This window comes from Triturus cristatus, chromosome 9 (genome assembly GCF_964204655.1).
Source record: "Triturus cristatus chromosome 9, aTriCri1.1, whole genome shotgun sequence".
Taxonomy (NCBI): Eukaryota; Metazoa; Chordata; class Amphibia; order Caudata; family Salamandridae; genus Triturus; species Triturus cristatus.
The window spans coordinates 568703973-569857405 of NC_140592.1; the positions used below are offsets into that span (position 1 = coordinate 568703973).

The 1153433-nt window shown below is 46.3% G+C and overlaps 1 protein-coding gene and 1 long non-coding RNA gene across 3 annotated transcripts; one reads left to right on the forward strand and one right to left on the reverse strand.

Annotated features, from left to right (window-relative positions):
• Positions 1-243459: 243459 nt before the first annotated feature.
• MARK4 (microtubule affinity regulating kinase 4) lies at positions 243460-915557 on the reverse strand. Of its 2 annotated transcripts, XM_085625588.1 has the most exons (18): positions 914278-915557; positions 769775-769972; positions 734191-734244; positions 600003-600051; positions 580307-580372; positions 564561-564631; positions 563091-563147; positions 525655-525891; positions 523675-523794; positions 520167-520266; positions 512981-513090; positions 510573-510753; positions 492302-492516; positions 449814-449917; positions 373916-374176; positions 313519-313598; positions 310338-310382; positions 243460-247981 (listed from the first exon to the last, which is right to left on the reverse strand). In XM_085625588.1, the coding sequence occupies exons 1-18, from the start codon at positions 914326-914328 to the stop codon at positions 247917-247919; spliced, it is 2064 nt and encodes a 687-aa protein (XP_085481714.1). In that variant the 5' UTR covers positions 914329-915557; the 3' UTR covers positions 243460-247916. The 2 variants fall into 2 exon arrangements, with proteins under 2 accessions (XP_085481714.1, XP_085481713.1); XM_085625587.1 differs by lacking the exon at positions 313519-313598.
• Positions 587345-621473, forward strand: LOC146798305 (uncharacterized). The gene is made up of 3 exons (XR_014968664.1): positions 587345-587511; positions 599722-599877; positions 620586-621473. It is a non-coding gene; the product is annotated as an uncharacterized LOC146798305 (long non-coding RNA).
• Positions 915558-1153433: the final 237876 nt, after the last annotated feature.

A 1153433-nucleotide genomic window follows, 5' to 3' on the forward strand; every position in this document is an offset into this window, starting at 1 on the left:
AGAGTTTCTTTTCTCGCTTCTTTTGTTTACTACTCTTTTTCGTCTTTCCTGGGAAAGAGTCACGGTCTTGCTCTTTGGCAAATGGTGTGGTTCTCCTCCACTCCTCTGTTTTGTTATGTAAAAGCTGTTCTATATGGGGATAGTCTTTCCCTAATATAAACGGTTCTGGCAATTTAGGGATGAGCCCTACCCGTAAGGGAACGGGTTCGATTGTAGGCTCATGTTGCACTTGCACTTCTGTTGTAGGGTACTGTCTGCTGTTACCGTGAACACATTGAATGTTTACCATACCCCTGTGCTGAGGATTACCCCCGGGTATGGTTTAGGGTCTCATAACACTATGTAAGCAGCCTGTATCAATCAGGGCAGGCCGGTCCTCCCAGTTTACCTTTACTACTTTATGAAAGGGTAGGAGCTGCCCCTCGTTAGTACAATTGAAGGACCGAGCTACTCCAACCTCCATTGGCTCCTCCTTTTGGGGGCAAACTCTGGCAATATGTCCAAATCCTCCACAGTTAAAACATTGGGGTCCTGCTGGGGCGATGGGACGTTCAGGAGTCGGTGAGGAGCCTGGCAATAAGGTAACCATCTCTGGTTTTCTAATGGCCGAGGGTCGACCCCCTCTAGTGGGGGTGGAGCTCCCTGAGGGTTTTCCAGGCCTTTCTTCTCTACCTTTTTGTACTTCTAACGCCCTGCTAAAAGCGCTCGCTATTTCTACAGCTCTCTCCATGTTGAGCCGGGTATGTTGTCACACCCATTTCTGTATCGGTGGGTGCAAGGAGGCTAAATATTGTTCCAAATATATCCGTTCCATGATCTCTTCTTTGGTTGAACCCAGCGGTTTAAGCCAGCGGTCTGCCATATCTCTTACTCTAAAGGACAGTGCTCTGGGTGTTCCTGGGGCCCTTCCTTAATTTGTCGTAACCGCATTCGGTATGTCTCTTCATCTATCCCTAATCTCTCTAAGATGCTCTTCTTTATTTCCTCGTAGGGGGTGATGCCGAGGGGATTAGCCGCTTGATATGTGGCTTGCATCTCCCCTGAGAGGAGGGGTCCCAGGTAATGTCCCCATTTGTCCACGCGCCACCCAGCTGCCATGGCCATATGTTCAAAATTGGAGAGGAAGAAGTCCGGGTCTTCTCCATTCACATACTTTTGTAACACCACTGATGGAAGGGCGTAATGTCCCCGTTGTTGGCTAAGGGTATCAGCAAGTTTCCCTATCACATGTTCTTGGCTTTGACTTTGACTGGATAAGGTCTGATGGAGCTTCTCCCGGTCCTCCTCAGCCACGGTCAGGAATCTTTCCATAATGCGTCCTAACTTTTCTTGATTATCTACCATTTTCTGGAGTGCTGCCTCCATTTCCGCAGATCCCACTTCTGACACCACTTGTCGGAGGGATGGGCGGAAATGGAAACTACGAGGCCGCAGTGATGGTTGAATGGTGAAGTTTTATTGATTAATTACACAAGATTGTACATGGAGTCGTGGTTTTCATCATCATCATCAGAATTGGTCAGGTGACTTGTCCGGTTACGCTCCCCTCTTCTCACGTGGTTTCCTCAGGATGGTCGGATGGTGACAGCCGTCCCGGAGTTGCTCAAAGAGAAGGAAAGAGCGGTCAATGGACTATACTGTTTCTGGTCAATGTTTCACCATCACCACACCCGGAGTGTATTAAGAACGGGGAATAAAAAAAACAAAGAACAGGGAAAAATCAAGTATAGGTGAACCTTCCACCTATGGAGGGTCAACCAGACAACAACAACAAAAAAACTATGGCAGGTTCCCTTGTAGGGTTTGAGGTTGGCGGTTGGTGGAGTCACAGGATATCCTCTCCTTTCTAGTATGACCATAAGGGTCCCTTTTCCTGTTGCCTCATTTGCTGGGTTGGGTTACGTCAAAACCTCTAAAGCAAAAAGTCTCCTCCTGAGGTGAGGCGTTTAACCCCTTCGCTGCTAGGCCTTTTCCCCTCCTGTGCTAAGCCTTTTTTGGGCTATTTGGGGTAGTGCGCGCTTAGGCCCCTGTAACTTTTTGACCACATTAGGTATCCATGCCAAATTTGGGTCCTTTTCTTCCAACATCTTGGGGATTCTAAAGGTACCCAGGGTTTGTGGATTCTCCTACAGGGTTCCCAGAAATTAGTCAAAATACAGCAACATTTTGTTTTTTTTGTGAAAAATTGGAAAAACGGACTGCAAATGAAAGCTTCTGGGTTTTTCTCTGCAAATGGTATCAAAAAAGGGTTTGTGGGGCTGAAATCACCATTTCTCCAGCTTTTAGGGAATGACAGAATTTTGTTAGAAAACCAACATTTTGTACACAGTTTTGGCATTTTTCTGGGACATACCCTATTTTTGCTATTTTTTGTGCTTTCAACCTCCTTCCAGTTAACGGTAGAAATGGGTACAAAAACAATAATGGATCCTGGAAAGCTATACATTTTTGAAAAGTAGACAACATTCTGAATTCAGCAAGGGGTCATTTGTGTAGATCCATCAAGGTTTCTTTATAGAAACTTACAGGTAAATATAGGAAAAATTAAAAATTTGTTGAAAAAAGCAGCATTTTGAGTCAACGTTTTCACCTGTAACTTCGAATTATGACATTTCTTTGAAAGCAATGTACCGTTACATCCGGTGGACCTTCCTGGTTGTGGGGACATATAGGACTTGTAGGTTCACCAAGAGCCCAACGAACCCAGAGTAGAAAACTGCGCAGCATTTTGTAATGTTTTTTTTTTTTGTTCCGGGTATATAGCAATTATTGTGGGAAAATGTATACATGGAAAAATCGGTATGAAAGACACCTATGTATTTCTGAAATGGGAACAAATTACAGAGTTTAGAAACAGTGCATATTTGTACATTTTCGAAATTGGGAATACTCATATTTGCATGACAATTATTGGTCATTTTTCAAAATGACTTTTTTTTTACACAATGTCTTTCATTTGGAAGGGAGAAATGCATCAAAAATCAATAGGTAATAACAGTTGCTTTACAAATCTGAACTACCCTAAGTCTCCCGATAAAAATGGTACCTCACTTGTGTGGGTAGGCATAGTGCCCACGACAGGAAGTTGCTCAAAACCTAGGGTGAACGCACCACATTTTCACACTGAAAATGTACACTTTATTTGCGAAGAGTCTAGCTGTAGTTTTTGAACCCTAGCCCTGCCGGCACCTAGGGAAACCTAGCAAACCTATACATTTTTGAAAACTAGACACCCAGGGGAATCCAGGATGGGGTGACTTGACTGCCTCCCAACATGGTCTGTTACCCAGAATCCCTTGCAAACGTAAAAAATTGGCAAAAAAACTCATTTTCCCCACATTTCTCTGATGGAAAGTTCTGTAATCTGCGTGGATCCACAAATTTCCACCCAACCCCGCGTTCCCCAAAGTCCTACGAGAAAAATGGTACCTCACTTGTGCGGGTCGGCCTAGTGCCCGCGACATGAAACGGTGCAAAACGCAACGTGGTTTTGCAGTGAAAAATGACCCTTTTTTTGGCAAAGTGACTAGCTGTAGATTTTGAACCCTAGCCCTGCCGGCACCTAGGGAAACCTAGCAAACCTATACATTTTTGAAAACTAGTCACTCAGGGGAATCCAGGATGGGGTGACTTGACTGCCTCCCAACATGGTCTGTTACCCAGAATCCCTTGCAAACGTAAAAAATTGACAAAAAAACCACATTTTCCCCACATTTCTGTGATGGAAAGTTCTGGAATCTGCGTGGATCCACAAATTTCCACCCACCCCGCGTTCCCCAGAGTCCTACGAGAAAAATGGTACCTCACTTGTGCGGGTCGGCCTAGTGCCCGCGACAGGAAACGGCGCAAAATGCAACGTGGTTTTGCAGTGAAAAATGACCCTTTTTTTGGAAAAGTGACTAGCTGTAGATTTTGAACCCTAGCCCTGCCGGCACCTAGGGAAACCTAGCAAACCTATACATTTTTGAAAACTAGACACTCAGGGGAATCCAGGATGGGGTGACTTGACTGCCTCCCACCATGGTCTGTTACCCAGAATCCCTTGCAAACGGAAAAAATTGATAAAAAAAACATTTTCCCCACATTTCTGTGATGGAAAGTTCTGGAATCTGCGTGGATCCACAAATTTCCACCCACCCCGCGTTCCCCAAAGTCCTACGAGAAAAATGGTACCTCACTTGTGCGAGTCGGCCTAGTGCCCGCGACAGGAAACGGCGCAAAACGCAACGTGGTTTTGCAGTGAAAAATGACCCTTTTTTTGGCAAAGTGACTAGCTGTAGATTTTGAACCCTAGCCCTGCCGGCACCTAGGGAAACCTAGCAAACCTATACATTTTTGAAAACTAGACACCCAGGGGAATCCAGGATGGGGTGACTTGACTGCCTCCCACCATGGTCTGTTACCCAGAATCCCTTGCAAACGTAAAAAATTGACAAAAAAAACACATTTTCCCCACATTTCTGTGATGGAAAGTTCTGGAATCTGCGTGGATCCACAAATTTCCACTCACCCCACGTTCCCCAAAGTCCTACAAGAAAAATGGTACCTCACTTGTGCGGGTCGGCCTAGTGCCCGCGACAGGAATCGGCGCAAAACGCAACGTGGTTTTGCAGTGAAAAATGACCCTTTTTTTGGCAAAGTGACTAGCTGTAGATTTTGAACCCTAGCCCTGCCGGCACCTAGGGAAACCTAGCAAACCTATACATTTTTAAAAACTAGACACCCAGGGGAATCCAGGATGGGGTGACTTGACTGCCTCCCACCATGGTCTGTTACCCAGAATCCCTTGCAAACGTAAAAAATTGACAAAAAAAACACATTTTCCCCACATTTCTGTGATGGAAAGTTCTGGAATCTGCGTGGATCCACAAATTTCCACCCACCCCGCGTTCCCCAAAGTCCTACGAGAAAAATGGTACCTCACTTGTGCGGGTCGGCCTAGTGCCCGCGACAGGAATCGGCGCAAAACGCAACGTGGTTTTGCAGTGAAAAATGACCCTTTTTTTGGCAAAGTGACTAGCTGTAGATTTTGAACCCTAGCCCTGCCGGCACCTAGGGAAACCTAGCAAACCTATACATTTTTGAAAACTAGACACCCAGGGGAATCCAGGATGGGGTGACTTGACTGCCTCCCACCATGGTCTGTTACCCAGAATACCTTGCAAACGGAAAAAATTGACAAAAAAAACACATTTTCCCCACATTTCTGTGATGGAAAGTTCTGGAATCTGCGTGGATCCACAAATTTCCACCCACCCCGCGTTCCCCAAAGTCCTACGAGAAAAATGGTATCTCACTTGTGCGGGTCGGCCTAGTGCCCGTGACAGGAATCGGCGCAAAACGCAACGTGGTTTTGCAGTGAAAAATGACCCTTTTTTTGGCAAAGTGACTAGCTGTAGATTTTGAACCCTAGCCCTGCCGGCACCTAGGGAAATCTAGCAAACCTATACATTTTTGAAAACTAGACACCCAGGGGAATCCAGGATGGGGTGACTTGACTGCCTCCCACAATGGTCTGTTACCCAGAATCCCTTGCAAACATAAAAAATTGACAAAAAAAACACATTTTCCCCAAATTTCTGTGATGGAAAGTTCTGGAATCTGCGTGGATCCACAAATTTCCACCCACCCCGCGTTCCCCAAAGTCCTACGAGAAAAATGGTACCTCACTTGTGCGGGTCGGCCTAGTGCCCGCGACAGGAAACGGCGCAAAACGCAACGTGGTTTTGCAGTGAAAAATGACCCTTTTTTTGGCAAAGTGACTAGCTGTAGATTTTGAACCCTAGCCCTGCCGGCACCTAGGGAAACCTAGCAAACCTATACATTTTTGAAAACTAGACACCCAGGGGAATCCAGGATGGGGTGACTTGACTGCCTCCCACCATGGTCTGTTACCCAGAATCCCTTGCAAACGTAAAAAATTGACAAAAAAAACACATTTTCCCCACATTTCTGTGATGGAAAGTTCTGGAATCTGCGTGGATCCACAAATTTCCACCCACCCCGCGTTCCCCAAAGTCCTACGAGAAAAATGGTACCTCACTTGTGCGGGTCGGCCTAGTGCCCGCGACAGGAAACGGCGCAAAATGCAACATGGTTTTGCAGTGCAAAATGACCCTTTTTTTGGCAAAGTGATTAGCTGTAGATTTTGAACCCTAGCCCTGCCGGTACCTAGGGAAACCTAGCAAACCTATACATTTTTGAAAACTAGACACCCAGGGGAATCCAGGATGGGGTGACTTGACTGCCTCCCAACATGGTCTGTTACCCAGAATCCCTTGCAAACGTAAAAAATTGACAAACAAAACACATTTTCCCCACATTTCTGTGATGGAAAATTCTGGAATCTGCGTGGATCCACAAATTTCCACCCACCCCGCGTTCCCCAAAGTCCTACAAGAAAAATGGTACCTCACTTGTGCGGGTCGGCCTAGTGCCCGCGACAGGAAACGGCGCAAAACGCAACGTGGTTTTGCAGTGAAAAATGACCCTTTTTTTGGCAAAGTGACTAGCTGTAGATTTTGAACCCTAGCTCTGCCGGCACCTAGGGAAACCTATCAAACCCACGCATTTCTGAAAACTAGACACCCGGCGGCTTCCAGTGAAGTATGGCTTGCGTGGATCCCCCAACGTTTCCTTACCCAGAATCCCCTGCAAACCTCAATTTTTGCTCAAAAAATCACTTTTTTCACACATTTTGGGGTGGGAAAGTAGTGGCATCACCGGGCTCACACAAATTTACCACCACCCAGCGTTCCCCCAGGTCTCCCGGTAAAAATGGTGCCTCCCTTGTGTGGGATGCCCAAGTACCCGCGGCAGGCAAGGGCCCAAATCGTAGTGAGGCGACATCAAAATGGCCTATCGCCAAACCACCTGGTTTTGCAAGGGGGGTCACTTTGATTTTTGGCCCGGTGCTCGGCGGCCATCTAGGGAAACCTACCAAACCCACGCATTTCTGAAAACTAGACACCCGGCGGCTTCCAGGGAGGTATGGCTTGCGTGGATCCCCCAACGTTTCCTTACCCAGAATCCCCTGCAAACCTCAATTTTTGCTCAAAAAATCACTTTTTTCACACATTTTGGGGTGGGAAAGTAGTGGCATCACCGGGCTCACACAAATTTACCACCACCCAGCGTTCCCCCAGGTCTCCCGGTAAAAATGGTGCCTCACTTGTGTGGGAGGCCCAAGTACCCGCGGCAGGCAAGGGCCCAAATCGTAGTGAGGCGACATCAAAATGGCCTATCGCCAAACCACCTGGTTTTGCAAGGGGGGTCACTTTGGTTTTTGGCCCGGTGCTCGGCGGCCATCTAGGGAAACCTACCAAACGCACGCCTTTCTGAAAACTAGACACCCGGCGGCTTCCAGGGAGGTATGGCTTGCGTGGATCCCCCAACGTTTCCTTACCCAGAATCCCCTGCAAACCTCAATTTTTGCTCCAACAATCACTTTTTTCACACATTTTGGGGTGGGAAAGTAGTGGCATCACCGGGCTCACACAAATTTACCACCACCCAGCGTTCCCCCAGGTCTCCCGGTAAAAATGGTGCCTCACTTGTGTGGGAGGCCCAAGTACCCGCGGCAGGCAAGGGCCCAAAACGTAGTGAGGCGACATCAAAATGGCCTATCGCCAAACCACCTGGTTTTGCAAGGGGGGTCACTTTGGTTTTTGGCCCGGTGCTCGGCGGCCATCTAGAGAAACCTACCAAACCCACGCACTTCTGAAAACTAGACACCCGGCGGCTTCCAGGGAGGTATGGCTTGCGTGGATCCCCCAACGTTTTCTTACCCAGAATCCCCTGCAAACCTCAATTTTTGCTCAAAAAATCACTTTTTTCACACATTTTGGGGTGGGAAAGTAGTGGCATCACCGGGCTCACACAAATTTACCACCACCCAGCGTTCCCCCAGGTCTCCCGGTAAAAATGGTGCCTCACTTGTGTGGGAGGCCCAAGTACCCGCGGCAGGCAAGGGCCCAAAACGTAGTGAGGCGACATCAAAATGGCCTATCGCCAAACCACCTGGTTTTGCAAGGGGGGTCACTTTGGTTTTTGGCCCGGTGCTCGGCGGCCATCTAGGGAAACCTACCAAACCCACACATTTCTGAAAACTAGACACCCGGCGGCTTCCAGGGAGGTATGGCTTGTGTGGATCCCCCAAAGTTTCCTTACTCAGAATCCCCTGCAAACCTCAATTTTTGCTCAAAAAATCACTTTTTTCACACATTTTGGGGTGGGAAAGTAGTGGCATCACCGGGCTCACACAAATTTACCACCACCCAGCGTTCCCCCAGGTCTCCCGGTAAAAATGGTGCCTCACTTGTGTGGGAGGCCCAATTACCCGCGGCAGGCAAGGGCCCAAAACGTAGTGAGGCGACATCAAAATGGCCTATCGCCAAACCACCTGGTTTTGCAAGGGGGGTCACTTTGGTTTTTGGCCCGGTGCTCGGCGGCCATCTAGGGAAACCTACCAAACCCACACATTTCTGAAAACTAGACACCCGGCTGCTTCCAGGGAGGTATGGCTTGCGTGGATCCCCCAATGTTTCCTTACCCAGAATCCCCTGCAAACCTCAATTTTTGCTCAAAAAATCACTTTTTTCACACATTTTGGGGTGGGAAAGTAGTGGCATCACCGGGCTCACACAAATTTACCACCACCCAGTGTTCCCCCAGGTCTCCCGGTAAAAATGGTGCCTCACTTGTGTGGGAGGCCCAAGTACCCGCGGCAGGCAAGGGCCCAAAACGTAGTGAGGCGACATCAAAATGGCCTATCGCAAAACCACCTGATTTTGCAAGGGGGGTCACTTTGGTTTTTGGCCCGGTGCTCGGCGGCCATCTAGGGAAACCTACCAAACCCACACATTTCTGAAAACTAGACACCCATCGGCTTCCAGGGAGGTATGGCTTGCGTGGATCCCCCAACGTTTCCTTACCCAGAATCCCCTGCAAACCTCAATTTTTGCTCAAAAAATCACTTTTTTCACACATTTTGGGGTGGGAAAGTAGTGGCATCACCGGGCTCACACAAATTTACCACCACCCAGCGTTCCCCCAGGTCTCCCGGTAAAAATGGTGCCTCACTTGTGTGGGAGGCCCAAGTAGCCGCGGCAGGCAAGGACAACAAACGTAGTGAGGCGACATCAAAATGGCCTATCGCCAAACCACCTGGTTTTGCAAGGGGGGTCACTTTGGTTTTTGGCCCGGTGCGCAGCGGCCATCTAGGGAAATGTTAGAAATGAGGGGGCTCTGGTTGACGCAGGTGAGAACCCACAACAAGCAGGGACCCCTTACTTCTCGTCAGGGCGAAGGATGACTCCCCAGAATAACCCCTGCTCACCCTCTAGGTGCGTGGCGCGAGCAGTCTAGGCTAAGTCTCAGGCGTACACGGTTAAGCAAATGCAATTACACATACAGTAAACCCCTTGCATGCACCACAAACGGACACCAATCAGGAAGTATATAAAAATAAGCTTTTATGTAGTTTCAGCAGATTCAAATACAAGGCCCAGTAACGTTGAACTGATGGGGCCACAACTCTTGGAAGTACGGTAAAGTTCTCTTTGTGTTACGGAAAGTTCTTTAGGCGGGCACAAGGTAACTGTAGGCCTCAGCGCACTTCGGGCTGAGGCAGCGCCCAGGGAGCACACAGCAGATGACAGGGAAATAAGAACGTTGCGGACCCTGGATCCGATGCGAGCTCGCGGTCGAGTTCGTAAGTACAGTACCTTGTTTCTTGACGCAAAGGCGGGTGCGGGATTTCAGCGGCTCTTCGACAGAAGAGCGAGGCGGCGTCCGGGGCTCCCACACTTCACGAGGGGGGTCTGATCTTCAGGCTCACGACAAGAGCGGGGTGTTGCAGGTGGCGGGTGAACAAAGCGGGGCAGCCGGGCACGCAGATGCGTCCGGGCCGTCCGAGGCTTGGAGATGCTCACAAATGCCGATTCCGGCGGGAGGGTGAAGGTGCACAACGAGCCTCCAACGAGCGAGGTGACGGGGCAGCCCAGCACAGCGTAGGGGGAGCGGCTCCGATCGAGCGAGGCTCTTCCCAAGGCGGGGGCGGCTAAGCAGACCTGGTCACGGCTCAAGGAGGGACTGGGGCACGAGGGTCACAGCTCCGGCGAGGGAAAGGACACCACAGTCCAGCAGCAGGCGAGTGAAGATCAGGTAGAGCCCAATGGTCCTGGGGCTCAGTTCAGGGGGCAAGCTCAGTTCCAAGCCCTTGGAGATCGTTTTGGAAAAGCACAAGTCTTGAAAGTAAAAGTAAGGTAAAAGTCTTCAGCAACAGTTTCTCTTCTCTCCTTTTGCAGCAAGGTCACCACTGCAGGCCAATCCCCCAGGATAGGGACAGTCTTCCTCCTACAGCTTTCCCGGTGCCTCCTCCTCAGGCAGAGATTCTTCTTGGTCAAAAGCGGATCTAGTTTCTCAGGAGCAGGGCTCCTCCATTTATACAGCAAATCTTTTGTTCTCCCAGGCCAGGGGGGCCCTTGCCTAGTTCAGTCCGGTTTCTGAGCACTTTGTTTACGTGATGCAGGCTTCTCCTTTCAGAGTGCAGGGCAGAGTCATCAGACGCTCCACAGGGGGCGGAGCCGGCATTGAGGTAGCAGAGCACTGTCCTATTCAGAGCCTAGGAGCACTCCTCCCACCCATCTACCTGTCGATCGTCCTATTCATACCAGGCTACCTAGCCCTGCCCATCTGGGTTCCCCCAGCCCTGTCACTCACACCAGCCAGACATCAGATACACATCATGCAGAGGCGGCTGAAAGGTTTAGGCAAGCAAAGGCCAACTTTCTAAAAGCGGCATTTGCAAACCCGGAATATTAAAATAAACCTTGCGAAAAGATGTACCTTATTATTCCGAGTTCAGGCATACTAAACTCGATCTTCTACCATGTTCCCTGGGTCGGTTAGGATCATAGGGTGTAATAATCCAGGCCGCCCATACTGGCCTATGAGAACAGGGTAGCCTTGCAGTAGTGAACAACAAGATGGCGGTAATTCACTACTAGGACATGCCACGCATCCGGGCTTGTCCTACCTTAGGCTTACAACGCACCCTGCCCGTGGGCCTACCAGAGGGGTGACTAACATGCAGCTAAGGGAAGGTTTTAGGGACTGGCAAGTGTGGGCACTTGCTGGTCAGCATGTCAGTACCAGACTGCACGCAGGTTCTGCGATGGCAGACCTCAGACATATTTTACCGGCCGCTTCTGTGGGTGGCACAACCAGTGCTGCAAGCCCACCAGCGGTGTTCGCCTTTACATGCCCTGGCGCCCCCGGCGCACTTTACTGGGGTCTGACAGTAAATCAAACAATCCAATCATGGAATCCAACCAACATATACAATTTACATAGGGAGCACTCGCACCGCGACACTGGTTGGCAGTGGCACAGCGCGCTGAGCGGCCAACACCATAAAAACACATGAGGCACAGCGACAAAAAGAGGAAGGGAGACTCACGCCAAGGTGCCAGGTCTAACACGTGTCCCCTCCAGCTGAAAAGTGGGGAGAACTACCCTACCCCAGGGAGTTCCTCATCACTAAGGCGGAAAAATCTGGACAGACCGTCAGCATTGGCGTGATCTGTACCAGGGCGATGTTCCACCGTGAAATCCATACCCTGTAGGGAAATGGACCACCTCAACAGCTTTGGATTCTCACCCCTCATATGCATCAACCATCTGAGGGGCCTGTGGTCCGTCTGAACCCGGAAGTGAGACCCAAACAAGTAGGGTCTTAGCTTCTTCAGCGCCCAGACCACAGCAAATGCCTCACGCTCAATAGCACTCCACCTTTGTTCCCGTGGAAGTAACCTCCTGCTAAGAAAGGCTACGGGTTGATCTAGGCCCTCCTCATTAATCTGTGAAAGAACAGCCCCCACACCATGCTCTGAAGCGTCTGTCTGAACGATAAACTCTTTGGAGAAGTTGGGAGCCAAGAGCACGGGCGCCGTGCACATAGCAGTTTTCAAGGCCTCAAAAGCTTCCTGACAGGTGTCAGTCCAGATCACCTTCCTGGGCTGCTTCTTCGAAGTCAGCGCTGTCAAGGGGGCAACCATGTTGCCATACCCCTTGACAAACCTCCTGTAGTATCCGGTGAGACCTAGGAAGGCTCTCACCTCCGTCTGGGTTTTGGGCGCCTCCCAATTCAGGATGGTTTCTATCTTGGGCTGAAGGGGTGCCACCTGGCCACTCCCAACTTGGTGTCCCAAGTACACCACGGAACCCTGCCCGATCTGGCACTTACTCGCCTTGATCGTGAGGCCTGCTTTGCGCAGCGCCATCAACACTTCCCAGAGGTGACGCAAGTGTTCCTCCCAAGTGGAGCTGAACACTGCGATGTCATCCAGGTAGGCTGCACTGAACGAATCCAGCCCAGCCAACACCTGGTTGACCAATCTCTGGAAGGTGGCAGGGGCATTCTTCATCCCAAATGGCATAACCCGGAACTGGTAGTGCCCATCTGGGGTGGAAAATGCTGACCTCTCTTTGGCCCCCTCGGTCAAGGCGATCTGCCAATACCCAGACGTTAAATCAAACGTGCTGAGGTAGTTGGCAGCCCCTAGCCGATCGATGAGCTCATCAGCTCTGGGGATGGGGTGTGCGTCGGTCCTAGTGACCGAATTGAGTCCTCTGTAGTCCACACAGAACCGGAGTTCGGGTGTGGCTCCCGGCGCTGCAGCCTTTGGGACCAAGACCACGGGGCTGGCCCAAGGACTGCTAGAAGACTCAATTACCCCGAGGGCAAACATCTTGGAGACCTCCTCCTTGATGCAGGTCCTCACCCTGTCAGTCACCCTGTAGGCCTTGTGCCGCACAGGTGGACTATCCCCAGTGTCCACATCATGGACGCACCAATCAGTGACACCAGGGACCAGGGAAAACAGGTCAGAAAACTGTCCCAGCAACTGGCGACAATCATTCTGTTGCTCAGGGGTCAGGGTGGAAGAGAGGATGACACCATCCACTGACCCATCTTGCTCCTTGGCTGACAGGAGGTCAGGAAGAGGTTCCGTCTCCTCTTCCATTCCAGCATCTGTTGCCAAGAGCAGGCCCACTTGGGACCTCTCCAAGTGGGGCTTGAGGCGGTTGACATGTAGGACCCTTAAGGGGTTCCTAGGAGACTTCAGGTCCACCACGTAGGTAACAGGACTCTTGCGCTCCACCACCTCAAAGGGACCGGTCCACTTATCCTGGAGCGCACACGGCTCCACGGGGGCCAAGACCCATACTTTCTGTCCAGGCTGAAGCTCTACCAGAGTGGCATTCTGGTCGTACCACCGCTTCATCTCCTCCTGGCTGGCTTCCAGATTTGCCTCAGCAAGTTGCCTGAATCGCCTAGTCTGATTCCTGAAGGCCAGCATGTAACTATATACATTCTGGGGAGGCTTCCTGGGAGATTGCTCCCAGCCTTCTTTGACCAGACTTAGAGGTCCTCTGACTGGGTGACCATACAGAAGCTCAAAGGGACTGAACCCCAGAGACTTCTGTGGCACCTCACGGTAAGCGAAGAGAAGGCATGGTAAGAGGACGTCCCACTTACGCCTCATGGCTCCTTCTAGGCCCATTATCATGCCTTTGAGGGTTCGGTTGAATCTCTCAACCAACCCGTTTCCTTGGGGGTGGTAAGGGGTGGTGAACTTGTAGGTTACACCACACTCTTGCCAAAGAGATTTCATGTACTTGGACATGAAATTGGTACCTCGGTCAGACACCACTTCTAGAGGGAATCCCACTCGGGAGAAAATTCCCATCAGTGCCCGTCCCACCACGGGGGCCGTCACTGTCCTTAGAGGAATGGCTTCCGGGTACCGGGTGGCATGGTCCACCAGGACCAGGGTGAACCTATTGCCCATCGCTGTCCTGGGGTCCAGTGGCCCTACAATGTCAATCCCCACTCGCTGGAATGGGGTACCGACCACAGGGAATGGCTGGAGTGGAGCCTTCTGCTTCCTTCCACTCTTTCCACTTGCCTGGCAAGTCTGGCATGTCCTGCAGTGAGTATCTGAACTCCTGCGCATTTGAGGCCAATAAAAGTGGGTGACAAGCCTTTCAAAGGTCTTGTCCTGCCCCAAATGCCCTGCCAATGGCACATCGTGAGCCAGTCCCAGTAGGAAGGCTCTGAAGTCCTGGGGTACCACCAGCGCACGGGCTGACCCAGGCTCAGCAACCTTAGGCTCTGTATATAGGAGGTCGTTCTCCCAGTAAACGAAATGTGATCCTGACTGATCACCTGCGGCCTGGTCTGCAGCCTGCTGCCGCATACCCACGAGAGAAGGGCACTCCTTCTGTGCCTTGCAAAAGTCCTCCCTGGTGGGACCCCCTTCCTGCTGCCAATGGGTCAGCTCCGGCAGGTCTCCCAGTTCAGCTATCTGCTCCCCTGTAGGCTCCAGGGCATCCCCCTCAAGGTCTGCTTCCTCCTGGACCGTGGGAACTTCAGGGGCCGGCTTCCCGCGCCCCTTGCTCCTTCTCTCTGAGGCCGGTTCCTGGGCCTCCCTCTCAGGCTCCAGGACCTCTTGAGTACCTCTACTGGCTGCCATGGACCGTGTGGTGACACACGCCCAATCCGGCATACCCAACATCTCCAGGTGAGCACTCCGCTCCACCTTAGCCCAAGGTGAGCTCTCCAAATCGTTCCCTAACAAACAGTCTACAGGCATGGCGGGCCTCACAGCTACCTGAAGAGTACCAGAGACCCCCCCCCACTCAAAGGGAACCTGAGCCACCTTGCAGTGTCTCTCTGTGTTGTCAGCGGCAACAACTGGATAGAATGCATTGGGGACCACCTGCTCCTGAGACACCAGGTGACACCTGACAGCTGTCACACTGGCTCCTGTATCTCTAAGAGCTTCCACTCTATGGCCATTTATGGTCACCCACTGCCTGTACTTCTTAGTGTTCTCAGGCAGCTGGGTTGGAGGGACCACTTCACGGTCTCCTAGCGAGACCAGGGACATCTCTGCGGGACCCCACCCACCTTGGACATCCCTCTCCTCCCCCAAGGCTACACTAGTCACCTGCCGGGGTGGAGCACCAGTGGGTGCTGGTTTACCAAACAATGGACACTTTACATCAGAGGCAAAATGCCCCAAATTGTTACACCTGTAACATCTTACGGGCCCCTTTTGAACAGGAGGACCTGTCGGGGCCCCGGTCAGTTTCTGGGGTGGGGGAGGCTGAGAACCCTTCCCTTGGTTCCCTTGGGGACTATTTTGGGGCCCTTTTTGGAACTGCTTCTGTTTACCCCTGTCCCCCCCACTCTTCTGCTGGGGACCCTGCCCACCTTTGGCGGAATCTCCCACGGTACCCTTGTGGACCCTGGTGCTGACCCAGCGGTCCGCCTCCTCAGCAAGCTTCCTCGGGTTAGTCAGCTTACTATCTATCAGGTGCTGGCGTAGCTCAGGAAAACAATTACTGGACAAGTGCTCCCATGCCATTAGATCAAGAAGCCCTTGATAATCGTTCACCTTACTACCCTTCACCCAACCATCCAGCGCTCTGCAAAAGAAAGTCACATACTCCACATACGTACTATTGGGAATCTTAGTGCAACCCCTGAACCTCTGTCTATATAACTCAGGGGTCAACCCATACCTAGCCATCAATGCTTCCTTCATATGGGCATAAGAATTACGAACATCAACAGGTAAATCTAACAGTGTGTCCCGCCCTTCACTCAGGAACCTTCCCCACAACCCCGCTCCCCAATCTTTCTCAGGGACCCGGTGGGAAGACATGGCTACCTCGTAGGCTCTGAACCACTGCCCGATGTCGTCATTCCTGAAGAACTCCTTCACTACATCCTTGGGAATATAAACTCTTGGTTCCGCCGGTACTGGCGGTGTGCTGCCACCAGAGGGATTAAGCTCCAAACTTTTTGCTTTCAGCTCCAGCTCCCTCAGCTTCATGTCATGCTCTAATTGTAGTTTCTTTTCTTCCATGGCTAATCTTTGTTTTTCCATATCCATCTGCCCATGAAGTTTTGCCATTTCCACCTCGTGTGCCCGGGTTGCTGCCCTGTCTGCCAATTCTTCTGGCGACAGGCCTCTGCCAAACTCATGGACACTTTCTGGTGGAACCACTTCCACCTGATTCTCTGGTGCCTTTGACTCATACCAGGCCCTCAGCGCCTTCACAAATTGTTCCTTCTTTTTCAATCCAGTTTGGGCAATCCTGAACTTGGAGCAAAGACCTTTCAAGTCTTCATTGGTACGATTCAGAAGCGCGTCTTCTTCCCAATCTACGTCTTCAAATCCAGAGATTATGGAAGCCGCCCTTCCGGCGGAAAGTGAACCAGGCATGGCTCTAACAACGGAGACTCTTGGCAAAACAAAAACAAATGCTAGCCTTGTGGCTGTGTTGCTGGTCTGCTCTCACTACGTGGTGATCAGTGATTCACTATACGCAAACCACAAATGCAAATCCGTAAATCCTCACCGCTGCCACCAATGTTAGAAATGAGGGGGCTCTGGTTGACGCAGGTGAGAACCCACAACAAGCAGGGACCCCTTACTTCTCGTCAGGGCGAAGGATGACTCCCCAGAATAACCCCTGCTCACCCTCTAGGTGCGTAGCGCGAGCAGTCTAGGCTAAGTCTCAGGCGTACACGGTTAAGCAAATGCAATTACACATACAGTAAACCCCTTGCATGCACCACAAACGGACACCAATCAGGAAGTATATAAAAATAAGCTTTTATGTAGTTTCAGCAGATTCAAATACAAGGCCCAGTAATGTTGAACTGATGGGGCCACAACTCTTGGAAGTACGGTAAAGTTCTCTTTGTGTTACGGAAAGTTCTTTAGGCGGGCACAAGGTAACTGTAGGCCTCAGCGCACTTCGGGCTGAGGCAGCGCCCAGGGAGCACACAGCAGATGACAGGGAAATAAGAACGTTGCGGACCCTGGATCCGATGCGAGCTCGCGGTCGAGTTCGTAAGTACAGTACCTTGTTTCTTGACGCAAAGGCGGGTGCGGGATTTCAGCGGCTCTTCGACAGAAGAGCGAGGCGGCGTCCGGGGCTCCCACACTTCACGAGGGGGGTCTGATCTTCAGGCTCACGACAAGAGCGGGGTGTTGCAGGTGGCGGGTAAACAAAGCGGGGCAGCCGGGCACGCAGATGCGTCCGGGCCGTCCGAGGCTTGGAGATGCTCACAAACACCGATTCCGGCGGGAGGGTGAAGGTGCACAGCGAGCCTCCAACGAGCGAGGTGACGGGGCAGCCCAGCACAGCGTAGGGGGAGCGGCTCCGATCGAGCGAGGCTCTTCCCAAGGCGGGGGCGGCTAAGCAGACCTGGTCACGGCTCAAGGAGGGACTGGGGCACGAGGGTCACAGCTCCGGCGAGGGAAAGGACACCACAGTCCAGCAGCAGGCGAGTGAAGATCAGGTAGAGCCCAATGGTCCTGGGGCTCAGTTCAGGGGGCAAGCTCAGTTCCAAGCCCTTGGAGATCGTTTTGGAAAAGCACAAGTCTTGAAAGTAAAAGTAAGGTAAAAGTCTTCAGCAACAGTTTCTCTTCTCTCCTTTGGCAGCAAGGTCACCACTGCAGGCCAATCCCCCAGGATAGGGACAGTCTTCCTCCTACAGCTTTCCCGGTGCCTCCTCCTCAGGCAGAGATTCTTCTTGGTCAAAAGCGGATCTAGTTTCTCAGGAGCAGGGCTCCTCCATTTATACAGCAAATCTTTTGTTCTCCCAGGCCAGGGGGGCCCTTGCCTAGTTCAGTCCGGTTTCTGAGCACTTTGTTTACGTGATGCAGGCTTCTCCTTTCAGAGTGCAGGGCAGAGTCATCAGACGCTCCACAGGGGGCGGAGCCGGCATTGAGGTAGCAGAGCACTGTCCTATTCAGAGCCTAGGAGCACTCCTCCCACCCATCTACCTGTCGATCGTCCTATTCATACCAGGCTACCTAGCCCTGCCCATCTGGGTTCCCCCAGCCCTGTCACTCACACCAGCCAGACATCAGATACACATCATGCAGAGGCGGCTGAAAGGTTTAGGCAAGCAAAGGCCAACTTTCTAAAAGCGGCATTTGCAAACCCGGAATATTAAAATAAACCTTGCGAAAAGATGTACCTTATTATTCCGAGTTCAGGCATACTAAACTCGATCTTCTACCATGTTCCCTGGGTCGGTTAGGATCATAGGGTGTAATAATCCAGGCCGCCCATACTGGCCTATGAGAACAGGGTAGCCTTGCAGTAGTGAACAACAAGATGGCGGTAATTCACTACTAGGACATGCCACGCATCCAGGCTTGTCCTACCTTAGGCTTACAACGCACCCTGCCCGTGGGCCTACCAGAGGGGTGACTAACATGCAGCTAAGGGAAGGTTTTAGGGACTGGCAAGTGTGGGCACTTGCTGGTCAGCATGTCAGTACCAGACTGCACGCAGGTTCTGCGATGGCAGACCTCAGACATATTTTACCGGCCGCTTCTGTGGGTGGCACAACCAGTGCTGCAAGCCCACCAGCGGTGTTCGCCTTTACATGCCCTGGCGCCCCTGGCGCACTTTACTGGGGTCTGACAGTAAATCAAACAATCCAATCATGGAATCCAACCAACATATACAATTTACATAGGGAGCACTCGCACCGCGACACTGGTTGGCAGTGGCACAGCGCGCTGAGCGGCCAACACCATAAAAACACATGAGGCACAGCGACAAAAAGAGGAAGGGAGACTCACGCCAAGGTGCCAGGTCTAACAGGAAACCTACCAAACCCACGCATTTCTGAAAACTAGACACCCGGCGGCTTCCAGGGAGGTATGGCTTGCGTGGATCCCCCAACGTTTCCTTACCCAGAATCCCCTGCAAACCTCAATTTTTGCTCAAAAAATCACTTTTTTCACACATTTTGGGGTGGGAAAGTAGTGGCATCACCGGGCTCACACAAATTTACCACCACCCAGCGTTCCCCCAGGTCTCCCGGTAAAAATGGTGCCTCACTTGTGTGGGAGGCCCAAGTACCCACGGCAGGCAAGGGCCCAAAACGTAGTGAGGCGACATCAAAATGGCCTATCACCAAACCACCTGGTTTTGCAAGGGGGGTCACTTTGGTTTTTGGCCCGGTGCGCGACGGCCATCTAGGGAAACCTACCAAACCCACGCATTTCTGAAAACTAGACACCCGGTGGCTTCCAGGGAGGTATGGCTTGCGTGGATCCCCCAACGTTTCCTTACCCAGAATCCCCTGCAAACCTCAATTTTTGCTAAAAAAAATCACTTTTTTCACACATTTTGGGGTGGGAAAGTAGTGGCATCACCGGGCTCACACAAATTTACCACCACCCAGCGGTCCCCCAGGTCTCCCGGTAAAAATGGTGCCTCACTTGTGTGGGAGGCCCAAGTACCCGCGGCAGGCAAGGGCCCAAAACGTAGTGAGGCGACATCAAAATGGCCTATCGCCAAACCACCTGGTTTTGCAAGGGGGGTCACTTTGGTTTTTGGCCCGGTGCGCGGCGGCCATCTAGGGAAACCTAGCAAACCCACGCATTTCTGAAAACTAGACACCCGGCGGCTTCCAGGGAGGTATGGCTTGCGTGGATCCCCCAACGTTTCCTTACCCAGAATCCCCTGCAAACCTCAATGTTTGCTCAAAAAATCACTTTTTTCACACATTTTGGGGTGGGAAAGTAGTGGCATCACCGGGCTCACACAAATTTACCACCACCCAGCGTTCCCCCAGGTCTCCCGGTAAAAATGGTGCCTCACTTGTGTGGGAGGCCCAAGTACCCGCGGCAGGCAAGGACAACAAACGTAGTGAGGCGACATCAAAATGGCCTATCGCCAAACCACCTGGTTTTGCAATGGGGGTCACTTTGGTTTTTGTCCCGGTGCGCGGCGGCCATCTAGGGAAACCTAGCAAACCCATGCATTTCTGAAAACTAGACACCCGGCGGCTTCCAGGGAGGTATGGCTTGCGTGGATCCCCCAACGTTTCCTTACCCAGAATCCCCTGCAAACCTCAATTTTTGCTCAAAAAATCACTTTTTTGCACACATTTTGGGGTGGGAAAGTAGTGGCATCACCGGGCTCACACAAATTTACCACCACCCAGCGTTCCCCCAGGTCTCCCAGTAAAAATGGTGCCTCACTTGTGTGGGAGGCCCAAGTACCCGCGGCAGGCAAGGGCCCAAAACGTAGTGAGGCGACATCAAAATGGCCTATCGCCAAACCACCTGGTTTTGCAAGGGGGGTCACTTTGGTTTTTGGCCCGGTGCGCGGCGGCCATCTAGGGAAATGTTAGAAATGGGATTTCTGGTTGGCTGAGGCTTGCGCCAAAGCCAGGCAGAAACCACCACTCTAGTCAGGGCTGGGGAGTTACACGCCAAAGATAACCCCTGCTCACCCCCTTGGTAGCTTGGCACGAGCAGACAGGCTTATCCCTGAGGCGATGTGTAAAGCGTTTGCGCGCGCACCCAGCAACAACACCCAAGGCCCACCACAAAGGAAACTCCACACAAGGTATTCTATAAAAATAGCCTTTGTATTATACACAACACATTAGATAAAAACACACACTCTACAATGTGCCAACAGGCACGGGCAGAATTTACAAGGGATTATATATACAGGGGACAGGGCCACCTGGACCACTGTCAGGAATTAGCACTTTTTAGAACATAGGAATAATACTGTAGTACAAAATAGCAAAGGTAGCACACAACCAGTCACTACTGGTATCAGGTAAGTACCACCTACGCAACCCTAACCACCTTAGGACAGTATTGCGCAGGGAATCAGGACCTCACTAGCACCACCTGTACTAGGGAGAAAACAACCACCTAAGTATCACAATACCTGTAGGGGTCTAAGCACATAAACACATGATGCATAACATTCAGAGGTGTAAAGCAAAGCACATGACGCATAACCATACATTCAGAGGTGCAGGGAAACACAATTGCGCAAGAACTCACATAAGCCACTACCTGTGGCAGTCCCTAGGCCAACTGGCCGTGAAGGGGCAAGGACGCCCGGTGTCCCAGTAAGGTTAGGGGACGACTGCGCAGGGGGGGCAATCCAAAGCGCAGAGTCAAGGCAAGACTGCGCACGCAGTCGGCGCAAAGCGCAACGGGCCCCCAACCTAAACGTTGCAGCTGCCCACTAAGTGCTGGGCAGCTGTGGAACTGAACTGGGGCACCACTGGGCCTTGAACACCAGGATTGTAGTCACGTGGGGCCTCTCAGGGCTCTCTGATACGAACAGTGCGCCTTTTTGGAGCCTTCTAGGCTCTTTCAATAATGTGCCCCTCCGTTGGAGCCTCGGGGCTCAAAACAACAACAAAAGCCCCCTAGAGCCTCTGTGGCTCTGTGGACGAGAATGCCCCGTAACGTTGGAGCCTTCTCGGGGCTCAGGGCAAACCAATGCAGGCCGTTGGAGCACACCAGTGCTCGAGAAAATAATGCGGGCCCCTTCGTTGGAGCGGCCCGCTGCCTTCCGGGGCCGCTCTGACTGCAGGAGAAATGCCCCCGTAGTTGGAGCGCCACTCGCGCTCTGGCCTGCTACAGAATACTGCCCCCAGAAGGTTGGAGTCCCACTCTGGGACTCGAGCATAGACAGGCCCCCGCTGGGGCGGGAGCGAAATGCGGTCCGGACCCCCCCCTCGGAGCCTCACTCACCGGGACTCCGGCGACGCTTCTCGTGGAGCCTCCGAGGCTCCAGGCTCACTGGACGCGTCGGGGTCAGGGCGGCCGGCACTAGAGAGCTCCCGCTCCTCGGGGGCTCTCTCTCTCTTCCCCGGCAGCCTCCTCTCGCTCCTCCAGGAAGCCGTCCAGTGCGGAGTGGGCTCCCGCCTGGACTTCCGTTGCAGGCCGAGGCTCCGCCCCCGTCCTACGAGCCGTTGCCTGACTTCCGGTTTGAGAACCGGGCCGCCGCGGTGATTTCTCCGGGGATAAGAGGGGTGGGCTCCCTCGATATGCAGTACACGGCGGGGTGGGCACCCGCCGTAGGAATACTTCAATAAGCGGGGTGGGCACCCGCCAACAAGCACACAATGCGGGGTGGGCACCCGCTTCGAATATAGCACAATAGCAGGGAATCCCTACGTCGGGGTTCCCTCGCTGATAATCGCAGCGTTGCGCTGCCGGTCCCAATTAAAGCGCTTCTGGCGCTATAAGTGAATGAAAGGCGCTTCCAGGCGCCCTAGGGGGAAAATAAAGTGCTCCCAGCGCCTAGAGTAGGATCCAAGCCAAGTCCAGCAAAGTTCTTCCCTGCATACAGCAGGGCAGGGGTGGGGGGCAAGGCTGGACCCAGAGCCAGCTCACTGGGCCTCCAGGCAGGGAGGTAGTCCAAGTGGCGGTCCTCTCATCCAGCAGCAGCAGCCCCCCTCAGGTAAGATCCTGGCAGAGAACAGTTTCTGTGGGGACACAGCCCCATTTTTATACAGGCAAACCCTTTGTTCTGGGTTCAGGGTGAGGGGGAAAACCAGTCGCAGCTGGTTGGGGAGCACCCTTGATGTGCTCAGCCCCTCACTCTATTCACTGGAAGGGCTAGGGTCGTCAGTCGCACCACAGGGGGCGGGGCCAGCATTGTGTTTGGAAAACCCTGTCCTATTCAGGACCCAGGTGGACTCCTCCCACCCATCTAGCTGCTGATCTCCCCATTCACCACTGGGTGACTCATCCTGACACTGGGGAATCCCTAGCCCGTCACATGACATGACCAGCCAATCACGCGACAGACACACTGCACACAGAAGTGCCCACTTCTAGAAGTGGCACTTCCACACTAGGTACATACACGCCGCACACATCATCGCGCAGCATTCACTCCCACGAGTCCGCACATACCAAACTCGGGCCTGCACACCCCACGCATCAGGACTACTAGGGACACATACATTCCCCATGCATTCCTATGGGAGGGCAGGCCTATCTCACCACATGCACTCAGAGCACGCACGCACTTTACCCTGGGACACAGGGAAAGTGCGCAGAGACCAAACAATCACCAATAAAAAGCCAAAAAGTCCAGGGGTGAACCTGCCAGAAGGGCCAAGTCCAACAGGAAACCTAGCAAACCCACGCATTTCTGAAAACTAGACACCCGGCGGCTTCCAGGGAGGTATGGCTTGCGTGGATCCCCCAACGTTTCCTTACCCAGAATCCCCTGCAAACCTCAATTTTTGCTCAAAAAATCACTTTTTTCACACATTTTGGGGTGGGAAAGTAGTGGCATCACCGGGCTCACATAAATTTACCACCACCCAGCGTTCCCCCAAGTCTCCCGGTAAAAATGGTGCCTCACTTGTGTGGGAGGCCCAAGTACCCGCGGCAGGCAAGGACAACAAACGTAGTGAGGCGACATTTGGGATAGGCAATGTTGATGTCGCCTCACTATGTTTGTTGTCCTTGCCTACCGCGGGTACTTGGGCCTCCCACACAAGTGAGGCACCATTTTTACCGGGAGACCTGGGGGAACGCTGGGTGGTGGTAAATTTGTGTGAGCCCGGTGATGCCACTACTTTCCCACCCCAAAATGTGTGAAAAAAGTGATTTTTTGAGCAAAAATTGAGGTTTGCAGGGGATTCTGGGTAAGGAAACGTTGGGGGATCCACGCAAGCCATACCTCCCTGGAAGCCGCCGGGTGTCTAGTTTTCAGAAATGCGTGGGTTTGGTTGGTTTCCCTAGATGGCCGCCGCGCACCGGGCCAAAAACCAAAGTGACCCCCCTTGCAAAACCAGGTGGTTTGGCGATAGGCCATTTTGATGTCGCCTCACTACGTTTGTTGTCCTTGCCTGCCGCGGGTACTTGGGCCTCCCACACAAGTGAGGCACCATTTTTACCGGGAGACCTGGGGGAACGCTGGGTGGTGGTAAATTTGTGTGAGCCCGGTGATGCCACTACTTTCCCACCCCAAAATGTGTGAAAAAAGTGATTTTTTGAGCAAAAATTGAGGTTTGCAGGGGATTCTGGGTAAGGAAACGTTGGGGGATCCACGCAAGCCATACCTCCCTGGAAGACGCCGGGTGTCTAGTTTTCAGAAATGCGTGGGTTTGCTAGGTTTCCCTAGATGGCCGCCGCGCACCGGGCCAAAAACCAAAGTGACCCCCCTTGCAAAACCAGGTGGTTTGGCGATAGGCCATTTTGATGTCGCCTCACTACGTTTGTTGTCCTTGCCTGCCGCGGGTACTTGGGCCTCCCACACAAGTGAGGCACCATTTTTACCGGGAGACCTGGGGGAACGCTGGGTGGTGGTAAATTTGTGTGAGCCCGGTGATGCCACTACTTTCCCACCCCAAAATGTGTGAAAAAAGTGATTTTTTGAGCAAAAATTGAGGTTTGCAGGGGATTCTGGGTAAGGAAACGTTGGGGGATCCACGCAAGCCATACCTCCCTGGAAGCCGCCGGGTGTCTAGTTTTCAGAAATGCGTGGGTTTGCTACGTTTCCCTAGATGGCCGCCGCGCACCGGGCCAAAAACCAAAGTGACCCCCCTTGCAAAACCAGGTGGTTTGGCGATAGGCCATTTTGATGTCGCCTCACTACGTTTGTTGTCCTTGCCTGCCGCGGGTACTTGGGCCTCCCACACAAGTGAGGCACCATTTTTACCGGGAGACCTGGGGGAACGCTGGGTGGTGGTAAATTTGTGTGAGCCCGGTGATGCCACTACTTTCCCACCCCAAAATGTGTGAAAAAAGTGATTTTTTGAGCAAAAATTGAGGTTTGCAGGGGATTCTGGGTAAGGAAACGTTGGGGGATCCACGCAAGCCATACCTCCCTGGAAGCCGCCGGGTGTCTAGTTTTCAGAAATGCGTGGGTTTGGTAGGTTTCCCTAGATGGCCGCCGCGCACCGGGCCAAAAACCAAAGTGACCCCCCTTGCAAAACCAGGTGGTTTGGCGATAGGCCATTTTGATGTCGCCTCACTACGTTTGTTGTCCTTGCCTGCCCCGGGTACTTGGGCCTCCCACACAAGTGAGGCACCATTTTTACCGGGAGACCTGGGGGAACGCTGGGTGGTGGTAAATTTGTGTGAGCCCGGTGATGCCACTACTTTCCCACCCCAAAATGTGTGAAAAAAGTGATTTTTTGAGCAAAAATTGAGGTTTGCAGGGGATTCTGGGTAAGGAAACGTTGGGGGATCCACGCAAGCCATACCTCCCTGGAAGCCGCCGGGTGTCTAGTTTTCAGAAATGCGTGGGTTTGCTAGGTTTCCCTAGGTGGCCGCCGCGCACCGGGCCAAAAACCAAAGTGACCCCCCTTGCAAAACCAGGTGGTTTGGCGATAGGCCATTTTGATGTCGCCTCACTACGTTTTGGGCCCTTGCCTGCCGCGGGTACTTGGGCCTCCCACACAAGTGAGGCACCATTTTTACTGGGAGACCTGGGGGAACGCTGGGTGGTGGTAAATTTGTGTGAGCCCGGTGATGCCACTACTTTCCCACCCCAAAATGTGTGCAAAAAAGTGATTTTTTGAGCAAAAATTGAGGTTTGCAGGGGATTCTGGGTAAGGAAACGTTGGGGGATCCACGCAAGCCATACCTCCCTGGAAGCCGCCGGGTGTCTAGTTTTCAGAAATGCATGGGTTTGCTAGGTTTCCCTAGATGGCCGCCGCGCACCGGGCCAAAAACCAAAGTGACCCCCATTGCAAAACCAGGTGGTTTGGCGATAGGCCATTTTGATGTCGCCTCACTACGTTTGTTGTCCTTGCCTGCCGCGGGTACTTGGGCCTCCCACACAAGTGAGGCACCATTTTTACCGGGAGACCTGGGGGAACGCTGGGTGGTGGTAAATTTGTGTGAGCCCGGTGATGCCACTACTTTTCCACCCCAAAATGTGTGAAAAAAGTGATTTTTTGAGCAAACATTGAGGTTTGCAGGGGATTCTGGGTAAGGAAACGTTGGGGGATCCACGCAAGCCATACCTCCCTGGAAGCCGCCGGGTGTCTAGTTTTCAGAAATGCGTGGGTTTGGTAGGTTTCCCTAGGTGCCGGCAGGGCTAGGGTTCAAAATCTACAGCTAGTCACTTTGCCAAAAAAAGGGTCATTTTTCACTGCAAAACCACGTTGCGTTTTGCGCCGTTTCCTGTCGCGGGCACTAGGCCGACCCGCACAAGTGTGGTACCATTTTTCTCGTAGGACTTTGGGGAACGCGGGGTGGGTGGAAATTTGTGGATCCACGCAGATTCCAGAACTTTCCTTCACAGAAATGTGGGGAAAATGTGTTTTTTTTGTCAATTTTTTACGTTTGCAAGGGATTCTGGGTAACAGGCCATGGTGGGAGGCAGTCAAGTCACCCCATCCTGGAATCCCCTGGGTGTCTAGTTTTCAAAAATGTATAGGTTTGCTAGGTTTCCCTAGGTGCCGGCAGGGCTAGGGTTCAAAATCTACAGCTAGTCACTTTGCCAAAAAAAGGGTCATTTTTCACAGCAAAACCACGTTGCGTTTTGCGCCGTTTCCTGTCGCGGGCACTAGGCCGACCCGCACAAGTGAGGTACCATTTTTCTCGTAGGACTTTGGGGAACGGGGGTGGGTGGAAATTTGTGGATCCACGCAGATTCCAGAACTTTCCTTCACAGAAATGTGGGGAAAATGTGTTTTTTTTGTCAATTTTTTACGTTTGCAAGGGATTCTGGGTAACAGACCATGGTGGGAGGCAGTCAAGTCACCCCATCCTGGAATCCCCTGGGTGTCTAGTTTTCAAAAATGTATAGGTTTGCTAGGTTTCCCTAGGTGCCGGCAGGGCTAGGGTTCAAAATCTACAGCTAGTCACTTTGCCAAAAAAAGGGTCATTTTTCACAGCAAAACCACGTTGCGTTTTGCGCCGTTTCCTGTCGCGGGCACTAGGCCGACCCGCACAAGTGAGGTACCATTTTTCTCGTAGGACTTTGGGGAACGCGGGGTGGGTGGAAATTTGTGGATCCACGCAGATTCCAGAACTTTCCATCACAGAAATGTGGGGAAAATGTGTTTTTTTTTGTCAATTTTTTACGTTTGCAAGGGATTCTGGGTAACAGACCATGGTGGGAGGCAGTCAAGTCACCCCATCCTGGATTCCCCTGGGTGTCTAGTCTTCAAAAATGTATAGGTTTGCTAGGTTTCCCTAGGTGCCGGCAGGGCTAGGGTTCAAAATCTACAGCTAGTCACTTTGCCAAAAAAAGGGTCATTTTTCACTGCAAAACCACGTTGCGTTTTGCGCCGTTTCCTGTTGCGGGCACTAGGCCGACCCGCACAAGTGAGGTACCATTTTTCTCGTAGGACTTTGGGGAACGCGGGGTGGGTGGAAATTTGTGGATCCACGCAGATTCCAGAACTTTCCATCACAGAAATGTGGGGAAAATGTGTTTTTTTTGTCAATTTTTTACGTTTGCAAGGGATTCTGGGTAACAGACCATGGTGGGAGGCAGTCAAGTCACCCCATCCTGGATTCCCCTGGGTGTCTAGTTTTCAAAAATGTATAGGTTTGCTAGGTTTCCCTAGGTGCCGGCAGGGCTAGGGTTCAAAATCTACAGCTAGTCACTTTGCCAAAAAAAGGGTCATTTTTCACTGCAAAACCACGTTGCGTTTTGCGCCGTTTCCTGTCGCGGGCACTAGGCCGACCCGCACAAGTGAGGTACCATTTTTCTCGTAGGACTTTGGGGAACGCGGGGTGGGTGGAAATTTGTGGATCCACGCAGATTCCAGAACTTTCCATCACAGAAATGTGGGGAAAATGTGTTTTTTTTGTCAATTTTTTACGTTTGCAAGGGATTCTGGGTAACAGACCATGGTGGGAGGCAGTCAAGTCACCCCATCCTGGATTCCCCTGGGTGTCTAGTTTTCAAAAATGTATAGGTTTGCTAGGTTTCCCTAGGTGCCGGCAGGGCTAGGGTTCAAAATCTACAGCTAGTCACTTTGCCAAAAAAAGGGTCATTTTTCACTGCAAAACCACGTTGCGTTTTGCGCCGTTTCCTGTCGCGGGCACTAGGCCGACCCGCACAAGTGAGGTACCATTTTTCTCGTAGGACTTTGGGGAACGCGGGGTGGGTGGAAATTTGTGGATCCACGCAGATTCCAGAACTTTCCATCACAGAAATTTGGGGAAAATGTGTTTTTTTTGTCAATTTTTTACGTTTGCAAGGGATTCTGGGTAACAGACCATGGTGGGAGGCAGTCAAGTCACCCCATCCTGGATTCCCCTGGGTGTCTAGTTTTCAAAAATGTATAGGTTTGCTAGGTTTCCCTAGGTGCCGGCAGGGCTAGGGTTCAAAATCTACAGCTAGTCACTTTGCCAAAAAAAGGGTCATTTTTCACTGCAAAACCACGTTGCGTTTTGCGCCGTTTCCTGTCGCGGGCACTAGGCCGACCCACACAAGTGAGGTACCATTTTTCTCGTAGGACTTTGGGGAACGCGGGGTGGGAGGAAATTTGTGGATCCACGCAGATTCCAGAACTTTCCATCACAGAAATGTGGGGAAAATGTGTTTTTTTTGTCAATTTTTTACGTTTGCAAGGGATTCTGGGTAACAGACCATGGTGGGAGGCAGTCAAGTCACCCCATCCTGGAATCCCCTGGGTGTCTAGTTTTCAAAAATGTATAGGTTTGCTAGGTTTCCCTAGGTGCCGGCAGGGCTAGGGTTCAAAATCTACAGCTAGTCACTTTGCCAAAAAAAGGGTCATTTTTCACAGCAAAACCACGTTGCGTTTTGCGCCGTTTCCTGTCGCGGGCACTAGGCCGACCTGCACAAGTGAGGTACCATTTTTCTCGTAGGACTTTGGGGAACGCGGGGTGGGTGGAAATTTGTGGATCCACGCAGATTCCAGAACTTTCCATCACAGAAATGTGGGGAAAATGTGTTTTTTTTTGTCAATTTTTTACGTTTGCAAGGGATTCTGGGTAACAGACCATGGTGGGAGGCAGTCAAGTCACCCCATCCTGGATTCCCCTGGGTGTCTAGTCTTCAAAAATGTATAGGTTTGCTAGGTTTCCCTAGGTGCTGGCAGGGCTAGGGTTCAAAATCTACAGCTAGTCACTTTGCCAAAAAAAGGGTCATTTTTCACTGCAAAACCACGTTGCGTTTTGCGCCGTTTCCTGTTGCGGGCACTAGGCCGACCCGCACAAGTGAGGTACCATTTTTCTCGTAGGACTTTGGGGAACGCGGGGTGGGTGGAAATTTGTGGATCCACGCAGATTCCAGAACTTTCCATCACAGAAATGTGGGGAAAATGTGTTTTTTTTGTCAATTTTTTACGTTTGCAAGGGATTCTGGGTAACAGACCATGGTGGGAGGCAGTCAAGTCACCCCATCCTGGATTCCCCTGGGTGTCTAGTTTTCAAAAATGTATAGGTTTGCTAGGTTTCCCTAGGTGCCGGCAGGGCTAGGGTTCAAAATCTACAGCTAGTCACTTTGCCAAAAAAAGGGTCATTTTTCACTGCAAAACCACGTTGCGTTTTGCGCCGTTTCCTGTCGCGGGCACTAGGCCGACCCGCACAAGTGAGGTACCATTTTTCTCGTAGGACTTTGGGGAACGCGGGGTGGGTGGAAATTTGTGGATCCACGCAGATTCCAGAACTTTCCATCACAGAAATTTGGGGAAAATGTGTTTTTTTTGTCAATTTTTTACGTTTGCAAGGGATTCTGGGTAACAGACCATGGTGGGAGGCAGTCAAGTCACCCCATCCTGGATTCCCCTGGGTGTCTAGTTTTCAAAAATGTATAGGTTTGCTAGGTTTCCCTAGGTGCCGGCAGGGCTAGGGTTCAAAATCTACAGCTAGTCACTTTGCCAAAAAAGGGTCATTTTTCACTGCAAAACCACGTTGCGTTTTGCGCCGTTTCCTGTCGCGGGCACTAGGCCGACCCGCACAAGTGAGGTACCATTTTTCTCGTAGGACTTTGGGGAACGGGGGGTGGGTGGAAATTTGTGGATCCACGCAGATTCCAGAACTTTCCATCACAGAAATGTGGGGAAAATGTGTTTTTTTTGTCAATTATTTACGTTTGCAAGGGATTCTGGGTAACAGACCATGGTGGGAGGCAGTCAAGTCACCCCATCCTGGATTCCCCTGGGTGTCTAGTTTTCAAAAATTTATAGGTTTGCTAGGTTTCCCTAGGTGCCGGCAGGGCTAGGGTGCAAAATCTACAGCTAGTCACTTTGCCAAAAAAAGGGTCATTTTTCACTGCAAAACCACGTTGCGTTTTGTGCCGTTTCCTGTCGCGGGCACTATGCCGACCCGCACAAGTGAGGTACCATTTTTCTCGTAGGACTTTGGGGAACGCGGGGTGGGTGGAAATTTGTGGATCCACGCAGATTCCAGAACTTTCCATCACAGAAATGTGGGGAAAATGTGTTTTTTTTGTCAATTTTTTACGTTTGCAAGGGATTCTGGGTAACAGACCATGGTGGGAGGCAGTCAAGTCACCCCATCCTGGATTCCCCTGGGTGTCTAGTTTTCAAAAATGTATAGGTTTGCTAGGTTTCCCTAGGTGCCGGCAGGGCTAGGGTTCAAAATCTACAGCTAGTCACTTTGCCAAAAAAAGGGTCATTTTTCACTGCAAAACCACGTTGCGTTTTGCGCCGTTTCCTGTCGCGGGCACTAGGCCGACCCGCACAAGTGAGGTACCATTTTTCTCGTAGGACTTTGGGGAACGCGGGGTGGGTGGAAATTTGTGGATCCACGCAGATTCCAGAACTTTCCATCACAGAAATTTGGGGAAAATGTGTTTTTTTTGTCAATTTTTTACGTTTGCAAGGGATTCTGGGTAACAGACCATGGTGGGAGGCAGTCAAGTCACCCCATCCTGGATTCCCCTGGGTGTCTAGTTTTTAAAAATGTATAGGTTTGCTAGGTTTCCCTAGGTGCCGGCAGGGCTAGGGTTCAAAATCTACAGCTAGTCACTTTGCCAAAAAAAGGGTCATTTTTCACTGCAAAACCACGTTGCGTTTTGCGCCGTTTCCTGTCGCGGGCACTAGGCCGACCCACACAAGTGAGGTACCATTTTTCTCGTAGGACTTTGGGGAACGCGGGGTGGGAGGAAATTTGTGGATCCACGCAGATTCCAGAACTTTCCATCACAGAAATGTGGGGAAAATGTGTTTTTTTTGTCAATTTTTACGTTTGCAAGGGATTCTGGGTAACAGACCATGGTGGGAGGCAGTCAAGTCACCCCATCCTGGAATCCCCTGGGTGTCTAGTTTTCAAAAATGTATAGGTTTGCTAGGTTTCCCTAGGTGCCGGCAGGGCTAGGGTTCAAAATCTACAGCTAGTCACTTTGCCAAAAAAAGGGTCATTTTTCACAGCAAAACCACGTTGCGTTTTGCGCCGTTTCCTGTCGCGGGCACTAGGCCGACCTGCACAAGTGAGGTACCATTTTTCTCGTAGGACTTTGGGGAACGCGGGGTGGGTGGAAATTTGTGGATCCACGCAGATTCCAGAACTTTCCATCACAGAAATGTGGGGAAAATGTGTTTTTTTTTGTCAATTTTTTACGTTTGCAAGGGATTCTGGGTAACAGACCATGGTGGGAGGCAGTCAAGTCACCCCATCCTGGATTCCCCTGGGTGTCTAGTCTTCAAAAATGTATAGGTTTGCTAGGTTTCCCTAGGTGCTGGCAGGGCTAGGGTTCAAAATCTACAGCTAGTCACTTTGCCAAAAAAAGGGTCATTTTTCACTGCAAAACCACGTTGCGTTTTGCGCCGTTTCCTGTTGCGGGCACTAGGCCGACCCGCACAAGTGAGGTACCATTTTTCTCGTAGGACTTTGGGGAACGCGGGGTGGGTGGAAATTTGTGGATCCACGCAGATTCCAGAACTTTCCATCACAGAAATGTGGGGAAAATGTGTTTTTTTTGTCAATTTTTTACGTTTGCAAGGGATTCTGGGTAACAGACCATGGTGGGAGGCAGTCAAGTCACCCCATCCTGGATTCCCCTGGGTGTCTAGTTTTCAAAAATGTATAGGTTTGCTAGGTTTCCCTAGGTGCCGGCAGGGCTAGGGTTCAAAATCTACAGCTAGTCACTTTGCCAAAAAAAGGGTCATTTTTCACTGCAAAACCACGTTGCGTTTTGCGCCGTTTCCTGTCGCGGGCACTAGGCCGACCCGCACAAGTGAGGTACCATTTTTCTCGTAGGACTTTGGGGAACGCGGGGTGGGTGGAAATTTGTGGATCCACGCAGATTCCAGAACTTTCCATCACAGAAATTTGGGGAAAATGTGTTTTTTTTGTCAATTTTTTACGTTTGCAAGGGATTCTGGATAACAGACCATGGTGGGAGGCAGTCAAGTCACCCCATCCTGGATTCCCCTGGGTGTCTAGTTTTCAAAAATGTATAGGTTTGCTAGGTTTCCCTAGGTGCCGGCAGGGCTAGGGTTCAAAATCTACAGCTAGTCACTTTGCCAAAAAAGGGTCATTTTTCACTGCAAAACCACGTTGCGTTTTGCGCCGTTTCCTGTCGCGGGCACTAGGCCGACCCGCACAAGTGAGGTACCATTTTTCTCGTAGGACTTTGGGGAACGCGGGGTGGGTGGAAATTTGTGGATCCACGCAGATTCCAGAACTTTCCATCACAGAAATGTGGGGAAAATGTGTTTTTTTTGTCAATTATTTACGTTTGCAAGGGATTCTGGGTAACAGACCATGGTGGGAGGCAGTCAAGTCACCCCATCCTGGATTCCCCTGGGTGTCTAGTTTTCAAAAATTTATAGGTTTGCTAGGTTTCCCTAGGTGCCGGCAGGGCTAGGGTTCAAAATCTACAGCTAGTCACTTTGCCAAAAAAAGGGTCATTTTTCACTGCAAAACCACGTTGCGTTTTGTGCCGTTTCCTGTCGCGGGCACTATGCCGACCCGCACAAGTGAGGTACCATTTTTCTCGTAGGACTTTGGGGAACGCGGGGTGGGTGGAAATTTGTGGATCCACGCAGATTCCAGAACTTTCCATCACAGAAATGTGGGGAAAATGTGTTTTTTTTGTCAATTTTTTACGTTTGCAAGGGATTCTGGGTAACAGACCATGGTGGGAGGCAGTCAAGTCACCCCATCCTGGATTCCCCTGGGTGTCTAGTTTTCAAAAATGTATAGGTTTGCTAGGTTTCCTTAGGTGCCGGCAGGGCTAGGGTTCAAAATCTACAGCTAGTCAATTTGCCAAAAAAAAGGTCATTTTTCACTGCAAAACCACGTTGCGTTTTGCACCGTTTCCTGTCATGGGCACTACGCCGACCCGCACAAGTGAGGTACCATTTTTCTCGTAGGACTTTGGGGAACGCGGCGTGGTTGGAAATTTGTGGATCCACGCAGATTCCAGAACTTTCCATCACAGAAATTTGGGGAAAATGTGTTTTTTTTGTCAATTTTTTACGTTTGCAAGGGATTCTGGGTAACAGACCATGGTGGGAGGCAGTCAAGTCACCCCATCCTGGATTCCCCTGGGTGTCTAGTTTTCAAAAATGTATAGGTTTGCTAGGTTTCCCTAGGTGCCGGCAGGGCTAGGGTTCAAAATCTACAGCTAGTCACTTTGCCAAAAAAAGGGTCATTTTTCACTGCAAAACCACGTTGCGTTTTGCGCCGTTTCCTGTCGCGGGCACTAGGCCGACCCGCACAAGTGAGGTACCATTTTTCTCGTAGGACTTTGGGGAACGCGGGGTGGGAGGAAATTTGTGGATCCACGCAGATTCCAGAACTTTCCATCACAGAAATGTGGGGAAAATGTGTTTTTTTTGTCAATTTTTTCTGTTTGCAAGGGATTCTGGGTAACAGACCATGGTGGGAGGCAGTCAAGTCACCCCATCCTGGATTCCCCTGGGTGTCTAGTTTTCAAAAATGTATAGGTTTTCTAGGTTTCCCTAGGTGCCGGCAGGGCTAGGGTTCAAAATCTACAGCTAGTCACTTTGCCAAAAAAAGGGTCATTTTTCACTGCAAAACCACGTTGCATTTTGCGCCGTTTCCTGTCGCGGGCACTAGGCCGACCCGCACAAGTGAGGTACCATTTTTCTCGTAGGACTTTGGGGAACGCGGGGTGGGTGGAAATTTGTGGATCCACGCAGATTCCAGAACTTTCCATCACAGAAATGTGGGGAAAATGTGTTTTTTTTGTCAATTTTTTCCGTTTGCAAGGGATTCTGGGTAACAGACCATGGTGGGAGGCAGTCAAGTCACCCCATCCTGGATTCCCCTGGGTATCTAGTTTTCAAAAATGTATAGGTTTGCTAGGTTTCCCTAGGTGCCGGCAGGGCTAAGGTTAAAAAACTACAGCTAGACTCTTCGCAAATAAAGTGTAAATTTTCAGTGTGAAAATGTGGTGCGTTCACCCTAGGTTTTGAGCCACTTCCTGTCGTGGGCACTATGCCTACCCACACAAGTGCGGTACCATTTTTATCGGGAGACTTAGGGTAGTTCAGATTTGTAAAGCAACTGTTATTACCTATTGATTTTTGATGCATTTCTCCCTTCCAAATGAAAGACATTGTGTAAAAAAAAAATCATTTTGAAAAATGACCAATAATTGTCATGCAAATATGAGTATTCCCAATTTCGAAAATGTACAAATATGCACTGTTTCTAAACTCTGTAATTTGTTCCCATTTCAGAAATACATAGGTGTCTTTCATACCGATTTTTCCATGTATACATTTTCCCACAATAATTGCAATATACCCGGAACAAAAAAAAAAACATTACAAAAGGCTGCGCAGTTTTCTACTCTGGGTTCGTTGGGCTCTTGGTGAACCTACAAGTCCTATATGTCCCCACAACCAGGAAGGTCCACCGGATGTAACGGTACACTGCTTTCAAAGAGATGTCATAATTCGTAGAAGTTACAGGTGAAAACGTTGACTCAAAATGCTGCTTTTTTCAACAAATTTTTAATTTTTCCTATATTTACCTGTAAGTTTCTATAAAGAAACCTTGATGGATCTACACAAATGACCCCTTGCTGAATTCAGAATTTTGTCTACTTTTCAAAAATGTATAGCTTTCCAGGATCCATTATTGTTTTTGTTCCCATTTCTACCGTTAACTGGAAGGAGGTTGAAAGCACAAAAAATAGCAAAAATAGGGTATGTCCCAGAAAAATGCCAAAACTGTGTACAAAATGTTGGTTTTCTAACAAAATTCTGTCATTCCCTAAAAGCTGGAGAAATGGTGATTTCAGCCCCACAAACCCTTTTTTGATACCATTTGCAGAGAAAAACCCAGAAGCTTTCATTTGCAGTCCGTTTTTCCAATTTTTCACAAAAAAAACAAAATTTTGCTGTATTTTGACTAATTTCTGGGAACCCTGTAGGAGAATCCACAAACCCTGGGTACCTTTAGAATCCCCAAGATGTTGGAAGAAAAGGACGCAAATTTGGCATGGATACCTAATGTGGTCAAAAAGTTACAGGGGCCTAAGCGCGCACTACCCCAAATAGCCCAAAAAAGGCTTAGCACAGGAGGGGAAAAGGCCTAGCAGCGAAGGGGTTAAATGTTTTATAAACAAAAATAATGTCATGAGCAATGCCAATAGCTCTAACTTTACCAATGCTGAGACCATTGCATTGTAAATGCTTGTTCTCTTTCTACAGTCGCACTTGCTACTGGAGGCAGCTGTTCATTTCTCTTGTGCTTACTCAGCCTAACTCTCGCAGCTGACAAATGCAGTATTCTGGAGTCTGCAAGGTGAAAACTGCCAGGGCACCTCGACCTTCCTTCCAAGATCTGTAAATTAACGGACATAAAATGTGACAAAGTCGCATCTGTTATGTACACCGCTTAGAAACTGCAGAAGTGAAGTATGCAGCGCTACATACAAACGAAGCGGAGAAGCATCTGAACTGGACTCCGTCTCAACTTCACCGGTAGCAGGGCCAATAATCTTTTGTTATATTTCAACCACTGAAAACATTTTGCATCGCTAAACAGATTAATAATAATGCAAAGCTATTATGAAGGCACCTGGGGGAAACAGTACATTTTTATTTGGCGGAAATAAAAGCTAACTTGCATAAGTATACGATTTCGAAAGTTTCCCTGAATTTCTGCCACTGGTGCACATTTAAGGAAATCTACTAAAACATTGATGGGTGTTATTTAAAGTGCTCGGGCCGGGATATGGTTTAGGAGACGAACAGGAGACTTTTAAAGGACAACATCAAAACCCCAATTCCTGCCGATGCTTCTAAGGTATATTTTTGCTTCCCTACCACCGTGACTCAGTAACACTGACGTGAAATTGAAATAAACTGCGCTAGCGAGACTTTATATTTGTCCAAACTTTTCGCAGTTTGAAGTGACTCGGACACCACTACTGCAAGGATGTTTTATCTGCTTCCACTTTTTAGGTCTCGCCTGAGCCAGCGTGCATGCGCTGCTCTGCGAGACATTTAGTTAGGGCTTTTAAATTCCAAACACACGCTTTTTTTTTTTTAACACTTGCTATTGGGCTTTGCATGGTGTCTTTCTAAGAAAGACAGCACGCAATTGGCCAAAGGCGGGTGCATGGCCCGCCTTCTCTCTGCCTTGGCAGCTCGGGAGTGTGCAGCAGTGACATCTGTTACCAATTATCTTAATTGGGAAAAGATGGTTGCACTGGCCCTGGTGCAAATTCCATTACGAGCAACATGAGCACGCGTGCACCACTCGTGGGACTCTGCAGCTGCATTCCTCGCTCATGTTGCTTGTAACCGCAAGGCTTAGGCCGGAAGTCCAGAGGACACTGCAGGGCTTTCACTTTCGCGGCCACGCTTGTTTCAATTAGCAGCTTTCACATTTGCTGCCGCGCGTGTGAATCGCTCTGGAGTTCCAGCCTGCTGCAATGTCGGTAGCTCTGGTCGTTAGGCGAACATCTCCTTGCTGTTCTGTCATTCCCTCCCCCACCCACATCCCCACATCAGAACTTAGTCCTGGGCGCCACAAATACCTCTCGCCTTGACTATTACAGCTCAATCTGCTGTCTTCCCGACCAGTTAACAGTCGCACTTTAGCCATCCCACAGCACTCTGTCCGCGGGCCTTTCTCCTTCAAGGCAGGCAAGACTCTGCATTCCCATCCCCAGGCACTTCACAGCTTCTCCGCCTCTCACGTCCACGGCCCCCGGTAACTCCAAGAAATCCCTTGAAGCTTTCCTCTTCGAAACTCTTTCAGGAGATTGACTTTTACAGCGCTTAGAAACCGTCCTGAGTACCGTGCGCTATTCATATGCAGAATGTGGTCCGTAGTAGTAGTGATGGTAGCTCAGTTATCTGGGCTTCTCATCACAAAATGTGCGGAGAATTCAGGGCAAAATGATGCTTTGGCCAAACAGTGTAAATTCAGATGCAAGGAGACAAGAGTCAGGTTAAGGTCGCGATGCTGGTTACTTATGTAGCATGTGTGACACTGAAATAGTTTGGGGGAGGGAAAGGACTACATACAGACCAATTAGTCTCAGCATAGATGTTGCGTGCTCCGACTCCCAACAGAAAGCAGACCACCTCCAGGCGGCCTCGGAGATGCACCAACAAGACAGTACGGCCCCCTTTACTCACACTTTTCACCAGCACCTTGTTGGTGAACATTTTACAAAGTGAGTGTGAACTTGGGACTTCAGTACTAAAGTTGGTGCTCTAAGCACATTTCTGTGCTGCAGGTGGGCAACGACGAGACGGGCGATGGATGGTGTGTGAGCCCCGGGAAAGTGGATTGTGCTCCCGGAGGGTGGTGGTGGTGTTAATTGTGTGCGTTCCCGAGTTGGCTTGTGTCAGGTGTGTGTAACTGAGGAGCCGGGGAGATACTGTGTATCCATGAGGCGTTGTTGTTGAGGTGATGTGTGCCTGGAGAGGAAGTGATTATTCTGGGGTCTCTGAAAAGGTGGCGTCGATGAGGTAGGTGTGCGCCTTGGAAGGTTGGTGATATTGTGTGACTAAGGAGACGTCATCGGTGAGGGGTGCGCATGAGAACGGTGGATCCGTATTTTTTTTCAACATTTTAATTTGCAGTGCGCAAAACGGCATAATTTTACCCTGGAGCGGCTATTACTTCTCGGCAAGGGGGGTCACTTTGGTTTTTGGCCCGGTGCTCGGCGGCCATCTAGGGAAACCTACCAAACCCACGCATTTCTGAAAACTAGACACCCGGCGGCTTCCAGGGAGGTATGGCTTGCGTGGATCCCCCAACGTTTCCTTACCCAGAATCCCCTGCAAACCTCAATTTTTGCTCAAAAAATCACTTTTTTCACACATTTTGGGGTGGGAAAGTAGTGGCATCACCGGGCTCACACAAATTTACCACCACCCAGCGTTCCCCCAGGTCTCCCGGTAAAAATGGTGCCTCACTTGTGTGGGAGGCCCAAGTACCCGCGGCAGGCAAGGACAACAAACGTAGTGAGGCGACATCAAAATGGCCTATCGCCAAACCACCTGGTTTTGCAAGGGGGGTCACTTTGGTTTTTGGCCCGGTGCTCTGTGGCCATCTAGGGAAACCTAGCAAACCCACGCATTTCTGAAAACTAGACACCCGGCGGCTTCCAGGGAGGTATGGCTTGCGTGGATCCCCCAACGTTTCCTTACCCAGAATCCCCTGCAAACCTCAATTTTTGCTCAAAAAATAACTTTTTCACACATTTTGGGGTGGGAAAGTAGTGGCATCACCGGGCTCACACAAATTTACCACCACCCAGCGTTCCCCCAGGTCTCCCGGTAAAAATTGTGCCTCACTTGTGTGGGAGGCCCAAGTACCCGCGGCAGGCAAGGGCCCAAAACGTAGTGAGGCGACATCAAAATGGCCTATCGCCAAACCACCTGGTTTTGCAAGGGGGGTCACTTTGGTTTTTTTGCCCGGTGCTCGGCGGCCATCTAGCGAAACCTACCAAACCCATGCATTTCTGAAAACTAGACACCCGGCGGCTTCCAGGGAGGTATGGCTTGCGTGGATCCCCCAACGTTTCCTTACCCAGAATCCCCTGCAAACCTCAATTTTTGCTAAAAAAATCACTTTTTTCACACATTTTGGGGTGGGAAAGTAGTGGCATCACTGGGCTCACACAAATTTACCACCACCCAGCGTTCCCCCAGGTCTCCCGGTAAAAATGGTGCCTCACTTGTGTGGGAGGCCCAAGTACCCGCGGCAGGCAAGGGCCCAAAACGTAGTGAGGCGACATCAAAATGGCCTATCGCCAAACCACCTGGTTTTGCAAGGGGGGTCACTTTGGTTTTTGGCCCGGTGCTCGGCGGCCATCTAGGGAAACCTACCAAACCCATACATTTCTGAAAACTAGACACCCGGCAGCTTCCAGGGAGGTATGGCTTGGGTGGATCCCCCAACGTTTCCTTACCCAGAATCCCCTGCAAACCTCAATTTTTGCTCAAAAAATCACTTTTTTCACACATTTTGGGGTGGGAAAGTAGTGGCATCACTGGGCTCACACAAATTTACCACCACCCAGCGTTCCCCCAGGTCTCCCGGTAAAAAGGGTGCCTCACTTGTGTGGGAGGCCCAAGTACCCGAGGCAGGCAAGGGCCCAAAACGTAGTGAGGCGACATCAAAATGGCCTATCGCCAAACCACCTGGTTTTGCAAGGGAGGTCACTTTGGTTTTTGGCCCAGTGCTCGGCGGCCATCTAGGGAAACCTACAAAACCCACGCATTTCTGAAAACTAGACACCCGGCGGCTTCCAGGGAGGTATGGCTTGCGTGGATCCCCCAACGTTTCCTTACCCAGAATCCCCTGCAAACCTAAATTTTTGCTCAAAAAATCACTTTTTTCACACATTTTGGGGTGGGAAAGTAGTGGCATCACCGGGCTCACACAAATTTACCACCACCCAGCGTTCCCCCAGGTCTCCCGGTAAAAATGGTGCCTCACTTGTGTGGGAGGCCCAAGTACCCGCGGCAGGCAAGGGCCCAAAACGTAGTGAGGCGACATCAAAATGGCCTATCGCCAAACCACCTGGTTTTGCAAGTGGGGTCACTTTGGATTTTGGCCCGGTGCTCAGCGGCCTACTAGGGAAACCTACCAAACCCACGCATTTCTGAAAACTAGATACCCGGCGGCTTCCAGGGAGGTATGGCTTGCGTGGATCCCCCAACGTTTCCTTACCCAGAATCCCCTGCAAACCTCAATTTTTCCTCAAAAAACCACTTTTTTCACACATTTTGGGGTGGGAAAGTAGTGGCATCACCGGGCTCACACAAATTTACCACCACCCAGCGTTCCCCCACGTCTCCCGGTAAAAATGGTGCCTCACTTGTGTGGGAGGCCCAAGTACCCGCGGCAGGCAAGGGCCCAAAACGTAGTGAGGCGACATCAAAATGGCCTATCGCCAAACCACCTGGTTTTGCAAGGGGGGTCACTTTGGTTTTTGGCCCGGTGCTCGGCGTCCATCTAGGGAAACCTACAAAACCCACGCATTTCTGAAAACTAGACACCCGGCGGCTTCCAGGGAGGTATGGCTTGCGTGGATCCCCCAACGTTTCCTTACCCAGAATCCCCTGCAAACCTCAATTTTTGCTCAAAAAATCACTTTTTTCACACATTTTGGGGTGGGAAAGTAGTGGCATCACCGGGCTCACACAAATTTACCACCACCCAGCGTTCCCCCAGGTCTCCCGGTAAAAATGGTGCCTCACTTGTGTGGGAGGCCCAAGTACCCGCGGCAGGCAAGGACAACAAACGTAGTGAGGCGACATCAACATTGCCTATCCCAAATGTCGCCTCACTACGTTTTGGGCCCTTGCCTGCCGCGGGTACTTGGGCCTCCCACACAAGTGAGGCACCATTTTTACCGGGAGACCTGGGGGAACGCTGGGTGGTGGTAAATTTGTGTGAGCCCGGTGATGCCACTACTTTCCCACCCCAAAATGTGTGAAAAAAGTGATTTTTTGAGCAAAAATTGAGGTTTGCAGGGGATTCTGGGTAAGGAAACGTTGGGGGATCCATGCAAGCCATACCTCCCTGGAAGCCGATGGGTGTCTAGTTTTCAGAAATGTGTGGGTTTGGTAGGTTTCCCTAGATGGCCGCCGAGCACCGGGCCAAAAACCAAAGTGACCCCCCTTGCAAAATCAGGTGGTTTTGCGATAGGCCATTTTGATGTCGCCTCACTACGTTTTGGGCCCTTGCCTGCCGCGGGTACTTGGGCCTCCCACACAAGTGAGGCACCATTTTTACCGGGAGACCTGGGGGAACACTGGGTGGTGGTAAATTTGTGTGAGCCCGGTGATGCCACTACTTTCCCACCCCAAAATGTGTGAAAAAAGTGATTTTTTGAGCAAAAATTGAGGTTTGCAGGGGATTCTGGGTAAGGAAACGTTGGGGGATCCACGCAAGCCATACCTCCCTGGAAGCCGCCGGGTGTCTAGTTTTCAGAAATGTGTGGGTTTGGTAGGTTTCCCTAGATGGCCGCCGAGCACCGGGCCAAAAACCAAAGTGACCCCCCTTGCAAAACCAGGTGGTTTGGCGATAGGCCATTTTGATGTCGCCTCACTACGTTTTGGGCCCTTGCCTGCCGCGGGTAATTGGGCCTCCCACACAAGTGAGGCACCATTTTTACCGGGAGACCTGGGGGAACGCTGGGTGGTGGTAAATTTGTGTGAGCCCGGTGATGCCACTACTTTCCCACCCCAAAATGTGTGAAAAAAGTGATTTTTTGAGCAAAAATTGAGGTTTGCAGGGGATTTTGGGTAAGGAAACTTTGGGGGATCCACACAAGCCATACCTCCCTGGAAGCCGCCGGGTGTCTAGTTTTCAGAAATGTGTGGGTTTGGTAGGTTTCCCTAGATGGCCGCCGAGCACCGGGCCAAAAACCAAAGTGACCCCCCTTGCAAAACCAGGTGGTTTGGCGATAGGCCATTTTGATGTCGCCTCACTACGTTTTGGGCCCTTGCCTGCCGCGGGTACTTGGGCCTCCCACACAAGTGAGGCACCATTTTTACCGGGAGACCTGGGGGAACGCTGGGTGGTGGTAAATTTGTGTGAGCCCGGTGATGCCACTACTTTCCCACCCCAAAATGTGTGAAAAAAGTGATTTTTTGAGCAAAAATTGAGGTTTGCAGGGGATTCTGGGTAAGGAAACGTTGGGGGATCCACGCAAGCCATACCTCCCTGGAAGCCGCCGGGTGTCTAGTTTTCAGAAGTGCGTGGGTTTGGTAGGTTTCTCTAGATGGCCGCCGAGCACCGGGCCAAAAACCAAAGTGACCCCCCTTGCAAAACCAGGTGGTTTGGCGATAGGCCATTTTGATGTCGCCTCACTACGTTTTGGGCCCTTGCCTGCCGCGGGTACTTGGGCCTCCCACACAAGTGAGGCACCATTTTTACCGGGAGACCTGGGGGAACGCTGGGTGGTGGTAAATTTTTGTGAGCCAGGTGATGCCACTACTTTCCCACCCCAAAATGTGTGAAAAAAGTGATTTTTTTGAGCAAAAATTGAGGTTTGCAGGGGATTCTGGGTAAGGAAACGTTGGGGGATCCACGCAAGCCATACCTCCCTGGAAGCCGCCGGGTGTCTAGTTTTCAGAAATGCGTGGGTTTGGTAGGTTTCCCTAGATGGCCGCCGAGCACCGGGCCAAAAACCAAAGTGACCCCCCTTGCAAAACCAGGTGGTTTGGCGATAGGCCATTTTGATGTCGCCTCACTACGTTTTGGGCCCTTGCCTGCCGCGGGTACTTGGGCCTCCCACACAAGTGAGGCACCATTTTTACCGGGAGACCTGGGGGAACGCTGGGTGGTGGTAAATTTGTGTGAGCCCGGTGATGCCACTACTTTCCCACCCCAAAATGTGTGAAAAAAGTGATTTTTGGAGCAAAAATTGAGGTTTGCAGGGGATTCTGGGTAAGGAAACGTTGGGGGATCCACGCAAGCCATACCTCCCTGGAAGCCGCCGGGTGTCTAGTTTTCAGAAAGGCGTGCGTTTGGTAGGTTTCCCTAGATGGCCGCCGAGCACCGGGCCAAAAACCAAAGTGACCCCCCTTGCAAAACCAGGTGGTTTGGCGATAGGCCATTTTGATGTCGCCTCACTACGATTTGGGCCCTTGCCTGCCGCGGGTACTTGGGCCTCCCACACAAGTGAGGCACCATTTTTACCGGGAGACCTGGGGGAACGCTGGGTGGTGGTAAATTTGTGTGAGCCCGGTGATGCCACTACTTTCCCACCCCAAAATGTGTGAAAAAAGTGATTTTTTGAGCAACAATTGAGGTTTGCAGGGGATTCTGGGTAAGGAAACGTTGGGGGATCCACGCAAGCCATACCTCCCTGGAAGCCGCCGGGTGTCTAGTTTTCAGAAATGCGTGGGTTTGGTAGGTTTCCCTAGATGGCCGCCGAGCACCGGGCCAAAAATCAAAGTGACCCCCCTTGCAAAACCAGGTGGTTTGGCGATAGACCATTTTGATGTCGCCTCACTACGATTTGGGCCCTTGCCTGCCGCGGGTACTTGGGCATCCCACACAAGGGAGGCACCATTTTTACCGGGAGACCTGGGGGAACGCTGGGTGGTGGTAAATTTATGTGAGCCCGGTGATGCCACTACTTTCCCACCCCAAAATGTGTGAAAAAAGTGATTTTTTGAGCAAAAATTGAGGTTTGCAGGGGATTCTGGGTAAGGAAACGTTGGGGGATCCACGCAAGCCATACCTCCCTGGAAGCCGCCGGGTGTCTAGTTTTCAGAAATGCGTGGGTTTGCTAGGTTTCCCTAGATGGCCGCCGCGCACCGGGCCAAAAACCAAAGTGACCCCCCTTGCAAAACCAGGTGGTTTGGCGATAGGCCATTTTGATGTCGCCTCAATACGTTTGTTGTCCTTGCCTGCCGCGGGTACTTGGGCCTCCCACACAAGTGAGGCACCATTTTTACCGGGAGACCTGGGGGAACGCTGGGTGGTGGTAAATTTGTGTGAGCTCGGTGATGCCACTACTTTCCCACCCCAAAATGTGTGAAAAAAGTGATTTTTTGGGCAAAAATTGAGGTTTGCAGGGGATTCTGGGTAAGGAAACGTTGGGGGATCCACGCAAGCCATACCTCCCTGGAAGCCGCCGGGTGTCTAGTTTTCAGAAATGCGTGGGTTTGCTAGGTTTCCCTAGATGGCCGCCGCGCACCGGGCCAAAAACCAAAGTGACCCCCCTTGCAAAACCAGGTGGTTTGGCGATAGGCCATTTTGATGTCGCCTCACTACGTTTGTTGTCCTTGCCTGCCGCGGGTACTTGGGCCTCCCACACAAGTGAGGCACCATTTTTACCGGGAGACCTGGGGGAACGCTGGGTGGTGGTAAATTTGTGTGAGCCCGGTGATGCCACTACTTTCCCACCCCAAAATGTGTGAAAAAAGTGATTTTTTGAGCAAACATTGAGGTTTGCAGGGGATTCTGGGTAAGAAAACGTTGGGGGATCCACGCAAGCCATACCTCCCTGGAAGCCGCCGGGTGTCTAGTTTTCAGAAATGCGTGGGTTTGGTTGGTTTCCCTAGATGGCCGCCGCGCACCGGGCCAAAAACCAAAGTGACCCCCCTTGCAAAACCAGGTGGTTTGGCGATAGGCCATTTTGATGTCGCCTCACTACGTTTGTTGTCCTTGCCTGCCGCGGGTACTTGGGCCTCCCACACAAGTGAGGCACCATTTTTACCGGGAGACCTGGGGGAACGCTGGGTGGTGGTAAATTTGTGTGAGCCCGGTGATGCCACTACTTTCCCACCCCAAAATGTGCGAAAAAAGTGATTTTTTGAGCAAAAATTGAGGTTTGCAGGGGATTCTGGGTAAGGAAACGTTGGGGGATCCACGCAAGCCATACCTCCCTGGAAGACGCCGGGTGTCTAGTTTTCAGAAATGCGTGGGTTTGCTAGGTTTCCCTAGATGGCCGCCGCGCACCGGGCCAAAAACCAAAGTGACCCCCCTTGCAAAACCAGGTGGTTTGGCGATAGGCCATTTTGATGTTGCCTCACTACGTTTGTTGTCCTTGCCTGCCGCGGGTACTTGGCCCTCCCACACAAGTGAGGCACCATTTTTACCGGGAGACCTGGGGGAACGCTGGGTGGTGGTAAATTTGTGTGAGCCCGGTGATGCCACTACTTTCCCACCCCAAAATGTGTGAAAAAAGTGATTTTTTGAGCAAAAATTGAGGTTTGCAGGGGATTCTGGGTAAGGAAACGTTGGGGGATCCACGCAAGCCATACCTCCCTGGAAGCCGCCGGGTGTCTAGTTTTCAGAAATGCGTGGGTTTGGTAGGTTTCCCTAGATGGCCGCCGCGCACCGGGCCAAAAACCAAAGTGACCCCCCTTGCAAAACCAGGTGGTTTGGCGATAGGCCATTTTGATGTCGCCTCACTACGTTTGTTGTCCTTGCCTGCCGCGGGTACTTGGCCCTCCCACACAAGTGAGGCACCATTTTTACCGGGAGACCTGGGGGAACGCTGGGTGGTGGTAAATTTGTGTGAGCCCGGTGATGCCACTACTTTCCCACCCCAAAATGTGTGAAAAAAGTGATTTTTTGAGCAAAAATTGAGGTTTGCAGGGGATTCTGGGTAAGGAAACGTTGGGGGATCCACGCAAGCCATACCTCCCTGGAAGCCACCGGGTGTCTAGTTTTCAGAAATGCGTGGGTTTGGTAGGTTTCCCTAGATGGCCGCCGCGCACCGGGCCAAAAACCAAAGTGACCCCCCTTGCAAAACCAGGTGGTTTGGCGATAGGCCATTTTGATGTCGCCTCACTACGTTTTGGGCCCTTGCCTGCCGCGGGTACTTGGGCCTCCCACACAAGTGAGGCACCATTTTTACCGGGAGACCTGGGGGAATGCTGGGTGGTGGTAAATTTGTGTGAGCCCGGTGATGCCACTACTTTCCCACCCCAAAATGTGTGAAAAAAGTGATTTTTTGAGCAAACATTGAGGTTTGCAGGGGATTCTGGGTAAGGAAACGTTGGGGGATCCACGCAAGCCATACCTCCCTGGAAGCCGCCGGTTGTCTAGTTTTCAGAAATGCGTGGGTTTGGTAGGTTTCCCTAGATGGCCGCCGCGCACCGGGCCAAAAACCAAAGTGACCCCCCTTGCAAAACCAGGTGGTTTGGCGATAGGCCATTTTGATGTCGCCTCACTACGTTTTGGGCCCTTGCCTGCCGCGGGTACTTGGGCCTCCCACACAAGTGAGGCACCATTTTTACCGGGAGACCTGGGGGAACGCTGGGTGGTGGTAAATTTGTGTGAGCCCGGTGATGCCACTACTTTCCCACCCCAAAATGTATGAAAAAAGTGATTTTTTGAGCAAAAATTGAGGTTTGCAGGGGATTCTGGGTAAGGAAACGTTGGGGGATCCACGCAAGCCATACCTCCCTGGAAGCTGCCGGGTGTCTAGTTTTCAGAAATGCATGGGTTTGCTAGGTTTCCCTAGATGGCCGCCGCGCACCGGGCCAAAAACCAAAGTGACCCCCCTTGCAAAACCAGGTGGTTTGGCGATAGGCCATTTTGATGTCGCCTCACTACGTTTTGGGCCCTTGCCTGCCGCGGGTACTTGGGACTCCCACACAAGTGAGGCACCATTTTTACCGGGAGACCTGGGGGAACGCTGGGTGGTGGTAAATTTGTGAGAGCCCGGTGATGCCACTACTTTCCCACCCCAAAATGTGTGAAAAAAGTGATTTTTTGGGCAAAAATTGAGGTTTGCAGGGGATTCTGGGTAAGGAAACGTTGGGGGATCCACGCAAGCCATACCTCCCTGGAAGCCGCCGGGTGTCTAGTTTTCAGAAATGCGTGGGTTTGCTAGGTTTCCCTAGATGGCCGCCGCGCACCGGGCCAAAAACCAAAGTGACCCCCCTTGCAAAACCAGGTGGTTTGGCGGTAGGCCTTTTTGATGTCGCCTCACTACGTTTGTTGGCCTTGCCTGCCGCGGGTACTTGGGCCTCCCACACAAGTGAGGCACCATTTTTACCGGGAGACCTGGGGGAACGCTGGGTGGTGGTAAATTTGTGTGAGCCCGGTGATGCCACTACTTTCCCACCCCAAAATGTGTGAAAAAAGTGATTTTTTGAGCAAAAATTAAGGTTTGCAGGGGATTCTGGGTAAGGAAACGTTGGGGGATCCACGCAAGCCATACCTCCCTGGAAACCGCCGGGTGTCTAGTTTTCAGAAATGCGTGGGTTTGCTAGGTTTCCCTAGATGGTCGCCGCGCACCGGGCCAAAAACCAAAGTGACCCCCCTTGCAAAACCAGGTGGTTTGGCGATAGGCCATTTTGATGTCGCCTCACTACGTTTTGGGCCCTTGCCTGCCGCGGGTACTTGGGCCTCCCACAAAAGTGAGGCACCATTTTTACCGGGAGACCTGGGGGAACGCTGGGTGGTGGTAAATTTGTGTGAGCCCGGTGATGCCACTACTTTCCCACCCCAAAATGTGTGAAAAAAGTGATTTTTTGAGCAAAAATTGAGGTTTGCAGGGGATTCTGGGTAAGGAAACGTTGGGGGATCCACGCAAGCCATACCTCCCTGGAAGCCGCCGGGTGTCTAGTTTTCAGAAATGCGTGGGTTTGCTAGGTTTCCCTAGATGGCCGCCGCGCACCGGGCCAAAAACCAAAGTGACCCCCCTTGCAAAACCAGGTGGTTTGGCGATAGGCCATTTTGATGCCGCCTCACTACGTTTTGGGCCCTTGCCTGCCGCGGGTACTTGGGCCTCCCACACAAGTGAGGCACCATTTTTACCAGGAGACCTGGGGGAACGCTGGGTGGTGGTAAATTTGTGTGAGCCTGGTGATGCCACTACTTTCCCACCCCAAAATGTGTGAAAAAAGTGATTTTTTGAGCAAAAATTGAGGTTTACAGGGGATTCTGGGTAAGGAAACGTTGGGGGATCCACGCAAGCCATACCTCCCTGGAAGCCGCCGGGTGTCTAGTTTTCAGAAATGCATGGGTTTGGTAGGTTTCCCTAGATGGCCGCCGCGCACCGGGCCAAAAACCAAAGTGACCCCCCTTGCAAAACCAGGTGGTTTGGCGATAGGCCATTTTGATGTCGCCTCACTAAGTTTTGGGCCCTTGCCTGCCGCGGGTACTTGGGCCTCCCACACAAGTGAGGCACCATTTTTACCAGGAGACCTGGGGGAATGCTGGGTGGTGGTAAATTTGTGTGAGCCCGGTGATGCCACTACTTTCCCACCCCAAAATGTGTGAAAAAAGTGATTTTTTGAGCAAACATTGAGGTTTGCAGGGGATTCTGGGTAAGGAAACGTTGGGGGATCCACGCAAGCCATACCTCCCTGGAAGCCACCGGGTGTCTAGTTTTCAGAAATGCGTGGGTTTGGTAGGTTTCCCTAGATGGCCGCCGCGCACCGGGCCAAAAACCAAAGTGACCCCCCTTGCAAAACCAGGTGGTTTGGCGATAGGCCATTTTGATGTCGCCTCACTACGTTTTGGGCCCTTGCCTGCCACGGGTACTTGGGCCTCCCACACAAGTGAGGCACCATTTTTACCAGGAGACCTGGGGGAACGCTGGGTGGTGGTAAATTTGTGTGAGCCCGGTGATGCCACTACTTTCCCACCCCAAAATGTGTGAAAAAAGTGATTTTTTGGGCAAAAATTGAGGTTTGCAGGGGATTCTGGGTAAGGAAACGTTGGGGGACCACGCAAGCCATACCTCCCTGGAAGCCGCCGGGTGTCTAGTTTTCAGAAATGCGTGGGTTTGCTAGGTTTCCCTAGATGGCCGCCGCGCACCGGGCCAAAAACCAAAGTGACCCCCCTTGCAAAACCAGGTGCTTTGGCGGTAGGCCATTTTGATGTCGCCTCACTACGTTTGTTGTCCTTGCCTGCCACGGGTACTTGGGCCTCCCACACAAGTGAGGCACCATTTTTACCGGGAGACCTGGGGGAACGCTGGGTGGTGGTAAATTTGTGTGAGCCCGGTGATGCCACTACTTTCCCACCCCAAAATGTGTGAAAAAAGTGATTTTTTGAGCAAAAATTGAGGTTTGCAGGGGATTCTGGGTAAGGAAACGTTGGGGGATCCACGCAAGCCATACCTCCCTGGAAGCCGCCGGGTGTCTAGTTTTCAGAAATGCGTGGGTTTGCTAGGTTTCCCTAGATGGCCGCCGCGCACCGGGCCAAAAACCAAAGTGACCCCCCTTGCAAAACCAGGTGGTTTGGCGATAGGCCATTTTGATGTCGCCTCACTACGTTTTGGGCCCTTGCCTGCCGCGGGTACTTGGGCCTCCCACACAAGTGAGGCACCATTTTTACCAGGAGACCTGGGGGAACGCTGGGTGGTGGTAAATTTGTGTGAGCCCGGTGATGCCACTACTTTCCCACCCCAAAATGTGTGAAAAAAGTGATTTTTTGAGCAAAAATTGAGGTTTACAGGGGATTCTGGGTAAGGAAACGTTGGGGGATCCACGCAAGCCATACCTCCCTGGAAGCCGCCGGGTGTCTAGTTTTCATAAATGCGTGGGTTTGGTAGGTTTCCCTAGATGGCCGCCGCGCACCGGGCCAAAAACCAAAGTGACCCCCCTTGCAAAACCAGGTGGTTTGGCGATAGGCCATTTTGATGTCGCCTCACTACGTTTTGGGCCCTTGCCTGCCGCGGGTACTTGGGCCTCCCACACAAGTGAGGCACCATTTTTACCAGGAGACCTGGGGGAACGCTGGGTGGTGGTAAATTTGTGTGAGCCCGGTGATGCCACTACTTTCCCACCCCAAAATGTGTGAAAAAAGTGATTTTTTGAGCAAACATTGAGGTTTGCAGGGGATTCTGGGTAAGGAAACGTTGGGGGATCCACGCAAGCCATACCTCCCTGGAAGCCACCGGGTGTCTAGTTTTCAGAAATGCGTGGGTTTGGTAGGTTTTCCTAGATGGCCGCCGCGCACCGGGCCAAAAACCAAAGTGACCCCCCTTGCAAAACCAGGTGGTTTGGCGATAGGCCATTTTGATGTCGCCTCACTACGTTTTGGGCCCTTGCCTGCCACGGGTACTTGGGCCTCCCACACAAGTGAGGCACCATTTTTACCAGGAGACCTGGGGGAACGCTGGGCGGTGGTAAATTTGTGTGAGCCCGGTGATGCCACTACTTTCCCACCCCAAAATGTGTGAAAAAAGTGATTTTTTGAGCAAAAATTGAGGTTTACAGGGGATTCTGGGTAAGGAAACGTTGGGGGATCCACGCAAGCCATACCTCCCTGGAAGCCGCCGGGTGTCTAGTTTTCAGAAATATGTGGGTTTGGTAGGTTTCCCTAGATGGCCGCCGCGCACCGGGCCAAAAACCAAAGTGACCCCCTTGCAAAACCAGGTGGTTTGGCGATAGGCCATTTTGATGTCGCCTCACTACGTTTTGGGCCCTTGCCTGCCGCGGGTACTTGGGCCTCCCACACAAGTGAGGCACCATTTTTACCAGGAGACCTGGGGGAACGCTGGGTGGTTGTAAATTTGTGTGAGCCCGGTGATGCCACTACTTTCCCACCCCAAAATGTGTGAAAAAAGTGAGTTTTTTGAGCAAAAATTGAGGTTTACAGGGGATTCTGGGTAAGGAAACGTTGGGGGATCCACGCAAGCCATACCTCCCTGGAAGCCACCGGGTGTCTAGTTTTCAGAAATGCGTGGGTTTGGTAGGTTTCCCTAGATGGCCGCCGCGCACCGGGCCAAAAACCAAAGTGACCCCCCTTGCAAAACCAGGTGGTTTGGCGATAGGCCATTTTGATGTCGCCTCACTACGTTTTGGGCCCTTGCCTGCCGCGGGTACTTGGGCCTCCCACACAAGTGAGGCACCATTTTTACCGGGAGACCTGTGGGAATGCTGGGTGGTGGTAAATTTGTGTGAGCCCGGTGATGCCACTACTTTCCCACCCCAAAATGTGTGAAAAAAGTGATTTTTGGAGCAAAAATTGAGGTTTGCAGGGAATTCTGGGTAAGGAAACGTTGGGGGATCCACGCAAGCCATACCTCCCTGGAAGCCGCCGGGTGTCTAGTTTTCAGAAATGCATGGGTTTGGAAGGTTTCCCTAGATGGCCGCCGAGCCCTGGGCAAAAAACCAAAGTAACCCCCCTTGCAAAACCAGATTAACTATTGTTACTACAGCGTGAGAATTTAGGAATAATACTGCAAAGAAAATGTGGCAGACAGTTTGAGGTTTACAGGACAATGGGGATAAAAAATATTTTTCAATTCACTAGAGAGACATCACCATGAACTCCCAAGGGTTTTCGACAATATCTACAGTTGGTGGGTTATTCTTACATGGAAAGTGTACCTTGGCAGAGAAACTAAAGACAAAGATTCCTGCACAACCATCTATTCCTCAAACACACACACATACTGGTTGGATTTGGCACGAGGGCGAGTCATGGTTCAGTGTATTAAATTTTATTAACAAGAGATTTCACAAAAAACCAAACCAATGACTCGCAGCTCGTGAGCTGTAAAGCCACGTCAAGGCACCAACCACTTTACAGGCCATTCACACACCTTTCATACGTGATACAAACAAGACCATTCGCACCACCAGGTACAAAAGCAACACAGTACAAAAATCACCAAAAAGGGACAAGGTACACCCTGCTTCAGAAAGACAAATATTACTGCACAGCCATCTAACCCGCAAGCACACACACATACTGGTTGGATTTGGCACGAGGGTGAGTGATGGTTCAGTAGATAAAATTGTATTAGCAAGTGATTTCACAAAACATGAAATGCATTGGTAATAATTGAAAGGGCGAGAAACTGAACCATTGACTCACAGCTCGTGAGCTGTAAAGCCACGACAAGGCACCAACCTCTTTACAGGCCATTCATACACCTTTCATACGTGTGAGACATACAAAACCATTCACACCGCCAGCCGCGGGCCCATCACATAACAAAACTCACACCAGCACACAGCGCCATTCAAGGGCCCATCACTTTCACACGCCCACAATCCAGACACAGCAACTACACAGGCTGAAGGATTGCATGGAGTGGCACTCAGCTAGCATTGTGTGTAGTGACCAGCAGAAAGTCACTACTCACACACAGCCAGCCAAGCACCAGTCGACACACACCGCTAGCCAAACGCCAGTCCACGCACACCGCTAGCCAAGCGCCAGTCCAGGCACACCGCCATCCAATCGCCAGTCCAGGCACACCGGCAGCCAATCGCCAATCCACCTACACCGCCAGCCAAGCTCCAGTCCACGGACACCACCAGCCAAGCACCAGTCCGCACACACCACCAGTCCACGCACACCGCCAGCCAAGTACCATTCCACGCACACCGCCAGCCAAGCTCCAGTCCACGCACACCACCAGACAAGCTCCAGTCCATGGACACCACCAGCCAAGCTCCAGTCCACGGACACCACCAGCCAAACACCAGTCCGCACACACCACCAGTCCACACACACCGCCAGCCAAGTACCAGTCCACGCACACCGCCAGCCAAGCACCATTCCACGCACACCGCCAGCCAAGCACCATTCCACGCACACCGCCAGCCAAGCACCATTCCACGCACACCACCAGCCACGCACCAGTCCACGCACACCGCCAGTCCATGCACACCGCCAGTCCACGCACACCGTCAGCCAAGCACCATTCCACGCACACCACCAACCAAGTGCCAGTCCACACACACCAACAGCCAAGCGCAAGCCTACACACACCGCCATCACATTTTGGATTTTTTTAGAAAAAAAAAAAAACACAATCAAATTGCAAATAGATACAAATCTTCTAACATAAAATCAGCAACTAAATACATTGCACTAACACCAACCTTGAAACAGAATCATATTTTCCAAAGAATACAGACCAGGCAGTTCACTTTACCACTCATGAATGTTCCCAGACATTTTTACGCGTGTGGTACGCTCTGAAACAAGCAGGGAGACACAGTGCAGGATGAGAGGGACAATCGGGGCAGTACATACGACTCTCCTTCCGCAAACCTCTTCGCCAACAGACTCTACATCTCCTACTGGGAAAATCTTATGCGGGTGTGGGAGGAATGTGATCTGGAAAGTGGCGTTCTTTCAATCTAGCAACATCCTCCACCAGTCCAACTCTAGGAACACTTGCCTGTTCCACTACAACAAGGCTGCCTATTACAGACTCCTGAAACTTAGCAAAAGTCATCTTTGACTCAGGGCAAGAATCCTGGAACACAACAAAAGCATTAAACATTGCCAAGTGGAAAAGATGGATAGCCAACTTCTTGTACCAAATGTAAGCCTTACGAAGAGCAGCGTAAGGTTCCAACCTCTGATCTACTCTGTCAACACCACCCATGTGCCTATTATAGTCTAAAATGCACACAGGTTTGCGCACTTCAGCGACCTGACCCCAAACAGTCACAGGTGCAGTGCTTTCATCATGGATGGAAGTCAGCATGTAGACATCTCTCCTGTCTGTAAACTTCACAGCAAGAAGCTCCTGGCAACGCAACGCACTGCACTGTCCCCGCACAAGCTTTTGACAAACAAGTTCTTTCGGAAAACCTTTACGGTTACAGCGGATTGTGCCACAAGCAAAAGTGTCCACTTTGGCCAATTCCCTGAACAACCGCACACCAGTGTAGAAGTTATCTACATATAAATGGTGGCCTTTGTTAAAAAATCCTCTACCAAGTTCCCAAACAATTTTCTCAGTCACTCCAAAAGTGGACGGACAACCAGGGAGGTTAAACCTAGATTCCTTACCGGTGTACACCCTGAAATTAGAGACATATCCAGTCCTACTGTCACACAGCATATACAGCTTTATTCCATAGCGTGCCCTCTTACTAGGAATGTATTGCCTAAAAACCAAGCGGCCCTTGAACAACACCAAAGACTCATCCACTGCAATTTCTCTACCAGGGGCATAAATCTCAGAAAATCGATCAACAAAGTGATCAAGGACAGGCCTAATCTTAAAAAGACGGTCACAATCAGGGTGATCTCGTGGCAACGCTAAACCATTATCAACAAAGTGCATCATCCGAAGCAGAAGCAAATACCTGTCACGACTCATGACTGCCGGAAAAATAGACGTTGCCATCAAGGGACTGCTAGACCAATATGAAGCCAATGATGGCTTCCTTAGCAAGCCCATCAAAAAAGTTAAACCCAAGAACTTCTTCATCTCTTCAACATTTGTGGGAGTCCACCGGGTAGCTCTAGAGTGTGGCTTAAGACTGGCACTGTTGTCCCTCAAAAACTGTTCGGCATACAAATTAGTCTGCTCAACAATCTCTGCCAAAAACACATCGTCCATAAACAACTGAAAAAAATGTACAGGCAAAAAGTTCTCAGTATTCACTCTAGACCCTGGAACACCAATAAACTCTGGAAATTCCGGCTGCACCATGCCAGGGGCAACCCAGAGGTCATCACTTTCAACGGGAAGACTTGCAGCCCCAGCCTGCAGCCCAGATGCCTCTTGCCGCACTACACCAACGGGAAGCCTTTCAGCCCCAGCCTGCAGCCCAGATGCCTCTTGCCGCACTACACCAACGGGAAGCCTTGCAGCCCCAGCCTGCAGCCCAGATGTCTCTTGCCGCACTACACCAACGGGAAGCCTTGCAGCCACAGGCTGCAGCCCAGATGCCTCTTGCCGCACTATCGGCACATCAGTCTCCTCCTCTAACACAGGCACTTCATCCGCACTAAGAGTATCTTCATCATCCGATGACCCCATACGGAGAGAAAACTCACTGCCAGAATCGTCCCCTGCCTCCTCTCCCTCAGAAGCAGAGTCAGTCTCTGACCCAATATCAGAGGAAGACTCAAACAGCAAACCAACAACCTGCTGAGCAGTCATCCTGCGGCTAGCCATTATACTTACTAAGATAGAAGACTGCACAAACAAGTCAACAACAACCAACAATGTGCAAACCAAGTAAGTAAAGAAATGTGTACCTTTTATCACAAAGATCAATGTACTCAAAAACTATACAATCCAATTACAAGAGACAGCTGCACTCACCAGAAACAAACTCTGCAGTGACACAGCAAAGACCAACGATATCAAACTAGAAAGAAGAAAAAAAAACAAATTACTCACAAGACAACAAAATACACATCGAGCACCAATGCAAAAAGTTTTTGACACTCAAAAACCAAATATACTGCTATTATTACACCATTTGCAAAAAAAAAACGGGCAGAGAAATCAAACACATTTACATTGTACAAAAAAACAGTCTCTTACCAAACTACACAAACAGCAGAACCACCAGTAACAAAACGTCAACGTGAAAAGAAGAAAAGCCTTCACCTAGAACAAAAAAGTAAACAAAAAAAAAACATTACAATTGGAAATCACAAAAAATATAACAATAAACATTATAACATGCCATGTCACTACCCAAATGGTCAATCGGGTTGTGTGCCAGGTGGGGCAGAAAACAGCAGGAAAAAAAAGGCTACTCAGTCCCGGGGCGGGTGAGCCAAATACATATAACAAATTGCACCCTGGAAGCGAGGGGTCACTTCTATTTCTAATTGAACTAATTCCCTGGTGTCTAGTGGGCTTTTCTGCCCCCAATGGGAGCAGAAACGGCAAAAAAATAAAACCGATCTGCCCCCAGAGGGGGCAGAAAAGTCTTCAAAAAATTTAGGGGCCCAAGGAAGCGACCCTTGCCCAAGGGGTCGCTTCCTACAATAATATTTATATCCCTGGTGTCTAGTGGGCTTTTCTGCCCCCCCCCTAGGAGCAGAAACGGACAGAAAGATGACCAATCTGCCCCCAGGGGGGGCAGAAAAGTCTTCTAAATAATTAGGCCGCAAAGGAAGCGACCCTTGCCCAAGGGGTCGCTTCCTACATAAAGAAAAAGACATCCCTGGTGTCTAGTGGGCTTTTCTGCCCCCCCTGGGGGCAGAAACGGGCAGAAAGACGACCGATCTGCCCCCAGGGGGGGCAGAAAAGTCTTCTAATTATTTTGCCACCCTAGGAAGTGACCCTTGCCCAAGGGGTCACTTCCTACATAACATAAAAGACATCCCTGGTGTCTAGTGGGCTTTTCTGCCCCCCCTGGGAGCATAAACGGGCAGAAAGAAGACCAATATGCCCCCAGGGGGGGCAGAAAAGTCTTCGAATTATTTTGCCCCCCAAGGAAGCGACCCTTGCCCAAGGGGTCGCTTCCTACATAACGAAATAGACATCCCTGGTGTCTAGTGGGCTTTTCTGCCCCCCCTGGGGGCAGAAACGGGCAGAAAAAAGACCGATCTGCCCCCAGGGGGGGCAGAAAAGTCTTCGAATGATTTGGCCCCCCAAGGAAGCGACCCTTGCCTAAGGGGTCGCTTCCCAAATTCAAAGAAACAAATCCCTGGTGTCTAGTGGGGCATACCTACTCCACGATCGCGACGCTGTGCGCGATCGTGGAGCAGGAATGCCCTGTATTGAGACATCGGGGGAGAGGAAATACTCTTTCCTCTCCCCCGATGCCTCAATACAAAAGAAATCACCCCCGCGGCCCCCACCGGACAAGGGAACCTACCTGTTGCTGCCTTGGACGCGCTGGAAGAAATGGATTCCAGTGCGTCCAACGCTTCCTGATGACGCCGGCGCGCGCTGTGCGCGCTGACGTCATCAGAAAGCGTGGGGGGGCTCGGGGGTGGCAGCGGAAGCTCTTCCGCTGCCACCCCCGTAAGTGGGGGCACGATCGATGCACAAGGGGGGGAGCGCCAGCGCTTCCCCCAGGGGCTGTCCTCATGACGGAACGGTTCCGTCATGAGCACAGCCCAACCGATGCTCATGACGGAACCGTTCCGTCATGAGCATCGAAGGGGTTAAAGAAACGGCATTGTTATTTACAATGTCAATAGCTTAATCACTCTCAAATGCGAGACCTATTGCATTTGCACACACACACAGAGCCACCTACAAACACACTGATTAAGCTATTGACATTGTAAATAACAATGCCGTTTCTCTACATGTTTTAAAAAAAAAAAAAAAATTATAATGTCATGAGAAATGCCAATAGCTCTAACTTTAACAATGCCGAGACCGTTGCATTGTAAATGCTTGTTCACGTTCCTGTGGCGTACTTCGCTTATTTGAACATTTATGAAAACAACGGTTATAACCATTGTGAAATTCTTTGCGGGTGACAGACTAATGAAAATGATTATGATGTCTGGGGTCAGAGGAGGGGGTCGCTAACTTCCCTGGTTGACTTCGAACCTGTCGCGTCCCCAAGATTAATGCTGGTTCGGCTCCAGCGGCGGCATCAAAGAAAACAACATGGCTGACACTTGTGGTCAGCCGCCTGCTTTGATAATACACGCTGGACTCATAATCACCGGCCCTCTGGGAGGCTGATTCCTCCATTCATCAAATACAGCAGCAGCCCTTAAATCTGCGCATTCTGCGCGCTTTACGGACCTTGCGCAGACCTCTGTGGAGCTAATATTTATGCACATCAAAGAGAGACTCGAGCAAATATTATTCCACAGTGAGCGCCACCACAGCCAACATGAAAAGGTGCGCACAGAAGCAGCAGGATTAAAGTAAATTAATCTGCAGTGACGGAAAACGGTTACACCGAGCACGCGCCTCTGACACGGTGATCTCGCGTGACGAACAGGGGTGGTTCCGGTATGTCACACGCAGGAGCCGAAGCACGTAGTAAATAATGTTCTTCACACTTAGAGGCGTTCGTGTCATGTGTAAGTTATTGCATGCCGAGGTGAGGCACGGAGGTAACCCCTGTGAGCCCTCGTCAGGCAGCCAAGGACGATAAAGGTGGCTATATGTGGTCCAAGGGTCAGAGCTGCCGCACTTGGAAGTGGGCGGTGCAGGTTGTGAAGCTCCCGTCGCCCCAGGAAGACCGTGTGACCTTTGGCATGTGAGGTTCTTGGCTGCAGAGGAGCGCAGAGCCCTGGAAGGTGTGCAGCCAGTGAACGGGAGGCCCGGGGCAGACAGAGGGTGCAAGGAAAGAGGAAGGGTGTAACTCCGAGACACGGAGCACGTCAGTGGATGGGTAGACAGTAGAATGCGGAAAGGCAGTGCGGAGCAAGGAAACGAGGAGAAAAGCCTGTTTATAGGTAACAATAGTTGCATTTACACGTTCTAGCAGCCTATGTATCCTCATGACCATTAAACATGTAGCCTGAATAATGACGTGCACCATACCGACACTTGTTCAGTACATACATGGAAGAAGGCATCATTTCCACTAACAGCAAACAGATGTGGAAAAGCACCCAGCTGTAGCCTTTCTTTTAATTATTCTCTGAAATGAAGCGCGGGCCCGCAGAGCATTTACCCCTCCGTAGCCTGGGCGGAGACTGTCACGCCTTTCAGCTGCCTCAATATCTACCATTTCCACCAATGCCAGGTGCCTGAGTACGAGTGTTTGTTTCTGCTTTCCCTACGCCTACGTCTATGCCGTTTACTACAGTTGGAATTTGGGAATATGGCCGCCATGTTGGCCAGGTATCCGTTGCCAGTCAGCTCCCGAAAGGCCGAGTTATTTACTTGACAACAAAGCCTCCAAATGCAACTCGCACCCTGAGCCAACAACACACAACCTCACATTAGTAGAAGGGGCTCCATGGCACGCCATTGTGTGACGAATTCAGCAGACGAAAAAGATCACGAGAAGTCCTGACGCAGCAGGTCATGTGGCACGTGACGTGTCGTCAGCTGATGTACGGAAGGTTCTGCGGCCGGTGTAAGGGAGTCTTCTTGCTGTAAATAACCGCCACTATTTCAACGTGGATAGCGGGTATCTCGAGGGTCTAGTTCGTGGATTCAAGAGTGGAATATTGCTTCACAGGGATTACTTAAACCTTGTGCAGTGCGAGAGCCTGGAAGGTGAGTCTCCATTCAGCGTAGTTGTTTAAAAACAGAAGTGCACGGAATTCTATACGGTAAAAAAATGCAATGTAAATTGCAGACATTGGGAAAGTGAACCTGGCTGGAAGCATTTTACATGACATATCTTGCAGAGTCGAGGGGGCGATAATCATAAATTGAGTGGACCATTATCACGAGAGGAGAGGGTGGCCACACTGCCGCCTTTCTCCGAGGCGAAGCAGAAATGCCTCGGAGAAAGGCAGCGGCGCTTTCGGATTCGGGGGCGTGTTCTCCTCTTGCCATTGGCTGGAGGAGATAATTAGACTTCTTGAAAAAAACACGCCCCCGAATCCGAAAAGGACGGGGCCTGTTCAGAGTGACGGACCTCTTCTCCAATGGCTGGCCAGCATTCAAGAGGCCAGCCAATGGAGAACAGGGGAGAAGAGGGGCGGGTTCAAGCCCCTCTTCTCCAAGTCATTAAATCTCGGATCGAGACTGCGCAAGCGCAGCCTTCGAGCCGAGACCTAAAAAGGGTGCTTTAACTGCAAATCCACGAAGGAGCTGTGTGAGTGGCTGTAAAAAGTAGTGGCAATATTTAAGATAAAAATGAAAGTAATGGGGCTCCGTTCCCATTAGTCTCTGTTCACTTTCACCTTAACCTATCTATCTTCTAGAAAGGTTCACCTAAAAAACCTAACTACGTACAAACGAGCAAGCCAATTTCTAGAAATGTTCCTAACACTCTAAAAATTAACAGACTACATGATGAAAACGGAAACTACTCACTTTGGGCCGTTCCGAGTTCACCTGTACAATTTTTTTCAAATGTACAAGTTTATTTTTCACTGACAATTCGGCTGTGTCGTTTCAGACAACGAGGAATCGCTTGGGATAGCTTTGTTTCCATCCACACAGGCAGGGAGTAAACCTAAACAGGGACTGTGCAGCAGGGTCTTTCTCCACTTCGCTTCACAAAACTCTCTGATGGGGCCGACTCAAGAGCTCTCTTTGGCAGTGACGTCAGAGTGGTCCATTGTATACACCTCAATAAAATAGCCTTCAAATTCAGACTACCAGCGCACACATGCCATTATATGCCTGGAGGAAGTCACCATAAATCTGTTCAATTGCATAGAATACCAGGGAAGTGCCACCCTGAGCTCCGGGGGTATCATACGGAGTAGCCTGGCAATCAAGTGCCAAGGTTGTGTCATCCAAAGGACACTTAATGTCGTTATAGGACCATGTAAAGTGCCAGCCCAAACATAACCAACATTTTGGATGGCTGTACCAGTACGGTCCGCATTGGACCAGAGATCCTGGGGGGTAACAAGTGCCCCTACTTGCCCCCCCCCACAGATGCCCATGAAAGGAGTATGCACATTTCATCTGTGCAAGAAAGTCTATCCATGGCTGCTACAAGACTTTTCTGGGGTTTACTATGCCGGATATGTAGTCTATGCCATTGGGCATTCTGACATTCATCCTCTTCAGCAACCGTAGGTGTGCTGTGAAGTCTCGGAAATGAAAACTTTTGTTTTTATTTTGTTCTCCAACTAAGATGTAGGACAGGCCACCAGAGAGATAAGACACAATGCTCACATTCTGGAAGAAGAATCCAATACCTCAGCCATTTCTTGTTTTTGTTGTTGAATTTTTAATCTTTATTAGCAGTAAACACAGTACAAGTTGTGCATTCGTTGATGATGTACAGCATTACGTTAAAGCAGAACATGACATTGTGACAGCCAACGAATGGTTCGAAGAGCGAGACAGACAGCATGCATATATATGGAAAATAAGCAGACCTTAGATGTCACCCAAGGTTTAAGTGGGTCGTGAAGCATGTGGTTGTTCCTGCATAGGGGCGTTGCTGGTAGCCAGGGCCCTAGGGTTGGGGGGCTGAGTCAGACAATTTCCGGAACTGGCAATCTGGTGGAGATGGGAGACCAGGGGACCCCAAATGTCATGCGGTCTATCCCAAGCGCATCGGCCACGCTCAGTGTCAATGGGAGAAGCCGCCAATGTGAGCTGATATAGCCTAGTAACAAGTTTTCGTGGGGATGGAGTCAAGTGTATGTGTTCCAGGTTGGCAATAGGCTTTGGTGCGGCAGGAAACGTAGGGTTGATGTCTTTGCAGGTGGCTCTGATTTGATAGTAGAGGAGCTTGTCAAGCGGGGGGAGCGCTGGTGGGAAGAGGAAAGAAGCTATTATTGGGGTAAAGATCGGCGTTAGTACATATGCCCAAGTTCTCAGCCCGGCGAGCAATACCGGACGTCTGTAGAGGTGGGAAGGCCGGGTTGTTCGTCAGGTGCATCACTGGTGTAAATAGGGCCCCACACTGGGTGTATTTGTGGATCCCGTCCCATGCCCACCGCATGCACTCAACAGTGTTAATTTCCTCACGAAGGGCCTTGTGTGGAAAGAATAAAGCTATTTGTAGAGGCCAAGGAGAGGCCATATCAGTCTCCACAGCCACGTGGGGCTGGAAGGGCGTGGGGTGTAACCAGAAATGGAGGAAGTTGGCGTGAGCACAGAGGGCATAAAGGCAAAAGTCTGGGACTCCCATGCCTCCGCAAGAGAAGGGGAGCGGGAGGATGTCGTATGAGATACGAAGTTGGCAGCCTGCCCAGATCAGTGAAATTATGTCTGAGTGAAGTCTTTTGAAAAATTGTGAGGTGAGCTGAAGCGGGATATTTAGGAATAAGTATAGAAATTTAGGAAGCACCACCATTTTAGCGATAGAGACTAGACCGGCAAGGGAGAGTGGGAGCATATACCACCAGGCAATTTAGTTTCAAGCCGTTCTATTGCTCTTCCATAGTTTGCCTTCCAGAGTTCGTCAAAATCTCACACAGCCATATGCCAAGGTACTTAGTGGGACCAGATGCCCAATTAAACGGGTAATTAGTGGGAATCGGTGTAGTCGTGTCGCGGTAAAGGGGAAAAGGACGGATTTACCCCAGTTGATTTGTACCCCAGAGAACCCTCCATAGCGTATCACCTCCCTAGTCATGGGGGCTAAACTGTGGCTCGCAGATGTATAATGTTACATCGTCCGCATACATCGAAGTAAACAGGCTTCGTATGGAAAAGCTGATGCCCCGATGCGTATGGTGCTGGCGGAGGCGCACCACAAGAGGGTCCATGGCGATGGCAAAGAGCATTGTGGAAAGAGGGCATCCTTGTCTGGTGCCCCTGGTGATGATAGGTTCAGTGACCTGCCCATTGGCCCTGAGGTGCGCAGAGGGAAGTGTGTAGAGGAGGTTGATCTTCTGGATGAAGCCCGGGCTAAACCCCAGGCGGTTAAGTAGATAAAAAAGAAAGGCCATTCTAATGTGTCGAACACCTTGGTAGCGTCCAGGAGAGCCACCACCGTAGGCAAGGCGGGGTTAATCTGGTGCATTACTGAGAAGATGGTGCGGAGGTTATGAGAAGTGGCTCGACCGGGAATGAACCCGGACTGATCAGTCCGTGCAATCAGGGACATGAGGGGAAGATCCGATTGGTGAGTAGTTTAGCATATATTTTGTTATCTGTGTTTATCAGAGAGAGGAGGCAATAAGAATCACAGCTATGGGGTGGCTTGTTGGGTTTAAGAAGGAGAGTAATCAGTGCTCCTCGTAACGTTGGAGGAAACCTGCTTAAGGTGACAGATTCGTTCTACATCTCCGCCAGATGCGGGATAAGCAAGGGTGCAAATTCTTTATATAACGCGGGGGTCAGGCTGTCGGAGTCCGGTGCCTTGTCGCTTGAAAAGCCACGATAACTTGGCCAATCTCCTCGGGGGTGAAAGGTTCGTCCAGGTATTCACAGTGTTCGTCACCGAGCCAGAGCAGTTCAATTGAGTCAAAATATTTATCTAAGTGTTCGGAAGGCACATCCACACCAGCAGTGTATAGTTGGGAATAAAAAGCGGACAATCTAGCTATGATGGTACTTTTTGGTCGGTGGATTATGAAGGGTAGTGGTGCTCCTGGGAAATATGTAGTGGGTGTATACTAGTGTATAATTAGGATTGTGGTACATAAGGGTGGGGAGAGCCACCCTACTCCACAATGTGTGGATAACCACTAATAAATTAAAACAACAATTCCTTCCTTGCACACGCCAACAGTGTATATTATATATCATTAACAGTAACAAAATACACTTTTGTTTCTCCGTTGAAACAGTCACTTCAGTTTAATCATGAAATCCTTAGCCAACCCGTGTTTCGTCGCACTTAATGGTTGTGCGCAGCGACTTCTTCAAGGCTATAATCTCTTTGTGTGGACCCTTAATTCCTGTTGTATTTCCGACCCGGAATGGGTTCTAGAGCTCCAGTGATAACTACACAGTAAAAGGCATCAGGGTATACTGTGTCCAACATTTAGTGTATTCCAGAAGACTTTTCTTAAGTATGGATCTTGTGTGTATGATTCATTAACCCATCAAGAAGAACAACAGTGTGGTGTAGTAAAACCACTCTTGGGGGGCTAAGCAAGTCCCTCGTACCAGCAATCAAGTCTTTGCTGGCGTAAACACAAGTCCTATGTTACTTAGCAGAGCTGCCTCCGGTGTGTCCGCAGAAGTTACGGTACCTTCATTGGAGGCTGCTAGTACAATTTGCATATCATCCGCATAGGAGTTGAGGGAGAACCCAAAAGATTCAGCCAGTGGAGCCAGAACAATGACGTATACATTAAAGAGTGTAGGGCTGAGAGAGGAACATCAATGTTAATTGTGTTTTCTCTGTCCAATAGGAAGGATGAGATTAGTTTCAAGGCCAGATTTTTTTATGCCTATTGCTTCCAAACGGAGGATCAGTGTAGGGTGATCCACCGTATCGAATGCCGAGGACAAATCCAACAGGATAAGGGCGGCTGACCCCCGTGTCCAGGATGAATTTAAGCTCATCAGTGGCCTTGATCAGGGCTATCTCAGTACTGTGTTCGGATCCAAATTGAGTGTGTTCCAGGCAGTTAGAGTCCTTAATATATTGATTTAGTTGGGAATTCATAACCTTCTCAACTATTTTTGCAGGGAAGGGAAGTCTGGAGATGGGTCGATAGTTGGCCAGTATGGAGGCTCTTTTCCATTGGGATGGAAAGATGCCTGTTCTGAACATGTTGTTTAACAGGTTTGAGAGATGGTCTGCCATTATGTCAGGGACCATCTTTATAACTGAGGGTGGGCAGAGATCATCCGGGGACCCGGCTTTGGTAGTCAGGATAAGCTCCTTTATTTGTGATGAAGTGACAGGGGAAAAAGACTCTAGGTAAAACTAGGCCTCTTAATTTTCAGAATTGATGTCCATCTTATCTTGACTGGCGGGCATACTGTAGTTCATTCACTCATCACACTTTTCATTGTTCATGAAACCATTTGTTTTCTGACACAGGTGACATTAGGTCAGAAGGGGCCTAATTATTAGTTATTTGGAAGGATAATGCTAGGATGGTGGTATTTATTGTATGGCGTTTTAAAATATTAAACTGTGATTTGATGTAGTTTGATACATTTACTCACCTCATGCTGACTGAGATTTCTATTGCTTTCAATTGTGACATTTGTTATGAGACCCCATGAATGTGGGGATGATCCTGATCTTTTTGGACCTCTTCTAGGGCTGCTTCGGTAACCTTCAAAGTTTCTAAATTTTTCTACTCTTGAACTCTCTTTTTGAGTCAGTTTTTATCAACTGTATTTTTAAATGCTGTTTTGAATCTTATTAGTGACACATTGTTCCATCCATTATTAAGGACAATAGTGTCCTAACCTCTTGATGAGTGCTATAAGTATCATGCAAATTATCTGAAAGAGAGTACCCACAGTTTTTAGTGGCCGTACAGGTAAGAATAAAGATAATTGATCTATCCCAAGATCTATTTTGTTCTCGTTCTGCAATCTTTCCGCATTCCCTGAATTCCAAGACCAGATTTAAATTGGATTATTTATGGTGTTCAAGGGCTGCTCCCAATTGAAGGAGTATGAGTATTAGTAGGATGGAATACATTGTACGTGATTGTTGCACCTTGTAAGTGCATTGTATGATTTGCAGTTTGAGTGTGTGGAATTTGTTTATAATCTTCAATGGCAATCCTCCAACTAACATGTAGAAAGAATCTTGATTTAATTAAAAACAACGGAGGCTATCATCATTCATAAACCTTTATTGCTTCCCCAACATGCAGCCCTTTAAAGAACAAACGCACATTATAAAGTAAAATATTGTATTCTGGAATCATGATACAGCATATATACAACTTTCATCGTCCTCTTTTCGCCAGCGACTTGAAGAAAATATTTGAATTTGAAGCAACTCGGAACATTTGTAACAGTCATTAACAGGAAAGGATTACAACATTCCCCAGTGATCTGATTCAATTAAGAATTGTTTCTTATTGGTAAAAAAGATAGATTAATAAACTATCCCTAAGAATAGGATGAAGAATAATCCTAAACTCTTTATCCAGATTTCTTTTTTTTTATCCAACTTCTTACCCTTCTTATTAAATTCCCTCACTTTACCCATACACAGGGTGAGTGGGTGGTGTAATAATAGCCTTCATTGTTTTAAAAAAAAAATAAGATTCTCTCTGTATTTTAATTGGAGAATCGTCATTTCATTAGAAGACTGGAGGCTATCATGCATGTTTAAAGCGGTCTACAACACAATTGCTTACATGCTTCACCAGTCTCAAACAGAAACTTGTAAAGGTGGTGGCATTCGACCAATCTGCCATTTTAATTAACTCAGAGAGAGTACCACATCCCAGAAAACTTTACTGGCCATTGCACCTCTTGCTCAATGAGCACCAAATTGTGATAAGTCTGTGCCTGCTTCACTCATAACTGTTCTATCCACCGGGCTATAGTGGCTGTAGATACTGCTTTGTGCTGTTTCACATAAAATATAAAAAATTGATTTCCATCTTCTGTGGTGAATGAGCCACTTTTGTGGTCTGACACCCTATGATGACCCTCAACCACCACCATTTTGTACTGACTTAAGTGTGTTATGTTACCTTAGCCTTAATGTAGGGTGGGTTTGCATATGCCTGCTTTTCTTCTGTCTTTTAGTGGAATAGTCTTTCCAAGAATAGAAGGTATGGGATGTTGAGGTGCAGTCTTGTGGGTGGTGGTGCACACATGTGCTCAATTTGTATACTGAGGGATTAAGTGTATAATGTTATTTGGGTTAGGTGAATTATGACTTTGACCTATTGGCTTTGACATAGTCTAATGTCATTCTGCCTTCTGACTTTACCTTGCTTCAAACTTTTCTGTGTGCACAGTGGTGCTTGTAAGTTGTGTGGATGAGAATTATAGGTGCAGACTATTGCCTTTGACAGGGCCTTATGTCTGACTCTGCCTTGCTGCTGCGTGCACAGCCATGCTTGCAAGTTGTTTGGGTTATTCACATTCAAGGTCTTGGTGTTTTCCTGAGCGATTGTTTTTGTTTAGTGTACTGTGGAAGGCCTTGTGAGAGCTTCGTCAAGGCAGAGCCTGGAAGAAGTGTGAATGGAGGAAGAGACTTGAGAGCTCCTTACTGCCATGGAGATGCTTGCTTGGAACTTGGCCAGTTCTGGTAAAATTCCTCTGGTGGTGGGAGGAGGTCTTTCACGAATCTTCTAGTGTGTTTATAGCTGAGGGTTGCAGGCTGAGAAACTGGGAGTTTGGATTCCGAGCGAGGGCAGACGTGTCTATCTCGGATTGAAACCTGGCTTGCTGAGCTCTGATCCCCGGCTGTAATTCCCCCAGTCAGAAGTGGGCAGTGTATGCACCAGGTGATGTAGTGAGTTGAGTGGTTCTTTGATCTCTCTATATATGTATATCTTTCTGATCTCTTGCAGGACGTCCAGTGTACCTTATCTTATATCAGTTATTGCTTGTTTATTAATCAGTATTATAGTTTGCTCAGTTATTGATTCATGCCTTTAGATTATAAGTTTGCTACATATATTTGAATCTTATGCATTTGGTATCTGAGATAGCCTTTGCTTAGAGAGTATTATGTAATAAACCCCAAGCCTTATTCTAAAAGTGATAGAGTCTTTGCATTTTGTTATTTGCCTCCCAGGTGGGAGTGCAGGGATTGGGTGTGACTTATTGGTGAGAAGCTACATTCAAAACACCTTCATGTCTACATTTCAGCATTCTATGCTCGTATACCTTCATGCAATTTACTATACAAAGGTTTGGACAATCCTAGAATGAAGGATAAAAAAACATGGCCAGACATAGACTTTGTCCTTTTCCAGACATCGAAATGAATACCATCTGATGAATAAACCAGGCTGCAAATTTCTAAAACTTTAATATCAGAAACTTTTCTGAATGATACTACACAGAGAAGAGTTGCAAATTACTGGGAAATCTGTTTTAAGGAAAGATAACAATTTAATGGCCATGAGCCAAAAAGTTTAAAAACTAAATGAACATCCCATAGAAAAGTATGGCGAGGTTTAGTGGGGTCTTTTAACTCCTATTCCCTTCTTCATGCTACATATCAGTGGATCATTCCCAACCGGGATGTCGCCTACCAAGGCATGGCAAGCTGAAACCCCGACCTATGGCAATTAACTGTCCTGTAAGTGGATCCTGACTGAAATAGTTTGGTCACATTACTGGCTAAATCCATCACAGGCACCTCCAGGGGATCCAGACCCCATTCCACGCCCCAAAACCACCATCTACACTAAACCCCCTTATATCTCTTCCCAGTCCCTGGTGCCCATGACTCGTCCAGGAAGTCCTTAGCCATTCCTGAAATGCTGAGAATCCTGCAGAGCCCCTGATACTTTCCAAACAAAAAAGTGCAGCTTTCTTTCTATCGCCATAGGATACCTAATGTACTTGTATAAGACGAGGTTCCTGCACTGCAATTTCCATCACCCCTAGGAACTAAACTTTTGAAGTCAAAAAGGGGGTGACTAACACTAGCTGGCACCCCTCATTCCAAACCTTCCAGAGTAATCTCCGGATCATGGCAAATGGCAGAAAGGCATGAGCCCTTCCTGTGTTCCAATCCTGAACAAAGGCATCCACTGCTAGGGCTCCTGGGTCTGGTCTCCAACTGAAAAACCTTGACACCTGATGTGTGAGCCTGCTGGCAAAATGATCTAAATATATTGGGCCCCAAACTTCCTGAACTTTCCTGAAAATATCCGGGTTCGACTGCCAATGACTGAAATCCTTCACGGACAAGAATTCCAATTTGCTCTCAGATTCTGCTCTCCTGGAATGTGACCTTCTTAGTGATCACTACCCTATTAGCATCACTATGGACCTACCGGCCAACATGCTATCCGGGGGCTCTTCTGTCATACCCGCACCGGACATAGTTATAAATAGAACTAACGGTTGTACTATCAAATGGAAGGGGGTAGATACTCTGAAGTTAACTAAGTCTATATTATGCTCCTGTAAAATCGACTTTGCTGTCTGCCTCGATGAGATGGCTGCTGATTCCGACATTTTAACCCCTTCCCCGCTCATGACGGAACCGTTCCGTCATGAGCCACGGTTGCCGTGTGCTCATGACGGAACGGTTCCGTCATGACACGCCCGTTGGCGGCCGCTCCGCCTACGCGGCGCTGTTTCCCCGCCTGTGTGGGGGGACAACGCAAATGAGCGGAGTCATGACGGAACCGTTCCGTCATGAGCACAGGTCAACCGTGGCTCATGACGGAGCGGCTCCGTCATGAGCACAGGCCCGCCGCGCTGCCCCCCTGCCACCCCCAGCGCTGCAGCGGAATGTCCGCAGCAGCGAAGGGGTTAAAATCATTTTGTAACATCACAATGGGCATACAAAAAAACTTGTCCCTGGACTAGAAGAATCGAACACCTGCAAAGACAGGCTGGTTTGATTCTAATTGCAGGAAAGAACATGCTGATTTAACTGCTGTTTTATCTAAACTCCCGCGAGATCAGGAAGCGATAAAAAGGGCACGAGCCGCCTATAGAATCTCGCTAAAAGACCATAAGGAGGGGATAAGAAGGGACCTGTGGCTGTCACTCAAGAAAGCCTCCGAGTCAAGGGATTCCAAAGGCTTCTGGCAGGTGGTGAATGCCCCGTTCCTGCAGGTGGTGAATGCCCCATTCCTAGCTGCCAATAACATGCCAAGTATAGAAATCACGGTTGGAGAGGATGACGGGGTAACTCATTTCTCGAGGCTATACTGCGACAATGAAAATCAGAGCTTGTGCGAGAATTCCATAACTCGGGACAAGATCTATCTTCCTATCGAAATTGACTTCAATGTAGATGAGGTGATTTTGGCCATAAATGAGAGTGCGGGTGGAAAAGCCCCAGGACCTGATTGTGTCCCGGTGGACTTATATAAATCTTGCCCTCATCTATGGGGTCCTTTAATTACTATGGTCCTGACAGCGTGTTGTACACAGGGCCTCACCGCAACTTGGACTGAGTCTATCCTTATGCCCATTTTCAAAAAAAGAGATCGCAATGACGCGGCCTGCTATAGACCGATTTCACTCCTGGGTCTATTGTGAAAGTGGCCGGGCATGTTGCCCTGAACAGACTACAGCAGTGGGTCGAGGCTACGGGTATCCTTTCGGAGCTGCAGTAAGGGTTTCGGCAAGGGCTTGGCACAATAGAGCAGGGTCTAAATTTAAGCCTCTTGTGGGGTAAATATGTAGATGCCAAAAAGGGGAGCCTCTTCTTGTGTTTCGTCGACTTAAGTTCAGCGTTTGACTGTGTTAGCAATACGAAACCCTGGAGTATCCTAGAATCTATGGGTTGGAAGTGTCGGTGCTAAATTTCCTTTAATGCTCCTACCTAGACGCCCAAGCAAGCGTTAGTTATGGGCCAGCCGGAGAAGGCAGCCGTAAATTTTCTATTCAGAAGGGCGTCAGGCAGGGCTGTGTATTAGTTCCCCTTCTTTTCACCCTCTATATAAACAGCCTGGGCATCACATTGATAAGGGAGGGCCAGGACTTACCTAGTATCGGCAGTCGGCAAATTGGAGCATTATTATATGCTGATGATGCTGTCCTCCTGTCCTGTACCCCTCTAGAACTTCAGAAAACTGTTTCGAGCTTTGTGTCTTTCATGACGAGGTTGGATCTTAAGGTAAAAATTACTAAAACCTTTGTCATGAAATGTAGCAAACCCAACGTTAAGTGTTGAAACATTTGCATAGATGATAGAAAACTTGAATTTGTTAATCAAGTTTCCTATCTGGGTATCATGTTCGAAAAAAAGGGCTCATGGGGTGTAACTATCAACACAAGAAAGCTTCGGTTTATAAAATCTATTGGAGCCCTAATTAATTTTTCAAAGAAACTAGGGAAGTGCCCTATTGGTGATATTTTAACTATCTACAAAGCTAAATGCATTCCTGTAGCCATGTACGGAGCAGGCATTTGGGGTTTTGCAAACATAGTGCCCCTCCAGCTGGCCGATAACAGGTTTTTAAAATATCTCCTGGCCGTCCCAACTAACACAGTTTTGTTCATTTGCCATGCAGAGCTAAGCCCTTCATACTTATCTGACTTAATCAAAATCCAACCAGCTTTACTTTGGCATAAGGTGTAGACTGGCCCAACGACCATGTTAAACCGGGATGTGATTAATGATTGCCAGAATATTGAATGGGTTTCGAGCATCCCGTGGCTTGCCTTTGTCAAAAAATTTATGAACGATTTGGGTCACCCCGAGTTTTATGCCAATCCTGACAGTCTGTCCTGTGTCACCATGAAAGAGTTAATGCCTTGAGCACATAGAGATGTTACGACTGTCTACTAATGTGATGAAACCATCTGTCAGAGAACACCAGCTATTCTTCACACAACCAGGGTTACAACCCTATCTATCTTCATCTCTGGGTGATCATGACACAATGCTCCTGACGCGCTTTCGCTTAGCCACCTTTCCTCTTAAGGTAACGTTCCCTAAGCCAAACGATTGGTCACGCATTTATGTCCATGCCCGTGACTACTTATCGCCCAGTCCACAATCCATATTATCTTTTTTTGTAAATTTTACACCCTGATCAGGAAAAGATGGATATTACACATTTTAAAACGGCTTGGACTGAGACAGTGCCGCCCGCTTTTATTAAGCTGCAGTTTCTTGATAAAGTGTTGTTCACCGATCATATTGCTATATTTCTGAAAGGGGTAGTTACATTTAGAATGAGTATGCAGGATTTTGCTTAATTATAACTGTACTTGATTTTAGGTTTTAGCATTTTATCATAAGTTTTAATCTTGTATTAATCATTGCTTTTATTATCAAAGTATGATGAATTTTTCTCTTTTTAAAGTTTCAATTTAAATGTCTTTTTTTTTGTTTAACTGTATTATGGTTTTATGATTTCATATTTTAAATCGAATAATGTGCGACTTTGACTTTGACCTGCTATCAAAATATTTTTGTGTTCCCAACAGAAATGTCAAATGTCCCTTGCTGGTTCTGCTAACTGCTTAGACTTCGAACCTCCCAGGCGATTGATATATGAAACTCCTGAAACATTGTCCATGCGAATCAGCACCACGCTATTTGTCAAGTAAACTTTGACACTATAGACTGTTTGAATTTTGAATAACACTATAGACTGTATAACCATCACTCTAGATTCGTTTGAGCCTCTGGGGATACTCCTGTCAAATCTGCATATCAAAGGCCCTTACACAAACAAGCTGTCTTTAATCTCTGGAGGAACAACAAATAAACAACAGAGGGTCTCTGCAATCTCAATGAGAGGGAAGAGAGGAGGGAAATAACCACAGGAAAAATACAAAATCTTCCCCCTAGAGCTGCACAAGTATCGGTGATTCATCAAAGATACAAATATGGTTGTCCCGCAAGCAGATAATATCACTTTTTTTATTTTTATTTTATTTATCAAAAAATATCAACATGTTAAATACAGTAATTTTTGAAGAATGATTATTTTCTTTTTTGACCAACATCAGAATACATTCATATAAATGTTAACAGACAATGAACATGGACACACTAAAGAAAATGATCCCACGAGAACATAATGAAGCAAAAAATAAAGATGACAACAATACAGTACAAACAACCAATTCACATCAATATTTTACAATGGACAGCAAGAAAGCACAAAACAATGACAATTAACAATTCAATAGTACAATGAGATAGTTATAATTAAAAAACAAGAACACAATAGGACAAAACGCCGACGCGCGTTTCGGAACACAAAAACACATAAATAGTTCCTTCTTCAGGGCGTTAATCTTGTAAAGCATTTATTTATTTAACGTGTTTATATTTCTTGATGAATAAAATAAAAATAAAAAAAGTGATATCTGCTTGCGGGACAACCATATTTGTATCTTGGATGAATCACCGATACTTGTGCAGCTCTAGGGGGGAGACTTTGTATTTTTCCTGTGTTTAATCTCTGGAGGGCCATGTAATGCAGGGGACCTGGCGAAATAGCTTGGATCAATGAGGACAGTAGACCAATGGTCCTTGTTAAGTCCCTGAAAGTTACAACAGTCTTTCCTAAAATATATCTCACCTCCTTCCTTATTAACTTTTTAACTCTTTCTGAGGTAAAAGAAGCTGGGATTGTAGAGTTTCTACCTGAAAGCCTAGAAACTCCAAGGACTGACTTCATTCCAGTACTGATTTTTTTACATTGGCAATGAATCCAAGGCTCTCCAAGAGTTCCTGTTATACATAAATGAACCAGTAGCTCTGCCTTTACCTTACACATCAATAATAGTGTCGCCCAAATATTTTATTAAACAAATTCCTCTCCCCCTCAAAAAGGCTACCACAGGTCTTAGAACCTTGGTAAAACACCACGGATCAGAGTAAAGACCAGATGGAAGACAACAGAACTGGTATATTACTCCCCTCTATCTAAATCGGAGGTATATCTGCGAACTCTCTGCCAAAGGGGCATGAAATATGCATCCTTTAAGTTGAGTTTTTCTAGCCAATCTATTTCCTGCAGAGTATACCGCAGAAGATGGATTCCCCGCATCTTGAAGTGACGTTAGACCAGGTACTTGTTTAGGTCTCTTAAATTTATAACTGGGCTCCACATCTTGTCCTTTTTCACCAGAAAAATTGCGCTAACAAACCCATTGTTTGAGTTTACCACTTTCGTTATTGCACACTGCTGCAACATTAGGCAAACCTCCAAATCCACCAAATCCATTCTCTCTTTGTCAAAGACAATCCCTCTGGTTTGAGAAGTCTGAATAGGGATCTCCTTAAATCTATGATGACACCTGATAAAGTCTCTAAGACCCAGAGGTCGTTTGCCATCCCGCCCCGTCTGCAAATGAAAAGTTTCAACCTTCTGGCAACCTTTACTAGGGAAGAACCAGCACAAATTGCTCCATCTACCTTCAGAGGCTGAGCCTTGAGATCTAGCTCTTCCTCCTCTAGATCTTGATCTTCCCCTCTCTGGGTAGAAACCTGACGAGGTTGGAAGCCTCTGCCGTAACCCCTGGAGCCTTAGAATGCTGGTTTTGGGTATCCAATTGGGACCTTCTGACTCCTCTGCCGGCAGCCAGTCCCCTCCTTTAAACCCTTCCAAAAACATGTGATCCAAATGCCCGCCTCAAATTATCCTGGGCTTTGCTTAGAGTTGTAAAGGTGGACAGGTATTTGCCCAATAATTTAATAAAATCATGTCCAAAGAGGAGGCCCTTATGGTCGCCTTGTGCTTCTCTATTAGCCAACTCTTCGAGCTTTGGACTCATCCTCATCAGGATGGCCTTCTTTCTTTTGGCTATGGGAGTTGGCATTACTCAATAAGCAGACTTCTCTCTGGCTTCAACCTCTGAGGAGGTCCTGGTTTATTTCAGAGTCATTGATATGTGCCACTTTGGCCACGTTCAATATTCGAGCTAAAAGGCCCAGGACATCCAAGAGATGGTCCCATCAATGTTTCAGACACAGTTCCATGCCCTTCCTTGGGTCCTTACCAGACTTTAATTGGAATGTTATTCATTCCGGGCCTAAGTTTGATATCTGGCATGCCATGTCATCTATGACTGGTCTGGGGAATTCGACCTGAATTAGATTTCACTGTTGTCTCTCAAGAGGTCTTCTAACCCACTGCTTTATAAATTTTGCCACGTGAGTAAGTGGTCACCACTTGGGGCTGCGTGGGTGTTTAATGGTATCTAGTCTAAACATTTCTTTGCCCAAAGGGTCCTTAATTGGTTTAGTGGATATAGTGGCTTGTAAATTATCGCCCAGACTGCCAAAGGCACCTGGACTCTCATTAGGGTCAAGGACAAATTAATCAAACCCCTTCGCGTTACCATTGACATCGAACCTATTCAGGCTAAGCAAGTGCTGTTTGTCTATTGTGCTGTGAAGGATACCACTTTCTCTTGTGCCGCATCGGACTCTTGTAGTGCTATGGATGTTATATTATTCCAACTTATTGAGTGCACAAATACCTTGTGGTGTCCTGGCGCTGAAGCTCAAAGAAACAAAGCACAACTAGAACAGGGGATTAGTTCTGAAGGAGCCATGTTTTAAGCCACTTTCTAAAGGAAAGCAGTGAATGCGAAGACCTATGAAAGGGAAGCATGTTTCAAAGTTTTGCTGTTCCATAACTCAGGCTTCGTCCTCCCCAATTGTTTTTCTGAAATCTGGGAACAGTCATCTATTTGGCTTCGGTGGACTGAAGGAGTCTACTGGGAAGATACCATTTAAAAAGATTTTAAAGAAAAGCGGGGCCTGTATTGTTTAAAGATTTGTAAGCCAGGCATAAAGCCTTGAACTTTATATGGCTTGCCACTGAGAGCCAGTGCAATTTCCGAATTTCTCTAGAGACGGATTGAAATTTGAGCAAACCCAATAAGACTCTTGCGGCTGCATAACCCAGTCTCTTGTAGCGTTCAGGCTACCAAACATGGAGGATAGGGTTTCCCCCCTCTTTATCCTTGACCCGGCGTTCTTGGGTCTGTCCAGACATCTTGTTTTCCTTAGGGCCTTTCCGGCCTTTTGGGGGTTTGTGGGTTACCATCATCAGCGATAGAGAAGCACTCCTCCGAAGGAGCACTCCTCTTCCTCTTAGATATAGCAGCCTTGACTGCCTCCTTGATAGAGGTCTTCAGGCTCTCCTCAAAATATTTCTAAACATGTCCTCACTTACCTCCAACGGAGGCAAATCTTTTTCCTCAGCCATACTATCTAATAATAATAAACTTTACTAGAAGCTAGTTAACTTAAAATGTAAAGTATTAAAATTACTATTCCTATGTCAATAATTACTAAAATTATTATTCCTACGTCAATAACAGTTAAAATGTACTAAACCTAAAAGATACTAACTTCAGTACTATCAAAACTAAAATCTATAACAGAGCTTTCTGTCCAAACTTACCTGTTTCCTGCCGCCCGCTGAGCTGAGCCCGCAAGTTCCCTGCTGCTGTTGCCCCTCTCCATCGCGGCGGAGTAGCGAGGGGACTACAGATCCCAGGAGCCTTTGAGGCAGGAGCCAATCTCCGAGTTCGCGCCAGGTGGCGTATAAAAGTCAGCCCGCCCTGCTGGCGAGTGGGAGAGCTTTCATCCAAACTTACCTGTTTCCTGCCGCCCGCTGAGCTGAGCCCGCAAGTTCCCCGCTGCCGTTGCCCCTCTCCTTCGCAGCGGAGTAGCGAGGGGACTACAGATCCCAGGAGCCTTAGAGGCAGGAGCCAATCACCGAGCTCACGCCAGGTGGCGTATAAAAGTCAGCCCGCCCTGCTGGCGAGTGGGAGAGCTTTCTGTCCAAACTTACCTGTTTCCTGCCGCCCGCTGAGCTGAGCCCGCAAGTTCCCCGCTGCCGTTTCCCCTCTCCATCACGGCGGAGTAGCGAGGGGACTACAGATCCCAGGAGCCTTTGAGGCAGGAGCCAATCACCGAGTTCGCGCCAGGTGGCGTATAAAAGTCAGCCCGCCCTGCTGGCGAGTGGGAGAGCTTTCTGTCCAAACTTACCTGTTTCCTGCCGCCCGCTGAGCTGAGCCCGCAAGTTCCCCGCTGCCGTTGCCCCTCTCCATCGCGGCGGAGTAGCGAGGGGACTACAGATCCCAGGAGCCTTTGAGGCAGGAGCCAATCACCGAGTTCACGCCAGGTGGCGTATAAAAGTCAGCCCGCCCTGCTGGCGAGTGGGAGAGCTTTCTGTCCAAACTTACCTGTTTCCTGCCGCCCGCTGAGCTGAGTCCGCAAGTTCCCCGCTGCCGTTGCCCCTCTCCATCGCGGCGGAGTAGCGAGGGGACTACAGATCCCAGGAACCTTTGAGGCAGGAGCCAATCACCGAGTTCGCGCCAGGTGGCGTATAAAAGTCATCCCGCCCTACCGCCTCGCGGGACGCGCGCAGGCGGCACCGGGCTGAGCCCGGGCAGAGGGCGGGCCGTCTGTGGCCGTCTAGGGTCGACTGGGGTCGGGTCGGGCTAACCCCCTGACGTCAAGACTATAAGGTACTGTGTGTGTATGCTGGGAACTGTATAAGACATGGGTAAAAGGAAAATCCGGGAGGGTGAGTCTGAGCTAACCAGCATATCACCTGTTCAGAGTAAGCTGAAGAAGACCAAGGCCAAGAAAAAACGCCTACAACCTGGTGGAAATTGTGTAATGGACCGTATTGATAATATAAGTGATGAATGTGGGGAGCTGCTCAATACTTCGACTACATCTGTTGTATGTGGGAGAAGGGAGGCTGCAAGAGGTCCTGTTGTTGTTCCGGACATGTTTCTCACTAAAAAAAGTGGAGATGATCAGAGTGTAGGGGTGGCCGGTAATGAGTCTGTTTGTGGGGTTTCAGCCATTATATTGGATGAGGCGCTTGTCTCTCTTCCTCCAAATGTGATTCCTCATGCGGCTAACCAAATGGCCAATATTGTGTGCACCAATAGGTTCTCTATTCTGGGAGAAATTGATACTGATATTTGTAATCCTTCATTGCCTCTCATAGCTCCCTCAACCGTAATTCCGGACACGCTTGTATCGGAGGGTAGCTGTGTTTCTAATTTTACTGATGGTAACTCTGCTCTAGAAACAAGTGCCAATGATGTGAAATCTCTATTGGTGGTGGTAAAAAATCTTTGTTCCTTGATAGAGTCCATGCAGAGTAAAATCGAAATCTTAACTGTTACCGTTAAGAGGCTCGAGGAAAACAATTTGGGTTCTGGTTCCCATCCTCCTAACGAGGTTTCTAAGCTTGGAGGTGGAGTAAACAAAGCTCTACCAATAGTGGTAGCCAGGCATAGTGAGTCTCCTAATAGTAGTAGGAACAATTCTTCTCGAGTGCGAAGCCTACCGAGCAATCAGTCTGGACTCCTACAATTGTCATGGGCTGATCAATCTATTAATCGTACCCCAACAAATGTAGGTCAAGCCAACAGAGTACCCGCAGCTAATTATCAGGCCAAGAAGCCTGATGGAGGCCCAACTTCTAATAATGTGAGAGCTGGAATTTACACAAGGGGTTGTACTCATCAAGGGGATTCAAAACCTGAACCAAATACTTACACACCCCACTCACATAAAATATATATGGTGAATGTCCCCAGGCCGTCCTCCGGGTCTGATTATGAAACCAATGAATCCTTGACCAACAAAGTAATACACTGGATTAGACACGTGAGGGGTTGTCGTTCGGTGATTAGAGCGGACATTGCTGGAGTAAGAAGGATTTCACAGGGTGGATGTGAGGTGGACTATATAGAGGTAGGCTTTAGTGACTCTAGTATTGCAGAGAATCTGATTAATTTTGAGTTCAGAAGTTGCTCCCCGGACTGTTCTGCTATCCAAATGAGGTCTATTCCCTCTCGGTCATCTCGGGCAGACGCTCCCTATAGTCAGCTTATAGGAGACTCGTGCCTAGAACAAAATGACTGACTGTGCAACACAAATGTTGTAGATAACCCCATAGTTTACCCTTTGACGACTGGGAAAATGTTAAATATCGATCCTGAGCTAGGTACCGTTGTCAGTAATGACATTCACTGCTTTTTTAAGGAACAGGAGAGGACTCCGCAATTGAGTAGTATTTTGGAGGTTCAGCAGGAAGGTAGCGTAATGCATTCAGAGTATGGGTCGCTTTTATCTTGGAATATAGCAGGTCTAAAATTAAAGATTAACGAGCCTGATTGGGCATTGTTTATCAATTTATATGACATATGTTTATTCCAGGAGACTTGGCTCCTTGAGGCCCAGCACTTTCCTGGGTTCTTGAATTTTAATGTATTCGCAGAAAAGGGCAAAAAAGGACGCCCTTCAGGCGGTCTTACTGTTTGGATCAAGCAGGCCCTTGGCACTACTGTCAAGGAGCTCTCTACCCTACATTCGGATACTCAGCTCCTTAATGTTAAGTTTAAGAATGAGAAATCATTAGACATTTATAATGTTTATGCTAGAAGCACTAGTGGCAAGAAGTCTGACACCATAGCTTGCCTTGAGGAACTTTTGACTCTCTATTCTCAGCATTCCCATGTCATTATTGGAGGTGATTTTAACATTACCTTTGAACCCTTAGTCGGCGCTGACTGGAGTGTTTCCGATGAAGAGGACCGGCTATGGGGCATCCCAAAACTAGATCTTGATCATGTCAAACGTTGGTCTGAAGTGGCAATCCAGATCAATTCCCTTTGTTTGAACAAAGGGCTTCGAGCAACTAACGGCAGGTCTGAGCAAGACAAAGCAGGGTCCAATACTTTTAAGAGTGGTTCGCGTGCCAGCTGAATAGACTACATCTTGCTATCCCTCGAACTGTGGGAAGACTTGAGTGGTATGGTGATCATTGATAGACTGGAGAGCGACCACAACCCTCTTTCTCTGTCACTCTTGTTTTGGGTGAATTCCACTGTCCGCCATGACCTGTCAGTTCAGATTCATCCAGATGCAGTCATTGCGAATGATATGCGCCATGTTAGGTGGGCAAAAGTAGTTCAAAGTCAAGCAAACCTTAATTTTATTACAAGTAGCCTAAATTTTGCTATTCAGGAATTCGGGGCAGAGTATAATAAGAGTGCCCTAGAATTATCCCGCATGACTGGGATAACGATCCATGAATCTCTTTTTCTCAAACTTAGAGATATTTTTGTGAGGCCATGTAAACATAATAAAAATAAGTTGGATTCTTCCCCACGTTGGTATACTGCAGAGTGCAGAGAAGCTCGATTGAACCTGGGTATCGCCCTCAAAAGTGGCGTAAGTTCCATTGTCCACTCTGCAAGATATGCCTACAAGAAAGTAATATCTAAATCCAAACGAGCGTGGTATGATCAAAGATGGCAGGACCTCAGGGAAGCCGGTGCCCAACATGATTCTAGATGCTTTTGGGCAGTTCTCAAATGGAGGAAACCCTGACAAACCCCAAAATTGGGTATCACAAGAAGCTTGGGTTGAGTACTTTGAGTCCCTTTATGCTATTGGAGTGGGTCTGAGCACTATCCCTGAGTTTCAAATTGTGTATTATAAGGATGAAGCTTTTACTCTGGGTGATGTCGATAATGCCCTAAAACTTGTCGTTCCGGATAGGGCGCCGTGCATGGATGGAGTTCCAGACGATATCTTCTTGAGTAATAGTGAATCCTGGGGAAAGTATATATTACTGTTAGCTAACTTGATTGCTAGAGGCGCCCCAATTCCCACCTCCTGGAAAGGTGCTGAAATTATTCCGGTGTTTAAGAAAGGGAATAAGTCCCTCCCCGGTAACTATTGACCAATCAGTTTGATTGACACTACACAAAAAATTCTGGGTAGGATGATTTTGAATAAAGTGTTGGACTGGGCCTCTGAACATTCAATCCTTTCTCATTTGCAAGCAGGTTTTAGAGCCCGAATAAGCACCATCGATCAGGTGCTGCATTTTGCTATGCTGCACTGGAAGACCGTACTCTTAGGAGGGGGCAGCCTATATGCCGCCTTCATTGATTTAAGGGCAGCGTTCGATCTTGTCCCTCGGGCATCTTTATGGGCTGTCCTTGACAATAGGGGTATGCCACCTTTACTACTTTCTTTGATTATCAGACTTCACGTGGAAAATTTTGCACAGATTAGGTGGGGGTGTGTAGGACAAGTGACCACTAAGTTTCCTATACAGAAGGGGGTCAGACAAGGCTGTGTCCTTGCGCCAACTTTATTTTCTATGTATATCAATGATGTGGCTAAACTATTAATTGATGCAAGTGTAGATGCCCCTACATTGGCAGGAGCTAAAATTCCTATTTTAATGTTTGCCGACGATTGTCTGATTATAGCTAAAACCCCAAGCGGCCTTCAGAAATCTCTAGGTATTTTTGAGGACTTTTGTTTAGCTCGGGGGCTAGAAATAAATGTTTTAAAATCAAAATGTATGACTTTTAACCAGTCCAAATCCTTAAAGGGTAAAAAATTTATGAATAATCTGCCTCTTGATCAGGTCCAAGATTTTATCTATTTAGGTATTTGTATTCAACATGATTTGGGTTGGAAGAAACAGGTAGATCTGGCAACCCTCAAACATTCTCAACTCTCTGGTGTGCTAAGTAAAGAACATGCTAAATCCCTGACAAAACCAATCAACCCGGCAGTCCGAGTGTATGATGGAAAAGTGATTGGTGCAGCGCTCTATATAGTTGAGATATGGGGATTTGAGAATCTATACAAAATGTCTACTTCAGAAAATAGATTTTTACGCAATCTTACTAAACTACCGCAGAGTACTCCTTTGTGCCCTTTGTTTTATGACCTAGGAATGAGACCAATAGCATTAATTGCCTCGTTTCGACCAGTTTTATACTGGCGACGATTATGGGTTACCCCGGAACTTGGACTCTTTGCTCATGGTCTTATGGATATATTCAAGATCGATATTTTCCACAAAGTCAAGTGGCTCCATAGGATACAAGAGACACTTAATGAATTGGGTCTAAATCATCTGTGGGAGGACCCAGTAAATGCCAGGTTTCCGTCAAAACAAGTATTGAAGGCCTTATATTGGGAAAAGGTGGCTGTTCGAGTCTATAGAACTACAGCCCCGCTCTCATTAACTGGTGTATTTTTGGATTTTAAGGACTCGATTTCCCTGGCTACTTTCTGGGATGATATTACCAATCCTCTGGATAGGAAGCTTTATTTCCAATTTAGAGTTGGTAGTCTTCCAGTCAGAGAATTCACATCTAGATGGTCCTCGAATAATATCCTTAATTGCCCGGGTTGCATGGTACCTTCTGAATCAATCAACCATGTTTTGTTTCAATGCCCATCATATGTAATTCCACGACAGACCTGGATCAAACCAATGTGTCGTCAGTTGGGCACTAGGAATGCCAAGGTAGCACTTAGAATTTTGCGTTCTACTGAAATTCCATTTATTTATATATCTGTTGCTAAATTCCTTAGAAGGGCCTGGGTGATTAGGAGCAACATGTTGGCCTGGCAGATTTCTTAATAACCTTGATTTATGAATTATGATGTATCATTATTTATTTTTTTAAATACGCTTTTAAACATGTCTCTTTTATTGTATTTATATCTATATTCTGTATGCTTTTATGACAATCGTCGAATAAAGCTAACTTGACTTTGACTTTGTAAATAACCCCAAATAATCATAAATGCAACAAAAAAACCCTCCTTTTTTTAGGCACGGCAAAGGAGAGACTGGGGGTTGAGAGAAAAGCAGCCGATCACTGAGTAAAACATAGGCAAAGCAGTTCCTGCAACAGACGTCTGCCTTTCGAAATCAGCGTAGCTATGGCAACAAGATGGGAAATATCAGGACAAATTAAGATGGCAGCTGGCTAAACAGTACGCTTTCTCGATCAATGGTTGCGTATGAGGAGCGTCTAGTGATGTGAGAAAGATCACCGCCGTGGCCGGGCTGACACACTGCACTAAAGGGGAACGATGAGTGCTGGAAGCAGCGATCAGGGCACGTATGGCAGATCACGTCTTTTTCGGAGTGTGGATCAGCAATTTTGCTTCTCCTGGCAGAGTCGCCATGAAACCATTTGTCAGAGGCCAGGATCAAAGCGAGTCAGACGACTCTATAGAATCAGCCATCACAATGAAACGCTGTGAATATCAGTCAGCCCATTTTTCAGAAACAAATTGGTATATGCGGGCGAAACTCTACTTACCTTCTGTCACAGGCTCAACAAATACAATTAACAAAAACATATTAACTGTACTTAAACTGTATATACATATACTGTGAAAGTAAATACAAACAAATACCTGAAAAAAAGGTCTAAGAGTTTATTCCATAAATTGGAATAGCTACACAAAGATCTAATAGCTTACATGTAAGCAGTATATATAGCTCTTATAACATATGTATAAAACAGTGTATATATAACTAAGGCAAAATATTTAGAAGAATAACAGAGGGAGATGGTTGTTGCAATGGCTTTATATGCTGTACCATGATTCCAGAATAGAAAATTTTACTTTATGATGCATGTTTGCTCTTTAAAGGGCTGCGTGTCAGGGCAGCAATAATGATTTATGTATAATGATAGCCTCTGGTCTTGTAATGAAATTACTCTGCATATGAGATTTTTGGTTATGTGCAGTTTATTAGGTGGTTTGATTACTGTGATTTTCTCACATTTGGGAGTTAGAGTGTCAGTGTTGCTCGTCTTTGCAATTGTTTATATTAAACGAGGCTGATAGTGTGTGTGTTGAGAAACATATTGGATTTTTATGTTTATTGGTTGGTTAAGGTGATTTATTGTAATCCAGATCTCAAGATATATTGCTGAATCGTTCTGCAAGTGGTTTAGCGTTTGGTGAGCACTACATAGAGATTGAGATAGGGACTTCTGAATCAATAATCTTTGTGTTGAATGTGTTCTAACCAGAATTAGATTGGTATTTGCTTATTCTTTGGTGCACAGGAGTAAACGTGCTGTTCTAATTCGGAAGATTACAGTTAGTCGAAAATCTGTCTCAGTGTGTTTGACAGTGTCGCAAAGGTACTGGATCGTCTTCTTTCTTTAGTGATGCTGACTTTTGATTTCTTCCTTTTTCACTCCTTTAGGTTAAGCAGACAAGATTAGTCTTGTTCGAAAGTGTAGTTGTTGTGGTCTAAGCTGTTGTGTTGATTTTGTTCACAAAGAAGTCGCGCTGCAAATGTTTGTCATTGGAAAGCTGCGCAGGCATTGGTGAAACATCGCCAGGAGTTGCGCTGTCATTGGTTAATTGGCACTGTAGGTCATGCAGAGATTGGTTGACCTTTGCCATAGCCGCGCTGTGATTGGCTAACCATTAATTTGTTTGTTTTTATATGGCTGGTGAATAATGTGATTGGGAGAAGGGGTGCTAAATTGAAAAAGCCTAAAGCTCCTATTGTGGAAGGTGAAAATATTCCTCCTGAAGATTTTCCTGCATTTGAGATGATAGTGGATTTTTGTACATGTGTGTGGGTAAAATACTGGCATGGGATCACATCTGGTGACAAGAACTTGCAAGTTCCTTTAGAGAGTACCTTTAACATCGATAAGCATGAGTACCCGAGACATTTGATGTGTAATAGGAAGCTGCAACCTAGACCTACAAAGTTTGAGGCATTAAATGAGTTGGATCGGAAGAATATTGCTTGTATCCAGGAAGGCTGTTGGCCACCACCCTACTTGATTTATTCAGCACCCTGAAGAAGGAATTGGCTACTATATTCCCCACCTCCGAAACGCGCTTCGGCGCATTTTTCTGTGTTTTTGTATTTATTTGTATTTTATAGTACGTATATGATATCATTATTTATGTTGTGATGTTTGTATGTAATTGATTTATTGTTCTGTGTTATGCCTTCAAATTGTTACTGGACACTGTTGATTGGTCTATTGACTATATATGGGGCTCCATAATTATTGGTCATTCTTTATGTGATTTCTATATGTCGTTTAACTCAATGTTTTTTATTGTATTAACAAATTTAATACACTTTATAGTCTACATGCGTTCATTCTATGACAAGTCATTCTGCCGAAATTTTTCTCTGTGCCCCCAATAGGGTGAGAGATAGCTTAAATGATAATACCACTGTTTTGGAAAGCTGCAGCTGTGCTACTGTGTTATGTCTAAAATGTTAGGAGCTGAAACCAGTACACAATGATATGTATTCTAGGCAACCTTGGATGAAATGTGCAGACTGGATCCTGAGAAGTATCACTCAATAATAAAGAACATGTATAAGGTATTCTTAAAATGTCATGAAAACAAAAGCAGCCGTGCAGTGGCCACGGTGAGGCGCTAGCAGAAATCATCACTGTGGCCCATGCTCCCTTGACAAGCTCTGAGATTCAGCAAGGCCAGACCAGCACACAGTGAGTTTGGTTTCCCCCGATATAGATCCCTACTATTACACAGGGGCAATTTTCCATTGCAGGGGTTGCCGTGAATACAGCATGGTCTGATGCTCCCCAATATATGCATTACTTGCCTTTCGTTTTCCCCCTTCCCTTTGAGACTGGGATGTTGTTCTTCCTCCTGTACTTGCTGTAACCCCACATACAGCCCTGAGAACCCTGCACTGGTGCCTAGTCTACGGTATCATTGCCTGCCTGCCTCTCCTGCCTTCACTATGGGGCATGTGACCCCAGGCAGAAAAATCTCCCCTTTAAGCAGCCCAAAGGCGCAAGGCACTGACACACTCTCTCTCTGACACAGAGGAGGCCCTATATGAATCCACCACCACAAAATCATTAGATGACGCAGGGGTTATAATGGTGATATTGCAAGCTGGATTTAAATCTATTGACACCCGGTTTGACACCCTCACTAACAGGCTGGAACGAATGGGTGAGTGAATAGATCTCCATACTGTCAGACTGGATGAAGCGAAACGACAAATTCGAAATGGAAGACAATGTTACAAATGCTACAAAAGTCTAGAAAAAGGGGAAAGTTTGCTTAAGTCAACAATAGCCAAGGATGAAGACCTTGAGGTGAGATCCTGCCGTAATAATGTACGCATCATGGGTGTAGCGGAGTTCACGAACATGGGTCGCTCTGAAGTTTTGGTTGAGCGTGTGCTTATAGAGCACGTCGGCAGGCAAAACTTCCCCAACACATTTGTTGTGGAGTGGCCCATAGATCCCTCGAACATTGCCCTTCCCGATAACTACTTGTTTACTAAACTACAGGGACAGGCAGGGATACGGCACTGCGACTGGCCAGGAAACAGGTCCCACTCCAATATCAAGGCTCGGCCGTATCTCTGTTGCCAGACTTCACTCTTGGTATACGGGAGGCGAGACGAAAATGTTCAGATGTTAAAAACACTTTGTGGAAATAAAGGCTCAAATATAGCATGCTCTACCCGGCCAGCCTTCGAGTGGAGGTCAATGGGCAACATCGGATTTTTGCTACACCTGCTGATGTTGTCGTCTTCTGTAAGATTTGAGGAGAGGAAGGTAGCACCTCCCGTCACACAACTCCCGATTGCTCTCTTGCCTCTGATGCTGCGGATGCCATCCGCAATCCTCCAGACTGAAGTGACTGCTTGGGTATCACCATGTCTAAATTTTGCGGATCTATTGCTGGCGCCATTTCTCCCTGCACACTGTCCCTTATGTGTTTCACTTGAAACTTCATAATTTTGGTTGAACAAATACCTGACGCTCTTCTACTGATCAGTACTGTGATACAGAAGGGCACCAGCTTCTGTGGTGTTGCCACCCCTCCGATGTGTACACCGCAATGTTTGAAATTGTGTTGTATCTTTGTTGGATTAGGATTCACCAGATGTTCTTTACTCTGGTGTGGGAGGGGGTATGGGTTAATTTTGTTGAGTTTGCTTTATGTTTGATTGTTTTCAGATTGTTATGCTGTGACTTGTCACCTTTGTTGCGGACTCTGGGCCCACTATCCATTATCACCTTATCTCAGGGAAACCCAGCCTAAGGGACTGCAGAAATTGGAGCCGACATGTCTACGTGGAAAATGAGAGGCCTTAATAACCCCCGGAAGGGTAAACAGGTACTCTCATATCTAGCTCGACATGGTGTCAAGCTAGTGTTCCTAAAAGAAACACACCTTTCACCCAAGGATAATTGCATATTGGTCTACGCATGGGAGGACAACTGCTATTTCGCATACTATACCTCCTACTCCCATGGGTTTTGTACCATGATACATAAATGTGTCCCACGCATATACCATAACCGTTTATAGATTGAGAAAGGAGATATGCAATTGTCTCTGGCATATTAGCGGGTAAGATCATACTTCTGGTAAATGTCTATGCTTTTAACATAGACTCTCCCACTGGTCAAAGGCTGACTTGGTTTTGGTGGGAGGTGACCTTAACATGGCATACAAGCCTGTCTTGGCCTCTAGCAGTTTGATTGTCAGTGAAAAACCCTGTGCCTTACGTGTCCTCCAGGACATGGTGGGCACCTTCAAGCTTGTTGATGTGTGGTAATCTTGCCACTCTCACACAACAGACTACTCATTCTATTCTGCGCCACATGAGGTCTGGACTAAGATTATTGATTCATGTCCCGAGGAGCGCTTCTATGGCTGGCTGACATAACGTATTTACCCCACACCATATCCAACCATGCCCAAGTTGAATGAATGAATACATTTTAGTCTTCTAAAGTGCAAACTTAGCCCACTTAGCTACCATTAAAAATACCATGGGAGGGTGGGATGACTAGACAATGCAGTTTCCCTGAAATCTCAGTGCATGCTACCCTTTTTCGGTCCGAACTGAAGGACGCTATCAGTCGAACTTTACACTCAATACTGGGTCTGTCACTATGTACACCACTCTCTGGGAGGTCTTCAAGGCTTATATTCACAGCTTATGCATTGTCAAATATGCAGGAATCCTCAAGAGCATCCGTAATAATTTAGCCGGTTTAGAACAGCAATTGCTGGATATTGATCGGGACTCCATGAGACGTGGGCATGATACCTGTTTTCAGTCGGTTGGTTGTCCTAGATGAGTTTAGAGATCTAGCAGAGTGTGAGGTGGCCTACCTCAGAAATTATACACATGCATGCAGATAAGGCGAAGGGGATAGGCCAGATCACAAACTATTCAGATTACTATGCCCTAATCTCCATAGTAGCTATGTGACAGAACTCCTTATTGATGAGAGGACGACTAGCTGACAACAATTGTGTAGCAAACACATTCCTGCAATATTACCAATGATGTACACTGCATGAACTGTTGAAGACCTTAATGCTATTGCTGCATACTTGGAAGAGGTGGGGATGGGCTGGTTGACAGATGGTCAACAGCAATTTCTTGCGGCCCCCACTGCCTGCAAGGAGATTGTCCACACTATAGATTCTTTAGATGGCTCTAAGGCCATTGGACTAGACGGTGTCACGGCTAATTTTTACAAGGCCAATAAACATACTCTGGCCCCTCATTTCTTGGAGGTATACGCAAAGTCTCTTGAGACTGGAACCCACCCCTTCAACCTTTAGAGAAGCTGTGATCACTCTGCTACATAAGCCTGGCAAAGCACACATGGTACAGACCACTTTCCCTCATTAACCAAAATAATAACATATTAGCCAAAATTATTGCCACATGACTCACTTTTGATGGAACAAATCATATCATCCATACAAACTGGCTTTGTTCCACATTGTTGAACTACTCTCAATCGCCGCCACATTTTTGCGGTGTTGAACCACATGTCCCCAGCTCTCCGGGCAGCGGTCGCCCTTCTTGACGCAGAGAAAGCATTTGACATTCTGGTGTGGCTGTTCTTGAGCTTAACCCTAGTCAAACTGGGACTCCCTCATGGCTTTGCCCTCCTCTATACCAAACCTACATCTAGATTGAGGGTGAATGGTTCCCTCACAGACCCATTCTCAATGACAAGGGGGACTTGACAGGGCTTCCCTTTGCTCTTTAGGATCGCTTTGAGCCTCTGGTCAGACAGCTTCAGGAGCATCACTTACACCGTGGTGTGCAGTTTTAACATGGACCGCTTTTATATTCCATGTACGTGAACTATATTTTGTTGTTTGTCACAGACCCTGCCGCCCATCTACCTCCTATTATCCGAGAAATTATTAGATTTAGATGGCTTTCTGGGCTATCAATTGAAACAAAACAGAACTCTTCCCACTCAAGGACGCCACAGTGACTTGTGTGCTAGAATACCCCGTTACCTGGTGCGATGACCCCCTGCCAAATACTTAGGTATCATTCTGCTTAGGCAGATAGAAAATGGTGATTAGCCTGAAGTATGGCCCTACAGTTGACAAGCTCACCACCCAGGTTGAATGCTGGATCAAGCTACCTTTGTCTATGGCTGGAGGCCTTGCCATAATTAAAATGGTGGCTCTCCCTTGTTTTTTATATTTCTTTTTGAACATCCAGATTCCTTTGACTAACAACTTTTTAGCTACTGTAAAGAATCTTCTGCTTCGATTGATCTGGGCAAGTCAACGACCCAGGAGTGTAAGTGAGATTCTGATTCCACCAAATGTAAGAGGAGGGTTTGACGTGCCGGATTTACTATTATATTATCTGGTGGCACAATGTCACTTCTCCTATTATTGGTACCACCCTGATGCCTGCATACCATATTTGAAGCTGGAATGAGATCAAGCAGGACACACTCCTCTACCCTCTATCCTTTTGCTGGGTCTCACATGGGAGCTCACAGACATCCAAAGGCTTTCCACTACCAGCTGGACGTGGACAATACTTCGCAGGTATCTAGGGGGTAGGTTACTTTACTCACCAGCTCTTCCACTAACCCATAATCCATGGTTGCCTATGACTCAAGAATAAATAGTACAATGCACTCTCAGGGCACACCACAGAATAGGATCTCTTTTTCCTGATGGACATGTTATTACACACAATGCGCTCAACGCCAACGGGCTCTTCACTCGCATGGATCATTTTGTCCCCACATGCTTGCATGTCACATTGCACGACATATGACCATCTTACCCAGTGAAGCCTACTGACTTCCCCCGTGATGCTAGTGATCACTTTCACCAATGGGTCTCAGCTAGTCTCCTGGCTTTACCAGTCTTGCCTGGCTTTGACATCCGCGGGCGTTGAGAGGGCCCGGACGGCATGGGAACAAGATTAAAGGCACCCCATACCAGACAAAGTATGAGATTTCTGCTACACGCAAACAAAAGTTCTCTCCCAACTACAAGCATTAACTTCTTCATTATAAATTTTTACACTGTGCATACACCACCCCGCAAGACCTGGCAAAAACGGATCCCATACGCTCGCATAAATGTCAAAATTGTGGTACTGATCATGCAGACTTTGTACACCTTGCATGGAACTGTCCTGTTATTCAAACTTACTGGGTAAATATTCTCGCTTTGATCTCAAATGACAAGAGCTCATTCTTGACCCTGATCTCTTACAGGCCCTGCTAGGATATGTCAGGCCTCTTCTGCTTAGTATTAGACACTTCAATGCCATTGCGTTGTTGCTGGCCAACGTTGGCTAGAAATATGTTGGGGTAGCAGTAAAGCCCCCACCAAGCATGAATGGTTTAAGGACATGATTTACTGTGACTCCACCAGTAAAATCGACGCCACACGACAGCATCCAGACCTAAAGACATTTGGCAATCCTTACATGATTATTTGCCTACTCTAGACAATGATGTCTCTGGTGGTGACGCTGGTTAATACCCACGCCCATGGCTCAAACTGTAATCTAGGTGTGATTGTTCCTTATTGTTCGAGCATGAATGCCCTGACCCCTGTATCTCTCTTTCTTGTTTATATCTGTTTAATGATGTACCCCATGGCAACCCATGTATACCTTATGTATCTTTTCTGTTTTCTGCTTTATTGCATATGTTTGACGCCACACGACAGCTTCCAGATCTAAAGACATTTGTCAACCCTTACATGCTTATTTGCCTACTCTAGACAGTGATGTCTCTGATGGTGATGCTGGTTAATACCCACGCCCATGGCTCAAACTGTAATCTACGAGTGATTGTTCCTTATCGTTTGAGCATGAATGCCCTGACCCCTGTATCTCTCTTTCTTGTTTATATCTGTTTGATGGTGTACCCCATGGCAACCCATGTATACCTTATGTATATTTTCTGTTTTCTGCTTTATTGCATATGTTTGCATATATTCTGTTATCGAAGGTGCGCAACGTGTGTTTAAGTATCTGTTAATAAAGCTTAAAAAAGTTATATTTTGTTTTTAATATACTTGTTTTTTGATATAGCATGCATTATTATGTCAGTGATCCCTGCAGCTACCAAAGCAGATATTTTACAGTCTCCTATGGAATCAGTACTAAATTGGAAAGATACCTCTCTCGTGCTCAGTTTATTGGGACTTCAGATCCCGCTGTAAAGCCCGCATATGCCATCTGGCATGCTTGACCAACAAGATCCACGAGGCTATTAGGACTGCGGCTTTGGAGTTATGCGGGATAAGCACAAAACTGCACAGTCCAAAATGGCTCGATGAAGGGGAGTGTATCTGGAGGAGTCAGGTGTGACTTTGTCACACTGATAGTTAACCCCAAGGATGTCCAGAGGTTAGCTGTAGTCTGGAGGTGGGAGATGACTACCTGGGGCGAGCCTGCCTTTAACAGCCAGTCTTCAAGGGAGGGGAACACTGGGACCCCTGACCTCTGAAGATGTGCTGCAACTACCACAATCACTTTTGTGAACACCTGAGAAGTACTGGTAAGGTCAAAAAGGAGAACAGCAAACTGAAAATGATTGTGGCCAACCATAGGTAACGGTTGGGGGCCTGCAGTACGGCTATGTAAAAATAAGCGTCCTTCAGGTTTAGCGCTAACGTCCAATCTCCAGGATTGAGGCAAGACGAGACCTGGGCCAGGGGGAGCATTTTGAACTTCTCTTTTTTCAGAAGGACATTGAGATGTCAAAGGTCTAACATGGAACAGATCCTCCATCCTTTATTGGTAATAGGAAGCTGCAGGAATGACAACCACAAACAATTTCTGGTGATGGGGCCCTTTCTATGGCTCCCTTGGCAAAAAGAGCCTGCATTCCCTGCTGCAAGAGAGACAGATGTTCCTCTGTCGGTCATTCTGAGGATCCTGGTAGGTGTGATGGGGTTTTTAGAAATCCTGAAGTGTTGCACCACTGAACAGTTTGCAGAACCCAACTGTCCGAAGTGATTGCCTGAAGTGTAGGATTCTGCAAGACCATGTTGCTGTGTGTAAATCAGGGCATGCTAAAGGGGCATGGAGGTGGCGGGCGCTGTGGTTGCAGAAGTCTTTGCTGCCCACTGTCCAGGCTGGCCTCTGCCATAGGTACCATGGCCACGAAAGTGCTGTGGAGATTGTTGTCCCTGTGGGGGCTACCAACAGCATTGGTTGCCCCCTACCAAAACCTCAAAGTGGGCAAAATTGCTAGTAAAGGCCCTGGGAGTATGCTGTGGCCCTGCGCTCTTTGAAGCGCTCCATTGTTGAATTGGCTTTGCCCTCAAAAACAATAGGGAACCATCAAATGGCATGTTCACATGACTGGCATGAACTTCTCTCAAAAAAGCAGTGGATCACATCCACTCATGTCTATGGATGGCTATTCCAGTGTCAATGACCCTACCGATAAAGTCGGTAGTGTCTAGACTGCAGTGGATGGTGAACTTTGCTGCATCACAACCATCTTGCAAGGCCTAAGAAAGGATGGCAGGACTTCTTCTGGAGCCACGGGCAACTCTTGGGCCACAGATTCCCACAAGGCATGAGAATAGCCACCTAAAAGGCAGCTGGCACTGACTGAACACAGTGCCAGACTTGTAGAGGGGAAAACCCTCTTGACAAAGGTCTCTATCCTCATTAATTCCCTATCAGGGGAAGTACTGGGAAACAAGTTTGGTTTCACTATTCTAGCTGAAGCCTGCCCCACAAGGCTTTCCAAAGTAGGGTGCTGAGTGAGGAAGGGAGGTTCGCCTGAAGCAGGGTGTAGAAAGGACAAATCACTGCAGGCCTTGGAGTTGTGATCTGACCCCTACTGCAGGCAAACCACATGAAGGTCAGTCACCAATACTTTTTTGCACTGTTCCCTAGAGGTTTAAACCCTGTAGACTTAAAGTGATATAATTCCCTTGCACAGCGAAATTTAGTTTACATATTGGAGTTTTGATGAGATAATGTAGTTTCGGATCCGTGTCTGTTGGTGCAGAAAGAAGGGAACTAACGTTAGCGCGCATGGGTGGTGCGTATATAGGCCCATGCACGTCACATCCGATGTGGAAAAAGGTCAACGTGGAGCCGACAGCACGCACAGGTACTGCTAAAGGATCTCCAGATTCATTCTAGTGCCTAGTGAGGAATCTGCAGTTAGAAGTCTTGATTAGAAATATGACGTTTTAAAATGTTGAACTTTGATTTGCTCTAGTTTTGATCCTGCCTGTGCGATTTCTATTGCTTTTAACAGAGACATTTTCCACAAAAGACCTGTCATTTTGGTGTGAACCAGATCTTTTGATTTCCCTACTAGGGGTGCTGCATGTTTCTCTATCGATTTGCAGCACATTTTAAACATAGTCTATTTTTCAGAATTTGCTCATAGTTGCATGTATATTCATTGCTAAATAGCATGAATGACAATTGATTTCTATGACTTATGACTAATTATTTAAATCAGACTATGCAATTTAGGTCCACAATGCACTTTAATATTTGAATAAACCGACATGGTTTACAGATTTACTGCTCTTGAACTCTCTTTTTGAGAAGGTCTTTAGTATTGACTATTCTGAAATGCGGTTTTGAATCTTATCATTAGAGACATGTTGCCTGATACAGTCTTAAGGGCAACACCATGCCCAACCCAGCGATGGGTGTTATGGCTATCACTCAGAGTATTTAAGAGATAGTGCCCACAATAAGCATGTCTTGTTCTGCTGTCACCAAGATAGAATGGGTGCTTCTCTAAACCCCAATGTTTTGAGACTCATGATGAGAATTTGCAGTTGTTGGTAAATAAACACAAAGCTGTATTTTGCAATGAACTTTGCAAAGTTGTTGGTTTTACAAAATATTTGCAAATCTCAAGAACCACAAACTCAAAAGTGTAACAATGAGTTCAAGAGAAGAATTACCAAAATGCTGTAAGATATACGTGAATCTGGCGCTATTGAACTGGTAAAGGAGTCAGAATGGGTATATTTGATTGTTCTGGTAAAACAAAAAGCACTTTGAGGTAATGTGTCAACATAAGATCAGTAAAGAAGCAAATTGTGGTGGACTGTCACCCTTTGCGGAACATTAAAAAATTGCTGGTCAAACTAGGCAGGGTGAAAGTTTTCACCACATTGGACCTTAAGTCAGCCTATCATAAGATATAACTATCAAAAGGGTCACAATACATTACCACTTTTATTATACCAGAAAGAGTGTATACACCAGGTTGCCATTTAGGTTGCCTTCCTCTGCCTCAGTGTTCCAAAAGCGTCTGCATATTTTGTTTGGGTGTTTCAAGGGAGTGGTGGCCTTTCAGGGGGAATATCCTAGTGTGTACACACGGTCTTTTGAAAAACAATAAAATTCTGGACAAGATCTTTGTCATTCTGGGGGGGCGCTAGAGGGCGCGCTGCGAAATGGCCACTTCCTGAAGCAGCTCCGCCGGTCGGGGACATTATTTACCTGTAAAACACTTCAGTGGGAATATACCGGAAAGAAAACGGTGTCTACTGCGTCAGAATGTTCCCGCAACAGCCTAGAGAGTGTAAGATCACCAGCTGAGGTCCCAGAGCCGAGAAAACTGTCGGTGAGTGAAAGGAGCGGAGAGTCTGCCTGGCAACCTTAAGATGGCGGCGCCCTGTATCTATTGCGGACGGAGCAGGTGAGGAGCTCCGCGCTACGTGCCTGCACAACATAGGGCTAGAGGCAGATCACGCAACTGTGGCACTCCTGCATGGAGGATCTACCGCAGATTGAGAGCTGGGAACCCCCGGCGAACCACTAATCCCACACAGAAGGCAGCGCGGTATGACCTCCCACAAAATGGCAGAATCGGGCCAAGGAGGGGTCTCCCATGTGGTACAGCAGTGATCTGTGGGGGCAGACGCTCTAGCTCGAAGACGGACTCTGATGATGATCAGGCAAGCGCCCAAACCTTCATGTAGTGTGCACTGCAACAATGTATGCTACAGCGGCGCCTGTTGACACCCGCACGCACACGGAACGGAGCTCTGTAACGGACCCCGGCTTGGGGGACAACTACGTCGCAGCTGTCCAGCTGCCGTTGGCCTGTCCCGAGGTCCATCAATGAATGCACCACATATAGCGCCAATGCAGCCTGGTGTCCCCGAATTGACGACTGCTGCTGCGGGGTGTTATGGGAGCACGCCTAACACTGACAGGCTGACGACTGTGGTTGATAGAATCCATCACAGGCCGGCATCTAACGTTGCATCATCCTAGCCCCGTGACTCCGGTGGAAGTGCATTGGCAGCCTTGGCGAAGGCCGTACGGAGGGAGCCTATTGATACCTGCGTGTGGGTTGCGGACCATCGCCCATGCCAGTGACTCCAAGGAGCGCTGAAGTGCGACACACACACCGCTCTACCTGCAGACCATCTCTCCATGGTATATTCTGGACAAGAAAGGCGCCTTCGTCAATGCTGTAACGACCTGTGGACTGTACCACCATATCATATGTTAACGGACTAATACTGCCCCGGTTCTGCCAACAAGAAGTGAGTACTTTTCACTAGACTCTGGGTTGGATGACCATTCGCCTTCTGAAATACGGCATTGCAACAATGCTATCACTCGGCACACCGTGCATCCCATTCCGCAGGGAAAGGGTATACAGACCGTTAACCCCAAATACTCCCCCTCATCTACCGCCACAATGGGAAAGCCGGATAGAGAGCAGCCGAAACTAACTTTTGACACTAAACGTAGCACTAAAGGCACGTCCGCACGCTCAGACACTGAGTTGGAAACGGAGCAACCAGCAAACAAAGTAATGGAGACCGCCCTCCAAGCTACACAGCAAAGCCTCCAAGCTATCAATGGAAAGTTGTACTCACTCACCCAGAGAGTGGATAATATCTCTGCTAAATTGGATAAGCAAGGTGAGGACCGCATCACTGCGGTAGAAGATGAATCACACGGCACAACTCGGAAATGCGCAGACATGGAGAAGGTCCTGGGGGGCATAAAGGGGGGCAGAGGATTTGGAGGCGAGGTCGCGCCGAAATAATGTTCGAATCGCGGGAGTTCCCGAGAGCAAAAACACGAGAAGGATGGAAACGTACTTGGAAGACATGCTACGCGATGTATTCGGAACAAATAGTTTCTCCGCTGTACTAATCATAGAGCGGGCTCACAGGACACTAGCACCCAAACCGCCGCCGGGTGCCCCACCGCGGCCCATAGTAGCCCGGGTGCTTGATTACAGAGACCGGGATGCAATCTTGCAGATGGCTAGGGGGAAACAACATCTATCAAGGAAACAACCTGCCCTTTTACCCGGACTTCACCATGGCAGTGCAGACCGCACAAAAATAATTCAACCCTGCGAAAAAGAAGCTCTGGGAACTGGGCATAGAATATGCGATGTTGTACCCTGCCAAACTGCGGGTAACCTATGATGGACGAGTGACAATATTGCAGATACTGAAGGCTGCACAGGAATTCATAAAAAAGTCAGTCACCAAACAGAAGGCGCAAAGTCGTAAAGAAACAGACCAGGACTCTGACTGAACCACGAAAAATTGTGTGGCCCTCCTTGACCTCATTCCACCAACAGATCACATGAGAGAAGAGCAAAAGCTACGGCGCACACGATGACACCGCTGGCAGTATGTTACATACCCCAAACAGGGCGCGCTTCCACAGCTAACCTACCGATTATGTATTACAACTCCAGATCCTGGAACAGGGGCGAGCATCTCGATATCATACTCTGCTGGCGGAGGCATTTACAAACTTGAATGGCAGGCAAGGCGGAGCAGGTGCTGTTTTCCAAGGGCGATGGGACATAGAGGGAACACCTACTCATCCACACCCAAGGTGAGACACTTCAACTAGACTTGCAGATATCCTTGGCTCATGGATACGGCACTGGCACTTAGTCTCACAGTAGGTAATCTCTTGCTGGACTGCCCTATTGTACATCTCTGCGAGCTGACAGTTGTAGGGTATCAGGGAGGGGTGCAGAAATAAAGCCGCATATTTCTGGAAAAGGTGACCTGGATGGACATATACATTATGCACTGTTATTAATGAATCCTCTGATGGTCACACGAATATGATACAATGAAACGATATGAGATATATGTAGACCCATAACTGTGAGCTACCCTACAAGCCTACGAGAGGCTAAATAAATAATGGCATTTGCCAATTGGATGTTTTCCCTGTGTCATAACATGCACCCGAACCTATTGCTTAATACCCGACCCCATCCACTTAACTGGACGGTGATGCGCTTACTCGGCAGTTCCCCCCATGAGGGAGCTCCCCTACAGAGTTATAGTTATGTTGAAATTGTTGAACGGGGTATGTCTTTGGCGTGATTGGGATGCCAAAGTGGTTGGGGGGGGTTGGGGTTGGGACTGGGGATTGTTTTACAGACTGCCATCTCTGAAATACATTGTGTTTGTCTGGATTACTAATACTCATGTCTCCATCACCATACATGTCATAGATACATCAAGTGCCTACAATGAGTGCAGTACACCTATCCACGCCACATATATAATCCACACTACCAACCATAGATAGATTACAACTAGCACTATTTAACTTATTGACGTGAAATGTAAGAGGGCTCAATAACCCGAAGAAGATACGGCAGATATTTGCCTATTTAGATAGACTCCAAATAGATACTGCCCTCTTGCAGGAATCCCACTTGGCTCCTACGCATAAATGCACTGTAGGGAGCAGGTGGGTGGAAATGAAACTAAGCTCCACATACTCTTCGTATTCTAGAGGAGTGATAATTTTAGTGAAGTAAGGGATGCACTTTCACATAGATAACACCATGACAGACAACTTGGGTCGATATATTATTGTTACTGGACATATTAGAGGACAGCGCATAGGCTTAATAAATACTTATGGTCCGAATGTGGATGACCCAGAATTTTATAAATCGATTTGGCATAAACTGAATAATTTACCTGAAATGACCTTGCTGTGGGGTGGTGACATAAACCTCTCCTTAAATGAACTCTTGGACAGGTTGGGATCCTCCAGAGAACCGCATAAAAAGGCAGTGAATGCAATGCAAGATATTATGACTGAAACTAACCTGGTTGATATCTGGAGGACACGTTACCCGCATCACAGGGAGGCCACGCATACCTCTGCGATCCACAATAGTTGGTCCCGGATTGATTACTGGCTGGGGACGGAGGAGGTTGCCTCCTGGACACGAAGCCTACGACACTTGCCCAAAACCCTATCAGACCATTATCCAGTGCTATTGACCATAGCAGTCCATCAGTACACACCTCCACCATACATGTGGCATTTCAATGCCAAAGCAGTATTAGACTCTGCATACACTGGCACCATTAGCCAGGCCATTACTGACTATTTCGCATTCAATCAGCCTTCCACCCACGACCCCAGTTTATTATGGGAAGCCTTTAAAGCTACCATACGTGGTGTATGTATTAGCACCAATGCGGGAATCTTAAAAGATATACAGGCCCAGCTCACCAAACGGGAGAACACATTAAGCGCGCTGGAACGCGAATATGAACAACCACAAAACATGGCTCTTCTGAGTGACATTAGAAAGGTTATATCAGAATATCAAGAATTTGCGGATGATGAACTAAAATATATATCAAAACGTCAAAGTGCACGCACATATGGTGAAGGGGGCAGGCCGGGTCGAGTTTTAGCAAATAAAATCTGCTCAGGCTATACACCACAAACGGTCCTGGCGATCAAAGACAACAGTGGCACACCCTGCTATGACACAAAGAGTATACTACGGGCGATCATGGATAACATACGGCGAGCTTTATGCATCACGAGTTACTGCCACACAGCCTGATATCATGGCATACTTAGAAGATGTGGCAATTGCCTGGTTATCAGATACGCAGAGGGAATATCTCTCATAACCAGTCACGGTAGAAGAAGTTACTGAGGTGGTCAAATCACTCCCAAATGGTAAGGCACAGGGCCCGGACGGCTTTACCAGCGAGTTTTATAAAGCGTATATCGAACAGGTTGCACCCCACCTTGTAGAAATGTATAGGGACGCCCATGGCAAACAGATTCTACCCCCCACACTAACAGACACCATGCTTATTGCCCTACTGAAGCCTAATAAGGACCCTGAGCAATGTGAATCCTACAGGCCATTGTCCTTAATAAATACCGACACTAAAATCCTGACCAAACTCCTTGCAAAACGCTTACAGCCGCTAATGACCAACATCGTCCTTCCAGACCAATCGGGATTCATACCCGATCGATCGACTGCCCATAACACCAGAACATTGTTTGCATTATCGCACTATTTGGCCCCAGATACAAAAGCAGCTGCAGTCCTTTTGGATGCGGCAAAGGCATTCGACTTGATTGAATGGACCTATCTTAACACATATTGCAAAAAATGGGATTCCCCCAATCTTCCTACAATAGATTCAAATACTGTACACAAAACCCACAGCGCTATTAAGAGTAAAAAAATATGTATCTGATGCCATACCAATCGGAAGAGGCACACAACAAGGATGCCCACTGTCCCCTTTACTTTTTGCAATAGCCCTGGAGCCCCTAGCATGCAAAGTGGGACAAGGCCACAAATATGCACCTCTACACTTTCCACAAAGGCCAATCAATATCTAGCTATATGCAGATGATATGGCTCTATATATACGAGACACGGCTACAAATCTTTCCCCTCTCCTGATAGAATATATAACATTTGGTCGTCACTCCGGCCTCCAAATTAATTGGTCAAAATCAATCATTATCCCTTTAACGGACACCACGCATCCACATCCAGCAGAATTTCCACTTGAATGGCAGACAAATCCAGTTATGTATCCTGGTATATGGTATCATCGCGATCCCAAAACAGTTATCCGTACGAACTATGGAGCAGCAATCAGTAAGCTTGAAGTAAAGTTTGAGCGCTGGGTACAACTTCCCTTATCCCTCTCGGACCGAATTGTCAAGATGGTTGTTCTGCCAAAACTCTTGTACCTCTTTAATAACATCCCCATTACCCCACCGAAGGCCGTATTCCAAAGATTAAATTCTACAGTAACTCGGCTATTATGGGCAGGTAAACAAGCTCGCATTGAGCTGCGTTCCCTCAACTTACCGTTCTCCAAAGGAGGCTTTAAGGTCCCAGATCTCCTCCTCTATTATTTATGTGCTCAAGCACAGTATGCGCATTTTTGGTACCACCACATCCCCTACCTACCACATATAGTGATTGAAGACGGGGATGCACATCCTATCCCACTGAACGCTATTTTACCACACCGACGGGCCCCGCTCCACCCTCACGACATTAACACTATAGATGCTACTAACGCAGCTTGGCAGCAGATGGGGAAGCTGGCACATAAACTTCCACTCTACGCACCAGCGATGCCCTTACAATTTCATCCAGAAATATCGGTCACCCAAGAAAAAGTAGGAACAGACCTATTACGACAAGTGGGCATAGATGAAATGGGAGATTTGTATACCAATGGCACTTTTATAGAACTTAAAGTACTACTGTATATACACAATCAAACGTTACTTTTCCAGTTTACCTATCATAGATTACAAAGAGCCATTAAGAAACTATATCCCACCTATCCTAGCGAAGCACCACAACTAAACACCCTGCAAATGCTTATTACCACGCCACACAATAAGCATATGGTGACACGATTATTTACACAGCTTCAGGGCGACATTGATGGTAACACGCACAAGGCACTGGAACAATGGAACAAAACACTTGATACCCCTCTCAAAGAGGAGGAATGGGCGAATTGCTGCACCATAACTAGTATGCTTACTCCAAATGGCAATCTGCACCTTTTACACTATAAATACCTACATCAGACATATCATACCCCAGCTCGATTGCACAAATGTGGTCTCCGCACAGATGCACGGTGCTAACGATGTGGTGAAGATAATGCCAATTTTATTCACATTGCATAGTACTGTACGTTAATTAGAACATACTGGACAGAAGTCGTGCAGTTGCAGGGTGAAATGGTGGTAATCTATGTTGATTGTACGATTCAAACGTGTCTGCTGGGACTGATCAAGAATGTACGAGCTGTCAAACGCAAGTTTTGCATGATAGCCCTGCTCCTGGCTAAACTGAGAGTTTCACTGTGCTGAGGTAGCAAGGAAGGACAAAGAACTACACAATGGCTTAAAGATATGGCCTGTTGTAAAGATACCCTGAAAACATATGAGGAAGAGCTACCCACTGGCTCCAAACCACGAGACTATTGGATGTATTTGGTTGACTATCTCAAAGCAAATCCAACTATTTAACTGTGCATGGATGTATACAACAGAATAGTATGGTTGATGGTGATGATGACACTCTGCAATGTATTGTAAGGTAACTCTCACTATGCTGTAGTCTGTATGTTGAGGTTTCGTTTCGGACATTGTATGTCTTTAATAAAACGCGTATAAATAAATAAATAAAAAAGATCTTTGTCATTCTGTATCAAAGACATAACGTTGCAACTTGACAAGTGCACATTTTTAACCAAAAAAGGTTAAATAAATAGGTAACAAAATAGCTGCAAAGGGTATTTTCCCCCAAGGATGACTAGCTAAATGTGATAATAGAAGTTGCTAGCCCAACCGAAAGACCAGTTCGGGTCTTATTTAGGTCTCTACAATTTATAACCTCTCAACGTTTTGTCACACCCAGACGATTTTCTTTCGCCAGACAGGACGTAATACCATGTTGCGGGACCGTGCCTATTCATGAAAGAATATAAAGAGACCTAGTTTCTTCACATAGGCATATGTATCCAAATCTAGATACGAAACATCATTTAGAAGGAAATAAATTGATAAATAAAGAAAACCTCATCAAGAAGTTAACCCATTAAGCATTCTCACTCCTGTTTTGCGCTGATATTAGATATCAATTAATTATAGCCACTTCCACCAACGTTGGCATATGTTAGAACATTAACCTGTGCATCATTTACGTCCATGCAGATTTTCTTTATCAAGTAGAGATCAATTAGATTACAGCCGTGGCGTTCCTGATGAAGGCGATTTTGTTGCTGAAAAGCGTGTTGAGATATGTAGTAACCATAAATTAGCCATGTCTCAGACCTAGAAATGGTTTACATACTGCATTGATGGATATTGTGAAAAAGGTCTATATGTACTAAAGTTTGCCAATAATCTGACTATATGGATTGTACGATAATTAGACGAAGTAATCTGATGTTTTAGTTCACACAAAGCATAGGACTCAAGTATTGGAGACATCAATAATTGGTCTTTATTTTACGATCTACAACTTTTGATAAACAATAAAAAGTACGTATGCTACAGGTTTTGTTTGGCTCTATCCACTCAATCATAATGTTTAATAGATCATGTAGCTGCCTAAGGTTTATATATACACACACCAAAACCTCTCAAAAGTGACATCCTGTTAAGTTCTTTAATAAAGAACAAGGTTAAGTATAGTTGCACATAGGAACATGATGAGGCATTCCAAATGATCAAGGATGCCTTAGTAAATACTTCTCATTCAAGTGCTTTCTCTGCTGCATCAAAGAGTATTATCACAGTGGATGCCACAGCATTAGGTCTAGGAGCAGTTCTAACTCAACTTAAAGGAGGCAAAAAAGTCACTATTGCCTTTCCTTCCAGGGCTTTGTCACAGGTAGAATCAAAATATACTACCACTGAATGAGAAGCACTTGCCTGTGCATTGGGTGTATAACATTTAAAATCTTACATCTGGGGGGAAAGCCTTAATCATCAGGCAGATCACAAGCCTCTCATCGCACTTCTGAATAGTAATGGTAAGGGAAAGACTTCCTCTGGGTTTGTTAGAATCATATCTAAATTGTATGAATAAAATGTTTTCATTTTTATATATTTCTGGATCTTTTAATGTTAGAGCAAACTGTCTACCTGAGTTATTACAGAATACCCAAAAGAACATGTTGAGTAACGTGTTGACGATTCAGTACAAGAAGCTATATTTTGGTTTCAATTAGTCTATCAGTAAGGACATTTGGAAGAAGGTGCCACAAGAGTATGTAAAGTTAATGAAAACACACACATTCATTCTCACTGTATAACAAAGAGAATAATCCTTGAGCCAGAATTTAAAAGTGTTTTGGAAAGAAGGAATTACATTTGTTTTGAAGGTGAGTTCATTATGAAAGGGAGTTGTTTGTCTAGCACAAAAGAACAAGTTACTTACCTTCAGTAATGATATATATGTAGGAGACATAGATTAGTTATGGATTCCTCACCTTAGAATAACCCCCAGGCGTCAGACTAGATGTGGATTTTTTTTCCCCCTCAGCAGTACCCCTGCGCGTCGATATGTGGCGTCGATCGACTCCACGTTCGCCGTTGGCGTCTGGGTCACCGGAATAATGTCGCTGTTTCTACTTAGTTGCTTCCCTCGTGCGCTGACGTCAGTTCTTTACACGACATTCCATGCCAGAAGTGCAGAGCCATGCAAGACACTGACCACTGGTACATAAAAACTAGGGCCCGGAAAGGGAGTCTCTTACCCTAGAAGTCAGTTCACAGAATGGGGAGGATGGGTGGGGTGGTGAGGAATCCATAACTAATCTTTGTCTCTTACAGATATATTGTTACCAAAGGTAAGTAACTTGTTTATCTGAAAGAGACAATTAGCTATGGATTCCTCACCTTAGAATAGATACCCCAGCAATACCAACCGCAGTGGTGGGTCTGCGAACCAAGTTCACACCAGAAAGTCCTGGAGAACTGAACGCCGAAGAAGCCTTCTCCCCGGACTTGGCTGTCCAGGCAGTAGTGTTGGGTAAACGTGTGCAGTGAAGCCCACGTAGCCACCTGGCAGATGTCAAGAAGGGGGGACTCCAGGTACCAAAGCAGTAGTGGCTGCCGTCGCCCTAGTGGAATGGCACGCAACCCCACTGGAGGTTCCTTTTTCACTAAGGAATAGCAGATTTTAATACAAAGAACGACCCATCGGGAGATGGTTCATTTTTGCACGGCCCGACCTTTCTTGGTGCCTACATCACCAACAAAGAGCTGGTCATCCCTCCGGAATTGTTTTGTGCGATCCAGATAGAACGAAAGTGCATGTTTTGGATCCAGACGGTGGAGCCTCTCTTCCTATTTAGAAGGAGGCGGGAAGAAGGAGGGCTAAGTCATGGTCTGTCCTTTATGGAAAGAGGTAACCACTTTGTGAAGGATAGAAGACCTAGTGTGAAGGGCAACTTTGTCCGGATGAACAGCCAGGAAAAGAGGCTTAGAAAAAAGGTCTTGAAGCTCATTCACCCTGCAAGCAGAGGTGATGGCAACCAGAAAGGCAGTTTTAAGAGTCAAAAGCCTGCGAGGACAGTTATGCAGCAGCTCGAAAAGAGCTCACATAAGATAAGTGAGAACCAGGTTCAAGTCCCACTCGGGCATTACGAAAGGAGTTGGAGGAAACAAGTGAGTAATGCCCTTAAGGAAGTGATTTACAATTTGGGAACTTGAAAAGAGAAGGCTGGTCAGGCAGCCGAAGGAAGGCCAAAATGGCGGAAAGATAGCCTTTGAGTGTGCCCAGAGCCGAGCCCTGCAGGGCCAAAGAAAGAATGAAGAGGAGAACCTCTGAAAGGGGTGCAGAAAGGGGATCCACAGCCTTTGCTGTGCACCATGCCACAAACTTATTCCATCTACAGGCCTAGGGCTGGACCTAGGACTTGTGGGGCCTTGGGCGAAAGGGAAGATGTGAGGCCCCTCTAATTTGCATGTGACATCACAAGAAGTGACATCATAGAAAACCGACATCACAAGACTATTGGTCTTTGTCATTGCTGAAGAGACATAGTGTTGATATCAGTAACATGAATTAAAAGATAAATATCCAAATGAAATGCGTCTATCTATTCTAAAACTGTAATACATGGATTACATAGTCACATTGGATGGGAAATCTAGACGCAGGTCTCACAAAGATGGCTATTCTAATTCCTAGTTAACTGTGTGTTACCATATTAGTGCATAGTAATAATTATAGAGCATTACAGAAAAAAAATGAGTGGCATCCCTGGTAAAAACAGGGTATAGTGAGATGAAGTTGAATTCAGATACAAATGCCTTTTTTATTCTATTTTGAGAGCTTCATAAATCAGACTAGAACAAAAAAGGACAGCAGAGTGCTGTGGAAAAAAAGCTTTCGGATTTAGGATTCAGAATGATTATATTCTCCTCACAGGGGATGTAAGCCATGTGAGGAATATATACATTTGTTATGAAAAAGCAAATAAAAGGAAACATTACAATCTGACAATGAGGAGATAAGTAAATTGATAGGTACATAAAAAGAAAATTCCAGTGAAACATGAATAGAGTAACTTCAAAGTTCTAGGTTATTCTCATTGGGTGGCTCCCTGGTATTGATTCATTACGTAAAGTTTAGTATTTGTGTGTTTAAAGTGAAGGTATGCTGCAGATTTAAGGGGTTTTCATACCAAGGTTTTTCATATGATGTCAGAACAGTTGAAAGTGGTAGTGGAGAATGGCATTCTGATGAAAATCCATCAATCGCCCCAAAAAGATAGTCCTATTCTATATATTCACAACTTTATGTGGTTGTCTAACTTGAGAAAAATATGGGGTAGGGCAGGAATGTGACAAAAAAGAAATTGCCATCTTCGTATTATGTCCTGTACACATCTGGAAGTTATTGGTAGAATGTGCCCTGTTTCGCCTATATCCTATTACAAACATATACATATAACAGGTTATCAGAAAGCTCACTCATAACAAACAGGGAAATAATACAAGGCAACACAATTAGTGTTATACTTACCTTCTCCCTCAATGATTAGGTGGGGGCGATCTTCTGAGCTGATCAGGATATTCCTCAAGACATTGGAGATCAGAAGTAAAGTAAACTTGTGGAGACACACAAGAAGTATTTTTCACAAGGCTCTCAGGTTAGAGAATAGTAGTTATATCAAATGGGGGGGGGCAGGAGTCGTTAGGTCCAGCATATAAGCTCCTTGCTATCTATAATGGTTCAAGAGTTCTTGTGACGGAGACTCCCTCCCTCAGGTCTTGCCACCCCTACTCACCCTGTCCGGGGTATCCCTTCCGCTCAATCCTCCCGGCCCGGGCGCTCCATCCAGGGTTTCAACCACAGCCTCGGTGACCCCAGGAACCCCGCTCCTCTCTCTATTACAGGAGCCTATCCCGAACGACGACCCACCGGAAGGACAACCCCTGGCTCCCGGAAGTCCCTCCTCCCCGTTCCCCACCGGAGACAGAAAAGACGGAAGACGGGAGGCAGAAGGCGTCGGAGGATCGTGGCAGGAGAGTTCGGCAGGAGATACAACGAAAGGAGAGGACGAGAGCGGCGAACCAGAAGAGTGGTCCGAAGACTGGTGGAGTCCCCCGGAGGAGGCTGAAGAGCGGCCGTAACTCGGATGAGAGTTACGGCGGAGCCCGTGAGTACCAGCTTTCCTTCGGTATAGCACCCTAAGTGCCCGTATGTACCATAGTCTCTCTGTAGATAGATGTATATAGTCTCTCTCCTTTAGGCACCCCCTGCACCCTGGTAGGACCTATCAGTATCCGTTGTACAGCATCTCACACTTTGTAAATAATACCCCGCACAACCCTTTTTTGAACACCCCTCTTTTCTTCAAACTTATCCCTCTTCCTCCCCGTCCCTTTTCCTCACGCTCCCTTCCTCCTTTATCACTCCCGGTGACGGTTACGGCAGCGACATAGAGCGCCCGCAGGACTAACGGCTCCTTCTGTGTTTTGTCTCACTGCCCTCCGAGGTGCCCATCCACCCTCCTACCTGTGATCGACGTCGGCGGCCTGGACGGCAGAAGAGCTTCGGTGACGACGACCGCAACCGACGGGCCCATCATCGTCTCTACGTTATCCTCCTGCTTAGACCTGTGTACTTTCCTATTGCACGACGTGCCTTGGGCACAATAAAGTAGACTATTGCACACTATATACGGCCTCCTTGCCTGCTTTTCCAGCCCGCCGAATCCCCACGCTCACAGGTGGTGTCAGAAGTGGGATCAGCTGGAAGCATGGAGGCCGTAATAAAGAAAATGGCGGAGTCTCAGGAGCAGTTGGGTATACTGATGGAGCGGTTTTTGAAGACGGCCGAAGACGATCGAGGCCAACTCCACGATGTGTTACGGGGACAGGGGGACACCCATGAACAGGCTATGGGGAAACTGACCTCTGTGTTGGAGCACCAGAGGCCAACAACCTCCCTACCGTCAGTGGTACTTCAAAAGTACGTGCCCGGGGAGGACCCCGACTTTTTCTTTACCAATTTTGAAAGATTGGCACAGGCTGCATCGTGGCCTGCCGACCGCTGGGGTCACTACCTGGGTCCCTTATTGACCGGTGAATTACAGGCGGCGTACCAACAGGCTAACGTACAGGGTACCACACCATATGGGGACATAAAGAAAGGCATCGACGACGAAACCTATCGCAGGAAACTACGCCAAATCAAGGAGGGGCCCCAGGAAACCCCGAGAGCCCTATCATTCAGGATTAAGGACCTGGCCAATAGGTGGTTGAGACCGGAATCCTCCACCATGGAAGACGTCTTACAAAAAATATATTTGGAACAATTTCTGATGTCGTTGTTGCCCGGCACCCAAAGGTGGGTACGACAACATGCCCATCTTACCCTAGACACCGCGGTGGAAATCGCGAGTGCCTACAGTCGGGCACAGGAGACACAACGAAGTAAGGAGGATCTGCCCCACAAACTACATCCCTCCATAAACCTCCGACCCCCCCGTCCCTCTTTCCAGAGATGACCGGAACCACTCCCCATGCTTCCATACCCCATACCACCCCGACCTAATAACCCCGGACCCCAGTGTTACAGTTGTGGGGGTTTTGGTCATATTGCTCGGTTGTGCCCCCATAAGGAGGAACCCATGGAGGTGGGACTCGCCAGGAACTATGTGTGTTCGGTTCCAGGCATGTCACCTCCGTCGTTCCGCTGCCCTGTAAACATCGATGGACAACCACTTATGGCCTTGGCTGACTCGGGGTGTCGACAGAGCGTTCTCCGGCCCCAGCTCTTGTCTAAACCTGTGGGCCCTACGTCTGGTACGGTCGCCATTCAATGTGTCCATGGAGACACAAAACAGTACCCCACTACCCAAGTACGAGTCCAACACCCCAAGGATCCCGGAACCACCCTCTCCGTTGGTCTTGTCCCTACTCTACCGGAACAGGCTATTGTGGGAAGTGACTATATGGGACTACCAGGACTTCTGCAAGAAACAACAGATTCCCTGACCCATGGTGGGGAGAAGCCCCGTACCCTCAGGGACCTGCTTCCCCTAGGACTGAACCCAAACCACCGAAACCCAAGGCCCAGAAAAAGAAGGAGAGACGGGAGTACGCCGCTGTTTTCCCAGTGACCCTCGACGAACACCCATGGCAAACCGACAGAGAATTCAGGGCAGCCCAGCGAGAGGATCCGGTGCTGCAGGAAGCATGGGCCAAGGCAGTAGACCACGAGGATCCCCTTATAGTAGGTCCCTACTTCTTTAAGAAACATGGGTTGCTGTATCGGAAGGGAGGGACCCAACAAAAACCACAACTGCTCATACCCGGTCCCTTTCGAGAGAAGGTACTCTTTCTTGCCCACAGCCACCTCCTGGGTGGACATTTCGGAGACGAGAAAACCAGCCAAGCGACCTTAGATAGGTTCTATTGGCCAGGGGTACACCAAAACGTCACAACCTATTGCAGAGAGTGCCCGGTCTGTCAAAAACACAGTAGGTACCAGCCTCCGAGGGTACCCCTGCAACCCCTTCCCCTCATTGACGTCCCTTTCAGCAGGGTAGGTATGGACATCATAGGGCCCTTGCTACCCCTCCCGAAGTGGCTGCCGATACGCCCTCGTTATTGTGGACTACGCCACCCGCTTTCCCGAAGCCCTTCCCCTGCGACAACCCACCACCCAAAACGTTGCGAAAGCCCTCATCGCTGTGTTCTCAAGGGTAGGATTTCCCCGGGAGATCCTGACGGATCAGGGCACTCCCTTCGTCTCCACCCTTATGAAACAGGTCTGCTCCCAACTGGGGATTAAACAGATACGCACCTCGGCGTATCATCCACAAACCGATGGGTTGGTGGAGCGATACAATGCCACTTTAAAACAAACCCTAAAGAAACTATTAGGTCTGGAAGCGAAGAGGTGGGAGGACATGTTACCCCTTGCCTTATTTGCAATACGTTGTAAGACTCAGAGCAGCACAGGATATTCACCCTACGAACTGTTGTATGGCCGACCCCCTCGTTCTCTGTTGGACATGGCCCAAGAAGCCTGGGAAGCAGAACCAGATCGCACCCGTCCCCTCCCAAAATATATGGAGAACCTCAAAACCCACTTGTCTCTAATAAGGGACATCGTACAACAGAATCTCACACAGGCACAAGAGAGACAGAAGGGTCATTACGACAGAGGCACAAAACCCCGGGTCTTCTCAGTGGGGGATCTGGTTCTCTTGATGATGCCCTCCTCCGACCAAAAACTCCTTGGACAATGGCAAGGCCCCTATACCATCCTTCGACAAGTAACCCCTGTCACCTACGAAGTACAACTGGAACCCGCACGGGGTACCACCCAGATTTATCACGTCAACTTACTAAAAAAATGGGAAGGTCCTCGTCCCGTCCTAGCCTGCTCTATGGGTCTGGAACCCCTTTCTTTCTCCCCTTGCATAGACCCCGCCCTACCTACGCCCCTGAGTGTAGAACTCCAGCATCGTCTCTCTCCCTTACAACAGGTGTTTTCATCTTCGCCTGGTCTTACCTCCATCACAGAACACGCCATACAAACGAGTCCGGGGAAGGTGGTCCGGCAAAGGCCTTATAGGGTCCCTGAAGCCCGTAGGGCGATCATACACCAAGAAATAGAACAGATGTTAAAAATGGGCATTATAGAACCCTCTGTAAGTGACTGGAATTCTCCAATAGTGCTTGTACCCAAACCCGATGGGTCTGTTAGATTTTGTATTGATTTCCGGGAAGTCAATAAGATATCATCCTTTGACACGTACCCGTTACCCCGCGTAGACGAGATGGTCGAGCGTATAGGGAAAGCCCAGTACATATTCACTCTGGACCTTTGTAAGGGGTACTGGCAGATACCCCTCAGAAAAGAAGATCGAAAGAAAACGGCATTTTCGACCCCTGAAGGTTTATATCAGTTCCTCGTCCTCCCCTTTGGCCTCCATGGCGCACCCGCCACATTTCAACGGGCCATGAATCATATCTTACGACCTCACACTCAGTATGCAGGGGCATACCTCGATGATATAGTCATCTACAGCGACACCTGGCCACAACACTTGGAGCATCTCCACAACGTCATTTCCTCCTTGGGCTCCTACGGGTTCACGATTAACCCTGCCAAAACCACCCTAGCAGCCCAAACCGTTAAATATCTAGGATACCTCCTGGGTGAGGGCCTCATCCGGCCCCAGAGAAGCAAAACAGAAGCAATCCATTCCCTCCCCTTTCCCCAGACCAGAAAAGACTTGCGTGCCTTTCTGGGCCTTCTTGGATACTATCGAAGGTTTGTGCCTAATTTTTCCCAAAGGGCCGCCCTGCTCACTGACCTATTGAAGAAAACCACAAAAACAGAGGCCATCCTGAAAAACCCGACGCCCTTATTGTGGCATGCTTTTACAGATCTGAAGAACGCCTTGACCTCCGATCCCGTACTAGTTAGTCCGGATTATACACAACCCTTCTTACTCCAGACAGACGCTTCAGAACAGGGTTTAGGGGCAGTACTGTCACAGAAAGACCCCGAGGGGAACGAAAAACCCATTCTCTACCTCAGCAGGAAACTGTTCCCTCGAGAAAGGAATTACGCCGTCGTGGAGAAAGAAGCCTTGGCGATTAAATGGGCGGTGGACAGCCTCCGTTACTACCTAGAAGGGCGCGACTTTACCATCTTCACAGATCACGCCCCCCTTGAGTGGATGGCCCGGAACAAAGGGCACAATGACCGTGTCCTGCGGTGGTTCCTGGCCCTCCAACCATACCGCTTCAAAACGGTACATCGAAAAGGCATAGAACAGGGTAACGCGGACTTTCTCTCTCGCTATCCACTGTCCACACCAGATACAAGAAAGACAGCTAGGGAAAGGGAATGTGACGGAGACTCCCTCCCTCAGGTCTTGCCACCCCTACTCACCCTGTCCGGGGTATCCCTTCCGCTCAATCCTCCCGGCCCGGGCGCTCCATCCAGGGTTTCAACCACAGCCTCGGTGACCCCAGGAACCCCGCCCCTCTCTCTATTACAGGAGCCTATCCCGAACGACGACCCACCGGAAGGACAACCCCTGGCTCCCGGAAGTCCCTCCTCCCCGTTCCCCGCCGGAGACAGAAAAGCCGGAAGACGGGAGGCAGAAGGCGTCGGAGGATCGTGGCAGGAGAGTTCGGCAGGAGATACGACGAAAGGAGAGGACGAGAGCGGCGAACCAGAAGAGTGGTCCGAAGACTGGTGGAGTCCCCCGGAGGAGGCTGAAGAGCGAACGTAACTCGGATGAGAGTTACGGCGGAGCCCGTGAGTACCAGCTTTCCTTCGGTATAGCACCCTAAGTGCCCGTATGTACCATAGTCTTGTCGTACTTTAATATTCGGGACCGCGTAGGGGACAGGGCCCTACCCCTGTCTATCTTGGTATTAGCGAACCGCAAATGGTAAATGCGGCATGTACGAGTGCTTTATATATCGTTCTAGCTATGAATGCACTGTGTACACGTTATTCTGCTTCACTACGCGGGTTCCATTTTGGAAACAGTGGCCATCTTGTCATTGCCCTCACATAGGCTATAATGGAGTAAATACGGGCCTCACAGTACATGGGCTTTCCCTCTGACTTCTCTGTGACCTGGGCAGCTGGCTCTGCTGCCCTGGGTCAAACCGGTCTCACGAGCTCCCCTTCCTCCGTCCACCTGTGATTAGCATCAGGGCTTGACCCGTCATAAAACCCTTTCATTCTACACAATCCCCCGGCTAATCTCTTCCACACCTGCTTGTTCCTGCTTTATGACTTGTTTCCCAAAACAGGAGATGCTCATGTTTATTGGGGGGTCTATTTACATCAAACATGGGATCTGAACCTTACTGTGTAAATCATTGTGGGCTGGCCGAACTGGAATGTGGGATGGTCATCATGACTCTGCTTTTTCGTTTGTAATGTATACTTATAATGGCCATATCGTAAACCAAGGAATGTGTGCCTGGAGCATGATATTTTGTACTTAAGGAGAAGTCCGTTCCTATGATTTTCAGCAGTCTCCTGAGAACATACACGCTGTTGTACTTCTAGGATACCTGTCATTGGTCTGCAGCCAATAAACGATTCTTTGACTTCACCCAGAAGACTCTGTGTTTCTGTAGGTCCGGAACAGGGTGAACCCAGAAGTCATAGGGTGTGTGCCCCTGCACCGCTGGGTCTAAAATACCCAGTACTTCAGTTTGGCGCCCAACTCGGGACGATTTCAGCGGTACCAGTCCAAGCCAGAGGTTCGTGAGGAGCTTCGTGTGGAAATTCCGGAGGAAGGCCGCCACTTCATCGACCCCTGCATGTCGACGTGGTCCGAAAGTCTTTTCTGCGAGGTTCTCCGCGTCCCGACGGCTACGAAGGACTGCTGCCCTGATTAATCGACCTGTTTTGGACCCTTGACGAGTTTTGAGAGAGCGAAACAATCGAGAGAGTCTTCTGGTGACGCCATCGATCAGCAATATTCAGTTAAGTATAAGTGGAGCATCTCCTATTTGTTTTTGGTATCCTTCGGGATCGTTTGACTTGGTAAATTGGTACTTTGGAGTTTGCAAACGCCAAAACCAGAGGACTCGTGTATTCACGAGGCTATCGTAATCGATAATCCTTTGACGTTTGGATCTAGACTAGTGAGCGAAGATGCCTGGTTCTGGAATATTTGGTAGATTATTCTGTTTGGGTTGTGGAAAAGATTTCCAGCTAGAGGAATCATGTCCGGTTCCTCCGGTTGGAACTCCAACTTATGAGCTCTATGTAAAACATGGCGTAGGCCCCATTGCATATAACGAAGTGTGGATCCACTACACCAGGAAAGATGGTGTTTTAAAATGGCCCCAAAATGGTAGTTTTGATACCGATATTTTAGATAATTTGGAAATTAAATTGTTTAAGAAGAAAGCCCGGCCGGCGATGTTTGACTCTTTCCGCTTATGGCGAAAGGAAGCCAAACAAAAGGAAATTAAGCTAGCAAAAAAGAACAAGAGAGAGAGAGGTATGTCAGTAATGCAAGCAGCTGTACAATTTAAAGACAATGAGGAGGAACAGATGAGCGAGCAATTGCACAGGCAGCGTAAGTTAGGAATTGACAAATGTTACCCAGCTTTACCACATTCTAAGCAGAATGAGTTAGAAGAAAAGGAGAAAGATCCCCTGATGTCACATTTATTGAGTTCGCCACCCCCGTATGCTCAAACTGCCACGGCGCCTCCCCAGCTTGTAAATATGCCACCTCCAGTGCATATACTGCAAGCCTTGCCGCAACCGCCAGTTGCTTTGCAGCCAGTTCCTATTCCTGTAGCGCAGCCCTCTCAAGCGCCGCCAGTTGTGCTTCCCACTGCCCCCGCACTTCCTGCGACTTTGCCTAATCCAGTAACTGCCTCCCCTAACACTCTTCCTTCCACCACTCCAGTACCTGTCTCTACATCCTCTTTTCTTCCCTCTGTTTTTCCCCCTGTTCTCGCCTCAGCTTCTCCTTCAGCGCGACAGCGCTTAGCTAATGTGGTTACTACATTAATGTCTCCTCTCTTTGAGTCATCTGGTGCGACTCCTGGTTTACAGCGTAAGCAGTTGCGTAGCCAATTGCCTAACCCTGACGAGAAAAAGGTAATAGATAACATGGCGCGTAGATGGATCGTTTTTCCTTCACTGTATGATGTGGAATCAGTTGTCAACGTTTTCCATCAATGGGATGCCCCTAAACAGAGATATGTGTTTGAGAAAATGTGTGAAATTCTCTGTGAAGAATTGGAGGATAGTGGTAAAAATCCGAACCCGCAGGAGTTGTGTAGAGTGAGGTTCGATTTTGGAACTGGTATAATTGTGGACCGCGAAGTAGGTAAAGCAGTTGCGGTTGTATTGTCCTTTAGGAATGACGATTGCCAACAGTCATTGTTTGAACAAGAGGTCCTTGTGGGGAAAAAGGCAAAAGCACGCCAATACCCTATGAGAGAAGTTCCCCCGGTATGGAAGGAAGCGGTTGCAGCTGCCGGTGGTAACCCCGCTGTGGCAGCGCATTTCCAGCGTGTTTGGGTGCATGTTCCATGGAAGCGCTCTGAGGTGTTAGCGCTTAAGCAGTCCTTGCCTGATCCCCGTAAGAACCCAGCAGGTTATTATAAAGAGTTGTCACAAACGGCAGGGTCATGCATTATGAATCTGGCCGACATAGACCTGTTGTTTGGTAATGTTGTTCCACAGCCTCTATGGGGATCAATTCGTAATGTAGATCATAATGCAGAACTAGGGGATACATGGGCTAACATTGTTGCTGCTGATGCTAGACAAACTGGTGGTGCGAAACCAGAACCTTTAGTAGCTGAACTGCCTGGTAGAATCATCACATATATGAAGACAATAATGCCTGCGATGCGCGTAAATTGGGACAAGTTATCCGCATGCAAGCAGAAGAAAGATGAGACAGTGTCAGACTTCTTTACTAGGTTTGAAGAAACGTTTATTGACCACAGTGGGCAGGATATGAGTACTGAGGGTGGCCAACGGTTGTTTGTGGACAAGTTTGTGCAGAATTTACTTCCTGACTTGTGTAAAAAGTTAAAAGATTCGGAAAGTTCTTGGGCTGTTTCTTCTTCCGCGCAAATACTGGCTACTGCACAGTATTATGAAAATAGAGATAAGGACGAGAAAGATAGAACAGAGAAGAAAACGAAGGAACTAAAGACAAAGGTCCTTTTACAGCAGGCCTATCCGCCACGTGGAGGTCAGAATAATTATAGGCAACCCCAAGGTGTCTATCACCAACCCCAACAGTTTCAGAACAATCAGCAAATGAATGGGTATTATCAACCACGTGTCCCTGTAGGTCCCAACCAATGTTCATACTGCAAAGAGGAAGGTCATTTTAAATACAGTTGCCCTAAATTAATGCAGCGGAACGGTAATGCATATGGCGCAAGAGGAAGGGGTGGTCAGCAAGCTCCTAGAGGCAGAGGGCGTGGAAATGCTCCCCAGAACGCGCGTCCTCTGCCGCCTCAAAGTACCATCAATAGCTTTGATCAGCAAGCTAACGCGACTAGTAATACGGCCCAGTATTATAATAATGATTATTATGCAGAGGACGGTGATGCAGAGAATAATGATTACTAGGACAGCCGTAGACAGAGAGAGGGAGTTGTTTCAGTGCCAGTGGATCAGAGTGGACCGTATGTTGAGGTGACGACAGCAAATGTAACGGAGCCTTTTCTGCTAGACACTGGTGCTGCAAAGAGTTCAATCATGCATTCAAAACTCCCTGGCGCACCTTTGTCTGGCGATATAAATGTTTCAGTAGGTTTTTCTGGCGCCCCAGTTAGGAACCCGATTTCCAGTCCCATGTCACTTTCTGTTGGACCTTGCGAGCTGAAAGCACCCTTGATTCTGACAACAGGTTGTGGTGAGAATTTGCTAGGATTAGATTTGTTGAAAAGATTGCACGCTACACTGTACTGTTCCCCTTCAGGAGTACAACTTACATTAGGTAAGAAAGTGATTTCCCCAATGTACTTGTCTAAAAACACGATGCCACCTGAATTGTCATCCCTTCCGGATGCCCTTTGGGCTACTGGTCCCAATGATGTGGGCCTCTTGGAGATACCGCCATATGTGGTGACTTTAAAGGCTAATGTCAGACTGCCACGTATTCCCCAGTACAAGATCTCTAATGAAGGGCAGAAAGCATTGTTAGACATTGTCAGCGACTTGATTAATAAGGGTGTGATTGAGGAGACAAGAGGCAACGTTTGCAATAGTCCGATTTTACCTGTCTTAAAACGAACGGACCCTTCACAGCCACCTGTTTACAGATTTGTGATTGATCTTAGAGAGGTTAATAAGATTGTTGTGCCACAGTTTCCGGTTGTCCCCGATATAACTGCTTTGTTAACAATGATTCCAGCCTCTGCGGCATGGTTTTCTGTGATCGATTTAAAGAATGCTTTCTTTAGTATCCCAATTGCAGAAGAGAGTAGAGATATTTTTGGGTTTAGTCTGGGAGGCCGAAGCTTCCGCTTCAAACGCGCTCCCAAGGGCTACTGTGAGAGTCCATCCATATACAGTCAGGCTTTGAAAGCGCAGCTTGATGCACTTGTTTTACCTAGTGGCGCTATCCTGATTCAGTACGTTGACGATTTACTGATCGCTGCGGATACTGAGAACATCTGTAAAGAAGCCACATTGTCACTGTTGCGCCATTTATCCGCTTTCCATCACAAAGTGTCTCTCTCTAAGCTGCAATATTGTCGACAAGAAGTGACCTACTTAGGTCATCTCTGATCGAAGGAGGGAAGGAAACTGACCCCAGAAAGAATTCAAGCCATTGCACAGTTGAGTGTGCCAAAGACACAGAGAGAAGTACGTGCTTTCTTGGGCATCACTTCATACTGTAGGCATTGGATCCCTAGTTTTTCTTTATTGGCAAAACCTTTGTTAGCCTTAACATGCAAAGACACACCGAATCCTATCCCATGGTCTGAAGAGTGCCAGAAAAGTTTTGTGGAATTGCGTAATGCATTATGTTCAGCACCTGTGTTGGGTACTCCTGACTCCAGCAAACCTTTTACATTGTATGTTCACGAGAAAGATGGATGTGCGTTGTCAGTGTTAACACAGCCTTTCGGTGACAGACCGCGCCCATGCGCATATTTTTCATCTACCTTGGACCCTGTAGCGAGGGCATTGCCAAGCTGTCTGAGAGCGACAGCTGCTGCAGCGATGTCTATCCGACAATCTGCTGGTTTGGTAATGGACAACACATTGATTGTCATGGTTCCACATGCTGTAGACACATTATTAAATAGAACTAAGACACAACACTTGACTAGTGCACGATTATCGGGCTACGAGCTTACACTATTAGCTAATCACATACACATAAAGAGATGCAATACGCTGAATCCAGCCACATTGTTGCCAATTCCAGCAGACTCAGATGAGATTGAGCAACATGACTGTCTGTTCAGGACAGAAGAAGAGACGAAAGGGAGAGTAGATCTAAAAGATACTCCCCTGACTGAGTGTGATGGCACTTTATGGGTAGATGGGTCATGTTTCAAGCTCCCTAATGGTGACACGACTGCTGCATATGCTATCACGACTTTGCACACGGTTGTGGAAACTGCACGAGTGCCACATAATTCGGCCCAAGCAGCAGAATTAATCGCCCTCGCGAGAGCATGTGTGTTGTCCGAAGGAATGAGAGTGAACATATACACAGATAGCCAGTACGCTTTTGGCGTGGCTCATAATTTTGGGCGACTGTGGAAGGAGCGTGGGTTCCTGACGTCGCATGGAGCTAAAATTCAGAATGGCAAGCTGGTGAATGATCTCCTTGAGTCACTGACCCTACCGTTGCAAGTTGCGATCATGAAATGCAGTGCGCACAGGAAAGTCACAGATGATGTTGGACGTGGGAATGCGTTTGCTGATGAGACCGCGAAAGAAACGGCACAGAATGTGAAGACTAGAATGTATGTTGCAGGCCCTGCAAGATGGGTTAATGATGTTGGGATGTGTGAAAACACAATAGAGAGTGTGAAGTCGCTTCAAGCTGAAGCCACAGAGGAAGAGTTAAGCAAGTGGAGAGAAAGTATGGGTTAGTTGGATGAGAATGGTTGTTGGATTGATCTGACAGAACATAAGCGATGGTTATTGCCTGATGCATATGTGCTTCCAGTGGTTACTATGGCACATGGAATGGCACACATCAGTACGAAAGGTATATGCAAGTTGTTAGCCCCAGTATGGCAGAATGCTGGGATTCCCAAGTGTGCAGAGAATGTGGTCAAGAATTGCATAGTATGCTTGAAGTACAACCCTGGTAGGGGAACCCCAACTCCGGCTGGTCACTTTGCACCCCCATCATGTCCATTTGAAGTTTTGCAGCTGGACTTTATTCACATGGAAAGATGCAACAACCTGAAATATGTACTGGTGGTTGTTTGTGCTTTCTCAAAATGGATAGAGGCTTATCCTCTGAAAGATAACACTGCCCTATCCACAGCCAAAGCCCTTGTGAAGGAATTCTTCCCTAGGTTTGGGATGCCAAGAATGGTGTGGTGTGATAACGGAAGTGAGTTTGTGGGGAAAGTGATGAAGAATGTATGTGAAGGGCTAGGGATAAAGCAGAAGTTCCATGCTGCAAATCACCCCCAATCAGCTGGATTAGTAGAACGCTACAATGGAGCCTTAAAGCTCAAGCTGGCCAAAATCCAGGCGAGCACCGGTCTTAAATGGCCTGACGCTCTGCCTTTAGCACTTCTGTCCACCAGAATGACCATACACTCACGAGTGGGACTTAGCCCTTATGAGGTCGTCTTTGGCCGCCCGGCTAATGTATGGGGCGTGCCAAGACCGGCGAAATTTAGCGAAATAGAACATCCAGTACTGCTCGATTACCTGTATGATTTGACTGTTAAACTGCGTGTTTTGCACCAACAGGTACATGATACTCTTCCCCAAGCTTCTGAACCTCCTGGACACCCTATCAACCCTGGTACGTGGGTGCTAGTCCGAAATTTCCAGCGCAAGAGCAACGACGAGCCCCGCTGGATCGGCCCTCATCTTGTTCTTCTTTCGACAAGATCAGCAGTGCGAGTGAAAGGGAAGAAGCACTGGATTCACGGTACCCACTGCAAAGTAGTCCCCTTGCCTCTGCCATATGACCAGTGGGTCAAGGAGGGTACCGCCGACTCAGAGACAGACATTGTACCTCGCTTTGTACCATTCAGTAACGCACGCTTAAGAGGCAGAGTTTCAGGCCAAGAGAGTGACAATATTCTGCAGGAAGCTGTGCCACCATCAAGTCGACTGGACACCACTGAGCCTGAACTTTTGTTTCAAGACCAAACAGCACCTGGCCGTCTCCGCTATAATTTGAGACCTAGGCCCATGGACAAATAAAGATTTCCTCACTATTTTCCTTTTGACATTTTTGCTCTCCCATCTGAAGGACTTTCTTGATTTTTGTTTTTCGAACCACCATCCGGGTTCTGCCGCAGGGTCGCGGTGCCAAGACTTTGGGGTACAGGCCGAAGACGCTAGGTCGACGGTTCTGGTTGGTCTAGGGCGTTTCCCTGGACTGACAGGCGTGCCCCTCAGCAGAAGAAACTCATCCACCGCGAGCGGCCCGAGTAGAGGATGGAGTTTTTTAAGATGGAGAGACCGATTGAGGAAATGAACTCTAACGCAAGGATGTGTAGAATTGTAAAAAGTAAATGTTTTGTCTTTTTGTGTCTTTTTATACTGTGTAGTATCATAATGTTTATTGTAGGATTTGTGTTCTTCTCCGCTCAAAAGCCCATTGCACCCACTGAACAGCCTATATCTCTTTCTACTGCCTCCTCTCACTCTTTTCACCCTTTGCCTGAGCACGAACAGACCAGACGATCAGAGTTTGTAAATAACTCATTTATCCAGCTCTTGCACCAGCACCAACTAGTAATGAATACGACCAATTGCTGGGTGTGTGGGTTAATGCCACATACCATTAACAAGGGTATTCCCTACCTGGTGCTGCCGTACAGTTACAATGGATCGTCATGGGCATTCCAAACCATGTTTCTCTATGCTCTAGATACATACTCCCCTCGCCAACCGCGTTCCATCAGACCTATCACCAATAATAAGGCTTTGATGAAAGGAGTTGCCGATATGAGTAGGGATATCGATGCATACTCATCCATCCCCAAAGAAGAGTTGAGACCTTATGTAGGATGGAACGCGACGGGGTATGGTATTAGTTTGGGTGAAAGACAGCGAAAAATCTCATCTCCAATCTGGGTCGTACCCCACATGGGTCGGTTCTGCTTACAGGGTAATGGTCAGAATCCTAGAGCTCAACTGGGAAGAAGTGACTGTACTGAAACGTACACCTTCCCGTCACAGTTTTCCCCTGCGTTTTTGGCTGCTAAGGGCACATATTTCATCTGTCATGACCGAGCATATACATGGCTGCCCCCTGATTTCTCGGGCACATGTTATATTGCGAACTTGCTACCGCCGACATTTACTGCTGCCTCTGACTATCACAAGACCAGAATTGTGAGAGGTGTGATTAGTAAGGAGGACACTGCCGGTCAGGAAGCAGGAGACTTCTTCTTGGGTTTCCTGCCGTTTTGGGGACCTATGGTCAATAGTAGGAACCTGAGACAGCTGACACGTGTGGTTGAATCCACTGTCAATGTAACGGCTGGTGCCCTTAGTAATCTGACATATTATTAGAGACAGTGGTCCCTGAAAACAAGGAAATGTAACAAGCAATAATCAATATAGCCACAATAGGTACTATATTATAGCCTATGTCCAGCCGGACAAGGCAGCTTTAATAAGCAAAATGTTTTACAGTGATGTAACAAGATGTAAGCAAAGCAATGGTGGGACACAAGCCTGTATCCTATGGCTTACATATCAAGAGGACATGAATTTTGAAAAAACACACACAGGCAATTGAAGCGATGTTTCTTATGACAAGAATAGCAGATAGTGAAACATCCTAGTCACCTTCACGACATTTCATACACATAAGTAATCATAGTGTAAGGTGAGCAACATAGTCGACGACGTTTCGATCCTTACTGGGGGGGTGTTAGGATCATCATCAGGACTGATTAATATGATTGCCTATAAAAATGCCTGAATATACAACAATTAACAGAAACCAACGTGGTACATTAAGGAGGGAAAAAAGGGGAAGGGAAAAATAATTAGGAAAAAACATAATAATTTAAGTTTGAAATAAAGTTACAACGTAACAAGACAGTTTTTTTATCAGAACACGGGCTAATTAAAATTGAAAAAAAATGGCTAAGTGAACTATCGGACATGGATCGAATTTAAGTGGAACATGCTTCGTGGCAGGCCGTGTAAATACTGGGAGGTCGTGGTTGCCGCGAGTATTAAGGCATATCGACTATGGAGAAGTGCGTGGTTGGTATCATGTGAAAACTGAAGGCGTGTCTAAGACTTAGGAACTGTGGATGTCGCCGGTGAGGAGAGCGAGTAAACTATTACGGAAACTGTGTAAGGAGAGCTAGGCGTGATAGGCGGTTGAACATTTACCTCGTGCTGTCTTTGATAACAGCAAGAAAGATGTATCAGCTTAGTTGGGAAAACTAAGCGATCGTTAGAACACGGAATCGTTCTGGAATAAAAATAATGAGGTCATACAAGCTCGAGGAGTGGATCGGAAGTGCAGTGCTTGAAGGGAAAGGGAAAGGCGGCTTACCTAGGTTCGCGAGGGTAATAATAGACGCGGTAACCAAAAAATCTGTTGGAACAATAAGGTAAATTACTAGAAGTAATCACATCGTGATTACGGGGGTGGGGAGCCGTCGGTTTGGAAATAAAAGACATACCACGGTGTGATGATGTAGTCACGTTCCGGGGGAGTCGGCAAGGCAACGTCTCGGTCAATGCCGGAAGAGTTGTGGTGGAGGAGTGCTCGCGCCGGTATGATATGACCGTGGCTGGATCAGGTGATCAGTCACATGTTCTAATGGTTGCTAATAGTAACGCAGTGCTCGCTGGTGATGAGAAACAGGGCGAATTTGGGGCGCCATATTGGGTGAGTGAAGGACGGCGCGTGGTGAGGATAAAAACAAGGGTTGTAGAACAGAGAAAGACATTGTACATGGATTTAAAAAGCCATTACATTTATAAAACATGAAGAGCAGAATTGCAATGGGGAAAAAAATGTGTTAATGTTTCTTAAAGTCAGGTGGTAGTTTTGCAGTGGGTGTTTTGCAGACAGTTCCAATTGTACGATCATAGTAAGGAGGTCCAATCCTCTAAGCGGTTCAATCCACTGTCAATGCTTCCCGTTTTCAAAATCCATTTTAGTTCTTCTTTATTCAAAAGCTGTGAAATGTCTGCACCTCTTGGTGGGATTTTGACAACAGTGACGACTGTCCAATGAATGTCATCCTCAGTATGACAGCTGAGCTCCAAGCGGATCGCCTTATGACTCTGCAGAACCGCATGGTTCTAGACGTTATTCTTGCAGACCGCGGTGGGGTATGCAAGGTCATCCAATCCAGTTGCTGCATTTTCATACCAGATAATGCTCCAACAGTGTATCAAGCCATCTCCAAACTCCATAAAATATCTGAAGCCATACACGTGGATAAGGGAGATTGGTCACTGGTGGGGTGGTTCTGGGAATTGATATCTGCCTGGGGTTGGAAAGTTCTGATGGTCATTGGAATGATCTTAGCCATTCTTTTCCTGTTCTGCCTGTGTATACAGTGTGCTCCCGCGATATGTGGTCTCTATGCTACCTTATGTGTAAGGAAACCTGTATCGAGGGACGAGCTAAGTAATAGGATGATGCTACAGCAACATCTCCATGACTTTGTGAACATTGACCTAGACTCGGATTAAGATGAGTATAGTGATTGCCTATGTAATGGCAAAAGGAGGGTCTGTCGTACTTTATATATGTACTGTGAGGCCCGTATTTACTCCATTATAGCCTATGTGAGGGCAATGACAAGATGGCCACTGTTTCCAAAATGGAACCCGCGTAGTGAAGCAGAATAACGTGTACACAGTGCATTCATAGCTAGAACGATATATAAAGCACTCGTACATGCCGCATTTACCATTTGCGGTTCGCTAATACCAAGATAGACAGGGGTAGGGCCCTGTCCCCTACGCGGTCCCGAATATTAAAGTACGACAGTCTCTCTGTAGATAGATGTATATAGTCTCTCTCCTTTAGGCACACCCTGCACCCTGGTAGGACCTATCAGTATCCGTTGTACAGCATCTCACACTTTGTAAATAATACCCCGCACAACCCTTTTTCTTCAAACTTATCCCTCTTCCTCCCCGTCCCTTTTCCTCACGCTCCCTTCCTCCTTTATCACTCCCGGTGACGGTTACGGCAGCGACATAGAGCGCCCGCAGGACTAACGGCTCCTTCTGTGTTTTGTCTCACTGCCCTCCGAGGTGCCCATCCACCCTCCTACCTGTGATCGACGTCGGCGGCCTGGACGGCAGAAGAGCTTCCGTGACGACGACCGCAACCGACGGGCCCATCATCGTCTCTACGTTATCCTCCTGCTTAGACCTGTGTACTTTCCTATTGCACGACGTGCCTTGGGCACAATAAAGTAGACTATTGCACACTATATACGGCCTCCTTGCCTGCTTTTCCAGCCCGCCGAATCCCCACGCTCACAGTTCTATAAAAAGATCTCTGGTAAAGTGCCCCCTTGTGGGTGCCCGTTGGGCATTGCAGTGCCGGCCCGAGAAGGAGCTTACCTGATAATGAAGCATGACACCCATACAGGTGTGTGAGGGCACTTGCTCCTATTGGAGCATATTCCCCTCCCTGATAAACTGTATCTATACACACTTATTCCACCATCTTTAAAAGGAACTGCATACGCTTGTTGGATCATAGAAGAGCAGTGCCAAGATAAAAAAAATTGAGAAATACAAATCTGTGCGAAGATGCTCTCCTAGACAAAACAATTGGAAGCAGGGTAAGTCTTATTTCTTCAATTGTGTCTTTTATACCCTGATATGTCATTCACTACTAATAATGAAGGTGAATATTTCTGGGAGGAAATTCCTAAAGGTCATGAGGATGGTTCCAATGTTAGCTAGAATGAACAAGGGTCCCTGGGACTCCAAGTAAAATATTGGGTTGCATGGAGGGGTGATGCCAGATAGGCACACAATTTGCTCTTGTGCTCTCAGGGCAAAAACCTATTAAGCGCTTTGTCACTCACCCTTCCATGTGCAGGGTACCAGTGTGGCTGGGGTCTGAACCACAATCCGAATAAGACCCGTCCGACTGGTGATTTTCTGTATTGACAGCCTTCTGCAGCTTGAGAGAGGCTTGTGTGAAGTCGTGCTAAAAATGTTGGCTGCCTTCGGGCCCGTAGAAGTAGGTGGAAAATAGATGTTTTAAAGTTTGTGTTGTTTCTACTGAGGTTGTCAGCTTTGATTTCTCTTCGGCTTCCTTCCTCCTTCATAGGGTGTACTTTTTTTTTTTTTTAGCATTATGCTATATCTCTGCCTCTAAATAAATAAATAAAATAGAGCATGGCTACAGCTTATGTCACCAATTACCATTTTAGCGATTTTGGCATCTTTTTGCTCATTGAAAGCCTTTGCTGCCAGGCACATGTCGCCATGTGGATTACTGGGCCTTCTGTGATTATCGCCCTTTTTGGGGTACAGGCACACATCATTCCACTATCACCGTGGTTAAGCTGGGAATTCCTTATTATAATTACAGTTTGTGAGTCTCCCTCTCACATAACCTCACCCATCTCACTCCCTGGTGCTGCTTCCCATAATGTAAGCTGTACCTTGTTGATCATCACGCATGCCATAAAACACATTACACATAAGCTCAAAAGAACACAACACCCTTTCAACCACACACTTCCAACTACATGTTGTAGCTTGCTATCTATGTTGGTAAGTGCTTCAGCACCTCACATTTAGGAAGTAAGCGTTAAATGACTGCTACAATACCATACAATATCTTAATTGGACACATAGAAGTAAGACACACTTGAAAAGCTAAAATCCCATTAAAATGAATTAGAAATGCTTCCAAATTGCTGCTGTGAGTTACACAGCATTGAATATTAATCTATAAGGCTGCTTGGTGGGGTACCGTGATTTCTGTTGTGATCAATGTGCAACCTCGAGCAGGCTAGCTGACATAAGGTTGGCATGGAAGTTCAGGCTTCTCATTTTTCATGTAGAATTTCATAAGTGTACCTATTTAATTGCTCACTTAATTGGCTTTCCAGCCTACGATTAACGTATCCTTAAACTGGGTAACAGTAACGTATGCTTTTCGCAACACTACAAATTATGTTTCTCAAGGATAAACCTTTGAAAAGGAAAGCTCCAACAGGCTGCCATCTTGCCAATGTACCAAAACAAAAGTATGAAGATGGGATAAAGGAATGAGTTAGTGAGCATCAATGCCATACTATGGCTACACCTTTACATGCAAGGCCAAAAGGAACCCCTTGCACAATGTCCATTTTCTTTCTGATCCTTCCATAAAGTGGATTTTTACTCAGTACATGCAACAAACAAGGCTAACTACATGCCAGGCCTTTAGCATTATGTGTTGACGCTAATAATTGGGGCCTAGGATTGGATAGTAAATCTGTTGACAAACAGAGCCTGAAGAGGAGGCAAGCAAAGGTCTCAGTTTGTTCACAGTTGATAGCAAAATAGTTTTGTGAGTTGCACCCTGGCTGTATAACTGCAAATCAGCAGTTTGAATCTATGCATGGCACAATCGTCCATCCAAGATCCATTATTTGAGCGTCATTAAATGGTATAATAGTAACTCCATAGAAAAAGCTGAATGAAACACCTTTATATGTACAGGATAATTCAAATGATAGCTAACAAAAACCTTTGTCACACCACCACATGGGTATTGTGCGGTTCACCACTGCCTTAATATCCAATGTGTTGTGTGCCTCTTTTCATGCTAAATATTATAGACAGAAGCTTGAGGAAATTCGATTTTCCATCACGATCGCATTGAGCCGCCATTTTGTGTTCCGCCGCCATTTTGTGTTGCCCTCACTCAGGCAGCACGACAAACGAAGTCTTTTCTGCTTTTCCTGCAATTTTGTGTCAAAATAGCCTTGGGCCTCTGTTTGCAAAGCTGGTGTTAGAGACTGGCCGAGTACACTAATCCCTCTCTGGTATTTCTAATCCCTGTCTTAACTATCTGTTGGTTCACACTATTCTCTCCTGACTTTATCTCATCTTCTGGCCTTCGCTGTCCTCCGCTCGTATTCTCTCATTTCACAACTGTCCTCCAAAACACACAAACGTATCTCGCCACCTGCAAGCCAGTTACAGACATGTTAATACCTTAACCTGTGGGAGGGGTGGCAAACATAGTTGGAGGAGAGGCTTCTTCGAGTTACTCGATATCTTTGTTTTTCAACCTTTTCTATTGGACATGTTCTGTTTTTGAACTTTCCTTATTGGTCCTCTATGTATGTTTTAGGTGTGTTCTTGGATAATGTATATGTCACCTATGTACTATAAAAGATTGTGCGCCACGGAGTGAAGTGGCAGTCTCCTGAGAACATACCGTGTGTACTTCTAGGACAACTGTACTAGCTGCAGCTAATAAAATCTGATCTTTTACGCCGACAGAGTGTCCCTGTGTCTCTGTTAGCTGAAGCAGGAGAACCCAGGAGATTAAGGCGTACCCTGCGCCGCCAGGCCCAATTCATTCTGGTTCTTCAACTGGCGCCCAACGTGGGGTGGCTTCAGAGGTAGTGGTTCTGCCTGAAGGTCGTGAAGAACCCCGCAAGAAAATTCTGGAGGAATCGCGAACCACGTCAAGCGACCACTGTATGTCGAAAGTGGTCCGAAGGTCTTTTGCAGCGTGGTTACTCCTTCCTGTCGGCTACTGACGACTGCTGCCCTGACTGCCGCCATGCCTTGGCCCTCTTTTTGGTGATGTATGGTAAAGCGATACGATAGACGGGCCTCTGTTGGTGTAAAAAGACATCTTAGTTAAGTATTGGTGGGTCGCTCCCACATTTGGCTCTTTAGTTCTTTGGTCCTTAGGTTCTTTGGGTCTTTGATTCGGGTATTGCAATAACCGAAGCCGAGGGGTAAGTACACTTGTGCTGTGTTAAGTATTTAACCCCCTTGATGTTTGTGAACAGTCCAGTGAAATAACAATGCCTGGTCTGACTAAGTTTGAGAAACTTTGTTGTTTTGTTTGTAATAGGAATTCCCGGCTGGAGGACTCTTGTCCGATTCCTTCGGTTGGAACTCCCACTTATGAGCTCTATTCTAAACATGGTGTTGGCCCCATTGCCTTTAACGAGGCATGGATCCGATACACGAAGAATGATGGTGTTTTAAAATGGCCAGAAAATGGTAGTTTTGAGCCTGACATACTAGATAATTTGGAAACTATTTTATTTAAAAGAAAAGCCCGGCCGGCAATGTTTGACTCTTTCCGCCTTTGGCGTAAGGAAGCCAAACAGAGAAAAATTAAGCAAGAAAAACGAGATAAGAAAGCACAGAGTATGACAATTATACAGGCTGCTCAGCAACTTAGAGATGATGAAGTTGATAATGCGATGGAAATTTCAGAGAGACAGCATTGTATGGCGATAGATAAATGCTATCCGATGTTGCCAGCTTCCCCTTCTGATAAAAGAAAGGATTTAGAGGAAGATCCCTTGATGTCTCACCTACTAAGATTGCCTCCGCCCTATGTACAAGGTGCTAATGCACCCCCGTTGTTACAGCCTGTTCAGCCGCCAGTTGCGCATCCGCTTGCTCCGGCTCTTCCACATTTGCCCCCTCAAGTAATGCCTCCTCTGTCAGCTTTGCCTTCAACTCCTTTTCCTTTATCTTCTTTGCCCTCTGCTCCCCCGGTAATTACTGATTTCTCTTCAGTTAGTTCGCCTAATACCTTGTCCCCTATCCTTATGTCCAATTCTCCGTCTATGCGTAAACGACTTACAGAAACGGTCTCTGGTCTTTTATCTCCTTTCTTTGAGGCGTTAAATGTGTCTCCGGCATTTTCTCGAAGACAGTCTCGTAGTCAGTTTCCAGCTTCCAAAGAACGAGAAAGGTTGGACTCTCGCTCGCAAATGGATTGAGAAGGGTCCTCTGTATAGTGTACTCGACAATATGCCTACCTTCTCACAGTGGAATGCGCCTACGCAGAGATATGTCTTCAATACTATGTGTGATACTCTTGTTAAAGGTTGGGAGGATATGGACTTGGGTTCGGTCCCTCAGGGTCTGTTAGATATTCAGGCTAATTTTGATAAGGGACTCATTGTGGGTTCTAAGGTTGAGGACGCTGTAAAGACCCTTGTTTCCTTTGTGGTACTTTGAAATTTGGGACCGCGTGGGAGACAGGGCCCTACCCCTGCCTCATCCGGTATTAGCGAACCGCGAATGGCCAATGCGGTATGTACAAGTGCTTTGCATAACATTTCATTGATAAATGCACTTTATATACGATTTTACATTAACTTCGTGGGTTCCATCTTGGAGCGGTGGCCATCTTATGGTTGCCCTCACATAGGCTACACATTATGAGCAAATACGGGCCTTTAGAACACATGTGCCTTCCTTTGACTTCTCTGTGACCTGTGCAGCTTGGCTCCGCTGCCCCAGGTCAGTCCGGTCCCACGAGCTCCCCGTCCTACGGCCACCTGTGATTAGCATCAGGGTTTGACACACCATAAAGCCTTTTCATCCCACACAAGCCACCGGCTAATCTCTTTCACACCTGACTCTCCCTGCTTTATGGCTTGTTTTACAAACAGGAGATGCCCGTGTTTATTGGGGCCTGATGATATCTAATGTGGGATCTGAGCCTCGCTGGGTAAATAATTGTGGGCTGGCTTAACTGGAATGTGGGATGGTCATCATGACTCTGCCTTTTCGTTTGTAATGAATACATGTAAATGACCATATCGTAAAACAAGGAATGTATGCCTGAAGCATGATACTTTGTATTTAAGGAGAAGCCCGTTTCTGTAACTTTAAGCAGTCTCCTGAGAACATACATTGTGCTGTACTTCTCGGACACCTGTAATTGGTCTGCAGCCAATAAATCGATCTTTGACTTCACCAAGAAGACGCTGTGTTTCTGTAGGTCTGAAACAGGAAGAACCCGAAGTCTTAGGGTGTGTTCCCCTGCACCGCTGGGCTTTAAAATCCCAGTACTTCAGTTGGCGCCCAACTCGGGGCGATTTCAGCGGTACCAGTCCAAGCCAGAGGTTCGTGAGGAGCTTCGTGTGGAAATTCCGGAGGAAGGCCGCCACTTCACCGACCCCTGCATGTCGACGTGGTCCGAAAGTCTTTTCTGCGAGGTTCTCCGCGTCCCGACGGCTACGGAGGACTGCTGCCCTGATTAATCGCCCTGTTTTGGACCCTTCACGATTTTGGTAGTGCGAAACAATCGAGAGAGTCTTCTGGTGACGCCATCGATCATCGATATTCAGTTAAGTATAAGTGGAGCGTCTCCCAGTGTGTTTGGTATCCTTCGGGAATTTGGTATCCTTCGGGATTGCTTTTGATTTGGAGCTTGCAAGTGCCAAAGCCAGAGGACTCGTGTATTCACGAGACTATCGTAATCGATAATCCTTTGAAGGTTGAAACTAGACTAGTGAGCGAAGATGCCTGGTTCTAGTGTATTTGGAAGATTGTTTTGTTTGGGTTGTAGAAGGGATTCCCAATTAGAGGATTCGTGTCCGGTTCCTCCAATTGGAACTCCAACTTATGAGCTTTATGTAAAACATGGCGTGGGCCCCATTGCATATAATGAAGTATGGATCCGATACACCAGAAAGGACGGTGTTTTAAAATGGCCCCAAAATGGTAGTTTCGATACAGATATCTTAGATAATTTGGAAGTTAAATTGTTTAAAAAGAAAGCCCGGCCGGCGATGTTTGATTCTTTCCGCCTATGGCGAAAGGAAGCCAAACAGAAGGAAATTAAACTAGCGAAAAGGAATAAGAGAGAAAGAGGTATGTCAATGATGCAAGCAGCTATGCAATTTAAAGATAATGAGGAGGAACAAATGAATGAACAGTTACATAGACAGCGCAAACTAGGGATCGATAAATGTTACCCTGTTTTTTCACCCCTTGTGCAAGATGAGACAAAAGAGATAGAAAAGGATTCCCTAATGTCCCATTTGCTAAGTTCGCCACCCCCGTATGCGCAAAATGCCACAGCGCCTCCACAGCTCGTAAATGTGCAGCCTCCAGTAAATATGCTGCAAGCCTAACCACAACCGCCAGCTCCTCCTCAGCTGGCTCCTATTCCTACAGTACAGCCCTCTCAAGGGCCGGCAGTTGTGTTACCTATTGCCCCCGCGCTTCCTGCGACTTTGCCTAGCACATCAGCTGCCTCCCCTGGCGCTCTTTCTTACACTACCCAGGCACCTGTATCTGAATCCGCTTTTCTTCCCTCTGTCTATCCCCCCGTTTTCGCCTCAACTTCTCCTTCAGCACGACAACGTCTAGCTAATGTAGTTACTAGTTTAATGTCGCCTCTCTTTGGGTCATCTAGTATGACCCCTGGTTTACAACATAAGCAATTGCGTAGTCAGCTGCCTGGTCCTGACGAGAAAGAGGTGTTAGATCATCTGGCGCGTAGGTGGATTGGTTTCCCTTCACTCTATAATGTGGAATCAGTTGTTAACGTTTTTCACCAATGGGATGCCCCAAAACAGAGGTATGTCTTTAACAAAATGTGTGAATTCCTCTGTGAGGAATTGGAGGATCATGGTTCAAACACAATCCCGCAGGAATTGTGTCGAGTGCGATTTGATTTTGAAACAGGTACAATTGTGGGTCCCGATGTAGATAGAGCAGTTGCGATGTTACTGTCCTTCAGGGATGGCGATTGTCAACAATCATTGTTTGAACAGGAATTCCCTGTGGGGAAAAAGGGAAAAGTGCGACAATACCCTATGAGAGAAGTCCCTCCGGTATGGAAGGAAGCCGTTGCGGCTGATGCCGCTCGAAATATTGCTGCTGCTCCAGCACATTTTCAGCGTGTTTGGGTACATGTCCCATGGAAGCGTTCTGAAGTGTTAGCGCTTAAGCAGACATTGCCTGACCCCCGTAAAAACCCTGCAGGATATTATAAGGAGTTAATACAAACTGCAGAATCGTGTGTCATGAATTTGGCTGACATAGATATGTTGTTTGGGAATGTGGTTCCACAGTCTTTATGGGGATCCATTCGTAATGTAGATCACGCTGCAGAATTGGGTAACACATGGGCTAATATCATTGCTCTAGACGCTGGCCAAGTTGGTGGCGCGAAGCCTGACCCTTTGGTAGCAGACCTCCCTGGTAGGATTATTACCTACATGAAAACTATAATGCCCATGATGCACGTGAATTGGGATAAACTATCTGTATGCAAGCAGAAGAAAGATAAGACAGTGTCCGATTTCTTTACAAGGTTTGAAGAAACGTTTATCGACCACAGTGGTCAAGACATGAGTACTGAAGGTGGCCAACGGTTATTTGTGGATACATTTGTGCAGAATCTACTTCCCGAGTTGTGTAAGAAATTAAAAGATTCAGAAAGTTCTTGGGCTGTTTCCTCTTCGGCGCAAATACTGGCCACTGCACAGTATTATGAAAATAGAGATAAAGACGAGAAAGATAGAACAGACAAGAAAACGAAAGAACTGAAAACAAAGGTCCTTTTACAGCAGGCTTACCCGCCACGTGGAGGACAGAATAATTATAGGCAAACCCAAGGTATCTATCAGCAGCCCCAACAGTTTCAGAATAACCAGCAAATGAATGGGTATTACCAACCACGTATCCCTGTAGGTCCCAATCAATGTTCATATTGCAGAGAGGAAGGTCATTTCAAGTATAGCTGTCCTAAATTAATGCAGCGTACTAGTAATAAGTATGGCGCAAGAGGTAGAGGTGGTCAGCAAGCTCCTAGAGGTAGAGGGCGTGGAAATGTTCCCCAGAACGCGCGTCCTCTTCCGCCTCAAAATACGATAAATAGCTTTGATCAGCAAGCCAACGCGACTGGTAATACAGCTCAGTACTATAATAATGATTATTATACAGAAGACGACAATGTGGAAGGTAATGATTACTAGGACAGCCATAGACAGAGAGAGGGAGTTGTTTCAGTACCAGTGGATCAGAGCGGACCGTATGTTAAAGTGACTACAGCGGGCGTAACAGAGCCCTTTCTGCTGGACACTGGTGCTGCTGCAGAGTTCAATTATGCATTCAAAACTCCCTGGCGCGCCTTTGTCTGGCGAAATGAACGTTTCAGTAGGTTTTTCTGGCGCCCCAGTTAGGAACCCGATTTCTAGTCCTATGCCACTTTCTGTTGGACCTTATGAGCTAAAAGCACCCCTCATCCTAACGACAGGTTGTGGTGAGAATTTGCTAGGATTAGATTTGTTAAAAAGATTGCATGCAACGCTATATTGTTCTCCCTCAGGAGTACAACTTACATTAGGTAAGGAAGTGATTTCCCCGATGTATTTGTCTAAGAATGCAATGCCACCCGAATTGTCATCCCTTCCGGATGTCCTTTGGGCTACTGGTCCCAATGATGTGGGTCTTTTGGAAATACCGCCATATGTGGTCACTTTAAAAGCCAATATCAGATTGCCACGTATTCCCCAGTACAAAATCTCCAATGAAGGTCAGAAAGCGTTGTTAGCCATTGTCAGCGATTTGATTAGAAAGGGTGTAATTGAAGAGACAAGAGGCAACGTTTGCAATAGTCCTGTTTTACCTGTCTTAAAACGAATGGACCCTTCACAGCCACCTGTTTACAGATTTGTGATTGATCTTAGAGAGGTAAATAAGATTGTTGTGCCACAGTTTCCAGTTGTCCCTGATATAACTGCTTTGTTAACTATGATTCCAGCCTCCGCTGCATGGTTCTCAGTGATCGATCTAAAGCAGGGGTCTCCAACCTTTTCTGTAGTGAGAGCTACTTCTGGTCAATCAAATTCATCGTGAGCTACTAAAGGCCCAGTAACTCGCGCATTTTTCCGAGAGACCCCCACGCCCAGTTGTAAGGATACTACAGTGTTTGAACTACAGTTGGCTGCGCAACCGCTGAGTGTAGTTTGTGTATTGATGAGGGCAGGAGGTTTATATTTGTACTGACATGAATATAATAATATCCTGCCTACCCAAGTGACTTCATATCGGTTGTAACACTTCAGACAGTTCAGGCTTTTAGATAAAGTTTTGCATTGTGACATTTGGCGCCCAAAATTCCAATCCAAAAAGCACATACACAAGGCCCACAATGCAATGTTCTATTGAGCAGAAAGCCAAGATTGGTTGAGAGTTGCATGTGATGTGTCCACTGGCATCTCTGGAAATGGATGATGGACATTTATTTTTATCAAGACACATTTACACGTTGCTCTTCCAGCCTTTGTATTAGTGTGCTACTTAAATTACATTATTTGTGATTCAAAACTTTCCTAATTTAAAAAAAGTATCCCTGTTCAAAGCTGCGTTATGTGCATTATCACACTTGGCCAGCTACCCTCACTGCAGAGAATGGGAACGTTTTTGCATGATGTGCATTGTACACCCTGTCAGCACACACACTTGGTACATAATGGATGCAGAGAGAACACCCACCAGCATCAAGAACACTTGGTACATAATGGATCATTATGCAACTTCCCTCCATGTGATGGACACTTTTTGACGTTCTGACAAGCATCGCATCACCAAATTATCTGCCATGAGACAGAATGTCAACACGGCAGCAAGCATGCCTAATGTTTTATTTAAGTGAGCCTTAGAAAGTGACACTCATAAGAAACACTGTTTTATAACATTTCAGGTAAACCTGGTAATTTGAGCACGTATCCTCTTTTATGCAATTGAAGGATTTCTCTGCAAATTAAGAATTGTATGTATATGATTTTAATGGTTTGCATTTAACATTGTTAAGCTCTTGAAGCGGAAAACCAAACTGTTTTCAGTTTTATTGCAGTGTGCAAACATGAAGCTCAATTCAAACACGAGAAAGATCATGAATCATAGATAGGATCTATATTACAAGGCAGCGTTTTAATCTGTTTTTTTATGGTTTCATGTGCCCTGGACTGCAATGAGTATCCAAGGGGGCACGCATCTGCGCGCCCTTCTGTAGCACTGCTAGATCAGAATATATCCCTAATCTTTCAACACATTATTCTTTTCTTTAGGCAATCATCCTTAAACAATCCTAAAAAGCAAAAACTAATCCCATCCCTCCAGCTTAATCTTGCATGTGCTTAAATTAAAAGGAAACCCCAAAACTGTTTTCTCAGCTATTACTGCGTCCCGCTTTCAACCAGCTACTAAATCACTCTTTTTCAGATAACAGTTACTTTTCTTGCCTCGTAATCTCTGAACAAATGTATAATAAACACATAAATCACTTACAAAGCCGCAACCGGCAACCTCATCATCATGTGCACTTCCATTCCCTGCTGCCAGCATTACGTTTTGTTCAAACCACTACTGTGCGTTATTTTAAAGCACGTACACGCCAAAAAACCAGGTGTAATTCTAACCCCGTGACCTGATCAGCTAGAAGTTTAAACATTTAAGAGACTGCTTTGAAAATTATTTACGTGCACTGCAAACACTTCAGCTTCATAATCATTGCATGAAAACGAAAAAGTAATCATCCCCAGTTTTCACCCATAATTCACATAAGCAATAAGCGCACGCTCCTTTACCCATCTCAAATACTATTTCCTCCCAAAATGCGACAAAAAATGACATGAAAAAACAAAATAATGCTGCTTAAATTAAGTAAAATAAAAACAAAAAACGTTAAAACGTGCAGAGATTAAAACGTCCCTGGGCTGCAGTGAGCCACCTCGCTGCCGCCTCTGGTGCAGGAAACCAGGGTTCGAGCCTCGAGGTCGCGTCCACATCCTGTGATTCTGGGCAAATCACTTCATCTCCCCGTGCCTGAATGTGTAATCATGTAAATACGGTGCTATGTAAAGCGCTCCAATACCTTCGGGTTGAGTTCGCGCTATATAAATATTCAACAAAAAATAACAGGCCAAGGTAGGGGCTCGCTACGGGTGTGGAGCTGATCAGGCCTGCGCAGGGTTCATTAAGCTTACCTGTTGCTCCGGTCGAACTGGTGGCAGGCTGAACAAGGCAGGCGCCACAGGGCCCGGTAGCAGTTTAATACTGCCTGCGCCACCTGCACGCTTTCCAGCACAGGCCGCCCCGCTCTGCCATGCCTGCTGCTGTGCACCGGCACTCGACGCGCAGGAAGAAAAACGCGCCACCAGGGTTTGAAAGGCAGGTGGCGGCTGCGCAGAGGCTAATGGAGGAACAACCTAATCCTCTTTGGCCCGCCCCTCCCCAGCTAAACTCAATTTGAGCAGCTGGTTTGGGTGAGGGCGGGTAACGTCGCCATAAAAAAGGCCGAAATATTATAACAATGCTAATAGGCTACTAAATTGTGACGCTACCAGCGCGAGCTACTGACGGGGCCTTGGCGAGCTACCAGTAGCTCGCGATCGACCGGTTGGAGACCGCTGATCTAAAGAATGCTTTCTTTAGCATCCCAATTGCAGAGGAGAGCAGGGACATTTTTGGCTTTAGTTAGGAGGTCGAAGCTTCCGCTTTAAACGCGCTCCACAGGGCTACTGTGAAAGTCCATCAATATACAGTCAAGCTTTGAAAGCGCAGCTTGATGCACTTGTTTTACCGAGTGGCGCTATCCTCATTCAGTACGTTGACGATTTGCTAATCGCCGCGGATACTGAAAATATTTGCAAAGAAGCTACATTGTCCTTGTTGCGTCATTTGTCTGCCTTTCATCATAAAGTGTCTCTCTCAAAATTGCAATATTGGTGACAAGAAGTGACCTACTTAGGTCATCTCTTATCGAAGGAGGGAAGGAAACTGACCCCAGAAAGAATTCAAGCCATTGCACAGTTGAGCGTGCCAAGAACACAGAGAGAGGTGCGTGCTTTCTTGGGCATTACTTCATACTGTAGGCACTGGATACCGAATTTTTCTTTGCTGGTAAAACCTTTGTTGGCGCTAACATGTAAGGACACACCGAATCCTGTCCCATGGTCTGAGAAGTGTCAGAAAAGTTTTTGGGAATTGCGTGATGCATTATGTTCAGCTCCAGTGTTGGGTGCCCCTGACTACAGCAAACCTTTTACATTGTATGTTCATGAAAAAGATGGTTGCGAATTATCAGTGTTAACACAGCCTTTTGGCGACAGACCGCGTCCATGCGCATATTTTTCATCAACCTTGGACCCGGTAGCTAGGGCATTGCCAAGTTGTCTGAGAGCTACAGCTGCAGCAGCTATGTCTATTCGACAGTCTGCTGGACTGGTGATGGATAATACATTGATTGTAATGGTTCCACATGCTGTGGACACATTGTTAAACAGGACCAAGACACAGCACTTAACTAGTGCTCGATTGTCAGGATATGAATTGACACTGTTGGCAAACCATATACACATAAAGAGATGCAACACGTTGAATCCAGCTACATTATTGCCGATTCCAGCAGACCTAGATGAGATTGAGCAACATGATTGTCTGTTCAGAACAGAAGAAGAGACGAAAGGGAGAGTGGATCTTAAAGATACTCCCCTGACTGAGTGTGATGGTACCTTATGGGTGGATGGTTCGTGTTTCAAGCTTCCGAATGGTGATACGACTGCTGCATATGCTATCACGACTTTGCACACGATTGTCGAAACTGCACGTGTGCCGCATAATTCGGCTCAAGCAGCAGAATTAATTGCCCTTACAAGAGCATGCTTGTTGTCTGAAGGAATGAAAGTGAACATATATACTGACAGCCAGTACGCCTTTGGTGTGGCCCATAGTTTTGGGCGACTGTGGAAGGAACGTGGATTCCTGACTTCGCATGGAGCTAAAATTCAGAATGGCAAGTTAGTGAATGATCTCTTTGAGTCACTGACCCTACCGTTACAAGTTGCAATTATGAAATGCAGTGCGCACAAGAAAATCACTGATGATGTTGGTCGTGGTAATGCGTTTGCTGATGAAATCGCGAAAGAAACAGCAAAAGATGTGAAGACTCGAATGTATGTTGCAGGCCCTGCAAGATGGGTTGGTGATGTTGGAATGTGTGAAAACACGATAGAGAGTGTGAAGTCCCTTCAAGCTGAAGCCACAGAGAAAGAGTTGAGCAAGTGGAGAGAAAGTACGGGTAAATTGGATGAGAATGGTTGTTGGGTTGATTTGTCAGAACATCGGCGATGGTTGTTACCTGATGCATATGTGCTTCCAGTGGTTACTATGGCACATGGAATGGCACATATCAGTATGAAAGGAATCTGTAAGTTGTTGGCTCCAGTATGGCAGAATGCTGGAATTCCCAAGTGTGCAGAGAATGTGGTCAAGAATTGTATGGTATGTTTGAAATACAACCCTGGTAGGGGAACCCCAACTCCAGCTGGTCATTTTGCGCCTCCATCATATCCATTTGAAGTTTTGCAGCTAGATTTTATCCACATGGAAAGGTGCAACAACTTGAAATATGTATTGGTTGTTCTTTGCGCTTTTTCAAAATGGATAGAAGCATATCCCCTAAAAGACAACACTGTTTTATCCACAGCCAAAGCCCTAGTGAAGGAATTTTTTCCTAGGTTTGGAATGCCAAGAATGGTGTGGAGTGATAATGGGAGTGAGTTTGTGGGTCGAGCGATGAAGAATGTGTGTGAGGGATTAGGGATAAAGCAAAAGTTTCACGCTGCAAATCACCCCCAATCAGCTGGATTAGTAGAGAGCTACAACGGCACTCTAAAGCTCAAGCTGGCCAAAATCCAGGCGAGCACCGGTCTTAAATGGCCTGACGCTCTGCCTTTAGCACTCCTATCCACCAGAATGACCGTACACTCACGAGTGGGACTTAGCCCATATGAAATCATTTTTGGCCGCCCGGCCAATGTATGGGGTGTGCCAAGACCGACGAAATTCAGCGAAATCGAACATCCAGTACTGCTTGATTATTTGTATGAATTGACGGCTAAATTGCGTGTTCTACACCAACAGGTGCATGATACTCTCCCCCAGGCCTCTGAAGCTCCAGGACACCCTACCGACCCTGGCACGTGGGTTCTTGTGAGGAACTTCCACTGAAAGAGCAACGATGAGCCCCGTTGGATTGGCCCTCACCTCGTACTTCTGTCGACAAGGTCAGCGGTTCGAGTAAAAGGGAAGAAGAATTGGATTCACGCCGCCCACTGCAAGCGGATCCCTTTGCCCCTACCATATGACCAGTGGGTCCAGGAGGGTATCGCTGATTCTGAAACAAACACTGTACCTCGTTTTGTACCATTTAGTGATGCACGAGTCGGAGGCACAACTTCAGAACAAGAGAGTGACGATATTTTGCAAGAAGCTGTGCCACCGTCAATTCGATTGGACACCACAGAGCCTGAACTCTTGTTTCAAGACCAGACAGTACCTGGCAGAAACCGCTACAACTTGAGACCAAGGCCTATGGACAAATAAAAATTCCCTTCCCTTACTATTTTTTGATATTATAGCTCTCCCATCTGAAGGACTTTCTTGATTTTTGTTTTTCGAACCACCATCCGGGTTCAGCCGCAGGGTCGCGGTGCCAAGACTTTGGGGTACAGGCCGAAGACATTAGGTCAACGGTTCTGGTTGGTCTAGGGCGTTCCCTGGACCGACAGGCGTACTCCTTAGCAGAAGATACTCACCCGCCGCGAGCGGCACGATTAGAGGATGGAGTTTTTCAAGATGGAGAGACTCGCTGAGGAAATGAACTTTAAAACGAAAATATGTAAAATAATGAAGAGCAAACGTTTTATATTATTATGTTTGTTTATACTATGTAGTATGATGGTGTTTACTGTAGGCTATGTATTCTTCTCCTCTCAAGTGCCAGTTGCACCCACTGTACAGCCTATACCTCCTCCTACTGTCTCCTCACACTCTTTCCACCCTCTGCCTGAACACGAACAAGCTAGACGATCAGAGTTTGTAAACAACTCGTTTATTCAGCTCCTGCACCAGCACCAACTAGTCATGAATACAACCAATTGCTGGGTGTGTGGGTTAATGCCACATACCATTAACAAAGGTATTCCTTATCTAGTGCTGCCGTTTAGTTACAATGGATTGTCATGGGCCTTCCAGACCATGTTTCTCTTTGCATTAGATGCCTACTCCCCACGACAACCGCGTTCCATCAGACCTAGCACAAATAATAAAGCTTTAATGAAAGGAGTTGCCGATATGAGCAGAGATATCGACGCATACTCATCTATTCCCAAGGATGAATTGCGAGCATATGTAGGGTGGAACGCGACGGGGTATACTATTAGTCTGGGTGAGAGACAGCGAAAAATCTCATCCCCAATTTGGGTCGTACCCCACATAGGTCGGTTCTGTTTACAAGGTAATGGTCAGAATCCAAGAGCTCAACTGGGGAGAAGTGACTGTACTGAAACATACACTTTTCCATCACAGTTTTCCCCTGCGTTTTTGGCTGCCAAGGGTACATATTGTGTCTGCAATGACCGAGCATATACATGGTTGCCCCCTGATTTCTCGGGCACATGTTATATTGCAAATCTGCTACCGCCGACATTTACTGCTGCCTCTGACTATCACAAGACCAGAGTTGTAAGAGGAGTGATTAGTAAGGATGATACTGCCGGTCAGGAAGCAGGAGACTTCTTTTTGGGTTTCCTGCCGTTTTGGGGACCTATGGTCAATAGTAGGAACCTGGGACAACTGACTCGTGTGGTTGAATCCACTGTTAATGTAACGGCTGGTGCCCTTGGTAATTTGACAGCTGAGCTCCAAGCGGATCGCCTCATGACTTTGCAGAACCGCATGGTTCTAGACGTCATACTTGCAGACCGCGGTGGGGTATGTAAGGTTATCCAATCTAGCGGTTGCATTTTCATACCAGATAATGCTCCAACAGTTTATCAGGCCATCTCCAAACTGCATAAAATATCTGAATCCATACACGTGGATAAAGGAGATTGGTCACTGGTGGGGTGGTTCTGGGAACTGATATCTGCCTGGGGTTGGAAAATTCTGATGGTCATTGGAATGATCTTATCCATTCTTTTCCTGTTCTGTCTGTGTATACAGTGTGCTCCTGCGATATGTGGCCTCTGTGCTACATTATGTGTAAGGAAACCTGTATCGAGGGACGAGCTAAGTAATAGGATGATGCTACAGCAACATCTCCATGACTTCATGAATATTGACCTAGACTCGGATTGATGTGAGTATAGTTATTGCCTATGTAAGGGCAAAAGGAGGGTCTGTGGTACTTTGAAATTTGGGACCGCGTGGGAGACCGGGCCCTACCCCTGCCTCTTCCGGTATTAGCAAACCGCGAATGGCCAATGCGGTATGTACAAGTGCTTTGCATAACATTTCATTGATAAATGCACTTTATATACGATTTTACATTAACTTCGTGGGTTCCATCCTGGAGCGGTGGCCATCTTATGGTTGCCCTCACATAGGCTACACATTACGAACAAGTACGGGCCTTTAGAACACATGTACTTTGTTTGACTTCTCTGTGACCTGTGCAGCTTGGCTCCGCTGCCCCAGGTCAGTCCGGTCCCAAGAGCTCCCCGTCCTACGGCCACCTGTGATTAGCATCAGGGTTTGACACACCATAAAGCCTTTTCATCCCACACAAGCCACCGGCTAATCTCTTTCACACCTGACTCTCCCTGCTTTATGGCTTGTTTTACAAACAGGAGATGCCCGTGTTTATTGGGGCCTGATGATATCTGATGTGGGATCTGAGCCTCGCTGGGTAAATAATTGTGGGCTGGCTTAACTGGAATGTGGGATGGTCATCATGACTCTGCCTTTTCGTTTGTATTGAATACATGTAAATGACCATATCGTAAAACAAGGAATGTATGCCTGAAGCATGATATTTTGTATTTAAGGAGAAGCCCGTTTCTGTAACTTTAAGCAGTCTCCTGAGAACATACATTGTGCTGTACTTCTCGGACACCTGTAATTGGTCTGCAGACAATAAATCGATCTTTGACTTCACCAAGAAGACTCTGTGTTTCTGTAGGTCTGAAACAGGAAGAACCCGAAGTCTTAGGGTGTGTTCCCCTGCACCGCTGGGCTTTAAAATCCCAGTACTTCACCTTTAGAACCTTATTTACTTCACAGGCTTTTCTTGACTCCGATCCCTCAGGTAGGTTGACACTGAAAAATTATCCAATGAGAGAGGTTCCTCCGGTATGGAGAGAAGAGGTTCCGGCAGCAGGTGGTAATCTAGCTATTCCTGCTCATTTCCAGCGTATATGGGTACATGTGCCCTGGAAAAGATCTGAAGTCCTGGCTCTTAAACAGTCTCTACCAGATACTCGTAAGAACCCTGCAGGTTATTATAAAGAATTGTCACAGACTGTTAAAGCCTGCATCATGAATTTAGCAGATATTGATATGTTGATGGGGTTCTCTTGCAACAGGCTTATCCACCTCGTTATGCTCAGCCCCAGTTTCAACAGCCTCCGCAGTTTCAGAGTGTGTATCAAAAGCCTGAGCCATATATTCCACGACCTTTGTTATGTCCTAATCAATGTGCCTATTGTAGAGAGGAAGGTCATTTTAAGAATAATTGTCCGGTTTTATTGCAGCGTAATGGTACACTATCTGCTCCGCGAGGTCGTGCTGGCCTCCAGTCAGCAAACAGAGGTAGAGGTTGAGGTATATTGACCCAAGAACAGCGTTCCCTTCCTCCTTCTAATTCTGTGAACTACTTTGATCAGCTAAACGCTCGGTCTACACAGTATTACAATGAGGATTGTTATGTTGGAGACGGGAATGAAAGTCTTCATGTTAACTAGGACAGCCATGGACAAAGTAAGGGAGTTGTGCCAATTCCAGTAGATCAGAATGGACCTTATGTTAATGTCACTACAATGGGTATTTCTGAGCCATTCCTTTTAGATACTGGTGCGATGAGAAGTTCTATCATTCATTCAAAACTCCCTGGGGCACCTTTGTCTGGCTTAACGAATGTATCTGTAGGTTTTTCTGGCGCCCCAGTTCGTAATCCGGTTTCTTGCCCTTTGCCTATTTCAATTGGCCCTTATGATTTAGAAGTTCCGCTTCTCTTAACGAATGGTTGCGGCGAGAATCTATTGGGCTTGGATCTATTAAAAAGACTGCATGCCACAATATCTTGTTCTCCTTCTGGTGTATATCTCACTTTAGGACAACAACTGACTTCTCCAATGTATTTGTCAAAAGATCAATTTCCACCTGAATTGCTTTCTCTTCCTACAACGCTTTGGGCCACGGGTCAAAATGATGTTGGTTGTCTTGAAATTCCACCTTATGTTGTTACTCTCAAGCCCAATGCGGAATTGCCACGCGTTCATCAATATGGAATTTCCACTGAAGGTGAAAAAGCGCTTCTGAAAATCATTCATGATTTGATTCAGAAAGATGTGGTTGAGGAAACGAGAGGTAATATATGTAATATCCCTATTCTTCCTGTTCTTAAACGCACTGATCCTTCTCAACCTCCTGTTTATCGCTTTGTAAATGATCTTCGGGAGGTAAACAAAATTATTGTACCGCAGTTTCCTGTTGTCCCAGATATCACTGCGTTGTTGACGATGATACCTTCTACAGCAATTTGGTTTTCTGTTATCGATTTGCAAAATGCCTTCTTTAGTATTCCCATTGCTGAAGAGAGTAGGGACATTTTTGGCTTCTCTCTTGGAGGCCGAAGCTTCCGGTTCAAACGCGCACCTCAAGTCTATTGTGAAAGTCCCTCTATTTATAGTCAAGCTTTAACCCCTTCGCCGTGGCACAAATTTTGCCGCGGCGCTTGGGGGGTTTGGGGGCAGCGCGGCGCCGCCATGCTTGTGACGGAACCACTCCGTCATGAGCCACGGGCGCGCTGTGCTCATGACGGAGTGGTTCCGTCATGACTCCGCCCACTCGCGCTAATCGCCCGCACAGACGGGAAATCAGCGCCGCGTGGGCGGAGCGGCCACCAACGGCTGCAGCATGACAGAACCACTCCGTCATGAGCACACGACGCCCGTGGCTCATGACGGAGTGGTTCCGTCATGAGCAGGGAAGGGGTTAAAATGTAATCTTGACGCTTTTTCCTTGCCGTCTGGTGCTGCTCTCATTCAGTACATGGACGACTTGTTAGTCGCTGCTGATTCAGAGGATATATGTAAGAATGTGACGGTTGCATTGTTGCGACACTTATCCAATCTTAATCATAAGGTTTCACCTTCTAAGCTACAATATGTTCGTCGAGAGGTTACCTACTTGGGTCATCTCTTATCAAAGGAGGGAAGACTATTAACCCCAGAACGTATCCAAGCTATTGCGCAAATGTCTGTGCCATCCACACAAAGAAAGGTACGTGCCTTTCTGGGCATTACTTCCTATTGTAGGCAGTGGATCTCTAACTTCTCTCTGCTGGCCAAACCTTTGTTGCACTCACTTTGAAAGATACGCCTCAGCCCCTTCCATGGACTGACGAATGTCAGAGGAGTTTTTCTGACTTACGTGCTGCTCTGTGTTCTGCTCCTGTACTAGGTACTCCTGATTACAGGAAGCCTTTTATGCTCTACGTTCACGAAAGATAAAGTTGTGCGTTGTCAGTTTTAACGCAGCGATTTGCAGATAGACAGCGGCCATGTGCCTATTTTTCGGCTACATTAGATCCAGTAGCTAAAGCATTGCCTAGTTATCTTAAAGCGACAGCAGCAGCAGCAATTTCTATTCGACAGTCTGCTGGAGTGGTGTTAGATAATACTCTCATTGTTATGGTGCCACATGCAGTGGATACTTTGCTAAACAGAACAAAAACACAGCATCTTACGAGTGCTTGTTTGACTGGATATGAGCGGACGCTCTTGGCTAGTCATATGCATATCAAACGATGTAATACTTTAAATCCAGCTACTTTGTTGCCTCTTCCAGAAGAGAAAGGTGTTCGGGAACAACATGATTGTTTCTTTCGTACTGAGGAAGAGACAAAGGGTAGAATTGACTTAACAGATACGCCATTAGTGAATCCGGATGGAACGCTATGGGTAGATGGTTCTTGTTTTAAGCTTCCTAATGGAGAGACAACTTCAGCCTATGCTGTTACTACTTTGCATACAATCGTGGAAACAGCACGCATCAGACATAATTCAGCTCAGGCAGCTGAACTGATAGCCTTAACCAGAGCGTGTGTGTTATCCAAAGGAAAAAGAGTGAACGTGTACACAGATAGCCAATACGCTTTTGGTGTGGCGTTCAATTTTCGACGTTTGTGGAAAGAAAGGGGCAGACAATATAGTGAAACATTGCATTGTTTGCTTAATGTACAATCCGGGAAAGGGAACCCCAACTCCAGCAGGTCACTTTGCTCCTCCGACCTATCCATTTGAGGTGTTGCAAATCAATTACATTCACATGGAACGATGCAACAATCTCAAATATGTTCTAGTGGTGGTAGGTGCCTTTTCCAGATGGATAGAGGCTTACCCCATGAAAGACAATACTGCTTTATCTACAGCCAAAGTACTCCTTAAAGAGTTTTTTCCTAGATTTGGTTTGCCGCGCATTGTCTGGAGTGACAATGGGAGCGAATTTGTGGGCCAAGTCATGCAAAAAGTTTGTGCAGGTCTTGGTATAAAACAGAAGTTCCATGCGGCAAACCATCCACAGTCAGCGGGTCTAGTGGAGTGCTATAATGGCACTATAAAACTCAAATTTGCTAAAGTACAGGCCAGTACAGGCCTTAGTTGGCCCGATGCACTACCTTTGGCTCTTCTATCCACCAGAACGGCTGTACATCCTCGTTTGGGACTTAGCCCTTATGAGGTAGTTTTTGGACGCCCAGCTAATATATGGGGAGTCCCTCGCCCTAAGAAGTAGTCAGACTTGCCATACCCAATGTTGATTGATTATTTGCATGACCTTACAACTAAATTGCGTGTTCTCCATCAACAGGTTCAGAGCGCTTTGCCAGAGGCCTCCACAGACTCAGGTCATTCCATCCAACCAGGTGACTGGGTTTGTGTGAAGAATTTCCAAAGGACGAAGAATTTGGAGCCTCGCTGGAGAGAACCTCGTCAGGTTCTCCTAGCTACTCGTACAGCAGTGAAGGTTGAAGGAAAGAAGAACTGGATTCACTGCGTGCACTGCAAGAAGGTTCCTTTGCCTCTGCCCTTTGATCAGTGGGTCCGTAAGGGTATAAGTGACTGAGAGTGAGAAGGTTCTCCGATTCATACCTTTTAGTGATGCACACTTGAATGGAACATTGTCGGAAAAGGAAAGCGACAAGATTCTCCAAGAAGCTGTACCACCACATCTTCATCTGAATACCACAAATCCACGAACATTGTTTCAGGATCAGACTGTACCTGATAAGGCTCATTACGATTTAAGACCCAGACTGAAGAAGAAAACTTGAGATTCTCTCTTCTATGTAGTTTCTATCCCGGTTGCAGGGTCACGGTAGGAGTCTTGGTTGTGACCTGAGTAGTGGCAATAGGCCTGCAGGACTTGCAGTGTCATAGGACGGCAGACAATCGTGACCAAGTGATTAAGGAAGATTGCCGTGAGCATCCATTAAGAAGATGGAAACTACATTAGGCGAAAGAGAGAGAAAGAACAAAATGAAAGACAATCCTTGTAAAATAATATACAGTCGTTGTGGTATAACTTTATGTGTTTTTATACTATTGTGTATTTTGTTGGCGTGTATAGGATGGATTGTTTATGCTATGCAGCAAAAAGTTGTCCCTTCTTCTGTTACTGTGCTTTCTTATTCTACTATCTCTCCACATCTGTTTCATACACTTCCTCAACATGATCTCGTAAGAAGAATCGAATACTACAATAATTTGTTTATTCAATTATTACACCAACACCAATTAATAATTAATACAACTGATTGTTGGGTGTGTGGACTATTGCCTCATACCACAGAAAAAGGGATGCCATATTTAGTCCTTCCATTCTCTTATGAAGGTTCTGCTTGGGCTTATTTTGTAATTTTCTCTAACGCCTATCAAAGCCGATTTAAACAACCTGTCAGTTCTTATATTGGTGGACCAGATTTCAGTCATAGTTCATTGATAAAGGGAATGGTAGCTATGGCTAAAATTATGGAAAATAGCAAAATTGCTGTCGATGAAAGAAAAGCATACGCTAATTGGAATGTCACTCATTACATCACAAGCCATAGTGATAAGGTTAAACAAGGAAAGTCTCCCTCAATTTGGACTGTACCTCATCAAGGCAATTTCTATTTACAAATAAATGGCCAAACAGGCTTTTGTTCCCATACTTATATCCACTCCTCTCAGAATTCGACGCCATTAGTGCCATCTCAGGGCACGTATTTCATCTGTCACGATAGAGCCTATACGTGGTTGCCGACTGGTTTTTCTGGAACTTGCTATATAGCTTTTCTTCTTCCCCCTACATACACTGCTTCTTCAAATTTCCATAAAAACAGATATGGCAGAGGAATTATTGATTCCAAAGACACAGCAGGTCAAGAGGGAGGAGACTTCCTAAAAGGATTTCTTCCTTTTTGGGGTCCTATGGCAAACAGCAGGAATATGAGACAACTGGTTCGTGTTGTAGAGACTACCATAGACATCACTGTAGGAGCTTTGAGTAATATTACCATTAGAGATAATGGGGTAACCCAGTAACCCTCAGAACCTGGGTATATAAGTAGAACTAAGAAAGTGGTTCTGTTGGAAATAACGTAAACTGATTTTGAAATGTACTTAATACATGTATTCAATATTTCAATCGTCTTTCAATGAAAATACACACACATATAACAATTTGAAAAATATAAGAAACAAATTCCTTTTTTTTACTGTATATAGAACAAGCAAATATTGTTTTAAAAAAAATATTTACAGGACTGACCAACAACAACATAAAACAATTAGTGACTGATTGTGCTTAATGACGTGACATTTAAACAAAAATTCACATGTATAATCATACACATATTTACAATGACGAACACAGTTTAAACACAATAGTCCAAAATCAAAAGCATAAACCACAACAAATATATTATTCAATATTCTAATGGTGGATTTGCATGGACAAATTGAACAGGCAACGTCGACGTTTCGACCCTATGAGGAAATGCAGCTTTAGAAGCATCTAACACGGGTCTTCGTCAGGACAGACAGGGGGGGATGGCAGCCTGTAAGTGCAAAAATTAAATCAGAACTATGTGTGTGTAATATGATTCAATATGAACTGAAAATTCAAATGTTATGTTATAGTTTTGGTAAAGCGCAACAGCTGCCCCAGCTAAGAGGCGTCCCGGCGCTAAGGAACCACAGACGCTATACTGAGGAAGAGAGGAGTGGGACGGACAATAGTCCTAAGGGAGGGGGAACAAGTGGGTCTTAATGGCCTTCCGGAAGGTAGACAGGTTTTCCAAAGAACGGATGTTCAGTGGCAAAGCGTTCCAGAGTTTGGCTCCTAAAACCCTAAAGGAGCGACCACCAGTGCGGCAGAGCTTTATGCGAGGTACAGCCAATAAATGTTGGCCCAATGAGCGCAAATTGCGCTGTGGAACATACGATGTAAGAAGTAGACGCAGAAGTTTTGGGCATCCGAATTTGATGACTTAGAATGTTATGATAAGGGTTTTGAACTGGATTCGAGAGTCAATGGGTAACCAGTGTAACTTCCGAATAGTGGCTCTGGCCGAGCATCTGCGAGGAAGACCAACTAAGGCTCTTGCCGCAGAGTTCTGCACGCGTTGCAATCTCGCTATCTCCCTTTTATTGGCGCCCAGAAGTAGAACATTGGCATAATCCAAACGGGAGAGAATTGTAGTTTGGACAATAAGTTGACGAACCTTAGAGTCAAAAAAGCCAAGTATCGGTCTGAGACTCCTCAGCAAGCCCACACAAGTAGCTGCCACTTTTTTTGTGTGGGTTAGAAAGCTGAGCGAGTAGTCCATCCAGACACCTAGGTTTTTGACCAGGGCTTTAGGTGGTGGAAGGGTGCCCAATGACGAGGGCCACCAGTGCTCGTTCCAATAGCTGGTGTCCCTTCCGAGGAGCAGCACCTCCGTCTTGCCTGCATTAAGCTGCAGGCAATTGTCCGTCATCCACTGGGCTACTGCAGCAAGGCCATCCCTAAATCTTGAGGCGAAGTAGAGGGGCCTTCAGTGAGAGTGATGACCAGCTGTGTGTCATCTGCGTATGACACCAGTGTTAGGACTCACTCCTTGGCCACTACTGCAAGTGGCTGCACATAAAGATTAAAAAGGGATGGGCTACGAGCCGAGCCCTGAGGGACTCCCTGTCCGATGGAATGGGGCTTTGAAAGAAACGGGGGAGCTGAGACCCGGAAGGATCTGTCCTTCAAGAAGGAACGGAACCAGTCCAGGGCAAGGCCGGAAATCCCTACTGTCGCCAGACGATTTAGCAGAATGTTGTGAGATACATATCAAAGGCTGCGCTGAGGTCTAACAGAATCAGCGCAGCACTCTGACCGGCATCGAGAATCGTCCGGAGATGTTCAGTCGTAGCCAGGAGGGCAGACTCAGTGCTGTGGCCCGGCCTGAAACCATTTTGAGATGGATCCAAGATGTTGTTTTGATCCATATATAGGGACAGAACGTTGTTAGCATGAGCCTCTGCAAGTTTTGATAGCCATGGGAGTAGCGAGATAGGTCTGAAGTTTTCCAGCTTGGAAGGGTCTAGAGTGGGCTTCTTTATAATAGGGGAGACCCAAGCTTGTTTCCAAGCAATCGGAACATTAGCCGAAGTAAAGGAAAGATTCAGTATAGAGTCCAGGGAAGGCAGTAAGAATTCTAGCAATTCCATAAATTGGGTCGGCCTCATCGGGTCTGCTGGAGAGCCAGACTTGACTTTCTTGCAGAGTTTAGTTAGGTCCTCATACGAAATTTCTGGTATGAACATCATAGTGGTGCCATAAGTGCTGGAATTAGTGGAGATAGGCAGGTTGGAGAAGTGCTGTGGAAATGATCTATATATCCTTTGTACTTTCTCTACGAAGAACGTAGCAAGGTCCTCACAATGCTGCGCAGAGGTGATACAGGAGAAAGGGGATCTACTACTCTGCAATTCCTGTACCAGTTTAAAAACAACTTTAGCAGGATTCGAGCTAGAGCTTGCGTGGAGCAAATAGCTTTATGGTAGAGTTTTTGTTTGGATAGGTAGAAAGCTTTATCCCTATCATTGTATTCCTTTCTCCAGATTCGCTCGGCTTTTTTGCATTCTTTTCGCATGGATTTCAGATCATCATTATACCATGGATTGGAGGGAGAGCTACGCCCTTTAGTCCATTTAATCAGAGGCAGAATGCTCACCTGGTAACAAGGAAATATACGATTTAGATTCCTAGGGTCACCTATGAGAAGATGTCAGCCGACACCTCTCTCACTCGTCTATTCTGTAACAAATACGGATGATTAGACTAGTACAAAATCTTCCATACAGATCTACTCCGTATAACGTAAAGCAAGTGAGACACGTACCTTAAAAGTTATTTACTCCAGTCAAAAAAAGTGGTGCCGTCGTAACGATCACAACAAACTGTGAAGGGAACAACATGATTTAGAGCCTTTCACATAAACGGAGTATGTTATAAAATTGACTAAGAATCATACATCTGACTGGGATAGGAATAGATAATTATCCAAAAGGGAGGTATACGCAAATAGTTAGCACACAGAAAAACATAATAAATAAATAGTCTGAGTCAAACGTGATTGTTTGTATGTACACGTTTAAAATATATTTGATTAAAGCGTTAAAGAAAATGGGATTTAGCCAGAAAAATTCCAACCAAAGCTGAGATTATTTTGGCAATGCAACGTTCCTCACGAAGAATTTTTAAAAAAAATTACGTGTAGTCACAAGGACACATCAGGTCCTAAAAAGCCAAATGTCTTCATGCACTGATCATCCGTATTTGTTACAGAATAGACGAGTGAGAGAGGTGTCGGCTGATATCTTCTCATAGGTGACCCTAGGAATCTAAATCGTATATTTCCTAGTTACCAGGTGAGCATTCTGCCTCTGATTTGAATTTTCAGTTCATATTGAATCATATTACACACACATAGTTCTGATTTAATTTTTGCACTTACAGGCGGCCATCCCCCCCCTGTCTGTCCTGATGAAGACCCGTGTTAGATGCTTCTAAAGCTGCATTTCCTCGTAGGGTCGAAACGTCAACGTTGCCTGTTCAATTTGTCCATGCAAATCCACCATTAGAATATTGAATAATATATTTTGTTGTGGTTTATGCTTTTGATTTTGGACTATTGTGTTTAAACTATGTTCGTCATTGTAAATATGTGTATGATTATACATGTGAATTTTTGTTTAAATGTCACGTCACTAAGCACGATCAGTCACTAATTGTTTTATGTTGTTGTTGGTCAGTCCTGTAAATATGTTTTCTAAAACAATATTTGCTTGTTCTATATACAGTAAAAAAAAGGAATTTGTTTCTTATATTTTTCAAATTGGTATATGTGTGTGTATTTTCATTGAAAGACGATTGAAATATTGAATACATGTATTAAGTACATTTCAAAATCAGTTTACGTTATTCCCAACAGAACCACTTTTTGAGTAATATTACAGCGGAACTACAGGCGGATCGTCTTATGACTTTACAGAACCGAGTTGCCTTAGATGTTATTCTTGCAGATCGTGGTGGAGTCTGTAAATTGATCAAATCGAGTTGCTGTATTTATATACCTGATGACACTCCGACAGTATACCAGGCCATCTCTAAATTACATATAATCTCTGAGTCGATTCATCAGGACGAAGGAGATTGGTCGTTATTGGGATGGTTTTGGGGACTACTGTCCAAATGGGGTTGGAAAGTACGAACATTCCTTGGTATTGTTTTAGCCATCGTTTTCTCTTGTTGTCTTTGTATGCACTGTGGTCCCGCCATCTGCGATCTTTGTGCTACTATGTGCATCCCAAAACCTAAGACACAAAGAACAGAGAATATTAGAATGATGTTACAGCAACAGCTCGATGACCTCATGGCCATCGACATCGACTCAGATTAACATGAGTCTGTGTATCTTGCCTGAGTTCTGGCAAAAGGAGGTTCTGAGGAAATTCGATTTCCCATCACGATCGCATTGAGCCGCCATTTTGTGCTCCGCCGCCATTTTGTGTTGCCCTCACTCAGGCAGCACGACGAACAAAGTCTTTTCTGCTTTTCCTGCAATATTGTGTCAAAATAGCCTTGTGCCTCTGTTTGCAAAACTAGTGTTAGAGACTGGCTGAGTACACTAATCCCGGTCTGGTTTTTCTAATCCCTGTCTTAACTATCTGTTGGTTCACACTATTCTCTTCTGACTTTATCTCATCTTCTGGCCTTCGCTGTCCTCCGCTCGTATTCTCTCATTTCACAACTGTCCTCCAAAACACACAAATGTATCTCGCCACCTGCAAGCCAGTTACAGACATGTTAATACCTTAACCTGTGGGAGGGGTGGCAAACATACTTGGAGGAGAGGCTTCTTCGAGTATCTCGATATCTTTGTTTTTCAACCTTTTCTATTGGACATGTTCTGTTTTTGAACTTTCCTTATTGGTCCTCTATGTATGTTTTAGGTGTGTTCTTGGTTAATGTATATGTCACCTATGTACTATAAAAGATTGTGCGCCACGGAGTGAAGTGGCAGTCTCCTGAGAACATACCGTGTGTACTTCTAGGACAACTGTACTAGCTGCAGCTAATAAAATCTGATCTTTTACGCCGACAGAGTGTCCCTGTGTCTCTGTTAGCTGAAGCAGGAGAACCCAGGAGATTAAGGCGTACCCTGCGCCGCCAGGCCCAATTAGTTCTGATTCTTCAAGCTCAGAATACCATCACCATTAACAAGCATTGGTAAAGCCAATAGGTCTCGCCTATAAGAAATATTGGCTTTGGCAATGTTGAGTTCCCGTGTTGTACACCAGTGTGGCTGCTGTTCCGCATGGTTAAATGTTAGTGGCATGGAGTGTCCTTGAGTGGAGTGGTAGGAGTAGAGTGTCAGACTGGATTTGTTAGAGTAGTAGTTGTTGAGTGGAATAGGGGGTGTAGAGTGTCATTCAGTTGAGTACAGGGGAGTAGAGTTCAGTGGTTCAGTGGCAGAGAGTGCTGTAGAGTGCAGTGTTATCAAGTGCAGAGTCGTAGAGTGGAGTGTCATAGATTGGAGTGGGGTGAAACCGCGAGAAGTAGGTTGGCTGAACTGAGGTAGTGAGTGGATTGGAGTAGGTTGGGGTGGATTGGGTTGAATTGGGATAGAGAGAGTTAAGTGAGTGGAGTGAGGTGGAGTGGGTGGGTGGGGTGGATTGGATTGGAGTGGGATGGATTGAAATGGGGTGAGGTGGATTGGAGTAAGGTGTATTAGATTGGTTTGAATGAGGTGGATTGGAGTGTGGTGGGCTGGAAGGAGTGGACTGAGTGGGGTGTTCTGAACTGGGGCAGATTATATTGGGGTAGAGTTGGGTGGATTGGACTGCTGTGGAGTGGGATGGATTGGAGTGGGATGGACTGAATGTGTTGGATTAGACTGGATTGGGTGGATTAAAATTGGGAGGGAGGACTGGATTGGGGTGGGGTGGAGTGGTCTAGAGTGGGGTGGAATGTAGTGAGGTAGAGTGGAATGGATTGGGGTGAATGGGACTGGGGTCAATTGGATTGTAGTAGGGTAGATTGGATTGAGTGGGTAGATTGGATTGAGGCGAATTGGATTGGGGTGAGGTGGGTTGGATTAGGGTGAGGTGGGTTGGAATAGGGTTAGTGGGTTGGATTGAACTGGGGTGGGTTGGATTGGAGTACGGAGGTTTGGATTAGAGTGGGGTTGATTCGATTTGGGTGGATTGGATTGAAGTGGGGTGAATGTATTGGGGTGGGCTGGATGGATGGATTGGAGTGGTGTGGATGGATTGGAGTGGGGTTGATGGATTGGAGTGGAGTTGGATTGGATTGGAGTGGGGTGGATTGGATTGAGGTGGATTTTGGTGGATTGGAGTGGGGATGGGGTGTGGGTAGATTGGAGTTTGGGCAGATTGGAATGTGGGCAGATTGAAGTAGGACACATTGTTCTAGAAGGAGTAGGGCAGATTGTTTTAGATGGTGTGGGGCAGATTGGAGTGGGGCAGATTGGAGTGGGGCAGATTGTTTTAGATGGAGTAGGGCAGATTGGAGTGGGGCAGATTGTTTTACATGGAGTAGGGCAAATTGTTTTAGATTGGAGTGGGCCAGATTGGAGTGTGGAGATTGGCGTGCGGAGATTAAAGTGGGGCAGATTGTTTTAGATGGAGTAGGGCAGATTGGAGTGGGGAAGATTGGGATGTGGGGTGGGAGGATTGGAGTGTGGTGCAGTGGGGTGGTTTGGAGTGGTCTAGGGTGGATGGGATTAAGTGGGGCGGATTGGTGTGTGGTGAGGTGGGGTGGATTGGCGTGGATTAGAGTAGGACCGATTGGAGGTGTACTGAACGAATATGTGTTAAAGCATTGTCTAGCTACAGTTCTTCCCTTCTGCTTTCCACCACACCCCACCATCCCTGCCCTGTTAAACAAGACCCAGGTGCAGCACAATCATGGGCTGTCAAAACAGTATCTATGAAATCCCGGACAAGTAATTAAATGGACAAGAAATTCACAGCTGCTCGGACATAAGTGAGGGACTCAAAGTGTATCACAAAGCAGTCAATCTGCTTATTTCATGATAAGAGGGGCCAAGGAGCTCCCTGCTGGGGAAATTGGGTGGTAATCAATTTTTACGGACTTAGCTGCATTTACAGCCCTCTAAGTTTATCACTGGTGGTCTAGGCTGGGAAGCAAGCATAGTAGTCTCTCTGGGAAATAAAATGTAATGATAGAACAGTATAGCACTGTGAGGCCAAGGACACGGCCCCCTGTCCTGGGCCTCCCAGCACTACATAATGGCCTCAAAGCCCTGCGACGGGGCCCCCACATCTGGACCTTGCAGCCTGATGGAGAGCTGTGAGGCCCACCTGCCCTGGACTTCGCAGCACTACATAATGGCTCAAATCCCAGTGAAAGGGGCCCCACACCTAACTTTGCAGCCTGATTCAGTGCTTCAAGGCCCTGGGGAAAAGGACCACCTCCCCTGTGCCTCAAAGCAGTAGAGAGACACTTTACTAAACACTGCCCTACTGTTCCAGTCTGAGCTGGATGCTCCCTCCCCCCCTCATCAATCTCTCCTTATCTGTTAATGTCCGGCTCATCCTGTAAACAAAAGAGCCTTCTGTCGCCTGGAAACGGAATACACAAAGGGCAGACAAGTTCTTCGCTAGAGGTTTTTCACAGAGGTGCTGCCCCGCCCTTGTCCCCGAGAGCCAACATAATTGCCAACTTTGCTGCTGTCACGTCCTCGGGCTCTACCCCTTGTTTACCCTCCCATCTTTCACACTCAGGAACGCCATCATGAGTCACCTGGTGCACAAGTTACTTACTTGTGTAACGATATATCTGTAAGAGACATTAGTTAGTGATAGATTCCTTACCTTAGAATATCCCCAGGCGTCAGACTGGATCCTGAAAGTTTTTCTTCAGCAGTACCCCTGCGCGTTGGTAGGAGTCGTCGCGCGGCTCCATATATGTCGCTAGCGTCATAGCCGCTGAGATGACGTTGTCGGAGCTACTTAGATGCGCCCACGCACGCTGACGTCAGTTCTGTACAAGACTTTTCCACGCCAGGAACGCAGAGCCATGCCAGAGACCGACTACTAGTGCAGTAGAACTAGGGCCCTGAAAGGGATGACCTGAACCCTAGAGAACAATTCGCAGAACGGGGAGGATGGGCGGGCGGTAAGGAATCTATCACTAACTAATGTCTCTTACAGATATATTGTTACACAAGTAAGTAACTTATGCATCTGAAAGAGACACGTTAGTGATAGATTCCTTACCTTAGAATACATACCCAAGCAATACCTGTCAGGCTCACCTGAGGTCTCCGCGGGGGCAGGAGGTGAGGGCCGGATGAGCAAGTCCCAACTTCCCTTCACCACTAGTCCACCCAACAAAGTCAAAGCGGAACCAGTGAATAAGGGGAAGAGGGGAGAAAAAGGAAGGAGAAGAGGAGACAGGGCAGGTCCAGCACACGTCCAACACCACAGCAGCTCCACCGAGATCCAGAAGAATTCCTGTGAACAGAAGACTAAATCAACTGCTGAACACTTTTATGAGAGAAAACCATATACATATCTGTTAACGTGCCAAAAGTATTCTACCTGGTACTCTCCCCTCTACCGCTTGTGTCCACAATGTATGTAATGGTAATGGTATGACGTATGGGAAATTCCTAAATAAAGAAAGTAACATTAATATCTTTTATGTACTTTATTTAGCAGTGTACCTGAGTGGAATAGTAGCAGCATTTCTTACCCCCTCGTTTGTCCAAAACTGGTGAGGATCAGATTATACTTTATAATGAAACAAAAGTATGGGATGATAGATTGTTAATCGCACAATCTTCCCCACGAGTAACAAGGCTCCAACAAATTGCCTCTTACTCGAGTGAATTGTAACGAGTCCTCAAAAACATATAGGTATATATACTCCTTGCCTCAGGAGCCTGAGTACCGTTATGGTGAACATTGCAAATCAAAACATAGGTAATAAACACTGGTTATGCCATACAATAGTTGCCCAAAAAACATAAACTGAACATTTGCTCAAGAAATATAAGGAAAATGCAGATGCCCGTGGCCTGCTAGGGAACCAGCCCTCATTGGAATAAGCAAAGGCAACAAGCGAAGTAACAGCGGAGGAAAGGGAGGGGCGCGACTTCACCAGGAGCGCTAGCGCTTTACCGCCGAACTCAAAGGTTGTTCTCAAGGTCCCAGAGAATGAAGAGGAATCAGATGAGATCCATTTGCTGTCTTCAAGACACCCAGAATGCGGAGCCACAGCGGAACCTCCGTGGCTCCACGTGAAAGACACCCGAACTGCTCCAGATGCGATGCTCCCACCGCCGATCAGCACCCGGAAGAGGCTCCTATGACCCGGAAGCGACCGCACAGAAGCAACAACTAAAACGCGAAGCGTCTGTTTTTCTGACGCTTCGCGTTTTAAGCCGACGCCGGCTCTGCCCTTGATGCCGCGCCGCCGTGACAGTATATCCCCCCTAAGGGTCCTCCCGCTGGTTTGGGTTTCCAGGGATATTTTCAATGGAACAACCGTACTAAACGAGGAGCGTGCACATGACCTACGGGTTCCCAAGTCCGATCTGCAGGCCCAAACCCTTTCCAGTGTATGAGGTATTGGAGTTTCCCCTCGCACTCTGCGTGAGTCCATGATGGCTTTGACCTCATACTCTTCTTCTTTGTCGATTTCTAGAGGCACCAGATGTATTGGTAGCTCTGTGCCCAGCGCAACAGGTTTCAGCAAGGACACATGGAATACCGGGTGTATCTTCAGAGTGTCGGGGAGCTCCAACCTCATCGCCACTGGATTGATCACCTCCGTAATTGTATATGGACCTATATACCGGGGTTTTAATTTGCGAACGCCTTTAATGGGCACGTGGCGTGTTGATAGCCAGACTTTATCCCCTACATTGTAGTTGGGGCTTGGGCGCCACTGCGCATCTGCATTCTTCTTGTATGCTACTTTGGCTCTTTCAAGGTTTGATGCTGCAGCCTTTTGTACCTCTCTAAGTTGTGTAATGAACTCTTTCACTGCAGGGGCCGGTGCAGAAGTTGTAGTATGTGACATGAGGAATCGAGGAAGGAACCCATACGAAACAAAAAAAGGGGAATATTCTGTGGAAGAATGTCTGCTATTGTTGATGGCAAACTCCGCTGCCCATAAATATCTATCCCAATCTACTGGATTCTGTAACAACTGACATCTTAAGTATTGTTCTAGACACTATTTCATTCTCTCTGTCTGCCCATCCGTGTGAGGGTGGTGCCCTGAGGAAAACCGCATGTCTATGTACAAAGGTTTACCCACCCCTTTCCAAAAATTGGACAAAAACTGAGGACCCCGATCGGAAACTAGAACAGAGGGCAAGTCATGTAACTTAACTACATGCTGCACGAATAACCATGCTAATTCTAGTGAAGAGGGAAGGGATTTCAAAGGAGTGAAGTGGGTTAATTTTGTTAACATGTCAACTACTACCCATACCACTGTGTGTCCTTTTGCAGTTTTAGGAAGCTCTGCTATAAAATCCATTGAAACAGTATGCCATGGGCTAGGAGGAATAGGCATGGGGAGTAAAAGACCGGCTGGAACTTGTTGAGAACCTTCGCCTTGTGCACACACGCAACATTGTTGGACGTAGGACTTAACATCTGCTCCTAGAGAGGGCCACCAAAAATAACGACGTACAAGGTCTGTAGTTTTTTCACAACACGGATGACCCGCCAAAACATGGGTGGGACACCACTTCAATGCCTTTTTCTACAACTCAGGGCTAGGAACTGCAAGTTTTTCTTGGATATACAAAAGGCCATCGATTCGGCTCCCTTGATGTTTCTCTTCCCACGTTTTTAACTCTTTTGTTTCTTGCACCTCCCTTACTTTCTGTAGAAAATCCTCTTCTGTGATGAATCCCCCTAAAATGCGTTCTGTGGCTATAATAGGCGGTGGCTCTGTTTTTAGCTCACTCTCTTCATGATCCAATCGTGATAAAGTATCTGCTTTCCCATGTTTCCTACCAGGCTGATACTGTATCAAAAAGTCATAACTAAAAAAAGAGGGCCATCGTAGTTGTCTAGAGGATAGAGCCCTTGCAGACTTCAGAAACAGCAGATTACGGTGGTCAGTAAGAACAGTTACCTTGTGCAAGGAACCCAACAAATACTGTCTCCCCTCTTCGAAGGCCCGCTTCATAGCTAGGAGTTCTCGGTCCCCTACTGAATAGTTTTGTTCAGTAGCATTAAGTTTGTGTGAGAAAAAAGCAACTGGATGCAGGTACCCGGTGGAAGAGTCTGTTTGAGACAGGATACCTCTAATGGCTGTCTGAGAAGCATCGGTTTCCACTATGAAAGGACGGGTGGGATCTGGATGTTTTAGGATGGGAGCCTGAGTAAAAGCTTGTTTCAAGGTTTCAAACACTGTTCCCGCTGCAGAGGACCACAAAAACTCCACATTCTTCTTTAACAGTCTAGTGATAGGGGATGCTAACTCAGAAAACCCATGGATAAACCTTCTATAAAAGCTGGCGAACCCCAAGAAGGACTGTACGTCGTTCACAGGTTTTGGGGGATGACCATTGAGTGATCGCCTCGACCTACTGTGGATCCATACTGACCCCATTAGGTGTCAAGATAAAACCCAAAAAGGCTACTCGAGTTGTATGGAAGTCACATTTGTCAAGCTTCACGAACAATTGATTTTCCCGAAATCTCTGCAGTACTGACTGCACATGAACCTGATGTTCTTCCATAGAAGACGAATACACAAGAATGTCGTCTATGTTGGCAATGGCATACACATCCAACATATCTCTCAAGACCTCATTGATGAAATATTGGAACGTAGCTGGAGTATTACAAAGTCCGAAGGGCATAACCAGATATTCATAGAGTCCAAACTTAGTGCGAAAGGCTGTCTTCCACTCATCATCTTGTCGGACTCGCACTAAGTGGTATGCCCCCCGTAGATCTAGCTTTGTAAAGATCTTGGCCTTCTTAACCTGGTCCAATAAAGAAGATATTAAGGGCAAAGGGTATCTATTTTTAATAGTATTATTGTTCAAGCTGCGATAATCAATGCAACGTCTGAGGCCTCCCACTCGCCTAGGGATAAAAAGAAGAGGAGAGGATGCCGGGGACCGAGAAGGACAAATAAACCCTATACGTAACATTTCATCCAGGTATTCAAGCAAGTAGAGGTTCTCTTTTTCTGTGAGTGCATAAATGCGACTGCAGGGAAGTTCAGCCCCTGGTATTAAATCTATCCTACAATCGTAGGGACGGTGTGGCGGAGGAGTTGTTGCCTTTTGTTTATCAAACACGTCTGCCCAATCCAAATAACAGGAGGGGAGTTCAGGTTCGATGTTTGTACAAGTCCCCAACATAGGGGCTAGAATCTTAGGTTGTCTTACACAATGTGTCCCACAGTAGTCTGAAGTGAACAGAATAGTTATTTTTCTCCAATCTATGGTTGGGTTCTGTTAACCAAGACACCCCTAGCACAACAGTGAACTGGGGGGATGTAATCCAGTCGAAAGTGACCTTTTCTAAATGCTCTCCTTGTACGTCCATAATCAGGGGAATGGTAGCGTGTGTAACTGGGCCTGACTTAATAACACTCCCGTCTATCGTCTTCACTTCTTCTACCGCTTTAGCTTCGGTTGGTATACCTTTTTTGCTGACCCACTGAATATCCCCCTGAATCTACCATAGCCCGGACCTTAATATGTTGACCTCCCCCATCCCACCAGATCAACAAAAAAATGCGAAAACGCAACACTGGAGTGTTCTGTGACTACCGGCTGGGAGACTAATAAACCTGAACCACCCAGAGCTCTTGTCCCCTTAGACCCCAGGCTATTTAGTTTCCCTGCTCTTTTTGCCTTCTTGGTTTGCTAGGACAGTCCTTCAGAAAATGCCCCTGCTTTCCACAGTAGAGGCATAACTTTTGATCTCGACGCCGTTGCCTTTCTTCCCCACTGATGGGTCCTCTTACGCTTCCTATCTGCATTGGTTCAGTTTCTGTCACAGGCCTTTCCACCTCAGTGCGCTTTTCCCTGTATGCTAGAAGCCGTGCCTCCGACCGTCCTTTGTCCCTCCTCCGCTCATGCAATCTATGATCAAGTTTCACAGTCCGGTCCATAAGGGCCTTGCAATCACTGGGAGGGTCTACTACCTGATCCAAGAGATCCTTCAGTTCATCTTTCAACCCCCTGTAAAACAAGGCACTTCTCTTTTCTTCTGGCCACCCTGCTTCCACCACCAAACGATTAAATTCAGCGATGTAAGAGACTAGATCTTTTGAGCCTTGTTTCAGGTTTAGAAGCTCTGAGTCTGCTGATTGAACAAAAGAGTGCTTATCAAACAGCTGCTTTAATTCCTCCTTAAATAAACCATAATTATACAAAAGAGGATCATTCCGTTCCACCAACAGAATCGACCAGGTGGCCGCAACACCACCCAAATACGACCATACAAAGGCCACTTTGGCCTGTTCAGTCGGAAAACTGGCGGCCTTGCACATGAAGTGCAACTGACATTGATTAATAAAGGTTGCAAAACGAGCTGGATCACCCATAAACAATTCAGGGGGAGCTAATGGTATAACAGGAGGAGTAGTAACCTGCAAAGAAAGGGCTTGCGTTTCTTTCTGTAAGTTCCCTAACATGTGTGCTAGGTCTGCTAGTGTGATCTTACCCTACTCCATCCTGCCCAGGCAAAGAATCCACGTGGGCTTCGCGTTCTGTCAGGCTCACCTGAGGTCTCCGCGGGGGCAAGAGGTGAGGGCCGGTTGAGCAAGCACCAACTTCCCTTTACCACTAGTCCACCCAACAAAGTCAAAGCGGAACCAGTGAATAAGGGGAAGAGGGGAGACAAAGGAAGGAGAAGAAGAGACAGGGCAGGTCCAGCGCACGTCCAACACCACAGCAGCTCCACCGAGATCCGGAAGAATTCCTGTGAACAGAAGACTAAATCAACTGCTGAACACTTTTATGAGAGAAAACCATATACATATCTGTTAATGTGCCAAAAGTATTCTACCTGGTACTCTCCCCTCTTCCGCTTGTGTCCACAATGTATGTAATGGTAATGGTAATGGTATGACGTATGGGAAATTCCTAAATAAAGAAAGTAACATTAATATCTTTTATGTACGTTATTTAGCAGTGTACCTGAGTGGAATAGTAGCAGCATTTCTTACCCCCTTGTTTGTCCAAAACTGGTGAGGATCAGATTATACTTTATAATGAAACAAAAGTATGGGATGATAGATTGTTAATCGCACAATCTTCCCCACAAGTAACAAGGCTCCAGCAAATTGCCTCTTACTCGACTGAATTGTAACGAGTACTCAAAAACATATAGGTATATTTACTCCTTGCCTCAGGAGCCTAAGTACCGTTATGGTGAAAATTGCAAATCAAAACATAGGTAATAAACACTGGTTATGCCATACAATAGTTGCCCAAAAACATAAGCTGAACATTTACTCAAGAAATATAAGGAAAATGCAGATGCCCGTGGCCTGCTAGGGAACCAGCCCTCATTGGAATAAGCAAAGGCAACAAGCAAAGTAACAGCGGGGGAAAGGGAGGGGCACGACTGCACCAGGAGCGCTAGCGCGTTACCGCCGAACTCAAAGGTTGTTCTCAAGGTCCCAGAGAATGAAGAGGAATCAGCTGAGATCCATATGCTGCCTTCAAGACACCCAGAATGCGGAGCCACAGCGGAACCTCCGTGGCTCCATGAGAAAGACACCCGAACTGCTCCGGACGCGACGCTCCCACCGCCGATCAGCACCCGGAAGAGGCTCCTATGACCCGGAAGCGACCGCACAGAAGCAACAACTAGAACGCGAAGCGTCTGTCTTCCTGTCGCTTCGGGTTTAAGGCCAACGCCAGCTCTGCCCTTGATGCCGCGCAGCCGTGACAATAAAAACCCGGTGGTGGGTCTGAGATTACACCAGAAAGTCACGGCGGAGAACCGAACGGCCAAAGAAGCCGTCTCTCCCGACTTGACTGTCAAGGCAATCGTGATTAGTGAAAGTATGCAGCGAGGCCCAAGTTGCTTCCTTACAGATGTCCTACGTTTGGCAGAAAAGAGGGATGTGACCGCAGCACAACCTTGTCCGGATGAACCACCAGGAAAGGAGGTGTGCATGTAAGAGCCTGGAGTTCACTCACACGCCTAGCGGAGGCGATAGCCACCAGGAAGACAGTTGTCAAAGTCAATAACCGTAAAGGACAGTTATTAAGAGTCAATAACCGTAAAGAACAGTTATGAAGAGGCTCAAAGGGAGCACACATTAAGTATTTGAGAATCAGGTTCAAGTCCCAGTGAGGCATCACAAAAAGGAATAGGAGGGAAAAGGTGAGCAATGCCTTTGAGAAATCGATGGACAACAGCCTGAAAAAGGCTGAAAGAGCAGAAAGGTACCCCTTAACAGTGCCCAGAGCATAGCCCTGCTGGGCCAAAGAGAGAAGGAGCAATAGGACCTCATAAAGAGGGGCAGAAAGGGGGGTCCACAGCTTTCGCGGTGCACCCTGCCACAAATTCGTTCCACCGGCAGGCGTATACAGTTTAGGTGAGGGACGCCTGGCTGCTAGAATCACATTACAAACTTCAGGAGGCAAGTCAAATGGAATCAACTGTCGCCGCTCAATCTCCATGCAAGGAGGTGGAGGCTGGACAGGTTCGGGTGGAGGACCGTCCCCTGTTGCTGAGACAGAAGATCCTCCCGAAGAGGCAGTCGGATCGGAGGATCCACGCTCATACTGAGTAGCTCGGGATACCAAACTCTTCGAGCCCAGTCCGGTGCCACAAAAATAACTTGGGCCCGGTCACGTCTGATCTTCTTCAGCACTCTGGGTAGAAGTGGTAAAGGCAGAAAGGCGTACAACAGACTGCAATTCCACTCGCGATGTAAAGCATCTCCGAGCAAGCACCGCCTTGGAAACTCCAACCCGCAGAACTGCTGACATTGCGCATTCTGTTTGGTGGCGAATAGATCTAACCAAGGTTCTCCCCATTGCTGAAAGAGACCTTGTGCCACCTCCGAGTAAAGACGCCATTCGTGATCCATGATGCACCGGCGGCGGAGTTCGTCTACAGAACCTGCCAAGTGTTGAACCACCAGTAGAATGCCCTGGAGGTCCAGCCACGTCCAGAGGTGCAGAGCCTCCTGACATAGGGTCCAGGACCCACCCCGCTTTGCTAGTTGCAGTACCACATGGCGGTGGTGCTGGCCAAGAACCTCTGCACTACTGTCCTCTTGACCGAGGGAAGGAATGGTTTGAGTGCAAGCAGGATCGCCGTAATCTCCAACTGATTGATATGGAGCTCGGACTCCGCCGGAGACCAGAGGCCTCTGATCTCCGCCTCCCCCATATGACCGCCCCATCACCGTAGGGACACATCTGTTACCACTGTGTGCTCCGGATGGGGAAGGAAGAGGGATCTGCCACTCATGGACGCACTGTTAGGGAAGATAAACCCGAAATTGCGCCGTGTCCAGAACCGCTCCGATGAAGAGGAGCTTCTGAGAGGGAGCCAGATGCGAGTTCGGCACGTGGATGGAGAACCTCAGCAAATGCAGGAGGTTGGCTGTAGTTTGGAGGTGTGAGACGGCTGCTTGGGGCGAGCCCGCCGTCAACAGCCAGTAGGCGAGATAGGGGAAGACTGAAACCCCTGATATGCGCAGATGAGCTGCGACCACCGCCATCACTTCTGTGAAAACCCGAGGCCAAAAGGGAGTATGGTGAACTGAAAGCAGGAGCATTTTGTACTTCCGAAAGAAGTGATGTACCGGAGGCCTAAAAGAGGACGCAGGCCCTTGTCCTTTGGAATCAAGAAGTAGTGGGAATAACAACCACGACCTACTATTGGCATCGGAACGCGCTCGACGGCCCCCTCTGACCAAGAGGGCCGGAACGTCCTGCTGGAGAAGCGCCAAGTGATCCCCCAACATGCGGTGGCACGGAGGGGGCACGGCCGGAGGGGCAGTCCGCAATGGGAGGAAGTAGCCCCTTTGGACTATCTGCAAAACCCAACTGTCCGAAGTTATGGTGCGTCAGTGGGGGAGGCGATGGCGAATCGTGCCGCCCCCATGCGTTTGGTGGGCCCAAAAACCCCGGATTATGAAGGTTTGGAGGCCGTGGTGGCAGGGGCGGCAGCGGACTGACCCGGTCGCTGGCCCTGTGACCCAACTCTGTGGGTCCCCTTAAAGCGGCTGCGCCGAGAGTGCTGCTACGCAGGCCTGCAGCTTTGAAAGGAATGTGTTTGGGTGCCTCATCCCTGCCAGGAATGGAGCGAAAGGCAGACCCTGAGGGAGTGTGCGTGGCGGAAAGGCCCAAGGACTAGGCTGTTGACCGGGAGTCCTTAAAACGTTCCAACGTGCCATCCGGGTTTTCACCAAAGAGGTGCATGCCATCAAAGGGCATGTCCAACAAAGCATTCTGGACATCCCCTGAGAAGCCAGTGGCTCTGAGCCAGGCGTAACGGCGGAGCGCCACAATTGTGGAAATTACCCTGCCGAGGGAGTTGGCAGTATTAAGGCCACCACGTATAGTAAACGTTGCCGCATCTCTCCCCTCAGTAATTGCTTGGGAGAGTACTGTCCGAGCGTCTGTCGGACACTGAGGTAGCACTAGCGCCACTGTGTCCGACACAGAGTGGGAATAGCAGGCCAAAAGGCATGCAGTATGCACTATCCGCAGTCCCGAAGTGGCAGAGGTAAACACTTGCTCCCAGACCGCTCAACCTCTTTTTTTTTGGTACCCTATCCGGAGGTGCAGAAAGGAATGCGCTGGGAGAAGCAGAGGCTTGGACAACCAGACTGTCAGGCGTTTGGTGTTATGTGAGAAAACTGGGGTCGCCCGGGGCCGGGTGATGCTGTTGTGCCACACTCCCTATCACAGGAGTACCTGTGGGAGGCGCGTACCAGGCGCCCAGAGGACATCTGTAAGTGCATGACCAAAGGGCAGCAGTGGAGGAGGAGGCCCCTGTCTGAACCACCTCAGTCAGGAGAGACACCGTAGGGAGCTTGAGGTTAAGAGCCACAGTCGCCCTACGCAACACCGCAGAAAATGTACCATCCTGCTCCATAGCCATGGAGGAAGAGGCAAGTGTACCGCGGCATGGAGATAAATTCCAGATCGTTCAGATCCTTCCCATTGGCATCCTATGTGGTGCATCCCCTCACTGAGCTGTGAGAGGGTCCCTAGACCCCTCCCAGTCATTGCCGTTGGCCATCGGCTGTTTGAGAGTCCGAGAAGGACGAGGAGGCCGGGGAAATGGAGAAACTGTCCTCTCCCGTCCAGGAATTGGTGGACAATAGGCACCATCAGTTGCGCTGAGGCCTGAGCCAGCGGCGGTGCTGGAGCCAGCCGGCAGCGCCGCCTCCGGCGGCGCCTGAGGCTGGAGCCAGCGGCAGCTCCTGAGGCCATAGTCAGCGGCGGGGCCGAGGCCGGAGCCATCTGGGGATCCGAAGCCAGAAGCCAACGGCGGGGCCGAGGCCGGAGCCAACGGCGTCCCGGGTATCTTGCTGGCGTTTCCAGGGCCAAAGGCGGCGGCACGGGGGCAGACCCACCCAACGGTTCCACGGGGCCCAGAGGCGCTCCGGAGGGACCCGAAGGGGCAAATAAACGGGCCACGGCTGATAAGAACACTTGTATTCCTTGCGGAATTACGCACGGCCCCGGAGAAGGTGGGTAGGCTGCAGGCAGCAAAGGAGGTTCCACCGGTGCCGCGGGGGAGTGACCACCCGCACCCTCCACCGTATCCCATGACCTGTGAGAGGTAGGCGAAGAGCGACGCCGCGTCTTCGACCTGGTATGGCACATCGACTTACCTGACCCCGAGGCAAAGAATGATGGTGTAGGCACCGTGACCGACCCCTCGACCGCCCACGGGCTCGGGATCTTGAGTGGCGCGGAGCAATTTCCGGGCCACAAAGAACTGCCAGGCACGCTCCCGCAAGTCTTCGGCACCATGGCCCGACAACTGGGGCACGTCTCGGGGGGATGGACGTGCCCGAAGCAGAAGAGACACACGACATACGGGTTCTCTGCCGACATGTTCTGACGGCAGTCCCTACAGGACTGAGACCCGGGCATCCCTACTGCACCAGTAGTTGAGTACTTGACAAACAAGAGAAACAAGTCTCAGAAAACAAGTCAAAAATATGACTAGGAGTACTGCTCTCACTCGGATCTGCGCTTGATGGCGCGGAAAAAGAACGAACTGACGTCAGCGTGCGTGGGAGCGTCGAAGTAGCTCCGACGATGTCATATCAGCGGCTACGACGCCAGTGACGTACGTGGAGCCGCACGATGAAGCCTACCGATGCGCAGGGGTACTACTGACGAAAAACTTTCCAGATCCAGTCTGACGCCTGGAGATATTATAAGGTAAGGAATCTATCACTAATGTGTCTCTTTCAGATTTATAATTGCATTAGCAATGTGATCGGGTTGGGGAGGGGGACCTTGGGGAGTAGGTGGGCTGACTGTGAAAGTGGGGCCCCATGTTAGTGAGCTGAGCGCAGGGCCCTGGACAGCTGCCCACGCCTAGCGCCGGCCCTGTACAGGCGTATACCATTTTGGTGGAGGGGTGCCTGGCTGCCAAGATAACATTACAGACTTCGGGAGGAAGGTCGAAAGCTGTCAACTGTTGACGCTTAATCTCCACGCAAGGAGGTGGAGGCAGGACAGGTTCAGGTGGAGGACTGTCCCCTGCTGCTGAGACAGAAGATCCTCCCGAAGAGGCAGTCTGATCAGAGGATCGATGGCCATGTGTAATAGCTCGGGATACCAGACTCTTCGTGCCCAATCCGGGGCCAAAGAAAGATTTGGGCCCGGTCGCACTTGATCTTCTTCAGCATTCTGTGCAGAAGTGGTATAGGCGGAAAGGCGTATAGAAGACCACAACTCCACTTGCGATGAAACGCGTCGCTTAGCGAGTGCCGCCCTGGAAATTCCAACACCCAGAACTGCTGACATTGTGCGTTCTTTTCGGTGGTGAATAGATCTAACCAAGGCTCTACCCACTGCTCAAAGAGACCTTGTACCTTCTCAGAGTGAAGACGCCATTCGTGATCCATCATGCACTAGCAGCTGAGTTTGTCCACCCTGGCGTTCAGATAACCTGCCAGGTGTTGAACCACTAGAGATATGCCCTGATGTTCCAATCATGTCCAAAGGTGGAGAGCCTCTTGACATAGGGTCCACGACCCCACCCCACCCTGTTTGTTGGAGTACCAAATGGCGGTGCTGTTGTCCATGAACACCTGCACTACTCTTCCCCTGACAGAGGGAAGGAATGCATTTAGTGCAAGACGAATCGCCCGAAGCTCCAGAAGGTTGATATGGTATCCGGACCCCGCCGGAGAACAGAGGCCTCCGATCTCCAAATTTCCCATGTGGCCGACCCACCCCAGCAGTGATGCATCTGTCACCAATGTGAACTCTGGATGGGGAAGGGAGAGGGATCTACCGTTGACCTAATCCTGGTTTGTTAGCCACCACTGCAATTGACGTGCAGTGCCCTCCGAGATCTGGATGCAGTCGGAAAGATTCCCCAGATGCTGTGCCCACTGGAACTTCAGGTCCCACTGCAGAGCCCTTGTATGCCACCTGGTATAGTCCACCAGCAGGAGGCCATGAGACCTAGTAGCCTCAGGGTCATTCTGACGAAACCCGGGATAGAGGCTGAAAGATCGGAATCATAGCCTGAATATCCTGAACTCGCTGCTCGGGAGGATAAGCCCAAAACTGCGCTATGTCCAGAACCCCTCTGATGAAAATGAGCTTCTGAGAGGGAATCAGGTGTGACTTCGGCACATTGATGGTGAACCCCAGTAAATGCAAGAGGTCGGCCGTAGTCTGGAGGTGGGAGAAGACAGCCTGGGGTGAGTCCGCCTTCAACAGCCAGTCGTAGATATAGGGGAAGACTGGAACCTCTGATCTGCGCAAATGAGCTGCAACCACCGCCATCACTTTCGTGAACACCTGAGGGGCGCTGGCAAGGCCGAAGGGGAGCATGGTAAACTGAAAGTGCTCATGGCCTACCGTGAACCGTAGGTAACATAGATGGGCCGGCAGGAACATGGACGTGAAAATAAGGGTCCTGCAAGTGCGACGATACCATCGAGTCTCCAGGGTCGAAAGCAGACAGGACCTGAACCAGTGTCAATATTTTAAACTTCTTCCGGGGGAAGCGGATGATGTTCCGGAGATCCAAGATAGGACGCAGGCCCTTGTTCTTCTTGGGCACCAGAAAGTTGTGGGAATAACAACCACGACCTACTTCTGGGGTAGGAACTCGCCCGATGGCTCACTTGGCCAAGAGAGTCGTAACTTCCTGTTGGAGAAGGGCCAAGTGATCCTCTGACATGTGATGGGTCTGAGGTGGCATGGATGGAGGGGTAGTCTCGAAGGGGAGGGAGTAGCCCCTTCGGACTATCTGCAAAACCCACCTGTCCGACGTGATGTTGAGCCAGTGGGGGATGTGATGGCAAATCCTGCCACCCACTGGCAAAAGGTGGCCCTGAAAGGTCAGACTAGGAGGGCTTGGAGGCTGCTGCAGAGGGGGTGCTGGTGGACTGGCCCACCCGCTGGCCCCCAGACCCACGATGGTGGGTTCCACGTCCCTGGCTGTTCAGAGGCTGGACAGCTTGCGCAGGCCTGTGGCTCTGGGCGGGACATGGTGGGGCACTCCTTCCATAGCCAAGATAAGGGGCGAAAGGCAGACTGCACTGGGCGGGAGGTGGATGCGAGGCCCAACAACCTGGTCATAGCCCTGGAGTCCTTAAAGCACTCAAGCGCGTTATCCGCCTTGTCGCCAAACAAGCGACGGCTATCAAAGGGCATGTCCAAAAGTGTAGCTTGGACATCACCCGAAAAGCCAGTAGACCTCAACCAGTCGTAGCGTCTAAGGGCTACCGATGAGGAAATCTTCCTGCCTACTGAGTCGGTGGTGTCCAGCCCACATTGGATGGTGAACTTCGCTGCGTCTCTCCCTTTAGCAACTGCAAGGGAGCGCATGGCCCAGGCCTCCTCAGGGCACTGTGGTAGCACCTGCGCAACCGTGTCCTACATCGAGTGGGAGTAACGGCCCAAGAGACATGCAGTGTTCACAGACCACAGTCTCAAGCTGGAGGAAGAAAACATCTTCTTCCCAAGATGGTCCAGCTTCTTGGATTCCCTATCAGATGGTGCGTTAGGGAATGCACCCTTGGAAGTTGAGGCTTGGACTACCAAGCTCTCAGGGGTAGGATGGTGAGAGAGGAAAATGGGATCGCCTGGGGCTGGGCGGTGGCATCGGGCAATCATTCTATCCACAGGAGCCCCTGTGTTGGGCTTGGACCAAGTGCCCAAAAGGATGTCCGTCAGGGCCTCATTGAACGGCAGCAGGGACTCCGAACAGGCAGCTCCCGGCTGATGCAGCTCGGTCAGGAGGTTAGTCCTGACTGCCACCGTAGGAAGCTCGAGGTTTAAGGCCTCAGCCACCCTACGCAACACCACTGTGTAAGATGTACCCTCCTCTGTAGCCGTGGTAGGGGGAGAAAGCATGCCAAGATCTGGGGAGGTGTCCAGACCACTGATATCATCCAACTCCTCCCTCCAGTCTGTTTCCTCTAACTGGACTGCTAGAGGGTCCATAGACACCTCCCAGTCCTCCTCATCCTCCCCTGGTAGCCACTCAGGGCGATAGGAAACACCAGAGGAGAACAGGGGTACAAAAGTACCAGTCGGCGTCGGTCCGGCTCCGTTTCTACATCGAGGGGGAGGCTGAGGTTGACAACGGCTGGGGACGCAACCAGCATTGGAGGGGCGGAGGTGTCGTCACTGTATTTGGTGCCACGAGGTCGACCAGCGTCGATCCAGATCGGTGTCAGACCAGGAGTCTCTGGACAAGCCTGCACCCAGCGTGCTTCCACCCAGAAAACAGTGTCTGGCGGAATAGTGAAAGACTCACTCACAGGTAACTGTCTTCTAAGTGTTGGGGGAATGATTCATAGAGTGACCACCACTCATCCCCAACTTGAGGAACAGGTAGCGCTCGTGGAGATGGACAGGATACGAAAGAGAGCTGCAAAGAAATACAACGTCCTATTAACACTAAGTCTAATGTGGCTAATACCCCATAATACAGTGATAATGCATGTCAAGTTCAAGCAAAACAGGAATCCACTTAGCAGCTTACTCCTCAAAAGCTTCCTTAATTTAGGATGCAGGAGTTACCGTCACTTCCCTGGAACCTGTAAGGACTGGAGTCTTTGGTAACAGTGTGGCAACATACAACATAAAAGTAGTCCGTTCTAGGATCAATAGAGAGCTGCTCTATGTAAAAAATGAATATTCTCCCATTCAAGGAAGATAGCTGGAGTCTCGCTATCACACAAATAAAAATCCCTCCGAGTATTAGGCAGAGTATCAGGAACAAATGAAGAAAGGGTGAAAAAGGGGGCAAGTGTGCTTTGTGGAGTCTAAAAATGCGAGGCACGAGTGAGGCCAAAATAAATGTGTGGATCGGTAAGATGCCTCAAACTGAGGCAACCTGCAATCGAAATCGGGAAGTGGCAGCGCAATGGGAATGAGAGGGTGATGACCACATCAGAGACTACTGGAAACGTGACTAAAGGCGGCAAGCGCTGCAGGTAGGGAGAGTGATATGGATGCCTCAGAAAATGGACCGCGCTACCTTGACTCAGTGTCAGAAACCAGCTGAGTGGAAGCGCGTTGGCAAGGAAACACAAAGTGGGCAGGAATCTTGGAGGCAATACAGGGAAAAAGTCACTCACTGACTCGTCAGACAAAAAAGCGACCTGAACACCAATGCCGGTATAAAGCTGGAAACAAAGTATCAGGACTCAGGCAGCGAACGAACAAAGGGGCGTGGTCACGTGATAGGAACAGTAAGCCAAGCAACGGCTTGTTCCTGCTGCATCATTTTATGTGAGGGAGGGGCTGTGTCAAAAGATACATTGGAATTGTTCCCCTTTGGTGTACTAAGGGATCGTCTACAAAAAGTAGTCCTGCTGAAGTTGACATGCATTAACACAATGCCTGCCTCTGGTCCCAAGATCTGAAGCACGATGCTTGAGCTCCGACAGCCTGGATCCTTGTGGGCCCTGCGGTGCCAAGGCCGCTGACATCAAAGGCCCAGAGCCCCCAGCCGAGTCCACGGGGCCAGAGGGTGTGCCGGCGGAGTTGGGCTGCCCAAAGATGGAATGTAAGGCTTCGTAAAAGTTGCGAAGCTGGGCAGGGGTCGCTCCGGCCAAAGGGAGTGAAGGCCTGAGTCGACCCAACAGGCTCCACGGGTGGAGCCGGACGACTACCTTCCGCTTCCCGCGTCGGCCAGGGAGAACGCGAAGAGCGACGATGCTTCTTCGCCTTCGTCTTGTGCTTCGACTTACCTGAAGACGAAGACTTTGTTGAAGAGTGGTGGTGGTGGCTCAGCGACCAGTCCCACGACCTCCCTCTCGACTGTGACCTCGAACGACACGGAGCAGACTGGCAGGCCTAGAGAAGCTTTCGGGACCGCTCCCGCAAAGACTTCGTGTTCATGGCCCGGCAGTCGGAGCACGACTTCGGGTCGTGGTCACACTCCAAGCACCAAAGGCACACGAGTTGTGGGTCCATGACCGACAATTTGCGTCAGGAGTTGCAAGCCTTGAACGGGTCCAACGTGACATCCCTCTGTGCACCAGGAGTCGAATGACTCAAAAAGGTGTTGACAAAAGTCCCAAAAACTGAGTCAAAAAATGACTCGAGGTACCCCTCTCTCCGGATCTGTGCTGGCTGGTGCGGAAAAAGAAAGAACTGAAGTCAGCGCGCGAGGGCGGCATCTAAGTAGATAACACAACATGATTCCGGTGACCACGACACCAACGACGAACGAGGAGTCGACCAACGCCACCTATCGACGCGCTGGGGTACTGCTGAGGGAAAAAATTCTCCGGATCCAGTCTGATGCCTGGGGGTGATTCTATGTTGAGGAATCCATTTCTTTCAGATCTAAATAATAATAATTAAAAATAAGCGACCCCAATCTTCAGGTGGTCTGTACATCGCTCTTTAGAGGTCATAATCACTACTTCCTTGATCTCATTCAGAGTATTATCGTAACTTGTCTTCCAAGCTAACAACTTCCCACACCCTTCCCCATAATGTGTCAACTTGCTAGCGTTCCACTTTTTCTGCACCCTCCCTTCCATATAGGCTCCTTGGCCTATTTTAATTTACTGTGGAGTACAGTTTGCTAGCTCTCCCTGAATTTCTTACATTTTCAATTCATATTCTGTAAGTATATTTTCACCTTATTTTCTTCTGTGTGCTGCATAGCTAATAAGCCTACCACAAATATAAGCTTAGTATGGATCCCACTCAATATGCAGGGGCCGAGGGATCATTTAACTAGAAGAATTCTACTGTGTCGTTTTTTCAAAGCATGTATGACTTCCTGATCCCCTAGTAAGGTTCTATCTATGGTCCATCTAGTCTCAGGAGGGAAACTCTCCAACGAGAGCTTCAGTTTAACCACTGCATGATTTGATAGGTGTATCGGCTGATGTGATACACTGTTGATATTTCTATTTAGCTTTATGTCCTTTAAGAAATAGTCAATTCTAGACGAGTTAGAATATTTTTTACTCTGAAAAGTGTAACCTTTCCTCTGGCTCGCCTTTAACCTCCAGATATCCACCAGGCCTAGATTCTTTATTAAATGATGTGTACTCTCCCTCATTTTTGATGAGTTCACTGTTGATCTAGGTGTGGATTTGTCCAAGACTGGATCCAGCAGAGTGTTAAAATCTCCTCCTATAATTATATAATATCTTATTTCGAGCAAATTGTGATATAGTTCCATAAGTGGCGATTTGTCGTCCATATTAGGGCCATAGTAACCAACAAATATTTATCTTAATTTTGCTGATTAGCCATTTACCTCCTGGGTCTACAACGGAGCCCTCAAATCAGACTTTGTGTGTATGTGGACTGGCCAACTCCTACTAGTGCTCAGCTTATTATTACATATGAGGACTTTTACATTTTCCCCTATGCTCCCAACCCAGTGCTCAAAAACGCTATCTATGTGTGACCCCCTTTCCCTCACCCCTTCCTTGCCCACCCTGGGGAACCCTCCCTTTATCCAAGCTAGATATGTCATTATATTCATTATACCCCTTGAACTCTTTCTCTCTTTATCCGAGTAAGTTCTCGACCTCGGAAACCTCTCTCATGTTGTACATTTTGTTATTACACGAGTCTCAATAGTGCTGGAAAATTAGCGCCCTAAGCTTTCAGACCCTGTTTTTTTTTCGGGCTACTTTGAAGATTTAGTGAGACGATACAAAAGCGACACTAGCAGAAATCAGATGATGGTTACAGCAGGATACTCTTCCTAGATTGGGTATAGAACAATACACATCCCTTAACCATAAAATAACCAGCCTAGAGATGGATAGAATTATTAAAGGATTAAAAAACGGGAAAGTGGCAGGCTCTGACGATCTACCCAATGAATTATTTAAGGTGTTAAAGGAGGAACTTACGCTGGTTGTTACTAAATTATTGAATAAGATCTATATCTATCATTTACCCCTCCCATCTTCATGGAATGAGACAATAATAATGCTAATTCTTAAACCCAATAACGATCCAAACAAATGTGAGTCATACAGACCATTATCCTTGCTTAACACCGATTATAAAATATATACGCAAATACTTGCTAAAAGATTGGGTGGGGTTTTAGGGGATATTATACATGAACATCAGAAAGGCTTCATGAAGGATAGACAGCTCCTTGATTTAACTCGAGATTTATTCAGTGCGATCGACATGACTTTGTTTACGGAAACCTGTAAACCCCCTTAACCCCTTCAGTGCCCCGCCCTTTCCCCCTCCTGTGCCGGGCATTGTATTAGCGGGCGGGGTCCATGACGAGATAGTCTCGTCATGGGCACAGCGCAACCGCGCTCCATGACGAGACTATCTCGTCATGGGCATAGAAGATGTTAACCACTGTACGGTGGATGCTGCTAAAGCCTTTGATAGAGTCAGCTGGCCTTATTTATATGAAGTATTTGAACATGTTTCTGGCATGCATTCATCCATTTGCTCATAGTCATCTGGATGATATTGTTTGCATTCTCCATGTTGTACAGTAGTTTTATTTTGATTAGGGTTTATTTTGTGTGTGCAATAAAAGCATGTGAAGTATGTATAATTAACAAGGACATAATAGTGCTTTGCAAAATGTGTATGCATAGGTTAATGGCATTTGGAAGCATCTGGCTATGCAATCAAAAAACGTTTTATTCTTTTTGCAAGCTGCCTCGTGCATGGTACCTTAAAGTATTCCAGCAATGAAATACACACCCTGTTTTTTGTTTAGAATGGAGACTGCCTTTAGGTGAATCACCTTGACAACCAGCTCTACATTTGATAACGAAAATATTTCTGTTTTCATATTGCAAGCCACTGGGGGCGTGGTTTCGGCGCCTTAGAAGATGGCCGCCGCTACGATGAGCTCCGCAGCGATGTGAGACGCCGCAGCTGTTCCAGGACACTTTCTCCTGCTGTCGGAACGCGGAAACTGCTTCCGACTTCATTGGAAGTACTGCTCCAGTCGTTAAGCTCCAATTCCTGGCATATGGTGAGCGAGAAGACACTTTTTCGACTTCATGACGGTTACGATTTACCCGCGGCCGCCATTTTGTTTTTCATGAAGTAATCTCCTCACATTTGCCGCACTGCTCCGCAAACAATGCAGACTCCCAACGAAAAATCTCAATAATGAAGATTCTGGGACAACTTATTGGAACACTTATGGGAATGCATTTTCTGCCTTTTCACTGCCATGACTAGCTTTTTGTTCTCTCAGGCATGTTGCTGGAAGGGGTCGGAGCTCCTCAGGAAAATAGTATGAACTAGTCAGTCATATGAATCCTCCGCTCTCAGCTGTTGTCTGCTTCTTTTGAATATTACTCCTTTCTGAACAACAACTTGTCATTACTTTTGTCGTTTTTTATGCCTAAGACCATATACGTGCATAGGGTGTTCTGCTTTCAGTGACTTCCTACCATTACACCTCTCTCACAAAATTTTTTGCTGTGGGGTGCTTTTTCTCAACTCAGTCATGGCAACTTCCCGGACTACCCGCAAGGATACTCCGCAAACCAGCGATACCGCTCTGGAGGACTTTAACCCTTTTAACATCCTGCAAGAAGGAACAGACGATAATTCTGGTGATCCTGTTACTACGAAGAACTCTTCTTCTTCTATGACTCGGTTAGGTACCAAACAGGGTTCAAAAATACCGTCATCGGCTTCCTTCACGCCTAGGAAAAGAGGGAAAGCGAATCCGCCCTCTCCCACCAATTCTTCTTCACCTCTCTCATTGGAGCTTATCCTTGAGGAGATTCGTGCCCTCAAACCATACATGGAGGAAACTAACACCCGTCTATTGATTTTGGAAGATAACTGGTCCCACACTGTGCAAAGGGTCGACGTTCTGGAGAAGCGTGTTGATACTGTTCAAGACCTCGCTGCTCAAGTTCCTCATATTCACAAAGAAGTCGACCACCTCAAACAACAGGTCGAGCAGTTAGAAAATCGCAATAGGCGCAACAATTTGCGCATTTATGGCCTGGCTGAGGGACTTGAAGGTTCTGATCCGATATCTTATTTTAAGACTTTCCTCCCTACACTTCTTGGTTTTTCAGCATCTCCTCCATTAAATATTCAGCGGGCACACCGTTTGGGTCAGAGTCCTCATGCTTCATCTTCCTCAGCAAAACCTAGAGGAGTTATTTTGTACTTCTTAGAATATACTGATCTTCTTAAGGTTTTGCACGCTGCCAAACAGAAAGGAAAGATCACTTGGAACGGATCTAATCTCTTTTTTGCCCAAGATTATGCCAAGGTTACGGCTGATCGACGCAAGAAATTTTTGGATATGAGGCCAGTACTTCGCAGCATGAATGCCCGTTATGGCTTATTCCATCCCTGTCTGTTCAAAGTAACTTACAATAACAAAACAACCAACTATGAGGACCCTGAGGCGCTTCAAAAATTTCTGAACTCATGTAGTGGAGTCTCTATGGACATCTCTAAGCCATGATCTGATTTGAATGCTTTAGTTCCAATTGCTCATAGTTTGTTTCTTATTTGCCCTCAATTCTGATTTTTCTTTATGTTTCCCATATGTGTATACGTTGGAGTTATGTTGCTTCCCATGTTAACTAGTGTTAATTATTGTTCTTATATTCCCCTTTAACAGGTTGCGGTTTCTGTGTTCCCTTACCTTCTTCGTTTTTCGTTCATCCTGGATGATGTCTTGTGTGTGCCCCTCGTCCTGCGATCCCTCCTCCGGCGTCTGGCCTTCCTTCGTGTGGCTCCACCTACCCCAACATGATTGTTCGTTTGTGGTATGTTTTTTCTATTTTTTGTATGTCATCTCTATTGTTATTGTTCTTATTCTTGTTCTGTCTCTTTCCTTCCCACTATCTTCGCTCTCTCCCTCTTTTTCTCTTTTCTCCTCTACTTCATTTATATTTTCGGCTTATTTTTTATGCTTCTTATGTAATTCATTTCTTTCTTTGCTGTCTTATGATCGTCTATATGTCTTATTGCTATCTCACTACAATAATACCTTTTTTCTGTATTTTACTGCATTCTTCACATGTTTTTTGCTTGCATGCATGGCAACCTCTTTAACGAATTGTTTTTGCTAAGTTTATAAAGATTTAAATGTCGTTAAACATTATATCTTGGAATGTTAAGGGTTTGGGTTCTCCTATCAAACGTGAACGAGTTTTGTCACATGTTGCAAATTTAAAAGGAGACATTGCTCTTCTGCAGGAAATCCATATACAAGATACTGAGATAACTAAGTTACGGCGAAATTGGGTGGGCCACGTTTTTGCATCTCCGGGCTCAGGAAAACGCAACGGGGTTGCCATTCTTTGCCATAAACGCTTGGATGTCCATCTCATAAAGCAAGATAATGATTCTGATGGTAGATGGGTTATGACCTCTTTGCTGATTAATAAGGTTCCTCTCACTATTTTTAACGTTTATGCTCCTACCACACACGATAAATTGTTCTGGCCCCATATTCTTTCTCTTTTAATGCAATGCACTGACGAATATTTGGTTTTTGGTGGGGATTGTAATATGGTTGTAGACCCCTTTATTGACAGGCATTCTAAATCCAGATTTGTCCCCTCCGCTGCACATTCCCAATTCACTTCCACTATTTCTCAAAGAGCTCTTGTAGACTCTTGGAGACTCTGCCACCCCACACTCCAAGAATATACTTACTACTCACCTGCCCATTCCTCACAATCCCGAATAGACTACCTTTTTATTTCCAAGGCTCTACTTCAACACACTTCCCGGGCGGACATAGGATCTATATTGATTTCTGATCATGCTCCCGTCTCCTTGAGTTTGGATCTACTCCCTCCCACTAAAGGGTCCAGACGCTGGAGGTTTAATAATTCCCTTTTACTGGATCCTAAATTCACACCAGCCTTTCTCGAGTTTGCCTCCTTATTTTTTGAGGAGAATGAATCTCCTCAACTGTCTCCTCAACTTATATGGGATTCCTTCAAAGCTGCCTCTAGGGACTTCATCATATCCTTTGTTGCACAAAAACGTCGTGCAGCCTTTCTTTCATCTCAATCACTCAACTTACAAATTAAAAAGCTAGAGCATCTTTATTACATGTCAAATAGCCAATCCATTCTAAAAGAACTCATTAACGCTAAGCTTTCTTTTAACAAAGTGTCCACTGACTCTGCAAATCTGTATTTGCTTAAATCGAGTGCTAAATATTACACTGCACAAAACAAATCCGGTAATCTCCTGGCTAAGTACCTCAAGGTTAAAAAAGAACGTACCAAAATTGAATCTATCACATCGTCATCTAATACTGTGCTCCATAGGGATGAAGACATTCTCTTGGAATTTTCCAATTTCTACAAAACATTATACACCCCAGAGTCTTCACCCCTTCTATCTGATATCGATCAGTATTTAGCCTCCATTTCTCCTCCTCCTTCTTCTTTGAGCGTGGATTTTTCCTCCCTAGAGTCTGATATCCAAGATAAAGATATTCTTAAGGCTATTCAGTCACTCAAAAAGGGGAAAGCTCCGGGTCCGGACGGCTTTACAATAGAATTCTACACACATTTCTCTAATTTACTTATTCCCAAATTACTTAAATTATTCCTATTCTTTATTGCTTCCCGGAGTTCTGACGGTTCATTTCAAGAGGCTCTAATTTGTCTTCTCCCTAAAGAAGGTAAAGACCATTCCCTATGTAAAAATTACAGACCTATCTCTTTAATTAATTTGGACTATAAAATTTTCGCGAAAATTCTTGCGCTTCGTCTGGATAATATTTTACCCCACTTAATAGGCAAGGAACAATGTGGTTTCATTAAAGGTCGCCACCTTTCGGATAATACTCGTCTCTTTTTCAATGTTCTCAGTAAGTCTCATTCCCATCCTTCCTCACTAGCAGCCGTGGCTTTGGACGCTGAGAAAGCTTTTGATAGAGTTAACTGGCAGTTTATCTTTTCAACCCTTACCTGGTTTGGTTTCGGCCCTAAATTTCTATCTTATGTTTCATTGCTTTATTCTTTCCCAAAATCATTTATTCTGGCTAATGGATTAGTTTCTTCGTCTTTCCCATTACTCAGAGGAGTCAGACAGGGTTGTCCTCTTTCTCCGCTTTTATTTATCCTGACCCTAGAACCCTTCTTATCTAAAATCCGGATGAACAAGAACATCACTGGTTTTCCTTATGGTGATCAGCAATTAAAAATCTCGGCTTATGCCGATGATATTCTTTTATTTATTTCTAACCCCCAGTCTTCTTTACCGGCCTTCCTCTCAGAAGTCTCTACTTTCTCCTCGGTCTCAGGGTACAAGCTGAATGTAGACAAATGCGAAATTCTTCCATTAAATAAGTATTGTTTCCATGCTGACTTTGTATCTTCCTCCTTTCACTGGAGTCCTGCGAAGATTAAATATTTAGGCCTATGGTTCACTCCATCTATTAAAGATACTGTAGCGCTCAATCTTAAAAATCTTCTGTCAACTTTATCCGACTCTACAGCGCGATGGCACCCCTTGTTTTTATCCTGGTGGGGTAGATTGGATTCTATAAAAATGATGTTGGTTCCTATAATTTTATTTTTCTTGTCCAATCTTCCTGTTAACATTCCCAAATCCTGGTACAAAAAAATATATACTATTCTCTCGCAATTTTTGTGGCAAAAGAAAAAGTCTAGGATGTCTTTTTCCAAGCTCAAACAACCTAAGCATTTGGGTGGTGTTAATTTTCCCGACTTTGCATCTTATCATACCTCCTTCTTCCTGAAGAATTCCTCTGCAGTACTATCACAGAACGCAACAGATTTGCTGTCCTTGCCTTTGTGGGTAGAAATTGAATCTCATCTCATTACCCCCTTCTCTTTTGATGAATTTCTGTCTTTATCTAACACTCCCCAAAAATTTTCCCTTCCCATTCTTATGCATATGCGTAAAATATTTCATCCTATTATGTTAGATGGTTTAGATGTCCGAAATAGGTTCTTACGTTCTCCGATTTGGTATAACAATCGTATTAAGATTAAAAACCGGACTATTTTCTGGAAGGATTGGTTCAATCTTGGCCTTAAGTGGACACATCAGCTTTTTCTAGGTGATACCTGTATACCCTTCTCTACATTACAATCGTGTTATTCCCTCCCTCTTTCATATCACCCTAAATATAGATTACTGACTCTAGCTGCTCAAAGTTCTTACGATAAACTTATGACTTCTTCTGAGCAGACCATTCCCTCTCCAGTTCCAATCTCATTTTTAACAGGGAACACTTCAGCTTCTCAAATTTATAACAAATTAAGATCCACTGGTCAGTCCCGTAATAAATCCGCAGTTGAGTTTAGCTGGGAATCTGATTTATCTACATCCTTTTCCACTTCAACCTGGGATAAAATTTGGATTAAACTTCGGAAATCTTCTAGAGCAGCAAATACCACACAAACACTGTTCTTTTTATATAACAGACTTTTACTCACTCCTGCTAAACTTCATCAAATTAATCATCTATCTCCCTCTACCTGTTGGTCATGTCCGGCCCCGGTTGCAGACCTTATGCACATGCTATTTACTTGCCCAGTTATTCATCAATTTTGGTCTAGGGTTTGGCAACAAATTAATAAAATATTTCATACGCAAATCCCATTTTCCTTTGTCCATATTTTTCTATGGTCCTCTTCCACCTCCCTTAACCCCTTCCCTGCTCATGACGGAACCGTTCCGTCATGAGCCACGGTTGGCGTGTGCTCATGACGGAACGGTTCCGTCATGACAATCCTGTCGGCGGCCGCTCCGCCTGCGCGGCGCTGTTTCCCCGCCTGTGCGGGGCGACAACGCAAATGGGCGGAGTCATGACGGAACCGTTCCGTCATGAGCACAGCTCAACTGTGGCTCATGACGGAGCGGCTCCGTCATGAGCACAGGCCCACCGCGCTGCCCCCCTGCCCCCCCCAGCGCTGCAGCGGAATGTCCGCAGCAGCGAAGGGGTTAATACCCTCATTATTGATTTACTTATTGCTGTTGCCTTTCAACAAATTACCAAATCATGGAAAAATGCCTCAAATGTTTCTTTTCAGGCCTGGTGGTATGGAGTCTGTTATAACCATCGACTAGATAGAGCCTATGTTCACCCGATTACATTAGCCATTAAACGTGACTTACTGTGGCTGCCTGTAACTAACTTCCTAAATGTGTCTGCTCAATCGTTGCCATCGCATACTCCAGTCATAGAAGAAGTTTCCAAGCCTCCATAGATTATAATCAGTTTAATATGGTTGTATTTTGTGCTTTATTCTCAATATATAATTAAGTTTGTAGTGGTGAGATCAATGTGATATATGTGTTGTATATTAGACCAATGTTTTCAGTGATATAAACATATGATGTTTCTATCTGTTTACTTTTCCTCCTCTCTCTCTTTCTTTCTCTTTCCTATCTCCTTTTTCTTTTCTCCTTTTCTTACTTTTTCTTTCTTTATTGTACGCAATATTTTTTCTATTTTGTACCATTGACTTATACTGTATTGTATTATTGCTCTATCTTATGTTTATTTCCAATAAACTTTTCTTTAAACTTAAAATATTGCAAGCCACTCTAGTCTGTGAGCCAACAGAATTTTTACCTTATAATATGAACCTTTTAATGCTCTTTTTGACAGTGCAGCTGTCCCCAGACCTTATGTGATCAACCCAAAATATAGCTTCTAGGACTACTACAGAGAGGGGCTTTAGCTATTTCCACATTGCACAGGAGTACATGTTGTTGATTGGGAGTAGGTATGTGCTTCCACAGAAAAAGCACTTCCCTCCACATAGCTGTGATTATTTTGTTTGTTTATCCAGCTGCCCCCAAGCCCACGGGAGTAAAAGACGAAGGATTTCTCCCTAACAGTGGGACAACTACTTGCTTACCTCAGGGTTGACGCCGGACTGCCCCTGCACATCCCAGCCCTTCCAGTGCACAGCGCCAGCAACTCGCCGGACCCGCTTTGCGGGTCCCGCTTCGCGTTCAGTCACCGCGGAGGATTGCTGATTGGGACTGCCTGCCATCCAGGGGAAAAGATTCAGGACCGGGGCTGCGAGCAGCAGGGACTCCATAGTCCAGGAGTCCCTGCGAGCCCAACCACCAACACCTGGGCTGCTCTCCCTGGCCGACACGCCCCCAAGCCCACGGGAGTAAAAGACGAAGGATTTCTCCCTAACAGTGGGACAACTACTTGCTTACCTCAGGGTTGACGCCGGACTGCCCCTGCACATCCCAGCCCTTCCAGTGCACAGCGCCAGCAACTCGCCGGACCCGCTTCGCGGGTCCCGCTTCGCGTTCAGTCACCGCGGAGGATTGCTGATTGGGACTGCCTGCCATCCAGGGGAAAAGATTCAGGACCGGGGCTGCGAGCAGCAGGGACTCCATAGTCCAGGAGTCCCTGCGAGCCCAACCACCAACACCTGGGCTGCTCTCCCTGGCCGACACGCCCCCAAGCCCAAGTACTGTACTATTTAAAGAACCTGGTTACCCGCTGCGCGGGAGCGCGCGGGAGCGCCCGGGGCTAAGCCCGGGCAAAGGGCGGGCCGTCTGAGGCCGTCAGAGAACGGAGGAGACCGGACCGGGCCCTCTCCATAACACCGAGGTACTTTCAGAACCTAACCCAGCTCATCGTTTGAGAGCTCTAAGTAGCCTGGTGAAAACTCTGTGCGCCAAAATTTTGTTGCCGATTGATTGTTCCACTCGATTGTGGAGATGGTTCTTACGAGAGGGTCTAAAGATAAAGTAAAGGGAGGAGGGGGAAAACGTTTGGGTCCTATGGATGACTTTATCACCAAGGCGAACAATTTTATTGACCAAAGCATCACCCTACTAGAAGGTAGGGTCTCTTTAGATTTAGCCCTGGCAAAGCGGTCATCCATGGGAAACTTGAAGAATGCAAAAACCCCCGAGTCCCGCCGAATTGGGGGCTGTGGCCCCTCTCCCACAGGTAGGAGAAGTCTACCAAATAATGTAGATCTTTCAGCTTCACAACTTTCCGATTTTCAATTAAGTCTTGATTTAGAAAAATCGCCAGTACTAATCCCCGAAATAACTCCGGAAGAAATAATAATCACTAGAGGGAAAAGGGAGGGGGCAATTAGGAAAAGAAGAACAAAACCTAATAAATCGATCCCTCATGACTCCAGTACCCTAGACGAACAAAAACCTTCAACACCCACATCTGACAATCCCCACCCTGGTAAATCAGTCATTAATCAGCCCACGCATGAAAATTTAGATTCGCTTAGCGTACTTAACTCGAGTTCTTCTTCACCTATTTACCTGCAAAGAGACAATTTTAACCCTGTGTCAATAGCCAACATAGCAGACCTTCTAAAAATTACCATTACCCCACTCGAATTAAGGTTGTCTCGGATGGAACAACAATTACAGCTCCTTATTGACATCACGAAACCAAAACAAGTAATAGGGGGGGGGGATAAACAAAAAGAGAAAAGTATCAAACCTCCCCTTCAAAAGGTGTCATATACGGAAAAAAAAACCTCTAAAAATGCCCCTTCTGATTCTACATCTAAATCACCACGTCCCGAAACAACCATTATAGAGCGAACAGAAGATCCTATTGCTAACTCCAACATTTGTCATCCTTCTCAGAATAATGTTTTGGGAGCAGCGAAGCCAGGGCCAAAAAACTCCCCTTTCAAGGGAAAAAAGACGCTCCAACAAAACAAACAGGTCCCTAACCAAGTAACAACTGATCACACCATGGCTAACACGAGGGGCTGCAAAAAAAGGTTGGCAGTTGACCTACCTCCAGAAGCAAGCCCCTATGTGGTAGTTATGGTAGGAGTTCCCGAGTTAGAAGATCACGTCGTGGAAACTACCTGGTCACTGAAAAATAAGGTGCAGTTTTGGTTAAATAACAACTGTCCCATTACTGAACCCGGGTCATCTAGGATCTTGATGGTCCGTAGAACCCCGTGGGTGGGAAATAGTAGGAAATCAATTCCGGGCGACTGTATTTTGATTTCCTTTGACCACCCATGGGTGGTGGACCACATATGTTCTTGGGAGCGTCCAAACACCCAGGGCGAAATAGGTATTAGACGTCTCTCCTTTTTTTATCCCTCCAGGTCGCCCAGGGATGCTCAATTCACCAATGCTCCTTATTGGGAAACTAAAGCCCCAGTCCACGATAATTATTTCAATCGTTGGAACACAGTGGGCCCCCGTTACCATGAGCATGGTGGTTATAGGACAAATCCAGGCCCACAATTTCGGGGAAGAGGAAATGACGACTGGGGCTTCCATCAATTGCGGATGTTAAATAGAGAGCCAACCCAAAGGGAAACCTGGTTTGGGTTTCCCACGGACAACAGATTTAGTGTTCTTGAAATGGTCGATTGACCATCAACTAATTTCAAATCCATCGATCATAGCTCTTCCCAATTAACATCTAATTCCACTATGGATTCCTCAATCCAAGAAACAGTGCATAATGTAGATTTGCATTCTCTATCCATTTTTTTCTGGAATATAGCAGGGCTTCGTTCAAAAATCGAAGACGGCTCATTGATACATTTTTTGGAAGGGGGGAATATCATATGTCTCCAGGAGACTTGGTCCCTGACAGAGCTTCACCTCCCTGGCTATAAAACGTATTTTACGCCAGCGTTGGGGGGCGGTTTTGGAAGACCCAAGGGAGGGTTGACTACATATATTGCCAACACAATCAATGATCTCAAAACATCCTTGGTGCTGTCTGATCCAAATTTCCAACTATTAAAGCTCCTCTATAATAAATGTGAGCCTATTCTTTTGCTCAATGTCTATAATAATCTTGACGAGGAACAATTTTTGTCTCTCATCAATTTAATTAAGGAGAAATTGGGTCATAACTCTCCACTTGATAAGGGGCCAGTCCACCTTATATGTGGAGGAGACTTAAATATCCACCCATGCCCTCATGTCGGGAAAAATAGATGTGGAATTGTGGATGAAGAGAACGCTCCTATCATGCACTTCAATCATAGTAAAACGGGGATTGCAATGAACAATATGCTGGTTGATTTAGAACTGGAAATAGTAAACAAACTGATCCCGGACTCTAACTTTTTACAACCAACGTATGTGGGTAGGGGCTTCAGCACTACAGTAGATTATATTCTTCTCTCCCCAGGCTTATTACCCCGAGTAAGGTCCTTTGAGGTACTGCTAAATACTTTTAGTGACCACTCCGCTCTTAGACTAGAACTCCAACAATTGAAGGGACAACCGGAAACTAGTGTAATCGCCTCTACGCTCGCTCAAAATAAATTGGAGTTGGGCAGGACAAATGGTTATACAGTAAAGTGGGAGACGCTGGATCCGGAGATAATCACGGCGAAATTGGTAATGGAGTCATATGTAAATATAACCAATTGCCTTGATCCAACGTTACCTGAAGAAGCTGTTTTAACCAACTTTCTACTAATACTGGAAAAGATTAAGGAACTTCTTACAATAACATCTAGGAGGTCACCCTTGATCAAAAAAGGATGGTTTAATCATTCCTGTACCACGGCCCTGTCCAACTTAAAAAAGGAACTAAACAAAACAGTGAGAGATTCAGAATTGATTCAAATGCTGAGGCGTCAATATGTCTCCGCACGGAAGCAAAGAATCACTGAATTAAAAATGAAACTGTGGGATGATTTGCACACTAGCGCTGTATCTAAGGATAGTTTGGCTTTTTGGCGTACTGTTAAAACTCCATATCTCTTGGGCGCAGACACCCCTAAGATAGAAGTGGCTATCGATGAGGCTACGTGGGTGGCACATTTTTCAAAAATTTTTAAAAACCCAGTAAATACCAGTAAAAGCATAGAACATAGTCTTCCAAACGTCAACTATCCCATCTCCCTAACTTTTGATATCGCTGAAGTTATAGCGGCCTTGAACGCTAGCAAAAGCGGGAAAGCTCCAGGCCCCGATGGGGTCCCAGTAGACTTGTTTAAATTTAACCCGGACCTCTGGACCCCCATTTTAACTAGAGTATGCATAGCAGTGGCAAAAGTGGGACTGTTGGACTCTTGGACAAAGTCTATCATGGTCCCAATTTTTAAAAAAGGTGACCGCCAAGATGTCAATTGTTATCGTCCCATTTCCCTTTTAGATTCGCTAGGCAAAGGGGTCGGTAGAATCGTTCTTGAACGACTACAGCAGTGGGCAGAGGAGGGACACATTATTTCAGACCTTCAATTTGGATTCCGGGAGGGGTTTGGAACGGTAGAGCAGGCCCTGAACCTCAGTCTGATCCTGGGAAAATACTGCCAAGGAAAAAAAGAAACTGTGTATATGGTATACGTAGATTTATCTGCCGCCTTTGACTGCGTTTCACATACGAAACTTTGGAATATCTTGTTACTGATGGGAGTGGACTCATCTCTCGTAGATTTTATGAGAGAACTATATTCGGGTGCCACCGCTAGGGTGCGTTTTGGCACAAAGGGTGAATTGACTACGCCGTTCGGAGTGGAGCGAGGCGTCAGGCAGGGATGTGTCCTTGCCCCCTTCCTCTTCTCCCTCTACACAAATGGCCTAGAGGCGGAGATGTTGAGGGGGGCTCTGGACCTACCCCGGGTCAAACGGCGATTGATACCCGCCTTGCTCTACGCCGACGACGCGGTCATTTTGGCCCGCACCCCACGCGAACTGCAAAAATCCCTAAATAGATACGTTGAGTTCATGGGTAGCCTGGATTTACAGGTTAACGTGAAAAAAACATTTGTCATGGTAGCCGGGCGAGCCAAAAAATGTGTAAAGAATATTTTTCTTAAAGAGCAAAAACTTGAGGTAACTACGAAGTACTGCTATTTGGGGATAATGATTGATGATAGGCTTAGCTGGAGAGCAGCAGTGGAGGCCAGATGTCACTTGTTTAAAAGAGCAACAATGTCCCTGATAAGTTTTTCACAGAGGCTAGGGAAAAGGCCTCCAGTGGAGCTGTTAAAAATTTACGTAGCTAAATGCCAGGCAATTGCCCTTTATGGAGCAGGACTGTGGGGAATCGCAGAAATCAGCACCCTTCAGGTCGCCGAAAATAACTTTTTAAGATTTCTCTTAGCAGCACCAATGAGCTCCTCAGTATATGCCCTTCATCTGGAGCTCGGTATTCCCTACCTTGAGGACCTGATAAGAATTCAACCGCTATTGCTCTGGCGTCGTATCTGGTCTTCCGTGAACAATGTGTTTTCACAAGAAATTCTGATGGACGCAATGGCCATAGACCATTCTGTATCAATTCAATGGTTGTGCTATGTACAAAATTTTTTTAAGGATCTAGATTTGGAGATCTATTACACAGATCCAAAAAAAATTAACGAATTGTCAAAGAAAGGACTTAAAAAACTGGCTTTAACGCATCTGGAGTCCCTGAGGCTGACCTCCGTGGCATCGAAACCCTCGGTTGTTCATGCTAATTTAATTCAGGCCACTTACTCCATCCAACCTTATTTGACATTACAGATTAGCACTTATCACAGAATGTTGTTAACAAGATTTAGATTTGACTCCTTTTTTAGGCTAGAATCCTTCCCCAAGAGAAACAGCTGGGAGAAGGTTTCCACCCCTTGTCCGTGTGATGAAGTGTCAACTCAGACAAATTTACACACTATTCTGTTTTGTAAATTTCATCATCCACACAGGAGGGTCTGGTTACTACCTTTATTAAAGAGCTGGGGACTAAGACAGTGTCGACCGGCAATGCTACGCCTTCAAAGCCTAGATTCCGAATTGACCTGTTATCTTGTTCTTAACTTCCTTAAATGTATTCTGCAACATAGGAATAATTTGTAAGCAGCGGTTTGATCCCAGTATTTGTAGATGAAATGAATTTTTGTAAAACCTTGGTTTTAACTATATGAGCTGATAATTGTTTAGTTTTAATTTTCATTATTCTTTAATCTATGTGCGATGTTCTATTTGTAACTGCTCTTTTATGGTTTTTTAATTGTAAAAACCGAATAAAGAATTTATTATTATTATCCAGCTGCATAAGCCAGCAGCAGTACCACTGCCTAGAGAAGTCTCACTACCACACACAAAGTATCAAACTGAAATGGGGTGGATAATGACCTTCTTTCGGGGGCACACTTGACACTTCAATGTTGTTGAAGGGACTTGGATAAGTAGATAATATAGGTGTTTGTTTTTCTCTGGCAGCAGCACAGATAGGAGGAGGGCTGTTACAGGGAATGTTTTTCTTTATAGTCCCAGCACCTTCACCTTCCCATCATTAAGCTTAGATTTGAGAGTGCAGTTGTGTGTTTGAAAGCTGTATGCGATGCTCAGCACTATGCTAATCTACAGACATCTTTAGGACAGCGCTGCTGTCGCCAGACTTTATGTGATCAAAAAAAGAAAGGGAACTTGTGCTGGGATATTGGATTAGACTCTAACCAGATGTGTGTTTCCCAGAGTAAAGTGACGTTTTGTGTTACTACTGAAAAGAGTGTTTGTATTGCACTTTTTGGTTTGCGGCCAACTCAATACAGTAGGGCTGAGTTGGATATGGTGGGACACAAATGATTATGGCTAAAATCCTGATCTGTTTATTATGACGTTATGATAAAAGCAGTAGACCTGACACACTTACTGGGAAATGCATATGTTAACAACAATCCATTCCAGGGAATATTATTATTAATCTGAAGGAAAGCCAGCAAAGAATGTTGTTACATGGGATCACACAAAACACTGTAGTAGGCAAGGGTTTGGTGTTAAGTCACCCTTGTGACAAAATTGTGGCTATACAAGATGTGTTCTGTGCGAGTCCTGCTTATGTCCTTTTAGGAGAGATAGTATTTTGCTTTGCTAACTGTAATTCCGAATACCTTTGTAATTGTATTAATGTGTGCCTGATTAGTGGCATGTGGGAATGTTTACACTCAAAATAGTAGGCCTGAGTTTGTTATTGTGACTAGCTAAAGGCGTGATTGAGGCACTGGGAAAAGGTATGTGCAATGGCATACGTCTCATTGGCTTAGTATGAAACGGTATGACAAAGGCAGTAGGCATAGCTTACTTACTGTGAAAAGCATTTGTTGTAACAGTGGATTGTTATTACATAGTGTAACAGGCTATAGATAGCTATTTTGTGACATGTAATCTCGCAGATTACCATAGTAGGCAAGGCGTTTGTTATTGGCAACCGTCGCTGACAAATCTTGGAGGGTTTCACTGTGATGATTCTTGATAGACCTTTTGAGAGTTTTGCAAATTGTATTTTTCTACACATTTGTAATTTTATAATTGTATGCATGATGGTTGTCAGTTTAAGTGCACTTGAATAGGCCTGTGTTGGGTATGGTGTTAAGGCAAGGATAAAGGCTACACGTCATCTTGATTCACTGGGATAAGTATGAAACGTTATAGCAAAACCAGCTGGCCTTAATTACATATGGTGAAACGCATGTGTTAGGGGCAGTAGGCTTTCAAAGATGGATTCTTATTACACAGGGCTAAAGCCGTAGGTAGGTATTTTGTTACATGGAATCTCACAGGTGTAGTGGGCAAGAATTGAGGTGTTAATGAACCACCCAAACAACCATCGGGATAAAAGATGTGCACTAGATTAATCTTAATTTTGTACGTTTTTGAAATTTTATTACGGCGTAGCTAATTGGTGCTTTGTAGGAAAGGTTATACCTAACACAGTACGTCTGAGTTGGTTATGGTGATACCCACTGATAAAGGTTATAGGCCTGATTGTTTGCTATGAAAAGCTACGATAAAGGCAGTAGGTCTGAGGTATTTATTGTGAAAAGCATATGTTAAATTCAATAGACATTTAAGGGTGGATTGTTATTACTCTGTATTCAAGCCTACTATTTTGTTGCATGGAATCTCACAGATTACACGCACACACATACATAGATGGCCTTTGGGTTAGCCCTCTTCTGTGATTGTTCAGTCTTAGTGCTATTTACACTCTGCTTCCATTCACAACAGCATCATTGGTTCTCTTGACCGGTGAATGACGCATTTTCGGATTACATGTACACATCCACCTGAAAAGGAGTGCGCCTCATTTTCACAGAAGGTTGGCCAGTCCTTTAGTTTTCAATTCCCTCGTTTTATAGTTCCCCTTTCATTTATTTGTTTCTCCTCTTTTTAGTTTAATTTTTCTTAGGAGGATACTAGAGTTTGCAGGCAGTGCTAAGGGTCTGCTTGCTTGCTACTCGTTTCCTCTGCTGTGCACGACATCGCATGTGGCTACATAAATCTAAACCAGGCAACCATTATGGTATACTGTTACCCATAGTGTGTTATTGTTTTACTAAACTAAGATGTGTGGCTGCTATGCTGGAACTTTAAGACAATGATAGACTATGCACAAAACCACTACAAATGGGAGATTTGTTGCTTTGTTTAGTTTCATGATTGCAAGCATATTCCTGTTGTTTTTAGATAGCAGTATGTTTTCTTTTTCTACTTTAATCCTTTACATTTATCTTGCATATTTTGTTGTGTTTGTGCACGTTTACTGTGATTGTATCAGAGGATGAATACAAGAATGAGCCAGTGAATGGATGAATGCATACATGAAAGCAAAGATGAGCGATGAGTGCATTTGTGATAATCTCTTGAGTGCCTAAACCAAATCAATGACACAGAAGAGATTTTCATTCATAATCCACACAAATTGGTATGGCCAAAAGTTATGTTTATAATTTAAGCAGGTTTTTTCCTGTCAGCAGATAGCATCCAATCTTTCTAGAAATCATTGTTTATTAATTGCACTATTAGACCCAGATGTGACTCTACAAACCCATTGTTTTCTGCTGGATTGGGCAGAATGCGCAGGGTAGTGTAATGGATGGCATCATTTAATAGTAAATTTAGAGTGATTTCTTCACTCATTCAGTAAACGCTGCTAACCAGGATTAACAAACAGTACCTGACAGGCTTCTGGGGGCTGCTTTGATCTTTCCCTCGGCTGGAAGCGGACGCTCGGTTCTCCTGCCGCTGTCGCCTCGCGCCACCTGAGGCTGCCGCAGGATAGGACCTCAAGCCCCAGCATTCCCTTCAGACCCGCCCACTGACGCTGGAAGACGCGCCCGGAGGCGCTATATCTTCCGAGGCTCCCTCGGTGGAGCGGGGGGTAAACGCTGCTAACCAGGATTAACAAACAGTACCTGACAGGCTTCTGGGGGCTGCTTTGATCTTTCCCTCGGCTGGAAGCGGACGCTCGGTTCTCCTGCCGCTGTCGCCTCGCGCCACCTGAGGCTGCCGCAGGATAGGACCTCAAGCCCCAGCATTCCCTTCAGACCCGCCCACTGACGCTGGACGACGCGCCCGGAGGCGCTATATCTTCCGAGGCTCCCTCCGCGTCGCGGGATCGCGCGCGGGTCGGCGCCGGGAGAAGCCCGGGACAAGGGCAGGACCGTCTGTGGCCGTCAGAGGCCAGAAGAGGCTGGGCTGGGCCGGATGCTGTGCAATCGATCATCTAAAGGGTTGCATCTGTATGTGCCCGGGCAATAATGCACTTTTGCACCTGACTCTTAATAGTTATTATTCGTGTTGCTGATATATCCAGTTTGTCTGGTAATATCTTAAGTGATTTTATATGATAACAATTTAATTATTTCTGATTAAGGCGTTTTGGAGTGTTTAGTTTAGTGTTATATTTGTGGTTTCATTTCTTTGTTTAATAAGTTAAGATGTCTACCCTTAATAAGGAGTCTGTCCGTTCTAACTGTGCTACCCTCGATAGTTATCTTGTGAAAGTCGTTGATAAAATTAACAAAGAACGACGACTTTCATTGGGCCGGGGGTGCCCTTCAGACTCCCTACCTAATATTCCAGATTTAGCTATTGTTTCACCAATACCCACAGTAGACGGTGGTGCCAATATTGAATGCTCGCAATGTCCCGCAGTAATTCCCGTACCTGATCCTGACCTTGTCTTGAACATGCCAGAACCGTCAGACTCATCATTAGCCTTATGCTCTCCGGTTTCGAGAGTGCAGAGAGTGCTAAGATCGGGGAAGGGTGTTGTTAGGCCAACATTTCCAAAACGTGGAGGGAATCATAATAAAAAAAGATTGGATCCCCCGTCTAAGTGTGCAGTGAGTAACTCACCTACTGTTGTCGAAAATACCCTAGTAACATTAGACCCCAAGCAATTAGAGTTTCTAGTTAGTCTGATAGATAGTAAGTTTGATAAAGTCATCCTGCCTTTAATGGACAAACTTGACACCCTATCATTAGAAATTAAGAGACTTGGGGGGCTTCTAGATTCCCACTTAGGGACTAAGGCTAATAGAGCAGATCCATTAGATCCATTAACAGCTATGGTTTCAGAACCGGAAACTTGTAACATCCCTAATGAGAGCCATTGTCCTAATTCCACAGCTGAACCGAATTTGGCGGTTGGTTCTAATATTCCACCTTTATCTGTGGTAGTGGATAACCCTTGGAAGATCGTCAATAACTCCAAAAATCATCCCAAGGGACCTAATTTACCCCCAGAATGTGCCCCCTATGTGGCAGTTTTAACTAACGTTCCCCCACTTCCGGATAAGGGGTCTCGGGGCAATCTTGAAAGCCACGAGTCGCTTAAGAATAAAACAGTGGCCTGGTTAAACCGTGAGTGTGGCTACCCTGTGGCCCTGTCTCACGAAATTTTAACTACTACCAGAGCCAATTGGATTGGGAACTCGCCTAAAAGCATTAGTGGCGATTGTGTGATCATTAATTTTAGCGACCCTCAATTAGCCACTACAACTTTGCTTAGAGCCACCTCACGACCTACAAATGAACAGGGCATTTCTCTTAGACCACTTGGGTATTTTTATCAACACGTTATTAGTAGAACCCTTAATGTTTCTAGTAGGGGTGGGGGCAGTGCCTCAAATGTGCCTAATAGGTTTGAGTTAGTTAACTCTAATCGGTTCCAGTGCTTGAGCGGTTTGGATTGTAACGACTGACTGATTTCTGATGTAGTATACCGTGAAGACCAGGATGTTCACTGTGACACAGCATCAGTAAGTGTTAGTTCGGGGCTGATAAGAAACGTTAGTCCCCCCCATGATCATTGTCCGCCAATTGATTCTGGTACTGCTTTTGAGGGGGCTATAGGAGTACCTTATATAACCAATAACCATAGCAAGCGTGCAAGTGTTTCCCCCCGGGACAAAGGCTCAGAATTATCAACTAGAAGTTATTTTGTTAGTTGGAATATTGCTGGCTTAACTTCAAAGGAAGCGAGCTTGGGTTGGCGAGAGTTTATTAATCTTTTTGATATCTGCTGTTTTCAAGAAACTTGGTGTAAAAAATTTTTGGGGTACAATGGATATATCTCTTATCAGTTACATGCAACTGCATCCATTTCTGGTAGAGCCAAAGGAGGGCTTTTGGTCCTGATTTCTATCAAAATTCCCATTATTGTTAAGAAGTATGTTTTAGTGGGGACCCATGCACAAATCTTGTGGCTGTACGAGAGGGATGGCAGAAATATTCTCTTAATTAATTTCTATAATAATATTTTCGATAGTACCAGGTATGCGGTGGTAGATTCCTTATTCACTGCTCTAGAAGACATTATTAATGGTTCTAAAATTGTTTTTGAAATTATTTTCGCAGGGGATTTTAACATTTCTGTTTGCCCCCTCTCTAGTCATTGTCCGTGCGGTATTACTAACCGTTTTGGGGACGTGGATCTCCATTTTCCTCATGATAAATATGGGGACTCTTTAAACCATCTTTTAGCGGCTTTTGACATGGAAATTCTGGATACCAATAATAATGACTCTGCAGAAAGTATCCCGACATTTACAGGGAGGGGGGCTAACACTATCATTGATTTTATATGTTTGTCTTCAAGCCTTGTTCCATGGAGTCTGGCTCCCAAGGTTGTGGACATCATGCTCAGCGATCATAATTGCATAGTTTTAGAGGTGGTTTTTTGGAATAAAACATCTGTTGTATCATCTGGGGTTATTAACAGTATTGAACCATATAGACCCAATGGTACTAGGCTGAGATGGAAAGGTGACAAATCAGTAATGACGTCTGATAGTATTATTAATAGCTGTCTTCCAGAAATTACTGAGATCCTTGAAACGGATGACGTCAATGCCGATCTTGTCCAACATTTTGTTAGAATCAATACCATTATTGACCAAAAATTTACCAAATTAAGAGATGGCAAGCCAATACGGCAAAGAGGATGGTTTGACAGTGCCTGCACTTGCGCACTAAAAGAGCTTAAAGATGCTCTGGCTACCAAACCTAGAGACAAGAAGCAGGTGTGTCAGCTTAGATCTAACTACAAGACCATAGTTAAGCGCAGGAAGACAGAATTACAACACGAGGCTTGGGACAAATTGACGCAGGCAGCCGAACTGAAAGATTGTTCACTTTTCTGGGCCACGGTTAACTGCCCTTTCCTGAAAGATGAGAAGGTTCCGGAGCTCACCTCTATGGTTGGCATGGATACTTGGATTTCCCATTTTTCTACTATTTTTGATTCAGCGAACTCTTTGCTAAATTTAAGAGACAGCTGGCCTATAGTGCCCCTTAACATTAGTCTCTCTGAGGTCTTGGGTAGCATTGCCACAAGTAAAGGTGGTAAGGCCCAGGGCCCTGATGGAGTACCCATTGATGTTTACAAGGTAGCCCCGGAGATTTGGGGTCCTGTTCTGGTTAAAGTATTTAACGCAGCAGTCAGTTACGGGATACCCCCAACATGGGAAGAATCTATTATTGTACCTATTCATAAGAAAGGAGACAAGGGGGACGTGAAGAACTATCGTCCCATTTCCCTGTTGGACTCCTCAGTTAAAATCATGAGTAGGACTCTCCTGGTTAGGCTGGAAGAATGGGCAGAGACTAATGGCATCTTGGCTAACTGCCAGTATGGGTTCAGAAAAGGCCGTGGGACGATTGAGCAATGCCTGAATCTTGAACTCCTGATAGGGAAATATACCCGGGCCAGAAAGGGTTCTATTTATCTCTGCTTTGCAGATTTAAGTAGTGCCTTCGATCTGGTGGATCACGCTATCCTTTGGGCCAAGCTGATCGATATGGGGGCTCCTGAGGGCATTATTTTCTTTTTAGCTAGATTGTATGAAAAACTTCGAACTAGCGTTAGATATGGTTCTAATGGGGAGTGCACCACTAAATTCAGGATTGGTCGGGGAATTAGGCAGGGGTGTGTTTTAGCCCCCCTACTTTTTACCCTTTTTATTAACGAAGTGGACACTGTGCTGCAGTCAGTCGTAGCCGATGCCCCTAGAGTCAATAATACGACTGTCCCGGTCTTACTCTATGCGGACGACGCCGTATTATTATCTAGGACACCGATAGGCCTCCAACGTCTGATGGATAGGTTTTCACAATTTATTACATCGAGAAAGCTTGTGATCAACAAAACTAAAACCTATACCATGGAATGTGGCACCGGAAAGAATAAGCCTCACGCTTATTACATTGATCAACATAGGGTCAAAGTGGTGGATAACTTCTGTTATCTTGGAATTAACTTCTCAAAGAACTGTACATGGGCTAGTGAACTTACAAGCGTTAGAGCCAAGATGGTCAGAAGCTCTAATGGGGTGTTCACCTTTGCCACCAAAATAGGGGATAAGCGTATAAGTGACATGCTTAAGATTTTCCAGTCACGATGCCTTTCAACTGCGCTTTACGGAGCTGGGATCTGGGGCTTTACCCAGGCAGGGGGTTTACAGGTGGAGGAGAACGCCTTCCTTAAAAAACTGTTGAACTTACCTAATTCTGCATCTAATGACTTAGTCCACAGCGAACTTGGTATCCCCTTTCTAAATGATTTGCTTCTGTTAAGGCCATTATTGTTATGGCGGGCAATTTGGCTTAAAGAAGAGACGTCACTAAACAGAGCCATCATTGATGACTGTCTCTCCGCTGATAATCATTTTAAGATACCATGGATTAAGTATATTGTAAACAGTTTTCAAGAATTCTACGGGATTAACATTAAATCCGATAGATATGGGGCAGCTGCAATTTCTAAAGCTGAAATGAAGTATATCTTTCTGCTGTGTAAATCCGAGGGTCGGAATGACAAAAGTAAATCTCTCTCTACCTGTGTGCAATATAACTCTTTGAATGAATTGGAAGGATTTCAGCCATATCTTACCATGGTGAACAGAGTCTCCCACAAGTTTGTTTTAACTAGACTTAGAATGGGGATTGTGCATAAATTGGTCGCTTTTCCAACTGTAAATAAGCAGCCCATGGGTTTTTGTCCCTGTGACAACTTGTCTGCACAAAGCACGATGCACTTTCTCTTGGTGTGCCCACTGTATGGGAATCTCCGTGTAGCTTTTTTAAAACCTATTTTTATTAAATTTGGTGTTAGAACAGTACATGACTCTTTTAAATTGCTTTTTAACCTGCATCACCCCGATATTTGCTTTTTTACTGCAACTTTTTTACTCAAAGCAATTAATATCAGGAAAAGTATGTGTTTTTAAATATTTTATTCTCCCCTGGTTGTAAAGTTCTCTCGTTTTTTAACTATTTGCTGATCATTGTGAAATTTGCTATGTTATTTTATTTTGTTATGTTATGTATGTGCTTATATGGACATTTTTTTTCTATGCTCCGAATAAAGCCTTATGAACTGATAGACTATGCACAAAACCACTACAAATGGGAGATTTGTTGCTTTGTTTAGTTTCATGATTGCAAGCATATTCCTGTTGTTTTTAGATAGCAGTATGTTTTCTTTTTCTACTTTAATCCTTTACATTTATCTTGCATATTTTGTTGTGTTTGTGCACGTTTACTGTGATTGTATCAGAGGATGAATACAAGAATGAGCCAGTGAATGGATGAATGCATACATGAAAGCAAAGATGAGCGATGAGTGCATTTGTGATAATCTCTTGAGTGCCTAAACCAAATCAATGACACAGAAGAGATTTTCATTCATAATCCACACAAATTGGTATGGCCAAAAGTTATGTTTATAATTTAAGCAGGTTTTTTCCTGTCAGCAGATAGCATCCAATCTTTCTAGAAATCATTGTTTATTAATTGCACTATTAGACCCAGTTGTGACTCTACAAACCCATTGTTTTCTGCTGGATTGGGCAGAATGCGCAGGGTAGTGTAATGGATGGCATCATTTAATAGTAAATTTAGAGTGATTTCTTCACTCATTCATCTATTCGGTCATTTGAAATGTACTGAACACACAAACGAAGTTGAACAGTCATTAGATTTTGATTCACGGCTGTTTTCTGTGTGCTACCCAAGCAAGTGAATTGGATATCGTTGGTAAGAGCGTAATAACGGTCTGCCGAAAGTGCATATAGATTATTTTAACATGCATTAAAAATATTATGGTTATAGTGCACTGTTCCTTATATTTGCATGATTCGGGATTTTTTTTTAAGTCAAAGTGAAAAGAAGCTTTATTTCGGCCATTCCGGCATAAAAGCACATAAAAACGACAATACGGTACATTTTATAAATCATTAAAAGAGTATTAAAAAAAGACATTGTGCAATTTATGTACATAAGTGCTATATTAAAAAAGGGTATGTATCTAATTTGTGGAGAGTTTTCTATTTCATTCTTGGATATACTCTCTCACAACACTCAATGCTAAACTTGGGTAAGTAGAGATTATCATCACTGATTGGATGTTCTACCTCGGGTACACGAGGGATTAAAATATTGTGTTAGAACAAATAGCCTATTCATACTGTATATAAAACTTCTAGCAGATCTGTAAGTGCTATTGACTTGTCTAGTAGACAGACAGTGTTAAAAAACTACTTTAGGAATAAAAAAGTATATATAAATTGTTTTAAAAAAAACGATCAGAGAGGGAAGTTTTGTAGTACAATATCATACGATACAATAAATATGTGTAAACATAACATAGCAGCATATAAAGTAGGCACTTAGGGCTAAGATTTCCTACACTAGTTTTCTTTAAGATTGTTCTACGAATGACATCGAGTAGAGAAACCTAGAAATGGCGAACACAATAAGTGTGTCAGTTTCATACTTGAGGAGCCTGTAGGCCTCAGTGCAGTGTCTAATTCCAAGTTTCTACAGAGTTGTAACACCCACTTAGACCTTAGTCTACCATATACGGGGCAAAAGAATAGAACATGTAATTCAGTTTCTTCTACATGGTCGCACCCTGGGCAATGAAGTTTGAGGGCTATCTGCCATTTATTAGTAAATGCTCTAAGCGGGAGCACCCAGAGCCTACATTGGAGAAAGAGCTTCTTTGCCAGTAGTGGTTGGATATAAGCAAGAGTCAATTCTGTCCTATATTGCTGCTTGATATCCAAAAACCTGGAGGTCAAGGTACTTGATTTAGATCCTTGGCATAATAGGTCCATTTTATATTCTCTGTGGGAGTCAAGTAATGCCTTTCTTGAGGTTTTGGGACAGGTCTCTTCTGGCGTGGTTCCCATGTTTGCCCTTCCTATTGCCTGACAGGAGTTCCTGATATAGGCTAGCCAGGGTAATTTCCCTGCACCAAGGAGGGTCATAACGTTCTTCAACTACTCTTTGTAGTCAGCTAGCTCAGGTGTACTCTACAGGCGGCGCCAGTATAGGGGAGGTCTAGAGGAAACTATATCAGCTATGGGGCCAATCCCTAAATCCATTCTGAGCGGTGTTAGTGGGGTACTCATAGGGAGGCCCAGCAATTGCCTAAGAAATGAGTTCTCGGTCATGGATAGGGAGATACATGAACAATGGCCCCATAGTTCTGCCCCATATAGTGAGGCTCCCCTAGCCTGCGTTTTGTAGATTTCTACTGGTGGGCCTATCACTTTATGGGTACAATTTTTATATATCTTTGAAATCCCCCCCCCCACGGACTGGGCCAGTTTTAAACTAGCTTTCTTTATTTGTGACCCCCAGTCCATTTTTTCTGTGAGTGTAATCCCTAAATAATCAAAAATGGACACCCTGTCTAGAGCCCTTCCATCTAGTTGAGGATGTAGGTAATTTGTGATATTAGCATTAAAAACCACATACTTGGTGTTCTGGAGATTAATCTCCAGTCCCCTCTTCTTGCAAAAGAGACTAAATACCTCCAGTACCCTCTGCATACCCACGGGTGATTTGGCAAGTAAAAGCGTGTTGACCGCAAACATAAGTGCTGGAATTTTGCGGTCCGCCAGCCTTGGGGCGTCAATGTTTTTACCAGCTAACAAAGTTTCTATTAAGACATTTAGAAACAGGGAGAAGAGTGTCGGGGCCAGGACGCAACCCTGTCGCACCCCTTTCTCTACAGGGAAAGGAGCGGAGAGTTCACCATTTTTGCCATATCTAATTCTCGCGTAATTGGCTTGGTGCAAGCGTTTCAGCGGGTGGGAAAGGTATTCTGGTACTCCCATATCATGTAAGATGCCCCATAGCTGATCTCACTGCACCATGTCAAAAGCGGATTTAAGATCCACAAACGTGAGGTAGAGGCTGCCACCCTGAGGCACCACAGTTTTCCAATGGATGAGCTGTAATCTGAAGATCTGGTCAGTAGTGGAGGTCCTGGCCCTAAAACCTGCTTGTAGAGGTGTTAGTATTTTGTTTTCCTCTATCCAGAATTGCAAGCCCTCCAAAAGTACGCGGGCAAACATTTTTTGGGTGTCATCTATAAGGCTTATGGGGCGATAGTTTGCTGGGTTGAGTGGAGAGCCCTGTTTGTAAATGGGGATGATTTCTGATCCGGCCCAAGTAGGGAGCAACGCCATACCTTGTAAAACAGCATTAAAAAGTAGCTGTAGGTAGGGTGCCCAAACTACGGGTTCTGACTGGAATAGGTCCCCAGGTATCCTCTCCAACCCTGGTGCTTTTGCTGGAAGCAGACTACCCAATGCCCCTATAATCTCCTTCATTGTACATAGGGGAGCATCTATGTTTGAGTCATTCACATCTAGGGTAGGTGGAGTTACCCTATCCTCTCCTTCTTCCTCTGCTGGCCTTGAGTATAGAGATTTAAAATGGTTTCTCCAAACTTCTTCACCTAGGTTTGGTCCTAGAGCCGATTGGCCTTTGGATTTCCCTGCTTTAACTAAATTCCAAAAGGTTCTCTTGTCATGATTGTTCAGTGCTGTTTTAATTAAGTCCCATTTTTCATTTTCCCCAGTTAATTTTAGCTCTAGTTATAGTTTTTTTATATCGATTCCTAGCTTTCTTGATTGACAGTCTATTGTTCATTTTGATAGAATTTAGTAGGGTTTGCTTGGCTACCTTACATGTTTTACTATACCATGGGTGCCTAGGTTTAAGAATTGGCCTAGGCCTGTTTCGGTTGTAGAAGTAATCAGCCAATTTGGAAAACAGGTCCTGATGTTTTTTTACCAGTGTGGAATATGGTGCTATGCTATTGCTAGTTGCGGATATTCCATACGTGACTTCTAGAAAGGGTAGAGAAGCTAATTTATCCGATGATTGTGCTAGTTCCCCCCAGCGTACCCTCCTCCCTCCTTCTACCAATACTAGGTTTGGGGTTTGTAGATGTGTTTAGTGAGTCTTTAGCCAGGGGTAGACATATTTCAAGTGCCAAAGGATTGTGATCGCGCTCATGTCGAGGGGTAACCTTGAAGTCAATAGCCCTGTGCCAAAGGTTAACATCTACCAAGATGTAATCTAAAATTGATGCCTGCCCCGGTCTATTGAAAGTAGAAGTCCCTGGGCTGTCAGATGGAAATCGGCCATTACAAGCCCTTACTGAATGGCTAAGTGTAACTGCGTTCAGTTGTAATACTAGAGGGGTCCATGCCCGTGTTGGTTGGATGTTAGGTTCAGGGATTGACCATACCGAGTCCTCCTCGCTTGTAATGCTAGTAGTTAAGCCGTTCAAGGGCTCAAATTGGCAGTTGAAATCCCCTTCAATAATTATTCGACAATTGTCCGGTAGGGTAGGGAGGAATGCGGAGAGGCAATCGAGCGTGTGGGACGATTGCCCATAGCTTACTGGACATGAGTAGACATTAATTATTGCAATCCTCATGGCATTGTGGAAGGAGAGGAGAATACACAGGACATCGGGGACTGGGTCTCTATCTTTTTTATATTACATCCCAAGTGTACACCTACCCAGGTGCATAGACCCCCCCCAGAGGGTCTCCCCCTAGCCCCCTGAACTGCTGGAGTACAATATGTTGCATATCCCACTCTAAATAGATCTGTCTTTGCCCAAGTTTCCTGAAACAGGCATAGCTCGTGTTGATCTACAAATTACCATCAATTATGTTGCGGGTTGCGACACCATATCTTATATAGTTCCTCCAAAATTTTGAAAAATCCTTTTTTACATAGCGTGCTCAATGGTATCGTGCCCAGCCCAACATGCACGTGTTAAACTGAACTCCAACAATTGGGACAACTTTCTGCCCCTTTCCACTGGCACAGCGAATTGCATTTGCAATACTTATTAATATTTTTTCTTCATCGTTTAGTCACTTTCTTTTCCATTATTATTCACTCCGTTATTTCACCACTCTACGAAACTGTCCAATCAACATGCAAGGTATTAAGGCAATTTCCCAGGTTTCTAATGCTCCTGCTGGGCCATCCGAACCTCTCATCAAGAACACGACGTAAGCCAAATTCGTCAATAGCAGTTTATTCCAACCCAATGCATTTCGGGCCTAAAAAGGCCCTTCGTCAGGGGAAACTGTAAATAACAATTGGTCGATGATTAAAATTACATACCACCAATGTATACATAAACGTCACATTTTTACAATTTCACTTCTCTTGTCGAACTCAGCTATTCTTTGCATTTAAATGTTTTGTTCACATTACTTAACGCCATCACTCCCTCGTTGCCTTTATTCAAGCTCGGTGTCTTCACTTTCCCATTAGCTTGTAAAACCTAGTGCCTCACGATGAGTAATTACTGGATTTTCACCCCCGCTGCTAGAACCTGCGTTCTCATCCTTCCCTATCGACTTTCTCCAAACGATACCATCCCTTTCAACTCCCCTCGTCAATACATCCCTCTTCCCTCTACTCTTTATGCGTTTGTCACACCCCTTCGTCATCACCCTTCCCTCTAAAACATTCAGTTTTCCCAATTATTCTATTTCCTTTTGGCTCTACTTCTCCTTTCTACATGCTACCAAGTTCTTTATGCCCCAATTCTACATTACTCCACCCCACTGCTTTTGCTAACTTCATCACGTACCTGCTAGCAAACAGACATCCTCCGCTCTCCTTCAACAAAAAAATTCACCTTTTCCCTTTCACCCAGCTGTTTTTAAACACCTTCCGCCCCTCCCATCTAGCAGCCTGTCCCCTAACCTCCACGTAATTATCACATGCACCGCTTTTTAACTCCCGAGCTTACATGACACACTGCAACTCCCATAATGCATTTGCTTAAACACGTTGTCAAATACTGAGTGCGTTTAACATCTTTATGACATTTCAATGCTGCTGTGGTCATTGTTAAAACCATTTCCAATTGTATGCAACACGCATTCTATAAGAAGTTCATGTTTAAAAAGCAACTAAAACATTTTTCTTTTCTTCTGACACCAAAAATAAACATGCTAAGTGAATTGAGATGTTCCGCCTTGCATGAAGATGAATCACGTGAATTGCCTATCCATTTCTTGAAGATGCACTTTTCTGTGTGGGTGCTAACCCGATAGGGCCGTTTCTCTTGAACATCAATTATGTTGCGGGTTGCGACACCATATCTTATATAGTTCCTCCAAAATTTTGAAAAATCCTTTTTTACATAGCGTGCTCAATGGTATCGTGCCCATTAATATGCAATTTGCTGTGCCAGTGGAAAGGGGCAGAAAGTTGTCCCAATTGTTGGAGTTCAGTTTAACACGTGCATGTTGGGCTGGGCACGATACCATCTTCAAGAAATGGATAGGCAATTCACGTGATTCATCTTCATGCAAGGCGGAACATCTCAATTCACTTAGCATGTTTATTTTTGGTGTCAGAAGAAAAGGAAAATGTTTTAGTTGCTTTTTAAAAATGAACTTCTTATAGAATGCGTGTTGCATACAATTGGAAATGGTTTTAACAATGACCACAGCAGCATTGAAATGTCATAAAGATGTTAAACGCACTCGGTATTTGATAACGTGTTTAAGCAAATGCATTATGGGAGTTGCAGTGTGTCATGTAAGCTCGGGAGTTAAAAAGCGGCGCATGTGCTAATTACGTGGAGATTAGGGGACAGGCTGCTAGATGGGAGGGGCGGAAGGTGTTTAAAAACAGCTGGGTGAAAGGGAAAAGGTGAATTTTTTTGTTGAAGGAGAGCGGAGGATGTCTGTTTGCTAGCAGGTACGTGATGAAGTTAGCAAAAGCAGTGGGGTGGAGTAATGTAGAATTGGGGCATAAAGAACTTGGTAGCATGTAGAAAGGAGAAGTAGAGCCAAAAGGAAATAGAATAATTGGGAAAACTGAATGTTTTAGAGGGAAGGGTGATGACGAAGGGGTGTGACAAACGCACAAAGAGTAGACGGAAGAGGGATGTATTGACGAGGGGAGTTGAAAGGGATGGTATCGTTTGGAGAAAGTCGATAGGGAAGGATGAGAACGCAGGTTCTAGCAGCGGGGGTGAAAATCCAGTAATTACTCATCGTGAGGCACTAGGTTTTACAAGCTAATGGGAAAGTGAAGACACCGAGCTTGAATAAAGGCGACGAGGGAGTGATGGCGTTAAGTAATGTTAACAAAACATTTAAATGCAAAGAATAGCGGAGTTCGACAAGAGAAGTGAAATTGTAAAAATGTGACGTTTATGTATACATTGGTGGTATGTAATTTTAATCATCGACCAATTGTTATTTACAGTTTCCCCTGACGAAGGGCCTTTTTAGGCCCGAAATGCATTGGGTTGGAATAAACTGCTATTGACGAATTTGGCTTACGTCGTGTTCTTGATGAGAGGTTCGGATGGCCCAGCAGGAGCATTAGAAACCTGGGAAATTGCCTTAATACCTTGCATGTTGATTGGACAGTTTCGTAGAGTGGTGAAATAACGGAGTGAATAATAATGGAAAAGAAAGTGACTAAACGATGAAGAAAAAATATTAATATGTATTGCAAATGCAATTCGCTGTGCCAGTGGAAAGGGGCAGAAAGTTGTCCCAATTGTTGGAGATCTACAAATGACCCCCAATCTGGGAGGTCCATTTTCGAGTTAAGGCCTGCTATGTTCCAGGATAAAATCCGGGTGTTTTGTGACTCCACTAAATTAATTGGGGGGATTTGGAGGGTCGGCCTTTCCTCTGATGGGACTTGTTGTGTTTCTTGGTATCCTGCCCTTCCCCTTTGGTTGCCTTCGTTTGTCAGATTTGGGGTACCAGTGGGGGAAGGAGACTGACTATTAACACTACCCTCACGGTGCTTCTCCTAGACTGTTTTTTCCCACTCTTGTTCTTGTTTTTGTGAAACGTCAACCAGATGCATGTTCCCCATTTCAGCATCGTTTTTAATGGTAGGCCGTTGAGTACAGTAGGTTAGTCAATCTACCAGTTCCAAAGAGCTAAACCTATTATTAACAGGGATGTTATACATCACGGGTTTTTGTACATTCCCATCCTGATTTTGGCCTAGCACCCCATTTTGATCATTGGACCCCAACCGTTGGCCATGTTTCTCTCTTTGTCTAGCATGTGCCTGGGGGGGGGGTAAAAGTATCCTAGGGGCAGGGAGAGAATATCTCCGTTCTCCCTTAAGTAGCCCCAATCTAGGATGTGTTGAACAGCCCGAGTATCCCTGAAGCTAATCACAACACAATCCCCTGCTGTGTCCTTTCGCCTCCACACCAACCAGCTCACCCTACGAGTGAATAAAATTTCACCTTGGTCTTGATAGGGTAGAGGCCTATATTTGTTTAACCAGTAGATACATTTGTTTTTAAGTTCTGAGTGTGTCTCCCCTGGGCCACTTTCCAACTCAGGTACTCCAGCTAAAACGGAGACATATGGACCAGAAGCTGGAGGCAGGTCAATGCGCGGTAAGGAATATGCAACTTACCAGTATGCATCTGTTCTTGGCATGTAGAGCTGCAGATCTATACACTGTGCATAGATCGCCATCTGGTGTTGGGCCCGGATGTTTGCAGTTTGTTTTGTCTTTGGAAGTCACAAGTTCGGTGACTCCTCCCTTGGTTCGTATTGCGCATGGGCTTCGACTCCATCCTCAGATTGTTTTTCGCCAGCAGGGAAAGATGGAGCGTAGTGGAAACAGTAAAGAAACCCATGTGTGTTGTACCTAAATAAGATAAGACTGGAACGGATACAGGTAGCCGGGGAGGCAAGTGGGCGTGTATAGATCTGCAGCTCTACATGCCAAGAACAGATGCATACTGGTAAGTAGCATATTCCGTTCGAGGCATATGAGCTGCAGATTATACACTGTGCATAGATTATATAGCAGTACCCAACCCTAGCGGCGACCACCGGCATCCGTTGCAGTTGTTTGGAACAGTGTTTTTAGTATAGCTTGGCCCACACTAGCTTGTTGCTTGGTTTGCACATCTACACAGTAATGTTTTGTGAAAGTGTGCGGTGTTGACCATGTGGCTGCTTTGCACATGTCATCTAGTGGTATATTTCCTAGAAAAGCCATAGAAGCCCCTATCTTTCTTGTAGAGTGGGCTTTAGTGGGAACCGATAGCGTTCGCTTTGATTTGTGGTAGCAAATCTGTATGCATTTTACAATCCACCTAGCTATCCCTGATTTAGAAATAGGGTTGTCCTTATGTGGTGGAGAGAAGGAGACAAATAGCTGTTTGTTTTTTCTTAAAGGTTGTGTACGTTGGATGTAGTAAAGTAGAGCTCTTTTAACATCCAGTGTGTGTAACGCTCTTTCCACAACGGTTTGAGGTTGTGAGAAAAAGACTGGTAATCCTACCGACTGGTTTAGATGGAATGGAGAAATGACTTTGGGTAGAAATTTTGGGTTGGTGCAGAGTACAACCTTGTTCTGATGCATTTGGAGAAAAGGTTCCTGTATAGTGAGTGCTTGTATTTCACTAACCCTTCTAAGGGAAGTGATGGCCACTAGAAATGCTGTTTTCCATGTGAGAAATTGCAGCTCACATTTATGTAATGGTTCGAAAGGGGGTCCCATTAGCCGTGTGAGAACTATATTCAATTTCCAGACAGGTGAGGGTGGTACTCTGGGTGGAATTACTCTTTTGAGGCCTTCCATGAAGGCTTTGATGGCAGGCACTCTGAAAAGTTATAGGTGTTGCCTGTTCTGTAAGTAAGCAGCAATGGCAGCGAGGTGTAACCTAATGGAAGTATATGCTAGGTTACACCTTTGTAGGTGGAGTAAATAACATATGATGTGCTGTATGGACACATTTAAACGATTGATTGTGTTGTTGTGGCAGTAAACAACAAATCTTTTCCACTTTGCCGCATAGCATGCCCTAGTAGTAGAGCATCTAGCTTCCCTGATAATATTCATGCAATCAGGGGGAAGGTTAAGGTATCCGAAATCTAGGACCTCAGGAGCCAGATCGCAAGGTTGAGCTGTGCTGGGTCCGGGTGCCTGATCTCTCCATGGTTCTGGGTTAGGAGGCATGGTGAGAGGTATAGCTTTTGGTGTGGTACTACTGAGAATTCCAGCAGTGTGGTGTACCACGGTTGTCTGGCCCATGTTGGAGCTACTAGGATCAGTGTTAGGGAATGCTGTTGTAGCTTTCGCACTACTAATGGAATTAGTGGGAGAGGTGGAAAAGCGTATGCAAATTTGTTTGACCAGTTCATCCATATCGCATTGCCTTTGAACAATGGGTGTGGATATCTGGCGGCCAAGCTTGGGCATTTTTGTTTTCGTGGGTGGCGAATAGGTCTATGTGTGGATGCCCCCACTTCTCAAAGAACGGGTGAAGAACTTGTGGGTGAAGTTCCCACTCGTGGATCTGCTGCGTTTGTCTGCTGAGCAGATCTGCCACGGTGTTTTGGACTCCTGGGACGTGTTGGGCCAGGAGAAAGATTTTTTTGTGGAATTGCCCATCTCCATATGCTCTGAGCTAACTGAGAGAGCTGTGGAGAGTGTGTGCCCCCTTGCTTTTGAATGTAGTACATGGCAGTCATGTTGTCTGTGCGAATGAGGACTGCCTTGCCTGAAATCTGCGTCTGGAAGGATTTTAGGGCGAGGAAGATTGCCAGTAACTCCAGATGGTTGATGTGGAGTAACTTCTGTTGTGGCGTCCATATGCCCTGTGCTGTGAGATGTAACAGATGAGCTCCCCAGCCGGAGAGCAATGCGTCTGCTGTTAGGATTATTTGTGGGACCGGGTCCAGGAACGGTCGACCTCTGGAAAGGTTTGTGGTGTTCCACCACTGCAGAGAGCGATGGGTGCGACCGTTTACCAACACCAGATCTGCCAGTTGTCCCTGGGCCTGGTTCCACTGGCGCGCTAAGCACTCCTGGAGTGGACGCATTTGGAATCTTGCATGGGGCACTATGAAGATGCAAGAGGCCATCATCCCTATCAGTTGCATAAACACTCTTGCTGGGAGAGAGTGTTGAGATGAATTTTTGACGCAGAGCCTGTATCTTTGCTATCCTGGCAGGATTGGGATAGGCTATGGCTTTTGAGGTGTCTATGGTGGCACCGAGGTATTGTTTTGTGTGTGATGGTACCTGGTGGGATTTTTGATGGTTCACCGTGAAACCTAGCTGATGGAGTAGTTGGACTGTAGCAGCGGTGTGTTGCACACATTGATCGTAGGACGTGGCTTTTATTAGCCAGTCGTCCAGATGCGGGAAGACGTGAATGTGCTGTCTTCTGAGGTGTGCGGCCACTACTGCCAGGCACTTGGTGAAAACCCTTGGTGCTGTTGTTACCCCGAACGGGAGCACCTTGAACTGGTAATGTTGCCCGTCCACCACAAATCTGAGGTACTTTCTGTGAGACTGGTGTACTGGGATATGAAAGTATGCGTCTTTCAAGTCCAGAGTGGTGAGAAAATCGTTCTGGGAAAGAAGTGGGAGAACTTGTTGAAGGGTTACCATGTGAAAATGGTCCGAATGTATGTAAGTGTTTAGAGGTCTGAGATCTAGGATAGGTCGTAGAGTCTCGTCTGTCTTTGGAATCAGAAAGTACAGGGAGTAGACCCCTAAATGTTGCTGATTTATGGGGACCTGCTCTATGGCTCCTTTTTGCAGGAGGGAGATCACCTCCTGTTTTAGTAGTGCAGTATGTTCTTGAGACATAGGGCGGTACCTGGGTGGAATGTTTGGGGGGGCAGATGTTAGTTCTAAGCAATACCCTGACTGAATAATTTGTGTCACCCATCTGTCTGAGGCGATTGTCTCCCAGACGTGAAGGAAATGTTGTATTCTGCCCCGACCGGAGTGGAATGGTCTAGAGGGACTGGGGGAAAGTCATTGGGTATTAGGTGTGGCAGAGCGTGGGCGGTATTTGTCTTGCCTCTGCCCTTGTTATTATTTCCTCTGTATCCGCCTCTTTGATAACCCTTTGTAAAGGTAGATTGAGGAGGGGATTTGTAGGACGTGGCTGCAGTATCCGAGGAGTAGCCTCTGCCCGTGCCTCGAAAGCAAGAGCGGCGAAAGGAGCGCCTAGGAGTGTGTGACGGTAGGGCTCCCATGGATTTCGCCGTGTCAGTATCTTTTTTCATCTTTTCGAGGGCTTCGTCAACTTTTGGGCCAAATAGATGATCTTGGTCGAATGGGTGATTTAATATAGAGGCTTGTACCTCAGGTTTAAAACCTGAAACTCTGAGCCAGGCATGGCGACGTAGAAGTACACTGGTGTTTATGGCCCTGGAGGCTGTATCTGCTGCATCTAGGGCACAGCGAATAGAGGTATTAGTTATTAGTTTTCCCTCTTGGATCAATTCATTGGCCCTGTTCTTATATTTTTCAGGGAGATGGTGCATGATGGTCTCTAACTCATCGTAATGTGCCCTGTCGTATCTGGCCAATAGCGCTTGCGTGTTGGCGATACGCCATATGTTGGCGGCTTGTGACGCAGTGCGCTTCCCTGACTCGTTTAGGAGCTTGGACTCTTTGTCAGGTGGTAGTGCTTCGCCTGACGACTGAGAATTGGAGCTTTTCCTAGCTGTAGACACCACTAGGGAACCCAAAGGTGCAGGGCCTTTAATATATGAAGGGTCTGTGGGGGCGGCTTTGTATTTCTTCTCTATACGGGGGTTTAGGACCCTGGCCCTGACTGGGTCTTTAAAGACCCCTTTTAACATAGGTAGGATGGCAGTAGACCTATGTGCGTCGTCAAAGGTGTCTGGGAGAAAATCCTCCTCTACTGGGTCAGTGTGTAACTCCACCCCGTGGTAGTGTGCCACCCTTTGTAATAGGTGGTGAAAACCCAAGGAATCTTCAGGTGGGGATGGCCTAGATGGGTAAAGGTCATCCTGTGGGACATCTGGGATGTCTGGATTATTATAGTCGTCCCATGGGTCTGGAGATCCAGTAGGGGTGGGATCCTGTGGCATATCTGCTGGATCATAAAATGGGTCTCCTAAGTCGTCTGGGACAGGAGACAAGGTTGGGGAACGATGAGGCGGGGGTGGAGAGGGTGGAGGAGGTGGAGGAGGTGGAGGAGGAGGGGAAGGCACTCTGAAAGGAGAGGTAGCTGTGTCCTTCCTCTTTGGAGGTGGAGCTGGTTTGTCCAAGTGTCTCTTTTTTGTAGACAATGTCAAATATCCAGTTTTTGGATCCTTGGTGAGAGTCTTTTGGAGAGGATCCGGTGTAAAAAGTTCTTGCGACACTGGTTGCTCTGTCGGCGCCAAAGTTTTCGGGGCCAACGGCTTTTTAGGCTTGTCCAAGCCGTGCTTCTTTGGGACCTCTGATCTTTTAGTTGGTGCCGAAGAAGGCTTCGGCACGGGAGTGTCGGTGCCGAGGGCCTTGTGATGTTTGGTCGGCACCGGCAAGGCAGGTTTCGACACCGAAGGCTTTGGTACTGGGTTCGGTGTGGAGATGGAGGCCGATCTTTTCTTCGGTGCCGAAGGGTGTTTTTCGGTACCGATAGTAGGCTGGCTCGAGCCCGAGCTGCTGGAAGGCTTAATAGGCTTCTTTACCGGGCCCGAAGGTGGGGTGTGAGAAGCAGCATCCTTGGTCTTACCTAGGCCCGGAGGCGAAGGTGTGACCGAAGCCTTTTTGGGTATTGGCGTGGGTGTGGGAGGGGGTATTGTACTCACGACCCTCTGCGCCGGGGTGATGTCCTCCACATCGGAGTCGTCGGCCTCGGAAGCACTGATGAGGTCGTCGTCCTCTTCCTCGATGTTCTGCTGTCCCGGAGCTTCAATATCGTCCCCGAAGATGTCGACTGGAGCGGAGGTCGAGGAGTGCGCCATGTTGCGTCTAGCCCTTCGATCTCGAATAGTCTTTTTAGAGCGAAAAGACTTGCAGGCGGGACAGTCTCGAGCCTCGTGCTCAGGGGAGAGGCAGAGGTTGCACACCTCGTGGAGATCGGTGTGGGGAAACTTGAACCCACATCGAGGGCACTTCTTGAAAGGAGTTCTTTCCATCAGCCGAGACCGGAGCCGGAATAGGCCCGAAGGCCGCCGTCGACGACCGGAATCGAAGAAGTGCCGAAGAGAAGGCGATTAAGATGATTTATTGTCTGAAGTATCTCGATGAGCGAGGATTTTGCGTCGATCGTTGAACTGGAAAGTTCGGAACCGGAGCGCGAAGTATTACATCCGAGCCCGATGGCGGAAAAAACCAATCTGAGGATGGAGCCGAAGCCCATGCGCAATACAAACCAAGGGAGGAGTCACCGAACTTGTGACTTCCAAAGACTTTCCAAGAGGAAAAACAAACTGCAAACATCCGGGCCCAACACCAGATGGCGATCTATGCACAGTGTATAATCTGCAGCTCATATGCCTCGAACCATGGATTTAGTATCTCTTGATTTGGTATGCGAGGAAATCCTATTAGTAACGTCTTGGTTATTGTTGCCTTGTTGTTGGTCAAAGGGGCCTAATATATTTGGTGTGTGCCTGTTTGGGGGTTTGGGGAGTGCACAGTAGGGGGGCCTCGGTTGGCAGTTAGCTGAGTCCCTGCACTGTGGGGCGGGCGGTGTGGAAGTGGAGGTTGCTTTCTTTTGCGTGATTGTGTTGGACACTACGGGGAGAGGTAAATCCTTGAGTGTGGCTGGTTTTACTGTGTTTTGGTGTAAGACCTGCTCAGGGGTAGGGGTTTTTATGTACTCAATTTTGGTATAAGCGGCTTCTACTTTGCCCACCCAATGTTCTATCAAATGTGACAGATTATCAATGCGTGTTATAAGAGCATCAAGTTCAGTTTTTAAAGTCAAAGTAAAATGAGCTTTGAGTTCGATTACCAATTTAGACATCCATGGCGAGAGCTCCGAGGTCTTCTGCGATGTCTCGTCTGCTTCTGGTCCCCCCGGGGACATATCATTGACTTGTTTATTCTGCCTTGCTCCCTTATTTGTACCTTGTTTCCGTTTCCCTCCTTTTTTCTTTGAGCCAACCCCCAGGGTGGTCTGAGGGGCACTGCCGGGGCCTGTCTTCACTCGTGCATATAAGGGCTCTGGATCTATAGTCACATTGGGTGTTGGGGGTAGGGAGGGCGACCCTGGTTCCGTCGGAGTTGGACTCATGGCAAGGGTCGGGTCAAAGAGTCGTCTTTCAGTGCGCTCAATTTCGTTGGACACTGCTCCAATTGCCCGCTGTAACATTTTATCAATTGCAGTCAGTTGTGCATTTAAAGGGGCCAATGGGGCTTTCTTCCTGGAGGCGGGGCCTTTCCCCGGGGGATGGGGTGCGTTTCCCCATAGTTTTTTTTAGACCAAACCACTGCAGCAAGGTAGGACTTGATGGCTTGCAGGGATATGGCTGGCAGTTGACAATTACGTAGGCACTACTCTTGAAGTTGCCTGCAGAATTCTCTCAATCCCCCTGTCAGTATGTAAATCCAACGGGGGTGGCCCAGCTCTGCCTCGTCCGGTCTAGGACGGGCACAGACAGGCCCGCCCTTGTCCTGGGCTTTGCCCAGGCTCGCGCGCATCCCGCACTGCGGGAGCCGCGATTAGAATTTATGCGCCTCCGGGCGCAAACAGCCGTCATGAGCGCCTCCAGGCGCGAAGCGGGGCAGGCTGGGGTTTGCGTCCCTCTGTGTTTGTGGCGACGGCGTCCCCGGTATCAGGAAAGCGGGTTTTTGCATTCAGATGACTACCTAACACATGTACAGTGTACACATTCGTGTTTTTACTGTGCGCCATATATATATTGTGTAGCAGTAGAACTTTTTCTTCGCTTCTTTTTTTTCCTTTCAGTTGGTTGAAAATGGCCTTAACAATCAATCACTAGTATTGATATTTCTTTATTTGCATTCAGTTGAAGTTGTATATACCATGGCTGCATCAAGACGACACTGGAGAACTTTGCAATTGGCAATGAAAATAATCTTTAAGACAAACATATCCATTTATAATTGTTGTATGATGTCATTTTCTAATTGAGCCTGTTTAGAGTTCGATGGACTGGTGAGATGTGATCTGTCTTCTTTGTGTTTGTGATAAGTCTTGTTGCTGAGTTTAGCACTACTTTTAATGTAAATTAATTTAAGGTTAGGCAGCAGAAGAACACCATCCACTATGCAGCAGGATTTTTCTTTGCACTAAGTACCTTTGTCAAGCTCTGGATATGTCTTAGGGAACAACAACTGCAAAGTTATCATATACCACTATGGCTATCATACCACATGTGCTTTGAATTCTGCTGCACATTGTCAATATCCATCAACAATATGGATGAACATCTAACTCTTCATTTTCCTTTACCAATTGGTTTAATTGCTGACTCAAACAAATGAGCCTGACGCATGGGTGCGATTGCCACCTCTGCTGAACCATTTCTATGCTCAAGGTCGCTACCACATCCTTTTACATCCAATGCTTTGAATATATTCAACATTGCCCTTAAGAAGTCCTATGTCGAAGGACGAAAGGCGTTGGCTGTTTATCTAATAAACATGAATGAATAAAGAGAAAGAGAAAAAAAGAAAAATTTGATCCTTGTTCAACTACTTTGTGGCTTCATCATAAATCCACTATTTATATGAACTTGAACATTTATGTAAAGTGGTGAAGCTCCGATTTAGTTTTTTCATTGTGTTGCCCCAGGCAATAGGGGAGTGCTCTTGGACACGGGGCACATTTGCAGATTTGCACACAAGATTTTTTGTTTTTCTTGACTTAGATTGGTGACTGTATGTGATTGGTGCCTTCTTGGTCGTTTTTGGTCCACTGTCCAACTTGTGTGTATTACTACTTTTAATGCGGTGAGCAAAGGAGTTCACTACTGTGCTCTGGAGACACTAAATATTTAACTAGCATTTGCTGATTTGATCCCCAGACCAAGTATTGAGAATGGTGCGAAATTGCCATTGATTTGGCCTTGAATTAGGAGCTGGATTTTCAAGTGAAACCAAGGGACTTGGCTTCATCTGTAGTTGATTTATAATGAGTTTGAGTCCAATATCCAGTTGTCGGCAAGAGTACTGTTGTTTGAGGAGATGAGAATAAATTCAGTTTGATCAGGAGTGAGCATCAGAAGTGCATAGCGAGCCATGGTTGCATTAATTCATGTATTTTCTATAGAAATGGTAATGTCTTGTACAGAGTGAAGTTTTAGATAGAAATGAGAACTAAAAAATCATTTTTGTAGTGTAAGCTGTCTTTTGCCTGTCAACAAACAGTATTCAAGCTTTATAAAATAAATACTATTTTGTTTGCAATGCAGGCTGCCTTTACACAAAACAATGATAGTTTCCTTGTAAAAGCTGCCTATGAATCAATAGAATTGGAGCATTTACATTTTTATGCTTATAGGACAAGCAGCCTCATGTCTGTTAGCCAACATTAAACAAGGTTTATAAGACCTTTTAGGTTCATAATGTAAGCGGCCTCATGTCTGTCAGCCAAAGTATTCAAATTTTATAACAAAAGATTTTGTTCGCATCACAACCAAAAGTTTGCTTGATTGCCAATGAGGCTGTAGCTTGATAATGTGAATGGTTTTTGTTTACAACACAACCACTTTCTTATTGTTTTATCTAAGGAGTATAATTGGACCTATGAAACAAAATGTTATACAAAGGTCTGGTCTAGTGCGTTGAAGGACATAGAAGAGAGAGCTACTGAGACACCACACACTAAAAGTAGATCTTCAAGGAGGCAATCAAAACAACGCCAAGCTACAGAGATGAGAAACTAGAAGATGTCTGTTGAAGAAAAACAAGACAGAAGGTGATATGTAGGCAAAAGACATAATAGGTATGGCGAAACAGCTTTTGGTGATCTAAATGCAGTACGGAGTGCTTTCAGATTTGGAGAAGCATTAAAGACTTAAGCGAATTAGGGACATTATATTACAGTTCTGAAAAAAAAGCTGCATGCACATTTTGCCTTATAATGCCTTGCCCACAAACATTTCACTATGTTGTAAATTAATTCTTAGTTGCAGCACTACTGTGTGCAGAGAGCATTTTTAGCGTGGGAAGATTATCTCTTTTTCATCGCATAAAGCAACACCATGAGAAACAGATCAGAGCATCCTAGTTGTAGTGCAAACATTCCACATATAGTGTGAGAAAATCCCTCTTTTTGTGTGATTAACCTCAATTTTTGCTGAAATTGGTGAACTTTGAATTGTATGTTCTCTGATCCACAGAACAATCGAATTGACCTCCTCCTAAATGGCATATAACATTTTCCAGGAATGCCACCATCGGTATATGGTTTAGGAAAATACACCAATGGCATGAAACAGTTAAAAGTCACTTGTGGGCTGCAACACATGCTGTGCCATCCAATAGGCTGACAAAGAACACATAGCTTCAGACCTACCTGCGTAGCCTGACAGCTGCAGCTTTTAAAACCTGCAGCAAACCTTTCAAAGTAAACCTTATTGATGGAGAAAACACATTTCTTTAAATAAGTCACACTCTATGTAGGCACTGTAGCCTACAAGGTAGAGTGCTTAATATTTAAAAGTGGCGAATGTAAGATTTTAGTGTTGGCATGCACCTACAGTGACTAGCACCAAAAGCGGTTTGCACTCTAAAAGGGCTATAGCTGCTCTACGAGTAAAATCAAAATCTGAATGAAGTTATAAGCATTAGTCTGTCCCTATTAATGCTTCCCCTTAATGAAGAGTGAAAAAGTAGAATCAACAGCGTAGGTCTTTTGGCAGAAGGGTCTGGGCTTGAGGTATGGGCCTCCTAGTAGCTTAGGATGGGCAGTTGGGGAAGATTCAGAGACTTCATCAACTTGAAAGGGATGATGGTGAGGCCTGCTTGAACGGCCTTACAACGTGGGCTGAGTCACGCATGCCGCTTCCCCGTAAGCTTAATGACGCTTGCCTGAATCACACATCTGCCTTAACCATGCATATGCATGGTTAAGATACGATAAGAAAACAAAAACAGGAGTAAACCCGTTATCCCAGCTGAGACCGGGTAAGTGCAATAACAGAAGAACAATGTCTCAACTGGAAAATCATACAAAGGGAAACACTATATATAAGAATCAATCCAAAACACAAGGGAAACCAGGGAGACCAAAAGAGGATGAAAGGTTGTTATTTGTAAAATAGAAGCACAAATTATACAATTAATTTACAGTAACCATAACAACCGTATGTGCACTGGGAGTGACGTGATAAGTAAACGGCGCAGTGACATAAGTGTTTAAGAAACAACGTGAAACGGCATAGGACACATAAAACATAGAGATCATACACAGGTATTTACAAGAAATTTACAATTTACAAAGACTGATTATTCAAATTATGTATGACTCTAATAGAGCCGCAATTTGCGTTGTGGAGTCGACGGCGTTTCAACCACTTTAAATTGAGGTCATCATCAGGACTAATGGTTACGGTGATTCAAAGGTGCTTCTATAAGGGTAAGGAAAAGAAAGAAGAAAGTGATTGTGGGACCCAAAGAAACCAATGAAATTGCATAGCAAATAAAGATAGGTAAAAATTACCTGAAATGAGAAGGGCAAGGGGAGTAAAACCCCATGGGGCGAGATGACATCAAACGATCCAAGAAGGGGCAATTGAATGATATCAATCTAATAAAGGGAAAGGAAAACTTACTAATGTACAAAAACGATAGTACCAATTATAGCAGCTAATTGATACCAAAAGGGGAAGAGAGGCGTCGGGGAAACCTTACCCTGGAGATGAAAAGGTGCATCAAAGCACATAACTTGTAAAAGCGGACCCGAGGGAATTCTCGTGGATGTGAAGAACAATTCTGCAATTAAAAAGGCATGATACGGACAAAGGCTGCAGGGGCCGGGACAAGGGCATAATGAATGTAATTAAATTAACAGTGGTCAATGAACCTAATAAGGCTTACCAGATAAATCACACTCAAACACGGGACAAGTCCATATAATTGCGCGAACCGGGATTAGTCCGGACGACGGGGAGGCAGGAACACGAATGAAACGCCTAAGGGAACCAGCGCGGCATACCCGGAAGTAATGATGACAGACCACGTGACAAGGAGCGAGGGGATTCCACCAAGGAAAGTGAAAAAGGACTATAACGAAAGGGACGGTTGCCGAGAACAACCGGGTAAAGAAGAAGGACAGAAATGAATCAGGGAAGAGACAAGGGAGAAAAGAATGTTAAGTAATCAACAGCACCATAATAAATAGAGTACTTAAATCACAATACAGTCTGCATTGCTGATCGAAATCGTTTAAAAACACATCAGTACATAACTGTATGACAGCCAGCTTAAGCATTGCTAAGCCGATCGTCGGCGCCATGTTAACAAAAAATACATGGGGTTACATGATAGGTAAGAATGGCACTGGGTAAACAAAGAAAACAACAAGCCACTACAACGCAGTTACAATGCAAAATAACTGGACAATAAACATTTAAACGCAACACATTTGTATGTAATACAATGCAGAATGCTGCAGGTTCAGAAATGGATTACCTCAAACAAGCAATTCTTGGGTGTATATACCTATAATCCTAAAAGTAATGTAGACATTTCCAGGTGTCATTAGAGGACAATATATAGGGACAGAGGTAAGCGTATTAACAAGAAATAACCATCAGTTGTTCCTATAGACACCTGCTGCAGGTTCAAAAATGGATTACCTCAAACAAGCGATTTTTGTATGTATATACCTATGACCCTAAAAGCATTGTAAACATTCCCAGGTGTCATTAGAGGACAATACATAGGGACAAAGGGAAGCGTATTAGCAAAAAATGACCGTCAGGTATTCCTATATGAATGGTAATGAAGAGGTCTAGATGAAGCTTCAAGAACTAGTAATCACAGAATTCCACTCATCAAGGGAATTAAGGCCATGTATCACAGAGTTACAACGTGTGATCCATCTGCACTCACATTTATTCAAAAGAAGTTGTAAGTTACCGCCACGACTGGATAGTTGTGGACGATCAATGACCTGCCATACCATGTCAGTTTCAGAGTGATTATGGTCCTTGTAATGCATAACCAAAGGTGCAGTAGTGACATTGCACCTAATGCAACTCCTGTGTTGTGAAATGCGTTGTTTCACCATCTGAGTAGTTTGACCTATATAAAGTAAGGAGTAGTTTCTTTTCTGTAACTCCAGTTCTGTAGTAGGGGTATCTCTGTTATAGTCATAATCTAGTGAATAGTCCCGCCCATGTGCGTGGACCCCGGAGCAATAAAAAATAATCTGTAAAGGTGACAAATCATGCAGACCTGCATACACCTTTAAGTTAGAATTTAATTTAAAGACAGATAATGCAGCCTATACCTACAGGCTACACTGTCCAGTACTTCAACTAGAATTCCACCAACATCCACAAACAGCACTGCCTGTCCAGCTTTTCTCCACATAGGAAAGAACCCTGCCTCTACCAGCAAAAGCCTCTGGAATGATAGAGAGGAAGGAGTGGACAGACAAGCCCCATAGGCTGCCATTATGTGGCTTAGAACAGGATACTGTGCCTTTAAGAAAACTTTTCAGATTTCCAGAACTTTCCCCAGTATCCCAGAATGCCCAGCAGGTCCCTTTTACTTTCAGTTCTTTTTGAAGGCATAGCAGGCCAGACCTGTAGCATTCTTCATATGAATAATTATCTCTCCACCGGGGAGGAGGGCGGGCGCTTATGACTATAACAGAGATACCCCTACTACAGAACTGGAGTTACAGAAAAGAAACTACTCCTTCTGTAGTAGGGGATCTCTGTGTATAGTCATAATCTAGTGAATAGAATGGCAAGCCCATCCCCACACAACAACAGCGGTGGAGAACAAACAAGACAAAACCACTACTGCGCGAACAAATTTCGCAGCGAAGCCTGCCCAACCTGAGCATCTGCCCTGGCATCCGAGTCCAGACAGTAATGCGCAGCAAAGGTATGGACCGACTTCCAAGTGGCCGCCTTGCAGATTTCCGCAATAGGAACATTACGCAGCAAAGCCGTCGTGGCAGCTTTGCCCCTGGTGGAATGAGCCTTAGGTTTACCCCCTAAGGTCTTATTAGCCTTTTGATAACACAATTGTATGCAGGACACAATCCACTGAGAAATGGACTGCTTAGAGGTCGCGAGACCGGTCCCGACTGATCCATAATTAACAAACAATTGGTCAGACCTACGAATATCCTTGGTCTTATCCAGATAAAATTTCAACACCCTCCGAACATCCAGGGAATGGAGAGACCTTTCCGCTGGCGAAGAGGGATTCTGAAAGAACGTAGGTAAAGTTATGGTCTGGTTGACATGAAAATCAGAGATAACCTTAGGAAGAAATTTAGGGTGAGTACGCCTCACAACCTTAGCAGCATGAAATACAGTTTAAGGTTCTTGACAACATAATGCCTGAAGTTCACTCACCCTGCGGGCCGATGTAAGGGCCACTAGGAACGCCGCCTTCCAGGATAGGTGCTGCAATGAAGCCTTGTGAATGGGTTCAAAAGGCTCCTTCATCAGTCTGGACAGCACCACATTCAAGTCCCAGGAAGGCGAGGGAAGTCTGACGGGAGGAAACACTTTCTTCAAGCCTTCCAAAAAATCCTTGACCACAGGGATCTGAAGGAAGGAAGTCTGTGAAGGGCATTTCCTGTAAGCAGTCAAAGCAGCCAGATGAACCTTAATGGAATGGAAATTAAGGCCAGACTGCGCCAGATGTAAAAGGTACGGAAGGATGACATCTTCCTTACATGTCGTCGGATCAAAGTTCTTGGACTTACATCAGATACAGAGCCTCTTCCACTTGTAGGCATAGGATGTCCTAGTGGAAGGTCGTTTAGACTCCTTCAGTATGTCCATACAATCGTCTGGTAGATTCAGATGGCCATATTGCACTATTTCAGGATCCATGCCGCCAAATTCAAAGACGAGAGGTTGGGGTGCACCATCCGCCCCCCCGAACTTCGTGAGAAGGTCCGGCCTGCACGGCAACCGTATGTGAGGAAGGAGAGACCGGTGAAGTAGTCCGTGAACCACCACTGCCTGGGCCATTCCGGGGCGATCAGGATCATCCGCGCCCTGGACTGGGACAGCTTGATGAGCACTGCCGGAATCAGGGGAATGGGTGGAAAAGCGTACAGAAAGCTGTTCGACCAATCGATCCATAACGCATTCCCCAGCGTCCCCCGCTGGTAGTACCTGGATGCGAAGTCTCGGCATTTGCTGTTTTCGGCGGTGGCGAACAGATCTACGTCTGGAGTCCCCCACCTTGCGAAGACTTCTCCTAGTACTTCGTCGTTTATGACCCATTCGTGGTTTTCCTGAATCAGCCTGCTCAAGGCGTCCGCCTGAGCATTCTGCACCCCTGGCAGATGCGTGGTCGTAATCGTCAGTCCTCGGGCCAGAAGCCAGTGCCAGATCGCCTGCGCCTCCTGCGACAGAGTGCGCGACCTCGACCCCCCCTGCTTGTTGAGGTAGTACATCGTGGTTGTATTGTCCGTCTGCATCAGCAGCGAGTTGGTCTGGAAGGACGGAAGGAAGGCCTTCAGTGCCAGGAAGACAGATCTGAGTTCCAGGAAATTGATGTGGTACGTCGATTCCAAAGGAGACCACTTTCCTTGAATCTGCAAGTCCCCGGAATGCGCTCCCCAGCCTTGGAGAGACGCATCCGTCACGACACTCTTCGTGGGAATGTCCTTATGGAAGGGAACCCCCTTGAGGAGGTTTTCCGCTGAACACCACCACTTCAGAGACTGAAGAGCATGTAGAGACAGTCGTATCTTGTCGTCCCAAGAACCTGTCCTCTGATCCCACTGATCCTCCAAGCACTCCTACAGTGGTCTCATGTGTAGCCGTGCGTGAGGCGTGAGGAAGATACAGGAGGCCATCGATCCCAGTAGCGAAGACACCTTCCTCACTGTCGTCGATGGAGCAGTCCTGAGGTCCTGAGCCTTCCGAAGGAGTGACAACCGTCTCTCCTCCGAAGGAGACACGCTTGCTGACCGCATATCGATGGAGGCTCCCAGGTACTGTATGCACTGGACCGGAGTCGGGACCGATTTGGACATGTTGACGTGTAACCCCAGCTTGTGCAAGAGAGCGCACGTCCACCGGAAGTGTTCTTGCGCTTCCGAGTAGGATGATGCCTTGATCAGCTAATCGTCCAGATACGGGTAGACAAACACCTTGTTCCTTCACAGATGTGCCGCCACCACCGCCATGCACTTCGAGAAGGTCCTGGGCGCAGACTTTAGCCCGAATGGCAGTACTGTGTATTGATAGTGATTGGCGCCGACTTGGAATCGCAGGAACTTCCTGTGCTTCCGTGCTATGGGCACATGGAAGTACGCATCCTGTAGATCTATGGCACAGAGCCAGTCTCCCCGTTGCAGCTGAGGGTAAATCTGATGCAACGATAGCATGCGAAACTTCTCTCTGCGAATCCATTTGTTTGCCTGTCGCAAATCCAGAATGGGCCTGAACTCGTTCTTGTCCTTCTTGCGAACGAGGAAGAACCGAGAGTACAGACCTCTTCCCCTTTGAGACAGAGGTACCTCTTCTACCGCCTTTTTTCTCAACAAGATGTTTGCCTCCGCCTGGAGCTCTCCCAGCTGGAACCGAGAGCTTACCGGCGGAATCGCTGGAGGCGGCCTGATAAACCGAAGACTGGATCCATTGCAAACAATATTCAGCACCCACTTGTCCTGAGTAATTTTTCTCCACTCTGCTGGAAAAAGTTGAATGCTTCCCCCCACTGGAGTGGGTAACGGTTGAGGGGGAAGTAGCCGCTCAGGGCCGAGACCCGGCCGGGCCCTTGGTAGTGGTAGCCACCTGCTGGCCTCCTCTACCCCTCTGGCGTTTCTGGAAGGGCTTCCGGAACTGCTGCTGTTGGTGCTGCTGCTGTCCCGAACCTTGCCCACGCCCTCTGCCCGTAGACCCGAACCACCTCTGGAACGGGCGCTTCTTCTTCTCGGCCTTCTCCAACCCGACGGCCATCAGGGTTTCCGCCTCCGCCTTCATGCGGGCCATCTCATCATCAATCAATCAATCAATCAGTGACACTTATAGAGCGCGCTACATACCCGTAGGGTCTCAAGGCGCTGGGGGTGGGGGGGGGGGGGGGTGCCGCTACTGCTCGAACAGCCAGGTCTTCAGCTTCTTCCTGAAGGAGAGGTGGTCTTGGGTCAGGCGCAGGTCGGTCGGGAGTTCCAGGTCTTGGCGGCCAGGTAGGAGAAGGACCTTCCTCCTGTAGTCGCTCTTCGGATGCGGGGGACGGCGGCGAGGGCGTGGTTGGCTGATCGGAGGTGGCGTTTGGGAGCGTAGAAGTTGATCCGGCTGTTGAGGTAGCTCGGGCCTAGGTTGTGTAGGGCTTTGTGTGCGTGGGTGAGGAGGCGGAAGGTGATTCTTTTGTTGACGGGGAGCCAGTGAAGGTCTCTCAGATGTCCGGTGATGTGGCTGGTTCGTGGGATGTCGAGGATGAGTCTGGCTGAGGCGTTCTGGATCCGCTGGAGTCTCTTCTGGAGCTTGGCGGTGGTACCGGCGTAGAGGGCGTTGCCGTAGTCCAGTCGGCTGGTGACGAGGGCCTGGGTGACGGTCTTCCTGGTCTCGGTGGGGATCCACCGGAAGATCTTCCGTAGCATGCGTAGGATGTTGAAGCACGCCGAGGAGACGTTGTTGACTTGCCTGGTCATGGAGAGGGAGGAGTCCAGGATGAAGCCCAGGTTGCGTGCATGGTCTGTCGGTTTGGGTGCGGTGCCCAGGGCGGGAGGCCACCAGGAGTCGTCCCAGGCGGAGGGGGAAGAGCCCAGGATGAGGACCTCCGTCTTGTCAGAGTTCAGTTTCAGGCGGCTGGTCGTCATCCACTCGGCTACCTCTTTCATCCCTTCGTGCAGGTTGGCTCTGGCGGAGGCGGGGTCGTTGGTCAGGGAGAGGATCAGCTGGGTGTCGTCGGCGTAGGAGATTATGCTGAGGTTGTGTTTGCGTACGATGGCCGCGAGGGGGCTCATGTAGACGTTGAAGAGGGTGGGGCTCAGAGATCATCCGCATGTTTCCCAAACAGGGTTTCCCCCGAGAAGGGCAGGTTGGCCACGAATGCCGCCTCTGGTGGACGCCATGACAGTAGGCGTGGGCGGCCAACAAGGAGACATCCGCCGCCGCGCCGATCACCTGATTCGAAACCAGCATGCCCTCACGCACTGTTTCCAAGAAGTCCTCCTTCCTGTCCCGGGGCAGCAGGTCCGCATACTGCTGCAGGGACTCCCACAGGGCCCGGTCGTAACGCCCCAACAAAGCCCCTGCACTCGCCGCCTTCATGGTGGTGGCGGCGGTCCCACACACCTTCCTGCCCGCTGAATCCAGCCAGCGGCTTTCTTTGTCAGGCGGGACCGTCGATGAAGGAGCGGTCGCATGTTGTTTCCTCGCCGCCGTCACGATGACCGAATCCGGCTTCGGGTCCACCCTCTAAAAGGTAGGGTCCGACTCCGGGGCCCTATACTTTTTCATGAGCCTGGAGGGGGTGGCTTTCGTCACCGCGGGAGTGAGGAACAGCTCCAATGCGGGCTCCACCAGTCCTGGTACAAGAGGCCGTAGAGGGCGAGACAGATGTTTCTATGAAGTGTCTCGAATGTCACGGACGTCGTGGGTGTTGGAACCGTCACCGTGATACCCAACTTTGCTGCCCCTCTCAACAGCACCTCTTGGAAAGAGACCAAATCGTCCACCGGAGACACCCCAGTCCCCGGCGAGTCCGACAGCGTCGGTGAAAAACTCTGGTCGAGGACCGCGTGTGTGACCTGGACCTGTGCCTCCTACGGCGTCGTCCTGAGTCCGACGATGACCGTCCATGGCTCCGCGATCTTCTCCTCCTGAGAGAGCGGGAGCGCGACCTCTTAGGCTTCGGTCTGCCTGCTGGTCTGGCCGGTCCCGGCGACCGTGGACGTCGCGGCCTCGGAGTCACCTGCGGCGGAGTCGGGTACCTCAGAAGGGAAACCGACCGCGGAGGAACTGCCGGCGGCCCCAACGGAGTGCGTGGTAACGAACGAGGCGGGGGCGACGGAGGCAGTGGCGCCGGCTGCGGATGCGGAGGCGGCGGTGGCGGTGGAGGTGGCGGTGGCGGTGGCGGTGGTGTTGGCGGTGGTGGTGGAGGCGGAGTCGGAGGTGGTGGAGGAGGAGGCAGTGGCGTAGGCATCCGAGGAGGCGTATACACCACAGAGTACACCGATCCCGATGACTCTCTCTTCCTCGACGTCGACCTTCGCCTCGACGGCGACCTTCGCCTTGACGGCGACCTTCGCCTCGACGGCGATCTTCGCCTCGACGGCGACCTTCGCCTCGATGGCGATCTTCGCCTCGACGGCGATCTTTGCCTCAACGGCGATCTTCGTCTCGACGTCGAACCTCTCGTCGACGGCGACGTGGACCGTCTCCTCTTCACCGACGGCGATCTCCCCTCGGCGGCGAGCGCCGACGCCGGGTCCGATCTCGACGCCGACTGCTGGACGGCGACGTCGCAGAAGATGCCGATGTCGTCGACGGCGGCCTGTTCAGGTCCTTCGACGTCAACGCCGCTTCTCCCCAGAGCCCTGGGGAGACGGCGAACAGATGGTAGTCATCCCCCTCGACGCCGTCGTCGACGCCCACGACGGGGAGTGGGGACGCTTACTGGTCTTCCTGCCCCTGGGGAGCCCCCCAGAGGCATCAGTATGGGCCAAATCAGCCCCTCCAGACCCACCTGGTGCCTTCAGCCTTCTCTCCTCCAGGACTTGAAGCCTGATCTTCATTCTGTCCCTCAGGGTCCTGGCTGAGAACGAGTGGCAGATTTCATAGTCTGCAGGCACGTGGGACTGAGGAAGGCAACCTATACACACCTCGTGTGGATCCGTTTTAGCCTTTTTTCTACCACACTCCAGGCACTTGTCGAACAAGCCAGGCATGTTGACAGTACCAGCCACTAAGCACTTGAAAAAGTGACAAAAATTGACAAAAACTACAATAAACCCTTGGAAAGGGGAGAGCTCAATGCTCCAGGGTCCTGCTAGCAGGAGCCGGAAAAAAGAACTGAAAGTAAAAGGGACCTGCTGGGCATTCTGGGATACTGGGGAAAGTTTTGGAAATCTGGAAAGTTTTTCTTAAAGGCACAGTATCCTGTTCTAAGCCACATAATGGCAGCCTATGGGGCTTCTCTTTCCACTCCTTCCTCTCTATCATTCCAGAGGCTTTTGCTGGTAGAGGCAGGGTTTTTTCCTATGTGGAGAAAAGCTGGACAGGCAGTGCTGTTTGTGGATGTTGGTGGAATTCTAGTTGAAGTACTGGACAGTGTAGCCTGTGGGTATAGGCTGCATTATCTGTCTTTAAATTAAATTCTCTCTTAAAGGTGTATGCAGGTCTGCATGACTTGTCACCTTTAGAGATTATTTTTTATTGCTCCGGGGTCCACGCACATGGGCGGGACAATTCACTAGATTAGGACTATAACAGAGATACCCCTACTACAGAACTGGAGTTACAGAAAAGAAACTACTCCTTACTTTATATAGGTCAAACTACTCAGATGGTGAAACAACGCATTTCACAACACAAGAGTCGCATTAGGTGCAATGTCACTATTGCACCTTTGGTGATGCATTACAAGGACCATAACCACTCTGAAACTGACATGGTATGGCAGGTCATTGATCGTCCACAACTATCCAGTCGTGGCGGTAACTTACAACTTCTTTTGAATAAATGTGAGTGCAGATGGATCACACGTTGTAACTGTGATACATGGCCTTTATTCCCTTGATGAGTGGAATTCTGTGATTACTAGTTCTTGAAGCTTCATCTAGACCTCTTCATTACCATTCATATAGGAATACCTGACGGTCATTTTTTGCTAATACGCTTCCCTTTGTCCCTATGTATTGTCCTCTAATGACACCTGGGAATGTTTACAATACTTTTAGGATCATAGGTATATACATACAAAAATCGCTTGTTTGAGGTAATCCATTTTTGAACCTGCAGCAAGTGTCTATAGGAACAACTGATGGTTATTTCTTGTTAATACGCTTACCTCTGTCCCTATATATTGTCCTCTAATGACACCTGGAAATGTCTACATTACTTTTAGGATTATAGGTATATACACCCAAGAATCGCTTGTTTGAGGTAATCCATTTCTGAACCTGCAGCATTCTGCATTGTATTACATACAAATGTGTTGCGTTTAAATGTTTATTGTCCAGTTATTTTGCATTGTAACTGCGTTGTAGTGGCTTGTTGTTTTCTTTGTTTACCCAGTGCCATTCTTACCTATCATGTAACCCCATTGTGAGAAGTTGGCCTGATGTATGATGTCACTAGTTCTAGTGTACACCTTATATCAGTCCAAATACCCTTATGGTGATTGGTTGTAAAGTCAACCTTATAGACCAGCTATCCTAGTGGTAGCATGGACAAGAGCAGTCTTAGGCTAAACTCTGAATGGCATGTGAAGCCAGCGGTGATACCATATATAATCCCTTGAATACCAAATGAAAGGACACCACAACAGATATATATATAAAATAAAGTGTATTTATTCTAAGCAAACCCTCAGCACTCTTTATGAGATTAGAGGTAAGTACAACACAGTCTTATTTATGCATACATTAAGTCACACAGGTAAGTAATACAGTTAGGCCCTAGGGGCCACGCAAACCATATACTAAGTAAGTGGTATAAGAACCACTGTCACGGAAATAGAATAGGCCTAGACCTAGGGAATCGCTGGGGCTACACTACACTAGCGTTAGTTAGGAAGTGGGAGGCCCACGGGATTCGTGTGCAGAGTGGAAACACTCACGCGTAATGCGTAAAAGTCAATAGCAATAGTACAGTTTAGAAAACGGTAGATTTAGGACACTTCCGGAGTAGCTAGGAAGTTGAGACTTGAAAACTAGACACTAGGATAGTCACTATCCTGATGAGCACCGGAGTACCCAAGTTACCTAGCCCACAGGCTGCGGGTGCATAGGGGTGAAGATGCGTCGTTTTCGTCGTCGACTCCTATGGATGCCTGAAGAAAGATGCTGACAGGCAGTCAGTGAAGAGTGTCCGGTGGATCCCAAGGCTGGGATCTAGAAGAGAAGAAACCTGCAAGCAGAAGGGACAGAGTCAAGGTCACTAGCCAGTGACCACGTGGAACCAGGAAGGAACCAGGCGATGTCGTGAAGATTGCAGGTGAAGGTGAAGCTTGTCGCTGCAGCCAGGAGGACCAGGAAGCGTCGAGGACGACCAGGACCAGGAGGCGAGCTGTCCCACGAAGGCTCTTGCTGTCGGCGGCGTCGAAGTTGGACTAGGACTCACCAAGCCTTGGCAAGCGGAACCCACGAAGAACGAAGGACTTGCTTCTGGTGCAGACCAGGAAGGTCTGGGGTGCTTCTTCTTTGCAGAGAAGCGGGAGCCAGTCTGGAGGAGCCAAACCAGCGCAGAAGATTTCAGGGTGCGTCGTCACAGAGGCCACTAGCCAGCGGGCAAGCAACCGGACAGACGCGGCAAGCAGGAAAATGCTGAAGGGCCCCACGCAGGACTCGTGGAGTGTGGGGGGCTGATCTTCGGTGCAGATGGTGCTTGGGGTTGGGGCTTCTCAATCCCCGGTGCACAACTTCGAGGGTACCTCAGAAGCTGCGCTGTAAGTTACTAGCCACTTTTTCCAGGTAGCCGGTCCCACGTCGCTCGTCGCCTCCACGGATCTCAGCTCTGCTGCAGATGTGGATGAGGGTCGGAGAAGTCTGGAAGTCAAGGCTCTGGTCGGGCTCTGCAGTCGGTTCCTCGTAGAACGGTCGCAAAGCAAAGGGTAGTCTCTTGATGGTGCCTGTTTGCACAGGGTAGCCACTCCTTGGCTACAAGGGAGATTCTTCAGTCTTCTTCTTTCGTCGAATGTCGAAGGTCCAGAGTTTCTGTTCAGTTTTGCAGGTTCAGGATAATCTAAAGTCTTGAGGCCCAACTCCCACTCTTATACTAATCTGGGGGGCTGGGATACCTGCTAGGTCACGCCTTATGGGTGGGACCTGGGAGGGGGTGGTTACACCCACTTCCCTTTGTCCAGTTTCGCACCAGAGCTGGGGCTGGAGTGCCCCAGCGCCGGTTTGAACTGGACTATGCAAGGAACACCTTGTGTGCCCCAGGCATGTCTCATTCCTTTCAGCCCACCCTGCCCCAATACACTAAAGGCTGTCTGGGGAGGTGCTAGCACCTCCCCAAGCAGGAAACCTATTGTCCAGGCCTCCCTGGCTGGGATCACTCCCAGCTGCAGGAGGTCAGACTTGTGTCGTGGCAGCAGCATCCATTTTGTGATGCTGAGGCTTTGGTCAGAGGCTAACAGTTGAAGTATGATTTTAACATGTCTTTCCCTCTAGAAGGGGGGAATAATATTCTCATGTCCAGAAATGGCATGGGGGTATTATTCCACAGTGTTAGACACCTTACACGACATGTTTCGATAAAGCCAAACCATAGTTACCATAACCGTCTAAGATTATAAGGCACTTTAAGAGTATATGGTAGGCTATATCATAGAACAGCTATAGGGACAAGGTTCCGAAAGCTGCAGACAGGCTCAGCTCATGCTAGAGCACCATCTCACATGTTACCAAGCACTCTGCCTCCAGGATTGTCAAGGCCTGCCATAGGAGTGACTGATAGGTACACATGTGTCTATATGTAAGTCAGGTATAGGAATACTACACCTAAGCAAGGGGTGATTACACGACCTTGCCCCAGCTGAGTGATCAGCCAGTTGTGTCAAAATGGAAGGCCAGGCCAGGGGTGGCATAATACATGCTGCAGCCCCTGGTAGGCCTAGGGTACACCTATGCCCTGGGTACCTAGGGTACACTGTACAGGGGCCAATAAGGTGATCCTATCCAAATGGGTTATGCACTTAAAGTACATAGTATTAATTTAGAGAGAGAACAGCAGGGCTGTGGGTCTGATTAGCAGGCCCACAGCCACATCTAAGTCGAAAACCAGTAAAGCAAAAGCAAAAAGTGGGGGTGAACATAGAAAGCAGACCCTACTCTCCTACACCCATGTATTTTTTGTTAACATGGCGCCGACGATCGGCTTAGCAATGCTTAAGCTGGCTGTCATACAGTTATGTACTGATGTGTTTTTAAACAATTTCGATCAGCAATGCAGACTGTATTGTGATTTAAGTACTCTATTTATTATGGTGCTGTTGATTACTTAACATTCTTTTCTCCCTTGTCTCTTCCCTGATTCATTTCTGTCCTTCTTCTTTACCCGGTTGTTCTCGGCAACCGTCCCTTTCGTTATAGTCCTTTTTCACTTTCCTTGGTGGAATCCCCTCGCTCCTTGTCACATGGTCTGTCTTCATTACTTCCGGGTATGCCGCGCTGGTTCCCTTAGGCGTTTCATTCGTGTTCCTGCCTCCCCGTCGTGCGGACTAATCCCGGTTCGCGCAATTATATGGACTTGTCCCGTGTTTGAGTGTGATTTATCTGGTAGCCTTATTAGGTTCATTGACCACTGTTAATTTAATTACATTCATTATGCCCTTGTCCAGGCCCCTGCAGCCTTTGTCCTTATCATGCCTTTTTAATTGCAGAATTGTTGTTCACATCCACGAGAATTCCCTCGGGTCCGCTTTTACAAGTTGTGTGCTTTGATGCACCTTTTCATCTCCAGGGTAAGGTTTCCCCGACGCCTCTCTTCCCCTTTTGGTATCAATTAGCTGCTATAATTGGGACTATCGTTTTTGTACATTAGTAAGTTTTCCTTTCCCTTTATTAGATTGATATCATTCAATTGCCCCTTCTTGGATCGTTTGATGTCATCTCGCCCCACGGGGTTTTACTCCCCTTGCCCTTCTCATTTCAGGTAATTTTTACCTATCTTTATTTACTATGCAATTTCATTGGTTTCTTTGGGTCCCACAATCACTTTCTTCTTTCTTTTCCTTACCCTTATAGAAGCACCTTTGAATCACCGTAACCATTAGTCCTGATGATGACCTCAATTTAAAGTGGTTGAAACGCCGTCGACTCCACAACGCAAATTGCGGCTCTATTAGAGTCATACATAATTTGAATAATCAGTCTTTGTAAATTGTAAATTTCTTGTAAATACCTGTGTATGATCTCTATGTTTTATGTGTCCTATGCCGTTTCACGTTGTTTCTTCAACACTTATGTCACTCCCAGTGCACATACGGTTGTTATGGTTACTGTAAATTAATTGTATAATTTGTGCTTCTATTTTACAAATAACAACCTTTCATCCTCTTTTGGTCTCCCTGGTTTCCCTTGTGTTTTGGATTGATTCTTATATATAGTGTTTCCCTTTGTATGATTTTCCAGTTGAGACATTGTTCTTCTGTTATTGGTTAAGATACGATAGCACTCTAGTGGGCGGGGAGAGGAAGAAGTAGTGTCGGAACAGAAACCACCATGCACAGGTAAGTGGGGCTGGGGTCGAGTTTGTGGGGGGGGTAGTTTTTAGGGGTGGGGGCTGGTTTATAGGTCAAGGAAGGGAGGTCAGGTAGTTAAGGGCTGGGTGTGGGTTTGTGTTTTTTTTTTTTATTTGGGAGGCAGGGTTTTAGGGCTCAGGATGGAGTAGTTTTAAGGGCTGGGCTTGGAGTCGTTTTTGGTAGGGGGCAGGGTTTTAGGTCTCAGGACTGGGGAGGGGTAGGGGTAGTTTTAAGGGAAAGACGGGGTAGGTTTTAGTCCTCGGGTCGGGGGGTGATGTAGGGGATAGAATTTTAGGACTTCGGGTGGGGAGGGGGGGGGGTGAGGGTAGTGGTGATCTCTACCACACATATCCCTTTACCAATCATGCCTTTACAATGAAATTGCGTGAGTTGAGACGCATTTGTGGTTGGGACTGCGTTGTAGAGGCATGAGTGGTTAAGCCATGCCTGCCTCTGTCATACAACCAGGTCTGCCCATTCATAGTTAAATCTAAAGGGAGACCTTGGGAAGAGAAGTATTTGTTTCCCGTGATGTGTGGGCAGGCTGGCACAGCCGGTGAGAATGGGAGCTGGTTTCAAGAACCAGTCAGGATGAGGTGACTGAATAATGTACTGTGGAGTAGTTTGCAGTAAGGCAAAGAGGATGTACTGCAAAGAGGGAAGGCTATTCTCTGGAAAAAAAATTCCCATTGGTTACAATGTGTAAAGGAGTATCCCCCGCCCACAGTCTTGTGAATCCTACAAAGTGGCACTTCAACTGCAGCTCATCAGAACACATTAGGATTGACAGAAGTAGAGAAAAAGATTGGTCCTACAATCTGTTACTTGTGTGGTGACCTGAAGGCTGGGCCTGCACCCACTTGTACCTAGGACTAAGAAGTGGACTCCAAGAGTCAGCTGACGACCTAGGTGTCTACAGCAACACAAGCAGCAAGAAGCTTTTTTCCTGGAGTGACCAGTTTGACCAGTAGTACATACACCTGGACTGGACCCTGCTGGTAGCTTCTGTTGGAGTTAATTCCTAAGAGCTGCCTTCAACATCCTGGCAGCCTCAGAAGAGAAAAGTTGGAACTTAGAAAAATGTTGGACTCCTGAGATGCATCAGCAGGACCTTGCAGAAAATATGTTCAGTTTCAAGAGGACTTCATCGGCTACAGCTTTAGGCTTACCACGCTGAGGTATTTTGAGCTCGATAAAATAAACTCTAATGCTGAAGGTAGAAATCTTGGCTGGGCAAATGTGCAAAAAGTATCCGTCCAAAGGGAGGTCTTCAGCAGATGCACAATTTGAACTTTCCAGCTCAGAGCTTGTATGGCCAAAACCAACTGCTTCAGAGGGACCTCGTCCAATGACTATTAAACTTTGAGAGAACTTTGCCGGAAACAGCCTGGAGCCTTGTCTAAATGGAGAATTTCGACTTCCATCTCAGCGGCTAAAGGTATGATTTAGAGTTTGGCAGATATAGGTACTCTGTCATAAAAACTTGGGACTACTTTGTCCGCCATACTCCAGGTCTTCCCTCCTCATTTAGAGATGGGAGGACCTTAGGTATTCTGTTGAAAGCGCCCCCGTTGGCTCCATACTTCCTATGACGACTTAACCTGGTATGGGCCATCTGAGGAAGGACATTACATCTTCTGCCCTATTCAGGGTGGAAGGAGTAATGTCTTTCTTGTAAGGTCCATCACTGCCAGGATTTCTGGCACTGAGGAACAGAGTAAAAAAAATATTAACTCCCCTGCACACCTGGTAAGAAAATTCCCAGGGTGTGGGGTTCATTCGTATTTTTGTTCTGTAGAAACAAACTCCAGGTTGCATAGAAAATGTAAAAGGTTTGGTGACCAGCCATTAAAACCAATGGCAGCTGTCCACCAAACTATTTGAACAATGAAAAGAACTGACTTCCTTACAATGTATAGAGATGGCTGCTGGGGCAGCGGTCATCCAGAATTTGAGTGAGAGCTTTCCTTTGTCAGGAATCCACCTCTTGCTGGAAACAGAATTACTTGTCTTGTATGCCAACACCCACATGGTGTACAGATTAACCATGTGATGTTGTGCTCATAGAAAGGTCTTTGGAACTTGTGTCACGTTAATATGTTTTTACATACTCTGTACTGTTTTATTTACCAATGCTTGTTCACTGTCTTTCAGACTGTCAGACACCACGACCTGGATTGGGACAGTGAAAGGCTCTGTTTTCTTTTTAAAGACCCTGTTTTTACCTTTTAAATATCAACGTGCGCTGGCGCTGACTTAATTATCATACTGTGTGATCTTGATGAGGAAATGCGCAATTACCGACTTAGTTGTCACGTTGTCAAGACAATCGCTGGCCGGCTGAACACCTGACTATTTGCGTCATAAAACACGTTGCCTCTACGCAAAAGACAACGCCCTGAATGCCCCCATAAATAGACACGCCCATGATGCACACGTTGCTTGGCTTTCTGTTTGTGACGGCAACGACGTGGGAACTCTTTCTGATTGGCCTCTAATACGGAGCGCGTCATTCCGACCTGCAGGGGATTCCTCTCTATTACTCGGCATCAGAAACCTCCAGGGAATCCTCTGCTTCACTTTGAGCCAGCTCAGAGCTACAGGACATGAAACTACTTGAGAGCTACTTTGGCTAATTTTCACTCAGCCATTTCCGTTTTGGAAAAAGTCAAGATCATTGTTCTCAGTTGAGAATTATTTGCTGAATTAGAATCGCAAGTGGACTTGGCTAACTTCTAGTTAAATCAGCACTTTTATCAGACATTAGACTTTAATTTGACTGCATATTTGATACATGGGTGACTTTTAGTTAAATCAGCGCTTTTATCAGGCATTAGACTTTATTTTGTTGGCATATTTGATACAGAAGAAGACTTTTGGGGCTATTCAAGTATGTTTTAATAAGGTGAGAGTGGAAGTAACAAAAAGATTTTCAAGGTGCAAATTATGTTATGCGCCAGTCCCAAAATCTTGGAGGGGGGCAGTTATTATACCTGTATTCAAGAAAGGCGACAGGACGCTCCCGGGAAACTATAGGCCAATTAGCCTCATCGATTCTATTCAGAAGGTGGTAGGGAGGATGGTCTTGAACCAAATACAAGAATGGATGGATGATAATAATATTTTGTCACCCTTCCAAGCTGGCTTTCGGAAACTAACCAGCACGGTGGACCAAGTCTTTTACTTTGTCCAGCTCCACTGGAAGGTGGTGACACTGGGGAACGGCAGTCTTTATGTAGCTTTTGTTGACTTAAGGGCTGCCTTCGATCTTGTACCACGACACCGGCTGTGGGCAGTTCTAGAGAGGCTAGGTCTCCCCAAAGAAATTCTGACTATGGTGATGCGTCTGCATGAGTCTAACTATGCTAGGATTCAGTGGGGAGGGGCGGGAGAGGACACATCTGAGTTCCCGGCTGAGCGTGGTGTGAGACAAGGTTGTACTATGGCACCCACGCTCTTCTCACTTTATATTAACGGGATAGTTGAACTCATGCTCTCTGCTAATACCGACGCTCCAAGGTTGGCTGGTGTTTCCATCCCCATATTATTGTTTGCAGACGATACGCTTATCGTATCCAGAACATCTAATGGTCTGCAAAAAGCCCTTCGCCTGTTTGATGAGTTTTGCATTGATCATGGTTTAGAGGTTAATGTGGCAAAAACGAAGTCTATGGCCTTTAACCCTCATAGCAGCTTTCAAGGGAAAAGAGTGTTTATGAATGGGCAACCCTTAGAATTAGTGACCAATTTTACATATCTTGGATTGGAAATCTCAAATAATAATAATTGGCGTAGACATCTGGAAATGGCCTCCCTAAGATTTAAGCAGATAACTGGTGCTTTGACCAGGGAATTTAGTAGGTCATTCACGAAACCAATAAGCCCGGTTTTGCAAGTATACGAAGCAAAGGCCCTAAACTCTGTCCTTTATGGGGCGGAACTCTGGGGCTTTGAACAGCTAGCGACCTTAGTAAATGTGGAGCATAAATTCTTGCGTAAAATTACTGGTCTTCCCCAGAGCACCCCTCTGATCCCACTTAGGTATGATCTGGGCAGGAGGTCCATTAAGGATATTGCAAGACTCCGTCCGGTACTATACTGGCGGAGACTGTGGACTACTCCTGAACTTTCCCACTATGCCAAGGGCCTGAATGACATTATAAAATCTGATGTTTTTCACAAAATTGAGTGGCTGAAGAACTTACATGCATCTTTAAAGGACATGGGTATGGAAGGGTTGTGGATCGACCCAGCTTCTGCCCAGTTTCCGTCAAAAAGTTCTCTTAAAATAGCATACTGGGAAAGAATAGATTCCCAGGTACTGAACAAAGCAACTGGGATGTCTGAGAGATTTTTGGAGTTCAAAGATTCCCCCTATTTGGAACTATACTGGGATGTGGTGACTAATGTGGGTGACAGGAAACTTTATTTCCAGTTTAGAGCTGGTTCTTTGCCCCTTAGATTTTTGACTGGAAGGTGGGCCACGAACTCGGAACTGCAATGTCCTGCATGTGGGGCTGCGATGGAATCATCTCCCCACTTTTTGTTTGTCTGCCCGGCACTTGCCATTCCAAGGCGCGTTTGGCTTACACCAATGTGTAGACTGCTCGGCACAAGGAGCAGCACTGTAGCTTTACGCATTCTGCGCACTAGCTCTTTGACATTTGTCTCTGTTGCACTGGCAAAATTCCTGGGCTGGGCATGGGCATTGCGGAGAAAATTAATTAAGCGCTCCCTTGATGGTCCCTAATGAATTCAGTGATCGGGTCTTCCCCACTTTTAAGCTGTACCAGGGACAATTTTAATCTAAAAAAAAAAAAAAAACTTTTTATTGCTATATCTCAGTCTGTTGAAGTGTTTAATGTTTTTTTAACAAGGCTCTTTTAATAAGCTATTTTAATGTATTTATTGAAATGTATGTTTTAGGTATTATGTTTGTGTCTTTTATGATTGTATTTTTAAATCGAATAAAGACTGATTGATTGATATATATATATATATATATATATATATATATATATATATATATATCTTTCACCAAACAGCTCCTACTGGAACGCTGGGACCCTCGAAGGGTGGCGTATGCTCCGGTGGAGCAAACCGGAAAATTCAATCCAAGGTATGTAAAAGTTCATAGATACACTCTCAGGAAGGAAAGGCAGACACAGTCGTCCCAATAACCAGTTTAATGCACACGACGCGTTTCGGCAGAAGCCTTGTTCACGTGTGACGTGCTGACAATATTCCACACTGATAAAGTTAACACGATCCAAAGTAAAATAATCATAGGACAATAACGTAACGTGAAATACATGGTGGCCATCTTGGAATGGGAATCTGTAAAAATACCCTTCCATACAATAGGAAACTAAACCAACCCCTGGCATAAGGTTATGATCAATAATGCAAGGTGCAAATCAAATATATATTTTGCCTGGGGAAGGAAAACATAATATGCATTCACGTATGGAGACACATAGAAATTAATTTGTGCTGAGAGCAATGCATGACCCCAAATATCCCAAAGCACGACATTTTGAAGAATTGCATTTCTCCAATATTTCCAATGTAAGCTTCACCATCCTCGAACATGTCCCCAGAAATCCTAGAGGTGGTGACAGGGTACTCTCTTTACGACAACGAGAATCTAGATACATCATAGATTTTCATACGAAGATTCCTGGGGGGCTGAATATGGATGAAGAGTTATCCATTCACCTCAAAGAAAGCTCATAAATAGTGTTTATCTGTATAATACCTGGATAAGGACTTTACCTTACCCCTTGTGATGTAATGACTAGTATGTATGATCGTGACTTGCCTTATGTATCTTTCTGTCTTATAGGAAGTTGGGACTTTTCAGTATTTGTTTTAGGTTGTCAGTGTACTTACATAACCTTCCTGCTTCTTCCACTCCTCGTTAGGATGTGCAACAAATGTAATTTGCTTTTATATTTTTTGTATTCCAATTGTCTTTTATTATTTCTTGTTATTTTTACAGGAAAAAAGGAAGGGGCCCAATTTCACGTAATCACCTGCACGGGCAACCTACCCTTTTCATCCGGTATGACCTACACGCTTGCCACATCTTTATGTATGCTGTCACCAACCACGTTCACCGATATTTACACGTTCCAGGTTGGCCAGGTAGTTCTGTAATGCGGAACAATTTTGGAACTAGTATGTTCTTCCTTTGTGCTTGAAATACCTTCTTATGTTATCCCCACAGCATGGACTGATCCTGGTTCACTTGTACACACTATGTGTTTACTTTCGCTCAGCCACCCATTTAGGCACTAAGCCATTGACTATATTTCATCCACTTAGCTTCTATGTCCTTGCTGTTATCACTGCAGTTAGGTTCGATGCTGTACCCTTACCTATTCTGGTTGGCACTCACTTGTACCTTTTTTCGTTATTATGCGGAACTGTACTATATTTGAGACACACTAGGTATTTACTCTGTCCAGTGATTCACACTTACCTGATCTTGGTTAGTGGAAGGCATTTCTCTCAGCACAAATTAATTTCTATGTGTCTCCATACGTGAATGCATATTAGGTTAGTTGAAGGCATTGCTCTCAGCACAATTTAATTTCTATGTGTCTCCATACGTGTATGCATATCATGTTTTCCTTCCCCAGGCAATATATATTTGATTTGCACCTTGCATTATTGATCATAACCTTATGCCAGGGGTTGGTTTCGTTGGCACTCACTTGTACCTTTTTTCGTTATTATGCGGAACTGTACAATATTTGAGACACACTAGGTGTTTACTCTGTCCAGTGATTCACACTTACCTGAGCCTGGTTAGTGGAAGGCATTTCTCTCAGCACTAATTAATTTCTATGTGTCTCCATACGTGAATGCATATTATGTTAGTTGAAGGCATTGCTCTCAGCACAAATTAATTTCTATGTTTCTCCATACGTGAATGCATATTATGTTTTCCTACCCCAGGCAAAATATATATTTGATTTGCACCTTGCATTATTGATCATAACCTTATGCCAGGGGTTGGTTTCGTTTCCTATTGTATGGAAGGGTATTTTTACCCATTCCAAGATGGCCGCCATGTATTTCACCTTACGTTATTGTCCTATGTTTATTTTACTTTGGATCGTGTTAACTTTATCAGTGTGGAATATTGTCAGCACGTCACACGTGAACAAGGCTTCTGCCGAAACGCGTCGTGTGCATTTAACTGGTTATTGGGACGACTGTGTCTGCCTTTCCTTCCTGAGAGCGTATCTATGAACTTTTACATACCTTGGATATATATATATATATATATATCGTTTTATAGAATCTGCTTAAAAATTCCATTACTAATACGAATGGGACACCTCATTAACCCGAATACATCCTAAAAAATAACAAGGTAATTGGTTATTTGTATGACAAATATAAAAAGGGGTTTAAAGGTGGGTTTTATTTAAAAGAGTGTATAGCTTATATCTAATTTATTTGTGTTCTAGGAAAAGACAAGTGTTAAACTGGTGTTTGCTGTTTTCACATCCTGGCTGGTCCAGACGACGTCCAGTGGCAGTTTCTTCTCTTTTCTTGTCTCTCTTCCCATTCCCCTTCCCTCTTTGAACACCCGTTGGAACTCCTGTTGTCTTCAGCAGTGCTGAGGGGTGTTCAAGGTGGGTTGAGGAGCCTACATCACCCCCACAGACGATCCTGGATTTCAGGTGAGTGGCTGGACTCACATTTAACAGAAAAGCCAAGCCACAATATTAAAGTCTGTCTGGGCGATGGATTTCCCCTCTGAGCATACCACATCTGTGGAAGAATTGTCTAGATTAGTGTTAGGGTTACAACAAGAAATCACGACATTAAAACATGAGAATCACTCTTTACATTGCGAGTTGCAGCGGTACAAACCGCGAGAGAATCCCTGGAATGATACAACCATTAAACCTAAGTCAGTAGTTCAGCCACCACGATTTACTTTCTCTTCCACCAATACAGAAGCCTCTGCAGTTCAACCTGTAAATGTCACTGTAACTACTCTTACACCTGTCCCTCTGGCCCCTCCTAAACGATTCTTTGGAGATCAGACCAAATATAGCATTTTCATGAATCGGTGTCAGTTACACTTCCTTTGTCGACCATTGGCTTTCCCCGATGATGCCTCTAATGTGGCATTTATCTTATCTCATCTTGTTGGAACCGCAGCCACATGGTCTAGTCAGCTCGTTGAACGTAATGATTCAGTATTACATGATTTTCGGGCATTCAAAGAGACCATGTGGAAGCTTTTTGCGCGACATCAATTTATACAGGCAAGTGATAACGAATTGTTAAACTTACATCAGGGAAATAAAGACTTATTGTCCTATATTGCTCCGTTTAATAGGTTAATTGCAGAAACGGAATGGCCAGATGGAAAAAAGACATCACTGTTTTATTGTTGTCTCCGTGATGATTTAAAAGATGTACTGGCCTAAATAGTAGACCTTCCCTCTGATTGTTCCGAATTCATTGATTTGGTGGTTCGGCTAGATCACCGTCTGGTGAGAGAAAAGGAGAAAAGACTCATGGAGAAACAACTAGAGTTGTGATTGTAAAACATGATAAGAAAGAGACTCCAAATTTCAATTCCTCTTTGGATCATCCTGAACCAATGCAAATCGGAGGGATTCAAGGACCTTTTTCTAAAGACGATAAAAGATAGAAGACGTTGCCTTAATCTATGTTTATATTGTCAACGACCTGGGCATTTTGCTCAAGATTGTTCAGTAAAAAATACCTCTAAAAAGCAGTCGGTTTTACTGAGTCTGTATCTTCCCCTGGTGACAATGTGCAATAGGAAAACTCCATGGCCCGGTAAGGAACGAGACCTCCTTATCGAGTACACACGACAACTCAGTCTCATGTCACTTATTAGCAAATACCTTGACAACCACACCACGTCACCTTAGTCTGGTCGTGACTTTGGCACTTACTGATCAGATTCGTAAGGTTCTCCCTATTCTTTTGGACTCTGGAGCTACCGGCAATTTTGTAGATATAGGGTAGCAAAAACATTAAACATCCCTATCAAGAAGGATATTCCTGAGCCTCTACGGGCTTATTGATGGTTCTGAACTATCCTCGGGATTAATTGGGAAACAGTCGTTACAACGCGGCTGTTTCCCCGCAATGCCGTTACATCGCAAGCGTAACAACGCATGCAATGCAACAACGCGTAGCCATACCTACACGTGTTTTTACATCGCATGCGCTGTTACAACGCATACAATGTAATGTCGATCCACCTTGTTGTGAGGAAACAGAGGCTCTTCCGTTTCATCACAACGACGTGCACTGCCCCTCGACGTGAAGCAGGAAGTAGGAACCGGGAGCAGAGATGTCGACGCTGGAGAGGAACCACGAGGAGAGAGAGGTAAGGGTGATTGTGCTTGGGGTGGGAGTAGTGTGGGTAGTGGTTTAGGGTAGTGTTGTAGTCTCGTAGTGTTTTAGGGTTTAGGGTAGTGTAGGGGTGGGAGTAGTGTGGGTAGTGGTTTAGGGTAGTGTTGTAGTCTTTGTGTAGTGTAGTGGTTTAGGGTAGTGTTGTAGTGTTTGTGTAGTGTAGTGTTTTTTAGGGTTTAGGGTAGTGTTTTAGGGTTTAGGGTAGTGTTGTAGTGTTTGTGTAGTGTAGTGTTTTAGGTTAGTGTTGTAGTGTGGTGTTTTACGGTTTAGGGTAGTGTTTGTGTAGTGTTTTAGGTTTTAGGGTAGTGTTGTAGTGTTTGTATAATGTAGTGTTTTAGGGTAGTTTGTAGTGTTTGTGTAATGTAGTGTTTTAGGGTTTAGGGTAGTGTTGTAGTGTTTGTGTAATGTAGTGTTTTAGGGTTTAGGGTAGTGTTGTAGTGTTTGTGTAGTGTAGTATTTTAGGGTTTAGGGTAGTGCTATAGTGTTTGTGTAGTGTTTAAAGGTAGTGTTGTAGTGTTTGTGTAGTGTTTTAGGATAGTGTTGTAGTGTTTGTGTAGGGTTTTAGGGTAGTGTTTGTCTAGTGTATTAGGGTTTAGGGTAGTGTTTGTGTAGTGTAGTATTTTAGGGTTTAGGGTAGTATTGTGGTGTTTGTGTAGTGTAGTGATTTAGGGTAGTGTTGTAGTGTTTGTGTAGTGCAGTGTTTTAGGGTAGTGTTGTAGGTTTTAGGGTAGTGTTGTAGTGTTTGTGAAGTGTAGTGTTTTATGGTAGTGTTGGGGGGGTCATGCAGGGTAGTGTAGTGTTATTTTAGGGAGAGGACTGGGGATCGGGGGAGGGTTGTGCAGGGGTAGGGTAGAGTCAATTACATTGCAAACTTTAACCACAAGTATAGCTTTACCACGCATGCCTTTGCGTTGTAATGGCATGCGTGGTAAAAGCATAGTCGTGTAAAATTTTGCGATGTAATGGCATGTCGTTGTCATTGCATCGCGTAGTAATACCTGCGTTAGTATTGTTAGATCAGGTGCGTAATTCAACAATATTCACCAAATTGGATCTTTGAGGGGCTTACCACCTCATTAGAGTGAAGGATGGTGACAAGTGGAAGACCACTTTCAGAACAAAGTTCGGTCTCTTTTAATACACAGTAATGCCCTTCGGTCTGGTAATGCTCCTACAGAATTTCTATTTTTTATCAATGAAGTGCTGCAGGACTTTCTGGACGTCATTGTGGTCTGTTACATTGATGACATTCTTATCTACTCCTCCTTTACTGAAGAGGATATTGGACATATTCGGGCTGTTCTCCAACGTATGCGCGAACATCATTTATATGCCAAGTTAGACAAATGTGTCGTTCATGCAACATCTATTGAATTTTTTGGGGTTATGCAATCTCCCCCAGCGGGATTTCTATGGACCAATCTAAAGTACAGGCTATTCCGAAATGGGAAACTCCAGGGTTTATTAAAGACATCCAGCGATTCATGGGTTTTGTTGATTTTTATCGGTGCTTTATCCCTCAGTTCTCCTCCACTGTTTCACCCATCACACATTTACTTAAAAAGGAGTTACATTTCAGTGGCCCCCAGTAGTTGAACAAGCTTTTCAGAAATTGAAAAAGGTATTCACGGAAGCACCAATTTTTCATCACCCAGACCCGTCTCAACCCTTTTACGTTGAAGCAGATGCTTCTCAAGTTGCGGTTGGGGGAGTTTTGTCACAGAGAGATCCGGAAACTGGTCACTTACAAGCTGTGGCTTATTTTTAAAAAAAAAACTCCTACCAGCCGAACAGAATTACACTGTTACTGAACGAGAATTGTTGGCCATCAAACTGGCCTTTCAAGAGTGGCGACACCAATTATTAGGGGCTCGCCATACTATTGCCATTTTTTCGGATCACCGCAATCTACAATTTTACCAAAATGTCAAGGCCTTAACACCACGTCAACTTCGTTGGCTGTTATTCTTTAACGAATTTGATTTTGAAATCACATATAGGCCAGGTAAAGAGCAGCAAAAGGCAGATGCTTTATGACGATTAACCTTTCCCACCACTGACATAAACACAAATAGACCTGAGCACAAGATAATTGTTCTTTGTGATCCCAAGTAATTTATAATTAGGGCTCCCAGTTTTCAGTTTTAACTGATTTTTACAGATAAATACAGACAGAAAACTATTTTTTTTCCTGTCTGTATTTATTTTTAAATACAGAAAAATATGGAAAATATGTCTTCTTTGGATGTTTTTTTCTACTGTCACTCATGAGTGCCAGGTCAGTAAGTGTACAGATTGAGAGGTAGGGCAGATGAAAAAAGACAATACATTTCCTAATTAAGCGGAGATCTACAGTTATTTATGCTATTTTGCAATGCAAGTGTTTTTAGATAATGCTATTGCACTGTATACTGCTGAAACCTTTTGGACATTCAAATGCGAATGTACATTTATCAGTCAAATAAATGTGGAAAATACCCATGGCAGCTTCATTTCTACAGAAAACACATGATAGAAATGGATAAATATAGACAAAATTAGCAAAAATAAATATGGATAAATACAGACGGAAATGTAGAAAAAATAAATACCATAAAACTGGGAGCCCTATTTATAATTCAGGTTTCACAAGCACAACAGAAAGAGACTGCACCCTCTCAGACCACTACCAAAGGAATCTTATTGTATCATGAGGATTGCTTGTATATTCCTACACAAGATTTACGTGACACAGTTTTGCATTGGAACCATGACACCGCCTTAGCTGGTCATCCAGATGTGAAGAAAACTTTGGAATTGTGTCAAATAAACTTTTGGTGGCCTACATTATCATCTGATGTCGAACAATACATCAAAACCTGCCCAAACTGTGTTCAGTCCAAAGGATCTCATACTGCTCCTGCAGGATTATTACAACCCATGCCTATACCACCTGTGCCTTGGCATACCTTAAGTATTGATTTTATCACTGGCCTACCCAAAGCCAATGGTTATTCCATTATATGGGTAATCGTGGACTACTTAATTAAGATGGCACATTTTGTCCCTTTAAAGCATATGCCTTCTGCAAAAGAGTTGACTGACCTCTTTATACAACATGTAGTTAAACTACATGGATTGCCGACCGCCTTTGTATCAGACCGGGGTTCGCAATTCATCTCCAGGTTTTGGTGAAGTTTTTGCTCATCTCTGCATATTGACGTCCGTTTATCCTCTGCTTTTCATCCTCACACAGACTGTCAGACAGAAAGATTGAACCAAACACTGAAGCAAACATTACATTGTTTCCTTTCTACCTTGACCTCTGAATGGGATAAAGCAATACTCATAGCAGAATTTGTATATAACAATGCTATCCATTCAGGGATGTCACCTTTTTATTGTCTTTCAGGTTATCATCCTAGAATGCTCCTGATTGAACCAATAACTACCGAAAGTCGGGTTCCAGCTATTCAGGATCATCACAAGAACTTGTCACACATCCAAACACATGCTAAACAACATTTAGCCTCATATCAGCAACAAGTTAAAAAACAGGCTGACAAACAGAGATTACCTACCCCACAATACTCAATTGGCGACCAAGTGTGTCTTTCAACGAAAAATCTACATATATCAGGCCCTAGAAAATTACATCCAAGATTGTTAGGACCTTTTCCAATTCTCAAAATAATTAACCCAGTAACTGTTAAATTAGCATCACCTGCGGAATATCAATTTCATCCCGTCTTTCATGTCTCCTTGATTCGTCCCTATTTCCACACTACTCGGACAGGTCCCCCTCCACCACCCATAAAAATACAAGGAGAATTGGAATTTGAAGTAGCAAAAATCTTGGATGCAAAAAGAATTAATGGGATTTTACATTATCTATTAGCGTGGAAAGGATACGGGTCTGAAGAAAACTCATGAGAACCCACCTCCTCTGCACACGCCCCAAGTCTGGTGCGACAGTTCCACCAACAGTATCCTTCCAAACCACGGCCAATACCAGAACTTTTGAGGGGGGACTGTCAGGAATCCTCCTCTTGCTGGAAACAGAATTACTGTTCTTGTATGCCAACACCCACATGGTGTACAGATTAACCATGTGATGTGTTCATAGAAAGGTCTTTGGAACTTGTGTCACGTTAATATGGTTTTACATACTCTGTACTGTTTTATTCACCAATGCTTGTTCACAGTCTTTCAGACTGTCAGACACCACGACCTGGACTGGGCCAGTGAAAGGCTCCATTTTCTTTTTAAAGACTCGGTTTTTTCCTTTTAAAAATCAACATGCGCTGGAGGTGTGCACGAGCTGACTTAGTTATCTTACTGTGTGATCTTGATGAGGAAATGCTCAATTAGCGACTTTGTTGTCACGTTGTCAAGACAACCGTCGGTCGGCTGAACACCTGACTATTTGCGTCATCAAACACATTGCCTCTACGCAAAAGACAACGCCCTGAACGCCCCCATAAATAGACACACCCATGATGCACGCATTGCTTGGCTTTCTGTTCCTGACGGCAACGACGTGGGAACTCTTCCTGATTGGCCTCTCATACGGAGCGCGTCATTCCGACCTGCAGGGGATTCCTCTCCATTACTCGGCATCGGAAACCTCCAGGGAATCCTCTGCTTTACTTTGAGCCGGCTCAGAGCTACGGGACATGAAACAAGAGCGCTAATTGTACTTTGGATAATTTTCACTTAGCCATTTCCGTTTTAGAAAAAGTCAAGATCATTGTTCTCAGTTGAGAATTATTTGCTGAATTAGAATCGCAAGTGCACATGACTGACTTCTAGTTAAATCAGCACTTTTATCAGATATTAGACTTTATTTTGGTTGCATAATTGATACTTGGGTGACTTCTAGTTAAATCTGCGCTTTTATCAGGCATTAGACTTTATATTGTTTGCATATTTGATACAGAAGAAGACTTTTAAGGCGATTCAAGTATCTTTTAATAAGGTGAGAGTGGAAGTGCCAAAAAGATTTTCAAGGTGCAAATTATGTTTTCAATATCAAGACTAATATATTTATATATCGTTTTATAGAATCTGCTTAAAAATTCCATTACTAATACGAATACATCCTAAAAAATAACAAGGTAGTTGGTTATTTGTATGACAAATATAAAAAGGGGTTTAAAGGTGGGTTTCATTTAAAAGAGTGCATAGTTTATATCTTATTTATTTGTGTTGTAGGAAAAGACAAGTGTTAAACTAGTGTTTGCTGTTTTCACATCCTGGCTGGTCCAGACAACGTCCAGTAGCAGTTTCTTCTCTTTTCTTGTTTCTCTTCCTATTCCCCTTCCCTCTTTGAACACCCGTCAGAACTCCTGTTGTCTTCAGCAGTTCTGAGGGGTGTTCAAGGTGGGTTGAGGAGCCTACATCGCCTCCACAGATGATCTTGGATTTCAGGTGAGTGGCTGGACTCACATTTAACATCCTTCGGGGTGCCAGAGGTAATCATAAACTCATAATCAGGCTCTAATTCAGAAGGTAAAGTCTTTGACTGTCGCAACTTGCTTGGGGTATTCAAACTCCGCACTTTCGTGACCAGCCTTAAATTGCCCACAAGTCCTGGTCAACCGCGAACAGTGACTTCTGCTTAGCACTTTACTCTTTCTTGTTGCTTTTTGTCCTAAATATTTATAACATCACATGTCCTGATCCCCTTATTGGATTTTATCTGCTTTGGTGGCGCTTTTCCATATTAAATCTTACTGTTTTTCGAAACTGGGTGTGGGATTTTTAAAGTATTGTGTTTTGACGTTTTAATTGCTTTGGTACTGCCAAATACTTTATTTGCTTTTCGAGTGGAAAGCCTGTCTGCTCTGTGCCATGGCTAACAGTTGTTGAACCCAGGTTGATTTATCAAACTTGTGTGTTGGACCTAACAATATTTTGTACGTCTTTCTTGGGAAGGACTCTCATCCTTCCCAACTAATAACCCATGCTATTATACATAAGATTAGCGAAACCATGGGTGGATGTTTTGCTTGTAGTCAGAGGGGAGATTACAATATAATATTGATATACGGGGCGACTAAAGACAGGCTTTTTCTGCTCACCATTTGTTATGGGCATCCATTTCGTTTAGTTTGGGATCCTATACATTCAGGTGGATCTTGACAGCATTTGAGTTATTTTTCTTTTATTGCATGTTAGACATTCCAGAAATATTAGACCCAAGTTGCCAGCAATTCGGCCAAATCCAGCAATTCAGCCCTCAAATCAGGAGATATCATTCACCCTCAAGCCTCTTATAAAAAAGCTCTTTGGTCTGTTCACTCCTTCTCATACACCACACTTCTTATAAGACCACCAAGACTGCACACAAGAAACAGACTGGGATATTGCAGGATTTCCAAGGTTTAATGGATACATCGTTGACATAATTACAGGGGACAGGAGTCTGTATTTGTTCAAAATCTCCTAGTGGAGAAATTATAAAAACCCTGTCATGTTCCATCACCACCAGAAAGCAGCAATTTTCACCATCAAATCCTAATATCTTGAACTGTTAACTTCAGAAGGGACCAGAGGTGCAAAACGTCTGTAGGAAGCCTCCACTTCAAGAGAGAGGTACATATTTCATGGTGTTAACAAGCACATAGGTAATCAGGCTCTCTCTCTCTCTCTCTAAACAAGTTGTGAATTACAGGTGTGTTGACTGCCACTGGAGTAAGATGAAAGACAAGGGTTACCCTTCTCCTTACTCTGCTTGCATCTTATATAATCCCAAGCCTCCCTAACTGGACCGTCTCCATTTATCTTTATATGGTAGAGTCCTTTAAAGGGAAGGAGCCTGTTTACCCACTTTCCTTCTAAGGCATTCTGGTCTCCACTAACATTTTAAGAGGGTCTTCAGCAGCAAATCATAGTTAAGTATTACATTAGAAAGCTTCTTCTCTGCAGTCCATCTGGAGAATCTGTCTCAGCTTCCCTCTTGTATGGTGCCTCTTGTAATTCTTTGCCTCGCCTTTGTCTCTCCTTTATAAAAGTCTTTATCTCTCTGAGGAGTCATTCTTATTATGCCCTTTATTTGAAGGTGACATCATGATATCTAATCACTGGATGACCCATAATTTCTTCATTTTTAAGAAGAGGCCTGGTCTTTCCTCCAGTTCTTGTTTCTATCTTGTTGAGTACTCCGTATTTTTCCATTAGAAGTCCTCTGCCTCTTTTCTTCAAGGAGTCGGTGCTTTCTCCCTCCTAAGAGTCTCTTCTCCAAATCAGTAAGATTCATAATTTCTCCTGCACTTCAGATGAATGATCTTCTCTCTCCTTCTAGAGGAGTACTCTCAGACGTCTGAGGAGCCCTGATCTTTAGGAGACTATATCTCAATCTCTCGATAAACAACTGTTTCAATATATGGAGAACTCAACAAGACTTTCTCTGAAAGGCTTCACATCTCCACTTTTTTATTGCGAACTCCCAGGTCTTCCATGGCCTCTTGTTTCCCTCCGGAAGTCCTCACCTCTCCCTTTCTATGGAAGACTTGGTGACTCATCTGCCATTGAGAGTATTCCTGGTCACTTCCCAGGTGAAATCTTTACTCTCTCTACCGTTATGTGAGCTCTTGGTCTACAGCAGCACTCTGCTCTCTCCCTTTTGGTGTGCAAGGTCCCATTTCTAATCAATTACACTCATGTGAGGATTATTATCTAATACTAGGTGTGCTTTGCTAGATCTTGGCTCTCTACTGAAGGGCAGAGGTGAAGCAGTAGTCCTGTATGGGTGTGCACAAGGAAGAGTAGATAGAATAAGTGCAGCTTCATAGGTATTGGCTAAAGGAACCCCAGGAAAGAAACTGGATGGCTACTGAAGGAAGCCTGCAGGCTTATAGGACTGAAAGTAACATAAACCGATGTGCAAACAGAAAGCTAATTGGAAACACACATACTGTGCCAAAAGGTCCCAAATGAGGCTTACTAGAAGACTGATCAAGAGATTCACATTTAAGGGGCAAACTTAATTCCCTTGCACTTTTTTTTAAACAATGCTGCAGAAAGGGGTGGCATGTACAGAGGGGCAGACACCTTATTCATAAATAGCTCAGTATTACTTGAAAAAAATCCACTTTGCACATTCACACAAGCAATTCATGAGGTCACCATGCTCCTTATAGTGCTGCTTGCATATCATTCTGGGAGACGTCTCTAAAACCTAATGTCATGTTAAGTGGCTCAGAGATGCAGCATTTATACAGCAAGTATAAGACAGCAGGAGTTTCAATGTATTCCACTTCACCAGAAAGAAACGTCAAGCATTGTGCATATGCAAATGTTTTTTCTTGAATGTTTCCCGTAACACGTGTATGTTGCTAGAACTCCATTAACCATACCATGAACACTTTCCTTGAAGCAATTTAATATATATTTTTAAAGTCAACCAAATGCCTGCATTTCCATTGGGAATACATCTACCTTTCCATTCTGCAGAGAATCTCTTCTCATTTAAAATTTCTTGTTAATGACATCCTGATAAAGATCAGTTAAAACTAGGTGTTCAAGTGTCTATATTAATGTCCACGCATGAATCCATGATTTCATGGAGGAACTGTAACAAGTTGGCAATGCCAGAGCTACCTCACATGTTTTTGTAAATGATTTATCCTAATGATGCTGGTAGTTTAGGGATGTCAGGCAGATGGATATAAAAGTACTTACTATAATCAAAAGTTTGAATTATTGCATCAGGCTCTTAATTCCAAACCTAACGACGACCCCTAGACCGCATCTGCAGGTCTCATGCCAGGGATCACATGGACAGAAATTGGAAAACTGGTACGGGATTTTATCAGGTACTGGTGATTCGGTAAGGGATTTTAGAAATTACAAAGGTTCTTTAAAGGCATTTGGAAGACCCTTCTAAGTTGAGGATTCAAATAAGGTGGAATCTCACACTGGGAATAAGACTTTTGGGACAGAGACTTCACAGGCATAATTAGGCACAGAAAAGTCTGATGAAATATCAAGTGAGTAAAACACTCTTCCTAAAATAAGGCAGATCTGCTCTTTCTTTCCGGTGAGGTGGCTTACCATACTTTTTCCATCTGGTAAGCACTGCAGGATTGCTGATATCACAAGGACAAGCTAACAGTTGTAAAATAGCTGGTTGCTTGCCTGACTATGCAGTGTAGGTGGTGTAGCCTCAGAGAACATGGATGCCCTGACATATTAATAACAATAAATTACTATTCCAGAATAAATAATTTTGGTGTGTTTATCATTCAAAAAACATACATCTTCACGGGGTAATCTGAATACCAAAGTGCTCTGCACTTCCTGGGCAGGATACACTCTTCACCATTCAGTGCTTTGCCAAAGTGTCTCTTCTCACTCTGTAGCATGACATGGGAGTTCAGGAATCACATTGTGGCAACACAGATCCATCCAGTGCAGCCACCTCAGCCACAAAGAAGGCTCTGTGACGGTTGTATACCCTCAATGGATATCAGTCTGTAGGAGAGGAACACAGTGATCTGGAGCTCTTTTGATTTGCACTTGTACAACTAGATTCTTAAGACACTCCAACCATCACATAAAGGCCCATAAAAGCAACATCTGCACAGTGAACGAGAACCACCTATTGAGGCACCCTTAACCTCAGTTCCCTGTGGAATTTTCTTCTATGCGCTTGGAAGGAACAATGAAATATTTCTATCTCTCCATGGCATACTGCATATTAAGCATCAGCCTTATTGACCCTTTCATTGATCTCCACAGGGGGTCCCAAGGTAGTGGTAATGCACAATACAAGGTACTGTAAACTAAACTGCCTTCTGTTTCCTCAGGTTACTCCAGCACTTTTTACTTATTGTTTTCCCTAAAATTCACTCTTGTGTATTTACGGAAGCATCCGGTTTCAGATCTACAAGACCCTTTGACCAAAAAAGTAGCAAACTTCAGAATAATCAAGGCCATAAATGAACAGTGAAAATACCTGTTGAAGGACCACTTCAGACTGCCTGCGTTCTCTCCCAACTTGCAACAGTTTCCTCTTAATTCCTTGGTCTACGCACCCAAACAATAAATAAATGCCCAACATCTCATTGCGACCCCCTCATATTTTATTCTGCTTCCTTACCTACTAATGGAGACCCTCCCCCCACGGCAGACAGGATGTGTTCTTCACGCGGCTGCTGAAGCTGCACATCAACAGATGACAGCTTTAACTTTACTGACCGTAACATGAAAAATGGGGTGCAACAAACCATTTACTGGATCAAAAGGGGACTTATTATCACTTAAACTAATCACTTTAATAAAGTTTTCTAAAATGTCTTTTTTTGTTATTTTTTACCTAAGCCGCTAAGTCAGGACTGGAAAGGCGACACTGTCTCTTAATGCCCCCCCCCCCCCCCCCTCCCCGGCCCTCCCAAAAAAATAAAAACTTAAAAGAAAATAAAAACAGCAGCATTTTGGTTGTGAGAATTAAAAATGGACACAACACACAAAATAAGTGTAATAGAGTAAGATTAGGTCCCTGCGGAATCCCAGTGCATCGGCTCCCAAGATGCACTGCTTCTATCTTAAAGCTGCAGTTCATTGGAAATTTTGGTCACCATGTTCCTGAAAGCCAGTGCAGTCCCTGACACCCGCCTGAACAGCACCCCATTGACACCCAACCGCTGCAGGCGGCACACCTCCACCTCAAACTGCGAGAAATGTTCGCTGTTGCCATCGCCCTTGCCTGTCGTGCAGGAGAGCAGGAAGGGCTCTGTCTGGCGGCAACGGCAGTTGGCGGAGTCTGTGGCAAGGCGGATGGCCGCCATCATGTCCTTGGGGTCTTGGGTGCTGGTCACTTTCACATTCCAGGTAAATCTGAGCATCCGGGGTTCTGTTTCCTTTTGATTCCAAGATAAATTGCAACTGTAAACAAGAAATGGGGAAAAAAGAAGAGCTAGTTTGAGAAGTTGTTGGTTCCCCCTGGTGGAAATACACAGTTTTGCATTCTAGGCCTTGAAAGCTCACAAACTTTAAGAATGAAAATTATATAATGAAACGTACAGCTTGTTCAGCACTGTAATTCTCGTGTGCCTATCTTCTATCTCTTCTTTCACCCCTTAGCTCTCATGCTCCTTTTATTTTCCTTTCTTTCTGGATTATGAAGACAGGTAGGGTATGTACAGAATTGTATAGACAAAAAGCAATTTGCTGTAGCGATGCAAACCCTGTTACAGAACTACTAATGTGCTCCTGTTTAAAAAACAAAAAAGTAATACAATTTGATGAAATAAAAAAGAAAGAAACTAACAGCTTGTTCTTTATACAATACTTTTTTCTGATGTCTCTTAGCTCAAAGTCACTATAAAGCAGCATTGTTTGAACCCAACTCCCTCTACTGAGGCTGAAAGATAGATTTAGTTCTGCTGAAATTCTAATCTGTGATCTGCAAACTTACACACAGATTTCCTCACATAATGAACAAGTGCAGATTCCTCACCTTTTAAATAGTCACCAGTCGTCAGTCTGGATTGAGAAACCTTTTCAGCAGTACTGTCTGCATGCCGGTAGGTGGCACCAGCGGCTCCACCCTGGCAATGTTCTGCTTCAGAAATGACGTTCAGGGCCCATATAGGTGCAACTCCTACACACTGACATCAGTTGTGTTTGAGACTGTCTGCTCCCCCAGATGCAGAGTCCCAGCAGTAACTGTCTTTGAACAGTGCGCAGATTCCTAGACTTCGGATATGCCCAATTCAAAGAATAGGGACAAGGGAAGGGTTGGTGAAGAATCTGCAGTTAGGTAGAATCTTTACCAGAAATAATGTTACCAACTTCTTCTGATAAGGAACTTCTAACCTCAGATTCCTCACATTTTGAATAGATACCAGAGCAGTTCCGATTAGGAGTAGAGCTGTAAATTGGTTGTAGGAAAGACCTCTCAAAATGCCATTCTCAGTGAGCCTGGCTCTCCTGATAGTAGTGTTTTGTGAATGTATGGAGCGACAGCCACGTAGCCGCCTGGCAGATGTCCAGAACAGGAACTCCACATGCCAACACAGTAGTACCAGGTTTGGCCCTGGTGGAATGAGCTAGCAGATCTTCTGAAGGCTGCTTTTTAGCCAGTGCATTGCAGAGCTTGATGCAGAGTATGATCCAATGGGAGATGTTTTTTTTCTGCATGTTCTTGCGTTTTTTCACTCCAGTGAACCACACAAAGCTGTTCATCTACCCGGTATTCTTCGGTATGACCAATGTAAAAACTCAGTGCTAATTTGGGTCCAATCAATGGCGTCTTTTCGTTTTTTTAGAGGGGTGAAAAACCTTAGAAAGCCGGCAGGGTGATGGTTTGGTCGATGTGGAAAGGTGTCACAACTTTAGGTAAGAAGCATGTTAAGCATGTTCTGATCCGCAGAACCAGTTTGTGCGGGAAGAAGGTAGTATATGGTAGATTAACACAAAGAGCCTACAGCTCGCTCACTCGCTGAAGTTCTGACAACGAGGAACAGTGCCTTGAGGTTAAGAAACTGCAAAGAGAAGCTGTGAGGCAGCTCAAACGGAGTAAACATCAAATATCTGAGGATGAAATTAAGATCCCACAGTAGCATGATGAAAGGAGAGGGAGGAAACAAGTGTGTAAAAAAATGCATCACAAACGGTGAATTAAACAATGCGGGCTGGTGCAGCAACCATAAAAAGGGCGTACGAGACGAAAGATAGCTTTAGCTGTGCCCAAAGCAAAGCCTTGCTGGGCGAAAGACAAAACAGATAGAACGTCAGATAACTTGGCCTGGAGGGGAATGCCTGGCTGCCAAGATGACATCAACCACCCATGGAGAGGTCGAAGGTATTAAGCTGTTGCTTTTCCATCTCGTTGCATGAAGGTTAAGATTGCAAAGGACTGGGTGCTGAGACAGCAGGTCCTTCCAGAGTGGCAGCATGATCAGAGAACAGATGCCCAAGCCCAGGACATCAGGATATCAAATTCTCTGTACCCTGGCATGGTGCACTAGGATGACTTGGGCACAGTTGGGCCGGATTATCTTCAGAACTCGGGGGAGAAGACGTATTGGTAGGAAGGCATACAGGAGTCCTGAGCTCCACTCTAGACTGAAAGCATCTCTTAGCAGGTTACGCTGTGGAAACACTAAAGTGCAGAATTGCAGACATTGCACGTTCTGAGCGATGGTGAGAAGATTGATCTAAGGTTCTTCCCGTCTGCGGAAGAGTTCTTGCTCCACCTCAGGGTGCAACTGCCACTCATGATCCGCCAGGTGTCGACTGCTGAGCTTGTCTGCCATGGCATTTAAAGATCCAGCCAGGTGGCTCAACACCAGGAAAATCCCTTGATTGTCCACTCATGTCCAGAGGCATAGTGCCACAAGGCACAGGGTTCTGGACGCAACACTGCCCTGCTTGTTGCATACCACATGGCAGTGGTTATCCATAAGCACCTGTACCAGCCTCCCTTTGATGGCTGGAAGGAAGGCTTTCAATGCCAAGCGGATGGCTCCAGGAAGTTATGGAGTGAGGCCTCCGGCAGAGACTAGGGGCCTCTGATCTCTACCTCTCAGACTGCCATCTCAACCCAGGCGGGATGCATCCATCACCAGTGTCAACTGTAGGTGGGGTAGGGAACTGCTGACCCAGTCATGGCCCACTAGCCACCACTGTGTTTTTTTTGCAGTCTTGATGTTGAGCTCCATGAGACTTCAGATACCACTGCGGAGCCTGATACTGCCACATGGTCTGCTTGACTAGCAGGATGCAGAGGGCCATCAATCCCAGCAGCCTCAGGGTTGACCTCACTGAAATCTAGGACAGAGGCTGAAAGATCCAGATCATAGCCTGAATGCCCTAGACTCTCCTTTACGGGGAAAGGCATGCAACCGAACTGTGTCCAGAAGGCTCTGATGAAGGGCAGCATCTGAGGAGTCAAGGGGAGTGTCAGAGAAGGAGTCACGTATGACTTCTGCGCAGTGATAGTGAACCCCAAAGATGACACAAGGTTTACCATAGCCTGAGCTGGAGGTGGTAGATGACTGCCTGGGGTGAGCACTTCTCCGGCTGAGATAGGGGACGATTGGTACCCCCGACCTCCGAAGGTGTGCTGCTACCACCGCCATCACTTTTGTGGATGCCCGAGCTGCGCTGTTGAGACCAAAGGCAAGCCCCATGAAGTGAAAATGCCACTGTCTCACCAAGAGCCGCAAGTAGCGTCGATGGGGCTGCAGGAAGGGTATAGGTAAACAGGTGTCCTGCAGGTCTAATGCCGCAATCCATTCCCAGAGTCAAGGGCTGCCAAGCGTTGGGGTTGTATGAGCATCTTGAATTTTTCCTTCTGGAGGAAGGCATTGAGAGAGCGCAGGTCTAAAATAGGACAAAGACCTCCTACTTTTTTTGGCACCAGAAAATTGTGGGAATAACAACCACAAATTACTTCTACCGCAGGCACACTCTCAATAACCCATTGGCTAAAAGGGTTTGTACTTCATTCCGTAACACTGATAGATGGTCCACCATCAGTTGCTCAGGGGAAAGTGGAAGATGCGGCAAAGTGGCAATGTATCTGCAGGACTCTCATGTCCAATGTTATGATCTGCCCACACGGCCAGAATCGCTGGATCCTGCCTCCAACCAAATAGCTGTGTTCCACTAAGGGCAAGCTAAAGGTGTTTCACAGGTGGGGGTGTGGAGGGTTTGGCGGGATAAGGGGGTGGGGCAGTGAACTAAATGGCTTGCTGACCCGCACTACAGGGGCGGTGGACTCCGCTGCCTAAGCTGCAAAATTGCTGGGTACCTTGCTGAGGCTGAATTTGTGGACAGTAAGGGGTACCTCTGCGAAAGTGATAAAGGGAACGGTAGGGCTGATGTGGCTGGCATGGAGGTGCAGTTGAGCCAATGGAGTGTGTTGTGGTCATACTCTCCTTGAACCTGCTCCAGAGTGGAATCTGCCACGTCCTCTAACAGGCGAGTCGCGCCAAAGGACATGTCCATAAGGGATGATTGGATATTGCCTGAAAAAACAGTTGACCGCAGCCAGGTGTGGAGGTGAATGGTGACACCTGAGAGGACATGAGCCATTGAATCCCAAGCAGTGGGGGCATAGCGGTCCAGCAGGCAACTGGCATTTACGGACCTGAAGGCTGTGCTGGTGGAAGAAAATATCCTCTTATCAAAGATCTTCACTCAATTGGGCTCCCTACCAGAAGGAGAAGCCAAAAAGTTATTTAGGTTTGTCCGGCTTGTGGACATCTGCACTACTGTGGCATGGCAAGAGGAGAGAGAGGAAACAAGCTTTAAGGGGAGGGATGTGGGGACGAACATGCAGGGTCACCCTGGGCAGGGAAGTTGCATCTCACAATTTGTTGACTGAAAGGGAGGCCAGAGGAAAGTCCCTAAGAGGGTATTTGTAAGTGCTTCATTGAAAGGCAAGAGGGGCTCACTTTTTAAAAGCTGGACCATTTCCATCAAGTCATTGATTTTGACCTCTAAGATGGAAAGCTGGAGGACCAGAACTTTGGCTGCCCTTCCTAGGACTATTGCCTAAGATGCACCCTCCACAGTGGCAGGGTCTGGGAGCGAGAGATATCCAGACTCAGGGGAAGTGTCAAGGCCACTGGCATCTTCAAGGTCATCATACCAATTTTCCTCATTGTAAGGCTGCCTTATCTCGTCACCGGTATCATAATAATTGTCTGAACCTGTACCAAATAAGGAAGGCAACGTTTGTGTTCTTCCTTGTGGCGGTGGTAAGTCAAGTGGGGTAGGGCGCATCGTCATGGAAATCGAGTGCAGCCTCTATCTGTGTCATCTCAGTGCTTACTCAGAGTTAGCACAATGTGCAACTCGTCCTCCAATGTCGATGGAGTCTGCATTGGCATCAATGGTCTGGGAACTGGCATGGAGCATGGCGCCCAAGGTGGAGTCAGAACAGAAGCCAAGGGATGCCCAGTGGTGGATTTGCAGGTCATTGCTCATCACACTGTCCACATACTCCAAGCTCCTCACAATGTCCGTGTGCACCAAGTTACCTCAGATTGTGGTAATTTGGTGTTGTATTTGCTGTAGCTCATGCCGCCATTAGTCACCACTCAAACAGAGTGGAGTGTGCTTTTAGGTGAGTAAAGAGCCATGGATAGAGCTCCAAATACACATCTCCAATGTTAAAGCTTGAGGTGGGGCAAAAGGCACACACTGGTGGTTAGTTTTGGGCACATACTTACCTTTAAAAGTGTGGAGATTTGGAGAGGGAAGAAGTTTTTGCCTCAATAAATGACAGAAGCAGGTTAACATTAGGAGTATGTAACATTGGTGGGAGCGTGGAGGAATGTGAGAGAAATGACACTAGATAGCTAAGCAGGTAAGCTGACTAGCTGACAAGTCAGCAACAAGTTACCACATAACTTCTCTACAACAAGCATTTGCAATGCAATAGGTCTCGCACTTATGAGAGTTTGAGCAATTGGCATTGTAAATGACAATGCCTTTTATTCATGTGTTGTTTTAAAACAGATGAATATAAGGCATTGTCATTTACAATGCCAATAGCTGAAAATCTTGCAAATGCAAGTTCTATTGCATAGCAAATGTGTGCTATAAAAATTTTAAAAAGTGTTACGAGAGAGTGTGTCCTGCTTGCAAAAGCAGGCAGGACAAAGCTATTTGATAAAATAGTGCTCGGAGGCTGTAATTAAAGCCTACTGAGCAACAACACACGTAACGGGGGGTGTCGACATGGGAGGTTACAAAACGTGACAAGGCAGAACTAAGGAGGGACTACTAAGCCTTTTGACCAATGAACAGCCAGAGTTTACAGTGGGCAATGACACAAGCCAATGAAAAATGTGGGAGGAGCTGCAAGTCCCTACCTCAATACAGCATTCCTCGCAGAGCAGTGCATGTGCTGCCAGGGCTCGATCTAAAAAGGTGGCACTTAGGAATTTAGCATTACTTCCTTTAATGACTCTCAACGATAAAAATGCCCAATTAATGCTCCATTTAAAATCAGTACATCCATCAAATTTTTATTCATGCCTCATTTCTTACTTTATTTTCATGCTTAAAGAGTTTTTTCAGGGGCAATGAAATGCAAGGCATAGTGGCTGATATTAAAAATGAAAAAGCAGCTGAAAATGTCAAGCGAGCAATGTGTATTCATTTAAAGCACAGTCTCTTGCTGTTTATCACAATCCCTGTTCAACTGTATTACTGGATTGACAGCTCAGCAACACAGTAAATTAAAGAAGCATTGGCAAAGCCAAAAGGTCTGGCCTTTTTATGTGTCAATGCCTATAAGCACAAGCATTCTCAAATGTTGTTTCACTGCATTTAAGCACAAATGTTGTTTAGCAGATTAAAGCCTGCCCTAAAGACTTTGCCAGCACCGGAACAAATGCACCAAAAGGATTGGTGGCTGAATGGCCCACACAGGAGATAAACAACTAAATGTGAAACACATCATGATTGAGCGTACTTTTGAAGTATAAAATAGCCCCTAAAGAATTTCAATGAAAACACTTCCTGAAAAGTGGAATGATACAGCAAATATCATGAGGTGAGGTCCTATTGAAGAAGCAAAAACCCACTCTGTATATTAAAAAGAACCTGTAACTGTTTGGACAAAAAAGTCTCCTGCATGGCGATGGACCTTCGCCCCTACCCTGAGTCCCTCAGCTACATAGATTTTTTTGTCATGGGCGAACACAGACCATATGTGCACACCATGACCTAGGCCTGCCTCACAGTAATGCAGTCTGCTTAGGCTTGGAGGGGTGCATCAAGCACTACACTTGTACAGGTGGAAGGCTAATTCCCTTACCTGTAGTTAAATGACATGAGTACAGTGGTAGCAGCATACCCATTTTTGTGTATAGTAGAATCAGTAATGTGAATAGGTCTTTTTACATGCGTCACCATGAGTGGGGCCTACTGACTCATGCGTGTAAAGCTCTGTGGCTGTATACTTAACTCATCCTCGGTCTGTATGGTGTGTGATTAAGGCCGGACAGCACATGCTACTTGTGTGTGCTTGTTGGTTTGTAGGTTTGTCTCTGTGGATGGTACATAACATAGAGGCCTTTGGGTTAAAATTTGGATGCCCAGGGTCTGGAAAGGCTGGAGAAGTGAGGACTGCAAACCTCAGAAAGGGGATGCGTATAGCGTACATTCCTGAGGGTCGGGGTGGGACACACACACTTAAGGGAAAGGAGCAGACAGAGCATCCTCTGTGCGCATCAAAGGGCTCATTGGGCCAGGAATAGTTACTGGTCTGTAGGGCCTGGTCTCACTGTAAGGAATATGGGTGGGCTGACATGGTTGGCACAACAAAGGAATCATATAGAGACAAAGGTTTAGTCCTTTGAGCCTTTATGGAGCTTTCAACATCTCCTGACAACAAGGTGTGATCCCTGGTTACTTCCTTGGCCATTCAGAACTGGAGACACTCCTGTAGTGGCAGACTGTCCCTTTGACAAAAGGCACTGCAGAGGAGAGTGCACTTCCAAGGAACTGACACCACAACACAAGTTTTAGAGGCCAGACACTAAATCACTTATGTGTCTATATTTGGCAGGAGCAGTCTTATCCTTTGTTGAACAGCTCAGTTTCATTAGGAAAGGTAAAATTGTCAAGACTTCAAGCTGCTGCAATCAGGACTGGGGACAAACGTCTTCCTGTCCCCCCCATCTGGGTGAAGGGCCATTACCCAGGAATACTTGCACTGTTCATGGAGCGCCAGCTTTTTGCCTGCCATGGCAAGTGTACCCTATGAAGAGGAGGAAGAGGTGAGAGCCTGAAGGGAGAGATGTCCAAAGGTGATCCTGGTGAGTGGATTCTGGTGAGCAGAGTGTGAGGCACCCAATCCAGTTGGGATTGGTGATGCAAGAGACGTCCATTCTCTTTCAGAAGTTGGGAACCCCCATCAGGGCTGCTGTCAAAATTTGGGCCATTGTCTAGTAGCACTGATCTCATTGGGACCATTGCCCGGGTCTGAAACCCCATTGTGCCAGGAGGATGGTCACTGGGATTAATGGTGCTTTTGCTCATGCAAAGGAGACTGTGGGCCATCACCTGTGCAACTGACACTGTGGGCTGTCGCCTGTGTCTATGCCCCCTCCCCGTGTGCTGGGGAGCAATTGTCACTGAGAATATGACCATATCTGGACTGCCTCCATATGTGTGCGCCCCCCCCCCCCCCCACACACACAAGCCGGAAGGGGGTCACTAGGATTGTTGGGGCTGTTGCTGTGCCAGAGCAGCATTTCATTTTTCTCAAGGTGTTCATCTGAAAATGTGCTCCTTTTGTAGAGGCGCTGATGTGTTTACGCATGTTTAGGTTTCTGTCCAGGGTCACTCCCAGTGATTTCGCTGAGTCGATAATGGGAGGTTGACCTTTGAGTGCTGTTAGGAGTTTCATCCAATCGAGGATGGTGGTCGATTGGTTGGGCGGAGCCATTAAGAGGAATTCAGTTTTGAGGGTGTTTAGTTTCAGATGGTTTTCGGCCAGCCAGGTCTGCATTTTTTGAAGCGTTGAATTGAGAGATTTGATGTCCTCAAGTGAGTGGATCTTTAAGTAGAGAACTGAGAAGTTTGGGGAGTGGTTCCATGAATAGGTTGAAAAGTGTAGGCGAACTGTGGTACTCTTAAAGTGACTGGGACGGTCTTGGACTGATTGACTTTGAATCTTTGTGATCTATTTTGGAGGAATGAGGTGAACCAATTTAGAACAGCTCCCGATAGATCCATTCCGTGTGTCAGGAGATCTATCAAAGTGTCGTGTTTGACGTTGTCAAAGACAGAGGATAGGTCCAGCAAGATTAGTAAATAGGCATCATTTTGGTCAAGGATTTTTAATGCGTCATCTATTATGTGGGTCATGGCTGATTCAGTACTGTGCCCAGCACGGAAGCTGGATTGGTATTGGTTAAGCAGGTTGAATTGCTCTATGTTTTTGCCAAGCTGCATGTGGACACATTTTTCTAAGAGTTTGGCCAAGGTGGGGTTGTTGGATATTGGGCGATAGTTATTCAAGTCCGATGGGTCAGTCAATGGCTTCTTTAAGATAGGGGATACTTGCCCTGCTTTAAGGACTTCTGGGATGATTCCTTGAAGGAGAGAGGTGTTCATAATCTTGGCCCAGAGAAGCAGCAACAGTGGAATAAAGTCTTTTATGTGGTTTGCGGGAAGAAGATCTGTGAAGTGACTGGAGGGATTCAGGGCCGTGAGCGTTTTTAAAATAGATTCTTCTCTGTAGGTGAAGAAGGAGGACCAGGATGCGTTGTTCTTTAGGTCGAACTTTGCGGGACCTATGAGTGGGGTCCCAGGCGAGGGCAATGAAGTGTTCATGTTGGGGTCGATAAGGGAAATTAGGCTGTTGCTCAAGTCCGTCTTTATGTTTTCTGTCTTTTTTGTAAAGAAGGAGGCAAATTCCTCACAATTGGGTAGTGTGTCTTGGTTAGCTTGGGGGCAGTGGGATACCTCCTTAGATTGCGATTTGATTAGTTCGAAATGCTTTTTGAAACGGTTTTTGTCTTGGTCTAATTGCGTAGTAAAGAAGTCTGCTTTTGATTGTCTGATCTTTCTGTAGTAGGTGTTTCTCGTGCTCTTTAGTAGCTTGAGATGGTCAGAGGATGGTGCCGCTCTCCATCTTCGTTCGATTAGTCTTAGGGTTAACCTACCATCATACCAGGGTTTTGAGTCTTTTGTGGCTACTCTTTTCAGTTGTAAGGGAGCTAGATAGTCTAGTACCGTGTTCATTGAGTGGAAGTAATGGCTGGTCAGAATTTGTACATCGGATAGGCCTTCAGGGGGAAGCAGGATGTTAGGACTGTAGGTTGTGAGTAGGTCGGAAACATTATTTAGATTTCTCTTCCAAAGTTTTGTTCTCGTGGGCTGGGTAGAAAGTAATTTAACTGGTTCGTTGATGTGGAATGTAATGATGTGGTGGTCAGACCAGTCACAGGGGAGGATCGAATCAAGCTGAGTGGAGTTGGCTTTTGAAATTACTAGATCAAGGGTTGAGCTTTTATCATGAGTAGGGCTGTCACAGATTTGGGTGAGGTTACCTTTGGGTAACCTACCCCTGAGACACCTTGTACTGCCTGACCTGCACTATAACTTTAAGTCAAGAGCTGATGGTTTGGGTTGGGCTTCGGGATATCAAGCGCATACGGACACCACCCCCCATGGTTGGGCCCAGTAACTCCTGCTTGTCCTGTGGGTCTTTGAAAGGGGTCTGAACAATGTATCTAGCTGGCAGCTGTGCTGTCAAATCAGACCTAAAACGTGATCAGAACCAGGTTCATCAAGAATAAAACAATGATGAAGCTAAGAGATTACAACAAGAGAGTCTAGCAGAGGAGTTACTTAAAGATAAAACTCTTCTTTTGACATCCACAGTCAAAAAACACCCCACAGCACGACAGATCAAAGAGGATGATAAGAAAAGAAGCTGTAAGAAGGCTAGGCAGCATAACATGTGCATACTAATCTTAGTGAAGGAACAGTACATTTCTTGTAGATTTGAGAGAGGAATGTGAAGAAAAATAGAGTGCACAAATGTTTGACCTTCATTTTGATGAATATCCTTTAGGATGCCAAGTATTTTCCTGTGGTTGATTTGAAAAACACCTTCTTTAGCATCCCTCTCCACCCAAACAGCCAGTATTTGGCAGCGTTCTTTTGTCGCGGGACTCAGAACTTGTACTCTCATTTACCCCAAGGCGAGACTCCTAGTGTTTTTAACAGAATGATAAAGAGTGACTTCTCAAATTTCTAGTGTGGCAGCACACTGTTGCAATATGTCAATGACATATTGATTTATAGCCCTACTGAGCAACAGTGCAGAAAATACACTATATCTCTTCTAGTCACTCTTGCCTAGAGAGGATCAAAGTGGAGAGAGAGAAAATTCAGTACTGTCAGGATGAGGTCCATTATTTAGGGCAAGCTTCTGGGCGGGGTGAGTGACACCTGAAAGAGCAGCATCCATTCGCCAAATGACTGAATCAGAAACTGTCAAAGGAATGCAGACGTTTCTTGGTCTCTATAATTATGTAAGATAGTGGATCTTAGATTATATCACATTAATAGTGCCCTTGTTGGTTTATTTCAAATAAGCAAGAGACAGAAACAACAAGATAATATGGAAACCAGAAATGAGGGAGACGTTCCAGGGATTGAAAACTGAAATAACTATCACTCCAGTTTTGGGAAAATTTGACTATTTCAAGGACTTTTATTTATTCTGCTATTGCAATGCTCAGGTGATGACAGCTGTCTTTACACAAAAATATCTCTTAGGACAAACACTTCACAAATTTCAGTGGACTGCTGAATTCAGTAATGAGAGGACATTATCCCTGTGAGCAAGCTCTCGCCGCTGCAGCCTTTGCAGTGCAGAAAGGCACCATAATTCTCTATATAGATCATGCAGTGTTTGCTATTATTCAGAAGGCCAAGACCACTCAGACTACTCCGAGTGTCAGGATGTTAGGTGAATCTGTCACTACCATCTTTGAAGGTTGTTTAGTGTCATATAGCGAATCCTGCCACATTCTTTGTCCATCCAGTATTAGACTCTGGGGAGGATGCACCTGACAATGAAAACTATATACCCAATTAATCTAGTCAAGCAACAAGAGGATCCTATACTAGATAGCATTGTCTATTTTGTTGACGGTTCTTCTACTATTGACTAGCATACAGGAATTAGACATGCAGGTGCAGCAGCAGTAGTCAGAGCAGAACAGCATGATTCTGCTCATACATTCCATATAGAAGAGCAGTTGACACTACGAGCACATCACTGCCAAAGCAGCAGAATTAACAGCATTATTAGTGGCACTTAAGCTAGGAAAAGTCATTACAATTTATTCAGAATCAGCTTATGTGACAACCCCTGTGCGTTCCGGCCTCAGGAGGTGGGCCAGGAGAAGTTTCCTTAAGTTAGAAAGAGGTCCTGTTACGCAAAGAAACCTCTTAGAGGCACTAATACAGGCACTTGCGTTACCAAAAGCAGTGGCAGTTGTGAAATGTGAAGCACATACAAGTGGACATGATTCTGTGTCCTGGGGTAATGCAGATTGGGTAGCTAAAGATGCAGCTGGGTGCACACCCCATGTGCCATCAGGTTCACAACATGTCCCTGTTCTGGTGGCTAAGACTGCCTCACCGCCTCAGTCTGAGCCCAAAACTACCACAGGCAGTGACACACCTCATTATGCTGAGACAGCATAGTTACATCAGCAGCAACTGCAGGAAGCTGCTCTTCTACAGGAAAATTGTTTTGGGAAGATAGAGGATGCACCTAATCAGGGCTTTGCTTATGATGGCTCTTGACCAGTTGCATTTACCAGCCCATACCGCAAATCATTGTATATGCACATAGAACAAGATTGGTTTGTTCCCAATTTACACGACACACTTAGCATGTATCTTCATAACTGCATTATCTGTCAGCAATTCTCCCTTAACCCCACACTGAGAGTGATAAATTCTACCATTCCACAACCACAAGGTCCCTTTAAAGCCCCTCAGAAGTGCTTTGTGGAGATGATAGTTAGGAGCAGTACCTGTAGGTACCTCATAGTTGTGGTCTGCACTTTATCCCGCTGGATTAAAGAAGGACCATGCGTCCATTCTGAAGCTAAAGCAGCAGCTACACACCTAATTCACATAGTAATTCAACAATGGGGAATTCCAGATGAATAAGATCTGACAATCCCACACATTTTGTGAACACAATATGTGTGCAAATCATGACACAGTTAACAATACAACATAAATTGTCCTCCGTGTACCACCCTCAAAGTAATGGTATTGTCGAGTGCCTGAGTGGCCTCTGAAGAGTAAGATCAGTACGTTACGTGCTACATTACACAAGAAATGGTTGTATTGCCTACCAATAGCACTCTTTACACTTAGGAATACACCAAGCTCTGACCATCACTTGACACCTCATCAAATAGTGACTGGGAGGTCCATAAATACTCAGGTCCCTGACACTAGAAGTAATGTACAGGGAGAAAGCTCTGCAGAGATCCAGAATGATGAGATGCATATGTACCTGAAAAAGAGAAGCATGCCACTGCCAAGATTGACCTCTCAGCTGTGCATGTAGGCAATCAAGTATTTATAAAAAACGTTGGCTGAAAATGGCAGGAAAGACGATTAGACGGGCCTTACATGGTGACCCCCACTGCCCTCAACGTGGATGGCAGGAAATCCTGGTTTCACCGCAACCATGTTTGTCTAAATCCAGCATCAAGCCAAACATCGTAGACAATCTAAATTATATCAGAGGGGGCAAGAAGATTGTCATGATAAAAATACTCCCCTTCGCCTCTGGACTATTTTTGTAATAAAAGTGCAAAAGATATGTATCTTTTGTCTCTTGATTCTATCTTTTCTGCTCTCTTATAGGAAAGTGCCCTTTAGTGCTAATGTTTCTTATGTACAAAGAGAGCTCTCTAATAACAATGTGACCCGTAATGCTCACACTCAGCAGTCAGATAATATGCAGTGAAAACTGGATCAGATAGGCTGCACCCAACAAAAGAAGTACACTCCAGTGCAGCTCAATGTCTTTTACATCTCTACTTGCGTAGGATTAAGACCCAAATGCAGTTGACACATTAAGTAGTGTTTCCCTTAGTTAACCCCACAAAGTATAACTCATTACAAGACGTTTTTACACTCTCACAGACCGACAGGACATTAGGGAGGCAATATTAGGTATGAGGAAGACAGGCCGTCCTACCACTGTAGATTGGACCAGGAAGGCCCTAGATTTAGGATTTTTAGAAGCAACACACCCACCCACTGAGGGTAAAAACTATTTTGTAAACCCTGTACCCTCAAATTGTGTTCGTAGGCCAGGATTTAGTCACCAAGTCAGTCTGTGCCAATGATTAATGGCATCCCAAAATTGAATTTTCCTGTAGGGGTATGTCTTTATGGAATGGCACTGATGCTAGTCAGAATGCAGTAGGTAAATGTAAACATATCTGAGATTAAAACATTTCACGTGACACTTGGGTAGATAGCACAATAAGTCCCCAGACTGTCCTGAGACTGAAGTTTTTTTTCATTATGTTTCAGAGAAAATGGCACTATTAATGTTGGCCAAAATATAGACTGTAAGACCACAATTCACAATGCTGATATGCAGGAGGGCACCTCCAGGCTCATGGATTTTTACTGGCAGTGCAGAGAACTGTTGTATGCCCAGTTGCCACCACACTGTGATGAAATATGCTCCATTGTGTGCTTGCATGCTCCAGTTTTGCTATTTCCTGAAATCAATATATCCGGTTTGCATGAGCACCACATGAGCTGTCCAACTAACTTGCAATTCCATAGCCAAATCAAGAGAACTGCAGAGCATTATGGTACAAGCACTAGGAATATTGTTCCCCAAGACTACTGCCTGGTAAATGATGCTCAAATCTTCTTTGGGAGCATCTTGCCATTTGTTCATGCTAAAGCAACAGCTTGATGGCTGCAAGTTACATGATGGGAACGGTTTAAAGTCATTAACACTACAGGCCATAAAGGAAGAACTGCGTGCCATAAGAATGATGGTACTGCAGCATCGTTATGTACTTGACCTTATGACGGCCATGCAAGGAGGGGTATGCAAGAAAATTGGAACAGCTTGCTGCACTTTTATTCCAGTGAATGATGCGAACAATGGAACTTTATCAGAGGCTATACAGACACTGCATAACCTGCAAAAGAAAATGGTAGATGAAGTAGGTGCCCCAGCTAGTTGGTTTAGTGGTTGGGTTTTATCAGTGTCATCCTGGATGTCGGGACTGTTGGGAGCCTTGTTGCCAACTATTGTAGTCTAATATATTGTGTTATACAATTAACCCTTGCATGTTGTAGGAGAATAGATGTAAAGGCAGGAGTGATATTTCCAGTTAGAACACCAATGCAAGTAATAGATTTCCTGGGCAATTTGTATCACCTAGTGCCAAGTATAGAACAAGGTCTAAATGAAGTACTTGAAATATCAACTAGAGGTGGCAATATTGTAAGGAATGTAAAATATGAACACACCACAGAAAATGTAAAACATGCAGAAAATGTAAAACACAAACAACATCACAAGTAAAAAACACACAGCTGTACGTGGTTAAAAACAGTTTAGGCACAACTCTTGCGCTGACAAGAGTAAGGTGAAAAGTGCACTTGAGGACACACTGGAAAAATGTAACTTGAAAGAGTTTCAGTTAAAAGCCAACTCATGTTTAGCAAACATGAAAATATTCATGGTTTAAGCAAATAGGATCACCTGTACGCACTTCGTGCTTCCAAACATATTGTAACCTGATTAAAGAATGGCTGCAGGAAATCCAATTTGCCTGGAACACACAGAGGTCTTATAAACTCAATGATGCCAGCACACACTCCACTCATGAATGCTTCATTTTCCAGCATTGTTGAAAGTGCAATAAATAATGTGTAGAGGATTAGATCAGAGTTTGGGTTTATGGGGCCACGGGTCTTTGAGTGTATTTCCACCTTCAATCTGTATCCCGCAAGTGAATTATTATTTGCTGTTTGGTAATAAAGCATTATGTAGAAATGTACAATAGAGCTGCCTGAGAAGCAGCAATTTGAGAGAAAGCCCAGCATCCCGCCTATGTATAAGGAGGGTCTTTCTCCCTGTTGCGACAGTCAGTAAAGAACTATCTTTGCATTGCCGAGAGGAGTCCCTGTCTTTTTTCATTGTGACGGTTTCAAATCACCCGCAATATGATAGTAATAATAAAAAAGTAAAGTGTAACCTTTTCAAGATGGGCACCAGAAATGGGTGGCACAAAGCCTTATAAAACTTGCAAAAAAAAACCAGAAATGTAAGAGGACCTGAGGTGAAATGTTATTGCAAGGACACCTACAAATGCTGGAGTTATCATATTGCCCTAGGGGAAAACATAATTGCCCTCTAATAAAGCCTTGTCTAAACATGGTAAGGACCGCCACGCTCCCATGAATGGACAAGTTCCAGATAACGCTCACAGCCAGACTTAAAAACAGTATCTATTGCAGACACACTACCCATCCAAACTACTTTTTGAATTTAAACCAACAGCCAGAAAGAACATGAAAGTGTGACTATGGGACCCAGTAAAGATATATAAAGTATTTGCCAGGAAAACATTAAGTTGACCAAGGGTGGGGCATAAAAGTGGTATTATAAAAATGTATGATCATCATTTTTCACATCTCATCAATATGTGTTTTATGTGCAGCTACAAAACTAACGTACAAACCTGAAAAACAGACTTGCATGAAAAGTCTCAGGCTTTGAAAGACCACTGCAAAATGTCAAGTGGTGGTGTTAGCTACATAAAATAAACATGCAATTGCTCCAACATTTCAGACAAGAAACAGAAAGTGTGTTCACAAGATGAAGATACAACCTGGCCAAAGACGCAAAATTCAACCTTTTTAGCTCTGGCTTGACAATGCAACGGTCACCAGACCTCAGTCAATAACTAGAACAAGCTTTGGCAAAACCAGTAGGTCTCAGCAATCTGAGGCGTTGTTAATGGTAATGCGTTTGTGCACGGCGCCATGATTAGGGGCAGTCCACAAAATAACACAGTCAAGTCACAGAAATATCAGGTGCACACTTTCTTTCTGCTTCATACCGATTCTGGGTAGGAATAAGATCCAGAGCCAATAATGCACGTGCAGTGCACTGAATTGTGTTTTATATTTTTTTAGGTTTGACACTTTCAACAACGTTTATAATATTATGAACATGCACAAGATAGTGCGGGTTATACTAAACTGCTTCTGGGTTAGTTAAAAACCATTGGAGGGCTGTTGATAAACGGTAGGCTAATGAAGCCATACTTAAAGTATGAAATAGTTATCCCTGTTCGATTTTGTAGTTTGTTTTAATTAGAAATTCCCATTTGAAGATAAAACAAGATTAAACGGGAACAATACAGACATGAAGTGCTGAGGTGAAAATGATTAGAAAATTATATGATGCCATAGTGAACCACTGGACATACAGGTCTGTTGCTGTGGCAAAAGAGAGAAACGTGGTTACAAAATGAGCAATGAGCGTTTGAGAGGAAAATAAAACTACATTGAAAAGACAGCAGCACAACACTTCAAGTAGAAAAATGTAAAGATGATATAAACTTGGCCCTGGATGCTGCTCTCCCCGTAGCTGTCATTTTGGGAACACCACACTTACGGCTATGTGGCCAGTTACTGGGCTCAGAATACCAACACTTAAACAGAAGTCGAAGTGCATTAAAAAAGTATGGGAACTGTGATGCTGCATGCAATGGGGGCAGGGTAAGAGAGTGTACGGTTGGGGTGAAAGGTGTGGCTAAAATAAATATTCTGTAAGTTTTTTGGGTGTTTTACGTTCAGGTGGCTACATATACACATAAAGTGCAGCTTAAATGAAAAATACATTTAAAAAATGTGTTACTGTGGGAAATGCACCATAGTACATTATAAAACCTGTATTGAAGGCTTTTAGACATCTGTGTGTGACCAGAAAGCCATAATTAAATCTTGGTTGGTGAAGTGGAGACTAGTGACTTGTGTATTTGTAGTGCTTTGACATTAAAGCCTGTGACAGAAAGCACTGTGAACATGTAAGTAATTATTATAAACTTGCAATACACACAGTATAGGATAGACTGCTATAAAATGCGCATAAAGGTTTAAGGTAAAATGCTGCTTTCAAAATACAGATTTTATTAATACCCAGACTGTACATAATGCAATTCTTTTACATAAATTGTCCCTTCCATGCCTCAGGGGTCGTACGTGCTGTAAAAATACAATTATTGAAAGCAAGCGCTTCACAGCTCAGTTGTTAACTCTTTGCGGTATCACTCAAAAAGAATACATCTTTGTCATTACATAGCTTCATGTGATTCGATCAATTAAAGTCAGTACTAGCTCCCAAGCCTCCCTTATTTTGGCAAATTACCCTTTATATTTAAAGATTAAGAACCAACGGTAGGAGGCAGCATGTCAATTAGTTGAAGAGGAAGAAGAGGTTCTGTTTGCTATGAAGAAAGAAATTGTTGGTGGGCTAAGGGGCTTATTTGTATGTAAGGTGGATTCTCTCTAGGCCGTCACTAAGTTTGTTCTTCTGAAAAGCAACAGAAAAACAACAAACACTAAACCACTAAATATTTCATTGGATCAATATAACAGCATCACACGCATATCTCAGCCGTGAGTGAACAGATTATGGGGTAAACACTGCAGGATTAGCCCTCCTCGTCAAGTCCCCAATTCTAGATTTCGGTCCTCACACTCCACCTTTGTACAAAATCCAAGGAAGCAACACTTACAGCAGCAGGGCGGGTCGGTGTTAATGCACAAGTTACTACTTGTGTAACGATATATCTGTAAGAGACAATAGTTAGTGATAGATTCCATACCTTAGAATATCCCCATGCGTCAGACTGGATCCGGAAAGTTTTCGTCAACAGTACCCCTGCTCGTCGGAAGGTGGCGTCGTGCGGCTCCGCGTCCATCGCTGGCATCATAAGCGCCGAGATGGCCTCACGGAGACTACTTAGGCACCACCGATGCGCGCTGACATCAGTTCTGTACATGACTTTCCGCGCCAGGAACGCAGAGCAATGCAAGAAACTGACCACTGGTGCCATGAAACTAGGGACCTGAAAAGGATGACCTTAACCCTAGAAATCAGTTCACAGAAAGGGGAGATGGGGTGGGGCGGTAAGGAATCTATCACTAACTAATGTCTCTTACTGATATATTGTTACACAAGTAGTAACTTGTGCATCTGAAAGAGACACGTCAGTGATAGATTCCTTAATTTAGAATAGATACCCCAGCAATACCTACCCCGGAGGTGGGTCTGCAAACCAAAATCACACCAGAAAGTCCCGGAGAACCGAACGGCCAAAGAAGCCGTCTCTCCGGACTTGGCTGTCTAGGCAGTAGTTCTTGGTAAAAGTGTGCAGCGCGGCCCACGTAGCTGCCAGACAGATGTCCTGCAAGGGAACACCACGTCCCAAAGCAATAGCGGCTGCCGCTGCCCTGGTAGAATGTGCACGTAGCCCCACAGGATGCTCCCTCTTAGCCAACGAGTAACAGGCTTTGATGCAGAGAACGACCCACTGAGAGATGGTCAGTTTGTGCACGGCCCCACCTTTTTTGGCGCCCACATAGCCAACAAAGGTTGGTCATCCACCCGGAACTGTTGTGTGCGCTTCAGATGGAACGAGAGCGCACGTTTTGGGTCCAGACGATGGAGCCTCTCCTCCTTTTGAAGAATGCGGAGGCGGAAAGAAGGTGGGCAAAGTGATGGTCTGCCCGATGTGGAAGGGCGTGACAACCTTTGGCAAGAAAGAAGGACGAGTCCTTAAAACCACTTTGTCCGGATGAACAGAGAGAAAAGGAGGTTTTGAAGAAAGAGCCTGAAGTTCACTCACTCTTCTGGCAGAGGTGATAGCTACCAGGAAAGCAGTCTTTAGAGTGAGAAGACGTAAAGGACAGTTATGAAGTGGCTCAAAGGGAGCACACATCAGATAAGTCAAGAAAAGATTAAAGTCCCATTGAAGCATTATGAAGGGCACGGGAGGAAATGTGTGTGTAATGCCTTTCAGGAAGCGATTAACAATTGGGGACTTAAAAAGAGCAGGCTGATCTGGAAGCCGTAGAAAGGCGGAAATGCCCGAGAGATAACCTTTGATAGTGCCCAGAGCAGAGCCCTGCTGGGCCAAAGAGAGAAGGAACAGAAGGACCTCCGAAAGAGAGACAGCAAGGGGATCCACAGCCATTGCTATGCACCATGCCACAAATTTGTTCCACCTGCAGGCGTATGCCGTCTTAGTGGAGGGACGCCTGGCTGCCAGAATAATGTCACAGACTTCGGAAGGAAGGTCGAAAGCTGTCAACTGTCGCCGCTCAATCTCCACGCATGGAGGTGGAGGCTGGGCAGGTTCGGGTGGAGGACCATCCCCTGTTGCTGCGACAGAAGATCCTCCCAAAGAGGCAGTCGGATCAGGGGAGCGATCGCCATGCTGAGTAGCTTGGAATACCAGTATCTTCGTGCCCAATCCGGAGCCACAAGGATGACTTGGGCCCGGTCGCGCCGAATCTTCTTCAGCACTCTGGGCAGAAGTGGTATAGGCGGAAAGGCGTACAACAGACCGCATCTCCACTTGCGACGAAAAGCGTCGCCAAGCGAGTGCCGCCTTGGAAATTCCAACGGGCAGAATTGATGACATTGCGCTTTCTCTTCGGTGGCGAATAGGTCTAACCAAGGCTCTCCCCACTGCAGAAAGAGAACTTGCGCTACCTCCGAGTGAAGACGCCATTCGTGATCCATCATGCACCGGCGGCTGAGTTCGTCCGCTCTGGCGTTCAGAGAACCTGCAAGGTGTTGAGCCACCAAGGCAATGCCTTGATGTTCCTGCCATGTCCAGAGGCGGAGAGCCTCCTGACATAGGGTCCACGACCCCACCCCTCCCTGTTTGTTGCAATACCACATGGCGGTGGTGTTGTCCGTGAACACCCGCACTACACTTCCCCGGACAGAGGGAAGGAATGCTTTCAGTGCAAGTCGTCCGAAGCTCCAAAAGGTTGATATGGAGTCGGGACTCCGCTGGAGACCAGAGGCCCCTGATCTCTGCCTCTCCCATGTGGCCGCCCCATCCCAGAAGGGATGCATCCGTCACCACTGTGTGCTCCGGTTGGGGAAGGGAGAGGGATCTGCCTTTGACCCAATCGCGATTCGTGAGCCACCACTGCAAGTCGTGTGCAGTGCCCTCCGACATCTGGACGTGATCTGACAGACTGCCCTGATGCTGCGCCCACTGGAACTTCAGGTTCCACTGCAGACCCGCATATGCCATCTGGTATGTTGCACTAGCAGGATGCAGGAGTCCATGAGGCCCAGGAGCCGGAGTGTCATCCTGACTGAAACCCGGGATAGAGGCTGAAAGATCGGAATCAAAGCCGGAATATCCCGGACTCGCTGCTCGGGAGGATAAACCCGAAACTGCGTCAAATCTAGAACCGCTCCGATGAAGAGGAGCTTCTGGGAGGGACTCAGGTTGCACGTTGATGGAGAACCCCAGCAAATGCAGGAGGTCAGCCATAGTCTGGAGGTGGGAGACGACTGCTTGGAGCGAGCCCGCCTCCAACAACCAGTCACTGAGTTAGGGGAAGAATGAAACCCCTAATCTGCGCAGATGAGCTGCAACCACCGCCATCACCTTCGTGAACACCCAAGGGGCACTGGTAAGGCCGAAGGGGAACACGGCAAACTGAAGTGCTCTTGGCCCACCGTGAACCGCAGGTAACGCCGGTGGGCTGGCAGGACGGGGATGTGAAAATAAGCGTCCTGCAAGTCCAAAGCTACCATCCAGTCTCCAGGGTCGGGGGCAGCCAAGACCTGAGCTAGGGTCAACATCTTGAACTTCTCCTTCCGGAGGAAGCGGTTGACATTCCTGAGGTCCAAGATGGGACGCAGGCCCCCTTTCTCTTTCTTGGGGACCAGAAAGTAGTGGGAATAACAACCACTTCCTACTTCTGGCCCAGGAACACGCTCGATGGCCCCCTTGGCCAAGAGGGCTGCGACTTCCTGCTGGAGAAGCGCAAAATGGTCCCCGACATGCAGTGGAACTGAGGTGGCATGGCTGGAGGTGTAGTCTCGAAGGGAAGGGAGTAGCCCTTTCGGACGATTTGCAGCACTCACCTGCCGCCTACTGGCGTGTGGTGGGGCCTTAAACACTGGACTGAAACAGCAGACTAGGAAGGTCATTAGGACTGATCTGCCCGCTAGCCCCGGGACCTATTGGTGCGGGTCCCCTGTTTGCGGGTGTGCGGCTGTATGCAAATTGCCCTGCCTATGGAGGAGGCGGAGACAAGACCACAATGGATGGTGAACCTTGCCGCATCATTGCCCTCGGCAATTGCTTGGGACAGCATCTTGGAAGCCTCCGCTAGACACTGAGGCAGCACCTGCGCCTCTGTGTTCCACACAGTGTGTGAATAGAGGTCAAATGGCACTGGGAGAAGCAGAGTCTTGGACAACTAGCCACTCTGACGTTAGGTGTTGTGTGATGAAAATGGGGTTGCCTTGTATCCACAGGAGCCCCTGTGTTAGGTTTAAGTGCGTTATTGAAGAGTAGTAGTGGCTTCGTGGAGGAGGCCGCTGCTGAAACACTGCAGTCAAGAGAGCCCCGATAGGCACTGAAGGGAATTTGAGGTTAGGAGCCTCCCCTACGCAACACCACAGAATGAACCAACCACCTCCGTAGCTACGGAAGAAGGGGACAATGTATTAGGGTGTGGAGATAAGTCCAGCTTGCTGGGACTCTCCGTGTTGCCAACCTAGTTTAGTACATCCTCCCACCGAGCTGCGAGAAGGTCCTCAGACCCCTCCTAGAACCCCCTTCGGTCCCTGGCCGTTTGAGAGGCCGAGAAGGACGAGGGGCTCAGGGAAGGGGAAAACATTTCCCTCCTCGTAATAGGAATTAGAGAAGGCAGGCTCGATAGAGTCTGTCCCTGGAGGCAACGACGCCGTGTCCGGTGCCAGAGGTGGTGACGAGGTCGGATGTAAAGGAGTTGCCGAGGTCGGCGCCAAGTCCGGAGCCGAAGGCGGCGCCAAGTCCGCAGCCGAAGGCGGCTCCAATGCCGGAGCCATCGGCCGTGCCGATACCGGAACCAACGGCTGCGTCGCGGGCAGAGCCAACAGCTGCACCGAGGCCGGAGCCAACGTTGGCGCTGATTCCAGAGCCAGCGGCGGCATCGAGGCCGGAGCCAGAGGCGGCGGCGCCGAGGCCGGAACCAGCGGCGGCACCGAGGCCACAGCCAGCGGTGGCCCCTAGGCCGGAACCAGCGGCGGCACCGAGGCCACAGCCAGCGGTGGCGCCGAGGCTGGTACCAGCGGCGGCACCGAGGCCGGAGCCAGCGGTAGCACAGAGGCCAGAGCTAGCGGCGGTGCAGAGGCCGGAGCCAGCGGCGGTGCAGAAGCCGGAGCCAGAGATGGTTCCGAGGCCGGAGCCAGAGATGGTGCAGAGGCCGGAGCCGACGGCGCCTCAGGGCATCTTGCCGGCGTAACCAGGCCCAAAGGCGGTGGCACGGGGGCAGAGCCACCCAAGAGGTCCACGGGGCCCAGAGGCGCGCTGGAGGAGCCAGATGGGGAAAATAAATGGCCCATGGCCGACAGTAAGACCTGTATTTCTTCCGGAGTTGCATACATCCCTGGGAAAGGCGGGTAGGACGCAGGCAACAACGGAGGCTCCACCGGAGCTGCAGGGGAGTGACCACCCGCCCCTCCACCATGTCCCACGACCGGTGAGGGGTAGACGAAGAGCGACATCGCTTCTTTGACTTTTTATGGAGCCTGGACTTACCTGTCCCCAATTCCGACGAACTGTGGTGACGGCCTCGCAAATTTCCTCAGGAGCGGGCCTCCAACAACTTTCGTGAACGCTCCCGCAAAGTCTTCGGTGCCATGCCCGACAATCGGGGCAAGCCTCGGGGTCATGGGCGTGCCCCAAGCAGAAGAGACACACGTTATGTGGGTCCGCCACTGACATGTTCCGACGGCAGTCCTGACAGGACTTAAACCCGGGCATCTCTACTGCACCAGAAGTCGAGAACTTGACAAAACAAGAAAAACAAGACTCAGAACAAAGTTAAAATATTAACTAGGAGTACCGCTCTCTCTCGGATCTGCACTTGCAGGCACGGAATAAGAAAGAACTGACGTCAGAGCGTGTGGGCTCGTCTAAGTAGCTCCGACGACGTCATCTCGGCGCCTACGACGCCAGCGACATACGCAGAGCCTACCGACGACGCCTACCGACGCGCATGGGTACTGCCGATGAAAAGTTTCCGGATCCAGTCTGACGCCTGGGGATATTCTAAGGTAAGGAATCTATCACCAACGTGTCTCTTTGAGATTCTTTTTTTGAATGATCGAAGACTTCAAAATAGATGGCAGCTCAGAAAGTGACCACCTCAAATCATCAACTTCAAACTGTATTAGAACATCCATACAAGAAAGAAATCCATCTTCTGCCGGCCAACAACTGCAGATTTCCAAAGGGTAAGATTCGAACTTGGAAAAAAAACTGCACAAGACAATAAGAGTTCTTCACTCTTGGTGTGTATTTGGGGAGGACAAAAGCATCTTAGAGTTGCGTCCAAGAATGAAAAATTTCACAAACCATGGTGAAGAAGCATGTCCTGCTTTTCCAACGCACCTTAGATCAAATCTAGCAACTATGACGCATTCCAATAGATGAGTCTATAAACAACTAGCGCTGGAAAAAAACAAATTAAATCGGCAACTGAGAATTCTTAAAAATATAAACAAGTCAAAGAGAAATAGTACTTAACTAAGGGGAATATAAAAAATGGTCTGGAAAGCTAAAAATGATCACCAACATCAAATGTGGGCCACACTGCACCAGGCCAATGAAACTAATGATTCCAAATGATTTTGCGAGATAATGAATATAATTATAGATGGAGAGGTCAAGCCAATTAATTAAAACAACACGGAACACTCCTGAACCGTGCACATAAAGAAGCTGTATGGCACTCTGCCCAAAATTATCTTAGTAATCATGTGAACAGCGAACAAGCCGGTACAATAAGCATTAATTACACTCCTCTTCAGATAAGCAAAATAATCGCAGAAGCTAAAACTGAAGGTGCCACTGGGCCAAATGGCCTTCTCACCAGTAAACTTGAAACAATTATGAAAGTTTGGTCTCGGGCTTTGGTGAGCTCATTCAATAAGTGCCTGGCTACTAGCCCTATTCCCATTTCTTGGACGGGACCAGTCTTCCATCCAATTTTTTAAAGAGAGAACCATGAGGGATCCATCCACCTATAGGCTAATAGGCCTTACTGACGTTGAGGCCAAATTCTGTGCCAGCCTGCAGTTAAGAGACTTGGGTCTAGTTCATTGTAATCAAACAGGCTTTTGTGCTGGGAGTGACACCTGTGCAAACCTGCTTGCTTTGTCCATCTTGACTGAGGAAGCGAGCAGCAATAACTCATCGATCTACATCGGTTTTGTGGATGTAAAGTAGGTGTTTGATAAAGTTTCAAATTAAGTCTTATGGCTTAAACTACAATTTTAGGGAATACCCCCATTCCCTTCTTTAAAATATGATCTGTGTCATTATAAAATTGGGCAATGGCACTTCAATCTCAAGAAGAATCCAAAGCTGCATGCTAGTGTCCCTATTATTTAAGCTTAACATTGCTGACCTCAATGAGGTCTTGGACAAGGCGAACACACTTATGCCGTGTTTAGTCTTTAATTTATTTATTTATAAAGTTTTATATAGCGCGAACATGACCACCGACGATATCAGGGCGCTTTACAGATTATGCAGCAAAGAAGGGTATAGGCAAACAATCAATCATAATTTAAATCAATCACATGTTCACAGTATGTGGACAGTATCGTAATATTTTGTCAGTCCCCAAATAAGCTTACAAAGAGCAATAACAGCATTATCCGGCTATGTAAGTTATCAGTGACTGGAAATGAACATTAAGAAAATCAAGTTTTGGTCTTAAATGTGGGATAAGGAAAAAAACTTTAAAGGGTTCCTTGATCAAGAACTGAGTAGGGCGTCCACTTAAATGCATTTGGAGGTAACCTTTGACATGGGCTGTAGTTTAAATTCACATTTTGATAAAAGGCAATTATCTTATTTACTAATAAATAATTCTTTAAGAAATTATAGGGCCCCTTCTTAGAGACAGTCTTTAAAATCATCTGAAGTAAATTAACACAAATGTTTTGATACTGAGCAGAACTTTTGAGACGGAAAGATGCCTTACCATTTACTATAGTCACATGAACATTTAGATGGGGGTTTCAAGCTTTAACTAAATACAACACACACTCAGTTTTGCCTTGTATTTGGAATGTAAAAGCAAGCAATAGCAAGCCAAGGTGCCTTCATTAAAACTTGCAAAAAGATGAGGGCACCAACACCAAATTTCCTTGCCCTCTTACAAGGGATAGAAATAACCACTGTAAGAGAACAACATCCTTGGTCAGTCTACTTAGCAGAAGGGAACCCATGTACATCCTTAATCACAATTATCTATTGGAAAGGTCAATTCTTTTAACCTCTTTAAACAAGCATTGGCATAGCCAATAGGTCTCGCCTATGGGACCTTATAAGTGTTTAGCCATGCAACAGTTGCATAACTAAATACTTATAAGGTCCCAAAAGCGAGACCTATTGGCTATGCCAAGCGAAATGCGGCCGCGAAAGTGAAAGTCATCGCAGTAAAGCGCGGCGGCGCGCGCACATGCACTGTAGCTCTAGGCTGGCCTGGGAGCACTTTTTTGGAGCCCTCTCAATAAGTCTCGCCAGACCAGCGCATGCGCTGGGTCAGGCGAGACCTAAAAATGAGTTGATAGAGTGGTAAAGAGATTTTTATTTTTGCAGAATAAGGATCAAATTGTAAAAAAGAACCCTTTTGGATGCTGATAAACTCTTAAAAACCCTATTGCAAAAAACAATTCCTCAGCACACATTAAACAAGCAATCCATTTACACAGACTGGGAAATTATCCAACAAAAGATATTACATCTCGACGGTAACAAACGTGGACCACAGAGTGCTGTAGACTATGTGACTACAAAGAGGAAACGCTGACTCATATTTTGGGTATTGTACCATTTTGACTCCAGTGCGCAAGAAACCTTTAAGAAATTGTTTTAATTCACTACATATACGAACTTGCAGGCAAGCCAACATTCAATGTTGGAATGGTACTCAAAACCAATTAAATTAGAATAATGTGAAATTCATGTTTTATGCAGCACAAGCATCAAACGCTTAAAAGGGCCTTAGCACCGTCCCGAAACATCATTGCCTAGCCTACATATCTCAAAGTGAAGATGTAGTGTAATAGCTTACCAGATTAACCCCTTCAGCGCGGCGCGGATTTCCGCGCCACGCTGAAGGTTCCGTGCGCGGGCGGGGCCATGACGGAACGGTTCCGTCATAAGCACAGCCCAACCGACGTGCATGACGGAACCGTTCCGTCATGCGCGTCGAACGGGTTAAATATCATGTCTGGTCATAATTTTGCACAAATATGCTAAATGTACAGTTGAAAATGTAATTGCCTATTTGCACAAAACAGTACAGTCTATAGATTTTAGCACATTGTTAATCATTGTTTACGTAAGTACTTTCAAATGGCCCTTTTTGTACGGGTTCCTATGAACTTGATGATTGACATGTCATGACTATGAATTGCTGATCCAATAAAAAGTCATTTGCAGGTGACCTTTATCATAGTCTTAGCAATTCAGAAACTGGCATGAATATCACCCATGCAGGAGACTGTAATGCAAAACTTTGATACGGAGTGGAAGGCCTCAGAAGTACATAAGTAAATCCGACTCTTTGGCTTCCCTGCTGGCATTAGGAACTGTAGAGGGTCGATGTTCCACCCCTATTTGCTTAAATAGGAACTTTTCAATGTGTTTGCACAAGCTGCACCACAGTGTTTATCGATTTCAACTTTCAACAGAGGGTCAGGCACGTCAATAATTGATTTAATCTTTTCCAGCAAGAACTTTTCCAATCATATGGAAGCTGGGGAGTTTCATCCCAGTATCTACAGCGACCACAATCCACTTTTCATCGTTTTAGAATGCCCGTAGAACTGCTCTCAGAACATTGCTATCGGGGTGTGAACGTCCACCCAAGAGGAAACGGCCTTAGGCAGGTATGGGGGTACTGCCAACTTGAAGAAGTCCAGGGTAGGCTCTGTGTAGATCATCTGAGTATGCTATATGACTGTCCTGAATCGACTCTAGGCTCAACCTGTAGTGTGGACACCTTTGTGGTCCTGAGACACGTTATTAAATCATACTTCTTAAAGCCCAAAATAAGTAAAAAGACAGCTGACTGTTCCTGGTTTGAGAAGGCATGTAGGGAGGCTAATAGATGCCTGTATAAGGTCTTAAAGGCTACTGCAGAGGACAGGGTGGCTGTTGCCACTTGCTGAAGAACATACAAACTGGTTATTAGTAGGAAGAAGGCGGAGCTTAGGGAGGAAGTATGGACTACCTTGGTTACCCCCTGCAGGACCAGCAATACCTGCCTGTTTTGGCACACTGTCAATGATAAACCTTTTAAAGCAGACAACAATTTGATGTGTGCCAACATCAGTGCAGACACATGGGTGGATCATGTCAGCCAAGTGAACCACATATCTGACATAGTCAGTGAGGAATCTGAATTCAGGGTGCCAACCGTTCCCCATGGTCTTGAATTCTCTGTGGATGAAGGGGCTAAGCCATTCGTGAAAGTACTATGCACAAAATGCCAGGGCCTGATGAGGTACCTATGTTTTTCTCCAAGCTGGAGGCAGATTTATGGTCACCTATTATTACCAAATATGGTAATTCAGCCAGCAAGACCGGCTTGCTCGAGTCGTGACGCTCAGCCATTATTGTCCTCATTTTCAAAAAAGGGGACTGAGCATCCCTTTGTTGTTATAGGCCAATTTGCCTATTGGAAACCATTGTGAAACTTATTTACAGGGTTATCCTTAATATAATTATGGCGTGGGTCACTGATAAACAAATTATCTCTGATGTTAATATGGCTTTAGAGCTGGTTTGGGCACAGGGGAACATTGTCTTAGTTTGTATCTACTAATCAGCTAATATAGAATAGACAAAGGTTGCCCAGTCTACTTAGCCTTTATGGATCCTGCCTGTGCTTTGATAGTATGGTTGGATACAAATTATGGGATATGCTAGAATCCATGGGCGTAGAAAGTGGTCTGATGTCCTTTCTATTTGTCCTCCACTTAGCCCTTAAAGTCTCTATTGAATTCGGGCCTAATGGGGAATGCACAGAGAGTACTGACCTGGGGTTAAGTGTATGTCAGGGATGCGTACAGGCCCTATCTTAGTTCTTTTATATATCTACACTAGTTGGGGAGAGGGCAGGGACCTTAAAACCATGAATGGCCGGCATATCCCTGTCCTTCTATAGGCAGACAATGCAGTTTTAATATCAAGAACACCTAATGGTCTTTAGTCACCTCTAGATACCTTTGCTAGCTTTATAGAGGGTCCAGGCCTGGTTACAAACTGAACCAAAAACTTCATCATGGTTTGTGGCCTCTAAAACCTGAAGTTGCGATGTTTCGCGTTTAGGGGCACACAAATAGCGAGAATTTATGAATTTCCATACCTGGTGGTCACATTTCACTCCCGGGGAACTTGGCCCCCCTGCATGAAACAGAGGAGGCTGATGTTTTGTAATTTGATTGGCTATTTATTGAGCCTGGCCTCAAAAACTTGAAGAAGTCCCACTGCTTACCTTAGTAAAATTTACAAAGAAAGTGCATACCAGTCCAAACGCATGGATCGGCATTGTGGAGTTACAAAGTCTCCAAATGTCTGCAAGACAAGGAAAATAGAGTATGTACGCACATTCTCGGTGTGGTGTCTTGCGAGTTTTATGTCAAAACCTTTTGGCTTCTAGCAGACTCCTTAGAGCAGCGACGTAGGTGTCAGAGCAGAACGCAATAAAAGCTTGTTTTAGAATGATGAGTTTGCAGTTCATGCAGGAGACTAAACACATGTAATACTAAACCTGTGTGTGGCGTAGTCATTAGCAGGTACCCAGGCTTGGGAGGATGCTACAAATGGTGACGAGATAAGGGATAAGTAACCAGAAGAATGACCATGCTCTCCCAGAGAGTTTCCTGTGATCCAAGCAAACTGCTCGTGCGTGCCACGTGTGTTGCTGTCGAAGTACGGAATCGACAATTCATGCATGTGGAGTGTAAGCGCAACTACAGCAGCTGTAATAGAAGCACACATATCCCTGGCCAAAGGAAGGGACATTTAATGACAAAATATTACAGCATGTTGTTAAACATCTTATAAGTAAATATACAGGAGCTACATTGCAGATGCGAGAAGCCACTTTAGCTTCATGGCAAGTCTTTTGTGTGAAGCCAAAAGACCACTCAACTGTTCATACCCCTACTACCCAATCTGCTCCCCCACCTCCATATGATCCAACGAGTACTACTCCTAAAGTAGCTGGCATTTATCCTCTGATGCAGCAATAGGAGGCTGCAGTGGGATTTGAGAACCCTGAAGTTGAGACCCCTTCACAATCCCCTAAAGGATTCCCTAATGTCACCCCGCAGATGTCAAATCCAAGACATACAAACACTCCTAGACTGCAAGTAAGGGGGGCTGACTCTCAGATTTCAGTACAGCTAAAAGTGCAGTCCACACTGCATTTAGATCTAGTCTCTCCCCAGAAGGATAGATGCGAAGAGCAGGGTCCAGGACTCAGAGATGACCAGTCACATGTTTCATCAGCAACATCGCATTTGTTACAGAAAAGAGAACAGTTAGTGAGCAAATGTCTACCCACAGCAAAGAGATGCAGATGATTCTAGATGGAATGATTATGTAGACAGTGCTGTTAATATGGTGCGATGGCCAGTATCCCAAAAAAGAAATGGGGGTTTTAGAAAAACTGCAGACAATCTACCACCTTGGGAGAAGGAGAAGGTTAATGTAATAGTTTCACCAGAGAGTGTTCAAAAATGGTTATCATAAAGCGAGGGTAGGAGGGCTGCGAGAGAATTGAAGAGAGAAGGATATTGTGATAACCTTTCAGGACAAAATCAGGGAAGTTTGGGAGGATGACGAGTAGAGTCCATACATAGGCGTGTAAACAGCATGGGGGAAAATACTTAGATCCCCAAAGGCTAGGCACTCTACTTATGATATTAGCACTCGAGGAAGACCCCTTATTGATTTTGATCATACAAAGGGTGCACAAAAGAAGGAAAGCGGGATATGGTCTCTAAATCTAGAAAAACCCTAGCAACAGAGCTTGAGCAGTTGTTGTTTCAGGGAATACATGGCAGCCAGACCCCAGGGTGGGATCTTGTATAGCTATGGGAGGATTGACACTAGAGGATTGACCACTGCATCAGATGAGTTTTATGCAGGACTGATCTCAGCCCTAGTGAGATAGTTACTGAAGGTGAAAATAGTAGGTACAGTGTTGTACCTTATGTAGATAATTTAGTAGGGTGGACTAAAGGTTTAGCCCCACAGATGAGCCCATGGCCACAAGAAAGGTCCTTTGATTCACGTGATAATACACATGCTGAGGATTACATTCTTTAAGGTGAGGGATATCCAGATTGGCACTACCCCTACATGCATAAATGTTTGTGCGTGTGGCAAAAATATGCCAGACAGCACAATCCCCAACATTCTACCATTCCCATATATCAAATGCCCCCGATACGCAAGGGACCTGGGGTACCTCATCATGGTCCTTGGCCATAAAAGGACAAGGAGAATCTTTAGAAACTGTTACCACCACTTACAGAGGGAGCAGGAAAACGGATTAGAGCTTTTGAGAAACAAAGTGCAGGCTCCCCTTGGCAGCAGTGGATACAAAGAGTTTGCTTAGATCTCTTATAGGAGATGAGACAGACACTGTTTTTTTCAGAAGGCTGGAGTGAGAAATGTTACCATCATTGAGATTAGATATGATGGATCTCCATTTAACCTAGTTAGGAATCAGCTAAGGAAAATGTACCTCATGGCTCAATCAATGCAGCAAAATGAGCCTCCTGCTTAGTTTCTCAGCCGGATGAATGAAAACTGGACCCGATAAGTAGGTCAGAGTTGGGAAGTAGCAGGAGGAAATGCTGTGCTAATTAACAATGTAGTGAAAAAAGGGTTAACCTCTGAAGTAGAGGATAATCTTGATATTATTTTGTCATTTGAAGCCAAGCTCTGGATAGAGATACAGGCAAATAAAATCAATTTTCATAAAAAAATACAGGAGAAAGAGAAACAAGCAGGAGGTGACTGATAAAAGCAGCAGCCAAGTTAGTGCAGCAAATGTTGGCAAAGAAAGGAGAAGTGGAAGGAGCTGTAGTAGTAGCTACCACTTAGACGACTGCAACGTTTGTGGGATTGGTCCCAGGGACCATCCAACAACAGTACCCACAACAGCAGGATAGTGTAAGGGCACAAAGAGGGAGTAGAGGACGATGAGGAATAGGAAGAGGCAGTATAGGTCTCCAAAGGATGGATTAAGTATGTCATTACTGTCACGGATATGGACATTTTATTAGAGACTGCAGGACTAAAAGACTGGATGAACAAAATGGAAGGACAGGAGTTTACAATCAGCTAGTAAATATGGTAATGCAACCACAGTCAAACCCGCAAAAAATATATGCACCTCAGACGCTACAACAAAATATGCAGTAACCAGCAATGCCTCAGCTGCACCAAATACCGCAACATCAAAGTTACCAGGCACCCCCAATGGCCACTCCTCCTCAAAGTGAACAGAGAGGTGTGATTGTGAGAGGAGGAAATCTTCTACAGACAATTTATGTAGGAGGATACACACAACGAAGGTGCCCACAGAGTAGTTCTATGTGTCTAGTATTGTCAGTGATGCACAGGCCAGATGAGGAACCCACTATGACAGTAGCTATTAATTTATTAATTTCAAGAGGTATGCATTCCTCATAGATACAGGAGCAACCCGATCTTGTATTAGAGAGGGAGACCTTCCAATTTATCAATGGACACACAAGGATTCTCGAAGTAATAAGGGTTCACTAAACCAGTGGAGATGGAAATTGGAGGGAGGAACATTGATAGCTGATTACTGATTTTTCCAGCTTTCCTAGCTAATCTGTTAGGGAGAGATCTTGTGGACAAGTTAAACATAGCCATTCATTTGGAGACTGATGGTAATATGATTTGAATTCGTCAAAGAAAGAGGGAGGTAGAGGTGAGAAAAACAGGGGACTCAGCCTCTTATGCGTATTGTAGTAACCAAAGAGAGTCTGTGGACTATCTCTCCACTCTTTACATTCAATAGAAAACAGAAATATTTCTTAAAATAACCCTCACCCACCAGGGTTTCCCTTTGGTGGCATGCTTCATCATAGGGTTTTTCCCATCCCGCTGGGGAACGGGCGTGCTACGACTGACGAATACGTGGAAGCACTTTGGTCATATACTATGAAGTATGGATAGATATAAGAGTAAGCGGGTCTGATCTACTGAGAATGGGTTAAAAATACCTGGCTTAGTAGGTAAAATGATTTATTCTTACCTCTAGCTGGTGTGGTTAAAAATGGGGAATCCTGACATACATATGGGTTATGTGCATGAATTTAATCGGTGAACATATTTCAAGCTCTACCCCAAGGCTTTTCTTCAGGACCAAGGAATGCTCCCTGAGGCCACTCCTATCGTGAAACAACTCTGATGTGAGCGTACGCTAGTTTTGTCAATTAATAAAAACATAAACAATACCCAATTGGTAATGTTTCTTTTTAGATCTGAAAAGATGCAAGAGAAAAGATTAGTCAGTCACAAATATGACTGTCATGAATTGCGGAACACATTACCATTGCGGAACATGTGATACATTTTTCTTTTTATCTTAGTACTGAAAGTCTCGTATCGGTGCAACCAAAATTATGACAATTGTTTGTTTGTTGAAATACGTGATGATTAAAACATTAACACAGGCGACAGATAACAACACACACACACACACATATATCGTATGTAATCATTGGTAAATGATCGCCAGTAATTGGCTAAAAAAAGGATGATAAAAGACGGGGTTTGAACATACATGTAGTAAGCCAAACTGTGGTTTTGTGAGCTCAGACAGGGGAAGGGATGCTTATTGTCAAACTCTGTGCAGAGAGAAAAGAGACACAGGGTACTGAGTTAGGAGAATGTCCGAAGGTTCTAAAAACAAGGACAAATGAGTATCTGCTGTGCGTTATTTACCTCTTCAAAGCTACTCCCCTGACTATGGAGATAGCCTGACAGTGGGCAGACCAGTGGCATTGGCATCCTTGTGCCGGTAAAATCTAGAACACCACTAACCAACATGGACACCCCGGATTGGAACTACTTCCTGGTTTTCAAGCTTCAGTAACAGAGAGCGGAATTGCTTTTTTCCATCAACCCTATTTTGATCCGACAGTCCGATAAACAATTACAACTTTAAGAAACCTCGGAATGAGGGGCGAATATGGTTAATCCAAATCATTTTTTAGTTTCCACCTTCATTCAACAGATGATACATGATCCCTGTGAATAATCTTGCTACAAAACCTTTTGGAAAAATATTTCTTTTGGAAACTACATTTACATGTGTTGGATTAGTGTTTTTTACATTTGATCTGGAAGGCTATAGCCTGTCATTAAGGATATACATTGAGGTGTTAGGATGTTGACAGAGGGTATCTCGTGTTGGCAAGATGTACTTACTATGTATATGCTCATATTTGGTAAACTATCTCCAGGGTATACGTTCAATTAGCCCTCTATATGAGCCCTGAATCTGAACACCCAATGTTGCTCCTTTTCGAACAGTTTGGATTCCAAACTATTTTATTCGAGAATGGTCCAGTTAAGATCTTGTACTGTTTGCCTTTTTTCCATATAATGTGCTGACATCTTCGGGGAGTACCTCGACGAAGTGACGATAGCGTGGCTGTCGGATGCACAGCGTGAATACCTATCCCAACCCGTCACGGTGGAAGAGGTCACGGAAATAATTAAGTCGCTGCCGAATGGTAAGGCTCCGGGCCCGGATGGATTCACGTGCGAATTTTATAAGGCGTTTGTTGACCAACTGGCCCCCCGGCTGGTGGAAATGTACGGTAACGCCCATGAGCAACAGCGCCTGCCGCCGACCCTGCGCGAAGCATTGTTGTTGGCACTCCCCAAGCCACAGAAGGACCCGGAGCTCTGCGACTCATATAGACCGCTGTCCCTAATCAACGTAGACAACAAAATATTGGCCAAACTACTGGCTGCCCGACTGAACCCGCTGATGCCCAGACTGGTCCTACCTGACCAGTCTGGATTCATTCCCGAGCGCTCCACGGCGCACAATACACGCACACTGTTTGCGCTTTCCCATTATTTGACACCAGAGACGAAGGCTGCGGCGGTCTTTTTGGATGCGGCCAAGGCCTTTGACTCGTTAGAATGGACATATCTGACTAAGGTCCTGAGACGGATGGGCTTCCCGCTCATGTTCCTCCAGTGGATTCATCTGCTATATGATGCGCCTGTGGCGAGGGTCAAAGTAAATAACTATATTTCGGACACAATAGATATCCGGAGGGGGACGAGGCAGGGATGCCCGCTATCCCCACTCTTGTTTGCATTGGCGCTGGAACCTCTCGCATGCAGGATAAGGCAGGGACATCACTATTCGGCTTTACAGTTTCCGCAAAGACCATTGCACATATCTTTATATGCAGACGATATGCTGCTCTATGTGAGAGAACCGCAGACCAATCTGAACCCGCTACTGAGGGAATACATAAAATTTGCGCGGCAGTCTGGGGTCACAATCAACTGGGCCAAATCGCTGGTTATACCCTTGACCGACACCACCCACCCGCACCACATAGATTACCCGCTGGAGTGGAAAACGGACCCGGTAAAATATTTAGGCGTGTGGTTTCACAGGGACCCGGAAGTTGTGATCAGGACAAATTACGGGACGGTGATTGACAAGTTGGAGGAGAAGGTGGGGAGATGGATTCAACTGCCTTTGTCACTAGCAGACCGTATCGCCATAGTAAAAATGGTGGTGCTGCCGAAGTTACTCTACTTATTCGCTAACATCCCCATACACCCCCCACGGGAGGTGTTTCGCAGGATTACCTCGTTGGCCCACAGGCTCGTCTGGGCGGGAAAAACAGCCAGGGTGGAGATGCGAACGCTTACATTGCCGTACAGTCGGGGTGGGTTTGGGGTCCCGGACCTCTATCTCTACTACCTCTGTGCGCAGGCACAATACGCACATTACTGGTACCACAGGATTCCATTTCTCACCCATACTGCGATTGAGGAGGGAGACGCATTACCAATCCCACTTGAGACGATCATTACACACCATAGGCCCCCATTGCACACACGAGACATAAACACTGTTGACGCAACAAACAAAGCGTGGCAAGTCATGGGCAAATTGGCCAATAGGCTACCGCTGTATGCCCCGGCGCTAAAGCTTCAATGGCATCCGTCCATATCGGTAACGCAAGAAAAAGTGGGACAGGACCTATTGCGCCAAGCAGGCATCGACACCATAGGAGACCTGTATGAGGAGGGGACATTCAAAACACTTGCAAAGTTAACATACATAAGCAATATGTCTACGCTTTTTCGTTTTAATTATCATAGGATGCAAAACGCTGTAAAGCAGCTGTATCCAACGTATCCCCTGGAGCCGCCGGCATTAACAGCGCTGCAGTGGTTGATAACCACGCCTGCAAAAAAACACCTGGTCTCCACACTATATACGCACATGCAAGAGGACATTGCGGGCAACACACACGTATCCATGGAAAAATGGAACAGCTGCCTAGACACACAGTTAACAGAGGAGGAGTGGACAACGGCCTGCACACTGACGGGGATGCTGACACCCAACGGCAACCTCCGCATCTTACATTTCAAATACCTCCACCAAACGTACTACACACCGGCTAGATTACACCGATATGGGCTGCGAGGGGACTCTAGGTGTGAGCGCTGTGGGGCTGAAGGGGCAGATTTCCTGCATCTGGCGTGGTCATGCGGAGCAGTGGGTGAATACTGGGCACAGGTGACTAAACTGCTGGGGGACATGGTGGGTGGCGAGGTGCGCTGCGAGGTCAAAACCTGTTTGCTGGGACTTCTGCCTGACTTTCGGGCCCTAAAGCGAAGATTCTGTATGATTGCGCTACTAATGGCAAAGCGAAGGGTTTCGATGTGCTGGAATGGGAGGAGAGGCCCGAAACCGAAGGATTGGCTAGTGGACTTAACATACTGCAGAGATACCCTGAAAACCTACGAAGAGGAACTCCCTGCGGGCTCGACGCCCAGAGATTACTGGGTATACCTAACCCAGTACCTGCAAACTGTTTCAACTGAGTCCGCGAACGAGTAGTACGCGGGGGGCGGGCGATGTGTGTGACAGACCTATGAATAGGATATGTAAAAGTAACACGGATATAGGATGCTATTGTGATGTGACCGTACTGTTTTGATTGTTGTTGGATTGTAAATTATAACAAATGCCAATAAAAAAAAAAAAAAAAAAAAAAAAAATGTGCTGACATCTTTGTGGTCGCATGTTCACATCTCAGGTTACTGCGGTGTTCACAGATCTGGGTCATAACCATGTGTGTCATCATCCCTATGTAATGAAGATTGCATAGGCATGTGATCATGTAGATGACACACTTTGAATTGCAGTTGGTGAATTGTCTCTGTCCCCAGCTGTGGTATTATTGAATGTTAACTGTTTAGTTGTATTTGTCAGGTTGCAGACACTACAGTTGCCAAATGGGTGGTATCCTGTTGGGGGTAAACAAAGCTTTGATTTTTTCTTAGGTTATCCGTTATGCCTGGTCTGGTGTGGACTGGCATATCTGAGACCCCTTCTGCGTTTGTGTGAGAACATTGGTTTAGTAAAGTTCAGAGATCTGAAGTTCAGAATGCGCCAATGTTTATTAAATATCCTGCTGACTTGATTAGATGCTATGTTGTATATTGTAATGCAAATTGGTCTTTCTTCCTTTGGTATTGGAGGTGTTACTTAAAGAAAGCCCTCTGTTTTTGTTCTTGACTATTTTCATTGCTCGAGGGAAGATTTTCTGTGGGTAGTGTCTCTCTTGTAGTTTAGAGACCAAGCCTTCTGTCTGATTCCTGTAGTTACTCAATTCGGAGCAATTGCGTCTCAGCCTCCAGCATTGGCAGAAAAGTCGATTTTCCCAAAGGTGTCTAGGGTGGAAGCTGTCAAATAAAAGCAGACCATTTTCTTGCTGTAGGATTTATATGAGTGAGGCTTCTGAGTAAGCCCTTTTCTGGGATGATGTTCAGATCTAAGAATAGTAGGTTCATTTTTTGATATGGTATGGGTGAACTTCAAGAAGTCATTCAGACTGTTCAACCAAGTTAAGAACTTGTGGGCAGTATCTTAGTTTCATAAGCAAATGATCAGTATGTCATCGATGTACCACTTCCATGGTATGTGTGCCAGGTACGAGTTGGTGGGACACAGGATTTTATGTTTTTCAAGATGATGGACAGAGACCTGCTATGCTCCGGGCAAGGGTGCTTCCCATGCTGGTCCCATGTTTCTGTAGGTATAAAGTATCTTCTTATTAGATGAAATTCTCAGTTAGTCCCCATTTACAGCACTCCATAACCACATTTCTTGGGGGTTGGTACCCCAGTCTATCTCAAATAACACAGCGTTGATGATGTTCAGTGTCTCCATGTGTGGTAGGCTGGTGTTTAGACTTTCAATGCCCAGTCCCATTAGGAGATCTGTTTCTGGGTTGAAAGGTCTACCATGTAAGAGTATTAGCACATCTTTAGTATCTTTTAGTTACGTAGCTGTTTTCTGAAATGCATCAACAAATTTGGACAGAGGTTCCAGTATGGAGCCAATTCCTAAGACCATTGGTCATCCAGGTGGATTGGTCAGATTCTTATGCATTTTGGGGATAGTATAGAAATATGGAGTACCCAGAGAATTGTTGATCAAGAAATCACCTTCCTTTTGGGAAATCCATTTATGTGCGAGTGCCTCTTCTGTCAAGCTTGTGATACGGACTCTCAGAGATTCAGTAGGGTTCCATATGAGTGGTTCATAGTTCCTAGTATCCTTGAGTAAGCGTAGACAAAATAATAAATAAACATTGGCGCATTCTGAACAGCGGATCTCTGAACTTTACTAAAGAACAAGTTACTTATATTCGGTAACAATGTATCTGTAAGAGACATAGGTTAGTTATAGATTCCTTACCTTAGAATTTCCCCCAGGCATCCAACTGGATCCGAAGAATTTTTATTAGCAGTACCCCTGCGCGTTGGGAGGTGGCGTGGGTTAACTCCGCGTCAGTCGTCGTGGTCGCCAGGATGATGTTGTGGTGCCTACTTAAGACACCGCCCCTGCGTGCTGACGTCAGTTCGGATACGACTTTCCATGCCAGCAGTGCAAAGCCATGAAAGACACTGACCACTGGTGCACCACAACTAGGGCCCTATAATGGAGTCCCTATCTCTGGGAGTCAATTCGCAGAGCGGGAGGATGGGTGGGGCGGTACGGAATCTATAACTAACCTATGTCTCTTACAGATACATCGTTACCGAAGGTAAGTAACTTGTTCATCTGAAAGAGACAGTTAATTATAGATTCCTTACCTTAGAATAGATACCCCATCAATACCAATCCCGGAGGAGGGTCTGCAAACCAAGTTCACACCAGAAAGTCCTGTAGGAGAGAATGGGCAAAATAGCCGTCCCTCCGGACTTGACTGGCTGTAAAGTCTGGTGAACGTGTACATAGATGCCCATGTTGCCACCTGGCAGATGTCAAGGAGTGGGACTCCACAAGACAATGCAGTAGTGGCTGCCATAGCCCTAGTGGAATGAGCACGCAACCCCACTGGAGGTTCCTTTTTCACTAAACCGTAGCAAATTGTTAGACAAAGGACAAGCCATCGGGAGATGGTACAGTTTTGGACAGCCCGACCCTTCTTGGCACCCTCATAGCCAACGAAGAGTTGATCGTCCACCCGGAAATCTTTAGTGCGGTCAAGGTAGAAGGACAGCGCACGTTTTTGGTCCAGACGGTGGAGTCTCTCCTCCTTGGAAGGGTGCGGAGGTGGGAAAAAGTTGGGCGGAGTGATAGTCTGTTCTATGCGAAAAGGTGCAACTACTTTAGGAAGGAACAAGGGTCTAACCCTAAGCACCATTTTGTCCGGATGCACAGAGAAGAAAGGGGGCTTAGAAGAAAGAGCCTGAAGCTCACTCACTCTGAGAGCAGAGGTGATGGCAACAAGAAAGGCAGGCTTCAGAGTGAGGAGCCTAAGAGTACAGTTGTGAAGAGGCTTGAAAGGAGCGCACGAAAGATAAGTCAAGACAAGGTTCAAGTTCCGCAGGGGCATTATGTAAGGAAATGGAGGAGAAAGATGAATAATGCCCTTAAAGAATATATTTACAATAGGGGACTTGAAAAAAGAGGGCCGATCTGGTAGCCGAAGGAACGCCAAAATGGCTGCAAGATAGCCTTTTAGACCGCCCAGAACATAGCCCTGGTGGGCCATAGAAAGGATGAATAAAAGAACCTTTGAAAGAGAAGCAGAAAGGGGATCCACAGCCTTTGCTTTGCACCATGTCATAAACTAAACTTTTCTAATAGACAGGCGTACACGGTCTTAGTGGAGGGATGCATGGCTGCCAAGATGACAATGCAGAATTCGGGCGGAAGGTAAAAAGCTGCCAACTGTCGCCTTCTCAATCTCCACGCAAGGAGGTGGAGGCTGGACAGGTTCGGGTGGAGGACCGTCCCCTGTTGCTGGGACAGAAGATCCTCCCGAAGGGGCAGTCTGATTGGAGGATCTATGGCCATTCTCAGGAGCTCGGAATACCAGACTATTCACGCCCAGTCCGGAGCCACAAGAATGATTTGGGTCCAGTCGCACATGATCTACTTCAGCACTCGGGGCAGAAGTGGTACAGGTGAAAAGGCATACAGGAGGCCGCATTTCCACTTGCGACGAAAAGCGTCACCATGCTAGTGCCGCCTTGGAAACTCCAACACGCAAAACTGCTGACATTGCGCGTTCTCTTCAGTGGCGAACAGATCTAACCAAGGCTCTCCCCACCGCTAAAAGAGACCTTGCACCACCTCTCAGTGAAGGCGTCATTCGTGATCCACCAGTTCGTCCGCACTGGCATTCAGAGAACCTGCCAGTTGTTGAACCACCAGGGTCATGCCCTGATGTTCCAACCATGTCATAAAGCGAAAAGCCTCTCAACAAAGACCCCAACGCGCCCGGTTTCTTGCAGTACCACATGGCGGTGGGGTTGTCTGTGAACACCTGCAGTACCTTCCCCTTGAGGGAGGGAAGGAATGCCTTCAGTGCCAGGCAGAAAGCCCGGAGCTTCAACAAGTTAATAAGGAGCCCGGACTCTGCCGGAGACTAGACTCCTCTGATCTCCGCCCCATCCCAGGTGGCCGCCCAATCCCAGGAGTGATGATGCATCGGTCACCACCATGAGTTCTGGTTGGGGAAGGGAGAGGGATCTGTCTGTGACCCAATCCTGGTCTGTTAACCACCTATACAGTTGTTATGCAGTTCCCTCCGAGATCTGGACGTAGTCAGAAAGATTCCCCATATGCTGCGCCTACTGGAACTTCAGGTCCCACTGCATGCCATCTGGCATGTTTAACCAGCAAGATGCAGGAGGCCATGAGGCTCAGCAGCATCAGGGTCATTCTCACCGAAATACGGGATAGAAGCTGAAATCGGTATCATAGCCCGAATATCCCAGACTCGCTGTTCGGAGGATCAGCCTGAAACTGCACTGTGTTCAGAACAGCTCAGGTGAAAAGGAGTGACTGAGAGGGAGTCAAGTGTGACTTTGGCACGTTTATAGAGAACCCCAGCGAGTGCAGAAGGTCCGCTGTAGTATGGAGGTGGGAGACGACAGCCTGGGGCAAGCCTGCCTTCAAAAGCCAGTTATCAAGATAGGGGAAGACTGGAACCCCTGCTCTGCACAGATGAGCTCCACCGCCATCACTTTCTGGAACACCCGAGGGGCACTGGTTAGGCTGCAGGGGAGCACAGTAAACTGAAAATGCTTGTGGGCTAAGGTGAATGGTAGGTAGATTCTGTGGGCTGGCAGGACGGGGGTATGGAAATAGGCGTCCTTCAAGTTCAATGCCACCATCCAGTCTCGAGGATCGAGGGCAGACAAGACCTGAACCAGCGTGAGCATTTTGAACTTCTCCTTCCGGAGGTTGAGGACCCTGAGGTCTAGGATAGGACTAGCAACTACGACCTACTTCTGGTGCAGGGACCCTTTCGATAGCTCCCTTGGCCAAGAGAGCAGACACTTCCAGGCGGAAATGATCCTACGACATGCAATCAAAAGACAGTGGCATGGAGAAAGGAGTAATCTCAAAGGGGAGGGAGTAGCCCCTTCGGACTATCTGCAAAACCTACTGTCCGACATGATGGATTGCCAGGGGGAGGTGATGGCGAATCCTGGCGCCCACTGGCTATTGATGGGCCTGAAGGGTCGGACTAGGAGGGTTTTGAGGCTGCGGCAGGGGGTAAAAGGTGGACAGGCATGCCCAGGTCATTGGGTCCCACGTCCGTGGCCACGCAGAGGCTGGCCAGCTTGCATGAACTGGTGGCTAGACTGGGCAGGAGTGGGGGAGTGCCCCTTCCGTAGCCACGAAAGGGGCAAAAGGCAGACTGTGGTGGACGGGAAGACGCAGCGAGGCCCAAGGATCTTGCCGTAGCTCGAGAATCCTTGAAGTGCTCTAGCGCCGATTCAGCCTGGTCACCAAAAAGGCGACGGCCATCGAAGGGCATGTCCAGCAGGGTTGACTGGACATCCCCCGAAAAGCCAGAAGTCCTCAATCAGGCATAGCGCCGAAGGGCTACTGACGTGGCAATCATTCTGCCCAGTGAGTTAGTAGTATTGAGTCCACAGTGAATCATGAATTTTGCTGTGTCACTCCCGTCTGCCACCGCTTGGCAGAGAACGGCCCAGGACTCCTCACGGCACTGAGGCAGCACTTGCGGGACCGTATCCCAGAAAGTATGGGACTATCGGCCCAAGGGGCACACGGTATTCACGGACTGAAGTGCTAAGCTGGAGGAAGGGAACATTTGCTTCCCAAGATGATCCAGTTTCTTGGATTTGCGGTCTGGGGGAGCAGAAGGGAATGCACCCTTGGAAGAAGAGTCCTGGACCACCAAGCTCTCGGGGGGAGGGTGTTGAGTGAGGAAAGCTGGGTAACTCGGCTGGGCAATGCAGCGGGCAAGCGTCCTTTCCACAGGAGCCCCTGTGTGGCTTGGACCAGGTGCCCAGGACGTCAGTGAGAGCTTCATTAAAGGCAGGAGGGGTTCAGAGTAGGTTGCTGCAGGCTGAAGCATCTCTGTCAGAAGATTAGTACTGTAAGTCACTGAAGGGAGCTCTAGACCCAAGGCCTCGGCTGCCCTTTGCAACACCACAGCGTAGCACACTCTCTCCTCCGTAGCCACGGTAGGGGGAGAAAGCATGCCAAGGTCTGGAGAAGTGTCCAGACCACTGGCGCCTCTCTGCAGTACGGCTCTTTAAGCTTGTCCGCTAAAGAGTCTTATGACCCTTCCCAGTCCTCATCACCACCTTCTGGGCGATAGGGAACACCAGGGATGAACAGGGGGACAAAAGTACCCTCCGGCATTGGATTCGACGTCGGCCGATGTTGGTCCACCTCCAGGTCCATCTCCGGCATGAGGATGGAGACGGTGTCGGCCAGGGGCACGGCTGATGCCCGGGAAGGTTGAGTTAGATCAACTGGCATCAATCCGGATCCAGGCCTGAATCCACGGGGGTCTTCCAACACCAGGGGCAGAGCCGCCGGTATCGAAGGCCGAGGGCCCCGCAGAGTCAGTCGCGGGCCAGAAGGCACGCCGGCGGAGTCGGGCTGCACAAAGATACGGTGGAGAGCTTTGTTGAACGTATGAAGCTGGGCAGGGGATACCCCAGCTCCCGGAAACAGGGGGAGGCGCGAAGTCATCCTGAATCAGTCACCTGAGATGGAGCCTTAGAACGACGAAGCTCGGATCCCACGTCTCGCCAGACGACTAATGGGGAGAAGGCGAAGAGCGCTGGTGCTTCTTCCCCTTCTTGTGCTTTGACTTATCCGAGGACTTCGATGATTAGGACTGGGACGAGGTGTGGGTGCTCCACGACTGGTCTCGAGACCTTCCCCTCGAACTAGGCCGGGAGCACCACAGAGCCGACCGATGGGCCTCCAAGAGCCTTCAGGACTGCTCCCGCAAAGACTTAGGATTCATGGCCCAGCAGTCGGAGCACGACTTCGGGTCATGGCTGCGCTCCAGGCACCAGAGGCACACGAGGTGCGGGTCCGTCACGGACATTAGCCTGTGACAGGCCCCGCAAGGCTTGAAGCTGGGCCGACGATGGGACATCCCTCGCACACCAGGATTCGAGGACTCCAAATTTTTTATCAAAAAGTGACTAAAGGGGTAGCTCTTTCCGGATCTGCGCTAGGCTGGTGCGGAAAAAGAAAGAACTGACATCAGTGCACAGGGGCGGCGTCTAAGTAGGCACCACAACGTCATCCTGGCCACCACGACGCCGACAATGGAAGCGCAGGGGTACTGCTAAGAAAAATTCTCCAGATCAAGTCTGACACCTGGAGATAATTCTAAGGTAAGAAATCTATAACTAACTCTTTCTTTCAGATCCAATGTTTTCACACAAACACAGAAGGAGTCTCAGATATATGCTAGTCCACACCAGACCACACATCAAGGATAACCTAAGTAAAAATCAAAGCTTCATTTCCCCCTAACAGAACACCACCCATGTGGTAACTGTAGTATCTGCAACCTGACAAAAACAACTAAACAGTTACTATTCAATAATAACACAACCTGGGATACATGTATGTTCTAGCACCGTCTTTTACCATCCTTTTTTAGCTACACGCTGGACATCTCAATGAAATCCTCTCTCCAGTCCGGTTCTTTCAACTGGTCTGTCAGAGGTTCCACAGACCCCTCCCAGTCCTCCTCACCCCCCTCTGGTAGCCACTCAGGTCAATAGGAAACACCAGGGGAGAACAGGGGTACAAACTTACTAGTCGGCGCAGGTCCCGGCATCGGGCGACGTCCGTCCGGCTACGTGTCCACATCGGGGGGAGGCTGGGGTCGACGTCGGCTGGTGACACAACCGGCATCGGAGGGGGCGGTAGTGTCGCCAATGTATTCAGCGCCGGAGGTCGACTGGAGCCGATCCAGATCCAGGCCTGGATCCCTGGGGGCCCTGTGGCGCCAAAGCCAAAAGCATCGAAGGCCTAGAGCCCCCAGCCGAGTCCGCGGGGCACGAAGGCGTGCTGGCGGAGTCGGGCTGCCCTAAAATAGAATGGAAGGCTTAGTAAAAGCTACGAAGTTGGGCAGGGGTTGCTCCGGCTCCTGGAAAGGGAGTCGACCCAACAGGCTCCGTGGACGGAGCCGGACGACTACCCGACACATCCCATCGGCCGACGGACGGGGAGAACGTAAAGAGCGACGGTGCTTCTTCACCTTCTTTTTGTGCTTCGACTTACCCGAAGACAAAGACTTCAGCGAGGAATAATGATGATGGCCTCCGGAAGCTTTCGGGACTGCTCCCGCAAAGACTTCGGGGCCATGGCCCGGCAGTCGGAGCACGACTTTGGGTCGTGGTCGTGCTCCAGGCACTAGAGGCACACAATATGAGGGTCCGTCACCGACATCAGGTTGTGGCTTGAAGCCAGTCTGCCGAGATGACATCCCTGTGCACCAGGAGTCGTAGCGACTCAAAATGACGTCAACAATAACTTGCAAAAATTGAGTCAAAAAGTGACTCGAGGTACCGCTCTCTCCGGATCTGCACTGGCTGGCGCGAAAAAAAGAAAGAATTGACATCAGCGTGCAGGGGCAGCGTCTAAATAGATATTGCAACGTCATTCTGGCGACCACGATACCAATGACGAACGTTGAATCGACCCTCATACACTCCCCTTTGTAGTTTATATAGTGCTATTCTGGAGCTTTTCCGTTCCAAAGGAGCCCACGTAATTCTCGGTCTATTTTCTTAAAGTATTTGGGTGGGACCCTACAGGGGGCGCTCTGGAGAACATATAGAAACCGGGGCAGGGCCATCATTTTAAACAGGAGCGCCCTGCCCATCAGAGACAGGGGAAGACCTCTCCAGTGTTTCACATTACCCCTGAAGCACTCCATCAATGGAAGGAGATTATCTTCTAAAAAATCCTTGGGTCCCTGGATACCTGAATACCCAGATACCTAAACTGCGTTCGCACCAGCAGGGGTGTATCCCTTGCCAGTCTTGGTGGGGTGTTTCCTGATAGGGGAAGTAAAAGGAATTTATCCAAGTTTATCTGACAGCCAGAATAACTACAAAAAATCCAGAATATGTGAAGAAGTCTAGCCACCGTGCCACAGCCGTTATAACCACTTGCCTTAGGGGAGTGTTGGATTTAGGAATAGGTTAATTTGAACGAATGCATACTAAACACACTGTCGTTCTTTTTCGGGCGCTGTAAAGGCACAGCGTGATTCCGGCTTAGGTCGAAAGGATGTTTCCCACGTCAGACATAGGTTCAAAAAGTATGAATGAATGTTTTGTCTGCTCTTTAATTCCTCATGCCACAGGATCAGATAGGCTACATTCAACCAAATAAGTACCCCCCACCCCCACAAGCACAGCTCTGTATTTTTTGCATCTCTACTTGTGTAGGATTAAGGCCAAATGCAAATAACACATGTTACAGTAGGAATTTTTTTTCAATACCACAAATTATGACCCTTCAGCAGAAGTTTTACACATTCTTACTGCTAAACAGGATAGCAAGGATTATATAACATGAATTAAGAGCACCGTTTGTTCTACTACTACAGAATGGATACAAATGGTCTTAGGTCTAGGGTTTTTAGGAGTAACCCTCCTGTCCACCAACTGTAATAGTTATTTAGTAAATCCTTTACCCCAGATTCTGTTTGTAGGCCAGGTTTTAGAGTTACTGGATCAGTTTATGCCCCTGATTAGCAACAATATGATATTGAATTTTCCTATAGGGTCATGTCTTTTTAGAATGGCACTCATATTAGTCAGGATGCAGTAAAAAAAAGTGTGTGTGAGTATATGGGATGATAATGTTGCACGTAACTCCCGGACAGAGGAAACTGCACAGTTAATGTAGGTTCCAATATCAACTCTAGTGCCACAATAGATAACGCCGACATGCAGGGGTGCACCTCGAGCCTCATGGGTTATTATTGGCAGTGTGGAGAATTACTGTACGCTCAATTGCCACCAAACTCGGGAGGCCTCTGCACATTGATCACCTTGCCGCCCCTGTTTTGGTAATCCTTGAATTAACCTTTCTATGCTTCAATAACACCCCATGAGCCGTCTGTGATCCCGTGTCTGAGGTGAGCGGGAATTCCAACTTAGCAGCCACTGCTCACTCACGTAACACTGAGGGTGACATACAAGTGGGCCAATTCCACCTGACGACAACGTTGTCGGGGGATCTTAAGGATGACGGCGAGGGAGGAAGAGAAGAACACCACAGGAAGGAGAGAGGAGTCCACGGGAGGAAGACAACGAGTCAAACACTGGAGCTGGATTCTCTGCAAAGAGGATGACAGCGTCTGGTCAGTGCGTCAGGCTGGAACTTTATTTCCTTCCGAACTTGCCGTGGCGAACCGCAAGTAGGCAGTTGAGCTGGATCGTGCCAGAACCGTGGTTTGCCAGGGCAAGTGCAGGTATATTTATACCTTGAAGGTGTTTAGGAATGTCTGCATTGACGTAAAAGTCAGGCATCGGAACGTCATGGATGAACCCCTAAGGAATAGATGTTCATGCATACTAAATGAGTTCTTGGAGAAATCAATATCCAAGCAAGGGAAATTCCTAAAGGCTTAAGAGTCTTGTTTTCCAAGACCTCGTTGAGACGTGGATGGACAGATGTAGGAGACCATGCCTGTATTTGGTTAGCAAGGATAATGCCTAAATAAGGGCTGGATTTTCTATGCCTAAATAAGGGCAATATGGATTGTACCTATATAAGGGCATAAATCAGGAAACCTATATACGGAATCTAAATCTACACACAACACCCACTCCAGTTTCGTATGAACGACATTACTGAATACTAAACATACTAAACATGTCTAAAAGAGAATAATCGAAAACATGCTAAAACATATCTAAAAACATATGTCCTAAAAATGCAATACAAACCCATTGCTATGCATAAGGTGCTGTACATATTAGAAGCAATGTTTCATTCTAAGCATATGCGTGTATTTGAAAAACGCCATCTAGAATGAATCATAAATATATACATTTGATGAAATGCTTCGTTAATACAGAAGGAAAAAAAAAAAAGGCCGAAACCATTTCATATCAGGTTAATACAAATCAAACGTTGATGTGACAAGGTGGCATAATGTCCCTGGAAGATTTTCAAAGAATTCTATTCTCTATGAATAGTTCTACTATAAACAGATTACTGTGCCAAAAATGAAAAATACAAATTTGGAAAAAAAAATTAATCATAGGAAAAAAGTTCCAAAGTTAGTCCCTTGTTTGAAAAGAACGAAGGCCAAATTCAGAGTCTCTTCAGAACACTGCGTGCCTGAATCAAAAGTCAATGTGTGGGCCTGGGGAAAACATGAAATCTTCTAATCCTGTAGACAAAAAGTTGTCTACTGTTGTAGGTGAAAGTTGGAATACCTTGTTTAGAAGATTAACTACACATTTATGTGAACTATCGCCTTCAGCATTGGTCGCATCAGCAATGTTCGAATCGGATGTTACCTGCGTGCCTGTCGTGTCCTCTCGTATCTCAGCAGTAGCAATTTGCGTCTAAGATCCCAATGAATGCCGTCATCAGGATTGGTAGCCGCTGGGGACAACACAGAGCATGGGCCGTTACCGGGTCAAGCAAGGTATCGATATCCGTAGGCATGACTGATGGGAGTGTTAGACAGATGTCTAGCACGCATTCTTCACCGCAGAGCAGGCAGCGTAGAACAGGTAGAGGCAATCTTGCCAGATTGGTCTGAATGACAGAAACCATGTGGTATTTAATTCTCGTAGACGAGGTAAACCCAAGGTTTGGAAGATGCGCTCACGACACTTCATCTCCAATAGAGCTCTCTCTATGGTGCCTGGAGTGACACTGGCGATGAGGCTTGCCATATCGCAGCAGAAGGAGCAAAAATAGGATCCCTGCAATGAGTGCTAAAAGGAGTGGCAGTCCGCCAAACACAGACTGCACGAAGTTTGGAAAAATTCCGAGGACTGCTTGAAAGGGTGCTAACAGTCCTGCACACACGTTCTTAAATACATATATAATACCGCTTGTATCAGACATTTTTAAGATACGACCTAACATTTCCGAGAAATGTACAGGGCAGTTTGTATACAAAAGGGTATGTATTTCCGCAAAAGTCCTTGCGACTTGTAGAGCATAGGTTTCTTTGGCAGAGGTCAGTGGCACTGTTTTTTGTAAAAGAATGGCTTTCATTCTGCTTAGAGTATCAATTTGTATAGAAGAGATGTTCAGTGAAGGCCATAAAGGCGACTCCCTGATTGTATCTATTTGTGGAAACAAGACTTGCATACAGCAAGTGACCCTGGATGTAACCGTAACCAGATATGGAATACCTAGCAACATGCCACAGCAGCTGTGATCATTCAACATAATGTAACTCCCATTAGAAAGTTGTCCAAAAATGGATTAATCACTGCAGCCGGTGAAACTTGCAGGTGACAGGATAAGTTTGTAGTGGAACCATCACAGGCCCCGTGTAAGTTAATACCCTGATAAAGGAGAGAACAGCTTAGTGTGTGCTCACAGTTTTCACCGCTAAGAAACACTTCACGTTCCCCACTCTAACATCTATGCGTGTAAGGTAAATCCCAGGATGTCTTGATGTATTCTTTACCCAACCTTTCATATTTGCCAACTGGTATATGTTTTAGGCAATACTGTAAATGGAAAGTTATTTTACCATGTATGATCCACTCAGTAGCTGGTTTTTCTGCCACCGTGAATGGTAACCTTTCCAATTTTTCAATGCTCAGCATAGTGTAGTCTGCTCCCCTTTGTGCCAGTCTGATCTGTTTATCAGTGAGATTGAATTCTGAAAACAGTGACGTAGTGTTGATTAAACGCCAAGGCACATAGCCTGCACGCAAGTTTTGTAGCTTCCAGCCCAATAGCATGATAGAACGTAGCTGAGACTGACCATGTTGCAACATGACCAAGTCTTGTTTCATGATGTCTATGACAGAAGACACAATGCTGTTCAATGAATATATTCTGGACGACAGAGTCGTTAACCCATTGTCTACTACAGAGAGAGATTTCTCTAAATTAATACGATCAATTTCTCGTATTCATTCTGCAGTCTCTGCTTGGGTAACCTTCTATGCTTCATTGTAAGCAGCGTAGATACCGGCATATATGAAATGTTTTTGACATGGTTTTCTTGGTACTAGCAAGAATTCCCTAAGGCCTGCACCTTCTTGAAGTAAAGTTAAGAGTTGTTTAACATCCTTCAGTGTAGCTTTCTGTAGCCAATCGAGGCAGAGATTCCCTACACTGAATGTTGTTACTACCCCTGGATGCTGTCCTTGAACATAGTAAGGGTCTGGCCTATTGATAGGGAAATCCTGTGTTTTATTCAGGAATCGATCTTGACAATTATTTGTGTCTGTGGGCCAGAGCAACCACTTTTTCCATTCTGGATCAGATCTGTTGTGATGCAAAATATTATGTATGTCGACCCCCCCCCCGTGTAGTGCTATTGCTTGCAGGTATTGGTATGGTCGGTGTGTTCATGTCTTGATTCTGGCTAATCCAAGGCAAGACGTTTGCTGGACAGTGTCATTCAAAAACATAATTTGCTCAGGGATGATTCAGGCTCTAAACAATGCTTCTACCCCCTGTACTTGCCAATCTTTTGTACCCCAGACAGTTTTTGTCTCAATGTTGTCTTTCCAAAAGTCGAAACCCTGTCTAGACAGTTGGGCAATAAAGGCTGCAGAGTAAATCTGTTTCGTATTGGTTAACATATTTGTCATTCCTGTCTTGTTCACATTTTTTAAGTAAAACGTTTCTGGATTAGACAAATTGAAGCCTGAAAAATATGGAAAATTAATTGCAAAAGTTTTCGAACTACCCTTTAGAGGTGTAGGACAATGTTCCTATTGGTTATACAAAATACATTTCTAGGCATTGCAGATTTATGCAAGAAATGATGACCATAGTGGTTATGACAATACATTTGTTCATAGTCCGATGAACCCTCTAAATATTCATGATTTGTGAATACAGTAGACATCTCTAGATCAGACATGTTATTAACTGTCTCAAAGTCCCAATCATCAGAAAAGGTACAAGAGGTAATAAAGTCACTTAATGAAATCTTAAATAAATGTAGAATCTTCAAAAGCTCCAACGGGCCAAAAATGTCATATTGAGTTTGGTCCCACACTATACCATCATGTATAGAAACGGCTGTGATATTCACTGCTGACAAGTCTCTTGCTTCACAATGGAATGATTTGTGTGGCTGGAGAAGTAAGATCACTCTTTTACTTGCTGTGTCCATTTGAATATATCTTCCATTGATCAGCATACTCAGAGTTATTACCAGAGCTAACCATAGTAGAAAGAAGAATATTCCCAAAACAATCGATAGTTCAATCCATGGTGAAACCAGATACGTTTTTTTCAGGAAATGAAAAAAGTCTGTTGCTTGTTCTTTGAAAGTTCTTTGTGCTGGCGTCGTTTCAGGTTCACTGGGATCCTCAGAAAACGTATAAAAGTTCATGAAATAGCCAGAGGCAGTTCTGCCAATGGTTGGAATTGCATCAGGATTTGTTGAGTTTGCTGGAACCAGTTGATCACTTGTTACTTCATTGTAGACATGTGTATCAGGACGAACTGTTATTTGGGTCTCAAGAGGTATAAATTCCATGGCATTGTTGCTTAGTCCTTTATTTCTCACTGCAGAATCTTCAAAGGTGATGAGTCTCTCAGTTTGAACCTCTTGGATTGTAGCCAGCGGAGTGCGACTGCTACATTGGCAGAGTCCACTTGGCCTACTGCTTAGTATAGGCCACATAGTGTGGTTTGATCAGGTCAATGGACACAAATCTTTTCTCCTTTTTACCAGCAAGGGGCGGCAGTAGTACTGTTCTCGATCCGTGGATTGCTAGGACAGGTACTGGTTGTCTGTAAGAAGGCCCAAATTCCTTCTTGTGCGCAATCTTTTCTCTGACTAGATCACCAAGCTTTGGGATCCAGACAGGCCTTGCTGGGACGGACGTTTTTTCCTCAGTGATGGTTGGCTTCAGGAGCACGTTGCTCTGTTTTGTTCTCAGTTCATTTAAGTCCTGTAAAACAGCCAAACGATCTTTGATATCAAATTTCTTATTTTCCATCACTGTGCCTCGCATATCAAGGTCCGGTACCAACATTCTAGTTCCAAATAGTACTTCATACGGAGTGACTCCCCCTAGAGAACTTCTTGGCAAGTTGTTAAGTGCGCGTTGGACCCCATAAAGGTGTTTGACCCACCTATCGCCCCAACTTAATACCCTAGCTGTTATAGACTGCTTTATGTCCCGGTTTTCTCTTTCCACAACAGAATTTCCCTCAGGATGGAATGGAGAAGAATACCGCAATGCTACGCCCAAACTGGCCATGGCTTCTTTGAAAGCTCGAGAGCTAAACGCAGGACCCTGGTCAGAATGTAGAGTGGCAATTCTGTATGTGCCGATAAAGACTCGCAAATCTTTTATAACAGTTCGAGCGTCAGCCCATCACTGAGGCCACATCCATAGGAACCTTGATTTAGTGTCTGTGGGCGTGCATTTGTCCATGAGGACGCCTGCACGTAGATAGTCTAATGCGGTCTAATAATGGTGTTTGAACTGGGCTGGCTATGTTGTAGTCAGGTACCTGGCGGTGTTCTGTACTGCGATCTCTATTGCAGTCTATGCAGTTATTGATGAAGATATGAAGATATAAATCAGTGTATTCATTCCTGGCCACCAGTACATCTCTTTTAGTTCTAAAATGGTTTTAGAGATCCCCTGATGTGTCAGACCCTCCGCCAGACGTACTTCGTAAATCAAAGCTGCTCTTCGTTCCATGTTTGATATTACCCGATCCCCCACTCCAGGGATTCGAGCAAACGGAACATTGTTTGCATCAGTTATATATGAGTGGAATTTTTTTTTAGGTAACACTGCCCCGCTGCCTTTGCTTGAAGCATTGACAGTCAGCATTATTTCACTGTCTATTTTAGTTTTTGAACGAGTGATTGCAGCTAGGGTAGCCGTTTGCACAGCCCCTTTAGCGGCTTCATCAGCCAATGAGTTCCCTTCAACGTGAACGCCATCACGTTGATGACTCAGCGTGTGTATCACGTGAGTGTTTTGTAGTCCGTTTCGCAACTGAACTACCTGCTCCCAAAGCATCTTATGCTTGATTGTGCCACCTTTTGCATCTTTGAAACCATTTTGAAGCCAATTCTGTAAATATTCATTATAAGATTGAACACGGTAAAAAGAATCGCACACTGAGTGTGGGGAATTTGTGATCTGTATTTTCAATTGCCATCTTTAATGCTTGTAGTTCAGCTCGCTGAGCTGTAAAATCTCCATTGCGTTTTTGTGACCATTGATCTGAATTTGCCATCGCGCATACGACCTTTAACGATCGCGCATGCTGCACTGTAAGCTTGTTTACTCCCCGTAGCGGGTTGTGCAGATCCGTCAGTGTAAATTATGAATTCATACTGATCGAGAGGGAGCATTTCAATAGGCATAGGACATTCGTGTTCGTATAGCAGGAATGCTTGCGTTTTTAAATAAGGATCAAAAACATATTCAACATCAGTTGCAGCAAGAGAATTTCAATATGCTCGAAAGGAATATGTTTCTCAGGTGGATCATCTTCTTTGTAGAAGTGAAACAAGTGTGTTACTGGATTTGATTCTGGGAATACTATCCATGAATAGAATACCTCTGTCTGGTGAGATTCATGTGCCTCTATCACAAAAACTGCTCTACCACCTCTTGGTGTTAGGCCATGTTTTATACGTTTTAGAGTGATGGCTCTCCTTAGATTTGGATGGATGATTATAGAATCCTCGTCGGTTTCTTGAAAACCAGTACGATTAAAAGCTGCTGTGACATGGTCAGCCGCAGTACCACCAGTATCGGTGTTTGTGCCGTTTTCGGTCATAATTTAATGAAAGTTTCAGAGCAAGTTTCAAGGGAACAAAGATAAGGTGCACAATATTTTGGAACACTGTATCCTTCAACGTTGAACAAACCAAACAGCTAATACATAGGATTTTTGTCCTACTCAGCTATGGCGGATATTATCCCTACCCACTCCAGACGTCTTATGGAGTATTTTGAGTAGGGGAGAAAAGCATGACTGAGTTACTCCAGTATCTATCGTTAAATTAGTGCCTTACCAAACGTTGGGCGTCATGTAGTGTAGTTCCTATATCCCTGATAGGCTCTGCGCATTGGAATAATATACACTATAGATTTGACATAGCACTGAGGTCTGTATGTCTCTATCGAGTACATTAAACTTAATTACTTGTGTGTGCCAGCTAACTCAGAGGTCACTAGATAATTCTCGAATACACAAGAAGGGATTAGCTTCTGACAACAGCATAAACATGACAACTTTGTTTCCCTTAGAATCGGAACAATCTCAGAACCGTGGGAACGATAGATAACAGTTTCACTCAGTCAATCGTGCATGCTTCGTTTCTACAGAGTTGAACAGAAATAGAGAGACGGGCATTTCAATAAAAAGGGTTTGTTAAACAGTCTTATTTCTCATGCAAGAGATATGAACAATCGTAAGACAGGCTGCTAAGTACAATATGTACAGAGTTAGCAGTAAGATAAAATAATACTGCAATAACATGGTTTGTAGCTATGACATATATTAATAAAATACATACATAAATAACAGGCTAAAATGTGAATACCCATATGATGCTTCTAAAGAGTTCTACCCCAGTGTACCTAACCTAAGTGTAGTACGAGGTAAGAAGTAGGTGCTGTTTTCTAAAGTATAGCTAACTATAGCTATAGTTTTAGTTTTGCCAAGAGTTGCCAAAAGTTTCTCTAAGTTCTAGTCTGCTCCATACCTTAGAATGTGCGAGGTTGGAATCTCTTTTCCAAGACTCGATATCTAACACCCCGCAAGGGGAGTCAGAAACACTGGAGCTGGATTCTCTGCAAAGAGGATGACAGCATCTGGTCAGTGCGTATTTCCTTCCGAACTTGCCGTGGCGAACCGCAAGTAGGCAGTCGAGCTGGATCGTGCCGGAACCGTGGTTTGCCAGGGCAAGTGCAGGTATATTTTTACCTTGAAGGTGTTTAGGAATGCTTGTATTGACGTAAAAGTCGGGCATCGGAACGTCATGAATGAACCCCTAAGGAATAGATGTTCATGCATACTAAATGAGTTCTTGGAGAAATCAATATCCAAGCAAGGGAAATTCCTAAAGGCTTAAGAGTCCAGTTTTCCAAGAACTCGTTGTGACGTGGATGGATGGATGTAGGAGACCATGCCTGTATTTGGTTAGCATGGATAATGCCTAAATAAGGGCTGGATTTTCTATGCCTAAATAAGGGCAATATGGATTGTACCTATATAAGGGCATAAATCAGGAAACCTATATACAGAATCTAAATCTACACACAACAGTACTGTTCATACCTACCATAGCAACTTACTAAAAAAAGTGGGAGGAGCCTGGAGAACAGAAGAAAGGTCCGGTAGCTGCAGTAGGACAGATTAAACTTACAAACCCTCTAGAAATACCCTTTCGGAACTACATTTGGGGAAAAACCAAAGATGTGGAACAAACTAACAGGGAGTCAACATCAGCAAATACTCGAATTGCTAGACCAATATTCCGGTTTTAGTTCTAGTAATCCAGGATGAACATCGCTAATTGCCAATGACATCATTAAAGAGAAAGGCCAGGTGGTAAAACTGAAACCTTATCGGATCCTGGAGGCCAGATGTCCAGTGTTAGAACAAGAAGTAGAGGCAATGTTAAAGGCAGACATCATCGAGCCGTCTCGGAGTGCCTGGTGTTCGCCAGTAGTACTTGTCCCAAAACCAGATGGAAGTACCTGATTTTGTATAGATTTCCATTAACTGAAGGTTACTCCCAATTTGACCCCTATCCCATGCCGGTGTGGATGAGTTGGTAGAGAGGTTAGGAAGGGCGAAATACTTGTCAAATATAGATTTAAATAAAGGGTACTGGCAGATTCCTCTGACTTGAACAGCCAGAGAAAACCTGCCTTTTCTACCCCATCAGGTCTCTATCACTTCAATGTTATGCCCTTTGGTCTTCACGGTACTCCATACACTTTTCTGAGACTTATGGACAAACTATTACGAGCCCACCATTCGTATGCTGTCGCCTATCTAGACGACAATATTATATACAGCCCCGACTGGGACAGTTGTGCAACATTTGGGGCAGGTCCTCAAAACTGTAAAAGAAGCTGGCCTCACTCTAAAGCCCCCAAAACTACTCTTGCCACGGACCACGTAGATTACCTAGGTTAAACCGTAGAGGTGGGAGCAATCCAACCCCAACATAACAAACTAGAGGCTATAGAGAATATCCCTCACCCCACAACAACAGGGCGATTCGGTCCTTTCTGGGATTAGAGGGATACTATCGGAGATTCATTCCTCAGTTCTCCGAAGTGGCTGGCCCTTTAACAGATATGCTCACTCAGAAGTACCCACATGCCTGAATTGTGTGGACCAAAATCCAAGAAGACAGCTTTCAACAGTTAAAACACCTGTTATGTCATGCAGTTGTACTAATGTGCCCCAACTTCAAAAAGACATTTGTTTATCAGACCGATGCTTCAGACAGAGGTCTGGGTGATGTCTTATCTCAGCCTGACCAACAAGGTGATCTAAGACCTATCCTATTTCTTAGGAAATGTTTTACCCGGGAGGTGCATTATTCTACTATGGAATAGGAATGCTTGGCCATTAATGGACCATGGAGGCCGTCCAGTATTACCTACTAGGTCTTACGCCCATTCTCCTCACGGAACATGCTCCGCTGACTTGGCTGTCTGCTCATAAAGATACCAATCTAAAGATACCAATCCAAAGATACTTCACTGATTCTAAGCTTTACAGCCTTTTTCTTTTCAGGCATTCCACGTCCCGGGAAGACTGCAAGGAAATGTTGATTTCCTGGCACGCTGTCCCATTTCTGTATGGCCCAAAAGTCCATATTTAGAGGTAAGGCAATGTGATCCTGTGTCCGAGGTAAGCAGGAATTCCAACATGGCCGCCACCGCTCACTCATGTAACGCTGAGGGTGACATACCAGTGGGCCAATCCAAAATGACCACGATGTTGTCTGGCGATCTTAAGGAAGACGGCGAGGATGGTGAGCGAGGAAGAGAAGAACGCCCTGGGAAGGAGAGAGAAGAGGCCAAGGGAGGAAGACAACCAGAACAAGACTGGACCCGCAGTGGTTGCGGAGTCAAACGGAGTGGAGAGTAAGGCATCCGACGGAGAAGAGGGAGTGCTAGAAGAAGAACCAACCCAGGAGCAGCCTAACGGCACTGCACTCGAGTTTCGCTGGCCGAGTGAAGGAGAACCACTGAGAATCCTCTGCCACGACCCCAGAGGGCCGGGCCCCTAGGCAAGTGCCCATTTCCTATTTCAAGCCATTATGGAGGAAGTGGGCAGGGGAAAAGGCCAAACACACCTAAACACTGCGCACTGATGATCTCTGCGCACAAAGTCACTGGTTTGGTGGTGGGTGACTAATAAGAATTAATAGTCATTGCCGACTGCATTTCTGACCAGACTTTTTTTTTTGCTTTGATGTCACGACTATTGTGAGCCTTGCTGCCATCTCTTGTGGAATTATTAATAGTATATTTTGGTATTCAATTGATTTTAGAATGTTGTATGAGGATTAGTACAAAGGTGGGAAGGGGGTTTCCAGTTAGGATACTAACACACGTAGCAGATGCTTAGGCCAACACATTACCTAGTGTCAAGTACAGAGCAAACTTTAGAGCCAGTAGTTGAAATATCAACTAGGGGGGGAATGTTATAGAAGAAATGAAATATGAAGAAATGGGGCAACAGGAGACTTCAGCAGAGCGAGTCGCACAGCTATACGTGGAGAAAGATCAAGGCAGGCCTAAAATTGGTGCTGATGCCAGAGAGGTGAAAAGTTCACTTGAAAATAGAGTGAATAACCTGCAAGGTCTTAGTTAGAGGAAAACTTGTGTTTGTAAACTTGAAGGAATTTATGGTCTTAAGCACACAGGCACGTATTCTGTGGTCTCAGTAAATTAGGAACATGACTGAACAATATTAGCAGGAGATTGAATTAGTCAAGAGCACACAGAATCTAATAAGACGTCTTGGGAGCAGAATGATAAAGCACACATGCAAATACGCATGCATTCACGAGTAGAGAATAGTTTGTTTGTTAAGCATTGTTGGAATTACAATGAAGAATGTGTAAGAAATAGGCTAAAGATTCTGTAACCAATATGTGACTTCTAAGTAACTTAATGTTTAATCATTTGTAACACACATTGTCTGACTAAGTATAAAAGTGGCTGCCGGTGAAGCAGCATACTGAGACCAGGTGTTTGCCTGTGTGAAGACAGCTGCTCTTCCTGTCGTGACAGTATAAAGCTGTGTCTGCCTTGCCAAAAAGGAGTCTTGACTTTATTCTTTATTTAAGTTTTCCCGCAACATGTTGCAATTATTCAAATCCTCTCTTAATTGAAGATATTAACTAGTACAAATGAACATCTCCACATTACTCGGACAATGTTTATGAATACTACACTGACCCATTCATTCTCCAGCTAAGTTCAACCTTTCCTGTGAACCATTAAGATAACTACACGTCTGTCATAACATCAAACCCTGACAACATCCAATCAAACATGAGACATTCAACAAGCAGCGACATCAACCATTTCAAAACACTGCCAAGCCTTCACCAAGCCAGGATGTTGAGCCCAAATCTGAAACGCAACAACAAGACTGACTTCACCCTTATTACCAAAAGAAATAAGATTGTGAAAGCCAAAATTTTCTCTCCAAAAGAAACTGGTATTCTGCAATCCACAGTTCTTCTGTAGTGTAAAATTACTCAGCTTATTAATTTACAGCAATCCCTCCTTCACAACACATGTAGCTAAGAAGACCTAAACACTAGGGAAGGTGTTGAATTTTAAATCCAACACCTCCCCCCCCAACCCCTCCGCAAGTCGTTCTTCCGACTTGCGGAGTAATGGTATGCGGAATCAAAACGCGGTCGTTGTAACGAACGTGTTGTGATTCCCTTTGTTGAAAAAGTTTCGGGGTAAACGTTGTTTACCGCTTATAACGTCTCTCCAAGATTATATACAAGGTGGCTATTTAAAGGTGGCTTGGTTGAGGTGGCAGCAGTGCTTGAATTGGAAAAATTGAAGTGCAGGTACTCTGTAACAGAGTACCTGCTTGTTTTTGAGAAATGCCGGCACTCTCCAATTAAAAGTATAGCATTTCTCTTGAGAAGTGCCGGTACTCTCCCGCTCAAAATAAAAAAGTGCCGGTACTGTGTACCGGACAGTACCGGCCCATTTAAAGCACTGGGTGGCAGCCACCCATGAAACCAATTTATATATGGGATCTAAAGAATAACTCAGAGAAACTCATAGAAACCGACTAATGTAAACTGCAAGCATTCTATCTATCACTTGAATTTAATACATCACACTGTTAAGTACCATGACCATAGGCAGGATAAGAGCAATGCTCTAGTGACTCATGCAAAACACCAGAATTCTTCGCACATAGATCTCACTGCAACTATAACACTCTTCAAAATTCCAACTAAGCACTCCATTACAGTATCGCATGCTATCTTTCCAATAATGTGCTTTGGTATCTCACAAGGGGAATGAAGCACTATAAAATGTAATTACAAAACTTTATTCATCTTGGTTTGTAGCAACCGAATTACAGTGCCTGGATGCTCTCTAGTTTGGTCTCCACCAACAGATGCAAGAATGCATGGAAAAAAGTAACTGCACTTTTCAGACTAAAAAACTGAATGGTATGTGCAACCTGCAAAATAAAAGGCTTGACAGCACCAGGCAAATCAAAACCAGGTATTACATAATCTGTGAACAATGTGGCAGACAAGAAAGAGGCAAAGCACTTTCATTTATGAAGCCCACTTGTGCGTTTATTACCTTTACATGTGTACAGGGCCATAAATAGTCTGTAGCACAGAATGATTTCATATACAAGTTAGAATAAAAATCCATTGACTTTCTGGAGAAGGTGCAGTTTTGAAAAATTTTAAAAATATTCTGGAATCCCACAAATTTGGCATCAAAGGATGGCAGACGAACAGGGCCGGAGGACGAGAGGGAAAGTAATGAGCAGTGGAATATGGCAATGAACGTATACATTGGCAACAAGGACAAATGTGAAAGTAAATGTGCTCTGGCTTACGTAATTGGTCAGACTGAATTTTAAAATATTTCATGGGGTTGAGGTAAAATAAACTGGTGGTTAATGAACTTGCTGGAGAGATCAGTGTCAAGTCTAGTTGACTCATAAAATAGCATTAAAAGTTACTTTCTTGATGCAAGCACAGCGTGTAACAAGCAGGTCACATATTTGCATTTTATGAAGGCAGCTTAATGAGTTACTGATTTTGTTGCAGATACCCTTGTGTTACCTGCAGATCACGTCCTCATCCTTGTAACATAGCTTTGTGAGTTATAAACCAGGATTTACCAGCTGCATGAAAACGACAAGGCATAAGTTTAGAAATGTCCTATTTTAAGTGCTATAAAAATGGTTATTAGTGCAATTACTCATCTGGGCAGACATCTGGCATTCTTACAGTGAATGTACTTCTCATACAGAGCTTGGGAAAGTCAAAGGTCTGCACCGAACCATAGTTTATCCCTTAAGCACTTACAAAGTGAAAGTGAAAGTGACAAGCTTTCTTTGTTTCTTCGATGTAACTGGTATCAAGGTGTTAGGCTCCAGTCAGCTCCCAGCCAGGATGAGACTTAAACAGAAGGAGTGCAATGGCCTCTCAACTGATGCATTTGGCTAGTGGAAATAAGAGCCATCTTCCTAACTCTTGTAGGTTGCTGCTTTAAAAGAAAAGCTCGCAAATTGCATGCACTGCTGAATGTGCCCCGGTGTCTGCAATTTACGACAGGACACAGTCAGCACATCTCACTGGAGCCAGGATGGATCCTAGACCAGATCCTATAATAAATGTCACATCCGAGTCTCAGCTAGATCCCCTTCACTTCCCATACTACTCACCAGGAATTTTCTAAGGGATACATGACCATCCCATCACAGAAAAAACAAACAGTACTTCAACAAAAAAGCAAAAACAATCATTACTTTTTAGAACATCACTTGCAAAAATATCCAAACAGTAAAATATAGGTTTGAATATAAGAAAGAAGATGTAGAAAGTTTGCAAAAATCCTTTAAGTGAAATGAAGGTATTGCAAAAAGTGAGAAACTTTGACATGAGAAAAATTGCAAAGTGTGATTTTCAAGAAAATCTTTAAACCCCCAGTGCAACTGCAAGATAATGGGAGATATTTGCAGAACACTGGCCCCAAATTCCCGAATTGCACGTGGTACGGGACCAGTGTTCCCCAATGTAAGGATATTATTTTACAAACAATGTTCGCAATGACATGAAAATTTGGGGAGGAATGGCACATTTCACAACCTCCTATTTATTAAATTCCTCAGATTTCCCATCACTGAGAATACAAACCAGCAATCTCAGCTTAAAATTGCTAAAAAAAAATACCAAAAAAGGAGTTGAATAGAGAGGTCTGAGTAAACATGTTCCAAAAATACTACTCACCAATCTGCACTCAGGGTCTGCTGTGGTGAAATTTTCATTTTGCCACAGTAATAATTCCTCCTGCTCTTTAGGAGGAGAATTGAGAATTCAAGGGGGTCCAACTCAGTTGTGCAGAGATCCAAAAAAGATTACAAAGACCATATATAAAGCGATTATAAAAGTATGCAAATGTAGCTATTTCTTATTGTGTTGGCTATCCCAAAAATCTGAACTTTTTTTGAACCTCAGAGTACCGGTATTGAGCACCTGTCCAACACAGTACCGGAATGAGAGATACATTGTCTTGTTGTGAGTGGGACAAAGAATGGCTTTGCTCCAGGAGTATTCTCATGGAATGGGGAGGCTCTTTCTATGACCAATGATGGTTGAGGATGGTGTCGCTCTAGAGTCTACCACTTCATCAGAGTTGGCTACAGTATGGCTGGACTCCTAAGACCTTCTATGATATGCTGAAGTAAGAATAGTCCTGCTTTGATTAGACATCAAAAGTTGATCGTTTTCTTCACCAGTCTCACAGATTAAGGTTGTGCATTCACTTATCATTATCAAATCATCAATGAAAAATGAAATTATAGTTCACTGTCGTCTTAAAAATTACAGCAGTCTCTCAACATGACTTACCTTGTGATCGGAGGTCCCCCGATTCTCTCAGGTTGGTCTGTGACCCTTGAAAAGAAAGGATGGAAAAGATTATAAATCCTGCAAAACCTCTGTACACACACACATTTCAATGAGTGTTTTATCTCAAAAGGGAATACGGGGTGTCTCTAAAGAAATTAAATTGTACACTTTAGAGAAATGATAAAGCAAAGCACAGGGTGGACAATGAAAATTAGAATGAATTGTTGATGCAGACTAAGATGTGCTTTCTCCTCCAAATGTAATGTCTATTTGTAGAAGCCATAGTGTGGGGAAGTAAGAATAATGCATACTGTTGAATCCTGAGTGACGAGCCTGTATATCCCTGGCGCACCTGAAATGATTCCTCTCAAGGCTGACATATCATGGGGATGCACAGGAGCATTTACTGGGATTTCAACAGATCAACGCAGTTTGCCCAATTTTGACAGTGATGGGAGAAGTTGGTAACATACAACCAAGCCAGATAATGACAGGCATCCCACTGATTCAATGGTCAGATATGGAAAAATTAAACAATTAAAACTAGGGTTTGAGGGTGGCGGGGAACAACCCTCTCCAAAACCTATCCCAGTTGTAACTCACAACCTCTTTCAAGAGAGAGAAGGCATAGGAGGCTGCTATTGTGTGAATCTGAGGCCCAAGCGGTACCAAGGTTAAAATCAGTTGTATGGGACATTGGAGAAACTTATTTACTAGGTTGCACTAATACAACCATGTTACGTCCATAATGCTTACTGACATGAATAATGAAGACTATTTGAATACTTTGTGCTGGTTTTTCCTATTGGCATTAGGTTCCACAGACCCAACACACTTTCAAGCCAGCTACACTAAGAAAATAACACATTTTAATTTGTATGCCAGTCCAGCCCTGTATTTAGATCTAAATGTGATGCCCTCTGCATGCCTAGTCTCAACCAAACATTAATCTTATCTTAGCTGTAAAAGGCTTTGTATCCTTTTATGAATTGCTACACTGATATAATCCACTACTGTGTATCAAAGCCTGTGACACTAGTTCACTTACAGAGCTTGCAAATCCTGTAAGTGGGATGCTCTTTATCACGTAGAAAAGCATACAGCAATAGACGCTGAATGCTTTGACACACAGTGCCAATTAAAATAGTACATCAAATCTTAGCTGGGGGAAGGTTTCAGGAGCATAACTAAGAATAGTGACGCACATGCAGTTGCATTGGCGCCCATGGGTGTGGGGGACCCACTGAAAACTAAATTATGCGTTTTTTGGACACACATCTAGTGGCAATGAAGGGCATTTACCTTACTTGCATTAGGGTGCATTGTGCATTTGCAACTGTACTGAAAAATTCAGCTTTCGTGTGGCAGTTTTTTAAAGCAGCCCCTCCTAGAAGGAGCAGGCTTTTTGTTCCAGGTCCAGTCCCATAAGCCAACCTGGTTTAGCATTAAGAAACTTTCTACCTCTGTGCTAATCCTCAGAATCATCTCTGGAAGTGAAATCTCTGTATTAAGCCGACTTTCTTCTTTCCATAATTATTAAGATTTGAATGATAAAATCCATAATGATTAAAAGAAGACCAAGTCTTCAGACAAGACATTCCACTTTGCTAGTATTCCTGTTTCCGTGTTATTTGGACCCTGTGGTGCAAGCCGAAGTTAGCACCTTTAAGTGCAAGCACCAACTTTAGTGTAATTAAAAAACTACAACAGGATCCAAACCGCTACCCAACTTGCACACTTACATTTTATCTTTCAATTTCTTTTTATCCTGGGTAAAGAATGCTGTTAGGGTCATTTGTGGCAAAAGTTGAATATGTCAAAGCATTGAAACAGTAGTCAATATAATACTTTTGTGCAGCAATCACTGAATTGTAATGTCAACCTGCATTCATTGTTAATCCCTAGTGCGGTACAAACTTCTTGGTGTGAAGCATTATGACTTTATTCCGTATCATATTAATATGTAAAGCCATTTGTAATGGTGTTTTTACGTTCAGAACTAATCCCAGGTTTATGAATATACCAAATTAGTCTCACTTTCTGGTAAGCATGTTCATTTCCTCCTATTTGCCAAAAGACGAAATGAAGAATAGGAAAATCAGCAAGAAAGGAAAATAACGAGCAAAAGAAAAGCACATATGAATAAGTTAAAACAGAAAAAAAGATAAACAAAATATACAGATAGCAATCATTGCATAGCCAAAAAATGTGCCCGTGCAGTTAAATCCATCCATTCACAAATGCATGCAATCACAAATGTTGTTTATCATATTATATCCCACTTTATTATTTTTGCTAATGCGGAGAAAAACGTAATAAGAAAGGAATGGACTCTGGGTAGAATGTATATAGGAGATAAATAAATGAATTGGACTCTATGTAGAATGTATACAAGAGATACAAAATTTAATTGGCAAACAGTGCGACTAATCGAGGGTAGTTTCAGATGCAAAATAGTCTGCCATGCACTCTAATGAAATGAGACCAAATCAGCAACAGCATGAAGTAAGACAGTAATAATCCAATGGATGGAGCCAAAGCCCAATAAACGTATATTTAATGAACTGGCAACAATATGTCATGCAGACAGCTGTAATGTCACGTGTGATCTAGAAAGAAGAAAAAAGACAGAACGTAAAAGACAAACACAGAAGAAAGAACGAACTAAAGAAAGTTGTAAAAACAGAGGAAATGTAACTAAAAAGAAAAAGAAAAAAGGGAAAAGGAATAGGATGGACATTTAAAAAAAAAAATCAATGAGGGAAAAACAGTTAAGTACGCAAAACACAATAACGGAAATAGAAACCAAATAAAAAAGTAATTAAGAAGCTAAGTGAAAATGTGAAAAGTAAAAACTAGATTAGGCAATAAATATTGAGAGAGAGAGAGATATATGAGATAGGACAGTTCGGAAGGAAGTGAGTTATAGAGTGATTAACACACTGGAAAGCTGACAAGGTGAGAGAGAGAGAGCAAGATTACGTACATAAGAGTAAGAGAGACAAGGGAAAGCAAAGAGATGATGTAAATGAGAGGGGTGTTTAGATGTAGGTGGCGAACATGATGAAGGATGATGAAGGATAAAAAAAGGGCTGCGAGTGGTACCCAAGAGAGACGGACAGAAAAACAGAGGGAGGACAAGGGTGAGAAGCAGCACTCCAGAAAAGGAGCCGAGACTTACTGATCTTAGATCCTTGTGGTAAAGTAGCGCCTGAGACACACCTGTTAGAGCTCTGCCTCTTAGAGGGGTCAAGAGTGACCCTGAAAATAGAGAGAAGCAAGAGTGAGACAGGGCAGAAAAAAGAAAAGGGGGAGGAAGAAAACAGGAGAGATTAGTAGAAACATATGCAAACTTTAAAGAGGAAGGGGAGCTGGTAAAGTGTACCTTTAAGTAACAAGTGGTGCAGAGGTGTTAAAGAACTTGTAATGGGAGAAAAAAACCAGAATAGTTTTTATTAAAAATAGCGATTCAGGGTAATGGAGAAAAAAAAACTTTGACACACATTTCCTGGGTGTGAACCTAATCAGACTTGACTTTTTTGTGTATAATATATGGAAAAGGTTCCTATGTAATAGCTAAAGCATTGGGATTGGATTTCCAGATTCTGGCCCCATATCGCAGGCGACTGCTGATTCTCAGATACTTCAGCTAATTTGAAAACCGATAGTAGTCCTTATTTAGTAATTTGGTCATGGATGAGATGGTGGTAATCAACTCTGAAAACCACAGTTACTGCTCAAAGGAAAATGTTACTTACCCAGTAAGCATCTGTTCTTGGCATGTAAAGCTGTAGATTCACATGCTTTGCATACTCATGCTATCTAGTGTTGGGTCCGGATGTTTGCAAGCTGTTTTTCTTCCAAGAAGTCTTTCCAGTCACGAGGTGACTCCTCCTTTCGGTGATAGTGCGCATGGGCATCGACTCCATTGTAAGATTGTTTTTCCCGCAGAGTGTGAGAATGGAGTTAGTAAGTGTAGAATAAAGATGTCCATGCATATGTCTATGAGTAAGAAACTGCAACAGATATAAGTACCCAGGGCGGCGGGTGGGCGCATGTGAATCTACAGCTCTACAAGCCAAGAACAGATGCTTACTGGGTAAGTAACATTTTCCGTTTGAGGCATGTGAGCTGTAGATCACATGCGTTACATAGACTATACAGCAGTATTCTCCCAAAGTGGTGGCTAACCTGTAGCTGTTGCAGTTGCCTTCAAGAGCGTTCTAAGTACTGCCTGGCCTACATTAGCTTGTTGTCAGGGCCAGCGAGCCTAAGCGCCTTCCTGGCCGCGACAGCACAGAAACTACAATTCCCATGATGCCAGGAGGAGGCTCATTGGTATTTCAGGACCAAAGAGGCACGTACTGACATGCGTAATTCTAGTTCCGGTTTTCCGTTCTTCGAGGATCCGCATCGGCTGATTACGGGTTCTTCCTGGCACCACAGTTCGTTGTTTGTTCACCGACGAAGAATACGGCGGGGACCGTGTTTCCAGCGGTAAGCGCGGCGTGTGGGTAGAGGTCCTGCTTGCACATGCCCATGCACTGAAGACGGAGGAGTCTTCTCCGCTTTCCTGCTACACACACCAGAGGACTCCCTTTAGAGGTATGAAGGGAGGGGTGCATTACTTCCAGAGCACAAAGTAGTCCTGTACTAGCTCGAGACGTTTTTACCTTCAGTAGAGGTTAAGAATTGAATTAATCTTCTCACCGAAGCTTAGATGACGTAACCTTTGCTTCTAGCATTCTATTAATTTCCTTTTGACTATTTTGTGTTCCATTATTTGGATTAGCGTTCTTAGTGACGTGAAGACCTTTTCCCAGGGGACACGGTTTGTTTTTTGACTTTCGTTACTTTTCTTTGTTGTGTATTTGAGTATTGTATCACTGAGAAATACTCTCCACACAAGACTTGAATCCTTATACAAAGTTGTGCCTTTGCAGTTGTGTCGTATATATAGTGGCTACCGAGTGTTGCAGCATCCTAGACATGTGTAACACATGAATGGTTGCATTAATTGTTTTCGTGTTCTTTCCTTCATAGAAACTACGGGAAAGGATGGATTGATGGTTATAGGCCCAAGTGACAAAACACATGAGAACTGTACTTCTACATAGACAGGTAGGTCATTCATGGTGCTAGCGAGACGTACAGAGAGTAGACTGTGGTAGGGTGCCTTGTACTTACTCTCATGTTGTTTTATTTTACAGCTTCCAAAATCCCAGCAGTTCCCTTCCCTTTCCTTATCCCTCGCTTGACCACTTCACTACTCTATGTTTATTTCTGCTCATAGAGTTGGGGATGTCAGGAGGTGGACCATTTTGGGCAACAGACCCTTCCTGAGGAGTTCCCAATTTGCTGGACTAACAGAATTACACACCCACGAATTGTGGCTCCTCCCGACTGGGGTGTGTGCACTATGGCTACCTTGGATGATGTTACGCAGGCGTTATTGTTGGCCCAACAGGAGCTAGCTACATCCAAGGCAGAAGCTGCTGCATTAAAAGACAGGCTAGAGAGGCAAATACGTAACCCTTTTGATGTATCTTCCACCCCTTCCCAGATACAGGTACATGTGCCACCATCTATTCCTCTAGCTACACCCGAAAGGTACACAGGGTATCCAAACAAGATCCAGGTTTCTCTGACACAAATAATGCTTGACTTTTCATGTAAACCCTCATCCTTCCCTACCAACCATTCCAGGGTCGCATTTGCTATATCATATTTGGCAGGAGATGCGGCCAATTGGGCCGTTCCTCTGGTGAAAAACGATGACCCCGATTGGGACGCCTTCTGTAGGGAATTGGAGAGGGTGTTCGATCGAAGAGCCACCACGTTTAGCGCAGACCGAGAGCTGTTAGAGTTGAGACAGGGTAAAATGATTTGGTTACGTATTTAACGGCATTCAACCGACTGGTGGCAGAGACAGGATGGCCTGAGGAGAAGAGGATGTCTTTGTACTACCAGGGCTTGAGATACAATATGAAAGACACCCTTGCTCAGATCTATCTTCAACCTACTAATTTAATGAATCTTACACTCAGGTTAGATCATAAGATATCGGAGAGAGGGGGTGAGAGAAGAAGAAGTGAGAGATGGAGTCCGAGATATGATAGGGGTGTTAGGAAACCAGTAGTGGAGTCTGAAACAAGTGCTTAGCCCATGGAAGTTGGAGCGATTCGAGCACCGCTCTCCAAAGAGGAAAGAGAGGCATGTAGAGTAAACAGGCAGTGCATGTACTGTGGTAAGAAGGGGCACTTTGTACGTGAATGCCCTACCAGGCCTAAATCCATTACTAATTTTACGTCAGGAAAAAAGGTAGCAGTTATGGTGGTGCATGAAACAAACAATACCCCCGGAGAACAGGTCACTTGTTTGTAGTAAGGACTCCCTTAATACGTACATACATTGTTAAGTTAGCATAACCACGTCAGAAGTTAGAAAGCCATCTTGCTGCTTTTGCACACGACACTGCGTTCACATGTTATTGCTTAAACGAACTGCTGACTCGAGTTTTGCCTCACACGAGAGCAATCTGTTGTTACCATCCCGAGCTCTGTGAAGCGACCTTGGTCTGCACACGATGTGACAAACAGTCTGAGTTGTTAGACAATGCATGTTTTCCACTCTAGGTTGATCGACCCACTATTTAGTCATAACACACGAGCAGCTGCACATACCTGAAAGTTGGTGCTTTTAATATCACGGACATCATGTTTATTATTCAGACCGAAGACGAGCCTTCCTGCGAGAAGACTCCTGATGCTCCTGTGATGTGATTTCACTAAGCTGATCTTTGAGGTATGGGGTCCCCTATTCAAGCCTAAGAGACCTTCTGTTAGACTAATAATAATATTAGCTTCTTAGTAAAGGGAAAGTGGTAGTATCCACTGTCATTATAACATGATCACCCCTTTTATATTCTATGGAATTGTAACTATGTTGATGGTTTTGATTTTAATCATTTGTCTGCTTGTATTAGCCAAAGTACTGCATATTAGGACACGTGGTCTATAAAAATAAACTCTTTTTATTTTCACCGTGTCTCTGTTGATTCTTGTTGTGGACTGATGTGAGAATAATATACGAACAGGTATTTCCGATTCCCACCATTCCTGAGTATGTACTGAGTCGCGTGTTCTGGGTTGTCTTTTCATTGGGACCTCCGAGCTAAATCTCGGATAACGAATGGGACACTTATGCTAGCCGGATACTGGGTTCTGGGTTCTGAGGTGAGTTTCTGGTACACCACAACTCACTGAGGTCCTGGGGTTCTACGCATAGTTCTGTGTATAAGCAGAATCCCTGCAACATGGCGCACCTAACGTTTGGTCTATGAGTTGAAACGCCTTAGTAGTGCTCGCGTTTGTCCACAACACCCTCATTCTTGTTTCCGGATAACAAGTCTGACGGATTTAAAACCTACCTAGGTCTATTGATATAGGTTCTTTCAAGCTTGATAATTAAAAAGGTTATTGAACCCTTGTGCTACTGATAGTTTCACGTGTGTGTTGTCCTAATGTCGGTGGATATTGCGGCGCATAGCCGTGCAGCTCTGAAACGTCATTTGACGCAGTATGGGGTACCGGACACTGGTATGAACGTCATCTTTGTAGTGGGAGCCGATGCGGCTCATCCCTATGAGTTGTTCTACTCTTGGGTGACGATTCCAGCGGTGGGGGATGATGACACCTTTCATTCTTACACTGCCGCTGCAGTGCCGGCGAACTATACGCCGTATAGGACACAGGAAATACCAATATCTGCTTGGCAGCACCATATTTGGTTTAATGGCGCCCTTCCCCATGTGGTTATACCGCCGAGAATGGGCCCTTTATCAATTGCAGGGGCCACTTGGCCGGTACTAGCCGGATTTACGCCTCATCCCCGTTACCTCACGGTGACGGTGGCTGAGTTGCGTGTACTACACACTGCCCTCATTACGGTATATAGGGCGTTAGTGCAGTATGTGTCGCGCAATATGCAGGCGGGGGCACCTGCTGTTGCGGGACAGCCTACTGATCATCACGCGGTGGTCATTAGTCCTGTTATGGTTAATTCTGTTATGGGCAAGCGCCCCCAAACTAGGGATGATTTCCCCTTTAGGCTTGCTGAAAAATTTGACCAAATAGAAGCGGTTTACCCGAATACTACTCCTGTGGAGAAACACAGGATCCTCACCATTAGTTTGCCTAAGGACTTGGTCCCCCACATTGATGATTGTGCAAATTGGGGCAAGGTCTTTGCAGCGACGTACGCGCAGTGCTTTGGCACTCCGTCTATGTTGCAGCTGCCCTCCGTTATCAAAAGAGTTCAAGAGAACCATGGTGCGGAGTCTGCGATAGAGTTAGGGATGCGGCTCCTCGGGCAATTTGACCTGGTGGCTACCATGATAATTGGTAACCTGAAGGGTGATGCTTTGCATTTCCAGGTTCGTAATGAACTGAAACGAGTTCCTGAGGAGGACAAACCGCAGGAATTTGCGAAAATAATCGCAGAGGCATATCGGGATTTGGGTCGTAGCTCTTTAGGAGTTAAGCCTGTAATAAAGAATCCCGATCTAAAACAGCAGGGTAAGGCAGAAACGTCTGGTAAGGACGACCGGCCCTTTTTTCCTAAACAAAAATGGCAGGTTAAACAACAGGGAAAGCAGCAGCAACAGAAACAGGGCTCTCGGCCTGCCTCTCCCGTACAGTCAAGTAGCGAACGCACTTATGATCTGCGCGATCGTGCTGCTATAAAGTCTCCTGATAGATTTCAGGTTTCTGAACAGCGCTCTCCTCGTTCTTCACAGGAAACATCGGCTACACAGTCCGGTGGCGGAGGCAGTGGCAAAGGTCGGGGTGCTCCACAACAGCGTGACCAGCCCCGACAGACTGAGGGTAAAGGCAAGCAGGACGAATTTGCACGACAAAGACCCCCGTTTCAGAAGAAGAAAGTGGCGGCTCTGACGGCAAGGTATGCCTCAGATAGTGCGGACACAGCTTCGGAACCGGACATGGGCGCTGACGCTCCTGGACAGCGCAGCGGAAATTACCATAGTCCGTCAAGCTCTGCGTCCATTTCTGGCGGTGACAGCAACTGATATATCGGTTACTGTTGAAACAGCTGACACCAGAGTGGCTCCCCCTGACAGACTTTATGAAATAGTCTTATTAATAGAGGGTGACATACAACGTACAATAAAAGGGATTTTTTGGGATAATCTGACCACCACCTATGATATCCTCCTAGCGGAGGCAGATTGGCCCCCAGCTTTCATTTTAGAGGCTCCTAGAGGGGAGGAAGTAATCCTCCCGTCCTTTGCGCACACAGTGCCTAAGGACCAAGCTGAAGTGTATGCTGAGGAGTGGGCGCTTGCGCTTGCGCCGGCGGTGTATCGTACTCAGGTGGGATGGGACAGATTGTCCCCCTGCCATGAGATTCCATTGCGGTCTATGCCACAGCCTCAACCTCAATATCCCATGCGTCGTGAAGCTAGACCCCACGTCGCGGCAATCCTTGAACAATTGGAATATCAGGGTGTTATTGAAACATGTGTGTCCCCTATGAATAACCCTTTATTCACTGTAACGAAGCCTGACGGCTCGTACCGTTTAGTTTTGGATTACCGGCACCTAAACTCCCATTGCCGGACCTGCGCGGTACAAAATACACATAGCTCGGCTTTGGTCGACAGTCTCGTGCGTAAAAGATTTAAAACGACACTTGACATTTCCAATGGCTTTTTTAGCCACAACCTGTCCACACTGAGTAGCCAGTGGACAGCGTTTACTTCAGGCGGAAAACAAAAACAGTTTACAAGATTAGCCATGGGTTACAAAAATAGCCCTGGCGTCTTTTCTGCTCGCGTGGTTTCTCTCTTAGAAAGAATAGACCCCGAAGCATACTCCTATGTTGACGATATCTATCTTACGGATGATGAGCTGATGCCGCATCTGTCTCGGGTTGACAATATTATCGTGAGTTTTGCTGACTATGGCTACAAATTCAATTTTGCGAAGTCACACATCGCAGAATATACGGTGTTGTTTTTGGGCTACGAGCTCAACAATGAAGGTAAGGGGTTAGCCCCCCACTTTCTGGAAAAGTGTGCACGCTTAAGTGCTCCTACGACACTGAAGAAATTACAATCTCTGCTGGGTTTTCTGAATTTCGGCCGTACGTACATTCCTGATTATGCCCAGCGTATCAAGCCGCTTTACGCCTTGGTACAGCCTTCGTTTTCGAAATCTAGCTGGCAGCTAGAACACTCTGCTATTTTACAGTCTTTACAGGCTGACCTTCTTGCTTCACAATACTTGCTGACACGTGATAACCGCACTAACCTGGTAATAAGAATAGTACCAGGCGCCGTGGGGTTCACGTATTTGACGTTTAATGAGGGCGACACAGTCCCCATTGCGTACAAATCCCACTTGTACACCTCTGCTGAATTACGTTTTTCCACGGTCGAAAAAGTTCTGACTGCTGTGCAGATGGCGATCCTCAAGGAACGCGCACTGTCGCATGGGAAACAGATTCTGGTTGTAACTCCATATCCTGCTTTAGAGGCAGTGACTAAAGCAAGTGTACCCAATTCTAAAGCTTTGCATCCACGGTGGATACAATGGGCCACAACACTGACGTCGCCAGACGTCACTTACATCTTTGATGCCTCATTACAGACTCAAGAGTACTTGCAGTATGAATTCGTTCATCCGGCACCTCTGTCTTTGCGCCCGCTCGAAGAATACCATTGTGTCATATACACTGACGGGTCTGCGCAACCCGCAATTGGATCGAAGCACGCTTATTCAGCGGCTTGCGCAATTGTCGTGGGTACATTCGTAAATGGTGAATTCCAATCTGATGCAGTGCATACGCAGTCATTGGGTGATTGTACCGCGCAATTGGCGGAGCTCCGGGCTCTGGTGCTTGCACTGGAGTTTGCTGATCCCCGAGTCACTACTCTTATAGTGAGTGACTCCTTCTACTGTGTCCAGTCCTACAATGACAATTTACACTTCTGGTCTCAGAATGATTACCGCGACACTAAAGGTAGCACAATTAAGCATAAAACGCTTTGGGTTCGAGTGGCGGACTTTAAAGAACGTCTCCCTCTCGTAAGTGTTATTCACACTCTTGGTCACCAGCGGCTTGGTGTCCATGCTGTCGGCAACAGCTTAGCTGACGAGGCAGCGAAAACAGCAGTGGCTACATACTTAGTGGCAGCAGTTACAAGATCCAAAAGTAAGATTGATGATGACATCTTGGCAGCTATTGCTGCTACAGAGAAGGGAGGAGATTACCCGAAGGGTTTTCCCTCTCGGTATATTTATCATTTAAGTCCTGATAACGTCCCATTAGTGAGGATTAACGACGTTGGTGATAGAATAATTCCCAACGCGGACTGCAGACCAGCACTGATCTTGGCTGCGCATGAGGGGTTGGCGTCAGCTACAATATCTCTGCTACAACAACGTTACTGGTGGTTTGGTTTATATAAACAAGCGCGCGCTTATGTTCTTGATTGTGACATTTGCCAACAGATTAAACCTTCTACTGTTGCGCGCCCACCACAGACACAGCTGTACATCTCTAATAAGCCATTTGGTTGTGTTTATTTAGATCACTGCGGTCCTTTTTCTTCTGATACTGCGTACAAGTACATCTTGGTTGCAGTGGATTCGTGCACACGTTTTCTATGGGTATGGCCACAAAGGAGTGCTGACTCGCGGACTGTCATCAGGGATTTGCGTGTCTTTGTGGGAACTTTTGCGTGTGGTACCTTCCATTCTGATCAGGGCCCTGCGTTCGCCTCTAAGGCTTACAAGGAGGCTATGAAAAATTTGGGGGTCCTAGTCAAATTTTCGTCTCCCTACCGACCTGAGGGTAATAGTGTGGTGGAGCGAATGAACCGTGACTTAAAGCAATCATTGACAGCACGTGTTTTAGGCACAGGCCGGAACTGGCTAGCCCATTTGTATAACGTCCAACGTGCACTAAATAATCTCCCTAGAAGGTCTCTGGGTGGGCGGACCCCGTACATGATGCTCTTCGGAATCAGAATGTTTGTTCCAGACCTTGATGGTCTAGACATTGCGGCGTCGACCGCACCCTTTGACGTAGATGATCACTGTGCTGTTTTGCAGACTCTACAAGAAGCCAGAGACACTCTTTCGAAGGAACACTTGCCCTCCACATCTGAAGCTGAAGTTCAGATTCCGGTAGTCGGCTGGCTACCCCGAGTTGGTGATCTGGTCCGTGAGAAGGTGGAGAACAAGAAGGAGTTCGGCCCCTCTTATCGTGCACCAGTTCCAGTGCTTGGAGTGCAGGGTACAAGAACAGTCATTTTACCTCCACTTCCTGGTCGCAAAGAAAACAGGTACATCTCTATTGACAATGTCAAACTTCAGCGAGTGGCCGATACTTCTTAGTATGACTCCGGCAGTTTCATGCCAGACAATGCAAAGAAATTCAATGATGGTTCCTGCTTCTACCACCTTGTCTGATGTTGCAATCGAGATGCATTCAGTTACTGATCCCTTGCTAATACCACCGGCTGGTGGTTTGTCCGATGAGACTGAGTATGCTTATCCTACACGTGGACCTTCGCCTGTTTTACAATCTACAGCACTTGGCCAGTCCCGTTTTTCCTTTGACACTAACTCTTTGCCCTCAACTCCCCCATCAAACATTGCTGTTTTTGTGAGCTGGTTTAAGAAACATTTTTTGATAGCTCCTTGGACATACATCTGGTTGATGCTTTTTGGTATTTTTTTGTTTATGTCCATTGGATTTGTTGTAGTTTTCTTCCGTTTGGTGGATGGCCATTATCTCAAAGAGAGATCGACAATTAGACTTATCAATGGAACTTTGGCCCCCCACTCCTCATCCCACATCATGAAAAGGGACCAGACTTTTGTGAATATTACTGCCTGGCCCGTCATGGATGGAATCGCATGGGATGCAGTTAAATTTCAAATTCATGGGCCTACAGAGGTCATTAATGTGCCTAATGTATTTCGTGTTTCTATGGGTGATGTAGTTAAACAGAACATACGTTCTGATGATTGGGATGTACACGCCATTGAAGCACTGTTTTCAGATTTGAAATATTATGCCGCCTTTGATGCTGAGGATTTGTATGAAAATGCGGCTAATTATGCGGAACAGTATTGTTTTCAACATTATGGCAATCACTTCCTGCATAAATCGAATTCGTTTAGAAATTTTGTAAATTTTACCCAGTGGGAACATTGTCCCACCCCCTCGTTTGGCAGTTCACATACATTAGTTGATAAGTTTACTTATTTTACTGATTTCAGTGTTTCGGCCCCGGCATCCTTTTATTTTAAAGTTAAGCCCGAGTCTGCCTCCAAGGTTAGACTGACACACACCAAATTGCTATATTCTAAGTCCTTTATGGATGAGTTGTCAATCAAAGGTTATGATCTATGGAAGGCTACTATTGATCTTAAGTCGGTTTGGGGTTCCAAACCGTGGCAGGTTCAGGGAACTGAAGCTTTACACCGTGCCTGTCTAGTACCAAATCATATGTTGTTTTTAAATGCAACCATCTTCCAAACCACCTGTTTCGGATTGGCCACTTCTAAAAAACTAAATTCGCCTTCTGTGGCGGATCTGGGTGCTTACCCAAATTGGTATAATCACACAGATCTGTCCCTTCCTGCTTTGCAGTTATTGGTTTCCAATTCGTCTTTCAATATTTCGAAATTTAATAGTGAGGGATGGTTAATTTGGCAAAGCAGTTCTGATACCTGTCAACGTCGTTTTCTAGGACTGAAACCGGGGTATACTCAAGATCGCGTGGACCCCCGGTTTGAGTCGTCACATACAGTAACTACATACTCTGTGGGGAAATTATGTCAGTCCTGGCTGCGACATTCCACCTTGGCATCTGTCAAAGTTAATTTATCAAAGTTACATGACAAAATAGATTTGAATGATTTTGTTAAAGGTCCTGTGGGTGGCAGATCCAAGAGATGGGCGTATGCTATTTACAACGAAGTATGGAAACTGTCGCAAATTGAGGCAGCTTCAAGATTGAGAGCTATTGATCAGGCTAATATGGAAAAAGTATTAGCAGTTATTGATAACAGCATTAACACTCTTTCTTCTCGCATTTATACATTAGATAATATTGTATCTTCAATTGTGGATATTGTGCAGGATGATATGTCTGTGTTGTATCATGGTCAAAACCAGTTGCGTTCTGTTATGCAGTTTGCATGGACATTACAAACATTGAAGGCAGGGAAGGTCCCTTGGGACTATCTGAATACAACATCGTTATTTCTTCCCTTTAACCTTACTGACAAACAGCAGTTCATGTCCATGAAGGATGCTACATATTCCTTGCTCCATATTGAGAAATTGGAGCCGTTACCTTTTTCTGTTGCGGAAGTCGATTCCGCTGTGTGGCTCTTACACGGATTGATAAGTCTACCGTTTGCGCTTTTGAAGTTTACCTCTTGTATGAAACACTATGCTCTGGGTAGATATGAACAGCTGGGCACCGCTTTCATACATGAAGTCTGGTCCCTCCCCTTTACGTATAGATGTACAAGGGACGGTACTGAGGTTTATCTGAAGGGTGAAGAATGTACAACGTCACCTGATCATTCTGTTGTGTGTAGGCACATTCAATTGCACGGTGCTTGTAATGTACACGCTCCGAACTTGGCCTGCGTCCTAAAAGGTATCCCGGTACCAGTGATTACGCCATCTTTCACGCTGCTTGCAAACGGTAGTTATTTAATTTTGAACAATGAAGCTTGCTGCGGGATGTTAGTAGGGATCCCGTATATAGTAACTGTAACACAGAGGGTTGTCTGCTGCAATAACGTCCTGTTCCCACCCCCGCATGGGAGGCTGGATGCTTCTATCTGGCCTTCAATTCCAACCTTGAAAGCAGAGTTCGACAAGATGAGCAGAATAAGAGCGCTATTGTCCCAAAAGGAGGTGCCATTGACTTCCTCCCGGGAAACATTTGTCCTTCACGTAGCAAATACGCGCACCGAGGTACAGGCGCTTTTGAATACTGACCTCCCCCTGCATTTTGGTGCTTTGATCCAAACAATTTTCAATGCCTCGTCCACGACTGGCCTGGCTCATTTTTTTAAACTTGTGGGCTCGGGCCTCGTGACCTCTTTCCAAACTATTTTTGGTGTGATTCCGGCATTTTTTCATTCTATTTTCTCCAGTGTCTTTGGAGGTGTCCCGTTAATTCTGGCTCTAGTGGCAGGTGTGCTACTTTTACTTTTCATCTTGCGGAATGGCTGCTCTTTCTGTGCCACACGACAGCCTGTCCCGTCTGCAGCTTCTTCGTGACAGGATGCTTGATTACTATGGTGTCCTGCCGTTGGCGACTTTGAGCCTGGCATATGGATTATCCTTCCGGTATTCCTACTTCACCTGCGTGCAACCTGTCTTCCACTGCCTAGATTGTCCCTTTGAATGGCCTATGGATTTGTGCTTAACCAACATGGTGTCTCCGGACACGGATTTTGATCGACTGATGAGGCCCTTAGTGTCTCACGAGTCTGCCTGTTCTGGTGTTCGGATTATGGCCTGCGGTGCGGCGCATGGTATCCTGGGTAATTGGGACATCGTGAAAGCGGCATATGACTTCTTGGATATGAGTTATTTGGAAGTACACGCTGGTTGCCCTCTGATGGTGCTAGAGGCTCCGCTAATAGAAGAACACGTATGTTCCTTTTCTTTACTTAACTGGATGGCTGAAACCTTCAGTGGCCGTGCCAATGATTTTCTGCTGGAAGCAGTGGCCACATATGCTGCATATACTTTCATGGATTGAGTGAACTTTCGTCCACTGTGTTTTCCTCACGTGTCTTGAACTGTCCCTGTACGTCTGCACTTCTGCCCGGTGAGGCGTTTTTTCATTTTTCACCTCCCACGGCACGTTTGAGGTTTTTTGTTTTTTCTATCCATTTTTAGTTTTTTTGCCTGAACTGACCAGTTCTTTTTTAAATTGGATACGCCTTGTTCTGCTCTGTCGCGCTTGAACTCTGCGTTCTCTCTTTTCTTGCATACTAAGTAGTGCTTCGATCAAGGGGGCATGTAGTAAGGACTCCCTTAATACGTACATACATTGTTAAGTTAGCATAACCACGTCAGAAGTTAGAAAGCCATCTTGCTGCTTTTGCACACGACACTGCGTTCACATGTTATTGCTTAAACGAACTGCTGACTCGAGTTTTGCCTCACACGAGAGCAATCTGTTGTTACCATCCCGAGCTCTGCGAAGCGACCTTGGTCTGCACACGATGTGACAAACAGTCTGAGTTGTTAGACAATGCATGTTTTCCACTCTAGGTTGATCGACCCACTATTTAGTCATAACACACGAGCAGCTGCACATACCTGAAAGTTGGTGCTTTTAATATCACGGACATCATGTTTATTATTCAGACCGAAGACGAGCCTTCCTGCGAGAAGACTCCTGATGCTCCTGTGATGTGATTTCACTAAGCTGATCTTTGAGGTATGGGGTCCCCTATTCAAGCCTAAGAGACCTTCTGTTAGACTAATAATAATATTAGCTTCTTAGTAAAGGGAAAGTGGTAGTATCCACTGTCATTATAACATGATCACCCCTTTTATATTCTATGGAATTGTAACTATGTTGATGGTTTTGATTTTAATCATTTGTCTGCTTGTATTAGCCAAAGTACTGCATATTAGGACACGTGGTCTATAAAAATAAACTCTTTTTATTTTCACCGTGTCTCTGTTGATTCTTGTTGTGGACTGATGTGAGAATAATATACGAACAGGTATTTCCGATTCCGACCATTCCTGAGTATGTACTGAGTCACGTGTTCTGGGTTGTCTTTTCATTGGGACCTCCGAGCTAAATCTCGGATAACGAATGGGACACTTATGCTAGCCGGATACTGGGTTCTGGGTTCTGAGGTGAGTTTCTGGTACACCACAACTCACTGAGGTCCTGGGGTTCTACGCATAGTTCTGTGTATAAGCAGAATCCCTGCAACATGTTATTACAAAGGCTGCAGACGACTGTATCCAATGGAAGGTGCTGTCGTTGTCGGTTTCTGAAGGGTGGGAGACAGAAGCCCACATTTTGGTTCCAATAAGGTTAGATGTGAGGGATTTTTCTTAATCAGTCGATCTAATGATTGATTCAGGAGCCACGGGCAACTTCACTGATCAAGGGTTAGTGCAGAGATTAGCACTAAACAGAGTCAGCAGGGCTATCCCCGAGACTGATTTAGCGGTTGATGGAAAATCCTTGACATCCGGGCCGGTGACAGAACAGACTGAAGTAGTGAGATTGACCCTGCAGGATGGGAACCAAAGTCATGTAGAACATCTGTCCTTGAATATCATCATCGCCCCACAGTGCAAGATCATTTTGGGTATGCCATGGTTGTGGGGTCACAACCCTGCCGTTAAGTGGAGAGAAATCTGTGAATTTTATATCAGAGGAGTGTAGAACCACGTGTGTGAGCAGTGACATCTCCCAAAGCGCCGCATTGGCCTGTTACGGGTGTCTTGCCACGGCAGCGGAGAAGTCTGTAGTGTTGCCCATAGCATATAGTCGTTACCGAGATGTGTTCAGTGAAAGCCAGGCAGAACATAGAATCTATGACTGCCAAATAGACCCGATAGCAGGGGCCACTCTCCCTTCATGTCGAGTATATGGCCTATCTGGATCCAAAACTAAACACTTGAGAGAGTACTTGGATCATTACCTAGAGATAGGGTTCATTCGCCCCTCAAAGTCCCCTGCAGCGTCCCCTCTTTTTTTCATATCAAAAGCCAACAGGGATCTAAGAACGTGTATAGATTATCGTAGACTGAACCAGGTAACAGTGAGGAACAGATACCCCCTTCCTCTAGTGTCAGTACTCCTGGATCAAGTAAAAGAGGCTCCGGTCTATACCAAGTTCGATTTGCTTGGTGCCTATCACTTGGTCAGGATTAGAGAGGGGGACGAGTGAAAGACAGCTTTCAAAACCCGCTGTGGGTGGTTTGAATATACTGTTATGCCGTTCGGGCTCTGCAACGCCCCTGCGGCCTTTCAGTATTTTCTGAATGATGTATTAAAGGAATACATAGACTCCTTTGTGGTTGTTTATATAGATGACATTCTTGTCTATTGCAAAGACGAGACAGTGCATGAGCACCATGTGCTAATGGTATTACAGAAGTTGAGAGAACACTCATTGTTTTGCAAATTGAGCAAATGTGACTTCCATGTGCAAGAGGTTGAATTCTTAGTAGTGATGATGTGCCCGTCAGGGCTATGTATGACGGAACGAAAGGTGAAAGCAGTCCAAGAATGACCCATACTACACAACGTGCATGATGTTCAGAGCTTTCTGGGTTTCGCTAACTACTACCATAGGTTCATTTTGCACTTTTGACATGTAGTAGCGCCCATCATGAGACTGTTAAGGTAAAGGGAACCATTTGTATGGACCAGTGATGGTATGGAGGCTTTTGCCCAATTAAAGTGAACATTTACTACTGCTCCCGTTCTCAAGCATCCGCAAACCGAACTTCCCTCTATAGTAGAGGCAGATGCCTCAGACGTGGCTCTAGGGGCCGTACTATCTCAAAGAGACAAAACTGGTCAACTACACCCAGTGGCATACATGTCCAAAAAGCTTAGTGCAGCAGAACTCAACTACACGATTGCAGAAAAGGAGCTGCTGGTTATAAAGAAGGCTTTTCAGGAATGGAGGCACTACCTGTGGAGATCACTCTATCAAGTGACCGTATATACTGACCACAGAAACCTTCAGTACATGAACACAGCGAAACAGCTGTCGCAAAGAAAAATGCGGTGGAAGCTCTTCTTTGCGGAGTACGACTTTGTCATCACTTACATGCCTGGAACGGACAACAGAAAGGCAGACACTTTATGGAGGCAGGGTATCGGCAGCTCCACCCCCAAAATGCCTATTGCGTCCATCATAGCCCCTGCTCAAGTTCTTTGCGCAGTGACTGTGACTAACTTCTTGGAGGAAGTGAAGAAAGCACGCTCCACCGAATTCAGGAAAAAATGGGTTGGAACACATGCTCATCGGAGTTTGAAACAGAGACTGAACACAAACTCTATCTGCCATCTAAGCTGATACAACGTAAAGCATTCGAGTGGTGCCATAGCTCCGTTCTTGCAGGTCATCAAGGTAGCAGAAAAACTTTCAACTAGTACAACACTTCTGGTGGGATGATCTCATCAAGGACGTACAGTCATGGGTGGCGGAGTGCGAGGTCTGCGATAGATCAAAAGGGGAAACCTCGAAGACTCAGGGAAAGCTGATTCCTCTGCCAACACCCACACAAAGTTGGCTGAATACAAGTATGGATTTCATCACAGGCCTCCCAAATGACCATGGAAAAACGGCTATCTTGGTGGTAGTGGACAGCCTCACCAAGTTGGGGCATTTCATTCCCTGTACTAAACTGCCCACAGCAGGGCAAACGGCTCAGCTTGTACTAGAACGCGTGATGCGATTGCATGGTCTGCCGAATACCATCGTCTCAGACTGGGGGCCCCAGTTCATAGCTCGTTTCTGGCAAAAATGTTGCAAGGCGTTACAAGTGTCTCTGGCTTTGTCCACGAGCTTCCACCCCCAAACAGATGGCCAGACTGAGAGACTGAACCAGACCTTGAAGAAATACCTACGTTGCTATGCAAAGGAGGCTGAAGAATCCTGGTGTGCTTTGCTATGGTTGGCTGAACTGACCTACAACAACTCCTGGTATAGCTCTTTGGGCGTTTCTAAATTTTTTGCGAATCATGGATTTCATGCACAAATCTTGCCAATCACCTGGCCCGGTGATCTTGATGAACAACCAGAAGTGAAGGATCACATACAAAAGATACGCTCCATCCATCGGAAGGTCCGAACCCACCTTAATCAGGCGAAGCAACAATATAAGAAGTGGGCAGATCAGCATTGAAGGGATGGCCCCACATACGAACCAGGGGATTGGGTGTGGTTATCCATTAAAACATCCGTTTCAGGGTGCGCAGTATTTTCCACCCCAGGTACATTGGTTCTTATACTGTACTGAAACGTATCAATCCCATGGCATATAAACTACGTTTGCCAAACACCTTGAGGATCCATCCGGTGTTCCACTGTAGTCTTCTGAAACCTGCTAAACGGGCGAGGAGAAGGGCTGTTCCTCCTGTGGTGCATGATGGGCATCTGGAATATGAAGTCCGTCGCATTCTGGATTCGAAGTACAGGGGCAGCCAGCTGTGGTATCTGGTTTCGTGGAAAGCATACTCCTCGGAGGACGATTCCTGGGAGCCCGTTCAGAATGTCCATGCCCCTGCGGCGCTTCGAGCCTTCCATGTAGCTCACCCTGCCAAGCAGGGTGCGAAGAGGCGTGTGGGGAGGGGGGGAATACTGTCAGGACCAGCGAGCCTAGGCGCCTTCCTGGCCGCAACAGCACAGAAACTACAATTCCCATGATGCCCGGAGGAGGCTCATGGGTATTTCAGGACCAAAGACGCACGTACTGACATGCGTAATTCTAGTTCTGGTATTCCGTTCGAGGACCTGCATCGGCTGATTGCGGGTTCTTCCTGGCACCACAGTTCGTTGTTTGTTCACAGACGAAGAACCCGGCGGGGACCGTGTTTCCAGCTGTAAGCGTGGCGTGTGGATAGAGGTCCTGCTCGCACACGCCCGTGCACTGAAGATGAAGGAGCCTTCTCCGCTTTCCTGCTACACGCACCAGAAGACTCCCTTTAGAGGTATGAAGGGAGGGGTGCATTACTTCCAGAGCACAAAGTAGTCCTGTACTAGCTCGAGACGTTTTTACCTTCAGTAGAGGTTAAGAATTTGATTAATCTTCTCACTGGAAGCGGAGGTGACGTAACCTTTGCTTCTAGCATTCTATTAATTTCCTTTTGACTATTTTGTGTGCCATTATTTGGATTAGCGTTCTTAGTGACGTGGAGACCTTTTCCCAGGGGACACTGTTTGTTTTTAGACTTTCGTTACTTTTCTTTGTTGTGGATTGGAGTATTGGATCACTGAGAAATAATCTGCACACAAGACTAGAATCCTTATACAAAGTTGTGCCTTTGCAGTTGTGAGGTTTGCATAGTGGCTATTGAGTGTTGCAGCATCCTAGACACATGTGTAACGCATGAATGGTTGTATTAATTGTTTTGGTGTTCTTCCCTTCATAGAAACTACGGGAAAGGATGGATTGATGGTCATAGGCCCGAGTGACAAATCACGAGAACTGTACTTCTACGTATACAGGTAGATCATTCATGGTGCTAGCGACAGAGTAGACTGTGGTAGGGTACTTACTCTCATGTTGTTTTGTTTTACAGCTTCCAAAATCCCAGCAGTTCCCTTCCCTTTCCTTATCCCTCGCTTGACCACTTCAATACTCTATGTTTATTTCTGCTCATAGAGTTGGGGATGTCAGGAGGTGGACAATTTTGTGCAACAGACCGGTCGTGAGGAGTTCCCAATTTGCTGGACTAACACTTGTTGCCTCGCTAACACATCTACACAATAGTGCTTGGTGAATGTGTGCGGTGTAGACCATGTTATGGGCTTACAGATGTCAGCTATGGGAATGTTTCCTAAGAAAGCCATAGTAGCCCCTATTTTGCGAGTTGAATGCGCTCTAGGGAGTATTAGTAAAGTTCTTTTTGCTTTCTCATAAGATGTCTGAATACATTTGACATTCCATCTAGCAATACCTGATTTAGTTATAGGACTGCCTTTGTGTGGTGGAGAAAAAGCAACAAAGAGTTGTTTTGTTTTGCAAAATGGTTTAGTTCTTTCTATGTAATGTAGCAAAGCTCTTCTAGCATCTAAAGTGTGTAGAGCTCATTCTGCCAGTGAATCTGGTTGAGGAAAAAACACAGGTAACTCAACCGATTGATTGATGTGAAAGGCAGATACTACTTTGGGTAGAAATTTAGGGTTAGTACGAAGAACCACTTTGTCTTTGTGGTGCTGGAAAAAAGGTTCTTTTACGGTTAGTGCCTGTAGCACACCCACTGTCCTCAGTGAGGTAATTGCAATGAGGAAAGCGACTTTCCATGAAAGAAATTGCAGTTCACATTTATGCATTGGTTCAAAAGGTGGTCCCATTAATCCTGTAAAGACTATGTTAAGATTCCACACAGGGGCAGGTGGAAGTCTTGGTGGTATAACCCTTATTAATCCTTCCATAAATGCTTTGATAACTGGTACTCAAAACAGAGACAAATGCGGTCTATTTTGTAGGTACGCAGCTTTTGAAGCGAGATGTAAGCGGATGGATGTGTACGCTAATCCTTATTGCTGCAAGTGTAGTAAAAAAGAGATGATATTTTGGTATTATTAGAACATATAACAAATCGGTTCCATTTAACTGCATAACAAGCTCTTGTAGTAGACCTTCTGGCCTCTTTTATGATGTTCACACAGTCTGGTGGAAGATTCAGATAACGAAACTCTATGACTTCAGGAACAAGATCGCTAAGTTGAGTTCTTTGGGATCTGGATGTCTTATTCCTCCATGACTCCGAGTGAGGAGACTGGATGTGAGATGCAGGTTTTGATGTGGAACTACTGATAGCTCCAACAGGGTTGTGAACCAAGGTTGACGGGTCCATGTGGGAGCCACTAAGATTAGTGTGAGGGATGTTTGCCTGAGCTTCCGAACCACTAGTGGAATGAGTGGGAGAGGCAGAAAATCGTAGGCAAATATCTCTGACCTGTTCATCCATAGTGCCTTGCCTTTGGAGAATGGGTGTTGTGAGGCGAAGCTTGGGCATTTTGCGTTTTCGTCTGTGGCGAATAGATCTATTTGGGGAAAACCCCAACATTGAAAGTATGGGAGGAGAACTTGAGGGTGAAGTTCACACTTGTGGATTTGCTGCTTCTAGCTGCTGAGAAGGTCAACAATGTCACTGTTTACTCCTGGAAGGTGTTCTGCAATGAGATCATTTTTGTGGTGTATGGTCCACCTCCTAATGGCTTGTGCTAGTAGTATGTCAGGGTACGGCTTTCCAAGACCCCGATCCCATGGAGGAAGACGAGACTCTGCCTCACTGGGCCACACCTCTCTTTCCCTTTCAGCCTCTAGGACCTGCAGAAGTCCGATAACTTCAGGGTGACTCAGAGCAATGCTGCGGGCCCTTTAATTTTCAAACCGGGGAAGAAGGTGAAGCCAGCCACGCCCCTTAGAGGTGGAGTCACGAGACACCAGGGGACAAAGAGGAAGCGGAAGACGAAACTGGCGCCGGAGAGGACCTGGAGAAGGAATATTGCGGAGCCACAAGGAAGGAGCTGCCGAGACGCATCAGAGAGCGGAGCAGAGCCGAGGAGGAGCCGGAGACACCTGGTCACGGTCGCGACCCCCAAGGAGAGCCAGGAGGCCAACGACACCATAAAGCGCCCAGCCACGCTCCTGGAGGAACGTGGCTTGCACAGGTGCATGCACGACTCCTGGGAGCCGGGAGGCGGGTGGGAGTAACGTCCCTGGGTTGGGTGAAAGGAAATACATAGAATCCCCTTGGGAAAGCCAAGAACGTAGTTCTCTTTTCTGTTTCCCTCCTCACGGTGGCTGTCTCCTGATACACCCTGCAAATCCGCTTTTTAATGGGTGTTGTATTCCTCACTCCCTCTACCCTTGATTGGTACCGGTTCAAAGCCCTGACATTGTTTTCCTTTCCTCATTTCTTTTGGTGCCTTCCCATATTGCCGAGCCCCTTGGACCAAAAGCCCCTGGAAGAGAAAAGAAGACGTGAAGGAGAAGAAGCTAGTTCCCCTGAAGAGATGCGCAGACTGTCATTTATTTTGTTTACCTGCCTGGACTGATATAAATAAAATAAGGACTCAGCAATCCCTGTTGCGTAATTACTATACCCGCTCACATAGTGACAGTTGGAAAGAGTGTCTCCCCCCCCCCCCTGTTTTTGTATATAATTTTAGTATATAGTACATGACTGTCATGTTGTTGGTGCGGACTAGGACAGCTTTGCCTACAAGGTGAATTTAAAAGGCTTTGAGTGCTAGAAACACTGCTAGCAGCAGATCTAGGTGATTTATGTGAAGATGTATTTGTTTTTGACTCCACAAGCCTAGAATTGTATGATCTTGGAGATGAGCTACCCAACCAGTGAGCGATGCGTCTGCTGTAAGCACTGTCTGTGGAACAGGGTCGATGAAGGGCTGCCCTTTGGACAGATTTTGTGGGTTCCACCACTGCAGAGAGCGATGGGTGTGGCCGTTTACCAACACTAGATCGGTTAATTGACCCTGCGACTGGTTCCACTGATTTGCTATGCATTGTTGAAGGGGGCGCATGTGAAGCCTTGCATGAGGAACAATCATGATGCAAGATGTCATAATTCCCAGCAGTTAAATGAACACTTGAGCTGGTAATGAGTGGTTGGGCTGAAACTATGCGATTTGAGCCTGAATATTGCGAATTCTGGCTGCATTGGAACAAGCTAGAGCTTTTTGAGTTTCTAAGGTGGTTCCCAGATAGGTTTGTGTGTTGGAAGGTTAGAGATGAGACTAACACATTTACTGTCAACCCCAGTTGATACAGTAACTGGAGTATTATTTTAGTGTGCAGGAGACACTTTGGGTAAGTGCTGGCTTTGATGAGCCAGTCATCCAAGTACGGGAAGACATGAATGTGTTGTCTTCGTAGGTGAGCAGTGACTACTGCTAGGAATTTGGTGAATACTCTGGGAGCAGTGGTGACTCCAAATGGAAGCACTTTGAACTGGTAATGCTGCCAGCTATCACAAATCTGAGATATTTGCGATGATCAGGACGTATTGGAATATGGAAATATGAGTCCTTCAAGTCTAGAGTAGACAAAGTCGCCTTGCTGTAGAAGTGGGAGCACTTTTTGAAGTGTCACCATGTGAAAATAATCTGATTGTATGTAATGATTTAGTTCTCTGAGGTCTAGTATGGGTCTGAGAGAGCCATCCTTTTTGGGAATTGGAAAATATAGGGAGCACACACCCGACCCTTGATATTGTAGCGTCACGGGCTCTATGGCTCCCTTTAGTAGGAGAGATTGAACCTCTTTTTTGAGGAGGTGTAGATGCTGTGGTGACATTTTGTGTGAACGTGGAGGAATGTTTGGAGGATTGTTGGTAAACTCCAGGCAATAACCAGATTGGATAATTCACAGCACCCATTTGTCTGTAGTTATTGATTGCCAGAGAGGGAGGAATTGAGAAAGGCGTCCCCGACAGGTGTTGAATGATTGGGGGGAAGCGGAGGCAAGTCACTGTTTGTTAGGTGAGGGGGAGGTACGTGTTGTGGAACCTTTACCCCTACCCTTCCAGTTGTTGCCTCTGTTCCCTCCTCTGAAGAAACCTCTTCAAGAGGTGACTGATTGTTGCCTTTGTATGGTAAACAGGCAGTATCCGACTAGATACTTTTTCATCCCCCACAATAGAAGGAGCGAAGAAAGGAACCCAGACTGGACGAGGACTGTAGGGCTCCCAAAGATTTTACGACGTCTGTCTTTTATCATTTACTCTAAGGAGCAGTCTACAACGGAACCAAAGAGATGTTGTTTGCTGAACGGTGTGTTCAGAATGGAAGATTGGACTTGGGTTTAAACCCCAAAATTATTAACCAGGCGTGTCTTCTTAATAAAACAATGGTATTATTGACCCTAGCTGCAGTGTCAGCGACATCTAAAGCACACCTAATTGATGAATTAGAGATGAGCTTCCCTTTTTAGGTCTCGCGCCTAGCGTTGCAGTGCGCAGCACTGCTCGCGCAGTGAGAGACCTCTTGTAGGGAGTTTGATAACGGCCCTAGTAATCGCACACGCTTGTGCATGTGCTTTTCCTTTTGGGCCACGCTATTGGCCTTTGCATGCATCTTTTTATCCAAGACAGCACGCAATTGGCCAAAGGCGGGCGCATTGCTCCGCCCATGGCCTATTGGTGTCTGTTACACGCACCGCTGCCATGTGGTTTCAATTATCGTACCCAGACACGGGCTTGATAATTGAAACCACATGGCAGCGGTGTGGCGCGCGCGCCCACAACGCGTTTTTTCCCGGAGTGGAAGATAACCAGAGAGCCAGCAGGTCGAATGCCTGGATGATAAGTCACGAGCAGCCCCCACCCATGCCTTTCACCCCACTGGCTGGATCCGCTCTCTGGAACTCCAGTGTCTGACTTGGAGATGCTTGTTTCCTAACTCCTTTCGTTTGTAAATGAACTGAGTCTACCGCTGGATGTAGCAAGTACAGTTGAGAGATGTGCCCTGAGTGACACTTTCAAGCTTCCTTTCTTAGCAGTTAGTTGTAGACTACAAGCGATCGTCTTTCAGGAAGCCTCCTGCAGAGTCCAGTAGGGCTGGCAAGGAGTTTGTCATATGCACCCACCTGCAAAACGTGTATGTCATTAGAGAAATCTAGTGACCTAATCATAAAGCCAGCCCCCCCCCCCCCCCCCGTTTTTAGTCAGACCACCACTTTCAGGGTTAAAGTTGCCTTTCTTTTTTCTTTTCCTTTTGAACCGAGTTGACGGATCGATGACGCTAGTGATTTGGGTGGATAATGTGTCCTCTGCATCCTGTTTTTTCCCTGTGGCATAAGTAATGTTGTGCCCAGTAGGGCTGGAGCAGAGTCTTTAATGGATACATGCTGTTTGAGAAGATTCTAAATGGTCCCACACGGTTCCAGTTTTTAAATTAACCTTTTTAATGGCGTCCTATTAAATGCACGGAATCTAAATCTCGTGCTACACAACCAGGATATCTTGATGTACTTATTTAGGATTTTGTGCAGTGTATGTATTTAAAATATGCAGTGCAAAAAATAAAATCTTGAGTTTTGTAGTCACGAGGAAAGGTAATGCAAAGATTCGAACCTCGTTTTCTAGGGACAAAGTCCGCAGCTCTATTTGTTATGCCACATTCTCTCTCCAATACATTGGGCTTTTTTGCTTTTTTGTCTCTGCGGACTCTGCAGAGAAAGCACCGAACGTGTAAGAAAGAGGACTATTTAAAGATCCAATCCGGACAATAGAAAGCGTATAAAATTTAACAAAGGTAAAAACATATTCAGAGTGCATGATCCCCACTACACTTTAATTATGGCAGTTAGACTCCTCCCTCACTTTCTAAACAGCAACGATTTTTTTATATTTACTTTCATTTTTAACTTCTTGACTGCTTCCTTATGGATACAAGCAGTGCTTAATTTGTAAAGCACTAAGTGCTGGGACCCAAAGGTTGGCTAAAAAGTCTGCAGCCAGTGCTATGAACATGGGAGGGGAGGGGGGTCAGAATTTCCAAGGCTGCGTAGTTATAGTTTCACATGGTGCCTCTTTCTTTGACCCACAGGCACTCATTGCCCCTTGGACTCACACTTTCAGGTTCTTTTTCATCCCTACTTCCTCCCTTTGTCACACAACAGGAGTAGTATTATAATCATTCACACCGTCCAAGTTAACTTGCTATTTTGAACAGCAATTCAAAGGTCTTCATGCACATTTCTCATTATAAGTGCGGTGGTCACTTCATCCTTACGGTATTATTCCATTCATTTGGGGTGAAATACGCAGTGCAAAACAAAAATCTTGCGACTTCTAGGCACGAGAAGCGATGCAGAGACTGGAACTCAGTTCCCCAAGGACAAAGTCAGCAACTCTACTCTAGTTGTTATGCCACATTCTCTCTTCGAGGTGCTGGGCTTTTTTTGCTTTCTGTCTCCGTTTCTCCCACCTAGGGCTCCATAGAAGTGGCAACTCGAGTTTCTGGCCGTCTACATGGAAATCAGAAAGAGCGCACATGCTTTCGTGAAGCAAGGGGTCCTGTCATCCACTCCAAACACTAACCCGGCTTACTACACAAGTACGCCCTTCTTCTCCAGGGATATCACTCCGCTCCCTCTTCACTCCCCCTAAAGAGATCATAAAACAGGATAGCAGCCGCCCGCTGCCTCCCATTTGTGGAGCATCTCCCACCATAGTTTATAGTGTGCTCCTTGTGTGTGTGTTTTTGTTGTCTACGTTTGTAACTTGCTCGAAATCTACAATGCTGTTTTTTTTTTTTTTACAGCAAGGACCCTCTGTGCATTTTGCTCATGGTGCTCAATTTAAAAATAAACCATGTGCATAGAGTCTTCTCTGCTGCACAATGCAGATGCAGTGAGGTCTACAGAATAATGTGCAGCTTGGTTAGAACGCCTTGATTTGCATATTTGATATATATGCAGTGCATTCGCAATTTACATGAAAATACAGTAACAAATGTTCCAATAAATGAAAATAAATGCAGAAAATTAACATTTACATTTTTCTGTATGATTGCTATCAGCTTTTACAATGTGCTAGATAACAGAAAAACACACCAGGAAGCAAACCTTTCCAATCTACTGGGGTAATGGATGTCTTCCGGCTGTTCATTGTACAAGCAATCAGAGTAATTTATTTCTCTTTTTTGAGAAATACAGCTATTAAGTATATATATTTGACTGCACTTCTGCTCCATGGGACGAGTGTGGCTGGAACATACAGATTTATTCCACGTTCTTATATTATTAAATGAATTACATTATTTATCATTTTGCCATTATCGATCTGAGTGTCCCGCGGTTTATTTCATGTTCATATATAAAATATGGCAATGCAAATGGTGGTTCCAGCAGTCCTCAAACACTCGTTCCTAGTGTGGCTGCCTGTCCTGTGCCCCCCATACGTTCTTTTTCACAACGGTCAGGAATGCAGATGCATGGTTTACCGAGGTGATGCAATTCCAAGCGGTCCATTTCATTAAGTTTGCATCAGCTCACAGTATTTTCAGCTTTTGTTCAACGGTTTTGCCTACTTTTAACTAAGTGAACGAACAGGGGAGTCGGAATATGCTGCAGCCCGATCATACCAACATCCTGTAGCCTGCTTAACCAAATTACAGTATAAGTTAACGTACAAATGTCACTGTCAGGCGCTGCGTGTGTTTGTAAAGTCTCGTCAGCGACTCCTGGATTTTTTTCAATATTTCTCCTGCTTATCAGTAAGTTCACAGTGCCAGGAAACCATGCGCTCTATAGGCATTTATTAATGTATTTGTCTACTTTAAACCGGATTCCAGTAGGTTATAATTACTCATTTTAGCACTGATGTTTTTGAGGGTACAAGAACCACGTCTTCTCTGTGGATGGGATATGTTCAGAAACTTTAAGCCTGGGGATTTAGATTTCATGCTCTGATAGTTGTTGTATGTTCTTACCCAGCCTTTGTTAGCACAGTCATTTAGTACATGGAACTAGAGTGTGCAGGTAAGACTGAAGACGTGTGTGTATTCCCTCACTGTTATATTATTGTCAACTGATTTTTGGGAGTGTAATAATTTTCCACGGAATCAGACTGTCTGGAATCATGCTTTAGCTCGGTTTTCCTTTTGTGATTGTGTAATAAATGCCTTTTTATATTTTATGGGGTGCTTTTTCAACTCCTTGGGAGAAACGTTTAAAAGTAGTATTTCCAGAGGAGGGCCACCTGAACTTAGCAGAATACCTCACATATCATTGCTTTGCCATAATTCATAGTACATTACATTCGTACTTTCCCATGGTGGCTCATTTACAGTTCCGGAAATTTGTGTGGACTTTTTTCCATCTCTTTTCAAACAGATAGTGCTATTATTTCTTGCCAGAGCGCATCAAGGTGTTTCTTGTCACTACGAGAGAACAAAAGTAGGACTTGCATTTCAAAAGTAATGCTCTTCTGTTTGTATCACATGGCGGACCAGGGATGCATTCTCTTTTAACTCAGTTGGTGTAAATTTCTGAGCAACAATATCCATTGTCTGTGTTCCTGATACAGAGGACGTTCACACAGTGTAAGTGCTTCATTGACAACACACGTTGATTGATGTGCTATTATGTGTGTGTGTTCAGGAAATGTAGCTGGTGTGCTTGCATCTAAGTTTGTGTATTTCACAGCAAAAGTAATTCACGGTGTGTGTCTACCAAGTGTTATGTATTAATGTACCTTTCAGGCTCCTCCAGTGGGAGTGTTTTAGGGAATTGCATTAAGTATTTGTGGCTAATGTTAATTTGATATGTACACGTTTTAACTTTTAACTGCATAAGGTCCCTGTGGCTTCTTCCATTCCTACCCCCTGTCCGTTTTCCTTCTTCCCTCCACATCTCCTTTGTCATCTCCCGTCTGTGTCGCTTCAAGCAAACACCAAACCAAAACGCATGGGTAAAAGACATTGTCATTTACAACGCCAATAGCTTTACCTCTCACAAATGCTAGACCTATTGCATTGCAAATGCTTGTTGTATTAAGTCCTGAGCTTTGGATTTATGTTCATCTGGTAGAAATTGGAGCAATTGCTCTATTTCGTCCCAGTGCATTCTGTCGTACCTGGCTAGAAGGGCCTGGGTGCTAGCAACACGGCAGTGATTTGTTGCTTGGGCGACTTCTCTTTTCTCGGAGGTGTCTATTAGTTCAGAATATTTGTCTGGAGGGGGGGCATCCCCTGACGTTTGTGAGTTTGGCCGTTTATGAGCATTAGAAACTACTAAAGAACGTATTGGTAACTGGCCTTTAATGAAAGCTGGATCTGATGGTGCAGGTTTATATTTCTTATCTAATCTAGGGTTGCGAATGCGTGCACGAACCAAGGCTTTAAATATGTCGTCCGCATGTCTCAACATACCTTTGAGCATGAGGAGTGTGTAGCTTGAACTTTTTGAAGTACTAAGGGAGTGTGTAGCTTGATCTTTGTGAAGTACTAATTGTCGAAAAGAGAAAGTCCTCCTCTAGGGATTCCTTATGTAATTGAACCCCATGATATTCGGCAGCCCTATTTAATAGATCTATTTAACCTACGTTATCATCTGGTGGAGAAGGCTTTGTAGGATAAAGGTGAGCATCATTATCTATGGGTGAATTAGTATTATAATCCTCCCAGGGGTCTGCAGGCATAGTATCATCTCCATCACCATCATCCTGATTATCAGGTGTTTGTGATGAATTAGTAGGTGTCATCAGTACATTTTTTGTTTTGTGGGGAAGGAGGTGATAGAGGAGGAGAAGAAGGGTTAATACCAACATGTTTCTTTTTAAAGAGGAATGTGATAAGTGTTCTCTGGCTCTGGTTTGAATTTAAGTGGCAATTTGGTGGAAATATGTCCAGTTTTAGGGTTAATAAACGTCTCTTCTTGTTTCGGTTCTGGTTTGGAAAGCAGGATGTCGAAACAGGCCTCCTGTTGCTGTAAAGGAACATTTTTGTGTCCAGGTGCCAAGCTTTCTGTGGCGGTATTTCCGGTGCCAAAGCTTTCAGATCCGATGAAGCTTTCGATTTTGTTGAAGGAGCTGGCTCAGAGACTGGTTTTGGTTTCGAGGCTTAAGGTTTCTGCTTGGTGCCCGAGTGTGGCCGACTCGATCCTGAGCCGGAAGGCTTTTGTGTGTGTTTCGGTGTCGAGCCGGAAGGTGGGGTGTTGGAAACATTGTGTCTGTGCCGATCTTGGCTCGAATGCGGAGGTGGGACCGTAGCCTTTTTCTAGGGCTGACGTGGACTTTGGGGCAAGGGAGGATCGTTACTCACGATACGCTGACCTTGTGGAATGTCTTCATCCATATCGGAGCCAGATTCTGAGACGGAAACAATCTCCTCCTGTTCGACTTCTTCCTCGGCTCCGAGTGCGTCGTAAGTCTCTTGTTCGGAATCTTCTCCAAAGAGGTCCGGAATGGAGCAGATGTTTTGACTTTGCATTTCATGACATCGAGCCGGATGATCACTGAGTTTTTTCTTCGATCGGAAAAATCCACAAGCTTTGCAGTCCTGTTAGTTGTGCTCTGGGTATTAGCACAAGTTCCACACTTCGTGTGAGCCGGTGCATTGAAACTTAGCGTGGCACCTGGGACAGAATTTAAATGGCGTCTGATCCATGGACTGCAAGGTGGACCGACACCGTTAGGCCCGACGGCCTTACACAAATTTCACGATCAAAAAGAGTTTTATAAACCAATAGGGTACACGAAGAATGGGATATGCGATTGAAAACAATACAGTCGAGGGTAAGAGGATTGCGCACCGAGGAGAACCAGAGGAACAGTTTCGAACTGGATCACAGCAATACACGTCCGAACCAGATGGCGGAAAAAAACAATCTAACAATGGAGTTGATGTCCAGGTGCACTATCACAGAAAGGAGGAGTCACCTTACCTCGTGACTGGAAAAACTTCATAGAAGAAAAACAACTTGCAAACATCCGGACCCAACACTAGATGGCAGGAGTATGTTTCCTTACCTCGATTTTCCATTCCTAATTATACTAATTATTTTATTTGTGTAGGTCTGGCTTCTGACACATATGCTACTTCGCAGTGCTTAAAAACAGACGTCTAAGCTCTTGTATTAGGGGGAAGAGCTAGATTAGCCCAATTAGATATCAGTTTAACAAGTATCATATAGCTCTCCTTCAAACTGAGCATCTACACTCAACACTGGAGCTTGAGAGCAGCTTTACATTTCAACCACTCACTCCCAGTCACAGATCCGGGTTTAATCCATCATTATTTTGCTCACTATGCCACCCCAGTTTGGACCCAGCCATATGCAAATCAGTCCTGACCCTGTTCCTCATGGGAACAGTCCAGCCTGAACTGCCAGGCTAGGTCCTCCCTGGGCCGGAAACAAGGATCCTGAGACCGGGAGGGGGAAGGGTATGGCCAGACGTGGGTCCCTTGCTCGCTACACCACTAGATTCAAACTAGCCTGGCTGATGAGGGGTGAAACCCCATAATTGATCCTAGGATGCTTGTTTCTGGTCCAGGTGTTGTGTCGTTCCTATAAATCTATATAGGATCTGTGCGTTTAGACAAAATAAACCAAGGGATTGGTGTCCAGACTGATTCCTGACACCCCAAAGGATATGCTAGTATGTAGACCAGCTAGCTCACAGTGCCACCATAAGCCCCACAACCTTACCAAGGAGCTAATAGCTTCTGGCTTCTATCGAACATGACAACCCTGACCCCTCAAGGATCGTGGAAACAGTACAGTACTTTTCGCTCAGTCAGTCGTGCTCACTCACTCTCAGAGAGATTTACAGAATAAACGGTGGGGACGTTTTCAATGAGCATTTATTGAACCAGCGCCATTCTAGTATGAAATAGATGTGCTGCAACAACCATTAGAAAGAAACAGATTTATAAGCACCAACAGAGTAAATAAAAGGTAGAATTCTACCATGGTGCTAAAACAATGAATATGTGAAGGCATATAGATACATGGCAGTAATCATGAGTACTCCTACGATACAAACCCTAACTTGATGTACCTAAGTGTACCAAGCATGTATGTAGGTGTATAGCCAAGAATCCCCCTAGGAAAGAGCCAACTCCATTACCTGATGGGAGAGAATGAAGGACCCCGTCTTGGGTTGGAGTTGGACCCACACGAGGGATATCAGACCACTGCGTGCTGGAGTGCCTGCGTGTAGGGACTTCAGCTTCTCGTGTCAGCATGGAGGCTTCTCCTCTGATCTGCCCAGTGAAGATGTGGGACTTATAAACTTGAAAGGTACCCTCAGGGGTTCTACCTAGATGTGTCATGGTACTGTGGTCCTGTCGGCCAAGGATGACGATAGTGGGGGCTCTTGTACAGAGTTATTATGCAGAAGATGGTAATCCTGCTGTGATACTAAGAATCCTCATGCATAATGAATGAGGCTAGTTTTCTAAGAAAATCAAACAACATTTATTAGACAACTAAGTAGGTAAAAGGTCAGCACCAGAGCAGTTATGTAAAGCAAGGTAGGACAAATGTAGGTGAAAGGTTATACCTACCTACGCCTACATTGGGTTCATAACACAGGGAGGACCTGGCCTGGCAGTTTGGGTTGGACTGTGTGAGGGCGGCACACGGCGGCAGTTCACCCTTTCTCTTCACTCTTTTTCTTCACATACACCCCATCCCTCTTCCTTGCACGCACCGGCCGTCACTGGGTGGCAAACAGCGGGACCGGCAAAAGTGCTAGATACGCCACGTGGCGCAAGATTCACTGCCTTGTGAACTGGAGACAATGGTAGCAGTCCAAGCTGGTGCATTGCATTGATGCTTCAGCAGCCTAACGGCCAATACTTCTTATGGAAATCAACAATTTGCTTCCAGTTTGCACATTAACTGTCGGGGAATTATGTGGTTAAGGGAAGATGACAGAGACAAGCCACTCCACTGACATTCATCATGTTATAGATGGTAAATAAATAAAAAGAGCTATTACTTTTAGAAAGAAGGATGAGCTGATGTGGAACATCACATTGTCTCTGTGATAAATTGGGTATGGCCATAAATTCGAAAACGGTTCAGGTTCACAGAATCTGCAGGCTTATGTGATGATTGTCGGCAGTGTTTACCAAAGAAGAAGTTTCAAACCACAGAAAGTCATGGTCTTCAATGGCAAACTAAAAAAAACAGGACCAAGGCAGTATCTTGATTCTTCCGAGCCTAAGGATCCCTAACAGTGGAAACAAGAAAAGGCTCTTAACAAGAGACAAACAAAGAGATATTCATCCAAAAAAGTAACAACTTATTTTTATTTATCTGAGTAACTCAAGAAAGTGCTGGGATCGTTTTTATTCTCACAGTGAGCCAGTCCTTTCAGTATTGTGATTTTGCAGAATATTTTCAGATCAGTATCAATTCGGTATGGAAAGAGGCACATCCCTAACTGCTTCAGGTAAAACAGATACCCAATTATTTCAAGGACTTCTACTTGTGAAGCCAACTCTGTTTAACCCTAATCAAGTATATCAGACATCATGGGGAGAAAACGAAGCACAATTTATAGTGAAGGGAATACAGCCCTCCAGTGGTTAATTTGTAAAACAAAAATAAGTGCCGGGTCACTCTTCAGGAGGCACTTGCAGCAGTCCATTTCTCCTGTTTACGCCGCATAAAACAGAACAAACTAGAAACCATGAAAGAGGGAAGAGGATGTGGCGTAATGACCAGAGCTGCCAACTTCGGCGCTGGGGAACCAGGTTTGAGTCTCAGTGTTGGCTCAACATCTTGTGATTCTGGGCAAATCATTTAAGCCTACCATAAATAAGTGTGTCCTTATCTGGTGCGCATGAAAACTGTCTTTGTTGATGATTAAGTGACAGTGCTGGGCACTGGAACCACTGGCTCAAATTAAGCACCGCAGCCCTCCAACCACTTGATGAAAAGGCTCCCTTTTTTCTTCAACAGAAGGTTGAGCATACATGAAACGTCTAGGATCTAGTCTAGGAAATTAACTGGGGGCCTCTGATTCAGATCTGGCCTACCCAGGCTGAGTTCAGTTTCCATCGTAAGGGGGCATAATGTGTTTGCCTCCACATTCCTTATTCTCACAAGATGAACAGGGGCATAATCTCATGCCATAGGACCCACTGCCACAACTTCATTAATGGTCACATGGATAAATAAGTGAGAGCTGAGGCCTTCTACTAATTACAGTAGATGTGGCAATGTTGGTGTTCTTCTATTGGAGCTGTCTCAGTCTCAGTCTTCAGCTATTCTATGGTGTAATAGATCACTTTGGCCAACAGTGTCTTTATTACAAAGGTACTGAGGAAGCATGCCATAGTGACACACAAGATTCACAGTGAGAGATGTCTGGTGGTTAACGGCCAAGAAGAGCATACTTTTTAGAAGGGTCTCTCTTTTTGTGGTCTAACAAGACTGCGTTGCGAGAGCATTTGGGTATTTTAACAGCTATTTTAACAGACGTTTCCTGCAGATCCAAGTAAACTGGATTTACACTTTCCCCATTATAAAATCTGCCTTGGGAATTTCATAAAGTCCTAGAATCATCAAACTGAGAAGGCAATGTAAGCCCTGAGGAGGCTAAATTGTTGATTTGATTGACTGAACATTTTCAGGAAGGTGATTTGTACAGCCTTAGCAGGTGTTTACCAGCTGGATTCATTCTGCCATACTATTCCTTTGATAGTTGAAATTATACCAGAAGATTCACCTCTGGGTTTAGCATTTTATCCAGAGAAGTTCCCACAATCAACAGATGTTATATTTGGTTCTTAGCTCAATGTCAGTTCTGGCCAAACTGTGTACATATATATGAGAGAGTGACTCAGTAGAACTAATGGGGATGAAGAATGCTGATTCGCGATATGTGGAAGAAAGGCAACAATAGGCCATTAGGCACACCATGGTTTGCAAAGAAGGGGAGCAGCATCCATTTCTCACCTGCCAAATAGGTGGTCAGCCTCTTGTACATGTCAAAAAATGTTCCACAGGGAGCCTGGGTGGGAACACATCCCGAGTTTATTTCCAAGTAAGAGTTGTCACTTTGCAATTGTATAACACAAAAGAACGAGGTGCTGTCACAATAAATACCTTTACCCACAGATAAAAAGAGGAGCCAAATACACAATAGTTCAGAGCACTAAAATATACGTCCAAAGAAGGCTATGGAGTAATTTGATTGCAGTGATGTTACTGGCCTGATTGAAATTACTCTTCTAAACCAGAGGAATAATATCAAAAAGCAGTGGGAAGTGAATGGAATGAAGCGCTTGTATATTCATAAACTCTTCAGCTCACTAAAGGTTCTACTATCCTTTCTCATGATTAGACTGTCTCCCTACACTTAAAGCTGCTCAAACTGAGCCCATCACTTGCAAAGCAGACCAGAGATTATCCAGAAGCGCACCAGAGCTATAAGTCTTTTAGAGTGCCCATACATCATGCTCCAACGTGGAAAACTATGTATCCATTCACCCAAGGAACTACTATTCTCAAACGATAGAAAAGATTTTAGGTTCGGCTGTGCACATATCAATAAACAGGCAGCCTAAAGAACAGAGCATTCACTGTGGGACAATGGGCCTACAGCACCACACTTCCAGATTCCCTTGAAAATAAAGCCTTACAGCTCCCCACCTTACGAAGACTAGCCTCAAAAGTGACTCCAGGAACGGGATCGAACCGTGGATGCCGACCTCAACTTGAAGCTCCAACACAGAGTCTTCTTATGCGGCAGAGTTTTGCCACATTGGACCTGGTGGCCTTTGGGTTCTTTGACGCGTAATCAGTGCAGGCACTGTAGTCATCGCTTCACCCTCCGTACCACAAGCATACCTGTTACGACCTGTCACAAACATTTGCTTGTGACAGTCTCCACAGGGTTTGAAACATGTCTCTGAGAGACACTAAGGGAGCTCTGGATCTGTGCTTGAAAGAAAGGGACTGACGTCAGTGCACGGGAGTCGCACCTATATAGGCTGGCACTCATGTAAGTATGAAGCCATAAGGTGTCACATTCCAGCACAGAGACGTACTGCTGAAAAGTTTCCAGATCCAGTCTGACGCCTGCGGAGTATTCAAAAAGTGAGGAACCGTCGGCTAGAAGTCACTTCAGAATCATAATTACTGTCTCCTGTCATATGTAGGGAACATTGATTTCCTCACAAGATAATGGTGCAAGAAGCATACCTTCATTTTGTTATCTACCCTATTCTGCTCCAAGCTGTCCATCTCATCTATTCCTCAATTCCATTCCACAGCTACTGATACAATAGGGATTCTATTTTTTTTGCAGTCTATATATATTATAAATATTTTCTGATTTATGGACAGTTCTGCTGCATCCTACAGCCCAAGAAGTAGAGCTGGTACTGATAGATTTGTAACTAGCCTATCAGTTAATTTGAATTCCCTACGTACATTCAGCCAGAGGTTCATGCGGCAGTTCCAAAATGTATGAGAGAAGCAACCCGTTTATCAGCATTCTAACTAGATTGAGTTCACTTTTTAATAATGTTATGGTAAATAAATGTATATAGCACTACGTACACCCGAGGGTGTCTTGGCGCTAATAATAGGCATAGTACAGGAGTATGCTGTGAAGGGTAGTTTACAAGTTGAAAAGCCAGGTCTTGAGAAGCTTTCTGAAAGCCAGCAGGGAGGGAGAAGCTCTAATATGGAGAGGAAGGGTGTTCCAATGTCTAATAGCTCCTGCATGGAAGTTACTGCCTCCCCATCTGGCTTTCTTAAACCTGGACGGTGTAATTATATATGAACCCAAAGATCTGAGGATCCTCTTAGTAGTATACCATGAGAGCGAGTTTCTAAAAAAAATACAGGACCTATGCCATGTAGGGCCTTATAAGAGAGACAGAGATTTGAATTTGATGCGATTTCTGACCCTCAGCCAGTATAGGTCTTTAATGGCCGAAGTCGCAGACTGATATTTTGACAAGTTGAGCAGGACTTTAGCAGCTGAGTTCTGTAGAACCTGCAATTTATTTAAGTATTTTTCTGTAAACTGGTGTAAAGACCATGGCAATAATCAATTCTAGATAAAATGAGAGCAGTGATTATGGTTTTCCTTGTACTAACTGGAATATAAGACAGACTCTTTCTGGTGATTGATTCTTAGCATATTATAGGAGGTGGATGTAATAGAATTAACTTGTTTACTAAGACTAAGTTTGTCATCCAGAATCACACCTAGGCTTTTTAACCTTAGTAGAAGGAGTGGGAAGTGGGCCCATCTCTGGTGGCCAGCAGCCCGGAGTCCAAAAGCAGGGATCATTTCCAAAGAACATCACTTCCGTCTTTCCTAAATTCATATTTAGGCAATGCCTGCCCATCCAGGTGCAGATTTCTTTAACCCCTTCCCTGCTCATGACGGAACCGTTCCGTCATGAGCCACGGTTGCCGTGTGCTCATGACGGAACGGTTCCGTCATGACAATCCTGTCGGCGGCCGCTCCGCCTGCGCGGCGCTGTTTCCCCGCCTGTGCGGGGCGACAACGCAAATGGGCGGAGTCATGACGGAACCGTTCCGTCATGAGCACAGCTCAACTGTGGCTCATGACGGAGCGGCTCCGTCATGAGCACAGGCCCGCCGCGCTGCCCCCCTGCCCCCCCCAGCGCTGCAGCGGAATGTCCGCAGCAGCGAAGGGGTTAATGCAGCTGTAAAGCTGGGCTCTCGTATTGCTGGCTTTATTTGCTGCAGAGACCACGATTTTTGTATCATCTCCGTAAGAGGTGATTGAAAGACCGAAAGATTGAATCAGTGGAGTGAGCTCTGCCACATAAATATTGAATAATGTGGGGTTAAGCGAGTTCTAAACTTACAACATCACAATGTTTTCCCTATTAGTTAAAAATGATCTAAATACGTCTAAAGCTGCTCCCTTGACACCCATGGTCTCAAGGCGAAGACAAAGTGTTGAGTGATCCATAGGCAGCAGATGGATCTAACAGGATCAGAGCAGCATTTCCTCCAACATCAAGAATGTTTTGGAGTTTGTGTCTGTAGCTTTGATCAGTGCTGTTTCAGTGCTATGCTCTGATCTAAAGCCCAATTGAGTTGGATCTAGCAAGCTAATCTTCCTTCACAAATTGAGTAAGTTGGAATTCATGATATTTTCAATAAGTTTGGCCGGGAAAGAGAGCCTAGAAATAGGTTGATAGTTGGCTGGAGTGTCAGGTCGAGGTTAGACTTCTTCCATGCAGAAGGAAAGATTCCTGATTGGAACATGGAGTTGAAGATGTTGACTAAGCACTCTGCTATAGGCTTATAAATTTGTTTGAGCACTAAGAGGGGGCATGGATCGCTCGCTGATCACTATTAAGTAGTCATGATAAGATGTTCTACTTGCGATGTGGAAACTGGACTAAAGTTGATTGTGTCAGAATGAGAGGTAACATTTACTGAGGTTTGATGTAATATGAGGTAGAAAATGATATGTCATTGTTTCCAACAATGCAATTACATCCATACATTAAAATGGAACAATCCAAATTTCACTAATGATGTGATGCGGAGTGATAAAGAGAAAGGTCATAAATGTTTTATACTGCACTGACACATGTTATCTTTTTCTTACCTAAAAATGCTTTTCGACTTTGTACATGCGCATATAACGTTGAGAGCAAGTGAGCAAGCCACTTACATGGCTCTTCTGAAACACTAAAATAATTGGTAGTAGTTTTTCCCTCAGTCTTGAAGAAAGTGCCTAACCCTTTGTAGGGACTGGGATTTACTGAAACAAATCAGTAATTCCATCCGTAGGCTTCACATTGCATCAGTTTTTACATCAGGAGTATCTATTCTTTGCAAATTTGAAGGTAAGTGCTAATATTTGTTTGATTTGTTTTATAAAACACTTTTACTTGAACACAATCTTTTTTAATACAATCAATCAATATAAACTTTATTCGGAGGAAAGTACATATCCATAAAAGTACAAAAACATAAAATCAATTACGACTTCCATTAGAATTAAAATTCGGCCTCCAGTAATACAGTGCACAGTCTCATAATGAGACAACCAATAAAAGCACATAACAGTTCAGATTTAAAAACATAAAATAAAGTGCTATAGTTCAGCAGGGATGCATAGAATTACGAGTGCGCACCGCCGCCTTCAAAAAAGAACCAACCCGAAAAGTTAGTTCATCATCATTTAGAGCATGACCATCCCATAAGCTGCCTTATAATCAATCACAGGTAAAGCTTTAAAATAAGGGATCAAAAACCTCTTGGTGAGAGTTAAATATTAAGAACAAAAGAATAAAAAGTGCAGCATTGATTGTTTGCGTTGATTATTGCAAGGGCAGGGTAGAAGGTCAAGGTGAGTAATAAAGCCTACAGGGAATGATAACATATATTTCATGGTATCGGTCCTCAGCCGAAAGAGTAAGCCCCTTTCCCAGCGGCCAATTGGTTTTAACAAATAGCTAGAAACTGCGGGAGTGACGTTCTCAATATGCATGTATCTGGCCACTGACTTTTTTTGTGTTCTGTAACCAATCTGGCACTTTTATACAATGCATAGAGTCCTTTGAAGGGATTTACTACTGATATTGCCAAGGTCTGAGGGGTTTGAAAATACACATTCTAGGTTCACACTAACTAGACTTTTGTGAACCGCAGCCAACCATGGTATATCCATCCCCCTGTCACATTTCAAACAATCTGAGATTATCTCTCTAGTTAATTGAGCCGCAGGATTTTTCCAAATTCTCAACCAGAATAGGGTTGGGCGAGCCTTAACGTAGTCTTCAATGTATGGAAGGTTGACTTCACAATGACTAGCGTATTTGGATGATGAGATGGGTGCACCCAGGATTTTGTGGCAGAATCTATTTTCTTCACCCTGGATGCTAACACTGTTAGTGTGCCCCCAGACTTCAGCACCATAAGTTGCAACTGGTATGCATTGGGGCCTGTAAATCTTGACAGATGGGGGCACCGCCTCTACATTCCTCGGCTTGGGAAGCCCAAGTATAGTGTTAATAGAATTTGTAAACTTCCTCCTACAGTAGGCCACATGGTCAGTCCACAGCCCATTAGATGCAAATACCAAACCAAGATATGGGAAAGTGCGAGTGCTCAATAAACAGTTGGAATTTAAAACTTTAAATTACTTCTTAGACCCACATGCCATTAAAAAAGATTTTTTTAAATTGGTGCATAGATCCAGGGCTGCCATAAACTCTACAAAGCCATGGACCAAAATGCGGAGAGCTTTTGGGGTGCGCCACATCAGCACTGCGTCATCGGCATGTAACAATGCAGGAATTTTATTGCCGTTGATAAGTGGGACATCCTGAGTTAATGTTGCCAAAGACTTATTTAAATCATTGATGTATAAAATAAATAGGAGGGGGGCCAGGAAACAACCCTGCCTGACCCCCCCCTACCGACATCAATGGCTTTGGAGACCTCACCATCCTTGCTGATGCGCACCTGGGCGTGTAGATCTTTGTGCAAATAAGCTAAAAAAGAAACGAGGGACTCCTCCAATACATAGGTTAAAAGGGTTGTCCACAGCCGAGATCTGTTAACAAAGTCAAAGGCCAACGTGAGGTCCATGAATGCCAGATATACAGGTGTTTTCTTAGCTATGTTATATTTGCTGATGATCAAGTTGAGGTTAAGGCATTGTTCCACAGTACCGATGTTACTCCTGAACCCCAGCTGACATGGATGTAAAATCTGACATTCTTCGGCCCATGACCTAATCTTGTTATACAGTACCCTCCCTAAGATTTTCAAAGTATTATCGATCAGGGAGAACAGCCTGTAGCAACTCGGGTTTGAGCGGTCCCCCTTCTTAAAAATCGGCACTATAATACTGGAGGACCAAGTGTGAGGTATAGGCGAATTGATTAAATTGTTAAAAACATTTAACAGTAGTGGCGCCCAAAAATCTGGGTAACTTTTAACAAGGTCAATAGGCAGGCCGTCAGGGACGGGGGCTTAACATCCCAGGCTCCGTTCGATGGCCTCCTTTACCTCCGAAAAATCAAATAGCAGAGGGAGGATGCGGGGCAGCATAGATCTTACTAAAGTGGGCCTCCCAAGACTCACTGGAGATATTACAACTAATTGACGACATAGAATTTCCTAGAGACCTCATACCTTTAACAGCCAGCCAAAAGGCGGAACTCCTCCCCCCCCCCCCCCCCCCACACAACATAAAAAAAAATTGGTGGGGTCCCTGCCCTTTCAAGGGAGATCACCAAAAACAAAATAAATATAAATAGCCCCCAGGGCATTATGGGGCGCCACTTGAAGGAGCAGTGAATAACAAATGAGCAACTGTGGTATTTACTTTTTGCTTTTTTAAATATTTTTTCTGGGTGTCCAGGTCCTACCTAGGACAACCGCTGTTTTTGTTAAAGGGGCTGCAAGAGGAGCCCCAGAGCCCCCATGGTCCCGCGGGCTTCCTGCAAGTGCACAGGAGTCATAATTTTTTTATCCACACCATAATAATTCTTAGGGACCATAGGCGGAGTTCACAGGGCTCCCACCGCGCCACCTGCTCCCTGCAGGAGACAGCATTAGGTTTTTAAAAATATATATATATTTGTGAGTTCCAAGGCACAACTCGGCTTTTGCTATGAAGGGGGCTGCAAGGGGAGGCCCAAGACCCCCGCAGCCCTGCCGGCACATTTTTTTTAAAGTGGCATGACCTGGTACCCAACAGGGACACACCGCAACTAACCCTGGCCTTTTTTCCCCCTTCTTTTAAAAAGGGGGTGCCCATTCGGGACACCCCACATCTAACTCCTCATTGGTGGATCAGGGGGTGGTCCAGGGCCCCCGCAGCCTCGCCGGCTTCCCTGCTTGCACCCATCATCACACTACATTAAGTATAACTTATGCCTTTTCTATGCACTGCTCATACCCTTGCACACTACATCACTTACAGCATGTGAAATCATAACATTCATAACAACACTTAACTTCTCAAATGACATTATTTGTCACAACACAGTGCATGGTAGAGTGGAGAGTTATAATTAGTGTTTTCTAGTTAGCGAGCTGAAAAGAGTGTGTAATTAGGTCTGCTGTTTGGTTTGTATAGGAAAAATATGTTTTCGTAACTATAACTAAGCTTTGACCTTTGTTTTTTGATTACATTTCTTTAAAATGGTTTAAGAAAAATGTGTTTCAAATCGGAGAGTCTAATGTTACAAGTGGAGAGTTTTTATGTGGAGTGTCATACAGTACAGTGGAGGAGAGGGTTGTAAAATCTATTGTCACAGACTGGAGTATTGTAGTTTGGAATCAAGCCGAGTAGAGAGTAGTAGCGTATAATATAGTGTAGTAAAGTGTTATATATTGTAGTGGTGTGGTGTCTCATATAGTGGAGTCAAATATCGTAGACCGGAGCAGCAATCTGTACAATGGAATGGCGTGTAGAACAGTATAGTAGGGTGTTGTAGACTGTCGTGGAGTATAGTGTTTTAGAGTGGAGTAGGGTGAAGTAGAGGGTCAGAGTATAGTATTATCAAGTGGAATGTAGTAGAGTACAGTGCAGGAAAGTATCGTACAGTGCAGTACTGTGTCATATAGTAAAGTGGAGTATCGTAGAGAGAATTTGAGTTGGGTGTCATTCAGTGTAGTATAGTGGCGGAGAATAGATGGCCATAGAGTGGCAGAGTATAGTAGCAGTTTTTCTGGAAAGACTAATTTGGGATATCATCACCTAGGGGCCGATTAAGATGTTGTTAGGAAGGGCTCCGAATGGGATTTAGTATTGGCGAATCCGATTCGGAACCCCTGATTCCTACCGAATCAGTCACCTTTCCGGACGACTGAGTATGATGCAAATAAGCCGTCCGGGCTGTCAGAATCCGTTGCAAAAGGGATTTAGCCAGCCTCAGTTGTTGGGAGACGAATCGTACAGCCAAATAGAGACGGTTTCCGAACCAGCAAGTACGATGACCGATTCGGAGAGCCGTTCCGAATCGGTTTGACCGAGACAAAATGGCTGTGGGAATCGGTCTTTGGGGGCCTGTAGCAGGCCTCCCTTCACCTGGGAGCCTCCGAATCGGGCCTGTGGGGGGTAACCATGTTTCCCCAGCTTTGCAACCATGCACAGTGTGGAAGGCACCATGGGGTGCCCATCACAGGGTGCACGATTTTCCCCAACCACCCCTTTTTTTAATGGGAGCTTGTGTTTTCGTTCGGCACCGAGGCTCCCATTGAAGTCAATGGGAGACCGACCAAACTGAGTCCGTAAGCATCCGGACACATCGAAATCGGTCGGTAGGACTCTCAGAATACGAATCGTTCGGAAAGCATTCCTAACCCAATTCGGTGGGAAAGCTTTCCTAGCAACATCGTAATCGGCCGCCTAGTCTCTCATTTTGATTGATGGTCTGGGCATTTTATGGCTTTTTGTTCACAAAATTATTTCTGTCCATATAATATCCATTTGACTCTTGGGGTCAAAACATCGGCAACACTTTACAGGCAAATTGGGAATGGATTGATACCCATAATCTTTTCTATCACTTATGGATCATTTGATTAAATTATCGGCGCACTGCCATTTCTTTCTTTCTTTTGTTTAACGCTGTGTAATGTCTGAAAAAAGGCTTGTATGTGTAACAATTTGAGCAAGTATTGTTTGCGTATTGTACTGTCTTTGTTGTCATTTTTATAAAAACTTATTTACAATAATAATTTCCAAAATTTCTAACTTGTGTGAGCATCTTATATTCATTAGTGTATTATTGTTGTAATTTTTGCAAAAATATTTTTGCAAAACATTGATTGTTCCTAGTGTGAAAAGGTATTTTCCTGGAACCACTGTTATATACATTTTACTGCCCTGGGTTCTTGGTCAGTTGGGTTGCCCTGTTGTGGTTAACCATCATACAGTGGAGAGGAGTGGTGTCGAGTAGATTAGCATATAGTGGCGTGGCTACAGTGGCGTAGCACACGGATGTTTGAGAAATTTAGCAGCAATGTACATTATGGTGTGGAGAGTAAAGCAAAACAGCAAATTGCACTACCTTGCATTTCTCCAGATTTACAAATCAACGTATGGCCTTGCATGGTGGCCTTGCGTTCCTTTGTAAATCTAACTTAAGAACTGCATTGCCCAAGTGACACCATGAGTGACGCAAGGGTACCTCAATACAAAAATACAACTAGGCCTTAGTTACATTTTGGGCCATGGTATACCGTGATCACGTTGCAGTATACCATGGTATATAGCGATGAAAAAGCCAGTATATAAATGGGCAATGGATGTTTTTAGAGAATCAAGAGGCAGTCATATTGTTTTTACTACACTTTGGCTGTGTTCAGTGTTAGGGCCTTAGATATCGGTAAGTATAGGTCTCTACCTATTACCACGTAATTAAAGTGGTGATAGGTAGGGGAATTTATTTATATTTTTAAATAGGTTTACGGCTATGTCCCGCAGCAGTCCCACAAGATTTTGGGAAATTGCGCAAGCGTATAGCAGTGGCAGATATCACCTGCCTTATAACTTTAAAAAAATACTTACCCTACTTAACTGCAGTACCCACAAAGCATAATCTCAGCATCATAATGTATAATCCTAACAAATGTCTTGTAAATCCAATCAGTCACTTTCGTGCTACATCAAAAACATTCGTCTATGAAAAATGCACTGGTGGAAAAACAGGGTTTGGGACCCCTTTTATCTTTGCACCCTTTAATGATTCACCACAAAAAGTTACATCATATCAAAATGCTATAGATCTGGAAAGTTTAGTGGTGATTTGTCAAATGGGTGGAAAATAATTAGGGAGCTAATATCCAAGAAATGCCTATCCTTGGGAGTACTAACTATAACTACAGAGTGTCAACCTGATTTAATGTGATTTCTTTATCTATTTTATTTGTTCTTTATTTCTTTATTGTTTACATAATCACGTGACCATACATGTGTCTTTTAGTTGTTCATGTAGTAATTCTGAAAATGTATCTATGCAGTCTAGTGTATTTTTAGACCTTCCTACTTTTAGTAGGATTACGCTACATATGAAGCCCAAAGTGAATGAAAGCCAATCTGTTTTTATTAAAATAAGATTATTATTTTTTTCTAATGCCCAATTATCATGTTCTCCACATAGTAGTTTGTGTAGCTCGCTGCTACGTCACTTTTCCATTTTGTTGCACAGGAGTACATAAGGAAGTGCTGTGTAGTTCCCACTAATCCGTAGGACCTGCACGTTTGTTGGACAACATAAACTTTGGGTGAGGTGCCTAGATTGATTCCAGATGCCCCCGCAGGATATGTTGGCCAAGAGACCAGCTAGCTCACAGTGCCACCATAAGCCCCTTAACCTTAACAGGGAGCGAATAGTTTCTAGCAACCACTGAACATGACAACCCTGCCTCCTCAGGGATGGTGGGAACAGATCGAAACCATTCGCTCAGTCACCCGTGCTTACTGGTGCTCAGAGAAATATACAGAGGCTGCACAGTGGGACGTTTTCAATATATTTATTGAGCAAACGTTATTCTTGTATAGAATACATGTTCTGCGATAACCAGTAGACAGAAGCAGATAAAAGTGATAACAAGCGCCAAAAGCTTAAATAGTAGATATAGTTCTAACATGGTGCTAAAAGAGTGCATATATGCAGGCATATAAACAAGACAGTAATCGGGCATACTCCTACTATGCAAACCCTACTCTGTGTGTACCTAGAGTGTGTGTAGGTGTAAATCAAGAAATCCCCCTATGGGACAATCCAACCCCATTACCTGGTGGGAGAGAATGTAGGAGCCCGACTTGGTCACAAACAGAAAACCCTGCACAGAGATGTCAGACGGCTGCGTGTTGAAGTCTCAGCAGGCAGGGACCCTCGATGTCAGCTGAAGTGCCTCCTCGGCTAATCTTTTGGGATGCTCATTATTTATAATAGAAAGCATTCTAGTACTGTGGGTATAGATTACTGATGTTATGGATTTGTAGATAGCCCTGTCACCCCGTGGATGAAGATAGAACGACATTTGTACATAGGGCGTCAAGAGGCCTTGTACATGGTGTTTGAGGCATCGTGATAATGTTAGGCAAAGCTAGCTGTGTAAACAAAGCAGCTTCAGAGAAAATAATCCAACATTGTAGCGCAAGCAAATATGCGCAAAAGGTCACAGCAGAAATATTACTGTGCAAAATTAGGACAATGTAGAAAAAATGAGTAGCTTCGTTACTTGGGGTGAACCCAGGCACTTAAAAGAACATGGTTTTTGTTGTTTAGCTTGTTGGGCATAGTTTTATTTTATGAGCCAGAGAGCATGGAAAGAAAACATACGTAGATTAGGATGTATTCTATTTGTTATGTATTTGTCTATAGGTTTCTATTCGCATGTGACCATAAATGGGTCTTTCATTTGTTCGTGTAGTAAATCTGAAAATGTACTTATGCAACGTAGTTCATTCTTTGTGCTTCCTTGCTACTTTTAGAAGGATTGTGCCACATATGAAGGCCAAAGTGATGAAAGACATTGTTATGAAAATTTCGATCATTATTTTTTTCTTGGTGGTCAAATATGTCTGCCAAATGGTAGTTTGAGTGGCTCACTCCAAGGGCAAATATTAATTTTGTCGCACAGGGGTGCATAGGAAAGATGTTTTATGTTTGGTTTGTTGGACTATTTTTATTTTGTGAACCAGAGAGAATGCAGAGAAAACCTATGTCAATTAAGATGTATTCTATTCGTTATGTATTTGTTGATAGGTTTACATTAGCATATGACCATAAATGAGTCATTGAGTTGTTCATTTAGTAAATCTCAAACTTTACATATGCAGTGTACTTTTTTTTCGGCTTCCTTGCTAATTTCAATAGTACTGTTACAAGATATCACTAAGTTGAAAATCCTTCTATGTAATACTGACAAATTTCATAAAAATCAGGCTGACAACTTTTGCGCAACGCAAAATACAAAAGACTATGGAAAATGCTTTGGATTTAACCCCTGTTTTTGGACACCCTTTTTTTGTTTGCACCCCCTTGAGCAAACACAGCAAAACTTTCAGTCCTACTAAAAGTATACTGGGGAAGCAGGTCTGCAAAGTTTTGCACACATTCATCAAAAGGGTAAAAAATTATCCATGGATAAAAATTCCTATCTCTGGTCCCCTAACTATGAAGCGATGAGTTGGTCAGAGTGTTTTCTCCGCCCCCCCTCAAAAAATAGAAGTGACTGGTAAAGCATGCACTGTGTGTTTAAATCAGCTGTAGTCAAACAGAATGTGTTGAGGGCTTGGTGTGAGCCTTATTCACTTTGCTAGTGAAACAACAAAAGTCAGCCATTTTTAACTGCTTCTGCGCTTAACTGTGAAAACTAAAGGCCCAGTTCTCAACAGACATAGAAAATATGTTTCACAACATTTCATTTTGACATTGTACACTGTGCATCCATTCATCATAACTCAAACTTAGGTGCATACGAACAAGTTACTTATCTTATGTAATGCTTTTTTTTAGTACAGAATGTATCTAACTGCAGATTCCTCACTTTTTTAATACTCATCCAGACGTAAAACAGGATTTGGAAAATCTTCAGCAGCACCTCTGCATGCCATCATGTGATGCCAGAGGCTCCAAATTGACATTGTTCCACATTGGAAGTGACATGTACTGGCCTTTATAGGCACCACCCATGCGCCCTGGCATTCGTTGTTTGCTTGATACTTTAGCGCCTGCAGACGCAGAGCCAAAGAAATTCATCATGACCATTCTGCAGACTCCTAAATTGGGATATTTTTAGGTTAAGTGACCAATCACGAAAAGGGGAGGTGAGAGGGTCGGCGAAGATTATTCTGATAGAGCCTTTTAACTGCAGATTTCTCACCTTTTGAAGATGTTAATATTGATATAGATGTACTCAATGATACGTGTATGTATAAATATGAAACTGAATCACTGTTGTCGTGATCCCTTGATATGACCTCTCCATCATTCCCAGTCAGACATACGTGGTTAGGGAGGCTCTGCACCCTAGGCCTGAGGCTACTGATTGACAGATCCCAGGCGGGGTGGCACATAACCAGCAGGACAAATGCGCAAACAGAAAAAACCCAGATTAGTCCCACAGATAGGCAGCAACACCACAATGGTCCTGGGAGATTGGGACCAATAAAGCACACATGACCGGAGGGGCGCGCGTTCTCAACCACCATAAAAATATATGCCACATGAAGTTAGGGACATTCAGCCAATCAGGACACCCCACACACTACAGATGCAGTGATCACGCGCTGCTCATGACAGAAATCTGGACACGTTACCCACTGGTCCTCACTGCGATCACGCAAGGTCAGTGAGGAAGGCCACATTCCACTCCCTAAACAAGATCTATGAATTGTTTTATGATGCTTCAAAAAAATGTATAAAAAGACATTCAAAATGATTGTACTTTGAGTCAATCCTCAGACCAGTTTCTGTATGCTGCACTCCCGGCTGTATTGGTTGAATAAACTAACTGTTCCTGTTTTGCCAAATGCCTCTGGTCTTTGTTTTTTCAAGATAAATTCATAGTCGAGCAACAAAGAGATACCCACGCAATACTTCCTAGGTTGTGGGTCCGTAAGCTGACTCAAACTAAAAAGTCCTGAAGGAGCAACAGGGCAAGGTGCTCTTCATGGCAGAGCTAATCGTCTAGACAATAATGCCTCATATGTGATGCGCATGTAGCAGCCTGACAAATGTTGAGCTACGGCATCCTGTGTGCCGACGCAGTGGTAGCAGCCTTAGCCCTGGTAGAATGAGCTTTCAAGCCTTCTGGGGGCTAGTATTTGGTCAGTGTGTAGCAGGTCTTAATTTTGCTCCACTGAAGCCGATAAAGAGCTGATGGTCCACCCAGTGTTATTTGGTTTGAGCGATGTAGAAGCTAAGAATCCTTTTCAGACCCAACTGGTGAAGTGTCTCCTCCTTCTTAGAGGAATGAGGCAGAGCAAAGAATGCCAGAAGAATAATGGTCTGCCCAACATGGAAGAGAGTCACTATCTTCAGGAGGAAGGAAGCTTACGTCCGCAGAACCAGCTCTTCCAGCTGAAAGTGGTATTGAGCAGGTTAACAGAAAGGGTTTGCAACTAGCTGACCTTTCGTGCCCATGTTATAGTGACAAGAATGACTGTCTTGTGGGTAAGGAGCCTGAGAAAACAACTGTGGATAGGCTCAAAAGGTGCGCACATGAGGAATGTGACGACTGAATTTAAGTCCCATTGGAGCATGACACACAGGGAAGGGGGAGGGGAACATATGTTGGCACCCTTTGAGGAAACGCATAACAGTGGGTAATTTAAATAATGATAGCTGCTCCAGAAACAGTGAGAAGGCCGAAAAAGCGGATAGGTACCATCTAACAGTGCCCAAAGTAAAGCCTTTCTGGGAGAGGGACAACACAAACAACAGATCTTCAGACAGTTTGGCCTGGAGTGGATCAATCTATTTAACAGAACACCAGGTTACAAACTTATCACAATGGCAGGCCCAGACAGATTTGGTTGAGGAAGGTCTGGCTGCCAAGATGACTTTCATGACTTTGGGTGGAAGACCGAAAGCACAAAACTGTTGCCGCTCTATCTCCAAGCAAGGAGGTGTAAGTTGCACTAGTTTGGGTGCAGGACTCTGCACGGCTGCTGCAATGGGAGTTCCTCCCGAAGAGGCAGCCTGATCAGAGGGCAAATGCTCATGCACAGGAAATTGGATACCGTACTCTCTGTGCCCAATCCAAGGTGACTACAATGACTTGAACCTGGTTGGTTCCGATCTTTTTCAAACTCAGGTCTGGGAGGTGAGGTGAGAAGGCATACAGGAATCTCCAGCTCCACTCCATGCAGAACGCATCTCTGAGTGAGAGATGCCTTGGAAACTCCAACGCACCAAAGTGCAGATATTGTGCTTTCTCTGCAGTGGCAAAAAGATTGAGTCAGGGTTCTCCCTATTCATGAAAGAGATCCTGTACGTAACTGCCATCATGATCCACAAGGCGTTGATGGCTTAGCTCGTCCACTCTGGTGTTCAGGGAACACGCGAGGTGGCATACTACCAGAAAAATTCCCCGCCTGTTTGCAGCAGTACCACATGTTGGTGGTGTTGCCCATATGCACCTGCACCAGCTTTGCTTTGATGGAGGGCAGGTAGGCTTTTAAAGCCAAGCGAATGGCTTTCGGCTTCAGATGGTTGATATGGAGCCTGACCTCTGCCAGAAACGTGATCTGTCTTTTCTCCACCACTTCCAGATGGCCTCCGCAACCCAGAAATACTGTATCTGTCATTACTGTGAGCTCTGTGTAGGGTAAGGAGAAGGGGTCTGACACTAAACCAATCGTAGTCCTGCAGCCACTACTTGCAGGGATTTTACAGTTTCCTCTGAAATCTGGACTAAATCACAAAGATTCCCCCGGTGATGTACCCTCTGGGACTTCGGTTCCAACTGCAGAGCCCTCATATGCCATCTGGCGTGATTGACCAGAGGATGCAGGAAGCCATCAGTCCCAGGAGCCTCAGAGTCATCCTCACTGAGATCTTGGATAGAGGTTGACATATCTGGATCACAGCCTGAATGTCCCGGATTCTCCTCTCTGGGGGATAGGCGTGCACAAAACTGCACCGCGTCCAGAAAGGCTCTGCAAGGACATGCCCTTTTGCAGGCTCTTCCACACACTTTTTGCCCTACTGTTGCTGGTTTCTCGAGCTGCTGTAATGACTCTGTAATGCACTGGGCCCTGCTGACCAGACCCTAATGTATGCATTCTAACCTATAACTAGTGTATGTTTAACTAGCTTATCCTGAATTGACATAAATTAATTTACTTACAAGTCCCTAGTATATGGTACAAGGGGTACCTAGTGGCAGTACATTAAGTGTCCCTCATGGACTGCAGCACTGGTTATGCCTCCACGAGTGTCAAAAGGTAATACATGACACCCAGACTGCTTTTGCAGGCTGGTAAAGCAGTTTTTAAACTGCTAACTCGACTTTGTCATTTAAACTTATGGCACAGCCCAAAATCTTCCTTTTTATTATACAAGTCACCCCTAGGACAGGCATAACAAGCCCTAAGGCAGAGTCCTGTCACATGTCTTAGCAGTTAAAACCCGGCATAGTCATTTTTACTTTGTTAAGGGTAGCAGCCCCATTGGCAAATATAGAAATACAGCTCAGCAGTGCTAACTGCTAAAGGGGACTATGAAGTTGGTACTTAAAGATATCAAAAGAATTAATACATTAAACTCAGCTTTTTGCTCCAGTGGAATTTAATGTCACTAGTTTACAGAGTGCAACTTTAGTAAGTTAACACTTTGTTGCCTAAAGTTTCCAGTGGCTGTCTACGGTTGTACACAAGCTGTTGTCCAGGAGGCAGCCTTTTGCCCTCGTAGGGAGACATGTGAAATATTCTCTGAAAGGAACACATAGTATATTTGAAACGTAAAGGTGTGATCTCCAACTGGCAGGATGACCAGTTTGGGTGTGAGCCCAAAAGGCTAGCTTAAATGGAAAGCCGTCTCTAAAGTGCAAATGATAGTCACACAAGAGGGGGGCTGCTCTTTTGTTTTAGCAGACAGGTTGGCATCTCAGGAAGAGAACAGTGACCAGTAGACGATTGGTAACAGTTTTTTTGCTGGACTTCCCCAGACTTCGTAGGACATCAACCTCTGAAACAAAAGTTATCCCTCCGTGTTGGTGGACCAAGGTGTGGCCACAGGATGACCCCGACACAGGCTCAACATCCTTGAGCATCTTCAAAATCCTGTGTCTCCTGCTTTGGGATTATTCCATTGATTCCTATAGCAGTTCGTCCACAGACCCTGTGAGTGGACTTTAGACTGCTTTCCTTGCAATATAACTGTTCAACTGGACCTTATTAGTCCCTGTGAATTGCTCCCTGCTGAAATTTGTTGTCACACGTGAGCCACTATAGCTGTTTTTAAGTTATTTGTCATGGTTAACCCTAAACTACGAGTCACAGTAGATGACAATGATTTATTGCACCAAGTGAAAAGCTGCAATTTTTAAAAAAAATGTTTTATTAATATCCCCAGAACCCTTTGGTGAATTTTTGTCATTGAGGAGTTTATTTAAAGCTAAAAATAAAACTTTTTTTTATAAATTGGTGTCCGATTGTGGATGTGCTGTTTTTTTCTTCTTATTCAACTGTGTTGGTACTTCTTAATGCTTTGAACATGTTCCATTGATAAAGCCTGACTACTCAGAGTCACAGCTACCCAGAACCAGCTACGGTTTTACATACTAACCTGACTGTGCCTGATATGGAATTGTGCCTTTATTACACAATGAGGTTGCACAACCACACCATATAATAAACCACTATCCTCACAGGCTCCAGTTAAGTGGGGTGAGCCAGCATTCAACAATCAGTAGTGGAGCAATGGGAAGACTGGATTCCCTGACCTCTGAAGATGTGCTGCTACCACCGTTGTCATTTTCATGAGCACTGGTAAGGCCAAAAGGAAGCACAGCAAACAGAAAATGCTTGTGGCCTAGTAGGTCGTGGGCTGTAGTCAAGGCATGCAGGACGGGGATGTGGAAATAAGCATCCTGCAGGTCCAGGGCTACCATCCAGTCTCATGGGTAGTGAACAGACACGACTTGGGCCGGGGAGAGCATCCTGAACTTGTCTTTCAGCTGAAAAACATTTGAGAGCAAAGGTTTGAAATGGGATGGAGGTCCCTATTCTTTTTCAGCATCAGAAAGTAGTAGGAATAACAACCACAGGCAACTTCGGGTGCCAGTACCCTGTCTATGGCTCCTTTGGCCAAAAGAGCCTTCACTTCCTGCTGCAAGGACAATAGGAGGTCCTCCATCAGCTGGTTTGGGTATGGTGTGGTCTTGAGAAAAGGTAAAGCATAACCCGTTGAACAATTTGCAGGACCCATTTGTCTGAAGTTATTGCCTACCACTCTGGCAGCCAGTGTTGAATCTGCCTCCGACTGGATGCCTGTGTGTCATCAAGGGCATGCTAAAGAGGCTTGGTGGGAGGCAACTAGAGGGAGGGGGGCAGAAGACTGGTTTGCATGCAGTCCCTGTTGCCTTCTTCTGTGGTTATCATGTCCATGAAAAGTGTGCAGGGATTGTTGCACCTATTGCGGAAGATGGCAATATTGGAAGCTGTTATCATTGCCTCGTAGAGGGCAAAACTGCTGGTGCGGCTGAAGCAAAGGAGCAGAAAGGCCCGGGAAGCACGCTGTGGCCCTGCTATCTTTGAAGAGCTTCAGGGTTGAGTCTTTATCCGAAAGGTCAGTAGTCCTCAAACGGCATGTCCCTAAGACAGGCCTGAACTTTTCCCAAAAAGGCAGCGGACTGCATCCAGCTGTGCCTGTCTATGGCCACGCTGATGCCAATACCTTGCTGAGGGAGTTAGGGGTATCCAGTCTGCAGTGGATGGTGAACTTTGCTGCATCACAACCATCTTGCATGGCCTGGGCTTCTTCTGGGACCATGGGCAATACTTGGGCCACGGAGTCCCACCAGGTATGACAGTTGCAGCCTGAGCGGTAGCTGACAATCTACTGAGTGAAGGGCCAAACTTGTAGAGCAAAAAAAAAAAACATTTACCAAAAGTCTGTATACTCTTTGATTACATGTCAGGAGAAGCAGTGGGAAACACGTTTGGGTTTACTCTAAGGCCCGAAGCTTGCATCACAAGGCTCTCAGGAGTGGGGTGCTAGGTGAGGAAAGCTGGGTTGCCTGGAGCAGGGTGATGGCGTCTGGCAGTCTGATGATGCACAGGTGGGCTCTGAGCAGGGTTTGGCCTAGGTACCTAACAGCATATACATAAGAGCCTTGTTGCATGGGAGTATGGGCTTGTTGGACTTGGCCCTTTTGGCAGGGTCATCCCTAAACTTTTTGCCTTTCTCCTAGCCTTTTCTCTGACACGGTGTTGGTGGTTTTAGGCCTCTGGCCACTTTAGCACTGCTGTCCAGTGTAAAGTGTGTGTGCTGTCTGTGTTACATATGGTAAGATTGGTCTACACCTGTTTGGCCTATTTAATTTACCTGTCAGTCCCTTGTAAAGTGGTATCTCATATACCCAGGGCTGGTAAATTAAATGCTAGGTGGGCTTGCAGCACTGATTGCACCACCCACCAAAGTAGCCTTGCAAACCTATCTCAGGCCTCTGCCATTGCAGGGCCTGTGCGCGCAGTGCTACTACCGCTGTGACGTGGCACCTAAAGTGTGTGCCATGTCTGTGACCCCCTTTTTCCCGCATGTCAGTCACCCCTAAGGTAGGCCTAAGCTAGCCCTATGGGCAGGGTGCATTGTAGGTAAAAGATAGGACATGTACGTTAAGTGTGTGACATGTCCTGGTAGTGACAAATAGCCATTTTGGTTTCTCACTACTGTGGGGCTGCCCTCCCATAGGCATGCATTGGGGATTCCCTGATAAGTGTTTCAGTGGTAATTCCTGATATGAGAGGAGCAGCGTGATCAAGTTTAGTATATTTGGAATTGTCATAATAAATGCTGTGCAATGGTGTGCGCAGATTTATTATAGCTATTTTTGAAGTGCCACTTTTAAGAAGTTGGCATTTCTGTGTGCCAAGTGTCTGCCTGCCTGATGTGAATTGCATGTCTGGCTTTTGAGTCACAGGGGCTGGGAGGTGTGTGTGGCTTCAGGAGGGGCAGGGTGTCAGCACTAGGCTGAATGGGCCATCTTCATTGGGAGTAGTGGGAGGAGTATTCCCCTGACCCTAAATAGGTCTGTGCCTAGCCTGTACAATGCTGACTCCGCCCCCTGCGGTGTGTCTGATCACCGGGCCCCCACCTGACAAAGGGGAAGAGGAGCCTTGTAAACCAAGTGCTCCATTTCCCCCCTGAACCAGTTGCACCTAATTCCCCCAAGCCCTGTACTGCAGACAAAGGAAACGGAGTATAAATGTAGGGGCTGTGACCACATGAATTTTGTGCTGTTTTTGGACTTGCTGGGGCTTGCTGCTGCTGGGGGTCCAGGAGGAGCCGCCACAGGGGCTTGCCTCCCTGCTGGAGTGCCCTGTGTGCTGGCCTCCCTGGGCCCAGCTATGCCCCATGGATCTTTGGACATCTAGCGCCTCGTGAGCGTAGTGTTTTACTTACCCAAGAAAGAGGAGAGCGTGGGCTGCGCAGCGCTGAGCTGCTCATCTTGTTACAGGGAATCCCTGTCGTAGGGATTCCCCCGTGATGCCTCGTGGAGCGGGTGTCCACCCTGCTTTATGTTTATGTTTGCCGCGGGTGCCCACCCCGCATTTGGTGCTGTCCTCGTGGGTGTCCACCCACGTTTGGCCTTGTTGGCGGGTGCCCACCCCGCTTCTGCTTTTATGTCGCTGGCGGGTGCCCACCCCGCATTGCGGCCGCACGAAGGAGCCCCCGGACCGTCCGAGCGGAAGCCGCAAGTCAGGCGCCTGTTGCCTGACTCTGGGTAGGGCCAGGAAGCTGACAGCCGGCCACAGCAGCCAAACACCGCGCGGCCGAAGAAGAAGCCAGGCAACAGTGCCTGAGGTGAGGCAGGGCTCCCATGTCGGTGAGGGAAGCCCCGCGTGCAGCAGGAGAGAAGGGAGCCTTGCGGGCTCCATTTCTGCCGTTCCCCCCCCCCCTGTCTTGGAGGAAGGGAGGCGGGTTCATCCAGATCGCCAGTGGAAGCAGGAACCACGCAGAAGTCCCGACAGAGTCCCAGTAAGTGGGGGCTCTTATGTACAATGGGGCCCTTCTCCATGCCGCCAGCCCCACAAGAGGAATTCCCAGCAGAGAGCCAGTGAGTGGGGCAGGCCGGAGCCTCGCAAGCTCCATTTCCAATGTCCACAGTCCCAGGAGAGGGGCCAGGCTCGAGGCACATTGTCGGTGCCTGAGCGGACCCGCCAGAGAGCGGGCCGCTCCTATGATTGGGGGCCATTTATTTCACAGAATCCCAGAGTGGGGCTCATGAGGCCATTAGTGTGCCCGTGCCTCTGTTGAGTTATTAACCCCAGCTGCCCAGCCCGACAGTGGGCAGCTGCAACGTTGGTGCATTTTTGTGTTGAGGGCCCCAGGGTGCCAGGGCTTGAGTTATTATCCCCAGCTGCACCGCACGAGAGTGGGCAGCTATATCGATGGGCCTATTTGTTTAGTTAGTCCCAGTGGGACAGGAGAGCCACAGTGGTGTCAGTCTGATGTATTGACCTCAGTTGCGCCGCCGTAGTGGGTATCTGCAACGTGGGGGCACATTTGTTGAGTGTGCCCCAGTGGGGGCCCAGAAGGCACAGTGAGTGCCTGGGCCTATAGTTATTTTCACATTGGCACAGCAATTAATGGCAGCTGCAACGTTTAGGCCAGCGCAATTGCGCACTTGTGGATTTTGCTGCATTGGCAGCCAGCCCTGACATTATGGACATAGGGTATTTGAGCCCTCTGAGAAGGCCAGGGGGACAGTGTGAGGTACGTAGGGCGCCAGGCCCTAATGTGATTTATGTGCTAATATTCTAAATGTGATTTGTGCACCCTGATTTATGCCTCTAATGTGATTTATGATTATGAGGTTATTTGCATACTGTGTTTATGTTTAGGAGGTTATTCTCTACTGTGATTTATGATTAGGAGTTTATGGTCTCATAGGTTTAGGCTTATGAGGTTGGCGCATAATGTATTTTACGCCTGATGTGATACTGATTGCAGAATATGATTTATGTTGCAGGATATAATGGTGAATACAGTGTTTTGCCAGTAGTTACTGGTTGTGTTCTACATTTACTATTTTTACTTTGTGATCGTTCTGACAGTGGCTCAATTGGCCCGGTCATTTGTAGATCATCCCCTGTAAATATTGCCTAGTGCCAGTTGGCACAGTGTATATTGTGTGATTATTAGTCTAATGTGTTTATGATAATACAAAGGCTATTTTTATATATAAACTTGTGTGGAGTTCCATTTTCTGGTGTGCCTACTATGTTGCTGCTGTGTATATGTTGCGCAAACGCTTTGCACATTGCCTCTGGGATAAGCCTGAATGCTCGTGCCAAGCTACCAAGGGGGTGAGCAGGGGTTATCTTCAGTGTGTAACTCCCTTGCCCTGACTAGAGTGGTGGTTTCTGCCTGGCTTAGGCACAAGCCCTAGCCAACCACAAATCCCATTTCTAACAGGGCTCATAACTCGAATGAGCCATGCTGCAGCAACTCAGTCATAACATTGGTTTTATCTTCCAGAACTTTTGGTTGCCCGAGGAACAAGGGTCACAATATACTCCGAAGTAGAGCAGCGTTAGACATAGAACCTGGAAACATGACGCTCTTGTGCCTTCTCTGGAGATCGAGAGTGGCAGGATGGGGCTGAGTCCCACTTGGAGTTCTTGCATTTCGTCTTGGACATGACTAAGGATTTAGATTGTGAAGATGACCTGTTGCAGAGGCGACTTTGGGAGCGTGACAGGTACCTACCTTTAGACCTCTGACAGATCCTGGAGCACTGTTGTGCTTCACCACAAAGTGCTTCACTTCCAGGTGTTGAATGTTCTTGCAGTTCATCAAGGCACAATCACTGCAGGCCTTGGAATCGTGGTCTGACCCCAGGCACTACAGTCAATCCACATGTGGGCCAGTCACAGATATTTGTTTGGGCATTCCCTACAGGGTTTAACCCTGTCTATTTGGAAGGTGACATATTTCCCTTGCACACTCTTTGTTAGAAAAAGAGCTTTGAAAAGGTGTTTAAATGAGACAAGGGGTAGCTCTGGATCTGCATCTGCTGGTGCGGACAAAAGGAACTGGTGGCAACGTGCATGGGTAGCACCTATATAGGCCCGCACACATCACATCCGGCATGGAATGATGTTGACGTGAAGCCACTGGCATGCAGGGGTATTGCAGAAGATTTTCCTGCCTGAGGGAACATTTAAAATGTGAGGAATCTGCAGTTAGAATTCTGTATTGGAATTAGAAATATGACAAAAAATATTCTCTTCGTTTTATAATACACAATGAATCAATCTTTAGCGGAAAAAACAGTTATTAAGCCCAAGTGAGCGGATAGATACATAAAGTGTCCATTGTACTTTATTATTTCAAAGCATGTAGGTGCTTCCTTCAATGACTCTTTGAACATACTGACAATATGTACTGGGGAATGTATGTATGTAAATATATGTAGAATATCTAATGTAAACAAAGGTTGAGATTAGATATTAGACATATATGCCCTTGTGGGTGCTCTAACTGGCTAGATGTAAAAAAAAATAGACCCTACATACCCTAGTACTTATTATCAATATGTTCAAAGATTGATCGAAGCAAGCCCCCCACATACTCTGGAATATTAAAGTACAATGGCCACTGTATATATCCATCCACCCACTTGGGCTTAATTACTGTTTTTGTGATGAAGATGGATGAATTTTGTATTACACAATGAAGAGAATATTAGTTCTCCCCGATTTTGAGATGGAAGGTCTACGACAGATACGTATATTGTGGGTAAAAATTAGGATTACAAACATTTTAATTGTTACTTACCTGTGAAGTAAAGTATTACCAACGTAACGGTAGTAAAACTTACTTTCAATGTCATGACTCCCTATGCAAGGCACACAACGTAATGACTCCCATGTAGCACTACTGATATAATAGTACAATAACACATATAACATGGGAGCTTTTAGACATGAACGGTTATAAAGTACAGTACAGGTAAAGAGCTTCTGAGGGAAAGTCCAAGTACATATCAACAGAGTACTAAACAGCTTGAGGAAGATAGTATAGTTGGGTGTCCACCTCACTACAAATCATTATGGACACTGTCTCCTGTCCTGAACTTGTAACCTGCAATCACCTGTATTCGGATCTGTCACATTAGGGCGATCACACAAACATTCAGGTCTAGAAACAGTGCCCGTAGTAACATGAAAGGAGGCAGTCACCCTGTAGTATATGCAGCAACTATGATACAGAGTGGGGCATTCAAATGAAAATAAAATAAACAATGCTAAGAATTTAAAAGAAAAGCTCAGCATAGAAAAGAAGTGACACCAAAACCCAAGCACTTGACATCCTTCCACAGAAGGCCCATTGAGGAGGCATGCTACATATTGAGGGTGCAGGCTTGTTCTCTTTTTAAAATATTTCTTTTTGCCCACATTGTAGAACATGTGCTCCACTATAGGCAAACAAAATTATCTGTTTTGACCATTAGAAATCAATAGCATTTGGTATTTTAAGGAACTTGACCACATTTTGAAAGTGATTTTATAGCAGCTGTCCATTCCAGGTGCATGGTAGGCAGAAGCTGAAATAGAGAGGAATTCCTAGGTAAAGGACAATGAGTGAGAGGACTGGAGAGCATCTTACTACTAAGAATCCCTTTAAGTCACACAAGGGAGCTGAAGAGTCCAAAAAAGGAAGAAAGTCAGCATCAGAGTCTTTAAGTGGTGTTACAATTAAATTCACTTATTGGGGCATATGGTCAGCTTTACTAGGAAACATTTTAAAAGATGGAAAGGCATTGAGGGAGTGCAAACTTAGGTGCGTAGTAGGGTCAGTCCCCTGTCTCCCCTCTTTTCTTTTATAGTTGCAAAATAATTTCCCTTTTTTGCAGCACAGAGTATTTTGCCTCCCCATACTGTGCTCTGTAAGGACAACCTTCATGACTGAGATATTAACTCCATCTAGATATCCTTTCATCTCATGATTACATTTAAATAAGCCCTCTAAAAACATGTGACTCAGACTTCCTTCGGAGGAATAGCCTTCATAAGGAGGCAGAGTTGTTTATTGTCGATTCTTAAATTAGCTGTATGCCTGTAGCAAGATAAAGTAAACCTATGAGAGAGGCTGAAGCTCACTCAATCGGCATTGCCATTCAATCTCTGGCCTTTCTGAGAGGACCTACTGAATTAAAAAAAGGAGCTGATGGTTCATTCACAGGCAGTAACCTTCTTCTCATTGAGAACCCCATCTACAATAATAAGAGATAGTGGAGATTGCATGCCCTTCAAATACCGCCACCTGTCGGAAGGGATTGATTCAAGAAAAGGGTGTCCGGTGAATAAGATAATACTGGCATAATACCTCAGTACCAGCAAGGACTCACTATCTTTTACTAGTTCCTACCCTACAGGCTGCCTTAACCTGGGTGGTTACTTGTATTTCAACTGAATTGCTTCACAACAGGTTTCTGGCGCGATATTGGATTTGATTAGGTTTAGAAGGTGATTTTACAGGCCTTCCTTTCATGCAAAGAGGCAGCAGAAAGAATGATTTCCAATAGCTCCCTGCTGCTACTTAAAAAAAGCCTAAAGTCATTAAGGGTGGACTCAGACTTGATTTTGGCCTTCACCATTTTGGCAAGTGGCATCCAGACTAATGTTCAAGCCGGCAGTCCACAAGTCTGCATCCACATATTGTTGGACACATGGGTCTGTGGGGAACTCAATGGGAACGAGAAGTTTCAAATCATAGGTGCCCAGACTTTTAAGACCCTTTTGAGTCCATGACGCCTTTCATTAACACCAAATACATTTCAACTGCTGACGTACTGGTTAGACAAACTGTGCAGGATGCTAAAATGTAAAAACTCACAACACTTTTGGATAGTGACTTCAGCATGACTATGACATTTAACTTAATACTGGTTTTCAAATCTTCACTCAATGTTTGCTGTGTCCCAGGAAAATGGCAAAATAAATAATGATAACTAACTAAATAGCAGTATAGCAGTCTACAAGCTGAAGTGCTTGCTGGGTTTCAGAAAGGATGCAGTTGGGTGGTATTTTGACTGCAAGAGGCTGCTCAGAGAATACATTGAGTTCTGATCAAGGTAAGGATCTATTGCTAAATAGTATCTGACTAACTTTTAAAAGTCTCTCAGGCTCATATTTTATGGCATGTCATATCAAATGTTCAAACTTTATCAAAGGTGTGGGGTTGCACAGAGGTTGACAAGACGGTTCATCCACCCAATGCATGCTGGTACATGTACTCACCAAAGGTCTTTTTTTGGTTTTGGCAGCCTATGGTTAACACCTGAGAGCTGTGCTGGCACTAATTCTAGAAGAAAACAGCAGCAAGACATGTCCCTGCCCCACCAAAACGTACCCTTATCAAGAATAGTGAAAGTATTAAATATGTGTCAAGGGTTACCAAGCACTTGGCTGCGCTTGAGCATGCAAGCAGACACTTTCTACAGTGAGTAAAAAACTGTCTGACTATATGTACGAGCACGTGTTGGGGAGGACTGGAAAAGTCTTGCCAGAACCACTGTTTAACCCCACATCTTGAAAACTGAATACTGCACTTTGTTAACCTCTCCTATTACATGTGCCGCATTCAAGGTCTGACCAATCAAAGATGCTCTGTGCCCATGTTCTGGCACTAAAATAAGTCAGCATTATCTTTCAGAACTTTTCTCAGACAGAGTCTGAAGACTTAATTTTTTTGAAATCATTCTCACCTTTATTTTAGGGTCTTCTAAATATCTGCTGGTTTTCTGTGTACCTAGAAGCAATTAGGTTTTCACTGTGCCCAATGCTGAGTAACGTTTAGTGAGGGCATATCTGCCTACTCATAAATAGAATAAGGCCATCAACTCACATTAATGAGCCAGACAGACAAACTGCCAGTCTCAATGACATCCGATGATGGCCGACATGGAATAAACTTCTAAACAACACCTCAACTGCACAGGCGACATGTGCGGTTGAAGTCCTGCTGGTATACTGGCAGACAGATGAAACAAACAAAAGAAATATCCAGCTATCAAATGAGGTGTCCAGCAACAAAAACTCAAACTACAGTCAGCTGGGTGCTGTGGATTATTCAAATGGAAGAGGACAGTAGCTGTGGTAAATCAAATCCGGAAACAGCAATGTGCCTCTATGGGACTGTGGTGGTTGGAGCAAAAGGTGCTGAATTGTTAGCGTCATCTACAGTCTGATGGGGTCAGCATGTTGCCCTTGGGGGTACAGTAAGGTCTTATCAAGTGATCCACAGATAAAGTGGGATTTCCTTCCTACATGCTTTTACAGTTTGGGAATCCCTGAAGGGCAAAGTGAATCATTCTCAAGCCTAATGGGATGTCAGAGGCAGTGGCCAGGAAGGATCACTCTGCAATTACAGAGAGGGTGAAATATGTCACCAAGCAAGGAATTCTGATAACAAGGGTGCAGACTTCTAGAAGTGTAAAGTAGTATTGCAGAAGGGTGGGAGGGAAGGATGCAAGCATCTAATTAATCTACAATGAATCAAGAGAAGACGTGGCCAGTTCCACAGTCCGCATACTTGGCTCCTTTCCTTATGCCCAGAAGGCATCCGTACATTGCATAGTCCACCTACCTTCGTGTTAGCTTGGAGGTCAGCTTGCTGAAGAGATTAGAGGTGGCCCGACTGCGGCTCTGTGGCAGCGGCGAGGCCTCGTGAGAGAGCGTGGGCGAGGTGGGTGGGCCATTCTGCACTGTACTGCGTCGGTCCCTTACTTGGCCACCATGGAAAGTGCTGCGGATGCTGGTGCCACGAGAGAGTCTGGTGCGATCAGAGGAGGAGGTGGCAATGCTATGAGAGGAGGGAGATGCCGGTGGCACCCGGTTTGGCACAGAGCTGGTTTGGAAGAGAAGAGAGAGGTTAGAATGTAAAAGGACAAACCATTAAAAATGGCAATACAAATTCATGAGCTTCACACATTAGGTGCTAGGAATTCGGAATTCTGCCAGGTCAAAACTGCCTAAACTGTGTATGTATCCTAGCAGAAGTCTTACTAAGTGTCTCCTGAATCTAATTTACTATAGCTGTCTTTTAATAACAAATTCAGATTGGAGGTCTATGCTGAAATCTATTTATTGTCCGAGCTAAAACTGTGTAGGTGTTTGCTTGTTTAAAGCATGCGCGCACCTACAGTAGACTTTGATTGACAAAAAAAAGTGTGAGTAAATGTGAGGGAGAGCGTGTATGCGTCTGGGTGTTCATGGGAGTCGTTCGTGTGAACATTCGTAAAGGGTGCTTTCTTTCTTTTCTAAGTAGGTATTTTATATGAGGAAAAAAGTGCATTCAGACTGTGAAAAGTGAAATAAGTTCGTTAACAGAGGTAGTAATGTCATTGGTGCAATGTTGTTTAAAAATCAGCAGCAAACATTGCTGCATTCAAATGTTGCATAATTTCTGAAAAAATCTGCGCACAATACCGAAAATGGATTTCAGTATGTTGGCATGATAACTATACTTTTATTTTCATTCTGTGTCCATCTGTCTTTCATCTCCTACTGCCTGCCTCCTATACGCTTGGCACTCGCCTAAGAAATGACCGGTGAATGGACTTCTCTGCATGCATCCAAACCGTATTGAAAAATGTAATTTTTAGAGCTTCTAGAATGAGTCGATCGTGTATTTCGGAGTAGAGGTTTCTGTATTTAAATTTTTAAGAAGGACGAGTCAGGCAAGACATAGCATGCTAACATTATGATATACAGACTCACCTACAGGAGCGCACAGGTGTTGAAAATATACTTTACGGTTTAGGAGGAATTGCATCTTTCAAAATAATGTTGATAGGATTAAGAAACTTATGAAAACAAGCTGCTATTCATTTCTTCATGAGGCCTACATAAAAACTTTATTTGGAACATGTTTTCCAAATTAATATTATTCGAAGTTAGGTGTAAAAAAATATGGAAACAAGTATACCTCAACATCAAAATATCTTAAATATTTTTTTCTAAAACAAAAAAAATACAGAAATCTGAAATTTAAGCCAGAACTTTGAAAAAAGTGGTTTTATTTCTAAAAGACAAAGCAATATGGTAGATTGTAGCATATCAATTGTGCTCATAATGCATGCCCTCTTTTGGTAGGAGCATACCAGTCAATTAAAGCAACCATACTAGATTCTGTTTACTGTAATTGTGCTGCTTACACTAATCATGCTAATGATAAAAAAGTAAAAGCCAAGTTAGTATCTCAAATTCATTCAGATTTACAGAGTTTTAAGATTTAAAGTTTGACATCATGTTTTTTTATGTGTACACATTTTATTAATATGCAAATTATTTAATTTTCTAAATGATGCTCGACCCCTTGAGTAGGCATCGCAGACCCCCCGGGGGTCCACGGCCCCCACTCTATGAAGCACTGATCTAGAAGACTATCTGCTTCTGGATTTTCATCATTTGGGGTTCAATCTTGGTCACAGAATAGAGTCACATTTGGCAAGTAAAGTATTTCTTGGGCAAAGGAGGATATTCATGATTCTGCATAATCTGTTGTCTGTCTTTGATACAGTTCATCACCCTTTATTACTGTGCCATACACAATCTATCTATTATAAATAAAGTCAGGAGGTACGGGACTAGCTAGGAACCCAATTCTCTGCCCTCGCTAACAGAACTTCGAGTTCCCGTAGTTCTGCCTTTCTCCATCATTACTTACCATCTATATGCAGGCCTTGGTTGAGATGTTAAGAAAGTATGAGCTAGATTTCCAGATAGGAGGAAATATAGCTCCTGGGACAAGTGCAGGAGAGGGCTGCCTGGTAGCGATCCAAGGATGGATAGGGACTTTGGGAGTGTGGTAGGGCAAATACTGGGCGCTGAACAAACAAATTTCTGAAGTGCAGAACCATTGAAATTTGCCCTCCATTTTGAAGTAGGAGCACCAATTAGATCTATAATTTTATGCACACCCAAATTTGGGAATGTCTTGATCTAGTTATACCTGGAGGATTCTATGGCCTTTTTACCAATGATGAGTCATCCTTTGCTTAAGGCAATTTGAATACACAAGCCATGCGACGGGTGTCATACAGAGATATTTTGCACATACTGGTCCCAATAAGGGTAAAAGTTAAGGTGTCCATTATAATGCACAAGGCTAGGGTATCTAAAGGTCCCTTATTAAAGTGGAACATTTGCTAATATGCGGCGGCCTGATGTTTGTGGTCTGCTGCATTACTCTTAGTTTAACTGTTTTGGTACAGTGAAAAGTAGGTATGATGAGGCACTCGTTAGTAGGTCTGTGGAGCCCAACTGTGGGACTCCCTTTTGAGTGAATTGCAGAGGTGATACTATGTAGGTTTCTAAAAACATGACAGACTTCCTCGATAAGCAATATTATTTTTAATCCGACAGTATACACAATTTTCGGAAGATGCTCAATGCCCTGCGAAGCTGTATTTATTAGTTCATAAAGCTTTATTTCGACAGAACATGTCATACAAGCAGTGAAATAATACAACCAATGAGAATAAAACTGAAGAAGGGTTAGAATATGCATAAATGTAAAATCAACTATGTGTGAGAGCCTATGCATCGCAGCATACAAGGGTGAATAACAGGCGCTTATTGCATGTGTCGTCATCTATTTTGATATAGCAGACAGTAAAAGCATACATCAGATAAATATATTAGTTTGAAAATCTGATAAGGGGTCTAAGTCTGCAGAATACAGTAAGCTGGAATCTGTCATAAGAATCTCAATGCAATAAAGCCACACATGTCCCAGACAAGATGCTAACTAAAACGGATTAAGAATCATTAGATTCTCTTAGGAGTAACATGGACAACTTCCTGTGACTTATAGCCCACATCCAACTTATGAATTTGCCACCGAACATGCAAAGAGCGAATGGGAATCAGTCATTAGAATTCTCAATGCCTTGAAACTACTTCTTGTCCCCATGGACCTGGATATAGGTTTCAGCCATTTTTTGCAAAGGCCTACATATGCGGGACAAACGAACAGGACATGGGAGATGGTTTCTCTGCAGACGGGGCAAATAGAACCGAGATCGTCTGATATTGAATACTATTTGTTTGTATAGACTTTTAGTGGGAGGGATCCTACCCTAAATTAGAAGTCGAGTTTTCTATCCCACGGTGTAGATATAAAGTCCCAGTAGCCTTGCAGGGAACAACAGAATTTGAATTCTAAGAACCTCCTTGTCAAAGATGTACTTTCCGCCACTCGTAGCTCGTCTCTGGAGACTGCTAGCCAACATTGCTATTCCAGTTTTTCTGCTGAGAATATAGGGGCTCCATTAGTATTATCCCGAAGTTTCTTCATTCCAATGTTCATCAATGGTTTTTTGGGGGGGGTTATTTGATTTTTTGAGATCAATCAGCATTCATAACATCCCTTAGGGCTGTGGCATAGAGGACAAACTCAGGCGTGCACCACAGTATAATATTGAACTAAATCTAGCTTTGTTGGCTACCAATAATCTGCATAAGTCTAGCATCAATGGTTTTAGGGAGCGTATTTTGCGAAAGACAAGTCACGCTCCTCAGAAACCTGTTCACAGAACCAGTAAGAGTGGCTACGTTAAATTAGCCCCAGGGGGCAAGAAACTGGACGATGCCATTAAGAAACAATGAAAAAAGCATGGGGGCCAATACACACCCTTGGCGAGCCCCTTTGCCATTGGGAAAATGGCCTGTGAGTTTCACCTGGGGGGCTCCAGTGAACCTTGGCGAAATTGTCATCATGTAATCGAATTAGAAAGGATAATAAATCCCAGGGCATGCCTAATTCAGACAAAACCAGTCACAGCTTGTTACATGAGACCAGGTCAAAGGCAGACTTAAGGTCGACAAGTCAGCATACATGTGGCCATTGCTGATGGCTACTGTTTGCCAATATAAAAGTAAAATGCGGAAGACCTGGTCGATAGTGCTGACTTGTTTGCAAAATCCAGCCTGAAGGGGTGAAAGGATATCGTTTTCTGTAATCCAAATTTGTAGTTTGACCAAAACATCAATTAGGCTTATAGGCCTATAATTACCTAGGTGGGATTTATCACCTTTTTTAATTATGGGGTTTAACTCAGCGTCCCGCCAGGAGCCCGGTATTGGAGCGCCACGTTGTATGGTGTTGGCCAGAAACAAAAGGTATCTAGACCAATTTTATTTATCCTGGTGAAATAAAATCGTCAGGAATGCTATCTAACAACCTACTGTCCCTATTGGAAGGAAGGATGGGCCTCTCGGGCACAGTGTTACATTGGTTCTCCTCCTTCCTTAATAACAGAACACAAAGAATCAAGATAAAGAATTCACTCTCTCAGCCCTCCGTGGTCAACATAGGCGTTCCACAGGGCTCAGCCCTATCACCTATTCTTTTCAACCTACTAATGGAACCCCTGGCGAACGCATTGAAATCAGCGAATATCCTATATGATCTGTATGCGGACGACACCCAACTGTATTTGAAAATCTCCACTCCAGAAGACTTCATTTCCCTCAACGCTATTCATCAGAACATGCAAAGTTGGCTCACAAACAACCACCTCATGCTTAACTAAAAAAAAAAAAAACAGAATTCATTCTCATCTTCCCACCCAATCACACACCAAAGATAGAGCAATGGTTGAAACACCTAACCTCCATTGACTGTGCTCCCCTCATCATTGACTCTGCGAAATCCCTGGGAGTCACCATAGACAAACACCTGAATATGCAGTCACACATCACTAATGCCACCAAGGGAGCCAATCACCAGATGAGTTTACTAAGGAAACTTAAACCCTTCCTCCCTCAGACCGACCTAAAAATGGCAGTACAAGCATTAGTGCTATCAAGATTAGATTATGGAAGCACCCCTCTTTGCGGTCTCCCAAAATACAAGCTGGCTCCGCTGAGGGCTTCACTTAACACTGCGGCAAAATTGGTATCAGGATCTAAAAGAAATAGCCACATTTCTCCAACCTTGAAAGCGCTGAACTGGCTGCCCCATGAGACTAGAATAGAACTAAAGGTTGCCTGCATGACCCATAAAGCACTACATAACAATACACCCAGTTACCTAGCTCTAAAACTAGAATGATCCGGAGGATCCAGACAACTACGAAGCGCGAGCTCTTTACTTCTGAAACCACAATCCTTTCATAAAAAGAGATCTGGTGGCAGAGTGTTTTCAGGGATCGCTCCAAAGATTTGGAACTCCTTGCCTCCCGTGGTACGGGGAATCTCCTCCTTTACCGCCTTAAAAAAAAAAGAGGTAAAAATACTCCTAATGAACAAATTCACATCCTAAGAATTGTTTCTATGCTGACTTGGAGTCATCGATACGATCCTCATATCACTGGCTACCTCTTGTGATTGAAAGAGACTATTATATGTTTGTTTCATTTCCACACTACTGACCTAAGGCTCAATAACTGTATATAATATAATATTATGTTGCCCTCTGGGATCATCATATGTTGTCCACCGTTCACCTATGTTATCTTATACTATTTACCTCATTTGTAAGTAATGACGAATATCAAATGCGTGTATACTACCACATTTCCTATGTCTTTATAACTATATACTGTAAAGTGCTCCGATACCCTCGTGGGTCATGTTCGCACTATATAAAACCTTATAAATAAATCAATATCCGGGCCAGGCGCTCTGCCACTAATGGCTACGTCTAGGGTTGCTAAAACACTGGCTAATTTAAATGCTTGTTCTAACTGAACAAAGGGGCATATATTGAGCGAGTCATATGGCTTGTCCTCCCCATATTAAAAAGTGAGAAGTGGGCCACCCATGGTTTGGGGTCAATGAAATTGTGAGGGGGGGCAGTTTCTCACTGTTACCCGGCTTCATAAGAGACCAAAATGTCGCTTAGTCTTTAGCCAATCGGGCCTTTTTTGAGCTCTGACCATCTCTTATTGTCTCACTTTCTTTTTGCCCGAATCTGAGTAGCTTTGTATTGTTTCCTGGCTGAGTGGATCCTGGATTGGTCCTTAGCTTTTTTGGCAGCTACCAATGAGTTGCGTTCTTGCCTGCACTCTTTACTGAACCAGCTACTCTGAGCAGGGGAAGCCTTACGGTTTGTTGTTAAAGGAATAAGAAAATGAGATTTAATTTGCTTAAATAACTCATCATGTACTTCCATGATTGCCCGGAGATCCCCCACACTAGTTAGAAGTGTTTCAACTCTACTAAGAAGGATGAAACATCATTTTTTTTAAGGCAAGCAATGTGTCTACATTATTGACGACCCAGGAGCACCTGACATGCCACATATCGTTTTTAGATATGTCACTAGTTGAGGATTGTGGAGGGGGCATTGCCACTGTTTTGGCACCAAAGGACTCCAAAGAGAGACACATTGTCCAAAGTGAGACACATTGGATTGTGGTCACTTTCCAACCTTTCTGAAATAATCATGTCATCAAAGAGAGGGCAAAATGTGAGGTCTAGTAGAATATATTTAATGTGACTGAGTGGTTGTGGTTGCTATAGGTATTTGCCCCATCCCAGTCGGAATGGGATCTTCCATTTACTTCCTTGAGCCCCCACTCACGGCATAGTAACTCGAGTTGTAGAGCTGCTTCTGTCCATTTTTTGATGACTGGCAATTCTGAAAGAGGGATTCCCCACAACTCCTCTTCCTTCAAGGCTAGATTTATATCTTGTGTCCAAAGGTACGAACGTGGAATTGAAGTCCTCTGCAATAATTAAATACCAGTAACCATAATGAAATCCTTAGTTTTCTTCTAAAAGTGACATAGTTTTGGACTTCAATCCACCCTTCCTCCCTCTAGCATAATGTTGTAAATGTTGATATTGATGGAATGGCTGATCACCAAGCAGATCGCCATGATGTCAGAGCCGTTGACGTGTAATACTCGTATTTTATATCTCATGCTGTACTTAATCCATATTGTCAATCCTCCTGCTGGACAATCACGGGCCAACGCATCGCAGGTTAATAAAAATTGAAGTAGCCAGGATTGAATACTGGATCTGTCAAGCGTGCGGCAGAGGTTACCATAGTGCGGTAGGCACTCCATCCTTGTCTGGAGGCGAGAGCAACTGATACATTCATTACAGTAGAAACAGCAGATAAACAAGTTGCCATCCCTCACTTACCTGACATTCAAAGAGGTGGACACAGTACCTATTGCATACAAATCACATTTGTACACTGCGGTTGAGATACGATTTTGGAATGTTGAGAAAGTTTTGACGGAAGTCCAAATGGCAATTCTAAAAGAACGCGCACTGGAGCAGGGAAAACGTATTCTTATGGTCACGCCTCTCCCTGCTTTAGAAGCAGTGACTAAGGCTACTATGCCAAACTCTAAGGCATTAAATCCCCGTTGGATACAATGGGCTACTTCTTTGACATCGGCTGATGCCACGTTTATCTTTGATCCTACTCTTCAGACACAGGAGTTTTTTCAGTATGAACATGTTCATCCTCCTCCGTTGTCGTTGCTTCCTTTAGATTAGTACAAATGAATCATTTATACCGATGGCTTGGCCCAACCGGCCACCGGTTCCAAACATGCTTATTCGGCGGCTTGTGCTATTGTGGCTGGTTCAATTGTCAATGGAGAATGTATGTCTTCCATAGTGCATACACAGGCACTTGGGGACTGTACAGCACAATTGGCGGAGCTGTGTGCTCTTGTTCTTGCTCTCGAGTTTGCAGATCCTAATGTGAATACCCTTATTGTATGCGATTCCAACTACTGTGTTCAGTCTTTTAATGACAACTTATTCTTTTGGTCACAAAATGACTATCGAGATTCTAAAGGCAGCGCAATAAAGCATAAAATGGTTTGGGTTCGAGTGGCGGAACTTTAAAAACGTATCCCACTCACACAAGTTATAGACACTCTTGGCCATCAGCGTGTGGGAGCACATGCTTTTGGTAATTCTTTGGCTGATGAAGCAGCCAAATCTGCAGTAGCCACGTGTTCCGTAGCAGCAGTTACAAGGTCCATGACTATGATAATGAAATTTTGGCAGCGATTGCTGCTACGAAGGATGGAACTGCTCATCCGCAGGGCTTCCCTTCGAAGTATTCGAATCATTTATCTCCCGAACAAGTTCCTTATGCACAAATTCCATCAGTTGGGGATCGGCTGATTCCCAACAAGGACCGCAGATTTATTTGATCATTGCCGCACACGAGGGCATGGCTTATGCACATGCTGGGGTGTCTGCGACAGCCTCTATTTTACAGCAACGTTACTGGTGGCGTGGTTTATATAAACAGACCCGTAATTATGTACTTTCGTGTGACATTTGTCAGCAAATCAAACCATCTTCGGTCTCACCCCCACCACAAACACAGCTATGTACTTCCAATCAGCCATTTGGCTGTGTATATCTTGATCACTGCGATCCATTCTCTATTGATACTGCATATAAATATATTTTTGTTGCAGTTGATTTGTGCACTAGATTCTTCTGGGTTTGGCCACAATGCAGTGCGGACGCGCAAAACGTCATTAGAGATTTGCGTGTCTTTGTCGGGATGTTTGCCTGTGGCACCTTCCATTCAGATCAAGGTCCAGCGATCGCTTCTAAGGCGTACAAGGAAGTGATGACGTTGATGGTGGTGCTGGTGCAGTTTTTGTCTCCATACAGGCCTGAGGGCAATTCTATAGTGGAGCAAATTAACCTTGACTTCAAGCAATCTTTGACAGTTAGGGTCTTAGGTACTGGCAGGAACTGGCTGGCCCATTTGTATGGTGTTCAACGTGCACTCAATCTCCCTAGAAGATATCTGGGTGGGCGGACCCCATAAGAAATGCTCTTTGGCATTAAAATGTTTGTGCCAGACCTTGATGGTCTAGACGTTGTGGCGGCTGCTGCAACCTTCGACGTAGATATAATCATTCTACTATGTTACAGGATCTACAACAGACCCGTGATAGCTACGCAACTGAACATTTACACTCTTCCAATGATGCAGCACTGCTGATTCCAACTGTCGGCTGGCTTCCTAAGATTGGAGCTCTGGTACGAGAAAAGCTGGAGAACAAAAAATAATTTGGTCCCTCTTATTGTGCACTGGTTCCAGTACTTGGAGTGAAGGGTACTCGTACAGTCATTTTACCACATTTACCTGGTCGCAAAGACAACAGATACATATCTGTGGCCAATGTCAAGTTACCCCTTCTTGCCGATTCTGAATAGTGTAACACCTCCAGTTTCGTACAACACTATCTCTTTGAATCCGACACCCTCAACCTCTACCACTAATGCCTGTATCGTTGAGGTTGAGATGGAAACTACAATTGACCTTTTGCCTGTTCTGCCTCTTTCCTCTTCCACCGCTGAAGTCGAGTATACTTACCCTACAGATGAGTCTCGAAGTGAAGTGCCGAACAATACTCTGCAACATCATGCTGCTGCTGCCCTACCACCTCTTATAACCATGGGTGCAAGCGGTTATTTTGGGGACCATGCCAGCTTCTCTTATGAATCATCCTCCTCGTCTTCCACTTTGACACTTCCACCGACAAAATTAAGTATTTTCATCTCTTGGTTCAAAAAGACTTACCTATTCCCCCCGTGGACCTACATTTGGTTGGCTTCTTATCCTGATTTTCCTCTTAATGTTGATTGGATTTGTGACAGCATTTTTCTTGCTCATCAATGGTCATTATTTACCAGAAAGCTCTGCTTTGAACTTGGTCGATGGAATTCTGGCCCCTTATACATCGTCCCATATCATGAAACGTGATCATATTCTTGTCAACATTTCAGGTTTACCGGTTGCAGACGGCATTGTTTGGGATAAAGTAGCTTTCGAAATTCACAGCCCGAGGGAGGTCCTCAAGATTCCATACGTGTTTAGCCTCTCCTTAAGAGGTGTGGTTACAAAGGGCATACATTCTGATGATTGGGATGTGCAGGCAGTGCATTCATTGTTTTCTGATTTAAAGTATTATGCTGCTTTTGATGCTGAAGATTTATATTTAAATTCTGCCAATTATGCCGATTTATTCTGTTATCAACAATATGGGCATCATTTTTTGCATAAAACAAATACGTTAAGACCTGCTTTAAATTACACTCAATGGGAACATTGTCCTATTCCTGTACAGGGGAGTTCTAAAGCTCTTAGAGATAAGTTCACAAATTTTAAAAATTATGACACGTCTAATCCGGAATCCTATTTCTTTCAACGGCAATTATCATCTCAATCTAAATTTATCTTGACCCACACCAAACTGATTTATTCCAACTCTTTTAGGACTAAATTGGAAACACAGGGTTATGATCACTGGAAAGATACCATTGATTTGAAGTCAATCTGGGGCACTAAGGCTTGACAGGTTCAAGGTACTGAAGCTTTGCATCGTGCCTGCCTGATACAGTGTACCAAACCACTTGCTTTGGCTTGCAAAAATGTGAATATCCCATCCATTCTGTCATTAGACGGAATATGACAATTGGTGTGCTCAAACGAATTATACGATCGATGTATTACAGTCTTTGTTTCAAAATGATACTTTCAATGTGTCTGAAATTGATTCATATGGATGGTTGGTGTGGCAAACAAATTCAAATGCAGGTCAACCTAGTTTTACTCGGACTAGACCGGATCCTCGTTATCCACATTCACATTCGGTTACCACAAACTCGGTGGGTAAATTATGCCAACAGTGGTTAGAACATTCCACCTTGTCATCAGTGAAACAACACCTATCACTCTTGTCGAGCGACATCAATTTGGCTGATTTTATCTTAGGACCTAGAATTCCTAGATCTAAGAGGTTTATCTATGCCGCTAACGATGAGGTTTGGAAATTTTCACAGATAGAGGCAGCGCTTCGTCTGCACCAAATTGATCAAGCCAATTTAGAAAAAGCCCTTGCCGTGGTCGACAATAGCATCAATACATTTTCTTCACGCATTTAGATATTGGATAATATTGTTTCATCTGTTATTGATATTGTTCAGAATGATGTATCTGTGTTATATCATGGTCAAAATCAATTACGATCAGTTAGGCAGTTTGCATGGACATTACAGAACCTCAAAATGGGAAAAGTCCCTTGGGATCATTTGAATGCTTCTGCTTTGTTTTTACCATTTAATCTGACTGATAAACCAAGATTTATGTCCATGAAAGATGCTACATACTCGCTGTTGCACATTGAACAATTGGAACCCTTGCCATTCTCTGTGAGGGAGACGGATTCAGCTGTTTGGTTAATTCATGGGGTTATTTCTCTCCCATTCTTGCTATTTCAATTTAAATCATGTATGCAACATTTTCCGATTGGGGCCTTTAAACCCCTGGGTAGTGCATTTCTCCATGAATTATGGTCCCTACCTTTCACCAACAGATGTCAACGGGAGGATAAGGAAGTTTTCCCAACAGGGGAGGACTGCGATTCTATAGTAGGACATTCCCTAGTTTGTAAACACGTTACGTTGCATGGCGCTTGTAATGTATGCGCACCTAATCTTGCTTGTTTTTTAAAAGGAACTCCAGTCCCAGAGATAATTCCAGCTTTTACATTGCATACTAATGGTAGTTATCTTATTTTGAACAACCACAACTGTTGTGGTTTACGGGCAGGAATACCGTATTTAGTAACAGTTTCGCAACGTGTTACTTGTTGTAGCAATGTGCTTTTTGCGCCCCTGCATGGGAAAGTAGATCATTCCATCAGGCCTTCCATTCTGACTTTGAAAACAGATTTCAACAAAATAAGCAGGCTGAAAGTGCTATTGTTTCAACAAGAAGTGGCTCTTACTTCAGCTCGAGAGACCTTCGAGTTGCAGGTGGCTAGAACATCTAGCGAGATTCAGTCACTTCTGAAAACCAACCTCCCACTTCACTTTGGGGAGCTTATACATCAAATATTAAATGCGTCTGACACTTGTGGCCTTGCGCATTTTTTTAAACATGTGGGATCCGGCCTTGTGACTTCTTTTCAGACTATATTTGGAGTAATACCGGCTTTTATTTATTCTATATTTTCCAGCATTTTCTGAGGATTCCCTTTATTACTGGCGCTAGCTGGTGGAATCCTGCTCCTCTGTTCCTGCTGCGCAATGGCTGCTCATCTTGTGGAAATTGCAACTGTACCGTGAGCTAATGCAACACGTTTTGGATGCTTGCCATTAGCAACGCTTAGTGTCAGTTATGGATTAACTTTTTGCTTTGCCTACTTCACTTGCGTGCAACCTGTATTCTAATGTCAATGGTGCCCCTTCTATTGGGCTATGGATTTATGCTGCTCCAATACGTCATGTCCTGTCCCTATTTTAACCAGTTAATGGGCGTATGACACGTGCTACTGCACTTGAGTCTTGGCTGCATGGGATATCTGTGCAGCTGCGCAGAACGCTTTTGAACTCCGCTTGGCTTTTGAACTCTGCTTTGGTCCTTTGTCTATATACTATGACCTTACCAAGGGGAGGGTGTTATATGGCCATTAGGCTCATTATCAACATTGCTAAGTTAGCATGAGCTTTGCTGCCCTGATGCTGCTTTTGAGCAGGTTACTACATGACTATTTTGCAAGACTCTGTTTATGCCTTTCAGATGAGAACTGTCTGCTTTTCGCGTTCCCTGCTAGTTCTTGGAGTTTAGTCTGAATACGATGAGCAAGGTCGATAAACAATGCCCCTTGTTATTCTGTTCTGGTTAGTCCCTAGCACCTAGACAAAATATGCTAAACACAGCTGCGCTGTTGGAAACTCGTGCTTTGATATTACGGGGATGCATGTTGTTCAAACACACACTTGGAGAGAGACCTTTCCATGGAGAAGAGCTATGCTGTTCCTATGATATAAACCTTCCATCTAGGCTTTAAGGTATGGGGTCTGCTGACAAAGCCGAGAGAGATTCTTTTATAAAATAAAACTTCTTCCAGCCAAGGGGAGGGTGGTTAGGCCTTATAGTCCTTTTTCCAGTGTCTGTATATGATGACATCCCCCTTCAGCAACGCTGAACGTTCGAAGCACATACTCGTGCTTGTGGCGCGCCCCTGCGCGCTCCCGCAATGTGTATGCCGCCACAAGCACGAATGTGTGCTTCAAAAAAGAGCAGAACGACGGCTTAAGGTCCTCCTATGCAGCACATGCGCGCTGCATAGGTGAGACCTAAAAAGTGAACATGTAAAATGGTGGTGTTGCAACTTGGGCCTAAATGTGACCACATGACAGTATAAGGACTTGCGGGACAGGAGGTGGGCAGATAATCCACTGTCAGCCAAGAGGCACAGGCTGGTAGTTCAGGATAAGCGGAGTTAGGGAGGCCAGGATGGCGGGCCAGGTTGAGGACTGGCCAATGGCTAATTTGATTGTATAACTGATTGGTGTGGAACCAAGAAGGCAGAAGGGAAATTAAGGTTAATATAGCATTTGTCCTGGCCTGAAAGGGGGGGTGGGGGGATGTCAATGATTTCATTTCAGAGTAAAATTGTGTCTGTGTTCTATTCATCAGTGGATGTGGCTATCTCACTGGGGGTCAAGGCAGGCCATGGGACCCAAATGGCAAAATGCAATGTGAAGTCAGCCTTTAGGCTGCCCCCGGTACGCTAAGACGATTTCCAACTGTTAAGCAAGCAACTTGAGGGGGCAGTGGTACGTAGAGAAGGTGCTGCTGATGGGCTGTTCCATATCCTGTGCGCTATTTGAGTATTTCAGTTCATTTCTGCAGTGGCTTTTCAAGTGCCACATGGGACACAAGCTGGAAACACACTACTTGGATGATTTTTTCTTTGTCGTTCAACCTGGCTTGGTGGACTGTCAGCAGAAGCTGGTAAGTTTTCAAGAGCTCCTAGGTGACCTGGGAGTTCCTTTGGCGCCAGAGAAGACAGTGGAGCTCAGAAAGGATATATCATTCCTGGGGATTGAGATCGACTAGAGTTTGCCACGTGACAGAAAGGAGAAAATGCAGGCTCTGTTGCAAGCTATGCGGAGAAGGTCAGAATGAAAGAGGTACAAGTGTGCCAGGGGACCTGAATTTTGCCTGCAGAGTTATTAGGGCAGGGAGGACTTTCTCAAGGAAGTTGGGTTTGGCACTATCTGGTTTCCTGTTGCCACATTACCACATGCGTTTATCAGCTGGGGTCAAAGAAGATCTCAGGATATGGGGCTTCCTTTTGAATTCCTTCAATGGGATTCCATTGTGCGTGCAGGTTGACACAGAATGGGCTGTACAGATCTTTTCCGATGCACCAGGAGGCTTGGGGTTAGGCCTGTATTAGCAAGGCTGTTGGTGCACCGAGGAGTGCCAGCACAGTGGAAATTGGGGGGCAGGAGCATCGCGTTCTTGGATTTTTTTCCGCTGGCAGTAGCCATCACATTGTGGGGAGTGGGATTGGGCCATCGGAAAGTGTTGTTCACGGTGGATAACATGGCAGTGGTCAAGATCCTGAACTGACAGTCTGCCATGGGTATGTAAGTGTTAAAAATGCTGTGTGTATTTGTGGTTGGATACCAGAGGCATGAAATTTTGTTCAGAGCACGACACATGCCGGGGGCGGACAATGACATTACAGATGCTTTGTCTCATCACAGTGGGAGAGATTCTGTGGGTTGGCCAAGGAGGCGGACAGATGCAAATCGCCCATGCCAGAGGAATTGTGGACAGTAGGAAACAAAGGACACTGCAATTGGTGGCAAGGTCGTTGGCAGAGTCCACCAGGAGAGCCTATGGTCTAGCCTGGGTAGAATTTCTGGAATCTGGGGTGCAGCGCAGGCCGGCGGGGTGGAGCAGGACTGAAGAAGTGGTGCAGTTTATCCTGAGTATGCTGGAGAAGGGATTGTCTTGAGCGATGATTGCCAGAAAACCAGGAGGCATTGCATTTATGGGAAAGTTAGTCTGGGGCTATGCGCCATCGGCAGGGGAACTAGGGAAGAAGAGGCATGACGGTTGGGCAAGAGTACAAGGACGCATGGGGCAGTCGAGGCAGCCTTTATCCTGGCAGATATTTTGCGGAGTTATCCAGGTGTTGGCGGCAGTGTCCTGTGGGACAGGAGCAGCCTGTTTGTTTTCAACACTTATGTCATGGATGTTCTTTGTGGCTTTTCAAGTGTCCAAATTGTAGGGGGTGGGTGGGAGGGGATTAAGAAGGTTAGTTTGGGAAGATGTCACAAGAAGGGAGACAAGCTGGAGATTTGGCTGTGCAGCTCCAAAACTGTCCAGCAGGCAAAGGGCAGGAGTGTGGACCTCCAGGCTTACCCAGTGTCCGACCTTTGCCTGGTATCATGGGACGACAAGCGGAGGGCAGCCTCTGGCGTATGAGGTGGCACGGTCTTAAGCCACGCAGACAGGGTTCCAGTAACTGTATTTCAATTGCTTTTGGTTTTGCAAAAGGCTTTAAAGTGCTTGGGGTCCGAGTGGCAGTGTATGGGACACATTATTTTCCCATTGGCACAGCGACAGAGGCTGGCAGGAGGGGTTGGGTGCAATAGGACATCTTGCGGCTAGGGAGATGGTCTTGGGACTGCTTTAGAAGATATGTTGCGTTGCCAGGTTGAATGGGTGTGATCGGGTACATACTTTCCGAATATTTACTGCACTTTTCCTGTTTCAGGTTCCGTTCCAGGCATGGCAATCGAGGGCACAGCCATTTGGGTGGTAGGCCACTTGTTTATCAAGTGAGCATTGAGGCAAGAGGCGCACAGGACACATAGTGTGAATTTGAGGTTTGATCAGCGTTTGCTTCCAGTCACATGGTGGGGAAAAGAGGGCATGAGCTGACACGAGTTAGTAAGGTGTTGAACAGCATGGTGGCGGTTAAAATAACAATTTGAAGATGGAGGTCACTGTTCTTGGAAAGGAAAGGAAGAAGGAGTAACTAGGCAATGGGCAGAACGTGGGGGACAGTCAACAAGACTGTTTCTTGTTGCCCTCACACATCCCAAGGGATGTCATGCTTCATTATCGTGCGGTTGCTCCTCATCGGGGAGACGCTGCAATGCCCTACGGGTCCGCCGAAGGGTCACTTTGGTGGAGATCTTTTGGCTGTTTACGTCGTTTGATGAAAGTGAGGGATGTCTTGGTCGGGTGGTGTAAAGTATTGGTGATAAAGTGAGCTAAAACTGATTAGGGGATATCACTTAAACCTTAAAGATATTGTTTCTCCTGTCTGCTTAAAAAATCTTTTATAGGTTAGTGCTACTAGAGGGGTTACAATGCGCCCTCGTAGCTTGGTTTGTTTTCCTTTTGAAGATCAAACATGGGTGAAAATGGTCAAAATAATCCATGGCGCTTCTTCAGGACCTCAAATATGGGCGAGTTGCCTACCCCACACTTGTGTTAGTTAGAAAGTAGTTTCCTGAGTGGTGGTACCTACTTGTCTTGTTGTTCAACTGGTGGTCCAACCAAGAGAGACACAAAATGGACAATGCACAACGCGATAACAGTGTAGCTATAATGTTTCTGGCATAAGACCTTATTGGCCAGAAGTTTGCCAGACGTAGACAAACATACAGAGACACACTCAACAAAAAAACAACATAAGGATGCAGTTTCTGGCATGTAATATATAATGCGTCAGTTTGTAGTTGCATTTTTTTCATACTGTATAGTTAAAAAAAAAAGTACCAGTCTGTATTGTGGAGCGAACACAGTGTACTATCGCACACACAGTATATGTTAAATCACATGTAAGGTATCAGAACATCATGTCACCATAGTTCGTAATTAGATTTATAGAATAGCTCGAGGCATGCTTCTGTTAAAAGATCAATAATATATTTTGTACAATGTTGCCAAAGGTGCCTTACCTAAGTGAGGTTCTATTGTTCCACATGGGATGAGGCAGAGGCATATGCACTGTGCGACACCTCTGCCTCATCCCATGAGGCACAATAGAACCTCAACTATTCTGTGTGCTTTGTTTGCGAGGAAGGCTATTAGCATTATGGTCGGTGTTTGAAGGAAGCTCTTTCAGCCTGCCTTTATGTATGTGAGGAATTATACAGAAGCTGATCAAGTTACACGTTGTGTGGGTGTGATGGAAGGTTACACTGCTACTGCCACAAACCTTCTGTTAGTTAACATAGGGTAAAGTAATTAGCATCATTTCTTTCTGTAATCTGATGAGGGTAAAATTAATCAAAATAATCCCTCCTGTGATCTGAATCTGATGCAGGCTAGAGTAATAAAATTAATCCCCTTCTGTATTTCAGAACAAGGCAACAGTTGTACCAAAACCAATTATGTAACTAAAAAAAAATCAGAAAAGTAATCCCTTTCACTAATTCAGTAAAGGGCAACATAATTGCAGTTATCAATCTATGATCCAAATAAGTGTAAAGTAATAGAGGCCAATCTTGAAGGTGCCTGCTTAGTAATGATGCAAATACTCATTAGACATGCAATAGACAAAAGAGCAAAGCTGTTATCAGAAATTGAGGTGGTAGAAAGGGATACTGAAACAACTGAATCCTGAGATTCGGTTGGAAAAAATTATATTTTAAAAAAGGTAATCAAGAGTCAACAGCAATATCTAAAAGATAAGAAGATGAGGAAAATTAAACGCGACGATAGAGACTGTAGAGAAGGTTGTATGTACACATTTGCCAAGAAATACGACACAGTTCAGATCCCAAAAGACAAAAAAAGATGGAGACATGAGATTGACGATACACACTCAGCAAGCAGTATCTCGATCTCTTCACAGAGTAGTGTTGCTCCAAGCAGCAATGTGAATGAGACCCCTTTAGGAGAAGGAACATCCTCATTACAAAAAGAATTGACAAAGTTAAAACTCAGCAACTAACAAAGGAAAAAGCAAACCCCAAAAACAGGAGAGGGGGGAGGAGGTACCAAAGGAAATGTAAAAAGAGGCCAGATGGAAAGAAAGGGCATGACGACAAGATCTAAGAAAACTTAACACGTATAACTGTCCCCAAAGGGGTAGATACAGGATCCCTACCCAATATGGACTCTTGTAATGAATTAGAAATCATTCATTTGTCTAAAAGATTAATTGACGATGATGAATTGAAATTGCTAAGTAAAGGTTTGGGCTTCTGTGCAACGCAAAATGGTGATCTAACTGATGTACATATTGATCTGTTCAAATTTGTCAGAACTTTGAAATTAAAAGATTACTTTCATGATCAACTGTCTGAAATCAATGTGCCCGCTGAGGGATTTACAGCCATATCGCATACTATTGCAGATATTTGAAATATCTAGTGCCTACTGTCTATTCAGGACAATGATGATATCGATGTAAGAACTGTTTTACAAGATTTAAACATTGTGGAGAACCTCAGCATAGACAGTGGGCTGTGACCCAAATCTAAATTCACTTCCATGAACTTGTACCATCTGAATATTGATATTTTCCACGAAAAGGTAACGGAGGATTTGTATAAACTTGAGTCTCCAACTAGATTTGCTATTCAACCTTGTTCCAACCTGTCACCACGTGAGAGGCGAGCCTTGGGTAGGCTCCAGAGTGATGATAGCATTGTAATCAGAAAAGCTGACGAAGGCAGTAACGTGGTTATAATGGAAAAAACAGATTATATGAACGAGATATATCGCCAATTGAGTGACGTTTCATGTTATTTGCCAGGGACAGCTAATTCCATAGGCAAATAGACGTCTCTCATTAATTTAAAACTAAGTGAATGGAGAGACATCTGTCTTTTGAGCGACTCAGAATATAAATTCTTGAAAGTTGGCCAATCTAGATACCCGTGGATATACAGGTTACCTAAGGTACACAAAAAAGCCCCATTTCCACCGGGATGGCCCATCATTTCGGGGGTGGGTTCACCAACTGAGAAAATGTCAGAATTTGTGGACATCAAGTTGCAAAAATGTATGGTTAGCCTTCCATCTTGCATAAGGGACAGTAAGGATATACTGTTGAAATTCAACAGGCTGGTTGTTCATTTATTGTGCACGAACCTTTGAATAAAGAATCTTCTTCAAGAATTACAGCAAACTGAATCTGCTTTCTTGGTGCACCACCTTGCTTTCATCAAATTCGAAATCGGTTTCAGTTGCACTAAAAGGCGACAAGTGCCGGAGGATTTGTGCACAAATCTCAACACTAAATTAGAGAAATTAAGTGAGGTGCAACCTAACTAGTCCTTCGCTATGTTCAGTCTTGTTTTTTATGGTAAAACGTTTATAAAAGCTATTAAGTCTTTTCAAACAAACCAAGAAACACCAGCTGCAGCTAGCTATTACCAACAGCATGTAATATGGTCAAAAGTCAGGGTACAAGACGTTTGTACATTCATAAGCGTTGGGAGGAATGATACGAGTCATGCTGGTATATTGTGATAGTTAAGAGAGGTGAGCTGTGGCAGGAATCCTGACAATAAGAAAGACCCCTCATACCTGCAGGAAGTTGCACCAAGCGGAATGGAGAAAATGTATCGTCGATGCGGAATCATGTCTCAGTGTCATAAAATGGCACCAGGACAAACTCAGCATGTTTCTCGGGGTCAGGCGTATTCCAGATCCTGCCCAGAAATAGCTGCCGAAATCAGGATCCAGTGAGACCCTCTCTACTTTCTCACTCTGGCACACCACCATTATTGCAGCAAATGCTCAGTACTGTGAATATCAAGGATTGAAAAGCAGTACAGCGTGTTCTGCAACCCTCAAACTACTCACAAACAGAGGATTGTAAAGCACCCTTGTCATTCCACCTTGTGCTCTACAAGGTGGATTGTTCAGCCTATGCTCTGCACACACAATCATCATCTATCACACATTCTCTCATTTATCTCCCTGTCCCTTCATTCCTCCCTCATGCCTGGTTTGCATTGTTACCTTGCCTGAAGCGGAGAGGTGCCTTCACAAATTCTGCTTTCTCAGGTTTTAGGTTTAGCCTAGGTAGTGCTTACGCTGTCTCTTGGAATACACTTTTTGGACTTACAGCCCACCCATTGCCTTTTTATTTGTTGCTTCAATTGTCGTCTAAAAAGGCTTGCTTGCTAGTGGTTAATCTTTCCTCTTTGTCCCTCCTTGTTGTCATTTGTTTCCTCCCATGGAGAAGAGCCTAACTACTGGTATATTTCCACTTTGGTGCTTATCTGTTTTTTTTGGGGCACTATTCTTTCTTAGTTTCCTGCTAGTATTTAGCGAAGCTTCCCTTTTCATTTGCTGAGCATTCTAGCTCCGAGCTCTGCTCTCTTTTTGTACACATGCCTGTAAATCTTGCTCTTATCTTGTCACATTTGCAGAGCATTCAAAGAGCTTTCTATTTTCTCTTGCCTTAATCAGGACATGATATCACAGTTTGACATAACATAACGTTTAGCGGATTGCATTTAAATAGATGTTTGTTTTCTCCACTTTCTCTGTTTAATCACCTTGTTTAGACGATTAACTTTGGTGTTTTAGCGATGGGAAGAATGAATGGTAATAAATGCCTTTCTTTTGTCATGAAAATTGAATATGACTAAATGCGTCCTCTCTGAAAGGTCTAAGCTGTTGACTTACACCGCTGAAGAGTGACGTGCCACAGGCTGTCATGCAGGCTTACTGCAGCCACACACGCAGGTACGTCTGTCATCACAGCAACACCATCGCTTTGCAAATTGCTCCATGTGCGATTCTGGCCAGACTGTGGAAGTCACTCCATCTGCCTGCTGTACGTCTTCTTTTCTCACCATCGCTATTTGTTTTCTTGGCTCTTTTGTACAGCACCATGTGGCACAGTGTTACCTGTTATTAATTTTCTTTCTTTTTTGTGTTTAAGTGGCAGCATAATTATATATAACTTTGGCCAATGTTTAAAATATATGGCTCTTCACTCGCTTTGTCTTTTTTAGCCTTTTTGCCTCTTTCCCTCTCCCAATCGCCCCATCCCAATTCCGTCAGATGGCCCTCACATCTGAGCGAGCTTCTTTAACTGCCAGGAAATAGATCTTACAGCAATAAACAAGAGCCCGGTCTTCCTCCCCTTATGGCGTCTAGGACGGCCTAACCGCTGCTCGCCCAGACAATCCACTTTTCGGTGTAATAGGCTGACATGTTCTGCACCAGTCCTAAAGCAATTGACAAACATCTGTCAAAATATAGATATTTAATGTGCATGGGCTAAATGCTATACAGTAATAAATTGAAGAACTCGGGGGCTGGGCCCTTATCTACAGCCACTTTGGGCCTCTAACAATTTGCACAAAACCAAAAAGATGGCTGTGTTACTTAAAGTCGCTTCATTCGGACACTAGGACAAGTGAATCAAAAAACTTGGCCTGTGTATTTATTTCACACTTCATTCAGACATAGTCATTGCATTTTCAATGTGTCATGGAAAGGAAAACTTCTCATCTTTGACATTGATCAAATGTACTACAAAACCGACCATGATAACACATTATTAAACTTAATAACTGCAAAATTGTGGCACACCTTGTGTAGTGATTACTATACTTTCAACAAAGACATAACATGAAGTGCTTATACAGTTATAAACAAATAATAACAACTCATTATTAGAACCAGTCCCATGATTCAGAACCAGAGAGGTCTATCATTATTACTTCAAATTATCATGACCCTCTTGGTGTGCACATGGGGTTTAAATAGTATCTAGTAGAGATGGGTTTGTGATTTCGAAATGTCTTTTCGCAGTCCATACTGATGTGAATAAAGAAATAAAGAAATTCCCAATGGTTATCGTTAACACGTTTCAAACCACTGGGGATTTGGGGTCCTCATCAGGACAAGGGCTGGTTATTTTCTTATTTGACTGTGAAAGAATAATATAGATAAACATTCTGGTAGCTTTTACCCTTATAATGCTCCAATTGCTCTTCCATGTACCTTGTACCTTCAAGGGCAAGGCAAATTACATGTCTTGGATTACTCCATTGATGCTCCCCAGTCTATAAACGGAAGCATAGTTCATGTTACATTTAGTCTGTACTCATGTGTCGGTACATATTTTGTAGTGCAGTGACTTCAAAACAACATGTGTTGTCAGGGGCTGTGTGGCTGCTCAATGAATTGGGTTTGTTTTCCCATCTTAATACTAATCCGACTTGGCTAATCGCGATAGCAGGAGTGACTTGAGAAGCAAGCCTTCTGGGTTCAGTCTAGCATATCAGGAGGCAACTTGCATTTGCGATTGTTGTCTCACAATTCCTCACATTCGTATAGTACATTTCTATTTACTTTCTTTGTAAAGGCGAGGTTGAGTGCAACAAATTCAATAGATTTGGTCTTGTGCTCACTTTGCTTGTTTTTGGTTTGCGATACACTGCTTCATTCTCTTTTGGTCAATTGTGTAATTGACTCGGGAAGGGAGCCTCGCGGCTGGGGCTCACATTGCGCATTACATTTCTTTCTAAGCATGGCGGGTTTGTGTAGTCTTAGTCCTTGAGTAAAAACGTACATCAAATTCTGTTTTCTGTTCCCGCTTTTCGGATGCCGCTGCCCTTAACCTATATGGATTATAGGTGGTGAGGGCCTTGTCCTCTTTAACAAATATAGGCAGACCTGAGTAGTCCATTATGATGTCGGCATCCCGGTACATTCTGAAATTAGCAGTTTGTCATGGATGTGGTGATAGTCTGTTACCCGGGTTTCTGTTGGGGAACCAGAATCAAGTTATAGTTCATTGATTTCTGACATTTCATGGAATCCCTGGTTAACTGAGTTGAATTTAAGGATAAGGTATGCTTCTTTTCTCATCAAATTCGCCTCTAGATCACCTCCTCTGGGGTTAGCCTGGATGACACAAAGCACCGTCCACAGAAAATCCTTTTGTGAATGTTTCATATAGGTGAAGTAGTTAACCGATGCTGCTGACGCTGTTTTTTAATGCTGGATTTATGTTGCACTATTTGTTGCTTGATCTCTTGATTGTTGTTTTTTTCAATGTACATCTTCTCACAGGAGAAAATCACTGCATATACCACATTTTTCGTCCTGCAGTTCAAGAACTCATGGTGTTTCCATTGGATCGGCCTTTTGTAAAGTTGTACTTTCCATCGTCTGTCCGGAGACTGTGCTTTTACCAAATTTGTGGTGTCCTTGTATTGGTTTTAAATTCCATCATGAAATGAGGTCTCCCTTTTTGGTTTGTTGTTTACAGCACGCTCGTACTATATGTGTCCCTACAATGGCATTTTTCTTCATGGCAAATAGTGGGAGATCAAACCCGCATTCTGAATTTTTAGTTAAGTGCCAGTGAGCGTGGATCATTTTTTTTTTAAGTTGTTCGTCTGGGGACAGAATGTTGACATGCACACCAGTTTTGTCAGTAGTTCCTTCTGTTTTTTAACTCTTAAGTGCTCTTGTGGCGTGGACCAGGCTTGTGCGGGTAGCCTCTCTTTCAATGTTTCTCATAGAATGTCTGCATGGAGGAAATAATTCTCTTTCCCGGTGCAGTTTCTTCTAATTCTTAGAAATTGCCCAAAGGTCAAGTTGTCCCGTAGATTCCTAGGGTGGAAACTTCTGTAGTGTAGGGCATTGCTCTTATCAGTGGGTTTCCTGTGTAGTGTTGTTAGTAGTGTATCTTCTGATATTCTCACTTCTACATCCAAAAATGTCAAGCATGTCAGGGCTGCTGTCATTGAGCCAATAATAGAACGCAGTAAGCCGCTCATTATTGCCATCCCATAGACACCAAATACCGCCTATGTAACATAGCCATTGTGAAATGTGCCTGGAATGAAGAGTATTGCCATCTCTGGTGTGAAGGGACTACCCATGGTGGTTCCCTTTATCAGGAGAAAAAATTATTCTTCAAATTTAAAGTAGTTCTTTTTTCGCACTAAACTTGCCAACTTGAGTTTAATTGTGTTGGGTCTCTGTGGGGGAGGGGTCTCGTTTCTAGAAAGGATTCTATTGCCTCCAACCCTTCATATTTTGGGATTTGTGTTTACAAAGACAACATCAAATGTCACCATCCACAGGTTCTGTCGGATGAATTGTTGCCCTTTGACTTTTTTTTTAATGAAGTCCATTGTGTCTCTAAGGTAAGATGCGACTTTTTGGAGGAACATTTTTTAAAAGATGTCAACATGCTGTGAGGTTGGCTCCAACATAGAGTCGCATCCCAATACAATTGGCCTTCCAGGGGGAGTTGTGGGCACCTTTTCGAAATTTGGATAGAAAGTATATCACTGGCATCCTTGGGTTTGTTTTTTTCAAGTACTCAAGTTCTTTAAGGCCCAGAATATCCTTATCGAATCATTCCTGGAGGACTTTCAAGATCTCTTCTTGGATTTCTCTTGTGGGATCATTCTCGATGGAATGCTATAGGTTTACTATAGACGTCTCGTGCACATCTCCCATGGCTGGTTCTTGAATCGACCTCTGTTTTTTTGTTGGCCTCTGGCTAAAAAAGAACTCTGTCTTGGTGTATTCTGATTTGAAGTACCTTCTCAGTGGACTCTGGGGATGAAGTGTCAGAGAAAGTAAGAAACCTGTTTTTTGATCTCCCTTGATAGTCATTCAGGGCACGCCTTGATTCAGTTCCTATTTAGAAAATTGGCCTTTAAATATGGTCACAGTTTCTTTGTTGAATGCTTTCCCATCTTTTTCAAATGTATTGATCTTGTAATTTATGGTGTTGTCTTTGAATGTGTTGATTTACTTCTCAATTTTTACGAACTTCAGTTGTCATTTTTGATGACTTGTTCAATGGCTGCAATTTAGTCGGCTTGTTTCTTACAAATTCTTTGTGCGGTTTCTATTGAGTGGACCAAAAGGTCTCTGCTGCCTTTGGAGCCGATGTAGCTAAAACCTTTTTTCTATTCTGGTACCTCTGAATATAACAGATGTGTTCTTTACTTGTAGGCCCCAGGGTATGGTGCCTGCTCTTAAATGCTCCAGTAAAAAATCACAATGCAACTCAGCGCGTATGTGTTTCTTCTTTAGTCGTGTGAGCTTGTCAGTTTCACTCTGATGTTTCGCTGTTGTGATGAGCGTGATCGATAAGAAGAGAGACAGGGGGCGGAAATCAGACTTTGTATCCACAATCAACTAAGTAGTTATACTTTTTAGGGCTTTCACCGAGACCAGCTCAGTAGTAAAAAAAGGTCTGAAAAGGATACTCTCTGTTCCTCAGAAGACAACATACAAAGTCTGATTTCTGCCCCCCCTCTCTCTTCTCATCCATCACGCTCAGCACAACAGTGAAACAACAGAATAAATCTCAGAAGCTCACACGTCTAAAAAAGAAACTGAGTTGCATGGTAATTTTTTACAGGAAAATTTAAAAGCAGGCACCATACCCTGGGGCCTACAAGTAAAGAATACACTTGTTATATTCACAGAGGACCCAGAATATAAAAAAGGTTTTAGCTGCATCAGCACCAAATGCAGCAGAGACCTTATGGTCCACCCAACAGAAACCGCACAAAGGATTTGCAACAAACAAGTTGATGAAATTGCAGCCATTAAACAAGCAATCAAAGACAATCAAACGACAACCAAAATAAAGGCATTACTCCACAAAATTGAGAAGGGAATCAACACATTCAAGGACAACACCAAAAATTTCAAGATCAATACATTTGAAAAAGAAATGAAAGCATACACCATAAAACGGAGTATCCCTATTTAAATGACAATTTTTATACAAAGAACTGAATCAAGGCATGCCCTGGTTGACTACCAAGGGAGATCAAAAAACAGGTTACTTACCTTCTCTGACACTTGATCCTCACAGTCCACTGGAGAATCAGACCAAGGTGAAGGTACTTCAAATCAAAATACACCAAAACAGATTTCTTTTTTAGCCAGAGACCAACAAATAAACAGAGGTCGTTTCAAGAACCAGCCATGGGAGATGTGCACAAGACGCCAATCTTAAAAAAAAAATTGAAGAAGTCATCAATCGGGAACCTATCACCATACGATTTAACGAAAGACCAAGAGACAGTCCTTGAATTAGGTCTGCCATTCATACCAATGAAATCCACAGACTTTGTGAGACTAAAAATGTAAGCCTTAATTTCTTTTAGGAAAATGCGACATAGCTTTTTTTTTGCAAAGAAGGAGGACAACAGCATAGAAGAATCCTCAAGCCTATGCAAAAATTCCACATTTTGCCCCCCTCCACTTACCATCCCTAAAGAATTGATCACCTTTGAGCAGTCAGTCCTCTCATTACTCAGTCAACTGGAGAACAAAAAGCAATTTTGTAAAAACAATATAACAAAACAAGCATTTGCAATGCAATTGGTCTCGCCTTTGGGACCTTATATGTATTTAGCTATGCTGCACATTAGCCTGGGTGCTGAAACATCTATTGTTCTTTAACATGGAGGGAAAGTAAGCACCAAACTGCGTAACACGCCAGGTATGGGGACACATGGAGCGAAATATTGCCTTTCAACGGGAAATGGTATAGTCCAAAGCTCTGTTTTCAACATAAAATCATGGCCTTCAGTGGTCATATCACTGAAAATACAAGATTTGAAAAAAATATTATTGTCCACGGTTGCTCGTGGAAGACGATTTCTATGGACTGGAATCTAGAGAATGCTAAACTGATTCTGGTATTTTACTGAACTCTGCTAGTCGTTTTCTATCAAGAAAGTTAAATAGAGGCAGTTGCAAGAAAATTGCCAGAAAATTTTAAAAAAGAAAGTCCCTCAGCAGAAAGCAATTCTGGTATTTTACTGATCTCTGCTGGTCGTTTTCTATCAAGACAGTTATATAGAGGCAGTTGAAAAGAAAAAAAAGTCCCTAAGCGGACGCAGACAAGTCCTAGGGCTGATCTCCAGAGCCCACAAAGTACATACACATATAAGTATATACTAAAGTATATAAGTATACACTAAAGTATATAATAAGAGGTCTCAAATACTCGACCTAAAAACAAACAGTAGCGATTCAAGAACTCAAGAATGACACCTTGGTAGTAATCAAACAAGTGGATAAAGGAGGAGCAGTAGTTGTTGTATAGTTTAAAGACCAATATTAGGAGGAAGGGAAGAGACATATTCATAACAAGAACTGGTACTGTTCCATCGCATATGATCCCACAAGAGAAATCCAAGAAGAGATCTTTAAAGTGCTTTAGGATGGATTCGATGAAGATATTCTGGGCCTTAAAGAATTTGAGAACTTTAAAAATCGAACCCAAGGACTCCAGTGATATACTTTCTGCCCAAACTTCATAAAGATGCCACAACTCCCCCTGGAAGGCCAATCATATTGGGATACGACTCTGTGTTGGAGTCAATCTCACAATATGTAGACATCCTTTTTAAAACGTTCCACCAATTGGTCTCATCGTACCTTAGTGACATAGTGGACTACATTAATAAAGTCGAAGGGCAACAATTCATCCCACAAAACCGGTGGATGGTGACATTTGACAATGTGTTTTGTACACACAAATCCTGCAAGATGAAGGGTTGGAGGCAAAAGATTCCTTTCTAGAAACAAGACCTCGCCCCCACAGAGTCGCAACACCATTTATACTCAAGTTGGCAAGCTTAGCACTAAAAATTAACTACTTTAAATTTGAAGAAGATTTTTTTCTCCAGATAAAGGGGACCACCATGGGTTGTCCCTTCGCCCAAGAGATGCAGATGCTCTTCATGGCCATGTTTGAAAAAATGTTCATCTACAACTACAACCCGTTGTCCAGTCACATTTCACAATGGCTATGTTCCATAGAGGATATTTGGTGTCTATGGGATGGCAATGATGAACAGTTCACTGAGTTCCACGATTGGCTCAATAACAGGAGCCCTGACATAAAATTCAACATGACTTAAAACAAAACCTGTGTGACATTTTTGGATGTAGAAGAGAGAACGTCAGAAGATACACTACTAACAACTCTGCACCGGAAACCCAATGATCAGAACAATGCCCTACACTACTGACGTTTCCACCCCAGGAATCGATGGGATTATTTTCCCTTTGGGCAATTTCTAAGAATTAGAAGAAACTACACCAGGAAAGAGGATTATTTCCTCCATGCAAACATTCTATGAGAAAAATTAAAAGAGGCAGGCTACCCGCACAAACTATTAAAACATTCAATGAAAAGAGCCTGGTTCACATCACAAGAGGACTTACTAGTTAAAAAAACAGAAGGAACAATTGAAAAAACTGGTGTGCGTGTCAACATTCTGTACCCAGATGAAAAACTTCAAAAAACTCACCTGCACTACCTGGCACTCAATAAAAAAATTCTGAATGCTGCTTCAATCACCCACTATTTGCCATGAAGAAAAATGTCAGTGTAGGGATACAAATAGTACAAGCATTCTGTAACCAACCAAACAAAAAGGAAAACCTCATTTCACAATGGAATTTAAAACTTATACAAGAACACCACAAATGGGGTAACTGCACAGTCTGCGGGCAGACAATAAAAGTCACAACATTTACTAAATGGATTATCCAATGGAAACACATTGAGTTCTTGAACTGCAGGACGAAAAATGTTGTATGTGCAGTGATTTGGCACTGTGAGAAGACGTACATTGGCAAAACCAACCAAGAGATCAAGAAACTATTAAAGCAACATAAATGTTGCATAAAGACAAAAAAAGCGTCAGCACGATTGGTTAACCACTTCACCGATATGAAACATTCAGAAAAGGATGTTTGGTGGATGGTGCTGTGTGTCATCCAGCCTAACCCCAGAGAAGGTGATCAAAAGGCGAATTGGATGGAAAAAGAAGCATACCTTATCCTTAAATTCAATACACTTAATTAGGGACTCAATGAAATGTCAGAAATTAATAAATTATAACTTGACTCTGGTTCCCCAACAGAAACTCGGGTAATAGATTATCAGCGCATCCATGACAAACTACGAATACCAGAATACACTGGGATGACGACATTATATTGGACTACTCAGTACTGCCTATATTTGTTGAAGAGAAAGAGGTACTCTTCACCAATAATACCTATGGGGTAAGGGCAGCACCATCTGAAAATCGGGAACAGAAAAAAAAAATCTGAAGTAAGTTTTTACTCGAGGACTAAGACGACATAGACCCGGTTTCTTCGAAAGACGCGTAATGCATAGTGTGAACCCCCAGCAGGAGGCACCCTTCCAGAGTCAATTACACAATTAACCAAACAGGAATGAAACAGTGTATCGTAAAAGAAAAATGAGCACATGACCAAATGCGCTCAAACGCAGCCTTGCGTTAATCTATTGAATTTGTTGCACTCAACCTCATGTTAAGAAAAAATAGTAAATAGAGATATACAACGCAAATGTGAGGAATTGTGCGACAACAATCGCAAATGAAAGCCGTCTCCTGCTATGCTAGACTGAACACAGCTTTTCAAATTGCTCCTGCGATCCCAATTAGTCAAGTCGCATTACAACTACGATGGGAAAACAAACCCAATTCATAGAGCAGCCACCCAGCCCCTGGGCGCACATGTATTTTTGAAGTCCCTGCACTACAAGATATGTACCGACCCATGAGTAAACACTAAATCTAACATGAACTATGCTTCCGTTTTTAGACTGGGAAGCACCAATCAAATAATCCAAGACTGTGTAAAATAATGGAGCATGGGCAATGAACCAAATGTGGAATTTGCCTGCCCCTGAAGGTACAGGGTGCATGGCAAAGCACTCAGAGCATTATAAGGGGAGAAGCTACCAGAGAGGTCTTTGGCAGCAGCTAACAAATTTTTATATATATATTATTCTTTCATAGACAAATACAAAAATAACTAGCTCTTGTCCTGATGAGAATCTCAAATCACCTGTGGTTTGAAACTTGCCGACAATAACCATCGAGGATTTCTTTTTTCACATCAGTATGGGCAGTGAAAACACATTTCGAAATCACAAACCCATCCCTACTAGATGCTATTAAAACCCCATGTGCACATCAACAGGGTCATGATAATGTGGAGTAATAACGATAGGCTCCTATGGCTCTGAATCATCTGACTGGTACTAATAATTCATTCTCATTATTTGTTTATAACGGCATTAGAACTTCATATTATGTCTTTGTTAAATGTATAGTAATCACTACACAAGGCGTGTCACAATTTTGCAGCTATTAACTTTAATAATGTGTTATCATTGTCTGTTTTGTGGTACATTTGATCATTGTCAAAGATGAGAAGTTGTCCTTTCCATGACACATTGACAATGCAATGATTATGTCTGCATGAACTGTGAAATAAATACATAAGCCAAGTCTTTTTATTCACGTGTCCTAGTTTCCGAACAAATCGACTTAAAATAACACAGCCATCTTCTTTTCTGTTTTGTACAAAAATAAATGGCATTACTTAAACAATAACAAGATTGGTGTTCACCAAAATTATGGTTCTAGGGGGATGGTGTGTTACAATTCTCAAACGTATAAACATATTTTTTAAGTAACTAGTGGTTTCCACCATTCTCAATCAGAAAGCACATTTTCTAGTTACATCAGTAAAAAGGAAAATGTGAATGCTCAGTAATTAGGAAGATTGTTAAGTGTGGTGAGCAGCCAGTTGCTGCTGTGGTGCTCATTGTCTTGTGGGCATGCCTTTGTGTGCAATAATCTCTCCTCCACAGCTTAGTGATTTGTAGGATACAGTCACAGCTAATCCCTCCACATAACTATCAGAGTCACGTCGTTGGGCACATTAAACAAGCCAAAAAAGTGTATCACCAGCATCAAAGGGTGACAACTAACGTACACCTCTTCTGCCCTCATGATGCACGCTTTGTGAGCATCTGCAGATAACACCACATACGCTCGCCTAAAAGCAAATAGCTATTACAACAATCATTGGAAAAACCAATAGGTCTTGCATATCCCAGATCTATCTGCTTTGTCAGTATATTTTTAGCCATGTTGTGCAGGCAGCGCAGCTGCAGAGTAGCATGGTTTTTCTTAGAAACCCTCAGCCGGCATACCTCATGGGTGCAGTTGCCTCATACCAAGGCTGCATAGTCTTGATTCAACCTCATGCCTCTTTCATCTCCCACCCTGCAATACTCACCCATTTACCTCACTCTTGAGGGATCATTTTCACCCCTTTATTTATGTGTCACAGTTGTTTCATCTTTCCCTTTCTTTCCACCTTCTCTGCCTTTCTCTTGTATTCAGGATAAAAGGATAATGATGGAAAAATAAGTTCCAGTCTCCTAAAATAGATAGCAGGGTGTGCACCACCTGCAACCATCATCCAAAATTTAGCAGTGCCTCAAGGGTAGGCTCTGCTCTGATATTTGCTCCTGACACGGTGACTCTGAACTCAGGTTTTGGAGGTCCTCGGCCAATGACCAACTGCACTGACAAAAAGAAGGGAAGTGCCCCTTGTTTGAGGCCCTAGCTCTTGAAATTGTCAGTTGAGTAGTACTATCTTCCGCTATTCCAAAATTTCTGGAGTGAAACAGGCAGAGATATGTATCTGCTCTGAACGTCGCTTTCACAGGTATTATTGATTGTAGGAAACTTTTTCTAGTTCAACAACCCACAGATGATATATCACACAAAGGAACACCTTGAGAAAAATATCACTGATAGCCCCTATTTAAGCCAAAGGCATAACTGCAATACCAATTTTAATGTAGCTATCATAGACATCCCGTATACTGAAAACGAACCAATCCTCGGGACAGCTGGGATACTGTTGAACAAGCTCCAATTAATCTGCATTTAAGTACATGCATAGATATGCCACCAAACAACACTAATTGCACTATTAAGACTACGCCCTTGATGCAACATCAATTAACACCTTGTCCGTTCGGCACATCTTGTGATAGTGATCTCCCAATCAGTGCAGACACCCATGGGTGTACACCCATAATCAACAACGAGGTAAACAACACCTTAGCAATAATATCGTGGAACCTGGCGGGTATACACTCCAAACTCCAAGATCCAGATCGGTTTTCCTATATAGAGATAAATGACATCTGTGTCTTTCAAGGGACCTGGGCTGTGGATAAGGTACATATAAACGGTTACACTACTTATAGTGTGGAAGCTATCGCGCCCAAGACGACGGGTAGGGCTAGTGGGCAACTAATACTTGTAAAAATCTCTTTAACTTGCAAATATAAGCATATACCAATTGACTTTCAAGATATTTGGGGATCCAGCTTGCTTTCCCGGCTGGTTTAATGTTGACCCTATTTAACGTTTGCTAGGTTTGAACCATATAACAGCGACTCCTCCGTACTCTCACTGTTGGACGATCTGGTTGGTATGTATCAATCTAACTCTAAAGTCATTGTTGCGGGGGATTTTAATGCTGCTTTTGAACCATCTACCTTATTGAGCACTCTGCTCGAGGAAGAGGACGAGTTATGGGGTGTCCCTAATCTAGTTGCTGGCGAACAAGGCTCACACCTATCAAATGTCTCCCTGCAGATTGCCTCTCTAATCACTGGTAGGAGCCTGAGAGCCTGTAATGGGAGAACTGCATCTGATTTAGGGAGGAAGGCCACCTATAAAAGGGGTGCCTACTCTATTATCATTGATTACATATTTGTTGATGTAAGAGTGTGGTCACTGGTTGAAGATATGATCATCGAACAAAGGGACGACAGCGACCACAATTCTTTATTATTAAAAATGAGGGGTACTGAATTGGATAGGAATTTTTTAAGTCAAATCTCTACAAACGAGGAGCCACCCGTAACTAATAACCGCAGAAGAGTTGCGTGGCCTAAAATCCAAGTTAACCAGAGATTGTATACCAGAATATACAAGCTCTTTACATAATTTTTAACTAATCTGTGTAGCAGTGTGCAAAGTACACAACCCCCGGTACCAACTCACATTGTATCAGTGCATCTTACATTCTTTGAAACTCTACAAATTGCTTTTACTAAAAATAGTCCTGGCAGATGGCGCCCTACTAAAAATAGTCCTGGCAGATGGCCCCCTAACACTAGGGTAAACCAGTGGTTTAATAATGACTGTAAGTTAGCCAAGAATGCTCTACAATTGGCAGTTAGAGAGCACTCTAGAACCAAAGTAATTCGGGCTCGCAACAGTTACAAAGTAGCATTAAAAAAAGCCAAGCGAGACGCCGCCGACAAGACTGACAAGATCTGGTCCTGGCTGCCCAGTGTAGGGATAGTCGCCTTTTTTGGCATATTGTCTCAAAGGGGAGTAAGGAGAATGCTTTGACTCTCAGCTATCACATCCAATCGGAGACCTGGGTGGATTATTTTACAAAACTATATTCCTGGATAGAGGTTCAGGGCAGTTCAAATACCGATAGAGCCAAATGCACCCCATCTATCACTACCCCTGCGGCGAATGCTAATAACCCATCCTTGGTCTTCAGCCTGGAAGACACCCTGTCAGCAATCATCAAGCAGACTTAAGGCAGGAAAAGCCCCCGGCCCCGATTTGTTCCCGGGCGATTTGTACAAATCAGAACCAACGACATGGGCCCCGTACATAAATCTTTGTCTAATAGTATACTGGTTGGTGGGGACATTCCAAAAACTTGGAGGGGAGCCGAGATAATTACCATCTACAAAAAGGGCGACACTGCTATCCCCTCCAATTACAGACCCATCAGCCTGATAGACAATTTGAAAAAGATTTTCTCCAGGCAGGTCCTAGATAAATTACAAGGTTGGATGGATGACCACACGATATTGTCAACATACCAGGCGGGCTTTCATTCCAAAATAAGTACGTGTGATCAAGCTTTCAGATTCACCTTATTAACCTGGAAATATGTGCGACTTAGGAAGCAGAAGCTTTATGTAGCATTCGTGGATCTGCGAGCCGCATTTGGTCTGGTACAGCGTAACTTGTTATGGAGATTATGCTCGATCTAGGTGCCCCTCCGGATCTGGTTGCAGTGATAGCACGACTCCACATGGATAATTATGCCCAAGTTAGATGGGGGAAAAATGGTGAACTAAAAGAGAAGATACCGATACAGCGTGGAGTTCGTCAAGGGTGCGTTTTAGCCCACACGCTGTTTTCCCTTTTCATCACTGATGTGGTGAGTCGCTTAATGTTTGGCGAGAATGATGCACCCTGTCTGAATGGGGAAAAAGTCCCTATCCTGCTCTTTGCAGACAACTCCTTATTAATATCTAAGACTCCAATGGGTTTGCAAATATTATTGGATAGATTTTTAGAATTTTATAGGGATCAGAGATTGGAACTCAACACCTCCAAGACAAAATATATGGTGTTTGGGAAAGTTTGGGGTGGCCTTCGGGAGCTCCAGATTACACACGAGCCCCTTGAGCGGGTAAAAAATGTTGATTACCTAGGCATAGGTTTGAGTGAGTCACTCAATTGGGATTACCAGCTAAATAAGAGTTACCTAATCCTATGCCAAAGGTCCAAATCTATATTAAGATTTAATAAACAATCTTACACTCAACCCCTAACCACTCAAATATGAGTACATTTGGAAATCTATCGCGCAAAGGCCCAAAATGGAGCCCTGTACGGAGCCGAGATCTGGGGTTATATCAACGCCAATAAGCTGACGACATGTGAAAAAATCTTTGTTAGATCCCTCATCTCGTTACCAATTATAACTCCTCTCATTCCCCTCTTCTGTGATCTTGGGCTAAAGAGAATTGGGGATCTGGCCGCTCTGAAACCATTAACCTACTGGCTGCGCCAATGGATAATCCCCCCCCCAACTTATCGATTATCGAAATTCTCTTCGGGAGGTTATGATGATCAATGGTGCAAAAAGTTTACCATGGTTTAAACAAATTGCAGACTGGTGCAAGTTATGGAGTATGAAGGACCTGTGGGAACATCCGGATAGGGCTACAAGAGATGATTTATTGAGATTAAAAGCCAGATATTGGGAGGTGGTGGCCGTCAACTATGCTAATAATTTGACCAATGGTCAGTTAACATCTAGATTTTTAGCTGTAAAGTCATGTCCACAATTTGAACCCTTTCTGGATCGAATCTCTCCCCCTCTTGCAAAAAGTATATATGTGAGATTCAGATACAGCAATCTGCTACAAAAATTTCCTAGTAAGGAGGCGTCCTGCCTAGTATTGGATTTATGTCCTTCCTGCACCACTGTCAGAGAAACTGAAGAACATATCTTGTTTTTTTGTCCTAGATACCAGCAGATATACAGGAGGTGGATAAGACCAATCTGCCTTAATCTGGGCAGTATCAGATTTCGTACAGAATTTTAAAATCAGACGTATCTGAATCGATAGTTTTTTCTGTCAGTGGCTTTTTATTTGCCTTCTGGATAATCCGCCAGAAATTACTATGCTAGACTGCACCGTAGTATTAATTGTTCTGCAAAATAAAAACCTATGCATTGTGCATTTTAGGAACGTTCCCCTCATTTCTCCAGGAAGCATGCCCCTTAGCTGTTTCTTAATGTGTTCTGAGGTTTGTTTGGCTTGCCTTCTTTTTAGTGTTCTTTTTAATAAGCTACTTGATTATGTATCAGTTTTTATATTTTTTAACTCTAATTTGACAATGTTTTAACCTTTGTGTACTTTGATGGTTTTGTACAAACAAACCGAATAAAGTTTGATGATGATGATGATATATCACACTATAGACTGCCAACCAGGTTCCATATGCTTTTTTTCCTCTTTGTTGCTTATGTTTTCGATGTTACAGCAACAACACAACCTGTTATTCATGTAAATATTGATCCGTCTTAATTCAGGACTATGTGAATCTGCAGCTCAACTGCTGAATCCTATAATATTGTGTATCTTCATAATTGTGTCCTGTTGTTGACCCTTTTCAGCATTAAATCAATAAAAACATTTTTAAAAATTGACTGTATAGAAAAAGAAAAATACTGAAGCTGCTACACAGACAGTTTGGGGTGAAGCAGAGATTAAGTGCCTGTTCTCGAACACGCGCACTTGCATCAGTCATGTCAACATAAAAAAACTGCATGGAGAGACAAACATGTTCACGAGCTGGGTACAGGGATCCCAATAGAGTATCGCGCAAACAGGGCCTGGAAAAATGCTATTTTCAAACCGCGTCATGAAGGATCCTAAAGAGTGCGATCTCATTTTACCAATGGATGGAAAGGGAATACGAGTCAATCTAGGTCTGTATGCTGCGTGTTTGATCAGCACAAATATAAAACGCCAATAGAATTTACTATTGTTTCGGAGTGATTTTAAGTGTTCCAAATTTTGAGGAAAATATAAGGAATAAGGAAATAAATCGATACATACGCCCAGGACCACATAATGATTTTAGTGGGTATGCCAAGAATAGATTATAAAAATCAGCCAGTTCCATGAGCAGCAACTGTGCCACTAAACCGCCTCTCCTTTGCTTAGGATGATGGAATGCTCTGGCTGCCAAGGCTGATGCAGAGTAAACCGGGCAAGTCCTCCTCTCTAACCAGGGGACAGTTCTGTATTGGCTAGCCGGACGCTGCATTCCTTCATAAAGGTCCCTGGTGATCAGGGCACAATTCTTAAAAAAATAAGTGGGGGGGACTAACCAAGCTAGGCAGCATGCAAGTGACATTCATGGTGCATGAAATCACAGCGCGACATCATGGCGCGGCTTCACAGTATGTGGCATCACAACCCGTGACCTCACAGGAAGTTACATCAAATCTTAACACCTTACACATATGTTTCACAGGTCTATTATGAGTAAATTTCAGCTCATTACAAGATTTCAACAAATGAGATTTTGCGTCGGGGTTGTGTCAAAAAAGTGACGCATACCGACGGAAAATGTGAGCATCAACTTGTACATTTATTTTGTAAAAACTATTTCACAAAGAAATTGGCAACAAGGAAAACCGTGGCAGTAAATCTGTTTTGCTTAATTGGTTGTAAAGTCCACATTTTAAAATATCTTAAGGCTATAAAAAAGTTAAATTATGGTATTTACAATGTTATTTGTGGAGATACTAACAGACCAGCAGATTTGACATTCATACAGTACATGCATTTCCTTTATATACAGGGATTGAAGTAAGTCAAAAACACTCCTCTCAAGTAATTGTGAAGAACTAACAAGCTGCGAGCCTTTGTTTCCCCTCCCTTGCATCTAGGTGTGACCACTCCGATAGCTCCCAACTAGGATGGTGGAACGATAGGAGGCCTGATGGCCCCTTAAATTCGGCTTTTGTTTTGGGCTCAGTTGGGAGTCTGAAACACGAAAGTCCCCTTGCTTCCTGCACGTTGCTGCTCTGAAGATAGACAATGTGCAGGTGTTGCTGAATGCGTCCCGGTGCCTGGAAATTACAACTGGACAAGTTCATCATATTTTAGTGGGGTCCAGCTTCTTGCATGGTGTACGGCATCCACCCTGTGAAGCGGGTGCACGACATGGACCCGTGTGTATCCCCGAATTGTGCCCTGCTGGTGATAGATTTGAAGCCTATCCATGTCACTGGAAAAGGGTGCTCTAAAACCTTGTGGTCTGGAGACTAGACTCGCATTAAGGAGTTTTTCTTGTAATGATCCTCAACGCCTTCTCATTATAGTGAAGCTTTTGGCATCAGAGGAGTATTTTACATACTGCAAAGTACCGGATATGTCAGGCACTCTTCCGTTCCTTTTCCCAGCAGTATAAAACCACTGCTTGCCTGCTGGATAAAAACATGTCCCTTGCTCTCCGCATAAACGCTGCAGATCGTTCCGGTTTCATCTATTTAGGAGTTTGCATCCATTCTTTTACTATTCTCTAAGGGTCTCTCATTACATTATCACTGTGACTATACTTCTTTCAAGGTGCAATTATAGTCCTGGGCATAAACCTCAGCCTCCTGAAGCTCCTGCATTTCAGGTTCTAGCAGCCAGGTTCATAGAAAGCAGCTACTGGGTCGCTCACCTGCACCAGCACTGGATCAGGGTCATTGGTTACCAGTGACGCAATACAGGAAGTTCAAAATCCTATTTGGCGCTGAGCTGGTGCGTGTGTGTGTCAAGCCTTGCCTGTGATAGGTTGGTTAATTGAAGAGCCACTTCTTCAGCTTTTGGTATAATATTCAACATGAGAAAAGTGGAAGCAAGATGCAGTGACAAAGTTTCCGAGTGCTGCCATCCCCAGTTTACTGTTGATGGGTAGTCTGCGGTTCCTGGCATGGGTTCTAGGTGTGGGCCTGACTGTAGCCATTCACAAGTTGGAGCCCCTTGGTGAGGTGTTCTTGCTATCTATCTTGTTGGCGTAGAGCTTGAGACATCTTTCATCCAGTTAGCGACTTCAGTCATGCTGGCAGTAAACTTGTTCTTGTGTTGGGTCCTTGTCCGAGAGGGAGAGTATGTGTAGTGTGCCATCGGCGTAAGAGAGGATGTTGATGTTGGGTGCGCAAATGACACTGGCCATCATGGATCATGCATCTGTTGAAGAGCACAGGGCTGAGCAATGCACCTTGAGACACTCCACAGACAAATTTGTAGGGGTGGGCGGAATTTGTGTAGTCGCGCTACGCACAGCTCCGCGAAACAGTAAAAAATCTCCGCGAGCACGCAGATATTCCGCAAACACACAGAATTGCTTGTTCGCAATGCTTTTTTCCTGTTCGCGAACGCTGTTTGCGTGCTCGGGGGGGAAATATCTCGCAAACACGCATTTTGAGAACGTGAACAAGCAAAAAACTCTGCAGAACGCAGAATTTTGGGCAATTCCGCATTCTCTGCGGAACGCGAAATTACCCAAATTTCGCAAGCGGAACTGAATTTACCGCCCAGGCCTACAAATTTGCAGTCTTCTGGGGAGTAAGGTACCAGGCGCCTGACAGCTTGTGTTTTATCTGTTAAGAAGGGGCTGATCCAACAGAGAACGGGTTCTTGGATGATAATCTCATGCAGGCACTTGGTGAGTATGGGGTGTGACTCCGTGCCAAATGCTCCGGAGAGGTCCAGGAGAAAGAGGGCTGTTGTGTCCTCTGTCAAGGATCATGTGGATGTAGTGTGTGGCAGCGATGAGTGCGGTTTCTGTACTGTAGGTGGGCCTGAATCTGGACTGCGTGGTGCCGAAGTACATTTCTTCCTAATGGTTCTCTCACCTCACTAGATCAGTGCAAGCCTGTGTCTGCATATGTTAATATATTCAAGCCAGAACAATGGACTTTGCCAATGCTTTTGGGGCATGGATCAAGTAGCATGATAAATACACAAAGGCTTCCACACGATACCTCCCGATTGAAGAAACTGGTTTGAGGGTACCCATATTCAAATGTACTTTTTATGACCTACACTCTAACCATGGATTACAATGTGACCAAAAATCGAATGTGGGCAAACCATTCCATCAACCGATACCCCCACTTTGTAAATATGTGCAATAAGTGTACAGTGCTCTGGTTGGCACTGTTCCACCTACATGTGCCTCATCATCAATGATTTTCAACCTGGTTTTAACTGAACCAACCAATATAGTTCTTATGCACAGCATCTCGATGTGTCTGTGGAGGGGTTCGCTGCTCCTTGGTACTTAATATACAATCAAATTAACTTAGAGGTCTTTCTCTTTTTCACACAGACCTTCTCCCCTCCTGTACTCCCCACCCCACCCCACTGCAGCAGGTGTAGAAACCCGGAAGCGATCTTACTAGGATCATCATTCAGTGAACGATGGGTAACGCATAGATCACTGCAGGCGCTCAACCATGTTCAGCAAAGTCATGCTGCTGGAACGTTGCAACGTTTAGCTTACACACTTTTCGTACCATATGTTCATTCAACTCACCCACATTCTGCAAGCTTTACTTGCCTCTTTTTTAAATGAAACAAACATAATACAATGGTAGGGTGGGTTTAAATAAGTTCACCAACCCCATCAGTGATCTATTAAAGCGCTTGCTGAGTGGCCCCCTCCAGGACTTTAAGATGCAAACCTGCAGGTGAAACAGACCTACTTTGCAGTCACGCCACACAATATTAAATAAAATGCCCCGAGTGTCTCAGTACTGAAATTCCAAGCATACACTACACGTCAGAACGGGATGTTTTGTGAGAGCTCGGTGGGTGTGTCCGTTGTGGGATACCAGGTTGTTCTGCAAATCGGGAGGAAGTTGCACTGTAAGAGCTCCGTGGATGTCTCAGCAGCGGTACAACGCATCACAAAAGCCCATTTCAGCATAACTCTGAATGCTTAGAGCTTTTGCGTCAACAGTGTTTTTCGAAGCAATGACAGCGAGGAGTGCGTAGTGCATGCATAAAAAATTAAACAATGGCAAACACCGAGCAGACCCTTGTTCTGCCTGCTGCACGAGTAGTCTCTGTGACCCTCGTGCTGACCCCCAACCATTCTACTGCAGTTTTGGTGCAAAAACAGACGGCTGGCAATCTGGCGCTCTATGCAGCTCCGTGCACAGTTCTAGTAACCCATCTATATGTAGGCAGCCACTTCTGTGGCAGCACTGTGCAGACCGTTCTGGCGCCGCATTTATGCACATTTTAATAAGCACATCAAGCATGCTGTTACAGTACAGCTTCACGCAGGCAGTCAGTCAGTCAGTCCCCTGCGGATTCACATCAGAGGCCCACGACTGGTACACTCTTGCCCAGGCACATGTATTATGACGGCGCTGCATTATGGGATGGACTTGGCAAACTATGAGAGAAACGCGTGAAACTTTCCATTGTTGAAAAAGAGGTCAGAGGCAGGATGGCTGAGCTTCGAAATGAACGCTCCCTGCTAAGGTTATATTCGCACCGACTATCCCGCCTGCCACAAAGGCACGTACTTGCTTCCCAATGACCCCTCCCACCGCAGCGTCCCTGCCAGCTGCCTCTGGGCGCCGCTCACATATCGAACTACAGCAGGGTGAGCGGAAACTGGGCCCAGGGCCAGAGAGGCTCTGCGCGCCATGCCAGAGACAAGCAGGGCCATGCCCGACAGCAGCCCGAGACACCTGCTCTCCACTCAGCCCAGCAGCGTCGGGCTCGGCCATGGCAACCTGGCCGTGCCAGAAGGGCTGGCAATCCAGAGGGCGGGCCAGTTAGTTGTGGGCTTGTTCATGGTTCGATGGGGCGGGTTTAACTGATGATTTCCTGGGTTTACAACAAACATTGCCTTTCGCCAGCATGCAATCCATCAACACCTACGCACACTCTATAAAAGTTGATAAAAATGGCCCGCTACGCAAACAAAGGGAACTTTTTTCTTAAAGATATCTGATTCACTAATGGGGGCCGCTTTTATTTTGGAGTCCGGGCATATTCTCTGTTCTAGTCCCACCCTGGTCAGGAAAGAACAGAACACGAAGTGATGTGCTCCCCTGTGAGACGCCTTTAAAGCAGCACAAACACATGCCTACAAACCTACCGAGCTAATACCCGAGGCAGCCACCCCAAATCAATCTAAACACAAGCTTACGAGACTCCCATTTTGCCTGATCCCACTGAGAACTTATTGGTATTACCGTAAGAAGGGAGAAACCAACAACCGTTGCAGACTATGTGATGAAGCGGAAGAGTCCATGTGATCCAAGAATAGAACGCCCTGAGGGTATTTTGGTCACGCGCATTGTTTCGTGCACGAAACCTACAAACCTGTATTACTGACGTTCTGGGCTGCCTAAAGGGATAATCATGCCAGTTAAGAAGAAATGAATAAAGGAGTTATTTTTAAAACAAACAACGTGAATGAAGTTTTTGCACCCCATGTCTTAACCAGATGTACATTACATGTCCATGAATGAAATATTGTGTGATGATCACTCTTGTGCAATAGCATTATTAGAAAGTTTATTAGAACGTTGAAAAACACAAGCAATTCATCCATGTTTAATAGTTCCAAATGTTACTCCTATCCTATCACTAATACCCCATACCATAGCGGGAGCATGGTGGGATTACCCTTCTGCCAGACCATGTTGGAATGATCTATCCTCATACCTTGGTGTAATGTCTCAGGGAGCTGGCATCGGTGCATTAACGAACACAGTCCGTCTCAGTGTGCAAGCCTGCATGCATCTGTGCAGCCATCTTCCTTTTCAGGATGAATGTTGAGGCCTGCATGGCTGCATATCAGTCAGAGCTCTCAGAAGGTTCCATGACAACTGTCTCTTACTGAATTCAAAACGGATTATGTTTAAATCATAAAAGATCAGCCTTATCTCAGTCTGCTAGAGACGCAGAAAAACAATAAAAAAAGGGGAAGAAATGACCTGCATACCATGTAAGAAAATTGACGTGGGGGGGGCAATGAGGTTTTTTTTTATTATTATTTAAACACAAATGTCTACTTTGGGAGTTTGTTTTTGAAGAAAAAAAAACTTTGGAGAAGTTTGGTGGTAAGCCTTCATGTCTGATGGAGCAGTCCATTAAACTTTACCTACATTGTCAGGAACTGCCATGATATAAGTTCCAGCCAGTGTACAGAAATGTCTGCCTGGCTGATAGAAATCTCGAAATTTGGCAGGCGAAGTAAAGGGAGTAAAGTTTGCCACAACCCTATCTCCCTTTATCTACGAAATCCTAAATCAGGCCCTCTGTATAGAGTGTCACAGCAGGTGAAAAACAATGGTTTGGAATGCTATCCCAAGGGATTGCCTGTGGCTGGACTATTTGCAAGCAATCGCCCCATCATCTTTTGGGTGTTTGACTGCCAGTAGTATGCTCGTAAACATGAGAGGGGCGTAGCTTTCCATGACTACTACTGAATTCTAAAAAGTTGTAAATTTGGATCCATTCAAGAAGTATTTCTATGAGTGCAGACTTTTTGGTAAGCCGGGCATTAAGGGCCATAGTTACATAGAAGAGGCATCCAGAACATCTTAAACAAGTTTGCCGAAGCATGCATAGAGATCCGGGCCTTGAGATTAACTGCTCTAAAACGAAATACATGGTTTTTAACCCCTATAAATCCACCAAGGGGAAACTGATGTTAAGTACCCAACACTTAGAACAGGTCAAGGCTTTTGACTACCCGGAAGTCAGAATTCATGACATTCTAGCATGGACACCCCCAAATCCAGAAGAGTGAGTTGGCACTGCAACACCCGGACTGCACAATAGCAAAGAGGACAAAACGCTCAACCTTTCTCCCAATCTCTCCCATACTTAAAATACACAGGGCGAAAGGCCTAGGAGCGGCCCTTTATGGGGCCGAATTGTGGAGGCTGGAGAATGTGAAACAGCTAGAGGTAGCGGAAAACAAAGTTTTAAGGGTAATCCTTAATCTCCCTATCAATACTCCAATACTGCCACTACGCCTTGACTTAGAGTTCAAACCCAGTACGCATCTTGCTGTTCTTAAAGCTTTAACGTTTTGGGTCAGGATTTGGACTAATAATACAGAGATCCCTGTAAAAGAAGCAGTGGTGGAATTAGTAATCCTCCAAAAACAGACAGGCCAACTGCCCTGGTTCAATAGGGTCAGGGAGTGGCTTTTTAGACTGGGCCTGAATGTGACGTGGGAGGCCCCACAGTCTATTACAAAAAAATGGCCCCCTTGTTGAAAAAGAGATATTGGGACTTTGTAGATTCTTCTTGTATCGATACTGCAGCACGAGGCACTTTAACTCTTCAATTTTTAATTGTTGAAAGTTGTTTTAAGTTTGACATGTATATGGATGATATCGAACCCCCACAGGCACGAGCATTTTACATACAGTTTAGGACAGGGACTCTTTCACTAAATGCATGGAAAAACAGTAGGGCAAATGTTAATATATATCCCTTGTGCCCGTCCTGTCATACTGCCTCAGAGACCATAGAGCATTTTATTTTCCTGTGTCCCGCTTATGCAAGCCCAAGAAAATTATGGATTATTCCAGCCTGCCGACTGCTTTATTTCTCACGCCCCTCTGAAGCTTTACGCATATCCAGGTTCGATATAACAAAGTGGCTTGTTTTTGCAACAACTAGATACCTGTTATATGCTTGGTGACAGAGATCGAAAGCTATAGCATAACAAGTGTTGGGGTTAGATTGGCTTTAATATATGCGTCTTTAAATTTATATCTCCGTTCTATAGATATGTAAAATTGTAACCTGTTTTAAGTCTATCTGGCAGTTGAGTCAAGCTAGGTTTTAAATAATTTTAAAAACTTATTTTTAATGTTTTTATGTAATAATGTGTATTGGAGATTTTTGTGCTGTGTATGATTATGCTATTGGTCGATCAATAAACTACCACCATAGAAGAGCACAATGCAGAGTAGCAAGCAATGTTGCTGCACTGCGTTGCATCACCTAAAGAAAGCAGAACTGAGCTATATCTTCAAAGAAATGGTGCTATTCTGCTCTCTCAGTGCGCTGTCTCACTTTGGGTTCGCTAGCACCAAACCAGGCACCCTTGTGCCATAGTGTGGGGAGTGTGCATTATGGTCAGGATAGTTTTTGTGCAGGTAGAAGTACCTACCTACACAAACTATCCTTGGAGGCTTTTTCCTATTTGTATGTGTGTTGCAGGAAGCAGCACACATACAAAGGGGTATTACTGTGGATAAATAAGGGTATTTCTCGTTGTTACTATATTCTCAGTCAGACATACCATTTTTGAGCAAAGCCATGTCTACATTTCAATGTAAATATAGGTTTGCATCAAATCCATGAACACCTACCTGATGCAAAGTAACGCAAGGCAGTTCAATGCACTGTGTTGCAATATATTTTCTTACAAATAAACCTTTGCATGGCTTTGTAAATACAAAAAAGTAATGCAAACCCAACAAAAAAATCTTTGTTAATTTGGAGTTGAAAATATTTTTGTTCCGGATTTAAAAAACTTAACAAGCTAAAACCTCTTAGTGAAATCAAGATGACAAGAAAAACTAACAAAGACATTGCAGACCGGACTCGGGGCCCCCAGACACAACTACAAAGCCTAGAATGCATTTATTAGGGAGTGTCACATCTCAAAAATCCCCCCTTGACGATACACCCCTGGACGTCATTACAGGAAATTGCAAGTACCATATGCTAACACAGGTACCAACAAATTTAGAGATGCTCAAATAACCACTGATCCTAAACTCTATATCTTATGTCCACTTAAAAAATACATTGGTTTGCTTGAGTTCCACTTTCCTTTTTTCTAAATGCTTCACAACATGAATTGGTCTATACTTGGTACACAAAAAAACCATTATACGGTGCAGCTCAGTTGTTGGCTCTGGTGTTCTTGGTTTCTAGGAGAATCTACAAACCTTATATATCCCAGCAATCAGAAGGGTGTATGCAATGGAATGGCAAATTGCTTTTGTAAATCGGCCACTGTGACAAAATGTTACAGTTGAGAACGTTGTCACAAATTGCCATTTCATCCTACTAATTGTCTACTTTCTAGAAATCTATAGCTTTCCTGGATCACCCATGGGTTTTCACACTGGTTTCCAACACAAACTGAAAATAGGCTGAGGAGACTAAAAATAGGAAAAATGGGATAGCTCTTTGAAAAATGCCAAAACTGTGATAAAAATATATTTATTTTTTATTCAGCTCTCCATGTTCATGAAAGCTGGGAAGTTGGTGACTTTAGCACAGCAAGCTATTTGTTGATGTCCTTTAAAAAAAAAAAAAAAAAAAACGGAAACTTATCCAAAGCACGTTTTTCCTATTTTTCCAAAAAAACTAAACATTTATCAATAGTTTGCCTATATTCTCGGTCCCCTCTATGGAAGTCCACAAACATTGGTCACCTTTAGAATTCCCAGGCTGTTGGAAAAAAGGACTACATTTTGGTGTGGATAGCTTATGTGAAAAAAGTTATGGAGTCCTAGGCACAAACTACACCAAATAGCCAAACAAGCATTGGCATAGCCAATCGGTCTCGCCTTTGGGACCTTATAAGTATGTAGTTATGCAGCACAATATCCTTGGTGCATTAACATCAACTGTTGCATGGCTAAACACTTATAAGGTCCCAAAGGCGGTAGAGAGGTAGAAAGAGGTGTAGAGAGGTAGAGAGAGAGGTAGAGAGAGGGGTAGAGAGAGGTGTAGAGAGGGAGAGAGGTAGAGAGAGAGGTAGATATATAGAGAGAGGTAGAGGGAGGTAGAGAGAGAGAGGTAGAGAGGTGGAGAGAGAGGTAGAGAGGGAGAGAGAGGTAGAGAGGTAGAAAGGTAGAGAGAGAGGTAGAGAGAGAGGTAGAGAGGTATAGAGAGGTAGAGGGAGAGAGGTAGAGAGAGAGGAGGAGAGAGAGGGAGAGAGGTAGAGGGAGAGAGGTAGAGGGAGAGAGGTAGAGGGAGAGAGGTAGAGGGAGAGTGGTAGATGGAGAGTGGTAGATGGAGAGTGGTAGATGGAGAGAGGTAGAGGGAGAGGTAGAGAGAGGAAGAGAGAGGGAGAGAGAGGTAGAGAGAGGAAGAGAGAGGGAGAGAGAGGGAGAGAGAGGGAGAGAGAGGAAGAGAGAGGAAGAGAGAGGAAGAGAGAGAGGAAGAGAGAGGTAGAGAGGTAGAGAGAGGTAGAGAGAGGTAGAGAGAGGTAGACAGGTAGAGTAGTAGAGAGGGAGGTAGAGCGAGGTAGAGAGATAGAGGTAGAGCTGTAGAGAGAGAGGTAGAGAGAGAGGTAGAGAGAGAGGTAGAGAGAGAGGTAGAGGTAGAGAGAGAGCGAGGTAGCGAGAGAGAGGTAGGTAGAGAGGTAGAGTGAGAGAGGTGGAGAGAGAGGTAGAGAGAGAGGTAGAGAGAGGTAGGTAGAGAGGTAGAGAGAGAGGTAGAGAAAGAGAGGTAGAGAGAGGTAGAGAACGAGGTAGAAAGAGAGAGAGGTAGAGAGAGAGGTAGAGAGGCAGAGAGAGGTAGAGAGAGAGGTAGAGAGAGAGGTAGAGAGAGAGATGTAGAGAGAGAGGTAGAGAGAGAGGTAGAGGGAGAGAGGTAGAGAGAGAGGTAGCGAGAGAGAGAGGTAGGTAGAGAGGGGTAGAGAGAAGTAGAGAGAGAGAGGTAGAGAGAGAGAGGTAGAGAGCGAGGTAGAGAGAGAGGTAGAGAGAGAGAGGTAGGTAGGTAGCGAGAGGTAGAGAGAGGTAGGTAGAGAGTTAGAGAGAGAGAGGTAGCGAGAGAGAGAGGTAGGTAGAGAGGGGTAGAGAGAAGTAGAGAGAGAGAGGTAGAGGTAGAGAGAGAGGTAGAAACTCGTTTATGTTCAAACTAAAGCAACTTCCTGATAATAACTTACGGCTTGCAGAAGGGAAACATGGGTACACATGCTAGGTACGCAGTGCATCAAAATATATCGACTAACCACCATGCCACTAGACAGGAAGCACATACAACCTCTACATAAGGATAAACAGTGGAATTGTGGTGGACGTAGTTAAAGCACTTGATATGGCCATAGAAAGAGGACGTACATGAACGGACTCCGCGCAGTTGCCATCGTTGAACTACGTGTTATTTATTTTACGGAAGGGAATGGCTAATAAAAGGCATCAATTAAAAACAATTATGAAATTGCAGGCACTTCAAAACAGTACAGGAATTGCCACACAACGTTGTAAGCAATGGCTGCTTGCGTTTTCGTTGAACTAAAATGCACAGAAATAAGAGTTAACGGGAATCCCAAACTGCCATTCAACAGAGTACGGAGCAGCGTCTCCTGCAGCTGCCCTGTTAGCTCTCGTTATGCTGTGTGAGGGTGCAGACTGAGCCCTGAGAGGCCGTGTGACGGCGAGGGAGGATCGCGCTAATTACCAGACACTGCCGCCCGCAACAGCTTTTTGAAGCACAGTCATGTTTGTGGCGGCATCCGGCCTGCAGGACGGAGCAACAGCCAATTAGCATGCGCGCCGCTGCTCGCTCCCGCAAGGTGGATGCCGCCACAAGCACGAGTATGTGCTAAAGGCCCGCCTATGCAACGCATGCGCGTTACGTAGGCGAGACCTAAAAAGGGCTTAGCACACGAGAGGGAAAGGCTCAGCAGTTAAGGACTTGAGAGGAAAACAATATATTATTACTCCTGGTGAAAAATGAAATTAATAATAGACATTAAATAGCAGCAAACAGTACAACTAAACTCAGGGTTCTCAAAACTGCAGAATTTTGCTTTCTCGGAGTGCGCTTCCGAAGACAAGAGTTTGCGTTTCGTTGGTGCATTTAATTGTGAATTAAATAAAATGATTCCATAATTTGTGTGTTTGTTTGATGTATACTTGTTTCTGTGTTGTTTTGAGTTTCAAATAGTTTTTTTCATGTCACATTTGCGCTACACAGTCCGTCTTGAAGAAAGGCAGGCATAGGTTCCTGTATACCAAGTGCCGATCCATATTATTACACCTGTTCTTAAATTTACTTACACATTAGGATAGGTGTACTAGGAGTCTGAAGGAAAAGAAAAAGAAATGGTGCTATAGACACCAGTATACCAATCTCCTAAGCGATAAGAAATCTGCCTAACATGCTACTCTCCTATGACAGGCTTGAGGTGCTGCACACTTTGGTGACACTAAACCAGAAATGCTATCACTATAGAGAAGCCTTATAAGTTTGCACTCTCACCCGGAATATTAACATATAGAGATGCTCTAGCCTGATGACCTTTAAACGCCTATATCACTCTCAGATAAACTCCGTTATGGTCAGTACACTGGACTCTACAGCCGTCTCTTTTGAGCGGCATGTGATGGACTCTTACTGACTCTAACTTGCCAAGAATTCACATGGTGTCAGGAACTAACATGTACTTTTGCTGGAATTTGCATTATTGGATTGCTCTGCATGCATGACGTGAAGCAACTTACTTGTGTTTGTGGCCTGCCAAACGCCCACTCGCCTGCTGCTGCACAAGGGACCTTCAGTGCGAACGGCACCGGGAGTAGAGCGTGGGGCGAGGACTCCAACTCCCAGCAGCCTCGGAGCCATCGTCACCAGCATTGCGCCAGGAGGCGCATAAATTAACTCACCGGCGCGATTAATTGTTGCCCTAAAAGGCTCCATAGAATCCCTAATAACCCTAGTGTCAAAAATGTATCCTACACTAGAGGAATGCAGTAGACTCCGGCCCCCCTCACTAGTGCATTGTGCACTTAATTATGCTAAATTGAGGACAGGGTTTGCTTCACCTCTCCCAAAGCCAACTGGTCAGAAAGTCTTAACTAAGTATCCCGTCCGCCAGCCAGGTCCACCTGTTCCCAATGGAAGGGCATCGGCAACTCCAGCGATGGCCCACGAAATATCCCAGAAGGACATGGATGAGATATGCAGGGAAACACCACAGGATCCAGCAGGGTCTGGATCGCTGGTTAAGCAGCTGTCCCAAGGATTGAGTAGAGGTTTTAGCAGGGTATCCCCATCTTCCAAACCCTCTCAACTAGCTTATTCCGCCTACTCTGCACCTAAGTCAAAACAAATATACATGACCAACATCCCTAAAGTGGATAATAACAGCTCCAAACATGAGAACACAAAACCCCTCAAAAACAAGGCCATACACTGGCTGAGGAACACCAGGGGTTGTAGATCCATCATAAGGGAGGATATTGTTCAGGCAAAAAGATGTGTACTTAAAAATAGTCCAACTGATGCCTTAGAACTTATTCTAGTAAACGACATTTTGGTACAGAATCTAGTTGATATGGAATTATGAACACACTCTCAATCTTCTACAAAGATTAGGCTGAAACTAAACAACCCTTACACAACAGAACAATGTAATACCACACCCAAGCTTCTCAGGGACTCACCTATTTCATCACTCTCTCAGAATGATTGACTCTTGCTGCCTGCAGCAAAGGACTCCAAGTGCATCCCAATAAAACTCAGGAGCACACTATTCTTTCAGGTGATATGCACCTAGTGGGTCTCCACACAGAGTTTGAGAGCATGCTATGTAACACTCAGCCAGCTCTAGTTATTGCTTTAGTGTCTGTATCAAGTGAATATGTACAGGCCAATACTCCGGATACAACTGGCTATTCCACAATTGTGACAAACACCACAAATACCTCATTGGCTCCTCAAATTCGCCACCCAACACCCTTGGGCAGGGTGCTGAAGATAGCTTCAAGGAATGTGGCGGGCATAAGGTGTAAATTAGACTGCCCCCAATGGCTTGAGCTCGTCAGCCATTACAAGATTTGTCTATTTCAGGAAACATGGAGTTTGACCCCCATATTTATACCTGGGTTCCTGACTTTCCATAGACCAGCCATTCCATCCAAACACGGCCGGCCATCAGGTGGGTTGCTTATCCTAATTAACATCTCACTTAATTCTGATTGCAAGGAAGTGGACACTAACAGCCATGATATTTTAGGGGTAAGGCAAAAAAATTACAAGGGTAAAACCATCGAAATTTTTTATGTGTACGCTAGAAGTACCAGAGGAGGTAGCTCCCCAACTTTGCATGCCCTGGACCAACTATTGGAAGCTGGTCAGGATGGTCACTCCTTACTAGTCGGTGGTAATTTCAATGTGACATTTGAACCACTGGATTGGGTAGAGCCCCATGATGTGAGGGAGGAGGACAAAGCATGGATGGTGCCACCACTGGAGCTTACCCCCATTAAAAAATGGTCAAAAGCAGCATTACAGCTGAATGCCATCACCTTGGAACATAGGCTAAGATGCGCAAATGGGAGAACAAGCTCAGATAAAGGAGGAGGGATGACCTTTAGCGGACCGAAAGGGAAAAGCAGGATAGATTACCTTCTTGTTGATCTTATTCTATGGCGTTTGGTACAGGACATGGTTATTATCCCATCCTGTGTCCTGTGACAGTGACCACAATCTCCTTAGCCAGACTGTTGAACATCCATGGGGCGAGAGCGATAAGGTTGGATTGATTCCATTAAACACCAAGGAGGAAATCCCCTCCCATAATAAACGTCGACTTAAATAGCCTGCCGTTATGGCAGACGAAACCAAGATTAGGGTGATCGCAAACTTATCTAGAAAAGCATCTAGAGATCATAGGTGTTGAGCCCGACGACTCACCCAATACATTCTCTTGTAGTAGCTCACACAAAGACTACTTTGACCACCTGATCAGTTTGTTTCTTGTCCACGACCATAGGACCGGACCTTAACAGACCAGACAGCTGGGTTCCAATTTATGGTTTAATAGAGAGTGTAGAGCAACAAGAGGAAGATTGTCCACAGCTATTAGAAATAGGGAAGCACCCTGTATTAGAGATGCCAGGAAGGAATATAAACTAGTACAGGCCAAAGAGAAGAGAGAATGGGAAGAGAGTAGATGGGAAGATCTAGGGGAGGCCATTCGTCATCCAGATAGCAGGAAGTTTTGGACCCTCCTGTCGAAGAGCAACTTCGAAAGAACACCCCCTCTGGCCAATAACATCCCAGCCCTAGAGTGGCATAAACACTTCAGTGACCTCTATTCTCTCATGGGAACATATGACGGAAATCAGTTGTTCCAGGACATAGGCTATCCAGCGCGTACCCTCTCTTTTCCAGAGATGAAATGTTATATTGCCTGGATGCAATTGTACCTGCGAAAGCCCCTGGCACGGATGGTATTCAAGGTGACCTTTTTCGCGCAGACAGGGAAAACTGGACTATATATTTTATGAAATTGGCTAACGATATAGCCGGTGGGGGGAGGATCCCCGGTTCATGGAATGGGGCTGAAAGGGGATAGGTCGATGCCTTCCAACTACCGCCCGATCAGCTTGATCGATTGTGCGCAAAAGGTCTTCTGCCGTTCCGTCCTGGACAAAATCCAGGACTGGATGGATGAGAATGATATCCTCCAAGCAGGATTTCGGAGGAAGACTGGCACAATGGATCAAGTATTTCGATTAGTGATGTTATATTGGAAGGTTGTTGTTTTGGGCAAGGGAAGCCTATACCTTGCCTTCATTGACTTAAAAACAGCATTAGACCTTATGCCCAGAGACTCATTATGGCGGATGCTTAGGGCTATGGGAATGCCCTTGGAGATCCTGGAAATATTAGTTAGGTTACATGATGGGAATTCCGCCCGGGTGAGATGGGGAAACCAGGGACAATTTACCAAGCCCATTAAGATCCAGCGGGGGGGGGGATCGTCAGGGATGCGTATTAGCTCCAACCCTTTTTTCCCTGTACATTAATCAGGTGGCAAATCTTTTGTGTTCTTTGCCAACTGATGCCCCATCTCTGGCGAACCCAAAAAAATCGCCACACTGCTATTCGCCGACAATACGCCATTGATCTCCAAAACTCCCATGCATCCCCAAAAACTTTTAAACCATTTTAAGGCATTCTGTGATGAGAGGGGTTTGGTTATTAACTCTTCCAAAACCAAGCTAATGATGTTCAACCCGCACAAATCTTTTAAGGGAAATATACTCCTGGATAATGTCCCGCTGGAGAGGGTTAGTTCATTTGATTACTTGGGTATTAGACTATCGGAGGGAATGACTTGGAAGAGACATTTAGAAAAGGTCTCCTTGAAACTAACTCAGCTCACTGGTGCACTGAGTAGGGAGCATCGCTTGTCGTATACCAGGCCCGTAGCCCCTGCTCTCAAATTGTACAACTGCAAGGCTGTGACCAGTGCCCTTTATGTGGCAGAGCTGTGGGGCACAGCATTCTCTAATGAGCTTGCAGCTGTGGAAAACAAGTTCCTTAGGAACCTGATATCCCTTCCTTTAAGCACACCTGTTCTCCCTCTTAAGTGTGATCTGGGTATTAAGTCCATCAATGATCTTGCGAGGCTTCGCCCACTGTTGTTTTGGCATAGATTGGCCTCTACACCTGACTTGGTACACTATTCAGCTGCTTTTTGCGAGGTCTCAAATTTGGACACCGCAAATAAAATTGCCTGGATTAAACAAGTAAATGTTTTACTGTCCAACATTGGCTTGTCAACCCAGGCCATCAGCCAACCACCTTTATACCCAAGAAGTCAAGTCAAACTTTTGTATTGGATTTGGGTCGATGAAAACAACTGTAGGAAAAAACATCTTGGCAGCCTAACATATGCTTTCATCGATCTGAAACCCAATTGTCATTTAGAAAGCTACTTTGATATTAAGGTCCCAGCTAACAGGAAGTTGTACACACAGTTTAGACATGGCAGCTTACCAATTAATGCTTTTACTAGCTCCTGCCAGAATAACAGATCTCATTCTAAGGGCTGCCCTTCTTGTCCATGTCCACCTGAATCTATTGGTCATGTACTTTTTGCCTGCAAAGCATACGCAAAGCCAAGAAGCAAATGGCTAGCTCCTGTGTGTAGACAATTAGGGACCTGAAGCTCTAAAGACGCCCTACGGATACTAAAATCAGATGCCAGACCTCTTTTCGCCTGTGCCACTGCGACATTTTTAGGCCAATTTTAGGAGATCCGAAGGAGGGCACAACCCATAAGGCTAACTGGCATGAATAGATAAAATAGGTTGTGCTGACTAATCAAGATTATCCTGATTAAAGTAATGCTGTTTCTTAAATTCTTAAAATTGCTTTACGATTCTATATTATGTATTTTATTCAGGTTTCTGTGATTAATCTTGGCACCCTGCCCATTTGCTTAAGGGTTTAATGTGTGGGGTATTAACCTGGAAATTGAGTTGTATAAATTTTAATGACGCACTTGCGCCACAAAATTATGTTAGTGAGACCCAAGTCATGGACTCTGTGGATACTGTTTTCTTCCTATGATGCTAATATCCTTTTAATATCAACTTGAGCGCTTTTATTTCTTATTTGCACATTGTCTTCCGAAACGCTCTTTTTATTCCAAATGACATTCATGATCTGTACGGTCGCTTCTTTTATGGTTTGTTAAACCGAAGTAAAGGAATTTTGAGGCTCTGCAGGCTTTGCTTGTGGAAATTGTGGGTGTGTTAGCCTTCCGTCTGATGAGAACCTATGCCTTCTGCCACAGGTCAAGCAGAGGATAGTTGGAAGCCACATTCTCACAGCCACACTAAACAGTTTGAAACATAACCTACTAAAACATCAAACTGAACCACACAAAACATTTCAGATAACTTAACATAATCCAATGAAGTACAGATTTGCCATATAGTTGGATCACCGTGCCCAGGTGGGCTGGGATGGGTGAGTTATTGGGTACACATAGATGTTATACATCTAAAGAATACTTAGTTATTCACATTTCCTATAATATGTGGAAACGTGAATCAGTGGTGTATAATCATGAAATGCAGTTGTGGTTTCAAAAATGATTGAAAAACCATCCAGTTGCAAAACCTGGAGGACATGCTTATTGCTCGACCCTCCTTGTAGCATAAAGTGTAGCACCACAATTTGGCTCTATCTTCACACTGTGTTTCATGTTACTCAATACGAATTATAATTAATGAATGCAATGAATAAGGAAAATTGTACTTCCCTGAAACTGACTGTAGTTTGTAGTGCTGTAGATTAGCATGCTTTATACAACCTGTCATCTGATGTTGAGCATGGATGTTGCAAGTTGTATAAGTTTTGATTTCGGGGTGAAATGTACTCTTCACTCTGTGCCTAAGGCACATTCTACTCGTAAGAAAGGAAACATTGTGGCCTTCCTGGCAATGTCCCGGGTAATCAGCAAAGCAGCTACATGGCTATCTCCGTACACTTTCACAAGGACCAAGTTGTACAGACATTCATGCCCAGCAAGAAGGACAGGTCAAGCAAAGAGTCCTGAAAAAATTGTTAAAAAATCTGTCATCTGCTCTTAAGCTGTTACTTCAGGGAAGAGCACTGGGTTTCAGTGTAGATAAAACATGTAAACTACAGCGGCGCTGGAACATTTTTCAGAGTGGGTGTGCTGCCATTTATGTTAATGACTGAAGTCAGGGATTTTGAAAATTCCAAGCATCATGTGCCACACCCATCCAACAGGAGAGTGGAAATGGTGTAGGATGATGCTGGCGGCTCATTTTGGAGCAATGCTGGGGTAGTACACTGTCATTTGCAGACAGCATTCGTTTTTTGGTACTTTATTGATGCCAATCAAATAATTGCTACAAAAAATGCAACTAAATTTGCACAGATGTGCAGTTTTATTGATAAAATGATATACTGAACAAAAGAGGTGTAGAAATCGTGTTTCAGCAAATGTTTATCATTTGCACATCACCAAGTAATTTTTTTTTTATTTGTTCTGATCCTATTAAAAGTTTTGTGTCCATCTCCCTTCAGAATAACCAAAAATTGCCTCATTTGTGCTTTACCAATTGCTGATATAGTTTGAAATCTGTATATTTAATTTACAGGTATTTAGATTTTGTTGTGTGCTAGAAAAGAATGACATCCTATAGGCTTTCTTTCATTCCCTGCACCCCAACAAGATTGTCAATTGTCACCTAGGTCACTTTTACTAAATCTTCCGTTTTTGCAGTTAGAGTGTAGGAAAGAGCTCTTTTTGTATGCTCCCCCCCACCACACACACACACAGACGTTTTGCTCCAAATGCTGATGGTTATGACTTTGATAGTACACTGGAGTCAGCTGCCCAGACCCCAGTGTCTTTGCTCTCTCCAAAACGGTTATGTTCGACTTGGTAATCCCGAATTGGCAAAGACTTTACCCCTTAGTATATGGTACCAGGGGTAACCAGGGCATAGGTGGTAAAGGGGTCTCTAGGGCTGCATTACTGTTTTTTGTCACCCTGGGAGACCCAAGCAAACTACTGACAGCAGGCATGCCACTGCAGACTCCAGGAGCAGTGCAAACTGCTTGAACGCGACTGTGCCCTCACCGTGTGTGGCACAGTCAAATGCACTCTCTTTAATATATGTCAGGCACATTTAAAATAGGTCTCTTCAGCCCAGGAGGTAGGGTGTACTTTGTTAAAGATGAGGACATATAAGTGCAAGCCTATATGTCCCTATAGTGGCATTCCCCTTTGGAAACTACTACAAGTGTTAGCAGACCATACGATTACATGAGCTGCCACCTGGTCATTCTTGAGGTTGGCAGCTCCATAATGGTACTGCTGAAATATGTTATGTTTGATATCAAACAACGTGCCTTTTCAACCCTAACAGGAATCTCTTGTCCTGGGTGACAAGGCATACACCCAGGTGGTGACCCTAGAGGTTGCCCACCTGGTTGCCCCAGTTTCTCTGTGCTCTGGCTGGCCAGCCGGCACTTTCCCGCGCCTGCTGTCATCAAGACAGGATTCTGGCCTCTAGCCATGCAGTGTCATCACTCCCAGGAGGCATGAACAAAGGCTTGGACAGGAAGGTCACATCTCTCTCCTCTCAAGCAGGCTAGTGAAGTTGCGCAACAAGGCAGTGAGCTTCAAAGGCATTTGCACCCGGGATGGTGGGAAATTCGATATGCAGGGAGGTGTAGATCCCCAGAAGGCTAGGCACACCTCCAGGGTGAGCAGCCTGGTTTGTACTTTACAATTTGATTTCTGCCATCTGTAGGAATGGAAGAATAGAGGATTTTGGATACAAAAGGTGATCTACACCTCCAGAAGTGGTCACCTCAGTGGTGAACTAGCTGCCCAATAGCTACTAGCTCCCACCCACATAACTCCCCTCCTGACACTAGAACCTCAGGTCTAAGCAACCTGCATCAAGGAATGACCAAGAGGAGACCTGTGTCAACGACAACAGGAATTTGCCCACAGCACCAATGCAAAAGAGGGATACTTTGTTCCTGTTGCAACAGTCTTGGAACTGAGTGAACAAACCTCGTCCTTAGCTAAACCTCAGCACTCCCTGAGAGAGGGACCCCTGTGGAAGTCAGAATCACGGTCTCACTCCCCTAGACTAGTGGTACTCGTCCACTGCAAACTGCAGGTAAAAACACTCGCTGACTCTAAAGAATCGCTGGCCACATCCAGGTGGTCCAGTGCATTGTGCGAGTTGTAGTCTTGCCTGCCACGAAGTTTCAGGCCGCTATCTCACTTCCTAGGATCTAGTGAAGTTCCAGTACCTTTTTGATGTGCTTATCGCTGCCAAAGGTTGTTGCTTGTCAATCCGGCATCTAACTCCCACTCTTGACACTGCATCTACAGGGAACACCGCGCCAACCTTCATCCGAAGCTGTGTGTCTGTTGTGTGTTTGCATCCTGTTTCTTGCAGCACCATGTAAGCGGTAAAACCAGCATAACTGCAGTTCGTCTTCAGCACCGCGGACAGCCAGGACAACTCTATACCCGGACTCCATGCGACTAAGGAAAATGATCCTAATTGTTGTGGCCAGGTCCGGGGGCTCGTATGCCCTTACCCCTGTAAGGGTTCCACATAACTCGACCTGTAAGTGACCCATTGTCAGTAGTGGTTTTTCCCATTGACCGCAATGTTATATTTTTCACGTAGCATTTTGCACTGATTTAATATTGCTTCAAAAATCAATAACTCCGCTTATATGTATGCTATAAGGAGTAGTTTCTTTTCTGTAACTCCAGTTCTGTAGTAGGGGTATCTCTGTTATAGTCATAATCTAGTGAATAGTCCCGCCCATGTGCGTGGACCCCGGAGCAATAAAAAATAATCTCTAAAAGGTGACAAATCATGCAGACCTGCATACACCTTTAAGAGAGAATTTAATTTAAAGACAGATAATGCAGCCTATACCCACAGGCTACACTGTCCAGTACTTCAACTAGAATTCCACCAACATCCACAAACAGCACTGCCTGTCTAGTTTTTCTCCCCATAGGAAAAAACCCTGCCTCTACCAGCAAAAGCCTCTGGAATGATAGAGAGGAAGGAGTGAACAGACAAGCCCCATAGGCTGCCATTATGTGGCTTAAAACAGGATACTGTGCCTTTAAGAAAACTTTCCAGGTTTCCAGAACTTTCCCCAGTATCCCAGAATGCCCAGCAGGTCCCATTTACTTTCAGTTCTTTTTGAAGGCGTAGCACGCCAGACCTGTAGCATTCTACATATGAATAAGTATCTCTCCACCGGGGAGGAGGGCGGGCGCTTATGACTATAACAGAGATACCCCTACTACAGAACTGGAGTTACAGAAAAGAAACTACTCCTTCTGTAGTAGGGGATCTCTGTGTATAGTCATAATCTAGTGAATAGAATGGCAAGCCCATCCCCACACAACAAAAGCGGTGGAGAACACACAAGACACTACCACTACTGTGCGAACAAATTTCGCAGCGAAGCCTGCCCAACCTGAGCATCTGCCCTGGCATCCGTGTCCAGACAGTAATGCGCAGCAAAGGTATGGACCGACTTCCAAGTGGCCGCCTTGCAGATTTCCGCAATCGGAACATTACGCAGCAAAGCCTTCGTGGCAGCTTTGCCCCTGGTGGAATGAGCCTTAGGTTTACCCCCTAAGGTCTTATTAGCCTTTTGATAACACAATTGTATGCAGGACACAATCCACCGAGAAATGGACTGCTTAGAGGTCGCAAGACCAGTCCTGACTGAGCCATAATTAACAAACAATTGGTCAGACCTACGAATATCCTTGGTCTTATCCAGATAAAATTTCAACACCCTCCGAACATCCAGGGAATGGAGAGACCTTTCCGCTGGCGAAGAGGGATTCTGAAAGAACGTAGGTAAAGTTATGGTCTGGTTGACATGAAAATCAGAGATAACCTTAGGAAGAAATTTAGGGTGAGTACGCATCACAACCTTAGCAGCATGAAATACAGTATAAGGTTCTTGACAACATAATGCCTGAAGTTCACTCACCCTGCGGGCCGATGTAAGGGCCACTAGGAACGCCGCCTTCCAGGATAGGTGCTGCAATGAAGCCTTGTGAATGGGTTCAAAAGGCTCCTTCATCAGTCTGGACAGCACCACATTCAAGTCCCAGGAAGGCGAGGGAAGTCTGACGGGAGGAAACACTTTCTTCAAGCCTTCCAAAAAATCCTTGACCACAGGGATCTGAAGGAAGGAAGTCTGTGAAGGGCATTTCCTGTAAGCAGTCAAAGCAGCCAGATGAACCTTAATGGAATGGAAATTAAGGCCAGACTGCACCAGATGTAAAAGGTATGGAAGGATGACATCTTCCTTACATGTTGTCGGATCAAAGTTCTTGGACTTACACCAGATACAGAACCTCTTCCACTTGTAAGCATAGGATGTCCTAGTGGAAGGTCGCTTAGACTCCTTCAGAATGTCCATACAATCGTCTGGTAGATTCAGATGGCCATATTGCACTATTTCAGGAGCCATGCCGCCAAATTCAAAGACGAGAGGTTGGGGTGCACCATCCGCCCCCCGAACTTCGTGGGAAGGTCCGGCATGCACGGCAACCGCATGTGAGGAAGGAGAGACCGGTGAAGAAGGTCCGTGAACCACCACTGCCTGGGCCACTCCGGGGCGATCAGGCTCATCCACGCCCTGGACTGGGACAGCTTGATGAGCACCGCCGGAATCAGGGGAATGGGTGGAAAAGCGTACAGAAAGCTGTTCGACCAATCGATCCATAGCGCATTCCCCAGCGTCCCCCGCTGGTAGTACCTGGATGCGAAGTCTCGGCATTTGCTGTTTTCGGCGGTGGCGAACAGATCTACGTCTGGAGTCCCCCACCTTGCGAAGACTTCTCCTAGTACTTCGTCGTTTATGACCTATTCGTGGTTTTCCTGAATCAGCCTGCTCAAGGCGTCCGCCTGAGCATTCTGCACCCCTGGCAGATGCGTGGCCGTAATCGTCAGTCCTCGGGCCAGCAGCCAGCGCCAGATCGCCTGCGCCTCCTGCGACAGAGTGCGCGATCTCGACCCCCCCTGCTTGTTGAGGTAATACATCGTGGTTGTATTGTCCGTCTGTATCAGGAGCGAGTTGGTCTGGAAGGACGGAAGGAAGGCCTTCAGTGCCAGGAAGACAGATCTGAGTTCCAGGAAATTGATGTGGTACGTCGATTCCAGAGGAGACCACTTTCCTTGAATCTGCAAGTCCCCGGGAATGCGCTCCCCAGCCCTGGAGAGAAGCATCCGTCACTACACTCGTCGTGGGAATGTCCTTGTGGAAGGGAACCCCCTTGAGGAGGTTTTCCGCCGAACACCACCACTTCAGAGACTGAAGAGCATGCAGCGACAGTCGTATCTTGTCGTCCCAAGAGCCTGTCCTCTGATCCCACTGATCCTCCAAGCACTCCTGCAGTGGTCTCATGTGTAGCCATGCGTGAGGAAGATACAGGAGGCCATCGATCCCAGTAGAGAAGACACCTTCCTCACTGTCGTCGATGGAGCAGTCCTGAGGTCCTGAGCCTTCCGAAGGAGTGATAACCGTCTCTCCTCCGAAGGAGACACGCTTGCTGACCGCGTATCGATGGAGGCCCCCAGGTACTGTATGCACTGGACCGGAGTCGTGACCGATTTGGACATGTTGACGTGTAACCCCAGCTTGTGTAAGAGAGCGCACGTCCATCGGAAGTGATCTTGTGCTTCCGAGAAGGATGAAGCCTTGATCAGCCAATCGTCCAGATACGGGTAGACAAACACCTTGTTCCTCCGCAGGTGTGCCGCCACCACCGCCATGCACTTCGAGAAGGTCCAGGGAGCAGACTTTAGCCCGAATGGCAGTACTGTGTATTGATAGTGATTGGCGCCGACTTGGAATCGCAGGAACTTTCTGTGCTTCCTCGCTATGGGCACATGGAAGTACGCATCCTGTAGATCTATGGCACAGAGCCAGTCTCCCCGTTGCAGCTGAGGGTAAATCTGGTGCAACGATAGCATGCGAAACTTCTCTCTGCGAATCCATTTGTTTGCCTGTCGCAAATCCAGAATGGGCCTGACCTCGTTCTTGTCCTTCTTGCGAACGAGGAAGAACCAAGACTACAGACCTCTTCCCCTTTGAGACAGAGGTACCTCTTCTACCGCCTTTTTTCTCAACAAGATGTCTGCCTCCGCCTGGAGCTCTCTCAGCTGGAATCGAGAGCTGACCGGCGGAATCCCTGGAGGCGGGCTGATAAACCGAAGACTGTATCCATTGAAAACAATATTCAGCACCCACTTGTCCTGAGTAATTTTTCTCCACTCTGCCGGAAAAAATTGAATGCTTCCCCCCACTGGAGTGGGTAACGGTTGAGGGGGAAGTAGCCGCTCAGGGCCGAGACCCGGCCAGGCCCTTGGTAGTGGTATTAGCCTGCTGGCCTCCTCTACCCCTCTGGCGCTTCTGGAAGGGCTTGCGGAACTGCTGCTGTTGTTGCTGCTGCTGACCCGAACCCTGCCCACGCCCTCTGCCCGAAGACCCGAACCGCCTCTGGAACGGGCGCTTCTTCTTCTCGGCCTTCTCCAACCCAACGGCCGTCAGGGTTTCCGCCTTCATGCGGGCCATCTCATGTTTCCCGAACAGGGTTTCCCCTGAGAAGGGCAGGTTGGCCACTCTTTGCTGCGCCTCTGGCTTGAGGGACGTCAGGCGCAGCCACGAATGCCGCCTCTGGTGATCGCCATGACAGTAGGCGTGGGCGGCCAGCAAGGATACATCCGCCGCTGCGCCGATCACCTGATTAGAAACCAGCATGCCGTCGCGCACTGTCTCCAAGAAGTCCTCCTTCTTGTCCCGGGGCAGCAGGTCCGCATACTGCTGCAGGGACTCCCACAGGGCCCGGTCGTAACGGCCCAACAAAGCCCCTGCACTCGCCGCCTTCATGGTAGTGGCGGCGGTCCCACACACCTTCCTGCCCGCAGAGTCCAGCCAGCGGCTTTCCTTGTCAGGCGGGACCGTCGACGAAGGGGCGGTCGCATGTTGTTTCCTCGCCGCCGTCACGATGACCGAATCCGGCTTCGGGTCCACTCTCAAAAAGGTAGGGTCCGACTCCAGGGCCCTATACTTTTTCATGAGCCTGGAGGGGGCGGCCTTCGTCATTGCGGGAGTGAGGAACTGCTCCAACGCGGGTTCCACCAGTCCTGGTACAAGAGGCAGTAGAGGGCGAGACAGATGTTTCTTATGAAGTGTCTCGAATATCACGGACGTCGTGGGTGTTGGAACCGTCACCGTGATACCCAACTTTGCTGCCCCTCTCAACAGCACCTCTTGGAAAGAGACCAAGTCGTCCACCGGAGACACCCTAGTCCCCGGTGAGTCCGACAGCGTCGGGGAAAAGTCTCTGGTCGAGGAGCGCGTGTGCGACCTGGACCTGTGCCTCCTACGGCGTCGTCCTGAGTCCGACGATGACCGTCCACGGCTCCGTGACCTTCTCCTCCTGTGAGAGCGGGAGCGCGACCTCTTCGGCTTCGGCCTGTCCGCTGGTCTAGCCGGTCCCGACGACCGCGGGCGTCGTGGCTTCGGGGTCCCCTGCGGCGGAGTCGAGTACCTCGGAAGGGAAACCGACCGCAGGGGAACCGGCGGCGGTCCCACTGGAGTGCGTGGCAGCGACCGAGGTGGGGGCGGCGGAGGCAGTGTCCGCGGCTGTGGAGGCGGTGGTGGAGGATGCGGCGTTGGTGGTGGTGGTGGAGGAGGAGTCGGAGGAGGTGGGAGAGGAGGCGGTGACGGAGGCATCCGAGGAGGCGTATACACCACAGAGTACACCGATTCCGGTGACTCTCTCTTCCTCGACGTCGACCTTCGCCTCGACGTCGACCTTCGCCTCGACGTCGACCTTCGCCTCGACGTCGACCTTCGCCTCGACGGCGACCTTCGCCTCGACGGCGACCTTCGCCTCGACGGCGACCTCTGCCTCGACGGCGACCTTCGCCTCGACGTCGACCTTCGCCTCGACGTCGACCTTCGCCTCGACGGCGACCTTCGCCTCGACGGCGACCTTCGCCTCGACGGCGACCTCTGCCTCGACGGCGACCTGTGCCTCGACGGCGACCTGTGCCTCGACGGCGACCTGTGCCTCGACGTCGACGGCGATCTCCTCGACCTCGAGCGTCTCGACGTCGATCTCCTCTTCGGCGGCGACGTCGACCGTCTCCTCTTCATCGAGGGCGAACGGCGATCTCCCCTCGACGGCGAGCGCCGACGCCGGGTCCGATCTCGACGCCGACTGCTGGACGGCGCCGAAGACGGCGTCGTCGATGCCGATGTAGTCGACGGCGGCCTATTCAGGTCCCTCGACGTCGATCGTCGACGCCGCTTCTCCCCAGAGCCCTGGGGAGACAGCGAACAGACGGTGGTCATCCTCCTCGACGTCGCCGCCGACGGGGAGTGGGAGCGCTTACCGGTCTTCCTGCCCCTGGGGAGCCCCCCAGAGGCCTCAGTATGGGCCAAATCAGCCCCTCCAGACCCACCTGGTGCCTTCAGTCTTCTCTCCTCCAGAACTTGAAGCCTGATTTTCATTCTGTCCCTCAGTGTCCTGGCTGAGAACGAGTGGCAGATGGTACAGTCTTCAGGCACGTGGGACTGGGGAAGGCAACCTATACACACCTTGTGTGGATCAGTTTTAGCCTTCTTTCTACCACATTCCAGGCAATTGTCGAACAAGCCAGGCATGTTGACAGTACCAGCTACTAAGCACTTGAAAAAGTGACAAAATTGACAAAATCTCCAAAAAACCCTTGAAAAGGGGAGAGCTCAATGCTCCAGGGTCCTGCTAGCAGGAGCCGGAAAAAAGAACTGAAAGTAAATGGGACCTGCTGGGCATTCTGGGATACTGGGGAAAGTTCTGGAAACCTGGAAAGTTTTCTTAAAGGCACAGTATCCTGTTTTAAGCCACATAATGGCAGCCTATGGGGCTTGTCTGTCCACTCCTTCCTCTCTATCATTCCAGAGGCTTTTGCTGGTAGAGGCAGGTTTTTTTCCTATGGGGAGAAAAACTAGACAGGCAGTGCTGTTTGTGGATGTTGGTGGAATTCTAGTTGAAGTACTGGACAGTGTAGCCTGTGGGTATAGGCTGCATTATCGGTCTTTAAATTAAATTCTCTCTTAAAGGTGTATGCAGGTCTGCATGATTTGTCACCTTTTAGAGATTATTTTTTATTGCTCCGGGGTCCACGCACATGGGCGGGACTATTCACTAGATTATGACTATACACAGAGATCCCCTACTACAGAACATTTGTTTTGGTGTCTACATTAAGATAAAAATACACGCTATTTTTATACATTGGTGAGGTCTAACCCCCACACCACATAATACTCCTCTTTCCTACAAAGAGAAAGAAAACCAAACACCAGGTTCCTTGTTAAAAGAATATGCAGCAATTTGTCAGAAAAATAGCCTCACATTTGACCACTGTCTTCGAATGCATAGCAAATGAGGCATGATAAACACAAACTAAATATAAAGGCATCTTTAGTGCTCATTCACCTTCAGAACTTCTGCATGATTATTTTGGAAGTGGTGCAGCACCCCCGCACCTCTCGTTTCAGCGCCTACGGTGACCTGCAGCTACACATTCTACACACAGAAAAGGCTACTTACTTGTAACTATCTGTTGGTAGCTTGTAGTACCATGGATTCACACATGCATTGTGGAGGGGAGAAAGGCAAGGCCATGCTTCAGATATGCCACATTACAGATTCTTTCCCAAAGCACCTGTAGACATTTACTGTCCTGCTTCACTTCAATTTCACTCACCCTTTGGGGGAAAATAACAATCTGATGAGGAGCCTTTGCCTTGATGCATTGTGGATTTCAGGGAGGGATCATGAGTCAACTTGAGCCCAAAACCTATCCTTCAAAGAAAAACAATGTGCAACATCCACGCCCAACACTAAATGGTAGTTATGTGCTAAGCATGTGAACTACATCCACACATTCTAAAAACACCACATTCGCTTTCCTAACACCACAAAAACTCAGCAATACACAACTGGCTGACGAGCCTTGAGTCTGCACCTGCGCGCCAGGAGAGGTACTTGACCTGCTTTTAATTACATTTGGCAGTCCACGCGGCACCCCTTTACACTGACCTGCTCCCTGCTGACGAGAGGCAACTACCTCGAAACACGTGTCCAGGGATGGCTAACGCATACACATACTGTTCTATTTACATTTTGTGGCATAGGCGTACCCGCCGTCGCCACTACATTTCCCACAGTCCTTTGGGGCAACTTGCTGGTGTGACGAGCGGTGTGCGACCTATTTTTCCTCAATTTAAATGGCTTCCTTAAGCCAACGGGCTGACGAGCCTTGAGTCTGCACCTGCGCGCCAGGAGAGGTACTTGACCTGCTTTTAATTACATTTGGCAGTCCACGCGGCACCCCTTTACACTGACCTGCTCCCTGCTGACGAGAGGCAACTACCTCGAAACACGTGTCCAGGGATGGCTAACGCATACACATACTGTTCTATTTACATTTTGTGGCATAGGCGTACCCGCCGTCGCCACTACATTTCCCACAGTCCTTTGGGGCAACTTGCTGGTGTGACGAGCGGTGTGCGACCTATTTTTCCTCAATTTAAATGGCTTCCTTAAGCCAACGGGCTGACGAGCCTTGAGTCTGCACCTGCGCGCCAGGAGAGGTACTTGACCTGCTTTTAATTACATTTGGCAGTCCACGCGGCACCCCTTTACACTGACCTGCTCCCTGCTGACGAGAGGCAACTACCTCGAAACACGTGTCCAGGGATGGCTAACGCATACACATACTGTTCTATTTACATTTTGTGGCATAGGCGTACCCGCCGTCGCCACTACATTTCCCACAGTCCTTTGGGGCAACTTGCTGGTGTGACGAGCGGTGTGCGACCTATTTTTCCTCAATTTAAATGGCTTCCTTAAGCCAACGGGCTGACGAGCCTTGAGTCTGCACCTGCGCGCCAGGAGAGGTACTTGACCTGCTTTTAATTACATTTGGCAGTCCACGCGGCACCCCTTTACACTGACCTGCTCCCTGCTGACGAGAGGCAACTACCTCGAAACACGTGTCCAGGGATGGCTAACGCATACACATACTGTTCTATTTACATTTTGTGGCATAGGCGTACCCGCCGTCGCCACTACATTTCCCACAGTCCTTTGGGGCAACTTGCTGGTGTGACGAGCGGTGTGCGACCTATTTTTCCTCAATTTAAATGGCTTCCTTAAGCCAACGGGCTGACGAGCCTTGAGTCTGCACCTGCGCGCCAGGAGAGGTACTTGACCTGCTTTTAATTACATTTGGCAGTCCACGCGGCACCCCTTTACACTGACCTGCTCCCTGCTGACGAGAGGCAACTACCTCGAAACACGTGTCCAGGGATGGCTAACGCATACACATACTGTTCTATTTACATTTTGTGGCATAGGCGTACCCGCCGTCGCCACTACATTTCCCACAGTCCTTTGGGGCAACTTGCTGGTGTGACGAGCGGTGTGCGACCTATTTTTCCTCAATTTAAATGGCTTCCTTAAGCCAACGGGCTGACGAGCCTGGAGTCTGCACCTGCGCGCCAGGAGAGGTACTTGACCTGCTTTTAATTACATTTGGCAGTCCACGCGGCACCCCTTTACACTGACCTGCTCCCTGCTGACGAGAGGCAACTACCTCGAAACACGTGTCCAGGGATGGCTAACGCATACACATACTGTTCTATTTACATTTTGTGGCATAGGCGTACCCGCCGTCGCCACTACATTTCCCACAGTCCTTTGGGGCAACTTGCTGGTGTGACGAGCGGTGTGCGACCTATTTTTCCTCAATTTAAATGGCTTCCTTAAGCCAACGGGCTGACGAGCCTTGAGTCTGCACCTGCGCGCCAGGAGAGGTACTTGACCTGCTTTTAATTACATTTGGCAGTCCACGCGGCACCCCTTTACACTGACCTGCTCCCTGCTGACGAGAGGCAACTACCTCGAAACACGTGTCCAGGGATGGCTAACGCATACACATACTGTTCTATTTACATTTTGTGGCATAGGCGTACCCGCCGTCGCCACTACATTTCCCACAGTCCTTTGGGGCAACTTGCTGGTGTGACGAGCGGTGTGCGACCTATTTTTCCTCAATTTAAATGGCTTCCTTAAGCCAACGGGCTGACGAGCCTTGAGTCTGCACCTGCGCGCCAGGAGAGGTACTTGACCTGCTTTTAATTACATTTGGCAGTCCACGCGGCACCCCTTTACACTGACCTGCTCCCTGCTGACGAGAGGCAACTACCTCGAAACACGTGTCCAGGGATGGCTAACGCATACACATACTGTTCTATTTACATTTTGTGGCATAGGCGTACCCGCCGTCGCCACTACATTTCCCACAGTCCTTTGGGGCAACTTGCTGGTGTGACGAGCGGTGTGCGACCTATTTTTCCTCAATTTAAATGGCTTCCTTAAGCCAACGGGCTGACGAGCCTTGAGTCTGCACCTGCGCGCCAGGAGAGGTACTTGACCTGCTTTTAATTACATTTGGCAGTCCACGCGGCACCCCTTTACACTGACCTGCTCCCTGCTGACGAGAGGCAACTACCTCGAAACACGTGTCCAGGGATGGCTAACGCATACACATACTGTTCTATTTACATTTTGTGGCATAGGCGTACCCGCCGTCGCCACTACATTTCCCACAGTCCTTTGGGGCAACTTGCTGGTGTGACGAGCGGTGTGCGACCTATTTTTCCTCAATTTAAATGGCTTCCTTAAGCCAACGGGCTGACGAGCCTTGAGTCTGCACCTGCGCGCCAGGAGAGGTACTTGACCTGCTTTTAATTACATTTGGCAGTCCACGCGGCACCCCTTTACACTGACCTGCTCCCTGCTGACGAGAGGCAACTACCTCGAAACACGTGTCCAGGGATGGCTAACGCATACACATACTGTTCTATTTACATTTTGTGGCATAGGCGTACCCGCCGTCGCCACTACATTTCCCACAGTCCTTTGGGGCAACTTGCTGGTGTGACGAGCGGTGTGCGACCTATTTTTCCTCAATTTAAATGGCTTCCTTAAGCCAACGGGCTGACGAGCCTTGAGTCTGCACCTGCGCGCCAGGAGAGGTACTTGACCTGCTTTTAATTACATTTGGCAGTCCACGCGGCACCCCTTTACACTGACCTGCTCCCTGCTGACGAGAGGCAACTACCTCGAAACACGTGTCCAGGGATGGCTAACGCATACACATACTGTTCTATTTACATTTTGTGGCATAGGCGTACCCGCCGTCGCCACTACATTTCCCACAGTCCTTTGGGGCAACTTGCTGGTGTGACGAGCGGTGTGCGACCTATTTTTCCTCAATTTAAATGGCTTCCTTAAGCCAACGGGCTGACGAGCCTTGAGTCTGCACCTGCGCGCCAGGAGAGGTACTTGACCTGCTTTTAATTACATTTGGCAGTCCACGCGGCACCCCTTTACACTGACCTGCTCCCTGCTGACGAGAGGCAACTACCTCGAAACACGTGTCCAGGGATGGCTAACGCATACACATACTGTTCTATTTACATTTTGTGGCATAGGCGTACCCGCCGTCGCCACTACATTTCCCACAGTCCTTTGGGGCAACTTGCTGGTGTGACGAGCGGTGTGCGACCTATTTTTCCTCAATTTAAATGGCTTCCTTAAGCCAACGGGCTGACGAGCCTTGAGTCTGCACCTGCGCGCCAGGAGAGGTACTTGACCTGCTTTTAATTACATTTGGCAGTCCACGCGGCACCCCTTTACACTGACCTGCTCCCTGCTGACGAGAGGCAACTACCTCGAAACACGTGTCCAGGGATGGCTAACGCATACACATACTGTTCTATTTACATTTTGTGGCATAGGCGTACCCGCCGTCGCCACTACATTTCCCACAGTCCTTTGGGGCAACTTGCTGGTGTGACGAGCGGTGTGCGACCTATTTTTCCTCAATTTAAATGGCTTCCTTAAGCCAACGGGCTGACGAGCCTTGAGTCTGCACCTGCGCGCCAGGAGAGGTACTTGACCTGCTTTTAATTACATTTGGCAGTCCACGCGGCACCCCTTTACACTGACCTGCTCCCTGCTGACGAGAGGCAACTACCTCGAAACACGTGTCCAGGGATGGCTAACGCATATACATACTGTTCTATTTACATTTTGTGGCATAGGCGTACCCGCCGTCGCCACTACATTTCCCACAGTCCTTTGGGGCAACTTGCTGGTGTGACGAGCGGTGTGCGACCTATTTTTCCTCAATTTAAATGGCTTCCTTAAGCCAACGGGCTGACGAGCCTTGAGTCTGCACCTGCGCGCCAGGAGAGGTACTTGACCTGCTTTTAATTACATTTGGCAGTCCACGCGGCACCCCTTTACACTGACCTGCTCCCTGCTGACGAGAGGCAACTACCTCGAAACACGTGTCCAGGGATGGCTAACGCATACACATACTGTTCTATTTACATTTTGTGGCATAGGCGTACCCGCCGTCGCCACTACATTTCCCACAGTCCTTTGGGGCAACTTGCTGGTGTGACGAGCGGTGTGCGACCTATTTTTCCTCAATTTAAATGGCTTCCTTAAGCCAACGGGCTGACGAGCCTTGAGTCTGCACCTGCGCGCCAGGAGAGGTACTTGACCTGCTTTTAATTACATTTGGCAGTCCACGCGGCACCCCTTTACACTGACCTGCTCCCTGCTGACGAGAGGCAACTACCTCGAAACACGTGTCCAGGGATGGCTAACGCATACACATACTGTTCTATTTACATTTTGTGGCATAGGCGTACCCGCCGTCGCCACTACATTTCCCACAGTCCTTTGGGGCAACTTGCTGGTGTGACGAGCGGTGTGCGACCTATTTTTCCTCAATTTAAATGGCTTCCTTAAGCCAACGGGCTGACAAGCCTTGAGTCTGCACCTGCGCGCCAGGAGAGGTACTTGACCTGCTTTTAATTACATTTGGCAGTCCACGCGGCACCCCTTTACAATGACCTGCTCCCTGCTGACGAGAGGCAACTACCTCGAAACACGTGTCCAGGGATGGCTAACGCATACACATACTGTTCTATTTACATTTTGTGGCATAGGCGTACCCGCCGTCGCCACTACATTTCCCACAGTCCTTTGGGGCAACTTGCTGGTGTGACGAGCGGTGTGCGACCTATTTTTCCTCAATTTAAATGGCTTCCTTAAGCCAACGGGCTGACGAGCCTTGAGTCTGCACCTGCGCGCCAGGAGAGGTACTTGACCTGCTTTTAATTACATTTGGCAGTCCACGCGGCACCCCTTTACACTGACCTGCTCCCTGCTGACGAGAGGCAACTACCTCGAAACACGTGTCCAGGGATGGCTAACGCATACACATACTGTTCTATTTACATTTTGTGGCATAGGCGTACCCGCCGTCGCCACTACATTTCCCACAGTCCTTTGGGGCAACTTGCTGGTGTGACGAGCGGTGTGCGACCTATTTTTCCTCAATTTAAATGGCTTCCTTAAGCCAACGGGCTGACGAGCCTTGAGTCTGCACCTGCGCGCCAGGAGAGGTACTTGACCTGCTTTTAATTACATTTGGCAGTCCACGCGGCACCCCTTTACACTGACCTGCTCCCTGCTGACGAGAGGCAACTACCTCGAAACACGTGTCCAGGGATGGCTAACGCATACACATACTGTTCTATTTACATTTTGTGGCATAGGCGTACCCGCCGTCGCCACTACATTTCCCACAGTCCTTTGGGGCAACTTGCTGGTGTGACGAGCGGTGTGCGACCTATTTTTCCTCAATTTAAATGGCTTCCTTAAGCCAACGGGCTGACGAGCCTGGAGTCTGCACCTGCGCGCCAGGAGAGGTACTTGACCTGCTTTTAATTACATTTGGCAGTCCACGCGGCACCCCTTTACACTGACCTGCTCCCTGCTGACGAGAGGCAACTACCTCGAAACACGTGTCCAGGGATGGCTAACGCATACACATACTGTTCTATTTACATTTTGTGGCATAGGCGTACCCGCCGTCGCCACTACATTTCCCACAGTCCTTTGGGGCAACTTGCTGGTGTGACGAGCGGTGTGCGACCTATTTTTCCTCAATTTAAATGGCTTCCTTAAGCCAACGGGCTGACGAGCCTTGAGTCTGCACCTGCGCGCCAGGAGAGGTACTTGACCTGCTTTTAATTACATTTGGCAGTCCACGCGGCACCCCTTTACACTGACCTGCTCCCTGCTGACGAGAGGCAACTACCTCGAAACACGTGTCCAGGGATGGCTAACGCATACACATACTGTTCTATTTACATTTTGTGGCATAGGCGTACCCGCCGTCGCCACTACATTTCCCACAGTCCTTTGGGGCAACTTGCTGGTGTGACGAGCGGTGTGCGACCTATTTTTCCTCAACTGGTCTTGGAAAATCCCAGAATCAAATTGAAAGGGTGCCTGGACTCAGAAAGGAGTCATTCCGTTGGTAAAATAGCATTATACAAATTATGATAACATAAATGCTTGCACAGTAGAGATGCCTCAATTTGTGTTTAAATTATGTGGTTAGCCATCCTCATCTTCAGCAGTGCCTGAACTGGGAAATGCTTTAATTCCTTACAGTGACTTTAGTAACAGAGGACTGCTTGTCTTATTGCGCCTCCTTATGGGCCTCAACTTAACTCCTCCAGTCCTTCTGTCTTATAATCACTTGCCAGTGATAAAATCCTCTTTTAGGAGAGCCCTTGTAAATGGAATAGGCAAAACTGAGAACTTTTTACAATTATTCAGCTTCACATACCCCAAAAAGACACTTCTGATGTATTCAGCGTGAGGTCCACCCACAAATAATAACAGTGCAACGCAGAAGAAATCAGCAGATACCTCAGTATTGGATCCATGTGGTCTAAAGGTCTGATTACGACTTTGGCGGTGTGGGGCACCACGCCACCGTCCGGCTCCCACACGGTCAAAGTTGACTGCTGACCACCCACCATATTAAAAGTTGTAATCCAGGCAGGCGGCCCTGCGGCGGCAGGCCCTTGGCGCTTCCTTTCAAAGGCTCATAGGAAAGCCTTAAAAAACGGAAGCTCTGTGGGCCCGCCACAGCGCGTTCCAGCATGTCATGGACTGTAAAGTCCATGCTGTGCTGAACTGTCGGTGCATGCAGACTGGGGGCAAACATGTACCCCCCTACATGCATCCCTAGGCCCTGACGGAGCAGGGGCCCCTAAGTTCCCTCATCGCCAGCATTTTCATGGTGTGAGAACCACCATGAGGCTCCTGATGGTGAGAAAACTTGTAATATGCTTGGCAGTGCCGCAGTAGCACCACCAAGCATATTGCAGTCTCAAGACCGCCATGCCAACGCCAGGTATTGTTGATCCTTGGTGATTGCAGTGGTTCTCTGGAGGTCCGACCGCCGTACGCGTAATACAGAGGTCAGGCTGCTGGTGCGGCTGCACTTCCACTGCGAGTTTGGCGGACCTATGGACTGCAAACTCGTAATTAGGCCCCAAGTTTCAAAGTACAAACCCAAGGACAACAGCTTTAACATCTGTGTAAAGTGACTCTGGAGTCTACCTAGAAGAAGAAGCAGTACAGACCACGGAAAAACAGCACACACCATAGTAATGGTCCACCTGGAGTGGTGGCGGTGCAAAAGACAGGACAGGGTGATACTATGAGCGATTCTGTGAAAACTGTGGAGCTAAAAGAGAGAAGGTGATAGATTTGCAGTTTGAAGCTGTTTGACAAAGGAAGAGAGTAGTGTCCTAGACAGAAATTCCGGCACAGGAAGAGTCCCTTAACTCTCCACTCTTTATCTAAGGCTGAGCAGGCTTAGATGATATCAATGATTAGTGGTTAATGGAAGGAGGAGGGATGGCTCAGGAGAAGGCCTAGTCATGTGACCAAGAGGGCAGACAGAAAGGGGCGGCTTTGGGCCTGCTACTGCTTCAGAGGAAGAAGGGGGTGAACACCTAGAGACTCAAAACCTGAAATAAACAACAATAAATGACAAAATAACACTCACATGCGGGGACAGGTTTCTTCATAAAACCAAATAGAAATGCAGAAACCTTTAAATTCACTCCTCTGTTTTAACACAGCACCCGTGATCAAATTTGTGTTTTAGTCAGCTTATGAGTGGCAAATCATTCATTAACTCGCAGGAAACCAGCCCAGCTGAGAAGTGGGTTACCGCTGAATGGGAGAGGGGGATACAGGCTCTATTGTAGTTTCCAGGTACCCAGAGCCGAGGAAGATCAAAAACCTCATGTTATCTCCATTGTGCTCCTTCTCTCACTGTAATATAGTAGGCTGGAAGAGACTGCACCTGGCTAGGGTTACAGGACTGAGGAATGTTTGGGACAAGAAAAATGTGTGACTTGTCCATCTTGGTATCTCTGAAAGTATGCTTTTGTTTAGGTTGGTAGTAATGGTGGTATGAACATGATGAACGACATGCAAACTTTCAGGGTTCTTTAATTGATCATGCTAGTCAAGGAGATCTGGAAAACCTCCTTTTTAGAATCGGTTAAGGGGTAACAAGCCCTGTTGATATTGCCAGTAAGGATCTCGCAATGGGTATGCAAGTTTTAACTGCTGGCCATCTGAAAGACCGAGTAACTGCTAGCCCTGGAAATCTCAGACTAATAAATGCCCAGAAGAACCAGGGGCTGATAGCTCCTTGAGCAGGAGTTGCCCAAGAGGAATAGGTACAGCTTACATTAAGTCTAGAAGCCTAAGCCCACCACATGCACAAGTTATAATGAATATGAGATTCAACAGGGTAAATGTACTTATCTGCAACAGTTGCAGTACCTACCTGGAACAGGCTTCTAGCTAACCCTAATGAAGTTGTTTTTCTAACATTTGAAATTATTCCAGATTCAAAAACTAGAGAGTAGGACTATTGAAATCATTTCAATGTACATAAGATTAATGCTATCACACATCAGCTTTTTGTGATGTGTAAATTCAGTGCTAGGTACTGAAATGATATCAATCTGAACATGCATGCCCTTAAAATCATGCACAGTACAGTAACATATATGAAGGGTCAACTGTTCAAGGATGTTCCAAATGCACACCGATCTTGAGATAGAGTGGGTACCTGAAAATGGTACTAGATACTCTTCCACAATGAGAACTAGTGCAGAAACTAGAAAATGCAGAACGTATCAATACCATTGGGAATTCCCACAACAGTGCTCTGTAATCAAGTGGATTAAGTCATGTCATTGACTTTTGTACACATCAGACAGTAGAAAGTTCTCATTAAGCAGTGGTTTGTCTGGGATGTTGGCTACAAAGATGCTGTTTCCATGTAGACTGGAATCTGCGTTGTACTGTTTCAAGTACCATGTTTATGTCCATCCTAAAAACGATTGTGTCCACTATGTGATACGAAGGTTGAGCACTGTTTTACTTGCAGGGGGGCCATTGGTGGCAATTTTAGATGGTTGGCTCACACTGTCTGATTAATTGAACTCTGAGAATGATGATCTCAGAGTAAGGGAGGTGTTACTGGATGGCTTTCCCATTTTCATCACAGCTCAGAGCAATGTCAGTTGCTCAGCAGTTTGTTTTGCTTTGTGCACAGACAGCACTGCTGGCTATGTGACATGTCTGATCTGTTTTGGATGTGTCTGATGATCTATCCAATCTACAGTTATGTGCTTGTGATGTAATGAAACAAGCTGGAAGGTATGATCATAAATTGAGAGTAAAAAGTATTGTGGAGAAATAAATGTTCATGATGGTACCTGATAACCGAGCTCTGCTAGGATTCAAGCGGAGTCTAGCTCCTTTAAATTGGACTCATTTATCTGAGAGCATCAATTAACACTTGGAGCATTATGGAACTCAGAAGGTATTTTACATGAAACGATTGACATTTGTTTTTACCTCCATTAAGGCCACTCTACCTTCCCAGATGCACGCATTCTGAGATACCAAGACATCATCAAGTACATACTCCAGGAACTGGGAGGTATATACTCTCTCTCTCTCTCTCCTCCTTGGAGTCCAACCATTCTCTTGCCAGGCAACCCCAAAACGCCTATGCAGCTCAACAGCCCTCTTGCTCCCCTCACACAGAAAACTATGAAACCTCATTAGCCTCCTCTATTTGCCCTACTACTTGCGGGTGAAGTGGAAGTCCTGGTATCGATATCACTGTCACTTGCCTTTGTCAGAATAGGCAAGGAGTGTGGGTTTCAAAACTGCCAAGTACTTACTGAGCCAAAGAACAACACTCCACTCACCCCACTCCTTTTAAGTGTCTACGGTGCCCCAGCACCTATTGCCCTTGCCACTGTCAAGCCCCAATGAGAGTAGCCATGGCGGCTAGGTACTATCATGCTCTATCAAAAATGCCCTAATGAACTCAAGCACCTACCACGTTTCTAAATCCCAATATCTAGAGTAGTGAAAACGATGTCCCACATAATTTGGTTAGGTTAAATTAGATGTTGCATGGTGCTATGAAAGGAAAGAGAAGCAGAATAGGGCACTACTGGGCTAAACTGGAAAACAGGCAGGAAATCCTATCCACCTCCAAACCAGTCCATCCCATCACCCTGCCTGCATCACCACGGGACTGTGAAACTCCTCCTGCAATTGTCAAATTAATCACAGAGATTAAGCATTTTCTTGCACCATGCAAAACCTCCAACTGTCAATGGGACCTGTATTTCATCCTCCAAGCTTCCATCCTTACACCAATGTCACCATTCTGATTGGTTCATGAGGTCAAGGCACCCTCTTTCTACACCTCTTTCCCCATGAAGATCTGGTGTCCATGGAGTACAAGCACTTGCTCATTAGGAGCACACTGCACTATGTGTAAGCAATTTCTTTTCATTACACTTTTTAATTGCATAGAGCATAAAGACCTAAATCACCATTTTTATATTCACTACTCAAACCCAAAGTTCCCTTGGCGCCCAACAATCCACCAATTGTTCTGGCTACCAGTGAGCCACTTCAGTGAAAGCATCTACTCCTATCCCAATCTCATACACTAGTGCCCACTGAAAGCAAATATCCATCTCATTCTTCAATGATCTATAAGCTCGAGTGAGAGGCCCAGGCCAAGTCAAATTCCTCATCTCCAGCCTTTGTCACACCTACCCAGGTGTCTATTAAAGGAAAATGCTCTGGCTTATTTGTGCAGCCATTAGCTATGGTACCTGTTCTCCTTGCCATTCTGCAACAGTGAGTTCCGATCAAGGCCCTGGCGTTCTGTGCACACGTATGTATTCCGTCGGGTCATCACACTTGGCGGGATGTTGTTCTATGGGAAAAAGAAACAATGTGAGACGTAGAAGTTGAAGTCAAGCTCATGAGACGAAGGCAAGTGACATCATTACAAGATTAGGGCCAAGCTCAAGCCCCTAATAGCACCATGACATCAGACTCTGCCCTCTTGTTACATTACCAGCATTTGCATAGCCAGAATTGTCACACCACAGTACACCCTATTATTGCCAAAACTGTGAGAGGTTTACTTCCCCATTCAGGATGATCCCCAGGCGCCATAATATCTCTCTTGGAATTTGCAAGAGGTCAATGTTCACAGCACAAAAATATGCAACACATCTATGGGAGTCTCCTGTGCATAAAACAGAACCCATGGTCTGACTACTAAACACATCAGTGAGTGATATTTGAGACCAGTGCTTGTGCTACGCCAGGGTTTGCTGGCAGTCATCAAGGGCACTCGTGTTTTTTGGGAACCAGGATTTTTTTTTTTTTTTATCATCAGACTTTGACTCAGATGAAAAGAGAAAGGCACTAAAGGCGGAAGGAAGTGAAATATCGGAAGTCACTGACCAATGGAGAAAGCAGAGTTGAAAAACAACCTGCTACTTTGAGAAAGAGGCAGGAAGAGTAAGGTAGCAGTCTAAATAAGAATGCTGTAAAATCAAGATTGGGCAGCATTGGCAACTTGTCTAATCCAGCATTCAGTGGTTCCGATTATTAAGAAAAATCTTTAACTCCTGGACTTTTTTTTCTTAGACAAATTAAGCTGCCTTCTTGAGATCAGTGGAAAAAACTAATCTAGTCTGCATGGTAGCATCATCACCTGAGGGACTCTCTTACATCCAATTTGCAAGTCTGGAAGACTCGCCTATTACACAAAGAAACACTACACAGAAACATATGAAAATGATGATGTGCAACACTAGGCGAAATGCAAGATTTATTTTAATCAATTCAATCGAAAAATACAAGTATTTGCAAAAAAAATGAAAAAAGGAGAACACCTTTCATTGATGGATCCCTAATTGTGGCAAATACACTGCCACCATCTTTCTTACTTCTCGATCCAAACAATCACACCTCCACTGTCCAGGGCTCGCTGTTGCATAGGACTCATGCTTCACTTATCTGATGATGCAGAAAAGGCAGAAACCAGTTTGGGATTGTTTATGCTTCCATCTTATGGGGACCTGTCCTAGCAGGTTGGCTAAACTGTTCTTTTTGGAGCAGGAACAAGAATGATTTGAAAATGGCTTGTCTTGAGTGGCATAGTGGGTGAAAAATCTATGGAATAGAAGGCGCCCAGAATAATTATCAGTGAATGAGATTAAATCAAGCATTCTATTCATCACTTTTGTTTTTGGAAGCGATAAGCCCAGAGTGTGATGGGTAGGCCCAAACGTAGGTCCTGTGCTCACTGTGAACCTGGCCACAAGCTGCAGCTCACCGACGAGGCCTAAAAGGCTAAATACAGCCCGGAATTGTCTTCATTTCTTCCTGGGAGCTACCTGGCCAGGCAGTTCACGCTGGATTGTTACTACTGGAACAGGACCAAGACTGATTAGCACAAGGCTGGTCTCTGGTCCTGAGTAGGCTAATGGGCAAAATATGATGGACTGGAATGGGGCGATTTGTAATTACCCGTAAGTAATATTAACTTAAGCATTCTAGCCACCATTTTTCTGTGTTTCTGTCCTGGAAGTGTCCAGGATCTGCCCATTAGAAACCTGGTGCACAAACCAAGAAACAGATTACCTTCTGTTGCAGCACAAACTCATCAGATACGTAGATAATTTGAATTACTCCATTTCATTTGCCACATTCCTAGAATCTCTTTAAAAAAAAAAAAAAAACTAACACTAACTCCAGATCTCAAAAACCACGCCATTTCACCCATCAACCGTAGAACTTTTTCTCTAGCATGCTTGTTTTGAGCAGTTCAGTATATCAAGGGGCATTACGGCAGTATATGGTTATGGCATGACACTCCCTCTTGATTTATCATGTTATGGAGATAAAGAGGAACATTAAAAATGTGCTCAAAACCTGCACACATGATCCACTATCTTTGGATACAAATTGGGTTAGCAAGAATATGAGCTCTTGGGTTCAATGAAGGACTTCAGAAAACACTAGCTTCAAACCACAGGACACTGCTGACATTAGAAGGAAAGACTAGCAATGGAAAACTTTGAAGTCATGGGTGCTACGTACTTTTAATATCTGATGGTTGTTCAAGTCATACAAAATGACTCGTATGTATTTTCTATATACATTCTTTCATGTTTATTAAGGACAGTTTCAGACAGAACGTTCTTTAAAGTAATGATGGCTGGCACTGTCACCATCAATATTGTCAAATAGGCACTCTCTGTGCAATTTGTGCCTTGCCCTGGACCACAAAATGAAGTAGTGCCAGCCTTGGGCTTCTTTTCAGGTGAAAACAATTTTACGTAACCAATGAGGATTAGAACTAAGACACCCGTGTTGTGGACCCACAAAGGGCTGTTGCTTACATTATTGAAACTACCTGACAGGCCCAAACTTACAAAGTAACACAACGATAAGTCAAAAAGGGGGAAACCTGTTCCCTTGTGTTAAATCAATGTCCTTGGCTTAACCTAAAGGCTACCAGAACCACCTGATTGTATGAGCATTATCAAAGAGCAAAGAGGCTAGGCGCCCCACCACTAGAGCCTGCTATGCAGCCAAGTGGAAATGATTTGTTATATACTGTAACAACAACACCATCAATCCTTTAGATGCCTCCACTCAACACATCATATGTTACCTGCTGCATCTTCAAAGATGTAATCTAGAATACACATCAATTAGATTACATCTCGCTGCCATAGCAGCTTACCTACAAAATAGAGTACATCTGCTATTGTTCTGGGTACCTGTTATTAAAGCATTTATGGAAGGCCTCAAAAGAATAATTCCTCCCAGGGTACCACCCTCCCCAGTATGGAATCTAAACATCGTCCTCACAAGACTAATGGGTCCTCCATTTGAACCTCTGCATAAATGCGAGCTACAATTCCTTACATGGAAAGTCGCTTTCCTTGTGGCCATTACATCTCTTAGAAGAGTCAGTGAGCTACAGGCACTAACTTCAAGAACCATTTTTACAACTCCATCATAACAAGTGGTTTGCAGGACAAATCCCACATTCCTTCCTAAAGTTATCTCTCCCTTCCATCTCAACCAATCTGTTGAGTTGCCAGTGTTCTTCTCGCAACCACAAACAGTAGCAGAAAGAGCTCTTCATACACTAGACGTAAAAAGAACACTTCTTTACTATATTGACAGAACAAAACCTTTTCGCAAAACAAAACAACTTTTTGTATCCTTCTCACCACCACATAAAGGCAATCTCATATCAAAGTCTGAGATTGCAAGGTGGATTGTCAAATGTATACAAATTTGCTATCACAAAGCAAAACGTACACTATCTATTCCCCCTAAAGCCCACTCTACCTGAAAAATAGGGGCTTCAATGGCATTTTTAGGTAACATTCCCTTGGATGATATCTGCAAAGCAGCTACATGGTCTACACCGCACACATTCACAATACACTATTGTGTAGATGTGCAGGCAAAACAACAAGCTAGTGTGGGCCAGGCTGTACTCAAACACTATTTCAAACTACTGCAACAGATACTGGTGGTCGCCGCTCAGGAGGAGTACTGCTATGCAATCTATGCACAGTGTGTGATCTGCAGCTCATATGCCTGGAACGGAAAATGCTACTTACCAGTATGCATCTGTTCTTGGCATGTAGAGCTGCAGATTCACACAGGCTCACCCGCCTCCCCGGCTACCTTTATCTGTTCCAATAGTATCTTAAGCAGATGCAACATACATGGACATCTATTTCGGTTTCTCACAAAACTCCATCATTTCCCTTCATTGCGAAAAAACAATCTGAAGATGGAGTCGAAGCCCATGCGCACTATTGTCCAAAAGAGGAGTCACCTATCTCGTGACTTCCAAAGACTTATTCCAATACAACAACAAAGTGCAAACATCCGGGCCCAACACCAGATGGCGATCTATGCACAGTGTGTGAATCTGCAGCTCATATGCCTTGAACATAATGTTACTGTGAATGATGGTACCCTGAATGCACCCAATGCCCTACGTCTTGACTCCGTATAAGGTAACTACAGTAGTGAGTGACAACTCAGTGGTCTCAAGCTTTGGGGGAATGGGAAAGTCCAGTGGTGGTAACCACTCGCTGTGGGTAGGCAAGATCCTGGAAGGCCCGAAACCCACAGTGACCATTGTAATGTACTTGACAAATGGAAAAGGACAAAGTCTATCTTCAATTACAGAACACTTCACACTATTTATTACTATGTAATCAAGGAGAGGTGTTGTTAATGTCTGCTCAGGCTTTATGCTTTTTGTGCTGGTAGGTGAAATACTATCAACTCCCTCCTATTTTGATCAAACATCCCCAGATTAAATGGGCTAGCAAACGAGATTTGTCAATTTATACCCCTCTTCTGAACATTGTAGTTGAAACTGTTTGTTAAGAATTAAACTACTTTTCTAATACTACTGGGACACAAAGCGCTTAGCTAGCCTTACTGGCCAAAGACCCATGTGCTTTAGTTGCAGAAGAAAAACTGACACCAACAGAAAACATTCTCCTCCTTCCTAAATGGAGGTCTGTGACAAATCCAGTGACAAATTTGTGTCAAATTGGAGACTGGTCTCTGACCACTGGCAACCACCAGCACATACTAAACCTTCCACTACCTTAAACTTCCAGGCAACGCCAACATCACATCTAGGCTTTCATTACCCAGAAGACGCCCGGGCCAGATTTGTCTATATTTCATGCAATGCAGCAATGCAACTTGCTGCACTGCATAATAAGGAGAGGGCAGGAATGTGCCACAGTTACCAATATACGGCACAGTCCATGCCACACACAATCCTTAGGGGCATTTTCCTCTTTCCAAGTGTGCTGCAGAATGCAGCACACTAAGAAACAGGAAACAAAAATATTTCTCCTTGTTATGGCTCCCCTGGGAAGGCATAGAATTTTGACACATTCTCTGGATTACCAGTTGGATTGTGCCAAAATTCATGGGTGGATGCATGGGAAACCGACACTCCACACATGGAACGCCTTACCAGGGCAGTGTAACTCAAGACAGCGACTTGCCCTGCCTTGCATTACTCCAGATTTACCAATCAACATATGGCCAGACAAGGTGGCCTTGCATTGCTTTGTAAACATGACTTAAGTATTGTGTTCCCTTGTGACACCATGTGTGACGCAAGGGCAACACATTATAATGTTAAAACTGTCCACTGGTATCACAGCCACAAAAGCAAGCCAGTCTTTAGATCAAATGCACATTCCAGCCTCTCTCCAAAAGCACTCGGCCCCAAGCATACAGCCATGCGACAAGTGGCTGAAAAAAACCACAGAGCAGAATACCGACTTCTTGTATCCTGACTGTAGTCTAGGTACTACTCCCTCACATATGAATCCCCACACCACCAATGTCCCTGTCATTGAACTAACACATATTAGACAAAGTTAATTAATCCAAACTCGGCTAAATTTAATTGCACTATGTTAAGTTCAAAATCACCTTATTCAGTTTCATGTGATAAACCATAAAAGCACAGGTAAAAATATAATACATACAATCCAGACGGGAACATACCCGGTTGAAGCATAGTATATACAATGTAAAAATATATGCAGTTTAAAAAATATATAATTACCAAATCTCCACGAACACATAAAATACCTGCTAAACAATGCTCTAAATGGTGCAGTAAGACCTTGCGCTTCATTGAGTGGTTAGTTAAACGGCTAGTGGGGTAAAGTAAAGTGCACAGTGCCGGGGATCGTGACAAGGGTCAGGCAAGTTAGTCACAACTCGCCCTAAGCCTAATTGCAGATTTTAAAAAGTTGAGTACATAAAAAACAGTGTTACCAGTCAACATTTGACGAAATATATAAGCAGGCCGTACTCGTCTAAAATAGGAATTAAAAAGGATTTTCTGAGCATATCATAAAATGGGCAAAACATCATGAAATGAACCATGCCCTGCGGAGATGTACCATCGCAGCCGCAGGACATAAGAGTATGCCCTTTGTTCTGACCCCTGCGTTGGGCAAGAAGAAAATGGAAAAGATCGAACCGAAACCTGGTCAAAAGAAAATGGTCGTAAGAGTTTGTGAACACCAGCAAGTACGGCTCCACCATCAGAGTGGTCCTTAGCATGAAGAAGCGACCTATGCTGGGCTTCAGAAGTTACTTCTCCTCCCTTGCCAAGGTCTGGCATGCAAGAAAGGCCGTCTTAACGAGGGCTAGATCTTTCTTATTTGTCGCTTCAAAGTTGGAGAAATGTTCTCCTCTTCCCAAACTTGTGAGGCTCCTTACTACATATTTGAGCCAAGGTACCCTGGCTGCGTAATCGAGGGCCAGACAATCTGTTAGGATTAATCTTTTTAGGGAGGTCCCCTTACCAACCCAAATTTTTAGCCAGAGAGACACCGGGAGGAATGCTATTAGATTAGAAATATAGGACATGCCAAGCTCTTCATGAGCTGTGAAAGAGGGAGAACCCTGAGGAACAGATAAAAGATGTGTCAGAAATTTATTTTCCCGAAATTTGGAGATCGGCTGTATCAGTATACCTGCAGATTTCACTGCCATAAAGGGCCTTTGACACTTGGCCCTATAGAGCTTTAAAAGAGCCCCGAACGGTCTTTTCCTCAGTCTAGCGGCAAAATTAAAGATTGCTGCAGACTCCCTAATTAGGTAATTTCTCTTGTGGGTAAGTTGGAACCCCCAGTTCATTTTTTTCATCTAAAAGTATCCCTGAATAGGAGAGCATGCTCGACTTATGAATCGAGCTAAGCCCTGCCCTAATAGTATATGGCCTACTGGGCTATGCCCCTACATGCATAAAGTATGACTTTAAATTAATAATCGTCAGGTTCATAGCCCCCATATATTGGGCGAAGGAGTTTATATGCGTTTGCAAACACCGTTCGGTCCTGGCCATTAAAACGGTGTCATCTGCATATAGCAGGACCGGGAGACCCCGCTGTACTGCCTGAGGGAAGTCTGCCTTGAACTCCAAAAGGGTTTTCTCCAAGTTGTTCATGTAAAAATTGAATAAAAATGGGTCCAAAATACAACCCTGCTGGATTCCGACCCAGATGGGAAACAAACGTGATGCATTCAGACCGGCCAAATAACGCACAGCCGCCTTAGTGTCTCGATGGTGGTCACATAGGAAGGAGACTATATCCCTGTCCACCTTTAGCGAGAGAAGGATCTGCCAAAGTTCACTTCTGTTCACACAATCAAATGCGGAAGACAGGTACATAAAGGCCAAAAAGATGGTACAATAGTGGGCCACCGTGTACTTATTCAATATCATAAAGAGGTTTAGACATTGGTCAATCGTGGAGCGGCCAGAAAGGAAACAGTATTGGGCATCCAACAGAATGTTATTGTCAAGAGCCCAAGACGATACCTACCCAGCAGGATCTGTCCGGCCACTTTGACCACGGAGTCCAACACGGATATAGGCCTGTAGCAATAAGTGCTATCCCTGTTCCCCCTTTTAAAAACCAGGACAATTATGGAAGAAGCCCAAGAGGCAGGAGGGCCAGACCTCGCAGCCGCGATAATTACAGAGGTAAGCAAGTGTGCCCAGAACTCCACGTCAAACAGATAAAGATCAAGAGGAATTCCGTCAGGTCCCGGGGCCTTATTGCGGGTCATGCCAGTAATCCTCGCCTAACTTCTTCCTCAGTTACAGATAGGGTTGTACTTACGGCCCCCCCCCTGGTAGTGAAAACTGGGCTGAAGTGCCCTTGAACATGCCCTAAAAATGGCTACCCAGTCATTCTCTGTAATGTGTGCATCTAGGGAGCCTGGAATAATCTGCGTCCATTTAAGCCTTCTACTTACATCAGTGGGCCCGAAGTACTCCTCATCAACTACTCCTCCTTCTAAAACCCAATATAGGCCAGTTAGCTTTAATACACTGCGGATTATGATCGCTGTGGTTACAAGCTGTAACTGAAAAGTCGGAAATCAAGTAAAAAAAGAAGGGTGGAAACTAAAATAAAGTCGATGAAGGAGGGTTCACGACTGTTAGAAGGTGGTTCAGACCATTTGAGCTGCCAGGATTTTTCACTTTTTGAACACCTAATTGTTTAGCTTTTACTGTGAGAGAGCCTCATAAGTTGGGACTCAACCACAGTGAACTCATGATGAAAGAGACTGCATGTGGATTTTACCGGTGTCCCCCTGGTGAGAGTAGGCCGCTGCGCTGCAGCCGGAGTAAGGGGCACCGGGCTGGTTACATGCAGACACATGTGTACATGTGTGTGCACGTGTAGGGACTGCGCGGTGGAAATTCCTGGTGAGCGCAGCCCAGGTACAGATAGAATGGAGAGGCAGGAATTATGCAGAGCTGGGTGGTGACATGGAATTGGCTTTATATTATGGGAAGAAACATGTAAGGGAAAGTCAGTGTGCTCTACTGCTTTCACTGAAGGACCACTCCATCATTCTCCTATGAAGATGGGATCACATGGGATAGTTTCACTTCCCTAGGGCCTACAAATTCCAGACACGCACCAAAGTACACCATAACTTATGTGAGAAGAAGTATTTTGCTGAGTCCAAAGCCATATCTGTACTGCTTTTGGGTCATCCAGAAATGTTCTATTCGGCTGACTCAGCTCATAACCAGAGCCTGGCTGGGTCTGACCCTGCTAGGCTGAATTAATGACCTTCCTCCCCAAGCTGTAGCATCAGAGACCTAGCCCTTCACAACAAGTATTCCAAGGGCGAAGGTCTCCTCTCTAAGAGGGAGAGAAGATGGGTAGAGCTACAGGTTATCCATCAGCAGCTGTCACCTGGTGCCAGGCAACAAGCTGCTCTGGAGAGAAGGCAGCAAGGGGAGAAGGGGCTTTTCAGAGACCATGTGGCATGAGTCCCCTGGCAATTCTTTAACTATCCCAGAGGGTTGGGCAGGAAGGAGGGAGCAGGGGCAGAGAGGTGATGCATCGCTGCCCGATAGGGCAAGCAGGGTCTTCCTGCCAGCCCCCTCAAAATTCTTTTAAAAATATCTTGCACAGGAAGAGGAGTGCTCTCTAGGGTGTGGTCTGCTGAGGAAGACTGGTGCTGGAGCCTGGCACCATGGGCAGTTGGAAGGAAGAACCCCCTGACTGTCCCAAGACTCTGAAGTGCGCCAAAAGGGGAGTCCAGGACCAGTGAGGAGAAGCTTGGGCCTCTCGGCAAGGAAAACAGACGCCCAGAAGGAGAGCTAGGAGAAAGGCTGGCGCCGAGAGCCAGTGAAGACAGGTCCCTGCTGAATTCACCCTCCTCGAGGCCAGGAGGATGAAGGAAAGTGCTCTCAGTGGCTGGGGCGCGCCACCAGGAGCAAGAGGAGGCCAAAATGGTGAAGTTTGGCCGCCTGGGGGCCGAGATATGCCCCCCAGACGGTAGGGGACCTTTGACCCCTGAAGAGGACTGAAGACGAAGCGCGTGAGGCTCCGCCGCCGGTGCCAGATGTGTCCCCGTCCCGAGGGCTGCCCCACAATAAGAAGAAGGCAGGGAGCGCCGTCGCACTCCCCGTGAAATTATCCCCAAGGGAGTGCCAGGAGCCCACCCTTGCCCCCTGAAGACACCCTCCCCTCGAAGAGAGCTCTGGGGCCCGGGACCCCCAACTCCGAGCCCAAATGATGGTGGTGAGGGGGAGGCGAGCTGTCACGCGTACCCCCTCGTGCCCGAAATCCAGCCGGCGGGCTCCGTCGCGCTTCCCGTAAAGACTGCCCTGGGATCCCAACTCTGGGCCCCGACGCCAGGAAGCTCAACCAGGGTGCGCCATTGCGCTTGATGGAGCAGGTAAAACAACATTTTGTATACCTCCTCTAAATTGCATGAAATTAATTACTTAATCATTCTAAAATTAACTTGAAATAACCGGTTTGCAGTGACATCTTACTAATCAACTTTTGCACCTTGATAAACATGAGATACATGTGGGACTAAAATGCTAATTGCATGGCAGAATAATTAATTAATTAATTAATTATGGTACGCAAACTAACCTTAGATTGTGGTGAAATAGAAAATTGCATGATTTATGTTGCTTTGTGATTGTTTGTGCTTTCCAGACTATAAAATCGCTTTAAATGTTGCTACATCTAGGGAATACTAATATATATTGGGATTAGTGTGGGATTAAACATTAGAATCTCCATTTTTATATTTCTAATTACCGTTATGTCTGTTTTTGCTTAAGTTGGCATTCGGGCCCACTAGGCCGCAGTACCCAAGATGAAGTTTCCGAAGTAAACGCCACCATGTGAGCGCAATGGTTTTTGCGCAGAATCGGATGGCTCTGGAGGTCTCCAAATGACCCCATATCTGTGACACCGTGTTCCTTGTCAAGGATAGGAACTCGTTTGCCTGCCAACTGACAACGGTGTGGAAACAGCGGAAAAACAATACAGAACCTTTGGAGGAATGACTTCTCTTCCTCTAAATGTTACATTCGTAACTTTCTCCTGGGAGCAAAATGAACAATATAAAATTTGCGCCTTCCTATGCCAAGTCTTCATGAAGAACCAATTTACCCTGGGAATCTTTAGAAAACTTACAGATAACCCCGAACTGTCCAATTAGAACATTTCTCTACCCCTACATTGTTGCATGTTAAAATGAAGTAAGAGGGAAAAAGGGTATATAAAGCCCTCATCCGCCAAAGGGGGGGTGCACATCGGGTTGATCTTTCATGGCGTTGGGTCTGCATTGAGCTGGTGACGATTTCCATGGTTTCTTTGGTTTTCGGGAGGTTTTTCGTCAGAAGGGTTGATCTTTGCTGTCGGTCGGACAGCCTATCCTGGAGGTTGTACCAGAGAATGAGGATAACTCTCTGTTTACTCAGAAAGTCGCCGACGCTTGTTAATTGGTAATTAATTAACTTAGCTTTCTAAATTCATGCTTATTTACTAAATGTCTGATTTCTCTTATAAAATAAAACTGAATTTATATTATGAAGTGTAGTTAATAAATGCTAACACAGAGAATTATTATTAGATAAACAAAGCTGAAATAATACAAAATGAGTTTGTGGTTCTTTCATTGATTACTGAAAATGCCAAATGTTTCCTAGGCTTTAATTGTGTTTTAGCTGGTTCTAATTCACCATCAACCAGTCCAACTAATTGGTCCATCGACCAAATGGTGGAGTGCCTCGATGTTAAGGTCAGGATTCTGTAGGGGTATATGTATAAAATGTATATGATGCAAAGGAAATTAATCCGGATAGGTAATAAGGTACCCACATGTCCAGCGCTTTTCTCCTATGTACGGATTCGAGTGAGAGTTATTGAATGACGAGTGTGTGTTGGTGTTATGGGCCCCACCAATGAATGAGTGTATGGATTAGTTGTGATTACGAATCTGTGACATAGGGAGAATATGTAAATTTTGCTCTTGCGCTGCATCACGCTCCCCGTGATAATTGCCTTGGGGGACCGGGATCCCCAACTCCGGGCCCCGGTGTATTGGCCGAGAAGGAGGGAGTGCCGTCGCACTCCCCCGCAGCAGCGGGAAGGCGGACTCCCGCGAGGACTGCTGGACATAGAGGCAGCCTTGTGTCTGCCCGCAGGAGTAGGCAGACCTGAAATGGAGTGCCGGCTCCAATGGCAACACAGGAAGGTGCTTGCCAGACGGGGAGCTTGCGGGAGCCGCTGGGGGTGGGCTCCCCGAGCAGCTCCCCAATGATCCAGACGAGTGCGGCAGGAGCAGCCGGGGGTGGGCTCCCAGAGCTGCGCAAGGGTACCTGGGCGCACGAGGGGTCCGGGGGGAACCGGACCCCCAACAATGGGCAAATGAGGCACAGGGCCGCCATCACCGGCAGCGCGGTTCTCCCCGGCACTGCGGGAGGGCCGCTCATAAAAGATGCAAGGGATGGCAGAAGAGCGCCCCATAATGCTTTGCAGAGCCTAGAAAGGCCTGCATGAAAATGCCCGTTTTCTGCATGTGGTGACCCCAGGTGGATGGGGTCACCGCCAAGTGAGTAAAAAGGTGCCGAGGGAGCTGCAGGAGCAACGCCGACTCCCCCAGCATCAAGAGGAGAAGTCTCTCCCCAAGTCTCTGGGGACTTGAAAGAAACAACCCCTCAATGGTTCAGCTTTGCAACAACAGCATCCTGTGGCTGGAACGTTTGTTCTTCAGCTTGGGGTGCATAAGGAGCTGCACCAAGGTATGGAGGGCTGAGTTGGGGATGTCTGGAAATGGGCATTCCCTGGAGGTGAAGAGGTGCAATTGCACAAGAAGTGCATTTACTTGAAGTTATTTCTTTTGAGGGACTGAAAGTCACATGTGTACTGTGAAGTCATAAGCAAGTGGGGTTATGTTATGTTGCTGGACATTCCTGCTAGCGTGTCTGGCGGTGTACGCTTAATCCTGTGATTATAACTGTGATGCTTTTTAGGGGTTTTATTGCAATGCTTTATAACTGTTATCAGCCATGATAAGGACTGCTATTTTAAGTGATGCGTAAACATGTATTCTTGCTGCTGCGTTAGGTGAAGAACAACCCAGACTGTTAGCTCCTAAGATGTGGAGATGCTCAGTCAGGGTTATGTGTCACCATGGCAGGTGTGCCCATTTTAAATGCTTGTTGAGATAAAGGGGGTGGGTCGCCACTGGGATGGTGACAGTGAGCAAGGCCCTCACTCCAGGTTATGGTCGACCTACTGCACTGGGGGCAAGATGATGTACATACATGGGAATGGTGGGACTGGGCCCCACCGCCCCTGTGGGAGGGGTGGGAATGTTACGCAATGTCACAAAGTAATTCCAACAGCTTATGGATATTTGTAAATAGTTGTATAGTATTGAGTAGTGTGTGTCAGAAGCACGAGGGCAGAAGGAGCGCCCAATACCCCCTACACCCCGCCCTCTTGGGTCCCCACAAGGATGACCATTAAAATCCCCTAACAGAACAATGTTACAGGGGGAGGCATTAAAATGTGTCAGGAAAGTGCATAGACAAGTACTGTTACACACCTCGGGGAGGGAATATGTAGCATTATAAAATTTCTAAAGTAGTAATCTACATGACCCAAGAGAAAACAGCAAGGCCTGCAGGCATGGATTGTCAATGTTCAGGTCCATGATGCTGCCCCCCATCCTGAGAAACATAGACGGCAAGGCCCCCCTTGTGTCTACCAGTCCTCTAAGGAGTTGCAGGTATAGGAAATAACTTGTAGCCTTCCAAGAAATAGGAGTTGTCGATGGTCCAGGTCTCCCGCAGGCAAATAATGTTGTACTTTTGGATACAGCACTGCCATTCCGGATCTGTAAGCTTGCTAGCCAGGTCAGCTATATTCCAGGAGATCAGATTACAAGAATTTGTGTCCTGTTCATGACTGCTAGAGGTTCGTTGTGCCAACTGATGCATGGAATCAGGTTGTAAAGAAGGGGCCTTAGGGGTCATAAATGCTACCGCCTCGAGTCAATCGCAATTGTCGAGGAGCCCCAGCGGTGCACATGTGTTGAATAGTGGTACCGGTGAAGACACATGAGGCCACTTGAAAAGAGCCAGACTAACAGAACTCCTAGAATATGGAGCCGAGGGTAAAGGTGTATAGAAGTAGCCCAAAGGGAGGGCCGTGATGGAGGTTACCGGACCCTTGCTATTATAATGACTGGCTGCATGAAGAATTCTCTCTGCCAGGTGTGGCCGGTTAAAGTTGATGATTACGCAAATCGCCATTGCTGCTCTTTTTCGATCCTCCTATCCAGGCCACCCTCCAGACCATAATGATGTGCCTCTCCACTTTGAAGCCCAAGGGTGTGTTGATATTAAGCCAGTGAAGGACTTTGTTATTTAACTGATAAAAATCCTCAGTAACACCCGGCTTTAACACTGGCACATTGCCCAGGACCACGACATATAGAGTTGCGACCGGTGGTAGATGGATGATGTTTGGTCCCTGGGGATGTGAACCCGGCCCGCCGGTAGCAGGAATCGAGGCCTCCCCACCTGCGAACCTCGTACTGAAGATAAGATCACTTCTGTGACTGGCCTACGACGTGAGGGGATCCTAGGGGCATGCCCTCACCTGAGTTCTGTCTGCAGAAGACAGATGCGGGCCAGTGTGAAGAGGGGGGAGCGGACTGGGGGATTATACTCCTGGAACGCGTATTGCTGGCCTTGTGGGCCTCTCCTATGGCAGTTATTGAGGCGGGAAGACTTGGGCCATTATGTGCGTTACTAGTTACAGCTATTGGTACTTGCTGTAAAGTTGGAGGTCTTGAAAAATTGAGACAGGATGGAGGATTATTGTGTAAGGTCTAATTTAGAGTCCAAACCATCTAGAAGGGAACCCACATATGCTTCCAGCATGGCTACCAGGTCATCTTTTGAGACGGGAACTACTCCCTGTGTGATGAGGGTCGAAGTCTCCATTCTGAGGCGTTTCGACCATGGAGTGGAACACTTGCGCTTAGCCCCAGAACCGATCCCCCCTTGGGACACTCCTCCTGAACGTCTGCTTGAGATACTTGGTTTGTAGCTGATTCCCCACGACCTAACACAGGCACCAAGATTGACTGTGACCTGCCAGTCCAGCCCTCGGCGACCTGAAGTTCGACTCTTCTAATGTCGCTTGGTCTGGAGGTCGAGGGGGAAAGAGGAAGGGACTGCCAACTCTACCAACTCCGGGGTGCACTGTGACCCACTTGCGGGGCCAGAGACAAGGAGGCACAGTTGATTTGTTGGTGAATGTGAGAGCCGACGCGCCAGCAGTTGAAATTCCTTATCAAAGGACCCCGCACCTGCTGTAGGAAGCAGTTCATAGTCGTAATAGCTGGAGCTGCATGGATGCGTTTCCCCATGACTCCCAGCTATATAGGACGTGTGGTAATGAAACAGAACAGTGCCACGCCAATTGTACAAATCCCTAAGAATAGATGTCCTTGGCTTGGCCTTGATTTAGGCTAAATGCCCTAGATGAAAGTTCAATTGAAGAAAAGATGTGCCAGAAGTAGGAGGATTAAGTCCAGATGTAGAAAATGCGCGAGAAGTTCCTAATTGAAAGGGTGAGCAATGGGGACCTCTTAGAACTTATGCCCTTCCCCCAAAGACTACCTACGGCTGATCAGGAACCACGCTGGTGAAAGTGATGGTAGTGCCCCCGTAGGGCTTACCTTATAGTGGTATGATCTGTTAACTCAAGTCCACAATGGGACTGTTCAGGTTATGTTTGGGACCTTGCTTTGCCGTTCACTGCTCTCCCTGTACAGCAGCCCCAAGGATGAAGTAAGGCAGAAAGGGGCGCAGAAAGCAGATGCATGAGGGGTGGCCCTGCCTCCTCCGGGCTCTGATGAGTGCTGACGGGCACGCCCATGGCCCAGGCTTTGCGAAGCAGGGCTCCTGTACTGATATTCAATGCCTCCTGGTGTTATGTTATGTTATGTTAATTTATTTCTTCTATAGCGCTCGGCTACTCCAAGGAGCATCCCGGCGCTTTGATGAAGAATATCAGCAGACAAAACGAGACATAACAACTAAAAAAGCAGACAGAAGAGAAGGATCAAGTTTAATTAATAAAAAAATGTATTTAGTAAAAAGCCACGTTTTAAGCTCTTTTCTAAAAGCAAGGAGACTGGGAGCCTGTCTAAGAGAAAGTGGAAGTTCATTCCACTCCTTCGGGGCAAGGTAGCGGAACGATCGACCTCCCATCCTAGCACGCCTGATAGCCGGGACTGTCATTTTGGATAGAAAAGATGATCTCAAAGACCTGCTAGGTACATATCGGGAGAGACGTTTCCTTAAGTACTTAGGGCCAGATCCTTGTAAAGCTTTGAAGGCAAAAGTCAGGCACTTAAAAAGAATTCTTTTAGCGATCGGTAGCCAGTGTAAAGAATTCAGTAAAGCCGTGGCACCTGCTCTTCTCGGGAGCCCGTAAATAGCACGGGCAGCCGAGTTCTGTACCACTTGCAAACGGGTCAAAAGATATTTTGGTAGACCCAAGAGAAGGGCGTTTGCGTAGTCCAGTCGAGATCCGATCAAGGCCTGAACAATAATCTTCCTATGCTGGAAAGATACTAGAGGAAGAAACTTCCTCAGCATCCGTAAAATGCCAAAGCATTTACCTGAGAGGCACAAAACATGTGGCCCAAAGGACAATTCACTGTCCACAATAACTCCCAAATTTTTAGCCTTAAGAGACACATTGTCAGGTGGAAACAAATCTTGTGGCCACCAAGCTTTCCAATCTGGTTCACAGGTGCAACCAAAAAAGAGCAGCTCCGACTTATCGGAATTGCACTTTAATCCCTTACACCTGAACCACTCAAAAACCGCACCAAGGCAGTCCCTGATCTGTACGCCGTCGAATAACCCGCCCCTATCACAAGTGAACAGGAGCTGGGTGTCATCGGCGTAAGATACGATCTGGGCGCCAAAAGACTCCGCGACTAGTGAAAAGAATGGTGCGGCCATGAGTACTCACCCGGCTCTGCTGAGAGGAGAACACTATATCATTAGCAGGTATACGAGTATGTAGGAATAAATCAGAAAATAAATATCAATGTGTGTGGGGCAACATGTTTGTGCTGAATTAGACATCATAAAATAACAAAATGTGAATCCTGTACCATGAGATAGATTTAATATCAACAAAAAAGAGAAACTAAGAGCTCTTACTGAAGCCTACAAAAGATCTTCTCACTGCCCTTCTAAAGAATATTTTCACTTGACTGTCCATTCCAGACAAGAATGCCATTTGAGAAAAAAAAGGCATGATGACTAACAGGGACATATACTTCTCCACTGCCCCTACATAAAAGCTGTTTACCTTCTCTGTCAAGTCTGATAACACATGGATCCTTTACTGATGCAGGACACATTAGTTACTCCATTTACAAGACTGGTTACGGAAACTGAGAGAACTTGAAGTCTTTTTTTTTATTGGAATCCTTAAATAGTGGACAGTCTTGCTCACTCCTAGAATCCCCTTCCGTTGTTTTTAGATATGTAGGAGCATTTCATTAGTTAGCTATTTGCGTATGGATATATATGTATCATCTTTCTCCATATAAATGCGGATATCACTGACAGGTAACGGAACATTTTTATTGGTGCAAATGCCACTATGTACGTATGTAATGATACTTGTATAGTCCAGACCTAGTTTGGAAGCAACTAAGTGCTGAACAAAGGACGATATCTCAAGTATACAACTCATGCTGTTTGCCATTGAGGTAAAACCAGGCAGCCCTACTGTGTGTTTGGGGGGGGGTCAGTGTTGCTTGTAGAGATGTATCTTCAGCTTTTTTCCTGAATTGTAGGAGCATTTTCTATGTTGATGGGGATGTTATTTTAGATCCTGCTTGTGTAGATTAATAAGTCCTACTTAGCAGCTCCTTGTTTCCAGTCTGGTTGTCCTGCCACTTGGAGTGGTTCTGGCCACCATATGATGGCTATTTTATTGGCCAGATACATTGGGGTGTAATTTGAAACGCTTGCAGGTGATGCAGCTGATTAAGATGCAGGCCTGGAGCTTAAGCTAGATCAACTCCTTGAGCTTGGAGTGAACTTCTTCAGATCTTGATGGGCTGCAGCACACAAGGTACAACGTCTTTCAGAGTGCCTAGGGTGGTGTGCGTGAGACCATTGAGCACAGCATTGGCTACATACAGGTGCAACAGGGGCAGGGCTTGCACTGTTGTTTTGAAGATGGCATCTAGAAAAAGTGTTTCATTTTTTTCTAAAGGAAAATTGGTACAATGATGTTTTAGTTTTACTGTTGATTTAATCTCTGAATGTGAGGTGGATCATGGAGAATTCAAGTGAATTAGTGTTGTATGTCAGCTGGTGAGTGAAGCCATCTGGGTTCAAGCCGGAGAGCAAGGCTCATGTCTGTAGTTGTTAGGAGCTGTTGGACAACAACTCTAAATTAGCTTAAGGCCGGTTTTAACTAACTGAATTTCATTGACAGGGTTTATTTGAGATAAAGTTGTCAGCATTATTATCAATGTGTATGTTGTTGTAAGTGGCTATCCATTCTAAGGCTCCATCTGCAGACTTAAGATGACGAGGGAAAGGATCAAACCTTGGGGCACTCTACAGGCAATGAGGAATTTATTGGATTTTGAAGTTCATACCAGTGCATATTGATAGCATTGGCAAGATGGGCTATGAACATCACTAAGACAGAGGAGCCCCAGCTGGATTCCATGATATGGATAAGTGCTTGGAGAGGTCAAGCAGGAGGATGCATAAGCTGCTTTTCATTATTACAGAGGGTGAAATCGACTACTTGAAGAGTAGCTGTATCAGTGATCTAGAGTGATTCTCTGGAAGACTGTTATTGCTCCCAATTATTCTATTTTCCCACAGTAAACCTGAGAAACGTCCTGCATGTTTGGAAAATGAGAACATTTATATGAAAGCATGCATCCATGAGATCTATTGATCCCAAAACAACCCCATCTTTTTTCCTTAGCAAGAGCAAGAGACTGTCAGATAACCACAAAAATCACTAAGACTTTCCAGATTTTGTTGCATGCTTCAGCCTATGCCCCTCACTGTACATCAAACTGTGTGAGCTTTTTCCCTTTCCGAATTGTTCTGGTTGTGCAAAAAATATTGCTTGTTACATTGTGTGTACTTACAAAACTGTATCTGATCAATTTAGTCTACCTTCTTGATTTATCTGTCAGCTAGACACTCAAAACCCTAACCAGAATTAGTGACCTCATATTAGCTAATGTCACAAGTTGCACGTCAACTCAAAAAGTTTATAGGTTTCACAAAAGAATCAAGCACTTTGATGAGAAAAAAAGGCAGCGCTACTTCTTCCATTTCTGAAAAAGGGAACCTTACCATCTTAGGCTCAAATTCCTTTAAGATCTTTTGCATGGTGATGACCTACTTCTAGCAAGCTACATATCGAAAAGAGATGATACTCTACACTCTTTTCAGCATCTTGTTTGTAAATCCCAAGGAGCAATTTGCTCACTACATACTCCTTGAACTTCTGTCAAGCATGCTTCGTAGCATCTGGATTTCCGAGATTGGGAAGGATCCATCTGTAATCTGTTCAATGAATTAAGCCATTGAGGCTTAATGTATTTCTGAGCTAACTCCTTCATTAATTTTGAAAAGATCATAATATTAACATGCTTTGGCACCGATAGACACAGACAGGGGTATCATTATTTCAGATCATTCACTGGGAGTACTTCAAGCACTATGTTATGTTGCAGGACACATTTTATTCAATGTCTTCAAGACAACTGAAACTCTGTATCCAAAAGTGATAAAGCAAAGGCATCACCGGAGGAAATAAGCATAATATGCACATACAGTGATGCCAAAAAGAAAATACACCCTGTATATTAATACATATATGAAGTCCATCTAGTCTTCACCAAGTCCTAACAGTAGATACATCTACTCTTGTGTGACAAATAAGTGCACAATTTTCTTATTTATCAAACAAAAAAATTACCAGCATTCAGAAGCCTTGTGCAAATGCATACTTACTGCTTCCATATCAGTTAAGGTCAATCTGAATTTGGGCACTTCATGATTACTTGATTATAAGGAAGAGTTACGAACTCCAAATAAAATCAAAACCTTTTTTGGTTTTGTCTGGCGCACTTGTGTGAAGTGCCACATTATGCCATGGCCAAAAGAGATCTGTGATGGTCCCAGAGAAGAAATTGCCATTTTGATGAATTAGAAAACCATTTCATTCCACAGTAAGTAAGAGTTTTTAAAGATCAAAAAAGTTTCTAATCTATCAAAGACTGGGCATCTCTGTAGGTTTACCCAAAAATCAGACTGCAACGAACCACAAACAGCAACTTGGGTTCGATAGGTCTCCTTTGAAATTCTAAGCACTAGCTTTCAAGATCCTATTATTAGGAAAAAGAGTGGATACATACAGCTTTTGTGGCAGTGTAAGTCAGAATAAACCTTTCTTTCCGAAAAATAATAAAGCTCCACAGCTTGGAACAGACCTCATTCGAGGGTGAGAGGGTCTACAGGACAGACAAGGGCACTGAGCCACAACTGTGATGATTGGGGTGGTTTGCTTCTGGTGCCTTTGGGGTCCATCCTGCTCTGGATCTCCAAACTGGACCAACTACTCTCATTTCACACTTGACTCTCAGGGTACAGAGAGCTGTCAACGGGTTCTCAGGGAGCTAGTGTTTGTGTGGGGGGTGAGGGGGCATGAACTCAACAATGAAGTTTAAGTTGATGTCAACCCCAGTGCTTTTCTTGTCAAAAGAAAAAAACAATTAAAAAACGAGGACTATACACTGCAATGTGGCTACGTTTCACGGTTCTTCAAATTATTATGGGCTTTAACCAGTGCAGACAGTCTCTGCGCCCACCGGGATTCTCATAGGGAGTGATGATCCCTGACCTAATACAGCACTATTCCTCTACTAATGACGTCCCTGCCCAACTAAGCCGGGGCTTAATTATGTGGACCCTCAGGCAACAATCAGCTCAAATATGAGTAAACTTCAAATATAGTAAACTATTACAGTTGTTCACAGAACTATAGGTCAGCATTGTTTCGTATTTTACAGAAAATGTGGGCAGCACATTGGCTTGGTTTAACGACACAGTTTTAGGGCAAGATACAGTCTCTTAGTCTTTCACATATGTCCTTGTATTACCTACCCAGATAAAGTGCTGCTCAGCACTGTGGTGGATGTCCCACGCTCTTCTTGGTCACATGGAAGAATCCTCCAGCAGAGGGAGCAGTGTTGCAGAGGCAGCAGCGCCTTTCAAGGCATGTCAGACTTGCAGCACCGCGGGCCAGGATCAAGTGCTGTCTCTCCTTGGGAGTTGCAAACTCTGGGCTGTCGGGGAAGCCCTCTGCTGCAATGGTGGTGATGTCTACATAACTCAGTGGCAGGATGGCCCCTCTGTTCATGGCAGTGATACCGGACAGAGCACTGATTAGTTAAATATTACTTCATATATTTCACAAAATGAACCACACAGAGAAGCCTAAAGTGGAATAGGGTCTCGCTCTTAGCTTCGGATGATACACGGTCCACTCTTACATACATTCCTCTTCTTCTGGGGTGACACGGAAATACAACCAGGCTTCTCCTCCTGGATAGCCTCTCCTCATGCAAGGTCAGTACTCTCTTTCCCTCTATGAGTAGGCAGGCAGACCCACAGCTTCTCCATCAAGTTGAGGAGACTTGAGTGATGTCCCTACACCTCTTGGACACTGGCAGACATCAACACACCGTAGCTCTTTGTGTACTCTGTGGAGCTCTCATTCCTTTTTTTTTATGATGTTTGCAATTCAAGTACATAAAGACAGTAGTCTCAAGCCAAGTCAGTTGAAAAGGCAAAATGCAGTACAGTACGATCAGAAAGCAACAGGGAAAGGGGGAGGAAAGAGCAAGGGAAAGATTTAAGGGGGTTGAATAGTCACACTTTGAAGGAGTGACACGGGGGTTCATGAAGTGATATCTCCAGATGGTACATCAGAGGGGACCAGGGCGGTGGGAACGATTAAGGCGGTGACATGCCTACAGGCTAGATTGCTGCAGGAGGGGCTGGAGCCGCTTGCGGCATTGAAGGAGCGGTGGGAAGAAAGCATAGGCAAACCCATTCCGGACACGATCTGGAGCCACATCCTGCGGAGGACATGGAAGGGTAGCGGGAATGCCCGCTTTCAGCAGGTGCATTTCTTCATCCTCCATAGGGCATATTTGACCCCGGGAAAGATTAGCCGGTACTTTAGGGTGCGGGAGGCCGCTTGTCCACGCTGCTTCACACTGGGAGCTGAACTAAATCATATGCTGTGGGGGTGCCCGAAGCTTGGGTCGTACTGGGCTGAGGTGGGAGAGATCTTGAATACTATCACTGACCGGGAGGTGGAGTTTGACATGGGGCGTGTTTGTTGCTTTGGTTCCCTCACACAGCAAAGACGAAAGTGACGAGCAAATTCATTGACTTGGGGCTCATGCTGGCTCAGAGAGAGATTACATGGCACTGGAAGTCCCGGGAGGGCCCGTCAGTCGGGCGGTGGATATCCGAATTGTTAAAATGGTCTAGATGCGAGAGTGAGGTTAGACGGCGGCAGGCGACTAAGGCGGATAATGAAAAGGGGTTGGAGTGGGTGAGGGCTTGGGAGATGATCGGGCAGGCCCTGCAGGATAGCCGGCTCGAGCGGGCGGAATGAGAGCGCGAGGAGAGCGGAGTTCCTTGAGGCTGGGGAAAATAGACGTAACCTCCGACGGATGGCACGAATTAGAGTTAGGGACCACTGGAGGGGCCTACATCAGCAGCAGTTGGGGGGAGGGGTGGGCGGGGGGGGGGAGTTCCTGAGGTAGGAGGGTAGTGTTATATCGAGTTGGATGGGGAGAGAATCTGATTGGACAGAAAAGCAGAGGCTCTCATGGGGCATGGACCGGGCACCGCTATGAGGCGATAGTAGTGTTACTTTGCTTAACTGTCTATATATGCCGCCCGGCCCCCGGGATGTGGGCTAAATGGCTGTGTGCATTGCTAAACCGAGGGGTGTGATCGGAGATTGTACGGGGGTGTCGGTTGCCCCGATGGTTATTTTGTTGAAAATGCTGCAATAAAAAACATGTTTAAAAATAAAAAAAAAAATCAGAGGGGACCAGGCTATGGCCAATAATCTCCCAGTCAGGACAGTTCTCACTGAGGGCGCCGCGCGTGGAGGGGGAGGGGGGATGAGGAGGGGAGTGACAGATCTTGATCAATCTAATTGATATTGTGCAAGATGGACTACTCTATTGCAGCGTCTCGCAGCTGCAAGTACAATTCAAGAGGGCACCAAATGTCTTTAGGGCGTGAACAGACTGGCATTAATACTGAAACGTCGTTAACTGGTGTTGGCAATAAGCTGTGTCTGTGAGCCAGTCATTTGGTGTTTAGAGGGGTTTCCAGAGCTTTGGACCCCGGTGTTAAGGCACCTGCAGTGGCATTTAAATCATGACCCTATTGCCTGCAAGATAAACGCACTTGTGACTGTCTTGTTTAGTAGTACAATTTAGCAATAATCAGGTTTAGTGGGGTCCCTAGATCTTTTGGCCCCAGTACCACTGCACCATTCAAATAAAGTCCCATTTAAGTGTAAGATAACTGCAATTGTGCCCTTTTAGTAGTTAAATATAGCAATATTATGTGTTTAGCAGAGTTCTGACAACTTTTGGGCCCGGAGCCACTGCACCTGCTGCACTATTGAAATCATGACCCTAGTGCTTGCTAGATAAATGCACTTATGACTGCCTGTTTAGTTGTAAAATATAGCACTATTTGGTGTTTAGAGACGTTCGGACCATATTTGGGCCTGGTGCCACTGCACCTGCTGCACCATTCAAATAATGATCCTACTGCCTGCAAGATAACTGCACTTGTGAATGCCCGTTTACTAATAAAATGTAGCAACATTACATGTTTAAAGGAGTTCTGACAACTTTTTAGCTCAGTGCCACTGCACCATCAAAATTGTGACCCTAAAAGATAACTGCCTGTTTAGTTGTAAAATATAGCAAAAATCAGAGTTTAGTGGGGTCCCTGGAGGTTTTGGTCCCAGTCCTGCTGCACTATTGAAATCATGACCCTAGCGCTTGCTAGATAACTGCACTTGTGACTGCTTATTCAATTATAAAATATAGCAATAATGTGGGGTTAATGGGGCCCCTATAACTTTTGACCCAGATCAGTTGACTGGGGGTGAGTGCTTGCAATGTTCAACACTCCGTCCATCATTTCCTTTGGTTTTTGCTTTGTTCGCCATAAGTTGGCAGGGTATGCTCAGACGTGAGTCCCTTGCTCACTTTGCCACTGGATTCAAACAAGCCTGGCTGAAGACAGCTGAAATGCCAGAAACCGGTCCTAGGAAGCTTGTTTCCAGGTCCAGGGAAGACATGGCTTGGCAGTTCGGGCTGGACTGTTCCCATGAGGCACAGGGTCAGACTGATTTACATATGGCCATGTCTGAACTGGGGTGGCAGAGTGGGCTAAAGAACGGTGATGGATTAAACCCAGATCAGTTGACTGGGGGTGAGTGCTTGCAATGTTCAACACTCCGTCCATCATTTCCTTTGGTTTTTGCTTTGTTCGCCATAAGTTGGCAGGGTATGCTCAGACATGAGTCCCTTGCTCACTTTGCCACTGGATTCAAGCAAGCCTGGCTGAAGATGGCTGAAATGCCAGAAACCGGTCCTAGGAAGCTTGTTTCCGGTCCAGGGAAGACATGGCTTGGCAGTTTGGGCTGGACTGTTCCCATGAGGCACAGGGTCAGACTGATTTACATGTGGCCATGTCTGAACTGGGGAGGCAGAGTGGGCTAAAGAACGGTGATGGATTAAATCCAGATCAGTTGACTGGGGGTGAGTGCTTGCAATGTTCAACACTCCGTCCATTATTTCCTTTGGTTTTTGCCCGGTGCCACTGCACCTGCTGCACCAGTCAAATCAAGTCCCTTCTAACTGCATGGTAACTTCAATTGTGACTGCCTGTTTAGTAGTAAAATATAGCATAGCTCTTGTAAATTAAGTTGATTTTTAATGTGCAATGTTTATTAAAACATTTAGAATTTGATCATAATGACCAAATAGATTAAGTTGAAAAAATTAATCTGATAATGCGTACTAAGTGCAAAGAAAGGTACTAGGGCATGAATAGGAAAAGTCACAAACGTACGAAGGCTAGAGCATCTGCTTTACACAACTCAGGGCCTGAATATGATGTTGGAGGGACTACCACCGACAGGCTGTCGGTGGCAGTTCCACAGAAATCCAGCATAGCGGTCCGAATGCCTCATTATGATGCAGTTGGTTGGACCGAATTGGTCGGAGGAAACAACTGACATTTTCAACAGGCTCAAGGAGCTCGTCGGTCGCATCATATTCCCTACAATAGGGGCATGCCTGCTCAAATGCCTCCGTAGGGATTACCATGTCCCTTTCCGACAGCCTTTCCATGGCAGCCCTCCCGCCATAAAAAGGCAGTCGGAAAGGACTTTGGGGGCCACTAGCAGGGCCCTTGTCCCCCGTGGGCCTTTGCTATTAGGTCTGGGGGGAACCTGTGGTACCCCCCACCAAAACATCCATGCCCTGTGTGTCACGCCAGGCTCCACATGGTACCTGGCACACAGGGAATTGATGTTTGAAAACATCCCTTTTTCCACTGCGGTTTGTGCTGCGGCCCTTTTTGGGCCTAAGCACGAGCCACAATCGAAAAAGCCTTGATTGCGACCACCTACACAGCCGTTACATTATATTTGTTGGGTGAGACTGCCAACTACTTGTCAGTCCGTCCCACTCTTGCTGCGATTGGACACTCGTCCAACCGCCATTGTAACCTGGCCCTAAGTAATAAAAAGCAAGTATTCCAGCATACAGTTAGAAGCTGTCTGCCTTTTCCATGGGAATAGGTCTTATCTTGAATGTGGCTTAAACAGTGTGAACAGCTTTAGAAGAAGTATCGTAAATGCGTCCAGCCAGGGGAAGTTAAAGAAATAAGTTCCACACAAAAGCATAAGAAAACAGTAATTCGGCATGGGGACTGATAAGAGCCCCCTTTTAAAATATATTGAATACAATAAATTTTACAAGCACAGTGCAAGTGCTGTGCAGGCAAAACCTAAAAATGATGTGTAAGAGCTGGCATCCCTGCCACTTTCCACATGAGACCGGAAAAGGGGGAGAAATCACCCCATTGATCCAGAGGCGCACCATTGGTTTAGAGTAAAGAAGACCGATTAATTGGATGAATTTGGAAGTGAATCCCAGGTAGGCTAGGAAAGTGAATAGGTACATCTACTCAAAAGAATCAAATGCCTTGGTGGCATCAAGCTATCAAATCGTATCTGCACTTAGGTAGGTTCCATGACCTGAAGGACTGCAAAAAAGTGCAAATATTAGGCGTTGTGCACCTACCAGGCACAAAACCTGATTGATCCCGGCATAGTATGCAAGGAAGTATGGGAAGTAGCTGAGAAGCTTTCAGTTTGGCAAGAATGTTATTGTCCACGTTAATCATGGATAACGGTCGATTTGCAATGCTGCAGGTCTATGTCTAGTTTTAAAACAGTGACTAGGGGGGCGTGGCCAAGATGGCGGCAAGCTAAGACGTGTTTTGTCTTCGCTCCTCTGCACGCCGATTTTCAGCACTGGCCTTTGGCCCGTATAGCACCCGGATCGGCCATCAATCTGCTGGGGGACCTACCGTGTGATTCCCAGGTTCCTGCGGAGGCCTCGGTGACTCCTGGCTCGGACCTGCCCTGGGTCCCGCAAGTGGTGCCAGAGAAGACTGACGAGCGGCGTTGGGGCACTGCAGCCCGGGTCGCGTGCAGCGGGAGCGAGCGGCCTTGCCGGCACCGAGGTGGAGGAGGTGACGCTCCCGGTGCCTCGGTCTGACACCAAAGAGAGGGGCAATCAGGGCACGCTGCGGAACCGAACTGCTGAGGCCCTTTGGAGAGCACTGTTGTGGCTGGGGCGAAACCGAGGAGAGCCTGCGGAGTTTCGTCGTCGCTGGGCCGCCGGGGCCCATGAGGTGAGCCCAGTGTGCCTCTACGTTCTTCCTGTGAAGCCCATTACTGAGGGTCTCCACCAAGACTCTGCTGTTCTGACCCCTGCCGCGCACCCGCGTGGGACAGAACTCACCTGCTGGGTGACAGGGACTTGGTGCGCTTCGCCCGGGGAGAGTGGTCGGCACGGACATTGGGCGCCATCTTGCATGGTGTTGGCGCCGTCCTGGGCCTAGACGGTGGCAATACTGCGTTGGGGGCAGCCGATTGGGGGCGCATCGGCCTCCGGCCCCGAGACCAGCTTTGGAGACCCCCCCTGATTGTGCCAGCCTTGTCCGGATCGTCCCCTGGGCTGGCTTGGACCTCAGGGTTGCCTGTTACCTGCCTCTGGGACCCTGTGGCATCTGTGGACGGTCTTTCCCCGGTGGGGTGCAACCTGGAGGGTGCGGCCTGGCCTGTGGCCTCCCCGCCCCACTGCCTCCTAAACACGTTGCGGACTGGCCGCAGTTGCTTGGATGCAGATCCACCCGGCGATACCCATTAACTACCATTCCCGGGCTCAGCAGTAATCAGTGTACTCCCGGGACATCACGCGGTGCGGCTGTGCAGGCTCGCTGGCCCATATGGTCCTTGACTTATACCCTCTGACGAGGTCACAGCGGAGGGGGAACGGACACTGGCCATGGCCACAGCCAAGAGTCGGAAGGACAAATCTGCCAATAGGGAGAAGAACGCCTTGAATGACCTGTTTGCTAGAGCGCAAAGTGGAGGGACTGGCGAGACTGAGCATCTGACCCCGACGCCGCAGATGGCGTCCTTGTCGGATGCTCCTGTGACACGAGGCTTCCTGGAGTCCCTATTTGCCATCCTGCGTGAAGACCTCCAAACCGTGAAACGTGATTTGACTGCGGAGCTTAGGGAGATCCACAAGGACATGGACGACATGGGGGAAAGGGTGGCGACACTGGAGGACAAAGGTGACTCCCGGGACACCGAGATGGCAGCCTTACAGCAAGAAGTCCTCCGTATCCACGAGCAGCGGGTGGACGTCCAGTCACATCTTGAGGACCTAGAGAACCGTTTCCGATGCCACAACATCAGGATTTGTGGTGTGGGCACTAACGAAGAAGCCGGGGACATATTCACTTATGTCCAGGAGTAGTTCAACCACATCCTGGATAATCCCCTGGACACTCCGTTGAAACTGGACCGGGCCCAGCGGCGACGGCACCCCCTGCGGACATAGTGGTCTGCGTTCAGGACTTTCACACGAAGGAAGAGATCTTGCGCAAGGCACACGCTCTACCACAAATATCTTTTCGCAACCAGACGCCCTCTCTATATCAGGACCTTGCAGCAATTACCCTTCAGAAACGCAGATCCTTCCGGCTCATTACAGATGTCCTCAGACAGCGCGACATATCTTACTCCTGGGGGCACCCGTTCCGCCGTGTGTTTCGGCACGATGGGAAACTATACCAGCTTCGCTCTCAGCAAGAAGCCAGCAGACTCCTCGGGATTACCCTCCCAGAGGACTCGGATGAAGGGGCTCGCTCCGATCAGGGTTCCGGGGATGGCAGACCTAAGTGGCGGCGGCAATGGGGCATCAGAGAACCCGCTGTCCAGACACTGCAGTGATCAAGAAGGAGCAGCGTGCGGCCCTGGAGGCAGTGCCGGGGGCGCTAGCCAAAGCACTGACTGACTGAGATCTCCTGGTTACATGGCCGTATCCTTTTCTTAACTATAGGTGGGTGGAGGAGGGTAAAGTTGTCTTTGGCCATGCGATCGCCCGACGGACTTCCTATCTGCTCATCCTTGGATGACGGACAATGGTTGGATTTTGTACAATTCTCAGTGCCAGTTGTGCTTTTTGGGGTTTCTTTTCTTTCTATTTTTTCTTCCTTTCAGTTTGGTGGGTTTTCTTTTTGCTTGTATTCATTGCCACTTTTCCCTCCTCTCCTCCTGGGGCTTTTCGACACCTGTGGGACACTCTCCCCTTCCGGCTGATGGGTCACTATTGTGTGAGGTCTGCCTGTGGCTGTGTGGGAACCCCGACTCCTTCGGGGCTCCCCTGCGGTGTGCAACCCCCCTGAGTTGAATGCCGCCCTCCTCTATTAGAATCCTCACTCTTAACGTGAGGGGCCTCAACAACCCAATGAAACGAAGGGCCCTCCTTTCTTATTTGGAGGGCACGAGGCCGGACATCTGTCTTCTTCAAGAAACTCACCTTCTTGCCAAGGACTGTCACAGACTTCGGTCCCACTTCTTTCCAGCCCAATTTTATTCCTCTGGACCTGCAAAAACAGGCTGGGGTTGCCATTTTGGTTTCGAAGAACTTCCAAGGGCGGGTGGTGCAAAGACTGGCCGAAATACGGGGTAGGCTCCTCACATACCAATTCATGTTGGGGGGACGCACATTTACAGTGGGTTCCATTTACGCACCCAATGAGGGCCAAGAACGCTTCCTAGGTGAAGCATTGATGGAGGTGACGACCACCCAGGACCGACTGGTACTGATTGGGGGGACCTCAATTTAGTGTTTGATAATGTCAAAGATCGCTCTGCACAACGCACTAGTCAGGTGGGTTCCCTCTCCCCGATAGGACGTGACACCCTACACGACCTGGGCCTCACGGACATCTCCATCCAGACACAAGGGACTTTACCTTTTATTCGAACGCACATCAAACACACGCCAGACTGGATTATTTTCTGGGTTCCCAACCCATCCTGGACATTGCACTCTCAGCTGACATATTGGCGGCCACTCTTTCTGACCACTCCCCAGAGACACTCACCATAGCCTTCCCGCAGAGTCACCCCCCGGCTAGACACTGGCGCTTCAGAGACGCGCTGCTACACCGGCCAGACACGGTCTCACGCCTACAGGAGGCACTGAATGATTACTTGCTCCATAACAACAACTCAGACACCTCGCTTTCCACCAGGTGGGCCGCGCTTAAAGCGGTCATAAGGGGCAAAGTAATTGCTATATCAGCAGCCGACAAGAAGGAACACCAGAGCAAGAGGGAGGAATTGACGCTACGGGTGCGGGAGTTGGAACTGATGCACCAACATACTGGTGCCCCGTGGGCATGGAATCAGTTAAAGGCGTCCAGAGAGAAACTCATGGCCCTGGACAGAGATGGGGCAGAATACGCGGCGATGCGCTTACGGCACTCTTTCTACGTGGGGGAGGGGGGACACGTGTGGGCGGCTACTTGCACACAGACTGACGGAGGCCTCCAGCGCGATGGGGTTCGGGAGGTCTGAGGCCCTTCTGGGGCGCTCCACACGGATGACTCCGCCATTACCAAGACATTTCGGGAAATCTTTACACAACTATACGCTGAGCAGCCTCTGGAAGCACCGAATATTGACTCCTATTTGGCTCAGGCTAACCTTCCGCACTTGTCACCTGATCAAGCGGCTCACATCGAGAGAGAGATTAGGATCGAGGAAGTTATAGCTGCCATAGCCTGCTTGAAATTGGGCAAATCGCCTGGCCAGACGGTTACACTGCAGCCTTTTATAAACAATTTTGCGCCACGCTGGCCCCTATTCTCACTCGGCTTTTTAACTCTTTCGCCGAGCCGGGGGCAGTCCCCGCATCCATGTTAGAGGTAGCAGTAGTTCTTATTCCGAAGCCTGGGAAGGACAAAACACTATGTGGGTCCTATCGACCCATCTCACTGTTGAAGATTGACTTGAAATTATATACTGGGATTCTGGCTGCCCGTCTGAGTCCTCATATGCAGGGACTAGTGGATCCGGATCAGGCCGGGTTTATACTGCAGCACCAGACTAGTGACAACACCAAAAGAGTCTCCCACCTGATTGAAAAGGCTTCCCGTATCCCCGGAGAATACATGTTGCTGACGGTAGATGCGGAAAAGGCATTCGACCAAGTCCACTGGCCATATCTAGAACAAACGCTGATATGTGCCGGTATTCAAGAGAAGATGCGGACAAACATCTTTAACTGCTATCTTTTCCCCAGCGCCACAGTCCGAGTGAATGGCTATACCTCCGGGCCGTTCCCCATTTGTAGGGGCACTAGACAGGGGTGCCCTTTGTCACCCCTACTCTTTGCACTCTACATGGAGCCTTTTGCTCAGAGGGTCCGAGACCACCCTCAGATCACCGGTATTCGCTTTGGTGGTGATACTCATACAGTGAGCCTCTACGCAGACGACGTGCTGGCCACCTTCACGCAGCCTGCAACTGCCCTGGGAGGTTTTTTGGAAGAACTGGAGACTTTTGGGAGGGCCTCCGGCTTTAAAGTCAATGTCGCGAAATCTGTAGCGCTTGGCTTATCCCTCCCACAGACAGTACTGTGGGACCTTCGGGCTCGCTACCCCCTGAAATGGTCCGACGAATCGGTTCCTTACCTAGGCATTCAGCTAGCCTCGACCTTACAAGCCATGAGACACATTAATTATTTCCTCTTACAGGCACACATTCGGGCGGCGCTGTTGAGATGGAAACGGTATCCAATCTCGTGGCTGGGGCCCATCGCAGTCATCAAAATTACCAATCTCCCCAAGATTTTATATCTTTTTCAGACACTGCCCCTCCCACCACCTACCGGTTGGTTGCAAAAGATCCAGTCTGAACTCTCCTCTTTCGTTTGGCAGGGGCGCAAGCCTAGAATGAAGAGGCTGATGAGCTTTCTTCCTCCACACGAGGGAGGCCTCGGAGTTCCGGATTTAGCCCTCTACTATACTGCCACCCAACTACGGCATTTAGTCGCGTGGAGTAGACCAGAGTCGGAGAAGCACTGGCTTTTCCAAGACCGTGCTGTCGCGGGCACGTCCCTCATGAAGATCCCCTTCATGCCCAAGCATTATCGACCGCCCAACCTATATGAATCTCAAGTAACAAGCTCCACTCTCAAGGCTTGGTATCGGGTCCATATACGGCACGCCCATACCACATCCCCGTCCCCACTCACTTCGTTTCTGGATCATCCAGATTTCGGGCCCGGCGTGGGGCCTCAGACCTTCGCACGATGGAGAGAGGCGGGCTGTCGCGCCCTAGGCCAACTGTTCCACAGAGGGGACGTCATTCCCTTCTCACAACTTTGGGCTGACCATGGTCTCTCAGAAATGGAGCGCCTGCACTACTTACAGGTCCGTCATTGGGTTCTCCATCCTGACAATCGGACGTAGGCTTCGCGACTTCTCGCCCACTATGAGCGTTGGCTCATCACAAGACTCTTTGACAAACTTATTTCCGATCTCTACAAAATGCTACTATCTAGATACACTCACACCTACCACGCCGGTCGGGCAAGGTGGGAGAGGGATCTGGGTCGTGATCTTATCTCACACAAATGGGACAGGCGTGTTACAGGGCTCGACACACAGCTACACATGTTGGCCTAACTGAAACCTTCACTAAACTGGTATACTACTGGTATTACACCCCAGAGATATTGTACCAGGCTGACCCCGCATATAGCCCCGACTGTTGGAGAGGGTGCGGTCTGAAAGGTTCTTTGGTTCTTCTTTTATGGGACTGCCCACACATCCAATCCTACTGGACACATGTACTGGATGAGATTGATAAACACTTGGACACGGAACTCCCCCGGTTCCCTGCATACGTCTTGCTGGGAGTGCCCAAACCTCTCACTTACCCCTTGAAATCCCGTAGGGGGAAACAAATAGCCATTGCTCTTGGTACGGCAACGCAGAACATACTTATACACTGGAAAACAGGCCAGGTCCCCACACACAATGGGTGGTATCACCGTCTTTGGCATGTACTGGGCATGGAAAAGATCTCCCTCTGCCTGGCCGGTAAGGGCTCTTCTTTTGGCGAACTATGGCAACCATTTTTAGCTCTTGTGGCCACAGAATTCAGAGAACTGTATTGACCCAGGCACCTACGCCTACTGCACCTCACTACGCCAGACCCTCCGGTGTGACTTATTCCAGCGCCACCTAGAACATAACAGCTCACGTCGCATTGTATGGAAATAGAGAACATCGAGAGTGAAGAGTGGTTTTTCTTTTCTTTCCTTAATTTTTCCCCTTTTGTTCCTTTGTTTTTTATTGGGGGGGGGGGGGGGGGGGGGGGGGAGGAACAACGTTCCTCTTTCTATACTGGAAGCTGAATGACTTTTCACATTTCAATCTGCACCTGCCGAGCCCCGTGTGGCTCGTTTCATATGCACATTCTTTATGCGGCTTTGTTTCAATAAAAAGATTTAAACCTAAAACAGTGACTATGAGTGTCTCCTAGAGGGACGGAGGCAGTTCACCTCTCTCTCATGATTTGTTAAACATGCTCATGAGGTGAGGGGCCAAAAGGGGTGCAAACTCTTAATACATTTTGTGATCATGAGGTCGTCTAAGCCTGGGGTTTTGTCCCCGGGAAGGGACTAATGTCCTGCATAAACTCCTCTTCCGTGAAAGACTCATCTAACAATCTGCAGTGACTTTCTTTCACCCAAAGCAGCTGCACTAATTAGAAGAGATTCGGGGGGTCCTGTGACTGAGTCATGGTGTAAAGCAATGATTAGAAGTTATTGATCTCCTTCTGTACTTCCCTCAGGCCAACACACAGCTCATCCTCGTCGGTATGAAGTTCAGCAATATAGTCAGTGTTTGGAAAGAATGCCTGTCAAGTTTTTGCCCACTTAGTCTCCCTCACCATACCACCTAGTGTGCGCCTCTTTTCCTAGATAAAGAGTCTCCCGCTGCGCTGTGTCCTCAAATTCATTTATCTTACTACGAATGCTGGCAAGTGTGTTCGAGTTGCAGTCAGCAAAGTATTTGAGCTCAAGCTCACGGATCTCATCTTCAAGTTGTTTTAGCGCCCCACAAATCGACCTCTGGACGCCAGCCCGTTTAGCTATGCATTTCCCTCTAATCACATATTTAAATGCTTCCCACAGCATCGAGTAAGAATCAACCGTGCCCTTATTGTGCGCAAAATATTCCACTATATCTGTACAGATACCATCCGTGCATACCTGATCTCTCAAGGCTCCCAGCAGCAGGCGCCACATGTGAGCCAGAGAGGGAAACTCCAGTGGAGAAAGCTTAAGGAGCAGGGGAAGTGATCTGAGAAAGATCACAGCAGATGGGACGTCTTGGCAGTCCCAACGTCCAAATCCCACGAAGCAAGCCAACAGTCAGTGCACCACCAGAGTGTTTGATTGGTTCTGATGCTCCGTCCATCACCACCCCCTTTTGTACCGCCACATGGAAGTTTGGCATCCTGTGCAGTGTAGAACACATCTCCTGAGGAGTATCAGGGAGGCATGCTGCTGCCAATCTGGGCTTACCTTCTGGTTTCCCCTGGTGGGTGCAGCTGGGTAGAGGTGGGACTTGACTTCCGCTGCAGGGCACCCATCATTTGCAATTTTGTGAATGCAGGAACTTTCTTGGAGTGGTCCCCTTTCCTCTGTCACTAGACGTGGACTTGGACTCTGTCTGCTCGTAAAACCACGTACTTCACTGATCCCAAGGCGGATGCCAAGATTGTCAGAGGTCTTCCACTGTCTACACCTAGATAAAGGCCAGACTATGAGTTCAGTGAGTCTGACCACATCAGTGACAATGATTGGCTGTGTTGGCACCTGGGACAGGATCGATGCCGACCAACCTTGCTTAAGAGCGACTGACGTGAATATGCAATCCTGCAGTGGACCCCCAGCGATTGATTGATTGTTTTATGGTATTCTCGGTCTGTCTCCGATTGGCGGGCGCTTGCCGCCAGATACCTTCCCCCGGCTGCCCAGCTTCTCCCTGGCTGGGAAAGTGCTGGGCCACTGGCGTTCTCTCTCTGGGATGATTCCCTTTTGATTCTTCATTGTTGGCCCATTGAGGCTGCGTTCGGGGAGGGATAGCTGCATTCAGCCCGTTTGGGGGGCTGAAGTGGGAGCAGGGTGGGTTTTGTTGGTGCTGGATGATTGTAATTGTTTCTCTTCCTCCTTCTCTTCTCATTGTCTCCCATTTTCCTCCCTCTTCTCCGTCACGCACTGTTGTTCCTTTGCATTCAAGCACCGGGCCTACTCCTGGTCTTTACCTCAGTACCCCCCTGCTGCCCCAGCCGTCAACGTACATAACCTGGAACATACGCCGGATTAAACAATAGCCGTAAAGCATGGCTAGTCCTGGCATACCTACCCGGTTTCTTTGTTGAAACTTGGAGGCTTGCAAGTACTCTTGGCCCTGGTGCGATTATATGGGGAGGGGACTTTAATGTGCTCTTAGACCCACTGCTGGACAGTTCTGGTGACTCCTGCTGCTCCTGCTGCCCCCACCCTCGAGCAGCAGCACAACTACAGACCATAATGACTGATAACGACTTGATTGACCTCTGGAGGGGAAGGCACGGTGACAGTGAGGAAGGTGTGTGGTGGTTCTGATGCTCCGTCCATCACCACCCACTTTTGTGCCGCTTTGTTCGCCATAAGTTGGCAGGGTATGCTCAGACGTGAGTCCCCTGCTCACTTTGCCACTGGATTCAAGCAAGCCTGGCTGAAGACGGCTGAAATGCCAGAAACCGGTCTTAGGAAGCTTGTTTCCGGTCCAGGGAAGGCATGGCTTGGCAGTTTGGACTGGACTGTTCCCATGAGGCACAGGGTCAGACTGATTTGCATATGGCCATGTCTGAATTAGGGTGGCAGAGTGGGCTAAAGAACGGTGATGGATCAAACCCAGATCTGTTGACTGGGTGTGAGTGTTTGATTGGTTCTGATGCTCCGTCCATCACCACCCCATTTTGTACCGCTTTGTTCGCCATAAGTTGGCAGGGTATGCTCAGACGTGAGTCCCTTGCTCACTTTGCCACTGGATTCAAGCAAGCCTGGCTGAAGACGGCTGAAATGCCAGAAACCGGTCCAGGGAAGACATGGCTTGGCAGTTTGGGCTGGACTGTTCCCATGAGGCACAAGGTCAGACTGATTTGCATATGGCCATGTCTGAACTGGGGTGGCAGAGTGGGCTAAAGAACGGTGATGGATTAAACCCAGATCAGTTGACTGGGGGTGAGTGCTTGCAATGTTCAACACTCCGTCCATCATTTCCTTTGGATTAAACTTCCATATGGCGGCAGTGTCCAAAAGTTAGGGCCACCCCAGGTCACAATCACCTTCTGGCAGGGCAGACACCGACCACTGACCTGCAATAGAGTGCCCCGGGAGTGCAGAGCTCACCTCACGTTTCGATGCTGGTCCCAGTGACCACTGCAGACTGGGGCAGCGCCTCACAGCCACTCAGCTTCCCGCCTCTGGAGTGAGCCATATCAGCCCGCACAGCTCATCCACTCAGCAGCAGCAGGCAAGCCAGCCTGCACTCCACGGAGCCCCAAACCATTCTCTCTGCCCCAGGGCAGCACCAAGTAGTCTGTTAGTAAGGCAAACCCGGCCGGGACTACCCGGGGTCAATGGCACTACCTACACTCCGCGATATCAGGTGAGGGAGCAGTGCCAATGTAGAAGTGCCGGGTGTCCGGTCCACACACCTTCACCATCAGCAGGTCCTAAGCTGCTACGCCAGGCTCGCGATTTGGGCCTGCGTTTGCAGCTTAGGCCACAAGGCACCCCACAACAATCAGCGGTACACTAGTTTCAAGCCTCTCACGGGGGTGGCCCACTCACAGCCCGCGGGGCCTCTGCGGTTTCAGACCCTGCTGTGCTCGACACAGCGGAGAGGCTCCTCTTCTGCAGCACCTCTCCGCACTGTGGGCCGGCTCGTCCCGCAAAGCCCGTGGGACTAGGCTGCTAGTGCTGCTCCTGCAGTATAAGCATAATTAATAAGGGGACTCCCATATACAGCAGCCTAAGAGGAGTCTCTGACGGTGACTGGTGGCCGCAGATGCCACCCAAGTTAGCAGATAAGTGCAGGATAATCTCTCCAGCCAGCAGTGCTTCACATAGTGATGGCCATATTACGGCCGGGCACTTAAGCGCCCCTCCAGCTCTCATTTCCTTAGTCACAAAGACCTTGGAACTGGCACAAAGAGTGGGGGTTGTAGGGAAGCGTTGAATTCCACTTTCATACTCATTTTCCAGACAGGGGATGTTGATCCAATGTCTAAGGCTTTAAAACTATTTTGGGGAAGTCCTCTTTAAAATGTAATTTTATGGCGGTAATGTAGCCACAGCTTTTGTGCAAGGCGATAATTATCACAGCTAGTATTGATGATTCTGGCTCCAAGTAGAAGCATCCAAAACTAGAGCACAGTGTGGGATCACAAGTGGTAGTTTTCTGCACCTGGCAGTCATCAACCTTCTTGAAGTGGTAATCGCAGATAGACAAAAGGACAGATCATTCCTCTAAAATTCCTCACCTTCAACAACAGAATCTGCTGCTCTCCAACACCATCCAGCAAATGACAGTGCTCAGGATATTTAACTGGCAATCCCCTGCTGATGGATCATCAGAAAATGTCTAATACAGCCATGATTACATCCTTCCTCACTTCAGTGCCAGAGCCTCTATCCACCAGTCATAGAGATGCAGACAATACACTTTCACACTGTGTCTTGATGCAACACAACTGCCATACTTTCAGTATGCACACATGCACTCAGCACACACACCATGTAAGGAAAGGATCTGACTGTCATATCTTAGAGGAACCTTACATGAGTGAGTTAGTAGACTGCATGCATCTGACTAACAAGCATGGCTCTGCCCAAAACTATCAATTCTCAAAAATGTGTAAGCTGCCACCACTGCTGAATGTCAAGAACTCAAGGCATGGACAGTAGTTGAAGGATGCTGTCAACACTGTTAAGTAGAGAGTCAGTTTACTGAAAGAAAACAAGTCTGATATAGTAAGCGCCTGATGCCAAATTATGCCTCTGGAAGACATAACCTAATATTTCACAAGAACATCAGTTTTCCATGTCACATCATAGAATCAACAGTTTTGCTCCGTGTTATAAAATGAATGACATCACCACAGTAATTTCAAGTCCACACAAATGGTATGCTTTATGTTTCCTCATAGGTCACAAAACAAGTTCTGGACCTTGGCTTTAACATGGACGGGCCTAGGCCTAAGTGCCCATGCTGGGTTAACATGCTGCGCAAAATAAAAGTCAATATACCAGTTTAAAATAATTCCAGGCACTTAGGGCAGGGGTACCATAGATACGCCCATAAACTAGGCAGGGGGCTTTCTTATCCCAACAGCTTGGGTAAGCAAAATAATACCTGAATGAAAAACATGACATCCGGAAAACCTTTCTCTGAACAGGCAAGAACAGAGTTGAATTGTTTGACTACAATGCACAATAACATGTTGGGTGGGAGGAAGAAATATTGTGCATCACAAGAGCCTCGTACCAAACCATCAAGCATGGAGTCGTGGATTTGATTGAGGCTTGCATTCCAGTCATAGGTCTTGGGCATTTCAAATTATTGAGTCAACTCCACATTCCTCTCTTTACCAAGGCATTCTTCAGGAAAATGTCAGAGGCTGTGTGCCACAACTAAAGCTTAGGCAGCATTGATCATGAAACTGAACAATGATCCAAAACGGACAAGAAAATATACAATTAAAATGCAGATAAGAAAAGAATCACGATTTTTAAATGGCCTCATTGATATGGTGTGGCAGGACCCAATGAGAGTTGTGCATAAAGGAATGCCCTCAAACGTCACTGAGATTAAGCAGTTTTGTAAGGAGTGGGACAGAATTCTTTCAAGGAGATATCATAGACTGATAAACGCTTACAGAAAATGTTTACTCCAAGGTATTAATAGTAAAGAGGGTTCCTAATGTCACGGAATCAAATGGCACAGTTACATTTTCATACACTACATTATGCTTTGTTTAATAAATAATGAAAAATAGACAATTAGATTAGAACTTGTTGACAACTAGATAAAGGTCAGCTATATGTTAGTACTTAAAACTATAGAATTCTCAGAGGGTGCGCTTTATTTTCCACATCATGGTAGGCTAGGGACAGACCCAAAACCATTCAAAATGCAAACCCATCTGGCTAATCTTTGGGCTGTAACTCTCCTAAAATTGTCTAAGGCAGCAGGTTAACCCCAAGCTTGATCATAACAACTCTAGCGAAGACTTACTCAAAGTGTCACCTATATGTACTAACCTAGAATGGATTAAACTGTAACTAAAAAACACTCCTAATCTTCAGTTACCAGCACACAAAGACTTAGTGGATGCGGTCCCTTCCAAGATTCTTTTAGGTATAGCCATGTTAACGCCAAGAACTTGTCAAGACACGCCTGCTCGTTCCATTCAATTCTAGATTCTATCCCGTCCAAAGCACTGAATCAGCCATGGTTCACTACCTCCTTTGCATCATGAAACATATCTCTCCAACCATACAACTCATGTTGTCTGTAGCGTGTGGAGTTTAAACAGTAACCTCTACCTTCAGTGTCCCTCAATGCTCTATCCTAACCCTGATGCTTTTTTAAACTCCACCTGTGCCCACTGGCAAATGTAGTAAAACCTTCTTGGTTTTGCGTCCATATACATGGCCATGATGCACACCTCCCTTCTGGAATCCACGTGAGCTTCCATGAAACTAACACTGACCCACTCAATCAATCCTGGATGAAAGAAAACAAACTTGGATGGAGTGTGATGGATCAGAGATGGAACAGCCTACCCTGACTCCCAGCTCTCCCAAAGCTCTCAGTTTTCTTTGTTACTCCCTCTCCTTATGCTTCAACCACAACCTCCTCCACTCCACAAAAGCATGGGGGATACAGTACACCCACCCGTCCCTTGAACTACATATAAACTTCATCTCATTTTGGAGCATCACCTTCAAACATCTGGACAATGAAACCTTAATTAACCTGCTCAGACATCGGACCCAACCCCCATACACTTACACCCTCAAACAACTGCATTACTGTCATGATTTACTCCAGCCTTAACATTCAACCTGTCACAAGGAACTCCAAAACTTAGCAGGAAGATTCATGACCAACACTGGCACCAAAACCACATGAAACTTCACAACCCTTCACTATAGGACTTCTTAGCCTTAACCTACCTCTGCCAACCCTCCTACTACAGCCTTATTGTTCAACAGCTCTGAGGACTCACATGAAAAGCGTACCTTACAATCGCTCTAATGAAAATAAAGTGGTGCATTATAATTGACACCTTAGGAGTGAACATTACGGTCAATAACACCAAATGGCTTATAAATAATGATATTAGTGGTGCTGCTGCGAGATCTCACCTATTCTTCCTTTTATGCAGTCACTCACTCATTCATTCATACATCATGCTCATCCATCACAGAATAACCCAAAAATATTGTTGACTTTAGTAGTTATTTTTAGAAGTTTGCAGTGTGCAATGTCATCACCGGAATCTCTCTGAATTTGGTATTGACTAGTAGTATGGTAAGTACATTTATTGGGTGCCCACTGTACCTTTTCTGTTTCGATTTTGCTAGAGTATGGTATATGTGGCTTGTTTAGATCTAGTAATTGGGGAAGAAAGGTTATTAAAATGATAAGTGTGTGTATATTGTTCAATACAGAACATCAACTCTTTCACACTCAACACCTGTCGGCTTGTCAAACCAACATTCCGACCCCTGAGGCTAATGTATGTAGGATGCCCTGGTAAAAAGAGAAGGAGGACACTGCTAATCTTCACCTCAGATACGGAAACACTGGGATTCTGCCCTTGTTTATGTACCATATACTGTTTGATTCTCCGACAATGAGCCTTTAATCAAGAGGATACATTTGTAGATCTATGGTCATATCATACCCTAGGTAATCTGAACATGGATGGCTTAATGAGGGTGCAAACGTTGTGGCTAAAGAGATCAGTTTCTCTAACCCATAGTCTCCCGGTCTCAGGACATCAATGCCCTGGGCTCTTCTTACCTTTAACATAACATAACAGGTGTATTTGTAAAGCGCACGATTAGCCGTAGGTGTCCTGGCCCTGAATAACAGATGTTTATTGTTACCCAACTCAATGGTACTCATTTCATCGACCTCAGATGGATGAAAGGCTGAGTGGACTTGCCAGGATTTTAACCTGTGACCATGAGGTCGAACATAGGCCCCTGCAGTGGCTGCTTTAGTCCACTGAGCCACCAGACCTATTGATCGGTCAACAAGCTCACTCATTCATCACTCTGTCATCCAACTATGTACACTCACTCCCTTCCCTCCATTCATGCATTTATCCACCGAGTCACCATACCATACTACCACATATTTAAAGTTTCCAATCAACGACGAACACCCTTTCATATTTGTAAAAAAACATTCAAATCTATTGGCTTTGCAATACTTTTCATATCCTTCACTTCGGCACCACAAGTATGAGCCCTAATCTTCAAGATGACAGCTAAGTTCAGTACTGAGCCTGAATGTGGCAGTCACCATGAAACAGCAGTACCAGTCCAAGATGGCAGCCAATTTTAACACCAGTCTGGCATCAAAGGTATCTCAGGCAGAAAAGCACATGGGGCTGAAGGCAACGGTAATAATCAAATGCTGTTGCCACTGGCAGCCTGCTCCCACTTCAGTGCTTGACCAGAAGAATGGAGGAACCACTTAGGATCACAGCTCATGAAAGCTAGTAAGTCACATCAACAAACAAACTCTTTCAAAAATCCCTATTCTAAAGTAAGAAGCTGCATAATAGTGTAAGTCACAATTTACATGCTAATAACTGAATAACTGCCCTGTAGCTAATCAAAATGCGAATAACACTTCAATCAAGCACTACCTAATGAGGGCTTACCAAAAGTCACTCTTTGTGCATCTTCTGTTATTTATGACAAAAGCTTTGGAAGATAGCAAGCTGAAGACCTTGAAAAGAATCTGAAAACTACGGGTGGTAAGATGTATGTACAATCTGTAGTAAAATCACATGGGCCATTTAAATCTTTAGTTCTTTAAATTCTTCTTTTGGGATTCTCACTGAAGCCACAGGGAACAGTTCACAGCATATGAATAGACCATCGACCAAGAATCCTTTTTAACAACTTGCAGAGTCTGTAAAGCATACCTCGATGATACTGCACTCTCCATTCCTCGCTAAGTGAAGGAGGTAAAAGGTTCTAGCCCGTGGTCAATCATTTTAAAGAAGAAAGGTGCTATATACCATTTGCCATTCCCATGAGTTCTCCCGCTCAACCAGTAAAATATTATTGTTAGCCCTTTTTCCATGATGGTAAAAATCTAGTAATGCATAATGTTCTTAGTATTTTCCAGCCCTTGACAACCATACCTAAACCACTGTTCAAGGCCTTAGACACAATGCCTGCCACAAGCTTCACAAACCCACAGGTTCCATCCCAATATTTCAGTTTGGCATATCTGATTTGCTTGCATTCAATTCTAAGTCTTAAACCGTACATTTACCACTCTCATTCCCAAGCCTCAACTTTTTGACATTACATCTATTGGCCCTCTAATCTCATGTTTTCCGTCTCGTGTCATCTACACTAAACTCCAAGAAGTAAATTTCTTGCACTCAATTCTGAGCCAAAAATTCTCCAATCGTAATCTCCTGCACCACTCTATCGCCTGAGTGCCCTATCGTTTTTGTTCAACTATGTGAAGTCCTAGTACCTTGTACATAATTTCATCCAATCCCAAACACTCTATACCCAGCATTCATGTGCAAGGACCCAACACAGTTTTATGTGCATAGATTGCATTAATTCTGCACAACTTAATTTGCTCATGAGCAAAAGACAGACAGGTTCTTGTCTGACAATCCAATTTACCCCAGTGCAATCTGGATTTTTATTTTGTTAAACTCCTCCATCTTCCATGGCCATTTCTCTGATTCTTTCTACCTCAAATGCATCCCAGAGTACTCTTGTGCTACACTATCATTCTTACCGTATTGGCTGCGCTCTCCTTTCTCCTGTCAGGGATCTCAGATTTGTTGGGGTTGTTGGCACTGCTCACCATGGGGCTGGATGGTGGGATACCGCGGGCACTCCCCACTACACTGCAGCTGGTTTTGCGTGAAGGCATGCGCTCCTCTTTGAGCTCTCCATCCCCTGTGCTTGTTGGGCTTCGCTTTGGGTGCATGGGCAGTGGGGACGGGCCACCTAGCAGAGACAAAGGGTATAGGCAAATAATTTTCAAAACACAATACTATATACACTCCTAGTATGTGAACTATCTTCTTGAGTTCCACAACAGGTTTCTGTAGGTACAGGTTTTCAAAAAAGAGTCATCAACTTTTTGTATTTTACATAATGCATATTCACACAAAATACAATATAAATATTTAATTACTGAACAGAAACAACCCAAAGCAGAACGGTTTTTGTTGCACTGCTGTTTCAGACATAGTTAATACTCAGTTCATTTACATAAACTTTATTCAATCTAATTTGACAACATAGATAAAAGTGTACATGTTAAAAGAAAACAATATCATTCTTCTCAATACAGTATAATACGATAAAGTTACAAAAAGCTGTCAGTTAAAATAATAGGATGCAATATGCAAGTTAAAACCCCGGAACAGTAGGGGTATAGGGTTGGGCTGTGTGAAGTACGCAATTCAATGTCTTTACTTTGTACAATGGACAAAATAGGAGGTCAAATGCAAGACTGCTGGTTCCCAATTACAACAATAAATGCATAGGTAAAAAAAAAAAAGAATTAAAACAGATTAATTTAGGTAAAAAGAAACAGCCTATGTAAATTATAAAACCATTTAAGAATATTGCATATATTATACAGATCCTATATCTCTTTGAACCTGTTCCAAATACATTTCATAATATTTTCGAGAGAGAAAGTGAGTATGAGGCTAAGAATTAGCATACGTTTCCAATTCTAGCGAGTGTCTCCTTCGCCTTACAGGCCCAAAGGAATGAAGCTACGCAGAAGCATACAAAAGGGTCATGAAGCATCTTCATGTAGAACAGGGCGACATGTCACTGCTTAAAATAATGCCGCCTTAAAAGAGGTTTAATATATTTGGCTCCCAGTTCATTGTAGAAATGACAAAAGAAGAAGAGGTGGAGGTCAGACTGTGCAGATAGATTATCGCTTGGGCAAGTAGTCCGGTCACTAAAGGCATACTTTTTTTGAAGGGAAGCCCAACATTAGAGGAATTAGGTTTAGGCGGCACCTGTGGTGCAGGTTCCTTATCGCATCCAAATATGAATAGTCACCCTCTGTTAGCGAGGGAATCAAGTAATACATTTTTACTGTTGTTTTTAACTTCTGTGATTCCTTTTTTTCAAAGGCTAACTTTGCCAAGAATAATGCCTTTAGTCTCTTTTTTGGGAACCTAGAGCATGAGCTGGGATCTACATACAATTCTGGGACTCCTAGCGAGTACAAGGTTGATTTAACGTATTTCATCCAGGGGATTTTATGTGCCTTGTCCAGTGAAAGGCAGTTTTGTATGATGGTCTGATTTAGATCCACTGTGTCCCTATTCCATATTGAATGCCACAGCATGATCGGAGCCACTCTCGCTATGTCGGACACACAGGGCAAATCCAGCTCTAAGTGAGTGACAAAGTTTGAGAATGGGGGAGGGAGCGAGGCAATCCTCTTGAAAAACCCATTCTCTAACGTCTGTAGGGAATCCGTTGGTACTATGCCCCAGACCCCTGCCCCATATGTCGTTGCCGAGATAATTTTGGCATTGTAGATCTTTTTTATTGTTGTTAGGGGATTTTTTGCAGTGAAGCTGGAAACAGCCGCAATAGTGACCTCCATTGTTTGGGGCCTACTGCCCACCATGTGTGACCAGGTTTGTTTGGTGTCGAAAACAGCTACTAAATATGAAAAGGTCTCCGCCACAGCTAGTTTACGAGTCCGAATATGGAACAATGGAATATTTTTAGGCGGAGGTAGTCCTGACATTAAAATAAAGGTTTTTGACTTCTTTACTTTAAGATCCATGGATGGCATGAAACTCAGGTAGGTGTTAATTAGGCGTTGAAGTGCTACACCAGTCCTAGGATTGGTAATGGACCTGAGGGGAAGAAGGAACATCAGGCGTACACCTTTTCAGGGCAGCTTCCACCCCATTTGTGTAAAGTGGAAATAAGAATGGGGCGAGGACGGAGCCCTGCCTGGCTCCTCTCAAGATCTTAAAAGGTCTAGTACATTCCCCGTCCCTTCCGTAGCGGACAGAGGCTGTCGCCTGTGAGTACATTTGGCATATGAAGGTAATCAGCCTGATATCTATGCCCATCGCAGCCAGGATTGCCCATAATTTTGGATGAGCTACGCAGTCAAAAGCCATTTAGGCACTGGTCATTCGTGCCTCTGCCCTTCTGGAATCCATATCGAGATGGCATCAGGACATTGTTTTCTCTTGCCCAGTCTTCTAATCTGTTCAGTAAAACCCACCCCAGGAGTTTGACGGTGGAGTCCAGAAGAGAGATGGGACGATAGTTCTGGGGGCTGGATTTGTCCCCTTTTTAGGTAGAGCCTAGGGCAGCGCGCATGTGCTGCTCTAGGAAAACGACCTCTTGGAATCACTCTAAACTTTTCACATGCTCATGCGTGTTTTTTTTAAAAGCATATTTGGTATTGGGCTTTGCGTGCATCTTTCTAAAAAGACAGCACGCAATTGGGTAAAGGCGGGTGCATGTCCCTTCTTTCCCAGGAAATGTATCCGCCTACGGCTTGCGGTTACGAGCAGCGGCGCGCAGTGTGCCATCTGTTAAGTGTCAGATTTCACACGAGCGCGCGCACCACTCGCGGGACGCTGCAGCTGCATTCCTCCGGCTTGTTTATTATTATTACTGCCAAGTGACTGGCTGTCCTCCAGCTGCTTTTTGAGGTTTTTCACACAGCCTTGTTCATGCTCTGGTTGTCGTGTATTGTAAGCCACAGACGCGATAAAAATATATATTTTTAATTGACTTGTTTCCGTTTGTAATGCCTATTTGTAGCAAGGCGTGAATCAACTACAGTCCTTGAAAGTCTTGATCATGTACACGTTGGTAGGGAAAGTATAGAGCCATCCCTCCCTTTCTTTAGTGCTGCTAAAGAGCAAACCTTGTTTGAATTCCACAAGTAGTTGTGCCATCAGCTCTTGAAAGACTCTCTGAGATCAAGTTGTCGTACTTTAATATTCGGGACCGCGTAGGGGACAGGGCCCTACCCCTGTCTATGTTGGTATTAGCGAACCGCAAATGGTAAATGCGGCATGTACGAGTGCTTTATATGTCGTTCTAGCTATGAATGCACTGTGTACACGTTATTCTGCTCAACTACGCGGGTTCCATTTTGGAAGCAGTGGCCATCTTGTCATTGCCCTCACATAGGCTATGATGGAGTTAATACGGGCCTCACAGTACATGGGCTTTCCCTCTGACTTCTCTGTGACCTGGGCAGCTGGCTCTGCTGCCCCGGGTCAAACCGGTCTCACGAGCTCCCCTTCCTCCGTCCACCTGTGATTAGCATCAGGGTTTGACCCGTCATAAAGTCCTTTCATTCTACACAATCCCCCGGCTAATCTCTTCCACACCTGCTTGTTCTTGCTTTATGACTTGTTTCCCAAAACAGGAGATGCTCATGTTTATTGGGGGGTCTATTTACTTCAAACATGGGATCTGAACCTTACTGTGTAAATCATTGTGGGCTGGCCGAACTGGAATGTGGGATGGTCATCATGACTCTGCTTTTTCGTTTGTAATGTATGCCTTTATATGACCATATCGTAAACCAAGGAATGTGTGCCTGGAGCATGATATTTTGTACTTAAGGAGAAGTCCGTTGCTATGATTTTCAGCAGTCTCCTGAGAACATACACGCTGTTGTACTTCTAGGATACCTGTCATTGGTCTGCAGCCAATAAACGATTCTTTGACTTCACCCAGAAGACTCTGTGTTTCTGTAGGTCCGGAACAGGGTGAAACCCAGAAGTCATAGGGTGTGTGCCCCTGCACCGCTGGGTCTAAAATACCCAGTACTTCAGTTTGGCGCCCAACGTGGGGCCGATTTCAGCGGTACCAGTCCAAGCCAGAGGTTCGTGAGGAGCTTCGTGTGGAAATTCCGGAGGAAGGCCGCCACTTCATCGACCCCTGCATGTCGACGTGGTCCGAAAGTCTTTTCTGCGAGGTTCTCCGCGTCCCGACGGCTACGAAGGACTGCTGCCCTGATTAATCGACCTGTTTTGGACCCTTGACGAGTTTGAGAGAGCGAAACAATCGAGAGAGTCTTCTGGTGACGCCATCGATCAGCAATATTCAGTTAAGTATAAGTGGAGCGTCTCCCATTTGTTTTGGTATCCCTCGGGATCGTTTGGTTTGATTTGGTAATTGGTGATTTGGTGTTTGCAAACCCCAAAGCCAGAGGATTCGTGTATTCACGAGAATATCGTATTCGATAATCCTTTGACGTTTGGATCTAGACTAGTGAGCGAAGATGCCTGGTTCTGGACTATTTGGTAGATTATTTTGTTTGGGTTGTGGAAAAGATTTCCAGCTAGAGGAATCATGTCCGGTTCCTCCGGTTGGAACTCCAACTTATGAGCTCTATGTGAAACATGGCGTAGGCCCCATTGCATATAACGAAGTGTGGATCCACTACACCAGGAAAGATGGTGTTTTAAAATGGCCCCAAAATGGTAGTTTTGATACCGATATTTTAGATAATCTGGAAATTAAATTATTTAAGAAGAAAGCCCGGCCGGCGATGTTTGACTCTTTCCGCTTATGGCGAAAGGAAGCCAAACAGAAGGAAATTAAGTTAGCGAAAAAGAATAAGGGAGAGAGAGGTATGTCAGTAATGCAAGCAGCTGTACAATTTAAAGACAATGAAGAGGAGCAAATGAATGAGCAATTGCACAGGCAGCGTAAGTTAGGGATTGACAAATGTTATCCAGCTTTGCCACATTCTAAGCAGGATGAGTCAGAAGAAAAGGAGAAAGATCCCTTGATGTCACATTTGTTGAGTTCGCCACCCCCGTATGCTCAAACTGCCACGGCGCCTCCCCAGCTTGTAAATATGCCACCTCCAGTGCATATACTGCAAGCCTTGCCGCAACCGCCAGTTGCTTTGCAGCCAGTTCCTATTCCTGTAGCGCAGCCCTCTCAAGCGCCGCCAGTTGTGCTTCCAACTGCCCCCGCACTTCCTGCGACTTTGCCTAATCCAGTAACTGCCTCCCCTAACACTCTTCCTTCCATCACTCCAGTACCTGTCTCTACATCCTCTTTTCTTCCCTCTGTTTTTCCCCCTGTTCTCGTCTCAGCTTCTCCTTCGGCGCGACAGCGCTTAGCTAATGTGGTTACTACATTAATGTCGCCCCTCTTTGAGTCATCTGGTGCGACTCCTGGTTTGCAGCGTAAGCAGCTGCGCAGCCAATTGCCTAACCCCGATGAGAAAAAGGTGATAGATCACATGGCGCGTAGATGGATCGTTTTTCCTTCACTTTATGATGTGGAATCAGTTGTCAATACTTTCCATCAATGGGATGCCCCTAAACAGAGATATGTGTTTGAGAAAATGTGCGAAATTCTCTGTGAAGAATTGGAGGATAGTGGTAAAAATCCGAGTCCGCAGGAATTGTGTAGAGTGAGGTTCGATTTTGGAACTGGTATAATTGTGGACCGCGAAGTAGATAAAGCAGTTGCGGTTATATTGTCACTTAGGAATGACGATTGCCAACAGTCATTGTTTGAACAAGAAGTCCTTGTGGGGAAAAAGGCAAAAGCGCGACAATACCCCATGAGAGAAGTTCCCCCGGTATGGAAGGAAGCGGTTGCAGCTGTCGGTGGTAACCCCGCTGTGGCAGCGCATTTCCAGCGTGTTTGGGTGCATGTTCCATGGAAGCGCTCTGAGGTGTTAGCACTTAAGCAGTCCTTGCCTGATCCCCGTAAAAACCCAGCAGGTTATTATAAAGAGTTGTCACAGACGGCAGGGTCATGCATTATGAATCTGGCCGATATAGACATGTTGTTTGGCAATGTTGTTCCACAGCCTCTATGGGGATCAATTCGTAATGTAGATCACAATGCAGAACTAGGGGATACATGGGCCAACATTGTTGCTGCTGATGCTAGACAAACGGGTGGTGCGAAACCAGAACCTTTAGTAGCTGAACTCCCTGGTAGAATCATCACGTATATGAAGACACTAATGCCTGCAATGCGCGTAAATTGGGACAAGTTATCTGCATGCAAGCAGAAGAAAGATGAGACAGTGTCAGACTTCTTTACTAGGTTTGAAGAAACGTTTATTGACCACAGTGGGCAAGATATGAGTACTGAGGGTGGCCAACGGCTGTTTGTGGATAAGTTTGTGCAGAATCTACTTCCTGACCTGTGTAAAAAGTTAAAAGATTCAGAAAGTTCTTGGGCTGTTTCTTCTTCAGCGCAAATACTGGCTACTGCACAGTATTATGAAAATAGAGATAAAGACGAGAAAGATAGAACGGAGAAGAAAACGAAGGAACTGAAGACAAAGGTCCTTTTACAGCAGGCCTATCCGCCACGTGGAGGTCAGAATAATTATAGGCAACCCCAAGGTGTCTATCACCAACCCCAACAGTTTCAGAACAATCAGCAAATGAACGGGTATTACCAACCACGTGTCCCTGTAGGTCCCAACCAATGTTCATACTGCAAAGAGGAAGGTCATTTTAAATATAGTTGCCCTAAATTAATGCAGCGGAACGGTAATATGTATGGCACAAGAGGTAGAGGTGGTCAGCAAGCTCCTAGAGGTAGAGGGTGTGGAAGTGTTCCCCAGAACGCGCGTCCTCTGCCGCCTCAAAGTACCATCAATAGCTTTGATCAGCAAGCTAACGCGATTAGCAATACGGCCCAGTATTATAATAATGATTATTATGTAGAGGACGGTGATGCAGAGAATAATGATTACTAGGACAGCCATAGACAGAGAGAGGGAGTTGTTTCAGTGCCAGTGGATCAGAGTGGACCGTATGTTGAGGTGACTACAGCCAATGTAACGGAGCCTTTTCTGCTAGACACTGGTGCTGCAAAGAGTTCGATCATGCATTCAAAACTCCCTGGCGCACCTTTGTCTGGCGATATAAATGTTTCAGTAGGTTTTTCTGGCGCCCCAGTTAGGAACCCGATTTCTAGTCCCATGTCACTTTCTGTTGGACCTCGTGAGCTGAAAGCACCCCTGATCCTGACAACAGGTTGTGGTGAGAATTTACTGGGATTAGATTTGTTGAAAAGATTGCATGCCACGTTGTATTGTTCTCCTTCGGGAGTACAACTTACATTAGGCAAGAAAGTAATTTCCCCAATGTACTTGTCTAAAACCACGATGCCACCTGAATTGTCATCCCTTCCGGATGCCCTTTGGGCTATTGGTCCCAATGATGTGGGCCTCTTGGAGATACCGCCATATGTGGTGACTTTAAAGGCTAATGTCAGACTGCCACGTATTCCCCAGTACAAGATCTCTAATGAAGGGCAGAAAGCATTGTTAGACATTGTTAGCGACTTGATTCATAAGGGTGTGATAGAAGAGACAAGAGGCAACGTTTGCAATAGTCCGATCTTACCTGTCTTAAAACGAACGGACCCTTCACAGCCACCTGTTTACAGGTTTGTGATTGATCTTAGAGAGGTTAATAAGATTGTTGTGCCACAGTTTCCGGTTGTCCCCGATATAACTGCCTTGTTGACGATGATTCCAGCCTCTGCGGCATGGTTTTCAGTGATCGATTTAAAGAATGCTTTCTTTAGTATCCCAATTGCAGAAGAGAGTAGAGATATTTTTGGGTTTAGTTTGGGAGGCCGAAGCTTCCGCTTCAAACGCGCTCCCCAGGGCTACTGTGAGAGTCCATCCATATATAGTCAGGCTTTGAAAGCGCAGCTTGATGCACTTGTTTTACCTAGTGGCGCTATCCTGATTCAGTACGTGGACGATTTACTGATCGCCGCGGATACTGAGAAGATCTGTAAAGAAGCCACATTGTCACTGTTGCCCCATTTATCCGCATTCCATCACAAAGTGTCTCTCTCTAAGCTGCAATATTGTCGACAAGAAGTGACCTACTTAGGTCATCTCTTATCGAAGGAGGGAAGGAAACTGACCCCAGAAAGAATTCAAGCCATTGCACAGTTGAGTGTGCCAAGAACACAGAGAGAAGTGCGTGCTTTCTTGGGCATCACTTCATACTGTAGGCATTGGATCCCTAGTTTTTCTTTATTGGCAAAACCTTTGTTAGCCTTAACATGCAAAGACACGCCGAATCCTATCCCATGGTCTGAAGAGTGCCAGAAAAGTTTTGTGGAATTGCGTAATGCGTTATGTTCAGCTCCTGTGTTGGGCACTCCTGACTACAGTAAGCCTTTTACATTGTATGTTCACGAGAAAGATGGATGTGCGTTGTCAGTGTTAACACAGCCTTTTGGCGACAGACCGCGCCCATGCGCGTATTTTTCATCCACCTTGGACCCTGTAGCGAGGGCATTGCCAAGCTGTCTGAGAGCGACAGCTGCTGCGGCGATGTCTATCCGACAATCGGCTGGTTTGGTAATGGACAACACATTGATTGTCATGGTTCCACACGCTGTAGATACATTATTAAATAGAACTAAGACACAACACTTGACTAGTGCACGATTATCGGGCTACGAACTTACACTGTTAGCTAATCACATACACATAAAAAGATGTAATACGCTGAATCCAGCTACATTGTTGCCAATTCCAGCAGACTCAGATGAGATTGAGCAACATGATTGTCTGTTCAGAACAGAAGAAGAGACGAAAGGGAGAGTAGATCTCAAAGATACTCCCCTGACTGAGTGTGATGGCACTTTATGGGTAGATGGGTCCTGTTTCAAGCTCCCTAATGGTGACACGACTGCTGCATATGCTATCACGACTCTACACACGGTTGTGGAAACTGCACGAGTGCCACATAATTCGGCCCAAGCAGCAGAATTAATCGCCCTCACGAGAGCATGTGTGTTGTCTGAAGGAATGAGAGTGAACATATACACAGATAGCCAGTACGCCTTTGGCGTGGCTCATAATTTTGGGCGTTTGTGGAAGGAGCGTGGGTTCCTGACGTCGCATGGAGCTAAAATTCAGAATGGCAAGTTGGTGAATGATCTCCTTGAGTCACTGACCCTACCGTTGCAAGTTGCGATCATGAAATGCAGTGCGCACAGGAAAGTCACAGATGATGTTGGACGTGGGAATGCGTTTGCTGATGAGACCGCGAGAGAAACGGCACAGAATGTGAAGACTAGAATGTATGTTGCAGGTCCCGCAAGATGGGTTAATGATGTTGGAATGTGTGAGAACACAATAGAGAGTGTGAAGTCGCTTCAAGCTGAAGCCACAGAGGAAGAGTTAAGCAAGTGGAGAGAAAGTATGGGTAAGTTGGATGAGAATGGTTGTTGGATTGATCTGACAGAACATAGGCGATGGTTGTTGCCTGATGCATATGTGCTTCCAGTAGTTACTATGGCACATGGAATGGCACATATCAGTACGAAAGGTATATGCAAGTTGTTGGCTCCAGTATGGCAGAATGCTGGGATTCCCAAGTGTGCAGAGAATGTGGTCAAGAATTGCATAGTATGCTTGAAGTACAACCCTGGTAGGGGAACCCCAACTCCGGCTGGTCACTTTGCACCCCCATCATGTCCATTTGAAGTTTTGCAGCTGGACTTTATTCACATGGAAAGATGCAACCACCTGAAATATGTACTGGTGGTTGTTTGTGCTTTCTCAAAATGGATTGAGGCTTATCCTCTGAAAGATAACACTGCCCTATCCACAGCCAAAGCCCTTGTGAAGGAGTTTTTTCCTAGGTTTGGGATGCCAAGAATGGTGTGGTGTGATAATGGAAGTGAGTTTGTGGGTAAAGTGATGAAGAATGTATGTGAAGGGCTAGGGATAAAGCAGAAGTTCCACGCTGCAAACCACCCCCAATCAGCTGGATTAGTAGAACGCTACAATGGAGCCTTAAAACTCAAGTTGGCCAAAATCCAGGCGAGCACCGGTCTTAAATGGCCTGACGCTCTGCCTTTAGCACTCTTGTCTACTAGAATGACCATACACTCACGAGTGGGACTTAGTCCTTACGAGGTCGTTTTTGGCCGTCCCGCCAACGTATGGGGTGTACCGAGACCTACGAAGTTCAGTGAGATTGAGCATCCAGTACTGCTCGATTACCTGTATGATTTGACTGTTAAACTGCGTGTTTTGCACCAACAGGTACATGATACTCTTCCCCAAGCCTCTGAACCTCCTGGACACCCTATCAACCCTGGCTCGTGGGTCCTGGTCCGGAACTTCCAGCGCAAGAGCAACGACGAGCCTCGCTGGATCGGCCCTCATCTTGTTCTTCTTTCGACAAGATCAGCAGTGCGAGTGAAAGGGAAGAAGCACTGGATTCATGGTACCCACTGCAAAGTAGTCCCCTTGCCTCTGCCATATGACCAGTGGGTCAAGGAGGGTATCGCCGACTCAGAGACAAACATTGTACCTCGCTTTGTACCATTCAGTGACGCACGCTTAAGAGACACAGTTTCAGACCAAGTGAGTGACAATATTCTGCAGGAAGCTGTGCCACCATCGAGTCGACTGGACACCACTGAGCCTGAACTTTTGTTTCAAGACCAAACAGCACCTGGCCGTCTCCGCTATAATTTGAGACCTAGGCCCATGGACAAATAAAGATTTCCTCATTATTTCCCTTTTGACATTTTTGCTCTCCCATCTGAAGGACTTTCTTGATTTTTGTTTTTCGAACCACCATCCGGGTTCTGCCGCAGGGTCGCGGTGCCAAGACTTTGGGGTACAGGCCGAAGACGCTAGGTCGACGGTTCTGGTTAGTCTAGGGCGTTTCCCTGGACTGACAGGCGTACTCCTTAGCAGAAGAAACTCATCCGCCGCGAGCGGCCCGAGTAGAGGATGGAGTTTTTTAAGATGGAGAGACCGATTGAGGAAATGAACTCTAACGCAAGAATGTGTAGAATTGTGAAAAGTAAATGTTTTGTCTTTTTGTGCCTTTTTACACTGTGTAGTATCATAATGTTTATTGTAGGATTTGTGTTTTTCTCCGCTCAAAAACCCATTGCACCCACTCAACAGCCTATATCTCCTTCTACTGCCTCCTCTCACTCTTTTCACCCTTTGCCTGAGCACGAACAGACCAGACAATCAGAGTTCGTAAATAACTCGTTTATCCAACTCTTGCACCAGCACCAACTGGTAATGAATACGACCAATTGCTGGGTCTGTGGGTTAATGCCCCATACCATTAACAAGGGTATTCCCTACCTGGTGCTACCGGACAGTTACAATGGATCGTCATGGGCATTCCAAACCATGTTTCTCTATGCTCTAGATACATACTCCCCTCGCCAACCGCGTTCCATCAGACCCATCACCAATAATAAGGCTTTGATGAAAGGAGTTGCCGATATGAGTAGAGATATTGATGCATACTCATCCATTCCCAAAGAAGAGCTGAGACCTTATGTAGGATGGAACGCGACGGGGTATAGTATTAGTCTGGGTGAAAGACAGCGAAAAATCTCATCTCCAATCTGGGTCGTACCCCACATGGGTCGGTTCTGCTTACAGGGTAATGGTCAGAATCCTAGGGCTCAACTGGGAAGAAGTGACTGTACTGAAACGTACACTTTCCCGTCACAGTTTTCCCCTGCGTTTTTGGCTGCTAAGGGCACATATTTCATCTGCAATGACCGAGCATATACATGGCTGCCCCCTGATTTCTCGGGCACATGTTATATTGCGAACTTGCTACCGCCGACATTTACTGCTGCCTCTGACTATCACAAGACCAGAGTTGTGAGAGGTGTGATTAGTAAGGAGGACACTGCCGGTCAGGAAGCAGGAGACTTCTTCTTGGGTTTTCTGCCGTTTTGGGGACCTATGGTCAATAGTAGGAACCTGAGACAGCTGACTCGTGTGGTTGAATCCACTGTCAATGTAACGGCTGGTGCCCTTAGTAATCTGACAGCTGAGCTCCAAGCGGATCGCCTTATGACTCTGCAGAACCGCATGGTTCTAGACGTTATTCTTGCAGACCGCGGTGGGGTATGCAAGGTCATCCAATCCAGTTGCTGCATTTTCATACCAGATAATGCTCCAACAGTGTATCAAGCCATCTCCAAACTCCATAAAATATCTGAAGCCATACACGTGGATAAGGGAGATTGGTCACTGATGGGGTGGTTCTGGGAATTGATATCTGCCTGGGGTTGGAAAGTTCTGATGGTCATTGGAATGATCTTAGCCATTCTTTTCCTGTTCTGTCTGTGCATACAGTGTGCTCCTGCGATATGTGGTCTCTGTGCTACCTTATGTGTAAGGAAACCTGTATCGAGGGACGAGCTAAGTAACAGGATGATGCTACAGCAACATCTCCATGACTTCGTGAACATTGACCTAGACTCGGATTAAGATGAGTATAGTGATTGCCTATGTAAGGGCAAAAGGAGGGTCTGTCGTACTTTAATATTCGGGACCGCGTAGGGGACAGGGCCCTACCCCTGTCTATGTTGGTATTAGCGAACCGCAAATGGTAAATGCGGCATGTACGAGTGCTTTATATGTCGTTCTAGCTATGAATGCACTGTGTACACGTTATTCTGCTCAACTACGCGGGTTCCATTTTGGAAGCAGTGGCCATCTTGTCATTGCCCTCACATAGGCTATGATGGAGTTAATACGGGCCTCACAGTACATGGGCTTTCCCTCTGACTTCTCTGTGACCTGGGCAGCTGGCTCTGCTGCCCCGGGTCAAACCGGTCTCACGAGCTCCCCTTCCTCCGTCCACCTGTGATTAGCATCAGGGTTTGACCCGTCATAAAGTCCTTTCATTCTACACAATCCCCCGGCTAATCTCTTCCACACCTGCTTGTTCTTGCTTTATGACTTGTTTCCCAAAACAGGAGATGCTCATGTTTATTGGGGGGTCTATTTACTTCAAACATGGGATCTGAACCTTACTGTGTAAATCATTGTGGGCTGGCCGAACTGGAATGTGGGATGGTCATCATGACTCTGCTTTTTCGTTTGTAATGTATGCCTTTATATGACCATATCGTAAACCAAGGAATGTGTGCCTGGAGCATGATATTTTGTACTTAAGGAGAAGTCCGTTGCTATGATTTTCAGCAGTCTCCTGAGAACATACACGCTGTTGTACTTCTAGGATACCTGTCATTGGTCTGCAGCCAATAAACGATTCTTTGACTTCACCCAGAAGACTCTGTGTTTCTGTAGGTCCGGAACAGGGTGAAACCCAGAAGTCATAGGGTGTGTGCCCCTGCACCGCTGGGTCTAAAATACCCAGTACTTCAAAGTATACAGACTCCTTGATGGTGTGGATTTGTGTTACCATACACAGGAGCATCACGCGGGCAGACTCCTGCTGGTGACGTCCCATCATACCTGCTTGACTTAGCAGTGCGAAAATGCCACTGCCACACAGTCGCATAATTCCAGTGGCCCTTATTTAGGCTCTCACCTATAGCGGAAAGCAGGTGGCACTCATTGTGCCCCAGTCTGCTTCTGTCAGTGCGTGCTGCCTGCCAACCACAGTACATTCTTTTAATCCGTGCTGTCCGCGCGCTCATGCAGGATTATGATGCGCCACTGCATTTTTGTGGTGCCTTCAATGCTTTTCTCTTGTCTCTTCCTGTCATGTGGAATGGTCCCAGAAGAAGGCAGAAAACATGTTGCACGCACAACGGGACAGATATCAGCAGCGAGCAATTAATTTGTCTGCATCCTGCCAAATGCAGAGGCGGCATCTGCGGAATGTGTGATCAGTCAGGGAGACTGCGTACACTAAACACTAAGCTGCTCAAGGGGACAGTGCATTCTGGATTGTGAATTCTCACCTGGAAATAATTGAACGTTGTTTTTATTCCATTTCTCCCGCTGAAAAACTGGAACTGAGACGAGACCACTGTTGTCAACAGCCCGAACTCAGGGAGGGGAGGAGCATTCATAGCCATCTGTAAATGATAATAATGGCCGTCCAGCTAGTAATTAAAGAAAACAAGGAGGGGAGGGTCGAACCACTACTGTGATTGGTGAAGGTCTTTGAGAGATACGTGTTTTGGGTTGGCAATCTCAAGCTTAACGTCTGCGTACAGGTTAGTTCCAGGAGGGTAATATCCATGCCAGGTTTTCATGATAACCACGGAGTTCATAAGTGTTATTCATTGAGACCCTATATGTGGGGTGCCCAGAATTTAAAGCCAAAACCCGGGACATTTCACAACAAGCCATTTTAAATCACTGGAAGCAATGTCTGTCTGCACAACACAGCTGTACAGAAAGAAAGTGTTTTTCTGCCATGAAATCTCAGACATATGTAGCTAAATCAATTGCCTGGCAAGGCTGGAAAGTGCTCACAGCACGGTCACGTGCAGCTGGAACTGGACAACTTTTTTTTGTTGACTTTCGCTTTTTCCCTCCCCCGCCTTGTTCTAAAAGAGGCCCCTGCGACCTGGACGGTGGAAACATAGGACTCTGTATGTACATCCACAGATCACACTGTCTCAATAACCACAGCCCGAAATGTACGTACACCCTGCGTGAAAATCTGACCTTGACTTAAACTCTCCTTTATTTTTTCAATGACCCTCTCCTTCACCTTCTGCATGCTCCCTGAGTACACGGTACACCGCATGCCTTAATCTCTCGCTCTGAAAATAAATCCCTACATCCTAACAATATGTTTAGTCACTCGATCCACGATTTACTTCCCACATACCCCCAACTAATTATCATACCGAAATCATTAATGTTACAACCAAGTAACTGGAGTAAGATCAAGGAGTGGCTTCCTTGACAGCACAAGAATAACCATTCACTACTGCACTACCCAGTAATTTCAGGTTCTGGATTAGCATGCTAAAGCGCCTCAACGCCTCGTCAGGGGGCGTCAGTGCTACATAAATGCAAATTCATTGTAAATATCCTTTAAGGCATTGCCGGTCTTGTTTACTGTCTCTATAATGTGCTGCGCGGCTAAACACTTACACGGTCCCAAGGCGAGACCTATTGGCTATGCCAATGCTTGTTTGTAAATTGGGACTATAATACTTGTTCTCCATTATGGGGGCGGGCCTCTCAGAGATTTCATTGCATATGATAGTTAACAAGGGGGCCCACAGATCTTGATCTTCTAGAAAAAAGTTGTTCGGGCCCCATCCGGTCCTGGTGCTTTGGCGTGACTACATTTAGCGAGAGCACGTTTTATTTCCTCCAGGATAAAATGTATAGGCTTAAGGGGGATCTCTGCGCGATTGAGCGGTTCAACTCCTGGTGGAGTCTCGCTCAGAAAATCGTTTTGAAATGCGCCACCCATGTGTCTTCGTCCACATGATTATCTAGTCTGGAATGGCATGGTGAGCAAAAAAACGATGGATTTAGGCCCAGATCTCTGTACTGGGGTGAATGTATGACATTGTTCTGCATTCTGTCCATCAACTGTTGTTTTTGTATTTGTCACCCCGAGTGGGACGGGTATGCTCAGACATGAGTCCTGTGCTCTCCATGCCACTGGAATCAAGCTATCCTGGCTGAAGAGGGGTGAAACCCCGAAACCGATCCTAGGATGCTTGATTCCGGTCTAGGGAAGATATGGCTTGGCAGTTTGGGCTGGACTGTTCCCATGAGGCACAGGGTCAAGACTGATTTGCATATGGCCATGTCTGAACTGGGGTGGCGTGGTGAGCAAAATAACGATGGATTAAACCCAGATCTGTAACTGTGGGTGAATGTTTTGCCAATGTGCAACATTCCGTCCATCATCTTGTGTGTTTTGCTGTTCTCCCTATGTGGGAAGGGTATGGCCAGACGTGGGTCCCGTGCTCACTACGCCACTGGAGTCAAGCTATCCTGGCTGAAGAGGGGTGAAACCCCGAAACCGGTTCAAGGATGCTTGATTCCGGTCCAGGGAAGACATGGCTTGGCAGTTCGGGCTGGACTGTTCCCATGAGGCACAGGGTCAAGAATGATTTGCATATGGCCATGTCTGAACTGGGGTGGCGTGGTGAGCAAAATAACGATGGATTAAACCCAGATCAGTGACTGAGGGTGAATGTTTTGCCAATGTGCAACATTCCGTCCATCATCTTGTGTGTTTTGCAATACACTAAACATACACACTGATAAATGGCTATGAGGGGCAGATGGTGCAAATACATGGATAAAGTGGTTTATAAAAGTCACGGATGACACCAAAAATAGGAATAGATGTGGGGATTGTGGGAAAAGGCTTGGGTATGTCAATGTTTGAGGGAGTGAGGCTCAAACTTCCGACTGGAACCTTGAACAGGGACTGGCTACAGTATTGTCATAAAGTGCAGGCCCTAGAAGATACAGGTAGGACCCTGAACGGACAAAGGGAAAGCCCTTTAACTGTGATTATTCTATTTTCACCATGTCTATAAAATGCTGCTCTTTAACTGCAAGACGTAATGGACCAGTTTAACTTATTTAAGATTTTTTTCTACTAATAATACAAGCAGTTATTAAATAAATATCCTATAGTACCAGCCTGCAACAATATACTCTCTATGAACCTGGATGATTGTTCTGCAGTGAAGAGGTCTTCCAGACTGTGCCAGGCAAAACATGATGTGACTCCTGTTCGTAGTGAAGTTCCCAGTTGTTTTTTAAGAGCATGGGACAGACTGGGAGTAAAAACGAGGCCACTGGCAGCTGCAGCTCATGGCCAATCCTGACCACTGTACCACTGTTTGCAGTTGCACATCATGTCAGACGTTTAAGATGATCTGGTGCAAACAGACTTTTGTAGTCCTGACTCTCAGAACCCAAAAAAGCAGTGTTCTCAGCAGGAGCAACGGATCTCTATTGAAACGGAATACCATGAGAGAGGGCACAGATCTGGAGACTGGAGCTTTTATGGATAGGTACCTGTGGTTTCTGTTCCCCAGACTTAACAGGAATTTGCTTCTCCGGGAAGGAGGTTTGTCTCTCGAATAGTGATGATGGCGAATAGAAATCCAAGGCTCTGAATAGTGAGGCTCTGACGTCCCCAAAGGTGGAGATTCTACATCAAGACTGCCTAACTTCTCTGGCCCTTAACGTATTCAAGGAAATAATGTTCCAGGTTCCCTCTTATGATGGCTGAACATGATTTCTCTCACTGCAGGAGGTAGAGTCAGAAGAACAAATGGGAAGGGAGCTTCCCGGGGGAGGGGGGGGGGCATGCCTCACAGGATCCCTTAAGTCAAGTGTGATTGAGTGCTCCATAGAATACACATTTGTCTTTTGATCCATACAAATCACACTGAAACCTATAAATAGCCTGTGGCTGACCTCGTGCCTACAACCTTTAATCATACTCTTTATCTTTGGACTCTTCATTTTGTTTACTCAGCCAAGACCTCTTTTCACTGAGACACTTCAATTCCTGAGCTCCATGCTAGGGGAAAGTACACTGTGACTGGATTATGCTGATTGGTTTTGGCTGGGGGGTACAAACGTTTTACTATCAGAGCTTCGGATTTTTAAGCGCCGCTGACATTTTGTGCCTCTCTGGTTTTAACAGTTGTGATGTCAAATAAATCAACAACAAATGAAAAAGAATGCAGGCCTGATCACCTTATAGATAAACTATAATTTAACATCCAGACAACCAAAATCACAAGGCTTATCGATGTTGATAATAGTTCTATCATGCCCTCAGACCTCCCGAAGGATCAGAAAGAACTGAAAATGTAAAGGAGGTTGTTATGGTACCGATGCAGAGGCATTTATTTCCATGCTCACGGGTGCCCTGAGCCAATGCAGAATATTGTTCTTGCATTCGTCAGAGCAAGCTGTTGTGGCATTTCTCAGAGAAAAACAGCTTGCAACATCAGCGCCCAACACTAGGTGGCAGGAGCATGCAGAGCGTGAGACCTACATGCTTCAATCATGTTAAACGTTCCAAACATGTCACCCTTTAGTTTGTGATCAACGTGATGTACGGAATGTTTTGCTTGCGGTTCTTAACACAACTGTGACCAAATCATATGAGCAATTCACTGTGAATTATGGACTAATTCAAATATTTTGAATGAAGCAGGACTGCTCGACAAATAGGAGCATTGGCACTAAATCAATGCGTGAGACTTCAGATTGGCTGTGAGAGACTTCACAGCGCTCAGAGGTAAGTGCTACTCACAGAAGTCACTGTGTCTCCGCTGGCGGTGGTACGTGGAAGAGCTGCGCTGCGTCTTGCCGTGAGCGGAGCTCGAGGTGGATGTGGACGTGGCCGTCTTGCTGGTGCCGTTCGTGACGTCGGTGGGTGCCCGCACCCTCGCCAGGGATAAACTGCTCCCGGAACGCGACTCGCCGCCTTCCACCTACAACAACATAGAAATACGAGTTCAATGTGACATGTCGTGCATGTAAATACAAGGGGTACAAACTGTCCTCAAACACCTTATCAGTGCCCCCACTGACAAATCAAGACAAGCGCCCTTAGTGGGCCTAAGGGACCGCAATCTCTGGGTTGAAATCCACCCCCTATCAACATCTCACCCAACCTTTCTTTCCAGTTCTTTAGGCGATCAATGCTGCTAGGTAGCTGTTGTAGATGTTCTTTTGCGCCGAGGAGCATGGCCAGCCAGGGTACACCCTAGCTCTTCTCCCAGACGACATCCGTGGAGCAATCACAGCCGGGTCCATCGCAAGCGGCAGGTCGGGCCTCTTCGTGGAGGCCGTGCAATCTACGGGGCTGGACCGGGCTATGGGCATTAGAAGGCCCATCAGATAAACAAGCCGCCTGCCTCACCTTCAGAGGCATATTACATCTTTAACTGACTCAGGGCAGTCGCCAAGGTATTGGCAATGTTTAAGTAAACAGTCCAGTCCATTAGGAAGAGAATTTTCGGGGGAAACGTGTGGATGATTTCTTGGTGAATATTACTCTCCAACATTAACAGTTTTTTTCAGTTTGTCTTGCTGGCCGGTTTTGGACACAGAGGGAATGCATACTAGTGTCCATGGAAAATGTTTTTATTTATAGAAATTGTTTTGGGGGGGGGGGGGGGCAGGTTCATTATGAGTGACTTAATGTCAGATAAACATTTAACGGTTTGAGGTTCATATGGCAGTCAGCGTGAAGTGTGTTACATGAGATACTTTGTACAGGAAAAAAGAGGCAAGAAATGGGAATAAACATTCATAATTAAGTTGATATTATATTTTTGTTACTTTCAAATAAAAAAATATATGGGCATCTACCACTTTCAGGCCAACATATAAAGCCGGATGGGAGTGTTAGAAACTTTACAAATATCTCTCGTTATCAATGGTGTATTGTTATTTCCACTGGACAAAGCAGCCTATGGAGGAGATGCACTGTCTCTAAAGTCCTGGTGAAACCTCCCTCTGCGGTATGTTTGATTTTTCCACCAACTGCCCTCTCCAATTTCTTCAAATAAAGTTCAATAGGTTCTTTATGGTCCCTTTTCTTTTTCAGTCTGGCCTCCCACGACGAAGACTGTGCTACACCCGTTTCCTTTATGCAATACAAGGCTGCACAAAGAGGAGGCACAACAGCCAAGAGTGCAGTAAGTCCAGTCTCTTACATGGGCATTCAGGAGTGCAGGCACTCACTCTCCAGAGTGCCTGCTTACTCCTAAGTGCCGATACTCTTCCATTAAATGTTTTACAGTGCTGACAAGTGCAAGTACTGTTCCTTTCAAAGTAAACGTGCAGGTACTCAGTACCAGACAGCACCTGCCCATTTAAAGCACGGAGTAAGTCCAATACTCTGTCTCTACTATGAGGAACTCTGCCAGAGACAAACGTAGAGATATAATCACAATGTTACATATTCTCTTGGTTCAGTAATGTCTTTGCATACATGTGCGAGTTATGAACTAAGACAACCCGAAAAACGGCAAAGGTTCCCGTCGTCGTTTTATTAACATGGTCGACTGCAGAGAGGCTAATCCTTGGACTGGACTGGACTGCGCTGGGCCCGGTTAGCAGCTGTTCATATCGTGGTATCTCATAGTGTGGCCGCAAACCTCTCTTTAAGGCTTGAGAGGGTGGGGATAATGCTCAAGAGACGGGAAACCGTTATCTCCACGCGGTCTCCACGCGACTTCCAGGCTCTGGGTTGGGTTCACCAGCTACCGACGGCACGAAACAACAAAGCAGCAGCCAGTCTGGCTTTAAATCACGCAAGGGACTCTGGGAGCTGGAGTCCTCACAACCACGTCGCTTTCAGGGTCTACGTTCTATGGACCCCCCAGCTTCGTTCCTGATGGAACAACCCAGACACATAAACTACCATAGAGATAGAGCGATACGAAGGCATGAGCCCTAAAAGTTACCTCAGCAAATAAATGTATGCGTACATCCACAGCCCCAAGCAGTGTGGCAGTGTCAGGAGTCTTCCTATACAAATGCAAGAATAGGGGATCCTTGCCGTGTAGCTATGGGATACTCAGTACCTTAAGTATCCCCATCTCTTAGTTATCATATACGTATATACAGTATGTAATCCAGACACGGAAGCTAGGGATCCTACTCGTTCCTAACTTTCAATCTGACGGTCATTCCATGTAAAGCACTTACCTCATTCTTCCTGCCCAGCAGGAGGTAGGTTGCAGTGACTTCATTGTATTTTTGAGTGTTCAGTGCCTCCTTGATCTCCTCTCGCGTGTAACCCATACCTACCATCACCTCTGGAGGGAGAAGAGGAACACAACATGAGAACACTTGTGGGAGCATAAATGTGAACAAGAGGACGAGAAAGGTAAGAGGCAGAGCAAGAGAAACGCGATTAAGATAAGAGTGAGATGGGGGGGAGACAGGAGGGGTGAGAAAGAAGGGGGTGAGAATGTAGGAGGGTGAGAGCTGGCGAAGCAGGACTGAGAGGTAAAAACACATATGAAAGAATGGATGGGAGCCAAAGGGATACGAGGGGAGCTGGGAGAGAAAGAATGCAAGAAAAGATGTAGGATGAAGATGAACCAACAGAAAAACAACAAGAGAAAGGTGAGGATCTGACCCAGACAGTAACAGCAAACAGAAAAAAACTCTGATTAAGAAAGGAAGTTAAAGAACAGGAGAGCTAGAGACTGAGTTTAAAACAAAAGAAGGAAGAATGAGAGCCTGTGTTCAGTAGAAGTAGGAAGCGCATTAAAGAGACAGCAAGGGTAGTGGATAAGAGATGGCGACTAGATAGTGATGAGAAGGACCCGAGGAAAGGAGTTATCACTTTTTGAGAGCGAATGAGAAGCCAGTCATCTTAAACACTTTCGAAGACTGGGAGGACACAGCAGCGAGGTACCTGCAACAGTTCATTCCAAACATTTTCTCGGTGGAAAGAAAACAAGTGATACAAAGTGTAAGGAGGGACAGAACATGGTAGATTAACAGAGAGAAAGACAAAGAGGTGGACTACAGAAGATGTCCACCTCTTTTAGACATGAAAGAGGGATATGGTTCAAATCTGACAAAGGAAAGATGGAATATAATATTAATCATCAATTCAGGGATCGAAGTAATGGTGGTACAGAAGACAGGCTCAGAAGGAATACGGGGAAGATAGCTTAGGAGAGAAACAGCAAGAGGGAAAAGAAAGACAAATAAGCAAGAAGAACCTGGGACGGAAGCAATGTCAATAACAAGAAAGCAAGAGATAAAATGATAAGTCGAGTTACGGTGAGAAAACACATAAAAGAATGTTGCACGCAATGGAGCTAGCCTACAATCTATGTGGTTCTATTGGATTTTCATCAATAAAGAGTCTTAGACTAGAACAGAATGGACTTTGCAAGCATATGCTCCAAAACACACTGGCCATTGGGAACAGTTAATTTTCTGCAGCAATATTTCCATCATAACGCTATTTTGCAAACTGATTAACATCAATAAAGCTCGTTCTGATGGACAATCTATCTAACTACAGATTCCTCCCCTTTAGAATATTCCCACGGTGCCAGACAGGATCTGGAATATTTTTCAGCAATACTCCTGAGTGTTACTATGGGGCACTGTACGCCTCCACACTCCACTGGAAATGCCAGAGTGAATATACATATATTAGTCCCTCCTGCGCCTTGACATTAGATTCTTGTTTGACTCTTCACTCGCTATCAGATGCAAAACATAACCGATTGACGATACCAGAGTGCAGATCTTTAACTAGGACCTTTTCAGATTGCAAAAAGAGGCCACTCCACAGAATGGGGAGGCGGGAGGGTGGTGAGAAATATGCGGTTCGACATAGTGGTAGCAGCCTTAGCGATGGTGGAGTGGGCTCTCAGTCCTTCCTAAGGCTGCCTTCTGAATAGTGCATAGCAGAAACTAATGGAGAGGACTACCCATATCCTTTGCACAGCCTTACCTCTTCGTATAACCTCCACATAACCCCACAAAAAACTGATTGTACCCTTGAAGATCTTTGGTACGATGAAGGTAAAAGCTCAAAGCCCCTTTGGCTTCCAACCAATAGAGTCGCTCTTCCTCTTTTGGGGAGTGTGGTGGGGTAAAGAGCGCTGAGACAGTGATGGGTTGCCCAATGTAGAAAGGAGTCATGACTTTTTGCAAGAAGACTGCCTTGCTGTTCAGCACCAGTTTGTCTGGGAAAAAGGTGGTGTAGGGTGGTTGTACTGACATTGCCTGTGGTTCACTTGGGCAATAAACTGAAGTCATCTCAATGAGGAAAACAGTCTTCAGCGTTGAAAGACTTAATGAGCAGCTGTGCTTCGGCTCAAAGGGCACACACATGAGAAATGTCTTGACAAAGTTAAGGTCACACAGTGGCAGGAAGATTTTGGAAAGGAACACGTGTCAAACCTTTCATAAATCACATTACAATAGGTTATTTAAACAAGGACAGTTGTCAAACGCAAAAAAGCTGCAAGGGCTGACAAACAACCTTTTATAAGGCCCACTGCAAGGCCTCGATGGTCCAAAGACAAAGCAAACAATAAAACCTCCAATAATTTGGCTTGTAAAGGGTCCGTCCTCCACGCCAGGCCACAAACGGGTCCCAGTACCAGGTTTAAATGGAGTTTGTGGATTCTCGTCTATCAGAAAGGTTGACATTCACAACTTTGAGTGGGACATCCAGCACAGTCAATTGCCTTCACTTTATCTCCACTGATGAAAGTGTAGATTTAGCAAGTTTGGTTGAAGGACCTAGCACCCTGCTGTTGCCACAGAAGATCCTCTCAAAGTTGTACCTGTTAAAGGGGCAGATCCTCATGCCCAGAAGCTGCAGGTACCACAATCTCCTGGCCCTATCCAGTGTCACTAGGATGACTTGGGCTGGTTGATTCTGATCTTTTTCAGAATTTGGGGCAGGAAAGGAGGGGCGGAAGGTGTGCAAGAGTTCAGCGTTTTATTCCAGCTGGAATGCATCCCCTACCTAGAGTCTTCACTAAAAATCAAGTACATAAAACTATTGGGACTGCACACTCTCAACAGTGGTGAAAAGATTGAGATAGGGTTATGCCCACTGCTGGAAAGTGCCCTGTGCCACTTTGGGATGTAGATGCCATTCATAGTCTGCCAGATGCCACCAGTGAAGCTTGTCTGTCTTGGCATTCAAGGAATCCGCCAGGTGGTTCATGTTGAGGAAAATGTTCCAGTTTACCTCAGAAGTGCAGATCCTATGGGGACAGGACCCAGGATCCTACTCTGCCCTGCCTGCTGCAGTACCACTTGGTGAAGGTACTGTCAGCGAGATCCTAAATCAGCCTCCCCTTGATAGACTGCAAGACAACTTTCAGCGCAAGAAGAATGCCCTGCAACTTCAACAGATTGCTATGGAGCTGACAGTTCCCTGATCCTCACCTCCCCCAGATGACCTCCCCAACCCAGTAATGACACATTTGTCACCACCTTCTGCTCTGCGGGTGGAAGGTAGAGGGGTGAATCGCCGGTCCAATTGTGGGAAGGCACATCTTGTGCAGTTTCCTCCCATTTCTGAATGACATCGGACAGGTTTCATTGGTGCTTGCCCACTGGAGCTTCAGATATCATTGCAGAGCCCGCATTTGCAACCTGGTGTTGTTAACATGGAGGAGACAGGAGGCTAAGAGGCGAAGATGTCCCAGAGCAGCTCTCGCCAATATCCATGGCATGGGGTGACACATCAGGATCATAACCTGAATGTCTGGACTCGTTGCCATTAAGGGAAGGCGCTGAACTGAGCCATATCCAGGACAGCACCAATGAAAGAAAACCACTGTGAAGGAATCAGGTACAACTTTGGCTCCATTGATCGTGAACCCGCAATGATGTCAGGAGGCTACTCATTGTCTGGAGGTGGTCTATGACTGGCTGTGGCGAGCCCACCTTGAACAACCAGTAATTAAGGTAAGGCAGAACTGGTATCCCCGAACACTGATTATGGGTTGCCACTACCACCATCACTTCTGTGAACACTGAGGTGCACTGGTGAGGCCAAAGGGGAGAACGGCAAACTGAAAATGCTCCTGGCCTAACTTGAATCGCTGATTACGCCTGAAGGACTGCAGGATGGTATATGAAAATACTTGCAGAACCAAGAACTCTATCCAGTCGCTTTTGCTCATGGCAGATATAATCTGGACCAGCATAGGCATTTGGAATGTTCCCTTCCGTAGGAAGACATTCAGAGGACAAAGATCTAAGATGGGCGGAAGGGCTGTATCCTTCTGTACTAGGCAATAGCGAGAGTAGCAACTCTCCGCTATTTCAGAGTCCAGAACACTCTGGATGGCTCCTTTGGAGAGTAAAGGTTACATCTCTTGCAAATGAATGGAGAGGTGTCCTTCTGAGATTCGCTCTAATGAGGGGGTGGCGGTGATTCACCGTGCCAGAAACAAAGGGTAGCTGTTCTCTACAAAGGGTACAGCACATTCATGTTTGAAAGATCCATCAGTTGGATGTGACGGATCACTACCCCGGGAGAAAGTGCTGGACCCTGCCTTCCACAGGAAGGCTGTACACCATAGTGGCAAGCTAAATGGCAAGCTGAAGTAGCTTGGTAGCAGCTGCTGCAGGGGAAAGGAACTGGAAGGGCTGGTGCCTTTGATGGCCTGCATGATGCCTATCTGATCCACGTCCTTGGCCTCAAAAGGACTGCAGTGATTGTTGGAGAGGCTAGGGCGACTGATGTTACCTACATACCAGATCCCTAGAATAGCCTACGTTTTTTACCGAACAGGCGTGAGCCATCGAAACGCATATCAATGAGAGGAATCTGAACATCTCCAGAGAATCCTGTGGAAGGCATCAACACATGGTTGGGAAGTGCCACACATTTATTCATTCACTAGTGCCAACTGCTCTCTTCAGATAATAGCAGTATCAAGGCCAGCACGAATGACTCATTTGGCCTCATCTTGATTATGATGAATGGTTTGAGACTGTGAAGCCCTTAGGTCTTCCATTGATGCAGGCAAGGTCTCGCTAAGCAGGTCCTAGTGGGCCTGCAAATATCTGCCCAACAATCAAACTGCATTGAATGCTCTCAATGCTGGGCTAGCTGAAGAGAACATTCCTTTTCTGAACGCTTCAATCCTCTTAAGAGTCCCTACTCGGGAGAGTTGAGGAAATCTATTTTGGGTTCACTTTGCTGGTTGAAGCCTGAACAACCAGACTCTCAGGACTAGGATATTTAGTGAGGAAATCAGGGTCGCCAGGTGCCAGTGTGTGATGTCTGGCCACCTACAGATCCACCTTGAACCAAGTGTCCATTAATGTGCAATTGAAGGCCTCATTAAACAGGAGCAAGGGCTCAGATGTGGCTGACACAGGCTGCAAACTTTCTTTAAGAACATTTTGTCTTATCCTCTCAATAGGGCAGCTGTAGGTCCAAAACCTCAGCTGCACATCTTACCACTGCAAAAGAAGCAGTCTTATCTAGAAGAGGGCCAAATAGCGATTTCAACCCTGTATCAGTGGAAGTATTGTGCCCATTGGCCTCCTGTAAGTCCATCCAAAAATTATCAAAATGAGGGCGTATATCATCCTCATCCCAACCCCCACCCTTATCTCTGGAGGGGGGCAAGCTTTGGTTAGAATCAGAGTCAATAAGACAATGAAGCTTTCAATAGTTGTCTGTTCTAGTAGTGGAATAGAATTAGAATCCGGCTGTATGGTGACTGGTTACGTTATAGTGATTTCACAGCACCACATTAGTTGGGATCTTTGTGAAGTCAGTTCAGTGTCAGACATCCAAGCCAGTGCTGGATCCTCCTTTGGCGCTTGTGTACAAGTGTTGAAGTGGAGGGACCGAACTAGGTTCAGGAGCTACGTTGGAAGTCTGTACCAAGGGTGGTACGGGGCCCGTGACAGGTCCAAGGGGGTCATAGCTCACCGAGAATGGATTTGCTGGCAGTAACCGGAGGGCCCCCATGGATCTTTTGAGCCCGAGGGTGCACCAGAAGAGTGCCAAGTACCTGCAACATGGCCTATTTAAAGGCTTCACTCCAGTATGATGAGGAATTGACTCTGCAACTGGAGATCTGGAGTGAGTCCGATTGACATTCTTACACAACCAGCTGGGACCACGCATGAAGATTACTTTTTTTACTACAAGTCCACCACCACTTCCTTTTAATACTGTGTCACATACTGCACGAGCATTCCTTTCTCATTTGTGATTCTTGACTACACTGCATACGTTTTTACATTGGACGCTGCCTTCGTTTTGACTGGTACAATAAAGGACTTAAGCCTTAAGAAAGCCAATTGGACTAAAGATGTGTTGGCTATGTCCCTGTTTCAAGAAATCTTCCATGTGCACAAATACCTTCTCAATGTTTTGCTGGCTGTATATCTTCTGTAAGAAATCGTCAATCTGTACAAACACCTTCTTAGTGCATCACAAAATACAACATGTGAGGCTTTCAACAGCAAACGGATACAAAACCACATTATTAGTCCTATTGATTTACTTCTTCTAGTGTTATCACTGTTGGATTTTCTGTGGACATTGTAAGATTTTTTAGAAATGCTTTGTTCATTTTGAAGCTCGAATAAAACCCCAAAAACTAATCTTCGGTGTAGATGGCCAATCAACTTTTACGGTGTGCTCTAGACCATCTCAACATTGCATTGGGAGTGGGGTCTGACCACACTCTGTTGTGTATCCTTTAGGCAGGAAGGTGCAATGTGGCACCCAATGTTGTACATTTTGACCTCAAAGTAGACCTCTTGCGGGAGCGACCTTGTAAGCAGGTCCACACCCTTGACCTGAAGTGGGACCTACGTGAGGCTTGCAACTTCTTGTGTGCGATGATGTACAGTTTCGCTTTTAGAGTAGGAGATCAGCTGAGTAGAAGTGTCTGGAAAGTTTGTGGAAGTTTATGCAGTTTGGGGGTACGTGGAGCTAGTATTCTGTAAGGCTTTGTGTGTGTACATAAGGAGTTTGAGGAGTGCCGTTTGTGAATTGGGAGTCAGTGGAGCTCTTTAAGGTGCGGGGTGATGTGAGAGCATGCTGAGAGGTTTAGGGTATGCCTGGTTCAGAGTTTTATATTGTCTGAAGTCTTCTGGTCAGTTGAGCGTTGGGGTGCCAAGACCAGTAGATTCATGAAACAAGGCAATGAAGAGATATATTGGAACAGCGAACCATGTGGGTTGCTTGTGTCAGTATCTGACTGCAAATAGCCAGTATTGATTGGTGCAGTGGGTGTTATCTGAAGTGAGATTCTACATTCCTATACTTCTAGAATTTCAGATCTATCCTCTCCTCAACCACATTAAATACCTGTTCATGCGTGGACAGGTAATTTATTCCTTAGCAAGAAGAGATGCTTACCAATTCGCTTAGTGTCTCCAAAGTCCTCCTCTGGCTCCTTGTACGGCTTAAGATCGTCCCCATCGTAGCCCACATTTATCCATTTGTCCTTCATGATTTGCTGTTAAGGTAAAGAACAAAATACACAGCACAAATGGGTCAGTATAAGCGATTTCTGAGTGTTCAAGGTGCGTCACAGCACAGAAGGCTCATGAGGGGCAAGGCATGTAAGTAAGAGTTGGGGCACATTAAACAACGGTGCAAAGAGAGGATGAAAGGAGAGCCAGCAGCGATGAGAAATGAAAGGACACAATAGGAAAGAGATGTGCTTGAAGGCAAAACGGGGTGAAAGGGCAATAATAAGGGGTGGAATAGAGGGGAAGAGACATGACTAATGAGAGACAAAGGGAGACAGAAGGATGAGAAAAGGTTTTATCATTTAAACAGAGAGGAGAAAGAATGGGTGTAAAACGAGGGCTGGGCAAATAGGGTCAACACCCCTCCTCTGCTAATGAAGGGCACTGGTTTTGGTAAGACTTGCCAATCAGTGGGAAATGCATTGTCCCTACCAGTCTTTCAGGATGAAGCACATAGATTTCACCTTTTTGCAGAAACGAAATTTGTTTTCATAGATTTATATAATTTCTTTCAAGGATCCGGATTGCCTTTACCTACCAGTCAAGCACAAAGTTTGCTCCTCTGCGGGGCTGGTACCACTCTGGTCTTTCTGACTTTCTTTCTTGAGAACCACTTTTAAAACCTGCCGAGGCATGTTCCGGATCGGAGAGAATATCTTTTTTGTGCAAAGTCGAAGACATTTTGAATGCTGTATCTTAGAGTGCTTTGGAAGAGGGTTGAGGGGCACTACTCAACTTGGTGCCTAGAGCTTTAACTTAAGGAGACACCCCCCTTTTTGTCTCACATTAACAGACTCTGGTTTTTGCCTCAAGTCCAATGACTTTGAAATGGCTGTGATGCCTTAGTCAAGCACGTTATGCAAACCTTCGGCCTATGGTTGTCTGAGGGTTGGTGGATGTGGCCTTCCCAGCCTTAGGGAAGGTTAATTTTACCTATTGGGCAATCTTTGGCCCAGCTAAAAGCAAAAATGTCGATCACTAACGAGTAGCGCTGCTTAGGTACTGATGGCACACATTCTTTAAAACCTGATGTGAGGAGGAAAACAATCTTAAGATTCCAGCGTTCTTTAACCAAAGCAATGGAAGAGAGTATGATGCACTGCATGAGAATCTAGAATTGATTCACGTGGCAGACAATCAGGCCCTCATCAGCCTTTGGGGCAGCGGCTGCCATATAGATGGGAGTGGCAGGCCTTCCCTCCACCAGTCCAGCCAAATCCTGCTTGCCAGCTGTATATTTAAAGTTCACTGATGTGTTGACGAATAACACAATTGCAGCGGTTGGGCCATGTCATAACAGCCTAGTGAACCTGCTGCCAAAGACAACCCCGATAAAACGAATGATGACTGCTTTCTTCCGGAGCACTGTGGATATGATCAGGTTAGGTTATGATGCTTTTTTATCTAATTTAATGGATATGAGCCATCTGTGAATTGAATTTTAGGTGATATCAATTTGTAGTTTACTGTTGTTCTTTTTATAATTATTCTTAATAGTCGAATAAAGATTGATTTATTGATTGACTATGGATATTTAAGCATTTTACTCTCTGGTAACACAACCATGTACATGGACGTCCCGGGCAGAAAAAAGCCAGGGACGGAGATGGCCAGTGTTAAATAGGGTGGGCCTTTTAATGCCATATACACCTGATCAATCAATAAATTAATGTAAGAGTCATGCATTAAATCCATCAATCTTTTTTCCACCATTACGACTAGCCCGCTGATGCACCACTCATGTCAATCATGCATGATAATTAAATGAGTTCAGTTCATCAGCCTTTCAACAAAAGCAACGCCCCTTCCACTCCCCAAGATGTAGACTGCGATCTATGCTTTACAAAAATGCAATTACAATACAATACACCAGCGACTACTCAGCAGTGAGGGTTTTCTCAATGGCAGCTCTGCCTTTGGGAAAACCAACCTACCATGACCCTGAATTAGGGACTGGATGACAAAGGTTGAATGGGAGAAGACCCATTCCATTACTGACAACCTTTACATAAGGCCCAAAGGGTTCCTAGAGTTTCAGTTTAAGATCTGTATGTTTTGACAGAATGGTTATGATAACAAACTGGGAGCTCTGAATCCCTGTTTGGGATATCAAGTTGTCAGATTATAACAATTTTAACCATTTTCCTGCTAGGAAGTTCCAGCTGATCAAAACTGCACTGGGTCAGGCCACGAGAGAAGCCTGGCCAGCAGCCAATCCATGCTATGGCACTGAGCATGTAATTCTCACCCTCTGCCTACTTAAAGCCTGCTCTGTCCCTCCATAGACACCTCCCTAGTCGACGCGGACAACATCGCTTCTATTACTTGCTCAGAGTAGGCGGTAAATGGGGGCATTAATGTGCATGGGAAAGAGAATACTGTGCGAAAGTTTACAGTGGAAATATCTGGCCCGCATGGTAATTCCTCATTCTATAGGGATTAACTCTGAATAGGCAGATCTAGGAGTGGAGAACCGCCTGGAATCGTTAATTCCAATCACCCGGTATGTATGCACCTACATCTGCCCAACATGTAGTTGGGGCCCGTGTGGGATACATTTCTGGCAGGGCACAGCTCCGAAATACAGACTGCCACAAAGTCGACTTTGCAATGTTCCTTGCATTTTGTCTGAAGCACATTGAAAGCAGGTCAAATTGCGGTGCCCTAACAGATATCACTTGATCCCAGTCTTTAGGTTCAGGGTAGTAACAGGCCCAAGAACATACCTTGTACCCACACTCTTGCATGTTACCATGGGGCTGCATATAAACTGTGTGCCGAATCTACATATCTGAATCCACTGCCTCACATTTCTACATCAACTGAGGATTTAAGGAAATGGATCCACCCACAACTCCTCCTCCCGCCCCAAAATCCAACCCTCAAGTCCATAGCAGGAGAAAGCGTGCTACACACTGTTCTTGTCTCGGGTATTCCCAGTCTTGGGTCCTGCAGCCATGCCGTTGCTCTGTAATTAGCGTCAGGAGCTTATTATACTAATTGTAGTTCTCTAAAATTCTTTGCAAAGTCAACTTAGCAGGGTATAATCAGAAATATTATTGCAATTATACGATTCGCCCTTTAAAAGGGAGAGGAAAGCGAGGAATAGGCAAAGGAGAAAGGAAATTGGTAAGCAAACGGAATAAATGGTCGAACACAAGAAAATGATGGCATATACATTTTAAAAAAACTGATAAAAAGGAAAGCTGACAACAAAAGAGTAATAAGAGATCAGGATAGAATGGAAGACACAAAGAAACAAGCTTTTGAGAGAAATAAAAAGAAATCAAACAGTGAACGATAAAACAGGAAAAATAGAGGGCAGGAGTTAACATTGGGCACATAAAGCAGAGTGGGCGGTAACCTGACAGGACAGTGCTGGAGTTACTCACCTCCAGGGTGCATCGTTTAGTGGGATTGAGGACTAGGAACCGTCGCAGAATGTTCTCGCAGTCTGTAGACATATAGAATGGGACACGGTACTTCCCTCGCAGGACTCTCTCTCGCAGCTCCTGGAAGGAGAAGAGGTGTGGAAGATAAAAGAGAAAACGTCGTTTCTAAAAACACACCATGTGCCAGAACAGATTTTTGAAGAGGTCCAAAGTTTAGGAAGCACGTTTGCCGTTTTCGTCTCCCTTCTTTTACAGGGCTGGCTCTCAGACGAATTCAGATCTCAGCAATGAGAAAACTGCTGCTCAAGTTATGGAAATGGTGCCACCATCGTAATGTTAGACCAGGAATCCAATCGAAGAATTAATCTTCCAGGGAACTACAGGAGGTTTCCCACACCATAGAAGGAAAGGTCCATAGGAGGGACAATGTTCCCACCATGGAGAGCGTCACGCCTAGGATTGCCATATGACCTCGTGTTACCGGGAAGCAAAGCTACCAGTCCTGAGATTCCATTTGACAAATAATTGTTTTCAGATGTGTTAGCCCTGTTGGTCCAATTTAACCGGAATAAGACTATAACTCCCAGAATACGCTGATATTTTACATAAAAGTACATGACTGGATACAAGGCCTCCCAGTGACATGAAATCATCAGGAGAGCTCAATCACCGACCCCTCTAAATGTGTCATATACACATTTGAACGCACTGCACCCACCATCTGGAGACCTGATCCCCCTACTGAGGAGTTTACAGGCATCAAAGAGACAAATACATGTGCAATCAAGGGGCTCACACCCACCAGCCAGTGAATGCCTCCAACACAGAGGGAGAGCGTACTTGCCATTGACTTAATGGATGCAGCCAGGAAGGTGGCATCAAGCAAACAGGGAAAACTAGTAAACCAGAAAATGGGCAGTCATGTCAATGCAGATGCCTATATGTCAGCGTGGGAGCTAACCTGATGAACAAGGTGAAACACAAGCAAAAAGGTGTTTCCCTGCCTCAGCATGATGACAATCGGTTAACAAATACTACCTTAGGATGACGTGGCTCTCTCCCCAGTCGGGACAATTGTGTACAACTAGGCACCAATGAAGAGGACAAGTCATCAAGGAGTACTATGAACCACCATCGATTCCCAACAAACAATGAGGGCCAAGTTGCAATGAGAAGAATTAAAGTCATTCATTGCCAAATGCAAGCACCGATGGAAACCAGATGTGCAGTTGACACTGAATGAACTACACTGAAGAATAATCAGACAAAGCAGCTCACAAAAGGGTGGTGTCCACTATCCAACAGAGGAACCTATTAATGACAGGAAGACCTGCCAATCTGGAACCCCCCATTCAATGACAGAGGCACAAGACTTAGGAGAACAGACCTTTGAAAAAGAAGGGCTTCTATCCAGCAATGGTGGAATCCAGCAACAACTGGGTTTCTGCACGGGAAGGGGCCCACCAATGCAGGATTATATCTCCATCAGAGTAGATGGAACCTGCTATGAACAAGGGACCATCTGTAAGGTAGCCACCACACTTATGAGAGTATGCACCTATCTTTGAATGGGTACATTCGCCTCTGAAGGATAGCCATGCCCCCACCTTTCAGGGGAACAAACTTATTTTTCTGGGGTTATATCCTACTATACGGGAGTATGCCTACATCCGAGGTGGGGCACAAACCACACAGCATGGGGGTTTCCTCTCCTCATAGGAGGACCAGTCACACAGGGAGCACCGGTCATCTAGTGGGCTTTCTGCATGAGTGAGCGGCCCCTAACCAGCAACTGGGCCACATACTTTTGAGAGACACCCTGCTCAGGAGATGGCACATCTACTTATGAGAAGACACCTCTATCTTATTAAGTGAATCCATCCATTTAAAAGTGGATGCAGATGATGTGGAGGTACAGACAAAAAATATCATCAGTGGCGAATGACCTTCAGGAAGGCCAACCGAGGTATACAGACTCACCTTGAGGTTCTGGCCATCGAAGGGTAGTGAGCCGCTGACCAGTGTGTACAGAATGACACCCAGGCTCCAAATATCCACCTCAGGCCCGTCATACTTCTTGCCTTGGAAAAGCTCAGGGGCAGCATATGGTGGGCTCCCACAGAAAGTGTCCAGTTTCGACCCCAGTGTGAACTCGTTGCTGAAGCCAAAGTCGGCAATCTTGATATTGGCATCAGCATCCAGAAGTAGATTTTCCGCCTTGAGGATGATAAAAAGAGAACGGGAAACAGGAAGCGTGAGAAAAGATTAAAACAGAACACTTTAACATGTTGTCTGCCTGCTCTGTCACCTGTATGCCCCCACAGAGCGAAACCTATGTATCCAGATTTTAAGTACTCAAGCGCAGCTGTGCAGCAGATGAACCATACCCTCCATCCTACAACTGTATTTGAAAGCCTTCAAAGGAAACTGCCACAGATGCCATCACCAGCATCAGCATGTAACATCCCTTGGTAAATAGAACAAGCTCCCCTGAGCGAAGATACAATCTCACTGATGGGGATCAGCAAAGCGGAATAAATGTCTGAATTTCTTGTGTTCCCCATGCTTAGGGATACGGCCTACCACCCTGAACTACACTGCCCATTTTAGGTCTCGCCTGACCCAGCGCATGCGCTGGTCTGGCGAAACTTTTTGAGAGGGCTCCAAAAAGTGTTACCAGGCCAGCCTAGATCTACAGTGCATGTGCGCGCGCCGCGCTTGACCGCGATTAATTTCACTTTCACAGCCGCTTTGATGTTTGATCGCGATGTGATCACTTTCGCGGCCGCACGGCCGCTTGACATAGCCAATAGGTCTCGCTTTTGGGAACTTATAAGTATTTAATTATGCAACTGTTGCATGGCTAAACACTTATAAAGGACCTAAAGGCGAGACCTATTGGCTATGCCAATGCTTGTTTGTGGTGAGAACAAGATGATTTGCATATTGTTGGTTTCACTCGGTAGAAGCACAGAAAGCAAAATAAAGATGGGTTGAATGCACCCGGAGCATCTGCTAATAATTATGAATTCAAGCATTTTCACCATTCCCTTTTTTGTTTCTGACCTAGAAGAGATCATCACAATACAGAGCTGAAAACCCTATCACTCTTCACCTACATAAGGATACAAAACATCAGAAGGGGCAGCCCCAGCAGACATAATGATTATATATGCATGAAGGACGCTGTAAAAAAATGGAAAGATTGTCAAGCATAGAAGATCCTGGGGTTGGCAGCAGGTGTGGATATCTTGTAGATTCAGATGAAGATGTTGTTCAGTAAGTGCTGACTCAACTCGGAATCTGCTCTGCATTGAATGACTGCTGCCTAGTAGTCAACACCATACTTGAAGCAAACTGTTCTGATGAAAAAAGGAAGGTGTCTTGGCACTGACACGGTGTGCATACCCCTGACAGACGTGAAGGCTTGTGCCCCAACATCATAATCTTTCCTTATGCGATGGAATCCTTGGTTGTCTGCCACCCATGGTTAGGGAAATCTGAAAGTCGGAGCATGGCCAAGAAGGCGGATGGGTAGGAAGTGGTTTCCCTGCTCTCCCGTCAGCAGCTGGCCAAAAGACACAACATCGAGCTTGGCTTACACTCAAAGTAAGAAATTGATCGGGGACCAGAAAAGAACCCACCTTGAAATATGTGGGCTGCTGTGACTGACCCTGGACTGCACTGCTCACCTAGGGCGACGGGAGTGGCCCAGGTGCGCAAGATCATGATTTGTCACTTTTGTAGATTGTAGAAGAGTATACCTTCCAGACAAAGGTATACTCTTCGACCCCACATCAGGTTTTCGGTCTATGCTGTGTCCGGGCAGTGCACCACTCAAAGTCAGTTGCCGCATGTAAGAAGCTGGCTTGGTGTATGGTGTACACTTATGTAAGTGGGCACCTTGCACCAATCCAGACAACCCTTAGTGGGACAGCTCATGAACGGCTCCTGGTCTTCCACAGCATCACCTGGTCCGGACAGCTGCAGCCCCAAGGTCACCGTCATCACTCCTGTAACACTCGATATTGGTGGGCATTTGTCTTTCGTGCCTCCTGGTAACTCCTGCCTAGACTCTGTCCCCTCTGCTTGTAGGTATTTCTCCTCCTGAATCTACCTTTGGGTTCCACCGGACACTTTCACCTTCTTCAGCAGCGGCATCTTCCTGAAGTCCTCCATTGGTTTCGACAGTGGTTTCCGATGCCAATTCACACCTATGCAACACTCGATATCGGTGGGCATTTGTCTTTCGTGCCTCCTGGTCACTCCTGCCTAGACTCTGTCCCCTCTGCTTGTAGGTACTTCTCCTCCTGAATCTACCTTTGGGTTCCACCGGACACTTTCACCTTCTTCAGCAGCGGCATCTTCCTGAAGTCCTCCATTGGGTTCGACAGTGGTTTCCGATGCCAATTCACACCTATGCACCCGGCTTCCCTGGTGTATATATCCTGGTTCCTAGTGTATGCACGGGTGGAGTGGCTCTCCAACCTCCTGTCTTCCACAGGGTTTCTTCAGGGTCCACTGGGAAGGGTTCTTCTTCTTTAAAATTGCAACCGCGACTTACCCATTGACTTGTATTGAGCCCGCAGTCGTGTTCCCACTCTGCACACGACCTCCATGGGGTTCCTGGTTACTTACCTCATGTGCTTCCTTGGGTCCCCGGGACTTCTACGTCTTCTGGGTACAGTCTTGACTCGAGTCGTGGTTTGCATACCACTATTTGAGTATATGGTTTGGTCTCCCCCTGGTGACCACTGTGTATTAAGTGCTACTTACCTGTTTCTATTGAAAAGTATTGTGTGCATTGTGTGTATCTCCGGCTAGGAGATATCTGCATGTGTTAATGAGTATCTTATAATAAATATATATTTTTATAAATATACTGTGGGGTTCTTTTTCACTTAATCTATACCTTTAAGACTATGTTCTGCTAAAACAAGCTGCTTTACACTCCTTCTGGACTAAGCCTCAAGGCTGCTCTCCACAGCTACCACTTAGAGAGCTTTGTAAGGTTGTCTAAGACTACTAAAATCCCCATAAGGATTGTTTGAATTGGTGCAAGGTGCCCACTTACATAAGTTTACACCATATACCTAGCCAGTTTCTCACACTGCACGTTTAGGAGAAACATACAAAATCTTCCTAATCCATCACCCTTGATTTGCTGTTTTAATAATTTCTTTTAACCCTCCCCTTTCACAGGTTGCCCCTATCTTTGCCGTTCTGATGAAGACCTGCAGTTAAGGTTCTAACTGGCCTCTTCCATTTTAGGTCGAAACGTCGACATTCTTTTCAGCCTAGATTGAATAGCAATATTCAAATAGAGAAAGTGAGCAGACTAACAGACTAAGACAGCCACCTCTTTTTCATGGATAAAACGTAACCATATAAAATGACTTCAGAAAGGCGTTTTGCACCAGTCGGGTAGCGCTGTTGATTTTTTTTATTGAATTTTGTCATTCAATTAGATTCTTCTTTACCTTACATCACCTATACACGAGCACTTCTATGAGCACTTTATTATGCATAAAATGGAGCAAACTTTACATAAAAAAGAAGTGTATATATTACTAATTGTAGAATATAATTGGAAATTGTTTTTTTCATACATTCTGCCTCTTGTGTTGGATTATTTGCTTCCTCTTTCCTTTATTAACCAATTTGTTATGATTGAGATACGTTAATTCGGATCGTATACTAGTTTTTACTTTGGAACTTTGCTGTTAGGGCCATTTTGTTGTTTATATCGAAGGCACACAGTATAGCTGCTACAGTGTAAGCTCACCCGCAGAGCTAAAAATGGGCTAGTGGCTAAGCAGCCAGTGAGCGGAGTATCAGCCTACCACCGCAATGAAATGTACTGTTGAGGGGGACTGGATTGATTGGTGAGGGGGAGTTTAACCTGATTACCAACACTCTCCAGCTGTAGCAAAAGGATGCAGATGAGCTGTGCTCCATCTCCCTCTGGAAGACCTCATGAAGAGAAGGGATCCCTGTGCCAATAATGCTTCACTTGTCACAAAATGGGCTGTTTTTCCAGACGTAGAGACAGACCCCGGATAGGAAGGTGTTAATTGGAGGATTGGATGAATAATGAGCAAGACAGGTCAGGCCAGAGATATGGATTATCAGGTGCTCTTACAGCAAAGGGACTGGAATGAATGAAACAAGTTGGGCTGATAGATATCTGGAGGAAATTCAATCCACTGGTTCAGATTACACCTGTCCTTCGGCATCTCATAAGACATATACCACACTCGGTCACTTTCTGGGGACACCAACACTACTTGGGTGTAGAGTGACCATGAATCTACTCCCAATTCCAATGTCTGATCATGTACCAATCTCTAGAGACACTGCCTTCAGAACTCTAAAGGACGTTAGGCTCCTGGAGGCTGAGAGATGCTCTCCAAGGGAAGGATTGCAATAAAATAACCATTAAAACTGCAATCACACAATTTATATCAGAAAACAATCTAGGGAGTTCACTTGTGTCACATTTTCGAACACTTTAAAAGCTGTGCTTCGGGGGCAGTTGACAGCTATAACGGGCAATGAAAATAAGGAACAGAGAGACTAGCAGTTCTAACTTTAGCTGGCAGTCAAATAAAACATATATAAGCATACCAGTGCCCCTAGGATCTGGTGATCCCTAAAGTCAGCCCATGCACAATGGAGACTTCTAGATCAAGGAAGGGCAGAATATGCATCGGTCTGGTTGAAACACAAAAACTACCTGGGCGGAAAAAAGGTGGGAAGGCTCCTAGGACAAAAACTCTGAGGGAAGATTAACAAGGATAGGATCAATTATCTAAAAACTGATAAGGGTCATACAATTATAGGAAACAATCCCATAGCAGCAAAATTCCAAGACACTTACAAAACCCTTTTTTGGTTACAGACTATTCCAGACAACTGTATAACCAATAACCTTGGACAAGCTAATTTACCTAAGCTAACAACTACTCAAGTGAATTGATTACAAAGGAGGAGTTCATTTCCGCTATAGCTAAACTGAAACTTTATATGGCCCCAGAAAGAATGGGTACTCATCCTATTTCTACAATACATTTTGCCATACCCTGGCTCCAATCCTCACTGACTTTATAACTCCTCCTTATTGGGGGGCTCTGTGACGCCTACTGTGCTCACCACCACAATCAAAGTGATACCAAAACAGGGTAAAGATCCCTCACAACGTGGCTCATGTTGGCCCATTTGATTATCAATTTTGATATCAAACTGTTCATAAGCATCCTAGAGTTACGACTCAACCCCTACATCCAGGTTCTGATTGATCCTAACCAATTGGGCTTCATCCCAAAGCAACGTTGCTTCGACATTACTACCAGACTCGGTTCAAGATCTTTATTCGGCCAGTTAATACATCCAATTAAGTGCTATACATCCATTAAAATACAAACCAAAAGGAATCTAATATATAACACGTTCCCTTAAATTCATGGATTTCAAGATATACAAAGCAACATTAAAACATACTTGATGGTCATTCAATGCAAGCAGAAACTTAAAAGCATCTTTGTGAGCTCTAATATTCTGTGCAACAAACATGGGTTTAAAATAAGAGTACTTGTACTGAGAAGATATATCACAAAGCAACATAAAGGGCAGCATGCTATGTTTACTTGAACCATTACAAGGACAAAACGTCAAGGTTGAGGGGCAAGACCTCATAATAGGGAAAGCAACCAAGTGGTGCACAATTCCAAATCTAAACCTGGTCAAAACAAAACTATGTTAGGTATTAGTAACAAAAGTCAGATAATTCTGATAGCCCTCCTCAAACCCAAGGGACAACTAAAATGTGACTGTCGGTCTCATAAACTTCATGCCCACCCGCCATTCAGTTCTATGTTGTATAAAGGTGTCTTTAATGCCTTTATTAGAAAGGGATAACACTTGGAAGGGGTTCACACTGACAGTTAAAAAGAGAGCTAAAAGAAGAGTGTATGTATGCTAACCAGGGGATACGCAAGACGTTATCCAGTGCTAGACAATCTGATATAATAGAGTTGGTAAAACTGGTTTCTTCTTTTGACCAAATGGACAACCAAAGTAATAGCGGTCTTACCAGAATTAGATCCTACATATACTGTAGGCCCACCTCACGATGAGCGAGCATGGTTGAGGAGGAAGCTTGTAAACAGAGTAAACATTTTAGAAAATTGTTTTCCTCTATTTGCAATGGCTTACATAGAACATAGCCCCAAAGGCCAGCTCCATGGAGCCATCTCCTTAATGGGTTGAAAACCCAATATAGAGGAGAACCTAAAAATCCCATGAGAGTTTCTGCTCATCTTTTCTTTATATTTTTAGATCTGTTGAGCCCAAGAGCCAGTACTCATGAATAAGACTCCCGGGTAAAAAAAAGAGTTAACTCTAGAAATCACAGTATTATCAATAAGAAAGGGTCTGGGTTTTGTTGGGTTGCGACCACAAATTATGGTAAATGTTTTTGTTTCATTAATCATCATTTTTTGGAAGCCATAAAGTCCCCAAAAGCATTCATCAATCTCTGCAGGCCAACCGGGGACCTAGATATCAAAACAGCATCATCAGCATATAATAACACAGGTACAGCGGGCCCGTCTGCAAAAGGGGCACTAGCTTGAATGGACTGCAGAGCATTAGCCACCCCATTCATAAAAAGGGAAAACAGAGAGGCCAAAACGCAACCCTGTTGGGAGTATTCTCCCTACTTTAAACAAAGGGGAACATTCCCCCTGTGGACCATAACAAACTTTGCTTGATAGGTTTTCATACATACGTGCCAGAAAACTAATAATGGCCTTAAGGGCACACCAAGGGAAAGCAGTGATGACCACAGGAGTACATGGTCAACAAGGTCAAAAACACTGCTTAAGTCAGAAAAACAGAGGAATAAAGATTCTGATGTAGCTCTAGTATATTCCCCAATCAGGAGGTCTAAATTAACACACTGCTCAATAGTACCTATAACTTTCTAAAACCAAACTGGGCTATGGATAGGATAGAAAATTCCTTCACTCACTCCTCTAATCTCATAAGTAAGATCCTGCTCATCACTTTGACTGATGAGTCTTAAAGAGAGATTGGATGATCTGCTTTTGGAGTCTGATTTATCACCTTTCTTAAATATAGGTATAACTATTGAACTAGCTCAGGAAACAGGTATTGCACTGACAACTGCCGAATTAAACACCCTCTTCAGGATGAGGCCCGATAATTCTACAGTTGATTTAAAAGCATCCACGGGCACCCCATCAGGCCCTGGGGCCCTACCACTGGCACTGTCATGCAAAGTTCAGGTGACTTCGTCCAAGGTAATATCTAATGGAAAGTGGCGCCAGCAGCCCCTTCCCACACATACTTCTAGGTCGCTAGTCTCACTGCTCTGAGCAAAAACTGGAGAGAAATGTGCTACCCATGCTTCACAGGAAATTAAGGAATGAAGCTCTGGGATGGTCTCATTATTAGGTCGAACCTCAACAGCGCGTGTGCAGTCTGCAAGACCTGTTGTATCTCTCCAGTGGGCTTTCTGCACACCCCACCGAATGCCACTGGTTGTTATATGTGGCATTCAGAAATGCTGGCTTGTCATTGGTGTATTTGTGTAAATGTCCCTCCTTTGTGTGCTGAGTTCCCTCCCCGGCGATTTCACTAAGAGAATATTTTTGTTGACCATCACGCTGTACAGCGTGTGATGGCCTCTTCTCCCGTCTGGCTATTGCAGGTTTAGCTTTGTTTATAGCAACAGAAACAAAAGTGGTCTTCCACATTCCTCGTTTTCTTTAGGCTTGGCTCGTTATTGATTTGCGCTGCGCCTTGTATAGCTTGCCCCCTCCCAGCCGTTTTTTATTGTATTGCTTGCCGCCCCTGCCTTGTTGGTTATCAGGGGCAGCTGCTCTGCCTTCACTAGGGCCGGGCGAATACCGCTCTATGACTCCGCACCCAGATCGGGAAAAGACCTGTCAGCTGTTTGCATTATTTTTTTTTCAATATAGCGCAAACTCTATCAGTAGGTATTGGAGCATTTTACATACACACCAAATAGGTCACAGTGTGACACATTCATTTTTTTTAGGCACAGGGAGATTAAGTTATTCATGATGTCAGAGTGGGCCGAGATAAGGCTGCTCTTGGTACCTTTGTGACTCCGGTTTCTGTGGAGCCAATGACGGCACGCAGTGACAGTGCAGGGCCCATGGCTGAGCAGGTTCTTGCCCGGGCCGGGGAACCTGCCCTGGTGCAGCTACATACAGGCGCAGCCCTCGGAGCCATTGCGATTCCTTGAGAAGCTCTTTGGGGGCATGGCCCAGGGAAAGCCAGAGGCAGCGAGCACTGAGCGGGCACTGTAGTAGCTGCGGCAGGCGCCTTACACCTGGAGGTGAGGGGTCTGAGGAGCGAGGGGAGCCCGAGTGAATCAGCCCCAGAGCGTACATTAGTTGTAGGTTTATTGTTGTTCTGTTTTTGACAATCCTATTAGCCGCAACCTTTTTCCGTCATCTCAGTGGGCTATTAGTCTTTTTATTTGACATTGCTGTGTAGTGTCTCACTGTCACAGCACTGTAAGGGAAGTTTGCACTGTTGCTTGAACTGCACTTCTCCTCTATGTGCAAGAAGCACGTAGCGCTTCTATTGGTAGAGTACCTGTTGAGTGAGACACTTTCCCTGCTGCTGCTGTTTTGCTCGGCAGTGTGTGGGAAGTTTGCACTGCTTCTGTGTGTGCTACATCTATAATAATAATAATAATACAGAAATTTATTGAGCGCGAACAGCTACCTCTGGGGAGTCTGAGTCAGGGTACCTTGCATTGCAACTGTTAGTATTGTGGGTAATGGAAGCATACTAAGTAGCTATGCATTCTGTATGTATCTGGTCCTGTATGTGTCATTTAAGCCTGAGAAATATATCTTGGTCTAAATTGGTAACTTTGTAAATGCTTAATGTAGTGTGACTTGTAACGGTGAATTGTGTGTCCGGATGTGGTCACTGCCCTCAAAGTACCTGGCCGCACCTGTCTACACGAACCTGCCTGACCTGCACGTAGGTCTACATCAGGGCTACTAGCCGAGCATAGCACTGGCTAGGCAAAGCCTCTGAGTGGCCCATTTGTCAACACATTCTTCAGGCAGGACATGTGCAAGAGGCTTCATAAAGATGAACATGATTTTTTTAACTCAAATACACAGGTTTTGTTTAAAACCTAATAGGTCATATTGAACTGTGTTGTATTTTGATACTGTTGTAGGCATGCTACTGCATTTTAAAAACTATGGCTGTCACATCTTGAAAGACAAAAGGTGTTTAGCTGCAATCTGAGCCTGGCACATCGCGCCACTGGCATTTTCCCATATTCCTTCCTTTTAGATGCATTGTAACACACACAATTGCCATCACATACATCCACTTCACTCCAAAATACATCAATAAAAAACATTTACATTACAATGCCAATAGCTCCAACTCTAAAAAATGCGAGACCTATTGCATTGCAAATGCTTGTTTAGAAAAGGAGCATTGACCATATTCCAAAATAGCTTGTGGTCTTTGGATTCCGCTGCTAAGGTTACTTCAGACCATGCCTCCTCCTGCAACACCTTCTTTCTTGCTGCAAGAGCCTGCCTATATCCCAGGCGAAGGAGCTTAATTAAGGTATTTTACCGTGGGTAGTGGTGTTAGCCACTTTCAATTACTTGGAAGACTTGGTGCATGAATGGTCGAACCATCTCCTATTCCTTGCTCGGGACGAGTTCAGATTCGAGTCACGAGTGAGTTCAAGCGCGCTGTGGATATCGCAGAAATTACCGTTAGCATAAGCTGAAGCCATTTTGTTTGTGGCAACCATTTTCGTTAGCCATGTGTTAGCCATGTGCTTCTTCTGTCTTCACATTTGCCTGCTTTGCTATTCTGCTTGAGTCATCAACTATAGTTAACTCCTTCAGTACTAAGTTAGAGCACTGCGCATGCTCAGAAAGGCCTGTAGCTGCTAGAATGCACCTGTCTTAGACTATATTTGTCAGGCTATTCCAACTGAAGTAAGCAGTACATCTCCCCTCCAACTTTGTTGACCAAGCAATTTCTGTATGCCCATGTTAGTCGATAACTATTCCTGTATATGCCTGTACCTCCTCTTTGAGTCTCCATGCTTACTCAGCGGTAAATAGGGTATGAAAGACCCTTAGTTTCTGTATTCTATGGACTACCTCCTACAGTGGCCTTGAGGTATTGTAATGGCGTAGTCCCACTCATGAGAGATTAATAAACTTGTTATTTGATATTCCAGCTTTCGTGCCAATCTGTATTCTATGGACTACCTCCTACAGTGGCCTTGAGGTATTGTAATGGCGTAGTCCCACTCATGAGATATTAATAAACTTGTTATTTGATATTCCAGCTTTCGTGCCAATCTTCTTTGATGGTTTAAGAACCAGTGGACAGATAAGGGTGAACCCCTGCACCGGAGTGCCCCTAAAAAGGCTCCTCTCCACATCGCTACTCACCCGTGAGGGTCTCAAGGTGCGGGGGGCAGCTCTGCTCAGTTGAAGAGCCAGGTCTTGAGAGATTTCCTGAAAATGTTCAGTGAGGGGGCGCGTCTGTTGTTGATCTGGAGCTATTTTCCAGGTCTTGGCTGCAATGTAGGAGAAATCTCTTTCATATGTTCTGGCTCTGTGGATGCGTGGGGTTTTGGCGAGGTCGGCGTATCAGAGGTTTCTCTCGGGTACGTGGAAGGAAATTCTCTCATTGAGGTATTGGGGTCCGGTCTTGTGGAGGCATTTGTAGGCGCAGGTGAGTATCTTGAAGGTAACTCTCTTCTCGACGGGGAGCCAGTGGATGTTCCGCAGGTATCAGGTGACTTGTTCGTGTTGAGGGAAGCCAAGGCCCAGTCAGGCTGCGGTGTTCTGTATGGTCTGGAGTTTGTGGAGGAAAGACTTGTTGATCCCGGCATAGAGGGCGTTTCCGTAGTCCAGTCTGCTGGTTATGAGTGCGTGGGTGACGGCCTTTCTTGATTCGAGGGGGATCCATTTAAAGGTCTTCCGGAGGATTCGAAGAGTGTTGAAGCAGCTGGAGGTAACAGCGTTGATCTGTCGCCTCATGGAGAGGGAGGAGTCGAGTACCATGCCGAGGTTTTGGGCGTAGTGCGTGGTGAGGGAGGGCTGCCGAGGGCGGAGGCCACCAGGTGTTGTCCCATACAGAGGGGGAGGGTCCGAGGACAAGGACCTCTGTTTTTTCCGAGTTGAGTTTCAGGCAGCTGCTGCTCATCCAGGATGCAACATCCTTCATACCTTCCTGGAAGTTAAGTCTGGTGGTGAGGCGTCCTTGGTGAGGGAGAGGAGGAGCGGTGTGTCATCAGCATAGGATACGATGCTGAGTCTGTGCTGTCCGACAATGGCAGCAAGGGGGGCCTAGTAGATGTTGAAGAGCGTGGGACTGAGTGACGATCCTTGGGATACTCCGCAGTTAATTTCCGAGGGTTCGCAGAGGAAGGGTGGCAGTCTGATTCGTTGGGTTCTGCCGATGAGAAAGGAGCGGATCCATTCGAGGACGGTTCCCCGTATGCCAGCATCGTGGAGTCGGGCGGTGAGTGTGCGGTGGGAGACGGTGTCGTAAGCTGCAGAGAGGTCGAGTAGGATCAGGGTCGTGATATGTCCTTGGTCGAGGAGGGTGCGGATGTCGTCTGTGGCAGCGAGTAGGTCAGTCACGGTGCTATGGTTGCTGAGGAATCCGGAGTGGAATGGGTCGAGGATGGAGTTAATAGAAAAGGTAATGTGTTTGAAGCTAGACAGCATCCTGTTGGGGGTTACCTCGTCCTTAAAGCAGAAACTAATATCAAAGTGGTTCCTATTTACTAATTATTGGAGTATTCTATTTGGCTCTATTCCAGCCCATGTAACTCACACATCATTGGGCCTAGTAGGAATTATGTTATCAACTGCTATCAACTGTAGGGAAAGCTACACATTTCTTTCCCTAAAAAAGAAAAGATATCAAAATTGGGTCATGGTCGCTGGTTGCCAACTGAACAATCCTCGGGGTACCACATAAATGGCTGGCATAGGCAGATACCAACACATGATCAATAACCGATTAAGACTTTCTGCCAGTGAAAGATGAAATTTGTTCCCTGTTAGCACCACATTCAGACTTCAGAAATAGTAGGTCATACTTACAAATAAGTGAGTTTAGTGCATCCTCATAATCGTTATGGCAGAAATATGTGGATCCCTCCTCATACTATCAGGCTCATTCATCTGATAGATTAGGTACATAGATCTAACTTTGGCACTCTCCTGCTAACTATTGACAAGGAAAAAGTGCTTAATAGGGTTCACTGGCCCTACCTTATGGCAACCCTTTGGGCATTTAGTTATGGAGACAAGTTCCTACAATGAATTCAATGTGGGTATTCATCTTAAGAGGCTTAACTAAAAGAAAAAAAGAGTCCTCTCGCCCCTTTCACTATTCAGCGAGGGACATGCCAAGGATATCCCATCTCTACTCTTGTTTGCCCTGTATTTGCAGCCTCTAGAGCACATAATTATATCACAGGCATCCCACGTGGTAAAGAGGTACACAGGATCTTCCAATACGCAGATGACATAATTTGCACTCCGAGCGAGCTAACACACTCCATACCAGCGGTGGTGGAAGAAATGTAGGGATCTAGGGAAATCTCCAGCTTCAAATTCAATGTTCAGAAGTCAAAGATACTCAATACTACAGCCCCAGCTCATCTGCAGGAGGCTATGTGTTCCAACTTTGTTCGAAACCAAGATAATCAAATAGCTAGTACAATACAGGTCATAGTTAAGAGTAATATCGGGAACTCCTCCGACCAGTCCGGAATGACTAGAGATTCTGGTCAAGGCAGGGACTATTCGGTTGGGTCGCACTGCTGTTTTCAAAGTAACAGCCCTACCAAAGATACTCTTTACGCTGCAAACACTCCCAATGCAGCCTCCCCCTGGCAGGTTACGAACGCTTCAACTAGAAACATAATTGTTTATTTGGGAAGGTAAAAAACCCTGTTTACTTCTCACATTGTCCTGCCAAGTGGGAGGCCTGAGGATACCGAACATTGCGCAATACCACAAGCCTGTGTGCCTCTGCCCCATCGTAGAGTGGTCCAGAGACCAAACAGAAAAACGCTGGTGCTTCATGGACCAGCAAATTGCAGGGGTCCATATTTGGAAACCCCAAGCGACATAGACCATGAGACCCTTTATTCTTCCCCGGTCACTAGGGCCACAATGCTGGTGTGGGATTCATTGGCAATGAAGAAGAGTCTCACCACCTTCTCCCCCCGCTTACTCCAGTTATTGACAACCCAGACTTTACACAAACTGCAGCGGGTAATCAGTTTCAAGTGTGGCAACTAACAGTGCATATGAGTAGGGGGCTATGGGGTGGGGTGAATACATTTGAACAACTCAAAATTGGTTTGGGGTCTCCCAGAGAGGGACCTATTACACTATGCCCAGTTTCGGCACTGGTTATCCAACGATTTTTTTTTTTTAAAAAGCTGCTGGAAGGCCTCTTACAAAATAGGAAAGGTGGATATTGGTTAAAACAAATGGCAAATGTGCGCTCTCAGAACTCTACTCCTTACTACAGATGTCCTCTCCAAGGACCAAAACTACATGTTGGGGGAGGGAATAAGAATGGGAGTTGACAGACAAAGAATGAGAGGATATATTCCACAAAACCCGTACGCAAGTACTCTCAATAGCCAGAAGAGAAAAAATGATACATTTAGTTGTGTATTACTATTACACCCCTAAATAGAATACATAAATGTCTCAGTAAAGACCGGATCTTTGCTGGAGAGAATGGACGCTTGTCCATTACTCTGGCCTTGTCCCAAACTGACACGATTTTCGGAAGAAGTCCTTGATGAATTACAGGCAATAACTAGCCTGTAAATCCCACACTTCTAAGCATACACCATAGTGGGGATCCCTAACAAACTGGCCTAATCACTTCAGACACTTAAAGGCAGGCAGACTGGGCTCCTTCTATGCGCTGCTCAAACAATCTTATCACACTAGGGAACACAAACATTCCCGAGCACAAACATCGCCTATGGGATCTAATGGGTATGGAAAAGCGAACTAGGACACTGACCCACACAGACAAGGACTGTGTGCTCCTTTTCTTACATTCTCTCTAGTGAATGAAAGAGGTTTCACTACGTACCATACAACCCCCATCCGAGCAGCATGTAATCGGGGGGTCGGGGCAAAGAGGGTGGGGAAGTCGGTTAACGTTTATTGCTTTGAGCCTGCCTACAAGATGTAGGCTATATTGCTTTACAAGTGGTTTGTTTTGTCTTCATAATTCCTAATAAGGAGAAATGATCCATAAAATCCGAAAGCGCATCTGACCTCCTGATTCTAGCAAGTCTTTGTATGGGATGAATAATTCGGAAATAAGGTGGGAAGAAATATTAATTGGCAGACATGGAATTCTGTCAAGATCTCTAGCAAAAAAAGAGAATTATGTTTCTCAACCCACTTTATTCCCGGGGACAACTGTAGAAGGAACATGCAGATAAGTCGCTTTGCATGATGAAGCAACGGACTTTAGAACGGTCACCTTCAGTATCACCTATTTAACATCATGACATTAAAAGGAGTGTCTTCATCAAAATTGGGAAATCAACATTGAAACCCCAAACTCAATCTGGCCTTCAAATGAAGGCAAAAGGCACAAATAAGGGTAGAAAAATCTAATTCAAGAAATGCACAACTACTTTTTCAATGGAAAACACCCTGGTATTTGTCCTTACTGGCACCAATCAAAGCTAAATAGAATGTGACATACACCCACTGACCAGGTAAGACTATTAAGTGAACATGGGATCTAGAATTCAGGAGACCTGGTTGGTACCCTTTTAAAATGCCTTTGGCAAAATTGCACTCACTGAATCCGGTGCTGTTTGGATGATTGTAGGACTCTCTGGAGACAGACCCAGATAACCATTGGCATTAACCACAGATGTGATGCTGCTAAGTTTATCCATTAACGGAGGAAGGGAGCAATGGCAGCAGACCCTTCTGCTTAGAGAACACACTTTGTACAAGGGAGAGAAGAGAGGACCAATAACCATGACAACCATGACATAGTTGACCACTCAAGGGCCTTCGTGTCCATTATCATTTGACACAGGTAGCACTTGTGCAGTTTGTTACACTGTTTGAGAAGTGCTGGATTACATAGAAGGGTGTAAACCTTACCTTTGCATGCCTATTGATAAGGAATCCATTCCATACTGAGTGTCTGTGGCATGTTGAAACCTATCCTTTTTAGGTCTCGCCTGACCCAGCGCATGCGCTGGTCTGGCGAGACTTATTGAGAGGGCTCCAAAAAGTGCTACCAGGCCAGCCTAAAGCTACAGTGCATGTGTGCGGGCGCGCGCGCTGCGCTTTACCGCAATTACTTTCACTTTTGCGGCCGCTTTGCATGGCCAATAGGTCTCGCTTTTATAAGTATTTAGTTATGCAACTGTTGCATGGCTAAACACTTATAAGGTCCCAAAGGCGAGACCTATTGGTTATGCCAATGCTTGTTTTTACTTGATTTAACTTACAAGTTGGCAGTGACACCAGTACAATGTATGTCATAGCCGTAAATACAAACACTAGACATTGTCATCGCCAAGTCAGGAACACAAGGTTAACACAGCCATCAAGGTAAAGGCCCACACCAGCCGCAGTCTCACATGGTTCAAATCGCTCTCATGCACTGACTGTCTTTTGACTCATCATAGCAGCCTGTTGATCTCGCTTTTTCTCAGCCAGGTATCTCCTTTAAGGGATCCCAAACATCCCTTGGTCTTGAAGTCCTAGAGAATAATGTGCGGTATGTTTCGGTATGCATTACCTACGCATCTGTGTAGGGGCTAGTCCTTTGTCCCGGTCCCGCCCTGCGGTTTCTCAGCAGCAGTGCTAGTCCCACAAATGTTCTACTTCTATTCTGGATGTTCTTCACATGTTTGCTCAGCTCACTCACAATTTGAAACAGCTCGTGAGAGTCTTCAGTAACCTGCGGACATCCCCACGCTAAGTGTAAAAAAATCCACCTCTGAGGCATGACACTGCGCATCCCCCCACACCCAAATGTGGTCATGGTGGAAGGATTATGGCACATTATATGCAATAACTTCTAGCGGGCTAGTCTGTATTTGCAATTAATTGACAATTCCTTAGTGTGTCCACGGCAGTATTCCTACAGTGCACCTGTTATGCTCACTCCTAGGTCCCATGACCGTTTTTCCCTGGCCCTGCAGGTTCCTTCAAGCCTTTCCTGGAGGTGAGCAAGGGACACTTTGAATTTTAGTTAGAAGCAAAAATATCTAGATGACACCATTGACCGAAAAGGTCCTCATGTCATAGTGCAAGAAACAATCATCAAGTGCATTTTTATGAGCAAACTTGACAACACCAAGCGACTGACAAATCTGCCTCCCCATCTCCTCTTAATCGAGGTAATCTGTTGGGCCCAGAAGATGCTAATGACACGTTTGCTGGATTGAGTCCGAATTTCTATTTCATGCTGACTTCAAAGGATGAAATGGACTCCATATTAAAAGCATGTGAAAGGCAATGATCAGAGTTTTGACCCAGTACCTGCAAGGGGGCAGCAGATCACCTGACCTCTTTGCTACCTTTTCAGTCACCATTATCTGTTTCCTACAGTGGGGAAAGCTTGGACATTTCTAAACAAAGTTGACAAGCTCTTCACTGCTGGAAAAAATAACCTTTTAGCTTGGACTCTGTACTGCGTCCCGCAGCCTTTCAGTTAGGTGTGCTCTAGCTAAATACCATGTGGTGAAACAGCCAAAGATGTGGACTTTGGAGCTGGGGAAACTAGTTTTGAGTCTCAGCGTCAGCTCAGTATCCTGTGATTCTAGACAAATCACTTAATCTCTCGGTACCTAATAAAAAATGAATCTGTTCTTGTGTAACGCAACCGGTGCTCATCATGTTAAGCGCTCCAATATCTTCGGTTTGAGTCAGCGCTATATAAAACTGCAACCCAAAAAAATATATTCATTGTTCCCTTCGGTTGTGAACCTATTGCTGGTCTTCCATTTATTCATGTCCTGCTTTAGAAGGTTGTTTCGAAAATGCTACATATTCAACAGTACATCCATAACATTTTCGACAAGCTGAAACGTTGGCTTAGTCTGGGTCATGGAACAGAAACTGAGTACTAGATAGTGGCTGTTTAACTGCAAACCAGGGTGAGATAAGTTGTTGATACAGAGGAGCATTAACTGCAGGCTGGCCAGCTTTCCATACCTGCAGGAATAAGACAGTAGTCCCATACAAGAGGTTTGTCTAATTTGTAAACCAGAGAGTACACATTATATTAGGATAACACTTTGAACAGACTTCTCACATTGCCTGTGAGTTACTGCAGGGGCCACTCTCTCCACTGTATGACCTATCTTAACCCCTTGAGTGCCCCGCCCTTTCCCCGCCCTGTGCCGGCCCTTTCATTAGCGGGCGGGGTTCATGACGAGATAGTCTCGTCATGGGCACAGCGCAACCGCGGCCCATGACGAGACCATCTCGTCATGGGCACTCAAGAGGTTAAGAGTGAACACCCCTTACTCTCAGCAGACCTGTCACGGGTTGATAAAACTCAGCTGCGCACAGGCGCTGGAGGGGTGACATGATAATCTACTCAGTTGCCTCCATTACATCATGGCACGGATGGTAAATGACAACTGTCTGCAATTACATGGCGGAAAGACAGAGGTGATTTTGTTTGGCAGGAGGGCAAAAAACAGTAAGTATTTAGCATTATTTATCCCAGTTTCCATGTTGCCAGACCCAGACTGCAAGATCTAAAATTAAAAGAGTGGGAATTTTACTAGATAATGCTTTTTCGTTCGATGCCCACATAGATGAAGTCACAGAGCATATCATGCTCCATTTACCGTATTAAAGATGAGTAATTTTGTTTACTCAGCGAGTCAATGTATTTTGTGTAAAGATATAGCCAACTCCATGCTGGTTTAAAGTAATGGGTTGAAATGTGTGTCTCCTCCAAAATACATTTCTACTAACGTAGAGATCCCCGGACACAGGTACTTAATTAGCGGATGCTTGTCATGGGTCTGTTCTGGCCCCTCTATTCTGTAAACCAGAGGTCTTAAAACTTTTTTGCTCTGAGCCCCTCTAAGTAAAAGGTCTTGAGGTCGGGCCCCCCTGCAAAACTTTATGGCAAGGCTTGGGGGAGCGGGAGGGGCATGGCTGCAATGCAGGGGGCAGGTCTCATGAGACGATTTCAGGAGTACTTTTTCCACAGCTTAAAAACTGCACTAAATATGAGACTTATAAAACAGCAAATGCTTCAAACAAAAACATGCATTATCCCAAACATACTGCTCCTCATAATTGGGGTGGTGTGAGCTTCTCACACTCTAGGACCCCAATGCAACTACAACTGCTGCGCTAATGAGAACTGTAGTCCTGAGTAGCAGGCTATCTCCTCTGCATTTTTTACCTCTTCTCCCATCATGACGGACCATCACCTCGGTCTTAATCGCAGAAAGGAAAATTAGCTACCATGCCCCTTTTTTAAAGGTAGACAGTCATAATTGTGATGCAAGAGGCCCGGCAAACCCCTGGGCCCAAGTCCTGCTGCATCTGCTTCCTTAATGATAACCAGCAGTGGCCACTTACACACCTGGTAGCAGTGCCAGCTTCCCTAATGAATGAACCTTCAAAAAAAAATTAAAAAATAAAAAACACATATTGTCCCCTTCTTTGGGGAATCTCTCTGAAAAAGCTGTTGCTGGCCATTTGTAAACATAAACAGAGTCCCCATACAGTGCTCTCTATTCTGGGCCTTCTCTTTGACAATATCTATAAATCTCAATCCTTTCCTCTGTCTCCTAGACCATTACTGTGAGGCCACAGGGGTAAAAGGATTAGGGCTCTGCATCTGAATGCAATCCTGATGGCCTTCTACCTGCCACCCCATGGACTCAGCTTTCACAAAAAAACTGCCTCTGAATGGTTAATGCTGACTTTGAGGTGCCTCTGCCTGAAAGCAAAGGGTGTGGAGGTAGTGCAGAAAGTTAAAGAAACCATGCTTCTTACCAGCTGTTAACTGATTGAGTCACTTAAAGCCAGGGCCACTGGAATTAAGAGTTTCTGCAGCAGCAGCGTTTTCCACATAATTATGAGTTTACCGCATTTGCTCCATAATCCATAATCTGCAGATTCCAACAAAAGAAGCTTGATTCTAGCTCACACTGAACAAAATTTACTTCAAACGTGGCGAAGTGTTCCAGAGTAGTGGAAAGCCCTTTGCAAAGATTGACTGGTAATCCTGTAGCTGCTTACTGCTGTAATTGTGTTAAACTGGTACTACTAATGAGGTGAAATATGTCCCCCGACAGCATTTCTATGAGTTAAAATGACAAAGCAATGCTAACCACAAAATGTGCCGCATATTTTACTTTTTCTTGCTGCATAATTTAGTCAACCCTGCCGCATAATGTGGTCCTCTCCTGCTGAATAATTCCAGTGGCTCTGCTTAAAGCCTCATGGTGGCAAAGATGTATTCTTTTTTTAGATGTAAAGTAGGGGTGTTATCAGCAGAGATCTAGAATAGTGGAGACACTTACAAAAATGTCTGCATTAGATACAGTTTGATTACTTATTACTAAAGCACAAGTTACTTACCTTTGGTAACGATATATCTGTAAGAAACATTAGTTAGTTATAGATTCCTTACCTTAGAATTACCCCCAGGCATCAGACTGGATCCAGAATGTTTTCTCATCTGCAGTACCTCTGAGCGTTGGAAAGTGGCGTTGGTCAGCTCCGCGTCTGTCGTCTTGGTCGCCGAGATGACATCGCGGCAGCTACTTAGACGCCGCCCTCGCGCGCTGACGTCAGTTCTGTACACGACTTTCTGTGGCAGAAACGCAGAGCCATGCAAGACACTAACCATTGGTGCACAAAACTAGGGCCCTGAAAGGATGTCCTTAACCCTAGAAATCAGTTCGCAGAACGGGGAGGATGGGTGGGGCAGAAAGAAATCTATAACTAACTAATGTTTCTTAAAGATATATCATTACCGAAGGTAAGTAACTTGTGCATCTGAAAGAAACACGTTAGTTATAGATTCCTTACCTTAGAATAGATACCCCAGCAATACCAACCCCGGTGGTGGGTCTGCGAACCAAGATCACACCAGAAAATCCTGGAGAACAGAACAGCCAAAGAAGCCGTCTCTCCGGACTTGGCTGTCCAGGCAGTAGTGTTGGGTGAACGTGTGCAGCGATGCCCACGTGGCTGCCTGACAGATGTCATTCAGAGGCACTCCCCTTCCCAAGGCAGCAGTGGCTGCCATTGCCCTGGTGGAGTGTCCGCGCAGCCAGAATGGAGGCTCCTTTTTAGCCAAGAAGTAACAAGCCTTAATACACAACACAACCCATCGAGAAATGGTGCGTTTGTGTATGGCTCGACCCCTCTTTGCGCCCACGTAACCAACAAAAAGTTGATCATCCACAAGAAACTGTTTTGTGCGATCCAAATAGAAGCAGAGCGCACGTTTTGAGTCCAGACGGTGGAGCCTCTTTTCCTCTCTTGAAGGATGTGGAGGCGAAAAGAAGGTGGACAAAGTAATGGTTTGCCCGATGTGGAAGGCAGTGACCACCTTAGGAAGGAAGGATGGACGGGTCCGGAGAACCACCTTGTCCGGATGAACAGACAGGAAAGGAGGTTTTGAAGACAGAGCCTGGAGCTCACTCACCCTTCTAGCAGAAGTGATGGCTACCAGGAAAATAGTCTTAAGGGTCAAAAGACGTAAAGGACAGTTATGCAGCGGCTCAAAGGGAGCACACATTATATAGGTTAGCAAAAGATTCAAGTCCCACTGAGGCCTCACGAAGGGGATTGGAGGAAAAAGATGCGTTAAGCCTTTTAAGAAATGGTTAACTACCGGGGACTTGAAAAGAGAAGGCTGATCTGGCAACCGAAGGAAGGCAGAAATGGCTGAAAGATAACCCTTGACAGTGCCCAGAGCAGAGCCTTGCTGGGGCAAAGAGAGAAGAAACAAGAGTACTTTAGAAAGAGGGGCAGAAAGGGGATCCACAGCATTTGCTGTGCACCATGCCACAAATTTGTTCCACCTGCAGGCGTATACCGTCTTAGTGAAGGGACGCCTGGCTGCCAAGATTAAGTCACAGACTTCGGGAGGCAGGTCGAAAGACATCAACTGCTGCCGCTCAATCTCCACGCAAGGAGGTGGATACTGGACAGGTTTGGGTGGAGGACCGTCCCCTGCTGCTGCGACAGAAGATCCTCCCAAAGAGGCAATCTGATCGGAGGATCAATGGCCATGTTGAGCAACTCGGGATACCAGACTCTTAGTGTCCAATCCGGAGCCACAAGAATGACTTGGGCCCGGTTGCAGCTGATCTTCAGCCCTCTGGGCAGAACTGGTATAGGCGGAAAGGAGTACAACAGACCGCAACTCCACTCGTGACGAAAAGAGTCGTCGAGCGAGTGCCGCCTTGGAAATTCCAACGTGCAGAATTGCTGACATTGTGCGTTCTCTTCGGGGGCGAATAGATCTAACCAAGGCTCTCCCCACTGTCGAAAGAGACCTTGCACCTCCTCCGAGTGAAGACGCCATTCGTGATCCATCATGCACCTGCGGCTGAGTTTGTCCACCCTGGCGTTCAGAGAACCTGCCAGGTGTTGAACCACCAAGGATATGCTGTGATGTTCCAGCCATGTCCAGATGCGGAGGGCCTCCTGACATAGGGTCCACGACCCCACCCTGCCCTGTTTGTTGCAGTACCACATGGCAGTGGTGTTGTCCTTGAACACCTGCACTACTCTTCCCCGGACAGAGGGAAGGAATGCCTTCAGTGCAAGACGAATCGCCCAGAGCTCAAGAAGGTTGATGTGAAGCCTGGACTCAGCCGGAGACCAGAGGCCTCTGATCTCTGCCTCTCTCATGTGGCCGCCCCATCTCAGAAGGGATCACATCTGTCACCACAGTGTGGTCTGGTTGGGGAAGGTAGAGGGATCTGCCATTGACCGAATCCTGGTTCATGAGCCACCACTACAGTTGTTGAGCAGTGCCCTCCTTGATCTGGAAGCAATCGGACAGAGTCCCCTGACGCTGCGCCCACTGGAACTTGCGGTCCCATTGTAGAGCCCGCATATGCCACCTGGCATGATCGACCAGCAGGATGCAGGAAGCCATGAGTCCCACCAGGCTCAAGGTCATTCTGATTCAAACCCGGGATAGAGGCTGAAAGATCAAAATTATAGCCCGAATACTGTTTGGGAGGATAGACCCGAAACCGCATCGTGTCCAGAACCGCTCCGATGAAGAGGTGTGTAGTAAATTACTTGTCTACTATTCTCCACTGTACTGCTCTGTTAGAATGCTCCATGACATCATAGAATGCCTTAGTGCCTCTCTGTGTTAGAGTATCAGTTAGTCAACTCAGGCTGAGCTGTTAGGAGCCTGCTCCTGGTGGGGCTGTCTTTGTACCATCCATCTTCTCCTACTATCCTGATCTCCTATACTGGAACCAAGCTACTAATAAAGAAGTAACCTACATGTACATATGGACTCTGTATCTTCCTTTACAACAAGGAGCTTCTGAGAGGGAATCAGGTGAGACTTCGGCACTTTGATGGAGAACCCCAGCAAAGGCAGGAGATCGGCCGTTGTCTGGAGGTGGGAGACGACTGCCTGGGGCGAGCCTGCCTTCAACAGCCAGTCGTCGAGATAGGGGAAGACTAAAACCCCTGATCTACGCAGATGAGCTGCGACCACCGGCATCAATTTCGTGAACACCCAAGGGGGGTGCTGGTAAGGCCAAATGGGAGCACGGTAAACTGAAATTGCTCATGGCCTACCGTGAACCGTGGGTAACCCCGGTGGGCCGGCAGGACGGGCATGTGAAAATAAGCACCTGTAAGTCCAACGTTACCATCAAGTCTTGCGGGTCGAGGGCAGACAAGACCTGAGCAAGCGTCAACAACTAGAACTTCTCCTTCCGGAGGAAGCGATTGACGTCCTGGAGGTCCAAGATAGGACGCAGGCCCTTGTCCTTCTTGGGAACCAGAAAGTAGTGGGAGTAACAACCACAACCTACTTCTGGGACAGGAATGTGCTTGATGGCTCCCTTGGCCAAGAGAGCTGTAATTTCCTGCTGGAGAAGGGCCAGATGATCCTCCAACATGCGGTGGTATCGCGGTGGCATGGCTGGAGGGGTAGTCTCGAAGGGGAGGGAGTAGCCCCTTCGGACTATTTGCAAAACCCACCTGGCCAACGTGATGGTGCGCCAGTGGGGGAGGTGATGGCGAATCCTGCCACCCACTGGTGTTTGATGGGCATGAAAGGTTGGACTAGGAGGGTTTGGAGGCTGCTGTGGGGGGGGGGGGGGTGGACTGGCTGGTCCGCTGGCCCCCGGAACCACGCCGATTGTTTCCGCGTCCCAGGCCACGCGAAGGTTGGATTGCTTGCTGCGACCTGTTGCTCTGGGTGGGACATAGCGGGGCACACCTTCCGTAGCCACGAAAGGGGCAAAAAGCAGACTGCACTGGACGGGTGGAGAGTCCCAAAGACTTGGCCATAGCCCGTGAGTTCTAGGGCGTTGTCTGCTTTGTCGTCAAAAAGGCGACGTCCATCAAAGGGCATGTCCATCAAGGTGTTCTGGACATCCCCTGAAATGTCAGTGAACCTCATCCAGGCATAGCGACGAAGCGCTACCGACGTTGAAATGGTCCCGCCCACCTCGGCGGTGTCCAGCCCACAATGCAACATAAACTTTGCTGCATCCCTCCCGGTGGCAACAGCCTGGGAAAGTACTGCCCGGGCCTCCTCCGGACACTGAGGCAGCACTTGCGCCACCGTATCCCACACTGAGTGCGAATAATGGGTCAAGAGACATGCGGTGTTTACGGATCGCAGTCCTAAGCTGGCGGAATAGAAAATGTTCTTGCCAAGATGGTCCAGCTTCTTGGATTCCCTTTCCGATGGAGTGGTAGGGAAGGCACTCTTGGAGGTAGAAGCTTAAACTACCAAGCTTACCAGGGTGGGATGTTGGGAGAGGAAAGTGGGGTCGCTCTGAGCCGGGCGGTGGTGTTGGGCAATCATCCTGTCCATGGGAGCCCCCGTGTTGGGCCTGGACCAAATGCCCAAAAGGACGTCTGTGAGGGCCTCATTAAACGGCAGGCAGGACTCTGAAGAACTCACAGCTGGTTGAAGCACCTTTGTCAGGAGGTTAGTCCTGACCGCCACTGTAGGAAACACAAGGTTGAGAGCGTCGGCCGCCCTACGCAACACCACTGCGTATGACGCTCCCTACTCCGTAGCCATGGTAGGAGGAGAAGACAACATGCCAAGGTCAGGGGAGGTGTCCAAACCACTGGCATCCCCCAGTTCCTCTCTCCAGTCCTACTCTCGAGTCCAACTGGTCAGTCAAAGGGTCACCTGACCCCTCCTAGTCCTCCTCATCATCCTCTGGGTGCCATTGTTGTTGAAAAGGGACCCCAGGAGTGAACATGGGCATAAAAACCCCACCCGCGCCAGATCCGGCGTCAGACGTCGCCAGTCCAGCTCCGTGTCCACATTGGGATGAAGGCCAGGGTCGACACCGGCAGGGGAGTCAACCGGCGCCAAACGCGGTAGTGGTGCCGATCCAGATCCAGGCCTGGATCAAAGGGGGACCTGCGGCGCCTGGGCCGGAGCCGCCGGCAGCAAAGACCTAGGATACCCAATCGAGTCCGCAGGGCCCGAAGGCGCGCCGACTGGGTCGGTCCGCCCAAAGATGGCATGCACCACCTCATAGAACGTACAAAGCTGGGCGGGGGTCGCTCCGGGTCCCAGAAAGGGAGGGGAAACTCGGAGTCGACCCTTGGGGTTCCGCATGCGGAGCCGCACCATCCGCGTGCCTCGTCGGATCAGCCGACCGACGAGGAGAAGTCAAAGAGCGACGATGCTTCTTTGTCTTCGACTTACCTGACTCCGAGTGCGAAGACTTCGATGATTTCGAACCGGAATGGTGGTGGCTCTGCGACCGGTCCCTCGACCTCCCTCTCGACCGGGACCTCGAACAGCACGGAGCCGACTGCCGGCGTTCAAGCAGCTTTCGGGACCACTCCCGCAAAGCCTTCGGCGCCATCAACCGGCAGTTGGAGCACAACTTGGGGTTGTGGTCACGCTCCAAGCAAAAGAGGCACACGCAGTGCAGATCCGACATCAGTCGGTGACAGGAACCGCAGGCCTTGAACCCGGGCATCCATTGGGCACCTTTTCTGAGTCGGAGACTAGAAACAAAAACTCGACAATAGTCGAGAAAATGGTAGTCAAAAAAAGACTTAGGCACCACTCTTCCCGGATCTGCGCTGGCTGGCGCGGAAAAAGAAAGAACTGACGTCAGCACACGAGGGTGTCGTATAAGTAGCTGCCGCGACATCATCCGGGCGACCACGATGTCAACGACTAACGTGGAGCCGACCGATGCCACCTTCCGATGCGCAGAGGTACTGCTGACGAAAAAACTTTCTGGATCCAGTCTGACACCTGGGGGTAATTCTAAGGTAAGGAATCTATAACTTACATGTTTCTTTCAGGTAAGTAAATTTCTAATTTTTGTTCCTCTTGAAGGCTGCAAAAAACTTTTGCATATTTACAAGCCCCTCTAGATAAAATCTTACTGCATTAGCTATTCATCACTACAGATCAGAAAGAAGCACTCCTCAAAATTCTTCTTATACCCAGGGCCTCTGGAATTATGTGATTGTGTAGCCACTGCAATTTTGGCATAATTATAGATTTGACACATAATCCATGAACTGCTGTTATTAACAATAACAACAACATTGTTCTAGCTCAAACCGTTCCAAAGTTAGTGAAAATTTAATGACACGTGGTGCCACGCGGTGGAAGGCACTTTGCAAATCTGGCCTGGTGTGCTTTCTGTTGCTTATAGTTATATTTCGGTATTAATGAAGTGCAATCAATGCCCAGACAGTGTTACCAAGTTTTAAAATGAAAAAATAATGTAGCAATCCTATTAAAAAACGTGCCGCATAATTTGCCTATTCTTGCTCCATCATTTACTCAACCCTGTTTCATAATTTGGCCCTCTTCTGCTGCATAATTCCAGTGGCTTGCTTATACCCTGGACCTCAAGCTAAGCATTTTAGGTCTGTGTGAGGTACAGGTGCTCACGAAGGCAAAAACCAGGCCCGGTAGCTCCCAGGCACCTATGACATGCCTACCGAATGCTAGAACTACCCACTCTTTGATGTGCGCATTTTAAATGTTAAAGTTTTTGAAACAAGAAATTATCAACTCTTCATCCCATAATATAATATGACAACTGTGAACCGAAAGAAGTAAAAGCAGCAATCCCTCCTCGTACTCAAAACCAAGACACTGATCAGCAAGACACATCCTCGTGAATCACAACCAAAAGCATTTTTTTAAAAAGGTGAAAAAGCAAAGTACAAAAGATGCATTTATTACTGCACAGTTAAAACTCACATTCAAACAAACTCTCAAACAAATATAGTTTTCAACAGGACAAACACAACCACAAACTGATTTCACATTATTGTACAGCCTTTACTTATTGAAACATAGAGAAAATACAAGTTTCAGGCAAAATAAGTCTGTCCATTTATAATTACACAAATTGCAAACACCGCAAAATTGGTTCCTTTGTTTTTGTTGAGGGTCGTTCATTGACCAGAGTTTCTTCGATAATATGTCGATAACTCACTTAAACTTATGTACAGGGGGCAATAAACACGCTCGTGGTTTCAGACCGGTTTCTTCATTTCACCCTGGTGCAAAAACCTTCATGTAACATGGACTTATCAATGCCTCTTCATCTATGCAGCATTAGGCGAGCAGAAAGAATGAACAATTGTGATGGTGGATATGACATGCTTCTGCACCAATGAAAATGTTCCGTGTCCCAGCCCCTGCTAGGTTTCACTTGTGTTGTGCTTAATTCAAAGCTCTTCCACTTTTGGACTTTTATGCGTGCCCGAAAGTCTTTCTACTATGTCTGTCTAATAAAACATATGCATTATTTCAAGGGAGTTTCAAAGTCTTTAAAGGTTAATTGTGAACAGTAAGTGCTGCGACGCCCAGGTTTCCTGGCGACACCTTCCTTTGCAGCATAAATCACAGGCCCCCGGAACCAAGTGACTGCATTTTTGAGTAAACCTTAATTGAAATTAGTGATGTGAATAATAGATGAAATCTTAACAAGAAGAAAGAAAGAGCATTTGCAATGCATTAGGTCTCGCATTTACGCAAGTTTGACCTATTGGCATTGTAAATGACAATGCCTTTTATTTATGTTTTTGGTTTTAAAACATAAATAAAAGGCATTGTCATTTACAATGCCAGTAGCTTAAATTCCCACAAATGCAAGACCTATTGCATTCCAAATGATTCTTAGTAATCTATTTGACCCTGCCAGCACACTCACTGACCCCTGCCCCCACGACACTCAAATCACAGTTCTCACTTTCCCTCCAAGGGCTTGGAATAAATGAAGACAGCCTAGAAATGCAGCAAATAAACATCGCTCGCACTTCCAGGCCACCTAAATTTACATATACTTCCAGAGGCATCTGCGCCCCCCCCCCCCCCCCCCCCCCCGGGAACACATCCACGCCCCCCCCAGGGGGGTGCGCCCCACAGTTTGAAGACCTCTGTGTAAACTGATGCGGGCCAAGGTTTTATGGTCTCTTCCTTTCTTGGAAGGACTTCTGACCTTCGATTACCGCACACACCTGAGCAACATGTTTACCACCACATTTTCTGACACTTTTTTGAAAGAGAGACAGAGTGGGCGATGCGGTGAGTGCAAGGTTAGTGGATTTCTTTATTTTAAATTTGATTTTCCCTCGTTGTTGTCTGTCGATTCCCTCTCCACCACTCTTATCGGCACGGGCGCTCCTGGCTCTCACCCTCTACGTTCCCACTCAGACTAGCAGTGCCCTCACTAAGCCTCTGTTCCTGCTAGCGCTAGAGCTCTGGTTAGTCAGCCTTCGTTATGTATAGTTAGTTTGCTGATATAGTGCCCACTATAGTTTTGTGTAGTTTTGTTTAGTCTTGTGCCAATTATTGCTGTTGTGTAGTTTTGTGTGTCCATTACTGCTGTTCTCCGCTGCTGCTTTTTCTCGTCGTTTCCCTGTCCTGCTCCAGCCTCCTGCTTCCCACCAAACAGGGCCCCGCCCCCCCCCCCCCCCCCCCCCCGCCAAGGACCTACTTATTAGAGGCAGCAGCATGCCTGTGCAGCTGGCATGCCAAAGTCAAACCCATCTGCACCTATACCGTGCCCAACGACAGGACCCATGGCCCTCCCACCCTAACACCACAGAGGGGCTCCTGGCCATGAACCCCGGACACGGTAACAACAGCTTCTGCATTGCCTCCCCGCCATTTCCCAAGGGACCATTCACCTGTCGCCACTACCGCTTCTCCTGTGACAAAGAGCCGCTTTCCTGCACTGGAGCCCACGCTACTACTGCCCAGAAAACCACAGATAATCCGGAATCGCTCCAATGCATCCTAGTAAATGCCAGATCCATTTGCAAAAATGCCACAGAAATCTGGGACACCATAATCACAATCACCATAATAGCTTGCCTAATCTCTACAACGGCCCCCACAACGCTATGGATGCCTGGCCTCCACCTTGGGGGTGCCCAGGAGTGGACGCCTCAGAGAAAGCCAGGATGGGTTCCACAGCGGTATTCGTACAAGCGCCTTGAGACCCTTGCGGGTGAGTAGTGCGCTATACAAGTATCAATTTACAAATTTACAATTTATAATCACCCACTCCCCAGATGTTGCCTTCATCACTGAAACATGGCTCAGCCCCTCCACGAAGCCCAACATCGCCAAAGCAGCACCCGAAGGCTACAAGATGATTCACTGAGACAGCACCAACAAACACGGTGGGGGCATGGCCTTCAACTTTAAGGAAACCATTGGATGCAGCACCACCAGCACCAACTCCATCCCACTCATGGAACACCTCAACTTCAAACTACAGACCGACGCTAAGACCTCGCTCAGAGGTACCCTCGTCTACAGACCCCCAAGACCCCAACTGGCTTTCTGCGACGCCATTGTCAACATCATCACCTTCTAGCCATCGACTCCTACCAATCCGTCCTACTCGGTGACCTCAATTTCCACGTCCACAACACCAACTCCACCTTCCTCCTGGAGAACCTGTACAACGTCTGCCTCATCCAACTGGTCCCTGAACCTATGCACAAAGCTGGACATACACTTGAGTCCATTTTCACCTCCAGTGACAGAATAAAATTCAGCCATATCCCAGAACTCACCTGGACCGACCTCACTATCGCTCACTTCCAAAACTCGAAAAATCCACTTGCCCACTTGCAATAGCAAGCTATATTTAATCAGGACAAGCTATTTTTAAGGCCTACCTGTACGTTTTGGTGAGCTGACAACAGGTGTTCTGCTTGCTCACAAAGTGAATGAGCAATAAAGATGCCTTTAAATATTGTTATCTTGTCAGATGTCAAAAGTCAGTTTGTTTTCCTACATTTGCTTTTCTTTCTGTTACTGAAGTTAGAGGATTTTGTAAAGTGAACTGTGTGACAATCGGGATGACTCCAGTTCATTGGTCAAGTTTATTACAGTTAGGTCGAGTAGTGTATTCAAGTTATTGAATCTGCAGATGTAGCAACCTTTTTATGATTTTTCAAGCCCTGACTTTACCATCTCTGAGGCTCAGAACACCATCACCAAGCACCCCGGCTCCTGGAGCACGGAACATACACAATACAGTACACAGTGGACCCAAACCCGAAACTTCAGCAGACCTTGACCAGGCCATCCAGAACTTCTCTGCATGGATGACCGAATGTGTCAACAGACCCACCCAGACGAAACCAGCAAAAACCAACAAAACTTCAAAACAAGTCAGTTGGTACACCCGAGAGCTCAGAACCACCAAGTGCAACAGCTACCAACCCAAGCAACTATTGCACGCAATAAGGAACCCCTTCGAAAGAGCCATTTACAAAGCAGCCCTCAGCAACTACCACCTGCGCATCAAGGACGCCAAGAAAGCGGCTATAGCAGCCTGCATCGATACAGCAGCCGACCACATGAAGGAACTCTTCAAAATAGTCAAGCAATTCTCCAATCCTGCAGCTACAGAGAACACCATTCACCCCTCCCAAGAACTCTGCAACACCCTCTTGGATTACTTCCACAGCAAGATCTCCACCATCTGCAACAACTTCGACCCCCAACCCACGGCCATCACCCCAACAGCCTCATCCAACCAGCGCACATCAGCCAAATGATTACCACCTGGTCTCCACTCACCACTCAGACCACCACAGCCATCATGTCACCCATCCACTCCGGGGTACCCACCAATCCCTGCCTCCACCGCCTTTTCAACCTCTGAACCAAGCCATTCAGCCCGGAAGTCACTAGCATCATCAATATCTCCATCTCCAAAGCAGTCTTTCTGGACAGATGAAAACATGCAGAGGTCAGACCCCTCCTAAAGAAACCCTCCGCCTACCCCAGCGAACTCAAAAAATATCAACCAATCTCCCTGCTACCGTACCCAGCCAAAGTACTTGAGAAGTCAACCAACAGTTCACTGAATACCTGGAACAAAAACACCTACTTGACCTCTCCCAATCAGGATTCCATGCCAACTACAGCATCGAGACCGTACTCATCACCGCCACAGACATCAGAACCCTCCTCGACCGCCGAGTGACTATGGTCTTGATCCTCCTCGATCCCTCAGCAGCATTCAACATTGTTTCCCACCACAACCTCATCAACAGACTATACAACATCGGCATACAAACAAACACCATCAAGTGGATCGCCTCTATCCTTGCTAGACGCACACAGAGTACCCGGCTTCCTCCCTTCAGCTCAGAACCCAGGGAATCATATGCAGTGCACCCCGAGGATCATCCCTCAGCCCCACCTTATGCAACACCAACATGACCCCACTTGCAGACTTCGTCAGATCGCATAGCCTCAACATAACTTCATATGCAGACGACACTCAACTTATTCTCTCGCTCACCGAAGACCCTCCACTGCCAGAACCAACTTCTACAAAGCCATGTCCAACATAGCCCACTGGATGAAAGACAACAGCCTTAAACTCAACTCTGACAAGACAGAAGTACTGGTCTTCAGGAAGAACACTTCCGTATGGGACCACAGCTGGTGGCCAGCAGAACTCGGACCAACACCCACACTTACAGACCATTCATGCAACCTAGGCATTATCCTCAACAGCAAACTGACCATGAAATGACAAGTCAATGTAGTAACTTCTTCCTGCTTCCACACCCTTCGCATACTCTGCAGAATCTTCCAATGTGTACCAGTCAACACCAGAAAGACCGTCACTCAGGCCCTCGTCACCAGCCGCCTCGACTACCGCAACACTCTCTATGCAGGTACTCCAACCAGCTCCTCAGGCGACTCCAGACCATACAGAATACTGCAGCCAGACTTATCCTGAACCTTCCCAAATGGACACACATTACCACTCACCTCAGAAACCTCCACTAGCTCCCCATCCAGAAGAGATGCCAGTTCAAGATTCTCATGCACGCCTACAAAGCTCTACGCGATCAAGGATCAGCTTACATCAACCACCAACTGAATTTCCACTGACCCGCTTGACACCTGCCCACCACCCCATTAGTCCATGAGCAGACCCCCTACATCCATCACAGTGGGGGTCGCTCCTTCTCCTACATCGCCATCAAGACCTGGAACGACCTGCCCCTCCATCTCGAACACCACCCTCCCTGGCGGACTTCAGAAAGAAACTCAAAATCTGGCTTTTCGACAGACATTGCACCCTCAGCGCCCAGATACCTTCAGTGGTGACAGAGCTGTGCTATATTTTGATTGATTGTGTGGGAGAAATTGTGTGCGTGCGAGTGAGAGAGCAAGGGAGAAAGAGAATAGGGTCTGTAGGGCCCTTGGAAAAGACCAATCTATATACATTATTTACTTTTCAGAGCTGAATTTGAAGATTTTACTTGAGTTGTTAAAAGCCTGATACTGAAATGAATTTGAGCATCTAAGAAAAACTTCGATGGCAAAAATGTTTAATTTCCAATGATATAATCCATCAGGGGTTGAGGCATTTTCCTCTAGCAAATGACATCTGCGGATGCAGAAATTAAGCCAGTATGGTGGAATTTTCACATTTGTAAGTGCAAGATTAAAGGTGGGTTTAACAGCATTCCTGCAAGGGTCTCCTAACAAAGTGTGCGGGTATTCACATACTCCTTAAAGGTTGTTTCTCACTCTGCAAAAAAAACTCATGTTAATGACAACAGTAAGTGTGGTTCCATATTGTAGGTGTGTATGAAATACTTTCAAATTTAATGGGATATAGGAGAGGAGCTTTTTTACCGATGGATCAGCAAAAAATGTTAAGCTTTCAAAGGCGCATAGGCGTCACGTTTACTCAGTTGGATAATCCGCAGGACTACATTTTACAAGCTTAAATCTTCAAAGTTGCGTTGCATGCCACTCTAGCTGATTCTCCTGCAATTCTCTGCGGTCGTTCGCGAAAACCTTTCAAGATGGAAATGTGCTACACATAGAGAAAAGAATCTGACATTTTGACTCCGCCTTTTAAGTGTGGACTTCTTCATGTAAATCAGTTTAACGCGAGATGGCGCTGCTGCTCTAGTCAAGGATGAGGTGAATTTACAGGGTTAATTGTAACCCAATAAATTCATAATGCGTATTTAGCGATTAAAACAAATGTTACGAATCTTATGGCTGTTTGTGTTTTGAATCCTCTTAGAAGATAAACAAGAACAGTGTTGCAGAAAATATATTAGCAAAAAAATGGGAAGATAGCGTATCGAAGCGGGAAGGTCCTGGGAGGCTTAGTCAGAGTACTGCGTTTTTTTTTTATTTAGTGCTTGCTAAAGAGGTTTTCTAGGTTCACAACGAGGTGAACCAGCCCTGTCGAGATTTGTATATCATGCACATAGATAGCTTCTAGATCTGAATAAAGGGCGATTAAACTCACGGAGGTGGCAACCAAGGAAATGAGACAAAATATCTTTCCAAGCACCCGGCCGACCAGCGGGAGTGACAAGTAGGAGGCTTGGCCCCAAATCTTCAAAAGCTAATTACGAATATTTATTTGGAAAACGCTCTAAAGGGTAAAGCACTACTACAACTATCTTCGTGTTTCACTCATTCTGACGGTAAAAAATGATGAAGCCCAAAACAAAATATTGGTAAAAAAATATATCTAATGTGACTACATCCTGCTAAGGCAGATCTAATTACACAGACGGGTCGGTCACAAAATGAAGCATTGTTTTATGTTTTCTTACGATTCATTGTATGGGCTCCGTCCTCCCAGCACGACAGCCTCACAGAACAACAGCTGATGGCTGCGGTCCCAGACTACAGTGCCTTAGGCCCAAAAGATTCACACAATATGAAAACCTGTAAATCCCGATTGTCAAACGTTCATTCTCACTAGGAGGTAGAAGGGGAAGGTAAACCTGGTCTTAATATATGCCCTGTAATCAGCCCAGCAGCCCACCTCAGAATCCTGTGAAGTTATCAAGGGCAGGTGGAGGCAGCACTGACTTTTCCCAATGCGGGTGGATTGGAAGCTGGTGCCGGTAACTCGGGGCTTGGAGTGCTCGTTAACGTTGGATCAAGGAGAGTGGGGCAGGCTGCTGCCCTGTGCAGCAGCAGCTGGGGGCTGGATGGGGTCAGACTGCTTCCCTATGCAGCAGCAGCAGCAGCAGCTGGGGGCTGGATGGGGCAGGCTGCTGCCCTGTGCAGCAGCAGCTGGGGGCTGGATGGGGCAGGCTGCTGTCCTATGCAGCAGCAGCTGGGGGCTGGATGGGGCAGGCTGCTGCCCTATGCAGCAGCAGCTGGGGGCTGGATGGGGCAGGCGGCTGCCCTATACAGCAGCAGCTGGGGGATGGATGGGTCAGGCTGCTTCCCTATGCAGCAGCAGCTGGGGGCTGGATGGGGCAGGCTGCTGCCCTGTGCAGCAGCAGCTGGGGGCTGGATGGGGCAGGCTGCTGTCCTATGCAGCAGCAGCTGGGGGCTGGATGGGGCAGGCTGCTGCCCTATGCAGCAGCAGCTGGGGGCTGGATGGGGCAGGCGGCTGCCCTATACAGCAGCAGCTGGGGGATGGATGGGTCAGGCTGCTTCCCTATGCAGCAGCAGCTGGGGGTTGGATGGGGTAGGCTGCTGCCCTATGCAGCAGCAGCTGGGGGCTGGATGGAGCAGGCTGCTTCCCTATGCAGCAGCAGCTTGGAGCTGGATGGGGCAGGCGGTTTCCCTATGCAGCAGCAGCTTGGAGCTGGATGGGGCAGGCGGCTGTCCTATGCAGCAGCAGCTGGGGGCTGGATGGGGCAGGCGGCTGCCCTATGCAGCAGCAGCTGGGGGCTGGATGGGGCAGGCTGCTTCCCAATGCAGCCGCAGCTTGGAGCTGGATGGGGCAGGCTGCTTCCCTATGCAGCAGCAGTTCGGAGCTGGATGGGGCAGGCTGCTGTCCTATGCAGTAGCAGCTGGGGGCTGGATGGGGAAGGCTGCTTCCCTATGCTGCAGCAGCCGGGGGCTGGATGGGGCAGGCTGCTTCCCTATGCAGCAGCAGCTGGGGGCTGGATGGGGCAGGCTGCTTCCCTATGCAGCAGCAGCCGGGGGCTGGATGGGGCAGGCTGCTTCCCTATGCTGCAGCAGCCGGGGGCTGGATGGGGCAGGCTGCTTCCCTATGCTGCAGCAGCCGGGGGATGGATGGGGCAGGCTGCTTCCCTATGCAGCAGCAGCCGGGGGCTGGATGGGGCAGGCTGCTTCCCTATGCTGCAGCAGCCGGGGGCTGGATGGGGCAGGCTGCTTCCCTATGCAGCAGCAGCTGGGGGCTGGATGACGTGTGGTACGCTCTGTTGAGAGAGGCAGTAGATTGGGATAATAAAACGAGCTTGAAGTGCAGAGGTATTTTCATACTAGTCAAGAAGTGGTAGTAGGTTTGTATGATTGTGAAAATCATTTTATCAGGCTGTGAAGGGTGACCCATCTTTGGATAATCTCCCACCTCACAAACCTCATCCTTGTAGGTGTGATACATCCTTAAAGCTCATATACTGTTGTATCAAATCACGTCCCTCCTTCTAGTGTCTGAACCCAAAATCCAATTACCTGGCATCCAAGGAAGGCGAAAATAAACGTGGATTCTCGGACATGACCGGAGGTGAGGATTATACCTGCTTTTCCTAATTCTGAGCTCAGCAGTCAAGCAACGAACAATAATTTATCAAAACAAGGATAACATGTCCCATGAGTCTTAAAATAAAGACCCTCAAAATGACATTAAACCGTGGCCAATCAGGACGAAGCATAGTCATAAGATGGTTTTCCAATAAAAATCATCGTCTTTTCTTGCTGCTCAGAGCCCAAATCAAGTATCATGCTCTGCTCTTCCTATGTCTGTGGCCGGGTTCTCTACTTTAAATATTGCAATGCATCTTTCTTGTTGCTGCTGTTGCCCATCTGCAGTGCTGCGTCCACAGAGCATCTCTGGCACACAGTGACGCTCGTCTCTCCCCCTTGTCAGTTAGGTAAGTGCAGCCACGAAAGTTGATCACTTCAGTTTTATTAGAAGTGTTGCTGCAGGGCTGTCGGGGGGGACACATACAGAACAGATGCTTTGGAAGCTCGTCGCCTCTAAGCTAGTTGACTCCACCTCACCCAAAGATGGTCACTACCGCAGAGGTAATCCTATTTAGGAACCCTTTGTCAAAGAGTGAGGTAAGTTTGTTGTACAAAGATCGAGAAGGGGGGAGAATGGATCACTTGTACCAGCGCCACCAGGGTCGTTAGTTATCAATGCCTTTCATAAAGGAAGCTGAATTGATTATCGCTTCTTTCTCCCTCCCCCTTTTTGATTTAAAAAGTAAGTTTGTTGTCACCTGTGCAGCCTTTGATAAGGCTCAGCTATCCATGAAAGTGTCCTTTAATCAATGCTTTTTTGGAAGGATCACTCATGGGTGGGGATGTTCCGGGCACTTCAGTCAGCAACACCCCTTTCTAGATGTTCAAGGCTATAAGGAAAGAAATACTTGGGAGGATCAGAATTTTAGGGGAATTTTTCTCCGGACAGCCAGAGGAATGAGCTGGTTCTTCAAGGGAAATACCAAAGGCAGGACTAATGAAGGGGATACTAAAAGATTTGCTGTTAGCCTAACCCGATGCATGGGTCTTACAGATGATACAAGGGTTCCATTTGGAATTGTTTGGGTCTCCACATGAATCCTGCCACCCAAGACAAACTTCGTTTTTACTTCTCAACAGAGTCATCATAATCAAGCCTGTGTAGATAGTACCTACAAATGGTACCGCTCTGCATGGAAAAGATCCTGTAGCTGGTGTTAGGAATGGGATTTCTATGTCGATCTGACAGTTACATTTCATGCCCTACATCCTTTCAGCAGAGCTGGTATAAAACAGGATGGCCCAGAATTCCTAACACTTGGGCCTTTGGTCATTGCCCATTCCCCGGTTGGAGAGCACCTTCTAGTATGCAGATTGCTCAGAGGAGGTAGATTCAGTGTCATGAGTAGAGGATACACCAGACTGTGGAAAGTAAATATAGTTCTGAAGTTTCTGCAGTAGTAGTCAGCAAAACCAGAGCTTTCTAGGATGTGACCGTCAGCCAAATTGGTTCTTCTCTGCCTGTTCGCCAACAGTAGCGTGTCTTAAGTTAGAGCTGGAATGATTTTTTACTCCAGAAGGAGTTGCCTTGAAGGAATCCAGGAAAATGAAAAGGTCTACCAGATCAATTTTTGTTTTCCAGATCATCAAAATCTTTGTATGGTCCAATATTTGCAGGAATATGAGAAACCTTCAGCGGAGTACAGATCATCGAATAGAAAGCACTTTTTAGCAAAACAAACTGAATAAATTTGCAAGCAGTCTGATACTTCATTTAAGTGTATGCAAAAGTTGATTTTTTCCTGAGGGCACCGTCAGGAAAATACCACTGAATATCCGAACCATCTGAAAGTACACATGCCAAACTATTTCAAAGGCATGCTTCTATTTCTTGCACACAATGAGAAAGCGGGAGTAAATAGGAGGACTGCATTGAGAGGCTGGAGTTCAGTCCAGGATAGACTGGATTACATGGATGGTCCACCCCAGTCATATAGAGAGTTGTAAAACCTTGTGATTTCCACTGTACTTATTAGAAGGGAACCCACACTCCACCACACAAACACACACAATTGCTATGCAGGGCCAGCGCTTGCTTTAGAAGGGAGCCCCCACCGCCCCCCTCCCCCTTCCCACTCCCGGAGTTCACTCACCTTCAAGTCCCTGTGCACGATGTTCTTCTGATGGCAATAGTGGACAGCTGACACGATCTGGGGAAAGAAGTATACAATGTCAGAAGTAGAGGCACCTCGGATATGTAAGGCAGGGTGTGGCTTTTAATTCCCACTCGCTCCTCCCCCCACAACAATTGGAAGAACGTGACACGAACTGAACAAGAAACATTCGTTTTTAAAGCAAGACATCAGAAACGCCCGCATAGACCCGTGTTAAGGAACATGCTGGGAAAGTGGCACCTTCTCTTGAATGCATCTGGGCTGAGGCCTGCAGTGCACATGAATTATTCATGTACTGGGAGTTCTGCTTGTTTCCTGATCGATGGGAGGCATGCGGCAGGCCCTGTGATGGAAGCGGTGGCCCCAACCCATCCTTTATTAATTAGCAGGGAAAGCGATCAATGCTGGGACAGGACGGATCAATTGATGAGAATACAGAGGCCAGCTGTCCCCTTCCACGAGAAACAGAGCAGGCTACAGAGAACAGGGCACGTGTCTTGCCCTTTCCGCCCTCCTCTCATAACACCCCCTACGCCATAGGCAAAGCCGCCACTTAACACTGTCCCAGTCTGTGCACCTGCAGCCGGCGCCCGGCCGTTCGCTACGGCTCATCCACAGCCCAATGGGTTGCAGCACAGCATACAATTCCCATCATCCCCTGCAACCCCGCTACAGCCAGTATCCTACAGCTACCCCATCCCTTACAACTCTCTGCAGGCCACGGGCCTCAAGCCCTCCACTGGTGACGCGGAGCCGTGCTGTGCTCTCATTAGTGAGGCGGAAGTGGCGTGGGAGGGGGGTGTGCCCTCGGTGATCTCAGGCCTCAATAATAAGTGACGCTGAGTCAGTACGGGAAGGGATGCCGCCGTCTCCGATTAGAGAGGGAGACTAGAGCGCCCACTGCTGCTCATGTTGTGCCTTCCCTAGCGAGGAAGACGTAGAAAGTAACGTGTAAAGTGCGGATAAGGCAGCAGGAAAAGAGGAGCAGGGTCCTTGTTGGTTTGTACGTGCTTAATTGTTGTAAGCAGCGATGCCACGGGAGTACTGAGTGCCAATGACTGTTACCAGCATTCGTACTTCCTTGAGGAGAATGGGAGCACGAAGAAAGCACTTCCAAAGGTATACGTATTTATTCCAGCGCATTCCACGCTGTAAGTGTAGTGCGTAGAACCTCAATGCATCAAATCATTAACATAAATGAAACACTACAAGGCATAAGGCAAATAACATAAGAAGCATCATTACAGAAAGTGGTGCCTGGCTCTCAATGGAAAGTATGAACTGGATCGGAAGCAATGCTCTGCACTGTCTAGTAAAACGAGGCTTGAATGGGCTGCAGCGCCGCTCCCTGTTGATGAGGCAAATAATGACGGACTGTCACCACTGGAGTAAACCTGAAAATGCAAGTGATACTGTGAGGTGAAAGAGACGCCATAGCATTGTTCTGACCTGTCGAAATTTGGCCCGCGCCTCCTTCTCCTTCATTCGTCCGTGGGACACAAGGTAGTCAAACACCTCTCCTGCAATAAACACAAGAGCATTAGGGATTGCAGGAAGGGCATCGGGGGGAAACAGGGTCTGGGAAAAACGGATGAAAAGCAACAGGACAGAAGGAGGGCAGCAGAAAGAAACGTGGAACTCTGTTTTGAAAATCATCTATAATAAACACATTAGTAAAGAGAAACAGAGGAACAACAGATGTCTAACTTATACACAATGTTTTTTTGCCTGCTCATCTAATGCAGCGTTTACGACAGTCGACTGTTCTGAATAACATGGAGAGTGGAAGCTCTAAATCACGGACGGGGAGTTCACGCAAAAGCGAAAAACCTAAGGCTGCTAACATTATTTTTCGCTCTCATTAGGGGGGCTTGGGGGGGGAAGGCGACCGCAGGGAGTCCCCACCCCCGGGCAGTTTGGGAGGGGGTGTGTGGTGGGAGGGGTTTGCGGGCCCCGCGCGGTTTTTCGAACTTGGGCTGGCTAGTAGGGAAAAGATAGCCCAAAGCCAGCCCAATTAGAGCCCAAATGTATCAAAATGTTACCCAGGTATAAATACCTTGGGAGCCCGCCCCCGGCCACCATTTTAGGTTTGGTGACCTGGTGGCCGGGAGCGAGGAGATTGTCGTGTTTTTTGTCAGAAGTCTATTAATTGTGTGTCGGTCCGTGATGTCGTCTCAGGATTACCGAGTGCTGGAGGCTCTTCGGCTGTTATCGGAGGCAGGCAGGATGGATTTGGTGATCGGGGACGTCGCGGGGCCGTCGCGGCCCCCGCGGCAGGCCTCGGCCGGAGTGGCGGCTGCTGTTGCGGCGTGTACTTCGCCGAAGCGTTCGAGGCAGGTTGCGGTAAGTGAGAGGGGGCGCCCGCGTGTGAGAAGGGCGGTCCCCGCTCGCCAGGGACAGTCGGGTCGGGTAACGGTGCCGGGGGAGGCAGGTGTGGTGTCTGCGACGGGGCCTGGGGCGGGTTTGTCGGCGCGCTCCGTGTCATCGCCTGCGATGGTGGGTAAACGCGGGGGCGGGCGCGGCACGAAGCGTCGTTCGTCGTCAGGGCCGGAGGTGTTGTTAGGTAGCGCGCGGGAGGAGGAGGTTTTGCGGAGTGTGGGCGGGCCGGCGGTTGGAGAACAAGGGGCTGGTTGGGCGCGGGGGTCGGCACTGGCGGCCGGTTCTGCCGGTTTTGGCGTCGGAGATTGCTTGTTTGTCGCGGGGAGGGCGGGGGGGTTAAATACGGGACCGGAGCTGTCAGGTGGCTCAGTGCCGGAGTTGAGGGGTTTGGGGGGGTATGCTGGGGCGGGTGTGGTGGACGAGCGGTGCGGGGGGCAGGGCGAAGCAGCGCCTGTCAGCCCATTATTGTTTTCGCCGGGGTCATCCATAGGGGGCGCGGTTGGCTCGGTGGGGGCGAGTTCGTTGGGGGAGGGAGAATGGGCGCAGGTGGAAGGGTGGGGTTCGGCACAGGAATCGAGGAGGCAGGGGGAGCAGGGGTTTGGGGAGCAGGGGTTTTTGGAGCGGAGGAGTGCAGAGCAGCTTCAGGTCCCAGGAGGGGTGGGCTGGCATGCCGTTGATGAGGATCTTGGGGGGGGGGCTGGGGAAGGGGAGTTTAGGGAGGAAGGTTGGTTTGTCGGGGGCGGGGAGGCAATTGGGGGGGGGAGTTGCGAGCGAGGGTTTGGACATTTTTCCCTCCTGGGCAGAAGGTGTCAGGAGCCTGGGTGGGGGGGGAGCGGCAGGGTGGTCAGGTGCCCTGGGGCAGGTAGCGGTAGGTGGCGCCAAGACGAGGGCAGTGTATGGGGCGAGCGGTAGGGCCCGTGCCAGGTTAGTCCGGTCGCGGTCTGGGGGGAGAGGTTATGGCGAGGAGGTGGCGTCGGCTTTGGGTCATGCTCGGTTGGAATGGAGCGAGGATGAGGAGGAGAGGGTGGCGCCGCTGAATGCGGGAGCGGGGCGAGTGAGTGCGTCAGGTAGTGGTGTGGCAGGTTCGTTTTTGCGGAGTGGTAGTGGATCGCGGGCTGCCAGCGGTTTTGTTGCTCCTGGCACACCAGTCCAAACTTTTTCTTTCCAGGTTAGGTCAAGTGGCAGAGCAGCGGACTCGGTAGGGCAAGGTACGGCCCATTATCGCCGAGGAGAAGGGAGGATGAGGCCTTGCGCGGCACATTCCGTACCGGCGGGGGATCCCGTCGCGGTCAGCGCACGAAGGTCAGGCGCGACCTCGCTGGCCCCAACGTCACGGCGTTCAAGGTGGATGGACTTTTCTGATAAAATGGATGCTTGTGTTGAGCGTGGTAGAGGGGAGGACCGGCGAGTACAGTCGGCTCCCCCGCACGGTGGTTATCAGGCCATGGAGGCCGCTGGTGCTAACGTTGGGTCCGGTAAGGCCCGAAGGGTGGATTTTGCCGAGGAGGAGCGGATGGTGGAGGAGCCATTACTGCTCGACTATGATGAGGATAGCCCCGAGGAAGGGGAGATACGGGGTGATGAGGTGGGGGGACACTCTCATGCTTCTCGTAGTCTTTTTCAGGTTCCGGGTGTGGCACCCATTGCACAGTCTGTGGTGGTGAAATCGGCTGGAGAGCACGGCCCGTCAGCGAGGGCGCATCCTCCAAGGGATTCTTCGGCACGGGCGGTGCAGCGGTCGGAGTCGGTCCGCACACCCTCCTTAGAGCCAGGTGAGAGCGCAAACACACAGGCCAAACCTATTATGGTGTCTGTGGGGTCTGGAGAGGACGGGGGTGGGGGTCTGTCCGAGGGGAGATTATATAGAGGCAAGTATGTGAAGGACACTGGGGTTGGCACGGGGATGGAGGGAGCATTGTCGGGGGCTAAGGTGGAGAGTGGGTCTAAGGCGGAGGCAGGCGATGGTAAGGAAAAGCCGCAGAGCAAGGAACTAAAGATTAAGAAGCTCCCCTATATGGGAGTGACTAAGCCCCTGGGTGCGCATTTAATGCTGGCGACTAAAGAGCGTATTTGGAAGGGTGAATATGTTGAGATTCTGAAACTGTTACACAGGGAATTGAGGTCTAAGGAGGGTTCTAAGGAGGAAGAGTACGAGCTGGCCAAGCGCCCTAAGGTGCCGCTGACGATCGAGAACTGGACAGCGGCGTTCTTAATTTATGCTAGTGTTTACTGCGAAAAGTTTCCGGAGCGCTGCGTAGCCATATTTAAGTATATGGACGTTATTCGGAAGGCTCAACTCACTGGTACGGGTTATGCTTGGGCTCAGTATGATGAGGAATTTCGAGCGCGTATGGCTTGGGATGATGAAGCTAAATGGGGCGAGTTGGATAATGACCTGTGGCAACATACTATGGGGGCCGCGCCAGGGGGAAAGACAATTTTTACGGCTAGTGGTCTGCCGTTAGTGTACCGGCCCTTTCAGGGAAAGCCCACCCGGGGTGGGGTGGGAGGCTCAGCCACATCACAGTCTGGGGTCGGGGCTTGTTGGGATTTCAACAAGGGCCTGTGCACGCGTGAGTATTGTAAATACAAACACGAGTGTTCTAAGTGCGGCAAGCGGCACTCCCTCGTCAACTGCTGGGGAGTCAGGCCATCAGGAGGGCAGCAAGCAGGTGCAGGGTTGCCTGGCAGCGCGCAGCAGTCACAGGGTGGGCGAGGGGGTAGGGGCGCACAAGGTCCTGGGCCAAAGGGCTCCTACACCAATTAAATTGGCCCGGCTACAGGCTGCCCTGGAGGGATACGAGGATTTGGTGGCAAAGCGAACTCTTTTGGATGGTTTTAGGTGGGGTTTTCATTTGGGGTACCACGGGCCCCGGCAGAGAAGGTGGGCGGATAATTTGAAATCCGCAGCGGAGCACAAGCTGGTGGTGCGAGAAAAATTGAGTAAGGAAGTGCATGAGGGGAGGATGGCAGGCCCGTTTGGAGAATGGCCAGTTCCTAATTTGATCATTTCCCCTATTGGTGTGGTGCCCAAGAAGGAGGAGGGGCAGTTTCGGCTGATTCAGCATTTGTCATGGCCTGAAGGGTCGTCAGTCAATGATTTTATCGACGAAGACGCGGCTTCGGTGTCATACTCATCAGTTGACGTCGCTATGTCACTGGTTGTGGCCGCGGGCGCAGCTGCAGGGATGGCAAAATGCGATATTAAGTCGGCTTTCCGGCTGCTCCCGGTTCATCCGGATGACTGGCCTTTGTTGGGCATACAATTTGAGGGTGAATGGTACGTGGATAAGGCGCTACCCATGGGTTGCTCGGTGTCATGTGCTCTTTTCGAGCTCTTCAGCACTTTTTTGCAGTGGTTTTTCACGCACCGCACTGGTCACAGCTGGGTCACACATTATCTGGATGATTTCTTTTTTGTGGGCTCTCCGGGCTCTTCGGAGTGCCGGCGTGCGCTGGAGTCGTTTCAGGAGCTTATGGAGGAGTTGGGGGTGCCTTTAGCTCCGGAGAAAACAATGGGGCCGGATACTGTCATTTCATTCCTGGGCATTGAACTTGACTCAGTTGCCATGCAGGCTCGGCTGCCCGCGGATAAGAAATTTAAAATGTTGGTTTTGCTGGACGAGATGTTGGCTCGACCGAAGGTGACGGTGAGGGAAATACAGGTGTTGCTAGGCCATCTGAACTTTGCTTGTAGGGTGGTTCGGGCGGGGCGGACTTTCTGTCGGCGCCTGGGCCGGGCCTTAGCGGGCCGGCACTTGCCTCATCATCATGTGCGCCTGTCGGCTGGGGTGAAGGAGGATTTGCGGATGTGGTCCTTTTTCCTGCACTCATTTAACGGGGTGCCTTTGGCCAGGGACGAGGATGTCCAGTGGGATGTGCAGCTGTTTTCAGATGCGGCGGGCAGTGAAGGTTTTGGCGTCTACTGGCAGGGTCATTGGTGTGCAGAGCAGTGGCCTCAGGAGTGGAAGAATGGTGGGCGGAGCATTGCCTTTTTGGAACTCTTCCCACTTTTGGTGGCTTTGACCATTTGGGGCAAAGAGCTGGAACACAAGAAGGTGCTTTTCCGTGTGGACAACATGGCGGTGGTGCAAATAGTCAATAGACAATCGGCCAGGGATGAGCAGATTCTGAAATTACTGAGGGTGTTTGTGCTGGGCTGTTTGCGCTATGACATTTCATTCAGGGCTTTGCACGTACCGGGCGTGGACAATGACATCGCGGATGCTTTGTCTCGTTCACAGTGGGAGAGATTCCATGGGCTGGCCACAGAGGCGGACAGGACACCGACCCCGATGCCGGAGCACCTCTGGTCGGTCGGCAACGCAGGGTGTTTCAACTGGTGGTAGGTTCTTTGTCGGTTTCCACGCGTACGGCGTACACATTGGCATGGAAGGAATTTTTGGCGTCAGGTGCTAGTAGGAGGGTAGAGCCGGGGCGCAGTTCGGAGGATGTGGTCCATTTTATTCTTGACCTCATTGAGAAGGGTCTGTCGCGGGTCACTATAGCAGGGAAGTTGGCTGGGGTTGCTTTCATGGGGAAGCTTTTTTGGGGTTATGCCCCGTCTGCTGGGGAAATAGGTCGCAGGATGCTTGAAGGGTGGGCCAGAGAACGGGGCGGTACTGGGGTGTCCCGTTTGCCGATTTCCTGGCAGACGCTGGCTCGTTTGCTGGCTGTGTTGCCTGCAGTTTGCACTGACGATTTTGAAGTTGCATTGTTTTCTACCCTTATGGTTTTCATGTTTTTCGGAGCTTTCAGGGTTTCGGAGCTCCTGGGGACCAAGTTGAAGCGGGGTATTTGTTGGCAGGATGTTTTCATTTCGGACACTGGCGTACATGTTTGGTTGGCCAGTTCCAAAACAGATCAGAAGGGGGCTGGTAAAGGGGTTTGGTTGGAGGCGGGATCCCCTAGTTGCACATGTCCGTTGCGCTGGGCCAGGCAGTGGAGGTCGCTCTCGGGGGGGGACGGGGGCCAGTTAGTTTTCCAACACATAGACGGGGCGCGCGTCTCTGACTATCAGCTGCGCATGGTCCTGCGTAAGGGGTTGCAGCGGTTGGGGTTGGATGGCGCGCAGTTTGGGACACACTCTTTCAGGATTGGGGCAGCGACTGAGGCGCATAATCGGGGTTGGTCGCAGGGCGATATAATGCGCTTGGGGCGTTGGTCCTCTTCCTGTTTTCACAAATATGTACGGGAGGATCCTCCGTCGGCGCCTGCGTCTACTGCTTTGGTGTGAGTCTCATATTTGTTTTTCATTTCAGGTTCGGTGGCCGGGCCACACGCGAGGGAGTTGACGGTGTGGATTGTGGGGCATTCCTTCGTCAAGTGGGCGCACGTTCAGGCGTGCAAAAGTTATTTTGGGGAAAGTTTGGGTTTCAATGGCAGCCTTTTTCGACTGGTGTGGAAGGGAAAGGGGGGGATGCTCTGGAGGGAGCTGATCCCCTGTCTGAATAAAGCCATGGTGAGGGGTCAATGCCCGGATATTCTCTTAATTCACTTGGGGGAGAATGATCTTTGTAGTGTGAAAGGGGTGGTATTGTTGCGAGCCATGAAAAGAGACTTGGCGTTGGTGAAAGAGCAGTGGTCGGGTTGTCATGTTCTCTGGACAGAATTGGTCCCGCGGAGGGTGTGGAGAGGGGCGTTGAAGCCCAGGGCGGTTGATAGGTCTCGGAGGAAAGTGAATTTGGAGATCTCCCGGTTTTGCCGAGATTTGGGCTTTGGGAGAGTCACCCATAAGGATATCCGCTTTGAGGCGGTAGAGTTTTTTCGGGGAGATGGGGTCCATTTGTCGAGGTTGGGCATGGATCTTTATTTGTTGGAGCTCAGGGAGGTCTTGTCTCGGTGCTTGAGGGGGCAGAATCAGGCTCGTTGTGTTTAAAGCCTTTTTTGTTGGGGGGCAGAAAGAGGGGAGGGTAGTTGCACCGCCCCCCTCTTTCTGGGTGGCGGGGGTTATGGTGATTTCTGGTCAGTTTTGCCGGAAGTTGGTGGAGTGATTGGGGTTGAGTTGGGGTTATCGACAGGAAAAGGTTAGTTTGGTAAATTTAGTTTGGTTACACAGTTTGGGGGCCGATAGCTGAAAAGGGGCAGGCAGGGGAGTTTTGGTTAACAGAAGGTTTGGATTTAGAGATTGTTGGGGGGTTATACAGGAGTGTAATGTTTTATAATGTTTTATAATGCTTTTATATTGTTGTAATGTTGTAATGTACGGGCGGGGGCGGGCTCGAAGGTATTTAGGGGAGGGGGCGGGGGGCGGGGCTAGGCATGTTATATTTAGTGAGGCCTAGTTTTGGAAGGCGTTTCGGCCAAGGATTTTAATTTGTAATGTGCACCTGTTTCCAATAAAGCGGCCTTTTACACACAACGACCTTGTCAGTGGCCTGCTTCCCCCCCTCCACCCCTCCCTCCCAAGGGGGGCTTGGGGGGGGAAGGCGACCGCAGGGAGTCCCCACCCCCGGGCAGTTTGGGAGGGGGTGTGTGGTGGGAGGGGTTTGCGGGCCCCGCGCGGTTTTTCGAACTTGGGCTGGCTAGTAGGGAAAAGATAGCCCAAAGCCAGCCCAATTAGAGCCCAAATGTATCAAAATGTTACCCAGGTATAAATACCTTGGGAGCCCGCCCCCGGCCACCATTTTAGGTTTGGTGACCTGGTGGCCGGGAGCGAGGAGATTGTCGTGTTTTTTGTCCCCTCCCTCCCTCCCTCAAAAAACACGTTTTGGGTGTTTTTCTCCACTTTTTTTGGTTTCGGGTTTGGGGTTTTCAGTATTCGTTTTTCAGTTTTTCCCCCCTTTTTTGGGAAATTTTTCGGGCGTTTTGTGGGAACAGATGTGCAAGGGGTTCTGCTATGTTCGTACTTTGTCGCTTGGAGCAGGTGCTGTGCGGGGGTTATGGTGATTTCTGGTCAGTTTTGCCGGAAGTTGGTGGAGTGATTGGGGTTGAGTTGGGGTTATCGACAGGAAAAGGTTAGTTTGGTAAATTTAGTTCGGTTACACAGTTTGGGGGCCGATAGCTGAAAAGGGGCAGGCAGGGGAGTTTTGGTTAACAGAAGGTTTGGATTTAGAGATTGTTGGGGGGTTATACAGGAGTGTAATGTTTTATAATGTTTTATAATGCTTTTATATTGTTGTAATGTTGTAATGTACGGGCGGGGGCGGGCTCGAAGGTATTTAGGGGAGGGGGCGGGGGGCGGGGCTAGGCATGTTATATTTAGTGAGGCCTAGTTTTGGAAGGCGTTTCGGCCAAGGATTTTAATTTGTAATGTGCACCTGTTTCCAATAAAGCGGCCTTTTACACACAACGACCTTGTCAGTGGCCTGCTTCCCCCCCTCCACCCCTCCCTCCCAAACATATTATCCATAGCCATGATAGTCCGCACCTACAGGGAAGATATTCAAAAACACACAAACGAAAAAAAGAATAATCCGAGATGAATAAATACATTGCGCGATTAAAGGGAAAACAGAAGATTAATATTAACAACAAACAACGGGAATAAGTAGGCAAAAGAAAATAGGAAAATAAAATTAAGATAGAAAGAACAATAAAGAAAGTAAAATTAAGATAGAAAGAACAATAAAGAAAGAAAAGTAGGAAGAACAGTCAATCCTTGAAACAAAAGGGAGGACAATAAGATAGAAATGCAAAAGAGAGAAAAATAAAACGGAAACTAAAGACACAGGAAACAAAGGAAAAAGAAGATTTTGAAAGAAAAGGACAAAAAGAAAAAGGAAGTGATTTATTAGTGAGGTGAACGAAAAAGGAACCGTAAGCAAACGCTCAAAGTAAAGAGAACCAGCAAGAGGTGAAAGAAGATAAAAAGAAATAAACATGTGACTGCAAACGAATGGAGAAACTGGAGAGAAAAAGAACAGATGCAAAAGAAACCAGAATGAAAGGAAATGAGAGAAAATAAAATTGAATAATCAGAAACAAGACAAATGAGCAGCAAGAGAGAAAAGTGTCTCGTGAGATACAGAGAGGGAAAGAGAAGACATACATAGATAAGAGTGATACAGGAGATATGAGGAAAAACATTGAGTGTAGGGAAACAAAATACAAAAAAGATATGCCCCAGGGGATGAGACAGAAATAGAAGCAAAACATGAGGCGAAAGAAACAAGAGACAGAAAGATAGATATGAAACAAAGGAGAAAGAAGCAGGGGCAATAACTCCCTATAAAAAGGACAAAAACAGGGCTCATGAGCAAAACATGGAAACACGGGCGGAGAGAAGAAAGAAAGTGCTGTAAATCCCTAATCAAGGTCTAACCGGGTGTGGGCTCATTCAACTTCTCTAGATCGTGAGACTGTGGATTCATGATTAGAAATAAAAATTGTGCATCAAGATGTCATCCCCTACCTCAGTGCATAATATATTGCGCTTTATACATTCACAATTATAAGTTGAAACATCGAAGGCCATTCTTACTTATATACAGTTTCAATATCCAAAGAAGCCAGGAGTTTATGACGACATTCATGTGAACGACACAAAAGATAGTGCCTGTGAACGACAAACAATAGTGCCTCTAAAACTCTCCTACAAGATATGGCCTCACTATAGCTTATAAAGGTGGTGGACGGCCCCACACACAAGAAGGGCCATATCATTGATCAAGGTGTTCAGTAACATAAACGCACTCCAGCTTGAGACCCCTATCCCCGTAATCTGGTCAGACCATTTTATGATTCCCATTTAGGCACCCTTATCCCCCTCAATTCCATCCGCTCCATTTGTCAGGCAATTTGATTGTGCCTGGCACATCTAAATAAAGAAGGGTGGCAACAGGCCTTGGAAACTATCACCAGACCTCTCAGAGGATGCCACAAGGGCAGCTCTTCAATTCAATTATTGGATCACGGAATTACTTGACAAATTTCTCCCAAGTAGACTGAGAAAAGTTGTAAACCGGACAAATAAATCTCCTTGGTTCAATGCTCAGTTACTTTCTCTGAAAAAAGAATGCAAATGGATGGAGAGGAAATGGAGAAAGTCTTTTGATGATTTAAGTAAAGCGAACTACAGGAAAGCTACTAGGTTTTACCACTCCAAAACTAAAAAGGCGCAAGCCATCTTTTTGACACCAAAATTGCTAACTCCGCTAACTCCCCCAAATACATTTTTAGGATCCTCAAAGACATTACGGTATCGCCCACAGCATGCCCCAAGGAAAATACCTCTGTCAAGCACAGTAATGATCTGGCACACTTCTTTCAGAGAAAAATAGTGGACATCTATTCCTCTTTCCAGGAGAAGAATGGTTCCCCTCTCTCTGACAAGATCGACAATAGGGACTTCTCCCTCAATATATGTCCATCCACGTCGACAATGGGCCAGCTCTCATTATTTCCTCAACTTCCGGGGGACTTGGTTAGGGAGCTCTTAAGCATGGTAAAATCATGTTCCCTCCTGGACCCAGCCCCTCAATACGTCCTTCAAAAAGGAGATGACTGCATTGTCCCTGTGCTGATGAAACGGTTAAACTTCTCTCTTTTAAGAGGTCAAGTTCTGCAGCCTTGGAAACATGCAATATTTAGACCACTCTTGAAGAAGCCCTCCCTTGGCCCTCTGTGTCTGAACAATTATAGGCTTATATCTTTGCTACCAGGAGTGGTTAAGGTCCTGGAAAAACAGGTTAATAAAAATCTCTCCACCTTCCTGGAATCACAATCAGTGCTCCACCCTACCCAGATAGGGTTTCGGCCACAACACGGCACTGAGTGTGTTTTGTTGGCAGTGGTCGAATAACTAAGAAAACTTCTGGATTGGGTTGTTCCACAGCCATTATCCTTCTTGATGTAAGTGCTGCCTTGGACACCGTTGACCATGCAATCCTCATTTAGAAAGTCTGCAACGTAGGTGTCAAGGGCAGAGCCCTGGAATGGCTCTGCTCCTTTTTGAAGTATCAGCCTCTGCCCACCTACTAAAGGTCCCCAGAATTCGGAGATCACGTAGGGGTGGACGCTCCACGTCTTTCCTGGCATCCAAGCTTGGGAATTCTCTCTCCCTGCAGCTACCCCATCTGGAGCAAGAACGCCAGTTCCATAAAGCCTCGAAGACCTGGCTATTTAAGGAATAATGTCATACTCGAGCCAATATACAGTAGTTGCGAATGCGCTGGGAAGCGTATGAGTAGCCATGCGCTATACAAAAACCACATAATAGAATAGAACAGAATGCCTCTTGTCGATCTTAAAATTTCAGGAAAGATTTTAAAAATGTAAAAAGGTAAGAACTATTTCCAGATTTATCATTAAAAAGGTTAAATGTCACCTTATTTACAGATAGTATGTTTCCTTCTATAAAGAGCTGTTTTTAAAGAAACGCATATAAACAAAACATGATAGATTTTGTTCCCTCTACCTGTAAAAATTACAAGTATTTTGTACTCCTACCTTGTTCCAAAGACCAAATAAACCACTAGGGTAACATTCCCGATTTAAAATTCAAATAAAATCCGAGTACCTTTGCTTCCAAAGAAGCCTTCAAATAAAATCGTGTGCAAGTTTGTTTGACAGACAAATTGAGAGCAAGCATATAACAGTCAGAGTATGACACAGATCTATCTCAATTTTAAACTTTCTCACTCCCGTTTCAACAAGATTCCTAAGAACAAAAATGCCTGCATCTCAGATCTTATCAAATTATTTGTATCTAACATGAATTTAAACAAAATACTGTAGTCCAAGAAGCCATCCTGAGCTTTTCCAATTTTATTTAAATCAAATGCCTCAGTGACATAAGTCAGGCATGGAATAAATGATAATATTTCAAGATATGACCACAGCCGTTAACCATTACCACAGCCATCCCCAGATCCAGCGGGATACCTTCAATGGACATCCTGGTCTTTCAGACAGTCAATGCTTTCTAGATCTATTCTTTGATGGCACACAGAGAGGATTCATTTCTAGATCTGAGGCATTCCATCGGTTAAGCAGAAAAGGGGAGATCTTTGCCTCCTTTATTGTATTGAAAATCAAATGTTCTTTCCAATTGAGGCTAAAAATACAGACAAACCTTTTGTGGTGTTTCTTACGTTTATTTTGTAAAGCTGTTCACCTCCTTGGTTCCAATAAATACTATTGTGAGCTCACCTCAATAAATTCTGGAATGTTGGTAGTTGTTTAGATGTGGGAAGACAGTTGCAACTGGGAGGTGGCAACACAATCTTGTTTTTCTGACCAACCTTATCTGTCTGTATTTTTCGTTCATTTCACCTTTTCTCATCAAATCTGATTTGTAACTAAATAGTCCACAAGGAGTTACTAGATAGTATATTCCTGGGTATTTAAGCTACTGGACAATTGCCAAAGGCTGTCCATGCAAAATAATTTGAATCTCGACACCTCTCTCACCTTAGAAAAGAACATCATAAATCTTTTGCGTACATTAGTTTAAAAACAAAAAATATATTTTCTTAGTAATAAACAAAGGGTTTCAAGGTTGCCAAGAAGTGCTCGTGGAGTTAAGTCTGAGAGAACGAGCTCATCTGTGTACACCAGTGCCAATATCTTGTTTAAATCCAGTGGCACATTTAGTTTGATCAGAATATTACTTTGCACGACCCAACTCAATAAATACCCTTATGCAATTCCATCTCAGGGGAGGTGCTTAGGTATACTAATTTTATACCAATCTTATAAAGATGTAGCCATATCCAAGTAATTACTGGCCTTGGAAAAATCGGTATAGGCCAAATAAACTTTGGTATGGGACACCATAACAATCCACCAGAAACATTTCTAAAGAGCAATACCTGATTTACCTTTTTTTTGTATTTTTTATTATAGAGTCATCATACCTTCAAGTTCGGGAAAAAAGGGGAAACTCCTGGCTCCAAAATAAAACCTAAAGATTTTTATATACAGTTGGGTGTACCTTTTTCTTGCACTTATTCAATGCAGTATTGTTCATATTTTGCTATCATGTTATGAGGCTGTAATATTCGCCTCAAAGACAAAGGAGCCGACTCAATCTCAGCACTTGTCCTATGTCTTTTCAGGTCAGATGGGGCCAATCTGCTGAGAAAATGTTAATTAGCAGGCTGAACGAGCACCTTGCGATAAAACCATTCCACAATAGCAAGTATGCTTCAGGAAAAAAAATGGTGCAATTTCCAGTTAATCTCCTCCAATATTGAGGTCCCAAATTGGACAGCTCTTTAGTATGATTTTTACGCTACGCAAATGATACAGTATTTGCTGCATAAACAGAAAAAGCCCTTTTTAAAAGTTGATTCCTAAATTTTAGAACTATTTTGGAGCTCAACAACTGCATTTGAATGTGAACTTGATAGTTGGATATTCCAACATGCAGAGAAGAACATTTAGGATTAGCAAAGGGCTAAACATGCTTTCTAACATTCTAACATTTACTGTTCCTAGTCTCATGCTAGAGGTTGCACCCAACATGCCGATCGGGCGTTCACATCAGGTCAGGCTGGGTCATCGAACGTCATTTCTGGCCCTAGTTACACTTAGCAGCACCCTACACATCACAAGTACATGGGATCTCAAGGTCTCGTGGTGCAGGACAAGGTGTATTAAGACAATAAAGCCTACTTCTTACTCAAAAAAGCTCAGCGTGGAGAAGTGTAGCTCACTGGTTAGAGGAGGCATACCCTGAAGCAAAGGTCAGACCCGGGACCAGGGTTCGATTCCAGACGCGGCAGGGTCCGGAGCCCAATTGTCCACGGACTCGATAATTCTCGCTTCGGAGCCCACTCTAAGCACGAGTTCACACTATGCAGCTCTGGGCAACAAGCTTGCTTAATCTCCACAACGGCCCCCCCGCGGCGGGATGCCTGGCTTTCACCTTGGGGATGCCCAGTACGGGTTATCTCACAGGGACAAACCAGGACGGGTTCCCAATGCAAGCTCCGAGATGCCCAAGGGTAAGTCGAGCGCTATATAAGAACACACTTACATACATACATACATACATCTCACCCACAGTTGTACAGATTTTCTTAAAATAAAGCCTAAAAGAAAGACAGCCAGGAATCAGTCTCTGGTCTGGTGCCCTCTTTACGAAAGGGTGCAGAGCTCCACCAGTCAAAAATTACACTCTGGATAAGCAAGAGGGTCTCCCCCATATCTAATCTTGGGGACTATGGGCATTTTATCTAATAATGTCCAACTCAATCTGTCACCTAGACTTTTCGAGGGAGAGTTTTCTTTGTAGAGCAAGTTGGCCACATCTCCATGACAATCATCTGGGGCGTGAAAGTGCCGCCTTAGCAACTGTTTCTGGTCAAAGCCCCTGAAACAGGCTGGAAGTAGACATCAGCCTAGTCGTTTCAATGAGGTGTGTCCGTTTGACCAGCCCCCAACCCACAGTTTTTTTTCCAGTACTGCTCTCCCTTAGGTCACACCTTGGCCTGCTGCAACAGGTTCTAAGTTTCAGCCATAGCACAAAAGGTTATTTCTCAAAATATTCATCAAAGGACAGGCAGTGAAGATGACTTTATAGTGAATTCTAAAGCAAGGTTAGGAAAAAAGACTTGCACCTCGGAATCAGCTGGTGCCGACTGTTAGTAGTGTTACAGCCCAGGGTATAGCAGCTTCACAAGCTGGAAGAAATTACTTTGGAGGTCCCCTAATCCTAACAAAGTCTAGCAAACTCTCAGAGAGCAACATGCAACAGTGCACATCGCACAGAAAACATACTGGGTCAGCTAGTATGGTTAAAGTTCGAAGCAGATGATCACAACGCTGTGGGACATTTCTACGTCACTATCAGCCAGAATAATATCTTTGTCAGAATTTGGCAAATTCGAAAATCCTTGCTAAGAGTTATTAACAAATCTTATTGCGATTTAGAAGAAAAAGAAATACTGGCCACAAGTCAACAAGCCATAGCCATTCAACATATGAACTGGAAAAAACATCGAGGTATGGTGGAAATTTGGATTGGGCTACTCCACCTTACCTACAACACTATACACCAATTATAAATACAGAATTCCCCAACTTAATATCTTCTCCTTATCGAACAATAAATAACATGTCTTGCAAATGCAAAGGACTGACCATGGAGGATGACGATTATTTATTTTCTTAACTGAGAAATAACTGGTTGGTACCTCTGTAGAAACCCATAGCAGGTTAAAAGAAGGGAGGGTGTAAATTTACGTAAAAAGCACTTTTGATGGCACAGAAATGTTGTGTGGCAAATCATATATGGCAGAAACGGACGGACATTAGGCAAATTGTACAATACAATGGAATGGAGGCGCATATAAGGTGGGGATATTAGATAAAGGTCAGAAAATGGAGACGAGAAAAAATAACCAAAAGAGAATAGACCGTGAGCAGAGAGAAAAAGGAAATATTACAAGATAATGAAATTAAAGTGAAAGAAAAAAGAGCAATTAGGTACAGATAGGGTAAGGCAGTACAGGTTGACGGGGGCAGAAAAAAACTAGAAAACAGCTGAAAGGATAGTGAAAATTGATGGAAAGTAGAAGGAAACATAAAATGTAAAGAGAGTTTGCAAGGAGAACACATGCATTAAAAATAAGAAACATAGGAAATTTCGTTATAGAAGAGAAAATGATGGAATTTCAGTTGAGACCAAGAGTAGGGTGTCAGTCACTTGACATGCATGCCCAGCACGTAAACATCTCCGTACCGGTCCTATCTTTTCACAGTCACAAGGCAGTCCACAGAAGTATCCTGCCTGTTACAAGCCTGTCTGCTTGTAGCAGTATATGCAAGAATTCTGGTCAAAGATCACTCACACTGAGAACCGATCAATGTACACATTCCTCTTCTTTTACATAAATTCAAAATTTCCTTCTGGAAAAGTGTATACTCACCACCACTGGCATACTCCATCACCAGGTACAGCGTTTTCTCTGTCTCGATTACCTCAAAAAGTTTGACTGTAGGAAACATAATGTAACACATAGGAATAATGCACAGAGAATCTCAGGGGTTTTCTTTATCATGGATATCAATCTCCACCCAGACCAATGTTACTACAATAGGAGCAGAAAGAGAACCAACAAGCAGGTGTAAGTAGGGAGACAGACAAGGTATTAGGGAGGCAATTAACTTCAATCTTCTTCTACTTTCATTGCAAGAGCTGCCTTAAAGTTGCTGAAATCTAATCTGGGGCCTACTTTATATATTCTGTTGCACACAGCTTGGTCATGTGCATGAAACCAGTATTACCTTTGAACTTAGCCACGAAGAAAGCATGCCCAGTAGTAAGGTTATATGAAATTTGGTTGTTGCACATTTGCGGGTCTCGTTTGTCAAACATACACAAGCGTTACCTCCTCGTCCATCTTCCTCTCAGTCCTCACATATGAGTTTATCTCCATTCATGCATAACCACCAAACTTGACTTTTCCTTCCCATTCCAAGATGACCCCTGTACTCCAGTACAAGTACCTCACTTTCTGGGAAGGACTTCCTGTATTCGAGCTTTGGGGGTGTGTATTTTATTTTTCAAACAGACCTGCTTTAGTGGTTTCTGCCATGTTTTTGTGATTGTGCTTGTGTGGTGTGCATGAGGGAGGATGTCTGTGGTGTGCTGGGCAGACTCTGGCGGCCTCAGGGATGTTGGTGAGCCTTTTTTCACGCAATTTTGATTTTGGTTTTGCTTTGTGACTTTTCGCAACGGTTGCTGTACTGTATGCAACTAACATACAGTGTGCGTGGCAATCATGCGGCGTCAGTATGGGCTAATTCTTAATGGAATCGACGGGTGTGAGGAGTCTGCCTTGTTCCAAGATGGCACCTCAAGGGTTCTGCTGGTCGCGATCCAGTGCTTCAGCTTGGCCCTTGTTTCAGGCAGTGGACGTGGTGTGGTGAAGGCGGCGTTGCCTAGGATACTGGCCGGCTTATTAGGAATTGTTCTTCATGTGTCCGTATCATTCCAGTGTTTGCGGTTGCCTCACTGGTGTTTACCCTGGCTCTTTGCTGGATTCAGTGAGTCTGGAGTCTGGTGGCATCTCCTGCCTGTGTATTCGGCTATATCAAGCAGCCCTATAAAGAGTGATTTGGAGGACACCCCAGCGGTGGCTGGGCCATCATTGGGGGTTCTAGTTTCCCCTGACATCCAAGCCATTATTGTGCAGCTGTGGAAGCTCCTTTGTTATGCTCGTGAGGGGGCTCCTCCAGCCAACATTCCTAGGATGGATCCTTTAATTGAGGTGGATGAGGACAATGTTAACAGCCGTTTTGTGCAGGGCACAGACCTGGCTGAAGTTCTGCAACATGTGCAGGAGAATTTGGGCTTTGCAGCTTCTGCTCCACTTCCGGCTGAGGAGGCCTTCTTTTCGCAGTATCAGCCATCCGAGCCGGACTATTTGTCCTTACACGCCTCCATTCACCGTGTGCTTTTTAATGAGCGGATTGATGTTGAGAAGCAGTCCTTTCCCCGATTTTTACTGATAACTTTGGGGAGAAGTTTCCGTCTTCAGTAAAGATTGGTAACATTATGGCTGGGTTATCTTCTCAGAGGTTGGTGGTGTTGGGGTATGCTTTACCTTCTGATGCTGTGGACCGGAAGGTGGAAGGGGCTGTGAAGCTTGCCTATGAGTCTTTGACCTTTGCTGTTCGTGCCAGTGCCTACTCCACATACACTATTCAGTCCATCCTGAAGGACTTCAATTCTTTGGTGCAGATTTTTCAGCTTTGTTGGCTTTAATGGAGCAATAATTGGATTCTTCTGTTCTTTCGGGACGTTTGAACTCATTCCATTTCCAATGCTTGGGCTGTCCAAGTGGTCTTTGAAGGTTACAGCATACATTTTGGTGACACTCTGCCTCGCCATTTTTTCAAGACTCCAGCTCCTCGTTCCCACACGAACTTGTCTGCTCCTCTCCAGGGTGTTCAGTTGCTGATTCAGAAGGCAGCCATTGTTCCCATACCTCCTGTCAAGATAGTCCATGGTTATTTCCTGCTTTTTCTGATCCAGAAAGCATCCAGGAATCGCCGCCTTGTGCTGGACCTCAAAATGGTATATCCCTCATGTTTCCTTCAAGATGGTGTCTCTTCAGCTGATTCTGCCACTCTTGAGGAAGGGCGAGTTCCTGACTTCCACTGATCTCCTGTATACATACCTCCATGTCCCGGAGCACCTGTCTCAGTAGCGGTTTCTTTGATTTGCTGTTCAAAGCAAACACTTCCAATTCCCGGTCCAGGCCTTCGGGCTGGCTTCGGCACCGAGGGTGTTCACCAAGCTGTTAGCTCCTTTGGTGGGAATTTTATATTTAGAAGGTATCCAGAGTTTTCTATATTTGGACGGCTGGATGATTGCCTCCTGCTCTTTTTCCAAGGCCCAGATGGAGGTTCGAAGGATGGCCATCTGTTGCAGGACTTCAGCTTCCTAATCAACTGGAAGAAGTCCCAGGTCGAGCCTTCCCAGGATCTCTTCTTCATCTGGGCATGCTTCAGGATGGAAGTGGGGGAGGTTATAGAGTCAGCGGTGCATTGTGTTAGTCTCTGCTCCGACCTATTTTCTCTCCTTCTGTGCCCCTCAGCCTCTGCCCAGAAATGGCTTTGCATTAAGGGGCAAATGTCCCCTACATTGTCTCTGGTTCCTTGGGGGAGGTTACAACCGTATCCCCTTGTTCAACACTTCCTGAGACATTGGGACCTGTTGTTTCGGGTTTACAAGACTTTGGTTTCGGTGACTCCTCAGATAAGCAGGGATCTCCAGTGGTGGCTGGACCCCACTCATGTGAGCAGGAGTTTTTCTTTGGTTCCTCTTCCTGTTCTGGTTCTTGCGACCGATGCCAGTGGGAGGGGCTGGGGTGCCACTCTGGGGGAGGAGGCAGCTCAGGGGATATGGGAATCGGATGGAGGATCTTCGTTCTTTGAACTGGAAGGAGCTGGCAACTGTCCTGAAGGCATTTCTGTTTTTTCGTCCATTGCTGGTGCACACTTCAGTGTGGACGCAGACAATCAGATCGTCCGATGTTACCTGAACCGCCAAGGCAGCATGGGTCGAACTCGGTTTCTCCTTTCCAGGAAGATTTGCCTTAGGGCCGAATCCCATGTCCTGTCTGCAGTTGATCATCCAGGGAGTGAGAATTGGCCTGTTGATGCTCTGAGTCTGAGGTTTCCATCCTCTGTGACAATGCGTCTGGATCAGGGGGTCTTTGAGTCCATTCTGTGTCAGTTCAGTCACCCATGGCTGGATTTGTTCGCCACCAAGTAGGATGCCCTTCTTCCCCACTTTTGTTGCCTGATTCCCTTCTCGAGAGCTTGAGCAGTGGATGCTCTGGCTATTCCCTGGCCCGGGGGTGTTCTTCATTGTTTTCTGCATAACCCTCATCTCCCTCGGGTGAACGAGGAGGTGGTTGAGGACCAGGCTCCGATTCTTTTGATTGCCCCAGCTTGGTTGAGGCGCCCTTGGTTCCCTTGTCTTCTCCGTCAGTCAGGCCCCATTGGGTGTTGGCATTCCATTCATCCCCCCTTGCGTTAGCTGCTTCTTTCATTGAACACTCTACAGAGGTTGAGGCTGGCGGTTTGGCACTTGAGAGGCAGTCCCTGTTAGAGCAGGGTTGCTCTGTGGATGTTGCCGAACTGATCCAGTAGTCTCAGCGGCCGTCTACCTAGAAGGCTTATTACCGACATTTGCTGAATGTTTCCGCTGGTGTCAGGATAAGGGGTTGTCTTCTTCCTCTTGCGGTCCTATGGCTGTTTTAGAGTTCCTTCGGGACGGTTTTCAGCTGGGTTTGGCTGTCTCTACCCTCCGTAGTCAGTGGGCTCCTGTTCAGCCTTTTCGTTGGGATGATGTCTTGTTTGTTGCCCGACAGGCGGCTGATTTGCTGCGGAGTTGTTCTCTTCGGAGGCCGGTGGTGCATTCTTTAGTGCCACTTTGGGACTTACCTTTGGAGTAATTAATATTACTGGTAAATAACCGGGCATTATCAGCGTCAGTGTCATGGACAAGGAATGATTTCCCACAGAGATAATACCCAAACTGGTAGCACGACCACTGGATGAAGTGCCATCACAAGGAATGTCTGGTCAGTTAGTTTGAGTGCGAGTCCACACTTCATAATCATCCTCGCCTCGACTCACCCTTTAACTTGATGGTTTGTTTACATTCTAAGATCAGAAAGAGATTAGCCATAGGCAAAGAGGGCATGGGCTTGAAGTTGATCAAGTATAATACCCTAGAAGCGGATAGCAGACAAGGTAGTGACAACATGCAATTAAAACATTGGTGTAGGTTACTGGAAAAGTCTGACAACCTAAGAGAAAACAGTCTACAGCAGTGGTTTCCAAACTTTTAAAAGTCATGCACCACGTTTTAGACCAACAAACTTCTGCAACCTACCTACCTTCAAGGGACATGAGATGGGGTGATTTTTTGTTTTCTAGAGTAACTGAAGAATCGTGTGGTGGTGCATTGTCATTTGCAGACCGCGCATTTTCCGCTGAAATGGCCAATAACTTTGCCCAGCCATGCAGTTTTATTGATAACACTATACAGCACCCAAATGATAACGCCTTGGAATTGGGTTTCTATGAATATTTATCATTTGTGCATCAGTAAGAGTCTTCATTTGTTTTGATTCCATTAAAGTCTCTGTGTCTAGCACACTTTAGAATTACAGAAACAATGTGCTTCATTTTTGCTTTCCTAACTGACAAATGCAAAAAAACGACATCCTACAGCATATCTTTTCACACTTTCTGTATTCCAGCAAGATTCTCACATAATTCACTTTAATAACTCTTTTCACTTTGCAGCCTGAGAAAGAAAAGGAAACACCAATCACATGTTAACATAATAAGCAACAATTTGTCAGAAGAATTTAAAGGCATCTTTTTTTATAGCTCAGACTTTCCCGACCCACCAGAAATTGGTTTGCAAGCCCCCAGTGGGTGGCGACCCCCAAATTGGGAAATACTATTCTGCAGAATTGAAAAGCAACTCCTCCTATGTTTTAGTTTCCTTTAGCTACAGGAATGTGAAAATGTAACCTTCTGAAAGCAGTGTGCAGTGAGGGTTGACTGCCTGTGAAGGGATGGGCGCAGGGCCTGGCTACAGGCTAGTGCCTGTCCCCAATCCCACTGAGCACGTGCACAGAGGGTGTTAAATGCTCACAGAGGGTTGTGTGTACAGCCTGGATGGAGACAAAGTGCTGCGGCGAACTGCTAATACACATGGCCAAATGCTGAGTGCAGCAGGGGTTGTCCACTCATGGTGAAAAAGCCAGGCCCGGTGGCCAATATCCACTGCCACGGCAGAAGGCCATGTGCAGCAGTGGCTGGCTGTTTCACGGATAGATGGGAGCAGGGCACTGGTCAGGCCATGTCACAAACCCCCACTGTACATGTTATAGTAAAGTTATGGTTGGGAAAAAAACATTCTTCTTAAAAAAATAGTTATGGGTTGTACTCTGAACCGTAACTTGTATATTTCAGTGTTTTGGGAGTTTTAATTAGTAACCATAACTACACTGTGATTTGTTAGGTTCATTTCTGGTTTTAAACATACGTTAAGATGTTTTGGGGTTTTATCAATCCAACCATAACTTCACTTTAACTAACTAACAAACACACACATGCGCGCACACACACACACATACATATAAACATATGTGTATATACACACACACACATATATACACACACACACACACACATATATATATATACACACACACACACATTTACACACACACATATTTATATATCTCAAAGCAATTGTTCTCGAAGGAGGCACCAGGAAAAACCACGCTGCACTCCAAGAAGCTATATTGGGTAAACTTAATTTATTCGCCAACTGAGTATTGCGTCAGACGCCACAACACGTATTGACGCCTCGTCTTCTTCATGGCGGTTTAGTGGTTAGTGAAGAAGACGTGGAGTCGAAAGTAGTATAAGTGCAGCCTTACTGCTTCCTTACAGTTTATAATTTAAAAGATAATTAGAATTAGGTGATGCTAAATAAGTGCACATGATCACTTGATCAACAGCAAAGGCTACTATTTGTATATAAATCAGAACTCTTGCCAATCTGGTCTGGACCACTCATGTGTGGTGGCTCATTATGCTCCGGCCAAATGATATCTATGAAAGTCTCTAAAATATTCCCTTAGTGAGCCGGGGTTTGTAGTCTGCCCAGGCTTGGCCTATACCGGTTCTCTACCTAATTTCTCTTGTAGAAAATCATTTGTATTATGTCGCTGTAATCCATGAGTACATGTTCATTGTCAGCATATGTTTTATGGTCCTTTTAATTTCTTTTTCTTACTTTCTTGAAATATAGTACACTTTGTAGTATGGTATTTTTTTTGTGTGTTTGTTGTATTCTTTTGTTCGAGAAAGCAACCAATAAAAACTTTTGAACATGAAAGTCTCTAAGAAACCATGGTTTCTTCTCATCAGTCACGAAAGTGACCTAAAGCCATTTCCAAACAATATGAAGTCAATCATTTCATAGTGGGAAAGAGTATTTACAAACAAATACACTTCTGCACTGTTGGCAATCCACTCAGTAGATGCTGTTTTAGAAAATTCACCAGACCGTAGTATGCTCCTAGACATCAGAAAGAACCCCTGTGCTATATCCTGGGATCTACAGGCCTCTAGATATACAATTAAAGTTACAGTTTATGATTGTACCATTAGGAAAACACTGACCAAGTGCAGCTTTCATGGCCGGGTAGCCTGGGGAAACCTCCTTCTCTACAAAAAGATCATAGCTGCACAGCTTAGTTTTGCAAATGACAGGTAAGACCCTCAGTGACAGGGCGCCCTCGGAGGGTGACTATGGGTGCCCCGGGGGTACCTGAGGCATGCCTGACGTCAACGGAAGGGCAGAGTCCTGACCCGCAGTTAAACCCAGGAGAGACCTAGAGTGGGAGAGCGACGGAACAGGCGGAGCCAAGCGAGTGATGGAGCAGGTCGAGGTGTTAGACAGCGAGAGCAAGCGGAAGCGACGTCGAAAGGCAGCGGCTGGACGAACAACGAGGACGGAGGACGTGAACGGCCAGCCAAAGGCAGAGGGCGAGGCAGCCGTGACTCTGTAAGAGGGTCACGGCAACAGGCAAGTGGTTCGCACGACCGGGCGGGTGTTTCGAGGGTGGGTTTCACCCACACATATTTCACGGGCCTGTAAAGAGGAATCCCTCTTTTGTTTTGTTTCGGCACAGATACTCAGGGGTCTAGCCAGGACCAATACACAAGACCAGGTGGGGTGAAACTAGAAACCCAGGGATATCTAATGGCACAGGGGTCACCTGCGCCAGGACACCCCAGGGTAACCGTTGCGCTTTATAAATACATTTAACATAACATAACGAGCATAAGAGTTCCCACAGTATCCATTGCCCAGCTATTCCTCCTAGTCACCCCTTTATCAACCACCTAGCAGCGCCTTCAATTCTCACGTAGTGCGAAGGAACACTGTGAGCCCATCTCCAGCTAGCACCAGTCTTCCGGGAGGGAACGATATAGGGCTGGCCAACACAGGGACGCGATAAGGGAACTAATCGCCTCTGAAGACCAATGCCAGGAAAGGGCCCGAAGAGGAAGCGAACCACCGACGAGAGAACCGAAGGAAGTGGGAAAGAAAAGGATACTACCCGAGACAGAGTACAAGACCCCCTACTGTTTTGTAGATCGTAGCAACAGATCTAGAGCAATAAAAATCACTTGCATATACATCCCAGCCTTCCGTGGTGCATTGATTGGTGACACCCTCATTATAGTTGCTTGGCTGCAATGCCACACAAGATGTTTGGAGAAGACCAAACACTGCATTACAAGAATCTCATACCAAACATCAATGAACTGTACCTGTCTGTTAATTGTCACATGCGGTTTGATTGATCTGCTGTTAGGACTTTGCAAGGAACAGATAATGGTCAAAGTTGTAACAATATGTAAAACTATAGAGGGAATACTTTCTTTTTCCCATCACTTTATATGCAGAGTACAAGGGTATTACCACAAATATGTGATTTGCTTGCTCTCCCTCAAAGGCACGAGGAAGTGCAGAGCAGGTATTTTATTCTATCGGCAGATTGTTCAAACAAAACACTAACTTTCCTCCCCGGCGCTCCCTATCCATGCCATATGTTCAGGTGGCAGTGAAAAATAAGTTATATACCTTTGGTAATGCTCATTCTGGTGGATGTTTCCTCCAAATGCAGATTCCTCACCACTAAAATTCTCCCAGGTGCCAGAGTGGATCCAATAACAACATTTTCTGTGTGCCGTAGGTGTAGCCATAAGTTCCGAGGCACCTTTGCCTTGCTTCTGGAAGTGATGGAGCACATACATATGTAGATGCAGCACCTGTGTGGCTTTGCCAATTTACTCAAAGGGATTTTGTGCCCTTGGATGTACAGCACCAGTAACAGATGGTGAATGTAACAGTGTGCAGAATCTAATATGAAATCTTATAAAAATCTAGAGATTCCCTCCGTAGTGTGGTGAGGAGGGAGAGCGGTGAGGAATCTGAGAGTATACAATAGAAAGAGCTTTACCAAAGGTAAGAAACTTGTTCTTGCAAATGTAGATTGCAGAGTTCTCAGCTTCTGAATACATACCAAAGCAGAATCCCCTAAAAGGTGGAGGTTCTGAGGAGTTGACTTCACATAGGCATATCTTGCAGAATCGAGTGGGCACAAAGGTCCTCTCTGTGAATTTAGGCAGGAATGCCTGGTGAAGGTATGGACAGATGCCTATGAAGCCTCCTAGAAGATGTCCAGCATGTAACACCCATGGCTAGGACCATAATGATGGCCTTTGCTCCGGCAGAATGAGCTCTAAAAACCTCCTGGGACTCCTTCGTAGCTAAGGCATAGAACATTTTAGGCAGAGAACAATCCACTTGGACAAGGAGTATGTTTGGACTGCCTTCTACTTCATGCCATAACCCCTCACAAAGAGCTGGTCATCAACTCAATGCTCCTTAATCTGATTGACGTAAAAGCTAAGGGCTCTCTTGGTGTCGAATCAATGAAGCCTCCCCTCCACTTCAATGGGATGTGCCAGACAGAATAAAGCAGGGAGTGTGACAGGCTGCCCTACCTTTCATAAAGATGCCTAGGTCCTAAGCACAAACTTGTCCAAAAAGATTATGTCATATGGTGGTGGTACTGATAGCACCCGCAGCTCACTTACACAGTGTATTGAATTAATCATAATGTGGAAGACAGACATAAATGTCAGAAGCCAACAAACAGGTGCCCATAGGCTTGAAAGGTGTTCACATTAGGAAATGCTGACACCACTGTTGGGCACTACAGGACACACAAGCCTTCGCTCCCTGGTGGGAGGAGACCTCGCTGTGCACGCGCTACAAGAACGCCCACTGACACCGCCGCGCGGGACGTGCTGAATGCTGACACCGCTGTTGGGCACTACAGGGCACTACAGGACCCACAAGCCTTCGCTCCCTGGTGGGAGGAGACCTCGCTGTGCACGCGCTACAAGAGCGCCCACTGACACCGCCGCGCGGGACGTGCTGAATGCTGACACCGCTGTTGGGCACTACAGGGCACTACAGGACCCACAAGCCTTCGCTCCCTGTTGGGAGGAGACCTCTCTGTGCACGCGCTACAAGAGCGCCCGCTGACACCGCCGTGCGGGACGCGCGCGGGCGAAGCCCGGGCCAAGGGCGGGCCCGTTCTTGCCCGTCAAGGGCCGGGACGGGACATCCCCCTAACTTTGTTACTGGGCCCCTTGAGAGCCTAGCCTCTGGCCCAAAGGTACTGTTACCACTGACCATTTCTTTCTTTCTTTTTGTTTTCCTTGGGCTTTTGAACAAAGGATTTGTAGGAAAGGATTATCTTTCTTAGTTAACATACACAATGGGTAAAAACCAAAAGGTCGTAGTTTCCCGCCCGTGACGAGACAACAGACGGCCACGACACTACCCCTCCCTACGCTAACGGCTATTGATAAGATGCTTCAAAAAACCATTGGGGTAGTGGTTACTGCTATTGAAAACACAGAACGAAGGTTGTCAATTACCCCCGCTGCCCCCGCGGTAGAGCAAGCAGGGGACTACTCAGCATTTGTAACATTCCCTCCAGACGTAAGTTCCTTTCTCACATCGTCATTTGCTGATTTACCCTGTGCCTACAGCTGCAAAAGCTAGCAATGCATCCCAAAGCCTATCCCCATCTCCCCCAATCACTATTATACCAAATAAATCTGGCCCTAGAGGCAAGAAAAGGAGACCTGTAAAAAAGCCAAATAAAAATATAGGGCATAAGTACGATCCAGTACCAGCTTCCACTGACCCTTCCCCAGTGAATATGGGAGCCCCGCTGTGGGTTACTAGTTTAGTAGCTGACTTTCAGTCTCTTTTGGAGCAGACTATTGGTAAACACATTAAACCTCTGGCATCTAGGATTGATAGACTAGTTTCTACCCTTAACAACAAGGGTCTGGGGAATATGTTACCAACGGTCCCACATGGGAAGTCTGCCTCTAGTGAAGCTGGTGGTATTGTTTCCCAAGTTGGGACTGGCCGAGTAGTTGATAGTGTTATTGGGAGTCAAGGAACACGATTGGCCCCAAGAATAATGAGCCAGCTTTGGAAATTGTTAGCCCCCTTCTATGTATAAACACAGCTGTTGATAGATCCCATGTAGTTGGGAACCCTGTCCCGGTTTCTGTTAATGCAAAAGTCACTCTCAGTGATGAGAAAACAAGATGTGAAAGATATAGATTGGTAGGGGGGTCCTCCGATGTTTTGGTTTCATCAAATATAAATCCACCTTCTATAGCTACCCCATCGGAGCTGCAAACCATTAATCTCCCCCCAGATTCAATACCGTATGTTGTAGTCTTAACGGGGGTACCACCTCTAAGCCAGGGAAAAAATGAAGGCCATACTGACTTAAAAAATACGTGTATCCAGTGGCTTAATGTAAACAGACCCCTCCCCTCTTACATTTCTGGGGAAATACTCTTTGTAAGACGATTAGACTGGGGTTGGGAAGGGACCCAAAACCATTGCAGGGAATTGTGTAGTAATAAACTTCAGGGATACTGCCGCCGCTGATTACATCTGTGGTATGTCCCCCTCTAGATTAAATACTCAAATCCTCCCCCTCCACCTGTCTTACTTCTATCCCATGCTCCACCTGAGATCACCCCACTGTAAAAGTGCTAAACATAATGAGGGCCTAAATGGTGATCCAACTAGAGTGCAACAGGGGCAAACAAGCTAGGAGGCTTTCTATGCTTATAATCCCCCTTTGTCATCTTTCGCGCATAGAAATAGGTTTAGTGTACTGAACCAGGTAGATTGACGCTCACCTGACAAGGAACTTGCCCCGAATAACACCAGTGAAACATCCATCCCCCCCAATTGTAATGGAGGGAAATATCAAAACCCTTATCTCTGCTGAAGGTATATCATTCAACTCTTTGAAGTGGGTGGGAAGGAGCAAACTGGGGGATGCAAAGCAGTTGTGGGGAGTTCCTACAGTAGGGGGGGAAGCATCTAGTATAGACAAAACGGAGAGGAAAGCCCAGCCAGAGACCCTTACTTGCGACAGCTCTTCCATTATGGCAACAGGGATTCCAAAAGATACTGGTAAGATAGTTGATGGAACTATAAAAATCCTTTCGTGGAATGTAGCTGGGTTAAAAAACAAATTACTTATTCCCAACTGGGCCTCCTTCATGGCAGCACATGATATCTGCCTGATCCAGGAAACTTGGGCTCTAGAGGAGAGTGCAAGCCCAGGTTACGCAACTTTTCACATCTTGGCAGTAACCAGTGGCAGAGGTCGCCCATCTGGTGGACTATCAATTTGGATAGCCACCCACTTGAGCGTCCAAGCTATCCAAATACCAACTAAGTCCCCTGATGTCCAATGTGTGTTATTGACACCCTTGAACACACCAAAAATAGCTATAATAAATATCTATTCTAGGCCAGTTAGGAGTGGGCAGGAGTCAGACACAATCAAAGCACTAGATCTCTTTATCCAGACACTTGACCCCTCAGTTACAATAATCGTTGGTGGGGATTTTAATTGCCAATTTGAGCCCTTGGTTAACCCCGATTTGGATGAGCAGGATGATGAAGACCTGCTCTGGTGTATGCCGGAACCAAGGATCCCTCCTGTTAAGGCATGGACCCGGCTGGTTCTTCAAATAAAATCATTCTCTCTTGCAACATCTCTGCGAGCGTGTAATGGGAGGCTGGACACTGACCGTCCGGGATTTCCTACATTCAACAGGGTGGAACAAACTTCCACCATTGATTATATCATGATGGAAGCAAGACACTGGGATAGGCTCTTGGAATTTAGAGTGCAACCGAGATATGATAGTGACCACAACGCCCTTGTCCTAACACTGAAGCCGGGGAGCTTTGGGCTGACTAATCCGGAAGCTGGTCCTACTAATATGATTACGCCCCCTATGGTCTCGAACAATCGACGTAGGGTCAATTGGCCTTATTTTCAGGACTCCCCGTCTAGGCTGGGTGAAGTATATCAGCTTGCTATACCATGGATAGCAGAGATGGCCGATCTGTCCTCAAACAGCCACGCTGTAAAATTCCATAGGCAGTTGGCCAGTGTGTTGGGGGATGTACTTTGCCCACTAAGCAGGCCTAAACGAGGTGGGGCCAAGATACATGCATGGTATAATGCCACCTGTAGGAAAGTTAAGAAGGACCTCCTTATTGCAATCAAATCCAAGGACAGTTTAGTAATTAGGTCATCTCGTTTGCTCTATAAAAAGGCAATCGAGGGAGCCAAGAGGGACTGGGAGGAAATAAGGTGGGAAGAGCTGAGAAGTGCGCTTCTGATTAAGGACGCTAAGTCATTTTGGGCCATTGTTAGTACAGGCTCTAAGGGAGGAGGGCAAGCTACCTTCCCAAACATTGCACCCTCAGTGTGGTAAGCCCATTTTGGGGCTCTATATGTATGCTTGCAGCATGATGATTCATTTCGGCTAGGTTCTAACCAAATCCCAGGGTTCCAGCAGGAGGGAACCGTGACTCCCGCCCGACCCCCTGCCCCAGACCCCCGTCATGATTATCGACTGACGGGGGCCTCGGGTGGAGGGTCGGGACTGAGCGTGTATCCCTCTAACCTGCATCACCCTGAAGGAGGTAGAATCTGCCCTAGCTAGATTGCTCCCAAATACGGCTCCCGGCCTTGACAAATTACCGGGGAACCTGTTTCGATCCCAGCCAAAAATATGGGCGCCATATCTCGTCATCTTGTTTAATGCGATCCTTATGGGGTCTGATCCACCGGACACCTGGCTGGGGGCTGAGATCGTCCCCATTTACAAGAAGGAATGCCCTCTCTCCCCTTCAAATTACAGGCCCATTAGCCTGTTAGATACAACAAAAATTAATGGGTAGAATTATATTGGACAGGATACAAGCTTGGATGGAGGAACGGGAAATACTTTCTACCCTCCAGGCTGGATTTAGATCCGGTATTTCAACCTTGGACCAAATCTTCCGGCTCCAGGTCCTTTCTTGGAAAACCACAAGGGTTGAGGGTGGCAGCCTCTACCATGTCTTTGTGGACCTGCGGGCTGCTTTTGATCTGGTCCCTACGGAGAAATTGTGGGAGTTATTGGCTGACCTTGGCCTCCCGCCCTACCTCCTCAATATCCTGACCCGTTTGCATGTTGGAAATTATGCACAGGTTAGGTATGGGAGACATGGCGATCTTTCGGACCGTTTCCCTGTCTCTAGGGGTGTCTGGCAGGGGTGCGTTTTTGCCCCTACCCTTTTTAGCCTATTCATTAATGGCCTTGTTGACACCTTAAATGAAGTAAAGGACAATGATGCTCCCCAGGTGACGACCGGTCGGGTCGCCGCATTAATGTTCGCGGATGACACTCTGCTGCTATCCCGAACTTCCTTGGGTATCCAGCGCATTCTGGACAGTTTTGTGTGCTTTTGTGTCTCGAGGGGATTGGAGATCAATTTGGACAAAACCAAGTTCATGATATTCAACCCCCCGAGGCGCATGCGCCCGAACCCTTTTTTGAATGGTGTTCCGTTGGAACAAGTTAAAACCTTCGTCTACCTTGGAATTACTTTGACGGAGGACTTTGGCTGGGGCCACCAGGTTGCCAGATCCGCTCTTAGACTCTCACAAATAGCAGGGGGCACTGGCAAGCTTCAGAGGGCTTCGATCTCCAAACCGCTTGCGCCCGCCCTTGAGATCTATGGCCTCCAGGCTCGGACTGCATCTCTTTATGGCGCCGAACTTTGGGGCCATAAGAATGTACTTAGCCTTCTGAAGGTTGAACAGGCCTTCATGAGGAATGAGCCTTCCGATAAGCACACCCCTTATCCCCTTGCGAATGGACTTGGGTTTGGAGTCTATCGAGAAATTGGCAGCTGTCCGACCCTTGCTCTATTGGAGGAGGCTCTGGTCAGTACCAGAGCTGGTATCCTTAAGAGTCGAATTTCGGGAGGTCTGGGAACAGCTAAATAACACAAATATTCCATGGTTTTCCCATATTAAGGCTCTTTTATTTAAAATAGGTTTGCCCCAGTTATGGGGGGACCCCTGAGCTGAGTTGCCCGAGGATACCTAGGGCCCAGTTGATAAATCTGGTGAGGCAGTATAATCTATGTGCACTACAACAGTCAACATCCCATGGTAGGCTCTCTACTGAGTTTCTCAGTCAAATTTGAAATGGGGTGGGAGGAATTCTTTGATGTTGTCCAACCCCCTCTTGCAAAGAAACTATATGCTCAATTTAGGTATGGCTCCCTACCTATTAGGCAATTTACCTCGAAATGGGCAAAAGCTGAAAATTAAACTTGCCCGGCATGTAATTACATTAGAGAAGATGTTACTCATGTTTTATTCTTCTGCCCAGCATACAGCAATATACGTAAAACCTGGCTTATTCCATTATGTAGAAACTTGGGTTTTAGACATTGTATGCAGGCATGTAGAGTTCTTAAATATGATACCTCGCCACCCATTGTATTTGCTGTTTCCCGTTTCCTTCATGCTATGCGGCGCCCCAGGACAAGTTTTAAACTAATTTAAACTATCGAATTTTGCTTGATAACTTACTGTTTAATCTTTTTTTTAAACTTGTTTTTATTATCAGTAAAGTTAGGGCAGTGCACAATCACAGTAATATTTATACTAATGCATTCTGTTGGCACATTATTAGACTTCAACGCTCATAACACTGTTACATCATAATAGCTGTCAGATCCCATCTGCGGACCCATGAATATCGCCTCTCCCCCTCCCCACTTCATATGGAAACATCCTCAGTCGGCAACTCCGGTGGTTCACAGATAAAGCCCCTGTACTTGTTCCAGGCCCCCAAACCTTCCCCCACTTCTGCGGACAACCTCGGTTAATATACGTAGTTTTCTCTGCTACCATTGCTTCATCCATGTCCCCACACCATGCCCTGACCCTCTGCGGGTGTCTGGAGCCCCACAGCCTGGCTATATTCCGTTTGGCGACCATCATGCCTAATGTGGCCCAGTCCTGTGCCGGATGGTTTAGATCATTTGGCTCTCATATATACAACAAACATCTTTTTGGTTCAGGTGTTACCGACACCCCCTCCACTTGTGAGATAGTCCGCATTACCGCCACCCAATACGCCATAATCTTCGGGCACTGCCATACAGTATGATAAAAAGTCCCCTCCAGTCCACATTCCCGCAGACAGTACGGGTGTGAGGCACTCCCAATTTTGTGTAAGGTCAATCTAGTGAAGTATACCCGGTGCAGTATCTTCAACTGTATGAGTCTCAATCTAGAGGGTATTGCAACTTCCCGTGGTGACAAGAGTGCCGTCTGCCAGTCCGAGTCATCCATGTCCCCAAGGTCTGCGGACCATTTGACCTTCAGCGCCTGTGTCGGGTCAGGTAGGTTATTAACTAATTTACGGTAAGTGAAGGAGGTGGCTTTTTTCGTCATGTAGTCAGTGAGGAGTCTGTCCTCCAATGGAGAGGCCTCCGGTAAGTCCGTATTGGGCGGTATTGCTGCCTGCAGTGCATGCTTAATCTGTATGTATCTGAAGTGTTCAGCCGCGGCCAGCTCATATTGGTCCTGCAGGCGTTCGAACGCCACCACCCCACCCTTCACCCACAGGTCCCCCACCGTAGAAATGCCTATGGCGTCCCATGCGTTGAACCCCTTACTCTTTCTAAGCTTTCCCAGCCTTCCCGTATCCCACAATGGCGTAAGCTGTGTGATAACCCCCTGCCATCCCAGTTTCTTTTGCGCCATGTACCAGACGTCTACTGTAAGTGCCGTCGGGCCAATCAGTGGGTTAGGTCGTTTTTTATTGTATAGTTTAATCTTTTTTTTAACAAAAAAAAACAAAAACAAAAACAAAAAAAACAAAAAAACTTTATTTATTAATTATTCTATTTGATGTGCTATGTATGTATGTATTTTATCTGCACTTTTATGGTCTTTGACCGAAATAAAGTTATCAAAGAAAGAAAGAAAGTGAAAACCAAGTTAAGTTCATGACAAAAGGTGCAGGAGGGTACAGAAGTGCAATTCCAACAAAAAAAGCATCAGACAGGTAACAAACAGGAAGAGATGATCTGGCAAATACATAATGGCTGAAAGAGCAGAAAAATATTTAATGAAGCCCACAGCTAGACCTTACTGGGCCTAAGATAGGACAAGTTGAAGTACATCAGTTAGCCTGCAATGGATTGACCCAAATGTCCTTGCACCAGGCCACAAACTGGACAGACATGTTTCCATCTGTTTATGTTGTGGAATTCAGATAAAATCCCTGCCCTGTTGTTGAGACATCAGGTCTTGTTGCAGAGGTGGAGGGAGAGAAGAGCTCAGTAGTTCGGATTACCACACTCTCTGAGCCCAGTCCATGGCTATAAGGATGATCTGAGCCTCGTCTTTCCTGACCCACTTCAGAACTCGGGGAATCAATGGCATGGATAGGAAAGTGCATCGGAAACCAGAGTCCTACAAAAAAAAATACATCGCCTAGGAAGTCTTGAGGCAGAGGCTCTAGAATGCAAAAGGCTCAACAGGGAGCTTTCTTGGAAATACCACAAAGACCTACCCATGGCACGCCCATCTGGGCGAAGTTGTCTTGAACTAATTCTGGGTGCAGATGCCGCTCGTAGGTGAAAAGATGGTGTCTAGTAAGCTCATACACCCTGACGCTCATGGTAAGATCAAACCATTGCCACAGTGTCAGTGCTCCCTGGTACAGCCCCCACAACTTCACACCGCCCTCCTTGTTGAAGTACAACCCGGGGATCAACTTGTCCATCAGAACTCACACAGGGCTACCATTGATAGAAAACAGAAAGGCCTTGAGAACCAGATGAATGGCATGCAGCTCCAAAAAGCTAATGTGGTGCCTCTTCTCAATCGGAGGATGAAGGACTCTAATCTCCAGACCCTTCAGGTGACCTATAGATGCTGATGCATCCATCGGCATCGTGAACTCTGGGCGGGTAGGGACAGTGGCCTGCCACATATCAAGTTGGAGTTCTTCACCACCATTGAAGAACTCGGGTCACCTCCTCTGATGCACAGATGTTGTCCATTAGGCACCGGAAGAATCTGTGGGGCCAAGAACCCTCGGAACCATCAAGGCTAGAGACCAGGACGAAGCCTGAAACAACAGGATCACTTCCTGAATGTCAGATTCACTGCAAGGGTGGAAAGGCTTGGAATGCCACATGTACAGAATTGCCCTTTTCTAGGGAACACTATACATGAGCTAGAGGTGGAATTTCAGCTCATTGATCGGCAAGCCAAGGGGCGACAGTAGCAAAATGGTTGGTTGCAGGTGGTTTGCGACTGACTGCAATGAGCTGGTCTTCAACAGCCAGTTGTTGAGGTACAGAACAATGTACTCTACTGGACAAAGATGGGCTTCGCCTGCTGCCATCACCTTTGTGAAGGCATGGATGAGGACGTAGTGAGCCCAAAGCGCAAAACAATGAACTGAACATTTTCCTTTCCCATGACAAATCGGAGAAAATGCCTGTGGGAATACAGTATATAAAACTACATGTCCTGCAATCCCAAGGGCATGATTCAGATACTAGGGTTTAGAACCGATAGGACCTGGGTGAAGGTTAGCATTTAGTATTGGTCTTTTCCAAGGAGGGTATTCAGGAACCAAAGATTCAAATCGACCTGAGCCTACCATCCTTTTTAGGTACTAGAAATAGTCAGAATAGCACCCCCTGCATCTCTCCTCAGGCGCCCTCGCAATTGCTCCTCCGGTTAGCAATGACTTAATTTATTTGGCAAGAATGAAGGCATGTTCTGCTGAAGACTGTGAAAACAGGAGGGACTGGAGCTGGGGGTTTACAAAGAGAGAAGGGAGTAACCTTGATGGACAACCTGCAGGACATAGTAGTCTGAGACGATTGCACACCAGCTAGACAGGAAAACACATATTTCCCCCTACACTGGTGATAAGTGACTCTTAGAGGAATGAGATCTGTCTGGCAGAGGAAGATGAGGACTGACCAAGCTGTGGTCGACCCCATTTGCCACCACCATGCCCCTATCACTACCCACAAAGGATGGCTAGTTACTGTAATGGACTGGATGGCTGCCTCGGACGATAATCTTCACAATGTACCAAACAACATTTGATTTGGTCCATCTTCCCAGCACAACATTTAATCCGTAGGGGAATACATATTGCTTTAGTCTATATCACCATGTTATAAAGAGGGCATATGTAATCACCAGTCTTCAATGGTTTCGAAATATTTAAGTAAATGTATTCATTGTATGTTATTTAAGATTAATATCTGTTCATATGGTGTAATTTTGTGATGCGGCAATGCATTTCAGTGAAATTGGCTGGTGAGCCCAATGATGGCACCTATCGACATGCAGGAGCAATTGTTTACGGATCTAGTCTGGCACCTAGGGGAATTCAAAAGGTGAGGAATATTCAGCTAGAAGTATCCACCAGAAGCAACAGTGCCTGAAGTTCAGCCACAGCCAGCTTGTCAAGCTAAGACTCAGACTAAACACCTTCCTCGGGTCAAGTGTCTCAGATCTGGAACTAAACAAAACATCCAAGCTTCCCTGAAAGAAGATTCTCACATAATGATCTCTGGTGGTCAAATGTTTCCAACAGGAGGAGGACTCTAAAGATCAGCAGGGCTGGGAAAGAGTAACTTATCAAGCACTTGTGATGTGAACAACACTGTGCCAGCCCCACTTTCATTACAGAGACAACCAACTACCCAAAAAATCTGCTGGTGTTAAGTGTACATGGCAAGTTAACTGTAAGGTTTCTTTTGCAGGATACTACTCTGGGTACGGGCTAAGCTCCTCCTTCCTCTATGCCCATTCAATCAACACCCTCCATATGAAAGTGGGACGTACATGCAGCGGCAACAGAAGAGTCAGCACTACAATAGTACTAGTTAGAGCCCTGTTTGGAGGTATCAACACTAGAGGTAAGAGAGGAAACAGTCTTCATTACCACTCAGCTACATAACCACAAATAATTGACTTTGGAGCCGCCCTCTTTCAACCCCTCATCTATGAGAATATTTATTAACCCCACGCTTCCATTCCTTACCAATGTTGGGGTGATTCAATCCTTTCATGATCCGAACTTCTCTAAAGAGCTGAAGAAGAAAAAAAGAGAAGTTTTAATGGCCAATTCTGTACAAAGACGTATCTATTTAACCTCTATCAAAATCAGAAACAAAAAGGCAGGTTTTACAGTATCTGTTCAGGTAGTGAAACATTTTTCAGAGAAACGTTTAAACACAGTCTGACCACAGGCGAGTAGAAGAAGAACCAGCCAGTCACATTTCACCTCTCAGGTTTAGCAGACGTGTTTCTACCTCCTGACAGTCAAAACTGCCATTCAATGGACACTGGGCAGTGGTGAGATCTACCCAAGTCCATTCGGTGCAGTTTAGCCCTTTGAATGCACCCCATGCATTTATTATCAAAAACGCATTTTGTTAATATTTTAATAGATGAATAAGTTGATCTCACTCCTTGATGTTGCAGCCCACTCCCCAGAAGGTGGTCTGTGGAGTTGTCGGGGTAAGAGTCACCTGACATGCTGTGAGAATGACGATGACTTGTGTAAAGTGATTTCATAGAGAAGATGATCCTTATACAGATAGTGTACTGACAGCATCTAGGCATTAGGAAACCCGCTCTAACACCATAAATCTTTTACACACGCTTTCCCCTTTCTACCACTGTGTGCCAACCCTACACTACCCCCACCGGAACTGTTCAGTAGTCCCGCGTTTTCAGGTCCTCACACCTGTCTCGTAAGACTGGACGTCTACCCACTCATTGTCTTGCCGAGTAAAAAAACAAGCGATTGCAATGCAATAGGTCTCGCATTTGCGCGTGTTTAAGCTATTGGTATTGTAAATGACAATGCCTTTTATTTATGTTTTCAAAACCAATACATAAATAAATGGCATTGTCATTTACAATTCCAATGGCTCAAATTCTCACAAATGCAAGACCTATTGCATTGTAAATGCTTTTTTTCATTGGCTGGGGGCAGTGTAAGGGTGATGGGGACAAAGGGGGGGAAGAGTTAAGTTTAAAAGGTAAATGGAGAGGGTCGGTTTACAGCCTCTAACATTTGACCTCGGGCTTTAATTGCACAGCAAATGTAACAAGGGAAGAATGTGATTTATATCCCTATTTACAGAAACAGACCTGTAGCCAATTAAAGCATGAAGTGATCTGGTCAAATGCTCTTAAAGAAAGGGAGAAGTAGTCCCTAAACAGATGCTACAATGGACCAAGTGGAAGGGTACAAGAACTAAGGCCCTGCTCTGTGGGAGTAAACAACTGACGAAAAGGAGGGACAAAGAGGGAGGATCGACCACTAGCAAGCAAGGAATCTTAAAGGACACTGAAACAAACGAATGAAAAGTAGGGGGAATGGCTTTAAACCCAAGAGAAGTATATACGCAAGTATACACAAGAGGTCTCGAATGCGCGACCTAAAAAAGCACACGATTTTTCAATGTCATGTTTAAAAAGTATATACTAAAGTATACACAAGAGGTCTCGAATGCGCGACCTAAAAATGCACACGACTTTTCAATGTCATGCTTAAAACATGTCCTTGTTGTTTCCTTTTATAAATATTCTTCATTACACATAATGGAAAACCATATTTATAAAGAAGTCAAATCAAATGAAAAAGAATAACCCCACATTTCCTACACAAGCTACGTTCGGAATAGGGACTGCAGAGCATCAGGTGGGAATGTGGGTGAGACATTTCAAAAAGGGAACAAAAAAGGAGATTCGAACACCTTCCTGCAAAAATGGGAAATACATTAAAAAAAGCCTCATTTAAGATCTCAAAGATACGAGACAAACTAGTGCAGACTAGTCACTAGTTTATTACATTAATGCTTGCGAAATTAATTCGTAATCTACACTCCTCAAGCATGCAGCGGTGATGAAACAAGAATCTAGACAAGAGTCTTTACCACACCATTTAGCCCACAGTATGACATACAGAGGCAAAATGCAGAGGTCTGCGATCCCTACTAGAAGCGTTTCAGATTAATATCACAAACTTACTTCACGTCATTGTACCCAATGACTTGAAAAGACAGAAACAAGCTAAAAAGACAGAAACAGGTTAAAAATGCAAAAACAAGGTGAAAGGGTAGAAAACAAATTATATCATCTGAGACTAGTCACCCTTAAACCGCAGCCTTGAATACCAGTGAAAGTAGCACCCTCATGTCTAATAGTACCTAAGGGTCAAAGTTAGAACACAGTGGAAAACAAATCTATGACGACACCAGCCAATCTATGAAGATCTGCAATCTGTTCTGAGAAATACCATAATAATTCCCCAACCAATTCCCAGTAATATTATAGGGAACAGTTCACCTTCTTTGGATCAGAAAGAGCGTGTATCTAGCGTGACAGATGGACCAGTTATCAATGGCGGCTCCTCCTCTGCTTTTAAATGAAAATGATAACTAAGTTATAACCATTTTATTTGTTCTTTGTTGCTGCAGCTTTGTGGGCAGGACGGGGCAGGCTGCCATAGCAGGGAAGAGTAGGGGTTGTTTGCACTCCCTAAAGTGCGCATGAATGTTTGGCCGGCCCTCTGGAAACATTCATGAGCACTTTGCACGTTCTCCATGCAGGCTGCATTACAATCTCTGGCAGACTGCCGATCCACGGCGTTCAGACCAATCACAACGCTGCATTGCAGCACTGTGATTGGCTATCGGGAGCCTGAGAGCCCGGTGCATCCTGCTTCCTGTTCCTGCTTCCTGTCCTGGAAGTGGGGAAGAGGACAGAGAGGTGGCGGTGGTGGCAGGCGGCAGACAGGTAAGTATTTTTATTATCTCATTCCCTCCCGCCCCCTCTCACAACCCGCCCGTCCAACGCTTTCAAATACCAGCCACCACTGACCAGCATTACACATTAACCATATCCCTTTCACCTACCAACCTAATATACTTCTTTTGAACCCTTCAATTCCCCAACAAAACGTGTCGGAAAGATCAGCCAAAAAAAACAACGTATCCTACAAGACAGCAGAGCCCCCTGCCTGTGTGCTCACAGTGATAGCTCCTTACACTGCAAACATTCTCAATTACTCCGCTGTCAATGAAACATGCATTAATCTTCCCTCTCCTGGGGGAAAACCCCAAAGTGGGCCCAGATGTATTATTAGACATCAGACCAATTTTAAATCTCCATTTGCTAAGTAAAACGTAGGTGAGGACATTAACAGTTGTATGCCACAACACTGTACATAGAAGTACAGTCTGACAGAAATATTGTGACGTAAATATCACTTACAAAAATATTGTAGGATCAGATTTTCTATTAACTTCAAATGTGAAATACTTTTGTAGAATATATTTAGATATAAATATTTATTTCAGAAGATATTCTAACAAGGATAATTAAAATACTTCTCCAAAATTAACAAGGGCACTCCAGGATCACCTGCAGCAACATAGTATTCCTTTTGATGGCCAGTCAGGTTTCAGACCCTCAAGAGGTACCAAGACTGCAATTGCGCAAGATGCAGTGATCGCTATGGATGACGAGGACCACAGCAGCCCTAATCCTCCTCGACTTCTCAGTAGCCTGTGATACCGTTATCCACCCTATTCTGATAAAACCCAAAGGAATTTACTGGAATCACAGTCATCACCTTATGCAGGGTTCAATCACTGTTCACGACTCACTATTGGAAGATTATGATAGGCCTGCTGAAAATGCAAGGACATTTCAGAGTTCATCCTCATATTCCCCTCAGTGCCACATCTACAGTCAAGCGCCCATTAGCTCAAATAGTGAGGTTAAAGCCCCTAAAGCGCTCAGATGATATAAAATTGTATCTGATGGAAATGAAAGTAGGCAATTGTGGAAGAGTTAAAAGGTATTTAGCTCTTTTATATACTGCAGGAGAGCAAGCTATGTTTGAATGAATTAAACTAATTCGGTGATCCTCGCCTTTGGTGGCCCAGTTGTTAACTTATTCTCAAAAAAGTGGCCAGCATCCATAGAAAGTACTCCGGCCGCATCCAAGAACATCAGATATCTGGGCATTTACTTGATTCAGATTTCCTCTTGCTCCCCATGTCAGTTATCTGGCCAGCGAAATTTATTTCCACCTATCCTTGCTCCAGAAAATTAACTGTCATAGAGGTGAGCCACATAGTGGATATTTTTCAATCCCTAGTCAAAGTACTACTGGACTTCTGCGAAATAGTATATATAAAGGAATTCCAATATAACTGATACAATTCAGAGGGCTTAAGCTAAGGTACAAAATTAAAAAAAAAAGCTATTCCACCATAGAAACAATATTCCAGAAATGCTATTTCTGTTTGGACTCACTACTTAGTCAGACAATCATACAAACGTTTACAAACTTACAAACGTACTCAGTCTCTCATTTTGCCTTTCCACATAAAATGCAGGGTGGGAGTTAGGGGCAAATTAGTAAGGCCGGGTGGGAGGCTTATTGAAGGCAGTATATTGGTGTCATATTCCATGGTCCCAAAAGTGGTGCTGCACATGTAGCCAGTGTTGACATCTAGAATTCTGTGCCAGTGTTGATGCACAAGAAGGACATACTGGGGAAGTGTGCACTGATCCTACAGGTGCTGCATTTGATGGGAAGTCAGTGCGGCCCCCAGTTCTTTGCATGTTCTATGTGTTAGGGAAGCTTGGACTGCTGCTGCCTTTTCTGTACTTGTCTGTGGGGGAGGATTACTGCACTGTTGCTGTCAGTGCTGCACCTGTTCTGATATCTTGCACTGCTGTTTCCTGTGCTGCACAGTAAGACCTGTTGGGGAAACGTGTGTTACCCATGCAATACCAACCCCGGTGGTGGGTCTGCGAACCAAGATCACACCAGAAAGTCCTGGAGGACAGAACGGCCAAAGAAGCCATCCCTCCGGACTTGGCTGACTAGGCAATAATGCCTGGCAAACGTGTGCAGCGAACCCCACGTCGCCGCCTGACAGATGTCCTGCAAGGGGACTCCCCGTCCCAAAGCAGTAGTAGCCGCTGTGGCCCGAGTAGAATGGGCTCGCAGCCCAACAGGAGGGTCCTTTTTTGCCAAGGAAGAAAAGGTTTTTATACACAAAACGACCCACTGGGAGATGGTCCGTTTGTGCACAGCTTTTGCCTTCTTAGCACCCACGTAGCCAACGAAAAGCTGGTCGTCCACCCGGAACTGTTTCGTGCGGTCCAAATAAAAGGAGAGCGCACGTTTTGGGTCCAGACGGTGGAGCCGCTCTTCCTCTTTGGAAGGATGCGGAGGCGGAAAGAAGGTGGGCAAGGTGACAGATTGCCCAAGATGAAAGGTGGTCACCACTTTCGGTAGAAAGGAAGGACGAGGCCGAAGGACAACCTTGTCCGGATGAACAGATAGAAAAGGAGGCTTGGACGATAGAGCCTGGAGCTCACTCACCCGTCTAGCCGAGGTGATGGCTACCAGGAAAGCAGTCTTAAGAGTCAGAAGACGAAGAGGACAATTGTGAAGTCTGCTCTGGCGTTCAGAGAGCCCGCCAGATGTTGAACCACCAGGGTGATGCCCTGGTGTTCCAGCCATGTCCAGAGGCGCAGAGCCTCCTGACAAAGGGTCCACGACCCGACCCCGCCCTGTTTGTTGCAATTCCACATGGTGGTGGAGTTGTCCGTGAACACCTGCACGACACTTCCCCGGAGAGAGGGAAGGAAGGCTTTCAGTGCAAGTCGGATCGCTCTCAGCTCCAACAAGTTGATGTGGAGGCGAGACTCCGCCGGAGACCAGAGGCCTCTGATCTCCGCCTCTCCCATGTGGCCACCCCATCCCAGGAGGGACGCATCCGTCACTACGACATGCTCCGGTAGGGGTAGGGAGAGGCTCTTGCCCGTGACCCAATCGCGGTCCGTGAGCCACCACTGCAACTGCTGTGCAGTGCCCTCCAAGATCAAGACATGGTCGGACAGGTTGCCGTGATGCTGGGCCCACTGAAACTTCAGGTGCCACTGCAGAGCCCGCATGCGCCGCCTGGCGTGGTGCACTAGTAGGATGCAGGAGGCCATCAGCCCCAGAAGCCGCAACACTAGCCTGACCGAGACCCAGGATAGAGGCCGAAAGATGGGAATCAGGGCCTGTATATCCCGGACCCGCTGTTCCGGCGGATGAACCCGGAACTGCGCCGAATCGAGAACTGCTCCGATGAAGAGGAGTTTCTGAGAGGGGCTCAGGTGTGACTTCGGCACGTTGATGGAAAACCCCAGCAAATGCAGGAGATCCGCCGTAGCCTGGAGGTGGGAGACGACTGTCTGGGGCGAGCCCGCCTTCAACAACCAGTCGTCGAGATAGGGGAAGACTGGAACCCCTGATCTGCGCAGATGAGCTGCAACCACCGCCATCACTTTCGTGAACACCCGAGGGGCACTGGTAAGGCCGAAGGGGAGCACGGTGAACTGAAAGTGCTCTTGACCCACCGTGAACCGCAGGTAACGCTGGTGGGCCGGCAGGACGGGGATGTGGAAATATGCGTCCTGCAAGTCCCACGCTACCATCCAGTCTCCAGGGTCTAGGGCAGCTAGAACCTGCGCCAAAGTCAACATTTTGAACCGTTCCTTCCGGAGGAAGGCATTGACGTTCCTGAGGTCCAAGATAGGGCGTAGGCCCCCTTTGCCCTTCTTGGGAACCAGAAAGTAGTGGGAATAACAACCACGACCTACTTCTGGGCTCGGAACGCGCTCGACGGCCTCTTTGGCCAAGAGGGCCGAAACTTCCTCTTGCAGAAGATTCAAATGATCCTCCGAGATACAGTGGTGCTGCGGTGGCATGGCTGGAGGGGTCGTCTCGAAGGGGAGGGAGTAGCCCCTTCGGACGATTTGCAGCACCCACCTGTCCGAAGTAATGGTACGCCAGTGGAGCAGGTGATGGCGAACCCTGCCTCCCACTGGCGAGGAATGGGTCTGAAAGCTCGGACTAGGACGGCTTTGAGGTGGATGCTACCGGGGTGGATGTGGACTGACCGCGTTGTCCTCCAGTACCACCTCGGCGGAAACCACGTCCGCGACCGCGTGCAGGCTGGTTCTGCGGCCGGTGGCTAGGCGGACGTGAGGAGGTGCCCCTTCCTTGGCCACGAAAGGAGCGAAAAGCGGAAGGTTGTGGCTGCGGGGCCGAGAGGCCCAAGGACTTGGCCGTAGCCAGAGAGCCCTTGAAGCGAGCCAGCGCACTGTCCGCTTTTTCACCAAAAAGGCGAGCGCCATCAAAGGGCATGTCCATGAGAGTGCTCTGGACATCCCCTGAAAAGGACGTGGACCACAGCCAGGCGTGACGTCGAAGCGCCACCGTGGTAGAAATCGCCATACCCAGCGAGTCCGTAGTGTCGAGTCCACATCGGATTGCATGGCGCGCTGCATCTCTCCCATCGGCCAGAGCTGAGGAAAGCTGTGGCCGGGCCTCCTCCGAGCACAGGGGCAGCACGTCCTCCACCGTGTCCCACAGAGAGTGGGAATAACGGTCCAAGAGACAGGCGGTGTTCAAAGACCGCAGGCCCACACTGAGCGAGGAGAACAGCTTCTTACCGAACTCTTCCAGTCTCTTGGAATCCCGGTCTGGAGGAGCGGACAGGAAGGAGGATTGGGAGGTAGAGGCCTGGATAACCAGACTCTCGGGGGTTGGGTGTTGGGACAGAAAACTGGGGTCGCCCGGAGCAGGGCGGTGGCGCCTGGCAACGTTCCTATCCACAGGAGGGACTGTGGAGGGCTTGGACCAGGTGCCCTGCAGAACGTCAATGAGGGCCTCATTGAATTGCAGCAGAGGCTCAGTGGAGCTTGCGGCAGACTGAAGCACGTCAGTGAGGATGTTAGTCCTCACAGCCACGGCAGGCAGCTCAAGCCCAAGGGCTGCGGCCACCTTGCGCAGCACCACAGAAAAAGCTGCACCCTCCTCCGAAGCCACAGTCGGAGGAGAGATGAATCCAGTGTCCGGTGAGGTATCCAAACCACTGTCTTCCCCCAGTTCATCTGCCCAGTCCTGTGCAAGTTGACCCTGAAGGGCCATAGGGCCCACGGACCCCTCCCAGTCGCCTCCGTCATCCGATTCCTGGTAAACAGGAGGAATGATTGGAGCCGGACGATAGACAAAATGTGTTTCTAGCGGCGTTGGATGCGGCGTCAAGCGGCGCCGCACCGGCGTCTGGTCCGGACAGGGTCTGAACCGGGGATCGACGTCGACCGGAGTCGGCGTCAGCGGTGGCACCGGTGTCGACGCCGGCGGAGGAGGCGTGACGAGGTCGACCGGCGTCGACGGAGGCCCAGGCCTGGGGACCTGCGGCGTCGGGGCCGGAGCCTCCGGCGCGCAAGGTCGCCCAGTCGAGTCCGCGGGGCCCGAAGGAGCGCCAGCGGGCGTCGACGGCGAGGCCAGGCTCCTCATGGCCGAGAGGAAGGCACTGACCTCCGCCGGCGTCGCGTCAGTCCCAGGGACCGGCGGGTATGGGGACGTGCGTGGCGCCTGCGGCGGAGCCGCGGGGGTGGAACCACCCTGACCCTCGGCCGAGTCGCGCGACCGGCGAGGGGAGTCCGAAGAGCGGTGTCGCCTCTTGGACTTCTTGGGAGTGCTTCGACTTACCCGAAGACTTCGAGCCAGACGAACGATGAGGTCGACCGCGGCTCCGCGACCGATCCTTGGACCTCTTCCTGGAACGGGAATCGAGAGGGACGCGGAGCCGAGTGGCGAAGCTCAAGAAGCTTACGGGACCGCTCCCGCCTTGCTTTCGAGGTCAGAGCCATACAATCGGAACACAACTCTGCGTCGTGGTCGAGCCCCAAACAGTACAGGCACCGGCGGTGATGATCGGTGACCGACATCAGTCGGTGACAGTCGTCGCAGGCCTTGAAACCAGGCATCCTACCGGCACCAGAGTCGATGAAGTGACCAAAAAGAGTCAAAATATTTAGTCAAAAAATGACTAAAGGGGTGGCTCTCCCGGATCGGCGCTTACTGGCGCGGAAAAAAGAAGAACTGACGTCAGCGCGCGAGGGCGGCGTCTAAGTACTCCGACGACGTCATTCCGGCGCACGACGCCAACGACGGACGCGGAGCCGCAGACGCTATTGCTGCAAAAATCTTCCGGATCCAGTCTGACGCCTGGGGATATTCTAAGGTGAGGAATCTAACTAACGTGTTTCTTTCAGATTGTGTGTTATAGAAACGTGCACAGCCGCTGCCCTGCTGTCTCTACCTTTTTAGATGTTAGGAAACTTGCACTGCTGCTGCCCCTGTTTGTGTGTTATAGAAACGTGCACAGCCACTGCCCTGCTGTCTCTACCTTTTTAAATGTTAGGAAACTTACACTGCTGCTGCCCCTTCCTCTTTGTGTGTTATAGAAACGTGCACAGCCGCTGCCCTGCTGTCTCTACCTTTTTAGATGTTAGGAAAACTTGCACTGCTGCTGCCCCTTCCTCTTTGTGTGTTATAGAAACGTGCACAGCCGCTGCCCTGCTGTCTCTACCTTTTCAAATGTTAGAAAACTTGCACTGCTGCTGCCCCTGTTTGTGTGTTATAGAAACGTGCACAGTCGCTGCCCTGCTGTCTCTACCTTTTCAAATGTTAGAAAACTTGCACTGCTGCTGCCCCTGTTTGTGTGTTATAGAAACGTGCACAGCCGCTGCCCTTCTGTCTCTACCTTTTTAAATGTTAGGAAACTTGCACTGCTGCTGCCCCTTCCTGTTTGTGTGTTATAGAAACGTGCACAGCCGCTGCCCTGCTGTCTGTACCTTTTTGAATGTTAGGAAACTTGCACTGCTGCTGCCCCTGTTTGTGTGTTATAGAAACGTGCACAGCCGCTGCCCTGCTGTGCCTTTTCAAATGTTAGGAAACGTGCACTGCTGCTGCCCCTGTTTGTGTGTTATAGAAACGTGCACAGCCGCTGCCCTGCTGTGCCTTTTCAAATGTTAGGAAACGTGCACTGCTGCTGCCCCTGTTTGTGTGTTATAGAAACGTGCACAGCCGCTGCCCTGCTGTCTCTACCTTTCTAAATGTTAGGAAACTTGCACTGCTGCTGTCCCTGTTTGTGTGTTATAGAAACGTGCACAGCCGCTGCCCTGCTGACTCTACCTTTTCAAATGTTAGGAAACGTGCACTGCTGCTGCCCCTGTTTGTGTGTTATAGAAAAGTGCACAGCCGCTGCCCTGCTGTCTCTACCTTTTTAAATGTTAGGAAAACTTGCACTGCTGCTGCCCCTATTTGTGTGTTATAGAAACGTGCACAGCCGCTGCCCTGCTGTGCCTTTTCAAATGTTAGGAAACTTGCACTGCTGCTGCTCCTGTTTGTGTGTTATAGAAACGTGCACAGCCGCTGCCCTGCTGTGCCTTTTCAAATGTTAGGAAACGCGCACTGCTGCTGCCCCTGTTTGTGTGTTATAGAAACGTGCACAGCCGCTGCCCTGCTGTGCCTTTTCAAATGTTAGTAAACTTGCACAGCTGCTGCCCCTGTTTGTGTGTTATAGAAACGTGCACAGCCACTGCCCTGCTGACTCTACCTTTTTAAATGTTAGGAAAACTTGCACTGCTGCTGCCCCTATTTGTGTGTTATAGAAACGTGCACAGCCGCTGCCCTGCTGGCTGTACCTTTTTAAATGTTAGGAAACTTGCACTGCTGCTGCCCCTGTTTGTGTGTTATAGAAACGTGCACAGCCGCTGCCCTGCTGTGCCTTTTCAAATGTTAGGAAACGTGCACTGCTGCTGCCCCTGTTTGTGTGTTATAGAAACGTGCACAGCCGCTGCCCTGCTGACTCTACCTTTCTAAATGTTAGGAAACTTGCACTGCTGCTGCCCCTGTTTGTGTGTTATAGAAACGTGCACAGCCGCTGCCCTGCTGACTCTACCTTTTCAAATGTTAGGAACCGTGCACTGCTGCTGCCCCTGTTTGTGTGTTATAGAAAAGTGCACAGCCGCTGCCCTGCTGTGCCTTTTCAAATGTTAGGAAACTTGCACTGCTGCTGCTCCTGTTTGTGTGTTATAGAAACGTGCACAGCCGCTGCCCTGCTGTGCCTTTTCAAATGTTAGGAAACGTGCACTGCTGCTGCCCCTGTTTGTGTGTTATAGAAACGTGCACAGCCGCTGCCCTGCTGGCTGTACCTTTTTAAATGTTAGGAAACTTGCACTGCTGCTGCCCCTATTTGTGTGTTATAGAAACGTGCACAGCCGCTGCCCTGCTGTGCCTTTTCAAATGTTAGGAAACTTGCACTGCTGCTGCTCCTGTTTGTGTGTTATAGAAACGTGCACAGCCGCTGCCCTGCTGTGCCTTTTCAAATGTTAGGAAACGTGCACTGCTGCTGCCCCTGTTTGTGTGTTATAGAAACGTGCACAGTCGCTGCCCTGCTGTCTGTACCTTTTCAAATGTTAGGAAACTTGCACTGCTGCTGCCCCTATTTGTGTGTTATAGAAACGTGCACAGCCGCTGCCCTGCTGTACCTTTTTAAATGTTAGTAAACTTGCACAGCTGCTGCCCCTGTTTGTGTGTTATAGAAACGTGCACAGCCGCTGCCCTGCTGTCTCTACCTTTTTAAATGTTAGGAAAACTTGCACTGCTGCTGCCCCTGTTTGTGTGTTATAGAAACGTGCACAGCCGCTGCCCTGCTGTCTCTACCTTTTTAAATGTTAGGAAAACTTGCACTGCTGCTGCCCCTGTTTGTGTGTTATAGAAACGTGCACTGCTGCTGCCCCTGTTTGTGTGTTATAGAAACGTGCACAGCCGCTGCCCTGCTGTGCCTTTTCAAATGTTAGGAAACTTGCACTGCTGCTGCCCCTGTTTGTGTGTTATTGAAACGTGCACAGCCGCTGCCCTGCTGTACCTTTTTAAATGTTAGGAAACTTGCACAGCTGCTGCCCCTGTTTGTGTGTTATAGAAACGTGCACTGATGCTGCCCCTGTTTGTGTGTTATAGAAACGTGCACAGCCGCTGCCCTGCTGTGCCTTTTTAAATGTTAGGAAACTTGCACTGCTGCTGACCCTGTTTGTGTGTTATAGAAACGTGCACAGTCGCTGCCCTGCTGTCTGTGCCTTTTCAAATGTTAGGAAACTTGCACTGCTGCTGCCCCTGTTTGTGTGTTATAGAAACGTGCACAGCCGCTGCCCTGCTGACTCTACCTTTTCAAATGTTAGGAAACGTGCACTGCTGCTGCCCCTGTTTGTGTGTTATAGAAACGTGCACAGCCGCTGCCCTGCTGTCTCTACCTTTTTAAATGTTAGGAAAACTTGCACTGCTGCTGCCCCTATTTGTGTGTTATAGAAACGTGCACTGCTGCTGCCCCTGTTTGTGTGTTATAGAAACGTGCACAGCCGCTGCCCTGCTGTGCCTTTTCAAATGTTAGGAAACGTGCACTGCTGCTGCCCCGGTTTGTGTGTTATAGAAACGTGCACAGCCGCTGCCCTGCTGTGCCTTTTCAAATGTTAGGAAACTTGCACTGCTGCTGCCCCTGTTGCCGCAGGTCTGGTACCATGTACGGGGAAGTTGCACACCTGCCTATGTGCTGGACCTGCGAGACATGCTTGAATGGACCACGCCCTGTTAAGTACCTGTCCTCTAACCAGAGACAAACAGGGACTGCTCAGGTCTGTGGTGTGCATTTGGTTTGTACTTTTTATCAACATCGAATAAACTGGCTGGAATTTGGGGTGGGCAGCCACTTCCCAAATCCACCAACGAACATTGCATTTGATACATTTTGACTACTTTAAGCACTGAGTCTTAATCATCTCCCGTCGCCTTGGCAACCATACAGCGGAGGCCATTACTGTGGCAACGATGGGCAGCGGCTAGCTGGAGATCTTTGTTCTGAGTGCGTACCCTGCGGAATTTGGACAGGGTAGGCTTGGGGGCAAGCAAGAATACTTTGCCAGAGTGTGGTAAGTCATAAAACACACAATACCAAAGGAGCAGGAGCTGCAAACAAATCGCGTTTTTGGTGTAGTGTAAAATCAGGATGTAGATTTTGGAATGGCGGGATACATTTGGGAGATTCCCATCTGTCCTCTGATTGGGGATGTCAAACAGGAGGTACAAGATTAGATTCTCAGTACCATGCCCAATCAGCAGTTCGCGTCCGCCAAAAAATAAACGATATCTTAGTGGGCATTGCAATGCGTTCCCTTGGAAATGTCATCGCCCGCGCATGGACGGCGCCCAAATTCACATTACACTCTGCCAACTAAGGTCAGGCAATGAGTCACTCCGCGGGCTTAACCTCGAGGATTCAGGAGACTACTTCCACCGAGGTGCTGCGCAAGGAAAGAGATCGAAGGCGGTCGGTCCGCACACTGCCAGAACCAGCTATGGCAATTGCACAGAATTAAAGGAGGGATCATGGCTAAACGTCCCATACACCGACGTCACAAACTACCAAGCCATTTAACTTCAACCACCGTACGTGTACAAGGGGTCACAGATAGCCCCTAAAAGGGAGTTTGGGGTGGTTGCCGTCTCCCTCTTCAGCGTGAGTCATCCCTTCAGGATGTCCTAAGTGCCACAAGAATTTTCTGTCCATGTGGTATTTATTGGTGATGCATTTTGGATCCGTTAAGAGCACTTTGTGTTATGGAATTTAGGCTTCCCATACAGTGTGGGAATACCGGTGGCTTCCCATACAGTGTGTGAATACCGGTGGAGTCCCATACAGTGTGTGAATACCGGTGGCTTCCCATATAGTGTGTGAATACCGGTGGCGTCCCATACAGTGTGTGAATACCGGTGGCGTCCCATACAGTGTGTGAACACTGGTGGCTTCCCATACAGTTTGTGAATACCCATGGCATCGCACACTGTGTGTGAATACCGGTGGCTTCCCATACAGTGTGTGAACACTGGTGGCTTCCCATACAGTTTGTGAATACCCATGGCATCGCATACAGTGTGTGAATACCGGTGGCTTCCCATACAGTGTGTGAATACCTTTGGCATCCCATACAGTGAGCGAATACTAGTGGCTTCCGAAACAGTGTGTGAATACCGGTGGCATTCCATACAGTGTGTAAATACTGGTGGCATCCCATACAGTGTGTAAATACCGGTGGCGCCCCATACAGTGTGTGGATATCGGTGTTGTTCCATACAGTGTGTGAATGCCGGTGGCTTCCGATACAGTGTGTGAATACCGGTGGCTTCCCATACACTGTGTGAATACTGGTGGCGTCCCATACAGTGTGTGAATACCGGTGGTGTCCCATACAGTATGTGAATGCCGGTGGCTTCCGATACAGTGTGTGAATACCAGTGGCTTCACATACAATGCGTGAATACTGGTGGCCTCCATACAGTGTGTGTATACCGGTGGCATCCCATACAGTGTGTGAATACTGGTGGCGTCCATCCCATACAGTGTGTGAATGCCAGTAGCTTCCGATACAGTGTGTGAATACCGGTGGGTCCGATACAGTGTGTGAATACCGGTGGCTTCCTATACAGTATGTGAATACCGGTGGATTCCGATATAGTGTGTGAATACCGGTGGCGTCCCATACAGTGTGTGAATACAGGTGGCTTCCGATACAGTGTGTGAATACCAGTGGTCTCTCATACAGTATGTGAATACCGGTGGCGTCCCATACAGTGTGTGAATACCGGTGGCATCCCATACAGTGCGCGCATACCGGTGGCGTCCCATACAGTGCGCGCATACCGGTGGCGTCACATACAGTGCGCGCATACTGGTGGCATCCCATACAGTGCGCGCATACCAGTGGCATCCCATACAGTGCGCGCATACCAGTGGCATCCCATACAGTGCGCGCATACCGGTGGCGTCCCATACAGTGCGCGCATACCGGTGGAGTCTGTCCCATACAGTGCACGCATACCGTTGGCTTCCGATACAGTGTGTGAATACCGGTGGCTTCCGACACAGTGTGTGAATATCGGTGGCTTCCCATATAGTGTGTGAATATCGGTGGCTTCCCATACAGTGTGTGAATACCGGTGGCTTCCTATAGAGTGTGTGAATACCGGTGGCTTCCTATAGAGTGTGTGGATATAATTTGTGCAACGTTAGCAAGTAGCCAACTCAAGAGCTCTGTATGATTCATCCTCTCACAGACAACTTACGAAATATTGAGCCACCTGGTGTCAGGACCTCAGCCTGCGCTGGCCGCAGTTTAAGATGTGAGGTAAGATGACGCATGAGGTGTTCCTCCCACGCATGCACTTAACCACCTTAGCTTTGCAAACTGCATACACAACTCTCTCAAATTCAAATAATGGACACCACCCAGGTGCTCAGCATTACAAACGTGGCATGTAGTGGATTCAAACAGATGAGAAGTTATCCACACTTTTTGGACCAACAGAAGTAAATGTTTCAACTTCCATCATAAAGGAGAGGCAGCTTCCCTTTCCCCACTTATTGTTTGGCTCTGCCCAGCAGTGAAACTGACAGTGCCTGGAGGGAGGATTGCTAATGCCAGTTCGTGCCCAGAGGCACTTTGATGAATTCACCAAGGGCTCCCGCTGCCCTGAGAGAGCCTCGTAGCAGGAGTGAGGGAACAGACCACAAGTCACACCAGTCATCGTGGCAGGAGCCGCCGCCAGTTCGCTCCCGGACGCGTAATACTAAATTCAGCCGGGGCTCCTACTGTGCGAAGAGCGCCTCGTAACAGGAGTGAGGGGGGAAGACCACCAGTCTAACCAGTCATCGCGGCATGACCCACCTACGCCCCTAGTTCACGCCTGGAGGCGCACTACTAAATTCACCCAGGCTGCACGGAGAGCCTCGTAACAGGAGTGAGGGGGCAGACTACAATCCCCACCAGTCATTGCAGCAGGAGCCACCAACGCCGCTAGACCGCGCCCAGAGGTGCTTTACTAAATTTACCCGGGACTCCCGCTGTGCGGGACGCGCCCAGGGGAAGACCGCGCTAAGAGCGGACCCATCCGTGGCTGGACTGGGCCTCCCCCTGGCTATTCATAAGCTCTACACCAAAGGATTTGTGGTGGCCACAAGGTGCTGTGAAAAAAGTAGGCTCTGTAATTCTATTTGGGCTTCCTTCAATCAATGTGGACTAGAATATTTAATTTGAATGGGGAAAAGAAAGACGAACTCTGTGCCCTTATCTAAGGGAACCACCTTAGAAAGTTTTTTTGCAGCGGGCTGTGGGGGCTACTATAAAGAAATAGAGTAGGCTGAGCACTGGCTGTCCCTTTCCTCACCGCCCCTCTCCCCATGGCTGCAGGGCAAGGATCGCCGATAGAAGGGGGGAGAGGATCAGCAGGCGTCTCAGACATTAGTGGTGGAAATTACATCTTCCCCCATTGCTGTTTGAAGTTAACCTGCCAGCCAGACCATCACTGTTATGCAGAATATTGATGGGTTTGAATGAGTGAATCCTAATGTGGAACAACGCTCAGCTCCTTCGAGAAGATCTCAAAATGTCGAACAGCAGAATACACCCCAATTGAGTCATGAGAGCGATGACCGGATACAATGTTTTTTGGATGGTTTCTATCCCAGGATAACAAATCTTCTGTCTTACCTTCAAAAGCCTATTTGGTTCGTTGGGGGAAGATTGAAGAACAACTCTTCTCTGTGCCAAGTCCGAATGTCGACCAATTCCTTTGAGAGAAAATCGAGAGTCCTTGGATATTCAACCACCAACTAATTGCTCTCACAATGCAGGCTGTGCTCCAGGGTCATTATCCACTGCTGTTGAACAGTCTTTTCGAAAATTGGGTTCAGCTAGGGGGGCTAGTAATAGTAATCAAAAGTTACAGGCTGATGGCCCATCTGCTTTGCCGGGTCGCCCACAGAACTCTTTAGATTCACCCATATCTAGGTCTATGAATACTGAAAATAACCAACCTGCTTAAGCCAAAGCAACCCAATGTTTAAGTGTTTCATCTTCCCCCGGACTGTAACCCTTACACCATGGTTTTGGTAGGAGTTCCACGTTTAACTGGAGGAGTTCAGGAGTCCTGTCAGTCTTATAAATAAAGCAGGTTATTAGTGTAGGAGAAATACAGATTGTAATCCAGCTGTTACTGAACAAATTATAATGGCCTACAGAGTAAAATGGGTTGGCCCTACAGTGAAATCGGTTGATGGAGATTAAGCTTTCGAGATCCAGGGTTGGTACGTTTTTTGTTGTCCCATTTGTCCCCTGGTAGCCTGAACTCTAGTTAGATAAGGGCACCCCCTAGGGTTCTTCTACCCACCTCTTTTCAGACATGTATTTCATAGGCAATACAACCATACCGACCGGTTTCACCAAAATCGACCACCTTTGGTACATTTTGCCCATTCCAACCGTTATGACTCATTATCAGGGCTTGCGGATAATGGCTGACACTTAACCCAGCTCAGTTTTGTGAAGGTTAAGGTTAAACAGAGGTTGAGCCCAAGAAGGGAGTGGTGCACCACCTTTTATATGCAAAGAAAGAAGTTTCAGTAAGTATCACAGTCTTTTGGAATATGTCTTTAGACAGTCTTTTATTGTGAAAATCCAAATGTAGAAAATTGTCAGCCAACGCGTTTCGTTCATAGCAATGAACTTCTTCAGGGCAAAAGTGTACGTGGCGTCTGAGTTGTGGTAATCATAAAGCAGAGCAGCTATGAGGGCCTCCTTGATAAGGGCTATTGTGCTGCAAGATCTTTGCGGACGAGTGAAGAGCAGCCGTCAGCTCTGGTAGATAGTGTGATCATGGCTGACACTTAACCCAGCTCAGTTTTGTGAAGGTTAACGTTCAACAGAGGTTGGCTATTACCCCTCCATTTTTAGCCCCATCTGCCTGCACTTTTATCACTGCAGAGTCCCATTCTGATGGAGGGCAGGGTTTTCACTTCTCCTCTTGGAATATCGCGGGATTTAGGGATAAATCTAACTATGAAGATTGGTTGGCATGTGTATATAATAATGATGTTATCTGTTGCCAAGAAACCTGGGCCACTGACTCTATAAGCATAAATGCTTCTAGATCATATTGTATCCAAGCTACTCCCACAACTGCAGGAAGGGGGGTTTGGCCATCTTTATTTTATGCTCCATCCAGAACCTGAGGGTGCTCGAAATAGCGTAAAGTCCATATTATCAAGTATTGAAATTACATATGAAAAACTTGTTAAATGTTGTAGTTGTAAACTTCTACTTTAATATTTTCTCAGTGCAACCTATAGAGATTGTTTACGGTTTGGTAAGGGTGTTATCAGGTGGTATGGATATACAAAGCATTAATGAGAACTTAATTATATGGGCAGGAGATTTTAATATAATTACCAAACACCCTGGGGATGGGAATCGCATTTGCGGTTTTTCAACACTCGGGTTAATCAGTTAATATTTACCCATGATTTAATTTTTGCTTCAGAGTATGGTTCTATTGAGACTGCGCGCCTCCCGACATTTGCAGGAAGACGCAGTGCGAGTATTATAGATTTTGATATTATTACATCGAATTTGTTTTGTCACCTTTTGAACTACGAGGTCTGTCTACTTCCATTTAGTGAAAATTCACAAAGAAAAGACCTTTCTCTACCTATATATTTCAATATGTACACCGTATCATCTATTCAAGCATAGAAACTCTGACTGGACCAACGAACTGAACATTTAACACATCAGGAGAAATTTATTCATTCTTAGATTTTATTTTTCATTTTTATCTAGATCAAAAAGATCAGTTCCTATGTAATCAAATATTAACAATTTATAGATAATACATTAAAATGACAATACGTTTTTTATGAACAGTGTTGATCGAACTCAGAAAAAAGATCCCATTGACAGTCACTCACAGCACACTTATGCCAACAATAACCTAAATAAACATGAAGGCCCCGCATACAATGAAATCAATATTCGAAAATCAGTATATAAATATTCAATACTGTACATGATTATACATACTTTGTTTTAATTTAAAACAAAATTTGATATTTGAAAGATGAAAAAAGAGAGACAGGGGGGCCTCATTTAAAGCGCTGACGCGCGTTTCGATGACCACACCCTAATTCGGGTACCACCTTCCTCAGGGCGTACGAAAACCGCATGAGACGGGCTAACGATGTAATGGGACCTGTGTTGAATAGAAAGAAATATTCAAACTGTGCCTGCCAGAGTCCAGTCATAAGAAAAGGCAGAAATGCAGTCCTGACCTCCGCCGAAACGCCAAGGTTCTAAGTAAATCAAAACAGCTAGGTAGACAGATGGATTTCAGATTTTAAGTGTTAAAGAGGCGAAGTCTGTGCTCAAAGAAACTCCAGGGGCAATATCTGTTCTGGTCCCGGGAAACTGAAAATACAGATCTCTTGATAGCGAAGAACCAGACGGTAAATAGACACAGGCTTTGATCCGAGGTTGCATATATAATGGCAGCGTTTGAATAAGCTGATTTGCTGGAATGATGTATCGCAACCGATCGGGGAAAGTTCCAACTAAGGCGTCCTTCGGATGGATGAACAGGAAACGGTATGGCTTGATGGATTAAACCCAGATCAGTTGACTGGGGGTGAGTGTTTGATTTGCTCAAATGCTCCGTCCATCAACCGCTTTGGTATCGCTATCTCTTGGCATGGAGCAGGAGTGTGGGGTTTCAAAGCCGTGGGAAATTACAGATGGTGGAAAACAAATTTATAGCCAGACTTTTAGCTTTACACAAATCTACTCCAAGTTTTATTGCACACTCGGAAGTGGAGGGGTTTTATATAAGATCTGATTAATATAGCACCTTTGTTATTGTGGGTAAAGCTTTGGAGTATCCCTAGGGCTGGTTTCTCCAGGGAAGTTCTGAAAGACTGCTAAAATCTCGATATTAGAAATGCCATTCCGTGGCTGGCCTATGATAAAATAGTTTTGGATTCCTTAGATTTGAGTATGCTCTATAATTTCCCTGAAAACCTAGGATCACAGACTAAGGAAAGGGTTAAAAAGATCCTAAAGAGGTGCGAATTGAAAAGTCTCTTTGATCAAGCTCTGTTATTAACTATGTGCACATAATTAATGTCTCCGGCATCAAACTATACCAAAAATGGTTTGCCAAACCACAGCACAGATTTTATTTTACTAGGTTGAGGCTACATTTAATACATAATTTAGTTGATTTTCTCCTGGCTGGTTCATGGGTTGCCTTTAAAAAAAAAAAAAGGTCCATGTAATAATGTTTCAAGTCAATCAACTGCACACTTCATGCTAATTTGAACCTTGTATCATCCACTAAGGGTTTATTTCTTTCGTCCTATTCTCCTGCAAAAGCACTTTAGTTCATATAAAGAGGGTTTATAGTGATGGAGCAGGGGAAAATACAAAAATGTTTGTACCCCATCGAAGTTAATGACCTCATAACCTTAAAAATACTAACTGTTTGAATGCTTGTATTAATCAATAAAAGCACCTTTAATTAGACACTACACGCGGGAAACTAACTGGCATTGCAAAAAATCTAATTTATTTACAAATGTGAAATTAAATGAACATAAGTTTGTGATTCGTGTAGAAAGTAGAAGTAAATTGCATGTATTTCGTTTGTAGTAAAATATATTGTGGCAAAGAACGCAGATGGCAAGTAAAATGGCTTTAAATGTCGCTTATGCCAGTTAACACCTAACACGGGTCATTAGAATGGTGGGTGGTAAACAGAAGGGCTTACTTTCTATGTCTAATTACTGCTATGTTGTTTTCATATTAGTTCCGTTCGGGCCTGCTAGGCCTTGTTGGGAAAATGGCCGCTGTCGAGAGACGTGCTTGCATGGCAGAATAAAGATGGCCCCCGCGCATGAGCAGAATGGAAGTTCACGTCACGAGTGTGTGGCCTATGCCCGGAGTGAGAGATGTCAAGGCCATTCTGACATAAGACAAGAGTTGTGCAAAAAATTTCTGCATGAATGCCTGGGAACGGATGGGAGACTCGAACTACAGAATATGAACCAATTCATGACTGTCGAATAATGTTGCAAATATATTAACAAAGTTAAAAGAACTTTTGGACTAAATGAATCACAAGAGTTTTTGTATGAATGGATTATTTGCAGAACCGGTTGAGGTAAGGAGGACAATGAGGTGACCATCACCACCCCTCCAATGGACCAATCAGAATGAATGTAGCCCCTAAAAGGTTTCGATTTTGGGTATAGCAAGTTAGTGAAAGGGTATAAAAGAGCTTGTGCTTACACTGATGAGGTACGTAGCACTTATTCTACATCGATCTATTCAACACGACACTGTCTGTTGAGACGATTTACTTCCTGATGCTGAAAAGACTGACAATTTTGGACTTCGAATGTTGATGAGGAAAAGGAACGAGACCGTCGCGGGAATTCTATCCTGGGAGGAAATACGTCCGAGGAGGTTAGAGGGACAGTCAGTCAGTTTTGGGAACCTATCCTGTGATCTTCGGTTCATGTTCTGGTGAACCATTCTCGTCATCGCTCTAAGGCCAAGGGTAATGAGTATTTTCCGTTTCTATTCTAAATCTTTACTCAAATGCTTATGAAAATAATGTCTAGAATATGTCTAATAAAACTTTACTTATTCAATTTATTTGATGAATCTAGATAAAATCTCATGTTAACTCAAACTGAGTCTGTGGTTATTAGAATTAAAGTTATGATCAATAATTGTTAAAAGGTTCTAATTGTGATTGAGCTGGACTTAATCGCCATCAACCGATTCCTACTAGTTGGTCCATCGACCTAAATAGCGGAGTACCTTGATGTTTAGAACCGACAATTCCAGAGTTAAATGTATATAATGAATATAATTATTATTTAGGTAAAATTATTAACAAGGTACCCTGTATGTCTTGCAGCTCGCCTACTTATCACTGATCTAGAAAACTGAGTGAGTGTGTGTTTCGGTGTAATGGGCCCCACCGATGAACAAGTGGTGTAAGGGTTTTTCTGGGTTGGTGTCATAAGGAAAGGTTTTTATAATAGCCGCGCTTCATCAGCCTATGTTAAAATAGTTTTGGATTCCTTAGATTTGAGTATGCTCTATAATTTCCATGAAAACCTAGGATCACAGACTAAGGAAAGGGTTAAAAAGATCCTAAAGAGGTGCGAATTGAAAGTCTCTTTGATCAAGCTCTGTTATTAACTATGTGCACATATTTAATGTCTCCGGCACCAAACTATACCAAAAATGGTTTGCCAAACCACAGCACAGATTTTATTTGACTAGGTTGTGGATACATTTAATCCATCATTTAGTTGATTTTCTCCTGGCCGGTTCATGCGTTGCCTTTTTAAAAAAAAAATGTCCATGTAATAATGTTTCAAGTCAATCAACTGCACACTTCATGCTAGTTTGAACCTTGTATCATCCACTAAGGGTTTTTTTCTCCGTCCTATTCTCCTGCAAAAGCACTTTAGTTCATATAAAGAGGGTTTAAAATATATCAATCCTGAGCCTCTCCAGGAATTTGTACAGCCACACTTAACTTTATTACCGCTGCTATGAAACATAGGAAATGTTATGGAATGTGAACGTTTCTTTTCTGTTTTTAGCTTTTTAATATATTCTGTATCAGTAACTTGTAGATTTGATAATTGTATTTGTTATTATGACTGTATTTATTCACTGCCCTTTTATGACCAATTTTTGGTCGAATAATATTTTTTGACTGACTGGATGGACCACATCAGCATCCAAGGGGAAGCGCTCGGATGAATCACCTCCTTACTCACCAGAAGAACCCAGAGTATCCACCTCCCACCTTTCACCTCTGAACGCAAGGGGTGTCCCCCCAAGGGCTCATCCCTCAGCCCTACGCTCTTACATGTATATTTGACCCTGCTGGCCAACATCGTCAGATGCCATGGTGTCAACATAATTTCCTAAGCAGACAACACACAACTCATCCTCTCACTCACCGAGCACCCCACCACATCCAGAATCAACTTCCACAGATGCATGACAAACGTCACAGACTGGATGAAGAACAACTGCCTGCAGCTGTACGCAGGCAAGATGGAAGGACTGATCTTTGGCAACAGCAGCAACACATGGAACCACTCCTGGTGGTCATCAGACCTAGGACCCACACCCACTCCCTCCAACCATGCCAGAAATCTCAGAAACATAATTAACAAGCTCACCATGAAATCACAGATGAACACCATCTCCTCTGCCTGCATCTTCCTCTGCACATGCTACGTTCGATCAACAATTGGCGATCCGTACACACGAGACACATCGTGGCACAAGCCCTCATTACCAGCTGACTAGACTGCGTAGGAATTGCCGCACACCTTCAACAGAAACTTCAGACCATACAGAACACCGCAGTCGGACCCATCCTAGGCCTTCCCCGATTAACCCATATTACACCCCATCTCAGGAAGCATGCTCCTTCTCCCACATCGCAGCAAAGACCTGGAACAGCGTCCCCACACACCTTCGGACCATAATCTCACTTCTGGAATTCCAAACAGTCCTCAAGACCTGGCTCTTCCAATAAGCCTCTGGGGCCTGCAAGCACCTGGATACCCTAGCAAGTGATTAGCCGTGCTTTAGAAATCCTGATTGATTGCTTGATGGTCAAGTGGGAGATTGGAGTGGACAGTCGGTTGCTCAGATGCACTTAGCCAAAGACCCCCACCACTTTGTTCCATATTCCCACAACCTCAAATTTGCAGTTTACCAGCTTAGCTAGGGAATGGCACATACATGGTGAGTGATCACGTGAACAACTGCCCGTCCCATGTTTGGGACTATTTCAAGTCTTGACAAGTGACAAAAATTAAGTGTGAAAATAAATTTCATGTAAATGTGGTTGGTAGCAAGTGAACAATTTGAAAACCTATGCAACACCCATAGGGCAGTCACTGCTGTGGAAAAGCCAAAGGAAGATGGAGACAAGCCAGATTTCACAAATATTTGTGTGCACCCAAATACAGATAGCATGCACAAAAAGCCAAGAAGGATTTAAAATTCCACAACCTGATTCAAAAAATTGGGTGTAGTGGAGTTTTTGAAGAACACAAAGCACTTCTGATTGTGGAAAATCTGTGTTTATATGGGCAATTTTCTCCAGTTGTAAGTTTTTGGTTGGAGTCACAGCTAGAAAATTACAGAGGGCAAGGAATGGCAAAGAAGAACATAGCGAACAGCAACCAAACTCATGAATTTGTGAGTAATTATAAACCTTTTACATGGAGCTTTCTGTCCTTGAAATCAGCAGGTAAGACACCCAGTCCAAGTTTTGAATTTGCATTCTGGTACTTTTAATCAAGTTTATCTCATCATAAGCCAAGGCCTACAGGTACCGCAATGCAAAGAAAAAAAAGGGATTGACTGAGCGACTCCTGCACGGGCCTGGGACTGAAGAGCACTAGCACATAATATTTATACAATTAAAGACAAGAGTAAGTGCCTTTCCATGGTAGTAAAGGGAACACACCCAAGTTTATGTCGGTGAAGGGAAGGGATTTCTTCCCTCGTGGGAAAATAAAAGTACATTTTTGGAAGTAGGATAAAGCCTAGAAATGTATAAATGTCAGATTTCTAGGACTATTGTTGGGGTCTGATGAATCACCAAATTCCAAATCTAGTTCAAATGTAAGTGGAAACCTACTAGAACATATTTATGACTATATTCAAGCTGGGCTACTGAGTTGAAACCTATGATATATCTCCAGGGGCTGCAATCAGTAGGGCACTGGGCACACGTAATCGGCCTGGTGGTTTTACAGTGTCTTGATGTGCGTGGTCCAAATGCTTTACCTGCTCACTACTTTCAGACAGCATTGACTGTATGGGCTGATGCCCAAGGAAGGAACAGTGCACGTTGCCACTGAGGGTTGGGGGCCAGCACTGGTAGGTGAACAAGCGAAACCACTCACACCTAGGGTGTTTTAAAAATACAATACAGTTGCACATGAGGTTCTACTTGGGACCAGATCTAGAGACACAGCTTGAGAATAAAAAGACTCTTGGCCAGGCACGATAAAAGAGTGAGCAGGGATGGGAATGAACAAGCTCATCGAAGGAGCCTTGTCCTCAAATCTCCATCTATTGTGACAAAATGCAGGACATTTTACACAGGTGAGGTGGGGTAAGCAGGGTGAGAAGACAGCTAGAATACCAGTGAATAGGGGTGTCCGACAGGGGTGTGTGCTTGCTCCCACTCTGTTCACTTTGTATGTGAACGGTGTTGTGGAGCATCTTTTGGAAAATTCTACCGATTCACCATCCCTGGCGGGCAGGAGTATACCTACCTTACTATTCGCCGATGACACCCTGCTCATCTCCAAATCCCTGATGGGCTTACAAAGCCTCCTTGACAGTTTCCAAACTTTTTGTGAGAAAGGGGGTCTCCAAATTAATACAGATAAAACTAAATATCTGATCCTTAATCCCCCGAAGAAACTTGGAAAATTTCCAATTTTAAATGGGTGCCTTTGGAAAGGGTCAAGGAGTTTGATTACCTTGGTATCCGTCTCACTGATACTATGCGGTGGACTTCCCATCTCCAGAAGATGTTGCTGAGTCATAAAAGGGTGATAGGGGCTCTTCTTAAAGAGTAACGATTATCCACCTCAAAACCCATCGCACCTGTGTTGGACATCTACACAGCCAGAGGGGTTAGTGCGGCCCTGTATGGTGCTGAGCTATGGGGTTTGCAGAACACTGACCTGCTAGCGTGTTCAGAGAGTACATTTCTGAAAGATTTGTTGTCCCTCCCATATAGTACCCCGTCCTTACCTCTATTTATGGATATGGGCTGCCGCTCTATTAGTGATCAGGCTAGGCTTCGCCCCTTGCTCCTCTGGGCTCGCCTATGGAGAGTCCCTGAATTAGTGAGTTATGCAGATGGGCTGAGGGAGATTCTATCGCTGCCTGGCTGGTGAAAAATTGGGTGGTTAAGGGATGTTAAATTTTTGCTGGGGGAATTGGGTCTCTGGGAGTCATGGTATTCCAGGTCTGCCTCTCCCAAATCCGCCTTGAAGAAGATTTTTTGGAATTGGGTAGTGGGTAGGAACAATTCTAACCCAAATTTATGTAGATCCTCCAGTGAATTCTTTTTGGTTAAGGATGTGTCGTCTCGGGAACCCTATCTCGACATAATCTCAAAATCCAGAGACAGGGCCTTGTATATTAAATTCAGAATTGGGGTTCTACCTGTGGGAGAATTGACTGCCCGCTGGAAAATCCCGGCTCAAACTAGTCCCTTGTGTGTTTTCTGCTCGCAGAGGACTGAGTCGGTTGCCCATCTATTGTTTGAGTGCCCTGCCTACAAAGAGCCTAGATCTAGATGGTTAAAACCATTATGCAAGGTGTTGGGTACTAGGCACTATATGGTAGCCTTGAGAATATTGAAGTCAGATTCACGGCCCCTAATTGTGTGTGCCATGGCAAAGTTTTTAAGTTGGGCTTGGATGATCAGATCAAGAAGGCTTAAATTAATTGTTTAATTGGAGGATTTTAAATCTGTGTGTTCAAGGTAACTTATTAATGTTATTTGTTTATGGTATATTTTATTGACTGTACTGTATTGTTATGGTTTTGTTTTTTCACCATATTGTATGAACTGCTTTTTAAGATAAGATTTTATCGAAATAAAGCCTATTGACTGACTGAAAATGTTTTTGGATGACCATGACGGCACTTCATACCTGTAATCCTTTTGAATAAAAAATGCAGGTGAAGGTAGGAGTTAAGAGGGTAATCCCATGAGGTGCAAGAGAAATGAACAGAAAAAACAGGTGGCACCAGTAAATGCTGGAGATATGACAGGTATGCATTGTGCTCTCTGGGTTCGGTGTATTGCAGGGTGTCTTTCAATCCCTTTCAAAATTGCTGTAAACTAAACCAGGACAGAAACTGACACGTAAGGTGGTGATGGCCCAGGAACTGAAAACTTGGGTCAGTGGGTCTATCACGAGAGCACGGAAGGGTTTTACCTCAGAATTATGACAGAGCCGTCGGCAGAGATCCAGCTCGAGAATACAGAAAGAAGTGAGGACTCTTTACATGAAAATATCGAAAGCGAGGGTCTGTCCCGGGGAACACAGCAGGGGTTGGCGGTGATGACGAGCCTGCCATTCAGAAGAGAGTGGGGCTGAGTCAGTCTGCCCTGGAGGACACAATACTGAAGAAGGCGAGGAGTCTGTACATGAACACAGAAAGAGAATCTTTACACAATCACAGCCATTTGCATTTGGTTCCTGAATACAATGCGCGTGAGGTGCCTGAGAATACAGAAGGCAGGACCCTGGCCCCCAGAACTCAGACAGCAGTCTGTCCCTAAACAATGAGCTGTCAGTCTCAGAGTACGGTCGAGGAGGCGGAGCGCTCTATCGAAGTGAATAGCAAACATCACTAGCTGTCTCAGAGTATCGAGGAGGGAAGTTTCAGGCCTGCAGAGAAAACACGCACATTGGCTGGTCCGATTGAGGGGAGGAGAGGGTAAAGAGGCTGACTGAAAAGTTGAGGGGTGAGAACGTTTTTAGAGATCGCGCCATGGATAGGGGCACGATTACACTGACAGATCTGATGGCTCTTTCGCAGAGAACTCTCTGTGGGGGCCGCATCATATGATCAGTTTCTCTATTGGAGCTAGGGTACTGTCTCCGATTTTTGTTTAGGAGATGAGGCTGTTCCGCCTTTAGTATAGCTTATTGATCATCTGTCTCGGATTTAAGTAAACAAATGAAGTGTCCTTTGTTTCTGTATAGGAAGAGACCGCTGTTCTCAGTGCTTAATTCGGAAAAAAGAAAAGCAAGCATTAGCAACGCCAAGAAGTGTAGTGTCGGCTGCTAGCCTTCTGGCAATTACGGTTTTGATTTCTCATCGTTTTTGCACAACTTTGTTTGAGAATATGCCGGTCCTCATCAATAAAAAAAAAAAATTGCTACAGGTGAAAAAAAGTGTTTTTGGCCTAAAAAAAAAAACACACACATTACCATAGTACTCCATGGCATGGAAGGGTACTTACTACTTTGTGTGGATGTGTTCCTTGTGAAAGGGGGGGGCATGCTGCAACTCATAGTGAAGTACGCCAAAGGCTGAAGTGAAATGATAGCTTGCCCCTTAATGCATGCTGGAGTGGGTGGAAGCAACAGTGTGAATGAAAACAACCAAAAACTAATAGTTGAAGTCTGGCTAACACTCCTATAACTAACTATGCTAGTCACATAATTGTAGTAAGGTGAAAAAGTCTTGGCTAGCCGAGACCTAAAAACGTCAATTAGTTGGGCATTGGCTGTAAGCCTCTCGCCTTTGAGAAAGAAAGAAAGGTAGGATAAAAAAGGAAAAAGGAAGGAAGACAGAAAAAACAATAAAGAAAGAATGAATGACAACGAAAGAAAGAAGAGAAGAAAAAAGAAAGAAATAGGAAGAAGGAGAAAGAAAGAGTTAAGGCAAGAGAAGAAAAAGAGGACAGAAGGCAAGAGACAGAAAAGGAAAGAGCAAGGAAGAAGGAACTAAAGAAGGCAATAATGAATGAAGGCAAGAAAGAGAAAGACTTTTAAAATCTTGGTCCCACCTTCAATTAACAATCTTCGGAAGATGTAACTTGATCAAAATGGTAATTCTCCCAAAGCTTACTTTTCTATTTGATGCAATACCTCTACCTTTTAAATCGCTTTGGCTCAAGAATTTACAAGGAGACTTAAGTTCTTTTATATGGGCAAGTAAAGGACCAAGAATAGCTTGGAAGAAGCTACGAAGAAGGCTGGAGAAAGGAGGAATTGCTTTACCAGATCTCCTCTTTTACTCTTGGGCTTTTCTCTTGAAGAATGGCAAGTATCTCTTTAACGTACCTAATCCCTTAATTGCAGGTGGTTTGTGGTATACCATAGCAAACCTAGAACCAGGTGGGAAGGAAGGTTTCATCTTTAAATATGCCGACCCCAAATTCTTTAAAAAGGTTAGGCTGAAGATCTTGAGAGGGCTTGCAGAGACTTGGTACAACGTGAGAAGAACCTTGAAAATTCCTTACTACAGTCTTTTAGCCCCTATTTGGGACAGTCCCGGCTCCCCAGAGTGGACTAAAGATAGCTTGGCCAAGCCCCTATCACAAGGTGGTCTTAGACAATGGGACCAGCTAATAATGGATGGAAGACTTATCTCTTGGGAGAGTTGTAGTCAGATTACAAATTATAGTCTCTCCAGATTTAAATACATGCAAATTCAGAGTTGGTTCGCTGATCCACGAACAAAAATAGGGGAACAGAATGAGTTAGAGTTTCAACTTAAGCTTCAACTACGTCGAAAAAAGGAGGTGGCGTTGATCTACTGGTTACTGGTGGAAGCTGAAGATGGAGATTTTACGCTTCCAATGGAGTTGTGGGGAAAATACTTGCCGGAATCATCGCTGGAAAAATACTGGCAATTATCTATGGCTATGCTTTTTAAATCAGTTAAGCCTGCGCACCTGAGAAGAAACCATCTCTTTTCCATCCATAGAGCATATTGGTCACCTTTGAAGTTGTCAAAGTTTGGGGGAAGAGGAGAAGTTCCTTGTCCAAAATGTGATAAAACGAAGGCAGATGACGTCCACATGTTTTTAGAATGTGTAGAGCTGCAAACCTATTGGAATGAAGTGACTGAGATGTTATCCATAATGCTTAAGCTGCAAGTTAAGGTAAGCGTCTTATTTGTCATATTTGGGCAATTGGAGCCTGAAGTAAAATCTACTAAAGATCAGGCGAGACTTATTTTTTACATTGCACTGCTTGCCCGAAGAGAAATCTGTAAATTATGGGTGTCCCCTCTCTCCCCAAATATGGATAACCTGCTACAGTCTATTAAGTATATAGTTACTCTAGATGGAAAGAGCACAAGAAATGTACATTTTTGGCTCCCCTTTACTGAATGGTGTAATAACTTAAATAATAAGAGATAATTCTTTCAAATGGTCCTATGATTATGCCTACCAGCCTCGCTAAGCATTCGGGATTATGGTATATGTGTCTCTTTTTCTTTCTTTTTTTTTTTTTTTTTTACACATACATACCCGTTTTGCGTAATGCAAAAAGCATAAAAAGGGCAGAGGCGTCAGATACCCATCGAAATGTGCAAAAGAGGAAGATCGTTTGCTTTATCTTCCCAATAAAGAGGCTTATGAGGACTAAAAAAACAAAAAAAAAGAAAGAGAAAGAAGGGATAGATAATGAGAAAGAAAGAAAGGAAAGGAACGGAAAGAAAGGCAAGAAACCAGAAAGAGAAGAGAAAAAGAAGGAAAGATGGAAAGAAAGATGGAAGGCAAGAAAGAAAGACAACAAAAAATAGGAGAAAAGATGAGAGAGAAAAAAGAAGGAAAGAAGGAAAGCCAGAAAGAAAGGGGAAAGCGAAATAACGAAAAAAGAGACAGAAAGAGAAAGAAACAAAAAAGGACAGAAAGGAATTTGAAAAGAATGAAAGGAGAGAAACAATCGAGGATAACTTTATACAGAAAAGTTTCAAATGGATATACTGTTAAATAGCAGCAGCCATAAAAGCAAAATACTGCAAAAGAATGTTGCGACGGCACTGACAGGAGATGGGATAGGATAGAAATGCAATGTGTATCATTAGTGTTACATCAGGTTTTTCAAAAAAACATCACACTAAAGTAATTATTAAGTAAAAACAAAATCACTGTCACTGAAGGGAACTTGCTTGTGTGTGGTTGTGCTCCTTTCAAAAGAGCAAAATGAGGTCACTCAAAGTGAAGTTAACCAGTAGCTTAAAGAGGCTGACACTACCCCATGCTACATGCTGTAGTGAGCGGAAGCAAAATGTAATGATACAAAAATAGGCCAATCGATAGAGAGAGGTGGCTCAAAGCCGCTATATGTAAGTATATTATAGATATTTTAGTAAAATCAAAAGGTATTGGCTAACACCAGACCTAAAAAGAAACAGAAGAGCTGCAGTCCAAAGTTTTTCTTAGAGGTATACCGCTAGTGATGTTGAATAGCAGTGTTACTGGATGCCAGGGCTGCCTAGTTGTGATTCCACCTATGCCTCGTTTGTCCATCACCATACGTTTCCTGTCTCTTGTACTGATTTTTGCAGGCTCCTTTTTATTTCTCTCTCTTGATCTGGGTCAAAGTGAGATGATGAACAATAACTCTCATTCCCAAAAATGATTGGCTGTGCCAAACAGCCACAACCACTGGCAAATGTCGCACTGTGACTCTCACCATTTCTTTCCAGAGAGCTTGTTCTCTAATATCTATACAACAGGGAAGGGCCTGTGCCCTAGATTATTCTATAAGAGGTGAAGTTCTTTATTGACTTCTTGGAAGGAGGACAGGTGTGAATTTTGATATTCTCATTTCTCTAGAGAAGTTTCTAGCTGTGTCTCTAACTTATTTACAGAAAAGGCTGGCTTTTGATTTCTATATGGAAGGAGAGATGTTGGTCTTTGAATTGATATGAGGATGAGCCCTTTTCTTTAACCGAGCCATAAGCAGGGCCCATAGTTCTCTATAAGAGTTGGCTTTGTAACCAATTTCCGTAAAGAAGTTGTAAGCCTTAACACTGTGTTTTCCATAGGAAGCGAGAGAACGGTCCCTGAATTCGCTACACGAGGAGGGGACTATGTCATCAATTATTTTATATGAGTAAAGGGCTTGGTCCCCACTTTCTCAATTAGGGTAAAGGGGCCAGTGTTCGATTTCTCTAAGGAACACAAGTGTCCATCCCTTACTTCTATATAGAAGGCACAGGTTCTGACCATGGGTAATCAATATGATTTACTAGGTTTATGGAAGGTCTCATTGTAGAAGATAAGTCTGTGCTCTATTAGCAAAGGATACTATAAGAGTTGAATCTCTACCAGATTTCTCTCTAGGCTTTGACTTTGATGTTCAAGTCTCTAGTGGCCACTCTGATTGCTATATAGGCAGCGAAGGCTTAATCTCACATTTCTCTACAGTAATTGAGAGTTCTTTGTTGGGACTCTTGATTGGATGCAATGGCTCTGTCCCTCTCTTCTGTTCATGGTTCAGCGGACTGGTCCATCATTTCTCTTTAGGAGTTAAAGAGTCCGTACTCTATTTCTCCATGCAATGATACAGCAACCAAGATTTCCCTTCAGGAGGAAATGAGACTGTTTATGATACAATAAGATCACAATAACAGCACCTATTCTGGGACCTTAAAGAAGAAGGTCTGTGTACTTTGAGATCTCCAGCTGTAATATGTTATTCAAACAACTTCAAAAATCCCAATAGAGCTTGCAAGTGCACAATTAAGTACAAGTTGAAGAATGTATACTTCTATCATAAAGCAAATGCACAAAATGAACTGTAACTGAGCCACACAATAGGCGAAAAACCCAACACACTTTAAAAGGCTGCAGATCACCATACCAATAACTGACACACTCCAACACACTAATGCAATACAGTTCGAGCATCCAACAGGATACAGCCCTGAAAACACCACGATTACTAACTCCGAAATGGAAACACAAAACGTCACAAACACATGAACTACCACCTGTACTTGCAATGACAAGAAGACAAGATGGAACAGAGAGCTGCAAAAGAGGTAGTTCCAGAGCCTGATATACTCACTAACTCTAACTGAAGCTAAAACATGGATGCAAACACGGATTATGACCTTAACGTTTCTTGCAAAGGCAACAAAAACACATCAAATCACAACTTCGGAGACTTACTCTGCCGAAAACCCTGCCTAGCATGGTAATTCAACCTGTGACACATTTGAAGACAAACATTGTTTTGTTTAAACTATCTGTGCGTTTTTGTGGCAGCCCCGTTTGAAAATCCAAAGGTTTATTTTCATGAGCTGGCATTGTGCTCAGGAAGGGACACTCTCCAAAAAAACATCCAGATTAACAATGGAACGATTGTGGGAATCACTTAGGGTATATGAGAAAAGGGCATACTTTCCTGGCAGGGGCCTGACTTGGCAAGGAGTTCATGAGCAGGCCCAGAGGTACCGCTTGAAGAAGGAGAGGAGATAGCAAAAGGGGTGCAAGATATGCAAGAAAACCCAGAATCAGTGACTCTTTTGAACAATACGAAGACGGTGAATTTAAGTGACGACAGAACAGTGGACTGAAATAATGAGGACTTGTGGAGCTTCAGACTGCAGGGAGGTCTGCCCCCCGGAGTTTTGGGAAAAATGGTGCAGTCCAGCAATTGCACTAGGTTTTAGGCTCCAATTGGGGTACTTTAAAAGCCCTTCTTCCCGACCAAACAGAGTGAGGGGTAGGTTCCCGGTACCTGTTTCCAGGAGAACTCATGGCGTTAACTCTTTGGTAATGCTAATTCCTCTGCCTGCTAGTCTATGAGGCGTGATTCAAACTCGAATTGGGTTGGTCCTACTCTTTGAATAATTAAGGTACCTCATTGATAGGTCGAGTGATTGGTTCACTTATAAAACCAACCACTGTGTAGATAGTGCATTACTATAGGTCCTGACGAATTGCCAGTCATTATAAACACAATAGACGAGAAACATGTTGACCACGACTATGCAAACCTAGACACCTCTGATCATTATAATTGGCGGTGACATCCCTGATGTTTTTAATTGAGACGAGTGGGCTCACAGATTAAATTCATTTTGCAGCACCATCTCGCCTCGTTTTATTCTCCTACACATCCTTCTGATCACATCTACACCACTAGACCCCTCACCCGCACTTCACCCATACGGTTTGGGAAAAAGATCTCTGCCAAAGCGCCCCACATAGGGTGCCCATGAGGCATTGCAGCGTCAGCCTGACCAGGAGCAAGCCCTATGATGAAGCATGACACCCAACCGGGTGTGTGAGGGCCCCACTTTCCATACTGGGAGACACCCTGACTCTACTTTAGAGCAGGGGTGTTGACCAACCCAGCCTCCATCATTTCCATCCCTCCCCCATAGGAACTGCATACTCCTTCTTTGCTAATTTCATATATATATATATATATACATATACATATATATATATACACACACATATATATATATATATATATATATATATATATATATATATAATGGACATTTACAAAAGTGTACGAAGGCTCAAGCTGAAATAGTATTTTCTCCAGCAAAACAAATCAATGGAAACACTAACAGAGAATCAGTTGGAACAACTTCCATCAACACCCCGACTGTTCAACCTCACGGCATCAGAAATCTCTACCTTACGGAATATGCATGATCTAATAAATGAAAACATGACATCTGCACAAAACAACCAAGAGACTGAACCTATGAGCAATACAAGTGACCGAAACACTGAAACAACACTTTTCAGACCATGCTCAAATTTCAACCCAATTACACCAAGGGACACCATTGACATTTTTCAAGAGCAAATAGTAACTGGCATTAAAAAATTAAACTAGAAAGTGCAAAAAATGACAAAACAGAAATTCAACAATAAGGAATTACAATATCACCTATTGATGACCAAATTCAAAACCAACACTTAACTGGTCATACGCAACTCCGACAAAGGGGGAAATTTGGTGCTATGGAGTAAGGCTGACTACATAGAGGAGGCAATGAGCCAGCTTTTAGGTAGAGACTGTTACCGGAAAAGCGACATGATAACCCTCAGAACCATGTACAATACCTACCACATGAAATCAGTGGCATGGAAGAATGCAGGGATGCTAACTACACAGGAGTACAAATTCCTACGAAATGACAATCCAGTAACACCTATCCTATACTTCATTCCTAAGATTCATAAAAACCCCCAGAAACCCCCAGGCCGGCCCATAATATCGGCCCGAAATAGCCTTCTGGAAAGTTCTTCACAGTACGTGGATTATTTCTTGCAAAATCATGTACAAAAACTCCCCTCATACATCAGGGACAAAGGGGACTTTTTATCCAAAATACAGAACTTTGAATGGCAAGCTGATTTCATACTGATCACCTTGACGTGACATCCCTATATACATCCCTCAACCATCAGGACGGTTGAAGGGCGTTGACACTTTTCCTGGACAAGAGATCACCGGAATACACCTTGCATAACAAAATGTTAATTCAAATGGTTGAATTTTGTCTTTGTAACAATATTTTTATGTTTCAGAATTCACTCTATCAACAACAACGATGCGTAGCTATGTGGGTCAGCTTCTCCCCCAGCTATGCCTGCCTACACATGCGATGGTGGGAGGAGCTGACCCTCTAGAAAGAGCATGAAGCATGTTACTGAGAACATTGAACTTTGGCTTAGGTTCATAGATGACCTCTTTATAATCTGGCAGGGGACACGAATAGAAGCGGAAAAATTCATAGAGGTTTTGAACATCAATAGCCTTAATCTACATTTTACGGCCACTTTGAGCACTGAGAGTGTCAACTTCCTTGATGTACAGATATACATCAGGGAAGGAAAGCTGGCAACAAAATTGCAATGCAAGCCTACGGCTGGCAATGCAACCTTGCACGCTAGCAGTTCTCACCCTCAACACCTATACAGAGTATTCCATGTGGTGAGATGCTCCGGCTCAAACGTATATGCAGCTGTGAGGATGATTTAAAGACTGACTGCATCCCCACTATTGTGGGGTATGTCCCCAAGGCACTGGTATACTGTCCTCTGGGATGAGGTGTAATCCATTCAATCAAAATGTAAATCTGATCAAAAACAACTGTTTCACTGGAGTTTGATTTCTTTCTTTTATTTCTTCTCGATATTAATTCATTTATGTGGGTAGTTTAAACACTACATATCCCAACATGCATTTCACTGGTCCCGATGCATTTCGGCCAATATGGCCTTCGTCTGGGGACAATCTGAAAATGATAATCAGAGCCACTGCTCAATATACAGGGAGAAAAACACTGAAAATAAATACATACTGCTTTATCTTGACATGGTATTAAAGAAACAATTTCACGTACGTGTTGATAACATGCTCAGCCAGATAAAAACTGAACGAGCGTGTGACTAAAGAGATGTTTTCGGTGCTTCACCAGTTCCATAACCGGGTGAAAAAACGCGTCTGTGTCTTAAAGTAACTAAAAGAAATTAAAAGAACGAGTGATCGTGGTTACGTGAGAGCCTGTATATAATTATTCGGATTGCGTGTATTTGCCGTTAGCGGAAGCATGCGCTTGTCATTAACATCGCCTTTCACCAAGCTCGAGTGATCATAGTGGCGAAAAAAACAGTGTGCAATTAATGAAATAGCATAAATTTGCCGTTAGCATAGTATTGGTGAAAGCGTGCGCTTGCTATCGGCATCGCCTTTAAACAAGTTCTTTTAAGCAACCTGCTTGTGTTCCGTAAGAAACTTGCGCTGCCACTTACTCGTGATTAGATGAGATCTGGTTTCAAAATTCAGGACGCGGGTAATGCCCATCCAACTGATACGTTCTGTGAGTTGTGCGCAAGTCAAAGTTAAACATTTAAAATTAGCTGAAACAGATGACGGACTCAATTCATACTTTTCCCAATAGATATGGTAAAAAGATTTCAATACTTCGTGATGCTATGTGATAGAGTGTTTATATTGATAAAGACGTGCGCAGTTATTAGTGGTGTTAAGTTAAAAAGTAGTGCATAATATTAATGAATGATTAACAAACATGTAGTATTGACATGGACAATTAGCCAGTCAAAATAGGTTTTTAGAAAGAGTATACTCTAGGAAGTGCATCACCGCTGCTATTGCTAAGAGCAATACAGTAAGGAGAGAATCCCTCCTCGACCAAGCTACATCATCAGAGGGGATTAGATCTAGAGGCACTGAACAGGAGGAAACATCCAAACCCTTTAGAATCATCCTGAGATGCAACAAACAAGAAAAGGCCATCAAAAAGATTATCCAGAAAAATTGGCCTTTGATCCTAAGCGAGCCCCTTACTATCCAACAGAGTGGCCATTACATACAGGAAGGTACCCTCAATAAAGGACAAACTTGCCCGCAATGATCCTAGCAGTCAATCAAAGGATACATGTCTATCACAGAGGAAAGGATTCTTCAAATGCAGGCTTTGTAAAGCATGTCAATTTGGGGTCAATAGGACATCCCATAAGACTCCATTTGGGAACCAAGAACGGCCCATCAGTAAAGCCTTGACCTGTAAGTCAGATTAAGTTGTCTATGTGCTGGGGTGCCCTTGCGGTCTACAATATGTAGGAAGTACTATACTCCAGGGGCACAAGAGGGTACTCCAGCACATTAGGGTTATTAAAAACAAGGATCAATCCTACTCTGCGGCTCGGCATTTTGAAGAAGTACATAGTGCAGATGCTAAAGATCTGAAATACTTCCTGATTGATGCCGTCCTCCCCAACAAGAGGGGAGGAAACAGAGAAAAGGCCCTAAGGAGATTAGAAACACGTTACATACTTGATCTGGATTCTAAGCTACCTGGGGGCCTTAATGTCAGTCAGTCAGTCAAAATAGCTTTATTTTATAGCAAGTTTCTTAAAAGCATTAAAAACTTATATCCATCGTTATATAAAAACAATAATTAATAAAAAAAAGCATCAATTAGGAATATAAAAATCCACCGGTACATTAAATTCATTAATTTCTCATTGCCCAAAGAATTACAGAAGCTATTTGTGGCAAATAGAGACTTAGATCGTCATTTATAAAAATTCAACTCCAGCCCTTCTTCGCATAATAAAAACGTTTCCTTTCCCCTTTTTGTTTTAGTTAATCATCATTTTCTTTTGGGGAATAGTTTTGATGTAAAGTGACAGTGCAAAGTAGTATGTGCAAACCATTAAGCTAAAAATATAAACACATGGTAATTCGTTAAGGTGCTCCACGCAGGAACTACTTTTAAGTTACTAAGCTCTTGAGCATTAGCCCAGGCCCAGTAGCGTCTTTTAAGCTGGACCTTGCTGGAGAGGGGGGGGGGGGGGGGGGGGGGGTTGCATGTCCCATATTCCTTGAAGCCGAGTGCAAAGAGGAATTTTTTAAGATTGAGCACCCAGCTAATTCTTTGGTTTCCGTCTAAAGCCATGACTTCTGTGAGCGCGGCGGCATAGTTGGTAAGTTCAGGGGTCCAACACAAACGGGCCCAGAATAACAAAGACTGTAGCCTGGCTACGTCTTTGAAAGAGTACCTACCCATATCGCTTAACAGTGGTTTCAGAGGTACATTACAGGGGAGCATCACTAAATCTCTAAAAAACTTGTGTTCTGACCTGCAAATACTGTCCATATTCTCAAAACCCCATAATTCGGCACCATAAAGGGCTGAATTAACTGCTTTTGCTGCATAAATTGTAAGGGCAGGAGCCATGGGTCTGCTCTGCGAGGAGGGATGTTCTTTAACTGGTATTCCTGCGACACGTTTATGATTTGAAAGCATTTTGTCAATGTGGTGCCTCCATCGCATTTTCTCATCTAGCCTTATTCCTAGGTAATCAAACGTTGTAACTTTCTCCAAGCGGGTTCCGTCTAAAGTAAAATTACCTCTATGTGACTTATAGGGGTTAAACACCATGAGTTTGGTCTTAGAGGTATTTACAATCAGACCCCTAGACTCACAGAAGGAGTGAAATCTGTCTAGGAGCTTTTGGAGCCCTGCTGGTGTTTTAGAAATAAGCAGCGTGTCGTCTGCAAAAAGAAGAGTAGGGACCCTGTCACCTGCCAGGGCAGGGGCGTCAGATGGAAACTCCTGCAGAAAGCTGACCACCCCATTCATGTTTAAGGAGAACAGGGTGGGCGCCAGGACACAGCCCTGTCGTACACCTCTATTCACTGGGATCCTGTCTGTTTTCTGGCCCTGGGACCCCCACCTCAGTTGGGCATAATTGCCCTCATGTAGGTGAGTCAGGAGGTTCAGTATTAACGGAGGTATACCCATTTTGCCTAATAGATGGCATAACCAATCACGGGGAACCAGGTCAAAGGCAGTCTTTAGGTCAATAAATGCCAAGTAAAGACAACCCTTACCACTTAGAACCACCTTCCAGTAAATTAAAAGCAGCCTAAATGCTTGATCCACTGTCCCTGTACATGCCCTGAATCCAGCTTGATATTGGGAGAGGATATTCTCTTCATCCACCCAATGATGGATTATCTGTAGTAGCACCCTGCCAACTGCTTTCTGCATGGCGTCAATCAGACTGATTGGGCGGTAGTTGGCGGGGACATCCCTTGCTCCTTTTTTAAAAATGGGTACCACCTCTGCCCCTTTCCATGACTCCGTTACTGCGCTGCCCCTTGCAATGGAATTTATTACAAGCATAACATAATTTGCCCAGTTATGGGAGTCTGCGAGGAAAAGATCTCCTGGGAGGCCGTTGGGTCCCGGGGCTTTTGTTGGGACTATTTTTTTTATGGCCATCGCTACTTCTTCTAGTGTGAAGAGATCAATGGGATTCAAAGTGGAGTGAGAACTTAATTGTTCGTATATAACCCCCCTTGGTGAGTAAGATCTGATCCAGAATAGAGATTCTCAAAATGGTTAAACCAGTCCTGCCATGTAATATGGTTAGGAATTGCATCAGGGTCTTTATTACCAAACCGCCTGACCTTGTTCCAGAAAAGGTTGGGATCTCTAGCTGTACTTGCATCTTTTAGATCTTGCCAATGTGACTCATCCCACTCCAGTTTCGCACGATAGACTGCAGTTTTGTAGTTCTTACTAGCTTCTCTAATTAGAGGGCAATTCTTATTCTTTATTGCTAAGACTAGAGCCTTTTTTATCTGCCTGCAGGCCCTGTTAAACCAGGTATGGCGCTTTTTACCGCTTCTGTTTAGTTTACCTGTATTACTTACTATAAAGTATGCTCCTATCTGAGCTGTCATTCTCTCATATAATTCAGGTATCTTTATTAGACCACCTAGTTCCTCAGTGGCCTCTAATAATAAGCGAGTATTTTTGCTCAAGGCATGACTAATGCCAGTTGTCAAAGATTCTTGGGCAGCAACTCTAGGCCATTTAAGGGCCCTTCTGCAGTTTGAGGGTACTAGCTCTTTAGTTACCAGAAAGGGTTCTGAAATCTGCTTACAGGAGGGGAGAGGGGCCCAAGGGCTTTCCATGGTCATGCTTAGTGTGTTATGGTCACTATCAGAAGAAGGGAGGACTTCCATGTCTATTATCATTTTCCACAGTCTCACATCTACTAGTATGTAGTCAATTCGTGAAGGGCAGTTGACTCTATTGAATGTGTTAGCTCCTATAGCATCAGAAGGGGTTCTGCCATTCACGGCCCTTAGCCCAAATTCTAGTGCAAGTGCGCTGATCTGAATTGCTATTTGGGACCATCTCTTGATGGGGGGTATATTTAGTATTGGAACACCCCATTTGGTGTCTTCTTCCTCTGTCCCCATCAAGTCCTCGGAGTCTAATGGCTTAAAGGTGCAATTAAAGTCACCTGCAATCCTAACACATGAATTTGGTAGACAATTAACTAGCTCCTGTTCTAAAGACAGGACGATGTTTGACAATTTGCCCCCTGGTGTTCCCCTTATGTAAACGTTAAACAGTTCCAAGGTTTTGCCGCATCTATGCATTCAAGAATGAGGGGCAATCACCCAAACCCTCCCAAAATTCCAAAACAAAGTTTGGTACAAATTTTAACAATTTCTGAAGCACACGCAAATAGAATACATGTAATAAAAGTAAACACAAATATATTTCTTTCTTGGACTTCTCCAATTCTTTAATCGTTCAGAATCCTTCCACTCCCTTACACCAACGCGTTTCGTCGCATATGGGTAATACACCCTACGACTTCCTCAGGGCTTACAAAGTAGTATTCCACAATTTATCTCCTATTTAATCCTCAAATTCTGAGAAAGTATGGCTTTTAGAATATTTATCCACATTCAATATCAACATATTGTTTAAGAGTTGCACCGTCCCACCACTTTGACATTTCTGCACGTTTAAGTCTTTCTAATCTCATAAATTTATCTCGTAGACCTTCATTCTGCTTGTGGTCAATGTTTTTCACTGCTTCAGTTACAGTACTTCCTTTGTTTAAGTTCTCGAATAGCTCTGCCGCCATTCTGTCTCTGTCTAAAATTATCACTCATATTTAGTGTATTTGTTATGATGTGCTAATAGAGCTGCCTACTCTTATCATGCAGTTTACGGAAGTTGGGTGAAAAAAGAGTTTATGGGGCGCTCATAAAAGATTACACAATATATATAGAACAACTAAGTGCTGCTGTGCATTCAAGAATGAGGGACAATCACCCAAACCCTCCCAAAATTCCAAAACAAAGTTTGGTACAAATTTTAACAATTTCTGAAGCACACACAAATAGAATACATGTAATAAAAGTAAACATAAATATATTTCTTTCTTGGACTTCTCCAATTCTTTAATCGCTCAGAATCCTTCCACTCCCTTACACCAACGCGTTTCGTCGCATATGGGTAATACACCCTACGACTTCCTCAGGGCTTGCAAAGTAGTATTCCACAATTTATCTCCGATTTAATCCTCAAATTCTGAGAAAGTATGCCTTTTAGAATATTTATCCACATTCAATATCAACGTTAAGAAAAACGTGCAGAAATGTCAAAGTGGTGGGACGGTGCAACTCTTAACCCCTTCGACGCGCATGACGGAACGGTTCCGTCATGCACGTCGGTTGCGCTGTGCGCATGACGGAACCGTTCCGTCATGGCCCCGCCCGCGCACGGAATCTTCAGCGTGGCGCGGAAATCCGCGCCGCGCTGAAGAGGTTAAACAATATGTTGATCTTGAATGTGGATAAATATTCTAAAAGGCAATCCAATAAGTACAACGATGAGGGCTACAACTTTGTGTGCACCAGCGAGTAATATTCCGTGCATTTATACCGTATACCTTAGATTAATAGATTAATAGATATATATATATAGGTCTCCTCCCCAATCGCGGTTGTGGCCCGGAGGACAGCAGCACAGCATGCTGCATCGTGCCAGGCCTCAGCATGCTCCAGTGAGGCTTTGCAGATGGTGGGTGGGGCCACTTCGGATACCATGCGGCTTCACACAGAGGGAGGGAGAGAGTGGGGCAGCGACAAATGTCACTCATGGCAGACAGGGAGTCCATTTGGGACCAGAGCTGAGGGGGAGGAGGGAGCGGGCTTGGTGAACATGAGTGAAGAGATGTGGAAGAGCTCGTCAGATAGGCAGGAATGACATCAGGTGGATTTTAGAGAAGTGTACAGGGAGTGGTTGTGAGAAGAGACTGAGAAGTAAAAAGGGGAGCAGGATGAGGGGTTAGCCCCTCCATATGGCAGAGCCTGAAATGTGATAGATTGGGGTTGGGATGGGAGTCAAGGCAGCCTGGAGTGGGGCCTCACAGGGTATGCAGTGGGGGCAAACTGGGGCCCAAGGGGAAAGGTTAAGGGGCTCCAGAGGCTCTCAAGCCCACCATCACCTATGTTTATCAGAGGCGGGCTCGGTATGGAGTGACGGGGATGAATAGGGGCAGTATGGGGGCGGGCAAGAGGTGGCCAAGTCCAGAGTGGGGAGTGTAGCCAGGAGGCAGTAGAAGGGGTGCCCTGGGTGACTTTCTGCTTAGTCCAATGTCCTGGGGTGTGGGGCCCTCCGGGAGGTGGGGGAGGGGTCAGGTGAGGAGCGGTTTGCCAGCCCATCGGTTCATGTCTTTGTTTTTCAGGTCAACAGATTTGTTGGGGAGACAGACTTGGGAGAGCCAGGTGAGGCTCGACGACACCGAGGCAAAGAGACAGCGTGGCCCAATGCGGCTAGCTGGAATCCACTGGAGGACAGCAGGATCACAGCCACACGAAGGTCTGGGGTGACCTCATCAGTGCAATGGGCAGAAGGACTGGGTGCCTCCTTCTCCACGTCAGAGTATAAGACTATGCGTCCTGCATCGTTGGAAAGGTGGAAAGGGCAAGGTACGCCCTCGGTTATGTGGGCCCGCAAACATATATTGAATGTGAATGAGTCCCAGCACAGGTGGGTGCATAGTGAGGCGCTTGGGGATATGGGATCACAGACTGAGAGGACATTACTTGATTACAATGAGGGCAATTTAGAGGAAGGGGGATTGAGAGGCGAAGATGAGGGCCAGGTGGCAGTACACAATTGGTGGCAGGAGGGTGTAGTAGGGGGGGCCTTTTAACCCATCAGCACCTAGTGTGTTACAGAATACAAGGGCCCAGAAGAACAAAGGGGGTCGTGACAAGACCTGGAGAAAACAGTCACTGGTGAAGCGGCAGGCACTGACCTTGACACCAGGTAAGATACCGAAGTATGGTGTCTACAAGCCCACACATGTTACACGGCAGGGGGGTTGAGGCCATGGAGTCTCAGGCAAGCGGGGAGGCCCACAGAAAGATAACGCTTGTTGGGATCAAGGCGGGGTGACTCAAGCAAGCAGGGAAGTGGCACAAAAATGGCATCCATCGGGATCGAGGCAAGAGAGCCTCCAGAGAGTAAGGAGGCCCGCTAAGGAAAGGAAAGTAAGTGCAGAACACTGGTGTGGGCACAGAGAACCCCACAGTGCGCACAGAGAATACCACATTGCAGCTAGGAGTGGGGGGACAAGAGGCACAGGAACAAGGGAAGGGAATCTTAGATCTAGGGAGTCCATCACATAGGGGTACTCACAAGGGGGTAGGTACTGGGTCTGGGGTGAAAACAAAGAGCGACACACAAGCGGAGCCAGGTGACAAGCTGGAGAGCAAAGAGATTAAGTTCAAGAAATTGCCCTACGTGGGAACGGCCAAACCGCTGGGGTCACACCTTATGCAGGCTACAAAAGAGAACATATGAAAGGGGGAGTATGTCGAGATGATGAAGCTCCTCCATAGGGAATTAGGGTCCAAGGAGGAGGTACCTGAGAACTGGAAACTGCTGAGAGTGCTGGTGATGATAGAGAACGGGACTGCAGCGTTCCTCATCTATGCAAGTGTTTACTGTGAGAGGTATCCTGACAGGTCAGTGGCATTCTTTAAATATATGGACATTATAAGAAAGGACCAATTAAATTACAGGGGTTATGCTTGGGTCCAGTATGACGAGGAGTTCCGGGCGCCCATGGCAGTGGACCAAGGTTCACAATGGGAAGAGTTGGACAGCGACTTATGGCAACACACTATGAGCACGGCAAAATTCGACAAAACTATTTTTAGGGCTAGTGGTTTGCCAATCATCTACAAGCCCTTTCAAGTGAGCGGAACCCGGGTGTTACAGTTAGCGCTCTAGCGTTAGACGCTAGAGCGCATAATGTCACTACACAACGCGTACGCCACGAACGTGGCGTACGCCTGAATATAAAATAAAGGGGCGCGGCCTGCTGAGGCAGTCACGCGCCGATACCAAGGCACAGAGTGTGGTGTCCTTTATTGCAGCGGCGGGGCATATAGCGAGGGCCTACATCAGCGCGAGCGGCCCCACAACACTGGCGACGAGAGCGAAGATCGACCACGTGTGCCCCAGCTGAGAGACGCGCTCCGCGGCAGTCCCGCGCGCGCGCACGTGTTCCTGTCGGGCCCGACTGGAACAGGATCAGTCTCACGCGGGCAGTGCAGCTGGGCCCCTCTGACCAACGGTGAGTGCACGTGTGCACCGAACACAGCCCATCTCGGCAGATGAACATCCCTGCCTCTGAACTGTCTGACTTTGTGCCCCTGCTGTGCCCTGGCTGGGTGTTGAAGCCCTCTGCCCCAGTTGCCTGCTGTGCCCTAGCTGAGCCCTGACGTCCTGTGCCCTAGCTGAGCCCGGACGTCCTCTGGCAACACCAAGTGTGGGCATCTCCTGCCTCTGCGGCCTCCTCTGCCTGCTGCCATCCCTCCTGCTGTGCTGTGCCCCAGGGAGCCATGGGGGATGATGAACGCCCCGCCCAGGCAGTGCCTCTGAACCCCGCGTCCGGCGTTCTGCCGCCATTCAGTGAAGCTGCTGACCCTGCCACTGCCGCCCCACGCTGGCAGACGTGGATTGGCCGACTAGACAACTATTTTGCGGGCACCAGGGAGACGGATGGCACCGTGAAAAGGTCCCTACTACTCCACTATGCAGGAGAAGAAGTCTATCTCCTATTCAAGCACCTCCCCAACACAGGGAACGCGGACGACTATGACGCGGCCGTGAGAGCCCTCAATGCGCACTTCGACCCCCAGTTGAACCCGGACTTTGAACATTTCAAACTGCGCCAAGCGAGGCAAAAAGAAGGGGAGTCGGTGGATGCGTTCCACGCTCGACTGAGGGTGCTGGCAGACACGCACCTCGTGGGTGATAGAGCCAAGGAAGAGATCAGAGCCCAGATAATATGCGGCATACGCAGCAAAAAGCTGCGGACACTCATTCTCCGCCAACCGAACATCCCGATGGCGGACATTCTAGTGCTGGCACGGTCCCATGATCTATCCGATGCCCGCGCAGAGGAGATGGAGATGGCGCTCACACGAGGCGCCGGGTCAGGAGTAACAGTCAAAACAGAGCAGGCCGACGCAATCCAGACGCGCGAAGCTTCCCGCCGGCCGGCGGCAAAGAAGCCTGCAGCCCCGTGCGGGTACTGCGGGTATGATGAGCACGGAGGCAGAACGTGCCCTGCGAAAGGGAAGGCGTGTGACAACTGCGGCGTGATGAACCACTTTGCGTCTGTTTGTCGCAAACGAGCCACGCAACGGGATCGGAGAGGAAAGAGGCCGGAGAAAGCCATGGTGAGACAACTATCCCAGCTGTCGCTGTCCTCCCCCACCAACCCAGGGCGCAAGCAAGCGCAGGCCCTGCAGGAAGATGCACTGGACTCCGATGATGACGAAGGGGAGACATACCTGATCTCATTCACCAGAGCCCTCAAGAGCTCAAGAAGACCACAACCGAGGTGCGACGTCCTAGTCGCTGGGTCCAGGATAAACGCAGTGATCGACACAGGGGCGTCAGTCACAGTGATGGGAGTGCAACAATACAATCACCTCCGACCCAAGCCTGAACTCCGACGGTCAAAAGCCCAGATTTATGCCTACGGAAGTGACACGCCACTGCCGTTGGCAGGAAAGATGACGGTACCAGTGAAGTCAGATGACGCAGAGATAACAATTGACATACATGTGATCAATCAAGAGGCAGACACCCTCCTCAGCGGGCACGCAGCCGAAGACCTAGGGTTGATCGCATTCCTCCGGAAGGTGCAAGAATCCCAGACGACTATCCTGCTGGACCAGTTTCCGGAGCTGTTCACTGGTCTGGGGAACATCCGACGACCACCAGTCAAGCTCCACATTGACCGTTCAGTTACACCCACAGCGCTAAAGCACAGGAGGATTCCTTTCCACCACGCCCGCTGGTAGAGGAGGAGCTGAGGAGGTTGGAAGAGCAAGGTGTAATAGAGACAGTAACTGGACCCACCCCCTGGGTGTCACCCATGGTGATAGCGGAAAAGCCCCGGCAACCAGGCAAGATTCGAGTGTGCATCGACATGAGGCTGCCCAACAAGGCCATCAAAAGGGAGAGGCACATCACGCCCACGATGGATGACATAATCGCAGACCTTAACGGAGCACGGTGGTTCTCCAAACTGGACCTCAACGCGGGGTACCACCAACTAACGCTGGCCGAAGAGAGCAGGTACATCACTACCTTCAGCACGCATCTGGGGCTACGCAGGTACCGACGCCTTAACTTTGGCATCTCTTCGGCAGCAGAAATATTTCAGAACACTATCAGAGACATCTTGCAGGGGCTACCAGGAGTACTAAATGTCAGTGATGACATATTGATACACGCCACAACAGTGGATGAACACTACCGACGAGTCCGATCCACACTGATGAGGCTGAGAGAGTTTGAAGTCACGTTGCACAAGGAGAAGTGCCAGTTCTTTCAACAAAGCATCGAGTTCTTCGGATACACGTTCACCAACCATGGCATTCAAGTGGATCCAAGAAAATCCCAGGCCATCAAGAACGCCCCAGCACCGACCTCTGCGTCGGAGGTCCGCAGTTTTCTTGGGATGGCCACGTACTGTGGGCGGTTCATCCCAAACCTGGCCACCACGGCGGAACCTCTCCGATGCCTCACGAAGACAGACACCCTGTGGCGCTGGGGGCAAGAGGAAGAAGATGCCTTCCATGCGATCAAGACCACGCTGCTGGACCAGGCCACTCTGGTCTACTTTGATCCGACCAGGAAGACAGAGCTACTTGTCGACGCCAGCCCGGTAGGACTGGGCGCAGTCCTTACGCAAGAGCAAGAACCAGGTACATGGGCCACCCTGGCATACGCAAGCAAGGCGCTCACCCCAACTGAACAGAGGTATTCTCAGATTGAACGTGAAGCACTTGCCATCCGCTGGGGTTGCCGGCATTTCCACCTATACGTCTGCGGACATCCGTTTACTGTGGTGACAGACCACCAGCCATTGGTGCCCCTGTTCAAAGGGACAGCACCCCACCCCCCCCCCGAGGATCGAGAGGTGGGCCATCGGTCTACAGCAATACCAGATGGAGGTGACATACCGGCCAGGTGCGAAGAACCCGGCAGACTTTCTGTCACGACACCCGGAAAAAGGGGTGACGTCCCCGGTCGGGAAAGAAGAGGAAGAGGAAACTGAAGCGCACATCGACTTCTTAGCTGCTCTGACTTGCCCTCGGATCCTAACAATCCAAGAGATCATACGTGCCAGGGAGCGCGACGCCGTGCTGGCAAGGACACGGGGGGCTCTTCAAAAGGGGTCCTGGGCTGATTTCCTGCACACCGCCAACTCGTGGGCAGACGAGGACAAGAAGGACTTGCAGCAGATGTGGCGAGTGCGGAATGAACTAAGTATGACCCGCGATGGTGTCATCATGCGAGGGTCTAGAATCGTCATGCCCGCCGCCCTACGCTGTCAAGCCACGGCCATTGCTCACGACGGCCATCAAGGGACGGAGAAGATGAAGACCAGGATGAGGGCGAAGATATGGTTCCCGGGGCTAGATGGCATGGTGGACGAGGTGGTAAGGAGCTGCGCCGCGTGCCAGGTGACGAGCGGCCCGGAGCCTCCGGCCCCCATCGTGACAGAAGAACCAGGAAGGTACCCGTGGGACAAGATTAGTATAGACTTTGGGAGCCTCCCAAACGGAAAAGTGTCGCTGGTAGTCATGGACAATTTCTCGAAGTATCCCATAGTGGAAGTTCTACCGTCTACAGCCTTCATGTTCGTGGGACCAGCGCTGGAGAAAATATTTGCCATGTTTGGGCGCCCCTCAGAGGTGAAGAGTGACAATGGGCCACCCTTCCACGGTCATGAGTTCCGGGAGTTCCTTCAGCATCAGGGAGTACAACATCGGCGAATCACTCCTCAGTGGCCACAGGCCAATGGAGAAGTAGAGCGATTCATGAGGACCCTGAATAAAGTAATTCGTATAGCCGGCGTGGAGCAACTAGACCCCGAGAGGGAAATCCAGCGATTCCTGGGAGAATATCGGAGCACGCCCCACTGCTCCACCAAACAAGCCCCGTGGTCTCTCATGCTCAATGGGCCTCGCCGCGATGGGCTACCCACAGTCCCTGGGTGGGTGCCCCCACCGTTCGAAGCGGAGGAGGCCTTCCAAAGACGAGCGCACCGCAACCGACAAGTCAGCCGGGCCAGAGGCAGTCGAGACCGCAACATCAGACCAGGGGACAGCGTCCTCGTGAAGGACAGAAGGCCAGGAGGAAAATTCAGACCCCGGTATGAACCAGGCAGCTGGACCGTGGCACAGAGGCGGGGGACAATGGTCACAGCAGAAAGAGGGGTGGAGTCGACCACCAGGAACATCTCGTGGTTCAAACGCATTCCGGAGGCCACCGACCGCGACCAAAGGTTGACTGGACGGAGTGGAGGAAGAGATCTCAACCCCAGAGTTGGGACCAGGACTAACGTCCAGTGGAGCCTGCAGCGCCCCAGAGCAGAGCCATCACGCCCCCACGGAAGGTGAAGCCTCGAATAACCACCCACCCAGCTCCGGCACTCGTGCCACGGCCAGGTATGGTCTGAGAGCGAACCCCACGCCCAGCAGCCGCCTTAAAGACTTTGCCTGCCAAGCAAGTGAGTGACTGTTATGGACTTTGGTTTATTTTGTTTTCCAAGTTGGAGAGGGATGTTACAGTTAGCGCTCTAGCGTTAGACGCTAGAGCGCATAATGTCACTACGCAACGCGTACGCCACGAATGTGGCGTACGCCTGAATATAAAATAAAGGGGCGCGGCCTGCTGAGGCAGTCACGCGCCGATACCAAGGCACAGAGTGTGGTGTCCTTTATTGCAGCGGCGGGAGGGATGGGGGGACCAAGCAAAATTCAAGGTAACCAAAGTGGGGCCTGTTGAGACTTGGCATGAGTGCTTGAAGTGCTCAGGGAGACACCCATTGGTCACATGGTGGGTTATACTACCGGTTATAGACAGCAACAAGGGTCATCAGGTGGACAACAGGGGGCCCGTAGGGTCAGGCCTCAGGTTTCCTGTGCGGGAGTGGCAGACAGGGATCTGAAGGGAAGGTTGCATATGCCCATTAAACTGGACAGACTTAATTTTTGGCTCAATCAGTATGACAGGACACAGGTGGCATATCTTTTACAGGAAGGTTTTACAAACGGTTTTAGACTTGGATACGACAACCCATCGCTGGGCAGTCAATTTGAAATCAGCAAGTGAATATGCACCAGAGGTGAGGGAGAAACTGCTCAAATAGATAAAGTAAGGTAGGATAGCAGGTTCCTTCGAGGACTGGGCTATGGACTACCTCAATGTGTCCTCTACTGGATTAGTACCTAAGAAGGAGCCTGGCCGGTTACGGCTCGTACAGCACCTCTCCTGGCCAGAAGGACAGCCAGTGAACGACTTCATCCCTTCCGAGCAAGTGGCATGCTCCTCTTTAGATTAAGCATTGGCACTAGTTAAGCAGGTTGGACTGGGGGCACTGATGGCTAAGAGCAACATCAAGTCTGCCTTCCGTTTGTTGCTGGTACACCCTGCCAACTTTTCACTGCTGGGCATACAATTCAAAGAAAAATGGTACGTGGTTAAAGTGCTCCCAATGGGCTGTTCCATTACCTGTGCTTAATTTCAGTGCTTCAGCACATTTCTTCAGTGGCTTTTCATTTGGCACCCAAGACACGACCTAGTGACACACTACTTGGACGATTTCTTTTCGTACGTGCCCCCGTTCAGGAGACTGCCAGTGCTTGCTTGTTAGCTTCTAAGCACTCATGGGGGATCTAGGCATTCCCTAGGCAGCCAAGAAGACAGTAGGTCCAAGTAAGGTCTTATCCTTTCTAGGTATTGAGATCGATTCCGCAGCCAAAAAGCTTCATATGCTGACCCTGCTGAACCCAATGCTGGGTAACCAGAATGTGCCAGTAAAGGAGGTACAGATGTTGCTAGGCCACCTGAACCTCCCTTGCAGGGTGGTGAGAGCAGAGAGGACTTTTTGTAGATGGCTAGGTTTGTCCCTTGCGGGCCTGCCGTTACCACTCCATCATATCAGATTGTCGGCGGTGAGTGAAGGAGGATCTGAGAATGTGGAGGGCTTTTTTACAGTCTGGCTGATTTGGAATGAGGTGCACAACTATTCTGTGATGCTGCGGGAGGTTAAGGCTTTGGCCTGTATTGGAAGGGCCATTGGTGTGCGGAGGAGTTACCTGAAAAGTGGAAAGAGGGTTAACGAAGTATTGCCTCCCTAGAATTTTTTTCCTTAGTGGTAGCAGTAGTGCTATTGGAGGAGCAACTGGCTCATGTCTGGGGAGCAGGTAGTTAACAGTCAGTCAGCCAGGGAGCCTCAGCTATGGCAGCTTCCGAGGGCTTTCGTATTGCATTGCTTAAGTCTTGACATTACTTTCAGAGCCAGACACGTTCCTGGGGTAGACAATGACAGTGCCAATGCTTGGTCTCGTTCACAATTGGAGAGGTTCCATGGCTGGCCATGGAGGCAGATATGGTGAAGACCCGGATGCCACAAGAACGCTGGTCAATAGGAAAAAGAGATTGCTCCAATTGGTAGTTGGGTCTTTAGCCATTTCCACGAGGAGGGGGTACCATTAAGCATGGTCTAAAGTTTTGTCGGGGGGCCACAAGGAGGTCACGGGAGAGGGTAGAGGATGTAGTGCAATTCATACACTCTCTCATTGAAAACAGACCATCAACAGTTACAATCGCGGGCAAGTTGTCTAGTATTGAATTTATGGACAAGCTCCTATGGAGCTACAACCCTGCAGCAGGGAAATTAGGGACTAAGATTTTGTAGTGTTGGGTGATGGAAAAAGGGCATGGGACACCCAGGCAGAGGCCTCCAACCCTAGATGTCTTGACCAAAGTGATCATGTCCCTTAAGACGGTGTGCTCCGGGAGAGGGGAAATGTTGCTCTTTTCAACCCTCATGTCCTCGATGTTTTTTTAGGCCTTCAGGGTATCGGAGCTGTTGCGAGTAGTAGGGGCCTGCTGATGGAGGAAGTGCTTTTCCGGGAAGATGGTGTGCAGGTTTGGCTGTACAAGTCAAAGACCGACCAAAGGAGGGAGTGGGTATTTGTGCTTCTGAGACTTTACCCTGCAGCAGTCATCTGCCCGGTACAGTGGGCTAATGCTCTACCGCTTCAGGTGGGCCAGGGAAGGGAAGGTATTCAAGCACGAGGATGGTAAGCCTGTGAGTTATTTCTAAATGTTGGCAGTTTTGTGTGCAGCCTTGATGGTGAGTGGCGTGGAACAGTGTGAGTTTGGGACACACTCCTTTAGGATAGGGGCAGCGTCGGAAGCGGCCCATCGGGTTGGGATCAAGGGAGCATCATAGAGCTGGGCAGGTGGTCGTCAAATTTCTTTCGTAGATATATCAGGGGAGAAGGAAATTGGGGGGAGTAAGTGCGCAGGTTGTCAACTTTATTTCTATTTCAGGCTTCGTCCCCAGGTCACAGGAGGCAGAGATTTACATCTGGATAGTCAGCAATTCCTTTGTAAAGTGGGCGGAGCGACAAGCGAGTGACAACAGTCATGGCAGGAATTTGGGGTTTGACAAGTCGCTTTATACTATAAAATGGGTAGGAAGGGGGGATGCAGTGGAAGAAGCTCATCCCCTGCCTGAAAAGGCTTCTGGTGGGAGGGAAATTTCCAGATGTGCTCCTTCTTCATCTGGGGGAAAATGATCTGATTGTCCAGAAGGGTTCGGCCATGAATGAGAATTTGAAAGAGATATGCATGTTATGGGATGGATGCCACACAATGTGGACCGAATGCATCCACAGGAGAGCCTGGTAATGGGGCTGTCAGGCCAACGGCCATAGATAAGACAAGAAGGAAATTAAACAAAGAGATGTGCACATTCTGCAGGGACTTTGGGATTGGCAGAATAGACCATTCGGATCTCCGTTAAGAAGATGGTGAAATTTTCAGAGTTGATGGGGTACATCTCTCGTTTATGGGAGTGGAGCTATACTTACTGTTGGTGAAATTGGCCATTGCTAAAATACTGGGCATTACTTTAAGGGGAACATTTCCCTTGGTCTTATAGGGAAACTAGGGGTGATGGGGCAGAGAAAGATGGAGGGGAGGGAGAGAAGTGAATTAACCCGTGTGTTCCCCCCCCCCCTCTCTTTTTCTGGGTGGAGGTGGGTTGAAAAGTTGCAATGATTTATAGACATTTATAATTTGTAGCGACAGTTCAGGCTGAAAGGAAACAGATAGGCAAGTTCACGCCTGTACGACATAGGAAGTTCAAGGTTAGGTAGGAAGTTCAGGGGAGTTCAAGGGGTAACTAAGGTGGGAAAACAGAAGTTTTTTCAGAGGTCCTAGTTACAGTTGATCAGCTTAAATGCAAGTATTATATGGAGTTGTTAAGATTATTATGGGGAAGGGGTATGTTAGGGGCAGGGAGTAGCTTATCATAGGTGATCATAGACTCCATCTGAGGGATAGCCCCTATGTTGGAACTGTGATTCAGTGGTGGGAGACTTAGCTCATATGCTCTTTGGTTGCTCTGCGCTGGGACTATTCTGGGGGAAAGTGTTTGATTGCATAGATCATATTTTCAAGATCAATTCTAAAAGAGAGTTTGTCTATGTTCTATTGGGGGTGCTGGATCAGGAGCTTCATAATGACAATGATCGTCAGTTGTTAGATATTTTGCTTACTCTAGCCTGTAAGGTGGTACTAGGTAAATGGAAAAGCGCCTCTGAGGTCTCATTCAGGGTTTGGCAGGAATGGCTCTCGTTTCTAAGAGGAGCTGACAACCCAGCTCTACACTCCTCCCCGTGGCGCGCTCCCCATAGGAGGCTCTGGAAATCCCTGGACAGATTTTCATTCTCATTTGACCCGCCCTGAGCGGAAGAGGCGGAATTAAGGCTCATAGGCTATAGAGTAAGGGGCGTGGCGGATTCGGAAAGGTAACACACATGAAATAAGGCATTGGCAGTCATGGTGCTCACTCACCATAGCGCAATCGGAGTTTGGGGGCTGAACTTGGTTTCATGACATATCTTAGTTTAATTTAATTTACAAGTTCGTCCATGTTACTCGGACGTGAGGGTCAGAATTATAGTCCTGACTTGCGGATCTTATTACTATGTGTATGAGGAATACGACTCCATATATGTCTGTGTTGGGGGCGACTCATCTATAGACTTGCCAGTTCTCAGGTCCTATGGGTCTGTTTGTTCGGGGATTGCACATGTCATTTATTGTCATTTATTGTATGTCTTTGTCATTTCTCTATTTCTTTATCAATAAAAAAGATTTGAAATTAAAAAAATATATATATATGTATAGTGAGGTTACAGTTTTCTAAGGCAAAGGCCCAGGTTATTTTGTAATGTGCACCTGTTTTAATAAAGTGGCCTTTTTCACACACAATACTGGTGTCTGTGCTGCTCCCTTCTTCCCCAATGGGGGGGGGGGGGGGGGTCAGCCGACCACAGGAAGGTCCTCCCCCCATCCCCGGGTTTTAGGAGAAGTGGTGCTGACCAGCAACTGCACCGGGTTTTGGGCTCCAACTGGGCTATTTTCCTAGCCCAACATATATATAGGGCACCATTGTAAGGTACCAGCCACCATTTTGTCTTGGTGAAACGGCGGCTGGTACCAAGGAGGACCTTTTTGCCCCACCCTCCCATCCCCGTTTTAAGGTGTTTGGCGAGTTTTTGTGGGGTGGGTCACTTATGAGTCAAGGGTCTGGCTTGCTTTACTTGCTACAGGTGCACGGGGGATATATGTGTTTTTAGTCTGCCGCTTGATTCAGCTGCACAGCAGTTGGCTGAGAAGTTGCCATGATTTACAGAAGTTGATTGTTACTCAGCGACAGTTCAGGCTGAAACGGAATAGGTAGGCATGTTCAATCCTGGAGAACACAGGAAGTTCAAGGTTAGGTAGGAAGTTCAAACGGTAATTGAGGTAGGAAAACTTAAGGGATTTTACAGGTCCCAGTTATAGTTGATCAGCTCTGATGCATGTATTTTATTGAGGTTTTAAGATTCTTATGGGGAAGTGGTATGTTAGGGGAGGGGGCAGCTTGTCATAGGTTATTTAAGATGTATAGTGAGGTTATAGTTTTGTTTGGCAAAGGCCCAGTGTATGTTGCAATGTGCACCTGTTTTAATAAAGCAGCCTTTTTCACACACAATACTGGAGCATGTAGTCTGTGCTGCTCCCCTCGTCCCCAAATATACATGGTTCCTTCCACTTATTCCATGCCCACTGCCTTGTGGCTTTACTGCCATCCTACATCCTTCGTCCCACCAGTATTGCAAGTCCTGCCAAAACTAATTAAACTGCTACAGTCGCATACACCCACTGTTAAAAGCGATTGGTGTATTTCATCAATTTGACAGCAACGTTCCTCCTTAAAAAAATTTATGAACTTGCTGATCTGAGAGGTAATGTTCTACAGAATGTATGTTTCTCCCTATAAAACATCTTTATAAAGAGACCGTGAGAAATGGGACGAAATCAGGAAAATGAGAGAAAATGCTTGAAAGTAGAAAGAACGAGAAAGAGCAAAGGGAAATGGGAATGGGAATTAAGAGAGGAACTAAGGAGAAAAAAGGGAAGTAATTAAAGAGTCAAGATGGGGAGGGAAGTGAGAGCAAAAGAGAAGAAAAGGAAGAGGATTTGGACTGAGTACGAAGGGCGTGACAGGGGATGGATGCAAGTACAAAAAGCAAGGACAGACTATGTGAAAGGGGCAAGCAGGAAACAGAAAGATGTTTGGATCTTGTTTTTAAGTATAAAGCTCTACAAAAACCGATGGACTTAGCAGTACTGCTGCCCATGAGACACACGCATTATTGATAGGTCTGAAAGGCATTACTACTAGAACACAGAAAACAACAAAAATTGGTAGTAGAATCTCGGCGACCTCTTTAGGTCGAGCATTTGAGACCTCTTGCATATACTTTAGTATATACTTATTTGTGTATGTACTTTGTGGGCTCTAGAGATCAGCCCTAGGACTGGTCTGCTTCCACTTAGGGACTTTTTTTCTGTTCAACTGCCTCTATTTCACTGTCTTGATAGAAAATGATCAGCAGAGGTCAATAAAATACCAGTAGTACTTTCTGCTGAGGGACTTTTTTTTAAATGTTTCTGGCAACTGCCTCTATTTAACTTTCTTGATAGAAAATGACCAGCAGAGGTTAGTAAAATACCAGAATCACAAGGTTGTCTTGAACATCATAATATTCGAATCTACGCCATTTCCTAAGTTTGCTGTTTGTTATTTGTGTTTTATTTAACAGGTTTTTTTAACTGATCATATGTTTATCGTATTTTTTTGAGAGTCCAAAAAGTTTCTTTGGAGAAGATGGTGTTATAAGAGTCCATCGAAACGCGTCGATGCCTTGTTGAAAAGTACACAATTCGTCAAGTGGCTATGGTCAAAGAGTATTCTATGAATTGAACAGTACCAGGCACTAGCCCGTAAAGTTTTTTCCCACGGATGTGTACGTTGTTAATGACACAGTGTTTTTTGTCTTTGATACGTACTCTCTTTTTTATCTAGAGTGTTGGTTTTTAAATGTGTAACTAAGATTTGTCTAAATGTTTTTTTCGCAATTGAGTACAAGACACCAACAATACCATGTAATATCCCAGCTGTCTTCTTTTTAAACTGTGTATTCTAGGAGTCTTTTAACTAATAAATTGATTTGTACTTTTTTACAATTGAAGTTGTCACGATTATCTGTAAGGGATATATGGTCTCACTTCCAATGTATACAGAGTATGTTAGTGACTGGGAATGAATGGAATAGACTAAACATATAGGATACACAGGATTATATTTTCTTCAAAGGAAAAAGCTCTTGTGATACTTCTATTTAATACCCTATTCCTTTGGATGGTAAGGGGCTCCTCTTATTTTCGAATAAACATTTTAATATCGACATAAACGGGTTAACATTTTAAATAGCATTTGCTAATATATTTCATGTAATACTTTGATAGCATTCCTCATCCCTTTATCGCGCACACACATTACACATTGATAATCAATCATACAAGTGTGCAGTGTAAATCAATGTACAGCATGTTACATAAGACAAGAGGGTTTCAGGGTGTAAAAGTCACACATCGTCTTTATCTGTAGGGATGATATGCTAAGATTATATAGCTGGGAGAAATACAAAGTCAGGATTTAAAACGTAACACAATAAGATTGTCTTGCGGTTTGCATGTAGTTACTGGATGTCGGTTCATAGTTCTCTGTGCTATATTAGAAGGATTGCGATTTATGAACTGCAATTAGTATAAAGAGCTCTGTGTCAAAAGCAGTGACTCACTTACCTATCTACATCACATAATAATCAGTCATCTGCATGTTACAGGATGTGCTTTCCAGGAGACACATTAACTCTCTATGCTAAAGCAAAACAGTGACTGAACAAAACACAAATCTCTCCAGCAAACGCTTTAACCACCAGAGTTATCTAAACATTATTATTTTCTGAGATTTACAGGGCACACAAAATTCTCTGCAACAGGTACTTTAGCCAGGTATTTTTTAAATGCAGCCTTTGCAACTAATTAAGCTAGAAGAAACTTACGGACACATTGCTCCGCGTTGCCAATTTCTTCAAGACAGAATTCTTAAAAAATAAATGCATACATTTACTGTCTGACTGCTTTTCATAACTCCGCCCCTTGTGACCACCATGATGCCCAATTTATGGACTCTCAGACTGTCCAATTCTAGAACTCATGCTACATTGCCTTGGCTTGCTTTTTAGTGGTCAACATAGGGCTTCAAAAGGAACTGAGACAGACCCAATGATGATGTGATGATTCTCATACTGAATTTCATGTACATCAACACTGTATGGAATTACAATTGGTGAAACACATTGCTCGAAGAATTGAGGGCGTCAAGACAAGTGAAACAACACAGAAATGTGTCAGTTATGGTTAGATTGAGTTACACTTAAAACCTATACCCCCAATTCACTATAGGATGTAGACTGTTTATTTACAACAAAGGAATGGCATAAATGTACAGCGGTCAACTGTTCCTCAATCTTCTCGGGCACAGGCTATCGGCGTATGGTGCGTAGAAAAACTCACCCAAAGACGACAGGTTCAGCAAAAGAGAACTTAGCGCATTCAGAAGGCAAGTCATCAGCACAGAAATCATAGATATAGAGAGCAGACAAGTGCAGGCCTGGGCCCACCCAACCCCAGCAATAACTCTGCGGCCATCATGTAAAGATATGTTTAGGAGCAAAATAAGTGAATTTCACACAAGTTACCAATTAAAAAACTTACAGCTCATGATGCTCCTATAACCCTTACAAATATAAAATGAGCCACGTTTTTGGAAAAAAAAATATACAACTGAGCAGTTTTAAAGTCAGAATCCATCATCAATTTTTAATTGTGTTTAGATTTCCCATAGTGAAGGCCGTCTGGTGACATATGTTGGTGTAGCAATATAAAAAGTTTTTTTTAAATGGCTCTATGTGTAGACATGTGTTGCTCTTCTATGTCTATCAAATGGTCTTTTATAAGCTTTGAGATGGAAAGGAAGCTGCCTGCCTGAAATTACATTAGGGCGACGTTATGTCATTGTGGAGGGCTTGTTGAGATTAGGCAAACATCTAGTTAAAATACACTCATTCAAATAAATTAAAATTCTATTCAAACCGGGTCAAACTTGTCGCTAACCTGATCGCAGCGGACGTTCGCTCACAGCGTGCTCAGTTTGGAGCAAAGAGGCTAGGTGGCATTGACAATTTAGTCTTAGAATCCGTTTGTGTCACATCCATACGTCGGTGTGAGATGCACTTACGAAATTAAACACTATCATCAACAATCCCTGCCACTTGGGCTGTGAGGGGATAGTTACTTGGGATGCCCGCAAGTCAATGAAGCAGGTGAATGTGTACAGCAGCCACCACAGGCTTTGTTTACTCTTTGTAGTGGACGCGACCATTAGCTGATACAGCGTAAAACAAGCGCTGTTCAGGGAAAACCAAACAAGTATGCTTGAAATGCGTACAGCCACGGGGTTATTAAGTACATTACAGAAAAAAGTTCCCCAAAAGTGGATAGAAACAGTACTTCTGCAAAGGGACACTGATAAGAGAAGCATACATGGAACAATATGAGGAGGAACAAGAAACAGTATGCCACAGCCAATAGAAACGGAGGAAATGTAAGTGGCAAGCACAGGAACTAATGAAAAGTAAGGGAGTGGGATGAAAACCCTCTTTAAGCTTTATATTGAATACATTAGATTTCACAAGCACTGCGCAAGCACTGTGCAAGTGAAAGCTAAAAAGGATGCTTTTTCCTCACCACATCCGGGACAGTTTGTTTCCTTGGTAGGATAAATCCTACTAAGGACATAGGGAGTGAAATATGTCCAATGAAGGTAATTAAAGTGTATAAGCTTGAACCTATTGTTGCAGGAAACCTTACGGACCCCATTAACTTACCAGCTTTGCCAATCTTTTTTGCCAAAGCAGTGCAGCAGTTGGTGTTGTAGCTATAGTGCTACTGGTAGCGGTTTAGCAGTATTATAATTTTGGACTATTGTAATGCTGGGGTGTTTCCTTTGCCATTCTGTAATATCTGTGCTTTAGTTGTACTGCTGTAGTCGTAGTGTTAGGGCAGTAACTCCGCAGTGTCTGTGCTGTAGCAGTAGTGTACTCTGCTGTTGGAGCTGTGTTGTAGGAGTGGCTCTGGAGTTGTAACGTTGGTTTTGTAGTCTTCTATGCTGAAGTGCTTTGGCGGAAAAGTGCTGGTGTCGGTAGTCTTGTAGCTCCATTGTTGTTGTCTTGTCGGTCGCAGCGCTGCTTGTACTGTTGTAGTTGTGATGTCATGCAATATGCTGTACTGCATTGGTGTTGCAGTCTTGTACTGTTGTGTTTGTAGTGGTACTGTAGCGTTGCCAGTGCTTTAAACTGGAATAAAGAACTGCAGATACTAACCAAACTGAATGTGGAGATGGGGCAGGGTAGAGGAGGGGGTTTAGTGCCCCGCTAACAGAGTTGAACTGGATTAGTGGTTCGGGATACTGGACCTGTGCTCGATGATGGAAACCACTTGAGCTATGCGACATTTCTTGCAAGAGAAGTGAAGTCACGTTTATTCCCGACAGACTTTCATAATTAGAAAGACAGATTCATTCTTTGTCGATGCTGGTTATGAGCCTCCAGATAACTACTAGCACTTGAGAAACAACGACTAGTCACCGAGTTTGCATTACGCTTCTTCATGTCTTATCTTAGTGAAGTCTTGGCACATACAAAGTTTAAACCAAGTCATTTTTCACTGTAGGTCAACCGAACAAAGCACAATTTAGGACTCCTACAGCAGTTTGCCAAAAGTACTAAAACATGACAATATTTCAATGCCCAGCTAAAACACAAAAATGAAATGCTTCTTCAATACTAGGGACATTGCATGGATGTGATTTAGAGGCTGCGGCGTTTTCAGTATAGTTATGGAGTTGCTACACTTTCCCCATAACACTACTACGTGCGTTGCACTTCAGTGAAAGGATATTGCAAAGGTTAACCGGTCATCTTTAATTTGCTGAGTGGTGTATTTAGGTATTCAGTTGATACTAACAAACTAGCAAACATTTTCCTAGGCAGTGTTTACATGTGTAAAAAAATGCCACAAATGAGCTGCTATATGCTACATAATTTGCTTCTTCAAGCCACATGAACGAGTTAACCCCACCACGTAATTTATTACTCCTCTGCTGCATAGTTCAAGAGGGTTTGGTCTGTATCCCTGCAATAAATGTATGAGCAATAAATAACGCAATGTAGGCATTTTAAATCTTTTTACAAAAATGAGGGTTACATTAAATATGTGCAGCCCCAGTTTAGGAATGCCCACATTTTCCTTTCAATCTTTTCAGTTCGTAACCATCATTATTCGAATCGTAGCATTTTACTAGGATGGAAAATGATGGGCACAACAAATACGCTGATACGTTCAAATATACATAACACACTAAGAGAGTCACACAAAGGCAGCCACGCGCACACAGCATTCCAGACATTTTTTTAATCTAATACTTGCCATGTAGCTCCTAATTTCTGCCTGGCTCACCTCAGCCTGGATTTTCAGCATGCCCATGACAAGGCTGAGTAAACACTGCGTCACATCAATGTGACAGGCCCTGCATTGTCACTGTATGACGCAGAGCCTCCAACCCAATCTGTTCTGATGCTGATCAAGGAGTCACCAATGTCCCTTGGGGAAACCCCCTCCCCCAAAGACACCACCCGCCTCCATACTTTTGTCAGTGACCATAAACACAAAGTCAAGTTCTTAGGGTTAGGGGTCGGTACACCCCCAGCCCTTATTTATTGACACACAAACAGTAAAAACATTTCGTCATTTCTTATGCACAGTAACCCACACTTTTACATGTTTGCTTACAGAGTTAAGTACTACCATTAATAGATTCAATAATAATTGGGAGTTACCTAGCCATAGCTAAGATTGTTCCTGTGCATCGATCACAAAACATCTTTCCCGAGTGAGATCATGACTGGGCTCCTTCCTTTTAGAACCTCTTGCCCAATCCAAATTGCACATGGATGGGTCCCTCCTTTTGGGATGACCCGACCGCCAGTACCGGGAATGCCTGTGCTGGGAACCACTACCCATTGGGATACCTACCTTGGGCACCCCCTACATACATCTTCCCCTCCCAAGGGCCTGTGCTAGCTTGCGCTCACTGTGTATGCTCAGGTGGGTGCAAGGTAAGGGCGGTGTATCAATGACTGCCCCCAAACCCCCACACCACTGCAAACTTCTTTCAACTTGCTGGCAGCATCCCTAGGAGGGTCCAGTGATGGCGCTGTTCTTTTGGTCTAAAAGTATATCTTACATGGACTTGAGCAGTCCACCTATCTGCCCCACCCCCCCAAACATACCCGCGCACAATTTCGCCAGAAAATATTTTTTGTCCTCTGAACCAAGCGGACTGCATCCTGCAGAAAACCGCTTGCCTTTGATACACCGTGAGAAATAGTCGATAACCTTGACGATCTAAACTACTTGCCCACCTTATTATTACCAGCTGCACAGTCATTGAGGGCTCAGACCGACTTACCACCACTCAAATTCAACCTAGAAACCATGTTTGACCATGCTATCACAATAACAGAAAACTATCAGAGGTCCTCAAAAATAACCAAACACAAACAAACCTATGTTCAGATTTCCTTTCACTTGTTGCCGACCAGATGTGCCATAACTCTCCACAAGAGCGTAACCCCCTGGGGCAATGAGTATACCCAATGCTGTCCTCATGTGGGCCAAGCGCAGCCCCCTTGATCAGAGGCAAGACATCTGGCAGTCCGCTTTCTTTGCGGTGGCTTTTGCACCAATTAATTAATGTAACCGCGTTATGCTTCTGGTTAAAATGTTATCCTCATACGGATGAAGCAACCAAATTGGAATGGGGGTTCTAGGAAGGGTTAAGGTTGGGTTATCAAGGGTCTAGATGCTGCAGATTCGCAAAAAAAATTAAATCAGTGAATGAATAGCCACAACTGGTTAGGAAGAAATTGTTAACAGAAGTGAAAGACGGGAGAAAGGCGGGCCTATTTACGTCCTGGCCATTGCAAGATCTCATGAAATCTCCGGTAGGAGTTATACCTAAGAAAGCAGACGGAGAATATAGAATGATACAACATTCATCATGGCCTCAAGGTTTCTCCGTTAGCGATTTATTTCATAGCAAAAGAAGATACTATGGTCAGGTTTACATCGATAGACAAAGCTTTGGGCATGATAAGAAAGATGGATTCTAATACTAATTGCAAAATATGACATTAAATCAGCTTTCGGGCTCTTGCCAGTGCACCCATTAGACTTCTCATTGCTGGGTACCTATTTTGAAGGGCAGTTTTTCAAGGACAAGGTACTACACCTATGAGTTGTGCAATTTCATGCAATTAATTTGAGATTTTTAGCACCTTTTTACAATAGTGTTTTTCAGTCAGGACTGGTCATATGGAAGTTATTAATTATCTGGATGACTTTTTATTTATGGGCGCAGTAGGCTCTCAGCAATGTGTAAAAGCATTACGTAATTTTGAACTGGTGGCTAAGGAGCTGGGTGTGCCTTTGGCAGCCAAGAAAACGGAGGGTCCTAAATGTTGCTTAGAGTTTCTTGGTATTGAAATAGATACAGTCAAAATGGAAGCTTGGCTCCCGCAAAAGAAAGTGGTTGAAATGACAGCTATGTTAGAACACCCCAGAGGGTCTTAGAAAATAACACTGAATGAGGTTCAATGTCTATTGGGTCATTTGAATTTTGCTTTCAGAGTGGTGCGGGTACGTAGGAGTTTTTGCAGAAGATTAGGTTTTGCCATGTCAGGTGTCACGCTACCACATCACAGGATTAGGATATCAGCTAGCATTAGGGCCGATCTTCAAGTTTGGTTGATGTTTCTACAAGCATTTAATGGTGTCACGATTTGGTCAATGGACAAAGATTGTTTTGGCAGATTCAGATATTTCTGGATGCTTCTGGTGCAAATGGCTTTGGCCTTTTTTGGGATGGGAAATGGTGTGCTGAGAAGTGGCCATCAAATTGGCTATCTGAAAAAAAGAAGCATAGCCTTTTTCAATGTTTTTCCCTTGATAGTTGCACTGGCTGTTTGGGGGAAAGAGTCTGGCAGAAAGAGTCTGGCAAATAAGACAGTTTTGTTCCACGTGGATAATAGAACTGTGGTTAACTTGGTAAATGGTCGGAGAGCCAAAGAAAGACACTTACTGAAACTGTTACACAGATTCATGTTGAGCTGCTTAATGCATAACATAGTTTTTAAAGTCAGGCATGTACCCGGAATTGATAATAACATTACAGGAGGAGGAGCCTAGCGCGCACCCAAGATGGCCGCGTAGGTGCGAGGCTCCCGAGGACCTCCGCGACCTCCTGCATAAATCCTGACCGAATCCTGTCCTAGATGAGGGGACTGTGTTTGTGAACCCGAACTGAGGTGACGCCCGTTTTCCGTTTTCAATTCGGACTTCGGACACCGGCGGGAGCACCGATTAAGGTTTGCGGCCTTCTCCACACCGGCCCCCCGTACTGGAGTTGTGGGGCGATCCGGCGACAAAGTGAATAACAGCGGCGGGCAAGGCTGGGCGACTCGCGCACCCCGCACTTTCGCTTTCGCTTTTGCGCCCTCCTTGCTGCCAGGCGAGGTAGGGTCGCGAGGCGGTGTGAGGTGGTGTGGCCTCGTTGGGGTGCCCTGCCGGCCCGCCGGCTGCGTTCCGTCCTGCGGAGCGGTGGTCGCCCCCCCCCGGAGCCCTTGAACGGGATTGTCTACCCCCCTTTTTGAGGAGATTGGCTCGATTTGGGGACCATGGCCACAAAACAAGATGGCGACCGGGCTAAGGTGAAGTCGACCCGTCGTGGCGCGGCCCATCAATCCAACAGCATGGATCGCTACACCCTCCAGAAGGGGTCTCCAGAGGCGCTGCGTAGGTCCCCTACGGGCCCGACTGATGCTCCTGCTCTGCCCACGGACCTGACCCTCCGAGACGTCATGGGCGCCATCGCCGAGATGAAGGCCTCGGTGGACCAGCGCTTTGACACTCTGGCGCAGAAGATCGACTCGGTCCTCGTGGACGTGGGCCTCGTGAGAGCCGATCTGTCAAAAACAAATGACCGGGTCGATTCTTTGGCCCACTCTACCTCGGGCCTCACATCTGACGTGGCGGCCCTCCAACAGGAGGTGCGCAGGCTTGGCCAGGCGAGCGCCCTGATGCATCGTCGACTGGAGGATTCCGAGGGTCGGGCCCGGAGAAACAACGTCCGCATTATCGGGGTGCCGGAAGGACGCGAGGCAGAGGCAGCGGACCTGTTTGTGGAGGACTTGGTCCTCACCCATCTCCAGCCTCGGGGGCTGAGTAAATTCTTTGCAGTGGAACGTGCCCACAGGATCCCCGGGGGTAGGCCTAAGACCGGAGCCCCTCCGAGGCCTCTCATCACCCGGATTTTCAATTTTCGGGACAGGGACGCTATCCTGCAGACTTCCAGGCTACAAGGGCCGGTCAGACTTGATAATATGGATATAAATTTCTATCCTGACTTTACTCCGGCGGTCCAAAAGCAGAGACTGAGCTTTCTCGGTGTCAAACGTCGCCTACGGGACCTGAATCTCAAATATGCGATGCTTTTTCCGGCTAAGCTGAGGGTGGAGGTGGATGGCCGCACGCACTTTTTTGATCGTCCCGAAGCGGCCGGGGACTGGCTGGACACTTTGCCCGGAGATCGGGGCCGGGGGGGTGGGGGGGGAGCGGTTGGTGGGGAGGGCCCGCCGGATCAGGACTGAGGGTCTAATGGTAGGCCCTGCTCTGGACTGTGTTATTGTCACCATTGACTGTTAGGGTAAGTTCCCCTCCTGTGGAGGTCGTGTGGGGTCTCTTGGGGGATCTCCCTCCTCCTCTGGGGGACTAGTTAGTTTTCTTTCTATGGGGCGACAGGCACACTGCACTTTGGGGGGGCTGTTTGGGCTCATGCAGGGGTGCAGGGTGGGGGGAGTTCTGTTGGGATGGGTGGGTTGGGGTGGGGTGTGGTTCGTTTCTACCGCAAGGCAAACCCTTCATTGTATTGGTGTTTTTGAGATGCTCTCGGGGGGACAAATGATGGCTTCTGTATGTGATGGGGGGTAGGGACCTGACTTTGTTGTCCTGGAACGTTAACGGACTGGGTGATAGGATTAAGCGGGGTGTGGTCCTGCAATATCTGAAACGGATTTCGCCTGATGTGGTCTTTTTGCAGGAGACACACCTCATTGGTAACTCCTTTTGTGCCATGAATCGGCGTGGCTATCGTTTGGTGGCCCACTCGGGCTTTACATCAGGCTCACGAGGGGTGGGCATTATGGTCAAGACCTCGCTCCCGCTAGAAATAGACGAGGTGCGCCATGATGAGAGGGGACGCTACACTGTCTTGGTGGGGAGAATGGAGGGCAAGGTAGTCGTCTTTGTCTCAGTGTACGTCCCACCGGGGTTACAGTCCACCACCTTTGCGGACCTGGGACGCCTCCTGCTTGACCTTCCGGGGGGGCTTCTGGTGGTTGGGGGGGACTTCAATGCTGTGGCCTCTGGGACTATGGATCGCTATCCCCCTAGGGACCTCCCCCGGGCACAAGCGTGGCTGTCTGGCCTTTTGGACACACTGGGATTGGTGGACTGTTGGCGTCTAAAGCATCCCACTCAGCTGCAATACACCTTCCATTCGGGGGCCCATGGTAGCCTTTCGCGGCTTGATCATGTCCTTGTCCCTGCGGCCTATGCCGGGAGAGTGGGGGAGGTGCGCCATCTGGCGCGGGGTATTTCAGATCATTCCCCACTCCTGTTGCACTTTGATGTCTTCCCGAGGGGGGAGGGCAGGGTAGCTCCAATCAATGCCTGGTACCTGCGCGACCCCACGATTCGTGCGGACTTGATTAAATCCTTGCAACGGTATTTTGAGGAGAATGTGGGGTCTGTCCCGTCGGCCATCTCCCTGTGGGAGGCTTTCAAGACAGTGCTTAGAGGGGAGGCCCTCTCCTTTATTTCCCATGCCCGGAGGCGCGCCCAGGAGGAGGTGACCCGGGTGGAGGCCGAAATTACTGAACTGGAGGGTGATCTGGGGAGTGGGGTGACTGACGCTGCGCTGCACGTTCTACACCTTAAGCAGGCGGCCTATAGGTCCCTCGTCACGGAGGCGGCCAGGGGCCTCAGCAGAGAGCAACAGGGGCGATTGTATGATGTGGGTGATAAGGCTGGCAAGTTGATTGCGTGGTTGGATAAGAAGGAGAGAGCTAGTCGTGTGGTCCCGCTGATTGAGAGAATGGATGGTGTACGTGTTACTGAGCCGGAAGGCATTGTCTCTTGCTTTGCAGATTATTTCCGTGAGGTATATTCCCCGGTTTCTCCCTGCCCGGAGGAGGATTCCCATGCCCTGCTGCGTGACATCGCGCTGCCCTCCCTCTCAATGGAGGACAGGGAGTTGATGGATGCCGCCCCCACCTCGGACGAAATTGCCCTCGCCATCCGCTCGGTCGCTTCTGGCAAGGCCATGGGCCCGAACGGCATTCCTATCGAGTTGTATAAACTGCGACCGGATGTACTGGCGCCCCACCTCCGCGCAATGTTCCTTGCGGCCCACTCGCGGGGCTCCCTCCCGCCGGACCAGCGTCTGGCTACCATCGTGGTTATCCACAAGGAGGGGAGACCGCGAGACCGGGTCACATCCTACCGGCCTATCTCGCTCTTGAACGCGGAGCCTAAAATCCTCGCCAAGGTGCTCGCCAACCGGCTGGTCGGCGTGGTGGGCGATTTGGTCCACCAAGACCAGTCCGGCTTTATTCCCCATCGCAATACGGCCCTTAATCTGCGGCGCTTGCACGGGGTGCTCGCGCGTGTTCCGTTCGTGCGGGAGCCGGCCATCTTGGCGTCCTTGGACGCCACCATGGCGTTCGACACGCTCGAATGGCCCTACATCTGGGCGATGCTGGCGAAATTTGGATTTGGCCCGGGATTCATCAGTTGGGTTAAATTGTTGTACTCGGACCCATTGGCACAGGTGGTGGTGAATGGTCGAGTCTCGGCCCCATTCGTGCTGGGACGGGGCACGCGACAGGGTTGTCCCCTGTCGCCGCTCCTTTTTGCACTGGCCTTGGAACCCCTGGCGGAGTGGCTGCGGTGGCACCCTTCTATCCGTGGTCTCCGTTGGACCCCCGAGTATGAGGACCGCGTGTCCCTCTACGCTGACGATATCCTTTTGTACTTAGCCTCCCCGCGCAAGTCACTGATTGTCCTGGTCGATGTTTTGCGCTCCTTTGGCCGTAATTCAGGCCTTGTCATCAACTGGGCTAAATCCTGTATCTATGTGCTTTCCGGGGAGGCTCCTGTCCTCCCTCGGGGCTGTCCGATCCAGATTGCCTCGCAGGGATTTCGATACCTGGGGGTCTATATTACGCTGGACCCGGTGGCCCGCTACGAGCGAAATTTCCTTCCCCCCCTCCAGCGCTTGAAGGAGGACGTCGTGCGCTGGCGGCGCTTTCCGCTTTTCGCCGCTCGGTCGGGCGGCGTTGTTCAAGATGATGTCATTGCCGCGCTTTCTGTACGCTCTCCAGAACACTATGGACTTGGTCCCGGCGCGCTATTTCCGTGAGGTGGAAAGCTTACAGCGCCGTCTGTTTTGGGACGGGAGGCCGCGTATAGCTCTGGCAAAATTGACGCTCCCGTGGTACGACGGAGGGATTGCCCTCCCGGATATTAAGCGGTATTACTGGGCCTCCCAGTTAGCTGCAATTAATCACGGTTTCTATGGGCCCGCCCTAAACCCGGCATTTGAAATGGACAAAATGCTCCTGCCCGGTGGCGACTACAATCGAGCGCTCTACACTAGCGTGCCCGATTCCCGCTTGACGGGACCCACGCGTGTCATGGTGCGAGTATGGCACGCGGCCAATGCAGCTATGGGATGGAAGGACCGTTTGACCCGAGCGTCACCGTTGTATGCGTCGGAGAGGCTGGGCTCTTTGTGGACCTCGAAGGGCTTCGAGCGGTGGGACATGATAGGCATCAGTACAGTGGGAGATCTCTGGACGAGGGGAGGATTCAAAACATTCGAGACGCTGCAGGCGGAGTTTCAGCTGCAGGGCAGTGAATACTTTCGCTACCTGCAGGTCCGTCACGCACTAGGTTCCGTCTTCCCAGACGTGGCCTCCATCCCGGAGTCCTCCCCCCTGGAGGATAGAGTGCTAGATGGCCACGTTCCGGACAGCACGATCTCCCTCATTTACAAGAAATTGATAAATGACCGCTCGGGCTTACTGACTGGTCTCCGCGAGGCTTGGGTTGCCGATGGGCTGGAGTTGGACGACGAGGACTGGACCTCCGCGGTGGCCTCTCCGAAGGAGGTGGCCATCCCGGCTCGCCTTCGCTGCGTCCAGCTTAAGATACTCCACCGGGTGTATATGACGGGGCCAAGGCTTCTGCGTATGGGCTATGCCGAGGATGGATTGTGTAAGCGTGGGTGTGGTGCTTTGGCGACTTTTTTGCACATTCTGTGGGAATGTCCGAGGGTGGAGCGATTCTGGCGTGGTGTGCATGAGGTCCTGCGAGCGGTTACGCATGTCGCGCTGTTGCCTGAAGCGAGGAGATGCTTGCTGAATGTGTGGGAACCGACCGATTACTCGGTTCCGCAGACGCGATGGGTGACTCTGGGATATATGATAGCTAAACGTGACATTGCTCAACTGTGGGGATCCCAGAGACCCCCGGCGGTGTCGGCCTGGAAAGAACACATGGATTGGTGCATGTTCCGAGAAAAGGTGGTGTATGTGGCGCGGGGTAAGCCTGGGGCATGGGTGAAGATATGGGGCCCCTGGAACGCCTACCGCGGGGGTATTTGCGAGCCGCCGTTGTTGCCTCCCGCTTCACCAGCTCCATCCCCCTAGTTGACCCCCTCCCTCAGCCCCGGACACATTGTTCTCCCAGTCCCGGATCTGTCTCCCTTCCCCTCTCTGGATTTCTTTGGATGGTTGGGGTCCCCCACTGGAGGAGCACGTGTTGTCATTTTCGATCGCGGGTTGCCTTGCGGGTGTGGTTTTATGTTGTTGTGTTGTATAAAACGAAACCGTATTGTGGGCTCAGAGTCATGTGGCCCACGTTGTTGATACCTCCTGTTTTATCGTCTCTGCAAAGTCAAGTGCCTTATTGTATATATGTCATTTGCTTCTGTCACTTTAGCGGCCGGCCGGAAGGTTGTAGGCCCATGCCTGTATATATTTGAGATTGCAATAAACGGTTTCAAAAAAAAAAAAAAAAAAAAAAAAAAAAAAGATAATAACATTACAGATGCATTATCTCGTATTCAGTGGCAGAGAGTCCGTGGTTTGGCACCCGGAGCAGATCTGCAGAAGACTCAGGTTCCCCAGGAGGTATGGGAATTAGTAGACTAAAAGCTCAGCTCCTAATTGAAAACTTGTAGTAATCCACTCAGTAGAAGTTAGTTCAAATGTAGATTTATTGATAATATAACTACACAGCTCTTGATCTGCCAGCCACCTTCATCATCAGCCAGTCTCCTCCAGTTGAAACATAACATTCTATGTGTGACAAGAGGTGGTGACATCACAGAGACACATTCAGCTGGAATCATGGAGATGATGAGTATTACATTTAACATTGAAAATAGAATATAACACACCTCCTTTTCTTCTAAACAAATGAACTAACAACAAATCAAAAACATCACACAGTACAGTATAATATGAACCTATATAACATCTTAATCACGAAACCTGTGAGGAATAACACGAACTCTAGAACTCTTTCTACGTTGTCCAACAGAAAGCTTGGAGTTACTCTCTTTACTTGTCAATCTGGAATCTTTAGATATAGGACAAGTTCTTGTCTTAATCAATCTAGATAAATTCCACCAACAACCACCCTCCACCTGGGCAGCATTGTTGTAAATTCTAATAACCTTGACAGGATTACCAAATTTACAATATCCTTTCTTGGTGTGCACAGGATTCTTAATACGTACAAAATCACCAACGGAAAGAGCAACACATTTGACACCTTTCTTGTTGTCAAACCATGTTTTCTCGCTTCCCTGTGCAATATCAGAATTGACCTTGACTTTTTCCATAAGAAAATCAACGTCAAACAGAGATTCTAGCCATTTACCCATCCATCCTGGACGAAAACTGGGGGAAAAAATACAAGAACTGACTTCTTGTCTCGTTTCCCTCAGAGCAGTGGATTTGGTGAAGATTTAAACGATGAAGACAAAATTCGGTAGTAATCCACTCAGTAGAAGTTAGTTCAAATGTAGATTTATTGATAATATAACTACACAGCTCTTGATCTGCCAGCCACCTTCATCATCAGCCAGTCTCCTCCAGTTGAAACATAACATTCTATGTGTGACATGAGGTAGTGACATCACAGAGACACATTCAGCTGGAATCATGGAGATGATGAGTATTACATTTAACATTGAAAATAGAATTTAACAAAACTCCATGACAAAAAGTACCAAATTAGCTTATAGGAGAGCATGGCTAGAATTCCTTCAATCAGGTGCTTCATTCAGAGCTCACAGTACCAGAGGCCTTGAGAAACGTAGGGAGGACATCATTTTATAATGACCAACATAGACAAGAATATTTCTGTAGCAACAATAGCAGGGAAATTAGCAGGTGTGTGTTTTTATGGGAAATTCTTTTGGGCATATGAACCATCTGCGGGCGAGATGGGGAGAGGAATGCTTCAGGGATGGGCAAAAATAATGAAAGAGAGGACAATTCACACACAAACCTATTTCCATGAAACTCTTACTCGATATGACAAAGAGTTTGCGGTTCTGAGTTTGAATGCCGTTTATTTAAGTTATGCATGATTGGGTTATTTTTTTTAGCCTTTAGAATATCCTAACTGTTGGGTACAACAAGGAACGAAGATGTTAAGTTAGGAATGTAATGGTTTATGGAAAATCAATAGGAATTTTTCTTGAAAGATCCAAGACGGATCAAATTGGCAAAGGAGCAAAAATAGTCCTACCAAGAATGGATGGACCGCTGTGCCCACTAAAAGCATGGTTGGATTTTAAACAAGTGGGTGGTGCTTCCTTGGAATTGGTCTTTAGCCACCAGGATGGGACTCCCCTCAAAGTTTCTCAGATGTTGGCAGTAATGAGGAAAGCCCTACAGAAATTAGGTAAAAATCTGCTTAAATTTGGGACACACTCCTTTAGAATAGGTGCAGCTTCTGAAGCTGCCAGGCCGGGATTTTCAGTTTAAGAAGTAAAGAAATTAGGGTATTGGTCTTCAGACTGCTGCCGGAGATACATTAGAGATTTGAATGAGCACTGATGATTTTTCAACAATATTATTTGTTGTTTCTTTCTAGGTTACGCAGCGGGTCTTGCATTATCACAAAGGGCCATTTGGATAGTTAGACAGTCATTTGTTAAGTGGCCAGCGACGCAAACTGAAAAAAGTCATTTTGGAAAAAATGTGGGTTCCCGTTCAGATGAAATTTCTATTGTTTGGTGGGGAAAAAGCGGAATGAAATGGGGTCAGTTAATGCCTCTTAAGTGAGCTGTCAGCAAAGAAACGACCGGAAGCTATATGGATTCATCTAGGAGAGAATGATCTTGTGCAACTATCAGGCCTGGGGTTACTTATAGAGATAAAATCTGATACTGAAACAATAGTAAAATCATGGGCACAAATGAAAGTGATCATAACGGCACTGATGCCCAGAAGTGTTTGGAGGGGGGCAGAGAGATTCACAGCAGTAGAAAGAGCCAGGAGGAAGGTCAACAGGGATTTACAACATTTTTGTAGCATTAACGTAATATATTGGCTGGCTCATAGCGTTATTACTAAAGAGGACTATCAATTTTTTCGTCATGATGGGGTACACCTTTCATTTATAGATAATGAGATATACATCTTGAATATAAAAGAAATGATTTAAAAAACAATGGATTTAAAAGTTTGGTTTGAATGGATAAGCTGTTAGGCGACAGCTTCACGTGTCCCCCCCCTTTTTTTAATCATTACTCCCCCCCCCCATCTCTCCCTCTTATTACCAGTTTCTCATACCTCTTACATCAATCCGAAAGTTTTAAAATTTTCAGCTCAGCTAATGCAAACATTTTATACCTGTTGGGCGACAGTGTGTTCTTTCTTCATATAAGTTTCATAATTCAGCGGTCAAGTTAAGAGTTTTCATATTTGTTACTTTAAGAATTAGAAAGGGGGGACAGGAAAAACACCTATACAGGGTTTTTCCTTGTGGCAGAATTCAAGGAGATCGATACAGGCAGGAAGGGTTGGGGGCATTCAGACTAGCTTCGGACAGAGGGAAACAGGGGAGCGAGGAATGAGGTAGGAGGTAGGCAGGGGACGAAAGATAGGAGATGGGGAGAAGGCTTAGTTACAACAATGTTGGGGAAGTTTGTTGTGGGGAATTGTTTAAGGGCATGGGGTGATAGAATATGACTCTGTATTAGTGAGGCCTTGTCCAATATAGCAGCCCTTTACCCCACTTTGGCCTTTGGAGTGCTTATTGCCCGATGAGGGCTCCTGAGGGTGGCATTCGTAGAATGTCCAACCGTGGCCAGCTGCGGGCTAGTGGCACGTTCCAGGACAGGTAGGTAGGTCCTGATTGGCTGGCGACAACCGCGAGTCAGTCGGAATGCAAACGATAGGTTCGCAGTTAGTCAGGCGTTAAGAGCGTGAAGTAGGTGTTTTTGAAAATTTTCACCCACCCTTAAAATATGTTGCATTTCACTAGTGTCTTATTTGCATGAAATATTTTGAGTATAGGTACATAGCATCACTTGGACAGATGGCAGAATTTGAGGAGATCGAGACAGGCAGGAAGGGTTGGGGACATTCAGACTAGCTCCCGACAGAGGAAAACAGGGGAGCAAGGTAGGAGGTAGGCAGGGAACGAAAGATAGGGGTTGGGGAGGAGGCTTAGTTAGAACAATGTTGGGGAAGTTTGTTGTGGGAATTGTTTAAGGGTGGTGGCTGATAGAATATGACTCTGTATTAGTGAGGCCTTGTTTGCATATTTGTAATACCTGAAAGTGCTTATCTGTCCAATAAAGCGGCCTTTTACCCCACTTTGTTCTGTTGGAGTGCTTATTGCCCGATGTTAGTTGCTGGAAGTGCCTCACAGATGCCAGACGGGTGTAGTATTGAGCATCCTCATGGCAACTCTGTGCACGTGGATGCTATGTTTATGTTTAAGATGTATTGTGTTCTGGGGATGAATGGTACCTGCAAGGTCCATCACAATGTTAGGCAGTTGCTGGTTGTGCCTCACAGATGCTGGACACTCCTGGTTGCGAATGTGATAACATACGAATAAACTACCACAAATTACCTTTGTGTCTCTCGAGATCCTCATTACAGAGACACCAGCCCTAAATTAGCTCCAAATACAAACTGAGGCCAGTACTTTCTTTACAGTCAAATAGATGGACCTCCGTACAATGTAACAAGTGACGACGAAAATAGCTGACCTAGAGTCGGGGGATTTGGGGAGTGAGAGTACTCGACTCACAGACTACAACTTGAAGTGAGAAATTACGAACAAGCCTACAAATATGTTTTGTCATAGCACGAGCTGCACGCTTAACATTCCCCAGTTACATTACACAATCATCCATTCATTATTGTAGGCAAAGGGAGACTATGTGATTCGCCCAGAATTACAGGATGTTGAGCTGATGCAAAGACTCGTGCCCAGTTCCCTTGCACCAAAATAGGCAGCCCTAGCCGTTTCGCCACATCCTCCCCCATGAAGAGCCGGCCATAAGGACCTTATTTAGGGTTGTGTTTCTAATCCTTTGTTTGCGGTCATAGGCTATCTGTCATATTGGGCGCTGCCTAGGGAACTCTCGAAGAAACACTCCCAATATTTCACGCTGCCTTTGTCTGGATAAAGATTCGGTAATCCCCCAGGTGCCATGCCCACATATCTTCTCCCCTCAGTATCCATAAGCCACAGCAACGGGTGGGAAAAGGGAACCTAAAGAACCCCTTGGACAGCACAGTTCCTTCGGGACCCCTCAGACTGGATGAGGACTCCCCAACATTTCCCGAATAAGACTAATTCATATAGTCAGGAGCAGCCAAGAAAACAATATACAGTGCAAGTGCACCATACACTTGCTGCAAGCATGTGACGCCATACACAAAGAACAAGTGCTTGCCATTCCCCCACATATTTTATGTATTTGCTGGAATTTAGCACCCACTTAACTGGGCGTACATGCATCAGCCTAATTCACCAAAAAGAGCTTGCACTCCCAGCATGAAACTTGGCATACGGTTTAACTTCAAATTATCACTTAATCAAGTAAAAGACGCCCTAACAATAAACACACATGCATGCATGCAGCAGATTTATGCTGTGCAAGATGCAGCCGCACCTTCGCTCAATCTCTCTACGTAGGAGATTCCAATTGCACCTTTTTGCCCTCCCACCTCTACCTCAGCTCCTGTCACGTCCCGAGCTAACTATAAGTTACGTCCCAGCAATACACTACATAGGATCGCATGTAATACATTACTCATGACATTGTCAGTGATATTACCAACAAGAGTGTTACCTGTAGTTCCTCAATAAATGGAGAAGACTGGAAGTGAATCAGCAAGAGAGCTAGAGTGGACTACTTGAGTGCTATGTGCAAAGTGGGTAATCCTTTTGTTGGATATTAATGCCCTCACACACCCTTTCAGGTGTCATGCTTCATCATATGGGCTGCTCCTCGTCGGGCCGGCGGTGCAATGCCTAACGGGCTCCCTAAAAGGGGCACTTTATCGGAGTTCTTTTAATCCAACAGCCGTTTGGTGAAGTGCGGGTATGGGGGCCTAATGATTTGTAGATAAGAACAAGTGATTTAAAACAGGGTCGAGAGTACCAGTGTGGGAATTCAATTTTATTCTAAAGGTCTCCTTCCCTGATTAAAAAGGTGTATAGGCACTCGGTAGAGTTTAATGTCTCTAATTAGAGTGCTTAAAATTGGTGGTCAACATGTTTCTCGCCAAGAGCTAGTGCGCTCGCGATTCTTCAGGACCTATAAAACTATCTACAAAAAAGAAAGAGAGGGGGGGGGGGACTATACGGAATATTAGTCTCCTAATCACAACAGATAATGTGAAGGAATCATTTAACTAGAATACCTGTCATGGTCTGGTGCTACCCTATTCAGTAGGACTGCGGACCACAACAGTACTTGGTGGGCTCTGCATGAGCCGAGGAACCTCTAAAAGTAGGTCCTATTCAGTAGGACTGCGGACCACAACAGTACTTGGTGGGCTCTGCATGAGCCGAGGAACCTCTAAAAGTAGGTGTCTGCCCCGCTCACGCTGCGTTTCTAGACCTACCCGAGCCACCGAGTCTGGGATGCATGCAGCAGATTTATGCTGTGCAAGATGCAGCCGCACCTTCGCTCAATCGCTCTACGTAGGGGATTCCAATTGCACCTTTTTGCCCTCCCACCTCTACCTCAGCTCCTGTCACGTCCCGAGCTAACTATAAGTTACGTCCCAGCAATACACTACATAGGATCGCATGTAATACATTACTCATGACATTGTCAGTGATATCCCTGATGACATCATCCAGTGAGTCCAAGTGTTTCGTAAAAGTTTCAAAGAGTTAAAGATATATACTAAGTTGTTGCACAAGTTAAATTACTATTCTTTTTGTACTAATGAGTGATACTGTTTCTAATATAGGTCATCTCAGTGGAACTGTGACTGTCTGTACCAGTGTGAGAGTGGGTGTCTGAGAGGCTGTTTGGGTGTGTGAGTGGCTGTATGGGTAGCTGTATAGGTGACAATATGGGTGGGTGAGTGTGTGTGTGTGAGTGGCTGTATGGGTGACTGAGTGGCTGTTTGACTGGATATATGGGTAAGTGAGTGGATGTGTGAGCGGCTGTTTTGCACAGTAAGTATTTGTGTGAGTGGCTGTATAGATGTGGGAGTAATTGTACTGATGTGCAAATGGGTATTTAAATAGTTTTGTGAACGAGTGAATGGATGTGTGAGTATGTCTGTTAGTAGCCGTATGGCTGTGTGAGTGGCTGTATTGGTGAGAGGTTGTTTGAGTGGCTGAGTGGGTGTGTGAATGGGTATGTGAGTGGCTGTAACAGTCTGAGTGTGAATGGTTTTGTGGGTGTGTGAGTAGCTGTATGGGTCTGTGAGAGGCTGTATGGGTGAGTGTGTGTATCAGTAGTAGTATGGGTCTGTGAATAGGTGTGTGAGTGGGTGTATGAGTTGGTCTGTGGATGGTGTCATCAGTGATGTTACTGACCATGCCATGAGTGGTGTAATATATTAGGTCATAGCAAAACACACAAGCTGATGGACGGAATGTTGCACATTGGCAAAACATTCCCCCCCAGTCACAGATCTGGGTTTAATCCATCGTTATTTGCTCACCAAGCCACCTCAGTTCAGACATGGCCATATGCAAATCAGTCTTGACCCTGTGCTTGTTTCCAGTCCGGGGAGGACCTGGCTTGGCAGTTCGGGCTGGACTGTTCCCATTGGGTGCAGGGTCAAGACTGATTTGCATATGGCTGGGTCCAAACTGGAATGGCATTGTGAGCAAAAAAAACGATGGATTTAGGCCCAGATCTCTGTACTGGGGTGAATGTATGACATTGTTCTGCATTCTGTCCATCAATAGTTCTTTTTGCATATATTAGGTCATAAACAGTGCATTGTGGGGGCGTAAATTATAGTTATTTCAGGTAACTATAACTGCTAAATTTCAATGGTTTTGTATGAGTGAAATATGAGACTAACTATAAAGTCCCTTTAGCCTTTGTTTTTTTCAGTGAATTTCTAAGGTCTCTTTCAATTTTCCAATATTTCCTAAATATAACATCCCTGTAACCTTTGGGTTTTTCAGTGAATTTCTACATTTTTTTTAAATTCTATTAATCAACTATAACGTCCATGCAACCTTTGGGTTTTTCAGTGAATTTCTATTTGAATTTTTTAAAATTTCCTAGTTGTAATATGTAACCTTTGAGAGTTAATGTGTGAGTGGCTGTAAAGGTAGGTGAGTGGTTGTGTGAGTATCGGAGTGGGTCTGTAAGTGTTTGAGTGGGTCTGGGAGGGGTGCACGAGCCTCGATGTAGATCTGTGAGTGGGTGCATGAGTCTCTGAGTGGGTCTGTGAGTGGGGGATGAGTTTCTGAGTGGGTCTGGTAGTGAGTATGCGTGTGTCTGAGTGGGTCTGTGATTGGGTGGGTGTGCCTGTGTGTGTGCGCGCGTCTCTCTCAGTGGGTCCGTGAGTGGGTGAATAAATCTTTGAATGGATCTGCGAATGGGTGCATGAGTGTGGGACTGGGTCTGTGAGTGGGTGTATGAGTGGATCTTTATTTTGCCTCTTTGTGCTCGTTTCTGACCTTTATTCTGCATCTTTCTGCTAATTTCCGACCTTTATCTTGCCTCTTTCTGCTCGTTACGGACCTTTATTCGGACTCTTTCTGCTCGTTTCTCACCTTGATCTTGCCGCTTTCTGCTTGTTGTTGACATTTATTCTGCCTCTTCCTACTGGTTTCTCACCTTTATTTCGCCTCTTCCTGCTCACTTCTGACCTTCCCCCGGGACCGTGGGGGGAGCCTCAAGGCCCCCGCGGTCTCAGACAGTTCCCTGCCTCCAAGTGGATTTGGCATTGCTGCTGCACTGCATGCTTGAGCAATAAATTAAATCTCCTTTCTTGCCCGCATTTCTGTGGACAGGTAAAGAGATGAACCCCAGCTTCCAGTGGGTGAGAGCACTTTGACAGACCCTGCTTGCCGGAACCGGAGTGTTTGCTTTGCTTGGTGGGTGTGTCCGCTCCTACAAAGCAAAAGCACACAGCTAGGTCCCGGAGGTGGGTACCCCGGGAGCTGGCCCTTGGAGGATGGCAGTCTCCAGGACATTTACAGCCTCAGGAGGGGGACTGAGCGGCCTCCCGCCTTCTCTCTTCACGGTACGGGTGGGCACATGGCGCCTCTCCAACATGTATTTTACTGGCTTCCCCGGGGCAGTGGTGGTATCTGGGGCATCCGGGTGGCCCCGCAAAAATTGATATTAAGTCCCGGGGAGGTATTGGTCCCTAGGACACAAAAAGAGCCCGAGGCCCCCATCCAATATTTTAAATGAAACCCCAGGGAAGTGGCGATCCCTGGGGCTCAAGAGAGCCCATGGAGGGGGACCCGCTTGGCCCCTCCCAATATGTAAAGAAAGCCCTAGGGCGGGGGTGGTCCACAAGGTTCTAAGAGCACCCCCCTCTTTTTTTAACAAATGCCCCTGGGACATGGCCCACTTGGGGGCTCGAATATAAACTTTTTTTAAAGTGCGTTTATGCTCTGTCTGGATCACAGGGGGGATCCAAGGAGCATGGTTAGTGGGTCAGGGTATTCCTAGCCTGCACCCTTTCTTTTTTTTCCCCAAACATTTTTATATTGGACCCAGCTTAGGCCGAGTCCCAAGATGGCTGCCAACCAGATTTCAGCACAGGGACTGTTGGATCCTATGAGGATTTATTATCTCAAAAACTGCTTAACGGATTTACTCCAATTCCCAAAAAGATCACTTTCAAATTTGCATGGGAAAGACACAGTTGGGACCCCCCATTTTTCTCAGTCCCCGCTTAAAGGATCCCCCGAAACTTTCAGGAGAGCGGCTGAAGTGAGCGTCGCACTAATTCTGAAAAATGTACTAAGAACACTTTTCCTATGAAAAACAAGGTCATAACTGTAGCTACCGACGCTATAGATATATATATATATATATATATATGCAAAGAAAACCTGAGTTACTGGATGTCGATCCAGGGATCAACAGGTACGGTCCACCAAAGTCTTTAAAGTGTTCTTAGAAAATTAACATCCAAGGAAACAGGTTACAGCTTATTTGTAGATTTATTACATATCACCAAAATTAAGAGAGTGTGCAGACAAGTGTCCGCTCCGGACGCGTTTCGATCGTAAAAACGATCTTGTTATATATATATATATATATATATATATTTATTATCTACTGGCGGTCGCCAGTAGATAGTTATGGTTAGGACCCTGTTTCCATAGGAAATCAGCAACATTCTATTTGGAATAACTTTGGCGCCGGTCGACGAATCCTCGCAAAATTTTCAAAATAGGTGGGGCGCTACGCTCCGCTCCTACCCTGAAAGTCTAGGGGGGATTCGTCAAGCGGGGGCTGAGAAAAAAGGGGGGTCCCAAAACGCGTTTTCCCCATGCATTTTTCCATAGGACCTTTAGACACAGCTACAGCCCGAACGGCTGAACAGTTACTTGAAATTTGGCAGAGAGGTAGTCCTCAGGTCAAGGAAGTGCCTTTTGTAGGTTTGGTGTAAATCTGTTCGGTAGATCCTGAGAAAATAGCATTTAAATCAGTCAGTCAGTGATACTTTATTCGATAAAAAATTTCATCATAAAAGTAATATACAGTATTCATGACCTGTGTAAACACATGCTGCTAAATACAATATATATCATCATTAAAAGTTTGTACAACACAAGATCACATATAAAATTCTCAGTGCAGAAAGTACCAATTAAAATTCATCAGTTTACTCTGCGTTTGACAGCATAACTACTCATTTCCCCTACTAAATAAATAACAGTGGCCACTAACCTAGCCCTTGAGCCATTCCTTCAATGTGACGTCCCGGCCTACATGGTAAGTAGGAGCTTTAATCTCCTCGTACGGATCACCCAAGCACTTCCGATAAATTTGGCGACACCACACACCATTGATGAAGAGGATGTATCGGTACAGAGAACTCGCAGGGCCATTGCGTGGCATTGAAGGCCCAGGCCCCTGCATAAGGGTTTTAGCCATGTTCTTCTAGATACTCTGTAAGCCGGGCAAGCAAACATAAGGTGCGCCACAGACTCCATAGGGGCTGCACAGCACGGACACCCCTTTGATAAACTACCTTGTGCATTCCACCCAGAGGTAAAGGCATTTACCGGTAGGGTTCCATACCTAACTTTTAAGTATAATGATCTATCCAGTGGTTTCTCTATGTAATCAAGGAATGGTTCAAAATAGCATGACCCCTTTATCTCTAGAAACCGCTCGGTGAGAGAACCCACAGCACCTCTACGCAAGCTCTCCAGCTGGACCCACTCCCAATAAAGTTTTTTGATAACTAATTTAGGAGGCGGGGATTGGCTCTTCCATAGATCACTTAGACCTATAAGTCCCACCAGCTGCCGTAGATTGCTCAACCACTTAATCCTGTTACCTTTATCCAACGAGATAAGTTTGTCCAATGGATCAGCATAGTTCTTGAGCTCCTCCGTCCTTCTCAGCCGTACCCAAAAAAGTAGAGGGCGTAGGCGCACTATCTCCTTAAGGGGGCGCCTGCCCATATCTAAACGTAATGGTGTCAATGGGGTGGAAGCTGGTAAGGCAACCAGATCTCTCAAGAACTTGTTTTCTGAGGTGATTAAATCCTGGACATTCTCGAACCCCCATAGTTCCGAGCCGTACAGGGCACTTGGCAGAATTTGGCCTTCATAAATGGCTAGAGCCGGGGCCGCGGGTTTACTCACTGACTCCCTATGCTCACGTAATACCACCCCAGCAGTTCTTTTGAAATTTAGTAACATTTTAGCCAGATGGTCATTCCAACGCATCCGACTATTCACCCTGACACCCAAATAGTCAAAGGACTCCACCATATCCAAAGACTCCCCATTGAGCGAAAGGTTATTCCGAAATCTTCTGGACGGGGAAAGGGCCATTAGTTTCGTTTTCGAGGTGTTAATTGTAAGGCCCCTATCATTACAAAAATCACTAAAGCGATGGAGTAACTTTTGAAGACCTGCCGGGGTTTTTGAAATCAGAATGGTATCGTCCGCGAAGAGGAGAGTTGGTATTTTTTCCCCAGCCAGGGATGGCGCATCTGCCGCCTCATCCCTCAGGTGATCCACCACACCATTCACAAATAGGGAAAATAGGGTCGGCGCCATGACACATCCCTGGCGGACTCCCCTCCTCACAGGAATCCTCTCGGTCAATTGGCCTTGGGTACCCCATCTGATTCTTGCATAATTTTCTTCATGGAGCTTGACTATAAGATCCAGAAGATAACCCGGCAAGCCCATCTCCTCCAGGACTTTCCATAGCCTAGTTCGGGGGACCAGGTCAAACGCCATCCTGAGATCTATAAACGCCAGGTAGAGACTACCCTGGTTAATTAACACAGTTTTCCAATAGATCGCAAAAAAGCGGAAGACCTGGTCCATAGTACCCACTTTTTTCCGGAACCCGGCCTGGAAGTGAGAAAGGATCTGCTCCTCCTCCATCCATGCACCTACTCTCAAGGTGATGACCCTGCCAACCACTTTCTGAATCACGTCTATCAGACTAATTGGTCTGTAGTTGGCAGGGTCATCCCTGTCACCTTTTTTAAAGATTGTAATCACTTCTGCCCCCTTCCATGAGTCAGGGACAGGATGTCCATTGGCTATTAGGTTCATTATTAAAGCAATGAGTGTGGCCCAGCCCGTGGGGTCAGTCATAAGAAGGTCCCCCGGAATGCCATCTTGGCCCGCTGCCTTCTTCGGGGTTAGATGCCCTATGGCCGCTACTATCTCAGAGGGCACAAATGGATTCTCGAGCATGGCAACAAGGGGGGCCCGATTGGCTGGAACCCGAGAAAAGAGTTCAGGTGCATCTTGACCACCGTAAATTGTTGCAAAATGGGAATGCCATTGTTGGCTAGTAATATGATTAGCCAACAGGGGCCTATTAAAATTTCTGGCCTTATTAATCAAGTCCCAAAACAGTGAGCCATTTTTCATTTTAGATGCATTTTTAAGGTCCTGCCAATACTGTTCCTCCCACTCTTTTTTAGCCCACGCTAGTTCGCGGGCATACTCCCTCCTAACTATTTTAACTAGCGGTTGGTTCTTTTTACGGAGGGCGGCAGTTAACTCACGTCTTTTTGCCCGACACTTAATAGTATACCAGGGGTTACTGGGTTTGGGAACTTTTGTTTTATTGCTCTTAATTAAAAATAAATTACCTACTTCTTCAATGGTGTTGTTATATACCAGAGGAAAGGGTGAATCCTGAGCAGCCCCCATCCCCATGGCTAGGGCCTCCAACTCACTAGTCAACACATCAATGTGCGCCTTAATCTTTATCAATTTATCTGGGTGAGAGGCAACCTTGTCCCATTTCAATCTTCGGTTACCATCATAAGGGGTTACCTCCTTTGTTATCTTCGGTGGAGCAGTGTTTGGGCCACCTATTAAGTTTCTCCACCCTAACGACAGACATAAGGGGTTGTGGTCGCTATCCTGCGAGGGAACCACCTCCATATCCACTAAGTCACGCCACATGGTGACGTCCAGTAGAATATAATCAATTCTGGATGGACTATTAAGTCTGTTGAACGTCATCGCCCCATTCCGATCAGAAGGGGATCTACCATTCACTGCTCTTAAATTGTGATCCACAGTAAGAGCGCTGATCTGTAATGCTCTAGCGGACCACTTTTTAATCGGGGGCAGTGCCAGTGAGGGGATAGACCAACTTGCGTCGTCCTCCTCTATGCCCAAGGGGTCATCCTCACTTAAGGGTTCGAATGTGCAATTAAAATCACCTCCCACAATTTTTTTAGAGTTTGGGGTACAATTGGCTAGTGACTGTTCTAGAATCGTAAAGGTACAAGGTGTTTTAACTCCCTTGCTCCCTCTAGCATAAATATTAAATAGCTCCACCTTGCTTCCCTTCGCCTGGCCTGGAAATGAAAGGTGTTGAATGTCCCTACACTCCACATCATGAACTAAGATATTCCAATTTAGATCTATTTTTATCCAAATGTGCAAGCCCCCAGAGGGTCTACCCTTCCCACAACTGAAGGCGGGCACACAATAGGTAGCATAACCAGTTTTATAAACTGGTGATAAACTCCAAGTCTCTTGGAACATACATATATCGAATTTTTCAATAAAGTCGTTCCAATCCGGGAGAACCAGTTTTTTTTCCAACCCTGCTATATTCCACGACAATAGGTGAATTACGTCTTTACCACTAGTAGACGGGGCTGGGCTAACTCTATTTTCTCCAACCGTTACCCCTAAATTGGTTGTTTCAAAATGCTCTACCTGTTTTAGCAGCTGTTTATCAATATCACAAGTACTACCTCCCACAGGTAGATGGTGGGTGTTGACTAGGAAACCAACAGCTGCTCCAATTTCCGGGGGTGGAGATACCCTATCGCTAATTGGGGATTCATCAGCTTCTTTAGATGTCACAATTGCGCTCCCCTTTAATCTGCCTAAACTTTGGCTATCCCGATTACCCTTCCTATGCTGTAATCTTCAATCGCAATCATCCATGCCGGAGAAAGCATCAAACCTGTTCCCTAGCTCTAGGGGCATGAATGGCCTCGTATGGCCCACTCTCAGCTTGTTGAACCTGGGGCCTCTAAAAGGTATTGTATTCCAACCTTGATGGTCGAATCGCAGGTTCATAGCATGTTGGGCTGTGGGGATGGCTGGGTAATCTCTATAGTTTTTCCCGGCATGGGTTGGGGGTAACACCAGGGACCTAGGGTAAAAATAGGTCAGGGCTCGAGGACTAATTTGGCTGTTACCATTACCTAAAGGCCAATTTAATATAAAATCAACCACTTGTGGATCTCTAAAGTTAATCAGGACTATGTCTCCTTCAACGTCCTTACTTTTACCACCAAGCCAGGGAAGGCGTCTGGCGTATAATATCTCTCCATTAATATTCCTGTTTATAGGTCTATGTATTCTTAACCAGTGTATAATTTTGTTTTTCAACTGGTAGAAGTCTTCTCTCTTGACCCCTGTCAAAACCACCACCAAGGGCACGGCTTCAGGGGGTAAATCAACCGGAGGACCATTGAACCTAGGACCCCGATCCCGCATGGAGCTATCCTGCTCCTGACGTGTAATCCCAATGGGTGCTGTACTAATCTCCTCCCCATGGGCAGTAACAGGCTTGCTATTTGGGAGTTCCAAAGACATCCGAGGGCCCTTACTAACACGGTCAGGAGCTGTATGATCCCCGACCTTAAGTACATTACTACTAAAATCCAAAGTTTCTAGGAGAATATTATTAGTAGTAGGTACTGGGGCCTGGAAGCTTGTACCATTCGTTTGCACCTTTTCTACTATGGTCAGTTTTCTCAGTGTGGATTCAATATTCTCGAGCCTGTGCTCCAGCCTCCTCAGGTTGTCCGTAATGGGCAATATGAGAGTGCTGAACATATCCCCCAGTTTAATTAGAAAAGCAGTGTCAATAGCGGGCGCCTGCGGAGAGTTAACAGTGGGCTGAATGGGCTCCTGAGTGATTACGACCAAATCCGGGCCCCCAGAGAGGATACAAGTCGCCGGATTTGGCCTATATTCTGGCCCTATAGCTGGCCCTGCAGCAGTTCCATTTCGAGTCCTTGTATAATTACCAAACTCCGAATGGTGGATCCTAGGGTTAATTGGGGCCACCCCCTCCCTACGTCTTATTTTCCTAGGAGGAGGACCATAAATTTTCCTCCTGGCCTGAATCTTAGCCTTTTTCCCATTTTGTAACCCCCGGCCTGGAAGTCGTGTGTTAGGGACCTTAGGATTTGTTATAACATTTGAGGGAGGGGAATCATTGGGAACATGAACACTGGGAACATTGTTTGTAGGGGAACACTCACGTAATAATAGCGGGACATCCTCTTGGGAAGGAGGGACGTCACTATTACCACAGCTGTCGCTAACGTCTACGGGAACCTGAAAATTAGGATCACCTGGAGCCCTACGTTTCATGTTCTCAATAGAGCGTCGTCGTTCAGATCTACGCTCAGCCAAAGTATCACCTTGATCATCAACCCGTAGGATCTTTTTCTTAAAATAACTGTCTAGGGGGCCATTAACCACACCCCTCAACGTGTCCCCTGCCAGATCACTCCCACTCAGGGCCATTACAATTATAATAATGATATACCCCTGAAACCCAAAGACACAGAGACCAGGCCCAGCCCAGCCTCGATCGGCCTCGGAGGGCCTTAGAGGGCCCGCTCTTTGCCCGGTCTTCGCTCCGGGTTGCGCTCCGCGCGCGTACCGCTAGCGCGTTCAGGGATAGGCCACGTTATACACCAATAAACAGGGAGGGAGGAGCCGGGAAGAGGAATCAGGTATTGCAGGTGGTTTAACGCCGGGCTACCTGGTCCTCGCAGTCCCGGGAGGGTGCACTACTCCGATAAATACAAATATCCCGCTAAACCAGGAAAGCGTCCTCTTTGTCCATACGCCAAGCAAAGGGTGAATGTCTGCACCAGTAACGCCTACGAGCGGCTCCCGCGAAGCGGGGGCCGCGAGGCGTGAAGTAGGCTGACAGGGAGGAGAGGGGCGGGAAGAGGACACAGCTGAGCAAGATCACGGGGCTGCTGGTCCTCGCAGTCCCGTCTGAAAGATTTATCCGCAATGAGGTTTCAGGGCCAAAGTTCCGCTATCTTCAAGGCAGCGTGTGTAGCAGAATGAAGTTAACCAAGTCCGAAAAGAACACCAGGCTCCTCTGACTACGACCGGCTCCCGCGAAGCGGGGGCCGGGAGTCGTTAAGAGCGTTCAGGCAGCAGGGGCGGGAAGAGGACACAGCTGAGCAAGATCACGGGGCTGCTGGTCCTCGCAGTCCCGTCTGAAAGATTTATCCGCAATGAGGTTTCAGGGCCAAAGTTCCGCTATCTTCAAGGCAGCGTGTGTAGCAGAATGAAGTTAACCAAGTCCGAAAAGAACACCAGGCTCCTCTGACTACGACCGGCTCCCGCGAAGCGGGGGCCGGGAGTCGTTAAGAGCGTTCAGGCAGCAGGGGCGGGAAGAGGACACAGCTGAGCAAGATCACGGGGCTGCTGGTCCTCGCAGTCCCGTCTGAAAGATTTATCCGCAATGAGGTTTCAGGGCCAAAGTTCCGCTATCTTCAAGGCAGCGTGTGTAGCAGAATGAAGTTAACCAAGTCCGAAAAGAACACCAGGCTCCTCTGACTACGACCGGCCCCCGCGAAGCGGGGGCCGGGAGTCGTTAAGAGCGTTCAGGCAGCAGGGGCGGGAAGAGGACACAGCTGAGCAAGATCACGGGGCTGCTGGTCCTCGCAGTCCCGTCTGAAAGATTTATCCGCAATGAGGTTTCAGGGCCAAAGTTCCGCTATCTTCAAGGCAGCGTGTGTAGCAGAATGAAGTTAACCAAGTCCGAAAACAACACCAGGCTCCTCTGACTACGACCGGCACAAATCAATATATATATCTGAGCCAGCTTACGGTGCGCTTACCGTGCGCTTACGGTAAGCTTACCGTACGCGTACGGTGCCGTGCGCGAGCGCGATTCTGATTGGCTGTTAGATCTAAGTAAACATTCGAATCGGTCGAAACCAGGAAGCGGCGGCCGCCATTTTCTCTCTCGCACTCTGAGTGAGGCAGCAAAAACAAAGGCAAAAAACATCTAAAGGGGCAATGTATTCAGTTCCTAACCACCTAGCATTGATGATGGTGTCCCCAAAGAACCCCCAAGGCCAAAAACTAAATTTTTTTTTTTTTTGAAAAATCGCCGATTACGCTTACCGTACGTGTACGGTAAAAATTAATTAAAAAAAATAAAACTATCCACACTATCCCCACCCCGTGTCCAAAAGGTGCCCGAAGGGCACCTTTTGTGCATGGCATATGTATTACAAATGAAAATATAAATGATTACCTTTCACAACGAAGCGCATAATATGTCCTCCATGTGCGCACGGTGCGCGAAGCGCATCGTGCGTACATGGCCCATCCCGCGTAACGTGGGCACGCGGTGCGCACAGCGCACCGCGTGACCACCGTGCGTGCACGGCACTAACTGCGTAAAGTGGGCGCGCGGTGCGCGAAGCGCACCGTGCGCGCACGGAACGAACTGCGTTAACTGGGCGCGCACGCCACGAATGGCGTAAAGTAACTTAGCATTTAAAAAACCGTACAAATTCACTGAAAAAACCATAGGTTTCACACACGTTATAGTTAGGAATTAGCATTTAAAAAACCTTGCAAATTCACTGAAAAAACCATAGGTTTCACACATGTTATAGTTAGCGGAAATTTTAATCATAAAAAACCATTGAAATTCCCCCGTTATAGTTAGTGCAGGCAACTATAACTCACGCAACCGCAATCCTCTGCTGATGCTAATACTGTATTTAGACACTTATTTGCCCAGGTCTTCTTTCATTAAATTTTAGCTATACATATATCACAAATATTTTTTTTTCATAAAGACACATATGTCATCAGCAGAGGATTGCGGTTGCGTGAGTTATAGTTGCCTGCACTAACTATAACGGGGGAATTTCAATGGTTTTTTATTATTAAAATTTCCGCTAACTATAACATGTGTGAAACCTATGGTTTTTTCAGTGAATATATATATATATATATATATATATATATATATATATATATATATATATATATATATATATATATATATATATATATATATATATATGAATAAACAAATGCCCAAGCATGTAGGGGCGCACTCACTGCAAGCCACACCAGCCGGTTCCACCTGTAACAAGCATCCCCATCGGCGTTGAATTAAAGGACTGGACCAAGCAAAGACTTCTCCACCATGAAATAACTTTACTGACGACCTGACGCGTTTCAAAGCACTAGCTTCTTCCTCAGAGGTCACAGTAATTGTCAACAGACCACAGAAAGCTCCGTAGGTTGCGTTTAAGTAATCGCTGCAAACTCCGCCTTTAGTAGGGCGCGCATGTGCGCGCTTTGCATACTGGGATGTGTAGTCCAAACGGAACATCTTTCTATACCTTGAGAAGGTTCTGTGTGACTGTTCCATTAAACAAAAGATTCCCTGAGTGGGCTATGGAGAAGTTTCCTCGGTTTTGATTTAGTCCTGGCCTGCAGTACCGCATTCGGACTGGAATCGTTCCAACCCACGGCCTCCTTTTTGAATCACATCGGATGTTGCTGCCCCCCACGGCAGGACTACCGTGTAGAAATGTGAATAAACAAATGCCCAAGCATGTAGGGGCGCACTCACTGCAAGCCACACCAGCCGGTTCCACCTGTAACAAGCATCCCCATCGGCGTTGAATTAAAGGACTGGACCAAGCAAAGACTTCTCCACCATGAAATAACTTTACTGACGACCTGACGCGTTTCAAAGCACTAGCTTCTTCCTCAGAGGTCACAGTAATTGTCAACAGACCACAGAAAGCTCCGTAGGTTGCGTTTAAGTAATCGCTGCAAACTCCGCCTTTAGTAGGGCGCGCATGTGCGCGCTTTGCATACTGGGATGTGTAGTCCAAACGGAACATCTTTCTATACCTTGAGTAGGTTCTGTGTGACTGTTCCATTAAACAAAAGATTCCCTGAGTGGGCTATGGAGAAGTTTCCTCGGTTTTGATTTAGTCCTGGCCTGCAGTACCGCATTCGGACTGGAATCGTTCCAACCCACGGCCTCCTTTTTGAATCACATCGGATGTTGCTGCCCCCCACGGCAGGACTACCGTGTAGAAATGTGAATAAACAAATGCCCAAGCATGTAGGGGCGCACTCACTGCAAGCCACACCAGCCGGTTCCACCTGTAACAAGCATCCCCATCGGCGTTGAATTAAAGGACTGGACCAAGCAAAGACTTCTCCACCATGAAATAACTTTACTGACGACCTGACGCGTTTCAAAGCACTAGCTTCTTCCTCAGAGGTCACAGTAATTGTCAACAGACCACAGAAAGCTCCGTAGGTTGCGTTTAAGTAATCGCTGCAAACTCCGCCTTTAGTAGGGCGCGCATGTGCGCGCTTTGCATACTGGGATGTGTAGTCCAAACGGAACATCTTTCTATACCTTGAGTAGGTTCTGTGTGACTGTTCCATTAAACAAAAGATTCCCTGAGTGGGCTATGGAGAAGTTTCCTCGGTTTTGATTTAGTCCTGGCCTGCAGTACCGCATTCGGACTGGAATCGTTCCAACCCACGGCCTCCTTTTTGAATCACATCGGATGTTGCTGCCCCCCACGGCAGGACTACCGTGTAGAAATGTGAATAAACAAATGCCCAAGCATGTAGGGGCGCACTCACTGCAAGCCACACCAGCCGGTTCCACCTGTAACAAGCATCCCCATCGGCGTTGAATTAAAGGACTGGACCAAGCAAAGACTTCTCCACCATGAAATAACTTTACTGACGACCTGACGCGTTTCAAAGCACTAGCTTCTTCCTCAGAGGTCACAGTAATTGTCAACAGACCACAGAAAGCTCCGTAGGTTGCGTTTAAGTAATCGCTGCAAACTCCGCCTTTAGTAGGGCGCGCATGTGCGCGCTTTGCATACTGGGATGTGTAGTCCAAACGGAACATCTTTCTATACCTTGAGTAGGTTCTGTGTGACTGTTCCATTAAACAAAAGATTCCCTGAGTGGGCTATGGAGAAGTTTCCTCGGTTTTAATGGAACAGTCACACAGAACCTACTCAAGGTATAGAAAGATGTTCCGTTTGGACTACACATCCCAGTATGCAAAGCGCGCACATGCGCGCCCTACTAAAGGCGGAGTTTGCAGCGATTACTTAAACGCAACCTACGGAGCTTTCTGTGGTCTGTTGACAATTACTGTGACCTCTGAGGAAGAAGCTAGTGCTTTGAAACGCGTCAGGTCGTCAGTAAAGTTATTTCATGGTGGAGAAGTCTTTGCTTGGTCCAGTCCTTTAATTCAACGCCGATGGGGATGCTTGTTACAGGTGGAACCGGCTGGTGTGGCTTGCAGTGAGTGCGCCCCTACATGCTTGGGCATTTGTTTATTCACATTTCTACACGGTAGTCCTGCCGTGGGGGGCAGCAACATCCGATGTGATTCAAAAAGGAGGCCGTGGGTTGGAACGATTCCAGTCCGAATGCGGTACTGCAGGCCAGGACTAAATCAAAACCGAGGAAACTTCTCCATAGCCCACTCAGGGAATCTTTTGTTTAATGGAACAGTCACACAGAACCTACTCAAGGTATAGAAAGATGTTCCGTTTGGACTACACATCCCAGTATGCAAAGCGCGCACATGCGCGCCCTACTAAAGGCGGAGTTTGCAGCGATTACTTAAACGCAACCTACGGAGCTTTCTGTGGTCTGTTGACAATTACTGTGACCTCTGAGGAAGAAGCTAGTGCTTTGAAACGCGTCAGGTCGTCAGTAAAGTTATTTCATGGTGGAGAAGTCTTTGCTTGGTCCAGTCCTTTAATTCAACGCCGATGGGGATGCTTGTTACAGGTGGAACCGGCTGGTGTGGCTTGCAGTGAGTGCGCCCCTACATGCTTGGGCATTTGTTTATTCACATTTCTACACGGTAGTCCTGCCGTGGGGGGCAGCAACATCCGATGTGATTCAAAAAGGAGGCCGTGGGTTGGAACGATTCCAGTCCGAATGCGGTACTGCAGGCCAGGACTAAATCAAAACCGAGGAAACTTCTCCATAGCCCACTCAGGGAATCTTTTGTTTAATGGAACAGTCACACAGAACCTACTCAAGGTATAGAAAGATGTTCCGTTTGGACTACACATCCCAGTATGCAAAGCGCGCACATGCGCGCCCTACTAAAGGCGGAGTTTGCAGCGATTACTTAAACGCAACCTACGGAGCTTTCTGTGGTCTGTTGACAATTACTGTGACCTCTGAGGAAGAAGCTAGTGCTTTGAAACGCGTCAGGTCGTCAGTAAAGTTATTTCATGGTGGAGAAGTCTTTGCTTGGTCCAGTCCTTTAATTCAACGCCGATGGGGATGCTTGTTACAGGTGGAACCGGCTGGTGTGGCTTGCAGTGAGTGCGCCCCTACATGCTTGGCCATTTGTTTATTCACATTTCTACACGGTAGTCCTGCCGTGGGGGGCAGCAACATCCGATGTGATTCAAAAAGGAGGCCGTGGGTTGGAACGATTCCAGTCCGAATGCGGTACTGCAGGCCAGGACTAAATCAAAACCGAGGAAACTTCTCCATAGCCCACTCAGGGAATCTTTTGTTTAATGGAACAGTCACACAGAACCTACTCAAGGTATAGAAAGATGTTCCGTTTGGACTACACATCCCAGTATGCAAAGCGCGCACATGCGCGCCCTACTAAAGGCGGAGTTTGCAGCGATTACTTAAACGCAACCTACGGAGCTTTCTGTGGTCTGTTGACAATTACTGTGACCTCTGAGGAAGAAGCTAGTGCTTTGAAACGCGTCAGGTCGTCAGTAAAGTTATTTCATGGTGGAGAAGTCTTTGCTTGGTCCAGTCCTTTAATTCAACGCCGATGGGGATGCTTGTTACAGGTGGAACCGGCTGGTGTGGCTTGCAGTGAGTGCGCCCCTACATGCTTGGGCATTTGTTTATTCATATATATATATATATATATATATATATACTGAATCACTTCCTCAGAGGTTAACGGGACACTTAACAGCGGTGCAATCTCAGGGTCCAAGACTCCCTGTTAGTTCAATAAAGTTTCACAGTGCACCGAAGTACTCATGCACTCCTTCCGAATAAATAGCACAATCGCAGGGCTTAGAAACAGTTTACTCCAGAGAATCCAAGCCGCATACACCCAACGCGATTCGGCGAAAACGCCTTGATCACGTGATAAAGGCATTTTTGCCGAAACGCGTTGGGTGTATGCGGCTTGGATTCTCTGGAATAAACTGTTTCTAAGCCCCGTGATTGTGCTATTTATTCAAAAGGAGTGCATGAGTACTTCGGTGCACTGTGAAACTTATATATATATTTATATACATACATACTTACATTGAAACAGCAATATTTACATGGTCTGATATGCACATGTTGTAGTGCAATACACATTTTTGTGCTCATAACAGGAAGCATAATTCAATGTACAATTACACATATAACGACAACCTCATCTCCATAACTTGCGCGGAATAGTTTATCATGTAGGAGTATACATGCACTATCCATGTATACAAACACACAGCTAGAGACGTGTAGTTTTTTAATATCTATATATATTTTAACACTTTCCTATAGTCATATAAAAGTGACATATATGTATTTTGATAGAAAAGGGGCCTAATTCCATACACATACATTCCTACACTTATATATTATGTACATATGATACATTTAATATGTACTATGGCACACATATGTATATAATGCAAAGTATACACACTTATTAATGTATAGATGTTTCCCTTTTTTGCTAAAGCGATATATATATACACACATATATATATATATATATATTTTCTCCAAAAAAAACAAAGGTTACAGGGACATTATAGTTAGCAAATAGAATTTTAAAAAACTGTAGAAATTCACACTAAAATACGAAGGTTACAGGGACGTTATAGTTAGGCCCAGATCGTACAAAACCAGAGAAATTTAGCTGTTATAGTTACCTGAGTTAACTATAACTTGTGCCCCCCTCAGTTGAGTGGGTGGCTTGGAGCCGCTCCACGCAACTTATTACATAATAGCCTGGGAGGATGGCGGTCCCCGGGGATGCGGGGGGGGCATGGCTCCCTGCGTTTCAAGCAATTAGCTACGAGGAGGTGGCTAATTGCTTGAATATAATAAAGCCCCTGTGTGGTGGCAGTCCCCAGGGGGACCACGTGGGCCCCCACACTTCAAAGTGTAAGCCCCGGGGAGATGACAGTCCCCGGGGCTACAGTGGCCCCCGCATCTCTATTTGTCATTGCCCCGGGGACCTGGCCCATATGGGGGCCTAAAGTAAATAAAGGGCGGAAGCCGGCCTCTTTGTTTTCAAAAAATGTTCTGCCGGATTTGCAGATCCGCAACGAATCCCGCTGAAATAATTTTTTTTAAAAATGCTTTTTTGTCGGCCCTGGGGGTCCCTATGGGTCCCCCTGAACAGACCCAGGGGGTCACGATGTTTACTTTCTACATTCCCCGTTTTCTTGTTTTTTTAATGTTTTTTCTTGTTCAACCGAGTCACAAGATGGCTGCCATCACTTCCTGGTTTGAAGTGTTGGCAGCCAATCACATCTCAGGCACGAGATCGGGAGGCTTCGCGGTTCCACTGTGGCCACAGTTGTAAATCTCCAAATTTCTCAGGAAATACTGAACGGATTTACATCATTTAACAAAAAGAGTGCTCTCAGGACCAAGAGCTTCCTTTCTGCCACATTTGGTGTAATTCCGTTCAGCAGTTCGGGCCGTAGCTGTGTCAACAGTTTCCTATGGAAATTAACATGGCCTGCCGACAAAGCTTTCCAGTCTTGGTCTGGCTAGTACACACTGCAGCACACAGACTCGGTGATTGCACACAGACTAGTAATTAAGGACACTGTCCTTATATTATTCGCAGCACCTTGGAATATTTGAGGAACACTCAGATTTACAATATTAACGCCATGGTAAACAAAACAAGACATCCTGATTATATTTTATTTCTGGCACAGGAATTCCTAAGGGATGGCACAGAGGCTGTGATTGACAGCATATAAGCTGGCATAATATTTAAAAGCAGAGTTATTTCTTCTGGAACAGTGCCTCTGAAGGTCATTCATTCCAATGGGGTGCAACATAAGGTATTGGTTATTATTTTGCCTGTGCCATGAAGATTCAATTTTTTTGCACTCATTGCTTTACCGGCACATCATTTTAATAGACTAATTAATAAACTTGCTGCTTTAAAAGAATAATGGTGCTAAGCTTGGCAGACATTGAAAAAACATGGGATTGAAGTACACCACCAGATATTTAAACTGTAGCCTTTTGAACACCTCTAAGTTGCAAACTCTGGACGTTGAAGCCAAGCGTGACCCACCTACCTCTGAACAAAAGAAGGCATCTGAGCACAACCCATAGCTGCCAAGGTTTCAGGTTGCTTATTAGTGACATTTTCTTAATTTTAGTGTTATTATGAGTGACATTCAATGACTATGAGTGACACTCTCTCAGGAGCAAAATCAAGCAATGAAGATGAGGGAAACATCTTAATATCAGAAATTGCACCCATTTGAGCTACAAGAAACTCTCGCAATATTTTAAAACTGCTACAAAGCACCAGAGATGAAACCAAGCAGTTAAAAATCACTTGAATGTAGAAACGCTACACTGCAGGTAATGTGACCCCGCTTATCTGTATTCGGAAGGAATATCAGGGAGGGTGTGGAAGATCCGTCTCAGCACTGAGCTTTGTGAAGTAGGTAGGTAGGTAAAGCTTTATTCGATAAAAAATATCATAAAAGCACAACATACAGTGATAACAAAAGGATCAAGTTAGGCAATAAAAACAATAATTGATCATAAGTACATCTAAAAAGGTTATAAAAAATGGTTAAGAACAGCATATAAAAGACAAAGACAAAGTGCTTGGTGACCTGGAGTTCGTTAAAGTGCAAATGGGAACAGATCGCAGAAGTGGATCAGTGTAATTAGAGAGAAGTTTTTTTCTTTCGCAACAGCCAAGCACAGCCCAAATACTTAGCAATGCCGCAGACAATGGTAAGAGACGAGGTATCAGTCTGTAGGATGCGTAGCACAGTACGATAGTCACGGCATCCGAGCATTCTGCACATCGGACGCAACCATTTAGCTCTTGGTCTTCGATAATGGTAGCAGGCAAATAAAAAGTGGGGAATGGACTCATTAGGTGCTGTACAGCTCGGACAGCCAACAGATGAAGGTAAAGATCCCTTCCAGCCAGCAGTCACACAATTAAGGGGGAGGGAACCAAGTCTAAAACGTACATACAGGGATCTATCGAGTGGGGACTGGATAAAGTCGAGATATGCTTCCAATTTGCAGAAAGGCTTATGTTCGAAAAAAGCCTCGGTCAGCTTCCCCGACTTAGGATTGTTCAGCTCTCTTGTGTTTACCCAGCTCCAATAGGCTTTCTTAAGATCCTGTTTCGAAGGGGGTATCTGGGATTCCCAACAATCTTCATAGCCAATGGATTTCAATGTTTGTTTTATGTGGGTAATCCATTTTAGCCTCCTCCCGGTGTCTGCTGATATGAGATCATTTAAGCCTGCTGCGTATTTGACAAGTTCAGGGGTCCGTCGCAGTCTTGCCCAGAATAGTAAAGGTCGTAAACGTGCAATGTCCTGAATAGAATGTCTACCAAGGTCATACAGCAAGGGTTTTAGAGGGGATGATGTTGGGACAGAGATGAGATTCCTCATGAATTTATTCTCTGAAACAACCAGATCATGAATGTTTTCGTAGCCCCAAATTTCTGCCCCATACATAGAACTAGACAGTGCCTGGGCCTCGTATACCACAAGAGCCGGTGCCACAGGTCGACTAGTAGAGAGATATTGTTCTCTTATAATGGCACCGGATACCCTCTTGTGGCACAGGAGCATCTTGGTCAGATGCGAACTCCACTTCATCCCTTTTGCAATGCGTATCCCCAGGTAATCAAAAGAATCCACAATGTCTAAGGGTGTGCCATCCAGAGTGAAAGTATATCTAAAGCGTCTCGGAGGGTTTATTACCATTAGTTTGTTTTTTTCTGTATTTATAATAAGCCCATAGGATTTACAAAAAGAGTCGAATCTATTTAGAATTCTTTGTAGGCCAGCCGGGGATTTAGAAATCAGGAGAGTGTCGTCGGCGAACAGGAGAGTAGGGATCTTTTCACCAGCCAGGACTGGAGCATCAGCTGGGACCTCTCTAAGGAAATCCACCACCCCGTTGATGTATAGGGAAAACAGGGTGGGAGCCAGCACACAGCCCTGGCGTACCCCCCTGTTCACCGCGACACTCCCTGTAAGCTGGCCCTGGGCTCCCCATCTAATATTGGCATGGTTGTTCTCATGTAAAAGCTTTAAAAAGGCAAGGATCTCATGGGGAACACCTAGTTGAAATAAAACCTGCCACAAACGTTGGCGAGGAATTAAGTCGAAAGCAGATTTTAAATCAATAAAAGCTAGATATAGGGTTACCTTGCCTAAAACAGCCGTTTTCCAATATATCATAAAAAATCTGAAAACTTGATCCATAGTGCCTACCTTTTGTCTAAAACCTGCTTGAAAGTGTGATAAAACATCCCCGTTCTCAATCCAGCATCTCAGTCTCATCAGGAGAACCCTGCCAACCACTTTCTGTATTACGTCAATTAGACTAATAGGTCTATAGTTGGCAGGGTCCTCCCTCTTGCCCTTTTTAAAAATTGGTACCACCACCGCGGCTTTCCAGGACTCAGGTACTGTAGAACCCTTAGCTATGGCGTTCATAACAACAGAAATAAAAGAGGCCCAGGGAATTGGATCATGTAAAAGAAGATCACCTGGTATGCCATCAGGCCCAGCCGCCTTACCGGGGGCAATACTTTTAATAGCCAAAATAGCTTCATGGGTCCCAAAATTGGTCTCCGCTGGAAACTCAACAGTAGGGGGCAAATCATCCACCACCGGAGCAGCAGAGACAGTCTCACCCTCATATATAGCAGAGAAATGGTCGAACCATTGCAGCTCCGCTATATGGTTTGGGATGCTTGTTGTTTTGGCCCTTTTGGCTCTGTTCAAAAGGTCCCAGAAAGCTGTGGAGTTCGGGTTTAAGGCCGCCTCCTTAAGTTCCTGCCAATGGTTTTCTTCCCAGTCCCGTTTGGCGACTTTCAGGGATCTCGAATAGTCTTGTCTGGCCTTGGTAATTAAATTTCTATCCTGTTTCCTTAGGGCTTTGGACAGGGTGACTCTGGCCCTTTTGCAATCTTTAGAGTACCAGGGGTTTCCGCTTTTCGTGGAGTCCACCTTGGAACGGGTTTTCTCCCCCAGAATAAAGAAATCCCCTATTTTATTGATGGTATTGAGATAAACAGAAGCTATAAGTTGGGGGTCATCCATTTTGGTGCTAGCATCACAAAGTTCGGTATGTTTTCTAACTAGGAGCTCTTTGATTGAAGCGAGCTTCTCCTCATGTTGTGAGATCCCATGCCATTTGAGGCGTCGACTACACCCTGCCAGTGATACCTCCTTGGTTGCCATTAAAGGAGGTTCATTGGCCACATTGGGTATTGTCATCCAGAGATCTTTAGTTTGTAAACATAGTGGGTTGTGATCGCTCTCTATTGTGTTTTTGACAACCATATCTGTGATAAGCCCCCAAGAGTAGATATCGACAAGGATATAATCGATGCGTGATGGTGAAGTTAGCCTGTTAAAAGTGAAGGCACCGCCCTTATCGGATATAGATCTGCCATTCACTGCACGTAGGTTAAATTCTTGAGTGAGTGCATTCAGTTGAATGGCCCTTTGTGACCATTTCTTAATCGGAGTGAGCTCTAAGGGCGGGATTCCCCAAATGAGGTCTGATTCACTGGACCCCAATAAATCTTCTGAGGCTAGAGGTTCAAAGGTACAGTTAAAATCTCCACAGATGATAACAGTAGAGTTCCGATCAATGAGGGTCAGTTCGTGCTCCAGAGCAGACACTGCCTGAGAGATCTGTCCCCCCGTCGAACCTCTAGCATAGATGTTAAAGAGGTCTAAGGTGGGGCCGCTATGTGAACCTTTTATTGTCAAATGGAGAAGATCGGGGGAAACATTATTATGGCGCTGAACCTGCCAATTGTGCTTGATATTTACCCACACATGTAGTCCCCCAGATGGACGACCTTTCCCTGAGCTGAGGGCCGGTAGATAGTATGTGGAATACCCTGATTTATATAGGGGGATTGTGCTCCATGTTTCTTGGAATACACATATGTCAAATACGCCAATAAAATCGTGCCATTCCGGGATCAGGAGCTTTTTAGAAAGCCCCGCAACATTCCATGACACAAGATTAAGAAGGGGCATAGACTTGACAAGTGTAATGGTGGGCTGGGTATTAGGGAGCATCTCACAGGCCAAAGAGGGCAATGAGAGGGGAGGTGGACTTCCAGGGGGTGTGATAATATGATTAGGAGCAATAATAGCCAGCTCCACAGAACGAGCCCTAGGAGAAAGATTTTGGACCAGTCAGTCTACCCTATTCAAGTTGGAATCGTTGCTAAGAATCCTCTTTCTACCCTCTGGTACAGGGTCGCTTGGAATCCAAAGCGGGGTACGCCTTATCTGGATATCAGAGTGGTTTGGGGCTGAGGTACGATATTCGAGGAGCACCAGATTCTCGGCCAGGATGCTATTAGAAAATGTAAGCTCAATACAATCAGATTGACTAGTGTAATGAGACAGTCTTCTGGCCTTGATAATGTCTTCGCGGATAATAGACCTACAGCCCCTAACATGCCTGACCCAGTGTATAGCTTTGTTTTTGAGGGAATCCTCATTTTCATAAGATTGATTATTAGTGAGTCTAGGTACCCCAGCCATATACACTATGGTTGGGTTAGACAACAAACCATCTGCAATAGGATTTAGAGCAGTGTTACCTCCAGAACAAAACACAGACCTCTGAGTACTGGGTCTTAGGGATCCAGTTCCTACAGCTGAATGTGTAGTAGGAGTGGTAACTTTGTGTATTCTCTGGTCGTTCATAGAGTCCCTATACGATGGTATGCTACGGCTAGTAGAAGGCAGAGGTGGTTTTTCTGATGGAATTAATCGTGTCACAAGCTGGATCATTAGCCCTGTGTGTGATTGGCAAAGGGCCGGTCTGTACGGAAATTAGAGGTACAAGTGGTGTTGGCACCCCAGGGCTGCTATGGGTTGTAGACTGCATAGGGATTGTTAGAACCCTCTTGCTCAGTTGCGTAACTATATCCTTCAGGGATACTATCTCGGATAGTAGTTGGTCGATTTTCTGTTCCAGCGAAACCCCCTGCGAGCTGGGAGTCTGAACTGCTTTAGAGGGCAAAGGACCAATCACTTGGGATGCAGATGTTTCCTCCTCTAAGCCTTCCAGAATAGCAAACCTATTAGAACATGTAAGCTTGAGCTGAGTAATGGGAGAGGGGGATTCAGTAACAGATATAGGGTCTAGAATGATCGGTTTGTCTTTCTGGCAGGACTCATAATCGTGGGATATAGGTGTGAGGGGGGTGGGTGCTGTAGGTGGGGCTTCCCTAGATTTGGTAAACATACTTGGGATCTTGCGAGTGCAGGTACTAGGGGACAAATCTTTTGCGGGGTCCCCTATAATAGAGGAAGCAGAGCTAGATTCCTCTAATATAACTTGGCAGTTGTCAACAATGGCTTCGATCCTATCTAGAATGCAGTTGCCTGCTGCATGATTAACTTTTTTAGCTTTCTTTCCCTTTTTTATGACGCTGCCCCCACCTCCTTCCATAGATTTCCTTTTGGCCATATTACAATCGCAAGGAGAATGATGGATGACAACAATACCAGAAACCTAGACAAGATATAAAGCCAGAGGGCAATATGCTACAACAATACTTAATTCAGACTCTCACAATGGGTGATGCTGCATAGTATGTAATTGTCACAATGTTTGTATGAGGGTAGAGAGGTCACAATGACAAAGTACCTTAGTGGGCCTGCTGGCACGAACGAGGGATGGCCCAGCCCTGCCTCCTCCTGCCCCGGACGGCCACAGACGGCCCGCCCTCTGCCCAGGCTCAGCCCGGCGCCGCCCGCGCGCGTCCGCGAGGCGGAGGAAGCTGCCCTCTTATTCAGCTCCTCCGGCGCGGGAATCTGGCAGTGGGCGGAGACTCAGGGCAGCTGGGATTTGTGGTCCGCACCGCTCCGCGGCCGCGCGATGTAAGGCACGGCGGCGGGTGCAACCAGGACTGCAGGGCTCTGCTACGGTGGTATCAGGTAGGCACAGGGACGACAGCGGCTCCGTAATGCTTCCCCGCTCCCCAGTGGGAGCTGCCCTCTTTTTCAGCTCCTCCGGCGCGGGAATCTGGCAGTGGGCGGAGACTCAGGGCAGCTGGGATTTGTGGTCCGCACCGCTCCGCGGCCGCGCGATGTAAGGCACGCCGGCGGGTGCAACCAGGACTGCAGGGCTCTGCTACGGTGGTATCAGGTAGGCACAGGGACGACAGCGGCTCCGTAATGCTTCCCCGCTCCCCAGTGGGAGCTGCCCTCTTTTTCAGCTCCTCCGGCGCGGGAATCTGGCAGTGGGCGGAGACTCAGGGCAGCTGGGATTTGTGGTCCGCACCGCTCCGCGGCCGCGCGATGTAAGGCACGGCGGCGGGTGCAACCAGGACTGCAGGGCTCTGCTACGGTGGTATCAGGTAGGCACAGGGACGACAGCGGCTCCGTAATGCTTCCCCGCTCCCCAGTGGGAGCTGCCCTCTTTTTCAGCTCCTCTGGCGCGGGAATCTGGCAGTGGGCGGAGACTCAGGGCAGCTGGGATTTGTGGTCCGCACCGCTCCGCGGCCGCGCGATGTAAGGCACGGCGGCGGGTGCAACTAGGACTGCAGGGCTCTGCTACGGTGGTATCAGGTAGGCACAGGGACGACAGCGGCTCCGTAATGCTTGTGAAGTGCTAACTGCAACAAGGTCCCAAATATCTGTAGGGGCGGCCAGCGGTGCAAATTGATCAAGCTTGCTCGGACGTAGTCCTAGCTACACACCAAAAGATACCATGAGAATTTGCATGTGAAACGGTACCTTCAGGCCGGTCCAAGGTAGTCAATCCTAGTCGGGATGAAACAGGATAAAGGCAGAATGGTCCAACGAGAGTCTGAGAGATGGCATGTCAGGAGCCCTCGCTTGTTATAGCCGAGGTACTTTACTTCCAAGATAATTTGAATGCATGGTGTGCACCACGGTGAGAGGGATCGGAATCTCGTTGCCCCCATATTGGTATAGGTCGTGGAGAATCATGGGGTGTTCACCCATGTAAGTCGTGGTAGAGTCGACGCTACCATGTATTTATCACGTGGTGCACCTGAAGTAGTGGCGGCAGCACTAAATGGAAAGAGCTCCTTTACAGCTAGGAGGCACCTTCCAAAGTAATTCTAAAGGAAATGTTAGACAAAGAGGAAGGGGGTGGGGGGGGGGGGGGGGGGTGTTCGGAGAAAGAAGTCCTGGAGTGTCATTTGTGCCGGCAAGTATTGCGACAGAAAAGAGACCAATCACAACTGACTAACTGAGGCTGTTGTGCAAGTAATAGCGCGCCAAGCAAATTGTGGAAACAGTCTGGTATAAGGCTTATGAGCCGTAGAGGCTCATACCGAATGGTGTGTGACATATAATATTAAACTCTATGTTAGCAGTACCAAAAAAGGGTAAAAAAAGAAAAAAACAGTAGGTAACTCAGGTGGCCAGGTTCCAGGGATAGAAGGGAGGCATGGCCTCATGAAGAGTAAGTGGGTGTGGTGGGAGGAGAGGGTTTTTAAGCACAGGAACATGAAGCCAGGCTCATAGACTGACTCGGAGAGCAGCGTTGGCCCAACCCACTGCAGGACCAGGCAAGCTGGGTCTCACGAAAGAGACTGAGAGGCTGAGGGAGGCGCTGCACACACACAGGTAATTTAAAATACAAGTGACTTGACATAGTGACACTTACTGGTCTGTATCTCTTTTAGCAAGCGCCGTGAATAGGCCAACAGCCCAGCAATGACGGACTTCCTCCCCTGGCCAGGCAGTGCACGGGCCACAGACAACCCAGGACTGTAGATGCGCCGCGGACTGCAGGAAGTGCAGGTTCAGTTGAGGCACTACTAAGGCAGCGGCCAGTTCAGGGTGCCGGTTGGTCCAAAAATAGGAGCACCATTACGCCGCATGGTGCGAGCAGCGGCGGGAGCTGCCTGGTCTGTTTGAAATTTGTGCACAGCACTTCAATTCCCTGTCCATTTGCACGCGGGGCTGCCTATAGGCGTGTCTTTCTATGAAACATGACTGGCCTTGTTGTATCATTGGGCAAAATCAGTCTGTGACGTCAGTGCTGGTGCTGCGCCGGGTGAATGGGTTACATTGTAGCCTAAGATAGAGTGAGCTCAGCTGAGCCAACCCCCAAGCCTGTCATATGCAGCGCATACCGCGGCTGCCACTAGATTGCTCAGTCACACAGTTTTAAGAGCGCTCCGGGATGGACAGCAGAGAAGGCGCTATAAATGTGTGACTTTGCATTTCGGTGCGGTGATGCAGACCACAACACTAAAATGCGTTAGTCTAACAACTGATGCATGGTACTTGGCAGGGCTTACCACCACACAACCTCATACTGAGGTGAATTAAAATGATCCCTGGAGCATCTTTCTAGCCAGCACCTTCTCCGCACTTCTCTCCCATACACTCTGGCAGTGGCCGCTGGTAGCATCCTCCAAAGAAACGTTTGTGGCCTTGCAACACTCTTGTTTTAACAACATAATCCGGCCATGCTGAGTCCTAAATAATAGACTACTGAAGTGGCTGTGGCCTTGCTGCAGTAACTGATTCTCTGGACTACTTCAATGGTTCTGCTGCTGTACAGTAACATTACATAAAATACGTGTGAAATGATTAACTAGAACAAATGAAAAGGCTATGTAATTGAGACAAGGGCAGCTTTATAATAAGGCAGGACAATTATAATGTTTTTGGGAAGAGTGGAGGAAGGCGCTGGAAGGACACAGTCCTGGGCTCCATCAGTTCATGGAAATGGCAGTAATAAAAAAAATTGAAATTATCAATACTGACCCTTAAATTTACAAATACTGATTCACACTGCTGTGATAAGATGTGGTGGAATTTAATGTTAAAACAAGTACTGGCAATATAAGAAGGTTGGCCTTAAAACTGAAAGTGCCTCTTCAGTTGTTAATGAGTTTAGACACTCAATAGGTCAACAAACATGCATTCTATTAAGTATCCTTGCACTCACACATCAATTCATCCACCCACTAACTCATTCTGCATTCACATACTTATCTATCTGAAATACAACAGAAACTCAAACTCAACAAGCATATGGAAGATAAATTAAAAGAATAATCAGAAAAAGGAAAACATTCTTCACCTAAACTTGGGAGACATCTGTTGGCACTACAAAAACCAAAATTAAACATAGTAGCGGACGACCATTTTATAAATGTTTCGTTGTTCTAAAGTTTCAGTGTAGCTGATATTGTTAGAAACAATGTGTTAGCAATCTTTGAGCAAATCATTTATAAAATAGGGACAATACCAGTCCAAGATGGCTGCTCAGTTTACAAATAGTGGCAGTACAGGATGCAGCACAACATGGAACAAATGAGCAGCAAGCTTAATAGAACTGTTTTGCGAGCTACAGGGAGTGGCTAAAACAAAATTAAGGAAAGAAATTAAATGAGACCAATATACAGAAAATATGTGCACGTGTGATCAGTCAAAATGTCGTTAATTACAGCCAACTGCAGGAATTGGTTAACCCAATGCCCAATGTAGTATATTGCCATGGGAAGACGCATAATAAAATAACAATCGAACAGACAAAAGAGGGCTAACCCAAAGACCCTTAATATACGTTTATATTGAGTGTTTTTGGATTATTATTATTTCTTTCACCTAAAAGGACGTCACAGTCTTCTACACCTGCTAGCCGTTCCTCAGAGGGTCTAGCAAAGAATATAATATTTGACCCCTATGGTTTTTCAAAGGTAGCAAACCACACCAAAATCCTTGGTTGCTACAGTAATAAGTGACATTACATGTAACCAAATGCCTGTCTAAGGTATTAAAAAAGTGAAATACCAATCCATCCTGAAAGATCTATTGGCTTTAACATGTTTTTCACAATAAGTAACTCAAGCTGTGTTTACTGTAATTTTTCATAATAAACTGATTGGACTTATGGCATCTGACATACTTTTATCCTGATGTGCCAATTTGGGCCTATAACCTTTGTTTTTGGTTTGTAACTATCACTAGCTCATGCCTATTTATTTCCTACAATGCAACCATAAACTTTCAAGTGATGAGATTAAAAATATGGACAAAATTCGAATTGGCAAAACAATATACCGACCCCCAAAAGGACATAACGTATAATGCAAATCTTGTAGCCCCTGGCGTTTTGTTACAGAGTTAACCAAAACCAGACGCCTTGCATGTTATAGTAATCTATGAGAATCCATGTAAAGCAACACCAGTCCATAGGCCCAGATTAGTTGGTATTTCTCTAGGTGGGCACCATCCCCAAACATGATCCGATTCCTCACCCATGTGTTAGTATGGAGAAGAGTTATTGCTCTCAACAGGTGGTTGGGGATATTCCACTTGGCGAGCCACAGTTTGCCTCTGTCTACACGGTTGAAAGCTGCCTTGCAGTCCATAAATGATAAATGTAGAAGTTGCTTAGTAAGCCTGCTGTGAACAAACAGTAGAGATACAGCCAAGAGATTGGCAGATGTACCTGCACCGGAAAACTCTGTTTGAATAAATGGAATTAGTTTGTTGTCTGATGCCCAAGCTTCCAATTCCTCCAGGAGGCAGCCCGCAATGTACTTGGACTAGATATCCAGGAGGTATATGACCCAATAGTTAGCTGGGTCATTTGCTGAGCCCCCTTTGAAAATTGGGGAGACAGTTCAGCCTTTCCATGAATGGATTAAACGATGTTAAGCCTTTGTAGACTGTTTCCAAGTGAGCTGCTCTCAAAGATTTATCCTCGTTAAACAGGGCAGCTGAAATTCTGTTTGGTCCTCTCTCCGGCTTTTGGTTATTCGCTGCTTGACTTCCTCTGGACGAATGGGTGACTTGCATGATGTTAGCGCCACAATTTGGCTGGCCATGACTTTCTGACTGACATATTGTGGGTTGGTGGAAAGGTTGGATAACCAAAGTGATGGGTAAGGAACTGGTATCAGGTCTCTTCAGGGATATTAGCTTGATTGTGATAAGTCCTTTAACCTGTTCACCTGCTTCCAAAACCTTGCATGTCTATTATCCTTGAGACCGCATAGGAGTGCAGTCGATAGACTGGCCGCAGCTTCTCTTTCAAGTTCCCACAGGTGTTTCCAGTAAGCTGTCCTAGATTTGGACAGGCGCGCTCTTGGTGCTTCGTCGTTTGGATTTCTTTGGTGTAGTTGTAGGGCATTGTTCAGGCTTTTAGTGCCTTGGTTTCGCGGCTTACTGGTGGCCCCAGAATGCTGTTATTGTGCCTAGGTTTGCCACCTTGGCATGGGTGGTTATCCACAAGCTCTTTCGCAAACTGATCCCAAGCCTTTTGAGCGAAGCTTGCGCTATCCAGTTTTATTGCCCATGTACTTTTTGCCTCATAGGATAGGCAAATAATCTTATCTGATGACCATTTGGGCTTCGTGCCATTGGTTGTGTGTGTGTGGCGCGTTGTAATGCGTCTGCTGGCTCATGGCGGTTCATGGTTAGGGTAAGGAGTAGTTCTTGTGGTAAGTGGTTGCTTTCTCTTCTTGCAGTAATCTGGAACCTGGAGACAAGATGGAACAAGGGGGGCGAAAGGACTGTAAAATCGATTAACATGCGCACTTTGATTGTGAAAGGAGAAAGAGGCCGGCTGATCAGTATGGAAGCGACCATCGACGGCACACAGATTCATAAACTCCAGTTCATTAATCAGTGATCTGCCAAGTTTATCAGTTCTAGACTCTGAACTTGGTCGGAGATCTGCCATAAAGCGTTCTGAGCTGCAAAAGTTCTTCACCACGTTCCGTGCTCAGCAAGTTCATATTAAAGTCGCCTAAGAGTATTATTTCAAAGGGAGAGGGACCATCTTGCAACTCGGCAAATTTCCTTGGTTAGATATTCTTTGACCGCCAGTTTGAAGTCCTGTTTTGGAGGAATGTAGAAGTTAATAAAGGCTAGCTTAAAGAGCCCAGAGTCTGGGAAACTAAGACTGTTTGTAAGCTATTCTAAGTAGGTGGGCGCATAAGATGGCTCTCTTGGAGGGCAATGTGAATGTAGGTCGCTAAACCACCACTTGGGCGGCCATAAAGGGTTCTTTTTGAGGCTATGTTTGCAATGTGAAATTCCTTCTAAAGCCCTTGTACGAGCAGGTGTATATTATTTTGCCACCTGTAATTTTGTATATATTTATAATTCTATGGAACTGTGTTTGAGGATTGCCAGCTTATGTGCAATACAGGCGAAATCAGTTTGTTATGGTGATAGGTCAGTTATAAAGACTTACAGGCCTCATTTGTTAATTGGAAAACGTTATGTCCAATTCAGTAGTCTGGTCTCTTTATTAGAATAATAATAATAATAATAATATGAATCCATATTTGTAAAGCGCAAACATCACCCCTTAAGGTTTCAAGGCGCTGGGGGCCATCGGGGTCACTAAGTGAGCTATTGCCCAAAGTAACATGGTGTTGAGACACCACCAGTGCCGGGGATCGAACCGTGAGCCCAGTGCTTCAGAGTCAGTCAATCTGGCTGCTGCGCCACACCTCTCCCACTCTTTATTAAGAATATTGACAACAAAGATATTAGGCCTGACCTATTATAAAATACATTTAGGCCAATATGAGTTTAATAGTGAATTGTTATTACTGTTACATGGTTACACAGGCCTCAGGCGAGGAACACCACCATTTTACATGTTCACATTTAAAGCGGACATCTTTTTCAAACATTAACTCTGGACACACAGGGGCGTGGCTAAGGAGCCATGCGTGGCGGGCGCGTGAGTTTGGAGCTCTGCGCTGGCCCCCCAATTATCAGCTAATTCCAGGGGTGCCCAAGGCCAGGACTGCCTTGGCAGAGACCGGACGACACCAGTGCCCGCGGTGTCTGGTCCTGACAGTCGAGTGAGTGCCGGAACAACAGCGTAGCACCTAAGTTCCTGCCAGCCACAGGTGCCAGTGAAGATCTAAGATGGCGGCCCGCAGCGATCTTCCCTGAATGCGAAGTACGGAGCCCTGGCTTTCTCTGTGACTTGCACCTCACCGGAGATTGTGCACACCACAGCCCGTTGCAGACAGGGGGGTGCTGTGAGGGCAGCTTGAGCTGTGAGGTTGCGGCCGATACAGCAATGCGGCCGTGCCCACCTGCGGCGAGGCAGGTGCAGTGCGGAAGAGCTGACCAGATCGATTTGAAAGGCGACGGGTCCTACGCTGGAGCTGCTGTGCTGAGGTGAGGAGACTGCGGTGACGGCTCTGGGGGCGCCCGTAGATCGTCGGGCTGTGCCTGCCTCCCTTTCTTCCTGCGCCCGAGTGATCTGGAACTGGACCAGGCAGACCAGAGGCCCTCCGCGGACCGCGCAGTAAAGAGAAGAAGGGCTGGTCCGGTTGCATCGGAGGACAGCGGAGAGCACGTTGGAGCCGCTGCGACGGTGGGGACCCGCAGTAGTGTGGAGTTTGCAGTGACGACCTCAAGGGCGGCCTGTGGTTTGCCAGCCCTTCTCTTCCCACCCGAGTGTCCTGGAGCTAGATCGGGCTGTCCGCGAGATCCCACATGCACAGGACTGGCTTAGAGGGGAGGCAGGCGGGTGTGCGTAGCCCTGGTGGATGGGGCCTGTGGTCGGCTGTGACCTGCCTGACTCTGGCCAGACACCCAGTCTACACCCAGTGGCGTGAAGGTGCCTGGGCCTTGATGGGCTTATTGTCAGCCCTGTGGGTGTTTTCTTCACCGAGGGCCCTGCGGCGAATGAACAGTCATCGAGGCTTGTGTTTTGGCCCCCCTGGAGAATTGGAGTGTGGGGCGGATTTGTGGGACCGACTGTTGGCCCGACCCCCCCCCTCCCCAGACACGTTTGACAACTGACGGTCCGCTGCCTACCATGGACAAGCCACGGGGCCGGCAGGCCGGAGCCTCCCAGGACCCAGAGGATGGCGCCCAGGAGCAGTCGCAGCCAGCGCTGGACGCCTCGCTCCAACAACAGGTGGGCAAGATACTAGAGGCCATAGCAGATACTAAGGCCACCCTTCACCAAGACATGGGCCTGGGTCTCCTACAGGAGGTTCACAAGAAGCTGTCGGAGCGGGTAAAGGAGACCAAGTCTACCATCGGAACTACAGCCCCTGCCCAAAAAGCCCTGGAGCAGCAGGTGGGAGCCCTTGCTGATAGGGTGGGTGTGCTGGAACGATGGGCCGAGGACGCGGAGAGCTGCAATCGTCGGAATAACGTCTGAATCCTGGGCTTACCGGAAGGTGTCGAGGACAAAGACATGGTGTCCTACCTGGAGTGCTGGCTGCGAGAGGTGGTGGCACCGGAGTGCCTGTCCGCTTTCTACACTCTGGAGAGAGCTCATCGAGACCCGGCCAGACCTCCGGCGCCAGGGCGCCCTCCACGCCGATGGTGGCTCGCTTACTTCACTTCAGGGATAGGGACCTGCTCCTGCGGAGGGCATGAACAGATGGCTCCTACTCCGGTAACAACAGCAAGGTCTCCCTCTTCCCAGACTACACTCTGGAAGTCCAGCAGAAACGAGCTTCGTTCTTAGAAGCTAAGAAGGTGTTGAGGGATGAGGGCCTCAAGTACTCATTGATGTTCCTCGACCGGTTGCAGATTGAACTGGATGGCAGCACCCATTTTTGCAACAGCCCGGAGGAGGCTTGGTACTGGATTGAATTCTACAGGGCTGGATCTTCTGGGCCAGCGGGCCCTCGGCCTCAGGAGCAAGATAGTGCAGAGCCGGGGAGACGATCGAGGCGCCGCTCCCGTAGGGGGGCCCCCAAGAAACCGACTACATTCCAAACTGAGCGTGAGAGGGCGGATGCCCTGGAGGCTGTGGTGGCGATTATGAGGAGCAGGAGCCCCTCCTAGGGGGCCGAGACCCACACGTCAAGGGGCACTGGGGGCAATGACTCAGACTCATCCGTCAGTGGTAGCATGAAGATGCCGGTAGTGACCCCGGGCACGGCGGATGAAGTCATTTGATCCCGCTGGGACTTGCACCTGTTTCATGAGTCATAGCTGGCCTGCCGCTGCAGGATCCTGGTCTTGGGCCATTTGGAACCGAAACAGTTTGTGTGTCCCCTTTCTTTGGTGTTCCCTTTCTATATTAGCTCCTTTGCTAACCCCCTCCTGGCTACCTTACTAGTGTAGGGTTTCTCTATGCGAAATGTTCTTCTGTATGATGTTTGGGCGACTGACCGTTGTCAGATTGCCCTGGGTTTAAGGAGTTGTTCACCATTGGGGATTAATTTTTTTTTTTGTTCGCTTCATTGCGGGGGGGGGGTGGGGGGGGGGGGGGGGGAGTGTTTGCGGGTGGAGAGCAGGGGGTCCACCCGGTGCCAGGGGGAGCATTTATGCGGGAATGGGGGGCGCACATAAGGGTCTGAGGTTCCTCACGATGTCCAAAAGGCACAATATATACTCCTACCGACCTAAGGCTCACATTGCGTTTCTTCAGGAGACACAATTGAACAAGGAGGAGGCTGGGAAGTTGAGGAGGAGGTGGCGGGCCAGATATTTGCGACTACCTACTAGGCCTTCGCCAGGGAGGTGCTGATATGGGTACGGCCTGGGGTCCCCTTTGCCCTCGACTGCTCACGAGGGCAAAGGATTGATGTGGACGGACGGTACGTCTTACTTACGGGTCGACTGGCGGGGCGGGAGGTGACACTGGGCACTGTTTACGTTCCTAATCAGGACCAAATTAGTTTTCTGGAGTCATTCTCTGCCTCCTTGGCTCACTGTCATATACACTCTCCTTTATTGGGGGGTGATATCAATTTCGTGGCAGACGTCGCCACAGACCGCTCCCACCCTCCTCTGCCAGGGACGCAGTCTCATCGCACAGCAGCTGGCCTTCGGTCCTGGATATCCGACTGGGGTTTAGAGGACACCTGGCGACTGCAGCACAGGGCAGATAGGGAGTATTCCTTTTTTTCGCCGGTCCATCAGGTCCATATTAGACTCACTGGACATATTTCTTTGCTCTCCAACCCTTAATGGCTTGGTCTCGCACACGGAATACCTAGGGCGGACACTATCAGATCATAGCCCACTGCTTCTAGGGCTCCAGCCATTGGGTCGCCGCCCTCCGATTCACACTTGGAAGTTAAATCTGGCGCTGCTTGATGATGTCCCCTTTCGGGCTTCCCTGTCCTCTCTCACTGAGATGTATTTCCCTGCTAATGCTGGCACCGCCTCTTCGGCCCAGGTAGAGTGGGAGGCATTCAAGGTGGTGGTGAGGAGCCATTACCTGGCCCAGTCATATGGGGTGCACAGAGAATTGAATAAGGAACTCTCGGATTTGGAATAGATTATTCATAGATTGGATAACTTGCAAGGTACGGATGACCCAGCCCGGGCGTCCTTGCAAGAGGCGTGAACCCAATACAATGATGTGCTGGGTAGACTACGGTGCTATAGTTACAAATTCTACCTCGACAGGGTGCAGCAGGAGGAGGGGAGGGTGGGTCGATTGCTAGCACGACTTATACGACCTGAGTCAAGGGAAATGCCTATCACGTGCCTGGGTCTAGACACGGGTGAGGTGGTGCATGACCCTGGGGCCATTAATGATTTCTTTCTCCGTTACTATGAACAGTTGTATAGCGACGGACAATGCCCCCCCAGTCAGATATACAGCGCTTCCTAGCCCCCTGTGGCTCCGTACATTGGAGGAGAAAGTTAGGGAGGGCCTGGGTGGTTCCATCTCCGTCCACGAGGTCAAGGCGGCAATAGCGGCATTGGCGCCCGGTAATACTCCTGGGCCGGACGGCCTGCCGGTCGAGTTTTACCAGCGATTCACCGATTTACTGTCCCTGCTTTTGGTGACTTTATATGTGGAAGCACTTGAGGGTGGGAGAGGTTTGCCACATACCACCCAGTCGGCCCTTGTGATACCGCTCCCCAAATCCAAGCAGCCCGACGCGGAAGTTCGGGACTACCATCCCCTCTCCATGCTCATCCTGGATTTCAAGATCCTGAGTAAGGTGTTGGCGGGTAGTCTCCTTCCACATATGAAGTCCCTGATCCACCCAGGCCAGAACGGGTTCATCCCCTCACGTAGTACCTCATACAATCTTCGCACACTTTACGCGGTTCTCTACCACAAAGGGGCATCCGCGCTCCAGCAGGCGGCGGTGTTGTCGGTGGACCTGGAGAAGGCATTCGACACAGTGTCCTGGGAATACCTCTTCGAGGTGATGCGCCGTTTGGGTCTGGGAGATGACAGGGGAAGATGGATGCGACTCTTATACGCCGCGCCTATGTCGAGAATCAAGATGGGCCGAAACATATCTAGAGCATACAGGATCTCCCGGAGCTCTCAGCAGGGGTGTCCTCTGTCCCCGCTCCTTTTTGAGCTGGCTGTGGAACCTCTGGCTGCGCGGTTTTGCTTGGGCGGGAGCGGGCTTGGATTGAAGCTGGGCGGGCGGCAGCACCTTATATCATTATACTTAGATGATCTACTACTGTATCTTTCGGGGTCGGTCGAGGGGGCGGCGGAAGCTTTGCGGATAGTGGGTGACTTAGCTCTTCTCTCGGGCCTTCGATGTTAACAAAACCATGACCTTCCTGTTCCCTAAAGCAGGGCCCCTGCCTAGACCGGAGGCGTTGCTGGATGACACACTCTGGGCGCAGCACACCTTTAAATATTTGGGCATTAATATTTTTCATGAACTAGAAGATCTGCGGGACAGGAACCTGGGAAAAGATCGGTGACAGGCCCCTTACAGACGCCGAATGGTGCAGAGTTCTGCGTTACGCAGGGAAGGTCTCCCGGAACACCCGGTTGAAGTACACACAATTTAACAACACCCATATGATGTACGACACCACACAGACTTAACGTTACGTATGGAGTGGAGGTGCGACAGTGTCCCAGGTGTGCTCACCTGGACACTGACTTTTGCCCACATGACCTGGGAATGTCAATGGGTGCGCCCCTACTGGGAGGCGATACTGGCTAAGATAAAGGACGTGCTCTGGAGAGAATTGGCTCTGACGATTCATACGTGCTTGCTGAGTCTCTTCCCTAGGCCCCCTAAGTGTAAAGTGGGAAACCGCCTGATAGACATTGCGCTGGGTCTTGCTAAGCGTAGGATAGTAATGGACTGGAAGTCACCCTGAGGGCCATAGGTAGCGGTCTGGAACAGAGATGCCATAGCATGGGCTGGAGCGGAGGGCAGAGCATTGGTGTGGGAAGAGGCCAAAGGTGTGAGATTGCGCCCAATTGCAGACCAATGGAGTGAGGTACTGGCAGAATGGGAGAATCTATGGGGAGCCAGCAGTGAGGAGGATGAGGCGGAGCAGGACGCCCCTATAGATGCCGGGACTGATACCCAGCGCGCACGATCTTCCAAAGCCCAAAGAGACTGAACTAGATAGAGCGCAGTTCGGAAGTACTCAGTCCTCATATGTACTCGACTAGGTGTAGGAACTAAAGTGGCCCCGGGGGTAGAGGGTGGTCCCCCTGATACCTCTGCTCTCAAGATGTTTCACAATACATTCTCCACAGTGTGAAGATGAATAGCTGCGCGCACACCACTCCTCTGCATGAATGGTTTAGTTGTTATTTTTTTTCCCTTAAATTGCCTGCACTTTACTTTTTCAGCTCTCCTTCATTCCCTGTATCGACTTATATGCCTGAATAAAGTGTTTGAAATGTAAAAGTATTTCTCAATGCAGACCTGTATTATAGTTGACCGGCAGTGGAGTATACTCCCTAACAATTATATAAAAGCACCCGATAAAATGGTGTATGCCCTTTGGAATGTAGACAAATGTCATTAGTACATCATGTTTTGTTTCTTTGATTATTCTTTTTGCATCCAATGTATAATAAAAGGAAAAATGCCAATAAAAATATATATTTTTTAAACTCGACACATTTGCATGTGGGCACATGTAGGATAATATACTCTAAAATGAATTTGCTCACCACGGTATAGGCTTATGGCTTTTTACAAAGGCTTTTATCACGGTTCAATCCCCGGCACTGGTGGCGGCTCAGCACCATGCGACTCTGGGCAATAGCTCTCTTAGTCACCCTGATGGCCACCAGCGCCTTGAAACCTTAAGGGGCAATATGTTTGCGCTTTACAAATATGGATTCATATTATTATTATTATGATAAGGAGAGACAGGGGTATGTGTTAGCTCCAACTCTTTTCAATCTCTTCTTAGCTGTCCTGTTAACCAGCCTAGCACAAGTAAATTCCCACACCCCGAAACTGTGGAACATCATACTGCCGTGCCTGATGTACGGAGACGACCTGATTCTCCTTAGTCAAACCAAAATGGGACTCCAAAGACTTCTGAATACCACAGCAAATATTCCAATACCAATCCCTTGATTATCAACTTGGAAATGTTCAAAACAATGTCTCTCAGGCAACAGCGGCACTCACATCAGTGGTACTTGGGTGACAACAAAGTGGAAGATGTGCAGGAATTCAAGTACCTGGGAGCCCTCTTGGACAGCAAGACACACCTGGATCTGATACTGCGGAAATGCCTCTCCTTTACAAATGCATTTAAGTGCAATAAAGCAGCCACAGGTTCTTCAACCCACTTAAGCCCTTTTTAACATGGAACTCACCTTTTAATTCTTCTGACATTCCTTCATGAATCTTATTTTGCAATGATCAGATTATAAGAGCAAACCCATTTTAACCTCACTCTTGTTAACTCCTAGCCTTTAGCACTGTAATTATATACACACTAATTTCTGATTTAATTGATCTTTTAATGGCACTTTGTGTAAAGGCTTTTATTAACTGCACACGTAATATTAAATAAACATTGTAAACCTGACAATCTGTGAAATTCCATGTAAAACAAGAACTGTTAACAGCCTTTAATACAATGTAATAACAAGCCATCGTCTGTTTCCTATTGGCTTCAGCAAACATTTTTCCTAATGAATGTATCAGTTTACTGTCTTAGTCGTAACTTTTCCTAATAAACACATCATCTTTGAATCATCTAACATAACATTTCCCAGAAAACACAATTGGGCCTCTTGCCGGTGTTGACTTATCACTGTAACCAACTTGATCCTACTGAATTAGCTTTCCCACAAGTCATTCATCAGTCAAACATCCAGAAAAGGTTTAATATGCACAAAATGACAACTGGCAAAATAATATTTAGCCCCCTCTGCCCCAAAGAGTGTTAACAAGAATGATCAGAGTACAAATCTACCAGCAGAGTTCCCTATTGTGGTAAAGCAAAGGGGGTGCAGAAATCTCAACAACGAGAACACTTGCCGACTACTGTAATCCATATGGTCCATTTAATCTAACATCTATTTACATGTTTTACACAGATTGATAATAATCTAGACTTAAAGGCCTGTTGCCATTACCATATGATTTTCACAATATACAAGTTAGGTCTACTGCATTGATCATAACTTTCAGAATGAAGACTAAATTAACAGTATTTGCTGATGTGGCTGAACAGGAAGTGAAACATTTACAATGGAATGCATGCCTGTGCATGTATGTATAGGGAGGGGGACCGCCCTGACTGGAAAATTGCCATTTTTTATGATCACTGCTGATCTGTACAAGACGTCAAACAGCTGGATGGGTGTAAGGGACAAAGCGCATATGACGCCGAACATATATTATTTGAATTTGCTTCACATTATTCACATTTTTATACCTCGAAGGTCCCACCGACCACCTCAGATTACGCTTCCTATTTTGACCAAAACTCTCTTGCCTGGCAAAGGTCTTATGACTCTTGAAGAGATCGCTGCTGCAATTTCAAACTTGCCATCCTGCAAAACAACCAAAGAGAATGGCTCCCTAGTGATTTTGCAAGGCATATACTAATGTACTGGCCCCAAGACATCTACAGGGCTATAATGAAGCCTTCACATCCAATATTTCACCCCCACTTTTAGAGAGACATTTTATAACTTTACTTAAACCATGTAAGATTTTGACGCAATGTGACTGTTATAGGCCGCAATCCCTCATCAACACAGATGCCAACATTCTCGCCAAGGTGTTGACAAGTAGATTATTATTGTTATTGCCTGACATGGTCTTGCCTGACCAGGCCGTGTTTATTCGGGGCTGATCCAAATCCCATAATCTGTGAACGCTCTTTGCTCTATTACACCAACTTAATCCTGAAATAGAGCCTGTGGCAGTCTTCCTGGACACCACCAAAGCCTTTGATGCAGCTGAATGGAAATTGTTTTGTGCAGTGCTGAGTAGAATGGGAATCCTATGTAGCTTCATCATATGTATTCGGTTACTCTATACTTGCCTACAACTATAATACAGCTAAATGGCATTCCTTATGATCTTACGCTAATAACCAGGGGGACAGTTTTCCCACTTTCCCCGTTGCTACAGGCTCTGGCCTCGGAACCCCAGGTATTCAGACTTGGGGCCTGATTTAGATCTTGGTGGGTCGACTGCCGCCCGCTGCGACAGCGGGACGGAGTACTCTGCCAAGCTGAAGGTCTCCCACCCGCCTTATTTAGATGTATATGTGATACACAGAAGATCGCTGCTGCGGCGGTCTTCTGTGCTGGTGAAATGCCCGCTGTTGCCATCTCAACGAGGGGGTCCAGCTAACCAGACTTGGATGATCCCGTTGGGCTGGCGTTTCCTGTCAGTGGAGTACTGATGGGGAGTGACTATGGTGGTGGGGAGACAGGTAAGTAAAAAAATAAATCTTTCCGTAAAACACATATATGTTTTGTATGTGTACATATGTGTATGTAGGTTATGTGCAGTGAGCATATTTTATACATTCTGCATTGCACCCCACCAACCTACACACATGATGCAATGTATCTGGAGGGCAAGAATCCTGGCTGGAGTCCAGCAGTCGCCTACTGCAGCCCATCCCATTGTAAAGGCGGGGAGCGAAGTCCAGGCGGAGTCGGCAGGACGGCGGTATTCTTCTCTTCCATTGCCAGTCAGCATCTAAATTGGGCATGCGGATCGCCAGGGAGGTGAGCAGGAAGACCACCAAAAAAGGCCACTCTTTCTCTGTCCCGCCAAGATCTAAATCAGGCCATTAGACAGCTACCTTTTGCTAAAGTGTTACTGTTTTTGACTCACAATCTCATTATATCACTCTATGGAGATGACACTACATTATAGATCAGTAATCCAGCTCAAAATATCACCCCAGTTATCTTGGAATTTAAGCTATTCAAGGCCTTGCCTTGCCTGGGTTAACAATTAATTGGAATAAATCAACCATATTCCCCTAGACCACTGGCACGAGTGTCTGAGCACTTGATTTTCCTCTTCCTTGGTGCCAGGGGGCAGTCAAATTCTTGGGGGTGTGGGTGTGTAAAGACAAAAACCTAGTATTGACCAAAAACTATTGGGTGACCATGTTGAAAATAGAAGGCTTTATCAGGGAGTCATATACCCTTCCACTATCTCTGATGGGCAGGATAGCCCTGATGAAAATGATCATGCTGTCTAAACTAATATATCTGATTTATAATACATCAATCGCCTTAAACCAACAATTTAAAAATCCTTAGATCACATCTGATCACACTCGCGTGGACAGGTAAACAACCAAGAGTCAGATAGGAGATTCTAACAGTCTAATGAGCAAAGTGGGTTGGCAGTGCCGGATCCTGAATTACTTTATAATTGTGCCCAGGCACAATTTTCCTACTAATGGTTGCACTCCCGGACGTTCATGGCGCATGTGGCAGTGGAATGTGATACAGCTCAACCCATACCCCTAGCCTCACTGAAGCGTTGTTGAAATCAACTCTATGACAATGAGACAGCTGTTTTGGAGTAGACTTTGTAAAAGGCTAGACCATCCTATACTCTATGCTCCAGAACAAGCATTGACGGACTACGCAATCAGTCAGCTCACCAAAGAAACATTGATGATGACAAGACTGCAAAGGTGGGGACTCCAGACAATAGGGGACACATTTCGAGGGGTTCAGCTTTTGGAGCCATGTCAAGAAGTCCCAACTATAACGCACAAGACACATTTGCATACTTTCAACTCTGTGCACTATGTAGGGCTTATTACCCCAACATTTCCTTAGGAGCCTCCTGGATGCAAAGCACTGTCCCTACTCCTTACTTTGGAGTCGACGAAGCAGCCGGTCATGAAATTAAATACTAGTGTTCGATCAGAAGCCCCTACTATCAAACCTCTAGCTAGAATGTGCTGGGAGGAGGATATAGGGCGTACTTTGCCGGACAAAGAATTGATATATTGTTGCACACAAAAAAAGTCTGATGGCACTAAGTTGTAGATTTAATAATTTCAAATGCTTACACCAAACATATGAACCCCATTGCAGGCATTTAGGTGTAGGCTGGTGACAGAGTCCTCTTGTATTAGATGCTGGGGGCCAGAGACCAGTTTTCTTCATCTCGCTTGGATCTGCCCACAAGCTGATCAATACTGGTGCAAGATATTCAAGAAAATAACAGCCATGACCGAGTAAGATATTAAACCGTCATCCAAGATAGCTTTATTGGATGCACAAAGGATATATTAAAAGCATGCAACGCTTTGTTTCAATAGTATTGTGTAGTAATCAGGAGACCACACTGGAGTGATGTCAACATAGGTTTATTCAGGTAGTAGGTAGGCAGGTAAACAGGTATAATAAGTCCAGGTATAAGTCATAGTAAACCCCACCGGGAGCAGCCTGCTGGTTGCTCAGCCCCATCCATCAACTGTCATCCCTCGTTCAGTCACCCAAGCATTCCACTCATAGCCCACACACCAAATATTCTATTCAGAACACTTACACAGGCTGAGCAGCCAGGGAGACATGGGAGAGGCAATCCATAACATCAGGACACTACATACCTCTTCCCTAATGAACAGAAGATAGATGTGACGTAAACAAAGCATAAAAGATAAAAACAGCATATAGCCATTAACATAAGAATTACAGCATCAGTACATAGAAAAAAAACACCGTCGCAAGGGAAATAAAACTAGTAAATTACAGCATCAATACATAGAGAAAAACAACATCGCAAGAGGAATATATCTAAACAAGAAGAATCTAGAGCCCAGACACAGGGATGGCAAGAAACACGCATCACTAGAGGGAAAGGAACAAAAGACTATAGAGAAAGACGGATAAACAATAATACCCATCCCGCTCCTCATATGTTGAAAAAATTCAGAAAACTTACAAATGTATCATCTCCATGTAAGGAGTAAAGCCAATGTGGACTAGAGGGACTATTACCCAGTGTCCTGCCCCAACAAATTACAAGGGGAAAGAACGTGAAAGCTCACCAATGTGAGAATGAAAACCCTGCAACAAAAACCCATGCAGCGCAAAGCATCTTATTCACGCGGGTTACACCCCTGCAACAAAAACTCGTGCAGCGCAAGGCGTCTTAAGCACGCAGGGACCATCCCTGCAACAAAAACTCGTGCAGCGCAAGGCGTCTTATGCAAGCAGGGACCACCCCTGCAACAAAACCCAATCAAATTCTAAAATGAGGTCGCAAAATGTAAATATGGGAGACAACCCCCAAAACGTACCCTCCACGTAGGGCCAACCCTCATGTAAGGGAGAACAAACCCCATGTAAGTGTTTCACCCCTGTGTATGGGGTTAAAGGACATTTAAACAATCCAAAATGCGAGAAATTGCCATAGGTTCAGTAAACATGCACATTGCTACGGGCTAAATGTTGTGTAGCCTGTGTTTGGGCAGGGAGGAATAACATCCCATCATTTAAAACATGGCTTACTGACTTACAGACGTGCTCTTGGTTGCTTACACAGCTGGGATTAAACCGGGGTGTGTTGCAGCACACTTTGCCGACTTCTTGCCTCCAGACCTGCTGGTGCACACATCTGTGCCCCTACAACACCCTGGTGGGACTCGGAGTCCCAGGGTGCATCGCACTGCATCGTATAAATTTCCATCAGCTGCCATGGAGGGAGGCAGGACCATCGCGCTATAAAGCGCAGCCTCACCCCTGCGACGCTGGACGTGTCCGGGCAAAGCCCGGGCCAAGGGCGGGCACGTCCTGCGCCCGTCATCACCAGGAAGAGGCAGGGCAGGGCCATGCCCCTTAGCATTTGGTCTTCGTATGCCATTTGTAAGCGTATATTCTTTGGGACATTTGATTATAGCATCAAACTGTGAGTAGAAAATATAATACTTGCCTATTTCTAGCATTTGTCATAGGGCTCCTCTGTAGATAGACGCTCCGTTGGTGTCCTTGTTAAGGAATTACATAAAATAACGAAGTCACGCACCTGGAGCAAGCCTGATTTGTATCTATTTGTTGACTCAATTAGGGGAAACGAATTTAACAAGATGGGCCGGAAAAAGGTGGGGGCTACTACGCCAACAACTACTGATCCTGTAAGTACACCCAAGCGGACCACCACCATTGACAGTTACTTGGCACTCGCTGTTGGGGCTCCAACAAAAGAAATTGACTTGGCAGAGCGGCGCTTGTCAGTCACCTCATTGGGCCTAAATGGGGGGATTGGAGCAAGTGGGTGTGCTCATAGCCCAAACGCTATAAATATATGTGTGGGTCTAGGTAATGAGCAAACTGATCACCTCGATCAAGTAAGAGGCAATAGTGTTCCGACTGGCCAAACTTTTACAATACTGGAATTTGGAAAGGGATCGATACACACTACCCAGGAAGCAATATCATCAAAGGCAGAAAAAGCTTTGAATAAAGCCCATAAACCTGCTGCCAAATGGAGGAGAAAGTCTCCTGTCGCCCCTCGAACTCCAGATGAACTTTTACTATCAGGAGGGGGCTCTGAAGATCACAATCAAATGGACTCACATATGTGGACATCATTTTGGGATAAAATATCTGCTGTTGTTAGTAAATTAGTAAACCCACATAAAGAAAGGCTGTGCAGGGTAGAGGAGGAATTGAAAAAAGTTAATGAGGGGGCCAGAATCCAACTGGTTGAGAATCTCAGACAAGTAGGAAATTATATGATTAAGATCCCAAGTAGCCAGCTCTCTAATCTGGAGGGCACTACCTGCCCCAGACCAGATGTGATGTTGAGTAGTGACATACCCGAGCCTAGCAGCAAAACCTTTAGGAGTGAATGAAGGGTAGCATGCCATCGAGGCCCTGACCAACATTCACATAATACTGAGAACAGATCACCCCCACAAGATTTAGTCACCATCAACTTGCCACCCGCCAGCTGTCCATATGTGGTAGTTTTGGTTAATGTCCTGCCATTAAAATCAAGGTCCACGGAAACCACAGAATGTTTGACGAACAAGGTAGTTCATTGACTTAGCAAAAGTTATTTTCTCCTAGTAGAGCATATGAGATCTTGCTCACAATGAGAGTAGGGTGGATTTGGCCTTTGGTAAAAAATCATGGGGGTGATTGTGTCATAATTAACTTTAAGAACCCCAGAATTGGGGGAGGAGCCAAGATGGCGACCGGAGCAGACGCTTGAGCGCCCGGCTCCGCCGGCCCTTGGCCTCGGACTATCATCCTGATTCCTATCCTCGCCGATTTTCGAGGTGCAACGTGCGCGACGACGCGCTGACCGCGCCGCCGCTTTCCCGGAGTCTGAGCCCGCCCGGATGCCGGAGCTCTTGGTGCCTTTGTTCTCCGCGCTGGACCCCTGCTCCATTGTGGCCTTGGCCGGCCCCCTGGAAGCTCCGCAGTCACTGGACCCCCGGCGCAAATCTGAGCCCCGCGGCCCCGATCCCGCCTCACACCACGGACTGTCGCCAGACGAGCCGGGGGAGAGACGCCCGGACACCTCCTTCACCTTTCACCTGACGGGCTGGAGCTATAGGGTAAGCCCCGGTGTGGCGGGTCTCCTGCCCCGCTCTGTGGCCCGCGCTGTGGAAGGCTGCAGACCCCCTTCTTCTATTGCCAGTCGGCTGCAAAGAGAGTCCGAGGGAGGGGAAGCGACTGTTGGCTTTCACCTGTTGCGGCGCAGACCCGCGGGGAATTGCCTCCTTGTTACGATCCCCCCCTGGCCACTGTACCGTTCAGCGGTAAAACATGGCGTTGATTGCCTGCTCGCTGCTGGGGGGTGATGCTCCGGTCTCGCCCGCTGTCCGCTTCGCCCTCCCTCTACCAGACTCCAGCTCCACAGTGCCGTCCCGGATTGCTGCCGATGTGGGGGCGCAGCTTCCGCTGACATGCGGCTCCGTTCTGGCTGCCCTGCGGGACTTTCGTCTGCAATTGTGTGTTGGCTTGCAAACGCTGAGTGAGCGGTTCGACTCCATACTGTCGGCTGCGGGTCGTGAGCGCCCCGTTTGTTCTCAACAAGACGTGGGTCTGCCAGTGCTTCTGTCCTCTTGCGGGGACGCAACGACTGGGTATAACCGTGCTACACTGGTGTCTGCATCTGGCTTTCCCGGCACCCAGGATCAATCGATCTCCTGCTCAATTGTGGACACTTTGTTTCCCCGTTCATTGCTGCCTGCTTTGTTGTTGCCTGCCTCACCGCGCCCGCAAGAGTATCCAGCTGAGCGACACCTGACGTCCTCGAGGAACCGTTCACGGTGGCCTACGGCTTCTTTTATGTGGAACTCCTGTACTTTACAGGCCAGGTCTGGATTTTATATGGTGCACAAGGGGACCTCAATAGATGATCGGCGGCCATTTTGTGACTCTACTTCTCCATCTTTTCCCCAGCGGCCATATTGTCTTTGTCTGCACGGGCTGCGGGGCCTTCATGTGGGGGCTAGTCTAATCTTACGCCCGCGATCGGGCCAGGGCTAGATTGATTTCTATCACCATGGTTTCACGGATGGGCTGGACTGGGACTGGAACTGTCTGCATATGTTGTGCGCACTCGTCGCGAATTGTCTGCCTTCATTATATTGTTGTGACACGTTATCTTCACACGACCGCCTTTGTGTGTAGTGGGTTCTCAGTGTGTGGAGACGTAGTTGGCCGGTGGTTTCGGGCGCTCCGAGGTTACGTGGGCTCCTCCCCGCTTTCTTCTTTGTTTTCTTATTTTCTTTCCTTTATTCCTACTTTCTCTCTTGTCTATATTTCGGGTTCATTGGGCGACAGGCACTATGCTGGGGGGGGGGGGGGCAGGCCGTAGCCTCCGCATTGGTGTAGGGTGGGGGGGTAATTTACTGTTTCTTTTTAGTTCTATGGGCCTTTTTCTTCTATGTCTCTGCGCTCTCCTTGTTTCCGATTCGGGGTCCGGGTGTGGGGTGGATTGAGTGGGGGCGGCTTTGGAGGGGTGCGTATTTACTCATGTGACTATCCTGTTATATAACTGCATCGCCTCACTGTCTGAGATTTTCTATTGCCGTTTTTAATGATGCTGCTGCTCTCCCGTGTGATGAAGCCATCTTGCGGACTCGAATCTCCTTGGTTCTATCCTCTACTGACTTTTTCCTCGATAAAATTATTTTGAAAACCTTAAAATTAACCTTCACTTCTCCTTCCCCTGGTGTCAAGGATCTCTCCAGTGTATAACTCCTGAATCGTTGCTAATCTTGACCATTGATGCACAGGGGATGTAATGTTTGTCTCAGTGCTTAACCGTTTTGTGGCCGGCCTGATGGTTGTAGGCCCGTATTTGTTCTTTTACTATGCACAAATAAAGGTTTTTAAAAAAAAAAAAAAAAAAAAAAAAAGAACCCCAGAATTGCTGGAGGTATTCTTAAAAGGATCGAGACCTTACCCGATGAGTTATCAGATGAGAGTATACGCCCATTGTGCTTTTTCTACCGCCACCTGAGGGGCGTAGATCAATGCCACAAGGGCGTATCGAACACTCAATCTGAGAAGCATACTCAAAGTCCGTACCCTCACTTTGCCCTGGTATTCACAATGCCTAATAGATTCGAAGCACTGAGTAGACTAGGTGACAATGAATGACTCAGTATCAAACCAAGCTGTGCTGGGGATTATAGGGATCACCAGTTTGTGTATGATAAAGACACATGTATGGTCACTTAGATAAAGCATTAATCTAGAATGACCCATACAATTATACCCACTGTGCAGGAACCCTTTTCCCAGGGGATGGTTGTAGTGACAAATGGTAGAACTACCAGCCATGATAACTTTAGTGACCCTGTAAACATACTAATAACCAACCAGACAGCGTTCTTATAATAAAGCTTATGGGTTTGCTCTCTGGAACGTGAATGGGCTGGCAGGCAAGGTATCAATAACTGATTGAGCTAATTTTATTTCTAGTTATGATATCACATGCATACAAGAGACCTGGTGTGTTAGCCCGGTTCACATTGAAGGGTACTCCTCTAATTTCTTAGCAGCTATTAGATCACAAGCTGGACGAGTAAGGGAGGGCCTACAAATTCGCATCTCCAATAAACTGTCAATATTAAAAGGGTTGCAACAGTGGGTCCCCATGCACAACTGTTGTGGCTAAGCAAAAAGGGGGGCGAAAAACCTGATAATTGTAAATTTGTATAATACCGTCTTCGACTCCTCACGATGTAATGTGGTAGCAGTCATTGATCAGGGCTTGGAAACTTTTTTGTCCCTAGTTAACACAGAGTACGTCTTAATCTGTGCAGGAGATTTTAATTTACAGGCATGTGGAGCACCCAACTTGAAGCCTTGTGGTCTCCTAAATGTAGGTGAGGAAATCGATCATTTCAGTCATAATGATTATGGGGAAGCACTTAATCAGATGATGCAAAATATGATTTCCAACTCCTTAGGGGGGCTATGGCCCTAATGTGGCCTTAGACCCAACATTTTTAGGAAGAAATTCATACTCTACTATTGACCATGTATTGGAATCTTTTCCTTTTGTTTGTGTGGCAATCTTATTGTAGTTCCTTCATTATTTAGTGACCATAATCTGTTAAATTTACCTTTCTTTTTTGGGGGCAAAAAGAATGATGTTTATGACTCAGCACACCATAGAAAACCGGCTGGGACAAATGGAGTTAGAATCAAATGGTCAGGTGTTGACCCATGTTTGACAATGAGGAAAATAGTGGTTTCTAATCAAAGGGAAATTACATATTGTCTACAGGAAGAAATCACCCCATCGTTATGCCGAGAAATTTTGCACTATTACAAAATTGATTTAATCAATTCTCACATAGACCTCTGGGCCTTCATGTAGTAAAAAGAAGGGGTGGTTCGACGGTGCCGCCACTAAAGCCCTAAGGGGCTTGAAGTACGCCCTGTCTAAATCACCGCGAGAATTATTGACCGTCCAAACCTTGCGGCGTGAGTATGAAATAGCTGTATCCGCCCGGAAAAAGATACAAGAGGCATGGGAAAACTTGGCTATTGCTGCCAAAAACTAAAAATAATAAACTTTTTGGGGAGGTGGTTAATGCCCCATTTCTGAAGAGTGACAATATCCTAGAATTTTGTTCCTTTGTCTCTGCGGATAAATGGGTGAACCATTTCTCAGAAATTTTTAACATTAATATGGAGCTGAGGACGATACAGGATGGGTTGTCAGGTGAGGGAAGAAATCTCCCCCTGAACATCACAAATGAGGAAGTCATCCAGGCAATCCGTGCAAGTGCAGGGGGTCGGCCCCAGGGTCGAATGACTACCCAGTTGGTGTGTTTAAATCAGCCCCTACTTTATGGGGACCCATCCTAACTAGAGTGTTCAATATAGCTGCTACAGATAGAGAATCCCAAAGACATGGGGAGAATCGATCATGCCCCTATGGTGACAGGTCGTCCGATATCAGTCTTATTATATGCGGACGACGCCGTACTATTAGCAAGAACACTGATAGGCCTACAGAGATTGATGGACGCATTTTCAGCTTTTATGATACAGATGAAAATGTTTATAAATACATCTCAAACATACACCATGATTTCTGGGCCCAAACCTAAATTTCCTAAAACCTTTTTTATTGAAAAAATCCCTATTAAGAATGTTAATTCTTTTTGCTATCTTGGTATACTTTTTATGGATAATGGCTCTTGGTCCCAACACATTACAAATACTAGGGTTAAAATGAGCAGAGCAACCCAGGGAATGTTTTTAATTTTCTTCTGCATTGGGGAATCAGCCAATTAATGAGATGGTAGCTTTAAATAAAGCCAAAGGTACAAGTATAGCCCTTTATGGGGCAGGGCTATGGGGCCATACAAATAACAAGGACCTGCAAATACAAAAAACTTGTTCTTGAAACGCTTGCTTTATTTACCGCCATCTGCTTCAAACACCATTGCACCTCCTATTAGCCCGACCACTGCTACTGTGGGACTCAATATGAAAAAGGGAAGAAACCGCTTTTACTAAATCAATTATTTTAGATTGTCTTAAACTGCATGATGCACTAAACATTCCATGGTTGCGATACATTAATTCTGCCTTAGAAAACATGTATAAGATATCAGTATGTCAGAGACATCTAAAACTCTGTCATACACAAAGAAAGAGATCAGAGATACCTTTCTACAACATAGGATGGATCAGACATCTAAGGCTGAGAAGGACAAACCTATTGTTGTCCAGTATACATCATATAGCATAGAGGCGAGTACCAATAATTATTTGTCATATGTGACTCATGCCCAGCACCTTTTTGTGCTAACAAGATTAAGATGTGGCATTGTTCATTATCTTGTAGCTTTTTCTACAATGTGGTCTTACCCGCCTGAAGATATGTTATGTCTGTACGACAATAAAAGCAAACAGAGCATAATGCACTATATGATGTTTTGTAATTTTTATAAGAATTTTAGATGTTTTTACCTATAGCCATTGTTTGTCACCCATAATATCAGGTCACATAAAGTAGCTATGAAACTTTTGGTGACATTAGGTGACCCTCTGACTTGTTATAGCATTGACCGATTTATCTTAAAAGTAATCAATAAGAGAAAGACTTTGATAATGTGGAAAAAGGAATTGACATGACTGTGGTCACACTGAACCAATATTTTAACGGTCCTAAATTTGCTACACATCTTAAGATGTCGGTTAGCACTGGGAGCCACAGATCGGGATTTGCCAAGAAAATATCAGCAGGGACATCGTTGGGCCAGATGCTCTATTCTTAGTGGTCTGATTTAGGGCTTTTGCAACATCCTGATATGTAGGAGATGCCAGCTTAAGGCCACTCTCACCTATACAATTGTCACTAAATTCTAAACAACAAATACGCTCCCTATCACTTCTATATACCCCAGTGAAATGGTTAACCCATTTCTCGGGAGGGATTGTGACATCAGTACCAGTGTTGTGACGCATTGACAGTGTTCCAAAAAAGACTAGAGTCCTTACTGACACATGCTTTATGTAATTTGCCCCATGCCTCTTGTCTAATGGTCGCCCTACCGGCCATAAGTGCCTGTTTATATTGATTCTTACATAATCTCACCATCCCTTTATTGCTAGCTTTCTGTTTCAAGGCCACAATGAGATTGCTATGAGTCTGCGAGTAATCACCATTAAACCATTTTAGGGCCTTTGGGCTCTTATCTTTTTATTAACCTGTAATCTTTCATTTATTGTTTGAGTTATATCATCAAAAGCTTCCAGCATACTTTTTGAATTAATTTCACTCTCAAAACAAGCTAAAATTTGTGGCTTTTTTTTTTTAATTAGCTGGTTGGTGGAATATAGGATTTAGTGAGATGTTTTTCGATCTGTGTATCAAAAGAAACAGACAAAGGAAAATGATCACTAATACATTTTTGCAAAATAGAAAATCCCTCTGCCTTTGGTTTATAATACTCCAAAAGAGCAATACAATCAATAAGACTACCTTGACATCTACCTATATATGTAACCTGGTCAGTTGCAGACTACATGATAAGATCTATTGTCAAAAAAGGGACATTTAGACAATATAGAAAACAAATATTCTCCACAGGGATAATAACCAAAGTGACATTGATCTTCAATATCATCTCCCATCAATCTACAAGCAGACATTTTAGATAAGGGGCATAATCTACTATTAAAATCTCCACCCCATAAGAAGAAAAAAATGAGTACTAAGATTAGTTAATTGTTCACTAAGGGAGTGTTCAAGCCTAGCAGCTATAACAATGTTGCCAGTGACAAGTTTATTATGATCAAAATTAACAATGACCAGTGTAGCATCAGTTTCATACATAATATTGATAAATTGAAAGTGTGGCGAGTCAAGATAAGTACTGCAGACCATATTATCCAAAGTGGTTGCTATTAAAGTAAGCAAACCACCTCAGTGATGACACCCCAATGGGTGACCAGCTGGGATGTGGATGGATACAAATCCATCAATATACACCATTTATGGGGACAATATTATAGCCCTCTATAAGGTCAAGGAAGTCATCACTCCTCATCTTATTTGAGAGACCTGCTTCATTCCCAAATAATCAGCTAAAGACATTATGGACATTCTTAGGAACCAGACAAGGTATATCCGGGTGTGGCCGGTGCAGGTTGAAGCAGTAGGGAGGTGCGGGGACTCGTCGGATGAGGGGATGGGGAAAATAGAATAAATAAATAGATAGATCCACTTACCTTGCGCTCACTGCATGCAGCGGGCGCAGGGTGGGTGGTTTTGTTTGTTTTGTTTTCCCTATTACAACACTCCTGCACCCACCCCCTGTTCTTGCCTGTGCCGGCCACGCCTGGCTATTTCTGCAAAACCAGTATTCCAGTCCACATCAAAGTAAGAGGCTATATTTACAGACAAGACATCTGCCACCATTTCTTCCCCAAGGTCCATTATAATACCAGTTTCCACCACATCAGCACATGCAAGGGATATCATCACATTTTCCTGAGAGTCTGTCACCATATCCTCACAAAACTTCTCGGGGCAACAGGTGACCCCTGAAATTGCAATCACTCAATTTGTTCAAGGGGGAAAAATGATTTTAAGTCAGAACAGCAAATGCCTAAGGTACACATCATTCAATGGGGAGGCACATAGAGGATGTTAAAGCACCCGGTTTATAAAAAATAGCCCAGGGCTACTGCCAAAATACTATCATTTGAAGGACTAAGCTTAGAGAGCCTTTCCAAAAGAGAGCCGGCCATGTACATATATCTAAAATTAACAACAACACAATCTCAACAGTCATCCTTTGGTTGCGAGCCAATCCAGGACACTCTGTACATTATTTACGCTCCTAAATATGCCCTCACAGTTATGCCAGTGTGTTGCTCTTACTAGCTAGTGTACAACTGTATTTTGTGGTTGCTGTTTATCTTCATTTCTCTCACGCAATATAGGTGAAACGTTCTTCAGGGCTAATATCAGCCTAGTGGGATCTGGCAAGAACTGAAGGACTCTTTTAGATCTGGGTCTCACTGCGTGGGGCTCATTACTAGTAATGCTGTCATTCTCTGATATAACAGACGCATGATCAGTTCAAGTTTAAACTTTTCTTTGAGCCAAACTCAAATCCTTGGCTGCTCTATTTTGAGAGTTCGAGTAAGGAAAACTGGCAACCAGATTGTTATCCTGATGGCCACTCTCTTGCAGTAGGTGTAGCTTTTCATGATTTTGAACAACAGATTGATTTTTGCGACCGCAAATTAGGCTCCACTACCATTTCGGACCTGCTGGTTAGACTCGATCCAATAAGTCTTCAACAAAGTATCAATACTGCTAAGATTAGCCAGAAGCGGGTCAAAGAATGTTTTCAGAGTCTTTTTAAGAGTATCTGCAAACAGGGCATGTGTTCATACGTCTCCTGAAGGCTCCCTGTGTGGTTCAGAAAAGTCAAGGTATTCCCCCAAGCAGAGGGACCTCTTTTATTAGCTGGAGGCAATTACAGAAGAATAGTAGATGTATTGCAACCTTCAGCTTTTTTTTTAGGGGAGGTGAACAAGAGGTGTCATTCTGGGCACCTTGACCATTATTGGAAACAAACTCTAAATCGCCCTTAAATACGCAGGAGTTTGAGCCTTCCAAGGGATTCTCATTATTTCTTGTCAAATAAGGTGATTATAAATCTCTGAATGCCCCGCCAGCAGGGCTGGCTTGCAGAGCTTTCTTTGTGCCCCCTAGCCTTTCCTCCACACAGTCAATTTCACTATTGATTGCACCCATTGCTGTAGTAAGGAAGCTAGTAATGGCACGCATAACTGATTTCCTCTTCCCCATTTCTCTAACCTTGATTAATGGGCGGGATTTAAAGAATGATTTATTTCCACAGGAGCAATATCCCTGAATAAAATCAACCAACTAAGAGGGGTGGTCCAGCCCAGCCATGTTTGGCTACGGACAGGCGCAGATTGGCCCACCCTGTGCGCGTCCCATGCCTTGTGGAAAAGGCAAGCGCATATAGCGCGTCAGCCGTAATGCCTTCCTTGCAGGAAGCTCCTCCTCCTGAGGGAAATTATGGTTGTTGGGACTCCGATTTCCAGAAAAGGTCCCAACAGAAGTCAGCAGCAACAATGCCTATTTGCAGGGGGGCACTTCTAGTATGATGGACCGCCATTGGCAGTGTGGGGACTGGATCCATATGCAACTACCCTCAAACTGTAATTGCCTCTGCTCACTAGTGACTCTACACCCCCCCGCCCTGGTGATACCAGGAGTGGACATCTCAAAGTTACATGATACGATGTGGAGAATGGGTCATTGACCCAAACCATTCAGACACTGCATGACCTACAAAAGAAAATGGTCAGCGAGGAGGGTGCCCCTGACAGGTGGTCCGAGGGTTGGTTTGAGTGGTTGCCATCCTGGATGTCTGGTTTTTTCAAGGCCTTGTTGATGGTAGTGATGCTCATGATGTGTTTTATTTTTCAGATAGTAATAGTGTGCTGCAAGAGGATGACAGCTAAAGTGGTAGGAGCGTTTATGGTTAGAAAATGCACTGAGGCAATGAAGGGACAGGGTAGTGAGTATGAGGTAATCCCCCTAGAAGATGGGAGGGTAGGAGAGATAGTTGAAGAATCAGCTAAAGGGAGGAATGATAGAGGGCAGAATGAGAAACATCGTGTGGAGACCCCAACAAATCTAATACCCTAGACCCCCCTAGTGGACCTTTCAGGTTAGAAATAGCATCAAACCTATGTAATCAGTGGCAGACCCTTATGGAAATAGATACATGTGGAAAGGCAGTGGGTTAAGCAGAAACAGGCATGTCACATTTCACTTCAGTTTCAGAAAACTTGACAGAACATTTAGCAGTTTGTTCCGATGAGCCATCGTTCCAATTAGGTCCCACATAGGTCACCATAATCATCAACTGCTAGGGGAACAAGCCGAGATGCACCAATCACGACCACAAGTTGCCTTATTGCTTCTTTTGGTATTGTCCTGATAAAGACCCGCATGGTAAGTAAGGTCTTAATTTACTATCCATGCTGGTGTCGGGTCGAAATGTCGCCATTTACATTTTTGGCTTGGCTTGACCTTCTAGCCCCTTTTGGATGGTGTGTTCAGACTCTGACCACCGATCCCATAGTATGGATTCAAAAAATTCTCTCAAACAGGCCCACTACAGTGGCCTTTGTTTCAGGCCACGCCAGTCAGTGTTCTTTTGAAGAATTATAAAATTGTCTTTTCTCGGATGGTTTCTTCTTCCATTATTTTGTAATCGGTAGCACACATGGGCATCAAAAAGTTAATTGACACCTCTTTATTCATCCTCTCACCAGCAAGATTTCTACAAAGCTGCCTTCAGCACTGGTTGAGACTCTGCCCTGCAAGCGGAAGCCTACTTTCAAGGAGGAACTTGCCTTGGATACTACCCTAGTGCCCAGGAGCAATGAGAAGGGCACTAGCCCCATTCCCTTTGTGCCCCCTCCTCTGCCAACTCCTTCCACTCCCTCCTCCCCAATACCCTATTTCACCAGAGCCATATTCACTGTAGAGTTTCACACCCCACCCCCCTTTCATGTGATCAGGGCAGTACCCTTCACTCAAGTGACCACGAGGAGACACAGTTTGCCAACTCATGACCCGTGGGATGACTGATGTCGATCCTGGGGATATCCAGACTTGGATCATTACCCCGCTAGGTCGTCATTCTCGGTTGACACAACCATATTCAGGAATGCCAGTACAACAGCAGACCACCGTGAAGAGAAGGGTATTTTGTGGGAAAACTTTCCAATGGATAAAGGTTTTTTCTGTGCCTGTGACGACGACAAAGTTTACACGTGTATTTCATAAGGACACAATACAAGGTACAAGTTTATTTACCCCCAACATAATCCTTTCTATACTCTTCCCTACTCTCCCCCTCCATGCATCACATTATACCTTTTACTATTCCGATCTCCCAAAACAAGCCTTTCTAAACCCTTCCCTCTGACTCTTTCCCCTACACCTCCCTTTTACTCATCCCAAGCCTTCTTCCTACTGCTATGAGCTCCAAAACATCCCTCCACAATCATTTTCAATCCAAATAACAGGCTAACATGTCCACCACACTAATCCTTTATGGGTTCCAAAGTAGCGTGCTACCTGCCGAAAAGCGCTTCAACACCTCATCAGGGGTAGCAAGCGCTATATAAATGTAAACCTTTTTCCCTCTTCTATCCTTCCACTATCCTTCTCAATCCAAATAACTGACAAACATATCCACCACTCAAATTACTTTCATTTTTCACCATACTTATTCACCATTAATCCTGTATGGGTTCCAGAGTAGCATGCTACTCAAAGATAGAGTGCTTCAGCATCCCATCAAGGGTAGCAAGCGCTATATAAATGCAAACCTTTTTCCCTCTTCTATCCCTTCACTATCCTTCTCAATCCAAATAAATGACTTAAATTCCACCATTCAAATTACTTTCATTCTTCACTATACTAATTCACCGCTAATCCTTTATGGGTTCTGGAGTAGCGTACTACTCGCCGAAAAACACTTTTACGCCTCGTCAGGGGTAGTAAGCGCTATATAAATGAAAGTACAATTCAATACAATTTTGCTAGGCCTAGTCATTCAGTAGGCACACACATTTGTGATGACAAATGTGCATGCATGCGTCACCACTCATGCATGCGCTTAAGAAATGGCGTGTTAACCATTATTTTAGAAAGATTACCAATCCACGATTGGCACCATTTGGACTGGTAAGTAAAAAATTAAAAAATTAGTTGTGCAAAAAAGAACTTTTTGCATTTAGGAGCAGCCAGGCAGCAAATGACAAATAGCAGCTGGTGGACTATTTAGAAAAATAAACTAAGGTACAACAATATGTGAGGGACCCTGTGGAGTTCAGGGTCCCTCACGTATTTCCCATGAACCCCAGTATTCCAGTCTCTACCAATCATAGGGGCATACAGTATATATAAGTCGATGTAGCCACATCACTTCTTTTTCTTTGCTGCTGCAGCAGCAGAAGCTAAGTCATTTACCTTCTTTAATTTATATATATTGAACGGTGCTTTATTGAAAATGCTATTTTTCAATTATTGTTGGAATCCGGGATAAAAGCGGAGGCAACGCCACCCGCTGTTCAGTTGCCATGGAGCGGGTGAGGGAGCTGGGGTATACGCGCTGCTCAATTCCTGTCCTCATTCGTTGCGCCTGACTAGCTCATGTGCGGTGAAACCTAAATCGGGCTAACCGAACGGTTCATCGCACAACCGCAGAGAAGGAACCCAGAGGAATTATAAGTCCCTGGAGAACACCCAATGGGGCAAAATAATCGTTTACAGGGGCGCTTCAATAGGAGAGACTGGTGCCGTCCTCCACAACATACTTTAGCAACTTTCTTTTTTTTTTTTCTTGGACCCTGATATCCAGTTGTAGGAACTAATATTGCACCTGGTTGGGGTTAGCTCTCCCCCTTGAACCTCCTCCTGTTTCTCTGTGCAGTAGCAACAGCATTTCAAAAATATGAGGGTGAGGACTATCTGGAATACGCAGAAGTCTCCTTTGAGCAGAATATGGAGGAGCGCCTTGTGGAAGCACTCGATACTCAGGTGCAGTGTTAGGTGAACCGAGCATTAATAAAGCCTTACATCTATTTGCCCAGCCCCAGAAACGCTATGGCCATCGCAAACTGTTGGGCGCAGCAGGGGGCACGACTAAACATGATTTGGCTTGGCACGAGGTGGGCATTGCCGGCAGTACTTCTACAGGGTACTAAGCTAAGGTCCTCTCACAACTGGCGCATTCCGTCCTACAGGACCATGAATGTGGAAATACTGAGGATTTTGAACCATCTGGTTTCCCAAGAAGTTCCACCGTCACGGCGGACCACTCCACATCCTCTTCATATTCTCCTTCAGACCAGGAGTTGATTCCAGGAGGCTCCGAGGCTGCCGCTAAGCGTAAACGTAAAGTGCGATATGTGCAGCCGGATGTACCAGCACAAAGCTTTAGATATTTCTGATCCCATCACAAAGATTTTGGATTTGGCTGTGCAAGCTAAGGACAACCAATCCCAGTTGGACCTGGGCGCAAACCTGTAATGGGCACAGAGAGCACTATGCCACCTAGGTAACGCCAATTGCGCATTGTCCGCCGAGCGGCGCAAGTCAGTTCTTATGCGTATAGATCAGCAACTGGCAGATTTGGCCTCCAACGAAGCAGGCATTTTGGCCAACAGTTAGTTGTTCGGCGACAAGTTTGTCTAAGATTTAGGAAAGTGTGTTGACATTTTCAGCCTTAGACAAAGAACAGACATCATTAAAGAAGTTCTTTAATAGGGGCCTTTTTGTCAGGGCTGGACGCTATCGTGTTCGAGTGCCAGGCAGTGGCTTTCAACAAGCTGCACGCGGATACGCCCCCAAAGGAGGGGCCACCCCCCCAGCGTCAATAAAAACTTCTACCCTACACGAAATTGAGGCGGCAGAGGTTGCGCCCGCCGAAGGGGTTACCGAGGCGGAGACAACACAGTGGATACCGCTTACACAGATGAGATTAGTTACTCAGTACGAAATCATGGTAGGGGGATGGATTCTGTTTTATCACAATTGGTTGATGATTTCACAGGACCCTTGGGTTTTACAAACAGTGCAAGGTTTTCACCTGGAGTTTTATTTCACTCCCTGTCAGGGAATTCAAATGTTTCCTCTTCATTTTTCCCATGCAGAGATGTTTTTCATAGATGACGAGGTGCAGTCCCTCATAACCAAGGGGCGGTGGCCTCAACAACGTTACAACCCAGCCCTAAGATCCAGGGTATGGCAATCCAGTGAAGAGGCATGAGCAGCCAGAATGAAAGAGAGAGGGACTGGGCAAAAGGAGGTCCAAGAACAATGAGAAATTGAACTTGGGAGGATTGCAGAGTAGGTTTGTGGGTGTGTCAATAAAGTCAAAGCCAAGTAGGGGGCACATCAATATATGACCTTAAACATCATGGTAAGCAATTTAAAGCATACTTCGCTGCTAGACAATTGTCCTGTGGCGGTGGAGGAAGTTGAATTGCTGGCAAGGAAGTGTTAACAATATACCTATGACAAAGTTTAGGATTTTGTCAAAAGGTAAGAAAGTATGTGTTGAGAACTCGGCTAGTTCTCCAATTTTCTTGTAACTTAGGAATTTAATGATGACCTTATCTGTGTTAAGAAAGAGGTGAGGACACATGCAATATTTAGAGACATATGTAGCTACTATCACGGTCACTTACATAATATATTCAACCATGGAAGTGTACTCAGAGAGCCATACTATAGACACTTAATAGACACTTAATTTCATACAGCAAAACAAGTTTGTATGTTTGACCACATGACATTATGTAAAACACTGGTACATTGCAGAACAGTATTCAGAATAGCTATTTTACATAACCAAAGACAAATAGTATTCTCCTAAATCTTTCAACTCTATAACTTATTGAAATAATGTTAAGAGTCAGTACTTTCTTTAGAACCGGCACATAACAAAATTAATGCTGCAGGTACTGTAGCTAATCTAGGCACTCATAAGAAAACGAGGGGCTCCAGATACCTTTTGTAGGCTTGTTGGGTTCAGCTGGGTCTTGTCAATGATCTTTATCGCCACCTAACACAAGCAGAAAAAAATAAAATTAAAGCTTAAATTTTTCTTGCAAGGTTTAATCACAAAAGCACACAGACATATGTGTTTAATACAGTCTTGCAATAATAGAACTGATCCCGCCAATAACCTCTTTTGAAGGATTATAAAGACCTACAACATCAAGCTGGCCAGACCAACACAAGACATTGTACAAAAAAGTTTACTAATTTATAGGTCAAGGTAAAATGGAATATCAAGTAGAACAAATACTGGCAAGTAGAGGTTAAAGGTGCTTTTATCTTCTATGTAAGTATGAACACCTATCACATCAGTGATGCAGCAGTTTGGGCCTACCCTCTTACCATTTGTCTTCCGATGGACCTTTTTATCCGACTAAGAGGTCAGGAGAGTAAACAATACAACAATCAATTTCAATTAACAGTGCAATCTATTTGGCTACACAATAAGAACGGTAAAACAGTAACTAAGGTTAAGAAGATTCATTAAAATTAGAAATCAAGTTAAGGCACACAAAACTCAGTACCATGCTACAAAGTACAAAACAACAACTGGGAATCCTAACCGTCTAAAGACATTTAGGCGTACCAGTACTAAACAAACACGAACTTCAGTCACAGCAATACAAAACATTAACATTACTATCTGATGCTCAGAGAAGAGTTTTTGGTCCTCTCGTCTATACATGAGTAAATCTAAAGTCGTCTAAGTAGAAATCCAAACTACAAAGGATGGTTCATTAGTCTATGGAATCTCAAAATTCAGGGAACTGCAGAAAAATAGGAAAATCTAGGGAAGTACAGGAAGTGAGAAAAATGAAGTTTAGGAAGTAAGGGAAGGTGTCAGCATTGCAGAAGCACGGTCAAAAGTCTTCTTGTGTCAAAGGAAATAAACATAGAGGTCTAATCCTCTCAAAGTCCAAGGAAAAGTGCTCCAGCATCACACAGTGTAAACTCCAGTTATTCACACCAGACTCATTCAGGTAACACCCCTCTGTTCGCGTCATCAGGGGTTCCATTGTCCTTTTCCATTTTCATGTTGTAAACTGAAACATTCGCAAACTATCCCACACTGAAAATGGGAATAACATCGTCCTCGTTCCACCAACCCTCCGACTCCCCATGTTCGTTCATCAAGGTCTGCTTCTCAGGCTCTCTTTCTATCGCTGATAGAGTGATGTATCGATTTTCAAACTAACAATACGTGTGAATACCTGCAAGGGAAAAGTCATGTCAGCAGAAATGGAAAACAGTATTTTGAGCAGCAGGGAAAAGAGACCTAGTAAGGGCAAGTTAACTATTAAATCAATGGGGCACATTTAATATGTGTGTGCACATTTAAACACAAATTAATATAACTTTTGTCAGTACATTAGATTAACATTATATGTGGCATTCAGTAAACCTTTAATAATCGTCATGTGTAAACATGACTATGAACTACAATTTGTAATATTAGTGCACATGTTATATAAAGCCATGATCATTTCTAGAGAAATCACATTCTGTATGTGTGAGGATGGTCTCTATTCAATCACCTACACAATAAATCTTGTTTAATGAGTTAAGGCACACAGTTATGTATTAACTCTCTAATTCTACATTGAATGTACTTCAATAATGATGTCAAGTGCAACATTTCTTATTATTGTCATTAGGTCACACAAGATATGTGCTAAGTGCACATTTAGATTATAGCAATTGCGGCTTGTAAAGGTGTGGGGGGGGAGGGGAATTACACTGTACCTATCCCCACTATAATGGCGAATCAATCTACAATAACATCTTTTATCAGATGAACAAATGACAATCTAGTTGATTTTTTATCATCTTTCTTCTGAAATCCTCCAGAAATGTTATGTCATCATAGTATTTGCTTTGTCTGTCTTCGGGTTCTATGTCTACTCTCTTTCTCTTTCCTCGCTTTCTCACTTGTTCAGGTTTGTATCCCTTATAGATTACAAATGTGAACAATTCACAAAAAGCAAATATCACTAAAGGTTTCAAGATGCTTCCAACAATTCCACTCCTTAATTTTCCAAACCATGTGTCTATAGCAGAAAATCCATTCCCTATTGTTTCCCAAGCACCTGTTGTTTCTAACCCTTTCAAATCTTTCTTCAAGTCAGTAATGTTCTTAATATATTTCTTCAAGTCCTTACTGTTGTCTGGAATGTAAATACACAATTATTGTACTTTTAACATCTGACAGATGTTCCCCCTTTGCGAGAAGGCCATCTAAATGGCAGTTGATTCTGCAAAACCATAGAACTTATAGCAACTATTTCAGTATCTATCACTAAAAATCCTCAAGCTGTACTAGTAGATAATTTATCAACTACAATAGAAAGCTTTCTAATCTTGTGTGAGTTAAGTATCACTCCTATAGATGGCATTAAAGCAGCAAAGATGGCCACTACAATATCACTAGCACTGGCACCTCTTTTAGTTCTCAAATGTTCTCCCCCTATTGGGTCATCAAGTTGTCCCACATGATACATTTTTGGAAAAACTATCCCTAGGTAACATGTTCCATACCATCTGTTGGGTAACCTATAAAATGCATTCTTCCCCAAAAATATAACAAACTCCAGGGAAAAACAGGATCTGCTCTAGCTAAAAATATTCCCTAATTTCCACGAACTTCAAATGTATGATCACACTTGCTGTTTCCGACATAATGTGTGTCTGTTGTAGATTTTTTAAAGAAAATGCATAATTTCCCATTAAGGTGCCAATCTAGAGCTAATGCAGCTAAATGTCCCACTAACCTATGCTCTCCTTCCTCTTTGGCCCATTAAGGTACTTTGAATGGTTTGCTGCTTTAGCTAGTATATCTCTTTGTCTATCTTATACTGAATATATGAATTTCTTTTCTATACCTGTTACGGAACAAGTTAAATTGTGTATATGCGCATAAGCGGTATCTAATGTCATGGTGAGTCTAAAGAAATGTCCCATCATCTCTGAAGTTTGAGCATCAGGCTGACGATTCAGATGCTTCAACACAGGAACTTCTGAAAATACCACGTCATGATTCCAGTAATAATATTGGAGATGACCCTTTACATAAAATAAGCTCAGCAATAAACTACAGGTAAACTCCATATGTTAAGGGGGTGATGGTACGTAAACCCCTCAGCAACTGATACAGGTATTTGCATACAAACATAGCAATCCCTAGCATCCACGGTGTCAACAAACTCATGAGGCAATTTAGAATATATGTTCAGTGAAAAATCTCCTCTAGATGCATCGATGTGCAAGTCTTTCTCATCTACTGCAGGTAAACTATTGTCAGCAGAAAATGGCGTTTCAGGGACACTTGTGGATCTAAGCTCCTCTACGGAAGAAGGATGGGGCAGATTCAATATCACAAGTAAAGCAATACTAATGTCACAACTACAAATACTCCTACACATAAGCATCTACGTCTACCAGTATTAGATCTAGGCCCCATGAGTTCTCTGATGTTAGAGCGTTAAATCGAAGAATTCAGCACAATATATGCAAATGGTCTTCGTGAGATTTCCTTAGACCTACTCAATGTTCTTCTAAGGGACAACCCTGTGCTCATTCAGCATATTCAGGCCTTGGTACTCTCCTTAGTAGTTTCCACAAAATCTATTATAAATGCTCAGTTCAAACTCACTAATGATCACATCCAGGAAAATTTTACTCAGTCTGTTTAGTGACAATGCACTTTCAAAACTCAGTTCAGCCACAAAGTTCAGTTCAAGGAGGCTCAATTGAATGTGAATTGTTATAATAAAATGTTCAAAATGCTCTCTCTAGGCCTTTAGGTAGACACAGCGCTCTACTTAAAAGAAAATGAGCACTCAGCGGAATTTCGAACAGTGTTATGGGAGGGCTAAAATACTGTACTGAGAGACAGAGCCCAAAATCTAGTGGCCCAGAAGAAAAGGAGGGAGAAGGCCGAACTGGAGGCGCTAGAGGAATAGGTCCAACAGCTCGAATATTCCCTGATGAAGGTCCCTGACCCCGCTAAACTAAGGCAATTAGCAGCATATCAAGCAGAATTTAGAGACTCTGCGCAGGAAAAAGTGAAACAGCAAATGCTGGCTTCCTACATCGCTTGTACGAATCTGGAGACAAAGCTGTAAGACTTTTGGCATGGTAAGGCCGCAGAGAAAGGGATGCATAGTGGGTCAGGTCAATTAATAGCAAATCAGGGGAAGACCTTACTACAGACATAGGTATTGCATCAGAATTTGCAAACTACTACAGACCGTTCTATGCCTAAGGTACTGCTCCCAGACCCTCAGATAATTGCTGCCTATTTGACCTGATCAAAATGCCTTCACTGGGAGAAGACGAGAGGAAGCTTCTTGAGGCAAATTTTCTATAAAAAGAACTCCAATTTAATAGGGCCCTATCTTCTTAAAATGTTCAAGGAGGGAGGTGACAAGGGAGAACCGACGCCAGACCTCCGGAAGGCTACAATAGTAGTGCTCCTCAAGGAGGGCAAACCAGGTTCACCTCCTTGTTAAACATGGAGACCAAACTCTTCGCCTCCATCCTGGCGACTAGGCTCCTGTCCGTCCTTACACGCTGTTAATACACTGGGATCAGTAAGTATTCATGCTAGGAAAAGCGACCCATCATAATCTATGTAAAACTCACATATGGATGACCATGAGGCAGAATCACCCATCCCCACACGCCTTTATCGTTGGATGCTAAAAAAAGATATTTGACGCTGTTCATTGGCCATTCCTAGAACAAACTGTTTTTAAATATTACTTCGGTCCACGCTTCAGAGTTTGGGTGGCTCTCCTCTACAATAATCCGCTAGCGGAGGTCAGACAGAATGGGGTGACATCTGGCAAATTCCCAATTTGAAGGGGGGAGCAGGGCTGCCGCCTTTCCCCTCTTTTATGTGCTTTTATAATAAAATCACTGGTATGCGTGATTAGACAACAACCACACATCCATGGGTTCCACATATCTCGAGAGGACGAATATGAAGAAAAACTGACCGGAGTTACCACCCCCACTCTCTGAGGTAATAGACGAATATGGGGCCCAGTAGCCTATGCCCCCACAGGTCTCAGCACCAGTATTGTCACTTCCAGGGGGTTTTCAAATGTCAACTGAATACCTGGGTATCTTCATGACCACTCATAAGTAGATATGTACCACACGTAACGTCGGGAGGATGCTCGCCAGCTTTCTTATGGACGTCGAGCGTTGGCGATGCCTCCACCTAACGCTTATGGGCAACGCTGCCTTCTTTAAAATGATTACCCTACCCAAATTGCTATATGCTCTCCAGAACACTTACTACCCAGTCGATAACACTTTTTTTGCAGCAATCAATAAAGGGCTGCGGACACCATTATGGGATGGCAGTCACCCTCTGAATATCACTTTGTACACTGTAAAGGTCTCAATAAAATGGAGGCTTAGCGCTGCCAGACATCAAATGCTACTATTGGGCATCCCATTTAATTACCATAAATGACAGGATCTATGCTCCACAAGACCACCTTACATACCGTCTAGAGAGAATAGGGTTAGAGAAACACTCACACCTTCACTATATATATGGGGGAGGGGGCTCTCATGCTTTGGCCCCAGGCATACAGGTTTCCCTGCTAGCGTGGCAAAAGGCCACAAAAAAGATGAGATGGACAAGTAGGATCACACAGAAGACTCCATTGTGGAGGGGCGAAGGGCTGGCGGCAGCCTCCAAACTTCATGCTTTCAAGTCCTGGAACAACATTGGTATATCCACAGTAGGAGATATACTGGAGAAACGGAAGTTGATGTCCTTTCCAACATTGCAACTCAAATACTAACTACAACCTGTACCTGGGGAGAGGTGTGGCGCCGCGGCCAGGTGACTGACACTGGACGCTGAGGATCACGGTTCGATCCCTGGCTCCGGCGGCAGGGGTCTGCCCAGCACCATGCAACTCTGGGCAATAGCTCGCTTAATCTTCCCAACGGCCCCCAGCGCCGAGATACCCCTTCGGGATGATTCGTGCGCTATACAAGTACTGGATTTACATTTACATTTTTACAATTACTGAACTCTGTGCAACTGTGACAGGCTGAGGGAATTGACACTAACAACATCTCGGAATATGCCACTTTGGAGGGACGTATCCTGATGGAAGCGTTAGAAAAAAAAAGCTGTTTCACATACATATCGGACGAATAATAACAATATACAGACACCCTAGCGCACAAGACAGAGAGAGAGAGGGAGAGGTGGAGGGACCTGGGTGATTTGGAGGACATACACTGGGAGGGGGCCTTGATGCAGCCCAGGGAGGTAGCCATAAAGACCCGCCTGCAACTTATTGAATTCAAGGTGCTGCATAGGACCTATTATGATCATCAGAAATTACACCTCAAGGATAAGGCTCCGACACCCCACATGCCTACGATGTAATGGAGAACTAGGTACATTCATCCACACTATATGGGGATGCCATTACATACAGACATACTGGGCAGAGATTGTCACAGAGCTCTTTCAAGTACTGTAGGAACAACTCCCACTAGACCCCATTTTCGTGCTCCTTGGTATCCCCAATGACATAGACCTCCCCCATGCCAAACGTACCTTTTGCGCATTGGGACTTGTGGTGGCCAAACAAGATGTGGCAAGATACTGGGGCGCATCAGCGATACCATCTCTGATGCACCAAGGGATGGATTTGTATATGGCATTAGAAAACATGGTATATCAGAGCAGAGGATGCCCTCGCGAATTCAGAAAGACCTGGGTCGATGGAGGGCATATTATGGTATGGAACACGAAGATGATGGCATGGCTTCATCTGGGGGGCACACAGAGACAGGGGTCCACACAATTCAATAACACAGCCTACTGTCTCTATATGACCTGTAAGATGTGCTATAATGTAGTAGAGAATGCTGTGGGTCTAATGGTAAATTCCAGATATGTGAACGACTATATTGATACATTCATGATGCATGAGAATGTTTTAGTGCGCTTGTTGCGCAGACTTGTGTTCATCTTGGTAAAAAAAAAAGCACAATAAAATAAAATATACTTACAAAAATAAATATTTGTGAAGAAGGCTGTGCGGAAGGTGTTTTAAACATAACTGCAGAGGGTAGCTAGTGGCCTACCTGAGAGGGGAAATTCATGTTCCATGTGATCTCGATAATGACCTACGGCCAAAGAGTCCACTTCACAGTTCTTAATGTGTTACTTCTCAAAATCAATGGTGAGACTGCCAGTCAAGCCCAGCCACCGTTCAAAGAAACATAAGAACAATGATGGATGAATGGGAATTAACAACACTAGTAATTGAATTAGCCAGCATTCTGCTTCATTGTTTTTTTAGTTCATGAATGCAGTAACTGCAGGTTAAACAGTGTTGACCCCACATCAAAAGGAGAAAGGCAGCCTTAAAGATCAATACCTCTCAGCATAACACTTGTAACTAGCTGTTGCCCCTATCTGGGCATACCTATGCAGCTAGGATTTCCTAGATGGCTTAAAATGATGAATGAAAATGCTTAAATCAATATTAGCTACTACTAATTTATTCTATGCAGCATCTTATCCCATTCAGTTTCTAGCTTGTTTGTGCCACTGCAGAAAGAAACCAATGTTCTGCAAACTAGTCTGGGTGCCAGCTTAAATGGAACAGAGCCAGTGGAGGAACAAAAGCCACTGCCTCAAAGGGTGATTGGATGTTTCAGAAAGATATACTGCACCGTCCTGTAGGACGTTTTAACTGTAAATCAGACAAGCGTGGCTTAGTTTCGCTTGGTAAGGGATATGGAGAAGGCCAGGGCAGCATTCTTCATGGCTTTCTAACAAGTTATCTTTGAAAGTGGGGTAAATGAAAATGAATACCTAGGGTTTTCACAAAGTATGACCTGGGGGAAGGGAGGGGGGGGGGGGGGGGGGGGGCGAGTCTTATCGAGAGCCAGTTGCTTAGCTCATCGGTACTGACTCAATGACATCGCCCAGAGGGGGAGTCTAAGCTAGGGCACAAAGTCGAAACGGTTCCCTACTCATCCCTTAAATGGGTGTTCAAGGACTAAAAAACTTTAGTTGTTAAGACTAATCCACATTTTCTGTGGCGTAGCTGACCTCTCTTACCTCCTTCTATCACTCAACTATGGCTGCCCCCATTAAAGTCTGCTGTTTCTAATTTATAGTGTCCAGGAAGGGAAACTGCAAACACACACCTGTTGAGATGATGACGCATGTATCTACGGCCAGGTAGGGGTGAACAAACCAGAAAATGAACAGTGTGAGTTGAACTAGAGCCGAGCTAAGGGTCTGGCCTGGGTCTAAGAGTCATAACACGTGCAAGCCAACAGCTTATTTGGCAAGTACATCGGGCAACTAACACAGTAAAAATATGATGAAGACTCTTTAAATTCAAAATAGTAGAGTTTAAAAAACTGTTTATTAAACATTTTACATACAACAATTACAACAATTCAGTACAGCAAGTGGAAAAAGATCCTAGACCTGCCAGTCTAAGTAGTGCCAATAGGGCAATCACTCACGTCTATTTAAGTAATAAGCTCATTCCTCCCTGTCTGAATAGACATTCAGCACTTCATACTGCTCCACTCATGCCCACCAGATGCGTCAGTTTCTTTGGGCTTCCCCTGAATTAATCGATCTGCCTCTTGTGGACCCGGCAATGGCCCATCCTCCATTTTCATCTTACAAGGCTAGGAAGTCGTGTAGCCCTCTAAGCCTGTGCTATGTCTCACTTCATGATAAGCAGAACCAAGCCTACCAAACCTTTCCTACATCGGTTAGATTAGTCCATGACCAATATTGCAAGTCTAGGAGTGAGAGTGATGTTGCGTTGTGTTATTGAAGATAAGAGCTAAGCAATTTCACATTAGTAATCTTGCAACACCTGACAATCCCACACAGAGTGGAAAAGTGTACTTCTTTAACAAGCAACTGTTTTTTATTTAGAACTTTAGAATGTATTTGTTACAAGTCAGTCAGTCAGTCAAATAAACTTTATTTCGGAGAATATCTCCATAAAAGATGCATAGAATTATATTATTATAAAAAATATTTAAAAACATGCATAAAATTTGTTAAAAATGGTTTAAAATATTTAAAACATTTAGAAGACCAGGACATCTATATGGCCGCTCGTTACAACAGTCATATACAGTTTAAACCAGTACAAATTGAATCAGGTGAGCGTTTTCAGGTACCGTCTCCTTGTATGCCAGAAAGCCCCCAGAAATTTGGCCACAGCAAAAACAATGTGGGCAGCCATCTCACTCTTGAGGATTCTAAAGGCTTCATGACACCTAGTAAAACCCAAGTTCCTGCAAATGGGGATGATCCATTTTCTCCGCGCCTCACTATAGCCCGGACAAAAGAATATTATATGCAGTTCAGTTTCATCACTTGCTCTGCATGCCGGGCAAGTGCTAGGTGCGGACTCAATCCAGTGACTAGTGAGTGCCCGGATTGGCAGGGACCCATGCCTCCATTGCAGATACAGCTTCCTTATTAGTACTGGGTGTATATTGTCCAGGGCTGGTTCCAGGCTATAAGCAATTTTAAATACAAATAAATTGCTCCGTGAGGGTCCCAGGGGTTGTGCAGGGGTGAAATGTGGGAGCCTTGGATTCATAGTACGTTTTAGTGAGGGCCTTTTTTGGAAGCCTGGGGCAAGCATCTAGAGGATCACTCCATAGGGTGTCAAGGCCTAGACCCACCAGACTACTCCTTACAAATTTGAGCCAACCAATGTTCCCCGAATTCGGGAGGCTAAGGACTTCCTGCAAGCCCTGCCTATAATGGATCAATTCGGGCACCGCCCACAATCTGTGCCAGTAGATCAGAGGGCGGAGCGCCAGATCTTCTTCCAGGGGTCTAATACCCAAGTCAAGTCTTAGTGGCACTAAAGGTGTGCTTGGAGGGAGGGCTACTAAGCACCTGAGAAACCTGTTCTCCTCCTTTGCCAAGCAAGACGAGACTTTGTGGCCCCATAATTCACTGCCATAAATAACGGCTCCTCTGGCTTGCGCCCTATAAATGTGGAGCGGAGGGCCTATAGGTTTAAGAGTTGACCTATTCTTCCCCAACAGCTTTAATATCCCACCCACATGTTGTACTAGTTTTAGCTTTGCTTTCTCCTGATGCGGACCCCACCCCATTTTCTCATTGAGGGTTACACCAAGATATTCAAAGGTGTTAACCCGTTCTAGCGTATTGTTCCCTATACGGGGAATACGGTGGAACCTAGGCGGGGGATTGAAGGCCATAAATTTGGTCTTCGTAGTATTAATCTCCAGTCCGTGCTCTCTACAGAAGTCCACAAAGCCATCCAGAACACGCTGGATTCCCATCGGCGACTTAGAGAGGAGGAGGGTATCATCCGCAAACATAATTGCCGGAACCCTCCTTCCTGCCAGCTTTGGGACGTCAGAATTAGGGACCCCGTTGAGGTGATCGATGACCCCATTGACAAAGAGGCAGAACAGGGTCGGTGCAAGTACGCACCCCTGCCTTACCCCTCTGCCAACGGGAAACTTGTTGGATAGGGTGCCCTGCTTACCACACCTCACTTGAGCATAGGTGTTGGTGTGAAGTTACAAGTGATAGCTTCATGTACACCCTATATGTGGCCTAGTTGCTATTTTAGAGGGAGCAAAGTTAGTCTATAGAAGCACATACACAAGAGGCATTTGTAAAGCGCTTATTCTAACTGGAGTATTTCAATGTACTATCAACTGTGAGGAAAAAGGCACAACAGGTATAGTGAAACCGGGTAATTGTCTAGGATCACACAATTTGGTCAAGCAAGGACGCACAGACAGATTCTAGGTTTCCTGGTTTTATATTGCACATCTCATCCACTGGACGGGTATCCTTTTCTCGCTCTCTCAATTTACATCAAATGTTAAAGCTTTGCCTTGAATAAACGAATGAACAACTTTATTCGGCTAGAAAGAAATGTAATCATAAAAGTCAAAGTATAACAAATCTATACAGATAACTTAAAAGTTGCAAAAGCGCACGGCAGATCATAACAAGCATTGGCATAGCCAATAGGTCTCGCCTTTGGGACCTTATAAGTGTTTAGCCATGCAACACTTGAAGTTGTTGCCCCAAGGATACTGTGCTGGATAACTAAACACTTATAAGGTCCCAAAGGCGAGACCTATTGGCTGTCAATGCTTGTTTAAAGATGTTGTACAGCAACGCGGGCTGTTGTGCAACATGGCTTAAAATAAATAAAAGCAAAGCGCTATGGCATCATCAATGCTGGACGCCATAGCATTTTGTTTTTATTTATTTTGAGCCATGTTGCAGCACGGGCTGCTGTGGAACATTTAAAAAAAAACATTGAGAAAGTCACTGAGTCTCGCATAGGCGAAATCTATTGGCTTTGTCAATGCTTGTTTTTAGTTTTACTATTTTATAAAGTCAGTGCAAACAAAAATCACTGACGTTTCAAGAGCATTCAAAGGGGTCTTTGTCAGGACCCTTCTTGTAGCTGCCCCCGGCATAGATTTGAGAGGAAGCCCAATAATTAATCCGGATTGGCTCAATGAATTGCATTGCATGGATCAGACAGATGCACGTTGAATTAATCTGACATATGCTAAGGGACCAAAGAAGTTCATATGTGCATGTTGACCATGAGGAGAGTGCAGTGTAACAGGCCACCATTCTTGATGGTAAATCCCATATTAATACCTTTTGAATGACCCCTCTTTTCAGTTACATGATGGGGCCAGTGTTGGACTGCCACAGAAACAAGCATTTACAATGCAATGGTCTCGGCATTGGTAAAGTTAGAGCTATTGGCATTGCTCATGACATTATTTTTGTTTATGTTTTTGTTTTTAAAACATTTAAAGAAACGGCATTGTTATTTACAATGTCAATAGCTTAATCACTCTCAAATGCGAGACCTATTGCATTTGCACCCACACACAGAGCCACCTACACACACACTGATTAAGCTATTGACATTGTAAACAACAATGCCGTTTCTCTACATGTTTTAAAAACAAAAACATAAACAAAAATAATGTCATGAGCAATGCCAATAGCTCTAACTTTAACAATGCCGAGACCGTTGCATTGTAAATGCTTGTTCCCATTCTACCTGTATATGGTGAAACTTAATGCCTGACTATCTTTGAGCTCAGCTAGATTTTCTAAGGTTTAGGAAACAACTGAAAACTTGGCTTTTCTGCTCCTTTGTTTAAAACTAAGTTCCATGCATTTGTTCGGTCACCACATTTGACATTAACGTCAAAGCGCCAATTGGTATTTGTGAGCTTTATAAAATTATTAACATTAACAAAATTATTAACAGTAACAAAAGTATCCATCAGAAGAAAAGTTACTCAACTGCGGTAATGCTCTTTCTGGTGTATTTTCTATCTAACCACAGATTCCTCACTCACCCACCCACCTCCCTATTCGGTGGAATGGACCTTTGGTCAATACTAAAAAAGATTCCGAATTAGAGATCTGCACACTGGCACAATCTGATTACTAAGGGCTCCACATCCACTAACGGATATCAGCTTGTGAAAGTGGCAGTTATATTGCAGCCCCTTAGAGAATTGATTAGAAAGGTCTTTGCCCAGGCACTTCCCGTGTACGTCTTGCGCAGCGGGATACCCGGCGGCTGTAAATAGGCACCTCCTTGTGCTGGGTGCAACGTTGGTGTTGTGGGCTGCTCCTGTGGCGCAGATGTCTTAAGCTTTGAGTCCTGCCCCTGCACTGTCTGTGGTGTCCCGTGTAGCCAGATTCCCGCGGATGTAAATAGGTGCCTCCAGGCGCTGGGTGCATAGTCAGCGGTGTGGGCAGCTCCTGCCGCACTGATTTCTGGGGCTTCGAGTCCAGCCCCTGCACTGTTAGCGGTGTCCCGTGCAGCGGGTGTCCCGCGGCTGTAAATGGGTGCCTCCGGACGTTGGGTGCAATGTTGGCGGTGTCGGCGACTCCTACCGCATTGATGTCTGGGACTTCGAGTCCTCCCCTGCACTCTTTATTCTAGTATTCAGGGGCCCTCCTTTGTTCTTTAGGCAGGGTAGGAATTGTTGTAATTAGTGTCTCCCCCCTACCCCCTCCCATGGGGGCTCGGTCTAGGTGGGAGGGGAGCCCTCACGCTGACTGAAGACAAACTAGAACTTTAGAGGGAAAACAGTCCCGGGCGAGGTGGAACAGCAGGGCACCCCCTCCTAATGAAGTGGCAAGTTCAGACTTCACTCGCTGCTGCTGCCTGCCTGTTGCCACTGCCTTTACTGTGGCTTCAGCCATGCCACAGCAGTAAGCGGCAGTGGTCCACCCTCGCTGTATGCGCTGCCTAATGCTCATATTCATTTTTGGGCGGGTGATCCAGTTTATGAGCACGTTAGCATACTTGTTCCCTAAGTGTTTGAATTGTGATAATTTCCAAGTCCTACTCAAGGACTGTAGCAAAATTAAATAATATTAAAATTAAATAGGTTAAAATGAATCCAGTATAAACAAATAAAAAAGCTAAATTGAAACGGGAAAACTTGTTTATGTTTGATCGTAAAGTAAACTAAATATTTGAGTGTTTGTTTGGTGTATACATGTTTTTGTATATTGTTTTGAGGTTCAAACAAATCATAGAAATTGCTTAAAACAGGGGTCCCGAGCTTACAATAATGACGCGGGCTGGGGCTCGGAATCCAGTAATGATTTAGTGGAAGCGCACAGAAGACAAAACAGTACGCTTCCTCGTGTGATGTAACTGGTTGGTGCTCATCTAAAGCACTCCAACACCTCCGGTTAAAGTTCGCGCTATTTTTTTTTTTGTATATTTATATAGCGCGAACTCGACCCGAAGGTATTGGAGCGCTTTACATAGCACCGTATTTACATTACACATTCAGGCACGGGGAGATTAAGCGATTTGCCCAGAATCACAGGAAGTGGACGCTATGTAAAACTACAACAAAATTATATATCCAGATTGAGTGAAGGGTATTAACTGGTTAAGCTACCACCATCTCCTCTCTGAGGGACGTGGACATGGCATCTGCCCCGCTAAATGTTAAAGATACGCTCTTCGTCCGCAGCACCTGGTGACTGGACACAAGCAACACCAGCGTTGTATCCACTCACTTCCTCTTCGGCAGCCTACACGCACACACAGAGCTCCTGCACCACTTCCTGTTTACTAGTAAAATACAGCTTCCGAGGGACCGTGGCAAAATTCTCTCCCCGCCCCCGGCAGAGTATGGTGGCCAGCGGAGATGGCCATGCTATATAACGCAGCTACAATTCAGTGCTCCGGGAATTTCGTAAGATTGTTTGCACGCGATATGCTGGAAAATACCAAATTACTGTCTTCGTTCAGAGCAATTGTTCCCTGGAAAAAACATTCAGTTTGCCGCATTAATTCCCAACAGTGGAACTCTGGGAAAACAATTCAATGTACTGACTTTATTCAGAACAGTGGAATTCCGGAAAGAAAAAGCTTGTCTTCAAACGTGGAGTGAAAGCGTACTAACCCTAAGTATCAAGAAACCCCCCAACCACCTAGAACTTGTTTGGCGTTTAACTGTCTTGATTGAGATGTAAAAAGCCTGAAAAGAAGTTTACGTGGGTGCGCGTGCATGCGGTGGCGGCAGCACGTACAGACACACCGCCACACAGGTCGAGTAAGCCATGGCCATCTGTCAGCGAGGAGGTTTTCCTAGCGGGTTCCACTGGGGGGTCGAATCATCTCGCGTTATACTCCTACCGGTCTGATAGCATCAGCCGAGTTGTGTTTCGTTTCCCCAAGTGTAATTGTTGTTCAATTTCATGCGAAGCCAAGGAACAAACTTGTGGATGGGATAGTAATAGCCAAAATCCGAACTTCGCTTTTTAGACAAAATCCGCACTTCGCTTTTTAGCAAGAAAGTTAACATACCAGTTCTTGTGGCATCATAAAGGGCTGGCTTTCCGTGCATGCAAGGCCCTTCAGGGCCAGCCAGTATGCTAACGTGCTCATAAACTATACCGTCACCATTTAAAAGACTTAAGTGACACGAAAACAGACCGGCCAGGGACGGAAGCAGCGAGGAGAGGGGATGCCTGTTTGAAGAAATGAGTCCCAGCGCCGCCGCCTTTCTCCGAGGCGAAGCAGAAATGCCTCGGAGAAAGGCAGCGGCGTTTCCGGATTCGGGGGCGTGTTTTGCTCTTCTCTCCTCTTGCCATTGGCTGGAGGAGATAATTAGAAAAGTTGAAAAAAACACGCCCCCGAATCCGAAAAGGACGGGGCCTGTTCGGAGTGACGGACCTCTTCTCCAATGGCTGGCCAGCATTCAAGAGGCCAGCCAATGGAGAACAGGGGAGAAGAGGGGCGGGTTCAAGCCCCTCTTCTCCAAGTCATTATCTCTCGCGAGCGAGACTGCGCAAGCGCAGCCTTCGCTAGCCGAGACCTAAAAAGGCACAGGAACCCTAATGACTCTGAAGCAACTCCCTTTTTCAATATAAATACAGATAAAGTCCCTAAGAATAACAGTAAAGCTCATTTTTATACATTCGTCTTTCCACGCAGCATGCTGCTGCAAACACGGGTCCCGAGGCAAAATAGCAAATAAAATGGGATTTGGTAAAACATTTTCAACTGAAGTAACCAAAGAGAAATATATTCATAAATGAATTAAAGACAAAACCATCAGTATGAGCAGACACTGATAAAAACATTTGAACTGCAAAAAATAAAACAGAAACTGCACTTTTTTGCCATAATTACCAATAAAAACACAAGCAAGTTTATCTTGAGCAATGTTTTTGATGTTGATTATCCACTGACGTGGACCAATTAAGAAGGCACTACCCTCCACCGTTTCCTAACTTTAAATGTGTTTTAGCTGGTTCTAAATCACCATCAACCAATCCAACTATTTGGTCCATTGAACGAGTGGTGGAGTGTCTTGATGTTAAGGTCAGGAGCTTATTGATGAAAATGTATATGTTGTAAATAAATTGATCCTGATAGGTAATGAGGTATCCACCACTATTGTCCAGCGCTTTTTCTCCTGTGTGCGGATTCGGGTGTGACGGATGTGTGCTGGTGTTATGGGCCCCACTAGTGTATGAGTTAGTGATTTGTGGTGATGAGCCTGTGACACAGGGAGAATATGTATATTTGCGGTCACACGCTGGAGCAGTAGCATTAGGACTGGACCTTATAGATACCTGCAGTATAAGAAGTAGAAGTCTAATTCCATCCTCAAAATATATCAATCCTAGCTCCTCGTGACTAAAGTAACAAGGACAACTCATGGGGAAAGAAAGCAAACAATGGCAAAATCTATACCTATTCTATAATACTTGCATTTGCTTTATCTATAATACTTTGAACAGCTAAAAAATTACATGGTGGTAAAATACAACAATTAAACGTTAAATTAAGTTAAAACAAGAAGACTCTCAAGAAAAGTATGTTTGAGATTAAGATGTGGTGGCAGAAACCACATAAAGGCTTCTCATTTTTGTCTCGAAGTTCCAAGAGGACCTCAAGCTGAGCCACGGTCGGGCATATGGCCCAAGCCTTTAGGGGTTTGCCCAGATCTCCAGCCAAGCACAGACTTTGAAACAAGATGGTCGCTGTGATGGAAGGAGTTCAATGTTCCAAGAGGCAATAGTGATTAAAGCTGCAGCTACAGCCATGGTTCTTCTTCCCTCCCAACATGTTTGCCAGTTAACCAGTAAGAAACACCACAAGTCTGGAGTGGGCAATTTGTTGACTACTTGGCCGCCATTGGGTCTGCAGTCTATGGAACTTCCAGCAGCCCTTCGGCGCCAGGGATTAGGTTGGAGAATCCACAGGCTCTGGTTCACTTTCCCGGCAGCCCGATCCCTGACGAACACCACCAAATAGATCCCAGGCCTGACTTCCCATGTTGTGCCTGGGCAAGGGAATGCGCTCACCTCCAGCTGTTTGCATGCCTGTGGGTGCATAATGCACCCCTGTCACTGCTTACAGTGTCTGGCATACCACCTGGTCAGAGGATCATGGCCAGTTGGTTGGAGTGAGACAAGAGGGGCACTGCCTTAAGCTATGGCCGTTGCCCAACTGGTGTGTTCTTTCCTGGTAAGACACTAGGTTTGGGTTTAACCCCTGACCCCACACACAAAACAAGCGGACCTCTGCTCTTCTGAGGTATGCTTCAGTTGGCAGGCGATGAGCACTGGGAGGAATGCCCTGAAGCTGGACCTGGAGGGATCTGCAATACACCACACTCCATCTGCCCCTGCTGGAGGCCAATTTCTGACCACCTTCTTCCTTATTCTGCTGCTCCATTACATAGACTCCAGTTGCTAAGCCTATGCTTACCAACTGGAGATAAGCACAGGCTTAGCTCCAGTACAACCATGGCAATTTACAATAGACTGACTCAAACATGGAGAACACACTTCATACTTAGGCATGCTCTTCTTTAGATGTTTTTTTTTTGGTAATCAAGTTTATTGATTTTGTAAAAGACCAACAAAAGATAACAATACCAGCTATTTGCGCATTTAGACGTGTAAAGCAAATACAAATGGACATTACACCAACATAAAGGAACTAATAAACAAAGCAAAACCCAAAACCATTTCGCACACATTCCAGTCCTCAAGTGCTCATTGAGAATATTAGTCTTCCACAATCCCAACTCAATTACCCCACAATCTACAACATTTCTTCGGGCAACCTCTTGCCTCGTACAGGGGTCACTCCTGAGCGGCGCACCAATCAACTCCTCTGCGCCAGCGTGCCATGGTGGGGTCAGCTGAACTTAGCCAGTTGGCCGCAATGTCTCTTTTGGCCACCATCAGTGCCGTGTTCAAAAAGAGTTTCTCAGCTCTGGAGCCATCCATCCCCTCGATGATACCCAGCAGTACATTCATTGGGTTAAGGGGAACCTCCCAGCCTAGAACCTCAGTGCGTTCCCCAGTTACTAACTCCCAGTAACACGTGATTGCGGAGCAGAGCCATACCATGTGATAAAAGTCAGCTTGTGGGTGTCTGCCGCGGGGACAGGATACATCAGGCCGGAGTCCAGCGCGGTAGAGACGCAGCAGCGCAAGATTGACCGTATGAAGATAGTATATTTGAACTTGTTGAGGCCGTGACTGTTTTGGGGGCCATCAATGCGTCTCTCCAATCGGCGTCATCCATAGAGCCAAGCTAACCCTCCCATCTGTCCCTGAGGTGTGATAATGTGTTAGGGGTGTTATTGACAAGGGATCGATAGATACGAGAGATCCCCCCCCCCTTCCCTAGGTTACCGGTCATGGTCTGGGCTTCGGGCGGGCTATATTCGGGCAAGGAGAAACCATCTGAAATGTGAGAGTGGAGGGCATGGCGTATCTGCAGGTTTCGATCGAACTGGGAAGCATGAAGAGAGTAGCGGGTTTGCAATTCTTGGAAGGTGCATATGCGGCTCCCACCCCGGATGTCACCCAGCAGGGAGATGTCAATGAGATCCCACGTTCGAAAGTCAGAGAGGTTGGCAACCTCCCGGAGCCATGTGCCACACCACAATGGGGTGTGTTGGGTCAGCTTATTTGACAATTGGGTGTGACGCAAAGAATCTCGCCAGGCCTGAAGTACCCCGCAGGTGACCTTGGGTAGAATTTTGGAGATGGCATTTCCATACAACATCCCTTGAATGTTAGACAGGCCCAGGGAGTGCAGTTCTAGGCGGTATGCCGGGTCCAATCAACCACCGTTAAACCAATCATGCACGGTAAGAAATCGAGTCACGAGATAATAAAGGTAGAGATTTGTCATCCCCAACCTGCCGTCAAAGGGCGGGATCCGGCACTGGGTGAGGGCCAGCCGAGGCCTCCGACCCCCCCATAGGAACTTGATGGCCATGCTGTCCAACTCCCGGAACCACAACCTTGAGAAGGAGAGGTGCGTGTTCTGGAGCATATAAAGGAATCGGGGCAGGACCATCATTTTAAAAAGAGGTATTCTGCCCATAGGGTTCAGTTGTAGGGTTTGCTATTTGAGGAGGTCAGCCCGGGTTCTGTTCACTAACGGAGTTACATTAAGTGACCAAGCGAGGTCAGGGAGGAGGGCAACCCAGATTCCCAGATACTTGAAGGACTGTCGTCAGAGAGGTATCGATGACTGCCAGTCAAAGCACTCTCTCAATAGATGAAGAGGGACCAACACGGATTTAGTCGAGTTCAGCCGAAGGCCGGAAGTCTGTTCAAAAAGACTCGAGGCCCCGAGGCATCGGGGTCCTGACTGAGCCAGATCTGCTAGAAATAGCAACACGTCGTCGGCGTAAAGGGCGATCTTGTCCTCCTCCAAGCCGGGCCATCTCCATCCTGTGAGGAGCTGATCAGACCGTACAACACAAGCAAAGGGTTCCATCGCAGCGCGAATAAGAGGGGCGAGAGGGGGCATCCTTGCCTTGTGCCTCTTCTGATGGGGAAGGGGTTCGAAAAGGCTCCGTTGACTAGTACTTGGGCCCTAGGTTCGATATAAAGTGACATAACCAGGCCACAGAAGGGGGCTCCAAAGCCCATTTCCACCAATACCGCCTTCAAGTATCGCCTGTCCACCGAGTCGAACGCTTTCTCGAAATCCACGAGAAGGAGGGATAGGTAGGGGGTCAGCTGGTGCCGGTTCGATAAAGCAAGGTGGAAGCATTTGAGGCAGTGCCGAGTTTCCCGGGAGGGCATTAATCCGCACTGGTCGGGGTGGACCAGTTTGGCCAGGTACGGCTGCATACGATTGGCTAGGACCGAGGCAAATATTTTGAGCTCCAAATTAATGAGGGAGATGGGGCGATAATTGGGGCAGTGCCTCGAGGGAGGCTGAGACTTAGGCATAACCACAATAGTGGCCATGTCCGTCTCGGGACGGAATGAGCCTCGATCCGCTGCCTCCTGATACATCTCTAAGAGGTGGGATCAGCGTGTCCCGGTAGGACGCATAGAACTCCTGTGGGAGTCCATCCGGTCCTGGTGTCGTGCCTGCAGCCATGCGTGATATGGCGTCGTTAATCTCCTTTGGGGTGACAGGGAGGTCTAGTGCCTCCGCCTCAGACTCACTGAGTCACGGGAGGGAAAACTGTTTGTGCTGGAGGAGTTCCGGCAGCGAGGGAGTGGGGGCTTGTGCAGAGTAAAGAGTAGCATAGTAGGCGGCGAAGCACTGGCCCATTGCAACGGGAGCTCGCTGGATCACTTCATCCGAGCCAATCACCTCAGTGTGATACGATTGGCCATCGGGTAGGTGGCCAGGCGTTGGAGAATTTTCCCATTTGTGTCTCCCCACCAATATACGCACGCCACGGAGGACCTCCACAGCAACTTGGCAGCTTCTGGGGAGGTCTGCTTAATCTCGTCCCTCAGAAACGCCAGTCTCCTGTCCTTGGACTCCGATCTCTCCTACGGGGGTTGAGCTTCAATCAGAACAGCCTGGGCCTACAGGAGTGGGAGTCATGCCTCACACGCTTACGTTTCAGCTGGCCCTTAGCAAAGCCCCGGATGGTGGACTTACCGGCTTCCCACAGGGTGCCAGGAGAGGAAACCGACCCGTGATTAGTGGCAAAGTATTGGTGAAGCTCATCTCCCACTTGGTCCCTGAAATCCTGGTCTTGGAGGAACCAAGCGGTCAGCTGCCAGATCGGGAGCGAAGATGCAGGGAGACTGCCCATCCACATTGCCACCGGGGAGTGGTCTAACAAACCTCTGGGGAGGATGGTGACATCTTGAATAGTTCAACAGAGAGGAAGGAAGGAAGGGGGAGAGAGAGAGAAAGAGAGAGAGAAAGAGAAAGAGAGAAAAAGAGTGCAATATATATATTATCTACTGGCGGTCGCCAGTAGATAGTTATAGTTAGGACCCTGTTTCCATAGGAAATCCGCAACATTCTATTTGGAATAACTTTGGCGCCGGTCGACGAATCCTCGCGAAATTTTCAAAATAGGTGGGGCGCTACGCTCCGCTCCTACCCTGAAAGTCTCGGGGGGATTCGTCAAGCGGGGGCTGAGATAAAAGGGGGGTCCCAAAACGCGTTTTTCCCATGCATTTTTCCATAGGACCTTTAGACACAGCTACAGCCCGAACGGCTGAACAGAATTTAATGAAATTTGGCAGAGAGGTAGTCCTCAGGTCAAGGAAGTGCCTTTTGTAGGTTTGGTGTAAATCTGTTCAGTAGATTCTGAGAAAATAGCCTTTAAATCAATATATATATCTGAGCCAGCTTACGGTGCGCTTACGGTACGCTTACCGTACGCGTACGGTGGCGTGCGCGATTCTGATTGGCCCTTAGATCTTAGTAAACATTCGAATCGGTCGAAACCAGGAAGCAACGGCCGCCATTTTCTCTCTCGCACTCTGAGGGGGGAACTGATAAACAAATGCCAAAAACATATAAAGGGGCTGTTTAGACAGCGCCCATGCACATAACCATGTTAGTTGAGTCTTCAAAGATCCCCCAAGGCAAAAAACGGTAATTTTTTATTTTTCGAAAATTTTGCCGATTACGCTTACCGTACGCGTACGGTAAAAAATTATAAAAAAAAAAAATCCACACTCTCTCCACCCCGTGTGCCAATGGTGGCCTAAGGCCACCATTTGTGCATGGCTTATTTGAGCACAGCATTTCCCAAAAAAATTTCAACAGATTACCTATCACAAGGAAGCGCATAATATGTCCTCCATGTGCGCACGGTACATGGACCATCTAGCGTAACGTGGGCATGCGGTGCGCGTAGCGCACCGCGTGCCCAGCACTAACTGCGTAAAGTGCGAAGAGCGGTCGCGTGAGTTATAGTTGCCTGCACTAACTATAACGGGGGAATTTCATTGGTTTTTTATCAGTAAAATTTCCGCTAACTATAACATGTGTGAAACCTATGGTTTTTTTCCAGTGAATATATATCTATCTATCTATCTATCTATCTATCTATCTATCTATCTATCTATATATATATATAAGTTTGTCGGTTGCCAGAGTTTCCAGGTGTCTCCAAGACCCAGACTGGCAGCCCAGTTCGACAGGAGGGTAGACTGAGCGACCCTTGAGGCGGAGGGCGTCGTAGCAGTGTCAAGGTCTGGGTCCATTACTGCGTTAAAATCTCCCCTAACGATGATCGTCCTCCGGGGTAGGGCAGCAACTAGTGTAGCGAGAAGCTGTAGTGTGGGGGTCAATAGGGAGGGGGGGAGAGTACACTGCGAGCAAGTTCAAAGGCCGGTCCCCAAAGCTCCCTTCCAAGATGACAAAGCAGCCCTCTGAATCATGAGTTGCCTTACGCACCAGGAGTGAGAGACCGCGGCGCACCAGGACAGCCACCCCTCGCGATCCCCAGTTAAAACCAGAGTACCAGAGTCCGCCATAGTGTGCTAGGAAAGGACAATGATTGACTATCAGATGGGTCTCTTGGAGTAACAATATTTCTACAGTGTGACACTGAGCATAGCGCAGGATCACTGTGTGCTTGACGTTAACCAGCAAGCCGTTAACATTCCGGGACATTATGTGAAGCGACGCTGTCTCAGCATGGTTGTCAGACATAGGGTAAACAGGCGCAGGGCAGGACAGCTAGCACGAGTGGCCAGTGTGGGTGGAGTAACGCAGGTGCGCGAGGTGGTGGGTGCGGTTCCACAGAGTTGGGCTTACGCGCTGGTCGTATAGCTGGAAATGTAAGCTGGTAAACAAATGGTGACAACGGTCCCCCCTCCCCAACCCAACTCCCTCCCCTCTACCTATACTTCAGGAACAAAAGCATCTGTCACCCAAACCAGGAATAACCAAGAGAGAACCAAACTAAGACGCTTGGGAATGGGGAATCGTGGAGGACCCCTCCTCATGTTAGGATGTTTAAGACAACGTCCATCGGGAGATAGAGCTCCTCTGTCACCCATGTCCATGCTTCTTCAGGGGAATCAAAGAAGAGGTTCCTGTTTTGGAATACGACCCGAAGAGGAGCCGGGAAGAGGAGCCTGTGCTGTACGTTGAGAGCACGCAACTTCTGTTTGACTTTCCCAAATGAGCGGCGTTGGCCCTGTACTTCACAGGTATAGTCAGGGAAGATCATAATCTTCTGGCCTTCATGTTTGAGGTGTTGTTGCTTACAGGCTTCGGTCAGTACAGAGTCTCTATCCTTGAAGTTGAGGATGCACATTATTATTGGTCTGTGGGGCACTCCCGGTGGTGGTTTGGGGGCAAGTGAGCGGTGTGCTCTGTCCATCGCAAACCACGGGGAGAGGGAGCCCTCAGGCATCCATGATCGCAACCAGCGCTCCACGAAGTCCGCCGCCCAACCCTGCTCCACACCCTCCGGAAATCCCACCAAACGAAGGTTGTTGCGACTGGACCTGTTTTCAGCGTCTTCGGCCCGTCGATACAGATCTTGGGTGTGGGATCGGAGGCGGACAACCTGAGCCTTCAGTTGCTGGACCTCATCCTCCACAGTGGATATACGAGATATACGGAATTCAGCGTCTTTAATTGGGGCCGTGGCATTACGAAGGTCGGCCTTCAGCAATTTTCCCTTCCACTGAGGTTTGCGAGGTGTGGATAGCCTGGAGGATAGTGGACAGGTCTGCCTGTGGAGGGCGTCCTTGTCTGCAGTTCCCCCTACCGCCCCGGTAGTAAAGTGGCCCATTTTGGTCTGGGTGGGGGGGTCTTCGATGCTCTGTCCCTGCCCATGGCTGTCATCCAATGAGGCAGATGGGACACTGGTGCCCAGACAAGAGGAAGGAAAATTGAAAGAGGGTGGTAAGGGGAGAGGGCCCCACCGCTCCGATATTCTTACCCCCTAGGTCCTCCCACGGGATGGGCTCAGATGCGCGGGGTCCCACAGAGGGACAGGGATCAATATCGGAATCAGGGTGCAAGGCCGATGAAGAAGAGGGACAGGGCGCCGCTCTCGAGATGTGCAGAGAATGGGGCAGCCAGAAGAAATGGCGGAGAGCGACAGAATCCCTTATAGCCTGTCACCCGAAGTGATGACTGGTACTCTCCCGAGAGGCTTCGCACTCCAGATCCGCAGTGGTCCACAAGAAGGGAGCAGAGTCGCCACCCGTTGCCGCCGCTTGAATCAGCAGCTGAGGCATCCCTCACACACCGCCAGGGCACCGGGACGTGCCTCGGGTCAAGGGCCGTTGCGGTCAAGGCCTACAGCCGGGGCCACAGTCACCGGTCAAGGAGTGGTGCAGCCGGGGACCTAAGGACACATGGGGGGAAAGGGGGGGTAGGGAAAACTACCTACCGCCCAAATGACAGCGGAATCCCCCTGCTCCCCGGGATCAAGCAAGCATCCAGGCTCCTCACCTCCTTAGCGGCAGCTGGGCAGTGCAACAGTCCGTCCCCAGCTAGCGCCCATTACCGGCGTGCAGTCACCTCCTGAGAGGGGGGTCCCTTGATCAGCTCAGTACCTCTGTAGTGACAATCCGGCCCCCACACAGGCGCGGGGACGGGGTGTGCATGTTGGGATCACACGCCTCCTCTGCTGCCATCCAACTGACAGCAGTGCTCGCCACCACACCAGGACGCCAGTCACAGACCCAAATCTCAGGCCCAGTTGCTCGTGTGGGCTTCCACCAGGGTAAAGCAGCACAGGAACATCAGGGGGAAGCAGCACTTCTGTCCCTTCGCCGCCGCCCGATCGCGCATCAGCCGTCCGTCGCTGCACCTCCTCCACTCAGGGCTGCCCCAGGTTGCGTGGTGGATGGGACCTCTTCAGGCGGCCCTGGCGCCTCATGACCAGGCGGGTCAGGCTTACAGCTGGGGCCACAGTCGTTGGTCAGGGAGTGGTGCAGCCGGGGGCCTCAGGACACAGGAGGGGGGGGGGGGGGGGAAGGGGAGGCCGAATCCACCTGCTTCCCGGGACCAAGTAAGTATCCAGGTTCCTCACCTCCTTAGCGGCAGGTGGGCAGTGCAACCGTACGTTCGTCCCCAGGTTCGCGCCCACTCCTAGCGTGCAGACACCTCCCGGGAGGGGGGCCTCCCATGTCCAGCTCAGGACCCCTGTAGCGGCAATCCGGTCCCCATACACTGGCGTGGGGAGGGGGCGCGTATGAGATCGCGCGCCACTTCTACTGCCGTCCGACTGACAGCAGAGCCAACTGCCACACCAGGCCGCCAGTCACAGGCCTAGACCGCAGGCCCAGCAACTCATGTGGGCTCCCACCAGGGCAAAGCAGCGCAGGAACATTAGGGGGAAGCAGCACTCATCTCCTTTCGTGCCGCCCGATTGGCGGCCGATCGAGCATCGACCATCCGTCGCTGCACCTCCTCCACTCAGGGCTGCCCCAGGCTGCGCTGCAGATAGGACCTCTCCAGGCGTTCCCAGCGCCTCACGACCAGGCGGGTACTCATCCGGTGTCGGGAAGGGAGGCAGCGCTAACTCCAGCCGGAGTGGCGCCAACAACTCTCCGTGGCGCACTAGGAGGAATCCTGGAGTTCAGGGCCTTGAAACGGGCCCGGAGATCACCAAGACGGAGCCCCCATCTTGGGATCACTGCGAGGCCGTAGATTCAGCAAGGGCCACCCATGGCATCTGGATGCCACCTACGCCGCTACCATAGAAGGCTCGGGGGTCGAGAAGAGGCACGCAGGCGGGGTGCAAGGTAGGAACTCCTTGATGGCGACGGATACAGGAGCGGATGATGGAGGGGTCCAGAGCACTTCTAAAGTGCGACCGCCATCTTGACTCTCTTGGCCACGCCCCTCCTTCTTTGGATGTTTATGGTACCAATTATGTGGATTCTAAAATTTAAGGCCCAATTGCCTGGGGTGTAATTAAATGAGACTTTTTAAAGCCCTTTACATCCCTCCATTAACAAAGCAGTTCAACGTATTTCTCCATTCTAACAAAGTAGCAAACATTATGATGGAGACTCCCCTACAATGAGAAGTGAAATCAAACAAAAACTTCAAACAGTGTAACCCATATCACCCAACAGTATCACTGAATAGAGATGCCAAGCTAGTTACATAAATACTGTTGCCCCAAGTTTACACAATTATACTCAAGCTGACTCCCACTCCAAGGCAGGCTTTATCAAACAGCGGAAAGTAACTAGCTTTAGGAAGGTATTAAATTAACTTACCCTCGCAGAGACAAAAATAAAAACTCATCAGATGCAGAGAAAGCATTTGTTTTTGTTTGGATTGGTACTTTACTTAGGTCTCGGGTCTGGGCCATAAAAATCATATGGTTCACATGGGCTAACTTTATTTAATCATTTAACTGAATCAGAGTTAACACCAGTATCTCAAATTACATTTTTCCATTTTAAGTAAGTAGCAGGAGCAGATTCTTCATTAGGGCTCGGAGGCTACACCTCCCTGAAATTATTTCCTTCACATTCCATTACAAATATTAAATAGATCGATTTCTTTAGAGATACTATCGTAACTCTCAACAAATCTATGTTTTTAAGTATGGTCTGCCCCGCCTAGCTCTGAATCAGGAGACGGAAGCCAGGTAGTAAATCAACTTTCTGAACTGGGACGCATGACGCAGGGCTTACTGTTCTAAAGCCCTTCATAATGAATCATTGCCACTGTATTTCTCTATAGGCCAGTGACGGTGTCAACGTTATGGTTTGCGGCGTTGTAATCTCCCTCCCAACGTGAGAGCAGCCGTCCGTCACTCAGAGGCATAGATCCCACCCTTTCCCATTCGTCACACGTAGCAAGCACCATGCATGTGTGTTTTGGTGCCATGTCCTCGGTAATGGTAAGTGCTAGAATGATTATCTTCTATTATGTATTTTGTTCTGAGACCCCTTGCCATCCTAACCTACCCCACTGTCACATCCGAGACCCTGGCTAAACATCACTGGCTCCGTTAGAAGTGTATCTGCAGCTTTTGTTCCCCCGTAAAATGGATGCAGGAGAGGAGCAGGCCAATGTTCTTGTTCCCTTGTAAAGTTGAGACAAATATCCGAGTCAAGGGCAAAGACGAGATATGTGCTTACAATAGAGAGTTATCTGCTATTCAACATTAAAACTGGCCAGATCTTCATGCCCTTAACAACATTAACTCTAAAAACATGTATTGATTTATGAACTAAGAGTGTTAAAAACATTTAAGGCAATGCATGTCAGCAATTTAGTTCCTCTCTTATTTCAAGTTTTACTTAATCTTTCCTCCCTCGAGAGTTAGCTATTTAATCATGTTGTGTTTCTGTCTGTATTTTTTTCTGTGCATACTTTGAGCTGTGCAGGTGTTTATGAGGGGCTTACATTGAGAGCTCCGACGCTGCAGCCAAAGCAAAGTGCCTGTCAGGGGTTTGGCCTCTCTGCAGAGCACACAGAACAATGCTCATCCATTCCAGTTGCATTTGCAATTTTGTGAAAATGTGTGTGAAGGGGGTGAACAGATGGCAACATATTTAGAGAGCAAAAGTAAAATAAATTGTTTAAATGTGAGCAAGTGCAGTGTATGTTTGACATGGTGAAGTAAGGGAGATGCAAGGAAGTGCATTCGGGGAAGAATGAAAATAGGTTGCTGAAGAGGAAAGAGAGGTGGTTGAAGATGTGCAGATCTTTATTTCAATCGTTTTTTCTGGAGGAGGATCCAGCCTGGACCCCACATTTGTAAATTAAGCTTGCCCATGTAGCTCACTACATAAAAGTCATACCAAACATTTACGCCTCACCATTTTCAAATGTCACCAGCAGCCACTGGTAAGTAGGCAGGGGATGCCCCCACTCCTCCCTTCTGTTTGCTCTCGAAACTGAACCTCAATATAACAACCGAAAAAACAGGCTGGTCATGACGTTCCACACAGGTGAGCAATATGATAAAGAATTATTTTTGTAGACAATGGTAGCTGCTTGATTTGTGAACAGTTCCTTCCAACTTAATGCTATGAATGTCTCAAATAGGAGACCAAACATCCAGCACTTGATTTTGGTGTATGAGATTGGATGGATAGAAGACCAGGGCACTGAAATATCAAGGACCCTAAAAGACGTCTAAAATAGTAAAATGCCTAGTGGCGGAACTCTGTGTATGACAATTGGGCCTAGTGGAGAAGTAGACTTGAATAAAATCTTACTTCACATTCTTTGACAGTCTAGAAGATTTTTATAACATACTTTGCTACATGTAATACTTCAAATGAAACATTGGTCAAATATCACGAAAATTAACTCAAGAATGAATGATCTTAGGTCATCCATACACACTAGTGATATGCATTTGATGCGTCACATTTGGTTGAAATACAATCAGTATAGCAAATTTGTTTTTAGATGTGTGAAATTGATCCAAATTACTAAGACGTGGAAAGACGATAATGAACTGGTTAGACAATGCTGGTATATTTTCTTCCTAAATTCAAAACATCTATTTGAATTTAATGATAATTCAAGATACCACATGCTTTTTTGGATTGAACATGTAAGGTGAAATGATTGATGATTGTGCTATGGTATAGAGACTACATGAACACATGGTGAAGCTATGGATGTTGGCGTTGCAACACCTACGTTTTGGAAAAGTGACAATGACACTATATGCATTGAAAAATATACTTTAATAGATTAGAATGTAATGCCATTAGTGAAGGCCAACAAAAAGGTGCGATTTTTCAAATGAGTAAGCATTTACTTTGTGGGGAAGCCCAAGTGCAGCTAATTATACCTGTTGCTGGGGCCAGAGCCTAAGGGACGGAGGAGTGGACCGGGAGTGCAGCGGGGGCAAGGACTACACTCCCCAGGCTCCTTTAAGGTATTCAGCGCCGTTGCGCAACTGCCAGCATCATCAGAGCGCCAGGAGGCTCCGTTAAATCTTTCCAGGGGCTCCCGCAGCGCGGGAAGCCCAAGTGCAGCTAATTGTACCTGTTGCTGGGGCCAGAGCCTAAGGGACGGAGGAGCGGACCGGGTGTGCAGCGGGGGCAAGGACTACACTCCCCAGGCTCCTTTGCGGTATCCAGCGCCGTCGCGCAACCGCCAGCATCATCAGAGCGCCAGGAGGCGCCGTTAAATCTTTACAGGGACTCACGCGGGCGTGCCCGGGCCTTGCCCGGGAGAAGCCCGGGCCGGTTCGAGCCCGTCAGAGACAGTAAGAGGCTGGACTGGGCCACTTCCCTAAGATTTCTTTTCCTTTTCTATTACTAATTTTGCATATTGTGTAATTGCTTTGTTAATTCTTAATAGTGTGGCTAGCTACTGCTTAACATGAGTAAGACAAAGCACAACAAAGGACCAAATGTTGTTGGGATACTAGACGCCTTTCTTCAAAGGGCGGAATCATGCCTGATAAATGAAATAAAACTCACAAAGCGAAGGCTATCCTTAACACCTCAACCCTTTCAGAGCAGACTTTCCATCACACCGGTACTTACGGATTCTGCCACGATAATTAATAACGAGCCATTACCTTCTCCACCCAGTACTTCGGCTCAAGCGAGAATAGATATAATATCAGATACTGCTTCTATTTCTCCCCCTGATTCTGGATCAAGCACTGTTAGTTCTATAGTCGCCACTAGAGGGCAAAAGGCCACTCATAAGTTAGACTACCCCACCGAATCTGCCCCCAAAAAAAGGAAAGTTAAAAGCATTTTAAAACGGAGCAAACCTGCGCAGAGGGTAAATGGGAACAAGGTGAAATCTGCCACTGGCACGGGTGAATCCTATAGGGGTCCCCCGACCACTACTAAACAGAGTGAGACGGATAAACCTATTGACAATGTATCTGACGGGAACTTCTGGGGTGGACTCGAGACAATGTTATCAACTCTCCTGGAACCTCTCATACAAAAGTTAACCAATGTAAGAAGCCAGACTTACAAAAATAGAGGAGCTGGTTGGTAGTATACACTCAGCAAGAGTGGTAGATAACACTAACTCAAACAAATACAACCTGTCTAATAGGGGGGCAGGCATGGTTGTTGCTTCAACTACTAGTTTGAATGCTACTGATCAAACATCTAATAGGAGTAATAACTCTCATACGATTACATCCAACGTAGAGAACCCACCTATTCATGCTGGCCAATACCCTAGTAAAGACAGACCCATTACGATAGTCCCCAGTAATCCCGTTGACCCAGGGAGGGGAGTACAGGATAGAGGGGTGATTGGTGGAAATAAAGCAATAATGAAAGGTAGAGAACAACAAGAACAGAAAGAACAGTTTTATAGTCCACCATCAAATTTAAATCTACCCCCAGAAGTGACTCCGTACACGGTAGTTCTGGCGAATGTCCCTCCCTTAACTAACAATGCCTTTGAACACTGGTCGACCTTAAAGAATAAGTCCCTCCACTTTTTAACCAGAAGGACTGGCTTTAAAGAGCCACTTTTTTCTGATTTTAAAATGGCACGTAGAATTGGGTGGGTCGGTCCCTCAGCTAAATCATTTTGTGGAGATTGTGTTGTACTAACTTTTAAATCGCCTCTACTGGTGCACACAATCCTAGAGAGGGGTAATAGTGGACCTCCCAATTCCAATGACATACATAGTACCACTGGGTTATTTTTATCGCCCATCAAATCTGCCAATACAACAGGATTTTCTTCCTGAGGGAGACCCAGGCAGCCTAGAAATCTCGTCCCAGTTTATAATCGCTTCGACCCTCTGAATTCCCTAGAAGATATTCATTGACTAGATCCCAGGTCTCGTGCACTACATAATTATATAACCCGTAGACCTGAACACAGGGGTAATCTTGGGTTGGATCAAATAAGTAATGATGGTACTGTATGTGATTATCATGTCAGAAGCGTTAGTGGATTGGCTCGAGGGACCTTGAACTTGATTACAGAGATACAGGGTGACTGCTATGGTATTCCAAATGTCTCTCCTTCAACTAGCGATCTAAATGTATTTTTGGTTGATAACAGTAGACCTGAGGTACAAGGATCTCTGGGCTCACAGATCGTGGCTCAAATTAATCCACAGGGCACATTAACTGTTCCCTTACCATCCACACATGTAAATGATGACTTATCCGGGACAGCAATTCACCCCTGTAACCACCCTGCTGATCCCAAACTTTCTTTTTGCAATATAGCTTCATGGAACATTGCCGGGATTCGCTCTAAGTTAAACACCCAATTGTGGTGGGATTTTATTTTACAATTTGAGGTCCTATGCTTTCAGGAGACATGGTCCAAGGAAGCGATTCACCTGAATGGATATAGGACCTACCACACCCCAGCAGTTAATGTTCAGAGTGGCAGGGCTAAGGGAGGTTTATGTACGTATATATCTATTGGTAAGAATACAAAGAACATCACGATGCTTGCCAATGATGATTATCACCACTTAATTAGACTGTATCTTGATAAATCATCTTCTATAGTTCTGGTCAATTTTTACAATAATATTCCCCCTGGGAAAGTGGGTACTGTTGTAAGAAACATGCTACAAGAATTGAGATCAGAGGGTAAAACCAAGAGGAAAGATACAACGCTTATACTGGTAGGCATTTTAATTGTGCGCTATGTGAGAATGCTGGAGAGAACCCGTGTGGAGGTTTAAGAGAAGAAGGAGTATGTTCATCTCCTTTTCGGCATACGGCTTTGGGGGAGCAGTTAAACTTATTCTTAGTCTTGATTTGGGATTTGTTAATGATCTATGTCCAATACCAGCCCCAATCCCATGGACATGTAATGGTAGGGACCTTTGCTCCACCATAGATTTTATTGTAGTATCAAATAACCACGCACAAAGTTTACATTCTTTTCGTGTCTCTTACAACTCGCTTAGCGATCACTTTCCCCTTTGTCTGACAATTACGCTACCCTCAAGTAAAACTACTAGATCTGACACTAATAACGACCGGTTGCTAGAAAACATATCCATTGGTAGTACCAATGGGTACTCCCTTTGTTGGGCCATGATAGATCAGGCTGCCGTGACTAAGGTACTGGTAGACAAATGCAAATCACACATAGAGACATGTCTGACCGAAAAAGTGCCCTCTGATAACATTTTAATCTCCTTTACGGCAAGAACCACTGCGATAAGAGAGTCCCTCATAAGGCGTAAAAAGAGTAATAGCTCTCAGAAAGGGTGGTTTGACTCCAGGTGTACTCAAGCTTACTCCCAGCTAAAAAAAGTACTTCATAAAACTCTGAGAAATACATTGGAAATAAGGTTAGCTAGAGGGGTATACAAACAAGCAATAAGGGACAGAAAAAATACATTGAAGGAGGTATGGGAGGCACTACATGCGGCCTCAATAGCTGGAGATACTACGGCATTTTGGAAGGTAATTAGGGCACAATTTTTAACTAGCGAGATCGGCCCGTCAATCGAAATAGCCATAACGGAAGAACAGTGGATCGGGCACTTTGCCCAAGTATATAAGGGGGAGGGAAGCCCCGAGGGCAAGGGTAGCCTTGACATGGTGGACATCCAAGTCCGTGGGGCACAGGGCTCAAATTATTTGTCAAACTATAAGGAACTAATGTTCACTTTAGAGGAAGTGGAGCGGGCCCTAAATGCAAGCCAAGGCGGTAAGGCGCCTGGACCAGACGGGGTCCCCGTGGTTATGTTTAAATCAAACATTTCTCTGTGGGGGCCGTTACTAGTGCAGGTGCTTAACGCCAGCTGTAGCACTGATTTTTTTACCCACTTGGGTGGAGTCTACTATCGTGCCCATTTTTAAGAAGGGGGAAAGGCATGATCCAGGTTGTTATAGACCAATTTCCCTGTTGGATGCTATAACAAAGGTAGTGGGTAGAATTGCCTTGGAACGCTTTCAGGACAGGGCAGATGAGAATTCTGTCCTGTCTGATCTTCAGTATGGCTTTCGGACTGGTGTAGGGACTGTTGAGCAGGCCATAAACCTCTCCCTTCTGGTGGGGAAGAATACCAAAGCCAAAAAAAGGAATCTTTTTTTTAGCATTTGTGGACCTCACAGCCGCATTTGACTGTGTGTGCCACACCATACTATGGTCAATATTACAAGGCATGGGGGTTGATGTAAATATTATTTATTTTCTTAAACGTTTTTATAGCGATGCCAAGGCTCGCGTTCGCTATGGACTGAGGGGCGAGCGCTCGGCTGCTTTTCCGATTAGGAGCGGAGTTAGGCAGGGCTGTGTCCTGGCTCCGTTCCTTTTTAATTTGTATATAAACGGATTGGGGGAGGCTCTCGTCAAAGACAACCAGGATCTCCCTCAACTAGCCAGCCGCTCTATCCCAGCCCTTTTGTACGCAGACGACGCAGTGCTGATGTCCCGCATACAAGTAGGCCTTCAGCGCGTTCTGGATAGTTTTTCCCTTTTTATGAAAGACCTAGGTCTACGGGTAAACGCTTCCAAAACTTTTATTATGCGCTGTGGCACCGGTATAAAGAAATATAAAGACATGTGTGTGGCAGGACAAAAGATTGGGGTCACAAAGAACTTCTCATATTTGGGCATTCTCTTTGCCCACAATGATACTTGGGCGCAAGCAACTGCAGCAAAAAAACAGGTTCTTTTACGCACTACCTCCGCTCTCACTGCCTCTTCGAAAGAATTAGGCAAAAAAAAAAAAACAGAGGAGCTTATTAAAATTTACAAGGCTAAGTGCGTTTCAGCTGCAGTGTATGGGAGGAGGGTTTGCAGATCCACTACCAATCCAGAGAGTAGAGAATTCCTTCCTAAGATACATCTTATCGGTCCCGAATAGTACCTCAGAATGCATTTGCAATGCTGAGTTACGACTACCTTTTATCTCAGATTTAATTAGGTTCTAGCCTATCCTGTTATGGCACTGGCTCTGGACTAAAGTAGAGGCCAAACTGTATAGAGATATCCTTACTGATATCTTGAAACTAGAAGGTGTAATGAGGATTCCATGGCTAAAATAGGTTTATAATTTCTTTAAAGATCTCGGCCATTTAGATTATTTTATCAATCCTATTACATTCAGGGTAATAACAAGGAAGGAACTAAGGCATGAGGGCATTCTCCATCTGGATACTACTAGAATGTCATCTGAGATTTTAAAACCCACAGTCCTGCGCAATCAGATGGTTTTAACTACTTTTAATATTCAATCCTACCTAACCTTTGTACCTAGTGCCCATGACAGATACTTATTAACTCGCTTTAGGTTGGGGGTCTTTCACAGACTAGTTACTTTTCCCACGAGGAATGACTGGTCTCAAAACCTCCACCTATGTCCCTGTGATAACACTTCCCCACAATCCACGTTACATGTTACTTTTTTCTGTAGGTTTTACTCTGCACCCAGGAGCTCCCTCCTTGTACCTATCCTGAATCACTGTGGGTTACGTCAATGCCGTCCTGCTTTATTGGCTCTTCAATATCTAGATAATGAGCATAGTGTTTTCAGTATAACAATCTTTCTGAAAAAGGTTTTGAGCTTAAGGAAACAAAGGTGTACTTAATTGTTTTTAAAGAGCTACGGACCTCCTTTTGAAACCTATTGTATGAAGGCTTCTTAAATGTAATACCTTTTTTAACTCTATGTATTTAATCAATAATGTAATTCTTATCTGAACTATGTTTGTATGAATTGTAAGAATGTTTTTAAACTTTGAGCTTTTATGATCGTTAGTTTACTCAATCGAATAAAGCCTTCTTTGACTTGGACTACTTTGTGTGGCTGGAGAACTTCTAACTATAATAGGCTTGGTATCGAGGGAGAAGCTTAGTTCTAAATAAAAATGTTTGATTTAGAGTATTTCAGAAAAAGCACAATATACCGTTATCCTATTGATGAGTAGAATTCATAATGTTACGAAAAAACACATTGAGAAAATTGCTGCAAATTGATATGCTTATAAATGAAAAAAGGAAATCAAATGTTTTTGAATAAGTATCATGAAGAATCACCGAAATCCAGATAATTACTCACAAATGTGTTGACTGTGTCCTACATGTGTGATCCAGCAACTGGTAATGACTCCCTCTCTGGGACCAATCCCTACAGTCTGAGTGGGAGGAAAGGGAGGGGGATAAGGGTGGTTACGAATCTGGTCTACGACGCAAGTAGTGACTTCTGCCCATGAAAATCCCTCTGACAGGTTTTTGGGTGAGAGCTTATAGCGAGGGCAATCTTGCACAATTTCCAGGTGTCAGTATTCTTCATGCACAGGTAGGATTATTGCTGTAGTGGGCCTTAAGGTAGTATCAACTCCCGCAAATGTTTTTCCTTTCTTTAAATACTACTTCTCTCCACCAAGGATCTGTGTATGATCGAATTTGGGGATAGAAGAGAAGGGTAACTGCTTACAGCCCAGTCCTCATAACAGTTACTGTATCAATATCAAAATATAACCATATAAAGCTGAATTGTTTTAAATTTACCAGATTTTAAACAATGCAATATCTCCAACGACACATAGTTACTCTGCAACAATGGATAAAATCTTTACACCTCAGTTCATACATCACATATGACCTGTAAAGGACCAAGGTACACCCAAACCAGTTCTGTATGGACATTCTGCAGTAAAAGTCAATCACAAAACAAGCTGTGTACCTGTCAAGATATCATAAGATTTTTTTGGGTATCCTTAGAACCTTCTGGCGCATTTTTTAGGTGGGATAGGATTGAACCCCTGAGTTGGTACCTCAGGAGTTTACAAAAGGTGGATTCACGCTCACCTCTCTGCCAGTCAGGATGTGCCGTGCCAGCTTGACCTTGGCAAAGTTGCCTTTCCCAATAGTCTTCAGCAGTCGGTAGTTGCCGATGTGTGGCTGTTCATCCGTGCATGAGGCAATGGAGTTTCGGCACCTGGCTCCCAAGGATCGGCTTGACCACGTAGTCCCCTTCTCAGACCTGCTGCCACCCAGGGTAGAGTGCTATCAGGGGAGGAAAGAGGAACGTATTAGTGAAGTAACAAGGCCGTGCTCAAGAACTCACTTTTACAGTCAGTTGTTATGAGGAGGAACAACCTCCTAAATTGAAACACTACTCAAAAAGCCAATGCCAACATTTTTTGAAAGGTTTTCACAGTTCTACGAAGTCCTTGTGTTACTGAAACCACACTTCACAGGTATTACTGACACCACAATTCACAGGTATTACCAACATATGACTTTCTAGATGTTACTGATTGTTCACTTTGGAGGTACTTTTGAGATCATACTTTACAGGTAATGGCAACACCACACTGCAAAGGCAACCCTAACACCACACTCTACAGGAATGGCTGCCACAAGCACTACTATCCCCAAAAGGTAGTTGTTTATCAACACACTGCACAGGTGTGCCTCAGAATACACTGTGTAGTTATTACTGTGAGAGAACTGCTTTTAACACACCACACTTCGCCGGAATAAAGGAGACAGCACCTTTAGAATGCTATGGCGCACCGACTCTGTATTTTCATGCTTCTCTTATCAGGCACAGAACAACGTACTAAAATCCATCAATAATGTGAATCAACACGCCACTGTAAGAGGATGCGCTTTCTATTATTTCATGTATTTAAGCAAACGTTTCATCCAACTCCACAGGCTTTGTAAAGGGTATCAAAGTGTTAATGAAACCCACCACCACTTCAAAAAGCAAGAAAAAGATAAGTCCTGTTCCGATAAATCTTACTAATAGGAACAAAAGAAAACCTGGCATGAATAAATGTAATCGCAATATACCTTGACGTCAAGCAAAAATTAAAAGGTACAAATTATAATATATAGAAATGTTGGTGCTAGACTCCAGGGGGAGGGGGTACTAGGTGCTGAGGAGGAAACTGAAAAAATAAAAACCGCTATGAGGAAAAATCCATATGCTGTTAATTCCAATAACCTTTCAAAAGTATATAAAAGGCGTCATTTAGAAAATCACTCAGTTCCAGAATTGTTTCTGCCTGAATCCCAATTCTAAGAAGAGCAGAAATACCACACTCGGGGGCATTTTCGTAAACTCTTTTACTAGGCACAATACCTGTGAAAAACAGTCTGGAATGTGCAAACAACTTGCGTGAATCTGTGCAGAAAACAATTTTCAGTGCAATTCTTCATTCCTCGGTGGAGAACACACCCTGTAGTAGTACAGAAATCCCGTTTTCCTGAAGACATGAACCCCAGGGTATTCCAGGTGTGGAATTACTAATCCTGTGTTCCCACACCAACTGAAATGAGGGCCTAAGACTTTTACCATCTTTCGACTCAAGTAGGTAGTATGACTTTCGTGAATGCATGAAAGGAAGTGCTCTTTATAATTCTTTGATTAATCTGAATATTCAGAATTGTTCTTCAGAGTCTCTAACGCCAATGGTGAAAAATGTAATTGTTTTTAGTAACTTCGAATCAGTATAAGATCTCAATGATGGTGTTGTACATCTGGTAGATTCAAACTTGTTTGTGGCATAATAAAAGTAATAGAATACTGGAATGTTTCCTGAGTGCATCTTGAGGGTTGGCTTTTTTAGTGCGCTGTAAAATCTAAAACGTGTTTGAATATTTTCAGACTTTTGGGGACCCAGACCTTCCAAAACCCCTCATGAAAGGTAACTTCAGGAGGTGGAACATCTTTTTTTTTTAAATTTTTCGCAGAGTGACCTTTAAGAATGCCTGTTACGCGTGTAGCTTTTTTGACCAAATCATTTGATTATTGTGCTGTAAAATGGATAATTTCGAAAATCCAACGTTATCAAACTTTCCTTTAGAGATTAACAAACAAACCTTCTTAAAGAAAAGGGCAGGCATCACTCACTTACTTTCCTTACATCCTCGGTGGGTTTATGAAATGGGTCAAAGTGGAGCCGTTTGCTTGTGTTGCTAAATAATTTTATTTCACATTACACATTCTAAATTAGTAGTTTTTCAATTCTTTCAAAAATACAGTTTCTCAAATGTAGCATTCTGAAACAGTAGTAAAATCTGGTCGGACCTCTTTCAGACGATGAGTGCTTCAGGCACAATTCCTAAAAATGGGACCATGCTAGAGTCTCATATGTACACCCCAGCACAATTTCACTGACGAATCCTAATAGAACTCTAAGCAGGAAAAATACATGAATAACTGGAAGCGAGTTACAGCGGCCATAGCAGCAAGGTTTGCCAATGTCTGGCTAAACACACCAAAAACCTTTGGCATGGCCAATAGGTCTCGCATTGGGGACCTTATAAGTGTTTAGACATGCAACAGTTGATATTGTTGCACCAAGGATATTGTACTGCATAACTAAATACTTATCAGGTTCCAAAGGCGAGACCTATTGGCTATGCCAATGCTTGTTCTCGAATGCCCTCGCCACATAACCCACTCTTGCTCCCTGACATCTATCAGTTTAGTTAATTTGTCTGCAATCAAACAGTATGTGCCTGTGAAAGTATGTCGGCAATCAAGGCGAAACAAACTCCTAAACCGGTGCATTCCCCCCGATACCAATGGTGATCATAATAAAAGGAGCCAAGGAGGGGTTAGGCCGTTTCAGTCAGGACTGCCAGAAAGCTCCACCGAGATTAACTTCACGCAGTGGAATAAATGGTGTACAAGGCAGCATTCATTCACTGAGCCATTTGTGCAAGTGCTGTGCATTGTCGCGCACATATCGGCGAAAAGGACGTGTCCCGGAAAGACCTCAGGCTAAATATTATTTATGAGAAAAATCAACGCAAGGACTTGGAATCCCTTTCCAAAGCAATACCATCTGACCAGAACGTTTACACATCTCATAACACAGTGGCAAAAAAACATGCCAGAACGGACTGACATCTCGGCATAAAGAAACTAGCTGCTTGTACCCAAGTAACAGATATTCGTAACATTTGCATTAATCAGGGCGGGGATATAGCACGCCTGGTTTCTATAAGCTTACATTAACATGTGCTTTAATCACAAACCTCAGACGGCTTTGCAATCACCACCCTCGCTCTCTCCCCACAATCCCATTTCTGCCTGACAGCTTATAGCACAACATAACGAAGCAACAAATTCACTTTAAGCCTCCCACTTTCCTCTGCTCTGCTTTAGCTGTTTCCTCTTCATTCATTGCATCCCATTGTGATGCGCATTAGTACCGTATTAACCATCGTCAGGAACAAGCGCGAGCCCTTGTGACAGAACGCTTCCTCCCACTGTGCAGCGGACACTCAAGCAGGCAGTGGCGTAGCAAGCGAGAAGTACCCCACCCCAACCCTCCATCCACTGGGTTGATAGTAAAATCACAGCCACTAATAGGAATTAAAGTAGGCCCGCTGTCAGCTTGGTCCCAGTGCCACTGCACCCACTGCACTATTGAAAGCTACGTCCTTTGCAAACAGTTGTAATGTAACCCCGGTCCTTTAGAGGAGATCGTTTCGGTGCTCCACGCACGAGAGCCTATGTCATGCCCCCACTAGTAATTACCGGTGTTACTGGATAGGAGTAAATAAAAAGTTTTACCTACAGGCACGCCTCGGGTTCCTCTTGCCAGACCCAGGAGTTGACATGGCTGCAAGGAGTGAAGGATTGACCCGAACCTCCTATCACACCCTCCGCTACACAGCAGCCCGGAAGCCGCACATGTTCTGCGCTATGAAACAAAAGGAAGACGGCGAGCCACAGACAGTCCCGGAGACTCCCAGCTCAGCCTCAAGGGTCTCGAAATGGAGCCCCCTGCTTCCGCTGCCTCCACGCAGGCGCACGCACAGACCGGGCTCGAGGCGCTCTCTCCTGGAGCTGGAAGAGCAAAGCCAAGGTTCCTGACACACTAGGGTGCATGCTCTGGGAGCATACCACGCTCGTTCCAAAGATAGGGGTGCCACGATATATTTTAAAAGATAATGGATTCTGCAACAAGTGTAAAATAAAACAGAGGCAGATAAGCAAACAACAAACATTCACGCTCAGAATGAAACAGAGACAATGCAGACCTGCAGTGCCTTAATATTACGCATTTGTGAAGATTCGTCCATTTGTCAGGGACGATGCCTGGATCACACAAGTGCATCAGTTATATTCTAACATTGTAATTGGTCCCTCAGCAGCAAGATGTTTAGCAATTATTTTACTCAGGGGGACACCAACTAAAGAGTAGCACCTTCCACCTGCACAATCGTTTTTTAAATACAGCACAAAACCAAAGTATCGGAACATCCCAATCCTCTCCCCAACACTGCAACACAGAACAAGTACAAATGCATCTCACTCTCGCTTGGTAAACAAGAGGGAGGGGGAGGGGTGGGGGGGGGGGGGGGGAGTGCGGCCGAGGCAGGGACACGCAGTGTTTACCTTGCAGGAGCGAGCGCGATAATTGCTAACAGATGGTGCCGCTCGCTCCCGCAAGGGAAACATCAAACGTGCACACGTTGCAATTAAAAGCAATGCAAAGCGTGCACGTTTTTGGGTGAAAAAGCTGATCGATTCCAAGAGGTCCCCTACTAAGCAGCGTGTGCGCGCTGCATAGGCGAGACCTAAAAAAAATTTTAAAAGAAAGAAGTACTAATCAGACGGAGTTCAAAATGCTAACTGTGCAAACAAAGAATTCTATAAAATTCTCACAGAATTTCGTAAACCAACTTGCCTAGAAGGAACTCATCCAGTTACTCAAGATTCCACAGACAAACTGGCAAATCACTACACAGCCAAAGCAGACTGAACTCATATTATAAACAAGCATTGGCATAGCCAATAGGTCTCGCCTTTGGGACCTTATAATTGTTTAGCTATGCAACAGTTGCATAACTAAATACTTATAAGGTCCCCAAAAACAAGACCTATTGGCTATGCCAAGCGGCCCTGCGGCCGCAAAAGTGATCGCGATCAAACATCAAAGCGGCCGTGGGGCCGCGAAAGTGAAAGTAATCACGGTCAAGCGCGGTGCGCGCGCCCGCGCACATGCACTGTAGCTCTAGGCTGGCCTGGTAGCACTTTTTGGAGCCCTCTCAAAAAGTCTCGCCAGACCGGCGCATGCGCTGGGTCAAGCGAGACCTAAAAGGACAAAGCACCAACCCTTTTCCGAAACAACAATCCAAGAATACTCTAACCCAGCCTCTCTGTTCCTTCCAACAAATTTCACACAATGAATTTATGAACCTGGTCAAAGCAAGCAGGCAGCCCTTCTAACCCCTGTCCACCACGAACTTTCAAGACAATTCTTCTAACAACCTCTGCTGCCACACCAGTATGAAGAATTATTAACAATTATTTGACTACGGGAATATTTCCAGAAGAATTTAAAAAGTCATACATAAACCGATTACTGAAGAAAAACCTGGACCCGCTGAAATTCGTCAACTGACCAATTACAAATGGACCTTTCCTGGGTAAACTGATAGAAAGAGCATCATTTACCCAGAGATCACAATTCATTGAAGATCATGCTATACTTTCAGACTTCCAAACGGGATTCCATCCAGGAAGAGGCACAGAATCTGCCCTTGTTGCAATCTGATATGACCTAAAGAAAAACAGTTGACCGCAACGAGGTTGCTGCACTACTTCTCTTAGACCTCTCAGCTGCCTTTGACATGGTTGACCATGACACTCTGATACAAAGACTCTACGAAGTCGGCATAGAGGGGACTGCTCTCGACTGGATCACATCCTACCTTCGCAACAGTACTAATGTCATCCATACCCCCCCTTTCTCATTAAAACCATCCTTCACAAAAGCAGGGGTCCCTCAAGGCTCTCTAATCTCAACCATGCTTTTCAACAACTAAATTAAGTAGTTACCGGTACTGATCTATAAATTATAACCCACTCACTGCCTGGGCTGATGATATGGGAACACAGCCTAAAGTATCAAAGGAAGTAAGAAACCTCAGAATGACCATGGACTCCAAGCTATCAATGAATGCCCGAGTGGACAAACTAGCAAGATCAAGCTTTGTTACAATAAAAACTCCACGACTAAGCTTTCCCATCTGGGATTTCCACACAAGATCCAGGGTGCCATATCTCTTGTCCTGACCAAACCCCATTATGCCAATAACCTCTACCAGAGATCACCTTTAACGACTATGAAAAGACTACAAAGGATTCAGAACTCGGCTGCCACTACATATGAAGCCGCAAGTCCACATCTCCCCTGCCTTGAAAGCCCTGCACTGGTTACTGATTGCCAGAAGATCAACGTTCAAGATGCTTTGTATCACTCACAAAGCGATACATGGAACAGGACGGCTCTTCATCAGGAATAAAATCACAAAATAAATTCAACAAAGGAGCTTCAGCTCTAGAGTGGCACCTCGCCTCAAAATCCCAACATACATGAAAAAAACTAAAGGTGGCACATCCCACTCTGTTCAGGAGCCAAACTATGGAACTCTTTACCACCCTCAACAGAAGATCCATATATAACCACCTTATCTTCAGAAACCTACTCAAGAATTGGCTCTTCCCCACATAACTTCCATACGCAAACAGAAATATACAGCAGATTCCTCTGTATCTTCAGGAACCTACTCAAGAATTGGCTCTTCCCCACATAACTTCCATACGCAAACAGAAATATACAGCAGATTCCTCTGTATATAAGCATTTATTTAGACTATAGATATGCACCTACATATGTGTATTGCGGTGTATAAACGTGTATAATTATGTTTTTAAAAATAAAGATATTCATTAGTTCTGCTTAACAAATGTACATATTACTTATAGTTACATTATTCTATGTTTTTAACATGTATAAACATGACTGCATAAATAAGTAAATCTTTTATCATACCTATTTATCTACAATTGCTTTACTATTGACTTACAAAAAATCAAAAACACAATTAATTAATTTAAAATACAACACTTGATAGCCAGAGTTTATTAAATGAATCTTTAATCTTTTCATAGTACCTTCCTTATGCATATATATACCTTCCATGTACTTATGTATCTATATATTTATTACTTTTCTTCTAATTCAGCATATCCAATGCACTACCCTATTTCTCACCCTATACCACTCAATATATCCTCTACCTCAACTCTGACTAGTCTCAAACCTCATTCTACTGCTCTGTCCAATGAAATCCCTAATTTCTCACCCTGTACCTCTATCAATATATCCTCTACCTCCAATCTCTCATTCATCCCCAAACCCCATACAACTACTATGATCCCCAAAAGAATCTTTTCTAGGCTCTTCCCTACTCTACCCCTTCTTGCATCATCTCAGACCTCTTTTACTATTCGGATCTTCCAAACAAGCCTTTCTAAACCCTTACCTCTGACTCTTCCCCCTCCACCTCCCCTTTACTCATCCCAAACCCCCTCCTACTGCAATGAACACCCCAAAAAAATATTCTAGACCCTTGCCTCTTCTATCCCTCCTTCCCTCTTCAATTCCTCCACTATTCCTTTTCAATCCAAATAACAGAATAACATCCACCACTCAAATTAATTTGATATTTCCCCATTCTAACTCCCCTCCCCTTTACTCATCTAAACCCCCTCCTACGGCTATAAAATCTTAAAATTAAAAATTCTAAACCCTTCTCTCTTTTATCCCTCCACTATTCCTTATTCAATCGAAATAACAGACTAACATGTCCACCACTCAAATTTCCCTAAACTAATTCTCAGTAATCATGTATGGGTTCCAGAGTAGCGTGGTACTCACCGAAAAAGCGCTTCAACACCTCATCAGTGGGAGAAAGCACTTCTATCCCTCCAGTATCCTTTTCAATCCAAATAACAGACCAACATATCCACCGCTCAAATTACTTTCAGATTGCACTATACTACTTCACTACTAATCCTATATGGATTCCGGAGTAACATGCTACTCACCGAAAAAGCCCTTCAACAACTTATCAGGGAAAGCAAGTGCTATATACATGCAAGCCTTTTCCCTCTTCTCTCCCTTCACTATCCTTCTCAATCCAAATAACTAACTAACATATCCACCACTAAAATAACTTTCATGTTTCATTATACTGATTCACCACTTATCATTTATGGGTTCCGGAGTAGCGTACTACTCGCCAAAAAAGCGCTTTGAGGCCACGGATGGGCTAATAAGCGCTATATAAATGCAGTTACGATACAATACAGTATCTGTTTCTCTAGCCCTTTTTGTTTTTATTAGAACTCGCTGATCTCCATCTTTCATGATGAAGAAGGTATGAACATGAGGCAAGTTTTAGCTTAAACTGAACTCTAATATTGACAGTATTTTATGTGGAAGGACACCTGTTGTTTTTTAAAGTTATTTTATGTGGTGCATGTGTTTTATCAAAGTATCATAATTTGGATGCATTTAGATTGTGATGATTTTAAATAATCATCAATAATATGCTATTGATTAAAAAACAAAGAGGAATGAGCTAGAGCAGCCAGTCTGCCATCACGGCTTCTTTTAGTCACGCCCGTTTCTTCATGCAAGAGCACTAAACTTGTTGGAGCGTGCAGTTTCGCTATCTAGTTACGAGTATAGATTTATAGTTCCAGAAGGCGTAATTATCCAAGCAGGAAAAACAAGATTGCCTCAAAGTCATCCCCATGATGGGAAGGCCTGCTGAGAGCTATGCAGAAATATATGAGCGATGTTTAACAATTAAAGGGAGGAGTAGATGTTCAGCTCTTTCTTCTAAACTTTTTTCCCTAAATATACCGCCATTAGCTGATAAGGCAGAATTTATAGCAGTATGATTTATTTTTCACTGGGATCTGTAGGAAGCTTGCTCTGTATATACTATACCATAAAGAGGTATGGTGTGCACAGAGTCCAGCGAGTCCCCAAAAGTAGGGCAGAGGTTAGAATAGATAATACCTTTCTCTCAATTTAGTGGTAGCTGGGCTGAGCAGTTAGGCTCATCATATGTTAGTGTGAATGCATGTGTTGTACCCACTCATTCATGACAGGAACACACACTCAATGACTAACTCCAGACCAATGTTTTGCAAATATATTACTTTAGTTACTTTTAGTTGAGGAACCAAGATGCACTCAGTTACGGGTAAGTAGACTTTTATGCAATACTTTCAATTACTGGCAATGGAAATGCTTTGATACTGTCAATTTGTACCATTGCATTTAGTATTGGTACAAGTTGAGTAGTTGTAAGTAGTCTCTAGAATGCAATGCAGTCCTAAAGAAGGAACAAAGAGTTATGCATCAGCAGGTAAGTACCCAACTTACTTTTCCAGTCTTTGGGATTTTAGAGCAGCCCTGGGCAAGGGTAGGTTTATGGTAGGCACCGCACCGCCAGCAGCAATGGGGTGGCTGGGTGCAGAGTTCACTGAGCCCAAAGGTAGTCAACTGAGACAGGGGGCACCCGAGGAGGTGCGCAGTTCAGTATCTACGCCAGGGCGGTTGATACCGGCAGTGAGGTTTGCTCTTGCACCGCTGGAAGAAATTGAGAGGAATGGGAGTGAGCAGACCACCAACGCTGGTACCGTCGTGGTCATCGTCTGCGAGTCGCTGTAGGTCGATGGGAGGCACCAGCAACCCAGCAGTTGCGGTTGTGGAGATGCTCATAAGGAGTTCTGCCGATGTTGGGCCGTCTCCGTGTGGACACGGTCGAACAGGTGGAGCAGTTGGAGGAGAGTACAAGCTCTCATGAATGGTGCAGAGTACAGCTTTAGTTGTTTCCCGAGGGGATCTCTCTAGGTCTTGGAAGCTGTCCAGCTGCGGGGTTTTCTTCTGGCAGGCAGAGTTGGGCGACACAAGTGATGGTCCTCTACTGCTGTGGTCTAGGGTTCTTTTTGCAGTAGTGAGTCGCAACGACATAAGTGTCGTTCCTCAACTTAATGCAGTTCTTGTGCTGGCGGACGCCAGAGACCAGAGCCTCTAGAACAAAGGGAGGTTCTTGGAAATTGGTTGAAGGGTGAAATGTCTCCGGGGTTTCTTGAAGGCCTGGTAGGGTTTCTGGAAGGACAGCAGGTCTAGCTGTCGAACCGGCTACAGGCAATGGGGTTCTTTCCGGGTTTTGTCTGAACCAGTTCAGTTCCTTGTTCGACAGCGGTCTTCTTCCATCTTCTTCTTTGGTCCGTGGAATCTGAGGAACAAGGTTCAGGAGAGCCCTTAAATACTACATTTAAGGGCGTTACCGAGGTTGGGGGGCAGTAGCCAATGGCTACTATTCCCTAGGGTGACTACACCCTTTGGGTGCCCTCTTCCTTTGGGGAGAGGGGCACATCCCTGTTCCTATTTGGCCTAATTCTCCAATTCAAGATGGAGAATTTCTAAGACAGCGGCTCACCTTATCTCCAGGTGACCCTCTGGGAAGTTCCAGGCTTAGGTGGACACTCCTACTCTGCTTACTAATTTTCCTGCCTGTCCTGCCGCCACAAGGGAAGCCTGAACAAGGGGGTAGGCATCTCCACTAGTTGGAGCTACCCAAATCAGCACATCACAAGGTGAAAGCTTTTGAGGCTTACCGCCAAGTGTTGCTGTTCCTGCCAGGGGGAGGTGTGAAGTACCTCCACCCAGTGCAGGCTTTGTTCCTCACCTCCGAAAGTAAAAAGGCTCTCCCCCAATGAGGTCAGACACCCGTCTGGTAGCGAATGGCTGGCTGTCTGGCGGGGACCAGTCAGCCAATACACTAGAAGTTGGTTGTTTTTCAGGGGGCATCTGATTGCATTTTTATAATAAATCCAACACAGGCATCAGTGTGGGTTTATTATGCTGAGAAGTTTGGTACCAAACTTCCTAGTTTTTAGTAAAGCCATCATGGAGCTGTGGAGTTTGTAATGACAAACTCACAGCCCATGCACTCAAAATGGCTTCACTGCATTTACAATGTATGTGAAGGGCACAGACACTGTAGGGACATATTGCTCATGCAGCCATGCCCTCACCTGTGGTATGGTGCCTTAGGGCTGTAAGGCCTGCTAGAGGGGTGACTTACCCATGCCATGGGCAGTGCTGGTGGGCATGGCACACAGGGATGTGTGCAAACACAAGGAGATGATGGACGCAGTGCTGAAACTTTTCAAACACTCACCTCCAGACAGAGATCGGGGTTGAATCCATCATCATTCTTTAGCTCACTTTGCCACCCCAGATCAGACACAGCTATATGGGGATGTGTGCCATGTCAACTCTCCAGTTTGGTCTGCACCAAAACACACAGCCTGCAGTGGCAGTGTGTGGGTGTTAAGGTGAAGGGTCTCCAAGGTGGCATAATACTTGCTGCAGCCTTCAGAGGCCCTCCCTGGTCACAAGGTTCTTGGTACCAGGGGTACCTTTTACAAGGGACTTACATGTGGCGCAGAGGTGTGTCAATTGTGGAAACAAGAGATACAGTTTTGGGAAAGAGCCCTGGTGCTGGGGCCTGGTTGGCAGGGTCCCAGTACCATTCAGTCAAGTTGACATCCAGCATCTGGCAAAAAGTTAGGGGGTAACCTTGCAAAAAGGGGCACTTTCCTACATGATCAATTAGAAAAGCAAGAACCTAACTAACTGCATGTTACCAAACAATCTGGACAGTAGTCGCTTTTGAAAGCAACATATTAAAATGTGTATATTATATTTTTTCAACCAAATCGAAGGTGTACATTGAATTGCTTATATTCATCACATACAACACCTGTGTTTTATATGTCTGTATCCACAGTACATCTTTCAGAAGAATAGGCAAGAATTATAGCATTTAAAAAGGGGTTGTGGAATGGTGATTGTGTGTCCATGTATGGGAAACAGCCTTTAAAACTTTGCCTTTACCGCACGTATAATATATATTGTGTGTGTTCCATAGTTCCATATGAACATTATGCCAAACTCGCAGCATAATAAAAGCCCTCAATTCGGAAAAGCAGGTAAAAGGTGATTTTAATTTCATGGCAGGCAGTGGAGATAGTACAGCATTACGCGTTTCGAGCGAGAGACGGTCTTAATCATAAGCAGCCACGAGGACAAGCTGTTTACAATTTAAATATACTAGGGTAGTAAACAGCAAGGGAGGACACAATGCACAAACACCAAACACAGGATTTAAAGTAACCTCTTTACAATGATTTCTTTATTGATAAAAGCACTTTGCAGTCAGAGCTCACTTTTCAGTAGTGCTTTCAATACGTTATTTGCATAGTGCAGTCATTTTCAAAGCAGTGTTCAAATTCATGAGGCTCCGATATTAATTATGTCCGTAATCGGACTGCAACATCCATAGTGCTTTGCAATAATGTTTGAGAGTACAACATGGTGTACACCAAAGTTGCAGTAACGTGATATTCAATGTCTTAAGAAATGAGAATGAAATTGCCCATCCTTACTTGTATCAGGAAAAAACTTCCACGTCATGTTGTATCCAGGAATAGTTCCATGTCGTGTCGGTGGCAATTGTTTCTCATTTCAATAAAAAAATGCTCAGCCTCGTGTTAGAACATTGTTTGGTATGCACCTGGCCCCACAACTTCCTGCTCGCTTTTCCTTTCCCGAAGTGCAGAGATAAACCTCCACAAACCCTGGCTGCCTCAGAATGTTCCGCACATTTTCAGCCAGCAGGTCTCACTTAGAATCAGTGGCGGAGCCTTCCGTTTCAGTGGTGGCACCGCAGAACCAACTATTTCGGTTCATCGTAGGTGCGGCCGGAGGGTGCCTCCTGACTACATATCCATATGAATTGCGAGGAGAGGGGAGGGGGGCGCCCTTTCAGGCGGGTCGGGCCTTTTTTGGAGACGTCACCGCCTTCAATACTCCATATGAACACCATGCCAAGCTCGAGGCATTATATAAAAGCCCTTCATTCGCAAAAGCAGGAAAAAGGTGATTTTAATTTTTTGGAGACGTCACCGCCTTCAATACTCCATATGAACACCATGCCAAGCTCGAGGCATTATATAAAAGCCCTTCATTCGCAAAAGCAGGAAAAAGGTGATTTTAATTTCATGGCAGGCAGTGGAGATAGTACAGCATTACGCGTTTCGATCGAGAGACGGTCTCAATCATATGCAGCCACGAGGACAAGCTGTTTATAACTTAAATATACTGGGGTAGTAAACAGCAAGGGAGGACACAATGCGCAAACACTGGTTAAAGTAACCCATTTACAATGATTTCTTCATTGATAAAAGCACTTTGCAGTCAGAGCTCACTTTTCAGTAGTACTCTCAATACCATAGTGTGTGTGTATATACATATATATATTCACTTAAAAAACCATAGGTTTCACACATGTTATAGTTAGCTGGACATTTCCCTCGTAAAAAACCAATGAAATTCCCCCGTTGTAGTTAGTGCAGGCAACTATAACTCACGCACTGCAATCCTCTGCTGATGACGTCAGATATTACATCACTGTATTTAGACACCTATTTACCCATGTCTTCTTCCATTAATCTTTAGCTATACATATATTACAAATATGTATTTTTCAGAAAGACACATATGTAATCAGTGATGTAATATCTGACGTCATCAGCAGAGGATTGCGGTCGCGTGAGTTATAGTTGCCTGCACTAACTATAACGGGGGAATTTCATTGGTTTTTTACGACGGAAATGTCCAGCTAACTATAAAATGTGTGAAACCTATGGTTTTTTAAGTGAATTTGCAAGGTTTTTTAAATGCCAATTCCTAACTATAACGTGTGTGAAACCTATGGTTTTTTAAGTGAATTTGTACGGTTCTTTAAATGCTAAGTTATGTATTTATTAATATTTTTTTTTTTTCAGGTTTTTCACCGTGCGCGCACCGTGCGCGCTTATAGATATATATGTACTTTTAACTGAAATTTTCTCAGGAACTACTGAACAGATTGACTCCAGATATTCAAAAGGCACATCCCTGAGCTGAGGACTACCTCTTTGCCAAATTTCAAGTAATTCTGTTCAGCCGTTCGGGCTGTACCTTGGACTAAAGGTCCCTATGGAAAAATGCATGGGGAAAACGCGTTTTGGGACCCCCCTTTTTTCTCGACCCCCGCTTGACTAATCACCCCGAGACTTTCAGGGTAGGAGCGGAGCGGAGCGCCCCACCTATTTTGAAAAATTCGCGAGGATTCGTCAACCGGCGCCAAAGTTATTCAAAATAGAATTTTCAGATTTCCTATGGTCCTAACTATAACTATCTACTGGCGACCGCCAGTAGATAATATATATATATATACAGTGTGTGAGTATATATATATTTTTTTGATTTTGATATCATCTGTCGCCTGATATTCTACTGATATTTTTTATTTTTATTATTGTACTCGGTTATTTACCATATTTTCGATCCTTCTGTATCTCGTTTTTCTTAATCTGTCCAAGTTTTGTCTGTCTTACCTCCAATTTTCCGACACACTTGTGTCTTGATTTTCTCCTCCACTTTGGAGTTATGTCTTCTTACGCATTATGCAGACATTATTGGAACCGACTAATGTAGTCTTCTACGCTAGTGTTCTTTCTACGTTGTAAATCCGGCTGGGTTTCTGAATGTTGTTCAATTTTGAATTCTACCACATGGTCTATTTTATCATTATGACATATATATTCTTGAACACTTTGCATCACACTTGTATGTCACAACATAATATGTTGCACTATTTCTTCACTTATTTCACGCACAATTTCTTACGGTAATCGATGAGGCGCGTGCTAGCTGCATAGTATTTATACTACCCCATAATGACACCCATCGTTTTGTTCCAACATAGCCCTCTTTCTTGGCTCACATTACACTATGCGGCATTTATTAAGAGACCTATAATATCGTGCTGCAATTTTTCATTTTAGTTACTTCATTCTACCTGATACCCTCGCTTATAGCAGTCTATATGTCTGAGTTAGCCTGGGGTGCTGACACTATGTTGTTCTAATTGCCCTATCCTTTATGGTCACGTATTACGCGGACATTGGGGCCTAGCTATTTACCACTGTGGGCTGCATCAGTGCACTGCTAATCGGGAGCTCACAGCATTATGCTTTTATCGAGCGTGTAAAATACATCATTATTTTCTCTCTCTTTTTTCCATAATATCATATTCTACCTTTCACTATATCTTTTTCATGTCTGCACCACGATGTCTCAGTGAGTCTGCTCTCACTTCTATCTGTTGTTTCAGTGAGTCTGTTCTCCTCCATATCCAGGAACCTATTTCTACCATTTCTAAGGGCAAAGAAGCAGCCAGCTTTTGTTTTACTACTCCTGGCATCATGGTATACCAGTAATTTAGAGAGTCACTGCCTCAAAACTGTCATAAAATTACAGTAAAGCACCAGTTTGCACTGTCACTGTTGCGTATACTGTTATATTACCGTAAAGCACCTTCACTTTTGTACGTTTTACCGTAAATTGCAACACTTTTCACTTACCTGCCTATTTAAGTTGCTACTTGCACGTAGCCTGTCTATGTGATCAAAGTCGCAGGTCGGCAACCGAAACACATCATGTGGACCATTCTTGGCTTGTAAATAAACCCTGGATTTCACCCGCTGCTGTGGTCTGTGCCCGTGTGTTCCTTGCGAAAGGTTGAAGTCACTACGGGACTCTGTTGATATATATATATATATATATATTCACTTAAAAAACCATAGGTTTCACACACGTTATAGTTAGGAATTAGCATTTAAAAAACCTTGCAAATTCACTTAAAAAACCATAGGTTTCACACATGTTATAGTTAGCTGGACATTTCACTCGTAATAAACCAATGAAATTCCCCCGTTATAGTTAGTTCAGATAACTATAACTCGCGCGACCGCCAATCTATCACAAGGATGATGTCATCAGTGATGTCATGAGTGATGCCACTGACCATGTCATGAGTGATGTAATATGTGACGTCATGAGCAGTGGATTGCGGGCTCGCGAGTTATAGTTATCTGAACTAACTATAACGGGGGAATTTCATTGGTTTTTTATGAGGGAAATGTCCAGCTAACTAGAACATGTGTGAAACCTATGGTTTTTTAAGTGAATTTGTAAGGTTTTTTAAATGCTAAGTTATGTATGTTTTATTATATTTTTTATATATTTATTTATTTTTTTAAAGGTTTTTCACCGTGCGCGCACCCCACGATTTTTCGAAAAAAAAAAAAAAAATGTTTTTTTCACCCTTCGGGGTCCTTCAGGGACCCCCTGATAAAAACTAGGGGGTCAGGAACTCTCTACCCTGCCCCCTTTTCACGTTCTCCACCTTTCTTTTTCACTGTCAGACACAAAACACGCAAAATGGCGGCCGACACTTCCTGATTTGGACCGATTCGAACGTTGACTGACATGTACCACCAATCAGAATTACGCTCGCGCACGTTAAGGTGCGCGCACGGTACGCGCCTATAGATATTTATGTACTTTTAACTGCAATTTTCTCAGGAACTACTGAACAGATTGACTTCATATATGCAAAAGGCACATCCCTGACCTGAGGACTACCTCTTTGCCAAATTTCAAGAAATTCTGTTCAGCCGTTCGGGCTGTACCTTCGACTAAAGGTCCTATGGGAATATGCATGGGGAAAACGCGTTTTGGGACCCCCCTTTTTTCTCAGCCCCCGCTTGACGAATCACCCCGAGACTTTCAGGGTAGGAGCTGAGCGGAGCACCCCATTAGTTTTGAAAATTTTGCGAGGATTCGTCAACCGGCGCCAAAGCTATTCAAAATAGAATTTTCAGATTTCCTATGGAAACTCGGTCCTAACTATAACTATCTACTGGCGACCGCCAGTAGATAATGTATTGTGTGTATGTATGTGTGTATATATAGTGTGTGTGTGTGTGTAAAAAATAAACTGACTTCTGTAATCCCTTTATAAACGACAGTCCCAAATTTCTTTATAATCAGTGACTTGTGATGTTCCAAGTCACCGATCCAATTATAAAGAAAAAGAAAAGATGTCCAAACTCGGCACTTATGAGGTTACTACATTCAAGTTCTGATGTCACAAGGTCTGCTGCCAAGGTGAAAGGCCTATCTGGCCTCGGATCATAATTAAAGCAGCTGTTGAAAGCAACAAATGGAATGTTCCTTTACTTTCTTCTGCTCTATTTCAATAGCCTACATTGACAAGCAGAGAGAACATTTTTAGTTTTTGCACTCCTTAGATAGAGAAAAGGTAGAATCTTTCTGCATGTTTCTACACGTTCTGGGCTACTGCAGCTTTTTCTTTTTAAACTAATTTGTATTGAACTGCTACTCACATCTGTTTGAAACAAATATTTAACAAGTTTTTGATGTGTTTAACCCCTTCGCTGCGGCGGGAATTCCGCCGCAGCGCTGGGGGGTGCGGGGGGGCAGCGCGGTGGCGCTGTGCTCATGACGGAGCCACTCCGTCATGAGCCACGGTTGAGCTGTGCTCATGACGGAGTGGTTCCGTCATGACTCCGCCCAGTTGCGTTGTCCCCCCGCACAGGCGGGGAAACAGCGCCGCGTGGGCGGAGCGGCCGCCAACGGTCGCGGCATGACGGAACCGCTCCGTCATGAGCACACGGCAACCGTGGCTCATGACGGAGCGGTTCCGTCATGAGCGGAGAAGGGGTTAATTGCACTTGAGGTTTTATTTTTATTCTTGATGTTTACAAATATGCTTGCTCTTTCATAAGAAACAGCTAACGCACCAGGGTTTTAAGTGGTTTGTGTGAAAGTTGATAGTGTGACCATGTATTATATGGAATACAGTACATCCTGGCGTACATGATAAGGATATTGCAAGTCACCTCGGAGTTCCAGAACCTTATAAAGGAACTCAGCCTTCTGCCTCATTCCTCTATATGGTTATGGAACTCCTTCGTGACTAGCAATATCCTTATAATGAATGAAAGGGTAATTTATCACTTATATATCTCACTGCAACATCTGAAATTACATAATTGATGACGAAACTGTATGGTGGGGGCGCAGGTTATAGCTATAGCTTCTTTAGGGTATGAGTTATAGTTACAGGTACTTTTGTTAGTTTAAAACAGAATGTTTTAACAGACTTTCACCTAAATAAAACGTAAATTTAACCTTTCATTCAGTGAATTTCTAAGTATTGTTTTAATGAATAGTAAGATGTAATTACAATTCCGAACTATAACTTCACTTTAATCTTAGTTTTTCTTTGCGTTTTTTCTAGTGAAATTCTAGTTTTTTTTTACATAACGTTATATTTTATCACCATACATTAAGCCAACCCCATGCTGCGCACGACCCGTAGGGTCGGCCGAAGGGCAGCCAACTTCTGCCATGCACGGCCTTCAGGACGAAAGCTCTGCGTAGTAGAGTGTGGGAGGGACTGCCATATCCAACCAGACCCCTCCCTTGGAGGAGATGTGTGGAGTGTGTGTGTGTGTGTAGTGTGTGGAGTGAGTGTGTGTGGTGTGTGTGTGTGGTGTGTGTGTGTGTGTGTGTGTGTGTAGGGGTAGGTGTGTGTGCGTGCGTGTTTAGGGTGTGTAGGATGTGTCTGTGGAGGGACTGACTTGTCCACTGAAACCTCTTCCCAGGGTGTCAGGTGTGGGGAGGAACTGGCCTCCCACTGAGACCTCTCTCCATACTGACAGGTATGTGTTGTAGGGTGTGGGGATGGACTGGTCTTTGTACTGACACCCCTCCGCTAGGTGGTGGCTGTGCGGAGGGACAGGCTTCCATTTTTTTTTAACCACAACCCTGCAAGATTCTTGCAATAGTTTTGCAATCTCTTGCGGGATCACATTCCTTTTTTTTTTTTTAGTGAATTTACAGTTTGCTTCATCACACTACTAATGCCTCATAGACTTCCTTTCAATTAGTAGATTACGAGGGGTCAGGATGTCTTTAACATGCCTCAGTTTATAGCTTTCTCTGATCAATTTAACATCACTAGGATTTTTCCCCAATATTCAGTAATAGCGGTCATTTAATTTCTGTTTCTCCTACAGTCAGCCAATCAGAAGGCGAGCTCTTGCGGGACTCGCAGGAGCCTCATGCTCCCGAGAGATGGCGGACAGGGGGAAAAGCCCTCTTGACCAATCAGATGGCTCTATTTTTGATTTTGTGCGACAGAAAGATTCTCGTGAATCCAACCATCCAGATAAACAAATATTTTTTCTAGCTTCTTGTCAAATCTGGTGAAATTCCATTCAGCCCTTTTGCCTATAGCATGTTTCAAAGATCAATAATGAAAACTGCAAGCGGACATTTGGTTTTGGAACCCTAATTTTTTTCTTGTACCCCACTTCATGGTTCACCCTGAAACTTTCCAGGCAGAAGCTAAGGTGGATGAACTTTTTTGGGGAAACATTTTGTGAAGATTCGTCAAACACACTAAAGTTATTAGCAATTCAAAAAATCAATTTCCTATGTAAACGTAGTCCTAAGTATAACTTTTATTCACTGAGAAAAACAAAGGTTAAAGTAATGTTAGGTGAAATGTTCAGTAAGCATGTAACATTTTGAACTTTCAAAAACACAAATTCACCAGTTATAGTTATCTCAAGGTAACTATAACTCGCGCCACTGACATGAATAGTTTTCTCATCAATAATTTCATTGCAAATGTTGCAGTGATATTATCAATGATGTCATAGACAATGTTGTGATGTAATATGTGTGGTAATTAGCAGTGCATGGTGAGGGCACGAGTTTTAGTTACATTAGGGCATGCCCTTACCTAAGGGCCCCATTACCCCTATATCTGAAAGACGGCTCCGGGGGGATGGAGTCCCTAGAGCCTCTACTGGCCCGGGATGGGGGCCGTGCAGCCCTCCTCCCTTAAATGAAATGTCGGCCCAAGGGGAAAAGGATTCCCGGCGACTCTCGGAGGCTTGGGTGGGGGGTGAGAATGCTCCCTCCCCCTAACACATACACCACAGGGCCCTGGCCAATCCAGGAGAGCTATTTATAGTAGGAACAGGTGGGAGCTCATGCTTTCTTTTGAGTCATAAGATGGCTGCCACCACTTCCGGGTTGAGGTGGTGGCAGCCAATCACATCTTAGGATGAGATCTGTCGGCTCTGCAGATCCTCCGCGGCGCAATATACACCATTTTTTTTACTGTTAATTTTTACAAAAAGACTGAACAGATTTACACCAAAACACAAAAAGCACTCCTCTCAGATCAAGATCTAGCTTTCTGCCAAATTTTGTGTAGGGCCATTCAGCAGTTTGGGCTGTAGCTGTGTCTACAATTCCCATGGATAAATTAATAGGGAAAACGTGTTTTGAGACCACCCCTCCCTTTTTCTAAGCCACTGCTTGACAGATCACCCCAAAACTTTCCATGCAGAAACTAGTCAAAAAGTAGCATTCTTTTGAAAAGTTTTGTGGAGATTCGTCAAACAGCGCTAAAGTTATTAGCAACACATAAAGGCACTTCCTATGAAAACATCATCCTAACTATAACTACCCAGTGGTGAATATGAATAAATAAATAAATATATATATATATATATATATATACACACACACACATATATATATATATATATATATATATATATATATATAATGTGTGTGGGTGTATGTATTAGTTTCACTTACCTTACAACACTTTCCATACGTGATAAAATGAGTACCATTGAGTTGGGTCAAATAAACATCTGTTATTCAGCCCCAAGATACCCTTTGCTGTGAATGTGGGCTTTACAAATACACATGTTATGTTGTGTCATGATAAAGGCATGCAGGGTGAGGGCTGCGTGGAAAAGGCATGCGTTGTATTGTCATACATCCCCTTGTACTACAAGGAAAAACACCCCCATGCAATACAATGTAAGGCTATTGTTAATCACCTTAGAGTACCATGACTTCATAAAGGAACTCAACCTACAATTTAATAAGTTAATTGTTAACACCCAGTCTCAAGACATTCTGCCACATGGTTGCTCTGTTAGTGTCTTTTAGAAATGACTGTCACTTATTAATTTAATATACATTAAAATGACTAATACTAGTCACCCAAGCTATTCTTATAACTTTGAGGGCCTGGAATAGTCTGAATTGCCACATTTGAATGAGTGTGATGTTCGTAGGTGTGTTTCTACTGTCAACAGCAGCGCTGGCCAGGGGAATGGGTGGTGCAAGCTGCAGAGGTCTCCTGACGAGAGCACTGGCAATTATCTATTTACAAATTAGGCACTGCTTCTCCAGGAGCCCTGCCTGCCAGGAGGTAGAAAAACAAGCATTTGCATAGCCAATAGGTCTCGCCTTTGGGACCTTATAAGTGTTTAGTTATCCAGCACAATATCCTTGGTGCAATAACATCAAGTGTACACTTATAAGGTCCCAAAGGCGAGAGCTATTGGTTATGCCAATGCTTGTTTTGAGTGAGTGCCCCGAGCAGGTATGCCACTGTGAGGTAGAGATGCTGAGAGTGCTTTTACAGGAGCCCCTGTGACACTGCACCTCTTCAATATGTATTTTGGGTCTGGTGTAATACTTCTAGCCCCTATTCCTGTCTTCTCGCACCCAATGCATCCTTAAATGTCCCATGTACAGCCGGGGTGGACACTCCTATTACCCCTGCCCTCCAGTGACACTTTACCTGGTGGTGATGGACGTATTGGTGGTGGTGATGGTCATGGTGGTGGTGGACGTGGTGGTTTTGGGTGGAGGACGTGGTGGTGGAGGACGTGGTGCTGGTGGAGGAGGATGTGGTGGTGGAGGAGGACGTGGTGGTGGACATGGTTGTACACGTGGTGGCGGTGGTGGACGTGGTGGTGGTGGTGGTGGACGTGGTGGTGGTGGGCGTGGTGGTGGACGTGGTGGTGGACATGGTTGTAGACGTGGTGGTGGTAGACGTGATGGTGGTGGACGTGATGGTGGTGGATGTGGTGGACATGGTGGTGGATGTGGTGGACATGGTGGTGGACATGGTGAACGTGGTGGTGGATGTGGTGGACGTGGTGGTGAACGTGGTAGTGGTGGACAACGTGGTGGTGGATGTGGTGGTGAACGTGGTGGTGGCGGAAGTGGTGGTGGCGGACGTGGTGGTGGCGGACGTGGTGGTGGATGTGGTGGTGAATGTGGTGGTGGTGGACGTGGTGGTAAATGTGGTGGTAAATGTGGAAGTGGATGTGGAGGTGGATGTGGAGGTGGTGGCGGTGGTGGACATGTTTGTGGACGTGGTGGTGGTGGACGTGGTGGTGGTGGACGTGGTGGTGGTGGACGTGGTGGTGGTGGACGTGGTGGTGGACGTGGTGGTGGTGGTGGACGTGGTGGTGGTAGACGTGATGGTGGACGTGGTGGTGGTAGACGTGATGGTGGACGTGGTGATGGTGGACGTGGTGATGGTGGACGTGGTGATGGTGGACGTGGTGGTGGTGGACGTGGTGGTGGTGGACGAGGTGATGGCGGACGTGGTGGTGGTGGATGTGGAGGTGGATGTGGTGGTGGATGTGGTGGTGAAAGTGTTGGTCATGGTGGTGGTGGACGTGGTGGTGGTGCTGCTGGACATGGTGGTGGTGGACGTGGTGGTGGTGCTGCTGGACGTGGTGGATGTGGGTGTGGTGGATGTGTGGGTGGTGGATTGGGGGTGGTGGACGTGGGGGTGGTGGACGTGGGGGTTGTGGTGGTGGATGTGGGGGTGGTGGTGGATGTGGGGGTGGTGGTGGATGTAGGGGGGCGGTGGATATAGGGGGCGGTGGATATAGGGGGGCGGTGGATATAGGGGTGGTGGTGGATGTAGGGGTGGTGGTGGATGTAGGGGTGGCGATGGACATGTTGGTGGTGGACGTGGTGGTGGATGAGGTGGTGGTGGTGGTGCTGGTGGACGTGGTGGTGGAGGTGGTGGACGTGTTGCTGGTGGTTGTGGTGGTCATGGACATGGTGGTGGTGGACGTGGTGTTGGCAGTAGTGGTGGTGAACATGGTGAAAGTGGACGTGGTGGTGGAGGAGGTGGTGGAGGTGGTGTTGGATGTGGTGCTGGACGTGGTCATGGTGGACATGATGGTGGACGATGTGGTGGTGGACATGGTGGTGGAGGTGGTGTTGGATGTGGTGGTGGATATGGTGGTGGACGTGGTGGACATGATGGTGGAAGACGTGGTGGTGGACGAGGTGGTGGTGGAAGTGGACGTAGTGGTGGACGAGGTGGTGGTGGAAGTGGACATAGTGGTGGACGTGGTGGTGGTGGATGTGGTGGACGAGGTGGTGGTGGAAGTGGACATAGTGGTGGACGTGGTGGTGGTGGATGTGGTGGACCTGGTGTGGTGGAAGTGGTGGTGGTGGACGTGGTGGATGTGGTGGACGCGGAGGTGGACGCGATGGTGGTGGACGTGGTGGTGTACATGGGGGTGGTGGTGGACGTGGTGGACATGGTGGTGGACGTGGTGGTGGACGTGGAGGTGGTGGTGGAGGTGGTGGTGGACGTGGTGGTGGACGTGGTGGACTTGGTAGTGGTGGACATGGTGGTGGACGTGGTGGATGTGGTGGTGGACATGGTGAAAGTGGACTTGGTGGTATTGGTGGACGTGGTGGAGGTGTTGGTGGTGCACGTGGTGGAGGTGTTGGACGTGGTGGTTGATGCACTAGTGGTGGATGTGGTGGTGGCAGACGTGGTGGATGTGGTGGTGGACGTGGTGGTGGTGCTGGACGTGGTGGTGGTGGTGCTGGACGTGGTGGTGGTGGTGGTGGTGGTGCGAGTGAAAGAGAATGAGTGAGGGGGGAAATGGAAAAAAAAAGCGCAGCCAGTGCCAGATAAAGTACTGACACTGCTTGAGTTATTCAATGCACTTTATGCCCCACAGCTGGTAGTAAGAAAGTAACATGCAAACATAATGCAATGAATGTGATGGGACACTTTGGAGAGAGAGACGTGATATTTGTGATATTTTAGGGCTCATTAGTGTCTGCCTTATATTGAGGCTATTGTTAATTGTCGTTATAAAGAAAATTGTAAGACGAATTGCTGTCTCTGTGCGACCTGCGACAAGAAAAAGAGAGAGAGCGACAGATAGAGTGCGAGCGAAAGAGAGAGAGAATGAGTGAGGGGGGAATGGAAAAAAAAACGCGGCCCGTGCTGTGTTTAATGACTGAATGACTAATGCTGAAACTCAAACCAGCAGCAGCTGTGTTCAAGCACACTCGTGCTTGTGGTGGCATCCGCCTTGCGGGAGCGAGCAGCGGCCACTTAGCACGCGCGCTGCTGCTCGCTCCCGCAAGGTGGATGCCACCACAAGCACTGAAAAATACAGCTATTATTTTAAATAGGAGAAATTTAAGGAGCAGAAAAATGTTCCATATCATGGATAATTATGCAGAATGGTTTCTGCACTTTAAATTTCTCCCATTTAACACCTCGCGTGCGCGCGTCGGCCAACGGCCATCGCGAGCACTACCTTGGTAGTGCTGCGCATGTCCGTTGGCCGACGCGGCCCCGCCCGAGCAATAAAGTACCCGCACCGCGGCGGAATTTACGCCGCAGCTAACGGGTTAATAAATGGTTATATGTTTGTATTATTCATGTAACGGTGCCACATGACAAAAAAGGTATTTCACTGCCAAAAGTACATACAACACAGGTTCTTAGTCACCCATACACATTTATCCCATTCGTATGCACACATGTTCATACGTCCCCAAAGACCATGTGCATACTGACACTAGTGGTAGTCCTGTCATAGTGCCCCTAGTCAAAGTATTTTGTTCAAACCATATTACCAGGTTCTATGAACATTAGGCTTAAAGTCAATGGAGCTGGATGTGAGGGTGTCTGGTAACAATATACGAGTTGCTTAGCCTTCAATAGCACACAATGATTTTCACTGATCGGAAGTAGCTCTCACTACAGAAAAGGTTGGAGACCCCTGCTAAAGGTCATGAAATGAGCAGTGCTGCTTTATTTAATATGCAGACTCTGAGATTGGCTTGGCTTTAGCTCTGAGAGCTATTTTGAGGGAGCTGGTGAGCTACCAGCAGCTCTTGAGCTACTTGTTGGACACCCAAAGAAATTACAGTTTTGTAGAAAACAGGTGTCCTATTTGGGCCACCTGATTTTGAAAGGGAATATTAGAATATCACCCAAACGTTCCCACGACACAACATGAAGTACCTTAATTTCTAGGAATGCAGGGTATTGCAGGCAAAGGATACCAAATTGTTCCCTCATTTTTAAACCTTTACAAGACCTGACACAGAAGGATGTTAATGTCCCTGTCCCTTGGCTGTAGATACACCAGGAACATTTTCACACTATTAAAAGGGCTCTCTATGCGTCCCCAAAGACCATGTGCATACTGACACTAGTGGTAGTCCTGTCATAGTGCCCCTAGTCAAAGTATTTTGTTCAAACCATATTACCAGGTTCTATGAACATTAGGCTTAAAGTCAATGGAGCTGGATGTGAGGGTGTCTGGTAACAATATACGAGTTGCTTAGCCTTCAATAGCACACAATGATTTTCACTGATCGGAAGTAGCTCTCACTACAGAAAAGGTTGGAGACCCCTGCTAAAGGTCATGAAATGAGCAGTGCTGCTTTATTTAATATGCAGACTCTGAGATTGGCTTGGCTTTAGCTCGGAGAGCTATTTTGAGGGAGCTGGTGAGCTACCAGCAGCTCTTGAGCTACTTGTTGGACACCCAAAGAAATTACAGTTTTGTAGAAAACAGGTGTCCTATTTGGGCCACCTGATTTTGAAAGGGAATATTAGAATATCACCCAAACGTTCCCACGACACAACATGAAGTACCTTAATTTCTAGGAATGCAGGGTATTGCAGGCAAAGGATACCAAATTGTTCCCTCATTTTTAAACCTTTACAAGACCTGACACAGAAGGATGTTAATGTCCCTGTCCCTTGGCTGTAGATACACCAGGAACATTTTCACACTATTAAAAGGGCTCTCTATGAGTCTCCAGCATTTTGGATCCCAGATAACATAAAAGAGTTCCACCTCTTTACACATGAGTGAGAACGATGTGCCCTTGCAGTACTCTTGCAGTACTCACATCGGAACCTCGAGGTCTTAAGAGACCCTGCACATATCTGTCTGCAATAATAGGCCCTGTAGCCAGGGCACTTCCCAAATGTCTGAGGGTAGCAGCAGAAGTCCAGTAGAACAAGTGAGAGTTTGGTTTTAGGAAATACAAGGAGTGTGTATATACCTCACTCTGTTGATACATTATTTTAAAAAACGTTTACAGAGTACTTGACCAATGCCAGATCATGTCGTTTACAGAGATCTTAACTTTCTAGTTTTCCAGCGTCAAATTTATTTTCCTATGCACAGCTGTCAGACATATCGGAGCCTGATGGTCGAAAAAAAACTATCTGTAGTGCAGTCTGTGCTCTGGTGCACTGTGGGTTTTGAGGGGGATATCACAAGTCACCTTGAAACCGAAACCCCTTCTTCAAAGAAAAACAATCTGTAATATTCCATCTCCAACATAAGAGAGCAGGAGATTGCATAGCAGGTGTAACTACAAATCATGCAAACATGTACTTCTCAAACACAGTCTCCTGCTCAAATTCCATAACCTTTCTCCACCTGAAATTTTCTCTTGGTCTTGACAGGCGTACATCTCTCACAGTTTTCAGGTTGGGAAACGAACTACAAAAGATGATTTAATACCAACAAATATGCAAATGAATCTGTCTTTACATTTTCCAGGAAATTGTGCAAGAAAACCCCCTAACATGCCCCCTGTACAAATTTACTTGCACTTATGGCATAATTTTAAATGTGAAGAAAGAAATCAATCAGAATTTATAAAGTGCAGCTAATCACTCAATAGGGTATCCAGGTGCGTGCAGGTCCCTGATGTTTAATCGAACAGAAAGATCTTGAGGGCCATACAGAATTTCGGAAGTGAGGGAATGGTCCGGAGTTGCGTGGGGAGGCTGTTTGAGGTCTTTGCTGCTATGTGGGAGAAGGAGCGTCCTCCACTTCTGCTTCGGTAGATGCGGGGAGTATAGGCAAGTGAAAGGGAGACAGAGCGTAGTCTTTGATGGTTGGTGGAAGTTCAGGCAGTGGTTACCATAGGCAGGTCCTTGGTTGTGTAGAGGGTTGTGTAGAGTGTTGTGTGCGAGGGTCAGCAGCTTGAATTGGCATCTTTTCTTTACGGGGAGCCAGTGGACTTTCCTGAGGTGGGGTGTGATGTGTGTTTGTCGGGAAAGGCAGCAGATGAGTTTGGCTGTGACATTCTGTATGGTCTGAAGTCTCTGTAGGAGGTGTGCGGTGATTCCTATGTAGAGAGCGTTGCTTTAGTCCAGTCGGCTGGTGATGACAGCGTCTGTCATTGTGAGTCTTGTGTGTAGGGTAGCCACTTGAAGATATTGCGTAGCATGCACAGAGTGAGGAAGCAGGCAGAGGAGACGTGTAGATCTGTGATTTCATGGTGAGCTTGTTGTCAATAATGATTGAGGTTTATGATGTGGTAAAAAGGAGTGAGTGAGTTTCTAGGTCTGATGGACACCAGGAGTCATTACATGTTTTGATGATGTTGCCATAGATCAATTCTTCAGCCTTGTCTGTGTTCAGCTGCAGGCAGTTGTTCTTCATCCTGTCGGCGATGCTTGCCATGTATCTGTGGAAGTTGGTTCTGGTGGTGGTGGGGTCGTCGGTGAGTGAGAGGATGAGTTGGGTGTTGTCCGCGTAGGAAATTATGTTGAGACAATTAATCTGACGACGTTGGCCAACAGGGTCATATATGCGCTACAGAGCATGGGGCATACGGATGAGCCCTGGGGGGACACAGCAGGTGATCTCCTTAGGTTCGGCATTGAAAGATGGAAGGTGGATCCTCTGGGTTCTTATAGTGAGGAAGGTGATCCATCTGAGCATGTCCCCTTGGATGCTGATGTGGTGGAGTCTTTTGATCAGAGTGTGGTAGGATACAGTTGCAAAAGTTGCTGAGAGGTTGAGGAGGATCAAGGCTGCTGTTTCTCTTCGGTAGAGGAGGGTTCGGATACTGTCGGTAGCTGTGATCAGGGCAGTTTCAGTGCTGTGATTGCTGCAGAAGCCAGATTGGAAGGCGTCAAGTAGCTGTTTCTGCTCTAGATGTGTCATGAATTGCTTGTTGATGATACTTACAGTATCTTCGTTGGGAATGGGAGCAGGCAGATTGGGCGGTAGTTTTTGAGTTTGTTGGAGTTGGCAGAGGGTTTTTTGAGTAGTGGTCTGACTTCGCTGTGCTTTCAGGTGTCAGGAAATGTTGCGGCGGTGTAGCGCAGGGTGGTGAGTTTCTGGCCAAGCCTTTGGTTTCAGAGGTTGAAGATGTGGTGCAGGCGTGGGTCTGTGGAAGCTCCAGAGTGGATGGATTTCATGGTGGAGGTTGTGTGAGGAGGTTTCAGGTGATCGGTGTGAGGTTTGTGTCATTTGCAGTGATGGCGTATCTGTCAAGGAAGTCCGTAGGTGTGGTTTGTGGTTCCAACTTTCTGTATAGGGTTGCAATCTTGATGTGGAAGAAGTCTGTGAGGTTGTCACACAGCTCCTGTGAGAGTGCGATGTTTTCACTGGCAGCAACATTAGAGAATTCCTTAACAATGTTGAGAAGTTCCTTGGTGTTGTTGGTGCTGGTTTCGATGCGTGCAGCTAGGGCTGTCTTCTTTGTTGCCCTCATCAGGCTATGATAGAATTTGAGGAAGGTCTTGAAAGCTGCCCTGTTGGAGGTGTCCTTGCTGGCACGCCATCTCCTCTCCAGCTGTTTGCTGTCCCATTCGCGGTTCTGATTTCTTGGGTGAACCAACTGGCTGTTTTGGAGGAATTTCTCTAGATGTTGCTCTTGCTAGGGATGATGCTGTGAACATAATTGGTGATCCAGGCATTGAAGTTCTTCACTCCCTGTTCGAGGTTGGTGGCGGTAGCGTGTTTGGTGGTGCTGATGTGGACGATGAAGTGATCGGTCCATGTGAGTTCTGTGACAAGGCTGTATTTGACCCAGATGTTGGAGGTCAAAATGGGGTCCAGAATGTGGGCCCTAGGTCGTGGACGATCTTTGTCAATCCGGGCTGCTCATACTGTCGATGATGTGTGCAGTGTTGCAGTTGTTGTCGATGTGTAAATTTGGGCCATGAGGAGGATGTATTCCTTGGAGTCTAGGCTAGAAAGCAATTAAGTCTGCAATGATGTAGCAGAAGCTGGAGCGTGAGCCTGGGGATCGGTAAGCAAGGGTGCCTGTTGTTCTGTTGTCCGCGTGGAGCTTGAAGTTTATATTTTTGATGGGGGTGGTGGTGTTGTCGGTGGTAGTGATGCACTGTATGATCTGTTTGTGGATGATAGCTGTTCCTCTTCCTGGCTTATCTGTGTGGTCCTGGTGTGTGATTTTATATCCGCCGGGGATAGCCGTGGCAATGTCTAGGGTGGATGTGGTGTTGAGCCAGGTCTTGGTGAGGAAGCCGGTCAGGTGCGAGAGTGGCAATGAGGTCCCATAATTCTGTGAAATGTTTGCATAGTGAACGTGTGTTGAGAAGGGCGCATGCGAGTTGGTGTTTTTGTTCAAGTGGTGCTGTGGTGGATTCGGTGTGGGGCTGGCGAGTATGCTGTGGCAGGTTAATGGGCGCAGATGAAAGGTCCTACTGTGGAGCTTGTGTCAGCGCAGACGCAGTGCTTGTTGCGCAATCATGACACAAGGGTGTAGTGCTCGGCGAAAGTGTATCTCTGGGGGATGGGAGGGCCAGGGGTCGTGGCAGGCTAGGTGTTCAGGTGCCTGCTCAGTTTTCAAGGTGGAAAACTCCACCATTGCAATTTTTGTAAATCAGGAACAAGATTTTTCAATTGTAAATAATGCAAAGACAGCTGCATGACTTAAGGCGCCCACTGTACTTATCTGTGTGCACATGGTACGACTCAGCCTCCAATGATATTTCAGGTTGTTAGTTGATCACAGTACCCAGTATTTAACCTGCAAGTCACAGGTTTGAATCATCATTAAAAAAGCTCAGCGGACTTGTGTTCATTGCAAAGATCCAAGCGAAGTTGCATTTCACAAGTTCCAGTTTTAGTAAGATATTTCATTGTGTTATTTACTTATTGTAAAGGCCTGCATGTAATGTGCAAGGTGTTATTTTCCCTGCCCAAATTTTAGACTTTTTGAAATCTGCTGGAGTGCTTCTCACTTACAGCCATGTTTGTTACATCCTCCCAAACAAATACATTACATTCCACGAAGTGCAGACTGGGGCCTTATCTCCCAAATACAATGAAGTTCCTTCATTTTAAACATAAACGTATTTACTGTATGGGAACCTGGTCATGTGTGGAGTGAAATATTTCGAACTATAGGACCCTGCAAATCTGTTCTTGTGGTTGTCATGGGCCAGAACTCCCATTGTTAAAGCTTTGGAAAAAACAAAGTGGTTCTTCTGTAATTTCTGTAAGACTGCTTTTCTCCTTACCTTTCTCCTTGCTTTCAATAGATCATTTGTACTGAATGTTCACCATTTTATAATATAACATAACATAATGTGTGTTAAATAACGTGAGCCCAAGTGATAATGAAACAAAGACTAATCAAGTAGTGCATTCAGAGTAACAGGGACAAATTCTAGTTTCCCAATTATAAACCAAGTTTCTTTCTAGGGCGACTCCAAGTACCAGTACAAAATTATGTTATCGCATGGGGGCAGAAAAAAAAGTGGATTCAGTTGATGTGATAAAGCTGATTGCTTGGCGTAATGGTAAACTTATTTTTGTGCTCACTGTTTGCAACTGGCATTTTCAGGAAAGCAGAACATCTTAGTGAAGGGCGGGGCATGCAACTGAAGCAGACAACCTTCTCAATCCAAATAACTAACATATTCACCACTCAAATGACTTTTATATTTTCACTATACTAATTCACCACTAGTCCGTTATGAGTTCCAGAGTAGTGTGCTACTCTCCGAAAAAGCGCTATATAAATGCAGTTACAACGCAGGGTTGAGAATGATTTCTGAATAAGTACTGCAGCAACTACAAAAAAGTCTAACCATTTAAGGCTCCATCCCTGCCTTGTGCCCAAATAAAAGATCGAAGTAATGATAATTTATCTCATAGAAAATTCACAGAGCTCTATAGAGTCTGATTTTTTACCCAACAATCTACCAGCAAACGGTATATTCGCAATCAAATTGCGAAAAAGTGGTAAAGTGGCACTTTGGGGATTTACAAAGGGGCATGCAATCAGAAAAAACACTAGACCGCAGTGTGCATGCTTACTGTAGGACCTCACTTGCAACATAAAAGTCCATCTGCCCTGTTACACCCCAGGTAATCTGATGTCAAAAAGTGTCCCACAAAGACATCCTAAATTTCTTCAAGTAGGGCTCTAAATTTATGATAATTATAGGTAGTTTCTGCCCAAACATTCAAAAAATGTAGGGACAGAGAAAGGTATCCTTAGCGAGGATCGATACAGTATGCATAGTGTAAAAAGCGTGAGTAATGCAAATGCCACTTAAATAATCCTGACACACTTGTGCTGTCACATTCTTAGGTGAATTTAGACAAGCATTCGCCAAGGGCAAAGGAAGATCAAGTTCAACAGGATCGTCCTACTAAAGAGAAGGGTGTGGAATGTGCTAAAAATTCCAAGGAAATTATGTGCCACTCCAACAACAACACAGTCATCACTTTGTATGAAAACAGCAGAAAGGGAAGGGAATGAGTTGCAAAAACCTTTACTCAGGGCTCATTCTCTAATAAAAACAACATTGTTAATAGAACCCTATCTGCTAATAGTTACTAAACCGTTTCATCGTTGGCTCCTGACCAGATTTCGATTTAATTTGATACATCTGTCCTTGGGGGACTTTGTGAGGTGGTCTAAACCTGAGGAAGCAGGATTATGTTCTTGTGACAATTACTCTATTCAAGATACCCTACACTTCTTACTGTTTTGTAAACATTACACTGCTATTCGGAAGAAGTTTTTGGTTCCCTTACTTCGTAAGAGGGGCTTTCTACAGACCAAACCTGCTTTACTTTATTTACAAATGCTAACCAACACGTGGGAAATTTTTAACTTTGCTTCTTTTTTAGTGGCCGCAGTCAGGCTGAGGGGAAGAATTATAGTCAGTTGACATTTTGATATCTATATTAGATAGAATATATAGCGATCTTTGGTCCCCTATGTATTTTTGCATTTTGTTTTAATTCCTATTGATCAATTTGATCAACGACTTAGTTAAGTAACTCTCAAAATATGTTGGACTCTGACGGGTCGGTATTCTATCAGTGACCATGTTTTTGTATGCACCTTAGCTTTGATGGTTATGAAATAATGTTTTATGGATGTATCTATGATGAGTATAATATTGTTATTTATTGTATTTGTATTTGTTTATGAATGTAAATGTTGTCTTGTACTTTTATGATTTTAACTAATCGATTAAATTGGATTGATTGTATGAAAACCATTTATGGCTCTGCACCAGACAAGCACGAAAGTTTACATTTGAGGTACCAGCGCAACCGCCTCACATTCAACAAAACCAAGTCTTCCCTAGCCTACCTAAACAAAATGAAAAGCTGTCCGTTGTTTTGCATTCAGAAAATCCTCAAAAACGTTTTCCCCTAAACCTGCCAATTGTTTTTAGACCTGGCTTGGGCAGTGCTGAGTCAATAGTGGAAAACAATTTATGTAAACAGTTAGCTTTGTGTATTTCACATTTTAACCAACAGCTATGGAGAGAAAAAAAATAATGTGGGAAAGTTTTGCCAAAAATATTACAGTTTTGATTTACTTATCTGTATTTATATTTCACTCTTTCATTGTGCATTTCTCTTCTGGGGTTTTTATCAAACCCTTTTATGGGCTCCCCATTAAATACTTGCAAAGATGGAGCTTATGTCAGGTTATAGTGGACAGTATTCTTCTACATATGCTGAATCAAGATGGCTGGTTTTGGCACATACACAGTGGCTATGAGTCAATGAATTGAAAAGAGTCTGCTTCTTCTTTGTTTGTCGAGATTTGTATTGCTGTATCACACTGCCTTTTTAGGGTTTTAATCCACAATGTCCCTTTTTTGAGCTTTACTGGTGCTCTCTAACCCCAGACTTTTAATGACTGATTCAATTAAGTAGAGTTTGGGAGATATATATATATATATATATTTTGCAGGGCTCTTCGATGAAGCTGGACACCCCGATCTGAGGGCATAGAAGAACACAGCAGTCAGGTCACAGCAGGTGTAAGTAGTCCTTTTTTTAAAAAAAAAAATGTCAACCACCGACAGTGCAACAAAGAGACCTACGCGTGTCTGATAGAGCCTTCAACAGGATATATATATATATATATTCACTGAAAAAACCATAGGTTTCAGGGGTGTTATAGTTAGCTGGACTTTTCACTTGTACAAAACCATTGAAATTCCCCTGTTATAGTTAGTTCAGCTAACTATAACTTGCGCGCCCGCAATGCACTGCTGATGACGTCACATATTACATCACTCATGACATGGTCAGTGACATCACTCATGACATCACTGATGACATCTCAAATGACATCACTGATGACATCACTGATGACATCATCCTTGTGATAGAGTGGCAGACCTCCTCTCACCCTAATATAACCTTTGATACACACATTCAAAAATAGAGACTAAAATTTTCAAAACAATGGACATACCAATACCAGTTACAACAACCTCTTCAGTAATTCTAAGATCCACATACACATCCACTCATTCACCAACAGTCCTATACAGTCACTCATACATGTACTCACTCATCATATGTACTCATACACCTATACATCCTGTTACACAATGCCACTCATCCATAGAGTTACTCACACACATAGTCACTCATGCTAATAAAGAATCAAACATACATTTACTTGCATATACAGTTATACACACACCACCATACTTACTTCTACGGAAACTTACACATACTTAGTCTTTTAAACAATCACTTATAGAAACACATACTTATTCATACAGGAACTCTTTCGATCTCTCACTCTCACATATACTCACATATATACACCAATAGTCACATATACTAGTTTAAAACATATGTAGTTTCTCATAAAGACACTATTGAGACAGTCATTCACTCACTAACACACCCATACACACACTCATCCACCCATACAGTCCTGCACACATGCTGTGTTCAACACATACAAACAGTGAGTCACTCATTCATGCACCTATGCACTACGTAATACCCCCCACCGAACCATGCAGACACTCAGACTGATACTCAAAAAACCAACTAATAACCTATATAGACACCCATGTAGCTACTCACCAACCCATGCAGCCACTTATACACAAAGTGAGAGACTGATACAGATATTTACATATTTAAACATTACTCACTAAGCCATGTATTCACTATGATACACTTAATCAGTCAGTTACACAATCAATTTTTCAAAAACAAATCATCCATTTAGACACTTATATACCCATTTATTCTTCCATCGACCTTGAGATATACATATATAAAACATATTTAATTTTCAGAAAAACACACATTCACTGGATGATGTCATCAGTGATGTCATCAGTGATGTCATTTGAGATGTCATCAGTGATGTCATGAGTGATGTCACTGACCATGTCATGAGTGATGTAATATGTGACGTCATCAGCAGTGCATTGCGGGCGCGCGAGTTATAGTTAGCTGAACTAACTATAACGGGGGAATTTCAATGGTTTTGTACAAGTGAAAAGTCCAGCTAACTATAACACCCCTGAAACCTATGGTTTTTTCAGTGAATTTCTGAGGTTTTTTAAATGCTAATTCCTAACTATAACGTGCCTGAAACCTATGGTTTTTTCTGTGAATATAGATATATATATATATATGTGTATATATATATATATATATATGTCTTTGTGTGGATATAATCCGAGAATTCTCAGCAAGGTCAAGGTTGATACACAAATGAAATGTTTGACCGCGATAGTATTTCTTCACTGTCTATCAACCTTGACCTGTATTTCTAGGGGAATTGGGGCACGGGTCACTAACTTGACAAAGGCTTCGCCGAAACGCGTAGTTCTGTTAGTTTGAAACAATAAATAAACTTATTGTTTTGTCCTGGGTGTGCCGCAATCCTCTGCTGATGCTAATACTGTATTTAGACACTTATTTGCCCATGTCTTCTTCCATACATTTTTAGCTATACATATATTACAAATACTTTTTTTTCATAAAGACACATATGTCATCAGCAGAAGATTGCGGTCGCGTGAGTTATAGTTGCCTGCACTAACTATAACGGGGGAATTTCATTGGTTTTTTATCAGTGAAATTTCCGCTAACTATAACATGTGTGAAACCTATGGTTTCTTCAGTGAATTTGCAAGGTTTTTTAAATGCTAATTCCTAACTATAACGTGTGTGAAACCTATGGTTTTTTCAGTGAATTTGTACGTTTTTTTAAATGCTAAGTTACTTTACGCCATTCGTGGCGTGCGCGCCTACTTAACGCAGTTTGTTCCGTGTGCGCACCGTGCGCGCACAGTGAGCACGCGGTGCGCTTTGCGCAACCCGCGCCCACTTTACGCAGTTAGTGCCGTGCACGCACGGTGGGCACGCGGTGCGCTACGCGCACCGCGTGCCCACGTTACGCTAGATGGGCCATGTACGCACGATGCGCTTCGCGCACCGTGCGCACATGGAGGACATATGATGCACTTCGTTGTGAAAGGTAATATTGTAATTTTTCGTATATTTTATAAGCCATGCACAAATGGTGCCCTTCGGGCACCATTTGCACACGGGGTGGAGAGAGTGTGGATAATTTTTTTTTTTATTATTTTTTTTTTTAATATTTTAGTTTAGCTCAGGTGTAATAAACCATGCACAATTGGTGCCCTTCGGGCACCAATTGCACACGGGGTGGAGAGAGTGTGGATAATTTTTTTTTTTTTAAATTTTTTACCGTACGGTAAGCGTAATCGGCGAAATTACCGAAAAAATAAAACTTCCGTTTTTGGCCTTGTGTCATCAGCAGAAGATTGCGGTCGCGTGAGTTATAGTTGCCTGCACTAACTATAACGGGGGAATTTCATTGGTTTTTTATCAGTGAAATTTCCGCTAACTATAACATGTGTGAAACCTATGGTTTCTTCAGTGAATTTGCAAGGTTTTTTAAATGCTAATTCCTAACTATAACGTGTGTGAAACCTATGGTTTTTTCAGTGAATTTGTACGTTTTTTTAAATGCTAAGTTACTTTACGCCATTCGTGGCGTGCGCGCCCACTTAACGCAGTTTGTTCCGTGTGCGCACCGTGCGCGCACAGTGAGCACGCGGTGCGCTTCGCGCACCGCGCGCCCACTTTACGCAGTTAGTGCCGTGCACGCACGGTGGGCACGCGGTGCGCTACGCGCACCGCGTGCCCACGTTACGCTAGATGGGCCATGTACGCACGATGCGCTTCGCGCACCGTGCGCACATGGAGGACATATGATGCACTTCGTTGTGAAAGGTAATATTGTAATTTTTCGTATATTTTATAAGCCATGCACAAATGGTGCCCTTCGGGCACCATTTGCACACGGGGTGGAGAGAGTGTGGATAATTTTTTTTTTTATTATTTTTTTTTTTAATATTTTAGTTTAGCTCAGGTGTAAGAAACCATGCACAATTGGTGCCCTTCGGGCACCAATTGCACACGGGGTGGAGAGAGTGTGGATAATTTTTTTTTTTTTAAATTTTTTACCGTACGGTAAGCGTAATCGGCGAAATTACCGAAAAAATAAAACTTCCGTTTTTGGCCTTGGGGGATCTTTGGGGACTCCCTCAACATAGCTATGTGTGTGGGAGCTGTCTAAACAGCCCCTTTACATGTTTTTGGGCTTTATATTTTAAAAATCACTCTCAGTGCGAGAGAGAAAATGGCGGCCGCCGCTTCCTGGTTTCGGCCGATTCGAATGTTTACTTAGATCTAAGAGCCAATCAGAATCGCGCTCGCGCACGCCACCGTACGCGTACGGTAAGCGTACCGTAAGCGCACCGTAAGCTGGCTCAGATATATATATTGATTTAAAGGCTATTTTCTCAGAACCTACTGAACAGATTTACACCAAACCTACAAAAGGCACTTCCTTGACCTGAGGACTACCTCTCTGCCAAATTTCTAGTAATTCTGATCAGCCGTTCGGGCTGTAGCCCTGTCTAAAGGTCCTATGGAAAAATGCATGGGAAAAACGCGTTTTGGGACCCCCCTTTTATCTCAGCCTCCGCTTGACGAATCCCCCCAAGACTTTCAGGGTAGGAGCGGAACGTAGCGCCCCACCTATTTTGAAAAATTCGCGAGGATTCGTCGACCGGCGCCAAAGTTATTCAAAATAGAATGTTGCGGATTTCCTATGGAAACGTGGTCCTAACTATAACTACCTACTGGCGACCGCCAGTAGGTAATATATATTCACTGAAAAAAACATAGGTTTCAGGGGCGTTATAGTTAGCTGCACTTTTCACTCGTACAAAACCATTGAAATTCACTGACCATGTCATGAGTGATGTAATATGTGACGTCATCAGCAGTGCATTGCGGGCGCGCGAGTTATAGTTAGCTGAACTAACTATAACGGGGGTATTTCAATGGTTTTGTACAAGTGAAAAGGCCAGCTAACTATAACGCCCCTGAAACCTATAGTTTTTTCACTGAATTTCTAAGGTTTTTTAAATGCTAATTCCCAACTATAACGTGCCTGAAACCTATGTTTTTTTCAGTGAATTTCAAAGGTTTTTTAAATGCCAATTTCTAACTATGCCTACAGAGATAGGACATGTGAAGAAAGAAGAAAAAACGCACAGAAAGAAAAAAAAGAAATGCAGAAAGAAGCAACAGAAGTCCTCAAAGACGAAGAAAAGTGCAGGAAGAAGGATAACATGCAGAAAGAACAAACAGAAGAGCAGAAAGAAGCCTTGTTGCAAAATCATCCTGTACCCTCAACTTTTTCAGACGGATACTGGTGGTAACTGAGTCTGACTAACCAGTCCTAGAGCCAGTGCTATGTTAAAAGACACTCAGAATACAGTGAAAACACCTACATACACTAGAGAACACTATGCGTTGGGGTCCCCCTGTGATCAGCATGACCTCCTCTGTAAGCCCCTAGTATATAATAGGGCAGGGGATTAAAACTACCTCTTAAAACGCGCCACAGGGCGTGTTTGCACACATCACCTCAGGCCCTCACTTCCCCACTGTGTAAACACGCCCTGTGGCCGTTTAAAGTTGGGAGATTAAGTCCCCTTGAAACATGAGGGTCCCTAGGGTCCAACTAGACCACTAGGTACCTCCAGTAAGCGCCACAGAGCTGCGCTGCAGAGAGATGTAAAAAGGGGCACGGCCTAGACCACCTCTCTGCAACGCAGCGCAGTGGCGCTTACTGGAAGCACCTGGTGGGCTAGTTGGCCCCCAGGGGCCCTCAGGATTGAAGGGGAATTATTTCCCCAACTTAAAACGCGCCACAGGGCTTGTTTGCACACGAGACCTCAGGCCCCGTCCCCTCCCTTCCCCACTGTGTAAACACGCCCAGTGGCCGTTTTTTAAGTTGGGAGATTAAGTCCCCTTGAATCCTGAGGATCCCTAGGGGCAAAATAGCCCACTAGGTACGTCCATTAAGCGCCATTGCAGAGAGGTGTAAAAAGGGACACGGCCTGCACCACCTCTCTGCAACGCAGAGCAGTGGCGCTTACTGGAAGCACCTGGTGGGCTAGTTGACCCCCAGGATCCCTCAGGATTGAAAGGGAATTATTTCCCCAACTTAAAACGCGCCACAGGGCGTGTTTGCACACGTCACCTCAGGCCCCGTCCCCTCCCTTCACCACTGTGTAAACGCGCCCTGTGGTCGTTTTAAGTTGAGAGATTAAGTCCCCTTGAATCCTAAGGGTCCCTAGGGTCAAACTAGCCCACTAGGTACCTCCAAGTAAGCGCCACAGAACTGCGTTGCATAGAGGTGTAAAAAAGAGGCGTGGCCTCAGAACAACTGTCTGCAACGCAGCTCCCTGGCACATACTGGAGATACCTATTGGGCTAGTTGGCCCTCAGGGACCCTCAGTATTGAAGGGGAATTAATTCCCCAACTTACAACTGGCCAGGGGGCGCGTTTGCAGAGTGCTGCACGGAGGGGGCGTGGCCTCCGACGCGATGCCGGTCTTTTATTTATTTTATTTTTTTTAAGAAGGAGGGATGTGTGCCCCCTCTTCTTTTTTTAATTTACTGGCCCTGGGGACCCCACCCCCCAGGGCCTGCACCCTAATTTTTTTTTGTTGAAAAAAATCAATTTGGCCCTCCCAAGGCCTTGATCGGCCCCGGGGACCCCAACCCCTGGGTCAAGCCCTTTTTTTTTTTTTTTATTCTTTAGGAGGGGACTGCGTCGCCCCCCTCCTCAGGCCACTTATGGCCCCGGGAACCCCATCCCCCGGGGCCGGCCTTTGTTTTTTATTATTTTTAAAAAATATATAGTTATAGAAAAACCTAGGACATGCTGGACAAACCGTATGTACCTATCACCATGACGATTTGCGTGATGTTCATTAAAAGGCGACTATGCATAGAATGAATCCACATGGAATGTATTTACACCGCTAGTGAAGCTCTGACGTGTCTGACGCCCTACCGTGCCTAATCCCGGTGCCCCCGCCGGTGGGAACTCTCCAAGTAGACACCCTTGTTGTTTATTTATACACACATGGGTAGCTATTGACGGGCACATTTAATATACACGCACACCAAGCCATTCAAAGGGGATTCGACAAAAATTCGACCAAACGATGCAAGAAACCCCCCTCACGGTTAATAAAACACACATCCACCGCCGGATGTGTAATACTTTTTATTTTACTCTCTGGAAAGGAGACAAACCTCACTTGAGAGTCACAGTGTGCTCCTGGCTGAGCCCAATGCTGTGTTACACCCACCAGTGCCCGCCGAGTACCTCGCACCACTGTGTTGTATTCCACCAGCTAGTGCATAGGCTATGACACTTTCTAGCCCATGTGCACTGTAACAACACCCCGTGAATATGTCATGCCACACTTGCCTTCGCACGGGTTATATTGCCCCATCTAATGTGCCTTCCTCGATGCCTATGTTATAACGCGCAGCGCTATGCCATACATATTACAATCTGGGATCCATATCTTTGTCACAGTGCATATGCAACGTTACACTCCCCAGCACATATTTTATATTACAACTTTAGAGACTAGTTAGGTTACACAACACTGCCCTGTCCATATTACACTCCAAGGCGCATATTGCATAGCACGCGCTAGTGCCTGTGCTATCTCGCGCTCTCCAATGAATCTGTCATTGCGCACAATGTATTGCATATTATATTTCAAGCCCCGGTTCATCTTAGATCACACTTTTTGGTGCATAGTTTATACCATATACTATATCTAGTTTTCATTTTCAATCGTGCTCTCAGGACTATGTTCTATATAACACTGCGTCCACCGACCCTTTTCACAGGCATTACATTTTGCGATGGGGGTGGAGGGTCAGGGGGTGTTTCTGCCAAGTGAGCCCGGAGTCACAGTCACAAACCTCCTCTTCTTCCTGAATAAAAGTGAGATTATGCTGCATACTTGTTCATATTTTAAGTAGTTCGCACAAACACACATTTTAAAAACAGTAAAGTTCCTAATACCCACCTTCTCTGAACAGATAGCTTGCTGCCCCATCCCCCTCCTCCCTATCCTCTGTTGTCTGAATCCATGGACTAGCCTCCTCCCTCCTGCCATGCATGGTCTGATGTGCTGCCACTGCCCTCCATTTAGCATGATGTACCAGTCCACTCCTCCTGCCCTCCATTGCCCAATTCTATGGCACATCATTGACCTCCTGCTTAGCCTCTGTGCTTAGCTTGCTGCCCCTATTCTCCTCCCCCCTGCCCTCCTATGTCTTTGTGCATGCCCCTGCTCCATCCTTTTTGCCCACCATGTTCCATGGACCTGCCACTCCTATCTACTCTAGTGTTCTGTTGAGCTGCCACTCCCCTCCCACCTGCCTAGCATTGTCAGATGATTGTAACCTGTCCCTGCCACCTCCACCCTGCCTGTCCACATGCCATGCCCCTATCCCCTTCCTCCTGTCCTCCATGGTCCATTTTACTGCCACACCCTTCTGCCCTCCCTGGTCTGTTGTGCTGCTCCTCCTGCCTGCCCGCGCGGTCTGTTGTGAGGCCCCTTCCCCTGAACTCTCTTGTCTGCGCCCAGATCCTGACCCTCCCTTCTATCCTCCATGGTCCTTTGTGGATGCCCCTGCACCCTCCTTCTTGCCCATCATAGCCATTGTGCTGCCACTAACCCTCCCGCTTGCCATGCATGGTCTTCTGTGATGCCATGGCCCCTCCCACCTTCCCTGTGTGGTCAGCTAGCTGCCCCTGACCCCCTCCCACCTTCCCTCCATGGTCTTTATGTATGCCATCATAGTCTCATTGTTGCTCTCCATGGTGTGTCTTGTCTCTAGTCCCATCCTGCCTGACCTCCATGGTCATCTTGCTGCTCCTGCCCTGCCCCCTTGCCCCCAGCCCTCTGTTTCCATGTGCAGACCCCTATTCCCTCCCTCCTGGCTTGTCTGTTCCATTGTAATGCCCCTGATCCATCCCTCCTGCCCTTTATGGTCTGTTATGCTGCAGATTTCTCTCCTGTCTGTCCATTTTAGTCAGCTAGCTATCATTGCCTCTTTCCCCTCTGTTCTCTGTTGTCCATGTGCATGGTTCTGTGCCCTCCCGATTGCTTTCTATGGATTGTTGTGCAGCACTCCTGTCCCGCATGCGCTGTGTGGTGTATTGTGCTGCTGCAAACCTTGATGCCTGCCCTGTAGGGTCAGTTTGGTGCACCTCTCCATGTCCCTCCTGTCCTCTGTTATCCGAGTCCATGTCCCTACCCCAATTCCTCCTGCCTACCATGATCCAATGTACCATACTTGCGAACATTTTGAACTTGGTAAGAGGGAGATTGTGAAAAACAAACTGGGGTATTGATTTTCCCCTTTGAGTTACACTGAAAAAGAGGAGATTGTAGATAGGAAACAGATCAAATAAAGCCCATTTGAGCTTAAAAACATTGGACGTTTCCTGGCTGAAACGGGTCTGTTGGCATGTATGGTTGTACTACCACTGCCTCTTCCTTCTGCCCACAATGGTCTATTATATTGCCACAGCCTCTCTTGCCAGTCCTGTATTGTTGGTTTGTGGCCCCTGCCCCTCTTTCCACTGCCCTCCATAGTCTGTTGTGCTGCCACTACCCTTCCTGCCTTCCCAGTATGGTCAAATTGTTGCATCTGCACTCTCCTACCTGCCTTCAATTTTCAGAGTCCGTGCCCCTGGCCTCTGCCTCTCAACAGTATCCCAATGAATAACTAGATTGCTAACATTCTATATTTATTACAAAAGTGTGGAACGCCTGACGTCATCATGATGTAATCAAAACTGTAATACCTAGAGTATTTCCTTTAGAAATTACATATATGAGAGGGTCTTATTTGCATCAAAATTATGGTTAGTGCTCTAAAAAACTAAAATGAGGACGTATTTTCTGAGTTTTCAAATAGCGACAAAGAAATTTTAAATTATTGGTAATCTTTATGTTTTTTTATCCAGTTGACCACTTGATTAAATGTTGCACCTAGGGGAGAGGATGTGGTGTTACTTCCAGAGCTGCAGACTTTGCAACTGGGGAACCAGGTTGGAGTTTCTGCTTCAGCTCAACATTCTGTGATTCTGGTCAAATCACTTAATCTCCCCATGTCTACAACCAAAATGAATTTGATCTTGTGTGATGTAACCAATGCTCATGTAAAGCACTCCAATACCTGACAAGTCTGCACTATATAAAACTGCAAATACACAAAAAATAAGTGTTTTGCACACTTCTGTCATTGGGCTACATCTGGGTGATATCTGTGCTGCATTTGGGCTCTTGTGTCTCTGGTGGCCGTCTTGGGAGATTTATTTGTTATGAAGTTTCCTAATTTCCTCATTTACTGCAGTCTCCTCAGTAGGAAATGCTTTCAGTTTTTACTTTGATTCCATCAAGAAGGTATTCAGATATGTCACACATTTGCCATAAATTCTGAATGTTAGCACTCTAGTTGCTCATGAGATCACTGTAGTAAAGCTACTGCTCACCACGGAAGTCTGCTGCTGGTATTAAAAGTGTATGTTTCAGTCTGCATATCAGAATTTTTTGATGAAATGGAAGATTTGAGAAGTCAAAATGTGCCCTAATTTTTCTTTCTGCAGAACTAATCATAATTTCTATGGCAAAATGAACCCCCTCATTTTGTTCCTTTGTAAATTAAATGTTTTAAGTGTTACCACTTTATTCCAATCAAGATGGCTTCAGGTGTGCCATACTTTTGTCATAAGTAAGACTGTTAGCGCTCTAGTTGTTCGTTAGAACACTCTGGGACATTCTGTCATTGGGCTATACTTGGGCTACATCTGGGTGATATTTGTGCTGCATTTGGGCTCTTTTGTCTCTGGTGGCCATCTTGGGAGATTTATTTGTTATGAAGTTTCCTAATTTACTGCAGTCTCCTCAGTAGGAAATACTTTCTCGCTAAATTAAAGAGTGCAATTTACCCCGTGAGTGCAGCGTTTTCTTATGAAGACTTGAGCTTGATATTTGAAAGAGTGCTGCGAGCGCCCAGGTGGACATTGGAGCGTAGTATTGAAAGGCGCCTTGCACCGCCACACAGGCTATCGTGGTGTCAGCGTCGACTTTGTCGCCAACCATACAGGTTTGTGGGGTATCGGATATTCACCGACCTCTGCGCTGTGCATCACGGAACCATGTGGCCGACGAGGGATGCTTGAGATCATCACCTTGGCAGTGGCATGAGGCTCTTCAAACTGATTTGGCGGCAGTGAATGGAGGAGTAGATTGTTTCACAACATGGGCAATCCCAAAGCAACCAATCTGTAACAACGGTATCTGTCATCCAGACTGTTTGATTACTGACATTTTCACTCCCGGAGCAATTTACAAGAGGTCTCCCGAATGAGCAACGGAGGGGGAATGTGATAGGTGGAGGATGGACCTATCCCTTCTCTCCTTTCACCTGCTGCGCCCAATGGGGTTCTATATACTAGTTTAAAGAACAATCATGCATATGCTGTTTACTGTTTGACTAAAGCGAGCAGAAGAAGGCAGAACACCGAAACGCGTCCTCGCTAAATTAAAGAGTGCAATTTACCCTGTGAGTGCAGCGTTTTCTTATGAAGACTTGAGCTTGATATATATATATATATATATATAAGTTTTTGGAGCCATAAAATATATATCAATGTATCTCAACAAATAATCACAGGGTAAGGACAAGATCCACAGCAAAAGGTTTCAGCAAAGGTTTATTAGAAAGTGTGCAGAGTGACAGTCTACGCGTTTCAACTGCTCACAGCAGCAGTCTACGCGTTTCAACTGCTCACAGCAGCCTTGATCACAACAGTAGGCGCCATTGTTTACAAAGCATATATAGTGAAGTAAGTGAATAATATACAAACAAAAGATGCAGAGAACATAGAAAACACATCCAATTAGAAATGTGTACTTACTTAGGCAAAATTAAATTAAATTCAGATGGATTTCCTGCAATTGCTGGCTTGATTCATGTAATTGTAAATGTCACCATATCACAGTAATGAAAACATACTTGCATTAACCAATCAGGTAACCAAAATGCTACCACACAAATATATTGTCCTTATAAAGGGAAGAGAGTAATCTGTATACCAACCCTTGCTGAGGCAGTGCTATATTGCTGATTTGTCAAGCACAGTGCTATCCAGAATTAAATAACTTCATTGCATAAACCACAGTTGGTGCAGAACCTCAAAAATCAAAAACATGGGTCTGGGACTAAACACAAACCTTCTAGACTTGCAAAAAACAGAGTCGTCCAAGAGAAATAGTAAGAAAGACATGTTTGTGGGCACGTGCTCCTATGCCATATGATGGGTCTATAACACATATCAAAGTGTTCTCAAAGGTCCACTAGGCCACCTAGTCTGACCATTTTCCCCACCATTTTCTGATTCTGATGTCGCGCTGTCAGTTAGTTGTAGACAATCCTCAGCTTTTAGGAGAAACTCTTGAATCCAGAGGATAGAAAGCGTGTGATAATATTGTGGAGAAAATTCTACCAGTGGATTATCGTATAGATTCAGCACTTCTCACCAAAATCGGAGGATTTTTACCAGCAAACACTAAAACAAGCCACCTTCGGGTGAACTCGAACTCTTTTTACTAGTTCAGAGGTTGGAAAACATCAAATGAGTGAACACACTTTACTGGTGAAAACTGCACAGAAGCATGATATCGCTCTCTACATCTGGGCAAACTGGAGTCATTAGGGAAGGTTCAGGTATTCAATCATGGTCTTTTGTATAGCACTATTGGCCCAAGAGCATCCGAATGCTGTGGAACCTAGGACATCTACCTATGGAACCACTGAAATCAAAAGAGCAGCGTCTTGTTGCTTTTTTATGAATTCATCAGATGTTCATCAGGCAACATATGCCACAGCACAACAGTAGAAAATGAGGTAAAGAGTCAACCTCCTAGGCCGCCCTCTTGAATCCTAGTTTTACTATCAGGCACTTGCTTCAAGATATAAATTGCCTTTCTGTAAGGTAGATCAGGATTTTGGTTTTTAAAAACTCAGGTGCATCTCAGTGAATTTAATTCATGAGCCTATGTTCTAGTTTGATGTTGTATCCGTTCTTCTCCTGTGTTCTCATTTTGATTAGTTAGACACTGTCCTGGCTGCAGCGATCTGTACTAAAATAAGTTATTTTTAGGTTCCTGATTGTTATGCCTACTAGATGTGTGTGTATTACAGTCATCTAATTAGGTTTTGAGCACGCCCTAGCTATTGTTACCCTACCCTGTTCTTCATGAAGCGGTCACACTCGAAGAAGTAGGTTTCAGTGAAAGTTTGTTTCGAAAAGCGTGGCTATAAAATGGCTGACTGTGAATACAGATTAATCAAACTAAAATAACTATAACTTTTAAAATCATTTGAGGTACAAAAAAAAAAGACTACAAAAAGCTGAAAAAGTTCTTGTATGTATTCATAGCAACATTTTTATAGGTTTATTTGCGCCAACTATTTAGTATTTTATTTATTTGTTGTCAGGAGTTCAATCATTCCAAATGTTCTGTAATAATTTAATCTACTGCCATGAAGAAACATCACTAACACTTCAAAGACTTGTTAACATTTTGTGTCAGGACTGTGATAATAGTTGTCTAACCTGGTGAGAAAAGAATACATTATCTGGAGGAAGTGAGCGCCTCCGATTGCAGTTTATATTTTTTTAGAGCATTGTAAGGGATGAAAGGTGTTACAACATTTGAGTGCATTGCCCGGGACTATCTTCAAATCTTCTTCCACTGCCCGATTGTGCTCTTAATATTTTTATGTTGTCCTTCGGTTTAAGCTCAAAGGAGCTGGTGTGGAATTAAGGGTAACTATCCTTGACCTTCCACTGGACATACTCGCAGCTTGATAACAGAAACTCAGTTTCAACCTTATTGAGGCTCATCTACCTATTGTCCATTCAATCTTTCATTTTTTACACACTTTCTGGCTGTCTTTGGCTTTTTATAAAGATGGAACACGACTTGGATGTCGATCAGCTTATTTTTCTGCATTCTTCTAACGCACATTCAGCACGAAACTATTTGTGTTCTGTCCCAAAAATCAAAGTGAAGCTATGCTCCCACATTAATTGGAAATAGTAAATGTTGTAAACAATGTAAAACCAACGTTATGAATTGAGAGCAGAGGACAGGGTGACAACAGAGAAGGCAACATGAACTATGAAAGTAAATGCGATGAAGGAGCTAAAACAGGCAAACAATAATGTGTGTGAAAGAGCGAATGCAAGAAGATTAAAAGAAATATTAAATATAAGAATTTGTGATTACACCATTTGATTCATTTGATGTTTTCACCCAGGGACCTGTGAACTGCAACACCCATAATTCCCTGGCAAGCGGCGGAGGTGGGGCCAGCAGTGCGATATAGCACATTCACTTTACCGGCAGGTCATGGCGCGCATTTGATTGTTTTCACCCTGGGGACCTGTGAACTTCAATGCCCATAACCCCCTGGCAAGCAGAGGATATGGGGCTAGCAGCGCTATAAAGTGCGTTCATTTTACCTGCAGCATAGGAGGTGCCGGCGTTGTGCCCGTCTCCACTCCTCATCAGCCGGGAGAGGCTGGGCCCCGCTTCCCTCTTCTTATAAGGTGACTTTATATTGCTTGCTTTTATGTTTTTATTTTTATTTTAAGGACACAAGGGACTTGTAAGTGGTTTAAATGTGGAGATTCACGACCCTGATTATTTTATTTTGCCCTCACTATGGTGTTCACTGCTTGCCTTTTTTCCTTTAAATTATTTTCTCTTTTACTATTGACTTTAAAACGGGTAAACGTAAAGCGTCTTAGCCATTATCGAGAGCAAATAAAGTCCCCAAAACCCTAAGGCATGCAGCAAAAAATTGTACTCTGAGATTGGTGATGTGATTCACGAGGTTGAGACTTGGTTTAGCAATGATGACGATACTTTGAAATCTGCACAATCGTGCTACGAAAATCGCCTGCTTTCATTAGCAGACGGGGAAAAGTCTCCATTCCTGCTAGTAAATTGATGGTTTAGTGCGCGATATAAAAGACCTGAAAGAGCTAGTGACGGGTTTGGTCGCGAGGACACAAGAAGTTTTCACCACGATTAACTTAAATACATTTCAGCAGTTGAGCAGTAGATCGTTACCAGAACCTAGTATTTAATCCTTCCATTCACAGCCCCTTGGTCTGAAACAGACTTCTTTTAGAAACTGTCAGCTGCATATTCCAATGCTAGTAGTGTTGGGCATCTGATAGGCACCCTTGTATGCACTCAAGCAGGGAAGAGCTTACATGCCAACATTTCAACGTGGATAAGAGGGAGAGATATACCCGGATGCAACGGCATGAATAACGCAAAACGGGTGGTAGTCAGGGTTGGATTGGTATTAAAAATAGGGGTGGGCGGAATTTCCATAATTGCCTTCCGCAAAATTTCGCGGAACGGCAAAAAATCTCCGTGTGCTCGCGGAGATTTTGGGCTGATTAATGCGTTACTGAATTTGAGCTTCAACTCGGGCACCTGCTTTATTTATATCTGTAAGTGCTTCCTGTTGAGGTTTAGTGACAGGAGCATCGTGCCAGAATGAATCCTGCCCTGCATATTTCCGTTCCGCCACCGATCGCGGAAGTTTCGACATTTTCACGTTCCGTGTGGAACGCAAAAATGCCACAAGTTCAGCGAGCGGAACGGAATTTGTCGCCCATCCTTAATTAAAAATCGGCACGGGCATGCTAACAAAAGTGGCCCACAGCCTATCCTCAAAACACTGCTTCAGTGAAATTTTATTTAAAAAAAGGGAGGGGGTTAAAAAAATGCAGGGATTAGTTTACATTGGTGAAGCGCACTTGAAAACAAGTGAGCCTACTTCTGCTTCGGACCCTTGCCCCCGCTAAATCTGTGTACATTAATGGTCCGACCCAGCGAGAGAAAGGGAGTGACACCCCTGCCTATTACTAAACCAGAGGTAATGAGAGCCCATCTGCCCCCAGAAAGGCCACTCAGACACCCACTGGGCCGCTGGCTGTATCCGAACAACAGCGACACCGCCCAAATAGGACCCCAGACTGCTCAAAAAGCAGCCCACAGCTGAAACTAGAACACCGGACCCTCAGCATTGCCCGAGTGCCCGAATTACCAATCAGACGCTGGTGGTAGTGTCACCAATCATTGTTTATAGGCACGGGCAGATTAAGTAATATGCTCAGGATCACAGGATGTTGAGCCAGCACTGGGACTTTGCACCTGGTTTCCCAGTTCCAAAGTCTGCTAATTCTGGCCCTAACTGAGTATAGGAAGAATCAGCATTTCATTTTTGGTTCTCACAAAAACGGAGTTCTAACTCTGCTTTACTATGCACTATGTAAAACTGCCAAAAATAAAATGTTGATTCCTGTCACACGCTCTATTCTTCCCCTCGAAGAATAAAGCACAAAGCGCTAAACTTTTGAAGCAATTCTTGGAAGGGGGGGTTACACAGTTCGTGAATGAGATTGGCATCAACATTTTAATTGTGGTCGTTTTACAAAGTTTAAACAAAACAGAGTTTGAAACCCTGTTAGAAACACATTTTTTCTCCCACGGGCTATTGCTGGGTTTTGCAAAATGTTTTTTTTTTCTTACCTTAACCTGTGTCAGGAGCATGGGGAAAAAGCTATGGCAGGCAGGGGGAGCGTGACAATATTGTGCAGTGCATACTTCGTGTCACATGAGACCAAACCCTAGTTCCCGATAAAGCCCACTGAGGATTATGCAGGGCGTAGGCAGGCACATGAATTCCTATCAGGAGTCCTCGCCCCTGGTCCACCCAACCTCAGATTTAAACCAACAGCTTTAGGGCAGGTTCAGGCTTTAACATATTGACAACTACAGGAGGTTGGTCGAGGAAACGGCAGAGAGCCAACGTCATTTCCAAGCTCAATTTAGCCCTTTCCCTTATTTCAAGCAAATAATTCGGCAATGCGCATGGAATCAGGTTTTTGAATACATGAATTGGGAGGTGGGAGACAGGCCTTTTAATCGGTAGTCTCCGCCTGAATCGGGAGGGTTGGCAGGTATGGAAGAGAGTAGATCTAAGGCCCAAAGGAAAGGATTATTACCCTTTTATTTAGCTTCGGACACAATCAGAAACGGTAAAAAGAGTGATTTCTGCAAAAGGGGATCAATAGTTTACATGAATAATATTCCAAAATTGAGTGTTCACTCAAAAGAGGATAACAATTCTCTGAAAAATAAGTTGTCTACTTGATTAGATCTCAACAAAATTGTCTCTCCCTTGTTCGTTCAGATATTATATGAGCTTAACGTTTGTCAAGGAATCAGGATACTTAGGATACAATAAAACTTGTCTTTAGAAATTCAAACCTTGTGACTAGGCTCCTGTCCTTGGATGCACAAACCATCCCACAAAATTCTCTTAGGATTCAATTTAAGTCAAATCGTTTCAAACCTTTGCCTTCATCGATATGTCTGCCCTCTTCTTTACAGGAGCCATATTCAGCTCAGAGTCAACCAGTTCCCTTACCAAGGTCCCCCTTATCAGGGCGGTTAAGCGCTAATGTACAAGCACAGAAGTAATGCCCAGCCCAGGAACAGCCAGCTTTCTTATCAAGATTAAGCCCGTCAGCGCCATCTTTAACTAGTGTTGACTGACTCCTATCACAATCCTTTAAACCTGAATTGGCACCATTAAATGATTATAATTTGCTGATGGAGTTACAAGGCTAACTGTCGACTTATGCAAAATGACAGCAGTTAAACTACAATGAGCCCTTAATATAAATCATGAATGGGGAGTTGTGGCAAAAAATGAAGTATAGAATAGTGCACAACATTTTCTCCAAGGAGGCCCAAACCCATTTGTATATCCTGTATAGTCCTGAAAATTGGCAAGGACCATGCCTAGGAGGTCAAAGAAGTGAGAGGGAAAAACACAACCATCATAGTCACAATATTGATAAGGCTATGGAGTGTATGGTGTATCCCATATGGATGCTGAAGGATCCAGCCAACAGAGGTTGTCAAGTCGTTATAGGCTATCTAAAAGGGTATCAATTGTGTTGAATGAACTGGCACTGGAGCCAGCATGAACAGAATAGACATCCACGGTATCTCGGCGTTAAGATGGTTCACATGTCTCTGCAACCTAAAAACCAGCGTTGTTCTTTAACAAAAAGAAACAGTGAGATATCTTGGACTGTAGCTGGTGGTGTCTCTTTGTCTAACACTGTCTAGCGCAAATCACTGGCAGTATGACCATGTTCAAAAAAACGACTGGCCAGTTTAGTGCAGAGTTTTGTGCATCTTTAGGTCCTTCAATGCTCGGTAATGCATGTTCTGATTTTGAGGGTAGTCAAGCAGGTAAACCTCAGACTGCAGGGGCAAGTAACAAGATAATGCATTTCTTGTTTTTACAATTTGTGTGATGTCTGAGCTCCCAAGGTATTGGTATCAATATTTACATGTGTGGTATGGTCCGCGATCACACACCGCAGGAACCACACAGTAAGCGTCCTTGAACTGGCGGTAGAAACCATAATGTGTCCTATCTGATATTCAAAGATGGAAGGGACCGTGTGTGTACCTGTTCATAGCTCAGATTCTGGCTTCGTTTAAATGTGAAAAGAGGGAGTTAGTTAAATTGTCTGGACCCCTTTGTTCAGTATGTGCTTGTTGCTACATATGGCCTTTTTGATGGAATTTGAGAGACTGCTATAAGTGTTGACACCGACTAGTCTCTCAAGTGGGGGTTTGGGAGATTTAATTTCTAAAAGGGCAGTCCGGTTGTTGTTTCTTGCTCATTTAGCAGCACCAGTGGTGCAGGGTATTGCCTGTTTATCAGTTGGATGGTCGAGTTCCTGAGCATGTTTTCACATTTTTCCACTTGGGAGCAGTTTTGGCTCATCCATAGAAACTGGACGAATGGCAGGTTCTCCCTGAGTGACTCAGAGTGAAAGCTGTTTTAGAAAGCTGCTTTAGGACACAAGAGCATTCCTTGCCACGGGATTGCTGTAGAGCTTGGTTTACTGAGTTCACGCACAAGGAAATATCAATAAGTCCGGGAAAAGGAGCTTGTCCTTACTGAATTCACAAGTGAAATGATCCTTTTGATGCTGCATCTGCATTCCAGAAGACAAGGATGTCATTGATATATCGCTTCCAGATTTTTATGTTAGAGCAATACGGATTGTCATCGAGGGAACAGGTTAGGTTTCAAAGTCCTGCATGTAGAGATTCGCCAGAGTTGGTGCGAAGGTACTGCTCATTGAAGTTCCAGAGGTTTGAAGGCATAGAGACAGTCCTCAAAACTAAAGAAATTCTTTTTCATTGCCAGAGTGGTGCACTGCATGATAAAAGAGACAGGCGTGAGAAAGCCAGGGGGTCAAGCTGAAATAAGACTCTACAGCTGCAAGAGACTGGTCCTGCGGAATGAAGGTGAATGTCAAGAGATTAGGTACTCAGTACTTGTGTCAAAGGCTAGGCTGTCAAGGTGTTGGAGGACATCTTTGGTATCCTGTAAATAACTTGGCATGGTTCGTACAAGAGGTATTAAGAAAAAAGAATTTAAACTGAGACAGGGGTTCAAGCAGCAACCCGATCCCTGAAAGGAGGGCTCTGCCAGGCTTGTGGCGCTGGGGCTTGGTTTGGGTAGCACATACAAGTAGGGTGTAACTGGGTCAGCTGCAACAAAAAATTCAGCTTCTTTAGCCGTAATCCACCCTTTGTCTTCAGCTTCTTCAACCATCAGTTTGATGGTGAACTGCAGGTGTTAGGTGGGATCACATTTGAGTGGTCAATCAATCAATCAATCAAGCATTTGTAAAGCGCACTACTCACCCATGAGGGTCTCAAGGTGCTGGGGGAGGGGGGGGACTGCTACTGCACGAACAGCCAGGTCTTGAGAAGTCTCCTGAAGGTCAGCAGGTCTGTTGGAGGTGGATGGGGGGGGGTGGGGGTGTTCCATGTCTTGGCTGTGAGGTGGGAGAAAAATCTACCGCCGGTGGTCATTCGGTGGGACGGTGGTCGAGGGAGAGGTCAGCAGAGCGAAGCTGGCGGTTGGGAGTGTAGAAGGTGAGTCGTTTGTTGAGGTATGCTGGTCCGGCGTAGTGGAGTGCTTTGTGAGCGTGGGTGAGGAGTTTGAAGGTGATCCTCTTGTTGACGGGGAGCCAGTGCAGGTTTCTCAGGTGGGCAGTGATGTGGCTGTGGCACGGGATGTCAAGGACGAGGCGTGCAGAGGCGTTCTGTATGCGTTGAAGTCTTTTCTGGAGTTTGGCCGCGATTCCCGCGTAGAGGGTGTTGCCGTAGTCCAGCCTGCTGGTGACGAGGGCCTGGGAGACCGTCCTTCTGGTTTCAGTGGGGATCCATCTGTAGATCTTTCGGAGGGTGTTGAAGCAGGAGGAGATGGCATTGACTTGCTGGGTCATTGACATTAATGAGTCCAGGATGAACCCCAGGTTGCGTGCGTGGTCTGTGAGTGTTGGTGCAGCTCCTAGCAAGGCCGGCCACCAGGAGTCGTCCCAGGCGGAGGGGGGTGGAGCCGAGATGAGGACCTCAGTCTTGTCAGAGTTCAACTTCAGGCGGCTGTTCTTCATCCAAATCGGCAACGGCCTTCATTCCTTCGTGGAAGTTGGTCTTGGCGGTGGCGGGGTCCTTGGTGATGGAGAGGTTCAGCTGGGTGTCGTCAGCGTATGAGACTATGTTGAGGTCGTGCGATCGGACGATGTTGGCAAGCGGTGTCATGTAGACGTTGAAAAGGGTCGGGCTGAGGGATGATCCTTTAAGTACGCCGCAGGTGATCTTGGTGGCTTCAGATCGGAATGGAGGGAAGCAGACTCTCTGTGTTCTGTTGGTGAGGAAGGAGGTGATCCAGTCTAGGGCTTTGTCGCGGATCCCCGCGTTGTGGAGGCGTGTGCATAGGGTGTGGCGGCAGGCGGTGTCGAAGGCCACCGAGAGGTCTAGGAGGATGAGGGCGCAGTTTTGCTGTTGTCCAGCAGGGTCCGGATGTCGTCGGTGGTGGCGATGAGGGCGGTTTCGGTGCTGTGGTTGCTGCGGAATCCAGATTAGGACGAGTCCAGGGTGTTATTCTCTTCGAGGAAGCGGGTCAGTTGTCGGTTGACAATCTTCTCTGACTTTCGCCGGGAACGTGAGCAGGGAAATGGGCCGGAAGTTCTTGAGGTCCGTTAAGTCTGCCTTGGGTTTCTTGAGCAGGGCGTTGATCTCGGCGTGTTTCCAGCTCTCCGGAAAGGTGGAGGTCTCGAAGGAGCTGTTGACGATCTTCCGGAGTTGGGGTGCGATGATGGAACTCACTTTGTTGAAGATGTGGCGGGGGCAGGGGTCTGATGGTGAGCCAGAGTGGATGGTTTTGATGGGGTCGTCGTCATTGGTGTGGTTCCAGGAGAGCAGGAGGCCGGTGTGGTTGGGGGGTGGAGAGTCTGGGGTGTCCGCGGCTGTCGAGGGGATCAGAGTGTTGAAGCTGTCGTGGATGTCTATTATCTTGCGGTGGAAGAAGGTGGCTAGTGAGTTGCAGAGGTCTTGTGACGGTGGGATGTCGTTAGAGCTCAGGTTGGCGAGTTCCTTCACGATGGTGAAGAGCTCTTTGCTGTTGTGTGCCTTGTTGTCGATGCGTTCCTTCAAGGAGGTCCTTTTGGCGGTTCGAATGAGTTGGTGATGTCTGCGGCTGGTGTTCTTGAGGGCTGCGTGGTTGTCCGGTGTCTGTTCGTGGAGCCATTTCTTCTAGAGTCTTCAGCAGGTCTGCTTGGATACTTGGAGGTCGGTGGTGAACCAAATGGCCCTTCTGTCCGTGTGTCTGTTTGAGGGTTTCTTGATCGTTGCGAGTGTGTTGGCACAGTCGTCGATCCATTGCCTGAGGTTGCGGACGGCTGTGTCAGTGTGGTCGGTTGGTGGGTCTAGGGCAGTGATTACCTGGTCTTCGATGACTTTGTTCCAGCTGCGGTGGGCGATTCATTGTGGGTGGTTGTGTGCGGTGGTTTTCTCGAAGGAGAAGTGGATGCAGCGGTGGTCGGTCCAGTGGAGTTCGGTGGTGTGGCTGAAGGTGACGTGGTTGCTGGCGGAAAAGATGGGAACGAGCGTGTGTCTGGCGAAGTGGGTGGGTGTTGTGACGAGCTGTTTGAGTCCGAGGTTGTCGAGCAGGGTGGTGGAGTTGTTGTTGGTGTTCTCGAGGTGGAAGTTCTGGTCTCCGATTAGGATGTAGTCTGTGGAGGCCAATGTGTGTGGGCTGACGACGTCTGTGATGGAGTTGCTGAACTGTGGTCAGGGTCCGGGGGATCTGTAGACGAGGGTTCCTCTGAGGGTGGTGTTGGGATCGATGTGGATCTGGAAGTGCAGGTGTTCGGCGGTGCTGAGGGGGTCTTCGGTGCTGGTCGAGATTCTAAGGGTATTCCGGTGGACGATGGCGATTCCTCCTCCCGGTCTGTTGGTGCGGTCCCTGCGGGTAATCTTGTAGCTATCCGGTATGGCTATGGCAATGTCGGGAACTAAAGAGGGGTTCATCCAGGTCTCAGTCAGGAAGGCGACATCCGGGAAGGACGAGTCAAGCAGGTCCCAGAGTTCGACGGCGTGCTTGTGGATGGAGCGCGTGTTGAGTAGTATGCATCTGAGATGGTTTCGACCTGCCCTGGTGGGAGAGGCAGAACATGCAGGTGTTTGCTGGCTGGTGAAGCTGCACTTTCGGCAGGTGAAGGGTCCGTGGGAGAGCTTCGGGGTGGCCTGGAAGCAGGTGGTTGATCAGCCGGCATTGAGTGCGTGGAGGTGGTTAGCGTCGTAGCGGCGTCTGGTGTCGTGGTGCTCACGGGGGCCAGGGGGTCTGGCACTGGGCACGGTCCGGGCGCAGATGAGCTTGCCTTAGGCCTTTGGTGCGCCAGCGGCGCAGCCGCGCAGTGGCCGCCATTAAGAAGGGGAGGTGGGAGGGAGGAGCAGCCGGGAGGCGGGTGGGAGTGCGAATGGGCGAATGAGGGGGGCGGGGACGCAGCGGCGAGAAAAGACAGAGTGCTACAGGGAGCAAAAAAGGGACCAAAAAAGGAACCAGAGAGCTCCGGGAGAAGGAGGGCAGGAAAACAAAAGAGAAAAAAGGCAAACACAGGAGCCCAGAAGAGCGGGCAATTTACAGAGTAAAAACGAGAGCGGGTGCGGGAGGCACAAACTCACAGCAGCAGCGGGAGGAAGGATACGGGCACAGTCAGGTTGAGCTAGCTGTGCGGCGTGGGGAGCGACCTGCCTGAACGCAGGGTTAGGGGTCAATAGGAGCCCCTAACCGTGAGTTGGCTAAGGCATACAGCCCTCTAGGAAGCAGTGTCTGAAAAGAAGATTGATCAGCTTTTGTCGGCTGGTTTATTGTGATAGCCATGTCCATACTCAATGAGGTAATAACTTGCTGTTCAGATTGGGAGAGGTTGTAAAAAGGGTTGAACACATTCACTTATTGCTCTCAAAATGTTTAAGTACTGCCTTCTAACATGGGACAACTGCCTTATGGCACCCTGCTGATTTCAGAGGTCTTCTGGGAGCATACCAATTCATCCATGATTCAATGGAAGTACATCAACATCAGTAAAGAACATTTATAGGTCTAATTTGTGGACTTGAGGGCTGCATTTGATCTGGTCCCCAGATAGTTGCTTTGGGAATCCCTTATTTCCATTGATGTGCCATCACAATTGTTAGCAATTATAGTTAAACTCCTTGAAAATAACTATGCACAGGTACGCTCGGGGAAGCAGGGGGAGTTGACAGAGAGTATACATATATGCAGAGTGGTGAGGCAGAGATGTGTATTGGTCTCTATACTTTCTCTCTCTATATATTGACAACGCCCTTGACACCCTTGTAACTTGTACACACGATTCCTCTAAATTAAATGGAACTTCTTTACCAGCCTTTTTTTTTTGCAGTCGATACCTTTTTAATATCAAGAACCTTTATTGGCTTGCACAATATTATTACATCTATTATTATTAAATGTAAGACCTTCTGTAACTTAAACTTAAGAAATAAATACGCAAAAGGCAATGTACATGGCTATTAATCCCTATAGGTCTTTCAGAGGCAATATTGTAATGGGGACTACACGGTTGATAAATAGGTTTGATTATTTGGGAATAAAAGTGGACAGTAAATTATCTTGGTCTCCTCAAGTACAGCCAGTTTCCCCTGATTTAGAAATATACAAAGACAAGGCACAATCTGCAACACTTTACGGAGCAGAGATTTGGGGTTGTGTTAATAAAACCCCATTAGTTGGAGGCAACCAATGTGCCTGAGGCACAATTGTGCAGTGGCTGCCTCCATAATGATAGGAACAGCTACATCATCTCGGTCAGTGACATTATTATTCCTAGGATGGCCACAATTAAGCCAACCATACAATACAGCAAGGATAGCTGCCAATATGCAATGATTTGCCCAAGTATTCTCAACATATGATAAGATTTACCATCATTAGGTCAGTGCCAATATCCTGTCAGGAATAGTCATAAATATAACAAAGATGAACCCCTTATATTAGACGCACCAAATATAATTATTGCTCTCTAACACCAGGAATGCTTCCGGGGTAAGATAATGTCTTTCAAGGAGGACACAACACCAGTCACATACATAACACATACATATTAACGCACATATGCATACACATGCACAGAGAAACAATTAATCAACTACACAAACATGCATGCACACACCACCCCCATTGTCTGAGACAAAGAAGGCCATTACCTTTCTCTAGTTTCACTCCACCCTCCCCTCTCCTTGGCTACAGGGTTGCCGACGCATGGCTATCAGGTACTTCCACTCTCTCTCCAGCAGTTCCTACCGTAGCAACTCCACACTGGATACTGCTGACACTTCTTTTCTGGCTCAGTTTTCACAGGTACTGTATGGTCAAAAGAGTAGGGCTGGCAAAGTCACAAATCTTCAAGTGACTTTGCTAAAGCGAGAACGGAGATTGATGGTCAACCAGTTGTCACAGTGTGTGTTTGTCTGTAAGCATGCGGCCCTGCTATATGTTTGGTTGGCAGCTACTCCAAGGATAGAAAGATGTGCAGAATTACCATCTTCAAAATGGCTAGACACCCTAAATTACATACTGTGATGGGCTTTACTTCAGAGATCTACTTTCAGGGTGTCAGCGAGCTACCAGTAGCTCAGAGTTATGCGCTGGAGACGCCTGCTTTCAAAGAGTAAAACAAACATCTCAGGCATTCCCATAGAAGCCATCACAGAAGATAGGAGGTCTACCCCATGATTTATTTCTGGTATCTGACTTATAACTGGTGAACTTGGGGATATCATCCTGTCTTCTACCACAGAGACCTCTTCCTACCTCTCGCATGTTACCATTTAGTCTTCCAGCAACTGAAGAGTAACCTGAAAGTGTATGTTGCTCAACTAATTTTTCAGCAGTTTGTTGTCAATATGGCGGGAGCCAATGATACAATAGCTAAGGATGATCATGTTCTTAAGAATGTGTTTTGGTGGGCACCTGAAGCTACTGTCGTTGACATGCTTCTGACATACCTTTGCTTCAGCGAGTTTGCATACCGCCCAACATTTCAGGGATTTTTATTTAATATCTATTTTTAACAGCATCTGTGAAGCCAACTTCCTGCTTTGGTTATTTAAATAAGACAGGGGAGTCATATATCGTTGAACTACTAAGGGGGCAAGAGCTGGGGCTGCTTTATTTTTTCCTATATTTGTAGGCATTTTGTGTGGCTTTGTTTTAAGCAATTCGTAGCTAGAGAGCAAGAAGTTAGGAAGAGCAAAATCAATTGAAAGTCCATGTAACCAGACAAATCCCCACCAAGCTAGGAGGTCGCACACCTGCTAAGTGAGAATGCATAAAGTCCTGTAATGCACACGTCATCACTGAACAGCACTAGAAACTGTCCATCAGAGAATACAAAACACACACGAAAAGTCGGATCGCACTTGTGCCGACATGATCTGGTCCACATTGACATTGTAAACCTCCCCGAGGCCTTACTCAACCTTAGCCTTCCACGCCTCCTGATTGTCAGAACTCTATCACTGACCCCACATCTCAGCAGTGGTGGCGGAGGACATCAACCAGAGCACCTATGGGAATCACAACACTAACATGTTAGCCGGTTCTCGGAGGAGGCTGCACGTCACACCACACACCATACGTAGGAGTGGCTCTCTGGAACAAGAATGTGCTCCTATATTCCGTTTTCAGCCACAAGTGTCTGCAACTGACTTTCTAAATAAATTCGCTTAGGTGCGGGGAATTAGTTATTGGTTTGGTATGTACATTCCGTACCCTTTCTGACATACAGGGGTCAGTCTATTGGTGTGTTTCCCTTCCAACAACTGTTTTCTTAAAGTACACCCAGTGACATGCCCCTGTGCAGGGATACCTCCACTCCATGCTTCAGCGATTGCCCTTGAAGCCGCCCTTACCCAGATACCCTTGCCACAAGCCCACAATCAACGTTTCTAAGCACGCCTCCGCTCTCTGCTCTAAATGCCCCCAGCTGCTTGCCGTAGCACCAAGAGCCACATTTTACTGAGACAACCCCTGGCAAAGATTTCACCTACAGCTACTTCAAAGGTTTCTTCTCTTACCTCTCACAGTAAATAAGTTACCACCAGATGGATGTATAGTTAATGATTCGGTGGGTTGAAGCTTCCAAGGTAGAAATTCAGTATTCAAATGATTGCAAAAAGGAATAAAGAACGCACTTCCTCTTCATGAGTATGAACGCCCACCCATTTCCTTATTATGAAACAGCTGTGAAATTGTTCCTTGTACAAGTCAGTCGTTCGCTGTCGTTCTCCCATAGTGCAGATAAATAAAATTACTTCCTATGTCTGCCTAGAGCTACCCTCCCAGCGTCCCCAACTCACTCGTAGGCTGGATACGCCTCACGTGCTCCACTCCCCAGGCCCTGCTGAGATCAAGCGCTGCTGGGGAACTGAAGGGAGAGGACACACAGGAGCGCCGGTTTTAAGCTTTTCTAATACAAAAAGACCTGCCTGTGTGAACACCCTTTAATTTTGGATTTGGATATTGATTCAATTTTTGGAACGCATTGCAGAATAAGGGAGGTCACCCGAGTTGATTGAATGTTTGTTTTGTAAGAACCCTGCACGAGTTTGGAGTTAGGTTGGTGGTTACTTTCACTTTGGGGCACACACACTTTGTGTATCAGCACATTGATTGAACGCAGATGTAGGCAACTGATGGTGAGTTTGGTTCATAATTGGTTAGGTTTGCTTTTCATACCCTTGTGCTGATGAGGCCCAGCTGTAAGGGCCGAAACACGTCTACTGCCTGAACATATTGGAGTCCATTGAAAACAACTTTGTGTTGAAATTTTACATACACACTGTGAAATGGTTTCAGGGGTGTAGCTTGTACCTCATGTGTGTATAGGATTACCTCACAGTGGGTTGCTGCTAGTTATAGAGAAAACACGAAACTCCAAAATTGGGGGGGGGGGGGGAGGGGTAGGACGGAATATAGGATTATGTATAGTAGAACGACTAAGTGCTTGTATGTAATTATTTGTGTAATTTTTATGTATTGCTTTCTGTCTGTATAGATTTGAGAACAATTCAAATAATGTACTAATTGTTCCAATTGGAATATGAGTTGGTATGTGCCTTACTATGAATAAATATAAACAGAATGGGATTGTGTACCATAGAATAGGATCAATTGAATGTGTCTCTTATTCTTAATGTGAATGTATTTATTCCTCCACATCATGGTTTTGTATAGTTTGATGCTTCTTTGCCCAGATGGTGGAGGGGTGTTAGGGCAAACCCCATTGTTTTAATACTGCATGAAACATCAAATGGTCAAAAAAAGAGCACAAGACATTCAAAAAGAAAGAGTACATATTACAAAACAACTAAATTAAACAAACTGATCAGATTGCAATTTCAAAACTTCTTGGGGATTAGACAGCAAGAAATTATAAAGTTAAAAAAAGTCAGTTTACAAAGAAAAAAAGAGAAAAAAAAAACAACAAGACCAAAAGGACAAAAACTGGGTCGATATCCAAATTGCTGTAAAATGGAAAAATAGTAAGGCATTTTAGAGTATAATCGCTAATGAAACAGGAACAAAGAAACCCTTGCAAGCTTCTCCAGTTTCATCATCGGAGTGGGAAAAATATAGTCATGAGTTCTACAAATCAAATATGAGTTTTGAAAAATTGAGCAAATATATCCACAGGAAGATAAAAAAGAATCAAGATACTTTAACCCCAACAGCTCGGCAAATAGTCCATCACATAAAGACCGCTGGATCTTCCGCAGCAATGGGACCTGATAAAATCCCGGTTAGAGTTCTCCAAAGAAACCCAGAAGAGTAGAGTACATTTTTAGCCCCCCTATATTCATATCATCATGCCTGTGGAGAAACTCCCAAATCATGGCGGGAGAGCATTGGGATTCCTATTTTAAAAAAAGGTTCTAGGACACTTCCGGATAACTATCGACAAATTGCCTTGCTGGACGCCACCGGGAAGATCTTTACGGCCAGTGTCCTAGATCATTTGAAGGTCTGGGCATTTTCAAGAGGAGTGATCTTTATGACTCAAGCTGGTTTCTGCCCAAAACACCCCGTAACAGAAAATATCACAGCTTTACAGACGATTATAGACAAATATGTAGTGTTAAAATCACAGGTTGTCTATTGTGTATTTGTTGACTTTACAACTGCTTTTGACAGAGTAGACAGACCTACACTCTGGAAGAAGCGAGATAAGTAAGCCCAGGTCAGTCAAGTAAAAAAAAAATCAATTAGGCAGTATTTTGCCCCAAAGGGAGTCACACTATCTCACAAATAAAGCAAAGGCACGCAGATGAAAATAAACATGGCAGTCACATTACCTGTACAGATCAAGATTATCGGTTATTCAAGAAAAAACAAACATGGAGTTCTGCTGTGAAGGACTGGTATGGAGCATACCATTGAAGCCTGAAACCCTCAATCATGAGCTGTTATCACATTTGCTTCTGATCAAGATTTCAATGGGAAAAGATTGGAAAGGGAACCAGTGGAGAAAAAAGCAAAGAACCCAACATCTCCGCACGAGCTCCTTAACACTCTTGCTTTCTCTACATTTTGTCAACACCCTGCACCCTGAACTGGCACTATCCGAGCACTGCCTTCCGAACCCTATAGCCAGTTATCTCAAAGTACCCTCTCCATGATTAACAACAGTTCGCACTGTAGGGGATGGAAGGCAGAAGTGGAGTGTGTGCTACTGATGGTTAAGACCTTTAACAACAGGATACTTTTTGCGGTTGATTTATTTACAGCAGTTGGTAAAGCGATCAACATGTCCTGTGGAGCCATATCAGAGTGCCAGTTTCCTGAGAGGGAGCTGAACAGCTGTTTGGTTGACTCATCAGAAAAGGGTTAGAGGTGATCCTGCTCGAGTGTGGTGGCTACCTTTGATTTCCAAACTCAGGAATAGAATGAAGACATAGTTCTTCCTAGAAATCTGAAAGTTGTAGGTTTCTTACAGCAACATAAGTGGTACAAACAGCCACCAATGGCATCTGCAAATTCTAGAAATGTATGATAAAGTAATAGGAGCCCGCTTAAGCAGCGGGTGGGAGGGACTGCAAGTAAGGCCCCAAGAGGCGAGCCATTCTCTCTTTTACTTTAAAATACGTGAAAGTAGACACACATTTTAACAGAAGTTTCGGAAAGAGAAGAATAATGAATTACATTCAGCGACGATATTTCTGGTGGAAACTACATCAGCCTGCAGATTCCTCGCCTCATAAACCTCCCTCCCTAGACTGTATACAGAAAATTGGAGTAGCTTTCCTAAGACGATAGGTTGCTGCACAGCTTTAGCTCGATTCTAGTGTCTCCCTAGATGTGATGTCACGAAGCCGTTAATAGTGCAACCCTGACATCAGTTCCAATACCCTTTTTCCCATGTCCATAGAAGGAGGAGATGAGACAACACTGACCACATATTGCAGGAATGCAGTTCACAAACTAACTTAGAACCTTATTAAGCATGCAATATCACTCACCAGAACGGAGAGGCAGGCGGGTAAGTGAGGAATATGCTGGTAGATAAAATATGCACCAAGAATATCATTACTGAAGGTCAATTACTGAACTTATTCATCTGATGGCTTTTCTATCTGCAGATACTTCACAAAGTAATACCAAATGAGTCCTTCCCAGGAGGAGAGTTTAAGGGGATAATTCAATTAAGAGATCTTCCCACACGGACTCAAATTATCAGTACCTGCAAATCCTGGGTCGATAGGATGCGGATCTTAACCAATTCCTATGTTACAGTTTAACCCATATCTCAACAAGACCAATCCGGTCAAAGAGTGGCATTTAACCTGAAGAAAGACTTGACCCCGTTTTTTTTTTGGGTTTTTTTTTTTAATAAATGATACAACAGTACAAGATCAGCAGGTAACTGAAGGCTGGTCTCCTTGCTCTCCACCTTGGTCAAATCAGCTCTCTTCTTAGATAGTACCGACATTGGATCTGGGACCGATGTAATGGATGATGTTTTTAGCAGTGGCGTTTGCAGAATAACCGGCAAGGACTCTTCCAACAAAAGAGGAGCAATCAAGGTTTGGGTGCGTCAGGATCAACAACAGGGCTATCCACTGATGAATGTACAAACGTGTCCAAGGGATGAGCAGTTAAACGTTGCATCAAGAATTTATTCACCACAGTTTATTGTTACCCAACCATTGAGTTGGGTAACAATAAACATCTGTTATTCAGCGCCAAGATACCCGTAGTGGTGAACGTGCGCTTTACAAATACACGTGTTATGTTATGTTATGTTAATTAAAAGGATGTGCCTGGACAATCTCTGTATAAATTTAACTCTGTTTAATTGGTTTGTATCGTTAGCCCATCCCTCATTTTATTTCAGACTGGTAAAGCCCTTTGTCAGGATGCAAGTCAGTCAGTTAAATTCAATTCATACAGCTACAAAAAGTAACAGAAAATATAAACTCAACTACACAGTAGCAGAAAGATGCATCTCTAGTGTGATATTCATCTTCTTTGTACACTACCTGACTCTAGAGTGTAATGACAAGAGTTCTGCCTGTCAGTGTGCGTTTCTTGAACCAAGCTATTTCGAAAATCCCTCAATGACTGTTTCACAACGTAAACTATGGATAGTCTTTCTTTAGTCTCAATGCTAATTGCCATCATTAATTTCCCTGACCAATTATGGTCCACTATGGAAACCATTTGGAGGGTGATAGATTTTGATTTTAAATACATATTGGGTACCTCATATGGATACCCCCAATCAGTAATCTACTACATCAGTCATGCATGATGGGAGTGGCCATCCTGGTAATTAAAGTTATATATATCTTGTGAACGTGGAGTATGCAATCTGTTTTCTCCATGACCAGGAAGGACGGCGTATTAAAACCCTGCAATCTGTTATAGTTTTGTAAATTAACCTTAATTGCCCATGCCTATGCTCATGCACTAGAAAGGTTTATACCGGCAGACCCACCAGCGTTGCATGCTAAGTACTGGAAGATCTCATGATGCTTAAATAATCAAGGCGATTAAATAGAGGGCAGTCAACAGGATCCAAATAATTTCATCAGCACATTAACTCTTTCTAAAACAGACTCTTTGCTAAACCATCATTATTTAATTGCAGATTATGATAACATTTATGAAGCTAGATAATCCAGGACTACATTCAGCACCATCAGCAATTAAGTATCTGAGCAAAAAGAACAGAGGACTCCCCACACGTTGAGAGATGAGCGAGGTAAAGGAGAGACCTAGACTAGAAAAAAAAAAAGTGAAATGCAATTGTATGGCTGTTCTAATTAGTGCACTGATTTAAGCAAAAGTGCTATTAGGACTGGCTTGCACATTGACCACCTGTGCTGCACGGTATGAAGAAATCCAAAAGAACATGCACGACGTGTTAGAATGCTTTGAAAAGTCCCACCGAAGAGAAAGATATGGTACGAGGTAACGATGGAGGATAAAAAATCTGAGATGAGAAGCTGGGCTCGAGCTGGTACACTTAAAGACCTTAATACCTGGACTACGGTGCTACTAAGGTCACTCACTGCACATCCAAAAGTAGATCAGTCGCCAGAGGTAAATTGGGGACTGATGCTAGCAATTACTCTCTGGAGTGAGATTTTGCAACCTAAAATGCACCGCCTCACACCAAGCATCACATCCTCGCAGTAGGGGCCGCAGCAGATGACCACGAAGGAAATTCCCTCGTGTTCGTCTCTCGAAATCCACCCTCACCTGGCCCCACCGCTCTTACCTGCAGCGGCCGCGGCTGCATACCTGTCTCATCCTATAATGTGGGAGGGGGGGGGGGGTAGCTCCGATAATATACATGGTGGCGATCAAAAACAAGAGTATAGTCCAATGGCACAGACACTCAGATCAGTAGAGGGGAGCAGATACCCTGTGATAGTTCCGTACATCAACTTTCAAGTGTAGGGTTTCAGGAAATTCACTTAAGCAATGTTTGGCTCTCTATTGTACATAAGTACATCAGCTAGAAGAGGCAACCTCTCTGAGCATAGAGCTGAAGAAATCAAAGTGCTTTAAGGAGTGCATTACAAGAGACTAAGACATCAGCAAGTTTGACACTACCAAGCCTTTTGCTCCCTGCGTTTCGTAATGAGTTAGCAGTGGGATTAAGGGAGTTTGCAAAATGTGAACCCAAATGCAAACTAGTCTGTATGCTGCTGCAATAGTAACAATTTAGCCTGAACTGCCAGGCCAAGCCCCTCTAAATAGGAACATCAGCAAACCCAGACTGATTTCAGCCTTGCTGAGCTGGATTGTCCCAACTGCAGCTGGACTAAATTGGATTTAAATACGGCTGTTTATTTCTACAGTGACACAGGGGGCAGAAATATGATTAAATGGAGCACAGTATGAGCAACTACCTGTGGCCAAGATTAATTCAAGCATTCCGCCAATTACTTTGTTTTTTCAGCAGACAACTAAATGCAACAGGTATGCCTAGACGAGGGTCCCGTGCTCACTGGACTCAGAATGCACCTCACTGACAAGGTCACAAGGCCGACATCTGTCGTGACCTGGCATGTCAGTTTGGTATGAACTGTTTTAAGTGGAGCTGGCCCAAGTCTGTTTTGCATATGGCTGGTCTCGGCTTGGAGTGGCATTGTAGGCAAAAAACTAGGGCTGGATGGCCACCCGAATAAATACCATTGGTATTTTAAATACAAATGCCTCCAAGCACATCAGAGCAACTTCACCACAAAAGTAAAGTTGTGCAGGTGCTAGAGAAGGTGCCAAGGTTTAAAATGCTACATAGATATTACAAGATTCAAAATATTGTTGACATCATACGAATGAAGGCTGGAGCGGCAAGGGGAGCGCTCCGGAGTGGTTTCCTAATGGCATGAACAATTGAGGACCTATGAATACACCCGCTTGTGGATGTCATGAAGAACCACACCGAGTAGACCTGCCATTAAGGAACTTACAGCTCCAGCTGTCGGACTCTAGGAGGTTCCTTGCTGTGGGCATACAGGTTTTTCCCGCAACCATTTGAGGTAGGTACCCAGTGCAACGACTGCAGCACAGGCTCAATCAGGAACTAGGCAAGTAAACGATCGAGCAGACCAAGACTATTCGCAAGATCGAGCACAGAGTCCACAAAGACCAGAACGACGATGGGATCAACATGTCTAAACACCAGGAAGAAAAACAGCTTCCACCTTAAATGTGAATGATAAAAAGCGAGAGTGATGCACTGCAGAGCTGGGGGACCAAAGACTTGTCGAAAAGCAACCCACTGCTTACAATAAATCTGTTGATCATCAGTGAAGACAAAATGAACAAAGACTACAGCATTAACGGAAAGGCTGGGCACAGATATAGATTACAACAACAAAAATAACACGGGATCTTGATTGTCACTGGCTGGAAATCCACAATAAATGAACATCTAGACAAGACCGAATGACTAAACAAAAATGAAAGTACTGGATATGGGCTCTTTATATTTATGAACAACTCTATTTAGTATTCTTGTGCATCCTGTGTGTTCCAGATCTAGTTAAAATTCGAAGATTAATGAAACTGTTATATGTTATGTTATGTTATAGTGGATTTATACCGCGCTCAAATACTCAAGAGTGTCCTGGCGCACACAGTTACCGTGACCTGGTGGAGTGAAGATTTAAGTCGACTGCTTAAAAAGGAAGGTTTTAAGTTGTTTTTTAAAAAGTCTGAAGTCCTGAAAATACCGTAATTCCAAAGGAAGGGCGTTCCATGCTGTAGCTGCTTTGACGGAGAGGGACTGACCCCCCCAGCCGCATCCTGCAGAATCGGGGGATCGCCATCCGTCGTTGGGTGGCTGAGCGCAAAGATCTACTGGGGACATAGAAAGCAAAACGCTTCCTAATGTACATTGGTCCAAGACCGTGCAGGGCTCTATGGGCCAAAGTGAGAGCTTTAAATTGCACTCTGTCATCAAACTGTAGGTAGCAAGGCAAACAATTTGTGTAGTGCCACAAATTGGGTGCAATTCACACGGTGCTGAAGGTACCCCTCCATCAGATTAGCACTAAAAACACACCTGCTACAAACCCACACAATACTGATCACTCTTCTACAAAACAAAGTCTCACTATCATCAAAGCGCATTCTCCAAACGGTCTACTAATAAATGCTTGATCGCTCTCTAAAAACAAACATCACATCTACGACCTTCTCACTGATGTAAAACCAGACATACTATTCAAAACTGAATCATGGTTGGGAGATGATATGGCTCCAGTCTTGCATGAAGCCATTCCTCTAGGCTACCAAACGATCACCCAAAATCGTATAGGCAAAAAAGGAGGTGGTCTAGCTGTTGTGTTCAGCCAAACATTACATATCACTAAGTTGACGACATCTCCATAAAGAATTGTGAGGCCCTTCTCACCAGATGCAATCCTACACAGTCTTCTACCTGTAACTTCCTGCTCCTTTACAGACCTCCACCTAGCAAGGCGACATTCCCAGACACACTTCTAGACACAGTTTCAAACCTAACAACAATACACTCCATTCTATGCGTTCTGTGTGACCTCAACATTTGGTTTGACAAACTCAATATGACCCATCCAAAAACAATAATCACTGGCCTAGACGCACTGAACCTGTATCAGATTGTCCACAAACCCACACACATGGCTGGACATATCCTTGATGTCATTTTTGCTAATACCGAACTAGTTACCTTTCAAACTATAACTCCAGTTACATGGTCAGACCAACATTTGCTTGCTTTCCAAAATAAAACAACACTAAGCGACTCACCTAAAACTGCCTTACATGCATCCACCCATCAACCATCGAACAAACTCAATTTGGAACACTTAGAAACACAACTAACAACCAGTATAGATCACGAAACAAATTCTGTTAAAAAACTATACAAGTGGCTACAGGAAGCTTTTGACATCCTGATACCGCTCAAAACCACACAACAGAACAAAATCAAAAAAGCGCCTTGGAGAATATAGGGATAAATGACATAAAACAACAAATTAGAAAGCTGCAACGTACCTGGCTCAAAACAAAAACCAAACCTCACCTACAGGAAATTAACAGATTATACAAGTCAACTATTAAAAAAGCTAAGAAAAGGTACTATTCAGACAGAATCCAAAATGTTAAATGTGCTAATAAAGAATTCTATAAAATACTCAATGCATTTCGTAAACCAAATTGCCTAGAAGGAACTCATCCTGTTACTCAAGATTTCACAGACAAACTGGCAAATCATTAAACGGACAAAGCAGACACGTTGGACTCGTACTTAAAACAGAGACAAAGCACCACCACTAACCCTTTTACAAAACAACAATCCAAGAATACTTAAGCCCAGCCTCTCCGGTCCTTCCAACATATCTCACACAATCAATTTAGGGACCTGGTCAAAGCAAGCAGGCCTGCCGGCAGCCCTTCTGACCAGTGTCCACCGCAAACTTTCAAGACAATTTTCTTAACAACATCTGCTGCCACTCCAGTAAGAAGAATCATCAACAATGCCTTACCTACCAGAATATTTCCAGAAGAACTAAAAAAGTCATACATACGCCCTTTACTGAAGAAAACAAACTTGGACTCGCTGAACCCTGACAACTACATACCCATTACAAATGGACCTTTTCTGGGCAAACTTATAGGAAGAGCAGCTTTCACCCTGATGTCACAATTCATTGAAGAGAATGCCATACTTTCAGACTTCCAAACAAGATTCCGTCAGGGAAGAGGCACAGAATCTGCCCTCCTTGCCCTCTGGGATGACCTGAAGAGCACAGTAGACCGCAACAGGGTTGCTGCGCTACTCCTCTTGGACCTCTCGGCTTCCTTTGACACGGTTGACCATGACACTCTGAAACAAAGACCCTATGAAGCCGGCATAGAGGGGACTGCTATAGACTATATCGCATTCTACCTTCGAAATAGAACTAATGTCATCCATACCCCACCTTTCTCATCCAAACCATAGACCACAAAAGCAAGGGTCCCTCAAGTCTCGATCATCTCGACCATCCATTTCAACATCTACATGAAGTCATTACTGGTACTGATCAATCAATTTTACCTCACGTGCTATAACTATGCAGATGACACACAAATACTCCTTCAACTGGAATGCCCCAAAGACATTGGAAACTCTACTATTTTCATTGGTCTCAGAGCCGTGGATCAGTGGATGACTTGGAGCCATCTCAAATTGAACGCTTCCAAAACGGAAATACTCATGTGTGGCGATTAGAAACATTATGACCCGCTCGCCACCTAAAGTATCGAAGGAAGTAAGAAACCTCGGAATGACCATGATCTCCGAGCTATCGATGAATGCCCAAGTGGACAAACTATCAAGATCAAGCTTTGTCACTATAAAAATGCTGCAACTAATTTTCCCCCATTTGGGATTTCCACACAAAGTTCAAGCTACCATCTCCCTTTTTATGTCAAAACTCGATTACGCCAATAGCCTCTACCACGGATCACCTTTAACAACCCTGAAAAGACTACAACGGATTCAAAACTCGGCTGCCAGGCTACACTTGCATATGAAACCGCAAGACCACATCTCACCTGCTTTGAAAGCCCTGCATTGGTTACCAGTTGCCAGAAGATCCACGTTCAAGCTGCTTTGTATCACCCACAAAGCAATACATGGAATAGGACCACTCTTCATCAGGAATAAAATCTCCAAACACATTCAACAAAGGAACCGCTGCCCTAAAGTAGCACCTCGCCTCAAAATCCCAAGATAAAAGAAAAAAACATGGGTGGCACATCCTTCTCTGTTCAAGCAGCCAAACTATGGAACTCTTTACCCCCCCAACACAAGATCCACGGACAACCACCTTATCTTCTGAAAACTGCTCAAGAATTGGCTCTTCCCCAGATAAGCACCATACGCAAATCAAAATTTACAGCATATCCCTCTGTATACAAGCATGTATTTTTACTATAGATATGTACCTATCTTTGTGTATTGCTTTGTATAAACATGTAGAATAATTATGTTGTTAAAAAATAAATACAAATAAATTTTTAAAGTACAATAACACTTGAAAACCAGTTTATCTAATGCATCTTTTTACTTCACTTATGCTTCTTTTCTCCTAATAAAACATATCCAATGCACTACCCTATTTCTCATCCTATACCTCGATCAATATCTTTAATCTACATATACCTACCTCCTTTATGCAGCTATATACTTTCCATGTACTTACGCATTTTTATATTTCCCACTTTCTTCCATTTCATCATATCCAATGCACTATCCTATTTCTCACTCTATACTTCGGTTTTCCCTCTTCTATCCCTTCCCAATCCAAATAACTGACTAACATATCCACCACTCAAATTACTTTCATATTTGACTATACTAATTCAACACTAATCCTTATGGGTTCCAGAGAAGCGTGCTATCGCCAAAAAAGCGCTTCAAAATCACATTAGGGGTACCAAGCGCTATATCAATACAAACCTTTTTCCCTCTTCTATCCCTATTCAACCCTTCTCAATCCAAATAACTGACTAACATATCCACCACTCAAATTACGTTCATATTTCACTATACTAATTTTCAACACTAAGCCTTTATGGGTTCCGGAGTAGCGTCCTACTCGCCAAAAAAAGCGCTTCAACACCCCATCAGGGGTATCAAGCGCTATATAAATACAAACCTTTTTTCCCTCTTCTATCCTTCCGCTATCCTTCTGAATCCAAATAATTGACTAACCTATCCACCACTTAAATCACTTTCATATTTCAGTATATTAATTCAACACTAATCCTTTAAGGGTTCTGGAGAAGCGTGCTACTCACCGAGAAAGCACTTTGACGCCTCGTCAGGGGTAGTAAGCGCTATATAAATGCAATTACAATACAATACAATATTAAATATGTTGAAGTATCTCAAGAGTAGGGAAAAGATCATTTGTGAGAAGAACGTCGCCCTTCCACAGAGGCAGACCCGACGTAGGGCTGTGAGCCAAAGTCAGCAGTGAAGGCTAACCAAAGCTGAATGTCAGTAAACATGCTAGGTCTCGTCTGCAGGAAACACAGGAAAAAGGCATGGTGGGGGGAAAGTATCACCTCTTGGTCATTTACCTAGACTGCCGGGATAAGTGCAAGAGTACGATTAGTGAAAAAGGGTAGAGTTAAGACTACCTCCAGGCTTTCACAATCTGACAGAAGGCAGCAAGTGCAGGTGGTCAGACAGCAGTTATAAACATAAGCGGGACGCCCAACCAATCACATCTTTCGTAGTGGAAAGGAGATAAAGTGGCCAAACCAGTGTGGCCAATGATAGTGCCTTGAAAGAGCCATTGACTTAAGTAACTGAAGTTAACAATGCAATTTACTGGTGTTCTACTCTGTGGATGAAAGCTTTCAGTGAAAGTGACCACAAGATAGCTTCACAACAAGCAACAACACCCTGAAAAGGAAGAAGGGACACCGCAACGAGGAGGCAGCAAAAACAGAGCTACGACATATGACCGAAAGAGCATTTTGTTCACTGACCACAGTCTCATTTGCTTTAACAGTAGTGCCCACACAGTGGAGGAGGTTCAGAGTTATTCACCTCAAACTGTCAAACGAGAGCAAGCCTTTGGTGTTGGTGGTGTAGCAAACCATCACACCACAAATGCCCATCATGAATGGCAACAGAATATCTTCTATAGAATTAGCCTGCATTGCATGACAGCAAAACTAAAAGATATAGCCAGTCTGAGCGGAATACTTGCTTGTCTCCCAGATTTATTAGGCTGGTTTTAAGGAGCACTGGCTTCATTGGGAAAGTCCTGGAAGACTACTAAAGATGATAGGCCAACACAGGAAGTGAAACAACTGTCAGGAAAATCTTCTTAGGTCATGTAACTTCTGCATAACTTCAGACATACCCGTGATACACAACACAGAAGCTCCATATCGTTCCCAGCTCAGAAAGGACATAGGAGTCTGGCGTGTGGATGATGAGGTGGGGTTGCAATAACACCCAATAAGTTTAGCCTCACACTGACTGTGAATCTTCATCCTGTACAGTGCACTACACATGAATAGCCCCATTCTCCTTAATCCAGATACAAAAAGCCTACACCCAGGCTAAACACAATGTTTGAATCTCTAATGAAGACCATATTCCCACCTCCTCCCTTCTATACCTATATAACCCCTGAAAAAACCTAAACATTATCCCACCGACTTCTAAGGCAACATTGCCCTGCTTGATGCAAGCCCAGACTTAGCATGATTTTGACAATTTCCTACCTAATGACATCCCTCTGCCTCGGCATAAGTCTAGCATTGTTTCCTTTCACGCCTAAAGAATTCAAAATACTTATGTTCTATCAACCCTTGGCAAACAATGGGCACTCTCAGCTTCATATTCAAACGCCGCACCCCATGGCTACTCTCCTTGACTACTAGTGACTATGACTTATGGTTCACAAAACCAACAAGGTGACCAGCCATGAGATTCCATGAACCAGTCACTGTCCAAGAACCTCTGTCTCTTCTTCCATATTTACATTCACAAGGGTGACTGTTTCACCCTCATACAGAAACACTGACACCTGCTTGCATAACTGACTCCCATGGATAAGTGCAAACCCTCTACCCTTTCTTGAACAACTCACCCATCAGATGCAAGCCTCAGCCACAGTGGGATTGATCGACGTACAAACTCTGGAAAAAAAATCCACTCTTTTCAACCACACCCCGAATTCTGAACAGACACCAAACAACTGGAGTCCTTTCTCTCCCTTCCATATATGAACCAACATACTCGCACTGTGCTAAATGAAGTCCGAAATTGTCCATCCATCCATTTAATCCAGTGGTTCCCAAACTGTGTGCCGTGGCTTCCTGGGGAGACAAATGCAGGCTTCCTGGGGAGCCGTGAAAGCTAGCCAGGGCAGCCAATGCATTTGATGTTGAAGGGTCTGTTGGCTTCAGTTAAACTAATTAGACTTAAACACATGATGTCGATGATTTGTAAGTGACATGCCTATAGCTGTAAATGTAGTGCTTAATTGAAGGCATGTAGAGGGAGATGACCTCCATATTTCACTGGATCCCAACGTTCCAACACTCCCAAAGTAAGCGGAAGATGCCTGATTTATTTTGTTACACTCATTATTAGTTTTGTTTTTTCCAAATGCATTTTACACCAATGCAAGTTATCAGAAAAGTACAGTTGTCCTGTCTATTAAACACACTAACTATTATTAAGTATTGACATTTGTGCTTGCATCATAGGTACTTCCAATACACACTTCTTTCAGGACACACACATTTCCAGACAGGCCTGCTCTCTCCTTGAGCACAGGGAAGTAAAACACCATATACAGGCAACATTTGGAAGCAGGAAAGAAGGACATAAAAAAAATTAAAAAATCTGAGTAATTTATTTTACTTGCATTGATTTGGAGGTAATATTCGGGAGGAGACAGCAAAAATAAAGCTGCATGTGTTTTAAAAATGGTGAGTCACTTGCTGAGACAGGTGTGTTGGCACATATGACTTGGGTAGAAATGGAAGTGCATGCAAATATTCTTCAAGCACACAAGTGAAATAAGTGAATCAGCCATTATGATAGAGAGGCCATGCGTCATTACGCGATGACCCTTTCTAAACTAAATGTATAAGCAAATAATGAATGAAGTGATGTTGTAAATTATCACTGACGTTTGTTTAATAAAAATAAGTTAAAAAAAAAAAAGTTAAAAAAAAAACATTTTGGAATCATAGCCCAACACCGTATCCAGCGTTAGAGGTATGATTCCATCCACTGCAGGGCCCCCTTGGGTAGCCCTCAATGCTTCGGAGACCGATCTTACAGAGCCTAACATCAACCTAGGGCTGCTGCCAACCCCAGACATGATTCTGCCCTCCTAATTGTGGGCCAAGTCCGAGCAGGGGAAGGTAGGACAATAGGTTTCCTGTCACAGGGCGGTGTTACCACCTCCCAGACAGGACTTAGTAATTAGGCTGGGGTGGGGGAGCTTGCCAGTGCCACATAGTCTGCTAGAAAGGCACATTTGGTGCCCACCTTGCATACTTCAGTTCAAACCAGCTCAGGGAGCCGTTGCCTCCCGTTCTGGCGTGAAACTGGACATAGGACAAGGGAGTATCCTCCCCTCTGTCCAGCCCCTCCTCCGAGAGAAACCCCTGAATCATCCCAACCCTCTCCTGAGGGTACTTAAGGGCTTAGGGCTGGAACCCTAGATTTGTTGTGCGATTCGATTCAGCTCCAACTCCACTTCATCTTTGACTGTCTGGACATCCTGACCGAGTCGTGCAGACCGTGCCAGACTGATCACATAGTCCTCTGCTTTGGGAACGAGACTGCAACTGAGAAGACTGTCTGCTCCAGACCTCATTGTTCTGCAAACCTACTGTACCATCAGTGCCCATTCTCCAAACAGGTTCAGTCCTAGGCCTGTGGACATCTAAAGACATGCAAAGGAATCTCCCTTGGAGTGAAGGTGTTACTTCCCTACATCGCAGGCACCGCAACACAGTCGACCAGCCTGCGGACCCTGGGCTCCAACGGATTCCAAAAGGCTCAGCAACACAGGTTGTGGTTTTGCATTCCCTCGAGGCCTGATTTGTCCTCTCGTCAAGTTGAGGCCGGCGTCCCTTGTTGAACACCCTGCAAATGAACCCCTGTGCACCGCGTCAATGCATCGCTTAATCACATGGTAACCGCATCGGTTATCACAACCTACTCGTGCCAACGGAGTCGGAAGCATCGAAAGGTTCTGTCGACGAGTCTGTCCCCGCTATACCTAACCCGTACCATTGCGGTTGGTTGGACGGACGGATTCCATGGTGTTCAGCATCACAGTGGCTCGGTAGAGCTACTGATTCGGTGTACCTGTACTTGAAGCCTCTTTATCTACTGATCTGTCTTCATTGAACTCGAGTGCCTTTGTCTTCCGTGCCTCCTGGACGTCCTGGAGTAGCATAGACTCTGTCCCCTGTTTTCAGGTACTTTTCGACACAAACCTGCGCCCGGGTTTCAAAACTCTTTCATCCTTCTGCAACAGCGGTCTCGTCCTGAAGTCCTTGAATGTGCTCGACACTGGTTGTAGGTATTCTGAGTCCGAGGGTATCCACGGGTGGGGTGGCTCCTCAACCTTCTGTCTTCCACAGGGTATCTTTGGAGTCCACTGGGAAGGATCTTTCCGCTTCAAGACTGCAACATACCATGACTAATATTGAGTATGCGGTCATGTATCCTCTTGGCATACGACTGTCGTGGGGTACCTAGACACTCACCTGGGGTGGTATCTTGGATCCCCAACTATCTACACCTTCTGGATTCAATCTCATCTACTATAGTGGTTCGCATTCCACTATTTTGATATATGGTGTGGTCTCCCCCGGGGGATCACTGTGTATTGGTGCTTCTTACGGTTCTATTTTAAAGTATTGTGTGCATTGACAGTATATCTCAGGGCAGGAGATATTGTATATTGTTAGTGAGTGACTGTAATAAATATCTATTTTTATAAGTACACTGTGTGGTCCTTTTTCACATAGCCTATACTAAGATATTTATAAAGCATCCACCTGCTCAAAACGTCATTCATTCATTCACTCACTCACTCACAAATAAGTGTTATAGTATAATGAGCCAATTGTCAATTTAAAATACAATAAATAATCTACTTTCAATGCAAGCCTCAACTGCAGTAGTTGGACCATTATCAGTGCTAAGCTGGACCATGCCAATACCTTAAGAGCCTATTTTTGACAATAATGACTAGACAAAATTCAAAAGGTTAAGATGCACCCATCAGACGGGGACAGGACAACAGAACAAGCAATGGCATAACCAATAGGTCTCGCCTATGATTTTGCCAATATGTTTTAGCCATGTTGTACTCTAGTGTGGTTGCTGTTCAGTATGACTAAAAGTTATTGGTATATACATAAGAGGGGTACAGGAAGCCAATAAACGTCCAGTACCCAAGCTCCTAAATCATAAGCAATACATCTAAAAGCTACTGTTCCTATGTTATGTTATGTTATGTTAGTGCTATTTGTACTGCGCACGGCTGCTCCAGCGAAGGAGCGTCCCGGCGCACCGACAAGGTGGCGAACACAACACAACTGGGGAACAGAAATAATTATTAAGAAATTGGGGAGTGCAGGATTTAACAAAGCTCAGAAAATAAATGAGTTTTAGCGGCCTTGCGGAAGGAGAGCAGGTCACCAAAGGTCCGGAGTTTCAAAGGGAGAGCGTTCCAGAGTGCGGCTGCCCGCACCTTAAAAGAGCGACCCCCCACCCGACTGAGTTTGAACCGAGGGGCTACCGCTAATTCTTGGTCTAGCGAGCGCAGAGTGCGGCCCGGGATGTAAGGGCGCAAGAGTTGGTGCAGTAAGGGAGGTGATAGGCCCTTCAGAATTTTGAAGGAAAGGCACAAAACTTTAAAGTGGATCCGCTGCCTAACGGGTAACCAATGCAAGGCTCGCAAAGATTGACCGGCCGAGCAAAACCTAGGAAGACCTATGATCGCTCTGGCCGCAGCGTTCTGCACTCTTTGAAGTCGGGTTAACTCAGCCTGGTTTAATCCTATAAAAAGGGAGCTGGCATAGTCCAGCCGTGCCAAAACCGTTGCTTGCACCACCAATTGACGAGTTGCGGCATCGAAGTATTTAAGGGCAGGGCGCAGATTGCGCAGGATGCCGAAGCAGCAAGCCGCCGTCCTTTTGGTGTGGCCAACGAAGTTGAGGGAAGGGTCCAGCCAAACACCAAGGTTTTTGATCTCCGCAACCGGAGTGGGGGTCGGCCCCAACTCAGAGGGCCACCAAGTATCTCCCCATAGGTCCGTCCGCTTCCCAAAGATCATCACCTCCGTTTTTTTGGCGTTTAGTTGGAGACAGTTGGACGTCATCCAACCAGCCACCGCCCTGAGTCCTTCTCTGAATCTTGGGGCATCCACCCCCGAGTCCCCGCTGATCGTGACCGCTAGCTGGGTGTCATCTGCGTACGACACCATGGTCATACCACAGAGCTTCACAACCTCAGCCAGCGGCCTCACGTAGATGTTAAACAACGTGGGGCTCAGTGAGGAACCCTGTGGGACCCCAAGAGACAGACGATGACATTTGGACTGGTAGGGCGGGGACGCCACACAGAAGGAACGATCCCTGAGAAACGAACGGAACCACTGGTGTGCAGTGCCGATCACCCCTATCTCCTCAAGACGTTGCAGGAGAATGTCATGGGAGACCGTGTCAAAGGCGGCGCTTAGGTCTAACAAAACAAGCGCCGCCGTTTGACCTGCATCCAGAACTACCCGAAGGTGCTCGACCATAGATAACAGTGCTGTCTCCGTACTGTGGCCAGCCCGAAAACCATTCTGGGTGTCGTCCAGAATGTTGGCACGCAACAGATGACCAGAGAGGGCGGTGTTGACATGCGCCTCCGCGAGTTTGGCTGGCCACGGGAGAAGTGAAATCGGGCGGTAGTTCTCCGATTTTGTAGGGTCGAGAGAGAAGGAGAAGAGGAAGAAACTAGGTTGGAAGCAAACAATCCAGAGGAATCCTTATGATTATTATTATTTATGCTTCATCAGAGGGTCAGGCTCTCATCGTCAGGCGCTGTAATGCCTTATGGCCCCTGCAAGGAAACAGAATGTGTAGGGTGGAGTGCCAAGTGGATTAAACTGACTGAGATACATAATTAGCTTTAATATAATGGTTCCATTGGCAGAGATAAAAACAATAAATAGAATGTGGGCTATCATGAGGGCTCAATAAACCAAGATAGCCTTGTGTATGTGAGGTCGACATGTTTCACGACTATTGGTCCAGCCGGGTCCCTGGCATTGCTTCAGGACTGGAAACATCCCTACCCTACACCTAGAAAGGGATGTATACTGACAGGTACTTCCCTAATAGGCAAATACATCAATATAGTATTGTCCAACCTGGACAAAAAGAGGGGATAGAAAGACAGTATCAATTAAAGTTCAAAACACACATAGGTAGATACTTCTTAGTGTTTAAAACATTACTCAAGTGTCTTCACAATTAGACACAACATGCTACAGAGACACAAAATGTTGCCGTCAAGTGGTAAGTGTTCATACATTCAGCAGGCCAGGCAAGTAAACTCGAAAAACACAAAGCAATACAGATGTACAACATAAAATATGAATAAATAAAAGGTAGTGGTTTTCCAATAGGTGAGTGTATGGATCTTACCCTGTTGAATCAATCTGTAAAGCCCCTTAGGAATCAAGCAGAGAATTGCTCAATGCTGCAAAGAAACTGGAAAAACAGCAAAGTATATCAGCAAGGAGAAAACCTAAGGTGCATCGGAGAAGTATCCCCTGCATCAAATGTCAAGTGTAAATGCACTTATGTGGTACTGTGCTGAGAGCGCCAGAGACCTACCCCACCTCTGCTCACCTGAAAATAAAATGTTAGTGGCAAGCAGGGTGGTATTTATGAAGTAACTTGCTCCCGTAATCATTATCAGGTGTGGGTTGTGATCGTAAGCATAACTTGAGCCGCAACCTTGAAAAGAGGGCATCACAGTGGAGGAGGCCAATCGCGTGCCAGGGGAAGGTCCGAAAAGCAAGTGAGGGCCCGATGATGCGTGAGCGATGACGTACGCGTGGTAAATGGATGGGAAGAAGTCCGAAAGGAGCAACCCTATTGGAAGTGTCGCATGGACGTGGCAAACACAGTACAAGAGAGACCCTGCAATCATATGAGGCCATGTACGCAGTGATTAACGAGTAGTATTGGAAGAAAAATGGGGCCACCAATATAGGTGTGTGTCAGAAAAAGGGGCATGGCAAAGTAATCATGTGAAATAGAAGAATCAAGAAGAGGAAAATACCTCATCATGGTTGGTCACTCTAATAAAAGCAAAAGTGTATGCATAGTTGGGCACTCATAAACCAAACTGTAAATACCTAGGTGAATGGTAATCAAGAAAATATGTCTAGAGTGCATATGCAAAGCTCATAATTACCAATATTGGGCACTCACAAACCGACATGTAGATACCCAGATAAATGATAATAAAGAGACTGTGTCTATTATGCATAGGCAAAGCTCATATGTAGCATCACCAATAGGTGTAGTATCTGAAAGGATGTAACCAATTGGGAAATATCTCTTTAGTGAATCAGTAGTTCATATGTAACAGTAGATCTTTAGAAGGGATCTCATTCAAACAACAGGTGGTTTACACCTCACACCATGATATGTCATCATTGAGTTCCTGGGTGTTGGTAGAGAGACAGAACGACCATTGTTGTTCTCTTTTGTATAGTGTTGAGCCACTCAATTGGTCATTAGCCTGCAATAAAGTCTACTTGAGGTCATCAGGGGTATGGTGGGAGCTACAGAAGTGGGTGAACCTTTTCATGCTTCTAAGTGTGCAGCAGATATTACTGCGATACTCCATCATTCTTGTCTTTACAGGCTTGGTGGTCATGACCACATATTGCAGGTTAAAGGGGCAGGTAATAAGGTAGACACAATGCCTCTTGTTATAATTAGTGTGAGTCCAAATTAATCCATGGCTCAAGTGGATGTCTTTAGTGATTTTAGTCAGATGGCACACTCCGCAAGACCCACACAGGTAATGGTCTGTGACTAGGGAGAGAGCCCAGAGAGTATGCGGATTTGGTATGGGTTTAGTCTTCGGTCTGGTTTGTACTAGAAGATCTTTCAAATTATGAGTGCACTTAAAAGCAAAGCACGGACGGGGGAATCCGAGGATCCTGAATGTAGTATGGCCCAATGTTTCATAATGATACGTTGTGCACGATTGGAGTTGGGGGTGAAAGTATTTACACAGGTCAAAATGTCCTCAGTAGGACGAACGTTGACTTCACGCATAGATTAATGGTGGTTATTCTGTGCCCTTTTGCGGGCCTGGTTGATAGTCTTAGGAGGGTAGTTGCGGGAGGCAACATTGATGCTCAGGTCATTGGCCTGGATGTCGTAATCCCTCAAGGCACTACAGTTTCTTCGGAAACAGAGAAATCGTCCATACTGTAAGTTGTCTCATAGAGCTTTAGGATGGTGGCTATCAAATAGTAGAAGACTTTTGCAATCTGTGGTTTTCTGAAGGTGTTTTGTTTATAAAATACCCTCATTGATGGCGATCAAGAGGTCCAGGAAAGGTAGTTCCTTATCGGAGATAGATTAGGTGAATAGCAATAATGTATTCACAGAGTTATCCACAAGCAGAATTCATAGCAGGTGGTGGTATTACCCTTCCAGAAAATGACATCATCAATGTAACATAGCGACGTTAGGATTTTAGCCCTGTAGGGATTCATGTCTGTGAAGATATACTTACCTTCAAAGTTGGCCATACAGACAGGCTAGGATTGGAGCAAAGGTGCTCCCCATTGAGGTCCCATGTATCTGATGTTAATCCTTAAACTTGAAAAATTATTCTTCAATGCGATGGTCGCGCACTCAGTAATGAAGTCAATAGGAGTAGCCAAAGTCCAAACCTCCGCTCGTAGGCTTATCTCGATGACCTAGCGCCCTAAGAGAGGTTTGTATATGGGGCCTCCACATCAAGTGTAACCAGTAAGTTAATGCCCTGTCAAAGGTTTGGGCTCTGTGATCAAGTTCAGAACATCCCCGTTATCCTTTTAAAACGATGGAGTCTTCTAAACAAGTGGCTGTAGGAAAATGTCACAAAATTTGCTTAGGGGCTCAAGCAAAGATCCTATCTCTGACACGATAGGTCTTCCCAGAGGGGCAAGGACCCCATGTGTATTTTAGGTAGGATACCGAAATAGGGGGTTCTTATAGACAAGTTTACCAGGAAGTCTGAGGGGAGTTGCGCAGAGGGGAGTTACACAGAGGGGAGTTGCGTTGCGTAGAGGGGTGTGGCACTGCGTAGAGTGGCTTGGCACTGCGCAGAGTGGCGTGGAAATTGTATAGAGTGGCGTGGCATTGTATAGAGTGGCGTGGCATTGTATAGAGTGGCGTGGCATTGTATAGAGTGGTGTGGCATTGTATAGAGTGGCGTGGCACAGTGGAGTGGCGTGGCATAGTGTAGTGGAGTGGCGTAAAGTGGAATGCAGTTGTGTGGAGTGAGGTCTAGAATGAAATGCATAGAGTGGAGCGGCATTGTGTAGAGTAGAGTGGCGTGGAGTAGGGTGGCACTGTGCAGAGTGTAGTGGTGTTGCGTGGAATGGAGTGGTGTTGCATAGAGTGGAATGCAGTTGCGTGGAGCGAGGTGGCACTGCGTGGAGCAGAGTGGCAGTGTGTGGAGCAGAGTGGCACTGCGTGGAGCAGAGTGGCACTGCGTGGAGCAGAGTGGCATTGCGTAGAGCAGAGTGGCGTAGAGTGCAGTGGTATTGCGCTGAGTGGAGTGGCATTGCGCTGAGTGGAGTGGCATTGCGCTGAGTGGAGTGGGCTGCATTGAGTGGCGCTGTGTGGAGCGGTGCTGTGTAGAGTGGAGTGGCATGCCGTAAAGTGGAGTGCAATTGCATGGAGAGCAGTTGCGTAGAGCTAGAATGGTGCTCTGAAATAAACATAGTAATCTACATAAAACACTAAACTATGCAGAGATGCACTGTTAATAAATCCCTTTGTTTCATATTCTGAAAATATAAATAACACAAACAGAAACATAAGAACAAGGGAAGGAAAATAGTATTTAAAAAAACACTTTTAGTGTCTAACGAGCGCTCACAACTTGATGGTGAAAGTGCAGTTAACATTCATGACTAGCATTGGCATATCTCTCTGAAAGCAAGTTAAACATTGTGTCCTAACAAGTTCCAACACCTAGCTCTATACGTAAATATAAAGTAGCATACAAGCAAAAACTCAAACCCGGATCAGTAAAGCTGTAATGTGCATTCAAAAAACTAACTGGTGCCCTTTGCAAGTGAAGGTGGGCTAAGGGGTAACCGCATTTAACACAGGGCAGAAGGCATTTGAAATAAGTGTTATTGATATCGATATTCGCATATCCCTACACGCACAATCAACAATGCATTCATTGTAAAGCACAGCATTGTGTTGCAGTGCTGCGTTGCACACAAGTCAAGTCATTGCTAACAATGGGTGCTGAGTGAGACTTTACAGCAGAGGGGTCCGCCTATCAAAAGAGGAGGTCTTGGTGGAAACAGTATGTGACAGAGACCAGCAGCGAAAACTAATCAAGAACGGGACACCATGAGAAACAAGGAGGAGTAGTGAACGAGTCATAGGCGTGCACTGGAGAAACAGGCCTTTAACAAGTGGTGGCTCCTCCGCTAAGTCGGAGGAGGGTCGCCCCACTGCTGCTGTGCAGCAGTAAATGAAAGGAAAAATAAAATAATATACCGCAATGTTATCATTTTATTCTTGCCTGCTGTGGCAGCATGAGGGCGGGCGGGGCGGTTCTGCTGACAGGGCAGGGGAGGAGTGGTGGGCACACTAAAGTGCGTATGATGCTTTGACCAGCCCTCTTGGGCCGGCGAAACAGTCATGCGCACTTTAGCATGTTCTCCATGAAGGCTGCATTACAGCCAGCAAGGATAACATGCCTAGGCCCCCAGTACCCATATTAGCGCCACCAATCACAGCGCTGCACTGCAGCGCTGTGATTGGTTTAGGGGAGCCAATTACAACGCTCCATTGCAACATTGTGATTGGCTCAGGAGAGCTTGCCTCCTTTCTCTTCAGTGGAGGAGAGACGACGTGGGGCAGAGCAGCGAGGAGGTAAGTGAGTTTTTCTTTTATTTAATAAATATACCTCCTTGACCCCCACCCCCTAGCCCTCGCTGGCCGCCGCTGACTTTAACAAGTAGCAGCAATAAGAAAAGCAGGGTTGGCGAAGGAAGGGATCTGGGGGCAGCACAGGGAGATTAAGTGAACTACTGAAGATGTAATAAAATGCAAGCAGAGAGGGGCAGGAGGTTGCGGGGGACAACACAGGGAGATTAAGTGAACTACGGAAGATGCAATAAAATGCAAGGTGCGCAGAAGCTGAACATTGTATTACGAACAGGAAATAAGGAAAAAAATTCTCCCACAGAATGAACACGAACACAGAAGTGTGAAGATACTAGTACTTGGGCGGTGTTCCTTGGGAGGAAACAAAACACCAAAGGAGGGATAAAGAGGAAGGATTCACAACTAACAAGTAAGCATTTTTAACGGACAATCCAAAGGATGAATAAAAAGGCAATGTGTGGGCTGTAAGCTCACAGAATGAATACAGCATGTATTGAAGAGACAGAGCATGCGCTGCCTAGGCTCGAACTAAAAATAGACTATATCAGCCCACACTAAGCAGTATTCACCGGCTGCTGGAGAGGGGTAGAATTGCCAACATCTCAGGGACTTCTCTATCATATTTCCAAGTCACATCATATCACACAAAAACAGCACATCCCCTCAATCTGGTTCACGCACATAAGAAGTGGTGACAGATGATTCTCAGTTATTTTGCTTTTTGGCACCTTCATTCCATCTCAGCTACATAACTGAAAATGAACGACACTTGAACCTCAATAATTTTACGAAGAGATTTGTGCACAAAGGCAATACCTGCTGGCTATAGTATAAACTTTCATTTGACAAAAAAATATTGTTTTTGGAAGTCCATGTTGTATTTGTGGGAGTTTAAAAGAGATGTCCTCCTTCCTGTTTCTTCAGAGTCAAAACTATGGGTCGTGACCCACTAGAGGGTCCTGAGCCAAAATGTGGTGGCCCATGAAAGTCAAAGAAATAATAAAGATACTTTTAAATGCTGCATTAATCTTGTCACATTTGCTTCTCTTCAAAGACAGAGGTCAAATGTCAGGCTATATCGCCAGACAAATTGTGTTTATACACTCCCTCGCTTTGCAGTCAGAGAAAGAAAAGTTAAGTGAATTATGTGACAATCTTTCTGGAGTATAAGCAGCTTCAAAGGAAAGGCAGTAGGGTGTCATACACAAAGGAAAAAACCTGTAAACGAACTTATTATGAAGTGTGAGCGAAACTAATACTTTTTTAGGCTCAAACCACATCAAGATACTTTACTTAGTGATGCACAAATGATAAATATTCACTGAAACCAAATTTCCACAAATTATAATTCATGTTCAATTATATTTTATCATTGAAACTGTATGTCTGTGCACATTTAGTGGCAATTTCAACGGAAAATGTGCTATTTGAAATTAGAGTGTGCTACCACAAGATGCTTTAATTACATTAAAAAAAATTGCACAGCTAAAGTCCATTAAAGCTAGGTCGTGAAAGTTTGTTCTAAAAGTGGGGTCATAGTTCTCAAACATTTGGGAAGCACTTATCTAGAACAGTGTATCAGGTTAATCCCATGAAATGAAACTAAGTTACAAAACATAACGTCAACAATGTACCAAAGTAATAGGCGAAAAGCAACGTAAATCTATGACATTCCTGGGGGTCAATTATGAACCTTAGTGTCGGTTTGTGATTGAATACCTAGCCTCAGGATGTGACATGAGGATTGTCCTGCACTCAGCTATTAATGTTTATGGGGTGCTCCTTACTTTTCCGCATAATATCTTGATGTTAACTATTAATGTTTACAACTCGCCTAGCTCAGAGAAAACGATGGAGCGGGAACTAGGATCTTTTTTTGAAATCTGGTTTAGAGCTCATTCTACTGTGCCTATAATCTTGCTTGCAGGGGATTTAAATGTGCACCCCTGTTTGGTTTGTAGGCCCAATTTAGGGGAGGATGACTCATGCCAGTAGTTGCAGCCGTCACATTTCATACTTACCTGTCAAGGCGAGACTTGTCGAAATATAATCTCATTAACCTTTTTCCCTATCAATCGTCGTATTGCCCCGATGTGTTACCAACTTCACCCAGCCTACCCCTTCTATAAAATGATTTCCTGAGGGCTTTTAATTTATTAAAAAGCAAATGTGTCCTCATTCATGAAACGTATTGAAAAAAGCGTCAAAAGGTTTGTGGCACCAGAATACATTCATCAGGTCCCAACAGGAGTTTCTATTTACAGTTAACTCATGTAGGAAATGTTTCTTTTACATTTGAAGCAGGGGCCCAGGCCTTTTACAAACATGGGGCATTTGTTCTTTAATTTCACAATTGGTAAAGGTTCAAATCTATCGCATGAGTGGGAAGGCCGTTGCTCTTACTGGACTTCAAAGTCATTGCGCATGTGCATGCATCATTGCCACACAATCCTGAGTGTGCTCCGAGACCACAGTGCAAACCGTGTCTCTAGGAAAGCCACAGTACTCCCACTGCATCTTACCCCATAACTAATGCTTCCGGGCAGCCCCTGAATTTGAAACATACCTCAACCTCACTCTTTAGCTAACATCATGAAGCTTGAGGTGGTTATTACTTGAAGACTAGGCAGGTATCTTACCCCATAACTAATGCTTCCGGGCAGCCCCTGAATTTGAAACATACCTCAGCCTCACTCTTTAGCTAACATCATGAAGCTTGGGGTGGTTATTACTTGAAGACTAGGCAGGCATCGTACCCCATAACTAATGCTTCTGGGCAGCCCCTGAATTTGAAACATACCTCAGCCTCACTCTTTAGCTTACATCATGCAGCTTGGGGTGGTTAGACTAGACAGGCATCTTACCCCATAACTAATGCTTCCGGGCAGCCCCTGAATTTAAAACATACCTCAGCCTCACTCTTTAGCTAACATCATGAAGCTTGGGGTGGTTATTACTTGAAGACTAGGCAGGCATCTTACCCCATAACTAATGCTTCCGGGCAGCCCCTGAATTTGAAACATACCTCAACCTCACTCTTTAGCGAACATCATGAAGCTTGGGGTGGTTATTACTTGAAGACTAGGCAGGCATCGTACCCCATAACTAATGCTTCTGGGCAGCCCCTGAATTTGAAACATACCTCAGCCTCACTCTTTAGCTAACATCATGAAGCTTGGGGTGGTTATTACTTGAAGACTAGGCAGGCATCTTACCCCATAACTAATGCTTCCGGGCAGCCCCTGAATTTGAAACATACCTCAACCTCACTCTTTAGCTAACATCATGAAGCTTGGGGTGGTTATTACTTGAAGACTAGGCAGGCATCTTAACCCATAACTAATGCTTCCGGGCAGCCCCTGAATTTAAAACATACCTCAGCCTCACTCTTTAGCTTACATCATGAAGCTTGGGGTGGTTATTAGTTGAAGACTAGGCAGGCATCTTACCCCATAACTAATGCTTCCGGGCAGCCCCTGAATTTGAAACATACCTCAACCTCACTCTTTAGCTAACATCATGAAGCTTGGGGTGGTTATTACTTGAAGACTAGGCAGGCATCTCACTCTTTAGCTAACATCATGAAGCTTGGGGTGGTTATTACTTGAAGACTAGGCAGGCATCTTACCCCATAACTAATGCTTCCGGGCAGCCCCTGAATTTGAAACATACCTCAACCTCACTCTTTAGCTAACATCATGAAGCTTGGGGTGGTTATTACTTGAAGACTAGGCAGGCATCTTACCCCATAACTAATGCTTCCGGGCAGCCCCTGAATTTAAAACATACCTCAGCCTCACTCTTTAGCTTACATCATGAAGCTTGGGGTGGTTATTAGTTGAAGACTAGGCAGGCATCTTACCCCATAACTAATGCTTCCGGGCAGCCCCTGAATTTGAAACATACCTCAACCTCACTCTTTAGCTAACATCATGAAGCTTGGGGTGGTTATTACTTGAAGACTAGGCAGGCATCGTACCCCATAACTAATGCTTCCGGGCAGCCCCTGAATTTGAAACATACCTCAGCCTCACTCTTTAGCTTACATCATGAAGCTTGGGGTGCTCATTACTTGAAGACTAGGGAGGCATGCTTGAGCAGCCACAACATCCTAAAACCCCAATCTTAAATCGCCACTTGGGAAATAAAGGAACCAAAACTCTCATGTTTCAATAAAGTCATGGGAGCTTAGGGGACCACAAATCTTGAATACCGTTTCATCTATCAAGAATTAGGGGGTAAAAGACTTGGGGGACCACATGCCCCTTCAGCCAATGTCACATCTTCTGTGGAAGTTAAACTGGAAGGACGACAGCTATTATCAATGCAAGATTTCTACTACCGGGACCTTCAGACCTTCAATCCACACAAAGCAGAGGGGCTACGAGTGACTGGAGAGAAGCCTCAGCATTCCGATGCTCAGCCACATGGCGTGTAAAGTCCTAGATTCTCATCCACCTATTCCATTGTTTCACGCAATAAATTAGTGTCTGCAATTGTAATTAACAGCATTCGTAGTCAACAACCTCACTGTATATTTAGCTGTACGCTCCCAAGATTCTTGCTGGGATCTGCTGTGAGTCACACCAAAGGTCACAGGCAAGAAGCTAGTCTCCAGGACGCCTCCAGTCAGTCAGCCATAAGATATTTCATGCTGGCCAAGCAGCTGCATCCCACTAGATTCAGGGGACTGGCTGCTCTGTGGTAACTGCTCATCTGCCATTCTGGGGCGATTCTTTCAAACACTCAACCTTTTGTTGCAGTTGTCAAAATGGAAGGCATCAAGGTATTGTCTACATGTGCTTAGCGAACAGTTACCCTCCGACCTACGTGAGAACCAGTGCCCTCCCAAGGAAAAAGGAAATCTTTGAGGACAGGAGTAGATTACTAAACCAAGATCTCGATCGGTGGGCGATGGAAGAGCAGAGTCACACAGCACAGCTTGATCAATAGGACTGTACATAAACTACAATCTGATTGGTGTTTAGTTAGGTCAGTGGCAAATCTATAAATGCAGCCCTCATTCGGTGTCTGCTAAATCTGTGGTGATGGCTTAGGAACCTTGAGGGGAGAGTTAAGGGTAGAAGTAGCATCAGCTGGCCAAACAAAGTAAGGCCTAGGTGACTTTGAAGACATGGAGTGTGCTCTTCCATTAAAGCAGTTGCTTTAGGGTCACGCTATGCCTCGGATTGTGTGAGGTTGAGTACAAGATTGAGGACAAAGGACGCGGCACATGCAGATTCAGCATCATCTCTTTAGGCTAAGCTTGGGAGCAGCGGACAGGACAGGGCACTCGATCAACTGGCCTTTGTGACTAGGAGCCAGAGGATAAACAATATTAAGAAAAATTTACTTTTTATGCAGTTGTGCAGTCTGAACTTATCTCAAACTTGCTCCTTACAAAGCCCCAACATACTACGCCCGTGTGCAGGCCAGAGGCACTGCCAGCATATGAGGAAACACGAACACTGCAAGGAGTATGTTACTGACAAATCAAGGTACAGTTTTGCTCGTGCAAGGCCTACATTTGCGAATACATTTGGCAGAATGCTGGTAGCTTGACTAAGTCAGAGGGTGGGACAGTATTCAGCAAAATTGAAACCGTGGGAAGGAGAGAAAAATGTAGGCATGTTTGAGCAGAACCCGTCATGTCTCAACAGAGAACACAGGCACAACAGAACAGACCGAGAAAAGGTCGTTTTCCAAAAGACTGACACCAACACAAGCATATCCTGGAGTTCTTACTAGTGTGCAGTTAAGATAATAATTTTTTGCACTTAAATAAGAGAATACACTCTATTTCAAATAGTTTGCCATGTTGGCAGATAAAAGGGTTGAGAAAAAGGGAGATACATGATTTACCAGGATGAAAATGCTACGTAAAGCAGGAGAACTGAGATTAGAAATCGGGTTTAAGGATTCCAAATGTGGCAATAGTTGGCCACAAGATATCTTCTAGGGCAAATTTTATGATCAAGCACAATAAATTTGCAAGATTTGATTGGGCTAAAAAAGGTGGTCGAAGTGGACGAGATCAACAGGGAATGGCGTGTCCATACTTTTTTTTTTTTTATTTGATAGATTCCGTTTCCCAACTTTTTACTTAAAATATGCGTCCCAGGACGGCAGAAATAGCCAAGGCCTAAAGATAATGCTCGGAAGTTCGGGGACCGGCGGGGTGGACAGAGAAGGAAAAAGACTATTTTCCTTCTTGCCCAGAGAAGGCAAAGACAGTGTCCACTTCTCCTGCTCTGCTGCTGTCAGGTGCCCTCTCTCTTTCTTTCTCTTCCTCTTATTCCGACTCTTTCAGTCTGTCTCGCTCCTCCTCACTTGCTGAATGAAAACAGTGACTTCAAGAAACAGCTCTTACCCTCTCTTTCCTCTCCTTTACTTCCTCCACTCCCCTGTGAAATTATTCCAAAATAGAAATCGCCACTTTTGCTGGAAATGTCTTTTTCAGACATATTTCAATTCCGAAGTGCAGCCTCGGGACGGAAAGAAAAAAAAGGTTCAAAATATGAAAAATAACTAAATCAGTAAACAGTGGTGGCAAATTGACCAGATAGGTTTTATTCACACATTAGCGCCACTTTACAGAAAGATTGCCAGTGAAGCGCTACTTTCGTTTTCTCATCTTTCTTTGAGCAACATCGTTTTCCCCCGAGTGCACCATTCCTGGAGGTACTGCAATACCGGCTTGATGTGTGGAGTAGAAAACGTATAAAGTTCTTATCAGCGGTTTTCATTATTTTCGTTTATAGAATGTGTACTGTGGCTCCCTGTTCAGGTATTTGAACTTTTTAAACCATATTGCTTACGTTTTGTAAGGATATAAGCAACGGACTTTGAAACTGGTCGCTTGTGTAGTAGTTATGTCCTTAACTCTACAGGAAAAATCACTCATTGATTTCTGAATATGGGGGTGTAAAGCGTTATGGTAACCATGTTGTTCCTGCTTACATTTCACATGCTTTACTTAATCTTGTATTCCCTATGAGTGTTTGCTTTTTCCAAGATGTTATTACTTTTTTTCAGGCAGCATAGTACTCTTGTCTAGTGCACTATTTGAATTGAGTCGCATCCAGGTGTTTATAGCGGGCACAATTGGGTTGCAGCTGAAGGTACTGTGAGTTTCTCTCAGTGGGGCAGTATGGGGTTCAGTGAGTGAGAGATGTGGCCCTGTGACGAGGTCCCCCTCGAAAGCAGCGCCGACCATTCCAATATGGCCGCCACCGAAGCGCAAATCTAAAACGGAGTTGACGCTCTAGCGTCTGGACGAGACCGCGCGAACGAGACGGTTAAGAGTCTCGAAACGCAGGGGAAATGGTGTCCAGGAGGATCGGAGCAGGAGGAGGACGCGACCGGAGCAGAACAGGAGGGACGGAGGAACCCGACCACGAGGAGAACTGAGGGAGAAGCAGAGGAGCTGGAAGCTGGAGAGCCGACCAAGAGCCTAGCACCAGGGAGACAACGAGGGAAAACAGCTCCAGGAGCACTGCCCCCAGGACCACTGCACTCCCCGACGAGAAGGAGGCTTGGTCTCCCAACACCACGGCCCTGGAGGGTCGTGGAAGGAGGCAAGTACCAACAGCACACTCGGGGCTTGTTTAGGGGCTGTGGGCTCGTCTAAGGGGACGTCACTAAATGTCACCGCTTGTTTCTCCCCACACGTTAGGCACAAACACTAGGAACTGGGGACGGTACACTTGCCCCCCCCCCCTGTATATTTTGCTTCAGACTTATAGAAGCCTAAACCCAGTACTGTTCTCTTTGTTTTGCTTTTGGGCAAGGGGAGCTGCACGCTCGCCTATCACAAAACGGAGCTGGGAGCATAGCAAGAGAGAGATGAGGAGTCGGACGGGGAGGACCCCACACCTGTGTTGTTGTCATGCACTATTGAGTACCTATTGACTAATTTCTCGAACCCGTAAATAAACAAGAACGCAAAACATACACCGTCTGGGACTACTTTAAAGACAAGGAGGGGAGGGAGTAACGGACGGCCGAGGGTTCCAGACCACAGGCACTATGGCCAGAACTGTCTAATTTGAAACGTGGGAACCAGAATCAGCTTTTATGACCAGTCCGCCAGACCACTCTCCTGATGGAGCGCATTCCCATGCTAGACCTTACAAGGCCCCGCTAGACCTTAGAGGCTCTGGTGTTTTAGCACAAGCAGGGAGGCCCTAGCGGTGGCAAGTCTGGATTAACCTTGAAGGCCTGTCCACCGCAATCCACCTTCATGAAGCAAAGCAGAGTTTGCTATGACAGGGCGGGATCGTATCCACCCTAAAATAAAAAATAAAATGCTTTTTTTTGCCCTGGGGGTGTCTGTGAGACTTCTAGACCAGGGCTAGGGGATCACAGTGTTTTTACCCTGCCCCCTTTTTTTCTTTTTTAATGTTCCTCTCACCTTTTTCCTTCTCCCTCCATACCGAGTCACAAGATGGCTGCCAACACTTCCTGGTTTGAAGTGTTGGCAGCCAATCAGAGGCAAGCTTGTGCTGTGCAGGGCTCAGCCAATCAGATCTCACAATTATCAAATATCGATATCTGTAAATCTTTAAATATCTCAAAAACTACTGAATGGATTTACACCATTAAAAAAAAAAAAGCATGCTTTCTGGACCAAGAGCTATCTCTCTGCCAAATTCCGTTCAGCAGTTCAGGCTGTAGCCGTCTCTAAAGTTTCCAATGGAAATTAACATGGAGAAAACATGTTCTGGGACCTCCCCCCCTTTACGAATCACCCCGAAACTTTCAAGACAGGAGCTGACCTGAGTGAACAATTAGTTTTGAAAATTTCGTAAAGATTCGTTAAACAGCGCCAAAGTTATTGGCAAGTCATAAAACGCTTTTCCTATGGAAACAAGGTTCTAACTATAACAGGGTGATATAGATATATAGATATATAAAATCAATAAAGCTTTCCCTTCTCTGAGTCTCCCCGAGTGGAACAGCAGAAAAAAAGAAAATTAAACTGAACATTTTAATCTCGGAGGGCTCTTTAATGGAATGAACACTTTGACACAGCACAGAAGCCTACTAAAGGTAAATGAATTTTGAAAGTGCGCTTTTGATCCAAGCATGCAACACTTAGTTGATTTCACCTGTGAGACCCACTGAGGGCTAACTAAATGGACATGCAGAGGGAAGTGCCTTCACCATTTCTGTGCAGTATCATCATGCCTGTGATCAAGAAGCTGGAGTGCTTTGAAACGCGTAAGGCAAATAAATGCATGTGAACGAAAATGCCAGTTTGTTTAAATTCATCTGCTCTTCGAGTGGGTCTTCCAACTGGGGAAGCTTTGTTTAATGATATATTATATATATTTTTTCCAAGGTGTAACACAGAGTGTGGAGAGGGTCCATAACTCAAGAGAGGTAAAGCCTTGAGAGAGATGAGATGTCCATCCCCTCCGTCATCAAAGGTAGTGAGTAGCACATTACATACACTCTGAGCAGTTGCATATAAGGTGCATGCCACAACATTTTTTCATATTTCTTTTTTACGTTTTTAACCACATCACAATGCAATGTTTGAAATTAGTGTAGTGATGTAAAATCACGCTAATAGACCCCCTCCTGACTATTAGCAGTATTCTTTCCCCGGGCAGTCACTGTATCATCCAATCTGTGATGAAGTAAAGTGTTTTTTTCCTGTCGATTTCCCTGAACTGCAAGGATAGCGCGGAACTTGAACTTTGCACTATAGCAATACATGTGTATTTAACAATACAATTATTCTGAATCGTGTACGATTGGGCCACATTTATTTTCACCGGCACATTAAAAATAGATATGCACACTAACATTTACAACCATATACCTGTTTTCTCTCTTACACGCGCACATAATTCGACTTTCTCCAAGTACCTGCTCACTAACACGCGCACAGAGGTAGATTTGTTCTCAAAAAGCCCAAAAGTACATTTTATTTTGCTTATCAGGACTGCAGGTTGCGTTTTCACCGGATTCGTAAAAAATAAACACTATCTGCCAGCGCCCGTGGTGGATAGCTCCTATCTTCAGCACTGCAGTAGGGCGGTGACCACTGGGTGGGAGCGATTACTCAGGGGTACAGGAAGATGACACATTTGAGAACTCCAAGAAGGGCCTCCAGCTCCAGAGACAGTCTGGTGCCCGGGCACTGATAGAATGTTGTGTACCTTTCTGTTTTTATAAACACTGATGGGGTGGTGCAGGGTGACTCCAACCGCTGCAGCTTAGAATACTATACTTTTGAAGACACTTTTGGGGCACGTCTCTTGACATGGCGCAGAGGCGAAGGGGTGCGGGATACTTATTTTTCTGTGGTTGTACCCTGTATAAAATTTATGTCAGGGAAGCCCAGCTTCCAAGTTTAGATCTAACGAAAGATAGTCCCTTCCAGTAAGAGAGCTGGCCTCCAAAAGGCCGGCAGGGCTGAAATCCATCGGGAGTTTGATGTAAAGTCTGTAAAGCTGAAAACTTAGTGTAAATGTGTGAACAGCACGTAAAATGGAAGCACTGTAGATGGGGGTAGCATTCATACATTTGATAGTTTTACCTGCTGGAACAGTTCACCCTGTAGGTGCTCACTACTACATGCCGTGCACCAGGGTTGTCGTGAGAATACCCCACCTCAATGCAGCAGAAGTAACTGCAGGTCCTCAGAACACCCATGTTTAAAATAGTCACCAACATTCAGGTGATTTAATCAATCTAAGAAGACATCACCTCTTCCAATTTGAATGTAGGAGTTTCTGGTAGGTACCCGGTCATTACACTCATGAGGGAACATCAGGGGTCATTTAATGCATAATGAATACCCTTAATGCTCGTCCCGCACATCACACAACACAGTCTTGGGGATCGACCACATCTCGACAGTATACGAGGACTCGTTCGACACAAAGAGGACATCCCCAATGAAGGCAGAGGGTCAACAGTTTCCTATTGTCTCTGCAGTTAGATCCGCGTTCTAACAATGTCATACCTTAAGGTCAGAAACATTTCTAGCAACTCGAAAACCTGCTTAGAATTCTGGGAGAGAGGAAGAGTGATGATGTCAAGATTATGCTCAGGATCAGAAACTGTATAGAGCACAAAAGCCCATTTAGAATCCTATTTACTTCAAGTGGCAAGTTGACTTTGTGCGAACAAGGCCTTCCAGGTGCTAGGGCACTGCAATGGACATAACCAGGGAATGTAGGAGCTGAAGGACTGGTATATGTGGTATATCGGCCAACATCTGTGAATATAAGTTTCTCACATATTAGTGTACTAGACTTGGAACAGCTGCACTGCAAGGAATGCATGGTAGATACAAAGATGAAGACCTCGTAACATTAATGGTGGTTTCCTCATGGATGGGGCGCCATACAGGACAGAACCCAAAAGAAAGTGCTAATGCTGAGCAGCGGAAAACTACAGACAAAATATCTTTTCAATTCAAAAGTCTGTTTTGGATTCAGGCATGGACAACAGCAGAGACGGCGGGGCAGATTCAAGCTCCTCCATATACAGTGGTCAGCTGTCTGTGAGAACCCTTTCACCTTCTGGCCAATGATGCCTTCAAGTTTGCAGTGTGCCCTACACAGGGTCCATTAGCAGAATGGAAAGAAAGATGCAAGGCACAGAAGAGGAAGGAGCCCCTTGCATCTACATAACAAGGGATGCGTATGCTAAAATGCACAGCCTCTAAAACCGGAGGCAAAACACAGCTGTTCAGGGTTCGTGACCAAAGAGGAGACCTCAAGTCCTACAGCAAAGGCAGGTGGTCCCAACTCCAACACTGCAGTTTGCACCAAAACGGCAAACTTAGCTCATTGGCCAAGGACTGAAGGCACATGACAATCCCTATTTTTCCCTCCAGATCATAAAGTTGCATGGACCACTTTCCAATATCAAATGCTAAACTGCATGCGTTTCCCACTCACCAGGTGCTTGGTACCTGGGCTAAAAGTTAATGCTGGTCTCATTAACTCTCTACATTAATTGAATTTAGATTCAATGTAACAGTTATCATAATAACAATAAAGATGGAATACACTGTCAAAGTTTCTACGTAGTTAAGAGAATGATACTTTAATATCACCCAAAAATATAAATCAAGTATAAAGTCTAACAAACAGCAGGAAACTATGGAATACAATAAACAGAGTAACAACCCAGACATCTACATAAAACCTTGATTCTAAAAAACCCTAGAACCAAAAAGGTCTGACTAACTTCGAAAAGTGCCACAAAGATAGCTATAAAAATGATGGTGCCATATGACTGGGTACCCAAATTGTAATTGAAACTGATTTGCCATAATTTCAGTGGTCAATACTACTAGTATGGTGTTCTCCTACAATGACGTGGGTGTCTGCTCAACACCATGTATGACATATACTAGTGGGTATAAGGAGATGGGTATGTGGTGGTAGCCCCAGACAGAATTGACTACTCAACTCACGACTACACATGTAGGGTGATCTCAGGTAGCCCTTCTCTGATCCCAAATGAAGGAAGAAGGGGTGTGTGGCCTAACCGTCCAAGCTGTAGGACGTGAAACTCAGAGCTCCCGCACCCATTGGAGGCTCAGAAGCTTAAAATCCTAAATGTAGTCATCTGTGGACTTAGCCAAAAGGGGGGGGGGGGGGGGAACACCCCAGTGACACAGAGGGGCATACCTGTAGCCCGGCTACTCCCACGAATGGCACAGAGTCAAGGATTGCTGCCCTGCCGGCTGCCGAGATCGAGCAGCCAAGATGGCACCTGTCTGGCGACCGATCGGAGCCTGCAAATGACTGGGAGCCGCTGGGAGGAATCTGTGACCATTGGCAGTAGGGCAGGTGCTGCGGGCGCAGCGGAAGCCTTATCCCAGTCTCCCCGACCGAGGAAAGTGTCCGGCAGTGACTGCAGCAGAACCCCGACTGCTGTGGGACCGGTTGGGCCCATCAAAAATGTGGTGAGCAGCCGGGCACCGTGGCAGGATTAGTCAAACCCTGCATCTGGAAGCCCTTCACAAGTAGGGCGAAGAGCAGAGGCAGTAGATGGATTGAGGCACATCCGGAACCGGTGAGCTACTTGCAGACCCAGGCCACGAAATAAGAGAGAGTGGGAGACAGCACTTGCACACCTGCAGCTGTGGTGGCAGAGCGGCAGGAGCATCTGTAATGGGAAACTACTTGGGGCTTCAGTTCAGTTCAATTACTTTATTTGGATAAAACATATCCATGAAAGGCCAAAATAACACAATAATACATAAAAACACACAAATTCATAATGGACATAAAAGGTATTATATAAAACCAATACAGTACAGAACAATAAAAATTATTATTTATACAGTGATCATCGCGTTACGTGCGTGGATAGCAGTTGTCAAAAAAGCACCCACGTGGAATACTAATTCATCATCTTCCAAGTCATGAAGAGTCCTATATGCATCTCTGTAATGGACGGATGAGTGCCTTTTGAAAAGAGGGAGTAAAAACAATTTAGTGTATTGAATATAAATCTTGCAAAAGAATAAAAAGTTTAATGTAGCTTGACCTGAACGAACATCACATGGGCTTGGCAAAAGATCATGGTTAGTATGGAAACCAAGAGGAAAACACGATAGATACTACACAGTGCCTACCCTTAAATGAAAAAGGAGACCCCACTCCCAACGAACCATAGGTTTAATCAGGTAAGGTCGCTCTTGATTAAGCTAGCCTGGGCAAGTAAACAACCCTGGGTTAAGTGGGAGACACTTCCATACTCCATGGGGGGACTCAACGCTCGAAATTTGGAATGATATTACAGGGCAGCACTAAGTTCGCAAGCCCATGCATGGATGCACAAACCACAGGACCTCCCACATTTACACACAGAAAAAGTAGCTGCCGACCAGATCGCGTTACCACAAGTAATATTTAATACACCATCTCGGACGCACAGCATTTTAGATTCCCTCAACTCTACTAGAGACGCATGGCAAAATTTACTAGCCAGACAGGCCGGAGCGCTCATGTACTCCCCCCGGATTTCAATAGAATGGTGCATCTGGCTCCCAACGGAGAAAGATAGGGAAGTATCCAAAGCCTTGAAAAGAGAGGGCATTGAGGAAGTAGGCAATCTGTTCAAGGAGGGCGAACTGCACAAGTGGGAAGATATCTCACTAGAGGGGCAAGCGCATTTGCCGTTAGAACAATGCCAGTTCTTTAGAGTCAAACATGCAATGCAAGGTCTACTAGGCGATAGTCTGCAAGAGCCAGAGGGGATGCTGGCCCTCACCCACATTATACAAACCCTTTCCTCATCGAAGCTGGTCTCAAGAATATACAGTATCACACAAGAAAACAGGCCACTACTCTCAAAACCACGGCAAGACTGGAAAAAAGACTTAGCCAGAGTGATTTGACTAAGCGAATCTCACTAAAGGGCAGACACCGCCTTTTTCATTTCAGATACATAAATAGGATATACTACACTCCAGATAGGTTGCATAGGTATGGACTAAGAGATTAGGCAGCCTGCTACTGCTGCTCAGAGACGGAAGCCACTTTTATGCATGTTGCATGGTACTGCCCTAGAGTCTTGCAGTATTGGGAAAAGATATTTTAGACTCTTAACGATATTACTGGTCTTTTGCTCACTCTTGACCTGTTACTGGGATATAACAGGGGAATTAGCAAGGAATAGCATTGGCTAGTTGTAATTGGCCTGTTACTAGCCAAGAGAAGGGTGGCAATGCGCTGGGCCAGAGGCCGATACCTACTATAGAAGAGTGGCTCAATGATATGGTATACTGCAACACTCAGGCGGACACATATAGTGAAAACCTTCCTTCACAGAGCCGGCCCAAGTCCTACTCTAGACTATTTCAACAATACTGGATAGGCAAGGAGACAGGGGAACCTGAAAGCACGGGGAAGATGAATCAGATGCGCGTCTAACTATAACAGGGACAGGGGAAACAGCACGTGTATAACTCAGGAAAAGCAATAGTCTCTTTGTCTCCTTTGTCATGGTTCATGCAACGAGGAAAGTGGTTGTGATACATTATGGCTTTTGCAAATTTATGTTGCTCTGATTTCTGTGCACTAGAGTGTGTAACCAATATATTTAGAATTGTACCCGTACTTTGAAGATGTCTAAATGTATTGGTGTTATGTTGACTGAAAACTAATAAATAAAATAACAAAGTTTAATCAGGTAACCGACCAGCTGTTGATCATTCTCGATGGTCATCAAGGTGGCTACACTAGATTTCCTTGATTCCCTATCTAGTCTATCCTTTCTATAATACATATATAGGGTCGCCCAAAGGTCTTTTTTGTTTAAAGTGCCTAGCTCATGTGGACAATCAAAAATATGTTTATAATTGAATAATTGATCTTGCATTAACTAGATCTCACCTCGGCTAGCCATAGGATATCCATTCCTTTTTCACAATTGAGGCAGTCTATTATAATTTATCTTGTAAGTATCGCTGCCGTGTTTTTCCATATGGCCCGCCAGAATACAGCGGGCGGGCCCTAATGTAATCTTCAATGTAATGTAAATTAAATTCACTATGACAGACGTATTGAGAAGAGATAGGGGCTCCCAGGAGTTTTTGACAACACCAGTTCTCCTCGTGCTGAATATTACTACATTTGGAGATGACCCATTCCCACTGCGCCATAAGTTGCCATAGGTATGCACTGAATTTTTTACATTTTTTAAGATGGCTAAAATAGCCCCAACCTCCTGGGGTGGGGAGACAATAAGTACCGAATTGATTGATTAAAAAAAAACTTGTTCCTACAATATGCAATATGATCAGTCCATGAACCATTGGCACCAAAAACCAACCCCCGATAGGGAAAAGTGCTAGTGCATTGTAAACTCTGGTTGTCCACAGAGATAACATTAAAAGAGTGATTCCTCTGGCATTTTTTTTTTTTAAATTAGACATAGGTCTAAAGAGGCCATAAAATCCACAAAGCCCCGCACTAAAAGACGCAAAGCATTAGGTGTATGGCCCATTAGGACCGCATCATCAGTATATATCAGGGCTGGAAGTATATGGCCATTAACTCTTGGGACATGTAAGTTATTAATATAGTTATTAATATACAGAATAAAAAAGTAACGGGGCCAGAACGCACCCTGCCTGACCCCTTTTAAAACACCAATATCATTAGAAACCTCCCCATGTACGTTAATTCTAATATTGGCTTCAAATTTCTATGTAAATATGCTAAAAAGTGTACTAGTGCCTCAGCCATTCCACAATCTAAAAGGATAGACCAGACTGGATCAGTTAAGATAATCGAAAGCAGACGTCAAGTCCATGATATTGGTGACCGCAGGGCAATTGTATATTTCCCAATTATTAAGTTGAGGTTAAGGCATTGTTCAATTGTACCCACGTTGTTCATAAAGCTAAATTAGGAAAAATGCAAGACAGAATTCTCCTCAGCCCAGATTTTAATCTTGTTGTAGAAGACCCTTCCTAAGATTTTCAGTGTAGTATCTATCAATGAAATTGGTCTATTGCAACCTGGCTGGGTGCGGTCCCCTTTTTAAAAAAATTGGAACGATAATGCTAGTTGACCATGTACTTGGAAGCGGGGAACAAGCTAAATTATTAAAAACATTGAACAGAAGTGGGCCCAAATATCCGGGTTATATTTGATAAAATCTATGGGTAACCTGTCGGGACCTGGAGCTTTGTTACCCAGGCTCTGGTATATGGCTTCCTCCACTTCAGACCAGGATATTGATACTCCTTGATACTCCTTTAGGAGTGGAAAGCTCTGGCAGGTCTTTATCATGTGTAGGAGCTATAAACATCACGGAAAAGTGTGTTTCCCATGCCTTGCTGGTAATATTACAACTAATCAGTGTTAATGTCGGTCCCATTGCTCTCATATCTTCAAAGGCAGCCCAAAAGTGCATCCCACCGTTCAATCAGTATTTCTTCCTTCCTCAGAGAGGTAACTAACTTCTACTTCTTCCTTAGCAGTTGAACTGATAGATGACACCTAGGTGTTGCAGATAGGGACTTACGTAACTGGCAGTTTTACTACTGAGCACTCACTATTGAACTATCTGGGGACATGCGGTGTGATAGCAACGGAATTCATTAATTCATATTTAATTGCTGAGGAAAGTTTGGAAAATGCAATAATTACCTCAGGATTCGATTCTTGCACTGTCAAACAACTCTTGAAAAGTGTAGGGTATATCCTAACCACTTATGAAGAGGAGTCAACCCCTCGCAATACCACGTGCAACTTATCTGTTGAGGGCACCAAATTCCTTGCACCACACTATTTTATACACAGGCCAAGGGGACCGTCTCAACACTGCTTCAATCGGGTTGTGATCACTGTGAGATGTAGGAACAACCTTGGCGTGTACTAGAAAGTCCTCTAGAATAGAGGAGATAAAAATATAATCAATTGTGGTGGCACAGCCCTTGCCTCTGAATCTCGGCTCAGGGGAGTGATCATTGTTATTAAGAGCAGCGATGTTCATGGCATTACTTAAATTCTGAGATCGCCAGTGCTCCATCAGCTCTATACCCCTATTACAAATTTGTGCTCTGCTACAAATCCTGGGAACAGAGCAGACTGGGTAGGGTAGTTTGGCATTAAAATCACCTCCCAGACAGATACCGGCTGTATTACCAAAGCGCTTCTAATTCCTTAGGGAGGTAATGAAGTCAAAAAGATTGATAACATTCGCGTTGGGAATACTACAAAAATAGTTTATAAAAATTAATCAAATACAGAGAGGTCTCCCTTTTATATTTTAAAGCTTGGAATTTATCACTTTGAGTTTGTAGGACCTTGACGCTACCCTCCGCTGCAATATTCTCCTATATGGAGAGACCACCAGACAGGCAACCAAGTTTAGGGGATGTAGCTAAAATGTTAAAACACTCAAACACTTCAAGTCATGTTGCCTAGCTAACTCAACCAATCGGCTAAGGCTATTGATTGTAAGTTGGCTACATTCCAGCTGAGTATATTAAAATTCTGCTTATCACAATCCATAGGGCTAGTTATGGTTGTTTGAGCGTGTGGATGTGGGATCTACCCCACCAATCTGAGAGGGTGGTGTTAGTCAGTCCAAGTCATCAAGATCGGTCAGCACTTCAAACTTATTCTGCACAGCTAAGGGGGTGGACCATGCAACAAATCTCTAGGGGGCAGTTTATAAAAATAGCCCAGTGGTAAAGACTAGATTTTAGACTGTCTGGGGGTAAGGATCTCCTGATTTTTCAGGAGTGCCCTAACCATTGAGGGTCTGCGAAAATTAATTACAACACAATCTCCATCTATGTTTTTAGATGAGTCGCCAACCCTCTAAACCATACTTTTCTCCTTCATGTTTAAATTATTACACTATTTGTTCTTAGACAACCAATCCACACATTTGTTATGTAGTCGATCCCAGGTTTCGCTCTGCTCTTCTTTAAGGGTCGGTACCCCTGCCAACACCAAAACATAGGGACAAGCTGCTGGTGGCAATCCCAACACATCCACATTAGGTCTAAGATGGGGCCCGCTCGAGGGATGAAGTATTACACCACTAGGTGGGCAGAATTCAATGGGCGACCATAAGGTGTTAGGTTGGGTTTAGTTGTAGAGGTAGAGAAAGTGGGTAAATCGAACCCAGCTGAGGTTAGCAGACAATCATTGGGCAAAGAGAGCTGTGATATTGTTATATCCTTGGTGAAAAGAGACTGCCTATTAATTAGATGTGAACAGGTCTTATAAGAAGGTGCGATTAAAGGACCAGCTAGTGGACACTGCATACTGTGAGTTGAACTATTTACAGGTAGAACACTGGATATGCAATTAGTCATTCCCGCAGAAGCATCAATGTTGGAATTGGCTGTCTTTTCCCGGTGGGAGATTCTGTCCATCACTGTCTCCAAGTGATCAAGGCGATTCATTAAGGGTTGAGTTTCCTTTCTATCAAATTGCTAATCCGAGAGCATAATGCATTAATAAATGGATGCCCTATGTCAGATAAATCGAGTGTAGCTGCAGTCTGGGTATAGGAACAAAGAGTGGTTTTACCGTTCGAGGACTGGACTGGGAGACAGGCATTGGACGACGACTGCATCCAGGATGTTAGATCACTTCAGGATGCACCAGTATGTGGAGGCTGTTTCCTTTTAGTGCAGACGGACTTCCCTGTTGTCCTTATACGTTTTGATGCCACAGTCACTGCTACGGGGGAAGGGGGGCAATCGTAGTCAGTTGTGTCGGCAGATCGTCTTCAAGGCCAGGATTTGCAGTGCCACTAAAGTGGAGCTTGTGATTATCACGAATCACCAGTTGTAAAAGGCACAGCTCGCAGGAGTAGGGGTTAGTGCAGTGGCAGGTAGAACCCCACCAGGTACAGTCTGTGCCGCCTCACATCCCAATGACAATCTGTGCTCAGTTAACTCAATTTCACTTGATACGATGTTAACCACCCTTTCCAGCATATTATCAAGGGAGACAGAGAGGCGCGCAGGTGGAGGGCCTGTTCCCTTCCCCATAGCTGCTAAATTAATGAAGACGTGCTCTCACCTTGTAGCGGACACTGCTATAACGGGAGAAAGAGGGGTGGACCAGCTCAGGCTCTGCCCGCTGCTGACGGGTGCAGACGGGCCCGCTTTTGGTCCGGTGTGCGCAGGCGCACGGGCGCATCTTGCTCAGGGGGATCCCCCAGCACTAGAAGTAGGCGCCACCTGGCGCAGAAGGAGTGACGCTGGCGGCAGCAGCCGCGGTTCTCCCTGGGGCCTATAGTCTGCCCTTGCCCCTTCCATCAGGTTTGCTAGCGTCCCGCGCAGCGGGAGCCCCCAGCAGGAGAAGTAGGCGCCTCCTGGCGCAGAAGGAGTGATCCTCGCGGCAGCATCCACTGTTCTCCCTGGGGACTGTAGTCAGCCCCTGCCCCCTCCAACGGGTTCACGGGCGTCCTGCATAGCAGGAGCCCCCAGCAGCAGAAGCGGGCGCCCCCTGGCACAAAAGGAGTAACGTTTGCGCCAGCAGCCACGGTTCTCCCTGGGGCCTGTCGTTTGCCCCTACCCCCTCCAACGAGTTTGTGTGTGTCCCTCACAGTGGGAGCCTCCAGCAGCAGAATGGGAGCTTGGGGGGCAGCCGAGCACAGCGAGATCTGCCCCCCGGGCAGATTGGGAGGGGGGAGGGGCCCCAAATGTAGCCCAATTTTGGAATATGTAGCCCAAATTGGGGATATAATGTAGTTTCGCGCTAACCCAGCCACCATTTTAGGTTTGGTGACCTGGTGGCTGGGAGCGCTTGTCCTGGGCAGTTTTTTGTCAGGCCTAGTGGAGTTTGCTTGGTGGTTGTAGTTGTTTTCTAGGAGTCGATTAGATGGCTGGTGGAGATTATCGCGTGCTCGAAGCACTGAGGCTGCTTAGCGAGCCTGGGCGTATGGATCTGGTGATCCCTGAAGTGGCGAGGGCCCCACGCCCAGCGATGCGCGCGTCGGCTGGGGTGGCGGCCGCCGTCGTGGCTTGCTCGTCCCCCGGAAAGCCGGGATGTCCAAGGTGAGTGCTGGGGGCCGCGCGTATGTCAGGAGTGTGGCCCCTGGTGTCAGTGAGGCGGCGGGCGTTGTCGCAGGAAGCGCGGGGGTGGGGGCGTTGGGTAGTGGCGATGGGCACGGCAGTCTGGCTCGGTGGGGGAGTGCGTCTGGCGTCTCCCCGTGGAGCAGACAATCCGTTGGGGGCCGCTCGTATGCCAGGGGAGCGGCCCCGGCGACGGTTACTGAGGGAATGTTGTCCCTGCCGTTTTGTTGACGGGGATGCAGCGGGGCAGCGCGGTGCCGAGGAGCGCGGCCTTGAATGCTGCGGAGAGGCGGTTGAAAAGGGGAAGTGTCCGGGGGCTAAGAATGCGGCTGGAACGAGAGCCCGGAGGGGGAGCGCGTTGCGTGGCTCCCCCCCCCCCCGAGGTCACAGACGGAGAGCGGCCCCTAGGGGATTACATGAGGTGTCAGGGCAGCGGGGGGCGCAAGCTGTGTTGGAGGTTGTGGGGGGAGAGGGGAGGAAGGTGCCCGAGGCCTTTTTGGGCAGGGACCAGCAGGTAGGGGCATGTGGAGGGGTGCAGGCAACCAGAGAGGGGGCAGGACAGGCCATGGGGGTATGGGGTTTGCATCGGGGCAGGACAGGGGTGGAGTGGTGGGGGGGGGGGGGTTTCGCCACTATTGATTGAATCGGAGGGGAGTGAGCGGGATTGGTCGGGTCTGGACATATTTGAGTCCTGGTCAGAAGGGGTGTCTAGGGTGCCTGGGATGCCTGGGATAGGGGAAGGGTTTGAGAGGGTCGAGGGCTACGGGTCGGCTGGGGGACAGGGGGATGGCTTCACGGTGGGCTCCGGGATGGCAGCGCCGAGCTTTCGGGAGGGGGCTGTGGCAGGGGGTTTGGATTGGCGTGAGGGGGATGAAGAGGAAGACGAGGATGAGGAGGTGGCGGATCTGAGTGCAGTGGGGCGGGCTTGGGTAGCAAGTACGTTAGGGGCAGGTAAGCGGGGATGGGATGGTAGTCAGAAGAGAGGTGGGCCCAGCACACCAAACCATTCCTTTTTGTTTCAGGCGGTGGACCAACAACCTGACCGTCGCGGGGTGCCAGACTTGGTAGGGCTGGGAGCGGCCCGGAGGCACCAAGGAGAAGCCTTGGGCGGCGTGCCCAGTACCGGCGGGGGACCTCGGCGAGGCTGGCACAAGTAGGCCCGGGACGGGCTCGCCTGCCCCAACACCCACGGGGTCGCAGCGCCCCGGGGGACAACGACGACGGAGCGCCACTGAAGAGGATGTTTGTGTTTTGCGTAGGGTTCAGTCGGCTCCACCTGCAGGGAGCGCTGGTGGTGCAAGGCAGGAAGAGCTTGATTATGAGGAGGATAGTATGGAGGAGGGTGAGGTGCGAGATGTGGAGGAGGACAGGGCGGGGGGGGGGCCCGAGTAATGCTGTATCCAGTGTTTTTCAGGTGTCACGACGCCAGGCGAGGCCCACGGGTCGGACATCGAGGTGGGAGACCGTCTCGGCCCCTCGGCCAGGACACAGGGTGGAGCGACGCACGGAGTCCTTGGCGCCAGGTAAATGGTCTTTGCTCGGGCGCCCAGTGATGGTTTGCGTGGGGGTTGGGGGATCTGACAGAGAGGTGGGGTTGGGGGGAGGTTGTGCAAGGGTGCGTATGTGGTGGATGTGGCAGTTGGCATGGAAGAAACAGGTAAGGGAGGGGAACCCGGGAACCGCAGGGACGTGGGGTGTCTGACGGACACGAAGGGGACGGTGGAGACGCAGACAGGAGAAGGGGAGAAGAAATTAGAAAGTAGAGAAGTTAAGATAAAACGTCTGCCATATATGGGGGTAACTAAGCCCTTAGGCGCACATTTGATGCTGGCTACCAAAGAGCGGATTTGGAAAGGGGAATATGTGGAAAGGCTAAAGCTCCTTCACAGGGAAGTGCGGGCGAAGGAGGGCTCCAAGGAGGAAGAATTTGAATTGGCTAAGCGGCCTAAGGTGCCGTTGACTATTGAAAACTGGACGGCGTCTTTCCTTATATACGCTAGCGTGTATTGCGAAAAATTCCCTGAGAGGTCCGTGGCCATGTTTAAATACATGGATGTCATACGGAAGGCGCAGATTACAGGGGGTAGATATGCCTGGGCCCAGTATGATGAGGAGTTCCGGGCGCGCATGGCGTGGGACCCGGAGGCGAAGTGGGGTGAGCTGGATACAGATTTGTGGCAGCATACGATGGGATTAGCGGGATCTAGGAAAACTATCCTCACGGCCAGTGGGCTCCCGCTCGTGTATATGCCCTTTCGGGGAGGCCCCACCCGCGGTGGGGTGGGGGGAGCAGGCAGGGAACAGGCATGTGAAAAAGGGGCTTGCTGGGATTATAATAAAGGACTGTGCACAAGGGAGTACTGCCGGTTCCGGCACGAATGCTCCGGATGCGGAAAACGTCATGCACTGGTCAACTGTTGGGGGGCCCAGGGTCAGTCGCAGGGAGCTCAGCAGTGGAAGTCAGGAGATTTTAAGGCGGGAGGTCAGCAGCAGCAGCAGTCGGGAGGGGGGCGGGGGGCTAAGGGGCCTGGGCCAAAGGGCTCGTACTCCGGTTAACGTGGGGAACTTGCTGGCGGCCTTGCAGGGGTATCCAGAGAGGGAAGCGGCGGAGCGGTTACGTTTGGGGTTTCTTGAAGGGTTCAGACTGGGGTACGAGGGTCCACGGGTGAGGCGCTGGGCAGACAATCTGAAATCGGCACGAGAGCACTCTCAGGTAGTGCAAGACAAACTTGACAAGGAGGTACGGGAGGGCCACATGGCGGGCCCCTTTCAGGAATGGCCGTTGCCAAATTTGATTGGGTCACCCATTGGAGTGGTGCCTAAAAAAGAGCAGGGGCAGTTTCGCCTGATCCAACATTTGTCCTGGCCGGAAGGAGGGTCGGTCAATGATTTTATTGATGAGCAAGTGGCCACTGCATCTTACTCCTCTGTTGACGTTGCCATGTGACTGGTGGTGACCGCGGGCGCAACAGCACAGATGGCAAAGTGCGACATAAAGTCAGCTTTCCGGCTGCTTCCAGTTCACCTTGATGACTGGGATCTGTTAGGCATACAATTTGGCAGTCACTGGTACGTGGACAAAGCTTTGCCGATGGGCTGTTCTATGTCCTGCGCACTTTTTTAATGTTTCAGCACGTTCCTACAATGGGTGTTTACGGAACGGGCAGGTCACCAAGGAGTTACGCACTACCTGGATGACTTCTTTTTTGTGGGCACCTCAGGCTCCACGGACTGCCAGAAGGCTCTGGACAGCTTCAACAAGATCATGAGGGAACGGGGTGTGCCGCTGGCACCAGAGAAAACGATGGGACCTAACATGGCCCTTACCTTTTTAGGAATCGAGTTGGATTCAGGGTTGATGGAGGCACACCTTCCTGCGGACAAAAAGCAGCAAATGTTGGGGCTGCTGGCAACCATTTTGGCAAAATCAAAAGTTACGGTTAAAGACATACAGGTCCTGCTGGGCCATCTCAACTTTGCCTGTAGGGTGGTCAGAGAAGGGAGGACGTTCTGTAGGCGACTGGGGCGGGCACTGGTGGGACAGAGGCCCCCACATCATCATGTACGTCTGTCAGCCGGGGTGAGGGAAGACTTGCGGATGTGGCAATTTTTCTTGCATCAGTTCAACAGGATACCTCTGATGAGGGAGGCGGACATGGTGTGGGACATACAGATTTTCTCAGACGCAGCAGGGAGCACTGGATTTGGTCTGTACTGGCAGGGGAGGTGGTGTTCCGAAGCCTGGCCCACGGAATGGTTGGATGGTGGCAGGAGCATTGCCTTTTTGGAATTTTTCCCCCTGGTGGTGGCCATCACGCTGTGGGGGGCTCTGTTGGCCCACAAGAAGGTGAGCTTCAGGATCGACAACATGGCAGTGGTGCATGTGGTCAATCGACAGTCTGCGAGAGATGAACAGGTTCTGAAGTTGTTGAGGGTTTTCGTGTTGGGGTGCTTGAAGCATGATATTGCTTTTGCGCGGTGCATGTGCCAGGTGTGGACAATGACATTGCGGATGCTTTGTCTCATTCACAGTGGGGGAGATTCCGTGGGCTCGCCAAGGACGCGGACGTGACCCCGACCAGCATGCCGCAACAGCTGTGGTACGATAGCAACACCGGATGTTGCAACTGGTTTTAGGCTCATTAGCACAGTCCACGAGGTCAGCATATGGGACGGCAAGGGAAGAGTTCTTGCGTTCGGGGGCAAGGCGGCGGGCCTCCTGGGTGGCTAGACAGGAAGATATAATACAGTTTATCTTGGACTTGGTGGAGAAAGGGCTTACGAAGGTCACGATTGTGGGCAAGCTGGCGGGCATTTCTTTAGTCGGGAAATTGTTGTGGGGCTATGCCCCCTCCGCGGGTGAACTAGGGGCACGGATTTTGAAGGGCTGGGCGCGGGGGTGTGGGCGCGCCTCTCGAGTGCGGAGACCCTTGTCGTGGGAACTGTTGGAAGGGGTTCTCAGGGTGTTGCCTGGGGTGTGTTTTGATGAAGGGGAAGCAAGCCTGTTTTCTACACTCATGTCCTGGATGTTTTTCGGGGCCTTAAGGGTTTCAGAGTTGTTGGGGTCCAAAGGGGAGCGGGGTTTGTCTTGAGGGGAGGTCGTCTCTTTCAGTACAGAGGCGGTCAATATCTGGTTTCGGAAAGCGAAAACGGATCAGAAAAGCAAAGGAAAATGGGTAGCTTTGAAAAGGGGTCGCACGTCGCCAGTGTGTCCGTTTTGGTTGGACCTGCGGTGGAAATCCTTGTCGGGGGATTTGGGAGGGCTGGTCTTTGCTCATGGGGATGGGCGGTGCGTCAAGGCTTCACAGCTGTTAGCAGTGCTGAGGAAAGCGTTGGGTAGACTGGGGCTCAACGGGACAGGGTTTGGCACACATTCCTTTCGGATTGGGGCAGCGTCAGAGGCCCATGCTAGGGGTTGGGGGCGAGGGGACATTATGAAGCTGGGTAGGTGGTCATCGGATTGCTATCAGCGTTATGTGCGCAGCGACGCTGGGGAAGCTGTTTGGTAAAAAAAAAAAAGAGAAAATGTTGTCTGGTGTTGTTCATGCGTCTCATTCTCGTTTCTCTTTTCAGGTTCGGTTATGGGTCCCCTCGCTAGGGAGATGTCCATCTGGAATGTGGGGCATTCCTTCGTGAAACGGGCGCAGGTCCAGGCCTGCTCGAGTTACTTTGGAGACAGTTTGGGGTTCAATAAAGACTTATTTTCGGTGGCTTGGCGAGGTAGGGGAGGTATGCGATGGAAGGAGTTGTTATCGGTGCTGAACGGGCTCATGGTGGCTGGTAGGTGCTACATTTGGGGGAAAACGATATGGTCAGGGAGACTGGTTTGGCGCTGATGCGGGCTATGAAGAGGGACTTGTCGTTGATCAAAGCCCAGTGGGCAGGGTGCTCCATTGTATGGACAGAGTGTGTCCCCCGGAGAGTTTGGAGAGGGGCGGTCAATCCTGGGGCAGTGGACAAAGCCAGGAGAAAGTTGAATACTGAGATGGTGAGGTTTTGTCGGCACTTAGGGATTGGTAGGATTGCTCATAGGGAAATTCGTTATGACATGCAGGATTTTTTCAGGGATGATGGGGTACACTTGTCTCGGCTCAGCATGGACCTGTATCTGTTGGAGTTGTGGGAGGTGTTAGCGCGGTTGTTAGGAGTTTACCGTCGGTAGGCACAAAAAAATTTTTTTTAAACGGTACGGTTGGGGGGGGGGGGGGGGGGCTAAAAAAGGGGGAGGCGGCGTATCCGCCTACACTCCCGCCTTTTTCTGGGTGGCGGGGTGGTTGACAGTTGGCCGGGATTGGCTGGAGTTTGTGGTTATATGTTTGGTAGTTTGTGAGCAGGAACGGGGAAAGGGTAACCAGGTAGGATAAGTTTAGATTAGAGGTTGGTTAGTTACAGTAGCCCAAAGGCAGGTAGGGATTACGGTCAGGGGAGTTTAGGATTTGGAAAGGCTAGATTGTGTAGGATTGGGTTATATTATGGTTATGGAATGTTATGTTGTATTTTGTGGGATGGGGGAACTGATGTGGGGATCGTAGGGGTGGGGGAGGAACAAGGGGTCAGGAAATTCCTGTATAGTGAGGTGTTTAGTTTTGTAAGGCAGTGGCCAAGGGATGAAATTGTGATATGCACCTGTTTCAATAAAGCGGCCTTTTTCACACACAAACTGGTCATGTGTCGGCTCGCCCCCCCCCCCTTTATCTCCCAAGTAGGTGCTCCTGGCGCAGAAGGAGTGACGCGGTAGCCGCGGTGGTTCTCCTTGGGGCCTGTAGTCTTCCCCTGCACCCTCCAACGAGTTTGTGGGCATAATGCGTAGCGGGAGCCCCCAGCAGCAAAAATATGCGCCCCCTGGCACAGAAGGAGTGACGCTGGCGGCGGCAGCCGCAGTTCTCCCTGGGGCATGTAGTCTGCCGCTGCCCCCTCAATAGAGATAGCGGGCATCCCGCACAGCAGGAGCCCACAGCAGCAGAAGTAGGCGCCTCCTGGCACAGAAGGAGGGATGCTGGCAGCAGCAGCTGCGGTTCTCCTGGGGCCTGTAGTCTGCCCCTGCCCCCTCCAACAAGTTTGCAGACTTTAGAACCGGGGCACGCGAGGTGAAAATCGGCTGCAGCCCTAGAGAGGAGGGCTCGGAAAGTAAGAGACTTTATGGCTGCCCCAGAACCCCCGTCCCACCCCCTCCTCCGACTCCCGGACAGCGAACTTGCTCGGTAGTGCCTGAGCGAGGCAGAGAGGCCTGGGGGTAAAGCGAGCCCTGAATCGCAGCGGAGTGGTGAGCTAGGCAGCAGTGAGGGAACCACCTGGCACCGACTTTAGCTGGTCCCCCTTACGGATCGAGAGAGAGGGGGCCAGTGTAGGAGCGATTTGAATCAGTTGCAGGAAAGTGCAGCCCCCCTGCCAAGGCTACCGAGTGCAGGTGAAAGGGGCAGAAAAGTGTTGCAGGGTCTCTCGAGGTGAGGGGGGCGGGGGCGTGGGACTTCAGAGTCGAAAAGCAAGATGTGTGGGTCCCTCTCAGGGTCAGTGGCACTGGGAGAGCTGGACTGACACACGCTCTGGGGTATAACCATATGTTGAAGAGCCCCAAAGGGGGAAGATAACATTTGCCTATCAGAAACAAGCCTTAGGATAGCGGCTGCCCAGGCTAGGGCATCGTAGAAAGCCGATGGCGCAGTGTTACAAGGGGGAACCTCCCACCCCCCCATGTAGGACGTTTGGAGGCTCACCGCAGCCGTGCTAAGGGGCAGCCCCAGGGGCAGATAAGACAGTGGAAGAGGTGAGACAGGGCTCACTGCTGTTGCACCAGGGCAGAGAGCTCCCAGATTGCGAGTGGTAAGCTGACCAATGGAGGACAAGGTAACGCAAGCAGGGATCTGGGCAGGCGGAGAACCCGCATTACATCTGGGTAAACACACACAGCGGTTTTGGAAAGAAGGCACACTAGACAGTAGTTTGAACATGTAATGTGAAGGGGACTCACCCGGACACGAGGGCAGTAGTCACTGGGTCGGAAGGATCTGAGAGAAGCGACAATAGTGCCTTTCTTGCTGTGCATACGGCGACTGCTCTGCAAGCCATAAAAGAAACACAGCATCCTTAAAAACCCAAATAGCTGCGGTGGTGGGAGAGGAGGGGCTACTGAGAGATGAACACGGACAGCTATCAGACCAGGTCAAAGAGTTGGAAGCTCAACTGGGTGTTGCCCTGCCACAGATAAAGAGCTTACTAAGAAATGCCCAGCAATGGAGATGGAGGTGAAGCTACTGGTGAATAGGCTGGAAGATGCGGAAGGCAGGTTCCACTGCCATAATGTCAGGATAGTAGGAGTGGAAAGAAGTCGGAAGGGCCAAATACGTAGCTATTTGTGGAGGAGTGGTTGGACAAAACAGTTCTGCAGGAAAATCCCTCCCAGTTCGTCTCAGTAGAATGGGATTATAGAATCCCGTCTTACCCGCCACTGCCTGGGTCCGGCGCTCGCCCAATCCTTGAGAGGCTGATGAACTTTTGGGACAGGGATGTAATCCTACAGGTGGCAAGGAAACACGGTCCCCGGACGATAGATGGACAAGAGGTAAACCTACACCCGGAATATACTTACTTTGATCAATGGCAGTTAGGGCCATTTGTGCCTGTCAAGAGGGTGCTGCGCCAGCTGGATCTTAAGCATGTACTCCTCTACTCAGCAAAGCTGAAGGTCATGCATAGGGGAAAGAGCCACTTCTTGGCAACAGCACAGGAGGCCTTGTTGTGGCTCGAAAGGGGGGGGGGTCTCTGGTCAGGTCAAACACCAGTGGTAAGGAACGATGAAGGATGAAACTGGTGCCATTGAGGCACAGAAACAACAGGAAGAACATCACGGCCTCCCCAACCAAGGAGCAGATGAAGGCGGTGCATGAGAAAACTGTCAAGGAGGTCCAACAATACAGCAGCATCCTCAGCAATAATAGGTGGAGATACCTTGTCTCAGAAGAGGAGGGCAGCAGCTAAGAATGAACTGAAACAGAACACGAAACAGAGGATGGCCAATTGCCTCTGGTGACACCCATGACATCTGAACACTTGGGGTAGGAGAGACCCTGATCCACGGTAAAGTCTGTTAAGATTGGAACTAGCTCTGGGTTAATAGTGCCCTGGGGGCGTGGGAGCTTCTTGCTACTAACTAGAGAGTGCCTAAGGTGATACATAGACAAGTGGACAGCTCTGCACAAGGGACCTTTGAGCTGCACCCCAGCAGTACCAGCACAACTTGGTTTAATGTTGTTTTGGTTCGGGACTCAAACGTACTCAGAGTTGGGGGGTGGTTAGTTGCTGACCTTTATTCTGCCTCTTTTTGTACGTTTCTCACCTTTTTTTTGCCCCAGGACCATATATGGCTAGAGGAGGGGGGCCTGGCGCCCCCTTCCTTTGATCTGCGAGGGCTGGCCCAGGGAGATGGTGGTCCCGGGGCCGTATATGGCCCAGGAGGGGGGCTGTGCAGACTCCCTCCTAAGTTTTAGTTATATTATAGGCCCCTGGGAGATGGCATTCCACATGCCCCCAATTGCTTTTAATTTAGCCCTGGGGAGGTGTTGGCCCCCGGGGTTTGACCCGCCCCAGGAGGAGGGGGTCTGTACGGCCCTCTTTCATATATAAAATAAAGCCCTGGGTAGATGATGGTCCCTGGGGGCGTAAAAGAACCTCTGGGGGTGGCCTGTGTGCCCCCCTCCTTTTTTCTTTCTGCATGCCCCATGGGACCTTGCCTACCGAGGGCTAAACATTAGAGAAGCGTGGAAGCCTGCACTTCTTTTTCTTGATTTTTCTGCAGTAGCTGCGGATCCAGTTCGATTTGCACTGAAATATATTTTTTAAATGCTTTTTTGCGCTGCCTGGGACCCAGTGAGACTCCAGGACCAGAGCCAGGGGGTCAGGGTATTCCTACCCTGCCCCCTTTTCTTTTAAAACTTTTTTGTGAGACAGATGGTTACCAGCACTTCTTGGTTAAAGTACTGGCAGCTAATCAGATTTTAGCTCGTGGACTATTGGATCATCCGAGGATCCCCATCCCAAGATATACAAATTGGATTTCTTTTAATAACTCAAAAAAAACTAAATTAATTTACACCAAATAACAAAAAGCACTCTTTCCGGACCAAGAGCTAGCTTTCTGGCAAGTTTGGTGTAATTCCGTCCATCAGTTAAAATTACCTAAGGAAACAAACATTGAAAAACCCCTTTTTTTAACATCACCTTTTTCTTGGCCCTATCTGATCATCACAAAACTTTCCATGCACACTTTTTGGCAAAAATGTGGTTAAGATTTGTCAAACGGCATCAAAGATATAGGCAAGTCAAAAAACTCATTTCCTATGGAAACATGGTAATAACTATAACTACCTACTGGCGACCGCCACTATGATATATAGATATATATAGAAAGAGATATAGCAAGATCTCTATATCTATCTATCTATATCTTTCTCTATCTCTATCTCTATATATATATTCTGTTAAAACAGTTTCCTTACATTTTATTCACCCCCAAAAATAAATTTACATCAGCACACTTTCGTAGCATGACAGGGAGAATACATGCACACAAAAAGGCAAGAGGAGATAAAATAACAAGCACTGGCAAAGCCAATAGTTGAGGTATTGGCCGTCAACTGTTTGGCTTGGTCTATGCTTGTTTTGTTTTGACAGGGACTTGTAAAGCTTTATTGATGGGGTAAGGTGCTAAACACTCACCAATTAATGGAGAAAATAAATGGGTTAAAGTAAAAATATTTTCGGATCCCAAGAAGTACACATAGACATTGTAGTACCTGGCACTGAAGGGAACTACTTTCTGTGTGGATGTTTTCCTTGTGAAAGGACCGAATGCTGTTCCTCACAGTGAAGTTAGCCAATGGCTGAAGTGGGCGGACCTAGTGACATACACTGTATGTCATAGTGAGCAGAAGAAAAATGTGATTGGCTTAACAGACCAATGGAGTAAGAAGGCTGACTAAAATCCCCTTAAATATATTATACATAACATTTTAGTAAAATCAAAAGGCCTTGGCTAATGTCAGACCTAAAAAGAAGACTTCTAAACAGCAACTGTATAGTAAAGTCTGACAAAAACATCACACAACAAAATTAATTCAAAACTAACAGATAATTATAATGTGACCAACATGCATTAGCTCCCTTTTTAAGGCCTAAGTGTTAGGACCCTCAAATAAAGTTCAGTAACCACCACGCTTAGAGATTCAGCATATGATGCTGTAGGAGAAAAATATGATTGCACTTATTAACCACAAGTCCATATAATTCTACTGTTGACTTAGCAGTGTGTAAAAGATGGTCTTCTTAAATTATGTAGAAGGACAGCAGAGTTGGTTAAACCAAGTGAGGTTTATTAAGATCCAGAGATAACGACCCCATCCATCATCAACTCCTGCAACTGCCAAATGATCAGTTGCTTACATTCTACCACACATGACATTCTATAGGTTCCATGTTCCAATTCTGGTAACCTAGTAACATGGGGCTTATTCTTATTCTAATACAAGAACACTACATCATCTTCCCTCTTAACAGTGCGTCAAGAAAATATAACCAACATCAAAAGAAATTTGAGGGAGAGCTATGTACAAAGGATAAACAAGGTTCAAACAAAGTCCTGGAACCTAGCAGGGCGCTGAACAACCCTGCGAGGTCTAACATTTCTTTGAGCTGCAACATTTCTTTGAGGTGAAACAACTCCAGGATCTCCCGATACCTCTCTGGGTTGACGCTTAGCCACCCTGTTCAAATTCCATACTTTATGATTACTAATCTTCACAGCATTCTTGAAAACTTTGATTACCCTGAATGGGGTGCTAAACTTTGACTTAGACTTGCCCAAACGGGGAGATTTTATCTTCACCCAGTCTCCCACAGAAACCTCTGTGTGCTTGACCGCTCTCCTTACATCATACAGTTTCTTCCTCTTCTCCTTAATTACACACTCTTTTTCTTTCCAGCCTGCCACACTAGCATTCACATCAACTAATAATAGTCTCTTAGAAGACACCCATGAAGGACAAACCTCCATGTTAGCCACTCTCCTCTTGAAAAAGCGAAATGGTGAAACACCTGTGGAGGAGTGAGGAGTGAATCTGTATTCCCTAACATTTTTCATCATGGCTACCTCCCAGTCAGCACCACTTGCAACAGCTTGTTGTACGGCCTCTTTTAAAACCTTCACAAACCTTTCCACAACTCCATTGCTCTCCGGATGATAAAGAGCTGCCTTCTTATGTTTGATGCCCTTGGAGACCAAGTACTCTTCTACTACCGCTGAGGTGAATTGTACACCATTATCAGAAAGTAAAGACATGGGAAATCCTTCCCTTTCAAACAAACTATCCAAAAACTCAATCACCACCGAAGATTCTATAGAACCTACTACCTTAATCTCAGGCCAGCAAGAGTACATATCCAAGCAAACCAGAACGTACACATCACGTGATTTTATCTTAATGGGACCCAAAATATCAATAGCAATATCCAACCAAGGCCCATTAGATTGCTCCCTCACCACCATGGGTTGAGTTCTACATTTCAAGACCTTGTCACTGCAGGCACATTCTGAACAATTTATTACCTCTCTTTCAATCCAGACATCCATGGCAGGCCATCAATATGCTTCTCTTAACCTCTCCTTAGTTTTAACAATTCTCATATGGCTGGCGTGTGCACTTTTCAGTAACCTATCCCATCCTTGTCGCCAAATGTAAAAGATGGTCTTCTTAAATTATGTAGGACAGCAGAGTTGGTAAAACCAAGTGAGGTTTATTAAGATCCAGAGATAACGGCCCCATCCATCATCAACTCTTGCAACTGCCAAATGATCAGTTGCTTACATTCTACCACACATGAAATTCTATAGGTTCCATTTTCCAATTCTGGTAACCTAGTAACATGGGGCTTATTCTTATTCTAATACAAGAACAATAGACAGTGCTTCCAGCAATAGGGGTTGTGTTGCTCCTCCCCTTATTAATTTTACAGGTACTTACGAGTTTATCAAGACATTGAACATGGACTCCAGAGACTGGAATTCTGTCACTCCTGGGTAGATTGTTATCAAACTCGCATCAGTGGAAGTTCCGTCCCAGGGCAGACACAAAAACCTTGACACACTCACTAAAAGAGAATAAGGATTTTCGACAGGAAACTTTTTTCAGAATAGCAAAGATTTCGCTCAGAGTTAAATTCATCACTCAACTGACTCGGACTACAAGTCACTCTGGTTTGTACACACTACGCGAGAAGCTATATTTCTCAGAAAGAAATTAAGGAAGGGGGAGTTGATCCTCAGGCAAGCATAATTAGCAAATGGTCAATGTTGTTCAGATAACGAAAAACATCATCCACAATTCTGACATAGTCCCACGGTCCAGCCTCTTGCTTACTGGGGTGGGGAGGGGCTCGGATGAAAGTCAGGACCTTGGGCGCTCTTATTCACCCGAACCACAGGAAGACTAGAAAGCAGGCACTCATGTTAGACGCACTTACAGGCATTTTGCCAGACTCTATCCCCCCTCGGATTAGGAGGGGAGCAGACCCCTCCTTTATGCGTACGGGATCTGGCGAGTTAGAACAAGTGGTGGGCGATACCTGTTACCAGCAGCAATGCTATCACCAGCAGCCGTCTGAATCATGGGAGAGAACTTCATAGGAACGGATTGTCATTTTTCTCCTATGAAGCAAAACCTCTCCCCATTAAAAGATGCCTCCTGGTCGCACGTAAACAACCGATCCTCATGGTGAGAAGAGTGGTGCATAGAAATGAAGTAATGACTTTCAGGAGGTCTGAGCCAGTGCTACATTATGGCAACCGTAGACAGGTGCAGAATACCCCCATAGGTGCATACCAGATCAAAATGTCCTCAAAATGACTTTGTTTCTAATGGGTAGGTAGCACCCAAACAGATAATATCCTGTTTGCATTGAAGCTCCAAAAATCCTTGCATTAGAGCGGAGGTGCACAAGATGTCCACATTTAACATACATCGGATGCTGAAAGCTGAAATTGGTAGAAAAAGTGTGACATAATGCAGAGGTGAAGAGACACTCAAAATTGAGTGAAAGAACAAAATAAGGGACGAGAATACAAGAGTAAAGAGGCAACAATGTAAAAAGAAGAAACAAAGCAAGAACACTAAATGAAATAGGGACAAGAATGGAAAAGAAAGATGGAAAAAAGAAAAATGTGAGTGGAGGCAAGAAAGATAATGGTAAAAAAATAAATGGAAGAGCAAGGGACCATGAAGAGTGGGAAAGAAAGAAAAATAAATGAGAACAAGGTAAAGCAAACAAAGAATATGAAAAAGTTCAATGAATGAAGGACAAAGAAAAGAAGGTAAGCAGGTCTGTAAGCATGAAACATCATAGAGCAGAAAGGTGGGGGAAGGGAGGAAAGAACATGAGAAAAGCGTGAGACAGTGTAAAATGGCGAGTAGAGGTAAGGAGGTTTATTCTGTGGTCCTCAAAAGGTGAGCCACAGGTAAAAGGTGAACAGAGACAGAATAGAAGCAAAAGAGAGATGCAGATGAAGAGAACAAAAAAAGCCAAGAGCAAAGGAATAAAAGCATGGGGAAGATGGGCCAGGATAAGGAAGAATATACAGTGATCTTGTATAAGAAAAGGCGAAATCGGGAACATGTTAACGAGGAGCAACAGAAGTAAAACGGAAAGCGGGAGATAAGAGATGGAGATCAGAGGTAAACATGCAGGAGATCGCAAGAAATGGAACTGGTATGGAAATTAGAAAAACAATGACGACACAATGAGGTAGATAAGAAGGGAAACAGGGCTAAGCATAAGAAGGCCAAATGTACCATTGCAATGGAGGTGAGTTAGCAACGGCTATGGCATGCAAGAGACAGCAGTACGGGTGAGAGGAATGGAAATAGGTTGAAGGGAGAATACAACAGTGACAAAAGAGGCAAAGAAGTCAAAATTGAAATTAAAGGGTTAGGAGAAGCAGAGGGCCAGATGGAGGTGTAATGTCAACTAGGAAAGATGTGGGTAGATTAAGGAGAATGATGAACCAGAGAAGACTGTAGCAGAAGGCTTGAAAGAAAACGTCTCGAAAGAAAGTTGAACTGTAGTCCTCATTAAAACGACAAGGATAATTGATTAAATAATTGTGTGCTAGACTTTATACGTGCGTTACAACAAACAAATGATGGACGGAATGCTGACAATGCATACATTCTCCCCCAGTCAAGAGATCTGGGTTAAATCCATCGTTCTTTTGCCCACTACACCACCCCAGTTCAGACATGGCCATATGCAAATCAGTCTTGACCCTGTGCCTCATGGGAACAGTCCAGCCCGAACTGCCAAGCCATGTCTTCCCTGGACCGGAATCAAGCATCCTAGGACCGGTTTCTGGCTATCAGCCATCATCAGCCAGGATAGCTTGACTCCAGTGGCGTAGTGAGCACGGGTCCCACGTCTGGGAATACCCATCCCACTTAGGGCGAAAAGCGTTACAACAAACAAATGATGGACGGAATGCTGACAATGCAGACATTCTCCCCCAGTCAAGAGATCTGGGTTAAATCCATCGTTCTTTTGCCCACTACGCCACCCCAGTTCAGACATGGCCATATGCAAATCAGTCTTGACCCCGTGCCTCATGGGAACAGTCCAGACCGAACTGCCAAGCCATGTCTTCCCTGGACCGGAATCAAGCATCCTAGGACCGGTTTCTGGCTATAAGTAACGCTTTTCGCCCTTAGTGGGATGGGTATTCCCAGACGTGGGACCCGTGCTCACTACGCCACTGGAGTCAAGCTATCCTGGCTGATGACGGCTGATAGCCAGAAACCGGTCCTAGGATGCTTGATTCCGGTCCAGGGAAGACATGGCTTGGCAGTTCGGGCTGGACTGTTCCCATGAGGCACAGGGTCAAGACTGATTTGCATATGGCCATGTCTGAACTGGGGTGGCGCAGTGGGCAAAAGAACGATGGATTTAACCCAGATCTCTTGACTGGGGGAGAATGTCTGCATTGTCAGCATTCCGTCCATCATTTGTTTGTTGTAAGACTTTATACGTGCTTCATGAGTACTGCGGAGAAGAACACCCTACTGAAAGGGAGGCAAGGCTCAAATGATGACAATTGGCTGGACGGGTACTCGTAGAAGATACGATAATTAGCCAGAAGTGGAAAGCCCACAGAGATAATTTCGAGATTTAGACATTCACACTTCACGTATCCGAACTGGGGCTGTGTAGCTGATGAAAGCAGACTGAAGTAAAATAGGTCTTTTGGGAAGTCAAAAGAGGGAACTCTTGACAGGGGACCCGCAGTGTAAAACTGGCCTTTCTAACCCTATGGCATTTCTCGGGTAGGCTGCAGGGTAGGCAGCTCGTTTCAGAGCAGGGGGGCTACCATGACACAACCATAGCCCTTTTATAGTTGTGGCCTAATACAGACTGGGACCAGTTTGAACATTGTTGCCAGGGTGGATTATGGTTTCCAGACCAAACCTGGAGGCCAGAATGTGGAACTACTCATACACGTATATTGAGCTAAAAAAAAAAAAAAAGGAAACAATCTCATACATAAATGGAGCTTAAACTTGGGGCTATACCTCTTGTCTGCGTTAGGTAATTAATTAATTATTTGATTAATTAATTTCCCAAAGATACTTCCGGGGTATTCCCAGAAGAATCCTAAAAAAAAAACAATGCTAAATTAGGCTTCAATAGTATTTGGGGGGGGAAAGGTGACTTGCATGCTTTGGTCAATGAGGATTTTTACAATAGCAGATGTATAAAGAGCAACCGTAAAAGGCAGATTATTAAAGGATGACCACAGACTCATTTTTAAATCAGACTCCGCACACTCTTCTTGAGACGGATTCATCATTTTAGGAAGCCTAACCATAGCTGGTAAGTAAGTAGATTTTTTCAGGATAAAAAAAAAAGGAACTTGGACCGGGGATGGAATGCGACATGGCTTGCCGAAGCTCCTGCAGCCCCTGGGCTCTAAACGCTGCTAAAAGCCTCGACTTTGGCCCGAAATTTAACCAGGTGGGGCCCAGGTGGGACCAAAGTGCTTTCTCAGCAGAGTGACGGCTGTGGGGCCGTGGTTGGAGCCTGTTGGACCGCCGGGAGGTGGTCACCCTTGCTGCAGCCCGGAGTGTCTGCTCCATCTTGCCCCGACCTGCTTCACGTCTTGGGGCATGCGGAGGAGAGTACTGAGCTGTGTATGGATCTGCGGCACCGCGGCAAGTCTCTACCGGGACTGGGGCGCTCCCTGCGTCCCCCACCCTCACTGGCACAGTGTGAGGTGGGGGTCCCAAATACCAAGGAGAACGTCCTTATCCGCACCAGTTGGACCTGCACGCTGCCTAGCTGCTTAGAATTCTGTTTGTGGTGAGCAGTGAATGTCCATCTGCTGCTACCTAATTGCCTGACTCAGCCTGGGAGACCAACACAGCGCCCCCCACCCCCTGTTGGCTGTCCCCCTTTCTATAGCCGCTTGGGGTCCATGCCCTACAGGCACTTTCTCTTTGGTAGCTCAGGGAGGTCTTGACCACTGCTGGACTACCTTGCCCGCTGCAGCTGGCCTTATTCGAGGACTAGTGTTGAGTGAGGCGTACTACCTACATGAATTGAGCCTCCCATGACATAGGCCTGTACTGAGTTTCTCTGCTCTCTTGCCCCCCTGGACTGGCAGTATTGGCCCACTCGGATTTTTTGTGGCTTCCCCTGCACTGTACTGCTCCCTCGCTGCAACGCCTCCATAGCACCACCGCACCTTTGGCTGCAGGGGTTGTCTTCCTTACTCGGTCTACATTTGCTGGTTCCTGGCGGGGTGTGCCAGTCTGCAGCTATCTACCTGGCTCCCTTGCGGTATGCTGTGTGCCAGCCTCCCTGACTATGGTAGGGACAAAACAGCAAGGGACAGCTCAGTGGTCTCCCTTTGGTTAAAGACAGCAACACCTGACATGGGCAGCAAGAAAGTTCCCCCCTCGCAGTCCCCTACAACCCCCACCCTATCACTCAAGACTACTTAGAGAGGTTCCTTGCTGATATCCGCCAAGAGATAGGCTCCTTAAAGACAGACTTTAAGACTTGCCTCGCAGACCTATGCAAGGACATTACAGTGGTGGGCGACCGGGTGGACAACCTGGAACGCACTGTTGACCAGGAGATCCTCTGGAGGAATGTCAATGCTCTAGAAGCACAATACGTTGAGCTTCAGGCTAAGCAGGAAGACCTGGAAAATCAGGGGTGATGCAACAATGTGCGCAACAGGGGCATCCCCGAGGGGCGGAGGAGGAAGACATCATGTCCTTCACTAGGGACCTCCTGATGGCAATCTTTAGCGAACAGGAAGGAGACCCCTTGATACACGATAGGGCATATGGTGTTGCGACCGCCCACGGATGGTCGGACACACACTGTACATTCTTCCCAGGGTCCACTTTTTCTAGGACAAGGAGGCGGTGCTTCGAGCACCAACAGGCAAGGCAGATACAATGTTCAGGTGCCACACTGTGCACATCTATCAAGACCGCTCTCCCCCGACACTGCAGAAGCAACAGGACTTTAAACCAGTAACGGACCACCTACGTGCACAGGGAATCAAATATCAATGGGCCCACACTTTTGGCCTTCTCTTCTCCTGGAATGGGAAGCAGCGTTATGGTTCGTTCCCTCGTAGTGGCCAGATCGACCTTTGGCTTTGCCGGCGACTCCCCGGCAGGTATGCTTCACCCCCTTCTTCTGCACAACCGGACTCCTGGTGTCCTATATGGCAGACAGTCCACCAGCGGGGCCATGGCCGCAATAACAGGGCTGCACAGGACTCAGACTACACCAAGGCAAACATCATTGCACAGCTTTAACAGATGAAAACGCAATATGCTAAAGATAATTAATCCACACTGAATGCCTCCAATTCCTCCTTCTGTACTGGCTTCACAGCCCTCGGACTGTGGCTCACCTGATGTGGCCAGGGACCCAGGGCTCAAGACTCCGACTGTTTCTTGGCTATTTGTTTCACTTTCTTTCCTTCCTATTTCAGGATTGACCTCCTGGGTGTGCTCTTAGTCCGCAGTGTCTCCGGCTTCCTGCCCCCCCCCCCCCTATGAACTTTCCTCCATCGAGGGTGGACCACGTTGGTCTTTTGGGTTTTCCCCAGTATGTTCCTCTCCCCTCTTCTTTCATGCTGGGTCTCCGTGGCATTGCAGTGGCTGTTATCATGCCATGGCAATGTGAGATAACCCGGCTACAACAAACCTCCACCAGGGAGATTGTCTCCCTTCTTTCGACAGGCATATCGAGCACTTACCCTTTTCTATGACCACCACACATGATTTAAGACTACTATACCTCAATGTCCGTGGGATTAATTCCCTTAGCAAAAGGCGCCAGGCTTGGCTTTACTTTGTGCAATGCGACCATGACATAATTTTCCTGCAAGAGACCCACCTTCTCCGCACTGATTTTCCTCGCATGGCTCACCTCAAGTACCCACATCAACACTAGGCGTTCACAACCTCTAAGACACTGGGGTTTGCCATTCTTTGTAAAAGGGGCTTCGACACAAAGGTCACTAAATTAAGCTGAGATCCGGGTGGGAGATTTCTTGCTCCGACTGTGAAGAGGGACACACTCACACTTCTTAATCTTTATGCTCCAAATCAGGCACAAGATACATTCCTACATCAAACCCTCTTGGAGAAGCTGAAGGCTGTCAAGGGCGAAATCATAGTGGGGGAGGGGGAGGGGGTGGGGGGACAGGACTTGAACCTGGTCTGGGACCCTGATCTGGATGGGAACACAACACACAGGCAGGGCACAGGAGCAATGTCCGGGGCACTTAAGAGGGAGATCCAGGATGTAGGTTTGGTCGATACGGACATTATCTATACCCAGACGCAAAAGATTACTCTTTTAACTCACAAGTGCACCTATCCGCAATCTATTTGTAATTTCCCTGTCTGTTAAACGCTCTCACCTCTGTGCAGATTTCCGATATATATATCTCAGACCACCACATATCGAGCTCACATGGACACCATGTGCTAACTCCCTATGCGCGCCCCCACATAGGCATCTTCCCCCTCAACTTTCAAGAGGTCCCGTGGACAAGGCAACTATCCTAGATGCTATCATAGAATACTTTACACTCAACTCTTTACCTGAACCCCCCTTCCCATGTTCTATGGGATGGGTTTAAAGCCACCATACGCAAAGTGATAACCTCCATCTATATAGCCAGGACCCAGGATGTGCGCCTATTTGATCAAAACTTGCAGGAGACATTCATGTGCTAGAGAGTACCGATAAACAACACCCTACGTTATACGTTGAGGGGCAAGCGACAACTGGCTATACTCTGGGCACATCGGGTCAACAAAGAAGAGCGCTCTCTTCTCGCTCTCAAAAATACTATTAGGGTGGAGAAAAGGTGGGCTCCCTCCTTGTGCGTAGTCTGCAACACCACCACGCTAGATTGCACATAGCAAAGCTCTGGGTGGGCGACTCTATCTGAGCTATCAAGGAAGCAGATAAACAAGTGTCCTTTCGAGCTTACTATCAGACCCTATACGCCTCGGACTGAAATAGCTGCTTATCTTCAGGACTGTCTTTGGCAGCCACTGAATTCCTTCCTGGCTGGTGACCTGAAGGAACCCTTCACGATTGCAGAGCTTCGCAGGGCCCTACAGAAACTCCCCAAGGGCAAATCTCATGGTCCCGACAGCCTCACCCTGACTTTTTATAGGATTTGTCTGGCCCAGCTGCTAGACCACCTGCTCCCGCTTTATAACTTGTTTGCCCATGCCACAGGCCTTACACGAACATGTCTGAAACATCGCTAATTCCTAAGTCGAGCATTAATTGGCGATGGGCCATCTGACATTCCCTTTGGGGGACAGGACCATAAGATCCTGGTATACGCAGACGATCTACTGCTTGCACTGACAGAGCCAGACACCTCCCTCTCTTCGGTAGTCCAAGTCTTGCAGGCATACGAGCATATCTCAGGAACAAGATTAATCTAGCTAAATCACAGGCATTAAACTTCACCCTTCCACCACAGCGCCTTTGCCATCTATAGACACTCTCCCCCATTCCAATGGTACTCCCTTTCGATTCACCAACACCTTAGCTACCTGGAAGCAAGCAAACTGACCACGACTCCAAAGGGCAATCCTGGAGGATCTTCAGCAGTGGAGGCCACTTCACATTTTTTGGTTGGGCCGCATTAACGAAGTGAAAATGAATGTCCTTCCCTGACTCCTATACCTATTTCTATCATTGCCCACCTCCATCCCCTCTGAAGACATTAAGCAGCTACAGGCAGATCTCAGCAAATTCATATGGAAAGGGAGATACCCCCACATCTCTTCTGTGCTTCTTAAGCTCTCGAGACATTGAGGAGAGCTTGCCTGCCCAAACCACCAAGACTACTATTGGGGTGCTCATTTACACTACATTTCAGAATGCGTGGTGAGTGAGAGTAAGAAACAATGGGTACACATGGACAGAGCGGTCGTGTGTCGACCACTCTGGGACTTCGCTTGGCTGCCTAAGCAATCCTGCCCTCGTAGTGCCTACATTGCCACGCTGATGCGCACATTGCTGGAGATATGGAATAGGCTCGCTATCAGTTGGTGCTTGACCACCTTTCCGTCCCCAATTACACGCATTCCTGACTTCTCCCCTGTTCTCCCCCGGGGACTCCTTTTCAGCTTGCATCAATAGCGAATCTACTCCTGCAGGATCTCTTCCAGGACCAGACAATCGAGCACTTCGACCAGTGCAGAAAAAAATACTGTCTACCGGAATCTGCCCGCCACCAATATTTCCACCTCTGACACTAGGCCCTTCACCCCTCTAATGCTGAAGCTGCCACCCGCCCTCCAACCCTTTTTGAGTGCCTTGTTCACAACTTTGATGCCTCTGAGGCTTGGTGTCTAAGACATATGATACCCTGCAACAATCACGCCTACTCCCTCACCAGCCCTATTATCTGAAGTGGGCTTTGGACAATGCCCAAGATGTCACTCAGAAGCAGTGGGAACAGTTGTGGCATGATATCCTGCGAAAGCACAGAAATATTTCCGACAGGAATTAGCCTACAGGGTCATGCTTCAATGGCACTATACCCCGGCCCGCCTTCATGTCATGTTCCCGGCGGCTTCCGCTCCATGTTGGAGATGCAGAGCCCCTGTGGGCGACTTCCAGTATATATATGGTGGGCATGCCCCTCCCTAAAGATTTTTTGGAAGGAGATCTTGAGTCATAATTATGGCGTTCTGGGCTATCCAATACCAGATGATTACCGAGTACTCATCTTGGGCATTCGCACAGAGTCTCTGACTGCTATGACCCAAGCGGACTGGTACCTGGTGCGCCTAATGACTGGTGCAGTCAAAGAGCTTATAGCCCAGGCCTGGCAGTTGCCTTCAGCTCCACCTGTAGCATCCTGGTTTACACAACTGTGGCACACTATTACTATGGAGCAGATGAAGCATAAATTGTCCTTCAGAGATAAGAGATTCCTACGCCTCTGGACACTTCTTATTGACTATGTCTTGCTTAGAATACCTATGCTTTTGACTCCCAAGTTGCGTGTGCGTCACCTATTTGACACACTGGGGTAACACTCTTGGACTAGCTGGCTATGGAGGAGACCAGTGTGGGACTCTCTCCTTTTCCCTTTTTTCCTTTCCTCCCTTTCCCCTAGTGTTTGTGAGTTTACAAGTCTCACCCTCCCGAACAGGCATGCTTTGTCACGAGATCACAATACATAGACCATCACCAGGCCCTTCAGGGTTTCCCAAGAGGGGTAAATAAAGTACATCATACGCACTCTCCCTAGGGGGCCACAGTTGGTTTTAAAGTCATACTTATGCAAAGACTAAGACTGCTCCATGAAAAGATCCTGAGCAACACCAGAGGCTGCCCTGCTTAGGCCCTTACTACGTCCTTCCTGCACCTCTCACTGGGAGCACAAATGCACGCCTCAGATTCGCTTTCTTACAGGGACCTTGGGCGTTAGTATTCCAATACTTGCACGTGGTCCTCAATATACTGCTACTACTATGCAATTGCCTGTGGGGGGTCATTTTTCAACTGCTATTATATTGTAATTGTTTTTATTTTTCCTACCTTTTTTGAAATTAAAATAAACAGATCATGAGCAAAAAAAAAAAAAACAGCTTGACTAGGGTGACACACAACCTCCGTCCGCATACCAAGTCACAACAACAGAGCCTCTTGCTGTTTCAAAGACAAAAAATGATTGGAATCTGTAACCAGAGGTAGCTATTTGCAGGATCTTGTACAGCAACCTGCGAGCTGGTGTTCTGCCCCCAGCCAAGTTTAACTACAAATAATGAGAACTGAGCTCACAAAACCGTGTGCTTGTGAAAATACTACCAAGTAAACAAGAACTTATGCTCACATGGTGTGCCCACTTTATAGACCATCCAAATATTTGCATATTTAGCAAGTGTGAAATTGGAGCCCATGTGAGTGCTGTCTAAGTGTGGATACCCCAGAGACCTTGTGATGATAATAGGCTTATTGCATCAATTATTTAATATCATTACAAAAATATGAAGTACAATATAATAAGGGGGTCGGGTTTTCAGTTAAAACTGATTATGACCAATATACATCACTAAAATGAATATTTGCTTTTTCAGTAAAAACAGGAAAAGACCAGATTTTGCCGCACTTGTACTACTTTGGCTCTGTCTGATTTCAAACTTTATAAGTGAATCCCCTACATCTATCCTCTGTTCCCAGACCGCCACAACCAGCTTCATTCCCATGGTTAGCCTGGCTCATCTCATGTGGCCTCAGCTTACTGTTCACTGCATGCTGCTGTGAAGTGGCCAGCAGGTTCACAGCTAAACTATGAGCAATGTCTCAGTCCAAGGTAAGCAGCGCCTCCTGATGGCATTCTCCTTCACTAAGAACGCAACAAGGTTTTACATTCTTTTAACGATAGTGTCAGGATTATAGTACCAAAGAGCATAAAGCATACAAATGCCTATAGAATTGATAACCTACCATAAAACATTGCAATCAACACTCTGATGCCAAGGTTTACTTTGATGACCTGAAAAGCCGGTCCATTTTAGCCACATCCACTCATACAGAAGGATCACGGGCCATATCATGAACATCCTCAGTGTCCAACCCCTGTGAATGCACTTATTAGAAGAACAGTGAGCTGTGCTTGTTTCCCAAAAGATGAAAAGTACATTAGAACAATGCAACCTGCACAGAACACAAAGGTAAAGCATTCTCACACATGGACAGGGACACAGGCCCACACTCGTTTCAAATAAACAAAAGTCTAAGTAAATTGAAGTCATGAATGCTAAACTAACCTTGTGCTGGCTTTCAAATCAACAATAAAATCCCACAGACACAGCCGAACAAAGTAAAACACACTTCATACATGGTGTGAAATGCACAGGCAAATCATGCAAGGTATACTGCCTAGCATAAAGTTTCTTTACTTCATCAGCTACTTCTTCATACAGCGGCATAGTTTGCAGTCACCCACGCGCTTGTAGCTAACATTATGCATATCAATTCTTAATCAGTCTTTTCCCTAAGACTGGGCATACCTGGAAGATTAGACAGTAATAATACATGTATTAGGCCAGTTCTATCTGCCTAAAACAGAGATCAGCAGGAAACTATGTTAAAGGCCCAGTGTTAACATTGTATATACCACAAGCAAATCTTAAAAATGTGCAACCAAATCTCCATCCATGCGCATCCGTAACATCGGTTGTGGCTGGACTGCTGGAGAGAGGGACAGTGATGAAAATTAAAATCATTAAATTTACTTGAAAGAGCAAATTCAAGGAAAGGGTACAAACGGAGTTGGGCGCAAGAAAGAAGGTAGGAATAATGGACTATACAAATGTAGAGGGATGGAAGGTAATAAAAGTAGATTTCTTTATAAGCACTGGAAACATACCATCCCAGCAACTTTGTATGGAAAAAAAAAAAAAAAAGTGTAAACACATAACCACAGACGTTTACACTTTTTGAAAACAATGGAAAAACCCCTACCAACATTCAATATAAACTGAAAACAGAAAACTCTAAATATAATAAAACATTAACCCCCAAACAAGTACATTACCACTAAAAATAAGTTAATTCTGTACAGGAGGGGGGTGTCTTACTCAAACAATGAATCTAAAAAATGTTAATCGAGCCTGTTAAACACTATTTCATTTAATAGGCAGTCTGCCTTAAAAGGAGCCTGAAATTTAGGCGGTGTATAGGCAGAAGCGAAACATAGCTCTTTTTCTTTAACATCAATTAAAAAACCAAATAAAATACGCTCTTCAATTGGTAGCTACCCTATTATTGTAGACACTTATATGTATGCAGTGTGCAGAATCTTGCAATTACAAAAAGAAATATCCAAGAACTTAGTCAGAGAGCCACTGAACTTCCTACTGAAGGTGTGGTCAGGGAAGGAAATTAGAGAAGCGGTAGAAGTGAGAATTTCTATATGACACAGAGTGGGTGTAGGTCAAATGGGAAGTGATAAGAAAGGGAAGAGTGAGAAATTGAGACTAATGGAGGTAAGAGGAAAACATGAGTTGAGATGAAACAGGGTGAGACTGACGGGAGAAGAAGAGAGGTACACATAATCTGTCACAAATTGTGGTTCTACATTTTAAATGCAGGGCTCAAACAATCCACTAGCCCACTTGCTATGCCCATTCTGGTGAGCTGACAACAGGTGTTCTATTTGCTCACAAAGTGAACGAGCAATAAAAATGCCTTTAAATCTTGTTATCTTGTCACATTTGCTGGCATTTCAGACACAGACCTCAAAAGTCAGTTTGTCTTCCTACATTTACTCTTCTTTCTGTGAATAAAGTTTAGGGATTTTGTAAAGTGAACTGTGTGACAATCGCGCTGTGCAAAGCATGTGAAATGAAAGGCTATAAGATTTCAGGCTTTTTTTCCAAACACAACACTGAAATAGCGAATATGTGAACTGTTGAAACATTTTACATATATTTCATTAGTTATGAAGACACATTTTTGTAATTCTGTGATAAACAAAATATTTTTGTAGGATCAAAAAAAAAAATCAGAACACTTTACTTGATGATGTGCAAATGTTAAATATTGTTTGAAACCCAATTTCCAAACATTGTTTATGGGCTATATAGTTTTATCAGTAAAACTATATGTTAGTGGGAACGTTTTGTGGCAATTTCAAAGGAAAATGTGCTATCTGTAAATTACAGTGCACTATCAAATCATGCTTTAGTAACATTTATGAAATGTGAGTTTTCAAACATAAACTGGGAAATATTCCTGCTACTGTCCAGATGGTAATGCTGTTAGTGAACTAAGAGGCAACCCAGGGATCATGTGTACCCTATAAGTGGGCTAGATTCTTATTATACACGGAGCAAACATTTAATCTAGTAAATAAAAAGGTTTTGTACAACAAAGAGTGAACTTGCATATTTGAAGGTGCTCTCATATGTAATAATGAAGAAAAATGCAGCTCCATAAGACAAAATATTTGCCTAGGATCACACAATTTGAGACCAGTTTACAGATCAAATACATTGCAGTTAGGTCGAGTAGATTATTCAAGTAAGGTCTAGCAATACTTTTATGATTTGCCAAGCCCTGGCATTGTAAATGTTAATTTTGCGCAAAGAGGCACCTTTGTGCATTGCTCAGGGAAGTGGAATTCCTATCACCCGATGCCCAGGACATACTGTTTGGCATCAAGTGTAGCAAGTTTCATAATTATTTTGTCCACTGGACAAACAGACCAAACGTTCCTGCAGCACAAATCCTTTAACTGCTTATTTACTATGTGCAGTATGGGTACGGGAAAGAGATTTCTCGCCTGAAAATTTGAGCTATACCTGCAGATGAGTATGATGTTTACAACTGTACAGATGGTTCATAAATGCAAAGCCTTTACTATTATTGCAAGGGCTCTCATGAAATGCGTTGAGCTGGAAGCTCAGCTTGCATTACTGAAAGTGGTTGATGGCAACATTTAACAATTTGTGATTCTTTGCAGTGTTCCCAGAATGCTCCTTAATTACATACAAATACATGTAGAAGGCTCGAAGCCCGAATCCCGATACTTAAACAAATATGATGTAGCCACATATAATTTGCAACTTGTTTAAAAAAACAAAAACACAAAATATACAGTTAGGTATGCTAAACTATGATGAATTTTCGAGGGCAACTTTTAATACCGTTTCTCTAATAGGTCATTTGATAAAACAGATTTGATGAAGGCAGGCATTTAAAAAAATAATAGTGGGAAATCAGGGAGAAACCATTAAGGGCAACATTTGCCATTGACAAAGTCAGCCACTCTTTTGCTTGCTTCTTATTTGATTACTTGCCTTCCTTTGTTTGTCCGATCCCTGTAGCATAGCCTTTTTATCATGTAAACTTTTTTCCATTAAGCATTCCTTGAGAGCATGTGTTTTCTTGCTTTCTCTTGTGTGATGCTTCCCCTCTCAATACCCGCATCTGTTTTGTTTCTCTTGACCCATCCTCTGCCCACTAATCCGTAGCTCCCCTGCCCCATGTGGTGAATGTAAATGCTTTCAGTTTTATTTATTTTTTTAGGAGCCCAGTGGCTGTCATTTGCTGCCACACTGCTGCCAATGGAGAGCTTTGGCATTTCGCTATTGCTCGGTTGACCCTGCCCACTCCCTGCTACTTCTCTTCCCTTGAGGCTCCCATGTTGCTACCAATTCCTCGTGGTCCATTACATATTATTTCCATTAAAAATGTTATATTTTTTGCAAGAGCAGCTGCCATTTGCTGGTGGGACCACTCTGCATTGCAAAAAGAACTTTTATGGTAAATTATATTTTGTATTTTTTCACCTTCTTGGCTCAGTAATAAAAATAAATAAAATGTGCATGCCTCATCTGGCATGTAAGTACACGTGTGGCGTAGCATTCATGTGCCAGCAAAATCACGCGGATGCTAGCTGCAGCCCCACGTTTACTTTAAAAAAAAAAAAAAATATATATATATATATATATATATATATATATATATATATATATAAATAAATACATAAATCGGTCAAAGCCTAAGCAACAAAAGCACTGCCAAAGTTAATAGGTGAACAATTCAAGAACTATTGACTTTGCCAATGCTTGTTGCTTTCTTGGGACCATTGTGCCACAATATCTTACTCCAGTATGTTATTTGTCGGAGCTTTAGAACTGAGGAATTTTTTTGAGGCAGCACTAAAATACTGTGGTTATATTGAACTGCATGAGGTTAAACACAATAAATGCAAACCTTTTTCCCTTTTCTATCCCTCCGCTATCCTTCTCAATGCAAATAACTAACTAACATATCCACCACTCAAATTAATTTCATACTTCACTATACTAACTCCTCACTAATCCTTTATGGGTTCCGGAGTAGGTTGCTATTCGCCGAAAAAAGCTCTTCGACGCCTCGTCAGGAGTCGTAAGCGCTTTATAAGTGCAATTACAATACAATTTACAGAAATTTACACGGGATTACAGAAATAAGTCCAGAAGCCATATTCCTATTGTTAAATCTACTTTTGCAGGAGCAAGTATACACAAATACTCGCTCATGCGAAAACTTACAGAACAAATACAAATTTACTTGTCAAAATATTTTTTTTTCTCCAGTTGCCAAATATTTTTACTCGAACCCTAGCCCCCCTCCCCATTATTTTTTTGGGGGAGGGGGGGGGGGGGGGAAGAGTTTTCCCTTCCAATCCTCAAAAACATTTTACTTCTACCTCGTCAGGAGTAACTTTCCAAACTTTTCCAGGGCGGAAAAAGGTTGGAGGGGAGTTGGCGACCTGAAGTACACATGTATGTTTGTGGCTATGCGTAAACACATAGGGCTCTGGTTCTACCATTTCCTATAGGCTTCCAATCTCTGTGAGGAGATTTGCGCACAAGAAAATCTTCATGCATGTAAATCCTTTTGGCAGTGCAAATCACAGCTTGAGTGTGTAAACCAAGCTTAAATTAGTAAATAGTTTTGAGATTCACTCCCACAACAACTAACAATTCGTTGCAGTAGTAATCTGGGATTATCCAGAAAAACATTTCATGAAATTAAGTTGGACAATTTGTCACCTCACTTCAAGGCATCAAATGGGTCAAATTGATTTTTATACAGGGCAAATAGATTAAGAGCCAATCTGTTACTTGGACGAGAAATTAAAGTTCTGCACCACCACCTCTCCTATGTGCCCATTGGTTCCACAGTTCTAACCATGTGCATTTTTGTTGCACCTTCCCCTTACATTACACCACTAACACTCTCTTCTAGAATCCTGTGTAAGTGTATCTTTCAAGTATTTCTTACGGTTCAAGTAGGCTTGGCTACCTAGGCACTGCACCTCGAATATAATCTGGGTTTGTTTATAATAACATTGTAGAAAGCCAGCTCTGTATGTGATATTATCACTAGGTTGTAAAACAAGGCACAGAGTCCAGGGGTTCCCAAAAGTGTACAGGGCTAAATGCAAAACCCAAAGTGCTCTATTAGTGGCAGTGTGAGTGAGCAGCCTTTGGCCTAACACAGGAGTGCAAGTCAATTATTGCACACACAATCAAAAATGGACACACGCCTAAAGAAGGAGATCTAGATAAATGTAAGAAAATTATACTTTTTAATTTTATTTAAAGACCAAGACTTTGTAACAAGGTAAATAATGTTCAAGTAAAACTACTTTTCACATTCAAAAAAATCAACAGTGCAATATTCGAATAGTTCAAGATTCCTGAGGAGAGAATCAAGAGAGGGGTGTATCGAGCGAGCATACAACTTCCAGTTCTAGTTCTTGGGTGGTGTGTCCCACACGGAGTGCAGGGCCGGTAGTGGTTGAATAGACCACCCATACTGTGCGGATTTTGGTACCTTCGCCGAGGCGGTCGATACTAACAATGCTCTTCGCCCTCGCGGTCGGCAGAGGCAAGGAGAGGAATAGATTTCAGCAGGCGGTCAACACAGTGACCGTCGAAGTCGCTGGCAGTCGATAAGCCTAGTTCGGAAGGGGTTCCGCTGTAGTCGGATTGTCTTGGAGAGATTGCGGTCGGGTCTGCAATGCAGAAGGCGACAGCCAGGGAAAATAGCAGGAGGGTACAGGCTCTTGGGCCCAGAGCTGTGGGCAACTCGAGTCGTGAGGCAGAGGGGATCCCTCGAGGTCGCAGAGTTGGGAGGGCATTCTGTGGGCAGGGCAGTCGCAGCGACACAAGTGCTGGTCCATTACCACTGCGGTCTTTGGGGGATCTTTGGTAGCAGTGAGTCACATCAACACCAGTGTCGATCCTCAACTGCGGCGGTTCTTGTAGTTCTTGTGCAGCAGGGAGTTGCATCGACCTGGGTCAATCCTCCCTGTGGCGCTGCTAGGAGCTTATTTTGTCTTGGACAGGTCCGCTGTTCTCGGGAGATTGAAGCCTTTATTGAAGGCAATAGTTCTCCCAGGTGTTTCTGAGGTTGTGCTGCAAGACAGGTCGCAGGTTGCGTTGAAGTTGGAGACAGGCCAGTAGGGCTGCGGCCAAGGCAGTAGTTTTCTGGCTTCGGCTGCAGGGTGTCTTCTTGCTTCTTAGGTCATCGCAGGTATGGGGGAAGACACCTAAAAACTACATTTAGGAGGCCTTTTAGGGAAGAAGAAGGAAGGGCCATTGGGCACAGCACCTGGGGTGACAACACCCTCTATTATGCTACCCTCTCTAGGGAGGGGGCATAGACCTAGCCCTGATTGGTGGGGTCCCCCCATCCTCATGATCGGGGGACTGAAAAGTGTGCTTCACCTCGCTTCCCTCCCCACTTGTGGGGTGGGGTTGGCAGTGGTGGGCACACCTTCTATCTTTTTTTATTTTCTCACGGCTTTCCCACCCAAAGTGGGGGTGTGGGGCTGCTAGCAACAGAGGTTGGGGGGGGGGTTGCATGACAAAGGCGGCAGGCCTTTAAAGCTTCCCTTCTTAGAGCACTGGCCCATCTCGGGGGAGAAGGCATGACACCTCTGCCCAGGATGTGCATTGTTTCTGGTCCCAGAGAGCAGGGGCTCTACCCAGGGGTCCAGAAACATGTCTAGTGTTAGCTGGCTGCCTACAGCCAGTCAAAGAGCACACCAGGGTTGGTGGGGATTCAGGGGACACCTCCGAGGTGCCCTCTGAGTAAATGGTACAATAAATCCCTCACTGGCATCAGTGGGGGTTTATTGAAAGGAGTAGTTTTTACCAAACACTCCTGTATTCAATGAAGCCATCATGATGCTCTGGGCATCGATTTCTTAGCCCATGTAGTATCTATGGCTTCACTGGCACCTACAATATTAGGAAATGGCGCCCAATATTATATGGGCATATCTGCTCATGCAGATATGCCCTCACCTGTCATACGGTGCATCCCGCCTTAGAGCTGAGAGGTCTGCTAGATGGGCGATTTACTATACGGCAAAGGCAGTGTTAGCTGGCATGGCACCAAAACAGTGTTCCATGTCAACTTTGTTGTTTTCTCCCTCACAGGGCATGCAGTCTACAAGGGCAGTGCCATGTTCCCAGTGAGGGGGTCCCAAGAGACCCTCTTCAGCTCTCAGGCCCCATGTACCCAGGGTTCCCCAGTTACAAGGGACTTACAGGGGAAGAAGTACCAACTGGGAGTTTGTTTTAGGGTAAGAGCACTGGCACAGGGCACCTGGTTGGCAAGAACCTTGTGTACTACATTCGTAACCACATCAAAACCAGGCAAAAATTGGGGGGGCTAACCATGCAAATAGGCACTTGTCACAAACATTTTGTGAAATTAAGTGCCACAATTTTTCATCTCAAAGCATTGCATCAAATGGGACAAGTAGATCTGTACACAGAGCAAATAGATTTATGAAGCATTCCGTCTCTTGGACAAGGAGACATTTTATAAAATTCCACACCCCTGAAATCGCTGACTCTGAGGCTCCAACTTGTTCCACCTCGCCTTTACATTACTTCAGTGATTCCCGTTGCGCGCAATTGTTCCACCTTGTCCTTACATTACACCACCGACTCCCGCACTAGCCCATGTAGGTGTATATTTTAAGCATTTCTTAAGTTCAAGGAGGTTTGGCTGCTGTACCAGGAATTTCCAGAGTCAGATCTCTGTTTAATTTATTTGGGGCCTGGATAAAGAACTGAAGATCACCTTGAGAACCCAGGCACTTAAGGTCACATACATAGATGAGGGAGAATGGATTACGTCCGGGGTAACTTAAGTCAACAACCAGACAGCATTTTAACATAATCATCTACTAAAATTAATTACTCCGATACACTAATTGGAGATGACACGGTCATACAGAAGTGTCATTAGAGTCTCTAATGGCATTAGGAGGAGAGGAAGAGTCTGGTTTTGTTTGTCCTCTGGACTTTTTTGTATCTTCCTCTATAGTCTTGCTTTGAGAGACCAGCAGAGGCTTCGAAGGATCCCATTCTTTCTTAGTCTCAATGATAACTAGGGAAAGGTACAATGCATGGATGTTAAAGGCACACCAATTGGCTCATACTATTGCAAATATGGAGAGCACCCATAAAGCAAGACCTCCACTGCACCTTTGCAGTGTATGATGTGTAGTTTAGATTTCAGGAACATTTGTTCGAGATCCAAGCCCTTAAGAATGATCAAGAAGACCTGAATTGCTAAGAATCTGGCAGGAAATCAGCTGCCATACCTGTACAATACGACACAGCCCATCTTCTGTGGTGCATATTACATCAGCAGGCAAAGCTCCTCAGAAGGATTTCTTGAAACCTGTTAATCACCTGTCCGCCAGTGAAGTACCCAGGCACCTCTGCTCATCTCTATCTTCCCTGCTGATGTGGAAGGGCCCCCTACTTTTGATGGATTTCGCGAGGTGGTTTTCCAAAGGAGGACTCGGGTGGTTGCCGACCAATATAGCCCAAATTATATAAGCGGTTAATTTGGGCTCCCTGATACCATTTTAGGTTCAGGTGACCTGGTGGCTGGTGACAGGGGGAGAGTCAGACATTTTTCTGAGACTGTAGATGTTCTTTGCAGTGGTACTTACAAGTTTGTAGCGCTTATGTCTGTGGCGGAGTTCAAGGTGGCAGAGGTGATGCAGCGACTTAAATAGGCTGGGTGCCTCGACTTTGAGCTCAGGCCATGAAGCAGCAGTGTCCGCGGCCTGCCCAGCACATCTGGCGTTGGTGCGCATGGCCTCGGCATGCTCGCAGCCGCAAAGTGGAGTAGCTGCAGTGGCGTCATATCCCATGAGGGGGGAAGTGCGAGGGGCTGCTTTGTGTCCAGGAGAGCAGCCTCTCGTGGTGCAGAAAATAGTGAAGCGGTTGGGGCGGGCTGGGCCGATGTGTCCGAGCGCACTGCAGCAGAATTGGGGTGGGGGGGGGGGGGCGGTGGGGAGGCCAGGCTAGCAGCGTGAGCTAAGGCTCGCATACCAATGCTGGCTGCAGTCAAAACAAAGTGGCAGCAGCCCATCGGTGCACCTTGCATGTGTACTCGGCCGCGGGAAGGCCTCAATTGAGAAAGCGGGCAGCGCCAGCAGACCCATCCACAAGGCAAAAGCCTAGCGGGGGAACAGATCAAGCCGGGAAGCGAACGGCGTCAGCAGCGCAGCTCCTAGCTGCATAATGAAGTGTGGAGGAGGCACAGTGAGGGGTGAGGTGGACAGTGGGACTCATGACTGAGGCGAAAGCATGGCTGGGGCCTGGGGATTTTAAACACTGTGCAGCGGAAGGAGGAGCATTGGAACTCCTCAGTGGAAGCCCACGTGGTGGAGGGGAGGGAGGCCTGGTTGTCCCTAGAGACTCCGGTGGCTGGAAGGGACCGAGTGGGGGCAATAGGGAAGAGGCCATAAGGAAAGGCCCCTGAAATCGCAAGGTATTCATGGAATGAGTTAAGGATAGGGAGCAGGGATATGGTATCCCTGTTGGAGGACTATCTGGGAAGTGGGGGGGGTCACAGAACAGACAATACAGCGCTGCAGGGGAAGTGGCAGGGACAGTCATGGGCCCCGAGCCCATGCTAGTAGTAGCCACATCACAATGGAGCATGAAAGAGGATGAAGGGGATGAGGTGGTCCCAGGGGAGGAGAACTTGGGCCGAGAAGGGGGGGGGGGGATTATGGCAGTTTGGGAGGCGAGTGAGTATACCTTGGCAGTGGCAGGGAACATCCAGATGGCTGGTGGCCCGGAGAGGGCAGACTTGCTTTCGTGGCAGAGACCCAGCACACCAGTCACGCCCCCTTTCATGCAGGGAGAGGAGCGGTGCAGATTTCCGGACTCTGTAGAGCTGGAAGCGGCTTGTGAGCATGGAGGGGGAAGAGATGGTTGGGCCCCATGCAGTTCACGCATATCAGCATATCACTCCCATACTAGTATCGGTTTCCAGGCAGGATGTGGGTGCAGGCCCCAGTTGGGGTGGTGTGGTAGACCTGCTAGGGATCACGGTGTTGGACTAGGACACTGAAAGCCTTGAGGAAGGTGAGGTGCAAAATGAGGAAAGGGGAGTATCGAGATACAGGGGTGCCACTAATGTCCTGTCCAGTGTGTTACAGGCAAGCATGGAGCAGCTAAGTACTACGGCGGAGGCACAGAGGCCCCTGGCGAGGCAGCAAGCAGCAGTACGTGCACCGTCCTTTTTAGCCTGGAAAGCCCGGACCATTGCAGTAGATTTAGTAATGGGATCCACAGGTGTGGATGCGGGGGTTCAAAGTGGGGCAAGGGAGCAGCTGCGTAAAGGGAAGTATGTCATGGATGTGGTAGTGGGCACAGAGGAAAAGCAGAAAGGAATGGAAGACGAGCAAAGTGTGATGGAGGGGAAAGCAGTAGGTAGATGCGTAGGGACAGGTAGTGGTAGCGGAGTCCCAAGAGAAGGGAGAGAAGAAGGAAGGGCTGGAGAGTAAGGAGCTTAAAATAGGTTAACCCACAGGGTTCACCAAGCCGTTGGGAGCTCATTTAATGCTAGCCACAAAGGAGATGATTTGAAAAGGGGAGAATGTTGAAATGCTCAAACTATTGCATAGGGAGGTGCGATCCAAGGAGGGTTTGAAGGAGGAGGAATATGAGCTCACAAAACGACCATATGTACGATTGAGAACTGGACCACAGCATTCTTAATCTGTGCAAGCATTTACTGTGAAAAGTATCTGGAACATTGCGTGGCCATGTTTAAGTACATGGACATGATCCGGAAGGCCCAACTCACGAGGGAGTTAATGCATGGGCCCAGTACAATGAGGAATTTCGGGAGCGCTTGATCTGTGGCCTGGAGTCAAAGTGGGGGAAATTGGATTCTGACCTCTGGCAGTAGACCATAGGTGCCGCAAAGCTAGGTAAGACCATTTTAACAGCAGGAGGTTTACCGATAGTTCACTGCCCCTTTCAAGGTCACCCCACCCGGGGAGGGGTGGGTTTCACAGCAAAAGGCCTGACAGGGTCGAGAGGTACCTGCTGGGACTTTAATAAGGGAATGTGCACTCAGAAATACTGTAAGTTTCACCACGAGTGCTCCAAGTGCGCAGGTTGGTATCCCCTCATCAACTGTTTTGGGGCAGGCAGTGGCTATCAGGGATAGGGCTCAAGTCAGTGGCAACTGCACGGGAGGATAGGGGCCACATCAGCAGTTCTCTGGCAACCGGGGAGGGAGGGGGGGGTCACAGTGATCTGGTGCAAAAGGTTTGTACTCTGGTTATGTTCCACAGGTTGGAGTACTGGCTGGGTTTCTACGGGCGTCCGGGGGAATTGAGGTGGCGGCGGTGGGCTGATAATCTGAGGTCAGCAAAAGAGCGCAAACGAGCTGTACAAGAGACGTTGGATAAGGAGGTTTCCGAGAACTGGATGGCGGGCCCCTTCCATGATTGGCCGATCGAGAAGCTGATCGTCTCTCCAATAGGGGTGGTGCCCAAAAACGAACAAGGTCAATTTCGCTTGATTCAGCACTTGCCCTGGCCAGAAGGTGAGTCAGTAAATGATTCCATTTCAGAGGACATAGCCTCTGTGCTATATTCCTCAGTGATGGTGGCCGTGTCACTGGTGGGGACATCAGACCCGGGGGCATTGATGGCAAAGTGTGATGTGAAGTCAGTTTTTCGGCTGCTTCCGGCACATCCAGATGACTTTTAGCTTTTGGGTATACAATTTGAAGGACACTGGTACATGGATAAGGCCTTACAAATGGGATGCTCCATATTGTGGGCCTCGTTTGAATACATCCGCTCTTTTCTGTAGAGGCTGTCTACATGGCATACGGGCCATCAGCTGGTAACCCACTACTTGGATGATTTCTTTTTCATGGAGGCACTGCCAAGCTCTGCTGGTAAGGTTCCTTGAGGTCATGGGTGACCTGGGGGTGTCTTTGGCAGAGGGAAAAAACACAGTCTACACAGGGTGCTATCATTTTTCGGCATTGAAATCGATTTCGATTGGATGGAAGTGAAGTTGCCACAAGAGAAAAAGGAGAAAATGCTAGCATTGTTAACATGCATGTTAGCAAGGGACAAAGTGCAATTGAGGGAAGTCCAGGTGCTGCTGGGTCACCTAAATTTTGCATACAGGGTGGTGAGGGCGGGCAGGACTTTATGCAGAAGGCTGGGGAGAGCGCTTTTGGGTTTCTCACTACCTGATCATCATGTCAGGCTCTCAGCAGGGGTCAAGGAGGACCTACAAATGAGCTCTTTGTTCCTGCAGTCCTACAAAGGAATTCCTTTGGTGCAGCAGGGTGACTTGAGCTAGGATGTACAGATAGTCGGATGCAGCGGGTGGTCTGGGTTTTGGTCTGTATTGGTTGGGTAGATGATGAGCGGAGCCATGGCCAGAACAGTGTAAAAAGGGGGGCAGGAGTGTGGTCTTCCTGGAATGGTTAACTCTGGTGGTAGCAGTGACTTTGTGAGAGGAGGAGTTCGAATAAATAGTCACTCCGGGACACACAGGTTCTGAAACTGCTGCGAGTTTTGGTGTTCATTTGCTTGCGTCTTGATATTTCTTTCAGGGTGCAGCATGTGCCAGGTGTGGACAGTGACATTACAGATGCTTGGTCTCGTTCACAGAGGGGGAGATTCTGCGAGTTGGCCAAGGACGCCAACAGAGACCCGAAGTCCATGCCAGAGAAATTGTGGTCGGTAGGCAACACAGGATGGTACAACTGGTGGTAGAGTCCCTCGCGGAGTCAACACAGAGAGCATACGGTCAAGCATGGTTGGAGTTCCTAGCATCAGGGGCGCAGGAAGGAGGGTTGGTTGCAGGCCAAAGATGTGATTCAGTTTATGTTGGATTTAACAGAAAATGCTTGTTCCGGGTTACCATTACAGGAAAATTTGAAGGTGTCGCATTTATTGGGAAATTGCTGTGCAGCTACCCCACTGGCGGTTGAATCAGCGTGCAGGATGCTGGAAGGCTGGGTGCAAGAATGGGGAGTGTGAGCGGACCAAGAGGCCTATAACATGAAATTTACTTTGCAATGTTATGCGGCTGATGCCGCAGCTGTGCAGAGATACTGCAGAGTCTTGCTTGTTTTCAACCAGGTAGTTGGGAAATTTGGCTTAGTAGATCCAAAATGGACCGAACAGCACAAGGGAAGATCAGGCAATGTCAGGTGGGGTGAGGCAATAAATGGGCTTCTTGTTGTGGAGTTGACACTGGCACGGTTTTTAGACACAAGTCTAGGAAAAAGGCTATGGTGTTTCAGCTGCTATCTTTGTTGCGTAAAGCACTTGAGCGATTGGGCTTGCCCACTGCTGATTGTGGCACGCATTCCTTCCGCATTGGTGGGCGACAGAAGGGAGTTATGGCTGGGCACGCGAAGATATCCTGCATTTGGTGGAATAGTCATCTATTACAGGCGCTATGTGCGATGAGGGAAGTGTAGCTGGCCAGACTTTTTAAAATCCTTTCAGCGGTTTTGTTTCTTTTCAGGTTCAATGGCGGGTCCAGCGGAGGAAAAGACATGGCACTTTGGGTGTTGGGACACTCTCTTTATCAAATGAGTGGACTAACAAGCTCACCAGATGTGGTTTGGGGCCAATTTAGGTTTAAATATACGTTTGCTCCCCATTACTTGGAAAGGAAAAGAGGGCATATGTTTGAGGGAATTGTTACAGTGCCTGAACGGTATGATAGAGGGAGGTAGGTGCCCGGATGTTGTTATTCTCTTAGGGGAAAATGATCGGCTGAGGGAGAAGGGAGGTGTTCTGACGAGGCCAATGAAAAAGGACTTGTTACAAATTAAGGCGAATTGTGCTAGCTGTTTTGTAGTGTGGACAGAGTTGATCCTGAGGGGGACATGCAGCTGCAATTGATAGGGCGCACTGGAAGGTAAAATGGGAAACGTTCTGTTGTTGCAGGGAAGTTGGATTCAGACGGATTTGTCATTCAGACATTGCATTTGAGGCAGAGTCTATTTGTCGTGCATCTGGATTGATTTAGATTTGTTGGAATTGAGGGAGGTTTCGGCAAGGACCCTCAACATCAGGAGATAAGGTGCAATGCAAAAAGGATCGGGCGAAAAAGTTAGGAGGCTCACTTTTTTCTGGGTGGCGGGGCCTGGAAAGTTCTACAGGACTTGTCAGAAGTTTGGTCGGCATTATCAGTATGGGAACCATGTGCAAAGGAAGGGCCTAGGAAGGAAGTTCAAGGTTCAATTTAGGACAGTTCGTAGCTTAGGGGTTCATACAGGCAGTCACAGGCTGTAGGGGAAATATAAAGTTGAAAATGTTGAAATGCACTACAGTTAAATGAGATAGCTGTGCAAGGGGCATGTTGGGGGACAGTGAGGACATTGGTTAGTTCAATGTGATATATAGCTAGGATTTAATTTTGCAAGGTGGTATGCCAGGTAAAGTTTGCGATGTGCAACTAATTCAATAAAGCTCCCTTTTACACACAACAAAGTGGTCATTATATATGGTGCACCCCACTCTCCCAAGCTACTTATGAACACAACTACACGTAACAAGCAGCACCACCACCACCAAAAGACAGTCTAAAATGGGCGTGAATTTGTTATAGCCAAGAGTGGCAGCTGCTAACAGAGGTGTGCCCTTCCATGCCTCATCGCTGAGCTTGCCACCTCGGGTTCCAGGCCTAATGACAGCTGCGACTTAAAAAGTGAGGAACAGGGGGGGTTGAAGGGTCGTATTTCATGTCGGTTCCTTCCACTCCCCCTTGTCCCCTCAGAAGCAAGGAGGGGCTAAGTTAGGGGTTAAGGTGGGAAGGTCAAGGGTGTGCAAATTCACTACCCCTGGCATTGTGAGGAAGTCCATTCGTTAAAAGAAGCATCCGCGGAAATCAAAGGACACCAGTGGACAAATAAAGTGTTAAATGGCAACAAACCAGAATCCCTCATACAAATTGAATTTTCACTAAGCTAGGCCTTCTTCAGATCAAGATTTGAGTTTCTTACAAATGCCACCAGAAAAATACAATGTGTCCAACATTGCTCAGCTACTCGAACTGTGATTATTACAGCGTTGCCTCCTATGAGCACACTCCAAATTGCCAAATTCGAAGCTAAGACCCGCGAGTCAATTAACTAACATTCACACATACTCTGCTATCTATGGACGTGTGCTCCAGTTCTCGGCAAAGACGCTAAACAATTATGGAAAACATGGACCTTTGTCCTGATTTGAGAGGGAAGTCTTTTCCCAGTCCATTCAGACTATTTTGTGTAAGGGGCATCAAACTCTGCCTGCCTTTCTGCGCTCATCTCATGACAGCGAACCTGCGATGGTACCCAAACTCTGGTCACCAATACACTAGTGATTCACAGAAGGTCCACATAGGCCGTTAATCATGGGTTAGGAGGACTCCACGCCACCTTATCGATTATCATTTACTGCGACGGCATATGACCCGTTTGTGAATACTGCACACTCGCAATGGACCAGCCACAGCCCCCACTGCCATCACCCCATCCCTTTACTTTCGTTGAACCACAGGCCCTGTTGGTGATATACAGACGAGACCCCACGACAGTGCCTTGTCTGTGATATACATGCACGGTGCATATTCCTGTTAGTCACACCCCTTGTTCATCATCCTCCAGGAAGCCTCCAGTGCGAGCGTCACCATTTCGAGAGCGCTGTGCCTGTCCTCGCTTGTATACAGTGGACAACAGGAACACTGCAAAGCTGGACCAATCACAGTGCAGAGAAACCCAGCTATCCCTCGCAGTGAGCGAATCACCACCAAGCCAGAGGTGGCAAATATAAGGGGTGTTTTAGACAGCATCTCGCTAACTAAACAACACAAGCCACTTTCACCCACAGGTTCCGAGACAGCACTCTTTGGAATCTCTTTTAGAGGGGTCCGCGGCCAAGCAGGAGGAGGGACACCAGTGACATATCCCAATGTAGGAGTATGTTCGAGGCCTGTGGTTAGAGGGTGGGCGGTGCTGCCCCATGGAGTCCATCTGGTGACAGGCGCCACATAGAATCTATGGATATAGCTATTATAAGCCGGGGGTGTCACCTCCTTCTCCACTCGAATTATACCGCCCCCAAAAGAATACCACGTCGCTGTGCACCGCGGATACAACGGAAGGTGTGATTGCGCTGTTGACATTTGTCCGAGCCCAATGCAGCGATCACTGAATGCATAAACACACATATTAGGGGCCACTCTCAAAAGTGTGTGGAGAGAGCCATGAACCCAAGATCGAAAGTAAACATTGCGAGGTTTCTGAGACGATGACAACGCTGGCAAGGGTGGCCGCGGGCTCTGATAGCGAAGGATTGACACCCCACCCCCTCCTTTTCAATCAGTCCAATTGTGAAGGAACCGAGCGAGGGGAAGGCATTACAGCACCTCCGGCATTAGGCTCGGGTACTCGAGGTGACGGGCATGAATGCCACACCAACGTACTGTGAATCTCAGTCAGGGGCCTTCGACAGCCCCACTTCCTCATTGAGAATCTGCACGCCCACAGCCCCAGCCAGTAATCTTAGTTGACAACACGATTCACGGACTGCGGGAAGATCAGTGGATGCATGTTCATGCTGCCCGCTACTGTGGACGTTTTACAATTTTTTTATTAGGCATGAACGATAGCTGTCTATCATCCTGTGGTCCAAGAAAGATGCATGCTGTAGACAGTCATATGGTCTACATGACTGACAAATTAGTATGAAAAGGAGCATTAGCTTTTAAGCCAGGGCAGCTTTTTTCAGCCCTACTGGCCATAACATGCAAACGGTTTGGTATATGTCCAAGGCTGTCATTCCGCAGTGCCTGGCCTCTGCAGCCGACAGAGCAGATTCGGATTTAAAGAACCCGAACATGCCATCCACCCAATAGCAATAAATAAATAAATGGAGACGAGGGCAGATGCAAAAAATTAACAAAACGTGACAATCTGAAGCGGCTTCTACAGTATGGACCACATCATAAACAATACACCAGTCTTACGCCCTGATTGAGAAGGCGCTTCGGTGTCATTAATGCTGGAACGCATTATACAAATCCTAGCAACACAGATAGATGAGATTTGGGAAGATCACCAGCGGTTCATACTCACCCCATCAGTGTTGCGTTCATTGCCCGACGCGACGGTCGATCTGGACGACATCCCGGGGACCACGGCGTGAGTTCAGGGTGCGGGTTCCCCCTGGGCGGCACGGCACAAGCACCGATCGGTCAGCGGCATCGAGGGGTGCCTTGCCGGCGGGGTTAGCAGGCACTGGGGGCGCACACCCTGCCAGAAGCGGCACGGTGCTCAGGGTCAGGTTGGGGGCGCCTGTTCGCTCCCCCACGGCCAAGGATTTCCATTGGAGGCCTGTGACAGTGGCAGACCACGACTATCCGTTATGATTCTGATCCATTTTCCACCATTACCAAAACAGTCGAACAGATCTGCACCAAGGGAAGGGCACTTCGGTCGCTTTCACTCGCAGGTTCCAACCGATTTCCTTGTTGCTACTTAATCCTTTTGATGTATTGTTATTTCTTGCGCCCTCTCGCTACTTTCCAATTTTTTTTTTAAACGAAACCTACAACCCCGAGGGACAGAAGGGAAAGTGTTCCGTGTTCATATCACCAGGCAAAAAGGCAGACACCTCCTCCCAAAACACAGAGGCAGTCAAGACACTGAAAATTCACTCGTGTGCCCCCAAAATCCAAACGGCAGCAGCAAATCCTGTTTAATAACCCTCCATTATCCATACAAGAGAGAATCCAAAAATCAGCAGGTGCAACCCAAAATCCAAAGAGCAGGCCCTTCACAATCCAAACGTAGGAAGCAGCACCCCCAAATCTGCACTGCCTTGCCAGGCACGGGTCTTCAGTCTGCTAGGTTCTCTTGATTTCCTGGATGCCACATCTGAGAGCCAGGCAGAGCGCCGCCTCCCTGCAGGTTTTCCAGCCTGGGTATCAGTAGAGACAGCTCTCTTGTTGGGCTGCGGATCAGGCGGGGGTCTGCATGGGGTGGACGATATCTCCTCTTTCCGTATCTCGGTTTCTCGTAACCGCCGTCGGTAAGCACACGGCCTTCTTGTTCCTTAAACCAAGCCCACGATGCTCCTATTTTTCCGGGCCTCCCCCTCCCACCCAGTAAGGGACAGACAACTGTATACAAGGAAGAAAAGGCCGGGGCATTAGAGGAGCAGCCCGGCTCGGAGAGGGTGCAGTGGAGGCTGTGGGAGGCGGGAGAGGGGATAGTGCAGCAGAAGAGCAGTCCCGTTTTTCGAAAGGGTGGGGGCTGGGTGCAGCAGAGGAGGGGGCTGAGCGCCGTAAAGGAGAGTAGCCCAGCTCTATAGAGAGGTAGAGAGAAAAGGGGAAGGAAGCTCAGACGTCAGCCCTGGGGAGCTGGGCAGGGCTGAACAAAGCCCTTCCCCCAGCCTCTTAAAGCGACAGCACCCAAAGTTTGAGCTATGGAAGCTGCTAGCGGCAGAACCACAAAATGTGAAACTGGCTGAGAGAACAAGTTAGAAAGGCACCCGAGAAAGGTACGCAGGTAACAATTTCATGCACACTCGGCTAAGGTAAGTGCAATAAATAAATTATTATTATTATATTATAGCTCTCGTGAGTGTCATGTGTCAATCAGGTCATTACCTGGAATGAAATGGTGTGTGCCTGCTGGGAAGCTGGGTGAGGCGAATTATTGATAGAAGTGTCTTAGTGCCAATATCGGCAACAGTAGTCAGTTTAATTATCATGCAGCGAAATACATCAATAAACCACACGACACCTTGTTAGTGGAGAAAATTGCTGCAGGTTTATTTGCATAACAAATATGCCAACATAGTGGGTTATCTTACGGGCGATCCCGGGGCAGGCCAACCCTATGCCGCCTGATGAGCCAAATTACACCGTGGCCGTCGCCAATCGGTGTTTACCAATTCTTGGGAGGGGCCACCCCTCTCATCGGTGGACCACCAGTCCACTTCCTTACTCACGCCCCCCTAAAAGGTGGGCGGAGCGTTCCAGGCAGCTCCCGGTTGCTCAGGCACACACCCGCCCGTAGGACTAACGGGGCGCCGTAGTACTTCCAGGGGACAACGCTAAGACATCCCTGGGTATCCTTGGCTTAGCACCCTTGTTGTGCTGCTGCATAAAGTACCCCTTGGTATCTTGCAGACTCTGGATCGCCCTCTAACTCCTCCACAGCTCTGGGAGTGGCCACCGTCATAACCAGGGCCCCCCCACCAAGGCATATATTCCTACTTACATCCTGATGCTACCAAGGCCTCCCCTAGGTCTAGTAAGAATAAGTCCATACCCAACCCTGAGAGGTGCACCCCATCCACCTCCCAGCATCCCGTGGACTTGGCATGGAGTAAACCATGTCTGAGAAAACCACCTCCCCTTTGCTCCGTGAATTTACGCATGGCGCTGTTTACTTTCCTATGTGATATCTCAATGGCGTCCCCAGAGCGCGCACCTGCATGGCTGCCAGCCAAGGCATAGGGCTGGAGAACTTGCCCATGTTAATGTTACTCAACTCAATGGTACTTGTTTCATCGACCTCAGCGGATGAACTGCTAAGTGGACCTGCCAGGATCTGAACCTCTGACCAGAGGTCGAACCCAAGCCCCTTTCAGTTCTGCTGCTCCACCTGCCTGTGAACTTGTATCCCAGGGCAGACTCCAGGCACCATAACCCATACTTGGACATGCCTGAGCTAGAAACACCCATCTAAAAGGCCTGCCAACCGCCTAACCACCAACATTGCAGTCCGAATGTTCGCTGACCACTCCCAAGGCAAATTCGCTTAACTGAAGCCACTGGTAACATGCCGAAAATTCAATCTTAACTATTACTGCAAAAAGTGCTCTGGTAGTTTGTCTGTATTAGTGCTCCATCCCCTCCATAGCAGCACTAACAAGGCAACGCGCACCCTCTTGGGAATGGCACACTCACGCCCCAGCTGACAGTAAGTGCCTATTCGTGGGTAGCCCATGCCTTACGTTTAGCACTGACGGTATACCAGGCTTATGTAGAAACTTAGCTGGCTCTACTGCTGGGTGCGCGTTGCACCATCCCAGGTATGTCTTTGCCTCTTCAGTTTCTGGCACCTTGCGCGTCACCTCGTGTATAACCGCACACAGTGCCGCCTCATGTGTAACCACACCCAGCGCCACCTCATGTGTAACCGCACACAGCGCCACCTCAGGTGTAACCGCACACAGCGCCAAGCGGGCAGCGGACAAGAGACTGCCTAGTGGGCGGGGGACAGTATAAGTACCCCTGCCCCCCCTCCCACTACTGGAAGTGGCCGACCCGAAGTCCCCCTGGTCCCACGCCCAGGGAGCCTAGAAGGCCGACTCCAATGCCTTCCTGTGGCACTAAGGCGGCCGCCATGTTGAGGGGCCACTACGTGGCCCCCCGGGCAGCCTTGACATTGGAAGAGAAGAGTTTTAAGATCTGTTTTGAAAATCCGGAAAGAGGCAGTAGTCCAAAGGTTTGGAGGTAGCGAGTTCCAAATTCTAGTCGCATTACCTGAGAAGGATTGCGCCAAAAGTCTTTCACTTTTGAAAGTTGGAGGTTCAAGCGGTATATTTTCAGCATTGCGTGAAAGTCTGGAGCCGCCTGATATTTTGATTTTGTCAGCTAGTAGCGAGGGGTGGAAGTGTGTATGGTTTTATGGGTAATGCAGGCAGTCTCGTATATTGACCTAGCTTCAATGGGAAGCCAGCGGAGAGAAATCAGTATGGGTGTAATATAGTTATTTCTTCTGACCCCATAGACGAAGCGTGCCACTAAATGGAGAATAGATTTTAGAGGGGATAGGTGGGGTTTGGGGAGGCCAGCAAGGAGAGAATTACAGTAGTACAGTCTGGAAAGTACCAAAGATGGAACCAGAGCTTTCAGGTCTTGCTCAGGAATGAAACGCCAAATCCCTCAGAGAAGGCGCAGCTGGTAGCGTTCGTTCTTGAACATGGTGTTGATTTGGGAATGTAATGTGAGACTTTTACCCAGGATTACACCTGGGGATTTGGCACTGTCAACATTGGTAGGTTTGTTGTTAACAATGTTCAGATTATCCATCTATGATTAAACAGGAGGTAGAGAGTTTGAGGTTAAGAGAAGAAGGATTTCAGTTTAAGAGGGATTCAGAATTAGATGATGGTATGTCATCTAATCTTGGATAGAGTTGAGGGTGGTATCAAGGATTGAAATGTTATGTGCGGCGGACATCTTTAGGTAGAGTTGGGTGTCGTCAGCAAAGAGGTGATAGTGGATCCCAAACTTTTTTTAGAAGGTTTCCCAGCAGTTCCATGTAAAGATTGAAAAGAATGGGCACGAGGATCGAGCCTTGAGGGATGGATGCCTTGATCCACAGCCTTTGATGTATAGAGACAGTTTGCTATTTTGATCATCTGAAATCTGCCCGAGAGGTGTATCTCAAATAATTTGAGCACTGTGCCTTCAAATCCCAATACTTTATTTTAGTGTGTCCTGAAGAGTGTTATGGTTTACAGTGTTAAAGGCTGCAGATAGGTCCAAAAGGATCAGGAGACAGGAGTTGTCTGAGTCGAGTACTCGCAGGGAATCGTCGACAACTTGTAACAGTGCTGTTTCAGTGCTGCAACCTTGAGTGAAGCCGGATTGAAATTCATCAAGAAGGTTCTTTTTTTTTTTTTTTTTTTTTTTTTTTTTAAAACCTTTATTTTGGTAAATGCACAATACACAGCGTCTGCCTACAACCCCTCGGGGCCGGCCGCTATGACATATCAGAAAAGGATAAAAGAAAAAGAAAAAAGAGAAAAAAAAAAACAATTGGGCAGAGCGCCGTTAAAGCAATCTCTGAGTGAAAAGTACCGTGTAGAACATAGAACAATAATGTCAGGATAAGAAAAGGTTTAATTTTATGATTTTGTCGAGTACAATGTAGTGAACTACGAAAAGAGTCGAAGCTGATCACTGACCAGGAGAGACATCACCGTTCACGGAGCACCCAGAAGGAGGCGTTATATAGGAAGGCATTTGTAAGGAAACAGGTGGCCACCATCCAGGAACTAAGAGCAAACGCTATACCACAGAATGATAGAACACAATAAACTCCCTACTAACACTAAACCCCGACCCCGAAGAAACAAAGAAACATAGAAGAGAAAGAAACCGAAGAAGAAGAGAGAAAGAATGAGAAAGAGGGCCATAGAGACAAAGAAAAGACATAGAACACATCCCATCCCCCCACCCTGCATACCAGCGGAAGGCCACGGCCCACCCCCCCCCAATAGGCATGCCTGTCGCCCCAAAAGAACCCCAAGTGGGAAAGAGAGTCTGGAGAGTGGGAAAGAACATCCCAGTCTCCGACTCCCAGAGAAGGCAGGAGGAGGAAATTTTACATACTCCCGGTCACCACCAGCCCCATAAGCATCCCCCACCCTGAGTATCATCAGCACAACTGAAGTAGCAAGCAAAGCAGCAGGTGGGGAGACTCCATTCCAAATGTGCGAATAAATCAGATAATTAGCAGTCCCATCCTAGTCCCCGCCCGCCAATACGTACAGCAAACTAAAGGAAATCGCCCAGCCCTGGCCCGATCCTAAGTGGCCCCACAGATCCACCCCCGCAATCAACAATAGCAAATTACACGCATGCGGCACATCAGATACATAGACAAATATTCTAGTCCGGGTCATGCCAGGCGGTCAGGCAGGATCATCAAGGGAGGCAACATCAGCCCTGGCCAGAACGCTGAAACCCCACCAAGCATGGCCACCGCTGGGAGTGTATCTCAGGCAGAACAAAGGAGCAAGATGGCCGCTCCCGGCACAGAAGACGCAGAGGAAGAGGAAGCGAGAGTTCCCAATCATAGACCATCACCACATCGATAGTGACCAACACAGTTTTCCCCACAGAACGGCACACACTCCGGCGATGTTGAGGAAGCCGTGGCAACACTTGCAGAGGCAGAGTCTCAGCTTGTAAAGTGGAAGGGAGCTTTGTATCTGCAATTTTGTCATTAAAAGAACACTCAACACTGTAGCCAGGGAGAGGACGTTCCACAGTATCCCCCTGTCGCCACATTGTATCCGCCTCGAAGGGAATGAGAGGCATTGGGGGGTCAGACAACCGCAGTAGTTCCCTGGATGGCATAGCGACATCGATCTTCCGCTCCAGTTCTCGAGTGTTTTTCCACAGTGTCGCCCCCAAGTCTTCCAGGGCTAGAAGGATATCACCATAGGTCAGGTCTGCTCCCCGCTTCAGCATGTCGGCAGTATGCAAAGGCGCCGCCAGGACACCCTCCAGCTCGACAGTAGGCAGGGCAGCCTGCGTCGAAGATATGGAGGCTTCCGTCTTTCCGGCGAGGTAGACCGGCACCGCCACCATTTTTGCAGTCAGCCCACATCGGAGAGGTGAGGGTGACTCCATTGGACGGAGGAATAGCATTTAAGGCAAGAAGAGATACTGCTCGCTATACGGGGCTCACACGATGTGAGAGCCCTCGGCTGTATAGCAATGCGGGTGGTGGGCGCTCTAAAACGGATACCGCTCTGACCGCTGGTAGCATGACAAAGGAAGGTTCGCCAGCCCGGACCCAATCATACAGGAATTCTCTCCGTCGCGAAGAAGGCTCCGCCAAGCCGCCCACTCCACAGCCGGTCACATTTCCCCAGGCGCCGGTCCGGCCCCAGGTCGTCTCACCGTACGTGATAAGCGGTGTCCGGTGGCGGTGGTCGGGCCAGAGTGCGTGGGCAAAGTCCAAAGTCGGCAAACTCTATGAATCCTCGACCAAAAAAGCCGGCGGGGACATCGGAGGAATGCGAAAAGTGTCAGCGCATTCGTGGTTACATTTGCTCGCGCTGAAGGCAGGATTAAAGATCAGGATGTCATGTAAACAGCAGACGGGCTGCGGAGCCGGGAGCTCAGACGTCCTGTCCGTCCGCCATCTTGGCTCCTCCTCCATCAAGAAGGTTCTTGTCCTTAAGATGTTGAACAAAGGTGATCCACTTCACATCTTTCAGTGATTTTAGCAAGAAAAGGGAGGTTGTTGATAGGGCGGAAATTGTTAAGGTCATTCACATCAGAAGAGGGTTTCCTTAGAAGTGGGGTAACCTGACCTGGTTTGATGGCATCAGGAAGAGAGCCTTGGCTGAGGAAGAGGTTAACCAGATTAGTCCAGTAGGAGAGCGTGTTAGTGTAGAAATCTATTGCAATGTCGCTAGGGATGGGGTAAATAGAATGTCTTGAAGGTTTTGTTTTCAGAATGCTCTTGAAGAGGCCATCTTCTGTGGTGACGTCAAAGCTGTGCCAGGAGTCTTTGGATTTGCAGTCCTCAAGGGGGGTTGGATGGGTGACATGGTCAATGAGAGATATACATTTTTCATTGAAAGAATTGTGCAAATTCTGCTGCTTTCTTGGGAGCGTCATCAAATTTGATGGTTGAGGAAGAGTTGCTGGTAGTTTTGATTAGGCCAAATACTTTTTTTGGTCTGTTCTTGGCAGAGTCGCACGGGTTTCTGAAGTGATTTGTTTTTTCTCTAAAGATGTGTTTGTGATAAAGCGATCTTGCGTAACAGAGGTTAGAGATATTAATGATGGAAGGGGACTGTGCCCATTTCTTCTGCAGGTACCTCAGGGTTTCTGTCTCCGCAAAGGGACTTAGTGAACCTTGTGGCAGAAGGTGTAGGTGTTTTCGGTTTGCTTGGTAGTGGAGCAACACTGTATATCAAGACGGAAAGACTGGTGAGACACTGGGTGGGCCAATCATTGACGTCAGAGTTGGGGTCTATTTTGGGACCTAGGGGATTGTGTCCTAAGCCCATTTGCACCTTGTCTTGCTGAATATTACTACTTAGGATGTTAGGAATGGTGCAGGCACTAATGCTTTGATCCCCATCTTTGTGTACTACTGAAGACTGGTAGTGCCTTCATGGCCTTTTTGCAGAGAATGTCAAGGTCAATGTTTTTGGTGTTGTGAAACCAGGTAGCTGCCCTTTTAGGTTGGCCAAGGGTTACAGAATGAGATAGGTGCATTGAGAATGGGATGAGGAAGTGGTCAAACCAGTTTACTGGTATAGGATCATCGACTTTTAGCATGTCTTCTTTGGAAATAATAAGGTCAAGCGTGGAGCCCTTGGAATGTGTTGGTTTTGCCCTGTATTGTAAGAAATAATTTCCTGAGAGAAATATGTCAAGCTGGTTGTCTGCTGAATCTTCCAAAATGCCCCAGTGTAGATTAAAGACTCCTAAAACGATCAATTTATCATTTTGTGAGTATTGGTCATTTGTAAAGTCAGTGAATTCCTCAGTGAAGGCAGAGCAGTCACCTGGGGGGTGATATATGGCATTAAACCTGAAAGGAACCTGTGCTGTACATGAAGTTCCAGAGGGAGGCATTCCAATGTGAAGAAAGAGCTACTAGAAAGTTCCTTGAGTTGAAGGGCGTTTCTGAAGATAGCTGCGAAGCTTCCCCCGACTTTACCCACTGTATTATTCCTGTTAATGGAATAGTCTGGGGGGAGCATAGTTTGTGTGGTGTCATTGAACCAGGTCTTAGTGAGGAAAATTAGATCAAGATTGTAATGATTAATGGTGTCTGAGATTTCCAGCTTGTATTTTGTTGCAGATTTGCAGTTGTGAAGCAAACAGCACAGCTCTGAGATGACTGTTTTGGTGAAGCGGATGGCAGGGCTTTTAGTAGAGATAAGGGTGATGTTCCTGGAGGTTGCTGCCAGAATTGTAGACGGCTGGCATTTGGTTCAGACCAAGGAGATTGTTGATATAGTGCAATGATTTGTAGTTGTCTGGAGAAGAGAAGGTGAGGGCGGTAGAGGCATTGTAGCTAGCCAGTAAATTGGAAATATCTGCTGGGGAGAGATTTTGTGCAGCTCTTTTGGCACGTGGGGAGAGAGTACTCCTCAGGGTAAGGAGTTTGGGGTATTGTGTACTAGCCAGGGGGAGTAGGCAGTCGGGTACAGTAGACATTTTAGCACATAAGTGGGAGATGGTGGCTTCAAGCTAGGAGATGGAGGAGATGAGGTGGCCTAGTATATTTTCTCAAGTGAGCAGAGCTGAGGACGGAATGTTATTTTGCTAGATAGGGACGATGGGTTCTGAGGCGAGTTCAAATTGAGAGGTAGAATGAGGAAGTGGTGGGTATTGGAATATAATTTGGAGGGTGTAGAGTCAAGTGGTGTTGATTGGAAATAAGTGTGGGTGCTGCTGTGGTGTATACAACATTCTCAGGTCATTCATTGAAAGAGAAATATCTATTGTGTATTAAATGAGGTGAAGAAGGGTGAAGACTGGGATGGGATGAAGGTATGTAGGGAGTCGAATAAAGACAGGGAGTCAGAGGACGTGAAGTTCGGAGGGAGGGGTGTTGGCACATGAGCTAGGTAGTATGAGTGTGTAGGGGCCGGAGACATGAACGATGAGGAAAATTGTCGAGGAGGGTAGATGTAAAATGTGGATGGTTCTTCATGGTTAGAGAAAAGGGGAGGGGAAAGGTTGAGGTTGCCGTAGGGACACTGCCCCACCGTTGTCCAGAGTGCCAGCACCGTTGATAATCGTCTCAATCTTTACATCCAGATAGCAACCATGGCCAACAGCGCAAAACTCCAACGTAGGCATTGGGCATCAGACAATTGATTACAGAACAAGATCTCTAAACAGTGGTGCAGTCTCTAGTTCTCTCTATACTAGACTATGGAATTGCCCTTCTCTCAGACAATCCCAGTGTTCACCTAGGCCCACTGAGAGCAACACCACATGCGCCAGCACGCTTCTTCTTAGGTCTCAAAAAAGTTCCCTACTCAATGCAGTGACCATACTCGCTAAAGTCTTAGCAGGCAGACTATTATGTTATATCAACAAATTGGTACATCCTGACCAACCCGGCTTCATACCTGGGAGGAACACTTAGCTCAACTTACGTCAACTTCATGGAGTGATGGGGAGAAAATACATAATCCGAGAGTAAGCAATAGTCCTCTCCCTGGATTCACGTATGGCCTTTGATACCATCAAATGGCCATACCTATTTGCAGTCCTGGAATGTATGGGGTTTGTCCCCAAATTCCAGGCATAGGTCCGCCTTTTATACATGAAACCACTGGTGCAGGTTGTAGTAAATGGACGGCGCTCGTGCCCCTTTCCCCTTGGAAGAGGTACATGACAGGGCTGCCCTCTATCGCCGCTCCTGTTTGCCCTGGTCCTTGAACCACTTGCGGCATGGGTTAGGGGAGACACTGTAATCCGGGGACTCCGCTAGGCTGAAGAGTGGGAAGACCGCATAGCCTTATGTGCAGACAACTTATTATTATACACTGCAACCCCGCATCGTTCCCTCGCTAGAATAATGAATATCTTTACAAATTTAGGGAAGTACTCAGGGTCCTCGATAAACTAGTCCAAATCTATAATATATGTTCTGCATGGTCCACCCCCAGTTTTGCCTAAAGAGTGTGAAGTGGTAGTGGTAGAAGATGGTTTCCAGTAACTAGACATCTTCATTACAGCAGACCCAGACAAATTCTAAGAAAAAAACCTTCAAGTGCCATTGACCGGACTATGGAGAGACATCCGCCACTGGCGTTACTTGCCCATGTCATTGTTATGGTGTGCCATGCTCTTCAAGATGATGGCACTGCCCCGGTTTCTATATGTCCTCCAGAACACAGCCTTCCCGTGACAAAAATGTAAATTTGCTATGACTGAAACCTTCCACTATCTACAGATTAGACATGTCCTAATGGTAGCTATACCAGCAGGGAGTACCCCCCTGAAGCCTCCCCACTTGAAGATAGACTACTCACAGACTATATGGATCGCTGCACGATCTCCATGACATATAAAAAATTAATAAATAACTTGGCAGATCCTCTGCAAAACCTCGTAAACAATGGCAGACAGATATTGGGGAGCTGGAGAATGAGAACTGGCAGGAAGCTTTGGGGTCCCCCAGAGAAGTGGCCATACCCTCAAAACTGAGACTATTCCAACTCAAAGTGCTTCACAATGCCTACCTCCCCAGAGACACATTAGTCAAAATGGGAATAATTGATTCCCCAACATGCATGCGCCAATGTAGGCACACAGGCACGTTTTACCACATTTTATGGGAATGCTCCAAAATTACGACCTAATGGGAAACAATCATGAGCATGATAACACAAGTCAGTGGGGCCCTATTGTGGCCCAAGCCCAAACGACGTCTCCTTAACATATCTTAACATATAGAAGGGGACCGATCTCAGTCGGAAAGGCCAAATCTGGGCAACACTGGCTATAATGATTGCTAAACAAAATCAAGCCAAACACTGGGGGATACAGGCCGCCCCAACTCTCATGGAATGGAACAAAGACATGGACTGGGCCATTGTAGCTGAAAGAGCCACATATGAAACTAGGGGTTGCCCAAAGAAATAAGAACAGGTTTCTCTGCACTACCTCTTCCTGGAATCCTATGGTGATAGCCACAGAGAGGGCCCATCCAGACAGCCCTACTGCTTAACCACGGGGGAGAACAGCAGACAATGTGGAATATAATGTTTAGTATCCGTATTCCAATGCTTTATTCGACAGTATTGTCATAAAAGCAACACATACATACAATATTATTAAGACAATAAATATTCTGAATTCTAAAACATTAAAAACAGATTAAACATGATAGCTGTCGAATACATTACACATAAAAGTGAAAAAGGAAGCTTTCCCTTCTCCTTGTTTGTTAAAAACCCAATATTCAATCAAATAACCTAATCCAATTACAACAAAAGGTAACTTGCCCGTGGTACTAGGGCCAAGACAGTCAAACACTCTGAGGCAACGCCCTAGATCTAATAGACCAAGCCCAACCTAGGAATTTAGCCATGGCTATTGCTATAGGCTGTGAAGGATCCGTGGTGAGTATTCTTAGGGCCTCATCATGCTTCCTAAAACCCAAAATCTTGCAGATAGGTATAACCCACTTAGCTCGAGGTTTCTTGTATAGTGGACAAAAGAACAACAAATGGCTAATTGTTTCATCTTTATCGGTACATTTTGGGCAAGCTTTCTTATTAACCCCAACCCAACTGCCATTAAATGATCCAACTGATAGGGTGCCAATCCTCAGTTGGAAGTATAACTTCCTGTCAAATGGTTTCTCGATGAAGTCCCAATAATCTTCTAAAGCAGGCTTAGACTTCAATTCAAGAAACCGACCAGACAGTTCTTTAAGAGCACCCTTAGTACGCATTGAAACCATTGTCAAATCCCAATACAACTCCTTTAAAACCTTCTTGGAGGGAAAGGAAGCATTTTGGGGGTCCTCCCAAAGTTCACTCAAACCTAAATTCACCAACAGTGACTTATTTCCCCCAACCATTTAATCCTATGGTGATGATCTGAATCCATCACATCTTTTAGACCTTTTGCATAGTGTGAGAGTTCGGCCGTACACCACAATCTTCTCCAATATAAGAGAGGGCGGAGTTTGGCCAAATCCCTTATAGGTTTCCTACCCATATCAAGTAATAATGGACACGTAGGAGTACTTTGAGGGACACCAAAAGCCTTTCGCAAAAATAAATTTTCAGCAACGGTTAAGGTGGATAGATTCTGAAACCCCGAAAGTTCAGCACCATAAAGAGTAGAACTTGGAACTTTAAGACCATATATCTCCATTAGTGGGCTAATTGGCTTGGTGAAAGAGGTGTTAAAGTTAGCTGCAAGGATCCCAGCCTGTTGCTTATGCTTCAGAGTAGCTGTATTAATTTTCTTAGACCAGCTCATATCTGCCTGAAGCAAAACTCCCAGATAAGTAAAAGCATCTACTTTCTCCAGAGGTACGTTATTCATAAAAACCTTGCCCCGAAAAGACTTGTGTTCGTTAAATGCCATACATTTTGTCTTATCTGTGTTTATTATTAAACCACGAGATTAACAAAAGGCTTCAAATCTACTCAGGGCCTTTTGTAAACCGCTAGGGGTTTTAGACACTATCAAAGTATCATCCGCAAACATGAGGACTGGCATGCGTTCGTTAGCCAACACAGGAGCATCGGTGGGGAACTCCTGGAGGAAGTCAGCCACCCCATTCACAAAGAGCGAAAACAGGGTGGGTGCAAGCACACAACCCTGCCGTACACCCCTTGCAACGGGGAAGGAATCAGTGACCTCACCCTTTGAGCCCCACTTAACTCGTGCATGATTATCCTCATGTAGACGGATGATCAAGGACAGCAAATCAGCAGGAATTGCTAATTTACTGAGAAGTCCCACAACCTTTGTCGCGGCACCAGGTCGAAAGCTGCCTTCAGGTCTACAAATACCACATATAGGGCTCCTTTTCCCAAGACAACAGTCTTCCAATAGATGTTAATAAACCGGAAAACCTGGTCTATGGTACTTGTAAAGGGACGAAAACCCGCTTGCAGCGGGGTAAGAATGTGTTCCTCATCCATCCATAACTGCATCTTATAAAGGATCAATCGCCCCATAATCTTTTGGACGGAGTCAATAAGACTTATTGGTCTATAAGTTGCCACAACTGATTTATCTCCCTTTTTGAAAACCGGTATAATCTCGGCCCCTTTCCAGGAGTCCGGGATCGGAGCCCCAAAAGCAATAGCATTTGCTAAATATCTTATGTACAGGCGCCAGGATGATTTATAATTTATAAACATGTCACCTGGGATATTATCCATTCCGGGAGCATGACCAGGAATGATGGTATTCAAAGCTCTATCCACATCCCCCAACGTGAAAACCTCTCCGGAAAAGAATGTTAGTTCGATGGACCCTAAGGACTGTTCGTCCTCCAAGGATGCATACTGGGGTTTCAAATATTCCACCCAATGGTGTTGGGCAACGTTATTCTGCGGGGGGTCCGGAATCCCCCCCCGGTCCCATTTAAACATGTCCCAGAACACTTTAGGGTTCCGCGACAAGCAGACTGCTTTAAGCTCAGACCATCTTGCTTGATCCCAGGATTTTTTGGCATCTTTGACTGCTTGTTTATAAGAAGTACGTGCCAACCTTACCTTCCCTGGGTCGCCTTCACCTAGCGCTAACCCCAGGTTTCTTCGCAACTGGCGACAATTGTCGGAGAATCATCCCTCTGTTTTTTTTTCTTTCCTCTTACCCTGGTTTAGTATCCAATATAAAAAATTGATTGTATGATTGTATACTTTGCAAAAACATCTAAATGAATGTCTGTCTCACTGCTCAATAAAAAAGATTCTTAAAAAAAGGACTTCGATCTCTTCCTATTGATCAGACATCTTGGTTAATTCACCCTCGAACAGTCTTAAGTCTCTCTCCACTGAGCCCTGATCTGCATTCGTTATATGATCCAACCATCTAAATCGATGCTTTAACTGTGTATGTCCTCTGCTCGATTGTTGTAACTGTCACTTGTGCTAACTACTATACACATCCACTGATGTAAACGTCCAAGTTTAACTACTATTACTGTAACCAACTGTATCCTGTGTGTTGTAAAGCCCTCTGATGCTATCTGGTTATGTCTGCACTATAAAAAATGTTAAAATAAAAATATGAGCATAGATTGGGACTAAAGAAAACTGGTTGATGGGAACACAGTTTAGGTGAAGACGCACCTGGTTAATGGAAGCACATACTATGAACATATGAGATTTACTAATGTAAAAACACACTGTGAACCTATAACATATATATTTCATTTTATTAACCTCAGAAAGATGAAAGCCTAGGCAGACTCACTGGGATTCGAACCTGCAAACATGAGGTTGAGTGATGCTTCAGACAGTGTTAATACAGTGTTAATACCCGACCCATTAACTCAGAAACACTATGCTATTTCCCCTTGCAAAGCCCCAGACAGGTGGAAGGCTTGACCAATCCCATCAAATCAGGTTCTCCTTTGGACCCATGCCCTCCAAAGATCATACATCTAGCACCTGAGATAATATGTTCCCATCTTGTTAACATCTTTAATGACATGCTCAACTCTGGTCACTTTCACAGACGATGGAAAAGAGCTTCTACCCTGCCGCTTCTTAAAAAATCCAAACTTAACCCTCAAGACCCTGGTAGGTATTGACCTATCTCACATCTTCTATTTCTGACTTAAATAATGGAAAAGGCAATCAATTTAACTGGCCCTTTTTATAAATGCCAGTCACCTACACAACTCTACACAATTTCGATTTAGGAGCGAGCACATCAGAGAGTCAGCGCTGATCGTCGCCTCAGAAGATCTAACAGCCACACTTGAGATGGGAGGTAAGGCTGCCCTCATTTTACTAGATCACTTGGCGGAGTCCGACACGGTCAATCATGACCTGTTGATCTCCCATCTTTATAATATAGGCATTAGGAGAACAGCTCTTGCTTTCCTGAAATCCTTTATGTCTGAGAGGGAATAATTTGTCGCCATGAATGAATTTGTTTCTGACACTTTCTCCCTGCATTGTGGGGTGTCTCAGGGCTCATCCCTGAGTCCCACCCCTTTTTATCTTTATGTCACCCTCCTGGCCAGGCTCATCAAATCTTCTGGGTTTTGAGTAATCACATATGGTGATGACACAAAAATTGTTGTCTCAGCATTCAGCAATCTGGATGATACAGCTGCTGCCAGATTCCATAGCTGTAGGCTGCAAATTGTCAACTGGATGAAAAATAACTGCCTCAACTTAAACTTAGAAAAAAACTGAGGTTCTCCTTTCTTGCAAGAATGTTTCCTTCTGAATTCCCAGTTGGTGGCCACAGGAACTAGATATGCTGACAACCTCAGTAAAGAAAGTTAGGAATCTGGTAATTCTATTTGGCAATAAGATATCTTTTCAAGATCAGATCAATGCTGTTACTTCTTCATCCTTCTTCACCTTGAAGGTTATTAGGAAGGCATATCCTTTCATTACCCCCAACAATTGCAAAACTATAGTGAAAACTCTTGTACTATCTAAATTAGATTACAGCAATGATATTTTACAACATGCAATAATGGCTCCTCTACAAACTGCAGATTCTGCAAAATGTAGCAGCACACCTACACATGGGGATTCTAGAGACCAACCAGCCTCTCAGGCCTTAGTTAAACTGCACTGGTTGCCCATGAAAAAACACATAAAATTCAAGGTCCTATGTATTGCCTTCAAAGCCTTGCATAACTCGGGCACTGAATACCTTGAATGAAAGTTTACTTGGTACACTCCTCCTAGAGCGCTTGATGCTCTATAGCTAAGTATATCGTCATTCCCAAGTTCAAACAAGCCTTTTGGGGCAGCTGAAGCTTCATAACCTGTACAGCCAAACCATGGAACTCTCTTCCTTTAGATCTGAAAGAAAGCTCAAATCTCTTCTTCAGAAAAGCATGGCTCTTCCATTAACCTAGCCTGACTCTTTTCTCATTCCTTCATACAGTAGCAGCACCAAGACGCCCTCGGGCAATCGACCGCATTATAAATAAACATTTAATTTCAGTGTCCTAGACCTCTACTCTGTCTACGTTATTCGATTCTCTGCTGTGACCCAGAAATCAGACAACGTGGCGGTGTAGCAGTAATTCACAGAAGCACAGTTATCTGCAAATTACTTCCAAATGATAATTTCTCTTCTTTCCTATGTCTAGCCCTTGAAATCGGTGCCCCAAGATCTCCAGTCTCAGAATGAACTTTATATACCACCCTCTTGGAAAACACACGTTTGTGAAGGAATGTATAACATTTATATAATCACAACTGACACCTGGGGCCCCTGATTTTCCTTGGAGTCTGCAGTCTCCACAGGAGTGAAGTTATCAACAAACCTTTTAACCTGTTCTCTTCTGTTCTATGAGACAACAACCTCTTTCAGCACTCTCAGAAACCAACAGAGTCCAAAGGCTGTATTTTTTAACTCATTATATCCAAGGGCACACTTCTGACTGCTGAAGACCCCACTTCTGTGGATTAGTTCGACCACCTTCAAATTCCTTTCAAACTATCCGTCGCCCACCTAAAAACGTTGGGCTAATTCATGAGAGAAAAATCACGGTTCTCTGACACTAAAACATTAACATCAAAACCTGGCTAATAAGGATCGGGGTATCCTTCTCACCCAGGGGTGAGAAGGAAACCTCAATCCTTATTAGCCAAAGCGGAACTTTAATTCCACAACAGACCAATACAACAAATGCATCACTAATCAAATTAATGGAAATGCTCCACTGAAATGCAATAATAAATGACCTAAGCCTTCGCTCCCCTGGTTCTGAAAGAATCTGTTAACTGAAACAAGTCGTCTTTGGCATCTTGAGAAAATCTATAGACAAGTACCCCCTCCCTTGAATCCTATTTTTCTCAGGGCCACAAAGATAAGCTACAAATCAAACATCTTCAAAACTAAATCTAGCCGTATTAAATCCATGCTTGATGCCGCAAAAAATTGACCAAAGCTACTTTTCAATCTAGTCAAACAATCAAACTCCTACTCCTCCACTGACAGCTTCCACACCAGAATCAAAATGTGAAGAGGTTCCAAAGTTTATTGAGCAATCACTTCTGTCAAAATCCACTGTCCCGGATGTTTGTACACTGTATCACAAAGCCAAGTGGACCTGGTCACACTTTGACACAATTGTTGAGTTAGACTTACTTCAGACTATAACTAAGGTCCAATCACCTCTTTGATGCTTTGCCTGGCTCACTGGGCAAGGAAATGGAAAAGGTGCTGCTTGCCCAGCTCACATTTGGCTGTACCTGTACATGTTACAATTACATAACATGAACGTGCACTTAGCCCATCTTTCTCAAGTAGGATAACAATATTAAATAGGTGTTGCACTACACACTTATTACTAGAGTGTATTCACTGTAGGAATAGTGGATATACTTATAATATGTGCTTTAACTGAATCAAATGAGATATAACTAAACCGTTCTCACTTAGTAGATATGTACTCAATATTAAAACAAATGTGATTTACACATGTGTGCCTTAATATATAAAATGACATTTACAGTTTAGATGTTGAAGTAGAAACCATGCTCCCTTATGTAGAATGTGATTGCTTTAGAAACAACAAAAGTTATGTAATGTGTGCACTAATGTTATACATATAATTCATTCAAAAGCAGATCTTAGCCTTAATTACACATGATGATCAAAAGATTGTATTGTATGTCACATGTAATATGCATCTAATGTACTGACATTTTACATTTATTTGTGTTTGGAAGTGCAAATGCATATTACATGTACACTCTTGTTTGAACATGTTAAGTTGACATTTTAGGCCTACAATTCTCCATACTGCATAAAATACTGTTTCCATTTTCAGCTACCATGGCATTTCTTGCAGGTATTCACATGCATTGTTAGTTTTAGAATAGATACATTAATGTATTAGTGATATAGAAAGAGAGCATGAGAGCGAGACCTTGATGAAAGAACATGGAGAACCAGAGTGTTAACTGAAAGCTCTCCTCAGAAATGTTGCCACCTAACCTGAGAGTGAGAAGACAATGACGTTACTATGTCCTGTGTGGGATACTTCGCGAATGTTGCAGTCTTCAACGTGAGACATGAGAAAGACAATGGACCCCTGATCATTCGAACAGAGGGGTGTTACCTGAACGATTTCAGTGTGGATAATTGGAGTCTACACTGTCTGATACTAGAGCACTTTTCCCTAGACTTTGAGAGGTTTAGACCTCTATGCTTCTCTGATTCTTTCCTAAGTGTGGCTTAGACTAAAACTTCCTTCCCTGACACAAGAAGACTTCTGACCGAGCATCTGTAAAACAGACACCATTCAGCTTAATTGCCCACCTGTTCTATTTTCCTTTGGGGAATTTCTTGATTTCTGAGATTTATTAGACTCCAGAACCATCCTCTTAGCTTGGACCTTAGTTTAGGTGATTTTAGATTTACCCATGTATTGACGAGAAACTCTGACTCTTCTCTGAGCATCAAATACTTTTGTTACTCTTTTGTATTGCTGTGACTGAACTCCTAGTTTGCTTGATACTGGTTCACTATAACCTCTTTAGAAAGTTTGGCTTCCCAGTTGTTATTCTGTATCTTTATTGCATGGTTTTAAGAGTCATGTACCTTACCTTGATTGTTAACGTTTAATAAACCTTCCTAACCATAGCTACTGATTTTTGATCCTTATTGTATGGCCAAATTGGTTACAATGTTAATTGAACTTTAATTGATGTCTTGTTAAATCCCATCACCTCTCAGTCAGAGAAAAAGGTGCATCGGAGGACCAATGGTAGGAGGGTTGGCCCAGAATGCTGCATCAATGCTGCCTTATTGGACTTCCTTAATAAACTCCTCACCATGACAAGGTGTTTTCACCCCCAACAGTCTGAAAATAGGCCAGGTCTTCTCCATCCTGAAAAAACAATGGCCGACACCAATGACCTGAAGAACATTTGCCCAGTTTCTACAGTTTTCTTGTTAGGGAAGGTATTATAAAGCGGCATAGCATCACTGCTATCTCTCCAAATCCAGCCAAATACCAAACCTGAAAGTTTTTCAGACTGGTTTCAGGCAGAGTTGCAGCATAGAAACAACCTTCTGCACATTTTGGATGACTCTCTCCAACTCCTTGACTCAGGGACCTTCTGTCTACTTGTGCTCTTGGTCAACCACCATGCTCTGATTAGCATTCTGAAGGAAAGGATGGGCATCAGTGGGACAGTTCCAAAAAGGTTTGACTCCTATTTGTTTAACTGTTCACAAATAGTGACAATAGAGAGCCCTTTCTAGGACAAAACCAACTCAAAGCAAGGGGTTCCTTAAGGCTCTACCCTATCACCAACCCTGTTTAATCAATATCTTGAATCTCTTGGTGAGATTTTAAGAAAATCTGGAATTCAAATTTATTGCATCCCCTGAAGTCATCTGTTGTCTCTCCTCTGCTCTTAGCAGTTTCAAAAATGGATGTCCAACAACCACTTAAAACCCAATTCACCTGAACTGAATTTTAACTATTCTCCCTACGTCCATATCAGAGTGGGTAGAATCCTTCTCATCCCTGAACTACCATTCTGCTAGGTGTGCAGAATGCCAAATCATTGGGCTTTTTCTCCAATAACTATTTAGCCCTCCAGAGACAAATTTAAGCCATGGCCAAAAGTGCACGCTACCAGCTAAGACTACTCTGTGGCCTCATTTAGTTCATTCCTAAGCAGGATTTGAAACCTGTGGCCAAGGTAATGGTTCTTTCAAGGCTAGCGTATGGTAACTCACTCCTCTCTGGTGTTCTTAGATTGCATCTAGCTTCTCTGAGAGCAGTGCACCACACTGCTGCCCAATTTGTGACTGGCTACAGGAAATTCAACCACAACTCTCCTAATCGCCACACCCTGCAATGGCTTCCCATCGGTGCAATAGCCAAACTTAAGACTGCATACAATACTCATAAAGACCTCCACAACTCCACTCCCTTGTACCAGGTTGGAAATCTGAACATTTATGGAGCTCAACGATGATTAAGAAATGTTTAATCCATTTGACTTTCAGGCATGAACGCTGCTTGAAAACAGAAATTCTTTGGTGGGTAACAAAGCTTTGAAACTCCATCCCACCAGCTCTTCGTAAAACCTTTATCTGTTCACATTCAAAAATGGAACTCAGAATCCTCCTTTTTGAGACACTTTGGTTAAAATGGTTATTGTGGCTCGCATCTCCGATGTTGACTTACCTGCCTTTCCTGTTGTGGAATATTTATTCTCTCTGTTCTCATGACTGCTTTCTGGTGATTTAATATGATGGTTAGCTACCAGATGCCTGCTATGTCTAGGAGAAAAATAAGGCTATTACCTAAATCCCACATGTCCTTTAAAACCCAACTGACATAAAATAGACGACTTTAGTTCAATTTTAATGGTCTTGGTTATGCACCTAATGTAGGCAAAAGCCATTTAACCTAGTTAAATAAAGCATTCTTAACAAGGAGATGCATTTTCCAGAGTTATGTGTTTTTCATAATGATACATTTGTTGCTTATTGAAACAAAAACATAAATTAATATAGATCTTGCAGGTTACATTTTACAGAAGAAATGTAATTCATCCCTGATTCATTAATACTTTAAAATTACCTATCCCCGCCACCCATATCTCCACCTCTTGTGAGCTCCTCCAACCAAACATGTCCTCCAGTCCAAACACACACTTTCTCCAACCTCATACTCTCAACATACTAGCTGTCCATGCACAATTCTTTTTCTGGTAAAGATCAACCTACCCCCTCTTGATTTCCCTGTCTGCCCCTACACCCCCCCCCCTTTCTAGTTGCAGGCATCTATCCCGGAGCCCACCAGTCTTTTCGGACTAGTGCATCCTGCCAACAGGAAAACCCGGCATAGGTGTTTTCCTTTTCCAACCGACTGTCTGTAGCATCAAGGAAGAGCTGTCCCTCAAACAACTTCCTTTGCCAATGTCCCCTTTGCCCCCACCTTTTATTCATTGCATTCAACACCAAAATCTCCCTGCCAGTCTACCACCTATAAACTATCAAATATCTAACTGATAAATTTTGTTGCGGAAAAAGGAAAGGTATATTGCATCCGGCCTGAACAATCAGAAATTCCCTTGTACAATGGCAGGATGTTGTAGCACTCCTATTGCCTTGCTTCCACAAAAAATTGCATCCCTCTGTTCACCTTGTGTCTTGCCTCTGTGCTTGCTACCCCCTCGCCACCCCTGGAGCTGCACCAGCTAAATTTATAACCACAAACGCCTTATTCTGTCCAGATCCACTTTCATCAATTTCAACAATGCCAAGGCAGACAGCGGCACCAACTTATTTCCCCACAGATGAATGATAACCATATCTGGGAATGCTCTTCCTGTAGAAAAGTCAGCCAACTATGACATGAGCTGTCCCCATCTCATACCACAATTTCCCCACAATTCAATCCAAAAGACATCTCTCTACTAGCCCAAAACCTTGCTAAATGGTCGCTGCTCTTATCAGAGCACCAATGAATGTCTAATAATCCAAATGCTCACTACTGCCAACCACGGTCCCGGAATACAACCTAGAACAAAAAGAAAACATCTACAATATTAAATACCCCTCAATGCCCATCTTCTACTGTGTAATGTGTTTCAAACAGCAACTTGATGACCAGTTTTTAATCATGTTAATGAGAAGCCCAACATGCTGGCTTTGGTGGCTACCCCTGTCTTGAAGGAATGGGTGCCAAACCGCTCTGGTTTCAGGCCCACTTCTCCTAGTTCCCTCCTCAATACGCTTAGTAACTGAAAAGATCCCAACCTCCTTTTCTTCATTCTCGTGGCAAAAAGCATTCCCCTACCCTCCACCCACCTCACAAAATGTGCACCATGCTTCAATGGGACACAGCTCCTCCCCATAACCACACCAATAGCCTTCTGCATTTTCCTTTTTGATCAGTCTTTGACTGCCTTACCCACAGTCTAAACATAACCCCCTTAAAGATAGCCAATTGCCTTGTTCCCCTCTACTCCCCCTACAGTTCAGAAACCCAAAACACACCAAGGAACCCAAAGTAAACAACCTTAAGTCAAACACCAATTCACAAATGTATGCAGCTCGTCCCAGTATTATTTGCCAGCACTGACATTGTCACCAGTTTTCTCGGCCTCCACACGGCATCTCTTTATTTCACCCAACCAGTCAAAATTCTGTTCCCTGGCTCAACTGATAACTCGAGAAATACTTTCCATAAAAGCTATTCCTGATAATTATCCTGCAATGGTACTCACAGGCCTCCCTTATTTACTAAGGCCATATTATAATGCACCACATACTCTCTTCTCTCCGCTTGATCATATTACCACCTCTTTGCTCTGCTATCCAGACATTCTGTCCAAACTTAACTATAAGCCGTCCTGGTTGAAGCAGCTAAAGAATTCTCAACCAACTGAAAGACCCTCACTTTAACCCAAAAAACAAATCTCTTGTGTTGCCACTGTCTTCCATGCTTTTGCTCCCAGCGCCTGACCATGGAAACTCTGCCACTGTGAACAAGACGAAGCAATAGCTATGTTATTGTCCTCACCTGACACATACCTGGCCCAAAACATTATGCTGCACTGCAGCCAAACTAACATAAAGCCCTGCAACAAAAGTAACAGTTTTATGACCTGTGCTTTCTGCCTGTTTAATAGAGCCACTAGGGTCTGATTGTCAACATTGATCATACCTTTTTTGTGCTCTAATTCTGACCCCTCAACACCAAGGCCTCTAGCTGTAGAAATAATTCCAGGAAGTCTATACTTCTCCTTTCCTCTCGTCATTTCAATAGCCAATTCCTGGGGCACTACCTTCCTCCCCAAAACAAACTAAACCTATCTACGCCTGCTTCACCCGAAAAAAAATGTGTTTCCCATTAAAAATCCTCATCCATGGACCACATAGTCACTCTTTATGGTTTATGGATTTATGGTTTAGCTTCATATTGGCCAGGCTCATCAACGTAAGGTATAAGCAGCTTTGTGTTCACAATTATTGACTACCTGGGCAGTTTTTGTAAACAGTTGAAAACAACGGGTGCCTCATTAGAAAATCGAGGAAGAGATGTGACGGTCCATCACTCCATACTGAATTCCTTCCTTTACACAAAGTTCTCTTGAGGGTGAAATATAATGGAAATACAATGACAACAGATACACAAACCGGACTGCTGAATTTCTGGAGACCACACAGAAAGACATCCTTTATCGGTATCATAAGCAAAACAGAAGGTGTCAATAAACCTTTGCAATGGGTCTGAGAGATGACGATCACAGGAGGTCACCTAATCATAGGATTAGGCGAGCAGAGACCACGAAGAGCAGCTAATGGGAAATCAGACTGTACGCATAGTAGACAGATTAACAGAAGATAGCAAAATAGCTCTTAAAAGAATATTCTACGAGTAGAGGAGACGGGAGAACAAACGAATTATGGGTGCAGTAGTAGAGCAAATAGCACAATACTCACCAACAATCAATCACCACATATGTAATAGAAGCAACTCTAAAGTGGAATACTCACCTCCTCACACAGACACCACCACACCCTCTCTTGCTGAGCGACCTCCATCCGTGCTATCCCACAGCCCATTCTCACACACACACACATGCGAATACGCACATGCATGTACGCACATACATACACACACACACACACATCCAAATAAGTCACATAAACTATTCAAGCACAGCTAATTATTTTTCTGACTTATACTATCCCTCTTTTTGTGAACAGCTTTTAAACTTTGAAACGGAAAGTAATATCAAAGACGAAAGGATTGCTGCCTTCAAATCTTTTAAAATGTCAAGGACACTCTGTAAAAGGTTGAATTTCCTTTTACTTTCTATCCAAAAGAAAGTAATATATTTTAATGTATATGTTTTCTAAAAGCGCACTTCCTGTCCTCCTTTGTTGCAATTTCCCATTACAAATGGAGGATAGCATAGCAAACCATTAATAGGAAGTCATAATATATATATATATATATATATCTCCTACTGGCGGTCACCGGTAGGTAGTTATAGTTAGGACCAAGTTTCCATAGGAAGAGCATTTTTTGTTTTGCTTATTACTTTGGCGTTGTTTGATGAAACTTCATGAAATTTTCCAAACTAATTCTTTGCTCATATCAGCTCCTATGTGGAAAGTTTGGGGGTGATTCGTCAAGGGGGGGCCGAGAAAAAAGGGGGGTCCCAAAACGTGTTTTTCTCCATAGGAAACGTTAGACAAGGCTACAGGTTGAACGGGTGAACAGAATTACCCCAAATTTGGCAGGGAGAAGGGTCTTGGTCTAGAAAGCATGCTTATATTTGGTGTAAATCCGTTCTGTAGTTTTGGAGAAATATCGAAATTTACAGATATCGGTATTTGGGAATTCTGCCTTATGATTGGCTGAGGGGTTACGATCATGAGCTTGCTGCTTATTGGCTGCGAGCGGTTGCAACTAGGAAGTGTTGGCAGACATTTTGTGATTCCGTTGAAGTGAGTATAAGGAAAAAAGGGCAAAAAGAGTAGGGAAGAGGAGGGTAGGAGCGCTGTGAGCTCTGTTGGGGTGGGTAGGGTGTGCTACACAGGGAGTGTGAAGCGATGTATTCACCCCTAGTGGTGTGAAAGTGCAGTTTTGCCCAGAGTGAGATGGTGCTGAGGCGAGGTGCCAGTACACTCGGGGATGAAACCGTGAGCTGATTGCTGTAAACTGATGTGCTCTGGGCGCTGTAGCATACTGGCCGCTGTAGCATAGCTGTGCAAGTGGTGTTAGTATGGGTTTACACTATAGCGCTGTGAGCTCTGTGGGGTGGTTAGGGTGTGCTATACAGGGAGTGTGAAGCGATGTATTCACCCCTAATGGTGTGAAAGTGCCGTTTTGCCCAGAGTGAGATGGTGCTGAGGTGAGGTGCCGGTACACTCGGGGATGAAACCGTGAGCTGATTGCTATAAAGTGATGTGCTCTGGGTGCTGTAGCATACTGGCCGCTGTAGCATAGCTGTGCAAGTGGTGTTAGTATGGGTTTAAACTATAGCGGGAGTGGGAATCAAAAGACTCAAATGGAGTGTTTTAGCAAGCAGGAATAAAGAAATAATCGTGAAGAATATAATGCAGAATGTTGCAATGCAACAGAAGACAAATGGTGAAGTCAGGGGTGTTTAAGAAAGTGGCTGTGTGGAATAAAGCGATGGAGTCTGTAAGTTATATAAAAAGTGTCTTTATTTAAGTGCCATAAATGGAACCACTGGTGCAAGAGCTAAGGCATCCAGCTGCGGCAAACTCCAAACGCTTCTGCTGTATTCAAACCTAAGCTCCTGCATCAGTCAATTCCACATTACATGTTACAGTTCCATGTGACATAAACAATACCTATTAGACATGAATGACTGTAAATTGTATAATGAAAATAAAGGTAGGATACGATTACCACACTGTGCCAACCAGTTCCTAAACAATGCTGTGTTTTTTTATCTTAGTCGCCAGCTCGTGAGCAGAGGCTGAGGATGAGCTAATTTGTGTGAAAGGGCTTCGTGGATAACAGGCAGGCAGAGAGACATGTGTACAAAGAAAAGATATGGTTTCAAAATGGATGTCGGGTTTAGGCTAATTTAGCAAGTAAAGAACGTATTTGCATAGGCCATAAATCATCCATCCCTGGTTAGTGTGGAGACATAAGGGCCAATAATGAAAACAGAGTTCAAATGCATAAGCATACTTAGAAAGTTATTATATGAAAATAGTTCAATTGAAGTGTAATAAAAAATGTAATAGGAAGAAGTCAAAAAAGTTGGAAAAAATCAATCCAAGAATAAAATGAATTTCTTACAAGTCTTGGAGATTGCAGTCTGGAAGTTCTTCAGCGGCTTGAGATGCGTAATGTTCCAAAAGACGATTGTTGCCATCGTGTGAGAAAAGCGAAGCGATCCAATTCATATCCTCGAAGGGACAGTAATGTTCCTTGAATGTTGGACCGGCAATTTGAATTGGCAGGCAATCTGCGATGTTGTCAAAGGTCGCACGTTGCAGGAGATCTTTCGCGGCTGAGCAGAAATCTCATTCCGCCAGGATACCTTTTTGCGTTGCATCCACCATTGCTCCACTGCCCGAACAATCAAGTTTATGGTTTTCAAGCTACTCCATTACCTGCTGGATATCGGGAGCGTTTGCTGGGATGTTGGCAAGGCATAGATCCATTCGCCAGTCAATTGGGCAACTTTTGCAATAAAAAGATGGTTGAACGCAGATTGTATATGTGTGAATAAATGTCATGTTGTGGCTGGCTCCGATAATAGATAGAGGCAGGCAGCCGAAAAGTTGTTCCATTTTTTCACGGTATTGATGTAGCTTCGCGTAGAGGCGTATTCTGTCGGACATGCTTGTTACCACAGGGAGCGCAGCCATTTTTAACAAGCTAAAATATTGGTAGGATGGCCGCAAACAGAGCGAGAATTATGGGCACTGTTGCTGTCATTCCAGAGATGATCGGATGAATGAAGTCTGGTATTAGACTAAAAACAGTTTGAAAGCCGGTGAGAAGGCCGGAGGAGACAGTGTTAAAAAAGTGTGCCAGACCTTCAATGTCAGATGTATTGAAAATTGTGTAACAATTCACAAAGTGTAATGGGAGGTTCATATTTAAAAGGGAGTGTTTTTTACTTGAAGTTCATGCTATCTGCAGTCGATAAATTACTTTTGGAGAACTGAGGGACACTTCTGTTTGTAACAAAAGCGCTTTCAGTTTGCTCCATTTAATAAAATCCGTTTTCAAAGTAGGTATTGAAGGCCAAGTTGAACTTTGGGAGTTACTTTGTGTGGGTGGGAATAGAGATTGCCAGAGAAAGTTATCCGGTTTGAAACAGTAAGAACATACGGTATGCCAGCTCACATTGCGTAGCAGTCCATGTTATTATGAAGCAGATAACTGCGGTTAGAAAGCTGTGTGAATGTTGGTCTGATTGTGGGAGTTGGCGTGCTTTTAAGAAAGCACGCAAGATTGGGGGCTGTAAGCTTAGAAGCGTCATGCAGTTGGACATTCTTGTATAGTAATGAATGACTGCCAGTGTGGTCCCACTTTTCACCTGTGAGAAAAACTTCGGTATCCTCTTTAAGACAGCGATATGTAAATGGGAGAAACCACTGATCGTAAATAAACGCTACCTTATATAATCACATACAACATGACAAACAACATGTACACCTAGCAGACACAACGACACTACGTACTTTGGGAACCATGGCTAGCCATGTACACAAACCAAAAATAGCACCTCTGCCACACAATGCAGAATGCGGGGAGAGATGGGAGCAAAGTATGTGCGAAAGTGGCAAGTGATTCTTGATTATAAAAGTATACAATGCAAAGTGTTGACGTGAGGTGCTGGACAGACTTAAGTATGCAGAGCACAGACATGTACATGTCAACATACACTGATGGTCTATTAAGTGAAGTGGACAGTGGACGCAACCATGATAATACAGTCAGTAGGGAAGATTACGAAAACATAGCGCGTACGTGCCCCCTCCCCCCCCAAATCTTTAGCGTAGTGCCTGGCTCGGCGTACGCAAGGCTAGCATAGGGGTATGAATAAAAGGCACGTTTCTCTTGGTGTGGTTCTCTTCCGGAATGGCGAACGTGTCTGTCAGGTCTGCGCAGCTTACACCGCCACGAGGCTGACGCCGTGAGCGAAGGTGGCTGCGGGAATATGCTCTTAGCCTGCTGGTACCCAGAAACCGTCATGGCCGCTGCGACGCACATATGCCTCACAGTTCACCTTTCAACACCGCCGTATGTGAAAGAGGGCCCACCACGTGCCGGCGGAAGCTCCTGGGCCGAGGTCTGCGAGCTGGGAAGGCTCCTGAGATCTATGCTGGCTACTGCGACAAAGGCACATAGCGACCAGCCTGAGGCCCAGCACCGTGGAGTGCTCTGTATACTACTAACACAGTAGTCCAACAGGTACCAACAGTGAAATGGTGTCTTGATCCCACAATGGACGATGTTAGAACTGCATCTGAGAGTGCAGATGATGGTACTCCTTTCGACCAGCTGTAACCAACTCTAGGTCCCAACAGTGGAACGGTGTCTTGATCTCACAATGGACGATGTTAGAACTACATCTGAGAGTGGAGAGGAAGGTAGTCCCTTCGACCAGGTGCAAGCAACTCTAGGTCCCAACAGTGGAACGGTTTCTTGATCCCAGAATGGACAATGTTGATATTACCTGCTGCTTGGTTTTCACAGAACTCCCTCCATGGAGGTGCATCAGACTCTGTGCTTCCGTAGCTAACTGCTGCACATAATCATTGGGCTTGGGTGACTGCAGTCGCTGGAGTACAATGCGGTACAGAAGGTCCGAACAGTGGAACGGGGTCTTGATCCCAGAATGGACGATGTTAGAACTGCATCTGAGAGTGCAGATGAAGGTACTCCCTTCGACCAGGTGTAACCAACTCTAGGTCCCAACAGTGGAACGGTGTCTTGATCCCACAATGGACGATGTCCAATATTACCTGCAGGTTAGTTTTCATAGAAGTCCCTGTGTTGACGTGCATCAGACTCTGTGCTTCCATAGCTAAGTGCTGCACATGATTATTAGGGTTGGCTGAATGCAGTCGCTGGACTACACCGCAGTACAGCGGGTCCGAACAGTGGAACGGGGTCTTGATCCCAGAATGGACGATGTTATAACTGTATCTGAGAGTGCAGGTGAAGGTAGTCCCTTCAACCAGGTGTAACCAACTCTAGGTCCCAACAGTGGAACGGTGTCTTGATCCCACAATGGACGATGTCCGATATTACCTGCTGCTTGTTGGTTTTCACAGAACTCCCTGCGTTAACGTGCATCAGACTCTGTGCTTCCGTAGCTAAGTGCTGCACATGATTATTGGGGTTGGCTGACTGCAGTCGGTGGAGTACACCGTGGTACAGCAGGTCCGAACAGCGAAACAGTGTCTTGATTCTGTGATTCAGGATGTCAGAAGTTAAAGTTTGTGATGATTTGTGTGTACCCCCTCTGAGCAGGTGCAACCAACTCTGTGCTTCCGAATCCAACGGCACGTGGCTGTGAGGTGTTAATGACCACTGCCTCTGGCCTACACTGCGATCAGCAGGGCTTACAATTCAGATCGAGTGGTGATTGTTTAATTACAGAATCCAGTAGGCAACTGTGAGAGCGAGACCGGGGCTAGCGAAGCAGATGAAGTGAAGGAGTTAATTCCCTTCGGTCCTTTTCCTCTACAGGACGAGGAACTGCCCCTTCAACGCCAGAACCAATGGGAGAACGCCACGCAGAGACCAGGGGCGGAGCCTACACCAGAAAGAGAAATCCCGGAAGACGCCGGGGTGTGCGTGTTCGAGAGACTGGAGGAGGAGGAGGGAACAGACCAGAGCACCCAGGAGGAACGAGGACGAGAAGTAGACGAAGGAGCTGAGGAGCGAGAACGAGAAGTAGACAAAGGAGCTGAGGAGCGAGGACGAGAAGCAGACGAGACCTTCCATCACCGGGCAGAGAAAGAAGCCACCGAGTGGGAGGTGTGGACGGAGGACTGGTGGACACCCCCGGAAGACGCTACAACGCCGCCGTAGCTCTGGAGAGCTGCGGCCCTCGCGGTACGTGGGTCGGGACAAGGGCCATAAACAAGGAGAGGGAGGGGGGCGGGAATTCACGAATCAGTCGCAGAAGGGGAGGGAAAGGAAGGAAATTCACAATCCGTGTTCGTTATCTCCCCTCACTACCCTCACAACCTCTCACTACTCTTTTTGTTTATTGGTTCTTTAAGTCGTGTACCCTCCCTTACCCGAACCAGCACTACAGAAACGGGGGAAAGCCTCTTGTGGGGTTCTGTTGGTCATTGATACCATCACTCCTCTCGTGTCCTACACCTCTATCTGGGCGCAAACAGGGAAACCCCCTTCATATATTTTTTGGAAGCACTAAACGGTGACGGCACCTTTGAATAGAGGGATAAGAAAGTACAGCATATAGAACATATGCAGTAACCGCCTTTTCTTCTTTTCTTTTGTTGTTTCCGGTCGCCGGGGTTGTACCATCACCGTCCGAAGACGACGACGAGCCAAGTCCCTGCCACCAAATTGCCTGGACACACCCCAAACCGCCATTTATCACCGTCACCTACCTTGACATACTGTCACAAGTTCCATATTGACCTGACTAAATAAAGGAAGCCATCATTCAACCCTCTTTACGGCCTCCCCGCTTTATATTCCGCCCATCCCTCTCACAGCAACTAACTACAACGTCTATTGAAATATATACAAAAGTGTTTTAGTATACATGCTTGAAGAAGTTTTTTTGATGACTTATAGGTCTAGTACAATGACCAAATTCTTCTTGGTAGTGGTAAAGAACACTGAATAACAGTGTACACAGTGGACAGCAGAGATCGCAATTCGAATTGTTTTGATTTATTTATTGCAGAGTTTTGTGTAATTTACATTGTATTTTGTGAAGAGGAAGTGAGAAAAAGTATGTATGGAAGACTGTGCTCACTACTGCCTTCAATTTACACTGCAGACCGCAGTGTTCACAATTCAGATCCAGTCGCTATCGTAGATGGCACAGTCCTGTAGGCAAAAGACATTGCTCCAGTGCGCTCTGTCTGCACCACGCATACGTATCATCGCAGGGTCCGCACACGGTTTTTCTTGCTTCACGTATGACAAAATGGGCAGCTCAAATCAACGCCACGTGGCTGTGGGCTCTTGCTGACCGCTCTCTGGCCTACACTGCAGACAGCAGTGTTTACAATTCAGATCGAGTCGCGATTGCAGATGACACAGTCCTGTAGGGAAAAGACATTGCTCCAGTGCGTTCTGTCCGCACCACGCATAGGCATCATCACAGGGTCCGCACACATTTCTTTTTGCTTCAGGTACGGCAAACAGGACGGCTGAAGTCAATGCCACGTGGCTGTGGGCCCTTGCTGACCGCTCTCTGGCCTACACTGCAGACAGCAGTGTTTACAATTCAGTTTGAGTCGCTATTGCAGATGATGTAGTGTTGTAGGCAACAGACATTGCTCCTAGTACGGTCCGCCCGCAGCACGGATCATCGCTGGCTGTGCACATGCTGAATGCTTTGATGCGGCTATCTGAGTGCACTAAAACTGATGGACCCTGTATGCTACAATCTTTTTGTGTATTATTTTAGATATACTGCCTGTATCTCAGTATACCACAAGTTATGGTTCTTTTACGATAGAATCTTTTGTGTATTATTTCACATCTACTGTCCCTACCTTACTGCAGCACAAACTATTGACCCATTTATTATTGAATCTCTGTGTGTCTGATCCAATGATTACTGTTGTAGTTGATGCTAGGAGCAACCATTCCCTGAGAGCTGGTTTACACTCACCCCACACGCATTCAGCACAGACGTCACTGGATATGTGACCCTGGTAATAAAAAGGAGTCGAGCGCACATGCCCGTACCCACTTCCACTATCTATCTGTGTCCGTGTGTTCATTATCTATGCATGATACTGCCCCTGGGCCGTACCACATTACATTGTGCTGTGGACAGCGTATGCAGCCATGTTACCTCTGGCAGTGGGGAAAAGTTCTGTTATGTAGCTTTTAGATGCATGGCTATCACAGGTGGAAAGCTACTTTACAGAGCATGAATATTGATGAAGATGATGGTTGCATGTTGTGTGTAGTGTCAGATATGTGTATGTAGGAAAAAGCTCTATAAGCAGAAGAGGAGTCTCTAATCAAATGCTGTAGCGAGAATGACTAAAATGGGTGGAATCCTCCAACTGTTACAATGGGAAATGTTATGAACCAATCAAATGCTTTTCTTTAAGGTCACATGGCAATCGCGCAACGAGCGCGCAAGCAGACCGCAGCCGACGCAATTTTTAGAAAATATATTTACCATAATATAAGTTTATTACAGTTAGAAATATATAAATGTTTAAAATATTTTAGATTATCGCTTGTTCCCATATACACTTTAAACTTATTTAGATATAGTTTTGAGACAAAAAAATGATGAGAGAATGGCGTTCCCGGCGTGACACCATACGTCTATGACGTAACACGGCCTGGCAGCATGCACTCGTCGCATACACAACGCGCAGTGGGTGTGACCCAATACGTAAGGTGCGGCTTGGTACTGCGTACCCGTCGCATACCAAAGTAGCAGCTGGCGTGACTACATACATATATGATGTTACGCGGGATGCGGTGCCACGAACCCGTCGGATACGAAATGCGCATCGTTTATGAGTTTAGCAATTTGGCAGATAGGATTCGCGTACTGATGGAGCTTGGTACACTACCGGTACGGGATGTCAGTTTTCTAAAAAAAAAAAAAAAAAAACATATACATGCTTTTTTTGGGAGTTATAAAACATTACATATTTTTCAAATAAAAAAAGGATAATAAAGTTGCAAAATATAACAAAAAAATTGAAAAAATATAGGTTTTTATAAATATTAACATGAAATTAACATTTTTAAAAACCTTTGAAATTCACTGAAAAAAACATAGGTTTTACAGACGTTACAGTTAGGAATCAGCATTGAGATGCCATCAGTGTTGTCACTGACCATGTAATGAGTGATGTAATGTGATGTCATCACCAGTGCGAGTGCGCGAGTTATAGTTAGCTCAACTAACTATACCGGGTGAATTCCTCTGGTTTTATATGAGTCAAATGTCCAACTAACTATAACGTCCCTGAAACCTATGGTTTTTTTCAGTGAATTTCTAAGGTTTTTTAAATGCTAATTCCTAACTATAACATCTGTAAAACCTATGGTCTTTTTAGTGAATATATATATATAATTAAACCTACTGGCAGTCGCCAGTAGGTGGTTATAGTTAGGACTTAGTTTCCATAGGAAAAGCGTTTTTTCTTTTGCCAATATCTTTGGCGCCGGTTGACGAATTTCCGTGAATTATTCAAAACTAATCGGGCGCTCCGGTCAGCTCCTGTCTTGAGAGTTTCGGGGTGATTCGTCAAGTGGGGGCCGAGAAAAAAGGGGGGTCCCAAAATGCAAAATGCGTTTTCTCTGTGTTAATTTCCATAGGAAACTTTTGTCGTGGCCGAACTGCAGAATGGAATTTGGCAGAGAGGTAGCTCTTTGTCCAGAGTGCACTCTTTGCTTTAAATGGTGTAAATCCGTTCAGTAGTTTATAAGAAAAAAAATATCAATATCTGGTGATCGCGGTGGATCCGCGAACCCTCCATTATGTGGTATGTTGTGCAATGAAAATATGTGTATAGAAAGTATATGGTATTTAGTGTATAAGAATTATGTAGAGTAGGATTATGTGTTATGGAGAGTAATTATATGGTACTGTAGTCTGTGTTGTGAAGGGTAACCTCAGGTTTAGTCTTCCTTGTTTCCATAGAAGCTAAACTATAAACTCAATGAGACAAAAAAAAGAAGGAACCACAGAGGAACAGTTCTGTACCTAGTCAGAGGTATGAGAATGGCCTCTGGAATTATGCGACTGTTTGGCTGCACCGACTTTGCCACTATTTTCAGCATTTGCCACAAAATCCATCATCTGCTGCATATTCTGTAGATTTGAACAAAAAAAACTTGTTTCTAGCTCAACCGGCTCAAACGTTACCACAAATGCAGAGACAAGTGTTATAGCGCGATGGAAGGCCCTTTGCAAACCTAGAATGGTCACCTCTTACTTATTGCTAAATGTGGGTTTTAAATAGGTACTGATGGTGTGGAAACCACTCTTGTTTCTGCGCCTCACTTGCCAGTTTCTCCATTTCAATTGCTTCTTTCTGCACCTCTCTTCCTTTTTCTGCACTTCTCTTGCCTCTTTCTGCTCATCTCTTCCGCTTTCTGCACCTCCCTTCTTTCTGCACCTCTCTTGTTACTTTCTGTACCTCTGTTGCTTCTTCTTGCACTTCTCTTGCTTCTTTCTTCACCCTCTTCCCTCTTTGTGCAACTCTCTTGCTTCTTTGTGCACCTCTCTTGCCCCTTTGTGCACTTCTCTTGCATCTTTCTGCACCTTGCTTGCTACTTTCTGCACTTCTCTTGCTTCTTTCTGCACCTCTCTTCTGCTTCCTGCACCTCCCTTCTTTCTGCACCTCTCTTGTCACTTTCTGTATCCCTCTTGCCTCTTTCCACACATCTTTTGCTTCTTTTTGCACTTCTCTTGCCTCTCTCTGTACCCCTCTTGCTTCTTTCTGCACTCTTGCCTCTTTCTGCAGTTCTCTTGCCTCCTTCTGCACCTCTGTTGCTTCTTTCTGCACTTCTCTTGCTATTGCTGCACCCTTCTTGTCTCTTTCTGCATCACTCTTACCTCTTTCTGCACCTCTGTTGGTTCTTTCTGCACTGCTCTTCCCTCTTTCTGCACCCCTTGCCTCATTCTGTGCCTCTGTGTTGGACAGGCCTCACAGACGGCTCGCTCCCTCCCCGCTCGACAAGGCCCGAACTCCGGCCCACCTGGCATATCCCCGCGACAAGCACCTGTACTCCGTCTCCCGACGGACCCTCTGCCCTCGGACCCCTACTCATCACGGGGTCCAGCCCCACCGGCTTTGCCGGCCGGGTCAAGCCGCCATCTTGGGCCCTGCACCACGCGGCCGCATGGCCTCCCCTCGACCCTAACCCCGGGCCTGGCCGGCCCCGACATCCCGGCACCACTATCCGCCCAGGAGGTGAGCGGACCACTTGGCAGATCAATGGGAGACCGAAGTGTCAAGGGCTCTCCCCCGCCAGGTGCCGATCGCCCCCAGCTCCCCCAGGCACTGGCTCCACCCCCTGCTGGGTGTCTGGACACCTTCATCCCGGACCCTCCGACCTCCAAGTGCGAGGGTCCGGACATCAAAGGGCACCAGCCCTATAACTGAGGCAGCTCCGGAGCAGGAAGGCAGTTGTATCCTGGAGTCGAGAGACACCGAGTGAACTCAACCCTGACGGTCTACTGGCGCTGCCGTAGCCCGCTCTTGTGAACCATCGTCCTGCCTGCTGGCGCTGCCGCGGCCTTCTGCAACAAGTCATCTTCCTGGGACCTGCTGGCGCTGCCGCGGCCCGTTGTAACGGCCATCCTCACCGGGACCTGCTGGCGCTGCCGCGGCCCTTCTGCAACATTCATCTTCCTGGGACCTGCTGGCGCTGCCGCGGCCCTTCTGCAACATTCATCTTCCTGGGACCTGCTGGCGCTGCCGCGGCCCGTTGTATCGACCATCCTCACCGGGACCTGCTGGCGCTGCCGCGGCCTTCTGCAACATTCATCTTCCTGGGACCTGCTGGCGCTGCCGCGGCCCGTTGTATCGACCATCCACACCGGGACCTGCTGGCGCTGCCGCGGCCCATACCACCTAACCACCAAGCTCGAGGATTGTGAGCTCATCCTCACCTCAACCGAACTACCTGATTGGTAAATAGACTGTCCCGCTACCCCCTTCCCTACCTTGCGAGACTCTAATCGAGGGGACCCCTGAGTCCAGACCTCCTTGTACTATTTCACCGTACCTTAAATAAGTGCCTATAAAGATCACTGAACCTTATCCGTGTGTGATATTCGTCTGTGGGGGGGAAGTTACTTGTCTGTACGATCGCTGGAGACGGCTCTCCCCGGAGACCTCTCCTCCTGACCCCGGCCGACCCTCCCGGTCCGTCTACCTTTTCTAACATTGGTGGCCAGCGGCGCAATCCGAATCAACGCGTAATCGTACAGAGAGTAGCTCGCCCCACGACAAAGCACGATGTCGACCAAAGATAGCAGCTCCACCGAGAAGTTCCAAATGGAGAAATTAGAAGAATACAACCACCGCGAACTGAGACAATTTTGCATAGAACTTGGCATTGCTACCACCGGCCTGAGTACCAAGGATGATCTGAAGCGCGCTCTTGAGTCGTGGACAGAAACTGGGGTCACAGGACCCTCCGACCAAAGCAGCGTCACACCAGACCAAAACAGCATCGCACCAGAGGGGAACGCCACGACTCCCGAGGAGCGGGGAACGGGCCTCTCACAGGAGGAGATACGAGAAAGAGACAGAGTCCGACTACACGAATTAGAGATGGCACGACTCAAGATGGATGGGGAGCTCAAGTTAGCTGAACAGAAACTCAACCTCGAGCATATGCGGCTTCGAGAGGAACGAGAAGAAAAGCAGAGACAGAGAGAGCTGGAAGAGAAAAAAATAACGCTCGAGCACGAGCGCCAACTGGCGGAAATAGAACTGCGCAAACAGAATAAGGAACTGGGGGTGCCTGAGCGACCACACACCCCGGGACCAATCGAGAGAAAAGTTCACATCCCCAAGGATGTGGTCCGCGAGTATGTCCGAGAAGACGACATACAACAGTGGTTCAAAGCCTATGAGATCGCAATGACCTCCCACCGGATCGACCGGAGTGATTGGGGAGCCGGACTTTGGGGGAGATTTATCAACGAGGGTCGCGATGCCCTGCTGCAGCTCCCCGATCACCAAATGTCGTCCTACGACCACATGAAGGCTGCCCTCCTCACCCGCTACGGCCTCACGCCCGAGATGTACCGCCAGAGGTTCAGAGATTGCACCCGGATCCCAGGTACAACTTGGGTGGAATACGTGAACTATTTCAGCCGGGCCTTCGAGGGTTGGATCAAGGGAAATCAGGTCACCACCTACGAGCAACTCTTCAACCTTATGGTATGGGAGCACCTGTCAAACAACTGTTTCGTCGAGCTCAGGCAGCACCTACTCGACAGTAAGCTGACTGACCCCCGGCAGCTCGCCGCCGAAGCTGACCGGTGGGAAAGCACCCGGGTGGGCCGGAAAGGGCCACACGACCAGAACAGAAGCAACCAAGGCCAGCACCGTCCTCGGGGAGGAGGAGGGGGCCAGGGGCGAGGGAGAGACGCCTTACCAGCAACACCCGTGGCCAGCACCCCGCCTCCGGCCGGCCGGGGCAACCCCCAGTTGCGGCCTGGGTACCGAGCCAACGTCACGTGCCACCGGTGCCAGCGAGTAGGCCACTACGCCAACGATCCGAACTGCCCGCTGAACCAAACACCCAAGCCCCGCCAGGTAGCTGCCGCTGCCCTGGGGGAAGAGCAGTCGTCGGAGGGACCCGAGGAGTGTGAGCCGGACCAGCAAGGGTGGGAACCGGCCGCCATGGTCCTGGCATGCTTAGGGGGAAGAGACATGGTTCCGCGGGCTCCCCTACCCGCCAACACCAGAAAATACGGTCAGTGGGTGACCATTAATGGACAGAGAGCCGAGGCCTTGCGTGACACCGGCGCCAGCGTGACGGCCGTCCGCTGTCACCTGGTGAAGCCCGAGCAGATCCTGCCGAACATTCTCTGCCCTGTCCGCTCGGCAGATAACTCTGAGAGCATGTGTAAAATGGCCTGCGTCCCGTTTGAATGGGGAGGGGTCTCCGGCCTACTGAAAGTGACGGTCCGGGACGATGCCCCCGTGGACTGCCTCCTGGGGAATGACCTCGAGAGTTCCCCGTGGGCCACCGTCGAGAGAAGAGAGCACTTGGGGATGCTGGGCCTTCCGGACTGGGCCTGCATAACCACCCGATCCATGGCCGGTCGTGCCGCCCCCCGTTCAGAAGAAACCGAATGGCCAGCACCTCCGCCCCCGGTTGCCCCCGTAGAGGACAACGGCGAGTCCGACCTCCCGGACCAGACTACCGAAGAAAACGCGCAACCCCAGGACCTTCCGGATCTGGCTCAGTGGCGGCAAGAAGGGGGGCCCACCCAAGAACAGTTCCGCCAGGAGCAAAAGACCTGTCCCTCCCTCGAGGGACTCCGCCAACAAGCCAGCACCCAAAAAGCCGGGGACACCACCGGAACCCACTGGGTCTACTGGGATAACGACCTGCTCTACAGCGAGCAAAGAATCGCCGAGCTGGGGGCCGGTCGAGTTCTGGTGGTACCGCTCCGCTTCCGAGACTTTCTGCTCAACCTAACCCACGATGTCCCCCTGGCTGGACACCTGGGCCAGGATAAAACGTACAGTCGACTGGTGACCCACTTTTTCTGGCCGAAAATGAGGAATGACGTCCTGAACCACTGCCGATCGTGCCCCACATGCCAAGCCAGCGGGAAGAGTGGCCGGAAGCTGAAGGCCCCTCTACAACCCTTCCCGGTGGTCACCACCCCGTTCGAAAGGGTGGGGATAGACATTGTGGGACCTCTGGACCCCCGTACGGCACAAGGACACAGGTTCATCTTGGTACTAGTGGACCATGCCACCCGCTACCCCGAGGCGGTACCCCTACGGACAGTGACCGCTCCAGTGGTTGGCCGGGCCCTGATGGGGATCTTCTCCCGGGTAGGCTTCCCCCGAGAAGTCGTCAGCGACCGAGGCACGAATTTCATATCAAAATACATGAAGTCCCTCTGGCAACAATGCGGGGTCACCTACAGATTCACGACCCCCTATCACCCTCAAGGGAACGGACTAGTGGAGCGTTTTAACCGCACTCTCAAAGGGATGATTGGGGGATTGGAAGAACCTCTCCGTCGCCAGTGGGATGTACTGCTCCCGTGCCTCCTCTTCGCCTACCGGGAAGTTCCCCAGAAGTCCCTCGGTTTTAGCCCCTTTGAACTCCTATACGGACACCCTGTGCGAGGGCCCCTCAGCCTAGTCAAGGAAGGTTGGGAGATGGCCCCCCTAACGACCCCTCCAGACGTCTTCAAATACATCCTGGCCTTACGAAACCAGACCCGGCGCTTCAGGGAGATGGCCAAGGCGAACCTCGAGGCCAGCCAGGAGGACATGAAGAGGTGGTATGATCACAATGCCTCCTCCGTTGAATTCGAGCCTGGGCAGCAAGTATGGGTGATGTCCCCCACCGAACCGTGTGCCCTGCAAGATAAGTGGATGGGGCCCTTCAAAGTGGTCGAGCGCAAAAGCCCCGTCACTTACCTCATCGACATGGGGTCCTCCCGGATCCCCCTTCGGGTCCTCCACACCAACCGGCTCAAACCGCACTTTGTGCGCTCCGAACTAAGCCTCTTGATGGCTACAGACAGTGGCACGGAAGAAGACTCCGAGCCCCTCCCGGATCTCCTGAAGACTCAGGAGAAGGACGCCCTCACTTCGGAGCAACGCCAGGACTGCCGGAACCTCCTGCTGCAGTTCGCTGCCTTGTTCTCCCTCACCCCCGGGGTCACCCCCTGGTGTTTGCACGACGTAGACACCGGGGACAGTCCCCCTGTCCGGCACCGGGCCTACCGCGTACCAGATCGGGTACGGGCCTGCATACAGGAGGAAGTGGCCAAGATGCTCACGATCGGGGTCATCGAGCCCTCGGACAGTCCCTGGGCCAGTCCGGTCGTATTAGTTCCCAAGGCCGCTGCCCCCGGCTCCGCTCCTGAACTGAGATTCTGCGTCGACTACCGGGGCTTGAACGCTGTCACCCGGACCGACGCTCATCCCATCCCCCGAGCAGACAAGCTGATCGACCGGCTGGGGGCCGCCCGCTACCTCAGTATCTTCGACCTAACGGCGGGCTACTGGCAGATCGGCCTCACCCCCAGGGCTCAGGAACGGTCGGCCTTCTCTACCCCCGATGGCCACTATCAGTTTAAGGTCATGCCCTTTGGCATGAAGAATGCCCCCGCCACGTTCCAACGCCTTGTGAACCAGGTCTTGGCGGGGCTTGAAGAATTCAGCGCTGCCTACCTGGACGATATCGCTGTATACAGCCGTATACAGCCGCCACTGGTCCGACCACCTCCGTCACCTCCAAGAGGTCCTACAAGCCCTCCAGCGGGCCGGCCTCACCATTAAGGCCGGCAAGTGCCAGATTGGCCAAGGGTCTGTGACCTACCTTGGGCACCAAGTGGGGAGCGGGCTGGTGGCCCCACTACAACTTAAGATTGCTGCCATCCAGTCCTGGCAGCCCCCCGTCACCCAGACCGAGGTCCGAGCCTTCTTGGGGCTCACCGGCTACTACCGGCGGTTCGTGAAGGACTACGGCAGCATCGTGGGGCCCCTCACGGGTCTCACATCCAAGAACCAGCCAAAGCGGGTCAATTGGACTCCTGATTGTCAAGCGGCCTTCGAGGAGCTGAAGGCCGCCCTGTGCACCGCCCCGGTGCTCCGGGCCCCCGATTACAGTCGGGAATTTGTGGTGCAGACCGACGCCTCCGACCACGGCATCGGAGCCGTCCTCTCTCAGTTGAACCCCGAAGGTCATGACCAGCCGGTGGCCTTCATCAGTCGACGTCTCCTGGCCCGAGAACAGCGTTGGAGCACCATCGAGAGGGAGGCATTTGCAGTAGTGTGGGCCCTCAAAAAGCTCCGACCCTATCTCTTCGGTACCCACTTCCGGGTACAAACCGCCCCCTGCAATGGCTGATGCAGATGCGGGGGGAGAACCCGAAACTCTTGCGCTGGTCCATCTCCCTGCAGGGAATGGACTTCACCGTGGAGCACCGACCAGGCCAAGACCACGCCAACGCGGATGGCCTGTCCCGCTTTTTCCGCCTCGACGAAGAGAGTCCCCAAGGAGATGGGTGACTCTCCCCGCCTTCAGCTGGGGGGGACGCATGTTGGACAGGCCTCACAGACGGCTCGCTCCCTCCCCGCTCGACAAGGCCCGAACTCCGGCCCACCTGGCATATCCCCGCGACAAGCACCTGTACTCCGTCTCCCGACGGACCCTCTGCCCTCGGACCCCTACTCATCACGGGGTCCAGCCCCACCGGCTTTCCCGGCCGGGTCAAGCCGCCATCTTGGGCCCTGCACCACGCGGCCGCATGGCCTCCCCTCGACCCTAACCCCGGGCCTGGCCGGCCCCGACATCCCGGCACCACTATCCGCCCAGGAGGTGAGCGGACCACTTGGCAGATCAATGGGAGACCGAAGTGTCAAGGGCTCTCCCCCGCCAGGTGCCGATCGCCCCCAGCTCCCCCAGGCACTGGCTCCACCCCCTGCTGGGTGTCTGGACACCTTCATCCCGGACCCTCCGACCTCCAAGTGCGAGGGTCCGGACATCAAAGGGCACCAGCCCTATAACTGAGGCAGCTCCGGAGCAGGAAGGCAGTTGTATCCTGGAGTCGAGAGACACCGAGTGAACTCAACCCTGACGGTCTACTGGCGCTGCCGTAGCCCGCTCTTGTGAACCATCGTCCTGCCTGCTGGCGCTGCCGCGGCCTTCTGCAACAAGTCATCTTCCTGGGACCTGCTGGCGCTGCCGCGGCCCGTTGTAACGACCATCCTCACCGGGACCTGCTGGCGCTGCCGCGGCCCTTCTGCAACATTCATCTTCCTGGGACCTGCTGGCGCTGCCGCGGCCCTTCTGCAACATTCATCTTCCTGGGACCTGCTGGCGCTGCCGCGGCCCGTTGTATCGACCATCCTCACCGGGACCTGCTGGCGCTGCCGCGGCCTTCTGCAACATTCATCTTCCTGGGACCTGCTGGCGCTGCCGCGGCCCGTTGTATCGACCATCCACACCGGGACCTGCTGGCGCTGCCGCGGCCCATACCACCTAACCACCAAGCTCGAGGATTGTGAGCTCATCCTCACCTCAACCGAACTACCTGATTGGTAAATAGACTGTCCCGCTACCCCCTTCCCTACCTTGCGAGACTCTAATCGAGGGGACCCCTGAGTCCAGACCTCCTTGTACTATTTCACCGTACCTTAAATAAGTGCCTATAAAGATCACTGAACCTTATCCGTGTGTGATATTCGTCTGTGGGGGGGAAGTTACTTGTCTGTACGATCGCTGGAGACGGCTCTCCCCGGAGACCTCTCCTCCTGACCCCGGCCGACCCTCCCGGTCCGTCTACCTTTTCTAACACTCTGTTGCTTCTTTCAGCATCTCTCTTGCTTCTTTCTGCTCCTCTCTTGCTTCTTTATGCACCCTCTCTGCTCTTTCAGCACCCTTCTTCCCTTTTTCTGTACCTCTCTTGCCTGTTTCTGCATTTTTCTTGGCCCTTTCTGCAGTTCTCTTGTCTCCTTCTGCACCTCTGTTGCTTCTTTCTGTGCTTCTCTTGCCTCTTTCTGCACATCTCCTGTCTGTTTCTGCACCTCTGTTGGTTCTTTCTGCACTGCTCTTGCTACTTTTGGTACCTCTCTTGCACATTTTTGCACCCTCTTGCCTCTTTCTGCACCCCTCTTACCTCCTTCCGCACCTCTGTTGGTTCTTTCTGCACTGCTCTTCCCTCTTTCTGCACCCCTTGCCTCATTTGGTGCCTCTGCTGCTTGTTTCTGTCCTCTTGTTTCTTTCTGCACCTCTCATGCTTCTTTCTGCACCCCACTTGCCTCTTTCTGCACCCATCTCCCCTCTTTGTGCACCTCTATTGCCTCTTTCTGCACCTCTCTTCCCTCTTCTCTTGGCTCTTTCTGTACCCCTCTTGCTTCTTTCTGCACTCTTGCCTCTTTCTGCAGTTATCTTGCCTCCTTCTGCACCTCTGTTGCTTCTTTCTGCACTTCTCTTGCTATTTCTGCACCCTTATTGTCTCTTTCTGCACCCCTCTTACCTCCTTCTGCACCTCTGTTGGTTCTTTCTGCACTGCTCTTCCCTCTTTCTGCACCCCTTGCCTCATTCTGCTTCTCTGCTGCTTCTTTCAGCACCTCTCCTGCTTCTTTCTGTTCCTCTCTTGCTTCTTTGTGCACCCTCTCTGCTCTTTCAGCACCCTTCTTCCCTTTTTCTGTACCTCTCTTGCCTGTTTCTGCATTTTTCTTGGCCCTTTCTGCAGTTCTCTTGTCTCCTTCTGCACCTCTGTTGCTTCTTTCTGTGCTTCTCTTGCCTCTTTCTGCACCTCTCCTGTCTGTTTCTGCACCTCTGTTGGTTCTTTCTGCACTGCTCTTGCTACTTTTGGTACCTCTCTTGCACATTTTTGCACCCCTCTTGCCTCTTTCTGCACCCCTCTTACCTCCTTCTGCACCTCTGTTGGTTCTTTCTGCACTGCTCTTTCCTCTTTCTGCACCCCTTGCCTCATTTGGTGCCTCTGTTGCTTGTTTCTGTCCTTCTCTTGTTTCTTTCTGCACCTCTCATGCTTCTTTCTGCACCCCACTTGCCTCTTTCTGCACCCATCTCCCCTCTTTGTGCACCTCTATTGCCTCTTTCTGCACCTCTCTTCCCTCTTTCTGCACCCCTCTTGCCTCTTTATGCACCTCTGTCGCTTCTTTCTGAAATTCTCTTGCTTCTTTCTGCACCCCTGTTGGTTCTTTCTGCACTGCTCTTGCTTCTTTATGAACCTCTCTTGTAAACTTCTGTACCCCTCTTGCCTCTTTCTGCACCCCTCTTGCCTCCTTCTGCACTTCTGTTGGTTGTTTCTGCACTGCTCTTGCCTTTTTTCTGCACCCCTTTTGTCTCTTTCTGCAGCTCTTTTGCTTCTTTCTGCACCTCTCTTGCTTCTTTCTGCCCCCTCGCCTCTTTCTGCACCCTTCTTCCCTCTTTCTGCACCTCTCTTGCCTCTTTCTGCACCTCTGTTCCCTTTTTCTGCACCTCTCTTGCCGGGTTCTGCAACTTTCTTGCCTCTTTCTTCAGTTCTCTTGTCTCCTGCTGCACCTCTGTTGCCTCTTCCTGTACGTCTCTTGCCTCTTTTTACACCCCTCTTGTCTGTTTCTGCACCTCTGTTGGTTCTTTCTGCACTGTTCTTGCTATTTTATGCACCTCTCTTGCAAATGTTTGTACCCCTCTTGCCTCTTTCTGCACCCCTCTTCCCTGTATATGCGCCTCTCTTCCCTCTGTTTACACCCCTCTTGCCTCTATTCTACCGCTTTTGCTTCTTTCTGCACTTTTCCCGCCTCTTTTGCACCCCTTTTGCCTCTTTCTGCAACTCTGTTGGGTTTTTTCTGCACTGCTCTTGCTTCTTTCTGCACCTCTCTTGTACATTTCTTCACCCCTGTTCCCTCTTTCTGCAGCTCTTTTGCCTGTTTCTGCATTTCTCATGCTTCTTTCTGAACTTCTCTCGCCTCTTTCTGTACTCAAATGGGAAGTTCAAGCTGTCGAGTTTAAAGGTCTGCGTGTTCTCGTGACTGAGGTATATGTCGTCTTGCACATGTATTCTTACATGTGTTATGCATCTGAAGATGGCAGCTTAAAAAGCGGGTAACTTCTCCTATAGGTGGTCATGTCTTCTCAGTTCTTCTCGGTCATTCAGTTGCATAGGCAGACATGTCTTATGTATGTATGTTTAATGGAGCCCTTCAAATATACTATTGAATACCCATGTGCCCTGTATTGTGAGCAGAAATAAATGCATACACATTTGTGTACACAAATTTACAGAGTATGCTGTTTGAAACACAGGTATTCAAGTATTTGTATGCTTATTTTTATGTAACATGTCACTAGGTAAAAGCAGAGACACACTATGCATACCTTCACAAACTTGGTCAGACTTACAACAGTGATATGCTTAGGATTGCTGTTTCATATTTGGTAGGCCTAACATTCTGAGAAGTCGATTAATAGTGAACCTTTAAGAGAAAAGTGTGGTTTAAGACATCCTGGGAGAAGGGTTAATGTTTTGGCTGCTTTGTATGAGTCTTTTGTAAGGTACAGTCAAAGTAGGACTCTTTCTGCACCCCTGCTGGGTCTTTCTTGCTTCTTTCTGCACCTTTCTTCCTCTTTCTGGACTTCTGTTGCCTCTTTCTGCCTTTCTATTGCTTCTTCCAGCACCTTTCTTCCTCTTTCTGCACCTCTCTTGCCTCTTTCTGCACTTCTCTTGCTTCTTTCTGCACCTTTTTTCCTCTTTCTGCACATGTCCTACCAATGTAAGCATAGTTAGTAATTAGCATTTAAAAAGCTTTAGAAATTAACTGGAAAAAACATAGGTTTCAGGGATGTTATAGTTAGGAATTAGCATTTAAAAAGCCTTAGAAATTCACAGGGACGTTATAGTTAGGCGGACATTTTACTCATACAAAACCAGAGAAATTTGGCTGTTATAGTTAGTTGAGCTAACTATAACTCACCCCCGCAATGCACTGCTGATGATGTCACATATTACATCACTCATGACATGATCAGTGACAACACTGATGACATCTCAAATTACATCACTGATGATATCATCCACTTAATATCTGATGCACCTATTCACACCCTAATATAATCTTTCATAAACCTACTCAAAAATACAGACTAACATTCTTGAAACTATAAACACACCAATACCAGTTACTACATACCCACTCACTGATTCATAGTTCAACATATATCCACTCACTCACCCATACAGTCACTCAGACACGCAATCACTGGTCAATACAGCCACTGATATATGCACTCATACACCTATACAGATACTCACACACCGCCACTCACCCATAGAGTTACTCACACACCTAGTCAGTAACTCAAAGAATCAATCACACTTCCATTTACTCAATTATACAGTTTTACACATACCACCTCGCTTATTCATACAGTTACTAATATATACTTATTCTCTTATACAGTCACTGACACAAGCATACACTCATCCAGACAGCCACTCTCACAATCACTCACTCTCTCATATGCTCACCTATATACTCCAACACTCACATATACTGCCTTTCACATATGTAGTTACTCATAGATGTACCATTGAGACATCCATTCACTCACCAACACAGCTATACACACACTCAACCACCCATACAGCCCTTCACAGATGCCCTCATGAACCTATACACCAAGTGAATCACCCCACATCTATGCAGGGAGTAACATACCCCCATAGATACTCAGGCACCCATGCAGGTACTCAGACAATCATATAGACACTCATGTAGCTACTCACCAACCCATGTAGCCACTTACATACCAACTGACAGACTGATACAGACATTCACACAGATTAGTCACTCACCCATGTATTCACTAAGACATGTTTAATCACTCACTTGTACAGTCAGTCATGCACCTACTAAATCATCCATTCAGATACTCATACACCCACTCATTCTTCATTACACCTTGGCGTATATATAGATAACATTCTGAAACTTTTCAGAAACACTCAATCACTGGATGATGTCATCGTTGATGGAATTTGAGATGTCATCAGTGATGTCATCAGTGATATCACTGACCATGTCATCAGTTATGTAATATGTGATGTCATCAGTAGTGCATTGCGGGGGCACAAGTTATAGTTAGCTCAACTAACTATACCAGCCGAATTTCTCTGGTTTTGTACGAGTGAAATGTCAGCCTAACTATAACGTCTCTGAAACCTGTGTTTTTTCCAGTGAATATATATATATATATATATATATATATATATATATATATTCACTGAAAAAACCATAGGTTTCACACATGTTATAGTTAGCGGAAATTTTACTGATAAAAAACCAATGAAATTCCCCCGTTATAGTTAGTGCAGGCAACTATAACTCACGCGACCGCAATCCTCTGCTGATGCTAATACTGTATTTAGACACTTATTTGCCCATGTCTTCTTCCATACATTTTTAGCTATACATATATTACAAATATTTTTTTTTCATAAAGACACATATGTCATCAGCAGAAGATTGCGGTCGCGTGAGTTATAGTTGCCTGCACTAACTATAACGGGGGAATTTCATTGGTTTTTTATCAGTAAAATTTCCGCTAACTATAACATGTGTGAAACCTATGGTTTTTTCAGTGAATTTGCAAGGTTTTTTAAATGCTAATTCCTAACTATAACGTGTGTGAAACCTATGGTTTTTTCAGTGAATTTGTACGTTTTTTTAAATGCTAAGTTACTTTACGCCATTCGTGGCGTGCGCGCCCACTTAACGCAGTTCGTTCCGTGCGCGCACGGTGCGCTTCGCGCAACGTGCGCGCACAGTGAGCACGCGGTGCGCTTCGCGCACCGCGCGCCCACTTTACGCAGTTAGTGCCGTGCACGCACGGTGGGCACGCGGTGCGATGACAAAGCAAGAAAGCACGTCAACAAATCTGTTTCTGCTTTCCTCCGTGACTATGGTATGGGTGCCATTTACCACAACAACTTGCGTTATGACATGCAAGACATTTATAGAGGAGATGGTGTGCACTTCAATGATGAAGGGAACAGAGTCTTCCTCTTGAACCTTAGACTCTGCATCGGTACTTACTTGTAGGTACCACTAAAAAATCATTTCATAATCACAACGGCTCTTTTTAGAGCCCCCTAATATCTAAACACTTAAATCTGATTTTCATATTTTTTTTTTTCTACCGTACGCTTACCGTAAGCTTACCGTACGCGTACCCCGTGATTTTTTTAAAATCAATAAATGTTTTTTTTGTACTTTTCTGTCCTTCTTTGACCCCCTTACAAATGTTAGGGGGTCTGTAACTCTCCTCATTGCCCCCTTTCCTTGTTTTCACTCTTTTTTTTCAGAGTGAAATACACAAAATGGCGGCCGCCGCTTCCTGGTTTCGGCCGATTCGAATGTTTACTAAGATCTAAGAGCCAATCAGAATCGCGCTCGCGCACGCCACCGTACGCTTACCGTAAGCGTACGGTAAGCGTACCGTAAGCGGGCTCAGATATATATATTGATTTAAAGGCTATTTTCTCAGAATCTACTGAACAGATTTACACCAAACCTACAAAAGGCACTTCCTTGACCTAGGGACTACCTCTCTGCCAAATTTTGAGTAATTCTGTTCAGCCGTTCGGGCTGTAGCTCGTTCTAAAGGTCCTATGGAAAAATGCATGGGAAAAACGCGTTTTGGGACCCCCCTTTTATCTCAGCCCCCGCTTGACGGATCCCCCCGAGACTTTCAGGGTAGGAGCGGAGCGTAGCGCCCCACCTATTTTGAGAAATTCGCGAGGATTCGTCGACCGGCGCCAAAGTTATTTAAAATAGAATGTTGAGGTTTTCCTATGGAAACGTGGTCCTAACTATAACTACCTACTGGCGACCGCCAGTAGGTAATATATGTGTGTGTATATATATATATATATATGTGTATATATATATGTGTATGTGTATATATATATATATATATATATATATATATATATATATATATATATATTCGAAAAACAACACCGCCCCACTCCGTTGCTCTCAGCAGTGCGGGTGCGCCACTTGCGCGGGCGATAGCGCAATCTATTACTGCCAAACACCACGTTTCTGAAAGGAACGTGCGGCGCACTCGTGCTCGATTCAAAGAAATTGCTTTTATTCGTTCTTCTTCGTGAAGACAAACAAACACACGCGTTCCGGGACCCTGCCCTTCGTCAGTGTTAGTTTGTCAAGTTCAGAAGTTACATTTAAATAACAGAAACAATCATTGGTCGATTGGACTAGCGAGTGTCATCAATATAGGACTTTCCAGCTGGTCAACCACATTTCATTGTAACCATGGCGGCCATACTTGAATGACCAAGACAGTATGTAATTCATATATTATTGCTCATGACACGTCATTAGATCCCAAATTGCCACCAAGTGTGAATTATGTCATGAATAATAAACAAAAAATTCAACATAGGCAATTCATTCGGTGACCAGATAATGACAAGACCGCTAAATCAACGACCGAGAGCATTTTGCTGGATCATGCAATTGCGCCCTCCAATGGGCGTAGCCATAGCTCAAATGCTCGCGGGAAAAATCAAATTAAATTAATCAACCAGCGGTCCTGTCAATAATGATGTTATGGACTCAGTTCTAATTTTAGAACAAGAGAAGGACGAAAAAGTGAAAGGGGCATACACTCACACTTATATACAATATGTACAAAAAATGTAACAATCATTTTTCAGAACGCAAAATAAAGCCCTCGATGGGCACATTCACTGAACACAGTTGATAAAGAAACAGGTTGCAGAAGGAAAACACTCAATTTACACAAGTTTTTCTCAATGATACAATGGTGAAATGCAGAGGTTTGGGAAAAATGGAAATTGTGCAAGGACAAGCTTAGCCAATGAAGGACCATAATTCTTCCTCCATATTAAGGCCCCCAGGGGTGCGAGTTTGTAATTCAATAATAAAGCGCGCCTCTAGCTGGCGTAGCTCTCTTACTCTGTCTCCTCCTCTTTCAGTTATGGGGACCTGATCTAAGCAAAAGTAGCTAAGCTTGTCACTACGGGATTCATGGTTGTCTGCAAAGTGCCTGGCAACCGGGTAAGTTGTGTCACGATTCGTGATTGCCCGTGTGTGCTCCAAAACACGTTTCTTAGCAGGGTGGATAGTACTCCCAATGTATTGGAGACCACACGGGCAAACCAGGCAATAAACAACAAAACTGGTATTACAGTTCAAAAATTTGGTGATGCTACGTGTTCCTATTCTGCCTGGAACACTGTATTCTTTCACTTTTTTGCTGTTTTTGCAAGCTTTGCAAGAAGCACATGGGTAGAAACCTACCGGAGTGTTTTTGGGGATCTTGTCGGAAAAATGGCTATGTACCAACAAGTCTTTCAATGACTTGCTTTTACGATAGGTCACCCCCGGCTTACATGGTGTATCCTGACCAATGATGTTGTCAGTCTGTAGTATACTCCAATTCTTTTCTACTAGCTTTCTTATCACTCCAGCCTTGGTAGAATAACCCAAAATGAGACGGGGACCACCCGGATCGTCTTTAACTTTGTTCAATTCGGGGTGTTCCATGCCAAGGAGGGAGTGTCTCTCAATGGACTGTACCTTAAGGGCTGTTTCGCTCAGGAGGGTGTCGGTGTAACCTCTTTGTCTGAACCTTCTGAGCGATTCACTTGCTGCCTGAGTGTAATCTATGGGGAGTGTGCAATTCCTTTTAAGACGCAACAACTCCCCATAAGGAATGCTGTTGATGAGAGACCGTGGATGTTGACTAGTAAAATGTAGAACTGAATTACCTGCGGTGGGTTTGCGATAAAGTTTCGTGCAAATCAGCCCATCTGCTACAAAAACCGAGAGGTCTAGGAAGGGTACCTCAGTCTTGCTCATCAAGCTAGTGAAATGCAAATTCAAAGAATTAGTATTCAAGATGTTAATATATTCTGTAGCTTCATCAGGAGTACCCTTCCACACGATGAATAAATCATCAATGTAGCGTGCCCATAGGGCAATTTTATCAACCCATACCTCGTTACCCTCCGCCCAGGCCACATGCTTCTCCCACCAGCCCACGAACAAGTTCGCGTAACTGGGGGCGAAGCACGTGCCCATCGCGGTACCTTGGGTCTGCAGATACAGCTGCCCACCGAACAAAAAAATGTTGTTGTGCAGACAGAATTCAGCAAATTCAAAAAGCATGGTGTTATGCATTTGGTATTTTAGGGGTCTTGCTTTAAGAAAATATTGGAGTGCCCTTAAGCCGTCGGTGTGTGCTATGCAAGTGTATAGACTGGTTATGTCCATAGTAATAAGCACAAAGTCCGGTTCCCACTGGATTTCCTGGATACGTTTGATGAAATCTGTCGTGTCTTGGATGTACGAGCTTAAGTCCCTGACCAGAGGGAACAGGAAATGGTCAACGTAGATGGAGACTTTTTCTAGCAAACTTTCCTTGCTGGAAACAATGGGACGTCCTGGAGGTCTCAGGGTGTCCTTGTGGATTTTAGGTAGATGGTAAAATGTAGGTAATACCGGACTGTCCACTTTGAGAAACTGGAATTCATCTTCCTCCAGGATGCCACTGTTCCTCCATTTATCCAGCAGATTGTAAAGTGCTAACACACTGGTGTTGTGTCTGTCTCTTTGGATTTTTAAATAACTCGAAGAATCACCTAGAAGGCGTAGGGCTTCACCTCGATAAAAATCCTTGGACATAACGACAACGTTGCCGCCCTTGTCGGATTGCTTGATAACAATACCAGTGTCTTCTTTGAGGGTTCTGACTGCTGCCCATTGGGTTTTCGACAGATTGAATAGACGTTTATTCGCATGTTCTTGTGGTTTGTCTTGCAAGCGTAGCCTATTCAAATCCTTGATCATAGAGTCGTGGAAGCAGTCAATCGCATCAAAGGGCATTTTGGGGATAAACCTCGATTTCTTTTTAAATTGGCTTTTACCACTGGTTTGTCCAATCCCAAGATGCGGGAGTTCCCCGGGCTCATTTGTCGTCACTTCCATTTGTAAATCGTGCAAGGCTTGAAGTGCCTCCGAGTCATGTCCTGTAAGTTCGTCCGTTGATAAGCCTGCTGAAGTTGGGGAGGGCAGGGTTGGATGCAATTTAAAAGTTTTCTGCAATTTTAATTTGCGTATGAAACAGTATAAATCAATTCGTGTTTGTACATAGTCCCATTCTGAAGTTGGACAGAACGTGAGACCTTTCTCGAGAACTGAGATTTCATCTCGGGTCAGTGTTCTCGTCGAAAGATTAATTACTGTTTGCTTGTTTATTTCCTGTTGCTCCCCCGCTTGCCTCTCGTTGTCCGGGGTGCACCCCCCCCCTCTTCCGTTTCTTGCCCCCTCTCCTGGTTTTCCGGTGTTTCGGTCTGGGGGTTTCACTCTTTGTGGGTATCTCCTCCATGATTCTTTCATGATTTCGTACTCCCTGGGAAAATCCGGTTCCCTACTGCCACTCGCACCTTGATCCGACGGAGTGACTTCGGTCTCTACTTGTTCGGTTTCAACCTCAGACTCAGAGGTGTCTCTCTGATCCACTACTCTGTTCCTAGAGGTTGCCGTCTGTAGGGTTTTCCTCGGTAAATCATACTTTCTGGCAAACGTCAGAACTCTCCCCGACTCATAATCGTGTTGGTCTCTCGCAAACTTGCTCTGTTTGCGCCTTTTGATGTCATTTTCATATGAGATCAATCTGCTTTTCATTTGACTCCTCAGATTTTCTACCTCAGAGTGTTCCCCCAGAGTAGAGATCTGCTGCTCAATCTCATTGATTTCCTCTAGGAGTTTAGTTCTGTCACTTTTGGCATATGTAATCAATATTTGTACCATTCCTTTGGAAGATGCCACCGTATGCTCTGCCCAGTCTTTTAATAGATTAGGGTCCGGATTTTCATATGAGGGGATGGTGTAAATACGGAGTCCCCGGGGTATACGGCCCACATCCAGATACCTCTGTAAGGAGGTTGCCTCCCACCACTTCCTGATTTCTTTTTCATAGGTGCGTTCTAGCTTCGTGAACCACCCTTTCAAATTCTCTGGCCTTCTGTCAATGCCTGCGCCTGCATCCGAGACCAATCCAGATGCAGCGCCCTGAAAGACCATCTCTGCTGCTTCCAATCTTTCAGCATCGCTGAACATTGTTCTTCACAGGAGCGAACGAAATGTTATGAAAGTATCAATGCCACAATAACGGCGATAATCACCAGAGCCACTACGCACTTGCCGCAAATCACCTTGATAGTAATGTAGGCTTTAAGACGGACTCACCGAGTTGGTAGAACTACTCTGTATTCTACACGCCAGCCGGTCGGTGCGAACATCCACTGTATCCGCTGAGTTTACCGAGGCTTGGTGGGGAGTTCAGTCAGCCAATTTATCCCTGCAATCTTGCTTTCGAAGAGTTGCAAACATCCAGGTCACGGCGGAGCAAGGTCTCAGTCCATAGTCGAAAAACAACACCGCCCCACTCCGTTGCTCTCAGCAGTGCGGGTGCGCCACTTGCGCGGGCGATAGCGCAATCTATTACTGGCAAACACCACGTTTCTGAAAGGAACGTGCGGCGCACTCGTGCTCGATTCAAAGAAATTGCTTTTATTCGTTCTTCTCCGTGAAGACAAACAAACACACGCGTTCCGGGACCCTGCCCTTCGTCAGTGTTAGTTTGTCAAGTTCAGAAGTTACATTTAAATAACAGAAACAATCATTGGTCGATTGGACTAGCGAGTGTCATCAATATAGGACTTTCCAGCTGGTCAACCACATTTCATTGTAACCATGGCGGCCATACTTGAATGACCAAGACATTATGTAATTCATATATTATTGCTCATGACACGTCATTAGATCCCAAATTACCACCAAGTGTGAATTATGTCATGAATAATAAACAAAAAATTCAACATAGGCAATTCATTCGGTGACCAGATAATGACAAGACCGCTAAATCAACGACCGAGAGCATTTTGCTGGATCATGCAATTGCGGAATATATATATTCCCTGAAAAAAACATAGGTTTTACAGACATTATAGTTAGGGATTAGCATTCAAAGAACCTTAGAAATTCACTGAAAAAACCATAGGTTTCAGGGACGTTATAGTTAGGAATTAGCATTTAAAAAACCTTAGAAATTCACTGAAAAAACCATAGGTTTCAGAGACGTTATAGTTAGTTGGACATTTGACTCATATAAAACCAGAGAAATTCGCCCGTTATAGTTAGTTGAGCTAACTATAACTCGCGCACCCGCAATGCACTGGTGATGATGTCACATATTACATCACTCATGACATGGTCAGTGACATCACTCATTACATCACTGATAACATCTCAAATGACATCACTGATTACATCACTGATTACATCATCCAGTGAATGTGTGTTTCTGTAAAGTTGAGATATTTTTCATATATATCTATGCCAAGGTCTATTGAAGAATGAGTGGGTGTAGAAGTGCTGAATGTATTATTTAGTAGATGCATGACTGACTGTATAAGTCACTGATTGAACGTATGTTACTGAATACATGGGTTAGTGACTAAACTGTGTGAATGTCTATATTAGTCTCTCAGTTGGTGTGTAAGCAAGTGCATGGGTTGGTGAGTAGCTACATCAGTGTCTATATGGGTTATTGATTGATTGTATGAGTATCTGTATAGGTGTCTTAGTGTCTATGTGGGTGGGTGGGGGTGTCTGACTCTGTGCATACATGTCTGAATAGCTGATTCACTGGTTGTATACATTCAAAAGTGCATCTCGGAAAGGCTATATAGGTATCTGACTGTGTGTACAGGTGTGTTCATTACTGAATTGATGCCTCAGTTGTATATATGTGACTAACTATATATGTTTTTAGACAGTACATGTGAGTGTTGAGGTGTATAATTGACTATACGTGAGAGAGAGTGATTGCAAGAGTGTCTACATACATGAATTTGTACTTATATTAGTGATTGTATAAGAGAGTAAGTATGTGTTAGTATCTATATAAATAAGGAAGGTGGTGTGTGTATAAATAAGTCAAGTGGTGTGTATATATCTTCATAGGTGTGTACATGGGTGTGATTGATTTTTGGCATGACTGAGTAGATGTGTGAGTAACTGTATGGATCAGTAGCACTGTGTACATGTATGTATAGGTGTATGAGTGGATATTATACTGATGTAATGATGCGTGACAGCATGTATGAGTGACTCTATGAGTGTATGTCTAGCTTACAATATATAGATAGGAATCAGTGGATGGGTATCTAGTATCTGGTATTGGTGTGTCTATGGTTTCGAAAATGGTAGTCTGTATTTTAGAGTACGTGTATCAAAGGTTATATTAGAGTGTGAGGAGGTGTGTCAGACTATCACGTGGATGATGTCATCAGTGATGTCATTTGAGATGCCATCAGTGATGTCATGAGTGATGTTACTGACCATGTCATGAGTGATGTAATATGTGACGTCATCACCAGTGCATTGCGGGCGCGCGAGTTATAGTTAGCTAATGGGCGAATTTCTCTGGTTTTATATGAGTCAAATGTCCAACTAACTATAACGTCTCTGAAACCTATGGATTTTTCAGTGAATCTCTAAGGCTTTTTAAATGCTAATTCCTAACTATAACGTCCCAGAAACCTATGGTTTTTTCAGTGAATTTCTAAGGTTTTTTAAATGCTATTTCCTAACTATCTCGTTTGTAAAACCTATGTTTTTTTCCGTGAATTTCAAAGGTTTTTTCAAATCGAACAACTATTGTGCTATTTGCCATTAGTACTGTTTTTTCAAACTTTTCAACTACATAAAATAAACTGCAAAACTGCTATGTAATGTAATATATTTCACAAATTACAGTGAGTTTTCAAATAATACAAAATAATTTAACATTTAGAAAACAATTTTTCTCCCTTTTTTCGCTGTCATCAGCTTCTACTTAACTTCACTATTCACAGTGATGTCAGTGTAGATTCATCATAAACAGCAGGGAAAAAGCAATCAACTAGATTGTTAAAAAACCCAAATCCCTAATTCTCGCAAATATAATATAAAATCAACACAAATAACACATCCAGTACTATTTCCAATCTTCAAATCTTACCTTTACTTTGTAGTTTCTCTTTACATTTTGCAATACGCCAAATAATGTATCAAAAATTTCGCTTTGAAATCATCCAGTATGAATTCCTCAAAGTATCTTTACACCTTCCCACTAGGCCGAATGATGTATCTAAAATCTTTTTTTCAGAAATATCAAGTATGAGTTGGGTAATTCATAAGGCAATCTCGGTTTCATTTCCAAGTGTGAATCGTTGCAGTGACTCCAACCATTATTACACTTTAAATAAACTGTATAATGTCCACTTGTGGTAGTACTTCCAGCATGGAAAGCAATAGCAACTGTTGCAAAAGTTCTTCCAGAAATAGATACTTGACTAGCAACAAAAATTTTAATTTTGGTTTCCACTTTTCTTCCATTTGGTCTACAGCGTTGCAGCATTATAATCAAATATTTTCCATATCTTTGTAGGCATAATGTAGATAGCATTGTTGATTTACAACGAGAACAGATCATCTCGTGATCAGCTTCTTTTACTAATTGTGAAAATGGAACAGATTTGCAGTCAGGTATTGTCAAATATGGAAATCGTTCTCTGTCAACTATGTCAATGCTTGAAGTTAATGAACACTGTTCACATTTATGTTCCCATTTGTAACTGAGTCCAAATAAACTCTCAATCTGAATTCCTTCATCTTCTAGTACTCCAAGCATAACCATCAGAAATCCTTGTGCATCTTGTTGTATATTAGCACTGAAAGTTAAACATCCAGTACATGTATCCAACAGTTGGCGAATACCAGAAGCAGAATGGATCTTACGTCTATCAGTTCTCAATTCTTGAAATAAAGTATAAAGTGCCGAACATAATCTTTTTCCCTGACTTTCCATAATTTCACCATAAACATCTTAATGAGAAAATATAACGTTTAGAATAACATTACCATAGCAGTTGACACCAGAAGAATTTTCGAATTGGTATCCAACAACATCATCACTTGTTTTTATTTTCTGCTTCTTTACATCTTTTCTTTTCTCTTGATTTTGTTTCTGCTTTTCAACCATAGTTGATTCTTCAACATGTTTGCGTTTTGAACACACAACACGTTTCTCATAAATAGGATATTCACCTAAACTTGTAGTATAAAGCCTTATCAAACGATTATATTCTCTTACACAATTAACATCAGCACTAACCTTGTTCTCATCAAAATCAATTAAATGCAAATCAGACAATGTTCTAACTCGAGATAATGCAACATATACCATTCCCTCTTTAAACACAGTTCTTCCTACATTTACCAAAGTACACTTAAACCTTGACCCATAGTAGCATATGTATATGAGTTGCACCTATTGCTTGGTACTCCTTTCTCCAAAAGAAATAGGTAACTTCTCCAAGAGGTGGATTCTTTTTATTGCAGATAAAACACATCATAGCTTGAAACCTATGATTACAATATCTGCACACATTTACAGGATCCAATGAACACAGTTCACCAGGAGTCTTTACTTCAACATTTTTTATATTGGAATTCACTTCTCTTAGAAACTCAAGCAAATCTTCCCATGCATACTCTGCATAGCTAAGTGTGACAAACCATGTTGGTGTACCTAAGTTCTGTAACATACACTTAAGTTCTCCATGACGACAATACCAATACTCATTTGTTCCACGTTGACATGCCATCAAATTGATTAACTCTGCTTCTAAATTTTGGTCTGTTTCTTGAACTTTCTACACAAATTCTTTTGCAGAAAGAAGTGATTGATGAACTCCCGTTTTCAAGTATATGGTTCACTGCATACGACAGAGAAGATAGATCACTTTGAAACAAAAGGTGAAATATGTATGGAATGCACTGTCGAAATCTAGGATCTTCAGAATATAATCTTGTTGACGGATATTCTGAAGCTGGAATCCGTACAGGTCGGTCATCATATCTTCCACCTTCTCCAGTAGGAAACAGCTGTGGAAAACAACGAGCTTCCAAGCTCTTCTCCCATACACTCATTGGAGTTCCCTGTGCTTTTTTCTTTTGAAATAACTCAATGCTGCTTCCTATTACTTCTTTCGGATGCAAAGGACATATTCTGTAATGTTCATAAATCTCTTCAGTCCTTGACTTGTCCACTTTCTTTATTTGACCGCTTGAAATTTCACATTCATCTTCTAAACCTGTTCATCCACATATATAGTTTTGTAATAAATATTGTTCTCTATAATATATAAGGTAGCCTTTTCAACTTTATTAACATCCACAAATTCTTGCCATATTTTTGACTCTTTGTTGGTACACCATTTACTAGAATGACTACTGCCTCATTTTCCTCTTTCCCTCCAGCAATAGTTTCAATATTTTTCTTAAAATCCAAAGGTAAGTACACCACTCTTCCTTTGAGCCCTCTTTGCAAGTCTGTTGGTGGCAGTTTACCTGTTTTTAGGCTCCATCCGAATTATAGTTTTAAAAGGATGAACAGATTGAATTAGAACCAACTCATATGTATTCAATTCTGCCAGTTCCTCCGGAATAGCTACTAATTCTAAGTTATTATGTACTGCTCTAGCAGGCATTTTGTTCTCTTCTAATTTGTTGTAAGAATATTTACATATACGTTGATCACTACCTAACTCAAATCAACCTTCCACCAACAAGTAAGTTGCAAATTCTTCCCACTTACTATTGTTCTCCTTTTCACTTTTCAAATACAAATCAACATTCCTAGTTTGACTTTTATAATGAGTACGTCGACAACAAACACAAACATAGTTTGATATTTCAGAGCACATCACATTAAACTTTCCAATTTCTTCTTCAAACTGATCAGTGCTAATCACTTTCCCATCTCCTTCAACATCTGTAATTGTCAAACTTTCCCTTTCTATGGACTGCTCTTCTGATCCAAAATAGCGCATTTCAATATCATCACACTTTTTTTGAACATCTGATAAAGAACCATGTAAAAGACTTGTATTCAGTTCACTTAAACATAGTGCAGGACTTTTTACATAGTACAGTTTCCTTACAAACTTCCGCATTTCTGAATGGTGTACTGCTAACATCCTCAAGTGATGAAAAACACTTTTACACACTTTTCTTGAAAGACAGGCCAGAGAATGCCCATGCTTCTCAGTATATTTTCTTACATTACATGGATCTAGTCCTTGCAACAACTTAATCTTCTGTTTAATACTTTTCTGTGTATATTCACGTACCAAATTTTGCATTATATCAATAGATTCCTGTCGAATACTACAAATACTGCTACAACCCCACTTATACACAGGAGCTTGTGTACATTTCCCTTGCACTTCTTCAGCTATTAACTCTTCTGCACTTTTGCCAACCAATTCCTCTTTTCGAAGGGGACAACCATCCTGAACTTCGTAGCAACGACCTCCAGTATCACTTGCAAATAGTAAACTATTTTCCTGGAAGTAACTTTCCTCCTTAAAAAAAGGCTCACTAGTAGAAGTATGTTTCCAATGTCCACTTAAGATTTTGCAAAAGTTGGTTCTGTTCACAAGTCTTTTTCTTCTACTTTTCTCTTTCAACACTTTGATTACTTTATCCAACACTTTGATTCTCTTCAAAATCACAATGAATAGCTTCTGTTTTAAAGTGAAAGCCGTATCCACTATACTTTCAATACGCTGCTTCTGTTTGAATTGCAGCACTTTTTTTATATTTGCAGCATGTTTGCATTAAATTCTGAATCACTCTAGTTCGAAAAAGTTTCTGACGAATTTCTTGAAATTGTTTTTGTCTCCGGGTAACAGGTACTGTTTCTTTATCATGTTTTCTTTTCCTGGTATTTGAAATTGAAGTCTCCTTCTCCTTACTTGAAAAATTCTTCTTTTTCCTTTGTGTGATGTTATTTTCATTAAATGTTCGTAATACTTTTTTCAGAAATTGTCTAGTGTTTTTACCAGAAGAAACTGTTTGTGTAGTACTCTAATTTTTTTCTAATTGAAAATCTTTCCTTTTCTTTAAATATATCACTTTTTCTCTTGTCTTTATTTTCAGTTCATCTAGGCATTTTAAAATTTTAATCCAAACGAAATAATTTTCTGAAAAAAAAATAGATTAAATTATTTTTTACATCAGTTCAATATATTAAAATAATAACATACAATTACATAAGTTCTACTGACGGCTTCCAGAGGTAGTGCTGCAACGGGATGGAGCAGGGCAGAGAATCAGTAGAATGACAGGTAGTGCCATAGAACATAAGCAAGTATTTATTTAATTATTTACATACACCTTTACAATTTACATGTAACTGCACTGCCTTGTACTTTTCACCTCTCCACGGCACCCCACCACCCCACAGCACTCCCTCTGCAACCCACCACAGACAACTTTATAGATAGTATTTTTAAAAGTTGTAATGTATGTACTTAGGATGATGTTATCAACCAAACGGCACACAGAAAAATTACCATTATTAGCCTAACAATTTTATCTACAACTTCGCAAACATAACACTGCACCCAAAGCTTTAAGTGGGGGGAGGGGGGTCTGTGGGGGTCTGAGCACTGGCAGTTTATTTTTGGGGGCCTCGAAACGGATCTCTATGGGGCTCTATATTCGGGCCTCGCAAAGGTAGTCCGTTGTTTATTTTTCTTTTTATTGGACTGTAGTGAGACAGTGAGAGCATGCACATTGCTCACTACTGACAAGTAGAGACATCATGCAAGGTTAGTCGCGTCGTAGGAGAAAAGAATCCTTTAAAGAGAGCCATTTTCTCTCACAATTTCCCTTCTATTTTTGCAGCGCAGGAGCAACATCATCGTGGCGTGATTAGCAGAGAGACCACCAGGCGCGCAACGCCCATTGCCCCAGACTCCCTGAGACAGCTTCCCAATCACACACATAGAGACGCATCCGAGTACTTCACAGGTCTTCCAAAGGCCATTTGCTTGTATATGATGCTCTGTTCTTTTTCACCCCTTTTTAGAGCCCCTACATCCCTACTCTGCCTATTGCTGAAAGAATTAGCCTCCCCGAAATTTCCCTCTGGTTGCACCTTTGGAGATGACCACACGCAGCCAACTCCAGCACAACCCTTCTCTCACCTTTCACAGTGTCTTGTTGTAGTGCTACGAAAACATGCGCTTTGCCTGGCTCACTTAGGGGCATATTATCAAGAACGGCGTTAAAAATATCGCCGCTTTAGCGGCAGGAAACTGCCGCTAAAGCGGCGATAATGAGCTTGATAATATGCCCTTGTGAATTCCCATAGAAGCCCAGCTTCACACCAGAACCTGGGCTGCTATGGGAATTCACAAGGGCATATTATCAAGCCCATTATCGCTGCTTTAGCTGCAGTTTCCTGCTGCTAAAGCGGCAATAATTTTAACGCCGTTCTTGATAATATGCCCCGTTATGTTTCTAAATTAACGTCTTACACTGAAAAGCTGCTTTACATTTCTTTCGCTGGATCAACCTTTGTTTAAAACACCACCAGAGAAGTGTGGTGAACTATGGTCCACAAAGAGCATGTCAAAGCTTTCTTGTTCTTTAACAGAAACATCTGCCTGTCAATGATTATCGCCAGCCTTTTTGGCCCCTTAAGAGGCTGGGTGGATGAGTATAATCCACGGTATTTAGGTTCGGGGGTGGAGGGTGCACGGAAATAAGGGCGGATAGTTGAATAAAATGCGAGTGGATGGATGGCCAGATGGATGAATGGATAGCTAGATGAATGGATGTATGGATGTATGAATGGATGTAAGGATGAATGGATGCATGGACCAGTACTTAGGATAGACGGGTGGGCTGATAGATGCGTAGGATTGGTTCTGGGACAGATGTATGTATGGATATATGGGTGTATGACTGGATGGAAGGCACAGTGCTTACCATAGGCGAGTGGGCTGATAGATGCTTAGGATAAGTGCAGGGACAGATGTATGTATGTATGTAGGTAGGAATGTATGAATGAATTGAAAGATGGTTGGATGGTGCAGTGCTTAGGATGGATTGATGCAGGGCTTTAAGTGGGCTAGCTCTGAGCACTGGCAGTTATTTTCAGAAGGCCTCGAAACGGGTCTCTATTGGGCTCTATTTTCGGCCCTCGCAAAGGTAGTGAGTTTTATTTTTCTATTTTTATTGGATTGCTGTGAGAGCATGCACATCGATGTGCGCATGCTCATTTTGCTCACTACTGAGAAGTGGAGACATCATGCTAGGTGAGCCACGTTGTAGGAGGAAGGGAAATCCTTTAAAGAGCGTGTTTTCCGAACGTAGGATAATTGGAGGGGATTTTCTTAAGCACACAATGCTAGTTATCTTGATGTAGATCACGCCCCTACTTGGATAGCCCACACCCCTTTAACAGGTTTGCCCCGCCCCTTTTAGAGCACCCCCATTTTTTTCTCACTTAAAGCTCTTACTGCACCATAGTAACAAAGAAATGGTCCAAGCTTTCATTTAAATGTACAATGGCACCAAGTTTCATAATTTGCCATCAACGCTGGCAGCCTTCTACCACAGTGCAAGAGTGTCTATCAGCACGAAGATTTGTTATTCACAGAAATGTTGTGTGATTTGCGTAGCTGTCTGCTGGAACACTCATCACCAAAAGGTATTAAAACATGCAAATTTGCGAGTAAAACATATACCATACCATACAGCGGTTCATAAATGGGCCCAGTGCACACCACCCTCATCCCCATTCTTGCTTAACTTTACGAAATCAAAGAAAGAGCCCCAGCAAACCTGGTAGAGCCACTATAGCAATACAGGGACTTAATTTCAACAAGTGTCTGCCGGAACGCTCAGCAACAAAAGGTATTAAAACATGTAAATTTCCGGATAAAACATATACCATACCATAGAGCGCTTTATAAATGGACCCAGTAGCACTACATCACCTTTACTAGCTACACATGTGCACGTGACAAATGTCCGTGTTATAATCAGCTACATACCCACCTCTCCCACCCCCACCCCTGCCCTTGCTTAACCTTACGAAATCAAACAACGAGCCCCAGCACTCCCGTTAGCGCCACTATAGCCATACATAGACTTAATTTCAACAGGTGTCTGCCGGAACGCTCATCAGCCAAAGGTATTGGAACCTGCAATTTTGCAAGTAAAACATACACTATACCATAAGGCGGTTTATAAATAGTCCCAGTACCACCACACCACCTCCACACCCGCCCTTACTTAACTTTACGCAATAAAACAAAGAGCCCCAGCAAACCAGGAAGCGCCACTATAGCCATACAGAGGCTTAATTTCAACAGATGTCTCCAGAAACACTCATCAGCAAAACGTATTAAAACATGCAATTTTGCAGGTAAAACATATACCATGCCATAGGGCGCTTTATAAATGGTTCCAGTGGTACTGCATCACCTTTAGTAGCTAGACATCTGCACGTTACTAAAGTTTGTGTTTTAATCACCAACATACCCACCTCCCCCACCCCCACCCCCGCACTTGCTTAACCGTACGAAATCAAAAAGAAACCCCCACCATTCCTAGTAGCACCACTATACCCATACACAGGCTTAATTTTAACAGGTGTCTTCCGGAACGCTTATCAGCAAAAAGTATTCAAACATGCAAATTGGCGGGTAAAACATAAACCATCCCATAGCACGGTTTATAAATGGGCCCAGTGGCACTACACCACCATTACTAGCTAGACATCTGTATGTTAATAAAGTCGTTTAAACACTCTGTAGAGTGTATAGCAGAGGATGGGGAGAGTAAACAAAGTTCTAATTCCCAAACTTTTGATATACTGTCCCTTTACTGTATGTATATTAAGGACATTAAATGGTATGAAAAAATTGACGAGTGTCTCAAAAAGGATAGTGAAGCTGAGCACGGGTAAAACCCGGACCACTTAAACACCTACGTATATTCAGCACAGGGACATACCGCCTGACAATTAGTATCACTTATAATCACATGTAGTTTACTAATGTCAAGTAAGTCATACAGAAAATATACCGAACATTTTCATTTCTTTTTTATCTCTCACACATTTATAAAATATCTCTTCTAAAGAAACAATCTCCAAACACTTCTATTTCATAAGAACAGACAATCATTAATACGTTTTCTACCATATATTTTGGTATATCTACCTTTTTATTATTCACTAGTCACAAACTACTAAAACTATTAACTATACCCAAATGCAAACCAGAAACCATGTTCATATTACATCTCAACCTATATTCAAATGATTCAAACTATGCGTACATATAAAAGGAACGTATCACTTTTACTATCTCCATCTCCTCTTCATGTAATCTCCAAACACTGTAGACGGCCTCACAGTACAACAACCTACCTAGACTTATATTCAAATCTACCTTTCACCGTCAAAAATGAGACCACAACCTGTCCACATAACATTTCTGGGTTTGGTTTTATCGCTTCTAACTTAGTAACACATACATCTCCTACCCGCCCGCCCCCCCTTCCCCACTACTTCCCCTAAAAGTATAATTTACAAATGTGGGACATTTTGTTTATCTCGCCTGAATACATTAGCAAACCCAAATTAACGCTGTACCTCATTTTCAAAACCATATAGTTCTTTAAAGATGACAAACGACATTTCTTGTTTGTGAAAAATTCCTAAACATATATAAAGTACTTATTTAACAACAGGTCAAACTGTATGCATATTTTATAACCAATATGAAACACCACACTTTACTAACAGTATATTATTTTGAAATAAAAAATACTTTCAAACTTAAAAATATCACGTGAAATACTAAATCACTACTACAGAACACATAACACACCTTCTTCATTTCTACCTCACCATTGTAGTTGGTATGCAGATTTCAAATGTCATACACGCATGCAATTCTTTCTTTGTCACACAGTACATGTAATGCACCGCTTTCATCAAGAATGGAACCAATAATGGCACAATTCCTCTGACGATCCACATATAAATACATGTAAAGAACAAATCAGAATACTTCATTCCTTCATCGACATTCCAAAACTTATCTCGATTGGTTATTTTTGAATTTTCCATCTGAAAAGCTACTTAATATTCCGCGCCACATACAGGTCAGAACTTCAACCTATTTTATCACCACACTTTCTGGAACATTCTACGACACCTGCAGGTTAAAAGTTCATGATTTATTTAAACGTAACGTTTTTTTTCTCCAGCACTACTACAGAACACATAACACACCTTCTTCATTTCTACCTCACCTTTGTAGTTGGTATGCAGATTTCAAATGTCATACACGCATGCAATTCTTTCTTTGTCACACAGTACATGTAATGCACCGCTTTCATCAAGAATGGAACCAATAATGGCACAATTCCTCTGACGATCCACATATAAATACATGTAAAGAACAAATCAGAATACTTCATTCCTTCATCGACATTCCAAAACTTATCTCGATTGGTTATTTTTGAATTTTCCATCTGAAAAGCTACTTAATATTCCGCGCCACATACAGGTCAGAACTTCAACCTATTTTATCACCACACTTTCTGGAACATTCTACGACACCTGCAGGTTAAAAGTTCATGATTTATTTAAACGTAACGTTTTTTTTCTCCAGCACTACTACAGAACACATAACACACCTTCTTCATTTCTACCTCACCTTTGTAGTTGGTATGCAGATTTCAAATGTCATACACGCATGCAATTCTTTCTTTGTCACACAGTACATGTAATGCACCGCTTTCATCAAGAATGGAACCAATAATGGCACAATTCCTCTGACGATCCACATATAAATACATGTAAAGAACAAATCAGAATACTTCATTCCTTCATCGACATTCCAAAACTTATCTCGATTGGTTATTTTTGAATTTTCCATCTGAAAAGCTACTTAATATTCCGCGCCACATACAGGTCAGAACTTCAACCTATTTTATCACCACACTTTCTGGAACATTCTACGACACCTGCAGGTTAAAAGTTCATGATTTATTTAAACGTAACGTTTTTTTTCTCCAGCATATTCTCGAACATTTAATAGCACCTCCGGGTTAAAAGTTCACCATTGTTTTAAGTTCCAAATGTACCTTCGAAATGCAAGTAGCACGTCTGGTTGAGCTGAGCACATTTCATCCTATCGTATGGACTCCACGTTTGGACTGCTCTTTATTAACCAATGACAAACATGCTTTTTCACGCAACTAATATGCACCCTAGTTTTAAGTACCCAATGCTTCTTATCTTCCAATCAATTAGCGTTTTCTGTGCAAAAAAAAAAAGATTTTTCCCCATCTTTAAACATACCTCTTACTCTACGAAGGAACTGCATGACCTACAGACTTCTTTCCATACTTTCCAGCCATACCTTCAAAATGCTAGTATGGATCGTAGGACATAGCTATGTTTTCTGGAGCAAGAGGTATGCAGAACAGGGACGTATTGACTTAGACCTAGGTTTACAAAATGTGAACATTAAATGGTTTGCACAGAGAGGATTGAAGTGGCACCAATTGTTGCCTTTGGTTAAAACCTGTTTGCCTCTCCAACACCCTGACCTCATGATTGTGCATTGTGGTGGAAACGACCTAGGCACGTTGACTGGGGTAGGTTTGGAAATGCTAATGAAGGATACCTTTCGACAATTGATGTTACTTTTCCCTCAAACTGTCTTTGTATATTCTAATATATGCCAAAGACAGAAGTGGAAATGGTCAAACCAATTTTGTCCTCAGATTCAAAAATCTAGGAATAATGTCAACAAAGCTGTGTCTGCATACCTCAGACACCATAGAATGGGGTCGATCTACAACAACAACATACGTTTTGATGTGACTGATATCTACAGAAGTGATGAAGTACACTTCACAGATCAGGGAAATCGAGTTTTTCTGAATAACCAGAAGCTGTGCATGCACACTTATATGTAGCTCCAGCTAATAAACAAAAGGGCTCGTTTTAAAACCGCTTTATAACTGACAACTTAGGCCTGCTATTTTAGGGCCAGGTAACAGCAACTCTTGCACCCTCGCCAAAATGTATTCTCCACACAGCTATGGCGCAGCAGCCACACCATCTGATTTTGGAGCACAGAGCTTTCGCTTTGATCACAGACTCTAGCGACAGCTCAGCATAGCACCATGTGACTCTGAGCAATAGCTCACTTAATTTCCACCCCGGCCCCCAGCGCCTGCAGACCCGGATGAGTGAGTAGTTTGCACTTTACAAATACCGGATTGATTGGAAACGGCAGAATTTAACTTCACACTCCCTCTGTAGCACCCCCAATCACCCTACAGACGTCACACTGTTTAAAACAAAACTTCCTCCTAGTACGTATGCACACATGCTGACACTACTTAGACACGTGTGCCGCAGCGGCCAGAAAACATGAGTTCAGAGCACAGGGTTCACGGTCTAATCCCCTGCTCCGGCAGCAGCTCAGCTCAGCACCATGTGACTCTGGGCAATAGCTCACTTAATAACTCACGTAATTTCCACGCCGGCCTCCAGGGCCTTCAGACCCATAGCGGTGAGTAGTTTGTGCTTTACAAATACCGTATTGATTTACCTTCGCACTCCCTGTATAACACCACCTAAGCACCATATGGAAATTACCGTGCTCCAAACAAAACTTCCTCCTAATATGTATAAAATATTACTGACATTACTTGGACAGGTGTGGCACAGCGCCCAGAGCACATTACTTCACAGCATAGGACACACAGTTTGGGCTCACGGTTTCATCCCCGAGTCCAACAGCAGCTCAGTTTAGCAGCATAACACTCTAGGCAATACCTCACTTAATTTCCGTACCCCACACTTTCAGACTGGTAGGGGTCAGTAGTTCAGCGCCTTTATCCCAGAGTCCGGCAGCAGCTCAGCTTACGCCACCAGCGCCATCAGACCAGTACGAGTGAGTAGTTTGCACTTTCCAAATACCAAATTGAATTGATACGTGCAAATTTACCTTCGCGCTCACTGTATAACACCCCCTAAACACCATACACATCTTACAATATTTGAAACAAAAGTTACTCTGAGAAGGTATAACTACATGCTGACACTACTTGCACAGATGTGGCACAGTGGCCAGAGCACATGACTTCACAGCATAGGACACACAGTTTGAACTCACGCTTTCAGCCCCGAGTCCGGCAGCAGCTCAGCTTAGCACCATGAGACTCTAGACAATACCGCACATATTTTCCGTACCCCAGCACTTTCAGACCAGTAGGGGTCAGTAGTTCGTCCTAGTAGGTATAAACACATGCTGACACTACTTCCACAGGTGTAGTGCAAAGGAGAGGGCACCTGACTTCACATCACACAGTTTGGGCTCACGCTTTAATCCCCGAGTCCCGCAGCAGCGCACCTTAGCAGCATCAGATTCTAGGCAATACCTCACTTAATTTTGCACTTTCAGCCTGATAGGAATTAGTATTTAGCTTCGCACCCCCTATATAGCACACCCTAAACACCCCACAGAGGTTACAGTGCTCCTACCCTCCACTTTCCTACTTTTTTCGCCCTTTTTCCCCCTTACTCGCTTCGACAGAATCACAAAATGGCTGCCAACACTTCCTAGTTCCAACCTCTCGCACTGCTCGCAGCCAATAAGCAGCAAGCTCGTGCTTATAACGCCGTAGCCAATCAGATGGCAGAATTCCCAAATATCAATATCTGTAAATTTCGATATTTCTCAAAAACTACTGAACGGATTTACACCAAATAAACAAAAGCGTGCTTTCTAGACCAAGACCCTTCTCCCTGCCAAATTTGGGGTAATTCCGTTCACCCGTTCGACCTGTAGCCTTGTCTAAAGTTTCCCATGGAAATTATTATGGAGAAAACATGTTATGGGACTCCCTTTTTTCTCGGCCCCCCTTGACAAATCTCCCCCAAACTTTCAACATAGGAGCTGATATGAACAAAGAATTAGTTTGGAAAATTTCATGAAGATTTATCAAATGACACCAAAGTTATAAGCAAAACAAAAAATGTTCTTCCTATGGAAACTTGGTAATAACTATAACCACCTACTGGCGACCGCCAGTAGGTAATATGTATATATATTTTATGTAGGTAGGCCTTTCCACAGAAACCTGGCTTGACAACAATTATTGATAAGTATGCAGCTCCCTTTAAAGTGTTTTTCACACTTTAAGCCTGGAATGCTCTTGCTGTTCAAAATTTCTTATAACTACACCAAATCAAGGGCACAGCGTACACCCCAGCAGCATCGGCAGATTGTGGGTCCCTTTCTGAGGGCTCTGACTTGTCAAAGGCATTGTATATCTGTGAGATGAAAGTAGTTTAGGGGCTCCTCGAGAAACTGAAGAGGGAGGAGTCATTTTGGATTATAACCCACTTAAAATACCAGCACCCATCCACATTTCATGTTTCTAACTGCTTGGCAGAAGTTCACACCAATCACCTACAGCACAACAATTGTCATATAAAGACAACACGTTGTCTGAAGTTTACCCAGAACGGTTTCTCCTTTCCATCTCTACAAACACTATTATTCTCTGTCAGTCTCTGGGTTAAGACTACTTTGAAAATGTGATTTAACTAACAAAGCTTGTGTCTGTTTATGCTGTTGTGTTCATGATGCTGGTTTGGTTCCAAGTCTGGACATGCCTAGACTAGATAGAAGCCAAGTCCGTGATCAGAGTAGGCACTGGGGCAGGAACTGTGGTATTGTATGTATCTGGAACTGTGTTGCCAATGCCACCAGATTGTAGTAAGGACAGCTAGGTGATGATAGAAGGCATTGTCTTCAGTTCGAGGGATGGCAGAGTCATGGTGCCTTGGAGCATAATCAAAATATAGCCCAACTCCAAGTTGTAATAGATGAGTGTAGTTTCTGTCTGGGTCTTTTAAATACTTTCTGTAAGCAATTACATTTCATTTCTAATTTTTGATTTATCACAAATCATATGGGAAAGCAGCAGAACCGATAAAAACGTTTTTACATTATTAATCTGTGATACAGTTATTTAATCCTTATTGCATAGGAAGGGTAAATGGTATTACAAGATGTAAAATATGTCAATTACTTCATTTAGCCAGTGTCACAAGTATATTCATCATGAAGCTTTACAGTGTGTACGAAAAGCAACAGAAGTTACTGTATTTCGTTTACCTCAGTGTCTCTTTGAGAAAACAGGGGTTCATCAGATGGAGTGTCGGTACCCAAAAAACTCATCCCTACAAGGTCATAGAAGTGAGAACATACAACATAAATATAATAGGCTGAACTTGGTCTTGCCTGGTAATTCATGAAGTACTTGAGAATAACGGGGCTGACTCATACTGTCTTGATCCCCCATATTATTATAGCCTTATAGCCCGCCGTAGCGGGCTATACCGGCTATTAAAGGCCCGCTGCAGCGTTAAAGGCCCGAGCCGAGGGCGAGGGACTTTAACAAAAGCAGCGGGACTTTAATAGCGGTATAGCCCTGCTACGAAGGGCTATAAGGCTATTAGAACATTCTGCCACTAGAGAGCAGAATGTTCTAAAAAATTAAACAAAGGCTTCTCGAAGCTCGAGGGGATTTAAATCCCCTCGAACCTCTAGAGGCTTTTGTAAAACATTGGAATGTTGCTCTGCGGGCCTTTACCGGCCCGTAGAAGCATGGAGCACTCCATTGTCTATAATGGAGTGCTCCACATTCCAATGTTCTAATATTGAATATATACCTTTGTGTGAACTGTGATCCCAAATATGTTGCCATATTAAATTAAGTCATAATGTGAGACTGTAGTAAGGGGATTATTATCTGGAATCCAGAAAAATGCCAGGACTTGAAGAAGGAACAATTTAATCAAAGGCAAGTAGCACAGAAATGAGCACCTTGAAAATCCAGTCTCCACAGGATAATCATACGCTAGGAATTGTGTATTAGTATGAAACATTAAACCATCATTGATAGCAAGAGTCCCAAGATCTCTGGTACAAGGCAGCTTACCGAGAAGTTTAGTCAGGATTTGGTTCACAGGTCTAGTAAAGGAGTAACCCGAAATTACACAAAGCAGGCTATAGTGTCAGAAATCTGAGTAGGAAGTTAGAGAAAACATAACAAACCTAAAAAAACTGAAAGGGAGCAAAACAACAAGGGTGAAGTAGATCAATCTGAACACGAGCTACACTGTTGTGGAAAGCCCACAGAGCTCACAATGTTGCCAAGCAAAGTACTATTTAAAAGCCCAGCTCTTAAGTTGACTGCGCACGCAGTTGCCCAGAGGTGAAAGGTTCATTGTAAGTCTCATGTCTCTTTGTCTGTGCCATTATGCAATATGTAATTCACAATGTGAGAGCCAATTATGCCTGGGACCGATGACCTGCCACCACCACAAGCACTGCCAACAGCCAACCATCCACTGCTGTCCGCAATGGAGCAGCCATGGATGTCTAAAGTTGAAGGGGCCCTTCCCTGTAATGAGTAGTTTAGGTGACAAACTGTGTAACAGACAGGTAAATAGGTTCTGATTAAGTAAGCAACCAGCTCGACCACTAAGCCCTCATGACAACTCCAAGATGGCGCAATATACTGACATAAACAGGCAATACCCAGCTGGCAAAATATAAGAGATTGCTAGTTTTCAAGGGCAGCTCTCATGTATATTTCTATTGGTACTTATATTGCGGCCTGGCAGGTTGATTCTGAGTTTTTTCCTAAAGTGTACTGTGAAACTGCTATTAGCTAGTTTTTATCGTTAGCATTGTTTACTTTAAAATGTTCACTTTTAACTTGTTTTTAATTAGTTCTCCTGCACTGACCTCTTGTGCTGTTATTACGCTTGCCTCCACCTGGTCCCCGTTGCACCGCGGCTCTTCCGTTGCACGGAGTGATCAGATCTGAGGAGGCGGTGTTTGGTAAAATGACTTTCAGGTGGCTGTTTAATAAAGCTGCATAGAAGCGCCGACGCGCTGCTGGTGCGCCTAAGGCAAGCTTTTCTTCGATCGTCTATGTCTGCATCCAACCGGGGCCAGGGGCCAGAACCCATGCCCCTTTTTCTACAAGCAAAATTGTATATTCCTCCTACCAAATCTTAAGTTTAAGGAATCCATGTAAAGACAATTGTCGCCACTCTATGTGCCTATCTAATGGTGACTCATTGTCCACTCACTGCTCTTTCAAGCTATGTTCATCCTTAGAGATGCTGCCTGATGTACAGATGCTGCATAGACACAAAATATGTTTATTGAACTGTAGCTCTTTACGTAAACACTCCACTGAACATAATATACTCTTAGAAGAAGAACAACCGGATGTATTATTTTTAACTGAAACCTGGCTTCACAAGGACTCTGAACCTGATTTGGTGCAAACTCTTCCTCTTGGTTATAATATCCTGCGGAAAGATTGTGATAAGAGGAAAGGTGGAGGCATTGCTATTATTTTTAAAAATTCATTTAAATGTCGTGTCGAGCCTTAATTTATCTCTGATTGCGAAAGTTTATCTTTCGCTATCTCATTTTCCGCCATTCACACACCTTTTCAGGAATCCTAATATATTGCTGTCAGGGTGTGGGGGGCAATTTCTTAAATCTCTTCCTGAAATGGCGGCCACTTTAGCAAGCGCCTCCCCCAACATTACTCTTCTAAGGGATTTTAACCTGCACTTTGATGATCCAAACAAAACTGATGCCTTGGATCTTATCTAAGATTTATTAGCGATCCAACTAATACAAAAAGTTAAAGGCATCACACATAAGAAAGGTTATATTTTAGATCCTGTTTTCACCAAACAATGAGCTGTCGGTAGGTGACTCAATCCCTCTGCCTTGGTTGGATCATCCCTTAATCCCTATTTCTCTGAATTCTTCAATTCAACCCACTGGTAGCGAATCTATTAGTAGGAGAGTCCGTCCTTGGTCTAAACTCTCTGTAGAATCCTGGATTTCTGTTCTTAAAAACTCAAAGCCTAAATTCGACCCCAGTCCTATTTTAGCCTCCAAAAAATTCAATCATTGGATAGAGTCCTCGTTGGACACAGTTCTTCCTGTTAAATCTTGCCACAAAAGGGGCAGAGAGAAAATGTCACCGTGATACTCGCCTAAGCTTCGGTCACTCAAACAAGCCTGTAAAAGGATGGAGAGGAAATGGAGGAAAGATTACAATGAGTTGAGTAAACAGAAATATAGAGAGTCTATAAAACTTTACCAATTTGAAATAAAAAAAAAGCACAAGCAATCTATTATTAAGGAAAAATAGCAACAAATACTCCTCGGAGATCCTCTACATTGAGAAGAATCTCCTAGAGCTTCCATCTCCAGGTACACTACCCTTTGTTTCCTCTGATCGGTGTAATGAACTCGCTGAATTTTTTCATGGAAAAATTCAAGATATATATAATGCATTTCCTGGCTCCCCATGTCCCAGTGACCTTCTAGCATTGAACAATCCCCCGTATTACATTAAGCATTCATTGGAGGATCTTCCAATTATGGACCTGGATACTTCATCAGAAATCTTTTCTCAAATAAAATCTGGTTCCCTCCTCGATCTGGCATCTCCTCACTTCCTATGCAAAGCCAAGGACGTGGTACTCCCAGCCATACTGGAAGTGATAAATCTCTCTATTTCCACTGGCCAAGTTCCATCACCTTGGAAACACACCATGGTGAAAGCTCTACTCAAAAAGCAAAGCTTAAACCCTGATGTCTTTGGCAACTATCATCCTATCTCTCTGCTTCCTGTGATCTGTAAGATCTTTAAAAAGTATGTTAATACAATTCTCTCTGAGTTCTGAGAAACCCGCAATCTACTGCATTACTCCCAGACCAGTTTTTGCCCTCAGCATGGAACAGAAACTGCTCTTCATGCCATAGTCAAAGATTCTAAGAAAATCCTCGATCAAGTAGGAGCAGTAGCCATCATCCTCCTTGACCTAAATTCTGCATTCGATATAGTCAACTTTGACATACTCCTAAACAGACTCAGCATTGCCGGTGTTTCAGGTGGAGTTATCACCTGGCTCCCATCCTACTTAGATGGTAGGTCATTCCAGGTCTTCGCAGGAGATACAACTTCTAGGAGCCTATCGCTCAGCTGTGGAGTGTCCCAGGGCTCATCGCTGAAAACCCTCTCTATTTAACATGTACCTGAGACCGCTTGCTGAGATTATCTTGCCATGTGGGATTCAAATTGTCACATATGCCGATGATACACAGTTGGTAGTAGCCCTCAACCACCCTCAGAACTCTCCATCTGACGTGGACTCCTGTCTAGAGAAGGTGGCAATATGGATGGAACATTCCTGTCTTAAGCTCAATGGAGAAAAAACAGAATTAATGCTCCTGGGCAACGCGCTTAATACTGATCTTAATCATGTATGGCCAATCTGTCTTGGACCTGCCCCGAATCCCAAGACTAAGATAAAAAGTCTCTCAAATTCGACCATCAAGCAGTGAAATTGACAGGAGCCCATTATGGTACTCTTAGACTGCTTTGGAAAGTTCTACCTCTCCTTCCCATGGGGGTAAGGAGAATTATGGTCCAAGCATTGGTTCTTTCCTGCCTGGACTATGGCAACTCCCTGTACCTGGGAGCACCTAAATCAGCAAAAAGGAAACTCCAAGTTGTTTAGAACTGTGCTGCTCGGTTGCTCTTAGTGTACCCAAAACTCAGTCGGGTAAGCCGGGTCTGAAGACCTTACACTGGCTGCCAATTGCGGAAATAATAACATTTAAATCTCTGTGTATAGCCCATAAGACCCTATGGGGGAAGGGCCTTTTAATCAATGGCTCTCTCATCACTTTCTATCGCCCCAGGAAATGTATTCACTCTGCTAATTTAAACTTAGCCATAATTCCCAGAATCAGAAGTGTAAGAAGTGGAGGCAGTTCTGTTTCTTACAATATAGCTAGATTCTGGAACACCCTTCCCCAGCATCTTCGCTCAGAGACTCACCATCTTCCCGTTTGAAAGCTTCTTAAAACCTCGTTGTTTCATAACGCCACTCTATAAACTATCAAGTTTTCCCCCTGTCTATGCTTCCAGTGCTGGGATGCCTTAGGGTAGCTATGCACTCAAGAAATGCTGTTCAATAAAAACAAATTGCACACATTTACCTGGAAAGCAATGGAGCACTGTGCATAGTAAAGGGTGGGTCTGAGCACAGGGACAGGAAACAATAAGGGGTTGTAAGCAATAGTGAGGTAAGGAGTGGAAGATCAGTGGGATTATTATTGCGGGACAAAACAAAGTAAGGGCTCTTCTCAAGACTAGATAGGGTGCTGTTTGGAGAGGCAGGTTTTAAGTTCCTCTTTGAATAGCAGGAGTGGTGGTGCAAGCCAGATGAAAGGGATAATGCAGTGCTAGATCCTCAGTACGTAGAGGCATGGTTGACTTGGTTTCTATGTTTTCTGTTTTCTTCAGCCTAATAATGTTGCGGTTAGGTTTTCAGTTCAGTTTGCTGGAATACCCATTGTTTGTGCTTTCCAGCTGAAGCAGCAAACTTTGAAGATGATGTGGTCTTAGTGGTTAACCAAATGCATGTGCTTTATGGTTGTGAACATGTGGAAGTATTTCTTCAGTCTATTGATGAGATAGGCCATCAATGTGGACGTAGGTAAACAGGGGACCCTTTCAAGTGGGGTGAGGTCCAGGTTCTATACTCTAAGGGGCATATTCTCAAGAACGTGTGATAACCATCACAAAAGTTACTTCACGCAACCTACAACATCGCAGTCACAGGAATTTTACGCCGTGTTAACCAGGTATTCACAACACGGCGGTACCATGCGATAGTCACCAGATAAGGAGTCAACTGACCGCTATGAAATCAACGCCACGCCGCAAAAATGCTAAATACCAACGCAAAAAAAGCTGCGATGAGGCCAATTGCGATACAAAAATCTGCGAAAACCAGCCACAGGCCTTCAATTCACACACGTCAGGCGGAGACAATCACCATAAAAGTAGAAAACAAACTGACAAACAAATGCCAAACAACAGCCAAGCACAATGGATGTTGCCGGAGCAAGTACGGAGGAGAACCAGTACCCCACAACCCCCCCGGAGGACCTGCCTGGGACCACGGGGTCAGGGAAGGGCAGGGACAAGAAGAGTAGGAAGAAGCGCTTCAGTCCGCAGGAAAACAGGATCCTGATAATGGAGGTGGCCGAACACCATCAACTACTGTTCGTCACCTCCACTGTGTCATTGGCAACAAAAAATGGACTATGGCAGTCCATCGTGGACAAAGTAAAGGCAGTCGAAGTGCTGAAGAGGACAATGGAAGAGGTCAAGTGGCGCTGGAATTACGTCAAGTGCTAAACAAAGCTGAAACTCACCAACAACCGGAAGGCAGCAATTCAGACTGGAGGTGGCAGTCCTGCGCCACAGGAGGAGCTGGACAACATGGAGGAAATGGTGTCTACAGTCATCAGTGGGAGACGGTGGCTGGAGTCGGGGGACCTGACATGGCTCAACAGGACCAGACACAACAGCACCAGGGTGAGTTACGACTAGGGACTGGGGGGACGAGGGGAGATGAGCACAATGGCACACATGCACAAGTAAGCACAGCACATCTGCGGACAAACCATGCGCCAGACCCTGACTCCCACAAAGAGAACAATGTACCCAAGTATGCTACATGTCAGCACTGTACAAGCACAGACGTCAAAGGCACACCGCATGAAAGGGATAAGGGGCAGCAAAACAGAGCAGCAGGGGCCAACCCCCCCCCCCAATGCCACACACACACATAACATGCAGAGCACATCAACACTGACAACAAAGTGGTACAAAGCCCAACATGTCCACACCAGAACACTGGACACAACTGGTGCCGACTGGGTGTAGACACTGGCCAATCACAAGTGTCATTGCAGGGAAATATGAGTTGATATTGTACAAGTATAAAAACACAAATCCATGATGTTGTCGAAATGTCCACTGTCCCACATCAAATGTGCAGCCCCTCCGAAACAGCCACGATGTACACAGTCATGCAGTCTGTATGTAAACCTGTACAATGCGACAACACACATGTTTCCCCTTCACATTGCAGAGGGACAATCAGCACCTCCAGTAGAGCAGCCCGAACTTCTCTTCTCTGATGACGAAGAGGACCACCACAGCTTCGACTCTGACACCCTCCAAGAGTTCATTAACAGTCTCCGCAGCCCATAACTCCAGGAGCAGGGCAGCCCTGCTGCAAAGGGGACACCCCACCCCCTGCACAGACCACACAGCAGGCAGCACCCACCACCACGGCTGCCTCCCAGGACCCCCACGAAGAACACAAGGCCTTCCAACGCCGTGTGTTGGGATGCCAGGAGCAGCTGGCTGAACAGGTGCGGGTGGGCTTCGACCGCATGGCAGACAAACTAGATGCCATACGTGGGTGTCTAAGTCCCATCAGGGACCACTCACAGTCCCTAACGGACACCGACAGTCAGCTCCATGCCCTCCAACGAACCATGGATGACATCGCCAGAGTCCTGACTGTGCGACAAGAATGACTATCTAGTCAGGGTGGCTCCAGCGAGCTCACCTGGGAGTTGAGACTCATGCGGAGGCTCATGGAGAACATGGAGCAGGCCAATGCGGAAAGAGCGGATGCCACGGCTGCACACCAGCGAGAGGTATCCGGGTTCCACAATGACCTCAAAACCATCCTCATGGCATTGCTGCCACAAGGCCTGGCGCCGATGCATACTGCTGCTACCACTACATCTACATCTCCACTCCCTGAAGTGTCAGTGCACACTGCGGCAGATATCCCACCTCTGGCCCCTGAGGTGTCACTGCCACACAGTGTTGGAGAAAGGCCAGCACCACCCACACGTGAGGCACATGAAACAGCAGAGGATGCAGATGCGGATGAAACCGCCTTACTGGTACAGAGAAAACTGTAGCATTCATCTCCGCCATAGGGCCGGTTTCAGCTTGGTTCTGCCCTCTGCATCATCAGCTTCCATCGTCCCCCGATACACTCTACGACATTACCTTGGACCTCGCAATGGACTGCCATATTCTGTTTGATCGCCAATGACATAGCGAACAGACTGCGGACTGAACTCTTCCACTTCCTTTGGACTTGTCATTCCCTGAATGACTCTGGCTGGCCCTCCACAGGCCAACATTTGAAAGTGGGGTTGGCATGGCCCTGTACTGCTCCAGATGCAACACTCCACTGAATGTGCATTAAACATTCAGAATCACTCAGATGTGTCGTCTCTATGGTGTTTTAAGTGTGGTAGTATGGATGAGTGTAGGGTCAGTTATTTCCTCGTACGTCCATGTGGCTCATGTCGTTGGACTTGGGTCGCAAGGTGACACATTGCCCATTGTTGTCTGGGTGGCGCCGAAGCAACAACAGCGACACACGCATTTTCTACTTCCTTGTCCAGCCCCATACGGAACCAAGCCCAGTGCCCCGGGGTCATTGTTCAAACCCTTATGCTGGACTGGCATGCGCCAGGCCAACCCACTACGATTACGCTCCGGGGGGGACAACAACGCCACATGTGCCAGGAATCCCCTGTAATGATCTGCTGCTCACAGGTCTAGTTGTCAGCATGCCACGGCCACTCCCTCATGGCTGGTTTACACACACACCACACCCATCCAGCACACGCATCACAGCACATGTGACCCTGCCAATAAATAGGGCCGGGCGCACGTGCACGAAGCCATTTCCAACCTCTCTCGGGGTGGATCCGTGTGGTGTGCATGTAGGCATGGGGGCCCAGGGGCCTGCGACATCACATCATGCAGGCCCGGAGGTGACATGATGGCCTTTGCCCCACGATACCCAATCATAGAGGGTCCATGACTAGCGAGGCACAGACTTGGTGGCACCGGATACACTGCGGCTGGCACAGGCACACCGCCACGGGATGGTGACTTTGGGTGCACTGAGGTAGGGGCACCTTAAGTGCTGAGCGGGTGTGCAGCCTGCGATGATGCCCCGTCCCGGCAGTCCTGATGGCTCAGGTTTTGTGTGCCCTGCTGGACCGCAGTGTAGGCCTGAGCCAGCGGGCAGCGCGGGCCTACCGCCACGTGGCTTCGCCTCCTGGATCACAGAGTTAGTGGCACCTTTTTTTTTTTTTTTTTGGTTGTTGCAGCTGCTGTTTAATTTCTTGTGGGTACCTCCGAGCTTTTTTTTTTTTTGTAAATTCTTTTTATTCAACAACTTGCACAATATCTTTACAGCATTGCAATATACGAACTGCCTTTGCACATTTCTAACCTTAGCATTCTGATGTTTCTAGACTTTCACTCCTTTCCCTGCTGTGTTTGTTAACTTTTGCAGTCTTTTCATGTCCATCCCTCTACTCCATGCCCCAACTACTCTTCTGCGTCGCTATCCTCTGAGTCAGTGGCAGTAGATTTAGGGGGTTCGCATATGTTCCCACGGTACTTATTCCATCCACCCCATATCTTTCCCCACTTTTTAGGGCATCTCCGATGAGTGTACACTGACTTTTCCGCCACCATCGCCATTTCCATGTACTTACACCATTGAGTCAGTGTGGGGCAGATACTGGATCCCCACCGTTGGGCAATGTTGCGCTTAGCTATTGATTAGTGGCACCTTTGAGGCTGAGTGGGCATGCAGCCTGCGATGATGCCGGGTGCACTGGTATGTCCTCTGCCATGGAGTAATCAAGACCCAGCACTAAATGTGAGACCTGATGGCCTGCGGAGCAGGGCTGCATGATGTGGAGGGTGCCATGCCTGCGGGCCCCGGGCTTGTGGCTTGCAGCGGCACGTGGTGGGCCCTCTTTTCTACACGCCGGTGGCGGAAGGTGAGGAGTGAGGCCTGGGCGCGCAGGGGCGGGCAAGCACTGCTGGGCAGCGGGAGGGTCTGGGGTGCAGCTGCCTGGGTGTGCAGGAGCGGACAGGCGATGATGTCGCGTGCAATTGTATGTACTTTGCCATTCAGGTATCTTGACTCTGTTTCAGATGATGGGTCTGTCTCAGATGTGGGACTTAGTGAACTGCACTACATACTGGCACGTTGTTGGAGACACACCGGTGGCAGCAGGTGAGCAGTGCGGCCTGGGTGTGCAGTGTTGGCACTCTCTCCCTGTCTCTCTCTTCTATTCTTTATCTCTCTCTCCCCCTCTCGGTCCGTCTATCTTTCTCTCCCCCTCTTGGTCCGTCTATCTCTCTCTCCCCCTCTCTGTCCATCTATCTTTCTCTCCCCCTCTCGGTCCGTCTGTCTCTCTCTCCCCCTTTCTTTCTCTCTCTCTCCTTCACTCTCTCTCTGTCCCTTGATGTGCGCAGGACACACCTTCTCATCATGATTTTTGTCTTGCAGGCTGTTACCTACAGATTGTCCCGAGGGGAGCCGCCATGTGTCTTCATTTCTGTTCTGTGTTCATTTTAATAAATTATAATTTATTGCTTTGAAGGTGAATGTGTGATGCTCATGTTTGTGACGACACATGCATGTCACCAGATGTGATTGTGCGACATCATGCAGGTTATTCGGTACATGATTCTGTGTAGTTGATGTGGCATGTATTTGGCCGGGGGGGGCCGGAGAGGGTGGGTCCTGGGAGTGGTGGCAGTGGGTGTTATGGCCCCCTTGGGTGTCCGGCACGCATGTTCAGTGGCTCCATGGCATCTGCTGTTCTTCAGGTGTGGCTGTGGGCTGGGCTCCCTTTTCTGGTGCAGGTTGTAGTACGGCTTTGCACCAGGTCGGAGCAGGTGTAAGTTTCATGGTGCTAACACGCCTTATTGCCTGTTTTGTGATCTTATCACAGATCAGACTGGTCGTGGAGAATGTTGGGGTGTGGTGTTGTCGCTGCTTTTTGTATGGGAACGCTACTCTGCATCTCATTAGCGGTAGTTGCTGGGGTCATCTGTGGCGATGTTTTTTGCGGCTGCTATCGCTGGAAAACTGGTGATATGGGCTGTTAGCACCAGCTTGTGAACGGGGCGGTAAATTTATTGCAACTTTGGCTGCGCTAAAGTGCCGTTAACTCGGCGATAGCTCCTTGAGAATATGACCCTCATTTTTATGACTGCATTACAGAGGTAAAACTCCACTTTAGTAGAAGGGGCTTACTGTTCCATACTGTTGTGGTCTTCTTCGCAATATGTGTTGTGATGGAGAGCTCAGCGTTAAGGGTGATATGGTATTAGTTGCTAGCAGACAGTGCTGGATTAAACCCTGTGTATGCCGCTAGGCATTAGAAATTTCGCCCCTCACCCCACTCGCAAATTAGCTCATAATACCCAATGCACCGAATTTTTTCTACAAACTGACATCTGCCAGAAGATGAGGTTTCAAGAGACAAACAGTTATGCGAATCTGACGTCTCTGGTTTATGTACTTTAAGTTGGTAATTGGTACTTTACATTAATACAGTATTTTCTCAATAGAGTCTTTAATTAATGTAAAGTTTTCGTTTCTTTGAGTTGATTCATTTTGTTCTATCTTTTGAAAAGAATATTTATGAAACTTTATTGTAATTTTCTTTCAAGATCAAATCAATATTATTTTAATCCGTTGTTGAGGAGGCCCTACAAGGAGTGGGGCCCATAGGGCGGTGCCAACTTTGCCTATTTTGTAATCCGGAACTGCTAGCAGGGTATGTGAATTCACTTATTATCATGTTGCATAGCCTTTCTTCTATTTGTGATTTTCTATGTGTGTGTGTGTGAACAAGAGACATTAGGTTTTAGCAGCACTTAATTTCAGATATCACATATATATCACTGTCTATTTTTTACCATGAAATGTCATTAACTACTAATAAGGAAAGTTGTTCCGGTAGGAAATTCTAGAAGTTCAGGAGGATGCCTCATTATGTAAACTAGAAAGAAGAAGGGTCTCTAGGATCCATGAAAAGTCTTCGCACACATGTAGGGGTGAGGGAAACAGACTAACACAAGGGATCCCAATTCACTCTTGCTATGTCAATTCAGCAACCTGCCAAGCACTTATTCTTTCACAATTCGCATATGTAGGATGCTCCTGTAGCTGGGGTTTGAGCTACGACCCATGTGGTGCTCATCTGCCTTTAAGAGACTTTATGAGCCCGAGAAGGACTTGGGGTGTGAACCCTTGCTCACATTTTGACTGTCTTCATTCTAGCAGGAGTAGGTAGTGCCTTTTAAAATTCGTGTACTTTCTGCTGAGGTCACCAATCTTGATTGCTCTTCCATATCCTTCAGCCTTTATGGGTTGTATTTGCTCAGCAGTATTTCAATCAAAAATAGGGAAGTAGAAGGAGCTGTGATCCATTCATCTTCCAGCTAGTTAGTTGCAATCAAAGGGAATGGATCACTTGTAGCTGGCACCAGAGTTCGGATGGTTGTTTCCGATATTTGGTAAAAAATCCTCATTCACGTAAGGCAGTTCGTGGGCGGTATATCTTAATTCTCCGCCTTGATATCTAAATACGTGACAGCATCATCATAGGGTTTTTCCCATGCTTCCTCCAACCCGGAGGGAACCACTGGATGTTCCAGTAGTGATCAGGGAAAAAAATTAAAAATGAAAAGGATGTGAGAAGTGCTCAAGTGTAGTGATTGGTTATGTTAAAAAATTCCTCAAGCTACCTATATTCACAAATTTTTATTCTATTAGATGCAGGGAAAAAGATAAAAAACAGCTAGTTGCAGAGTGGACATGTAATGAATCCGCTGCAGTTTTAGTCTGAGTGGTCGGTCGACATGTTTCAGCCCCTAGAGTGCCCAGAAGGGTCGGGGGGCTTTCTTCAGGACCTCAGGTGAAAACAAAGTGAGATTGGTATATTATCCAATACTAGGTGGAAGTTCCAATACTATTCGAATGAACTTCATCAAGGATAGTACCTACGTTCAATGGGGGGGGGGGGGGGGAGGAAGAAAGGTAAACATAGACGTCCTTGGTTAGTGCAAGAAGGACGAAGTCATTACTTGGTAAAGCTCAAATCGCAATACAAAAGCAAGTATAAATGGCAAATCTTTAGATACAGTTGGTATACATCTTTTAAGAAGCAAGTGGAGATTCGGACCATCTACGCTGGAAAATGGTAAGTTTAAAAACAGGTAAGTGAGGTGTGCATAGATAGTGCTGGGAACAAAATGTACATGCACTCTTATTAGAACCAGACCGTTCAGTTTTTAGAAGATATTCATAACGTATAGTCGATAAAGATGTTGTTAGTCTTATCAAACAAAGGTTAGTGCAAAAATAGTGGGCCAATTGTAGACGATAAGTTGTTACATGTATCGGGGCGCCGAAAGGTGCCTGTCTGTACTATGTTACAGTATATAACGGTGGTTAATAAGGGTTAGTTATATCAAGATATTGCGCGTGTTAGGCAAGGTCATGGTTTAGCAAAGGTTAGTGCAAAACATTGTTGGCTGAAGCCGAACGATAAGGTTTTTGCAGGTATCTGAGTACATGGAGAAGCAAGCCATGGCTGAGATAGGCTGTCAGCAAACGTTACGATATGTAAGCAAAATATAAAGCAATACCTTCGGGGCTCCAAATTAGAACTCCGTAGGGCGAACAAGTCAGCGATATTACTGTTAGGGTAAAAGAAAAAGAACAAACGTTGCAGAAATAGTAAAAGTTCACAGTAACGTTACGTGTCTTCTTAATCGGCTGTGAGTAGTTCTCCATTACCGCGATTCCGGTGCAGCCACGACTTGTGCTGACACTGTCTTCCTGTTGACACGGAGGACCTGGGAGGCGGGATTAAGTATTGAGTTAGGCGCCAAGGAAGAAAGACTGTTTGTGTTGGGATCATCGCGTGTTACAGAAAACTTTATTGAGCAGGTGAATATCGTTATAGTGGAAACGACAATGAAATTGAAAAGTCGCAAGTTTGGTATATTAAAAAATTATTGATACTCAGTTGAAGCAAAAATCATTGACTGTGCTGCAAAAAATATGCGGCCAAACATGGCAATGTTGGCAAGTCACATGAGGGAGAGAGTACTCACAAATGTTCATGTTCTTATTTTGACAAGCTGGTTCCTTTAGAATTCATGTTCTGTTCTAACTTCCTGGTACCTTAGGTCATTCAGAAGAGAATGTGAGAAGGGGAGTATACGTGTGCATTCATGTCTAGTGTTATAGTTCAGACGTCTATTTACAATTACACACTTAGCCATGGGATGTCGTCGTTCAATCCTTGGATATTGGTCTTAAGGCGGTGGACCCATCTCTGTTCCTTTTCAAAGAGTAATTTTTCTGCATTGGGTGTTTTGGAAGCAAGGGTTTCGAGTATTATCCATCTCAGATCAGTCACAGTATGTGGGTGGTCGATATAGTGATTGCTCATTTATGTTGTTCCTCGTCGGCATTTAACATTACTTCTATGTTCGCAGATTCTCTGTTTGATCTTGCGGCAGGTCATCCCAATATATCTGAGATTACACGGGCAAGTGATCATGTAAATGGCATGGGTCGTATTGCAGATGGTATGTTGTCTCATCGTCCAAGTCTTTTGAGGTGATAGTTCTATGGTTTTGACAGTTTCTGTCAGGTGGCATACGGAACAGTTTCCACATGGAAAGTGGCCAATCACTGGAGGTAAGGTCCACAGAGTACTCTGGGTCAGGTTCGGCTTGGGATCTGGTGGACGTGTATGTACCAAGATGTCTTTATAATTTCTTGTTCGTCTGTTGGCGAACATGGGTTTAGAAAAACAAAAGAGAGGGGTCCCACTACACCAAGGGGAACAGGACACCAAATAAAGACACTATGTCAAATAAACAAGACCCCCTTGGGTATCTTAGATAGCATACATCCATTCATTCACATTCATTCACAAGAGTCAGGTATTAGCACCAATAGGAGTCCAAAAGGGTAGTGTATATAGAATAATCAATATATTTATTATGTATCATAAAAACCGTTAAAAAAACATTAAAAACATTTTATCACAAAATCAATAAGGAAGACAAAAAGACTTAGAGGGAAGTACGCAAGCAGCAAAGTCTTATAATGTGAATCTAATGGGCACTTAGGGATACATCAATCAAAAACTGACAAATTCATAGGTACATATTTCATCAATGTGTAACGTTTTTCTTGTATAATTATATCCCAAGATATTGTTTTTTGTGCCTTAGTGGACCTAGTTCTTTCTCGGTGTCCAGAAGCGTTGTGTAAGTCCTTCCCATACAGTCTGTACAAAAAAGCGACGCGTTTCGGTGGTATCTAATGATTCCCCACCTTCTTCAGGCTAGCACAAATGCTTGTAACACAACTCCCTCAACAGATAATATCTGGAAAGTCAAAAAGATATATATAAAAAAACATATATTTTATATCTATATACACATACACATTTCTCAAATAGATTGTATTTCATGGTGATAACATTTCTTAATTAGATTTTCATGTTTGTGTGATGGGGCAACATACACCCTAACTCTAATATACAAACATCATCATTAAAAACAGTGATTCTAAATACCCCACTCTCGTCCTCCACAATGATGCCATACCTAGCACTCTCAATCACTCATACAATTCCAAAGTACCACTGAAGTCGTTCATGCAAATCTCATACATCCGAAATTTTAGAGAGACTTACCCACCTAATCGGGGGTGTACTCGTGACTTTAGATTGTCACTTCTTCATTGGTGACATCTATCAACAGCCGAATTTATTATAGAATTCAGCTTTCAATGAAACGGGGGTAATCTCCTCCCTAGAGAGATATATAACAAATATACGTTTGTGTTGTTTCATCATATGAAATTATCTGTCGGGACCCATCTTGCCCTCTTTCAACTCAATACCTTGTGTGTTCTTACGAAGTGGCACCAGTGTTACACTCTGGATAAAGTTGTAAAAACGTGCCTTCCGCCGTGATTTCTCTAGCAGATCAAAAAAGGGGAGAACCCTCATTAATTATCTGAATAATGTGAGCTAAAGTAAAATTGAAATTAAAATTAAACAGCCCCTCTATTATAGATAAGGAAAGTACCTTGTTGCTAGATTCCAGGTTGTATGACCCACAGAGGCTATGGGACTCCTTTGTTGCCCAGCTCGCGTCTGAAGGAACACCGCATCTAATTACTGTTCTTCTAGGAGTGTTGGTTATCTAAGGGGAAAGGGGGCGTACTCTATTGGTTACCATAGAAATCGAGCTAGGTTTGTGATTGAAAAAAACGCTCTAAATATCTTTGTAATTCAGCGCCCAATCCTGTGATAAACCCGCTCCCCTTCGTCACCGTTAGATGTTGAAAACAAACATTAGTTTGTATATAGTCACACTATCGCGTTCAATATTAATTAGTAAATCCGAAGGTTAGGGGTTCAGCCAGGGCTGACCGAGCCTCCCCCACTGCCTCGATTATACATAAGATGCTGCGAAGGCTTAAGTGCTCTAACATCATTAAAAATAGAAAAGCCCAATGCTATCGAACCTAAGTCTGTTTACAAAGGAAACTAATTCAAAACCCTACGAGAAATAGAGTCGAATTGCAACTGACTAAGCAATCCGCCCCGCTCAAGTCCATCCGTGTTGTCGGTGCCCTGCGCCTACATGGTTTAGCGAGCCGAGTAGCGAAGCAGACTTACCGGGACTGAAAAGCCTCACGACTTGCCTCTGATCTCCGTTCGATTCTTCCGTAGAACAGGACTCACTATGGAGCCGTTTATAAAGCCGTAATTGGTTGCACTTAAGATTTATGTCATGAAAACAAACATAGGGCTATTCAAGTTAAGGTCAAGCTCGTCCCATGACAACTAGCCGCCATCTTGGAATGGGTCCAAGTTAAATGTACGTGATAGTGCCAAACATCTCCCCGTAATGGCGAAGGGCGACGCCATCGGAAAGCGATAAGCAATAACTGGCGACCCTCATGCTGCAAGCTAATTAATGATTAATACCCCAACAGATATATGCTTTTAGTTAGAATTATATCTGTAATGCCACTAAGGGTTATATCGGTTATGTTTAGGATGTGATTGTTTATATTGACGATAAAGCACTACATTTGTCGGGGCCACATCTCCTTAATCAACTATTATCTTAAATCGTCTCAGAGGAATCAAACTTATCCAACAATTGTCTTGTTGGAGTCAAACGAACTCATATATGAGTGTACTGCCTGGCGACTAGTGCCAAGTAGGTGACATAAAAAAACAGAATAATAAAATCAAATGTCCTAGTGTGTAGTTGTTCTAAGAAGGACCTGATGCTGTCAAATAGAGCCTAAACCATGCCTAGTATGGGCAATGAAGTTAAAAGCTCTTATCTGATATGTCAATGCACCCTTCCAACCTATGCTTGTAATGTGTAGGAGCCCGTAATGTCCTGCATGCAAACATAAATAATGGCAGGACAAAATTAAAATATCCCAAGATAGTCATGGGATAGCTAGTCCATCAAGATGAGCCTGGCAAGAGACACAAGAATTTAATAGGCCCTATTTATTTTAGAGGATCTTTATCTTAAAAGTTTTTCCCATTCCTCACGTGAGTTGAGGCCCTGTCTCATCGTGTTAAATATGCAAATGTACCGTTGTTCTCTGGCCTTCCTTTTCTCATCCATATTGCCACCTCTTTTGTTTAGTGTGATTTTTTCTAAGATGAACCAGGACAGGTCATTTTCGCGGTGTCCCATTTCTAGAAAATGTGTGACAAGGGGGACATTCATTTTCTTAGTCCTAATAGCTGATCTGTGCTCTAGGAGGCGAACGCGTAATTCTCGGCTTGTTTCACCAATGTATGCGTGTCCGCACGGACATTTAAGGAAATAGATGATGTTTTTGCTCCGGCAATTGTTGAGAGTGTGTGTCACAATCGTTCTGCCATTGTGTTTGATCTCTTTGGCCACGATGCACTGGGCACACACTGAGCAATTGCCACATCTTACATTACCTGTTGGTTTGGAGTTGTCAATCGTTTTCTGTTTTTGGTTACTGACCTCTCTATACGTGTGGACCAATTGATTGCGTAAATTGGTGTTGCGTTTATAAGCAAAAATTGGTCTCTCTAGTGTCACGGTCTCCTCATTGTTCAATATAGTCCAATGTCTGTTAATGACATTTTTGATCTTATTGCTGATTCCATAAAACTGACTCACAAAAACTATTTTGGTCATCTTATCTTCTTTCTTTTTAGTTTGTTCAAACATGGCCTCTCTGTTGTAGAAGCGCGCTCTTTTGAAAGAATGGGATATCAGCTTTTTGGGATAGCCTCTATCACCTAATTTCTTCTTGAGGACCTGTGAGTGTTTGTAGAAATCATCTAGCTCAGTACAGTTTCTCCTTAGCCTGAGAAACTGGCTAAACGGAATATTGTCCTTCTGAGATCGGGGGTGGTAGCTGGAGTAGTGAAGAAGAGTGTTTTTATCCATAGGTTTGGTATATAATTCTACTTCCAATCTACCACCCCTTGCTGCAATCGTGATGTCTAGATAATCCACACTAGCCTTACTGTAATGTCCTGTGAACTTTAAGTTGGTGTCCCCTAGGTTCAACCAACTTAGGAACTCTTCTAGCTGTTCGATAGGGCCAGTCCAAATAAAGAATACATCATCGATAAAACGATGCCGCTCGCTAATGTTCTCATAAAATGGTGCCATTTGGTTATAAATGTGCCGATTTTCAAAATGTCCTACATAAAGACATGCTAGACTGGGCGCACAGGTTGCGCCCATGCTGGTCCCCTTCTTCTGGCGAAAGAGTTGGTCTCTGAATAGAAAGATGTTATTTTTCAATACTAAGTTGGTGCATTCAATAATGAACTCTTTGTTGACTCCCTCAAGTGTTGTGTCATTGAGAATCTCTTCAATGACCTGGACAGTGGATTGTTGCGGTATGTTCGTGTAAAGAGCCTCAATGTCAAGAGTGACAAGACATTGAGTCTCTTCACAGAACATTTTGTTCTCAACCAGGCCTATAATATGGGTGGTGTCTTTAACATAGGATTTAAGTTGGCTAACCATGGGCTTTAGAAAAAAATCAATATATTTGCTAAAGGGTTCTAAAATAGAACCCAAACAGCTGACAATAGGTCTCATAGGGGGATTTTGGGGGTCCTTGTGGATCTTCGGAAGACCGTATATGGCCGGGATTTTAGGGTTGGTGTTATATAGGAACTTATATTCCTGTTCACAGATCCAATTTTCTTCTCTCGCTACTTTTAAGAGATCGCTACATTTTTTGGAGAGATCACTAATCTCCTTTTCATGAATTCTTTCATAATGTTCCTCAACATTCAGTAAACTTAACATTCTTTTGTCATAATCTTGTGTGTCAAACACCACGACCCCACCCCCTTTGTCCGCGGGTTTGATCGTGATAGAATGGTCCTCTTTAAGAGTACTGATAGCTATTCGTTGAGCTCTATTTAGATTGTGTGTTTGAATGAATTCATTTTTAAGGATATTTTGGACCTCAATCTCCACAACTCTCTCAAAGGTTTCTATGTTGTGTCCCACTGAGCCTAAAGTGGGCGTAAATGTGGATTTAGGTTTGAATCCTGTGACGTTGTTAGACTCACTCATTGGTTTGTCTTTAAAGAACCTCCTTAACCTAATTTTTCTAAAGAATGACCGTAAATCCCTTTCCAATTGAAATCTATTAGTAGTTGGTGTAGGGACAAAACTAAACCCCTTGCTCAATATGTCAATTTCGTTCTTATTTAGTGTCCTATTGGATAGATTGATTATGGGCATTTTGTCTACCGCCAATATCTCTGGCGCCTGGTTTGCATATACTCCTGTTGGGGTTGGTTCCGAACTGGTTGACCCCCTGCTTGGTTCCCATTGTACCTGCCTCTTCTGTTTCGTTGTTCTAAAAAAGTACCCTGTTGTTCCATGGGTCCTCGTGCGCTGTCTTCCCTGTGTGTATATTCCTCATCACTGCTTGATCCCGTGGTATCAGAGAATGTAATTTGTTTTCTGTTATTACGTGTGTATCTAGGTCTTCTAGAGTAATTTCTGTCCCATCCTGGTTCAATTTTCTGGTCATAATAATTTTCTTTGAGGAAAGGGTATGCAAGTTCCTGACTAAATCTGTTTATATCTTTTTTCAGTTTGTTGGTCTTTTTGTTGGTAAGGTAGTCTCTATACCCATCTACATCCTTGTTGATCTCCTCCAACTTTGATTTAGCGTCCCCCAGCGCTGTTTTTTCAGACAATTCCTGTTCTAGTTTGGCAATAGCTTCTCTTTCTATTATGATTATTTCCTGGGCAGTCTCTATAATGAGAAGCATCCAATCGCGACTGCAGCGATTGGATATTTGAGTCCAAGTTTCTAAAAATTTTTTGTTCTCAATGAATAAACCCGGTTCATTGCGAATCTGGAGGCCAATCGGTATAACACCAGATTTGACATATTCAATTAAAAATTCTGCATGGGCTTCTGTTCTTATTAATTTTGTGATAAAATGTTTTTAATGTTTTTTTAACGGTTTTTATGATACATAATAAATATATTGATTATTCTATATACACTACCCTTTTGGACTCCTATTGGTGCTAATACCTGACTCTTGTGAATGAATGTGAATGAATGGATGTATGCTATCTAAGATACCCAAGGGGGTCTTGTTTCTTTGACATAGAACATGGGTTTAGGCCAAGTCAGGGTACCTGAAGTGAGAATGCGCCAATTCTTATTGATAATCTTTTTAACTGAATTTGTAACTGTGCTGTATGTTGTAACGCAAGTCAGTTTGTCAGTTGTGGTGGTTTTCGGTATTATCTCTAGAAGGCTCTCCCTTGGCTGGTTTCTTGCTCTCTTCTGGCATTTCTTAATTATTTTCTCAGGGTAGTCTCTTTTTACGAGTTTAGTGCAAAGATCTTGTGCTTGCGTCTTGTACTCGCTGAGTTCACTGCAGTTCCTTTTAAGGCGAAGTAATTGACTGTATGGCAGGTTTTCTCGCAAGGGACGCGGGTGAAAACTGTTGAAAGAAAGCAAACTGTTTTTGGCCGTCGGTTTGAAAAAGGTTTTAGTCTTGATGACATCATTTTCTACATAAATAGTAAGGTCTAGGAAGTCTAAACGTTCCTTGTCAGCGTTGCAGGTGAACTTAAGACAGGGGTCTTGGATATTGATCCAATCGTGGAATTCTTGTAGGTTTTCTTTGGTGCCATCCAAGAACATGATGACATCGTCTATGTATATTTTCCAAAAAAGAATTTTGGAAAGGAATGGGTTGGTGTCATTTTGTATAAAGGCACTCTCAAAATTGCTCACATAGAGACCCGCCACGCTTGGAGCGAAGGTACTTCCCATGGAAGTACCATGGCATTGTTGGTAGAGAGTGCCTTCGTATTCAAAAAAGTTTTCAGTCAGAGCCATTCTGCAACATTCTAAAACGAAATGTCTTGGTGTCTGATATGGCCATTCCTGTTGAAAGAGTAGATCTTCGAGGGTATTGAGAGTGGCTTGTTGTGGTAGGCTCGTGTATAAGCTTTCTATATCGAGTCCCACGAGGAGCATCGTCTCACTGGAAAAGCTTTTGTATTTAAGGAGATTGAGGAGATCTCGAGTGTCTTTGAGGTACGTGGATGTACGTTGTACCATAGGTCTTAAATATTGGTCAGCGAACTGAGAGAGAGGCTCAAGGACTGAACCAATGTCAGAGACTATGGGACGTCCTGGTGGAGGTCGCCTTGCTTTATGCACTTTAGGAAGAGAGTAAACGTATGGTGTTCGTGGTAGAGGGGTATGTAGAAAGGAGGCTTCATTCTTAGAGATCCAACTATTGGTCTCAGCTACTTCAACCATTAGATTGATAGTTCTTTGTAGTCTTGGTGTTGGATCGACGGTTATTGCTTTATAGAACTTGTTGTCAGACAACAACTCAAGACATTGTGCATTATAGGTTTCTTTATTTAGAATAACTATCCCTCCACCTATATCGGCAGGTTTGATAATGATATTTGGATGTGATTTGAGTTCTTCCAAGGCTATCTTCTCCTTGGTTGTAGTGTTCATGTACGTTTTTTTAGCTGACTCGCCAAGTTCGTTAATTTCCTTCATGATGGCTTGTTCGAAGGCCTGAATCTCTACTGGGATTTGGTGGTTCGCAGGGCAAAAAGTCGATTTTGGTCTCAAAGAGGTATCTCCTATGTTGGGATTATCTTCTTTGTTTTGGAAGAAGGCCTTAAGTTTGAGTGTTCTACAGAATTGAGAGACTTTGCTTTGTAATTTGAAGATGTCTAAAGGAGGAGTAGGTACAAAACCTAGGCCTTTATTAAGTACCGATTCTTGTTCTTCCATAAGTGAGATATCGGAGATATTGAAAATCAATGAGTCATGCTTGGTTTGTCTTTGTTCATGTTGGACATGCTCCTGGTTAATATTTGCCTCTCTTGGTCTGTCCAAGTGACACCTCTCCTTCTTCCTCTCTGGTTGGATCGGCCTCTCCCTAAAAAAGAAGACGGCTGCTGAGTGAAGGGTCCCATGTAGGGACCTAATTGTGGTGGTACTGTTTGGTAGGGATTAATCCATCCTTGGTAGTTCTGAGCAAAAGGGTGGAAAAGTGGAGGTGGGTGTTCACCAAAGGGTGGGTTACGCCACATATTCGGTCTGCGTCTTTGTTGGCGTCTATTGGAGCCTCTGTACTTACGTTGTTGTATAGTGTCTTCCCTGCTATAATCCGAGTTATTAGAAGAGTTAGCACTGGACTCATTGTCAGACTGGTAGTTGGGTGCTTCATAATCGTCTTTGCTGTATGGATGCATTTTCTCCATGGAGAATCGTTTCAAGTCTTTGCTTAATTTCTGTATTTTATTCTGTGTTAGATATTCCTTAGTCTCGTTCATCTCTCGGTTGATCTCTTCTAGCTTCTTTTTGTAAACAGTGATGTGTACCATATTTTTCAGTTTCGCCTCACTTAATTGGATCTTGATAGTGAGGGCTTCAGTTAGTCTAGTTGCGGTCTTGATTATAAGGACGAGTCTCTGGTGCATTTCCATGAAATGGCTGACCAGTCTTTTCTGAAAGCTAGATCCTGCAGGAAAATTCTAGGAGCATTATGTACCCAGAGGCCTCTGGGTGCAGCGTTTGCGCGAAGGTACTCTGTCATGATGACACCGTGGATGGCAGTTTTGACCTGTTCCTTCTTATCTTCGGATAGTGAGTCCCAGTCATTATTCTGTGCTAGAGTTTGTGTAAGGTCTCCATCTTGTAGAAAAGATGAGTGGGCTGAAAGGATGGCGTTGATTTCATCCGTAGAGTAACTTAAGCCTAAGTTCTCTGCCATCTTCCAATACTGAAAAGGGGGGGGGGGGATCAAGGCTGTTAATTACCAAGATCTAGTTATTCCTTGTGAAGAGGTTTTGTTCAGGAATATCAAAGAAAAGATCCCACAGCTGCGGGCTGCTAAATATATTTCAATCAAAAATAGGGAAGTAGAAGGAGCTGTGATCCATTCAGCTTCCAGCTAGTTAGTTGCAATCAAAGGCAATGGATCACTTGTAGCTGGCATCAGGGTTCGGGTGGTTGTTTCCGATATTTGGTAAAAAACCCTCATTCACGTAAGGCAGTTCGTGGGCGGTATATCTTGATTCTCCGCCTTGATATCTAAATACGTGACAGCATCATCATAGGGTTTTTCCCATGCCTCCTCCAACCCGGAGGGAACCACTGGATGTTCCAGTAGTGATCAGGGAAAAAAATTAAAAATAAAAAGGAGGTGAGAAGTGCTCAAGTGTAGTGATTGGTTATGTTAAAAAATTCCTCAAGCTACCTATATTCACAAATTATTATTCTATTAGGTGCAGGGAAAAAGATAAAAAACAGCTAGTTGCAGAGTGGACATGTAATGAATCCGCTGCAGTTTTAGTCTGAGTGGTCGGCCGACATGTTTCAGCCCCTAGAGTGCCCAGAAGGGTCGGGGGGCTTTCTTCAGGACCTCAGGTGAAAACAAAGTGAGATTGGTATATTATCCAATACTAGGTGGAAGTTCCAATACTATTCGAATGAACTTCATCAAGGATAGTACCTACGTTCAAGGGGGGGGGGAGGAAGGAAAGGTAAACATAGACGTCCTTGGTTAGTGCAAGAAGGACGAAGTCATTACTTGGTAAAGCTGAAATCGCAATACAAAAGCAAGTATAACTGGCAAATCTTTAGATACAGTTGGTATACATCTTTTAAGAAGCAAGTGGAGATTCGGACCATCTACGCTGGAAAATGGTAAGTTTAAAAACAGGTAAGTGAGGTGTGCATAGATAGTGCTGGAAACAAAATGTACATGCACTCTTATTAGAACCAGACCGTTCAGTTTTTAGAAGATATTCATAACGTATAGTCGATAAAGATGTTGTTAGTCTTATCAAACAAAGGTTAGTGCAAAAATAGTGGGCCAATTGTAGACGATAAGTTGTTACATGTATCGGGGCGCCGAAAGGTGCCTGTCTGTACACTGTGCCTCTCGAGGCCGGGTCACCCCCTTGCTCCCTCGCCTGCTGATCCTGCTAGCCAGCCTCCTTGCCAGCCTCCTGCCTGCCGCCACCGACCGTCTCCCCCCCAGCACCCCCGAGCGGCCCAGCCACAGCTGAGCCGCCCGCTCGCCTCTTTTCCCGCCACTGGCCCCCTGCGGCCCCGCCCACCACCGGCCCATTGGCCCAGCCCAGCAGACCCTCCCTCCCGTCCCCCTTCTTATGACGCCCCCTGAGCGACCGCGCAGCGGACGCGCGCAGCGGGAGCACCGATTGAGCGCCGAAGGTGCGCCAAAGGTAAGCCCGTCTGCGCCCGACCGCGCCCAGTGCCAGGACCCTTGGCCCCCGCAGACCCCAGCCCACCTGCCGGACGTACGATGCCGCCACCCTCAACGCACTCAACAACGGCCGATTCCCGGGATGCTACCGAGCCACCCCGAGACGCACCCACGGACCCTTCTGCTGCAACGCTTGCAAGTTCTCCTGCATCCGGACCTGCCCCGCACCAGCACCCACCAAGCCGAACACCAGCAGCAACCACCTCAAGTGCATCCTACTCAACACCCGTCCACAGACACACCATCGAACTCTGGAACCTCCTCGACACCACAGCTCCTGACGTCGCCTTCCTCACGGAAACCTGGATGAACGACTCCTCAGCGCCAGACATCGCCATCGCCATCCCAGAGGGTTACAAGATCACCCGAAGAGACCGAGGCAACCAGACTGGAGGAGGCATCGCCATCATCTACAGGGACACCATCCGCATCACGACCAACACCGACGACACCCTGACAACCGCCGAACACCTGCACTTCCAGATCCACACGGACCCCAAAACCACCCTCAGAGGCACCCTCATCTACCGACCCCCGGGACCACGCACACAATTCAGCGAAGACATCGCCAACTTCATCAGCCCGCACGCCCTCCCCTCCGCTGACTACATCCTCCTGGGGGACATCAACTTCCACCTGGAGAACAACAACGACTGCAACACCAACACCCTGCTTGACAACCTCGCCAACCTCGGACTCAAGCAGCTGGTGACCATCCCCACCCACCTCGCCGGACACACACTCGACGCTGTCTTCTCATCCAGCAAGGACATCGTCTTCAGCCACGCCACCGGACTCCACTGGACGGACCACAGCTGCATCCACTTCACCTTCAGAAGATCCACGATCCACCACCACCAGCAACAGGTTGCTCGAAGAAACTGGAACAAGATCACAGCAGACCAGCTCGCCGCTTCCCTGAGCCAGCACCCTCCCGCCAGCTCAGCGAACCCCAGCCAGGCCGCCGACAACCTCACGAAGTGGATCAGTAACTGCGCAGACGACCTCGCCCCACTGAGGACCCCGCCGAGCAGACCCGGCAGCAAAAAGGCCCCATGGTTCACCGACGAACTCAAGAGCTCCAAGAAGAACTGCCGAGCCCTCGAGAAAGCCTGGAGAAGGGAGCCAACACCGGACAACATGACCACCCTCAAGCTCGCCACCCGGAAGCACCATCAACTGATCCACGCCACCAAGAAAACAGCATTCAAGGACCGGCTGGACAACAACGCACACAACTGCAAGGAACTCTTCAACATCGTGAAAGAGCTCTCCAACCCCAACGCCGGAAACAACGACATCACCCCGTCGCAAGACCTCTGCAACTCCCTCGCCTCCTACCTCCACAACAAGATCGCTGACATACACAACAGCTTCAGCCCACAAACAACGCTCCCAACGACCGCACCAACGCCCCCCACCACCACCCTCAGCGCCTGGACCCAGATCAACACAGAAGACACCATCTGCACGATGAACTCTATCCACTCCGGATCTCCGACCGACCCCTGCCCCCACCACGTCTTCAACAAGGCCGACGCTGTCATCGCACCCCACCTGCGGGACATCATCAACATCTCCTTCAACACCACCACCTTCCCTGAGAGCTGGAAGCACGCCGAACTCAGCGCTCTACTAAAGAAACCAACAGCGGACCCCACCGAACTCAAGAATTACCGCCCCATCTCGCTCCTCCCGTTCCCAGCCAAAGTCATCGAGAAGACCGTCAACAAGCAGCTGGCCGCCTTCCTCGAGACGAATGGATCCCTCGACCCCTCACAGTCTGGCTTCCGAGCCAACCACAGCACCGAGACCGCCCTCATCGCTGCCACCGATGACATCCGAGCCCTGCTGGACAACGGTGAGACAGCGGCCCTCATCCTCCTAGACCTCTCCGCGGCGTTCGACACTGTTTGCCACCGCACCCTAGTGCAGCGCCTCAGCAACATCGGAATCCAGGAGAAGGCACTGGAGTGGATCATCTCCTTCCTCGCTGGAAGGACACAGAGAGTCCGCCTACCTCCGTTCAGATCTGCAGCCATGGAAGTCATCTGCGGCGTTCCTCAGGGCTCCTCACTCAGCCCCACCCTCTTCAACGTCTACATGAGCCCCCTTGTGGCCATCGCACGCCAACACAACCTCAACATCATCTCCTACGCGGACGACACCCAGCTGATCCTCTCCCTGACCAACGACCCCGCCGCCGCCAGAGCCAACCTTCACGATGGGATGAAAGACGTAGCCGAGTGGATGACGACCAGCCGCCTGAAACTGAACTCCGACAAGACGGAAGTCCTCATCCTGGGCTCCTCGCCCTCTGCCTGGGACGACTCCTGGTGGCCCCCCGCCCTGGGCACCGCACCCAAACCGACAGACCACGCACGCAACCTGGGCTTCATCCTGGACACCTCCCTCTCCATGACCAGACAAGTCAACGCCGTCTCCTCGTCTTGCTTCAACATCCTGCGCATGCTACGTAAGATCTTCCGGTGGATCCCCACCGAGACCAGGAAGATGGTCACCCAAGCCCTCGTCACCAGCCGACTGGACTACGGCAACGCCCTCTACGCTGGTACCACCGCCAAGCTCCAGAAGAGACTCCGGCGGATCCAGAACACCTCAGCCAGACTCATCCTCGACATCCCCCGACGCAGCCACATCTCCGGACACCTGAGAGACCTGCACTGGCTCCCCATCAACAAGAGAATCACCTTCCGTCTCCTCACCCACGCACACAAAGCCCTACACGATCAAGGCCCGAGCTACCTCAACAACCGCCTCAACTAATACGCTCCCAAACGCCATCTCCGATCAACCAGTCACGCCCTCGCCGTCGTCCCCCGCATCCGAAGAGCGACAACAGGAGGAAGGTCCTTCTCCTACCTGGCCGCCAAGACCTGGAACTCCCTCCCGACCGACCTGCGCCTGACCCAAGACCACCTCTCCTTCAGGAAGAAGCTCAAGACCTGGCTGTTCGAGCAGTAGCGGCACCCCCCCCCCCCAAGTGCCTTGAGACCCTCCGGGTGAGTAGTGCGCTCTATAAATGTCTTTGATTGATTGATTGATTGATTGATTGATTGATGTTACGGTATATAACGGTGGTTAATAAGGGTTAGTTATATCAAGATATTGCGCGTGTTAGGCAAGGTCATGGTTTAGCAAAGGTTAGTGCAAAACATTGTTGGCTGAAGCCGAACGATAAGGTTTTTGCAGGTATCGGAGTACATGGAGAAGCAAGCCATGACTGAGATAGGCTGTCAGCAAATGTTACGATATGTAAGCAAAATATAAAGCAATACCTTCGGGTCTCCAAATTAGAACTCCACAGGGCGAACAAGTCAGTGATATTACTGTTAGGGTAAAAGAAAAAGAACAAACGTTGCAGAAATAGTAAAGGTTCACAGTAACGTTACGTGTCTTCTTAATCGGCTGTGAGTAGTTCTCCATTACCACGATTCCGGTGCAGCCACGACTTGTGCTGACACTGTCTTCCTGTTGACACGGAGGACCCGGGAGGCGGGATTAAGTATTGAGTTAGGCGCCAAGGAAGAAAGACTGTTTGTGTTGGGATCATCGCGTGTTACAGAAAACTTTATTGAGCAGGTGAATATCGTTATAGTGGAAACGACAATGAAATTGAAAAGTTGCGAGTTTGGTATATTAAAAAATTATTGATACTCAGTTGAAGCAAAAATCATTGACTGTGCTGCAAAAAATGTGCGGCCAAACATGGCAATGTTGGCAAGTCACATGAGGGAGAGAGTACTCACAAATGTTCATGTTCTTATTTTGACAAGCTGGTTCCTTTAGAATTCATGTTCTGTTCTAACTTCCTGGTACCTTAGGTCATTCAGAAGAGAATGTGAGAAGGGGAGTATACGTGTGTATTCATGTCTAGTGTTATAGTTCAGACGTCTATTTACAATTACACACTTAGCCATGGGATGTCGTCGTTTAATCCTTGGATATTGGTCTTAAGGCGGTGGTCTGAATCTCCACTTGCTTCTTAACAGATGTATACCAACTGTATCTAAAGATTTGCCATTTATACTTGCTTTTGTATTGCGATTTCAGCTTTACCAAGTAATGACTTTGTCCTTCTTGCACTAACCAAGGACGTCTATGTTTACCTTTCTTCCTCCCCCCCCCCTTGAACGTAGGTACTATCTTTGATGAAGTTCATTCGAATAGTATTGGAACTTCCACCTAGTATTGGATAATATACCAATCTCACTTTGTTTTCACCTGAGGTCCTGAAGAAAGCCCCCCGACCCTTCTGGGCACTCTAGGGGCTGAAACATGTCGACCGACCACTCAGACTAAAATTGCAGCGGATTAATTACATGTCCACTCTGCAACTAGCTGTTTTTTTATCTTTTTCCCTGCACCTAATAGAATAAAAATGTGTGAAATAGGTAGCTTGAGGAATTTTTTAACATAACCAATCACTACACTTGAGCACTTCTCACCTCCTTTTTATTTTTAATTTTTTTCCCTGATCACTACTGGAACATCCAGTAGTTCCCTCCGGGTTGGAGGAAGCATGGGAAAAACCCTATGATGATGCTGTCACGTATTTAGATATCAAGGCGGAGAATCAAGATATACCGCCCACGAACTGCCTTACGTGAATGAGGGTTTTTTACCAAATATCGGAAACAACCACCCGAACCCTGGTGCCAGCTACAATTGATCCATTCCCTTTGATTGCAACTTTGCTCAGCAGTAGACAGCATTAAATAAATGAAATAAAACAAAATGGTACATAGCTACTGATTTTGTCACCAATTCTAATTCTAGCCCTTTTGGTATCCTTTTTCTCATTTAACAGCATCTCTGCCTGGCACATGTCACTGGACTTCTGGGTGTGAGGAAATGTGGCTTATTATATGGTGTGTTTGTGCAACCTCACCATATAATAAACTCACAACACTGTCTCAGGTCCAGTCAGGCTTGTTTGTCATTAGCTCAATCCGGGGTTAGCTGTGGCTTTGAGCAGTCAGGCTTTAACAAAGGAACTAGTGACAAGCATTTGGAAGTACCAAAACAATGAAATAAGAAAGAAACACAACACAAAAGTGAGCCGACATCAATTAATAAAAAGATATCCTATTTATGTGAAATGTTATCAACGAAAACTAACAAAAATCCACCGGAGCATTCCAGAGATATGAATTTTCAAATAAATTGTAAATTACACTTTTGCACTCGAAATGCAACTACACCGGTTTACGGTTCATTGGAAAACTTTTGATTTTTTTTTAATAAAGTTGTATTTGGGTACTCCGGCCAGCTTTGGGCGACAAACTCCAGCAGGGAGAAATTCAGAGGGGCCAGTATGATTTAGCAGGACTGTTACCTTGCAGTAAAACCTGACTACAGACAAAGAGGTCCTTATGGCATATACTAAAATTTGTACCCATGTGGCCTCTGATCTTAAACGCCCTTTTAGGGAACATCAAAACAAAGGGGAGAGATGGTTTGATCATAATTGTCCATCGAAAGTTGCTAGTGGCCCTAAAACTTAAACCACAAGATAAATGTGCCATAGCAGCTATAAGGAAAACATATAAATTGCCATTAATTAAACGCAAAAATGAGATTAACCCCTTCGACGCGCATGACGGAGCGGTTCCGTCATGCGCGTCGGTTGCGCTGTGCGCATGACGGAACCGCTCCGTCATGGCCCCGCCCGCGCACGGAACCTTCAGCATGGCGCGGAAATCCGCGCCGCGCTGAAGGGGTTAAACACGAGGCATGGAATGATCTATTGTCTATTGATGTTATTAAAATTAATGCCAATTTTTGGGAAATTGTCAACAAACCCTTTTTTCAATAATGTATGGTTTCTCCCTTTGACTGTAACATACAGGAGCAAGATTGGCACAACCATTTTAAATCTATATATGGCGATCAGGATAATCGAGGATCCTCAGGTACCACATTTGAAGTTGAGGCATACACTCTGACATTTACGGAGTTAGAAGTAGCGGAGGCCATAACTCAAATGACCAGCAACAAAGACCCTGGACCAGATGGTGTCCCAGCCGATCTTTTTAAGTTTGATATAATGCTTTGGTCTAAACTAGTGGCCCATGTTTTTAATATGGCTTGTAAAATAGGCCTACCTAGATCATGGTCAGAGTCAGTGATTGTCCCGAACTTTAAAAATGGTATTAGAGGGGACCCAAGCTGCTACAGACCAATATCGCTCATCGACTCTGCCGTAAAGGTACTTGGAAGGGTGGCACTTAGTAAACTCACAGCCTGGTTAATTGAATCCAATACTCTATCAGAGCTGCAATACAGATTCAGGAAAGGAAGAGGCACCACTGATCAGTGCCTTAATCTGCACCTATTAATTGGAAAGTACACCATTGCCAAGAAGGGAACACTCTATCTGGCGTTTATGGACCTTTCCTCGGCCTTTGATCGAGTGAATAGGTCCAAATTATGGGTTATACTTCTCAAGCTAGGTGTGGATAGAAACATCGTTCATTTCCTTGCTGATTTGCATTGGGATCTGCCAGCCACTGTGAGGTACGATCAAAGGGGGAGTTGCACCCAGGGAATATGCATCGCTAACGTTGTTAGGCAGGGGTGTATTCTGACTCCCTTACTATTCACCCTTTACATTAATAACTTGGATCAAGTTTTAGGGGAAGCCAGCAAAGATATTCGGCGTGTGGAGGAGCGTTTGATCTCGGAACTCCTATACGCGGATGACGCTGCCCTTTTGGCGAGAACGGCGGTTGGTTTACAACTTCTTTTAAACTCCTTTGCTGCTTTTATGAAATCCTTGGATTTAAGTGTCAATTTCTCAAAATCTCACACAATGATAATTGGCTCCAAGCCTAAAAGGGTTCAAACTCTCCACTGCGAGGGTAATGTGATTACCAGGGTCACCACTTTCCCTTTTCTAGGCGCCTTATTTGATGACCGAGGCACATGGATACTGCAATTACATGCAAAGAGAAATGTATTGGCTACATCCACATCTGCAGTTCTAGGCTTCGCATGCAGGTTAGGGGCAAAACCAATGCAAGTTTTGCTAAAAATGTATGGAGCAAAATGCACCTCCATTGCAACTTATGGTGCGGATATATGGGGTTTTAGTGCGGCAAGGGGATTTCAAGTAGCTGAGAATACATTTTTAAGAAACTTGTTATCGGTGCCACAATCCACGCCAACATATATAATCCATCAAGAGACTGGGACTGGTTTCGTGGAGGATTTAATTGTAATAGCACCTCTTTGGAAATGGATTTCAACCTTGTTAAACCCCGAACTAGAACTGATTCGTGAAGTTATGAGAGATTGTTTGGCTCTAGATCAAGCGAGTCGTATCCCCTGGCTGAGTCACATCAAAGGGCTGGCAGTGAAACTGGGACGGCCAGAGCTATTTAATTCACCAGACAAACTAGTTAAGGGTGATATGCAATGGGTGAAGCAATCTTATTTATATATGGCTTCTATGGAAAGAGAAGAAAGGGAGTTGGTAAAATCAACTGTACGCGCCCACCAATTGCTAAAAACGTCTTGTGCAATTGAACCCTATCGAAATGTGGTATCTAATCCTAACCACCGCTTTCTCCTGGTAAGATTCAGGCTGAATCAGCTACATTTTCTCCTTGCTGATCCCCCGAGATGGAGAAGGGTGGAGGACTTGGGTGTATGTTCATGTGACAACTTTTGTACCCAGGACACATTGCATTTTTTTTTATTTTGTGAGCATTTTTTGCACATTCGGAAGCGTTTCATCCTCCCAATTCTAAAAGACAAAGGCTTTCTACAAGTAAAACCAGCACTTATGTATTTACAGTTGCTGTCCAATGTCTGGGAGATTTTTAGCATAGAAAGTTTTCTTACTGCAGCAGTTAGAATAAGTAGGAAAAAATGAGAGCGATTTTTATGATCTAGCTTATATTAATTGATTTTAACGAATTTTAGATTGTCTGTCCCTGATCATTCAATGTTTATAATTAGTGTAATATCTTTGCTGCTAATTAATGTTATATCAATTTAAATGTTGTGTATGGAATGCTTTTATGGTTTTAATTAACCGAATAAAGTACTTTTGACTGACTTGACTACAGACCAGTTCCAGGCTCTAAGGGCAAACTTCCATAGACTTCTATGATGTGGTCCTGATGCAAGAGATACATGATGCTGAAGATGCTGAAGATACTGAGGATGGTGAGGATGCTGATCTGGTGGACGGGGACTTCCTGGGGCCATCCCTCGGTCCACGAACACAATGGGGTAACTTTGACCACAAAGATCGATGTCCCTCAGTGTCCAGGTGAAGTACAGCCAAAGATCAGTTGCCACTGGTCTACCGGTCTCTGGTCACAATGAAACCCATGGTTCCCTTTAACTGGAGCTAGTGTCCGTTTTGCATGACAAAATTGCACTTTGATGACTATTCCGCGTTCAACAGACTTGGGTGCAACTTTGGAGTGTCTGTGTTCTGTCCCCTGAGGTGCGCTTCGGTGGTTAGCGGCTGACAAGCAGTTTTGGCTACCGACTCTGTCAAGGCAGTTTCTTCAGCTTTTGTGACCCAGGTGCTAAAACAGTAAGTCAGCAACTGACTCTTAGAGTTCACCTCTTCTTTCTGGGGCTCTGTGATGACTTTCCTCGAGCAGGCACCTTCCTCTCTTTGCTATCCCAAGAGCAGCAGGTGCAGTCCTGTCTTTGGTGCAGCCTCTCTTTGCCAGGTCCAGAGAACAGCAAGGCAGCTCTTCTTTGATCCTCTTTCCAGTAAAGATGTTAACTGAGGTCTGTGTGCCAGGAGTACCACTTCTATTGCCACAATGTGCCTCAGAGGATGCAGTTACTACTAGCTAAAGGGCTACCTGATGATGACTTCCTGCAATGTGCTGCTAAATCAGAGTGCCACATTCTGCCCATTCTCAAGATGGCAGAACTTCTCTCGATGTGTGGAGATTGGTAGCCCACTCTAGACGTGTGGCTACTTGAGGCTACACATCCATAGGAAAATCAGTTTGGCGGCTGTTATCCCCTCTCTGTCCCAGATGCCAACCTGACTGCCAGATGAGGTCCCCCATTTGCCCTTCAAAGGTGGCTTTCCCTTTGAAGCGCGCTGTTGGAAAGTGGATTATTAGTAGGGGCAAATGTATATCTGCCACTGGCAATAACGCCATTAACACAGTATAGGGCTCAGAATAGGTCTTAGAAAATGATTCCTACGCTCAACCCTTGGTAGTTTGGCTGTGAGCAGGCCGGCTTAACTTCAAAGACAAGTATGGATAGCATTTACAAACACCACTTCAGTAAATAATTAAGAGACAACACCAAATAAAAAAGCAACACCAATTTATAAAAATAGGTAATATTTTTATCTTTTAAATGACACCAAAATGAAAAGAATCCACTGTAGCGAACTAGAGTTATGAATTTTTAAAGATTAGTCACCTTCTAGTGCTTAGAAACTAACAGTGCCCCTTTTGGTCATTCCATTGCCTCTGACAGGGACACATTCACCTATAGCAATTGTTCTGGAGGATCTCTGACCAGTGTTGTGCAGCCCCCTCCAGCAGGCTGCGTCCAGTTAGAACCCCTTCCTAAAGTTCTTCTTGCGGGTCCCAAAGTATCCAGCACACAATCCAAGGTTATGGGATCTCCAAGAGGGTCCTTGAAAGTGTGAGACTTCAATTCCCACAATCCATTTGGACAAAACCCTTACAAATCCAGGCTGGGGATTATTTGTGGTGATGGTCCAGGTGAACTCTGTTAACCTGTAGCTTACAGGGAGTCCACTCTTTAGTCCTTTTGAAGCAGGTTTGATCCACAGGGCTGTAGTTTCAGATGGTGCAAAAGGTGCAATCTTCAGAGTGCAGGCCTTTGGAAAGGCACATCAAACTCTTTAGCGCAGACCCTGCTGATTCTCTTAAGTTTCAAGCAGCAGATCTGTGGGGCTCTGCCCTTCTCAGATACTTATTCCAACTTCTCTGGGCCAAGCAGGAGGTCACTCCTGTCCAATGGGTTGGAGGGTTCGACCCAACGGTCTGACCACTTCCTGCATAATGTGGCAAAATGCTAACCCAGAAACCACTATTCTTCCAAAATTCAATATGTCAGAATTTTCAGCAGGGAGGGAGGAGCTGGCTAAACACACCCCTAGGATGGCTAATCTCCATAGTCCCTCCGCATTGCATCTGCTCATTCCTTCTTTAATCCTAGCATCTGGCTGGAAATGGACAGGGTAAGGTTGTAAATGTCACTGGAGTCCTCCCCTTCTCTTGAAGTCCCTGGTTTACGACTCCTCCCCCTTCTCTCGCATTCCTGTGCAACAGGACCCTGCCCTCCCAGCAGAGCTGTTCAACCTCAGGGCTCTTTATCACCTCTTCAAAGAAAAAGAAGACTGGCTAATCCCCTTAACTCTGACCAATCAGGACAGATTTATTCGTCTCCTATCAAGAGCTATTAGTTAATAACTCCCTGCCATGTTAACCTATGTCACGAGGGATTTGCAGTGGGAAAAATGACTTGGGCCACGTTTCCAGCACCAGGGCTTAAAAAAACATATTTTATAAGTACTCTGCCTATATCTACAGGACCCCCACCCCTGGTATACCTAGGGGAGACTTTAGGGGTTCTGAATATGCAGAAATATTGCTGATCCTCTTTCCATAGTGCTCCTACTACCAAAGTGGGTTTTGGGCAGCACTTTATCACAATGTGGGGAGTGAAATGTGCAATTTCACTTACCCAGGGCATATAAAACTCATTTTTATAAGGGTCCACCTTATAGATACCTGAACTCCCACCCCTGGAACACCTAGGGGAGACCCCGGGGGACCTAATATGCCCAATCATTGTAGGTTAACCATTTGTAAGTGCTCCAAACACAAAAGTCGAGTGTGGGGACAATTTACTTTTTAAATGCAGTCCTGTAGCACAGAGCCACTTTTAAACTGACCTCAGGCTTCAGCAGTGCACACATGCAAGTGCAGAAAGGGCTGCTGGCCTCTAAACTGCCATGCCCTATTATATACTAGGGACTGATAGGTAGTTTCAATCCCTCTGCCCTATTATGTACTAGGGCCCTAGGGGGTAGGTCATGTGAATCACAGGGGCACCCCAAACCTTAGTGGACCCTAGTGTATGTAGGTGTTTCCACTGTATTCTACGTGTTTTCAACATAGCACTGGCCCTGGGGCTGGTTAGGCAGAGCCCAGGGTCAGTCAGAGTCAGTTACCACCAGTACCAGTCAGCAAAATGTTGGGGGGTGCCCAGGGCACAGGATGACTTTGCAACACAGCCCCCCCAAACGAAAGTTGATGGGTTACTAACCTACACCCTGGTAGTCCTCATCAGCTAAGTGGAAAAACCTGGAAAGTCCATCCGCATTTGCATGGGCAACCCCAGGTCTGTGTTCCACTGTAAAGTCAATTCCCTGTAGGGAAAAGGACCACCTTAACAGCTTGGGATTCTACCCTCTCATCCACATGAGCCATCCGATAGGCCTGTGGTTAGTTGGAATACGAAATTGAGTCCCAAACAAATATGGTCTCAACTTTTTCAGGGACCAAACGACAGCAAAAGCCTCTCTCTCAATGGCCCTCCACCTCTGCTCTCTGAGAAGAAGCCTTCTGATAATAAAGGCAACTGGCTGATCAAGGCCCTCTTTATTTAGCTGTGACAACACTGCCCAATCCAGTGTTCTGAAGCATCAGTCTGAACCACAAATTATTTTGTGTAGTCAGGGGGCAGCAACACTGGTGCTGAACCAATAGCAACCTTCAGAGTGTCAAAAACCTTCTGATACTCAGGGGTCCAATACATCTTTTGGGCCTCTTCTTAGAAGTGAGTTTTGTTAAGGGCCCCACAGTGGTCCCAAAATTTTGAACAAACCTTCTATGATACCCTGTCAGTCCAAGGAATGCCCTGACCTGAGTCTGGGTAACAGGAGCTGTCCAATCTAAATAGTTTGGATTTTAGCTTGGAGAGGCTCTACATGGCCCCCACCTACCAGGTGGCCCAGGTACACCACAGAACTCTGCCCTATTTGGCACATACGTGCCTTAATAGTCAGACCTGCCTGCTGCATGGCCTGAAGTACTTCCCTCAGGTGGCTTAAGTGATCCCCCCAGGTAGAACTATATACAGCTATATTATCCAGGTAAGCTGCACTGAACTGTTCCAACCCAGACAAGACCCTGTTCACCAACCTTTGGAAGGTGGCAGGTGTATTCCTTAAGCCAACGGGCATTACCTTGAACTGATAATGTCCCTCTGGTGTGGTGAATGCTGACCTCTCCTTTGCTCCATCAGTGAGGGCAATTGGCCAGTAACCAGAAGTCAAATCAAAAGTACTCAGGTACTTAGCAGCCCCTAACATGTCAATGAGCTCATCAGCTCTAGGTATAGGGTGAGTATCAGTCTTTGTGACTGCATTCAATCCTCGGTAGTCCACACAGAACCTTAACTCCTTGGGTCCCCCCTGAGGATTAGGTTTAGGTACGAGCACCATTGGTCTGGCTCATGGACTCTCAGACGGTTCAATTACCCCCAATTCTAGCATCTTAGCAACCTCAGCTTTAATGCTGGCTCTGACATGGTCAGACAACCTGTCCAGTTTATTTTTGAGAGGTAGGCTGTCACCAGTGTCAATGTGGTGCACACACCACTCAGGGATGCCTGAGGTCAAAGAGAACTGGCCAGCAGACTGCTCCAGCACTTGCTTACAGTCTCCGTGCTGCTGGTTTGTCAACTTGGGAGAGAGTACCACTCCCTCCACTGACCCATCTTGCACATTAGTAGAGAGGAGGTCAGGCACCGGCTCATTTTCCTCCCCCACTCCCTCATCAGTGACCAGTAACATGGTCATGTCTGCCCTGTCATGGTGGAGTTTTCATCTATTCACATGTAGGACCCTATGAGGGTTCTTTGGGGTGCCAAGGTCAACCAAAAAGGAAACCTCACCTTTCTTTTATGAGATTGAATTGGGCCCACTCCACTTGTCATGGGCGGCCCTGGGAGCAACAGGCTCCAACACCCACACCAATTGTCCTGGAGTATACTCAGGCATAGTAGCCTTCTGATCATACCAGCGCTTAATGATCTCCTGGCTGGACTCCAGTTTCCTGTTTGCCTTGTACATGTAATCTGCCATTCCAGACCTCAGGCCTACCACATAGTCAAGCACATTGTCCTTTGCTTCTTTAAGAGGCTTCTTTAAATACTCTCTTAGCAGGCTCAATGGCCTCATCACAGAGTGTCCAAACAACAACTCAAAGGGACTGAAACCAACCCCTTTCTGTGGCACCTACCTGTAGTCAAACAGTAAGCATCGGAGGAGAACATCCCATCTCCTCCTGAGTTTCCCTGACAAACCATTTATCATGCCTTTTAGGGTTTTGTTGAATCTCTCAACAAGACCATTTGCTTGTGGGTGATAGGGGGTGGTGAACTTGTAGTTGACACCACACTCATCCCACATAGCAGCCAGATAGCTGGACAGGAAGTTTGTGACCCTATCTGATACCAAATCTTCCGGAAAATCCACTCTGGTGAACACACCAAGCAGTTCTCTAGCCACTGCAGGAGCATCAATGATTCTAAGAGGGATTGCTTCAGGGTACCTAGTGGCATGGTCCACTACCACTAAGATATACCTATTCCCTGATGCAGTAGGTGGGTCCAGGGGACAAACAATGACCATCCCCACCCTTTCAAAAGGAACCCCAACCACTGGCAGTGGTATTAGGGGAGCCTTTGTCTTGCCCCTGGCCTGGCAGGTGACACAGGAGCTGAAAAACTCATTTACCTTTTCAGACATATGGGGACAGTAGAAGTGGTTCACCAACCAGTTCCATGTCTTTGTCTGTTCCAAATGTCCTGCCAAAGGGATATCATGACCCAAAGTCAGGATGAACTCTGTACTTCTGTGGCACCACCAACCTCCTGGTGGCCCCCTCCTTGAGGTTTCCGGACTCGGTATAAAGCAGTCTCTCTTCCCAGTAGATTCTATGAAACCCACTGTAATCCCCCTCCTCTTGCTTAGAGGCAATCCTCCTCAAGCTCTCAAAGGGGGGACAGTCTCTCTGTCCCTTATTGAACTCCTCTCTGGAGGGTCCATTGTTCCTGTCAGCTCTGCCAAATCTGACAGCTCTGGCAGGGATGGAGTACCTCCCTCAGAGTCCAGATCCTCCCCATTAGTGTTAGATTCTTCCTGCACCTCTGGAGTTTACTGGGCTGGCTCACCAGGCCCAGTACCGTTTGTCCTTGGATGCTTGGCCTTTTGTTCCAGGGTCCAAGTGTCCAGCCCCCCCTTCTGGCTAGTCTGTGACCTAGTCACAGCAGATACCCACTCAGGGAGCTCCAATATTGTCATATGGAGTCCTCTCAACACCTCTGCCCACTGATTGGCTTCAAGATCATTGCCCAGTAAACACTGGACTGGGAACACCGTTGACACAGCTACCTTCATAGGGCCTGTCACACCCCCCCATTCCAAATCCACCACAGCCATAGGGTGGAGTTTAGTAGTGCTTTCTGCATAAGTCACCTGGTGAAACTCACCAGGTAGCAACCTCTTGGAGGGACCAGCTCATCCAGGACCATAGTTACACTAACCCCCGTGTCTCTGATAGCCTCAACATCAGCCCCATTCACTTTAGGCCTCTGCCTGTACTTGTCTATGTTTGGAGGTAAGGCAGCAAGGGTTGCAATATTCATCCCACCAAGGGACACTAAGGTTGCTTCCGCCACCTGACTACCCCTCTCTGGGGCACCACTCTCCACCCCTACACTTACACTGGCAATCCCCATGGATGGCCCCTTAGCTGGGAGCTTCTTGGCGCAGACATCATCTCCATTTTTGTGTCCTGGCTGGTTACAGTCAAAGCACTTACCCACCTTTGAGGGAACAAAGAACCGCCCTTTCTTTCCCTGATACCCCATCCCTTTGAATTTGGGTTGGTTTGGGCCCCCCGACCCTCCTTGTGCAGGTTTTTGTGGTTCTTTGGAGGACTCCGTCTGGTTTTGACCTTCTTTTCCCTGGTCTTTCCCCTGGGGAGGGACCTGTCCTCCTTTCTTCTGGTCACCCCTGACGCTGAATGGAAACCCGGGTTCTCACCCACTCATCAGCGGCTTCTCCCAGCTCTCTGGGGTCTGTCAGCTTAGAGTCCACTAGATACTGGCGATTCTGCACAATGAGTCATAATATGTTCTTTCAAAAAGAAATTATACAATCCCTCATATGTGTCAAAGGTGTTACCAACAATCCAGCCTTCCAGTGCCTTCACTGAAACGCCCACAAAGTCTACCCAAGACTTATAACTCACTTTCTGGGTGCCTCTAAACTTTACCCTGTACTACTCTAGAGTCAGACCAAATATTTTGACTATGCATGCCTTTATCTGCTGGTATGATTCTGCATACTCCCCCGTCAGGGTCAGGAGCCTATCCCTCCCAGCTCCTGGAATCAACTCCCACAGGAGTGCACCCTAATACTTAGAGTGGACCCTACTCAAAAGCTGCTAGCCACTTGTCAATGTCACCCCCTTCAGTGTACTTGGGTATTATACCCCTGGGAAATTTGTGATCAAAACCACCACCCCTGGACGTCTCAAAATCTTCATCATTTTCACTGCCACCATTTCTTTTCTCCTCCTCCCTCTCCCATTTCTTCTTAGCTAATTCCAATTTCTCCTGCTCCAAAGCTATCAAAGCTAATTGAGCCTTAAGCTGTCTCTCTGCAAGGGACAGCGGTGGCACCTGAGTAGGGGACCCTTCCCTCCACCCACCTATTGGAACTGCAGGGCTAGCAGCAGAAAAAATGTAAGAGGCAACATCCACACCCTTCCACTCACGGGCAAGGGTGGGAGGAACACTACCTATTCCCTCTGTATTTCCTCAGCTACCCCAGCCCAGGCCTTTAGGCAGTATAGCAACCCTACCTTTCTAATCTTGTTAGAAGCAGACAGCCCCCTCAGCCTACACTGTACCCTAAGATCAGCCATTCTGAACTGGGACAATTTAGCCAGGTCCAGCTCCATGGTTCCCCAGTTTTGGGTCACAACAAGTAGGCACACAGATTAAGACCAATTTGGAAAAATCAAAACAGTGGATTAAAAACAGTTTTAGTCCAAATTCCAAAAAATCAAACTCAAATGTTTAGTTCCAAGGCAATTTTGAGTATTTGTAAAAACGTAATTCACTTTACTGAAAGGTGTACTCTTTAAATCCAAGTCCTCATCGTCCAGGTGAGCTCTGTTAACGTGTAGCTTGCATGGAGTCCACTCTTTAGTCCTCTTGAAGCAGGTTTGATCCACAGGGCTGTAGTTTCAGATTGTGCAAAAGGTGCAATCTTCAGAGTGCAGGCCTTTGGAAATACACATCAAACTCTTCAGCACAGACCCTCTGGGTCAAGCAGCAGGTCACTCCTGTCCAATGGGCTGCAGGGTTCGACCCAAATGTCTGACCACTTCCTGCAGAGTGTGGCAAAATGCTAACCCAGAAACCACGATTCTTCCAAAATTCAATATGTCAGAATTTTCAGCAGGGAGAGAAGAGCTGGCTAAACACACCCCTAGGATGGCTAACCTCCATAGTCTCTCCCCCTTGCAATTGCTCATTTCTTCCTTAAACCTAGCATCTGGCTGGAGGCGAACAGGGTAAGGTTGTAAATGACAATGGGGTCCTCCCCTTCTCTTGAAGTCCCTGGTTTATGACTCCTCCCCCTTCTCTCGCATTCCTGTGCAACAGGACCCTGCCCTCTTAGCAGAGCTGTTCAACTCCAGGGGCTCTTTATCACCTCTTCAAGAAGAACTCTGACCAATCAGGATTAACCTCTGGAAGGCTGAATTGGGACTTACAAACTAGTAAGTCTTATAACTTCATATATGTACATTTTAGGAGAAATTCAACAATATCATATTGTTGGATTTAGTAATACAATTCTGTGAAGTCTTTGAATGGTACATTTATCCTTCTCCTATCAAGAGCTATTAGTTAATATCTTTCTGTCATGTTAACCTATGTGGCAAGGGATTTGCAATGGGAAAAATGACTTGGGCCATTTTTCCAGCACCAAGGCTTTTAAAAACACATTTTAAAAGCACTCTGCCTATATCTACAGGACCCCCACCCCTGGTATACCTAGGGGAGACTTTAGGGGTTCTGAATATGCAGAAATATTGCTGATCCTCTTTCCATAGTGCTCCTACTACCAAAGTGGGTTTTGGGCAGCACTTTATCACAATGTGGGGAGTGAAATGTGCAATTTCACTTACCCAGGGCATATAAAACTCATTTTTATAAGGGTCCACCTTATAGATACCTGAACTCCCACCCCTGGAACACCTAGGGGAGACCCCGGGGGACCTAATATGCCCAATCATTGTAGGTTAACCATTTGTAAGTGCTCCAAACACAAAAGTCGAGTGTGGGGACAATTTAGTTTTTAAATGCAGTCCTGTAGCACAGAGCCACTTTTAAACTGACCTCAGGCTTCAGCAGTGCACACATGCAAGTGCAGAAAGGGCTGCTGGCCTCTAAACTGCCATGCCCTATTATATACTAGGGACTGATAGGTAGTTTCAATCCCTCTGCCCTATTATGTACTAGGGCCCTAGGGGGTAGGTCATGTGAATCACAGGGGCACCCCAAACCTTAGTGGACCCTAGTGTATGTAGGTGTTTCCACTGTATTCTACGTGTTTTCAACATATCACTGGCCCTGGGGCTGGTTAGGCAGAGCCCAGGGTCAGTCAGAGTCAGTTACCACCAGTACCAGTCAGCAAAATGTTGGGGGGTGCCCAGGGCACAGGATGACTTTGCAACACAGCCCCCCCAAACGAAAGTTGTTGGGTTACTAACCTACACCCTGGTAGTCCTCATCAGCTAAGTGGAAAAACCTGGAAAGTCCATCCGCATTTGCATGGGCAACCCCAGGTCTGTGTTCCACTGTAAAGTCAATTCCCTGTAGGGAAAAGGACCACCTTAACAGCTTGGGATTCTACCCTCTCATCCGCATGAGCCATCCGATAGGCCTGTGGTTAGTTGGAATACGAAATTGAGTCCCAAACAAATATGGTCTCAACTTTTTCAGGGACCAAACGACAGCAAAAGCCTCTCTCTCAATGGCCCTCCACCTCTGCTCTCTGAGAAGAAGCCTTCTGATAATAAAGGCAACTGGCTGATCAAGGCCCTCTTTATTTAGCTGTGACAACACTGCCCAATCCAGTGTTCTGAAGCATCAGTCTGAACCACAAATTATTTTGTGTAGTCAGGGGGCAGCAACACTGGTGCTGAACCAATAGCAACCTTCAGAGTGTCAAAAACCTTCTGATACTCAGGGGTCCAATACATCTTTTGGGCCTCTTCTTAGAAGTGAGTTTTGTTAAGGGCCCCACAGTGGTCCCAAAATTTTGAACAAACCTTCTATGATACCCTGTCAGTCCAAGGAATGCCCTGACCTGAGTCTGGGTAACAGGAGCTGTCCAATCTAAATAGTTTGGATTTTAGCTTGGAGAGGCTCTACATGGCCCCCACCTACCAGGTGGCCCAGGTACACCACAGAACTCTGCCCTATTTGGCACATACGTGCCTTAATAGTCAGACCTGCCTGCTGCATGGCCTGAAGTACTTCCCTCAGGTGGCTTAAGTGATCCCCCCAGGTAGAACTATATACAGCTATATTATCCAGGTAAGCTGCACTGAACTGTTCCAACCCAGACAAGACCCTGTTCACCAACCTTTGGAAGGTGGCAGGTGTATTCCTTAAGCCAACGGGCATTACCTTGAACTGATAATGTCCCTCTGGTGTGGTGAATGCTGACCTCTCCTTTGCTCCATCAGTGAGGGCAATTGGCCAGTAACCAGAAGTCAAATCAAAAGTACTCAGGTACTTAGCAGCCCCTAACATGTCAATGAGCTCATCAGCTCTAGGTATAGGGTGAGTATCAGTCTTTGTGACTGCATTCAATCCTCGGTAGTCCACACAGAACCTTAACTCCTTGGGTCCCCCCTGAGGATTAGGTTTAGGTACGAGCACCATTGGTCTGGCTCATGGACTCTCAGACGGTTCAATTACCCCCAATTCTAGCATCTTAGCAACCTCAGCTTTAATGCTGGCTCTGACATGGTCAGACAACCTGTCCAGTTTATTTTTGAGAGGTAGGCTGTCACCAGTGTCAATGTGGTGCACACACCACTCAGGGATGCCTGAGGTCAAAGAGAACTGGCCAGCAGACTGCTCCAGCACTTGCTTACAGTCTCCGTGCTGCTGGTTTGTCAACTTGGGAGAGAGTACCACTCCCTCCACTGACCCATCTTGCACATTAGTAGAGAGGAGGTCAGGCACCGGCTCATTTTCCTCCCCCACTCCCTCATCAGTGACCAGTAACATGGTCATGTCTGCCCTGTCATGGTGGAGTTTTCATCTATTCACATGTAGGACCCTATGAGGGTTCTTTGGGGTGCCAAGGTCAACCAAAAAGGTAACCTCACCCTTCTTTTATGAGATTGAATTGGGCCCACTCCACTTGTCATGGGCGGCCCTTGGAGCAACAGGCTCCAACACCCACACCAATTGTCCTGGAGTATACTCAGGCATAGTAGCCTTCTGATCATACCAGCGCTTAATGATCTCCTGGCTGGACTCCAGTTTCCTGTTTGCCTTGTACATGTAATCTGCCATTCCAGACCTCAGGCCTACCACATAGTCAAGCACATTGTCCTTTGCTTCTTTAAGAGGCTTCTTTAAATACTCTCTTAGCAGGCTCAATGGCCTCATCACAGAGTGTCCAAACAACAACTCAAAGGGACTGAAACCAACCCCTTTCTGTGGCACCTACCTGTAGTCAAACAGTAAGCATCGGAGGAGAACATCCCATCTCCTCCTGAGTTTCCCTGACAAACCATTTATCATGCCTTTTAGGGTTTTGTTGAATCTCTCAACAAGACCATTTGCTTGTGGGTGATAGGGGGTGGTGAACTTGTAGTTGACACCACACTCATCCCACATAGCAGCCAGATAGCTGGACAGGAAGATTGTGACCCTATCTGATACCAAATCTTCCGGAAAATCCACTCTGGTGAACACACCAAGCAGTTCTCTAGCCACTGCAGGAGCATCAATGATTCTAAGAGGGATTGCTTCAGGGTACCTAGTGGCATGGTCCACTACCACTAAGATATACCTATTCCCTGATGCAGTAGGTGGGTCCAGGGGACAAACAATGACCATCCCCACCCTTTCAAAAGGAACCCCAACCACTGGCAGTGGTATTAGGGGAGCCTTTGTCTTGCCCCTGGCCTGGCAGGTGACACAGGAGCTGAAAAACTCATTTACCTTTTCAGACATATGGGGACAGTAGAAGTGGTTCACCAACCAGTTCCATGTCTTTGTCTGTTCCAAATGTCCTGCCAAAGGGATATCATGACCCAAAGTCAGGATGAACTCTGTACTTCTGTGGCACCACCAACCTCCTGGTGGCCCCCTCCTTGAGGTTTCCGGACTCGGTATAAAGCAGTCTCTCTTCCCAGTAGATTCTATGAAACCCACTGTAATCCCCCTCCTCTTGCTTAGAGGCAATCCTCCTCAAGCTCTCAAAGGGGGGACAGTCTCTCTGTCCCTTATTGAACTCCTCTCTGGAGGGTCCATTGTTCCTGTCAGCTCTGCCAAATCTGACAGCTCTGGCAGGGATGGAGTACCTCCCTCAGAGTCCAGATCCTCCCCATTAGTGTTAGATTCTTCCTGCACCTCTGGAGTTTACTGGGCTGGCTCACCAGGCCCAGTACCGTTTGTCCTTGGATGCTTGGCCTTTTGTTCCAGGGTCCAAGTGTCCAGCCCCCCCTTCTGGCTAGTCTGTGACCTAGTCACAGCAGATACCCACTCAGGGAGCTCCAATATTGTCATATGGAGTCCTCTCAACACCTCTGCCCACTGATTGGCTTCAAGATCATTGCCCAGTAAACACTGGACTGGGAACACCGTTGACACAGCTACCTTCATAGGGCCTGTCACACCCCCCCATTCCAAATCCACCACAGCCATAGGGTGGAGTTTAGTAGTGCTTTCTGCATAAGTCACCTGGTGAAACTCACCAGGTAGCAACCTCTTGGAGGGACCAGCTCATCCAGGACCATAGTTACACTAACCCCCGTGTCTCTGATAGCCTCAACATCAGCCCCATTCACTTTAGGCCTCTGCCTGTACTTGTCTATGTTTGGAGGTAAGGCAGCAAGGGTTGCAATATTCATCCCACCAAGGGACACTAAGGTTGCTTCCGCCACCTGACTACCCCTCTCTGGGGCACCACTCTCCACCCCTACACTTACACTGGCAATCCCCATGGATGGCCCCTTAGCTGGGAGCTTCTTGGCGCAGACATCATCTCCATTTTTGTGTCCTGGCTGGTTACAGTCAAAGCACTTACCCACCTTTGAGGGAACAAAGAACCGCCCTTTCTTTCCCTGATACCCCATCCCTTTGAATTTGGGTTGGTTTGGGCCCCCCGACCCTCCTTGTGCAGGTTTTTGTGGTTCTTTGGAGGACTCCGTCTGGTTTTGACCTTCTTTTCCCTGGTCTTTCCCCTGGGGAGGGACCTGTCCTCCTTTCTTCTGGTCACCCCTGACGCTGAATGGAAACCCGGGTTCTCACCCACTCATCAGCGGCTTCTCCCAGCTCTCTGGGGTCTGTCAGCTTAGAGTCCACTAGATACTGGCGATTCTGCACAATGAGTCATAATATGTTCTTTCAAAAAGAAATTATACAATCCCTCATATGTGTCAAAGGTGTTACCAACAATCCAGCCTTTCAGTGCCTTCACTGAAACGCCCACAAAGTCTACCCAAGACTTATAACTCACTTTCTGGGTGCCTCTAAACTTTACCCTGTACTACTCTAGAGTCAGACCAAATATTTTGACTATGCATGCCTTTATCTGCTGGTATGATTCTGCATACTCCCCCGTCAGGGTCAGGAGCCTATCCCTCCCAGCTCCTGGAATCAACTCCCACAGGAGTGCACCCTAATACTTAGAGTGGACCCTACTCAAAAGCTGCTAGCCACTTGTCAATGTCACCCCCTTCAGTGTACTTGGGTATTATACCCTTGGGAAATTTGTGATCAAAACCACCACCCCTGGACGTCTCAAAATCTTCATCATTTTCACTGCCACCATTTCTTTTCTCCTCCTCCCTCTCCCATTTCTTCTTAGCTAATTCCAATTTCTCCTGCTCCAAAGCTATCAAAGCTAATTGAGCCTTAAGCTGTCTCTCTGCAAGGGACAGCGGTGGCACCTGAGTAGGGGACCCTTCCCTCCACCCACCTATTGGAACTGCAGGGCTAGCAGCAGAAAAAATGTAAGAAGCAACATCCACACCCTTCCACTCACGGGCAAGGGTGGGAGGAACACTACCTATTCCCTCTGTATTTCCTCAGCTACCCCAGCCCAGGCCTTTAGGCAGTATAGCAACCCTACCTTTCTAATCTTGTTAGAAGCAGACAGCCCCCTCAGCCTACACTGTACCCTAAGATCAGCCATTCTGAACTGGGACAATTTAGCCAGGTCCAGCTCCATGGTTCCCCAGTTTTGGGTCACAACAAGTAGGCACACAGATTAAGACCAATTTGGAAAAATCAAAACAATGGATTAAAAACAGTTTTAGTCCAAATTCCAAAAAATCAAACTCAAATGTTTAGTTCCAAGGCAATTTTGAGTATTTGTAAAAACGTAATTCACTTTACTGAAAGGTGTACTCTTTAAATCCAAGTCCTCATCGTCCAGGTGAGCTCTGTTAACGTGTAGCTTGCATGGAGTCCACTCTTTAGTCCTCTTGAAGCAGGTTTGATCCACAGGGCTGTAGTTTCAGATTGTGCAAAAGGTGCAATCTTCAGAGTGCAGGCCTTTGGAAATACACATCAAACTCTTCAGCACAGACCCTCTGGGTCAAGCAGCAGGTCACTCCTGTCCAATGGGCTGCAGGGTTCGACCCAAATGTCTGACCACTTCCTGCAGAGTGTGGCAAAATGCTAACCCAGAAACCACGATTCTTCCAAAATTCAATATGTCAGAATTTTCAGCAGGGAGAGAAGAGCTGGCTAAACACACCCCTAGGATGGCTAACCTCCATAGTCTCTCCCCCTTGCAATTGCTCATTTCTTCCTTAAACCTAGCATCTGGCTGGAGGCGAACAGGGTAAGGTTGTAAATGACAATGGGGTCCTCCCCTTCTCTTGAAGTCCCTGGTTTATGACTCCTCCCCCTTCTCTCGCATTCCTGTGCAACAGGACCCTGCCCTCTTAGCAGAGCTGTTCAACTCCAGGGGCTCTTTATCACCTCTTCAAGAAGAACTCTGACCAATCAGGATTAACCTCTGGAAGGCTGAATTGGGACTTACAAACTAGTAAGTCTTATAACTTCATATATGTACATTTTAGGAGAAATTCAACAATATCATATTGTTGGATTTAGAAATACAATTCTGTGAAGTCTTTGAATGGTACATTTATCCTTCTCCTATCAAGAGCTATTAGTTAATATCTTTCTGTCATGTTAACCTATGTGGCAAGGGATTTGCAATGGGAAAAATGACTTGGGCCATTTTTCCAGCACCAAGGCTTTTAAAAACACATTTTAAAAGCACTCTGCCTATATCTACAGGACCCCCACCCCTGGTATACATAGGGTAGACTTTAGGGGTTCTGAATATGCAGACAGAAATATTGCTGATCCTCTCTCCACAGTGCTCCTACTACCAAACGCGATTTTGGGCAGCACTTTATCACAATGTGGGAAGTGAAGTCTGCAATTTCACTTTACCCACGGCATATAAAACTCATTTTATGAGGGCCCACCATATAAATACCTGACCCCCCCACCCCTGGGACACCTAGGGGAGTCCCTGGGGTCACCTTATATGCCCAAACATTTTAGGTTAACCATTTTTAAGTGTCACAAACACAAAAGTCGAGTTTGGGCACAATTGGCTTTTTAAAAACAGTCCTGTAGCACAGGACCACTTTTAAACTGACCCCAGGCTTCAGCAGTGCACACATGCAAGTGCAGAAAGGGCTGCTGGCCTCTAAACGGCCATGCCCTATTATATACTAGGGACTAATAGGTAGGTTCAATCCCCTGCCCTATTATGTACTAGGGCCCTAGGGGGTAGGTCATGTCAATCACAGGGGTACCCTAACACTTAGTGGACCCTAGTGTATGTAGGTGTTTCCACTGTATTCTAAGTGTTTTCAGCATAGCACTGGCCCTGGGCCTGGTTAGGCAGAGCCCAGGACCAGTCAGAGTCAGTTACTACCAGTACCAGTCAGCAAAAAGTTGGGGGTGCCCAGGGCACAAGATGACTTTGCAACACTTGCCTTCTGAACTCAGCCCGTGTGTGGCTTTGTGCCAGGGAGAGGTAACGCCCCTTACAACAGCAGGCCTCTATTGTTTCCTTTCCTGGGAGTTGTTCACACTTTTACCCAGGAGGGTAGAAGGAGGTCTTTTGGCCAGCATCTGCAAAAGACCATGAGTAAAACTTGGGAAACAGAGTGTCAACTTTCTAAAGTTGCCTTTCACTCAAAAGTTACATTAAATTTGACTTGGGATCAAGTCGGGTTTAATGTAACATTCTTTTGATACCTTGAAGTACCAACTTTAGTAGGCTCATTCTAGAGATAGTACTGCTGAATTGTTAGTGTGTCATCCTGTACCTGCCAATGGGGCTACTAGCCTTTCCAAAGTAACCACGATAAATTAGTTTTGATACTCTTAGGACATATGAAAATATCTGTCCTACTTTTTACTATAAAGCACTCTGTCTTAGGACTCGTTAGGCCTACCTTAAGGTTGAAGTATATTTTAAAATGGAAGTCTGGACTTTGGGCCTGATTTAGATCTTGGAGGATGGGTTTCTCTATCACAATGGTGACGAATATCCTGTCTGCTAAAATATAAATCCCACACCAAAACAATTGTACTTTAAGCTATATCCCCAGTATTAGCATTGAGACCTTCCATGATCTCCTAGCGAAAGTTAAATCAGGTGCCCCCTCTGATTGCTGCCCACCTCACATACTCAAAGACTGCCTGGCAGCTTATCCAGGTCCGGCACTTGCCCTCCTGAACGAGTCACTCTCATCCGGTCAAGTCCCTATGGCTTTCAAGAAAGCCATAGTGGTACCCCTTTTAAAAAAAACAGGATCTGACCCCGCGCTTCTACCGAACTACCGCCCGATCTCCCTGCTCCCGTTTTTAGCACAGATATTAGAGACCCATGTAGCTAAATGCCTATCCAATTTTTTGGAAGAGTCTAAATACCTTGATCCCTGCAGGCAGGATTTCGGTCGGCCCATTCCACCGAAACTGTCATCCTCGCTGTCCTGGATACTCTCCGGGACAACGCTGATAGACGCTCCCCTCTGGCACTGGTACTGTTGGATCTATCTGCCGCTTTTGACACGGTCGACCATACTATCCTGGTTGACCATGTCAAATCTGCTGGTATTCAAGGTGCGGCAGCTTGCTGGCTCACTTCAGTTCTGGATGATCGCTCCCAGGCTGTCCGCCAAGGGCACTTCTTGGCTCTTCCACGTAAAACTACCTGTGGTGTCCCACAGGGCTAGGCCCTCTCTCCCCACCTGTTTAATCTTTATATTGCTCCCCTGATTCAATCCCTGAAAGACAGAAAGGTGACGGTCTTCAACTATGCAGACGATTTACAACTAGCCTTCAAGATTGACAACTCGTGTAGCTCTGTTGCCGATTTTCAGGCCACCATGATGCACATCCAACAATAGATTGACCATAACGCCCTTAAATTAAACCCTGGCAAGACAGAGCTTGTTCTCACTGAGGACAGCCATAAGTTCTGGGGTCCACACTACTGGCCACCAGAGCTAGGACCCTCTCCTTCCCCTTCCCCCTCGGACAAAACACAAGGAGTCTCCCTCAACAATGACCTTTCACTGAAATCTCAGGTTGGTACGGTTATCTCCAAGTGTTTCTTTCAACTGCGTAAGATTAGGAAGATACATCGCCTTCTCACTCAGGAAGCCCTGATCCAGGTCATAATAGCCACAGTCCTGTCGCACCTGGACTATGCCAACTCTGTGTACTTGGGTATGCCATCTACCTGTTTAAACGACTGCAGATGGTCCAAAATCATGCAGCCAGACTGGTATTCCGACAACCGAGATGGCAATCAGCAACTCCCCTACTGAGGAAACCGCATTGGCTCCCCATTTCCTAGCGCTGCGCCTTCAAAACAGGCTGTCTCATCTTTAAAGCTCTGCATGGTAACAGTCCCGTATTCCCAAACAGCTTGCTACTCAGGCACACTCCATCATGCAATCTACGATCTGCCCACCTCGCACTCTTCACCACCCCGGTTTTCAAGCGAGTACGTCAAGGAGGCTGCAGATTTGCTACCCTCGCCCCTAAACTATGGAACTCCCTCCATTGGAAATACGGTCTTGTACTGACCTTCTGCAATTTAGGAAGTCCCTTAAAACATGGCTATTTTCGCAAGCCTTCAATTAACTAATTAATTGAGAGCATACTGAGCCTGACAGCGCCATGAAGCCACCCGGTGTACGTGCGCTCTATAAATTATTATTAACATTAACATACAATCTAAGGTCTAAATCATGCCCTTTGGCATTAGTTTAAATGGAAAAGTCAAGATAGCAGTTTAAAACTACTCTAAAAGTCTGCATTGGCAGGCTGGGAGGCATGTTTTACTTTGTCACACTCAGGATGGCACAATAAGTGCTGCAGCCCATGAGGGACACTTTAACTTACAGGCCCTGGGTACCTGTGGGACCATATACTAGGGACTTATAAGCAAGTGAACGTACGCCAATTGGGTTTAAGCCAATCAAACATATACTTTAAAGGGTGAAGGCACTAGCACAGAGGTCTGGTTAGCAGGCCTCAGTGCACTATCAGAGTTGAACAACCAGTCGCATCAGTCCAAAACATCTCATATGGGCATGACCATGCAAAACAAGTAATTTCCTCACACTGGACATTATCTGCTTACCCCCTTTTTAGGTGTCGCCTGACCCAGCGCTTGCGCTGGTCTGGCGAGACTTTAAGTAAGGGCTTCAAAAAATGCTACCGCCGGCCACAGCTTGCAGTGCACGTGCGCGGGCACGCGCTTGAGCAGAGGCACCACATGGCGTGATTACTGCTGCGCGCGCACCACTCGCACATATGCACTGCAAGCTGTGGCCAGCTGTAGCATTTTTCGCCATCTGGCTTGCTGTAATGGCTCATTAAAGCCTTACAGCGTGTGCGTGAATCCCCTCCCCTACCCCCTCCCTTCTCCCGCGCGGCCAAAGCTTGTTACACTTGCACTATTGCTGCCTTGTCATGTTGTTGTGCCTCGTGAAGAAATCTCCAGTGTCTCCTCCTGCCTCTGGTTTTTTCCTGCTTAAAGCATTGGCACTGTTCCTTGTCTAACCGCTGCTGCCCCTCTGCTACTGCTGTCACCGGACTTCACACTGAAGCTTCCCTGCTTGCAAACATTTTGCCCCTAACCGTGTGTCTCGCCGTCGGGCTTCTCCTACTCACCTATTCTCGTGGGTGGGGGGCGCAACCCACGGGTCTCGCAGAACCCCCGCTCGACACAGAGCACGATTCCGTAGAAGAGCTGCCTTCGAGCTCCCAGCATGGTGCCACTTCTGTCAGCTTTCAGGGAGGGTCAGCAACCGCTCTTCTACAACGGCGGTGGTTGAACGAGGCTGAGTGACAAATGACGCTGCAGGCGTCTTTATGCAGTACAAGCGAGAGTGATGAGGAAGTAGGCTGGAGTGGAGGGTGGCGGCTTTGCTTTGGTAGGGATGGGGCGGAGCGAGCTGCGGAGTGGGCTACTTGAACTCGTAAGTAAAAGGCAGAAACGGAATGTTACAAATTGTAATTTTATTTATACAGCGCTTACTAACCCCTGACGAGGCGTCGTCATCCTGCTTCCAATTCGTGTCTATTTTCAACTAGTCTCACATTCTGTGTTTGTACGTCTCTTCTTCTGTTGGGTATTTTATTTTAGTTTTTTATAGCTGTCGAAATGTATGAAAAGTATGTTCATGAGAATAATGGACATAGTCGCCAAGGCTTCAGATTGCTATGTGTGACATTCAAACGACTACGAGTGACACTTTCTCACTAGTAAAATCAAGCAATGAAGACGGGGGAAACATACAAGTTACAGCCAGCCAGGGCGCTCATTGCTGCTCTCAAACCTGTTAATACTGGTCGAATGCTGAATCAACAGTGCAGTCACTAAGACAGAAAGTAATTAAATTCAGTTGTATGACTTTGGCCATTGCAGAAGAGCACTCCGCTTGTTGTCAGCTGTACGTCTATTATTATATCTAGGGCCAGCTTGTTTGTTTATTGACGCCCCCAAATGACCACCTTTGCTACTGATTCCCTCAGTACCACCCTTTAGCAGTGCCCCTCAAGACTCCATAACCACTCTCTTGTTCGCTCAGATCCATTTAATTAGGTTTATAGCACCACTCATACCAGTGTAGGGCGTCAGAGCACTTTACATCACAAACACATTACAGAGACAAACAAAATGTGTAAATCAGTATAAAGGGATGTTACATAAGACAGAGGACTACAAGGTGTAAGAGTCACATGTCATCCATTCTGATAAACAGTATAGTTTGGTCTAGAGAAGCACAAGTTACACCGTGGTTGAGGGTTCTCTTTAATTACAAGAACTTTTTTTTTAACCAAAATGAACCCTTTTTGCAATATTCTAATAATGAAAGACTGGGGGAAAGATTCATAGCGCTCTAATCTATACCTTGCAGGTTGCATGCAGCTCTTTTATGACAGATATTAGCTCACTTGTCTATATTAGGACTTTAACTTACACAGTGCAAGTAAAACAAGCATTGGCATAGGCAATAGGTCTCGCTTTTAGGACCTTATAAGTGTTTAGCCATGCAACAGTTGATGTTGTTGCACCAAGGATATTGTGCTGCATAACTAAATACTTTTTTTTTTTTTTTTTTTGAAACCGTTTATTACAGAATCCCAAAAATATACAAAGATGGGCCTACAACCTTCAGGCCGGCTGCTAGCAAACAGAAGGAGCATGTAATACAGACAATAGAGCGCACGCTGCGGCAAAAGGGAATTCACAGGAGTTGAAAGAGGCGTTGGCAGCCACACCATCCGGACCCCACACGACGGTTTCATTTTTATATAAATAACAACAAAAAAAGCAAGTCCACAAGGCAACCCACAGTCGGAAACAACAGCATGTGCTCCCCTAGGGGGGGGACCCCACTGATTCATAGGAATATCGAGGGGGGGAATAGGTCAGGACGGGGACTAAGTAAACTCATTGCCCAGAACCGGGAAGACAAACAGGCTAAGGAGACGGGGCCGGTGACGGATCAGGCAGTAGCGGCGGGGTACAGATTCCCCCACGGTAAGCGTTCCAGGGGCCCCATACTTTCACCCATGTCCCAGGCTAACCTCTCGCAACATACACCACCTTTTCCCGAAACATACACCAATCCATGTTGTCCTTCCACGCCGAGACAGTCGGCGACCTCTGGGAACCCCACAGTTGCGCAATGTCACGTTTGGCCACCATATATCCCAGAGTCGCCCACCACGTCTGCGGCACTGAGTAGTCGGTTGGCTCCCATACATTCAAAAGACATCTCCTCGCCTCAGGCAACAGCGGCACATGCGTAACTACCTGCAAAACCTCATGCACACCACGCCAGAATCGCACCACCTCCGGGCATTCCCACAGAATATGGAGAAAGGTCCCCAAAGAACCACACCCACGCTTACACAACTCGTCCACAGCATAGCCCATACGCATCAGCCTCGGCCCCGTAACATAGACCCTATGGAGTATCTTGAGCTGGACGAAGCAAAGGCGGGCCGGTATGGCCACCTCTTTCGGGGAGGCCACCGCAGACACCCAGTCCTCGTCATCCAGCTCCAATCCATCAGCCCCCCACGCCTCACGAAGGCCGGTCAGCAGTCCCGAACGGTCATTGATAAGCTTTTTGTAAATTAATGAAATCGTGCCGTCCGGGACATGCCCATCTAGCACTCTATCCTCCAGAGGGGAGTACTCCGGGATGGAGGCAACGTCCGGAAATACGGAGCACAACGCATGACGGATCTGCATATAACGAAAGTACTCCCTGTCCTGCAGCTGGAATTCTGTCTGCAGCACATCGAACGTTTTGAATCCCCCCCTCGTCCAGAGATCGCCCACCCTGCTGATGCCTATCATGTCCCACTTCTCAAAGCCCTTCGAGGTCCACAGGGAGCCCAGCCGCTCAGATGCGTATAGTGGCGTCGCTCGGGTCAAGCGATCCTTCCACCCCATCGCCACGTTAGCCGTGTGCCACACCCGTACCATGACCCTCGTGGGGCCCGTCAGCCGCGCGTCATGCGAGCTAGAATAAAGCGCCCGATTATAGTCACCGCCCGGCAGTAACATTTTATCCATCTCAAAGGCCGGGTTTAGGGCGGGCCCGTAAAGGCCGTGATTGATCGCAAGCCAGCTGGGAGGCCCAGTAATATCGCTTGATATCTGGGAGGGCAACCCCCCCGTCGTACCACGGGAGCGTCAGCTTCGCCAGGGCGATACGCGGCCTACCCTCCCAGAACAGTCGGCGCTGCAAACTCTCCACCTCGCGAAAGTAGCGCGCCGGGACAACGTCCATTGTATTCTGCAAAGCATACAGGAAACGTGGCAGCGACATCATCTTAAACAATGCCGCGCGACGTCCTCCTTCAGGCGCTGGAGGGGGGGAAGCAAGTTCTGGCTATATCGGGCCTCCGCGTCCAGGGTAATGAAGACACCCAGGTACCTAAATCCCCGCGGGGCGATCTGGATAGGACAACCCCGCGGAAGGATAGGATCCTCCCCAGAGAGGACATACACACACGATTTAGCCCAGTTGATGACCAGGCCGGAGTTGAGGCCAAATGAGTGCAATACATCAACCAGTACTATCAGTGATTTACGTGGGGAAGCCAGGTACAGAAGAATATCATCAGCGTAAAGAGATACGCGGTCCTCATACTCGGGGGTCCATCGGAGACCACGAATAGAAGGTTCCCACCGCAGCCACTCCGCCAGGGGCTCCAGGGCAAGCACGAAGAGGAGCGGTGATAATGGGCAGCCCTGCCGCGTGCCCCTGCCCAGCTCAAACGGAGCCGACACTCTACCGTTCACAACCACCTGCGCCAGCGGTCCCGAGTACAACAATTTCACCCAACCGATGAATCCCGGGCCAAACCCAAACTTCGCCAGTGTCGCCCAAATATATGGCCACTCAAGTGTGTCAAACGCCATAGTGGCGTCCAGGGATGCCAAAATGGCCGGTTCCCGTATAAACGGGACACACGCGAGCACCCCATGCAAGCGCCGCAGGTTAAGCGCAGTGTTGCGATGGGGGATAAAGCCGGACTGATCCTGGTGAATCAAATCGCACACCACGCCAACCAGCCGATTGGCCAACACCTTGGCGAGAATTTTGGGCTCCGCATTCAGCAGCGAAATAGGCCGGTAGGACGTGACCCGGTCCCTCCTTGTGAATGACCACGATAGTAGCCAGATGCTGGTCTAGCGGGAGGGAACCCGCCGAACGGGCCGCGAGGAACATCGCACGGAGATGCGGCGCCAGCGTATCCGGTCGCAGCTTGTACAATTCGATGGGAAGACCATTAGGACCCATGGCCTTGCCGGAAGCGACCGAGCGTATGGCGAGAGCAATTTCTTCAGAGGTTGGGGCATCGTCCAACGACACTCTGCCCTCCTCCGAAAGGGAAGGCAGCGCGATATCCCTAAGCAGGGCATGGGAATCCTCTTCCGAGCGGGAGGACACCGGGGAATACACCCCACGGAACTATTCTGCAAAGCAATCGACTATTTCTTCCGGTTCCGTGACACACACACCATCCAGTTTCTCAATCGACGGGACAACTCGACTCGCCCTCTCCTTTTTATCCAGCCACGCAATCAATTTCCCAGCCTTATCACCCACATCATACAGTCTCCCCTGTTGCTCTCTACTGAGGCCCCTGGCCGCCTCCGTGACGAGGGCCTTATAGGCCGCCTGCTTGAGTCGGAGGACATGTAATTTGTCATCCGTCACCCCACATTCGAGGTCGCCCTCCAACTCAGTTATTTCAGTTTCAACACGGATCACCTCCTCCCGCTCGCGCCTCCGGGAATGGGAAATAAGGGACAGGGCATCCCCCCGAATCACCGTCTTAAATGCCTCCCATAGCGAGACCGCACATGACACCGACCCCACATTATCATCAAAATATCGCTTAAGGGACTTAACCAACTCTGCGCGAATGGTGGGGTCACGCAGGTACCAGGGATTAATCGGGGCCACCCTACCCTCTCCCCTCGGGAGAATATCGAAGTGCAATAAGAGCGGGGAGTGGTCTGAAATACCCCACGCCAAATGGCGCACCTCCCCGATCCTCCCCGCATGCGCCGCCGGCACCAGGACATAGTCTAGTCTTGATAGACTGCCATGGGCCCCGGAATGAAAAGTGTACTGTGTCTGCGTAGGATGTTTCAAACGCCAACAATCCACCAGCCCCAAGGCATCCAATAGGCCAGACAACCACGCTTGGGCACGGGGGAGATCCCTAGGGGGGGTGACGGTCCTCAATTCCGGAAACCACAGCGTTAAAATCCCCCCCAACCACCAGAATCCCCTCCGGAAGGCCAAGGAGGAGGCGCCCCAGATCCGCAAAGGTGGTCGTCTGCAACCCTGGCGGGACATAGACAGAAACAAAAATAATCACTCTGCCCTCCATTCTACCCACCAGAACCGTGTAACGTCCCCTGTCATCATGGAGTACCTCATCAACTTCCAACGGGAGCGAGGTCTTGGCCATGATGCCAACACTCCTTGAACCCGACGTGAAGCCCGAATGGGCCAGAAGGCGGTAGCCCCGCCGGTTCATAGCACGAAAGGAGTTGCCAATGAGGTGCGTCTCCTGCAGAAAAACTATGTCAGGTGAAATTCGTTTCAGGAACTGCAGGACCACACCTCGTTTTATCCTGTCCCCCAGTCCATTAACGTTCCAGGACAAAAGACTCAGTCCCCTACCCCCCATCATAAACGAAAGCAATCACTCGTCCCCCCGAGAGCACTTTGGGAATAGCACGACAATACTTTTGCCTTGTGGTACAAATTAACAACACCCCACCCCAACCCAACCGCCCCAACAAAACTCCCCCCTCCCTGCACCCCTGCATGAGCCCAAACAGCCCCCCCAACTTGCAGTGTGCCTGTCGCCCCTATATAGTTGAAACTAGGTAAACCCCCTAGAGGAGGAAAGAGTACCCCTTCGAGACCCCGCACCAACTACAAAGGAGGGAGAACGAGTACAAAAAACGAGAGACCCTAAGCTTGGCCGAAAGCGGCAGCATCTTCGTCCAGAGTGAGTCCCAGTATCAGCACCTCAGTCCCGGTCCAGTGGGCCTTCTCCTCCCGCAGCCCCCCCCCGCCATCCCGATCCCGACCCCCAGACAAAGTGTCCAGCCAGTCCCCGGCCGCTTCAGGACGGTCAAAAAAGTGAGTGCGACCATCCACCCGCAGCCTGGCCGGGAAGAGCATGGCGTATTTTAAGTTCATGCCCCGAAGCCGCCGCTTGACGCCCAAGAAGCTCAGTCTCTGCTTCTGGACCGCTTCGGTGAAGTCAGGATAAAAGTTCACCTCCATGTTCTCCAACTTAATCGGCCCTTGCAGTCTGGAGGCTTGCAGAATTGCATCCCTGTCCCGAAAATTAAAGATACGGGCAATAAGAGGCCGCGGAGGGGCTCCGACCTTCGGCCTTCCCCGGGAACTCTATGAGCCCTCTCCACCGCAAAAAATTTACTCAGTCCCCGAGGCTGGAGATGGGTGGTGATCAGGTCCTCCACAAAAAGATCCGCCGCCGACTCCTCCCGTCCCTCAGGTACTCCGATGATGCGGATATTATTCCTCCGGGCCCGGCTCTCGGAATCCTCCAGGCACCGATCCATGAGCGCACTCGCCTGACGAAGCCGGTGTACCTCCGTCTGAAGGGCCGCCACCTCAGTCGTGAGGCCCGACGCGGTGTGGGCCAAAGAATCGACCCGGTCGTTGGTCTTCGAGAGATCAGCTCTCACCAGGTTGACATCAACGAGGACCGCGTCGATTTTATACGCTAACGTGTCAAACCGCTGGCCCACCGAGGCCTTCATCTCAGCAATGGCGCCCATGACGTCTTGCAGAGTCAGATCTGTGGGCAAATCCGGGGCATCCGGGGGGCACTCAGAGGACTTGTGCGGTCCACCGGGAGATCCCTTCGGGAGGGTGTAGCGGTCCATGATGTTGGCCTGATGTGCGGCGCCACGCCGGGTCGACTTGGCCTTCAACCGATCTCCATCTTGTTTAGTGGCCATCGTCGCGGGTCTCACACCCTCACCAGCCACGCAGTAAAAAGCGAGCAATCAAGGCCACGAGCTCCGGGGGGCCACCCCAGGACGGCGGAGCGGGCCACAGCAGGCAGGCAGGCAGGGTCTCCCAGCGAGGCCACCCCAACACCAAGAGCGCCGCGATCCCACTTGCAAAGACAGCAAGGGGGCGCGAAAGTGAAAGTGAAAGTGCGGGGTACGCGACTCGCCAGGCCCAGCCCGCCGTTGTTGTTCACTTTGCCACCGGGTCGCCCCCAAACGCAAATCCGGGGTCAAGAGAGAAGTAGGCCGCAAACTTCAATCGGTGCTCACTCCGGCACCCGAGGTCCGATTCGAAAACGGGAAACGGGCACCACCTCGGCTCAGGCTCACCGACACAGTTCCCTCAACCGATGCAGGATGAAGTCAGGATAAACGTAGGAGGTTGCGGAGGTCCTCGGGAGCCTCGCACCTACGCGGCCATCTTGGTTGCGCGCTAGGCTCCTCCCCCATAACTAAATACTTATAAGGTCCCAAAAGCGAGACCTATTGGCTATGCCAATGCTTGTTGGTGTATGGCTACACAGCATCCCACTGCCTCCTTGGCTAAGCCGGTTAGTCCTTATTATGTTTGTAATTTGTGTGGCTATCTCTCACATACTCTCTCCCATCATGTCACTAGATGCTACGTCCCATAACGCGATAACCGCACCTTTTTGGTCATCACACACAACATGACGTCACTTCCCATCAGGGTCAAAACAAAAACAACACCCTCCCAACACCTGCACAGTGTAACTTGCTATCTGTGTAGATTAGCACTTCAGCACCAGACATTGTGGTAATAAGTGTTATACAAATGCTTCCGTACAACACAAAACAATTTTACAATTGCGTGAGGTGGTTTCTGTATGCTTGAGTGACGACTCGGACTTTGCTGTTTGAGTCTTTTGTAGTTCGGTGATGGTGTAGTAGCAGAATATGATTCTCAGAATATCCTCTGATATAAATATTTTATTCTAAATACCATCTAAAAAAATATTACCTTAGAGGAGTGTAATGTTGTGACTGTGACGCGATACGCCTAATGCGTACGAGTCAGGTCACGTGGGCTGAATGAATAAATGATGGTCGCGCACGTACGTACGCCACTAAGGCTACGACGGCGGACCTAGTAGCACCATCACCTGGTCTCCGAGTCTTGTTGTCCCAGCGTAAGCCATTAGTCGCGACCTGCCGGTGGTCGCATTCCCGTCGGTGAACGACGGGAGCCGGAGAACACTACACGAACTAGCGACGAGGGCGGACGTGCCCTTGTCGACACGTGGTGCGCTGGTGTGGCGGCCGCGAGCGCTGCTCTTGGCTCGCGGCGCTCGTGCCCCAGAGCGAGGCGCAGTGTGCGGATTCCCGTGCCCCTCGTAGTGTGCCTGATGCACGGTGAGATCGCGCTGCCCAGCGGAGGCGCTGCGGTGTTCGCGCATGAGGCGCGCGAATTGTGGGCCTGCCAGCCACGTGGTCCAGGCCTTAAAGGGTGCTGGTCGTGGTGCCCCAACACGTGTGAGCCCGGCACGTGCCTGCTGATCGTGCTACGGAAGGGGAGGCAGCCCCTGGAATGCCCTGTGAGTACCTGTGGCTGAGTGACTGTGGCCCACCTGCTGGGAAGTTAGAAGAAAGCTCCCATCACAGTACAGAGGCCTAGCCCTCAATAACATCACCTAGGAGGGAGGCCTATTAGTCAGGGGCAGGCCCAGTGCAGAACCCCAAAGCACACGCACACAAGGAGACAGGGGGTGCGCCCCGGAGAAGGGAAAGGCCCAAGAGGACTGGAGGCACAACAGGCACTGGACACACACACACGCAGAGGCCAGGGAAGACCACGCACAGCACTGAGCAACAGCCATGGCCACGATACTGCCAATAGAACCCTTCATAGTAGAGGGGTCACCTTCTTCGATTGCGGCCAAGTGGAAATACTGGGAAGATCGGCTGCGTATATTCTTTGAGGCCACCAAGGTCCACAGGGACCAGAAAAGGGCAATGATTATACACCTGGGTGGAAAAGATATTCATAACATCGTCAAAACGCTAGTGGAGGCCACTCCCAAAACACACCTGACACCCGCCCTTAATGAACACTTCAAACCGATGGCCAACCGCGATTATGAGAGGTTCATCTTCCGGCAAGCGCGCCAGCTTCCGGAAGAATCACTAGACACGTATCACGCCAGCCTGAAAAACCTTGCAGCCACGTGCGGTTTTCGGGATGAGACTGAAGAAATTAGGGGGCAGATCATCCAGGGCTGTGCATCGGCCAAGCTGCGAGAGTGCATACTAGAAGAGTCCGGGAAGCCCTTGGCGGAAATCCTGACGATGGGTCAGACCAAAGAGCTGTCGAAGGCGCGGGCGGCGCACATGGAAGCCGTTCTTCAAGCGCCAGTGAAGACCGAACCTGTAAACGCGGTGTCGACCAGACCCACACAGAGGTGGGGCAAGAAAAAAGCGTGAACATCCTCCCCAGATACCGGATACTGCGGGGGACCGCCGCACGCAGCAGCAGAGTGTCCTGCGAAAGGCAAAAGGTGCTCAGGGTGTGGAAGATTCAATCACTTCGAAAAAGTATGCCGGTCAAAAAAGTACCGCAAGCCCCGACAAGCAGCGTACACCTCAAGGAGGAAGAAACAGCACCCAGCGACATGGATGACGTTGAGGAGGGAGAGAGAGTGGTGCACAAAATCCACATGATTGGCACGACCACCCGCAAGGCAAGACGCCTACCACAATGCAGTATCCGAGTAGGGTCGCAGGAGGTCAACGCAGTTGTGGATACAGGCGCCACCATTAACATCATGGCCGCAGCCCTACACAGCACCATGAACCCGAAGCCGACTCTACACCCCTCAACGATAACAGTGTTTGCGAATGGTCAGGAAGCCCCGCTGAAAATACGCGGACGGATCCGGATGGTACTCTCCCATGGCACGCAGTCGGTCACCACCAACGTCTATGTCACAGAAGACGGTCAGGGGATGCTGCTGGGGTGCCGAGCGGCCGAGGACCTGGGAGTCGTGACATTTGCTTTCGGGGTACACCAGGAATCCCTGCAGCACATCCTGGGTAAGTTCGAGGAGGTCTTCCGGGGGATCGGGAAGTTCCGAGAGAAAGAAATACATCTCCACATCGACCCAACGGTCCAGCCTGTCGCCCTCCGACATCGGCGATTAGCGTTTCATCTGAGGCCATTGGTGGAGGAGGAACTCAAGAAGCTAGAGGCAGCAGGAATAATCGAAAAAGTGTCCGGTCCCACACCGTGGGCATCCCCCATCGTTGTGGCCCGGAAGCCCAAACAGCTGGGCGCGGTGAGGATCTGTGTCGACATGCAACTTCCCAACGTCGGGATCAAGCGGGAGCGCCACATCACTCCCACGATAGACGATCTCATCGGAGAAATGGCAGGAGCCTGTTGGTTTTCAAAGCTAGACCTCAGATCCGGATATCACCAACTGGTGTTGGACAAAGCCTCCCGCAACATCACCACGTTTTCTACACATGTGGGACTCCGGAGATACACCAGGTTAAGTTTCGGAGTATCCAGTGCCGCAGAGGTATTCCAAAATGTGATACAGGAGTTAATTGCAGGCGTCCCGGGGGTAATCAATGTCAGCGATGACATCATGATACAGGCTAAAACAATCCAAGAACACAATGAGCGACTGCTCCAAGTTCTACGCCGGGTACGGGATGCCGGCCTCACTCTTCACCGAGAGAAAAGCAAATTCCTATTAAAAAAACTGCAATTTTTTGGCTATACATTCTCCCCAGAAGGGGTCAACCCAGACCCTGAGAAAGTTCGGGACATTAAAGAAGCTGTCGCTCCCACCAATGTCATGAAGTCCGCAGCTTCCTTGGGATGGTCAATTACTGCGGAAGATTCATCCAAGATTTGGCCAACCTGACGGCACCGCTGAGGGAGCTGACCAAGGAGTCCACCACCTGGAAGTGGGGCGGCGAACAAGCCCAGGCATTCGAGAAAATCAAGGAGTCTCTCTCCAAAGCCACCACCCTGGCGTTCTTTGACCCCACCAAGTTAACATTGGTCGCCGTGGTCCGGTCGGGTTAGGAGCCGTCCTCCTGCAAAGAAGGAATCCTCAAGAAGAGTGGGCCCCCGTGGCATTCGCCAGCAGATCCCTTACCGCAACTGAGGAGAGATACTCGCAAATAGAAAAGGAAGCCATCACTATTCACTGGGGGTGCCATCACTTCCATTTGTACTTGTACGGGAAACCGTTCGTAGTAGCAACAGACCACAAGCCGCTGGTGGCGCTTTTCTCAGGAACCTCGACTAAGCCGCTGCCACGGATTGAAAAGTGGATGCTACAACTCCAGAACTATAATTGTAAAATAGAGTATCAGCCAGGATCCAAAAACCCGGCCGACTACCTGTACCGCCATCCTCAAAAGCCACGGCCCAGGAAATGGAGGAGGCCGCTGACACTGAGGAATACGTTAGGTGCGTCACCACTCGATCATGCCCTATACCCATTTCCATGACCAGCCTACGGGAAGCCACAGGCCAAGATGAGTGTCTGCAGCGCGCCAAGGGAGCTATCCGGAGCAATAGCTGGCACAAAGCGAAGGAGGAGTGGAAGAGTTTGACAACCACGGCACAACGAATAATGGACAGCTTGTACCATGTCCGGGACGAGCTCACCGAGGATGATACAGGGTGCCTGCTACGAGGACACCGGCTAGTAATTCCAACATCTCTAACACAGAGGGTGGTGGACCTTGCCCATGTAGGACATCAGGGCATGGTTAAAACAAAATCGAGGCTTCGCACAAAGGTTTGGTTCCCACTAATGGATGACCTGGTAGAGGCCACTGTCCGTGCTTGCCCATCATGCCAGGTCACTGGGGAGGCACCCCGACCTGCCCCCGTCATCGTGGAACCTCGGCCGAGGGTCCCTTGGTCCCGAGTGAGTGTAGATTTTGGTAGTCTTCCGGACGGACGCCATACCCTGGTAGCCATTGACGACCACTCTAAATATCCTGAAGTGCAGATACTGTCGGCACTCAGCGCGACTGAAGTCATACCGAAACTCGAGAAGATCATGGCTGCACATGGACTCGTGAAAGAGATAAGAACGGACAATGGATCCCCTTTCCAAAGTCAAGAATTTGCCTCATACCTGCAAGCGCTGGGCATTCATCATCGCCGGATCACCCCACGCTGGCCGCAAGCGAATGGGGAAGCTGAAAGATTCATGCGAACACTTAATAAAGTAATACACATTGCATATGACAAGGCTCAATCCGTAGAATTGGCCATATTCACCTTTCTCCGGAGTTATCGCCAGACACCCCACACGACCACTGGTGGGGCTCCCGCGCATCTACTAATGGGAAGAATAGTCACTGACACGATCCCTCATCACCCCGAGTGGCAACCGGAAGCTCCAGAGGACAGTACCATTGATGCCCGGCAACGCAAAGCACACGCTCATGTCAGTGTCCGGCGGAGAGCCGCCCTACCAAACATCCTTCGAGGGGACACTGTACTGCTCAAGAACCGAGCCCAGGGGAGGAAATTCCGCCTGAGTTTTTAAAAGAAACCCTGGACGGTGGTGTCCGTCAAGGGAACTTGTGTCGCCACTCGCGGGAGAGAGTAAATAACCAGAAACGTGTCGCATTTCAAAAGGTATCATCCGCAGCGAGCAGAAGTAGTCCATGACCAGATGGGTGACACCCTCAACACAAGGCGGGTGGAAGACGTCGAAACTGGTGGCGGAGAGGTGGAACCAGCCAGGGAGGACACGGGAGAAACTGACATTCCCCGGTCATCTCCGCAGAGAGAGTCACATGGTACAGCAGTGAGTCCTGGGCGACAGTCCCGAGAGGTTGTGACCCCCGTCGAGGAGCAAGGCGGAGATACCGGAGACTCACAAGGCACGTCGCAGTACAGCCTGAGGAACAATCCTGAACCCTCCCGTCGTTTAAAAGACTACTTCCCGTAAGACTGTTCCATGTTATAATATTTGGAGTTTTGGAATGTTCTGCTAAAAGTGAACGCCGGGCGGGTAGTTCAATGTCAGGAATGTTTGGTTAAATTTGGTTTTCATGTTTGTTGTGGAGGAATGTAATGTCGTGACTGTGACGCGATACGCCTAATGCGTACGCGTCAGGTCACGTGGGCTGAATGAATAAATGATGGTCGCGCGCGTACATATGCCACTAAGGCTACGACGGCGGACCTAGTAGCACCATCACCTGGCCTCCGAGTCTTGTTGTCCCAGCGTAGGCCATTAGTCGCGACCTCCCGGCGGTCGCATTCCCGTCGGTGAACGACGGGAGCCGGAGAACACTACAGAGGAGTAGGTATTCGATGAGAAGGCAGTTCCTCTTTAATAATCTCTAATGTTTTATCTTGTGTCAATATTTGAGTTTTCCTAAGTGCTGGATTTAGTTGCTTAACTTCTTTATGCCAATGGTGTGCAAATTATATTTCCTGTTGTGTGTTTGTAGCTTTTAAGTGCTAAGCTTTAGCCTTATTATCATGTTTGCGTAGACAATCTCAAAACTTTCTGTAGTTTTATTAATGTATCCAGAAGTAAGGCGTATCTCCCGGGTTCTCTTCTGCATGCCTTGTTGGGTGGAAATTGAGGATAGGCTTCTGTTCACTTAAAGAATATTTTATGCATTAATCCAGGGAATACAGGGATTCGGCTTAATAATGCAGTCAAATATTGTTAATCATCGATTTCCCCTTTGGTTCCTATTAACCGTTTGGGATTTTATAGTATAAAATGTCCATAGTGATTTTCAATTTAGGACTTTCACATGGACGTCATTTAGGGGTTGCCAGGTGTCCCAGATGCAACCCCTAGGTTGCCCTCTTCGACTCCAGGCAATGTCTCAGCATTCCCTGGGCTCAGGACAGACTGGCCATGGCTTGCATTGAGCATCCCCCAGGGCTCTTCTTAGAAAGTATACAGAAAACAAGGCGCTGCGCTTGAAGTGATAATTCATTTTAGAATGTGTGTGAAGTCATTCTGTGCGGTGCAAGCAAGAACACAGGTCGTAGAGGGTTCATGCACCTTAGTATTTGCCCTACAGTTGGAGCCTCACTTCAGTCAATAAGCATGCCTGCTTGTGTCTCTCTCCTCTAAATAGTCAGGTAAAGTTTTAGGATGCATTATTTATTATAAATGTATATTTAGCTGGTCGTGGTGCTTCTGAGTCAATTCAGCACACCACCCAGCAGGACCAGGCAATTAACAGCTCATCCTGTCTGAATCATCCCGATTTCCCAAGCAGAAAACACAGGGTTGCCTTCCATATCTACCCTGCCTGGTGTCTTTTGCAAGAGGCCTGCTCAGGCTTAGCTCCAGCTCCACCGGCCCAAAGTATGTCCCTGCATTGCTTTTCTTTCAGTCCTATGCCCCCCTTTGTGTCTTTTGAGACTTCTGTTAGAACCACAATAGAGCACAGCCAAAACAGCTTCTAAACATAAGAGGCGCGCAAATTTCCCTGGCGGACCTGAACACAAATACAAGTCAGATAAAAGGGGGAGCGGGCGCTGGGTGACCTAGGCTGACATAGAAAGAAAGGGGACATTATATATGTACAGCTGTGAACCATCAACTACATAAAAAGCTGCTAGATGAGTTTGCCTCACTGCCTTACGCCAGCTCAGTTGGGCAATGTGGCTGCTGAAGTGAACTGATGGCAACACATTTTGGGCAATCGTTAACATACAAAACAGTAGTGATTTATCTAGTTTTATTTACTAATCATTAGCAATCAATCAATCAAAACATTTGTAAAGCGCACTACTTACCCGTGAGGGTCTCAAGGTGCTGGGGGGGGGGTGGGGAGAGGAGGGGGGAGGGATGCTGCTACTGCTTGAAAAGCCAGGTCTTGAGGAGTCTTCTGAAGGTCAGCAGGTCTTGGGTCTGCCGTAGGGGGATGGGGAGGGTGTTCCAGGTCTTGGCGGTGAGGTGGGAGAACGATCTGCCGCCGGAAGTCGCTCTTCAGATGCGGGGGACTGTGGCGAGGGCGAGGGCGAGGTCAGCAGAATGAAGCTGGCGGGTGGGGGTGTAGAAGCTGAGTCGTCTGTTGAGGTACGCTGGTCCGGTGTTGTGGAGTGCCTTGTGTGCGTGGGTGAGGAGCTTGAAGGTCATCCTCTTGTTGACGGGGAGCCAGTGCAGGTCTCTCAGGTGGGGTGTGATGTGGCTGCGGTGAGGGATGTCGAGGATCAGGCTTTCTGAATGCGTTGAAGTTGTTTCAGGAGTTTGGCTGAGGCTCCTGCGTAGAGGGCGTTACCGTAGTCCAGCCTGCTGCTGACGTGCGCCTGGGTGACCGTTCTTATCGTTTCAGTGGGGATCCACTTGTAGATCTTGCGGAACATGCGGAGGGTGTTGAAGTAGGAGGATGAGACCTGCTTAGTCATGGAGAGGGTGGAGTCGAGGATGAACCCTAGGTTGCGTGCGTGGTCGGTGGGTGTTGGAGCTGATCCCAGTGCGCTCGGCCACCAGGAGTCGTCCCAGGCCGAGGGGGTGGATCGGAGGATGAGGACTTACATCTTGTCCGAGTTTAGCTTCAGTCAGCTGTTCATCATCCACTCGGCGATGGCTTTCATTCCTTCGTGGAGGTTGGTTTTGGCAGTGTGGGGGTCCTTGGTGAAGGAGAGGATCAGCTGGGTGTCGTCGGCGTAGGAGATGATGTTGAGGTCATGCAGTCGGGTGACGTGGGCGAGCGGTGCCATGTAGATGTTAAACAGTGTTGAGCTGAGGGATGAGCCCTGGGGTACGCCGAAGATGATCTCGGTGGCTTCGGAACGGAAGGGGGAGGCGAACGCTCTGGGTTCTGCCAGAGAGGAAGGAGGTGGTCCAGTCCAGGGCCTTCTCTTGGATCCCAGCATTGTGGAGGCGTGTGCATAGGGCGCGGTGGCAGACCGTGTCGAAGGCGGCTGACAGATCCAGGAGGATGAGGGCCTCTCCGTTGTCTAGCAGGACCCTGATGTCATCGGTCAGGTCTCGCGAGGGTGGGATGTCGTTGGTGTTGGAGCTGGGGTTGGAGAGTTCCTTCACGATACTGAAGAGCTCTTTGCTGTTGCGTACGTCGTTGTCTAGGCGGTCTTTGAAGGAGGCCCTTTTGGTGGATCTGATGAGGTGATGGTGTCTGCGGGTGGCATTCTTGTGGGCTGCGTAGCTGTCCGGTGTCCCTTCACGGTGCCATTTCTTCTCTAGCTTTCGGCAGGATTGTTTGGAGGCCTGGAGGACTTCAGTGAACCAGCTGGCTTTCTTGCTGGTGTGACTGTTGGATTTTTTTTTTTTTGATTTTCAAAACCTTTATTGACAAGTTCACAACAGTCAGAGTACAATTTGCGTCAGATCAGATCGACATACACAGTGAATTCCGAGTCCATTGTCGCATATGTACAGACATTCCCCAAATGCAGCAAACAAAGTACTATTGTTGTGACAATAAAAGGAACATGAATATCGTCTCACAGGAGGGGGTGTAGGCACCACAGCTATGAGGATGGCAAGTGCAGCGAACAGGGGGGGACGGAGGGATATGGGAAGCCATTACTGACCAGCACCGGCGGCCGCCGTGGGCGGAGTGCCGGTGGGGAGCGCGGGAGAGGAAGCATGGCTCGAGGGACTTCGGGAACAGAGATATGTCACCAAGAGACCCTATATGTCTATTGGGCGAGACCTCGCAGGCAGCAAGTCCCAGAATTCCGAAAGCAAGGTCTGACATCTCGAGGCGTCCTCAAGCCAATGAGCAAATTTAGGCGCTAGTCGACGACCCCAGCACATGGCCACCCTACGCCTAGCCAACACAAGCAGCATTGCGATCAAGCGGCGGGAAGCATCTGGGCAGAACTTTACAAAGCCTAGCAGACAGAGCGGAGGGTCGGGCTGCACCATCGCGGAGGCAATCTCGGAGATAGCGGCGCATACTTCCTGCCAAAAGTCTGACACCTTGGGGCATATCCATGCTAAATGGGCAAAATCCACAGCAGGGGCCGCGCAGCGCATGCAACCATCATTGGATATGAGTCCTAGTTTGTGAAGCTGAGCAGGAGTGCGGTATAGCCTATGTAGATACTTAAAATGAATGAGATGGAGTGGGTAGTTAGGTGACAGTTTCTTCGTCTGATTGCAGCAGTAAAGCCCAGGTCCACGCCCCACGCCATGCGCGCCCGATAAGTGGAGATGGAAGTGGACGCCAACGTGAGGGCATATAGTTTAGTTACAATTTTGTGTGGTGTCGGGGATGTGTATATGAAATCAAGGGCTGGCATCGTGGGCGGAGGCTGGGGGAATGTAGGATGAATCTCCCAGCATATAGCATGTAGCTGATAAAACAAGAGAGTGTCCAGAGGACCGGAAGAGGCGGGGAGAGCATAGAATGTGTTGCCGGGGTATAAATCTGCCAATGTCGACAGGCCCAGGCATGATGCATGTTTGGACATGCCCGAAGGCTGAAGAGGGGGAAAGGCAGGATGACGCACGATTGGCATGGCATTTGCCGACAACAACGGAAGATTGGAAACACGGCGCAGACCGGACCAGGCCCACTGTATTGTCTCAACCGTGTCCTCCTCTGTCCGCGGACGACACGCCGGGGCAAAAAGGGCCGTGGTCAGCGGCCAGGGGGATGCAATATCAGTTTCCACAGCCACGTGTGGTTGATAAGGGGAGGGGTGAATCCAAAAGTGAAGAAAGCTGGCCTGAGTGCATAAGGCGTAAAGCTTGAAATTAGGAGCTCCCATGCCCCCCGCCAACATAGGGAGAGTGAGGATGTCATATGCGACTCTGGGTTGTTTACCCGCCCAGACTAAAGAAATGATCAAGGAACGGAGTTGGCGAAAGAAATGAGCAGTAAGGAGGATCGGAATGTTCAAAAAAAGGTAGAGGAATTTCGGCAAAATCACCATCTTAGCAATGGCGATGCGACCGGCCAGAGACAATGGAAGCCGACTCCAATTCGGAATTTTGGATTCCAGCCAATCCACTGCACGCCCAAAGTTAGATCTCCAGAGGTCATCAAGGTCCCTACTCAGCCAGATACCCAGGTAACGGGTGGGGCCAGAGGCCCATATAAATGGGAAGTCTGGCGTAAATGGTCTGGTGGCATCCGTAAGGGGGAATAACACGGACTTACTCCAGTTGACCTGAATGCCCGACAGTCCACCAAAGCGTATTATCTCACGTACAAGAGGGCTAAGGTTGTCCTGGGGGTGGCAAACGTACAAAGTGATGTCGTCCGCCTACATAGAAACCAGGAGGGAACGGGCCGAGAAACCTATACCCCTATGGGTGTGATGTTGCCGGAGTCTAGCAGCAAGGGGCTCCATGGCGATGGCGAAGAGCATAAGTGACAAAGGGCATCCCTGCCGAGTGCCACGTCCAATACAGATGGGCTCCGTTATTTGCCCATTGAACCGGAGACGAGCCGAAGGGTGGATGTAGAGAAGAGATACCTTTCGTATAAACATAGTTCCGCAGCCAATGCGGGGTAAAATAAAAAATAAAAAGGGCTATTCGAGCGTGTTGAATGCCTTAGTGGCGTCTAGAAGAGCGGCCACTGCGGGGAGGCTGGGGTTGATCTGGTGAAGGACCGAAAATATGGTCCGGAGATTATGCGAGGTGGCCCGTCCGGGAATAAAACCAGACTGGTCAAGGAGGGCAATGGTAGGCATGAGTAGAAGAAGGCGAGAGGCGATTAATTTAGCGAAGATTTTATTGTCAATGTTTATAAGAGAGAGGGGGCGATAAGAATTTCTACAGCCGGCTGGCTTATCGGGCTTATATAACAACGTTATCATCGCCTCACGGAGGGACTGAGGAAAGAGGCCATTATCAATGGAATCGTTGTACATAGCAGCTAAATTTTGTTCTAACAGCGATGCATAAGTTTTATAAAAAGAGGCAGGAAGGTCATCCAGACCGGGAGCCTTGTCCCCAGCCAAACTGCTGATGGCAGCAAGTATTTCCTCTCTAGTGAAGGGCTCATCCAAGAATTTCCGATGGTAATCTTCCAGCCATACCAATGCAATAGTCTCGAAGTATTGTTCGAAGGCCTCGCGTGAGGGGGGAGGGCCAGCAGTATATAGCTGCGAGTAGAAATCCATGAAACGACTCTTAATTTCTTCCGGAGAGGTGGTTCTGGCGGGGCCCCCATTGCTGAGAGCCGTAATATACGATGCAGCACGTGGAGGGCGTAGGAGGTTGGCTAAGGTCTTTCCAGGCCCATCGCCCTCCCCAAAGCGGCGAGCTCAGGCCTCTCTGCCCAAAAAGGCAAGCTCTCTCTCAGCCTCTTCAGAAAAGTCAGTGTGCTTTTGCCCTAGAAGCGCGAGGGTCTCAGGACTGGGGTGTGCTGCCTGGGAAGCATCCAAATCCCTAATCTCAGTTTCCAACTTAGCCAGAGTGGTACGAATAGAACGGAGGACGCCGGCTTGTTTCGAAATGCACTTGTCTCGTATTACTGTTTTAAAGCCTTCCCAAAGAATGGAAGGTGATTCTACGGAGCCCACATTTAGATCAAAATAATTGATGATTGCTGTTTGAATTTCGTCGCAGAATACTCTGTCACGGAGCGCGTTCGGAGGGAGCCGCCATGTGAACGCTTGCTGTGGGGAGGCAGGGAGGCGAAGGCTAATTTGGACCGGTGCATGGTCAAAAAAGGTGCGCGCTTTATGTGTTGCAGTGGTGTGCCCAGTGAGGACGTCCGGGGAAGCAAGCCATAGATCAATACGTGGGATCACTGACAAAATATCGAGAATGAGAATATCGACCTACCAAAATATCGAGGTAAAAATATAGAATGCCAAAATATCAAACCCCTATCTCCAAACAGGTAAGTACAAAAATATAGAATCCAAAATATCGTTGTAAAAAATATAGTTAGTCAAAATATCTAATTTTTTAAATGTCTTAAAAGTAATGTAAAATTAATGAAATAATACATATAATTAACTGAAACATACTTAAAAATACTTAAATAACTTTAACATTAATAAATAATTATTGTAAGTAAAGAAAAAAAAAATTAATACATATATATTAACATAATATTAATTAAAAATATTCAATATTTTTTGCGTAGGATAGCGGGCGGGTAAAATTTACTATTTCCACTCCAGTAAGTGCAATAGTAGGGAAAGCGTTGGATAGTGGGAGGGTAAAAATTACTATTTCCAATCCAGAGAGTGCAACAGTAGGGAAAGCGTTGGATATCGGGAGGGTAAAAATTACTATTCCCACTACAGAGAGTGCAATAATAGGGAAAGCATTGGATAGCGTAGGGGTAAAAATTACTATTCCCACTCCAGAGAGTGCAACAGTAGGGAAAGCGTTGGATAGCGGGAGGGTAACATTTACTATTCCCACTCCAGAGAGTGCAACAGTAGGGAAAGCGTTGGATAGAGTAGGGGTAAAAATTACTATTCCCACTCCAGAGAGTGCAACAGTAGGGAAAGCGTTGGATAGCGTAGGGGTAAAAATTACTATTCCCACTCCAGAGAGTGCAACAGTAGGGAAAGCGTTGGATAGCGTAGGGGTAAAAATTACTATTCCCACTCCAGAGAGTGCAACAGTAGGGAAAGCGTTGGATAGCGGGAGGGCAAAATTTACTATTCCCACTCCAGTGAGTGCAACAGTAGGGAAAACGTCAGATGGTGTAGGGGTAAAAATTACAATTCCCACTCCAAAGAGTGCAACAGTAGCGAAAGCGTTGGATAGCGTAGGAGTAAAAATTACTATTCCCACTCCAGAGAGTGCAACAGTAGGGAAAGCGATGGATAGCGGGAGGGTAACATTCACTATTCCCACTCCATTGAGTGCAACTGTAGGGAAAGCGTTGGATAGCATAGGGGTAAAAATTACTATTCCCACTCCAAAGAGTGCAACTGTAGGGAAAGCGTTGGATAGCGTAGGGGAAAAACTATTATTCCCACTCCAGTGAGTGCAATAGTAGGGAAAGCGTTGGGGTAAAAATTACTATTCCAACTCCAGTGAGTGCAATAGTAGGGAAAATAATAATTTAATATTTTATTAAAAAGACATTAATTATTAATACCCCAAAAAAAGTATTAACATTTATTACCAATCACACAATATTTAATAATTAATTAATTATAAATACCAATATTTTTAATTAATTAATTACCTATTAATAATTAACAACCAATTAATTTTCAATACCAAAATTTATAAATAGAAATAACACCAATGAATAATTAATTAATAATAAATTAATTATCAATATACAAAAATAATTTCAATAATTATTTACAATTAAATTACTTCCCACCATATTCCCCTATAAACCCACAACCCGCTACAAATAATAAATGAATACAATTAACATAATTATCAATTAAACAATTAATACAAATTAATTACCAATTAATACAAATTATTTACCAATTAATAACTAATCAAAAAACAATTCATTTTCAATACCAATTAATAATTACCTAATAAACATTAAATTACTTCCCACCCTATTCCCCTATAAACTCACAACCCGCTACAGAAGTAAAACGCTAAATTAAATTAAAAATAATTAATAATTCCTAAAAATTATTATTTAATGTACTATAATTTAATTACTTCCCACCCTTATCCCCTGTAAACCCACAACCCGCTACGGAATTAAATTACACAAAAATTAAATAACATAAAATTAATTACTTTAAAAATATTCAAACATACATTCCAAAATAATACATACTTTTAACACATATACTAACACTTAAAACACTATAAAAAAATCGATATTTTTAACAACTATATTTTGACTGTCGATATTACTTACTTCTATATTATTTAAATCGATATTTCTTACCTGATTTTCAATATTCTTCACCACTATATTTTGGCAATTCGATATTCTGTCCATTCTATATTAAAAACTCGATATTCTGTCCAGTCGATATTTTTTATTCGATATTATGTCTGTTTACCCAATACGTGACCAGCATTCCCGAGCCCCGGTGACGCAAGTGGCCTCCGGGGCATCAGGCCACAAGTGACGCCAGGCATCCGAAAGCGAGTTGTCAGTGAGTATGGACTGAAGTGATGCGGTGGCACGCGGATGTGAAGAGCGAGAACCAGAGCGATCCAGTACTGCTGAAAGTGTAACATTAAAATCTCCCCCCCAGAGAACCGTCGCCGGGCCAAAGGAAGAAATAAGATGCCATACGTTGTTGAAGAAGTCGGGATCGTCTGAAATGGGGCCGTATACCGCGGCGATCGTCATAGGCTGAGACAGCATGGAGCCATGCAGAATGACATATCTACCATCGGGATCCGTGAGCACCTAGGTAGTCTGCCAGGGGAGACCCCCAAGAATCAGGATGGAGACCCCCCTTGCGTAAGAGGAATAGAACGAGGAGGGCACTTCTCCCCAGTGGCGTGACTGGAGTCTGGAGGCAGACCCTGGCAATAGGTGCGTCTCCTGCAAGAGACATATGTCCACCCTGTGTCACTGCAAGTGAGAATGAATGAGCCTGGGTTTTCGGTGATCATTAAGACCACGTATATTCCAGGTCCAACAAACGGTATCCGTCATGTTGTATTATAACCAAGTGGAATGTGGCATAGTGCGAATTGGAAAGCCCAGATGACATGCAGCAGCGCGGTATCCCCACAGGAAGAGACGCAAGGCGGATGGTATGATAAATTGGGAGCATGACGCTCAGGCAGCACGAACATTAGAGGAGGCTCCCCGTACGCAGAGACCCGGTGTGCAACCCACACCAGAGGGAGGGGGAAGGAGCTGTACAGTTTGGACAGGGGACAATGTCGTACAAGTATAGCTGCAGAGGAGGACAAGAAGCACAGTGCAGTGACGCAATCGGACCTAAGAGAACCAATAAGGAGAAATCGAAAGGTGACATTTCATAACCCCCCCACCCGGCATACCCCCCTTGAGCACAGTTCAAAAACCAATCCCAGAAGCATGTCAGTGTCGCGCCCTCAACCCAGCTATCCCACCCCGACAAAACAAACAATAGCGACAAAATGACACCAAACCTGGCACCCACCCCTACCCACAAAACACACCCCAGAAAACCCTCCACCCCCACACCCACTCCAACCTCCCAATCAGGCTGAGAGACCGCCCCTTCCCACCCCAGGAACCCACAACTTGGAGGAGGGGAGACCATTTGAAGATTGGGAATTATCCCGGTAGGGCATGGCAAGGCTCGGCAGACACCCCTGCAGTTAAGCAGGGTGGCCAAGCAACCGGAACTACAGACAACGTTCAGCGAGTAGTAGCCCCAAGCCTTACAACCAGTCAATCATTGCCACTAAGGCGATCAGCATCCACCGGCTGAGAGCTGGATGGTGATGAGCGTGACGATTTGTCGAGTTTCTTTGGGATCAGGGAATACCAGTGTTTTAGCGCCCTGTCGAACTCTCAATTTTGCTGGGTATGCCAAAGAGTAAGATACCTCGTGTTTTTGCAAAAGTTGCTTTGCAGGAAGGAATTCGTGTCTGGCGGCCTGTACAGTGAGAGTATAGTCCAGGAAGAATGAGAGCGAATTTTCTTGATGGTTTATTTTGCCCATGTCCCGTGCCCCACGAAGGATAGCATCCCGATCTTGGAAATTTAAATTTTTTGCGATGATAGGGCGAGGAGGTAATCCGGGGCCGGGGCGTGGACCAAGGGAGCGGTGTGCTCGTTCAACAATGAAAACTGTGGAGAGTACATCACCGAAGAGTTCCTTGACCAGTTGTTCCACATAGTCTTCCATGCGGGCTATGTTGGTGGATTCTGGGACACCAATTATGCGGAGGTTACTCCGACGGGAGCGCGCCTCCAAGTCCTCATTTTTCTCCTGAATCAAAGCAAGGATTTTGTCCATCTCTAGTACTTTCTGGTGGTCCTGAGTGGCAGCGTCCTCCGCGTCCGAGACCCTGGACTCAACGTGGAGGAGGCGATTATCGTGGGAGTCAACACAAGCCTTCACAGAGTCCAGTCGGGCAGAGAGCTGAACCAGTTGGGTCGCTATTCCTGTAACCGTTGATTTGACATCTAACATGATCGTTTTTAGGCCGTCGTCGTGAGTTGGAGGCAAGTCCATGGTGGCAGCGGGCACCCTGGGCAAGCAGATTTAGCACCAGGAAAAAACGCATTTATTCACAGCGACAGGAGCAGAGGGCACCCAGTTGGAAGAGAGCGCCGGGAGAGGCTCCGTCTGAGCGACCCCAAAGCAAGCTAAGTTCAGAGAAGAAGGTGAATGTGTAGGCAGAGAGCGGACGGAAGACTGGAGAGGCCCGCGAGATACTGAAGAGAGGGCTCAGTCAACCAGCCCGAGGGGGGGCCCGCAAAGTAAAGCACACACCACACAGTGCCAAATAGGAGAACTTTCCACCGCAAAACTGCTAGTTCAAATGCAGCTCTGCAGCTGGTGTATGGTGAAGCAGGGTCGGGAGGCTTATTGATGGTGGCTCTGCTACTGTACTGAAGCTTTGAGGTAACTGGCGAGGAGGTAGACCAACTGAGAGTGGTGGAGTAGCGGGCCCGGTACGGCCAACAGCAGGGGCAATACAAACTTCCCAGGGCCAATGTTGAGGAGGGCGAGAACTCCCCGCTTCAAGCGGTAGCAGCAGACGTGACGGAGGGGGGAGGACTGGCCACAGGATGCACATAGCCCGTGTGTTATGACAGTGAGGGGTGTGAATTAATAACTGTGCTGCTCTGTTGAAGACTTGTCTTCCGCTTCAGCCTTCTTTAATTAGTGAGCCAACAGGAGAGCAGGTCTGACGTGTAGGGCAGGTAGCAGGCAGGTAGTGGGGAAAGGTAAGAGGCCTCAGTAAGGCCAGGCCCTGGATGTCCTGTGCGCCAGGGGCCGCGGCGCTGCGATCTGCCAGGAGAGGCCGCAGCGATCTGGTGGTCCGGGGATCAACGTGCTGCACCGCTTCCAGGCGATAGGGAGTGGACACCAGCTCTGGGCAGCCGCGACGAGGAAGCACGGGGCGCACCGCTCACGTTGCCGGGCCCAGGCGCCGAGAGCGGGCGGAGGCCGCACCAGTCTGGAACGGGAGTAGAAAATGACGCAGGCTCTCCCTAGGCCCGGGCCAGGCAGTCCAGTGCTAATGCCCCCAGCCCCGCCGCAGAAAGCCCAGGCGGCAAGAGACACTCACCGGGAGTCAGCAGGCGCCACTAGCGTCCCTCCGGCCGCACATAGTCCCAGGGTGCCCCACCAGCGGCAGAATCAGAGCGGCCAGGCTCCCGCAGGCCTGCAAGGTGTAGGCCCAGCTCTGTGGCTGAACAGCAACCGAGCAGCTCCGGAAGACGAAAACCATCCAAGCGGTGCCACAGGTGAGGAGACGTCAGGGGACACCGGTTGTGGCTGATGGGAAAGCCGGCCAAGCCACGCCCCCCCACTTTTGTATGGTTTCTTGATCAGGGCGACGGTGTTGGCGCAGTCGTCGATCCACTGTCTGAGGTTGCGGGCAGTGGTGTCGGGGTCAGAGGGGTCAGCGGGTGGGCTCTGGGCGAGGGTGGTGGTTAGCTGGTCTTCAGTGACTCTGCTCCAGCAGCGGCGGGGTATCTGTAGGGTGCAGTGATGCGTGGTGAGTTTCCGGAAGGTGAAGTGGATGCAGCGATGGTCAGTCCAGTGGAGTTTAGTGGTGTGGTTGAAGGACACGTGGAAGCTTGCAGAGAAGATGCGGTCAAGCGTGTGGCCGGCGGAGTGGGTTTGTGTTGTGACGAGTTGTTTGAGTCCGAGGTTGGCGAGGTTGTCAATCAGGGTGGTGGAGTTGGTGTTGTTGTTGTTCTTGAGGTAGAAGTTCAGGTCCCCGAGGAGGATGTAGCACATGGAGGCGAGGTCGTGTGTGCTGACGAAGTCGGCGATGGAGTCGCTGAACTGTGGTTGGGGTCCGGGGGGGTCTGTAGATGAGGGTTCGTCTAAGGGTGGTGTTGGGATCGATGTGGATCTGGAAGTGCAGGTGTTCGGCGGTGCTGAGGGTGTCGTCGGTGTTGGTCAAGACTCTTAGCATGTTCCTGTGGACGATGGCAATTCCTCCTCCTACTCCGTTGGTGCGGTCCCTGCGGGTGATCTTGTAGCCGTCCGGGATGGCTATGGCGATGTTGGGTGCCGAGGAGGGGGTTCAGCTAGGTCTCCATCAGGAAGGCGACATCTGGGGAGGTTGAGTCGAGTAGGTCCCAGAGTTCAACGGCGTGTTTGCGGGCAGTGCGGGTGTTGAGAAGAACGCATCTGAGGTAGTTGGGTTCTTTCCTGGTGGTTGGGTTGGCGGGTCGGATGCTGGTGAAGCAGGTGTGTGGGCGTCCTGTGTTGAGTGCGTGGAGGGTGCTGGCATCGTAGCGGAGACAGGCGTTGTGGCATTCGCGGGGGCCCGGGGTTCTGGCGCTGGGAATGGTCCAGGCGTGGATGGGCGCAGACGGGCTTGCCTTAGGCGCGCCTTTGGCGTGCCAGCAGCACTCCCGCTGCACCACTGCGCAGCGGCCGGCATATATGGGGAGGTGGGAGGGAGGAGCAGCTGGGAGGCAGGAGTGGGGCGGCGAATGGGCGAGCAGGGGGGCGGGGCTCACGCAGGGACGCAGCGGTGGGAAAAAATGGGTGAGGTGCGGCGGAGGGAAACAGAGGGCAACGAGGCACAGAATCACTGGGGGGAAAAGAAAATACAGGCAGAAACTAAATACAGGGCACAAAAAACAATATAGAGGGTGCAGAAATCACGGAGGATGAAGGAAAATACAGGTGGCACAACAACACAAGACCAATACAAAACCAAGTGCAGCGGCGAGGGGAGCGACCTGCCTGAGAGCAGACATTGACACAGTGTTATTGTACACCAAGGAAACACTTCTGGCACAGGCACATAATGATTATGAATCTTGCCATATTGAGAAAATCCATGCAGAGAAAAATGGTGCCCTCGTCTGGCTTATTACTACTGGCCCTGGCATCGCAGTGGTAATGGTTGTAAAACCTGGAATATGGTACCTCGTTTTTGTCAACACAAAATGTTAGCAAGTATGTCCCTTGTAGCTGGATGTAGGCTTCACATGTAAATCTGCTGGCTTGCTCGTCCACTCTTTGGTGTGTTCTGAATTTTGGAATATGTAATTGTGTATGCTGCCTAAAACCCATGCTTACAAGTGTAGTTAATTACCTATTAGAGGATAGGCACTGATATTAAAGCATTGCTGACAATGCATACACTCCCTGATTAAAATTATAACAGTTCTGCTAAGATGTTCATACCCTTTGCAGTAGAAATGAAGCCTGCTAGACCTGGCATCCTTGGCGTGGCTTCCCCTGACTTTTTGCCTCTAACTCCTGTATTTTTGACACTGTGCTGGAATTCAGTTTTGCTGGTTTAGATGCTTTGGGCACTTTGCCACTGCTGATCAGTGCCAGAGTGCAAGTGCTCCCTGTTTAAATTGTAATTGTGGTTGGCTATCCATGATTGGCATATTTGTTTAATCAGTAGGGGGCATATGTATCAAACCCTTTTCCCGTTCGCAAACGGGACGATTCTCAGAATCGGCCCGTTTGCGAACGGGAAAAGGCCACTGATTCCAGTGGCCTTTCCATGCCACTGGAATCAGGCTATCCTGGCTGACGAGGGCTGAAAGCCCGAAACCGGTCCTAGGATGCTTGTTTCCAGTCCAGGGAGAACCTGGCTTGGCAGTTCGGGCTGGACTGTTCCCATGGGGCACAGGGTCAAGACTGATTTGCATATGGCTGGGTTCAAACTGGAATGGCATGGTGAGCAAAAAAACGATGGATTTAGGCCCAGATCTCTGTACTGGGGTGAATGTATGACATTGTTCTGCATTCTGTCCATCAATTGTTGTTTTTGCATTTGTCACCCCGAGTGGGAAGGGTATGCTCAGACGTGAGTCCCTTGCTCTCCATGCCACTGGAATCAGGCTATCCTGGCTGACGAGGGCTGAAAGCCCGAAACCGGTCCTAGGATGCTTGTTTCCAGTCCAGGGAGAACCTGGCTTGGCAGTTCGGGCTGGACTGTTCCCATGGGGCACAGGGTCAAGACTGATTTGCATATGGCTGGGTTCAAACTGGAATGGCATGGTGAGCAAAAAAACGATGGATTTAGGCCCAGATCTCTGTACTGGGGTGAATGTATGACATTGTTCTGCATTCTGTCCATCAATTGTTGTTTTTGCATTTGTCACCCCGAGTGGGAAGGGTATGCTCAGACGTGAGTCCCTTGCTCTCCATGCCACTGGAATCAGGCTATCCTGGCTGACGAGGGCTGAAAGCCCGAAACCGGTCCTAGGATGCTTGTTTCCAGTCCAGGGAGAACCTGGCTTGGCAGTTCGGGCTGGACTGTTCCCATGGGGCACAGGGTCAAGACTGATTTGCATATGGCTGGGTTCAAACTGGAATGGCATGGTGAGCAAAAAAACGATGGATTTAGGCCCAGATCTCTGTACTGGGGTGAATGTATGACATTGTTCTGCATTCTGTCCATCAATTGTTGTTTTTGCATTTGTCACCCCGAGTGGGAAGGGTATGCTCAGACGTGAGTCCCTTGCTCTCCATGCCACTGGAATCAGGCTATCCTGGCTGACGAGGGCTGAAAGCCCGAAACCGGTCCTAGGATGCTTGTTTCCAGTCCAGGGAGAACCTGGCTTGGCAGTTCGGGCTGGACTGTTCCCATGGGGCACAGGGTCAAGACTGATTTGCATATGGCTGGGTTCAAACTGGAATGGCATGGTGAGCAAAAAAACAATGGATTTAGGCCCAGATCTCTGTACTGGGGTGAATGTATGACATTGTTCTGCATTCTGTCCATCAATTGTTGTTTTTGCATTTGTCACCCCGAGTGGGAAGGGTATGCTCAGACGTGAGTCCCTTGCTCTCCATGCCACTGGAATCAGGCTATCCTGGCTGACGAGGGCTGAAAGCCCGAAACCGGTCCTAGGATGCTTGTTTCCAGTCCAGGGAGAACCTGGCTTGGCAGTTCGGGCTGGACTGTTCCCATGGGGCACAGGGTCAAGACTGATTTGCATATGGCTGGGTTCAAACTGGAATGGCATGGTGAGCAAAAAAACGATGGATTTAGGCCCAGATCTCTGTACTGGGGTGAATGTATGACATTGTTCTGCATTCTGTCCATCAATTGTTGTTTTTGCATTTGTCACCCCGAGTGGGAAGGGTATGCTCAGACGTGAGTCCCTTGCTCTCCATGCCACTGGAATCAGGCTATCCTGGCTGACGAGGGCTGAAAGCCCGAAACCGGTCCTAGGATGCTTGTTTCCAGTCCAGGGAGAACCTGGCTTGGCAGTTCGGGCTGGACTGTTCCCATGGGGCACAGGGTCAAGACTGATTTGCATATGGCTGGGTTCAAACTGGAATGGCATGGTGAGCAAAAAAACGATGGATTTAGGCCCAGATCTCTGTACTGGGGTGAATGTATGACATTGTTCTGCATTCTGTCCATCAATTGTTGTTTTTGCATTTGTCACCCCGAGTGGGAAGGGTATGCTCAGACGTGAGTCCCTTGCTCTCCATGCCACTGGAATCAGGCTATCCTGGCTGACGAGGGCTGAAAGCCCGAAACCGGTCCTAGGATGCTTGTTTCCAGTCCAGGGAGAACCTGGCTTGGCAGTTCGGGCTGGACTGTTCCCATGGGGCACAGGGTCAAGACTGATTTGCATATGGCTGGGTTCAAACTGGAATGGCATGGTGAGCAAAAAAACGATGGATTTAGGCCCAGATCTCTGTACTGGGGTGAATGTATGACATTGTTCTGCATTCTGTCCATCAATTGTTGTTTTTGCATTTGTCACCCCGAGTGGGAAGGGTATGCTCAGACGTGAGTCCCTTGCTCTCCATGCCACTGGAATCAGGCTATCCTGGCTGACGAGGGCTGAAAGCCCAAAACCGGTCCTAGGATGCTTGTTTCCAGTCCAGGGAGAACCTGGCTTGGCAGTTCGGGCTGGACTGTTCCCATGGGGCACAGGGTCAAGACTGATTTGCATATGGCTGGGTTCAAACTGGAATGGCATGGTGAGCAAAAAAACGATGGATTTAGGCCCAGATCTCTGTACTGGGGTGAATGTATGACATTGTTCTGCATTCTGTCCATCAATTGTTGTTTTTGCATTTGTCACCCCGAGTGGGAAGGGTATGCTCAGACGTGAGTCCCTTGCTCTCCATGCCACTGGAATCAGGCTATCCTGGCTGACGAGGGCTGAAAGCCCGAAACCGGTCCTAGGATGCTTGTTTCCAGTCCAGGGAGAACCTGGCTTGGCAGTTCGGGCTGGACTGTTCCCATGGGGCACAGGGTCAAGACTGATTTGCATATGGCTGGGTTCAAACTGGAATGGCATGGTGAGCAAAAAAACGATGGATTTAGGCCCAGATCTCTGTACTGGGGTGAATGTATGACATTGTTCTGCATTCTGTCCATCAATTGTTGTTTTTGCATTTGTCACCCCGAGTGGGAAGGGTATGCTCAGACGTGAGTCCCTTGCTCTCCATGCCACTGGAATCAGGCTATCCTGGCTGACGAGGGCTGAAAGCCCGAAACCGGTCCTAGGATGCTTGTTTCCAGTCCAGGGAGAACCTGGCTTGGCAGTTCGGGCTGGACTGTTCCCATGGGGCACAGGGTCAAGACTGATTTGCATATGGCTGGGTTCAAACTGGAATGGCATGGTGAGCAAAAAAACGATGGATTTAGGCCCAGATCTCTGTACTGGGGTGAATGTATGACATTGTTCTGCATTCTGTCCATCAATTGTTGTTTTTGCTTTTGGGATGTATCATCACAAAAGGTCATCGCAAATTAGAGAATCGCAAAATTTGCGATTCTCTATTTTGCGATTGCATTTAAGGAATCGCAAATTGTGATTCCTTAAATGCAATGTATGAAGCCTAGAAAAATTGCAATTTGGCCGTAAGAAATCGCAAATTACCACCAACTTCAAGTTGGTGTTAATTTGCGATTTCATTGAAAAATGCACTTTTTGGCATTTCTCACAGTGCCATGTGCCGCACAGACATGCCCTTAGGGCATGTATGTGCGCCACATGTGCATACATACATATTTCAGGGGTGCAACAGGGTGTCCTTTTGACACCCTAGCACCCATGGAATTGCATACTCATTTTGCGATTCTCAAATTGCGAATCGCAAAATGAGAATGTCTTCCCATTCATTCCTATGGGCCTCCTAGCCCATAGGAATGAATGGGAAGGTTTTCCTTAATTGCGATTAGCAATTTGCTAATCGCAATTAAGGAATGCCAAGGAATCGCAAAACATTTGCGAATTTTTTATTACATCCCGTTTTGCAATTCTCAAATAGCGATTCCCTAAAAATCGCTATTTGAGAATTGCAAAAACGGATCTTGATACATATGCCCCTAGGTCCCTAGTAAAGTGCACTGAGTGTGACAGGGATGGTGATTCAAATGGCCTGCAGCACTGATTGTGCCACCCACAGGAGTAGCCCTAAGATGGTGTCTCACGCCTGCCACTCCAGTGCCTGTGTGCAGTTTGTTAACTGCCATGTTGACCTGGCCAGTGTCCACACTTGCTAGGCCTGACCCTTCCCTATTTCTTACACATAGGACACCCCTATGGTAGGCCCAAGGTACCCCCCTGGTCAGGGTGCAGTGTATGTAAAAGGTAGGACATGTACTAGTGTGGGTAACATGTCCTGAGAGTAAAATACTGCCAATTTTGTTTTTCACTATTGAAAGGCTATCTTGCCCCATACGACAGAATGGGGAATGCTGTGTAACATGTTTACCTGCATATCTTCCCATAGAAGCAAGATTAAAATTTGGAACCGAGTATCCCTGAACTCAGAATTTAATAACACATCTTTTAGGGAGGATGTTTTTTAAATTCAGTGTTTGGAAATAGCACTTTTAGAAAGTGTCTATTTTCTTGTTCAACCTTTCTGTGTGCCTCTGCCTGTTTGTAAATTGACTATCTGGTTTGTGACTGGCAGGGGCTGGGGTGGCTCCAGGAGGCTGGGTGAGTCAGCACTAGGCTGAATAGACCTATCTGCATTTGGAGTGGTGGGAGGAGTAGCGCCTGGGTCTGATTAGGGCTGTGCCTGCCTACCACAATGCTGGCTCCACTTCCTGCGGTGCGTCTGATGGCCCTGGCCCACACTCACAAAGGAAGAAGATGTGCACTGGCTGAGTGCACCCAGAACTGGTTTGGACCAGGACCCCTCACACATGAAGAACAAAGACTTTTGGGGTATAAATATCAGAGCTGTAACCCCTAAACTTTAGACTAAGAAACTTCGTGATCAAGAAGGAATCCCTGCCAAACAGAACAGCTGAAGAAGACGGAGGAAAAGTGCTGCCATTGATGTGTGTCTGGGGGCTGACCTGCAGTTGTTTTTGCTGAGAAAGAGGACTAAGGGACTTGCTGCTGTGTGCTCTGTCCCCCTACTTGAAGAGGAGCAGTACTGTGTGCTTTGTCCCTCTGAAGTGAAACTGTCCCAAAGGGCCTGAGAATAAACTCAGGGATAAAAAAGTTTCTCAAAGATCCTGAAGCTCGCACCTCCTGAACCGTGCTCCGCTTTCTATATTGCCTCTGGGGATAGTTGTGGGCCCCAGGACGTCACTGGTGCCCGTTGTGAAGCACGCCTTGCCTGCACGCCTAGCTGCTCTCAAAAGCCCCGAGAGCGCTGTGTGTAGCACCGCCGCCAGCCCGTGACCGGAGAGAAGAACTGAGGGCCGGTATTTCACCACCGCCAGCCCCCGATTTCCAAAAGTGCTGTACGCTTGCTTTGGTTTCACCACCACGGCCTGAGTCGGGAGGAAGAGCCACGCTCAGAGTGCGATGTTGCGAGGCGCTGCCTGGCAACAAGGGGGCTCATCACCGGAGCGAGCTGTCCTGTGGAGAGGCGTCACCTAGCAACTAAGGAAGCCGGCTCTGTCGCACCCTGCCCAGCAAATCACCCGGCCGCGGAGAAAGGAAGCCGCACTCCAGTCCCAGAGAGGGGTACTCATGAGTTCCCCCGTGAAGTACCTGGAAAGGAGAAAGATGCCCATCGGATGCAGACCGCAACCCAAGACCAGCACTCCAGGTAACACGCTGATCCGGCTCCAGGTAACACGTTGATCCGCCAGCTGCGCGTGGTGTTACCTTGAGCGGGTGAGGAGTCAGGGAGCTGCCCAGGGCCTGAGCCTGGTTACCGGGACCTGTGGGGGGTTCGTGGTGATCTGCCGCTGCAGAGTGTGGAGCCCCCCTCTCAGAGTGACATTCACGGCCCGTACGCACACAACTAATAGTTGTAGTACCCACGCCGGTTGTTAAGGAGATTTCCTGCCTGTTTTTAATTAATGCCGGGAACTGCATTTGGGGGCATACTTTCGCCATAAGGGATCGTAGAGCTAGCAGGCTCTTGAAGGAGAGTGTCCCAATCATAAGAGCACAGCGAACAGGTGCTTAGGGGAACTAACTAGTGCTAATTTCATTGGAGTCTGTTTGTTTAGCATATTCTATTTGCCTAAAAGGACTACTACCACTACAAGTTCATTTTTGCAAAGAACATTTCTAAGGAAAGATTAAGTATGTATGTTGGATTTATGTTGTTTTGCTCTTGCCTAATCAGATAAAGATATTCATACTTTTATAAATAACCTGTGTGGTGTCCATTTGTGGGGTTTCACTGTGTTACTGAGGTGTTGGTGCAAATACTTTACACATTGCCTTGGGGATAAACCTGTCTGCTCATGCCAAGCTACCAAGGGGGTGTACAGAGGTTATCAACAGCGTATTTACCCCTTACCCTGACTAGAAGCAAGGGTCCCTATTTGGTCAAAGGTACCAACCTCTGCCAACTAGAGACCCCCAATTCTAACAAAGCCCAAAAGTGAAAGCAAAGTTCCATTGTAATATAGCATAATTGCAAACAAGTGCAATAGCTGTCCCGCTGAATTTATAAACAGTGCTAAAAGATAATGTTGCTGCCCCTTTAATTAATAACAAAGATTACAATTGTAGGTAGTGACCAATTAAAGAAAGTTGCAGGAGCAGTGAAAGACCAATCTGCATGTCTGTAGAAAATGTTGCAACACTGTAAGCAAATGCAAATACTGCTCTATTAGATATCAGCATTATTTAACAAGTGCAGGCAATGCCTATTCCCAAGAAGCTCAGATACCACCTATTTATTGGAATTGTTACATCAAACAGGGGTAGACCTATTCCCCAGAATCTGAGGACAGCAAGTAAACAGTTTTAAAACGACAATGGCTCAGGGAGAAAAATGTTTTGAAAAACAAAAAAAATCTTTTCATAGCACAACACATATATATATAATTCAAATAAGGTACCCACAATAATCATATGAAAAAGCATTTATAGTTGAAAATTATTTAGAAAACACAAAACGTATATGCAAAATGTAGCTGGTGCTCATAAAGTTACACAAAACATAACATACAAGAAATTACAGTGTAAACAGCAAACAATGGAAAACGAAAAAATTGAACACAAAAAAAGTTTGTCAAATGACAGAACAGAATACAATGTATGCTTCCTTCTAGTTCGCCAAAGGAAGGCGTTGACGGCGTTTCGACCTCTGATAGGTCATCATCAGGACAAGAATCAATAAAAGCAACCATCTGAATCAATTTCAAAAGACAAGAAATCTGTCCATTGAAAGAATACATCTTCAGTGCAATTGTCAGGAGTCCCTAGTGAAGATTAAATCAATTACACCTGGTCTATGGGATCCAGCCCACCAGTATGGTAGAATTTCTCCAATTTGCAGTCAACTCCCAACAAGAAACTGTATCTTCGTGAACTTCTCTCAATTTTAATAATGAATGGAAGCAAGGCAGTGTAAATCAGCCCTGCCGTCCCAATGGATCAATCATCCTGTCACATCAGGACTTACGCCTGTGGTATTTTCACTCACACATCTAATACAAAGACTACTGTCCCCTCCAATCAGCATGCCTGTGACCAACATGTAGCTAAATTATGCCAGTTCTTGGTCATCCATCATGAGTCTCCACTGGATTACAGGGTGAGCCGAAATGAAGAAAGCTTTACTTTATGCAGGTGCGAGGTTAGATATTTACTGTTAGATGCAAACAGCATCCCATTTGCTTACAGTCCTTAATACTGTGGGTAGCCTCTTTCTAAGTGCTTCAAAATGTTCTCAAAGGGGTCTGATGCACAAGAAGATCACAAGTTTCACCTAGGATCACAAAAGTGTGTGAAGTGGCGAAGTCAGATTACCACTTCATGCTTTTAGTCTTCCTATCATAACAGACACCAGAAGACAAGAGGCACACCCTTCAGATTCCACGGGTGTCACCGAAGCTCATTAAAAAGATAATGAAACTTAAACATAGCACACACCAGCATGGAAGCACTAACATGATGTATTCAAGGAAGAATCTTAGGTAAGACTGACTGTGAGTGTGAAGGTATCCATCGGACAAATAAAGAGAGCTATCATTCACTATGCGCTTCATTCTGATGCGTTGTGGAGTGCGCTTCTCTATAATATCATGCCACGCAGTCTAACACTGACAAAAGCGCAAGAAGCCTCCCTCTACCACACAAAGAGCACTGGCAGATTTCAATTAATTATTTCAACAACATGTCTTAATGAGCGCCTTTCTTCATGGCACTAGGGACACATGGCAGCTGCACATGCACAATTCAGCACCCGCTGTGATATACAGTGTACTCTGAAACACACATCAACGTTCGTGTACAGAGATACCTATTTATGGCTGTCTCAGACATGTGGGAAGAGACCTTACACGTGGGAGGGAACACGTGGGCTCTTGTGATGTCTAGTCCTGTTCCAAGTGCACTGCACTGCACACACCCACTCTTTTGCTGTCTGACTCTGTTCCCGTTCCAAGAGTATGCCCCAATCTCTTTTTTGTCTGGTCTTGTTGCAAGTATGTGCCCCACTCTCTTGTGATGTCTGGTCCCTTTCCAAGTATGTGACCCACTTCCCAGCCCATGCCTATGTTTGTGTAATCTGATTTCCACCAGCCCAACTCAGCTGCTGTTTGCAGGACAGCAGCGGAGTATGTGTTCCAGACCGTACCACACAAACTCATTTTATACCTTGGACAGGATTTTGGGAGGTAGTTAGTGAATGTGCAGGCTGTTTGGGATGACATCCAATAATTAGAACCTCTACACTGCTTCTTGGAATGCCAGTGTTGGTCATTATCGGTGCCACAGGGCTGCTTGCATAGGGTGGCAGGAAGTAGCCCACCTCCCTAGTTCCTGCACACCATTTTCCCATAAGTGACTGCAGTGGACAGGAGGCGGTGGTTCTCTCCCCCCACTTGGAGCCGGTCTGATGGTAGTAGAGAAACAATCCACCTGTCCAATAGCAAGTCCAGCTACTACTGACAGTTACTATCGTCGTAACACTAGACAGCACAAGTGAATGTTTCCTCATTATCGGTGAACATTGCAACGCCTAATATGGGCTTCCCGCTGATTTGGCTATGACTGGGACCCTTTCAACAGTTCTATCTAGCATTCTAGACATTCAGTCTTCGATACATGAGTCTGCACATGCACTTCTGAACTACACTAGTTCATTATTTTATTCGGGAATAGAAACAGGTGAGCAGTGGGTCAGATGGTAAACTCCACTCCACCTGTGATTGGCAGAGTTTTTATTGCCAAACTCCATGCTTCAAGTGGAATGCGTAGTGGCATAATTCCATGGACTCTGCCGGCGGAGCAGAGTTTACCGCCCACCCTTATGTGTGAGTGGCTATATGTGTGTGTGAACTAGTTCATAAGTGGCTAGTGAGTGGCTGTATTGGTGATTGAGTGGCTGTGTGAGTGGCTGTATTGGAGACTGTGTGTCTGTGTGAGTGGCTGTATGGGTGAGTGAGTGGTAGTGTGAGTGCTTGTATGGATGTGTGAATGTGTATGTAAGTGGTTATGTGGGTGTGTGAATGGTTGAATGGATGAGTGAGTGGCTCTGTTGAGAGGTTGTATGGGTGAGTGAGTTAATATGTTAGTGGCTGTATGAGTGAATAAGTGGGTGTGTGAGTAGCTGTATGGATGGGTGAGTGGCTGTGTGAGTAGGTGTATGGGTAAGTGAGTGGCTGTATGTGTAGCTGTATGGGTGAGTGAGTGGATGTGTGATTGGCTCTATGGATGAGTGAGTGGATGTTTGAGTGGTTGTATGGGTGTGTGAGTGGTTGTATGTGTGTATGAGTGGTTCTGTGGATGATGTCATGAGTGATGTCATTTCAGATGTCATCATTGATGTCATGAGTGATGTCACTGACCATGTCATGAGTGATGTGATTTGTGAAGTCATAAGCAGTGCATTGCTGGGGTATACGTTATAGTTGCCTCAGGTAACTGTAACTGCTGAATTTCATTGGTTTCCTATGAGTGGAATCTGAGCCTAACTATAAAGTCCCTGTAAGCTTTGTTTTTTTCAGTGTCAGTCGCCAGTAGGTAGTTATAGTTAGGACCAAAGTTTCCATAGGAAAAATGTTTTCCCAATTACTTTGCTGGCGCTTAACGAATCTTCATGAAATTAAAAAAAAATCCTCTTTTTGGTTCAGCTGCTTTAATGAAAGTTTTGGGGTGATCTGTGAAGTTTGGGACGAGAAAAAAGGGGGGTCCCAAAACGCATTTTCTTGATGTTAAGTCTATTGGGCCTTTTCATTTTTTGAACACGACTACAGAACACGACTACACTCCGAACCATGGACTAGAATTACATCAAGTTTGGCATAAAGCTAGATGTTGGTCTAGAAAGCGTGCTTTTTGTGATTTGGTGTAAATCCGTTCAGTAGTTCAGTGATATTTAAGTTTAAAAAATATAGATATCTGGGGACGTGAGTCCTTGCAGTGAACTCGCGGATCCTACTAAAATTTGATTGGGTGCCAACACTTCAATCAAGAATTGTTGGCAGCCATCTTGGGACTTGACTTGAAGCTGAGATCCACAACAAAAAGGAACAAAATAAAGAAAAGGGAGCAGGGTAGGACTACTCTGACCCCCCAGATATGGTGGGAGATGTCCCACAGGGACCCCACCAGGAGTTAAATGTATCTTTTTCAAATTAATTTTGGTACAAATTTGTTGGTGGGCCCATGGATTCATAGAAAATGGGAAAAAAAGACATGCAGACTCCCACACGCCTTTTTTATGAATCCCCTGGATGGGCCAAATACCGGGCAAACAATAAAATGATGTGAGGGCATTTTGCTCTCGCTTTCTCAAAGCAAAGCACAATTGCTTTGACAGAGGGTGAGCTGCATGTTAGCAGCTCCCTCTGTGTCTAAGTAATGCCGGCTCCTTCAGGAGGCTGAGAGCTGGCAGGGACCACAGTGGCCTTCAGGCTCCCCCCACGGTCCCCAACATTAGAAAGTGGGTGCCTTGGGTGGGACCAGGGTGCCCACATTAGAGGCTGAGCCCTGGAGGATGGGGTCCCCGGGGCTGAAATCAGCATGGGTTGGGGCCATCCCTTGCCATTTTATTTTTTTTAAATCAAAAAGGCCAGGTGGGGTGCGGGGCCCCTCGGACCCCTCCCTTTTAGTTAAAACAATAAAAATTAAAGAGGCTGGGTCTGGAGGGATGGTGTGCTGGGGGCCAAAATCGAACCGGGGAGGTGGGACCGCACAGCTCCGGCCCCTATTTAAAATAGGCCTGGCCCCGGGGAATGGTTGTTGGATGAAGTCCCCTTGGCTGCAGAGGGTCCTTGGGGCCCAACATGTCCTCCTGTTACCTTCAATAAGTCCCACACAGTGGGGTTGCTAGGAAGTCTTCAAAGGCCACGCCCCTTTTTCGACCACTCTGCAAACACGCCTCCTGGTACGCTACTTGCTGGAGGCTGAAGTTCCCTTGCTTCCTGAGGGTCCTTGGGGGTCGAAACCCCTCCTGTAACCGCCAGTAAGTCCCACACAGCGGGATTCTTGAGAGGTCGTTGGTGGCCACGCCCCCTTTTTCCACGACTCTGCAAGCGAGAATTCTGGCATACTACTAGTTGGGGGATGAAGTCCCCTTGAATGCCGAGGTTCCTTGGGGATCAACAAGCCTTCCTGTTACTTCCAGTAAGTCCAAAACGGCGGGATTGCTGAAATGACTTCTGAGGCCACGCCCCCTTTCTCCACCTCTCTGCAAACGCACCTCCCGGTGCACTGCTGGTTCAGGAATGCAGTCCCCTGGGCTCCAGATGGTCCTTGGGAGCCAAATACCTCTCCTATTACCTCCAGTATATCCCACACTGTGGGATTGTAGATAGGGTTTAGGGGCCATGCCCCCTTTATTCACCACTCCACATATGCGCCTCCTGGTGAACTGCTGGTTGGGGATGAAGTCTCCCTGACTGCTGAGGGTCCTTGTCGGTCAACCACCCCTCCTGTTACCTCCAGTAAGTTCCACAGAGCGGGTATTCTACAGGTACTCAAACAACCAATCACTCACCCATGCAACCAGTCACATACCCACTCACACACCCACACTGCCACATCAAACACCAACTGACTGACTAATTCAGACATTTACACAACCAGTCACAAACCCATACATTCACTGAAACACCTAATCACTCAGTGGGTGCGTGATGGACTGTAGTCCATCACGCACCCACTGAATAATCTATATAGGCACTCATACACCCACTGATTCACCAATTCACCTTGGCATATATATTTAGTGCTTATACACTTTTTTTTAAAACACTTACAGTCACTGGATGATGTCATCAGTGATGCCATCAGTGATGTTATTTGAAATGTCATGAGTGATGTCACTGACCATGTCATGAGTGATGTAATATGTGAGGTCATAAGCAGTGCATTGCAGGGACATAAGTTATAATTAGCTCAGCTAACTATAACTGTTGATTTTTTACTGGTTTCGTACAAGGGAAACCAGAGCCTAATTATAAAGTCACTGTAACCTTTGTTTTCTTTTTCAGGGAATTTCTATGTTTTTTTTATTCAGTCTACTAACTATAACATCCCTGTAACCTTTGTTTTTTTCAAAGAATTTCTAAGATTTTTTAAATGCTAATTCCTAACGATAACATCCTTGTAGCCTTTGTTTTTTTCCAATGAATCAGTATATGTATATATTTAGTAGTATAAGCTTTATTCGATATAAAAAATATCATAAAAGCAGTACATTTCCAGATGATCGCATTATTTACAAAGATAAAAATATTTTAAAAGTCATTAAATCAACATCTAACACAGCTTATACAACGCATTTACCAATACAAATTTTAGTTCATAGTTTGATTGTTATTTTAAAAAGACCTTGAAAAATCTGCATAAGAAAGGGACCCCATCCTTGAACCTTAACTAGGTGGGTGCTAGTCACAATCAGTGTCTACACTGATTAGACAAGGAGGCTTTCTAGCCAGTATCTTGCATCTGATTAGCCAGGCGGATCCCAAGAACCTGGCCACCCCACATATCAGGGTAAGGAAAGAGGTATCAGTGCAGAGAATACGGAGAGCATTACGATGGCACATTGGGCCCAATAGTTTGGAGACCGGTGTTAGCCACCTCTTTCTAGGGAGCCTATACGCCGGGCAAGCAAACAAGAGATGTGCCGTCGACTCATTGTGATAGGCACAGCCTGGGCAGGGTGAAGGTGTCATAGTTGGCCCTTTCCAGCGTGCAACAAAGCTGTTAATCGGAAGAGTCCCGAATCTCAGCTTCATGTATAATACCCTATGTCTAGGGATCTGGATAAAATCCAAATAGGGTTCCAATGAGCAGGTATGTTTGTGTTGGAAGAACCCCTCCGCCAATATCCCCAATCTAGGATTTTGAATAGCCTGTACCTGTACCCATTCCCAGTAAAGTTTTTTTATAACTTGTTTTGTGGGTGGTATCTGGGAACGCCAGGCCTCATTTAGGCCAATAGCAGATAAAAGTTTTCGGAGGTCTGTATATATATATATATATATATATATATATATATATATATATATATATATATATATATATATATATATATATATATATATATATTACCTACTGGCGGTCGCCAGTAGGTAGTTATAGTTAGGACCCTGTTTCCATAGGAAATCCGCAACATTCTATTTTGAATAACTTTGGCGCCGGTCGACGAATCCTCGAGAATTTCTCAAAATAGGTGGGGCGCTACGCTCCGCTCCTACCCTGAAAGTCTCGGGGGGATTCGTCAAGCGGGGGCTGAGATAAAAGGGGGGTCCCAAAACGCGTTTTTCCCATGCATTTTTCCATAGGACCTTTAGACAGGGCTACAGCCCGAACGGCTGAACAGAATTACTAGAAATTTGGCAGAGAGGTAGTCCTCAGGTCAAGGAAGTGCCTTTTGTAGGTTTGGTGTAAATCTGTTCAGTAGATTCTGAGAAAATAGCCTTTAAATCAATATATATATCTGAGCCAGCTTACGGTACGCTTACCGTAAGCTTACCGTACGCGTACGGTGGCGTGCGCGAGCGCGATTCTGATTGGCTGTTACATCTAAGTAAACATTCGAATCGGTCGAAACCAGGAAGCGGCGGCCGCCATTTTTTCTCTCGCACTCTGAGGGGGGGGCTGTAAACAAAGGCAAAAAACCTATAAAGGGGCTGTTTAGACAGCGCCCATGCACATAGCCATGTTAGTTGAGTCCTCAAAGATCCCCCAAGGCCAAAAACGGTAAATTTTTATTTTTTGAAAATTTCGCCGATTACGCTTACCGTACGGGTACGGTGCGCTTACGCTAAAAATTTTAATAAAAAAAAAAAAAACACTCTCTGTGCATGGCATATTATTGTCATCACTTACAAATTAAATTTAACAGATTACCTATCACAAGGAAGCGCATAATATGTCCTCCATGTGCGCACGGTGCGTAACGTGGGCACGCGGTGCGCGTAGCGCACTGCGTGCCCACCTTGCGTGTACGGCACTAACTGCGTAAAGTGGGCGCGCGGTGCGCGAAGCGCCACGGAACGAACTGCGTTAAGTGGGCGTGCACGCCACGAATGGCGTAAAGTAACTTAGCATTTAAAAAACCGTACAAATTCACTGAAAAAACCATAGGTTTCACACACGTTATAGTTAGGAATTAGCATTTAAAAAACCTTGCTAATTCAATGAAAAAACCATAGGTTTCACACATGTTATAGTTAGCTGGAAATTTTACTGATAAAAAACCAATGAAATTCCCCCGTTATAGTTAGTGCAGGCAACTATAACTCACGCGACCGCAATCTTCTGCTGATGCCATATGTGTCTTTATGAAAAAAAAATATTTGTAATATATGTATAGCTAAAAATTTATGGAAGAAGACATGGGCAAATAAGTGTCTAAATACAGTATTAGCATCAGCAGAGGATTGCGGTCGCGTGAGTTATAGTTGCCTGCACTAACTATAACGGGGGAATTTCATTGGTTTTTTATCAGTAAAATTTCCAGCTAACTATAACATGTGTGAAACCTATGGTTTTTTCATTGAATATATATATATATATGTATATTACCTACTGGCGGTCGCCACAGGGTAGTTATAGTTAGGACCTAGTTTCCATAGGATACTCGTTTTTTGTTTTCCCAATAACTTTGGCGCCGGTTGACGAATCTACGTGAAATTTTTAAAAATATATATATATATATACATACATACATATGATAAAGACATTGGTGTTTAGATGGGAGGGAACATCAAACCCACGAGGGCTTTTACAATTTTGATTTTCTGTGATTTCAGACGGACTCACCTGAGAAGGATTACGGAGCACTACAATCAATCAATCAATCAATCATGGAACTTATATCGCGCACTACTCACCCGTAAGGGTCTCAAGGCGCTTGGGGAAGGGGGTCTGCTACTGCTCGAACAGCCAGGTCTTGAGCTGTTTCCTGAAGGCCAGGTGGTCCTGTGTCATCCGCAGGTGGACGGGTAGGGAGTTCCAAGACTTAGCTGCCAGGTAGGAGAATGACCTTCCTCCAGCGGTGGCTCTCTGGATGCGAGGGACGACGGCGAGGGCGAGGTTAGCGGAACGTAGCTGGCGGGTGGGCGTGTAGAAGGTGAGGCGGTTGTTGAGGTACCCTGGGCCTAGGTCGTGGAGGGACTTGTGTGCGTGGGTGAGGAGTCTGAACGTGATCCTCTTGTTGACAGGGAGCCAGTGCAGGTCTCTCAGGTGGCACGAGATGTGGCTGCGTTGGGTGACGTCCAGGATGAGTCGGGCGGAGGCGTTCTGGATACGCTGAAGTCTTTTCTGAAGCTTGGCTGTAGTACCGGCGTAGAGGGTGTTTCCGTAGTCTAGTCTGCTGGTGACGAGAGCCTGGGTGACCGTCTTCCTGGTCTCGGTCGGGATCCATCGGAAGATCTTTCGGAGCATGCGGAGGTTGTGGAAGCAAGCTGAGGAGACGGCGTTGACTTGTCTGGTCATCGATAGGGAGGAGTCCAGTATGACGCCCAAGTTGCGTGTGTGGTCCGTCGGTTCAGGTGCGGTGCCTAGTGCCGGGGGCCACCAGGAGTCGTCCCATGCGGAGGGTGATGGTCCCAGGATGAGGACTTCTGTCTTGTCCGTGTTCAGTTTCAGGCGGCTGATGTTCATCCATTCAGCGACGTCTGTCATCCCTTCGTGCAGGCTGGCTTTGGCGGTGTCGGGGTCTCTGGAGAGGGAGAGAATCAGCTGGGTGTCATCGGCGTAGGAGATGATGTTGAGGTTGTGTTGGCGTGCGATGGCAGCGAGGGGTTTCATGTAGATGTTGAAGAGAGTGGGGCTGAGCGACGATCCTTGCGGGACGCCGCAGATGACTTCGGTGGCCTCGGAGCGGAACGGAGGGAGGCGTACTCTCTGTGTTCTGCCGGAGAGGTATGAGATGATCCATTCCAGAACCTTCCCTTGGATGCCGGTGTCGTTGAGGCGTTGGACTAGTGTGCGGTGGCAGACAGTGTCAAATGCTGCGGAGAGGTCTAGGAGGATGAGTGCCGCTGTTTCGCCGTTGTCGAGCAGGGCTCGGATGTCGTCGGTGGCTGCGATGAGGGCGGTCTCGGTGCTGTGGTTGGCTCTGAATCCGGACTGTGATGGGTCGAGGGATCCGTTCGCCTCGAGGAAGGCTGCCAGTTGCTTGTTGACGACCTTCTCGATGACTTTGGCGGGGAAAGGAAGGAGCGAGATGGGGCGGAAGTTCTTGAGGTCGGTCGGGTCCGCTGTTGGTTTCTTCAGCAGAGCGCTGAGTTCGGCGTGCTTCCAGCTCTCCGGGAAGGTTGCTGTGTTGAAGGAGGTGTTGATGATGTCTCGGAGGTGGGGTGCGATGGTAGAGGCTGCCTTGTTGAAGACATGATGGGGGCACGGGTCGGTCGGAGATCCGGAGTGGATGGTGTTCATCATGCGTGACGTGTCTTCGGGGGTCACCTCGGTCCATGTCTGGAGGGTGGCGGCGGGGTGCGAAGGTTCGACCGATGGGTGCGGGGGTGAAATGTCGAAGCTGTTGTGGATGTCGGCGATCTTGCGGTGGAAGTATGAGGCGAGGGAGTCGCAGAGGTCCTGCGAGGGAGTGATGTCGTTGTTGCCGGTGCTGGGGTTGGAGAACTCCTTGACGATGTTGAAGAGCTCCTTGCAGTCATGGGCGTTCTTGTCCAGTCGTTCCTTCAAAGATTTCTTCTTGGTGGTGCGGATGAGCTGGTGATGTCTGCGGGTGGCGAGTTTGAGGGCAGTCATGTTGTCGGCGGTCTTGTCGAGGAGCCAGGCCTTCTCGAGGGTGCGGCAGGCCTTCTTGGAGTCCTTGAGTTCGTCGGTGAACCAGGGGGCCTTCTTGCTTCTGGGCCTGGTGAGTGGGTTCTTCAGTGGGGCGAGGTCATTGGCTCAGGAGGTCAGCCATTGCGTGAGGTCGAGGGCTGCTGTGTTAGGGTCCGTTGTCCTGACCGGTGGGTTCTGGCTGAGGGAGGTGGTGAGCTGGTCGACGGTGATCTTGCTCCAGTTTCTGTGGGGAACCTGCTTCGGGTGGTGGTGGACCGTGTTTTTCTTGAAGCTGAAGTGGACGCAGCTGTGGTCGGTCCAGTGGAGTCCGGTGCAGTGGCTGAAGGTGACGTGCTTGCTGGATGAGAAGAGGGGGTCGAGCGTGTGGCCGGCGTAGTGGGTGGGGGTGTTGACCAGTTGCTGAAGTCCGAGGTTGGCGAGGTTATCCAGCAGGGCGGTGGTGTTGCGGTCATTGTTGTTCTCCAGGTGGAAGTTGAGGTCCCCGAGGAGGATGTAGTCGGCGGAGGGGAGGGCGTGAGGGCTGATGAAGTCTGCGATGTCCTCGCAGAATTGTGCGCGTGGTCCCGGGGGTCTGTAGACGAGGGTGCCTCTGAGGGTAGTCTTGGGGTCGGTGTGGATCTGGAAGTGCAGGTATTCGGCGGCGTTGAATACGTCGATGGAGTCAGTCGAGATGCGAATGGTGCTCTTGTGTACGATGGCGATGCCTCCTCCGGTCTGGTTGACGCGATCCTTCCTGATGATCTTGTAGCCGTCCGGGATGGCTATGGCGATGTCGGGGGCTGAAGAGTCGTTCATCCAGGTTTCCGTGAGGAAGGCGACGTCTGGAGATGCTGTGTCGAGGAGGTTCCAGAGTTCCACGGCGTGTCTGTGGACAGAGCGGGTGTTGAGCAGGATGCACTTGAGGTGGTTGCTGTTGTCCGTCTTGGTGGGCATGGTGCTTGTTTGGAGGCAGGAGAAGTTGCAGGATCGGCAGGCGAAGGGTCCATGGGTGCGTCGCGGGGACGCTCGGTAGCATCCGGGGGTTCGGGCGGTTTTGAGTGCGATGAGCGTAGCGAAGTCGTAGGTCCTGTGAGGGGGCTTGCGGGCGTGGGGGCCAGGGGGTCTGGCGCTGGGCGCGGTCCAGGCGCGGATGGGCGCAGACGGGCTTACCTTTGGCGCACCTTCGGCGCTCAGTCGGCGCTCCCGCTGCGCGCGTCCGCTGCGCGGTCGCTCAGGGGGCATCATAAGTAGGTAGCCGTGTGGGAGGGTCGGCTGGGAGGCGGGAGGCTGGGCGACCAATGGGAGGCGAGGGGAGGCGGGTCTGGGGTCAGCGGCAGGAGAAGCGACTCACCAGGGGCAGCGGTGGCGGGAAAAGGCGCCAAAAGAAGCTACGCGTCCGGCGGGGAGCAGGAGTTGACCCCCACCTGAGGGAGAGAGGCAGCGGCAGCAGGCAGCGGGCGGCGGCAGGCAGCAGGCAGTGGCAGGCAGCAGGCGTCGTCGTCAGCGGAGCAGAGCAGAGGTAAGGAGTGACCGGCCGTGAGGGCACAGTGGGTCACACTGACCGGTCCCCCGTGGTCCCCTTAAGTAGGTAGCCGTGTGGGAGGGTCGGCTGGGAGGCGGGAGGCTGGGCGACCAATGGGAGGCGAGGGGAGGCGGGCTGGGGTCAGCGGCGGGAGAAGCGACTCACCAGGGGCAGCGGTGGCGGGAAAAGGCGCCAAAAGAAGCTACGCGTCCAGCGGGGAGCAGGAGTTGACCCCCACCTGAGGGAGAGAGGCAGCGGCAGCAGGCAGCGGGCGGCGGCAGGCAGCAGGCAGTGGCAGGCAGCAGGCGGCGTCGTCAGCGGAGCAGAGCAGAGGTAAGGAGTGACCGGCCGTGAGGGCACAGTGGGTCACCACTGGAACCATAAGGCTGTGAATACAGCCACGCCCACTGGGGCAGACTCTACAAAAATGAAAGTGCACGTGAAAAAACGTTTGCCATCCACAGAATGCCATTGAGGAAGGGAAGGATTCCCGAAACCGGTCTGGCTGATCTAATTTCATGACTGTTCCCTCCGTTTTTCACTTCATGCAGCTGCCTTGAAATAAATGTTGGAATATTTGCATTTACCTCGTGACTTCTTCCAGTGGGGCAACCTTTTTTTGTGTGGATACATATATATATATATATATATTACGTACTGGCGGTCGCCAGTAAGTAGATATAGTTAGGACCTATTTTCCATAGGAAATCCGCAGCATTCTATTTGGAATAACGTTGGCGCCAATTGACGAATCTTCGCGAAATTTTCTAAACTTTTGGCCAGCTCCGGTCTGCTCCTATCCAGAAAATTTCACGGTGTTTTGTCAAGCGGGGGCCAAGAAAAAAGGGGGGTCCCAAAACGCGTTTTCCTCATGCATTTTCCCATAGGACCTGTTTACGCAGCTACAGCCGGAACTGCTGAACGGAATTACACCAAATTTGGCAAAGAGGTAGTCCTTAGTTCAGACTCGTGCCTTTTGCTTAAATGGTGTAAATCCGTTCAGTAGTTCCTGAGAAAGTTAGAGTTAAAAAGATAGATATATCTATGGCCTCGGAGGATCCGCGCACCCTCCCCGCACCCAGCGCGCACCCTGCCGTGCACAAGCTGTATTCTAATTGGCTGTCAACACTCCAGATCAGGAAGTGTTGGCAGCCATCTTGTGCCTCGGTAGAACCGATAAGAAACAACAGAAATGCCAATACTGATACTTATCTTTCTATGCGCTACTAATTGTGAGGTAGCATATTGAATGAAAACAACATGAACCTGTTGACCACTTTTTCCGTCAGTTTAATCAATCATACTCTCATCAATCAAAAACTACATTCAGACCTTGTCTCTTGGCCATAAGAATTATAAATTGTTTTGAAAATATTATACACAGTGACGACTTTGTTTAGTATATATTCTATGGTCTTTATGAAAAAAAGAACTTTTTTAGAATGGTCTAAATGTAGTTTTTGATTGATGAGAGTATGTTTGTCTGAGACTGTACAGTTTGGTGTGATTAGTGAACGAGTGAAGATATGAAAGGAATGACAAGAATGATTGTAGTATGGTACGAATGAGAATGTAATTTTTACATGTTTGCAGTCATACATTTTTGTATATATGTTTGAAGCTTTGAAAAAACAAAAAATCAAAAATGTATGGTGTATATAAAAAAAGAATCAAGAATTGATTGATTAAACTGACGGAAAAAGTGGTCAACAGGTTCATGTTGTTTTCATTCAATTTGCTACCTCGCAATTAGTAGCGCATAGAAAGATAATTATCAGTATTGGCATTTCTGTTGTTTCTTATCTGATTGGTGGCTTGTCCTTACTGATCTAAGCCCAAACCCAGTTTTGGTGTAGCTATCGGTAGAACCGAGGCACAAGAAAATCCCCCCAAAAAGGTGCAAAACGCGACAAGGGGGCAGGCTAGACACACCCTGACCCCCTAGGCCTGCTCAGGGGGTCCCACAAGGACCCCCAAGGCCCCCCATTTTTTGAAAAATTTTAATCACGGGATTCGCGCTGGATCCGCGCATCCCGCTGCTGAAAAAAAAACGATGCACGGGCTCCCGTGCTTAATTTTTATTTAGCCCCCGGGGGGGCCAAGTCTCGGGGGCAATTTGTATACTGCCACCCCCCAGGGCTTATCTGAATTATGGGGGGGCTCTCAGCCCCCCCAGCCCCGGGGACCGCCACCCCGCTGGGCTTTATAATAGATGGGTGGGGGGGCTCAAAGGCCCCCCCAAGCCCCGGGGACTGCCACCCTCGGAGCTTGTTTTAAAAATAAAAACAGAATAAACCCTGTGTGGGGGGGCTCGAGCCCCCCCACATGTCCCGGGGACCGCCACCTCCCCGGGGCACTAATTAGTTCACATAGGGGGTCCGTTACGGACCCCCAAGCCCAGGGGACCACCACCACCGGGGCTTTAAATTAAGTGGGAGGGGGGCCGTACGGCCCGCCCACTGGAGCCAATGATGGCCCTGGGGACCGCCTCCCCCCAGGGCCGGCTCCTGCAGTGTCTCGAGGTGCCCACCCCCGGGACACTGCTGTTTGCAATGGCAGGGCGGGAGCCTCGTGGCTCCAACCCTGCCATTGCAAACTGCTTTGCTTCATTGAAGCGAGAGCAGGGAAACCTGTTCTCGCTTCAATGAAGCAAAGCAGATTGCTTTTCCACATGGGGAGCAGAATGTTAGCTGCTCCCCATGTGGAAAAGTAATGCCGGCTTCCGCAGGAGGCGGGGAGCCAGCTGGGACCGTGGGGGGATGGGGACCCCGGGGCCAGTATGGCTGGGGAGAGGGGGCCACGCAGCCCACCTCCTAGAAATTAAAAAAAAAAAAATTGGACCAGGGGGATGGGGTCCCCGGGGCCAAAAGGGGCCACAGGAGGGGGGCAAGGCAGCCCCCCTCCAAGAAACAAAAAATAAAAAAAGGGCCATGCCCCGGGGGATGGGGTCCCCGGGGCAAATTAAGGCCTCAGGAGGGGGGCCATGCGGCCCCCTTCCCGATTTTTATTTTAAAAAAAAATTGGGGGCAGGCCCTGGGGGATGGGGTCCCCATGAACCTCCAGTATGCACCAGGGGGCTGCGTTGCAGAGAGGTGTAATGAGGCCATGCCCCTTTTTACACCGTGGCGCTTACTGGAGGTAACTGGTGGGCTAGTTGACCGCCAGGGGACCTCAGGATTCAAGGGGACTTAATCTCCCAACTTAAAACGCGCCACGGGGAGCGTTTGCACAGTGGTGAAGGTAGGGGGCGGAGCCTGAGGTGATATGTGTGCAAACACGCCCTGTGGCATGTTTTAAGTTGGGGAATTCATTCCTCTTCAATCCATAGGTCCCCTGGGGGCCAACTAGCCCACCAGGTACCTCCAGTAAGCACCATGGAGCTGCGTTGCAGAGTGTTGTAAAACGGGGCGTGGCCTCTGAACCCCTCTCTGCAATGCAGCTCCCTGGCGCATACTGAAGGTACCTGGTGAGCTAGTTGGCCCCCAGGGGACCTCAGGATTGAAGAGGAATTAATTCCCCAACTTAAAACACGCCACAGGGCGTGTTTTCACACGTCACCTCAGGCCCGACACCTTCCTTCACCATTGTACAAATATTCCGCTAAAATCAGCCGAAGTACGAATTCCGATTTACTCACCTGTTATCAGGAGAGAACCCAGGGCTGCATCTTTTAGACCAGCACTGACCCTGAAAATCCATTGTGTGGTTTTCACCAGAAAAGTTTCTAAGTGTCCATTTTTTATACGTACAAATGTTCCTCTAAAATCAGCCGAACTACGAATTCCGATTTACTCACGTGTTATCAGGAGAGAACCCAGTGCTGCATCTTTTAGACCAGCACTGACTCTGAAAAGTAATTCTAAGCGTACTTACCAGTAACTTGTATTTCCTTCCATAGGAATCCATTGTGTGGTTTTCAGCAGAAAAGTTTCTAAGTGTCTATTTTCACAAACTAAAAATATTCCTAAAAATTCATCTGTATGACTTAAACACATTCTTTCAACTGTTTACAGGAGATGCACCAGTGCTGGATCCAGGATCCACCACTGAGTAAGAAAAAGTAACAATAACACTACTTACCTGCTAAGTGAATTTTCTGCCATAGGATAACATTGGTGATTCTATGTGAAAAACTTTTTAAGTGTCAACTTTTAAAATACAATAATATTCCTTAAAAATAACTACTGTGACCAAAACGCTTTTACTCAACTGTTTACAGGAGATGTCCAAGGACTGAATCTAGGATCCAGTCCTATGGTTAGTAAAGTAATCCATAAAGTAACTAATTGCATTTGACTAGAAATTCACATTGAGCTCAATGATGCATTGTGTTTGAAATTGTGTTGCCCATTGCAACAACTGTTACTACTGTACTTAAAAGACTATTGCCTATTTGCAAAGTATTTAAACTAAAGTAATTCATTCTGAGAAAGTATATTTTTTATTGTAATGTATAATGTAATTATAATGTAATTTAAAAAAAATATATCTAAAAATAAATAGTTTAAAAAATGTAGTAAATCAGTATAAAAAAAATCAGTATAACAATTAATACATTAAAAATTATTGTCATTTACACAACCTTTGAAATTCACTGAAAAAACCATAGGTTTCAGGCCTGATATAGTTAGGAATTAGCATTTAAAAAACCTTTGAAATTCACTGAAAAAACCATAGGTTTCAGGCCTGATATAGTTAGGAATTAGCATTTAAAAAACCTTAGAAATTCACTGAAAAAGCAATAGGTTTTAGGGGTGTTATAGTAAGCTGGACATTTCACTCGAACAAAACCATTGAAATTCTTCCGATATAGTTAGTTGTACTAACTACATCTCGCGCGCCCGCAATCCACTGCTGATGATGTCACATATTACATCATTCATGACATGGTCAGTGACATCACTGATGACATCTCAAATGATATAGATATATATATATATACACATATATATATCCAAGCTCCAAATTACCCAACGTACAAGGAGCACTCGAACGGCAACATGCTCTTGAAGAGCCTTTATAGTATACAGGCCGCCAGCACAATGATAGCTTTAAGCTGTTCAATTTGCCATGGATGCCTGATGCATTTCGAAGTGTCCCCACTTTGGCTTTGGCAATTGAAGGGGCATAGGACACCGGCCTCATCATTTAAATGCTCCAATGCATGCTCTGGATGGGACACTCTGCCGTGACTAGCAGAGCATTATGGGCCTTGTAGTGTCCTTTGTCTCCAGATGGAGCGCGTAATGGGCCTTGGTGTGCCGGTGGATATGCTAAATCCATTGCTGCCCCACGAAGTCGGCCTGCTCGATAACAGACCGCGTGGCCCCCACCTCCCCGGGGCTATGTTAATAATATTTGCACAGTCACCTGACCAATGATACCTGTGTTGGATGGGTGTGGGGTGGGTGTATGTGCCAGTCCTCATGGCTGGTGAAAACACTAGACTGTGTCCAGCAGGACACAACACCAGCCAGGCTACAAGTAAGCACGATATGCAACTCCTACACCTTGTAACTCTCATTGTCTTATGTTCAATTGGCTGTATATTGATTTACACACTTTTATGACCTACAAAAACGTGTGTGTGATGTAAAGCGAACTGACACCCTTCATTGGGAAGAGTTGTGCTAAAAAAGAAATGCCAAAAAATAATTAGCAAATGCTATTTAAATCGTTATTTGTGCAATTAGTCATACACACGATACATTTAGCATTCTTAAAGTGCATGAAACAGTCAAAAACCTGACTCCTAATTATAGTTTCTCTTAAGGACTTTCTAAGTGATAACAAGTTGCGTGCCTTTGAGTCCTTCCATTATATATGCATGTAGATGGTATGCTTAAGAAATCGCCAAGCCAGGATGGTACTTGACCAAAAAGAGAGAGAGAAGAGAGTAGAGAAAGATGGAGAGAGAAACAAAGAGCGAGAATTGTGTCTGTGTTTGTGTTATGAAACCCACTGCTTAATTGTCAAGAAAATAATACATTTTAAAAAGCAGTCAAATAAGTTTCTTCCCTAAAAACAGAACAACCAATCACATCTACTCACTGCCGGTTCTAATAAATCGGTATGCTAAAAGTCCACATAGGGGAATTACTTGCTCGTTTTGTGGACTGCCAAAATGCGTTTGACTATGCCTGGCACCCAGGAGAGTATTAAAAGGTCTGTGAAGCAGAATAGGCAAAAATATATGATGTTATCAAGGAAATGCATTAACAGACCAATGCAGTGTTAAACTGAATTATGTAAAAACTCGCCCTTTCATGCAAGGGAAGTGCATGAAACGGGGATGCTGTCAGAGCCCAACTCCTGTCTCCTCCAGGCTTATAACAAAGCCTAGACATCTCAGAAAGTTACTGCAGTGTGTGGTTCGTAAACTTAAACTAAACAAAAATACTGATTTTTTAGAAAAAAGCAGAAACTATTATAAACAACATACTTTTTATTTCAATTATGATCCTGTACACGTCACGATGAGCATCACCTAGCACAGAATAATTGTCATGAACAGTGGCGGCCGGCATGGTTCGCAGGTGGCAGGGAGGGTGCGGTGGCGCGAGGGGGTTGGGAAAAACGGGGCGCAATTAAATATATATATAATAAAAAAACATAGGGTCCAGTGTCTCTGCTCCTCGTCAGACTGAGGCACAGGAAGCACAGCCAGGCTCCACTGACCAATCACAACGCTCTTTAACAAGAAGACACCGACATCCCATTTGAAGAATTTCAGGTGCTTTTATTTCTGCATTGCGATATTTGAAAAGATCTTGTGCTGTGCTTGGTTGAATAATGGTTTATCACACTGAGGAAGGTAACACACCGAAACGGCTTTGCATAAATAAATTATTTTTATGCTCACTTGGACTGTAAAATTAAAATGTCAATCATTGCAGCTTTTAATAATGCACTGAAATGCCACCAAGTATGCTGCAGGATTTAATGAATGGCTTTTAAAGTTTGCATTGCGCACTCCATAGAAGGAACACAACCAAAAACTACTGAATTAAAAGGTGGTTTGATGAAGGAGAATCACTTGGTCAGTCTGAAAAGGAGAAAGCTCACCTGTGATCAAGACTCCAGAGAGAGCTGAAACGCGTAAGGTTTGGAAGTAAACTGCTGCATACTCCAAAAATAAATAAAAGCATGTGAAATTCTTCAAATGGGATGTTGGCGTCTTCTTGTTAAAGAGGAGTTTGTTTCATATATTACCTACTGGCGGTCGCCAGTAGGTAGTTATAGTTAGGACCCTGTTTCCATAGGAAATCCGCAACATTCTATTTTGAATAACTTTGGCGCCGGTCGACGAATCCTCGCGAATTTCTCAAAATAGGTGGGGCGCTACGCTCCGCTCCTACCCTGAAAGTCTCAGGGGGATTCGTCAAGCGGGGGCTGAGATAAAAGGGGGGTCCCAAAACGCGTTTTTCCCATGCATTTTTCCATAGGTCCTTTAGACAGGGCTACAGACCGAACGGCTGAACAGAATTACTAGAAATTTGGCAGAGAGGTAGTCCTCAGGTCAAGGAAGTGCCTTTTGTAGGTTTGGTGTAAATCTGTTCAGTAGATTCTGAGAAAATAGCCTTTAAATCAATATATATATCTGAGCCAGCTTACGGTACCCTTACCGTAAGCTTACCGTACGCGTACGGTGGCGTGCGCGAGCGCGATTCTGATTGGCTGTTACATCTAAGTAAACATTCGAATCGGTCGAAACCAGGAAGCGGCGGCCGCCATTTTCTCTCTCGCACTCTGAGGGGGGGGCTGTAAACAAAGGCAAAAAACATATAAAGGGGCTGTTTAGACAGCGCCCATGCACATAGCCATGTTAGTTGAGTCCTCAAAGATCCCCCAAGGCCAAAAACGGTAAATTTTTATTTTTTGAAAATTTCGCCGATTACGCTTACCGTACGCGTACGGTGCGCTTACGCTAAAAATTTTAATAAATAAAAAAAACACTCTCTGTGCATGGCATATTATTGTCATCACTTACAAATTAAATTTAACAGATTACCTATCACAAGGAAGCGCATAATATGTCCTCCATGTGCGCACGGTGCGTGCCCACCTTGCGTGTACGGCACTAACTGCGTAAAGTGGGCGCGCGGTGCGCGAAGCGCACCGCGTGCTCACTGTGCGCGCACGGTGCGCGAAGCGCACCGTGCGCGCACGGAACGAACTGCGTTAAGTGGGCGTGCACGCCACGAATGGCGTAAAGTAACTTAGCATTTAAAAAACCGTACAAATTCACTGAAAAAACCATAGGTTTCACACACGTTATAGTTAGGAATTAGCATTTAAAAAACCTTGCAAATTCACTGAAAAAACCATAGGTTTCACACATGTTATAGTTAGCGGAAATTTTACTGATAAAAAACCAATGAAATTCCCCCGTTATAGTTAGTGCAGGCAACTATAACTCACGCGACCGCAATCTTCTGCTGATGACATATGTGTCTTTATGAAAAAAAAATATTTGTAATATATGTATAGCTAAAAATGTATGGAAGAAGACATGGGCAAAAAAGTGTCTAAATACAGTATTAGCATCAGCAGAGGATTGCGGTCGCGTGAGTTATAGTTGCCTGCACTAACTATAACGGGGGAATTTCATTGGTTTTTTATCAGTAAAATTTCCGCTAACTATAACATGTGTGAAACCTATGGTTTTTTCTGTGAATATATATATATATATTACCTACTGGCGGTCGCCAGTAGGTATTTATAGTTAGGACCTATTTTCCATAGGAAATTCACAACATTCAATTCCCAATAACTTTGTCGCCGATTGACGAATCTTCGTAAAAGTTGCAAAACTCGTGGGGCGTTCCGGTCTGCTCCTATCTTGTAAGTTTCGGGGTGATTCGGCAAGCGGGGGCCGAGAAAAAAGGGGGGTCCCAAAACATGTTTTCACCATGTATTTATCCATAGGAAACTTTAGACACGACTACAGCCCGAACTGCTGAACGGAATTACACCAAATTTGGCAAAAAGGTAGAGCTTGGTTCAGAAAGCGCCCTTTTTTAAAATGGTGTAAATCTGTTCAGCAGTTTTTTAGTTATTAAAGGAAAAAATATATATATACCTGGGCGGAGCCTAACCACACATCTCATCATGAGATCTGATTGGCTGTCAGCACTTCATCCAAGAAGTGTTGGCAGCCATCTTGGGACCAATATACATGATAGCACCTCATTTAAAAGCATTGCAGTTAATAGAAGGTTTTAAGACTTTAGTTACATTATAAATCATTTGTTGATGGTACCATACTCATTTTAGGAATTGTGGTGTGTTCTTAGGTGATTTTACCATGTGAAAAAGCCTTCTGCTGGGATATCATGAATCATGTTTGAGAGAAAACTATTTTCTCATGCTTTTCCCTCAGAGGTTTGGAAGGTGATCTATAAGCTAAACTGAGAGCATATTTTCTGTAAATTCACATTATCTTTCTCAGTCATGTGAGAACGAAGTCTGACATTCTCAGTAAAACATGTACATCCAACAAGGACAGAGACTGTCAGTTGATTCCTTTGTGTTCTACTGCAGCTTCCCAGAGTGTTCTAAAGAACAACTAGAGTGCTAGCAGCCTTACTTACGACAAAAAGTATAGCACACCTGAAGCCATCTTGATTGGAATAAAGTGGTAACTCTTAAAACATTTAATTTAAAAAGGAACAAAATGAGGGGGTTCATGTTGCCATAGAAAGTATGATTACTGCTGCAGAAAGAAAAATTACGGCACATTTTGAGTGACTTCTCAAATCCTCTTCTATTTTGTTAAAAAGAATTCTGACATGCAGACTGAAACATGCAATTTCAATACCAGCAGCAGACTTCCCTGGTGAGCAGTAGCTTTACTACAGTGATCTAATGAGCAACTAGAGTGCTAACATTCTGAATTTATGGCAAATGTGTGACACATCTGAATGCCTTCTTGATGGAATCAAAGTAAACAACTGAAAGTATTTCCTACTGAGGAGACTGTAGTAAATGAGGAAATTAGGAAACTTTATAACAAACAAGTCTCCCAAGATGGCCACCTGAGACAAAAGAGCCCAAATGTAGCACAAATATCACCCACATGTAGCCCAAGTATAGCCCAATGACAGAATGTCCCAGAGTGTTCTTAAGAACAACTATAGCGCTAACAGTCTTACTTATGACAAAAGTATGGCACACCTGAAACCATCTTGATTGGAATAAAGTAGTAACACTTAAACATTTAATTTGCAAAGGAACAAAATGAGGGGGTTCATTTTGCCATAGAAATTATGATAAGTGCTTCAGAAAGAAAAATTAGGGCACACTTTAAGTGACTTCTCAAATCCTCTTCTATTTCATTAAAAAATTCTGACATGCAGACTGAAACATGCACTTTGAATACCAGCAGCAGACTTTCCTGGTGAGCAGTAGCTTTACTACAGTGATGTAATGAGCAATTAGAGTGCTAACATTCAGAATTTATGGCAAATATGTGACACATCTGAATGCCTTCTTGATGGAACCAAAGTAAAAAACTGAAAGTATTTCCTACTGAGGAGACTGCAGTAAATGAGGAAATTAGGAAACTTCATAACAAATAAGTCTCCCAAGATGGCCACCAGAGACAAACGAGCCCAGATGTAGCACAAATATCATCCAGATGTAGCCCACGTATAGCTCAATGACAGAATGTCCTAGAGTGTTCTTAAGAACAACTAGAGCGCTTACTGTCTTACTTATGACAAAAGTATGGCACACCTGAAGCCATCTTGATTGGAATAAACTGGTAACGCTTAAAACATGTAAATTAAAAAGGAACACAATGAGGGGGTTCATTTTGCCATAGAGATTATGATTAGTGCTGAAGAAAGAAAAATTAGGGCACATTTTGAGTGACTTCTCAAATCCTCTTCTATTTCCTAAAACAATTCTGACATGCAGACTGAAACATGCACTTTTAATACCAGTAGCAGACTTCCGTGGTGAGCAGTAGCTTTACTACAGTGATCTGATGAGCAACTAGAGTGCTAACATTCAGAATGTATGGCAAATGTGTGAGATATCTGAATACCTTCTTGATGGAATCAAAGTAAAAAATTGAAAGCATTTCCTACTGAGGAGACTGCAGTAAATGAGGAAATTAGGAAACTTCATAACAAATAAATCTCCCAAGATGGCCACCAGAGACAAAAGAGCCCAAATGTAGCACAAATATCACCCATATGTAGCCCACATGTAGCCCAATGACAGAAGTGTGCAAAACACTTTATTTTTTGTGTTTTTGCAGTTTTATATAGTGCAGACTTGTCAGGTATTGGAGTGCTTTACATGAGCATTGGTTACATCACACAAGAACAAATTCATTTTGGTTGTAGACATAGGGAGATTAAGTGATTTGACCAGAATCACAGAATGTCGAGCTGAAGCAGAAACTCCAACCTGGTTCCCCAGTTGCAAAGTCTGCAGCTCTGGAAGTAACACCACATCCAATCCCCTAAGTGCAACATTTAATCAAGTGGTCAACTGGATAAAAAAACATAAAGATAACAAATAATTGGGGGGCGCTAGAGAGCCCGGAGCAAGATGGACGCATCTTAGTGCAGCTCTGCTGGCCCGGACTCCAATCAGACAATTATCCTTAGGAATCAGTGCCATCCACGGCATCACGGATTGGATCTTCCCTCTCTATCATCTGGAGAACCTCCTGCTATCCGTTTGATGTCTGCAGCTGCATTTTACCTGCGTCTTTGCCTCACATCGTGATCCGGCGTGAAAATGGCGGCGGCGCGCGGCGCCCTTTGAAGACCTGCTGGCGGAGCGGCTGCGGTGCTGGGCCAGGTGCAGTGCTTCCTTGATTGGGAGGCTGGGCGCCTCCCGAAGTGTTGCGGAGCTGTGCCAGATCTGCTCCGATAGTGATTGCCCAGAGAAGTGGTGTGTCCTGGGTGCCTACTGCTTGTGGCATGGAGGCGGGCTCCCTGCTTGATCCCGGGTGAGTGTCTGCGGTCTCCGGTTGGGTTCGGAAAGGCCGTGGCGGTGTTCGGGGGACTCTAACGTATGACAGCGGAGACGGCGCTGTTCCCTCCCCCCCGCCGCCCGCTGCTTCTCAGGGAGGAGGGACGGTTGCTCCTCCCGGGCCTCGGCTCGGCCTGCTTCGTTGCTGCCTGCGGCCCGTAACGTGGAGGCGGGCTCCCTGACCTGAGCTTCCTCGATCCCGGGTGAGTGGCTGCGGTCTCTAGCTGGGATCGGAGGGGCCGCGGCGGTGTTCTGGGAATTCTGCCAGCTGGTTTTGTACATCTGCTGTGGGCCTTGGGAGGCGGCGCGGCCCCCTTCCCCCTGCCATCCGCTGCTGCTTGGGACGGTAGGCGGCGGATTCTACCGGGCCCTTGCCCGGCCTGCATACAGCCGCTGGGGACTGCCTCCACGTGGGTGTCAGTGATTCCGGCCTCCTGCGTTGCCATCAGTAAGTCTGCCTGCCCCTCCTTATTTTGTGTCAGCTGCCTGTCTGCGCCCTGCTGCTGCCTGCCCATGCGTCCTTACGTGACTGTCGGAGTGCCTGTTTTTTTTTTGTTGGACATATTGTGTGGGGGGCCACTATTGTGGGTGCTGGACACAGAGCCCTGCCTGTTTCTGGTGGTGGATGGGCCTAGGGAGGTGATCACATCCCCCCGTCTGTGTCCTGTGGCTCCCGGTGCTTTCCCTGCTCCACGGACATTGATTTGTTGGCAGGCTGATCGGCATTCTGTGCCTACTGTGCGGACGCCTGGCAGCTTGGTGGCACGACTTGCGCCCTGAGAATTTTGGTGCTGGCGCCGTTGCACTGTTTGCTCTCACTACTGACCTCACGCCACCCCCCCTTACTTGTCAAAAGGTTTAATTGGACAGGGTTGATGGTCCCCTTCTGACATTATCCGCCTCTGCTATTCTTGGCCTGCATACATCTGGTGGCTTTCTGGATTAAACATGGGGCGCACAGACAAGCAGCAAAGCAAACTCACTTTTGAAACCAAGCAGCCCCCTAAATCCCACACTCCTACCACGTCGGAAGCCGAGCCCGATCTTGCGCAGGGCCCGGGAGTCAGGCTGGAGCGCATGATGGTGTCAATGCAGCAGAGCCTCCACACTATTTATGCCAAAATTGACAACCTGAATTTACGTATGAACACAATGGCATCCAAGTTGGAGAAGCATGGCGCGTAGCTGGCTGAAGCCGAACAGCGCATCTCCACAGCTGAAGATCGGGCCGAGGCGCGGGGAACAACCTTTACAACGCAACTTTTACAACGCACTACCTTTACAACGCATTTTTTACAACGCATAATCCATTACAATGCATGACATTACAACGCATACCATTACAACGCATTTTTAAAAACTACCTTTACAACGCATTCCATTACAACGCATACTACCATTACAACGCATACCATTACAACGCATAATATTTCACTACACTATCCAACACTTACCCTACTGTTGCACCCCCTGGAGTTAGAATAGTAATTTTTACCCCTATACTATCCAACACTTACCCTACTGATGCACCCCCTGGAGTTAGAATAGTAATTTTTACCCCTATACTATCCAACACTTACCCTACTGATGCACCCCCTGGAGTTAGAATAGTAATTTTTACCCCTATACTATCCAACACTTACCCTACTGATGCACCCCCTGGAGATAGAATAGTAATTTTTACCCCTATACTATCCAACACTTACCCTACTGATGCACCCCCTGGAGTTAGAATAGTAATTTTTACCCCTATACTATCCAACACTTACCCTACTGATGCACCCCCTGGAGTTAGAATAGTAATTTTTACCCCTATTCTATCCAACACTTACCCTACTGATGCACCCCCTGGAGTTAGAATAGTAATTTTTACCCCTATACTATCCAACACTTACCCTACTGATGCACCCCCTGGAGTTAGAATAGTAATTTTTACCCCTATACTATCCAACACTTACCCTACTGATGCACCCCCTGGAGTTAGAATAGTAATTTTTACCCCTATACTATCCAACACTTACCCTACTGTTGCACCCCCTGGAGTTAGAATAGTAATTTTTACCCCTACACTATCCAACACTTACCCTACTGTTGCACCCCCTGGAGTTAGAATAGTAATTTTTACCCCTATACTATCTAATACTTACCTTAAATGTAATTTAATATAATGCGTTGTAATGGTATGCGTTGTAAAGGTAGTATGCGTTGTAATGGCAATGCGTTGTAAAGGTATTTTTTAAAAATGCGTTGTAGTGTCATGCGTTGTAATGTCATGCGTTGTAATGGATTATGCGTTGTAAAAAATGCGTTGTAAGTGCATGCGTTGTAAAAGTGTGCGTTGTAACGTCATACATCCCCGAGGCGCTCAGTACTTCCAGTGCAGGCATGGAAAAGCTCTTGGAGGTTATCAGGGCTAAAAATGAGGATATTGAGGCCCGCTCTCGACAAAATAATTCACGAATTACGGGAATTTCGGAGTCGACCAACACTGGGCCCATGGAGTTGTATGTGGAGACGCTGCTTACATCTCTGCTAGCGGCGGAGCACTTCTCGAAAGTTTTCATTGTTGAAAGAGCTCACCGCTCCTTGGCTGCCAGACCTATCCCAGGAACGCCGCCACGACCCATTATAGCCCGACTATTAAATTATCGAGATCGAGACACTGCGCTGCGCCTGGCGCATGAGAAGGGCGGCCTGAACTATCAGGGAATGAAGGTGGAGCTCTTCCCTGATTTCACAGTGGAGGTGCAACAGGTGCCCAGGGAGTTCCATGCGGTGAAGAAAAAACTGCAATCGCTCAACATCCCCTAAGCAATGCTGTACCCTGCGTGCCTGCGCATTCAGCATAATGGGAAGGCCCGCATCTTCCTGTCACCTAAGGATGCACTTCAATATCTTCGGCAGCTAGAGCGATGATCACCGCAACGTGAGCAAATGAGAGACACTGACTCTGATGGTTGAACGGCAGAACTTGGTATCGCATTGCAGTGTTTGTCATACCCATGTCTTGCTTGTTGCTGGTTTAATTTCCACACGTGTTACATCTGCTTATTTCTATTGCCCTGAGGCGCAAGTTTCAGATGTCTTATCCTTTCTCGTTATGTCTGCTTCAATGCTTTGCTCTAGATTATCTCTGTCCCTTGGAATGGACTGATTGCTGAAATGTTGTGGGGTGTATGAGGTCCTTTGTCGCAAGGGTAGCGGCAGTGATCACTCGGCTGTATTTATGGCCGGTGTTGGATGGCCTAACTTACTTAGTCTCGGCCCACCCTGTTCCTCACGGGGTGCCAGTGGCCTCTGCGCCTCTCTGAATGGGAAATCCCCACAAAGTTGTCTTTTGTTTTGCTTTGTCATACTCTTGTGCGCTAGTTGCGCTACCGCCAGATTGGCAACCCTATTTGTATGCCTTGACTGTGATGAAGCATGTTCTGGGGTGTTTTGTTCTCTGTTATTTCTTGGGCTGTCACTGCAGCTTTACGCTGCTGGAGTGGGTGGCTTGGGTTTTTGGGGTTTGCAATGTTCTGTATTGTGCATTGGTAGAGCACTGCGGATGCGGTGGTGTAAAGTTTGGGGCTATATATGAGCACTGCACCAGAACTCTGCATCTCCTTGTTGGGGCATGACTAACTCTGATGACATGACGATCTCTTGGCTTCGTTAGAATGTAAGGGGACTTAATAATCCGCGGAAGGTCCGCCAAGTGCTTTGCTATCATGACCGTCACCGCATTCGAATTGCTCTCCTCCAGGAGATGCATCTCACCAAGCAGGCGGTATCTACTATTGCCACCAGATGGGCTGGGGTGCGGCTTGCCGCCTCCTACTCCTTTTATGCCCGGGAGGTAATGATTCTGGTCAAAAAGGGCACCCCCTTTATACCACTCTCAGTGGATGAGGATGATGGGGGCGATACATCATAGTGCAGGGTACACTGTATGGTAGAGCTCTAGTGATAGTTAATGTTTATGGTCCCAACATCGACGACCCTGCCTTCTATGAGGATCTATGGCGGAAACTGTATAAATTGCCTCCTTGCACTGTTATCTGTGGGGGTGATTTTAATGTGGCCTTGGACCCTGATATGGATCGGGTGTCTACTGCGAATCGGCCTCCTAAGCGGGCGGCTACAGCTTTGCGGGACGGTATGTTGACACTGGGGCTAGTGGATGTTTGGCGTTTACGTCACCCGTGCGCCAGGGAAGGTACTTGTCACTCGTATGCTCGTTCTGCTTGGTCCCGTATAGATTTTTGGTTGCTGACCCGGGACGCAAATGACTGGACTGTGCATGTGGAGCATTTACCCAGGACACTCTCCGATCATTCCCCTGTGCACATCCGCATGGCCTTGCCTGCTCACACTCCCCCTCCCTTCCAGTGGCAGCTTCAACCCTCCGCCTTGCTGGACTTGGTGTTCTGTGATGGTGTTCGGGAGGCTATCACTGACTACTTCGCGCGGAATACCGGCTCGGTCGAAGCGGTGGGGACACTATGGGAAGCCTTCAAGGTGACCATACATGAGGTCTGCATCGGACTCCAGGCAGGATTTCTTCGCTCGCTCAGGGGTACAATGTCTGCGCTGGAGTGTGAGCTAAAGGGGTTGGAGCAGAGGTATGAGAGCACGCCCGACCCGTCTGTGTTAGCCCTCATTAAAGAAAAAGTTGCAGAATATAATGAGGTGGCAGACCAAGAGGTGCGCAATATGTCGCGGAGAAGCAGGGCCAGATATTATGGGGAAGGTGGTCGGCCAGGCAGAGCACTTGCGGCCCGTCTTATGGAGCCTTGAGGGGGTGGGTGTATGGTTAGCTCGATCACAGTTGGTGGCGTTACGCATCATGATACTTCCCATATTTTGCAAGCGTTTGCTGAATTTTATGAGGATATGTATGCGCATCGCTTGGTTGCAACTGAAGTTGAACTGCAGCAATATTTGGATGACATCGCGTTGGTATGGCTCTCTCAGGGACAGAAGGAATTTTTAATGCACCCTCTCACCCTTGGTGAAATACGGGGTGCGATTGTTGCTCTCCCTAATGGTAAATCTGCTGGATCTGATGGCCTACCAGCGGAATTTTATAAAACTTATATTGACATTCTTGCTCCATGCCTGCTCCAGGTCTATGAGGAGGCTTACGAAACTCAATGCCTGCCTCCGACATTGCGTGCAGCGCTGGTGGTCACTCTTCTTAAGCCGGGCAAACCATCTGATAGCTGCGACTCCTACCGACCGCTGTCTTTAATTAACACAGATGTTAAAATATTGGCTAAAGTCCTGGCTACCAGACTGCAGCTGCTGCTGCCAGCCATGGTTCTGCCGGATCAGTCTGGCTTTGTTCCGACCCGCTCCACCTCCCATAATCTTAGGACGCTTTTCGCGGTTATGCATGTCCTAGAACCTACGTTGCCTGCAGTGGCAGTGCTCCTTGACGCCGCTAAGGCATTTGATTCCATTTCCTGGTCCTACATGCTTGCAATTTTGCATCGGATGGGGGTACCCTTTGTCTTTAATAACTGGATAAAGCTGCTTTACACCTGCCCTACAGCGCGCGTGAGAGTTAATGGTAACCTATCTCAGCCATTTCCTATACAGCGTGGTACGCGACAGGGCTGCCCGCTCTCCCCACTGCTGTTTACGCTCATACTTGAACCCTTGGCCTGTATTTTGAGGCAGCGTTATTCCCGGGCGGAGCTGCGGTTCCTCCAGCGCCCTTTGGCTGTCTCCATGTATGCAGATGACATGGTGCTGTATGTGCGTGAGCCCGCTCTCTATTTGCCTCCGCTCCTTCAGGAGTATGTCCGCTTTGAGTGGTTTTCAGGGCTCGGCATCAATTGGTCTAAATCCATCATACTGCCCTTAACAGATTGTACGTCCCCTATTGATTTAGATTTTTCACTGGTGTGGTGCACTGATGCAGTGAAATATTTGGTTGTGTGGTTGCACCGTGATCCCCAGGAGGTGGTGCGAGCCAACTATGGAGTGGCTATCACGCGTTTTGAGGAGCAGGTCACCCGCTGGGTTAAGTTGCCCCTGCCCTTTGCCGACCGTCTAGCATTAATAAAAATGGTAATCCTTCCCCGTTTTTTTGTATCTATATGTAAACGTGCCAATACGTCTGTCGCGCCATTTTTTTAACTCCCTTCGCTCACTTTTATTTACACTAGCGTGGGGGGGCAAAAAACGTCGTCTCAAGTGGGAAAAGCTTGCGCTCCCTTATGAGCTGGGGGGTTTTGCGGCGCCGGATTTTCAGTTATACTATTTGTGTGCACAAGCCCACTTTGCGTATTATTGGCAACATGACCCTTCTTATATTCCCCATGTGGCGGTCGTAGCGGTGCACCCCATACCACTTAAGGCCATGACAGTGTTTGAACAGGGGGAGTTTGACACTGTTCAGACCACGGTTAAGGCTTGGCGGCAGTTGGGTAGACGAGCGCGGAAGCTGCCACTTTATGCGCCTGGTAAGCCCCTGCTTCATCACACATGTCTCTCGGTTAGCACTGAGGTGGGTGCTTTGTGGATCCTTAAAGACATGAACTTGGTGACCATGAAAGACGTTTACCCCGGAGGGCAATTTATCGCTTCAGCATCCCTGACCGCTGACGGTCCTCTCCCCGCTATGCACCTCTTCACCTACACAAGATTGAGGTCGGCCATGCGTGGGCTGTACCCGCAATTTCCTGCTGAGCCGCCTATGTTGGAGGCACTGCAATTGCTATATACTACTCCCTCCAGGGTGACACTGGTCACTAGGCTCTATCGGATATCGCAGAGGAAAGCTGCTACCTCTGATGTGGTGGCACTGCATAAATGGAATGTTGTTTTGCCGAGCGCTTTGACTGAGGATGAGTGGGTGAGTTGTTGCCGCCTCACTGGGCGCTTAACGTCGAATGGGAATGTTGGGATGGTTCACTTTAAATATATCCATCAGCTGTATTAGACACCTGCCCAGTTGCACAAATATGGTCTGCGTGACTGCCGCCTGTAAACGCTGTGGGGCTCATGATGCTGATTTCTATCACCTAGCATGGGTCGGTCCCAAGGTCTTTTCATATCGAGAAGATGTTATGAAGATTATGCACCTAATGGTTGAGCTGCCTTTGGATTGTGCCCCTCAGTTATATCTCCTCGGTCTTATTGCTGATGTCAAGGCCTCCTGTAGGCGATTTGTGGCTATTGCGTTGCTGGTGGCCAAACGGAGGGTCTCCATGTGTTGGGAGAGCAGGCTGGTCCCCACTACCAAGCTATGGTTGCAGGACTTGACATACTGTAGAGATCAATTAGTATGTTATGTTGAGGAACTGCCTGCCCCATCACGGCCACGGGACAATTGGTCACCCCTCACGACCTACTTACTGTCAGTGCCCACCATTTAGTCTCCTGTTCTATTGGATGCCATGATGGACTGATCTAATATATGACTGTGTTGCACCGTGCCCCTTATCGGTGCTCATCTCCCTTATGTTCTGACAGCTCTGTCCCTCTCTGATTGTCAATGTCCTCCTGATCTGCTCCCAATGGATTCTTGTTTGTTTTATTTTTTATTCGCATCGTGTCCTATACATATGCCTGCCTTTGCACTGTGTAACGTATTTCATTGCAATGTTTGTTTGTTTTTCTTTATTGAGAAATGATCAATAAAAAAAAAAAAGATAACAAATAATTTAAAAGTGCTTTGTCGCTATTTGAAAACTCAGAAAATATGTCCTCATTTTAGTTTTTTAGAGCACTAACCATAATTCTGATGCAAATAAGACCCTCTCATATATGTAATTTCTAAAGGAAATGCTCTAGGTATTACTGTTTTGAATACATCAGGATGACGTCAGGCGTTCCACACTTTTGTAATAAATATAGATTGTTAGCAATCTAGTTGTTCATTAAGAAACTGTTGAGAGGCAGAGGCCAGGGGCACGGACTCTGAAAATTGAAGGCAGGTAGGAGGGTGCAGAGGCAACAATTTAACCACACTGGGCAGGCAGGAAGGGCAGTGGCAGCACAACAGACTATGGAGGGCAGTGGAAAGGGGGGCAAGGGCAACAAACCAACAATACAGGACTGGCAAGAGAGGCTGTGGCAATATAATTAGGGCTCCTGGTGTTATGGTATTTATTTTTTTGCCATTTCCGTCTGTATTTATCCATATTTATTTTTTGGGCATTTTATCTGTATTTATCCACATTTATTTTTGCCACAAGCAAAAGTTGACGCTGCTGCTAGTATTTTTCCACATTTATTTAAATTGACAATGCACACATGCACTTGGTTGTTATTGGCCAACACATTACATTCATCTGAAATATGTTCCATTTGCCGAATGTCCCAAATACGCTTAAAAGTGCTATCACAAGCCATTTGTGTCAGAGCCTTGCAGTTTCTGTCATCGGCACAGAGTGCCAGATCCTCTCCCTTACTGAACAGCATACTGTCCCGCTGGGAGAAACACACTCCCTTCAGCTAGAACCCAATTGTGCCCTGCTATAAACACCTGGAAGCAACTCAATTCAAATTATGCACTAGACTAGAGTAATATGCTCGATTTGGGAAAAAGGGGGTGGTGATGGACAGAGTTTCTGAATGATGCAGAATACTCTTACCAAGTCAAGAGATCATGGTTTTAATCCATCACCGTTTTTTAGCTCACTGCACCATCCCAGCTCAGAACCTGGCTACATGCAAATTAGTCTGTACCTGTCCCAGTGCATGATGGGAACAGGGCAAACCAAACTACCAAGCCAATTCTTATACTGGGAAGGAAACAAGCTTCCGGGGACCGGTTTCTGGCATCACAGCCTTCGTCGGCCCGGCTTGCCTGAATCCTGATGGTGCAATGAGCAAGGGACTCACGTCTGAGCATACCCTCCCACACTGAGTGTGGATAAAATCGATTTGGGAAAAAGGGGGTGGTGATGGACAGAGTTTCTGAATGATGCAGAATACTCTTACCAAGTCAAGAGATCATGGTTTTAATCCATCACCGTTTTTTAGCTCACTGCACCATCCCAGCTCAGAACCTGGCTACATGCAAATTAGTCTGTACCTGTCCCAGTGCATGATGGGAACAGGGCAAACCAAACTACCAAGCCAATTCTTATACTGGGAAGGAAACAAGCTTCCGGGGACCGGTTTCTGGCATCACAGCCTTCGTCGGCCCGGCTTGCCTGAATCCTGATGGTGCAATGAGCAAGGGACTCACGTCTGAGCATACCCTCCCACACTGAGTGTGGATAAAATCGATTTGGGAAAAAGGGGGTGGTGATGGACAGAGTTTCTGAATGATGCAGAATACTCTTACCAAGTCAAGAGATCATGGTTTTAATCCATCACCGTTTTTTAGCTCACTGCACCATCCCAGCTCAGAACCTGGCTACATGCAAATTAGTCTGTACCTGTCCCAGTGCATGATGGGAACAGGGCAAACCAAACTACCAAGCCAATTCTTATACTGGGAAGGAAACAAGCTTCCGGGGACCGGTTTCTGGCATCACAGCCTTCGTCGGCCCGGCTTGCCTGAATCCTGATGGTGCAATGAGCAAGGGACTCACGTCTGAGCATACCCTCCCACACTGAGTGTGGATAAAATCGATTTGGGAAAAAGGGGGTGGTGATGGACAGAGTTTCTGAATGATGCAGAATACTCTTACCAAGTCAAGAGATCATGGTTTTAATCCATCACCGTTTTTTAGCTCACTGCACCATCCCAGCTCAGAACCTGGCTACATGCAAATTAGTCTGTACCTGTCCCAGTGCATGATGGGAACAGGGCAAACCAAACTACCAAGCCAATTCTTATACTGGGAAGGAAACAAGCTTCCGGGGACCGGTTTCTGGCATCACAGCCTTCGTCGGCCCGGCTTGCCTGAATCCTGATGGTGCAATGAGCAAGGGACTCACGTCTGAGCATACCCTCCCACACTGAGTGTGGATAAAATCGATTTGGGAAAAAGGGGGTGGTGATGGACAGAGTTTCTGAATGATGCAGAATACTCTTACCAAGTCAAGAGATCATGGTTTTAATCCATCACCGTTTTTTAGCTCACTGCACCATCCCAGCTCAGAACCTGGCTACATGCAAATTAGTCTGTACCTGTCCCAGTGCATGATGGGAACAGGGCAAACCAAACTACCAAGCCAATTCTTATACTGGGAAGGAAACAAGCTTCCGGGGAACGGTTTCTGGCATCACAGCCTTCGTCGGCCCGGCTTGCCTGAATCCTGATGGTGCAATGAGCAAGGGACTCACGTCTGAGCATACCCTCCCACACTGAGTGTGGATAAAATCGATTTGGGAAAAAGGGGGTGGTGATGGACAGAGTTTCTGAATGATGCAGAATACTCTTACCAAGTCAAGAGATCATGGTTTTAATCCATCACCGTTTTTTAGCTCACTGCACCATCCCAGCTCAGAACCTGGCTACATGCAAATTAGTCTGTACCTGTCCCAGTGCATGATGGGAACAGGGCAAACCAAACTACCAAGCCAATTCTTATACTGGGAAGGAAACAAGCTTCCGGGGACCGGTTTCTGGCATCACAGCCTTCGTCGGCCCGGCTTGCCTGAATCCTGATGGTGCAATGAGCAAGGGACTCACGTCTGAGCATACCCTCCCACACTGAGTGTGGATAAAATCGATTTGGGAAAAAGGGGGTGGTGATGGACAGAGTTTCTGAATGATGCAGAATACTCTTACCAAGTCAAGAGATCATGGTTTTAATCCATCACCGTTTTTTAGCTCACTGCACCATCCCAGCTCAGAACCTGGCTACATGCAAATTAGTCTGTACCTGTCCCAGTGCATGATGGGAACAGGGCAAACCAAACTACCAAGCCAATTCTTATACTGGGAAGGAAACAAGCTTCCGGGGACCGGTTTCTGGCCTCACAGCCTTCGTCGGCCCGGCTTGCCTGAATCCTGATGGTGCAATGAGCAAGGGACTCACGTCTGAGCATACCCTCCCACACTGAGTGTGGATAAAATCGATTTGGGAAAAAGGGGGTGGTGATGGACAGAGTTTCTGAATGATGCAGAATACTCTTACCAAGTCAAGAGATCATGGTTTTAATCCATCACTGTTTTTTAGCTCACTGCACCATCCCAGCTCAGAACCTGGCTACATGCAAATTAGTCTGTACCTGTCCCAGTGCATGATGGGAACAGGGCAAACCAAACTACCAAGCCAATTCTTATACTGGGAAGGAAACAAGCTTCCGGGGACCGGTTTCTGGCATCACAGCCTTCGTCGGCCCGGCTTGCCTGAATCCTGATGGTGCAATGAGCAAGGGACTCACGTCTGAGCATACCCTCCCACACTGAGTGTGGATAAAATCGATTTGGGAAAAAGGGGGTGGTGATGGACAGAGTTTCTGAATGATGCAGAATACTCTTACCAAGTCAAGAGATCATGGTTTTAATCCATCACCGTTTTTTAGCTCACTGCACCATCCCAGCTCAGAACCTGGCTACATGCAAATTAGTCTGTACCTGTCCCAGTGCATGATGGGAACAGGGCAAACCAAACTACCAAGCCAATTCTTATACTGGGAAGGAAACAAGCTTCTGGGGACCGGTTTCTGGCATCACAGCCTTCGTCGGCCCGGCTTGCCTGAATCCTGATGGTGCAATGAGCAAGGGACTCACGTCTGAGCATACCCTCCCACACTGAGTGTGGATAAAATCGATTTGGGAAAAAGGGGGTGGTGATGGACAGAGTTTCTGAATGATGCAGAATACTCTTACCAAGTCAAGAGATCATGGTTTTAATCCATCACCGTTTTTTAGCTCACTGCACCATCCCAGCTCAGAACCTGGCTACATGCAAATTAGTCTGTACCTGTCCCAGTGCATGATGGGAACAGGGCAAACCAAACTACCAAGCCAATTCTTATACTGGGAAGGAAACAAGCTTCCGGGGACCGGTTTCTGGCATCACAGCCTTCGTCGGCCCGGCTTGCCTGAATCCTGATGGTGCAATGAGCAAGGGACTCACGTCTGAGCATACCCTCCCACACTGAGTGTGGATAAAATCGATTTGGGAAAAAGGGGGTGGTGATGGACAGAGTTTCTGAATGATGCAGAATACTCTTACCAAGTCAAGAGATCATGGTTTTAATCCATCACCACCCCCTTTTTCCCAAATCGATTTTATCCACACTCAGTGTGGGAGGGTATGCTCAGACGTGAGTCCCTTGCTCATTGCACCATCAGGATTCAGGCAAGCCGGGCCGACGAAGGCTGTGATGCCAGAAACCGGTCCCCGGAAGCTTGTTTCCTTCCCAGTATAAGAATTGGCTTGGTAGTTTGGTTTGACCTGTTCCCATCATGCACTGGGACAGGTACAGACTAATTTGCATGTAGCCAGGTTCTGAGCTGGGATGGTGCAGTGAGCTAAAAAACGGTGATGGATTAAAACCATGATCTCTTGACTTGGTAAGAGTATTCTGCATCTTTCAGAAACTCTGTCCATCACCACCCCCTTTTTCCCAAATCGATTTTATCCACACTCAGTGTGGGAGGGTATGCTCAGACGTGAGTCCCTTGCTCATTGCACCATCAGGATTCAGGCAAGCCGGGCCGACGAAGGCTGTGATGCCAGAAACCGGTCCCCGGAAGCTTGTTTCCTTCCCAGTATAAGAATTGGCTTGGTAGTTTGGTTTGACCTGTTCCCATCATGCACTGGGACAGGTACAGACTAATTTGCATGTAGCCAGGTTCTGAGCTGGGATGGTGCAGTGAGCTAAAAAACGGTGATGGATTAAAACCATGATCTCTTGACTTTGTAAGAGTATTCTGCATCATTCAGAAACTCTGTCCATCACCACCCCCTTTTTCCCAAATCGATTTTATCCACACTCAGTGTGGGAGGGTATGCTCAGACGTGAGTCCCTTGCTCATTGCACCATCAGGATTCAGGCAAGCCGGGCCGACGAAGGCTGTGATGCCAGAAACCGGTCCCCGGAAGCTTGTTTCCTTCCCAGTATAAGAATTGGCTTGGTAGTTTGGTTTGACCTGTTCCCATCATGCACTGGGACAGGTACAGACTAATTTGCATGTAGCCAGGTTCTGACCTGGGATGGTGCAGTGAGCTAAAAAACGGTGATGGATTAAAACCATGATCTCTTGACTTGGTAAGAGTATTCTGCATCATTCAGAAACTCTGTCCATCACCACCCCCTTTTTCCCAAATCGATTTTATCCACACTCAGTGTGGGAGGGTATGCTCAGACGTGAGACCCTTGCTCATTGCACCATCAGGATTCAGGCAAGCCGGGCCGACGAAGGCTGTGATGCCAGAAACCGGTCCCCGGAAGCTTGTTTCCTTCCCAGTATAAGAATTGGCTTGGTAGTTTGGTTTGACCTGTTCCCATCATGCACTGGGACAGGTACAGACTAATTTGCATGTAGCCAGGTTCTGAGCTGGGATGGTGCAGTGAGCTAAAAAACGGTGATGGATTAAAACCATGATCTCTTGACTTGGTAAGAGTATTCTGCATCATTCAGAAACTCTGTCCATCACCACCCCCTTTTTCCCAAATAGAGTAATATGCTGCCTGAAAAAAAGTAACAGTGTACTGGAAAAAAGCAAACTCTCACAGGGAATACACCATAATGCTTTTACACTCATTATTCAGAAATCAATGAGTGTATTTGCTTAAAAAGCTAACGACATGAAAATAAAAGTAGCGCTTCACTGGCAAACTCTGAAAGGTGGCGCTAATGTGTTTGGGTGTAAATAAAACCAAACTGGCCACTTTGCGACTACTCTGTCTTGTTTTATTTAGTTATGTATTGATTGCTCGCATCTTAAAAGCTTTTTTCTCTCCTCCTGAGGCTGCATTTTGGTGTAGAAAAATGTCAGACAAAGACATTTGCAGCAAACGTGTTTGTCCTTTTTTGGATCCATTTCACAGAGAAACGAATAACGGAAAAGTGAGGAAAGAACAATCACGGTATTCTATAAGTGAGGAGGAGCGCAATAGAAAGAGGGAAGAAGAGGAAGAAAGAGAAGTAGCAGAAGTGGACACTGTCCTGGTCTTGTCCAGTAAAAAGGAAGAGACCGCAACGGTTATGGGCTATGCAGTCCAGCCACAAACTCTGCATACACTCCAGTCTGTGGCGAAGAAAGGCTTTGAGTTTGTGGTCAGATTGTTCTTGCAGCCACAAATACACAGTGTACTGCTCTGCAGTCCGGCCACAAACTCGGCAGCACTCCACTGATGTAGCTAGGCTTTGGCACACCAGGGGGTGCTGGCATTCGATTCCTGTTTTTGCCACCCCCAAAACTGCATTCGCCACGGATTCCAGCCCCACCCCTCTCCCCTCTTCCCCGAGGGCACTTACTTTTGTTTACGATCCCGGCAGCTAATTACCACAGAACAAAACAATACCTGGCAAAACCAGCAACCTGGCATGCACAGTAAAACAATAATTATAACGAGGGCAGCTCTTGCACGCCATCGCCTTTAAACAATCTTACCTGTTTTTTCGTTAGCACCAGTCACTTCGGAAAGAGTTCTAAGGAGGGTAAAGAACATGTGAAAGTTGCATGCTTCTGGCCGGGTCAGCGCCACTTTAAGGAATTTCGGGGGCCTTGGCGCAGTAGTTTGGAGACGCGCAGAGGTGAAGTACAGCTTGCTTTGTTGAGTCTTGGCCTAGGGCGTTGCACGTGCCCCGGTGGCTAAGGTTACCACATGTTTTTATCAGGCACATCTGGGACACGCTGTCTTTATGGCACTGAGAGAGCAAGTGCAGAGTTCAGACCTCTCCGAGTTAGGGGTGCTGAGGGCGGCAAGACTGAAGCAACCTGTGTTGTTTTACTACTTTGCCTGGGATGTTACTTCGGGAAGACCACTAAGTTACACAAGGTTGATTGGTTGTCCTGAATTCTAGTTAGGCCCTAACACCTGTGACAGAGAAAACAGCTTTATTAACCCCTTCAGCGCGGCGCGGATTTCCGCGCCACGCTGAAGGTTCCGTGCGCGGGCGGGGCCATGACGGAACGGTTCCGTCATGCGCACAGCGCAACCGACGTGCATGACGGAACCGTTCCGTCATGCGCGTCGAAGGGGTTAATATCATTGTATGCAGCAAGGATCTCTAGGCGCTCCAGAAAAATAGACTATACATTTGTAGAATAAGGATTTACCAGAATTCATTGTGGAAGGAGAGGCAGTGCCTCTCAAAATAACTTTACATGGAGGAGTAATGTCCACAGACACTGTACCTGTCTCAGACGAACAAAATAGTTTAATTCCTCTGACTTCACCAGGTAAATAAACACGAGGACGGCGAGGGAAGGTGTTGTTGTCTTGTGGCTTGATTGTAGCTGTAAAAGGCTGGTGCAGAGCTCACTCCAGGGGCTGAGCAGAGACCCAGAAATGGGCCATCTACAAAAACGTTTCATGTTACTGTAGGCAGGCACAGCCCTGGAATCAGGAAGAGGGCTTGGCGAGGCAACTCTGCAGGGAGCATGGCAGTAGTATTTTCCCATTTTAACATATAAATACAGACAAAGGAAAACTTGTTTTCCGTCTGTATTTATATGTAAAAATGGGTTTAAACGGAAAACCGGGAGCCCTAAATATAATAGACCATTGTGGGCAGAAGGAAGAGGCAGTGGTAGTACTACTATACTTCCAACAGACCCGATTCAGCCAGGAAACGTCCAATGTTTTTAAGCCCAACTGGGCTTTATTTGATCTGTCTCCTGTCTACAATCTCCTCTTTTTCAAAGTAAGTCAAAGGGGAAAATCATTACCCCAGCTTTTTTTCAAAATCTCCCTCTTACCAAGTTCAAAATGTTAGGAAGTATGGTACATTGGATCATGGAAGACAGGAGGAATTGGGGTAGGGACATGGACTTGGATAACAGAGGACTGGAGGGACATGGAGAGGTGCACCAAACTGACCCTACAGGGCAGGCATCAGGGTTTGCAGCAGCACAATACACCACACAGGGCATGCGGAGGGGACAGGACCATGCACATAGACAACAGAGAACAGAGGGGAAAGAGGCAATGGTGCTAGCTGACCATAACGGACAGACAGGAGAGAAAGCTGCAGCATAACAGACCATAAAGGGCAGGAGGGACGGATCAGGGGCATTGCAATGGAACAGACAAACCAGGAGGGAGGGAATAGGGGTCTGCACATGGAAACAGAGGGCTGGGGGCAAGGGGGCAGGGCAGGAGCAGCAAAATGACCATGGAGGTCAGGCAGGATGGGCACTAGAAGCAAGACCCACCATGGAGAGCAACAGTGAGACTATAGTGGCATACACACAGACCATGGAGGGAAGGTGGGAGGCGCTCAGGGGCAGTTAACTGACCACACTGGGAAGGTGGGAGGGGCCGTGGCAGCACAGAAGACCATGCATGGCAAGCGAGTAGGTTAGTGGCAGTACAATGGCTATGACGGGCAAGAAGGAGGGTGCAGGGGCATGCACAAAGGACCATGGAGGATAGAAGAGAGGGTCAGGACCTGGGCACAGACAAGAGAGTACAGGTGAAGGGGCCTCACAACAGACCACATGGGCAGGCAGGAGGAGCAGTTGCAGCACAACAGACCAGGGAGGGTAGAAGGGTGTGGTAGTAAAATGGACCATGGAGGACAGGAGGAAGGGGATAGGGGCATGGAATGTGGACAGGTAGGGTGGAGGTGGCAGGGACAGGTTACAGTCATCTGACAATGCTAGGCAGGTGGGAGGGGTGTGGCAGCGCAACAGAACATTCAGAGTAGATAGGAGTGGCAGGTCCATGGAACATGGTGGGCAAAAAGAATGGAGCAGAGGCATGCACACAGACATCGGAGGGCAGGGGGAAGGAGAATAGGGGCAGCCAGCTAAGTGCAGAGGCTAAGCAGGAGGTCAATGATGGGGCATAGAATTGGGCAATGGAGGGCAGGAGGAGTGGACTGGTACATGATGCTAAATGGAGGGTAGTGGCAGCACATCAGCCCATGCATGGCAGGAGGGAGGAGACTAGTCCATGCATTCAGACAACATAGGATAGGGAGGAGGTGGATGGGGCAGCAAGCTAAGTGTTCAGAGAAGGCGAGAAGGCCAGTGGCAGAACAACGGCCACACAGGGCTGTAATAAGGGAGCAGGGACCTGGACTTGGACAATGGATGGCTAGGAGGAGGAAAGGCAGGAGCAGCAAGCTTGGGTGGGAGCAGCACAATGCCAGTCCCTGCTTCCAACCCCCCCCCACCATCCATTGTGATATGCATTTTACTTACTGTTAAAAAAAAATAGAAATTTTCTGAAAAAAACAAAGATTACAGGGACGGTATACTTAGACTCAGATTTCACTCATACACAACCAGTGAAATTCAGCAGTTATAGTTACCTGAGCTAACTATAACTTACGCCCCTGCAATGTACTGCTAATGACCTCAGACATTACATCATTCATGACATGGTCAGTTACATCACTCATGACATCACTCATGACATCTCAAATGAGTTGTGATTGGAATGGAACTATAATCGTTAGAACTTTATTTATTTATTTAGGGATAGTGTCTGTATATTAACACCCCTTTTTTTCTTTTCTTTCGTGTAAGAACCATTATAATAAGCAACGTGCCCAGATTAATATGGCCGATAGCCTTTCACTTTAAAGTAATGTGCAGTCCATTGTTTATGTTGATGTTTGAAATCCTAAGTATGTTTACTATGAATAAGTCATGTTGACGAACATACAAGTATGGTGGTCACGGGGCAAGATATGCTGAAATGACATTGTGCAAAACAACAGTTGATGGACAGAATGCAGAACAATGCCATACATTCACCCCAGTATAGAGATCTGGGCCTAAATCCATCGTTTTTTTGCTCACCATGCCATTCCAGTTTGAACCCGGCCACATGCAAATCAGTCTTGACCCTGTGCCCCATGGGAACAGTCCAGCCCGAATTGCCAATCCAGGTCCTCCCTGGACTGGAAACAAGCATCCTAGGACCAGTTTCGGGCTTTCAGCCCTCATCAGCCAGGATAGCTTGATTCCAGTGGCATGGAAAGCACGGGACTCACATCTGAGCATACCCATCCCACTCGGGGTGACAAATGCAAAAACAAAAGTTGATGGACAGAATGCAGAACAATGGCATACATTCACCCTAGTACAGAGATCTGGGCCTAAATCCATCTTTTTTTGCTCACCATGCCATTCCAGTTTGAACTCAGCCATATGCAAATCAGTCTTGACCCTGTGCCCCATGGGAACAGTCCAGCCCGAACTGCCAAGCCAGGTCCTCCCTGGACAGGAAACAAGCATCCTACGACCGGTTTCGGGCTTTCAGCCCTCATCAGCCAGGATTGCTTGATTCCAGTGGCATGGAGAGCATGGGACTCACGTCTGAGCATACCCGTCCCACTCGGGGTGACAAATGCAAAAACAACAGTTGATGGACAGAATGCAGAACAATGTCATACATTCATCCCAGTATAGAGATCTGGGCCTAAATGCATTGTTTTTTGCTCACCATGCCATTCCAGTTTGAACCGAGCCATATGCAAATCAGTCTTGACCCTGTGCCCCATGGGAACAGTCCAGCCCGAACTGCCAAGCCAGGTCCTCCCTGGACTGGAAACAAGCATCCTAGGACCGGTTTCGGGCTTTCAACCCTCATCAGCCATGATAGCTTGATTCCAGTGGCATGGAGTGCACAGGACTTACGTCTGAGCATACCCGTCCCACTCAGGGTGACAAATGCAAAAACAAAAGTTGATGGACAGAATGCAGAACAATGTCATACATTTACCCCAGTACAGAGATCTGGGCGTAAATCCATTGTTTTCTTGCTCACCATGCCATTCCAGTTTGAACCCAGCCATATGCATTCTGTGCATATTAACACTTGTTTTCTTTTCTTTATTGTATCAATTCCTGAATTTTGACATTGTGACCAGGCCAATATGGCCGCCAGCTTTTTGGATTAAAGTAATATGTAGTCCTTTGTTAATGTTGGCAACTGGAGGCATTTGTACATTTAAATAAGGATGCTACAATGACGTCTTGTATCGTTATCAAGGTTCGGATGAGCCGAAACTCGTGGATCACGTGCTTTGCAGATTAAATACTTCCAAACTACAACTTGAGTGCTGATTCCTTCCTTGTAAGAGTGAGAGGAGAGTAAATACATATATATAAAATTGACTGTAAAAACCACAAGTTTCAGGGACATTACAGTTAGAAATTAGCATTTAAAAAACCTCAGAAATCCACTGAAAAAATCACAGGTTTCCTGGACGTCATAGTTAGTTGGACATTTCACTTTTACAAAACAAGAGAAATTCGGCCGGTATAGTTAGTTGTGCTAACTCTAACTCATGCCCCCGCAATGCAGTGCTGATGACGTCACATATTACATCACTCATGACATGGTCAGTGAGATCACTGATGACATCACTGATAACATCTCAAATGACATCACTGATGACATCATCCATGTGATCATCTGATGCACCTCCTCACACCCTAAAATACAGACTACCATTCTCGAAACCATAGACACACCAATACTAGTACAGCTACAATCTGTGCACTATGCATGCAGACCTCTAATCAGCTATATAGCATTGATACAGTCTTTTAAATACTCAGTTAGTACCTATACAGTCTAGGAATCCTTCTGTCTGTCCCATGCAGTTCTCCATTCATCCATCCAGCACTTTCTACGTATCCTATCACTTCACCAATACCTAAGCACTTATAAATTGAGCATGCACTCTCTTTGCAGCACTGAAATTACTCCAGTTGTTAGTCATATACTTAAGGAATGGCCTAGCCACTAACACAAGTGCAGGTACAATATTGTGTACACTATGCATGCAGACCTTTAACCAGCTGCATACTATTGATACGCTCTTCTAAATATCCAGTTAGTACCTATGCAGTGTAAGAATTCTCCTGTCTGTCCCATGCATTTCTCCAATCACCCATCCAGCACTAGCTACTTATCCTGTTACTCCACCAATACCTAAGCACTTATAATAACTGAAAAAAATGTTTAGCATTTTTTGACATGTACTGCTGTCAAGGCAAGATTAAGTAATTCAAACACTATCAATGCACAACTACATTCAGCTGTGCACTATATATATAAACCTCTTACCAGCTACTTAGTAAAGTACTACCCATGCAACCTAATACTGTAATTATTCTAGTTACTAGTCATGAACATATGGAATGGCCTAGCTACTAACACAAGTAAAGCTATAATATTTTGTGCACTATCCAAGCAGACCTCTAACTAGCTACATACTATTGATGCACTCTTCTAAATACCCAGTTAGTACTCATGCAGAGTAGGAATCGTCCAGTCTGTCCCATGCACTTCTTTAATCACTTCTCTACCACTATCTACTTATCCTATCACTCCACCAATACGTAAGCACATATAAATTAAGTGTTCACTCTATTTGCAGCACTGTCATCATTCCAGTTACTAGTGGTATACTTATAAGATGACCTAGGCACCAACACAAGTACACATACAATATTCTGTGCATAATCCCTACAAATCTCTAAGCAGATACATACTATAGGTCCACTCCATTAAATGCCGAAGTAGTAGCCATGCAGCCTAGGATACCTCCTGTCAGTCTCATGCAATTCTTCAGTCACCCATCCAGCACTGTGTTCTTATTGTATAATTCTGCCAATACCTGAGCACTTATGGGGCAGATTTACAAGCACCCTGCGCCACCAGTACGTCACTTTTTGTAACGTAGTGATGGCGCCATGCACTCCTTCATATTTACAAGAAGAGAAAAAGCCACCCTGCGTGGTTTTTCCTCTCCTTGTAAATACGACCCCTTCATACACAGAACATTGCGTTGAAGGGGCGTTCCATAGGTGTTGCTGTGGTTGTTTCCACGCAACCCATAGAACAAGACACATCTCCAGATTTATGAGAAATCGTAAATCTGGAGATGTGTGTGAATGCTGCGCCATCCTAGAGTTGGTGTAGCAAGGCGCAACGAGAATTGTTTTCATTTCTCCTCATTTTTTCCTCTTTCAATGCATGCTGCATTCCACAGCATACAGTGAAAAAGGAAAATGCCCTTACTGATTGTTTTTGTGCAGGAAGGTGTCCCTTCCTGCACAAAAACAATCTCTGCACGACACAGATATCCTTGAACCATGGTGCAAGGCTGCCTGTGTCATCGCATGGCTGCAGTTTGTGCAGCAGTGCAGAGGGAAGCACAGAGTTGCAACATATTCATGTACATATGTCACAACCCTGTGCTTCGGAAGTGCCACAGGGCAGTGCAGCTAAATAGCTTGCAGTGTCACGCTGCAGTAATTCCTCATATATCTTCACCTATAAATTCACCATACACTACTAATGCATTCTTTCAGTCAATCATGCTGTATACATATATTCAACTAAACTTTCACACATTACCTTGCACTTATAGTTATTTCTTTAACCAGATATGGTAGTTCTGTAAGAACTTTTTTTTTCTTCTTTTTTCTTTTGAATCTTTTTTATTTTTTTGAACAATTTTGTACGCCAAAAAATGAACAAAAAAAGAACGAATAAAACAGGAAACTTTTGGAATTACTTATCATTCCCAAAACAGACAAAAAAATTAACAACGATGGTTGCGTTGCGCAGCACAAACTGCAGCCACCGACTGCTCACCGAAGCATATAAGTTTCTTACACTTCACGCAGTTTTGCTCGAGAAAGGCAAATTCTGGCCTAATGTCCATTGCAGGTGTTCATGAAGATGCTCCAGACGTCCTTGCCACAGCAGGTGAGGGGTTCAAAGCAGCTCGCCTCATCTCCTCCCGAGCAAGATTGAGAGGATGTGTGGTCCGGAGAGGCTTGTACATAGAAGCAGTACCACAAGAGTATTTTTTTTCACTGCGTCTTGACAGGACTCGGTAACAAATTTTGCATGTCACCTTTCTCGCATTTACTTTCTTCTCTCCAGGTGGAAAAGTGAAGAATTTCCACACAACAGATTCCGGCCCCTGTGGACGTGGTGCCTCATGCAAGAATTCTTCTTCAGAAGATACCTCCTCCTGCTGCTGCTGCTGCTGTCCAGATGCCATTTTGTTTGATATTTTTTGAAAAACACCAAAAAAACAAGCAAAAAGGGTTCTTGTAGTAAAAGAGATGTCTCTCTAAAGATGCTCCAACAAGAATGATTAAAATGGGTGGGGTCCTTCAATAGTTACAGTGGGAAATGTTATGAACCACTGAAATCTTTTTTTTTGAGGTCACATGGGATCCGCGCACTCTGCGCTCACAAAGCACGCACCCGGCGCGACTTCCCAAAAATATATATAAAAATAATATAAGTTCATTATAAGTACAAATATATTATTTTTATGAATATCTTAGATAATCTCTTGCCCTAATATGTATATTAAAGACACATACATATCATTTTAGAACATAAAAAAAATTGCGGGAGTCGCGCACCCAGCGTGCCCCAGCACATATATGACGTCACGCGGGACCCGCCACCGCGCAAGTGTCGCGTACCGTAATGCGCATGTGTCGCGAATGCGCGAGGGCAGGAGTTGCGGACTGGTCGCATACCAATCGCGCACATCACGTAATATTAAATGTATATGATGTAACTGAAAAACACGCAGCCGACGCACACCGTACGCGGATCCTTCACAACTTTTATAAAATGGCAGCTAGAATCCGTGCACCCACCATGATGTGTACGCTTTGGGTGCGCGATTTTTTTTACAGAAAATAATGTAAATATATTAAAAGAAAAAAAGAAAACAAAAAAATGAAACAATACTTCAGTTTGATTTGTTTTAATATTTTTTTTGCAATTTTCAGAAAAATATATAATGTTATTTAATGAATAAAATATTTATAAATAAACAGTTAAAAAACTGTAGAAAATCAGTACAAAAAAATAGGTAGAACTACTATTACACTTAAACATTAGAATTTAAAAAACCTTTGAAATTCACTGGAAAAACTATAGGTTTCAGAGACGTTATAGTTAGAAATTATCATATAAAAAAGCTTTGAAATTCACTGAAAAAACCATAGGTTTCAGAGACGTTATAGTTTGAAATTAGCATTTAAAAAACCTTAGAAATTCACAGAAAAAACCATAGGTTTCAGGGGTGTTATAGTTAGCTGGACATTTCACTCGTACAAAACCATAGAAATTCCTCCGTTATAGTTAGTTCTGCTAACTATAACTCGCTCGCCCGCAATGCACTACTGATGATGTCACATATTACATAATTCAGGACATGGTCAGTGACATCACTGATGACATCACTGATGACATCTCAAATGACATCACTGATTACATCATCCACGTGACAATCTGATACACCTCATTATACACTAGTATAACCTTTCATCACTCACTGTAAAATACAGAGTACCATATTTGAAACCATTGACACACCAATACCAGTTACTACATACCCACTCACTGATTCCTAAGTCTACACACACAACTACCCATTCAACAACAGAATCACTTATACATGCAGTCAATAATTAATAGAACACTATCAAATGCACTTATACACATATATAGACATTGACACATCAGCAGTCATCTTAGTCGGTTATGCAGTCATCCTACTCAGTCATGAAAAAAACCTAATCACACTTACATTTACTCATAGTTAATATGTTAAAAAATCACCATTACAATTATACACTCATTCACATAGTTAATCTCACAATCACTGACTCTTACATATACTTGTTTATATACACCAACTCTCACATACAATGCCTTTTATTTTTTTACTTTGTTGAAGATGTACAACTAAAACATATATTTGCTCACCAACACACAAATAAATACACTAAGTCACCCAAACAACTGTTTCCACATGCACTCTTAAACCTATACACCTAGTCAATCTACCATTCACACATCTATGCATAGTTACACACACCCCTATCCAACCACACACAAACTCAGTGTCCCATACAAATACTCACCCAACTAATCAATAACTAATATACACACTCATGCAGTTAGTGACCAACGGATGCAGCATGTTATACAACAACAGAGACAGTGATGCACACATTCACATAGTTTAGTTACTAATCCATGCATTAAGTGAGACAATTTTAATTACTCACTTAAACAGACAGTCAGACAGCTACTAAATCCTCCATCCAGACAGTTATATATCCACTCAATCTTCAATACAGACTGGTATATATATAATACATATTTAAATTTCAAACTAAACCACATTCACTGGATGATGTCATCAGTGATGTCATTTGAGATGTTATCAGTGATGTCACTGACCATGTCATGAATGATGTAATATGTGACATCATCAGCAGTGCATTGCGGGCGTGCGAGTTATAGTTAGCAGAACTAACTATAATAGAGGAATTTCTATGGTTTTGTAGGAGTGAAATGTCCAGCTAACTATAACACCCCTGAAACCTATGTTTTTTTCTGTGAATATATATACATATACACACACAGACACACGCACGCACGCACACACACACACACATTTACAAGGCTACGTTTACATAACTTTAGCAATGGCAGCACTTGCGCTCTCCTGCCCCTCTTCCCCCACTCTGTTTCTCTGCAGGTAGCAGGCAGCGGACGTCTTCCTGTGCTGTCTGGCAGAAATAGATGCATGATTTTAATTATTTCAGACTTCAGAGGTGCCTGTGAAAGGAGAGCATACCTTTCAATGCTGCTCTGAAGGATGACCTGACCTTTGTGCCAAAAACAGGGACATGTATTTAAGATTAACAAAAGCCTTGGGACACCGGGACAGTCCTCTGCAAACCAGGATTGTCTGGTCACCCTATGTTTCCAGTATTATGCCTGGAAACCTTCATCTGGTGCAGCTTCCGGGAATACTACTTGTGCTTAATTTGAGCCAGCGGTTGCCAGTGGGGCCCACCAGCAGTCATCGTAAGGGACCGGCACTTATTTTTCCTTATAGGAAATTTCTTAAGGGCAAGAGTGGGAAAACACAAAAAAGGGACAAAAGAGAGAAAGACAGAAAAAATGTCTCAAAGCGAAAATGAAGAAACCTGCAAGAGTAAGAAAAAGGTGTAGGGAGTATCTGGTAGTCTTTCCTTCATCTGTCAAAATTCTTTAATCGCAAATCAAAGGTATGCATAAAAGCAAGGTTAAAATACAATACAAATCAACAATTCATCAAAAAAAAAAGAAAACCAATTTAAAATAAGTATTGGAATACGAGTCAACTGTTAGTACAAGGCAACGATTCATCATCCTACGACTATAGAGCCTGTGTGAGAAGTATAAAATGTCACATAAAATAAGTCAGTAGAACATGGTTTTTCTAAAATAATAAACATTTTTTTTAACGGAGCAAGGTTAAGATACAATATAAATCAGCAATAAAAAGGAGTAAACTCCAATATAAAATAAAAATAACTCATGTCTCTAGTTCTTGCACATCAACAATTCATCATACTAAGAATATAAAGCCCCTATAAAAGTTATAACATTTCCAATAAAAAGATTTTAATAGAGTATGGTTTTCCTCAAATGAAAAGCCATTTTTAACAAGGAGCAAACCCTGTAGCAGACGTTCTTATCGCTTATTATATGTAAAAACCGGTAAGCTACCCTTCATTGAGCCAGATTGCACAGCTTAAAAAGTGGTATTAAAAACTGTTTGGTGAAAATAACATTAAACCTACAGAAAAATAAAAAATGAAGCGGGGTTTGCTCAGAGGAGCCATCACTAGGATCTGCTTCCAGAGAAGAAGTATTACCAAATCTCAAATGAAAACTTAACAAATAATGGCTTGTCCCTGTCTTAAAACGGAAAACGAGTGACCTTTCCCACCTGCACTTAGCCCAATCAATCAATCAAACATGGTTTATATAGCGCAACCCCTCACCCATGAGAGTCTCAAGGTGCTGAGGGGGGCTGCTGATCCATCTGGGCCCTGGGGTTCAGTCAAAGAGCCAGGTCTTGAGATCCTTCCTAAATTGGGTCAACGACGGGGCTTGCCTGAGATGGAGAGGCAGGGTGTTCCAGGTCTTGGTCGCGAGGTACGAGAAGGATCTTCCTCCGGTCCTGATCTAGCGGATCCATGAGACGATAGGGCTCCATATCATCTGTTTCTTTTATATCACAATAGTGCCTCCTTGTGACTTTAGAACATTCATTATGCTTCCCTTTTGGCATGCCTATTCCCCATATTAAGGGCTTTTACTGCTTGTTTATCAACTTTACATAAAAGAGGTAGTGACTGAAAGAGCCCCGGGCAGACTAGGTCTTTTAGAATTGTAGTGACATAGGCAATTCTTGGAATGGTGGGGCCCTTTTCCTGCAAAAGACAATCCTTCACAATGGCCTTATTAAAAGCTGCCTCAGGATTGGTCCAGATAGATGATCGATAAATAAGTAAAACTAAGGCTCATTTAATAACGTCTTCTAGATAGAGACCTGGTGAGGGGGGGGGAAGTTGCAACAATCGCTTCCATAGGCTATTTTCCTGCGCATCCTGACTAATCAAGTATCCCCAAACACACGCACCATAACTTGCCATAGGGACACATCAAGAATTGTATATTGTCAAAAGGGAGGGGTTCATAGTCTTTCGCCCAGATGGACAAGGCAGTTTGAGGAGTGCTCCAAATTTCTTTCAGTTTTAAAGAGTGTAGGACGGTAGGACCCTTCTGCATGGTTACCTCCACTTTTTGCCTGGTATTAAGCTGTGTTTTGACTAGTCTGACTGGGATCCTGCTAATCAGGACCCCAGTCTATCTGCTTTCTCCCTAAATTGTTGTGTTCAATACTTAGGTACATCACAGATTGGATACTGGGGAACCCTTGTCAGTCCCTAGCATATGGTACCAATGTACCTAGGGCATAGGTACCACAGAGGTCTCCCATGGGCTGCAGCATGTATTATGTCACCCATGAAAGACCATTCAGTCAGTCAAATTCACTTTATTCGGTTAGTTAAAACCATAAAAGCATACTACGTTAAAACACAATAATTGTTTTAAAAAAAATATTACAAAAACACAATCATCACAAAATACAGATAAAGCAAAATCTAGATCATCAATATACACAGGAATAATTCATTGAATTTAAAATGTACTAGTTAATAGCAGTCCTTCTCTTTTTCCTTATTTTGACCGCTGCGGTATAAAAACTAGCTATTTTAAAAATTTCCAAAACATTGGTCAACACTTGTAAATATATAAAAGCAGGTCTAGCCTGTATAAAACCTTTGCCTTTTAAAATGGGTAAAATGAACCGATATCTAATGTGCAAAAAATGCTCACTGAATAAGACAAAATGCATTGAATCCTGAGTAGAAAAATTATCACATGTACAAACATTCAGGTCCTCCAACCTTTTCCATTTCATTGGTTCAGCGAAGAGTAAATGCAATTGATTCAGTCTAAATCTCACCAAAAGGAAATGATGATGTTGGTTAGTAACTATATTTAAATATGGTTCAATCGTTTGTGAGGTGGATAGCAACTGGTCTGCCCGCACAAGAGGCTTGCTTAATTCCGTAGCCTCCCTGCCCATTTGTGATAACTGCAGGTACGTGCTTTTAACCCAGAGCATATCCAACTTTAGGAGTTTCTCTGGGGAGCTAAATAGCTCTGGTCTCCCCAAATAAGAGGCAGCCCTTTTCACGTAGCTTAACCAGGGGATACTACTTGTTAGGTCAAGGGCTAAACAATCGCAAATAATTTCGCGGTTCATCCCTAGCTCCGGGTTTATCCAAATACCTATCCATTTAAGTAAAGGTGCCATTCCTATAATATCTGATATGAAACCTGATCCTGTTTCTTGATGGATAATATAGGTAGATGTCGATTGTGGCACAGATAGAAGATTTCTTAGGAATTTATTTTCCACTATTTGGATATCACCAGATTCTCTGTATCCCAAGTGATCAGAACCATAGTTTGCTATAGCAAGGCATTTAGCCCTATAGATGTTTAACATAGCATACATTGGATTTGATCCGAATCTACGAGCAAAATCTAGGACAGCAATGGTAGATCTAGCCATTGCGTTTCTTTTGGCTTTCATTTGTGGGACCCATGTACCCTTTTCATCAAATAGCACTCCTAGGTATAGAAACGACGCCACCCGTGTTATTACATTCCCTTCGCAATAGTGAGTTTTACATTTCTTGGGCTTTACCCCCATAATCATAGTGTGGGACTTAGAAAAATTAACATCCAGGTCTAAAGACTTCATGAACTAGGCAAAGGTTGTTAAAAGATGCTGTAGGCCAATCGCCGTTCTGGCTAAAAGGGCAGCATCGTCCGCATATAGGAGAGCCGGAATTAACCGCTCACCTACATGGGGAATGTCCAAGCTTGACCCACTAAAACAGATTCAAGATTATTGATATTTAGGGTAAATAAAAGTGGGGCTAGGATGCAACCCTGTCTAACTACTTTAATGATGCGGATACAATGTATAAGGTTAACTTTTTGGTCAAATCTCACCGTGGCTGTAAGATCCTGATGAAAATCCGCCCAAAAATGTACAATATTTTCATTCAGGCCTAACTTTAATAACTGGTGCCATAATTTGGATCTATTCACACAGACGGAAGCTGAAGAAAGATCCATGAATGCCAGATGCAATGAACCTTTCTTCGCAATCGTGTATTTCCCAGATAGTAGAAGCAAATTTAGGCACTGGTCTGTAGTTCCTCTCCCTTTCCTAAACCCATATTGTAAGTTTTAGAGGATATTAGCGTCATTGAGCCACTCAGTGAGTTTGCATAAAACCACTCTGCCTAAAACATTTACAACTGAATCTATCAATGAGATTGGCCTATAACATCGCCGGTCACCTCTGTTCCCCTTTTTAAAAACCGAGACTATAATTGATTGTGATCAAGATTGGAGTAAACCAAATTTGCAGGCTTTGTTAAAAACGTTAGCTAGTAATTTAGACCATATAGGTATGTCAGCTTTGTATAGGTCAGCCGGAACCCCTTCTGGACCAGGGGCTTTATTCCTTGACATTTGATCAATGGCCACTGCTGTTTCCTTATCGTAAAAACTAAAAAATATTTTTTGCCTATATATGGGGTGCTCCGAGGTTCAAGTACACCCTGGTCCCCATATATGCCTTTAAAATGGATAAACCAATCTTCTTCAGGGATATTACACTCCAGCAAACTGCCTTTATCAACCGAGAAGAATGGTATATGCACAACATTCCAGAACTTGGCACTTTTCTTTATTACATCAATTGACAATAATTCATTCAGAGCTTCATTTTTATTGTCCGACTTACGTGTGTTTATTGTTAATTTATAGTCTTTCCTCAGGGCAGCTATCAGGCATTTGTCTTGTGGTCTGATTTTTAAAGCGACCATCAATTTCTGATGAACCACTGAACACCTGTGATCAAACCACCTCTCTCCTCTATTGGGATAATCCTTACAATTATACATTAGGTCTTTTGCCACCTGCATACAGATTTTACCATACGCGGTTAAAATCCCATTATCTCTTGCCCCACTATCAAGACAAAACTCCATTTCCAATCCTACTTTGGCAGCTAAGTTATTACAGAATTCTTCTGGAATGATCTTACACCATTTTAATCTACGGCCCTGGTCTTTTTTCTTAATCGCTACTGTGGAGGTCCATTTATTAATTTCCGAATTGAGCCCAATGCCCCCTCCCAATATCAGGTGTATGGGATTGTGGTCACTAAATTGTGACCAAACAGCCGTATAATGTTCAACATACACTTCCAGGGCAGCGTTTATGAAAATGTAGTCAATAGTTGTAGACAGATACCGACACCTCAGACTCACCGTTCCCAGCCACACCGACCCCCTGCTTTCCTGGACCCACATCAATGACAAAGACACCATCAAAATCATGAACACCATCCACTCCGGCTCACCATCAGACCCCTGCCCGCACCACATCTTCAACAAAGCAATCTCCACCATCGCACCCCATCTCCGCAAGATCATCAACAACTCCTTCGAGACGGCCACCTTCCCAGAGAACTGGAAGCACGCCGAGATCAACGCCCCACGCAAGAAACCCAAGGCGGACCCCAAGGACCTCAAGAACTACCGGCCCATCTCCCTACTCCCGTTCCTGGCGAAAGTAATCGAGAAGATTGTCAACAGGCAACTGACCTCCTTCTTTGAAGAGAACAACATCCTGGACCCGTCCCAATCCGGATTCCGCAGCAACCACAGCACCGAAACAGCCCTCATCGCCGCCACCGACGACATCAGAGCCCTGTTGGACAACGGAGCAACTGCGGCCCTCATCCTCCTGGACCATTCAGCCGCCTTCGACACCGTCTGTCACCACACCCTACGCACTTGCCTCCACAACGCAGGGATCCACGACAAAGCCCTGGACTCGACCTCCTCCTTCCTCACCGGCAGAACCCAGAATGTCTGCCTCCCTCCATTCCGATTTAAAGACACCAAGATCATCTGCGGCGTACCCCAAGGATCGACACTCTTCAACATCTACATGGCACCGCTCTCCAAGATCGTCCGATCACATGACCTCAACATCATCTCATACGCCGATGACACCCAGCTCATCCTCCCCCTCACCAAGGCCCCCACCACCACCAAAACCAACATCCACGAAGGCATGAAAGCCATCGCCGAATGGATGAAGAACAGACGCCTGAAACTGAACTCGGACAAGACAGAAGTCCTCATCATCGGATCCACCCCGTCCGCCTGGGACGGCTCATGGTGGCTGGCAGCACTGGGAGCTGCACCAACGCCCACTGACCACGCACGCAACCTGGGGATCATCCTGGACTCTTCGCTGTCTATGACCCAGCAAGTCAACGCCGTCTCCTCCTCCTGCTTCAACACCCTCCGCATGCTCCACAAGATCTACAGCTGGATCCCCACCGAAACGAGAAGGATGGCCACCCAGGCCCTCATCAGCAGCAGGCTGGACTATGGCAACGCCCTCTACGTGGGAACCTCAGCCAAACTCCAGAAACGACTACAACGCATACAGAACGCCTCTGCACGCCTCATCCTCGACATCCCCCACCACAGCCACATCACAGCCCACCTGAAAGGACTGCACTGGCTCCCCGTCAACAAGAGGATCACCTTCAAGCTCCGCACCCACGCTCACAAAGCACTCCACAACGCCGGACCAGCGTACCTCAACGAACGACTCACCTTCTAGACCCCGAACCGCCAGCTTTGCTCCACTGACCTCGCCCTCGCCACCATCCCCCGCATCCGACGAGCGACTGCCGGCAGCAGATCCTTCTCCCACCTCGCCGCCAAGACTTGGAACCCCCTCCCCCTCCACCTACGACAGACCCAGGACCTGTGGACCTTCAGGAGACTTCTCAAGACCTGGCTGTTCGAGCAGTAGCAGCACCCTCCCCCCCCCCCCAGCGCCTTGAGACCCTCACCGGTGAGTTGTGCGCTCTACAAATGGTCTGATTAATTGATTGATTATGCATTTCCCTACCTTTAAAAGATGGAATATCATCCATACATGAATCATTCGGATATAAAAGACCCAGATCTGCTAGGGTTTGCTCCAAGAATTCCCCTTGCGGTGTGTGTTCAAAGTGTACGTCTGAATACATGCCAGGCCCTAAGCTATCAGTAACAAAGCAGCTCTTGGAACATAAATGTATATTAAAATCCCCTAAAATATCAACTGAATAATATGTGGCTTGTTTCTCCTTATAACCCTCCAAATAGGTTTTAAAGCTAGACACATTTTCGGTGACTGAGATTCTATCAAATGCATTATAAAAAACTAAACAATTAAAACTTTTGTTGCGTTGACGGCTATCATTTCAACAGCTAAACAATTTACTAGCCCTGCTTCCAATTTTCAATGACTACCTGTAACCTTTAGGGAAATAAATGTGATTAAACCCCCTCTTGGTCTTCCCACTACAGATGATCTAGCAGGTTCAAAATAGGTGGTATAAATGTCCAACCAGAGGGTGTTGTCCACTTCCCAAGATTCTTGAAGCCCAATGACATCATATTCCTTTAAAACGTTATTCCATATAACATCGTCCATTTTATTTCTTAGCCCTGCAATAGTCCAGGTAAGTATTGTAACTGATCCTGCTTCATTTGACTTGTTTACTCAAGTCAAATTAATTAGGGGCTCCCTTTGTATACCCTCCTCCTGCCCTTGAGTAAGAGGAACGATAGTCAATCATTGCCATCCAGCTGGCTCAGTGTGCACATCACAGATTGGATACTGGGGTACCCTTGTCAGTCCCTAGTTTATGGTACCGATGTACCTAGGGCATAGGTACCCCGGAGGTCTCCCATGGGCTGCAGCATGTATTATGCCAACCATGAAAGACCATTCAAAATGGAACTGCAGGCCTGCCATTGCAGCCTGTTAAAGTTGGTGCATGCACCACTTACTAAAGATATAGGTTTCCTATATCTAAGGGTCACTGCACTTAAAACCTATAGGTCACCCCTCCAGCAGGCCTTTACAATCCTGAGGGCAGGGTGCTTGGTTCTAAGTGAGAGGGTGCCCCTGCATGAGCAGGACAACCCTGCAGCATGCGTACAGGATTTTGTGTATTAGGGCTGGGTGGGTGCGCTTGCCAGCGCCTGAATGTCTGAATGAAGGGCACATTTGGTGTCCCTGTGTATAGTCCAGTTCAAACTAGTCCTGGGAGCAGTGGCTCCTGCTCTGGTGCAAAACGGGACAAAGGAAATGGGCGTAGCCTCCCCCCTGTCCAGAACCTCCCCTGGGAGGGTCCCCTGAATCTCCTGAACCCTTTCCCCAGGGTACTTACAGGCTTACCTGGGTGCAGGTCTCTAGATTTGTCGTGGACAAGATTCAGAACTGAAACCACTGCACTTCAAGCATCTGGGCACTCTGGACTTTGCTGGACTTCGTTTGGGCCTGACTTCGTCTTCCTTTCAATCTGCTGCATCGTCTGTGCCTGTGCACCATACAGGATCCGTGCAGGACCTGTGGAGCATCCAAGACACTTGAAGATGATCTCCCTCGAAGTGAAGGAGTCACTTACCTGCATTCGCAGGCACCTCAACACTGCTGACCGGTCTGCTGATCCCGAGCTCCTCCGGACTCCGAAGGGTTCAACAACACAGGTGGTGGTTATCTACATCTCCCGAGGCCCGAGCTGCCCTCTCATCAAGTGTGAGGATCAGAATCCCTTGTGGGGGCTGCATTAACTGAACCCCTTTGCATCGAGTACTTTTGCAAGTGCATATGCTTGTTGGCAACTTTGCGACAAATGCATTGGGCCCCAAGTGGCCCCAACCTCTGGCAACTTCTTCCACCAAGATCTTCAGCCACACCGCCTTGTGGGCACTGTGGCCTGCTCCTGTCGGTGAGCAGCTCGAGGCCCTCTCGCAACTCCTGTGCTGTTGGAGGGAGGACCACCGGGTAGTCGGAGGGACTATTCCGGGGCACCTTCCTACCGCAAAGTTGTAGCCGAGCGCCGCTGAGAAGCCCCCTCGGGGAGGTCTTTCTCCTAGGATCGTACTAGGCCCAGTAACACCACCACACAGGACTCAATATCAGTTGCGTGACTTGGTTCTTTATCAGCAGTAGTACGTTCAATATTTACAGTGGGATCGAGGGATCCTATAATAGTCTTAATGTCTGTTAGAGGGATAGGGACAGTCTTAGTACCAGCCAGGTACGGGAGGGCTCTGCGCCAGACCTTGAGTGCGGGTCTCAGAGCGGCTCGGACGTGGGGAGCCGCGACAGCGTCTGCAGGGCTCGGGTGGCAGTTCCGCTTAGGCTGAGCCGCGACACAGTCAGCAGGGCTCCGGTGGTAGGTCCGCTTCGGTCGAGCCGCGACGAGGTCAGCTGGGCTCTGATGGTAATGTTCAACAAGGTCGGGCCGCGACAGCGTCAGCAGGGCTCCAAAGGTTCGTGAAGGTCTTTAAGCACGGTGGAGCCGCGACGTCGTCAGCAGGGCTCAGAGGGTGGGTTCAAGGTGAGTCTTCTTCCGTAGGGTCAGCCGCGATCCGATCAGCAGGGCTCTTGACTCCAGGATACAACTACTGTCCTGTTGTCGGGTCGCCCCAGATATAGGACTGGAGCCCTTTGATGTCCGGACCCTTGCGCCCGGAGGGGGCGGAGAGGCCGAGTAGGGAGCGGCCAGACGCCCAGCAGGAGAGGCGCCAGGCCCCAGAGAGCTGTGGGGCGATCGCACCTAGGTGTGGAAGGACGGTTGGGGGTCCCATTGATACTGCCCTCCGCCGGGAGTGGGAAGGGTTCCCGTAGTATCCCCCGGGCCAGGGGTTGGCGCCTTGATGTCGGGCCTCGCTGGGACAGAGCCCGGGTGAAGCGGGGTCACGCAGGTGGTCACGTGGAGTGACGTATAATCCAAAATGGAGGAGCCCCGAGGTGCATGGGACCTCGTGCAGCTTAGCGCGGGGAAACAGGACCACGCCACGAGGCCGGCTCCCACATGCGTCCCCCCCAGCTGAAGGCAGGGAGAGTCACCCATCTCCTTGGGGGTTCTCCTCGCCGAGGCGGAAGAATCGGAACAGGCCGTCCCCAGGGTACTTACAGGCTTACCTGGGTGCAGGTCTCTAGATTTGTCGTGGACAAGATTCAGAACTGAAACCACTGCACTTCAAGCATCTGGGCACTCTGGACTTTGCTGGACTTCGTTTGGGCCTGACTTCGTCTTCCTTTCAATCTGCTGCATCGTCTGTGCCTGTGCACCATACAGGATCCGTGCAGGACCTGTGGAGCATCCAAGACACTTGAAGATGATCTCCCTCGAAGTGAAGGAGTCACTTACCTGCATTCGCAGGCACCTCAACACTGCTGACCGGTCTGCTGATCCCGAGCTCCTCCGGACTCCGAAGGGTTCAACAACACAGGTGGTGGTTATCTACATCTCCCGAGGCCCGAGCTGCCCTCTCATCAAGTGTGAGGATCAGAATCCCTTGTGGGGGCTGCATTAACTGAACCCCTTTGCATCGAGAACTTTTGCAAGTGCATATGCTTGTTGGCAACTTTGCGACAAATGCATTGGGCCCCAAGTGGCCCCAACCTCTGGCAACTTCTTCCACCAAGATCTTCAGCCACACCGCCTTGTGGGCACTGTGGCCTGCTCCTGTCGGTGAGCTGCTCGAGGCCCTCTCGCAACTCCTGTGCTGTTGGAGGGAGGACCACCGGGTAGTCGGAGGGACTATTCCGGGGCACCTTCCTACCGCAAAGTTGTAGCCGAGCGCCGCTGAGAAGCCCCCTCGGGGAGGTCTTTCTCCTAGGATCGTACTAGGCCCAGTAACACCACCACACAGGACTCAATATCAGTTGCGTGACTTGGTTCTTTATCAGCAGTAGTACGTTCAATATTTACAGTGGGATCGAGGGATCCTATAAGAGTCTCAATGTCTGTTAGAGGGATAGGGACAGTCTTAGTACCAGCCAGGTACGGGAGGGCTCTGCGCCAGACCTTGAGTGCGGGTCTCAGAGCGGCTCGGACGTGGGGAGCCGCGACGGCGTCTGCAGGGCTCGGGTGGCAGTTCCGCTTAGGCTGAGCCGCGACACAGTCAGCAGGGCTCCGGTGGTAGGTCCGCTTCGGTCGAGCCGCGACGAGGTCAGCTGGGCTCTGATGGTAATGTTCAACAAGGTCGGGCCGCGACAGCGTCAGCAGGGCTCCAAAGGTTCGTGAAGGTCTTTAAGCACGGTGGAGCCGCGACATCGTCAGCAGGGCTCAGAGGGTGGGTTCAAGGTGAGTCTTCTTCCGTAGGGTCAGCCGCGATCCGATCAGCAGGGCTCTTGACTCCAGGATACAACTACTGTCCTGTTGTCGGGTCGCCCCAGATATAGGACTGGAGCCCTTTGATGTCCGGACCCTTGCGCCCGGAGGGGGCGGAGAGGCCGAGTAGGGAGCGGCCAGACGCCCAGCAGGAGAGGCGCCAGGCCCCAGAGAGCTGTGGGGCGATCGCACCTAGGTGTGGAAGGACGGTTGGGGGTCCCATTGATACTGCCCTCCGCCGGGAGTGGGAAGGGTTCCCGTAGTATCCCCCGGGCCAGGGGTTGGCGCCTTGATGTCGGGCCTCGCTGGGACAGAGCCCGGGTGAAGCGGGGTCACGCAGGTGGTCACGTGGAGTGACGTATAATCCAAAATGGAGGAGCCCCGAGGTGCATGGGACCTCGTGCGGCTTAGCGCGGGGAAACAGGACCACGCCACGAGGCCGGCTCCCACATGCGTCCCCCCCAGCTGAAGGCAGGGAGAGTCACCCATCTCCTTGGGGGTTCTCCTCGCCGAGGCGGAAGAATCGGGACAGGCCGCCAGCATTGGCGTGGTCGTTGCCGGGCCGGTGTTCCACAGTGAAGTCCATCCCTTGCAGCGAGATGGACCAGCGCAACAGCTTGGGGTTCTCGCCCTGCATTTGCATGAGCCACCGCAAGGGCCGGTGGTCAGTCTGGACCCTGAAGTGGGTGCCGAAAAGGTAGGGCCGGAGCTTCTTGAGAGCCCATACCACAGCGAAGGCCTCCCGCTCGATGGTGCTCCACCTTTGTTCTCGCGGCAGCAGTCGGCGGCTGATAAAGGCCACCGGTCGGTCGAGGCCCTAGGCGTCCAGCTGGGAGAGGACCGCCCCGACCCCGTACTCCGAGGCATCGGTCTGGACTACAAATTACTTGCTGTAGTCGGGGGCCTGTAGCACAGGGGCAGCGCACATGGCCGCCTTGAGAGCATCAAACGCGGTCTGACAGCGGGGCGTCCAGTGCACCGCCTTGGGCTGTTTCTTTGAAGTGAGTTCCGTAAGGGGGCCCACAATGCTGCCATAATCCTTGATGAATCGTCGGTAGTAGCCTGTGAAGCCTAGGAAGGCCCGGACAGCGGTTTGGGTTGCGGGGGGCTCCCACGCCTGGATGGCGTCGACTTTTAACTGGAGGGGCGCCACCTGGCCACTCCCCACCTGGTGGCCCAGATAGGTCACAGATCCTTGACCGATCTGGTATTTACTGGCCTTAATGGGGAGCCCGGCTCTTTGGAGAGCGGCCAGGACTTCCCCAAGGTGCCCTAGGTGCGCGGCCCAGTGGTCGCTGAAGACAGCAATGTCGTCGAGGTAGGCCGCGCTGAAGGCTTCTAGTCCGGCCAGGACCTTGTTTACTAGCCTCTGAAAGGTCGCTGGGGCGTTCTTCATACCAAAGGGCATTACCCAAAAGTGGTAGTGCCCATCGGGGGTGGAAAAGGCTGATCGTTCTTGGGCGCCGGGAGTGAGCTTGATCTGCCAGTACCCAGCGGTGAGATCAAAGGTGCTTAGGTAGCGGGCGGCCCCTAAGCGATCGATCAGCTCGTCTGCTCGTGGCAAGGGGTGGACATCGGTCTTGGTGACTGCGTTCAGGCCCCGGTAGTCGACACAAAATCTGAGTTCGGGGGCAGTGCCGGGGGCGGCGGCCTTCGGCACCAAGACTACCGGGCTGGCCCACGGGCTGTCGGAAGGCTCGATGACTCCGAGTGCGAGCATCTTGGCGACCTAGGTCTGTATGCAGGCTCGGACTCGGTCAGGTACTCTATAAGCGCGGTGTCGTACAGGGGGGCTGTCCCCCGTGTCCACGTCGTGGACGCACCAGGGGGTCACCCCGGGCGTGAGAGAGAAGAGGGCAGCGAAAGGTTGCAGCAGCTTCTGGCAATCATGGCGCTGTTCTGGTGTCAGGGTGGCGGAGAGGCGGACGCCCTCCAAGGAGCCGTCTTGGCCCGAGGACCCCAGGAGGTCTGGTAGGGGCTCGGAGTCACTTTCGCCCCCATCGTCGGTAGCCAGCAGTAGGCTTAGTTCAGTTCGGGCAAAGTGGGGCTTGAGCGGGTTGGCGTGCAGGACCCGGAGGGGGTTCCTCGGGGACTCCATGTCGACCAGGTAGGTGACGGGGCTCTTCCTCTCAACTACCTTGAAGGGCCCGGTCCACTTGTCCTGCAGGGCGCAGGGGTCCACGGGTGACATGACCCAGACTTGCCGGCCCGGCTCAAACTCGATGGCTGAGGCATTTTCGTCATACCAGCGTTTCATGTCTTCTTGGCTGGCTTCGAGGTTGGCTTCTGCCAGGGCCCGGAACTTCCGAGTCTGGTTCCGCAGGGTCAGGAGGTACCGGTAGACGTCAGGGGGGCATCTTGGACGTTCGCCTCCCAGCCCTCCTTGACCAGGCTGAGGGGCCCTCGGACGGGGTGCCCATACAACAGTTCGAAGGGGCTGAAGCCCAGGGATTTCTGTGGTACCTCCCGATAGGCGAACAGGAGGCAGGGCAGCAGGACATCCCATCTCCTCCTCAGGGGCTCTTCCAGGCCCTTGATCATCCCCTTCAGGGTTCTGTTGAACCGCTCGACCAGTTCGTTCCCCTGGAGGTGGTAAGGGGTGGTGAATTTATAGGTGACCCCACATTGTTGCCAGAGGGATCTCATGTACTTCGAAATAAAGTTCGTACCCCTGTCGCTCACCACTTCTCGGGGGAACCCCACCCTGGAGAAGATGCCCATCAGGGCCCGGCCCACCACTGGAGCTGTCACAGTTCGGAGGGGGACGGCCTCTGGGTACCGGGTGGCGTGGTCGACCAGTACCAGGATGAAGCGGTGCCCCAGGGCGGTTCGGGGGTCGTGGGGCCCCACGATGTCGATTCCCACCCGTTCGAACGGGGTGTGGACGGCTGGAAATGGTTGGAGGGGGGCTTTCACTCGTCCCCCAGTCTTCCCGCTAGCTTGGCAGGTCGGGCAGGACCGGCAGTGCTGGTCCACGTCTCTTCTCATTAGGGGCCAATAGAAATGGGTTACTAGGCGGCTGTAAGTCTTGTCCCGCCCGAGGTGTCCGGCGAGGGGCACGTCATGTGCCAGGTTCAGGAGGAACTCTCGAAATCGGAGGGGGACCACCAGCACCCGGCCGGCCCCTAGTTCGGCGACTTTCTGCTCGCTATACAATAAGTCATTGTCCCAATAGACCCAGTGGGTTCCCGTGGGGTCCCCCGCAGCCTGGGCGGCCGCTTGCTGTCGGGCCCCCTCGAGGGACGGGCAGACCTTCTGCTCTTGCTGGAATTGTTCGCGGGTGGGGCCCCCGTCGTGGCGCCACTGGGCCAGCTCGGGGATCTCGCTGAGGAGGGCGGCCCCGTTGGGAGAAAGTTCGGATGGCCCGGCCTCCTCGTCAGGTTCCTCCGTGCCGGAGGAGGGTGATAGTTCGGGGCCCGTCGGCTGGTCGGGGGCCGTGGCAGCGGCTGGTTGGGCGGTCATGGACCGAGTGGTGGCGCAGACCCACTCAGGTAGTCCTAGCATCCCCAGATGCTCTCGGCGTTCCACCTGTGCCCAGGGTGAGCTCTCTAGGTCGTTCCCCAGGAGGCAGTCCACCGGGGCGTTGTCGCGGACAGTTACTTTTAGGGTGCCGGACACTCCTCCCCACTCGAAGGGGATCCTGGCAATCCAGCACATGCTCTCGGTGTTGTCCGCGGTCCGGACAGGGCATAGGACATGCGGCAGGATTTGTTCGGGGGTCACCAGGTGGCAGCGGACAGCGGTCACACTGGCCCCAGTGTCCCGGAGGGCCTCGGCCCGTCGCCCATTGATGGTGACCCACTGTTGGTATTTCTGGGTGTTGCTTGGGATGGCGGCTCGGGGCACCATTTCTCGGGAGCCCAGGCATACAAGCGACATGGCAGCTGGTTCCCACTCGGGGGACCCGTCGTGGTGGTTTTCCTCCTCGTTTTCTCCCTCCCCCAGGGCTGCGGCGGCTATTTGTCGGGGAGGGGGCCCAGTGGTCCCGTTCCGTCGGTTCACGGGGCAGGCCGGGTCACTCGCATAGTGGCCGGTCTGCTGACAGCCGAAGCAGGTAACTGTCGGTCGTGGTCCAGGCCGTGCGATAGGGGTCCCCCTTCGGCCCTGGGTCGGGGAAGTGTGGTTGGTGGCTTGACCCCGTGGCGGGCTTCTGGGCGGCCCGGCCGGGAATTCTCGACTGCGGTGGGACCCCCCTCCGCTGCCTCGCTGGCGGGGAGGTCCCGTGGTACTCCGTGTGTAGTCCCCCACGGGGTTCCGGGGGACCCGGGTGTTGACCCATCGGTCCGCTTCGGCGGCGAGCTTCCGGGGCTCGGTCAGTTTACTGTCCAGGAGGTGTTGCCTTAGTTCAACAAAGCAGTTGTTGGCGAGGTGCTCCCAGACAATGAGGTTGAACAGTTCATTATATGAGGTGACCTTGCTTCCTTTGATCCATCCTTCCAACGCTCGGCTGAAGAAGTCCACGTATTCGACCCATGTGGTACCGGGGAGCTTCTTGCAGTCCCGGAAGCGTTGCCGGTACATCTCGGCTGATAGTCCGTAGCGTGTGAGTAGGGCTTCTTTCATGTGGTCGTATGAGGTCATCACCGCATCGGGGAGTTGCAGCAGGGCATCCCGGCCCTCGCTGACGAACCTCCCCCATAGGCCGGCACCCCAATCCTTCCGGGGTACCCGATGGGAGGTCATTGCTACTTCGTACGCTCGGAACCATTGCTGGATGTCGTCATTTTTATAGTACTCCTTGACGACATCCTTGGGGATGTGAACCTTTGGCTCGGTCAGGGGCAGAGCGTCCCGGGCTCCGGGGTTGCTGGTCTCCCCTGTTTTAGCTTTTAGTTCAAGTTCCTTAAGGCTCCTCTCGTGCTCGAGGGTTAGCCGTCTCTCCTCTAGTTCCCGATGCCGTTTCTTTTCCTCGATTTCCTCTTGCAGCCGTAGTTGCTCCAAGGCTATCTTCTTCTCCGCCAGTAGGAGCTCACCGTCCAGCCGGAGTCGGGCGAGGTCCATTTCGTGTGTCCGGACCCTTTCCCATTCTCGTATTTCTTCGTGGGAAAGGCTGGTTTCTGGGACGGTTCGCTCCCCATCTGTCGGGGTTGGGGTCGGCAGGTTTCCGTCCCGGGCCGAGGTCCCTTCGGCTCGGGGTGGAGTGGTCTCGGGTTCTGCCCAGGCTTTCAGGGCTTTCTGCATTTCCTCCTTGGTGCCCAATCCTGTGGTTGGGATCCCTTTGTCCTTGCAGAATTGTTTGAGTTCTTTGTGGGTGTATTCTTCCAGTTTTTCCAACTGGAAGGTTGCGGCCACGGTTGCTTCTTGGCCGTCCATGGTTCCCTTTTTCTTTTTCCGTCTGGTCAGGTAGTGGGTGCGTTACTTGCCTGTACGATTGCGTCTGGCTCGGATCCCGTCGCTGGCCACCAAATGTTGGAGGGAGGACCACCGGGTAGTCGGAGGGACTATTCCGGGGCACCTTCCTACAGCAAAGTTGTAGCCGAGCGCCGCTGAGAAGCCCCCTCGGGGAGGTCTTTCTCCTAGGATCGTACTAGGCCCAGTAACACCACCACACAGGACTCAATATCAGTTGCGTGACTTGGTTCTTTATCAGCAGTAGTACGTTCAATATTTACAGTGGGATCGAGGGATCCTATAAGAGTCTCAATGTCTGTTAGAGGGATAGGGTAGCGGGACAGTCTTAGTACCAGCCAGGTACGGGAGGGCTCTGCGCCAGACCTTGAGTGCGGGTCTCAGAGCGGCTCGGACGTGGGGAGCCGCGACGGCGTCTGCAGGGCTCGGGTGGCAGTTCCGCTTAGGCTGAGCCGCGACACAGTCAGCAGGGCTCCGGTGGTAGGTCCGCTTCGGTCGAGCCGCGACGAGGTCAGCTGGGCTCTGATGGTAATGTTCAACAAGGTCGGGCCGCGACAGCGTCAGCAGGGCTCCAAAGGTTCGTGAAGGTCTTTAAGCACGGTGGAGCCGCGACGTCGTCAGCAGGGCTCAGAGGGTGGGTTCAAGGTGAGTCTTCTTCCGTAGGGTCAGCCGCGATCCGATCAGCAGGGCTCTTGACTCCAGGATACAACTACTGTCCTGTTGTCGGGTCGCCCCAGATATAGGACTGGAGCCCTTTGATGTCCGGACCCTTGCGCCCGGAGGGGGCGGAGAGGCCGAGTAGGGAGTGGCCAGACGCCCAGCAGGAGAGGCGCCAGGCCCCAGAGAGCTGTGGGGCGATCGCACCTAGGTGTGGAAGGACGGTTGGGGGTCCCATTGATACTGCCCTCCGCCGGGAGTGGGAAGGGTTCCCGTAGTATCCCCCGGGCCAGGGGTTGGCGCCTTGATGTCGGGCCTCGCTGGGACAGAGGCCGGGTGAAGCGGGGTCACGCAGGTGGTCACGTGGAGTGACGTATAATCCAAAATGGAGGAGCCCCGAGGTGCATGGGACCTCGTGCGGCTTAGCGCGGGGAAACAGGACCACGCCACGAGGCCGGCTCCCACATGTGCCTTCAGCCTGTGACTCAATTTAAGGGTCACCTTTGTTTTCCTTGGGCTCCCCTGAGTGCTTGGGCCTGCTCTGACTCCCCTGCCTATGGTGAGTCTCCTGGAATTTGCTAGTCCCAACCGTGCACCTTCTTTATTTCCTGCGTGGGTTGCCAAGGCTTGCTGATGCTCTCGCCGGACACCGACCCCTCAGCACTCAACATCCTTCTGTGGGACAGCTCGCATCTGAGTCCTGATCATCCTCAGCATCACCTGGTCTTCACAGCTGCAGAGTCAAGGTCACTGTCATCCTTCCCAGAAGCACCCGACATCCGAGGGCATTCGTCTTCCAAGTCTCTTGGTCATTCCTGAGTGACATAGACTCTGTCCCCTCTGCTTTCAGGTACTCCTTGTCAAGAATCCAGGTTTGGATTCCTCCAGACACTTTCTCCTCTTCCAGCAACGTCACTTTCCTGAAGTCCTCCATTTGGTTCGACGGCGGTTTCCGACGCCACTTCACACCTATGGACCCGGCTTCCCTGGGAAAGGTAACTTGGGTACCACGGTATCCACGGGTGATGTGGCTCTCCAAACTTCTGTCTTCCATAGGGTTTCTTCAGGGTCCACTGGGAAGAGTCCCTAATCTATAAAATTCCAACCGTGACTTGCACATAGACTTGTACAGAGCACGTGGTCATGTTCACACACTGCACACGCTCTCCGTGGGGTCCCTATCTACTTACCTTGGGTGGTTCTGTGGGTCCCCAGCAATTCTACGTCCTCTCGACATTGTTCTGACTTGAGTCGTGGTTCTACTACCATTTTCTTAGTATATGGTTTGGTGCTACTGACTGTGATTTCTTTGCTAAAGTATTGTGTGCTTTGTGCGTATCTCCGTGTAGGAGATACTGTAACGTGCTAGACAGTATTCTATAATAAATACATATTTCTATACATACTTTGTGTGGTTCCTTTTTATTTAATCTATACTATAAGATTGCATTCTGGTAAAACAAGCTGCTTTACACTCCTTCAAGACTAAGCCTGAAGGCTGCTCTCCACAGCTACCACTTGGATAGCTTTTTAAGGTTGTCTGAGACCTCTTAAATCACCATAAGGGTTGTCTGGACTGGTGCAAGGTGCCCACTTACATTAGTGGACATCATATACCAGGCCAGCTTCTCACAAAGAGCCAGATAAGATATGTGTGCCTCATGAAACAGAGGAGTCAAAAATGATTACCATATATGGGAATATGTACACCCATTAAACATTCACTCCCACAGGCTAAAGAATTGACCTTACCCCTCTTAGGGCCACAGGTATTGATCTGCGATTTACTAAAACTCATTGCTAAATCCAGATTAGACATGAATTAAACACAGGAATCAACTAATTTACCCACTGCATTAGGCGTATGGGCCAAACGCTAGGCCATAATCAATATGGTGTTGGCATCATTGTCAGCATCCATATCCGTTGGGTCAAATTCCTCAACTCACCTGCTTAGGACCACAGTTGTCAAGACTTTAAGAAACTCCACTGTCACTCATAATGTCCTGGAAGTTTTCCCCTACATAGTGATAGGTTTCACTAGTGTGGTCCTGAAGAATGCCATACACTTCATATTAGGGTAATTATGAGATGCAGAAACATGTTGACCATTTTATCACATTTGGGTTAAAAGTTACATTCCCCTTTTGCTGTTTTTAACATGCTCCTTAGGGGCATATATTACATTTGGTTTAGGTCCACTGAAAGACTTTTTTTTCGCACTGGGAGACATTTTTAATCACTTTGTTCATGCTTTTACTGTTTCTTCACTACACTCATTTTAACCTCACCAACACCATCCAGCATACATTGGTGTAACCATTTCAAAGTAGGCAAAGTGGCTCCTCTTCTATTGGTCTGGAAAGTTGTAGTCAACTTTACCACCACACTGCTAGTGGTGACAGGAGGAACCTGATGATGAAGCATGCCACCTATGGAGCATTCGTCCTTAAATGACTATATTCCAAGAGACTTCTATTTGTTAAACACCACTTTTGTATTTTCTCGAGATAGACCCACCATATAAGGTATGTGTGTTTTGTGTAATTAGGAATGATGCTGGTTGGGTCTTTGACTGCTCTTTTATGGCCCTCTGTGTTTTTTCCTGCTCCACCAAACCCAGCAGATCCCTGAACTTGTACTGACTATGATGTAGAATGTTGTGATCCCAAGCCAATTCTCGCATGCTACTAAAAATTCTTCTTCCAATGACCTTAACTGAAGTATCTATCAAAGAAATAAGGTGGTAGTATTTGGGTACTCATGGCAGCGGATTGGTTGAAGTGATGGTACCCCCGCTGAGGGGATTTGTGTACTCCATAGAATGCCATAACTGTTACCACCACTATGGCCTGACTGCTCGAACAGCCTAAGCATGACCCCTTTGTTGAAGCACAATAAGTATCCATGGGGAGGACGGGAGAGGGACCAAGGGTTGCTGGTAGGCCGCACACCTCTCTTCCCTCCCTCTACTTAACTTTACGACTGGTGGCTATGGGAGTTATCACAACACTACTTTTTCTGTTGGACCTTTTTTTATTTGGTGGCTTCTATGTTACACAGTTTGGATGGATAGCCATTGCGATTCTGACCTGGGAGAGAAAGGGATTTGAACACTGTTGTACGATATTTCCTTGTTGCACACAACACATGCACTTAGACCCCTGTACACTGACAAGCAGCAATTTAAAGCGGCATCTACCCACCTGGTATGGTCACACATTTTGATAATAGGTACCTGACGTCTTTATTTCCTCACACGTTAGTCGCATGGAACGTGGAAGGCATGGGAGCCATGAACAAGAGGCACAGATTACTGACTTACCTGAGGGGCAGATCAGTAGACATTACATTCCTCCAAGAAATGCATCTAGTGTCTGGGGACTTGAACAGCATGTGCAAGCCCTAGAGGGGTCATATGTACACAAGTCACTACTCCTCTTATTCGAGAGGAGCGCTTATATGGATCAGACCGGGAGTTCCAATGGAGTCCAACATGACACAAATAGATAAAGAGGGTAGACACGTGTTATTGTGGGCCCAACTCAATCACATCAATGTAATGCTGGAGAGCATCTACGCTCCTGATGTGGGGCAGATGCAGTTCTTAGATCCTCTTCCTCCGGTGCTGTCCCTGGTGAATGGACAAAGCAAACACAAGGAGATGGTGGACGGAGCGCTGAAACTTTTCAGACACTCACCCCCAGTCACAGATCTGGGTTGAATCCATCATCATTCTTTAGTTCACTTTGCCACCTCAGTTCAGACGCAGCTATAAGCAAATCAGTCTTGACCCTTTGCTCCATGGGAAGAGTCCAGCCCGAACTGCCAAGCCAGGTCTTCCCTGAACCGGAAACAAGCATCCTGGGACCGGTTTCAGAGTAACACCCTCCATCAGCCAGGCTAGCTTGAATCCAGTGGCAAAGTGAGCAAGGTAAAACCTGCTATGGCATGGTGAGCAAAAAAGAAATGGATTTAGGCTCAGATCTCTGTACTGGGGTGAATGTATGACATTGTTCTGCATTCTGTCCATCAATTGTTCGTTTTGCACCTGGTGAATGGACAGCATACGATCCTGGGGGGATTACACCTAAGTGGAAAATGCTGAATTAGATTGATCAATTCCAACGTTGGCAGGTGCTCCTGTGACCAAGCTGGCACAGGATTTCAGAGAATGGGCAGGAAGGTGGGGACTGACAGATGTGTGGAGGCTCAGACACAAAGGCAGTAAAGAATACTCGTTGTACTCCCCAGTCCACGATTTGCATGTCCAACTTGACAAACTGTTGTGTAACAAGGGACTTCCTGCGCACATTGCCCACATTGAATATTTAAATCACACACTATCTGATCACACCCCGCTTCTTATGGGAGTCAAATGGGGATGTTGTAGGGCTGCCATCCCCACATGGCACCTACAGCCCTCACACTTAACTGAGGAAACCTTCCACATTCCTTTGGGGTTCAAATACTGCTGACTTAACCAAGGCACGACACACACATACAGAATGGGAGGCATTTAAAGTAGTAGCAAAGGATTTTGCTTGGGACAGTCAGTCAGAGTTAGGAGATCCCTAGAGTCTGAGATAGGGAAGTTGGAGCAAAAAATCAGAGAGTTAGCAAGTGCATCCCTTGAAACGCCCTAGGTAGATAGAGGAGATGGAAAAATGAGCTTCATCACAGGAGCACCTTAGTACCCTAGTACACTGAGAATACCTGATCACTAACAATGTTGGGGGACAGATAACTGCGCCATTACTTACGTAAGGAGGGAGGAGGGCATGGTTATGCTGTTGTTGCAGAGTGACAGACACAATGATTCCGTGGGATGTGATAGAAACATTCCAGAGTAGGACCCCTCTGACCTGGTTGGATGTTAAGGCGCCCAAGTGCCAGCCAGAGCCAATTGCAGAAGTTGAAATCAAGGGAGCTATCTCAGAGCTGGTGCGGGGCAAGAGGCTGGGGACAGATGGGCATCCGGTGGAACTCTACCACACTTATCAGGATGACCTAGCCTCTCGTTTAGCCTAGATGTACCAGGCAGCCTTTCAAAAAGGCAGGTTGCCTGACATCACTAGAAAAGCCTTAATTATTTCAATCCCTAAGTCCTGAAGTGATGAGCTAGACACAACGGCGTACAGACCCTTTTTCATGTTAAACTTGCACTATAAGAGCCTTAGCAAAATATTACCTAACTGCCTGAAGCCACATTTGGTAGCATTGATCCACCAAAACCAGTGTGGGTTCATACCCCACCGCACCACCTCACTGAACATTATACAGCTGTTTAGGGTGTTTCCACAACAAAGTCTAAGTTCTCTCTAATCAACATTCGAAAGACATTTGACACTATACATTGGGAGTATCTCAGAGCCGTAATGGTGCACATGAACCTCGGACAAAGATGGAACAAATGGGTCACCCAATCATACCAGGGGGTTACAGCCAGAGTCTGCATGGGGTAGTGTATATCTGAGGCATTTGGGGTACACCACGGCACTCAGCAGGGCTGCCCTCTGTCCCTATGCTCTTTGCATTGGTGGTTGAGCCATTTGCCTGCATAGCCCGGATGGAGGGATTGGGATCCCTTTGGAGGACCGGGCGATTGTGGACTCTGTGCATGTGAACGACATGCTGTTGTACCTCAGGGATGCTGAGACGGGTATCCCTGGAGTACTGAGCTGTTGGAAGAGCTGGGACAAGTGTTGGGGTCTCCTTATGAACTGGAGTAAAACCTCTGTGTTACCGCTAAATACTGACATGCAAACCCCACCACAGATGGCGATGCAGGCAGGTATTAGATGGGAACCCAGAGTTCCATGACCCCTGGGCATTAAAGAGCAACACTCTGAGTCGGATATCAGAGAGGGAAACTTGGGAGGAGTGCTGGGAGCTTTGAAGAGTAGTGTACACTTATAGCAATCTCTGAAACGCCCCAACATGGCCCAAATTGCACTGTCAAGGATGGCGATGCTACTGCGTGCTCTTTATTACTTCATAAACCTGTGATCTGGGTTCTGAAGGCCTGGTGCAGGGAGCTGAATGTTTTGCTACGGTAGCTGGTATGGGATGGCAGTGAACCCCAGACTTCCTTGGACATACTGCAACGTGTGGTGGCTGAGAAGGGACTGGGAGTTCCAGACTTCCAGTTCTACTTCCTATTGGCACAGCTAGAGGGGTTGGCCTGATGGCTAGTGGGAATTCAGGTGAGGTGACGGAGCAGGGAAAACAAAATATTTTTTGTACCCCTTTGAAATTAATGACCTCATAAATTTAATGGTATTAATTGTATTGAACGCATGTACTAATCAACAAAATGCAACTTTATTAGACACTACATGTGGGAAAACTAACTGGCTTTGCAAAAATCTAATGTAGTGAGTTCTCTCTGAATACGTACAGGCATTGTTAAGTTAGCATAACCACGTTAGATGTTAGAAAGCCATCTTTTTGCTTTTGCACTCGGCACTGCGTTTACATGTTATTTCTTAAAACAGACTGTTGACTCGAGACTTGCTTCACACAAGCGCGATCTGTTGTTACTATCCCAAGCTCTGCGCAGCGACCTTGGTCTGTACATGGTGTGACAAACAGTCTGGGGTATTACACAATGCATGTTTTTCACTCTAGGTTGATCGGCCCACTATTTAGCCATAACACACGCGCAGCTGCAAATGCCTGAAAATTAGTGCTTTTAGTATCACAGACATCATGTTTATTATTCAGACCGAAGACAAGCCTTCCTGCGAGAAGTCTCCTGATGCTCCTGTGATGTGATTTCACTAAGCTGATCTTTGAGGTATGGGGTCCCCTATTCAAGCCTAAGAGACCTTCTATTAGCATAATAATAATATTAGCTTCTTAGTAAAGGGAAGGTGGTAGTATCCACTGTCATTATAATATGATCACCCCTTTTATATTCTATGGTATTGTAACTATGTTGCTGGTTTTGATATTAATCATTTGTCTGCTTGTATTAGCCAAAGTACTGCATCTTAGGACACGTGGTCTATAAAAATAAACCCCTTTTATTTACAACGTGTCTCTGTTGATTATTGTTGTGGACTGATGTGAGAATAATATACAAACAGGTATTTCCGATTCCCACCATTCCTGAGTATGTACTGAGTCGCTTGTTCTGGGTTGTCTACACATTGGGACCGCCGAGCTAAATCTCGGATAACGAATGGGACACTTATGCTAGCCGGATACTGGGTTCTGGGTTCTGAGGTGAGTTTCTGGTACACCACAATTCACTGAGGTCCTGGGGTTCTTCGCATAGTTCTGTGTATCAGCAGAATCCCTGCAACATGGCGCACCTAACGTTTGGTCTATGAGTTGAAACGCCTTAGTAGTGCTTACATTTAGTCCACAGCACCCTCATTCTTGTTTCCGGATAACAAGTCTGACGGATTTCAAACCTACCTAGTTCTATTGATATAGGTTCCTTCAAGCTTGATTATTAAAAAGGTTATTGAACCCTTGTGCTACTGAATACTTGAAGTGTAGCTTGTCCTTATGGCAATTAATATTGCGGCGCATAGCCGTGCGGCCCTGAAACGTCACTTGACGCAGTATGGGGTGCCGGACGCGGGCATGGACGTCATCTTTGTGGTGGGAGCCGATGCGGCTCACCCCTTTGAGTTGTTCTACTCTTGGGTGACGATTCCGGCAGTCAGTGGTAATGATAATACATTTCATTCTTACACTGCCACTGCCGTGCCTGCCGCCTATGCGCCTTATAGGACACAGGAGATACCAATATCTGCTTGGCAACATCAGATTTGGTTTAATGGCGCCCTCCCCCATGTGGTTATACCGCCGAGAATGGGCCCTTTATCAATTGCGGGGGCCACTTGGCCGGTACTAGCCGGATTTACGCCTCATCCCCGTTACCTCACGGTGACGGTGGATGAATTGCGTGTACTACACACTGCCCTTATAACAGTATATAGGGCGTTAGTGCAGTATGTGTCGCGCACTGTACAGGCGGGGGCGCCTGTTAGTGCGGGACAACCTAGTGATCGCCACGCGGTGGTCATTAGTCCTGTTATGGTCAATTCTGTTGTGGGCAAGCGCCCCCTCACAAGGGATGATTATCCTTTTTGGCTTGCTGAAAAATTTGACCAAATAGAGGCGGTGTATCCGCATACAACTCCTGTGGAAAAACACAGGATCCTCACCATTAGTTTGCCTAAAGACTTAGTTCCCCATATAGATGACTGTGTATCCTGGGGTAAGATTTTTGCTGCGACGTACGCGCAGTGCTTCGGCACTCCGTCTATGTTACAGCTGCCCTCCATCATTAAACAGGTTCAAGAGGACCATGGAGCGGAGTCTGCGATAGAATTGGGGATGCGGCTCCTCGGAGATTTTGGCCTGGTGGCTACCATGATAATGGGAAACCTTAAGGGTGATGCGTTGCACTTTCAGGTTCGTAATGAACTGAAGAAGGTTGCTGAAGAGGACAAGCCGCAGGAATTTGCTAAAATAATCGCAGAAGCATATCGTGATTTGGGTCGTAGCTCTTTAGGAGTTAAGCCTGTGATCAAGAATCCCGATTCTAAGCAGCAGGGTAAGGCAGGAACTTCTGGTAAGGATGAACGACCCTTTTTTCCAACACAAAAGTGGCCGTTTAAACAACAGGGCAAGCAGCAGCAGAAACAGGGCTCTCGGGCTGCCTCTCCCGTACAGTCAAGTAGTGAACGCACTTATGATCTGAGAGATCGTGCTACTATTAAGTCTCCTGATAGATTTCAGGTTTCTGAACCGCGTTCTCCTCGTTCTTCACAGGAAACTTCGGCTACACAGTCTGGTGGCGGAGGCGGTGGCAAAGGTCGGGGTGCTCCACAACAGCGTGACCAACCCCGACAGACTGAGGGTAAAGGCAAGCAGGACGAGTTTGCTCGACAAAGACCCCCGTTTCAGAAGAAGAAAGTGGCGGCTCTGACGGCAACATATGCCTCAGATAGTGCGGACACAGCTTCAGAACCGGACATGGGCGCTGACGCTACTAGACAGCGCAGCGGAAATTACCATAGTCCGTCAAGCTCTGCGTCCATTTCTGGCGGCGACAGCAACTGATGTATTGGTTACTGTTGAAACAGCTGACACCAGAGTGGCTCCCCCTGATAGGCTTTATGAAATAGTCTTATTAATAGAGGGTGACATACAACGTACTATAAAAGGGATTTTTTGGGATAATCTGACCTCCACCTATGATATCCTCCTAGCGGAGGCATATTGACCCCCGGCCTTCATTTTGGAAGCTCCAAGAGGGGAGGAGAAAATCCTCCCGTCCTTTGCGCACACGGTGCCTAAGGACCTAGCTGAAATGTACGCTGGTGAGTGGGCGCTGGCGCTTGCGCCAGCGGTATATCGTACTCAGGTGGGTTGGGACCGGTTGTCCCCCTGCCATGAGATTCCATTGCGGTCTATGCCCCAGCCTCAGCCCCAATATCCCATGCGTCGTGAGGCTAGACCTCACGTCGCGGCGATCCTTGAACAATTGGAATATCAGGGTGTAATTGAAACATGTGTGTCCCCTATGAATAACCCTTTATTCACTGTGACGAAGCCTGACGGCTCGTACCGTTTAGTTTTGGATTACCGGCACCTAAACTCCCATTGCCGGACCTGCGCGGTACAAAATACACATAGCTCGGCTCTAGTCGACAGTCTCGTGCGTAAACGATTTAAAACGACACTTGACATTTCCAATGGCTTTTTTAGCCATAACCTGTCCACACTGAGTAGCCAGTGGACAGCGTTTACTTCGGGCGGTAAACAAAAACAGTTTACGAGATTAGCCATGGGCTACAAAAATAGCCCTGGCGTCTTTTCCGCTCGCGTGGTTTCCCTCTTAGAAAGAATAGACCCCGAGGCATACTCCTATGTTGACGATATCTACCTCACGGATGACGAGCTGTTGCCGCATCTGTCTCGAGTCGACAATATTGTAGTGAGTTTTGCTGACTATGGCTACAAATTCAATTTTGCGAAGTCTCACATCGCGGAATATACAGTGTTGTTTTTGGGCTACGAGCTCAATAATGAAGGAAAGGGGTTAGCTCCCCACTTTCTGGAGAAGTGCGCATGCTTGAGTGCGCCAACGACACTAAAGAAATTACAATCTCTACTGGGCTTTCTGAATTTCGGCCGTACGTACATTCCTGATTATGCCCAGCGTATCAAGCCGCTTTACGCCTTGGTACAACCCACATTTTCGAAGTCTAGCTGGCAGCTGGAACATTCTAAAATTTTACAGTCTTTACAGGCTGACCTTCTTGCTTCACAATATTTGCTGACACGTGATAACCGCACCAACCTGGTAATAAGAATAGTGCCAGGCGCCGTGGGTTTCACGTATTTGACGTTTAATGAGGGCGATACAGTCCCCATTGCGTACAAATCCCACTTGTACACCTCTGCTGAATTACGTTTTTCCGCGGTCGAAAAAGTTCTGACTGCTGTACAGATGGCGATCCTTAGAGAACGCGCACTATCACATGGGAAACAGATTCTGGTTGTAACACCCTATCCCGCCTTAGAAGCGGTGACAAAGGCAAGTGTACCAAATTCTAAAGCTTTGCATCCTCGGTGGATACAATGGGCCACAACACTGACGTCGCCAGACGTCACCTACATCTTTGATGCCTCATTACAGACTCAAGAGTTCTTGCAGTATGAATTCGTTCATCCGGCTCCTCTGTCTTTGCGCCCGCTCGAAGAATACCATTGTGTCATATACACTGACGGGTCTGCGCAGCCCGCAATTGGATCAAAGCACGCCTACTCAGCGGCTTGCGCAATTGTCGTAGGTACTTTCGTAAATGGTGAATTCCAATCTGATGCAGTGCATACGCAGTCATTGGGCGATTGTACCGCGCAATTGGCGGAGCTTCGGGCTCTAGTGCTTGCGCTGGAGTTTGCCGATCCCCGAGTCACTACTCTAATTGTGAGTGATTCTTTCTACTGTGTCCAGTCCTATAATGACAATTTACACTTCTGGTCTCAGAATGATTTTCGAGACACAAAAGGTGGCACAATTAAGCATAAAACGCTTTGGGTTCGAGTGGCAGACTTTAAAGAACGTCTCCCACTCGTGAATGTAATTCACACTCTTGGTCACCAACGACTTGGTGTCCATGCTGTCGGCAACGGCTTGGCTGACGAGGCAGCAAAAACAGCAGTGGCTACATACTTAGTGGCAGCAGTAACCAGATCAAAGAGTAAGATTGATGATGACATCTTGGCAGCTATTGCTGCTACAGAAAAGGGAGGCGATTACCCGAAGGGTTTTCCTTCTCGTTACATTTACCATTTAAGTCCTGATAATGTCCCATTAGTGAGGATTAACGACGTTGGTGTCAGAATTATTCCCAACGCGGACTGCAGACCCGCACTGATTCTGGCTGCTCATGAGGGGTTGGCGTCAGCCCACGCCGGAGTGTCAGCCACTATATCTCTGCTACAACAACGTTACTGGTGGTTCGGTTTATATAAACAAGCGCGCGCTTATGTTCTCGATTGTGACATTTGCCAACAGATTAAACCTTCTACTGTTGCGCGCCCATCACAAACACAGTTGTACATATCCAATAAACCATTTGGTTGTGTTTATTTGGATCACTGCGGTCCTTTTTCTTCTGATACTGCGTACAAGTACATCTTGGTTGCAGTGGATTCGTGCACACGTTTTCTGTGGGTATGGCCACAAAGGAGTGCTGACTCGCGGACTGTCATCAGAGATTTGCGTGTCTTTGTGGGAACTTTTGCGTGTGGTACCTTCCATTCTGATCAGGGCCCTGCGTTCGCCTCTAAGGCTTACAAGGAGGCTATGAGAAATTTGGGGGTCCTAGTCAAATTTTCGTCCCCCTACCGACCTGAGGGTAATAGTGTGGTGGAGCGAATGAACCGTGACTTAAAGCAATCATTGACAGCCCGTGTTTTAGGCACAGGCCGAAACTGGCTAGCCCATTTGTATAACGTCCAACGTGCACTTAATAATCTCCCTAGAAGGTCTCTGGGTGGGCGGACCCCGTACATGATGCTCTTCGGAATCAGAATGTTTGTACCAGACCTTGATGGTCTAGACATGGCGGCGTCGACCGCACCCTTTGACGTAGATGATCACTGTGCTGTTTTACAGACTCTGCAAGAAGCCAGAGACACTCTATCGAAGGAACACATGCCCTCCACATCTGAAGCTGAAGTTCAGATTCCGGTAGTCGGCTGGCTACCCCGAGTTGGTGATCTGGTCCGTGAGAAGGTGGAGAACAAGAAGGAGTTCGGCCCCTCTTATCGTGCACCAGTTCCAGTGCTTGGAGTGCAGGGTACAAGAACAGTCATTTTACCTCCACTTCCTGGTCGCAAAGAAAACAGGTACATCTCAATTGACAATGTCAAACTTCAGCGAGTGGCCGATACTTCTTAGTGTGACTCCAGCAGTTTCATGCCAGACGATGCAAAGAAATTCAATGTTGACTCTTGCTTCTAACACCTTGCCTGATGTTGCCATCGAGATGCAATCGGTTACTGATCCCTTGTTGATACCATCGGCTGGTGGTTTGCCCGAAGAGACTGAGTATGCTTATCCTACACGTGGTCCCTCACCTGTTTTACAATCTACGGCGCTTGGACAGTCCCGTTTCTCCTTTGACACTAACTCATTGCCCTCAAGCCCCCCATCGAACATTGCAGTTTTTTTCAGCTGGTTTAAGAGACATTTTTTGATTGCCCCTTGGACATACATTTGGCTGTTGCTTTTCAGTGTTTTTTTGTTTATGTCCGTTGGATTTGTAATAGTTTTTTTCCGTCTTGTGGATGGCCACTATCTGAGTGAGAGATCGACAATTAGACTTATCAATGGAACTTTGGCCCCCCACTCCTCGTCCCACATCATGAAGAGGGACCAGACTTTTGTGAATATTACTGCCTGGCCCGTCTTGGATGGAATCGCATGGGATGCTGTTAAATTCCAAATTCATGGGCCTACAGAGGTCATTAATGTACCTAATGTATTTCGTGTTTCTATGGGTGATGTGGTTAGGCAGAACATACGTTCTGATGATTGGGATGTACACGCCATTGAATCACTGTTTTCTGATTTGAAATATTATGCCGCTTTTGATGCTGAAGATTTATACGAAAATGCGGCTAATTATGCGGAACAGTATTGTTTTCAACATTATGGCAATCATTTCCTGCATAAAGCAAATACGTTTAGAAATTTTGTAAATTTTACCCAATGGGAACACTGTCCTACTCCCGAATTCGGAAGTTCACAAACACTGGTTAACAAGTATTCATATTTTACCGATTTCAGTGTTTCCAACCCGGCAGCGTTTTATTTTAAGGTGCTGCCTGAGTCTGCCGCAAAGGTTAGACTGACACACACGAAGCTACTTTATTCTAAGTCCTTTATGGACGAGTTGTCAATCAAAGGTTATGATGTATGGAAGGCTACTATTGATCTAAAGTCGGTTTGGGGTTCCAAGCCGTGGCAGGTACAGGGTACAGAGGCTTTACATCGTGCCTGTCTTATACCAAATCATATTTTATTTTTAAATTCATCCATCTTCCAAACCACCTGTTTCGGATTGGCTACTTCTAAACAATTAAAGTCACCTTCTGTGCCAGATCTGGGCGCTTATCCCAATTGGGATAACCACACAGATCTGTCCCGCGCTGCTTTGCAATCCTTAGTTTCAAATACATCTTTCAATATTTCGAAAGTTAATAGTGAGGGTTGGTTAATTTGGCAAAGCAGTTCAGATATCTGTCAACGACGTTTTCTGGGACTGAAACCGGGATATACTCAAGAACGTGTAGACCCTCGGTTTGAGTCGTCACATACTGTCACTACATACTCTGTGGGCAAGTTATGTCAATCTTGGCTGCGACATTCCACTTTGGCGTCTGTCAAGGATCACTTATCACAATTACATGACAGAATAGATTTGAATGATTTTGTTAAGGGTCCTGTGGGCGGCAGAACCAAAAGGTGGGCGTATGCTATTTACAACGAAGTCTGGAAGTTGTCACAGATTGAGGCGGCTTCCAGATTGAGAGCTATTGACCAAGCCAACATGGAGAAGGTTTTAGCCGTTATAGATAATAGCATTAGCACTCTCTCTTCTAGGATTTATACATTAGATAATATTGTTTCGTCAGTTGTTGATATTGTGCATGATGATATGTCTGTGTTATATCATGGTCAAAACCAGTTGCGTTCTGTTATGCAGTTTGCGTGGACATTGCAGACGTTAAAGGCAGGGAGGGTCCCTTGGGACTATTTGAACACTACATCGTTATTCCTTCCCTTTAACCTTACTGACAAGCAGCGCTTTATGTCCATGAAGGATGCTACATATTCATTGTTACATATTGAAAAATTAGAGCCATTGCCCTTCTCAGTAGCGGAGATCAATTCGGCTACGTGGCTAGCACACGGATTGATAACTCTCCCTTTTGCGCTTTTTAAGTTTACGTCTTGTATGAAACATTATGCTTTAGGTAGTTATGAACCGCTAGGCACCGCTTTCATACACGAGGTTTGGTCCCTCCCCTTTACGTATAGATGTACTAGGGACGGAACTGAGGTTTATTTGAAAGGCGAGGAATGCACCACGTCACCAGACCATTCCTTGGTTTGTAGGCACATTCAATTACACGGCGCGTGCAATGTACAAGCCCCGAATTTGGCCTGCGTTCTGCGAGGTATCCCAGTGCCTGTGATTACCCCTTCTTTCACGCTGCTTGCTAACGGTAGTTATTTAATTTTGAATAATGAAGCTTGCTGTGGGATGTTAGTGGGAATCCCATACATAGTAACTGTCTCGCAGAAAGTTGTCTGCTGCAATAATGTTCTCTTTCCACCCCCGCATGGGCGGCTGGATGTTTCTATCTGGCCTTCGATTCCAACCTTGAAAGCAGAGTTCAACAAGTTGAGCAGAATAAGAGCCTTATTGTCCCAAAAAGAGGTGTCTTTGACTTCCTCTCGTGAAACATTCGACCTTCACGTTGCTAATACGCGCACAGAGGTACAGGCGCTTCTGAATACTGACCTCCCCCTACATTTCGGCTCTTTGATCAAAACTATTTTCAATGCCTCGTCCACGACCGGCCTGGCTCATTTTTTTAAACTTGTGGGCTCGGGTCTCGTGACCTCTTTCCAAACTATTTTTGGTGTGGTTCCGGGCTTTTTTCATTCCCTTTTCTCGAGCATCTTTGGAGGTGTTCCGCTACTTCTGGCGCTAGTGGCAGGTGTGCTGCTTTTCCTTTTCATACTACGAAATGGCTGCTCCATCTGTGCCACTCGTGCACCTGTCCCGCCTGCAGCTTCTTCGGGATAGGATGCTTGACTTTTATGGAACCCTGCCGTTGGCGACATTAAGCCTGGCGTATGGATTGTCCTTCCGGTATTGCTACTTCACCTGCGTACAGCCTGTGCTACACTGCCTGGATTGCCCCTTTGAATGGCCTTTGGATTTGTGCTTGACCAGCCTGGTGTCTCCGGTGCCGGATTTCGATCGACTAATGAGGCCCTTAGTGTCTCACGAGTTGACCTGTTCTGGTGTCCGGATAATGGCTTGTGGAGCAGCACATGGGATCCTGGGTAATTGGGACATCTCTACAGCTGCCTACAACTTCTTGGCTATGAGCTATTTGGAGGAACATTCCGGGTGCCCTCTGATCGTGCTGGAAGCTCCGCTGATTGAAGAACACGTGTGTTCCTTCTCGTTGATGGATTGGATGGCTGAGACTTTCGCTGGCCCTGCAAATGATTTTTTGTTGGAAGCGGTTGCCACATATGCTGCCTATACATTCATGGATTGACTGAACTATCGTCCTTGGCGCCTGTCGCTCCTGGACAGCACCCTGCCGCGGCATATACACTTTTTGCTTTCTCCCTGATGGTTGTTTTTTTTCCCGGACTCCACAGTTTCCCCTGTTGCTTTTCAATTTTTTTCGTTTCAGACTTTAACTCATTCTGAACCTTTGAATTGGTTACGCCTTGTTCTGCTCTGACGAAACTGAACTCTGCGTTCTCTCTTTTCTTGCCTACTAAATAGTGCTTCGATCAAGGGGGCGTGTAGTGAGTTCTCTCTGAATACGTACAGGCATTGTTAAGTTAGCATAACCACGTTAGATGTTAGAAAGCCATCTTTTTGCTTTTGCACTCGGCACTGCGTTTACATGTTATTTCTTAAAACAGACTGTTGACTCGAGACTTGCTTCACACAAGCGCGATCTGTTGTTACTATCCCAAGCTCTGCGCAGCGACCTTGGTCTGTACATGGTGTGACAAACAGTCTGGGGTATTACACAATGCATGTTTTTCACTCTAGGTTGATCGGCCCACTATTTAGCCATAACACACGCGCAGCTGCAAATGCCTGAAAATTAGTGCTTTTAGTATCACAGACATCATGTTTATTATTCAGACCGAAGACAAGCCTTCCTGCGAGAAGTCTCCTGATGCTCCTGTGATGTGATTTCACTAAGCTGATCTTTGAGGTATGGGGTCCCCTATTCAAGCCTAAGAGACCTTCTATTAGCATAATAATAATATTAGCTTCTTAGTAAAGGGAAGGTGGTAGTATCCACTGTCATTATAATATGATCACCCCTTTTATATTCTATGGTATTGTAACTATGTTGCTGGTTTTGATATTAATCATTTGTCTGCTTGTATTAGCCAAAGTACTGCATCTTAGGACACGTGGTCTATAAAAATAAACCCCTTTTATTTACAACGTGTCTCTGTTGATTATTGTTGTGGACTGATGTGAGAATAATATACAAACAGGTATTTCCGATTCCCACCATTCCTGAGTATGTACTGAGTCGCTTGTTCTGGGTTGTCTACACATTGGGACCGCCGAGCTAAATCTCGGATAACGAATGGGACACTTATGCTAGCCGGATACTGGGTTCTGGGTTCTGAGGTGAGTTTCTGGTACACCACAATTCACTGAGGTCCTGGGGTTCTTCGCATAGTTCTGTGTATCAGCAGAATCCCTGCAACACTAACTTACTTACAAGTGTGGATTAAATAACATAGGTCTTGTGATTTACGTACTAAATAGAGTAAGATTACATGGATTTTGTTGTGCAGCAAAATTATACTGTGGCAAAGAATGCAGATGGTAAGTAAAATGGCTTTAAATGTCACTTTTGTTAGGTAATATCTAACACGGGCAATTAGAATGGTGGTTGGTAAACAGAAAGGCTTATTTTCTATGTCTAAATTCTGTTGTGTTTGTTCTTATATTAGTTTTGTTCGGGCCTGGTAGGCCATGCCTGAAAATGGCTGCCGGAGAGGGATGGGATTGCCTGTGCCCCATAAGATGGCCCTGCACGTGAGCAGATTGGATGCTTCAGTCACGTGTATGCGGCCTATGCCCGGAGTGAGAGATGTCAAGGCCAGCCTGACCTCAAACGAGAGTTGTGCCAAGAGTTCAGCATGTATGCATGGGAAAGGATGGGAGAACTGAGCTACAGTGGATGACCATCGGAGTTTGTTACAAATTTCATTAAAAAGTAAAATTTCCACTGGACATTGTGGATCACGAGAACTACTGTATGCATTGATTGTTTGCAAACCGGTTTGAACAAGGAGGGCGATGAGGTGACCATCACCACCCCTCCAATGGACCAATTAGAATGATTTCAGCCCCTAAAGATTTTAATTTTGAGTGTAGCGAGTTAGAGGAAAAGGTATAAATGACTCAGCGCTTACATTATGGGATGTGGAGTTTGTTTTCGTTTCGATTAGACTCGATTTGATTCGACATTCCTTCATTTTTTTCTATCCTGATGCTACCAGAGACTCTGTCATTTTAGACTTCG

Coding starts and splice junctions, on each gene's coding strand:
- MARK4 (XM_085625587.1), bottom strand. CDS start 914,328: ATGTCGTCCAGATCGACCGTCGCGTCGGGCAATGAACGCAACACTGAT. Junction 513,091..520,166: donor TGGAGACACTAAGCGAATTG/GTAAGCATCTCT, acceptor TTCTCCCTCCAG/AGGTGATGGTAGGTATGGGT. Junction 310,383..373,915: donor ACCTCCAAGCTAACACGAAG/GTAGGTGGACTA, acceptor TTTCTTTTCAAG/GGTCACAGACCAACCTGAGA.